Consider the following 1,043,070-nt stretch of genomic DNA (forward strand, 5'->3'; position numbering starts at 1 on the left):
CGAGCCATTCCCTTGCGTTGCCACGTTTCCGCAGATCTGCATACTCGGGCTGAAGTAAGTGGTAAGCAATAGTTCCAGGGTCTGTGTAAACCTACTAACTTGCATGTTTTAAAGGTTTTCACTCTTCTTTAATCTTTTCACATACCGAGAAAGGTTGGAACTTTACTCCTGATAATGGCAGATGTGAAAGTTCTTCCAGGGTTGGGAAAATAGTGGTTGGAGGGAAAGCGAACTTGTAAACACTCAGATGTTCACGTGAGCATATCCAGACATGCAAATTTGCTCATGCTAAAATGCAGTTCTCAAATATTTTCTAGGAGTACGATTTCTTAGCCTACTACTGTAATCTCTTGTGAATTCACGAAAGTTGTATACCTACACTTAATGCAAGGACATATACCATGGGTGCACTTTTGAGACTTTCCTTAATAATTGGGCCCCTAATTAGGTCTGGCATTAACCATGTCCTTTTGTGTAACTTCTGTCTCTCTCTATCGGCTGGCTTCTCTGTGAGTGACATCATTCTGCTCTTTCACAAGGAGCATATCGGCACACAACGTAGTTTTGTTCAGTGCCACAAACTACTGTGGAAATGTGTACTTTTTGAGACCAAAAACAATTGTTGCTTTTTACAATGTTTGTTATAATGGTGAGGGCCCAGCAGCTCCCACGCCAATAAGGTTTTACAAAAGCCATGCCAAAACAAGTCACACATTGACAAAACCAAAAGGCTGACCACCAATTTAAGACTTGCTGGCTTTGCCAATGCTTGTTTATTTTTATGTTTCCAATAATCTTATTGAAACTGGTTACACTGATTTTCCATTATGAATCTTCTTTGGGTAATACTAGCATGCATCAACACATTTTACTAAATGATGCTGTAAAGAAATGGTGCCTAAAGGTTTACAGTAGTTAAGCTAAATGTTGTTTTCCTACTTGCATTTTTTGTGAACAATTTATTTTGAAAGCAAAGACTCCTCAATCTTGCTTTCAAGCTTCTGCAAATATTTGCATCCAATCAGAGGGCATTCTGGGAGCATTATACATAGCTTCATATTGCCAAACTTTGAAAACGTGATTGCACATTTTTTTTTTTTCCTGGATACTGGAACCACTGTCAGTAGTGCAGTCCGAGCTTACATTTACTTAGAGCGCTCACCCTAATGATAAAGGCTTTGCATTAATGAACCATATATACAGGTTTAAACAGCATTAACATATGGACACAAATATTACCTTAACTGCAGACAGTGCCCTTCTCTGATCCATAATGTGTTGCTGCAAACTGGCTGCCAAAGGGTTTGTGCTGTAGGTGGGGTTGGGCCTACTTGTCCAAAGGTCAAAATACACATTAAAACGTGTTGCCCTTGACCCCAAATAATATGTCCTGGGTGTCAGGCTATAGGATTTCCACATCCTTGCTCTCTGAGAGATACATGTGTTATTTTTGTCCCAGATATGCTGTGATTATGCAGACTGTTTTACAAGCTAATGTCTCATCACTTTTGCACTTTATCTGTTGCACTTTACTCCCAAAGCAGCATTTGGTGTTTGTTTTTAATGATGAGTTTTTATCTGTTTGTGGATTTAGCCTCAGTCAAATTTATCTCGGAACTCTTTTAAGGCATTGTATTTTTAAATGTTGTTTTATGTGTTTGCTTTTAGAGGCCGAATAAAGTTTATTTGACATGACTTCGAATAGGCTGCCTAGGTGGGAGTGTTCAAAAGCAACAACAGTTGTTTAGTTTTCATAATAGTTTTCCAGAGATGAGCATGGCAACGTCAAAGGTCTTTTGACATCAAGCGTATGTAGTGCTCCTTCTGCTACGGACTGCAGCTGTGAGAACAACGAAAGGTCAATAGTACGTTTGAGATGAAAAGGAGAGACAGCCATAGGGTGGAAAGAAGAGGATGAGTGTTTCTGAGGAACATCCTATCTATGAATACTTGAGGTAAAGGCTCCCTAGCCCTTAGCAGTTACAGATCACTAGCCCTGCAAAGGGAAGTCATTGCAACCAGAAAAGCCAATTTTCAAGAAAGCCTAAGCTAGCTCGGATTTTTGCAAATGTGGTAGATAGCATATGATATCCTTTCCTGTTCCCTATAATGGCAGGAAGCTTTTATTCACACATTAGATCTCTGAATGCTGAAAATAACTGCCAGGTTCAATGCTTTTGGATCTGGATGCCGCACCTTGGGCCATATTATCAAAAACAGGCGATAAAATTATCGCCGCTTTATCGGCAGGAAACTGCCGCTAAAGCGTCGATAATGGGCTTGATAATATGCCCTTGTGAATTCCCATAGCAGCCCAGGTTAACACCAAAACCTAGGCTTCTATGGGAATTCACAAGGCCATATTATCAATCCCATTATCACTGCTTTAGCTGCCGTTTCCGGCTGATAAAGCGGCGATCATTTTATCACCTGTTCTTGATAATATGGCCTCTTGTCCTTTGCTGCCTTAGTAGGTCTGGACAAGGCTACAATTTCTTATGTCTGGGGTTGGAAATGTCAAGAAGTAGGTTGTACCATGGTTTTCTCGTCTACGTTGAAGTGATTGGAATGTTATCTGTGACTGATGCATTTTCCTGATAATGTAATGGATGAGTGGCAGTGGGGTTACATCGGTATGTAAATATCCATGACCAGTTCATCCACAGTGCATTTCCCAGGACCTACAGATGAGGATACCAGGAGGTGAAGCCTTGCCATGGTGTGTTCTTGTGTGTTACCAACAGGTCAATTGGGCCCATAGGTGGAAGTATTTTTCCTGCTCTTGGCAATGTTACTTTCATTTGCACATCTGCTGAAGATTCCTCGGAGGAGATCCGTAAAGTCATCGTCAACCCTGGGTTCTTAATGTTGTTGAACTTAATGACCTTTGGCCCAATGCCAGATCTCTTGTGCTTATTTTGAAAGGTGGATTAAATGCATTCCCTCACGCCTTTATATGTTATACATCGCAGTCATGTCTGTATGAATGTCTGTGATAAGAATGCTTTCAGGGCCTGCTGCATTTCCAGAAGTTCCAAAACACGGATGTGGTAGCGACCATGTTGCATAGTCCCCGGACCTTAGACTGTGAGGTCCAATCCACTGAGAATTATTATTATTATTATTATTATATGAAATTTGTAATGCGCTCAGCTTACCCGGGGGCATCCCGGCGCAACAGACCAAAGAAGGAGGAACTCGAAAACTCACTACTGTGGAAACAGGTAGGTTTTAAGAAGTTTCCTAAATATTAGGATCTTGTGCTCTGAGCGAATCTTAAGGGGCAGAGAGTTCCACAGAGATGCCACCTGAACCGAGAAACGCCTGCCCCCCGTCCGAGCTCTTCTGACTCTCGCAGATTGCAAAAGATGTTGCTGGTCTGAGCGCAAAAGGCGTGGAGGTTTATAGGGACGGGCCATATTAACAAGGATGGGGGGGCCTTTGCCATGTAAAATTTTATGGGCCGTACACAACGCCTTAAATTTCACCCGCTCCTTAACGGGGAGCCAGTGAAGTGCTTTTAGGGCCGGGGCAGCGGACTGCCTTCTAGGGATCTCCATCAAGACTCTGGCAGCTGCATTTTGCACCTGTTGGAGGGTTTTAAAGGTAGCTTCAGGGGCACCAAGAAACAGGGCATTACCAAAGTCAAGCCTAGAAAGGATTAAACCCCGCATCAAAAGCTTCTTAGCTGGATCCGGAAGCAGTGGGAGTACCTTTCGGGCTGACTTCAGTAAACCGAAGCAAACCCCCGCGGTCTTTCTGGCGTGAGTCCTGAAGGACAGATCTTCCTCCAACCATACTCCCAAGGACTTGATCTCCTTCTTGGGAGATGGAGGGTCGCCAAGAGACCGGGGCCAGCAGCTGGCAATGATGGAGGGACTGGAGTTGCCCAAAAACATCAACTCAGTTTTACTTCCATTGAGCTTAAGAGCCGAGTTGGACATCCATTGGTAGACATTAGCCAGGCAGTCATGCAACAAGTTGGGTTGTTCCGCCAGCTGAGTGAGGCCCACCACCAGCTGAGTATCATCAGCATAGCTGATGATCTTCAACCCCGAAGGGGCTACCACTCTTTCAAGTGGAGTCATCTGTGCATCTGTGTTGATGGTCCCTTGCGGCTGAGGTTGAGTAACGACCTGTCCAGTATCAAATTGTCGGCTTACAACCACTGTAGTTGGTGCTGAACACTGGGCGTTGTGAATGCCCTCGGATCAGTTCTGAATCCAAAGGGTAGAACTCTGAATTGGTCATATACGCCTCTGCTGTAAACCTTAATTGAATAGGCCTAAGATAATGGTGGTGAGCAGGAAAGTTGTGGAAATATGCATCCATTGGGCAGAGGGAATCTATGACATAATATCGACAGACAGAATATCTACATACAAAAATATCGACACAAAAATATCGAAATCAAAAATATCGGAGTCATATCTTCATAAAGGTAAGTACAAAAATATCAAAAATTAATACCGTAGTACAAAAATAACGAAATTAAACATATCGTTTTTTTAAATATAATAATAATGTAAAAATAATTTTAAAATACATATAATTTTACAAATATTAAATAAAAACATTAAAACATAATAAAAAAATTAAAACTAATACATATACATTTAAAATAAATTAAAAACTCTACATATAAATCAACGCAAAAACTATTAAAACGCATGTATTTACAACGCATGTTTTTACAACGCAGGTACCTTTACAACGCATACCATTACAACGTAAGTATTGGTAAGTATATATTACTTTTTTTTTTTTCACAACTAGTTTATTGGTGAAGATGAGCATATGAAATATAGTGGCAGCCCACAGTCAGGACTACACCACCAAACATTACGATACAATCACAGCACTTAACCAAGTGTCCAAGCAAGAAGATGATGCAATTAAGGATACCAGAAAACAGTTACCCCACCTTCACCTTATACTGCTACCTACCCTCCCAACTCCCCGATCCCACCCGGAACCCACCCGAACCCCATGCATGTGTGTACTAACCGTAACGATGTAAGATTATGACGTGGGTAATGTGCGTGGACACGGGCCCTGCCAGCCAGTACGGGGCTAGAGGTCCTCCTCTGGCTCTACCGGAGGGTCCAGTGTCAGATCTCTATAGTCTGCCCACCTCTTCCAAATCTTAAAGTGTTTGCGGGGGCATCCTCGCGCCTCAAATATAGGTCTCTCCAGGCCCATACAGAAGTCCATACCAGCCTTCCATGCAGTCAGGGGGGGGGGGCGCACATTCTTCCACGCTCGGGCCAGGTCCCTTTTAGCCACCACCAGCCCCAGTAGGAGCAGGTGCCGCTTATAAATATTGCCACCAACCCCTTCCAGGACGTGCAACAGTCCCAGACGGTGAGTACGGGGGAGGGTCCAGCCCAACACCTCAGACAGACAGCCCCAAACACCCCTCCAGAAGCCAACCAGCCTAGAGCACGACCACAGTGTATGAAGTAGCGTACCCACCTCAGCCCCACACCGCAGACATTCCGGGGACCCAATCAGGCCCGCCTTCCACAGACGCTCTCGGGTATAGTACGCCCTATGGAGAATCTTGAATTGGATGAGTCGGAATCGCATTGCGATAGCCGCCCCCCTCGGGGATTCCAAGGCCTCTCGCCAGTCGTCTTCGTCCAAGGGGCCGAGGTCAACTTCCCAAGTCGCCTTCAGTGAGAGAAGAGTAGGGGAGCAGTGGGTGACCATGGTTTGATAAATGCGCGATACTTTTTTGTCCCCAAGATCACCCATGAAGACCTTCGCCTCGATCGGGCTAAAGTCAGGGAGTGAGTCAAGGTTGGCAATGCTGGGCGTCAGTGCATGTCGGAACTGAAGGTACCGGAAAAATTGAGATTGGGGCATATCAAATTCGGCACTGAGGGCCTGAAAGGATTTGAGCGACGTACCAGACATCACTTGACCTAACTGCGAGATACCTATCGCATCCCAGCCATCGAAGCCTGGCAATTTAGAGAGTTCAGGTAGCATGCCGTTCCGCCATAAAGGTGTTTCAGCGGTCAGTCGGCCCCACCAGCCCACGCGACGCAAGGCCTGTCGCCATATAGCAAACACGAGTCTGGTAACCCTTGGCAGCGAGGCACGCAGTCGGGGTGAGTATAGGATGGTATGGAGCGAGTTATCGCCCATCAAAGCACGCTCTAGGGCATAGGCCGGGTCCCCACCGTCACAGTACCACCATTCGTTCAGAATAAGGAGGTGAGCGGCCTGGTAGTACGACTGCAGATCCGAGGTGGCTAGGCCTCCACAGTAGGTGGACAGAAAGCATGTGCGCAATGCCACCCGGGCAGGGCCTCCCGCCCAGAGAAAGCGGCCCAGCACTGAGTTAACCTGTTTGAACCACCGAGGTGGAATAGGATACGGATGGTTTTGCAACTGGTAGAGTAGGCGCGGGAGCGCAACCATCTTGAAAATGGCAGATCGGCCAAAGATTGTCAGGGGCATTCGAGACCAAGTTTTGACGTCCGACTGAACTCGTTCCCAGACGGGCTGCAGGTTACGGTCCCAGGCAGTGTCAACCGAGTCCGAGAGAAACACTCCGAGGTATTTCAGCCCAGTCGTGGCCATTCGCAATCCCGAGGCCCAAGGGTCTGTCACCGGGTCTCCTGATAGCACCCACAGGGTGGACTTGTGGAGGTTGAGATACAAGCCCGAGGCCTCTCCAAACTGGTGCATGATCTCCAAGACACGTGGGCCCGAGCGTTGCAAATCAGTGAGAAAAAAGAGGACATCATCCGCGTATAGCGCGATCTTGTCCGACAGGGTAGTGTTCCATACAAAGCCCCGTATCTGCGCATCCTGGCGCACTCTCGCCGCCAAGGGCTCCATGGCCAGTGCAAAAAGATAGGGGGAGAGCGGGCAGCCCTGCCTGGTCCCACGGCCTATGCGGAATGTCTCTGACACCGCCCCGGCGACCCGCACCGAGGCTGTAACATCAGTGTAGAGGAGCTTTATATAGGAGAGGAAGACCGGGCCTAAGTTGAGCCAAGATAGCAAAGTAAATAGGTATGACCAGCCAACCGAGTCGAAGGCCTTGTTGATATCGGCCAGCAACAACGCCGCCTGGACCCCCAGGGCTCCAACAGCGTCGATCGCCGCCTGCGCACGCCTGATATTGTGTCGCGTCGCCCTGCGGGGCATAAAGCCTGCCTGGTCAGAATGGACTAAGGCAGTAATGTGTGGAGCCAAACGGTTCGCTAGGGCCTTGGCCAGTATCTTAGCCTCAGTATTGATTAAGGAGATGGGCCTATAGGAATCATGGCTATCTGGGGGCCTGCCAGGCTTCTGAAAGACTACTATTTCTGCATGGCGCCAGTCCGGTGGCAGTAGACCCCGGGTACGGGCCGCCTCCAGCGCTCGGCGGTAGTGCGATCCCAGTTGCACATGGAATCTTTTAAAAAACTCACATGGGTAGCCGTTTGGTCCAGGGGCCTTACCGGCGTTGAGTTGCCCCAACGCGTCTCCCAGTTCTTCCGCCGTGAGGGGTGCATCCAGGGCCTCCCTGGTCTCATCCGACACCGGCACCGGTGGGAACTCCTCGAAGAAACGGGCTAAGTCGCCCTCAGGCAATTGGTCACGTGGGGCATACTGGTCTGTAAAGTACGTGGCGAAGCTTGCCGCCAATTCGTTTGGGTCGGTTAGAACGTCTCCGTTGTCGTTCGTGAGACCCGGTAGTGCGAGGGGCTGGAAATTGTGTTGGCACAATCTATGGAGCATGGAACACGACTTGTCCCCCCATTGATACACCCTACTTCTGGTGGCGAGCCACGCCTGTTTGGCTTCGTCTAGCAATAGGGACGCATATGATTGCTGTGCCTGCAGGAGCAGCCGCAGATCCACCCCATCACCACCGGTACTGTGTTCATGTTCGAGGGTCGCTACTCGGGCAGCAGCCTCCGCAGTTTGTTCTCGTCGCTGTCGACGGGCCGCCGAGCACCATGCAATATCGACTCCCCGTATAGTAGGTTTCATAGCCTCCCACACCACACCTACATCGGCACCCTCCACTAGGTTCTCCCGCCAATAATGGTCAATAGTCTCTCGTAAGTGCTTAGCGTATGCCGGTTTAAGGAGATGCCACGAGGACATCCTCCATCTAAACGGCTGCCGATTCCGATGGAGATCTATTTTAACCGAAACCGGGGAGTGGTCGGACAGGCCCCTTGGCAAGATGTCAGCGCCCTTCACCCTACACAAATATTCTCCAGGCAAAAACATATAGTCCAACCGCGAGAACGAGCCATGCACTGCCGAGACATACGTATAGTCTTGGGTTACAGGGTGCATATGTCGCCAAGCATCCACCCAACCTAGCCCCTCACTCATGGCATGCAATCTGGTGGGCGGAAGGGAGGGGGGGGTGGTGCCAGTCACCTCCTGACGTCTCCGGCGATCCACACTCACGTCCATCACGTCATTCCAATCACCCCCAACCACTGCCAGTGATCCAGAGATATCCTCCCATACCGCAAACAGCCGCTCTGCCAGGGCCCACTGCAGGGGAGGGGGGGCGTATACACTTCCAAACACCACCGGCTCCGTGCCCACCATGCCCTTAACAAACAGGTAGCGGCCCTGAGGATCCACCCACTGCTTCTCGTGCACATACGCCACCCTGCGGTGTATCAGTATAGCCACCCCCCTGGATCCTCTGGAGAACCCCGCGTGGAAGACCTGCTGATATCCAAATCTCTGTAGGCCCAGTGCCTTAGTGCCCATCATGTGAGTCTCTTGAAGTAGTAATACATCTGCCGCTTCCCTTTTCCCCCATCGCAACACCGCCCCCCGTTTAATCTTGTCCAACAATCCTCTGACATTCCACGTAACCACCCGCATAAAGTCTACAGGGAGTCGGTCGATCGATTCAGCCATAATCAATCGGAGTCCACCATAAAAGCCCCTCAGGCCCGCACCACCCGCCACACACCACACAAAGCATCATTTTGGTACACACATGCATTACGCTAACTACCCCAAGAAAAACTATCAACCCCTTCGTCCCATGATCTGCAACAGTTCCCTCCCCCAACTCAGCAGTCGCAACTCCGACCGCCCGCATCCCGCCTCCCCCCACCCTATACCTCAATGAACCATGAAGTACCTGTCGCGGCATGGGTAGTCTCGAGCCCAAAACCGAGGGCCCGGGCCCACCCATACCAATGGATCCCAACATCCCAAGCAGAAAAACCATAAACACACCCCCCTCCCCTTGACATCCCACTCACAACTAGGGGAGTGGTAGCCCTTATATCGCAGTCCCCAAGTCCCAAACCCACCCAAGAACTCTCCCCCCAATCAGGAGAGCAAAACAGTACTATCTCAGAGCTGCACAGTGATCAGTAGTGCACAGGTCACAAGCGACTCAGCGCACCCAGCCCGGAGTCTCAGCATTTCTAGCAATAAATGGGAGCCGAGGCTCCGGAGACTTCAGTGATCTGTTCCCGACTGCTCCGAGTCCTCTGGTCTGCCAGCGTCCAGTGAGCCATCCACCGAGGCCGCACGCCTGCGTGATTTAGAGCGTTTGGACCGCCCATTCTGTGTCGTTCGGTCTCTTTGCGCCCGCGGTGAACCCTCAGGGGTGCCTGGATGAAGTCCTGGCTGAGGATTCGGTCTGACCCGCACTGTTTCATCCGTCCACTTGAATAGGTCTTCCGGGGTATCAAAAAACAATGTCCGTGACTGGAATATCACCCGCAGGCGCGCCGGGTATAGCAGGGAGTATTGTAGCTTAAGACCTCTCAGCTTAGCCTTAGCCGCCACGAAAGACTGGCGCCGTTGCTGCACAAGTCTAGTATAATCAGGGAAAATCATGATCTTTTGACTTTCAAACAGGAGGGTTTCCTTGGATCTGGCTTCCCTCAGTATAGCGTCCCTGTCGTGGTAATTTAACAGCCTAGCGATCAGTGCCCTAGGCCGCTCGCCCTCAGGCGGCCTTTGTGTCAGGGCGCGGTGTGCTCTTTCGATAACAAAACAGGCAGACAGCGACCCCGGGGGCATCCATGATTCCAGCCACTGTGTGAGAAACTGCTCCATATTGCCGTTGGCACAGTTCTCTGGAAAGCCGAGAAAACGGAGGTTATTACGCCGTGCCCGCCCTTCAGCATCCTCCACCCGGAGCGCTGTGGTCCGCTGCGCGTCCTCCATCGCCGCCATTCTCTTCTTCAGGGCACCTACATCCTCTTCCACCACTGACACCCTGGACTCGGCCTCCGTGATTCGTGCCACAGCGTTCCTAAGATCCTGGCGCAACAGGGTTACGTCTGCGCCAACTGCCCCTATCTTTGCGTCCAGCATGTCTCGCGACTGAGTTATAGCCGCCATAAGGGCTGTATTGTCCGGTCCTCCTCCTGATGGACCACCCCCCGATGATCCAGGGCCCCCACCGGGGCCAGTAAATTTGTCGATGGTCACCTGCTTGGTGGATCCACCACCTCCCCTGGTCATGTTCGCCCGGGTGGATGAGGGCCACTAGGGTCGCCGGTCCACAGTCAGGGAGACCCGAAAGAAGCCTCTCCGGCAAGGTCCAGTGGCAGTTGAGAATTAGGGGGGGGAGGCAGGCTTCAGCCACTTCCCCCAGGAACAGCCCCCCCAGCCGCCACTGACCAGGGCCCCCCCGTGGCCCACGTTGCCTGTCAGGAGGTGCGAGGACTCCCAGCGTCCTGCACTGCTATGCCAAGAATGTCACGGAATAGTGGGCCCGGGGGGTGGGTGGGGGGGGGGGGCCGGGGAGGGCCACTACTCACAGTTGCTGCTCGCCGGGCCGGTCGCCCTACGTCTGGCCGCCTCCTGCCAGGGTCACCAGGGGATACCAGTCACTCCTCTAGGCCGCCGGCCCCGGCCCGACACGAGGCCGCGAAAATTGAGGTCCCGGCTGCGCCAGGTCACCAGGCCGCCTCCGCTGCCACAGTCCACTCGTGGCGCCTGTGCCTCTCTCCGGCCCAGCCTGGCCCCAGGTGAAGGATCGCCTGTAGTATCGCGGCCTCAGGGACAGCCAACACCGCGGCCGCTCCCGGGCCAGGCAGCGCACCCTGTCGCGTCGCCAAAATCGAGGCCCCGGCTGCTCCGTGACCACCAGGCCGCACCTCGCCCCTCTCTGCTCGGTTCTGTCCGGGGGTACGGGATCACCCCTGAGCCCACCGGATGACACCCGGCGCCTGTAGGAACATCCGTCGCTATCTGGTAGTGGGTTTGTGGGTTTGGGGACAGGATAATTCGTCGGATAATCGGCGGGCCGGCGGGAGCTCTAGCAAGCTGCGACCGCCATCTCCGCTCGCGTAGCCACGCCCTTCATATATTACTTTTTTTAATTTAAAAAAATTGAAAATAATATAATTTAATTTAATATAATTGAATGTAATTTAATTTTTTTTAAATTTCATTTAATTGATTTAATTTACATTTAATTTTATTTTATTTTATTTTTACCCTGTACCGCTGTACCCCAAAAACCCAAAACTGACCCTGAACCCTAAAAATACCCCTGTACCCCAAAAACCCAAAACTGACCCTGAACCCTAAAAATACCCCTTTACCCAAAAACCCAAAACTGACCCTGAACCCTAAAAATACCCTTTTACCCAAAAAACCCAAACTGACCCTGAACCCTAAAAATACCCCTTTACCCAAAAACCCAAAACTGATCCTGAACCCTAAAAATACCCCTTCACCCAAAAACTGAAAACTGACCCTGAACACTAAAAATACCCCTTTACCCAAAAACTGAAAACTGACCCTGAACCCTAAAAATACCCATTTACCCAAAAACCCAAAACTGACCCTAAAAATACCCTTTTTCCCAAAAACTGAAAACTGACCCTGAACCCTAAAATACCAAAAACCCAAAACTGACCCTGAACCCTAAAAATACCCCTTTACCCAAAAACTGAAAACTGACCCTGAACCCTAAAAATACCCCTTTAACCAAAAACTGAAAACTGACCCTGAACCCTAAAAATACCCCTTTACCCAAAAACTGAAAACTGACCCTGAACCCTAAAAATACCCCTTTACCCAAAAACTGAAAACTGACCCTGAACACTAAAAATACCCCTTTACCCAAAAACTGAAAACTGACCCTGAACACTAAAAATACCCTTTTACCCAAAAACTGAAAACTGACCCTGAACCCTAAAAATACCCCTTAAAAAAACCAAAACATATAAAATTTAAAATATAATTATATACTTACCTATACTTACGTTGTAATGGTATTCGTTGTAAAGGTACCTGCGTTGTAAAAACATGCGTTGTAAACACATGCGTTGTAATGGTTTTTGCGTTGTAAAAATTTCGTTGTAATGGTAGTGCGTTGTAAAAGTTGCGTTGTAAAGGTTGTTTCCCCGTTGGATAGCGTAAGGGTTTAAATTACTATTCCCACTCCAGAGGGTGCAACAGCAGGGAAAGCGTTGGATAGCATGGGGGTAAAAATTAATTCCCACACTACTCCCCCTTTAACACACAACACACTACACATATAAAAAAGACAATTAATATAAATTTCAATTAATCAATGAATAACAATTAATATTACTAAATTGATGTAATTATAAATGAACTAAATAACACATATTAATTACTAATTAATTAACAATAAATACCCAAAAAAATACAATCTCTTTAATTATTTACATTTAATTATATCACACCCTATCCCCCTATAAACACACAAACCACTACACATAAATAAATCATATCATTTAATCACTTAATAATTATTAATTACCAATTAATTATTAATTAACCATAACAACACATTAAATATATTAGCACATTAACTCTAAATAATTTAATTACATAATTAATATTATTTAATTACCAATTAATTATTAATTAACAATAAAGTAAATATATTAGCACATTAGCTGTAATTAATTTACTAATTAATATTATTTTTCCCAATTAATTAATTAACAATAACAAAAAATTATATATATATAAAAAATTACTCTAATTAATGTAATTAACTAATTCATATTAATTAATTACCAATTCATTATTAATAAAAAAATATGTACAAAATTATATTAATTAATTAACTAATTAATATTAATTAATTACCAATTAATTATTAAATAAAAATATTTACAAACATATATTATTTAATTAATTATTATTAAATTACTTCCCACCCTATTCCCCTATAAACCCACAACCCGCTCTGATACTAAAACGCAAAATGTAAACAAATTTTCAAACATACATTACAAAACATGTTTAACAAACATATAAACAACATAATAAAATTCATAACACTAAACAAAATTTCGATATTAGTAAAATTCGATATTAGTAAGATACATACCTTAAAAAACGATATTCTGTCTGTCGATATTTTGGACATCGATATTCTATACTATCGAAATTAAAACATCGATATTATTGTATATCGATATTTTAATTTCGATATTTTGTCTGCATACCGGCAGAGGATTGCGGGGAGATGATGTCACCATTTTTTAAATGGTCGGATGTGCTGTATGAGTTCCGCGCTAGATGTATCAAAGGTTTTGCGTCGCCCTTGCACCATGCAAGGGGACGTATAGCGACGCGAAACCAAGAATGAGATTTACCAAGCCACGCACGGCTACATTGCGCGGCCCTACATGCCTTTGGAAATCTGGAGTAAAGCAAGGCAGACGGTTGTTTTTGTGCAGAAAGGTGTCCTTCCTACACAAAAACAATCTTGCCTGCGTTGGCGCTAGGACAGTGCCCCTTTTTTACATGGTCACCCTCGCTTTTTGCCTGTTATTAGATGCAATTGTACTAAAGAGGATCCCTAAGGGCTGCAGCATGTATTGTGCCACCCTAAGGGACCCCTCACCTAACTCAAGCATACTGCCATTGCAGGCTGTGTGTCTTGGTGCAGATAAAAGAGAAAACACATTACATACATTGATGTGTGCCATGCCTATAGACACTGCATGCAGTGTTGGTAAGCCACCCTTACAGTCCTCAGGCAGGGTGCACTATACTACATATGTGGACATATCTGCATGAGCAGATATGCCCCTATGATGTCTAAGCAAATTCTTAGATAACATTCATGACCAGTGAAGCCATGTCAAGTACATGTGCTGGACACTTGTAAAACAGTTCCCCAGCTACATGATGCCGTCCGATTAAACTGAGAACAGCAGACAGGTGAGCTGGGCTGGGACGAAGTCAGGTGCTCTCTTCAGGCTTCTGCTTCCACAGCTCTTTGTGGCCTTCGTAGGTCATCAGGATCTGCTCCTGTGATGCCAAAGGGTATTAGGGTAGTAGCCAATGGGCTACTGACCCTTGGGGTCATTTTGCTCCCAATATGACCACTTCCTATGGGAAGTGGGCAATACCCTGTCCCAGAATTCCTAAGTATGCCATCACAAAGATTGTTACTTCTGAACAAATCATGGACATCTCACTGTAGCCCACCTTAGGGGTGGTACTAGCTTGGAGAAGGCACACTAGCTAATTTATCAACCTGACCAGGTGGCAAGAGGGCTCTGGATGGGGGGGGGGGGGTTCCTCTCCCCTGGGAGGGCAGACAGATTTGCATTCCAAAGGTGGCAACTTCTTTCAAGCTAGACAGCCCAAGGAGGCCAATCCGCAGGTCATCTTGTGGGAGGGGGTGTTTTGGGTCTCCTGAGGACAAAGGAATGCATCACAGCGTATCGGGTGGCAGGCTGGCAGAAACCACACAGCAAGTAGACCAGAGGCTGGTAGGTTTTCAGGGGGCACCTATAAGGTGCCCTCTGGGTGCATGTACTGGTAAATCCGACACTGGCACGAGTGTGGGTTTACCAATAGGAGATGTTTGATACCAAACATCCTTATTTTAAGTGAAGCCATCATGTAGCTAGGGAACTCATGTTCACGTGTGTCCAACACCTGTTTTAAAATGGCTTCCCTGGGCACTTGTAGTGGCAGTATTAGGACTAACCAACACATGGGCATATCTGCTCATGCAGGTATGCCCTCACATGTAATATTCAGCAACTTGCCTTAGATCTGTTAGGCCTACTGTAGGGGTGACTTGAAGATATTGTGTGCAGTGGTAGGGGACATGGCACACAGCGATATGTGACATGTGTTTTCACTTTTGCCTGTACCAAGACACGCATCCTGCAATGGCAGTCTTGCATGTGCTTGGTGAGGGGTCCCATAGGGTGGCACAATTTGTGCTGCTGCACTTAAGGACCCTCTTTAGTACCTTCGGCCCTAGGTACCAGGGGTTCCATTTACTCAGGAATTGCAGAGGGTGCTAAAGGTCTTGCCAACTGCAGAAATTTGGGTTTGACCGGATCATACTTCCAGTCGCTGCGTGCAGTCCCTTTGTGCATTCCTCCTCAACTGCTAGTGTCTCCTGCAGCACAAACCCAACGCCTAAAAGAATCACTGCACACAAAACCCACAGCCTGAGAAGTGGACAGAAAGTGTCCCTATGTGCCAAGCATCTCGAGGACCGGGCCCCCGTGTGGGTTCAACTGGACCTCCCTCCCCCCCGCCCCCCTAAGTCCCAGCTTGCAGCCCTTTTTTCCCAGGAACATTGAAACCAACAAGGCACCCGATGCCGAAAAGCACTTCTTCACCCAGATGCCCCGAGTATACAAAGGTGACCTATTGATGCTGTCTTGAACCTTGCCCTGTACTTACCTCAACTCCAGAAGATTGGTCCGGTAGGCATTACAAGTATATTTACCTGTTTTTTTCAAAACTGCTATTAGGTTTATTAAGTTCCTAGTGCTAAAAATGGTATAAAAATCCGTACGTGTGTGTGTGTCTGTCTGTCTGTCTCTCATTTAAGGACTTCGGGCATATTATCAACACAGGCGATAAAATTATCGCTGCTTTTATCGGCAGAAAACTGCCGCTATAGCCGCTTTTGCGGCAGTTTTCTGCCGATAAAAGCAGCGATAATTTTATCGCCTGTGTTGATAATATGCCCCTTAGTGTCTGCAACAAATGTCTAACACTCCTCCTGGATAAGTGTAAGGCAGGTCGACCACACTACCACAAAAAGAGCACTCTGGGATTGTTAAAACAAGCCCTGTCCACTCATGAGGGATACCTGGACTCTCTACACAATATACCTCTTTTTGGTATATTACATAAAGAGCCAGCTTCCTACGGGCATATAGTGCAAGGAGCGGCCGGGAATGCGCCATATAATGTTAAATATGGCGCATTCCTGCTCTCTCCCTGTCACACAGCGCAGCAAGTTGTCTTGCTGCGTTGCATTATATTTTGATAAATCTACCCCTTAGCGTCTCGAGATCTACAAGTAGGTGCAGAGTTCCATCGATATGGGGATTGAAAAAGTATTGCAGTACGCTGCTTTGCCTCACTGCCCGGTGCCATCTTCTATTGCTCCTTTCTGGAGCAGCGCCCATGGACGTCCTTGAACAACAGTTTGCAATGTTCTGAAGTCATGCTGAATGGTCATAGTGGTATTTTGGGTGGTGTGGTGAGAAATTTGAGGCAATATCCTCAGGTGAAGAATGAAAGCACCTACTGATCTGGGGTTATACTTTGCAACTGAGGTAAGTAAAACCAGTCTTTCCCTGACAGATGTCGAATAGTCTGCAGAACTGCTTGGACACCTCTTCCATTAAAACAACATCCACCTATTTGGTACTGCCCTTATTTCTGCTGCTGGCTCTCTTGTGTTTTTTGGAGGGGCTCGTACTGCAGTCTTGTCAATCTGGAGTATGTGTTAGCCCCAGTGTGTGATTGTGGACATCCAAAACCCTGCCTGAAAGGGTTTTTGTACAACACACAGTCTTAGCCATGTCAGTGTCTTTTTAGGTCTGGCTTTGGCTAAACATTTTCGGAGCAATTTATGAGAAATGACGCATCGCTGCGTGAAAGCAGCGATGCGTCACTTCTCAGTGCGCACTCCTTACGACATTCCTGATGTGTCATATTTAATGTATGACGCATCATGTCGCAAGGAGTTACAGATACGTTAGTATTTCTGACGTATCTGTAAGCGCAAAAGTCACGCATTGCTGGAATGTGTGACAAAAGTGACGCAACTCCAGCAATGCGTCCATTCACATGGGGCAAGCCCCATGTGAAAGGGCTTGCGTCAGTCTTATGCCTGCTGTGAGGCAGGCGCAAGATTTTGACGCAACAGCGTCCTAAAAGTGACGCAGTGAAATCTATGAGATTTCACTGCGTCACTATTACGAGGCTTTTTGCAGGGGAACGCCCCCTCTGCATACATTATACCTGACGCAGGTATAATGTAGCGCAGGGGTTTACAAAGTGACGCATCTGCTTAGATGCGACACTTTGTAAATAGTGCGCAACAGGAGGCATGTTTTACGCCGCCGATGCGTCACAAAAAGTGACGCACCGGCGGCGTAAAAGTGACGCACAGCCTTATAAATGAGGCCCTTTGATTCTACTAAAATGATTATATGTATAATACACTTACTTACAGGGGCTTTCAGCGAGCCTTCTTCAGCCATTGATCTGTTATTGTGTCATGCACATTTTTCTTCCATCCACGACAGCATACAACATGGGACAGCCCACTTCAGCTATTGGCTAATTCCACTTTGAGTGGTGTCTTTCTGCCCATTAACATGGAGCACATTTGTTCACAAAGTACTTCCACAAGGCTTGGGACCATGGCAAGGTGTGCTTTTTGAGACTAAAAATAACTTTTGCTTTTAAGCCTTTTTTTCTTCTTTTTTTTTATGACAAAGACCAAGCACCTCCATCAACAATACTTTATTTTCTTTATACAAAAGAAAATATATAAAACTAGCATTGACAAAGCCAAAGTGTTCAGTCAAGGCCAGATGAGGACGTATCCGAACACAAGTAGAATTAAACGGAAAAAAGCAATCTAAGGTAAAGTCTGTGTCCTTGTGAAATGTGAGCTTCAGGGTGAGTTATCACAAGTCACCCCAAAAATAAAATTAACCCTCTTCAAATAAAAATAACTTTTACTGAAATGAGCCTGAGAGCACATGACAGGAGTGTGCAAAGCATGTGAGCTACACCTGCAAAGCAGATGTCGTCTCCTTATTGGAAGACACAGAAAACTGCGGTTGGAGCTAAAACACCGTCCTTCCAATATCGATTTTTCTTTAGAGAAAAACAGGCTGTCACGACCATAACCCATCCACAACCCCCCGCCCCACCATAGGTAGATGTGCTCAAATGTTTCCCTCAGTTGTTCTCAGCTCCACGCGTCTCAAGGTGCCTCTCCAATTGTGGAATTTCTCTCTTAGAGAAGTGTGAAGGTCTGCAAAATGTTTAATTGCCCTTGCCAGTCACTTCTTGCAGCTCCCAACCTTTCCAGAATCAAAGTGTGCAACCGCTAAGCCCTTTCACTCAGCAAACATATCTTGAAATATAGTTGTGTGTAGAGGCCATACCTCTCTGTCTAAGTGCTATGTCACTGGAGCTTTGGTGAGCATGGTATTCACCAATTAATTGGCCTCTAGGTAATTTATGCAGACTATGATTTGCAGTTATGGTTCATCTATAGGAGATTTCCTACTAAATTGAGGATTAATCCCAAATCACATTTGATGTGGATTTGTGATCTGGGTGGGAGGTTTATCCTTATGGCAGTGTTCAATAGGGATCATGGGTATGGCAACTTTCCAACCTAATCTGTGTGAATATGTGGTGGATCTTCACTACGTGGGGACTCTGGCATACCGTCTGTCCGCCTAACCCATGCCAGATACAAATTAAATATTATTGGACCTCCTCCAGTTAGTGGGTGTTGTATTTTTCTAATGGTTATTTGTAGCCTGAGTGACTAGCTGATGGAAGCTATTCTAGTCTGGAAGGTAATTATCCTGGCAAGGGGTTAGCATCTCATCATGATGACCAATAGATCAATAGATGATTCTAGGCATTCATTGCAGGTCCTCAATGTAAGTGGAGTTGTGTTCTATCCCTCATTAAACTATGATCTGCGGATAGCAAAATAGTTGATCAAGGTGCCCAAAATCCTGCCTCGGATGTTTGGTATTTCACCACTTGTATATCTTCTACATTTGAAATTCGGAACTTTGGAGGTGCAGTCTGGATGGTTCTGTGGTCTGATTTTGTATAGTTAAGGGTGGCCGGTGGCCACCAGGCCTGGTGAGAGTGGCCGGTGGCCAAACCACGGCCTGGTGAGATATTAAAGAATGGCAGTTTAGCTTAAGAGATAGTTCTGGCTCGTCTATCTGCCTGGAGGGTTCCCTGAGTCACTTGTGTAATGATTGGTTATAAACAAAATCAATGCTTTGTAATACTATATTCCCTGTCATCCATCTCCAAAGGAAGTGACATCACTGCATTTCTCAACATCCAGCTATACAGAACGTTACATCACTTTGTGCCTTCTCCCTATATCAATTAACTCCTCAAGGCATCTCTCAGCATAGGGCGGAAATAGACAAGGGCACTGACTGTTTGCGCCAGAAATCATATTCTAGAAAAGCCTACAATCACATCAAGAACTAGACAACACACTTGCACTGCATCCTCACAACAGAAAGGCCCAACCTCACTACAGAACACCCATTCCTTCTCATTAACACTCCTCTGCTGTACTCAACACACCAGGCATCGCAGGCTAGACACCCTCTTCAACACAGAAGCATGGTCACACCAACCTCGCACAACCTAGACATCTTTCTTTCCATAGACTACAGCATCTATTATGTGGATCATATACATATGATAAGAGCAGGCTTCTCTCTCTCATCCATAGGACCTCATGGTGCTGCTCTGCAGGCAAGCGACATGGAGCTCTTGAATTGCCACTTCCCGACTCAGACTTCTACTTTCTCGATACCTCCTGGCAGAACAAGGACTTCATTTATGAATTCTCATATCTCCTTGCCACCTCATTCATCCGACAAACCCACACAAGTCTCTTGGATTTCTAAGCCTCCCAGATAAAATAAGCTCGAAAATAAAAAAAAGTCACCCTTCTCAGCCATATTGACACACTCACTGTGGTATAACATGTTACAAAACAACAGGTCATATCATCGACCTTATCTTCTCAACGTCACCAACAATCCACTGCAAATCACCAATATCCCTATACTGGACCGACCAACCTCACCATCCACATCTCAAACTTAAGCACCCCACCAGCAAACCAAGGTCAAGGCAAAAGCGAAGACCACGCCTTCAAAGACTTCTCCAACAACCTAATGAATTAATTTATCTCTAGCCCTGGTAACTCCTTGTCCAATGCAAACCTCTTCTAAAGGACTTGATCACTTTTTTGAAAACTATGTGAACATCATGCTCAAGCTAAAATATGCAAGCCCAATTTATAATCCCTGGTAGTCTAAAGCCCTTGCCAACAATAAAGGCTCCACCAGCAGACAGGAAAGAAAATAGATGACAAACAGAACTCTTGAGGAGCTTATGATACTAAAGTTCTCTGCACAACACACAGGCAGCTCATCAAATCACCCAATGCAAAGTTCTAAACCAACACCATCAATGAAGACATTGACAGAAGCTGAACACTCAAGACAATCAAACACTGGAGGAGTTGTCTCCTACCGGCTCAAGCTGCAATTTTGGAACCTGGGGACATAGGTTCAAACTCAGCCTCTGCTAGGCCCAACATTGCGTGTGTTAAACGTATTTGTGTAATCTCCACTTGAAGTATACAATCAACGCATGTTTCCGAAACCCTTATGTGATGTACAGTGCTCTGCTGGTTCACGTTCCATAAATACCAGCACATACATACATCCACCTGACCCTCCTGTCCCACACTCCACAGGCAAGTGCAATGTCATCTTCATCTTAAGTGAATAAATACAGGTCTTACTCTACATCGACCACATCAAGCCTGTTTCTCCTTTTACCCACACTTCTGGTAGAAGCCTCCAATGGTAATCCTTAAAATCCTCATCCGTCAAGAATATCGCTGATATACTCAACTCGCTCAAAGCCATTTCCTATGAAGATAATATCCCACCGTTATTCTTCCTTCTTCAAAGCTCTCTCCATGGAAGCTGCCTCACCCCTACTCACCACTGTCAATGCCTCCCTCACTCAAGGAATATTCTCAGACAGCCTCAAGATAGAAGACATGGAGAATCTTATGAATTTATTCACAGATAACTGCACCAAAATATATCATCATGCGGATGATACACAACTCTGCTTGAAAGTCTCATCCATTGCTTCAAACACTACCGTATTCAGACCTGGATTTCCAGCACCTACCTGAAGCCCCACCAGGCCAGAATTCCTGTTATTTGCCAAGAACAAGCAAGAAAGAAAGAAACCGTACAAACCTGGCTCAATGACATGAACCTTCATGGCTTTGAACCCCAACTTTCATGGCATGCCGAGTCTCTTAGATTCACCTTGGACACCAACCTCACCATTAAGGAACACATTGCCCAAAAAAACAGAGACTGGTAACAGCACTCTTTTCCAAAGAAAGTGAAACTGTTTCTTCTAAAAAGCAGCATCAGCCCTTCGATCAAGTCTTCCTACTCTCACATCTGTGTAGCGGTAATGCCCTGCTACATAGCCTCTCACACTCCACAGTGGTCTTTCTTTAGGGCATCCTACATGTCATAGCATGTCTCAACTAGGGCCTGAAGAAATATGATCACATCATCCCAGTCCTGATTGAAATCCATTGGCTACCCTTGCCTGCTCGCACCATCTTGAAACTGAGCTGCATCATTTACAAAGCCAACACGACTAGCACCCCAGCTTACTTTGCAGACAAAATCACCACCTCTGGTGGCTCTTGGCAGTGTGAAAAAAAAAGGCAGCACGTTTTTTCCATCTACGCTCCCAGGATCTGGAACAGCATCCATTCATCCATGCATCCATGCATCCATCAGGTTAGCCCCAACGTTGCTCCAATTTAGGAAAGAGTTGAAGGCTCACCTCTGTAAAGAAAACTACATCACAATTCAGTGACAACTCCCTTCTGCTCCCAGAATCCAGCTACCTGTCCTACCACTCGTTGACAGTATGCTTGAATTTGTGTCTGTACAGCGCTGCAGTGCACTTTGGCTAGGCTAGATCTATACAAAAACCACATACATACATGCATAGTAATGGTCTTTTCCATAAACTGAAACAATGAAGAGGGACTCGAAACACATAAGAATGAGGCCAATCAGAGGTTCACAGTGTTATTTCAACAAGGAAGCATCGCTTTTAAAAAACCAATTGCAAATGTAACATATTAAAATAGATCAGATTTTTTTCACCGACAAACTCTTCAAATTGTGTGGAGTATCTGATGTGCTGAAGAGTGACAAGGCAGCAGGTAAGACACAAAAGTGAAAATATGTACGCATTAAGTCTGCACAGCAGAATACAGAGTCTCTGTGCAGCCATAAATGGCCTGCACGCTGCTTTTAATCATAACCTGCTTCTGCATGGGTTCTTAGGGCTGGCAGGAAAATAAGCTGAACTAACAACACTGGTTATTTGGGCCGCACCACTCCTAGTGTAACCCACAAAACAATGAAATGTAAACAGATATCTTCAAGGTTTGTATTGTCTATAAAATAAGAGAGCATTGTATGCTGGGATCTTAACTCCTTCCATGCTTGTGACGGAACCACTCCGTCATGAGCCACGGGCGGGCTGTGCTCATGATGGAGTGGTTCCGTCATGCCGATGCCGCTCCGCCCACGTGGCACTGATACCCCGCCTGTGCGAGCGAATTAGTGAGTGGGCGGAGTCGTGACGGAGTGGTTCCGTCACAAGCATGGAGGTGCCGCGTGATCCCGCCCCCCCCCAGCGCCACAGCAGAATTACCGCCACGGCCAAGGGGTAAAACATGCAAAAAGAACAATTGATGGACAGAATGCAGAACATTGTCATACATTCACCCCAGTACAGAGATCTGGGCCTTAGACATGGCAGGCAACATGCATGTACACATACCTTGGCTGCTCAACTTGTACAGACTGATTTCCTCTAAAAAGGGGTTCTCTTGCCCGCATCACACCAGGCACTGCAAGAAAGGCAGATGTAAGCATGCCGGCTGCATTGTGAGCGGCATTGGATTCTGGCAAACAGGAGTCACTAGGACCTTTCTTTATCCCTCATTTAGTAAAAAAAAAAGCCAAGTCCTTGGTTACAGCCCCATGTTATGTATCCACTCTGGTGTGGACAGACATGTTTATCCCCTGCATTACAACACTGACCGCTCTAGGAGCCTCTACACCGGACAGCCTTATATGACGAACACTTGCTGATCCTGCTGCTCCGGACCAAAAAGAAACCAGAACTCTAACGAAGAAGTGTTTCTGAGGTGTAGCATTATCTGGGTCCTCCACCGCAGGCGGAGATTTCATCACTCTTTTGTCTTCTACAGATGCCCAAGCCACTGCTCAAGAAATGTCTACTACCCATTGTACTCGAGGTCCATCACTGCTACCCATTGTACTCAAGGTCCATCACTGCTACCCATTGTACTCGAGGTCCATCACTGCTACCCATTGTACTCGAGGTCCATCACTGCTACCCATTGTACTCGAGGTCTATCACTGCTACCCATTGTACTCGAGGTCTATCACTGCTACCCATTGTACTCAAGGTCCATCACTGCTACCCATTGTACTCGAGGTCTATCACTGCTACCCATTGTACTCAAGGTCCATCACTGCTACCCATTGTACTCGAGGTCTATCACTGCTACCCATTGTACTCAAGGTCTATCACTGCTACCCATTGAACTCGAGGTCCATCACTGCTACCCATTGTACTCAAGGTCCATCACTGCTACCCATTGTACTCGAGGTCCATCACTGCTACTCATTGTACTCTAGGTCCATCACTGCTACTCATTGTACTCTAGGTCCATCACTGCTACCCATTGTACTCGCGGTCCATCACTGCTACCCATTGTACTCTAGGTCCATCACTGCTACTCATTGTACTCTAGGTCCATCACTGCTACCCATTGTACTCGAGGTCCATCACTGCTACTCATTGTACTCTAGGTCCATCACTGCTACCCATTGTACTCGCGGTCCATCACTACTACCCATTGTACTCTAGGTCCATCACTGCTACCCATTGTACTCTAGGTCCATCACTGCTACTCATTGTACTCTAGGTCCATCACTGCTACTCATTGTACTCTAGGTCCATCACTGCTACCCATTGTACTCGCGGTCCATCACTACTACCCATTGTACTCTAGGTCCATCACTGCTACCCATTGTACTCTAGGTCCATCACTGCTACTCATTGTACTCGAGGTCCATCACTGCTACTCATTGTACTCTAGGTCCATCACTGCTACTCATTGTACTCTAGGTCCATCACTGCTACCCATTGTACTCGCGGTCCATCACTGCTACCCATTGTACTCTAGGTCCATCACTGCTACTCATTGTACTCTAGGTCCATCACTGCTACCCATTGTACTCGAGGTCCATCACTGCTACTCATTGTACTCTAGGTCCATCACTGCTACCCATTGTACTCGCGGTCCATCACTACTACCCATTGTACTCTAGGTCCATCACTGCTACCCATTGTACTCTAGGTCCATCACTGCTACTCATTGTACTCTAGGTCCATCACTGCTACCCATTGTACTCGCGGTCCATCACTGCTACCCATTGTACTCTAGGTCCATCACTGCTACTCATTGTACTCTAGGTCCATCACTGCTACCCATTGTACTCGAGGTCCATCACTGCTACTCATTGTACTCTAGGTCCATCACTGCTACCCATTGTACTCGAGGTCCATCACTGCTACTCATTGTACTCTAGGTCCATCACTGCTACCCATTGTACTCGAGGTCCATCACTGCTACTCATTGTACTCTAGGTCCATCACTGCTACCCATTGTACTCGAGGTCCATCACTGCTACTCATTGTACTCTAGGTCCATCACTGCTACCCATTGTACTCGCGGTCCATCACTACTACCCATTGTACTCTAGGTCCATCACTGCTACCCATTGTACTCGAGGTCCATCACTGCTACTCATTGTACTCTAGGTCCATCACTGCTACCCATTGTACTCGCGGTCCATCACTGCTACCCATTGTACTCTAGGTCCATCACTGCTACCCATTGTACTCTAGGTCCATCACTGCTACCCACTGTACTCGAGGTCCATCACTGCTACCCATTGTACTCGAGGTCCATCACTGCTACCCATTGTACTCGAGGTCTATCACTGCTACCCATTGTACTCGAGGTCTATCACTGCTACCCATTGTACTCAAGGTCCATCACTGCTACCCATTGTACTCGAGGTCTATCACTGCTACCCATTGTACTCGAGGTCCATCACTGCTACCCACTGTACTCGAGGTCCATCACTGCTACCCATGGTACTCGAGGTCCATCACTGCTACCCATGGTACTCGAGGTCCATCACTGCTACCCATGGTACTCGAGGTCCATCACTGCTACCCATGGTACTCTAGGTCCATCACTGCTACCCATTGTACTCGAGCTCCATCACTGCTACCCATTGTACTCGAGCTCCATCACTGCTACCCATTGAACGCGCGGTCCATGACTACTACCCATTGAACTTGAGGTCCATCACTACTACCCATTGTATTCGAGGTCCATCACTACTACCCATTGTACTCGAGGTCCATTACTGCTACCCATTGTACTCGAGGTCCATCACTACTACCCATGGAACTCGAGGTCCATCACTACTACCCATTGAACGCGCGGTCCATCACTACTACCCATTGTACTCGAGGTCCATCACTGCTAACCATTGAACTCGAGGTCCATCCCTACTACCCATTGAACAAGAGGTCCATCAAAACTACCCATTGTACTCAAGATCAATCACTCTCTTCACTATAGGCACACATACCACTGCAGTAAACATGACCCTTCTGGTTCAGAAGGAAGTCATCCTTCACAGAGGTTAGGTACTATGCCAAACAGTGCTCCATAAAAGGTGCCACGAGTGCAGGCACTTAAGCGGTCCACTGCACTTACAGGATTGTTTGCAAACAATGTCCCAGATAAGAGGGTGCTCCCCTAATGCTTGCGGATTAGGATGTCCCAGCTGTCCTTCCATCGCAGGGCACTCAGCTCGGAGGCAGGTAGGGCTGGCTGGCCATATGTCAGGGGGCTGAATGTCTGGTACACCATGTATACTGAGGAGAACCATGCCGCCACTACAGAGCAGAAGGCAGTCTTTAGGGCCGGAGTCCTGCAGGAGATGCAAAAGGATGAGAAGTTAACATTTTAGAACCCAGGCAAGATAGTTATTTTAGGGTACATTTAAAACAACATTAGTTGGTCAAATAAATTCAATGCAAAGCTTCACCACAGCCAGTCTTGACTTTAGCACCCTCTGCCAAGACCACCCACTCACCAGTCAATGCTCTTTAGGACACATCTGTTGTATTCCAGTAAAGGAACCCACACAGAGTTCTGCCAATGTCTGTCATCACATCCTGCTATTGTAATACTGCTATAAATACACATACAACCACTCTACTTATGCAGCTGCTCATGCACATACAATACTAAAAGCCACACAAAACTGCAAGTGTGGCAGTGTTGAACTGTAGTCCCACCTACTAATTCACCTGGTCCACAGCTGTAACTCTCATAGCCCTGCCAGTGTCTCAGTCTTCATCTGACAGGTGTTCTGCTATTGGAACCCACACATACAGGTCTGCCAATGGTTCACAGTCCTGGTCGGCGGCCGCTTCCATTGCAGTACTGTAGGTAAGTGCCCCTTTTTGACAAGGTCGCCCCCCCACTTTTTGCCTGGTATCTGATGCAATTTTGACAGATGTGCACTGGGTTCCTGCTGTCCAGGTTCCCAGTGCCAGATCGCTTTCCCATAAACTGTACAATTGTTCCCCCAATTGGCAATACCTTTAGCACCCCCTGTAAGTCCCTAGTAAATGGTACCCCTGGTAACTAGTGCACTGAGGCTAAGAAGGGTCCCTAAGGGCTGCAGCATGTTTTGTGCCACCCTAAGGGACCCCTCAGCACTATCACCTACCCTCGACTGGATTAAACACCTAACTGCTCTGAACTGCACGCCTCATGTTGTAGACTCTGCCAACGCTTTAGGTATCACCTTGGATAAACACCTAAACATACAGGCACACATCAGTGCTACTATTAGGGGAGCCAATTTCCAACTCAACACACTCCTCCCCCCGAAGAACTCAGGCCAGCAGTTCAATCCCTGATTATCCCAAGACTGGAATATGAATTGGTGACCCTTGCAGGACTTCCCAAAGCTAGCCTAGCCCCACTCAGAGCTACCCTGAATGCACCGGACAGGCTTTTAACGGGTTCTAGGAAATTTTATCACATTTCACCCGACCTTGTGAAGTTAAACTGGTTATCCATTGAAGCTAGAATCTGACTCAAGATAGCTTGTCTGACTCATAAAGCCATACAACACAATACCCCACACTATCTAGCAAATAAACTTGAGCTTTCGGGCTCCATCTGGAATCTCAGAAGTACGTCCACCCTTCTCTTGAAACCTCCAAGATTCACAACGAAAAGATCGTACACCAATGCGTGGTCCGGTCTTAAAATCTGGAACTCCTTGCCAACCGAGATCACATCAAATCCTTCCTCTACCTCTTTAAACAAGCGCTGGCATAGCCAATAGGGCACCTTTGGGACATTATAAGTGTTTAGCCATGCATCAATTGATGTTGAACCAAGGATATTGTGCTGCATAATTAAATACTTGGACGGTACCAAAGGCGAGACCTATTGGCTATGCCAATGATTGTTTCAATTAGCAGTGAAAATACAATGCTAGCCAAACGAAAAGTAAAGTTTTTAAATCAAGTGAAACCTTCCCTTAGGATCGCCTCCTACAACAGTAACCAAGAAAAAAGTGAATTAGTTGTATTGGTTTGGTGCATTCAATCCCTTAACATAAGACCCTGTAACACACTAGCAACGGACAAAGCTGCTGTCGCTCCGACGGGCACACATCCCAGATTCAGCATGCACGAAGCATTCGCAATATTTTTTAGTCTAGACGTCTTACACAGTTGGTACCCTGAGCAGCAATTCCTTTTCATGTGCCGGCACAATCAATGTTAAATTCTTGCTCACGTCACTCAAGAGTGCAACCTCTAATTCTAAACACTGACGACCAATGATAGAACACGGCAAAAATAGCAGCCTATTCAGCGGCACGGACAACAGGGCAAGTAAGTAACTGCACCCCCCCTCAATATGGCTACAGTTATATCAAATACATGAATTATCAGAGTTCCCTGGGTCCCGGTGCCATTGCACCTGCTTCACCAATGGAAGAAACGCCCCTGGGCAAAAAAACACAGACAAGGAATCAATGACTACCGACTTAGTGGGACCACTGCAAAAAATTTAATAAAAATACTTTCCTCAGGACATTTACTATGAATGCATAGAAGCACTGCCATTATAGCATTATTTATAGAAATTCTTGCTACACGTTTGTTTTTGAAGTGTCGAATTCTAAAATGGAGAATGAGGTTGGTATATTTTAGGAGGGCAGAAGAGGCGCATTGCATGAGATCGCGCTAGCATGCATCACAGCCCACAAACCTCGGAAACACATTAGGGGCAGCATAATGTACAACATGCAGAAAGTATGTGCATCACCATGTCGTTACAGAAATGCAGAAACCCGAGGATTTGGCAACAATGTTATCAACTACTGCAGAAAAAAAGAGGACGAAAGGGAAACGTGTGGAAGGAAAGCTGTTTTCTTGTTTGAGAACAAGGCTGTAGGAGAACGACGGTATTTAAAAGTCAATTGCTTCACTTAACGCAAGAGTTTGTTATTAAAGTAAATTAAAGGGAGTGGACAAAAATAACAGGTCCCTAGTGAAGAAACGGAACGCAAGGCCTTCTGCGACAGAAAATGAACTAACAGGCCCAGCAAAGGAAAGGAAAATGCTGTCATCTGCAAGCAGAATTGGCGTGTAACAGGATACTGAATGCCTGTAGACGCTGAGGGCATGTCTGGCGTTTCTCTTGCGGGAGCATTGCTAACAGATGGCGCCGCTGCTCGCTCCCTCAAGGGAAACGCCAAACGTGCACGAGTGCCCATAGAGAGCAGTGCAAAACATGCATGAGTTTTAACAAAAGTGCTGAGCGATGCCAAGAGGTCTCTCTAAGCAGCGCTTGTGCGCTGCATAGGCGAGACCTAAAAACTGGTCAAAAGACTACTAATGAACGAACGCTAATGCACTGATCATGCTCATGTGTTTTGTTAATAACCTAAAACTTGAAATATTTTCACTGATGTTGTATATGTTCTCACCCTCTTTTTAGGTCTCGCCTAGGCAGCGCGCATGCGCTGTTCTAGGAGGTCCTTTACCCATCGGTCAATTGGCCGCTGCTTGCTCCCGCAAGGCGGATGGCACCACAAGCACGAGTGTGCTTGAAAACAGCTGCTGCTTGTTTCAGCATTAGTCAGTCACAGTCTAACTCTAAACCCCCTCTTCGGGGGCATCACCGGACCAACACACCACAGACCAGGGCAGCTCATCCAGACTTCTATTCGTCGGCATTTTGGCTGAGTTAGGTGGGATTTCATCACTAAATGACAACACACAATCGCTGCTCGGTGGCTCCTGTAGACACAAGCTGTTTTTGAATGGTTCTAAAATGCCCAGAAAAACAGCTTCTGCGCCGCCCTCCGCTCATCACACTCTTCCCTCTTCCTTATTTACATGTTTTTTGCTGTAATTTCCCTCTCTAATGAAACATTACTTTTAATTACAGCTTACTATTGCCTCAATTCCCCGGTACTTAAGGATTCCTTCATTAGGACACAGTACTTCACCTCGGGGATGTGTAACAAGCAAATCCATCATATACTTGCCGGTTACGAGCGAGTTCTCCGGGATTGCTGCCTGGAGAGAAATGCTGTATAGGCCAGGCAGTTTTATTGAGTGCCGCGCGGCCCTCCTCGTCGTGCGAGGCGGGAAGCCTCTCGGAGGACCACTCGAGTGCTTGGCTACAGAAATAAATGCTGAAGGCTTGCAGGAATCGTGCAGGATAAATGACGGCATAAACACGAGTCCACAGCAGCAGTGCTCAGAGAGTCGCGTGCTGCTGTGGGATTACAGCCATGCCTCGTTCGGTGTCTGCAGTAACAATCCGCAATGCCCCCTCTCGATTAGAGTACCACTGGCTCATTTTACCGTCTACACGTGAGAAATGCTCTGCTTGGATAGTTAACAAGCATTGGCATAGCCAATAAGTCTCGCCTTTGGGACCTTATAAATGTTTAACCATGCAACAGTTAATGTTACCCCAAGGATATTGTGCTGCATATCTAAATACGTATAAGGTCCCAAAGGTGAGACCTATTGGCTATGCCAATGCTTGTTGTTCTAGTCCTCAATAGCTCCTTTAACTGCAAGAACTGCTGATTTTTGCTATTCCGTGATGCTCATCGCGCATCTTGGTTCTTCCTATGTGTATGATGTTTTACTGGGAGCGCTCTAGGGCACTTCTGATACACCCTACTCCTTATTCATGAATGTTTTCCCACAGGTTGTAATCTCACTCACCTTCTTTATGTTCTGTATAATTGCTGATGACAACGCTGTACAGCACTCTGATACCCCTTTGGGGTCTTGTTCGCGCTATATAAAACTTTTCAACTAAATAAATAAAATCATGTAAACTGCCATTGCAGGCTGCATGCCATGGTGCAGAGAAAAGTGTAGACACAGGATGGCACAACTCCTGTGTGCCATGCCTGCAGACACTGCAGGCAGTATAGGTACATCACCCCTACACCAGGACTTACAGACCTAAGGCAGGGTGTACTATACTGTATGTGTGGACATATCTGCATGATGTCTGATGTCCAAGTCCATTCTTAGATATTACAAGTGAACAGGGTAGCCATTTTAAGTACATTTGCTGGACATTGGTAATCATGAGTTCACCAGCTAAATGATGGCTACACTGAAACTAGAGACGTTTCATATCATACAACTCATATTAATACACCCACACTGATAACAGTGATCGATTAATACATGTACCCAGAGGGCACCTTAGAGGTGCCCCCTGAATACCTACCAACTACCTGTGTACTGGCTGACTGGTGCAGACCAGCCTGCCACCACAGACAGGCTTCTGACCCCCTGCAGATGAGAGCCCTAAGCTCTCTGAGGGCAGAAACAATGCGTGCTCTGGCCAGAGGTGTTGTCACCTCCTCCAAGCAGTATGGCTAAGTAATCAGCATATCAAGGCAGGAGGCTTTAAAGACCTCTTTCGCATTTGATGTGCGACCTAAGGCTTCCGCAGACAGGGAGAATGCTGCACAGGCCCATTTGACACTAGGACAGGGACAGTGTTCACCCATCAGGCTAGTTTCACCCCTAAGGTGGCTACATAATGTAACTAAAAACTTAGAATTGCACCATCTTGGTTTTGGCAGAATTACGCTCACTGGATCAGGGTTATATCCGCTTCCTACAGGAAGTGATCATATAGAGGATGTAGACATTCCAAAGGCAAGTAGCCCATTGGCCACTACCTGTCACTCCTCTTAACGCCCCTAAATGAATATGCTACTTACCAGTATGCATCTGTTCTTGGCATGTAGGGCTGCTAACATTCATATCTTAGCATTAGATCGCCGCCTAGTGTTGGGCTCGGATGATTGCACATTGTTGTCCTGGAAGAGTCTTCGAAGTATCCTGAGATAGGTGGCTCCTCCCCTGGACTACAGTGCGCATTGGCATCGGCTCCATCCCCAGATTGTTTTTCGCCATTGTGGCAGGAGATGGAGTGAAAGTGTAAAGGATGTCCATGCTAATGAAATAAATACAATAGTATATCTGCAGCTGCGACAGGCACCGGGGAGGAGGGCGGGCGATATGAATGTTAGCAGCCCTACATGCCAAGAACAGATGCATACTGGTAAGTAGCATATTCAGTTCGAGGCATGTGGGCTGCTAAATTCATATCTTAGCATAGAATACATAGCAGTCCCTCCATCAGCGGCGGTTGCCCGTGCCAGCTGCAGAAACCTGAAAAAGTGTCTTGAGAACAGCCTGTCCTACAGCTGCTTGCTGTTTGGAATGCACATCAACACAGTAGTGTTTCGTGAAGGTATGTGGTGTGACCCACGTGGCTGCTCTGCAAATATCCTCTAAAGGAATGTTCCCTAGGAAAGCCATGGATGCCCCCAGTTTGCGAGTGGAGTGTGCTCTGGGGGGTACTGTTAAAGTGCGCTTGGCTTTTTGATAACATATCTGGATGCACTTAACAATCCATCTGGCTATGCCTGCTTTGGAAATCGGGTTGCCTTTGTGTTGTGGTGCGAAGGCAACAAAGAGTTGTTTTGTTTTTCTAAAGGGTTGTGTTCTGTCTATGTAGTACATCAACGCCCTCCGTACATCTAAGGTATGGAGCATTCTTTCCGCCACCGTTTGCGGGTTTTGAAAGAATGCTGGTAAGTCGATAGTTTGGTTAAGATGAAACTGTGACACCACCTTAGGGAGGAATTTAGGGTTAGTGCGTAGCACTACCCTATTTGGGTGAATTTGAATGAACGGCTCTTGTATGGTGAGCGCTTGCAACTCACTGACACGCCTCAGAGACGTAATAGCTATCAGAAAGGCCACTTTCCACGTAAGGAATTGGAGCTCACACGAGTGCAGTGGCTCAAATGGTGGCCCCATCAGTCTGGTGAGAACGACGTTGAGGTTCCACACCGGAGCTGGTGGAGTTCTTGGGGGAATGACTCTCTTCAGACCTTCAAGGAAGGCTTTAATGGCGGGCACTCTGAAGACAGAGAGGTGCTGCCTGTTCTGAAGATAAGCCGCAATGGCTGAGAGATGTATCCTAATGGAAGTGTACGCCAGATTGCACTTGTAGAGATGTAACAGATAGCAGATGATGTTGGGAATAGATGCATCTAGCGGGTTGATGTCATTGGACGTACAATAGATGACAAAACGCTTCCACTTAGCAGCATAGCATGCTCTAGTAGTAGGTTTCCTCGCCTCCTTGATGATACTCATGCATTCTGGAGGCAGGTTAAGGTATCCAAACTCTAGGACTTCAGGAGCCAGATCGCCAGGTTGAGCTGTCGTGGATCTGGATGCTGAATGTCTCCATGGTTCTGCGTCAAAAGACTGGGTGTGAGGCGCAGTCTTTGATGCGGCACCACTGAGAGTTCGAGGAACGTGGTGTACCAAGCTTGGCGTGCCCACGTTGGAGCAACCAGGACGAGAGTCATGGAGTGCTGCCTTAGCTTTCTTGCGACCAGCGGTATTAGAGGGGCTGGCGGAAAAGCGTATGCAAATTTGCCTGACCAGTTCATCCATATCGCATTCCCCTGCGACTGTGGGTGAGGGAACCTGGCGGCAAAGAGTCGGCATTTTGCGTTCTCCTTTGTTGCGAACAGGTCTATCTCCGGATGACCCCACTGCTGGAAGTACGGGTGGAGAACAGAAGGGTGTATCTCCCACTCGTGCATCTGATGGCTGTATCTGCTGAGCAGATCCGCCATCTGATTGTCCTTGCCCGGGAGGTGTTCTGCCATGAGGAAAATGTTCCTCTGAATGGCCCACTTCCACATGCTCTGAGCTAGATGAGACAGCTGTGGCGAGTGGGTGCCCCCCTGTTTCTGAATGTAGTACATCGCGGTCATGTTGTCCGTCCGGACTAGCACGACCTTGTTGCTCAGATGGACAATGAAGGACTTGAGCGCCATGAAGATTGCCATCAGTTCCAGATAGTTGATGTGCATCTTCTGTTGCTGCGTCGTCCATAGTCCCTGCACCGTGTAAGTGAGCACATGTGCTCCCCATCCCTGGAGGGATGCGTCCGTCGTCAGGACAATCTGCGGCACGGGCTCGTGGAACAGTCGGCCCTTGCAAAGGTTGTGTGGAGTCCACCAATGCAGAGAGTCGTATGCCCGACTGGTAACCAACACTAGGTCTGTCAATTGCCCACGAGCCTGTGTCCACTGATTCGCTAAGCACTCCTGGAGCGGGCGCATATGCAACCGTGCGTGAGGGACTATGAAGATGCAGGAGGCCATCATGCCGATCAACTGCATGAACACTCTCGCTGGCAGGGAGTGTCTCGGTCGGAATCGTTGGATCAGTGACTGAATGCTGTCGATTCTGACTTGGTTTGGCTGAGCCATGGCTGTTAGGGTGTTGATCGTAGCACCCAGGAACTGCCGGACATGTGCCGGCTGAAGATGCGATTTTGGGTAATTTAGGGAGAAACCCAGATCGTGAAGAAGGTGAATCGTAGTTGACATGTCTGCGGCGCACTGTTGCTCTGACTTGGCTTGTACGAGCCAGTCGTCTAGGTAGGGGTAGACATGGATATTCTGCCTCCTGAGGTGCGCCGCCACTGTCGCTAGACACTTGGTGAACACCCTCGGGGCCGTAGTGACTCCGAAGGGTAGGACCTTGAACTGGTAGTGCCTGCCTTGAATAGTGAATCTTAGGTATTTCCTGTGTGACGGGTGTAGTGGAATGTGGAAATAAGCGTCCTTGAGATCTAAGGTCGCCAAGAAGTCTCCCTGGTTTAGCAAGGGAAGAATCTGCTGCAGTGTAAGCATATGGAAATGCTCTGACAGTATGTACAGGTTGAGGGGACGTAGATCGAGAATGGGCCTGAGAGAACCGTCCTTCTTTGGAATAAGGAAGTACAGGGAGTATACCCCTGTGCCTTCCTCCCCCACCGGCACGAGCTCGATTGCGCCTTTTTGCAGCATCGCCACTACTTCCTGCTGCAATAAGAGCAAATGCTCTGCGGACATAGGCCTTTGCCTCGGTGGGATGTTGGGTGGAGTGGATTTCAGCTCTAGGCAATAACCATTTTGGATCAGTTGACGCACCCACCTGTCTGTGGTGATGTTTCTCCAGACGGGCAGGAACTGCTGCAGTCTCCCCCCGACAGGTGTTAGGTGGTCGGGGGGCAGTGACAGAAAGTCACTGTTTGCTTGGAGTCGAGGTGCGGGAGCTGTTGTTTCCTCTGCCGCGACCTCTGTTGCTGTTATTCCTATAACCTCCCTTGTTCTGCTTAGTGAACGAGGATTGCGCCCCACCTTTGGAGAACTGGGATTGTTGACCCATCTGTCCTCTGGTGACTCCACGGGCACCTGAGCGACGAAAATTGCTGCCACGAAACTGTTGGGACTGCAGGGCCCCCATAGACTTAGCAGTTTCCGTGTCCTTCTTTATCTTCTCTAGGGTGGTGTCAACATCCGGACCAAACAGACTATCAGGATTGACTGGCTGATTTAGAATTGTTGTCTGAATATCCTGCTTGAACCCTGAGATGCGGAGCCAGGCTTGTCTTCTCAGCATAACGCTAGTGTTGATAGCCCTAGCAGCTGTGTCCGCAGCGTCAAGTGCACACTTGATAGCTGCGTTTGATATTAGCTTTCCTTCCTCAATAAGCATCTTGGTGCCTTCTTGGAACTGTGGGGGCAGGTGTTGTATAATCTGTTCTAGGGTGTCGTAGTGCGCCCTATCATAACGCGCCAGGAGCGCCTGTGTATTTGCGATGCGCCAAAAGTTTGCCGCTTGTGCAGCCACTCTTTTGCCTCCTGCCTCAAGCACTTTGGACTCCTTATCCGGGGGAGGAGCTTCACCCGTTGTCTGGGAGTTGGCACGTTTCCTGGCATTGGCAACCACAAGAGAGTCCAGTGGCAATTGTCCCCGGATGTAGACGGGGTCCGCAGGAGCAGGCCTGTACTTCTTTTCAATGCGAGGGTTGACCACTCTAGCCCTCGTAGGCTCCTTAAAAATGTCTCCAGCATGTTTGAGAACACCTTTCAGCATAGGAAGTGTCTTTACTGTCCTTTCAGATATGGCAAAGGTGTCAAAAAGGAAGTCTTCCTCAACCGGGTCGGCATGCATGTCCACATCATGATTGGCCGCCGCCCGTTCAATTAGTGCATGAAATCCTGCTGAGTCCTCAGTCGGGGATGCACGTGCATTAAAGGTCTGTGGGTCATGGCCCGCACCTTGGGTGTCCTGGTCACCAGTGTCGTCGTATGAATCTGGTTGTACATCAGGTTCATCGATGGGGAAATTGTACTGTTCATCCTCATCAACTTCCTCACCCACAGAGTGTTCTGGGGAGGGAGTAGGGCTCCGTCTAGGAGGAGGCTGTATCGGTTCCGTGAGGCCTAAGGCGTCAAGGGGCACCCTCTTCTTCTTCAACGGGATGACGTAGGGGTCCACCGGCTCCGAAGTGATCTTCCGTTTATAGAGGGTCAGCTTGCCGGTGGCAGCATCGATGAAGTGCTCTGAATCGTCTTCCGATTCGAGTACACGACGTGGAAGAGGGTCAGGCAGCGAGGAACCCTGTTTCGGAGCCGATTTCGTCGAAAACGCTTTCGGCGCCTCCTTAGGTGGCAAGAGAAAAAGGAGTTTCCCCAGAAGGCTTAGCCGGAGCGTCCTTTTGCGGCTGCGGTGATGGCATCGGAGCCGATGGAGCAAAGGCTTTCTCCCTGATTCTCTGCAGTGACTCCGCAATGGGGGACGGTACACTGCCAGTGGGTTTCGTCGCCGACAAGGATGCCTTGAGCGGTCCCTCGGATCCGACGTCCTCGCGGGCCTTGTGCGGTTTGGGCGCGGAAACCTTCTTCGGCTCCTCCGAATCTTGAGGCCGGGGCGCCGACTTCTTGGGCGTAGCCTCTTTGGAGCCGACCTTGGCGGGCTTGGACGGCGCCGGAGCCGCTGATCCGTGCCGACCATCTTTCTTGGGGGCCCCTTCCTCGGGCGTCGGCTTCGATTTCGGGGCATCGGAATCGACAGACTTCCTCGGCTTCTGCGGACCGGAGGTCGACGGAGCCGACGGGGTGACGGGCACCGACTTCTTCACAGGCACGGCAGCCATCTTAGGGACACTCGAGTCCTTTGGTTTCAGTTTCGATTTCGGGTCGGCCATTTTAGGTGATGACGACCCCGACGGTTTCAGTTTCGGTTTCGAAACATTGTGCCCAGCAAGTGAGTCCGTAGCCGGGCCCGAAGGCGGGGCTGTGGCTTGCTGCAACGGGTCCAGGGTAAGGCCGACAGGCGATCCCGTGTCCCGGTCGTCCTCGAAACTTTCGGGGCAGAGCTCGTCCGCAGAGCTGTCCGCCGCGGCCCCATAAATCTCATCGTCGTCTCCTACCTCTTCGACGTATTCGAGGACCTGACCCGCGACTCCGTCGTCGTCTCCCGGATCCGCCTCGACCTCCGTCTGTGATGGGGAGATTTGTAGAAGGTGACCCTGGACCTCTTCCTCCGGGTCGCCGAAGATGTTCTCCGGATCTGGGGCCGCTTGCCTAGCTTCCAAGCGCACCGCGCGCCGAAGCTTGAGAGTTTTCTTGGAGCGGAACTGTGCACAGGCCTTGCACTTGCCGTCGTCGTGGTCCGGTGAAAGGCACTTGTTACACACAGGGTGTAGATCGATGTGTGGGTACTTAGACCCACAGAGCGGGCAGTACTTGAACGGGCTCCGCTCCATGTCCGTAAAGGCTTGCTGTCGTGTCGCGATGAGAAGGCCTCAAAGTTTAGAAAGCGAAGAAAACTCCGCTTATTCCGGCTTCAAGAGACGGAAGACTCGAGACCGAGCGCAGACAATACCGACGCAAGAAAATCGAGGCCTTTTGGCCGGTAAAAGATAGTTTTACTTGGTTCCGACAGTAAGACGTCGAGACCACATCCGAACCCAATGGCGGAAAAAAACAATCTGGGGATGGAGCCGATGCCCATGCGCACTGTAGTCCAGGGGAGGAGCCACCTATCTCAGGATACTTCGAAGACTCTTCCAGGACAACAATGTGCAATCATCCGAGCCCAACACTAGGCGGCGATCTAATGCTAAGATATGAATTTAGCAGCCCACATGCCTCGAACTTGAGTATTTAGGAGGCACCCCTGATGCCAGAAATTCTAATTTGACGGATCCAGAAGAAAAGGACCAAGAACAGCCGCTAGACAACGAGAACTGAAGGCTGCTGTAGACTTTTGCCGCCAAAACCCTTCCTGCCTGCACCAGTCTCGAAAATGGTGAACGAGTGACTTGTTCTGCAGCTGACCAACTACAAAGAACCCCAATAGACTACCAGCCCATCTCAAATTACCAGCAATTTCCCTTGGTTGAGGAGCTACTTCCCCTGCAGTTTGTAGGTACCAAAGAAGCAGAGTCTTGTTTATAGTCTTGCCGCTCCCCAGCCAGCCCGATGCAGCAGCCACACAGGCAGAGGTACCAGTGCTCCTGAAGGTAAGATCCCCCCACCGAGTGAGAGGACACCAGGACCAACCAGAGCCACACAGGACCAATACCATGGGTATGGGTTCGCTTGCAGAAACCAAGGCCTGTATTAGTCCAGTCAGGACTCTAACAACACTGAGATAAAGCAGCCATCGAGGGACGTCAGCACTGCAGAGACCCACTTCCACAGTGGCCCAGCAGTCCTGATTTTCACACCCGCAACCGGCGAGACCGACAACTGCAAGACCCAAGAACGCACAAAGCCCAACCGACCTTTCCACTCTGCACGCACCTTAACGCCCCAGCATGGGTACCGCCGAACTGGTTGCGCCCCCTTGTTCCCAGGGCCCTTGTGACCTGAGCCACCTATTGTGAGCTCCCGAACTTGTCCCCAAGCCCCCCTCGGCAGCCTGTTTCTAGGTGGCCTCAATTCTTTCCACTGGTGTAGTGCGTAAAGCTACCAACCCGACCAGCACCTGCTGGTGTTCTGCTATTGGGCCGACACATACAGCTTCGCTGGTGCACTGCTAATACAGAGTAGTTCATGGTACCTCTAGCCTCCAAAGCCAAGAATGGGTGTGAGCGCTACATACCTCAGCAAGTGGTCATATATGTGCTGGAGTACGATGGGTAGAAGGATGACCTGGAACGTGTATGCCGGGAGGTAATGGTACAGGAAAAGGGTCTTCTCCATCAGAAAAAAGGGCAGGTAATTCACCACCCAGCCCCCCAAGAGGAGAGCCCCCGCCGCCGTCCAGGTCTGCCAGGAATCTGCACAATGAGCACAAAGGAGAGCATGTGAGAGGCAGTCAGAGATAGTGAAGTGTGTGTTGGAGGAATAAGAGGGTTTACTGCAGCACTTGTGGGGATGCTGAGTGCACCTCTGCTCCCTCACTGGAACGCGAGAGTGAGCGACGGAGTCAGAGATGTGGCGTCCAAGTACAGGGTGTGTGCATGTGAGATGTGGTGGGCAATGGGTGTCATGTTATCGAGCAGTTGTGTAACATACAACAGCCACTAATGTGACCTTCTAGCTCTCTCAGTGTCTGGCACCATTACAGGTGGACCTGCATGTGTTGATGAAGAGGTATGTAGTTGTGGCATGACCTACATGGGAGAGTTGAGTGAGGTGCTTGCAGTTGAGATGTGGTCTAGAGACGGTTTGGCAAGCTTGTTGCTGCTGTTATGCTTGCCAAAGTTTATGTGAGATGTGACAGCACTCACTTCATGCAGAATTTACTTTAACATACCTGGCCGATGAATAAGCACATGGTTGGTAGGTGGTGCCCTCTTGTTCATCTCGCTGTGTGCGTGAAATACTGCTCCACGATGCATGGGTTAAGAAGGGGGGCGCGCGTGATTTACTGCACTACACAAACTACTGCAGTAAAGTGGTGGGGGGTGTGCAGCATGCATCTGTGCCTGCCTGCCAGCCAACATACTAGCCAGTGTACACGCCATCACATTCACCAACTCTTCAACGCACTCCTACCTTCGGAGATGTCGTGAATCTTCCGCTGTCTTCTCAGCAGGTACCAAAGGAACAGCAGCAGATACAACATGGTGCTAAAGTTGGCAGAGTAACAGATTACTACATTACCCAGCAGCTGGATCTGAGCCTGGAGACAAAGAGCAAAAGCTCGTTAATACCGCACAAGCAATTTCTAATTCGAGATCCCATGTGAGTACTAGCTGACAGCTGTAGAGCTGTCTGTGGGTACAAGTGGTCCCAAGAGCTGCAAGCGACAACTCCCTGATGTGGCGCTGGATTAGCATGGGTAGCAGGTAGGAGCAAGCACCACAGATAGCAGCAAGGAACACAAACATTGGCACGTCACAACAGTGGCAGAGAGCAGTTCTGATGACTGTAAACAGTGCTGATGGCTGTATCTGGCTTCTACAACAGCAAAGTGGGCCCATCTTTCAAGTATACAACAACACCAAGTAGCAGTGGCAGTCACAACCGAGTTGCCCCTTACACATAGGATTGAAAGAAGCAGGATGTTAGTCGTTTGCAGCCTTTGACACAGTTTGCAGCCGACAACAGCAAGAGGCACTGGCAGCAGCAAAACGACAGGAAAAAAAGATGCATGAAGCCGTAAGTGAAAACAGTTAAGAGCAAGCAGGGTCAATCCAAGGAGCAGTGACAGCTACACACAACTCTTACATCAAAAAACTGTGTCCACTGTTGCAAGGGACACCAACAGAAGCAGGTAGCGGCAAAATCAGCAACTGCCAATGACTCAACTCCAGCAGTGTAGACAAATGTAAGTAGTACTGACTGCAGACCACAACCCCTGAGCAGCAAGCGAAGACAGCAGCCAAGCAGAAATTGATCAAAACTGCAAATAGTGCTGATAACTTCAAGATGATCTGAGCTGCAAGAGTTGTCTACACTCACTCCACTGTAGGTGGATCAAGCGCGGTCCTAAACTCTCCGACACGCACAATACCTGGAAGTAACAATGCGAGCAGGCAGGCCCAGGTGGGCTGAGTTTCTAAACGTGACCAAGAGAATGCTTGCTTGTGTGTCGTTACCATGGACACCAGGACATTTCTGAAACATTTCTCTATTACACCACCAAGACATCTGACATCTGTACTGCTGGCAAAGTTGTCAAATCACCAGTTTGGGTAAACCCGACTCTTGCGCAGCTAGTGACGTTTGCAGACCAGCAGGTGAACTAGTCAGTCAACTGCACAGCTGCCGTCTCCACGAGGCCAATAAATGGTTCTCTTGCGAGCTAAAAACTCTTAAACTGGCTCTCCGGCAAGCAGAGCGACAGTGGAGACGCACCTATTGTCCCCTTCTGAAGGACTGTTACAAGTCCCTCTTGAAAAACTACAAAGGAGCCATTTTATCAGCCAAGCTACAATACTTCTCGGGCAAAATCTTATCCGCCACCAACAAACCTAGGGAGATCTTCTCCATTGTCCACAGCCTGGCCGCTTCAGAGAGAGTAAACCCTAACCCCGCCCCCTCTGAATCCCTCTACTTGTCCCTTAATGACTTCTTTCTTGAGAAGATCATTAATATCAAACGCAATATTCCCCCACCCACCCTCCTTCCCTCTCCCTGCTGCCCCTCTTCCCCCTTTACTTTCTTCCTTTGATCACTATCCCCCAATTTCACGAGACTCTTTCTTTGCTTTGCTCGGGAAGGTCAAGTCAGGCTCTCCCGCTGACTGTGGCCCGGCCCGCATACTGAAAGAGCTGTTCACTGGGTGTCCCGATCCCCCTCTATTCCTTCTCAATGTGTCGATCTCCCAGGGCATAGTTCCATCCTTGTTCAAATCGGCTACAGTCATCCCTATCTTAAAAAAACCCGGCTCTGACCCCTCCCTCCCTGTCAACTTTAGGCCCATCTCCCTGCTTCCTTATCTTGGCAAAATCTTGGAGAGCCACATTACCTCCTGCCTATCGACCTACTTGGAGGATAACCATCTTCTCGCCTCCCATCAAGCTGGCTTCCGCCCAGTCCATTCGACTGAAGCGGTAGTCACCTCTGTTCTTGATGAATTGAAGGGCAAGGCAGACTCCAACTCCCCTCAGGCCCTGGTGCTCCTTGACTTGTCAGGCCGCTTTTGACACGGTCGACCACTCCATCCTCCTCGGCCGTGTCAGGGCGGCGGGCATTCAGGGCACCGCTCTCTCCTGGCTCTCCTCGTTCCTTCAGGATAGGACGCAGGCGGTTCGCCTTTCAGGCTTTTCCGCCCCCCCTCGTCCGGTGTCCTGTGGAGTTCCCCAAGGTTCCTCCCTCTCCCCCCTTCTTTTTAATTTATATATCTATCCCCTCATTGTTTCTCTACTCAGCATGGAGGTCTCCGTGTATAATTACGCAGATGACCTTCAGCTGATTTTTGACCTTTCTCCTACTCCTGACTCCTCTTCTAAACTTCAAACTGTGCTTATCTTTATTTCTGAGTGGATGAACCAAAACCATCTTAAGCTCAACCCGGACAAAACGGAGCTCGTCCTGACTGGTGATGCCATTAGTCATTGGACGCCCACGCTTTGGCCTTCCATCTTCGGCCCTCCTCCGGTCCCCTCGGCTACGGTAAAAACTCTTGGCATTAAAATCAGTCAGGACCTCTCCATGCGTCCCCAGGTTAGCTCTGTAGTGTCTTCCTGTTTTCTGTCCCTCAGGATCATCCGCAAGGTATCCCGCTTCTTTTCTTTTGATGCCCTCAAGACAATAGTCTCCAAAATCAGGCAGCCCGGCTTGTCTACCGACTTCCCAAACATCATCACACCACTCCCCTCCTTAAGTCCCTCCACTGGCTTCCCATCTTGCAGAGAACCCTCTTCAAGATGGGATGCCTAGCCTTTATGGCTCGCGCTTGTACTGCCCCCACTTTCATCAATTCCTTGATCACTCACTACCTTCCCAGCCGCACTCTCCGTTCTTCCAGTCTGGCACTCCTTAATATTCCCCGCTTTCGTAAATCCAGAACTGGCGGCACCAGATTTTCTGTTCTTGCTCCCCGTTTCTGGAACAGTCTTCCTCTCTCCATTCGGGTTATCACTCTCTATTCCCATTTCCGCAAGGCGCTTAAAACACACCTGTTCGCCCAAGCCTTTTCCACTCTGTAATTCCCTGGCTGCCTCTTCCATCTGATTCTATCTATCTTTTTTAGCGCCAGGAAGCCGCTTGGCCGCAGTGCGCTGTATAAATATTTTCAAACTCAAACTCACAGCACTAGGTCAGCCGGAGAACGATTTCAGCTCAAACACAGCATTGCAATGACAAGCAGATGGTCTGCAGTAAGTAATCCCCGATTAGAAGTAGCTGTGGTGGAACTCAAAGGAGGGGGCGGGGGGAGGTAGGTAGGCCAAACATGTTAACAATCCTTACATACTCACCGAGGTCTGAGGGTGAAGCCAGTAGGCAATGCTGGTTTCCATAGTAATCCAGTCAAAGGGGGTCGAACTGTACTTATGCTCAGTCTGTTCACTCTTCAGGGTCAGCATCTTCCACTGCAGGGGGGCACCAAGAAGAGGGTCAGAGGGCTGATCGAGGTGTGGCGATCTCTAAGCCCCCACACTGCCATATGACCGGCTTGAAGTGGAGCAGGAGAGGAGGGACAGAGAAACCTACTGTGCAATCGGCATGCTTCATCTAAAATGGAAACCTCAACCATTCCTTTCCCTCCCTAACCCCTCAGCCTCTCTGTAATAAACCCTACCTTGTCTAATCCTTATCCCACATTCTCCTGTAACCTTCCTTTTCCATCCAAGTGCTGTGTCCCCTCTTACCCTACCCTGTCCTTCCTCTTTCTAAAATGTTTAAAAACACTCATGCATTCTCTCCCTATCCTGCTCTGTTCCCGCCCAACATTCTGTTCACCCATATCTATTGTATCTTTTCAGGCGTTCCAGGCTTTTCTGTCCCCCAGCTTTCTGCTACATCTAATACACACCACATCACAAGACATAATGAAGGCCATGACTCACCTCTTCCTCGCCTTCCAGCCTTATTTTCTATTCTTCTCCCCCCTTCCTTTCTCACTATGGGTGCTCTATTCCTTCTTTGTCTTTTAATATCTCTCATCTTCCTTCTCTCCGTAACCAACCTCGGGCTACCCCTACTTTCACCCCAATGGACACATCTTGAGCATAATTCTTTGCTCTGGTGGAACTCATGACAATAATAGAAACACTCCCAATAATCTGGAGCAACCACAAGCTGTCACCGCCTCCTTTACACACTCCCCACAAGAACTACTACAACAACATTGACTAACAAAACTACTGAGAAACAATGACACAAACTCAGTCTTTGTGCAGCCAGGTCCTAACTCACCATGAATAAGTTCACATTAAAATACCTGTCTTCCCTGAGATCTAAAACCTCAAAGAAGGGACAATCTGCTCCCCGTCCATGAAATAGGCTCTGACCATAAAAAAGGAACTGAACGAGCCCACATATCCATCTGGGATGACCTGAAAATGACTGGATATAAGTGGAGTGGCTCTGCTACTAGTGGCCGTCCTGTCCACTGCCTCTGAGACAGTCCACTACTCCAGAGGCGAGAGGAAGTCACCTGGCTTCTGATGAAGTATCCTAGACCGGAACGTCTACTGTCGATAGGTCAGGTCACCTATCACGTCACTGCTCTTCTTTACTTCAGCTCCTTAACGCTTAACCATCTTGACACTACTCTTCGGAGTCTATTTCAGGCTGGCCCTTCTCAAGTCTCCCGGCCCAACTTGCTACAGTTTCGATAGGCAGATAACGCTAAAACTGGAGAACACAAAGGATCCATTCCCCCCTCGAGGATGGTACCCATAATCCTATGCGCAATCACGCCCCACGCTACTACACTGCACTCGCATAAGTGCCACTTGTTAACTGCAAAGTCTCAAAGAACAGCAATCCACTGCTCACCACACACAACTCCAAAACACTTCCCACTAATAATGCAGGATCACAAAAACAGTGATGTGCTGTTTCTTGAGGGAGGGCTCAAAAGACCAAGAATTAACCTTCCCCAAGATCTTTGGGACCCCCCCCACATACTTAGCTGCCAGTTTGTCCATTGTCATGTGATCGCTTCAGCCACTCCTAAGACCTGTAGCTATAATGTTCCAATGAAATGATCAAATAATTGGGAACAATTGTCGGTTTTACCACGATATCTGAAATATCCATTACTCATACATACCGAAAGACCTCACAATCCCCTCCACCTCATACTACATTTGGAGACCCACGCAGGCGGCGTAAGGGACCACAGACCCTCCGGCCTCCAGTTACCCAAGCATTACCTGCAATTCCATGAACTTGGCTGTGAAGCTGAGGTTCCTGCTCACATCCATGCGGGTGGGGGACTGGAGTTCTGCCTCGCGCTCGGACTGCTCATAGCCTGTTAAAGGAAGAAAAGGGAGAGTTGTGTCTCCACTCCTGGACTGACCAAGACATTACAATTAGTATTTTAGTGTAACTGTTTTTTTAAGTAAAACAATACACCTCCCAGAAAGTATAAGCACGTCCATTTAACGTCCAGGCAGGACTGGACTGACATAGTGTCATCTGTTAACCCTACAGGAGAAGCAGTAGGTCACAGGATGTAAAGGGACAAAATACTTTACTTCTCCCATAGCGGTGTTCCTCTACGTTCCAGACAAGACTCTGGTGGTACCCCTTGGACATCTTGTCACCGACAACTTCAAGCTGACGATATCCCCAGTCGGGTAAGGCCGAGCCACTGAGCTGCAAAAGCAACGACAATACAACATTAACACTTTCAGCAGCAACAGGCAGCCACTCACAGAGGTGATGCGGAGTGAAGGGAGTGGTGTGAGTAAAGCAAAGCAAACACTGTAGCTTGATGGGCTATGTGCTCGCGCATCATAACAATCAAGAGTATCTTAACACCTTCAGGGTTACATGTGTTACAATTTGTGAAGACTGGGATAATTCTTACAACATTTTGAGCACACAAGTGAAAATTATAAATGCAAAAAGTAGCATCAGTGCTGGCAAAACACAGATTCTTAATAGGAGGGGGACTCTATTTCCTGCAGTCACAGATGCAGGGTAGCACACAAAAACGGAATCTCCAATGCGGGTGATATTAGCGGTGTGGCAATGCCTTTACCCCCGCACTCTTTTTACTTGTTTTTTACAAGGTAGGAATGCCTAAAAAAAATTATTTTTCGGCTGTAAAGAAAATAAATAGATAATAATGTAATCCCTAGTTCAGAGCTGACAGGCATATGCCAGGTAGTCATTTCTCCACATGTATGCCAGTCAAGTTGGTTGCAGGATGCCAAAAAAATAAGAAAAAAATATATGTATTTTTTAAATTGTAAAGCCATGCAAACAATATGTCTACACAAGCATGATTCTATTTGTGTTTTTGTAATTCCGTCCCAAAATATCAGTTGGGGTAATGAGGAAACCCAGAAACGTAACCCATAAACATGTAGGTTCGCAGTCACAGCAAAACGTGACGGTGATGTACTGGAGACCTCTCCGTGAGGGATCAGTCTTTGGCCTTCAGATGATGACTTTATGTCAAACTGACTGGATTCCCTGAAGATAAAATGTGGGTCTTCTAACTGGCATTTCTGCTAGTGCCCTAATTCTAGTACAAACTTGCTCAATTAAGGGCTCCAAGGAAGAGAGCCAGGTGCCCAGTCATAGGATATGCTTAGTAAGATCTTAAAATGGCACTAGCATGGGTGTCAGGTCTTCGGTGATTCGGCAAAGCGGTCAATGTGAAGGTTCACTTAGTGGCAGGTGCAACTATGATTTCGACCTTTTGTAACCTCGCCATCCATAATTCTTTGTAAGGTTGCCAGAATACATTCCCTAACCGTGGTTTCAAGGTTTCGCATGGGAAGCCGCTATAGCGAAGGGATGTTCGCAGAAACACATACACAGTGCCAACTACCAAGGTTAGTTACCTTCAGCACTGCAGATGTGTTCACATGCACCAGCTTCACTTCGGACAAGATCGTCTTCCACACATCTTTGTCTGACTCCCGGTTAACTATATCCTAAAAGGTAACGCAAGGTGCACAAAACAAAATAAGCAAAGATTCTCGCTTTAAGAAAAAGAAATCAAAACCAGAAATGCTTAAAATAAGATTATTAAAAGACGGATGCATGCATCTGAATGTGAAGCACTGCTCACATTTTAAGTTGTTGTATCTCAAAGTATTTAGTTAGTTAAAAATTTCTTAATAAAGCGCACTGCGACCAAGCGGCTTCCTGGCGCTGGAATCTAGAACGGGAAACACAGAAGTCTGCCAGGGAGGAAAGTAAGAACATATATAATAATCTCCCACTCCAAGCATGTCATGAAAGAACACATTTAGTGTTAGGGTGGCACATACTTTCATATAGCACATCCCACAAAACACAGCTTACGCAAGTAGAGAATAAACCACTTTACGTTCTTGTCTCATTTTCTACACAATACCTTTCTTTTGCTAGGTTTGTTGTTATGAAGATAAAGAGACACATTGTGGCTTCAATGCAAATAGCAGACAGCGTATTACCAAATGATGTTTAATAAAGTAATAACAAGCAAAACCCTGGCTATTAGATACTGTGGTCACAAAGCAACTCGATCCGCCCAACACTAGAACTGTACTCTTTAAACAGAGGAAGCGAAGGGAGGAAGACTGGCCTATGGGCCCTCCCAAGTACTACGGAAATCTTTACTGGGTGCAACCAGACAATCATGTTAGCTGTGAACATCTTCAAAAACACAGAGGCAGAGTTATCATATGGCAGATTTTCAAATAAAGTACCCTCATAATGTAGAGCAGGCAAACAGACGCCTCTATGTAAACTATGGTGAGCCTCATCCAGCCTGTCCAAGCCTCGCGCGCCCAGAAAGTCTTGGGGAGCAGTGACCTGAGGAAGGCTCAAGACTCTCTAACAAGTCATCCACAACTTTGATGGAAGCTGTATGGAGGCTTCGTGCCCTCCGGAGAGCACTTCATCTGAAGTTCTCGTCTCCTCTGCAAACTTGAGTGCATGTGTTTCCATATCTAAGACCAGAAAAGTGAAGGATAGTTTTTAGCTGCTGTTGTTGTTGTGATGAATTCCCTCTGTCTGCTCTGTCAGCTCTACCACAGGCGCCACTGCCCGGCAACCCCTTCATTGGGAATCTAGAGATGCCCAATCCCGCTGGAAGAATCAGTCTAGAACTTCTTTTTGCAGGCAGCAATGTGTCAAGCTTATGTCCTCACCTAGAGCTGGGGGCGGTGTGTCCTGTAGGCGTGTGAATGTGATAATGACATGTTTTTCTAAATGATCTCTGCACCGCGCTTCAGGCCTTGCTTGTCACCTTCTCTGTCTCTAAAACTGCAACACTTATCAAGGAATTTCACTTATTGTTTGTCATGTACATCTTAAATTCCTCCAACACTAGCCTCACCAAGGCCATTTTTGTCTTGATGCTTGATCAGACATTTGACTAATATGTAATCCTTCCATCGGCATGACTTTCCCAAGTAGAACCTGCCGTAGCAGATTCAGCCCCATCCTCATCTTCTGTGGAATCATGCGATCCTTTGAAATGGAGGCTTTGGCATGAAGAAATCTAGTTTTAATTTTAGCCCCTTCATTTTTTTTCTCCTGGGGAGACCTCTCACCTACAAAAGGCAGTCGCCTTCAACGGCATCAGAAGGGTAGTACCCACTCAAGAGCAGAGATGATGTCCTGGGCCCCAGCTGTCCAAGTCCTCCATCCTGCACTTCTGTTGACATTCACTGAGCGAGCAAAGCTTCCACAAAAACAGCCAGCCAGAGTCCGCTTACTCCTCCGCTTCAATCACTTCTTGCTGCTACTCTGTCTACACAGGAGACCTGCCTCGGCTCCAACACACTGGGAGACTCAAAGGTGTCCCTCCCACGCGGGACTATCTTTCCAAGCTACATGGCCAGCAACCACTGCAGCTGCACGGAGACTGCCCTTGCTCAGACAAGGAGAGATTACTGTGGAGGGCTCCTCAAAACAGGGAGCTATCTCTTAGATCAGTGGATGCCAGGAAGTGATTAGTACGGGCTGATGCTACCAGCCCCAACATCTCAGTGGGACCGGAGAAAATGCAAGTGGGTGGAACTATCAAGAAACGCATCAGTCTCGATGTTCGACCAGCACCACCTCCCCGTTTCATTTGTTAGAATGCAATGCCCTAAATAACTTACAATCCACACATGTTAAATTCTATTTTTCACTATTCTATCACAGGTTAACAGATGCAGTGTTGAAGTGTGCCATACAATATATCTAGCAAAGTGAAGAGCTAGTACAGGTGGCTAGGTGAGGGGCTAGCATCGACACTAGCCAGAAAGGTGAACATTTGGCACTGGCACCGAGCAGACCCGGCAGCAAGAAAGCACCATGGTTTAACGACGAACTCAAGAGCTCCAAGAAGAACTACAGAGCACTCGAGAAAACCTGGCGCAGAGACCCAACACCGGACAACATGACTGCCCTCAAGCTCGCCACCCGAAAACACCACCAACTGATCCACGCCACCAAGAAAACCGCATTCAAGGAACGACTGGACAACAACGCACACAACAGCAAAGAACTCTTCAACATCGTGAAAGAGCTCTCCAACCCCAACGCCGGAAACAACAACATCACCCCTTCGCAAGACCTCTGCAACTCCCTCGCCTCCTACTTCCACAACAAGATCGCGGACATACACAACAGCTTCAGCACTCAACCGACGCACGCCACGACCGAACCACTGCCCCCCACAACCACCCTCCGCGCCTGGACCCCGATCAGCACCGAAGACACCGTCCACACGATGAACTCCATCCACTCCGGATCTCCGACGGACCCCTGCCCTCACCACGTCTTCAACAAGGCCAACGCGGTCATCGCACCCCACCTGCGGGACATCATCAACACCTCCTTCGACACCGCTACCTTCCCGGAGAGCTGGAAGCACGCCGAACTCAGCGCCCTACTTAAGAAGCCATCAGCCGACCCCACCGACCTCAAGAACTACCGCCTCATCTCGCTGCTCCCGTTTCCGGCAAAAGTCATCGAGAAGACCGTCAACAAGCAGCTGGCCGCCTTCCTCGAGACGAACGGATCCCTCGACCTCTCGCAGTCTGGCTTCCGGGCCAACCACAGCACCGAGACCGCCCTGATCGCAGCCACCGACGACATCCGAGCCCTGCTCGACAACGGAGAAACAGCGGCCCTCATCCTCCTGGACCTCTCCGCGGCCTTCGACACTGTACCCTAGTACAGCGCCTCAGCAACGTCGGAATCCAGGAGAAGGCACTAAAGTGGATCATCTCCTTCCTCGCCGGAAGGACACAGAGAGTCCCCCTCCCCCCGTTCAGATCGGAGGCCACCGAAGTCATCTGCGGCGTTCCTCAAGGCTCCTCGCTCAGCCCAACACTCTTCAACGTCTACATGAGCCCCCTCGCAGCCATCGCACGCCAGCACAACCTCAACATCATCTCCTACGCCGACGACACCCAGCTGATCCTCTCCCTCACCAACGACCCCGCCACCGCCAGAGCCAACCTACACGAAGGGATGACAGACGTTGCCAAGTTGATGATGAACAGTCGCCTGAAACTGAACTCGGACAAGACGGAAGTCCTCATCCTGGGATCTTCACCCTCCGCCTGGGACGACTCCTGGTGGCCCCCCGCCCTGGGCAGCGCACCCAAACCCACAGACCACGCACGCAACCTAGGCTTCATCCTGGACTCCTCCCTCTCCATGACCAGACAAGTCAACGCCGTCTCCTCGTCGTGCTTCAACATCCTGCGCATGCTACGTAAGATCTTCCGATGGATCCCCACCGAGACCAGGAAGACGGTCACCCAGGCCCTCGTCACCAGCCGTCTGGACTACGGCAACTCCCTCTACGCCGGAACCACCGCCAAACTCCAGAAGAGACTCCAGCCGATCCAGAACACCTCAGCCCGACTCATCCTGGACATCCCCCGCCGCAGCCACATCTCCGGACACCTGAGAGACCTGCACTGGCTCCCGGTCAACAAGAGAATCACCTTCCGGCTCCTCACCCACGCACACAAAGCCCTACACAACCAAGGCCCAGGATACCTTAACAGCCGCCTCAACTTCTACGCTCCCAAACGCCAGCTCCGATCGACCAGCCACGCCCTCGCCGCCGTCCCCCGCATCCGAAGAGCCACCACAGGAGGAAGATCCTTCTCCTACCTGGCCGCCAAGACTTGGAACTCCCTTCCGACCCACCTTCGCCTGACTCAAGACAACCTCGCCTTCAGGAAGCAGCTCAAGACCTGGCTGTTCGAGCAGTAGCGGACCCCCTCCCCCCAGCGCCTTGAGACCCTCCGGGTGAGTAGTGCGCTATATAAATGCTTTGATTGATTGATTGGTGGGCAGGGTGAGAACCTGGAACTGATGGGCAGTGTAAGGAAGTGGTAATAGTGGGCAGTGTGAGAAGCTGGCACTAGAAAGTCGTATTAGAAGTTGGCACTGCTGGGCAGTATAGGCAGCAGACTAGTGTGGAGAGTTACATGCTGGTACTGGGGGGCAGTGTGAGGAGCGGGCACTGTGGAGTGGTACGAAACACGGGCAGTGGTGCACAGCATAAGAGGTGTGCACAGATGACCAGCGTGAGAAGCCGGTGCTTTTGTGCAGGATATTACACCGCAGCATTCGCCACGGAAAGCGGTTTCAATATGTCTGCCGCCAGAGAGAACGGCGATGGGGCCATCAGGCCCCTGTGACCCCTACAAAGAAACCACAGGGGAAAAAGGAAGTTTTATTGATAATATACATCTCCTGCACTCACCACCTTCCAGAGGTTCTGGGCTGGCATTGAGACATTATAGTCTATGTAGCACGTCACTTCCTGGCTGTAGATGGAGAGAGGTGCAGCAACGTCGTGCCTGAAAGGAAATCACAAGAAAATTCCTCACAGTGCAGTCAAGAAATGCTCTTAGAAAACAATGAGTGTTCTTATTTGATGTGCACCAATCAAAACGACACTCTTCCGAGAAGTACACCAATGAAACAATGCTCCTATTTTAAGTACACCTATTAAACAATACTCCTATATCAAATACGCCAATTGAACAATGCTTCCACATTAAAACCACCAATCAACGCTTGTGTATTGAATTCACGGGTCAAACAATGCTCCAATTTTAAATACACCAATGACTCTACTCATAATAATTGTACCTGTCAAACAACCCTTTTATATTGAATTTCAATCAAACAACGCTCCGCATACATTAATCAAATTCCAGCTATATAATTAATACACTAAATAAGGCTCTTTTATTACAAACACCAATCAATCAACAATTTTATATTACATACACCAAAAAAGGCTCCTACATTAGTTTCGTTAGAGGAGCCAATTGAACTCTTCTAACCTCCTCCTCCATTTTGACACCATCTTCAAGGGAGACTGTATCAAAACTCTTATTTGACCCGACAAACACCACAGAACGTACATCCTTCATCTCAACTAACAACCCTTTTCAACATTACCAGTCCATCATGTGGTCACTGTCACCACTCATGGTAACTGTGTAATTTACAACCTCTTTGAGGCTAAACAAGACCTCATCTATATCTTAGATTCCATCAGCATTTACTGGTCTTATTTCCTGAACACATTCTTCATCAGCTTCCAAAATACTCTGATCTCTTGCTCCTTCGATCAACAACATTAATCATCACTTTCATAATTACAACTTGTCTATTAAAGTCCTCACTGATGACAGCACTCGCCTCTACAGGCGTAGCTTTCGGCACCTAAGTCCCCCCAAGTCCGCTTAAGATGGCCAGGGATAGAATAGTTCTGAAATGGTTTCAATTATATCTTTCCAATCGCACCCGGGTAATAAAAAATAGGCAAAGCATCTCTGATCCTACTCCTTTTACGTGAGGTGCCACTCAGAGTTCGATGCTAGAGCCCAATATTTTCAAGATCCACGTCGAGCCAGGGGGTGGTTCACTGCAAGCTCTTGGTGTATCCTTTCATTGAACACGATTGACACCAAAGTTGATCTTAAATTGGAGACCCTTGGATCGATCTCCGCAATCCATGTCTGCAGCACATTGATAAATGTATGGAACAGTAACACCTAAAGAATGTAATCCTCTAAAGACTGAATTTCATCTCAAAACCCCATCCCGCTGAAAACCGTCAATGTCTTAAAAAACATCAAAATCTTCTACTGTATTGCTCCTGAAATGGTCTCCACCAAAATTTCCTATGTATCCTTCTCTCCTTCACTTCAAAGAAAACATACAATCATTGGGCAAGTTCCTAAGATTCCAACTTCAAAAGCTCAAAAACACGAAGCACATACTGTCAGATTAATATCCAAAATTAGCAGTAGAGTGTAGGTCATTTCATTCACACCTTACCTGGCTTCCCAAAAACCGAGTTCCGTCTTTAAGAGCAACCCTTCGCGTGGCTGCTAGATTCCTGATCAGCAGCGAAAAATATGATCCAATCACTTGTACACTCGACGACCATAAATAATAGCTCCTGACAAACATCGCTCCACAGGAACGTCATCCATCACAACTAAAAACTCCCAGAGAACTAACTCTCAATTCAGAATACTTTATTTTCAAGAAATAAATTCTTACAGAAATATTGCATATTACCCAATTCATTAGTAAACCATCACAAGGTCAACAGCCCAAAAACCCACATATATTAAAAACACATAAAAAAGAAAGAAAGTGCCAAACTAACCAGCAACATGGCACTCGTATTGCTCAAGTAAAACATCATGAAGTACAGTATGCATGACTGATTTGCATATGGCCATGTCTGAACTGGGGTGGCAGAGTGGGCTAAAGAACGGTGATGGATTAAACCCAGATCAGTTGACTGGGGGTGAGTGCTTGTTATGTTATGTTATGGAATCTTGTATAGCGCATGGCTACTCCAGCAACGGGGCGTCCCAGCGCTTGCGGACATGCCAGAAGCTAGTACAACAGAGGATGTGCTAGATGGACGCAAACAGCCAAGTTTTTATAAGTTTTCGGAATTGCAGGTGATTTGAAGTGGCCCGAGCTTTTGGAGGGATAGAATTCCAAAGCTTAGGGGCCAGATACCTGAAGGAGCGGCCACCAGCTCTACTCCTCCGAATCCTGACAGTGCGAGCTAGAAAAAGGTCCGCTGAGCGGAGTGCGCGCGTGGGAGTATAAAAGGAACTAACAGCCTGATTCATGTACATGCCGTTTTGCGTGTCCCTAATAGCGAATCATAGCGACTCGCTATTGAGGACACGCAAAACGGCATTCATGTAGGAATTGCTAATGAAATAGCGATTCCTACATGTTCTTTATTTGCGAGTAGCAATTTGCTACTCGCAAATACTCCCCATTCATTCCTATGGGCCAAGAGGCCCATAGGAATGAATGGGGAGTATCCCTTATTTGCGAGTAGCAATTTGATACTCGCAAATAAGATAGCGATTTTAAGGGTGCCAGGGGTGTCCAAAGGACACCCTGTAGCACCCCTAAAATGCACATTTGAACAGGTGTTGCGCACACACATGTCCAAAGGACATGTGTGTGTGCAACATGCAACTTAGAAAAATGCTTTAAAAAGCATTTTTCTGAGTTTTTGCTATTTACCGACAGGTCTGACCTCTCGGTAAATAGCGGCCCCAAAAGTCCAAAATCGCTATTTTGTTTTGTGTCATGAATAGCATTTGAGGAATCTCTATTAGAGATTCCTTAAATGCCATTCCACGCAAATATGCGAATTCTTACATAGCGATTTTTGCATTTGGTATCATGAATACCAAATGCAAAAATCGCACTCGCAAAGGGCCAGATTCTCAGAATCTGGCCCTTTTGCGAGCGCTAATGGCTACATGAATCAGGCTGAAAGTCCCTGCAGAGTTTGGGGGCCAGCACTATACAAGATTTTATGGGTGAGGCAGAGGGTCTTGAATTGAATGCGTTGCTGTATCGGCAGCCAATGTAGTCGTCGGAGAAAGGGGGACGTGTGACAAGTTTTGGGTAGGGCAAACAGAACACGAGCAGCAGCGTTCTGTGCTCTTTGCATCCTATTTATCGCAGTCATGTTGGAGCCTAACATGAGCAAACAACAATACAACTGCCAGTACTGAGTATAATTAACTGTTTTTTAGAATGACTCCTATGGATAAGACATAAAGATCCGATTTTTTATTTGCGTCACTAGTTTATTTATTTATTTTCACACTAGTGAATCAGAACATTATTTTCAAAGAGCAACCAGTATTCATGTGTATATACAAACAATTTGAAGGAAACATTATAAAGGAAACATACTATACAAAACAATTGTTTTGTATAGTATGTTTCCTTTATAATGTTTCCTTCAAATTGCATATGGCCATGTCTGAACTGGGGTGGCAGAGTGGGCTAAAGAACAGTGACGGATTAAACCCAGATCAGTTGACTGGGGGTGAGTGCTTGTATTGTGAACGCTCCGTCCATCATTTCCTTTGGTTTTTCTTTGTACAGTATGCATAGTCATTTACAACAGTCACATGGAGCTCTCTTAATCAACCTTATTGACTGGGGCAAATTTCCCATCTCCGGCACGACCGTATCTTTTTTTTATATATCGTGAACTCGACCCGTAGGTCGCAGAGTGCTTTAAATGAGCACCAGTTGCATTACAGACGGACATCATTATTTTTAGGCATGGGAGATTAGGTGATTTGCCAAGAATTCCAGGATGTTTGAGCATCCTGCCAGACTCGAACCTGGTTCACAGCTTCAAAGTGGACCACTCTGGCTGTGCATCCTCTGAATGTGGTCAGCGTCTACTTATCAATTGAAGACACCACACTACCGACCTTAAGGGAGCGTCAACCTAAATATTGAACTACTAAGACGAAGGAAGTCTAGCATGGGATATTATGATTTTAAGCAGGTATTGACCAGTGGCAATGGCTATATCCTGATATCTGAGACGACATATCAAGTTTAGGCCCATTTCTCTCGACCGTATCCCACACAAAACAACGGGCCGGAGGATCTTCTTCCGTTCCTCCAGGAAGAATACACAGTCTAACAATAGGTGGCTCACGGAGTATTTCCTACCCCACTTACAGGCGGACTGACCATGGTTCTCAGCTATTCCAGTTTAAGCCCTGACATTTGACAACCAGGGTCAATGCCCACCCTCAGCTGCAGAATTTATTTTAGTAGAAATGTATGTGGAATTTTATATAAGTACGGGAAGAGGTCTATACTCTCCTCGTGAACTAGGAAATGGGCAACTGAACTCTAAGTCTTAAGATATTGAAGGTCCTCCCTCCACCTGTATTCTTTGGTACATTACCTACGGGTACTCATAATTTTACTGATCTGAACTACCTCGCCTACTTTAAGGAGCACGTCAGGGACTCTAAGGTGCTTTAACATTACTGTCACAGGGTTCCTCTTGCTAGTGAAAATTGACAATTTCTCAGGTAAAATTAGCACTGACATTTTATCACCAAGGACCCCATTTTTAATTGAAAAATAAAAAAGACTGAAAAATATAAACAGATCTAACTCAAAAATTATCTATATCTGGAGGGTCATGCAAAATGTGATGAAAAATCAAAAGCTCTCTTTCCATACCTCTATTCAAGAAGACACTGCGTCAATCCTCTCTGGAAACTCACCCAGAACCTGCAACTTGGGCTACTCCTGCTCCTCAAATCAGGAATGCTTTCTTTGTGGTTTTTAAATCACTTCAAAAGAAGCTGCTTCTTAAGAAACAAAATACATTGCTACAGTAACTGTCTCTCTCTCTTCAGTGGTGTTTTTTCTTATATAAAAACAATCAGGTCTCTCCTCTGTTCTGATACCACCTCCATATTTGGAAACATCCTTAAATCTACTATGTGGCTTAGTTCACAGCTTTTATTCTGATCAGTTATTTGCTACTTAGTCAATTAGGTCAGCCATGTTCTGCCACTTGTCCATTTTTTAGGTTACCTCTCCTTCCTGTTTCTTGTACAAACCCTTAACTATTGATTGCGCCAACCATTCTCTACTTATAAACACTATTGGCTTTCTACCTAATGTACCTGATATGCTCATCTTTACCTAAATAAACACCCAACTACTTTATCTTCTCTGCTGAATATTTGACACTTCTGGTCTATGTCATGCACAACACCCACATGCCGTGGCATAACAACTTTCTTACTCTGCCTGGCTATCCTCGGCTTTTTCTATACGCCTGCCTTACTCTAATATTACTGATCCTCGGTATCACAGGCAGGGCCGGCTTTGGGGCAGTACGGCCGCATTGGGTGCTGACCTGTGGAAGGGGGGCTGAACTCAGGAGTGGGGGGTTCTGTGTTTAGCAATAACTTATGATTGGAGGGATGAGGGGCACTTCAGCCAGGTGATAGTGAGAGAATCCGAGGAGGCGATCATAGGGAGTGGGGGGCACAAAAAGTGATTGTCACACCGGGCGCCACCAGCGCTAAAGACAACCCTGATCACAGGTACTTGCTGAGCTAACTTTTATAAAAACACAATGTCCACTCTGAACCCATTTCATTCAATGTTCATTTATTATCTGTTACTTAATATAACTTGGTTCACCCAACCCTGTATACTGAGCAGCTGGGTTGTACGGCTTTACAACGCGTGCCGTTACAACACGGTTTTATCAACGCAAGTCGTTACCACGACTTGCGTTGGAGGGGTGCAGACTTAGGAATTTTTTAATTTACTATTCAAACACCAGCCTACATACAGTAGGGAAGGTGTTAGATAGTAAATTAAAAAAATCCTAGTCCTGCAGCGCCCTCCAGCGCAAGTCGTGGTAACGACTTGCGTTGAAAAAACCACGTTGAACGGCACGCGGTGTAACAGCCGCGTCGTAAAGGCTGTTCCCCGAGCAGCTGTCTTTTACCATTGTTAGCCATCGAGTAAAAATATGAGAAACATGCCTGAATGTTTTCCGCCGTCGAAATAGGACTAACTTTTGTAACAGTGTTCAATGGATACTACTCCAACAACATGGGCCGGGTTTTCGCTATTTAAGAAAATACATGAAATCAAACAAAACTCTTACACAAAGAAAAGCTCTTATCTTAAGTGCAAAAATCATGCATGAAGGAAACCAAACAACATTCAAATAAAATGCACTGATAAATGAAAACTCAAATCAAATACACCAAAAGCTCAATTCAAGTGAATAAAACGAACACGTGTATCAACTGTAGGAAAAAAACCTATTTCTTATATAGCACACTCACCAAATATGTGACCTTGCATCCACGGCAGCACGCTGTAGTTTTATAATAAGAGTATCAATACATGCTCTGCCAGCGTAAACAAACCTCTTGAACCAGTGCATTAAGTAATGCTCCACTACCTGTAAATAAACAATGCTCTTCTGTGCAGGCCGACAACGCACAAGCACCAAGAGAACCAATGAACGCGCACAGGTGTCGCCGCCAAGTGAGGACCTCAAGCACATCCTGCTCCTAAAGTTGGCATCTTAAGTTAAGGTACAGCATGGATGGGTGAACAACCTTTACAACGCAACTTTTACCACGTAGTGCCTTTACGACACAACTTTTACAACGCAAACCATTACAGCGCATTGCGCTGGGGGGCGCTCTAGGATAGGGAATAGGTTTAATGTACTATCCAACACCTTCCCTACTATCCACGGGGACTGGAGTTGGAATAGTAAATTAAACTATTCACTATCCAGCGCCCAAAAGCATTATGCGTTGTAAAGGTATTTATTGTAAATACCGCGTTGTAAAGGCATGCGATGTAAAAGCATGCGTTGTAATGTCATACATTCGCATGGATGGGATGAAATTCCTCACACGTGCTGCACATGTGAAATGTAATGGCCTCTCTGCGGCTCTCCCACAACCCCCTCGCCCTGCACAATGAATAGGCACCTACGTGTTGAGGTAGCGAGCTGTGATCCCGTGCACCAGCTGCACAATATCCCCATGTCGCACTGGGCGGGGAGGGTCGTTTACCACCATCTTCTGTCTGGAAAAGGAAGGAAGGAAATGTAAGAAAATAATTCTAAAAAAACAAAGCACTTTAGTCTATCTCTCACACAGCAGCAAATGTGGGCCAAACTGGTTCATCTACCCACCATCCCTACCAAGGTGGAAGAATAGTAACTACAAGAAAATCATTCCTTCTGCATACAGTGTTCAACAGAACCTCAGCACCTTCCCATCCACTGCTTTCTGCTCAGGGTGCCATGGTGGAATCCCACCCCACGCCCTTCTGTTCAGGGTACTCTGGTTAATTCCACTCCACCCCCTTCTGTTCAGGGTACTCTGGTAGAATCCCACTCCACCGCCTTCTGTTCAGGGTACTCTGTTGGAATCCCACTCCACTCCACCCCTTCTGTTCAGGGTACTCTGGTAGAATCCCACTCCACCGCCTTCTGTTCAGGGTACTCTGTTGGAATCCCACTCCACTCCACCCCTTCTGTTCAGGGTACTCTGGTGGAATCCCACTCCACTGCCTTCTGTTCAGGGTACTCTGGTGGAATCCCACTCCACCCCCTTCTGTTCAGGGTACTCTGGTGGAATCCCACTCCACCCCCTTCTGTTCAGGGTACTCTGGTAGAATCCCACTCCACTGCCTTCTGTTCAGGGTACTCTGGTAGAATCCCACTCCACCCCCTTCTGTTCAGGGTACTCTGGTAGAATCCCACTCCACTGCCTTCTGTTCAGGGTACTCTGGTGGAATCCCACTCCACCCCCTTCTGTTCAGGGTACTCTGATGGAATCCCACTCCACCCCCTTCTGTTCAGGGTACTCTGGTAGAATCCCACTCCACTGCCTTCTGTTCAGGGTACTCTGGTGGAATCCCACTCCACCCCTTCTGTTCAGGGTACTCTGGTAGAATCCCACTCCACCGCCTTCTGTTCAGGGTACTCTGTTGGAATCCCACTCCACTCCACCCCTTCTGTTCAGGGTACTCTGGTGGAATCCCACTCCACTGCCTTCTGTTCAGGGTACTCTGGTGGAATCCCACTCCACCCCCTTCTGTTCAGGGTACTCTGGTGGAATCCCACTCCACCCCCTTCTGTTCAGGGTACTCTGGTGGAATCCCACTCCACCCCCTTCTGTTCAGGGTACTCTGGTAGAATCCCACTCCACCCCCTTCTGTTCAGGGTACTCTGGTGGAATCCCACTCCACCCCCTTCTTTTCAGGGTACTCTGGTGGAATCCCACTCCACTCCCTTCTGTTCAGGGTACTCTGGTAGAATCCCACTCAACTCCCTTCTGTTCAGGGTACTCTGGTGGAATCCCACTCCACCCCCTTCAGTTCAGGGTACTCTGGTGGAATCCCACTCCGCCCCCTTCTTTTCAGGGTACTCTGGTGGAATCCCACTCCACTCCCTTCTGTTCAGGGTACTCTGGTAGAATCCCACTCAACTCCCTTCTGTTCAGGGTACTCTGGTGGAATCCCACTCCACTCCCTTCAGTTCAGGGTACTCTGGTGGAATCCCACTCCACTCCCTTCTGTTCAGGGTACTCTGGTGGAATCCCACTCCACCCCCTTCTGTTCAGGGTACTCTGGTGGAATCCCACTCCACCCCCTTCTGTTCAGGGTACTCTGGTGGAATCCCACTCCACTCCCTTCTGTTCAGGGTACTCTGGTGGAATCCCACTCCACTCCCTTCTGTTCAGGGTACTCTGGTGGAATCCCACTCCACTGCCTTCTGTTCAGGGTACTCTGGTGGAATCCCACTCCACTCCCTTCTGTTCAGGGTACTCTGGTTAATCCCACTCCACTCCCTTCTGTTCTGTTCAGGGTACTCTGGTAGAATCCCACTCAACTCCCTACTGTTCAGGGTACTCTGGTGGAATCCCACTCCACTGCCTTCTGTTCAGGGTACTCTGTTGGAATCCCACTCCACCCCTTCTGTTCAGGGTACTCTGGTGGAATCCCACTCCACTGCCTTCTGTTCAGGGTACTCTGTTGGAATCCCACTCCACCCCCTTCTGTTCAGGGTACTCTGGTGGAATCCCACTCCACCCCCTTCTGTTCAGGGTACTCTGGTGGAATCCCACTCCACTGCCTTCTGTTCAGGGTACTCTGTTGGAATCCCACTCCACCCCCTTCTGTTCAGGGTACTCTGGTGGAATCCCACTCCACTGCCTTCTGTTCAGGGTACTCTGTTGGAATCCCACTCCACTCCACCCCTTCTGTTCAGGGTACTCTGGTGGAATCCCACTCCACTGCCTTCTGTTCAGGGTACTCTGGTGGAATCCCACTCCACTGCCTTCTGTTCAGGGTACTCTGGTGGAATCCCACTCCACCCCCTTCTGTTCAGGGTACTCTGGTGGAATCCCACTCCACCCCCTTCTGTTCAGGGTACTCTGGTGGAATCCCACTCCACCCCTTCTGTTCAGGGTACTCTGGTGGAATCCCACTCCACCCCCTTCTGTTCAGGGTACTCTGGTGGAATCCCACTCCACTGCCTTCTGTTCAGGGTACTCTGGTGGAATCCCACTCCACTCCCTTCTGTTCAGGGTACTCTGGTTAATCCCACTCCACTCCCTTCTGTTCTGTTCAGGGTACTCTGGTAGAATCCCACTCAACTCCCTACTGTTCAGGGTACTCTGGTGGAATCCCACTCCACTGCCTTCTGTTCAGGGTACTCTGTTGGAATCCCACTCCACCCCTTCTGTTCAGGGTACTCTGGTGGAATCCCACTCCACTGCCTTCTGTTCAGGGTACTCTGTTGGAATCCCACTCCACCCCCTTCTGTTCAGGGTACTCTGGTGGAATCCCACTCCACCCCCTTCTGTTCAGGGTACTCTGGTGGAATCCCACTCCACTGCCTTCTGTTCAGGGTACTCTGTTGGAATCCCACTCCACCCCCTTCTGTTCAGGGTACTCTGGTGGAATCCCACTCCACTGCCTTCTGTTCAGGGTACTCTGTTGGAATCCCACTCCACTCCACCCCTTCTGTTCAGGGTACTCTGGTGGAATCCCACTCCACTGCCTTCTGTTCAGGGTACTCTGGTGGAATCCCACTCCACCCCCTTCTGTTCAGGGTACTCTGGTGGAATCCCACTCCACCCCCTTCTGTTCAGGGTACTCTGGTGGAATCCCACTCCACCCCCTTCTGTTCAGGGTACTCTGGTAGAATCCCACTCCACCCCCTTCTGTTCAGGGTACTCTGGTGGAATCCCACTCCACCCCCTTCTTTTCAGGGTACTCTGGTGGAATCCCACTCCACTCCCTTCTGTTCAGGGTACTCTGGTAGAATCCCACTCCACTCCCTTCTGTTCAGGGTACTCTGGTGGAATCCCACTCCACTCCCTTCTGTTCAGGGTACTCTGGTGGAATCCCACTCCACCCCCTTCTGTTCAGGGTACTCTGGTGGAATCCCACTCCACCCCCTTCTTTTCAGGGTACTCTGGTAGAATCCCACTCCACTCCCTTCTGTTCAGGGTACTCTGGTAGAATCCCACTCAACTCCCTTCTGTTCAGGGTACTCTGGTGGAATCCCACTCCACCCCCTTCAGTTCAGGGTACTCTGGTGGAATCCCACTCCACCCCCTTCTTTTCAGGGTACTCTGGTGGAATCCCACTCCACTCCCTTCTGTTCAGGGTACTCTGGTAGAATCCCACTCAACTCCCTTCTGTTCAGGGTACTCTGGTGGAATCCCACTCCACTCCCTTCAGTTCAGGGTACTCTGGTGGAATCCCACTCCACTCCCTTCTGTTCAGGGTACTCTGGTGGAATCCCACTCCACCCCCTTCTGTTCAGGGTACTCTGGTGGAATCCCACTCCACCCCCTTCTGTTCAGGGTACTCTGGTGGGATCCCACTCCACTCCCTTCTGTTCAGGGTACTCTGGTGGAATCCCACTCCACTCCCTTCTGTTCAGGGTACTCTGGTGGAATCCCACTCCACTGCCTTCTGTTCAGGGTACTCTGGTGGAATCCCACTCCACTCCCTTCTGTTCAGGGTACTCTGGTTAATCCCACTCCACTCCCTTCTGTTCTGTTCAGGGTACTCTGGTAGAATCCCACTCAACTCCCTACTGTTCAGGGTACTCTGGTGGAATCCCACTCCACTGCCTTCTGTTCAGGGTACTCTGGTGGAATCCCACTCCACTGCCTTCTGTTCAGGGTACTCTGGTGGAATCCCACTCCACCCCCTTCTGTTCAGGGTACTCTGGTGGAATCCCACTCCACCCCTTCTGTTCAGGGTACTCTGGTGGAATCCCACTCCACCCCCTTCTGTTCAGGGTACTCTGGTGGAATCCCACTCCACTGCCTTCTGTTCAGGGTACTCTGGTGGAATCCCACTCCACTCCCTTCTGTTCAGGGTACTCTGGTTAATCCCACTCCACTCCCTTCTGTTCTGTTCAGGGTACTCTGGTAGAATCCCACTCAACTCCCTACTGTTCAGGGTACTCTGGTGGAATCCCACTCCACTGCCTTCTGTTCAGGGTACTCTGTTGGAATCCCACTCCACCCCTTCTGTTCAGGGTACTCTGGTGGAATCCCACTCCACTGCCTTCTGTTCAGGGTACTCTGTTGGAATCCCACTCCACCCCCTTCTGTTCAGGGTACTCTGGTGGAATCCCACTCCACCCCCTTCTGTTCAGGGTACTCTGGTGGAATCCCACTCCACTGCCTTCTGTTCAGGGTACTCTGTTGGAATCCCACTCCACCCCCTTCTGTTCAGGGTACTCTGGTGGAATCCCACTCCACTGCCTTCTGTTCAGGGTACTCTGTTGGAATCCCACTCCACTCCACCCCTTCTGTTCAGGGTACTCTGGTGGAATCCCACTCCACTGCCTTCTGTTCAGGGTACTCTGGTGGAATCCCACTCCACCCCCTTCTGTTCAGGGTACTCTGGTGGAATCCCACTCCACCCCCTTCTGTTCAGGGTACTCTGGTGGAATCCCACTCCACCCCCTTCTGTTCAGGGTACTCTGGTAGAATCCCACTCCACCCCCTTCTGTTCAGGGTACTCTGGTGGAATCCCACTCCACCCCCTTCTTTTCAGGGTACTCTGGTGGAATCCCACTCCACTCCCTTCTGTTCAGGGTACTCTGGTAGAATCCCACTCCACTCCCTTCTGTTCAGGGTACTCTGGTGGAATCCCACTCCACTCCCTTCTGTTCAGGGTACTCTGGTGGAATCCCACTCCACCCCCTTCTGTTCAGGGTACTCTGGTGGAATCCCACTCCACCCCCTTCTTTTCAGGGTACTCTGGTAGAATCCCACTCCACTCCCTTCTGTTCAGGGTACTCTGGTAGAATCCCACTCAACTCCCTTCTGTTCAGGGTACTCTGGTGGAATCCCACTCCACCCCCTTCAGTTCAGGGTACTCTGGTGGAATCCCACTCCACCCCCTTCTTTTCAGGGTACTCTGGTGGAATCCCACTCCACTCCCTTCTGTTCAGGGTACTCTGGTAGAATCCCACTCAACTCCCTTCTGTTCAGGGTACTCTGGTGGAATCCCACTCCACTCCCTTCAGTTCAGGGTACTCTGGTGGAATCCCACTCCACTCCCTTCTGTTCAGGGTACTCTGGTGGAATCCCACTCCACCCCCTTCTGTTCAGGGTACTCTGGTGGAATCCCACTCCACCCCCTTCTGTTCAGGGTACTCTGGTGGGATCCCACTCCACTCCCTTCTGTTCAGGGTACTCTGGTGGAATCCCACTCCACTCCCTTCTGTTCAGGGTACTCTGGTGGAATCCCACTCCACTGCCTTCTGTTCAGGGTACTCTGGTGGAATCCCACTCCACTCCCTTCTGTTCAGGGTACTCTGGTTAATCCCACTCCACTCCCTTCTGTTCTGTTCAGGGTACTCTGGTAGAATCCCACTCAACTCCCTACTGTTCAGGGTACTCTGGTGGAATCCCACTCCACTGCCTTCTGTTCAGGGTACTCTGTTGGAATCCCACTCCACCCCTTCTGTTCAGGGTACTCTGGTGGAATCCCACTCCACTGCCTTCTGTTCAGGGTACTCTGTTGGAATCCCACTCCACCCCCTTCTGTTCAGGGTACTCTGGTGGAATCCCACTCCACCCCCTTCTGTTCAGGGTACTCTGGTGGAATCCCACTCCACTGCCTTCTGTTCAGGGTACTCTGTTGGAATCCCACTCCACCCCCTTCTGTTCAGGGTACTCTGGTGGAATCCCACTCCACTGCCTTCTGTTCAGGGTACTCTGGTGGAATCCCACTCCACCCCCTTCTGTTCAGGGTACTCTGGTAGAATCCCACTCCACTCCCTTCTGTTCAGGGTACTCTGGTAGAATCCCACTCCACTCCCTTCTGTTCAGGGTACTCTGGTGGAATTTTAATTTATTTATTTAGTGTTTTATAGAGCGTGAACGTGACCCGTTTGGGTATCAGAGAACTTTACAGAGCGATGCAATATGTTTACAAACTAATTCAAGACAGACGAAATCATGAACAGCGTTTTGCCTGCAGAAGCAGGGTAATGCAATGAGAGGGAATAGGAAACATGGGTACAATTTAACGGGGAAAAACAAACATTAGAGGGAGCAGAGACAGATTGTTCAGCACTAGACTCCTGCCCATAAAGTGAACAGTGAGGTATGAATGAGGTAGAAGGAAATACCAACAGCCATGGTACAAGACACTGCATAGGCTACACCAAGGAAGTCCAGATTGCATACATAAGTAGAGGTGAAGAAGAGAGGATGTCGTTAGGCAGCAAAGCTGTATAAGCGCGAGTGTGTTAAGGAAGGGATTTGCCCACTGGGAAGGTCTTTGCTTTCTATTTTAATCTAGCCAAGCACGGTATTCTTCTGATGTAGGGCGGCAGCGAGGTCCAGATTCTGGGTGCGGCCCCAGAGAAGGCTCTGATGTATGTTTTCTTCTTCCGGAAGAGGGGAGGTTTCAGAACAAAAGCCCTGGCAGACCGGGAGTGCCTGTTTCCTCCGGAGACCTTGATTTTCTGGGCGGGATACACTAGAGAGTTACAGTGTAGTGCTTTGTGTGTGATACATGCCAATTTGAGCTGTATTCTGGCTTTGTACGGGAGCCAGTTCAGCGCTTTGAGGTGCGGAGAGATGTGGTAAAAACATTTTGTACCCTGTTAGGAGTCTTGCGGCTGCGTTGAGACAAGCATTTAGGGGAGCGGTTGAGATCTTGGGTAGTCCGGAGAGAGTAGAGCATCCGTACTCTATCCTAGAAATAACTAGTGCCTGAACTGCAATCTCACTCCACTCCCGTCCGTTCAGGGTACACTGGTAGAATCCCCGTGCCACCTCCTGGAATGGCACTTTGAGAGAATTCCACCCACTGCCTGCGGTCAAGAGTACTCTTGTAGAATCTTTAAGTGTCTCCATCTTAAGCCACACTCGTAGAATCGCATCTACTAACTCCTTCTCAAAGCACTCTGGTAGATTCGCACTCCCTTCTGCTTGGGGAGTCAGTTAGAATCCCACCATGGCTCCTTCTTGGCATGGTTTTTTGGAGGAATCCCACCTGGCCCCCTCCTGCTCCGTGCTCTCTGGCTGAATCCCACCTGGCCCCCTCCTGCTCAGTGCTCTCTGGCTGAATCCCACTGTGCCCCCTCCTGATCAGTGCGATTTTGCAGAATGCTACCCCGAGACCTGCTGCCCAGAATGCTCTGATAGAATACAACTCTGCACGTCCTTGGCCGTTCTCCATACTCACGTGTTTGGGTCCTTTATGATCCACCAGTTGTTGACATCCTTGTAGGGGTAACACGTCACCTGCTGCTGGTGAGAGCTGCCTCGGCCATCTTCATACCTGCACAGATACGTAAAAACCATAAACAGTGATAATTTTGCCGGGGCACCAACTTCTGATCAATGACAGAATATTGGAAGCAAAAAGATCATGTGGACAGAATATTGTGTCAAAGTATCAAGGACCAAAATACCGAGAAGGTTAATGCAAATAGGTAACTATAGATTTACTATCAACTCCACATCTACGTACCTTGAAGATATAGATCGCTTTATCTAGCCAGGGTACAGGTACATATATGTGGAGTTATCTATAAGTGAACTTTACTTATCTATACAAACTTACCTCCACAATATTTTTGTCCTCGATATTCTGGACACAAAATTTTGTCCCACAGTATTTTAATTTCAGATATTCGGTCTCCCCCTTCCATTGTATCGAGCACAAGGTTCAGGAGCAAAGCAACCGAGTTACACCCACTGACTCCAAATATCAGCGCAATGGCCAGAAGGAGGCTGCTCAATAAGACAATCATGCCAAGCATTAGGGGAGCAAGGTCCTTGCCCAGTGCACACAAGCGGATACCAGGAAGGCCTTACACCTTCCCATGTAGGATAAATCAAACCTGGGAAGCCTTATTTCATCAATGATCATTGGTGCATCTATGGCTTGGGTCTCACTTGAATGCTGGTAACCTCATGCTCTGTAATACAGTTCTGTTAGCGGAGCAGAGAGTTATGGGGGGTGGATTATTCTGAGCACCATCAGATCTAGGCAGGGATCTAATGGCACCCCAAGAAATAAACTGACTCATTGTAGCAGGTGGAAGCACATACCATATGAAATGTTAGACAATAATGTTAGCTTCATATTATTGACAAAGAATATAAAGACAGGAAAACATAGGCGTGAATGACACACATTCTAATTCAGACAACAGATGGTCAAAGTTTCCATGTTCGGGTGTATGGCTAACAAGTGTTTCGCCCCGTAGTGGCATGGTGTAACCTGCAACATCATCAACACACAGGACCCATCTATACATACTCCTACCATTCGCGGAAACTCCAAAACATTTAATCCCTCATTATGAAGGAAGGTTCGCCTTTATAAATATTAAAACCTAGTTAAGCACAAGCTGCGCCTAGAAGCACAAACTATACACAATTAGAGCAGGATTTTTTTCAAATTTCAGCAAAAAATATGTATGTTTGTTTACACTAAACCAATTGCCCCACCCATTCCATATATGCATCAAACAACAGCATAAAATTAAAAAAAAATATCATATGGGCTGCAGATCAGTGGGTGCCTTCACACCTGTCCTCGGAAATAATGTGATGTATAATTGTTTCCCTTGTATCTTTTCTTCCTTATTTAATCTACAGCCTTGATGGAGCCGGGGGCCTGTGCCACACTACTGGGTGTAACATGTGCTGGCTGTAAATCAACGAGGAGAAACTTTGACCAACTATTCACTGAATTAAAATGTGTATTGTTCGCTCATATGTTTTCATATCCCTAGTTTCTTTGTCAATACGATGGTAACAGAAAGAATATGTACTTTGACAATTATGGTCTAACATTGTGTACGATAAGAGCATCCGCCTGCTGTAAACATTGATACAAACTAGGTAAACAGACTTCACCTGGAGTAGATGCACGACTAGTAGCAAAATATATTACCCACTTCACCAATTATAAATTGGGTATTAACGAGTAAAACCAGGAATAAAGGCCCTTAAATATTTTCAAAAAGACTCATGTAGTGTAAGTAAGTAAGTAATTTCTTTATTGCCTGATTAATATCATGTAGTGTAGAAGGTTGAAGAGACAGCATGGGTGTTCTTGTGGGCCCCTCTCCTATTACAGCATAGGTGTTGCTTTAAGAGAGCAGGTACCCTCACCTGATAGGGTAGGTGTTCTTGTGGGAGTCCCCCCTCTCCTATTACAGCATAGGTGTTGCTTTAAGCATGCAGATACCCTCACCTGATTGGGTAGGTGTTCTTGTGGGAGTGCAGCCAGCATGGCACTGGTTTGCTCATCACGCTCCTTACGGTGACCTGTGACCCATATGCCACCTCCAATGGCTGACCATGTGTGATCCGTGCCAATCCTCCCTGCACAAACACAGAAAACAGATATCTACCAGCTCTAAGAAATGTCTGGTCATCTTCCAAGCGTTGCAAACTTCACAGTTAAAATAGAATCATACTCAAGAAGTGAAGAGTGCTCAGTATATGATAGCACCCCTTCAGGCCCTGTCCAAACACGCTGTCAAAAGTCTGACATGGGATTGCCTCAGTCATGTGTGCTGATAGCAGGTTAGACACAGCCAAGTGTACGTAGAATGAGTTTAAGCATTGTACAAAGGGCTACATTCGAAAGGCAAATGTGATATATAGGAAACAGTAGAGTAGAAATGTGTTGTGCTGCACTCTGTGGTTGATTGGGTTCAGTGTGAAAACAGACACAAAAAAAATATTCCTTCCAAAACAGACTCCAAATTAAAGTGCCAGAATCAACATAAATATATCCCTAAAACATTACACATCAGCACATTAGACTTACAATTCAACTTGCTGGTCTGTTTGGCCTGTAACGGCCAGCAGGCTGGACATACATCTGCCTGACCACTAGGAACAGAAGGCCTATATCAGACCTCTAACATGTAATAGGGAAGGTATGCACATGTCTCTTAGTCCTTTAGGGAACAGCAGGGTGGGCATACAGTTCAGCCTGACCACTAGGAACAGAAGGCCTATATCAGACCTCTAATGGGTAACAGAGAAGGTATGCACATGTTTCTCAGTCCTTTAGGGAACAGCAGGGTGGAGATACAGCTCAGCCTGACCACTAAGAGCAGAAGGCATCTGTCATACTTTTAAGGGCCAGCAGGCAGGGCAAGCACATGCCCCTCCCCAGTAGGAAGCACCAGGATGGTCATAGAGCTCAGTTTCACCAGTAAGAACAGTCAGTCCTGAAGTTGACAATCAGGTTAATATCTTGCAATATTATGCCTACCCTGGGCCCCTGGTTGACGCCTTTTCTCGTGTGGGTCTCTGTCCAGAAGAGAGATTCAGAAGAGCTAGATTCTCATCCTACTGATCACATTTGGTACGCCCTAGTCCGGGGCACCTTGTACCATTCTTCCCTTGGTGCAGTGCTAACTTTTTGGCCATTGTAGGCTTTACGCATTACTGTAAGTAACCCTCTTCTAATGTACCTCACTATCACTCGTGGGCACGCTTGTTTTTCCCAACCATCCACTTCGCTCTCCTTAGTTTTCTGCTTTAGGCTCTTCCTCTATGTAAGGGACAAGCCTTGCCTGCCTTGATGGATTCCTCTGGCCTTCTGGCCTACTCATTTCCCCTCATTTTCTTCTGCCCAGTTGGTCTTTTTTTTCATTCCAAATATCATTTCCTGATGATGAACCTTATTTCCCTCCGAGTCAAAACGTATTCGGCTTTGCTCCAAATGAACTAAAATAGATTTGCTCATTTTCTGTTTTGTTATCTGAAAACAAGACATATACAACTTTCACAGTTTTCATCTGTCTCTTGTGTGAACCACCATGAGCAACATACACTTATTTTTACACCAACAACCTGTTACTGTTTAGCATTTATAGCACTCTTTAACCCCTTCAACGCGGATGACAAAGCCAGCTCGTCATGGGCGTTACCTGCGCTATGCGGATGACGAGCTGGCTTTGTCACAAACCGCGCGTTTTTCAAAATTCAGCGCACAGCGGGAAAACCCGCTAGCGCGCATGCGGTTAAATAAAATATTACAGTTAAGTGTACTGAGACTCATGTATTTTTTTTAGAAATGTTGCTTTCCTAAATGTTGCATGTCTGTGTTACATTACACAGTAATGTGACTTGTCGTTAGCACTCAAACATTTTCTACGTGATTGTTGTTCCCTGATTATATCACAGGAACCACTGTTCAGTTTCAGTAATAACGGCACCTGCCTGATTTTTCAGAGGCAGCAAATGGCACGCGTTGCTCTGCCCTGTTGAGCGTAGGGATAAAGGTGTGACTGGGTAGTAAGGACAGACAAACAGCCTGACCTTTATGTACCAGCAGCAGGGCATGCATGGGTCTGTCAGCCCTCTAGGGAGCATCAGAAGATCTGTCTGGCAACATAATTTTCCATTGACCAGGACTTTAAAATAACAAGCAACCCTTCGAGGGTGCGGGGAGGAAGGTACCTTTTTCCACACCATGTGGGAGTGTCCAGCGATAGTAGAGTATTGGCGTCAGGTGTTACGCACAGTATCACAAACACTGAAAGTTTCCCTTCTGCTCGAACCACGAAAATGTCTCTGAAATGTATGGGATCCTAATGATCTCACCCGCCATGGACACACCTGGGTCACGTTAGGCCTCATGATTGCTAAAAGGGATATAGCGCAGAAATGGGGTGCGACAGACCTGCCCACACTGACAACCTGGTGTAGGAACATGGATCTTACTATGATCACGGAACGCACAGTATACGCAGCCAGGGGTAGCCCGCGAAAATGGAATAGAATATGGACGTATGTGACCCGCTACCGGAGTCTGACATAGACAACTCAGATGATGAGTTAGAGGGGCTCGTGAGGATAGAGAAAGAAATGTGGAATTACAAAGCTGATAAGAATGATATAATGTACTACTGTTATGATAAGAAATGTTTGCCTAAACAAATATAACTGCATCAATGTGAAATGACTATTTGCTACCTGTCACGTTTGCCAATGTGAAGATTGTTTTGAATAAAAACATAAAAAAAAAAAAATAACAATCAAACAAATCTTCACCAGACACTGCATCACAGCAGTGAAGAAGGCGGCCTCAATGTACCCAATGCTCGAGGAACACCAGTCTTTCTTCTACAGGGGCCAATATATTCCTTACCTCCAGGCTGGCTTGGAAAGCACTACTCATAATCTGGTCATGAGGTCCTGAGCGGCACAGCAGCGACAGGTGGACGTAGAAGATGCACAGGTAGAGAATGATGGGGGTCACCAGCAGAGCCCCAGCGCGGGCCAGCGCGTGGCACAGTACAGTAATCTGAGGAAACAGGAAAGACAGTGGCAGAGGGAGCCTGGTGATAATGTTAGTTACATGGCTGACTGTTCCCAAGGGCACCTGGATTTCTAACTCCGCTTCAACATTTAACCACTTTGTCATCCTGGTCATTTTGCCTCATCTTGCTCACCTCTGCTGTATCACGTGACACAAGCGATAGTCTTCAGTAGTGGGACACGTGCTGGTGTTACGTACTCTATTAAACGACACTGTGCTGGACAGAAATGGTCAAAGGGATTTTAGGCAAATTAACCCTCTTAGGAAGATGAACCCCACCAAAACATACAGACAGTAACTTTCCTAACGAACAAACCCATATACTCCGGACCAGAACTAAAATCCCATTTTATAAATCTGGGAAATGTGCTCCATATTTAATCAGTGATAATATTCTAATCCAGAGCCAAAATGGAAAATCTAATCTCTGGTAGGAAAAACATCTGGACACAAAACTAAAAGGGAGATACTCTGATGCCTACTCATCATGCTGCTGATATAGTAGGAAAACACACAAGATGATGGACAAAATGTTGCACAATGGCAAAACATTCACCCCCAGTCACACATTTGGGTTTAATCCATCGTTATTTTGTTAGTAGGAAGCAGTCCCATAATCAGATTACATAACAATTAGCATCCATCATCGAAGGCGCATGAAATCTGCATATATTACAAAACCTGTAACGCTGAAAAGAAACAGCATGACTAATGATAACCCAATGCTTCACTAAACCACTAATACTGGCTTCCTGGTCTGCTAAGCGCTTCAGGACCTCGACAGGGGTAGTAAACGATACAGAAATACCAATACCATAGCATACCATATGACGGGACAGAACTCCCTCAAGTCAGGATGATAGAGCTGGGGTGTCTCAAATACTGGGGGGTATGTAGAATGTTAGGAGTTTTTCTTTAAACAGTGGTAGACATTTAAGAACAAACATACTGTTTTCCAATCAAGGGCTGCGGTTTCTCCCAGCTCCTCCAGGGATACTTACGTTAGATAAGGCTTTGTCACCCACAAGATGCCACATGTGGAACCCAGCCAAGACCAAGAGCAAAACGTAGGTGAAGAGGCCCATATATTTCACCCTGCAATGGAAGCAGACGCAGACGCTGAGAATACCTGGCCATGCATACAATACAATGCAACACAATACATTTGTAAACAGCACAGCTACCACAGAGGCGGCATCCGGGAGCTAGTGGAAATATCACCCACAGGATTCTTAGCAGCAGAGAGTCTAAATGACATTTAGGCAGTAGTCGAAGAGTAATGTTTTTAAGCTCTTTCTGAAAATGGACTGGATATATCTCAAGTCAAGTAGAAGAGCATTCCACAGCTTAGAGGCCAGGAAAATAAATGGTATATGTGGCAAAGGTTACTCTCCCCCCCCCTTTTGCCTGAATTTTTTTAACTGAACGTGAATAGCTTCAAAGTCCAAACCTCCTTCAGAATTGAGAGACAACGAGTTTCAAGGAGCTCAGGATTTGTTTGCATCAGCCTTAACAATTATACGCTAAGAGAACTGCAGCCACCCCGCTATCAGTCTCTTAGTTTGCACGCGTTTCCTTGACCGGCTTTTAAACTCACAAGTGAATTATTTTATCTGTTCTCATATTTCTTTGTAGAACTGCCCTCAAGTCCATGCATCTAAGATTTGTTTTTGAGCTTCTGCAAGCGCAGCATGTATTATACATTCAGAAGGAGCCTGCAGTTATAAACTCTTGACCTTATTGCCCACATTACTGCCTCCCATGGGTTCTTTCTTGAACATGGGCAGGGTGAATGGGGAAGAAGTAGTAACTAATTTGAATACCCTGTGTCTTCTTAATGGTGGTGGTAACTACTCAGTGACTGGGCCTCGTCTTGCCACATCTCAGACTTCAGGAAGATGTTTTTCTAACTCTGTTGCCGACTCATTTAACCCAATCTGCTGACGTTTGCTTTGATGTATAGGGTGCATTTTGGCACACGTTAAGAGTCATTTTGGGTAAACTAGGGCACATTGAGATTTATAAAGTGCATACATGGGTGTGAAATTCTTGGAGGGCTTGTTAAGATTCGTTAAGTCCATAGTAAAATGTGTTAAAATTAATAGGATGCATACCAGGGCAGGCTAAGATTCATAGGGTGCATAACAGGTGGGAAAGTGCCTATTTTGACATGGCTAGTCCCCCAACTTTTTGTCTGGACATTGATGTGGTTTCAACTGTAGTGCGCAGGGTACTTGCCAATCAGGTCCCTTGTGCCAGTGTTTCCTCCCTAAACACCATTCCCCAATTGGCCATTCAGGCCCCCTGTCAGGCCCTGGTAAAAGGTACCTAGGTACCAAGGGCATGGGGACTGAAGAGGGTCCCCTAGGCACCCCTCACCTAGTCCATGCAGATAACCACTGCAGAATGCCTGGCCCACACAAAATAACAAGGTTGACAGGGCACACTACGTGTGTGTCAGCTATCACTGCCTAGGATACAGGTAAGTCACCCTCTAGCAGGCCTTACCAGCCCTAAGGCAGGGTGCACCAAATCCCAGATGTGGGCATATTTGCATGAGCAGATATGCCCCTACAATATTGTGCTCTATTCCTAACTATTGCAAGTGCCAGAAAAGACATGGAGAATACATGGGCTGGAAAATCGACAACTCGAGTTCCACAGCACCATGATGGCTTCACTGAACACAGTAGTGTTTTGGTACCAAACTACTCTTCATAATACAATACACCCAGCACTGGCATCAGTGTGGATTTAACATGTACTCAGAGGGCACCTCAAAGTTGCTCCCTGAAAACCTACAGAGCGTGGTGTGGGCACTGACTGGCTTTAGGCAGCCTGTCACACACAGACATGTTTCTGGACCCCTGGATGGAGAGCCTCTGCTCTCTGGGACCAGAAACAATGCACATCCTGGGCAGAGGTGTCATGCCTCCACCCCCAGGATGGGTCAGTGCTCAAAGGGGAACCTTCAAAGGCATGTCGCCTCTGTAAGGCGAAACCCAGCCTCTGCTGCTAGCAGCAGATGGCAGCCCACTGTTGACACCCCCACTTTGGGCAGGAAAACCAGCAGGGAAAACGTAGAAAGGCCAGGGAGGAGAGCCACCTTTGCCAACTCCACCCTTCAGGTGAAAGTGGCAAAGTTAAGCACACTTTTCAGTCCCCTCCATCTTAAAGATGAGAGCACTCCTCCAATCAGGGCTTGGTCAACCCCTACCCCCCCCACAGGAGGGTGGCATAATAGTGGGTGTAGTCACCTCAGGTAAGGTGCCCAATGGCCCTACCTACTACTCCCCTAAAACGCCCCCTAAATATAGTACTTAGGTGGCTCCCCACAGACCTAGAAGTTAGGTACCTGCAACCTAAAAAGAAGGGCGAAGATGATGCAGGGCAGCGAACTCTGAAGACGATGACTGACTTGGCCCCAGCCCTACCAGCCTGTCTCCAGCTCCCATACCCTGCAAGAGGATGACTCCTGTCCTGCAGCCAGCAACTTCCAAAAACCCAAGAAAGACTGGCTGAATTTTGAAAAAGCCCTGAACTCCAGAGGACAGCGGTTCTGTCCCCTAGAAACCAACACAAAGGACTCCGGTGCCCTGTGGATCCGTGAGTCCTGCCCACTCTGCACCCGACCCCTCCCCCTTGTCCAAGTGGCCCACCAACCCAGAAGAGATTCCCCAGTGATCCTGATCTCAAGTTCCGCGTTGGCTGACCCGTCCTGGACTCCACGATGACGCCTGCAGTCTGAATCCAGAGGCTCCCCCTGACCACGAACGGCTCTGGTAAGAAGACTCAGACATCTAAAGGCTACCCTGCACCTGAAGCCCCTGTGCCTTGGTGAGTCGAATCTACGGTGCCTCTACAACCCCCTCTATATTTCTACTTACCTTTGCTGTCCTTGGTCTCCCTCCTGCAACTTCCGGTGCAACGCCTGCAGCCTGTTTGTCAAGAGCAAAGTCTTCGTTGAAAGAACTGAGCGCCTAACACTAAAATTGCACCCTGCACCTAGCTGCCCCTGTGCCGCAGGTGGTGTGTGTTTGGTGCTGCTTTGTGGCCCCCTGTGCTTGCTCTAACCCCCAAAGCTTGGCCCCTGCTACCGATCTACTTACCTGCAAGCAGTTTAGCTTTGAGCACCAACAGGCTCTACTAAACCACAGTGGGCTGAATGAATATGCTACTTACCAGTATGCATCTGTTCTTGGCATGTAGGGCTGCTAACATTCATATCTATTGCATAGATCGCCGCCTAGTGTTGGGTCCGGATGATTGCACATTGTTGTCCTGGAAGAGTCTTCGAAGTATCACGAGATAGGTGGCTCCTCCCCTGGACTACACTGCGCATGGGCATCGACTCCATCCCCAGATTGTTTTTAGCCATTGTGTCAGAGATGGAGTGAAATAGTGTAAATGATGTCCATGCTAATGATTGAATGCAAGAAATTATCTGCAGCCGCTACGGGCACCGGGGAGGAGGGTGGGCGATATGAATGTTAGCAGCCCTACATGCCAAGAACAGATGCATACTGGTAAGTAGCATATTCAGTTCGGAGCATGTGGGCTGCTAAATTCATATCTATTGCATAGAATACATAGCAGTCCCTCCATAAACGGCGGCCGCCCGTGCCAGCTGCAGAAGTCTGAAAAAGGGTTTTGAGAACAGCCTGTCCTACGGCTGCCTGCTGCTTGGAATGCACATCTACACAGTAATGTTTGGTAAACGTGTGTGGTGTAGACCACGTGGCTGCTCTACAAATGTCTTCCAAAGGAATGTTCCCCAGGAAAGCCATGGAGGCTCCCAACTTGCGTGTGGAGTGTGCCCTGGGGGGGACCGTTAAAGTGCGTTTAGCTTTCTGATAGCAAATCTGAATACATTTAACGATCCACCTGGCTATTCCTGCTTTGGAAATTGGGTTGCCTTTGTGCTGGGCTGAGAAGGCAACAAAAAGTTGCTGTGTCTTTCTAAATTGTTGTGTTCTGTCAATGTAGTACATCAACGCCCTCTTGACGTCCAACGTATGGAGCATTCTTTCCGCTACTGTTTCCGGGTTTGGAAAGAATGCGGGCAGTTCAATTGTCTGATTGACATGAAACTGTGACACCACCTTTGGAAGGAACTTGGGGTTAGTGCGGAGCACTACCCTGTTTGAGTGAATTTGTATAAATGGCTCTTGTATTGTGAGCGCCTGTAGCTCACTAACAGGTCTGAGAAATGTAATAGCAATGAGAAACGCCACTTTCCATGTTAAGAACTGAATCTCGCATGAATGTAGAGGCTCAAAGGGTGGGCCCATCAGTCTAGTGGGGACCACATTGAGATTCCACACAGGAGCTGGTGGGGTTCTGGGAGGAATGACTCGTTTCAGTCCCTCCAGGAAGGCTTTAATGGCAGGCACCCTGAAAACAGAGAGATGCTGCCTGTTTTGGAGATAAGCCGCTATGGCGGATAAATGTATCCGAATGGAAGCGTACGCTAGATTGCATTTGTAAAGATGTAACAAATAGCAGATGATGTTAGGAATGGATGCATCTAGCGGGTTTATGTTATGGTCTGTACAATAAATGACAAACCGCTTCCATTTTGCAGCATAGCAAGCTCTGGTAGTGGGCTTCCTTGCCTCCCTGATGATGTCCATGCATTCTGGAGGCAGGTTAAGGTAGCCAAACTCTAAGACCTCAGGAGCCAGATCGCCAGATTGAGCTGTTGCGGATCTGGATGCTGAATGTCGCCATGGTTCTGCGTCAAGAGCCTGGGTGTGAGATGCAGCCTTTGATGCGGTACCACGGAGAGTTCTAGAAACGTGGTGTACCATGGTTGGCGTGCCCACGTTGGAGCAACCAGGATGAGCGTCATCGAGTGTTGCTTTAGCTTCCTTGCCACCAGCGGAATGAGAGGTGCTGGGGGAAAAGCGTACGCAAATCTGCCTGACCAGTTCATCCATATCGCATTGCCCTGCGATTGTGGGTGAGGGAACCTGGCGGCAAAGCTTTGGCATTTTGTGTTTTCCCTTGTGGCAAACAGGTCTATCTCTGGATGACCCCACTGCTAGAAGTACGGGCGGAGCAATGATGGATGTATCTCCCACTCGTGCACTTGATGGCTGTACCTGCTGAGCAGATCTGCCATCTGATTGTCCTTGCCCGGGAGGTGTTCCGCCATGAGGAAGATGTTCCTCTGAATGGCCCACTTCCACATGCTCTGAGCCAGATGAGACAGCTGTGGAGAGTGCGTACCTCCCTGCTTCTGGATGTAGTACATGGCTGTCATGTTGTCCGTCCGGATCAACACGACTTTGTTGCACAGATGTACCTTGAAGGACTTGAGTGCCATGAAGATTGCCATCAACTCCAGATAGTTGATGTGCATCTTCTTTTGCTGAGTCGTCCATAGTCCCTGCACCGTGTAGTGGAGCACATGAGCTCCCCATCCCTGGAGAGAAGCGTCCGTCGTCATGATGATCTGTGGCACAGGCTCCTGGATCGGTCGGCCCTTGCAAAGGTTGAATTGAATGAATGAATTGAATTGAATTGATTGAATGTGGGTTTGTAAAGCGCTAGAATCGACTCCCGCTGGGGAACCCGTCCTGGTTTTCCCTGTGAGATGGTCCCTACTGGGTATCTCCAAGGTGAAACCAGGCATCCCCGGCGTATGTGGGGGGCCGTTGTGGAGATGAGGCAAGCTAATGCCCAGAGTTGCCGAGTGTGATCCCTAGTTAGCGTAGGCACCGAGGTGAGAATTATCGAGTCCGTTGACACTGGTCCAAGACCCTGCCGCAACGGGAATTGAACCCTGGTCCCGGGCCGTCCTCTGCTCCCGGGTCTGCCACCTTTAACCAGTGAGCCACACCACTCCAGGTTGTGTGGATTCCACCAATGCAGAGAGTTGTATGCCCGACCGGTCACCAACACTAGGTCTTTCAACTGTCCTTGAGCCTGTGTCCACTGATGCACCAAGCATTCTTGGAGCGGACGCATATGCAACCTTGCGTGCGGGACTATGAAGATGCAGGAGGCCATCATGCCTATCAACTGCATGAACACTCTCGCTGGGAGTGAGTGTTGCGGTCTGAACCTCTGGATGAGCGACTGGATGTTGTCGATCCTCACTGGGTTCGGCTGAGCTGTAGCAGTCAGAGTATTTATTGTCGCGCCCAGATACTGCCGCACATGGGCTGGCTGAAGGTGCGACTTTGGATAGTTTAGCGAAAACCCCAGACTGTGAAGGAGGTGAATGGTGTGGGACATGTCTGCGGCGCACTGCTGTGCCGACTTGGCTTGAACGAGCCAGTCGTCTAGGTAAGGGTAGACATGTATGTTCTGTCTCCTGAGGTGCGCCGCCACGGTCGCCAGACACTTTGTGAACACTCTGGGGGCAGTGGTCACTCCGAAGGGTAGGACCTTGAACTGGTAATGCCTGTTTTGTATGGTGAACCTGAGGTACCTTCTGTGGGATGGGTGGAGTGGTATGTGAAAATAAGCATCCTTGAGGTCCAAGGTTGCAAGGAAGTCTCCCTGGTTTAACAATGGAAGAACCTGCTGTAGTGTTAACATGTGAAAGTGTTCTGAGAGGATGTACAGGTTGAGGGGGCGTAGGTCCAGAATGGGTCTGAGTGAGCCGTCCTTTTTTGGGATTAAGAAGTACAGGGAATAAACCCCTGTGCCTTCTTCCTCCACCGGCACGAGCTCTATTGCGCCTTTTTGCAGCATCACAAGAACCTCTTGCTGCAATAAGTGCAAGTGCTCTGCTGACATAGGACGTTGTCTTGGGGGTATGTTGGGTGGAGTGGACGTCAACTCCAAACAATAGCCGAACTGGATAAGTTTCCTCACCCACCTGTCTGTGGTGATGGACGTCCAGACTGGCAGGAACTGTTGGAGTCTCCCCCCGACAGGTGTTGGATGGTCGGGGGGCAGTGACAGAGAGTCACTGTTTGTTGGCAGCAGAGGAACGGGAACTGTTGTTGCCTCTGCCTTTGGCGCTGTTTCCTCTGTAACCTCCTCTGCCCTGTTTAGGGTACGAGGACTGTGCGCCTCCTCTATTGAATTGCGTCTGCTGTGCCAAGTGTCCTCTGTTAACACCTCGTGTACTTGAGCGACGAAAAGTATTCCCTCTGAATTGCTGAGACTGAAGTGCACCCATGGATTTAGCTGTCTCAGTATCTTTTTTGATCTTCTCGAGGGTGGTGTCAACTTCCGGGCCAAACAGTCTGTCTGGATTAACGGGCTGGTTGAGGATAGTCGTCTGTATCTCTGGCTTGAACCCTGAGATGCGGAGCCATGCTTGACGCCTCAACATCACACTAGTGTTTATCGCTCTTGCTGCTGTATCTGCAACATCAAGCGCACATTTAATTGCAGCGTTGGAAATGAGCTTGCCCTCCTGTATCAGCATCTCAGCTCCTTCTTTAAACTTGTCTGGAAGGTGTTGTAATAGCTGCTCTAAGGTGTCATAGTGTGCCCTATCATATCTGGCCAACAGGGCTTGTGTGTTAGATATGCGCCAGATGTTGGCTGCTTGTGCTGCCACCCTTTTCCCCGATGCCTCCAGCACTTTTGACTCTTTGTCTGGGGGAGGAGCTTCACCCGTTGTCTGTGAATTCGCCCTCTTGCGGGCATTGGAGACCACCAAAGAGTCCAGAGGCAACTTGCCCCGTATATAAGTGGGGTCTCCAGGTGCCGGTCTGTATTTCTTTTCTATTCTGGGGTTTACCACCCTTGCTCTCGTGGGTTCCTTGAAAATGTCTGTGGCATGCTTGAGAACCCCTTTGAGCATTGGAAGTGTCTTCACAGTTTTTTCTGCCGCAGAGAATGTGTCAAATAAAAAGTCAGCTTCCACAGGGTCGGCATGCATATCCACCTTATGGTTTGTAGCCGCCCTTTCAATCAAGGCATTAAATGCCGCAGAGTCTTCTGTTGGAGAAGTTTTCACACCATAAACCTGTGGGTCATGTACCACTTGTTGATCCCCCTGATCACCAGAGTCTATCCATGAGTCTTGTTGCTCATCAGGGTCAGTGTTGTCAGGAAAGTTATACTCTTCATCCTGTTCACCCTCATCTCCATCTGAGCCAGTGGGTGAAGGTGTTGGACTCCTCCTAGGTCGTGGAGGAATGTGTTCAACGAGTTCTGGTGTTTCTGGTGCTGGCCTCTTCTTCTTTAGAGGTATTACAAACGACTCCAAAGGCTGGGATGTAATTTTCCGCTTGTAGAGCGTCAATTTTCCCGTGTCGGCGTCGATAAAATGTTCCGACTGCTCTTCTAATGAAGGTTGTCGACCGAAACGTCCACTTAGTTGCGTTTGCCCCAACCCTTCTGAGTCCTTTGGCACCGATCGAGGTGCAAAGGCCTTCGGCGCCACCTTCGGCGGTAGAGTATAGAGTATCAGCATCGAAGTCTTCTTCGGTGGGGCTATCGACTGTGGTACCGAGGGCGTTGTCGGCTCCGACGTCAACCCCTTTTCCCGTATCCGCTTGAGGGAGTCCGAGACCTGCTTCGTAAAAGAAGCGGATGGCTTTGTCGATCCGACCGATGACCTCGGTCCACCTCCAGGGGAAGATCCGAGCGTCGACGATTTTTCTTTGGTCGCCGGAGGCGCAGACGCACCCTTGACAACTGCGCTCCGGTCCCCTGCCACGGCCTTAGGCGTCGACACCGCTGGCTTCGGATCGGCAGCTTTTTCTTTTTGCGTCGGGGCTCCAGACTTCGGCTCGGTGCCCTTCGCGGACTTCGCCTCGACTGGGCGTTTGCCTGTTGACGCGGTAGTCTTGGCTGAATGCGTGTCGACAGTCTTCTTTGACTTCGACTCGACCACCTTGCTCGACACCTGCTTGACGACCTTCTTCGAGCTTGGCTCCTTGACCTCTTTCGGTACCTTAGCCTGTTCGACAGCCTTTTTCGGCTTTGAGGCCTCCGAAGACGACGGCGTCGATGGTGTAGCAGACGTCTTCGGTTTCGATGGCGTGTCGGCCATCTTTGTTGTTTTCGATTCGATGTTTTTAGTTTCGGTTTCGATTTAGTTAATGGAGGCTCCGCTGGTATGTCCGTAGCCGGGCCAGAAGGCGGGGCCGAGGATTGAGGTGTAGGGTCGTGGGTAAGGCCGTGTGGCGATCCCGTGACCTGAGCCTTAGTAATTGTACGTACGGGGTATAGCTCTTCCTCTGAGCTATCTTCCATGGCCCCATAAGCTTCCTCGTCGTCCCCTACCTCCTCGACGTTTTCGTCTAGGTCCTGGCCCTCGACGGGTTCTCCGTAGTCGGCCTCGACCTCCGCCGACGTAGGTGAGATCTGCAGGTGAAGCTCTTGCTCGTCTGCTTCGGGGTCGTCGAAGATGTTTACAGGTGCCGGAGCCGATCGCTGGGCCTCGAGGCGCGCCACGCGCCGAAGCTTGATCGTTTTCTTCGATCTGAATTTCGAACAGGCCATACAGTTGGCCTCGTTGTGGTCCGGCGACAGGCACTTGTTGCATACAGGATGCACGTCGATGTGTGGGTACTTTGAACTGCACACGGGGCAGAACTTGAACGACTCTGTTCCATCGTAGTATCGTCGGGGTCTCGCTGCGTCGACAGGGCCTTGATGACCGAAGAGTCACCCGACTCCCCAGATATCCGACTTGAAGAGTTGGAGTACACACGAGACCGAACGCGAACAATACCGACGAAGTAAGGAAGGCCTTTTGGCCTTAAAGAAGTTGTTTTATCGATTCCGAACAGGAGACGTCGAAATCACATCCGAACCCAATGGCGGAAAAAAACAATCTGGGGATGGAGTCGATGCCCATGCGCACTGTAGTCCAGGGGAGGAGCCACCTATCTCGTGATACTTCGAAGACTCTTCCAGGACAACAATGTGCAATCATCCGGACCCAACACTAGGCGGCGATCTATGCAATAGATATGAATTTAGCAGCCCACATGCCTCGAACCTCCGATTTTATCCTCTACACCCTGCCGCCCCTGTGCCGCTGGTGATGCAGTTTTGGTACTCACCTGACCCTTGCCCCTTGCTGACCTTTGGTCCCGAAGACAGGAACTGTAAGTGTATTACTTATCTGAATAACTGCATTATTATTTTCCTCTATTGGATAACACCTCCGTAGGAGAACACTGAACTGCTCAGACATTTTCCAAAGTATCGACTTTTTAAAGTGAAAAGTATTGCTATTTAAAAACGTACTTACCTTATTATGAAGATCTTGGTCTTAAAATAAAGTACAAAGAAAGCTTATTTTTCTAAAATTAGTGTGGATCTCGTGTCATGTTGTGCAATAAATGTCTTACACTCCTCTGTGTTAGGCCTAAGGCTGCTCACCCACACTACCACAAATAGAGCACTTTGGGTTTTACATTGAGCCCTATACACTTTTGAGGAACCCTAGGGCTCTCTGCATGGTATAACCACCTAGTGGCGATACCATATACAGAGTCAGCTTCGTATAGCAGTCTCGGATGACACGAGGTGTTATTCATCTTGTAAATGTAGCCTAATATCCTCCATTTACACCCACAACTGATTGTTTCGAATCGTTTTGGGCCAGGCAGCCACAGTATTATGGAGATACGGCTACTAGGCATTTTAGGTAAATAAGGGAAGAGTTTATATTTGTAAAGAAAAAAAACTTACCCAGCTGCACACGAGCAGGAGACACCAGTGAGCAGAAGCCAAAACCACCAGCTGAAGGAGAATGGCCTACAAGGAAAGGTACGGTATAAGAGCCTACAATAATGCAGCACATATAACACCAAGACGTTCAAGACCTCGCTTCTACAATGGGGCAAAGCGAAGAAAGTACACTAGTACATTGTAAAACCACAAGCCGCACACCAGAGCAGGCATGGGCTATACATAGGGCACCCAAAGTCCTAGGCTGTATATTAAAGAGTTGAAAGCCCTCGGGGCAACATCCGCTTTGGATGGCACTCTGAACTCAACAGAAAGAAGTCAAGATCCCTGGAATCTAAATCAAAGCAGCCCCAAAAGCCACAAGCAGTATATCCGAACACGTCACAGCGAGCCAAAGGAATGGGTTCTACATCAGATCATACACTGGAGGGTACCAAGGTCCCAGGCTCAAAATCATTAGTTCAAATGCTTCCGATACATTGGAGCAGCCTCTGCCCTGGAATGTACATCGCACTGCAGGAGGCTGTGCTGTGATGCTGACTCAAACGTGGCCAATACATAAGGCAGAAGCACACTGGAGCAATATTGAGGACTAGTGTTCATCACTGCACCGAGTGTTACAAGAGCCCTACTGCACCTTTGTACCTTCAACTTCAAGGCTGGTGTAAGGTTAGCTGCACCTGTGGTTTATCACACTGGTGCAAGATGAGCAGCAGTCTTCCAATAAAGGTGTTGTACCTGCAGCTAACAATGCAGCACTTTGGGAGTTTTGATAACAGCTTGTGGCACAGGTGTTTCATTGACTATCCCTCTGGCTTCCAGGTCAGCATTTCATGAACTGCACCTGCGGCTTATCAGGGCAGTGCAAGGAGAACTATACCTGCAGCCTTATCGCTCTGGTGTAAGGTGGGATGGAGCTTCAGCTTATGAGATTAGTGCAAAAATAACTGTACCTGCAGTGTACTGCCCAGAGGAAAGGTGGGTTGAACCTCCAGCTGATAGCATGGGTTTTAGGTGGGCCATAGCTGCAGCGTATGAGGTTAGTGTAAGAATATCTGTATCTGCAGTTTATTCCCTTCTAGGAAATCTGAGTTGCACCTGCAGCTTACTGCCCCAAGGGAAGGCGGGTCATACCTGCAGCGTTGGCAGTTGTGAAATTTTAGGTAGGACAGGACAGCCAACAGAACGAAGAAGATGAGAATAGATTCCAGGAGCATCAACCGGGACTGGGTGATGAGAGAGTTCTCTGTGATAATGAAAAAAAAGAAACAGACTTGGCTTAAATGCACATTTCCTGAGCTGTTGACGATTCACGAAAAGGCAAGGTCAGAGCAACCACTAACAGCAGCAAAAGTGAGTACGAATTTTTATTTTTAAATCAAGCGCTGAGAGGACTCCTTGTACCAGTGTGTAAAATGGGCAGTATCCCACAGATAATGATTAGTAGAGGCTTCTTTGATATATGATTTGCTTCATAATTGTCAATTTCAGACGTTAACGTAACATATGCGAAGCTCTTTAAGAGCCTCCCTGGTCTATTAGTAATAAGCCTTAGGTGGGACTCATTCTGCCCTAACATAAAAGACTGACTACACAAGTGACAGGCTCTGTGTGCGCTCTCAAAGCCAGTAAAGAACACTTCACATGTCCTTATATTACAATTGCCTCTGCAGAATACTACACCTACCAAACAGGAGGAGAAGGGCTGCTCCAAGAGCTGTGCAGTGAGTGCAGTTCATTTCCACCACAATTTGGTAAGCCAGAGCAGGACACAAGCCACCGGCGAGGGCCGGAATAAGTCGCAAGGACCAGACTGGGACACTGGCATCATACTCTGCAACCAAGAGAAAAGGTAAAAACAAGGAAGTAGTTACCAGTGGTGGCTGCACATAAGTCAGTCACAGTTTTACTATACATCCAATCAAGGGGTGCACAGGTTTCAAAAATGCTACTGAAAATGTGACAAATACGCTATACAAAAGCTCACAACCCAACACACAGCAGAGAAGTGGCATTAAAAGTATTTCTTACCTGCCCCAATTCTGTTCCACAAAAAGTTCCCATCGAATCCTCCAATGTAACCTGAAAGAAGCACATTTTTATTACTACACTGCAAAAAGTAAAGCAGTGTGTTGATGGCTCAGAAGGGAACGGCGATTTGGGAAAGAAGGGGACCGCCAGCCTTGGAATTGTTCTATAATCCACCTTCTCCATCTCTTATTAAGTTGTGTTATGTATAGTGATGCATTTTTAGTCATGTTTTGTACTTATGTGATGTATATATCGGTTTCAAATGTGTGATTCTGTTTATGTATAGTTCTGTGATTGTGCATTATTATATTGAATAGATAAACCAAAATCGATTAGAACTTTATCGAGCATAGCTATATACATATAAAAACTATTTTGATACTGATCTACATAATTATGAAACTATTTTAATAGATTGACAAATAAATAATAAAAAAACTATTTTTGATATACATGCATTTTGATATGTGTATATATACTTTTTTGGTGTATATGAATCTATAGCCTGAATCGAACAACCAACAGCAATTGTTGAACTTGTGTCTACCCCTCACTTTACCATGTGTGTTCAGAAGGGAATGGCAGCAGCTTTAGGGAAGAGCACAGTTCGACAGTGGCAGTGCTGGGTAAGAAAGGGGGGTGGGTGGAGGATGGAGATGTATGTTTCAAGTTGTGCAACGTGCGGAAGAGTGATCTTAAGAAGCGATTGTGTTCAATGGAGATGTAGGGCCCCATTACGATGGTGGGCGGACTTTGACCGACACCACCGTTGCGGAAAACAAGACCGACCGTCAGAGGTGCGTCGGTCCCGCGGGGACAATCAGGATGCGACCGCCACCCTGGCGGTCGCATCCCCCATCTTTTACATTACGGCGGTCGGTGCTGTAAGCAGTACCCGCCGCAATGTAAAAGTGCCATGTTGTGCATTGACATGCGCAATGTGACAGGCACAGAGCGGTGGCTGCCACCTTGTTTATGCCAATGTAGGGGGTACCATGGGTACCCCTCAAGTGCTCCATCCACCCATCAACACCCCGGGGGCCCGCAACAGGCCCACAATGCAAAAGACCGCATGCCTTTCCATGGCGGCATCGCTGCCATGGAAAGGCACTAATCCGCCCACATCATAATATGGCGGGCGGTGCCTGCTAGGCACCGCCACCATATTATGGGCCAGGTCCGCACTGCAGGCAATCGTAACGCCTGCGGAAAAGCGGTGGGCGATCTTTCCGTCCGCCACTGTCCCCCCACCATTGTAATATGGCGGGGGTAGTGGAAGGGCGGGAGGGGAATAGATGTCGGGCGGATCGCCACCACCGGTGGCGATCCGCCCGACATCACAATGGCCCCCGTAGTGTGCTCCAAGGTTCCCATGGAGGAGGTGGTAGGTGATCAGAAGGGAACGGCATTAGGAGGGATAAAAGTTCACCATTAGGTAGCCCACTGTGAGCAGTAGTGCAAAGTGAGAAGAGAATGGAGGAGGGCAGCATGGGTACCGAGATAGTGCTAAAACTGAAAAGTATGGGCATGCATGAAAGACAGATATTGTAAGGGTGGAGTGGTATGGCTGAGTAAGACTTCATCTACTCACTCAAAGTGAGTAGATGAAGGGGATGCAAAGGTAAAAACAAAATAGCCTTTCCATTGCTGTGCAAGCTGGTATGTGTTTGGGGCTTTACAGCATTCAAAGGTGCCGATGTTAGTGGAAAATGGTATCATGTTAGACCACAGTCATCAGAAGTGGTTCTGTACTTGAAAACAGAGTGCTGGTTGAAAAAAGGGTGTCTAGCAGATTACCACCAAATGGGTTGCTTTCTCTAGTTAAGACCTAGAGCAGGGGCATAAGCAAGTACTGCTTGAACATTTGAGAGCTTGGGTTTATTAAATTCCACAATATGTTTGAAAGCAATGGTAAAGGAGAAAGAAAAATGGTCTGTTGTGCAATTTTAATAATACATATTTTAGTTCTCAATTGAGTGCTAAAGGCTCAGGACTTTCTTAAACAGGACATTATAGGTGCTAACGTTGGAATGGTTGTAGGAAACTAGAATTTTGTTGCAGTTGTCCCCCCCCCACTTTTTGCCACATTTTTTACTACTAGATTCTGGTTTTCAACTCAGACAGTGCACTAAGGCCCGTTAACCAGACCTCAGTGCCAGTGCTCTTTCCCTAAAACAAGTTAAAGTCTAATTGTAACCCAATTGGTAAGGCCTTTGGCACTCCTATAAGTCCTTAGTAAATGGTACCATTGGCAGGGGTACTAGAGAGGGTCCCTAAGGGCCACAGCATGTCTTATGCCACCCTAAGGGACCCACACACAAATTGCATGCAGGCTGCCACTGCAGACTACATAAAGGATAAATGATAGACGGAATGCTGAACAAATAAAACATTCACCCCAGTCACAGATGAGTTTAATCCATCATTTGTTTGTTCACCACGCCACCACGGTTTGGACCCTGCCATATGCAAACCAGTCTTTACCCGGCATAGCCTGGCAGATATGGGGTGATAGCGTGGAAGATGGCGTGCTGAATCGTCGGCACCGAGCAGCAAGGAGTTTTGCCCCAGAAATTCCATTGCATCGTTATCTTTACTTAAGCGAACTCACACCCACAAAGTTCCATGTACCGAATCAAATACATTGAGGAACAGCAGCAGTATTTTCTGTGCTTCTGAAAATCACTAACTCGAAAAGTACTTACCCGATCTCGAAGATCTTGGTTTCTAAATATAAAATCTGCGTTATTTATAAATTGGAGTTGAATTTCCTTATTGACTGCGTGTCTCATTTATGGACAGTGTGTGCAACAAACGCCTAACATTCCCATCTGATAAACCTACGGCTGCTGGACCACAATACCAAATATAGAGCACCTTAGTATTGTTAGAGCAAGACCATGTACGCTAATATGAGATACCTGGACACTCTACACAGTGCACCTAGTTTTGGTAAACTATATATAAAGAGCCAGCTTCCTACAATGGTGATAATACATTTGTCTACCTCTTCCCATCTGGTGGTTTTGTCCAATTATGCTATAAATCCCTAGGTGGGCTAAATATGGAATGGCCATACGCAGGGTTAGAGGTGGGGTGTAAGTGGGCTGCTGGGAATGGAAAGGTGGTGGCTTTGTGAGTGATGATGGCTGATGGACAGAAAGCAAGAGACTGATAAAGTGACAGGGCAGTTCGATGGACAAAGCAAGGAACTTGGAAAACAGAGTGAACATTTGGAAAAGGAACTTGATGTGACGCCATCTGACAACTCTCCTCCGAGGTTGGAGCTCCTACCTCCAAGAGCCAGGATCATATGCCCAAGTGGAGGGCCGCTGTCATCCACAAAGAAAATACGCTTCATGTAGAGAGAGATGAACTGTCCATAATACACCTCATCGAACCTGGACAAAAGCACACGTACAATCAGGCTCACAGCAAGTGTGGCACAGAGACGGAACAATGACTGGACAGGTAAGGTAGTTAAATAAATATTTCTGAAAGACATAGTGTTTCCAGTCTCAGGATTTCATTTAACAAATCAATGCATTCATAAGTTGTAATGTTCCAGTTGTTTCGAATAAACCACTTGGACTAATAGCCTAGTTAACTTTTATTCATAACAGAAAAGCAGAAGACAGGAGACGTGGTGTCCTATGACATAGACTAAACTGGTATTTGTAGAGTGAACCGCAAAAATCACAAAGAAACTATTATCCCTTATTAGCAGAATAGACGTATGGGGCTCCACTGATCTTAGTAAGAAGCACACAAAGTTAATGGGACTATATTCACTTACACCACAGCTGGGGGATGGGTGAGGGCCCAGAGACGGCTCGCCAGTCCTGCCACGGTTAGGGCCACCAGAACCACATTGACTTTAACAGTTAGCACAATGGGCAGTTTCAGGAAGCTTGGCATCTTCACAACTGGACTACATGCAGCTAAACAGGAGAACGAAAGCCACACAAAAAGAAACGGGGTTATGGAAGATCACGGTTTTCTGAACAGAGCATAAACAACTTCTGAGTAAACGAGCGACTTTATGTGTAGAAACCTTACGATGGCCTGCTTCCCATGGGAGAGAGCAAAGGCTCCTTACGGAACTAAAAAAATAGAGAGCAGAACCCAAAAACCATATACTATTTGAGGCCTGTATAACTAGACAAACATTCAAAGATGGCTTTCGAAAATGAACACAACTTATCAGACCACATGGATGTGTGTATTGTACGTTAGAAAAGCAGTACCCTTTTTCTATAGTTTTGAAGATATATATAGTCAATAATACTTTTATTTGATTTCGTTAAAAAGCATAAAAGAGTAGAGAAAGCACTTAATACAAAATGGAGGTTAAAAAGGTACAAAAGCTTAAAACGTAATGCGGTTGTGCACTCAATCTTTTTCAATTGTTAAAACACGAAGTGTATATATATATATATATATATATATATATATATATATATATATATATATATATATATTGACACACGAGGTTGCCCATTTGAATGAAGCCGCACTTGCAACTACTCGTGAGCTTTTCCTTTGGGGCTAAGTTTTGTGATGGATTTGTACGGCTGAGACCAGCCGCGGGAGAGTCCCATCCCCGGTGAGCCACACGGCTTCATCGTTTTAACGGGAGTAGTTTGTTGAGGGTGCAAGCATAAGTTACACGGCATTTGAAGCGGAATGAGTTGCATCAACCCACTGGGGGATTGTATTAAGTGACATTGTGGCAGTTCACCATGACAGACTCACTGGAGATTATATTGTGACACTACGAGGACCAGAGGGCTTAGCGATAGGCCCCGCCCACTGTGGCTGGTCCTCGCACTTGAAAAGTGAATGTAAAACTGGTCATGGTGTTTGCAGCATTTGGCCATTGAGGAAGGGACCACCACCAGAAACGCGTCTGGCCGTGAACATTGATGCATTTTGCTTTGTTTTACGCGCTGTAGCTGTCATCCATTAAATGAACGGAACACTTACAACTACTCGTGGGCTCTTCCTTTGGGGCTAAGTTTTGTGATAGATATAGATATATATATATATATATATATATAACCGATGCACCTTAGTGGCTTTATCATAGCTTGTCATGGCATGTTTCATTTTTATTCACTACTTCTTTTCCCACAATTGCATGTTCTTTCACTAACTCGGTGATTTTATCCTACTTTATGACTTTTCTCTTTTAAACCCCCAATTCTCCGGTTTTCCTTATTGTTTTATCTTCGTTTCTTCCCTTTCTGAATGTATATCTTCCCTCTTGTTGTTTCTTTATTTCTCCCCCTCTGACTCTTTCCCCAGCCTGTGAGTGTGGCCAGAGTTCAGGGTACCCCCACCTACACTTAACCCATCCAGATGCACTCAGGGGCGCGAGGCTGCCCGGGGTCCTTGCCCTGCTCCTTCCCGTGCCCTGCCGGCAGCTCTTGCATCTTCCTGCCCGCCGGGTACCACAGCAGGCCCGGCCCGCGCGCCATCCATCCCTCCCTCCCTCCCAGGCGAGGACTCACCTCCTGCCTGCACCCTGCGGCTCTGTCTGATGATTGACAGCGAAGAGGCGGCGCCGGAGAAGGCTCTGGCGGCTGCCATTGGTTAGAAACGATCACCCCCCCGGAAAAGGTATTCACGTTCCACCAATGAGGAGTCCTTCCTTTCCCGGAAATAGAAGAGAACGCTCTGTTGGCCCGGAAGTTCCCGCCCAGCCGCACGTGAGCCGGTATTTCTGCAGCAACCTGTTTGTTTATTTTATTTATTTATGCGTTTTTATACAGCGCGAACTTTACCCGAAGGTGTCAGAGCGCTTTACATAAGAACCAGTTGCAAAACATAAGTATTTAGGATTACATGCGTTACATAAAAGATACAAACAGAACAAATTGCAAATGTACAAGATGTAAAGTCACACAAAGAAGAGATATAAACAGAAAGAAAAATTGCAAATGTACCAATAGTAAAGTCACTCAAGGAAGAGATACAAATGGATATACTCTAAGAGTCACATAGATATGGTAGAGAGTACAAAGGTCTACTGCATAGTGATTAGAGTTATCTCTATATACATAGGGAAGGGATACAAATGGATATACTCAAAGAGGAACATAGGAAAGGTGCTGCTTTGATAAACTGCAGCATTTACACCATATTTTAAAATATTTGGGGCATTTTGAACTCACCCCTACACCAAAATAAAAATCTATTCCTGCATACTGGGGACCCAGGTTAGAGTCTTGTCGTCACCTCACACATCCTGTGATTCTGGAAAAATCACTTAATTTCCCTGTGCCTAAATACGAAACGTGATTTGTCCTTGTGTAATGTAACTGTTGCTCTTGTGAAGCGCTCCAATACTTTAGGATCGGGTTCACACTTTGTAAAACTGCAAAAACAAAATAGGAAATAAGCCTTTGTGATTATTTTGACACAGGTTACACTCTTCTAAAATATTCTTTGAAGTAGACTAATAGCCTTGCCAAGTACCACGCATCAGACATTAGACTAACGCATTTTGGTGTGTTGCAGTGGCACCTGGTGTTTGCAAAAAGTGGTGCGGCAGAAGTCCAGACGTAACACCACACAATTGAGCATAACGACCAAACCTGATGCCTGATTTACTCGGAGAGTTCGGCTGGGAAGAGAGGGTGAACGCAGATACTCAATAGTTTTCTTTTTAATCGACCTTGAGAGGATGAAAGGATGAAAGGCTGAGTAGAGTGCCAGAGTTCAAACCATGGGCTCAAATTCAGATCATCAGCTTTGTCAGAAAGCTTAGTGGATGCATTAGTCCAGTGAGTCTTCGGACCCAGCTAGGAGGCCTGAGCCTGACCAGGTTCCCATCAAACCTATTTCCAGCGTATGTTCAGCACAATTTCTCATCAACTCACATATATCCATCCTTCCATACACACACACTCATTTCCCCACTGAACTACATACTCCCATCCACACCCTCACCCATTGTGCTGTTTACCCACTAACTCATACTAATTCACACACTCAATGATACATTCACATCAAACTATCTTCCAGCTCATTCACATAATTTACATTGCCTTACCTGCTCACTGTTGTATTTCCAGGTTTTAGGTCTCGCCTGTGTGGGCTGCGCACATGCGCACTCTCGCTGGTGAGATTTTATGTTTTTTAGGAGCTTTCAGTGACGGGCTTTAAGACCCGCCCCTCTTTCCCATTGGCCGGAGTCACCGTTTATGCTAAACGGTGGCCAGCCATTGGGAAAGAGGTTTATGTGACGTCGACTTGTCTCTTTGTCAGACCGCCCACTTGGGCGGGCTCGTCTGTCTTCCTTCTGCTGCAAAAGGTTTCTTATCTTTATGGGGCCATGTGTTTCAAACACATGGCCCCATAAAGACAAGAAATCGCTTTTTTTTCTTTACTTTTGGTATAATCGCGACACCCGCGCTTTACTTTTAATGTTATAAGTAAAGCGCGGGTGCCGCGATTATACCAAAAGTAAAGATATAGAAAAAAACATCTATTTCTTCACTTTTGCTATAATCGCGGCACCCGCGCTTTACTTTTAATGTTATAAGTAAAGCGCGGGTGCAGCGATTATACCAAAAGTAAAGATATAGAAAAAAACATCTATTTCTTCACTTTTGCTATAATCGCGGCACCCGCGCTTTACTTATAACATTAAAAGTAAAGCGCGGTTGCCGGGATTATAGCAAAAGTGCAGGCACTACCCTATTCCTGAATGGAGTCCCGTGTTAGGAATCAGTGGAGACTCCCTGCGGTTCCGGAAGACCCGTGCTTTCTAGAGGGCGATACCTGGGGACGGGCTCCTGCCAGTGACACGCTCGGCTTCCACAGGGCGTTTTAAAGTTGCCTTTAGGAAACAACTCATTTTGGCAGCAGTGAGTGTCACCCTGGCTAGCCCCATTCCTGCAGACATCACTTTCTGGCTACAGTGCCTGGTCGTCAGCCATTTTCGGTTCACCCCAGGAGAACATTTACATCGACCTTTTAACAAAAGCTGTCGTCCCTTTCATGCGAGTCACGGCATCTCAAGTCACGGTGTCTCTTCTGTCCGTCTCTCCTGTCTCCGTGTTAGGAATCTGTGGAGACTCCCTGCGGTTCCGGAAGACCTGTGCTTTCTAGGGGCCGAGGTACTCGGCGCTCTCTCTGCATGACAGGTTTTTGCGGCCAGCACTGTATTTGTGTGGGAACAGCACTCAGTGCTGCAGTGCGAGGTACTCAGCGCTCTCTCTGCATGACAGGTTTTTAATATTTTCCATTAGCCCATATGCTTCTTCACATTTGCATAATTCTATTAAAGTTAATTCTTGAGAAACATGCCTTAAAATGCAAAACCCGTCCCTTTTCAGTGTGTTTATTTATTTGCTTGCTTGAATTGTAATTTAGCTTCTGGTATACGTCCCCTCTTGATACCCAGTTCTCTTCAGAAAAAAAGTTTAATACAGAAGAGTTCACGAGCAGAAAGCTTTTGTATAATTCACGATCATTGCCCCATGCTGTTCTTTGGAGGTTTTTATTTAATGAACATTCCAGAGGGATCTCTCTGTACAGAAGAGCACCCCCCTCCTCACAGACTTTTCCTAGAGTGCGCCACGCCCCAATCTATCCTGGCCCTTATTATCTGGTGACATCCATCAATATTGAACGGAGGAGGGGGTAGTATGTGTCTGGCTGTTTTTTTTAATGGGTAGAATGTTCTTTCTGTGGGATCTTGAAAGGCTGGGGGTTGCAGTTTATCCAGGGCTGCATCATAAAAGTTTCACATTTTAAGTACAGTGTGTTGGGGACGGGGGATTAGAAGGTGATTTATTACACGTTCTTTTCTTAAATAATAAACACTTCATTTTCAGGATTTGTCGCTTCAATGCTGTTTACTGTGCCTGGGCCTGAAGCACCCTAGGTTTGGAAAACACCCCTGCAGAAAAGCAGAGCAGTGGATGTGATGTATGGAACATATATGTACAATGGCCAGTAAGCTGTGCTGGGACGGCTGTGTTATTTATGTTTTGTAAAGCGAAAGGCTTCTGTCACAACGGTTTTAATACACCGCCTCCTTCCCAGGCCAGCCATTGACAAATTGGCTTTAACTTCTGAAATTGGAAAAAAAATGCTCAGTGTTATGGCCCAAAAAGGATGACAAAAAGGCAGCGCTTGTGTGGGAAAATGGCAGCTGTCCAATGTCTGCAGTCATTTATCCCGTAGGGTGGCAGTTTTGCACTATATAAATTCTCATTCCATTCCATCTACCCTGAGGAGGGCAGATTTATGTATTTCAGAGAAACTTGTACTGATTGGTTTCATCACCCTAGGGGTGGGGACAGGAGAGACCGGAGACCAGTGACTGAAGCTCAGGGCTCCATATTGATCGCTCGGCCTCTGCCTGACCTGTTCTGATAGAGGTACATTTGTGATGTGTCTTGTTAGACCACACCCAATTGGCCGTCAGACTGAGCGTCGAGAACAAGCGCCTTTCCAGTGGTTCCTATCTCGACACGCAGTTGGCATTGCAACTAAAAGGTTATGTTTGAGAGGAGTCTTAAGCTTGAGGTTGGGAAATACCAGGAAAGATTGCAAAACACCTCAGACTGACTATTCAGCAAAGTGGGCCTGCCAGTCTCTGTTTTACCACCTCCATCACTTGCAAATGTACATGATATGAGAAGTGCAGCACATTAGAAAGGTTATACAGAGTTCACATAGCAGGTTCAAATATGATTTTTTAACCTTTTTGTTTTCAAAAACTTCTTTGTGAGATTTGCCATTTGAAAACTGCAAATAGACATCACACATGCTAATACACTGACATGTAATGTAAACTTTTTCATGAGGAATTGCTATTTTAGGCTGCATACTGTGTTTGGACTGTGCAAGTACGATATACTTTTGACAAATCTCTCTCTGAGAAAATTTTCTTTTACTTGTATATGTGAGTTAGAAAATGCGGCCATGCTATAAATGGATCGAAAATACACCGTTGCACATTATTTGCTGCATTTCTAGGTGATGAGCAGTTATATCCGAGAGAGAAATATTGGGGTTTGGAAGAGTTTTTGGTAAGATATTGAAATGATAACCAAGTGCACTGCAATGACAAAGGAACTCTGTGGGTGGATAGGAATAGCTCACCTCATTTCTCCTACCATTTGTCACTTGTTGCTTGAGTGATGGACATTGTAAGGAGAAATGAATCATTGGCAATATTTGGTGCAGGTTGATGGTTAATGTTGATTGTGGACACCTAATATTTGTGTAATGAAACATTGAAACCAATTCAGGTAGTTTCAGAGTGTGTCACTGAATGTAGCTTGCTGTGATTGGTAGCCATATCTGAAGACAACGAGGGCACCCATTAAAGTCAGCAAGGGACCTTGGGAATCAATTCTTTTTCAAACAACAGTGGTCCCTTACAAGAGAAAAAATTCAATTCAATAAATATAGCCACCATCGTTTCTATATTCGGTGTGACATGTCCAGCCGGACAGAGGTCCAATCTTTACTTTTGAAAGGTATGGGAGAGGAATTCTCCACAGTTCAACAAAGTGGGGCACAAGCCTGTACCCTACTCAAACATACACAGAAAATACAATGGACAACGTGAAACTAAGAAGGGCTTTTTAGGCAAAAGCGGGCGGTTCTTCAACTTTCAGAATTCAAATAAAAGAACAGAAATGTCATCATGCACTTTTACATGTTGAATGACACATGGTACATAAATGTATAAAGTGCGTAATTAGAGTCAACGGCGTTTAGATCCCACTATCTAATCATGGGGATCATCATCAGGACATTTGTATAATGCCTAATGAAATAAAGCCTCAGAGACACCGAGGGCGCTCTAAAAACGGAGTAGAATTCAGTGAAAGTACAGTAGCTGGTACCAGAGTCAGGTACCGAATGAGCGTCAAGGAAGTAAGTGATCGCTTCAAATTTAGCAAGGATTGCCGGGGGTACAGGAGCAGTGTCCATCCGTCACGATGGAGTGGTGAATGATGAAATTTCTCTCACCAGCACTTTTCTCTAGACAACAAAAGATACACACTTTCAACACACCTTATTAGACAGTACACCTCACCACTGCGCAGATATACCACCTAGATGGATACTAAAGTGTCCCCTGCAACATTCATAAGGCAGATCATTATCAGGCCTCTGGTAACACATGAAGGTTGATGGAATGTATTACTAGGGTTTCCACCTTGAAATAGGATCCCATATTTGTTTTTTAGAAAAGTCCTCACCCACATTTGTCTGGCATGCTTCGTCAATGGGCAGCTACAACACCTCCTGTACCATCAGTGGGTATTGGCGAAGGGAAACATCTGACTGTTACAGCGGCAGATACCCTTGATGAATGTGTGACTACAGGTCAATGCTCCTGTGTCTCCCCGGATTGGGAGAATTAGACACAATTCCTGGAGAAAACCTCAAGGAACCCCATCAGAAATTATTACATTTTTTTACAAATAACGGGGTGTGTTTCTCAACAGCACTAACTTGGACATGTTTTCTGATGTAAATTACGCTGACAGTATAGGGATCTATAGTCCTGATGAAGGCAGACGACCCGTAAGGGTGGAAGGAGTATGGCCGAAACATGTTGGCATCTAGATGGTAGGGTATGGCCCATTGACCATCTTAAACTGCTTTTAATCCTTCCAAAAGTAACCCTATAATGAATCAAATAGACTTGGTATCGATTTTCGGCAGTTTCAGTCATTTACCAGATTCCTAAAATCTCTACTCTAGCCCCGTAATGTACACCCCCATGGTACAGAAGATGTTGTAGCTGCCCAATGTTGAAGCATGACACTATAATGTAGGTGAAGGCTTTGCTAAACAAGCATTGAAAATGCAATAGGTCTCGCCTTTGATTAAGTTAAAGCCATTTGCTTTGCTAATGGTATTGTATTCTAGCTTTGCATTATTCAGTTTATATTTGGGATACATTGTAGTTGTATGTAGTTAGAATTGTTTTGTTAGCTGTGTAGTAGTTTAAAGCATAGTATTAGTAGGAAAAGAGCAGTGTTTCAGATTTGGGAGGTGAATGAATAGAAGATTAGTATATGTGTTATTTTCGTCTAGTGAGGATTAGAATTGCATAAGGCAGACGACAGGGGCAAGGGGAGAGCAAATATATGCACATATCAAAAATATACACTAAATAATGTAAAGCTAAAATACAATACTATTAGCAAAGTAAATGGCTTTAACTTTATCAAATGCGAGACCTGTTGCATTTTCAATGCTTGTTAAAATATGTTATTGGAGGCAGCAAGTTGCATTCATTCAATTCATTATGTTTGAACAAGCTTTTATCTACCCACCTTATCATTCCCCCAGTCATAGACCCAGTTACTCACTCAACTGCTCACTCAAGATCATTCCCCGACAAACCCCATTAAAAATTATTTCACTTTCTCCCACTTTACATCATTCACCTACCCATGCATATTCGCCCATTCGCGTCAAGCTTTCCACTGTCATTCACCCATTTCATATAAGCATCACATTCACCTATTTACACAGGCAACCCCCCACATTCAATGCTCCACCCATTCACACAAACACCACTCATTGAGTAACCAGCAATTTAATGAATAAAAAGCTACACCTTGTTACTGCTTGTTTTATTCTCCTTGTGTATTACATCTAGATGCCCACTGTCACAGTAAGCACATATAATCTGCAATGGAGAAAAAACAACCACATGCAGTTGTATCAGCACAAAGTTTTAGGCTGACCCAATTAGTACTGCAGAGGAGACAGCAGTTGGAAAGGAAAATAAATAGAGACAAGAGAGAAGACTTTTTCCTCCAAATTTACATGTGCAGTTTTTTTGAGGCAGCTGCTGATCTGTTATCTTGCTTGTATAGTTGCGTTAGGTCACAGTTATCAGGATTTTGTTTTTACAGTTGAATATAATGCAAACTCGACCTGTTCAGGATTCTCATACATGCTGAGCTGAGCAGGAATGTGCTCATAAATACACAAAATCTAGCGCAACCCACAGACTGAAGAAAATGAGGGGCATATTATCAAGAAACAGCATTAACATTATCGCTCCTTTATCGGCAGGAAACTGCCGCTAAAGCGGCGATAATGGGCTTGATAGTATGCCCTTGTAAATTCCCATAGAGCCCATGTTCTGGTGTGGACATGGGCTTCTATTGGAGTTCTCAAGGACATATTATCAAGCCGATTATCGCCACTTTAGCTGCAATTTCCTGCCGCTAAAGCGGCGATAATTTTAACGCCATTCTTGATAATATACCCCTAAGTTTGTCTGCAGCATCTTTTGGAAACTTCCTAAATCTACCCTTTCACATATCATAGCGTGGGGTTTAGTTAGTCAAGCTTGCCGGCCCCACGTCACCCTGTGACACGATATTAAAGGGTGAGGTAAGTGCTTCTAGGTGATGTTCAAGCCTGTGCAGCCCGGGCTTGACAGATAAACGCCAGAGGCTGTTTTTAATGGGCGCACCGGAAGAAGGTAGAGACATTAACCCCTTTACTGCGGCGGCTATTCCGCCGCAGTGCTAAGGGGGCGGGGCGGCCGCATGCTGGTGACGGAACCGCTCCGTCACCAGCGTCGGTTGAGCTGTGCTCGTGACGGAGCGGTTCCGTCACGGCCCGCCCCGCTCAATAGAACGCTCAGCGCAGGCGCAGAATTCGCGCCGCGCATGAGCGTTCTATCGAGCTGGGCGGGCCATGACGGAACCGCTCCGTCATCAGCACAGCGCACCCGTAGCTGATGGCGGAGCGGTTCCGTCATCAGCATGGAACGGGTTAAAGCAACGTTATGGCGCTCTGAGGAACAGACCATGGCTGTGTGTTGGTAAGCCCTGACAGTGCTGAATCAGGCGGGAAACATCCTTTACAACGCAACTTTTACCACGCAGTGCCTTTACGACAGAACTTTTACAACGCAAACCATTACAACGCATTGCGCTGGGGGGGCGCTCTAGGATAGGGAATAAGTTTAATTTACTGTCCAACACCTTCCCTTCCTTCCATGGGGACTGGAGTTGGAATAGTAAATTAAACTATTCACTATCCAGCACCCCAAAGCGCTATGCGTTGTAAAGGTTTGCGTTGTAAAAACCGCGTTGTAAAGGCATGCGATGTAAAAGCATGCGTTGTAATGTCATACATCCGAATCAGGCACCTCCTCACGAAGGCCTTGCAAAAGTGCCTAGTACGGTAACCTTCATTTCAATTGTGTTTACTTCAGCTATTGTTCTGGGAAGCCATGAAAGTAAAGGAGGCGCAGCCCCTGCGCCCATATACAGGAGCTGCAGCTGGTGTGGTGGTCCGTATCACTGCGCTACAATGCACATTCATCCATTTATAGCACCTCCTGAAGTAGCCACAAGTGGGTAACAGGAGTGCCACTTTTAGCACTCATTGATCAAAGCAACTGCTCTGCTCTGGCAGTATTGAATTATTATTTGTAAAGTTTACATGAAATCTTATCTGCCAGGAGGTGGGTCTGGTCACACCAGCCAGGCTGGGATCAGGTGTGCTCTCTCTGGCTGCGGACCCGCTGCAGCATTCGCAACATTGTCCATTTGCCGCCGGAGGCAGAATTTAAGTCACCAGTGGGCTTAGAAGCAGTCAGCAGTTATGTTTCCAAGTTTACTTTTGCTGCCCGCTCTGCTGCCTGTACCCCCAGTGCCTCTCACCATGATGCCATGCGACCGGACCAGGACGCTGGGCACTCATTGTTGTCGCTGTCATCGGGCTCACAGTCATTCTCAGCCTCAGGTCTGTTAACTAAATGAAAGAACATGAATACTTTAATTTTAGCATCCTGCAGCTTAGAACTGCTCATGTCCACAGGCTCAGGCGGGCGGCGGCTGGCGGCTTCGGGCATGATTCTGAATGCTGCCGTAGTCGGAGAATCTAAAGTTGCACCTACTTTCCTTTCTCCTGGGCCGGACTTTACCCATTTGCTGGCCAAATCTACAAATTATGTTTTTGACACTTGAGTGTGTCAACATGAGCTACTTTCAATTTAACTGATTTGGGAACATCCCTGTGGCAATCAGACAACAGATGCTCGCGCAGCCAGGGCTGCTGCTGTTCGTGGCATCCCAATCCATTCATAGATGTGCTCATTTGTGGATACAAATAAACCTACTCTATCATTGTGCTTCAGTGCACAGGTCCAATGCGGCTGCCTTCACAATGTTATCCCACACACAAGCTTCTGGCTGCACATCCTGCAGCCCTTTACCATAACTTCTTTTCACATCAAGCACCGGAAGACAGACGTGTTCACGTCTCCTTCTCTTTTGCTAACTCGTGTCTTCATGTTTTAAAGGGAATAATCCTGTCCTTCTCTACGTGGCGTTTCAAATTTCATACAATGCTCAAAAAACCCGAGAGTAGAATTTAATTTTGATCACACATAATCTAAGTTTAGCATTTTAACTGAAGTGTTTTTGTTTTGGACAAATGTGTAACCTTTAATTGCAGCTCCCTGTTATCATAAAAGCCGTAGTTAAAACTGGCTGGAGTAACATCACACCAATGACAGTCTATTTCATGGAGACCATTGTTATTACAAAAGCAAATCATTAGAGCAAATATGAGTGTACTGTGGTAATATGTGAGATTCTGGTTAACAAAATATCTCTCCGCAGGCTTTAATGTAGTGTAATATCAATGCACCTATATTATATCCCTTTTCACCTATAACATATGCTTTTCACAATACATACACCCAAACTCCTGTTTTTACATAGCTTTTTCTAATACACTGATCAGGCCTATTGCCTACAGTAAACATTTATTTTAATTATTTTAGAGAGCTAGCAGCCTAGCTAAAGTCTTTCGAAACAAATGACAGCCTGTCACTCTCCTGAGGCTTGCTCGGGGCTGCGGCAGGCTGGGCAGCCCTCTGAGCCAGCTGACTGTAGTGACTCTTGAGTAATTATGATCACTTATTGGCAGGCAGCTGAGATCATCTGTGGTGGGGCCTCTCACATCCTGTTTGGTACAGTCGGGTCCCACAGTGTCCTTCCATTTCTGGTGCTTTGCAGCAGTTTTAAGATAGTCTTAGAGTTTCCCAGATATATGTAATTTCTGATACTTATGTTTCCCTGGTCTTTATTGCTTGGTTTTGCTTTCATGAAAGTGCCACTCATAGTCGTTGAATGTCACTCATAATTACACTGAAATTATGAAAATGTCACACACAGGCAATCTGAAAATGTGTCAGCTATGGACTGATATAGCCTAACCAGTGTCTGCAAGTGCCTCTGCTGCCTGAAGGCATGCCTGTCAACCTCTTGCCCTAAAAATGCAGGTCAAGTTAGGTGTTTAAGGGGCTGATCCCAATAAGAGCAGAAATGAACACTTTTTTTGAAAGCGATAAAGGTTTAAAAAGCAGGTGACTCCATTAAAGTATATGGAGACATTTTGTTTGTTAGACAGGTGGATAGAAGTAAAAATCAGGTGAGTTGACCAGTGCGTTGAGGGCATAACTATCTTATGCACGTGTACCCTCTTTAATGTGTAGTACATACACGTCCATGCAAAGGAAGTGAACTTGAATTCGACTGTCTACACAGTCATACAGGGATAGAAGTCATCGGTCTCGCCACATGAGTTTTTTAATACAGCTTAATTGTTTTAATAAAGCATAAATAATGTACACTGGTTGCAAGATAACATTCCTCTATGTTAGGTGGTCTTCCAAACAGACAGTGAGCATTCACCTTATTAGAAATTTTGAAAACAAAAACGAGGTCATATTACAGTTGATAAAAGAACTACAATTGACAGCAACAGTTCATACAAGTGAATGTTTAATAATAAAAATAAAAATAGTTTTAGTAACAGTTTTGCAATAAAATCATATTACATCTCGTTGTACTTATTTGAGCGACAGTAGTATTGTTGTTCAGCCGTAGGACATACATCCTGCACTCTGAGGGGGTATCTGTCGTTACAGTCCACTTATCCTCTCTGTGAAGTGATGTCGGGGGGAACTGGGGAGAAGAAACTGGGGCAAGTGAATATTTATTTATTTATTTAGTTTCTTATATAGCGCAGGAATTCGACCCCCGAAGGGGTATCTCCGCGCTTACGTTCTTACCTTAAGCTGAACTAAACAAGGATACACAGACAGAAATACTGGAAAGACTACCAGGTCAGAAAAAAATGAGTCTTTAGGCATTTCCTAAATGCAGTCAAACTGGAATTTAGCCTAAGGGTGAGGGGCAGGGAGTTCCAAAGAATAGGGCCTTTATAAGATAGAGCTCAGCCTCCCTGTTTCTCCTTTTTGATCCTAGGTACTTGGAGCTGAGCTTGACTCTTGGAGAGCAAAGAGCGACCTGGTTCATAGAGTCTGAATATTTCGGATAGATATCTGGGGCCAACTCCAAACAGGCATTTATGAATAATGCAACAAATCTTAAATTTCACCCTCTGGCGAATATGTTATAACCTTTTATTTTTCATGGAAGTATTGAAGTTTTGAGCATAAACTAAAAGGTAACTTTGCCAAGGAGGACACACTTTGTGTACACCTGGATTTGAGACTATTGCCCTTTTGTCGTAAAGTATCTAAAGGCATGGTGGGACAACCATCATTCTGAAAGTAATGGTGAAAGGCAGAAAATAACGGGTTGAGATTGTAGTGATTAGGAACAAGAGATATATTGTTATGCTTAATGGACATACCAATCAGACTGTTCAAAATCATTAACTAGTTATTGGTTACACACTGATTAATTAGGAATGTTTGATCTTCCTTCGTATAAGGTTGATTTTGCTAATTCTGCTAATAAACGAAGAACTCCTAAAATGAATCCATGGAAACGTTGCCAAGTGTTATGAACCAGTTTTGGCATGAAACAAAAATATAAATATTAAACTTGAACCTAAAACATAAGAAATCATCAGCACCACATCTAGTACTCATTTGGGCTCATTCCAATAAAGAGACAAAGTTGGCAAGGTTTCTCCAACAATAACACAAACACAAAGAGATGATGGACGGAGTGCTGAAACTTTTCAGACATTAACCGCCAGTCACAGATCTGGGTTGAATCCATCATCGTTCTTTAGCTCACTTCACCACCTCAGTTCAGACCCAGCTATATGCAAATCAGTCTTGACCCTGTGCCTCATGGGAACAGTCCAGCCCGAACTGCCAAGCCAGGAGATGATGACCGGAGTGCTGAAACCCCAAGAATAACTACAGAAGGCGATTCAGTTTGTGAATTTGTCTTGTGTATACTCTATAGTTTTCATTGGGTTTCTTGACTGATACAAACACCCATCTGTAGGAAGCTGTCTCTGTGTATACTATACAAAGAAGTATAGTGTGCACAGAGTCCAGTGACTCCCCAAAGGAAGGCAGAGGTAAAAGTAGATAATATCTTACTCTCAATTTAGAGGTAGCTGGGCTGAGCAGTTAGGCTTATCGGAGGATAGTGTGAATGCATTTGGTGTACAGACTCATACAAGGCAGGAGCACACATTCAATTATTGACTCCAGGCCCATGTTTGTGGAAAATGTTTACTTTTGTTACTTTTATTTCTAGGAACCAAGTTGAACTCAGTTACAGGTAAGTAGACTCTTATGCAATACTTTCAATTACTGGCAATAGGTTTGGTATATTGTCAAACAATACTGTGCATGAAATGCTTTTTCGATACAGAAAGAGATACGTTGTTTGCAGGATAACACTTAGTACAATACAGTGAGAGACTAATGCAGTCCTATGGGGAAAAGACAGATGAGTAACTTCTAGGTAAGTAAGCAGTTTTCAAGTTCAGACTCCGGGGGTTTTGGTCAACACTGGGTGAGGGTCTGACCAAGATAGGTACTGCTACACCAGCGGCAATAGGGCTGCTGGGTACAGAGGTCACTGGGCCCAATGTTATCCTACGGAGGCTGGGGCACCTCGAAGAGGCACCGGTTGCAGGTAAGTACTTGCGGTTCAGGGACACAGGCCCTTGGAGTTAAGGTCTGTACTGGAGGGGCCATTGAAGAGCACAGACTGCACCTCCAGCTGCGCAGGGACGGTCTGGTGCAGAGTGCAAAGGAGGGGTCAGGGGCCCGTTGAAATCAATGGAGATCCTTGGCTGCGGAAAACATCTTCAGGCTCGGTCCAGACTTTGGCTGAAGGAATCCCACAACTGGAGAGGTAAGTTGTATAGTAGGGGGAAGCCAGAACACCATCAGTTGGGCACTTGAGGCGTTGAGGGGGAGGTCAGGAGAGGTTGTCCAATGCAATTCCCTGGTCAGGATTGCTAGGAAGACATCACTGGTTCTGTGGGCCATGTGGACTAGGGCCGAGGGCGTCGGGTGCAGAGTGATGAAAGTGTTGCAGATCCACCTGGTTCCGGAGTCCTTGTGTTAGTTTCTTGGCTGGACAAATCCGGTGTCCATGGGAGACAAGAGTCTTTACCAAAGCCAGCACAGATACTCTGGGGTTCGCAAGGTTGCTTGCTGCAGCCACGCCAGTTTCTTGAAGCAGGATCGCTGGAGGAGGAGATAGGCTGCTAAGGCTGGGGCCAAGTAAGTCGCTGTCTTCTTCTCTACTGCAGCACGGTTCTTCAGTCCTCCATCGAATCTGAGGAACAAGGTTCAGGTGAGCCCTTAAATACTATATTTAAGGGCCTTACTGAGGTTGGAGGGCAGTAGCCAATGGCCACTGGCCCTTAGGGTGACTACACCCTTCAGGTGCCCCCTCCCATTATGGAGAGGAGCACAGCCATATTCTTATTGGGCCTAATTCTCCAAAATAACATGGAGAATATGCCAAGCCAAGGTGGACACTCCTACTTTCGCAATAATTTTCCTGCCTGTCCTGTTGCCAAAATTGGGGCTAGGCAGGGGGCGGGCATCTCCACTATTTGGAGCTGCCCAAATCAGCATAAAACCAGGTGAAATGTTTTGCTGTTCTTGTAAGGAGGATGTGTGAAGCACCTCCACCCTGGGCATCCTTTGTTTCTGACCTCTGAGAGCACAAAGGCGGTCACCCCATGATGTCAGAAACCGGTCTGGTGGTGGCTGGACGGCAGGGATCAGTCAGCCAATACACTAGGAGCGGGTCATTTCTCAGAGGGGGGTTACTCTAAGATGGTCCCTGCGTGCATTTTATAATGAATCCAGCACTGGCATTAGTATGGGTTTATTATACTTAGAAGTTTGATACCAAACACCTCGGTATTCAGTAAATCCACCATGGAGCTGTGGAGTTCGTGTGACAAATTCCAAGCCGATGTACCTAAACGGCTGCATTGCACTTACAATGTCTGTGAATGGCACAGACACTGTATGGGCATATTGCTCGTGCAGCTATGCCCTCACCTGTGATATAGTGCACCCTGCCTTAGGGCTGCGAGGCCTGCTAAAGGGGTGACTTACCTATGCAACAGGAAGTTGTGTAGGCATGGCACCCAGGAAGGTGTCCCATGTCGACTCATTTAGTTTAGTTACACCACAACACACAGCCTGCAACGGCAGTGTGTATGTCCGCCAGTCCGCCGCAGCTAAACTTGCTCTGGGATGGCCGAGACGTTCTTCGTCCTCCAGGGCTCTTGCAGAGCTCCATTGGCTGCCGGTGGGACAGAGAATTAAGTTTAAATCTCTCTGTCTTGTATTCAAAGCTTTACATGGGATGGGCCCTAGTGCGTTACAGAGAAAGTTCAAGTGGTATGCCCCAGCTAGAAATCTTCGCTCTGCTTCAGCTAGACTGGTTAAGGTAGCTAGGTTTAGGAAAGCCAGAGCCGGCGGCAGAACCTTCGCGGTTGCGGCAGCCAAACTGTGGAATGGACTGCCCCCGGAAGTAAGACATATTGGTGAACTTTTACCCTTTAGGAAAAGGCTAAAAACTCTGTTATTCCCCAAAGCTTAGTTAATGTTCTGCTCTCTACTAGTTGCCAACACCTTTTCCGTTGCTTGTTCTTTCTACCGTGTACTTTGAGTCTCTCAGCGCCAGGATGCCGTATGGTGACAGAGCGCTTTATAAATGAAATAAATAAATGTGTGTGTCGAGGGGCCTCTGAGGGTGGCACAATACATGCTGCAGCCCCAAGGGACCATCTTTGCTCACAAGGCCCTTGGTACCACTGATACCTTTTACTAGGGGCTCGCATTTGGGCCACAGGTGTGCCTGTTGTGGGTACAGTTTAGGGAAAGAACACAGGCCCTGGGAACCTGATTGACAGGGACCCAGGGCACACTCAAAGTGCATCAGCTGTCAGGCTACAAGTGTGGGGGGGGCTACTGCAACAGAAATCCACTTTCCAGCACCATCTAAAACCAAATGGTTTGGTAGAGTTCGCCCTCTGAAATAAGGAAACATTTCCATAACATTTAAACAATCCAATGAGTAGTCACAACTTCATAACCATCAACTATCATCATTAACCAACAAATACATCAATCACAATATCTGCTAACAGGGGTGGGACATGCGGAACAGCAGACGAACAATATGCAGCACTACATAATTGCAGACCACAAACTGTCCCCTGTGCTAGGCAATAGGATAATCTGCGAGATACTGTCAAGCACATCCTGCGAGAGAGGTACACCTAAACATTGCTCTATCAGACAATGACAGCTCAGACTGCTTAACGGAACCACTGCTGTCTCTGTTTCTGCCGCTTTAATCAACTCCATGGCCCAGATTTGCTATGATTTTGCACCAAGGTTGCATCACTTTTGTGGTTGATGTACGAAACTGGCTTTCTGTGTAATGCACCAAAATGAGATACACTATGCAGAAAGTCCAGACAACCCTTATTGGTTTACAGGGTTTAAATTAAATAATCACAAATGCTCTCTTTGTGGTAATGTGAGTGAGCAGTTTAGGCTTATCAGAGGGTAGTGTTAAGTATTTGTTGTACACACAGAGTCAATAAATGTGACACACACTCAAGAAGAAACTCGAGACCAATATAGAAAAAGAACACATACTTTAATATAAATATTGACACCAACATGATCAGAATCAGGTAAGTACTTTAGATGTTATCCATTTTTACAGTATTAACAGGAGAAAAGGACAACTGTCAGTTTTGATGCATGAGCCCCGAACGCAGTAATGTTATCCTATGAGAGAAACATTCACTACATGACTTCCAGATGACTTACAGGACTTTTCTTCTGGATTTAAGGTAAGTAGAGGCCAAGGTCCAAGAAAGCACCAACAGTTCAAGTTTACCTGCCCTGGGGTATCCGGATACAGAGGTGCTTTACGCAGAGGGTGCCAAGAACTCTACATGCTAAAGTCCATGGGGAAAAGTACCCTGAAGAAAAAGGCTGAAACTGAGGAATGGGGTACCAGTATGGCAGAACCCAAGGCGGACCTCAGCTCACGAGGGTCTCAGGACCACAGGGAAACCATTGGTTTTTGTGAGCCCGGGCTGGGGAGCTCAGGTTCAGTGGTGTTTTGTCCGGCAGGTCAGTGAGAGGCTCTCACGGTTCTTGGTGTACCTGCAGAATAGGGAACAGAAATACAGCAGGGCCACTTTCGGTGTGAAGCTGGCCTCTCTCGAAGGCCCTCGACGTGCAGGTAAGTTCTGGCAGTGGTGGTGCTCTGACTGAACACAAACAAGCCTTGGTGCTTGCAAATGGCTCCGGTACTTTGAGTATTGGTGGAGGGCGTCTCCAAACTCGGTAGGGAGAGGGATCGGACCACCTGAAGCAACAAAGACTTCTTTTTGGGATGCTGCTCCCTCAGTGGGCCCGGGGGTGACAGAACACTTTACCGGGCAGATGCTGGCGGTGCCTGCTGGTGCAGGGAAGTGGCTCCTCCACCCCAAGGGCAATGTTGCTGGGTCGATAAAGTGTTGGGCAGACCTCCAAGGGTTTAGGGAGGCTGTTCTGCTTCTGGACGAGTCAGTGTTGGTGATTGTCGGGGGAGCAGCAGCCAGGTAGGGTTTTGCGTCATGTTAGGTGCTGGTCCACAGTTATTTTTTTCTTCGGCTCCTCTTTATCCTTCTTTCAGGCAAATACTAAATGTAGGGGCATTAAGAGGAGTGACAGTTGTAGCCAATGAGCTACCTACCCCTGGGGTCCCCACACCCACTAGTGACCCCTTCCTGTGGGGAGTCAGCATAACCCTGTCCTAGAGTTTCTAATTCCACCAAAAATAAGATGGTGGAATCCTTCTTTTGTGAAGCACATCAGGTACCCCAACTTTGAGGTGTGGTGCAACACACCTACTGCATAGTTAATTTCCCGCCTGTCCAGGTGCCTGTGAGAAAGTGGCTCTATATATTACTGGACCAAAGTAAGGTACAGTGTGTATAGAGTCCCCAATCTCCAGAGGTATAACAGAGGTTAAAGTCAGATATGACCTTACTCTCCAAAGTGGTAGCTTGGTCGAGCAGTAAGGCAGCACCAGAGGACAGTGTAAAGCACTTGTTGTACGCACTCAGTCAGCAAAAGGTTTCACTCACTTAAGGACTGAACTCCAGGCCAATGGTTTTTATATCAAAAGATATAGTTGTTTTATTTACTAACAGGTATCAAAATATACTTTTCTCAATATGAATGATCTCAGGTAGTTACTTTTCAGAAAGACAAACTTTGAAGCACAATAGGTACAATGGTTGCAATAGGCAACACAATTCTAAACACAATTTAGCATTGAGCTCAATGGGTTTTTCTTCAGAAATGCAGCTGATTACTTTATAGATTACTTTTGTAACTCCAAGACAGGATCCTAGATTCAGTCCTGGGGTCTAAGCTGAAAACAGTTTAGTAAAAACGTTTTGGTTATTGCAGTGATTTTTACAGAATAAAAAGGTATTTCAAAAGTTGACACTTTAAAAACTTTTCAGTGAAAAACTAGCAATGTTATCCTGTGGAAGGAAATTCAAGTCACAGGTAAAGTAGGTTCTCGTTACTTTTGTAATCCAGGACTGGACTCCTAGGTTCAGTACTGGGGTCTCTACCTAAGACCGGTAAATATTACGTTTCAGTAGTTGGTACGATTTTTAAGGAATATTTGAAGTTTGCAAAAGTAAACAGAAGAAGTTTCACACAAAAGCAGTCAATGGTTTCCCATGGAGAAAATTCCGGGTACTAGTAACCACGGGTAGGATTACTTTTGCGGTTCAGTACTGGGCTACAAGGTACAGTGCTGACTTCTCTCCTGATCACAGGTGAGTACTTCGGAATTAGTTACTAGGCTGATTTTAGATGAATATTTTAAAGTTTCAAATCTTCACACTTAGAAGATTTTTCGAGTCAAACCAGTCAATGTTATCCTATGGCAGGAAATGAGTTATCGGTTTGCAGGCGAGTACTCGACTGGGGAAGTTAAGGTTCTGGGCATAGACTCAGGGGTCCCCCAGGGTCAGAAAGGTACAGTACGTACACCCTCAGCGGAACAGGGGCTGCCGGGTGCAGAGAGAGTAGGCCCAATGCAATCCAATAGAGGGGAGGGGGCCTGTGGTTGGTGGCTGCAAGCAAGCAGGCCACCCGGCTGTGGGAGCTGGGCTCCTGGTCACTTACCCAGGGCAAGTGGGGAAGTAGAGTACGGTAGTAGTTGCACTTCCAGCGGCACTCGGGCGGCTGGGTGCATTGTGCTTTTGAGCCGTCGGGTGCTCAATGTTATACAAAGGGAAAGTTAAAAAGTGAACAAAGGCTCGGGGACAGAGATTCTTCTGGTGTGACCACCACTTCGAGAGGTAAGTTGGGATCTTGGAGAAGAGGTAGGTACCCCAAAGGAAGGCACAGAGGACCGTGGGGCGCCGGGTGCAGGGGTGTCTTTTGGCGTCGGGAAATCTTACCCTCAGTTGGTCGCGGTTTGAGGGGTCCCTGGTTCTGAGGAGGGTATTTAGGCACTGGACTTCGGGTCCCAGTCACCGGGGGGGATGTCCTCATGGTCTTGGATCACTCGGGCACGGGCCGGGCTTGACGGGGGCAGATTGGGCTGGATTCGCGGTTCTTGGCTGGCACCAGGGGTATTGCTGTTGGAGCAGAGCCTCTGCTCAGGGGAGTCCCAATCTGTTAGAGGGTCAAAGCAGGCAGGTCCTCCGGGCTGTCCAAGGTTGCTGTCCGCAGAAGTCGACGGGATTCAGCAGGAGCAGGTTCCACGATCGACACGCCGGTAGGGCTGGGGCCAAGTCAGTTGGTGTCGTCCTGTTAGCAGCTGCACGGCAGGTCTTCTTCTTGATCTTCTTTATGGTTTTCTTATCGGGATCTGAGGAAGGAAGGTTCAGGGAGCCCCTAAATACTAACTTTAAGGGCATTGCAGGTAGGGCAAGGGCAGGGACCAATAGGTCCCTGTTGGTAGGTGGGTACACCCTCTAGCCTGCTCCTCTCCTGTGGGAGGGGGCAGGAGCCTAGCTGTGATTGGGCAGGGCTCCCCATCTTCAAGATGGCCGGAGCTCGGGGTCGTGCTTCACCTCGCCTCCTCCACCTGAGGGGTGGGGTTGGCACAGCCCCCTTCCTGACGTAGGTTTTCCCGCCAGTCTTCCCGCCACAGGGGGTGGGGTCAGAACTGGTGGGGGCCAGTTGCTGAGTACAGCGAGTGGCCTGGGGAAGCTCACAAGGGCGGCAGGCCTTAGAAGCTTCCCCCTGTCCATCCTGGGGGAGGAGACCTAGCACCTCGCCCAGGATGTGCATTATTGCAGGCCCAGGAGAGCGGGGGGCTCTCCACTGAGGGGTCCAGCAACATGTCTGCTGTATGGCTGTAATGGCAGAAACCGCTCCTCGGAAGCTTGTTTCCGGTCCAGGGAAGGCATGGCTTGGCAGTTCAGGCTGGACTGTTCCCATGAGGCACAGGGTCAGACTGATTTGCATATAGCCATGTCTGAACTGGGGTGGCAGAGTGGGCTAAAGAACGGTGATGGATCAAACCCAGATCTTTTGACTGGGTGTGAGTGTTTGATTGGTTCAGATGCTCCGTCCATCACCACCCCCTTTTGTACCGCTTTGGCCACCACAAGTGTGGCAGGGTATGCTCAGACGTGAGTCCCTTGCTCACTTTGCCACTGGATTCAAGCAAGCCGGGCTGAAGACGGCTGTAATGCCAGAAACCGGTCCTCGGAAGCTTGTTTCCGGTCCAAGGAAGGCATGGCTTGGCAGTTCGGGCTGGACTGTTCCCATGAGGCACAAGGTCAGACTGATTTGCATATAGCCATGTCTGAACTGGGGTGGCAGAGTGGGCTAAAGAATGTTGATGGATCAAACCCAGATCTTTTGACTGGGTGTGAGTGTTTGATTGGTTCAGATGCTCCGTCCATCACCACCCCCTTTTGTACCGCTTTGGTCGCCACAAGTGTGGCAGGGTATGCTCAGACGTGAGTCCCTTGCTCACTTTGCCACTGGATTCAAGCAAGCCGGGCTGAAGACGGCTGTAATGCCAGAAACCGGTCCTCAGAAGCTTGTTTCCGGTCCAGGGAAGGCATGGCTTGGCAGTTCGGGCTGGACTGTTCCCATGAGGCACAGGGTCAGACTGATTTGCATATAGCCATGTCTGAACTGGGGTGGCAGAGTGGGCTAAAGAACGGTGATGGATCAACCCCAGATCTTTTGACTGGGTGTGAGTGTTTGATTGGTTCAGATGCTCCGTCCATCACCACCGACTTTTGTACCGCTTTGGCCGCCACAAGTGTGGCAGGGTATGCTCAGACGTGAGTCCCTTGCTCACTTTGCCACTGGATTCAAGCAAGCCGGGCTGAAGACGGCTGTAATGCCAGAAACCGGTCCTCGGAAGCTTGTTTCCGGTCCAGGGAAGGCATGGCTTGGCAGTTCGGGCTGGACTGTTCCCATGAGGCACAGGGTCAGACTGATTTGCATATAGCCATGTCTGAACTGGGGTGGCAGAGTGGGCTAAAGAACGGTGATGGATCAAACCCAGATCTTTTGACTGGGTGTGAGTGTTTGATTGGTTCAGACGCTCCGTCCATCACCACTCCCTTTTGTACCGGTATGGCAGCCCAGGCAGCCACTCAGACCAGACGTGGATTGGAGATTAGGGTTCAGGGGGCATCTCTTAGGTGCATGTTACATTAAATTCCACACTGGCATCAGTGTGGGTTTAATGTGCTGAGAAGTTTGATATTGTATTGTATTGTAATTGCATTTATATAGCGCTTACTACCCCTGACGAGGCGTTGAAGCGCTTTTTCGTCGGGTAGCACGCTACTACGGGAACCATAGAGGATTAGTGTTGAATTAGTATAGTGAAACATGCAAGTACATTTTAAGTGGTGGATAGGTTAGTCAGTCATTTGGATTTGGAATGATAGCAGAAGGATAGAGGAGGACAAAGGTTTATATTTATTTATCGCTTGTTGACGCACGCTATTCAGGAAGCCTATAAAGGATTAGTGGTGAATTAATATGGTGAAACATGAAGTAATTTCAGTGGGGGATATTAGTCTGTTACTTGGAGTGAGAGGGATAGCGGAGGGATAAAAGGGGAAGAAATATTTGCATTCATATAGCACTTGTTACCCCTGATGGGTGTTGAAGCGCTTTTCTGGCGAGTAGCACGCCACTCCGGAACCCATAAAGGAATAGTGTTGAAAATTAGTATAGTGTAAAAATGAAGTAATTTGAGTAGTAGATCTGTTATTCAGTTATTTGGGCAGTATATTAGTATAGTTTAATATGGAATTTGAGAAGTGAACATGTTAGTCTGTTAATTTTGATCGAAAAGGATAGTGGTGGGATAAAAGAGTGAAGTATTTTTTTGTAAGGTCTTAGCAGTAGTAAGAGGCTTTTGGATGAGTAAAAAGGAGTTTTGGAGGGGAGGGGTCAGAGGGAATAGTTTAGAAAGGTTTGTTTTTGGGGATCGATATAGTAAAAAGAGGTGTCAGATGATGCAAGGAGGGGTAGAGCAGGAGAGAGTCTAGAAAGGGTTATTTTGGCGATCATAGTAGTGGTATGGGGTTTGCGATAAATGAGAGAGTGGATGTAGAGGATATATTGATAGATGTATAGGCTGGGAAATAGGGTAGTGCATTGGAAATGCTAAATTAGAAGAAAGTGATAAATATATAGATCCATAAGTACATTGAAGTATATAGATACATAAAGGAAGGAAGTATATTTAGATTAAATATATTGATAGAGGCATAGGATGAGAAATAGGGTAGTGCATTGGATATGCTTTTTGAGGAGAAAAGTAACAGACACACAGATCCAAGTACATGGAAGGTACATAGATGCACAATGGAAGTATGTACATGTAGACCAAAGATGATTTTTATTTATTTATTAATATTATTATTATATATTTTTTTTTCTTTTCTCTTAACAACAATTATTTTACATGTTTTATAAAGTAATATACAAAGATAGGTACATATCTATAGTGAAAACAAATGCTTATATACAGAGGGATATGCTGTAAATTTCGGTTTGCATATGGTGCTTATGTGGGGAAGAGCCAAATCTTGAGTAGTTTTCTGAAGATAAGATGGTTGTCAGTGGATCTTATGTTGGGGGGTAAAGAGTTCCATAGTTAGGCTGCTTGAACAGAGAAGGATGTGCCACCCATGGTTTTTTTCTTGTATGGCGGGATTTTGAGGCGATATGCTCCTTTAGAGAGGAGGTTCCTTTGTTGAATGTGTTTGGTGATTTTATTCCTGATGAAGAGTGGTCCTACTCCATGTATTGCTTTGTGGGTAATACAAAGCAGCTTGAACGTGGATCTTCTGGCAACCGGTAACCAATGCAGGGCTTTCAAGGCAGGGGAGATGTGGTCTTGTGGTTTGATATGCAAGAGTAGTCTGGCAGCCGAGTTCTGAATCCGTTGTAGTCTCTTCAATGTCGTTAAAGGTGATCCGTGGTAGAGGCTATTGGCGTAATCGAGTTTGGATAGAACAAGGGAGATGGTAGCTTGGACCTTGTGTGGAAATCCCAAATGAGGGAAAATTCGTCACAGCGTTTTTATAGTAGCAAAGCTTGATCTTGCTAGTTTATCTACTTGGGCATTCATCGACAGCTTGGAGTCCATGGTCATTCCGAGGTTTCTTACTTCCTTCGATACTTTAGGCAGTGATCCCAGTTCATCAGGCCATGCGGCAAGCGGGTTGTAATTTTTCCAATCGCCACACGTGAGTATTTCAGTTTTTGAAGCATTCAATCTGAGATGGCTCCAAGTCATCCACTGATCCACGGCTCTGAGACAGATGAAAATTGGTGATTTTCCAATGTCTTTGGGATATTCCAGTTGAAGGAGTATTTGCGTGTCATCTGCATAGTTGTAGCACGTGAGGTGAAATTTATTGATCAGTACTGGTAAAGACTTCTTGTAGATGTTGAAAAGCATGGGCAAGATGATAGAACCTTGAGGGACCCCTGCTTTTGTGGAGTACGGTTTGGACGAGAAAGGTGGGTTATGGATGTGTGTCATGGTCAACCGTGTCAAAGGCAGCTGAGAGGTCCAAGAGGAGTAGCGCAGCAACCCCGTTGCGTTCAACTGTATTCTTTAGGTCATCCCAGATGGCAAGGAGGGCAGATTCAGTGCCTCTTCCCGTACGGAATCCTCTTTGGAAATCTGAAAGTATGCCATTCTCTTCAATGAATTGTGACATATGGGCGAAAGCTGCTCTTTCTATCAGTTTGCCCAGAAAGGTCCATTTGTAATGGGTCTGTAGTTGTCAGGGTTCAGCGGGTCCAAGTTTGTTATCTTCAGTAAAGGGCATATGTATGACTTTTTGAGTTCTTCTGGAAATATTCCAGTAGTTAAGGAATCGTTGATGATTCTTCTTACTGGAATGGCAGCAGAGGTTGTTAAAAGAATTGTCTTGAAAGTTTGTGGCGGACAGGGGTCAGAAGGGCTGCCGGAAGACCTGCTTGCTTTGACCAGGTTCATAAATTCGGGTGAGATGTGTTGGAAGGAACGGAGAGGCTTGATTAGAGCATTCTTGGATAGTTCTTTTGTACAAGGGTTAGTGCTGGTGCTTTGTTTCTGCTTTACATACGAGTCAAACGTCTCTGCTTTGTCTGTGTAATGATTTGCGTAACAGGATGAGTTCCTTCTAGGTAATTTGGTTTGCGAAATTCATTGAGTATTTTATAGAATTCTTTATTTGCACATTTAGCGTTTTGAAATCTGTCTGAATAGTACCTTTTCCTAGCTTTTTTGATAGCTGACTTATATAATCTGTTAATTTTCTATAGGTGAAGTTTGTCTTGTTTGGCGTTTGTTTTGCGCCAGGTTCGTTGCAGCTTTCTAATTTGTTGTTTTATGTCTTTTATTTCTATGTTTCTCCAAGGCGCTTTTTTTCTTTTGTTTTGTTGTGTGGTTTTGAGTGGTATCAGGATGTCAAAAGTTTCCTGTAGCCACTCATATAGATTCTGAACAGAATGTATGGTTTCCAGATTTATACTGGATGTTAGTTGTGTTTCCAAGTGTTCCAAATTGAGTTTGTTCCACGGCCGATAGGTGGATGGATGTAAGGTAGTTTTAGGTGAGTCGCTTAGTGTTGTTTTATGCTGGAAAGCAAGCAAGTGGTGGTCTGACCATGTGACTGGAGTTATAGTTTGAAGGGTAACTAGTTCAGTAGTAGCAAAAATGACATCTAGGATATGTCCAGCGGTGTGTGTCGGATTGTGGACAATCTGATGCAGGTTCAATGCGTCTAGGTCAGTGATTATTGTTTTTGGATGGGTCATATTGGGTTTAGCAAGCCAAATGTTAAGGTCACCCAGAACGCATAGGTTAGAGTGTATTGTTATCAGGTTTGAAACTGTGTCTAGAAGTGCGTCTGGGAATGTTGCCTTGCTAGGTGGAGGTCTGTAAAGGAGCAGGAAGTTACAGGTGGAAGATGGTGTAGGATTGCATCTTGTTAGAAGAGCCTCACAATTCTTTATGGAGGTGTTGTCAACTTTAGTGATATGTATTGTTTGCCTGAATACAACAGCTAGACCACCTCCTTTTTTGGCTATACAATTTTGGGTGATTATTTGATAGCCAAGAGGAATGGCTTCATGCACGACTGGAGCCATATCCTCTCCCAACCATGATTCAGTTATGAATAGTATGTCTGGTTTTGCATCGGTGAGAAGGTCGTAGATGTGATGCTTGTTTTTAGAGAGGGATCGAGCATTTATTAGCAGACAGTGTAGAGAGTGGTCTTTGGTGATAGTGGGACTTTGTTTTGTAGAAGAGTGATCAGTATTGTGTGGGTGTGTAGCAGGTGTGTTTTTACTGCTGGTATTAGCTGTATTAGAATAGCAATTGTGTAGCTGTTCTGTATCGTGTTCCTCATCCAGCATGCTAAGAAGGCATTTTGATGGGTCTGCGTGTGTATGTGTTGGAGATGGTGTTTGAGAGTGAGTTGGAGTGCTGTGTTGCTTTTGTGGTGTAACATTGTTGTGAGGTAGACTTGGGGAAGCAAAGTTGTGAGGTGTAGCATGTTGCTCATATTTTTTGCGTGTGTTTAAGGCAGAAGGTGTATGAGTCAGGGGAGGTGGTGCGGCATGTGGGTCATGTAGTAATGTTCTAAATTGTCCAATGGATGAGAGGTGGTTAGAAGAGAGGTGCTGTATTGCTGTATCTGTGTTAGGTGTGGTGGAAGTTTGGCATTGGAGTTTGCTCCTTTGAGTGGTTTGAAAGGTGGGTATATGTATATATTTTGTGATGGTAAGTATTATGAGGTGTTGTGCTCTGAAGATCTTGTGCTGGTGTGTGTGATAAGTTTTGCTTTTGAGGTGTAGTGAAAAGGGGTGCTGATGTATATGTTTCATGCACTGGATTTGGTTGTGTAGTATTGTTTGTGAGAGGAGGTTGTGACGTAGAGGGGGTGGTGATGTGTTTATGAGTAGAGTGTATGTTGTGTGTAGGAGGGAATGAAGTAGAGGTGAGAGTGTTTATCTTAGACTGGTTTGTTTCAAGAGTTACAAAGTGTGGTGGTGTGCAGTGTGTGTGTTGTGCGTTAGTGTTATTATGGTAGAAGGGAGAGGAGGGTGTTTCTTGGACAACTGATGGAAGGATCATTATATGTTTATTAGTGATAAAAGGTGGTCTGTTAGGCGTAATTACAGAAGGGAGAGCGTGTCTGATTGGGCTGTAGTTATGTATGGTGTCGATTGGCGTTGTGTTCTTGATGAGTATATTGGTTAGTGGTATAGGATAGAGTTGTGTACTGTTTGTGGGTGATGGTGGATAGATATGTGTGGTAGTTGGGATAGTAGGGTGTGTAGATGTGGTTGGGTTGGGTTGGTGGTACATGCTGGTACATTAATCTGTGCATAGTGTTGTGTGTGGTGTACATTTGGTGTGAGTGTGTTGCTCTGTTTGTGGATGTGGATGATGTGGGCTGGGTATTGCTAAATGAGAAAAAGGGCAACATTTCTAGCCCTGGTCTTGACCAGTCTCGCACAGGCTCAAACAGGCAACTACCCTTGTCCCCTCCACTCTTAACAGGCTCAAACAGGCAACTGCCCTTGTCCTCTCTGCTCTTAACAGGCTCAAACAGGCAACTACCCTTATCCTCTCCGCTCTTAACAGGCTCAAACAGGCAACTGCCCTCGTCCTCTCTGCCCTTAGCCTCGACGCCCAGGCTGAGACGCCCTAAGCCTGGCCTTTTATGGCCCTAGTAATCAGGTGACCCTTTCAGTCAATGGGAGCCCTAGCCCTAACACTATCCAATCACAACACTAGCCCTAAAATCTAGAACCAATAGGAGACCAGGACCTTACAGCCAATCTTAGCCCTAGTCCAAGCACCCAATCAGTTTCAAAAACCCTGATCTCTACGTCCAATAAAGGCCTTAGCCCTACCAGTAGTCCCAACCCAAGTCCAAGCAACCAGTGCCACAGGAAGCCCTAGTCCCTACTTCCAATAGAAAGCCTACCACTACTCTTAGTCCCACAACTAGTCCAGCAACCAATCACACCAGTAGCCCTAAATAGCTACTTCCAATTAAAGGTCTAACCCTTGCCCTAGTCCCACCCTACTCCCAACAACCAACAACATAGGAAGCCCTACTCCCTACTTCCAATAGAAATCCTAACCCTAGCCCTAGTCCCAACCCTACAATGATTGAATCACAGACCCAGAAACCAATCAGAACCCTCAAATACCCAACCAATGAGGACATTAACCCCAACCCAATAGAAACACCAGATACAACCACCAATAAGTGTACACATGTACCAACCACTAGCAGACCATATAAGGTCCCAGCAACCTCAGACAAGGTTTGCTGGCCAGGGAGTTGGAAGCTGCTTCTCCTGTCCAGAATCTCCTAGGAGAACGACAGGCTCAATTCACACTTTGGACTTCTGCAGGTAAAGGCTTCACTAACTCGAAATCCTACAATACTGTTTGAATAAAACTTTACTCCCCCTGCTGGCCTAAAAACGAAGTGCACAGGGCCCAGTAAATACAGTTTAAACAGCTCACAGAAGCACCCTCTGATGTAGCATATCCCTGTTGCTGGGGGGGGGGGGGGCAGAGGGGATGGCCTCACTGGCTTGTGAACACAAAATGGTGGCTGGGGGTGCACTGTTTTAACACACGGGTCTTAGCACAGAGCAAAGGAGAAATTTGGAGGGAAAACAGATTTGTCACCAAGGAATGAGAGGGACAAACTACAGAGGTTGGACTGCAAATCCCACAATTCAAAACGTTAAATGCAAGCAATCATGGGCAGGGAAAACCACAAGTTTAAAACACAAAACAGGTGATAAAATATGCAATCACAGGCAGTTCAAAACTGCAATTTTAAACTGTAACAACCACATGCAAAGACAGTAATCACAGAAAGGGAAAATTGTTTTTTAAACAACTTTTGTTTTGGGAAGAGACAGCACTAGTATGTCTCCTTACCACTTCCTGGACTCTGCTCACTGCAATCTGAGGCACAGGTAGGCTGCAATTCACAAGGTGGAGGAGAATGATTTGGGGTGCACCCATCAAGGGCTTAACCCCTTCGCTGCTAGGCCTTTTCCCCTCCTGTGCTAAGCCTTTTTTTGGCGATTTGGGGTAGTGCGCGCTTAGGCCCATGTAACCTTTTGACCACATAAGGTATGCACGCCAAATTTGCGTCCTTTTCTTCCAACATCATGTGGATTCTAAAGGTGCCCAGGGTTTGTGGATTCCCTTGGAGGGGTCCCAGAAATTAAGCAAAATACAGTAAAATGTTTTTTTTTTCAGAAAAATGGGAAAAACGGGCTGCAAATGAAAGCCTCTGGGTTTTTCCCCTGCAAATGTTATAAAAAAAGGGTTTGTGGGGCTGAAATCTCCATTTTCTCCTCAGCTTTTAGGGAATGACAGTCTTTTGTCAGAGAACCAACATTCTTCACACAGTTTTGGCATTTTTCTGGGACATAGCCTTTTTTTGCTATTTTTAGAGCTTTCAACCTCCTTCCAGTTAATGGTAAAAATAAGTTTGAAAGAAATAATGGATCCTGGAAAGCTATACATTTTCGAAAAGTAAACAAAATTCTGAATTCAGAAAGGGGTCATTTGTCTAAATCCATGAAGGTTTCTTTATAGAAACTAACAGTTAAATATTGGAATAATTGAAAATTAGTTGAAAAAAACAGCCTTTTGTCTCAACATTTTCACCTGTAACTTCTTGTAATTTTGACAGCTCTTTGAAAGCAATATACCGTTACATCCGTTTGACCTTCCTGGTTGTGGGGATATATAGGACTTGTAGTTTCACCAAGAACCCGACAAACCCAAAGCCAAAAACTGAGCAGCAACTTGCAATGGTATTTTATTATTTAACGGGTATAGAGCACTTGTTCTTGGAAAATGTATACATGGAAAAATCGGTATGAAAGACACCTATGTATTTCTGAATCGGATACAAATTATAGAGTTTAGAAACAGTATATTTTTGCACATTTTCAAAATTGGGAATACTCATACTAGCATGAGAATTATTGGTCATTTTTCAAAATGATTTTTTTTTTACACAATGTCTTTCATTTGGAAGGGAGAAATGCATGAAAACTCAATAGGTAATAACAGTTGATTTACAGATCTGAATTACCCTAAGTCTCCCGATAAAAACGGTACCTCACTTGTGTGGGTCGGCCTTGTGCCTGCGACAGGAAACGGCGCAAAATGCAACGTGGTCACACCTCAATTTTGCAGTTAAAAATTGACCCTTTTATGGCAAAGTGCCTAGCTGTAGTTTTTGCACCCTAGCTCTGCCGGCACCAAGGGAAACCTAGCAAACCTATACATTTTTGAAAACTAGACACCCAGGGTAATTCAGGATGGGGTGACTCGACTGCCTCCCACCAGGTTCTGTTACCCAGAATCCCTTGCAAACATAAATATTTGGGGGGGAAAATGCATTTCCCTCACATTTCTGTGGTGGAAAGTTCTGGAATCTGCATGGATCAACAAAATTCCACCCTCCCTGCATTCCACAAAGTCTTTTGAGAAAAATGGTACCTCACTTGCCTCGGTCTGCCTGATGCCTGCGACAGGAAACGGCCCAAAACGCAACGTGGTTGCACCTCAATTTCGTAGTGAAAACTGGCCCTTTTTTGGCAAAGTGCCTACCTGTAGTTCTTTAACCCTAGCTCTGCCGGCACCTAGGGAAACCTAGCAAACCTATACATTTTTTAAAACTAGACACCCAGGGAAAATCAGGATGGGGTGACTCGACTGCCTCCCACCAGGTTCTGTTACCCAGAATCCCTTACAAACCTAAACAATTGGAGAAAAAAAAACACATTTTCCTCACATTTCTGTGGTGGAAAGTTCTGGAATCTGCGTGGATCAACACATTTCCACCCACCCCGCGTTCCCCCAGGTCTCTCGAAAAAAATGGTACCTCACTTGCCTGGGTCTGCCTAGTGCCTGCGACAGGAAACAGCGCAAAGCGCAACATAGTCGCACCTCAATTTCGCAGTGAAAACTGGCCCTTTTTTGGCAAAGTGCCTACCTTTCGTTTTTGAACCCTAGCTCTGCCGGCACCTAGGGAAACCTAGCAAACCTATACATTTTTAAAAACTAGACACCCAGGGGAATTCAGGATGGGGTGACTCAACTGCCTCCCACCAGGTTCTGTTACCCAGAATCCCTTGCAAAGCTAGAAAATTGACAAACAAAATGCATTTTCCTCACATTTCTGTGGTGGAAAGTTCTGGAATCTGCGTGGATCAACAAATTTCCACCCACCCAGTATTCCCCCAGGTGTCCCGATAAAAATGGTACCTCACTTGCCTGGGTCTGCCTAGTGCCTGCGACAGGAAACAGCTCAAAACGCGACGTGGTCGCACCTCAATTTCGCAGTGAAAACTGGCCCTTTTTTGGCAAAGTGCCTACCTATCGTTTTTTAACCCTAGCTCTGCCGGCACCCAGGGAAACCTAGCAAACCTATACATTTTTGAAAACTAGACACCCAGGGGAAATAAGGATGGGGTGACTCAACTGCCTCCCACCAGGTTCTGTTACCCAGAATCCCTTCCAAAGCAAAACAATTGACAAAAAAACACATTTTCCTCACATTTCTGTGGTGGAAAGTTTTGAAATCTGCGTGGATCAACAAATTTCCACCCACCCAGCGTTCCCCCAGGTCTCCCGATAAAAATGGTACCTCATTTGCCTGGGTAGGCATAGTGGCAGCAACAGGAAAAGGCCCAAATCGTACGGTGGAGACTTAAAAATAACCTATAGCAAAACTACCTTATTTTTGGGGGGGCACCTGAGTTTTTGGCCCGGGGCTCGGCGGCAAACTTGGGAAACTACCAAACCCAAACCGTTCTGAAAACTAGACACCTGGGGGAGTCCAGGGAAGTATGGCATGCATGGGTCCCCCAAAGTGTTCCAACCCAGAATTCCCTGCAAACCTTAAAATTAGGTAAAAAACCCCACTTTTCCATACATTTGTGCGTGGGATCTCCGTGCCTGCACAAATGTCCTACAGCCCAGGGTTCCCCTTGCTCTCCTGAGTAAAATGATACCTCACTTTTGTGGGTGTCCAAAGCAGAACAGGCTAAAAATGTATTTCTAAGAAATTGTAGCGTTCGGGATTGACAAATAAAGCACAGAGAATTCTACTGTTTTGGAGTCATCCTAGTCACAGGCCTTTGGCCCACCCACACAAGTGAGGTATCATTTTACTCGGGAGAACAAGGGGAACGCTGGGTTGTAGGACATTTGTGCCGGCACGGAGATCCCACGCAAAAATGTATGGAAAAGTGTTTTTTTAACCTAATTTTAAGGTTTGCAGGTAATTCTGGGTAGGAAAACGTTGGGGGACCCACGCATGCCATACCTCCCTGCACTCCCCCGGGTGTCTCGTTTTCAGAACTGTTTCCAGCACGGCTATCTTTCCTCAAAGACACACACATACAGGTTGGATTTGGCACAAGGGCGAGTGATGGTTCAGTACATAACATTTTATTAACAAGATATTTCAACGAAATGAAATGCTCTGTCAATAAATACATGCATAAAAACCGAACCAGTGACTCGCAACTCGTGAGCTGTAAAAGCCTCGACAAGGCACCAACCGTTTTACAGGCAATTCACGCACCTTTCATACCTGATACACACCAGACCATTGACACCATCCGGAAGGAAAAGCAACACATTACAACATTCACAAAAAGGACAAGATACACCCTACTGCAGAATGAGAAAAAAGACAAATATTACTGCACAGCCATCTAACCCGCAAGCACACACACATACTGGTTGGATTTGGCACGAGGGTGAGTGATGATTAAGTACATACAATTGTATTCGCAAGTTATTTCACAAAAATGAAATGCACTGCGAATAATTGAGAGTATGAGAAACTGAACCACTGACTCACAGCTCGTGAGCTGCAAAGCCACGTCAAGGCACCAACCGCTTTACAGACCATTCATACACCTTTCATACATGTGACACATACAAAACACTCACACCGCCAGACGCGGGCCCATCACATTACAACACTCACACCAGCAGACAGCGCCATTCAAGGGCCCATCACTTTCACACTCCCACATTCCTGACACTGCAACTACACAAAATGATGGACAGTGTGGAGTGTCGCTCAACTAGCAGTGTGTGTAGTGACCAACAAAGTAACTACTCACACACCGCCAGCCGAGCGCCAGTCCACCCACACCACCAGCCAAGCACCAATCCACACACACCGCCAGCCAAGCGTCACTCCACGCACACCGCCAGCCAAGCGCCACTCCACGCACACCGCCAGCCAAGCACCACTCCACGCACACCGCCAGCCAAGCGTCACTCCACGCACACCACCAGCCAAGCGCCACTCCACGCACACCACCAGCCAAGCGCCACTCCAAACACACCGCCAGCCAAGCGCCACTCCAAACACACCGCCAGCCAACACCACTCCAAACACACTGCCAGCCAAGCACCACTCTATGCACACCGCCAGCCAAGCGTCACTCCACGCACACCGCCAGCCAAGCACCACTCCACGCACACCTCCAGCCAAGCACCACTCCACGCACACCGACAGCCAAGCGCCACTCCACGCACACCGACAGCCAAGCGCCACTCCACGCACACCGACAGCCAAGCGCCACTCCACGCACACAGACAGCCAAGCGCCACTCCACGCACACCGACAGCCAAGCACCACTCCACGCACACCGACAGCCAAGCACCACTCCACGCACACCGACAGCCAAGCACCACTCCACGCACACTGACAGCCAAGCACCACTCCACGCACACCGACAGCCAAGCACCACTCCACGCACACCACCAGCCAAGCCCACTCCACGCACACCGCCAGCCAAGCGCCACTCCAAACACACCGCCAGCCAAGCACCACTCCACGCACACCTCCAGCCAAGCGCCACTCCACGCACACAGACAGCCAAGCACCACTCCACGCACACCGACAGCCAAGCGCCACTCCACGCACACCGACAGCCAAGCGCCACTCCACGCACACCGACAGCCAAGCGCCACTCCACGCACACAGACAGCCAAGCGCCACTCCACGCACACCGACAGCCAAGCACCACTCCACGCACACCGACAGCCAAGCACCACTCCACGCACACCGACAGCCAAGCACCACTCCACGCACACTGACAGCCAAGCACCACTCCACGCACACCGACAGCCAAGCACCACTCCACGCACACCACCAGCCAAGCCCACTCCACGCACACCGCCAGCCAAGCGCCACTCCAAACACACCGCCAGCCAAGCACCACTCCACGCACACCTCCAGCCAAGCGCCACTCCACGCACACAGACAGCCAAGCACCACTCCACGCACACCGCCAGCCAAGCACCACTCCGCCCACACCGCCAGCCAAGCGCCAGCCTACGCACACCGCCATCACATTTAGAATTTTTTTAAACAAAAAAAATAATAATTGCAAATAGATAAAAATCTAGTAACACAAAATCTGTAACTAAATACATTGCACAAATGCCAACCTTAAAAAAGAATACAAATTATTAAAAAAAACACAGACCAGGCAGTACATTTTACCACTCATGGATACTCCCAAAAATTATTTTGTGTGTGGTAAGCTCTATAACAAGCAGGCACACACAACCCAGGGTTAGAAGGACACCCAGGACAGTAAAGACGAGTCTCCTTCCGCAAACCTCTTCGCCAACATGCTCTACATCTCCTAGTGGGAAAGTCTTTTGTAGATGTGGGAGGAATGTAATCAGGAAAGTGGCGATCTTTCAATTGAGCCACATCCTCCACCCCTCCAAATCTAGGAACACTTACTTGCTCCACAACAACATTGCTAGATATCACAGAGTGCTGAAACAGAAGAAATGTCAACTTTGACCCAGGAGAACACTCCTTGAACACAATAAAAGCATTGAAAGTTGCTAAGTTGAAAAAATGCATGGCCAACTTCTTATACCAAACATAAGCCTTCCGAATAGCAGTGTAAGGTTCCAACCTCTGACCTACTCTTTCAACACCACCCATGTGCTTATTGTACTCCAGAATACACACAGGTTTGTGCACTTCAGCAACCTGACCCCAAACTGGCAGAGGTGAAGTACTCTCATCATGGATGGTAGTCAGCATGTACACATCCCTCCTGTCCACAAATGTCACAGCTAGTAGTTCGCCACAATGTAAGGAACTGCACTGACCCCTCTGAAGTTTCTTGCAAACAAGCTCCTTTGGAAAACCTTTGCGGTTAGAGCGGATTGTGCCACATGCAAAAGTGTCCACTTTAAACAATTGCACAGCAGTGTAGAAGTTATCAAGGTACAAATGGTGGCCTCTGTTGAGCAGTCTTCTAGCAAGATCCCACACAATTTTCTCGGACACTCCAAAAGTGGACGGACAACCAGGGGGGTCAATAGTGGAATCTCTACCAGTGTACAGACGAAAATTAAAAACATACCCTGTCTTACTCTCAGACAACATATACAGTTTAATTCCATAGCGTGCCCTCTTGCTAGGGATGTACAGCCTAAAAACCAAACGACCCTTGAACAAAACCAAAGACTCATCAATAGAAATGTCTTTCCCAGGAATGTAAATCTCTGAAAATCGATCAACAAAGTGATTAAGAACAGGCCGAATCTTAAAAAGACGGTCACAGTCAGGGTGACTATGTGGCAACGCCAAAGAATTATCCACAAAATACAACATGCGTAGCAAAAGTAAATACCGATCACGAGTCATAACAGCTGGAAATATGGCTGTTGCCATCAAGGGACTGGTAGACCAATATGAAGCCAGGTTCAGCTTCTTTAACAAACCCATCAATAAAGTAAATCCCAAAAACTTCTTCAGCTCTTCCAGATTTGTGGGAGTCCACCGGGTAGCTCTAGAGTGGGGCCTAAGTTTGTCACTGTTGACCCTCAAAAACTGTTCAGCATACAAATTAGTCTGCTCAACAATCTCACGCAAAAACACATCATCCATAAATAACTGAAAATACTGTATAGTCAAAAAGTTTTCACAATCCACTCTACACCCTGCATCACCGCTAAAGGCAGGCAACACCGGCTGCACCATGTTAGGATCAACCCAGTGTCCAACACTTCCAGCAGGAAGACTAGCAGCCTCAAGCTGCAATCCAGCTGCCTCTTGCACCATCGGCACAGCAGTGTCCTCCTCTAACACAGGCCCTTCATCTGCACTGAGAGTACCTTCATCATCCGATGATTCCATGTGGAGAGAAAACTCACTGCCAGAATCTTCCCCTCCCTCCTCTCCCTCAGACGCACTGTCAGTGTCATAATCCGGCTCAGAGGAAGACTCAAGAAGCATACCAACCACCTGCTGAGCAGTCATTCTACAGCTAGCCATAATGATTACTAATAAAAGTAAATTGTCACACAAGTCAACAACAACAATCACTATGTAAAATAAACAATGAACAAAATTCACCTTTATCAAAAATACCTATACACTGCAAAACAAAACCACTCACTTGCCTGAAGCAGCTAAACTCAACACCACGTACTCTGCACAGACACAGTATGGATCAACAATATCCCACTAAAAAAGAAAGAGAAAACAAAAATACACATAAGACAATGCAAAACACATCACAAAGAATTTCATGCTCAAAACAGTAACTAAATGCCACTATGACACCGCTTACAAATTTTTTTTTACATACATTACAATATAACTCATTTGGAGTACATACAACAAAAATAATTTTTCTTACCTAAAAAATGCAACTACACAAAACTGCAGAACAACCACTGTCGAAACCGCAAACAGGAAGAAAAAGCTTTACACTAGATTTAAAAAGAAGAAAAAAAAATTAGATTCACATATTCAAAAAAAGCACCAGTCCACCTGCCAAGCTAAGGGGTAGGTGGGCCTAACAGTATAAAATCAAAAGGGGAGCAACCCTTGCCCATGAGGCCACCCCCCACCAAAACAAAAATTAAAACAAGCATTGGAAATGCAATAGGTCTCGCAATAGAATAGTTAGACATTTTTCATTTTGCAAATGGAAGAGTGGTGTTGCATGGATGAGTGGCGTTGCGTGGATGAGTGGCGTTGCGTGGATGAGTGGCGTGTGTGAGTGGCGTTGCGTGTGTGAGTGGCGTTGCGTGTGTGAGTGGCGTTGCGTATGTGAGTGACGTTGCGTGTGTGAGTGGCGTTGCGTGTGTGAGTGGCGTTGCGTGTGTGAGTGGCGTTGCATATGTGAGTGGCGTAGCGTGTGTGAGTGGCGTTGCGTGTGTGAGTGGCGTAGTGTGTGTGAGTGGCGTTGCGTGTGTGAGTGGCGTTGCGTGTGTGAGTGGCGTTGCGTGTGTGAGTGGCGTTGCGTGGATGAGTGGGGTTGGAATGCAATAAGTATCGCATTAGAAAAGTTGTAGTTATTGTTCTTGTAAATGACAATTTATTTATTTTTGCGATGTTAAAATTGCTATATTGATGGCTTTGTCATTTAGTGAGAGTGAGGGTGAGTGAGATGTTGAGGGTGAGGGGTTGAGGGTGAGTGAGGGGGAGGCTGAGGGGATGAGGGTGAGTGAGGGTGAGTAGTTGAGGGAGGGTGAGGGTGAGTGAGGGTGAGGGGTTGAGGGTGGGTGAGTGAGGGTGAGTGAGGGTGGGTGAGGGTGAGTGAGGGTGAGGGGTTGAGGGTGAGTGAGGGTGAGGGTGATTGAGGGTGAGGGGTTGAGGGTGAGTGAGGGTGAGGGTGAGTGAGGATGAGGGTGATTGAGGGCGAGTGAGGGTGAGGGGTTGAGGGTGAGTGAGGGTGAGTGAGGGGGAGGGGTTGAGGGTGGGTGAGTGAGGGTGAGTGAGGGTGGGTGAGGGTGAGTGAGGGTGAGGGGTTGAGGGTGAGTGAGGGTGAGGGTGATTGAGGGTGAGGGGTTGAGGGTGAGTGAGGGTGAGGGTGAGTGAGGATGAGGGTGATTGAGGGCGAGTGAGGGTGAGGGTGAGGGGTTGAGGGTGAGTGAGGGTGAGTGAGGGGGAGGCTGAGGGGATGAGGGTGAGTGAGGGTGAGGGGTTGAGGGAGGGTGAGGGTGAGTGAGGGTGAGGGTGAGTGAGGGTGAGGGTGAGTGAGGGTGAGTGAGGGTGAGGGTGAGTGAGGGTGAGGGTGATTGAGGGTGAGTGAGGGTGAGTGAGGGTGAGGGTGAGTGAGGGTGAGTGAGGGTGAGTGAGGGTGAGTGAGGGTGAGTGAGGGTGAGTGAGGGTGAGTGAGGGTGAGTGAGGGTGAGTGAGGGTGAGTGAGGGTGAGTGAGGGTGAGTGAGTGAGGGGTTGAGGGTGAGTGAGGGTGAGGGTGAGTGAGGGTGGGTGAGGGTGAGTGAGGGTGAGGGGTTGAGGGTGAGTGAGGGTGAGGGTGATTGAGGGTGAGGGGTTGAGGGTAAGTGAGGGTGAGGGTGAGTGAGGATGAGGGTGATTGAGGGCGAGTGAGGGTGAGGGTGAGGGGTTGAGGGTGAGTGAGGATGAGTGAGGGGGAGGCTGAGGGGATGAGGGTGAGTGAGGGTGAGGGGTTGAGGGAGGGTGAGGGTGAGTGAGGGTGAGGGTGAGTGAGGGTGAGGGGTTGATGGTGAGTGAGGGTGAGTGAGGGTGAGTGAGGGTGAGTGAGGGTGAGGGTGAGGGAGGGTGAGTGAGGGTGAGTGAGGGTGAGGGTGATTGAGGGTGAGTGTGAGTGAGGGTGAGGGAGGGTGAGTGAGGGTGGGTGAGTGAGGGTGAGTGAGGGTGAGTGAGGGTGAGTGAGGGTGAGTGAGGGTGAGTGAGGGTGAGTGAGGGTGAGTGAGGGTGAGGGGTTGAGGGTGAGTGAGGGTGAGTGAGGGTGAGTGAGGGTGAGGGGTTGAGGGTGAGTGAGGGTGAGTGAGGGTGAGGGGTTGAGGGTAAGTGAGGGTGAGTGAGATTGAGGGTGAGTGAGGGGTTGAGGGTGAACGGTTGAGGGTGGGTGAGGGTGAGGTGTTGAGGGTGAGTGAGTGTGAGGGGTTGAGGGTGAGTGTGAGAAGTTGGCCTGGTAGGGGATGTTTCCAATTCTGGAACCACCTACTACCTGACCAAACAATCCCCTTATGGTGTCTGGTTGTAAGTCAACCTTATTAGACAAGCTATCCTAGTGGTAGCATGGACTAAGCAGCCTAAAGGCTTAACTTAAGAGGTCGTGTTAAGCGAGCTGTTTTACCACATACAATCCTGTAATACCAAATGAAAGGACACCACACAAGTATATATTATAAAAATATATGTGTTTATTACTAAAAACAATCCCCAGTATTCTTTATGAATAATGGGGCACAAGCGTTAAATCAAAAGCACTGTTTAAACATACAAAGTTGCACAATTATGGATGAGGGCAGGGGGCCACTCAAACCATATACTAAACAAGTGGTATAAGAAAGGCCACTCGAACAGTGGTTAGGCCTAGGGCCTAGGGAATCGCTGGGAGCAGTCAGGACAAGCAATGCTGAAGTCGGGAATGGCCCTCGGGATTCGGGAGATGTGCGGAAAGCGCACGCATGCACCAATGTTAACCAATGGTGCGTAAAAGTCAAATAGTTAAAGTTTAAGGACACTTCCGCTGAACCTAGAGGAACAAAACTTAACACACAGACCCTAGAGGTGTGCACCAGTGTGGGAACACCGGCGGAGCAAAGTTACCTCACCCACAGGAAGTGGGTGCACAGGGTCGAAGTGACGTCGGGTTTTGACACGCAGGCTCTTGGTGCTTGGAGCTGAAAGGGCTGCAGGCAGGGTGAAGACGAAGTGTCCGGTGGAGTCCAAGGGTGGACTCAAGTTGTAGAGTACCTGAAAGCAGAGGGGACAGAGTCTGGGTCACTCAGCAGTGACCAGGGTGGAACCAGGACGGAACCAGGCAATGTCGGGCGCAATCAGGTGGTCGTCGAGGCGCTTCTCTTCGCTGTCACGTGGGCTCTGGGGCATCTGCGACGTCCAGGAGCAGGTCACGATCTGTCCCACGCAGGCTCTCACCGTCAGTGCAGTCGGCTTCCGATTTGGAGCAAACAAGCCTTGGTAAGAGCAATCCACGCGGGATTGGAAGATGGCGTCTCACTCGGACCAGGAAGGTCAGAGTCGGGGCTCCCTTTCAGGGGAGCTGGTGTGGGTCTGGAGCAACCAGAATCACGAGTCTTCTTTTGTAGTTCGTCGGCACAGGGACCACAAGCCAGCTGGCAAGTGACCGGGCCAACGCGTTGAGCCAAATCGTGCCAAAGGGCCCCACGCAGCACTCGTCGAGTGTGGAGGGCTGAACTTCGGCTCAGGAGTAGCTCAGGGTGGGGGCTTCTCAAACCCCGGTGTACAGCTTCGAGGGTCACTCGTGGGCTGCACGGTCAGCGTCTCGTGGTCACTTCAAGATGGCGTGCCCCACGCTTCCGGTCGCCTCCACGGGTCTCAGCTTTGCATGGACTGTGGATCGGGCTGTTAGAAGCTGGGCAGGCTTGATCTCGTCGATCTCAGTCGCTCGAGTTCCGGCGGGAACTGCAACTAAGTAGACGTCGAGGGCTGGATGGTGCCTGCTGCTGCAGGGTGGTCACTCCTTGACCACAAGGGAGATTCTTCGGGCTTCCACGTTGAGATGGAGGGCGAAGGGTCCAGAATATCGTTTCAATTGTTTCTTCCAGGAAATCTGATGTGCATTGGCACTGCTCCCACTCTTATTCGAATCTGGTGGGCGTGATTACCTGCTAGGTCCCCTCCTATGGGTGGGACCCAGGAAGTGGGTGGATACACCCCCTTCCTTTGATCCAGGCCGCCCTGGCACGAGGGCTGGAGTGCCCCAGAACCGGTTTGGCCGGATTATGCAAGGGGCAGCCTTGTGCGCCCCAGGCAGTGTCTGGTTTCTTTCAAACCTCCCTGCTACAATACACTATCTCCTGTCTGGAGGGCGGTGACACCCTCCTGTGACAGGAAACCCTTTGTCCAGGACCCCCTTGACTGGGTTTCGGTCAGCTCCAGGGGTCCAGACATTTGTCTGTGGCAGAGGCATCCATTTTGTGGATCTTAAGGCCTTTGGAGAAATCAACCGCATTAAAGTGAAGTAACATGTCTTACCCCTCTAGAGGGGTGGAATGCCATCCCCGTCGCCAGAACTGGCGAGGGGATGGTATTCCAAAGCGTATGACACCTTACACGACATGTTTTGATAAAGCCAAACCAGAGTTGCTAAATAACCGCGAGGATTATAAGGCACTTAATAGTATATGGTATGGCAGTATCCTGAAACAGCTTAGGGATTTGTTCCCGACGGCTGCAGACAGGCTCAGCTCATGCTAGAGCTCCATCTCACATAAAAACCATGCACCCAGCCTCCAGGATTGGTGAGGCCTGTCTATAGGAGTGGCTCACAGGTTTACATGTGTCCAGATATAGGTTTAGACATAGGTATACTATATCTAAGCAAGGGGTGTGTACACCACCTTACCCCAGCTGAGTGATCAGCCAGTTGTGTCAATTTAAGAACCAGCCAGGGGTGGCAAAAGATATGCTGCAGCCCCTGGTAGGCCTTAGTGGCTCCTGTGCCCTGTGCACCTATAGTGCATTCTACAGGGGCTGACAAGGAGTCCATTTCCAATTGGTATGTACCTAGGGTACATGGAATCCATTTTACAGAGAGAGCAGATGGCCTGGGGCCCTGATTAGCAGGGAACCAGGTCAACTAAGTCAAAAAACCAGCTAAACACAGGCAAAAAATCTGGGGTAACCATAGTCAGGTAGCCACCTTCCTACATAACCCCCCCCCAAACGAAAGGAGATAAGGCTATCCTTGGCCAGGTAAGCCTATATTGCCTGAGTGGCCATATAAGGAAGTACCTGCACTAGCATGGGTACCCCCTGTCTCATGGTCCACTAAGCAGTCCCTCACCCTTTGGGTATTAGAGGGTCTCCACCATAGGGAATCACTACCTTGGGTGTGTTTATGCAAAGTTAAAGGCTGGTTTGGATATGGAGTTTTGAAGTGAGGCTCTACTAAGTTAGGGCTTGGCTTCCTCCAATTATCTTCCACCATGTGTGCCTTTCTTTCTTTAACTGAGTTGCACTGTGCTCTCAGGGTCAACCTCTGGCTACCTAAAGCTGGAGGCTGGGTCCCTCTGTTTGGCTTGCTGGAGGGACAGTTCAGGTTTGGGCCCCTTGGGTCCCAGGTTTGGCTGTGCCCAACAGAATCCATCTGTGGGAGGTCCCTAACTGTTTTTAAGGGGGCTCCCTCAGGAGTTTTTAAAGTTTTCACCTTACTAGGGCTACTAGTTTTGGTGCACCTAATCTTTTGATGGGGGTGCTTTATTTGACAGGGGGCCCTCTGGGTCTCACTGTCCTTCTTGTCCTCTGCAGCCCTGGGCTGGCTAAGGCAAGGTAGAGAGGGGCAGGTTACCTGCTCCAGACTGGGTCCCACCTGAGAAGGGTCCACTGACATCAGAGGTTCTGTCAGGCTAGGCCCGACCACCTCTGGGGCAGCTCCTTCATCAGGGGTAAGATCAGTTCCCTGAGGAGGCTGATCCTGTCCTAAAGTCTGGTGAGGGGGAGATTTCTCTTCCTCCTCCATGCTCTCAGTTTGTGTGGAGTTATCCATCATTTCAGGCTTCACAACACACATATCAGTTTGAGTTTGGGCTGTGGCCATCACAGCCCCACCAACCTTTTCAGGAGGAGACTCAGTTTGGGTTTCTGCTGTTATCATAACAGCTTTGCTATTCTGTTCAGGAAGAGCTTTTGCTAAAGATGGGGCAGAGAGTTTCTCAGCCCTACCAACCTTTTCAGGAAGGACATCTTGAATTGGGGCTGTAGCCATTACAGCCCCACTAACCTTTCCATTGGAATTCACCATTCTAGAATGGGTTTCCTGTTCAACCTCAGCCCAGGCTGAGATTTCCAAATCATTACCAAGTAGGCAGTCTACAGGCAAGTTTGGTGACACTGCCACTCTCTTTGGGCCAATGACACCTCCCCAGCTGAGACTTACTACTGCCATGGGATGATTTGTTTGGATTCCATCAATGTTTGTAACCTGGTATGTGGCACCAGGTAAAAGTTGCTTAGAGGGGACTATGCCATCAGCCACCATGGTGATGCTAGCCCCTGTGTCTCTAAAAGCTTCAACTTTCAAACCATTGATGATGGGTTCTTGTCTATACTTGCTCAAAGTATTTGGGCAAGCAGAGAAGTTGGCAAACCCCATGCCAGTCTCATAAACAAGATCATTGGGTGATGGGGACCTGGATAGGCCAGGGTCCACCTGAGCTCCAACAGTAAACCCACCCAGATTCCTGGGTGTGCTTCCACTTCCTGGGGGATTACTGCTGACAGTAACAGGAGGTGTTGAAGCTGGCTTTGGAGGTATATTTTCTTTATTGTTATTCTTGGGACAACAGTTGTCTGTTTTGTAATGCCCCACCTGTTTACAGGCATAACAATAAGGCTTTTTCTCAGTTGAAGAAGTGTCTTGGGACCCACCCCCATCCTTGGAGTTTTGGGGCCCTGGGGAAGTCTTTTCTTTATTTTTATCCCCACCCTTATCTTGAGGCTTGGTAGACTCCTTCTTCTGGTTACTGTCCTGATTCTTAGGCCTAATCCTGGTTCTGACCCATTTGTCTGCCTTCTTTCCCAATTCTTGGGGAGAGGTCAGATCAGAGTCTATCAGGTGCTGGTGTAAGAGCTGGTTCTGACAATTACTTAGGATCTGCTCCCTCATAATCAAATTATACAATCCTGTAAAGTCATGTACTTTGCTGCCATGTAGCCAACCCTCCAGAGCCTTAGTTGCACAATCAACAAAATCAGTCCAGTCCTGAGTCTGTGTCTTCTGGGTGTCTCTGAACTTCAACCTGTACTGTTCAGTGGTTAAGCCAAACCCATCTATCAGAACACTCTTCAGGACTTTGTAATTGTTTGCATCCTCATGTCTAACAGTGAGGAGCTTATCTCTCCCTTTCTCTGAAAAGGAGTACCATAAGATTGCTGCCCACTGTTCCTCAGGAACCTGCTGTACCATGCAGGCTCTCTCAAGAGCAGTTATCCACTTGTGGATGTCATCCCCTTCCTTGTAGGGGGGCACAATCTTTGTCAGGTTTCTACTATCATAGGACCTGGGTTTCTCTTTAGGAATATTGCTGCCACCAGTGGCATCTAAGCCACACAATTTTTGCTCTCTTGCCAAGGCAAGTTTAGCTTGAGCCAAGGCTACCTCCTCCCTCTCTATCTGGAGTTTGACAGCCCTCATTCTGGCCCTATGTTCTAGCTTTTGAGAAGCACCCATGCTTCTCTGTGATTCTCTGGAGGCACTAGAAATATGAGAGTCCCCTGAGGGAGATCTCACTCTTCTGTTGCCTGGGAGAATAACATGTTGGGTTCTGGGGAGGTGCTGGCCCTCTCCATTCCCCAGTAGGTCCAAGTTGGCCTGGCTAAGCCTACCAACTGGAACCTGGCTACCCTGATCCTGTACTTCTAAGTCCTCAACATCTGAGTCCTCATCCAAGTCATCATCATCCTTCTCTTCAGGGGGATCAACTGCAGGGGGGTTCCCTCCAGTTCCTGTATCTAGGGAAGCTGCTTTTGCCTTCTCTAAGTCATCCTGTTCTAGGATTTCTACCAGGATTAGGCAGGTGGGGCTTCTGCCCCTTTTTAACCCTCTTGCTTTGCACAAGGCAATCAAGTCTCTGCGGGTTAGTTTGTCATATCCAAAAGTTGCCTGGGTAGGGTCAACTGTCACAGGACTAGACCCTGAGGCCTTTCCTGTGTCAGACATGGTTACTAGTGAGGTGTAAGTGGTGCACTTACCTACACTAAGTGTTTTCCTACTGGACCTTGCTAGTGAGTTGTAGTCAGGGGTGTGCTACTCCCTTCAACCTACAACTACTAAGTTCAGTAGAACTTAATATGCTAAGCTTTTGATTTTATATGTACCTAGAGGTACTTGATGTGATCTTTCAATTTGATATAAAGATTGCAATGGTAAAACAACAGCAAGCTCAAATCCGCACCGCTGCTCACCAATGTGAGAAGTTGGCCTGGTAGGGGATGTTTCCAATTCTGGAACCACCTACTACCTGACCAAACAATCCCCTTATGGTGTCTGGTTGTAAGTCAACCTTATTAGACAAGCTATCCTAGTGGTAGCATGGACTAAGCAGCCTAAAGGCTTAACTTAAGAGGTCGTGTTAAGCGAGCTGTTTTACCACATACAATCCTGTAATACCAAATGAAAGGACACCACACAAGTATATATTATAAAAATATATGTGTTTATTACTAAAAACAATCCCCAGTATTCTTTATGAATAAAGGGGCACAAGCGTTAAATCAAAAGCACTGTTTAAACATACAAAGTTGCACAATTATGGATGAGGGCAGGGGGCCACTCAAACCATATACTAAACAAGTGGTATAAGAAAGGCCACTCGAACAGTGGTTAGGCCTAGGGCCTAGGGAATCGCTGGGAGCAGTCAGGACAAGCAATGCTGAAGTCGGGAATGGCCCTCGGGATTCGGGAGATGTGCGGAAAGCGCACGCATGCACCAATGTTAACCAATGGTGCGTAAAAGTCAAATAGTTAAAGTTTAAGGACACTTCCGCTGAACCTAGAGGAACAAAACTTAACACACAGACCCTAGAGGTGTGCACCAGTGTGGGAACACCGGCGGAGCAAAGTTACCTCACCCACAGGAAGTGGGTGCACAGGGTCGAAGTGACGTCGGGTTTTGACACGCAGGCTCTTGGTGCTTGGAGCTGAAAGGGCTGCAGGCAGGGTGAAGACGAAGTGTCCGGTGGAGTCCAAGGGTGGACTCAAGTTGTAGAGTACCTGAAAGCAGAGGGGACAGAGTCTGGGTCACTCAGCAGTGACCAGGGTGGAACCAGGACGGAACCAGGCAATGTCGGGCGCAATCAGGTGGTCGTCGAGGCGCTTCTCTTCGCTGTCACGTGGGCTCTGGGGCATCTGCGACGTCCAGGAGCAGGTCACGATCTGTCCCACGCAGGCTCTCACCGTCAGTGCAGTCGGCTTCCGATTTGGAGCAAACAAGCCTTGGTAAGAGCAATCCACGCGGGATTGGAAGATGGCGTCTCACTCGGACCAGGAAGGTCAGAGTCGGGGCTCCCTTTCAGGGGAGCTGGTGTGGGTCTGGAGCAACTAGAATCACGAGTCTTCTTTTGTAGTTCGTCGGCACAGGGACCACAAGCCAGCTGGCAAGTGACCGGGCCAACGCGTTGAGCCAAATCGTGCCAAAGGGCCCCACGCAGCACTCGTCGAGTGTGGAGGGCTGAACTTCGGCTCAGGAGTAGCTCAGGGTGGGGGCTTCTCAAACCCCGGTGTACAGCTTCGAGGGTCACTCGTGGGCTGCACGGTCAGCGTCTCGTGGTCACTTCAAGATGGCGTGCCCCACGCTTCCGGTCGCCTCCACGGGTCTCAGCTTTGCATGGACTGTGGATCGGGCTGTTAGAAGCTGGGCAGGCTTGATCTCGTCGATCTCAGTCGCTCGAGTTCCGGCGGGAACTGCAACTAAGTAGACGTCGAGGGCTGGATGGTGCCTGCTGCTGCAGGGTGGTCACTCCTTGACCACAAGGGAGATTCTTCGGGCTTCCACGTTGAGATGGAGGGCGAAGGGTCCAGAATATCGTTTCAATTGTTTCTTCCAGGAAATCTGATGTGCATTGGCACTGCTCCCACTCTTATTCGAATCTGGTGGGCGTGATTACCTGCTAGGTCCCCTCCTATGGGTGGGACCCAGGAAGTGGGTGGATACACCCCCTTCCTTTGATCCAGGCCGCCCTGGCACGAGGGCTGGAGTGCCCCAGAACCGGTTTGGCCGGATTATGCAAGGGGCAGCCTTGTGCGCCCCAGGCAGTGTCTGGTTTCTTTCAAACCTCCCTGCTACAATACACTATCTCCTGTCTGGAGGGCGGTGACACCCTCCTGTGACAGGAAACCCTTTGTCCAGGACCCCCTTGACTGGGTTTCGGTCAGCTCCAGGGGTCCAGACATTTGTCTGTGGCAGAGGCATCCATTTTGTGGATCTTAAGGCCTTTGGAGAAATCAACCGCATTAAAGTGAAGTAACATGTCTTACCCCTCTAGAGGGGTGGAATGCCATCCCCGTCGCCAGAACTGGCGAGGGGATGGTATTCCAAAGCGTATGACACCTTACACGACATGTTTTGATAAAGCCAAACCAGAGTTGCTAAATAACCGCGAGGATTATAAGGCACTTAATAGTATATGGTATGGCAGTATCCTGAAACAGCTTAGGGATTTGTTCCCGACGGCTGCAGACAGGCTCAGCTCATGCTAGAGCTCCATCTCACATAAAAACCATGCACCCAGCCTCCAGGATTGGTGAGGCCTGTCTATAGGAGTGGCTCACAGGTTTACATGTGTCCAGATATAGGTTTAGACATAGGTATACTATATCTAAGCAAGGGGTGTGTACACCACCTTACCCCAGCTGAGTGATCAGCCAGTTGTGTCAATTTAAGAACCAGCCAGGGGTGGCAAAAGATATGCTGCAGCCCCTGGTAGGCCTTAGTGGCTCCTGTGCCCTGTGCACCTATAGTGCATTCTACAGGGGCTGACAAGGAGTCCATTTCCAATTGGTATGTACCTAGGGTACATGGAATCCATTTTACAGAGAGAGCAGATGGCCTGGGGCCCTGATTAGCAGGGAACCAGGTCAACTAAGTCAAAAAACCAGCTAAACACAGGCAAAAAATCTGGGGTAACCATAGTCAGGTAGCCACCTTCCTACAGTGAGTGAGGGTGAGGGTGAGTGAGGGTGAGGGGTTGAGGGTGAGTGAGTGTGAGGGTGAGTGAGGGTGAGGCTGAGGAGTTGAGGGTGAGTGAGGGTGAGGGAGAGTGAGGGTGAGTGAGGGGTTGAGGGTGAACGGTTGAGGGTGAGTGAGGGTGAGGGTGAGGTGTTGAGGTTGAGTGAGGGTGAGGGGTTGAGAGTGAGTGAGGGTGAGGCGTTGAAGGTGAGTGAGGGTGAGGGTGAGTGTGGGTGAGGGTGAGTGAGGGTGAGTGAGGGTGAGTGAGGGTGAGTGAGGGTGAGTGAGGGTGAGTGAGGGTGAGTGAGGGTGAGTGAGGGTGAGTGAGGGTGAGGGGTTGAGGGTGAGTGAGGGTGAGGGTGAGTGAGGGTGAGTCAGGGTGAGGGTGAGTCAGGGTGAGGGTGAGTCAGGGTGCGGGTGAGTGAGGGTGAGTGAGGGTGAGTGAGGGTGAGTGAGGGGGAGTGAGGGGGAGTGAGGGTGAGGGGTTGAGGGTGGGTGAGGGTGAGTGAGGGTGAGGGGTTGATGGTGAGTGAGGCTGAGGGTGAGTGAGGGTGAGTGAGGGTGAGTGAGGGTGAGTGAGGGTGAGGGTGAGTGAGGGTGAGTGAGGGTGAGGGTGATTGAGGGTGAGTGAGGGTGGGTGAGGGTGGGTGAGGGTGAGTGAGGGTGAGGGTGATTGAGGGTGAGTGAGGGTGAGGGTGAGTGAGGGTGAGGGTGAGTGAGGGTGAGTGAGGGTGAGGGTGGGTGAGGGTGAGTGAGGGGTTGAGGGTGAACGGTTGAGGGTGAGTGAGGGTGAGGGTGAGGTGTTGAGGTTGAGTGAGGGTGAGGGGTTGAGAGTGAGTGAGGGTGAGGCGTTGAAGGTGAGTGAGGGTGAGGGTGAGTGTGGGTGAGGGTGAGTGAGGGTGAGTGAGGGTGAGTGAGGGTGAGTGAGGGTGAGTGAGGGTGAGTGAGGGTGAGTGAGGGTGAGTGAGGGTGAGTGAGGGTGAGTGAGGGTGAGTGAGGGTGAGTGAGGGTGAGTGAGGGTGAGTGAGTGAGGGTGAGGGGTTGAGGGTGAGTGAGGGTGAGGGTGAGTGAGGGTGAGTCAGGGTGAGGGTGAGTCAGGGTGCGGGTGAGTGAGGGTGAGTGAGGGTGAGTGAGGGGGAGTGAGGGGGAGTGAGGGTGAGGGGTTGAGGGTGGGTGAGGGTGAGTGAGGGTGAGGGGTTGATGGTGAGTGAGGCTGAGGGTGAGTGAGGGTGAGTGAGGGTGAGTGAGGGTGAGTGAGGGTGAGGGTGAGTGAGGGTGAGGGTGATTGAGGGTGAGTGAGGGTGGGTGAGGGTGGGTGAGGGTGAGTGAGGGTGAGGGTGATTGAGGGTGAGTGAGGGTGAGGGTGAGTGAGGGTGAGGGTGAGTGAGGGTGAGTGAGGGTGAGGGTGGGTGTTGTGCATACAAAGAAGAATGGTCGGGCTGGAAAGATGATTGACTTTGTACATAAGTCAACCATATTCTCAGAACTATTACAGGGAAGTCGTTGAGCATACGGGAAGGCGACTTGCAACATAAAGAGAGCAGCACGTGAATAGTTCTTCAGGTATGATTGTGGGGGTGAAAAAAAGGAGAAAGGGCAAGCTCACAGTGTGTGGTCAATAGTGTGTAAGATGGAGAGTACATGGGTGGAAAGGACAGGTACGATTGAAAATTGGGTTTCCCTCATTAAAGAAAACACAAATTGATTATTACCACGGCCCATTTGATAGAGTTGCTGTATCAATAAACCAGTGTTTATTTACCTAAAAAAGAGTTTAGAGATCCCTTTTTATGTTCTTATAACAAAACATGCACACCATGCGTTTCTTTGAATCTGTAGTAGAGCAACCCCAGTGGAAAGAAATCGAAATCAAAAAGATTTGGATGATATGCAGTCTTGCAGCAGAAGTGGAAAATATATTTATAACTTTATTTACAGGAATGGATTAGTGCTGAACGGGGACGATGGGTGAAGCTGATCACATTTTCACGGTATGTTAGCAAAAGGTATTTTGAAAGCCAAGGGAAAAAAAACTTGGTACAAAACGATGTAAATCAGAGAAGAAAGAAAAAAGGCATCTGAGGGCTTACATTGTAGCGAATCAAGACAAGCGGCACAACAGTACGACAAACAGGAGATGGTGACTAAAGTTTCAACCATGAGGTTGGAAGGCAGTGAAGTGAAATGTGAGGAGGCACTCCGATTACCTCTTCAAATTGTAAAACAGACGGAGGGCATTGCTGTGGGGAGGGGGTGTAGGAGAAATGCACACGGCGGGCAGGGGAGGGGGCGGAGCGGGGAGAGCGGCATGTGGGTGTGAAGAAGCCGGGGCCTTTGAAGTGAAGCTAAGCTTCACTTCAAAAGGTGTCGGAGGAATGCGGCTGAGGGAACAGACGGCGATTGCGGCTGAGGGAACTGATGTGCACGCGCTTTTAAGCTCAATGCACATGCGCATTGAGCTTAAAAGTCACGGGCACTGCAAGGAATCGCCACGATTCCTTGCTTGTTAGTTAAAGGTTGTTTAAGCCGCAATAGGCTCGCAAGCTCGATGCGCATGCGCATCGACAGGCGAGACCTAAAAACCCTGGTGTCTAGTGGCTTCTGCCCCCCTTGGGGACAGATGGGACTAAACACATTCTGCTACTCTACCACTCAAAGAGGCAGTAAAGGCCACAATCATCCTCCCATAAAGGGGGAACGATCCATGCCCAAGGGGCGGATCCCCAACATAAAAATAAACCCTGGTGCCCTAGTGACCCATAAAAAACCCAGCAAAACTGCCCTTCAAGACAACACCAAAAGGGGGATGATGGACGGAGCCCTTGAGCAAATCTAACACTCACCCCCAGTCAACTGATCTTGGTTTAATCCATCATTATTTAGCTCAATTCACCAACCCAGGTTAGACATGGCCAAATGCAAATCAGACTGACCCTTTGCACTTTGATTGCCCTAAGTTGGCAGAGGTGGGTCCCTTGCTCACTTTGCCACTGAACTCAAGCTAACCTGGCTGATAACGGCTGATTAGCCAGTAACCAGTCCCATTATGGTTGTTTCCGGGCCAGGTAAGATATGGCTTGGCAGTTCGGGCTGGACTGCTCCCATGAAGCATAGGGTCAGACTAATTTGCATATGGCCAAGTCTGAACTGGGATGCTGCAGTGAGCTACAACCTAACATCATGGGCATACCAAAATGGCAAGGCAAAATATTTGTGCCAAAAAAGGGTAGTGACCTTTGCACAAGGGGACACTCCCCACTACATTTACACAATTGCAAAAAGGATGGCCCCAAAACAAACAAAAAAAGTGGGCATCCAAAAAAGGCCCCCAAGGGGAGTGACCCTTGTCCAAGGGGCCACCTCCCAGCACATCACTAAATTAAAAAAAAAATTGCCCCTAAGAGGGGAGCGACCCTAGTCTTAGATGGTCACTCCCCTACACACAAAAAAAATTGTGGGCTACCTAATATGGCCCCAAGGGGAGTAACCCATGCCAAAGGGGCCACTCCCCAGCACATCCTTTATATTTTTGATAAATTAGACTCCCCCGGGGGTAGCCAAAGGCTTACGAAATGCCCCCTAAAGGGGAGCGACCCTTGCCTAAGGGGTAAATAAATAATTTTTTTGAAGACCTAAAATGGCCCCCGTGCCAGTGGCCCTTGCCCAAGGGGCCACTCTCCAAAACAATGCCCGATTTTATATATTATAATCAAAATATAAATAAAGTTGTGCCCCCTCCCTAAAGGGGAGCGACCCTTGCCTAAGGGGTCGCTCCCCAAAACTAACTTTAACACCTAAAATGGCCCCCAAGAGAGTGGCCCTTGCCCAAGGGGCCACTCTCCAAAACAAAGCCAGATTTGTACATTTAAAAAAAATTATTACATTAAGTTGTGCCCCCTCCCGGGTGGCCAACAACTTAAAAAATGTGCCCCCTAAAGAGGAGCGACCCTTGCCTAAGAGGTCGCTCCCCAAAACTAAATAAAACTCCTAAAATGGCCCCCTTGAGAGTGGCCCTTGCCCAAGGGGCCACTCTCCAAAACATTGCCCGATTTTATCGATTTAAAAAAAAAATAATAATAAGTTGGGCCCCCTCCCGGGTGGACAACAACTTCAAATACATGCCCCTTAAAGGGGAGCGACCCTTGCCCAAGGGGCCGCTCCCCAAACCAACATTGCCATTTCATAAAAAAAAAAATCCCTGGTGACTAGTGGGCATTCCTGCTGCACGATCGCACGATCGTGCAGCAGGAATGCTCTAAAGAGGCATCGAGGGAAAGGAAAACCCTTTCCTTTCCCACGATGCCTCTTTAGTTTAAATCCCCCCCGCCCCAGGCCCCAAACTTACCTCTTTCTCCTCCGACGCGCAGGCAGCAAATGGCTTCCCTGCGCATCGGAGTAGAAAGGGAACCTCCAATGACATCAGCGCGCATCGCGCGCTGACGTCATTGATGACGCGGGCGGAGGGAGGCAGGGGAAGGTCTTCCCCTGCCTTCCCCGCAGGAACGAAGAAAATCGGGCACTCCCCCCGCAGGTGGGGCTCATGACGAGCTCAGCTCGTCATGAGCACCCGAGCACTGTATGCCATGACGAGCTCAGCTCGTCATGAGCATACAAGGGGTTAAGGGGCCTGGGCAGGTGTGAGAGGAGGGCTCAGACTTTCCTGGTAGCTGAATAGCCAATGGTCTGCTGGCCTGGGGGTGGGGGCTGGGGAGCTGCTTCTCCTGTTCAGAATCTCCTAGGAGACAGACAGGCTCAATCCACACTTTGAACTTCTGCAGGTAAAGGCTTCACTAACTCGAAATCTAACAATACAGTTTGAATAAAACTTTACTCCCCCTGCTGGCCAAAAAACGAAGTGCACAGGCCCCAGTAAATACAGTTTAAACAGCTCACAGAAGCCCCTTCTGATGTAGCATATCCCTGTTGCTGGGGGGGGGGGGGGAAGGCAGGGGGGCTGGCCTCATTGGCTTGTGAACAGAAAATGGTGGCTGGGGGTCCACTGTTTTAACACGCAGAGCAAAGGAGAAATTTGGAGGGAAAACAGATGTCACCAAGCAATGAGAGGGACAAACTACAGAGATTGGACTGCAAATCCCACAATTCAACATGTTAAATGCAAGCAATCATGGGCAGGGAAAACCACAAGTTTAAAACACAAAACAGGTGATAAAATATGCAATCACAGGCAGGTCAAAACTGCAATTTTAAACTGTAACAACCACACGCAAAGACAGTAATCACAGAAAGAGAAAATCGCTTTTTAAACAACTTTTGTTTTGGGAAGAGACATCCCTAGTCTGTCTCCTTACCACTTCCTGGACTCTGCTCATGCACCTGTGCCCACACAACTGGCATAGTGCACCCAGCTAGAGGGGTGACTGAGGTATGCCAGGGCAGTGGGTCTTGTGGGCATGGCATTTTTTAAATTTGTCGGCCGTCTCTGATGTTATTTGTGATTGAGACCACGATTTGTGTGTCGTCGGTGTAGGAGACTAGGATATAGCCGTAGTCCCTTATTATTGCCGCCACGGGTGCCATATATAAGTTGAACAGAGTGGGACTTAGTGACGACCCCTGGGGAACGCCGCACGGGGAACTGAAAGGTTTGGATTTTGTCTCTCCCTGTGCTGCAGCCAAGGCTATTTGCGCCAAGAACTCGACTGGATGCAGCGACAAATATCAGTGCAAATGCCAATCCAAACTTTTGCTCAACAAAGTAACATTTCCAAATATACAGTGCAGCGTGAAGGGTCTTAAGGAAGGTTTGCAATTCAGATACACACTCCTTGACATGAATTGGTTACATAGGCAAGTACACTTCGGGTTTAGAAAACCTCAGGACTGTCAAACTCTTGTCCTTCCCTGTACAACACATTCTGTTCTGCTCCAAAAGACATTATCCACAAGTACTTTGGCCAATCTTATTTTTTTTGTTTATAAAGGAATTACAGTACAAAACATCAATGCTCGCCTGAGCCATCCGCGTCGCATTCTGAGATCAAGCATTGCAAATTAGTGTATACAGTGTGCCAACGAATACAGAATACAATAATAGGGCAAATGCCACTCGTAACATAGAGAACATCAAACCCTGAGCCTCCCCACCTCCCCCCGGGCAGAAAGCTGCAGAGGGAGGGGGGCTTGCTAACCATTTCATCAATCAACTCCACCGTGACCCTCCTACCGTCAGCTATTGCTGCAAAGACTGTTGATTAATCAAATTAATGTCAGACCCACTCTTGCCGCTTTTCCTGTATTAGACTGGGATACACTGGAAAACAACCTCAAATTCATTGACTCTGGCACTCCTCTGGATTCAGCACCTCCAGATATTCTAGGACAAGGCGGTCAGCCCGTATTAGACTTCCTTATGACTATTTTTAACTAACGATTTGCTCGAAACAGGACATATCCCTAAACATTGGAAACATGTCATAGTGAAGACTATAGCAAATCCTGAGGTAGCAAGTAGTTATAGATCCATTTCCTTGCTCCCAGTAGTGAGCAAATTCTGGAAAAGCATGTGAATAGGCATCTGTCTAGTTTTTTGGAACAGCACAATATTGACCATCCTACCCAGACAGGTTTTAGAACTGGTCACAGTATGGAAACTGCACTACTGGTAGCCACCGAAGAACTTCATTCTAATTTAGATGAAGGGTGTTCTGCGGCAAGGATTATGTTGGACTTGAATGTATTTCATGCTATCCTCATTCAAAGGATGCGTAATGTAGGCATCACAGGAACTGTCACTAAATGGCTGGAAGCCTTTCCAAAAGACAGAAGTTTCCAAGTTCGTGAAGACTACTTTGCCTCCTCTATTAATCTGCTGTTGTGTGTGGTCCCACAGGGCTCTTCACTCAGCCCCACACTGTGGTGCAAGTTACTACTTGTGTAACGATATATCTGTAAGAGACATTAGTTAGTGATAGATTCCTTACCTTAGAATATCACCAGGTGTCAGACTGGATCCGGAAAGTTTTGCTTAGCAATACTCCTGCACGTCAGTAGGTGGCGTCCTGTGGCTCCGCGTCCGTCACTGGCTTCGTAAGCGCCGACATGACGTCACGGAGACTACTTAAGTGCCACCCATGCGTGCGGACGTCAGTTCTCTACACAACTTTCTGCGCCAGGAACGCAGAGCCATGCAAGACACTGACCATTGGTGCATAAAACTAGGGCCCAGAAAGGGGTGACCTTAACCCTAGTAATCAGTTTGCAGAACGGGGAGGATGGGTGGGGCGGTAAGGAATCTATCACTAACTAATGTCGCTTACAGCTATATCGTTACACAAGTAGTAACTTGTGCATCTGAAAGAGACACGTTAGTGATAGATTCCTTACCTTAGAATAGATACCCAAGCATTACCAACCCCGGTGGTGGGTCTGCGAACAAGATTACACCAGAAAGTCACGGAGCACAGAACGGCCAAAGAAGATGTCTCTTCGGACCGGACTATCAAGGCAGTAGTGCTTGGTAAACGTTTGCAGCGAGGCCCACGTAGCTGCCTGACAAAAAAGGGAACGCCACTTCCCAAGGCAGTAGTGGCTGCCATTGCCCTGGTGGAATGGGTACGCAGCCCCAGAGGAGGCTCCTTCTTAGCCAAGGAGTAACATGCTTTGATGCACAGAACGACCCACTGGGAGATGGTCCGCTTGTGCACAGCCCGACCTTTTTTGGCGCCCACGTATCCAACAAAGAGCTGGTCATCCACCCGGAACTGTTGTGTACGCTGCAGATAGAAAGCGAGCGCCCGTTTTGGGTCCAGACGGTGGGGCCTCTCTTCCTCCCTAGAGGGATGCGGAGGCGGAAAGAAGGTAGGCAAAGTGATGGTCTGCCCGATGTGGAAGGGCGTGACAACCTTTGGCAAGAAAGGAGGACAGGTCCTCAGAACCACCTTGTTCGGATGAACAGAGAGGAAAGGAGGTTTAGAAGAGAGAGCCTGGAGCTCACTCACCCTTCTGGCAGTGGTGATAGCTACCAGGAAAGCCGTCTTGAGAGTGAGAAGACGTAAGGGACAGTTATGAAGGGGCTAAAAGGGAGCGCACATCATAAAGGTCAAGACAAGATTCAAGTCCCACTGAGGCATTATGAAAGGCACGGGTGGAAACTTATGCGTAATGCCTTTGAGGAAACGGTTAACAACCAGGGACTTAAAAGAGAAGGCTGATCTGGAAGCCGTAGAAAGGCGGAGATAGCCGAAAGATAACCTTTGATAGTGCCCAGAGCAGAAGAACTTCGGAAAGAGGGTCAGAAAGGGGATCCACAGCCTTTGCTGTGCACCATGCCACAGATTTGTTCCACCTGCAGGCGTATACCGTTTTAGTGGAGGGACGCCTGGCTGCCAAAATAACATCACAGACTTCGGGAAGGTCGAAAGCTGTCAACTGTCGCCGCTCAATATCCACGCATGGAGGTGGAGGCTGGACAGGTTCGGGTGAAGGACCGTCCCCTGCTGCTGCAACAGAAGATCCTCTCGAAGAGGCAGACGGAGCAGGGGTCGACCGCCATGCTGAGTAGCTCAGGATACCAGTATCTTCGTGCCCAATCCGGAGCCACAAGGGTGACTTGGGCCTGGTCACGCCTGATCTTCTTCAGTACTCTCGGCAGAAGTGGTATAGCCGGAAAGGTGTATAACACACCGTAACTACACTCGCGACGAAAGGCATCGCTGAGCAAGTGCCGCCTTGGAAATGTCAACACGCAGAACTGATGACATTGCGCGTTCTCTGCTATGACTCACATAATTGACGACGCCCTTCAAATCCTAGATCAAAACGATACCTGCCTCCTCATCTCTTGATCTCTCTTCAGCATTCGACACCGTTAAACATGAAAATTTACTCAAACTACTAAACACAAGAATGGGTCTATCTGGGACTGTACTCAAGTGGTTCACTTCCTTTCTACACAACAGGTCGCAGAAATTTAAGAGCAACAATCCTCGCCAATACCTGTATCGTTAGGCGTCCCCCAAGGATCCTCCCTATCCCCAACTTTGTTCAACCTAGTTATGGAACCTCTCACCACCTTGCTACAAGCATCCAATGTACACATATACGCCGATGACACCCAACTATATCTCAAATTACAATCCCCCAAAGACATTTTGCTCCTGAACTCAACGATCAGAAGCACCCAATCCTGGCTTGCCGATAATCATCTCAAACTCAATGCTCTGAAAACAGAGTTCCTTTTGATCTCACCTCCCGCGAAGATCTCTACCACTCAAATTTGGCTTAAGCACCTAACTGCACTCAATGTCGAACCCACCATCGTGGACTCAGCAAAATCTTTAGGCATAACACTCGACACCGATCTCAACATGCAGCAACATATCAGCAAGGCAACTAAGGGGGCGAACTACCAAATCAATACCCTGAGGAAACTTAAACCCTTCTTCCCAGCCAAAGACTTCCAAAATGCAGTACAAGCACTAGTCATCCCTCAAATAGAATACGGCAGCATCGCCCTCTGCGGTCTCCCCCTAACTACAACTGCACCCCTAAGAGCTTCGCTAAACGCGGCAGCGAGACTCATCACTGGATCTAAAAAACACTCACATATCTCCCCTGACTTTAAATCCCTGAACTGGCTGCCTTTTGAAGCCAGAATACATCTGAAAATCGCCTGCATGACGCACAAGGCTGTCCACCTGAGCTCACCCAGCTATCTCACTCAGAAGCTGACAATTTCTGGCGGCTCTAGAAACACCAGAGGCACAAACAATCTTCTGCTGAAGCCTCGAAGATTCCGGAAGGAAAAAACTTATAAACGCTCCTTCTCAGGAATAGCACCCAGGATCTGGAACTCACTCCCCCCTGAAACGAGGCTCATCTCCTCCACTACACTGTTTAAGAAAGAAGTAAAAGCTATCCTCATGGCTAAATACACTTGAACTATTATTTTGGACTCTTTTAAGACTCTGCACCGATTTGTACTACTTGTTCGACCCCTTTGCATATTTGTTTTACTTGTATTATCGACTTACGTGATTTTCTATGCTCCCACGTATTTGTACTATTAGCAGTACTGACGTACCTGTTTGACTATGCTCCCTCATGTTCCCCCTTTCTATGTAAAGCGCTCTGATATCTGCAAAGATCTTGTTCGCGCTATATAAAACTTTCAAAATAAATAAAATAAAAATACTGCTGAAAGAGACCTTGCTCAATGTCCGAGTGCAGTCGCCATTTTGTGATCCATCAAGCACCGGCGGCTGAGTTCGTCCGCCCTGGCGTTCAGACAACCTGCCAGGTGTTGAACCACCAAGGCAATGCCTTGACGTTCCAGCCATGTCCATAGGCGCAGAGCCTCCTGACGTAGGGTTCCAGGACCCCACCCACCCTGTTTGTTGCAGTACCACATGGCAGTGGTGTTGTCCATGAACACCTGCACCACACTTCCCCGGACAGAGGGAAGGAATGCTTTCAGTGCAAGTCGGATCGCCCGAAGCTCTAAAAGGTTGATATGGAGCCGGGACTCCGCCGGAGACCAGAGGCCTCTGATCTCCACCTCTCCCAAGTGGCCTCCCCAACCCAGGAGGGATGCATTCGTCACCACTGTGTGCTCCAGTTGGAGAAGGGAGAGGGATCTGCCCCTGACCCAATCTCTATTTGTGAGCCACCACTGCAATTGCTGAGCAGTGCCCTCCAAGATCTGGACATGATCGGACAGGTTGCCCTGATGTTGCGCCCACTCGAACTTCAGGTCCCACTGCAGAGCCCGCATATGCCATCTGGCATGTGTCACCAGCAGGAGGCCATCAGGCCCAGAAGCCGGAGGGTCAACCTGATAAACCCGGGAAAGATGCCGAAAGATCGGAATCATAGCCTGAATATCCCGGACTCGCTGCTCGGGAGGATAAACCCGAAACAGCGTCAAATCCAGAACTGCTCCGATGAAGGGGAGCTTCTGAGAGGGACTCAGGTGCAACTTTGGCACGTCGATGGAGAACCCCAGCAGATGCAAGAGGTCAGCCGTGGTCTGAAGGTGGCTGACTACTGTTTGGGGGCGAGCCTGCCTTCAACAACCAGTCATCTAGGTAGGGGAAGACTGACACCCCTGACCTGCGCAGGTGAGCTGCGACCACCGGCAACACTTTTGTGAACACCCGAGGGGTGCTGGTAAGGCCGAAGGGGAGCACGGCAAACTGAAAATGCTCCTGGCCTACCGTGAACCGCAGGTAACGCCGGTGGGCCGGTAGGACGGGGATGTGAAAATAAGAGTCCTGCAAGACCAACGCTACCATCCAGTCTCCAGGGTCGAGGGCAGCCAGGACCTGAGCCAGAGTCAGCATTTTTAATTTCTCCTTCCGGAGGAAGAGATTGACGTCCCGGAGGTCCAAGATGGGGTGCAGACCCTCCATTGTCCTTCTTGGGGACCAGAAAGTATTGGGAATAACAACCACTCCCTACTTCCTGCCCGGGAACGCACTCAGTGACCCCTTTGGCCAAGAGGGCCATGACTTCCTGTCAGAGAAGAAGCAAATGATCCCCTGACAAGCGGTGGCACAGAGGTGGCATGGCTGGAGGGGAGGACTGAAAGGGAAGGGAATAACCCTTGAGGATTATTTGCAGCACCCACTTGTCCGATGTGATATCGCGCCAGTGGGGGAGCTGGTGGCGGATCCTGGCACCCACTGGTGTGGGGTGCTCCACAAAGCTCGGACTAGGAAGGTTTGGAGGTAGGAGCAGCGGGGTGGAGGTGGACTGACCCGCACGCTGACTCCCCACCCCTGCCGAAGCCGCGCCTACGGCAGCGCTGAGGCTGGTTCTGCACAGGCTTGTTGAAAGAACGTGCCTGGGTGCCTCTGCCCTGGCCACGAAAGGAACGAAAACCAGGAGTGGCTGGGTTCTTAGCAGAAAGACCCAAGGACTTGGCTGTGGCCCGCGAGTCCTTAAAACGCTCCAAAGCATTGTCGGCCTTATCGCCAAACAAGCGGCTGCCATCGAAGGGCATATACATGAGCGAGCTCTGGACATCGGGCGAGAACCCATTCAAACGTAACCAGGCGTGGCGTTGCAATGCCACCGTTGTAGAAATCGCTCTGCCCAACGAGTCTGCGGTCTCCAAACCACACCGAATGGCAAACTTAGCTGCATCTTCCCTTCAGCAATCGCCTGAGAAAGGACAGCCTGGACTTCCTCAAGACACTGCATCCCACACTGCATGAGAGTAGCGGCCCAACAAGCAGGCGGTGTTCACCGACCATAGCCCCAAGCTGGCCGAAGAGAACCACCGCTTACCAAACTGATCTAGTTTCTTGGAGTCCTTATCCGGCGGAGCCGTGGGAAAGGCACTCTGCGACGTCGAGGCCTGGATGACCAGACTCTCAGGCATGGGATGGGTGGTCAGAAAGGCAGGGTCACCGGGCGCTGGCGTCTGGCAATGTTTTAATCCACTGGAGCCCCCGTGGCCGGCCGTGACCAAGTGCCCAAGAGGACGTCGGTAAGGGTTTCATTAAAGGGCAGCAACAGCTCAGACGAAGTAGACGCCATCTGGAGCACCTCGTGAGGAGGTTGGTTTTGAGGGCCACTGTGGGCAGGTCGAGGTTGAGGGCCTCAGCAGCCCAACGGAGCACCATTGTGTAGGAAGCTCCCTCCTCCAACGTAGGTGGGGGAAGCGGCAAACCCCGGGTCAGAAGAGACATTGAGGTCGCCGGCGTCTTCCAGGTCGTCCACCCAATCCTGCTGGGAGTCACACTGCTGGGCAAAGGGGTCCTCGGATCCTTCCCAGTCCTCCTGCGCCTCCAGCACAGGAGGGGCCGGTCGCGGCGGGCAGGGCCGGAGCCGGAGAAGGGACAAACGGCATCGGAAACTGCGCCAAGAACGGTGCTGGCCGGGGCCTGACCGACACCACCTCTCAATGCGGATCCCAGGTCGGAACAAAATGGTCCTGGAACAGGGGCAAGGGCGGAATGAACAGCACCCAGTGCGGCGCAGAGGATGGAGCCGAGGGCCGCGCCGGAGCCGGCAACGCTGCACCTCGTGGCGCCGGGGCCGGAGCCAACGGGGTAGGATCCTGTGGTGCAGAGGCTAGATCTGCTGGTGGAGCCGCCGGGCTGTCAGGATCTGGACGCGGGGCCCGAAGGCACGCCAGCGGGAGCCCGAGGCCTAAAAAGGCGGTCCAGGGCAGTAAGAAAGTCTTACACCTGTTCGGGAGTCGCCGACGGACCTGGGTAGGGCGGGTAGACTTTGGGACCCCCAGGCTCCAGAGGAGCCGCAGGGGCGGAGCCCCTGTCCCCCTCGTCCGCCTCCGAGGAGCAACCGGGGGGACGTCGGAGAGCAAACACGCTTCTTCAACTTATGTTGTTGCTTACCAGAATCCAAAGGTGAAGACTTGGAGCCCGAGGAGCGACGGCTTCGGTCCCGTGAGCAGTCCCGGGAACGGCCCCTAGACCCGGAGCGGCGGTGTGACGAATGCCAGACCTCCAGCAATTTCCGGCGCCATACCCTCAAGACCTTTGGGGCCATGGCTCAACAGTCCCGGGAGTCTTGCTCAGTCTCAAGGCAGTAGAGGCAAACATCGTGGGGGTCCACCACCGACATACTACGGCGGCAGGCCCCACAGGACTTAAAGCCAGGCATCCCTACGTGCACCAGGAGAAAAAGGGGGAGAAAAAATCTCAAAAGTAGTGAAAAAGTGACTTAGGTACTTGCTCAATCCGGATCTGCACTTGCTGGTGCGGCAAAAGAAAGAACTGACGTCAGCGCGGAAGAGTGGCACCTAAGTAGTCTCCGTGATGTCATCTTGGCGCTTACGCCAGTGACAGACGCGGAGCCGCAGGACGCCACCTACTGAAACGCAGGGGTACTGTGAAGCAAAACTTTCCGGATCCAGTCTGACACCTGGGGATATTCTAAGGTAACGAATCTATTACTAACGTGTCTCTTTCAGATTAATTTATATGTACGCCCCCTGGCGGAAATTGTTCAATCACATGGGCTTGTATTAGTGTCATATGCTGCTGACACTCAGGTCATCCTAGCCCTTTCTTCTAAAACCACCCAAATCACTTCCCAATTACACTGCTATCTTAGGGTGGTTACTCATTGGATGACTAGCAGTAGGTTAAAGCTCAATGACGAGAAAAAGAGGTTCTAGTAGTAGGTAAGAATAGTCCCGGTGGCTGGAACTCTCATGGCCAGACCATCTGGGCAATCGTCAAAAGCCAGCAGAAGCAGTGAAAAGCTTGGGAGTCTTGATTGATAACAAGCTTACTATGGAGACGCGAGTGAATAAACAATATGGCTCATGCTTTGGCATTCTACGATCTTTAAGAAAATTCTATCAGATGTTACCTTCTCCCACTAGAATAGTGGTGCACAGAGTGATAAATTCCCACCTTGATTATGGCAACTCACTGTACCTTGGGAGCCCAAAATACATTATCAAAAGGCTCAAAGCGGTACAAAATGCCACTGCAAGAATTCTTAAAAGAAAGCTGACCCAATGTACACCCCGCTGGCATGGGGCTTGGCTCCGGGAGGTTAGTGGGCTGCAGGGGTTTAAATCATGGGACCTCATTGGCATCTCACAGCTAGGAGACATATGGGCTAAAGGCCATATGTTTCCTTTCAGGAGCTCCAAAACGCTACTCCTTACATTCGTCCCAATTCTATAAGTATCTGCAGTTGCGGCATGCCCTCTACACGCAACTCACGGATGACACAAGGCTCCCCGAATATAGCCCTAACGAGGCAGACAATGCTGGGAGACTTAGGCAAGGGGGGCATCTCCTGCATATATCGCACCTTAGTTAACAACACCCCCACCTCCTTGGATAAGTTGAGGGACCAATGGGTAGGCCCCCTCGACAAGGTGGACTGGCGCGACACTCTCATGGCACCCAGGACAGTCACCGCCTCCGCCAAGCTTAAGCTGATCCAGCTCTACTACCTGCATGCCGCGTACCTCACTCCCCTGCGCCTTCACCGAGCGGGCTTGCACCCGGACGTGTCATGTGCAAGATGCAATCACGCCCCGGCCGATTTTTTCCATGTGGTTTGGTCTCGCCCCTGCCTGGAGCGATTTCGGGGGGCTATTGAGGAAGAGCTTACAGAGGTCCTGCGATGGGGGGGTTCCCCATGATCCACGTCATTCACTATTGGGGATCACGGACCGAATGGATGGGTCCAGAAATGAAGAGATATTTTTTAATACAGCTATGATTGTGGCCAAGCGTGACATAGCGGCTGCTTGGAAAAGTCCTGACCTGCCTGACCTTGGGAGGTGGCGTAGAGGGGTGGACTGGTGTGCGACCTAGGAGAAAGTCCTTTATGTGGCAAGAGGGTGCAGCAACAAATGCCAAAGGGTGTGGGGGAAGTGGTTGGGTACTGTGGAGGGTACTGATTGATTTGATTCCCTACTTTTCCTGTGTATGTCTTATGGGGTATAAAACCGTGGGATGCTTTGCTTACAATAATTTAATTTATTAATTGTCCTCTGTGCATTTGCTGATTTGTTCTATGTGTTTGAAAAAAAATACATGTGATTATCAACAAAAAAAAGAATCCTTCAAAGACTGCCAAAGCATCAGTCAGCCACTCCAGCTCTGGTTGTCTTGCATTGGCTGCCAGTTCAGAAAATAATTCAGTTTAAAGCTCTCTGCGTGGCATACCGGGCCATCCACGGCACAGGCCCGCCCATTATTCGCACTCTGCTCACTCCCTTACAGCCAGGAAAGGCCCTTCGCTCCAGCAACCAAGGACTCCTGCTGGTGCTCAAGATTAAAAGAGCAAGACAAAGCCATTCCTTTGCATTTCTTACTCCTAGGCTCTGGAATGCTCTTCCAGCTTTTCTTAGAAATCAGCCGTCAAAATCTTGCTTTAGGAAAATGAAGACTCACCTATCCTAAAGTGGTTAAGGAAATACTCAGATTGAGTGGAAGGGCTGTGTGTCATCTAGCAATGTGAGGCCCGCTGGGGTAGCTATGTGCGATACAAATACAACTGAATTGAAGTAAGTATGTGTATCCTCGCAGTATTTGGGTAAGCTTTACTTAGTTGGAAATTGAGATTCGTCCCTCGGTAAGGTTGTATTTGAAGTGGTTGAAGGTGAGACTTTAATGCGTTGATTGTAAAACCTACCAAGTAGCTTTATGGTGGCTTGGCTGTGTTGAAAGCACTTTTGTTGTGTTGTGGTTGTGTTGTGGTTTTGACAAGCCAATCGTCGCGATATGGAAATAAATGCATGCTTTGTCTGCCCAGACCGCTAAACATTTGGTAAAGACCTTGGGGGCAGTCGTGACCCAGAGGGAAGCACTTTGGATTGTTGACCGTTTATCATGAACCTGAGATACTGTTGATGTGCCGGGTGAATTGGAAAGTGAAAGTAGGCGTCCTTGAGGTGGAGTACTGACATAAAGTGGCCTTGTTGTAGCAGAGGTATGTCATCTTGCAGAGTAACCATGTGAAAGTTCTCTGAGAGAATGTATCTGTTTAGAGGTCAGAGGTCAAAGATTGGTCTTAGGGACCCATCCTTGTCGTGAATAAGGAAGGTATAGTGAATAGACTCGTGTACACTTGTTGGTGGACTGGGACAGGTTCTATAGCTCCTATTGTTAAATGTAAATGTAAATGTGTGGGACTTGTAAAGCGCACAGCTGCCCGTAAGCGTCCCGGCGCTGTAGACCGCTGGGGAACCCGTCCTGGCTTTCCCTGTGAGATGGTCCCTTCTGGGAGTCTCCAAGGTGAAACCAGGCATCCCCAGCGTTTGTGAGGGGCCGTTGTGGAGATGAGGCAAGCTTAATGCCCAGAGTTGCCGAGTGTGATCCCTGGTTAGAGTAGGGACCGAGGCGAGAATTTTAGAGTCCGCTGACCCTGGTCCACGACCCTGCCGCGTCTGGAATTGAACGCTGGTCCCGGGCCGTTCTCTGCTTCCGGATGTGCCGCCTCTAACCAGTGAGCCACAAGAGAGCTTGTACCTCTTCCCTGAGCAACTGTTGATGTTGTGGGGAAAGTGGTTGTGAGGGGGAACGTTGGGAGGTGTGGAAGTGAGCTCCAGACATTATCCAACACCCACCGGTCACAAGTGATATTACGCCAGTTGCGAAGGAAACCTTGTAGTCCCACCATCCCGCCCAACACAGACAGGTGTTGTGTGATCAGGGGGAATGATTAGGGAGTCAAGGCTTTGTAAATCAGCCCTTGCCTCTAGAGTTATTACCCCTATAACAGCCTCTGTTGTAACCCCTATGTGAAGTAGCCTGTGACAGAGCCCTGTGTGGTGAGGTTCAGGAGTGGTGGTTTTGGAACCTCCAAGGTAAGGGGAACAGAGAAAGAAGTTATGATGAGATGGTGTCTGTAGTGCCCCTATAGCTTTGGTTTCATAATTTTTAAAAAAAAATTCCAAGAAGGATATCTACTTGCAGCCCAAAAAGATTGATCCCCATCAAATGTTAGGGCCAGAAGATTTTGTTGTACCTCCGGTTTAAACCGGAGATATGAAGCCAAGCATGCCTGCATAATAGCATACTGGAGTTTCTTCCTTTAGCTGCTGCATTGGTAGTGTTAAGTGAACACCTAATTGTAGTGTTTGAGATTGCTTTCCCCTCTGACACAATTAGGTATGCTCTTTTTAGGTCGAGCCTGGGCATCGTATGGGCTGCAAGGCATGCTGTATCGAGTCAGGGACTTTAAGCTCCGCCCATGTCCCACTGATCCTTTCAATTGGCTCCTGTTACCGTCCTTGTCAAATGGTTGCTTTTCATTCCTGAATAGGCTTGTTAGTCCCGCCTTGTCTGCATTTGTAACCTCCCATAACGACTGGACCTTTTACTTGTCTTGTTACAATGTCTGCTTTACCTTGGCTGTGAGCACTATTTTGTTGGTGCGGCTGTACAGCCAGTAGACACACATTGCAATGAGGGGCGAGGGGCATGGGGCTGTCTCTGGAGGTTTACACCCCATGATGCACGACAGGCATATTTTGTCACGCACAGCACAAGAATATACATACCTCGTTTATTTACGAGAGGATAAAAACACCATGAATCAATGAACTTGGGTCCCAGGCACCAACATGCAGCGTGCTTACGAATGTACATATTTACTACAGCTGACACGCAGCGCCAATGATTCAATACTACTTGCACGCCAGCATCAGCTCGAGACGTTTACCAATCCCTGACCCGGGCCAGGCTGGGACACGCTCAATACCTACCACAATAAGGCACCGTTTATGCAATGCAATACACAAAGAACACGTTCTATACCAAAGTTACGAACTGGAAAAGGCTCCTCCTTTTATCCAACATGGGGAGAATAATCGAACGAGTTGACCCCACATTGAGTCTTGCGGACTGCCTGCAGGAGACACACGCTCGCATTCCCTACCAGAGGGCTATTTTTGTCCACTTTCCCGGCTTACACTGTGCCTTCTTTCCTGACTGCCAAAAGCATGGCTGATCAGTGTGTGTATGTGCCTGCTGCAAACTTGTGCCTCTGTGCCTGCTTCCTTGAAGGCTGGCTACCTGCCTGGCTCCCCAGTATTGGACTGCGCTCCCCTTAATGGCTGCTCCATGCCTGTTCTTCAACGTAGTGAGGCTGCTGAAGGCGTTTTTATACCCTGCGCATGGCTGCTCGTTGTCCTCTACCCACTACCAATATCTTCAATACCCAACCAGCCTGTGTGGGTGACCGGGACTGGAGTGGCCACTCTGGCATTTTCCCGGTGGACTGCAGGCTAGGGGTGTGTGCTCAGAGCAGGATGGGGTGCAATGACCCACAACCTCCTTCTAGTGGTCTCCTCCTATTTAGTAAAGGTTGGTTTGAACCTTTATGCCAGGGCTGATTTTGGTGTCCAGTCAGTCCATCCTTGGTGACCGGTCGCTGCTTGCTCTGATTTGCCGAAAAGCTGAGCATTCGCCAGTCCCTAGTGCAATGCTTGCTCGTTGTATTGCCTATTACTGGACTTGCTCTGGGCCTGTCCTTATATGCACCCATGCCCCAGCAGGTGCTCTTTCTCTCGCACCTGCCCCCTGCCCCTCACCTCCTAATTGGTTGGTGAGTGTCACTATCCTGCCAATTGGCGTTGGAATAAAAGTAAGGAGGGCCAGACGTCCGCAGTGTGTGGCTGGTGGAAGGGTTGTCATTCCATCACTGAGGAAGGCATGCCCATGGACCTCTGACAGCAGCAACCATCCTATGAATCCCACAAGACTGCAGAGCATGCTACAGGCCAGTTTTATTTGCTAAATTACCCTGATGTTGGAGGATGCAACCATTGTTTTATGGGAGCAACGCACATTGCGAAGAGTAATAGTGCGTTTATTGTCACTGCAGGATGACCAACCTCCACTTTCCATAGCATCATGGACACGGCTTCCAATTTTGGCTGCCTCACCCTCAAATTGCTGTTATCATGTGTGTTGGTCTTATTACTTTAATGAAAGCACTCCAATACTAAAGAAACAACAATGCACCATGTTGGGACCTGAAAATCCAGGATTGGCAAGTGTCCTTGATGACATGGAGTGAAGTGGTGGCCCTCTTTCCTTTGAGGTGCTTACTTCTAATGATACGCCAAAACTCACCTCACAAGCAGTCATTGGGTTGGGCGTTTCCATTGTGACCCTCTCACTTTTCCTACATCTATGATGGTGTTTCTGGGCAGTTTATTTTTCTTTGCATTGTAGGCCGACCTCTTGATCCCATTTATCACAAGTGCACTCTTTAGGTCGAGCCTGGGCAGCGGATGCGCTGCTCTGTGAGGCATGCTGCATTGAGTTAGGGACTTGAAGCTACGCCCATCTTCTCAATTGGCTCCTGTTACTATCCTTGTGAAACTGTTGCTTTTTATTCCTGAATAGGCTAGTTAGTCCCTCCTTGGTACCGCCTTGTCTGCATTTGTAACCTCCCATAGTTCAAGTTCAAGTTCAGGAATTTGTATAGCGCACTACTCACCCAGAGGGTCTCAAGGCGCTTGAGGGAGGGTGTGTGCATTATTTATCAAATAGCCAGGTTTTTAGCTGTTTTCTGAAGGAGAGGTGGTTCTGTGTAAGGCGGAGGTGAGAGGGGAGAGAATTCCAGGTTTTGGCCGCTAAGTAGGAGAAGGATCTTCCTCCCATGGTGGATCTATAGATGCGCGGAATTGCGGCGAGAGCTTGATTGGATTATCGTAGATGGCGGGTGGGTGTGTAGAAGGACAGTCGTGTATTGAGGCATTCGGGTCCTTGGTCGTAGAGGGCTTTGTGTGCATGGGTGAGGAGACGGAACGTTATTCTCTTGTTGACTGGGAGCCAGTGGAGGTCTTTCAGGTGACCGGAAATGTGAGCTTGACGGGGAATGTCCAATATGAGTCTGGCTGAGGCGTTTTGGATGCGTTGGAGTTTTTTCTGTAGTTTGGCTGTGGTTCCGGCGTAGAGGGTGTTTCCATAATCCAGTCGGCTATTGACCAGTGCGTGGGTGACTGTCTTTCTTGTTTCGGTGGGGATGCAACGGAAGATTTTTTTGAGCATGTGAAGGACGTTGAAGCATGAAGATGAGACGGCGTTGACTTGTCTGGACATCGAGAGGGAGGAGTCTAGGATGAAACCCAGGTTGCGTGCGTGGTCTGTGGGTCTGGGCGCTTTACCCAAGGCCGGTGGCCACAATGAGTCGTCCCAGGCGGAGGGGGATGATCCTAAGATGAGGACTTCTGTTTTGTCTGAGTTTAGTTTTAAACGGCTGTTGTTCATCCATTCGGCTACTTCTTTCATTCCTTCGTGTAGATTGGTTTTAGCTGTGTTTGGGTCTTTGGTGAGGGAGAGGATCAGCTGGGTGTCGTCTGCGTAGGAGATGATGTTGAGGTTGTGTTGACGCGCGATGGGTGCGAGGGGACTCATGTAAACGTTGAAGAGGGTGGGACTGAGTGATGATCCTTGTGGTACGCCGCAGATGACTTCGGTGGTCTCTGATTTGAATGGGGGGAGGCGGACTCTTTGGCTTCTTCCGGCGAGGAATGAGATGATCCAGTCCAAAGCTTTTCCTTGTATACCGATGTTGCTGAGTCGTTGTATGAGGGTGCTGTGACAGACTGTGTCGAAGGCGGCGGAGAGGTCGAGTAAGATGAGGGCAACTGTTTCTCCGTTGTCCAGTAGCGTTCGGATGTCGTCTGTAGCTGCGATGAGGGCGGTCTCGGTGCTGTGTTTGGCTCGGAAGCCGGACTGTGAGGGGTCGAGGGAATTGTTGGATTCAAGGAAGGCGGCGAGCTGACTATTGACAGCTTTCTCAATGACTTTGGCAGGGAATGGGAGGAGTGAGATGGGGCGGTAGTTCTTAAGCTCAGAGGGGTCTGCTGTGGGTTTCTTCAGAAGGGCGCTGAGTTCGGCGTGTTTCCAGCTTTCTGGGAAGGTAGCGGAGTTGAAGGAACAATTGATGACATCGCGGAGATGGGGTGCGATGATGGAGTCTGCTTTGTTGAAAATGTGGTGGGGACATGGGTCGGTTGGTGATCCTGATTGGATGGAGTTCATCAGGCGGATGGTGTCTTCAGTAGTGATTGGGTTCCAGGTGCAAATGTTGTGAGGGTGCTGTTTTGGTTCGGGGGTGGGTGGAGTAGCCTGTTCTTTGGACTGGTTTTCAAAGCTGTTATGTATATCGGCGATTTTGTTGTGGAAGAAAGAGGATAATGAGTCGCAGAGGTCTTGGGAGGGAGTGATGTCGTTTGTGCCGGCGGTGGGGTTGGTAAATTCTTTGACGATGTTGAATAGTTCCTTGCTGTTGTGGGCGTTGTTGTCGAGTCGATCCTTGAGTGCTGGTTTCTTGGTCGATCGGATCAATTGGTGGTGTTTGCGTGTGGCGTCCTTGAAGGTGGTCAGGTTGTCAGTGGTTGGGTTTTTTCTCCAGGTTTTCTCGAGAGTACGACATAACTTGGAGTTTTTAAGGTCATCGTTGAACCAGGGGGCCTTTTTGGTACCTTGTTTGATCTGGTGGTTTTTCAGGGGTGCTAATTCGTCAGCGCTGTGGGTGATCCATTGTGTGAGTTTGGTGGCAGCTTGGTTTGGGTCCGATGATATAGTAGGAGGGTTTTGGGTAAGCGATGTGAAGAGTTGGTCGGTGGTGATTTTGTTCCAGTTTCTTCGAGGGATAGGTTGTGGGTCGAGGTCTTTTTGTAGCTGGAGTGGACGCAGCTGTGGTCCGTCCAATGGAGAGCTGTGGTGTTGTGGTAAATAAAATATTACCCTGGCAGAATTTCTAGGCATTAACCAAATATCATGCATCAAATGAGAGACAGGATCCGTGGTGTCCAAGTTAAAATGGGCTTTATTCCAATAACTCGAGTCAAAGGGAGAATATGTTCCATCACCACTGAGGTTCAGGAAGAGTAATCTAACATTCAATAACAATGAACAGCATATATACAATTTTCTCCTTGTACATAGGGAGGAGCGCTCCAGGCCGAGCAAGAAAGAAAGAGATAAGAGCATGTGGGCGTACACTTGATGAGTCATAGGTAGATGATAGGTAGATGTCATAGGTGGGTGGGTACTTAGGGGAGGAGTTTGCATGACCAGCTGGAACTCTGCCCTAATTGTGCAACTTTGAGCATGGCGTGCAACTGACGTGTAACTGGGAAGAGAGCTGACTTTCGGCCTAGCAGAGACATCTCTTGTGTCAGGGCGAAAAGCACATCTTGTACAATCTGATATGATAGGGGATGTATTGTCTGAAGCAAAAGGTTGTTCACCACTAAGAATCAGAAAAGCATATATTTCTCCGTTCATTGCATGGGGGCTGAGACAGAGAGCTAGGCCTTATCTGTCGCGAACGGGTTCTGTTTACATTTCCTCACCGGGCAGGGATGCCACACTGTACAGCAAAACAGATAACTGTTATTCATAACACTGTCTTGGCAGAAGTTCAGAAAGTGGTTCAACCACAATAAAATAAAGGGCTCAGTACGATATTTATTTAAAATGCACAATGCAGAATGCAAAATACATGGGCCTTTATTTTAGCTTAACGTTTGGGAGACTTTGATGACTTGACTTGCAGGACATGTTTGCAGAGGCCTAAATGATTCAGGCCACTACGAGAAATATGCATGGGTGCCATGCACATGAATGTAACATAGGGTGTATGTAGTGGACATTTTTTTTGGTCAGGCAAAATATCATTTTCCTCATTCCCTCCTTGTCAACTACATAACCCTTCAGGATACATCTATATTCATGCGACCGTATAGCTGATCATACAGAATCATTTCGCCAGGCCACACTGCAGACAGTGATAGTATCATGGCAAACTGCTCCTGGATCAAGTCGCCAGGGCAGATGCAGTCACATTCACTACTGCTTCAAGGGTTCTTGTTAATTTGCGTAGCAGTTTACTCTTTTTGACGGGGCCAACAAAGAAAAAGAAACCTTTGTTGAAATCTGTATATTGCTCCCACGCTGTTTCTGTCTGCTATATAACAAGTTCCACCCTAGTCTAAGGGCAGATGTACATAAGCTGTCTGACCGCAAATGAAATAGGTATGGCGTGACGTTTTGAAAGAAGAAAGTCCTTCTGAGACTGAAGTTCCCTGTAAATAGCTCCTTGAAAATATGGTTTATGAAGAGCATGTCATTATTATAACTTGCTGAGTTTCTTGTAAATATGGCTTGTGAATAGCGCCATGTGGTCATGGTTTGTGCAGAGTATGTTGTCATTACGTTAGGCAGGAGAGAGCTGGATCTCTTACAAGTGCTTGGAGGTAACGTTTTGAAGATGTTTTGTTTTAACATGCTGCTTAACAAGGTGTTGAGGGATTTTGGCGTTGTTTGGCGTTTTCGGGGGGGGGGGCGTGTTTTTGAGCGGAAATTCGTACCCGTTCCAGTGGAGGGATTCGGCTGCTTTTTGGTGAGGATGTAGGTCATCGCTTGGACTACTGTGATGCCAAATTTGAAAAGGATCCGAGCTGTGGAAGTGGAGGAAAAAGCATGTCTTGTGCGGAGGTGCGATTTGCCATGTTATCCAATGGGCATGTTTTCCTAAGAATCTTTTTTTGGTTTTTTTAGAATCTATTTCGGCAGAACTCCCTTTGTTTTCTGATAAGGGGGTAGTTGGCCACATACCAAGCACTCAGTTGCATTGCTGGTCACGTATGCATACTGGATGAATGTATATGTGAGGAAATGAAAAAGAAAACATGTAGCAATAAACTAACACCGATTATAACAATGCACAGAATCAAATAATAATCAAGGTAACAATCCATCTGCTGCGTAATGTCTTGCAGTATCTGCAGTGTCTTGCAATCTCATCTTGCTATTCTCATATGTGATCTTATACATGTCAGAAACTGGTCTAACCGATTCACCACCGGGTGGGCTTAAACAATTAAACTACGTCTGACTTACTAGATCTAAGCTTGGACCTATACTCTTGCTGAGGGGTCTTTTCAAGCAAAGGCGGCACAAAGTCTGTTGTGTCATTAAAGTCAATGTTCTTTTCGAATGTTCCACATTGTCCAAAATAGCGCTTAACGTGATGGGCATGGATCCAGCCCTTGCGTCCCTCCACTTTCAGTGCGGTCCTCGTGGTAAGAAGCACCAACTTCGGGGTCTTCCAGCGCGGCTCAAGGGGGCTTGATCGGTCAAAATTCCGGATGCACACAAAGTCCCCTGGGACTATGGTGTGTTCCTTGACCTGTGTGTTGTCAGGGAAGGCGGCAGCAACCTGTGAACGACAAGAGAGTAGTGTAGACATCAAGGAAGCCAGGTAATCTGTCAGCATGTTACTGTCAACATCCGTTATCTTTCTGGGCATAGGCGTACCCCACATATTTGGCGGTCTACCGAAAACCACTTCATACGGAGATAGGCCTGTTCTGGAATGTGCTACCATACGCATGTAAAAGAGGGCAACCGGCAGGGCTACCATCTAATCCACGCCTTTCTCTGCACAGACCTTTGCTAATTTTGTCTTGAGGGTTTGATTATGTCTCTCTACAAGGCCTGCTGCTTCCGGGTGTCTGACACAATGGAACTTCCATGTGTAACCTAACAGAAGGGACACTTGTTTCATTAATTCAGAGGAGAATGGCTGGCCATTGTCTGAATAGATCACCCGAGGTAATCCATACCTGGGGAAATACTCGCGCACTAACTGTCTGGCTGTTGTTACAGCAGTATAATCTGGAACTGGATAAGCTTCTGTCCATCTAGATAGTGCACACACTACCACCAAGACATACTTGTAACCTCTACATCTGTCCATTTGGATATAATCCATCTGGAGAACCTCAAAAGGGTGGTCAGGAGGATGGAATCCGCCTTGTTCCACCGGGATGCCTTTACCTGGATTGAACTGACAACAGATCATACATGTTCGTACTTTCTGCTTCGCTGCGGCACGCATGTGCTTGTTAAACCAGATGTTCTGTAAGCTGTCTAACATTGCTTTTTCTCCTAAGTGTGCTGGACTATGGGCTGTGTTAATGATTATTTGTACCATGGAATCTGGGAGAAACCATGAGCCTTTTCCCTTAGTCATCCAACCTTGGTCAGTCTGGACCCCTCCTTGTTCAGTCCATTTCTTTATCTCATCTGCAGTGGCATGTGTATGTAGAGTACGTCTTGAGTGGGATCCCTGACTGTCATACATGTTGTCAGTAATGGTACCTCTGTCCTTGTCGTGTCTGTTGGTGTCTGGCTGTAAGTTTGGCTGTTCGATCTGCCAGGTCATTACCCTAGGAAATGGTGTCTGTAACTTTGGTGTGAGCTTTGCACTTCAGGATAGCAATGGCTGTAGGTAAATGTATTGCTTCTAACAGGGCTTGAATAAGTGTACCATGCTGAATCTTGGTCCCATGGGAGGTCAGGAAACCTCTCTCCCTCCATAAGACCCCGAAATCATGAACAACGCCAAAGGCATATTGCGAATCAGTATAAATGTTTACTTTCAAGTGCTTAGCTCTTATGCAGGCTTGTGTCAGAGCGATGAGCTCTGCTGCTTGTGCTGACAATGTGTCTATTTTCTGTGTCTCTATGACTTCTTTATCAGTGGTCACAGCATAGGCCGCTACTAACTCTCCTGCACTCGTTCTCATGCATGATCCATCTACATAGAGCGTTAAGTCTGGTTCTGAAAGTGCAATATCTGTCAGGTCTTGTCTTGGCTTTGTCACTATATTCATTAGTTCCACACAGTCATGTGATGGTGCATTTACTGTACTGGAGGGCAAAAGTGTTGCAGGATTCAGAATATTACAACGTCTGATCTCTATGTGTGGTTGAAATAATGTCAGTTCATATCCTGTCAGTCTTGCTACAGTCAAGTGTTGTGTTTGTGTTCTGTTTAAGAGTACCTCCACTGCATGTGGGACCTGTACTGTCAGAGGGTGACCCATCACTATGGAGTCAAGTCAAGTCAAGTCAAAGAATTTATATAGCGCACTACATACCCAGAGGGTCTCAAGGCGCTTAGGAAGGGGAGGAGGATTACTTGTCAAATATCCATGTTTTAAGTTGCTTTCTGAATGCTAGGTGGTTCTGGGTAAGGCGAAGGTAAGTGGGGAGTGAGTTCCATGTTCTAGCAGCCAGGTATGAGAAGGATCTGCCTCCCATGGTGGTCTTGTTGATGCGAGGTACAGTGGCGAGGGCTTGGCTGGAAGAACGTAGTTGGCGGGAGGGGGTGTAGAAGGACAGTCGTGAGTTGAGACATTCTGGTCCGATGTCGTAGAGTGATTTGTGTGCGTGGGTTAGCAGTCGGAAGGTGATTCTCTTATTGACGGGTAGCCAGTGGAGGTCTTTCAGGTGACCAGAGATGTGTTCGTTGCGTGGGATGTCTAATATGATCCTGGCTGAGGCGTTTTGGATTCGTTGGAGTTTCTTCTGGAGTTTAGCGGTTGTGCCTGCGTAGAGGGTGTTTCCGTAGTCCAGTCGGCTCGTGACCAGAGCATGGGTTACAGTTTCCTGGTTTCGGTGGGGATCCAGCGAAATGTTTTTTTGAGCATGCGAAGAATGTTGAAGCAGGATGAGGATACGGCGCTGACTTGTCTATTCATTGAGAGTGAGGAATCCAGGATGACGCCTAGGTTCCGTGCGTGGTCTGTCGGGATGGGAGCTTTTCCAAGGGCTTCCGGCCACCAAGAGTCATCCCATGCAGAGGGGGATGTACCTAGGATGAGGACTTCTGTTTTATCAGAGTTCAGTTTCAGACGGCTGTGTTTCATCCATTCGGCAACTTCTTTCATTCCTTCATGTAGGTTAGTTTTGGCGGTGCTGGGGTCATTGGTGAGAGAAAGGATTAGTTGAGTGTCATCCGCGTAAGAGATGATGTTGAGGTTGTGTTGGCGGGCGATGGCCGCGAGGGGGCTCATGTATACGTTGAAGAGGGTGGGGCTGAGTGAGGATCCTTGTGGTACGCCACAGATGACTTCAGTGGCCTCGGACTTGAATGGTGGAAGGCGGACTCTCTGGGTTCTTCCGGTGAGGAACGAGGTGATCCATTCAAGTGCTTTTCCTTGTATTCCGATGTTACTGAGGCGTTGTAAAAGGGTGCTGTGGCAGACTGTGTCGAAGGCTGCAGAGAGGTCGAGGAGGATGAGGGCGACTGTGTCTCCATTGTCCAGTAGAGTTCGAATGTCGTCTGTTGCTGCGATGAGGGCGGTCTCAGTGCTGTGTTTTGCTCGGAAGCCAGATTGTGAGGAGTCGAGGGATTTGTTGGCTTCGAGGAAAGCGGCGAGTTGGTTGTTGACAGCTTTCTCGATTACTTTGGCCGGGAATGGAAGGAGCGAAATGGGGCGGTAATTTTTGAGTTCGGTGGGGTCCGCTGTGGGTTTTTTCAGAAGGGCGGTGAGTTCAGCGTGTTTCCAGCTTTCAGGGAAGGTGGCGGAGTTGAAGGAGCAATTGATGACATCTCGGAGGTGCGGTGCTATGACGGAGTCTGCTTTGTTGAAGATGTGGTGAGGACATGGGTCTGTGGGGGATCCTGAGTGGATGGAGTTCATCAGGCGGATGGTGTCCTCAGTGGAGATAGGGTTCCAGTCGTTAAGGGTGTTCACGGGGGAAGAGTGTTCAGCATAAGGTTGGGTGGGTTGGTCTCCGGGTTGGTTGTCGAAGCTGTTGTGGATGTCTGCAATCTTGTTGTGGAAGAATGAGGCTAGGGAGTCGCAGAGGGCTTGAGAGGGGGTGATGTCGTTGGAGTTGGCCGAGGGATTGGAAAATTCCTTGACGATGTTGAAAAGTTCCTTGCTGTTGTGGGCGTTGTTGTCAAGTCGATCCTTGAATGCTGTTTTCTTGGCCTTTCGGATTAGTTGGTGGTGAGTGCGGGTGGCGTTTTTGAAGGCGTCCTTGGTGCTAGTGGTTGGGTCTTTTTTCCAGGCCTTTTCAAGGGAGCGGCAGAGTTTCTTGGACTTCTTAAGATCATCGTTGAACCATGAGGCCTTCTTGTTGCCAGGTTTGCTTTGACGTTTTTTCAGTGGTGCTAAGGTGTCGGCGGTGTTGGATAACCATAGGGTGAAGTTGGCGGCGGCTTGGTCTGGGTTAGAAGAGTGGGCTGGGGTGTTTAGAAGGAGTGATGAGGAGATCTGGTCGGTGGTGATTTTGATCCAGTTTCTTTGCAGAGTTGGTTGGAGGTTGTTGGTGGGTTTTGGCTTGTTGTAGGTGAAGTGAACGCAGCTGTGGTCAGTCCAGAGGAGATCCGTAGTGTGGCTGAAGGAGACATGATTGCTGGAGGTGAAGATGGGGTCGAGAGTGTGACCTGCGATGTGGGTGGGGGAAGTGACCAGTTGTTTAAGTCCGAGGTTGGCGAGGTTGTCCAAGAGGGTGGTGGTGTTGCGGTCGTTGATCTTTTCAAGGTGAAAGTTGAGGTCTCCCAGAAGGATGTAGTCTTTGGAGGGGAGCGCGTGAGGAGTGATGAAGTCCGTGATGTCTTCACTGAATTTTGCGCGGGGTCCTGGTGGTCTGTAGAGGAGGGTGCCTCTGAGTGTGGTCTTGGGGTCGATGTGGATCTGGAAGTGAAGGTGTTCAGAGTTGGCGAGGTTGACGTCAGAGCTGGTAGAGATGCGGATTGATTTCTTATGGACGATAGCGATTCCTCCTCCTGTGTGGCCGGTACGGTCCTTGCGAGTGATCTTATAGTCTTCAGGGATGGCGATGGTGATGTCTGGGGCGGAGGAAGCGTTCATCCATGTTTCTGTTAGGAAGGCGACGTCCGGAGAGATGGTGTCTAGTAGGTTCCATAGGTCAATGGCGTGTCTGTGGACCGAGCGGGTGTTGAGAAGGATGCATTGTAGGTGGGTGGGGTCGGGAATCTGTGGTGTAGTCGTAGTGGAGATGTTGTCGGTGCCGCTGAATTTGCAGGAGTAGCAGGAGAAAGGTCCATGGGTGTGCCCAGGAGCGGCTTGGACGCAGTTGGGGGCGCGACCGGGGTTAAGGGCTAGGAGGGTGGTCGCATCGTAGGTAATGCGGGAGGGCTGGGCAGCGCGAGGGGCAGGGGGAATGGCGCTGGGCGCGGTCCAGGCGCGGACGGGCGTAGACGGGCTTACCTTTGGCGCACCTTCGGCGTGGTCGTAGCGCGTGGACGCTGCGCGTGGGGGCATTGGCCATAAATGGAGAGTGGAGGGGGGCGGAGCGTGGGAGGGTCAGCCGGGAGGCGGGAGCGAGGTGGGGGAAGGGCCAGGGGATGCACCCAAAATGGCAGCAACAACAACAAGCGAAACGGAGTCGCTTTTGAAAGAACCAAGTAATTCTGATAAGTACAGCCAGGAAGTGCGCGCTAGCGATGTGAAGTACTAGCAATGCAGGCACAATGGTTAAAGCATAGACAGAGCAGTCAAGCGCTAATAAATAGGAGATGGTCTGCACAAAAGCGCTACGAGGGTAAATGCAGAGGTAGAGTCAGGCGCTACAGTCACAAGTTAGCAGACAGCGCTACGATGAGAAATCTGCTGAGTTAGGCTCTACGATACCAGGTCTTCGCAGGAGGAGGCAGGGGAGCGGCCGTTCGTGTCCAGGACAGGAGTCACTTTGTCTTATGGCTAGGGCTGTTGCTGCAACTGATTTCAGGCATGCAGGCAGAGCCTGGGCCACTGGGTCTAGTGTGCTAGAAAAATAAGCACAAGGCTTGTGTTTTCCTGCTTGATCTTGTGTGAGAACAGATAACGCTGTTCCTTCTCTTTCAGTTACAAAAAGCATGAAAGGTTTGCTGTAACATGGAGTCGCTAACACTGGCGCTTGACATAAACACTGGCGCTTGACATAAAGCTCTTTTTAATTCCTCAAATGCCAAGATGTGTTCTTGTGTCCAAGGGAGGACAGTCCCCCCTGCCTCCTGTGTAGTTAACAGTATGAGTTAACTGTGTAGTTAACTGTATGAGTGGTTTGGTTAGAAAGGCATACTGGGGAATCCATTGCCTACAGTATGAAGTGAGGCCAATAAAGGCACGTACTTCCTTTTGTGTCTTGGGCTGTGAAAGGTTAGCAATGAGCTGTATACGTGCTTGTGTTAGCTGTCTCCCCTCCTTGGAAAGCAAGTGTCCTAGGTACACTACTTGCTTTTCACAGAATTGCAACTTCGAAGGGGACACCTTGTGCCCCTTGTCAGCCAGAAAATGTAAGACTGTCAGTGATGCATTTTCACATTCTTTTTCTGAACATGCTGTAATCAGGATATCGTCCACATACTGTAGTAACGCAGTGTTGGAAGGCATGTGAATGCTGTCTAGCTGTCTTTTTAGTGCCTGACTGTAAATACTAGGGCTTTCTGTAAAACCTTGAGGAGCTCGTGTAAAGACAAAGCTACGACCTCTTAATGAAAATCCAAACAGGTACTGGCTATCTGGGTGAATGGGAACACTAAAGAAAGCGTTCTTCAAGTCGATAACAGTAAAGTAAGTAGCCTCTGAATCAATAGCAGTCAATAATGAAGAAATGTCTGGCACCACTGGATATTGTGGTACTACACATTTGTTCAATTCTCGCAGGTCAATAATCAATCGGTACACTGGCAATACACTAGGATCAGATCTTTTAAGGATAGGAATGACAGGCGAGTTACATACATTTGAGACTGTCTCTACCACTACCCCCCGTGCAATAAATTCGTCAACTATTTTCAGTAATGCTGTTTCGGCGTCAGGTGGTAACTTGTATTGTCTAATACGTGGAAGTACTACTCCTGCTTTGAGTGTGACATGGTGAGGCGTAATGTCCATGTAACCTACGTCAGTCGGTCCTTGTGCCCACAGGATCTGTGGTACGTTCTTGAGTCTGTGGTCAAAATCAGTCAGTACATAATGTCCCTTAAAATCACGTAAGAACAGGCGTACTCCCTCTGGAGAACAGCAGATAACTGCTCCTAGATCTTTTAATGTCTTCATACCAAGTAAGTTTTCTGGACATGACTTAGTAAGTAGCAAGTCAGTGGTACGTGACAGTGGACCAACCCCTAGGGAGACTGGTTTTGATACTTCATTAACAATAGGCTTTCCTGAAAATCCCAGGGAAACATTCTGTGAGCCTGAGAGAGGTGCCCCTGGAACCTCGTCATGACTGATGGTAGTTCTGCTCGCCCCTGTGTCAATCAGAAACTTTCGATCCTGACCTAGAACACGACTATGTACATACGGACCCTCTTGATCTACAGGAACCTCAATAAGGGGCAAGCCTACTTCCCTCTCGAGGCTGTTTCATGAGAACTGTTGATATTCTGGATATTCAGACTGTGTGTGCTGATACATTTGTGGTGTGGCATGAACAGGCGGTGGTGGAGGATAATTCGCTACTGTCTGTTGCGTGTTCTGTTGCGTGTTATTCTGTCTAGGAGTGTACTGTCGCTCTTTTGTCTTGCCTGTAGCAATGTTGTGTTTCAGAACAGTGCAGTCCTTTACAAAGTGACCTGGTTGTTTGCAATAATTACAGTTCCCTTTGACAGGTGTCGTGTTATGTTTGTTTGAAGTCGCCGGTACCGTCTGGGCAACCAGCACCTTCATTTTTGTCTCTTTCATGCGTCTCTTTTCATGATCCTGCTCTTCTCTAATCCTATTCTGATGATACTGTAGCATCTGTAACATTTGTGAAGGGCTGTTTGCTTGCCAAGTACTCTCAACCTTCAGTACTCTATTCTTGATCTGGGGTAAGGAATTCTCTACTAATTTGCACACAAAAAGATGTGGAAATGACTCGCTACCAGGCTTAAGGCCACTATGAATAGTAAAACATTTCTCAAATCTAGAATAGAAATCACTAGTGTCCTCGTCTTGCTTTTGTTTACATGCTGACATAGCATCCCAATCTTCCTTTTTAGTAATCAATAATCTTGGCAAAACTTGTATCAGAAATTCAGGTAGTTCTCTAGCTCTTTCTCCAAGACCAACTCCTGGGGCCCTGCCCTTCTCTTCTGTTTCCAACGCATCCCAACTTAACTTTTTCTCACCCACTTCCCAGTCTTTTTCCTTAAGTTTTTCATAAATCCCTGCAGGTAACAGTACTTTTAATAGCTTCAGAATGTCAGCGTATGTATAATCTCCTATGCGGAGGATGTCTTTTAATTCACGGTGAAATCCCCCTGGGTCTTTATCATGACAAGGCAACATCTTTTTCATTTCAAGAATCTCTAATTTCGTTAAGGGGGTGTAAACATACACACGTTGTAACTCATTGGCCGCATTCTTAACGGGATGAACCTCTCGTAGGGGGTTCTGTCTGTCTATGTGTACGTTATGTCTGTCATGGTGTAAGACTGGAGGCATGTATGTAGTCAGAGAATCTATGTACTTATGTCGTTGATCCAGGATTACATTAATTAATTCAGTACCTAAACCTGTCCATCTATCTAGTAAAATGTCGTCAAGTATTTTATGCAAGTGACCAGGATCAGAATGCTGACTTTTATACAACGTTATCAAGTGTTGAACCATGTAAATACCAGCCAAACGCTGTTCGTTCGGTGGAAGGCTTAAGAAAGTCTGAGCCACTATATCACTGCTATATATATTGGCATTGGACACCCACTGGGTGGCTGACCGGGCCAACTCTATTTCGTGTTGTGTGGGAGGTCTCTCACTCCCTATCCATTGTTTCAGTGCTTTTTCAGTAGCCTGGAATAATGCTTCAAGGGAATACCTTTCTTTTATAGCTGGCCCCTGTTTACGGTAATCAAGGCACTTGGGTCTGTCAAACTGTCGCGCTTTTCCTACATAATTAATCTTGTCTTTTGGTTCATCTACTTCTTCTGTTGATAACTCACCATTTTCCTCAGACTCTTTTCTGTGCCTTTCTATTATTTCCTTTCGTATTTTCTTGTACATGGCATCTATCTGTCCCTGTTTCTCATGTCTACCGGCATCTATGTGATCACTCCATTCTATCAATCCTGCTTTTACATCTCCGTCCCCTTCGTCCTGTTCCCTGATCAGGCAGTTAATAATAAAACGTAAGACATAGTTCTTAACCCCTACTTTTCTCTGTGCCATGGCTTGTGCTATACTATCTGGTCCCTCCCCCGTTCTAATAAAACGATACATGCTATCTAGGTGATCTTTCATGTCTGGTAATGTCTCTAGATATGCAACAGCTTGTCTTAGTCTACGTGAAATCACGACCATTGAACCCTTTCCTGGTTCTGTATCATATACACAAAATGGAATGGCTGCATCTACAGTAGGCACCCCTCCCACTGCCCCTGGACCTACGTCATCTTTTGCTAGCTGCTGCTGAAGTTGCTGGAGCTGATCTGCTGCTGGGGGTGGAGGAAAACCTGCATTAACGTAGTCTGGAAGGGACTCGTCTAGATACGAGGAAATGAATGCTTCAGATGCTGTCGGCTTTATTCTATGTACTCTATATGGTACAGGTGGTGGCGTTCGAGACCTACTGGATCTTTCTGAGGTGGTCACTTTAGCTAGTTCTTCTGACAGAACGGGATAAATACCATTAACAACGGCGTTTCTTTCCCTATCAGTCTGTTCTGTTTTGACACGTTCCCCCTCCTCCCGCAGTTCCTTTTCTCTGGCTTTTTCCCCTGCTTGTCTAGTTCGATCTGCTTTATTCAATTCTTTCTCTGTTCTCCTATGTGACTCTTTGCGCCACAATTCGATGGCATCTTTCTGAGAGGGTCTTGACTTCTTTTTCCATAGTGCTTCCTCCACCCTCATAATACATTCAGGATCCCATGTACCCGAGATTGGCCATCTATACTTTTCCTCCAGGTCCTTGGTGTAGTCTACCCATAAATCTAAAAACAAAATGGCGTCTAGCCCATGCTTATTATACATATAATGACCAGGTGTGTCTCTAGGCGGGATGTTAACTGGTTCTTCTAGTATACCTTTTCTGGTCCCTATCTGACGTAACTTTGAAAACAGTGGCATGTTTGAAACCAATATTCACAAAAATAGACTGAAACAATCAACAATCATTCACACACAAACAAATATTAAACACTAAAACAGTTACAACCTAAACTGATACAGAGAGCTAAACATGTACTTGAAAAACTTTATGCACTGAAATACAGTACAACCATACCGGTCTCAAAAATGAGACACGTCTTGACCGCGCCCACGTTTACCATGGGCACGTCTTTACCGGTCTCACGTGAATGAGACACGTCTTTACCGCACCCACGTTTACCATGGGCACGTCTTTAATCTTGATGCATTCCCCATAGTGGTACTCACCGGGAAGCAGAATCTTGAAACTTGAAGGCCTCGGACTTCTACGCATGCGCCTTGGAACAGGTGGACCTCTGGAGACCTCGGACCTTGCTCTCTCATGGGCTGGGCTCTGGGTTCAGACGACCCGCTTTCCTCACCGCCTCACATGGATGCCTGGTCGCAGTCCGTCCTCCTCCTGGGCCTGAGGGAGTAGCGGGTAATCCCAATGGCGTGTACACTTTAAAGTCCGTCACGGCTGTGGAAGGGGGCAAAGACTAGACCTACAAACTCCGGCGAGTGGGGAAAGGGACATGTCCCTGTTCAAGGGCGCCAATTAATGTGGTAAATAAAATATTACCCTGGCAGAATTTCTAGGCATTAACCAAATATCATGCATCAAATGAGACAGGATCCGTGGTGTCCAAGTTAAAATGGGCTTTATTCCAATAACTCGAGTCAAAGGGAGAATATGTTCCATCACCACTGAGGTTCAGGAAGAGTAATCTAACATTCAATAACAATGAACAGCATATATACAATTTTCTCCTTGTACATAGGGAGGAGCGCTCCAGGCCGAGCAAGAAAGAAAGAGATAAGAGCATGTGGGCGTACACTTGATGAGTCATAGGTAGATGATAGGTAGATGTCATAGGTGGGTGGGTACTTAGGGGAGGAGTTTGCATGACCAGCTGGAACTCTGCCCTAATTGTGCAACTTTGAGCATGGCGTGCAACTGACGTGTAACTGGGAAGAGAGCTGACTTTCGGCCTAGCAGAGACATCTCTTGTGTCAGGGCGAAAAGCACATCTTGTACAATCTGATATGATAGGGGATGTATTGTCTGAAGCAAAAGGTTGTTCACCACTAAGAATCAGAAAAGCATATATTTCTCCGTTCATTGCATGGGGGCTGAGACAGAGAGCTAGGCCTTATCTGTCGCGAACGGGTTCTGTTTACATTTCCTCACCGGGCAGGGATGCCACTCTGTACAGCAAAACAGATAACTGTTATTCATAACACTGTCTTGGCAGAAGTTCAGAAAGTGGTTCAACCACAATAAAATAAAGGGCTCAGTACGATATTTATTTAAAATGCACAATGCAGAATGCAAAATACATGGGCCTTTATTTTAGCTTAACGTTTGGGAGACTTTGATGACTTGACTTGCAGGACATGTTTGCAGAGGCCTAGTGATTCAGGCCACTACGAGAAATATGCATGGGTGCCATGCACATGAATGTAACATAGGGTGTATGTAGTGGACATTTTTTTTGGTCAGGCAAAATATCATTTTCCTCATTCCCTCCTTGTCAACTACATAACCCTTCAGGATACATCTATATTCATGCGACCGTATAGCTGATCATACAGAATCATTTCGCCAGGCCACACTGCAGACAGTGATAGTATCATGGCAAACTGCTCCTGGATCAAGTCGCCAGGGCAGATGCAGTCACATTCACTACTGCTTCAAGGGTTCTTGTTAATTTGCGTAGCAGTTTACTCTTTTGGACGGGGCCAACAAAGAAAAAGAAACCTTTGTTGAAATCTGTATATTGCTCCCACGCTGTTTCTGTCTGCTATATAACAAGTTCCACCCTAGTCTAAGGGCAGATGTACATAAGCTGTCTGACCGCAAATGAAATAGGTATGGCGTGACGTTTTGAAAGAAGAAAGTCCTTCTGAGACTGAAGTTCCCTGTAAATAGCTCCTTGAAAATATGGTTTATGAAGAGCATGTCATTATTATAACTTGCTGAGTTTCTTGTAAATATGGCTTGTGAATAGCGCCATGTGGTCATGGTTTGTGCAGAGTATGTTGTCATTACGTTAGGCAGGAGAGAGCTGGATCTCTTACAAGTGCTTGGAGGTAACGTTTTGAAGATGTTTTGTTTTAACATGCTGCTTAACAAGGTGTTGAGGGATTTTGGCGTTGTTTGGCGTTTTCGGGGGGCGTGTTTTTGAGCGGAAATTCGTACCCGTTCCAGTGGAGGGATTCGGCTGCTTTTTGGTGAGGATGTAGGTCATCGCTTGGACTACTGTGATGCCAAATTTGAAAAGGATCCGAGCTGTGGAAGTGGAGGAAAAAGCATGTCTTGTGCGGAGGTGCGATTTGCCATGTTATCCAATGGGCATGTTTTCCTAAGAATCTTTTTTTGGTTTTTTTAGAATCTATTTCGGCAGAACTCCCTTTGTTTTCTGATAAGGGGGTAGTTGGCCACATACCAAGCACTCAGTTGCATTGCTGGTCACGTATGCATACTGGATGAATGTATATGTGAGGAAATGAAAAAGAAAACATGTAGCAATAAACTAACACCGATTATAACAATGCACAGAATCAAATAATAATCAAGGTAACAATCCATCTGCTGCGTAATGTCTTGCAGTATCTGCAGTGTCTTGCAATCTCATCTTGCTATTCTCATATGTGATCTTATACATGTCAGAAACTGGTCTAACCGATTCACCACCGGGTGGGCTTAAACAATTAAACTACGTCTGACTTACTAGATCTAAGCTTGGACCTATACTCTTGCTGAGGGGTCTTTTCAAGCAAAGGCGGCACAAAGTCTGTTGTGTCATTAAAGTCAATGTTCTTTTCGAATGTTCCACATTGTCCAAAATAGCGCTTAACGTGATGGGCATGGATCCAGCCCTTGCGTCCCTCCACTTTCAGTGCGGTCCTCGTGGTAAGAAGCACCAACTTCGGGGTCTTCCAGCGCGGCTCAAGGGGGCTTGATCGGTCAAAATTCCGGATGCACACAAAGTCCCCTGGGACTATGGCGTGTTCCTTGACCTGTGTGTTGTCAGGGAAGGCGGCAGCAACCTGTGAACGACAAGAGAGTAGTGTAGACATCAAGGAAGCCAGGTAATCTGTCAGCATGTTACTGTCAACATCCGTTATCTTTCTGGGCATAGGCGTACCCCACATATTTGGCGGTCTACCGAAAACCACTTCATACGGAGATAGGCCTGTTCTGGAATGTGCTACCATACGCATGTAAAAGAGGGCAACCGGCAGGGCTACCATCTAATCCACGCCTTTCTCTGCACAGACCTTTGCTAATTTTGTCTTGAGGGTTTGATTATGTCTCTCTACAAGGCCTGCTGCTTCCGGGTGTCTGACACAATGGAACTTCCATGTGTAACCTAACAGAAGGGACACTTGTTTCATTAATTCAGAGGAGAATGGCTGGCCATTGTCTGAATAGATCACCCGAGGTAATCCATACCTGGGGAAATACTCGCGCACTAACTGTCTGGCTGTTGTTACAGCAGTATAATCTGGAACTGGATAAGCTTCTGTCCATCTAGATAGTGCACACACTACCACCAAGACATACTTGTAACCTCTACATCTGTCCATTTGGATATAATCCATCTGGAGAACCTCAAAAGGGTGGTCAGGAGGATGGAATCCGCCTTGTTCCACCGGGATGCCTTTACCTGGATTGAACTGACAACAGATCATACATGTTCGTACTTTCTGCTTCGCTGCGGCACGCATGTGCTTGTTAAACCAGATGTTCTGTAAGCTGTCTAACATTGCTTTTTCTCCTAAGTGTGCTGGACTATGGGCTGTGTTAATGATTATTTGTACCATGGAATCTGGGAGAAACCATGAGCCTTTTCCCTTAGTCATCCAACCTTGGTCAGTCTGGACCCCTCCATGTTCAGTCCATTTCTTTATCTCATCTGCAGTGGCATGTGTATGTCGAGTACGTCTTGAGTGGGATCCCTGACTGTCATACATGTTGTCAGTAATGGTACCTCTGTCCTTGTCGTGTCTGTTGGTGTCTGGCTGTAAGTTTGGCTGTTCGATCTGCCAGGTCATTACCCTAGGAAATGGTGTCTGTAACTTTGGTGTGAGCTTTGCACTTCAGGATAGCAATGGCTGTAGGTAAATGTATTGCTTCTAACAGGGCTTGAATAAGTGTACCATGCTGAATCTTGGTCCCATGGGAGGTCAGGAAACCTCTCTCCCTCCATAAGACCCCGAAATCATGAACAACGCCAAAGGCATATTGCGAATCAGTATAAATGTTTACTTTCAAGTGCTTAGCTCTTATGCAGGCTTGTGTCAGAGCGATGAGCTCTGCTGCTTGTGCTGACAATGTGTCTATTTTCTGTGTCTCTATGACTTCTTTATCAGTGGTCACAGCATAGGCCGCTACTAACTCTCCTGCACTCGTTCTCATGCATGATCCATCTACATAGAGCGTTAAGTCTGGTTCTGAAAGTGCAATATCTGTCAGGTCTTGTCTTGGCTTTGTCACTATATTCATTAGTTCCACACAGTCATGTGATGGTGCATTTACTGTACTGGAGGGCAAAAGTGTTGCAGGATTCAGAATATTACAACGTCTGATCTCTATGTGTGGTTGAAATAATGTCAGTTCATATCCTGTCAGTCTTGCTACAGTCAAGTGTTGTGTTTGTGTTCTGTTTAAGAGTACCTCCACTGCATGTGGGACCTGTACTGTCAGAGGGTGACCCATCACTATGGAGTCACTTTGTCTTATGGCTAGGGCTGTTGCTGCAACTGATTTCAGGCATGCAGGCAGAGCCTGGGCCACTGGGTCTAGTGTGCTAGAAAAATAAGCACAAGGCTTGTGTTTTCCTGCTTGATCTTGTGTGAGAACAGATAACGCTGTTCCTTCTCTTTCAGTTACAAAAAGCATGAAAGATTTGCTGTAACATGGAGTCGCTAACACTGGCGCTTGACATAAACACTGGCGCTTGACAAAGCTCTTTTTAATTCCTCAAATGCCAAGATGTGTTCTTGTGTCCAAGGGAGGACAGTCCCCCCTGCCTCCTGTGTAGTTAACAGTATGAGTTAACTGTGTAGTTAACTGTATGAGTGGTTTGGTTTGGCTAGAAAGGCATACTGGGGAATCCATTGCCTACAGTATGAAGTGAGGCCAATAAAGGCACGTACTTCCTTTTGTGTCTTGGGCTGTGAAAGGTTAGCAATGAGCTGTATACGTGCTTGTGTTAGCTGTCTCCCCTCCTTGGAAAGCAAGTGTCCTAGGTACACTACTTGCTTTTCACAGAATTGCAACTTCGAAGGGGACACCTTGTGCCCCTTGTCAGCCAGAAAATGTAAGACTGTCAGTGATGCATTTTTACATTCTTTTTCTGAACATGCTGTAATCAGGATATCGTCCACATACTGTAGTAACGCAGTGTTGGAAGGCATGTGAATGCTGTCTAGCTGTCTTTTTAGTGCCTGACTGTAAATACTAGGGCTTTCTGTAAAACCTTGAGGAGCTCGTGTAAAGACAAAGCTACGACCTCTTAATGAAAATCCAAACAGGTACTGGCTGTCTGGGTGAATGGGAACACTAAAGAAAGCGTTCTTCAAGTCGATAACAGTAAAGTAAGTAGCCTCTGAATCAATAGCAGTCAATAATGAAGAAATGTCTGGCACCACTGGATATTGTGGTACTACACATTTGTTCAATTCTCGCAGGTCAATAATCAATCGGTACACTGGCAATACACTAGGATCAGATCTTTTAAGGATAGGAATGACAGGCGAGTTACATACATTTGAGACTGTCTCTACCACTACCCCCCGTGCAATAAATTCGTCAACTATTTTCAGTAATGCTGTTTCGGCGTCAGGTGGTAACTTGTATTGTCTAATACGTGGAAGTACTACTCCTGCTTTGAGTGTGACATGGTGAGGCGTAATGTCCATGTAACCTACGTCAGTCGGTCCTTGTGCCCACAGGATCTGTGGTACGTTCTTGAGTCTGTGGTCAAAATCAGTCAGTACATAATGTCCCTTAAAATCACGTAAGAACAGGCGTACTCCCTCTGGAGAACAGCAGATAACTGCTCCTAGATCTTTTAATGTCTTCATACCAAGTAAGTTTTCTGGACATGACTTAGTAAGTAGCAAGTCAGTGGTACGTGACAGTGGACCAACCCCTAGGGAGACTGGTTTTGATACTTCATTAACAATAGGCTTTCCTGAAAATCCCAGGGAAACATTCTGTGAGCCTGAGAGAGGTGCCCCTGGAACCTCGTCATGACTGATGGTAGTTCTGCTCGCCCCTGTGTCAATCAGAAACTTTCGATCCTGACCTAGAACACGACTATGTACATACGGACCCTCTTGATCTACAGGAACCTCAATAAGTGGCAAGCCTACTTCCCTCTCGAGGCTGTTTCATGAGAACTGTTGATATTCTGGATATTCAGACTGTGTGTGCTGATACATTTGTGGTGTGGCATGAACAGGCGGTGGTGGAGGATAATTCGCTACTGTCTGTTGCGTGTTCTGTTGCGTGTTATTCTGTCTAGGAGTGTACTGTCGCTCTTTTGTCTTGCCTGTAGCAATGTTGTGTTTCAGAACAGTGCAGTCCTTTACAAAGTGACCTGGTTGTTTGCAATAATTACAGTTCCCTTTGACAGGTGTCGTGTTATGTTTGTTTGAAGTCGCCGGTACCGTCTGGGCAACCAGCACCTTCATTTTTGTCTCTTTCATGCGTCTCTTTTCATGATCCTGCTCTTCTCTAATCCTATTCTGATGATACTGTAGCATCTGTAACATTTGTGAAGGGCTGTTTGCTTGCCAAGTACTCTCAACCTTCAGTACTCTATTCTTGATCTGGGGTAAGGAATTCTCTACTAATTTGCTCACAAAAAGATGTGGAAATGACTCGCTACCAGGCTTAAGGCCACTATGAATAGTAAAACATTTCTCAAATCTAGAATAGAAATCACTAGTGTCCTCGTCTTGCTTTTGTTTACATGCTGACATAGCATCCCAATCTTCCTTTTTAGTAATCAATAATCTTGGCAAAACTTGTATCAGAAATTCAGGTAGTTCTCTAGCTCTTTCTCCAAGACCAACTCCTGGGGCCCTGCCCTTCTCTTCTGTTTCCAACGCATCCCAACTTAACTTTTTCTCACCCACTTCCCAGTCTTTTTCCTTAAGTTTTTCATAAATCCCTGCAGGTAACAGTACTTTTAATAGCTTCAGAATGTCAGCGTATGTATAATCTCCTATGCGGAGGATGTCTTTTAATTCACGGTGAAATCCCCCTGGGTCTTTATCATGACAAGGCAACATCTTTTTCATTTCAAGAATCTCTAATTTCGTTAAGGGGGTGTAAACATACACACGTTGTAACTCATTGGCCGCATTCTTAACGGGATGAACCTCTCGTAGGGGGTTCTGTCTGTCTATGTGTACGTTATGTCTGTCATGGTGTAAGACTGGAGGCATGTATGTAGTCAGAGAATCTATGTACTTATGTCGTTGATCCAGGATTACATTAATTAATTCAGTACCTAAACCTGTCCATCTATCTAGTAAAATGTCGTCAAGTATTTTATGCAAGTGACCAGGATCAGAATGCTGACTTTTATACAACGTTATCAAGTGTTGAACCATGTAAATACCAGCCAAACGCTGTTCGTTCGGTGAAAGGCTTAAGAAAGTCTTAGCCACTATATCACTGCTATATATATTGGCATTGGACACCCACTGGGTGGCTGACCGGGCCAACTCTATTTCGTGTTGTGTGGGAGGTCTCTCACTCCCTATCCATTGTTTCAGTGCTTTTTCAGTAGCCTGGAATAATGCTTCAAGGGAATACCTTTCTTTTATAGCTGGCCCCTGTTTACGGTAATCAAGGCACTTGGGTCTGTCAAACTGTCGCGCTTTTCCTACATAATTAATCTTGTCTTTTGGTTCATCTACTTCTTCTGTTGATAACTCACCATTTTCCTCAGACTCTTTTCTGTGCCTTTCTATTATTTCCTTTCGTATTTTCTTGTACATGGCATCTATCTGTCCCTGTTTCTCATGTCTACCGGCATCTATGTGATCACTCCATTCTATCAATCCTGCTTTTACATCTCCGTCCCCTTCGTCCTGTTCCCTGATCAGGCAGTTAATAATAAAACGTAAGACATAGTTCTTAACCCCTACTTTTCTCTGTGCCATGGCTTGTGCTATACTATCTGGTCCCTCCCCCGTTCTAATAAAACGATACATGCTATCTAGGTGATCTTTCATGTCTGGTAATGTCTCTAGATATGCAACAGCTTGTCTTAGTCTACGTGAAATCACGACCATTGAACCCTTTCCTGGTTCTGTATCATATACACAAAATGGAATGGCTGCATCTACAGTAGGCACCCCTCCCACTGCCCCTGGACCTACGTCATCTTTTGCTAGCTGCTGCTGAAGTTGCTGGAGCTGATCTGCTGCTGGGGGTGGAGGAAAACCTGCATTAACGTAGTCTGGAAGGGACTCGTCTAGATACGAGGAAATGAATGCTTCAGATGCTGTCGGCTTTATTCTATGTACTCTATATGGTACAGGTGGTGGCGTTCGAGACCTACTGGATCTTTCTGAGGTGGTCACTTTAGCTAGTTCTTCTGACAGAACGGGATAAATACCATTAACAACGGCGTTTCTTTCCCTATCAGTCTGTTCTGTTTTGACACGTTCCCCCTCCTCCCGCAGTTCCTTTTCTCTGGCTTTTTCCCCTGCTTGTCTAGTTCTATCTGCTTTATTCAATTCTTTCTCTGTTCTCCTATGTGACTCTTTGCGCCACAATTCGATGGCATCTTTCTGAGAGGGTCTTGACTTCTTTTTCCATAGTGCTTCCTCCACCCTCATAATACATTCAGGATCCCATGTACCCGAGATTGGCCATCTATACTTTTCCTCCAGGTCCTTGGTGTAGTCTACCCATAAATCTAAAAACAAAATGGCGTCTAGCCCATGCTTATTATACATATAATGACCAGGTGTGTCTCTAGGCGGGATGTTAACTGGTTCTTCTAGTATACCTTTTCTGGTCCCTATCTGACGTAACTTTGAAAACAGTGGCATGTTTGAAACCAATATTCACAAAAATAGACTGAAACAATCAACAATCATTCACACACAAACAAATATTAAACACTAAAACAGTTACAACCTAAACTGATACAGAGAGCTAAACATGTACTTGAAAAACTTTATGCACTGAAATACAGTACAACCATACCGGTCTCAAAAATGAGACACGTCTTGACCGCGCCCACGTTTACCATGGGCACGTCTTTACCGGTCTCACGTGAATGAGACGTCTTTACCGCACCCACGTTTACCATGGGCACGTCTTTAATCTTGATGCATTCCCCATAGTGGTACTCACCGGGAAGCAGAATCTTGAAACTTGAAGGCCTCGGACTTCTACGCATGCGCCTTGGAACAGGTGGACCTCTGGAGACCTCGGACCTTGCTCTCTCATGGGCTGGGCTCTGGGTTGAGACGATCCGCTTTCCTCACCGCCTCACATGGATGCCTGGTCGCAGTCCGTCCTCCTCCTGGGCCTGAGGGAGTAGCGGGTAATCCCAATGGCGTGTACACTTTAAAGTCCGTCACGGCTGTGGAAGGGGGCAAAGACTAGACCTACAAACTCCGGCGAGTGGGGAAAGGGACATGTCCCTGTTCAAGGGCGCCAATTAATGTGGTAAATAAAATATTACCCTGGCAGAATTTCTAGGCATTAACCAAATATCATGCATCAAATGAGAGACAGGATCCGTGGTGTCCAAGTTAAAATGGGCTTTATTCCAATAACTCGAGTCAAAGGGAGAATATGTTCCATCACCACTGAGGTTCAGGAAGAGTAATCTAACATTCAATAACAATGAACAGCATATGTACAATTTTCTCCTTGTACATAGGGAGGAGCGCTCCAGGCCGAGCAAGAAAGAAAGAGATAAGAGCATGTGGGCGTACACTTGATGAGTCATAGGTAGATGATCGGTAGATGTCATAGGTGGGTGGGTACTTAGGGGAGGAGTTTGCATGACCAGCTGGAACTCTGCCCTAATTGTGCAACTTTGAGCATGGCGTGCAACTGACGTGTAACTGGGAAGAGAGCTGACTTTCGGCCTAGCAGAGACATCTCTTGTGTCAGGGCGAAAAGCACATCTTGTACAATCTGATATGATAGGGGATGTATTGTCTGAAGCAAAAGGTTGTTCACCACTAAGAATCAGAAAAGCATATATTTCTCCGTTCATTGCATGGGGGCTGAGACAGAGAGCTAGGCCTTATCTGTCGCGAACGGGTTCTGTTTACATTTCCTCACCGGGCAGGGATGCCACTCTGTACAGCAAAACAGATAACTGTTATTCATAACACTGTCTTGGCAGAAGTTCAGAAAGTGGTTCAACCACAATAAAATAAAGGGCTCAGTACGATATTTATTTAAAATGCACAATGCAGAATGCAAAATACATGGGCCTTTATTTTAGCTTAACGTTTGGGAGACTTTGATGACTTGACTTGCAGGACATGTTTGCAGAGGCCTAGTGATTCAGGCCACTACGAGAAATATGCATGGGTGCCATGCACATGAATGTAACATAGGGTGTATGTAGTGGACATTTTTTTTGGTCAGGCAAAATATCATTTTCCTCAGTGTGATCGAAGGAGATGTGTTTACTGGAGGTGAAGATAGGGTCGAGCGTGTGACCGGCGAGGTGGGTGGGGGTGTCGACTAGTTGTTTGAGTTTGAGATTGGCCAGGTTGTCCAGGAGGGTGGTGGTGTTGGTGTCGTATTTATTTTCCAGATGGAAGTTGGTCTCCCAGTAGAATGTATTCCTCGGAGGGAAGGGCGTGTGAGCTGATGAAGTCCGTGATGTCTTCGTTGAATTTTGTGCGAGTTCCTGGTGGTCTGTAGATGAGGGTGCCTCTAAGTGTGGTCCTGGGGTCGGTGTGGATCTGGAAGTGAAGGTGTTCTGCGGTAGCGAGGTTATCGTCGGAGCTGGTCGTGACTCGGATGGTGTTCTTATGGACGATGGCGATGCCTCCTCCTGTTTGGTTGGTGCGGTCTTTTCGGATGATCTTGTAAGCGTCAGGGATGGCTATGGCGATGTCGGGCGCTGATGATGCGTTCATCCAGGTTTCTGTAAGGATGCAGAGTCGAGTAGGTCCCAGAGTTCAGTGGCGTGTCTGTGGACCGAGCGGGTGTTCAGCAGGATGCACTTCAGGTGGTTAGAGTCGGAGCTGTGTTTGGAGTTGGTGGAATTGGTGTGGGTCCTGATGCAGGCGAATTTGCAGGAGTGGCAGGCGAAGGGTCCATGGGTGTGTCCTGGGGCAGCCTCACAGCATTGTGGTGTGCGTCCGGGGTTAAGGGCAAAGAGGGTAGCGGCGTTATACGTTATGCGGGTGGAGTGGGTTTTGCGGGGACCAGGGGGTCTGGCGCTGGGCGCGGTCCAGGCTCGGACGGGTTTACCTTTGGCGCACCTTCGGCGCGCAAGGGGCGCGACAGCTGCGCGTGAACGCTGCGCGTGAATGCATCTGTCATAAGTGGAGAAGTGGAGAGGGGAGGGGCGAGGGAGGGTCAGCTGGGAGGCGGGGGCGGGCTGTAGAGGACGGGCTCCGAGGCACAAACAATAACAAAAATGGCCGCAAAAGCGAAACTAGAGACAGGCTGGGGCACAAAGACGAGTTAAAGAGCATAGGCAATGTGTGCTGAAAGCGCTACAATTATCTAGGCACAAAGCAAGCAATGCACTATCCAGACAAAGCAACACAGATAGCGCTACAGCTGGGACAAATGAAATGCAAATGAAAACACAGTGCTTAAATCAATTAAAGCGCTCTAAATATTTCTAATACTTCGACAATGCTAATCTCACTACGGCGCAATGGCAGGCAGAAGCTAGCAGGTTTTGAAGAGCAGATCTGACTAAAGAGCGCAGCCCAACGATACCAAAAGAGAGCTGGGAGCGAGGGGAGCAACCGCTGCTGAGAGCGTCAGGAGGGTCACATAACGACTGGACCATTTACTTGTCTTGTTACACGTCTGCTTTATCTTGGCTGTGAGCACTATTTTGTTCAATGATTAGCCCCTATTTCCACCCACTACGTCTCAGCACGCCGCACGCTTTATTTTAATTACTAATGGCGGTCCGATTTAACTATAGTGCCGACGTTTCTTTAATTCATTTTAGCAGCGCAGTCCGCTTTAAGTAAAGCGGCTGCGTTTATTTATTAATTCATATTTTTTTCTTTTTAACTAGTGCCCATGCGGCCCTTTGGCATTAATGGAGGACACGCCACTATTAGTAAAGTTGCGATATGGGGTGCTTTTACAAAAAAAACATTTGTTTGTCAACTTGACAAACAGATGCTTTTTTTGTCAAAGCCCCCATGCGGCGATTTCAGTTTAATGTCAGCCACGCCCCTTTCTTTAGACTCTACTTGTCTAAAGACATTAACGTGAAAGAGCAGCATGGGGCGCTTTGCCAAAAATATTTGCAATGCTAAAGGTCTCGCATTTGAAAGAATTGTAAATTTCAATAGCTCAAACTCTCGTAAATGCAAGACCTATTGCATTGCAAATGCTTGTTTATATTATTCTGGGAGATGTTTGAGTTATCTCCTCCAACTCATCCCAGTGAGCTCTATCATACCTTGATAGAAGGCCAATTGAGTTTGCAATGCGCCAATGATTGGTAGATTGCATGGATACCCTCTTTCCTGCTGTGTCTACTTTTTTACTCTCCTTATCTGGAGGAGGTGTTTCACCAGGTGCTTGAGAATTGGCTGGTATAGTTGATCTCCGAGACAAACCTGTATATTCACTGAAAAAAAGGAAAATGCTACTTACCCAGTATGCAGCAGTTCTTGGCATGTACAGCTGTAGATTCACATACTTTGCATTGCCTGCCATCTAGTGTTGGGTCTGGATGTTTGTACTTTGTTTTTGTTCGAAGAAGCATTTCCGATCACGAGGTAGGTGACTCCTCCTTTCGGTGATAGTGTGCATGGGCATCAGCTCCATTGTTAGATTGTTTGCCGCAGAGGGTGATAATGGAGATAGTAAGAGATGTCCATGTATACATGTATCTAAGTAAGATGTTACTGCAACAGGTATAGGTACCCGGGGAGGTGGGTGGGCGCATGTGAATCTACAGCTCTACATGCCAAGAACAGATGCATACTCCCCTCCCACCCCCTGGCCCTCCTGAACACTAGGTCTGCAGTCAACCATCAATACGACCTATTTAACTACCTCGACTCCCATGAACCAGATCTCTTATTTTTAACTGAGACCTGGTTCAAGACCGACTCCCTGCCCAACGTGCTTGCCGCCTTACCATCGTCATACTCCGCCATTCGAGCGGATCGCCCAGAAGGCAAGCGGGGCGGAGGAGTGGCCCTAATAGCTCGTACTGACCTCAATTTTCAAGTTCTCCCATCCCCCCCTATCCCTGATGTGGACCACCTGGTAGCTCGCTCTACCTCCCACCTGGCCCCCCTCACTTTTGTCCTAATCTATCGTCCCCCCCAACCCACCCCCTCATTTCTTCCCAATATCCAGACCCTCCTGGCTACCCTGGTAATCAATAACTCTTCGGTATTGGTCCTAGGGGACCTCAACTTCTGGCCTAATGACCCCGCCGAAAGTCCCCAATCAAAGGAGTTTACCAGTCTTATGAACAGTCTAAACTTTCTGCCACTGATTCATAGCTCCACCCACATACATGGTCATACACTTGACCAAATCTGGTCACTGAACGTTCCATCTACACCCCCCACCATATCTTCATGTTCGTGGTCGGACCATTCTATTATCACGCTTTCCCTTGCCCTGGCACCCACAGTCAAACCTCCGCTTCCCAAAAACATCTGGGTTCGGAAATGGGGCAAAACAGACATGCCCTCTCTCTGCTCAGCCCTGGCCAAAACCAACCCTGATCTATCTGGCCTCTCAGCTACTTCTCAGCTGGCCGCTATTAACCACTGGCTTACTGCGGCGGGCGACGAATTCGCTCCCTTAAGGCGGCTCACAGTCAAACGGGCCCACGCAGCTAATCGCTGGTTTACACCGGACCTTAAGGTAATGAAACTAGCTGCAAGAAGGGCCGAGCGAGTTTGGAGAAACTCTTACAATCCCGCACAAAAGGCAACTTACTTGTCTGTCTTACAAACCTACAAAAAGGGCATCCTCGAAGCAAAAACCGAATATTATACCAACAGGATAATGACAGCCGAATCCCAATCAAAGGAAATTTTTTCCACCGTCCACAAACTAGCATCATCCAGTAGAGCCACGGTCACCATCCCCCCTTCCCAGCTCCTCTGCAACTCGCTCAATGAGTTCTTTATAGATAAAGTGGTCAAAATCAAACTCAACATCCCCTTGCCTTCCCCCACTTTTGTCATCCCGTCCCCACCCATCACTACCGTCAAGCTAACCAACTTTCCACTATTAACTAATGACACTCTCCTCCCTCTTCTTCATCGGGTCAAATCTGGCTCCCCCCTGGATTTCGCTCCTGCTCGTATCCTCAAAGAAATTTACTCAATATGTCCTACGCCTCCCCTGACCCTTCTTTTTTTTTTTTTTAACAAACCTTTATTAGCAAAATTATGGAAGTACAGATTCTCGCCTACAACCTTTCGGGCCGGCCAGGAAAACATCACAAGGTATAACATAATACACAGCTCATCAGCCGACAACCAGGGGTCCGGCAGCCATGGTAAGAAGATCGTTAAGTTCCAAACGACAGGATACGAGCGGTTTCATTTTATAACATTCAAACAACAAAAGAAACAAGGCTGCACTCCGATCATTATGGTCGTTTCGTGTGTGGCAGGAGGAGGCGGTCAGAAATCAATAAGGGAGACAGGAGATGGTTCAGGACAGGAAAAAGAAAGGGAGGGAGGGACAGAACGGGAGCCCAGAGCCGGTGAAAATATCGATAAATCTGTACATGTGAGAGCCGGAGTGTACAGTCAAGGGGAACAAGGAGTATCAGGGGGATCTACGAAGGGGGGTTCACAGATGTCCCCACGGAATGCATTCCACTGGTTCCATATCCTACCCCACTTTTGGGGCCTGCCACGGGAAATGTAGACAATCTTCTCTCTGAACATGCACCAGTCCATGTTGTCTTCCCATCCGGAGACCAAGGGAGCCCTCTGAGACCCCCATAACTGCGCAATGTCCCTCTTTGCGATCATGTTGCCTAGGGTCACCCATTGAGTCTGAGCAACATTACAGTCGGTCGGTTCCCACACATTCAAGAGACAGCGCCTAGGTTCAGGTATCAGTCGAACATTCGTGACTTTATTCATCACGTCATGCACTCCCCTCCAGAAGGACTCAACCACCGGGCACTCCCATACAATATGAAGGAAAGTAGCAAGCATACCACAACCCCGCCGACACAGTCCATCATCAGAAAAACCCATACGCATCAGTCGAGGACCAGTGACATAGACACGGTGCAGGACTTTCAGCTGAACAAGTCGCAAGCGCGCCGGAATCGCGACCTCTTTAGGAGAGGACACCGCAGCCTGCCAATCTTCATCGTCTAGCTCCAGCCCATCGGCAGTCCAGGCGCCACGCAAATGGACCAGCAAGTCCGACCGAACATTAATGAGTTTTTTATAAATAAGAGAAATAGTGCTGTCTGGAACATGACCGTCCAGCACCCTATCCTCCAGGGGGGAACTCTCCGGAATATAAGAACCGGCCGGAAAAACCGACCCAACGGCGTGGCGAACCTGAAGATATCGAAAAAATTCCGAGTCGTGCAGACCATACTCCTGCTGTAGTTCCGCAAAGGTCTTCACTCTATCTTTAACCCAAAGATCGCTCAATTTACTAATCCCGATGAGATCCCATCTATCGAACCCCTTTGACGTCCATAGTTCACCCAGCCTCTCCGCAGCAAATAAAGGGGTCGCCCTGGTAAGCCTATCTGTCCACCCGGTAGCCGCGGTCGCGCTGCTCCAAACCCGCACCGCCACTGCCGTGGGACCTGTCAAGTTCCTCCTAGCACTCCTAGAATAAAATGCCCTATAGTAATCCCCCCCAGGTAAAAGCCAGCGGTCCATTTCAAAAGCCGGATTCGGGACAGGACCATACATAGCATGGTTCACGGCACTCAACTGGGATGCCCAATAGTATCGTCGTATGTCGGGTAACGCGATGCCCCCGTCATACCAGGGTAGCGTGAGTTTGGTCAATGCTATACGGGGCCGACCAGCCCACACCAGCTTCCTCTGGAGGGACTCTATTTCACGAAAATAGTTAGCCGGCACCAAATCTAGCGTGTTTTGGACGGCATACAAGAACCGGGGGAGGGACATCATTTTGAACAATGCCGCACGTCCCAAGGGGGATAGGGGCAGATTACACCACGCCGCAACGTCCGACCGGAGCCGAGCGAGCGGAGGCAGCAAATTCCGATCATAACGCAGCACAGGGTCAAGTGAAATATAAATCCCCAAATATTTAAAACCATCAGTGCAGACCGGGATCGGACATATTCGGGGCAGAGAAAGAGGGTCACTAGTAAGCGGAAAGATACAGGATTTAGACCAATTGATAACCAACCCGGAGTTGCGGCCAAAAGAGCGCAATACGTCAATGAGAACTCCCAGCGATTTGCGGGGGGACGTCAGATATAACAGGATGTCATCGGCATAGAGAGAGACTCGGTCCTCAAAATCCGGAGACCAACGAATACCTTTTAGAGAGGGTTCCCACCGAAGCCAGGCGGCCAGCGGTTCAAGCGCAAGCGCAAACAACAACGGCGACAAAGGACAGCCCTGCCTCGTGCCACGCCCGAGGGCGAAGGGCGCCGAGGCTCTGCCATTAACCACCACCTGCGCAAGCGGCTGTTCATACAGGAGTTTAACCCAGGTGATGAATTTAGGGCCAAAACCGAACTTGGCGAGGGTGGCCCACAAATACGGCCACTCAACCGTGTCAAAGGCCATCGAAGCATCGAGAGAAACCAAGATGGCCGGCTCACGAAGAGATCCCGCCCTCGCGATGACGCCATGCAGACGGCGAAGATTGAGAGCAGTATTGCGCTGGGGGATAAAACCGGACTGATCCGGGTGAACCAGTTCGCCGATCACCGTGACCAGTCGATTTGCCAGCATTTTTGCCAATATCTTTGGTTCAGCGTTCAGAAGGGAGATTGGACGATACGAGGAGCAACGCTCGCAGGGCTTACCATCTTTATGAATGACCACGATGGAAGCCAGCCTCTGGTCCCTGGGAAGGGAGCCAAGATCTCGCGAGGCCGCAAACATGCGCAGCAAATACGGCGCCATTTTGTCTGGACACAACTTATACAACTCAACCGGTATACCATTAGGGCCCGAAGCCTTCCCCGAACGAAGGGAGCGAATGGCAAGCGCAACCTCATCAGCGGAAAAATCAGCCTCCATTAACACCCCCTCAGACTCCGAGAGACTGGGCAGCGCAAGGTCGCGAAGTAACAAGCACGAGTCCTCCTCCGGGAGGCCCGAAACCGGGGCATATACGACCCGAAAATGCTGAGCAAACACCTCAACTATCTCCACCGGGTCCACGACTCGTACTCCATCATCTCTCTCAATCACTGGCACCACACGATTCAATCTGTCTCTCTTGTCCAGCCACGCAATCAACTTCCCGGCCTTATCACCCACATCATAAAGTCGCCCCTGCTGCACGCGATGCATCGCCTCAGCAGCAGCAGTCACAAGTGCCCTGTATTCAGTTTGCTTAAGAGCCAAAACATGCAGAATCTCAGGCATCACTCCAGCCTCCAATCGCCCCTCAAGCACCGCAATCTCAGATTCCAAACTCACCACCTCCTCTTGGTTGCGCCGTTTCTCATCGGCCACAAGGGACAAGGTCTGACCTCGGATCACCGTCTTATAGGCCTCCCACAATGAAACAGGGGAGGAGACAGATCACTCATTTTCTGCAAAATAATAGTCCACACATTTGACCACCTCGGATCTGAGTCTAGGGTTCTGGAAATGCCACGGATTGATCGGGGCGATACGGCCCCCTGTCCCCAAACAAACGTCTAAATGAAACTATATCGGGGAATGGTCCGAGATCCCCCTAGCCAAGTGCCTGATTTCACGCACCGAGGCCAACTGCACCATAGGCACGACAATATAATCAAGTCTCGAGAGACTTCCGTGAGCCCCCGAATGAAAGGTATACTGAAGCTGGCCAGGGTGCAGCTGCCTCCAACAATCGGCCAACCCAAAGGCATCAAGGAATTTCCCCAACCACAACTGCGATGCAGGGAGGAGCCGGGGGGGGCTACGATCACTCTCACCATTTGCCACTGAATTGAAGTCTCCGCCCAGCACAAGCAAGCCTTCGGGCAAGCCCAGAATGACCTCGCCCAAGTCAGCGAACGTAGTAGACTGCAGCCCAGGCGGAACATAAATAGACAGTATGGAGATCAATTTCCCCTCCCATCTCCCGGTAATGCCAGCATAGCGGCCCCTATCATCTAACAGTGTGGTATCCACCTCCAAGGGAAGGGAATGCTTGACCAGGATACCAGCCCCTCTCGATCGCGAGGTGAAGCCGGAGTGCGCCACCAAACGATAGCCTCTCCTGTGCAAAGCGTGGCACGTGTTGCCCACCAAATGGGTCTCCTGAAGCAGGACCACATCCGGGGAGCACCTCTTCAAATATTGCAGCACAATCCCACATTTTATCCCGTCCCCAAGACCATTAACATTCCAGCTCAAAACCCTGAGCCCCCTACCCCCCATCCCTGAAGCAAACCGACTGCACTCCCCACCTCGAAACAGTCAAGTGAAAGCAAGTGATAAACAGAGCACAGCCTCGAAACAAACAAGAAGAAAAAAGCCCCCCCCCCCCACCCCCAAGGAACCCAATAGTAACGAACCCCCCACCCTGCACCCCTGCGGTAGACCCAAAAGCCACCCCAACTTGCAGTGTGCCTGTCGCCCCATGAAACTAACCTACAGAAAGAGAGAAAAAAATCCCCAGAGGAGGAAGATCCCTCAGACCCCCCCACACCCCCGGGCATTCACATAATACTCAAAACACAGTCCAACAGCCCCTGCGATGTATTCCGGCTTGCCAACGTAGACTCACTGCTCCTGGTCCTCCACGCCCCCCTCGGCTCCTCTCGAGTCTTCCGGGCCCTCGGTACGCTTCGGTAAAGTGTCCAACCAGTCACTCACCACCTCAGGGCGGTCGAAGAAAAAGGCACGCTCAGCATGTTCGATTCTCAGGCGAGCCGGGAAAAGCATGGCATATTTCAGTCCCAGGTCCCTGAGGCGCCTCTTAACGCCCGTAAAGCCCATCCTCTGTTTCTGGACAGCTTGCGTGAAGTCTGGATAGAAGCTAATCGAAGCATTCTCAAATTTAATGGGCCCAGTGGTTCGCGATGCTTGCAGGATAGCGTCTCTATCGCGAAAGTTAAATAGTCTAGCTATAATAGGCCGTGGAGCGGCACCCAGCTTCGGCTTGCCTCCCGGAACACGATGGGCCCTTTCGACCGCCAAAAATTTACTTAGGCCCTTCGCCGCAAGATGCTTCAACACAAGGTCCTCCACCAGGATATCAACAGGCATATCGGCAGAATTCTCCGGGACACCAACGATGCGGACGTTGTTGCGCCTGGCCCGGCCCTCAAAATCCTCCAACCGATTGGCAAATAGGTCACAAGTGGTCCGAAGATTACGGACCGTGGTCTGGAGGTCCGAGACATCCGTGGTCAGACTAGCGGTCTTAAGATCAAGAGACTTGACACGCTCGTTTGTTTTCCCAAGGTCCGCTCTGATGAGGGAAACATCAACCGCCACTGTGTCTATTTTAGCAGCCAGGGTTTCATACTGCTGGCCCATACTGGATTGAATACTCGCAATGGCGCCCATCACGTCTTTCAGAGTAGGCTCCTCGTCATCAGGAGCACCGTCCCCAGTTTCCTCCAGGGCACCACTCGATCCGCCCGGGGAGCCCTTAGGTCGAGTAAAGCGATCAATAGTCTGAGAGTGGGTGGCCCCCCTCGGGACGAACCTCTTGCGCCGCGTCTCTCGACGACTGTCCTGCCCGTCATGACCGGGGAGAAACTCCAACTGGAAGTGCGAAACTCGGGCAGAACAACCTCCGTCGTGGCAGGCACCGAGTTGCGAGTGAATAAGGGCACAGCACAGGCACTAGACTGGCAGTTGCAGAGTAAGAACTCCGATCGGGAAGTGGGCTGGCACAAGGAGCAGAAACGAAACCGAAAGCACACCAAGGGCAGAGGGCGTGGCCTACCAGCCGTTGTTGTTCGATTGCCACCTGGGTACCGCGGGGACTTGAGCCCCCGGTTGGCATACGTGGTAGGCCTCAAAGTTCAGGTCGCAGTAAGTTCAGCGTGCGACGGCCAAAACAAGTCACGAAAAGAGCGCTGGCATCAGCAGGGCGTCAATGAAAAACATCCGTCGGCAGAATCAGGATAGATGACAGGATAGTCGCCGGAGGTGGAAGGGGTCCCGGGAGCTCTTAGCTCACGCGTCCATCTTGGAATCGCGCGAAGCTCCTCCCCCCCCCTGACCCTTCTTAATGACTCACTCACACTCGGGTCTGTCCCCAGCTTACACAAATCTGCGATTGTTATACCAATCCTAAAAAAAAAAACGGACGCCGACTCATCTTCCCCCTCCAGTTACCGTCCCATTTCACTTTTACCTTACCTTGCAAAAGTCCTCGAAACCCATATCACCACTACCTTAACCACTCATATCGAGGCAAATCATTGCCTCTCCCCTTGTCAAGCTGGCTTTCGCCCCATGCACTCTACAGAGAAAGTGGTCATCTCAGTAATGGACAAATTGCGTGAAGGCATTGACACCAACCTACCGCAAGCCCTGATACTCTTAGACCTGTCCGCCGCTTTTGACACGGTGGACCATTCCATCTTTCTCCACCGTGTCAGGGCGGCAGGCATAGCAGGCTTGGCCTTTTCATGGCTTGAGTCTTTTCTCGCTGGGAGAACTCAAGCGGTCCGTTTGGCTGGATACGCTGCGGCCTCCCGCAAGGTAGAGTGCGGGGTTCCCCAGGGCTCATCACTTTCCCCCCTTTTGTTTAACCTTTATATCTTCCCCCTCATTTTTATGTTACAGCAGCTGGAGGTCACCGTGTTTAATTACGCGGATGACCTCCAGCTAATCTTCAATCTATCCCACTCATCTTCATCTGCTCTGAACGTCCAGACAGTAATGACGTTCATTCATGATTGGATGAACTGCAACCACCTCAAACTCAACCCGGACAAGACCGAGCTGGTTCTGACCGGAGGTGGTTGCAGTCCATGGTCCCCTTCCTTTTGGCCCCCTTCCCTTGGTGCTCCCCCACTCCCTGTGCCCAAAGTAAAAACCCTGGGGATTTTCCTCAATTCTCAACTCACCGTCCATTCACAAGTTAGTTCCGTGGTTTCCTCTTGTTTTTTCTCCCTTAGAATCATTAGGAAAGTTTCCCGTTTTTTTCTTCCTCTGCCTTAAAAGTAATCGTATTGGCCATGGTATTGTCTCGTATAGACTACGGTAACATAGTCTATAATGGGGCCCCTGCCTTCGCGATCCGTCGTTTGCAACTGGTGCAGAACCAGGCGGCTCGCCTGATCCACGGCCTGCCCAAATACCATCGGGCCACCCCACTGCTCAAAACACTACACTGGCTCCCAATAAAAGAGCGCGCCCTCTTTAAACTTGGCTGCCTCACTTATCAGGCCAGATCGGGCACTGCTCCCGAATTCATCTGTTCTGCCATCAAGTCTTATCATCCTGGCAGAGAACTTCGCTCCACTTACTCGGCCCTCCTTGCCATTCCTCGTTTTAAAAAACAGAAAGCGGGCGGATCGAGTTTTGCTGTCTTGGCTCCCACCTTCTGGAACTCCCTCCCTGCTACCCTGCGCACTTCTCCTTCCTACCTTCTATTTCGGAAGAACCTCAAAACCTTCCTCTTCGCGCAAGCCTACCGGACTTAGCCTCCTCTTGTTGCTGCCACCCACTAGCGCCATGAAACCGCCTGGTAAACGAGCGCTGTACAAATGCTTTTAAATTCAAATTCAAATACTGGGAAAGTAGCATTTTCCATTCGAGGCATGTGAGCTAAAGATCAGACTATACAGCAGTTATCTCCTAAAGCGGTGGCTAACCTGTAGCTGTTGCAGTCGTCTGAAATAGTGTACGTAAAACTGCTTGGCCCACACTAGCTTGCTGTTTTGCTAACACATCTACACAATAGTATTTTGTGGATGTGAGGTGTAGACCATGTTGCAACTTTGCAGATGTCATCTATGGGTATACTCCCTAAGAATGCCATAGAAGTCCCTAGTTTGCGTGTGGAGTGTGCTCTAGGGGGAATTGCCAATGTTCGTTTTGCTTTTGCATAGCATGTCTGAAAGCACTTGACTATCCACCTTGCAATACCTGATTTTGCTATAGGACTGCCTTTATGTGTTGGAGCAAAAGCCACAAATAGTTGTTTTGTCTTACGTGAAGGTTTAGCCCTTTCTACATAGTAAAGTAGTGCCCTTTTCACATCTAAAGTGTGCAAAGCACGTTCTGACACAATCTGGTTGAGGGAAGAACACAGGCAACTCAACAGATTGGTTTATATGAAAGTCAGAAATAACCTTTGGTAGGAATTTAGGGTTAGTCTGAAGAACCACTTTGTTTTGGTGTACTTGTAGAAATGGGTGGTGCCTGAAGCTCACTTACTCTCCTCAGTGGTGTGATAGCTATACGGATCGATACCTTCCAAGTGAGAAATTGCAGCTCACATCTATGCAATGGCTCAAAAGGGTGACCCATCAGTCTGGTAAGGACAATGTTGAGATTCCACACTGGACCAGGTGGTAGTCTTGGAGGAATGATTCTTTTAAGTCCCTCCATAAATGCTTTAATGTCGGACACTTTGAAGAGAGACAGATGTTGTCTGTTCTGTAGGTATGCAGCTATTGCAGCAAGATGTAAGCATATCGATGTGTACGCTAAATTGGTATGATTCTGCTAATAGATAGCAAATGAGGGTTTGAACTGAAGCATCCAGCGGGCTGATTTGATTATTACAGTACATCACAAACCGCTTCCACTTTGCTGCATAGCATGCTCTTGTGGTAGGATGTCTAGCCTCTTTGATGATGTTCATGGAATCTGGAGGGAGATTAAGGTAGCCAAACTCTAAGATTTCAGGTGCCAGATCGCAAGGATGAGATGACTGGGATATGGATGTCTCATCTCTCCATGGCTATGAGTGAGGAGACTGGGAGTGAGATGTAGTTTTTGGTGAGGAACTACTGAGAGCTCCAACAGGGTTGTGAACCCATGAGGAAGCAACTAGGATTAGTGTCAGGGACGCTTGTCTGAGCTTCCGAACCACTAAGAGAATGAGTGGGAGAGGCAGAAATGCGTAGGCAAATATTCCTGACCAATTTGTCCATAGTGCATTGCCTTTGGACAATAGGTGTGGATGCCTGGATGTAAAGCTTGGGCATTTTGCGTTTAGGTATGTGGCGGACAGATCTAGGTCTGGAAATCCCCACATATGGGAGGAGAACTTGAGGGTGGAGTTCCCATTCGTGGTTCAGTGTTCTTCGACGACTGAGCAGATCTGCAATCTGATGGTTTACTCCTGGAAGGTGTTCTGCAAGGTGATACATTTTGGGACTTATAACCCATCTCCATATGGTCCGTGCTAGTTGTGACAGCTGTATGTAGTACATTGCTGTCATGTTGTCTGTACGGATCAGGACAGCATTTCTTACTAGATGAACTTGAAACACTGATCGCTAGAAAAATCGCTAGCAGCTCTAGATAATTTATGTGAAGCTGCTTTTGTTGCAGACTCCACATGCCCTGAATTGTATGTGTCTGGAGAGGAGGTCCCCAACCAGTGAGCGATGAGTCTGCTGTTAGCACGATTTGTGGAACCTGGTCGATGAAGGGCCGCCCTTTTAAAGGTTTTGTGTATTCCAACACTGCAGAGAGCGATGGGTGTGGCCGTCCACCAACACTAGATCTGATAACAGATATTGAGCCTGGTTCCACCGACATGCTAAGCATTACTGAAGGGGAGGCATTTGAAGTCTTGCGTAAGGGACTATTAGGATGCAAGAGACCATCATCCCTAGTAACTGCATGAACACTCAAGCTGGCAATGAGTGTTGAGGCTAAAAAGGACAGAGTAGAGTCTGCATGTTGCAGATTGGAGCATGACCAAGTGAAAGTGATCTGACTGAATGTTTAGATTTAGTTCTCGGAGGTCTAGTATAGGCCTGAGAGAGCTGTCCTTCTTGGGAATTAAGTAGTACAGGGAGTATATCCCGGCCCCTTGATATTTTAATGGGACTGGTTCTTTAGCTTCTTTTTCTAACAGAGAGAGAACCTCTTGCTTTAGAAGGGTGAGATGTTCTTGTGACATTGCGTTTGATCTTGGAAGGACGTTTGGAGGAGTGTCTGCAAGTTCCAGGCAGTAACCATATTGTATCATTTGCAGAACTCATTTGTCTGAGGTGATTGTGTTCCAGACAGGGAGAAATTGGGAGGGCCGTCCCCCCGACTGGAGTGGAATGATCGGGGTTAGTGGAAGGAAGTCACTGCTTGTTATTTGCGGGGGAAGTGCGTGTGGAGTTGCCTCTGCCTTTTCCCTTACCATTGTTTCCTCTAAAACATCCTCTTGATGAGAGCTATTGGTTGTTGCCCTTGTAAGAGGAGGAGGGATTTTCTGTGGAAATATTCTTTGAGCCGCCCCTGTAAAAGGAGCAACTAAAGGAACCCCTATTTGTAGGTAACTGCAAAGCCCCCAGGGACTCTGCAACCTCAGTATATTTTTTCATTGAGGTGTTAACAGCTGGACCGAAGAGGCTGGTTGAGAATAGAGGCCTGCACCTCAGGTTTGAAACCCAAAATTCTCAACCAAGCATGCCTGCGTAGCAGTACGCTGGTGTTGCCTGCGTAGCAGTTATGCTGATGTTTACTGCGTGCGCTGCTGTATCTGCTGTGTCTAAGGCACACCTGATGGAGGTATTGGTGATTAGTTTGCCCTCCTGAATAAGATCATTAGCCTTAGATTTATGTTCATCAGGCAGAAATTGCATGAGCTTTTCTAACTCATAATGAGCCCTATCATATCTGGCTTACAAAGCCTGAGCATTAGTAATGCTCCAATGATTAACTGCTCGTGGCGCTACCCTTTTGCCAGAGTTTCTACAATACGAACAAGAATGTCCTCTGCCTATTGAGATTCTGCCTCTAGAACAGTATGAATGTATAATTTATACAGACGGATCAGCACAGCCCGCTATTGGGGGTAAACAAGCTTATAGTGCTGCATGCGCAATCGGTAAAGGTCGCTGGCGAGATGGCAAATTCTGACCTATGGTCACTAAAACACAATCTCTAGGAGATTGGACAGCTCAGCGAGCGAGCTGAACTACAAGCATTCAAGATGGCGCTTGAAAATACTGATCACGAATTCCCCACACTCATAGTGTGCGATTCCTTTTACTGCGTCCAATCTTACAATGAATACTTGCAGAACTGGGTTCAAAACGGTTTCAAAGATGCAAAAATGTGGCACAATCAAGCATAAATTGCTTTGGGAACAGGTAGTTCTGTTACGACAAGAACTACAAAAGACTCAGGCGATACATACACCGAGTCATCAACCTGATAGCGTTCATGTTGCAGGGAATTCATCGGCTGATGAAGCAGCGAAGGCAGCTGTGCAAACGGCTTCCCTAGCTGAAATCACACGTTAAAAAACGAAAATAGACAGAGGGTGATAGCGTAGCTACGGACAGCTTACGACAGACCCACGGGCCATGGTGCGGGAAATGGCGGGGTATTTCCGGGATGTTTACACATCGGCGTCAGACGTATCACTGGCTGAGGCTGCGGCATCCATAAAAGACGTAGAGATGCCCAAACTCACCCGGGAGGCATCCTTGGAGCTGGAGGCGGACCTCACAGAGGACAAATTACACGCCGCTATTGGCTCTCTGAAGTCGGGTAAGGCGTTGGGACCCAATGGGATCCCAATAGGATTATATAAGCAAATGGCGGACACACTCAGCCCATACCTACTGAAAATGTATACTGATAGTCTAGAAAGAGGTGAACTGCCGCCGGACCAAAGAATGGCCACAATAGTGGCTATTCCGAAACCCGGTAAACCCCCGTCCGAATGTACCTCTTATCACCCGATTTCCCTGCTCAACGCAGAGGCAAAAAATCTTGCTAAAGCACTGGCGACCAGACTGCTGGCGCACCTCCCGCAGTTAATTCACCCAGACCAATCTGGCTTCAAGCCGAACAGAAACACTGCGCTCAATCTCAGACGCCTGCATGGGGCGCTAGCAAAGGCGCAGGCCCTATCGGGACCCGCGGTTATCATCTCCCTAGATGCGAGGATGGCTTTTGATATGGTGGAATGGAATTATCTATTTGCAGTACTCACCCACCTGGGATTTGGCCCTAAGTTTTGCGGGTGAGTCCGCCTCCTGTACGCCAGCCCGCTGGCACGTGTGACGGTCAATGGTCACATCTCAGACACTATACCCCTAGCGACAAGGACGCGCCAGGGGTGCCCCTTGTCGCCACTCCTTTTTGGTGTTGGAGCCTCTTGCGGCAAAGATTAGAAGACATCCGTTATAAAGAGGTATCCAGTGGACGGAGGGATGGGAAGATCGTCTTTCCCTCAATGCAGATGATATTTTAGTGTACCTAACGGACCCTGAGCACTCAATACCAGTGCTCCTTGAAATATGTGATGGGTAGATATCAGGGTACACGATCCATTGGGCTAAGTCGATCCTATATGTACTACGGGGCCTGCCACCAAGGCTCCCTGTGACCTGCCCACTGGTAGTTTCACAAGATACGTTCAAATATTTAGGTATCCACATTACAGCAGACCCAACAAAATTCTTTTCCAAAAATGTGGTGCCCCCTTTGGAGCGCTTGAAGAGGGACGTGACACATTGGGAATCGCTTCCCCGGACACTCCTGGGGAAAGCGGCCTTATTTAAGATGATGGCCTTGCCTAGGTTCTTATACGCCCTTGAAAATACAACATTCCCAGTATCGTTAAAATACTTTACACAAATAGCAGCACAGTTATCTACACTGTTATGGGGCAACAAGCCAGCTCGCATAGCCCAAGCGAAACTGCACCGCGGGTGGTACGACGGAGGCATAGCGCTCCCCAACATACTAATGTACTACTGGGCAGCACATCTCAAGGTAGTTAACCAATGGCTACATGCCTCGAATACTGACACGGCATAGAGGACAGATAGAGAGCAGTTGGGCGAGGGAAGCATGCTTGGGGCCTTGTACAATAGAGGGCAAGCCATGAAACTGAAGGGCCCAACAAAACACACTGTAATGATATGGCACACAGCACAGGCGCGGCTGGGATGGAAAGATGTGATGGCGCGACTTACCCCTCTCTGGGACACAAAGCAATTAGGGCATTTGAGAAAGAGCAAGGGCTTTGATCAGTGGGATAATATTGGCATTTCCACGGTGGGAGGCTTGTGGGACAAGGGGAATGTACTGCAGTTTGAGCAACTCCTGCAGCAATACGATCTTGCTCCGGCTGAGGCCTTTTGATATGCACAAATACGGCACGCCCTGCTAGCGACATTACCACTGGACTCTGAAGTCCCTGAATCCTCCGCGCTAGAAGATCGATTGCTTACAGATTACATGCTGAAGTGCGCTACATCCTTCACCTATCGCAAATTAATCAATAATTTACCAGACCCAACGGGTGCACTGAGAGAAAAATGGGCTGCTGATGTGGGCGGCATGGATGACACACAATAGCAAGAGGCCTCGGCCTCACTCAAGGAGATAGGCATACCCTCATGGTTCAGACTCATACAACTCAAGATATACCATTGCGCATACCACACTAGAAACACGCTATTCAAAATGGGTAGGGCGCAACACCCCTATTGTCTTAGACGGTGTGGGGAGGAGGGATCATTCTTCCACACGATATGGGACTGCCCACTGATAGCTGATTATTGGAGACAGGTACTACGTACGATATCGCAGGCAATGGGAGTGTCACTTCTGCCGGAGCCGCGTAGGTGCATCCTGAACATTTGGGAACACAACGAGCTTACGAGACATGGGCAAATATGGGTCACATTGTACCTCATGGTGGCAAAACGGAATATAGCGCAAAAGTGGGGGGCTGTCGACGCACCGTCACTGACGGCCTGGTGCAGAGACATGGACCTCATTATGTCGACTGAGAGAACAGTCTGTCACCCGGAAGTGCCCCCAGAAATGGACTAAGATATGGGCGGCGTGGAACACCTATAGAAGGGATATCTGTGAGCCAGTGCCAGAGCCTGATGATGGCAGTTCGGATGATGAACCCGGGGATGAATAGGGGAATACAGCTGAGGAGACTGTCCAATGTTTTAAGTACTGTAAGCCAATTTCATAAGGGTACTACTGTGGAATTATTGGAAAAGTACTGTGTCAAACTCATGTCATATAGCTATGTGTATTATGTGATTCATGCCGATGTTATGACTAAAATCAATAAAACCGATTTGAAAAAAAACGAAAATAGACGGCAAAATAATGCAAGCTGTCAATGCTTCAAGCAAAGAAAGTGGTAAAACATTACCAAAAGACTTTCCACTCAATACATAACTGATGCAAATAATTTTCAGTTTGCTCAAATCCCTGGAGTGGGGGATAGAGTAATTCCAAACATGGAAAATAGATTAGGACTAATCTTAGCAGCATATGAAGGGCTTGCCTCTGCACACGCAGGTGTTTCCTCCACAGTGTCATTATTAAAATAGAGATACTGGTGGCCACGCATGAGTAAACAGACCATAAACTATGTTTTGAATGTGAAATCTGCCAAAAGATGAAAATCTCTACTGTGAAACGTCCTGCGCAGAAGCCTCTTTTAATTTCAGATAAACCATTAGCTTGCATTTACCTGGACCACTGCGGTCCCTTACAGAGGGATGGTAACTTTAAATATATCATGGTCGCAGTGGATTCATGCTCAAGATTAATTTGGATGTGGCCTCAGCGCTCGGCTGACGCTCGAACTGTTATACAAGATTTGCGAGTCTTTATCGGCACATACGCAGACGGCACACTACATTCTGACCAGGGTCTTGTGTTTAGCTCAAAAGCTTACAAGGAGGCCATGGCCAATCTGGGCGTTGCATTGCGGTATTCTAGTCCATTCCATCCTGAGGGAAATTCGGCAGTGGAGAGAAAAAAACGGGACATAAAGCAATCTATAACAGCTAGGGTACTAGGCTCGGGTGACGGGTGGGTCAAACATCTAGTGTCCAACGTAGTCTTAAGCTGCCAAGAAGTTCTCTAGGGGGAATCACTCCATATGAAATCCTTTTTGGAACTAGAATGATTGTTCAGGACCTCGATCGTCACACTTCAGTGGTAGAACAAAAACCCTTTGATATCAAAGATAGTTTGGCTGTTTGGCAGGACTTAAATGAAAGGCCTGCCTGGATTCCAAAGATTGGGGATCTAGTCAGAGAAAAGATTGCGGATAAGGAATTTGGGCCTTCTTACAGACAACCAGTACCTGTCATAGCAGTCCACGGATCAAGACCAGTGTTACTTCCGCCCCTTGCTGGTAAAAAGGAGAACAGATTTGTGTCCATCGACCTGCACAAACCACATCTGTGGCCGATCATAAGTAGTAGGCCAAGTGGACTCCAAAGATGTAGCAGACGCCCAAATCTGGCTACTATCCAAGAGATTCAAACTGAGAGACTCATCACCTTTGAAGAATCTACAGTGCAAAAACAGGACTATGCAACAAAGCAATAGAACTTGTACCTCTTGAAACCCAAATAACAGTTCGTCAAGAAACGCCTGTCTACAATGAAATAGCAACTGACTAAACAAATGTAACAAGTGATCAAGTGGTTCCAGCGATTTCAACGAATCCTGATGCAATCTCTATTTTTTAAAATTATTTATTTAGCAAGTTTTATATAGCGCTAGTGTTAGAAGCGGCTGTCTCTAGTTGGCAGAGGTATACACTTCTGACAAATAGGGACACACCTTTTCTAGTCAGGGCAAGGGGATCACACACTTAGATAACCCCTGCTCACCCCCTTGGTAGCTTGGCAAAGCAGACAGGCTTATCTCAGAGGCAGTGCGTTAAGCATTTATGACCACATACATTAATAAAGTGAATACACTACAAATGGAAACGACACAGTAGTATTATAAAATAAGGATTTTTATATAAGGCTTAGCACAAGACCAAATAACGACAAAAATATACCACAATCTTAATAAATACTCTTGGAAGGAAAAATAATAGTTCAAGCATGGTTTCTTCTTAGCACAAAGTCTTTAGTATGAAAAGCAACTCTTCTTCTCTAAAACACAGTTCTTGGCAACAATGTAACCCACACGGGAGTCACACAACATCGAGGCAAAGTTAATCCAAAGGTTCGGCGTCGACCGCGAGGAGCGCTACGTCGAGCCCGGAGTCGCACAGACCCCCACAACACAGTACCTTGGAAAAGTGAAGCACTCGATGATCAGCGGCGTCGAGATGTCCGGCGTCGCGTCTTCGGCGTCGATCGAAGTCAGGCGGGAGCAGCGCTCACGAGATGAAGCAGGATACGGCGTCGTCGATGTCGATGTTGCAAGAGTGAGCAGCGCTCACGGCGTCGAGAGGGCTCGATGTTGATGCGATCAGCAGCGGCGTCGACACAGGGTCACTTGGAGCTGGAGCCGAACTCGCTACTCACTGGCGTCGCTACTGGCGTCGATCGGGCCCGGCGGCCGGCGTCAAAGGTGCGGGACACTGGAGCCGTTACTCACGATGTCGAGCTGGATTCGGCGGCGTCCGTCGGCGTCGAGATTGCTGGATTCTTTCAGAGGTGCTGGATTCACAATTTCCAGCAAACAGCACTTTAAGCAGATGAAGTCCTTTAGCCCTGTGACTTCAACAGGAGACTGGCACTCTTCCAGCCCTTGGAGATTTTCTTAGCAAAGATTGAGAGTACACACACAGTTCCTCTCTCCTGGTTCCTTGGCAAAAATAAAGAAGCAATGCAGGATTCCCCCAACAAACAGCACCTTGGCAGAAGGGTAGGCAGTCCTTGGATCAGCAGGCTTCTTGTCCTTGGTTCAGGTTTCCTTGTCAGAAGTGATCTCAGGACTTGGTTCAGGGGTCCTTCTCTTATACCCCTTTTTGGCTTTGATCCCTTTGTCCATGCAGGGGAATTTCCCCCCATCTTGGGTTTGTTGTGTGTGTTGCCAGGCCGAAGCACCTGGCCTATTCATTGTGCAGGGCAGAGTCTTCAGCCGCCCAGCAGGAGCGGAGCCAGCATTGTCACTGGCAGGGGCAGGGCCATCAAGTGCCCGGCAGGAGGTGGGCCAGGAAAGTCCCAGGCAGGCACAGTCATCAGCCGCCCGGCAGGGGGGCGGAGCCAGCATTGTATCAGGCAGGGCAGGCTATCAGGAGCTACTCTTCCCCTACTCTCAATGCAAATGTCCCACTCACCCCACACTGACTCATTCAGACCTCTGGAGCCACCCAGCTCCTGTCACACGCACACCAGAACCAGCAGAGACCGGTAGACAGTTAGACAAGAAAATAGCTACTTTCTAAAAGTGCTATTTTCAAACACAGAGTCCAAAAACCATCCACACAAACGGATGCGTTATTAAACCCTGAGTTCAGGGATACCAAACTCGACATTGCACCATGCTCCTCGAGCCCGCTAGGATTATAACATTAATAATCCTGGCAGCCCATTCTAACTGATGGAGAGCAGGTTACCTTACAATAGTGAAAAACGAATATGGCTGTAATTCACTATTAGGACATGCCAACCTTGTCAGGCTTGTCCTACCTTATGCTTACAAGGCACCCTGCCCTTGGGCCAACCATAGGGGTGACTAACATGAAGTTAAGGGAAGGTTTAGGGACTGGCAAGTAGGTGTACTTGCACAGTCTGCGTGACAGTACCAGACTGCACATGGTCTAGCAATGGTAGACCTTCAGACATACTTTTACTAGGCCGCTTTTGTGGGTGGCACAACATGTGCTGCAAGCCCACTAGCAGCATTTGTATTTACAAGCCCTGGCACTCCTGGTGCACGCTACTAGGGACTGACAGTAAACCAAATAAGCCAAACATGGAATTCAATCAATACAGCAGTTTCACATAGGGAGCACTTGCACTGTGGCACTGATCAGCAGTGGCACAGTGCCCAAAGCAATATACCAGCAAAAACATCGTAACAGAGGAGGCAAACAGAAAAAAATGGAGGAGAGACTCATGCCAATGATCCCAGGTCTAACAGCTAGCCTGACCGGAAGTATCGGGGCGCTTCACAATTATAGAGCAGTGCAAAAGAAAGCAGAAACAATACAGTAAGGCAAGACATTCAGTATAAGAATCGTAGTAAGGAGAAGGCAGAATGGATCATTACAGGGTTTTGGTTTTCCGCATCGGGGAAGGGAGAAATGACGTTTTGGACACTCCAAAATGTTTCTATCTGTTAGATAAGGAGAGGTCGAGGAACAGGATTTTGAGTTGACTTTTGAATTTAGGGAAGGAAGGAATAGTTCTGATGTGAGGGGGGATAGAGTTCCATATTTTGGGTGTATTTCCGGCAAAGTATCTGTCCGCGTTTTTTTGTTTTCCAGCCTTAAGCGGGATCAGAAGTAGGGTGTTAGAGCTTCTGAGGTTCCTGTTCTGACCTGCTTTTTTTAGTTTGGACGCCAGATATTCGGGTTTGCCTAAGTGCAGGGCTTTGTGGGTGAGGCAGGCTGTTCTAAAGTTCGCCCGCATTTCTATTGGTAACCACCTGAGATCTTTTAGTGCTGGAGAAATGTGGTCGAATTTCTTTATTCCAGTGACCATTCTGGCAGCCGCGTTGCGGGTTGTTTTCAGAGGAGCAAGATGTGTTTTGGCTATTCCAGAGAGGATTGCATTTCCATAGTCAAGTCTTGACAGCACCAATGCTTGAGATCATTGAATGGAATGAAAGGTTTTATTTTGCTTAATAGCTTCAAGTTAAGGAAGGCGCTCTTTGCCGAGATCTTGATGTGTTTGGTCAGGTTAAGTTTGGAGTCGAGCGTGACTAATGATTTGACGGAGTCAGCTTGGGCGAGGTTCCCATTGAGCGTGTCAATGTCTTTTAGCCACTCGATCATTTGTGGGTTCTCTTCTTTGTTCGAGATGAGTAGATCAGTTTTTTCCAGATTCAACTTTAAGTGGTTGCTTGACAGCCAGCATTGCACTTCCTTTATTGAGTCTGTGAATCTCATTGGCAGAGGAGATTTCCAGGTAGATTTGGGTATCATCCGCATAGAGGTGGAAGCGGATGTTAGCTTTTCTGAATAGAGTGGAGAGGGGTTCCATGCAAATGTTGAAGAGTTGAGGGGAGAGCACTGAGCCTTGGGGTACTTCCCTCTTGACTGGGTGAAAGTCGGACTCAAAGCTTCTGATTTTGATTCTTTGGGAGCGGTTGTGGAGGAATGAGGAGAACCAGTTGAGGACCACATCATCTAGACCAGACCAACATTGGTCTGAGTCCAGTGATTTGTATATGTCATCAATTATGTTGAGGATTGCGGTTTCCGTGCTGCACCCTTTCCTGAATCCTGACTGATGGGAGTCGGGGAGGTTGGTGTTATCCAAGTGCTGTGTTAGCTGTTTGAGTACACATCTTTCTAGGATTTTGGAAAGGAGAGGGAGTCTAGAGACGGGTCTGAAGTTGTTTAAGTCATTTATGTCCAGGCCTGTTTTTTTTTGTGGTTTTTTTAGCAATGGAGTGACTTGTCCCACTTTCAGGCAGTCTGGGACGGTTCCGGTTTTTAGGGAGCTGTTAACAATCCTGCACCACAGTGGGGCTAGGGAGAGCTTCAGTTTTTTTGGTAAGTTGAGCAGGAAGGGGGTCTAGCGTGTGAGATGAAGGTTTAGAAGTGGAGATAAGTTTGACTATCTCCTCTTCTAGAATGGGCTGGAAGAGTGACCAGGGTTTAGTAATGGGTGGGGGAGCGCTACCAAGCACCCCCCACCCCATGCTGCAATGGGGAGGGGGAGACCAGTTAGTAACCAGAGAGCTCTCGATCTTAGAGATCTTATCATTGAAGAAGTTGGCGAAGTGGTCACAACGTTCTTTGGAGGCCTGCCCCAGGGAGGAATCCAGTTTGGAAGTTTACTGTCTAATAATATTGAAGAGCTCCTTGGGTCTGTTTTTTGAGCTATCCAGAGCAGAGCGGAAATACATGGATTTTTTTTCCTTGATATGATTGTTGTATTTCTTCCGGATAGATCAGAGTTTGTCTCGATGACCCCTGACCCTGCTTGCAGGGCCGGTCGCTCCACACACCGCGCGGCTCCCCCCGTGGATGCCCAAGACTCCTGCCCCCTCCGCTGCTGCCGTGAGCCCTCAGCTGCTGTCTCGCTCCAGAGCAGCGTTGCTCACCCCAGTGCTAGTGTCTCCCACACTCTCACCAGCTGAGTGCCTGTCTGCCAGTATCTGTTGATTCTTGTTGTGACCAGTATTTTGTGCCAGTATCTTTGTGTTTTGTTTAGCTCTAGTATTTTGCAGATTCTGTGTTCCCCGTGATGGTTTCCCGCCGCATCTCCCCCTCCCCACCGCTGCTCCCCTGCGGCCCGCCCCCTTTTTCTATTCTGTACCCCTCCCTCAACCGCCCATTGGCCACCCCGCTCCCGCCTCCCAGCTGCTCCTCCCTTCCACTTCGCCAGTTATGGAGGTCGCCGCGCGGAAGATCAGCGGGCACGCCGCAGGCAAGCCCGTCCGCGCCTGGACCGCGCCCAGTGCCAGAATCCCTGGACCCCACGCCCCCCGACTACACTAAGACTCCAACGCCCTCCACGCACTCAACACCGGATGAGCCCACCCCTGCTACCGTGCCACCCCAAAACGCACCTAAGCACCCTTCACCTGCCACAACTGCAGCTACACCAGCATCCAGCCCGCCAAAACACCAACCAGAGAACCCAACCACCTCCGCTGCATCCTCCTCAACACCCGTTCTGCCCGCAAGCACGCCATCGAACTTTGGGACCTCCTAGACTCCACCGCCCCAGACGTCGCCTTCCTGACGGAGACCTGGCTGAACACCACCTCAGCACCAGACATCGCTTTAGCCATCCCTCAGGGCTACAAGATCTCCCGCAAAGACCGCGACAACTGAGTAGGAGGGGGAATCGCGATCGTCCACAAAGACTCCATCAGAATCTCAACTAACACCGACGACACCCACGCCACCGCCGAGCACATGCACTTCCAGATTCACACCGACTGCAACACCACCCTCAGAGGAACACTCATCTACAGACATCCCGGACCCCGACCACAGTTCAGCGACACCATCACCGACCTCATCAGCACTCACGCCCTCGCCTCCACGGACTACATTCTGCTCAGGGACCTGAACTTCCACCTCGAGAACGACGCCAACTCCACCGCCCTGATCGACAACCTCGGACACACACTGGACCCCATCTTCTCCGCAAGCCCCCACATCTCCTTCAACCGCACCACCGAACCCCACTGGACCGACCACAGATGTGTCCACTTCACCTTCAGGAAACCCACCACACACCACCGCGCCCAACAGCTGCCGTGCCGCTGCTGGGGCAAGGTCACTGAAGATCAAATGACGACCAATCTCGCCCGGAGATCACCCACCGACGCCACTGACCCAGACACCACCGCAACCAACCTCACACAGTGGATCAGCGACTGCGCCAACACCCTCGCCCCTCTCAAGACCTCCACAACCAACCACACCAACAAGAAATCCGCATGGTTCACCGAAGACCTCCGGACCTCCAAGCACACCTGCCGGAAGCTGGAGAAGGAATGGCTCCACGACCGAACACCAGACAGCCACACAGCCCTCAAGAGCACCACTCGCAGACACCACCAACTCATTAGGTCCGCCAAGAGGACCGCCTTCAAGGACCGACTCAATAACGCACACACCAAAGAGCTCTTCAGCATCGTGAAAGAACTCTCCAACCCTAGCTCCAACACCAACGACATCCCACCATCGGAAGACCTGTGCGACTCCCTGGCCACCTTTTTTCACCGCAAGATCACCGACATCCACGAAAGCTTCAACTCCGACCCCCCCCGCACTCACCACCGAGCCCACCACCCGTGCAATCATCACCCGCACCGACCCCTTGACCACCTGGTCCAGCATCAGCGACGAAGACACCATCAAAACCATGAACTCCATCCACTCCGGATCCCCATCGGACCCCTGCCCTCACCACGTCTTCAACAAGGCCAGCGCTACCATTGCGCTCCACCTCCGGAAAAACATCAACTGCTTCTTCGAGACAGCCACCTACCCGGAAATTTGGAAGCATGCCGAAATAAACACCCTTCTGAAGAAACCTAAGGCGGACCCCAAGGACCTCAAGAACTTCCGGCCCATCTCCCTGCTCCCGTTCCCGGCGAAAGTAGCAGAGAAGTTCGTCAACAAACAGCTAACCCGCTACCTTGAAGACAACAGTATCCTGGACCCCTCCCAATCCGGCTTTCGCAGCAACCACAACACCGCGATCGCCCTCATCGCCGCCACTGACATCAGGACCCTGATGGACAAAGGAGAGACAGCCGCCCTCATCCTCCTGGACCTATCAGCGGCCTTTGACACAGTCTGCTACCGCACCCTATCAACACGCCTCCAGGACGCTGGAATCCAAGAGAAGGCCCTGGCCTGGACCACATCCTTCCTCCCGGAAGAAGCCAGAGCATCCGCCTCCCACCCTTCCACTCAAAAACCACAGAGATCATCTGCGGCGTTCCACAGGGATCCTCCCTCAGCCCAACTCTGTTCAATATCTACATGGCCCCTCTCGCCCACGTCGCACGGCAACATAATCTCGACATCATCTCATACGCCGATGACACCCAGCGGATCGTTTCCCTCACCGAAGACCCCCACACCGCCAAAGCTAACCTCCACAGAGGAATGAGGGCCGTAGCAGACTGGATGAAGGACAGCAGACTGAAGCTGAACTCAGACAAGACGGAGGTCCTCATCCTCGGATCCGCCCCATCGACCTGGGACGACTCCTGGTGGCCCACCTCACTAGGCACAGCCCCGGAACCCACGTACCACACACGCAACCTGGGGTTCATCCTCGACTCCACCCTCTCCATGACCAGGCAAGTCAACGCTGTATCCGCGTCCTGCTTCAACACCCTCAGAATGCTCCGCAGAATCTTCAAATGGATCCCTAGCGACACGAGAAAGACCGTCACCCAGGCCCTTGTCACCAGCCGACTCAACTACGGGAACGCCCTCTACTCAGGAACTACTAACAAACTCCTGAAACGACTACAACGAGTCCAGAACGCCTCAGCTCGACTGATCCTCGACGTCTCCCGTCGCAGCCACATCACACCCCACCTGAGAGGCCTGCACTGGCTCCCCATCAACAAGAGGATCACCTTCAAGCTCCTCATCCACGCACACAAAGCACTCCACAACACCGGACCTACCTACCTCAACAGCCGAATCAGCTTCCACACCCCCTCCCGAAGCACTCGCTACAGTCCCTCGCATCCGGAAAACCACAGCCGGCGGAATATCATTCTTCTACCTCACCGCCAAGACCTGGAACACCCTATGACAGACTCAGGACCTACTGGCCTTCAGAAAACTCCTCAGGACCTGGCTCTTCGATCAGTAGCAGCACCCCTACCACTCCTAGCGCCTTGAGACCCTAACGGGTATGTAGCGCGCTTTAGAAATGTATTGATTGATTGAATAGTCGGAACGCTCCTCCATCGAACTGCTTCTGGCTATTTCATTAACTTTGATACGTTTTCCGAGGATCCCAGCGAACCTGAAACGACAACAGCTAAAAAAAAAACTTTCAAAGAACAAGCAACAGACCTTTTTCATCACCGGGAAAAGACTTATCTGGTTTCACCATGGATTGCGTTGGGTGTACTTTTTCTTCTACTTTGGTTGACTCTTGTATTTACCATGGGAATGTTAATAAATAGAAGATATGTTAAAACAAGCATTTGCAATGCAATAGGTCTCGCATTAGGAAAGTTTGAGCTATTGGTATTGTAAATGACACATTTTTTATTTATGTTTTGTTTTTGAAAATAGCTAAATTAATAGCTGCCAATAGTTCTAACTTTCGCAAATATTACACCTATACCATTTGTAATGCAATATGTGTTGTATTTACGTGACTTACATGTATTGATATTACAAATAATGGCTTTTAATTTTTTTAAATAATTAATACTTAAATAAAAGTTATTGTAATTTATAATGGCAATAGCTTAAACTTTTGTAAATAACTTTTGTGAAGCTTATGTTCAGTGAATTTTATTGTGACGAAAATCCAAGAACAGAAGTGTAATATTAACATCTTTTGGTTACATTTGTAATAAAGCTTGAAACATTGAACATATTTGAACCAGTTGTTAAATGGTTGCACAGATTGATGTTGTGGTGGCGAACGAGTGATGCTGTGGCGTTCAGTGATGCTATGTTAGCACATTGTGGTGCTGTATGCTATCCGGTTTTGTTTTGCTATGTTTTGCTATCCTATGCTTTGATTTGCTATGCTGTGTTTTGTTATGCTATGTTTTGTTTTGCTATGCTGTTTTGTTATGCTATTTTGTTGTGTTTGGTATGCTATGTTTTGCTATGCTATTATGTTTTGTTAAGCTATGCTGTTTTGTTGTATTTTTTATGTTTTGTTGTGTTATGTTATGCTATGTTTTGTTATGGTATGTTTTGTTATGCTATGTTTTGTTATGCTATGCTATGTTTTGCTATGCTTTGTTGTTTTGTTAAGCTATCCTATGTTGTGCTTTGTTTTGTTATGCTATGTTTTGTTGCGTTTGGTATGCTATGTTTTGCTATGCTATTATGTTTTGTTAAGCTATGCTATATTTTGTGTTTTGTTATGCTGTTTTGTTGTGTTTTATTATGCTATGCTAAGCTTTGTTTTGCTATGCTATGTGGTGTTTTGTTATGCTTGGCTTTGTTATGCTATGTTTTGCTATCCTATGCTTTTTTTGTTGTGCTATGTTTTGTTACGCTATGCTGGTGAGGGTGAGTGAGGGGGTGAGGGTGTATGAGGGGGAGGAGGTGAGGGGTGTGAGGGTGTGAGGGTGAGGGGGTGTGAGGGTGTGTGCGTGTGAGGGTGAGGGGCTGTGAGGGGGTGTGAGGTTTAGGGGGTGTGAGGGTTAAATTGGTGAGGGTGTGTGTGGGGGTGAGGGTGTGTGTGGGGGTGAGAGGGTGTGGGGGTGAGAGGGTGTGAGGGTGAGGGGGGTGTGAGGGTGGGGGTGTGTGAGGGTGGGGGTGTGTGAGGGTGAGGGGGTGTGAGGGTGAGGGTGTGTCAAATTATTTTATATAGCGCAACAAATCCCCAAAAGAGGTCTCAGGGCTCTTGGCGAAAAGAGGCAGCAACCTCAAGGGATGAGAAAAATGGTCAAAAAACAGGGGAATTAATTAGGAAAGAGACAACTTTTCAGACTCCTGCGGAACGCTTGGTAGTTGGAAAGAGACAACAAATGAGAGGGCAGATTGTTCCACAGTTGCGGTGCCATGTAAGAGAATGCCCTACGTCCATTTCTGGAGGTTCGGGCCCTAGGCTGGGATAGAAGGGATTTCGAGCTGGAACGCAATGTTCTGGACGGTCTATACCAAACTAGTTTTTTTGCAAGGTAAGACGGGCCTGTGCCGTAGAGGAGTTTATGTGTAAGAGTTAGAATCTTAGATTGACATCTCTGGTGCACAGGGAGCCAGTGTAATTTTTTAAGAATAGGTGTAGAAGCAGACCTCGGCGGTAGACCCAGTACCAGTCTAGCGGCCGTGTTTTGGAGGATTTGCAGTTTAGTAAGCAGACACTATTTGATCGAAGCGAGCATGGCATTTCCATAATCTAAACGGCTTATAATAAGCCCCTGAACCAGAGGCTTTCTTGCCTCAAAGGAAGCCATTTAAAGATTTTGCGCAATAATCTCAGTATTCCATAGCAGGTACCCGATACTTGGTTGACATGTGCTTTCATTGAGAGAGTACTGTCAAGCATAATGCCCAGGTCACGTACCACTTCTTTAGGCTCCGGGCAAGGACCTAATTCGTACGGCCACCAATCCTGGGACCAGATGGTTTTGGCCTTGTCGAATAGCAAAATTTCCGTTTTGCCATAATTGAGTTGGAGCTTATTATCACTCATCCATTTACTAATATGAACCATGCACTGTTTGAATCTTACACAAGTGTCAGGGATCTGAGAGCTGCAGGTGATTAACACCTGCGTATCGTCTGCGTACGACACTGTGGAGAAGCCATATGATTTTATAATATTGGCCAGAGGGGTCAAATACAGGTTAAACAGCAGGGGGCTGAGAATCGACCCCTGTGGCACCCCCACAGTGAGAGGCATGTTCCTAGATACAAGAGTGTTCATCTTGAGATAGGTATAGCGGCCGGCTAGATAGTCTTCGAACCAGGCTAAGGCGTTGCGCCTGACACTGATCTCCCACAGCCGGTGTTTCAAAATGCTGTGGGAGATGGAGTCAAAGGCCGCCGATAGGTGCACCAGGACCAGAATGGCAGACTCCCCTCTATCCAGTGAGAGTCGAATGTTAGACTATCTCAATCACTGCGGTCTCTGTACCATGAGCGGCACAAAATCCTGACTGCGAGGGATGTGCATGTGTTTCAATATAGGTGGAGACTCGTTTATTTTCTAGATGTTCAAGTACTTTTCCAAAGTAAAGTAAGAGAGATATCGGCCTATAGTTGGATGGGGTGGAAGGATCGCTATTCGGTTTAAGAATGGGCTTAACTTGGGCTAGCTTCCAACTGCTAGGAAAAGAAGCACTCTCAAAGGAATTATTAAAGATGGTGGTCAGCGTGCTAGCCAGAAGAGGAAGTATAGCGCTGCATTTACGTGGGGACAGTGAATCGGTGGGAGAGCCCGATTTGATTTTCTTGAGGGCTTCTAACACTTCATCTGAGGTAGTGGGCTCGAATTCAATTAAGGACGGGATAACCGTGGTTTCAATGGGAACCTCAATACACTGGGATACTGCGCCTGGCAGGGGTGCATTCTGATTGGGAGTTGGAAACAAAGAGTAAATTTTGTTATCAAAATAAGAAGACAATGAGTTCACCCACTCTGTGGTGGGGATAAATGCAGAACGCTCCACCTGAGGGTTGGTGAACTCCTTCAAGATTTTATACAGTTCTTGCTGCCTTTTTTATTCTCTGCGAAAGGTAAAGTGTTTGTTTTCTTTATATTTTTCAGATAATTGGAATGAATCAGTTTATAGCTATCACCATTTTCTGGCTTTCTGTTTTTCCGCCAACGCCTTTCAGCAGATCTGCTACTAGCTTTCTCACGCTTCAAGTCCTCAGTAAACCAGGGTGAGGCGACACTCTTAATATTGACTGAAGTTACAGGAATAATTTTATCAAGAGTGTTTTTGATGGATACTTCCAATTGGGTTACCATTAGATCAATATTATCACAATTGTTGTTGGGAGGTACGAAATATGCCAAAAATGCCTCGGGTGTTAGTTTATGCCAGGGCCGTATACAAGCGGTTTCTTTCAGGGTGATTGTCATTGACCTCAGAGGATTAGGGAATTTAAAATTAACTAAAAAATGATCCGTCCAGATCATAGACCTGGGTAATTCACAAGTTAAATTTGCCATGTTGGTGAAGATTAGATCAAGGGAGTGGCCAGCCTGATGAGTCTGGCCGAGTGCCTTTTGTGTGAGGCCCAAAGTTTGCAAAGCAGTTATTAAATTACAAGAGTCAGTGTTGTGTTTTAACTCTGCATGATTGAAATCCCCTAGTAGGATAAAATTATCAGTAGCCAATACATGAGGTGCAAGTATGTCTAAGAGATTGTTGGCAAATTTTGATTTCACTCCCGGTGGTCTATATACCAGGGCGGCCCTTCCAAAGGAGTTAGTGTTAAGTTTCATATTGATCATTAGGATTTCGAGCCTTTCATTCGCGAGTGACTCAAGCTTGATGATTTCAATGGGGGCTTTTGCTGCAATAGCAATGCCTCCCCTCTCTTTCCTACTCTATCATGCCGAGGGTGAGGGGGTGTGTGAGGGTGAAGGGGTGTGTGAGGGTGAAGGGGTGTGTGATGGTGAGGGGGTGTGTGAGGGTGTGTGTGAGGGTGAGGGGGTGTGAGGGTGAGGGAGTGTGAGGGTGAGGGGGTGTGAGGGTGAGGGGGTGTGGCGGTGAGGGGGTGTGACGGTGAGGGGGTGTGACGGTGAGGGGGTGTGACGGTGAGGGGGTGTGACGGTGAGGGGGTGTGACGGTGAGGGGGTGTGACGGTGAGGGGGTGTGACGGTGAGGGGGTGTGACGGTGAGGGGGTGTGACGGTGAGGGGGTGTGACGGTGAGGAGGTGTGACGGTGAGGAGGTGTGACGGTGAGGAGGTGTGACGGTGAGGAGGTGTGACGGTGAGGAGGTGTGACGGTGAGGAGGTGTGACGGTGAGGAGGTGTGACGGTGAGGAGGTGTGACGGTGAGGAGGTGTGACGGTGAGGAGGTGTGACGGTGAGGAGGTGTGACGGTGAGGAGGTGTGACGGTGAGGAGGTGTGACGGTGAGGAGGTGTGACGGTGAGGAGGTGTGACGGTGAGGAGGTGTGACGGTGAGGAGGTGTGACGGTGAGGAGGTGTGACGGTGAGGAGGTGTGACGGTGAGGAGGTGTGACGGTGAGGAGGTGTGACGGTGAGGAGGTGTGACGGTGAGGAGGTGTGACGGTGAGGAGGTGTGACGGTGAGGAGGTGTGACGGTGAGGAGGTGTGACGGTGAGGAGGTGTGACGGTGAGGAGGTGTGACGGTGAGGAGGTGTGACGGTGAGGAGGTGTGACGGTGAGGTGTGACGGTGAGGAGGTGTGACGGTGAGGAGGTGTGACGGTGAGGAGGTGTGACGGTGAGGAGGTGTGACGGTGAGGAGGTGTGACGGTGAGGAGGTGTGACGGTGAGGAGGTGTGACGGTGAGGAGGTGTGACGGTGAGGAGGTGTGACGGTGAGGAGGTGTGACGGTGAGGAGGTGTGACGGTGAGGAGGTGTGAGGTTGAGGGGGTAGGGTGTGTGGAGGTGTGGGAGGGTTTGTGAGGGTGAGGGGGTGTGCGGGTGAGTGAGGGTGGGGGTGTGAGGGGGTGGGTGGGGGAGGGTGAGGGGGTGTGAGGGTGAGCGCGGGGGTGTGAGGGGGTGTGAGGGTTAGGGGGTGTGAGGGTTAGGGGGGTGAGGGTTAGGGGGGTGAGGGTTAGGGGGGTGAGGGTTAGGGGGGGTGAGGGTTAGGGGGGTGAGGGTTAGGGGGGTGAGGGTTAGGGGGGGTGAGGGTTAGGGGGGTGAGGGTTAGGGGGGGTGAGGGTGTGCGGGTGAGGGGGGTGCGAGGGTGAGGGGGGTGTGAGGGTGAGGGGGTGTGAGGGTGTGGGTGTGAGGGTTAGGGGGTGTGTGGGTTAAATTGGTGAGGGGGTGTGTGGGGGTGAGAGGTGTGTGGGGTTGAAGGGTGTGAGGGTGGGGGTGTGTGAGGGCGGGGGTGAGGGGGTGTGTGTGGGTGAGGGGGTGTGTGAGGGTGAAGGGGTGTGTGAGGGGTTGGGGTGAGTGAGGGGATGAGGTGTGAGGGGTGTGAGGGTGAGGGGTGTGAGGGTGAGGTGTGTGAGGGTGAGGTGTGTGGGGGTGAGGTGTGTGGGGGTGAGGTGTGTGGGGGTGAGGTGTATGAGGGTGAGGGGGTGTGACGGTGAGGGGGTGTGACGGTGAGGGGGTGTGACGGTAAGGGGGTGTGACGGTAAGGGGGTGTGACGGTAAGGGGGTGTGACGGTAAGGGGGTGTGACGGTAAGGGGGTGTGACGGTAAGGGGGTGTGACGGTAAGGGGGTGTGACGGTAAGGGGGTGTGACGGTAAGGGGGTGGGGATGGTGTGTTGGGGTGTGAGGGGGTGTGTGAGGGTGAGAGGGTGAATGAGGGGGTTTGGGGGTGTGAGGGTGAGTGAGGGTGAGTGAGGGTGGGGGGTGTGAGGGGGTGTGAGGGGGTGTGAGGGGGTGTGAGGGTGAGGCTGTGAGTGAGGGTGTGTGAGGGTGTGAGGGTCCGAACTAAATGGTGGCTGGGCACACATAAAGAGAAACACAAATGTTAAGATAACAGTGCTCGAAGGGGTTGTGAGAAGGTGGAAATGGGATTAAAGGAGAAAGGATGAAAAGTTAAGTAGGAAAGAGGCCAGAAAGGAGACACAAAGGAGTGTAGTGAAACAGGGAAAAGCAGAAAATAATGAACTGCCCTGTTAGCAACTTCTATGTAGACAATACAACCGATTAAATGTAGAGATTTGCATATTTGGAGTGAGTACTGTTTCAGTGGTGCATGGTACATATTTCCAAATATTAAATTAACATCTCTATCGAAAACTGCTGTAACCTCTACTTGTGGCACTGTTTGATCCACTTACGATAAGGACGGTGACAAAAAAACAGCCGGCTCAAGCAGAAAGGCGTAATGCAAAGGAATATTGCAACAAAGTATCGGCGTGCGAGCCAGGAAGTCTGTGGTTGAGATGCAACCACTTTGTGAGGCTCAGCAGGAGCAAGTGGGAAAAGGGAGTGGGAGAGGGGAGTGATATAGATTAAAGCGCTTTCCTGTTGTCAGTGGCCGCACGCTGCCAAACGGTGAGCGCGCATCCGTCGCACATGCACTGTGTGTGATCCGCTTTTTCGGAGCATTTCTGAAGTGCCTACATAAGCTCGCGCTTGCGCTAGCGGAGACCAGACCTAAAAAAGGACACAGCAAGTAAGAACATCAACTTGCTCAAGTCACACAAATCATCCGATCATGAACAAAGACTTGTCATCAGTGAACATCACAGCCATTCCTATACCTGGTGGTATAGCCTGGGACAGAACTGATTATGACATCTTCGGTCCTGCGGAGCTGTTTTGAAGATTCCACACCAATTCAAGGTTTCCTTGAGTGACTTTGTTCCATCTAGTACCTTTTCTGATGGTTGGGACTGTGAGACTGTTAATAATATGATGTCAGACTTAGAAATGTCTGCAAAATTTACAAATCAAGAATACTTAGAAGATTCATCGGATCACGAACAAATGTATTGTTATAATCATTATGGTCATCAATTTTTGCATAAATCTGCAAATCCTAGAAAAATATTAACTTATAACCAATGGGAACATTGTCCTACACCACCAAAGGGTAGCTCAAAAACATTTGTTAACACATTTCCGTACTTTTCAGGTTTTAATGTTTCAAATCCAGAAACACTTTACTTTAAAAATGTCAATAGGACAGGAATGAAAATTATGCTGACTAATACTAAGCAAATTTATTCTGCGGCCTTTTATGCTCAGCTGTCCAAATTAGGTTTTGACTTTTGGAAAGACAACATTGAGACAAAAACTGTCTGGGGCACAAAAGACTGTCAAGTGCAGGGATTAGAAGCTTTATTTAGAGCCTGCATTATCCCAGAGCAAATAATGTTTTTGAATGACACTGTTCAGCAGACATCTTGTCTTGGGTTAGCCAAGATAAAAGATTTATCAATCCGTCCATACCTACACCTGAAAGTAAAAACACTACAGAGGGGGTGGTGGACGTACAAACTATTTTTATTCAAAACAGAACAGATCCTACTTGGAACAAAAGGGTAAACTGGCCCACAGACACAACTGTCAAAATAGATTCCTGAAAGACACAAGGGTTCACATTCACTAGGCCAGATCCAAGATATGTCCAGAGACAACATCCAGGGATAGTAACATCATACAGCGTGGGGAAACTGTGCCTTGAGTGGCTACACAAAATCGACACTAAAAGAAGTGAAACCACTTATCTTTACTTAAATGTGGCGTTGATCTAAGGGACTTCTTACAAGAACCTACTAAACCGTGTCATAAACGTTTCATATACGCTGGTATCTATGCTGCTTATAATAAAGCATGGAAGATTACGCAAGCAGAGACTGCAGAACGTATACGAGAAATTGATCGTATTAACTTGGAGAAATCTCTCTGAAGTTAACAGGTTAACGACTCATCCAGAATATATTCTTTGGACAGCATAGCATCTTCTGCCATAGACACAATGGAACAGGACTTGGTCATGTTACAACATGGTCAGTCACAATTGCGTTCTATAATCCTATTGGGCTGGACGTTACAAAACCTTCGTTCAGGCTATGTGCCTTGGCGTCTAATCAACACCACGTCATTGTTTTCTGAATTTAACCTTACAGATAAACAAATCACATTGGCACAGAGGGGAACAGACTATACGGTGCCAAGCATTGAAAAACTGGAAAGATTGCCATTAACTGTTTCTGAGAAACCAGCAACAGAATGGATAATACACGGTACAATCACTCTGCTTGTGACTATTTCCATTTTCAGAATTGCTTAAAACATACCAGCAGGCCAGTAAGAAAGGTTGGGTAAAGAATGCATCAAGACATCCTGGGATTTACCTTATACACACAGATGTTGGAGTGGGGGGGGGAAGAAGTGTTTCTTAGTGGTACAAATTGCGAAAATGCGCAGAGCGGTTCTCTCCTATGTCAGGGTATTAATTTACACGGGGCCTGCGATGGTGCCTCAAACAACTTATCCTGCCACCTGCAAGGTTCACCAGCTGCGGTGATTGATCCAATTTTTAGGCAACTTTCTAATGGAAGTTATATTATGTTGAATGATCACAGCTGCTGTGGCATGTTGCCAGGAATAGCCTATCTCGTAACTGTCAGCCAGGGTCACTTGCTGCATGCAAGTATTGTTTGCTAAAACCAAGACAGGGAGTCGCCGTTATGGCCTTCACTGAACATCTCGTCTATACGAATTGATACTTTAAGCAGACTGAAAGCCATTCTTCTACAGAAACTGTGCCACTGACCTCGGCCAAAAAGACGTATGATCTGCAAGTTGCAAGGATTTCTGCAGAGATAAATGCCCTTTTATCCACAAACTGCCCTATACATTTCTCAGAAATGTTAGGTCGTATCTTAAACATGTCTGATACGAGTGGTATTGTACATGTATTTAAGAGTTTTTTTGGGACGTTAGCACCTTTTCAAGCAGTCCTAAGCATATTTCCAAACCTCGTGCACTTGGTGTTTGGCGGACTGCCTCTCATTTTGGGACTCGCAGCAGGGATACTATTTTTGCTCCTTCTGTTCCGATATGGCAAGCCAACTCACCAATGACTCCCAGATCACCTTGGAGAACACTCTTCTGGTGATGACGTGTCGTGAGCACATCATCCAAATTTTGGGATTAACTCGTTTAAGAGAGTTGAATACCACATGGTTTCTATCATTCAGACCAATTGTTCTATGATGCCTGCTATGTGGAGAAGAATGCATGCTATACTTCTGTCTTACACTACCTTCACTCCTGCCAACAGAAGTTGATATTTTGCTTGGACCACTAACGACTCATGCACTGTGTTGTTTCCAGCGGCTACCAATCCTGATGATGGCATTCGTTGAGATCTCACAGACGCAACATGTTGACAGTGAGATACGTGGAGCAACATTGCTAATGCGAACGACGCGGACAGCGATGTTTCATATCTATGTGCGGTTAATTTGCTTAACGAGGTAATCCAACTTTAACCTATAACAGTAGACAAATTCTTTACAGACTTAAAAGACTTGATGTTTTCCCCAAACAATGACACTGACTTTTGAAATTGGCACAGTGTTCTGAGAGACTCTGAATTCAACCTTCATTTTTTCAAAACAAAGTTTCTAACTTTAGAACTCTATTTTTTCTATGATCGAACTTTTGTTTTTCCAAATTTGTATTTTTCCTTTTTTGACACAAAAGTAATCTGCTTAAAGTAGAACTATTCAGAGAACTAAAATTGTTTGAAAACTTCCAAGAATTTTGACATCTGGAATAGTCGTGTTCAGGTGATAGGCACAAATTGCAGACCTTGTGATGGTCACTGTGCAGGAATTTTGCTCCACACTGGGGGCATTTCATGAATGGCGTCTTTTCAATGAGCCGTAGGCCTCAATGCTTAGGCCCAACGGCCTGCGTCGATGACCGGAATCAAAGTGATGAAAGTTGGTCAAAGCTGAAGATGTTTGAAGTCCATTTGAAGAGTTTATGGAAGTTTTTCTTGCGTCAAAATAGTTTTCGAACCGGAGCACAAAAAGTTGCATCCGAACCCAATGGCGGAAAAAAACAATCTAAGGATGGTGTCGATGCCCATGCGCACTATCATCCAAGGGAGGAGTCACTTCTATCGTGACTACAAAGACTTCTTCCAGAGACAACAACAAGGTGGAAACATCCGAGCCCAACACCAGAAGGCGATCTAATGCCAAGTGTAATATCTGCAGCTCATATGCCTGGAACATTGCTTTATGTCTTTCTGGGAAGGTCTATTGACCCTTTGTGATGGGTTGTTGGGGTCGATGCCGAGATGGTGGGGGCACAGTAATCATGGCTTGTTGAGCTGGAGGCAGGCCTTGCAGCTCGATGCCAGAGCTTTTATCTTGGGAGACAGTCGCTTCCTTCATCTGCTGCTAAAGCATGGGCCTGGATATCATCCTGGAGGTCCTCGGATTCGAAGAGGTCTGGTGTGTCAGCCATGCTCCTTCGATACATCCTGAGACGCCAAGTCCAACGATCACAAAGTCTCTTTTTGGACCTGAAGGAGCAGCAGTCCTTGCAGATGGCCTCGTTGTGCTCAAGGGAGAGGTACAAATTACAGACCTGATGGAGTTTGGTGCATGGACACTTTACGTGACACGAGGGCAAAAATCAAAAAGGCATCCGTTCCATCACCAAATCTACATATTGCAGGTGGACCGCGTAATGATGAAAATCAGCACTGCGAAGTGCCTAGCTGAGGTAGCGGTCGACGTGAGTCGCCCCAACCATCTTATGTTGTTGACTCGAAGCATAAGTGAAAAAGGGACCGCGATCGAAAACCATACCGACGAGGAGCTGGTAAAGGCCAATAATGCTACAACATGGCTGTCAAACTGGAGTAGAAGGGCACATGACCGAACCATACGGCGGAAGAAAGCAATCTAACAATGGAACCTATGACCATGCACATTACTAGCAAGAGAGGGTGTCACACTACCTCGTGATTCGAAAGACTTCTTCCAAGAAAAACACACGCACACATCCGACCCCAACACTAGATGGCGGACGTATGCCAAGTATTTGTATCTACAGCCACACATGCCTCAAACAAACACAAACATACACACACACATATATATATATATATATATATATATATATATATATATATATATATATCTATATATATATACACACACACACACAGTTTTTCAAACTACACAAATATCAGTTCCGCACTCCAAAAAACACAGTAACCAGTATGAACCGGTACCAATATTCCCTCCCTACCCACCCCCAAAACAAACAAAACACAATCAGGAATTTGAGAAAAGCATACTTTGCTTTATTTTTATTTTTTTATTTAAATAAGGAGAGTTCTTTCGTATGGAAAGATCTAATACAATCACATTTGAAAGGAAAAACAATTGGTGATTCTAATAACAGGGATTGGACTGGGGAATGGGTTTGACAAACCCCAACATGGAGACTGGCTAGAATGAGAATATTTTAGGTCAGTTAAAAGTTTGTTTTTAAATTATATATATATATATATTTTTTATGTATAAACAGCTGCACGTTACACATCCAACATCTACCCTTTCAAATATCCTGTTGTAAAGGAAGGGCAGGTAGGGAGTGAAGGGAGAAAACAGAGGGGGAAAAGCCATCAGATCTGGGCAAGAACTCTACAGTACAATATCCTCTTTGTAAACCTCAGGTACATCAGTACAAAGCCAGAGAAAATTAGGGAGACCTTTAACATGCTGGGATGGCTGAGAGCAACCACGCAGCTAGGTTTTGAAGCCCACCGTTTCCTAGCTCAGTTTGGTGAACAAGGCTTGTCAATACCTGCTTAGGCATACAGATCATCCTGGCTTGAGATACCAGCCAAGCGGTGTTACTTTCATTTCATTCTGGTAGGACAACAGTAGGTCAAACAGGGAGACCTGGCATCTTTATCTCTCAAACCTGCAACACAGTTAACCTCCCAAACATTTCACAGCCGCTATGGAGAAGTTTCTACAGCTGCATCATCTGAAAATTCAGAGCTCTGTAGAACTGACCAAAAGCAGAGATTATGATAAAAGTACAAATGGAAGAAAATACAGCTTTTATTTACATATACACAGTGCATGCAGAGTGCTCCTCTGACTCTACAAGATCTGGCAGCAAGGTGTTGGTGGATGGACCCAGCAGGACTGAAAGGACACTTCAAAACAACGCCTACCTACAGGCTGGGAGCCCTGAAACTATTTAAAAAATGGCACCTGTGACTGACTGCAAACTGGTGAGTGTACATTTGCACACATCCTTTCCTGGTGAAAGTCAGGTGCTCTTGGTTTGGGTTACAAGTGTCATGTGCACAGCCCTGCAATGCATCTTTGGCCTGTAACAATACCAGGAGTTCTTAAAAGCAGAAGCCTCACTCACTGAACTGAAGTCAGAAAGACCAGACTAAAAGTATCTACTTTGCAACTGAACAGTAACAGACGGTGATACCTTCGCTCTCACTCCCACCCTACCCCATAATCTCTACTTTAGGGCAGAACCTCTACAGGAATCGACCCCCCACCCCCCACACCCCTGCATTTCCCCCTCCCCCACACAAAGCCAGTGCATCAGCTGGCTAAGTCAGTCTGACACGCCATGACTTGAAACAGAAGCCCTTTTCTCTTGAGGGAAATAGTACTGCTGTAATTTGAAACATATAAAACGTAATGCTCCACACTCAAGGGCTTGTGGTGCTGGGAACGCAGCCAGCTAAAATTAAGCCAGGCACTCAGTTACAAAAACAAAGTGCTCATAATAAAAATATTTAAATACAACTATTTCCGAATATGAAGTGCAAAGAGGCCATAAGGGATTTCCGCTCCAAGGAACCGCCAATGTCACCAATAACCGTTTCATGGAGGTTACAAACCCTGTCTGCATCAAATCAGCAGTCACCATTTGAACAGAGCCTACCTCCAGAGGTCACGCCAAACACATTTTTTATTTAAGTGAAACCCAAGCATATATTTGCAGCAGAATAAACAAAGGAATGCAATTGTGGTTCCAACAACACAGAAGGGTTTTTAAAGCACTAGCTCTTTTTCCCTCACCACTTGAAATGTTTTCAGCAGAACATTTTCCAAGAAAACAGTGGGAATCTCCATTAAAAGAGGTCATATTGGTCCCTGCAAACAGAGTCTTTTCCAAAGGTCAGCTTCAAAGTAAGCTCTGGGAGAGGGAAGCCACTTGGATATTTTACAACTTGTAGAACACAAAGGAAGTAACTTCTCAAAATATCCAGCCTCTACTGAAACGTGGCTGATAGTCACCTCATGGCGCTTAAGCCCCTTCAGCAAGAAACTACAGGTGATGCATTAGGGGTTGGGAGGCAGGGCAGGTGAAAACGAGAGGACTATCAATTTCTTAAGAACCTTCCACTTCCTCTGATTTTAAGGCCTGTAAGTAAGGAGGCAGTCATAGCTCTTGAACTATTGTAGTCCAGTTTCACATACAATAGATGAAGACATTAGCAGTAGTTATACTTTTCTTATTAAACTACAGTGATGCTTAAATGCAAAAATCATAATTTTACACAAAGTAAACTGATTGAAGGAAGGGGGCGACAAGCTACACATCTCTTGATCTTGCTTGCAACAAACAATCTATCATCAGATAAAAACAGCAGAGAATTATTTTAATCCCCTACAAAATCAAATAGTCGTAAAGAAAGTTTTGCTTTTTTGTTAGATACAACAGGGAGAGGTGGGGCCCAGTAAAAGTGATTAATTTTCATTTAAAGCAAAGGAGGCAAGGCATTGGAATTTGCTCAGTATTGAGAGGTAGGCTTCACTAATAGAAGCAAGCTGGAATGCTAGGGTGTGTGGAAGCATCCCAGAAAGGCTGTACAGTGCTGCAGCTACAGACTGCCCTCTGAAGGGCTTTGGTGGCCACCAAAGCCCTTCAAACAGGCTTCATGGTCAGCAACCAAACACAGGCTTCCTCATGCTTCAAAGGAGAGACAATGGCAAGCTTTGCTGATAAATGGGTTGCAATAATGGCAAAGTCTAGGAGAGACAGGTGTTCCGAGTGGTTCGGGGGCAGGCAAGGGGCACATGGATAAGTGCTGTGAGGACCATGAGTGCCTATCCCAAAGTCAACAGTATGATGTACAGATAACATCCACTCGACACTCCATCCTTTCAAGATTATATAAGTTGACATTGCATCAGAGCTATTCGACATGCTGTGAAGGAACTGTACTGCAAAGAACCTGTTATTAGAGCATTTCAATGTCATACAGAAAAACTGCAAATACTTCTGAAAACAAAACCTGCTACTGATGGAAGCACATCCCATACAACCCTACTGAACAAGTTTACAGTTAATGGGACAAAAACGTATGTCAGAACACAAATGTAGTGGTGGATCAAACAATTGATTGCACTCTATACCAGAAGCAGATTGAAGTCTTCCTGATTTGCTAATCAAGCTGATTAACACAGGAAGCAATGACAGCACTGAAGCAGAGATCAGTTTAACAGCTTTCCAGAGGTTTAGATCACTTGTCTAAATATGTTGGATCTCATAAGAAATCTTGCAGCTGTCCACCGTAGCTCTGTGCATATAACCACGTAAAAGGCTTACCCGCCACAAAAAGTCACACGAAGATAGCATCATGAACAGAATTGCATGCTCAGAAAACAATCCACTGACTGCTTTGCATTAATGGACACAATTTGATCTGTGCTAGAAGTAAATAAAATAGTGTTTTCTTTAACTGGCAAATTTTACAAACAAGGAGGAGGGGTATATTCTTGAAGAAATAATTTGTCAATAAGACTTTAGCTGGTCATGCGATTTGCGGTGTCAAAGCCAGACCAGCAGGTCTTGCACAGGACACAAACAAGCAACATTTAGATCTACAAAACAGTACAAATCAAAGAGGAGTGAAGAAAGGTTTAGAAAAAAAGTTCTCCTCACTCCTAAAAACCCACTGTGCACTGGTTCTTTGAGTGTCTGATGCAGTTCAGGGCGGAATTAAAATTAAAATGCATGATTCCTACTTTGCTGCAGCAACTCTAGAGCCAGAAAGCATCACATTTAGACAAACTTCCTACAAAAGTCAATGTTGCCACAGTCTAAGTGAAGACAAAATAAAACAAATGTAAAAAATGAACTTTTTGTAGACCGCTCAACTATTCTACAAGGTTAAATACATCCAGACAGATGTGAGGTGGGTGCGGTAAGAAACACTTTCTTTTAAAAGTCTCTGCCCTTAAAAGTAGAACAGACTTGGATATAAAATGAACTAGGAAAGTGGGGATTGGGACCAAGGAGAACAGAGTATATAAAAAGTTCTGCTATAAACACAAGGATGTCGCGCACATGTTGGTGTAACACCTACCACTGCCGTGCTTGGGAACTACAAATGCCTTTAGAGGAAAGGGGCAACAAGTCAGCCACAAACAGTCTGTCACATTTCTTTATGTCAGAAACAATCTGAGACGAGCGCAGGAACCACTTTCCCCAAACGAAAAGTGCGTCTGCATGGAGGGCCACAGGAAGAGGGGGCAATGAAGGGTTCAGGGTTGAAAAAATGTAGAGCAGAAGTCAATAATTCGTGACACGGATACACTCCAAGGATATGCAAGTCAATGTCATGTCAATGATCCGTTTTAGTAAGGGATTGAAGTTTGTGGGGCACCCTCTGTGTAGGTCCATCGTTGCGATGAATCCGGCGAGACGGTCAAGCCCCAGATGCCTCTTGCTTTGCAGTGCTTTGTGTACCCAGTAGGGGTTAGACAGGACGGTCCAATATTAAGATGATGTCTAAGCTTTACTCTCCTCCACTTTTGTTGCTTGTGGTTTTATGGCTCCTGTCCGTGTTGGCTTCAGCTGGCTCCCCGAAGACTGCTCTTGCAGTTTGCCAGATCCGGAGCCATTCTTTATTTCCTCACTTCGTTTTACCTGTTGTGGACAGAATAAAAAGTTGGAGTTGGAAAGGGAATGATGGTGGGGACATAGAAGAAATAAAATTAAAGTTAGCAGACAAAACAGGATGGTCACAACAGAATTGGATTAGACTGGTTTTGAACTTGATTGTACATGGAGTAACAGAGGTTCTGTAAAGTGTCCGCTGAGAACTTTCTTATGCTCAATGATAGAGTCTGAGGACCAGATGCACGAACACGCTTTCCCATAGGCACAGAATGGGTAAAACTGTTTGATACATCTGGCCCTAAGTGCCCAAAGGCCCAGCCATACTCTCCTTCCAATTTCTGGCCAGTCAAATTTCAGAAAAAACTTTCACTCTTGCATTTCAGACCTATGCCTAACAATGCAGTACGTTTTTAATGTAAAGATTGACAGAGGGAAAAACTTAAAACAATGATACAATTTAATTATTTGTGGGAGGGGACAATTCTCATCGGAAGAACGACAAGCCTAGCAAGGGGCAGCACTGGACGCTAATTCTGGAATCAGCAGCTTGGACTCCGCACATGTCAAGAGCTTCAGCCACTGCAGTCTCTGTGGTGAGCTTGGAGCAGCACAGCAGGGTCAGAGAGCTACAAAGAAACAGATTAACATGAAGTGCAGATGCCACCAGCAGGACTGCTGCAGTCCCTGCTTCTAAGAATAGGCACACAGTCTGATGGAGAAGTTTTTTCAAAGCCTTATATGAAATTCTAGTGGTGCTTGGGTACTGTAACTGTAGCCTGCTTGTGAAGGCCAGAATTCTCTGCTGCCTGGAAAGGATCTGTACTATACCTGCTGAGCATAGTGTCCGTGCACAGAACTCATGTTGGTGGCTGGTCCGGATCCAGGTGGCTTCCCACTGGGGCTAGCAGAGCTAGGCCTTAAAACAAAAGGGGAGGCATTCAGAATGAAAACACCACAAGACATGAACACAAGCTGGCAAGCAAAGGGAGCAAGAGCTAGTACGCCCAAGCTTACTATGGATAGTGTCCTAAAAGGCAGACTTTGCGGCACCGTCAAAAGTGTCACAATAATAACATTGTAGTGGTATGCCAAGACAGTGACTTTCAGGAAAAATGTCTGGATTACATGTTACCTGAAAGTCTGGCATCTAGTAGAGATTCCACTAAACACATCACAATCTCCATCTGCAACTATTAAGTAATCAGATTCAAGATAGCAATGGAATCTAAAAAAATTAGACTGCCCTCCTACATTCTGCTCCAAAATCTCAGTAACAGGATTGCAGAGACTCTGCCTCAGTTACTCACTGGAACTTCCTGATTCCAGAGTCTTACACCAATCTTTTCAAAAGGAGGCACAAACCAGTCTAAACCAGAAAATATGCATAAACCGGCAAACACACATACTTCTGTGTTAAGAAAGCAACAAATTTAGAAAACAAAATCTTACGGTAAAAGTGGATCTGCTGGGAGTATTTTACTCAGACAGCATTTAATTTCCTAAGGAAATGTCTACAGGATGTTGGCTGCAATATACAACATGGTGGAAGGAATGCTTGACACCCAATATGCCAAAAATGATTGACTGGAACAGGGTCCCGAACGTTTGCCAGTGGCAGCGATTCATTCAAGCATTCTTCCATCCATTTGTTTAATTCAGCAGAAGCCCTAAGTGAAAAGGGTAATCCCCATATATGGGTTCCAAACTTGCTGTACTACAGGACTTGAATTATGCATCACTGACTAGGGGGACTAAATCGGTCTGAAGTTCCTTGTGTTCCCATCTTGAGGGGCCTGGTCTGGCAGCTCAGGATAAACTATTCCTCTTGGAGCAAGATTAAGGTTGATTTTCAGAAGGTGGTCTGGTGTGTGGAAAAAGAGTGGACTAGACGGCGGTTAATATTAATTCAAACATTCCTTCCATCGCTTGCTTCGTTGCTACAGGATGTTGGTGGCCATCAACTACAGACTTTACAAATTAATGCTTAGTACAGACTATTTTCCCCAGAACAAGGGCACACACTAAAGGTGGCCGGAAAGCAGAAGATCAAATGTAAAATTCCTGTTGATAGTTCAGGTAGTTAATGCTTACTGCCTTTCATACAATATTTCAAGATGGCAACTTTAGAATTTTCCATTTGCCCAATTTAAGTGAAACAGGATGTTAAACCCAGAAAGAACAAAGTTATATCTGCTGGAGTAAGGAAATATTACTTACCCTGTACGCATCTGTTCACAGGGTAAATTCAGAGGTCGCAAACCTTGTGGTGGTCAGACCACAGATATTTGGTATGGGCCTGGGGAAAGTTTTGGAACGCCATCAGTTCCATTACAGAGTGCATTCTCTGTGCAGAAATGAAAGATGTGGGACACGTGTTGCCGAATAAGGATCAAAGCTCTAACAGATGTGAGTTGATCGAAAAGTCTGTCTCTGAAGGTTGGCGCCACGAAGAACATGACTGAGGATTGGAGTTTATTGGAGTGTACCTTGTGCTTCAAAGAAAAACTTGCAAACGTCTGAGCCAAAACTAGATGGCAGGAGTGCGCAGAGCATGTGCACCTACAGCCACACATGCTACGAACAAACTGCTTCTCTAGAAAGCATGCATGGCTTCATGGAAAGGAGAAAAATGGAAGGTTTGTAGAGTAAATCCAGCAGGGCTGCCAGTGGAAGAGCTAAAGGAAATCCACTACCTGACTAGATGGGAAATTCTCTAAATGTTGTGGGTGACCAACCTAATTCAGTCAAGATTTTCCCTCTTGACTAGAAATATTTAACAAGCATTTGCAATGCAATCGGTCTCGGCTTTGGGACCGTATAAGTATTTAGAAATTGCAACACATTATTTTTGGTGCTACATCTACTGTTCTTTAACGTGGAAGCTTTGACACTACTAGGCACATTAATGCACTGCATTAAGAAGTACTTATCTAAAGTGTTATTTTTGTACAAGTGTTAATTTGAACTTTTATATCTGGAGTGCTTTCATACACATTTTTTTAAATAATAAGCAAGCCAGGTGTGTGGTAGAACAGGAATCAAATAGTTGGGAGTAGTACAATCTCTACAAGGCAATCCTAAAAAATGGAACATTGTCCAAACAAATCGTGAAGGAAAAAAAAAAGCATTCCTGTACCCTAGAATATCTGTAATGGTTTGTAAATGCAGAGACACCTGGACCAGGCAAAGAGTTTTGACTAGGTGAGAGAAAGTGGCTCTATATATACCAGACCAGAATAAATGTAAATGTAAATGTACATGTATTTATATAGCGCAAATCACCGACACGGTATCTAAGCGCTTGCTTAGGGAACCCGTCCTGGTATTCCCCTGTGAGATACCCCGGCAGGGTTTCCACAAGGTGAAAGCCAGGCATCCCGCCGCGAGGGGCCGTAGTGGAGATTAAGCAAGCTATTGCCCAGAGTCGCAGAGTGTGACCCCATGAGTCGAGTAGGCACCGGAGCGAGAATTGTCAAGTCCGTGGAATTTTTTAGCCCGAGACCCACCGAAGCGGGGAACCGAACCCTGGTCCACGGTTGATCTCAGCTTCCGGGTCTGCCGCCTCTAACCACTGAGCCACGCTTCTCCACAAGGTACAGTGTGTATAGAGTCCACAAACCTCATAGGTATAACAGAGGTTAAAGCCAGGGTTGACCTTACTCTCCAAAGTGGTAGCTTGGTCGAGCAGTAAGGCAGTACCAGAGGACAGTGTAAAGCATTTGTTGTACACACTCAGTCAGCAAAAGGTTTCACACACTCAAAGACTGAACTCCAGGCCAATTGTTTTTATAGCAAAGATATAGTTGTTTTATTTTGACAACCAACAGGTATCAACATATACTGTTCTCAATATGTGAGGTCTCAGATGAGTACTTTGCAGAAAGGCAATAAACGTTGTAAACACAATCGGTACAGGGGTTGCAGTAGGCAACACAATTCTACACACAATTTAGCATTGAGCTCAATGGGTTTTCCTAAATAAACACAGTTGATTACTTTGTAGATTACTTTGGTAGTTCCAGGACTGGATCCAAGATTCAGTCCTGGGGTCTAAGCTGAAAACAATTTAGTAAAAACGTTTTAGGTATTGCAGTTATTTTTCAGGAATATAAAGCTATTTTAAAAGTTCACACTTAGAAACTTTTCAACAGAAATCTGGCAATGTTATCCAATGGGAGAAAATTCAGGTTGCAGGTAAAGTACGATCTCGTTACTTTTGTAATCCAGTACTGGTCTCCTAGGTCCAGCACTGGGGTCTCAACTTAAAACAGGTAAGTAATTACGTTTCAGTATTTCGTATGATTTTTAAAGAATATTTCAAGTTTTCAAAAGTAGACAGAAGAAATTTCAAAGAAAAGCAGACAATGGATTCCTACGGAGAGAATTCAGGTTACTAGTAAACCCGGTAAGGATTACTTTTGCGGTTCAGTATTGGGCTACAAGGTAGAGTACTGGCTTCTCTCCTGATCACAGGTGAGTACTTCGGAATTCAGTTGATTGTCTATGAATATTTCAAGTTTCCAAAACTTCACACTTAAAAGATTTTTCGAGTCAAGGCAGTCAATGTTATCCAATGGCAGGTAAGTTAGTTGCTGGTTTCCAGGTGAGTACTCGACTGGTGAAGTTAAGGTCTGGGCATACACTCGGGTGTCCCCTGGGGTCAGGTAGGTACAGTTGGTTCACCCTCAGTGGCGGCCGCGTGCAGAGGTAGTTAGGCCCAATGTTATCCGGGGGCCTCCGGTTGGTGGCTGCTGGCTAGCAGGCCATGCGGCTGTGGGAGCAGGGCTCCTGGTCACTTACTCAGGGCAAATGGGGAAGTAGGATAGGGCAAAGGAGCACGGCCAGCGGCACTAGGGCGGCTGGGTGCAGGGTGCTTTTGAGCCATCAGGCGCTCAATGTTATTCAATGGGAAATTTAACAAACGAACAAAGGCTGCAGGTTCGGCGACGGAGACTCTTCAGGGGCGACCACCACTTCGAGAGTTAAGTTGGGATCTTGGAGCACAGGTAGGTACCCCAAAGGAAGGCAAAGAGTGCACAGGATGAATGTTGGTAGAGGCACACCAGTGACAGAACCTCTTCCACTTTAGCTTGTAAGTCTTTACTGTGGACGGAGCTCTTGCATTGGCAAGAACGTCTCTACATGCTGGAGAAATATTCAAATGGGCAAATTCAAGGTGCTCAGGTTCCATGCTGATAATTTGAGAGAGGATGGGTCCGGATGACAGATCTGACCCTCGTCCATTGTGAGGAGATCCGCTCGAGGACGAAGGAGGATGGGTTCGCACTGTGAAAGAAGCAGCAGCTCCGAGAACCATGCTTGTCGAGGCAATCTGGGAGCGATCAGGAGTGTGGCACGGCTGTCTCCGCATTTTCCACAACACTTGCGGAACCAGTGGAATCGATGGAAAAGCGTAGGCGAATAGCTAGCACCAGTCCATCAAAAGGGCACTCCTGCATGACCCTTGATGGGGAAGCCAAGTTGCATAAGACGGGCATTTCCGGTTCACATGGCTCGCAAACAGATCCATGTTCGGGCAACCCCACAGCAGAAAGATGAAGTCCAGAGTAGGCTGATACAACTCCCATTCGTGGGTCGAGGACGCGGAGCTGCTGAGGGAGTCCGCCAGGATGTTGGAGATGCCTGGTAGGTGAACCACAGTCAAGGTTATCTGGTGACGGAGCACCCAGTCCCAAATGCTCTGTGCCAACTGAGAAAGGAGCGGCGACTTGGTGCCGCCCTGTTCATTCACATAGTGCATACTGGTGGTATTGTCTGTATGAATGAGTACATACTTTCCCTGGAGCAGACTATGGATCAACTTGAGCACCAAGAAAATGGCCATGAGTTCCAGTATGTTGATGTGCCAGGAATGCGGAGCCAGAGTCCACTTGCCTTTTATGGAAAGCCCCTGAAGATGTGCGCCCCAGCCGTCCAGAGAGGAGTCTGTGGTAAGGATGAGCTCCGGAGCAACAGTTCGGAAAGAAGTACCGGCAGCGATGTTTGACGGTTGAGCCCAAAGGAGAGCGGACCTCATCCGAGCGGTCACCCAGACCAGATCGTTGAAAGCCAGTGACCTGACTCCACTGCTTGTCCAGTTCCTCCTGAATTGGGAGACTCTTGAGCCTGCAATTTGGGATCAGGGAGATGCAGGAGGATGCCATCCCGAGAAAAGATTTCAATACACAAACGGAAACGGACCCTTTTGAACGGATGAGTCACCAGACTTAAGATCCGCAGCGGACGCTCGGGAGACACGGATGCCTTCGCCAGCGAAGTATTCAGAGTGGCGCCTAGAAAAGTCCTGCAGGAGCTGGATCGACCTGAGACTTCTGGGTGTTGATGGACAGACCGAGAGAGTGGAATAGAGTCATGCAGAATTGAGTGTCCAGAGACGCTTGGTGACGAGATTGCGACTTGATGAGACAGTCGTTCAGGTAGGGAAAGATTTGGACACTTCAAACACAGATATGCCTCCACCGGAGCCAGGACTTTCGTGAAGACACGAGAGGCGGGCGAAGGCCGAAAGGCAGAACCTTGAATTGAAAGTCTTTGCGGCCCACCCGGAAGCGCAAGAACTTCCTGTGTCTTGAAGTATCGGCACGTGGAAATAAGCGTCCTGTAGATCGATGGTGGTCATGAAATCGTCCTTCGAGAGAAGGCAGAGAATTTCCACGAGTGTGAGCATGCCAAAGGATTGGCACTTCAGATACTTGTTTAAAACTCTTAAGTCGAGGATCGGACGCCATTCTCCGGACTTGTTGAGAACAAGGAAAAAACGGGAATAGAATCCCATCCCCTTCTGAGACTTCTGAACCACTTCAATGGCACCTTTCTGAATCATGAGTCTAATCTGTTGGAAACGCTCCTTGAGGTGCGCCGGAGGCGGACCAGAATAAAGGGGGGGGAGGAGGGGCGAGGGGGGAGTGTTTGGAGGGAATTTGACAAACTCCAAAGCAAGGCCCTTTGATACAATGTCCAGTACCCAACCGTCTGAGGTGATCGAATCTCCCTCTTCTTTTCCAATTGGTCTTCAACCTCCAACTTTGAGCGGGGAAAGAAAGACATTGCTTCTTAGAAGCGGAGCCCCTGTAGGAAGACTTCCCTCTATAGGATTTTGAAGACTACTGTCGATAGGACTGCTGCGGCTGGGAGGAATACCTCGGATTGCTTTGGCCGTAGGAGCGGTACTGGTTGGATCCACCGCGAAAAGAAGAGGCGCCGCGTCCGCGTGCACCACGAATAGGCTGTTTGCGAAACTGTAAAGTGCCCATGGCACGAGCAGTCTCGGTATCCTTCTTTATAGTCTTAAGTGCGTCGTCCACATGCTGGCCTAAGAGCGATTCGCCATCATAGGGCATGTCGAGGATCTTCGCCTGAACCTCCTGGCGAAAAGAGGTGGAACGCAGCCAGCCCTGACGACGCAAAACGGCAGCCCCCGCAAGCTGACGAAAGCCAGTGCATGCGATGTCCACAGAGCAGTCGATGATATCTGATGACTCTCTCTCACTCATGAAGAATCTTGAGAGCCTCTGCTCTGGAGGACTCAGGATTGAGGTTGATAAAGGGAGACATATCTGACCACATTTGGCGGTCATAGTGCCCTAGAATGGCCAGAGAATTAGCAGCCCTCACAGTGGTAGAAGCCATAGTGGAGAATTTTCATCCGATGGCATCAAGATGACGTCCCTCACGGTCAGGAGGAGCAGTAATAGGAGAAGACTGATTCCTGGATAGACGTTGTGCGGCCTGGGTAATTATGGAATCAGGTTTAGGTTGCGCCACCAGGCAAGCTGGAGAACCCTATATTTCTTCTCCAAACGAGGAAGGATAGAATTTGGTGTCTGCATCAGTTTGACGCCCTCATTCCAGATGAAATCAATTATGGGCACTGCCCGGACCGGTTTAAACGGTTGTGTCTTGAAGTCATAAAGAAAACAGTCCTCATCTTTTGCAAGCATAGGGAGCTTGAAGCGCAGCGCCGCTCTTTCCATAATTTGGTGAAAACCTGCTATATCCACCGGTGGGAATCCCCTGGACCCGACGGTGGCGGCGACGGCGTCGTCTGGATGTGGTAATCGTACCAATCAGCCATGTTCCCATCATCATCATCGTCCTCAACTTCACCGTCTTCCCGATCTGGGCGAACGTCATCATCCTTGTAAACAGTGGCATGATTCTGAATAGAGGCTGTAGGTGGCGCAGATGACGGAGACGGCTCTGGCATGACAGTAGAAGGAGGCATCGCTGTAGCTGCAGGCACTGCAGGCTGAGGAGACCTCTGATGAGAAGTTGGAAATCGCCTATTGTCATCTTCCAACATATATTGAAGATTGGAAATGAGGGAGAGCGGTATTTGTGCTGTGGGAACCTGAACAGAAGGTTCCTCCTCATGGTAGCAAGGATCTTCCTGATCATCCTCATAGTCCTGACACTTAATAACCAGTTCCGAAGGGCTTCGAGCTGCCCGGAATCTGTCATCGTCGTCCTCATCAGAACCAGAGTCAGGCTCCGAACCAGTTGCAAAGAGAGGAGATGAAGGCTGCGAGTGGTGTGGAATGGGAATCTGATCCAATGGCACACGCCAACGGTGGTGCAGAGGGTCAACAGCAGCAGCTGAGGATGAAAATGGCACCAGCGGAATCGATGCGAAAGAAGAAGTAGACGATAACACCGTCGACGGGACATCCACGGTCTACGAAGCCGCCGATGAAACCGCCGACGGCAAATTCACAATCGTCGACAAAGCTGTCGTCGACGGAGCCACCAGTAGTCTAGAACCAGAACCAGTAGTCGACGGAGCAGTCGTCGACTGAGCAACCGTCGACGAAGAGGCTCTCTTCATAGAGGACGTCGATGAAGATAGTGATGTCAACGAGACTCCCTTCTTAGACGTCGACGAGTAGATTGGAATCGTCGACGAAACAGATTTAAAACTTACAGACACCATCGCAGACACTGGCGTAGTCGACGAAGCCGCAGTCGACGACCTGCTGGCAGAAGTCGTAGTCACTGTCGTCGTCAAGGAGGTAGAGACGCCAGATTTTGTCAGAGCGACCGTTGACGATTTTGTGCGTTTTTTAAGGGAAACATGCGCAGAAGGAGCCGTGGACGCCTGAGAGTCAGATCTCGATGGTGTAGGCATAGCAGGAAGAGGAGAAGACACAGCAGGAGCCTTTTGAAGGTCAAGCTTCTTTTTCTTCAGGAAAGGAGATGGCAAATCCTGCACACTGCTATGCTTAGAAGTGGCTCTAGTCCCAACTGACGCAAGGCTTTCCGCATCAGAAAGGTGAATCCTTCTCCTTCAACCTCTGCAACCACAGGAGGAGACGCCCCTCCCTGTCCTTAAGGGTCTTGGTGGACAAAGTCCTGCAAATGTTACATTTGCCTACCTCATGCTCTGGATAAAAGGCAATAAATACACTTCTTGTGAGGGTCCTCTGAGCAGAGCCGCAACTTCCCACAAGACTTCTTACTTGAAGACATCCCAAAAATTGAAGAAATCCACAAGGAAGTAGAAGAAAACTGAGCAGAGCTCAGGGAGACGCCCTTCACACGACGTCCGGTAGAAAATCTGAGGGCCTGAGCCTCTGAGGAGAAGGTTTTAGAGGGGTGCTTGCGCCTGATTGGCTGTAGTTTGGACTAACATATTGACTTGGATAGGTTATGAGAGTACTTTTTCTTCTAATGTATTCCTATGTGTTAATGCTAACCTTGGTACTCATAAGTATTTATGGTTTTAGAATGTACGCAATTATGTTTTTATATACATATATTGTTGGTTTTATTGCCAATTTATTTACCGTGGGGCTCCCACTTGGACGACGGGGAATATTAAAGCATATGAATCTATGAAAGACACCCCAATACTGGAGAAGTGGGATACCTTTGCTGGGTTGTAGTGAGTAAATCTGAGGAGGAGGCGTCGCTAAAAAAAAGATTGTCGCACCGGGCGCCACCATCCCTGCTTGGAGAACATTAACAAACATGGAATAGGATGTAGCAGTTATTCTACCAGGCATCCACAATGAACACATGTACTAAAGTGGCTTTGTATATACTGGACCAAAGTAAGGTACAGAGTCCACAGTCCCCAGAGGTATGGCAGAGGCTAAAGTTAGATATAACCTTACTCTCTAAAGTAGTTGCTTGGTCGAGCAGTAAAGCAGTATCAGAGGATACCTTTGTTTTACACACTCAGTCAGCAAATGGTCTCACACATTCAAGAACTGAACTCTAGGCCAATGGTTTTGTATCAAAATATATAGTTTTATTTTAGAACCAACAAGGTATAAAAATATACTTCCTCAGAATGATTTACTTTAAATACTTTGTAAATAGGCAACAAACTTTTTAAGTACAGTAGTTACAGTTGTTGCAATGGGCAACACAATTTCAAACAATGCAACATGGACCTCAATGGTAATTTGTAGTCAAATTCAATTAGTTACTTTATTGATTACTTTTCTAACCACAGGACTGGATCCTAGATTCAGTCCTGGGACATCTCCTGTAAACAGTTGAATAAAACCGTTTTGGTTACAGTAGTGATCTATAAGGAATTTTATTGTATTTTAAAAGTTGACACTTAGAAACTTTTTTACATAGAATCACCTATGTTAATCTATGGGAAGAAATTCACTCATCAGGTAAGTAGTGTTATCGTTACTTTTTCTTACTCGGTGTTGGATCCAGCACTGGTGCATATCCTGTAAACAATTGAAAGAATGCGTTTAGGTCATACAGGCGATTCTTAAGGAATATTTGTAAGTTTAGAAATTGGACACTTGAAAGATTTTCTGGTGAAAACCCGACAATGGATTCCTATGGTGGAAAACTGACTTAACAGGAAATCACGGTTATAATTACTTTTCAGGTTCAGTGCTGGGCTAAAGAACAAGTTACTTACCTTCGGTAATGCTTTTTCTGGTAGATACAATATCTGCCTGTGGATTCCTCACCTTGTGAATATCCCCCTTGCGTCAGCAACATTCGGAAATTCTTTTGTAGCTTCGCGCCGACGTGGATCCGGACGTCACAGAGGCACGGCATCGCACGCGACTCCGCTGACGTCACCGACGCCTACAATAGGCCCACGCCTGCGTGATGACATCAGTTCCGCCCTTTTTTCCGTGCCATCGAGGCACACGGACGGACCGATGACAGTAGACATATACACAGTATACGCAGTATAGAAATCAAGGTAACACACACAGTGTGAAGCAAATGCAATAAAACATTTGAAATAGACAAACCCTTGACCATAAAATAATACATCATATAAACAACTGGCATAGAAGAGTGGACAACGGGGAGGCGGGTGGGTCAGTGTGGAATCCACAGGCAGATATTGTATCTACCAGAAAAAGCGTTACCGAAGGTAAGTAACTTGTTCTTCTGATAGATACATCTGCCGCGTGGATTCCTCACCTTGTGAATAGAGTCCCACAGCAGTCCCCACTCCCGGAGGAGGGTGTCCACTCTTCTAAACCAGGAAATCCTGAAGGACAGAGCGCGCAAAGTGACCCTCCCTCCTCACTTCGGAATCCGAGCAGTAATGCTTCGCGAAAGTGTGGAGGGAAGACCAAGTTGCCGCTCTACAAATATCCTCAACAGGCACACCTCTAGCCAATGCTGAGTTCGAAGACTTAGCTCTAGTTGAATGAGCCCTTATACCCTCTGGTGGGTCCTTACCGGCCAGAGAGTAGCAGATCTTAATGCAGAGGACGATCCATCTCGACAAAGTCCTCTTATGGACAGCTCTTCCTCTCTTGCAGCCAGCAAAGCCAATGAAGAGCTGGTCGTCCACTCGACAGTCTTTAGTCCTGTCCAAGTAAAAAGACGCCGCCCTCTTGGGGTCAAGACGGTGTAATCTCTCCTCCTCCTTGGAAGGGTGAGGGGGAGGATAAAAGGTAGGAAGGGTAATGGATTGACCAAGGTGGAAAGGAGTCACCACCTTTGGCAGAAAAGCAGCCCTGGTCCTAAGAACCATTCGTTCAGCATGAATGGTCAGGAATGGGGGCTTGGAACAAAGAGCTTGAAGCTCACTTACCCTCCTTGCCGAGGTTATTGCAACGAGGAAAACCGTTTTAAAAGTCAGAAGCCTCATGGGACATTTGTGAAGAGGCTCAAAAGGAGCACCCATTAAAAATGTCAAAACTAGATTCAAATCCCACTGAGGCACAATAAAAGGGGTAGGAGGGAACTTATTAGTGAGGCCCTTCAAAAACCTTAAAACAATAGGAGATTTAAAAAGAGAGGGCTGGTCAGGCAAGCAGATAAAAGCCGACAGCGCAGAAAGATAACCCTTCACCGTGGCCACAGCAAGCCCTTGCTGTGCCAGAGAAAGGGCAAACTGGAGCACATCCGATAAATGGGCCCTCAAAGGGTCGATAGACTTCTCCCTGCACCAAGCAACAAATTTAGACCACCTATAAGAATAGATGGACTTAGTGGAGTCACGCCTGGCTGACAAAATGACATCCACCACATCGTGAGGGAGAGAAAAAGAAATCAGGTTGCCCCGCTCAATCTCCAGGCATGAAGGTGTAAGGTCTGGAGGTGGGGGTGTAGAACCTGCCCCTCCATCTGAGAGAGGAGATCTGCCCTGTGAGGGAGACGGAGCGGTGGGTGAGAGGAGAGGAGGAGATGGTCCGAGTACCACACCCTTCTTGGCCAATCCGGGGCGATCAAAATGACTTGTGCCCGGTCTTGGCGAATCTTTCTCAGAACCCGAGGAATCAAGGGTATGGGAGGAAACGCGTAAAGGAGTTGATTTCCCCAACTCAACTGAAACGCTTCCCCCAAGGCTCCTTGCAACGGATACTGGAGACTGCAGAATGACAGGCAGTGAGCATTCTCGCGAGTGGCGAACAGGTCCACCCGAGGAGTCCCCCACATCCGAAAGAGGTCGTGAACTACCTCTGGGTGAAGCCTCCACTCATGATCGGCAGAGAACTGCCGACTGAGACTGTCTGCACGAACGTTCAGAACTACGGCCAGATGATTTGCCATCAGACAAATCCGATGGTCCTGAACCCAGGACCAGAGGCGCAGAGCCTCCTTGCAGAGACACTGCGACCCTACTCCTCCCTGCTTGTTGACGTACCACATCGCGGTCTCCGTCAGGACTTGAACTGACTGACCGCGAAGGGAAGGGAGGAAGGCCTTGAGTGGCAAACGTATCGCCCGCAATTCTAGAAGGTTGATGTGAAGCAACCTTTCCTCTGGAGACCAAAGACCTTTGACCTCCAGATCCCCAAGATGAGCACCCCACCCTAGGGTGGATGCATCCGATATCACTGTGGCCACCGATGGAGGCAGTTGGAAAGGCTTCCCTTGAGACAGATTGCCTTCCACGCTCCACCAAGACAGATCCGCCGCAGTTTCTCTGGAGATCTTCACTGACTCCCTGAGATCTCCGTTGTGTTGATACCACTGCCTGCGGAGGCACCACTGGAGTGCCCTCATGTGCCAGCGTGCATGGTTGACCAACAGAATGCATGAAGCCATCAGACCGAGCAGGCGAAGAACCTTCAGGACTGGAACGACCGCTCCATTGAAAAATAAAGGAATCATCTCCTGTATGTCGCGAATCCTTTGAGGAGGAGGGAATGTGCGACACACAGTAGTGTCCAGTACCGCACCTATGAACAGGTTGCGCTGGGAGGGCACCAGGTGAGACTTGGGTACATTTATCGAAAAACCCAACCTGTGTAACAACTGAGTTGTCCCTTGCAGATGATGGAGCACCTTCTCCGGCGACTCCGCTTTGATCAGCCAGTCGTCTAGATACGGAAACACATGAATCCCCGATCTCCTGAGATGAGCTGCCACCACTGCCATCACCTTGGTGAAGACTCGAGGTGCAGTAGTAAGACCAAACGGAAGGACCACAAACTGGTAGTGCTGTGACCCAACCGTGAAACTGAGATACTTTCTGTGCGACTTCAAGATGGGAATATGAAAATACGCATCCTGCAAGTCGATCGACACCATCCAGTCTTCTTCCAGCAGCGCTTGAAGAACCTGTGCAAGAGTGAGCATTTTGAACTTTTCCTGCCTCAGGTAAAGGTTCAAAACCCTGAGGTCCAGGATTGGCCGAAGCCTGCCATCTTTCTTGGGGATCAGGAAATACCGGGAGTAGCACCCCTGACCCCTCTCCTGCTCTGGAACCACCTCTATCGCACCTTTTCGGAACAGTGCCAGGACTTCTTCCTGCAGAAGAAGCAGGTGGTCTTCCGAACAATAACCCTGGCAAGGAGGGTAATTGGGAGGGAATTCCTGGAAAGGAAGTGCATACCCATTCTCTACAAGATTGAGAACCCAAAGACCCGATGTTATTAATTCCCAATCTTGTAGAAAATGTGTAAGCCGACCCCCCACTGGGCCCACATGATCCGGAATGGCGGATCTAGGGCTGCTTTGCTGCGTTGGCCGGGGGTTGGTGAAGGAGAGGAGGAGGAGGAAGCTTGACTACCTCTAGGGCGGGATCTTTGTCTGCCCCTGTATGACTTGTACAGTGTATTCTGCTGCTGTTGAGGCTGCTGCTGGGATGACTGTAAGATCTAAAGGAAGATCGGCCAAACCCTCTGAAACGTCTTCCAGTAGTACCCCTGGACTGAAGACCCAAAGATTTTGCAGTGGCCCTACTGTCCTTAAAACGCTCCAAGGCAGTATCAGCCTTCTTGCCAAATAAGCCTGATCCATCGAAAGGCAAGTCCATCAAGACAGACTGGACGTCTGCAGAAAACTGATGATTTGAGCCAGGCAGCCCTCCTGGTGGCCACAGAGGAGCCCATGATCCTTGCCACCGAGTCCACGGTGTCCAGACCACTCTGGATGACCTGCCTCGCAGCTGCTTGAGTGTCCGAAACCACTTCTTGAAAATCCTTCCTGTCATTCTCAGGAACCTTCGGAATCAACTGCTTGACAGAGTCCATCAAAGCATGGATATACCTCCCCATCAGACACGTAGCATTGGTTGATTTTAATGCCATACTGGCTGATGAGAAAATCTTTTTGGCACTTTGGTCTTGCTTCCTGGATTCCTTATCTCCAGGAACCTGTGGAAACGCACCAGCAGATTTCTTTGAGCAAGCAGCCTGCACCACCAAACTCTCAGGCAGAGGATGCGTTGTTAAAAATGCAGGGTCCTCCGGTGCAGCTCTATATCTCCTCGCCACTGTCCTAGAAACTGCAGGAGCAGATAAGGGTTTTTTCCAGACCTCATAGATAGGCTCAGACAAGGCCTCGTTGAAGGGCAACATAGGCTCAATCACAGATGAGGGTGAATGAAGCACCTCAGTCAAAATATTAGGTTTGTAATCAGCAGTGGGTAGAGTAATGTTCAGTAAACTCGCTGCTTTTTTAATAACAGTGTGGTAAGGTACCACATCCTTTGATGGAACATTTGATACAGAAGCCAATTCCCATTCAGGCGATAGTTCAAGCCCACTGGCCTCACACAAATATTCAAAGGGATCCTCAGAATCCTGCAACTCCCCTTCTTCAGTATCTGAATACCCATATTTCTCCTCTTCTAGAAGTCTCTGGGCCTTTCTCCGAGATCTTTCCTTCACAACCGAAGCCAAAGGATTCGGAATTGACTCCGACGGGGTCGGTGCTGGCGTCGAACCCGACGTCGGACGAGGTCTTTCAACACGAGGTCGGACAGAATCCTGCCTCGGAGTCGCAGGTAACGGCGTCGATGGCATCGGCGTCGTGCGCTTCGGCGTCGACGACACCGGTGGTGTCGGAAAATGCCAATGCGGTGGTAGAGCCGGCATAAAAGGCATGAAGGGTGCAGGGGCATAAGCCTGTGGAACCCCTAAGTTAAAGGCCATAGGACCCGTGGGACCAACCGGTGCACCAGACGGGAACATTGCCCTGGAATAGACACCAAACATGGCGTTCAGGAACTGAGAAGGATCCTGACCTGGAGTCGGAAACTCAGGATATGGACCTCTGGGATGTTCCTGAGGAGGTGGAGTTGACACGACGTCGACCTCTTCTTCTGGTGCCGGAACCGGAGTCGACGAACCATCAGGTGCCGGAACTACAGCTCCACCCGGCCCCTGCTCCTCACCTTCATCTTTCCTGACCAGAAGGATTGGATAGAAACGGAGAATGGACCTGTTCTTGAGGTTCGGGTGAACCCGGATGCGAAGCCTCCTCATGTTCCGACTCCGAAACCTCTACTTCTTTATTCATAAGCTTGACCTGGGACTTCGGTCTTGAGCCAGATTCCTTCCCAGAGTGATGACGTGACTCATGGCTCCTCTTCCTGTGTTTCTTCTTAGAAGACTTCGAAGCGTGAGCCGAAGACGACTCAGTGTGACCTCGAACGAGACCTCGACCGACGAGATCGAGACTTCGAAGATTTTTTAGCCTTCTTGCTCTTGAGTTTTGCCACGAGGAGTTTTGTCTCTCTCTCTCTCAAGGCTTTCGGAGTCATCTTCCTGCAGCAAGGACAGTCCTCGACATCATGGTCGGAGCTTAAACACCAGACACAACATTCGTGAGGATCGGTGATAGACATAGTCTTGCCACATTCACCGCAGGCCTTAAATCCAGTTTTCTTCGACGACATCCCGAAGAGAATGAAGATAGACACAATAAAACGAAAATAGTAATAAAGTTACTGTAAGCTACTACACGATCCCAGAAAACCGTTAGCGTCGACGACACGGAAAAAAGGGAACTGATGTCATCACGCCGGCGTGGGCCTATTGTAGGCGTCGGTGACGTCAGCGGAGTCGCGTGCGATGCCGTGCCTCTGACGTCCGGATCCACGTCGGCGCGAAGCTACAAAAGAATTTCCGAATGTTGCTGAGGCAAGGGGGATATTCACAAGGTGAGGAATCCACACGGCAGATGTATCTATCAGAAAGATACAGCACTGGGTTCTCTCCTGATAACAGGTGAGTAATTCGTTGTTCGGCCAATGTTACCCTATGGAGAAAGTGAAGTTATCGGTCTTTGGGTAAGTACTCGGCTGGCAGAGTTACGGTTCCAGGGGTAGACTCAGGGGTCTCCCAGGGTCAGGTAAGTACAGTCGGTACACCCTCAGCAGCGAAGGGGCAGCCGGGTGCAGAGTTATTCTATGGAGGAAAGGGGGCCTTCGGTTGGTGGCTGCTAGCAGGCAGGCCACGCGGCTGTGGGAGTTGAGCTCCTGGTCACTCACACAGGGCAAGTGGGGAAGTAGAGTAGGGTAGTTGCTGTACTTTCAGCGGCACTCTGGCAGCTGGGTGCTTTTGTGTCTTCTGGCGCCCAATGCTATTCAATGGGAGACTTGGAAGTTGAATAAAGGCTGCAGGCTCTGGGACGGAGATTCTCCAGGTGCGACCACCACTTTGAGAGGTAAGTTGGGATCTTGGACGATAGGTAAGACACCCCGGAGTTGGGCACAGGGGGCCGTGGGGTACGGGGTGTCTTTGGACGTCAGGAAATCCTAATCTGTTTGCGGTTCGAGGGGTCCCTTGTTTTGAGGCTGCAGGCGTCGTCAGGATCGTCGAGGAGGGTCTTTGGGCACTGGATTCCGCGTCACAGTTGCCGGGGGGATGTCCTTGTGGTCTTTGTCCACTCAGGCACAGGCCGGGCGGGTGCAGTGTGCTGGATTTGCAGTTCCTGGCTGGCACCCGGGGTTGTTGCTGTTTGAGCATAACCACTGCTTGTGGGAGGTCCCAGTCTTTAGATGAGCAAGGCAGGCAGGTCCTCCGGGGTTTTTGAGGTTGCTGTCCGCAGGAGACGCCAGGGTTTTAGCAGGAGCAGGTTCAAGGATCAACAGGCCAGTAGGGCTGGGGTCAAGTCAGTTGGTGTTGTCCTATTGTTAGCAGCTGCACAGCAGGTCTTCTTGTTTCTTCTTCTTTCTTGTTTCAAATCGGGATCTGAGGAAGGAAGGTTCAGGGTGACCCTAAATACTAAATTTAGGGGCGTTACTGGTAGGGTAGGGGCAGGGACCAATGGGTCCCTGTCCCGGGGTGAGTACACCTGGTATCCTGCTCCTTTCCTGTGGGAGAAGGCAGGAACCTATCTCTGATTGGGCAAGGCTCCCCATCCTCAAGATGGCGGTAGCCCAGAGTCGTGCTTCACCTCGCCTCTCCCACCTGAGGGGTGGGGTTGGCAGAGGCTGGCACACCCTCTTTCCTTCCTTTGTTTTTCCCGCCTGTCTTCCCGCCAAAGTGGGGGTCAGAACCGGTGGGGATCAGTTGCTGAGTACAGCAAGTGGCCTGGAGAAGCTCACAAAAGCGGCATGCCTTTGAAGCTTCCCCTGCCCATCCTGGGGGAGGAGGCTTGGTACCCCCAAGAGCGGCAGGCTCTCGACCCTGGGGTCCAGAAACATGTCTGGTGGTGACAACCTCGGTAGCCACGCAGTCAGGACACTGGGAGTTGGTTAGGTTTCAGGGGGCATCTCTAAGATGCCCTCTGTCGTGCATTTGGCATTAAATCCCATGCTGGCATCAGTGTGGGTTTAATGTGCTGAGAAGTTTGTACCAAACTTCAGTCTTCAGTGTAGCCATCATGGTGCTGTTGAGTTCGTAATGACAACCTCCCAGCACCACATACTCTTAATGGCATCACTGCACTTACAGTGCCCAGAAATGGCCCTGGGTACTGTAGGGGCACAGGGCTCATGCACCTGTGCCCACACCAGTGGCACACTCTAGCTGTTACACTCCAGATAAATTACCATCAAAAAGTAAATATGGCACACAAACACACCTTATGCTTAGCATCAAATGTTCCTGCATCTGTCTTATTGACCTTGGTACGCAGTTAGTCCAAGGTGGGCAAGAAAAAAAAAATATGCTATTCTTTGAAAGCATAACAGGGCACAGGGAAATATAACAGACACTGGGGCATATACAAACAGAAGATATGATAACATGTCCCACAGGGACATTATGTTATGTTATGTTATATATGGGTCTTGTATAGCGCAACGGCTACTCCAAAGGATGGATGGATGGATCAAGCCCTGATCTTTGGACTGGGTAAGAGTGGTCTGCTTAATTCAGACACACTGTTCATCACCACCCCCTTTTCTGAATCGTTTTTGGCCACTATAGGTGTGGCAGGGTATACTCAGACATGAGTCCCTTGCTCACTGCTCCATCAGGATTCAAGCAAGCCGGGCCGACGACGGCTGAAATGCCAGGCCAGGGACAGACTAATTTGCATATAGCCAGGTTCTGAGCTGGGATGGGGCAGTGAGCTAAATAACGGTGATGGATCAAGCCCTGATCTTTGGACTGGGTAAGAGTGGTCTGCTTAATTCAGACACTCTGTTCATCACCACCCCCTTTTCTGAATCCAAAGGAGTGTCCCGGCGCTTTTATGCTCCAGACCCAAGGAAGAAAAACAAAAAAAAACATAACAGACCAGAAACAAAGGAAAGAGACAGTAGAGCTCTAGTTCGAAAATAACCAAGTCTTAAGACCCTTCCTAAAGGCCAACAGGTTAGATGTGCCTCGCAACGACAGAGGAAGGGAGTTCCACAACTGAGGGGCCAAGTATCTAAAAGATCGCCCTCCCAGGCGTGCCCTCTTTATACGCGGGATCGCGGCCAAGGCCAAAGACTCCGATCTTAAAGATCGCGTCGGCCGGTAAAAGGTCAACCTTTTCTGTAGGTATTTAGCACCTGTGGCATGCAGTGCCTTGTGAGCCAAAGTCAGAGCCTTAAACTTTATCCTTTTCCGTATGGGAAGCCAATGGAGGGATTGCAGCAGGTTTGAGGCACTGGCTCGACGATGCAAGCCGAAAATTGCTCGTGCTGCCGCGTTCTGGGTCACCTGTAGGCGCTGTAGAAGGTATTCTGGGAGGCCCAAATACAGAATATTGGCGTAATCCAATCTGGATCCGATGAGGGCCTGTACAATTATTCGCCGGTGTTCCTGGGACAAAAGAGGAAAAAACTTTCGGAGCATCCGGAGGATGCCGAAACAGGTTCCAGTAAGGGTAGCCACCTGGGAATTAAGCGTAAGCCCATTATCAATTTTAATTCCCAGGTTCTTAGCCCACATGGACGCCTGAGCCGGAGGGAACATATCAACAGGCCACCAGTCATGCCAGTCCGGTTCCAGGGGACATCCAAAGAAAAGTATCTCAGATTTGTCCGAGTTGCACTTGAGGCTGTTCAGATGGAACCAATTAAAAACAGCCCCAAGGCACTCACGGATACTTTCCCCTTCGAATTCTTCGCTCTTACGGCAGGTGAAGAGAAGCTGGGTGTCGTCAGCATATGAGACGATCTGGGCCCCGAAGGACTCCACCAAGGTCGCCAGAGGGGTCATGAGGATGTTAAATAGAGTTGGGCTCAACACTGAGCCCTGAGGAACTCCGACTCCCAATGGCGGCATTTCGGCAGATCCAGGAGGGGCCCAGACCGTTTGCCGGCAGTTGGCTAAGAAGGAACAGAACCAGTTCAGCACCGTCCCCCCAAGACCGATGTTATGAAGTCTTATGAGGAGATCCTCATGGGGGACGGTGTCGAAGGCCGCCGATAAGTCTAACATGACTAACATCACCCTGCCTCCGTCATCCAGCACCTCCTTTATGATCTCCGAGACTTCCAGAAGCGCCGTCTCGGTGCTTAGGTTGGATCGAAAGCCCGATTGAGACGCATGAAGAAGCTCATTAGACTCCAGGAAATTGGAGAGCACGCTATGAACGTGCTTCTCCAGGATTTTAGTCAGCGCTGGAAGGAGCGAAATAGGCCGATAGTTGGATGGGACCTCTGTGGCAAGATTGTGCTTTTTAAGAAGGGGAATCACCATAGCCTGTTTCCAGGAAGGTGGCAGAAATCCCTGACTCAATGAGAGATTCAGAATAGAATTAGCCAGAGGGTTGACAACATCTGCCATTCTGGCTAAAAATTTTGCCGGGCAAGGATCGCATGGTGAGCCAGATTTCAGATTTCTCATCAGGGCTAGAGATGAAGCAATTGTTAGGGGTGGGAAGTCCAGAAGGGCCGGGCCAGAGATAGGCTGATGTGCTATCTCATTAGACAGAATCAAGTGGTCCGCTGTCAATCTCGGAGAGAAGGACTCCTGAATCTGTCTAATTTTGGTCGTAAAAAAATTAGCAATGGTATCCGCCCAGCTCTCATCTGGGACCTCCTGGTCTGAGATCGAACGAGAGGAAGTAAATTCTCGTACGATCTGAAAGATTTCCTTGCAGGAGTTAGCTGCTTCATCAATTTTCCTAGCAAAATATCCCTTCTTAGCCTGTATAATTAAGGCATGATATGATTTCATCATGGACTTATAGGTCTCTTTAGCCTCCTCATCATATTGGGCCATCCATGCACGTTCAGCGACTTTGCACTGCCTGCGGGATTGGGCGACCTCTGCCGTGAACCAGGGGGCCGAGGATCGTTTGGTGTCTAATCTAGGGGGCTGTAGAGGGGCTAGCTCATTCAGCCTAGCTAAGAACCAGGACTGTAGGGTCTCTAGATCAAGATCCAGATCCCCCGTGACGGAGAGTGGATGGTTCACCAGGGCCTGAGATAACATGTCGGGAGATACCTGATGATACGCCCTGTAATTCCTTCCCAGTCGCCTAGGGGCTCTGATAGATGGTATCTCAGTGCCAGGTATTTGGAAATGGGCGAGATGGTGATCAGACCACAATACAGGCACAAGTGCAGTGACCGTAATTGGTAGGGTGGAAAAAACCTGGTCTAATGTGTGGCCTTTAACATGAGTCGGACCGGAAAGATAGGGGAGCAGCCCCATGGCAGATGTAATATCTAATAACTTCACAGCGTCCTTAGCCTGCTGATCTTCCATATGGAGGTTAAAATCTCCCGCCAATAAGCAGTGTTCTGATCTAAGAACGAGTATAGCTAGGACCTGCTGGAGGTCCTCAAAGAAGGACCCCACAGGGCCCGGGGGCCGATATACTATAAGGCCCTTCACGGTTTGCTGAGGTGATAAGGAGAGGGTAAAAGCGAGAGATTCGGCACCCATGATATTCTGCGTGGGCATAACTGCACACGTATAGGATTTCTTTACAACAAGGGCAACTCCTCCCCCTCTTCCCATAGCTCTGTCTTGTCTATATATGCTGTATTCAGGTGGAATAGCTGCCGCAATATCCGGTTGCGATGATTCATATAGCCAAGTCTCCGTGAGCATAAGGCAAGTGGGGTTGTTTAAAGAGAGGACATCATAAATCTCCTGCGCATGTCTGGGCAGCGACCTGGTATTAAGGAGTAAGCACGGATGAATAATGCTACACTAATGCTACACATTAATGAGCATAGGGCACAAGCACATATTTTAACAATGTATTAACAAATACTAACCGTCTATATGGTTTGTTTTGCTGCTTTGGAAAGGCTGTTCCAAGTCTGTACATTTCCAGAAATATATATAGTTTTTAAACTGACTGTCATTTTACATGTCAATCCTCTTATCTGGTAAACCTCAGGGTCCAGTGCGTTACCACCGTTTTTCCTGTCACGAGAATGTCCCGTAAAAGAGAGTGACAGTTGCAATTGTTGTGCGGCGCCTTCGTGTGTACACCCAGGAACAGTCGTAAAGCACCCCTTAACTCGCCCCCAGCAGCAAACATTAAATGCAGTTCAGAGTCACCTTGGGGTGTTGAGGGGTACATGAAAGCTGCTCTGGCAGACGCAAGGGGTATTACCCAGGCTAAAACCTTGCAGAAGTTGTCAAAGAACATGTATTACTAATTTACTAATTAGGTGACTACCATGGCAATGTGTCAGACAGACTAAATTATCATGCTGCTTAGGTTAGACACTTTTTTGCGTTTACTTTGTGTATTCAGGTTAGAAGGCATTTTTGACCAGCTTGAAAATGCCTCACCGTGTGACCTCCCGTGACGCGAAAGATGTTACTGTGCTCACAACACAGCACCAGTGCTTAACTTGAGCTGGTGGGTGCAAGTGGGGCCCTACAGCACCCAGTTTCCGGGACGGACAGCTTTTTTCCCCTCAGCAGTCTTTCATTGAGTGCAAGAGAAACAAGCGAGGCCTGTTATGGGACGGACAGAAGATGTGCACGCGGGGACTGCCTTTACTGGCGGCGAGAAAAACAAAATCCCCAGTGTATCACTCCGCCAGTAAAGCACCCAATCCCCGCTTGCTTTTGTGACCGCGCGCTTATCGCATAATTCTAGATTTGCCACATAATCGATTATCTGCTGCACATTCTGCAAAATATAACAAAAACAAGGTCTTTCTAGCTCAAACGGTTAACAAGCATTTACAATGCAACAGTCTCACCTTTGCAAAAGTTAGAGCTATTGGCATTGTAAATGACAAAATTGAAATGTGTGCGTTGGTGTTGAAAACCGATAAATAAATGGCATTGTCATTTACAATGCCAATAGCTTAATCTCGCGCAAATGTGAGACCTAGTAGTAGAGAGTAATAGTGAGTAGTAACGAGTGAGTAGTAGAGAGTGAGTAGTAGAGAGTGTGTAGTAGAGTGAGTACTAGAGTGATTGAGTAGTAGAGAGTGATTGAGTAGTAGAGACTGAGTAATAGAGACAGCAAGGAGAAGAGAAAGGATTGGACAGGAGAATGGTGGGCGAGTGGGGAGGCCATTGTCCAAAGTATATGACTCAAGCATGGTGTGCTAGGGCACTGCCTTTTACAGAGAGCACAATTGGGCACTACATTTGTATACATTTTGCAGCTTTACTGCTAACCTCGCGTGACAAATAAGATGTGGAAATCGTTTTTCTGTGCATATCTCATGTGTGCATCACACATGTAAAGTGTCTTTTTGTTTTGATCCTATTAAAATCTTTGCAACAATCACTTCAGAATCACAAACAAAACTACGAGCTTCATTTGAACTCTCCTTACTTCTGAAATATTTAGAAATATTTTTCAAATTTCTTTTGCAAGCATTTTCAGTTTTACCTACCCCTTTTACGCTTCCTTGACGGCTTTCTCTATTGCAACTCATTTCATTTATATAGCACTTACTACCCCTGACGAGGCGTCGAAGTGCTTTCAATAAGGGTTCGATTTCTGTGGACAATAATGAATATGCGACTTACCAGTATGCATCTGTTCTTGGCATGTAGGGCTGCTAACATTCATATCTATTGCATAGATCGCCGCCTAGTGTTGGGTCCGGATGATTGCACATTGTTGTCCTGGAAGAGTCTTCGAAGTATCACGAGATAGGTGGCTCCTCCCCTGGACTACAGTACGCATGGGCATCGACTCCATCCCCAGATTGTTTTTAGCCATTGTGGCAGAGATGGAGTGAAATAGTGTAAAGGATGTCCATGCTAATGATTGAATGCAAGAGAGTATCTGCAGCCGCTACGGGCACCGGGGAGGAGGGCGGGCGATATGAATGTTAGCAGCCCTACATGCCAAGAACAGATGCATACTGGTAAGTAGCATATTCAGTTCGAGGCATGTGGGCTGCTAAATTCATATCTATTGCATAGAATACATAGCAGTCCCTCCATTAAGGGCGGTTGCCCGTGCCAGCTGCAGAAGTCTGAAAGAGTGTCTTGAGAACAGCCTGTCCTACAGCTGCTTGCTGTTTGGAATGCACATCGAAACAGTAATGTTTGGTAAATGTGTGCGGTGTAGACCACGTGGCTGCTCTACAAATGTCTTCCAAAGGGATGTTCCCTAGGAAAGCCATGGAGGCCCCCAACTTGCGTGTGGAGTGCGCCCTTGGGGGGTATTGTTAAAGTACGTTTAGCCTTTTGATAACAGATCTGAATGCACTTAACAATCCATCTGGCTATTCCTGCCTTGGAAATAGGGTTGCCTTTGTGCTGTGCTGAGAAGGCAACAAAAAGTTGTTGTGTTTTCCTAAAGGGTTGTGTTCTGTCAATGTAGTACATCAACGCCCTCCTAACGTCCAATGTATGAAGCATTCTTTCCGCTACTGTTTGCGGGTTTTGGAAGAATGCGGGCAGGTCAATAGTTTGGTTGATATGAAACTGTGACACCACCTTTGGAAGGAATTTGGGGTTAGTGCGTAGCACTACCCTGTTTGAATGAATTTGTATGAATGGTTCCTGGACTGTCAGCGCTTGCAGCTCACTAACACGTCTGAGCGATGTAATAGCAATGAGAAAAGCCACTTTCCATGTTAGAAACTGAATTTCGCAGGAGTGCAGTGGCTCAAAAGGTGGGCCCATCAGCCTAGTGAGGACCACATTGAGGTTCCACACTGGAGCTGGTGGTGTCCTTGGAGGAATGACTCGTTTCAGTCCCTCCAGGAAGGCTTTAATGGCAGGCACCCTGAAAACAGAGAGATGCTGCCTGTTCTGGAGATAAGCCGCTATGGCGGATAAGTGTATCCGAATGGAAGCGTACGCTAGATTGCATTTGTAAAGATGTAACAAATAGCAGATGATGTTAGGAATGGATGCATCTAGCGGGGCGATGTTATGTTCTGTACAGTAAATGACAAACCGCTTCCATTTTGCTGCATAGCAAGCTCTGGTAGTGGGCTTCCTTGCCTCTCGTATGATATCCATGCATTCCGGAGGCAGGTTGAGGTAGCCAAACTCTAGGACTTCAGGAGCCAGATCGCCAGGTTGAGCTGTTGCGGATCTGGATGCTGAATGTCGCCATGGCTCTGCGTCAAGAGGCTTGGGGAGAGATGCAGCCTTTGATGCGGTACCACGGAAAGTTCTAGAAACGTGGTGTACCATGGTTGGCGTGCCCACGTTGGAGCAACCAGGATGAGTGTCATCGAGTGTTGCTTTAGCTTTCTTGCCACCAGCGGAATGAGAGGCGCTGGGGGAAAGCGTACGCAAATTTGCCTGACCAGTTCATCCATATCGCATTCCCTTGCGATTCCGGGTGAGGGAACCTGGCGGCAAAGCTTTGGCATTTTGCGTTTTCCTTTGTGGCAAACAGGTCTATCTCTGGATGACCCCACTGTTGGAAGTACGGGTGGAGTACTGATGGATGTATCTCCCACTCGTGCATTTGATGGCTGTATCTGCTGAGCAGATCCGCCATCTCATTGTCCTTGCCAGGGAGGTGTTCTGCCATGAGGAAAATGTTCCTCTGAATGGCCCACTTCCACATGCCCTGAGCCAAATGAGACAGCTGTGGCGAGTGAGTGCCTCCCTGCTTTTGGATGTAGTACATGGCTGTCATGTTGTCCGTCCGGATCAACACGACCTTGTTGCACAGATGTACTTTGAAGGACTTGAGCGCCATGAAGATTGCCATCAATTCCAGGTAGTTGATGTGCATCTTTTGTTGCTGCGTTGACCACAGTCCCTGCACTGTGTAGTGGAGCACATGAGCTCCCCACCCTTGGAGAGATGCATCCGTTGTTAGGATAATCTGTGACACAGGCTCTTGGAACGGTCGTCCCTTGCAAAGGTTGTGTGGATTCCACCAATGCAGAGAGTTGTATGCCCGACCGGTCACCAACACTAGGTCTGTCAGTTGTCCCTGAGCCTGTGTCCACTGATTTGCCAAGCATTCTTGGAGCGGACGGGACTATGAAGATGCAGGAGGCCATCATGCCTATCAACTGCATTGTAGGAAGGTTGACCCCTGACTATGGTTGCCCCCAACTTTTTGCCTGGTGTTTTGCTGGTTTTCTGACTTAGTTGACCTGAGGCCCTGCTGTTCAGGACCTCAGGCCCACTGCTCTCTCTGTAAAATGGATTCCATGTACCTTAGGTACATATCTAAATTGGATACTGAGCCACCTTACCAGTCCCTGTACAGTGTACCCTAGGTACCCAGGGCATAGGTGTACCCAGGGCCTACCAGGGGCTGCAGCATGTATTATGCCACCCCTGGCTGGCCATCCAAATCTGACACAACTGGCTGCTTGACAGCTGGGGCAAGGTGGTGTAATCACCCTTTGCTTTAGATATAGTATACCTATATCTAACCCTAAAATGGACACACAGATCTCCTATCAGTCACTCCTATGGCAGGCCTTAACAATCCTGAAGGCAGAGTGCTTGGAATCGTGTGAGATGGTGCTCTAGCATGAGCTGAGCCTGTCTGCGGCTTTCGGGATCCATCCCTTAGCCGTTTCCATGATATCGCATACCATATACTCTTAAGTGCATTATAATCCTCGCGGTTATGTGCCAACTCTGGTATCGCTTTATCAAAACATGTCGAGTAAGGTGTCATACGAATTGGAATACTAACCCCTCGCCAATTCTGGCGACGGGGTTAGCATTCCACCCTTCTAGAGGGACACGACATGCCTGTGACCTATAACCCGGTTAAAAGTCAAACAGAGCCTTAGCATCCACAAAATGGATGCTGCCACCGAGACACAAGTCTGCCCTCCTGCTGCTGGGAGTCCTCCCAGAGCAGGAGATAAGGACAAAGGGTTTCCTGCCAGGGGCGGTGCCAGCACCGTCCCAGACAGGGTTTTGTGTATTGTAGGTAGGCAGGGCTTTAGAGGAAGGTGACTGCACGTGGCACCCCGGTGCTCACTGTGCATAGGCTGGCTGGAACCAGTTCCAGGGTCACTCCAGACCCTGTGCTGGGGAAAAGCCCGCCAAGGAAGTGGGTGTAACCACCCCCCTCCTAGTCCCACCCATAGGGCAGGACTTAGTCGCGTGCCAGCCCCTTTTTACAGGATAAAGGTAGAGACTGGCCCCCTTCCAAATGAGATCATCTTTGAATCCTGAAACTACTTTCTGCGAAAGGAACTCAAGACTTCTTCCTAAGATTTCTCCCTTGTGACTAAGGAGTAGTCACCCTGCATCCGCAGGCACCATCTAAGAACACTGCGGTCTGCTGTAAGTCCTTCCTCCGGAATCCGACTGCCCAGCTCGACGAGAACCGGCTTCCCTGGCACCTCTGACCTCTACCCACCTCTACAGCCCAGCTGAGAACCGTGGGTGCGACGAGACCTCAAGGGACCGGCCATCTGCAAGACTGCACGACTTCTTTCCAGCAAGCCCGCCGAGTAATCTACTGGTGAGTGCTTTGGGGTCCGAGAAGCCCCGACTCTGAGCAGCTCCAGCTCCGAAGTGCAGCCCCCCAGCATCTCCACGATCTGCGTGGGGCCCTTCTGCTTTCCGCTGCTCACCGCGTTGTTTGGCTACTAGCCCGTTGGCTTGTGGCCTCCCTGACGACGCCCGACGACATTTCTGCTGCTGGTCTGGTTGCTCCAGACTGGCCCTTGCTCCCTTCCAGAAGAGGAGCACCCCGGACCCTCCTGGTCCACTCAAGACGCCATTTTGAGTCCACCGCGTGGGCTTGAATTAGCCAAGGCTTGTTGCCCAATCCTGGGTAACTTCGACGCCAACGACTTCATCCTTCGTGGGACAGCTCGCACCTCCATCCTGGTCGCCGACAACGCCTCCTGGTCCGAGAGACTGCAGAGCCCAGCAGCGCCCACTCACCTGACTGCGGTGACTTCGCCCGGTGCCATCCTGGTGCCCACTTAATCACTGGCTAGTGATTCAAGAACTTGGTCCCCTCTGCTTTCAGGTTTCTTCTTCCTCGATCCAGGCTTGGATCCAACGAACTTTCCTTCACTGGTCGCCTGCCAGCAACTTCCTTCTTCCAGGCTCCTGGTCCGGCAACGAGATCTCCGACGTCTTTTCAGACCTATGCAGCTGCAGCCCCTGGGCTAGGTAACTTCGGCACTCCGGTGTCCCAGCATAGCCTCACTATCCAAGGGTCAGGATCCACTGTCATTTTCTCCCTACCAGGTCGGGTTCGCCCGTGAACACTAACTTTGTGAATTCTAGCTTCCATAGACTTTGTCCCGCATCCCGCGTGAGAGTGCACACTCTGCACCCGAGTCCCCTAGGTCTCCTAGAAGTAATCTAACGATTCCCTAGTTAAGTCCTAGCGATTCCAAAGCCTATTAGAACTGTTACTTACCTGCTAGTAATTCGCATTCCACTTTGAAAGTATATGGTTTTTCGTGCCCCTCGGGCATTTGTGTAACGTGCTAACTTAAAAGTATTTTCGTAAGAGTTTTGTTGTGTGCTTAGCACCCTGTCCTCATAAAGAGTACAGGGTTGTTGTGATTCTAATAAATACATTGTTTATTTTCATAACACTTGTGTGGTGTCCTTTCCCTGGGTGTTCAAGGGGTAATGTGATGGTAAAACAGCTGGCTTAACACGCCCTCTAGAGTCTTAGCCTTAGACTGCTCGTATCCATGCTACTAGGATAGCTGGTCTATAAGGTTGACTTACAACCAATCATCAATAAGGGTTGTTTGGACTGATATATAGTGATCACTAGAATAGTGAGCACTGCACATCAGGCCAACTTCTCACATTGGTGAGCAGCGGTTGGGATTTGAGCTTGCTGTTGTTTTACCACACATGCCCTAAGAATATCTTGTGAAAGATCACATAAGTACTAAAGGTACATATAACTTAGCTTAGAATACTCTGAGTTCTACTGAACCAGCTGTTGTAGCTCCTAGGGCCTAGCACACCCTAAAGAACAAGTTACTTACCTTCGGTAACGATATATCTGTAAGAAACAGTAGTTAGTATTAGATTCCTTACCTTAGAATATCCCCAGGCGTCAGTCTGGATCCGGAAACTTTTGCGTAGCAGTACCCCTGCGCGTCGGTAGGCGTCGTCTGCAGGCGTCCCCTGCGGCTCCGCGTCGTCGGCGTCGTGCGCCGTGATGACGTCGCTGGAGTATATAGACGCCGCCTCCGCGCGCTGACGTCAGTTCTTTGCACACAGCTTTTCCGCGCCAGAACACGCAGAGCCATGTGAGAACCAACACTGGTGCCATTTGAAACTAGGGCCCTGAAAGGGATGTCCCTAACCCTAGGTATCAGTTCGCAGAACGGGGAGGATGGGCGGGGCGGTAAGGAATCTAATACTAACTACTGTTTCTTACAGATATATCGTTACCGAAGGTAAGTAACTTGTTCATCTGAAAGAAACAGGTTAGTATTAGATTCCTTACCTTAGAATAGATACCCCAGCAATACCAACCCCGGTGGTGGGTCTGCGAACCAATACAACCTACACCAGAAAGTCCTGGAGGACCGAACGGCCAAAGAAGCCATCCCTCCGGACTTGACTGTCCAGGCAGTAGTGCCTCGCAAAGGTGTGCAGCGAGGCCCACGTGGCCGCCTGGCAAATGTCCTGCAAAGGGACTCCCCGGCCCAGGGCAGTAGTAGCCGCCGTGGCCCGAGTGGAATGGGCCCTCAGCCCAACAGGAGGCTCCTTCCGAGCCAAAGAGTAGCATGCTTTGATGCACAGGACGACCCACCGAGAGATGGTCCGTTTCTGTACCGCCCTTCCCTTCTTCTCACCCACGTAGCCAACAAACAGTTGGTCATCCACCCGGAACTGGCGTGTGCGATCCATATAGAATGAAAGCGCACGTTTTGGGTCCAGACGATGGAGCCGCTCTTCATCCTTTGAAGGATGCGGAGGCGGGAAGAAGGAGGGCAAGGTGATGGACTGCCCAATGTGAAAAGCAGAGACTACCTTGGGCAGGAAAGAAGGTCTGGTCCGAAGAACCACCTTATCAGGATGAACAGACAAGAAAGGAGGTTGAACAGAAAGAGCCTGGAGCTCACTCACTCTCCTGGCAGAGGTGATGGCTACCAGGAAGGCCGTCTTTAAGGCGAGAAGACGGAGAGGACAGGAATGAAGGGGCTCAAAGGGAGCGCACATCAGGAAAGTCAAAACCAGGTTCAAGTCCCACTGAGGCATCACGAACGGAGCTGGAGGATACATGTGCGTGATGCCCTTTAAGAATCTTAACACAATAGGGGACTTGAACAAAGATGGCTGATCAGGTAGCCTCAAGAAGGCGGAAAGGGCAGAAAGATAGCCCTTGATAGTGCCCAGAGCAGAGCCCTGCTGGGCAAGGGAAAGGAGGAAGAGGAGAACCTCAGATAGAGGGGCAGAAAGGGGATCCACAGCCTTTGCTGTGCACCATGCCACAAATCTGTTCCACCGGCAGGCGTATACCGACTTTGTGGAGGGACGCCTGGCTGCCAGAATGACATCACAGACTTCAGGAGGCAAGTCAAATGGCCTCAACTGTCGCCGCTCAATCTCCACGCATGGAGGTGGAGACTGGACAGGTTCGGGTGGAGGACCGTCCCCTGCTGCTGCGACAGAAGGTCCTCCTGAAGGGGCAGGCGGATCGAGGGACCGACTGTCATGCTGAGTAGCTCGGGATACCAGTACCTTCGAGCCCAGTCCGGAGCCACAAGGATAACTTGGGCCCGGTCGCGCCTGATCTTCTTCAGCACTCTGGGCAGAAGTGGTATAGGCGGAAAGGCGTACAACAGACCGCAACTCCACTCGCGCCGAAAGGCGTCGCCGAGCGAGTGCCGTCTTGGAAACTCCAACGCGCAGAACTGATGACATTGCGCGTTCTCTTCTGTGGCGAATAGATCTAACCAAGGCTCTCCCCATTGCTGAAAGAGGCCTCTCGCCACATCCGAGTTCAGACGCCATTCGTGATCCACCGAGCACCGACGGCTGAGTTCGTCCGCCCTGGCGTTCAGAGAACCTGCCAGGTGTTGAACCGTCAGAGTCACGCCCTGACGTTCCAGCCATTGCCAGAGGCGCAGAGCCTCTTGGCAAAGGGTCCACGACCCCACTCCGCCCTGCTTGTTGCAGTACCACATGGCGGTGGTGTTGTCCGTGAACACCTGCACTACACTCCCGTTGACAAAGGGGAGGAATGCCTTCAGTGCCAGGCGAATCGCCCGCAGCTCCAACATGTTGATATGGAGCCGGGACTCCGCCGGAGACCAGAGGCCTCTGATCTCCGCCTCTCCCAAGTGGCCACCCCAGCCTTGGAGGGACGCGTCCGTCACAACCACGTGCTCCGGCTGGGGAAGGGAGAGGGATCTGCCCCTGACCCAATCGCGGTCTGTAAGCCACCACTGCAACTGTCTCGCAGTGCCCTCCGAGATCAGGACATGGTCGGATAGGTTGCCCTGATGCTGGGCCCACTGAAACTTCAGGTCCCACTGCAGAGCCCGCATCCGCCATCTGGCGTGATGCACCAGAAGGATGCAGGAGGCCATCAGCCCCAGAAGCCGCAGCGTCAACCTGACCGAAACCCGGGATAACGGCTGAAAGATGGGAATCAGAGCCTGAATATCCCGGACCCGCCGTTCCGGGGGATAAACCCGAAACTGCGCCGAGTCGAGAACCGCTCCGATGAAAAGGAGCTTTTGAGAGGGACACAGGTGTGATTTCGGCACATTGATGGAAAACCCCAACTCGTGCAGGAGGTCTGCCGTCATCTGAAGGTGGTGGACGACTGTCTGGGGCGAGCCCGCCTTCAACAGCCAGTCGTCGAGGTAGGGGAAGACTGAAACCCCTAACCGGCGCAGATGAGCTGCGACCACCGCCATCACTTTCGTGAACACCCGTGGGGCGCTGGTAAGGCCGAATGGGAGCACGATAAACTGAAAATGCTCGTGGCCTACCGTGAACCGCAGGTAACGCCGGTGGGCCGGCAGGACGGGGATGTGAAAGTACGCATCCTGCAAGTCCAACGCTACCATCCAGTCTTGTGGGTCTAGAGCAGCCAAGACCTGAGCCAAAGTCAACATCTTGAACTTCTCCTTCCGGAGGAAGCCGTTGACGTTCCGTAGATCCAAGATAGGACGCAGGCCTCCCTTGTCCTTCTTGGGTACCAGAAAGTAGTGGGAGTAGCAACCACACCCTACTTCTGGCCCAGGAACGCGCTCGATGGCCCCCTTGGCCAAGAGGGCCGTAACTTCCTCCCGCAGAAGTGTCAAGTGGTCCCCCGACACACGGTGGTTCTGCGGTGGCATGGCTGGAGGAGTGGACTCGAAGGGGAGGGCATAGCCCCTTCGGACAAGCTGCAGCACCCACCTGTCCGATGTTATCGCGCGCCAGCGGGAGTGGTGATGGCGAACCCTGCCACCCACTGGCGTCACGTGAGCCCGAAAGCTCGGACTAGGAAGGCTTGGATGCCGCAGCGGAGGGAGGCGTGGACTGACCACGACGCTGGCCTCTACCGCCACCACGGCGGAAACCACGGGCGCCACCGCGCTGGGGAGCGCTCTGCGCCGCGTGGCTGGCAGCACGTGTGGGACCTCCTCTCCCTTGGCCACGAAAGGGCCGAAACGAACCCGTCTGCTGGCGCTGGGTCTGGGTCGAGAGACCCAAGGACTTGGCCGTGACCCTGGAGTCCTTGAAGCGCTCCAGCGCGTGGTCCGCTTTGTCACCAAATAGGCGACTGCCATCAAATGGCATGTCCATAAGCGTATTTTGGACGTCTGGTGAGAAGTTGGCAGATCTCAGCCAGGCATGGCGACGAATCGCCACCGTAGTGGACATGGCCCGTCCCAGTGAGTCCGTGGTGTCCAGACCACAACGGATCGAGTACCGCGCCGCATCCCGGCCTTCAACAAAGGCCCGGGTGAGCTTGTCCCGCACTTCCTGGGGGCATTGCGGCAAACACTCCTCGACCGTATCCCACAGGGAGTGGGTGTAGCGGCCCAAGAGGCACGCGGTGTTACAAGACCGCAGCCCAGCACTCAAAGAGGAAAACACTTTCTTTCCGAATTGGTCGTACCTCTTTGATTCCCGGTCGGGCGGAGCCGACGGAAATGCGGACTGCGAAGTGGAGGCCTGGATCACCAGACTCTCCGGGGAGGGATGGGTGGACAGGAAGGCAGGGTCGTCCGCGCAGGGACGGTGACGCCTGGCAACGTTCCGGTCAACCGGCGCACCAGAGGCGGGCCTGGACCAGGTGCCCAGAAGGACATCCGTCAGGGCCTCATTAAACGGCAGCAGAGGCTCCTGGGGGCATGACTGCGGTTTAAAAACTTCCGTCAGGATATTCGGTTTGACCTTTGCGACGGGGAGCTCAAGGTGTAAGGCCTTGGCAGCCCTCATCAGGACCACCGAATAGGCAGCACCCGCCTCGGACGCCACAGGGGACGGAGAGACAAACCCAGGGTTGGGCGACTCGTCCAGGCCACTGGCATCACCCAGATCACCTACCCAGTCCACATCGTACTGGCAGGCACGGGATAGAGGGTCCTCAGACCCCTCCCAACCCTCTCCATACTCCTCCTCGTCATACCCATATTCTGGGTCGACGATATAGACATCGGGGTCAACAGGCCCCATCGGCGTCGGGTCCGGCGTCGGCCGACGCCGGTCCGGCTCCGAGTCCGGAGTCGGGGAGGAAAGGGGGGTGGCGCCGCGCGGCGTCGGTGCCGGGGACCCGACGCCGGCCGGAGCCGACGGCGGAGTCGCTGCACCACGCGGGGGCGGTACCATGGGCTGGCCCACAGGAACCGACGCCGGAGAGGCCGGGAGACCAGCCGGCGACGAACCAGAGGGAACCAGCGGCGCCGGGGCCGGAGCCACCGGCGGCGCCGGGGCCGGAGCACCCGAACCGCTCGGGCCCCCAGACGGGACCGACGGGCCCGCAGGCGCCGAAGGCCCCGCCGGAGAAGACCTCGCCCTCATAGCAATGAGGAAGGCCTCGATCTCCTCACGCGACGCGCCTTCCCCAGGGACCGACAGGTGTGGGGCAGACGGCGTCGGCGACCCATGCGGGACCGCGGGGGTGGGGTCACCCGAGCCCCCGGCCGCAGCACGCGGGCGTCGGGGGGAGTCGGGGGTGCGATGGCGACGCCCCGACTTCTTGTGCTTACCTGACGAGCCGGAGGAATGGTGGCGACTCCCGGAGCGCCCATGGCGGCTCCGCGACCGCTCCCTCGACCGCTCCCTCGACCTCCGACCGGACCGGGACCGCTCTCGACGCGGGGCCGACAACCGGAGTTCGAGAAGCTTGCGGGACCGCTCCCGCCTAGCTTTTCCAGTCAAGGCCCGACAGTCGACGCAGGACTCCACGTCGTGGTCCGCGCCCAGACACCGGAGGCAGAGTCGATGGTGGTCGGTGACCGACATCATGCGGTCGCACTCGTCACAACTCTTGAAACCGGGCATCCTACCGGCACCGTAAAGATCAATCAGTGAACAAAAAACTTGGTCAAAAGACCGGAGTACTGCTCTTCGGATCTGCGCTAACTGGCGCGGAAAAAAGAAGAACTGACGTCAGCGCGCGGAGGCGGCGTCTATATACTCCAGCGACGTCATCACGGCGCACGACGCCGACGACGCGGAGCCGCAGGGGACGCCTGCAGACGACGCCTACCGACGCGCAGGGGTACTGCTACGCAAAAGTTTCCGGATCCAGACTGACGCCTGGGGATATTCTAAGGTAAGGAATCTAATACTAACCTGTTTCTTTCAGATCTACAACTCTAGCAAGGGATCAGTAGGCAAACATATAGTGTAGGTAAGTGCACCACTTACACCTCACTAGAAAAGCATGTCGACTCAGGGGGACTCTACTGAGACTCCCCTGGTCAGTGTTGACCCTCCACAGGTCACTTCAAGATATGCAGCTCTCAATTTTCAGGAGATGAGGCAACTCTGTGTCTCCAGGAAACTGAAGCAGGGGTCTAACCCCACCATTCCCTTTCTGATAGGTCTCTTAGAGACATATGATGCCAGAAAGCTCTCTCAGTTACATGAGAGCATGCCAGCCTTAGAGGGAACCTCTGGGGATCCAGACCTCCCCAACACTGATTCAGCAGTTGAGGAGGAGGATGAGGAGGTACTCTCTGGGGATGAGGTAGACAAGGGTCTTGAGGTAGTCAGAAGGCTAACTAGGACCAACTTAGACTTACTTGGGCTAGGATCTGGGGGCCCCCCAGTACTAACCCGAAGTGGGCCTAACCTTGGAGTTAGGAGAGATAGATCTCTTTCTAGGGACTCCAATAGATCTCTGCACTCTAATGCCTCTTCTCAGGGGAGAAGGAATCCTCCACAGAGGAGATTTACTTCCCCTCAGAGAAGGGAGCATGAGGCTAGGATGAGACAAGCTGAACTGAGGATTGAAAGGGAAGAAATTGCCCTGGCCAAAGAGAAGCTTGCCCTGGCAAGAGAGCAGCAGATGAGTGGGCTAGCTCCCACTGGTGGCAGCAATCTCCCAAGAGATAGAGAGAAGGGTTTAGATACTAAACACCTGACTAAAATAGTGCCCCCCTTTAAGCAAGGGGATGACATCCAGAAATGGATGGCTGCTCTGGAGAGGGCCTGCACTGTGCAGGGCATTCCCCAGAGTCAGTGGGCAGCTATACTGTGGCTCTCCTTTGATGGTAAAGGTAGAGATAAGCTCCTCACTACTAGAGTTGAGGATGCTAACAATTACCAGGTCCTGAAAAATGCACTGGTTGATGGGTTTGGTTTAACCACTGAGCAGTACAGGTTGCTGTTCAGAGACACCCAGAAAACTCAGTCTCAGGACTGGTCAGACTTTGTTGATTGTGCCACTAAGGCTTTGGAAGGCTGGCTACTGGGTAGTAAGGTTACTGATTTCAAGGGATTGTATAATCTAATTATGAGAGAGCAAGTCTTAAATAATTGTCAGAACCAGTTATTACACCAGCACCTGGTAGACTCTGATCTGACCTCTCCACAAGAATTGGGTAAGAGGGCAGACAAATGGGTCAGAACCAGGATTAGGCCCAAGAACCAAGGTGGTGACCAGAAAAAGGAATCAACCAAGCCTCAAGAGAAGGGTGGGAATAAATCTACAGACCAAACCACATCAGGGCCCCAAAAATCCTCTGAGGGGGGTGGGTCCCAGAATCCTTCCAACAACCAGAAGAAACCTTATTGTTATCCCTGTAAACAGGTGGGTCATTTAAAAACTGACAGCAGTTGCCCAAAGAATAACAATAAGGAAAACATACCCCCAAGTAACATTCCCAAACCTCCTGTTACTACTAGTAGTAATCCCCCAGGTGGTGGGAGTGCCCCCAAGAATTTGGGTGCATTTACTTTGGGAGTTCCTGGGGACTCTGGCCTAACCAGGTCCCCAAACTTAGATACTCTTGTCTGTGAGACTGGCATGGGGTTTGCCAACTTCACAACTTGTCCCAACACTTTGGGCAAGTACAGACAGGAGCCCCTCATCAATGGTATAAAAGTTGAGGCCTATAGAGATACAGGGGCTAGCATCACTATGGTGACAGAGTCTAGTCCCCTCAAGGCAACTTTTACCTGGTGCCACATACCAGGTGGTAAACATTGATGGAGTGAAGAAAACTCATCCCATGGCAGTAGTAAATCTCAGCTGGGGAAGTGTCACTGGCCCCAAGAGAGTGGCAGTGTCACCAAACTTGCCTGTAGATTGCCTACTCGGGAATGATTTAGAGCTCTCAGCCTGGGCTGAAGTAGAGCAAGAGACCCATTCTAGAATGGTGAACATCCATGGTAAGGTTAGTGGGGCAGTGGTAGCCACAGCCCCAGTCCAAGATATCCTCCCTGAACAGGTCAGGAGGGTTGTGCCAGTCACAACCCAATCTCAGACAACTTCCTTCCCAGAACAGGTTGTCAAGGCTGTGATGGTCACAGCCCACACCCAAACTGAGCCCCCTCCTGAAAAGGTTGGGAGAGTTGTGATGGCCACAGCTCAAACTCAGACAGATGACAGTGTTGTGAAGCCTGAAACTATGGATCACTCCACTCAGACAGAGAGTATTGAGGAGGAAGAGAAATCTCCCTCCCACCAGACTTTAGGAAAGGATCAGCCTCCTCAGGGAACTGATCTGACCCCTTGTGAAGAAACTGCCACAGAGGTAGTCAGGCCTAGCCTGGCAGAACCCCTGATGTCAGTGGACCCTTCCAAGGTGGGACCCAGTCTGGAGCAGGTAACCTGCCCCTCTCTACCCTGCCTCCGTCAGCCCAGGGCTGTAGAGGTCAGGGAGGCCAGTGTTGGACCCCAAAGGGCCCCCTGTCCAAAAGAATTTCCCAATCAGCAGATTAAGGGCACTGAAGCTAGTAGTCCTAGCCAAGTGAAAATAAAACATACTCCTGAGGGATCCCCCTTAAAATTAGTTAGGGACCTCCCACAGATGGACACTGTTGGGCACAGCCAAACTTGGGACCTGAGGGCCCCAGACCTGACCTGTCCCTCCAGTAAGCCAAACAGAGGGACCCAACCTCCAGCTGTAGGTAGCCAGAGGTTGACCCTGAGAGCCCAAAACAACTCAGTCTTGGAAAGAAAGGCCTATATGGTGGAAAATGATTGGAGGAAGCTGAGCCCAAAATTAGTGGAGCCTCACTTCAGTACTCCATTTCAGCACCAGCCTTTTTCTTTGACAAAACACACCACAGGTAGAGATTCCCTATGGTGGAGACCCTCAGACACCCTTAGGGTGAGGGATTGCTTAGTGGACCATGACATAGGGGGTAACCATGCCAGTGCTGGTACTTCCTTAAATGGCCACTTAGGCAATATAGGCTTACCTGGACAAGGATAGCCTTATCTCCTTTCGTTTGGGGGGGGGTTATGTAGGAAGGTTGACCCCTGACTATGGTTGCCCCCAACTTTTTGCCTGGTGTTTTGCTGGTTTTCTGACTTAGTTGACCTGAGGCCCTGCTGTTCAGGACCTCAGGCCCACTGCTCTCTCTGTAAAATGGATTCCATGTACCTTAGGTACATATCTAAATTGGATACTGAGCCACCTTACCAGTCCCTGTACAGTGTACCCGAGGTACCCAGGGCATAGGTGTACCCAGGGCCTACCAGGGGCTGCAGCATGTATTATGCCACCCCTGGCTGGCCATCCAAATCTGACACAACTGGCTGCTTGACAGCTGGGGCAAGGTGGTGTAATCACCCTTTGCTTTAGATATAGTATACCTATATCTAACCCTAAAATGGACACACAGATCTCCTATCAGTCACTCCTATGGCAGGCCTTAACAATCCTGAAGGCAGAGTGCTTGGAATCGTGTGAGATGGTGCTCTAGCATGAGCTGAGCCTGTCTGCGGCTTTCGGGATCCATCCCTTAGCCGTTTCCATGATATCGCATACCATATACTCTTAAGTGCATTATAATCCTCGCGGTTATGTGCCAACTCTGGTATCGCTTTATCAAAACATGTCGAGTAAGGTGTCATACGAATTGGAATACTAACCCCTCGCCAATTCTGGCGACGGGGTTAGCATTCCACCCTTCTAGAGGGACACGACATGCCTGTAACCTATAACCCGGTTAAAAGTCAAACAGAGCCTTAGCATCCACAAAATGGATGCTGCCACCGAGACACAAGTCTGCCCTCCTGCTGCTGGGAGTCCTCCCAGAGCAGGAGATAAGGACAAAGGGTTTCCTGCCAGGGGCGGTGCCAGCACCGTCCCAGACAGGGTTTTGTGTATTGTAGGTAGGCAGGGCTTTAGAGGAAGGTGACTGCACGTGGCACCCCGGTGCTCACTGTGCATAGGCTGGCTGGAACCAGTTCCAGGGTCACTCCAGACCCTGTGCTGGGGAAAAGCCCGCCAAGGAAGTGGGTGTAACCACCCCCCTCCTAGTCCCACCCATAGGGCAGGACTTAGTCGCGTGCCAGCCCCTTTTTACAGGATAAAGGTAGAGACTGGCCCCCTTCCAAATGAGATCATCTTTGAATCCTGAAACTACTTTCTGCGAAAGGAACTCAAGACTTCTTCCTAAGATTTCTCCCTTGTGACTAAGGAGTAGTCACCCTGCATCCGCAGGCACCATCTAAGAACACTGCGGTCTGCTGTAAGTCCTTCCTCCGGAATCCGACTGCCCAGCTCGACGAGAACCGGCTTCCCTGGCACCTCTGACCTCTACCCACCTCTACAGCCCAGCTGAGAACCGTGGGTGCGACGAGACCTCAAGGGACCGGCCATCTGCAAGACTGCACGACTTCTTTCCAGCAAGCCCGCCGAGTAATCTACTGGTGAGTGCTTTGGGGTCCGAGAAGCCCCGACTCTGAGCAGCTCCAGCTCCGAAGTGCAGCCCCCCAGCATCTCCACGATCTGCGTGGGGCCCTTCTGCTTTCCGCTGCTCACCGCGTTGTTTGGCTACTAGCCCGTTGGCTTGTGGCCTCCCTGACGACGCCCGACGACATTTCTGCTGCTGGTCTGGTTGCTCCAGACTGGCCCTTGCTCCCTTCCAGAAGAGGAGCACCCCGGACCCTCCTGGTCCACTCAAGACGCCATTTTGAGTCCACCGCGTGGGCTTGAATTAGCCAAGGCTTGTTGCCCAATCCTGGGTAACTTCGACGCCAACGACTTCATCCTTCGTGGGACAGCTCGCACCTCCATCCTGGTCGCCGACAACGCCTCCTGGTCCGAGAGACTGCAGAGCCCAGCAGCGCCCACTCACCTGACTGCGGTGACTTCGCCCGGTGCCATCCTGGTGCCCACTTAATCACTGGCTAGTGATTCAAGAACTTGGTCCCCTCTGCTTTCAGGTTTCTTCTTCCTCGATCCAGGCTTGGATCCAACGAACTTTCCTTCACTGGTCGCCTGCCAGCAACTTCCTTCTTCCAGGCTCCTGGTCCGGCAACGAGATCTCCGACGTCTTTTCAGACCTATGCAGCTGCAGCCCCTGGGCTAGGTAACTTCGGCACTCCGGTGTCCCAGCATAGCCTCACTATCCAAGGGTCAGGATCCACTGTCATTTTCTCCCTACCAGGTCGGGTTCGCCCGTGAACACTAACTTTGTGAATTCTAGCTTCCATAGACTTTGTCCCGCATCCCGCGTGAGAGTGCACACTCTGCACCCGAGTCCCCTAGGTCTCCTAGAAGTAATCTAACGATTCCCTAGTTAAGTCCTAGCGATTCCAAAGCCTATTAGAACTGTTACTTACCTGCTAGTAATTCGCATTCCACTTTGAAAGTATATGGTTTTTCGTGCCCCTCGGGCATTTGTGTAACGTGCTAACTTAAAAGTATTTTCGTAAGAGTTTTGTTGTGTGCTTAGCACCCTGTCCTCATAAAGAGTACAGGGTTGTTGTGATTCTAATAAATACATTGTTTATTTTCATAACACTTGTGTGGTGTCCTTTCCCTGGGTGTTCAAGGGGTAATGTGATGGTAAAACAGCTGGCTTAACACGCCCTCTAGAGTCTTAGCCTTAGACTGCTCGTATCCATGCTACTAGGATAGCTGGTCTATAAGGTTGACTTACAACCAATCATCAATAAGGGTTGTTTGGACTGATATATAGTGATCACTAGAATAGTGAGCACTGCACATCAGGCCAACTTCTCACATGCATGAACACTCTCGCTGGCAGGGGTTGTTGCGGACTGAACCTCTGGATCAGCGACTGAATGTTGTTGATCCTGACCGGGTTTGGCTGAGCCATAGCAGTCAGGGTATTGATTGTCGCGCCTAGATACTGCCGCACATGGGCTGGTTGAAGGTGCGACTTTGGGTAGTTTAGCGAGAACCCCAGACTGTGAAGGAGGTGAATGGTGTGGGACATGTCCGCGGCGCACTGTTGTTCCGACTTTGCTTGAACGAGCCAGTCGTCTAGTTAAGGGTAGACATGTATGTTCTGCCTCCTGAGGTGCGCTGCAACTGTCGCCAGACATTTTGTAAATACTCTGGGGGCAGTGGTCACTCCGAAGGGCAGGACTTTGAACTGATAGTGCCTGTTTTGAATTGTGAACCTGAGGTATTTTCTGTGGGATGGATGGAGTGGTATGTGGAAATAAGCATCCTTGAGATCCAAGGTTGCCAGGAAGTCCCCTTGATTCAGCAGGGGAAGAATCTGTTGCAGTGTGAGCATGTGAAAGTGTTCTGACAGTATATACAGGTTGAGGGGGCGTAGATCCAGAATGGGTCTGAGGGATCCGTCCTTTTTTGGGATAAGGAAGTACAGGGAATAAACCCCTGTGCCTTCCTCCTCCACTGGTACGAGCTCGATTGCGCCTTTTTGCAGCATCACCACAACTTCCTGCTGCAATAAGTGCAAGTGCTCTGCCGACATAGGACGTTGTTTTGGGGGAATGGTGGGTGGAGTTGATGTTAACTCCAAACAATAACCGTACTGGATAAGCTGTCTTACCCACCTGTCTGTGGTGATGGATGTCCAGACGGGCAGGAACTGCTGGAGTCTCCCCCCCCGACAGGTGTTGGATGGTCGGGGGGCAGTGACAGAGAGTCACTGTTTGTTGGCGGCAGAGGAACGGGAGTTGTTGTTTCCTCTGCCTCTGCCCTTGGCACTGTTACCTCTGTAACCCCCTCTACCCTGCTTTGGGTACGAGGATTGTGCACCACCTTTCGTGAATTGTGTCTGTTGACCCAAGTGTCCTCTAGTAACACCACGTGCTCCTGAGCGACGAAAAGTGCTCCCCCGGAATTGTTGGGACTGAAGTGCCCACATGGACTTAGCAGTTTCATTGTCCTTTTTAATTTTTTCGAGGGTGGTGTCAACATCTGGGCCAAACAGTCTGTCAGGATTAACGGGCTGGTTGAGTATTGTTGTTTGAATGTCAGGTTTAAAGCCTGATATGCGAAGCCATGCTTGTTGCCTTAACATGACGCTAGTGTTAATTGCCCTAGCCGCTGTATCAGCCACATCAAGTGCACACTTTATTGCAGCGTTTGAGATGAGCTTTCCCTCTTGTATGAGCATTTCGGCTGCCTCCTTAAACTCATCAGGTAGGTGTTGAAGGAGCTGTTCTAGGGTGTCGTAATGCGCCCTATCGTATCGTGCCAATAGTGCCTGTGTGTTTGATATACGCCAGATATTGGCAGCCTGCGCAGCCACCCTTTTGCCCGATGCCTCAAGCACTTTCGACTCCTTGTCTGGGGGAGGAGCTTCACCCGTTGTTTGGGAGTTTGCCCTCTTGCGGGCATTGGCGACCACCAACGAATCCAGAGGCAACTGTCCCCGAATATATGCCGGGTCTCCAGGTGCCGGTCTGTATTTCTTTTCAATACGTGGATTCACCACTCTCGCCCTGGTAGGTTCCTTAAAGATCTCTGGGGCATGCTTAAGGACACCTTTTAGCATAGGAAGTGTCTTGACTGTTCGTTCTGAGACAGAGAAAGTGTCAAACAAAAAATCTTCCTCCACCGGGTCAGCATGCATGTCCACATCATGATTTGCAGCGGCCCGCTCTATCAAAGCATTAAATGCTGCGGAATCCTCAGTTGGTGATGTACGTGCACCAAACCCCTGTGGATCCTGTACCACCTGATGACCTCCTTGGTCACCAGTGTCGTCATATGACCCCTGTTGACCATCATGGTCATTGTCAGCAGGGAAATTGTACTGTTCATCTTGGTCGTCATCCTCTCCCCCTGACTGGTTGGGGGAAGGTGATGGACTCCTTCTTGGAGGTGGCTGAATAGGTTCAACAAGGGCAGGAATGTCCTGTGCCGGCCTTTTCTTTTTTAGTGGAATGACATAGGATTCCAATGGCTGGGAAGTGATCTTTCTTTTGTAGAGGGTCAATTTCCCCGTGTCGGCATCGATGTAATGCTCAGATTGTTCTTCTGAGGCTTGAAGTCGATCCGATCGGCCACTTTGCGTCGAGGGTGCTGACGTGTCAGTGATCTTCGGCACCGATCTGGGTGCAAATGCCTTTGGTGCCACCTTAGGGGGCAGAGTGTAGAGAAGCTTGCTCGAAGTCTTCGCAGGTGTGTCCACCGGTTTCGGAGCCGACGGCGTGGGAGCCGTTGCCGTCAAAGTCTTCTCCCGAATATGTTTGAGGGAGTCGCTGACCTGTTTTGTGAACGAGGCGGAGGGTTTGGTAACCGACGCCCGATGTTCGGTAGCGTCGGAGGCCCTCGGTGTCGACGAGTGTTCCGCCGACGAATCTTTAGCTCCAACGGCTCTTGGCTCCGTTGTAGGCTTAGGCGCAGACGCCGTTGCTGCAGACCCGGCATCCGTGTGCCGATGCGTTGTGCCTCCGGCCTTCGGATCGTGGCTCTTAGTTGACTTCGCTTCGACTGTGCGTTTACTTGTTGGCGCCGCAGCTGTGTCCGAAGGCGTGTCAACAGCCTTAGTGGAACGTGCCGGAGCGACCGTGCTCGAGACGTGATGGACAACCTTCTTAGAGGACGGGTCCTTGGCCACCTTCTGCTGCGCTGTCGTCTCGACAGTTTCCTTCGACTTCAGAGGGCCGGAGGGCGACAGAGTCGATGAGGGAGCAGGCTTTGATATTTTTGTTGGGACGTCGGCCATTTTAGGTGTTGTCGAATCCGATGGTTTCGGTTTCGTTTTTGGTGCCACGTCGGCCATCTTTGGTGTAGTCGATTCAGAAGGTTTCGGTTTCGATACGCGCAATGGCGGCTCCGCTGGTGTGTCCGTGGCTGGGCCAGAAGGCGGGGCCAGGGATAGCGGTGCAGGGTCGTGGGTAAGGCCGAGTGGCGATCCCGTGACCTGAGCCTGAGTCATGTAACTTTCGGGGCATAGCTCTTCCTCTGAGCTATCTTCCGCGGCCCCATATACTTCGTCGTCGTCCCCTACCTCCTCGACGTATTCAAGGTCTTGGCCCTGTCCTTCGACGTGTTCTTCGGGATCGGCCTGGACCTCCGTCGACGGTGGTGAAATCTGAAGATGATGGCTTCGGCCTTCTTCTGCGGGGTCGTCGAATATGTCGTCGGGTGCCGGAGCCGCTCGCTGGGCCTCAAGGCGCACCGTGCGCCGAAGCTTGAGCGTTTTCTTTGACCTGAACTTAGAGCAGGCCATGCAGTTGTCCTCGTTGTGGTCCGGCGAGAGGCATTTATTACAGACTGGATGCACGTCGATATGTGGATATTTGGATCCACAGACGGGGCAGAACTTGAACGGACTCCGCTCCATGATAAGTTTGTCGGGGTCTTGCTGCGACGAGAGGGCCTCGATGTCCGAAGAGTTACTCGACTCCGCAGAATTCCGACTCAAAGAGCCGGAGATGCTCGAGACCGTACGCAAATACCGACGCAGGTAACGAAGGCCTTTTGGCCTTAAAGAAGTGACTTTTTCGATTCCGACACGGAGACGTCGAAATCCCATCCGAACCCAATGGCGGAAAAAAACAATCTGGGGATGGAGTCGATGCCCATGCGCACTGTAGTCCAGGGGAGGAGCCACCTATCTCGTGATACTTCGAAGACTCTTCCAGGACAACAATGTGCAATCATCCGGACCCAACACTAGGCGGCGATCTATGCAATAGATATGAATTTAGCAGCCCACATGCCTCGAACATTACATCTGCTCAGCACTGTATTTTACTCTGTAGATAGCACGCAGCTTATTTGAGGGTGCAAGCATACCGCATTTAGTACCACACTGTGGGGGCTTCTAAGCGCTGGATTTACCTTTAAAATAGGATGTTTACAGTTCACAGGCAGGTAAAGGTCAATAGACTCCAGAATGCACCAATGTCGTATCATATGCTGGTGGGCCCCTTTAATACCCCAGAGTCAAAACAGCCATGGAGGGGGGTCGGGAGCGCAATTGTTTTAATTGCAGAAATTAAATTCTGGCAGCACGAATTATACACCTCAGTCCCTTGCCGGGTTGTGATTTGTATTTTAACAAAAAACACAAGCTAGTGATTTAGTTAATAACACCCGTTTATTGTTGGGGAGCCCCTGAATATTGGTTTAAGGGTGGCGTTCACTTGTGAAAACATATTTCAGAGCTGCCCTGGGATTACTGGCCCGTTCCCTTAAATCTGCCAGAAGCTTGCGCCGCGCCACACCACAGCGCCTCGTCTGCTGGCAGTGAAAGTCCTGGGGGCAGCTAGTGTGCACAAACACCACAAGGGAGTGAGCGAGTGTGATTTAATGTGTTAAATTAACTGAGTGAGCAACTCAGTGGCTATTGAGTGAGTGGCTGAGTGTATGAGAGGGTGAATGGTTGAGAGTGAGTGCATGAGACAATGAGTGCATTGTAGAATAAGTATATGAGCGAGTTTTTAAGTGACCCTGAAACGCAAGGCTTTTGCCAGACAGCGCAACTGCTCCGATAGTGCCCACAATTACGCTAATAGCCAAGTGGCGCTTTCAGTCGCAATAAGACTTTCCTACAGGCGCGCCACAATCCCACTGTGCACCGCAAGTAAATGCATAAGGTGAGAGGGGAATACAGCAGAGAAATCAAGTTTCACCCCCCTTACCCCTCCGTCCCACCCGGTCAGATCATAAACCGCGTGCACCAGGGCAGGGGTGGAGGCAGCTGTTTCACCAGGCAGAGGGGGTGGTAGAGGCCTCATTGGGTAAAATGGAGCAGGAAGTTCCCTCCAGTCACCTGCAATGTCCCCAACAAATTCCCAAGTGAGAGAGATAGGGTTACGGGTAGTGAGGGCCGTGAAGGGTTTACTGAGGGCTGTATTGATGTGGAGAGGGTGGGGGTGCGTAGTTATTTTAACTGCAGAGTTTAAAAGTTTTAATGCGGATGAAGGCGTGTGTAGTGCGCTGGAGTGTGAGAAGCAGGCAGCGTCTGAGGGTGCTGTGAGGGTGGGGGAGGGGCAGTGAAAGCGGACGCGAGTGCACCACTGCAGAGGGGAGTGTGTTGCAGTGAGGGCAGTAGTGAGTTCTGGAGTGGGAGTGTGTTCCAGTGAGGGGTTTAGTGAGTGCTGGAGGGGTGTGTGTGCTGCAGTGAGGGTCGTAGTGAGTTCTGGGGTAGGTAAGTGAGTGCTAGAGTGAGATGGTAGTGAGTACTGGTGGGTAAGTGAGTTGCGGTATGGGTGTGACTGCGGCCTCACTTGACCACGATCGGGTTCACTGGCGCTGTGTTACACTGAGCAAAGTGCAGCTGAGCACAAGTGAATGCGGCTGATTTTGGGGTTCAGGTACGGTGCGCACAGCTGGCGCAGGCCCCGTAAAGACGTCTGTAACGCACAGAACATGGGTGTATAGTGCAGGTTCTGCATTCCGCACACGTGGCATTGTTTGCTATACGTACATTCTGACGTGCAGAATATTGGGTACACGAGGGGTAGTAACTGCTATAGAGCAACGGAGCTCCGCCGAAGCTGCGCAGGCCACGTGGATGACACGCCATGTATACAAGTAACAGAAAATTTACTCCTGTGTTCGCCTATGGGCGACAGCGTCAGACCAGGTTAGTGCACAGTACTCAGCGCCAGAGGCTCGCTGGGCCGCGCCTTGTACACACGCCATTCAGAGTGAGTTAGAATAGCTCAGGGTGACAACAGTATCCCTCGGGTACCGTATACTTTGTGGCACAGTACTGGGTGCTGCACGCCGTATGTACTCACCACCACAGTTTACTATAGGCTTGCTGGGTAGGGCGTTGTGCACACGCGTTGCAAGGTGAGCTAAAATGCGCATAAGACATATGCTGTATCTCTCGTGGTCCACTATAGAGAGAACCACCAGCTCACATTAAGCACCGGACGGGACCCAGCAGTGCACACGCACTCAGCGCGAGAGACTTGGAACGCTGCGTTGTGCGCACACGATGCCAGGTGAGCTACAATGTGCACAAGATGTTGACGGTACTCGGCTGTGCACAGAGTACTCAGTGCCAGAGTTTGTGCATATGCGCCCAAGGGTTTGGGGCGAGGGATGGTCACACGGGTCCTCAAGGGAGGGAGGCGCACTGGGTGTGTCGGTGTACACCGTGGCACCGCACGATTCTGTGCCCACCGATGCCCGGTGCCAGACACTTCCCAGGACGTGCTGACCTGTGTCCCAAATGTGTGGTCTTCGGTGCAGAATGGGGCAAGCAGTGTTCTTCCAGTGCAGGGTATATGTTGTGGCACAGGGCACCTTGGTACCCACCAGCGCAGCGTACCTAGGACTTTGTTGAGCTTAGCGCTGCGAATGCGTAGCACAAGAATATCGGCCTGCTCAGGGTGGCACATTGAAGGTACACACAGGAAGTACGCAGGAAGCCTCCAGGGAAAGACCATGGGAGACCGTGGCTCCCGCCTACCCCACACCCCTCGCAGCTGATATGGGGGGAGGGGGGGTGCAGGCGAGCAGACTGGAGGGAGAGGGAGAGGGGGGGGGGGAGAGGGGGAGAGGGAAGAGGACGGCGGAGAGAGGGAGTGGAGAAGAGATGGAAAGAGGGAGAGGAGACGAGAAGGAAAGAGGGAGAGGAGAAGAGAAGTAAAGAGGGAGAGGAGAAGAGAAGTAAAGAGGGAGAGGAAGTGGGGAGATGAGAGAAGGAACCGAGGGAATGAGGGAAAATGCAAACAAGCGCTGCCTTTTGTCTTTTAGCCCCGTCCCTTTCGGACTGGGTGCCCTGACTTCCTGCTGGCATAAAAGGTTATTTACCTTCATTATGGGGCCATCTGGATCCATAAAGAAGATAAGACCTTCTCCAATGGCTGGCCACCGTTTTGCATGAACGGTGACGCCAGCCAATGGAAAAGAGGGGTGGGGCTTAACCTCGCTAGTGAAACTCTCCCATCATTAAATCTCGCCAGCTCGACTACGCATGTGCGCAGTCTTTCTTAGGCCAAGACCTAAAAAGTTACTAAAAGTGCATCAGCACATGCTGCAGCGCAGTGGAAGGCACTTTTCAAAGGTTGAGTGGTCACTTTTTTGTGGCTTATTGTTATATCCGGGTGTTCAACTAGTACTAATGAGGTGCAACCAATGCAGAGTGTTTTAAGTTTAAAAATGACAAAATAATGAAAAACTATCATGAAATGTGCCGCATTAAACTGCATAATCTGGCTTTTTTTGCTGTATAATTTAGGGAACCCTGATGCATAATTTGGTCTTCCGCTGCTGCAGAATTCCAGTGGCCCTGGATACTATGCTAGTCATGCAGAGATGCAGAGTAAAGGTACACTCATAGCCTTAGGTTTTCAATTAGTTCTGCTGCTTTACCAACAAAACAATAACCAAAGAGCAAGTTGAACAGTGAATTACAAACCTCACCACACGAGTAGTTAGTTCATATAGATAGGTCTCGCGCTTAGACTAGGATGCATCTCAATAACTGCATGGAGCCAGTTATGAATGCCAGACAATTCTTAAAGATGGGGAGATGGGGAGAGGGGGAGGGGGAGAAAAGAGATGTAGGATAGACTCCAAAGAGTTAGAAAGAAGAAAGAGCAATCTTACCTGTATGAATGAGGCGCCTGCACAGGTCCACTTGTGGGGATGTTCTGCTTGCAGTCGGTGAAGTGAAACCCCTTCATTTCCAACTGGGACTAAGAAAAGCAAGGGAAAAAAAAGAAAAGGAGATTTACCTCAAGCAGAGGATGCTCATTCGAAACAGGGGTCTTGGTGGGGTCTCAGAGACATGTTTTGTGCCCTACATAGCAGGCCATCGTTGGCTGGCAGAGTGGAGATACTAGAGTATATATTGCCCGGCTAATAACCCTGTCCTGTGGATCAAAAGGCGGACGTAAAGTTAGATAGCACCTTACTCTTTATTTGTGGTAGTGTGGTCGAGCAGTAAGGCAGAATCAGAAGACAGTGTTGAGCATTTGTTGTACACAGCTAGTAAATTAATTCACACACTCAAAGACAACTTCAGACCAAGTGTTTTTGTATGGAAAAGTACTCTTAGGTATTTTATTTCTTAGAACCAAGCAAGCCTGGCACAGGTAAGTGATCAGTACTTTGCAGTAAATATACAGTTGTAATACATCTTGGCACTTAAGACTTAGGTGTAAGAAACTGGCCCTATATATACTGCACCAAAGTGATGTACAGTGTGTATAGAGTCCAAGGGTCTGCAGAGCTTTGGCAGAGGTTAAAGTTAAATAGAACCTTACTCTCTAAAGTCAGTAAGGCAGTATCAGAAGAAAATATAAAGCATTTGGTGTACACAGTCAGCAAATGGATTCACACACTCAAAAAAAGAACTCTAGGCCAATTGTTTTGTATAAAAAAATATACTGTTTTATTTTTAGAACCAAGCAAGCCTGGTACAGGTAAGCATACAAATACTTTTCAGTAGTAAATGACTTGTATAAACACAGTTCAAATTAGCAGTGTAACTTGTACTGGTTTTGGTTACAGTTTTAAGTAAACAGTTTGCAACACATGCAGGTATAGTATATTCGAATGAATGGGCTTTTTAAGTAAAATGCAGTTCATTACTTTTCAGATTACTTTTGCTAACAGGACTGGATCCTAGATTCAGCCCTGGGACATTTCCTGAAAACAGGTGAGTAAATGAGTTTTGGTTAAAGGTACGATTTTTGAAGAATATTATTGCATTTCAAAAGATGACACTTAGAAACTTTTTCACATAGAATCACCATTGTTATCCTATGGGTGAACATTCACTTATCAGGTAAGTTATGTTAACAATACTTTCTTACTCTGTGCTGGATCCTGGATTCAGCACTGGGACATTTCATGAAAACAGTTGAGAAAAAGCATTTTTTGTTATTCGGTGGATTTTTAAGGAATATTTGTAGTTTTCAAAAGTTGACACGTAGAAACATTTTGGGAGAAAAAGTGTCAATGTTATTCTATAAGGAAAAATAGGTTATCGGTTTCCAGGTAGGTAATCGGTCTTTGGAGTTAGGGTCCGGGGGTTAGATTCCGGGGTCTCCCAGGGTCAGTGATGCACTGTTTCACCCTTAGCGGCACTCGGGTGGCCGGGTGCAGAGTAGTGTTGAGACCCAATGTTATCCTAAGGAGGATAGGGGGGCTCCGGTTGGTGGCAGCTGGCAAGCAGGCCACAGGGTTGTGGGAGCAAAGCTCCTAGGGTTAAGCTCAGGGCAAGTTGGGGACCAAGTTAGCAAAGAAGGGGCACCCTCAGCGGCACTAGGGCAGCCGGGTGCAGGGTGCTGTTTTGAGGTCGGGTGCCCTGTTGATTTCAATGGAGATTCTCCGTGACAAAAACACTGCAGGCTTGGGGACAACCATCTTCCAGGAGTGACCAACACTTAAGTAGGAATATAGAGGGTTGGTTAGGCACCGCTGGGTTGGGCACACAAGGCTGTGGGGTGTCGGGTGCAGGGGTGCCTTGGGACGTCAGATTTTCTTACCCGCTCTGGTCGCGGTGGAGGGCCTCAGGATTGAGGCGGCAGGCGTCGTCTGGAGGCAGGTCAGGGGTCGCCGGATCTCAGGTCAGGTTAGCCAGGCGGACCTCCTCATGGTGTTTATTCACTCAACCACGGGACGAGCTCGGCAGGTGCGGAGTGTGCTGGATTCGCGGTTTCTGGCTGGCACCAGTAGCTGCAGTTTAAACACGTCTGGTGTTCACGGGAGAAACAGCTTGGAAAGTGAGTGCAGGCAGGTCCTCTGCGGTTTTTGAGGTTGCTGGCTGCCAGGGTTACGCAGGAGCAGGTTTGAGGGGAGACAGGCCTATGGGGCTGGGGCCAAGTCAGTGGGCGTCGTCCTCTTGTTCGCTCTGCACAGCTTCTCGTCCTTTTCTTGTGGTTGCTGGATCTGAGGAAGGAACGTTCAGGGTGCCCCTAAATACTAAATGTAGGGGTGTTTTTATTATTATTGCCTTTTGTAAAGCGCAAGAGCGACCTCCAACAGACGTGTTCCGGCGCTATCCGCAAGTTAAGTGAGCGAGAGGTCTAGAAAGTATATCCGAGGAGGGAGGGTCTAAAGCCAGGTTTTAAGATTCTTCCTAAGGAAAATGCTACTTACCAGTATGCTTCGGTTCTTGGCATGTAGAGCTGCAGAGTTACACTGTGCATAGATGGCCACCTAGTGCTGGGCTCGGATGTTTGCAGTTTGTTTTTGTCCTGGAAAGTCTTTGGAAGTCACAGGATAGGTGACTCCTCCTTTGGATCATACTGCGCATGGGCATCGGCTCCATCCCCAGATTGCTTTTTGCCATTAGGGAAGTGATGTAGTTTACAAGAAGGTAAGGATGTCCATGTAAGATGTATCTAATTAAGATAATACTGGAACAGATAAAGGTAGCCGGGGAATCAGGTGGGTGTGTGTAACTCTGCAGCTCTACATGCCAAGAACAGATGCATACCGGTAAGTAGCATTTTCCGTTCGAGGCATATGTGCTGCAGATTACACACTGTGCATATATTGTATAGCAGTACAAGCATCTAGCAGCGACCACCAGGATCTGTTGCAGTGGTTTTAAACGGTGTTTTGAGCACCAGGAGCTTGTTGTTTGGTTTGCACATCTACACAATGTTTTGTGAATGTGTGCGGTGTAGACCATTTAGCTGCTTTACAAATGTCCTCTAAGGGAATGTTCCCTAAAAACGTCATTGAAGCCCCAATTTTCCTTGTGGAATGGGCTTTAGGGGGAATAGATAACGTACGTTTAGCTTTGTGGTAGCAAATTTGTATGCATTTCACAATCCAACAAGGTATCCCAGATTTTGATATGTGGTTACTCTTATGTGGTGGTGAAAGAGACAAAAAGTTGTTTTGTGAAAATTTTGTGTCCTTTCGATGTAGTAAAGCAATGCTCTTTTGACATCTAAGGTATGAAGAGCTCTTTCTGCAACTGTTTGTGGCTGCGAGAAGAATACAGGCAGCTCTACAGATTGATTGAGGTGGAAGGCCGAAATGACTTTTGGGAGGAATTTAGGACTAGTACGAAGAACCACTTTATTATGATGCATTTGTATAAAAGGTTCTTGAATGGTGAATGCTTGTAGTTCACTAACCCTTTTTAGGGAAGTAATAGCTACTAGGAAAGCTACTTTCCAAGTTAGGAATTGCAGTTCACATTTATGTAATGGTTCAATGGGAGGTCCCATTAACAGAGTGAGAACAATGTTTAAATTCCACACCGGGGAAGGTGGTGTTCTGGGTGGAAATATTCTTTTGAGGCCCTCCATAAAAGCTTTTATGTCAGATAGTCTAAAAAGTGATAGATGTTGTCCATTTTGTAAGTATGCTGCAATGGCAGTAAGGTGCAGTCTAATAGACGTGTATGCCAAGTTACATCTTTGGAGGTGTAGTAAGTATCCTATGATGTGTTGAATAGACACATCTAAGGGATTGATTTGGTTGTTTTGACAGTATATTACAAATCGTTTCCACTTCGCCGCATAGCATGCTCTAGTAGTGGGACGTCTAGCCTCTTTAATAACATTTATACAGTCAAGAGGAAGGTTGAGGTAACCAAACTATGACTTCAGGAGCCAGATCGCTAGGTTGAGCTGAGCTGGGTCCGGGTGTCTGTTCTCTCCATGTTTCTGCGTTAGTAGGTGTGGAGACCGGTATAGTTTTGCTGTGGTACCACAGAAAGTTGTAGCAGTGTGGTGTACCACGGTTGTCTGGCCCAAGTTGGAGCCACTAGAATGAGTGTCAGGGAATGTTGTTGTAGTTTGCGTACCACTAGTGGAATTAGTGGGAGAGGTGGAAAGGAGTACGCAAACATCTATCATTGGATGAGGACCAACTTTTTACAGTGCAATGTGGGGAAAACCGAAATAATGCTTTTCGGGGAAGCCAGATTACTGTGGACTCCCGACTGGTGGTCCTCAGACTTCGGCGCCCAAAACTTGTGTAAAAAACCTCGGCGTTCGCCTTGATCCGACCCTCACTATGAAAGAGCACACCACACACACAGCTGGTTCATGCTATCATGTGTTGGGTCTCCTACGTCGTATTCTCCCCTTGCTACCGGACTCCTCTAGGAAGATGCTAACCCAGGCTCTTATACTAAGTCGCCTGGATTATTGCAATAGTCTACTGCGGTCTGCAAATAAGGCTGCAGTGAACAGACTACAGGTCGTCCAGAATACGGCAGCTCGCCTGATCTCTAATGCACCTCCGAGGACGGCCTCTCAGCCACTGCTGGCCTCTCTCCACTGGCTTCCAATTCGGAAGCGGGTACTGTTCAAGGTGAGCTGTATTATTCACAAGACCCTTTTCAATCCTGGTCCAAGCTATCTGGTGGATAAATGTACTCCTTATGTCCCCCAGCGGTCTCTTCGCGCTTCAGGGAAACATCTGCTCGCACTACCCAAAATCAAACGAGCCAGACAAGGTGGAAAGGCCATATCCTACCTGAGCCCCCATCACTGGAACAGACTCCCTGCTCAATTAAAACAATGCACAGATCATCGTCTATTCAGGAAAAGCTTAAGACCTATCTGTTCCCCCTCTATGCTTAATTGTAAGGCTCCCTTTCACTGTGACTGTCTATAGCGCAGAGATACCTCTCCAGGGGTCGATTCTGGCGCTCTATAAATAAATAAATTTGCCGGACCAGTTCATCCATATCGCATTGCCTTTGGAACGCGGGTGTGGATATCTGGCGGCGAAGCTTGGGCATTTTGCGTTTCTTGGGTGGCGAAGGTCTATCTGAGGTTGTCCCCACAGTTGAAAGAACGGTTGAAGAACTTGTGGATGAAGTTCCCACTCGTGGATCTGTGTCTGCCGACTTAGCAGATCTGCTATGGTGTTTTGTACTCCTGGAACATGTTGGGCTAAGAGAAAGATATTTAGCAGTATAGCCCATCTCCATATCTGCTGTGTTAACAGAGAGCTGCAGAGAGTGTGTCCCCCTTTGTTGGTTTATTTAGTACATGGCTGTTATATTGTCTTTGCGGACTAAGACAGCCTTGTTTGATACTTGCTTTTGGAATGCTTTTAGGGCTAGAAATATAGCTAGTAACTCCAAGTGGTTGATGAGGAGTATCTTTTGTTGTGGTGTCCACCTGCCTTGCATGGTGTGATGCAGTAGGTGAGCTCCCCAGCCGGAGAGAGATGCGTCCGCTGTCATAAATATTTGATGAACTGGCTCTAGGAATGGTCGGCCCTTGGAAAGGTTTGTGGTGTTCCACCATTGCAGAGAGCGATGAGTCTGACTGTCTACAAACACTAGGTCTGTTAATTGACCTTGAGCCTGGTTCCATTGACGTGCTAAGCACTCCTGAAGTGGACGCATTTGTAGTCTTGCATGAGGTACTATGAATATGCAAGATGCCATCAATCCTATGAGTTGCATGAACATTCGAGCTGGAAGGGAGTGTTGCGGTTGGAATTTTGTTAGAAGAGTTTGCACACTTGTTATCCTGGCGGGAGAAGGATAAGCTAGTGCTAATTCGGTGTTTATTGTGGCACCGAGATATTGTTGTACATGGGATGGTTGCAGATGGGACTTGGTGTGGTTTACTGTGAAGCCCAGGTTGTGCAGTAGTTGAATAGTGGTGTGAGTGTTTTGTACACACTGTCTGTATGAGCTGGCTTTTATGAGCCAGTCGTCTAGATATGGGAAGACGTGAATGTGCTGTATTCTTAGGTGTGCTGCTACTACTGCTAGGCATTTTGTAAACACCCTTGGCGCTGTTGTCACTCCGAATAGGAGTACTTTGAATTGATAGTGCTGACCGTCTAGCACAAATCTGAGCGGGAGTTGCTTGTTTTGCCTCTGCCCATATTGTTAACTCTAACTGCCTCTTTGGTTTGGTAGCCCCTACTATAGGTGGATTGTGTAGGGGCATTGTACGAAGTTGAGGGGCTGTCTGAAGAGTATCCCCTGTTGGTGCCTCTAAGATGAGCGGCGAAAGGAGAGTCTAGAAGCTTGCGACTGCAAGGCTCCCATAGATTTGGCTGTGTCCGTATCTTTTTTCATTTTTTCAAGGGATACGTCCACAGTAGTTCCAAATAAGTGTTGCTCATCAAAAGGTTGGTTGAGTATGGCACTGTAGTTCAGGCTTGAACCCTGAGATGCGTAGCCAAGCGTGTCTACCCAATAGGACACTGGTATTGATTGCCCTTGAGGCAGTGTCTGCTGCATCAACGAATAGAGGTATTTGTGATGTGTTTACCCTCTTGTATAAGCTCATTTGCCTTTTTCGAGTCCGAGGGAGGGTTTTTTCGAGTCCGAGGGAAGGTTTTTTCGAGTCCGAAGCATGCGAGTCGGCCGACTGGTTTCGGCGCCGAGAAGGGTTCACCCTTTCGGCGCGGAGTGTTTAGGTGCTGGCGTGGAGGAAGAAGATGGTGTCTTTTACGGTGCCGGTTGGTGTGCACCGACACTGGAGGCAGGCTGACTCGAGCACGAGTCGCCTGAAGGCTTGGTAGGCTTCTTTACCATGCTCAAAAGCGGGACATGGGAAGCAGTGTCTCGGTGTGCACCCGAGGGTGTGACCGAAGCCTTTTTGGAAGGTGTCAAGGAAGGGTCGGGGTCGACATTCTTACTTACGACCCTCTGTGCTGGAGTGATGTCCTCGACTTTGGAATTTTCTGCCTCGGAGTCGCTGTCGACTCCGTGTTCTTGCTCCTGTTCTGGGACATCAACGCCTTCTTGGAAGATGTCGTCTGGGATCGAAGAAGGCCTTCGTCGACAATAGGAATAGAAGACTTTGGAATTGAAGATTAGCGTCGACTGGAAACGCGTTCGAAACGATATCGATGAAGTTGTGATGATTGCACGCCGAAGGAAATCTGTTCCAACACGGAGCGCAGGAAACCCATCCGAGCCCGGTGACGGAAAATAGCAATCCGGGGATGGAGCCGATGCCCATGTGCAGTACTCCAGAAACTCCACCGCCCCCATGATGATAAACACTATGCTATTTCTACGTCTGACCGGGCAAAGCGCCAAAGATCTGTAAGTCCCAGCTGATTTTTGTGGATTCCATGGCACGCATGCATCAGCCGTTCTTTTCTTCCTTTGCGAGATTGTATTGTATTGATCCGACAAGGTCCACAGTTTGCTACTGGGCCTCAAGATTGCTTTTGAGACGTTAGCAGCTCTCCGACTGAATGCTTTTTGTTTTGGGCCATTGGATTCTGGGGTAAGTGACACTGTTTGGTGATGCTGCTGTAAGTGACTTTTTGGTCAACTTGTCCCGGTTGTGCAAACTTAATTTGAGCGCACTTCGCAGAATCGCTTTCCACCGATCTGCAAGGAAATTGGGAGGTGCCGTTTTTCGTTATCCTATTGTCAGTACTGCCTTACAGAGGCGGACTACGACAGAAATCTGGAGAGAATTCCCTCAGCTGTACGCCAATGTATCTGATGTATCTATATCGGTCATGTGCCTGTTTGTTATAAATCTTGACCCCATTGCTAAACTTATTTTTTACATGCGTTTCTCGACACCCTTTCTATAATAATCTTCTTCCTTGTATTACGCATTCTTGCATTCCCTTTTCTAATTCGGACTTTCCTCACCTTGGCAAGTTATGCTCCTGTATGACCCTCTCTTCCGGTATTCCATCTCAAATTTTGTTATCTCTAGTCACTAAATGTCCCTGCAACGTTCCTATGTTTTTTACTCCGTTATTATTCTCTCTTCAAATATTCCACCTCTACTTCTGATATCTCTAACTTAGCTATTCCACCCCATCGCAAGCATTATTGTTGTCTTACCGATTGTTAATCTACTGGATTGCAAGTTTTGCGGCTTTGATACCGGTCTCCATTTTTACAGATTATTTATCTATTTGATTTGCTAAATGTTGTCGATATAATTTGTTTATCTAATTTTACCTATTTTCTCCTGTTAGTCTCCCCATTTTTTTTCTCCTTAACCTCACTCCCGCCACCCTCCCCACTCCCAACATGCCCTCCCCCAGAAGTGACCATCACCCCCTGGACCCTACTCTCTCCAAACATGGCCCCAACTCATGAACCATTCTCTACCCCCCCCCCCACCAAACATGCAAAGAAAAATTTCAAACACAAACTCCTTATCCGTAACCCTGAAAAACTCATTAACTACCTCAGCCTCACCTCCCCCATTATAACCAACTACATCTTTTACTCCAAACACCATTCCAAATGGAAAAGCATCTTCCTACAACACCTCCCAATCTCCAAGTCAACTAAAATATACCATATGGACTAAAATTATCCACCACTCCCTCCCCAGCCTTTCAGGGGGATATTGATATCTCCATCTTCAAAACTGGGAACATTCTCATACAAGCCACGGTTTCTCACCTTTCCATTTTTGAACACCACTTCAGCACTTTATCCCTCCTCCTTGACCACTCTACGCCTAACACCTTTCCCAACTGAATAACCCCCCTCCAACCTCCCCCTCCCCCTAGTTCCACTTCCACTCTAATCCATCCAGCAAACTCTATCCTCCCACAAACAACTCCATCATTACCCTCCCTGGACCGCTCTACAATAAACGACTCCCCCCAATCACCTTTACCTATTTCTCATCCCCTCTCAAATTCCCCCCCCCCCCCCGAACACTCACCTCTCGGATTGCTCCACTAAAAACGGCAGCCCCCTATTCTTGCCCTCTATCATTCCCCCCATGATCCCTCTTCTTCCTGACCCCCTAATCTTTCTCCCCATCCCAAACACCCACATACTCCACCGCCCCTTCCCCTCAATCCCTTATCACAACTTCTCACCGCCGTCCTTTTCCACCTCCTGAACACCCTCCCCTCCTCCCCTCTATCCTACCTCTCCATGCCCTCCAAACTCCACCTCCTAACCCCTTATCCCAGCCCCTGATGAATACCCAACCCCTCCACCCCAACATATCTGCTCTCCACTCGCTCTATGCTCTTTTATCCGCTCTGACCACCTCTCCTGAAGTTCTTAACCCCCTGTCTAAACTAGCCCAAACCCTCACACCTAACAGCCCTGACAACTCCCACTCTACTCCCCCTACCCTAGCTCACCCCTCTCACACTACGCCACCCACTGCAACTAACGTAGACTTCTCCCTACCCCAGCTATTACTTCTCCTGATGTTCCTAACCTCCTGTCTCAACTAGCCCAACCCCTCACACTTAACAGCCCTGACATCCAACACTCCACTCCCTCTAACCTATATCCCCCTCACACATTAGGCCACCCACTGCAACTAACGCAGACCTTTCCCTACCCCCAGCTATCTCCCTTCCCCCCTCCCATTTCCCTTCAGTACCTCCCGGTTCAGCCTCCCATATCAACCCATCTAACTGGACTACTGAACCCCTCATCTAACAGCCATATCACACCTCAATCCACTCCAACTACCCTTTCTCCCCCTCACACATTAGCCCAACCTCAAAAACCAACTAAGACCACGTCCAACCCCCGCCCTTACCCCTTCACTACCCCCCTCATCCAAATTACCACAAACCTACACAACATTGAACTTGACCTTTCAAACTTGATTAACAAACCCCTTTCACTCAACAGCCTTGTCCCTCCTCAATCAACACCCACTACCCTATCTCCCACCACACACTTCAGTATACCCTCCGCAACTAACCCCAATAATACACCCACGGCACCTCCCCTCACCATAATTGTACAGAGACTACACAATATTGAACTAGTTCTAGCTAAGTTTACTACCGAACTTTCTCAATACAGAAAAAGATTTTATCTACCTCAACCCCTGAGCCCTCCCTCACCATAAAATCCCCCTCCACCCCCCAATACTAATCCCTAACACCAAACAAAATACTTGGAGATCAACTCCTCTCCGCTGCCGTCTACATAAACCTCACAGCACCTCGAACCATCTCTCCCCATTCAACCTCTCCGATCTATGCAATTCTTACCTTCCTAGCTTACCAACCACAAATCCTCCACCCCCATACTCCCACATCCCTGTTATCCTTGGGATGAATAGAATCCCCTCCCTCCCCATTTCCCCCAGACCACCGTCAAAACTCACACCAATCCACTCTTGCACACCAACCATATTCAACCCCTCACTTCTTACATGTATGCTTGTCAACTGTTGCTCCGCAGTCCAGCATGCCACATACATTTCGGAAACTATTCTGAGTGAATCAATTGACATTGCATTCCTCACAGAAACCTGGCTCAATGACCACTCCACAAGCATACTTGACCTACTCTCTCCTCCGGGATACTCTATTCTTAGAAAAGATAGACCTGGCAGAGTTGGGGGTGGTCTAGCCATTATTTAAAAAACATGAACTTCAGTTATCCCTTGTCAACAACTCTGGCTACTCCTCCTGTGAATACCTGGAAGCTGAACTGACATCTCAAAATTCCCAGCAAATTTGTCTACACAATATCTACCGCCCCCCTGGAGTCCCCCAACTCTTCACAGAAGACTTATCTGAGCTCCTGACACAATCCTCTCTATCCAACTCAAATAATCTTTCTTGGGGATCTGAACCTCCATTGGAATGATACTGATGACCCCACCATCTCCCTCCTCACTAATCTTCTTGAGATCAATTACCTCAACCAACGATGCCTGTCCCAGACACACACTAAAGGAGCCATCCTTGACGCTATTCTCTCTATGAACGATCTGGCCTCCGTGACCAACATCGTCCCCATTGACTGGTCTGACCATCACCTTATACTGTTCACCATTGCTACCACTGCGAATCTCCCCACCGCCAAACTTAATAGACCTAAGAAATTGACCAGAAATCTGAAACGTATCCCCCGGGTGTACTAGAGTCTAAACTCCAAGCTCAACTCTTTCTCATTCCCCCCTCACAAAATGCCAATGAGCTCACTGAACACTTTAACAATACTGTCACCGATATCCTTGACCAATTGGCCGCGCCTAAACTCAAATACCAAAGAAACACCCCTTCCAACTCTTGGTTTAATACCGAACTTAATAATGAGAGGCGGTCACTCAGATCGTCGGAAAGAACCTGGAGACACCATCCTTCTCCCTCCCATCTTGCACACCTTAGATCCAAGTACAAAAAACACATCTTAAATGAAAAGGCATCCTTTTGCCGCAATCAACTTGATCGTGCCAAAAATAGACCAAAGGAACTCTTCAAAATCATTCGAAACCAAACTTCCCCCGCATCTCCAATTCTGATCAGCCACATGTGAAGAAATTTCCCACTTCTTCTCGGAAAAGATAACCAAAATAGATCAATCCTTCCTTCCCACGAAGCTCCCCTCTAATTCCCAATGCAACCCTGCCCTAATCTCTAATGCCTTCTCCACATCCCCTCGACCAGTTGACCCCCTTCTCTCGTTCGCCCACCCTTCTACTGCTCCCCAATGACTCTCCTCAACTGACTACTCCCTCAGCCCCCCACTAACCACTCGCCACACCTATCCCCTACCACATCTCCGGAATCCAACTCCCTTAACTCATAACTAAAAAACAAAGCCTCCTTGTTCAACTTCCTCCCCATGACTGAGCTAGAAGTCCTTAAAATAATTAGTAATCTTAAACACAAAAGACCCCATCTAACCTTGTCCCTGCCCTTAAACATATCACCCCATACTGGACTACAATCATCAACAAATCTCTCTCCACTGGCTGTGTGCCCACCTCCCTTCAACTTGGACAAATCTCTCCCATAATCAAGAACCCCAAAGCGGACCCCAACGACCTAAACAACCTCCGCCCCATCACTGACCTCCCCCTTCTCTCAAAAGTCCTGGAAATATGTGTCCTACTACAACTAGATAAACATATCGAAAATTTCAACCTACTTGACCCCTTTCAATCAGGTTTCAGGAAAGGCTGTAGCACCGAAACAGAAATGCTCAATGTCATTGATGACACCCACCACTCACTTGATAATGGCGAGTCATGTCTTCTTATCCTTCTTGATCTCTCTGCCGCCTTCGATACAGTCAACCATTCAGCCTTACTTAAAGTGCTTAAGACCCGTTTCAGCCTTAATGGCACTGCCTACAAATGGTTTGTCTCCTACCGACAACATCGAACTCAGCAAATCAAAATTCAAAACTGTCTCTCTAACCGCACTCCTGTCTCCCTTGGAGTCCCCCAAGGATCTATTATCTCTCCCTCTTTAACCTCTTTATGGAACCCCTTACTGTAATTCTTAAACAAGCAGGCATTAACTACCACCTCTATGCCGATGGCACCCAAATATATTACAAGATTAAAAATCACGCTGACATCCTACATCTAAACACCCTCACCAAGATCCACACCTGGTTCCATTCCAATCATCTAAAACTTAACCCTAACAAAACCGAAATCATTCTCCCCTAAAAATAACCCTCTTCCCATTCAATCCTGGATATCGGACCTCAAAGCACTCAGCTGCTCACTCACCCTATCCAATTCCGTCAAATCTCTTGGTATTTTTATCGAAAACACACTAACCCTTAACGTCCACGTCAAAAACGCTGCTAAAGGAGCCCTCTGCACTCTCCGTCTCCTCAAAAAAAAAAATCTAACTTTTTATGCCTACCGATGACTTTAAACTTGTAGTTCAATCACTTGTCCTTTCACGTATAGATTATGGTAACGCCATCCTCAACGGAATCCCCAAGGTCCACCTAGCTCCAATCAAAGCTGTGCCAAACCTTGCAGCCAGGCTCATCACTGACTGCAAACGTTTCGATCATATCTCCCCAGCTCTCAAACCTCTTAAATGGCTCCCTATAGAAGGTAGATCAGCCTACAAAACTGCCTGCATTATTCATAAAGTCCTCCACCAAAACACACCTGAGTACCTCTCCAAGAAACTCCTCATAGCAGGCACCACACGACCTCTGAGAAGCACCAACACCCTGCTTCTTATACCACCACTGCATAAAAAAAAAATCCACACATACACGCTCCTTCTCTGGAAATGCCCCTATCATCTGGAATGCCCTCCCAAAAAGCCTGCGCTGTAACCCCTCCTATTTCAGCTTCAAAAACGACCTAAAAATTCACCTCTTTAATTATTATTGGGGATCTTAACTTGGGACCTGCACTTAATCTCCAATCTCGCAATTTTCCCGGTGTGTCAGTAATATTTTTCCTTTTCCTGTACATCCTCCTACAAACTATTTAATTTGTACAGCTCTTGCCCCTATTAATCTATTTTATGTGTATATCTCACAGATTGTTTTCACTATTTTATCTATTTGTATGACATGTTTGGCCAATTTAATATTGAGGGCAATAACCTGTGACATGCACCTGTCTCTCTAAATCATCAAGTTATTTTTTTTGTTTGGTAACGATTTGTCCTTCCAACATCATCTTCCTAACCACTGGTTGTGTTTAGCTTTCTCCACATTTATTTATTCTTATGTATACGTTACTTGTTTCATTTTCTTTTTATCTTCATGTATGCCATTGTTTGCCTCATATTAGCTTCTCATGTAAAGTGCTCCGATACCTCCTGGGTCTAGCCAGCGCTATGTAAAACTCTCAAACTAAAAATATATATATATTTTTTTAATTATCCAAAAGAGGAGTCACCTATCCTGTGACTGCCAAAGACTTTCCAGGACAAAAACAAACTGCAAATATCCGGGCCCAACACTAGGTGGCCATCTATGCACAGTGTGTAATCTGCTGCTCATATGCCTCATACATATTAGTTCAGAGTTCGCCTTTCGAAGGTGCTCTGGCATAGAATTCGAGAGGGAGGCGGTGGTGACTGAAAAAGAACGACCTCCTAATCTAGTTTTTTTAACAAGGAATAGAAAGAAGTCTCTGGGAATTGGATCTCAGAGTCCTATTTTGGGTTAATTTGGGTAGGTCTTAGTTTTAAGTAATTAGGACCAATGTCATTCATGGCCCTGAAGGTTAAAGTCAGAGCCTTGAACTTGATAAGCTTTTGGACAGGCAGCCAATGTAGGCTCCCTGACCTCCCTGTCATAAGTATCCTTTTAAGAAATCTTGTCACATTGGGCGCAGGTTTTGTATTAACCACTGGGGGGAGGGGGGTATTTTTGTATGATATTTAGGGCACCATGTTTCTGTTAGCTGTTACATGGGTTACAATATCCTGTTGCCAGTGTCACTAAAAACACGAAAAACAGATTTTTGTGCCATTTGGTAGACTGGTTGAATATCTAACCTGGCCCTTAGAACCACCCAGTGCTTGAAATGGAAAAAAAGAAGTGCTGGTACCCTTTACCAAAGTATCTGCTTGCTTCTGAGCAGTGCAGGTACTCTCCAATTAAACATGTTATGTCTCCCTTGAGAAGTGCAGGTACTCTCCCTCTCAAAATAAAAAAAAGTGTCAGACACTCAGTCCATTTAAAGCACTGGAACCGCCCCGGCATTCCTGGAGAGTCACCAAACCTCCCCTCATCGCTTTGGCGCAGGTGGAATGCCTTACAACACCTAAAATGTGAACCAAACTGCCTCGGAGGTAGGGGTGCCTGCAAATTTCTTTATCACCTTAGCACAAGCTTATGAAGCTTCTGACTGTTGGTCTACCTGTAGTTTGTAGTTCCTCTGCCTACACCAGTGCCTAATTTGAGCAGGTGGTTGCCAGTGGGGGCACTTATTCTTGCGGAACCCACATTTATTTTTCCACATCATTTAGGTACCTATTACACAGATCAGAAAGACGGCGAAACCGTCACAAAAGGAACATGCAGGAACCTCAAGGAGTAAGATAAAGTGGAGGGAGTGTCTGGTAGTGGATTAAAGAGGTATGAGGTGGCTTTAAAACTACCAGGCTTGGTATTCCTCGCGCCCATGTTTCATTGCACAGGCCGCGGGCTTCTGAGTAGAATTTCAGGCCCTGACACACTTTCACAAATGAAGCACTGGCTTACACACTCATATTGCTTGCTCTTATGCTTCTTAGAGGGTGCTGGTAATCCACAGGTGTTTTGTTTGCAAGTGCATGCCTTGCGTAACGTTTTATCTTGAGTACTGTGAGACTGTTGCAACAGTAACTTGTGAGTAGTTAGAACTTTTGCAGTACCATCCTTAGATCTTACTGAGTACTCTAACAGCGCCAGTAATATACCTGTATTTTATACTCTTGTGTACATCCCTTGCTTAGTTTTTCCTCATGAGTGGCTCATGACCAATTACACTACCATACAATATGCTTGCAAAAGTCCTGGTTTTCTTGCACTTTTGCTCATTTCATACAAATGCTCAACTTTACTCTTTGCATATTTTGGTAATTTATGCAAACAATTCCACAAGTTAGTAATAAAGAACTTTGTAACTTATCACAATTCTACTCAGAGGTAACAGCGCAAATAGAATACTGTAAGTCTACAGTAGTAAACGCGTGTCTAGCTACTACTACGTTTTAGCTAGAGTAAATCAAGTCTTCAAGTGGGGCAGGTCCTGGCAGGTCTCGGGCACAGTAATAATAAACAAGCATTTGCAATGCAATAGGTATCGCATTTGCGAGAGATTTGTCTATTGGCATTGTGAATGAATGCCTTTGATTTGGGTTTTAAAAACCAACACAAATAAAAGGCATTGCCATTTACAATGCTAATAGCTCAAACTCTCACAACTGCGAGACTCATTGCATTGCAAATGCTTGTTCTTAGGTTGCGGGAATCTGCCTTCTTAGTTCAGGGCTGCCCCTAAATACTGTATTTAGTGGGGGTTTTAGGGTATTCGAGCTACTGACATTAAGGTGACTACAACCTGGGTGTACTCACCCCACGTGGGAGAATGAGCACAATCCCTAATCTTGAATGGGGAAAGAACACCGGCCCTGGGAAACTGACTGGCAGGGACCCAGGGCACATCAAGTCAAAGTGCATCAGTAGTCTGGCAAAAAGTGTGTGGGGGGGAATGGGGGGGTGTTACTGCAACAGAAACCCACTTTCCAACATTGCGTGCCTCTGTGGAGGTGCGAGAGTATAGCTAAATCTACAGCACTACAAATAAACATGGATACAAGGTTAGATTTTCCGCTTTTAATATGTGCTACTATAAATCACAAGCTGCGCATTGACTGAAAAGCAAAACTCCCCGTTTTAGTGGCGGCTGGTTAGTAGCTGATGCAGATGTTTGAAACACGTTTGCAAACCGGTCAACTAAAGCTGGTTGGTGAACTTGAATGTCAACTTAGTGAAGGTGTGTGTGGAGTTGACCAGCAGCTTTGCACGATCTGCTAATGTCATGTTCCCTAAAAGGAAAATGCACCTTATCAGTATGCATCTGTTCTTGGCATGTAGGGCTGTAGAACCACACACTTTTGCATTAGATCACCATCTGGTGGTGGGCCCGGATGATTACACTGTTGTCTTGGAAGATTCTTTGTCTGCTGGGCGACTCCTCCCTTAGACCGTAGTGCGCATGGGCATCGACTCCATACTCAGATTGTTTTCGCCTTTTGGGCAAATGATGGAGTTGTATTATTACAGATAAGGATGACCATGTATTGTGAATTTAAATAAGATAATACTGGAACATATATAGGTAGCCGGGAAGGCGGCTGGGCGTGTGGTTCTGCAGCCCTACATGCCAAGAACAGATGCATACTGGTAAGTAGCATTTTCCGTTCGAGGCATATGGGCTGCAGACCACACACTTTTGCATAGATTGCACAGCAGTTTCTCCCTTGGCGGCGGTCACCCACATCTGTTGCAGTAGTTTGAAATAATGTCTTCAGTACAGCCTGGCCCACATTTGCTTGTTGTTTTGCCTGCACATCTACACAATAGTGTTTTGTAAATGTGTGTGTAGTAGACCATGTAGCTGCTTTACAGATATCATCTAATGGTAGGTTTCCTAAGAATGCCATAGATGCTCCTATCTTACGGGTAGAATGAGCCCCAGGAGGAATGGTTAAAGTGCATTTTGCTTTGTGGTAGCAAATTTGAATACACTTAACAATCCACCTGGCAATGCCTGATTTTGAAATCGAATTGCCTTTATGTGGAGGCGAAAAGGACACAAACATTTGTTTAGTTTTACGAAAAGGTTTTGTCCTATCTATGTAGTATAGAACTGCTCTGTTTACGTCTAGTGTGTGAAGAGCTCTTTCTGGAACTGTTTGCGGTTGTGGAAAAAAATACTGGCAACTCAATGGATTGGTTGAGATGGAATGGTGAAATGACCTTTGGCAGAAACTTTGGATTTGTTTTAAGAACCAGTTTATTGTGATGAAGTTGTATGAATGGTTCTTGAATTGTTAATGCCTGTATCTCACTCACTCTTCGTAGTGATGTAACTGCTACTAAAAAGGCAACTTTCCATGTAAGAAACTGTAACTCACACTTATGCAATGGTTCAAATGGTGGACCCATAAGTCTTGTGAGAACAATATTTAAATTCCAGACTGGAGAAGGTGGTATTCTCGGAGGAATTATTCGTTTAAGTCCTTCCATAAACGCATTGATTGCAGGTACTCTAAACAATGACAAATGTTGTCTGTTTTGTAGATATGCCGCTATAGCCGCTAGATGTAATCTAATTGAAGAGTATGCTAAATTAGATCTTTGCAGATGTAATAGATAGCATATGAAGTTTTGAATTGAAACATCTAAGGGGTTGATGTTGTTATTTGTACAATATACAACAAATCGTTTCCATTTTGCCGCATAACATGCTCTAGTGGTAGGACGTCTTGCCTCTTTAATGACATCCGTGCAATCAGGAGGTAAATTTAGATATCCAAACTCTAAGACCTCAGGAGCCAAATCGCTAGATTGAGCTGCATGGTTTCTGGATGCATAATCTCGCCATGGTTCTGTGTTAGTAGATGTGGGGAGAGTTTTAGTTTGTGGTGTGGTACTACAGAGAGCTGCAGTAGCGTTGTGTACCATGGCTGTCTCGCCCACGTTGGCGCTATTAGAATCAATGTGAGAGAATGTTGTCTTAGTTTGCGTACCACCAATGGAATTAGTGGGAGAGGTGAAAAAGCGTACGCAAATTTGTTTGACCAGTTCATCCATACCGCATTGCCTTTGGATAACGGGTGTGGGTACCTGGCGGCGAAGCTTAGGCATTTGGAGTTGCTTTGTGTGGCAAACAGATCTATCTCTGGTTGTCCCCACATTTGAAAGAATGGCTGAAGAACTTTAGGATGAAGTTCCCATTCGTGGATTTGCTGTCTCCGACGACTTAACAGATCTGCCAATTGATTGTGGACTCCTGGTAGATGCTCTGCTAACAGAAAAATGTTTTGAGGAATGGCCCATCTCCCAATGCTCTGCGCCAGCCGGGAGAGCTGTAGGGAGTGTGTTCCTCCTTGCTTCTGAATGTAATACATTGCTGTCATATTGTGTCCGGACTAGTACAGCCTTGTTTGATATGTAATGTTGAAATGCTTTTAGAGCTTGAAAGATTGCTAGTAACTCCAGATAATTTATGTGAAGTACTCTTTGTTTCATTGTCCATATTCCTCGTACTGTGTGACTTTGTAAGTGCGCTCCCCATCCCGTGAGAGATGCGTCTGTGGTCAGTATTATTTGTGGAACTGGCTCTATAAACGGCCGGCCCTTGGAAAGGTTTTTGGTGTTCCACCCTTGCAGAGAGCGATGCATCCGGTCGTCTACCACCACCAGATCTGTTATCTCTTGTTGAGCCTATTCCACTGACCTGCCAAGCATTCTTGTATGGGGCGCATTTGTAGCCTTGCTTATGGCACTATGAAAATGCAAGATGCCATCATTCCTATTAACTGCATGAACACTCGAGTTTGTAGTGAGTGTTGTGCTTGGAATTTTTGTATGAGATTCTGCATAGCTTGTAATCTTAAGTTGGGATACGCTACTGCCTTGGAGGTACCTATCGTGGCCCCTAGGTACTGCTGAGATAAGGACGGTTGTAGATGTGACTTGTTTTGATTTACTGTAAACCCCAACTTGTGCAGCAGGCAGACTGTTTGATTCGTGTGCTGTACACATTGGTTGTATGACTAAGATTTTATTAGCCAATCGTCTAAATATGGGAATACATAAATGTTGTCCCTTTCTTAAGTGTGCTGCTACTACCGCTAGGCACTTTGTGAATACTCGAGGTGCTGTTGTCACTCTGAAGGGGAGCACCTTGAATTGGTAGTGCTGACCTTCTAGCACGAATCTTAGGTACTTTCTGTGAGACTGATGAATGGGAATGTGGAAGTAGGCGACCTTGAGGTCTAATCTGGCAAGGAAGTCCCCTTTTTCTAGTAACGGTAAAACTTGTTGTAATGTGACCATATGAAAGTGGTCTGAATGTATGTACTGGTTTAGGGGTCTTAGATCTAGAATTGGTCTGAGAGACCCGTTCTTTTTGGGTATGAGAAAATAAAGGGAGTAAACCAGTGTTTTGGTATTCCCTTGGTACTGGTTCTATTGCATTCCTTTGCAGTACTGATTCTACCTCTTGCCTTAGTAGTAAGAGGTGCTCTTGTGACATAGGACGTTGTCTGGTTGGTATTGTTGGAGGAGTGGAAGTGAGCTCCAGGCAATAACCTGACTGAATTATTTGTCTCACCCACCTGTCTGTGGTGATGGAGTTCCAGACAGGTAGGAACTGTTGTAATATTCCCCCGACCGGAGTGGAATGGTCTGGGGGGATGGAAGGGAAGTCACTGTTTGGGAGTAGAGGCGTTGCCTCTGCCTCATTATTATTTCCTCTATACCCTCCTCTATAGTATCCCTTACTGGGTGAGGTTTGGTTGGCCTGTTTGTAAGTAGAGGCGGTATTGTCAGCTTGGAAGCCTTTTGATGCACCCCTATAGGAGGAGCGACGAAAGGAAGGTCTATGGGCCTGTGTTTGCAAAGCGCCCATTAATTTTGCCCTGTCCGTGTCTTTTTTCATTTTTCTAGCGCACGATCTTCATTTGGACCGAAAAGATGTTGGTCAAATGGCTGATTTAGTATACTGGCTTGTACCTCTGGTTTGAATCCCGAGATTCTTAGCCATGCATGCCTACGCAACAGTACCCCTGTATTTACTGCTCTAGATGCTGTATCTGCAGTGTCTAGTGCGCATCTTATGGAGGTATTAGTTATAACCTTGCCCTCTTGTATTAAATCAGCAGCCCTAGCCTTATACTGTTCTGGCAGGTGTTGCATGAGACTCTAGCTCATCATAATGAGCTCTGTCGTATCTTGCTAAAAGAGCTTGAGTGTTAGCAATCCTCCATATATTAGCAGCTTGTGATAGTGTGTGCTTCCCTGAGGCATCTAGAAGCTTTGATTCTTTGTCAGGGGGTGGAGAATCCCCTGTTGACTGCGAGTTGGCTCTCTTTCTCGCATTTGACACTACCAGTGAATCTAGTGGCAACTGTCCCTTAATGTATGCCGGATCAGAGGGAGCTGCTTTATATTTCTTTTCCAGTCTGTGGTAATTACCCTGACTGGGTCTTTAAATATTTCTGGTGCATGTCTTACCACTCCATTCAGTATTGGCAGTGTGGTAGTGGTTTTATGTGATGTTAACAGTGTATCCATAAGAGGAGTGCCTTAAAGGCACAGTGTCAGTTTACTGCTATGCAGCTACAGGTTAGCTGTTCAGTCTTTTTAGACTGGGTGTTTGCAATGCAGCTTGGGAGCTTTCTATGCTTTCAGTGGTTTATGAGAATTTCTACTGTTTTTTTAGCATTAAAACAGTTTCTAAACAAGCTTTGCTGTTGTTTCTCATGTTTCTAATGCATTTCTTTCATGTAATGGAAATTCTTTACTGCATATTCAGCTCTGATGTTTATTTGGCTGCAATTGCTTATATATATATATATATATATATATATATATATATATATATATATATATATATATATATATATATATATATATATATATATATATATATATCCTCCTTTGGCCCGAGATCAGGTTATTTTGGGCGCTCTTAGACGGTGCAAACAAGCCACGGCAGGGCCCCGCCGTAAAATTGCATTCCTGTTTTTCTCCGTAGAGAAGTTTGCTCGTGCACTCCGGAATCGATTTTTCAACACAGTGATTACTCCCAAATCAGTGGTTTAGGTTTCTTTATTCATCACAGCTCAGCAGCAACTCTACGCGTTTCAGTCTTAACCAAGACCTTGCTCACGAGACTGACATATATATATATATATATATATACACACACACATATATATATATACACACACATATATATATATACACACATATATATATATACACACACATATATATATATACACACACATATATATATATACACACACATATATATATATACACACACATATATATATATATATATATATATATATATATATATATATATATATATGTGGGGCACATATAATTTAGTGTTTCCGGGGTCCCGCGCATGGGCGGGAACATTCTAATGCTTATGACTGTTGATGAGGATCCCCAGGAAGAGAACTAATATTTCTACTTGTGGCGAAGGAGGTTTTGTGGGTAAAGTCTGAATATGCTTCTTTGGAGGAACAGGAGATGTTTTAGGACAGTCCATTTTCCTCTTTTCAGGCACTGTATATATTTGTCCAGTGTGTGGATGAATTTTCAGAGTCTTTTGCCTTACATCAGGCTGGAAAAGCTCTTCTACAGGTAAATCTTTGTTCGGCATCGATTTATGTTGTTTGGAGCAGTCAGATTTCGTTTGTACAGTGTCTATTATCTTTGGAACGGGTCTTGCTTTCGATTACGAAGATTTATCTTGCTTTTTTCTTGGATCTACGCTTTTTGGATCCGAAGCTTTGACTGCCGAGTGTTTAGACTCGTCCGTTCTTGGTGCCGAAATGTGTTTTGTTATGGAAACCGCTTTCGGGTCTGACTTTTTAGGTACCGAAGTAGTTTTTGTTTCGATAACCCTTGGAACCTCTTTCAGTGCCGAACTTGGTTTCGGAACGTCTCTTGGTGCCGAACTTGGTTTCGGTTTCAGTTCGGTAACCCTCGGTATCGGAGGGTTTCTTGGTGCGGGTGCTGACTTTGGCTTAAGCACTTTCTGTTTTTCAGGACCGACTGTCTGACTCGAGCCCGAGTCGGCCAGAGGCTTTTTAACACTCTTCGCTGCTAAGCCTGAAGGCGGGGCGCTGGAAGTTTTCGATCGGTGTGCACCCGGACCCGAAGGTGGGGGTGGAGCCGAAGCCTGTCCCGGAATGGGGAGGTGAACAGGGTCGACGCTCTTAACACGACCTGTTGACCAGCTGGAAAAAGATCATCTTCGGATCGATCCTCCGCTCCGGAAGCTGACTCTTCTGCCTCGGAAGCGACGTCTTCTTGCTGTTCTTCGACATCTACCTCGATCAGTGCCTAGTCTATGATGAGGTCTGGTGTCGACGACGATGACTGCTCCATAGCTCTTCGAGCTGGACGGTCCCCGATAGTCTTCTTGGACTGGAACGAAGCGCAGGCCTCACAGTCTCGACTCTCGTGCTCTGGAGACAAGTACAAGTTGCAAACCTCATGCTGGTCGTTGTGGGGAAACTTGTCCACACTGAGGGCACTTCTTGAACGGTGTTCTTTCCATGAGCCAAAGGCCCAATGGCGCAGTTGGGCCCAACGGCCCCGACGAGTGCTGGAATGGAGAAGTGGATCCTCTCTTCGACGCAGGCAACCTGAATCAGTGTCTAAGACGATCTTGATGTTGTAGATTGATTTATGGATTGGAAAAGAGATCAGTAACGGGACCGAACGATAAACACATCAGAGCCTGATGGCGGAAAAAAACAATCTGAGGATGGAGTCGATACCCATGCGCACTACGGTCTAAGGGAGGAGTCACCCAGCAGATAAAGACTCTTCCAAGACAACAACAAAGTGTAATCATTCGGGCCCACCACCAGATGGTGATCTAATGCAAAAGTGTGTGGACTGCAGCCCATATGCCTCGAACAGATCAGTTATACCCTTCTAGTTCCCATACAAGTGAGATCCCTTGTTGTCTGTAGAGTTTGTCTGTATCGATGTTTTGTTTTCCGGGTAAGTTCATAACTATCAATAGATGATTTTGTATCGTCCATTGACAAACATGTTGGGTTAACCTTGAAAGGGCATATGACCATCTCAATTTAAGTAAAATATTGTGGTGGTGATGGGTGTTCATTTGAACTTGCTCTAACTTTCCTGTTCCGTCTTTGTCAAATGTCTTTAATGTTCGTCATGTTTCCAGTTCAAACACACTAGTATGTTTGACTGCCTCTTGTGTTGTCCATCACTCTCCAATTTTGGAGATCCTCTTGTGTACATGCACTTGCAGCCATGGTAAGTACACATTGCTGGCTACAAGGACATCGCTACTATCATGTTCTCCTCTGTCCACCAGTATACCCATCATCAGCTTGTGCTAGATCATCCCAATTCCCTACGGACTATGAACATTGATTCATAAACCATTTCTATACAGCTCTTATATGCAACATTACAAATGGTATTAGTGGAATGCATGATGATTTGACGGCTTGTATATTTTCCTTTGCTTTTGATGAGACTCCCTTAAAAGATGCTGACTCCGAGCTTCCTTACCCTGATCCATAATGTTTGGACGAATGTGTAAAAAGTGATACTGTTTGCGTTGAGAGGAGAGTCTCTCACAAGAAGCTGGCTTCTGCTTGTTCTTCTAGCTGTAGGGCATACGTTTCGGCTGCCCTTTTTTATCACTGCTCAAGAGTCTTGATGAGTAAGAACATATTTCACCTGTGGGAAGTCAGCATTGACCTCTTTATCCCTTACTCACGTATGTTCTCTAATGGCTCTTACACTTCACAATTCATTTTTCCTGTAACTCCTGAGGTTCTGGAGTTTTAGGGGGAGGCTCTCCTAAATCCTCAAAAAGGTCTTCACTGAGGCCGTTGTCCTGTGTCTTAGAAGGTATTCTAAAAGGCCACAAAGTTTTATGAAACGTTTTTCAGCACTGCCACATTCTTTTGATGTAAATCATTCAGACAGATTAACAACTCACCCTCTTTAAAGGAGGTAATGTTCATCTCCCCTTTGGACTATCCATTTTGACAGCTGAATGTTTTGACATCAATCGCAGTTTAATAGTCGTAGAGCAAGCAAAGAGGCACTGTCAGTGTATGTTATTTCAGTAACACCATAGTTTTCTCCAGCATTTCAGCAAGTATGATCTCCACATGTAAATCCACAGACCCCAAACTCTCGCCGTTAGATTTCTGCCCCCTATGGGTCTGTTCTATCCCTTTTACCATCTCCAGCTCGACCTCATCCGACAATACCATATCTTTCAGAGATATCTGCTTTGCCTGCAACATGGTTGTGCCTAATATTGCTTCTTTCTAACAAAGTTCATGAAAGAAAAGCCTCATGGTTTGCAGCCCCCAGATTTCTAGATATTTGAAAGGCATGAGCTATAGACCATATAGGTGTATTTGTTGCAGCATAAGTGGCAGCATTGGAAAAATCTAAAAGGAGTATTTTTCATAACTCAACTGTAAGGCTTGATGGAGACCCAGGAAAGCCTTTCAACTTCAGACCGTAAATTATTAAACACCTGACCCCTGCCCGCTCCTTCTGTCCCCACCCCATCAATTTAACTAGTAATAAGATAATATCTATCAAGAAAACTAAGCTGCTCCAACGCATGCAGCTTAGGAAGCTGCCTGGGGTGGAAACTTGCTTTAAAACATCACATGACGCTGCAGGTAAACAGTTTCATGGTAGAAATATTCATTTGCCTTACCTCTCTGCTGCCAGTCATGACAGAGGGCTGTGACCCTGGGGGCATAATCCTCCGCGGTGCACCGACAGACAAGCTTTGCCCTTGTGGAAGCTGGATGGACTGCTGTAACAGAAGAGGTTGCTGACCAGAACTGTAGCGGGGCATCGGCAGCTAGCAAGCAGAAGAAATATGGTTAACTTTGGTCTGACATTCAGGGAATTTGAACATACCATAATAGGCAATGAGACAATGCCTCACTAGCAGCTGATGCATGAATAACTGATTAATGTCTAAACCAAAATAACTATAACAAAACATCAACATTCATTGTTCTACTGTCAGCCTAGAGGGGGCAGAAGAAAGTTATCTGTAGCTACTGTTCTGCAACATTGGTATATTTCATAGATTCATATGCTTGTATTATCTACTGATAATAGTGGAAACCCTCAGTAGCAAATGTTAGCAAAACAATTCCAATGAAGAAATCAACATTAAAAATTAGCGGACAAACACCAATAAACACTCAGACCTTTATTATGACATGAAGTCTAGCCAATCAGCAGGAGGGGCTCAGGGCTACAATCCTGTTCAGAGGCTTAGCTTGCCAGATTTTCATCGCATTTAAATTAACTAAGCTGTAGCCTCATTGACAGGGAGGACAGTGAATGCATGTGAATCGATGAACGGGAACAAATACTGAATAAGGAGTATGTTACTTACCCAGTAAGCATCTGTTCTTGGCATGTAGAGCTGTAGATTCACATGCTTTGCATACTCCTGCCATCTAGGGTTGGGTCCGGATTGTGAGAAGTTGGCCTGATATGCAGTGCTCACTATTCTAGTGATCACTATGTATCAGTCCAAACGACCCTTATTGATGATTGGTTGTAAGTCAACCTGATAGACCAGCTATCCTAGTAGCATGGACACGCGCAGTCTTTAGGCTAAACTCTAGAGGGCGTGTTAAGCGAGCTGTTTTACCATCACATTTACCCCTTGAACACCAAGTGAAAGGACACCACACAAGTTGTTATGAAAATAAAGTATATTTATTTATAACACAACAGCCCTGGACTCTTTATGAGGACAGAGTGCTAAGCACAATACAAAACACTTAAAGAAATACTGAAAGTCGCACAATTTACACAAATGCCCGAGGGGCACGAAAAACCATATACTACAAAAGTGGAATGCGAAATTACTAGCAGGTAAGTACTACTCTGAGACTTTAGAAACGCTGGACCTACAATGCTGAACCCTTGGATTAGAAGCAGGAGGCCTAGGGACGTCGTGTGCAGAGTGGAAACTCACGCGTAATGCGGGACAAAGTCTATGGGTACTAGTAAATGCAAAAGTTAGTGTTCTCGGGCGAACCAGACTAGGTAGGTCAAAAACGAAAGTGGATCTAGACACTTAGAGAGTGGATCTACGCTGGAGCACCGTGGTACTCGGTTTACCTAGCCCAGGGGCTGCGGCTGCATAGGGTTCAAGTGTCGTCGGGAAACCTCGTTGACGAACCAGGAGTCTGAAGTAAGAGTTGCTGGCAGGCGACCAGTGAAGATGTTCCGGGCTGATCCAAGGACTGGATCAGTTGAAGAAGAGTACCTGTAAGCAGAGGGGACCAAGTTCTGAATCACTAGCCAGTGATTAGGTGGGCACCAGGATGGCACCGGACGAGGTCACTCAGCCAGGTGAAGAGGTGACACTGGATTCTGCTGCTGCACGGACCAGGGCGAGGATGTCGACCAGGCTGGAGGTCTGCGAGCTGTCCCACGTCGGATGTCTGCTGCTGGCGATGCTGGATCCGTTGAAGGAGGCAACAGGCCTTGGCTAAGGCAAGCCCACGTGGAGACACCAAATGGCGTCTGGGGTGGACCAGGAGGGTCCGAGGAAGTTCCCCTTCAAGAGGAGACAAGGGCCAGTCTAGAGGAGCTAGACCAGCAGTGAAACAAACGTAGGACGTCGTCTGGAGGGTCACTAGCCAACGGGCAAGTGACCGGACAACGTGGCAAGAAACACAGAAGCAAAAGGGCCCCACGCAGATCTGGTGGATGCTGGGGGGCTGGACTTCGGTGCTCGTGCTGCTTGGGGTTGGGGCTTCTCTTACCCCAGTGCACCCACTCGAGGGTCCCTCGGTGGTCGTGCTGGTTCAGTGTCGTGCTGGTTCTGATGGTCGCCGGGTCCTCTGGTCTCGTCGCACCCACGGTTCTCAGCTGTGCTGTAGAGGCAGGTTGAGGTCAGAGAGGGCAGGGAGTCCGGGTCTCGTCGTGCTGGTCAGTCTGGTTCCGGAGGAAGGACGTCTTAGCAAACCGCAAGATACTTAGTTGGTGCCTGCTGCTGCAGGGTGACTACTCCTTAGTCACAAGGGAGAAATCTTGAGAAGAAGTCTTGAGTTCCTTTCGTAGAAAGTATGTTCAGGATTCAAAGATGATCTGATTTGGAAGGGGGCCTGCTCCTACTTTTATCCTGAGAAAAGGGGCTGGCACGCGACTAAGTCCTGCCCTATGGGTGGGACTAGGAGGGGGGTGGTTACACCCCTCTCCTTTGTCCGGTCTCTCCCCAGCTCAGGGGCTGGTGTGCCCCAGGAACTGGTTTGAGCAGCATATGCACAGTGAGCACCGGGGTGCCACTTGCAGTCACCTTCCTCTATAGCCCTGCCTATCTGGGATACACAAAACCCTGTCTGGGATGGTGCTAGCACCGCCCCTGACAGGAAACCCTTTGTCCAAGCCTCCCGCGCTGGAAGGACTCCCAGCAGCAGGAGGGCAGACTTGTGTCTCGGTGGCAGCATCCATTTTGAGGAGCTGAGGCTATGTTCAACTTTAACCGGGTTTACAGGCTACCAACATGTCTTCTCCCTCTGGAGGGGTGGAATGCTACCCCCGTCGCCAGAACTGGCGAGGGGGTAGTATTCCAAAGCGTATGACACCTTACACGACATGTTTAGATATTGTCAGACCAAAGTTACCATAACCGCGAGGATTATAAGGCACTTAAGAGTATATGGTCTGACGCTATCATGGAAACGGCTAAGGGATAGATCCCGAAAGCCGCAGACAGGCTCAGCTCATGCCAGAGCACCATCTCACACGATTCCAAGCACTCTGCCTTCAGGATTGTTAAGGCCTGCCATAGGAGTGACTGATAGGAGATCTGTGTGCCCATTCTAGGTTTAGATATAGGTATACTATATCTAAAGCAAAGGGTGATTACACCACCTTGCTCCCAGCTGTCAAGCAGCCAGTTGTGTCTGTTTGGTTAGTCAGCCCAGGGGTGGCATAATACATGCTGCAGCCCCTGGGAGACCTCTGGGTGCACATCTGCCCTGGGTACAGGGACACAAGAGAGGGCCCAGTGCCAATTCAGTACCTGGGTACAACTTGTGGGACACCCCCGCGCCGCACGGCCACCAGCTGCTGCGTGTGCCCCTCAGCCTTGTCCCTGCCGCGCTACCTGCCTCGCCGCCGGCTGACTCCGTTGTCGTTTGTTTTGCCTTTGTTTTGTTCGCCATTTGTGCTTGTCATCTGTATTCCCTGCCCGTGTTAGCGTCTGTTTTGCCTTTGTTTTGTTCGCCATTTGTGCTTGCCATCTGTATTCCCTGCCCGTGTTAGCGTTTCTTTAGCCTTTGTTTTGTTCGCCATTTGTGCTTGATAAAGTATATTTTGCCTGTTTATCTTTCCAGCTTGTGTCCCTCCTGTTTGCCCGCCTACATCGCCGCCTTCCCTCCCCGCTTCCCGCCACCACCGCAAGCCCCGCCCCTTTTTTCATTCTGTTCCCTCCCCGCTCCCGCCTCCCAGCTGCTCCGCCCACCCGCGCACTTGGCCTTTATATGGCGACCGTGCGACACAGGTAAGTGTGACCCCACTTGTGGGACACCCCCGCTTGTGGGACTTGTGGGACACCCCCGCGCCGCACGGCCACCAGCTGCTGCGTGTGCCCCTCAGCCTTGTCCCTGCCGCGCTGCCTGCCTCGCCGCCGGCTGACTCCGTTGTCGTTTGTTTTGCCTTTGTTTTGTTCGCCATTTGTGCTTGTCATCTGTATTCCCTGCCCGTGTTAGCGTCTGTTTTGCCTTTGTTTTGTTCGCCATTTGTGCTTGCCATCTGTATTCCCTGCCCGTGTTAGCGTTTCTTTAGCCTTTGTTTTGTTCGCCATCTGTGCTTGATAAAGTATATTTTGCCTGTTTATCTTTCCAGCTTGTGTCCCTCCTGTTTGCCCGCCTACATCGCCGCCTTCCCTCCCCGCTTCCCGCAACCACCGCAAGCCCCGCCCCTTTTTCATTCTGTTCCCTCCCCGCTCCCGCCTCCCAGCTGCTCCGCCCACCCGCGCACTTCGCCTTTATATGGCGACCGTGCGAACGCGCAGCGGTCACGCGCAGCGGTCACGCGCAGCGGGCGCGCCGATTGTGCGCCGAAGGCGCGCCAAAGGTAAGCCCGTCTGCGCCCGTCCGCGACCGGATCGCGACCAGCGCCAGGACCCCTGGCCCCCGAAGACCCCGGCCGACCCGCCTGACGTACTCCGCCGCCACCCTCATCGCACTCAACACCGGCCGACTCCCAGAATGCCACCAAGCCACTCCACGGCGCACCCACGGACCCTTCAGCTGCCACGCCTGCAAGTTCACCTGCATCCGGACCAGCCTCGCACCAGTACCCGCCAAGTCGAACACCAGCAGCACCCACCTCAAGTGCATCCTGCTCAACACCCGCTCCGTCCACAGACACGCCATCGAGCTTTGGAACCTGCTCGACACCACAGCCCCTGACGTTGCCTTCCTCACGGAGACCTGGATGAACGCCTCTTCAGCTCCCGACATCGCCATCGCCCTCCCGGAGGGCTACAAGATCGTCCGGAGGGACCGCAATGCCAACCAGATGGGAGGAGGCATCGCCATCATCCACAGGAACACCATCCGTCTCACGACCAGCACCGACAACACCCTGACCACCGCCGAACACCTGCATTTCCAGATCCACACCAGCCCGAACACCACCCTCAGAGGCACCCTGATCTACCGACCCCCGGGACCACGCACACAATTCAGCGAGGACATCGCCGACTTCGTCAGCCCGCATGCCCTCCCCTCCGCTGACTACATCCTCCTAGGCGACCTCAACTTCCATCTGGAAAACAACAACGACCGCAACACCAGCACTCTGCTCGACAACCTCGCCAATCTTGGACTCAAGCAACTGGTGTCCACCCCCACCCACCTCGCCGGACACACACTGGACGCAGTCTTCTCCTCCAGCCCAGACATCGACTTCAGCCACGCCACAGAGCTCCAATGGACGGACCACAGCTGCGTCCACTTCACCTTCAAGAGAACGACGACCCACCGCCACCAGCAACAGGCCGCCCGCAGAAGCTGGAACAAGATCACAGCAGACCAGCTCGCCACCTCCCTGAGCCAGCACCCTCCTGCCAGCTCAGCGAACCCCAGCCAGGCCGCCGACAACCTCACGAAGTGGATCAGCAACTGCGCGGACGAGCTCGCTCCGCTGAGGACCCCGCCCAGCAGACCCGGCAGCAAGAAAGCCCCGTGGATCACCGACGAACTCAAGAGCTCCAAGAAGAACTGCCGAGCCCTCGAGAAAGTCTGGAGAAGGGAACCTACACCGGACAACAGGACCTCCCTCAAGCTTGCCACCCGGAAGCACCACCAGCTGATCCGCGCCGCCAAGAAAACAGCTTTCAAGGACCGGTTGGACAACAACGCACACAACTGCAAGGAGCTCTTCAACATCGTGAAAGAGCTCTCCAACCCCAGCACAGGAAACAACGACATCACCCCATCGCAAGACCTCTGCAACTCCCTCGCCTCATACTTCCACAACAAGATCTCGGACATACACAACAGCTTCAACAACCAACCAACGCACACCAGGACCGAACAACCACCCCCCACCACCACCCTCCACGCCTGGACCCCGATCAGCACCGAAGACACCATACGCACAATGAACTCCATCCACTCCGGATCACCGACCGACCCCTGCCCTCACCACGTCTTCAACAAGGCCGACGCTGTCATCGCACCCCACCTGCGGGACATCATCAACACCTCCTTCGACACCGCCACCTTCCCTGAGAGCTGGAAACACGCCGAACTCAGCGCTCTCCTCAAGAAACAACAGCGGACCCCACCGAACTCAAGAACTACCGCCCCATCTCGCTCCTCCCGTTTCCAGCCAAAGTCATCGAGAAGACCGTCAACAAGCAGATGGCCGCCTTCCTCGAGACGAACGGATCCCTCGACCCCTCACAGTCAGGCTTCCGAGCCAATCACAGCACCGAGACCGCCCTCATCGCCGCCACCGATGACATCCGAGCCCTGATGGACAAGGGAGAAACAGCGGCCCTCATCCTCCTAGACCTCTCCGCGGCATTCGACACTGTCTGCCACCGCACCCTAGTACAGCGTCTCAGCAACGTCGGAATCCAGGACAAGGCGCTGGAATGGATCATCTCCTTCCTCAACGGAAGAACACAGAGAGTCCGCCTACCACCGTACAAGTCAGAGGCCTCCAAAGTCATCTGCGGCGTCCCTCAAGGGTCATCTCTGAGCCCCACCCTCTTCAACGCCTACATGAGCCCCCTCGCAGCCATCGTACGCAAACACAACCTCAGCATAATCTCCTACGCCGACGACACCCAGCTGATCCTCTCCCTGACCAACGACCCCGCCTCCGCCAGAGCCAACCTGCACGAAGGGATGAAAGAGGTAGCCGAGTGGATGACGACCAGCCGCCTGAAACTGAACTCTGACAAGACGGAGGTCCTCATCCTGGGCTCTTCACCCTCCGCCTGGGACGACTCCTGGTGGCCTCCCGCCCTGGGCACCGCACCCAAACCGACAGACCATGCACGCAACCTGGGCTTCATCCTGGACTCCTCCCTCTCCATGACCAGGCAAGTAAACAACGTCTCCTCGGCGTGCTTCAACATCCTACGCATGCTACGGAAGATCTTCTGGTGGATCCCCACCGAGACCAGGAAGACCGTCACCCAGGCCCTCGTCACCAGCTGACTGGACTACGGCAACGCCCTCTACGCCGGTACCACCGCCAAGCTCCAGAAGAGACTCCAGCGGATCCAGAACGCCTCAGCCAGACTCATCCTCGACATCCCACGAACCAGCCACATCACCGGACATCTGAGAGACCTCCACTGGCTCCCCGTCAACAAAAGAATCACCTTCCGCCTCCTCACCCACGCACACAAAGCCCTACACGACCAGGGACCGAGCTACCTCAACAGCCGAATCAACTTCTACGCGCCCAATCGCCACCTCCGATCAGCCAACCACGCCCTCGCCGCCGTCCCCCGCATCCGAAGAGCGACTACGGGAGGAAGGTCCTTCTCCTACCTGGCCGCCAAGACCTGGAACTCCCTCCCTCCCGACCTGCGCCTGACCCAAGACCACCTCGCCTTCAGGAAGAAGCTGAAGACCTGGCTGTTCGAGCAGTAGCGGCACCCCCCCCCCCCCCCCAGCGCCTTGAGACCCTACGGGTAGGTAGCGCGCTATATAAGTGTCACTGATTGATTGATTGAATAGAGAGAACAGCAAGGCTGTGGGTCTGATTAGCAGGCCCACAGCCAGGGAAAGTCGTAAACCAGTGAAGCAAAAAGCAAAAATCTGGGTGATCACAGGATTGCAGACCCTACTCTCCTACACGGATGTTTGCAAGTTGTTTTTATTCGAAAAAGTCTTTCCAGTCACGAGGTAAGGGAACTCCTCCTTTCGAAGATCGTGCGCATGGTCAGACTTCATTGTCGGACAGTTTTCCCGCAAAAGGGTGAGAGTTAGGAAGTGTACAATATAGATGTCCATGCATGGATAATGAAAATAATGAGAACTGCAACAACTACCGGTGCCCGTGGAGGAGGGTGAGCCATGTGAATCTACAGCTCTACATGCCAAGAACAGATGCTTCCTGGTTAGTAACATAATCCGTTTGGGCATGTGTGCTGTAGATACACATGATTTGCACAGACTATATAGCAGTATTTTCCCAAAGCGGTGCCTAACCAGTAGATATTGCAGTTGTCTGGAAAAGTGTTTTTAGCACCGCTTGCCCTACATTGGCTTGTTGGCGTGCCAGTACATCCACACAATAGTGTTTGGTAAATGTGTGTGGTGTAGACCACGTTGCTGCTTTACACATGTTAGCTATAGGAATGTTACATAAAAAGGACATAGATGCCCCTATTTTGCTAGTGGAATGTTCTATAGGGGTATAGATAAAGTTTTTAGCTTTTGCGAAGCAAGTTTGAATGCACTTAATCCATCTTGAAATGCCAGATTTAGAAAAAGGATTGCCTTTGTGAGGTGGTGTAAACGAAACAAACAGTTGCTTTACTTTACGAAAATCTTTTGTTCTTTCAATTTACTACAATAAAGCACTTCGGACGTCAAGTGTGTGGAGAGCTGTTCTGCTACTGAATCAGTTTGAGGAAAAAAACACAGGTAACTCAACTAATGGATTATTATGAAAAGCAGAAACCACTTTGGGGAAAAATCTGAAACTGGTGCGAAAAACGACCCCATCTTTATGGAGCGGAAAGAAGGGTTCTTCTAAGGTTAATGCCTGTAGCTCACCAACTCTTCTTAATGAAGCAATTGCAATTAGAAATGCAACTTTCCATGAGAGAAACTGCAAAGGACACTTGGGTAGTGGCTCAACGGGTGGACCTATAAGTCTTGCGAGTACAACATTAAGATTCCACACTGGTGCCTTTGGAATTCTTGGTGGTGTAACTCTTCAATCCCTCCATAAAGGCTTTGATGACAGGAACATTGAACAAAGACAAATGCTGTCTGTTTTACCAATATGCAGCTACTGCTGCAAGGTGCAACCAAATAGATGTGGAAACTAGCGCAGGTAAGAGAGAAGGTTCTGAACAGAAGCATCTAAGGTTGAATTTTGTTAGAGGTAAAACAAATTGTTCCCATTTTGCTGCATTGCAAGCTCTGGTAGTAGGTTTTCCAGCTTCCTTTCATTTGTTGGCAAATTTAAATATTCAAAATCTAGGACTTCAGGAGCCAAATCGCTAAGTTGAGTTCCTTGGGATTTTGATGCTTGATTTCTCCATGGTTCTGAGTGAGGAGACTGGAGGCGAGATGTAGCTTTTGATGTGGAACTACTGAGAGCTCCAACAGGGTGGTGTACCACGGTTGACGGGCCCATGTGGGAGCTACCAAGATCAGTGTGTGATGTTTGTCTGAGTTTCCAAACCATAAACGGAAGGAGTGGGAGAGGGGGGAAAAGTGTAGGCAAATATGTCTGACCAATTCATCCATAGTGCACTGCCCTTGGATGGCGTGGGAATCTGGATGCAAAGTTTGGACATTGCACGTGGTCTACAGTGGCAAACAGATCTATTTGTGGGTATCCCCATTGTTGGAAGCATGAAAGGAGAACTGGGGGATGAAGTTCCCACTTGTGTATTTGCTACCTCCTTCTACTGAGAAGGTCGGCAATTTGATTGTTCACTTCCCGTAGGTGTTCTGTCAGAAGGTAAATCTTGTGATAGATTGCCCATTTCAAAATTGTCTGAGACAGGCATGTCAGTTGAAGAGTGTCTCTCCCCACCCCCTTGTTTTTGTATATAGTACATCGCGGTCATGTTGTCTGTGCGGACTAGGACAACTTTGCCTGTGAGAGGAGACTGAAAAGCTTTCAGCGCTAGAAACACTGCTAGAAGCTCTAGATAGTAGAGGTGAAGACGTTTGTGTTTGTCGTCCCAGAGACCTTGAATTGTGTAATGGAGATGCGCCTGCTGTTAGCAGGACTTGTGAAACAGGGTTGATGAAAGGCTGCCCTTTTGATATTGTGGGGGTTCCACCACTGCAGAGAGGGATGGTTGCAGTGGTCTACCGACACTAAATGGGTTTATTGACCCTTTGACATTCTACTGACGTGCGAAGTGTTCTTGTAATGGACGCATGTGTAGTCTTGCATGAGGTACTACTGCAATGCCGGACACCATCCTTCCCAATAGCCACATGATAGTCCTGGCTGGCAAGGTTTGGTTGGCTTGGAACTGGGGAATTGTTTGGATATTGGAAATTCTGGCTGCATTGGGGAAGGCTAGAGATGGGTGAGTGTTGATAAGATTGTATCTGTGAAGACTGAGGCTTTTGAATGTTGACCGTAAAAACCCAATGGGTGGCGTAGGTGCAGCATAGTCAGAGTGTTGTAAACATTTTTGGTGTGTGCTGGCTTTGAGGAGCAAGTCGTCTAGGTACGAGAAGACATGAATTTGTTGTCTCCTGAGATGAGCTGCTACTACTGCTAGGTTCTTTTGTAAATACCCTGGAAGCAGCAGTCACTACAAATGGAAGTACTCTGAACTGACAGTGTTTGCCTGTTATCACAAATCTGAGATATCTGCGATGAGCTGGATGAATGGGAATGTGAACATAAGCGTTTTAAGTCCAGTGTGGACAAAAAATATTCTTGCTGTAGGAGAGGAAGAACGTGTTGAAGCGTTACCATATGGAGATATTCTGAGAGTATGTACTGGTTTATCTCAGATCCAAAATTGGTCTTAAGGAACCATCCTTTTTGGGTATTAGAAAATAAAGAGAGTAAACCCCTGAACCTTGGTACTGAAACGGAACTGGTTCTATGGCTCCCTTTTGTAGGAGAGATTGCACCTCTTGTTTGAGTAACTGCAAATGGACTGACAACAGTTTGTGAACGCGAGGGGGGATGTTTGGTGGACTGGACGTGAGCTCCAGGCAATAACCATGTTGGATAAGGTTGAGCAGCCATTTGTCAGTTGTTATAGATTGCCAGATGGGGAGAAAATGTTGAAGTCTTCCCCCCGACAGGTGTTATGTGATCGGGGGGAGGTGTGGGCAAGTCAGTGTTTATTAGGTGAAGGGGTGTTACGTGGTGTGGCACCTTCACCCCTACCTTTGGCATGGTTTCTTCTATAGAAACCTTTAGAGGGAAAGGATTGGTTGTTGCCTTGAGGAGCGAAAGGAGCCTCTATTGGATGGGAACTGGAGCGCTGCCACAGATTTTTCCACTACGGTGTCCTTTTTCATCTTTTCCAAGGATTGGTCGACTACAGGACCAAACAGGAGTTCCGTATTAAAAGCAGTAGTCAAAATGGACTGTTGAACTTTAGCCTTAAAACCAGATATCCTAACCCATTCATGCCTTCTAAGGAGAAGGCTCATATTGATTTCACTATCTGCAGTGTCAGCTGTGTCTAAAGCATATCTGATTGAGGGGTTTGAGATCAGTTTCCCCTCTTCAACTAACTGCTGTGCCTTAGCTATGTGTTCATCTGGGCGATATTGGAACAGTTGCTCCATCTCATCCCAGTTGTTAGAAGATGGTTCTGACACTAGGAGCCGCCCGGATTTTTCGCTTTTTGAGCACCGAATTGTTGAGCTTTTACTGTGGGGGAGACTCATAATCTGGGACTCACCCACAGTGAACTCCTCATGAAGGAGACTGCATGGAGATTTTACTGGTTTCTCCCTGGCTTGACTAGGCTGCTGCGCAGCAGCTGGAGTATGGGGCACCGGGCTGGTTACATGCAGACACGTGTACAGGCGTGTGCACACGTGTGGGGGCGGCGCAGGGGCGATTCCTAGCGTGCGCAGTCCAGGAGCAGGTACAAATTGAATGGTGTGGCAGGACATATGCAGAATTCGGTGGTGACATGGAATAGGCTTTATACCCTGACCATGCCAGGGAAAGTCAGTGTGTTTTACTGTGTTTTCACTTCATTATTCCCCAAGGGGATGTGGGGCCCATGGCTAAAAATGACTTCCACAAAGCCTACAGATTCCAAACACGCACTAAAGACCATTGTAGTGTAGGTGAAAATAAGTATTCTGCAGAGTCCAAAGTCATATTTGTACTGCTTTTGGGTCGTCCAGAAATGTCATATTTCTCAGAGTCCCTGGCTGGGGTCTGGCTATGGCAGGTTAGATTAATGACCTTTCTTCCCAGAGCAAAGATCTTCCCTCCAAGGAGAAAAGATATGTGGAGCTACAAGCCAATGCATCAACTGCTGTCACTGGGTGCCAAGCACCAAGCTGAACCACGGTGAAGGCAGTAAGGGGGGAATGAGTTTGGTTTCAGAGGCCATGTGGCCAGAGACACTGGACGACGCCATTTTGAACAAACCCAGAGGCTGGACAAGGAGGGATCAGGGACAGGGAAGTGATGCGTTGCTGTTTTATAGGACACACAGAGACTTCCTACCAGCCTCCTACTCAACTTTTAAAAAGTACTTGCACAGGAAGAGAAGCTCTCTCTGGGTTGTGGTCTGCCGAGGCGGAAGGTGCTGGAGCCTGGCAATGGGCAGTTGGAAGGAGAGACCCCCTGACTGTCACCCAGGCCCCGAACAGCACCAGAAGAAGCGCCCAGGACTGGTGCGCAGAAGCAGGGGCCTCTGCGCAGGGAGAAGAGGCGCAGGGAGCCAGTGAAGACCGCTCCCTGCAGAATGCCCCCTCTTGGAGACCGGGAGGGCGAAGGAGAGTGCTCCCAGTGGCTGGGGGACGCCACCAGGAGCAAGAAGACGCGAAAATGGGGCAGATCGGACCCCCAGGGGCTGAGATATGGCCCCCCGGAAGGTAGACGACCTTTGACCCATGATAAGACAGACGAAGTGCATGGGGCTTCACCGCCGGTCTCGGAGATGCCGCCGGGGTGGGTCAGGTCCCGGAGGCTGCCTCAAAGGAGAAGTAAAGCTGGGAAGCGTCGACACGCTCCCCGTGACAATGCCCCCAAGGGGTGCCAGGAGCCCACCCTGGCTCCCCACCAACGAAAATGGCGATGGGGTGCGCCGTCGCTGTTGGAAAGTGGGTTATTGGTAGGGGCAAATGTAGGCCTGCCACTGGCAATAAGGCCACTAACACATGATAGGACTCAGCATAGGTCTTAGAAAATTATTCCTTTGCTCAACCCTTGGTAACGTGGCTGCGAGCAGACAGGCTTAACTTCAAAGACAGGTATGTAAAGCATTTAAAAACACCATTTCAGTAAATAATTAAGACACAACACAAAATAAAAATCCAACACCAATTTATAAAAATAGGTAATATTTTTATCTTTTAAATGACACCAAAACGAAAATAATCCACTGTAGGGAACCTGAGATATGAATTTTTAAAGATTAGTCACTTTCTAGTGCTGAGAAACCAACAGCGCCCCTTTAAGTCTTTTTGTTTGCTCTGTCAGGGACACACCTTTATAAATTGTTCTGAAGAATTCTCACCACTGCAGTGGGCTGCCTTCTTCAGCAAGCGGGGTCCAGTTAGAACACCTTCCTGGCGTTCTGCTTGCAAGTCCCAAAGTATCCAACACGCAATCCAAGGTTCTGGAATCTCCAAGAGGGTCCTTGAAAGTGTGAAACTTCAATTCCGCAATCCACTTGAACAAAACCCCTTACAAATCAACTGTGCTCCAGGCTTGGAATTCTTTGTGGGGCTGTCCAGGTGAGCTCTGTTAACCTGTAGCTTGCAGGGAGTTTCCACTCTTGAGTCTTTTGGCAGCAAGGTAATCCACAGGGCTGTAGTTTCAGAGGGTGCAGTCTTCATAGGGCATGCCTTAGAGTTCCTTGCACACAGCAAAACCTTCAGCAGGGCACTTCTTGCTTCATTCAGTTTCAAGCAGCAGATCTGGAGGGCTCTGCCCCTCTCAGATACTTATTCAAAATTCTCTGGGTCAAGCACCAGGTCACTGCTGGCCAATGAGAGCAGGGCAGCAACTCCTAGTTATGACCACATCCTGTGGAGTGTGTCATTAGTTTGTCCCAGAATGCATCATCCTTCCAAATCCATAATGGCTGATTTTCCAGCAAGGAGGTAAGAGCTGGCTAAACACACCCCCTGGGATATCTCATTTCCATGGACCATCCCAGTAACATCTGCAAATTCCTTTCTTAAGCCTAGTCCTGACTCTGGGTCATGACTGTCATTGTGGACTAAAACCCAGGCCTCCCCTCTTGCCTTTGAAGAGCGTAGTTTACGACGCCACCTCCTGGCCTGGAATTCCTATAGAACAGATCACTGCCCTCCCAGCAGCCTGGCTAATCCACTTAAATCTGACCAATCAGGGCAGACCACTGAAAGGCTGAATTTGGACTTACAAACAAGAAAGTCTCATAACTTATTGTATGTACACTTTAGGAGAAATTCAACAATATAATATTGTTGGATTTACTACGACCATTCTGGGAAGTCTTTGAAGGGTCCGGCTAGTCCTCTCCTATCAATATTTATTAATCAATCACTTCCTACCATGTTAGCCTATGGGCCATGTGGTTTGCAATGGGGAAAATGACTTGCGCCACTTTTGTAGCACCAGGGCTTATAAAACCATATTTTATAAGTATTTCCCTAATTTCTACCGGACCCCCACCCCCTGTGCAACTAGGGGAGACTTCAGGGGTTCTGAATCTGCAGAAATATTGCAGATCACCCTTACCCAATTCTTCCAGCATCAAAGTCGAATTTGAGCACCTCTTTAAGACAATGTGGGGAGAGAAATGTAAAATTTCACTTAACCCAGGCTTCTAAAAACTCATTTTTATAAGGGCGCTCCTTATAGATAACTGACCCCGCACCCCTGGGATACCTATGGGTGATCCTGGGGGTCCCTAATATGCATAAACATGGTAGGTTTTTAATTTTTAAGGGCCCCTACTCCCAAAGTCGAGTTCGGGCCCAATTTAGGGTTTAAACTGACCTCAGGCTTTAGCACTGCACACATGCTGGTGCAGAGAATCTGCTGGCCTCTAAATTGCCATGCCCCAGGATACTGGAGACTTCTAGGTAGTTTCAATCCCCTGCCCTATTACATACTAGGGGCTTAGGTGGTAGGTCATGCCAACTACAGGGGTACCCCACCATACTATAGTGTACCCAAGTGTATGTTGGGTGTTTTAACTGTGTTCTGTGTTCCTTTTAGCTTGGCACTGGCCCTGGGCCTGGTTAAACAGAGCCCAGGGTCAGTCAGAGTCAGTTACCACCAGTTCCAGTCAGCAAAAAGTTGGGGGGTGCCCAGGGCACAGGATGACTTTGCAACAGTCGCGCAACCCCATGCAGAGGAGGAGGGGCCCGGGCCCCCTTCCCCCGAAGCCGGGGAGCACCATCACACTCCCTGTGAAGGTGTGCTTTAGGGGGCCAGGAACCCACCCTGGCCCCCGAAGAAGAGCAGAGGTTGGGGAGCGCTGTCGCACTCCTCAGGACAGAGTGCCTGGGGGACCGGGACCCCATCTCCGAGCCCTGTGAGAGAGAGTGGGAGTGCGCTCACGCTCCCCCGTGGCCCTGCCCGAACAGCAGGACACAGTGTGGAGCGGGCAGACCAAGTCAAAGTGGGCGGCTCCCGTGGCAGCACGAGAGAGGGCTGGCCCATCGGGGAGCCGGCAGGGGCAGCCGGGGTTGGGCTCCCGGGCTGCCTTGCAACGAGGCAGCAATGTAAAATGTCGGAATTTGTAAAGCGCACAGCTACCTCCACCGGAGGTGTCCTGGCGCTGTCCGTATACCGCTTAGGAACCCTTCCTGGCTTTCCTGGGAAATGTCCACTCCTGGGCACCCCCAAGGTGCAGCCAGGCATCCCAGCGCTTTTGGGGCCGTTGTGGAGACTAAGCAAGCTATTGCCCAGAGTTGCAGCATGGGACCCATGATCAGAACAGGCACTGAGGCGAGAATATCCAGTCTGGGGAATTAATGAGCCGGAGACCCGCAGAGGCAGGAATCGTACCCTGGTCCCTGGCCAGAGCTCTGCATCAAGGTCTGCCTGCTCTAACCATTGAGCCACACTTCTCCATGAAGTGGGGGGGGGGTCCCGGAACCCCCGAAGGAAAAGAGGCGGCGGCAATGCGGGCACCCGGGTGGTACCGAGCCCCGCAGGACTAAGAGCGGCCAGGGGCGGGCTCCCCGCGCTGCAGCAAGCACTCGCCGGGACAGGAGCAGCCGGGGGTGGGCTCCCCGAGCTGTAAAGTATACCCTGGGGGTCCGGGTGGGACCGGGCTCCCCACCGAAGAGCAGAATGCGGCGAAGCAGACAGTCTGAGGATCGCACTTTCCCCAACTCAGCGGGGGAGCCACTAATCAAATATGCACGCCTTCCCATAATGCCTTGCAGGCCAGGACCGGCCTGCAAGGTCAAAACATCATGTTTTTCAGCTTGTGGTGGCCCCAGGAGAACGGGGTCACGGCCACATTGGTGAAAAGGTTCAGGGGGAGCTGCTTGAGAGGCGCAGTCTCCCCTAGCATGAAACTGGAAGTCCCTCCCTTAATGTCTTGGGGATTGGAGAGAATAACCCCTCAAGGGCTCAGCACGCATTTGAAACCTTCTGGGCAGGAACTTTAGTTCTTCAGCTGAGTGTGATTGAAAAGTGCTACATAAAGTGAAGGGCTGAGGGGGTTGATGTCTGGAAGAAGGCATCCCCTTGAACTGAAGAGGTGTAATTGCACCACAAATGCTTTTACTAATGTTATTCTTTATAGAGGGACTGTAGTTCATGTGTCTAATGTGAAGTACATGATTAAGGTGGAGTCATAAACAAAGTGGATTTAAGTGGCTACACATTCCTGCTAGGGTGTCTGACTGTATTTAATTAAACCTGTGATTTTATCTGTGATGCCTTTAGGGGTTGTAATTGTAATGCATTCTAATGATATCCACATGTTACGAGTACTGTCACTCTGAAGTGATGCTTAAACATGTATTCTTGCTGCTGCGCTTAGGTGAGGAACCCAGACTGTTAGCCCTTAAGATATAGAGGTGCATACCTTATGGTCAGCAGGAAATGCTCAGCCAGTGCTGTGTGTCACCAAGGCAGGGTTACCTATTTGAAATGCTGGTTGGAAGTACTGGGGTGAGTCGCCACTGGGATGGTGCCAGTGTGCAGGGCCCTTGCTCCAGGTTATGATCCACTAACTGTATTTGAGTTGTATTTGAGCAAGACTGACAACATAAGAAATGACCTCATCATGGATGTAAGCCGATTCCCCAACCACACCAGAATGGCTAACACTCAACCTAAAAACAAGGCATCTTGGCTGTACTTCGATACTTACTCGGAAGAAGCAATACACAAACTGCTCTGCACCTTGAAGCCCTCTAATCACCTCACAGACCCTCTACCTGCTAATGCTGTAAAAGACTTCATCCCTTGCTCCTCCCTCTCTGGACCAAAATCATCAACAGCTCCCTGCAACAAGGCTTCATTCCAGACTCCCTCAAGGTGGGGCAAGTCACGCCTATACTCAAGAAACCTACAGCTGATCCGTCTGACCTAAACAATTACCGGCCCATCACCAATATCCCCACCCTGGCCAAACTGCTGGAGAAATGTGTCCAACTCCAACTAACAAAACACATTGACCAATTTGACCTCCTCAACCCTCATCAATCAGGCTTCCGAGCGAAACATAGCACGGAAACAGCTATGACACACATAATTGATGACGCCCTCCAAATTCTTGATCGCAATGAGTCCTGCCTCCTCATCCTTCTTGACCTCTCGTCAGCATTTGACACGGTCAAACATGAGAACTTGCTGGAGCTGCTAAGCACTAGAATGGGTCTATCGGGAACTGTTCTCAAATGGTTTTCGTCCTTCCTTCACAACCGGTCTCAGAAGTTCAAGATCGACAATGTGCTATCTACTCCTGTGCCTGCATATCTAGGTGTTCCACAAGGATCCTCCCTCTCCCCCACACTGTTCAACCTCGTCATGGAACCGCTCGCCACCTTGCTCCAAGCTTCCAATGTCCAATTCCATATGTACGCCGACGACACAACTTTACCTAAAGCTACAATCCCCGGAAGATATCAAACATCTGAATTCCACGCTTATTAACACTCAATCTTGGCTGGCCGATAATCACCTCAAACTAAATGCTCTGAAAACTGAGTTCCTACTCATCTCACCCCCGGCGAAAATTTCCACCACCCAAACCTGGCTCAATAACCTAACAGCACTCAATGTCCAACCTACCATAGTGGATTCGGCGAAATCCCTAGGCATCACACTCGACGCCAAGCTCGACATGCAGCAGCACGTTAGCAAAGCCACAAAAGCAGCTAATTTCCAAATCAACACACTGAGGAAAATTAAACCCTTCCTCCCTGCAGAAGACTTCCAAACTGCTGTACAAGCTTTAGTCATCCTTCGAATAGACTACGGAATTGTGGCCCTCAGCTGACTCCCGCTATCCACAACAGCACCCTTAAGAGCCTCCCTGAACGCTGCCGCGAGACTCATTACTGGCTCAAGGAAACATTCGCATATATCCCCAGACTTAAAGTCCCTAAAATGGCTGCCTTTTGAAGCCAGAATACAGCTAAAAATTGCAGTTATGACACACTCGGCCGTGCACCACAATGCACCCAACTACCTGGCTCAAAAGTTGTCTATATCAGGTGGTTCGAGATCCAATAGAAGTACAAAAAATCTACTCCTGAAACCTCGTAGATTCCGGAAGGAAAAAACATACAAGCGCTCCTTCTCAGGAATGGCACCCAGGATCTGGAATGCGCTCCCTCCTGAAACCAGGCTTATCTCCTCCACTGCACTCTTCAAGAAAGAGGTGAAAACCATCCTTCTGGCCAAGATCTCCTGAACCTTATAGGTGCTGGATCAGAGACTCTGCATTGCTCTGTTTCACTGTTCACCTTGTCCTTTGGCACTATACTTCTACTTGATGGGGACACTACTACGCTACTCTCTTACTACCGACCAATATATGATACACGCTGGTTTACTGATTCACTCTCCCGATGCCCCCACTCAGTGTTCTCTCTATACTAAAACATTGGTATAAGCCATCCACACACCCAAGGTGTACCTGAACACCTCTGTAGTGGGATCAATGACTTGTGCCGACTTATATTACTTGTTTACCTGATTGTATATTGATATGATTTATGTATGTTATTATCCTACCATGTTAGTGACTATTATACTGCTCCCACTATCTCTGTTCAGCCCTATTGCCCCTACCCTGTCTTTGTGAAGCGCTCTGATATCTGTAAGGATCTTGTTCGCGCTATATAAAACTTTGAATAAAAATAAATAAATAAGATGATGCGCATACATGGGAGTGGTGGTACTAGACCCCACCCCCCTTGTGGGAGGGGTGGAGATGTTATGCAAGGTCACAAAGTAATTCCAACAGGTGACCGTCCTGCACTCGCCAGAAGCGGTCGCTCCTAACGCTGCTCCCTGCCCTGACCCAGACCCAGAAACTGGTATCGTTGCGATATTCTGCCAAACTGCTACTTGCTGAAACTATTTTATTAACGCTCCGCTCGCATTACTGCAGATTTAATTGTGCCCGCTCTGCTCATATTACAGCTGCTCGCATTTCTACTGATTTAATTTGGGTCCCGCTCTGCTCGCACTACTGCTGCTTTATTTTGTGCGTGACTGATTGATTGAAGTAGCGCTCTGCTCACACTACTGCCACTTTCACGTGTGCTAGAGTGTTTAATTTTCGTAGCGCTATACAAGTGTTTGGATCATTTCAGAGCGCTATACTGCCACAGTACACATTAATTCACCAATCAACTGTGCTTTCTGCCTTGAAACTGTGTAAGCGATTTTGAGTTCATTGTGCTGGCGCCATTGCCCTTTCCCTAGCCTAACTCAGGTTGTGCCCTAATCTGTTCGTGTTAGACTTTTGGCTCGCAGCCATTTTGTTGTTTGTTGTTTAACCCCCAGCCCAGTTCCCCACCACGCTCCCGCCTCCCAGCTGCCCCGCCCTCACCCCTCCCCACTCCTCCATCCACTTATGACAGATGCCCTTTGCGCGCAGCGTTTACGAGCAGCGGTCGCGCCCATGTGTGCCGAAGGTGCGCCAAAGGTAAGCCCGTCTACGCCCGTCTGCGCCTGGACCGCGCCCAGCGCCTGTCCCCCTGGTCCCCGCTACACCCAACCCACTAGAGTCACATATGATGCCGCAACTCTCCTCGCCCTCAACCCCGGACGCACACCACAATGCTGCGAAGCCACCCCAGGTCGTACCCATGGTCCATTCGCCTGCCTCTCCTGCAAATTCTACTGCCTCAGGACCCTCACCAAATTCACTCCCTCCATACACAGCTCCGATTCTAACCGCCTGAAGTGCATCCTGCTTAACACCCGCTCAGTCCACAGACACGCAACTGAACTCTGGGACCTACTAGACACTGCGTCACCAGACATCGCCTTCCTTACAGAAACATGGATGAACACATTATCAGCACCCGACATCGCCATAGCCATACCGGACGCTTACAAGATTATCCGAAAAGACCGCACCAATCAAACAGGAGGAGGCATCGCCATCATCCACAGGACCACCATCAAAATCGCGACCAGCTCTGACAATCTTGCAACCGCCGAACATCTCCACTTTCAGATCCACACCGACCCTAGGACCACACTTAGAGGCACCCTCATCTACAGACCTCCAGGCACCCGCACTCAATTCAGCGACGACATCACGGACTTCGTCAGCCCACATGCCCTCGCCTCCGAGAACTACATTCTGTTAGGAGACCTCAACTACCACATTGAAAACAAGCACGACAACACCAACACCACCCTTCTGGACAACATGGCCAATCTCGGACTCAAACAACTTGTTGACACCCCCACCCATGTAGCCGGACACACACTCGACCCTATTTTCACCTCCAGCAAGCACATCTCCTTCGATCGCACCACAGCTCTCCACTGGACGGACCACAGCTGTGTTCACTTCAGCTACAAATCCACCCTGACCCACAACCGCCCACTACATATTCCTCGGAGAAACTGGAACAAAATCACCTCCGACCAACTCCTCACATCACTCAACCAAAACCCTCCCACCCTCTCATTGGACCCAAACCAAGCGGCCACCAATCTCAAGCAATGGATCACCCACAGTGCTGACGAATTAGCACCCCTGAAAAAGCACCAGATCAAATCAGCCAGCAAAAAGGCTCCCTGGTTCAATGATGACCTTAAAAAATCCAAGAAGCTATGCCCCACCCTGGAGAAAACATGGAGAATAAACCCAACAACCGACAACATGGCCACCCTCAAGGCAGCCTCCCGCAAACACCACCAACTGATTCGATCCGCCAAGAAATCAGTATTCAAGGATAGTCTCGACAACAACACTCACAACAGCAAGGAACTTTTCAACATCGTCAAAGAATTCACCAACCCCACCGCAGCATCTAACGACATCACTCCCTCCCAAGACCTCTGCGATGCGTTATCCTCCTTCTACAACAAAATTGGCGACATCCACAGCAGCTTCGAGAATACTCCCAGCGATCAACCCTCCCCACCCCCCTCAGATCCTACTCCGCCAACTAACAACCTTAGCGCCTGGAACCCAATCACCACTGAAGACACCATCCGCCTAATGAACTCAATCCACTCTGGCTCGCCAACCGACCCCTGCCCCCACCACATCTTCAACAAAGCTGACTCCACCATCGCACCCCATCTCCGTGATGTCATCAACTGCTCGTTCAACTCTGCCACCTTTCCAGAAAGCTGGAAACACGCCGAACTCAGCGCCCTTCTGAAGAAACCCACAGCAGACCCCTCTGATCTTAAAAACTACCGACCCATATCCCTCCTCCCATTCCCAGCCAAAGTCATTGAAAAAGCCGTCAACAGCCAGCTCGCCGCCTTCCTTGAATCGAACAACTCCCTTGATCCATCTCAATCCGGGTTTCGAGCCAAACAGCACCGAAACCGCCCTCATTGCAGCGACTGACGACATCCGAACACTACTGGACAACGGAGAAACAGTGCCCCTCATCCTACTCGACCTCTCCGCCGCTTTCGACACAGTCTGCCACAGCACCCTTATACAACGCCTCAGCAACATCGGCATACAAGGAAAAGCCCTGGACTGGATCATCTCATTCCTCGCTGGGAGAACCCAAAGAGTCCGACTTCCCCCATTCAACTCAGAGGCCACTGAAGTCATCTGTGGCGTACCACAAGGATCTTCACTCAGTCCCACCCCCTTCAACACATACATGAGTCCACTCGCCTCCATCGCGCGTCAACACAACCTTAACATCATCTCTTACGCCGACACCCAGTTAATCCTTTCCCTCACCAAAGACCCTATCACCGCCAAAACCAACCTTCACGAAGGCATGAAAGAAGTAGCCGAATGGATGAAAGACAGCCGCCTAAAACTCAACTCGGACAAAACTGAGGTGCTCATCCTAGGATCTTCACCCTCTGCCTGGGACGACTCTTGGTGGCCTTCCGCCCTGGGCACAGCACCCACAGACCATGCACGTAACCTTGGCTTCATCCTAGACTCCTCTCTCTCGATGTCCAGACAAGTCAACGCAGTCTCATCCTCCTGCTTCAACGTACTTCGCATTCTCAAAAAGATCTTCCGCTGGATCCCCCTCGAGACAAGAAAGACTGTCACCCACGCACTAGTCCCGAGTCGTCTGGACTATGGTAACACACTATACGCCGGAATCACAGCAAAATTACAGAAAAAACTCCAACGCATCCAAAACGCATCAGCAAGACTCATATTAGACATCCCTCACCAAGATCACATCACCGGACACCTAAAAGACCTCCACTGGCTTCCAGTCAACAAAAGAATTACATTCCGCCTTCTCACCCACGCACACAAGGCCCTCTACAATCTAGGACCTGAATGTCTCAACACTCGACTGTCCTTCTACAAACCCACCCGCCAACTAAGATCGTCCAATCAAGCCCTCGCCGCAGTCCCGCGCATCCGAAAATCCACCATGGGTAGCAGATCCTTCTCCTACCTTGCTGCCAAGACCTGGAACTCACTCCCCACTCACCTCCGCCTTACTCAAAACCACATCTCCTTCAGAAAAGAACTTAAAACCTGGCTATTCGACAAATAATGAACCCCTCCCCAAGCGCCTTGAGACCCTCCGGGTGAGTAGTGCGCTATATAAATGCCCGAACTTGAACTTGTATATTTGTAAATTTGTGCATATTATTGAGTAGTGTGTGTGTTTAATAAACGTACTCCTACATTCATAAAGCAAAGTACAGACTGGCCAATCAATTATTGAGTGTTATTTTTGCGCACCTGCAAATGACGATTACTAGCCCACACCACTCCCTTGAGTAAGCATCAGACTGCTCTGCAATGCTACCCTCTGAGAGTCAAGCGCAACAATTGGGTGTTTGGTTCCCAGTGAAGGACAAATGTAGTCATGTTATTTGTGCAGGCCTCACAGATGCGGACTCGTTTTCAACACCAGTGTAACTAGCTAGTAGGCGCTGTGTGTTTGCGATGCTGCAGTGGTTAGTGGCTTGAACAGCCACTCGTTTTCTATATGCATCTATAAGTTTGGATTCTTTTTCTGGGGGAGGTGCATTCCAGAGGTTTGAGCTTTTTTGCAAGCATTTGACTCTACTAGGGAGTCGAGAGATAATTGTCATTTGATGAACACAGGGTCTGATGGTGAGGGTTTATATTGTTTGTCTCCTCTTGGGGTTAAAATACGTGCTCGGACAGGGTCCTTAAAAAGATATCTGCATGCCTCATCATGCCTTTAGGCATAGTTTTTTGACTTGACCTGCGTGTGGACTCAAGTGTCAAATGGAATGAATATGCTACTTACCAGTATGCATCTGTTCTTGGCATGTAGGGCTGCTGACATTCATATCTACAGCATAGATCGCCGCCTAGTGTTGGGCCCGGATGATTGCACATTGTTGTCCTGGAAGAGTCTTCGAAATATCACGAGATAGGCGGCTCCTCCCCTGGACTACAGTGCGCATGGACATCGACTCCATCCCCAGATTGTTTTTAGCCATTGTGGCGAAGATGGAGTGTAACAGTGTGAGCGATGGCCATGCTAAGAGTAAGTGTAAATTCTGCAGCCGCTACAGGCGCCGGGGAGGAGGGCGGGCGATATGAATGTCAGCAGCCCTACATGCCAAGAACAGATGCATACTGGTAAGTAGCATATTCAGTTCTAGGCATGTGGGCTGCTGAATTCATATCTATGATTCAGAAAAGGGGGTGGTGATGAACAGAGTGTCTGAATTAAGCAGACCACTCTTACCCAGTCCAAAGATCAGGGCTTGATCCATCACCGTTATTTAGCTCACTGCCCCATCCCAGCTCAGAACCTGGCTATATGCAAATTAGTCTGTCCCTGGCCCAGTGCATCATGGGAACAGGGCAGACCAAACTACCAAGCCAATTCTTCACCAGAAAGGATACAAGCTACCGGGGACCGGTTTCTGGCATTTCAGCCTCGTCGGCCCGGCTTGCTTGAATCCTGATGGAGCAGTGAGCAAGGGACTCATGTCTGAGTATACCCTGCCACACCTATAGTGGCCAAAAACGATTCAGAAAAGGGGGTGGTGTGGCAGGGTATGCTCAGACGTGAGTCCCTTGCTCACTTTGCCACTGGATTCAAGCAAGCCGGGCTGAAGACGGCTGTAATACCAGACACCGGTCCTCGGAAGCTTGTTTCCGGTCCAGGGAAGGCATGGCTTGGCAGTTCGGGCTGGACTGTTCCCATGAGGCACAGGGTCAGACTGATTTGCATATAGCCATGTCTGAACTGGGGTGGCAGAGTGGGCTAAAGAACGGTGATGGATTAAACCCAGATCTTTTGACTGGGTGTGAGTGTTTGATTGATTCAGATGCTCCGTCCATTACTACCCCCTTTTGTACCGAATTCATATCTACAGCATAGAATATATAGCAGTCCCTACATTAGCAGCGGTCGCCTGTGCTACCTGCAGACGTTTGAAAAAGTGTTTTTAGAACAGCCTGCCCTACAGCTGCTTGGAGTGCACATCTACACAGTAGTGTTTAGTAAATGTGTGTGGGGTAGACCATGTGGCTGCTCTACAAATGTCTTCCAAAGGGATATTACCAAGGAAAGCCATGGAGGCCCCCAACTTGCGGGTGGAGTGGGCTCTGGGGGGGACCGTTAAAGTGCGCTTAGCCTTTTGATAGCAAATTTGAATACAATTAACGATCCACCTGGCTATACCTGCTTTGGAAATGGGGTTGCATTTGTGCTGGGAAAAAGGCAACAAAGAGTTGTTTGGTCTTCCTAAAATCTTTGGTCCTATCGATGTAGTACATCAAAGCTCGTTTGACGTCAAGAGTGTGGAGCATTCTTTCAGCCACTGTCTCTGGATTCTGAAAGAACACAGGTAGTTCAATAGTTTGATTGACATGGAACTGTGAAACCACCTTAGGAAGAAACTTCGGGTTAGTGCGCAGCACCACCCTGTTTGAGTGAATCTGTATGAATGGCTCTTGTACGGTGAGCGCCTGGAGCTCACTAACACGTCGCAGTGACGTAATGGCTATTAGGAAAGCCACTTTCCATGTTAAGAACTGAATCTCGCATGAATGTAGAGGCTCAAAAGGCGGACCCATCAGTCTGGTGAGGACCACATTAAGGTTCCATACAGGAGCTGGCGGGGTTCTGGGAGGAATGACCCGTTTCAGTCCTTCTAGAAAGGCTTTAATGGCAGGCACTCTGAAAACTGAGAGATGCTGCCTGTTCTGGAGATAAGCCGCTATGGCGGATAAGTGTATCCGAATGGAAGCATATGCTAGATTGCATTTGTAAAGATGTAACAAAGAACAAATGAGGTTGCGAGTAGATGCATCTAGCGGGTTGATGTGGTGTTCTGCACAGTAAATGACAAACCGCTTCCATTTCGCTGCATAGCATGCTCTGGTGGTGGGCTTTCTTGCCTCCCGTATGATATCCATGCAGTCAGGAGGCAAGTTAAGGTAGACAAATTCTAAGACCTCAGGAGCCAGTTCGCCAGGTTGAGCTGTTGCGGATCTGGGTGCTGAATGTCGCCATGGCTCTGCGTCAAAAGTTTGGGTGCGAGGTGCAGCCTCTGATGCGGTACCACGGAGAGTTCTAGAAACGTGGTGTACCATGGTTGGCGTGCCCATGTTGAAGCAACCAGGATGAGTGTCATCGAGTGTTGCTTTAGCTTTCGTGCCACCAGCGGTATGAAAGGTGCTGGGGGAAAAGCGTACGCAAATCTGCCTGACCAGTTCATCCATATCGCATTGCCCTGCGATTGTGGGTGAGGGAACCTGGCGGCAAAGCTTTGGCATTTTGCGTTTTCCCTTGTGGCGAACAGGTCTATCTCTGGATGACCCCACTGCTGGAAGTACGGGCGGAGTACTGATGGATGCATCTCCCACTCGTGCATTTGGTGGCTGCACCTGCTGAGCAGATCCGCCATCTGATTGTCCTTGCCCGGGAGGTGTTCCGCCATGAAGAAGATGTTCCTCTGAATGGCCCACTTCCACATGCTCTGAGCCAGATGAGAGAACTGTGGAGAGTGTGTACCTCCCTGCTTCTGAATGTAGTACATGGCTGTCATGTCCGTCCGGATCAACACAACTTTGTTGCATAGATGTACCTTGAATGCCTTCATCGCCATGAAGATTGCCATCAGTTCTAGGTAGTAGATGTGCATCTTCTGTTGCTGCGTTGTCCATAGTCCCTGCACTGTGTAGTGGAGTACATGAGCTCCCCAACCCTGGAGAGATGCGTCCGTCGTTAGGATAATCTGTGGCACAGGCTCTTGGAACGGTCGGCCCTTGCAAAGGTTGTGTGGATTCCACCAATGCAGAGAGTTGTATGCCCGACCCGTCACCAACACTAGGTCGTTCAACTGTCCTTGAGCCTGATTCCACTGATGTGCCAAGCACTCCTGAAGCGGACGCATATGTATTCTCGCGTGCGGGACTATGAAAATGCAGGAGGCCATCATGCCTATCAACTGCATGAACACTCTCGCTGGGAGTGAGTGTTGCGGTCTGAACCTCTGGATTAGCGACTGAATGCTGTTGATCCTCACAGAATGTGGCTGAGCCGTGGCTGCCAGAGTATCTATTGTAGCGCCCAGATACTGCCGCACATGGGCTGGCTGAAGGTGCGGACTTTGGATAATTCAGTGAGAATCCCAGATCGTGAAGAAGGTGAATGGTGTGGGACATGTTGGCAGCGCACTGCTGGGCCGACTTTGCTTGGACAAGCCAGTCGTCCAGATAAGGGTAGACGTGAATGTTCTGCCTCCTGAGGTGCACAGCCACCGTCGCCAGGCATTTTGTGAACACCCTGGGCGCTGTGGTCACTCCGAAAGGGAGTGTAGGAAAGTAGGGTCTGCAATCCTATGATCACCCAGATTTTTGCTTTTTGCTTCACTGGTTTACGACTTTCCCTGGCTGTGGGCCTGCTAAATCGGACCCACAGCCTAGTTGTTCTCTCTATTCCAAATTGTACCCAGGTACTGAATTGGCACTGGGCCCTCTCTTGTGTCCCTGTAACCAGGGCAGAGGTGTACCCAGAGGTCTCCCAGGGGCTGCAGCATGTATTATGCCACCCCTGGGCTGACTAACTAAAACAGACAACTGGCTGCTTGACAGCTGGGGCAAGGTGGTGTACACACCCTTTGCTTTAGACATAGTATTCCTATGTCTAACCCTAAAATGGACACATATATTCCTATCAGTCACTCCTATGGCAGGCCTTAACAATCCTGAAGGCAGAGTGCGTGGAATAATGTGAAATGGTGCTCTGGCATGAGCTGAGCCCGTTTGCAGCTTGCGGAACCAAGTCCAAATAGCTGTTCCATTATAACGCTATACCATATACTCTTAAGTGCCTTATAATCCTCGCGGTTATATGCCAACTCTGGTATCGCTTTATCAAAACATGTCGAGTAAGGTGTCATACGATTTGGAATACTAACCCCTCGCCAATTCTGGCGACGGGGTTAGCATTCCACCCTTCTAGAGGGACACGACATGTATGTAACTGTGAACCCCGGTTAAAGTTAACTCAATCCTCAGCTCCACAAAATGGATGCTGCCACCACAGACCCAAGTCTGCCCTCCTGCTGCTGGGAGTCCTTCCAGCAACAGAGGCCTGGACAAAGGGTTTCCTGTCAGGGGCGGTGCCAGCACCGTCCCAGACAGGATTTTGTGTATCCTAGGTAGGCAGGGCTTTAGAGGAAGGTGACTGCAAGTGGCACCCTGGTGCTCACTGTGCATAGGCTGGCTTGAACCAGTTCCAGGGGCACTCCAGCCCCTGATCTGGGGAAAAGCCCGCCAAAGGAGAGGGGTGTAACCACCCCCCTCCTAGTCCCACGAATAGGGCAGGACTTAGTCGCGTGCCAGCCCCCTTTCTCAGGATAAAGGTAGGAGCAGGCCCCCTTCCAAATTAGAACATCTTTGAATCCTGAACCGACTTTCTACGAAAGGAACTCAAGACTCTTCTTAAGATTTCTTCCTTGTGACTAAGGAGTAGTCACCCTGCAGCAGCAGGCACCATCCAAGCATCGCGGTCTGCTGCAAGTCTCTCCTCCGGATCAAGACTGCCCAGCTCGACGAGAACCGGCTTCCCTGGCACCTCTGACCTCTACCTGCATCATCAGCCCAGCTGAGATTCGTGGGTGTGACGAGACCTCGAGGGACCAGCCATCTTCAAGACTACACGACGCTTGTCCAGCACGACCACCGAGTGACCCTCGACTGAGTGCTTTGGGGTTTGAGAAGCCCCAACCCTGAGCAGCTCCAGCACCGAAGTCCAGCCCCCTTGCATCCACGAGATCTGCGTGGGGCCCTTCTGCTCTTTGCTGCTCACCGCGTTGTCCAGGTCACTTGCCCGTTGGCTAGTGACCCTCCAGACGACGTCCTACGTTTGTTTCACCGCTGGTCTAGCTCCTCTGGACTGGCCCTTGTCTCCTCTTGAAGGGGAACTTCCTAGGACCCTCCTGGTCCACCCCAAACGCCATTTTGTGTCACCGCGTGGGCTTGCCTTAGCCAAGGCTTGTTGCCTCCTTCACCGGATCCAGCATCGCCAGCAGCAGACATCCGACGTGGGACAGCTCGCAGACCTCCAGCCTGGTCGACATCAGCAGAATCCAGTGTCACCTCTTCACCTGGCTGAGTGACCTCGTCCGGTGCCATCCTGGTGCCCACCTAATCACTGGCTAGTGATTCGGAACTTGGTCCCCTCTGCTTACAGGTACCCTTCAGCTGATCCAGCCCTTGGATCAGCCCGGAACATCTTCACTGGTCGCCTGCCAGCAACTTCCACTTCAGGCTCCTGGTTCGTCAACGAAGAAACCCGACGACACTTGAACCCTATGCAGCCGCAGCCCCTGGGCTAGGTAAACCGAGTACCCCGGTGCTCCAGCGTAGACCAACTCTCTAACTGTCTAGATCCACTTTCGTTTTTGACCTACCTAGTCGGGTTCGCCCGAGAACACTAACTTTGCATTTACTAGGATCCATAGACTTTGTTCCGCATCCCGTGTGAGAGTTCCCACTCTGCACACGACGTCCCTAGGCCTCCTGCTAGTAATCTAAAGGTTCAGTAGTCCAGTCCTAGCGATCCCAAAGCCTATGAGAGTAGTACTTACCTGCTAGTAATTTCGCATTCCACTTTTGTAGTATATGGTTTTTCGTGCCCCTCGGGCATTTGTGTAAATTGTGCGACTTAAAGTATTTTCGTAAGAGTTTTGTTGTGTGCTTAGCTCCCTGACTCAAAGAGTTCAGGGTAGTCTTGTTATAAATAAATATCTGTTTATTTTCATAACAACTTGTGTGGTGTCCTTTCACTTGGTGTTCAAGGGGTAAATGTGATGGTAAAACAGCTGGCTTAACACGCCCTCTAGAGTTTAGCCTAAAGACTGCACGTGTCCATGCTACTAGGATAGCTGGTCTATCAGGTTGACTTACAACCAATCATCAATAAGGGTCGTTTGGACTGATACATAGTGATCACTAGAATAGTGAGCACTGCATATCAGGCCAACTTCTCACATTGGTGAGCAGCGTTGGGATTTGAGCTTGCTGTTTTACCACACGTATCCTAAGAATATCTTTTGAAAGATCACATAGGCACCAAGGTACATATAACTTAGCTTAGAATACTCTGAGTTCTACTGAACCAGCTGTTGTAGCTCCTAGGGCTTAGCACACCCTAAACTACAACTCTAGCAAGGGATCAGTAAGCAAACAAATAGTGTAGGTAAGTGCACCACTTACACCTCACTAGAAAAGCATGTCTACCCATGGAGAGTCTTCAGAGACTCCCCTAGTGGTTATTGACCCTCCACAGGTCAAATCAAGATATGCAGCTCTCAGTTTCCAGGAGATGAGACAAGTGTGTACCTCCAGGAAACTGAAACAGGGGTCTAACCCCACCATTCCCTTTCTGATAGGTCTCTTAGAGACGTATGATGCTAGGAAAGCTTCTCATACAGATGGGAGTAGGCCAGCCTTAGAGGGTACCCTTGGTGATCCAGACCTCCTTGACACTGAAAATGCAGTTGAGGAGGCGGAAGAAGAGGAACTCTCTGGGGATGAGGCAGACAAGAGGTATGAGTTAGTCAGCAGACTTACTAGGGCCAACTTAGACCTACTTAGGGAAGGAACTGGGGGAACCCCAGTGCTGACCCTAATGAGGCCTAACCTTGGAGTTAGAAGAGATAGATCTACTTCTAGGGACTCCAACAGATCTCTGCACTCTAATGCCTCTTCCCAGAGGAGGAGGATTTCTCCCCAGAGGAGATTTACTTCCCCTCAGAGAATAGAGCATGAAGCAAGGATGAGACAGGCTAATCTGAGGATTGAAAGGGAAGAACTTGCCCTGGCCAAAGAGAAGCTTGCCTTTGCTAGAGAGCAGCAGATGAGTGGGATAGTTCCCACTGGTGGCAGCAATCTCCCTAGAGATAAGGAAAGGAGTTTAGATACTAAACACCTGAGTAAGATAGTGCCCCCCTTTAAACAAGGGGATGACATCCACAAATGGATGGCTGCTCTGGAGAGGGCCTGCACTGTCCAGTGCATCCCCCAGAGTCAGTGGGCAGCTATACTGTGGCTCTCCTTTGAAGGCAAAGGTAGAGATAAGCTCCTCACTAAAAGAGTTGAGGATGCTAACAATTACCAAGTCCTGAAAAATACACTGGTTGATGGGTTTGGCCTAACCACTGAGCAGTACAGGTTGCTGTTCAGGGATACCCAGAAAACTCAGTCTCAGGATTGGTCTGACTTTGTGGATTGTGCCACTAAGGCTTTGGAAGGCTGGTTGCTGGGCAGTAAGGTTACTGATTATACAGGGTTGTACAATCTGATCATGAGAGAGCAGATTTTAAATAACTGTCAGAACCAGTTGTTGCATCAGCACCTTGTTGACTCAGATCTGACCTCTCCCCAAGAATTGGGAAAGAAGGCAGACAGATGGGTCAGAACAAGGGTCAAGCAGAACCAGACTCAGAACCAGGGTGGTCAGAACAAAGCAGACCAAAAGGGTAGTAACAAGAGTGAACAAAATGACCAGAAGTCTTCGACAGGTCCCCAACAAACCAAAGAGGGTGGGGGTCAGGCTTCACAGCAGAAAAAGAAGACTCAAGAAGGCCAGTCAAAAAGGTGGTTCCAGTACTGTAAAAGTAAGTCTCACTGGTTTAGTGAGTGCACCAAAAGAGGAGGGCAAACTCCTACCACTACAGCCCCTAAGGCAACTGCACCCCCTAGTACAGCAAGTAGTGGTAGTGCACCTCCCAAGGGAATAGTTGTGTTAACCTTGGGAACTGAGGGGTCTGACAACTTAGTTGGCACACTCACTCAGGCTGTCCTTGTCTGTACAGGGGATGTGGACATATCCCCTGATGCAAGTCCCAATACTTTGGGCAAATACAGGCAGACACCTTAATTAATGGAAAGATGGCTCAGGCCTACAGGGACACTTGTGCCAGTGGCACAATGGTGACACCTAACTTTGTGTTCCCTGGACAGATCATGCCAGGTGCAGATTACCTGGTGACCAATGCCAGCAATGTCACTACCAATCACAGTATGGCAATTGTTGATTTCTCCTGGGGAGGGGTAAGTGGCCCAAAGAAGGTTGTGGTTAGTTCAGACCTCCCAGTAGAATGTCTGTTGGGCAATGATTTGTAAACATCCCTATGGTCAGAAGTGGAGCAGAGGACTCACATGGAAATGTTAGGCTTGCCAGCACATGTCCTTGCTGTGACTAGGTCACAGGCCAAAAGATGCCCCACTGAACAGGTGCTGGATCCTGGAACAATGGACCAGACACCTCCCAAGAAGAGGAGCAGTAGAGTTAAGGCATTGCCTTCCCCCTTGCCCCAGGTTGTGGATCAAGTCTCTGAGGAGGCTGATCTCAAGGAACTGAGGGAAACTGAGCTTAAGAGCTTGAACCTGATCAGGTTGAGTTTCTGGGCTCAGGGGGACCCTCCAGGGAAGACCTGGGGAAGGCACAGTTAGACTACCGCTCCCTTGAACCCCTCAGACAGCAGGCTGCTGCTGAGGCTGCAGGGAATGCCACAAGTACCCACAAGGTATACTGGGATGATGGACTCCTGTACTCCGAGTCAAGAGACCCCAAGCCTGGTACGACCAGGAGGCTGGTCATCCCCTTGTCTCAGAGAGGTTTCCTTCTTACCTTGGCCCATGAGATTCCCCTTGCAGGTCACTTAGGCCAGAACAAAACGTGGGACAGGCTTGTCACACACTTTCACTGGCCCCACATGAATGAAGATACCAAGGAGTTTTGTCGCTCCTGTGTCACTTGCCAAGCCAGTGGTAAGTCAGGTGGCACAACAAAGGCCCCCCTCATACCACTACCTGTGGTGGGGGTACCCTTTGAGAGAGTGGGGATTGACATTGTTGGTCCAATGGAACCCCAGACAGCATCAGGGCACATGTTTATACTGGTGGTAGTGGATCATGCCACCAGGTATCCTGAAGCTATACCCCTTAGGACCACTACAGCACCTGTTGTGGCAAGGGCCCTAATTGGAGTGTTCTCCAGAGTGGGCTTCCCTAAGGAGGTTGTCTCTGACAGAGGTGCAAACTTCATGTCAGGATATCTGACTGCAATGTGGAAGGAATGTGGTGTCAACTACAAGTTCACCACACCCTATCACCCACAGTGCAATGGGCTTGTTGAGAGATTCAACAGGACCCTCAAAGGGATGATTCATGGGCTACCTGAACCTCTCAGGAGGAGATGGGATGTCCTGATACCCTGCCTCTTGTTTGCTTAGAGAGGTCCCACAGAAGGGGGTTGGCTACAGCCCTTTTGAACTTCTGTTTGGGCATCCTGTAAGAGGACCCCTTTGTTTGCTAAAGGAAGGATGGGAGAGACCTCTCAAAAAGCCTGGAACAAACATTGAGGACTATGTACTTGGTCTCCGCTCCAGGATGGCTGAGTATATGGAAAAGGCATCCAAAAAACCTTGAGGCCAGCCAAGAAGTCCAAAAAGCTTGGCATGACCAAAAGGCTGTCCTGACTGTGTACAAGCCTGGACAGAAGGTGTGGGTGCTGGAGCCAGTGGCCCCAGCAGCACTCAAAGACAAATGGTCTGGGCCCCACACAATCATTGAGCAAAAGGGAGAGGTCACCTACCTGGTGGACCTAGGAACTCCCAGGAGCCCCCTCAGGGTGCTCCATGTAAACAGGCTCAAGGCATATGTCAACAGGAAGGACATGGGCTTGCTCATGGCCACAGATGAGGGACAGGAGGAAGAGAGTGACCCTCTCCCAGACCTGCTCACTCAGAATCCTGATGATGGATCAGTAGATGGTGTTGTCTTTTGTGGCAGCCTCTCTGAACATCAGCAACAGGATTGTAGACAAGTTCTGCAATCCTTCAGACATATGTTCTCTCTGACACCCAGCCAAACCGATTGGTGTACCCATGAGGTTGACACTGGAAACAGCCTGCCTGTCAAGAGTAAAATCTACAGACAGCCTGATCATGTCAGAGACTGCATCAAGACAGAGGTGCAGAAAATGTTGGAGCTGGGAGTCATTGAGCCCTCAGATAGCCCTTGGGCTAGCCCAGTAGTTCTAGTGCCAAAGCCTCACACCCAGGGTGGTAAGAAAGATGAGGTTTTGCGTAGACTACAGAGGTCTCAATGCAGTCACTAAGACTGATGCCCACCCAATACCAAGCTGGGATGGGGCAGTGAGCTAAATAACGGTGATGGATCAAGCCCTGGTCTTTGGACTGGGTAAGAGTGGTCTGCTTAATTCAGGCACTCTGTTCATCACCACCCCCTTTTCTGAATCGTTTTTGGCCACTATAGGTGTGGCAGGGTATACTCAGACATGAGTCCCTTGCTCACTGCTCCATCAGGATTCAAGCAAGCCGGGCCGACAAGGCTGAAATGCCAGAAACCGGTCCCCGGTAGCTTGTATCCTTTCTGGTGAAGAATTGGCTTGGTAGTTTGGTCTGCCCTGTTCCCATGATGCACTGGGCCAGGGACAGACTAATTTGCATATAGCCAGGTTCTGAGCTGGGATGGGGCAGTGAGCTAAATAACGGTGATGGATCAAGCCCTGATCTTTGGACTGGGTAAGAGTGGTCTGCTTAATTCAGACACTCTGTTCATCACCACCCCCTTTTCTGAATCACCCAATACCAAGAGCAGATGAACTTATAGATAGATTGGCTTCTGACAACTACTTAAGTACATTTGACCTGACAGCTGGGTATTGGCAAATCAGGTTAGCTGATGAGGCCAAGCCTAAGACAGCATTTTCTACCCCTGGTGGGCATTATCAATTTGTGGTAATGCCCTTTGGTTTGAAAAATGCACCTGCCACCTTCCAAAGGTTGGTGAATCAAGTTCTCACTGGGTTGGATGACTTCTGTGCAGCCTATCTTGACGATATAGCTGTCTTTAGCTCCACCTGGGAGGATCACCTGGTCCACCTGAAGAAAGTGTTAGAGGCACTGCAAAAGGCAGGTCTCACTATCAAGGCCACAAAGTGCCAGATAGGGCAGACACAGGTTGTATACCTGGGCCACCTTGTAGGTGGAGGCCAGGTTCAGCCATTGGAGAGCAAGATACAGGCCATCAAGGACTGGGCTCCTCCAACCACCCAGACTCAGGTTTGAGCTTTCTTGGGCCTGACTGGTTACTATAGAAAATTTGTCAAGAATTATGGGTCCATTGTGACTTCACTTAATGACCTGACAAGTAAAAAGATGCCAAAGAAAGTTCAGTGGACAGCAAGCTGTCAGAAAGCATTTGATGACCTAAAGCAGGCCATGTGCACAGCACCTATCCTAAAGAGTCCAGACTACTCCAAAACCTTCATTGTCCAAACAGATGCTTCTGAGTTGGGTGTGGGAGCTGTTCTATCTCACTTGAATTTTGATGGTAACGACCAGCCCATTGCTTTTATTAGCAGAAGGCTGACCCCCAGAGAGAAAAATTGGTCAGCTATTGAGAGGGAGGCCTTTGCTGTGGTATGGGCCCTGAAGAAGTTGAGGTCATACTTGTTTGGCACTCACTTCAAGATTCAGACCGACCATAAGCCCCTCTTATGGCTAAATCAGATGAAGGGTGAAAACCCCAAACTGCTTAGGTGGTCCATTTCCCTACAGGGGATGGATTTTACAGTGGAGCATAGACCTGGTACTGATCATGGCAATGCTGATGGGCTCTCCAGGTATTTCCACTTAGAGCAAGAAGACTCACCTGGTCAAGGTTAGTTTATTGTCCCAAAGTTTGGGGGGGGGGGGTCATGTAGGAGATTAGGGTCTGCAATCCTATGATCACCCAGATTTTTGCTTTTTGCTTCACTGGTTTACGACTTTCCCTGGCTGTGGGCCTGCTAATCAGACCCACAGCCTAGCTGTTCTCTCTATTCCAAATTGTACCCAGGTACTGAATTGGCACTGGGCCCTCTCTTGTGTCCCTGTAACCAGGGCAGAGGTGTACCCAGAGGTCTCCCAGGGGCTGCAGCATGTATTATGCCACCCCTGGGCTGACTAACTAAAACAGACACAACTGGCTGCTTGACAGCTGGGGCAAGTTGGTGTACACACCCTTTGCTTTAGACATAGTATTCCTATGTCTAACCCTAAAATGGACACATATATTCCTATCAGTCACTCCTATGACAGGCCTTAACAATCCTGAAGGCAGAGTGCGTGGAATAATGTGAAATGGTGCTCTGGCATGAGCTGAGCCCGTTTGCAGCTTGCGGAACCAAGTCCTAATAGCTGTTCCATGATAACGCATACCATATACTCTTAAGTGCATTATAATCCTCGCGGTTATATGCCAACTCTGGTATCGCTTTATCAAAACATGTCGAGTAAGGTGTCATACGAATTGGAATACTAACCCCTCGCCAATTCTGGCGACGGGGTTAGCATTCCACCCTTCTAGAGGGACACGACATGTATGTAACTGTGAACCCCGGTTAAAGTTAACTCAAGCCTCAGCTCCACAAAATGGATGCTGCCACCACAGACACAAGTCTGCCCACCTGCTGCTGGGAGTCCTTCCAGCAACGGAGGCCTGGACATGGCGGAAGACGAGGAGGCGACCGGAGCGACAGACTTCTTGTGTTTCGACGGCGTCGCTATCACTTTCGGTTTCGTCGATACCGAAGCTTTCACTTTCGGTTTCACCAATGGCAGCTCCGCATAAGTGTCCGAAGTCTGGCCCGTAGGCGAGACCGTGGATCCAGGCGTAAGGTCTTGGGTAAGGCCATGTGGCGATCCCTCGACCTGAGCCGTAGTGATTGTTCGATCGGGGCATAGCTCTTCACCTGAGCTATCTTCCGTGGCACCATAGGCCTCATTGTCGTCTCCTACCTCGTTGACGACTTCTTCTGCATCGATTACTTAGACGTCTGCGTCGTAGTCGATCTCCACTGCCGGAGTAGAAAGCGGCTCTCAAACTTCTTGCTCGTCCGCTTCTTCCCCTACGAAAATGTCCACCTGTGCCGACTGCCGGGCCTCCTGGCGCGCCGAAGTCGAATCGTCTTCTTCGAGCGAAAACGGGAACAAGCCATACAGTTGGCTTCATCGTGATCCGGTGACAGGCACTTGTTGCACACCGGGTGGACGTTGATGTGGGGATACTTCGATCCGCACACGGGGTATTTCTTGAACGGGCTCCGTTCCATGATGTGTCGTCGAAAGTCTGGTTGCGTCGACTGGGCCTCGAGCACCGAAGAGGCCCAGTCTCCTCTGGAAGTCCGACTCGGGAACTGAGCCGGAACAGAGCTGGGCACCGAACGCAAGACAATACCGACGCTATAGGAAAAAGGCCTTTGGGCCTTAAGGAAAGTTTTTATCGATTCCGATGTTGAGTGATCAAATATCAAATATGCATCCGAACCCGATGGCGGAAAAAAACAATCTGGGGATGGAGTCGATGCCCATGCGCACTGTAGTCCAGGGGAGGAGCCACCTATCTCGTGATACTTCGAAGACTCTTCCAGGACAACTATGTGCAATCATCCGGACCCAACACTAGGCGGCGATCTATGCTGTAGATATGAATTCAGCAGCCCACATGCCTCGAACAGTCCTTTTCTAATGTTTCTTTATGTAATGGCACCCCATGATACTCTGCTGCTCAATCAATCAATCAATCAATCAGAGTACTTGTAAAGCGCGCTACTTACCCGTGAGGGTCCCAAGGCGCTAAGGGGAGGGCTGCTACTGCTCAAAGAGCCAGGTCTTCTGAAGGCGAGGTCGTCTTGGGTCTGCCGTATGTGGGTAGGGAGGGTGTTCCAGGTCTTGGCGGCAAGGTAGGAAAAGGATCTGCTGCCGGAGGTGGTTCGTTGGATGCTGGAGACAGCGGCGAGGCTGGCGGAGTGGAGCTGTGGAAGCTGAGTCTGCTGTTCAGGTAGGCTGGTCCGGCGTTGTCGAGTGCTTTGTGTGCGTGGGTGAGGAGTTTGAAGGTGATCCTCTTGTCAACGGGGAGCCAGTGTAGGTCTCAGGTGGGGGGGTGATGTGGCTGCAGCGAGAGACGTTGACGATCAGTCGGGCGGAGGCGTTTTGGATGCAGCCCCTTCTGCATTATTCCCACCTATGACCGCCCTAACTAAATCTTCCTTACTCATTACATTTTCCTGTAGTTTTTTTTAGCTTATCTTTTGCTTCTTTGTTATTTTGAATTGAGAATCTTAGTGTTTCACCTCTTATTCCTACTTTTAGTGAATCCCAGTAGTAGTCGTCGTAGGTGTTTAAGTGTCGAAGCACACCCTGTTGGCACTCTGCCTTCGGGGTGGGACCCCGATGATGAAGCATGTCACCAACCAGGTTGGTGAGTGAAGGGTCTTCTTAAAGGACTACCCATGTCGGTTGGGCACTACGTGCACCAAAATACATTTGTATTCAGAGACTTTTTTATAAAGTCTCACGGGGTTACTCCTCCAGTTGTTGTTGAATATATTTAAAAGGGGACCAGGAGTTTCCTCCCTACACATATTTAAATACCCTTTCTCTCTTTTTTGTTGTTAATAAGCATTTTACATTACACACTGGCATCAGTGTGGGTTTAATGTGCTGAGAAGTTGGATACCAAACTTCTCAGTCTTCAGTGGAGCCATTATAGTGTTGTGGAGTGTTGCAAAGTCATCCTGTGCCCTGGGCACCCCCCAACTTTTTGCTGACTGGAACTGGTGGTAACTGACTGACTGACCCTGGGCTCTGTTTAACGAGGCCCAGGGCCAGTGCCAAGCTAAAAGGAACACATTAGAACACAGTTAAGACACCCAACATACACTAGGGTACACTATAGTATGGTGGTGTACCCCTGTAGTTGGCATGACCTACCACCCAAGCCCCTAGTATGTAATAGGGCAGGGGATTGAAACTACCTAGAAGTCTCCAGTATCCTGGGGCATGGCAGTTTAGAGGCCAGCAGATTCTCTGCATCAGCATGTGTGCAGTGCTGAAGCCTGAGGTCAGTTTAAAAGCTGCACTGGTGGCCAGGACAGCTTTTAAACCTTAAACTGTGCCCAAACTCGACTTTGAGGGTAGGGGCCCTTAAAAATTAAAAACCTACCATGTTTTTGCGTATTAGGGACCCCCAGGGTCACCCCTAGGTATCCCAGGGCTGGGGGGTCAGTTATCTATAAGGAGCGCCCTTATAAAATGAGTTTTTAGAAGCCTGGGTAAAGTGAAATTTTACATTTCACTCCCCACATTGTCTTAAAGAGATGCTCAAATTCGACTTTGATGCTGGAAGAATTGGGTAAGGGTGATCTGCAATATTTCTGCAGATTCAGAACCCCTGAAGTCTCCCCTAGTTGCACAGGGGGGTGGGGGTCCGGTAGAAATTAGGGAAATACTTATAAAATATGGTTTTATAAGCCCTGGTGCTACAAAAGTGACGCAAGTCATTTTCCCCATTGCAAACCACATGGCCCATAGGTTAACATGGTAGGAAGTGATTGATTAATAAATATTAATAGGAGAGGACTAGTCGGACCATTCAAAGACTTCCCAGAATGGTCGTAGTAAATCCAACAATATTATATTGTTGAATTTCTCCTAAAGTGTACATACAAACAAGAAAGTCTCAACTTATTGTAAGTCCAAATTCAGCCTTTCAGTGGTCTGCCCTGATTTGTCAGATTAGCCAGGCTGCTGGGAGGGCAGTGATCTGTTCTATAGGAATTCCAGGCCAGGAGGTGGCGTCGTAAACTGCGCTCTTCAAAAGGCAGAGGGGAGGCCTGGGTTTCAGTCTGCTATGACAGTCTTGACCCAGAGTCAGGGCTAGGCTTAAGAAAGGTATGTGCAGATGGTAGGGGGATTGTCCATGGTAAGGAGATATCCCAGGGGGTGTGTTTAGCCAGCTCTTACCTCCTTGCTGGAAAATGAGCCATTATGGATTTGGAAGGATGATGCATTCTGGGACAAACTAATGCCACACTCCACAGGATGTGGTCATAGCTAGGAGGCGTTGCCGTGCTCTCACTGGTCAGCAGTGACCTGGTGCTTGACCCAGAGAATTTTGAATAAGTATCGGAGAGGGGCAGAGCCCTCCAGATCTGCTGCTTGAAACTGAATGAAGCAAGAAGTGCCCTGCTGAAGATTTTGCTGTGTGCAAGGAACTCTAAGGCCTGACCTATGAAGACTGCACCATCTGAAACTACAGCCCTGTGGATTACCTTGCTGCCAAAAGACTCAAGAGTGGAAACTCCCTGCAAGCTACAGGTTAACAGAGCTCACCTGGACAGCCCCACAAGGAATTCCAAGCCTGGAGTACAGTGGATTTGTAAGGGTTTTGTTCAAGTGGATTGCAGCATTGAAGTTTCACACTTTCAAGGACCCTCTTGGAGATTCCAGAACCTTGGATTGTGTGTTGGATACTTTGGGACCTGCGAGCAGAACGCCAGGAAGGTGTTCTAACTGGACCCCGCTTGCTGAAGAAGGCGGCCCACTACAGTGGTTAGAATTCTTCAGAACCATTTATAAAGGTGTGTCCCTGACAGAGAAAACAAAATAGACTTAAAGGGGCGCTGTTGGTTTTTAAGCACTAGAAAGTGACTAATCTTTAAAAATTCATATATCAGGTTCCCTACAGTGGATTATTTTCGGTTTGGTGTCATTTAAAAGATAAAAATATTACCTATTTTTATAAATTGGTGTTGGATTTTTATTTTGTGTTGTGTCTTAATTATTTACAGAAATGGTGTTTTTAAATGCATTACATACCTGTCTTTGAAGTTAAGCCTGTCTGCTCGCAGCCTCGTTACCAAGGGTTGAGCAAAGGAATAATTTTTTAAGACCTATGCGGAGTCCATAATGTCGACCTCCCAGCACCATATACTCAATGGCATCACTGCAATTACGGTGCCCAGGAATGGCCCTGGGTACCGTAGGGGCACAGGGCTCATGCACCTGTGCCCACACCACTGGCATTGGGCACCCAGCTAGAGGGGTGACTGAAGTATGCCAGGGCAGTGGGTTTGTGGACATGGCACACAAGGATGTGTGCCATGTCGACTCTTTGATTAGTTCTGTACTTAGACACTCAGCCTGCAAAGGCAGTGTGTGGGTGTCAGGGTACAGGGTCCCTAAGGGTGGCACAATAAGTGCTGCAGCCCTTAGGGGTCTTCTCTGGTCACCATTCTCTGGGTACCATTTACTAGGGGCCGACAGGTGGCCAGAGATGCCAATTGGGTTTTGGTTTCAACACAGTTTTAGGGAAGGAACACAGGCCCTGGGTACCTGGTTGGCAGGAGTCCAGGGCACACTCAAACTGGCAAAAAGTGGGGAGCAACCATGCAAAGAGGGGCATATTCCTACATGCAGGCAGTCTTCTTCATACTCCATGGCCTTCTGCCTGGGGTACTTCGGTCCACACTGTGGGAAGTTCTGGAAAGGGGTTCTGTCCATTACGATGATCACATTTTCAGGGACGTTTAAGACAAGAGGGGTGTGGGCCCTAAGCTGCCACGAGAAAAATCAGGTCACCAAGCCCAACTGAGGTTGCGACAACACAGAAGATTCTGCATGCGACCGAAACGAACCCAGATGCATCCACACAAAGCACTGGCAGCCGACACCAATGCACATTACCAGTAATAGGTTGAGTTGTTTGGATGCTAAGGGGTGTGCGAGTAGGTCCATGTAATTTCCATTGAAATCAATGGAAACTCCATGACGAGTTACCCTTGTCATTAGCACTGAAGGGGTTAAACCTCGTGAGTTAAAGTCTTCTTTGGAGAAAAACAAGTTGCAGCCATCCAAGCCAAACAGTAGATGGCAGGAGTATGCACAGCATGGGTATCTACAGCCACACATGCCACAATCACGTTTACTGCATAGGTAATCAGTAAACACATTTCTGGCTCCACACATTTCATATGGCTTGTGTTGTTTCAGCCATGGATTTAATCAGAAACTGAGGGATATTGAAACTCAGCCTGTGCATTGAAAATGGTATCCTCAAGAATCCAGGTCAAAAGTTCTGTGGAGAGAGAGTCCGCTCAGAAGATTACCTAATGCCTGGAACAAAGCAATAGAAAATCTGGTAGAGCTTCTCCTGGAGACCCTTCTCACGACTGGATGGACTTCAGGTCATAGGAGATGGTTTGGCTGAATGTGGTCTATTGAGGTTTGTCCGCTTGTCTTTAATGTGGACTGCTGTATACCACTGTGTTAACATTGGCTACCACAGGTTTCAAAGTAGACATTTGAAGTAATTCAAGCTTGAGAATCTATTTAAGTCTCAATGCTGCAGAAATAAAGTCTTCAGAGCACCCACTGGAATACTATTTGGCAATTCCAAAGCTCACCCACCATCTTCCAACTCACTATGGATATGTTCCCTAATCTCTCCTACGCCAATTACACAGTTTTATTACATTCCACAGCCCTTTGCTCTTGCTCCCAACCTCCACAACTTTCATGCTCCTACTCTGGCTCCCAAACAACCTTCTCCATAACTTTCATGCTACTTTTCTCCCCTGTATACGCTTCTACACTCTTGGCATCTGTTGGCACATACTCAACCCTTTGCACGCTTCCTACTCTCCTGCTTGGACACCCATTTAGTCCCTGACACACTGACCTACTTCATGCCTCTTTTCCTTTTGACCGAGATATGCTCATGAACTCCTCTTTCCCTCATCTGTACATCCTTTCACCCCTTCTTTACGTCATGCCTTTGCAAAGACCTCTAACTCAGCCTTCCCTTCTGGGTTCCCACAGCTGATGGACCATGGACTATGGAGGACTGTGGTCAACACTCAATCTGAAGGCAGCTTCTGATGAATAATTACTTATGCAGCAGAAGCAGTAAATATGCAATCTATATACTGCTGTTTTACATCTTCCACCAGCAGTTCCAGTCCTCATACATAACACAGGGTCTGAAAAGGCAAATTCAGACATGATGCAACCTGAACCCTGTGGTTCACATGGAAGCTCATCAGGCTATCAGAGACTCTAAACAAAAGTGAGTCTTACCCACAGATGGATTGTGCAACTTTATAACGCAACCAACTTAATTTATTCTGAGGCTTCATTCATTTTTTGGAGCTATTAAAAATCACAAATCTGAACTTTAATAGCACAGAGCCATAGTGTCACAGCCAAACCTGAGAGAGCTGGGAGTCCATCATCTGTGATGCCTGGCTCATCTGGCCATCATACACCAAGGGCTGGCTTCCATTCATGGGCTGGTAAGGTGAACCCGATTGGCTTTTCACCATTTCCATCGGCTGCATGGGTGGGAAGGCAGAGTAGGAAGGCTTCAGAGCGGTGCCTCCAGTCAGCACCATGGTGCTAGGTTGAGAGAGGCTGGGGTGCATGTACACCTGAGATCTGAGCATAAACAAAAAAACACATTGTTTAGGATATGCTAGAAAAAGAAATATGGTGGATTATGTCAACTTTTCTATGGCAACTAGAAAACATGCCATCTTATTGGCACAGAAGACACATGAGAAGCAACCTTTAAAAAAAAAAAAAAAAAGAAAGTAGGCTATATCATATGACATGTACGATAGTTATGGCTTGATGAGTTTCTGCTAGGGTCTTAGTGCAACCATCAAAGGAAGATAGGAGGCCTTATGGTAGCCATGCGCTTTATAAATGCTATTTTCATCTAATTTCATCATGCATGAGAAAGTGCCCTTTTTCAGAATGGTAGCCCCCACTTTTTGCTAAGCTGCTGATGTCCTTTTGACTGAGTGTGCCCTGGACTTCTGCTACTCGACTACCCAGGGCCTATGTTCTTTCCCTAAAACTACATTGAAACCCAAACTCAATTGGCTTCTCCGGACGCAGGTCAGCCCCATGTAAATGTTACCATAGGTAGCCAGGGCACTGTGATCACAGAAGACCGCTAAGGCTGCAGCACTTATTGTGCCACCCTTAGAGGTCCTGTACCATTACACTCACCAACTGCCTTTGCAGGCTGCATTTCTTGGTGCAGAATAAAGTGAAGAGTCGACATGGCACACATCTGTGTGCCATGCCTACAACCCACTGTCCTGGCATAGATCAGTCACCACTCTTGCTGTGTGCCCTATACCAGTGGTGAGGGTACAGGTGCATGAGCCCTGTACCCCTACAGTGTCTAAGTACATTCTTAGACATAGTAAGTGTAGTGCTGCCATTAAGAGTATCTGGTGCTGGGAGTTTGTCATTAACTCCACAGCACCATAATGGCTGCACTGAAAACTGAGAAGTTTTGTATCAAACTTCTCAGCACATTAAACCTACACTGATGACAGTGCGGGATTTAATGAAAAATGCACACAGAGGGCATCTTAGAGATGCCCCCTGAAAAACGACCTACAACTAGTGTCCAGGCTGAGTGGCTGCTTTCAGCTGCCACCACCAGACATGTTTCTCGACCCCTGGGTCGAGAGCCTGCTGCTCCGAGGGCCTGAAACAATGCACATCCTGGGACGAGGTGCCAAGCCTCCTCACCCAAGATGGGCAGGGTCCATGAAGGGGAAGCTTCAAAGGCTTGCCAACTTTGTGAGCTTCCCCAGGCCACTTGCTGCTTTCAGCAACTGGTCACCACTGGTTCGGACCCCCACTTTGGGCGGGGAAAACCAGTGGGAAAAACAAGTGAGGAAGAAAGGTGTGCCCACCTCTGCCAGCTCCACACCTCAGGTGGGGGAGGCGAGGTGAAGCAGAATGCTCAGTTCCCACCATCTTGCAGATGAGGGGACCCAGATGTGAGAAAGTGCCATCTTTTTTGCCTTGGTATGCCCCCACTTTTTTCTGACTGCTGATGTGCTTTGACTGAGTGTGCCCTGGGCTCCTGCCAACCAGGTACCCAGGGCCTGTGTTCCTTCCATAAAACGGTGTTGAAACTAAAACCCAATTGGCATCTCTGGCCACCTATCAGCCCCTAGTAAATGGTACCCTAGGTACCCAGGGCATGGTGACAAGAGAAGACCCCCCTAAGGGCTGCAGCACTTATTGTGCCACCCTTAGGGGCCCTGTACCCTGGCACCCACACACTGCCTTTGCAGGCTGAGTGCCTAAGTACAGAACGAATCAAAGAGTCAACATGGCACACATCCCTGTGTGCCATGCCCACAAACCCACTGCCATAGGCATACATCAGTCACCCCTCTAGCTGGGTGCCCTATGCCAGTGGTGTGGAGCAGGCTAGGGTGTGTACCCACCACAGGACAGGGACCTATCCTATCCAACTTCCCCACTTGCCCTGTGTAAGTGACCAGGAGCTCAGTTCTCACAGCCCCGTGGCCTGCCTGCTAGCATCCACCAACCGAAGGCCCCCTATCCCCCATAGGATAACATTGGTCCTACTCATGCTGCACCTGGCTGCCCCTGTGCCGCTGAGGGTATAACGACTGTACCTACCTGACCCTGGGAGACCCCCCCCCCCCCTAGTCTACCCCCAGAACCTTAACTCTGCCAGCCGAGTACTTACCCGATACCCTATGGAGAAAACCAAGTTAACATTGGCTGGTTTTCACTCAGAATTTCTTAAAAGTGTTGAGTTTTGCAATTTTCAAATATTCCTTAAAAATCGTCCAAACAGCAAAACCGAAATTACTCACCTGCTATTAGAAGAGACCCTAGTGCTAGATCTTTGTGCCCAGCACGGGCCTTCAATAGTAATTATAACCGTGATTTACAGTTATCCCAATTTTTCTCCATAGGAATACACTGCCTGCTTTTTGCCAGAATTTCTTCCAAGTGTCCATTTTTAAAACGTACAAATATTCCTTAAATACCGCCTGTGTAACAAAAACGATTTATTTCAACTGTTTACAGGAAATGCACCAGGGCTGAATCCGGGATCCAGCCCAGAGTAAGAAAAACATTTGTAAAGTGATTTTATTGCATTTACTTAAAACTTGCCATTGAGCTCAATGTTATTTTGTACTTAACTTGTGTTGCATATTGCAACAGTATCTATTGCATTCCAAAGTCTATTGCTATTAGAAAGTTTTCTATTGCCTCATCTCATTCTGAGAAAGTATTTAGGATACCTACTTGTGGTTCTAAAATAAACTATATATTTTTATATACAAAACAATTGGCCTAGAGTTCAGTTCTTGAGTGTGTGAGACCATTTGTTGACTGAGTGTGTACAACAAATGCTTTACACTGTCCTCTGATACTGCCTTACTTCTCGACCAAGCAACCACTTTAGAGAGTAAGGTTATGGAAAATGCTACTTACCAATATGCATCTGTTCTTGGCATGTAGAGCTGCAGAGTTGCCCACTATGCATAGATTGCCACCTAGTGTTGGGCCCGGATGTTTGCAGTTTGTTTTGTTGTAGAAAAGTCTTTGCAAGTCACGGGACAGGTGACTCCTCCTTTGGATGATACTGCGCATGGTCATCGGCTCCATCCCCAGATTGTTTTTCGCCATAAGAGAAGTGATGGAGCTGTATAAGAGATAGTGATGTCCATGTGATATGTACCTAATTAAGGTAATACTGGAACAGATAAAGGTAGCCGGGGGGCATGTGCAACTCTGCAGCTCTACATGCCAAGAACAGATGCATACTGGCAAGTAGCATTTTCCGTTCGAGTCATATGAGCTGCAGATTGCGCACACTGCATAGATTACATAGCAGTTCCCACACCTAGCGGCGACCACCAGTATCTGTTGCAGTAGTTTGAAACAGTCTTTAGTACAGCCTGGCCCACAGTGGCTTGTTGTTTAGTTTGCACATCTACACAGTAATGCTTTGTGAATGTGTGCGGTGTAGACCATGTGGCTGCTTTGCATATGTCAACTAGGGGAATGTTCCCTAAAAATGCCATTGAAGCCCCTATTTTCCTGGTAGAATAGGCTTTAGGTGGGATTGTTAGTGTGCGTTTGGCTTTTTGATAACATATTTGTATACATTTTACAATCCACCTAGCGATCCCGGACTTTGAAACGGGATTGCCTTTTTGTGGCGGTGAGAAAGACACAAAAAGTTTTGTCTTATGAAAAGTTTGTGTCCTCTCACTGTATTACAGTAATGCTCTCTTGACATCTAAAGTGTGTACAGCTCTTTCTGCGTTTGTTTGAGGCTGCGAGAAGAATACAGGCAGCTCAACAGATTGATTTAGATGAAAAGGGGAAATGACTTTTGGAAGGAATTTTGGATTAGTACGAAGAACCACTTTGTTATGATGCATTTACAGACAGGGTTTCTGAATGGTAAATGCTTGTAGTTCACTAACCCTTCTGAGAGATGTAATGGCTACTAGGAAAGCTACTTTCCAGGTTAGAAATTGCAATTCGCATTTATGTAATGGTTCAAAGGGAGGTCCCATTAACCTCGTGAGAACCACATTTAGATTCCACACTGGTGCAGGTTGTGTTTTGGGAGGAATTATTCTTTTGAGTCCTTCCATGAAAGCTTTAATAGCTGGCACTCTAAAAAGAGATACATGTTGCCTATTTTGCAAGTATGCAGCAATGGCCGCAAGGTGTAACCTGATAGACGTGTAGGCTAAGTTACACTTTTGAAGGTGCAATAAATATCCAATGATGTGTTGAATAGACCCGTCTAGAGGATTAATTTGGTTGTTCTGGCAGTATATGACAAACCTTTTCCACTTAGCAGCGTAACATGCTCTAGTGGTGGGGCGTCTAGCTTCTTTGATGAAGTCCATACATTCTGGGGGAAGGTTGAGGTAACCAAACTCTGACCTCAGGAACCAGATCGCTAGGTTGAGCTGAGCTGGGTCGGGTGTCTGATCTCTCCATGGTTCTGCGTTAATAGGCATGGAGATAGGTTTAGTTTTTGGTGTGGTACTACAGACATCTGCAACAGCGTGGTGTACCACGGTTGTCTGGCCCAAGCTGGAGCGATTAGGATAAGCGTTAGGGAATGTTGCTGTAGTTTGCGTACCACTAATGGAAGTAGTGGGAGAGGAGGAAAAGGGTACGCAAATAGTTTTGACCAGTTCATCCATATCGCATTGCCTTTGGACAATGGGTGTGGGTATCTGGCGGCAAAGTTTGGGCATTGTGTGTTTTCGTGGGTGGCAAAGAGGTCTATTTAAGGTTGTACCCGCATTTGAAAGAACGGATGAAGAACTTGTGTATGAAGTTCCCATACGTGGATTTGCTGAGTTTGTCGACTTGGCAGATCTGCCATAGTGTTTTGTACTCCTGGGACGTGTTGGGCTAGTACAAAGATCTTTAGTGGTATAGCCCATCTCCATATCTGCTGTGCTAACAGAGCCGCAGAGAGTGTGCCCCTCCTTGTTTGTTTATGTAGTACATAGCTGTCATATTGTCTGTGCGGACTAAGACAGCTTTGCCTGACACTTGAGTTTGAAAAGCTTTTAGGGCTAGAAACACAGCTCTTACCTCAAGGTGGTTGATGTTGAGTAGCTTTTGTTGCGGTGTCCACCTGCCTTGCATGGTGTGATGCAGGAGGTGGGCTCCCCAGCCGGAGAGCGATGCGTCCGCTGTCAAGACTATTTGAGGAACTGGCTCTAGAAATGGTTGCCCGTTGGAAAGGTTTTGGGTGTTCCACCATTGCAGAGAACGATGAGTCCGACCGTCTACCAACACTAGGTCTGTCAGTTGACCTTGAGCCTGGTTCCATTGGCGTGCTAGGCACTCTTGAAGTGGACGCATTGGCAATCTTGCGTGAGGTACTATGAATATGCAAGATGCCATGATTCCTATGAGCAGCATGAACACCCGAGCTGGTAGCGAGTGTTGCGGCTTGAATTTTGTTAGGAGAGTTTGTATACTTGTTATCCTTGCTGAAGAGGGATACGCTAGTGTTAGTTGGGTGTTTATTGTAGCGCCGAGATACTGTTGCATGTTTGAGGGTTGTAGATGCGACTTGGTGTGATTTACTGTGAATCCCAAGTAGTGAAGCAGTTGAATGGTAGCGTTAGTGTGTTGTACACACTGGATGTATGAGCTGGCTTTTATGAGCCAGTCGTCCAGATATGTAAGTAAGTAATTTATTTGCACAGTTAATTAAAACCAATGCAATACGATACAAAATATGGGTTAAGATAAAACACAATATAAAATCACATGTTTAAAACCATCATAGTATGAACAGTCGTCCAGATATGGGAAGACCTGAATAGGTTTTCTTAAGTGTGCTGCTACTACTGCTAGGCATTTGGTAAACACCCTTGGTGCTGTTGTGATTTCGAATGGGAGCCCTTTGAACTGGTAGTACTGCCCGTCTAGCACAAATCTGAGATATTTTCTGTGAGCTGCGTGGATGGGAATATGGAAGTAGGCGTCCTTGAGATCTAGAGTGGCAAGGAAGTCATTTAGTACCAGTAGTGGAAGGACCTGTGGAAGTGTGACCATTTGGAAATGGTCCGACTGAATGTAAACGTTTAGAGATCTGAGGTCCAGGATGGGCCTCTTAGAGATCGGTCCTTTTTTAGGTTTCGCCTGTCGAAAGCTGCGCACTGCGCAGCCTTTTGCGCAGGCGAAATCTTATGTTAGAAACAGTGTGGCCTTAGTTCCGCCTGTCTTCCATTGGCTAGCTCCATAAATAGAGGCTAGCCATTGAAAGAGAGAGGCGTCCGTCATTCTGCGAGGAGACTCGTGGGCGTTCCGTTGAATTTTTCCCTTTTGCCTACGTCATGCGGCTGTGGGCGCGTTTTTTTCTTTTAAAGCCTTGTTTTTGCCATTTCCCAAAGGGCTGTGCCCAAAGCTCAGTTCGCCTCACAGCACCGTCGCCGAGAATCAGTAACTGTGTGTGGAGAGGGATTCGGTGTCGTCGCGGCGCCCGCTCCACACTTCTGTGAATGCTAGCGTGAATGCTTTTAGAGAGGGGTGCACACTGCAGCCTCTGGGTATGTGCTCGCGTAAATGTGTTTTGGGAGGATCACGCACAGCCTGGGTCTCTGTGCAGCACACCACTTGTCTTATTGCTTCTTTTGATGTATCTATGTAGATTGCTGCGCACAAACACTGGCTATAGCTTCTGTGAACGCCCCGCAGAGACGCAGCGCAGCCATTCTCGTGACTTAAGGGCTGGAACGGCCGACTCTGAAGCTGGGGATCCGCGTTCGAGTCTTGGTAGCCTCGACATCCTGTGTTTCTGGACAAATCACTTTATCTACCCCTGCCTAAAAATGAATGTGTCCGTCCGTAATGCAACTGGTGCTCGCGTACAGCGCACTGATACTTTCGGGTCGAGTTTGCGCTATATAAAACGGCAAAATAATCACAATGTGTACTCGTGTGCATAGTACAACCCTGCTCACTGCTTTTGTGGATGTCCATGATGACATGTCCGGCAGGTTTTCTATGTCTGCATTTTGCTCACACATAGATATGCCTCTTTCGTCTGCACCAGCCTATCAATGATGTGTGGTCATTTCTACATAACCTCGAATACCACCCCTCCCGAGTGTCATCTACCACGACCCCCTAAGCCCCTTTCACCCATCCCTTCACTCTTGTCTCGGCTCTATACTTGCCAAACCTTCATTCCAAGACGCCTTCCAGTAACCCCAATCTCTCAGTCCACCTCCCCTTCATTTCCTCCTCCCTGCCTATCTCTCCCGAGTCCGTCTTCTCCTCTGGTGCCCCTTCTTCCCACCATCAGTTCACGACCCTTCGCCTCACCTACCCCTCCATCACTCCACACAAACCCCCGCTGCATCCCGTCTGTTATTCAGCTCGAGCCCCTGCCGAGCCTCAGCCAGGCTCCCTTCCAACCCTCTCATCCTATCCTTCTCACATCTCCTTCACTTCGTCCCTCCTTCTCTCCACTACCCGGTTTCACTCAGACATTCTTCCCTCTGCAGCCAGCTTGTCCGGCCCCCTTCCTTCAGCTCTCCTGCCGTTTCTTCTCTTCATCTCCTCCCTCGTCTCCCCCCTTCCATTCCGACCCCTTCCCTTCGTACCCACTTCCTACGACCCTCCCTATCCCTACACCCAATAACTCTATCCCTCCCTCGTCCTTGTATACCACGTCCACCATCCGTCCTTGGCGCCCCACCCCCCTCCCTACAACCCCCTCGTCCCTCCTTCACTCCATCTCTTTTTGCCCGCCATCCCTAATTCCCTTTGTCCCTCCACCCAGATCCTCTCACAGCTCGCCCTGTGCGGAGATATCTTATTGTGTAATTGTAATGCTGTCACAGACCTCTGAGAGTATATAATCTATGATACATAACTGTGGTTGTACCGTCCGGTAATCCATTGTGTCGGTGCCTGAAGTGGTCACATGCTTTGGGGAGAATAACGCTGAGGGGCTTACTTACAAGCCCCTTCCACCGCCAGTGCGTCACTTTTAAACATGGACAAAAGTGACATAGGGGCGGCGCAAGGGAGATTGTAATTAAGACGCCACACAGCAGCCACGTTATTAGACCCAGTCTGCAGTGTGTTTGCGTCTGCGACGAGCTGGTGTCACAGTGTGGTAGGAAGATACCAGTTAGCGCGTCCCGGCCCTCGGATGTGTTCCTTCTGCTGGATGAACTGCCTCCCCCCGCGAGATTCTGGTACATAGCCATGGGCCGGAAACGCACCACCAGCCGCGACTCTGCTGGATCGTGAAAAGGGTACCATGTAATGCCATTTTTAGGTTTCACCTGTCGAAAGCAGCGCAAGCAGCGTTTCGCGCAGGCGAAATCTAATGAGAACAGTATGTGGCTTGGTCACCGCCTCTGTTCCATTGGCTAGCTCCATAAATGGAGGCTAGCCATTGGAAGAGAGAGGCGTCTGTCATTCTGAGAGTGCTAGGGAGTGCTAGGGACTGCAGAGTGACTGCTAGGGATTCCTGGGGAGTGCAGAGTGACTGTAGAATGCTAGGGAGTGCAGAGTGACTAGGGAGTGCTAGGGAGTGCAGAGTGACTAGGGAGTGACTGCAGAGTGACTGCAGAGATTAAGCTAATGGCAATGTAAATGACAATGCCATTTATTTATCTGTTTTCAAAACCAACACAAATACAAATTGTCATTTACAATGCCAATAGCTCTAACTTTTCCAAAGGCGAAACCATTGCATTGTAAATGCTTGTTGGTATTAGGAAATACAGTGAGTATACTCCTTTGTTTTTCTGGTGCTCTGGAACTATTTCTATTGCATTTTTCTGCAGGAGGGATATTACCTCTTGTCTGAGCAATGTTAAATGTTCCTGTGACATTGGACGCTGCGTGGGTGGTATGTTTGGGGGGCGGGGGGGTTAGATTTTAGTTCCAGACCGTAACCGGATTGAATAATTTGCAACACCCACCTGTCTGATGTGATGTTTTCCCAGGCTGGCAGGTATCGGAGTCTTCCCCCGACAGGAGTGGAATGGGACGGGGGAAGGGAGTCATTGGGCAGGGGTAGAGGCAGAGCGGGAGTTGTTTTTACCTCTGCCCTTGTTTATTGTTACCCCTGTACCCACCCCTTTGGTAGCCCTTGCCCTAAGTGGATTGTGTGGTGCTTTTGTATGAGGCAGAGGCTGTGTCTGAGGAATATTCTCTGGTGGCACCTCTACAGGATGAGTGACGAAATGAACGTCTGGGAGCCTGCGACTGCAGGGCTCCCATGGATTTGGCAGTGTCTGTATCTTTCTTCATTTTTTCAAGAGATACGTCCACATTGGGTTCAAATAGGTGTTGCTCATCAAAAGGTTGATTAAGAATGGCACTTTGTACCTCAGGTTTGAATCCTGATGTACGTAGCCAGGCGTGTCTGCGTAGTAAGACGCTGGTGTTAACTGCTTTAGACGCAGTATCCGCTGCGTCAAGGGCAAACCTGATGGAGGTGTTTGTAATGTTTTTACCCTCTTGGATGAGTTTGTGTGCTCTATCCTTGTACTTATCAGGGAGGTGTCTCAGTGACTAACTCGTCATAATGTGCCCTGTCGTATCTGGCTAATAATTCCTGTGTATTGGCGATACACCACATGTTTGCTGCTTGAGACTCAGTACTCTTCCCTGATGCGTCCAGTAACTTACTCTTTATCTGGTGGGGCACCTGGTGTTTGTGAGTTTGCTCTCTTGCGTGTGTTAGAAACTACAAGTGAGTCTAGTGGTACTGGCCCTTTAATATATGCTGGGTCTGAAGGGGCAGCTTTATATTTCTTCTCTATACAAGGGTTAATGATCAGAGTTCTGACTGGATCTTTGAAGACTTCAGAAACGTGTTTAATTACTCCCTTAAGCATTGGTAAAACGGATGTAGACCTTTGTGTGTTATCAAAGGTATCCATCAGGAAGTCTTCGTCTACAGGGTCTGTGTGTATGTCTACCCTGTGATATTGTGCAGCCCTGTGTATTAATTCGTTAAACCCTATAGTGTCTTCTGGTGGGGAAGGCCTTGAGGGGTATAAGCCATCCTGAGGGACATTTGGTACATCTGGAGTGGTGTAATCATCCCATGTGTCAGGTGATCCTGTAGGTGTGGCTGGAGCCATCATCCCTATGGTCTATAGAGGATGCTGGGGAATGCTGTGGTATGGGAGCCTGTGGTGATGGCATAGGTGGAGGAGAAGGGGAAGGCAGTCTTAAAGGCGAGGTAGCCATGTCCTTCTTTGCATGCGGACCTGGTTTGTCCAGTGGTCGCTTCTTTGAGGCCAAGATCAACTGTCCAGTGATTGGGTCGTTAGCCAGAGTCTTTTGAGCAGGGTCTGGATAAAATAAGTCTTCTGCCGGTGGCCGATTTTTTGGTGCTGGAGAAGGTTTCGGCACCGAAGTGGCCTGCTTCAGTTTTTTGACAATGTCCTTTGTTGGGAAAGCAGGAGTCTCTCGGCTCCGAATGTTTTTTCGGCTACGAAGGTTTCTTTGGATCCGATGTTTTTTTCGGTTACGGTGGTTTTTGGAATCCGAAGCTTTGCTTGGTTCCGACCTGGGTTTCGGTGCCGAAGGAGTTGTGGGTTTCGGCACCGATGGTTTGGACGTTGGCGTAGCCGGTGTCGATGTCTTTTTCGGTGCCGGTAAGTTGGCGCCGGCACCATGTGAAGGCTGACTCGAGCCAGAGTCGCCTGAAGGCTTAATTGGCTTCTTAGCGGGCCCGAAGGTGGGGCAGTAGAAGCGGAGTGTCGGTGTGCACCTGAGGGCGAGGGTGTCACCGGGGCCTTCTTTGTGGGTGTGGAGGAAGGGTCGGGGTCGACGGTCTTACTTACGACCTGCTGCGCTGGAGTGATGTCCTCGACATCCGAATCATCTTCATGTTCGGACCCGCTGTCGAGGTCTTGTTGTTCTGGGACGTTGACGCCTTCCTCAAAGATGTTGTCCGGAATGGAAGTTGAAGTTCGAGCCATTGTTCTTCCCGCTCTTCGGTCCCGGATAGTCTTTTTGGAGCGGAAAGAAGCTCAAGCCGAGCAGTCCTTTGCCTCGTGCTCCGGAGAAAGGCAGAGGTTACACACCTCGTGAAGGTCGGTGTGGGGAAACTTCGACCCACATTGAGGACACTTCTTGAATGGCGTCCTTTCCCTAAAATTGAGTTGAGGCCTAGTTAGGCCCGAAGGCCGTCAACGACGACTTGAATCGAAGTATTCGACGTTTAAGAATAGCGTCGAGTGGAGAAGCGTTCAAAACTTATTTTCTGAAAGTTGGTGAGGATTGCGCGCCGAAGGAATTCGGTTTCAACACGGAGCGCTGGAAACCCATCCGAGCCCAGTGGCGGAAAAAAACAATCTGGGGATGGAGCCTATGACCATGCGCAGTATCATCCAAAGGAGGAGTCACCTATCCTGTGACTTCCAAAGACTTTAACAACAACAAAACAAACTGCAAACATCCGGGCCCAACACTTGGTGGCAATCTATGCATAGTGTGCAATCTGCAGCTCATATGCCTCGAACATCTAACTTTAGCCTCTCCCATACCTCTAGGGACTGTGGACTCTGTGCACACTGTACCTTACTTTGGTCCAGTATATACAGAGCCACTTTCTTACAGAGGGTTACCGCTAAATACTAAATTTAGGGGTGTCGCAGGTAGGCACGGGTTGGGACCAATGGGTACCTTCCTTGGGGTGGGTACACCCACCATTATGCCAGCCTCCAGCGGGAGGAGGGTGTGAGAAGTTGGCCTGATATATAATGTTCACTATTCTAGTGAGCACTTTGTATCAGTCCAAACAATCCTTATTGATGATTGGTTGTAAGTCAACCTTATAGACCAGCTATCCTAGTAGCGTGGATACGAGCAGTCTAAGGCTAAGACTCTAGAGGGTGTGTTAAGCCAGCTGTTTTACCATCACATTACCCCTTGAACACCAAGTGAAAGGACACCACACAAGTTGTTATCAAAAATAAAGTATATTTATTTATAACAGGACTACCCTGGCTCTTTATGAGACAGGGAGCTAAGCACACAACAAAACTCTTAAAGAATTACTGAAAGTTGCACAATTTACACAAATGCCCGAGGGGCACGAAAAACCATATACACAAGAAGTGGAATGCGAAGTTACTAGCAGGTAAGTATGAATATGCTACTTACCAGTATGCATCTGTTCTTGGCATGTAGGGCTGCTAACATTCATATCTTAGCATTAGATCGCCGCCTAGTGTTGGGTCCGGATGATCGCACATTGTTGTCCTGGAAGAGTCTTCGAAGTATCCTGAGATAGGTGGCTCCTCCCCTGGACTACAGTGCGCATGGGCATCGGCTCCATCCCCAGATTGTTTTTCGCCATTGTGGCAGAAGATGGAGTGAAAAGTGTAAAGGATGTCCATGCTAATGACTGAATACAATAGTACATCTGCAGCTGCGACAGGCACCGGGGAGGAGGGTGGGCGATATGAATGTTAGCAGCCCTACATGCCAAGAACAGATGCATACTGGTAAGTAGCATATTCAGTTCGAGGCATGTGGGCTGCTAAATTCATATCTTAGCATAGAATACATAGCAGTCCCTCCATCAGCGGCGGTTGCCTGTGCCAGCTGCAGAAACCTGAAAAAGTGTCTTGAGAACAGCCTGCCCTACAGCAGCTTGCTGCTTGGAATGCACATCAACACAGTAGTGTTTTGTAAAGGTATGTGGTGTAACCCACGTGGCTGCTCTGCAAATGTCCTCTAAAGGAATGTTCCCTAGGAAAGCCATGGATGCCCCCAATTTGCGTGTGGAGTGTGCCCTTGGGGGTATCGTTAAAGTGCGCTTGGCCTTTTGATAACAGATTTGGATGCACTTAACAATCCACCTGGCTATTCCTGCTTTGGAAATAGGGTTGCCTTTGTGTTGTGGTGCGAAGGCAACAAAAAGTTGTTTTGTTTTCCTAAAGGGTTGTGTCCTGTCTATGTAGTACATCAACGCCCTCCGTACATCTAAGGTATGGAGCATTCTTTCCGCCACCGTTTGTGGGTTTTGGAAGAATGCCGGCAAGTCAATAGTTTGGTTGAGATGAAACTGTGACACCACCTTCGGAAGGAATTTGGGGTTAGTGCGTAGCACTACCCTATTTGGATGAATTTGAATGAAAGGCTCTTGGATTGTGAGCGCTTGTAGCTCACTAACCCGCCTCAGTGACGTAATAGCTATCAGGAAAGCTACTTTCCACGTTAGGAACTGGAGTTCACACTAGTGCAGTGGCTCAAATGGTGGTCCCATCAGTCTGGTGAGGACCACATTGAGGTTCCACACCGGAGCTGGTGGTGTTCTTGGGGGAATGACTCGTTTCAGACCTTCAAGGAAAGCTTTAATGGCAGGCACCCTAAAGACAGAGAGATGCTGCCTGTTCTGAAGATAAGCTGCTATGGCGGATAGATGTATCCGAATGGAAGTGTACGCTAGATTGCACTTGTAAAGATGCAACAGATAGCAAATGATGTTAGGGATAGATGCATCCAGCGGGTTGATGTCATTGGCTGTACAGTAAATGACAAAGCGCTTCCATTTTGCAGCATAGCATGCTCTGGTAGTTGGCTTCCTTGCCTCCTTGATGATGTTCATGCATTCTGGAGGCAGGTTAAGGTATCCAAACTCTAGGACCTCAGGAGCCAGATCGCCAGGTTGAGCTGTTGCGGATCTGGATGCTGAATATCTCCATGGTTCTGCGTCAAAAGTCTGGGCGTGAGGCGCAGTCTTTGATGCGGCACCACTGAGAGTTCGAGGAACGTGGTGTACCACGCTTGGCGCGCCCACGTTGGAGCAACCAGGATGAGAGTCATCGCGTGCTGCCTTAGCTTTCTTGCCACCAGCGGTATCAGAGGGGCTGGCGGAAAAGCGTACGCAAATTTGCCTGACCAGTTCATCCATATCGCATTCCCCTGCGACTGTGGGTGAGGAAACCTGGCGGCAAAGTGTTGGCATTTTGCGTTTTCTTTTGTGGCAAACAGGTCTATCTCCGGATGACCCCACTGCTGGAAGTACGGGTGGAGTACAGATGGGTGTAACTCCCACTCGTGCATTTGATGGCTGTATCTGCTGAGCAGATCCGCCATCTGATTGTCCTTGCCCGGGAGGTGTTCTGCCATGAGGAAGATGTTCCTCTGAATGGCCCACCGCCACATGCCCTGAGCCAGATGAGACAGCTGCGGCGAGTGGGTGCCCCCCTGCTTTTGAATGTAGTACATCGCGGTCATGTTGTCCGTCCGGACTAACACTACCTTGTTGCACAGATGTACAATGAAGGACTTGAGCGCCATGAAGATTGCCATCAGTTCCAGATAGTTGATGTGCATCTTCTGTTGCTGCGTCGTCCATAGTCCCTGCACTGTGTAAGTGAGCAGATGAGCTCCCCATCCCTGGAGAGATGCGTCCGTTGTCAGGATAATCTGTGGCACTGGCTCCTGGAACAGTCGGCCCTTGCAAAGGTTGTGTGGAGTCCACCAATGCAGAGAGTCGTATGCCCGACTGGTAACCAACACTAGGTCTGTTAATTGTCCTTGAGCCTGTGTCCACTGATTTGCTAAGCACTCTTGGAGCGGGCGCATATGTAACCGTGCGTGAGGGACTATGAAGATGCAGGAGGCCATCATGCCTATCAACTGCATGAACACTCTCGCTGGAAGCGAGTGTTGTGGTCTGAATTTCTGGATTAGAGACTGCATGCTGTCTATCCTGACTTGGTTTGGTTGAGCCATGGCCGTCAGGGTATTGATCGTCGCACCTAGAAACTGCCGGACATGTGCCGGCTGAAGATGCGACTTTGGGTAGTTCAACGAGAAACCTAGATTGTGAAGGAGGTGAATGGTAGTCGACATGTCCGCGGCGCACTGTTGTTCCGACTTGGCTTGAACGAGCCAGTCGTCCAGGTAGGGGTAGACATGGATGTTCTGCCTCCTGAGGTGCGCTGCTACTGTCGCCAGACACTTGGTAAACACCCTTGGGGCTGTGGTGACTCCGAAGGGTAGGACCTTGAACTGGTAATGCTTGCCTTGGATAGTGAACCTGAGGTATTTCCTGTGGGACGGGTGTAGTGGAATGTGGAAATAAGCATCCTTGAGATCTAAGGTTGCTAAGAAGTCCCCTTGGTTTAACAAGGGAAGAATCTGTTGCAGTGTAAGCATATGGAAATGTTCTGACAGTATATACAGGTTGAGGGGACGTAGATCTAGAATGGGTCTGAGAGATCCGTCCTTCTTTGGAATAAGGAAGTACAGGGAATATACCCCTGTGCCTTCCTGTCCCACTGGCATGAGCTCGATTGCGCCTTTTTGCAGCATCGCCACTACTTCCTGCTGCAATAAGTGCAAGTGCTCTGCGGACATAGGCCTTTGCCTTGGTGGAATGTTGGGTGGAGTGGATTTCAACTCTAGACAATAACCGTACTGGACTAGTTGTCGCACCCACCTGTCTGTGGTGATGTTTCTCCAGACGGGCAGGAACTGCTGCAGTCTCCCCCCGACAGGTGTCAAGTGGTCGGGGGGTAGTGACAGAGAGTCACTGTTTGCTTGGGGTAGAGGAGCGGGAGTTGTTGTTCCCTCTGCCGCGTCCTCTGGTGCTGTTTCCTCGGTAACCCCCCTTGTTCTGTTTGGTGTACGAGGATTGTGCTCCACCTCTAAAGAATTGAGATTGTTGACCCATCTGTCCTCTGGTGACTCCACGCGCACCTGAGCGACGAAAATTATTGCCACGAAACTGTTGTGACTATAGGGCCCCCATTGACTTAGCAGTTTCGGTGTCTTTTTTAATTTTTTCTAGGGTGGTGTCAACATCTGGACCAAACAGTCTATCAGGATTGACTGGCTGATTAAGTATGGTTGTCTGGATATCTGGTTTAAACCCCGATATGCGGAGCCAAGCTTGTCGTCTTAGCATGACGCTAGTGTTGATAGCCCTAGCTGCTGTGTCTGCGGCGTCAAGTGCACACTTGATGGCTGCGTTGGAGATCAGTTTTCCCTCCTCTATAAGCAGTTTGGTTGCCTCTTGAAACTGCGGAGGCAGGTGTTGTATAACCTGCTCTAGGGTGTCGTAATGCGCCCTATCGTAACGTGCTAAGAGTGCTTGTGTATTTGCAATACGCCAAAAATTGGCAGCTTGTGCAGCTACTCTTTTGCCTCCTGCCTCTAGCACCTTGGACTCTTTGTCCGGGGGAGGAGCTTCACCCGTCGTCTGGGAGTTGGCCCGTTTCCTGGCATTTGCGACCACAAGAGAGTCCAGTGGCAACTGTCCCCGAATGTATGCAGGGTCTGCAGGTGCTGGTCTGTACTTTTTTTCGATACGTGGATTGACCACTCTCGCTCTGGTAGGCTCTTTAAAGATGTCCGCAGCATGCTTGAGGACCCCTTTGAGCATAGGCAGCGTCTTCACTGATCTTTCAGAGACTGAAAAAGTGTCAAATAGAAAGTCTTCTTCAACTGGGTCAGCATGCATGTCCACATCATGATTAGCAGCTGCCCTCTCAATGAGTGCATGAAAACCTGCAGAGTCCTCTGTTGGGGATGCACGTGCACTGAAAGGCTGTGGGTCTTGCCCCACACTTTGGGTGCCTTGGTCACCAATGTCATCATATGAATCTGGCTGTGCATCTGGTTCATTGATGGGGAAGGTGTATTGGTCATCCTCATTATATCCCTCACGCTCAGAGTGATCTGGTGAGGGTGTAGGGCTCCTCCTTGGAGGAGGCTGGATAGGTTCTATGAGGCTTGAAACGTCTTGAGGAAGTCTTTTCTTCTTCAGGGGGATGACATAGGAGTCCACTGGCTCTGAAGTGATCCTCCTCTTGTAAAGGGTCAATTTGCCTGTGTCGGCGTCGATAAAACGCTCAGAATCCTCTTCTGAGTCGAGTACCCGACTTGAAAGTGCCCCTGCCGTTGAAGAATCCGACTGCTTTGGCATCGATTTCGTTGAAAAGGCCTTCGGCGCCTCTTTTGGTGGCAGAAGGAAAAGAAGTTTACTCGCAGGCTTTGCCGGAGTGTGTGGCGATGGCACCGGAGCCGACGTAGCAGCGGCCTTCTCCCTGATTCTCTGTAGTGAAGAGGCGATGAGGGACGCTTCACTTGCAGTGGCCTTTTGCGCCGACGAGGATGGCTTGACTTTCCCCTCGGATCCGACGTCTTGGCCCTTCTAAGTCTTGGACGAAGATGCTGCCGCCGCCGACCCAGAGTCCTTGGACCGATGCGCAGATGTGCCAGCCTTCGATCCGTGTGCTTGTGTCGCCTCCGTGTCCACCACGCGTCCGACTAACGAAGTCCCAGTCGGAACCGGAGCCGTGCCGCTGGCTTTGGCGTGCTTGGACGGTGTCGCAGCGGTTGACCCGTGCCGACCACCCTTCTTAGAGGATCCCTCCTCTGGCGCCGACTTCGACCCCGTGGAATCGACCGATTTCTTCGACTTCTGTGGACCGGAGCCCGACGGAGTCAATGAAGTAGCCGGTGAGGTAGCTTTTATAGGTACGGCCGCCATTTTAGGGACGCTCGAGTCCATAAGTTTCGGTTTCGTTTTCGGGTCGGCCATTTTAGGTGTTGTCGATACCGTATGTTTCGGTGTCGGTTTCGAAACGTGCTGCGCAGCAAGTGTGTCCGTGGCCGGGCCTGAAGGCGGGGCCGTGGCTTGCGGTACGGGGTCTTGGGTAAGGCCAACAGGCGATCCCGTGACCCGATCGTGATCTTCGTAACCTTCGGGGCATAGCTCGTCCCCTGAGCTATCTTCCGCGGCCCCATAAATCTCTTCGATGTCCCCTACCTCTTCGACGTATTCAAGGCCTTGACCCACGACTCCGTCGTCGTCTACCGGATCCGCCTCGACCTCCGTCTCGGGCGGGGAGATTTGGAGATGATGACTCTGGTCCTCCTCTTCTTGGTCGCCGAAAATGTTTTCCGGATCCGGGGCCGCTTGTCTGGCTTCCAGGCGCACCGCGCGCCGAAGCTTGAGAGTCTTCTTAGACCTGAATTGTGCGCAGGCCTTGCACTTTCCGTCGTCATGGTCTGGTGAAAGGCATTTGTTACAGACGGGGTGCAAATCTATATGTGGGTATTTGGACCCACAGAGCGGACAGAACTTAAACGGACTCCGCTCCATGTTGGAAAGTTGCAGTCGTGTCGCGATGAGAAGGCCTCGATGTCCGAAGAGTGAAAAAACACCGCTGAATCCGACTCCAAGAGACGGAAGAACTCGAGACCGTGCGCAAACAATACCGACGCTATGAAAACAAGGCCTCTTGGCCTTAAAAAGTTAGTTTTTCTCGGTTCCGACAGAGAGAGGTCGAGACCGCATCCGAACCCAATGGCGGAAAAAAACAATCTGGGGATGGAGCCGATGCCCATGCGCACTGTAGTCCAGGGGAGGAGCCACCTATCTCAGGATACTTCGAAGACTCTTCCAGGACAACAATGTGCGATCATCCGGACCCAACACTAGGCGGCGATCTAATGCTAAGATATGAATTTAGCAGCCCACATGCCTCAAACATACTTTTCTAGACTGTAGAAACGCTAGGCCTACAATGCTGAACCCTTGGATTAGAAGCAGGAGGCCTAGGGACGCCGTGTGCAGAGTGGGAACTCTCACGCGTAATGCGGGAACAAGTCTATGGATACTAGCAATCACAAAGTTACTGTTCTCGGGCGAACCCGACTAGGTGGGTCGAAAACAAGAGTGGATCCGAACACTTAGGGTGTTGGACTATGCTGGAGCACCGGAGTACTCAGTTTACCTAGCCCAGGGGCTGCGGCTGCATAGGGTTCAAGTTGCGTCGGAAACCCTTGTTGAAGATCCAGGAGCCTGAAGAAAGAAGTTGCTGGCAGGCGGCCAGTGAAGAAGTTCGTGGTGATCCAAGCCTGGAACAGGGAAGAAGAAGACCTGTAAGCAGAGGGGACCAAGTTCTGAATCACTAGCCAGTGATTTAGGTGGGCACCAGGATGGCACCGGACGAAGTCACCTCAGCCAGGTGAGTGGGCGCTGCTGGGCTCTGCAGCCTCTCGGACCAGGAGGCGTTGTCGGCGACCATGATGGAGGTGCGAGCTGTCCCACGAAGGTCTCTGCTGTCGACGTCGCTGGACCCAGGATTGGGGCAACAAGTCTTGGCAAATGCAAGCCCACGCTGTGGACTTAAAATGGAGTCTGGAGTGGACCAGGAGGGTCCAGGGTGCTCCTCTTTTGGAGGGAAGCAAGGGCTAGTCTGGAGCAACCAGACCAGCGGTGGTTGTCGTCGTGAAGCGTCGTAAGAGGGCCACTAGCCAACGGGCAAGTGACCTGGACAACGCGGTGAGCAGCAAAGAGCAGAAGGGCCCCACGCAGATCTCGTGGATGCAGGGGGGCTGAACTTCGGTGCTGGAGCTGCTCAGGGTCGGGGCTTCTCTTACCCCAGAGCACTCAGTCGAGGGTCACTCGGTGGTCGTGCTGGACAAGCGTCGTGCAGTCTTCAAAGATGGCCGGTCCCTCGAGGTCTCGTCACACCCACGGATCACAGCTGGGCTGATGATGCAGGTTGAGGTCAGAGGTGCCAGGGAAGCCGGTTCTCGTCGTGCTGGGCAGTCTTGATCCGGAGGAGAGACTTGCAGCAGACCGCGATGCTTGGTTGGTGCCTGCTGCTGCAGGGTGACTACTCCTTAGTCACAAGGGAGAAATCTTGAGAAGAGTCTTGAGGTCCTTTCGTGGAAAGTTGGTTCAGGATTCAAAGATGATCTAATTTGGAAGGGGGCCAGTTCCTACCTTTATCCTGCAAAAAGGGGCTGGCACGCGACTAAGTCCTGCCCTATGGGTGGGACTAGGAGGGGGGTGGTTACACCCCTCTCCTTTGGCGGGCTTTCCCCAGATCAGGGGCTGGAGTGCCCCTAAAACTGGTTCAAGCCGGCCTATGCACAGTGAGCACCGGGGTGCCACTTGCAGTCACCTTCCTCTAAAGCCCTGCCTACCTAGGATACACAAAATCCTGTCTGGGACGGTGCTGGCACCGCCCCTGGCAGGAAACCCTTTGTCCTTGCCTCCTGTGCTGGGAGGACTCCCAGCAGCAGGAGGGCAGACTTGTGTCTCGGTGGCAGCATCCATCTTGTGGAGCTGAGACTATGTCTGACTTTAACCGGGGTTACAGGTTACATACATGTCGTGTCCCTCTAGAAGGGTGGAATGCTAACCCCGTCGCCAGAATTGGCGAGGGGTTAGTATTCCAATTCGTATGACACCTTACTCGACATGTTTTGATAAAGCGATACCAGAGTTGGCATATAACCGCGAGGATTATAATGCACTTAAGAGTATATGGTATGCGTTATCATGGAACAGCTATTAGGACTTGGTTCCGCAAGCTGCAAACGGGCTCAGCTCATGCCAGAGCACTATTTCACATTATTCCAAGCACTCTGCCTTCAGGATTGTTAAGGCCTGCCATAGGAGTGACTGATAGGAATACATGTGTCCATTTTAGGGTTAGATATAGGTATACTATATCTAAAGCAAAGGGTGATTACACCACCTTGCCCCAGCTGTCGTGCAGCCAGTTGTGTCAGATTTGGATGGCCAGCCAGGGGTGGCATAATACATGCTGCAGCCCCTGGTAGGCCCTGGGTACACCTATGCCCTGGGTACCTAAGGTACACTGTACAGGGACTGATAGGGTGACTCAGTATCCAATTAGATATGTACCTAAGGTACATGGAATCCATTTTAACAGAGAGAGCAGTGGGCCTGGGGTCCTGAATAGCAGGGCCCCAGGTCAACTAAGTCAGAAAACCAGCAAAACACCAGGCAAAAAGTTGGGGCAACCATAGTCAGGGATCTACCTTCCTACAGAGGGCATAAGCCTCACTCTGGTTGGCTGGGTCCCTCATTCATCAAGTTGGTGGAGCCTGAGACTTGCGCTTCACCTCGCCTCCCCTACATGAGGGGTGGGGTTGCCAAAGGTGGGCACACCTCTCCTCCTAACTTAGTTTTCCTGCCAATCCTCCCGCCTAAAGTGGGGGTCAGAACCGGTGGGGGTCAGAACCGGTGGGGGTCAGCTGCTGGTAGCAGCGAACGGCAGGGGTAGCTCACAAAGGAAAGCCTTTGAAGCTTCCCCTTTGTGGACCCTGACGATCCTGGGGGAGGAGGCTGGCACCTCGTTCCAGGATGTGCTTTGTTTCAGCACCCAAGAGCGGCAGGCTCTCGACCCAGGGGTCCAGAAACATGTCTGGTGGTGGCAGCTGGCGAGCAGCCACTCAGCCAGGATACTAGAGTTAGGTCGTTTTTCAGGGGGCATCTCCAAGATGCCTCAATGCATTTTTCATTAAATCCCACACCGGCATCAGTGTGGGTTTAATGTGCTGAGAAGTTTGATACCAAACTTCCCAGTTCTCAGTAAAGCCATTATGGTGCTGCGTAGTTCGTATGACAAACTTCCAGACCATATTCTCTTTATGGCATTACTGTACTTACAATTCCTAAGAATTGGTCTACACATTGTAGAGGTACAGGGCTCATGCTCCTGTAGCCTCATCCCTGGTTTAGTGCACCCAGCTAGAGAGGTTGCTTACCTATGCCAGGGCAGTGGATTCTAGGCATGGCAAACAGGGATGTTTGTCGAGTCTTCACTTTGTTCTGTACCAAAACATGCAGCCTGCTGTGTGTGTGTGTGTGTGTCTGTAAAGGTACAGGGCCTCTCAGGATGGCACAGTAAGTGCTTCAGCCCTTAGAGGTCTTCCCTGGTCACAGTGCCCTTGGTACCTAAGATACCTCTTACAAGGGACTTACATGTGGCCAGAGAGTTGACAATTGGGGTTTGCAACAGTACAGTTTGGGGAAAAAACATAGGCCCTTGATACCTGTTTGGCAGGAACCCAGGGCTCACAGTCAAAGTACATCAACATTAGATAAAATGTGTGGGGCACCAATGCAAAAAGAGGCACTTTCCTACACAGAATGGTCGGGGTAAAGTGCCCTCACCTTCAAGTACTGGGATCAAGCGTCCCCATCTGTCTCCTTCAATGTGCTGCAAGCTTCCTTTCCTTATCTTGAACAGATGTCTGCAATTTCCTTGTTCAAAGCATCAGCTCTGCAAGACTCACAGGAACTGCTGGTCTTCTCTACGATGCTGCTGATGCCCTTGCGCCCCGTCTAACTGGCACATTCCTTTGCAGCAGAATCTGTCAGAGAAAACGTCCTCAAGTTCCAGATGCAGTGAGCAAGCTTCTTAGCTTGCCTTAACAGTGTGGGTCACAGCTGGCTTCTTTGGACAGACCCTGTGTGAACCGCTTCTTCTGATCACTGACCGCTACGTCCAGATTTTTATCACCTCTGATTGAAATGGCTGGTCCAATTAGAGGGGCTACTACTTTTGAATCCTTGTTGCACTTCTAATCAGAGACCACTCATGGTGCGCTCACTGCGTGAACAAAGGATGCAAAGGATGACCTACTGTCTTCCTTCGTACCAGCCCATGCTATTCCCTAAAGAGAAATTTTAATTAACTCCAGACTAGGAGGCACTGACCAGAGGGAAGGGTCCTCTTACAGTTAGTACAGCTAAACCCAGATAATAGCAGAGTGTCTACCCCAGCCCATCAGGCCTTTCCAAGGAATTGGGAGGGGCACGGGGCAGCTGGGATGTCCAGCAGAACATCTTGCGTTACACACAACGGCTCAAATCCCCATCCTTCAATGCAACCACTGGCTCTCAAACACATGTCAGGTAGACCAAGGCAACAGGAGCCCAGGAATGTGGGAGAGTTGGGGGGCGGGGGACTGCAACTGCACAGACTCGAGCAGGAGGGTGGCTAGTAACCCACTGCATCTCACTATAGATTTATTGCTCCCACCACTCGCAGTTTACCACAGACTGGGTAGAGAGGGCAGTAGCCACTCTGGAAAAAAGGGGTGCTTTAGGCATGCCTTAGACCTCAGAGCCAGCTCTAGGGTATCAATCCATGTAAACTGGTAGACCCTCAGCAGACATGCAGAATTGTCAGGTCCACGGAGTTAGGGATTTAGAAAACATACAGTAACTTTTAAATGGCTTGCCTGAGATCAGCATGGGGCAGGGGAAGCACTCTCTCCAGAGCCATGCAGAAGACTTCCTGTCCTAACAGTGAGTAAGCTACTTAAGCGACGTGTTGAGTCTCTTTGGCTATGTTTAACATTATAGTGCTACGGTTAGATCACTGTGGAACTCCCAGATCAATAGGGGTGATTGAGCACCTGAATCAATGAAATATCCGACAGTGAAGACCAAAGAAATTTGTCAACAGCAGTGGTAATGGGAATATTTAATGTTACCATGTCACAGCTAATACGAAACATGATGCCTTCTTGCAAGACATTAAACTACTCATGGAAGAAACAGTGAGATGTAAAAGAAGATTTTCCCGTAAGACTGCACAGTATTAAGATTAATTCATAAATACTTGGCACACAACTGTCAGCTCAGAATGCACTAGCAATTACCTGAATTGTTGCATGGAGCCATACATCTCCTGCGATTGAGAGACTGGGAGACCACCTCTGAGACCCATCTGACCAGGGGCCTGCAGAGAGGTGTGCAGGGAAATCGGAATCTGCTGTGCCGCTGCTGCCTGCAGAAGGGAAATGAGGATACATTCATTACAAGCTCAACTACAACATGAACCTAAACACTACCAGCCTTGGTGACTGAGAAGCAGACATGGAGATTAGGCATTTATGTTGAGAGTTAGGAAGGGAGTCGTTTTAGGCAAGATGAAATAGACTCTCTGCATCCAAAGAATTATACATACACATATATATATAAATATACATACATATATATATATATATATATATATATATATATACATACACACAATACACACACACACAATTAAGGTGCAAGCAGTGCAGTAAGTTTATTTCGCATAAACAGACATGGCGCTTTTCGCTCCACGAAGGAGCTTGATCACATGATGCGCTCCAGCAGGCTCAGCGTTTTTAAAGTGAATTATACACTATATATATATATATATATATATATATATATATATACACACATACATATATACACACATATATATACATATACATATATATACATATATGTGTTATATATCTTTATTCGGTAAAATTACTCACCATAAAAGACAACAATATGCATTTTAAAATACATTTCATCAGGTTAAATAATAACAATCAACAAGGAAAAACCATGATTAAAATATAACAGAACACAGACAACAAATGATAAAGACCACAGGCAATAATACTTAGGAAAACTCTAATAGATGGGCTTCAGTTAACTCCACTCCAGTTAGTTAGTGGCCTGGCATTCATTCCCAGAAGTCTTGATCTAATAAGCCAGGCACTACTCAAAAACTTTGCCACCCCGCAAATCAATGAGGTAGATGATGAATCCGTTGAAATCACTCGTAGGGCCGAACGATGGCACCTCAGCCCCAGCCCTCTACAAACTGGTTTCAGCCAGTTTTTCCGTGCCACTTTATACGCGGGACAGGCAAAAAAAGAGATGGGCCACAGTCTCTTTAGGGGCCGCACAACCGGGACATGATCGTGAGGGGCAATCCTGATTGGACCATCTTGAGGTAAATTCATGTACCGGGAGGGTCCCGTACCTTAATTTTAAATAAAGGGCCCTGTCTAGCGGCTTGGTTATAAGGTCAAAGAGGGGTTCCAATTTTCTGGCCCACTTAAACTCAAGGAAACACTCAGTAAGTGACCCCCCTGTCATACTGCGTGTTGCTTCGACCTGAACCCAATCCCAGTATAGTTTCTTGATAACCATTTTGGGCGGGGGAGCTTGAGACTCCCATTCATCTCTCAAACCCAATTGTGAGGCTAATTGCCTCACATTCTTCAACCAGCCAATTTTGTTTCCGACGTCAAGTAAAATTAGGTCGTCCAGTCCTTCGGCGTATTTGGCCAGCTCCTTAGTCCTTCTTAGGCGGACCCAAAAGAGCAGTGGGCGCAGCCTCACTATATCCTTTAGGGCTCGTCTACCAAGGTCTAACCGCAGGGGGATCAGCGGGGTAGAGACAGGAAGGGCCACCACATCTCTCAAAAACTTATTTTCTGCCAAGATTAACTCATTAACGTTGTCGAACCCCCATAATTCGGAGCCGTATAGTGCAGCCGGGAGTATCTGACCCTCATAAATGGCCATTACCGGAGACACCGGTTTACTAATTGATTCCCGATACTCTCGCAAGGTCACCCCCGATACTCTTTTGTGGCCCAATATCATTTTGGCCAGGTGATCCTTCCAAGTCATTCGGCTATTTATCCGAACCCCTAAATAGTCGAATGCGTCGACCAGCTCCAGGGGGGCCCCATTAAGCAGAATTTTTTTTTTTTAATTTTTGGAGGGCGAAAAGGCCATCAATTTGGTTTTGGTAGTATTGATGGTAAGGCCTCTGTCTGTACAAAATGAACTGAATCTGTGCAAAAGTTTTTGCAGGCCTATCGGGGATTTAGCTATCAGTAAGGTGTCATCGGCGAAGAGCAGAGTCTGAATCTTTTCCCCCGCCAGGGTTGGAGCATCCGTCTCTTCTCCTCTCAGGTGGTCCACCACTCCATTCACAAACAATATATTCTTCGTCTCACTTTTCTGTCTCTGGATGCAAGTGGAGGGCACGGACCAAATCTTTAAAATACCTTCTGTTTATTCTACAGCGCACAAACAGTGTAGGCAGTCATGACGCGTTTCGTCCCTCCCTGGGGACTTTTGATCACATATATATATATTATATTTTTGTGAATGTCAGCAGCCCTACATGCCAAGAACAGATGCATACTGGTAAGTAGCATATTCCGTTCGAGGCATGTGGGCTGCTGAATTCACATCTTGTGCATAGAATGCATAGCAGTCTCCTCCTAGCGGCGGTTACCCATGCCAGCTGCAGCAGTCTGAAAAAGAGTTTTGAGTACAGCGTGCCCTACAGCTGCTTGGAGTGTACATCTGCGCAGTAGTGTTTGGTAAATGTATGTATGGTAGTCCATGTGGCTGCCTTACATATGTCTTCTAGAGGAATGTTCCCTAGGAAAGCCATGGATGCCCCTAACTTGCGTGTTGAATGCGCTCTTGGGGGAACTGTTAATGTGCGTTTAGCTTTTTGATAACAGATTTGTATGCACTTAACAATCCATCTGGCTATACCTGATTTGGAAATGGGGTTGCCTTTGTGCTGTGGTGAAAAGGCAACAAACAGTTGCTTAGTCTTTCTGAAAAGTTTTGTTCTGTCTATATAGTACAGGAGAGCTCTTTTAACGTCTAGGGTATGTAGAGCTCTGCCACGGAATCTGGATTAGGGAAGAACACTGGCAGTTCTATAGCTTGATTGATGTGAAACCGGGACACCACCTTTGGCATAAATTTAGGGTTAGTTCGCAGCACTACCCTATTAACGTGAATTTGTATGAATGGCTCCTGAATAGTTAGGGCTTGCAGCTCACTAACTCTTCTGAGTGATTTAATCGCCACTAGAAAAGCCACTTTCCACGTCAGGAATTGTATCTCACAGGAGTGTAGAGGTTGAAAAGGTGGTCCCATTAGTCTGGTTAGAACCACGTTGAGGTTCCAGACAGATGAAGTTGGGTGTCTTGGAGAAATGATTCGTTTGAGTCCCTCTAGGAAAGCTTTAATAGCAGGCTCTCTGAAGAGTGAAAGGTGCTGCCTGTTCTGAAGAGAAGCTGCCACTGCAGCTAAATGTATACGTATGGAACTGTAAGCCAGATTGCATCTGTGTAAATGTAAGAGGTAACATATGATGTTCTGAGTAGATGCATCTAGCGGATTTATGTCATTGTTACAATAGATGACAAATCGTTTCCACTTCGCCGCATAGCATGCTCTGGTTGTAGGCCTCCTTGATAATATTCATACAGTCGGGAGGCAAGTTTAGGTAACCAAACTATGACCTCAGGAGCCAGATCGCAAGGTTCAACTGTTGCGGATCTGGGTGCTGAATGTCGCCATGGCTCTGCGTTAAAAGACTGGGTGTTAATCGCAGCGTTTGATGAGGAACCATGGAAAGTTCTGGTGTACCATGGTTGCTGCGCCCATGTTGGAGCAACTAGGATCAGTGTCATTGAGTGTTGTCGCAGTTTGCGCGACACTAGTGGTATGAGCGGGGCTGGGGGGAAAAGCGTACGCAAACTTGCCTGACCAGTTCATCCATATCGCATTGCCCTGAGACTGCGGATGTGGAAACCTGGCGGCGAAGCTTTGGCATTTTGCGTTTTCCCTTGTGGCGAACAGGTCTATTTCTGGGTGACCCCACTGCTGGAAATATGGTTGCAGCACTGAGGGATGTATCTCCCACTCGTGCATCTGGTGGCTGTGTCTGCTGAGCAGGTCCGCCATCTGGTTGTCCCTGCCTGGGAGGTGTTCCGCCATGAGGAAGATGTTTCTCTGAATGGCCCACTTCCACATGCTTTGCGCTAGATGGGACAACTGTGGAGAGTGTGTCCCTCCCTGCTTCTATATGTAGTACATGGCAGTCATGTTGTCCGTCCGGATTAACACGACTTTGTTGCACAAGTGTACCTTGAAAGCCTTCATTGCCATAAAGATTGCCATCAGTTCCAGCAGGTTGATGTGCATCTTTTTCTGCTGTGTCGTCCATGGTCCCTGCACTGTGTAATGGAGGACATGCGCTCCCCATCCTAGGAGAGATGCGTCCGTCGTCAGCACTATTTGTGGTACAGGCTCTTGGAACGGTCGTCCGCTGCAAAGGTTTTGTGGGTTCCACCAATGCTGAGAGCTGTATGCGTGACCGGTCACCAACACTAGGTCTTTCAATTGTCCCTGAGCCTGGTTCCACTGCCGTGCTAAGCACTCCTGAAGCGGACGCATGTGTAGTCTCGCGTGAGGGACTATGAAGATGCATGAGGCCATCATGCCTATCAACTGCATAAACACCCTTGCTGTGAGCGAGTGTTGGGGTCTGAATTTTTGAATCAGTAATAGAATGCTGTTGATTCTTGCTGAGTTTGGCTGCGCCTTTGCCGCCAGAGTGTCTATTGTTGCTCCCAGGTACTGTTGTACGTGGGCGGGCTGAAGATGAGACTTTGGGTAGTTTAATGAGAATCCTAGGCTGTGTAGGAGGTGAATAGTGCGGGACACGTGGCTGGCACATTGCTGGGCTGACCTTGCTTGGATGAGCCAGTCGTCTAGATAGGGGAAGACGTGAATAGGGTTTCTCCGTAGGTGCGCAGCCACTGTCGCAAGGCACTTGGTAAACACCCTGGGGGCTGTTGTCACCCCGAAAGGCAATACCTTGAACTGGTAGTGCTGATTTTGGATGGTAAACCTGAGATACTTCCTGTGTGCTGGATGTATTGGTATGTGGAAATACGCATCCTTTAGGTCTAGTGTTGCGAGGAAGTCTCCCTGACTGAGTAATGGTAGAACTTGCTGTAAAGTGAGCATGTGAAAGTGTTCTGACAAGATGTATTGGTTTAGGGGCCTGAGGTCTAGTATTGGCCTGAGAGACCCGTCCTTTTTGGGGATTAAGAAGTACAGAGAGTACACCCCTGTACCCTGTTCCTGTATAGGGACGAGTTCTGGCCCCTTTTGGCAGCATGCTGATAACTTCTTGCTGCAATAAGTGTATGTGCTCTGCGAACATAGGACGGTGTCTTGGGGGTATGTTGGGTGGAGTGGAGGTTAGCTCTAGACAATTACCGTACTGAATAAGTTGTCTCACCCACCTGTCTGTGGTAATGCTTTCCCAGACTGGCAGGAACTGTTGTAATCTGCCCCCGACCGGTGTTACATGGTCCGGGGGCAGCGACAAGGCGTCACTGTTTAGTATTGGCGGAGGATCTGGTGTTGTTATTCCCTTGTCCTCTGCCTTTACCGCTGTTGCCACGGTATCCACCTCTGCTTGCTTTATTATAGGTGGTCTGCGTGTTCCCTTTATTGTATTGAGTCTGCTGGGATGCCTGGCCTCTTGTAGCTCCTCTGTTATTGGAGCGTCGAAAGGAACCTCCTCTGAATTGTTGGGACTGCAAGGCCCCCATAGATTTGGCTGTCTGTGTCTTTTTTAATCTTCTCTAAGATTGTGTCCACATCAGGACCAAGTAAAAAAATTAAGGTTTACAGGCTGATTTAATAATGTGGTTTGAATCTCTGGTTTGAACCATGAAATGCGCAACCAAGCATGCCTTCTGAGCATGACACTTTTGTTGATGGCCCTGGCTGCAGTGTCTGCTGCGTCCAGCGCACATTTAATGGATGCGTTGGATATCAGTTTCCCTTCTTGTATTAGTGTTTCTGCTCCTTCCTTGTAGGCATCAGGCAAATGTTGTAGCAGTTGCTCTAATGTGCCATAATGTGCCCTATCATATCTGGCTAATAGGGCCTGTGTGTTGGAAATTCTCCAGATGTTAGCTGCTTGAGCAGCCACCCTTTTCCCAGAAGCTTCTAATACTTTAGACTCTTTGTCTGGAGGAGGAGCATCACCAGTAGTTTGGGAGTTGGCACATTTACGAGCATTGGAGACCACCAAAGAGACCAACGGCAGCTGTCCCTTAATGTATGTAGGGTCCACAGGCGCCGGTCTGTATTTTCTTTCAATTCTGGGGTTAACAACCCTTGCTCTTGTGGTTTCCTTAAAAAGGTCTCCTGCGTGTTTGAGGACACCCTTTAACATTGGCAATGTTTTAACTGATTTCTCTGAAGTGGAGAAAGTGTCAAACAAGAAATCCTCCTCAATTGGGTCAGCATGCATGTCCACATCATGATTATGTGCTGCCCTCTCTATTAATGTGTTAAACGCCGCTGTATCCTCTGTTGGCGAAGTTTTTACAGGATAAGAAGGAGTATTAGGGATAGTTTGTGACTCCCCCTGGTCCATAGGGTCTGTCCAGGCTTGAGTCTGGTCATCTTGATCATTGTCCGCAGGGTAATTGTATTGTTCATCGTAGTCATACCCCATATCCTCATTAGAGCATGTGGGTGAGTATGCCGCAGTGTCCTGGCCATGGTATCTTATATTTTCAAAATGGACAGGCGATGTTGAAGAATCCCTTTTCTTTTTTTAGTGGAATTTTATATGATTCCAGAGGATTTTCCGACCTGATCTTTCTTTGATAAATAGTAAGTCTGCCAGTTTTGGCGTCGATATGGAGCTTTGACTGATCATAACAGGAGGGCTCCTGGTACATAACGTCCCCTTCTAGAGGATGACTCCTTTTTCCAAGTGACACAGTTTTGGGTGGTTCGATCTCTGATTTCGGATCGATAGCCTTAGGCCGTGCTGTTGGGGGCAGTCCAAATTTTATAGGCGGCTTTGGGGCCGGCGTCGATATCGGACTTCGCCCTGTCGTCGTGCTTTTGGCCTTGCGTCGACTTTGGTGCTTATTGCGTCGGAGGCGCGCTCCTTTTCCTCAATTCGACTTGCTCCTTCGAGGCGTCTTTGGATTTTGGCTAGAGGGCTTTATTTATTTATTTTCAAAGTTTTATATAGCGCGAACAAGATCTTCACAGATATCAGAGCGCTTTACATAGAGGGGTACATGAGGGAACATAGTCAAACAATAAATCAATAGATCATACAGTACAGATAGGTGGCTGCAAAGCCCATCACGTGAGTAATAAGACAACTCATACAAATAAGTAAATGGGTCAAGCATGTAGTACAAATCGGTGCAGGGTGTTAACAGAGTTTGAGATAATAGATCAAGTGTATTTAGCCATGAGGATAGCTTTTACTTCTTTTTTAAAGAGTGTAGCGGAAGAGGTAAGCCTGGTTTCGGGAGGGAGTGAGTTCCAAATCCTAGGCGCCAATCCTGAGAAGGAGCGCTTGTATGTTTTTTCCTTCCTGAATCTTCGAGGTTTCAGCAGAAGATCGTTTGTGCCTCTCGTGTTTCTAATTCCCCCAGAGATTGTCAGTTTCTGAGCGAGGTAGCCGGGTGAGTTTAGGTGTACCGCCTTGTGTGTCATGCAGGCGATTTTCAGATGTATTCTGGCTTCAAAAGGCAGCCAATTCAGGGATTTCAAGTCAGGGGTAATATGGGAGTGCTTTTTTGACCCAGTGATGAGTCTCGCTGCAGCATTCAGAGAAGCTCTTAGTGGTGCGGTAGTAGTTAGGGGGAGTCCGCAGAGGGCGGTGCTGCCGTATTCAATACATGGGATGACTAGTGCTTGTACTGCTGTTTGGAAGTCTTTGGCTGGGAGGTAGGGTTTAAGTTTCCTCAGAGTATTGATCTGGAAGTTCGCTCCCTTTGTTGCCTTGCTGATATGTTGCTGCATGTTGAGGTTGGTGTCAAGTGTTATGCCTAAGGATTTTGCTGAATCCACTATGGTCGGTTGGACATTGAGTGCTGTTAGGTGCTTAAGCCATGTTTGTGTGGTAGATATTTTCGTGGGAGGTAAGATCAGAAGAACTCAGTCTTCATAGCGTTGAGTTTGAGGTGGTTATCAGCCAGCCAAGATTGGGTGCTTCTGATCGTTGAGTTCAGACGCAAGATGTCTTTGGGGGATTGTAGCTTGAGATATAGCTGAGTGTTATCGGCGTACATGTGAAAGTTTACGTTGGATGCATGTAGCAAGGAGGTGAGAGGTTCCATGACTAGGTTGAACAGAGTTGGGGATAGAGAGGATCCTTGGGGGATGCCTAGCGTTACAGGTATTGGCGAGGACATCAGGTTGTTGCTCTTGAATTTCTGCGACCTGTTGTGAAGAAAGGAAGTGAACCACTTGAGAACAGTTCCAGATAAACCCATTCTTGTGTTTAGTAGTTCTAGTAGATTCTCATGTTTAACGGTGTCGAATGCTGAAGAGAGATCAAGAAGGATGAGGAGGCAGGTGTCGTTTTGGTCTAGCATTTGAAGTGCGTCGTCAATTATGTGAGTCATAGCAGTTTCTGTGCTGTGTCCTGCTCGGAAGCCTGACTGGTGGCTGTTGAGGAGATCAAATTGCTCAATGTGTTTAGTCAATTGTAGTTGTGCGCATTTTTCCAACAGTTTGGCGGGAGTAGGAATATTGGTGATGGGACGGTAATTGTTGAGATCAGAGGGGTCGGCTGTAGGTTTCTTTAGTAGAGGTGTGACCTGACCAACTTTGAGGGAGTCAGGTATGCTTCCTTGTTGGAGAGAGCTGTTGATAATTTTAGTCCAGAGAGGGAGAAGCAAAGGGGTAAAGTCTTTTACTGCGGAGGCAGGGAGGGGGTCCGTGAGGTGATTGGATGGTTTCAGGGTGCTGAGCAGTTTGCCAATTTCTTCTTCCGAGTATGTGTCGAAGGTAGACCATGTAGCATTGTTTTTTGGTTCAGTGGGTGCTTTGACGAGCTGTTGTTTTTTCGACTCGGTGCCTCGGTTCGAGGGCCTTCCGAGACTCGAGTCCTTTGTTTGTGTCGCTGTCCGTCGACGCCGACCTCGTCGGTTCGACATACTTGGCTTTAGCGATGGACTTTAGCGCACCAATCTTCGGCTCGACACCCTTTGTGGTTGACCCCGTTTTCGACGTCGAATCCGATGTGTTCGCGCTCTTCGATCCGAAGGCTGTTTTCAGCAGTTTTGTTTTCGACTCGTTAGGTTTCGATTTCGCTTTCTGTAGGGCGACCGATGGCTCGTGTGATATATTCTTAGCCGGGCCGAGACGCTGGGCTATAGAATGTTTAACATGATCTTGGCTAAGGCCTTTTGGCGATACCTCGACCTGAGCCTTTGAAAGTTTTTGAGTGTCTTGTTTAGGCCCAGTACCCACTGCTGGGCCGGGTTCATCACTCGAGTCGTCATCGACGGCTCCGATGGGGGGACACGTCGTCCCTTACCTCGTCGACGTTTTCATCTTCGACGTGTTCTTCGTCGTCTTCATAGTAGTTGGGGTCGTGCTCCGAACCTGGATCCGACGGCTGTTCTGGATCCTCAGTCTCGACGACCTCATCGTCGAAGATATTCACCGGGTCGGGCGCTGGCTTCGTCATGGTTTGTCTTGCTGTACGTCGGAGCCTAAGTGTCTTCTTTGACCGGAACCGAGCACAAGCTGGACAGTTGTCCTCATTGTGGCCTGGTGATAAGCACTTGTTGCACACCGGGTGCACATCTATGTGCGGGTATTTAGAGTTACAAAGGGGGCATCGTTTGAGCGGGCTCCGTTCCATCGACGATCGGGCCTCTGGTGTCGAAAAGGCCACGCGGCTCTCTTAGACGTCCTGCTTCGAAAAGAACTGGAACAAGAACTCTGCACCGATCGAAATAATACAGACTACCCTGAAGGCCTTTTGGCCTTGTAGAAAAGTTTCCGAACTTGAGTAAAGAAAAGTACATCCGAACCCAATGGCGGAAAAAAACAATCTGAGGATGGAGAGGATGCCCATGCGCACTGTAGTCCAGGGGAGGAGCCACCTATCTCGTGATACTTCGATGACTCTTCCAGGACAACAATGTGCAATCATCCGGACCCAACACTAGGCGGCGATCTATGCACAAGATGTGAATTCAGCAGCCCATATGCCTCGAACCGATACATCTGTAAGAGACATTAGTTATGGATTCCTCAATTTAGAATTACCCCCAGGTGTCAGACTGGATCCAGACAATTTTTCCCCCAGCAGTTCCCCTGCACATCGGTCGACTGCGTTAGTCGTTGGCGTAATGATTGCCAGAATGACATTGTGGTATCTACTTAAGACGCCGCCCCTGTGTGCTGGCATCAGTTCTTTACCTGACATTCCACGCCTGAAGCGCAGAGCCATGCAAGACATTGACCACTGGTGCACAAAATTAGGGCCCTGAAAAGGCGTTACTTACCCTAGAAGTCAGTGGATGGTTGGTGAGGAATCCATAACTATGTGTCTCTTACAGATATATAGTTAACGAAGGTAAGTAACTTGTTCATCTGAAAGAGACTAAGTTATGAATTCCTCACCTTAGAATAGACACCCCAGCAATTCCAATCCCAGAGGTGGGTCTGCAAACTAAGTTCACATCAGAAAGTCCTGGAGAACTGAACGGCCAAAGAAGCTGTTCCTCCGGACTTGGCTGTCCAGTCAGTAGGGTTTAGTAAACGTGTGCAATGAAGCCCACATGGCTGCCTGGCAGATGTCATGGAGAGACTCCACATCCCAAAGAAGTAGTGGCTGCCGTCGCCCTGGTGGAATGGACACAGAGCCCCACAGGAGGTTCCTTCTATGCCAAGGAATAACAGATTTTGATGCAAATAACGACGTATCGAGAGATGGTCCGCTTTTACACAGCCCAACCTTTCTTGAGGCCCACACAGCTTTCTTGAGGCCCACACAGCCAACAAAGTCCTGGTCATCCATCCCGGAATTGCTTTACACGATCCAGATCAAATGAAAGCACACATTTTGGATCCAGACGGTGGAGCCCCTCTCCTCTTTAGAAGGATGCGAGTCGGGAAGAAGGTGAGCAAAGTGATGGCCTGCCCTATGTGGAAAGAGGTAGCCACTTTGGAAAGGAAAGTAGGCCTAGTGCGAAGGACAACTTTGTCCGAATGAACGGCCAGTAAAGGAGGTTTTGAAGAAAAAGCCTGAAGCTCACTCACTCTGAGTGCAGAGGTGATGGCGACCAAAAAGGCAGTTTTAAGTGTCAAAAGTCTGAGAGGACAGTTCTGAAGCAGCTTGAAAGGATCGCACATAAGGTAGGTGAGCACCAGGTTCAACTCCCACTGAGGAATTACGAAAGGAATGGGAAGAAACAAGCGAGTAAGGAATATGCTACTTACCAGTATGCATCTGTTCTTGGCATAGAGGGCTGCAGAGTGGTACATTTATGAATAGATCGACATCTGGTGTTGGGCTCGGATGATTGCACTTTGTTTTTCTTCTGGAGAAGTCTTTGTCGTCATAGGTGACTCCTCCTCTCGGTGTTAGTGCGCATGGGCATCGGCTCCATCCTTAGATTGTTTTGCCATAGTAGGGTTAGATGGAGTAGTGTAGTGTAGTACATAAAGATATGCCCATGTAAATGTATCTAAATAAGATAATGTTGGGACAGACACAGGTTTCCGGGGAGGCAGGGAGGGCATGTACCACTCTGCAGCCCTCTATGCCAAGAACAGATGCATACTGGTAAGTAGCATATTCCGTTCGAGGCATATGGGCTGCAGATGGTACATTTATGAATAGATTGTACAGCAGTTACCTCCCTAGCGGTGGTCACCAGTGTCTGTCGCAACTGTCTGAAATAGAGTTTTTAATACAGCTTGGCCCACTCTGGCTTGTTGTGCAGCCTGTACATCAACACAGTAGTGCTTTGTGAATGTATGTGGTGTAGACCAAGTTGCTGCTCTACATATGTCATCTAGGGGAATGTTCCCTAAGAATGCCATAGATGCTCCTAGTTTTCTTGTGGAATGAGCTCTAGGAGGAACAGTTAATGTTCTCTTTGCTTTAATGTAACATATTTGTATACATCTTACAATCCATCTTGCGATGCCTGCTTTAGAGATAGGATTGCCCTTATGTGTTGGGGAAAATGCTACAAATAGTTGTTTAGTTTTCCTGAAGTCTTGTGTTCTTTCTATGTAGTATGAAATGGCTCTTTTAACATCTAGTGTATGTAGAGCCCTTTCTGCCACCGTCTGTGGCTTTGGAAAGAAGACTGGTAATTCCACTGGCTGATTGATGTGGAATGCTGAAATTACTTTAGGCAAGAACTTTGGGTTTGTTCTAAGAACCACTTTATTCTGGTGTATCTGTAGGAATGGTTCTTGTATTGTTAATGCCTGTAACTCGCTTACTCTTCTGAGTGAGGTAATGGCTATAAGGAATGCCACCTTCCATGTAAGGAATTGTATTTCGCACCTATGCATAGGTTCGAAGGGTGGCCCCATTAGTCTGGTGAGTACTACGTTGAGGTTCCAGACTGGGGAAGGTGGTAATCTTGGTGGAATGACTCTTAAGACCTTCCATGAATGCTTTTATCGCTGGTACTCTGAACAGTGATATGCGCTGCCTGTTTTGTAGGTATGCTGCTATAGCTGCTAGATGTACTCTGATAGATGTGTACGCTAGATTACATTGCTGTAAGTGTAACAAGTAGCAAATAATCTCCCTTGTTGATACGTCTAGAGGGTTGATATTGTTATTAGTGCAGTGTATAGCAAACCTCTTCCACTTAGCTGCATAGCATGCTCTGGTGGTTGGACGTCTCGCTTGTTTAATTATTTCCATGCAATTTGGGGGGAGATCTAAGTACCCAAATTCTAGGATTTCAGGAGCCAGATCGCTAAGTTCAATTGAGTTGGATCTGGGTGCATTATCTCTCCATGGTTCTGTGTAAGGTGCATGGGTAGAATTCGTAGCTTTTGATGTGGCACTTGTGAGAGTTGCAGGAGCGTGGTGAACCACGGCTGTCTTGCCCACGTGGGTGCTACTAGTATCATGGTCATTGAATGTTGTTGCAGTTTCCTGACCACTAATGGGATTAGTGGGAGAGGGGGAAAAGCGTATGCAAATTTGTTGGACCAATTTATCCATAACGCATTGCCCTGCGACAGGTGATGTGGGTACCTGGACGCGAAGCTTTGGCATTTTGCGTTCTGATGAGTGGCAAATAGGTCTATCTCTGGTTGTCCCCATCTTTGGAAGAATGGCTGCAGTATTTGTTGGTGCAGTTCCCATTCGTGTATTTGTTCCGACTGTCTGCTTAAGATGTCTGCTATCTGGTTTTGAACTCCTGGTAGGTGTTCGGCTAACAGATAGATGTTTTGAGGAATGGCCCATCTCCAAATCTCCTGTGCTAGTCTGGATAATTGGAGAGAGTGCGTCCCCCCCTGTTTTTGAATATAATACATTGCTGTCATGTTGTCTGTTCTGATCAGGACTGCTTTGTGGATAACATGTATCTGAAAGGCTTTCAATGCTAGAAACACTGCCAGTAGTTCTAGATAGTTGATGTGCAGTGTTTTTTCCCTGCACACTCCACCTTCCTTGTACTGTGTATTTGTCCATATGTGCTCCCCATCCGGTGAGCGATGCGTCTGCTGTTATTGTCACCTGTGGAATTGGCTCTAGGAACGACCACCCCTTGGTAATGTTTGTTCTGTTCCACCACTTCAGAGAGCGGTGTGTGCGGTCGTCTACCAACACCAGATCCGTAATCTGTCCTTGAGCCTGATTCCACTGTGTCGCTAAGCATTCTTGTAGCGGACGCATTTGTAGTTTTGCATATGGTATTAGCAGTATGCAGGATGACATCATGCCTAGTAGCTGCATGAACACTCTTGCTGTTAGTGAGTGTTGTGGCTGAAATCTCTGAATGATTGTAAGCATTGCTTGGACTCTTATTGGGTTGGGGTACACTTTGGCTTTTTCTGTGTCTATGGTAGCCCCCAGATATTGTTGAACTTTGTTTGGTTGTAGGTGTGACTTTGTGTAGTTCACCGTGAACCCTAGCTGGTGTAGTAGCTGAATTGTCTTGTGTGTGTGTTGCAGACACTCCTCTTGCGACCGGGCTTTTATTAGCCAGTCGTCCAAGTATGGGAAGACATGAATTTGTTGTCTTCTTAGGTGAGCTGCTACCACTGCCAGGCATTTTGTGAACACCCTTGGTGCCGTCGTGACACCAAATGGGAGGACTTTGAACTGATAATGTTGTCCTTCTACCACAAACCTGAGGTATTTCCTGTGGGCTTTGTGAATAGGGATATGAAAGTAAGCGTCTTTTAGATCCAGTGTAGAAAGAAAGTCCCCTTTCTTCAGTAAAGGAAGTACTTGTTGGAGCGTGACCATGTGGAAATGTTCCGAATTTATGTATGCGTTGAGAGGTCTTAGGTCCAGTATTGGCCTTAGAGACCCGTCCTTTTTGGGGATTAGGAAGTATAGGGAGTATACTCCTGTTCCCTGTTGGTGCTGTGGAACCTTCTCTATGGCATGCTTTTCTAGCAGTGATATTACTTCCTGTTTTAACAGTGTCAGGTGATCTTGTTTCATTGGACGCTGTTTGGGGGGGATGTTTGGTGGGGTAGCTGTGAGTTCTAGGCAATAACCATGTTGGATAATTTGTCTTACCCACTTGTCTGATGTGATGTTTTCCCAGACAGGTAGGAACTGTGATAGGCGTCCCCCTACCGGTGTTATATGGTCTGGGGGAAGCTCTATGAAGTCACTGTTTTGGGGTTGGAGAGTTGCGGTTGTTGTTTCCGCGACCTCTACCCTTGTTGTTGTTACCCCTGTATCCACCTCTAGAATTACCTCTGGGTGATGTAGGTGTAAAAGAGGTTTGCTGTTGGTTTGTACCTGTACTTTTGGATCCTCCTCTATAGGTGGATCTACGAAAGGAACCTCTTTGTGTCGGCTGCTGCAATGCTCCCATTGATTTAGCCGTTTCTGTATCCTTTTTCATTTTTTCTAGGGCCTCATCTGTCCCTGTGCCAAAAAGTGTTTTTCCATCAAAAGGTTGATTAAGTAACAAGGTTTGTACCTCTTGTTTGAATCCTGACACTCTGAGCCATGCATGTCTCCTTAGCATGATGCTTGTATTTGTCGACCTTGCCGCAGTTTCTGCCGCGTCTAGGGCGCACTTTATTGAAGTGTTAGTAATTAACTTCCCTTCTTGTATAAGTTGATCAGCTCTCTTTTGATGTTCTTTAGGGAGATGTTTGATGAGTGTTTCTAACTCATCATAATGCGCTCTGTCATACCTTGCAAGTAGTGCTTGCGTATTAGCTATGCGCCAACTGTTTGCCGCTTGAGATGCTACTCTCTTGCCAGAGGCATCTATTAGTTTAGACTCTGTCAGGAGGTGGCGCTTCTCCCGTAGATAAAGAGTTTGCTCTCTTGCGAGCGTTTGTGACCACTAGTGAGTCTAGAGGAATTTGTCCCTTAATGTATATTGGGTCTTTTGGAGCTGCCCTATATTTTTTATCAATTCTTGGGTTCAATACCCTAGCCCTCACTGGGTCTTTGAATATCTCTGATGTATGACTGAGAAGGCCTTTTAGCATTGGTAGTGTTCCTGATGTTCTTTGTGCAGTAGGTAGTGTCTCTAATAAGAAGTCCTGTACTAGAGGTTCTGTATGTAGGTCTACCTTATGAAATGTTGCTGCTCTAGTAATGAGTTGTGCAAACCCAGTATTGTCATCAGGAGGTGAAGGTTTTGAGGGATATGACTCAAGGTCGGTATCATTACCTGATCCCACATTATACTCCTCCCATGGGTCTGCCTCCTCTGGGATTGTGTCCTCATCATCCCCAGGGTGTCCCCCCTCCCCTGTGTCACTTTCTCCATCTGTTGTAGGTGTAGATGGACGTGTGGGAGGAATATCTGGCCTATTGTGAGGAATAGGCGAAGATGGTGTGTGAGGTTTGGGAGAAGGGGGAGGAGTTGTATTCGTCCCCATTGTTCTCTTCTTTGGATGAGCCTTGTCGTCCAAATGTTCATGTTTCCTCTTTTTAGGTAGCTCTGTGACTACCTTGCCAGTCTTTGGGTCAATAAACAAAGTCTTTTGTTTAGGATCCGTTCCGTGTTCCTGTGTCGGTACCGCAGTTTTCGGTTCCGAAAGGTGTCTTTTCTTTGAAATGTCCATTTGTATTTTCGGTGCCGAAGTTTTGTTCGGATCCGACTTCTTCGGTATCGAAGATGTCCCCGGTGTCGAGGGTGTTTTCGGCGCCGAAGCGTGCTTCGGTGTCGACATGGACTGCTTCGACTTCGAGCTTTCCTTGACCTGGTGCTTCGGTGTCGATGTGGTTGGTTTATCGGAACCGGAACCACTATGATGGGGGACCGAGTGTTTCGGTTTCTGTTTCGTTGCCGGGCTCGAAGGCGGGGCGTTGGAAACTTTTTTCGGTTGTCTGACCGGGCTAGAGGGCGGGGTCGACACCGTGCGGGGTCTGTTTTTCGGTAAAGGGACGTCGTCACTCACGGTTTGTTGGACGTCGATTTCCTCGACGTCGGACTCGTCCGCTTCTGACCCCGCCTCGTCGGCCTCTTCTTCCTCCTCTTCTGGTTGCTGGTCCTCGAACAGCTCCGGGATTGCTTGTGACTGCATTCTCGATACCTCGTGTCTTCGGGCTCGACGGTTTCTAATCGTCGACTTTGACGAGAACGCTGCACAGGCCTCACAGTCCCTGGATTCGTGTTCAGGGGACAAGCAGAGGTTGCACACTTCGTGTAGGTCCTTGTGTGGGAACTTAGCACCACACGTTGGACATTTTTTGAATGGAGTCCTTTCCATGGACCCCGGGCTGGACTACGTCGAGTTTCTCGTAGTCGTCGTCCTTCGAATCGCGTCGGTATGGAGTGAAGTCGCGTTCGATAACGATACCGTCGATTTGGAAAGGAATACGCGCCGGTTATAACCTTCTTTGTTGAAGTCGGTCCGGAGCGCTTCGATCCTCATCCGAACCCGATGGCGGAAAAAAACAATCTAAGGATGGAGCCGATGCCCATGCGCACTAACACCGAGAGGAGGAGTCACCTATGACGACAAAGACTTCTCCAGAAAAAAAACAAAGTGCAATCATCCGAGCCCAACACCAGATGGCGATCTATTCATAAATGTACCATCTGCAGCCCATATGCCTCGAACTGTGATTTACAATAGGGGACTGAAAAAAAAAAAGGCTGATCAGGAAGCCAAAGAAAGGCCTAAATGAAATGAAAGAATGAAAAGGAGAACCTCTGAAGGGGGGCAGAAAGGGGATCCACAGCCTTTGCTGCGCACCATGCCACAAATTTGTTCCATTTACAGGCGTATACCATATTGGTGGAGGGACGCCAGGCTGCCAACATAACGTTACAGACTTCAGGAGGAAGGTCGAACGCTGTCAGCTGTTGACTCTCAATGTCCACGCAAGGAGGTGGAGGCTGGACAGGTTCGGGTGGAGGACCGTCCCCCTGCAGCTGCGACAGAGAATCTCCCGAAGAGGCAGTATGATCGGAGGATCGATGGCCATGTGCAGAAGCTTGGGATATCAGACTTTGTGCCCAGTCCGGGGCCACAAGAATGACTTGGTGCCACCAGATTGACTTGGGCCCAGTCACGCTTGATCTTCTTCAGCACTCTGGGCAGAAGTGGTATAGGTGGAAAAGTGTATAGAAGACTGCAACTCCACTTGCAACAAAAAGCGTCGCTTAAAGAGTGCAGCCTTGGAAAATCCAATGTACAGAACTGCTGACATTGCGCGTTCTCTCGTGGCGAATAGATCTAACCAAGGCTTTCCCACTGCTGAAAGAGACCTTGCACCAACCTCTGAGTAAAGACGCCATTCGTGATTCATCATGAACCGGCGGTTGAGTTTGTCCGCCCTCACGTTCAGAGACAGGTGTTGAACCACCAGGAACATGCCCTGATGATTCAGCCACTTCCAGAGATGAAGTGCCTCCAGGCATAGGGTCAACGACCCCGCCCTGTTTGTTGCAGCACCACATGGCAGTGGTGTCGTCCGTGAGCACCTGTACTACTTTCCCCTTTCAAAGAAGAAAGGAATGCCTTTAGTGTAAGACAGATCGCCATAAGCTCCAGAAGGTAGATGTGCAGCCCAGACTCCAACGGAGACCAGAGGCCTCTGATCTCCGCCTCCCCCATGTGGCCTTCCCACTCGAGAAGCTGAGCATCTGTCACCACTGTGAACTCTGGTTGGGGAAGGGAGCAGGACCTGCTGTTGACCCAATCCTGGTCCATTAGCCACCACTTCAATTGGTGTGCAGTGCCCTCCGAGATCTGGACGCAATCTGAAAGATTACCCATATGCTGTGTGTGAGAAGTTGGCCTGATATATAATGTTCACTGTTCTAGTGAGCACTTTGTATCAGTCCAAACAACCCTTATTGATGATTGGTTGTAAGTCAACCTTATAGACCAGCTATCCTAGTAGCATGGATACGAGCAGTCTAAGGCTAAACTCTAGAGGGCGTGTTAAGCCAGCTGTTTTACCATCACATATACCCCTTGAACACCAAGTGAAAGGACACCACACAAGTTGTTATGACAATAAACGTATTTTTATTTATAACAAGACTACCCTGGCTCTTTATGAGACAGGGAGCTAAGCACACAACAAAACTCTTAAAGAAATACTGAAAGTCGCACAATTTACACAAATGCCCGAGGGGCACGAAAAACCATATACTACACAAGTGGAATGCGAAATTACTAGCAGGTAAGTACTATTCTCATAGGCTTTAGAATCGCTAGGGCTAATCCCCTGAACCTTCAGATTGCAAGTGGGAGGCCTAGGGACGTCGTGTGCAGAGTGGGAACGATCACGCGTAAGGCGGGAAAAAGTCTATGGAGGCTAGTAAAAGCAAAGTTAGTGTTCTCGGGCGAACCCGACTAGGTAGAGCTGAAACGACAAAGGATCCTGACACTTAGATAGTAAGACTATGCTGGAGCACCGAAATGCTCAGGTTACCTAGCCCAGGGGCTGCAGCTGCATAGGGCTGAAAAGACGTCGGAGATCCTCGTTGCAGTCTATGGAGCCTGAAGAAAGAAGTTGCTGGCAGGCGACCAGTGAAGAAGTTCGTGGTGATCCAAGCCTGGATCAGTGAAGATGGATACCTGTAAGCAGAGGGGACCAAGTTCTGAATCACTAGCCAGTGATTAGATGGGCACCAGGATGGCACCGGGCGAAGTCACCTCGACCAGGTGAGTGGGCGACGCTGGGCTCTGCAGTCTCTCGGACCAGGAGGCATTGTCGGCGACCAGGATGGAGGGGCGAGCTGTCCTACGGTGGTATCTGCTGTAGACGTCGCTGGACCCAGGATTGGGGCAACAAGTCTTGGCAAATGCAAGCCCACGCGGTGGACTTAATATGGTGTCTGGAGTGGACCAGGAGGGTCCAGGGTGCTTCTCTGATGGAGGGAAGCAAGGGCCAGTCTGGAGCAACCAGACCAGCGGTGTTGGCGTCGTAGTTCGTCGTCAAAAGGGCCACTAGCCAACAGGCAAGTGACCTGGACAACGCGGTGAGCATAAAGAGCAGAAGGGCGGGCTTCTCTTACCCCAAAGCACTCAGTCGAGGGTCACTCGGTGGTCGTGCTGGACAAGCGTCGTGCAGTCTTGAAGATGGCCGGTCCCTCGAGGTCTCGTCACACCCACGGGTCGCAGCTGGGCTGATGATGTAGGTAGAGGTCAGAGGTGCCAGGGAAGCCGGTTCTCGTCATGCTGGGCAGTCTTGATCCGGAGGAGAGACTTACAGCAGACCGCGATGCTTGGATGGTGCCTGCTGCTGCAGGGTGACTACTCCTTAGTCACAAGGGAGAAATCTTGAGAAGAAGTTGAGAGTTCCTTCCGTGGAAAGTAGTTTCAGGATTCAAAGATGATCTAATTTGGAAGGGGGCCTGCTCCTGCCTTTATCCTGCAAAAGGGGGCTGGCACGCGACTAAGTCCTGCCCTATGGGTGGGACTAGGAGGGGGGTGGTTACACCCCTCTCCTTTGGCGGGCTTTTCCCCAGAGCAGGGGCTTGAGTGCCCCTGGAACTGGTTCAAGCCGGCCTATGCACAGTGAGCACCGAGGTGCCACTTGCAGTCACCTTCCTCTAAAGCCCTGCCTACCTTGGATACACAAAATCCTGTCTGGGACGGTGCTGGCACCGCCCCTGACAGGAAACCCTTTGTCCAGGCCTCCGTTTGCTGGAAGGACTCCCAGCAGCAGGAGGGCAGACTTGTGTCTCGGTGGCAGCATCCATTTTGTGGAGCTGAGGCTATGTCTGACTTTAACCGGGTTTACAGGTTACCAACATGTCTTCTCCCTCTAGAGGGGTGGAATGCTACCCCCGTCGCCAGAACTGGCGAGGGGGTAGTATTCCAAAGCGTATGACACCTTACACGACATGTTTAGATAATGTCAGTCCAGAGTTACCATAACTGCGAGGATTATAAGGCACTTAAGAGTATATGGTCTGACGCTATCATGGAAACGGCTAAGGGATAGATCCCGAAAGCCGCAGACAGGCTCAGCTCATGCCAGAGCACCATCTCACACGATTCCAAGCACTCTGCCTTCAGGATTGTTAAGGCCTGCCATAGGAGTGACTGATAGGAGATCTGTGTGTCCATTTGAGGGTTAGATATAGGTATACTATATCTAAAGCAAAGGGTGATTACACCACCTTGCCCCAGCTGTCAAGCAGCCAGTTGTGTCTGTTTAGTTAGTCAGCTCAGGGGTGGCATAATACATGCTGCAGCCCCTGGGAGACTTCTGGGTGCACCTCAGCCCTGGGTACAGGGACTTGGAGAGGGCCCGGTGCCAATTCAGTACCTGGGTACAATTTGGAATAGAGAGAACAGCTAGGCTGTGGGTCTGATTAGCAGGCCCACAGCCAGGGAAAGTCGTAAACCAGTGAAGCAAAAAGCAAAAATCTGGGTGATCATAGGATTGCAGACCCTACTCTCCTACACGTAGTACTTGGGAAAACGATGTGCAGCCTGACAAGAAGAAAACTTGTCAAGAAAAATGATGCTGTAATTAAGGAAGTGCCTGATACATCGCTGCGTGTTTAATTGTTAATGAAAGGCAGAGCAAGGCAAACTGTGAGTGCAGCGTTTCAACTGTTATCAGAGACTGTCACAAGTTTATGAACACAGACTAATGACATCAGTGTGTTTCAATGGTTAACAATTTCCATAATTGTGATTGTGTCACTTGGTACTTGCAACCAGTAATATTTGCACTGAAGCACAAGAATGGAAAAAGATGGATTTGATCAATTAACTTCAGATCAAATTAAATACATCTGTAACACAAATCCACAAGAATGGAAAAAGATGGATTTGATACATAAATAAGAACTTCTCTACACGTTAGATCATTTAACTGATTCATATAAATGAACAACCTTCCTCTCCTTAAAACAAACAATTTGAACACCTCTAAAATATTAGAGCACTTACGTGGTTCAATAAATAAATAAAAGATAGCGAACACAAGTGGTTCTACAAATGAGCAACATGCTGCTCTCTAAGCATAAAAGATAGCGAACCCTTGTGGTTCTACAAATGGAACATAGCGAACACCTGAGGTTCTACAAATCAAACATAGCGACCAGCTGTGGTTCTAAAAATGAGCAACTTGCGGCTCTTTAACCTTGAATAAAATGAACACCTCTAACATATTAGAGCGCCAAAGCGGTTCACATCTTAAAATAGAGCAACTTTCACTCTCAAAAACCTCGAATAACTGAACACCTCTAAAAATATTAGAGCACATTGTGATTCAGCTAAATACTAAAACTCTTCAAAATATTAAAATTTCTCAAACATGGCTCATCATAAGATGCCAGCCGTAAACACATAAAATACAGATTCTACATCTGGAATTGAATAAAGAATGGAGCATCCCAATAAATGAGCACAAAATGTGGCCCCGCAAAATACACATGAAGTCCCAACACATGAACAAGTAATTAAATGTAACTGCAATCAAACATGCAATCTACATCAGATTTAAATAAAACAACGCCTCACAACGTACAAATTCAATAAGTCCCCTGAACAACTAAAAGAATGTAACTGCAAACACATCTTGAAATGAAAACAGAGCACCTCAACCAATGTTGAGCATAAAATGGCTCCCTCCAATAAAGATACTATCTAACTGTAGTATTATAAGCTCCAATACACACATGCAAAATTAAAACAACTGAACACTTCAACCATAAAAGATACTATCTCACTGTAGTATTATCAGTTCCAGTACCCACATGCAACCAATATAAACATGTGCACTCCTTCCCAAGGAACACCAATATGAAACTCCACCACTTCTTTCATAAAACCAAAAACAATAAAATGTTAATATTCCTTTAAGCAATAAAATGAGTGAGCAAACTCCGGTGAGCGATCTCTCACCCGAGGTCTGTCTTTGAATAAAATGAACATAAATACCATAAATTTGTATATGTGACATAATAAAGAAGAATCTCCGGTCCGAAATGTTGATCCGATGCCTTGCAGAGGTGTTGTCATGGTGATATAATCTAAAATGGCCGCAGATGTCGTAATTGCGTCCTTTTTACGGGAAGTTGGGCTTGTAGAAGCAACGTGAATGAAGCGATGCAAGCATTGTTTTTATCGGGGAATCAAACAGAGTCATTGACTTAAGACTTAGCTCGAGATCGCTCCGCTCGAGCCCAGTTCTGAAGGTAACGGTAACTTGGCTTAGCTGTAAAAATACTTCAATTTTTTTTATTTTGTCAAGGGGGGAGATGTGTTGCATCCTGCTTTCATTTCTACTCTGTCCTTCTTTAGTGTTTGTCATTACTTGCTCAGCAGGCATCTATGATGTCACATAGTGTTCCAATTGTATATGCTTGAAAGCAGGGACAGTTACATCTGAGGCTGAGCTGGAGTCCATCTGCTCCTGGCGGGGTTTCTATTATTGGATCTACTTTATTCTATTTAATCTACATGACCTGAATCTTATCTTCAATAAACCTAATCTGTTTCATATACTGGACTTAAAGACATCAATTTGTTACAATAGTACTTCTCTGTTTTGCATGGAGAGTAAGGGCCAGATGTATCAAAGGGTTTTACCCATTCTGTGTCTATGGGAAAATGTGTTCATACGTATGGCCCTAAGTCTTTTCTTTTCCTGAACTTGTGGGGTGGTCCCTGTGCCATTTCCATTATTTGTGAGTACCATGGCTGCCTGGCCCACTGGGGTGCCACCAGAATCAGTGTCATGTTGCTCGTTTTGCATTTGCTCAGTACCTTGTGTATCAGTGGTATCGGGGGGAAAAGCGCGGGGAAATATTTTCGACCAGCTTATCCATAGGGCATTCCCCTGGGATTGTTCCCCTGGATGCGAAGTATCTGCATTTTGCATTCTGGTGTGTTGCAAATAGGTCTATTGTTGGTGTCCCCCACTTCTTGAATAGTTTTTGTGTTTCTTGTGCATTGAGCTCCCACTCGTGGGATGTCGTTGTCTGTCTGCTGAGCCAGTCTGCCTCCACGTTGTCCTTTCCTGGTAGGTGTATAGCTAGGAGGTCTATCTCTAGTGGGATGGCCCATCTCTATATGTCATGTGCTCGGTTGGATAGTGCGACTGATTGTGTTCCTCCCCATTTGTTGATGTAGAACATCGTTCTGGTGTTGTCGATTTGTATCAACACTCTTTGCCCCTACAGTTGTTTCTGGAAGGCTTTTAGGGTGAGGAACACGGTCTATAGTTCCAGGTAGTTGAAGTACTTGATTGCATCTGTTGGAGTCTACAGGCCCCGCACCTTGAGTTGGTTCATGTGTGCTCCCCATCCCTTCTGGGATGAGTCTGTGGTGATGGTCAATGTTGGGGTCGGTGGTGTCAGAGGCTTCCCTTCTGTTATGTTCTCCTTGTTCCACCACGACATCTCCTCCTGCACTGCGTGCGTTACAACCACTAGCTCTTCCCAACTCCCTGTAGCTTGTGACCATTGTTGTTGCAGCCATTCCTGATATGGTCTCATGTGGAGCCGTATATTGGGGACTAGGTGTATGCATGACGCCATCATCCACATGATCTTACTCGCGGTACTCACGTGCAGAGCTCGCCCCTTCTGGTACTGACGTGTCTCCTTCACCAGGGCAAGTGTTCTCTTGTTGCTGGTGAACACTTTGCTCTGTATTGTGTTGCTGTGCCCCTAGAAAGATCTTCACTTGTTCTGGTTCCATTGAGGATTTTACCCAGTGTATTGAGAATCCCAGTTCTGTTAGCGTTTCTGTGACCTGCTGTGCATGTTCTTTGCATGGTTTGTATGAACTTGCTATTATTAGCCAGTCGTCGGGTATGGGTATACATGAATCCCTTCCCTCCGTAGGTGCGCTGCCATGGCTGCAAGGCACTTGGTGAAGACCCTTGGCGCGGCTTTTAGTCTGAAGGCCAGGGCAGTGAACTGGTAGTGTGCCTTCTCGATGGCAAATCTCAGTAGATGTTCATAGGAATGTGTAGGTAGGCGTCCTCTAGGTCTATAGTAAACAAAGTCTCCGTCCCTTATCTGAGGAATGACTTCTTGCAGAGATGTCATTTTGAATTTTTGTGTTTTTATGTATTGGTTTAGGAACCTGAGGTTCAGGATAGGTCTTAAAGTTTCTTCCACCTTTGGTACGAGGAAGTGGTTAGAGTACACCCCTTTGTTTGTTTCTTTGAATGGTACTGTTTCTATGGACTCTGCCAAGGACTGACAGGTGGCCAGAGGTGCCAATTGGGTTAAGGTTTCAACTCAGTTTTAGGGAAGGAACACATGCCCTGGGTACCTGATTGTCAGGAACCCAGGGCACACCCCATCAAAGTACATCAGCAATTCAGCAAAAAGTGGGGGCATACCATGCAAGAAAGATAGCATTTTCTCACAGGCAGGCACTGAAGATTGGGCTTCACCTCGCCTCCCCACCTGAGGGGTGTGGTTGGCAGAAGTGGGCACACCTTCTGGGCTGTTCTAATTTTTCCCGCCTGTCTTCCCGCCGAATTGAAAGTGTGACAGGAAAGGGGGGGGCACTCCTGATAGCAGGAGAGGATTGGGGGGGTCACATTACAAAGGCGGCATGGCATTTGAAGCTGCCCTTCCAAAGATGGCTCTTCCTGACCTGTGGGAAGTGTAACCACCTCCGCCCAAAGCAGGATTTGTTTCCGGGCTCATAGAGCAAAGACTCCCACCACAGGGGGTCCAGAAACATGTCTCTTGGTGGCAGATTGGTGTTTATCAGTCAGGGAACCCACCAGAGGCTGATTGTTTTTCAGGGTGCAAGATGCACTCGGAGTGCATTGTATAATAAATGTGTGTGTGTGTGTGTATAAAGATCCCATGCTATTAACAAAGGTCAGAGGCGACAGCAAGGAAACATCTATCATTAGTGAAATAAGTGCAGTAACACTTCGCCAAGGAGGGCACTGCTTCACAATTATGAAATGTATTACAATATAAAGTGGGCATCGGAGCTTATTTTTCTTTGCTAGCATTAGGGCAGATGGCACATGGCACCCTAGGTGCAAAAAACGGAGGCAGCATGCAGTTGCTTAATTTCTTTCAGAACGAAACGGGACTTGTTTTGAGATTGAAGTGATGGTCAGACATGGTGAGGAAGGAGCAAAAGACTAGGAAACATCCTGCTTCTCGGGGCTACACCATTATAAGTGCAGTAGGTGGAGTGCATTGGGGCCCACATCACCCCAATTATGGGCAATAATGTTTGTGGTCAATTCTGTTCTTGTTTGATGCTGGGTTTTTTTGTAAGTCCCATATTTAGTGCGGATTGCGAGCTACAGAAATGCACCTCTGAAATGAAACTCCCCAAATCCTTGCCATATAGTTTGAGGGGGGGCCCAACTTCAAAACAGTTTGCATCTCCATACAAAATAAAAATTAGAAAAGGCTATTCTGGACTCAACCACTAAATGGTATAATAATGCACAACATCTGAACCTATAAGGCTGACATTCTGTTCGGAGTAGTATGTGCAATCATTTTGTCAGTATGATGACTTTGTATAACAAAAAGAAATTGACTTTGGAAATGATCTCTTAAATAGGTATTTAAAAAAGGAAACCTGCATTTCACAACACATATAAACTTTAAACGATTAACGGAAAGAAATCAGTGGCCTATTTTGCCAGCTTAAAGGAGAATTATTCTTTGGCTAATGAGCTAAGGATAACACAGGTTATACAAGTAACATTGGGAGCAGCATAGGGATTTAGAGATGATAAACTGTTAAGACTGCTGTACACCCTCAGGGTACGTCTTGCTGTAGCACCCTCAAAAGGTATTCAGATTTTAAAACGAGAATTTGTTGAAAGGCAGGCAGCGTGCAACTCCGTACCTCCAGCTCTTACCTGTTGATAGCCTTGCTGCTGAGGTATTGTCTGCTGAACCAAACGAGGCTGGCTTGCAAACACATGGCCATCAAGATAAAGGGGAGTGATATGGTTGCCTGAAAGACATGAAAACATGAGGCATCAAACGTCTAATCATTAGTTAACATCTAAATTCATAAATCTTCCTGGTCAGTCTAAATCTCTGTTGGCAAAGAAAAACACGCTATAGAGTCCAATCTCTAGGAGTTGGCAGGTTCTACGCTGGTCATCCACTCCACGATCAGGGCACTGATACGCAATGATATGTTCAGCTCTGGATACTTAGGTAACAGAACCTCCTCTGTGAAGTGTATAGTTTTGCTTTTTCATGACAAACATGTCCCAGCATGTAAAGTTTTTACTAAAGTGTTATGCTGATGCGTCATAAAGGTCAGAAGATCGCAATACAGCAATCATTTCCCCAAGCACCTTCTCCCCTTTTCTTGGGGTGATGAAGGTTCAACAGTCTTGTTGCGAGCAGTCTGTATGTGCATTTTGCTCCTACGAACATATTCACCAGCCACCAAATAATCACAAATTACAAGCAAAGCTACCTGGAATAGATGCAGATGGAGCCACAGACGCCACAGTCATTGGTGGCATGGACACCCCTCCGAAGGAACTATAATTAACTCCATTGGAAGCGCCAACACTGGAAGGTGTCTGGATTCCAGAGCTCGGTCCCCCGGGTGAGTTCTGCTCTGGTAGGCTTGGCGAGTTCTCCCAAGCCTTGCGTGCAGATTCCATCTTTGAGGCAAGAAGCAAGACATTGTTATTAGAACCTGGTACACTTGTTGACACTAGGCTGATTACGTAGGGGAGGTTTGAAACCCCTACATGTAGGTCTATTCTATGCACCTCTACAAAAAGGGAAAAGCTGTATCCCTATAAATTGCCAGCAGGAGATGTTAAAGCACAAAGCATGAGTGAAAGCAGGCACACACTGCTGTACTAGTCGTTTTCTACTAGTCTTCCAGCAAATCTACTATGAGGCCTTTTCTGGACAGAACACTTAATATATTTACAACTATTAAAGTTAATGGGGACATGCTGGACAGTTCAGACAACAGCCAATAGAAAAGGTGGCATGCATTTGGCACGTTGATGCATCCCTCCCTCCCTCCCAAATTCAGCAAGAAGAGCTCAATGTATCGAAACAAAAATTATTCACTTAGGCGATTCGTTTGGCAACCACAAACCTTCAAAGTGAGTTCAGCAGTAGGGAAGGACATGGGGTTCAGGCCCATACCCTGCTGCAGGTGGTGCTCTCGGCGAAGAATGGGAATGGACTGCGATAAACCGGCCTACAAAGGTGAAATAACAATAAATTAAACACAGACTTGCAGAGCCAATAATTCTCACAGCCCATCCGAGCTAAGTGTAGAAACCCAAAAAAACAAAACCCCCAAAAAAGCCTGGGGGAACAAAACATCAAACAATGGCAGCCTCTCCTACATTCACAACAGCAGCACCCTTCTCCAATTAGAAAATCCAACTAGACAAGTAATGTTTTCCTGTTAGATCTAAGAGCAGACATGACCAATCGAAGGCGGGCTGAAGAGCACACAGACTGGATATCAACGCCATTCTTTCAGGAGATCTCAAGCCTGGATCTCTGTAGATGCTACATCTCAATACCAACTAGTCTATAATCATGCCCAAGCTAGAGCATAAAAAAGAAATGCCCATTTTTAGGAGACCTACAAAAACACTATAATCCGCATTGGTAGATGTTGCAAAGTCATCCTGTGCCCTGGGCACCCCCCAACTTTTTGCTGACTGGAACTGGTGGTGACTGACTGACTGACTGACTGACTGACTGACTGACTGACTGACTGACCCTGGGCTCTGTTTAACCAGGCCCAGGGCCAAGCCATAAGGAACACATTAGAATACAGTTAAGACACCCAACATACACTAGGGTACACTATAGTATGGTGGGGTACCCCTGTAGTTGGCATGACCTACCACCTAAGCCCCTAGTATGTAATAGGGCAGGGGATTGAAACTACCTAAAAGTCTCCAGTATCCGGGGGCATGGCAGTTTAGAGGCCAGCAGATTTTCTGCACTTGCATGTGTGCACTGCTGAAGCCTGAGGTCAGTTTAAAAGCAGAACTGGTGGCCAGGACAGCTTTTAAACCTCAAATTGTGCCCAAACTAAACTTAGGGGTAGGGGCACTTAAAAATGAAACACCTACCATGTTTTTGCATATTAGGGACCCCCAGGGTCACCCCTAGGTATCACATGGGTGGGAGGGTCAGTTATCTATAAGGAGCACCCTTATAAAATGAAGTTTTATATGCCTGGGTAAAGTGAAATTTTACATTTCACTCCCCACATAGTATTAAAGAGCTGCTCAAATTCGACTTTGATGCTAGAAGAATTGGGTATGGATGATCTGCTATATTTCTGCAGATTCAGAACCCCTGAAGTCTCCTAGTTGCACAGGGGGTGAGGGTCCAGTAGAAATTAGGGAAATACTTATTAAATATGGTTTTATAAGCCCTGGTTCTTGAAAAGTGGCCCAGGTCATTTCCCTATTGCAAACCCCATGGCCCATAGGTTAACAAGGGAGGAAGTGATTAATAAATATTGATAGGAGAGGACTAGCCGGACCATTCAAAGACTTCCCAGAATGGTGGTAGTAAATCCAACAATATTATATTGTTAAATTTCTCCTAAAGTGTACATTTTTTTGAGGACACTTTCATTTTAGGCACGGGGAGATTAAGTGATTTGCCCAGAATCACAGGAGGTTTTGGCGTCGTTACTGAGACTCGAACCCAGTTCCTCCAGGTCCGAGGTCGAGCGCCCTCGCCGTTAGGCCAACTCCTCTCCCCCTACATACAATAAGTTATGAGACTTTCTTGTTTGCAAGTCCAAATTCAGCCTTTCAGTGGTCTGCCCTGATTGGTCAGAGTTAAGTGGATTAGCCAGGTTGCTGGGAGGGCAGTGTGCTGTTCAATAGGAATGCCAGGCCAGGAGGTGGCGTCGTAAACTGCGCTCTTCAAAAGGCAGAGGGGAGGCCTGGGTTTCAGTCTGCTATGACAGTCTTGACCCAGAGTCAGGGCTAAGCTTAAGAAAGGTATGTGCAGATGGTAGGGGGATGGTCCATGGTAAGGAGATATCCCAGGGGGTGTTTACCCAGCACTTACCTCCTTGCTGAAAAATCAGCCTTTATGGATTTGGAAGAATGACACACTCTGGGACAAACTAATGCCACACTCAACAGGATGTGGTCATAACTATGAGGAGTTGCCCTGCTCTCATTGGTCAGCAGTGACCTGGTGCTTGACCCAGAGAATTTTGAATAAGTATCTGAGAGGGGCAGAGCCCTCCAGATCTGCTGCTTGAAACTGAATGAAGCAAGAAGTGCCCTGCTGAAGTTTGCTGTGCAAGGAAATCTAAGGCCTGACCTATGAAGACTGCACCATTTGAAACTACAGCCCTGTGGATTACCTTGCTGCCAAAGGACTAAGAGTGGACTCCCTGCAAGCTACACGTTAACAGAGCTCACCTGAACAGCCCCACAAAGAATTCAAAGCCTGGAGTACAGTGGATTTGTAAGGGTTTTGTTCAAGTGGATTGCAGCATTGAAGTTTCACACTTTCAAGGACCCTCTTGGAGATTCCAGAACCTTGGATTGCGTGTTGGATACTTTGGGACCTGCGAGCAGAACGCCAGGAAGGTGTTCTAACTGGACCCCGCTTGCTGAAGAAGGCGCCCCACTACAGTGGTGAGAATTCTTCAGAACAATTTATAAAGGTGTGTCCCTGACAGAGAAAACAAAATGACTTAAAGGGGCACTGTTGGTTTCTAAGCACTAGAAAGTGACTAATCTTTTATTTTCGTTTTGGTGTCATTTAAAAGAAAAAAATATTACCTATTTTTATAAATGGGTGTTGGATTTTTATTTTGTGTTGTGTCTTAATTATTTACTGAAGGAAAATGCTACTTACCAGTATGCATCTGTTCTTTGCATGTAGGGCTGCTGACATTCATATCTTTGCATAGATCGCCGCCTAGTGTTGGATCCGGATGATTGCACCTTGTTGTCTTGGAAGAGTTTTCGAAGTATCACGAGATAGGTGACTCCTCCCTTCGACTACAGTGCGCATGGGCATCCACTCCAACCTCAGATTGTTTTTCGCCATTGTGGCAAAGATGGAGTATAGTAAAGTAAAAGATGGCCATGCAAAGAAAATCCTGCAGCTGTGACAGGCCCCAAGGAGGAGGGTGGGCGATATGAATGTCAGCAGCCCTACATGCCAATAACAGATGCATACTGGTAAGTAGCAGTTTCCGTTCGAGGCATGTGGGCTGCTGAATTCATATCTTTGCATAGACTATATAGCAGTACCTCCTTTAGCGGTGGACGCCTGCCCCAGCTGCAGCAGTTTGAAAGAGTTTTGAGGACAGCTTGGCCTACAGCAGCTTGCTGCTTTGATTGCACATCTACACAATAGTGTAGAGTGAAAGTGTGTATGGTAGACCATGTAGCTGCTCTACAGATGTCTTCTAGTGGAATGTTTCCTAGGAAAGCCATGGATGCCCACATTTTGCGCGTAGAGTGAGCTCTTGGGGGAACTGTTCGAGTGCTTTTAGCTTTGTGGTAGCATATTTGAATGCATTTAACTATCCATCTGGCTATTCCTGATTTGAGATAGGGTTACCCTTATTTTGTGGTGAAAAAGCGACAAACAACTATTTTGTTTTCCTGAATGTTTTGGTTCTGTCAACATAGTATAACAGAGCTCTAGTGTGTGTAAGGCTATTTCAGCTACTGACTGCGGGTTTTGGAAGAAAACGGGCAGTTCAATGGACTGATTGATATGAAAAGTGGATATAACCTTTGGCATGAACTTAGGGTTAGTACGTAGTACTACTTTATTAGCATGCAAGTTTCCTGAATCGTTGGAGCCTGTAACTCACTTGTCTGAGTGAAGTGATGGCAATTAAAAATGCCACCTTCCATGTTAGAAATTGCAGTTCACATGAGTTGAGTGGTTCAAAAGGAGGTCCCATAAGTCTGGTAAGTACTATATTTAAGTTCCAGACTGGTGAAGGTGGATGTTTGGGAGGGATTATCCTTTTAAGCCCTTCCATGACAGCCTTGATTGCTGAAACTCTGAACAGACAGGTGTTGTCTGTTTTGTAGCTGCTATAGCTGCAAGATGAAGTCTTATTGAAGAGTATGCTAGATTGCATCTTTGAAGATGCAACATTTAACAGATAATGTTTTGTATTGCAGCGTCTAATAGATTGATTTGGTTATTGTTGCAATAGATTACAAATCTTTTCCATTTCCCAGCATAGCATGCTCTAGTAGTTGGACGTCCCGCCTCTTTGATAATGTTCATACAATCAGGAGGCAAATTGAGATATCCAAATTCTAAGACTTCAGGAGCCAGATCGCTAGGTTCAGTGGATTGGGATCTGGGTGCCTAATTTCTCCATGGTTCTGAGTTAGATGTGGCGACAGACGCAGTCTTTGGTGTGGAACCATGGAGAGTTCTAGGAATGTTGTGTACCATGGCTGTCTCGCCCATGTTGGAGCAACCAGGATCATGGTCAGTGACTGCTGACGTAATTTGCATGCCACAAGTGGACTCAGTGGGGCTGGTGGAAAAGTGTACACAAATCTGCCTGACCAGTTCATCCATTTCGCATTGCCCTGTGACAACGAATGTGGGAACCTGGCGGCAAAGTACTGGCATTTTGAGCTTACCTTTGTGGCAAAAAGATCTATGTCTGGATGCCCCCATTTTTGGAAGAATGGCTGGAGAGTTTGAGGGTGAATCTCCCATTCGTGTATCTGTTGGCTGTGTCTGCTTAACAGATCCGCTATTTGATTGTCTTTCCCTGGCAGGTGTTGTGCTAGGAGGAAGATGTACTTTGGTATTGCCCATCTCCATATGCTCTGCGCTAGGTGAGAAAGCTGTAAAGAGTGAGTCCCTCCCTGTTTCTCGATGTAATACATGGCTGTCATGTTGTCCGTCCGGATCAACACAGCTTTGTTGTATATGTGGTTTTGGAATGCTTTCAGTGCCAGAAATACTGCTAGCAACTCTAAGTGGTTGATATGCTGTTTCTTTTGCTTGGCTGTCCAGAGCCCTTGGAGTGTGTATTGATGTAGGTGGGCTCCCCAGCCTGTCAGTGATGCGTCCGCTGTCAATACTACCTGTGGAACATGCTCTTGGAACAGTCGCCCCTTGGAAAGGTTTTGTGGATTCCACCACTGCAGAGTTGTAAGTGCGACTGTCTACCAACACTAGGTCTTTTAGTTGTCCTTGAGCTTGGTTCCACTGCCTTGCTAGGCATTCTTGTAATGGACGCATTTGAAGTCTGGCGTGGGGGACAATGAATATGCAGGAGGCCATCATGCCTATGAGTTGCATGAACACTCGCGCTGGTAAGGAGTGTTGTGGCTGAAACCTTTGAATCAAGAGTCTGCATATTGGCTATCCGGACTGGATTTGAATATGCCTTTGCCACTGATGTATTTATTGTAGCTCCCAGATATTGCTGTATGTGGGAGGGTTGCAGATGATATTTTGGGTAATTTATGGAAAACCCAGACTGTGCAGCAGCTGGAGTGTTTGAGACGTGTGACTTGCACATTGGGCGTGTGACTTGGCTTTTATGAGCCAATCATCGAGATAGGGAAATACGTGAATGTGTTGCCTCCTGAGGTGTGCTGCCACTACAGCTAGGCACTTGGTGAACACTCTTGGAGCTGTAGTTACTCCAAAAGGGAGAACTTTGAACTGGTAGTGTTGTCCTTCAATTGTGAGCCTGAGATATTTCCTGTGAGCGGGGTGAATAGGAATGTGGAAGTATGCGTCCTTGAGGTCTAGTGTGGCAAGGAAGTCGCCTTGCTGAAGCAATGGGAGTACCTGTTGTAAGGTTATCATATGGAAGTGCTCTGAAAGTATGTATTGGTTCAGAGGTCTGAGGTCGAATATGGGTCTGAGCGACCCGTCCTTTTTGGGAATTAGGAAATAGAGAATATACTCCTGTTCCTTGGTGTTGAAAAGGGACTGGCTCTATGGCGCCCTTTTGTAGCATGGATTGGACCTCTTGTTCTAACAGTGTTATATGTTCCTTGGACATAGGACGGTGTTTGGGTGGTATGTTGGGTGGAGTAGAAGTGAGTTCCAGGCAATAACCATACTGGATAATTTGTCTCACCCACCTGTCTGTGGTAATTGCGTTCCAGACAGGTAGGAATTGGTTGATTCTGCCTCAGACTGGTGTTATATGGTCTGGAGAGAGTGTGGTGAAGTCACCGTTTGGTGGCAGTGGAGGCTCTGGTGTTATTGCCTCCACGTCCTCTGCCCTTATTATCGTTTCCCCTGTAACCTCCTGTATTGGAGCCTTTGTTAAAAGTGCTCTGGGTATTTGACTTGAAGGTAGAGGAGCTTTGCGATGTGTTGCCCCTTCCTGTACCTCTATATGAGGAGCGACGAAAGGACCCCTGGTGTTGTTGGTACTGAAGCGCCCCCATTGACTTGGCAGTTTGTGTCCTTTTTCATTTTATCTAAAATGGTGTCAACTGCAGGGCCAAACAGAAAGTCTTGGTGAACCAGCTGATTGAGGATGGTGGATTGCACTTCAGTTTTAAATCCAGATATGCGTAACCATGCGTGTCTGCGCAATAGAACGCTGGTATTGATAGATCTGGCAGATGTATCGGCTGCGTCTAGCGCACATTTAATGGAGGCATTGGTTATGAACTTGCCTTCCTGAATGAGGTTGTTGGCCTGTTCCTTAAAGGGTTCTGGTAGGTGTTGCATTAGAGTCTCGAGCTGGTCGTAGTGTGCTCTATCATATCTCGCTAATAGGGCTGGTGTATTAGCGATTCTCCATGAATTAGCAGCCTGTGAAGCTACTCTTTTCCCCGAAGCTTCTAGTAGTTTAGATTTTTTATCAGGAGGGGGAGCATCTCATGTCTCTGAATTGGTTCTTTTACGAGCATTTGCAATGACTTAAGAATCTAAAGACAACAGCTGTTTTATATATGTAGGATCTGCTGGTGCTGCCTTATATTTCTCTATTCTTGGATTTATCACCCGCGCCCTAGCAGGATCTTTAAATATATCAGGCGTGTGCTTGAGGACCCCTTTAAGCATTGGAAGAGTTCTGACGTTTTTCTCAGAAGTGGGGAAAGTGTCAAACAAAAAGTCCTCCTCTATAGGGTCAGTGTGCATATCTACGTTGTGATATTTAGCTGCCCTGTCTAAGCTGATAAAACATGATTTTGTCGTCTGTAGGCGACGGTTTTGTAGGGTATGGGGAGGTATCTGGGATGGGCTGTTGTTCATCAGGATCATTTTGATCATCCCATGTATTATCTTGAGGATCAAGATCCCCAGTTTCATAATAGGTGTATTGAGGATCTTCCCCCATGTCCTCTCCCTCATTGTGATCAGTGTGTGAGGGAGAGTAAGGAACGAAAGGCATATCAGGAAGAAAAGGAGGAGTGAAAGGCCTTGAGGGAGATGTCCCAAAGTCTTTTTTCTTTGGAAGAACAGGAGAACGAGTGTCTTGTGGTAAATGCCTCTTCTTTCGGTGGTAAACTACCACATGTCCAGTTTCTGGATCAATATATAATTTAGATTGCTCTTCAGTCACCGGATCTGGGTGGAATAGTTCTTCCTCAACAGTCCGTGCCTTTGGCGTCGAGGGCTTTGGTCTATGGACTTTTTGTAGTTTGTGGCTCGAGGCTTTTTGGTGTTGGAGCTCCCTTGGGCTCGACAGCTTTCTTAGGTTCGATAACCTTTTTCGTCTTTCAAGTGCTTCTTTGGGTCGGCGACTGGTTTTGGATCGACTGGGACTCTTGGTTCAGTACGTTTTTTGTCCTAATCCAGGTGTTTTTTTGTGTAGTTTGACTTATTTATGTGTTCGGCAGCCTTTTCTGGTTAGTCTGTTTCGGTTGGATCGACGACCTTTTTGGGCTGATCGTTTTTTTCGGTTCTGATGTCTTCGGTTCCGATGGCTTTTTGGGCTCGACGACACACTTCGGTGCCAAGCTTTTTGGTGCCTATGTTTTTTGCGGCTCGACGCGCTTTGGCGTCGAGTGTTTCGGTGTCGAGGGTTGTTTGGCGTCGAGAGCCTTCTTTGGGTGTACGCCCTTTGGATCGACGGCCTTTGTTTTAGGGTCGATGTTTTTTGGTTGGACCACCTTTTTTGGCTGCGCCCTTCGGGTCTACCAGTTTTTTCGGTTCGACGACCTTTGGCTGGGAAACTTGTTTTGGCTCGATGACCTTCTTCGGGCCTGGGCTACCGCTGGGCATGTGTTTAGGCTTTGGAGGCGAGCCGAGAGGCGGGGTCTCCGAAGGAATGTCTCGATCTTGGCTAAGGCCTTTCGGCGATGCTTCGACCGGAGCCTTGTTTGTTGGGCTGTGTGGAGTGGGGGGCCGAGTACTCAAAGATTGCCCCGGCGTGATTTGGTCATCCGAGTCAGACTGGTCCTCGACGGTGACTATCTCTAGATCAGAGTCGGCAGCTTCGGGGAGATCTTGCTCGTCCTCGAAGATATTTGCCGGTTCAGACTTCTGCATCTCTCGCCTGGCAGCCCGTCGATTCCGGATGTTTTTTTGGGATCGGAATTGGGCACACGCCTGTAGGAGAGTAGGGTCTGCAATCCTATGATCACCCAGATTTTTGCTTCACTGGTTTACGACTTTCCCTGGCTGTGGGCCTGCTAATCAGACCCACAGCCTAGCTGTTCTCTCTACTCCAAATTGTACTCAGGTACTGAATTGGCACTGGGCCCTCTCAAGTCCCAGTACCCAAGGCTGAGGTGCACCCAGAAGTCTCCCAGGGGCTGCAGCATGTATTATGCCACCCCTGGACTGACTAACTAAATCAGACACAACTGGCTGCTTGACAGCTGGGGCAGAGTGGTGTACTCACCCTCTGCTATAGATATAGTATTCCTATATCTAAACCTATATGGACACACAGATCTCCTATCAGTCACTCCTATGGCAGGCCTTAACAATCCTGAAGGCAGAGTGCTTGGAATCGTGTGAGATGGTGCTCTGGCATGAGCTGAGCCTGTCTGCGGCTTTCGGGATCCATCCCTTAGCAGTTTCCATGATATCGCATACCATATACTCTTAAGTGCATTATAATCCTCGCGGTTATGTGCCAACTCTGGTATCGCTTTATCAAAACATGTCGAGTAAGGTGTCATACGAATTGGAATACTAACCCCTCGCCAATTCTGGCGACGGGGTTAGCATTCCACCCTTCTAGAGGGACACGACATGTATGTAACCTGTAACCCCGGTTAAAGTCAGACAGAGCCTTAGCTCCACAAAATGGATGCTGCCACTGAGACACAAGTCTGCCCTCCTGCTGCTGGGAGTCCTCCCAGCCCAGGAGGCAAGGACAAAGGGTTTCCTGCCAGGGGCAGTGCCAGCACCGTCCCAGACAGGATTTTGTGTATCCTAGGTAGGCAGGGCTTTAGAGGAAGGTGACTGCAAGTGGCACCCCGGTGCTCACTGTGCATAGGCCGGCTGAAACCAGTTCCAGGGGCACTCCAGCCCCTGGCCTGGGGAAAGCCCGCCAAAGGAAAGGGGTGTAACCACCCCCCTCCTAGTCCCACCCATAGGGCAGGACTTAGTCGCGTGCCAGCCCCCTTTTGCAGGATAAAGGTAGGAACTGGCCCCCTTCCAAATCAGATCATCTTTGAATCCTGAAACTACTTTCCACGAAAGGAACTCAAGACTTCTTCCCAAGATTCTCCCTTGTGACTAAGGAGTAGTCACCCTGCAGCAGCAGGCACCAACCAAGCATCGCGGTTTGTTGCCAGTCTCTCCTTCGGATCAAGACTGCTCCAGCACGACGAGAACCGGCTTCCCTGGCACCTCTGACCTCAACCTACATCATCAGCCCAGCTGTGATCCGTGGGTGTGACGAGACCTCGAGGGACCGGCCATCTTCAGAACTGCACGACGCTTGTCCAGCACGACCACCGAGTGACCCTCGACAGAGTGCTTTGGGGTAAGAGAAGCCCCGACCCTGAGCAGCTCCAGCACCGAAGTTCAGCCCCCCTGCATCCACGAGATCTGCGTGGGGCCCTTCTGCTCTTTGCTGCCAACCGCGTTGTCCAGGTCGCTTGCCCGTTTGGCTAGTGACCCCTTCACGACGCTCCACGACGACGACTACTGCTGGTCTGGTTGCTCCAGACTAGCTCTTGCTCCCCTCCAAAAGAGGAGCACCCTGGACCCTCCTGGTCCACTCAAGACGCCATTTTAGGTGCACCGCGTGGGCCTTGCATTTGCCAAGACTTGTTGCCCAATCCTGGGTCCAGCGACGTCGACAGCAAGAACCTTCGTGGGACAGCTCGCACCTCCATCCTGGTCGCCGACAAACCCTCCTGGTCCGAGAGACTGCAGAGCCCAGCAGCGCCTACTCACCTGGCTGAGGTGACTTCGTCCGGTGCCATCCTGGTGCCCACTCAAATCACTGGCTAGTGATTCAGAACTTGGTCCCCTCTGCTTACAGGTTTCTTCTTCCCTGATCCAGGCTTGGATCACCACGAACTTCTTCACTGGCCGCCTGCCAGCAACTCTTTCTTCAGGCTCCTGGTTCTTCAACGTGGGTTTCCGACGCAACTTCAACCCTATGCAGCCGCAGCCCCTGGGCTAGGTAAACCAAGTACTCCGGTGCTTCAGCATAGTCCAACACCCTAAGTGTTCGGATCCACCCCCGTTTTCGACCCACCTAGTCGGGTTCGCCCGAGAACGAATAGTTTTCTTACCTGTCGGTGTAGTTTTGCAGCTTGAAGATCTTTCTGGATTCACTATGCTGTGCATTATTCCGCGGTCTTGTGGTTGGGTCCGGATTCGTAGTCTTTTCTTTGTTTTTTTTTTTTTTTTCTTAGCCCAGGTGGGCGTCGGCGTCACGCCCCCTTGGGTGTATTTCCGGTGACGTCGGCATGCTTCCTGCGGAAGCTCCCACTCTTGGGCGCCATCTTCGGGTTCTTTTTTTCCGTGTTTCTTTCGTTTCCGAAGTAATGGCAATGTTCTAATTAGTTGGTATTTTACCGCTCTGTACTTCTTAAATATCCTTTCTTATGTTAACCACCTCTTCTCTCTCCAGCCTCATCTTTCTGGCGGAGGTGGGTGGGTTCGCTAGTGAATCCAGAAAGATCTTCAAGCTGCAAAACTACACCGACAGGTAAGAAAACTATTCGTTTTGCAGCGTGAATCTTTCTGGATTCACTATGCTGTGCATAGATTTTGTAGCGGTTTCTCATTTCTGTGGCGGTTGGGTGGAAGATGAGCGTTGGGTATTGAATATGTGCTGTAGCACCTTCTGTCCAACTTGAGCTTCCTTGTTCATCTGTATGTCCACACAGTAGTGCTTCGTGAACGTGTGCACCGAAGCCCATGTTGCCGCCAGGCATATGTCTTGTATGGGTGTGTTAGCCAGGAAGGCTATTGTAGCGCCCTTTTTCCTAGTGGAGTGGGCACGTGTCCCCTCTGTAGCTCTTGTCCTGCCCGCTTGTGGCAGAGTTGGATTGTCTGTGCGATCCATCGTGCAATGGTCTTTTTGGTTACTGCTTTTCCCATGTAACTGTTGGCGAATGACACAAGGAACTGTTTTGTCTTCCTGTGTCCCTTCGTCCTTTCGATGTAGTGCATGACTGCCCTTCTGGCGTCCAGGGTGTGCAGAGCTCGCTCTGCCGCAGTTGTTGGTTTTTGGAAAAAACTCGGTATCTGTATAGACTGGTTCATGTGAAATTTAGATACCACCTTCGGCATGAAGTTTGGGTCAGTCCTCATCACAACCCTGTCATTATGTATTTGTATGTAGGGTTCTTGTAGCGTCAGAGCCTGAAGCTCGCTTACTCTGGGTAGGGACGTTATCGCAACCAGGAAAGCGGTTTTCATAGTTAGCATCTTTAAGGACGCCTTGTGGAGCGGTTCAAAGGGCTCTTTCATGAGTTCCGTTAGGACTATGTTTAAGTTCCATGCCGGTGGCGGCACCCGCTTGGGCGGTGCGATCCTTTTCGCCCCTTCTAGGAATCTCTTCACCACCTGTGATGTGAAGAAACTCCTGCACGTTTCACCCCTTGTGTAGGCGACTATTGCTGCTAAGTGAACCCTCAAGGAGGATGAGCTAAGGTTCTTCTCTAGCAAGTGCGTCAGGTACTTTAGCACTGTGGAGTCCCTCTTCATTTTATTGTGAAGCCTTTCTTGTCTACACCATATTGTGAACCTCTTCCATTTCGCCCCATAGCACTTCCGAGTGCTAGGCCTTCTTGCCTCCCGCAGGACCTTCAGTGTACTTTCTGGCAACCTTAAATGTGCGAACTCTATGTCCTCAGGAGCCACGCTACTAGGCTCATGCTCTCTGGCTCTGGGTGCAGCACCTCTCCGTTCTGCATGGAGAGTAAGTCTTTCCTCCTGCTGAATCTGTGGGGTGCACACTGTGTCATCTCCATGATCTGCGAGTACCATGTCTGCCTCGCCCACTGTGGTGCGACCAGTATCAGTGTCATGTTGCTCGCTCTGCACTTGCTCAGTACTCTGTGCATCAGTGGTATCGGGGGAAAGGCGTAGGCAAATGTCCCTGACCAATCTATCCATAGGGCATTCCCCAGTGACCCCTCCTCGGGCTGCCTGGATGCGAAGTTTCGGCATTTTGCATTCTGGCGTGTGGCAAACAGGTCCACCGATGGAGTTCCCCATCTGTCGAATAGGTGCCTTGTCTCCTGAGCATTGAGCTCCCACTCGTGGGATGCTGAAGTCTGCCTGCTGAGCCAATCTGCTTGTATGTTGTCCTTCCCTGGCAGGTGTATGGCCAGCAGGTCTATCTTGAGAGGGATTGCCCACCTCCATATCTCCTGTGCTAGCGTTGAAAGCGGGGCTGACTGGGTGCCCCCCTGCTTGTTGATGTAGAACATCGCAGTGGTATTGTCTGTTTGTATCAACACCTTGTGATTGTACAGTCTTGTCTGGAAGGCTTTCAGTGCAAGGAAGATTGTCTTCAACTCTAAGTAATTGATGTGTTTTGTGGCATCCGTCGGTGTCCACAGTCCTCTCACCTTGAGCTCCTCCATGTGAGCGCCCCATCCCTTCAGGGATGCGTCTGTGGTGATGGTCACTGTTGGCGTTGGGGGCGTTAGAGGCTTTCCCCTTGCTATGTTCTCCATGGTCCACCATGTCATCTCCTTCTGCACTTCGTGCGTTACAACCACTAGATCCTCCCAACTGCCTGTAGCTTGTGACCATTGCTCCTGTAGCCATTCTTGAATGGGTCTCATGTGGAGTCGTACATTCGGTACCAGGTGGATGCATGATGCCATCATCCCCATGATCTTGCTCGCAGTCCTCACTGTCCGAGCTTGTCCCTTCCGGTAGAGGCGAGTTTCCTTCACCAGCGCCCTCGCCCTCTTCTCGCTGGGGAACACCTTGCCCTGTAAGGTGTTGATCTGTGCTCCCAGGAAGATCTTCACTTGTTCTGGCTCCATTGATGATTTCTTCCAATGGATGGAGAACCCCAGGTTTATGAGCGTGCTGGTCACTGTATGTGCGTGCAGCTTGCATTTCTGGTATGAGTTTGCTTTCACCAGCCAGTCGTCCAGGTAAGGGTATACGTGTATCCCTTGCCTTCTTAGGTGCGCTGCGACTGCTGCGAGGCACTTTGTGAACACTCTTGGTGCCGATTTTAGACCGAAGGCCAGTGTCGTGAACTGGTAGTGGCTTTCTCCGACGGTGAACCTGAGCATGTGTTTGTGCTTTCTGTTCATTGGGATGTGCAGGTATGCGTCTTTGAGGTCTATAGTGACCATGAAGTCCCCGATCTGCAATTGTGGGAGCACCTCTTGCAGGGAGGTCATTTTGAATTTCTGCGTTCTTATGAATTTGTTCATGAATCTTAAATCGAGAATGGGTCTCATTGTCTCGTCTACTTTTGGTACCAGGAAGTACGTTGAGTATACTCCTGTGTTTCTTTCCTCGAAGGGTACCCGTTCTATGGCCTGCTTCTGCAGGAGTTCTTTTGCTTCTTCCTGAAGGCACTGTAGCTGTTTGCCTGCTAGTGGTTTCCTTTTTGGTTTTTTGCTTGTTGGCCTCCCCTCCAACTCTATGCAGTATCCGAATTGGATAATGTTGAGGATCCATTTGTCTGATGTGATTTCTCTCCACTCCTGGAGGTGGTATCTTAATCTTCCTCCCACTGGTGTCCTGTGGTCGTAGGTGTCTAGTTTGTCTTGACCCATCTGTACGTGCTGCCCCCTGGGTTCTTTTTTGTGGGCGGGCACACGGATTTTTTTGAAGTCACTTGGAGGTGGGCTGCTGGCCCCCTCTTCTATTTTGCCCCCGTCCATTTCTCCCTCGAAAGGACTGGCCTCTTTGTTGGTACTGCCAGGGCTGCTTCTGATGACCCTGCTGAGTCTGCGAGTCTGCCTGGTGCGTTTGCTGGAAAGCCTGGTGTGATGTACCTGGCTGGTTTCCGCCTCTCCCGCCGGGCCTCCGTGACGGGGTGCCCCTCTTGTTCCCTCTGAACTGCAATGCCCCCATGGATCTTGCTGTTTCGTTATCTTTCTTCAGTTGGCTGAGTTGTTCATCAACTGTTGGTCCGAAAAGCGTGCTGCCGTTGAACGGTGTGTTCAGGATGCTGTGTTGCACCTCCGGTTTGAAACCGGATATCCTGAGCCAGGCGTGCCTCCTTTCCGTGACGCCCATCATCATGAGCCTGCTGGCGGTGTCTGCCCCATCCAGGGCCGTCTTAAGGCAAGAATTTGCCGCATTCTTCCCCTCTTCAATCAGCTTTTCGGCTTTTTGCCTGGCATCCTGGGGCAAGTCCTTCACCAACTGCCCCAGTCCCTCCATGATTTGGTACATGTGCCTGTTTATCAGGGCGTTGGAATTAGCCATGCGCCAGTGGGTCGCGGCATTCCGTTCGATCCTTCTGCCCACCAGATCCATCCTTTTGCTCTCCTTATCCGGTGGTGGGCCCGAGGTAGTGGGTACGTTAGCCCTCCTCCTTGCTGTGGCCGTGATAATGGAGTCTGCGGAGACCGTGCCCTGAATGTAGGCCGGGTCCTTTGTGGCATGCTTGTACTTCTTCTCAGTTCTGGGAGTTACTGCCTTGCATGTTGCGGGCTCCCTGAAAGCTTCCTTCCCCTGAGCCAAGACGCTCTCGAGCATTGGAAGGAACTGGCTCCTCGTTTGTGTTGGGAGTAATGTTTCCAGAAGGAAGTCTGCTTTCTGCTTCTCTTCGTCGAGCTTGAGCTTGAAAGCTGCTGCGGCAGATTGTATCACCGAGTTGTAGGCCCCGATGTCGTCCGGCGGCGAGGGCCTCGAGGGGTAGGTGTCGACCACCTCCTCCGGGCTGTCGGTGTCGACATCGATGTAATCTACCTCCTGAAGGTCAGAGGGTGCCGACTCAGTGTCTGTCCTGCCCTCATCTTCCTCCCCATAGCTGTAACCTTCGTAGGGATTCTCGTACTCCTCCTGGTCGTCGAGCACCTCGACGTCCTGGTCTTGCTCGGTGACTTCGGCGATCTCTGCTTCCTCCTCGACCACCTCCATCACTGGTGGCTTGGTCTTGTGAGGGATCGTGAAGGCTTTCATCTTTGCGTCGAAATCTTTCTTCCGCTGCATGATGTTCTCCATTTCTGCCTCGAGGCGCCTTCTTTTCTTTTCCATCTCGGCCGCGTGTTCCGCGTCGGATGGGTCGGCCGCTCTCTTCGACGGATGGCTCGTCGCCGTGCCTCTCGGAGTCGAAGTTTTCGACGTCGAACCGGATTTCGGGTCTCTGGTCGTCGTCGTCAGTTTCGGGTCTTTCTCCCTCGTCGATCGATCCTTTTCGGGGACGATTTTCGACGTTTTCTGCTGATCAGCAGCTCTCGGCGCCGGGGACTCCTTCTCGGAGGATCCGCTGGGCCTGGGAGTAGTCGCGGACGCCGCCTTTTTTGGCGTCGGCGCTTTCGGGGTCTTGCCCTCGATTTTTCTAGACTCAGAGTCTCTCGGGTTCTTGGGGGCCGAAGAGTCTCCTACCTTGTCAGAAGTCTTCGTGTAATCGGTCTCTACGACCGTGTAGCTGTCGTCTTCGGCGGCAGCGTTGTCTTCTTCCTCGGAGGACATCCCCAGCTCGTAGAGTGACGGAGTCGGGGCCTTCCCCTGCAGGGCGGCGTGTGCTACCCTCTGCCTCTCTCTCACACGAAGGGTCTTCGGGGTGAAGGCGGAACAGGCGTTGCAGTCTCCGCTCTCGTGGTCCACCGGTAGGCAAAGGTTGCATACCGGGTGCTGGTCCTTCTGCGCGTACTTGTGGTGGCAGTTACGGCAGAACTTGAACGGCGTGTTGTCCATCCTCTAGCGTCCAGGGCCTCTCTGGTCGCGTGTTCGTCGACGGTCGTCGAAGATCTCGATGGAAAACGCCTTATCCTTGCTTGTTTTTCGTCGGTGAAGTCCCCTGGAGTCTTCAGGTGACTTCTCCTCGTCTTTTCTGTATTTTCCTTCTTCTTTCTCCAAAAATGTCTGGAGCCCAAACGGGAACGATCCAGACCCGACCGCGGAAAAAAAGAATCTGAAGATGGCGCCCAAGAGTGGGAGCTTCCGCAGGAAGCATGCCGACGTCACCGGAAATACACCCAAGGGGGCGTGACGCCGACGCCCACCTGGGCTAAGAAAAAAAAAAAAAAAGAAAAGACTACGAATCCGGACCCAACCACAAGACCGCGGAATAATGCACAGCATAGTGAATCCAGAAAGATTCACGCTGCAAAACAGTAATTTTGCAACTGCTAGCCCCCATATACTTTTTCCCGCCTTACGCGTGAGAGTTCCCACTCTGCACACGACGTCCACAGGCCTCCTGCATCTAATCCCAGTGTTTAGAATTGTAGGCCTAGCGATTCCTGAGTCTAGAAAAGTATTACTAACCTGCTAGCAAGTTCGCATTCCACTTATTGTGTATATGGTTTTTCGTGCCCCTCGGGCATTTGTGTAAATTGTGCGACTTAAAGTATTTTCTTAAGAGTTTTGTTATGTGCTTAGCTCCCTGACTCATAAAGAGTTCAGGGTAGTCTTGTTATAAATAAATATCTGTTTATTTTCATAACAACTTGTGTGGTGTCCTTTCACTTGGTGTTCAAGGGGTAATGTGATGGTAAAACAGCTGGCTTAACACGCCCTCTAGAGTCTTAGCCTTAGACTGCTCGTATCCATGCTACTAGGATAGCTGGTCTATAAGGTTGACTTACAACCAATCAATAAGGGTTGTTTGGACTGATACATAGTGATCACTAGAATAGTGAGCACTGCATATCAGGCCAACTTCTCACAACGCCGGGCAATCTTCTTCTTTGTGTTCAGGTGACAAACATTTATTGCATACTGTATGTTTGTCAGTATGCGGGGACTTCGAGTGGCATTGTGGGCATCTTTTGAATGGACTCCTTTCCATTGACGGCAGTCGCACGTGGCGTCGATAAGGCCCAACAGCCCGCGTCGACGACCGGATCAAGATGAAAAGTTGGATGGAGTCGAGGGGTACCGATCGAAAACAATACCGTCGAGTTCGAAGGCTTTTTGGCCTTAGAAAGTAGTTAGTTTCGATTTTGAATATGGAGTATTGGAAATAACATCCGAACCCAATGGCAGAAAAAAACAATCTGAGGATGGAGTGGATGCCCATGCGCACTGTAGTCCAAGGGAGGAGTCACCTATCTCGTGATACTTCGAAGACTCTTCCAAGACAACAAGGTGCAATCATCCGGACCAAACACTAGGCGGCGATCTATGCTAAGATATGAATTCAGCAGCCCACATGCCTAAAACATGGTGTTTCTGAATGCTTTACATACCTGTCTGAAGTTAAGCCGGTCTGCTCGCAGCCACGTTACCAAGGGTTGAGCAAAGGAATAATTTTCTAAGACCTATGCTGAGTCCTACCATGCGTTAGTGGCCTTATTGCCAGTGGCAGACCTACATTTGCCCCTACCAATAACCCACTTTCCAACAGTAGAACAAGATACTTCACATATTAAACAAACCCTAATTTCCAGAAGCAATGGCAACCAGGCCTTCCAGGCACAAGTAGCATAAAACTAGGCAAGGTTACACTTACGTTACTAACCAGGGTGTCCTGCATCTTCACAGAATTAGTTGCAGTCCCTGAGGAAGAGCTCTGGGGTATGCTGAAATCCGAATCCTAAAATGAACATATGCAGATGAATCATTCTTTACTTCCATTTAGTTACACCTATTTGAGATCCGTTCACCTCCAACTCAGTATTTATATCTCTGGGGTTTAAAATAACTACACACCCATGCAACTGTTACATTCTGTTTCTGTGGTAGCTGACTTTCAAAAAGTACCAAATCCATCTTCATGATGTGGCCTTCATCACTAGGCACCACTTCATCAGTGATTATTACAGAGTGACAAATGCTGATAGTTAACCAGCAATCCAATAAGAAAGGAAAGGGTCTGCAGCTCAGGGGACCCAAACTCATCAAAATAGGTAGCAATATCCTTTCCTCTGCCTTATGCTCCATTTTCAAGATCTCTACCTGACAATATTACACGCAGAATATTAGGATACTACCGGTCCCTTTAAACCTGCAAGTTTTATGCAACCAACTTAACTCCTTGGTAAGATAGACTTTAAAGAGGATGCTCATAATACAAGGCGGTGCTGTGGAGTTTTAGAGATACTATCTTCCAACCAAATTGAAGCTTGATGTTCAAACACCTGTTCCCCTGGATCTAGCGATGTTCAACCTCAACTAAAACTTTGTAGTAGTAAACAAAACCAACAGTGGAAAAACAGAATCCAAGATGGAAATCATGTACAGAGTTTAAGAAGGTGCCCTCTTTCTGCATGGTTGCACACACTTTTGGCTGTATTGCTGGTGTGCTTTGACTGAGTGTGCCCTGGGCTCCTGCTAATCAAGCACCCAAGGCCTATGTTCTTTCCCTAAAACTGCATTGAAGCCTAAACCCAACTGACATCTCTGGCCACGGGTAAGCCCCTGGTAAATGGTACCACAGGTACCTAGGGCACAGTACCCAGGGGTCTAGAAACATGTCCGGTGGTGGCATCTGAAAGCAGCCACTCAGCCTGGACACTAGTGGTGGGTTCGTTTCATGGGGCATCTCTAGGATTCCCTCTGTGTGTGCATTTTTCATTAAATCCCTCATTGGCATCAGTGTGGGTTTAATGTGCTGAGAAGTTTGATATCAAATTTCAGTTTTCAGTATAGCCATTATGGTGCTGTGGAGTTCGAAATGTAACTCCCAGCACAATATAATCTTAATGGCAGCACTGCACTTACGTCAAAGAATGGACTTGGACACTGTAGGGGTACAGGGCTCATGCACCTGTACCCTCCCCACTGGTATAGTGCACCCAGCTAGAGGGGTGACTGATCTATGCCAGAGTAGTGGGTTGTAGGCAGGTCTGTTAAAAAAAACTGCCAAGAAAGATTCCGAGCCTGCTCAGGACAAAGAAACCCGATGCCTGTAACCTCCACTGCACCTGAAGCCTACGGCCTGAATCCGGGTGGCCCACGAAGCCCAGCGAGGTCCCCCACTGCTTCAGAGTCCGAGTCCACCTTGGGTTGAGCCCCTTCAGGACTCCCCAACCTCGCATGCAGCCTCTCCACAGACACCCCCCCATCCCCAGAGTGGCCCGGTAAGGTGATATCCGACCTCAAAAGACACCCCTGCATCCAGCCGCACTGCAACCTATAGTGTCGGGGATCTCATGTACTGGTATAGTGCACCTAGCTAGAGAAGTGACTGAGGTATGCCAGGGCAGTGGGTTGTAGGCATGGCACAAAGGGATGTGTGCAATGTTGACTCTTCACTTTGTTTTGCACCTAAACATGCAGCCTGCAAAGGCAGTGAGTTAGTGTAATGGTACATGGCCTCTAAGGGCAGCCCTTCGAGGTCGTCGCCTCTTGTAATTTAGTACATGCGACTTGTTCACGGCTGCATGTATTCTCAGTAATATTTTTTTAAGTGGCGGACTCGCATATGAGTTACAGGCTTGAGGGACTGAGACGCAAGGAAGCGCCCGACAGACACGGGAGAGATTTGGTATACAGATTATCGGAGGGGACCTAAATAAATGTGGAGATTGGATTTATTTCTCCTCACGCCACGGGACTATGTGGCCTGGAATTATTGCCACAGAAAAAAATATATTACTGCGAATACATGCAGCCGTGAACAAGTCGCATGCACTAAATTACAAGAGGCGACGAAACACATGTTGGCTTGGAAAACCTGAACAACTGACATCAGGAAGACTGATTAAAAAGAGAGAAAAAGAAAGAGAAAAAAAGTTTACTAAATTGTTCTACTTTGTTTTGTGCTTTTACTAAACTCTGAAAAGAAGGTTTTTGAATTTACGTGTGCTTGGGTACAGTTTTGCTTTGATCTGTTGGTTTACCACAGAGATCTAGGGAGGCAGATGGTTCTCCCTAACCCTAGAGCACCATCACCAATATTTGAGTACATATGAATAATTCTAAGTGAAAATACCCGGAAGTGCCTATCACTTATACCACCGATCCCACTTTAAACGGTTAGGCTTCAAAGCAGTTTTAGCGAAAGAACTTAGTCAAAGCACATTAGCAATTCAGCAAAAAATGGGGGTAACCATGCAGAAAGAGGGCACTTTCTCACACCTGCTGCTCTCGGGGTACTGAAACAATGCACATCCTGGGACGAAGTGCCAAGCATCCTCTTCCACGGGATGGGCAGGGTCCACGAAGGGGAAGCTTCGAAGGCTTCCCGACTTTGTGAGCTTCCCCAGGCCACTTGCTGCTCTCAGCAACTGGTCCCTACTGGTTCTGACCCCCACTTTGGGTGGGAGAACCGGCAGGAAAACCAAGTGCGGAAGAGAGGTGTGTCCATGTTTGCCAAATTCAGCACTCGGGTGTGGGTGGAGGTGAGGTGAAGCACAACGCTCAGCCCCGCCATCTTGCAATTGGGGGAACTCAGCCAACCAGGGAAAGGCTTATGCCCCCTTCCCACTGGAGGGTGGCATAATAGGGGGGTTACCCACCCCAAGGAATGGACCTGTTGGTCCCATCTTTTACCTGTCTTTAACGCCTCTAAATCTAGTATTTAAGGCAACCCTGAAGCTTGCTTCCACAGACAAGAATCTACAAGAAGAAAAAAAGAACAAGCATTTGCAATGCAATAGGTCTCGCATTAGGAAAGTTTGAGCTATTGGTATTGTAAATGGCAAAGTTTTTATTTATGTGTTGTTTTTGAAAATAGCGAAATTAATAGCTTTGTCATTTACAATGCCAATAGTTATAACTTTCGCAAATGTGATACCTATAGCATTTGTAATGCAATATGTTTTGTATTTACATGACTTAGATGTATTGCTTTTACAAATAATGGCGTTTAATTTTTTTAAATAACTAATACTTAAATAAAAGTTATTGTAATTTACGAACTCAGCATCAATTTCTGTTAATTACAGCCTTGTCAGCACCGTGATTATTCAAAGTGCTCAAGCAAATGTTAATGAGTCCTTATTTGCATATTTATTTTTTCCTTTGTTGAAATGTCATTGATTATTACATTTGGATGCATTACCAGCGAGACCCAAAAAAGAGCAGCGAGAAATTGAATGGTTCGGATTCAAGTTTGGTGAAAGATTACACGCAGCACAAGTGCAGCATGGCCAGCAGCGGTACAAGGCGACAGGTTTTGCTCATGCACAAAGAACTGGTACAAGTGTGAACAGCCAGGAGCAGCAAACACACATGCACACTGCCCCTTACATAGCAGTAAATCAGAATTGTTCATAAGTATCAGCACACGCCATACCACAAACAAGCCACGAGGCATCAACTCTGCCCATCCCACTCTGTGTGCGTACTCCCAACAATCCTCGTGCCCGATACTACTTAGTAGTACGCAACCAGAACTGTACTCGCCCACATTTCACAGACACCCCCGGCCTTCTGACTCCCAGCCTCAGGCGCAACTCGTTACCGTGCTGCTGTTCTGCTTTGTTTGAGGCCTGCCCCCGGGGCCAGGAGGAGCACCACCGGGAGCCAGCGGGACGCAAACAGGAGGACCGGACACAACACTGCCGGGACGAAAGCTCTGGTATATTGGCCAGAGTATATGGCCATTTTGGATTTTTATTTTTCTAAATAAAGGACCATAGCCGTGCTATGATTAATCCGAAGGGTATTTCCCAACGCACTGATGGGAGAGAGGGTGTGGCCTAAAGGCCTGAACTGTTGTCTTTGGACCTGGGGAACCAGGTTCGAGTCTTGGCGTCAGCCCAACATACTGTGATTCCGGACAAAAACATACCGTGATTCCAGACAAATCACGTAATATTCCCGTGCCTAACAGAATTAATGTATTAAAGCAACTGGTGCTCATGGAGAGCGCTCAATACCTTCGGGTCAAGTTTACACTATATAAATCTGCAACAAAAAAAACATAAAATGTGTAATGTAACTTGTGCTCATGTCCAATTGACACTTTTTTGGTCCAAACTAATGTAATAATTTCATCTTTGGTGTGCGAAAGTGCGACCACATCAAAATGTGAAAAAATGGGAAGGTTCCCCTCTGCAGAAAACGGAGGGTTTTTTCAGTATTTCCAATCCGTTTTTTAGTTCATTATCAGCCAGATGTCCTATGAAGGCAAAGAAAAGTCAACGTGCCAATGAAGCCATGGTGGCCAGTGTGCTAAGGCAGCACACCCATCTGCAGACAATACAATACCAACAAATACCAGGGCACGTTAAACAAGCAGGACCCTTCTGGCTTGGTGTAATTCCATCACGTTCATAAGAGGGATATATCGAATTATATGGATTACACTTTGTTTTGATATTTAGAGTCAGTCCCAAAAGTAAAGCATTGTGTTCTTTATTACACTATATTTAAACAGTTGTTCCAAATATCTTACTATGCCGGAGTCGTTTTTCCCCCTTTCGAGTACCGCCGGCCTGCGACCAGGAAGTCAGGCAGGCCGGCGCGACAACCGGAAACAGGAAGTAGGAGGGCGGGAGCCTACCCCGCCTCCCACGGAAGAGCCGCGATTGTTTGGAGCACCGGAGCAGGCAGGAGCCTACCCTGCGCCCCGTTGCCGAAGGAGGGAAGAAGAGTCCTGCTGCCGGGCCCTGCAGCTGAGGAGAGCCGCCGCACCAAGGAAGCCGGTGAGTGGGTTGCTGAGCTGCGAGGGTGGGGCGGGGGGGGCATGTGTGTGCGGTGGGGGGCTGTGTATGTGTGTGTGCGTGTGTGTGTATTGGAGTGCGTGTGTGTGACTGTGGGGGAGGGTGTGTGTGTGTGTGTGTGTGTGTGTGAGCGAGTGTCTGTATGCACGCGCATGTGTACGGCGCGGGACACGACGTGCGCGTTCGCGCACACAAATCCAGGCAAAAGCTCGTACCACCCTCTTGTCCGTCCTTCCCCCCGTAACAGATAAGAACAATAGTTCCTTACCTGTAATCTGTGGTTCTCCAGTATTGGTGTCTTTCATAGATTCACATGCCTGAATCATTCCCCGTCGTCGGAGTAGGAGTCCCACGGTATATAAAAAAGCAGTAATAAGCCATTTGTACATAGCAAATAACAGTTACAATAAACCAGGAAGTGAAGTAGCCTCAGCTACCAATGAAAAAACTTCCACATTAGTGACCATCCAAGTCATTATGTTAGACCAAACTGCAGCCAATCAGGCCACAGCTCCCACCTAGGTATTCTCCCCAGAGACCCAGGCTGTCAGATTTTTGTAGCACTGGAGTGTACCAGAGTATATACAGCTATATCATAACAGTCTGGGTGAGACTCTGAGGGGAGGTGGGTGGGTGCATGTGAATCTATGAAAGACACCAATACTGGAGAACCACAGATTACAGGTAAGTAACTATTGTTCTTCTCCAGTATTTGGGGTGTCTTTCATAGATTCACATGCCTGAATCCGAGTAGTTAGCAGTAATACAATATCTCGCTCTTATACGCCAAAACATAGTTATCATGCATAAAAAGAAAGCAATGCAACATCATAAGAAAGCGTAAAGAGTGCAAAGGAGGCGGGAGAGAACACCAGAGGCTCACCTTACTGAAACAGATTTCGCAGGACTGCTCTCCCCACCGAGGCATCGGTGTCGCTTGAAGAATCCAGACAGTAATGCCTCGTGAATGTGTGTCTGCTGGACCATGTTGCTGCTCTGCAAATATGCGGGAGAGGCACACCAGCAAACAACGCAGTTGAAGAGGAGACTGCTCTTGTAGAATGGGCTCTAGGTAAGGTCTGTAAGGGTTTACCTGCTTGTTGATGGCAGAGCCCTATCGTGGATGAGACCCACCTGGCGATAGTCTGTTTAGTAACAGCACAGCCTTGTCTTGGTCTGCCATATGCCACAAATAGCTGATCCGTCTTCCTGATGGCAGCTGTTCTTGAAAGATAAAATTTAAGGCATCTCTTAATGTCTAATGTGTGTAAAGTCCGCTCAGCTGGTGACTGCGGATTGGGAAAAAATGTCTTAAGTATCACAGGCTCATTGAGATGAAAATCCGATGGTACTTTGGGCATGTACTTCGGGTTGGTGCGTAGTATCACAGAGTCAGGTGTGAATTGCAAGAATGGTGGCTTAATGGTGAATGCTTGCATGTCACTCACTCGTCTGGCTGATGTTAGTGCCAGCAGTAATGCAACTTTCCAAGTGATGAACTTGAGATCGACCTTATGAATAGGCTCAAAGGGATGGCGAAGAAGCTGTGCTAGGACTATATTCAAATGCCAAGATGGAGGTGGCCGGCGTACAGGTGGAAACATACGAAATAAACCTTTAAAGAATTGTTGTATTATCCTTGAGGAGTATAGAGAAGTCTTACCGTCCTGACGGTATCGTGATATGGCGGCTAAGAACACTTTAAGTGTTGAGTGCGCCAAACCTGATATAGCGAGCTGCAAAAAGAAGGGCAATATCGCTTCTGGCTCCGCAGTCATTGGATGCAAATTCATAGTTTGGCACCAAACACAGAAACGTTTCCACTTTAGTTTATAAGTTTTGTTTGTGGAAGGCGCCCTAGCATTGGCCAGGACTTCCTGACAGTCTTATGGAATGTTCAAGTGCGCAAACTCGTGGTGTTGAGGAGCCAAGCCGATAATTTCAGAGATTGAGGGTCTGGATGAAACACCTTGCCTTCTTGGATTGTTAGAAGGTGTGGAATTCGGGGCAGTTGAATTGGCTCGCACTCTGATAGAAGGAGAAGCTGCGTGAACCAATATTGTCGTGGCCACCGTGGAGCAATCAGGATAATTCGACACGGTTGCTTTCTCATTTTCTTGATGACTTTGGGTATTAGCGGAATTGGCGGGAAGGCGTAGGCAAAGATCCGTTCCCAATTGAGTGATAGAGCGTCCCCGCAAGAGTCCCTGTGGGGAATCCAGCTCGCAAAGTGAGTACATTTCTTGTTCTGATAAGTTGCAAACAGGTCCAGATCGGGGAGACCCCACCTCTGGAAGATCCGATCCAGCGCTGGCTGATGCAGTTCCCATTCGTGAGTGCTGTTCTTGGATCTGCTCAGCGAATCTGCCAGTACATTGGCTACTCCCGGAACATGCACCGCTGACAAGTTGATGTCGTGATCCAGAGCCCAAGTCCAGATCTCTTGAGCCTGTTGAGACAACCGGGCTGATCTTGTGCCCCCCTGCTTGTTCAGGTAATGCATGCTCGTTGTGTTGTCTGTTCGAATCAACACTGTGGAGCCTTGTAGGATTGCCAGAAAGGATTTTAGGGCGAGGAAAATGGCTCGTAACTCCAGCAGATTGATGTGCCATTTCTTCTGTTGAGCGTCCCATTTGCCGCTGATCGTCATCCCTTGAAGGTGAGCGCCCCAACCTTCTAGGGAGGCATCCGTGGTTAATATGAATCTTGGGACTTCTGCGAGGAAGGCACAGCCGATTTGTAGGTTGCGTGCCTGACTCCACCACAGGATTGTGTCCTTCATTCGAGGCGTCAGTGTAATGAGATCCTCAAGGACCCCGATATCTGCATCCATTGGTGACTGAGTTCCTCTTGTAATGGTCTCATCCTCAGACGACAGTTTGGAGTGAGAGGGATGCACGAAGAGATAATCCCTAGGAAAGATTTGAATCTCCGAACAGAAACGTACTCTTTTCTGAGGAGTGTGGTTGCCATCGTTCTGATCTTTTTCTGCCTTTCGTTTGAAATGAAGACCTGGGCGAGCTTGGAATCCAGCGTTGCTCCTAAGAAGGACTTTCTTTGAGATGGAATTAGATCTGATTTCTCGAAGTTCACTGAAAACCCCAGGCTTTGAAACAGGGAAAGGCATTTTTGGACATGGTCGTTTGCTGTGGCGTAGGAATTGGCCTTGATAAGGCAATCGTCCAGATAAGGGTATATTTGAATTCCCTGCAATCGTAGGTGCGCCGCTACGGGTGCTAGCATTTTCGTGAATACCCTCGGGGCTGAACGTAGTCCAAAGGGAAGCACCTTGAATTGGAAATCCCTGCCAGCCACTCTGAACCTTAGGAACTTCCTGTGTCTGGGGAAGATAGGGACGTGGAAGTAGGCATCCTGAAGGTCGAGTGTTGCCAAGTGGTCCCCTTCTGCCAAAAACTGTAGGATCTCCTGGAGTGTTAACATTCTGAACGTCAATTTTTTGATGAATTTGTTCAGGGCACGCAAATCGAGGATTGGGCGCCATTCCCCTGATTTTTTGCGTATCAAGAAAAAACGAGAGTAAAAACCTGTCCCTCTCTGGTGTCGAGGTACTCTCTCGATTGCCCCTTTTCGAATCATGGAATTGATTTGGATGAAGAGCTCCTTGAGATGTGCTGGGGGCGGCCCTTTTGGAGGAGAATTTGGAGGGGTTTTTACAAATTCTAAAATGTGTCCCTTGGATACCACATCCAGCACCCATTTGTCTGTAGTAATCTTGAACCATTTTGAGTAATGTTGGGATATTCTTCCTCCAATTTGTTTTTGGCGGGGACACTTTGGCGGCAGGAAGGGAACCTCACTTCTTGTTGGTGTTATCTCTTCCGCGATATGTTGCTTTTCCTCGGGGCTGTGTGTAAGAGTTACGTCTTTGGCCATAAGGCTGTTGCTTATATGGCTGGTACCTCTGCGTGTTTTGAGAAGTGGTGTAGTTGCGCTGTTGGTAATATCCTCCCCTATTGGAGAAATTTCCCCTTCCTCTTGCGCCACGAAAGGAAGATTTTCGAAACTGCAGAGTGCCCAAAGATCGTGCAGTTTCAGTATCCTTTTTTATGGCCTGCAAAGCCTCATCCACGTGCGAGCCGAATAGGAACTCGCCATCATAAGCCATATTTAAGACCTTGGACTGTACTTCATGTCTAAAGGATGTAGATTTCAACCATCCTTCTCTCCGAAGGACTGCGGCTCCTGCCAATTGTCTGAAGCCTGTAGCTGCTACATCCACTGCAGCGTCAATGATCTGACGACGCACACTCCCCTTCTTGTAAAATTTTGATAGCCTCAGACCGGTCCGGTTCAGGCAGTTTCTTAATATAAGGCGAAATGTCAGACCACATTTGCCTATCGTATCGGCCAAGAATGGCCATAGAATTAGCAACCCTTACTGTGGTTGCTGCAATCGTGGAAACTTTTTTGCCAATGGTATCGAGTCGTCTTCCGTTTCTGTCTGTAGGCGTGGAGATTTGAGATGATGGGTTTTTCGCCCTTTTTTGAGCTGCTTGTGCAATGACTGAGTCTGTCTTGGCCTGTCCAATCAGGCAAGCCGGTGAAGAAGCAGGCGCTCTGTATTTTTTATCCACTCGTGGCAAAACTGGAGGTAAAGAGTTTGGAGTGGCCATGATCTTTAGACCTTCTTTCCAAATAAACTCTATGATTGGTATCGACCAGCTCTGTCTTTGGGACAGATTTTTGAAATCATACAGGAAACAATCATCCTGTTTTGTCTCCATGGTAATGAGAAATCGTTTGGTAGCGTTATCCATAATCCTATGGAAATTTGCAATATCCACCGGTGGTGATTCAGCCTTCGGCTGTTCATCTGGAGCAGGGGAGTCAGCCTGATAATCCTCATACTCCGACGAATCCGAGTCATCCAATTCTCCTTCTTCCTGAGCCTCCTCTTCAGAATTGTCATCCACCGGTTGATTAGATGGTACCGGCATGGATGGGGCATGTACCGATTCTTCCATGTTAGGAGGGACTGAATGCGGAGTTCCTCTAGGTGGGGGGGAAGTGATGTGTGATTCGCCCGATTCCGAGGGTGGAAAACGTTGATAGTAATCATCCAACATGGACATTAAATTTCTAAATAATTCCATGGGCATTTGTGTCCCTGATGGGGGTGCAGGATCCAACCCTGTGTGTTGCGTCACCTGCTCCTCTTCCTCCTGTTCCTTAACGTGTATGAGCAAGTCAGATGGACTCGTAGCTGCCGGAAATAAGTCTCCACCAGAGTCCTCGTCGGAATCCAAGAGCCTGTCTGGCATCGTGAGTGGTGACATACATGCAGACTGTGATGGGCGTTGTAGAATCGCCGCAGTGGTGGCTGGAGAAGGCAACGATATGGGGTTGCTCTTTGCAGACCATACTTGAAGATCTGTGCAAGTTGACAGTTTTGGCGTCATTGGATTCCCTTGGGCCACCGAGAAGTCCTGTGGCATTGACTTTGCTGTGAGGGACGAACTCGCAGTCGTCGACGACTGTGGCTGGAGAGGTCTCGTCGACGATCCATTTTTCGATGTCGACGACGTCGTCGTCGACGGAACACCTTTCGTCGTCGACGGAACATTTTTCTTCGTCGACGGGGCCGTCGACGGCGTTATCTTCTTCATCGACGAGGCCGTTGTCGACGGGGCCGTCGACGGTGTCTTCTTCGTCGACGGTTGGATCGTCGACGGAGTCTTCCTCGTCGACGATGAGTCCGTCGACGGGTGCTTCGTCGACGGTGAAGCCGTCGACGGCAAGGCTTTCTTCGTCGACGGTAGTGACGTCGTCGACGGGAAGGGATTTTTCGACGCTGAGGAGGGCTTCGTCGACGGAGGCTCGTCGACGGTAGGTGAAACTTTCTTCGTCGACGAGATGGGACGAATTTGAACATGCACATAAGTAGGTGAGGACACTGAGGACACCACCAAAGAGGGTTTTGGTGAGGAATAGGTCACAGTAGAAGTCACTGTAGTGGCAGTCTGACAGGAAACCGGCAGAGAAGCTGCTGCCTTGGTTGTAGGCCTCTGAGGTGACAATAAAGGGACAGTCTTTTTAATGACAGGCTGTTTGACAGATTTTTGACAGGCTTTCTTCACTTTAGAAGTCGAAGGTTCCTCAGCAGCGAGCGTGTGCTGGGCCTGTTTCGCCACCTTAGCCTTAGGGGTAGTTACTGTACCCTCAGCTATTCTCTTCCTAGATCCCATAGAAGACATAGAGGCCAAACTTCCTACCTCAGAGAGTGGCAAGTCCTTGTCCTTATTCCGTTGTATCCATAGTAGGAGGCGACCCTCTCTGTCCCTGAGGGTTTTTGTTGGAAAAGTGCGACAAATCTTGCACTCCTTAGCCTGATGGTCTGGATACAAGCAGTATATGCAGAGAGAATGAGGGTCTTCCTTGAAGAGCCTTGCCTTGCCACAAGAGTCACACGCCCTGAAAAGGGACTTAGATGTGGACATGTTGGAAAGAAAGAAACTTTCAAGTAGAAGAATAAACTGAGCAGAGCTCAGAGAGACTCCCTATCACACGACGTGCGGTAAAAAAATCTGACAGCCTGGGTCTCTGGGGAGAATACCTAGGTGGGAGCTGTGGCCTGATTGGCTGCAGTTTGGTCTAACATAATGACTTGGATGGTCACTAATGTGGAAGTTTTTTCATTGGTAGCTGAGGCTACTTCACTTCCTGGTTTATTGTAACTGTTATTTGCTATGTACAAATGGCTTATTACTGCTTTTTTATATACCGTGGGACTCCTACTCCGACGACGGGGAATGATTCAGGCATGTGAATCTATGAAAGACACCCCAAATACTGGAGAACTATACGTCTCCAGCTGGACACATGCATCCTTTGGATGCATTACCAGCGAGACCCAAAAAGGGCCGAACAGCTGTGCCGAAGCTAACAAGAGGAGGACGTCCACTGACTTGGCCCCATCCCTACAGGCGTGACAGCACCTCGAAACTGCTCCAGCGAAATCTCAATGCACCCTGCAGCCAGCAACCTCAAGAAAACCAGAGTACCTGCCTGCTATGAGCTGATAAAATTATTTATTGTGCGCGCATTCACCAGCGGTTTCTTGGCGCTTAGGTGGAGGGGCTCAAGACCGAAGCAGTGGGTGGAAGTTAGTTGTAGGCCTGGGAGCCAAGTTTTAAGCGATTTACTGAATTGTGGATAGGAGGGGATTCGGCGCAGTTCAGGGGGGAGAGAATTCCAGAGAAGTGGTGCCTGGGTCGAGAATCTCAGACAGTGTTTTTTTCGTTTGAATATGCAAGGGGACAAGAGGTTCAAACTGGAGGAGCGTAGTCGCGGGAAGGGACATAACGAATTCTGGAAGCAATAAAGGTGGGTCCGTGGGAGGACAGGGCTCTGTAGATCAGGCAACCAAGTTTGAAGAGGCTGCGCTGGGTCACTGGGAGCCAGTGTAAGCTCTTGAGTAGGGGATAGATGTGGCTAAACTTCAGCAGGCCATGGACAAGACTAGCGGCTTGATTCTGGACCAGTTGAAGTTGGTGGTATTGGTATGTGGGAATTCCGGCATACAGTGAGTTGGCGCAGTCGACGCGAGACATGACTAGAGCCAGGGTGACTTGGATGAGAGCCTCATGTGATAGAAATCTACTTATTTTCCTGATTCTACGTAAGTGGAAAAAAGAGACTGAAAACACCTAGGCTCTTGACTGAGCTGACTGGGGATGGCAGGCAGCCCAGGGAGTGGGGCCAGAAATTAAAGTTCCATGGGTTGCCTGGGGGCCCTTGTAAGGACCAGCTCCGTCTTGTCTGAATTAAGCTTTAGCTGGTTTGCGTTCCTCCAGTTACTGATGAAGGTTATGGTGGATTGAACGTTCTCTATAGAGGAGAGAGAGGAGTCTATGCTGAAGATGAGCTGGAGGTCATCAGCATAATTAAACAGGACTACTGCTTTTCTGGAGTTCAGAGATCAGGGGGAGAATGTACAGATTGAACAAAAGGGGAGAGGGAGGAGCCTGAGGGACCCCGCAGGTCAGTCTTTTTCTCCGAGGAGAAGCTGGAAAGGCGAACCGCTTGATAGCGGTCGTTGAGGAAAGAGGTGAGCCATCCCAACGGTGGGCCCCAGATGCCGGCGCTCTCGACCCGATTGAGTAATAGATTGTGGTCGACGGTGTCGAAAGCCACCGACCGATCCAGGAGCACCAGTGCCTGCGTGATATTCTGATCAGCCCCCTTTCTAAGTTCATCATGGACGGCCAAGACAATAGACTTGGTGGAGTGTTGGGGCCTAAAGCCAGCTTGATGGGGGTCTACGAAGTGGGAGTTTTCCACAAAAGTGCTTAGGCAATTTGCTACGAAGCCCTCCAGGATTTTTCCAAGGAAGGGTAGCAACGATATAGGGCGAAAGTTGCTGAGTACCTGGGGGTCGGCGCCTTTTTTTTGAGGATAGGTGAGACTTCGGCAGCTTTAAAGGAGTTGGGGACCATGTTCGTGGTGAAGGCGTTATTGAGGAGAAAGGGGGGTTCGGGGATATTGAGAAAGATCTCCCGTGCAATGTGAGGGGGGCAGCTGTCCCGAGGAGAGCCAGAGCGAACTTTGAGGAGGGAGATGAAGACCTCCTGAGTGATCAAAGGGAGAGGGGTTGCAGAGAGCGTAAGGAGGAACAGGGGGATGAGGTGACCTTGGGGATACTAGTTTTGATGTTGGTGATTTTATCAATAAAATAAGAATTAAGAGAATCGCAGAGGGATTGTGATGGCAAGGGTATAGTAATAACACGGTCGGGTTTCACAAGTTCGTCCACGATGGAGAAGATGTATTTGGCTTTACTGGTAGATTCCAAGATCTTTGAAGAAAAGTATTTGGATTTAGCTGTAAGAATGGCAGTTTTGTAGTTTAAGGCTAAGATGAAAATTGATTTTTAAAGGTGACAATAATCAAGTCTCCACTTGCGCTCTATTTGGCCATCAATCCCAAAAACTGTCTCCTGTGAACAATGGATTTGTTCGAACAGACTCCAGCTCCCCAAGGATCCACAAGTTTGCACCACTCTGCACCAGACGCCCACGGCGTTAGAGCGGCCCAACACCAAGAGGAGGTATTCCTGGTGATCCTGAGCCGAGATCTGGCAACCCCTGACCTGCAACAAATAAACAATAGAAGAGTGTCCAATGCTATAGGTTCAAGCACGACCACAAAAGGGGTCTAGGCTTTGTCCCTACAGCTCGCCCAGACAAATTTTTACTCCACTGCGAACTCGCAGCATTCTTTAGGAAGCTGAAACTCAAGGCTTTCTTTGAGGGGAAGGAAGACCCGAATCAGGCCACTCGCAATGGGGACACAAGCTTGAGATTGAACTCCACGTTTAACCCTCCCCCATATGCAGTACCTGCAGCTATCACTGCCTTTGAAGAGGCAGTATCTCTAGACCTGGAAACCTGCCAAGAACCGACAACCTTTCACAATTTCAGTACTGCAGAATATCGTGCATTACAAGTCTTACAAAATGACCAGAGTATCACGATCAAGCCAGCTGACAAGGGCGGCGGCCTTGTCATACAGAATACTACTGATTATGACAAAGCCTGTCATTTACTACTGGATGACAAAAAGAATTATATACCATTGACAACAGATCCGACAGAGGACCTGAGGACACGAATCTCAAACCTGGTTACAAAAGCAGAAGAAGAGGGTCAAATTTCGAAAAATGAGGCAGCTTACCTTTGTACTAACGAAGGCAGAATTCCATATTTTTACACACTGCCCAAAACTCATAAAAACCGGATGCCCCCACCTGGACGTCCCATTGTTTCCGGGATTGGATCCTTATTGGAACCTTTATCACGCTTTTGTGATTTTTACCTTAAGCCTATTGTCCAGAACACTCCCACTTACCTGAAGGATACCAAAAGCCTCCTCCAGTTAATCCACGACTTTACCTTCCCTGAAAACACAGTGACACTGGTCACCTTAGATATCGAGAGCCTCTATACGAGCATCCCACAGAACGATACCATCAAGGTCCTGGGGTTAGCTCTAAATTCAATTGAGTGGAACTATCAGGCTTCAAAAGAGTTCATACTGGACTGCGCTACCCTGGCCCTTAAAGAGAATTTTTTCTCTTACAAGGGTAACCTTTTCCTTCAATGTACTGGTACCTCGATGGGCAGTACTTTTGCCCCAAGTGTGGCAGGGCTGTACGTAGCAGATTTCGAAGCAAAACACATCCTACAACCCAGTAACCCCTTCTCAAGTTCAATCTACTTCTGGAAACGCTACATCGATGACATCCTGCTCCTTTGGATTGGTGATGACGAACAGCTACAGGCCTTTTTCACCTGGGTCAATACCCGAGACCAGAACTTAAAATTCACTCATGCCAGCAGTAAATCTGAGGCCACCTTCCTTGATGTAACAATCCACGTTAGAGGTACGAGACTCACAACCAAGACATATCACAAACCAACTGCTAAAAATAACCTTCTTGAGTACACCAGTTTTCACCCTCAACCCCTGAAAGAAAATCTCCCATATGGTCAGTACCTACGGTTGCGACGGAACTGTTCCGAATTACAGGATTTCAAAACACAATCTGCTGATTTAACATCTAAATTAAAGATGCGAGGCTACCCACAACAAATTCTGGGAAAAAGTTATAAAAGAGCACGGAACCAGCCGAGGGAAGCGCTCCTGGAGGATAAGATCATCACCACCAGAGACATTCCACTGACATGTGTAACGACACATAGCACCCTATCCAACTTCATAAAGAAATCTATTAACAAGAACTGGAGGATTCTGTCTAGCACCAATAAAACTTGGGAAAAACCTCTTTTTTCCTTCAAGAAAGGACGCAGCCTAAAGGATGCCCTGGTACATACCCGGCCAAAACAAAAAACCACGGTGACTCCTCGATCTGTAACCGACGTCTGGGGATTACCTAAAGTGGTTGGCCATTATCCATGCTCGAACTGCAGCGTCTGCCACCTGACAGTACACTCAAAAACCTTGCAACTTGAACCCGGAAAAACCTGGACTCAAAGAGATCACACTAACTGTAACACTGAAAATGTGATCTCTCTCATTACCTGCCCTTGCAAACTACGCTATGTCGGCATGACTAGTAGGAAGGTAAAACTCCGTATCTGTGAGCACCCATCAAATGTAAGATGTGGAAAAGCAACAACTAAAATGAGCAGACACTTTCTCGAACTTAACCATACCCCAAATGATATACAATGGACCATCATTGAACATTTGGATGGCGGCCATAATAACAACAACCGCCTATTTGAGAAAGAACAGCGATGGGTCCATAGGCTTGGGACCCACCTGCTTGGACTCAACGATGATATTCCATGGAATTCCGTGATGCAATGAACGGAAGACAAACGATTTATGTGGCAGAATGTCAGACAGCTAGGATAGCGGTTTTATCTCGCTCTGAGCTTTGCCAGATGTAACCACAAGTAATACGAAGGGCCTGACATCTGCCAGCACGGCGGTTGTACCCCCCTCCTAGCTTTATCATATGTAACCATAAGCACTGCGAAGCACTTTTAGTATTTAAGCCACACTAGCCATATCTGATGCCCACATAGGAATACCTTGTAAATGCCGCTTCGATACTAACACGGAGGGCTGTCCCAGATACCCACAACATTTGGGAAACGGCATCGGAGGAAAATATAGTACCATGGCAACAGACGCCTGCGCTGCACTTCCTGATCAGGTGACGACCTCGTCGGATGACAATGGTTCGTTCCGATTGGTTTACAACGCGGCAGTGCAAGCGCCCGACCACGCCCACCCGGAAGTGGTTTTCCGGTAACTTTCCAACTTAATGCTCTCCCGGCCCCGCGTTCACATCGTCGGGTTCCGGTAGAGGGAAGACATAGGTGCCGAGCGGGTGCCGAACGTCGAGGGCGTGAGTAAATAGTATCCCGCTCTAACTTCGCGTGCATTGAGCTAAGTATTACGAAAACGCTACACGATTGATTGTGCTGTTTTTCCTTATTTTGACAAAATCGTAGGGTGTGCCAATTACGTTCCCACCCCCCTCCTGAGACCCATGGTGAGAATTTTGAACACCAGCAAAGTGAGATATATTTTACTTAATAATTCGCATTTTGCTAGCACGGCTGTGCCGGCATTTTAACTTGATAGATCTAAGGTTCCACACCTTCTGTTTTAATTAACCTGTTTCATTTAGCACGAATAGTACACAGCACTTCCCAGTGTGTATTATCTAACAACCCAGGGACTATGGTGGTGATAACGATACCGATATTCCCATCACTGTTGTCCACTGAATCACATGTTGGAGCATTACTGATGTACAGTGTTTAACATCATCACTGAATGTATGTCTTGTCCTATCTGTATGTCTTGTCCTTCTTACCCTCAGGTGCAGAAACGCTCAAAGTCGGAAGCCTCCTAAACCAGGAGTTATTAGGGAGAATGAATTCTTCTTCCTAATTATTTTTGCACTTTTTCACTATTTTATTAATTTTCACTTTCACGTCCCTAGGTTGGGGTGGGCCTTAGCGCGTCCATTTCCACCAGGGTTTATTTCACTATAGTCCTGATGAATGCCAGGTAAAATCACACCGTTTCATGGCTGAAACATGTCGACTGGTACCTAAGAAATTCCCACTATTAATTGTGGACGCAATTTCCAGACACATAATTTTAAGTCTTTCCCTAGTGATCATTCCAATAAAGTTATTATTATTGATACACTACGGACTGTTTTTTTATCATACAACACTAACTAGTTACTTTTAATTTCGCACAACACTGCCTGAACTCACTAACCTGCTCCGCAGTAGATCTGGCGTCGCAGCACACCGAAGAGACATTCGGTCTCTTTGGTGGGCCCAATGATGAAGCATGTCATCACTAGGTGGTGAGTGAGGGCTTTCTAATAACCACCGAAACGTCTTAAATTAAAGCCGTTGTCTTTGCTCCCCTTTTGTGGTCGAGCTTGAACCTATAGCATTGGACACTCTTCTATTGTTTATGTGTTACTACTGGGGTCTAAGAGTGTCACTCTACTTTCCCCACCTCTCCTTTTGTTTAACTAACCCCTGACCTGCCTCAAGCCTCCAGCAGACACCTGCAGCCTTAAACCGGAAGCCCCCCCCCCCCCCACACTGTGACCAGGAATTGGTAAGAAGATCCAATTCTAAAAGGCACCCTGCACCCTACGCCCAACGGCCCTGCGTGGCCCAACCAACAGTGCCTAGCCAACCCCCAACATACCTCTTCCAGTGGTGGTTGCACCCAGAAGACCTTCGTCCCAGAGCCTGCAGTGCTTTTGCAAACCGGAGAGTCCCCATTGAAAGCTACAGGGCCCCCAATGCCAAAACACTCTGCACCTGGCCACCCCAGTGCCTCTGAGGGTACATCTTTTGTGCCGGCCTAAACCCCAATTTGTCCTAAGCTCAAGTTCAGGAGCATTGATCCCACAACCCAGTGGCCAGCTCACCAGCCGCCACCAACCGGAGTCCCCCTATCCCGATTGGATAACATTGGGCCTCAGCAATCTGCCGCCCTAATGCCGCTGAGGGTGTAACAAGAGTGCATCCTTGACCCTGGGGGACCGCTGAGTCAAACCCCAGAATACCAACTCCCACAACAAAGTACTTACCTTTGAACCGGTAACACTATTTTCCTCCATAGGATAACACTGACTGTTTTTCTATGTAAAGTTTGGAGTTTGAAAATCTAAGAAATCCTTTAAAACTAACTAAATAACCATAACGCTTTTACTCGCCTGTTTACAGGAAATGTCTCAGTGCAGTATCCAGGTATACTGCACTAAGAAAAGTAAGTAATCTAGAAAAGTAACTTACATGATATTCTGCTAAAAATCCTATACAAAGTATATGCACTGTATCCTGAAAAGCATTGCATTATCCGTAACACTACTGTAATCAAATCAAAGTACAATTACAATCCGCACTGTTACAACTGTATATTTACTGCAAAGTATTTATCACTTACCTGTGCCAGGCTTGCTTGGTTCTAGGAAATTTAATAACTAAAAGAATTTTTTTAAACAAAAATAATTGGTCTGAAGTTACGTCTGGGTGTGTGAAATCATTTGCTGAGTGTGTACAACGATTGCTTAACATTGTGCTCGGATTCATCTTTACTGCTAGACCACACCACCACAAATAGAGTGAGGTGCTATCTACTTTAGCTCTGCCTACCTTTTGGGTTCCACTGGACTCTGTACACACTAGACCTCACTTTGGTATAGTATATACACAAAGCCAGCTTCCTACAGATATGTCCACACATGTAGTATAGCATCCATTGTTTTAGGGCTGTTAAGCCCTGCTGTAGGAATGACTTACCCATACTGCAGGAGTCTTTACTTTTACCTGCACCATGGCATGCAGCCTGCAATGGCAGTCTGCATGTTTGGGTGAAGGGTCTCCTAGTGTGGCACAATACATGCAGCAGCCTTTTGTGACCCACTTTAGCCTCCTTGTCCTAGGTATCCCCCCACACCCACCCTGGTTGAGCATGCACTACTACGGGCAAACTAAACCAGATTGTTGGCTCCTGTGGCAGGAGAGAAGTTGGAAAACAGATGTCCCCTGCTGGCCCGCATGCTACCTGTCAAAGCCACATTCCCCACGAAAGAGTGGCTAGTCTGTTGCATAACAGGCTGGAAAGGCTGCAAGTCTACAAAGTAGCCTTCTGGATTTGCCTCTGAAGTTCCAGAACTGATGGGATACGGTTTGACAGCGGTCATCAGGCCGAATGCCCCGTATCACTGCTGTTAAAGCATTCTGTAGCAAAGTTGAATATAACACACAGGAACAGGTGCAAAAGCAGAGCAAAGTTTATTAAGAGGAAGACAAGTACAACGTATCCAAGTGCAAGGTATCAGCCACAGCTCGTACCGGTCACTCGGACACAGCCGGGCGCTTACATTAGCATCCTCACTTCCAAAACGCCAAAGGCATCACAAGCCCCTTGGAGATAAGGGAGAGGAAACCACGTGGGCGGGGAGGGTGGAGAGAACAGAACAAAGCAGAGATAAGCTCCCCCATGATGGGAGATACCACACATTCCAAAGCATAGAAAGACTTCTCTATGAAGAGGTATGACCTATCAAGTGAATGTCCTTTAAGAAGGCTTTAACGTCAGAGAATCCAGTGTATACCATCCAGGCATGTCCATGAAGAACAATATTCCGGTAATGACCATCCTGCCGAGGCAATGTGTAGTATCCAGGCCTTCACAGATAACTAACTAGGCCATTGTGAGAAGTTGGCCTGATATATAGTGCTCACTATTCTAGTGATCACTTTGTATCATACCAAACAACCCTTATTGATGATTGGTTGTAAGTCAACCTTATTAGACCAGCTATCCTAGTAGCGTGTGTAGGAGAGTGGGGTCTGCAATCCCATGGCCACCCCAGATTTTTGCTTTTTGCTTCACTGATTTACGACTTTCCCTGGCTGTGGGCCTGCTAATCAGACCCACGGCCTAGCTGTTCTCTCTAAATTACAACCATGTACCTTAGGTGCATCTTACCAATTGGTACTGGGCCACCTTATCAGTCCCTGTACAGCATACCTTAGGTATCCAGGGCATAGGTGTACCCAGGGCCTACCAGGGGCTGAAGCATGTATTATGCCACCCCTGGCTGGCCACCCAAACAGACACAACTGGCTGCACGACAGCTGGGGCAAGGTGGTGTAAACACCCTTTGCTTTAGATATAGTATGCCTATATCTAACCCTAAAATGGACACATATATTCCTATCAGTCACTCCTATGGCAGGCCTTAACAATCCTGAAGGCAGAGTGCTTGGAATTATGTGAAATGGTGCTCTGGCATGAGCTGAGCCCGTTTGCAGCTTGCGGAACCAAGTCCAAATAGCTGTTCCATGATAACGCTATACCATATACTCTTAAGTGCATTATAATCCTCGCGGTTAAATGCTAACTTTGGTATAGCTTTATCAAAACATGTCGAGTAAGGTGTCATACGAATTGGAATTCAGACACAGCCTCAGCTCCACAAAATGGATGCTGCCACCGAGACACAAGTCTGCCCTCCTGCTGCTGGGAGTCCTTCCAGCAACGGAGGCCTGGACAAAGGGTTTCCTGTCAGGGGCGGTGCTAGCACCATCCCAGACAGGATTTTGTGTATCCCAGGTAGGCAGGGCTGAAAGGAAGGTGACTGCAAAGTGGCACCCCGGTGCTCATTGTGCATAGGCAGGCTCAAACCACTTCCTGGGGCACCCCAGCCCCTGAGCTGGGGAGAGACCGGACAAAGGAGAGGGGTGTAACCACCCCCCTCCTGGTCCCACCCATAGGACAGGACCTAGTCGTATGTCAGCCCCTTTTCTTAGGATAAAGGTAGGAGCAGGTCCCCTTCCCAAATTAGATCATTCTGAATCTTGAACCTACTTTCCACGAAAGGAACTCTTGACTCTTCTGAAGACTCTCCCTTGTGGCTAAGGAGTAGCCACCCTGCACCAGCAGGCACCATCGAAGCTCTTGCGGTTTGCTGTAAGTCCATCCTCCGGATCAAGACTGCCCAGCTCGACGAGACCCGGTTTTCCCGCAATCTCTGACCTCTACCTACATCATCCAGCCCAGCTGAGATTCGTGGGTGTGACGAGACCCGTGGGACCGGCCATCTTCAAGACCTGCACGACGCTTCACCAGCACGACCCACGAGAGACCCTCGAGTAAGTGCACTAGGGTTTGAGAAGCCCTAACCCTGAGCAGCTCCAGCACCGAAGTCCAGCCCCCCCAGCCTCCACGAGATCTGCGTGGGGCCCTTCTGCTCTTTGCTGCTCACCGCGTTGTCCGGCTACTTGCCTGCTGGCTTGTGGCCCTCCTGACGACGATCCACGACACTGCCATCGCTGGTCTGGTTGCTCCAGACTGGCCCTTGCTCCCCTCCAACAGAGGAGCACCCTGGACCCTCCTGGTCCACTCCAGACGCCATCTTGAGTCCACCGCGTGGGCTTGACTTTGCCAAGGCTTGTTGCTCCAATCCTGGTTTCAGCAGCGCCGACAGCAGACACCCTTGTGGGACAGCTCGCCCCTCCATCCTGGTCGCCGACAACGCCTCCTGGTCCGAGAGACTGCAGAGCCCAGCGTCGCCCACCCACCTGGTCGAGGTGATTTCACCCGGTGCCATCCTGGTGCCCATCTGATCACTGGCTAGTGATCAAGAACTGAGTCCCCTCTGCTTTCAGGTCATCTTCGACTCCGATCCAGGCTTGGGTCCCATCGAACTTCATCACTGGTCGCCTGCCAGCAACTTCTTCTTTCAGGCTCCATAGACTGGAACGAGGATTCCCGACGTCTTTTGAACCCTATGCAGCCGCAGCCCCTGGGCTAGGTAACTCGAGCATTTCGGTGCTCCAACGTAGGTTCACTATCTAAGTGTCCAGATCCTTTTTCGTTTTCAGCCTAACTAGTCGGATTCGTCCGATAACACTAACTTTACGAAATCTAGCATCCATAGACTTCTTCCCGCATCCCGCGTGAGAGTGCGCACACTGCACACGATCTCCCTAGACCTCCTGCTCGTAATCTGAAGGTTCAGTAGTGTAGTCCTAGCGATCCTGAAGCCTCTGGATCTTGTTACTTACCTGCTAGTATTTCGCATTCCACTTTTTGTGTATATGGTTTTTCGTGCCCCTCGGGCATTTGTGTAAATTGTGCAACTTAAAGTATTTTCGTAAGAGTTTTGTATTGTGCTTAGCTCCCTGACTCAAAGAGATCAGGGTAGAACTGTTATTAATAAATATCCTATATTTTTATAACAACTTGTGTGGTGTCCTTTCACTTGGTGTTCAAGGGGTATATGTGATGGTAAAACAGCTGGCTTAACACGCCCTCTAGAGTTTAGCCTGAAGACTGCTCGTGTCCATGCTACTAGGATAGCTGGTATAAAAGGTTGACTTACAACCAATCATCAATAAGAGTTATTTGGTATGATACAAAGTGATCACTAGAATAGTGAGCACTATATATCAGGCCAACTTCTCACAGTATACCTATATCTAACCCTAAAATGGACACATATATTCCTATCAGTCACTCCTATGGCAGGCCTTATCGATCCTGAAGGCAGAGTGCTTGGAATTATGTGAGATGGTGCTCTGGCATGAGCTGAGCCCGTTTGCAGCTTGAGGAACTAAGTCCAAATAGCTGTTCCATGATAACGCTATACCATATTCTCTTAAGTGCATTATAATCCTCGCGGTTAAATGATAACTTTGGTATAGCATTATCAAAACATGTCGAGTAAGGTGTCATACGAATTGGAATACTTACCCCTCGCCAATTCTGGCGACGGGGTTAGCATTCCACCCTTCTAGAGGGACACGACATGTATGTAACTGTGAACCCCGGTTAAAGTCAGACACAGCCTCAGCTCCACAAAATGGATGCTGCCACCGAGACACCAGTCTGCCCTTCTGCTGCTGGGAGTCCTTCCAGCAACGGAGGCCTGGACAAAGGGTTTCCTGTCAGGGGCGGTGCTAGCACCATCCCAGACAGGATTTTGTGTATCCCAGGTAGGCAGGGCTGAAAGGAAGGTGACTGCAAGTGGCACCCCGGTGCTCACTGTGCATAGGCCGGCTCAAACCAGTTCCTGGGGCACCCCAGCCCCTGAGCTCGGGAGAGACCGGACAAAGGAGAGGGGTGTAACCACCCCCCTCCTGGTCCCACCCATAGGGCAGGACCTAGTCGTGTGCCCGCCCCTTTTCTTTGGATAAAGGTAGGAGCAGGCCCCCTTCCCAAATTAGATAATCTTGAATCTTGAACTACTTTCCACGAAAGGAACTCTTGACTTTCTCTGAAGACTCTCCCTTGTGGCTAAGGAGTAGCCACCCTGCACCAGCAGGCACCATCGAAGCTCTTGCGGTTTGCTGCACGTCCATCCTCCGGATTAAGACTGCCCAGCTCGACGAGACCCGGATTCCCTGCCATCTCTGACCTCTACCTACATCATCCAGCCCAGCTGAGATTCGTGGGTGTGACGAGACCCGTGGGACCGGCCATCTTCAAGACCTGCACGACGCTTCACCAGCACGACCCCCGAGAGACCCTCGAGTAAGTGCATTGGGGTTTGAGAAGCCCTAACCCTGAGCAGCTCCAGCACCGAAGTCCAGCCCCCCAGCCTCCACGAGATCTGCGTGGGGCCCTTCTGCTCTTTGCTGCTCATCGCGTTGTCCGGCTTATTGCCTGCTGGCTTGTGGCCCTCCTGACGACGTACCACGACGTTTTCACCGCTGATCTAGGTCCCCTAGACTGGCCCTTGCTTCTTGTCCAACAAGGAGTGCCCTGGACCCTCCAGGTCCACTCCAGACGCCATCTTGACTCCACCGCGTGGGCTTGCCTTTGCCAAGGTTTGTTGCTCAAATCCTGAGTCCAGCATCGCCGACAGCCTCGTGGGACAGCTCGCACCTCCAGCCTGGATGCCGACAACGCCTCCTGGCCCGTGTGACTGCAGAGTCCAGCGTCACCCACTCACCTGGTCGAGGTGACTTCATCCGGTGCCATCCTGGTGCCCACATAATCACTGGCTAGTGATTAAGAACTAAGTCCCCGCTGCTTTCAGGTCGTCTCCTTCACTGATCCAGCCTTGGATCACACCGAACTTCTTCACTGGTCGCCTGCCAGCAACATCTTCTTTCAGGCTCCATAGACTACAACGAGGATTCCCGACGTCATTTGAACCCTATGCAGCCGCAGCCCCTGGGCTAGGTAACTCGAGCATTTCGGTGCTCCAGCACAGGTTCACTCTCCTAGTGTCCAGATCCTTTTTCGTTTTTAGTCTACCTAGTCGGATTCGTCCGGAAAACGTAACTTTAGAAACGCTAGCATCCATAGACTTCTTCCCGCATCCCGCGTGAGAGTGCACACTCTGCACCCGATCTCCCTAGGCCTCCTGCTCCTAACCTTAGGGTTCAGTAGTGTAGTCCTAGCGATCTTGAAGCCTCTGGATCTTGTTACTTACCTGCTAGTATTTCGCATTCCACTTTTTGTGTATATGGTTTTTCGTGCACCTCGGGCATTTGTGTAAATTGTGCAACTTGAAGTATTTTCGTAAGAGTTTTGTATTGTGCTTAGCTCCCTGACTCAAAGAGTTCAGGGTAGACTTGTTATTAATAAATATCCTATATTTTTATAACAACTTGTGTAGTGTCCATTCACTTGGTGTTCAAGGAGTATATGTGACGGTAAAACAGCTGGCTTAACACGCCCTCTAGAGTTTAGCCTAAAGACTGCTCTTGTCCACGCTACTAGGATAGCTGGTCTAATAAGGTTGACTTACAACCAATCATCAATAAGGGTTGTTTGGTATGATACAAAGTGATCACTAGAATAGTGAGCACTATATATCAGGCCAACTTCTCACAGCGGTTTGCTGCAAAGTCCTTCCTTCCAGGAATCCGACGACCCAGCTCGACAAGACCCGGACCTCCAGACCTCTCTGACCTCTACCCACATCACAGCTGAGACCCGTGGGTGCGACGAGCAACGTGGAGACGGCCATCTTGAAGAAACCTGCACAGCGCTTTCAGCACGACCCCCGAGTGACCCTCGTGTAAGTGCATCAGGGTTTGAGAAGCCCTACACCGACGCAGCTCCTGCACCAAAGACCAGCCCCCCAGCATCCACGTGATCTGCGTGGGGCCCTTTTGCCTGGTTGCTGCTTGTCCTGTTGTCTGGTCACTTGCCGGCTGGCCAGTGACCTCTGAAGACGACGGCCCGAAGAATTCAACTCTGCTAGTCTGGTCCCCCAGACTGGCCCTTGCTTCCTTGTAAAAGAGGAGCACCCCGGACCCTCCTGGTCCACTCAAGACGCCATCTTTGTTTCACCGCGTGGCTTGCATTAGCCAAGGCCTGTTGTCCAGATCGACGATCCGACACCGCCAACAGCAGCAGACTACGTGGGACAGCTCGTGCCTCCAGCCTGGTCGTGAAGAGCAGCTCCTGGTCCTCGCAGCTACAGAGAGAAGCGACCCCTCCTTCACCTGAACTCGGCGACAGCTCCTGGTTCCCGCACCGTCACTGGCTAGTGACCAAGACTCTGTCCCCTTCCTTTTCAGGACTTCCATCTTCCTAGTTCCATCCTTGGAACCACCGGACTCCTCCATCTGGCTGCCTGCCAGCAACTTCTTGTTTCAGGCATCACCGGGATCAACGCAGCAAACCCGACACTACTTCAGCCCTATGCACCCGCAGCCTGTGGGTTAGGTAACTAAAGCTTCTAGGTCCTGAAGTCTGTGTTCACTCTCCTAGTGTCCAGGTCCACTGTTTTCCCCCCATCCAGCCGGGTTCGTCCGGAATCCGTAACTTTGTAAACTGTTGCATCCATAGACGTTGGTACGCATCCCGCGTGAGAGTTTCCACTCTGCACGTGAGTTCCGTGGGCCTCCTGCTCCTTACTTATCTAGTTCGTAGCATAGTCCCAGCGAGCCTCCAGCCTCTGGATCTCCTTACATTATTTTCTTCCCTCGCATTCCATTGTTTTGAGTATATGGTTTGTCGTGCCCCTAAGGCACTTGTGTAAATATTGTGCGAACTCTTATTTCCTTTTTAGTATTGTCATGTGCTTAGCCCTCTGATCTCATAAAGAGTTCAGAGGTGTTGTTATTAAATAAATAGACTGTTTATTTTCATAACAACCTGTGTGGTGTCCTTTCATTTGGTATTCAAGGGGTTATACTATGGTAAAACAGCTGGCTTCACATGCCAAAAGAGATTAGCCTAAAAGACTGCTTTTGTCCACGCTACTAGGATAGCTGGTCTATACGGTTGACTTTACAACCAATCACCATAAGGGTTGTTTGGACTGATACAAGGTGCTCACTAGAACTAGTGAGCATCATATATCAGGCCAACTTCTCACAGAGGCCACCTCTCAGTCCCCACCATCTTGAAGATGGGGGTACCCAATCAATCATGAAGAGGCCTTTGCCCCCTTCTACTGGAGGACGGCATACTAGGGGGTGTAGACACCGCAGGAAAGGGACGGTTGGTCCCAAACCTGTGGAAGGTGCACCGTGGTGAGGCTCTGCCACATCTAGGGCGATGTGGAGTCAATATGGAGCCACAGAAACCCACCTATCAGGGTGATGGAGCACTGGTGTGAAAGAAATCTACAAATCAAGTCTGCCACAGAGGGAACACTAAAGCATTGATCAAACAGAGTTTCTCAGCTTCACCCAATCCCACAGGATAGACAACTTAGCAGGAGGGGAAAATAAAAATCAGCGCTTTGAGACTGCAACTATTATTCAGCTTCAAATAAAACTTACCTCTGTAGAGTTAGATTCAGAGCTGGTAAAGGCATTTCCAGGTTTACTCCACGAATCACTGCAAGATTGCGATGACAGAGCTGTAGAGCAAACAAAACAATTAGCGTGGCTCAATAACCGGTGCCAATCAAACTGCTTCCATGTTAGAATTAACCAGTACTGCAGTAGTCTAGCTTTGTTCAATGATTAGGATGAGCCCTGCACAACGTATCTCAGGACTGTGCTGTTGTACAGTAGCAAAAATCAGGGTGAGAGCAATGGAATAACTAAGGAAAGTGGGCATGTTTCAATTGTAAAAACTAAAAAGGCAGACTAGATGGTCCTGGCAGTTCTTTACCACCATCTGTCAGCGTTTGCAAAGTGCTGCCTCCAACATTTAACATCTCAGAAAGTCAAAGTATACTTTACAATAGAAAACAACACAGTTGAAAGGAAAGGAAATATTACTTACCCTGTAACAAAATGGTTACTGTGAGAAAGTGCAATCTTTCTTGCATTGGTATGCCCCCACTTTTTTATCTGAACTGCTGATGTGCTTAGACTGATTGTGCCCTGGGTTCCTGCCAAACAGGTACCCAGGGCCCGTGTTCCTTCCCTAAAACTGTGTTGAAACTAAACCCCAATTGGCATCTCTGGCCACCTGTCAGCCCCTAGTAAATGGTACCCTAGGTACCCAGGGCATAGTGACCAGAGAAGACCCCTGAGGACTGCAGCACTTATTGTGCCACCCTCAGGGGCCCTTTACCCTGACACCCACACACTGCCTTTGCAGGCTGAGTGTATAGGTAGAGAACTAAACAAAGATTCAGTCACCCCTCTAGCTGGGTGCCCTATGCCAGAGGTGTGAGCACCGGAGCATGAGCCCTGTGCCCCTACAGTACCCAGGGCCATTCCTGGGCACTGTAAGTGCAGTGATGCCATTAAGAGTATATGGTGCTGGGAGGTTGTCATTACGAACTCCACAGCACCATAATGGCTACACTGAAGACTGACAAGTTTGGTATCAAACTTCTCAGCACATTAAACCCACACTGATGCCAGTGTGGGATTTAATGTAAAATGCACCACGGAGGGCATCTCTAAGATGCCCCCTGAAAACCTAACCTACAATCAACGTCTGGGCTGAGTGGCTGCAGAGGCTGCCACACAGCAGACATGTTGCTGGACCCCTGGGTAGAGAGCCCCCTGCTCTCCTGGGCCTGCAGCAATGTACATGCTGGGAGAGGTGCTAGGTCTCCTCCCCTACGATGGGCAGGGGGAAGCTTCAAAGGCATGTCGCCTCTGAGCTTTTCCAGACCATTTGCTGTACCCAGCAACTGGCCCCCACCAGTCCTGACCCCCACTCTGGCGGGAAGACTGGCAGGAAAACCTACGTCAGAAAGGGGGGGGGGGTGCCAGCCTGTGCCAACCCCACCCCTCAGGTGGGGGAGACTGGGCAAGGCTCCCCATCTTCAAGATGGCCAGGGGTCGTGCTTCACCTAATCACAGCTAGGCTCCTGCCCCCCTCCCACAGGAGAGGAGCAGGCTAAGGGGTGTAACCACCCCAGGACAGAGACCTATTGGTCCCTGCCCTTGCCCCACCTGTAACGCCCTTAAATTCAGTATTTAGGGGCTCCCTGAACCTTCCTTCCTCAGATCCCGATAAGACAAGAAGAAAGAAGATCAAGAAGAAGAAGAAGACGACGACCCGCCGTGCAGCTGCTGGCAACAGGACAACAACTGACTTGGCCCTAGCCCTACCGGCCTGTCGATCTTGATCCTGCGAAAGGCGTACAACAGACCGCAGCTCCACTCGCGACGAAAAGCGTCTCCGAGCGAGTGCCGCCTTGGAAATTCCAACGCGCAAACTGATGACATTGCGCGGTCTCTTCTGTGGCGAATAGATCTAACAAAGGCTCTCCCCACTGATGAAAGAGGCCTTGCGCCACGTCTGAGTTCAGACGCCATTCGTGATGTATCATGCACCGACGGCTGAGTTCGTCCGCCCTGGCGTTCAGGGAACCTGCCAGGTGTTGAACCACCAGGGTCACGCTCTGATGTTCCAGCCACTGCCAGAGGTGCAGAGCCTCCTGGCAGAGGGTCCACGACCCCACCCCGCCCTGCTTGTTGCAGTACCACATGGCGGTGGTGTTGTCCGTGAACACCTGCACTACACAGAGGGGAAGACTGCCTTCAGTGCAAGCCTGATCGCCCGCAGCTCCAGAAGGTTGATGTGGAGGCGGGACTCCGCCGGAGACCAGAGGCTTCTGATCTTCGCCTCTCCCATGTGGCCTCCCCAGCCCTGGAAGGACGCGTCCGTCACAACTACGTGCTCCGGGTGGGGTAGGGATCTGCCGCTGACCCAATCGCGGTCCGTGAGCTACCACTGCAACTGTCTTGCTGTGCCCTCTGAGATGAAGACATGGTCGGACAGATTGCCCTGATGCTAGGCCACGAAAGGAGTGAAAGGCAGCCGATTGCTGGCGCGGGGCCGAGAGGCCCAAGGACTTGGCCGTGGCCCTGGAGTCCTTAAAGCGCTCAAACGCATGGTCTGCCTTGTCGCCAAAAAGGCGACGGCCATCAAATGGCATGTCCACGAGTGTGTTCTGGACATCTGCCGAGAAGTTGGCGGATCTCAACCAGGCGTGGCGACGAATCGCCACAGTGGTTGCCATCGCTCTGCCCTGAGAGTTTGGTATCCAGTCCACACCGGATAGAATAATGTGCCACATTTCGGCCTTCCACAAGGGCTTGGCCGAGTTCAGCCCGTACCTCCAACGGGCATTCTGGCAGCACGTCCGCAACCGTATCCCACAGAGAGTGGGTGTATCTGCCCAAGAGGCACGTGTTGTTGGAAGACTGCAGTCCCAGACTCAGGGAGGAGAATACCTTCTTGCCGTATTGCTCGTACCTCTTGGATTCCCTGTCAGGCGGCGCCGACGGGAATGCAGTCTGGGAGTTTGAGGCCTGGATCACTAGGCTCTCAGGGGTGGGGTGGGTGGACAGGAAACCAGGGTCGCCCGGGGCCGGGCGGTGGAGTCTGGCCACGTTCCCATCTACAGGCAAACCTGTAGCGGGCCTGGACTAAGTGCCCAAAAGAACGTCGGTTAAGGCCTCGTTAAACGGCAGCAGAGGCTCGGCTGAGCATGACTGCGGCTTAAGGACCTCAGTGAGGAGGTTAGTCCTCACGGCCGCGACGGGGAGCTCAAGGCCCAAGGCCTTGGCCTCCCTCATCAACACCACACTGTAGGTTGCCGCCTCCTCCGTAGCCACGGTAGGAGGCGAGACAAAACCAGTGTCCGGCGAAGTGTCTATACCACTGGCCTCCCCAAGTTCACCTGCCCAGTCCTCTTGTGTGAGAAGTTGGCCTGATGTGCAGTGCTCACTATTCTAGTGATCACTATATATCAGTCCAAACAACCCTTATTGATGATTGGTTGTAAGTCAACCTTATAGACCAGCTATCCTAGTAGCATGGATACGAGCAGTCTAAGGCTAAGACTCTAGAGGGCGTGTTAAGCCAGCTGTTTTACCATCACATTACCCCTTGAACACCCAGTGAAAGGACACCACACAAGTGTTATGAAAATAAACAGTGTATTTATTAGAATCACAACAACCCTGTACTCTTTATGAGGACAGGGTGCTAGGCACACAACAAAACTCTTACGAAAATACTTTTAAGTTAGCACGTTACACAAATGCCCGAGGGGCACGAAAAACCATATACGCTAAAAGTGGAATGCGAATTACTAGCAGGTAAGTAACAGTTCTAATAGGCTTTGGAATCGCTAGGACTGGACTAGGGAATCGTTAGATTACTACTAGGAGGCCCAGGGGACTCGGGTGCAGAGTGTGCACTCTCACGCGGGATGCGGGACAAAGTCTATGGAGGCTAGTAAAGGCAAAGTTAGTGTTCACGGGCGAACCCGACCTGGTAGGAAGAAAACGACAGTGGATCCTGACCCTTGGATAGTGAGGCTATGCTGGGACACCGGAGTGCCGAAGTTACCTAGCCCAGGGGCTGCAGCTGCATAGGTCTGAAAAGACGTCGGGGATCTCGTTGCCGGACCAGGAGCCTGGAAGGAAGAAGTTGCTGGCAGGCGACCAGTGAAGGAAAGTTCGATGGATCCAAGCCTGGATCAAGGAAGAAGAAACCTGAAAGCAGAGGGGACCAAGTTCTTGAATCACTAGCCAGTGATTACGTGGGCACCAGGATGGCACCGGGCGAAGTCACCGCAGTCAGGTGAGTGGGCGCTGCTGGGCTCTGCAGTCTCTCGGACCAGGAGGCGTTGTCGGCGACCAGGATGGAGGTGCGAGCTGTCCCACGAAGGATGAAGTCGTTGGCGTCGAAGTTACCCAGGATTGGGCAACAAGCCTTGGCTAATTCAAGCCCACGCGGTGGACTTAAAATGGCGTCTTGAGTGGACCAGGAGGGTCCAGGGTGCTCCTCTTCGGGAAGGGGGGCAAGGGCCAGTCTGGAGCAACCAGACCAGCAGCAGAAATGTCGTCGGGCGTCGTCAGGGAGGCCACAAGCCAACGGGCTAGTAGCCAAACAACGCGGTGAGCAGCGGAAAGCAGAAGGGCCCCACGCAGATCGTGGAGATGCTGGGGGGCTGCACTTCGGAGCTGGAGCTGCTCAGAGTCGGGGCTTCTCGGACCCCAAAGCACTCACCAGTAGATTACTCGGCGGGCTTGCTGGGAAGAAGTCGTGCAGTCTTGCAGATGGCCGGTCCCTTGAGGTCTCGTCGCACCCACGGTTCTCAGCTGGGCTGTAGAGGTGGGTAGAGGTCAGAGGTGCCAGGGAAGCCGGTTCTCGTCGAGCTGGGCAGTCGGATTCCGGAGGAAGGACTTACAGCAGACCGCAGTGTTCTTAGATGGTGCCTGCGGATGCAGGGTGACTACTCCTTAGTCACAAGGGAGAAACCTTAGGAAGAAGTCTTGAGTTCCTTTCGCAGAAAGTAGTTTCAGGATTCAAAGATGATCTGATTTGGAAGGGGGCCAGTCTCTACCTTTATCCTGTAAAAGGGGGCTGGCACGCGACTAAGTCCTGCCCTATGGGTGGGACTAGGAGGGGGGTGGTTACACCCACTTCCTTGGCGGGCTTTTCCCCAGCACAGGGTCTGGAGTGACCCTGGAACTGGTTCCAGCCAGCCTATGCACAGTGAGCACCGGGGTGCCACGTGCAGTCACCTTCCTCTAAAGCCCTGCCTACCTACAATACACAAAACCCTGTCTGGGACGGTGCTGGCACCGCCCCTGGCAGGAAACCCTTTGTCCTTATCTCCTGCTCTGGGAGGACTCCCAGCAGCAGGAGGGCAGACTTGTGTCTCGGTGGCAGCATCCATTTTGTGGATGCTAAGGCTCTGTCTGACTTTTAACCGGGTTACAGGTTACAGGCATGTCGTGTCCCTCTAGAAGGGTGGAATGCTAACCCCGTCGCCAGAATTGGCGAGGGGTTAGTATTCCAATTCGTATGACACCTTACTCGACATGTTTTGATAAAGCGATACCAGAGTTGGCACATAACCGCGAGGATTATAATGCACTTAAGAGTATATGGTATGCGATATCATGGAAACGGCTAAGGGATGGATCCCGAAAGCCGCAGACAGGCTCAGCTCATGCCAGAGCACCATCTCACACGATTCCAAGCACTCTGCCTTCAGGATTGTTAAAGCCTGCCATAGGAGTGACTGATAGGAGATCTGTGTGTCCATTTTTAGGGTTAGATATAGGTATACTATATCTAAAGCAAAGGGTGATTACACCACCTTGCCCCAGCTGTCAAGCAGCCAGTTGTGTCAGATTTGGATGGCCAGCCAGGGGTGGCATAATACATGCTGCAGCCCCTGGTAGGCCCTGGGTACCTATGCCCTGGGTACCTAAGGTACACTGTACAGGGACTGATAAGGTGACTCAGTATCCAATTTAGATATGTACCTAAGGTACATGGAATCCATTTTACAGAGAGAGCAGTAGGCCTGGGGCCCTGAATAGCAGGGCCCCAGGTCAACTAAGTCAGAAAACCAGCAAAACACCAGGCAAAAAGTTGGGGGCAACCATAGTCAGGGATCAACCTTCCTACATCTTGGGACTGACATTCACTTGTCAGAGGGTCCTCAGACCCCTCCCAATACTCCTCATCACCCATCTCCTCGTACTCAGGGTTGGCAAATTATTGGGCCGGTTCATGGAAAGTGAACTCTCCGAACGGCGTCTGAAGCGGCGCCCAGCGGCGTCGCTCCGGCGCCGGAACCGGGTCGAGGGAGGCATCGGGGCCGGCGGCACCAGAGGACGGCGCCGGGGGGTGACACCTGAGGGGCTGGGGAGGTCGTTAAGTCCACCAGCGACGACCCGGATCCAGCGGGGGCCTGCGGCGCCGAGCCCAAAGGCGCCGGCCGCGTCGGAGCCGAAGCACCCGACGGCGTGGGGCGGAGGCCCCCGACTTGCTAGGACCCCCAGATGGGTCCGCTTGGCCCGAAGGCGCCGCGGAGCCCGGAGGAGTGAAGGACCTCATGGCCATGAGGGACCTCATGGCCATGAGGGACCTCATGGCCATGAGGGACCTCATGGCCATGAGGGACCTCATGGCCATGAGGGACCTCATGGCCATGAGGGACCGCTCAATCTAGTCGCGCGAGGCCCAGGGACCGGAGGGTATGGGGCCGGGCGCGGAGCCTGCGACTCAGACGGAGCCGCGTGGGCGGTGTCACCTGAACCCCCCCCCCCCCCCCCCCGGCAGCGTTGCGCGAGCGTCGGGGGGGGAGGGTGTCGGACGATCGATGACGTCTCTTCGACTTCTTGTGCTTACCTAACGACTTGGACCCTGAGGAGTGATCTCGACTCCCGGAGCTCCGATGGCTCCTCTCCCACGACCGGTCCCTCAACCTCGGTCCGGACTGGGACCGTTCTCGGCGCAGGGCCGACGGCCGGAGTTCGAGTCGCTTGCAGGACCGCTCCCGCCTAGCCTTCAAAGTCAGGGCCCGGCAGTCGGAACAGGTCTGGTCATTGTGGTCGACGCCGAGACAGTGGAGACACCGTCGGTGACCGACATCAGCCGGTCGCAATCCTCACAGGGCTTAAAACCTGGCATCCCTACCGGCACCGTTCGGAGTCGAAGACTTCGAAAAAGGATGATCAAAAGATCAAAAAAGTTTAGTCAACCGTGACTAAGGTACCACTTTTTCCAGATCTGCGCTGCTGGTGCACAAAAAATAAGAACTTAGGTCAGCACGCGGAGGCGGCGTCTAAGTACTCAGACGACGTCATCACGGCGCCGACGACGGACGCGGAGCCGCAGACTACGCCTACCGACGCGCAAGGGTACTGCTATGCAAATAATTTACGGATCCAGTCTGACGCCTGGGGCTATTCTAAGGTAAGGAATCTATCACTAACGTGTCTTTCAGATCTGAACCGCAAAATTAATCCTTACCGGGTTTACAAGTAGCCTGCATTTTATACCATAGGAATCCATTGTCTGCTTTTCTATGAAATTTCTTCTGTCTACTTTTGAAAATTTGAAATATTCTTTAAAAATCATACGAAATACTGAAACGAAATTACTTACCTGTTTTAAGTTGAGACCCCAGTGCTGGACCTAGGAGCCCAGTACTGGATTACCAAAGTAACGAGATCGTACTTTACCTGCAACCTGAATTTGCTCCCATTGGTTAACATTGCCAGATTTCTTTTGAAAAGTTTCTAAGTGTAAACTTTTAAAATCGCTTTATATTCCTGAAAAATCACTGCAATACCTAAAACGTTTTTACTAAGCTCTTTTCAGCTTTAGACCCCAGGACTGAATCTAGGAGCCAGTCCTGGAACTACCAAAGTAATCTACAAAGTAATCAACTGTGTTTATATAAGAAAATCCATTGAGCTCAATGTTAAATTATGTGTAGAATAGTGTTGCCTACTGCAACCCCTATACCTATTGTGTTCACAAAGTTTATTGCCTTTCTGAAAAGTACTCATCTGAGACCTCTCATATTGAGAACAGTATATTTTGATACCTGTTGGTTCTAGAAATAAAACTATATCTGATATAAAAACAATTGGCCTGGAGTTCAATCCTTGAGTGTGTGAAACCTTTTGCTGACTGAATGTGTTCAACAAATGCTTTACACTGTCCTCTGGTACTGCCTTACTGCTCGACCAAGCTACCACTTTGGAGAGTAAGGTCACCCCTGGCTTTAACCTCTGTTATACCTCTGGGGTTTGTGGACTCTACACACACTGTACCTTATTCTGGTCCAGTATATATAGAGCCACTTTCTCATACTAAGCATTTGGCAAATACCTTTGTTCCATTGTGACCTAAAGTGCAAAACTATGAGCCAGTAGTCATGTCCACTTAACAGAGTGGAGGTAGCAGTGATGTACCAGATATATGGGTAAGTGGAAGTAGGGGTCCTTAAGTGAGTGGGTGGCAGCTTGGTCTACGGAGTATAACCGCAAAATGACGTCCTGTAATGTGGTCATTGTGACATGTTCTGACAGGATTGAATATGCTACTTACCAGTATGCATCTGTTCTTGGCATGTAGGGCTGCTAACATTCATATCTATTGCATAGATCGCCGCCTAGTGTTGGGTCCGGATGATTGCACATTGTTGTCCTGGAAGAGTCTTCCAAGTATCACGAGATAGGTGGCTCCTTCCCTGGACTACAGTGCGCATGGGCATCGACTCCATCCCCAGATTGTTTTTAGCCATTGTGTTAGAGATGGAGTGAAGTATTGTAAATGATGTCCATGCTAGTGATTGAATGCAAGAAAGTATCTGCAGCCGCTACGGGCACCGGGGAGGAGGGTGGGCGATATGAATGTTAGCAGCCCTACATGCCAAGAACAGATGCATACTGGTAAGTAGCATATTCAGTTCGAGGCATGTGGGCTGCTAAATTCATATCTATTGCATAGAATACATAGCAGTCCCTCCATCAACGGCGGCTGCCCGTGCCAGCTGCAGAAGTCTGAAAAAGAGTTTTGAGAACAGCCTGTCCTACAGCTGCCTGCTGTTTGGAATGCACATCTACACAGTAATGTTTGGTAAACGTGTGTGGTGTAGACCACGTGGCTGCTCTACAAATGTCCTCCAAAGGAATGTTCCCCAGGAAAGCCATGGAGGCCCCCAACTTGCGTGTGGAGTGTGCTCTTGGGGGGATCGTTAAAGTACGTTTAGCCTTTTGGTAACAAATCTGAATACATTTAACGATCCATCTGGCTATTCCTGCTTTGGAAATAGGGTTGCCTTTGTGCTGGGCTGAGACGGCAACAAAAAGTTGCTGTGTCTTTCTAAATTGTTGTGTTCTGTCAATGTAGTACATCAATGCCCTCCTTACGTCCAATGTATGGAGCATTCTCACGGCTACAGTCTGTGGGTTTTGAAAGAATGCGGGCAGTTCAATAGTCTGATTGACATGAAACTGTGACACCACCTTTGGAAGGAACTTGGGGTTAGTGCGGAGCACTACCCTGTTTGAATGAATCTGTATAAATGGCTCTTGGATTGTGAGCGCCTGCAGCTCACTAACACGCCTGAGAGATGTAATTGCAATGAGAAAAGCCACTTTCCATGTTAAGAACTGAATCTCACATGAATGTAGAGGCTCAAAAGGTGGGCCCATCAGTCTAGTGAGAACCACATTGAGGTTCCACACAGGAGCTGGTGGTGTTCTGGGAGGAATGACTCGCTTCAGTCCCTCCAGGAAGGCTTTAATGGCAGGCACCCTGAAAACAGAGAGATGCTGCCTGTTTTGGAGATAAGCCGCTATGGCGGATAAGTGTATCCGAATGGAAGCGTAAGCTAGATTGCATTTGTAAAGATGTAACAAATAGCAGATGATGTTAGGAATTGATGCATCTAGCGGGTTAATGTGATGTTCTGTACAGTAAATGACAAACCGCTTCCACTTTGCAGCATAGCAAGCTCTGGTAGTGGGCTTCCTTGCCTCTTTGATAACGGCCATGCATTCTGGAGGCAGGTTGAGGTAGCTAAATTCTAAGACCTCAGGAGCCAGATCGCCAGATTGAGCTTTTGCGGATCTGGATGCTGAATGTCTCCATGGTTCTGCGTCAAGAGCCTGGGTGTGAGATGCAGCCTTTGATGCGGTACCACGGAAAGTTCTAGAAACGTGGTGTACCATGGTTGGCGTGCCCACGTTGGAGCAACCAGGATGAGCGTCATCGAGTGTTGCTTTAGCTTTCTTGCCACCAGCGGTATGAGAGGTGCTGGGGGAAAAGCGTACGCAAATCTGCCTGACCAGTTCATCCATATCGCATTGCCCTGCGACTGTGGGTGAGGGAACCTGGCGGCAAAGCTTTGGCATTTTGCGTTTTCCCTTGTGGCAAACAGGTCGATCTCTGGATGACCCCACTGCTGGAAGTACGGGCGGAGTACTGATGGATGTATCTCCCACTCGTGCATTTGATGGCTGTACCTGCTGAGCAGGTCCGCCATCTGATTGTCCTTGCCCGGGAGGTGTTCCGCCATGAGGAAGATGTTCCTCTGAATGGCCCACTTCCACATGCTCTGAGCCAGATGAGACAGCTGTGGAGAGTGCGTCCCCCCCCTGCTTCTGGATGTAGTACATGGCTGTCATGTTGTCCGTCCGGATCAACACGGCTTTGTGTCACAGATGTACTTTGAAGGATTTGAGTGCCATGAAGATTGCCAGCAACTCTAGATAGTTGATGTGCATTTTCTGTTGCTGCGTCAACCACAGTCCCTGCACCGTGTAGTGGAGCACATGAGCTCCCCATCCTTGGAGAGAGGCGTCCGTCGTCATGATGACTTGCGGCACAGGCTCCTGGAACGGTCGGCCCTTGAAAAGGTTGTGTGGAGTCCACCAATGCAGAGAGTTGTATGCCCGACCGGTCACCAACACTAGGTCTGTCAGTTGTCCCTGAGCCTGTGTCCACTGATTCGCCAAGCATTCTTGGAGCGGACGCATATGCAACCTTGCGTGCGGGACTATGAAGATGCAGGAGGCCATCATGCCTATCAACTGCATGAACACTCTCGCTGGTAGTGAGTGTTGCGGTCTGAACCTTTGGATGAGCGACTGAATGTTGTCGATCCTCACCGGGTTCGGCTGCGCCATAGCAGTCAGGGTATTTATCGTCGCGCCCAGATACTGCCGCACATGGGCTGGCTGAAGGTGCGACTTGGGGTAGTTCAGTGAGAACCCCAGACTGTGAAGGAGGTGAATTGTGTGGGACATGTCTGCGGCGCACTGCCGTTCCGACTGCCTGAACGAGCCAGTCGTCTAGGTAAGGGTAGATGTAGGAGAGTAGGGTCTGCAATCCTATGATCACCCAGATTTTTGCTTTTTGCTTCACTGGTTTACGACTTTCCCTGGCTGTGGGCCTGCTAATCAGACCCACAGCCTAGCTGTTCTCTCTAATCCAAATTGTACCCAGGTACTGAATTGGCACTGGGCCCTCTCAAGTCCCTGTAACCAGGGCTGAGGTGCACCCAGAAGTCTCCCAGGGGCTGCAGCATGTATTATGCCACCCCTGGACTGACTAACGAAATCTGACACAACTGGCTGCACGACAGCTGGGGCAAGGAGGTGTAAACACCCTTTGCTTTAGATATAGTATTCCTATATCTAAACCTAAATGGACACACAGATCTCCTATCAGTCACTCCTATGGCAGGCCTAAACAATCCTGAAGACAGAGTGCTTGGAATCGTGTGAGATAGTGCTCTGGCATGAGCTGAGCCTGTCTGCGGCTTTCGGGATCTATCCCTTAGCCGTTTCCATGATATCGCATACCATATACTCTTAAGTGCATTATAATCCTCGCGGTTATATGCCAACTCTGGTATCGCTTTATCAAAACATGTCGAGTAAGGTGTCATACGAATTGGAATACTAACCCCTCGCCAATTCTGGCGACGGGGTTAGCATTCCACCCTTCTAGAGGGACACGACTTGGATGTAACCTGTAACCCCGGTTAAAGTCAGACAGAGCCTTGGCATCCACAAAATGGATGCTGCCACCAAGACACAAGTCTGCCCTCCTGCTGCTGGGAGTCCTCCCAGAGCAGGAGGCAAGGACAAAGGGTTTCCTGCCAGGGGCAGTGCCAGCACCGTCCCAGACAGGGTTTTGTGTATTCCAGGTAGGCAGGGCTACAGAGGAAGGTGACTGCAAGTGGCACCCCGGTGCTCACTGTGCATAGGCCGGCTTGAACCAGTTCCAGAGGCACACCAGCCCCTGAGCTGGGGAAAGCCCGCCAAAGGAGAGGGGTGTAACCACCCCCCTCCTGGTCCCACCCATAGGGCAGGACTTAGTCGCGTGCCAGCCCCCTTTTCCAAGATAAAGGTAGGAGCAGGCCCCCTTCCAAATTAGATCATCTTTGGAATCAAGACACGACTTTCTACGAAAGGACATCAAGATTTCTTCTTCAAGATTCTCCCTTGTGACTAAGGAGTAGTCACCCTGCATCCGCAGGCACCATCTTAAGAACACTGCGGTCTGCTGTAAGTCCTTCCTCCGGAATCTGACTGCCCAGCTCGACGAGAACCGGCTTCCCTGGCACCTCTGACTTCTACCCACCTCTACAGCCAAGCTAACCGTGGGTGCGACGAGACCTCGAGGGACCGGCCATCTTCAAGACTGCATGACTTCTTTCCAGCACGACCGCCGAGGGATCCTCTGGTGAGTGCTTTGGGGTCCGAGAAGCCCCGACCCTGAGCAGCCCCAGCACCGAAGTTCAGCCTCCCAGCATCTCCACGATCTGCGTGGGGCCCTTCTGCTTTTTGCTGCTCACCGCGTTGTTTGGCTACTAGCCCGCTGGCTTGTGGCCTTCTTAACGACGCCATCACTGTTGCTGGTCTGGTTGCTCCAGACTGGCCCTTGCTCCCTTCCAAGAGAGGAGCACCCTGGACCCTCCTGGTCCACTCCAGACGCCATTTTAGGTCCACCGTGTGGGCTTGAATTTGCCAAGACTTGTTGCCCCAATCCTGGGTCCAGCGACGTCGAGAGCATCATCCATCGTGGGACAGCTCGTACCTCCATCCTGGTCGCCGACAACGCCTCCTGGTCCGTGAGACTACAGAGCCCAGCGTCGCCCACTCACCTAGTCGAGGTGACTACCATCCGGTGCCCTCCTGGTGCCACCTGACTACTGGCTAGTAGTCACAAACTTGGTCCCCTCTGCTTTCAGGTGTCATCTATCTTCGATCCAGGCTTGGATCACCCGAACAATCTTCACTGGTCGCCTGCCAGCAACTCCTTTCCTTCAGGCTCCTGGTTCGTCAACGGAGAATCCCGACGTCTTTTCAGACCTATGCAGCTGCAGCCCCTGGGCTAGGTAACTTCGGCATTTCGGTGCCTCAGCATAGCCTCACTATCCAAGGGTCCAGATCCACTTTCGTTTTTGACCTACCTAGTCGGGTTCGCCCGAGAACACTAACTTTGTGAATTCTAGTTCCCATAGACTTTGTCCCGCGTGAGAGTGCACACTCTGCACCAGAGTTCCCTAGGCCTCCTGCTAGTAATCTAAAGGTTCAGTAGTCCAGCCCTAGCGATCCCAAAGCCTCTGAGAATCGTTACTTACCTGCTAGTAATTCGCATTCCACTTTTGTAGTATATGGTTTTTCGTGCCCCTCGGGCATTTGTGTAAATTGTGCGACTTGAAGTATTTTTATAAGAGTTTTGTTGTGTGCTTAGCTCCCTGTCTCATAAAGAGCCAGGGTAGTCTTGTTATAAATACACAGTTTATTTTCATAACAACTTGTGTGGTGTCCTTTCACTGGGTGTTCAAGGGGTAATGTGATGGTAAAACAGCTGGCTTAACACGCCCTCTAGAGTCTTAGCCTTAGACTGCTCGTATCCATGCTACTAGGATAGCTGGTCTATAAGGTTGACTTACAACCAATCATCAATAAGGGTTGTTTGGACTGATATATAGTGATCACTAGAATAGTGAGCACTGCACATCAGGCCAACTTCTCACAGTAGACATGTATGTTCTGTCTCCTGAGGTGCGCCGCTACCGTCGCCAGACACTTTGTGAACACTCTGGGGGCAGTGGTCACTCCGAAGGGTAGGACTCTGAACTGGTAATGCCTGTTTTGTATGGTGAACCTGAGGTACTTTCTGTGGGATGGGTGGAGTGGTATGTGAAAATAAGCATCCTTGAGGTCCAAGGTTGCTAGGAAGTCCCCTTGGTTCAACAACGGAAGAATTTGCTGCAGTGTAAGCATATGAAAATGTTCCGAGAGGATGTACAGGTTGAGAGGGCGTAGATCCAGAATGGGTCTGAGTGAACCGTCCTTTTTTGGGATGAGGAAGTACAGGGAATAAACCCCTGTTCCCTCCTCCTCCACGAGTTCTATTGCGCCTTTTTGAAGCATCACAAGAACCTCTTGCTGCAATAAGTGCAAGTGCTCTGCTGACATAGGTCGGTGTTTTGGGGGTATGTTGGGTGGAGTGGATGTCAACTCCAAACAATAACCGAACTGGATAAGTTTCCTAACCCACCTGTCTGTGGTGATGGACGTCCAGACTGGCAGGAACTGCTGGAGTCTCCCCCCGACAGGTGTTGGATGGTCGGGGGGCAGTGACAGAGAGTCACTGTTTGTTGGTAGCAGAGGAACGGGAACTGTTGTTGCCTCTGCCTCTGCCCTTGGCACTGTTTCCTCTGTTGGGGGTACGAGGATTGCGCGCCACCTCTAGTGAATTGCGTCTGCTGTGCCAAGTGTCCTCTGTTAACACCACGGGTACTTGAGCGACGAAAAGTGCTCCCTCTGAATTGCTGAGACTAAACCCCCATGGATTTAGCTGTCTCATTGTCTTTCTTGATCTTCGAGGGTGGTGTCAACGTCTGGGCCAAACAGTCTGTCAGGATTAACGGGCTGGTTGAGTATAGTCGTCTTTATGTCAGGCTTGAACCCTGAGATGCGAAGCCACGCTTGACGCCTCAACATCACACTAGTGTTAATCGCTCTAGCCGCTGTATCTGCAACATCAAGCGCACATTTGATTGCAGCGTTTGAAATGATCTTGCCCTCCTGTATTAGCATCTCAGCTGCCTCCTTAAACTCATCTGGAAGGTGTTGTAGGAGTGTCTCTAGGGTGTCGTAATGCGCCCTATCATATCGTGCCAACAGGGCCTGTGTGTTAGATATGCGCCAGATAGTGGCTGCCTGTGCAGCCACCCTTTTCCCCCCGATGCCTCCAGCACTTTTGACTCTGTCTGGGGGAGGAGCTTCACCCGTTGTCTGCGAGTTCGCCCTCTTGCGGGCTTTGGAGACCACCAAAGAGTCCAGAGGCAGCTGGCCCCGTATATACGCTGGGTCCCCAGGTGCCGGTCTGTATTTTTTCTCTATTCTCAGGTTTACCACTCTTGCTCTAGTGGGTTCCTTGAAGATGTCAGTGGCATGCTTTAGGACCCCTTTCAGCATTGGGCGTGTTTTCACTGTTTTTTCAGCAGAAGAGAAAGTGTCAAACAAAAAATCTTCTTCCACAGGATCGGCATGCATGTCCACCTTATGGTTTGCAGCCGCTCTTTCAATCAAGGCATTAAATGCCGCTGAGTCTTCAGTTGGAGATGTCCTTACACCATAGACCTGTGGGTCCTGTACCACCTGTTGGTCCCCCTGGTCACCCGTGTCCACCCATGACTCCTGTTGTTCATCAGGGTCATTGTTATCTGGAAAGTTGTACTCCTCATCCTGGTCACCTTCATCTTCCCCTGAGGCATTGGGTGAAGGTGTTGGACTCTAGGGTGTGGAGGAATCGGTTCAACAAGGGCAGGAATGTCCTGTGCCGGCCTTTTCTTCTTTAGAGGTATCACAAAGGATTCCAATGGCTGGGAAGTTATTTTCTGCTTATAGAGCGTTAATTTCCCCGTGTCTGCGTCGATATAGTGCTCAGACAGCTCTTCAGATGCTTGTTGTCGACCAAAATGTCCACTTGGCATCGAATGCTCCGGCCCTCCAGAGTCCTTTGGCACCGATCGGGGGGCAAAGGCCTTCGGCGCCACCTTCGGCGGCAGAGTGTAGAGGATCGGCGTGGAAGTCTTTTTCGGTGCCTCCACCGATTGTGGAGCCGACCGCTTTTGAGTCAAACTCTTCTCCCGTATTCTTTTGAGGGAGTACGAGACTTGCCTAGTGAAAGAAGCTGAGGGTTTGGTCGATGCGACCGATGACCTTTGTCCGCCACCAGGGGAAGACCCCAGCGTCGACGAGTTGTCCTGGGTCTCCGGATGCGCAGACGCATCCTCGACCGCAGCGGTCCGTGCTTCTTTACCGGCCTTAGGCGCCGAGGCCGTTGGCTTTGGATCGGCCGTTTTTTGTTTCTGCGTAGGGGCTCCGGACCTCGGCTCGGGGCCCTTCGCTGACTGCGCTTCGACCAGGCGTTTGGCTGTTGGCGCGGTAGTCGTGGTTGAAGGCTGTACGACAGTCTTCTTCGACTTCGATTGAGCCACCGTGCTCAACACATGCTCGACGACCTTCTTGGAGGTTGGCTCCTTGACCACCTTGGGTAGCGTAGCCGGCTCGACAGCCTTCTTCGGCTTCGGAGCCACTGAAGTCGACAGCGTCGATGGCGTAGCAGGCGTCTTCAGTTTCGATGGCGCGTCGGCCATTTTTGTTGTTGTCGAACCCGATGGTTTCGGTTACGATATGCTCAATGGTGGCTCCGCGGGTGTGTCCGTAGCCGGGCCAGAAGGCGGGGCAGAGGATTGCGGTGTAGGGTCGTGGGTAAGGCCGAGTGGCGATCCCGTGACCTGAGCCTGAGTCATTGTACTTTCGGGGCATAGCTCATCCTCCGAGCTATCTTCCGCGGCCCCATAAACTTCCTGGAGTCCCCTACCTCCTCGACGTTTTCCTGTAGGTCCTGGCCCTCGACGGGTTCCCCGGAATCGGCCTCGACCTCCGTCGTTTGAGGTGAAATCTGCAGATGATGGCTTCGGCCTTCTGCGTCAGGGTCGTCGAAGATGTCTTCCGGTGCCGGAGCCGCTCGCCGGGCCTCAAGGCGCGCCGAAGCTTGAGCGTCTTCTTCGACCTGAACTTCGAACAGGCCATACAGTTGGCCTCGTTGTGGTCCGGCGAGAGGCACTTGTTGCATACAGGATGCACGTCGATGTGTGGGTACTTCGAACCGCACACAGGGCAAAATTTGAACGGGCTCCGTTCCATCGTAGTATCGTCGGGGTCTTGCTGCGACGACAGGGCCTCGATGTCCGAAGAGTTACTCGACTCGTCAGAAGGCCGACTCGAAGAGTCGGAAGAAACACGAGACCGAACGCGAACAATACAGACGAGGTAACGAAGGCCTTTTGGCCTTAAAGAAGTTGTTTTATCGATTCCGAACAGGAGACGTCGAAATCACATCCGAACCCAATGGCGGAAAAAAACAATCTGGGGATGGAGTCGATGCCCATGCGCACTGTAGTCCAGGGGAGGAGCCACCTATCTCGTGATACTTCGCAGACTCTTCCAGGACAACAATGTGCAATCATCCGGACCCAACACTAGGCGGCGATCTATGCAATAGATATGAATTTAGCAGCCCACATGCCTCGAACTTAATGATACAGAGGCCAAAGTACTGTTCTGATTCAGAATAAGGAAGCACAGCGAGTACACCCTTGGCCCTCTTGGTGAGAAAGTAGAGGCAGAATCCGTTTGAGCCCCATCTTGTTTGATTTAGGTGAAAGGCAGACTAGTTTGAGTTTGCAGGGCTCCCATGGCTTTAGCAGTGTGACTTTTTGACATTTTCAAACGACTTGCGCACTTGTGGACTGAAAGAAGGCTTCCCATCAAATGGAATGTTTAAGTGCTAACCCCAAGGCTTAGCTCAAAGGTCTTACTGGGTAGGGTGTTAAATCTATCATCTATGGGGTCAACTGCATAGATTTCTCAAGGGTCATTACCCATCCCTAGGTTACGGAGGGCTCCAAATCTGGGTCATGCGTCTCATAAGAACTCCCCTGATATGAGTTAGTGTTGGAAAAAAAAGATGGGGTTGAGGAGACAGAAGAGGTAGGGATGCAGAAATTGTGGTGAGGTTATGGAATCGAGGACAAAATTATGGAGGACAAGTTGCCTACATTTCTTTGCACTCAGAGCCCATGTTCCTCAAACCCAATTTTGTCATGGACCTTTTTCTGTTGCAGAGTTACACAGCCTCTTCTGTGACGTTGGTACCCTAAGATGTCCTGAGTTTGGGAGGGGGGTGGGCAGGAAAGGCCTGATGGGCCCTTTCATCATAGGCTCCCATTAGGTCTTTGACGCAGCAGATGTTTGGTATGTCGGTGGGTCTTGACACTATGTTGTGAGGAGCCCAGCAGCACTCTAGCTGGTATCTCAAGTCTCTTTCCTTTTAAAAAAGCCTTGCAAACGGAGCATGTGGAATCCTTGTGCTCTGGAGAGGAGCAGACATTACGGACCAGGTGGTGTACTGAGGACAGGTATTTCCTATTACAACTTGGGCAAAACTAAAAGGGTGTTTTCCCCATACCATTATCACTGAACTGTCATTTTTAATATGACCAAAGTCCTGGCCAAGAACCAGTGAGATTCAGAACAGAAGCGAACCCAGTCATCCGTGTTGCAGAAGCAGGTTCTTATAGTTACACCGAATATTCGACAACTGAACTGAAATAAGCACTAAACTCATTGACTATCTCAGAGCTCAAATGAATGACGAACCAGATGTTGAAGTCTTTGTCCTGGTGCATTGTAGGGTATGAGCAAAGTCATGTGATCAAGGCAGAAGTAGTCTTCGGACAAAAACAACTTCCAAACGCCTGTGTCCAATACTAGATGGCATAAGTATGCAAAGCTTGTATTTCTACAGCAACACATGTTACATAAAAAAACATTTCACTGCAAGTAACCAAATCAATCCAGATGAATGGAAATGGGGAAAACAGTTAAAATAGGACAAGTACACAGGAGTCAAAAAGTCATGCTTAGGCGAGATGAGATATTGAAGAAAATAAAGCAAAAATGGCATAACAGAGCAATTCTTTATTTTTAAACGAGCCTCGAAAAAATACTTGCCTAAGCTAAACAGTTGACAACTTGGAACATCAGAAGAGCATTAGTCTAGCGATGGCACAGGCTATTTTACAATCTTAGAAATCCTGAAAACATCCTTGCCTCCAAAATTAATCACATCAAGAGCAAGCAACAAAGGAAGACTACTTTACCCTGCTTGCTGGTCTCCCAGATCTCAGTGCCCAGACTGCTTCCAGACACGCTGACATCACCTTGGTCCAAACAGATGCCGTTCTGCTTCTTGGCAAAGCGTGGCGGCATTCGCGAGGCAAGAACCCGGCCTTTAGCAGGTGCCTAAGAAAAAAAAGCAACTTGACATGAAATATTGGGTGGAGAACTTGGGCTACGTGATACTGTCCTATTACTGAAACCTCAGGCTTTTGAGATGCGATCCTGGATCTCTTGGACACCAGCACAGCATGGAGCTGAAAACATCCTGGTGAGGCCACACTTTGGAAATCTTGGGTCATGCACTCCTCGCGATGACTCACCCAGAAAGCCTTGGAAGGTGATCGTGGTGCTCTCTGCTGCGAAAGAAGCCCCGACAATAGGAGTTCACAGGGCAATATTTACAAGGAAAGGACTGAAGCCTTTCTTTCCTCCACACCCCAAACACTATGCTGATCGCACACACTGGTACAAATTTTCTTGCACATCCATCACATTCATAAGGCACATCACAGATGCAAATAATACTTTGTGTACATTCATTAAAATACAACTTATACAATCAGACAACACTTGCCTGGACAGCCTGCTCTTTCTTCCGGCGCTGCTCCTCCTCCAGCAGACGGCGCTGTTTCTTGGTCAATGCTTCAATAAAAGCCTCCGGTACAACAGCGTGGGCTTCAGACTCCTCTCCTGGGCAGGTAAGCCGATTTTCAAGTACAGAATCTGAATGCAAAAACCAGATTTAATTTTCAGATCAGAACTGGAAGCCAACTAATCATCCACAAGTACACTCGTTTTCAAAAAGCACACAAGTGGCTGTTAGGCATAGTGATAAAAGCTGGCTGCGTATGAAAAGCAGCCCAGAAGGAGCCCTTTTAGCGCATATGGAGTAGGCACAAACTTTGTACAGTGGAGAAAAGTGCCCCTTTTTGACATGGTCACCCCCACTTTTTGCCTGGTAAATGTGATTTGGGTTGAAAGTGCACTGGGTTACTGCTAACCAGGTACCAAGTGCCAGAGCTCTTTCCCCAAATTGTACAATGTTTTCCCATATTGGCAAAAGTTTAGCACCCTCTTTCAGTCCCTAGTAAATGGCAAACTGCTACTTAGGGCCAGAGGTATTAGAGGCCCCCTAAGGGATAAAGCACAAATTGTGCCACCCTACGGGACCCCTCACTAATAACATGCAAGGCTGCCATTGCAGGCTGAGCTTCATGGTGTAGAAAAAAGTTAAAATACTACTGTGAGAAAGTGCCTTCTTTCTTGCATGGTAAGCCCCCACTTTTTGCTGAATTGCTGATGTGCTTTGACTGAGTGTGCCCTGGGCTTCTGCCAACCAGGTGCCCAGGGCCGGTCTTCCTTCCCTAAAACTGTGTTAAAACTAAAACCCAATTGGCATCTCTGGCCACCTGTCAGCCCCTAGTAAATGGTACCCTAGGTACCCAGGGCATGGTGACCAGAGAATACCCCTAAGGGCTGCAGCACTTATTGTGCCACCCTTAGGAGCCCTGTACCCGGACACACACACACTGCCATTGCAGGCTGAGTGTCTTGGTGCAGAACTAAACAAAGAGTAGACATGGCACCCATCCCTGTGCGCAATGCCCACAAACACTCTGCCCTGGCATCCATCCGTCACCCCTCTAGATGGGTGCACTATGCCAGTGGTGTGGGCACAGGTGCATGAGCCCTGTGCCCCTACAGTAGCCAGGGCTATTCCTGGGCACAGTAAGTTCAGTGCTGCCATTAAGAGTATATGGTGCTGGGAGGTTGTCATTACGAACTCCACAGCACCATGATGGCTTCACTGAATACTGAAGTTTGATATCAAACTTCTCAGCACATTAAACCCACACTGATGCCAGTGTGGGGTTTAATGCCAAATGCACAACAGAGGGCAACTTAAAATTGCCCCCTGAAACTAACCTACAATCCACGTCTGGACTGAGAGACTGCCTAGGCTGCCAGACAGCAGACATGTTGCTCGATCCCTGGGTAGAGAGCCATCCGCTCTCCTTGGCCTGCAACAATGCACGTCCTGTGCAAGGTGCTAGGTCTCCTCCCCCAGGATGGGCAGGGGAAGCTTCGAAGGCATGCCGCCTTTGTGAGCTTCTCAAGACCACTTGCTGTACCCAGCAACTGGCCCCCACCTGTTCTGACCCCCACTTGGGCGGGAAGACTGGCGGGAAACCCCACGTGAGGAAAGGGGGTGTGCCAGCCTGTGCCAACTCCACCCCTCAGGTGGGAGAGGATAGGTGAAGCACAACTCCGGGCTCTGGCCATCTTGAAGATGGGGAGCCCTGCCCCTGCCCAATCAGATAGGCCCCTGCCCAATCAGATAGGCTCCTGCCCCCCCCCCCCCCCACAGGAGAAGAGCAGGATAGGGGGGGTACTCACCCCAGCACAGGGACCCATTGGTCCCTGCCCTTCCCCTACCTCTAACACCCCTAAATTTAGTATTTAGGGGCTCCCTGAACCTTCCTTCCTCAGATCAGATTTGAAAACAAGAAAGAAGACCAAGAAGAAGACCTGCCGTGCAGCTGCTAACAAGAAGACACCACCAACTGACTTGGCCCCAGCCCTACAGGCCTGTTGATCCTTGAACCTGCTCCTGCTAAATCCTGGCATCTCCTGCGTACAGCAACCTCTAGAACCCTGGAGGACCTGCCTGCCTTAAACATCTTAAAGACTGGGACTCCCATGAGCAGTGGTTCTGCTCAAACAGCAATACCCCTGGTGCCAGCAAGGAACCGTGAATCCAGCCCACTCTGCACCTGCCAAGCCTGGCTGTGCTCGAGTGGAGAAAGACCCTGAGGACGTCCCCCTGGCGATTCTGACCTGGAATTCAGTGCCCAAGTGTGAGAAGTTGGCCTGATATGCAGTGCTCACTATTCTAGTGATCACTATGTATCATTCCAAACAACCCTTATTGATGATTGGTTTAAGTCAACCTGATAGACCAGCTATCCTAGTAGCATGGACAAGAGCAGTCTAAGGCTAGACTCTAGAGGGCGTGTTAAGCCAGCTGTTTTACCATCACATTTACCCCTTGAACACCAAGTGAAAGGACACCACACAAGTTATGAAAATAAAGTATATTTATTTATAACACAACAACCCTGGACTCTTTATGAGGACAGGGTGCTAAGCACACAACAAAACTCTTAAAGAAATACTGAAAGTCGCACAATTTACACAAATGCCCGAGGGGCACGGAAAACCATATACTACAAAAGTGGAATGCGAAATACTAGCAGGTAAGTAACTAATCTCAGAGGCTTTGGGATCGCTAGGACTGTACTACTGAACCTTTAGATTACTAGCAAGAGGCCTAGGGGGATCGGGTGCAGAGTGTGCACTCTCACGCGGGATGCGGAACAAAGTCTATGGATGCTAGATTTCGTAAAGTTAGTGTTATCGGACGTATCCGACTAGGTAGAGCTGAAACGAAAAAGGATCTGGATAGTTAAGCTATGCTGGAGCACCGAAATGCTCAGGTTACCTAGCCCAGGGGCAGCGGCTGCATAGGTCTGAAAAGACGTCGGGAATCCTCGTTGCAGTCTATGGAGCCTGAAAGAAGAAGTTGCTGGCAGGCGACCGGTGAAGAGATTCGGAGGGATCCAAGCCTGGATCGGGGAAAAAGGAGACCTGTAAGCAGAGGGGACCAAGTTCTGAATCACTAGCCAGTGATTAGGTGGGCACCAGGATGGCACCGGACGAAGTCACCTCGACCAGGTGAGTGGGCGACGCTGGGCTCTGCAGTCTCTCGGACCAGGAGGCGTTGTCGGCGACCAGGATGGATGTGCGAGCTGTCCCACGAAGGTATCTGCTGTCGACGTCGCTGGACCCAGGATTGGGGCAACAACTCTTGGCAAATGCAAGCCCACGCGGTGGACTCAAGATGGCGTCTGGAGTGGACCAGGAGGGTCCGGGGTGCTCATCTGTTGGAGGGGAGCAAGGGCCAGTCTGGAGCAACCAGACCAGCAGTGTTGTCGTCGGGGTTCGTCGTCGGGAGGGTCACTAGCCAACAGGCAAGTGACCTGGACAACGCGGTGAGCAGCAAAGCAGAAGGGCCCCACGCAGATCTCGTGGATGCAAGGGGGCTGGACTTAGGTGCTGGAGCTGCTCAGGGTCAGGGCTTCTCAAACCCCAAAGCACTTACTCGAGGGTCTCTCGGTGGTCGTGCTGGGCAAGCGTCGTGCAGTCTTGAAGATGGCCGGTCCCTCGAGGTCTCGTCACACCCACGAATCTCAGCTGGGCTGATGATGCATGTAGAGGTCAGAGGTGCCAGGGAAGCCGGTTCTCGTCGAGCTGGGCAGTCTTGATCCGGAGGAGAGACTTACAGCAAACCGCGATGCTTGGATGGTGCCTGCTGCTGCAGGGTGACTACTCCTTAGTCACAAGGGAGAATCTTGAGAAGAGTCTTGAGTTCCTTTCGTGGAAAGTAGTTTCAGGATTCAAAGATGATCTAATTTGGAAGGGGGCCTGCTCCTACCTTTATCCTGAGAAAAGGGGCTGGCACGCGACTAAGTCCTGCCCTATGGGTGGGACTAGGAGGGGGGTGGTTACACCCCTCTCCTTTGTCCGGTCTCTCCCCAGCTCAGGGGCTGGTGTGCCCCCAGAACTGGTTTGAGCCGGCCTATGCACAGTGAGCACCGGGGTGCCACTTGCAGTCACCTTCCTCTAAAGCCCTGCCTACCTGGGATACACAAAATCCTGTCTGGGATGGTGCTGGCACCGCCCCTGACAGGAAACCCTTTGTCCAGGCCTCCGTTTGCTGGAAGGACTCCCAGCAGCAGGAGGGCAGACTGGTGTCTCGGTGGCAGCATCCATTTTGTGGAGCTGAGGCTTGAGTTAACTTTAACCGGGGTTACAGCTACATACATGTCGTGTCCCTCTAGAAGGGTGGAATGCTAACCCCGTCGCCAGAATTGGCAAGGGGTTAGTATTCCAATTCGTATGACCCCTTACTCAACATGTTTTGATAATGTTATACCAAAGTTAGCATTTGACCGCGAGGTACATAATGCACTTAAGAGTATATGGTATAGCGTTATCATGGAACAGCTATTAGGACTTGGTTCCGCAAGCTGCAAACGGGCTCAGCTCATGCCAGAGCACCATTTCACATTATTCCAAGCACTCTGCCTTCAGGATTGATAAGGCCTGCCATAGGAGTGACTGATGGGAATATATGTGTCCATTTTAGGGTTAGATATAGGAATACTATATCTAAAGCAAAGGGTGATTACACCACCTTGCCCCAGCTGTCAAGCAGCCAGTTGTGTCAGTTTTAGTTAGTCAGCCCAGGGGTGGCATAATACACGCTGCAGCCCCTGGGAGACCTCTGGGTACACCTCTGCCCTGGTTACAGGGACACAAGAGAGGGCCCAGTGCCAATTCAGTACCTGGGTACAATTTGGAATAGAGAGAACAGCTAGGCTGTGGGTCTGATTAGCAGGCCCACAGCCAGGGAAAGTCGTAAACCAGTGAAGCAAAAAGCAAAAATCTGGGTGATCATAGGATTGCAGACCCTACTCTCCTACACCAAGGACCCTCCTCGACGACCCAGACGACTCCGGCAGACTCAGAACCAGGGACCCCTCCAACCGCGACCAGCAGAGGGCAAGATTTCCCGACGTCCAAAGACACTCTTGCACCCTGCACCCCCTGGCCTCCTGTGCCCAACTCCGGGGTGCCTATCTACCCTCCAAGATCCCAACTTGCCCCTCGAAGTGTTGATCGCTCCAGAAGATCCTCCGTCCCCACACCTTCATCCTTTGTTCCCTTTTCAAGATCTCTATTGAATAACATTGAGCGCCCGACAGCTCAAAAGCACCGGGCACCCAGCCGCCCGAGTGCCCCTGGCAGTGCAACCTTTGTCCTATCCTACTTCCCCCCCACTTTGCCCTGAGCAAGTGACTAGGAGCCCAGCTCCCAGAGCCGCGTGGCCTGCTAGCGAGCAGACACCAACCAAAGGCCCCCTGCCTCTCAATGGATAACATTAGGCCCAACTACCTCTGCACCCGGCTGCCCCTGTGCCGCTGAGGGTGTACAAACTGTACCTACCTGACCCTGGGAGACCCCAGAGTCTATGCCCAGAACCGTAACTCTGCCAGTGTAATACTTACCCAAAAGCTGATAACTCACTTTTCTCCCATAGGCTAACATTGACTGGTTTCACTTGGAAATTCTTGTGTGTGGAGTTTAGGAACTTTAAAATATTCATCTAAAATCAGCCGAACTACAAATTCCGATTTACTCACCTGTTATCCGGAGAGACCTCAGTGCTGCATCTTTGAGCCCAGTACAGACCCTGAAAAGTAATTCTAACCGTACTTACTAGTAACTTGAATTTCCTTCCATAGGATATCATTGCCTGCTTTTTGCTGAAAGTTTCCAAGTGTCGATTTTTGACACTTATAAATATTCTCTAAAAATCGTGCCAACAATAAAAATGCAATTACTTGCCTGTTTTAGATAGAGGTCACCATGCTGAACCTAGGAGTCCAGCACTGGACTACAAAAATAACGGGAACATACTTTACCTGCAAATTGAATTTCCTTCTATAGGATAACATTGGTAATTTCAACTGAAAAAGTTTGCCAACTTTTAAAATACAATAACATTCCTTAAAAATGACTACTGTAACCAAAACGCTTTTACTTAACTGTTTACAGCTCATGTCCCGGGACTGAATCTAGGATAAAGCCCTGTGGTTGGAAAAGTAATCTACAAAGTAACTAATTGCATTTAACTGAAAATTCCCATTGAGTTCAATGTTGCATTGTGTTTGGAATTGTGTTGCTTATTGCAACTAACTAACTATTATATTCAAGAGTCTATTGCCTATTTGAAAAGTTTTTAACTCAAGTAATCCATTCTGAGAAAGTATATTTTGATACCCTGTTGGTTCTAAAATAAAACTATATCTTTTGATACAAAATATTTGGCCTAGAGTTCAGTTCTTGAGTGTACTGCCTTACTGCTCGACCAAGCTACCACTTTAGAGAGTAAGGTTATATCTAACTTTAACCTCTGTTATACCTCTGGGGACTATACACACTGTACCTTACAGAGCCACTTTCCTAGACCTGCCATCTGTTGGTGCCTCCTGGAAGACTGTCTGGACCGAGCCTGCAGCTAAAAACCGGCAATCCCCATTGAAAACAGGGCACCAGACGCTAAAACAGCACTCCACACCAGTCCGCCGCTGTGGGTGCCATATGTGTGCTAACTCTGATCCCCCCTTTGCCCTGAGCTAAAGTCCAGGAGCTTTGCTCCCACAACCTCGTGGCCTGATCATGAGCAGCCACCAACCGGAAGCCCTCTATCACCCGTTGGATAACATAGGGCCTCAGCACTCTGCCCCTGGCCGCCCTAGTGCCGCTGAGGGTGTTTTGAGAGTGCATCCTTGACCCTGGGGGAATCCTGGCTCTAACCTCAGAATAACAACGCTCACAACTAAGTACTTACCTGTAAACCAATACCTTTATTTCCTCCCATAGGATTGCATGCACTGACTGCTTTTCTTTGAAAATTGTTTTAAGTGTGGAGTTGGTTTGTATGAAACTCTAATAAGCTGCAAATATTAAAGAACTGATTTACTTACCTTTTCTCTAGGAAGTGTCTGTAAAGACGACTCCGTACTCAAGCTGTCGTCAATTAGTTTATTCACTGTTGACAACACACCAGGGGCATGTCTACTCGACAAGCAGCACGGCCCATTTATCTCTAACTGTCAAACACAGCCCAGCTGTCAACATTCCAGCTGAGGGCTGTCCAATCACGCGCTGGGAAGGCACGCGCAGGGCAGGGTAATGGAAAGGGAGAAAAGACCAACACAACACTTCTCGTTCCCTAAAAACAAAAGAGGGTTAGGAAACAGAACCCCCCCCCCCCCCCCCAAAAGCAGTAACATTCAGAATTGTCAGTCAAACACGAAGTCTTTATATTTGCTGGGTTTGCATCGAACTTGGCCATAACTGCTGGTGTTTTCACTAGCTTCGCCGACATCTTCCATTGGCCTACTACCATCATCCTTGGTGGATGTGTGTTCCGCATTAACTGTGTCACCCGTTTCCTTTGAGTTGGCATCACTCTCCACCTCTCCATCATCGCTGGTTTCATATTCCGAGTCGGTGCCACTTGTTGCACTAACCTGTGGCTCCACAGAGTAGTCGGAGCCGAGTGGCCTGTCCATTCCAATAGATTCTATTCCTTTCCGATTTTTCTGAGTCGTAGTACCTGTTCTTCCTTTGGGCGCACCTATGTTATTGTCCTCATCTTCCTCCTCTTCATCCGACCAGTCTAGGTGGTGTCCGTCCAGCTCATAAATACGCTTCCTTTCCTTATGTTCCATTTCTTCTGTTCTGTGACACATTGCCATTCTTGAAGCATGCCAAACTTTCCCATCACTGAGTAATGCAGAGTTACAAAACACTTCTACCACCTCCAAGGGCGAGGAATATCTGTCTTCCTCTTTGACTATGTGTCCACTTCTTTTAATCCACACCTTGTCCCCTACTTTTATGGACATTTCTTTGCAAGGCCTGCTCTGGTCATGCTTCTCATTGAGAATAGTTTGTGCGTTCTCAATTCTTTCCCTGATCGTTTCCACAGACCATCTTGATATTCTTGCTTGTTTTACCCATCCGATATTGTCTTTTGAAATGGGTGTTCTTCCTCTCATTACTTCAAACGGGCTTGCTAATGTCTTTTCGCCCGGAGTTATCCTGTACCCCCATATCATTTCCTTTACTTCCTTTACTTCCTTCCTCCAACATTTCCCACTTTTGTTAGCAAGTTGGACTCGATTAAACCTTTCCACAGCACCATTTCCTGCTGGATGATAAATTGATGTTTTGTGTGTGATGCCATTAATAGTAATAAACTTCTTGAAGGACTCCGAGGTGAATTGGCTGCCATTGTCACTTATGATAACTTTCGGTATACCTTCCCTGGTGAACACATCATCCATGAACGTTATTATGTCACACGTGTCTACTTTCTTGCACACTTTTACTTCTGGCCATTTAGACAGATGGTCCACCATAACTATTATGTACACCTGTTCATCCTGCCATCTTATAGGACCAGTTATGTTATTATTATTTATTATTATTATAAAGTTTTGTATAGCGCGAACAAGACCCGTGGGTATCAGAGCGCTTAACATAGAAGGCGTAGGAGAAAGACATATATCAGACAGTTATACGGACAACAAATATGAGGTAGATGATAAATATACAATATCCCGTGTGCAGTTAGCGTTGATAGTCAATGGTGGGTATACTTCTATCTTAAGTAAAAATGTAGATGCAAGTATGACAGTTAGGTCATTATCAGATCGTGAATGTTCTATTCTAGGTAGTGTATTTCTTAAACAGAAAGCTCTTCACTTCTCGCTTAAATGATGCCACATTTTGGATCTTCCTGATGTTAGGAGGGAGTGAGTTCCATATTCTGGGGGCAGCTCCTGAGAACGCTCTGTCATAGGTTTTTTTCTTGTGGAAAAAGGCTGGCCGTAGTAGCAGTTCCTCAGTACTCCTCGCTGGTCGATTACCTCCCGATAGCTGGATTTTCTTCGCTAGGTATCTTGGGGAGTTGTGGTGTAGCGCTTTATGGGTGATACATGCTATCTTCATTTGGATTCTCGCTTCATAGGGTAGCCAGCTTAAAGCTTTCAAGTGTGGCGATATATGATCGTATTTTCTTGATCCGGTGATAATTCTTGCCGCAGCGTTTAGGCATGCTTTCAATGGCGCAGTGGACATTTTTGGTAGTCCCGCTAAGGTGGTGCAGCCATATTCAATCCTCGAGATAACTAAGGATTGGATTGCTAATTTGAGATCCGCTTCTGAGATGAATGGTTTCAGTTTTCTTAAGTAGTTCAGGTGGAATCGAGCATTTTTAGCCATTGAGTTGATGTGGGCTTTCATGTCCAGATTCTCGTCCAGAGTGATTCCTAGCGATTTCGCTGACTTGATTAGTGTTGGGGTGCAGTTTAGCGCAGTCACCACTTTCGTCCATTCCTTTATTTCCGTATGGCTCCTAGCTGGTGAGATTAGTAAGAACTCTGTTTTGTGAGCGTTCAACTTCAGCTGGTTGGTGGTTAACCATTGTAGAGCCATTATTAGAGTCTTGTTCATTAGTTCCATGTCTTTTAGGGAAGAGATCTTTAAGTATATTTGCGTGTCGTCTGCATACATGTGATAGGATATCTGTGATTTTTGGAGAATTTCTGTGAGCGGTTCGACGTAAAGGTTAAACAGATCTGGGGATAACGATGATCCTTGAGGGACTCCAATTGAAATAGGGCATGGAGGTGAGATTGACTGGTTGACCAGGAATCACTGTGACCTGTTCTGTAGAAAGGAGATAAACCATTTCAGCACAGTTCCTGACAGTCCCATCCTGTCCCGTAACCTGGTCAATAGAGCTTCGTGATTTACCGTGTCGAAGGCCGAGGACAGATCTAGGAGAATCAGTAGGCATGCTTTGTTTTGGTCAAGTGCCTGTAGAGCATCATCGACAATATGGAGGATCGCTGTTTCCGTGCTGTGCCCTGCTCTGAATCCTGATTGGCATTCATCGAGCAATGAGAACTTGGTGATGTGTTGGCTTAGTTGGTTCTGTACGCATTTCTCAATTAGTTTGGCCAGTAGCGGGATGTTGGTCACTGGGCGAAAGTTGTTTGGGTCTGATCTATCTGCTGAGGGTTTTTTGATTATGGGAGCAACTTGACCTGTTTTTAGGCAGTCAGGGAGGATCCCTTGTGATAGTGAGGCATTTATAATTTCAGTCCATATTGGAACCAAAACGTGATTGATTTCTTTTACACATTTTGCGGGAAGGGGATCTTGGTAGTGGTTGTTTGGTTTTATTTCGGAAAGCGTTTTGGCGATACTGTGCTGGTCATATAGTTCGAACGTATCCCACCTTGCCTCATTTTTTGTCATGGTACTCTCCGTTATAGCAGCGGTATCTCTCGTAGGCATTGGATCTATGGGAAGGTTTGCCACGGCGTTTTTGAGCTCTACTTCTAGCGATTTCGCCTTCTCTGTGAAAAATGTAGAAAATTCTTCACAATTTAGGGGTGTTTTGGTGTTCTCATGGACTGATTTGGCTAGTTTGTTTGATTGTTGCTTTAGGATTTCAAAGAGTTTCCGTGGTCTGTTTTTGGCACTGTCCAGTTCTGACCGTATGAATTCTTGTTTTGAGTTGATGATCTTTTTATTATATTGGCCTCTAATTTTTCTGAGTGCTTTCAGCTCTGGGGATGAAGGGTGTTGTCTCCATTTTCTTTCGGCCATTCTCAGTTTGCGCCTTTCTTCATTTAGTGATTCATTAAACCATGGATTTTTTGTCTTCTCCGAGATATTTTTCAGTTTTAGTGGCATGGTGTTGTTGACAATATTTTCGACCGTTGTTATGTAGTGGTCGGTCAGCTTGTTCACATTATGCAGGTTGTTATGAGGTTTTAGGTCTCTTTCACAGCCAGGGGTGTGGAAATTATTAAAATATCTACTTGTCCATGGGGCAAGTTGCTTCATAAATCTACTTGTCCTTTAACAAAATCCACTTGTCCCTTTAGTGCCATGTGGTTCGGCGACAAATTATGGCAGCGGTCTCATTATATAAGAGCTTATATAGCCTCTCTGATTATGCCAGTGCTCATACCATAGTGGTTCTTGAATGCTGGCAATCCCTTTATGTTGACACTTTTCTACAGATCTACATACTGGGACTGAAGGTAGTGGTAAGCAATGGTTCCAGGGTTGGAATGCCCTTTAAGTCTGTGCAAATCTACTAACTTGCATGTTTTAAGGGTTTTCAACTAACTACTCTTCTCTAATATTTTCCAATACTGAGAAATGTTGGAAATTTACTCCTGACAATGGCAGACGTAAACCTTCTTCCTGAGTTGGGGGAAAAAAGTGGTTGATGGGAAAATGACCTTGCAAACACTTGGGTTTTCGCATGAGCAAATCTACACATGCATATTTGCTTATGATAAACTGCAGTTCACAAATATTTTCCAGGAGTACATTTCTTGCCCTAATTCTATAAATTCTTGTAAATTCACAAAGCCATATAGCTGCACTTCATGCAAGGACATATACCACGGGTGCACTTTGAGACTTTCTTTAATAATAGGGCCCCTAATTTGGTCTGGCGTTAACTCACAACCTTTTGTGTTCATTAAAATTCTCTCTCCCCCTCTCTGTAGCGGCTGGATTCACTGTGAGTGACGGCATTAAGCTCTTTCACATGGAGTATATTTTCACACAAAGTAGTTTAGTTCAGTGGCTGTAACTAATGTTGCAGTGTGTGCTTTTTTTAGACAAATTTTTTTGTGCTTTTGCCAATGTTTGTTATAATGGTGAGGGCCCGGCAGCTCTCACATCAAGAAGGCTTTACAACCATGCCAAAACAAGTCACGTATTGGCAAAATTAAAAAGCTGACACTAATTTCAGACCTACTGGCTTTGCCAATGCTTGTTTATTTTTGTTTCTCATAATCTTATTGAAACTGGTTACACTGATTTTCCAATATGAATATTTTTGCGAAATACTAGCATGCATCAACACATTTTACTAAATGATGCTGCAAAGAAACGGTACCTGAAATTTCACGGTAGTTTAGCAAAATGTATTTGTTTCCTACTTTCAGTTTTTTTAGGAACATTTTATATTGAAAGCAAAGAGTCATTAATCTTGCTCTCAAGCTTCTGCAAATATTTGCATCTAATCAGAGAGCATCTGGGAGCATTATGCATAGCTCATATTGCTAAACTTTGAAGCAGTGAGTACACATTTTTATACTGTAACCACTGTCAGTAGCGCAGTCAGAACTTACATTTACTTAGGGCGCTTACCCTAATAATAAAGGCTTTCAATTAATGAACCATAAATACAAGTTTGAACAGCATTAACATAGGCACACAAATAATAACTTGACTTCAGGCTGTGCCCTTCCCTGGCCCTTAATGTGCTCCTGCAAACTGGCAGCCAAAGGGTTTGTGCTGCAGGGGGTTGGGTCTACTTGTCCCAAGGACAAAATGCACATTAAAACTTGTTGCCCTTGACCCCAAACAATATGTCCTGGGAGTCGGGCTATAGGAATTCCACATCCCTGACAGCTTTCAACTAGTAGCTCTAAGTTTGCATCTCTTGTGTCTCTAACCCATTTTTTGGTCCTGAGGGGTTGTCTGGTCATGCCTTTTACCATTATAGGTATCACGAATGTTATGGCATGATGATCCGACCAGTCACATGGTGTTATAGAGAGGATTGATGTCTCTTTGTTTCGTGAGATAATCCAGTCTAACGTCTCTCCTTTCGAGTGAGTGGGTTGTGTGCATAATTGAGTAAGGTTCAGTTCATCAAGGAAGTCTTTCAGCGATTTGACCAGTTTGTCGTTGTGGTCCTCCCAATGTAAGTTGAAATCACCAAGAAATATGTTATTAACGCCGTCATTAGAGTTGGTCGTTATGATCTCCATTGGCTCCTCTGTAAACTTTGCGCTGTCTCCTGGTGGATGGTAAAAAGAATGCAGGTTGCATCTTTGGTTGTTAGTTGTTCTTATATTAAGACCTAGGTATTCGCTGGATTCTAGAGGGTCGGTTTGAATTTGTTTGACCTCAATATCAGATCTGTGAATGCAGGCTATACCTCCTCCTAACTTTATGGGTCTATCACGTCTCAAAATGTTGTATTGGGGTGGTACTAGGAGATCCATGGAAGGGGATGAGGATTCCGTGAGCCATGTTTCAGTAAGGACTGCTATATCAATGTCCTTATTAATGATGAGGTCAGCTATATCCGATGCATGTTTGGTTGCCGACCGACAGTTGAGTAGTAGACATGTCAGAGGTTTCTCTTTGTTGCTAAGGTCGCCATTCTTATTCTTTGTTGCTGTAAACTGTATCTGTTGAAGGTTGTGAGGGTTAGATGTTCTATCATTCTTTCTCGATGTTCTGTTTGGGTCGAGTGGTACTGTTATGATTCTTTCCTCTCTCTCGTGGTCCGGTATTTCATACGATCGGGTTAAGGCCAGAGTTTCCTCCTTTGATAATGGTTTTGTCCTATTCGGTCGGTTGTCATTATGTTTCAGCTGCCAGACCGTTTCGTTATTCTTTTTTTGTGAGCAGTGTACAACGTTTTGGATGTGCGTGACCTTGGAGTGAATGCTCTTCGTCAACTCCTCGATTTTTTCAATTGCCTGTGAGGTATTTATAGTGATTAGTGCCATCTTGTTTACTAGTTTCTGGAGCATATTAATATCTTTCCTGTTCTGATGTGATTTCTTAGGGTAGACAGATCTGTTTATCCGGGATTTGTATTTTGTTCTTCTCTTTTTTGGATCTGTTCTTAGTTCATCATCCTTTCCCCTTGTAACCCATGTTTGATTGGCCCTTCCGTTACTATTGGAGATGTCGTCATTGCTCGCTCCGTTCTGTGTTGTTGTGAGTGCGTTTGAGGGTGAGGGTCTGCATGACGGTATTGTACTCGAGGGGGGTTGATACCTTCTCCCTCGTCCACTTCTTGGTCGTCCTGGGGCATTCTTCTCGAGTCCGATGTATGCTCAACCTGGGAGGTCTCTTCGTTCCTGAGCGAGGGCTGCTCTTCTCTTTGGAGCTGGTCTTGATCTTTATTTGCGTGTCTGATAAACCTCTCCGTTCTTTCTGTCGTCTTCTCAGGCTTGGACATTATCATCTCAGGTCTAACTTCTCGTTTAGAGCTTTGAGCATGGTGACCCCTGTTTCTAATGGCTCCTCTGATGTTATCATTAGTGACGGGAATGTCTCCTGGTGGGGTCTGGAGTGGTTGGTGTCTTGGGTCTTCTAATGAATCTTTCATTATTTGGACTATCTTGGCAAATTTCTCCAATTCTCGGTTTGCTGCTTGAATCAGCACAGTACCCGATTTATATATGGTGATACTTAGTTCTGCTCTACATCTGTATGATGGTGAGGTCATCATTTTTGTGCCATGAGGGATGTTTGTAGTCGTTTTTATGGCAAGCATCCTTGAGAAGGTATTGCGCCATTTTGTTGTTTTGTTCGTGTAGAATATGAGGTCATTCATTGATGTGCCTTTGGTTATATTGAAATATAGGTCCGTAAATAGTATGTCATGATTTTTTCTCAGGGTGTCGTGTTTAAACTTTTTAGCTGCATTTTTGGATAGATTAGGTGGGTATTTTATAATCGGAGCTTTCGAGCCTACCGTCTCTAGGTATCGCCCGCTCATATTGGCACTGTGTGGCAGGTCTTCAAGTGTCTCTTTCCTCAGCTTGTCTCCGGGTAGAGAGGCTACTGGTGATGCTTTGTTCCAGTTTTGTGCTTTCTTTCCGAATCTATGCGTGTATAGATAAAAAACCTTGTGTAGTGGTGAATAAAATTTCCACTTTCACCTCCGTTTACTTCTGATTATCTTATTGTCGTTGTAATTCCTGATGGTAGCAATTGGAGATCTCTTAGTTCTCTCGTTATCTCTTAGTTGTAGTGTCTCAGGGTTGAGCAATATAGTAAACAGACATTGTAAGATGGCTGCTGTCAAGCTGGTTCTTCATTTAGCAGAGAAGACTTTCTCTCTTTCCACTTCTTTCTTCATTGAGCAAAGAAGACTTTCTCTTTCCACTTCTTCCTTCATTGAGCAGAGAAGACTTTCTCTATTTCCACTACTTTGAGTAAGTCCCTCTTCTCTGGTCAACTGTTATTTTATTTTATTTCGTTATTGGTTATTTCCAGGAGGAACTAGATTTGCACTGTTCCGGATGTTACCTTTCTTGATTAGTATTGAAATCCCAGCCTTGATAAATCGAGCGCTTATTTCGCCTTAACCGGGTTATTGTTATTCATGTCCGGTTTGGGCGCCATTTTAAGGTCAGGCAGGGCTGTATTTGGCTCCCGGATTGTTTACTCTTTGAGATTTTTATGAAAATAGAATAAAAGGTCCCGCTTTCCCGCTTCCTCCTCACCGCTGAGTGCGGGAACCTCCACAGGCCCTCGCTTCAATTGCCGCCTCGCATCTTTCCTCTGCTCGCGGCTTCAGACGTGTTTGCTGATGTCTCCGACGGGTCAGTTCGCTTCCTCTCGCGCTGTCGAGTCTCCGTTGCCACCTCGCTACTATTGGGGCTGGCTTGCTGCGAAGTGCTCTTCCTTGCGTGGGATGGTCCTTGCAGGAGTCCCCTGGCCTCATCGCCTACCGGGGGGTCGTCTCTTCTCCCATGCAGATTCCAGGCTTCTTCAAGTCAGTGTCGTGTCGGGGGTTCATAAACGTCCCGTCAGCTGTCCGCGTGATGCAGCATTTTTAAGCAAGCTTCGTCCAGCTTCCACCAGGCACCACGGATGGGCAGTCCGCCTCCGGAGGTTCTCTTTCTTCCAGGTCAGTGTGTGTCCGGTGTCCGATGTTTGCTGACCGGTCTTCCGTGCTGCTTTCCAAAGCGCCCGTTACACTGCCCGTTACGCTGTTCAGGTTGCTTTATTCTTCAGCTCCTCATCTTTTGGATTTAGGCAAGGGAGTTAGCTCGTCTTCGGGGTATTCCTGGGATTTAAACTGGTTACGGTGATCCCTACCCCAGGAGCTCTTTCACAGAGCTCTTATTCGGCGGCCACTCCGATCCTCTCCCAAGGCATGATTGGGCACATCAAAGGTTTTAATGTTGGTTGGAATGTAGTTTGTGATATATAAGCATTTTCGCAATCCATTGGTTTGTCAATTTCTTCTCTAACTTAATCCTTTAGCGTTATAGGTATGTGTTGTACCTTGTGTAAGCAGGGAATTGCATTCTCATTTAGTTTATTTTTGTGTTAAAACCCTCTTAGCTTACCGATTTGCCCATTGAATTCACCTGGGTATCTTTCTAGTATCTTCTTGTCTCGAGTTATGTCTTGTTGTACTACTAATACTGGCTCTGAACGATTGGGGTCAAGGGTAATGTCCAACTTTCCCTGACCTCTCCATCCTAATACTGACGGACCAGTAGCTGCATACAGTTTACTGTTAATTTCTCTCTCCTTGAAGATGAAAGGTACCTCTCTGTATCCCAGAAGTCCAATAGTCTCCCCAGTAAAAGTTTTCAATGTAATGTCTGGTTTTTCCAACTTTTTACTCAGAACTTTTTTTAACTTTTCATCCCACACTGTGTGGTTGACAATGGTGCATGGTGACCCCGAGTCTGCAATTAATTCTAGTTCAACTCCTCCTATTACTACCTTGCAAACTGGTTTCTTCATTTTACTTTTATTGTCTTCATTGTTTTCCGTTGTCTCTTATATTTAATATGCAAAAATTATACTCCGACTCGTCTGATGAGTTTTCCTCTTCCTTCTCTTCCTCCTGTGCACACCTTACTTTCATAATTCCACTTCTTTTGCATGCTTTTTGGAAATGTCCTACTAGTCCGCATTTGCTACACTTGGTGTTCCTTGCTGGGCAGTTCCAGTCATTAGCTAAATGCCTGTTACTGTTACAACGATAACATCTAAGTTCTCTCCTTACTGTATCTTCTAGTAGTGTCTTTATCCTTGCTACTTAAATTGGTCGTTTTTGTTCCTTGTTGCACTCACTTTTGCCACTACACTGGACTCTTCAGTTTTTCCTTTGCTCTCATTGATTACTTCCTTTGCGCATCTACCAGTGAGTTCCGCTTTTTTTACAATGTCTATTACTTGTTGTAGGGGTTTCTCGCCTTTAGCCCACAAGGCATCCTGTATGTTTTGATTAGCTGTACACAACAATTTGGTCCCTAATCAGGTCATCGTGTAAACCCCCAAATTTAAATGCGAGTGCTATGTTTTTTTAATGCTGCCACGTACTCATCAACGCTTTCCTCTTTATTCTGCTTCCTCCTGTAGAATTTGTACCTGTGTACTGCAACACACCAAAGGCTTGTAATACGCATCCAAATCCTCCATGGCATCCTCAAACATATCCCTTTCAGCCCCCTCATGGCCCTTCTTTGCAATGTTATTGTACACTTTTAGACCACCTGCCCCTAAACTGTGTAACAATATTTTTTTCTTTTCTATTGGTTTTAATGTTTCATCTTCCTTGTCAAATGTAGTTGCAAAAATATTCTTTCCATTCCTCCCATTTTATTGTGGGTGTACCATCTCCTTTCAAAAATGGTTCAGGTGGCTGTAGGTTGTACACATTGCTGCTTGCCATGCTTTCACGTGTTTATTTCTTTTCTTTATATTGTTCTCAGTCCTTTCCTGCACTAGCTATTATGACAGTCACATAATTAAATATACTCATCACTCCTTTTTTTTAATTTTACCATAAAGGATACAGAGTTAAGCTTCCAATGAGATCCGCTGTTCAATCGATGTTTTCCGCGTTCCACGCGTTAGATAAAGCGTGTTTTTCAAGTAGTTTATGCACTCAAGATGGCGCCCAGCGCGATGACGTCATACGCGCTGCAGCGTTGCTCGCATTCACCTCACAAAGCTTATCACCTCACACGATGTCGGTTTCAAAGCGAGTTTACTGTTAGTAGACGCCGTGTTGGATTCGTGGTTTTCTACTCACGTAGTTAACTTGTCACAACGTTTTTTTTTCTTCCTTCAGTGCATAGCCCAGATAGACTTTGGCACTACTTGTAAACAATCGCTGTTCCGCTCACAAACACTGCCTGAAAATAATTTCGCCAATCACCATTTCCTTTCTTGTTAGTCAGAACACGGCACTGGATGGGAGTGTAACCTTTTCCCTTCGCTATTAGTTAAAAGTTCACTGGCTTTAATTTGTTCAGTTTGCCAATTTTATTTTATTTCAATTAGCACTTTAACATCACATTTTTCACGTTTACTTATATTATTCCTCAAATTTGCTTATTTTTTCTCTATCGTTTTTTATCAGTACCCCAGATAGGGTTAAAGTGTCCACTTTTCCTTCCCTTTCACCTGCTTATTCTTATCTTCACCGTGCTTCTCGTCACGCAGTTGCTTTTTTATTCAATATATTCACGCAGGTTCGCTGGCGTACTGTCACCTCGTCGCCAAATTTGTAAAGACGACTCCGTACTCAAGCTGTCGTCAATTACTTTATTCACTGTTGACAACACACCAGGGGCATGTCTACTCGACAAGCAGCACAGCCTGTTCATCTCTAACTGTCAAACACAGCCCAGCTGTCAACATTCCAGCTGAGGGCTGTCCAATCACGCGCTGGGAAGGCACGCGCAGGGCAGGGTAATGGAAAGGGAGAAAAGACCAACACAACAGTGTCCTAGTGTGATATCTAGGCATATCACAGAGTAGATATAGTAACTTAAAAAGTAATCTGCAAAGTAATCAAAAGTAATCTGCAAAGTAATCAAAAGTAATCTGCAAAGTAATCAAAAGTAATCTGCAATGTAATTAATCAAAAGTAGTATAACAGTAATTTCAACTGTATTCAAATGTTTTATAATCCTGTAACAAAGTCATTTTCATTCAGCTTGCTTGCATTGTTCAACCTGTCTAGAAAAGTCCCATTTACACTTACCTGTGCCAGGCTTGCTTGGTTCTAGAAAATAAATACAACTAAATAATATTTCCAAACAAACAAATAGGTTTGAGTTCAGTCAGTGTGTGACATTTCTATTCCGAGTGTGTACAATAAATGCTTAAAACTACCCTCGGATAAAGCCTTACTGCTTGCCCACTCTACCATAAATAGAGAGTAAGGTATTATCTATTTTTACCTCTGCCTATCTTTCGGGTTGCTGTGATGGTATGGAGTTAAATAGGGATGCCGCAATGTGAAACAGGAATGCTGCGAAGCTAGGGAGTTAAAAGGGATACTGTGATGATAGGGAGTGATAGCAGTGGCGAGGAGTAATAGTGGAAACTAGAAAAACAGACAACACCCCAAATTACCTTTTGCCTGCGCCTCTAGTTTTTTTTGGGACAATTTCTTAATTGGGTTGTATTGTCACACAAAAGTGGACTTACTGCTGTAGCTGCCGTCATACTGCACCAAGGATTCTGCACTCTTTTGCATGGAGGATTTGTGCTCCTTGTCTTGTTTCTTTCCTGGAGTGTCTGGTGCATCTGTGCTGCTGTGCGTAGAACGTTCCATGCTGTACAGCGAGTGGTTACTGCCACTGTCCAATCGGCTGAGCGCAGAAAAGGTCTCTTCCACAGGGGACCTCCTGCATCAAGAAAGTACAGTTTCATCAATAAAACAGATAGCACTTGTTAAGTTCAACAAAACAGCAATTGCTTGCTGGGGAGGAGAGGGGTGGACACTTTAGTCTCTAGCTAACTTTTCAGAGTTGCCAGTTCACATGTTCTTTCAGGCTGCATAACAGCAGATAAAAAAATTAACAAGACTCACAGGCATTATCTACAGACAGTGGCCAATGCTTTTCAAGAGGTGCAACCAAGGGATGATAAGGTATAAGAAAAGTGTTTTGGAAAGAAGAACCAATTAAAGCACATCAAAAATAATTTCAGGGGTGATACAGGTTTCAAGTTTAACACGAGAAAATGCCTCGCCTTGAAATGCATTACCACTATCCAAGTGCATAAACACGGTACACAATGAGCAGGACATCACCATTATTACTACCGAATAGCCTTTGGAGTTAATTGACCAAAGGCAACCAAAAGTCTATTTTAACAAAGGGGTAAGGGATACAGTCTCAATTTCCAGTGATTTCTGGCCCATTTTAAAATTTTTCGATTGAATTCTCCGCAAAAGATACTAATTTTCCCCTTAATATCGTAATGGCACAGCTCAGAATGCCACACTGTCCTTGCATAATGGAACAACTTGAAATGTTCCAGTTTTGCCCTAGGGATTTGAAAGCTGAAGCTTGTGGCTGAACAGATTTTGAACAATGCTCATCCACAATTATAGACATATGAGCCCCAACTCATTGGGAGAAAAAGGATTTGAGATTTGGTTTCCAAGGAGAGCCAGCTTTGATCAAGTAGCAAAACACTCACATTCAAGTGATACAGGATCAACAATTGGCACTGAAAACAACACAGTTCTCTTCCCCTTCTGCAGTAAGAAAAAGCACGCTGCAATCCTGGGACAAGTATTTTTGCAATTTCAGAAATTAGTACAATATTTGGAAATAATTAGGCCTCAAGCTCAAATGCCCGACATCTGATTTTCAAACTAATATTGGCAGGCAAGCTGGAAATCGCACTGAAAGTTGAGACAATTGAGGAAGCACAGCCTGTGCACCCCAATTTCAGTCAACTGTATGCACGTCCAATTGTCTAGGAATCTGCATGCAAACAAATCTGTGCAACTAAACTTTAACCAAGCAAGGTTTCACAAAGCACGGACTGTACTTTCAAATCTAGGGTTTACCTTTCGGTCTTTATTGGCGATCCACTGGGGTCGTTTTGAGCACTATTCCCACTAGGCTTTACCAATTTCTCCACATACCCAGTGGTCTCCACCTTGCGGCTCTGCCTGTCCATGAGGGGTCTCTGGCTGGAGAAACTCCTTTTGGACATCTCCCGCTTCTCACCCAAGCTGCCACTTGACAGGATGCCATCCACCTCTGACGGGCCTTCCCGCCTCTCACTGAAGTCACTACTTTCAGAAGCAGTCTCCCACTCTTCAATGGCCTGATCTGAGCAGTTAGGGTTGGCCAGCTCTGGAGATATTGTCACAGGTGGACCATTTCTGTCTGATGGAGACAATATGGATTGCCCTGGCCACTGAGTCTGAACTACATTTGCCGCAACCGCATGAGTCAATTGGCCAACAGGGTCTTTCTCTTGTTGAAGGCGTCTGAACCGTGGAGGTTTGTCTTGCCGAGGGGCCCTTCTCCTCCTGGAAGCTCTATTGTCCATGCCCTCTGTATCATATTCTTCTTGAATACAAGACCGCTCACTGCCTTGGTATCCATGATAAATCTTTGCAGAAAAGGAGTCTGAAAACCGATTGGGATCATGCGCATAGTCACTCTCAGATGGACCTTTATATCCAAATGCTTCAGATGGAAGACCATTTCCTTGCCAACGGTTGCTTTTCCCCTGCCAGTTGAGGCACTCCTTGGATTCGAAACCTCTCTGTCCAGATAGCCTGGGTGGCAGTGACCTTCCAAGGACTCTCTGCATTAACCTCGAGTCAAGACTGCTAGGATCAGTGTAAATTTTATTTGACCTCCATGAGTCTTTTAAATCTCCTCTCTGTAGGTCCCTGCCCTCCCCTTCAGGAAGGAAATCTTCATTGCCATTATCAGAACCCCTTTCTCGCCGCCGCTTGGGAAGATCCTCATATTCATACCCTTCACTAGGTGTCTCACTGGCTACTCTGCGTCGTATAGGCCTGCCTCTTGTGAAGGCATTAATCTGGGGGAACTCACGAAAGCCCCGGCCTCTGGTATTTCTTGCACTGCTGTAGGTTCTTTTGCCTCGACCACCTCGGACAGTGAAATCCTTAAACGCATGGCTTCTTCCTCCGATTTGGCCTCTGTCCCCAAAAGCCTGCTCTTCATCTATAAAGATCCAGTTACTTCGTTTGATGGGAGGAAGGTCCTTGGCCTCTGAAAACTTGCTCTCACATGGTCTTGCTGAATTCTCTTCAGAAGGTTCCTCAGACACTCTGGTGTAACTGTTGTGACCGCACATTTTATCCTCTAATAAAGATCCATCAGGACTAGGTGAGGAGCCTGAATAGTTCCTGGCTTTATTTCCATTGGTGGAAGAGTTTTCAACTTTTTCTTTTGTGGTCTGCGCATGGTCTTCAGTATCAGGTTTTATCTTCAACCCCTTGGTCTCCTCCATCTTGAGGTCTTTGAGGATTGGTTTTTTATTAGGACCAGATCTCCTGGTCCTGCCAGTTTGTTCCGGACAATTGGTACTCCGTGAATCCTCGGAACCCCAGTGAACATTTCCTGCTGGCGATTCAGGAAACCCTTTCTTCCAAGAATCTGTGAGAGTAGTGTGGTCATCTTTGCAGGACTCCTCTTCCACACTACTAGAAGTGTCTGAAGATTTAGGGCACTGTGGTACATCCCATCCATTATAGTGAGCTTTATCACTCTGTATAAAGTCAGAGTCACTTAAAGGAGAACCCTTGAAGTTCCCCTGTCGGGCTCTACAATCACACTGGCCAGGCAGAATTTCCTGATGTTCAAATAACATTTCCTGACCTCTTCGAGGAGATATGCAGCAGCTATAGGGTACTTGGGGCTTCAGATCATAATTGCTGGTTGTTGAGTACTCTTCCCCTTGCTCCTCAAAGTGGTCTCTATGGGCGTGTATGCCCTCTGACCTTTCCACTGAGGCAGCATAAGCACTTTCATTCCTAAAAGGAAATCAGAGAAAGGAGTCAGTGGGATTGGAGCATTGCTCCACATTCCATGCAGAGCCAAACGGATTACGCTTACAGCGTACTCGTTCTACATCACAGCACATTTGACTGACTGCATTCCTCCCAGGACACAGAGTTTACACAGGCAACTCTTTGGAAGGCTGAAGGTCAAATACCTTGGAATAGCCTCCAAGGTGAACCACCATCTGGGAAAGTGGCCACAAATGCCACAATCCCTCCTACGACAACTTAAACCAGTTTAAAGGACTCTTGTAAGTGGAGGGAAGGTAATCCATGGGAGTGGTGGCCTGGAGTCGGAGGGCAGACGGGAAGGGACAGGAGAGACTGTGGCACATACACGCCTGTGACTAACTGGCCCTTCTTCCCCTTGATGCCAGCTTTTTTTGACATGTGGCAACACTGAATGGGAGGACAGTGAAGGGCCACTGGGATGGCATGAGATGCTTGGTGCCCCAAGGCAAATTTGACATGAATAGGTTTTGCAAAACATGTAGGCATTTGGTGTAGAAAATTCCTCTCAACCCCCAACATACAAGAGACCATAAATTCTACTTTTGAATTCCTCAATCATGTTCAATTTCTGCAATTGGCAAAACTGTCCCAGGATACAGACGGCTGAGCATGAAATCGCTTGGCAGACCAAACTAAAAACAGACAAAATATGAAAAATTGGAACGGTGAAAGGGGAAAAACTCCCAAAATGCAAATGTCGTTTGAATCTAAGGAAGAGGCGAAAATACGAGAGTCCACTCCATATTAACATCCAGTCACATAAACTGTCTATCCAAATAAAGATGCAGAGCAGCAAAAAGAAATTGGACGGAAAGCTTGTTAAACATCTAATTTCTGGAAAACCTTCATCGACCATAAAGGTATTCCACACACAAGGGTGAGAACGCCAAACATTAGAAGTTTCTCAGCCTTCATAAGAAAAAACTGCAGATTACCAACTAGCCACACTCCAGCTCTACTATAAGGCAACTGTTTCCACATAACTTTTAGAGCCAATATGGAGGAGACAAGTTTGCTTTTACCGCACTTCTCATTCAATTGAGGGAATTTTAAAACAAAAGGATTAATTACACTTGCTTTTGTAATAGTCAAAAATGTTTAAAACCCTTAAGCAGAATCTGCTTATGAGTGTGAAAGGTGGGTGCGTGCTTGTGCGTCTGTTTAGTCAAGTGAAATCTGGCATCTTAAGATTTGTGTCACTTGAACGTTTGAACCCGATTTATTCAAGAGACAAAACTGAAAGCAGAGTACTTTGAGATCAGGGACACTCAAGGCATTTGACCATGCCTCAGTTTGAAAGGGTTCTCCATGAAGAGCGCGAGAAATACCTTTAATAAGTAAATACCTCCTCTGCTTCACCCAACATGTCACAAATGCAAGGAGTTAAAATCACTGAGTCCAGACTGACCTGCTGTGCATTCCATCTACCCCAATGGCTTCAGCTTGTCTGTGTTGTGCCAGGGTGTAACCTTTGTTCTGAACAGGAGCATAAGTCTCCTGACTCCAGGACTGGGGAAGCTCTGTTGAAGGAGGCCGTCTCTCTTGAGGCATGGAAGGCTGGCAGTTCTGCTCATCAGGCCGGCAGTGGTCCGACCTGCACCCGCTTGGCCCATTCATCGAGTCCTGCTGAGTCATCTGTTTCATGGTCCCTGCTGCAAATAAGACAAGAATACATCTGGCAGTTGCAAACACAAAGGACAATTCCAATTAGTTCAAAACATAGCATATGGTAAGGGCAGGGGTGTTTGAGTGCGGCCAGATCTATGGCCAATGCTTCCCAGCTTTGAAGGCAGTGGCTACACTATTCTAGTGTGTCATGCGCCACTCACTCAAAGTTTCATTTTACTTGTTAAGATTACGTCCTGTCATAGTGCAACATGTTTTTTTCTGGTGTGGAGATTATCATAGAAAGCAGGCATCATGATTGGGCCCACAAGAAGGTAACAGAAGGGTGCGCGTCATCACCAAGATATCTTCTTTGATACAGATTCTTTCCAAATTGCAATGTACAACCTGGGGACACTGGACTATGGGTCATGGCCAGTACAAACACTAAACAGAATTTAAACCAGCTTTTTTACAAAAGAGAACTATTTACAGAAGCATAACAAAGAGAGACAATGCTAATAAGGCCAGATATAAGTTAGTGTAGGTTTGTGTAGAAGAATTGTATGCTGTGCGCTTAGAGCAAACCTCCCTGTGCTGTCTAAGTATTAGCCTACACATAGTATCCTGCTCAATCACACCTTACTCTCCTAAATCACTTCCTTGTGGATAACACAAGACCCTTCCCAATGCTGCACTCAGAAGTGATGAGGAAAATGATACGTAACCTGTAAGCATCCGTTTGTGGTATGTAGTGCTGTAGATTCACATGCTTTGCATACTCCTGCCATCTGTTTGGATCGGATGTGTGCAAGTTATTTTTCTTCAAAGAAGTCTTTCGAGTCACGAGGTAGAGTGACTCCTTCTGTTGATAATGCACATGGGAATTAATTCCACTGTTAGATTGTTTACCCGTATGGCGGGTGAAACTGGAGTAAGAAAATAAGTCATAAGTGAAGAGAAGTCCATGCATATAAGGAAAAAATATAAGAGAAAAGAAACTGCTACGGCCACAGGTGTCCGGAGAAGATGGTGGGGAAGTGGATCTACAGCACTGCATTGTAGGAAACTGGATTTTTGTTGCAGGCGACGCGTCTTGGTGCAGAGCAAAGTGAAGAGTCGATATGGCACACATCTGTGTACCTACAACCCACTGCCCTGGCATAGATCAGTCACCCCTCTAACTGGGTGTACTATACCAGAGGTGAGGGTACAGGTGCATGAGCCCTGTACCCCTACAGTGTCTAAGTCCATTCTTAGACATTGTAAGTGCAGTGCTGCCATTAAGAGTATATGGTGCACCATAATGGCTACAGTGAAAACTGACGTTTGGTACAAACTTCTCAGCACATTAAACCCCCACTGATGCCAGTGAGGGATTTAATGAAAAATGCACTTGGAGGGCATCTTAGAGATGCCCCTTGAAAAACGACCAACCTCCGGTGGGTTCCCTGACTGGTACACACCAGCCTGCCACCACAAGAGTTGTTGCTAGACCCATAGGGTGGGAGCCTTCGCTCCCCGAGCCCAGAAACCAAGCCTTTCCTGGGCAGAGGTGTTCACAAGAGCCATCTGTGGTAGGGGAGCTTCAAAGGCCTGGCTGCACAACATGCATCAAATGTGAAACAAATGGAATAAATCCAAACGTTTGTTGTGTTTAGCTGGCCTTGTGCAAGGAACGTAGACATGGTATTTAGTGTGTTACATTGTGCAGCATATCCATAAGTAACAGCTGCAGCAGGGCTCCAATTGATCATGCTGTTCGACTGGACTTGCATGGCATTCTAAATGCTGCAGTTATACATGCTAAATGAACATTCAAAAAAGAACAACTGATGGACAGAATGCAGAACAATGTCGTACATTCACCCCAGTAGAGAGATCTGGGCCTAAATTCATGGCACTCTAAGCATTATATACTTTGTACAGCACAAAACCATTTGTTGGGATTCAAAATCTATTTAAAAGTGTGCATCCCATGTACATAGAACACATATGCAGTACTGTAAATGTTATTTACATTGTGCGTCACACGTACATGGCAACCTATATACGTGCACACAAAAAAACCAAAGCACTCTAAATATTCATTACCTTTTGCTCTTTGTGTACATTTACTACTTACTTGGCCTGCTTCATGGTATTCTTCACAGCCATCCACAAAATTCTGAATGTTAAACAGCTTTTAATAGCTTTATTGAAGTGCAGTAACCCCAAATTCGCAGTGCAGCTACTCCAGTCGGTTCAGTCAGCAGCAGATGGGATATTTGTTTTTTAAATGTTCTTATTAATGTAAACTGAAAAGAAATGTTCCCTTACATGTTTTTAAACGTTGGTCTGGTGTATTCAAAAAGACACTAGTCTACTTTGCTTGTATTGGAGCATATACCACACTGGTGGTAAGCCCTCTAAAGTTTTTTTTTTGCTAAGGGCCTAGATGGTTTACAGCACACCTATTGCTTACCACTGGTTGGCCTTATTGCCACTCACATTGGCTTGCCTAGTCGATAGCTTGCCTTCCTCATTTTGAGTTGGCCTCTCCCCTGGAGCAAAACCTCTTTGCCATCTCTTGGACTGGCTGGCTTCTAACCTTCCACTGCTCACTTTTCGGGAATTACTCCCTAGGTTGAGCCTATCAAACAGTGCTAGTTGTCTGGTTGCAAAAGATCTAGTGTGCGCTTACAGTGGGCTTTCAGCCCATCCATTACTTACCATTGCTTGCTTTACTGTCATTCATTTGCTTGAATCTTTTTCAATGAGTCATCCTTTTTTAGCGTTTTCCTTGCCCTGGAGCATAACCTCTTTACAACCCTTATGATTGGATGATTTCAATCCTTCCACTGCACATATTGAGAACTGCTTTTTTCTTTTTCATTCAGAAATCCATGAGTGCATGTTTTTGCTAGCTCTCTCCCGGTTGTGCTGCTTCACCTCTCAGATACCCCCACCCAGCACTGTTTGTCCCCACCCCTCCTAGCTGGTCTTTTAAATCAAGCAACAGGGATTTATTTTGAAGGTTATAGCTTAAAAGCTGACTTTAAGGGTTGTTTTTTGTTTTATCTCCTGCATTCCACATATTGCGTGACAGCATAAGTTCGGGACAAAGGCTTTCATGGTGCTGGCGGAAGGGCAGTCTGTTGCACTCACTCACCTGGCTTCTGAGGCAAAAGGTGTCCTTAGCATGAGACTTCTCCCAGAGGTCTATAGATCGGTCTCCAAGCCGCAAGCTCTGTCTCATATGCCTCTTCCCCATTCCAAATTTCACAGTGCTCCATGTTGCTTTCTCCATTGTGTGCAATTACCCACGCCCCTAATGTTGCTTCTTCCCCTTGGTGTGCTGCACTACATGTTTCTTCCCACCCTCTCTTGCTCCCCATTGAATACCCCCCCCCCCCCCGCTTGGTCCAGTTTATATTTTATTTATATCTTCATTTATTTGCCTGATTTCGTAGACGCACATTCATAGTGAAGCATGCGTACATCTACAAAATGACAGTATCGGTCCGGTTATTGCATCTTATCTATTATAAGCTTTTGACTGCAGGACACAGGTTATTGCAATTGGTATCCATCATCACTAAATGGCATAATCAAAGCAAAGGAGTCCCAAAGGCAAGACCTATTGGCTTTGTTAGTGTTAATCAGAATTTGTTTTTCAAACTGGCACCAATGCCCTTGTTCTCTAAAATCTGCAATACTGACCAGCTAAATTGTAGAAACTTTTATAAACTCTACTTACCCTTGTCTGCTGGGGAATGTTCTAGAATTGAAAAACAGGGTGCATTTCAATGTTTTTATTTGGTCTGCCAAACAAATCGGCTAAAATAGGTGCATATTTTTTGTGACATTTTGGCTCTTTCATCAGTTAAAAAAAACTGAAGTAATAATCTGAAATCAACTTTAGCTCAGGTTCTTTGTACCTGATCAGAAACCACTTTCCAGATGCATGTGCATTAAGTATTTTACAGTATATTTTTCTAACTTAAAAAAAGAAAGCTTTACATGTGCCTTCCTCATCTTGACCTTACCTACTTTCAAGAGTTACATCGGTTTCCCTCGAGCGTCTTAGTGGGAAAGCATTTTTTGCAATTTCCAGAGTCACCGGTTGTTTATAGAGAAATCTCTGAATTTTCTCAATCAGCATCTACTACCACCCACCCCAGCCTTTTCAGCATCAGGCTGCACTGTTGGCAAGCTAATGAGCATCATGCTACCAATTACAACAAATCGCAGATTTATACACTGCTTAATTGACTCCATTATGATGCAGCTACATTTTTGGCTCAGTTTGGGATACACGAATGACAGCACCACATTGTGCCTGCTTTGTGTTGCAGGCAAACCAGACAGTTTGCCAAGAAGGCTTTCTGGATGCCAACAAAAGCTGCGCTTCCATTATGTGCATATGAAGAACTCAAGGTGGGCAAGCATGCTCAAGAAAGTGGGACCCTGCTTATAAAATGTGCAGGATCCTTTGATATCTTCCAAGCAAACCCGAATTCAGAAAATGCCTTAAATGCATTCGCTTCTATAAGAGTTTAGGGCATCCAGAATGAGGCTGTGTGAGAAAGTGGCTCTATATACACTGGAGCAGAATAAGGTACAGTGTGTATAGAGTCCACAAACCATAGAGGTATAACAGAGGTTAAAGCCAGGTGTGGCCTTACTCTCCAAGTGGTAGCTTGGTCGAGCAGTAAGGCAGTACCAGAGGACAGTGTAAAGCATTTGTTGTACACACTCACCAAAAGGTTTCACACACTCAAAGAACTGAACTCTAGGCCAATTGTTTTTATATCCAAATATATAGTGGTTTTATTTTTAGAACCAACAGGTATCAAAATATACTTCTCGATATGAGTACTCATGTTATTACATTGCAAAGAGGCAATAAACTTTGTGAACACAACAGATACAATGGTTGCAAGTAGGCAACACAATTCTAAACACAATTTAACATTGAGCTCAATAGGGGTTTCTACATAAATGCAGCTGATTACTTTTGTAACTTCAGGACTGGATCCTAGATTCAGTCCTGGTGTCTAAGCTGAAAACAGTTTAGTAAAAACGTTTTAGTTATTGCAATGATTTTTAAAGAATATAAAGGTATTTTAAAAGTTGACACTAAGCAACTTCAGTGAAAAACCACTAAAGTTATCCAATGGAAGGAAATTCAAAGCACAGGTAAAGTAGGTTCTCGTTACTTTTGTAATCCAGTACGGGACTCCTAGGTTCAGCACTGGGGCCTCTACCTAAGACAAGTAAGGTAATTACGTTTTAGTAGTTGGTACGATTTTTAAGGAATATTTGTACTTTTTAAAAGTAGACACTTAGAAGAAATTTCATAGAAAAACAGTCAATGGTTTCCTATGGACGAAATTTAGATTACTAGTAACCACTGTTGGGATTACTTTTGCGGTTCAGTATTGGGCTAAAAGATACAGCACTCGCTTCTCTCCTGATTACAGGTGAGTACTTCGGATTTCGACATTCGGCTGATTTTAGATTAATAGTTTAACATTTCAAAACTTCACACTTAGAAGAAATTTCGAGTCAAACCAGTTAATGTTATCCTATGGCAGGAAAGTGAGTCGTCTGTTTTCAGGGGAGTACTCGACTGGTGAAGTTAAGGTTTCAGGCATAGACTCAGGGGTCTCCCAGGGTCAGGTAGGTACAGTTGGTACACCCTGAGCGGCACAGGGGCGGCCGGGTGCAGAGGTAGTTAGGTCCAATGTTATCCAATGAGAGGAAAGGGGCCTTCGGTTGGTGGCTGCTGGCTAGCAGGCCACGCGGCTGTCTGAGCTGGGCTCCTGGTCATTTGCTCAGGGAAAATGGGGAAGCAGGATAGGACAAAGGTTGCACTCCCAGGGGGACTCGGGCGGCTGGGTGCGGAGTGCTTTTGAGCCGTCGGGCGCTCAATGTTATTCAATGAGGATCTTGAAAAGGGAACAAAGGCTGCAGGCTCGGGGACGGTGGATCTTCTGGAGCGACCAACACTTCGAGGGGTAAGTTGGGATCTTGGAGGATAGGTAGGCACCCAGGAGTTGGGCACAGGGGAATGTGGGGTGCCAGGTGCAGAGGTGTCTTTTGAGGTCGGGAAATTTTACCCCCTGCTGGTCGCGGTCGGAGGAGTCCTTGTCCTGAGGCTGCAGGCGTCATCGGAGTTGTCGAGGAGGGTCCTTGGGCACTGGATTCCAGGTCAGACTCGCCGGAGGGACGTCCTCAGGGTCTTGATTCACTCCGGCCCAGGCCAGGCTTGGCGGGTGCAGGGTTTGCGGTTCCAAGCTGATGCCAGGGCTTTTTACTTTGAGCAGTACCACTGCTCGTGGGAGACCCAGGTAGCCAGAGTCACAAGGCAGTCAGGTCCTCCAGGGTTTTTGAGGTTGCGGACCACTGGAGACGCCGGGGTTTAGCAGGGGCAGGTTCGAGGGTCGACAGACCGGAAGGGCTGGGGCCAAGTCAGTTGATGCCTTCCTCATTTTAGCAGCTGCACAGCAGGTCTTAGTGTTCCTTGATCTTCTTTCTTGTTTCGGAATCTGGCTCTGTGGAAAAAGGTTTAGGGTGCCCCTAAATACTAAATTTAGGGGCGTTACAGGTAGAACAACCTGTCAGTCCCTAGTAAATGGTACCCTAGGTACCCAGGGCATGGTGACCAGAGAAGACCCCTAAGGGCTGCAGCACTTATTGTGCCACCCTTAGGAGCCCTGAACCCTGACATCCACACCCTGCCTTCACAGGCTGAGTGAGTACAGAACTAAACAAAGTCGACATGGCACACATCCCTGTGTAACACCCATAAATTCAGTATTTAGGGGCTCCCTGAACCTTACTTCCTCAGATCCTGATAAGAAAAGAAGAAAGAAGATCAAGAAGACAAGCCGCAGCTGCTCACAACAGGACGACACCCACTGACTTGGCCCCAGCCCTACCGGCTGGTCGATCCAGGAACCTGCTCCTGCTTAATCCCGGCAACTCCTGCGGACAGCAACCCTGGGACACCCGGAGGACCTGCCTGCCTTGACCCTCTTAAAGACTGGGACTACCATAAGCAGAGGCTCTGCTTCAACAACCAACCCCTCGCGCCAGCCAGAAAGCTCAAGACCTGCCCACTCTGCACCCGCCAAGCCCGGCCCGTGCCAGAGTGATCCAAGACCACGAGGACATCCCCCCCCCCGGCGACTGGGACCCAAAGTCCAGTGCCCAAAGACCCTCCTCGATGACCCAGACGACGCCTGCAGCCTCAGAACCAGGGACCCCTCCAACCACGACTAGTCAAGGGTAAGATTTCCCAGCACCCAAATACACCCCTGCACACGGCACCCTGCGGCTCCCTTTGGGGTACCTACCTCTTCTCCAGGATCCCAACTTACCCCTCAAAGTGGTGGTCGCACCTGCAGAATCAACGACCAAATCTGCAGCCTTAGTTCCCTTTTTACCTTACCTATTGAATATCATTGAGCGCCTGATGGCTCAAAAGCACCCAGCCACCTGAGTGCCTCTGGCCGTGCAACCTTTGCCCTATCCTACTCCCCCATTTGCCCTGAGCAAGTGACCAGGAGCCCGGCTCCCACAGCCGCGTGGCCTGCTAGCCAGCAGCCACAAACCGAAGGCCCCCTGTCCCTCATTGGCTAACATTGGGCCTAACTACCTCTGCACCCGGCCGCCCCTGTGCCGCTGAGGGTGAACCAACTGTATCTACCTGACCCTGGGGGACCCCTAAGTCTATGCCCAGATCCTTAACTTCGCCAGTCGGGTACTCACCTGGAAACCGGTAACTCACTTACCTGCTATTGGATAACATTGACTGGTTTGCCTCGAAAAATCTTTCAAGTGTGAAGTTTTGAAAACTTAAAATATTCCTCTAAAGTCAGCCGAATTCCGAAGTACTGACCTGTGACCAGGAGAGAAGCCAGTACTGTACCTTGTAGCCCAGTACTAAACCGCAAAAGTAATCCGAACCGGGTTTACTAGTAATCTGAATTTTCTCTATAGGAATCCATGGTCTGCTTTTCTATGAAATTTTTTCGAAGTGTCTACTTTTGAAAACTTTCAATGTTCTTTAGAAGTCATACAAAATACTGAAACGTAATTACTTACCTGTCTTAAGTAGAGATCCCAGTGCTGGACCTAGGAGCTCAGTACTGGACTACAAAAGTAACGAGAACATACTTTACCTGTAACCTGAATTTTCTCCCATTGGATAACGTTTTTACTAAACTGTTTCCAGCTTAGACCCCAGGACTGAATCTAGGATCCAGTCTTGGACTTACAAAAGTAATCTACAAAGTAATCAACTGTAATTGTGTAGAAAACCCCATTGAGCTCAATGCTAAATTGTATGTAGAACTGTGTTGCCTATTGCAACCCCTGTACCTATTGTGTTTACAAAGTCATTGCCTTTCTGCAAAGCAATAACCCGAGATTACTCATCACTGAGAAGAGTATATTTTTATACCTGTTGGTTCTAAAAATAAAACTACTATTTCAATTTCAAAATGCTTTATTCGGTTTGTACAAGTACAACCATGTAGCAGCACATAAATACAGTTTCAAATTCATATTTATGTCAGTTAGATAATGAAACAGTTTAAAAAGAAAAACAACAACAATATCCATACCATTCTTGTTTTGGTTCAATTAGTACAGGGATATCACGTTTTGGGAGCAAAATTAAATATGGTCATTCTGTATATTTTAGCAGCAGTTATTATACAAGGGAAAAAGATTTCAGACAACCTGTTATATGCATAAAGTACTGTTAACATATCAAATAAGTATGAAGTGCAAAAGATCATTTTGTCCCTATAGACGTTATAGCAGCATTTTATATACACTAAAGGTCTGTGCAAAAGCGCTAGTGCAAAAAAACCAGTGCAAAAGTCAGGTACCACTTAAAATATAACAGTTAGTTATAGTCACTCTGTATATTCTAGCAGCAATTATTATACAAAAATAAGTGCAAAAGTGCAGATGTAAAGTGCAGAAGTTCAGAGAACCTGTTATATACATAAAGTGCTAATGGACATGCCATGCCAAATAAATGAACAAGTTACTTACCTTCGGTAACGATATATCTGTAAGAAACAGTAGTTAGTATTAGATTCCTTACCTTAGAATATCCCCAGGCGTCAGTCTGGATCCGGAAACTTTTGCGTAGCAGTACCCCTGCGCGTCGGTAGGCGTCGTCTGCAGGCGTCCCCTGCGGCTCCGCGTCGTCGGAGTCGTGATGACGTCGCTGGAGTATATAGACGCCGCCTCCGCGCGCTGACGTCAGTTCTTTGCACACAGCTTTTCCGCGCCAGAACACGCAGAGCCATGTGAGAACTAACACTGGTGCCATTTGAAACTAGGGCCCTGAAAGGGATGTCCTTAACCCTAGGTATCAGTTCGCAGAACGGGGAGGATGGGCGGGGCGGTAAGGAATCTAATACTAACTACTGTTTCTTACAGATATATCGTTACCGAAGGTAAGTAACTTGTTCATCTGAAGGAAACAGGTTAGTATTAGATTCCTTACCTTAGAATAGATACCCCAGCAATACCAACCCCGGAGGTGGGTCTGCGAACCAATACAACCTACACCAGAAAGTCCTGGAGGACCGAACGGCCAAAGAAGCCGTCCCTCCGGACTTGACTGTCCAGGCAGTAGTGCCTCGCAAAGGTGTGCAGCGAGGCCCACGTAGCTGCCAGGCAAATGTCCTGCAAGGGGACTCCCCGGCCCAGGGCAGTAGAAGCCGCCGTAGCCCGAGTGGAATGGGCCCTCAGCCCAACAGGAGGCTCCTTCCGAGCCAAAGAGTAGCATGCTTTGATGCACAGGACGACCCACCGAGAGATGGTTCGTTTCTGTACCGCCCTTCCCTTCTTCTCACCCACGTAGCCAACAAACAGTTGGTCATCCACCCGGAACTGGCGTGTGCGATCCATGTAAAATGAAAGCGCACGTTTTGGGTCCAGACGATGGAGCCGCTCTTCATCCTTTGAAGGATGCGGAGGCGGGAAGAAGGAGGGCAAGGTGATGGACTGCCCAATGTGAAAAGCAGAGACTACCTTGGGCAGGAAAGAGGGTCTAGTCCGAAGAACCACCTTGTCAGGATGAACAGACAAGAAAGGAGGATTAACAGAAAGAGCCTGGAGCTCACTCACTCTCCTGGCAGAGGTGATGGCAACCAGGAAGGCCGTCTTTAAAGTGAGAAGACGGAGAGGACAGGAATGAAGGGGCTCAAAGGGAGCACACATCAGGAATGTCAGAACCAGGTTCAAGTCCCACTGAGGCATCACGAACGGAGCAGGTGGATACATGTGCGTGATGCCCTTTAAGAATCTTAACACAATAGGGGACTTGAATAAAGATGGTTGATCAGGAAGCCTCAAGAAGGCTGAAAGGGCAGAGAGATAGCCCTTGATAGTGCCCAGAGCAGAGCCCTGCTGGGCAAGGGAAAGAAGGAAGAGGAGAACCTCGGACAGAGGGGCAGAAAGGGGATCCACAGCCTTTGCTGTGCACCATGCCACAAATCTGTTCCACCGGCAGGCGTATACCGATTTTGTGGAGGGACGCCTGGCTGCCAGAATTACATCACAGACTTCAGGAGGCAAGTCAAATGGCCTCAACTGTCGCCGCTCAATCTCCAAGCATGGAGGTGGAGACTGGACAGGTTCGGGTGGAGGACCGTCCCCTGCTGCTGCGACAGAAGGTCCTCCTGAAGGGGCAGGCGGATCGAGGGACCGACTGTCATGCTGAGTAGCTCGGGATACCAGTATCTTCGAGCCCAGTCCGGAGCCACAAGGATAACTTGGGCCCGGTCGCGCCTGATCTTCTTCAGCACTCTGGGCAGAAGTGGTATAGGCGGAAAGGCGTACAACAGACCGCAACTCCACTCGCGCCGAAAGGCGTCGCCGAGCGAGTGCCGTCTTGGAAACTCCAACGCGCAGAACTGATGACATTGCGCGTTCGCTTCTGTGGCGAATAGATCTAACCAAGGCTCTCCCCATTGCTGAAAGAGGCCTCTCGCCACGTCCGAGTTCAGACGCCATTCGTGATCCACCGAGCACCGACGGCTGAGTTCGTCCGCCCTGGCGTTCAGAGAACCTGCCAGGCGTTGAACCGTCAGAGTCACGCCCTGACGTTCCAGCCATAGCCAGAGACGCAGAGCCTCCTGGCAAAGGGTCCACGACCCCACACCGCCCTGTTTGTTGCAGTACCACATGGCGGTGGTGTTGTCCGTGAACACCTGCACTACACTCCCGTTGACAAAGGGGAGGAATGCCTTCAGTGCTAGGCGAATCGCCCGCAGCTCCAACATGTTGATATGGAGCCGGGACTCCGCCGGAGACCAGATGCCTCTGATCTCTGCCTCTCCCAAGTGGCCTCCCCAGCCCTGGAGGGACGCACACAACTACGTGCTCCGGTTGGGGAAGGGAGAGGGATCTGCCTCTGACCCAATCGCGGTCCGTAAGCCACCACTGCAACTGTCTCGCAGTGCCCTCCGAGATCAGGACATGGTCGGACAGGTTGCCCTGATGCTGGGCCCACTGAAACTTCAGGTCCCACTGCAGAGCCCGCATCCGCCATCTGGCGTGATGCACCAGAAGGATGCAGGAGGCCATCAGCCCCAGAAGCCGCAGCGTCAACCTGACCGAAACCCGGGATAACGGCTGAAAGATGGGAATCAGAGCCTGAATATCCCGGACCCGCCGTTCCGGAGGATAAACCCGAAACTGCGCCGAGTCGAGAACCGCTCCGATGAAAAGGAGCTTTTGAGAAGGACACAGGTGTGATTTCGGCACGTTGATGGAAAACCCCAGCTCGTGCAGGAGGTCTGCCGTCATCTGGAGGTGGTGGACGACTGTCTGGGGCGAGCCCGCCTTCAACAACCAGTCGTCGAGGTAGGGGAAGACTGAAACCCCTAACCGGTGCAGATGAGCTGCGACCACCGCCATCACTTTCGTGAACACCCGTGGGGCGCTGGTAAGGCTGAAAGGGAGCACGATAAACTGAAAGTGCTCGTGGCCTACCGTGAACCGCAGGTAACGCCGGTGGGCCGGCAGGACGGGGATGTGAAAATACGCATCCTGCAAGTCCAACGCTACCATCCAGTCTTGTGGGTCTAGAGCAGCCAAGACCTGAGCCAAAGTCAACATCTTGAACTTCTCCTTTCGGAGGAAGCCGTTGACGTTCCGTAGGTCCAAGATAGGACGCAGGCCTCCTTTGTCCTTCTTGGGCACCAGAAAGTAGTGGGAGTAGCAACCACACCCTACTTCTGGCCCAGGAACGCGCTCGATGGCCCCCTTGGCCAAGAGGGCCGTAACTTCCTCCTGCAGAAGTGTCAAGTGGTCCCCCGACACACAGTGGTTCTGCGGTGGCATGGCTGGAGGAGTGGACTCGAAGGGGAGGGAGTAGCCCCTTCGGACGAGCTGCAGCACCCACCTGTCCGATGTAATCGCGCGCCAGCGGGAGTGGTGATGGCGAACCCTGCCACCCACTGGCGTCACGTGAGCCCGAAAGCTCGGACTAGGAAGACTTGGAGGCTGCAGCGGGGGGAGGCGTGGACTGACCTCGCCGCTGCCCTCTACCGCCACCACGGCGGAATCCACGGCCGCCACCGCGCTGGGGAGCGTTCTGCGGCGCGTGGCTGGCATCACGTGTGGGACCGCCCCTTCCTTGGCCACGAAAGGGGCGAAACGAACCCGTCTGCTGGCGCTGGGTCGAAAGACCCAAGGACTTGGCCGTGACCCTGGAGTCCTTGAAGCGCTCCAGCGCGTGGTCCGCCTTGTCACCAAAGAGGCGACTGCCATCAAATGGCATGTCCATGAGGGCATTCTGGACGTCCGGTGAGAAGTTGGCAGATCTCAGCCAAGCATGGCGCCGAATCGCCACAGTCGTGGACATAGCCCGTCCCAGCGAGTCGGTCGTGTCAAGACCACACCGGATCGAGTACCTCGCCGCATCCCGGCCCTCAACCAAGGCCTGGTTGAGCTTGTCCCGCACTTCCTGCGGGCATTGCGGCAAACACTCCGCGACCGTATCCCACAGGGAGTGGGTGTAGCGGCCCAAGAGGCATGCGGTATTACAAGACCGCAGTCCAGCGCTCAAAGAGGAAAAGACCTTTTTCCCAAATTGGTCATACCGCTTTGATTCCCGATCGGGCGGGGCCGATGGAAATGCGGACTGCGAAGTGGAGGCCTGGATCACCAGACTCTCCGGGGAGGGATGGGTGGAGAGGAAGGCAGGGTCGTCCGAGCACGGACGGTGACGCCTGGCAACGTTCCGGTCAACCGGTGCACCGGAAGCGGGCCTAGACCAGGTGCCCAAAAGGACATCCGTCAGAGCCTCATTAAACGGCAGCAGAGGCTCCTGAGGGCATGACTGCGGTTTAAACACTTCGGTCAGAATGTTTGGTTTGACCTTAGCGACGGGGAGCTCAAGGCCCAAGGTCTTGGCAGCCCTCAGCAGGACCACCGAATAGGCAGCCCCCGCCTCAGACGCCACAGGGGTCGGCGAGACAAACCCAGGGTTGGGCGACTCGTCCAGACCACTGGCATCACCCAAGTCACCTACCCAGTCCACATCATACTGGCAGGCACGGGATAAAGGGTCCTCAGACCCCTCCCAACCCTCTCCATACTCGTCCTCATCGCCGTAGTCTGGGTCGACGATATAGACTTCGGGGTCAATGGGCCCCATCGGCGCCGGATCCGGCGTCGGACGACGCCGGTCCGACTCCGCGTCAGGAGTCAGAGGGGGAATGGGGGTGGCGCCGCGCGGCGCTGGCGCCGGGGACCCGACGCCGGCCGGAACCGACGCCGGAGTCACTGCGCCGCGCGGAGGCGGTACCACGGGTTGGCCCAAAGGAACCGACGCCGGAGAGGCCGGTAGACCAGCCGGCGACGAACCTGAGGGGCCCAGCGGCGCCGGGGCCGGAGCCACCGGCGGCGTCGAGGCAGGAGCACCCGAACCGCTCGGGCCCCCAGACGGGACCGACGGGCCCGCAGGCGCCGTAGGCCCCGCCGGAGGAGACCTCGCCGGAGGAGACCTCGCCCTCATAGCCATGAGGAACTCCTCAATCTCCTCGCGCGACGCGCCTTCCCTCAGGGACCGACGGGTATGGGGTAGACGGCGCTGGCGACCCACGCGGGGGTGGGGCCACCCGAGCCCCCGGCCGCATCACGCGGGCGTCGGGGGGGAGTCGGGGGTGCGATGACGACGCCCCGACTTCTTGTGATGCTTACCTGACGAACTGGAGGAATGGTGGCGACTCCCGGAGCGCTCATGGCGGCTCCGCGATCGTTCCCTCGACCGCTCCCTCGACCTCCGACCGGACCGGGACCGCTCTCGACGCGGGGCCGACACTCGGAGCTCGAGAAGCTTGCGGGACCGCTCCCGCCTAGCTTTACCAGTCAAGGCCCGACAGTCGACGCAGGACTCCACGTCGTGGTCCGCGCCCAGACACCGGAGGCAGAGTCGATGGTGGTCGGTGACCGACATCAGGCGGTCGCACTCGTCGCAACTCTTAAACCCAGGCATCCTACCGGCACCGTAGAAAGATTTAAAGTTAACAAACACTTGGTCAAAAGACCGGAGTACTGCTCTTCGGATCTGCGCTAACTGGCGCGGAAAAAAGAAGAACTGACGTCAGCGCGCGGAGGCGGCGTCTATATACTCCAGCGACGTCATCACGGCGCACGACGCCGACGCGGAGCCGCAGGGGACGCCTGCAGACGACGCCTACCGACGCGCAGGGGTACTGCTACGCAAAAGTTTCCGGATCCAGACTGACGCCTGGGGATATTCTAAGGTAAGGAATCTAATACTAACCTGTTTCTTTCAGATATAAAGTGCAAGGCTATTAGGTCACTATAAACGTTATAGCAGCAATTTGTAACAAATAGAGATTTGTGCAAAAAACGCTAGTGCAAGGACAAGTACTATTTAAAATGTAACAGTCTGGGGGATATTCGGGGGGAGAAGGTCATATTATTATAGATTTTCTTTGCCACATACATTTTAGAATGTAAGTGGCCACACGATAACACACATCCGGAGAAGCCAAATAAAATATCAGTTGCATTGCGGCTCTAGAATTGCACATGTTATAATCTAAAAATAATTGCTTCAGATAAAACTTTCTAAAACCAGTATAAAAATTACAAAAAAGTAAAAAGTGGCAGGTGCTCTGTTTGGATTTCCCATCGCATGGACACAAACATGTTCCGGGTTTTTTTGCTGTGGGGAAGGCCACAAGGTGGTGAACTATTCCCAACCTCAGACGGGCTAAAACAAAACGATGGGAATTAATACTGACAAATGTGAGGTAGGAGGAAAGACCTGTACTAAGATTGTAATCCATATATAGTTTGAACGTACTTTGTGTTGCATACTCCTTCATTCTAATCCCTTTTGCATGGTCCAGGTAAATCAATTTAAGGTCACGTTTTGTTAAAACTGATTCTGTTGGTAAGTTTTTAAAAATGTCCTGGCCAAAAAGGGTCTTATACCAAGATTGAATGTGTTTTAGCCAGGGGATTTTGGAGTGACAGTCAAGTTTGATACAATCAATGATTAAATCCTGGGTAAACTTGGTTTCTTCTTTGGCCCATATGGACCGCGATAGGGACAGGGGGCGCAATGCAACTAAATCTATAACATGATTTATGCCTAACTCTCTGTGGGTAATCTCATTTGAGGCCGAAGCAGGGAGGCATAATAGTCGTTTTAGGTACTTGTTTTCCTCCTGCTGGATGGACAGGCCAATCTGGGAATTATATCCCCATATCCCTGCTCCATATAAAGCGGAGGACAGACACCTTGAATTATAAATGGAGATCATCTCTCGGATTCTACGACCCCCTAGTTTTGAGGCAAATCTGAAAATACAGTTTACATTTCTAGTCATTTTCAGGTCAACACTTGATTGTTCGTTTGCCCATCTCCCATCGCCTGAGAAGATGATGCCTAGGTAACAAAAGTATTGGACAGCCTCGAGTTTATCCCCATCTAAAAAGAATGTTTTGTTTTTCTTCGTTTTCTTTCCACAGGTCATGGTCATTGTTTTGCCCTTATTGATTTTAAGCTTTCTGCCAAGGATAAAATTATGAAATTTCTCAATTAGCCTTTGCAACCCATTTGCGGTCCTAGAGATCAGGACCGCGTCGTCCGCATATAAAAGGACGGGTATTTGCTTTCCATTAATAATAGGTGCATCGGCGTAAGATTCTTGTAAAAATTGGTCAACCTGATTAATAAAAAGGGAAAATAAAAGGGGGGCTAGCACGCACCCTTGTCGAATCCCTCTGCCAACTTTAAACAAGCATTTGCAATGCAATAGGTCTCGCATTAGGAAAGTTTGAGCTATTGCTATTGTAAATTACAAATTTTGTATTTATGTGTTGGTTTTGAAAATAGCTAATTTAATAGCTTTGTCATTTACAATTCCAATAGTTTTAACTTTCGCAAATGTGACTCCTATAGCATTTCTAATGCAGTAAGTATTGTATTTACGTGACTTAGATGTATTGATATTACAAATAACAATGGCTTTTAATTTTTTTAAATAATTAATACTTAAAACTTAAAATCTTGCAGTCTGAGGTCTAGATAACAGCATCACAAAATAAATATATAATTAGTGTTTTTGGTTTCAGTTAAAACCAAATATAACTGATACAGCTCCACCAAATGGAAAATTAGCTTTTTATTAGAAATAGGAAAACACTTTATTTTACTGCAGTTTTAGTGAGTTAGTACTTCTAAAGGCAAATCAGTATAAGTGCAGCCTGTATCTCTAAGCACGTTTTTGAGCTGAATGCTCCCATTAAGTCCCACTCTTCCTATGGTAAACTGCATAATATGCCCTTATGTCCATTCTCAAAGTCTCTATCTATTCACCCTGAATTCCCTGGACCAACTTCCACTCCTATTTTCGGTGCACAACTCACCTCATAAGGATTTGGCTCACAGTGCTCTGCAAATTGCTGCATAGTGGCAAGCAGGTTCACAGCTGAACTATGACAAGGGTCTCAGTCCAGGCACCGCCTTGATGTCATTCTTCTCCCTGACAGTGTGATGAATCTTTGCTTTATGTAAGTTTAGGTACCAGGATTGTGGCAACAACTGTCACTGTACCTATAGACTTCTATAAACATCAATGTCCCTCAATTCAGTATAGTGTATCCAACAACTGTGTTCATGCTTTTATACTGTGATGGTCTGAAAAGCCTGCCTATAGGACCTGCATGCACAAATATGAAGACCATATCATGAACATTTTCAGCAACCATTCACAGCTCCAGAAAGGATGCACATGCTTGTTTTGCTGTAATGGTGCGGACTGCAGTACATACACTAAATTAGAAAATCTACAAGATAGTGTATGAGTTGCAGACAGTGCAGCTCAAAACATGAAGAAGCAGCCCTGTTTTAGTTTCTTAGGATGTGCAGGTAGCATGATTTGAGCAAAAACAATTACATGTATCCATTCTGGGGCAGCATACAAAAGTTCAATTTAATTTCATTGACTCCATGTCAAAATGAAGTTTGGTAACTATGACACTAAAACAAGGCCAGACATTTGGCAAATTCACCTGTATAAACCACAGTGACCATATTTAATGGAAAATGCACTAGAAAACGGAACTGCTGCACAGAACACAAAGGTAAAGTGCCGTCGGCAACTCTTACTTATGCCTGGCATGACCAGTCACCCACTGCATTCAAATATGATAGTGTGACATACTTGGAATAGCAGCATCAAACACACACAAAATGTATCTAATGTCCTAAGTAGAAAATCTTCATTCATTCAATCGTTTGAAGAGAAGAGCAGCAGGAAGCGGTGTTAAATGATCACCATTACAACTGACATTTTCACTGAACTATAACGCCACTTTAACCTTTGTTTTTTTAGTGAAATAGACATGTATATCTATCTCTATCTATATATGCATACATACATATGTATGTATATAAAACTATTAGTGTTTGTGTTTAGCTAATGTACTTTTTGCATATTATGTGTTTCAACATACATCACAGCTAGATATGGGCAGAATTCTAGTTAAGCCCATTCCAACCACAACTTCCTGGACTTTTACACTGGCTTTTCTTCCATATTTATAGACTGCACTAGGAAGAAAGGGGTCTCCTCTCAAAAACTAGAACCCTCCGCTGGATAGCACTGTGCATCTCTGCTTTGTACAACTCTGGCTCTCATAGACAAATAGTACAAACCTGATGGGAAAGGCCTGGAGGATCTCAGCCACTCTACCACTGCACCCGGTAGGTCCATGCCAAGGCTTTGGAAGCGTGCTGACACCTCAGGTGGAAGCAGGAAAGCAGGGCTTGCACACCCGCCCGGGGGGCCAGCGCGCGCAGTCCTGTCTCTTCATGTTTTGTGCGCTGATAGGATCCAGCTTGAAGCGCGAGCCGGCTCACAGCTGGCTCGCCAGTCCTTAATGCTTGATAAAAGCATATTCGCGTGGACTCCGGTGCCAAGTTGGACTCAGAACAGACCGGGCCCGATGCACCGTGTGAAGATGAGATGAATAAAACAATCAGCAGATGTGCCCTGTGATGAGAGATGCGCCACTCGCGAGCGCCACGAAGAGTTAGGGCTGACGTGGCGCTACATCATCACACAATTCTGAGCCTCAGTGCAATCCCTGGAAAGGGGATTAGTTGAAAGCGGCCTCAGGATATAATAAAGCGCATTTTTTTTTAAGCATAGCCAACACGTAGTCATTCGTAATGTGTATAACTCTTCGTCAAACCGCAGGTGCCTCTCACCCTCATCATCACCAACAGGGACACAACAGCGGAGCTATCGAACATTTAAATGTGTGTCTAATTAAAAGATGGGAGTAGTATCTTTATCCCCAAGGTGGGAATTTAAAGGGCCTCAGAAAAAAACACAGCGAAAGAGAGTTAAGGGCACGCGAGTCAACTCGAATAAAAGCAGGAGGGACGTCGGCACAATAATGGGCGGCGGGCTTGGGGCAAAACCAGCGGGAGTCGCTGAGAACTTGAATACCGATAGGCTAACCAGGAGGAGGCTGGGAGCTGACGAAAAGAGATGACACAAAGCTGGCAAGAGCCGGGCTACCCTTTGCTCATGGCTATCATTTATAATCCATTCATTTGAGGCTGATGCTGCTGCTACAAAAAACAAGCCTTTCTTCCCTGATTGCATTGGCCGTGTCACAACCCAGTGATCGGGAGAGTGCCGCCACGCTGCCCGCGGCGACCCGGAAGCTCTTGGAAGCTCTTGGCCGGCCGGCCGGCCAATCCGCTCGCGGCCGACCGGAAGTCCCGCCTCCCCAGGTCCGCGAGCTGCCGGCGCATGGAGCGCCCTGCCGTCCGGTGTAGCCCGGGTCCCCAGGAGGGGGCCGGGGAGAAGGAGGAGTGTGGCGCCTGTTGCGGGGCTCCTCTGACCTGAGGGAGCCCCGATTTAGATGGAGACGCGCCGTGAGGAGCCCCGCCGGAAGAGCGCAGTTGGTGAGTGGGGCCCAGGGCTGATGTAAAGTGCGTGCGTGCCTGTTTGTATGCGTGGGGGGGGGGGGGGGGGAGTGTGTGCGTGTGTGCGCGAGGGAACGTGTGTGCACATGCGTGACTGTGTGATTGAGAGAGAATGCGAGGTAGCGGATAGTGTGCCTGTATGGGTGCTGTATGCCTGCGTGTGCATGCGCGCGCCTGTGTGTGTGTGCGTGCATGCAGAGAGGTGGGGGCTGCCTGTGTGTGAGCAAGGGCTTTGCGCATGCGCAGCGGCTTTGCGCATGCGCAGATACCAGACGCTCGCTCCCGAGGTCAAATCCGACCCTGAAAACGCTCGTAACACTTTGGTGTCCACTCTCCTGAAAACGGATCACATTAGTTGTCGAGCTGACAGCATTCATGCTTCGCATGAATGCTAACGTCAGCTCGACCTAAAAAGGGGGTGCATTCGCCATCTGTTCCAAATCTGACCTTACTTGAAAGGCTACTGTACATTCTGGCCAAAAGGTGAATGATTTCGGGCGGGGCGCCCATGGCAAGTAGTGTAGGCCAGAGCAGTGCGTGTTCCACCAGGTCGAATGCGGAACTTAGATCGGCAAAGCACATAAACAAATTTCCTTCCTTGGCCTTCGTGTACTTGCCGATGATGAGTTCCAGGTTCACGCACTGCTCCATAGTCCCTAGACCCCTACGGAACCCGTATTGAATAGGTGAGAGAATGTTGTTGTCTTCAACCCAGGACTCTAGTCTTACCAGGAGTACACGACTCAAAATCTTTAACGACGAGTCCAAGAGTGAAATTGGGCGGTAATTACGTGCTTCTGCCCTAGAACCCTTTTTAAAAAGAGGCACGATAATTGATTGACCCCATGAAGTTGGCAACTTATCTTCAATAGCAGCATTAAAGTAACGGGTCAGAATGGGGGCCCATAGGGTAATCTCGAATTTGTAAAAGTCCACAGGGACCCCATCCGGTCCCGGGGCTTTCCCACCCTTACTCAATTCAATTGCCTCAATCACCTCGCTTAATGTCACAGAAAACAATATCTTCTCTCATTTAAAACAGGTTGATGTATCAGTTAAAACATTAGGATTAAAATCAGAAGTAAAACCAGAGGTAATTTCAGAGTTAAAAATCCCTGTAAAATGTGCTATCCAGGCCCGGCAACTGACATGTGAAGTTAGCTCGGGAAAATTATCATTCTTCAAGAATGGGCTGTTTACAGTGTCCCAGAAAAGTTTGTGGTCTTTGGTGTCAGCAGCCAGATCTAATTTGGCCCATGCCTCGTCCTGTAATTCCTTCTTCCTGATGGAGAGTACAGTTTTATAGTTATGACGCTCTTCCCTGATCTTGCTAGCGTCTCTTGGGGTAGCATCAAGTAGGGTTTTCAACCTTTTGAGTGATTGTGCACAATTTTTATCAAACCATGCCGCCTTGACTTTCCTTGATTTTCGAACTTTTTGTGTCAAGGATTTCTCAATCGCTTTTGTTATATTTAGGAAGTTGGATAACAAAGTTCGTGGGCATGGGTTGGAAGACAAACAATATTCAACCTCTCTGCTACAGTTTATGATCACGTTAGCTACAAATTGGTTGGGCTCCACTTTTATCCATTTCACCCTCATCCCATTAGGTCTTTCTGCCACAATGTCCTGGATCGGTTGGCCATAAATATTCCTTTTGGCTCCCCAACCCAATAATTCAACAGTTACACTGTTATGGTCACTGACAGTTTGTTCGATCACCCAGACGTTAATGTAAACTATGGAACAGGATATCATTATATGGTCGATGAAAGACCGGCTGTTTCTCCCATGAAACGTCGGACACCTGTCGTTGTTTGCGTTCTTATTGCATTCTAAGAGGTCCAGGTCGTATTTGGCAAGTAATTTGTTTAAAACACCACCATAGTTGTTATGCGGGAAGTGATTATATACATTAGATTCCCTTCCCGTGTACTCCTCCCTGTGGCCGCATGCCCCCTTAAGTGCATAGTTGCATGTTTTGATGTTAAAGTCTCCAGCCCATAGGATTGCAGCTGGTTTGGGTGTACTTGATAGGGTCACATCAATGGCCTGCTCAATATCGGAAATAATCAATTCCCGTTTATGCCCCACAATGTTATTATAGAAATTCACTACTATTAGATCTCTACATCTGCTGTGAATCATGCGCAGAACCGAAGCGTGCTCTCCTAATATGATGTGGCCACTAACACGGAATTCGGTCAGTGCGGTGGATTTCAGAGTCACCAGCCCACCCTTGGCTCTACCGGCCTGGGAGGCCACTGCCTGCACACTGAAAGATGTATATCCCTCAACGTGTACATCTTCCCTGACCCAGGTTTCTTGCAGGCAAATAATGTCGTAACCCTGTTTAATACAGTCAGCCCAGATGGGGGTGTTAACCTTAGAGGCTAACCCTTCTATATTCCATGTGATGACCCTCAAATTTTCATCTGTGGCTACGTACGGTGGATCGGTAGCTGTTATGATTGATGGTGTTATATAATTCTCCGGTTCGTTCTCACAGTTACGTATAATTGCGTCTGCCGGGGTTGAGTCATCGGTGATTACTACAGTAGTGACTGTTGTGGGTTCCTCAGCTATATTGGCGTCCGTCAGCCTAGGATCTTCAATTACAGGCGATCCAACAGCAACATTGTCCCCCAGTCAGTCATTTTCATCTAGTGAGTTAAGTATCTGGAATCTGTTAGATGTTGGGACTGCATATTGGCCATGAACACTAGTACCTAACCCAGGAGCATTAAAATTGAGATAATTTGGGTTTGATATTCTAAATAGATTCGGTGGTTGCTGTGGTACATACTGGGTGTTTTGGCCGTGGGGAAGCATAAAGTGCCCAGCTGGTTGCACTGGTGCCTGCTGTACAGGCAAATTCGGGGGTTGCTGTGGTACATACTGGGTGTTTTGGCCGTGTGGAAGCATAAAGAGCCCGGCTGGTTGCGCTGGTGCCTGCCGTACAGGGGGATGTAGCATATTTATTGCTCTGGGGTGTTTGAAGTTCTGCACTGGAACTTTAAATCCCACCTGATTCCTATAAAAGTAGTCCAGTGGGAACAGGGTGGTGTTGTAATCATTATCGGCTGGGATCGGGGCATTAAGGATGGAATCTCTTGCCCATTCGGTAGTTTTATAGTTTATAATTACACAGTCCCCACTTATTTCCTTTTTGCTAGGACCCACCCACCCTACCCTTTGGGTTGAAAGAATCTGACTTGCCCCTCGTAGAGGGAATCCACAATTGTGGACAAGCCAGTGTAAAATTTTATTTTTGAGTGTTTCGTTGTTTTCAAATTGGGAGGGTTTTAATTTCGGGACATTAGCAAGGATAGCCACGTATGGTCTACTTTCTGGCGGGAGATTAATCACTGCGGGAATGATGTTATTATATTGGTTGTGTGCTAATGGATTCCCGTTTGCTGGGGTATGACCCATTGCCTCTCTACCTCTGGCCTCAGAGGGCCCACTTGTCATGTTACTTGTGGTGAGGTTATGCATGGAACTGGGCTTGGCAATAGTTGCCGTTGGAGCGACATTTCTAACAGGGGGAACCTGTGTATTAGTTGTATTAGTTATAATCAAGTTGTCCTTATTTATGTGGGATGCGTGCAGGGAAGTTGAAATAATTTGCGAACCCAGCTGTTCAAGGATATCTGACTTAGCTAAGCCTAATTTCTCCAAATTTTCCACCCTTTTACATATCTGATCAAGTTTGTCGGTTAGGGGGGAAATAAGAAGCTTCATAGCATCCGCAATTTGGCACATTAAAGATTCCACATTGGATGTGGTAGGATTAATATTGCCTCTTGGCCCAGAGTTTAAACTTAACTGTGGGGGTGGAGGCTCTCCTCTGTTTGCCTGCTCTGATAATAACGAAGTTGCATTCTTTTTCCTACCCCTTTGTTTCGCATATACCCTACTTGGGACCAGTAGTTTTCTGTTGCGTGTGCGTCTGGGTCTTTTGTGGGCAGAGCCATGAACGGGCGTGCTATCTGCACAGCTAATGATGGATGAATCAGTTATGGGGATAAGAACTTCATTCTCACAGGGAATCAAAACTGCGCTGGACTTGGGCGTATTACTTTGCCCAGATACCTCAGGAGGTGTAACATCAATCTGTAGATTTGGCGTTATTGACAACCGACTTTCCCTGTCTTGAAATAATGCAGGAACTATGAGATCATTTTCCACGTGAGGAGGCTCACCCCCGGGAAGGCCCGTATAGGATTGCATTAAAATGGAATCATTTGATAATGATGTCACATTTATATTATTTGTGTTATTTACGCTGCAGTCAACGGGTTGTGATATATGCTGAATTAAGCAGGCACTAGGTGGTAGAGATAAACGTCTCTCGGTGTTTTCAATAGCGTTCGCTACCACCACAATAGTCTGTTGCAACATGCGATCGATTGCAGTTAAAGTTGGTAGCGGTGTTTTTACTGAAGCAGTGTTTCTTGTGACAGAGCGTGTACGAATGGGAGTCTTTTTGACCAGGTTCTTGGTATTGGACTTCGGCTCCATAGATGCTATATATGTGGAGTATTTTAGACAAAAAAAGTAAATACCTTAAGAGTGGTAGCGATTTGGCCAGGGGGTTGTGCCCAGCTCAGACTCCTCAGGCCTCTGAGGGCCACAGAGGGCCCGCCCTTTGCCCGGGCTTAGCCCCGGGCACGGCCCCACGCGCGGTCCCGCGATGCGGGAAGACCAGCCCCTTTTACGGCGCCTCCAGGCGCTCCGCCTCTACGCGACTTCCGGGCTAGTCGCGGAGGCTTCTGGGGGCTGTAGTCTCTACTCCCCCGCTCGGCGGCAGTCCCGATGTTGTAGGGCTGCGGCGGGGGGAGGAGACAGCAGAGGCAGTGGAGTGGCAGGAACTGCTTGCCGGTTGTTCGAATCCCCAGGCAAACGATGCTGTGGCAGAACGGGTTCCCAAAACGGCAGACAGCGTGCAGCGTGCAGGTAGGGACACACGCTACACCTCGCAGGCTTAGGCGTCTACACACCCGCTCCGCCGCAAGACCAGCCCCTTTTACGGCACCTCCAGGCGCTCCGCCGCTACGCGACTTCCGGGCCAGTCGCGGAGGCTTCTGGGGGCTGTAGTCTCTACTCCCCCGCTCGGCGGCAGTCCCGATGTTGTAGGGCTGCGGCGGGGGGAGGAGACAGCAGAGGCAGTGGAGTGGCAGGAACTGCTTGCCGGTTGTTCGAATCCCCAGGCAAACGATGCTGTGGCAGAACGGGTTCCCAAAATGGCAGACAGCGTGCAGGTAGGGACACACGCTACACCTCGCAGGCTTAGGCGTCTACTATATCTTTTGATATGGGGGGCGCTAGAGGGCGCACTGCGCAATGGCTGCCTCCTAAGACAGCTCCGCCGGTCAGGCCCAAAATGTGGTCATAAAATACGTCCAGCAGACTCCAAATAGACCGCAACCGGCAGAAATGAAGATCGGAATGTCTCGTCCCTAAGATGTGTGGGTCGCGAAGATGCAAACGCCCACTAAGGGCTGCCAAATGGTGAAAAACGTCCCGGTGCGAGACGAGATCCCCGAGGTTCAAGATGGCGGCGTCCTATTGTGCAATGAAATCTGACCAGATGCAGAGCGAATGGTGACGACGAGACACATCGTAGTGAGTGACTGCCTTATTTTTTGTGCGGGCATGTAACAGCACTTCACGCCGATCAATCAACTGCCACTGCAGACGGACGCAATATATGTGTGCGGAGTAAACGGCAAGAGCATGGCTTTTCTGAGTGAAATGGCGGACAGTGAGCATGGCGACGTCTGATGGAAGGTGTGGCGCTTAGCCGTAACGGGCGCTGTGAAGACTGACTGAGGTGGATCGCAGATCTCCGCTGTAGCGTACTGCGAGATAAACAACAACTTTCAGAGGAGGGTCAGAGGGAAAATGTTTAACGACCATTCAAGTTAATACCCCCAGTGGAACTACATAAACAACAAAGAAACTTAAAGGTCTAAAACTAGCTGAGTTGAATAGACTATCACCGGACTCGGCACAATACGTGTGCAATACATCAGATATCACATGATGGAAAGGCGCTCAACATAATAGTTTGAGTCCTATCAGCCCACCCACGTGGCGGAGCTTCATCATGTAGGACATCTTGAACTAGGTCCGTGTACCGAAGCCCAGATGTATTGGCTTCGTGTCACTAGGCTATAGTTCAGTCAATGAGAGTGTCCTCACCACTAGTGAAGCTGATGAATGCAGTGCAAGAAGTGAAGTGATGTGTCTTAAAATGGCGGTCAAGGTAAATAGGACAATTTTATTAATATTCACCTGGACGTCAGGTTAAAAACAGTGTAGGGACAGTGTGAAAAAATCACTGTCTATTTTGCTTGGTAGTAAATCAGGCCAACATGTTTCTGCCGTAAGGTGGATGTTCACCGGCATTAGTCAGGGCCAAGCTAACTGGTATGCTACTGCAAATTACACAATTAAAGGTGCTCAAAAAAGGGAATAATGACAAAAAAAATTACATTTAACAGACCATACTTTGCCTGTGAATAGTCACATAAGTGGTCATAAGGACCATCCTACCATGTCCTCCCGATAGGTTCGAGTTTGGAGGAAGTCTTCCATACAAAAATGAGAGAAAAACTTTTTGGTAATACAAGGTACAGTCATAGAAAATCTACTCTTTTGTGATATCAAGTACAGTAATCTGCGGATCACACAAAGTGCGACGTAGGTGATAGTCAATAAAAAACTCAGCTCAGCCATTCATAATTGTGATAGCTGCATTACTTATGCGCTATAGAAGTCGCCAACAGATAATCTGTGCATTGTTCAACAACTAAGTTTATAAACTTACCCAACTCTGTGTGGGAAGAAAGCCTCACCTCACCCGGCAACGGCTCGGAGAATGAGGCCCCGCTCTAGACACATAAACAAGGACATTTTCAGGGGTTGATAAATGTCCCGACCTATGTCAAACATGCTTTAGTGAAACAAGTGTTATAGAAACCTCAGTTTTCAAGATTGCCCCTAACGTTCGCCCTACCTCTGGGACCAAGGCGGGTGCACTCAACATGTCAAATTTAAAAACAATCCTCTAACATATCACAACAGGTTGATGCACCCACGTGAGTGCAGCAACTATGTCTCTACTTGCCAGCCACCCCCCCCAAAGATAAACAAGAAGTTGAATTACTGGTGGGAGGCGCTTGTCTAATGTAAAGTAAGTCAAAGAAAATGGAAAAATAGGTCTATGTAGAAGTTATTGAGTTACTGCTATTTTGGGCTGCAAAATAGTGCTGGGCTGACAAACTCCAATAACATTCGTGATCCAGAGAATACACACAAAAACCTTGTATTCGAGCAGCTACTAATTAGTGCTTTGAAACATAGCTGCGCTGATAAACTAAAGCAGCGCTCGTAATCCCTAAGTAATACCAATATCTTTGTAGACGCATATCTAACCCTCTTACCTGTCCGTCGGTACCTCGCGGCGTGATCTCGAGCCGTAGGGGAGGCACCGACAGTCAGTAGGGGCAGCGTTTTTATACTATAGCTGATTCGCTGATAGATAGCTGGTTTGAGCGCGATTAACAATGTATCATAGAGCGACGTGGTGCGCGTGCGCGCATCCCGCTCTACTATTCAGAAGGAGGGGCGGTGTGTCTCACTATCTAGGCATGCGCAAGATTTAGATAGTGTTTACTCGCATATGCGCGCCAGAGCTCCTACCGAAAAGTGAACACTACCTCGCTCATTCGAAAGGAATACCCGGAAGTGGGTTTGTAAAGAGGGATATTCTCTTTAAATAGAACTCCAAGTACACTACAAAAAGATATAAAGGAAAAGTGCCGCCAAATATACATAATTACTGGTTTCTAAAACTGTATAATCAGGAAACTTGCATGATTACATTATATTGGAGCAATGATAAAGCTACATTTTGATAAAGCCTCTAATGATGGAGGAAATATTGTGTCATATTCCAAAGGAACTTCGGTCTACACGGAGTGTGCAGTGTTCAATACAATATCTGTATGAATAACATAGACTCATCCAGACCTCCTGAACAGGGATCTACGTTAGAAACATCTATATAAGGACTCTGGAGGTCTAGTGGAATTTAGTAAACCCAAAATCAGACAAATACCAGATTTATGGTTACCTCCATGTGATGGTAAGTGTGATCAATGAAGGACACCATATTCGTATGAATGACCAAGGCTCCTCCAAAGCTTTTGGACAGTAACCTGACAATAGAGCACCAGATGGTAAGTGTGATCATCAAATAGAAACCCAAGGTATATTGTCGTTCAGCCCTGTGATGTCAGTCTTCAGTTTAAAGATCCAACGTTGTTCTTTTACAAACAGAAACCGTGAAACATCGGTAATATGTGGTGGAATATGCGGCTGTTCTAGCACCACCCACCTCAAGTCTTCAGCTTTATGTTTCATATCTAAGAAATGATTCGTTAAACAGGTGGATTGTTTGTTGCAACGAATCGTGCTCTTATGCTCGCTGATGCGCGACTTAATCATTCTTGTGGTGTGGCCAATGTATTTCTTCATACAGGGGCAAGTAATCATATAAATTAACTTCTCAGAGTTACAGTTAGTATGATTCGTCAACCGCCATGGTCTTGCTGTGCCGATGTCTATTGTCAGTCTTCTGTCTCTGTGGACAAGCTGCACAGCCACCACAGGGATAGTGTCCTCGTACTGGGCTGGTGTTCCAAAGGGTATTCGTCATTTCCTTTCTTTGAATTCTAGGTCTGGTATGTACCAGATTGTCCTTGATGGACGGGCCCCTCTTGTAAGCAAAGAGTGGCCGAGGTATTTCTCCTGATACCGTATTGAGGATCTTCCAATGTTTCAGAATGATCTTTTTAACTACATTAGAAAGTGTACTGAAGGTATGCACCATCGTCAATCGGTCATTAGGAGTATCTGTTTTTGTATGTTCTATGAGCGCCTCTCGGTTGTTATTAAACGCTCTTTTCCATGCACGGCGTACTAGATGATTGGGGTAATGTCGTTCTTTTAGGTTCGATGACAACTCCCTAGAATGATGTTCAAAAAGAGTGTTGGAGGAGCAATTCCTCCTCACTCTCAGAAATTGACCCACTGGTAAGTTATCACGGAGAGATTGAGGGTGGAAACTGTGATAAGATAGTAGAGAATTACGTGCCATGGGCTTTTTATAAAGTTCACTCTGTAGGCCTCCTTCTCCAGGGGATATAAGAAGGTCCAGGAAAGGAAGTTTATCTTTGCTGCTTTCCATCGTAAACTTCAGGTACTGGTTTCTTGAGTTTAGCCAGTTGTGGAAATCTGACACTTCAACAGATGAACCCCTCCAGATCAAAATGATGTCATCAATATATCTTCTCCACAGCAACACCTGATGGAAAAATGGGTTGCTGTGGTTCAGAACATGATTTTCCTCAAACTGATGCATGTATAGATTTGCAAGACTAGGTGCAACTAGGTTTACGATGGAAAGCAGCAAAGAGAAACTTCCTTTCCTGGACCTGGATCACAGTTTCCACCCTCAATCTCTCCGTGATAACTTACCAGTGGGTCAATTTCTGAGAGTGAGGAGGAATTGCTCCTCCAACACTCTTTTTGAACATCATTCTAGGGAGTTGTCATCGAACCTAAAAGAACGACATTACCCCAATCATCTAGTACGCCGTGCATGGAAAAGAGCGTTTAATAACAACCGAGAGGCGCTCATAGAACATACAAAAACAGATACTCCTAATGACCGATTGACGATGGTGCATACCTTCAGTACACTTTCTAATGTAGTTAAAAAGATCATTCTGAAACATTGGAAGATCCTCAATACGGTATCAGGAGAAATACCTCGGCCACTCTTTGCTTACAAGAGGGGCCCGTCCATCAAGGACAATCTGGTACATACCAGACCTAGAATTCAAAGAAAGGAAATGACGAATACCCTTTGGAACACCAGCCCAGTACGAGGACACTATCCCTGTGGTGGCTGTGCAGCTTGTCCACAGACACAGAAGACTCTGACAATAGACATCGGCACAGCAAGACCATGGCGGTTGACCAATCATACTAACTGTAACTCTGAGAAGTTTATTTATATGATTACTTGCCCCTGTATGAAGAAATACATTGGCCACACCACAAGAATGATTAAGTCACGCATCAGCGAGCATAAGAGCACGATTCGTTGCAACAAACAATCCACCTGTTTAACGAATCATTTCTTAGATATGAAACATAAAGCTGAAGACTTGAGGTGGGTGGTGCTAGAACAGCCGCATATTCCACCACATATTACCGATGTTTCACGGTTTCTGTTTGTAAAAGAACAACGTTGGATCTTTAAACTGAAGACCGACATCACAGGGCTGAACGACAATATACCTTGGGTTTCTATTTGATGATCACACTTACCATCTGGTGCTCTATTGTTAGGTTACTGTCCAAAAGCTTTGGAGGAGCCTTGGTCATTCATACGAATATGGTGTCCTTCATTGATCACACTTACCATCACATGGAGGTAACCATAAATCTGGTATTTGTCTGATTTTGGGTTTACTAAATTCCACTAGACCTCCAGAGTCCTTATATAGATGTTTCTAACGTAGATCCCTGTTCAGGAGGTCTGGATGAGTCTATGTTATTCATACAGATATTGTATTGAACACTGCACACTCAGTGTAGACCGAAGTTCCTTTGGAATATGACACAATATTTCCTCCATCATTAGAGGCTTTATCAAAATGTAGCTTTATCATTGCTCCAATATAATGTAATCATGCAAGTTTCCTGATTATACAGTTTTAGAAACCAGTAATTATGTATATTTGGCGGCACTTTTCCTTTATATCTTTTTGTAGTGTACTTGGAGTTCTATTTAAAGAGAATATCCCTCTTTACAAACCCACTTCCGGGTATTCCTTTCGAATGAGCGAGGTAGTGTTCACTTTTCGGTAGGAGCTCTGGCGCGCATATGCGAGTAAACACTATCTAAATCTTGCGCATGCCTAGATAGTGAGACACGCCGCCCCTCCTTCTGAATAGTAGAGCGGGATGCGCGCACGCGCACCACGTCGCTCTATGATACATTGTTAATCGCGCTCTAACCAGCTGATATCTATCAGCGAATCAGCTATAGTATAAAAACGCTGCCCCTACTGACCGTCGGTGCCTCCCCTTCGGCGCGAGATCACGCCGCGAGGTACCGACGGACAGGTAAGAGGGTTAGATATTTATTTATTCATTCAAAGTTTTATATAGCGCGAACAAGATCCTTACAGATATCAGAGCGCTTCACAATGACAGGGTAGGGGCAGTAGGAATGAACAGAGGTAATGGGAGCAATGTAGTAGTCACTAACATGAAAGGATAATAATAAAATACATAAAACATATCAATATACAGTCAGGTAAACAGGTAATATAACGGCACACGTCATTGATCCCATTACAGAGGTGTTCAGGTACACCTTGGGTGTGTGGAAGGCTTATACCAGTGTTTTAGTATAGGGAGCGCACTGAGTGGGGGCATCAGGAGGGTGAATCAGTGACCCAATGTGTCTCATATATTGGTCGGTAGTAGGAAAGTAGCGTAGTAGTGTCTCCATCAAGTAGAGGTATAGTGCCAAAGGACAAGGTGAGCATTGATACAAGGCAATGCAGAGTCTCTGATCCAGCCCCTATAAGGTTCAGGAGATCTTGGCCAGAAGGATGGTTTTCACCTCTTTCTTGAAGAGTGCAGCGGAGGAGATACGCCTGGTTTCAGGCGGGAGCGCATTCCAGATCCTGGGTGCCATTCCTGAGAAGGAGCGCTTGTAAGTTTTCTCTTTCCTGAATCTACGGGGTTTCAGGAGTAGATTTTTTGAGCTTCTATTGGATCTCGAACCTCCTGATATGGACAACTTTTGAGCGAGGTAGTTGGGGGCATTGTGGTGCACGGCCGCGTGTGTCATAACTGCAATTTTTAGTTGTATTCTGGCTTCAAAAGGCAGCCATTTTAGGGACTTTAAATCTGGGTAAATATGCGAATGTTTTCTTGAGCCAGTAATGAGTCTTGCGGCAGCGTTCAGGGAAGCTCTTAAGGGAGCTGTTGTGGATAGCGGGAGTCCGCTGAGGGTCACAATTCCGTAATCTATTCGAGGGATGACTAACGCTTGTACAGCAGTTTGGAAGTCTTCAGTAGGGAGGAAGGGTTTAATTTTCCTCAGTGTGTTGATTTGGAAATCAGCTGCTTTTGTGGCTTTGCTGACGTGCAGCTGCATGTTGAGCTTGGCGTCCAGTGTGATGCCTAGGGATTTCGCTGAGTCCACGATGGTGGGTTGGACATTGAGTGCTGTTAGGTTGTTGAGCCATGTTTGGGTGGAGGAACTTTTCGCCGGGGGTGATATGAGAAGGAACTCAGTTTTCAGAGCATTTAGTTTGAGGTGATTATCGGCTAGCCAAGATTGAGTGTTATGCGTCTACAAAGATATTGGTATTACTTAGGGATTACGAGCGCTGCTTTAGTTGATCAGCGCAGCTACGTTTCAAAGCACTAATTAGTAGCTGCTCGAATACAAGGTTTTTGTGTGTATTCTCTGGATCACGAACGTTATTGGAGTTTGTCAGCACAGCACTATTTTGCAGCCCAAAATAGCAGTAACTCAATAACTTCTACATAGACCGGTTTTCCATTTTCTTTGACTTTTCATTGACTTACTTTACATTAGACAAGCGCCTCCCACCAGTAATTCAACTACTTGTTTATCTTTTGGGGGGGGTGGCTGGCAAGTAGAGACATAGTTGCTGCACTCACGTGGGTGCATCAACCTGTTGTGATATGTTAGAGGATTGTTTTTAAATTTGACATGTTGAGTTCACCCGCCTTGGTCCCAGAGGTAGGGCGAACGTTAGGGGCAATCTTGAAAACTGAGGTTTCTATAATACTTGTTTCACTAAAGCATGTTTATTGACATAGGTCGTGACATTTATCAACCCCTAAAACTGTCCTTGTTTATGTGTCTAGAGCGGGGCCTCATTCTCCGAGCCATTGCCGGGTGAGGTGAGGCTTTCTTCCCACACAGAGTTGGGTAAGTTTATAAACTTAGTTGTTGAACAATGCACAGATTATCTGTTGGCGACTTCTATAGCGCATAAGTAATGCGGCTATCACAACTATGAATGGCTGAGCTGAGTTTTTTATTGACTATCACCTACGTCGCACTTTGTGTGATCCGCAGATTACTGTACTTGATATCACAAAAGAGTAGATTTTCTATGACTGTACCTTGTATTACCAAAAAGTTTTTCTCTCATTTTTGTAGGGAAGACTTCCTCCAAACTCGAACCTATCGGGAGGACATGGTAGGATGGTCCTTATGACCACTTATGTGACTATTCACAGGCAAAGTATGGTCTGTTAAATGTAATTTTTTTTGTCATTATTCCCTTTTTTGAGCACCTTTAATTGTGTAATTTGCAGTAGCATACCAGTTAGCTTGGCCCTGACTAATGCCGGTGAACATCCACCTTACGGCAGAAACATGTTGGCCTGATTTACTACCAAGCAAAATAGACAGTGATTTTTTCACACTGTCCCTACACTGTTTTTAACCTGACGTCCAGGTGAATATTAATAAAATTGTCCTATTTACCTTGACCGCCATTTTAAGACACATCACTTCACTTCTTGCACTGCATTCATCAGCTTCACTAGTGGTGAGGACACTCACATTGACTGAACTATAGCCTAGTGACACGAAGCCAATACATCTGGGCTTCGGTACACGGACCTAGTTCAAGATGTCCTACATGATGAAGCTCCGCCACGTGGGTGGGCTGATAGGACTCAAACTATTATGTTGAGCGCCTTTCCATCATGTGATAGCTGATGTATTGCACACGTATTGTGCCGAGTCCGGTGATAGTCTATTCAACTCAGCTAGTTTTAGACCTTTAAGTTTCTTTGTTGTTTGCGTACTGCGAGATACCTGCTGAGGCCCCTTCCAGCCGTAACACTTCTGCCTGATTTCAATGCACTGTAAATGACATCCTGATTTGGTAAATGCGGGGAGACTCGGGGACGCCTTTCGTGTGGAGACATTCGCTCGCAGGCAGCCTCATACGGGTATGATGGCTCTCGCTCACATGCTACTCACGAGCCTGTTGTTGATGCGGACATCCCATACCCGGAGGTGAGAAAAACTACACCAGCTAACCCTGGTCTGTCCTGCCACCCTTATCCTGTGGGAACCAGTCAGTCAATATGGCTAATGGCGGTGCTGGCTGCACTAAGAGACTGACAAATGCGGTGATCTCCAATACAGCTGCATACTTGACCCGTTCACCAGCTGCTACATCTCTATAACGGAAGAAAATAAAAACATTTTTTTTTATTTATTTTTTTAGAGTATCTGCTGTGTTATATACAGACCATTTACGCGCCTCCTCCTCAAATGGTTCAATATCCACTGTGCTCTATTGTAATGTTGGATTAACGGCAGATTCCACATAATTGGGCAGCCATCTTCGAGGGAATTGTAAAGTGCGCACCACCACACACGCGCCGGGAGCCACGCCGTCGCTTCCTTCGCGAGAATATAAAAACAAATCTGGTGAGGATGGGAGGCCAGATAAGCAACAGTCTAAGCTGCCATTTGAAACGAAAAGACCCCAAGGGTGCCACGGCGCATTTGGATACCGAACTTGACAATGAACCCACAGCACGCAATGGCATGGAATGTGTTCTGCAGGTGATACAGCAAAGCCTGCAGGACATTAATGGGAAACTAGACACCATCACACTGAGGGTTGATAATATGGCGGCTAAACTAGACAAGCATGGTGAGCGCCTTGTTGAGGCTGAGAATCTCATCACGGCGGTGGAGGACGAATCGCACAACACGACACAAAAATGCACGGAAATGAAAAAATTGCTAGAAGTCATCAAAAATAAAGCGGAGGATTTGGGAGAGAGAGATCTCGGCGCAATATCAGAATCGCGGGAGTGCCGGAATCCACAAACACGGAGAGGATAGAAACATATGTAGAAGACATGATACGTAACGTGTTTGGTGCAGAACATTTCTCAGCTGTCCTCCTGATCGAACGCGCACACAGATCACTGGCACCGCGACCCAAGCCTGGCCCAAGGCAGATTATCGCCCGGGTGCTCAATTACAGGGATCGAGATGTTATTTTGCGATTGGCTCGGGAGAAGCGCCAGATCAACTACCAGGGAAATGCACTGGAGTTTTATCCAGACTTCACTATGACGGTACAACTGGCGCAAAAAGAATTTAACCCCGCGAAAAAGAAACTGCGAGAACTTGGAACAGAATATGCTAATGTTGGAAAACGAGGCAGCATCTGTGAGGCCTGCACAAATAACAGGACACATTTGTCTTTCACTGGGAACCAAACACCCTAGGGCAGAGCCTGACTCTGAGGGTAGCGTTGCAGAGCAGTCTGAGGCTTACTCAAGGGAGGTGGTGTGGGCTAGTAATCACCATTTGCAGGTGCGCAAAAATAACACTCAACAATTGATTGTCCAGTCTGTACTTTGCTTTATAAAAGTAAGAGTACATTTATTAAACACACACCACTCAATACTATACACCAATTTACAAATATACATAAGCTGTTGGAATTACTTTGTGACATTGCATAACATCTCCACCCCTACCGCAGGGGGGGTGGGGTCTAGTACCACCACTCCCATGTATGCACATCATCTTGCCCCCAATGCAATTAGTTGAACCTATCCTGGAGCGAGGGCCTTGCGCACTGGCACCATCCCAGTGGCGTCCCCCTCTCATTACCTCAACAGGCATTAAACAGGGATACACCTGCCTTAGTGACACATGACCCTGACCAAGCATCTCCTACTGACCCTAAAGTATACACCTCTACATCTTAAGGGCTAACAGTCTGGGGTCTTCACCTAAGCGCAGCAGCAAGACTACATGTTTACGCACACTTTAGAATGACAGTACTTAGCACATTTGGATATCATTAAAAATGCATTGCAATTACAGACCCTAAAGGCATCACAGATGATCACAGGATTAAGTTGTAAATACCGTCAGACACCCTAGCAGGAGTGTCTAGCCACTTAAATCCACTTTGCTTGCGACATCACCTTACACCAGTACTTCACATTGAACATCAGTCCCTCTAAAAGAAAGAACCATTAATAAATGCATTTCAGTGCAATTACGCCATCTCAGCCCTTCAATCTTTGATGCACTTCTCCATGAACCCCCAGCTGTAGAACAAAAGTTCCAGCCTAGGAGGTGATGCAATCTTTGCTGAGAGTTGAGGGGTTATTCTTTTTAAATTCTCAACAAACTTAGGGTGGGACTTAGCTTTGTGCTGGGGGCGAGACTGCGCTGCTCCAGCAGCTCCCCCAGCACCTTTTCACACTCAAGGGTGACCCCTCTCCTCTGGGGGCCACCAAAACGCCAAAAACAATCCATTCCTCATGCCTTGCAAGGCATCATGGGGCGCTTCAAGCTCCTGCCGCTTTCTGGGGCCTCGGTGGGGAGCCCGGTCCCACCAGGACCCACGGCTAAGGGTATGCAACGTGGAAAGCCCACACCCGGTCGCTCCGCGCTTTGGTTGGGGGCCCGGTCCCACCTGGGCCCCTGGCTCCTCCTTCCTTGTCCGGGGCCCCGGTCCCACCCTGGACCCCCGCAGGCTCTCCACGTTGGAGGGCAGTCCCCGGGACCTGACCCACCCCAGGGGCCTTTCCTGGACCAGCGCCGGAGCCTCACGCGCTTCGCTGTCAGGGGGCCACAGGTCCAAGGTCTCTCACCTTCTGGGGGCCATATCTCAGCCCCTGGAGGTCCGATCTGCCCCACATTTGCATCTTCTTGCTTCTGGTGGCACCCCCCAGCCACTGGGAGCACTCTCCTTCACTCTCCGGGTCGCCAAGAGGGTGCACTCTGCAGGGAGCGGTCTGCACTGGCTCCCTGCGCCAGCCTTTCGCCTGGCTCTCCTCCTGTGCCTCTCTTCTCCTTGCGCAGAAGCCCCTGCTTCTGTGCACCGGTCCTGGGCGCTTCGTCTGGTGCTGTTAGGGGCCTGGGTGACAGTCAGGGGGTCTCTCCTTCCAACAGCCCATTGCCAGGCTCCAGCACCTTCCACCTCAGCAGACCCCACCCCAGAGAGAGCTTCTCTTCATGTGCAAGTACTTTTTAAAAGTTGAGTAGGGGGCTGGCAGAAAGTCTCTGTGGGTCCTATCAAACAGCAACACATCACTTCCCTGCCCCTGCTCCCTCCTTCTTGTCCAGCCTCTTGGTTTGTTAAAAATGGAGTCGTCCAGTGTCTCTGGCCACATGGCCTCTGAAACCCAACTCTTTCCTTCTTGGTGCAGCCTGGTGCCTGGCACCCATTGACAGCTGCTAATGGATGAGCCTGTAGCCCCACCCATCTTTGTGGAGAGGAGGCCATAGCTTGTGGAAGAAAGATTATCAATCCATCCAGCTGAGGTCAACCCTCAGCCTGGGTCTGGTCATGGCTGGCTCAGAGAAATATGACAGTTCTACATGACCCAAAAGCAGTACAAATATGACTTTGGACTCTGCAGAATACTTATTTTCACCTACTCTACAATGGACTTTAGTGCATGTCTGGAATCTGTAGGCTTTGTGGAAGTCATTTTAGCCATGGGCCCCACATACCCATAGGGGAATAATGAAGTAAAAACACAGTAAAACACACTGACTTTCCCTGGCATGTTCCTTCCCAGGGTATAAAGCCTAATCCATGTCACCACCCAATTCTGCATAAGTCCTGCCACACCATTCACTCTGTAGCTTATCTCGGACTGCGCACGCTAGGAATCTCCCCTGCGCAGCTCCTACACGTGTGCACACGCATGTACACCCGTGTCTGCATGTAACCAGCACAGTGTCCCATACTCCAGCTGCTGCGCAGCGGCCTAGTCAAGCCAGGCGGACACCAGTAAAATCTCCATGCAGTCTCCATTATGAGTTCACTGTGGATGAGTCCCAGATTATGAGGCTCCCCCACAGTAAACGCTCCAGAATTAGGTGCTCAAAAAGTGAAAAATCCGGGCAGCCCTAGTGTCAGAATCACCTTCTAACAGCTATGCTCTACCCAGCTCGCCTGCGGGTGACACAAGATGGCCGCTCCACGCTACTCCAGACGCCGAAAGCAGCACAAGACTATCAAGAAGCTCAGCCACAAGCGCAAGGAACAAAAGCGCGCAGAACAAAACCAGGACTCAGACGGAGCGCCGTTGGAGAGGGGGACATCTTTTGATCTCGATCATTGTTAACTGGTAAGACTTGTGTGAGTACTCTGCCACCAGGCTGTGCTACTGACGATTTTGTGAAAATGCGCTAGCACACACGCCAACGACGCTTGGGATATACTGCAAGCGGCCAAAAGGAACTATGTTGCGCCATGCATACTTTGTTCTAGAATCTCAACCTGCTGTTGCATACTATGTTCCACTCCTGTTCTTGGGGCTCAAAGACAGTGTCACTATCTGCCTCAGATGGTAGTACTTCTACTTACCATTAATGTTCAAACGTTATCAAAATATTCAGATGATGTGACCCACTATACACGAGCTTTCTAAATAACAATGTCGCTCTACAATCACAGATCTTTGCTATGTCTATAGATATGGAGAAGGGGGAAGAATGTGCTCGTAATGGTGGACTTTATGCACAGATGTGGAAGATGTGATGCTAGTGTTTGTCCCGCCTCCTAAGTTGTACCTCATTGGATACTAGATTGTCCATATGGGGATAGGATGAGAATTCCGTTACAGTATAGTGTATGGAACAGCTACGACCTATTAGAGGTCACTGTGTTAATGTTTATGTTGAAATAATTCTTGGAGTCTGCATCACTAATGTATGCCCGACCACATTCACATTGCTGGATGGAGTTGTGTGCACTTGGTGGACCCCCCAAGCGGGTGCTCCCCCAACAAAATTAGGTTGTCGTTCTGTTACTATGGGGTATGTCTTTGGCATGGTTGGGATGCTGAAGTGGGTGGGAAGGTTGGTGTTGGGTACTGTTATGCAGACGTTTGCACATAAGAAACATCGCTGAAATCCAGAATACAGCAATACAAAAATACATCAAGTCTTACCGAAGATACGAGAAAGGTGCATGCTGTCCAATCTATAATTTTTCTATGGTGGGTGTAAGTAACTGACTGTGGCTGCGGAACGGGTACAATAGAAACATTTAAATTTATTAACTTGGAACGTAAGAGGGCTTAGTAACCCGAAAAAAATTCGGCATGTATTTGCATACCTCGACAGGTTGCACATAGATATTGCACTCCTACAAGAAACACACATCGCACCTAATTCTACGCATACTATTGGACGGAGATGGGCAGAGGAGAGTTGCAGCTTGTCCTACTCATCTTATTCTAGAGGGGTTCTCATACTGTTTAAAAAAGTATTACAATTTAATATAGAAGCTACTATGAAGGATGATCTGGGGCGCTATGTCATTATAGGTACCCTTAGAGGACAGAAGGTTGTCATCATAAACACATATGGCCCAAATATTGACGATCCTGAATTCTATCACGCATTGTGGCGCAAAATTAACAATTTACCAGACATTCCAATAATTTGGGGCGGGGATTTCAATATTGGATCTGGATAGATCCGGTGCAACAGTAGAACCTCACAAAGCTTTAGGCAAATTAAAAGATTATGTCTGACATGCGCCTAGTTGATATTTGGCGTACCAGACACCCCGGACGCCACGCACGCATCAGCTGTGCATAACAGTTGGTCTCGCATAGACTACTGGTTGGGCACTGATGAAGTACTATTATGGACCCGATCTGTAAAACAACTGCCTAGGACACAGTCTGACCACAACCCAGTGCTACTATCCATGACTAAGCCCCACTATATGCCACCCCCATACATTTGGAGGTTTAACGCAAAAGCGCTACTAGACTCAGTATATACTGACACCATAAGTCAGGCTATAACGGAATATTTTGACCTAAATAAACCTACTACTGAAGACCCTGGCCTGTTATGGGAAGCTTTTAAGGCTACGATTAGGGGAATCTGGCAGGGTAATACTACCAAAAGAAATTATTTCAATCTTACCCCAAGGAACCACCGCGATTATCCTCATTACAGATACTGCTAACCACACCTACAGCCAAACACATGGTGTCTAGACTATATGTTACATTGCAGGCAGATATAGGGGACAATACACAGAGCGCTACAGAAATGGAACTTCGGCCTAGATGTTCCGCTATCAGAGGAGGAATAGGTTATTGCATGATCACCAACTGGTTTGTTAACGCCCAACGGGAACTTACGCATGTTACATTATAAATACTTCCACCAGACCTATTATACTCCTGCAAGACTATGTAGGTATGGATTACACAGATTCTAAATGTCAACGTTACAACGCCGACTTCGCTGATTTTATACACCTTGCATGGTCCTGTGCGAAAGTAGCGGAATACTGGACAAAAGTGACCCAAATACTAGGCACTATGGTGGGCAGTACTGTTGATTGAAATGTACGAATATGTTTATTGGGCCTGATATCCGGGGTGCGTGCAACTAAGCGCAAGTTTTGTGTCATTGCATTACTCCTGGCTAAACGCAGAATATCAATGTGCTGGGGTAGCAAAAAAGTCCCACAGATTAAACAATGGCTGCAAGATTTGGTATATTGTAAGGACACTCTACGCACATATGAAGAGGAACTACCAACGGGCTCAAAGCCCAGAGACTATTTGCAATACCCGATTGAATATTTACAAATGCACCAAGTTGACTAATTGCAATTGACAGTTGCACCTTAACGAATGTGATTTTAGGTAATGATCTTAACTTTGTAAAGACTGGATGATGGATGTTGTTGAGCAACGGACTGTATGTTAATTAAAGGTTGGACATTGTATGTTTATACAGATGCTAATAAAACATTTTTTTTTTTTTAAAACCTATATTTTTTGATATACAAACAATTGGCCTGGAGTTCAGTCCTTGAGTGTGTGAAACCTTTTGCTGACTGAGTGTGTACAACAAATGCTTTACACTGTCCTCTGGTACTGCCTTACTGCTCGACCAAGCTACCACTTTGGATAGTAAGGTCAGTTCAGACTTTAACCTCTGTTATACCTCTGGGGTTGGTGGACTCTATACACACTGTACCTTCTGTTGGTCCAGTATATATAGTTATGGAAAAGAAAATCTTCATTGAAAATATGTATGTCCATACCTGAAGGGTGAATTGCTGAGGGATAAAAATCAACAGGGCTTCGACCTTGAGCCATCCGTGGATCCATGTATGGGGGCATCATCATCCATCGAGGATCAAACCCAAGCATTTGAGGGTGGGGTGGGTAAAAGTTGCGCTGATGGGAGTGAGAAGGGGGTGCATAGGCCTGCTGTTGCTGCTGCCAGTGCTGCATTTTGTATAGCTGTTCCTGAAGGAGAAGATTAAAGAAATCCAATAATGATGAAATCGAAAAGATTGAACTGGTTGCTAAGAGATTATCACATTAAATCACACCCATTTTATTGTTGTGAAAGTTGTGGTTACAAACATATGTGCAAAGTTCAAACCTGCCAACAAATGTACTCCTCCTGTGTACAAAAACAACTTACTGATGACAGAATACTGGATGGTAGCGGTTTCTCTGGTATCCATAAAGCAAGGTAACAGTTAGGTAAGTAATTACTTTCACCTAGTGTATATCTAAGGAGAACACCAGCAAGACAACAAGGAACATGACTAGCTGCAAAGTAAAACTAGAATCAACCTCTAGAATACAGGAAGGAAAATGCTACTTCTCATCTAGATTTCTCAAAATGTTCCTCACAACTCCTATGCCAAGAGTCCTGTGGAAGAGGAGGGGGGATGTTTAACTACAAAATAAATGTCTGTGAGGGTAGAAAGTCCCTACAGATGAAACGGAGCATAATTTTAAGTGCTTCCAACTGTTTGCACATCTTGGTCAAGGTGCACAAAACACCTAGTGATTTGTATGCGTACCTGCTGCTGCTGACGTTGAAATCGCGGAGGCAATGACTTCTGGTACTTGTTATATTCTTGAACTGGTGATGTGGGTTCTGGAAGTTCCTCATCATCGTCCTCACTGGTGCTGACCTCGTCTGCTGGAGTCTCTGCTGGCTGTTCTTCCAGGTAAACCGGAGCAGTTTCTTGTGCAGGGAACTCTGGGGTGACTGTCAGTGCGAGAAGAAAGGTACGCTGTGAATTATATGCAAGATGTACGTGAGGAAGTATCTGAATGATGAAACCAGATTCTCTCAATGGACAGGACTAGCTAGGAGGATAATATTTTTAATTTTTAACTTCTGGGACCTCAATGTTTATACAGTCAACAGTCTGTGAGAACATGGATTTTTTTGAAGAAGCTCACAAACTAGAATTTGTGGACTGTGTTAAGAAAATAACAATTTCAAGGAGAAAACATGGTTTAACACCTAACAGCAGCACAAAGCAATAGACTTTTGCCCAGAGAAATTTACTGAGCACCAAACATGAAACTCAGAAATAGTAAAAATTCTTAAGGAAACTTAGTAAAATAGAAAAATATTTAAACAAAGAAAAAATAAATTGTACTGTCAAAAAATCTGATTTGTGAACCAAAAATGACATTAAGAAAAAAAAAATTTATAGCGTCAAAGACTACTGCTTTACTAAAAGCCACTGTCGGTCATATTTGTACAAAAATGAAAAAGCAATAAATAGTCAACTGTAATGTATTATGTTCTAATTTTTCACCACACTAAGGAGCTCAATCCCAAAGCTCCAACAATTCCAGGGGACACAGTCTCAGTCACTTACAGGCAAGAGCTCCAGCTAAGTAACCATTACAAATGTCTGCGGCAAGCCTTTGAAACTTCCCCTTTGTGAACTCTGCCCATCCTGGGGGAAGAGACTTGGCAATGTGGTGGTTTACTCCTGAAGTGAGGTATGGCCCATTTCCAGATGCTTCAAGCTAACAGAGCTGGGGAGAGTGTGGTCCGCCCCCCCCCCCCCCTGTTTTTTAGGTCTCAACTACAGCATTGCTTTAGCAAAGCTTGTTTGTCGAGATTATAGTAAGGCTTTCAAAAGTCTAGCCAAACTGCGGATCGGGTGCAGTTCATGCGAGCCAGGCGCGTGCACATCGCCAGCCACATCGCACACCATTACACCATTTGTCTGAGCCTCGGCTTCTTCCCGAGGACACAAACATATCTGCCCCGATCCCTCTTAAGTCCACATGCTTGGTTCGACTTTTTTTTTCTCCATTACCTGCCTTGGTGAATCACGAATGAGAAACAATGCTTCCTCTACCCCTGGATACCTCTACTCCCCAGTACCTCCACACCAACTTGCGTACAAGGTGACTTTTCTAAACAAACCACGCTCACTTGAGAACACTCACATTTTTACAATGCACTCACCTTTATGTAAAATGAACATGCAACCTGCAGACCATAAAAGTCATAGGCTCTTGTAGGAAATAGTTTTTTCAATTCTGCCCTAGTAATGTTTTATTCACTAAATGCTGGACCATAGCCAATCGGTCTCACTTTTGGAACCTTATAAGTATTGAGGTATGCAGCACAATAACCTTAGTGCAACAACATTATCTGTTAAATGGTTAAACACTTACAAGGTCCCAAAGGCGAGACCTATTGGCTATGCCAATGCTTGTTTATTGAACGAGTACTACAGTTCTCGTCGGAAGGCAAACCTTGGTTGAAATATTTACTCCACTTACAACTTGCCCAGCTTTTGCAACCCCTGGAAATTGCACACCATTTTCTAGCACAAGTAGCAAAAAAAGTCTTATAGCTCACTAGATGCAAGAAAAAATGCTCAATATAATCCACAAATGTCAAATTGGTGAATCCCAACTGAAACCACTTACCAGCAGTTCTTCTCACGTCCTCTCTGCCACCCTGGGGCACTACAACCTCACCTGAAAAATTAGAGGGGAAAAAACAGGACCTGTTGTGAGGGTCAAAGTTTCCCAATCTCAGCTCTAACACAAAGAAAAGTACAGGAAGAGATGAGTGAAGTGTAAAGGAAGAAAGGCTTGGCACTGCGCAGCTACTGACACCAACTGCCCCACACATCAAGAGAAATGCTAGAACATGGATGACCTCACTTCTCTTACCTTTAACATGGGAATGGTCACTGCTGGGAGGGCTACTCTTCTCAAACACAGGAGATCTGGGGTCCTCGTTTTCTTTGTTGTCTGCCTGCTTTGGCGCATCAGACTTCTGGGCGAGTTTGCTCTTCTGATCTAGTTGCTTCAGTTTGGCAGCACAGGCAGCAAGTCGCTCCTCCCTGGCTCTGCGTTCCTCCTCTTCCCGCCGCCTACGGGCTCTCTCCACTGCTTCAGAAATCTCAGAGGGGACGAATTTCTGCCTCACTGGAAGCTTTTCATCCTTCTCCTCAGCAGACTGCTGGCGTAAAAAGCTTCCAGGTGGAGCCTTCTAACGAATGGAAAAAGAAGAAACTTAGCAAAAACTACTTGCGAATCAAGTTGTTAAAGTAACTGCAGCACAGATTCGACATTTGGCTTCACTTTGGAATAAAGTCTCACCTAAAGATATATGAAGCTGCCTGTGGTCAAAGACCTACTGTCTACAGTACACTTTAATATGTTTGCTCGCCACTCATTAGTCAATGGTTATCCTCCGCCTCATCCCCCCACCAGCAATTGTTTATTGTTAACCATATCTGATAGAATGAGGCATATCATTTCAAGTCTAACATTTGAAAAATGCTTTAATTTGTATTAACCCCTTCCGTGCTGATGACGGCTCCCGTCCGTCATGCATCACAGTGCTCGTGTGCTGATGACGGCCAGAAGCCGCCATGACCACGCCCGCGATCGGAATGTCCAGCACCGCAGCCGAATTCTGGCCGCAGGCAAGGGGTTAAACCACTCCATGGGACTGCATGTAGCTCCTTGCTTTTCCATGCCTGTTTATTCCTACTCCTATCTCTGCTCTGCGTTAGCTGCTCCCGCTTTGTCAACCACTCACTTGCCCATTTGCTCTCCTGCTTGCCCCCTTCCTGCTTTATAAATCTATTAATATTTTTATTGCATTTATTTATTTGAGGGACCAGCAGATACATGCTGCTACCAGGCCACTCAATGTATTGTGCTTCTGGAAATACCATTTTCTTTTTTAATTTATTGTTCAAAATGCTGTTGACCATCTTAGAATTTTTTTTTATTATTAAACAAGTCAATAAATGCCATTAAACATCACAAGACATGCAGATCGCATTTTTCTTACAATATTAAATCACATCACAATAACCAATACAGAAAGCTAAGTGACCAGCAAACAAGACAATCATGGTACAGCTCCCAGAATATGCAAGAAAACGGAATGCCTCCAATCGGAACATACTTTAAGCAATCAATGTGCCCTTAGTGCTGCTAAACATTCTTGTTGGGCATCCCTGTGCTCCACCCAATCCCCCAGGAGTCTAGTGTGTTTGAGCAGGCCACAATGTCAGTTTCAGCACCATACAGCTATCCACCCAACCAGCCCAGATGCCAACTGTAGGAGGCAGATTGCTTGCCACTCTAGCAATCTCGCACTTGGCAACCAACACAGTTGTGTGCATGAAGGTGGCCTTGCATTTATATTTGTCAATGGGAGATATTGTATAGAAGAGGGGAGTGAGATTGGGATCAGAATCCAAGTCAAGCCCAGCCATCCCCCTAGAGTGGTCAAAACACCCCACCAGAAGTGCTGCATCACCGCCCAGGACCATGAAGTATGTTGAAATCCAAGGGCTATTCCCACACTGCAGGTAACTAGGAGATTGAATCTTCCAGACACGTCAAAGCTTGAGGTGAGTAATTTAGAATAATCCAGCTGTGGTTCCTCCAGTGGGTCTAAACTGAGCTGCAATAGCAGACTTTGGCAGCCATTTTAGTCTGCCATTCCTCATCTGCGTTCAAATCCTCTCACTTCCAGGATGTACGAGTAAACCAAACGTGCAAGCTGTCGTGGAAGGAAATGGTTACTTACCAGGAGCAGTTTTGAAGCTTGAAGAGTTTTCTGGATTCACATGATGTGCATTATTTCGCCATCTAGTGGTTAGATCCGGCATAGTCTGTTTTTGTTTCTTGTTTGGGGCAACAACAAGAACTTGGTGCTAGGTCCATACCCTGTGTGACATCAGACAGATCTTCAAATTCTTTTTTCCCCTTTTTCTCTAGGGTATTCTTAAATCCTGTCGTCTTTAGAAGTTAGTTCTTTGATTTCAGTGATCTTTTTCTCCACCCGATAGCATTCCTCCTCTGAGGAGAGGTCGGTGGGTCGCATGTGAATCCAGAAAACTCTTCAAGCTGCCTAAAACTACCCTTACTGGTAAGTAAGCATTTTGTTTTACAGCATGAATCCTTTTCAGGATTCACATGCTGTGCATTAGATTATGTCTCAGTTTCCCCCTCCTTGTGGTGGTTGTGGTAAGATGAGGAAGACTTTGCAAACAGGTGTTGAAGTACCTTTTGTCCCACTTGAGCTTCTCAAGACATCTGTTTATCCACGCAGTAGTTTGGTGAAAGTGTTTGGGGTGCACATGTTGCCGCAGCACATATGGTGTCTGTTAGCACATTGGCCATTAAGGCCAGGGTTGCCCCTTTTTTCCCTGTTGAGTGGCCTTTTGGCGGTGTGTTGAGTTTTTCCTGCTGAGGCATAGTATACTTGAATTGCCTCTACAATCCAACGTGCAATTGTCTCCTTTGTCCTGGGTGCTCCCTTGTTGGACTTTGAGAGACTAACTGATTACCTTTACGGAATGGTTTTGTCTTTTGTAGATAGTATAATAAAACCCTTCATACGTCCACGTTATGAAGGCTCCATTCTAGCCGTGTTTGTAGGTTTTGGAAGACTACTAGCTATTGTGAGTAAGTGCCCTCTTTCTTGCATGGCACTTTTTGCTGATGTTCTTTGACAGAGTGTGCCCTGGGCTCCTGCTTAACAGGTAAGCCAGGCCCATGTTCTTTCCCTAAAATTGCATTGAATCCTAAAACCAATTGGCATCTCTGGCCACGTCAGCCCCTGGTAAATGGTACCACAGGTACCAAAGGGACTGTGACCAGAGAAGGCCACTTATTGAGCCACCCTTCGAGGTCCCGTACCCGGACACACAAACAATGCCTTTGCAGGCTGCATGTCTTGGCGCAGTACAAAGTGAAGAGTCGACATGGCGCATATCCTTGTGTACCTTGCCCACAAAACCACTGCCCTGGTATAGATGAGTCACCCCTCTAGCAGGGTGCACTAAGCTAGTGGTGAGGGTACAGGTGTATGAGCCCTGTACCCCTACAGTGCCCAAGTCCATTCTTGGGCATTGTAAGTGCAGGGCTGCCATTAAGAGTGTATGGTGCTGAGAACACCATAATGGCTCCATTGAAAGTTTGGTATCAAACCTCTGAGCACATAAAACCCACACTGATGCCAGTGTGGGATTTAATGTAAAATGCACAACAGAGGGAATGTTAGAGATGCCCCCTGACTCTCAACCAACTTCTAGTGACCTGACTGAGTGGCTGTTTAGGGAGACTCCAACAGACAGGTTTCTGGACCAGGGTCGAGTGCCTGCTGCTCTCGGGGGCCTGAAACAATGCCCATCCTGGGAAGAGGTGCCAAGCCTCCTCCACCAGGATGGGGAGGGTTCACGAAGGGGAAGCTTCAAAGGCATGCCGCTTTTGTGAGCCTCTCCAGACCACTTGCTGCTTTCAGCAACTGGTCCCACTGGTTCTACCCACCACTTTGGGAGGGAGAGCGGCCGGAAAAACAAGTGAGGGGAAAGAGGTGAGCCCACCTCTGCCAACTCCACCCCTCAGGTGTGGGAGGCAAGGCGGGGCTCAACTTGGATCATCTTGCGAATGCGGGACCCGACCAACCAGGGACAGGCTCCTGCCCCCCTCCCACTGGAGGGTGGCACAATAGGGGAAGCTACCCATTGGTCCCTGCCCTTACCTACCTGTAATGCCCATAAATCTAGTATTTTGGGGGCACCCTGACCATTGCTTCCTCAGATGCAGCCTGACAACAAGAAAAGAAGGACCGAACAGCTGTGCAGCCATCTAACCAGAGAATGACGCCCACTGATTTGGACCCAGTCCTGCCGGCCTGTCTCCCTTCGAACCTGCTCCTGCTCCTCAGGGTGTCAAAAGCCTTTTGGCAACTAACTGTACAGTTAACCTTTTTGGGCATTGTCTTGGAGGGGAGTTCTGTGAGGGAAGTCAAAATGGACCCATATCCCTTGACAAACCTCCTGTAGTACCCAGTCAAGCCAAGGAATGCCCTGACTTGGGTCTGGGTGGTTGGAGCTGCCCAGTCCAGGATGTCCTGGATCTTGTGCTGTAAGGGCTGTACCTGGCCTCCACAAACAAGGTGGCCCAAGTATACCACAGTTCCCTGCCCTATCTGTCCATTGGATGCCTAGATAGTTAGTCTTGCAGTTTGCAGGGCTTTTAAAACTTCCCACGGTGGATCAAGTGATCCTGCCAGGTGGAACTAAAGAGAGCAACATCATCAAGATAAGCTGCACTAAAGGACCCCAACCCAACAAGGACTTGACTCACCAACTTCTGGAAGGTAGCAGGGGCATTCTTTAAACCAAAGGGCATAACAGCAAACTGATAGTGTCCATACGGTGTGGAGAATGCCGTATTCTCTTTTGCTCCTGGAGCCATGCCAATCTGCCAGTATCCTGCAGTTAAGTCAAAGGTACTTAGAAATATGGCTGCACCCAATTTGTTTATCAACTCATCTGCTCTTGGGATAGGGTGAGTGTTGGAAAGTGGCTTATTGGTTGAGGAAAATGTAGGTCTGCCACTGGCAATAAGGCCACTAACACATGATAAGACCCAGCATAGGTCTTAGAAAATTATTCCTATGCTCAACCCTTGGTAACATGGCAGTGAGCAGACAGGCTTAACTTCAAAGACAGGTATGTAAAGCATTTAAAAACACCATTTCAGTAAATAATTAAGACAACACAAAATAAAAATCCAACACTAATTTATAAAAATAGGTAATATTTTGATCTTTTAAATGACACCAAAACGAAAAAAATCCACTGTAGGGAACCAGAGTTGAATTTTTAAAGATTAGTCACTTTCTAGTGCTTAGAAACCAACAGTGCCCCTTTTAGTCATTTCGTTTTCTCTGTTAGAGACACACCTTTATAAATTGTTCTGAATAAATTTCTCACCACTGTGGTGGGCTGCCTTCTTCAGCAAGCAGGGTCCAGTTAGAACACCTTCCTTAAGTTCTACTTGCGGGTCCCAAAGTAGCTAACATACAATCTAAGGTTCTGGAATCTCCAAGAGGGTCCTTGAAAGTGTGAATCTTCAATTCCGCAATCCACTTGAACAAACCCCTTACAAATCCACTGGTACTCCAGGCTTTGAATTCTTTGTGGGGCTGTCCGGGTGAGCTCTGTTAACCTGTAGCTTGCAGGGAGTCCACCGAGTCCTTTTTGCAGCAAGGTAATCCACAGGGCTGCAGTTTCACTTGGTGCAGTCTTCAGAAGTCAGGCCTTAGAGTTACTTGTACAGCAAAATCTTTTCAGCAGGGCACTTCTTGCTTCAGTAAGTTTCAAGCAGCAGATCTGGAGGGCTCTGCCTCTCTCAGAAACGTATTCAAAATTCTCTGGGTCAAGCACCGGGTCACTTCAGACCAATGAGAGCAGGGCAACTCCTCATAGTTATGACCACATCCTGTAGAGTTTGGCATTAGTTTGTCCCAAAGTGCATCATTTTTCCAAATCCATAATGGCTGATTTTCCAGCAAGGAGGTAAGAGCTGGCTAAACACACCCCCTGGGATGGCTTATTTCCATGGACCATCCATCCCCCTACCGTCACCACATACCTTCCTTAAGCCTAGCCCTGACTCTGGGTCAGGAGTGTCAGAGTGAAACTGAAACCCAGGCCTCCCCTCTCCCTTCGAAGAGGATGGTTTATGACTCCACCCCCTAGCCTGGCTTTCCTATAGACCAGCACACTGCCCTCCCAGCAGTGATTAACCCTCTGGGGTCTTCATCACCTCTTCAAAGCAGCCTGGCTAATCCACTTAAACTTCTTGTATGTACACTTTAGGAGAAATTCAACAATATCATATTGTTGAATTTACTACTACCATTCTGGGAAGTCTTTGAATGGTCCGGCTAGTCCTCTCCTATCAATATTTATTCATCAATAACTTCCTACCATGTTAACCTATGTGCCATTGGGTTTGCAATGGGGAAAATGACTTGGTCACTTTTCAAGCACCAGGGCTTATTAAACCATATTTTATAAGTATTTCCCTAATTTCTACAGGACCCCCACCCCCTGTGCAACTAGGGGAGACTTCAGGGGTTCTGAATCTGCAGAAGTTTTGCAGATCTTCCATACCCAGTTCTTCGGGCATCAAAGTCGAATTTGAGCAGCTCTATGATATAATGTGGGGAGTGAAATGTAAAATTTAACTTAACCCGGGCATATAAAAACTAATTTTATAAGGGCGTACCTTATAGATGACTGACCCCCCTCCCCAGGGATACCGAGGGGTGACCCTGGGGGCCCCTAATATGCAAAAATATGGTAGGTTTTTCCTTTAAGGGCCCCTACCCCCAAAGTCGAGTTTGGGCACAATTTAAGGTTTAAAAGCTGTCCTGGCAACCAGTGCTGCTTTTAAACTGACTTCGGGCTTCAGCACTGCACACATGCTAGTGCAGAAAATCTGCTGGCCTCTAAACTGCCATGCCCCAGGATAATGGAGACTTTTAGGTAGTTTCAATCCCCTGCCCTATTACATACTAGGGGCTTATGGGGTACGTCATGCCAATTACAGGTGTACCCCACCATACCATAGTGTACTCTAGTGTATGTTGGGTATCTTAACTGTATTCTAATGTGTTCCTTTTAGCTTGGCACTGGGCCTGGTTAAACAGAGCCCAGGGCCAGTCAGAGTCAGTTACCACCAGTGCCAGTCAGCAAAAAGTTGGGGGTGCCCAGGGCACAGGATGACTTTGCAACAGTGAGCATCTATCTGGGTGACAGAGTTGATCCCCTCTATAGTCTACACCTAACATAATTTCTCTCTTTCCATCCTGTGGATGAGGTTTGGGGACTAGAACCAATGGGCTGGCCCAGGGGCTCTGAGGGTTCAATAACCCCCAACTCCAGCATATTGCCGACTTCAGCTCTGATACTTTCCTTCACTTGGTCTGACGGTCGATAGATTGTTTTTCACAGGTGCACTGTCACCAGTATCCACATCATGGGTACACCAGTTGGTCAGACCATGGGACAAGGAAAAGAGCTTAGCGCACTGTTGCAAGACTTGCTTGCAGTCAGTCTGCTGTTGGGCAGAGAAGGTGTCTGAAAAGACTACTCCATCCACTGACCCATCTTTTGGGCTGTAGGAGAGGTCAGCGAGAGGTTCACTCTGCTTCCTGTTCCTCACCAGTCACCATCAGCATGGTGATGTGAGCCCTGTCATTGTAGAGCTTTAGGTGGCTCACATGAATAACACTTGTGGGTGTCCTGCTTGTGCCCAGGTCAATTAAGTAGGTGACCTCACCCCTTCTCTAGGATAGGGTAAGGGCCACTCCATCTGTCCTGGAGTGCCCTTGGTGCCACTGGCTCCAACACCCACACCTTTTGCCCAGGTTGAAATTCAACCAGTGCAGCTTTTTGGTCATACCAGTGCTTCTGAAGCTCCTGGCTGGCCTCAAGATTTGTGGATGCCTTCTCCATGTACTCAGCCATTCTGGAACTTAGGCCAAGCACATAGTCCACAATATCTTGTTTGGGTTCTTGGAGAGGCTTCTCCCAACCCTCTTTTACAAGACAGAGTGGTCCCCTCACAGGATTGCCCAACAGTAGTTCAAAGGAGAAAAACCTTACTCCCTTCTGTAGCACTTCTCTGTATGCAAAAAGCAGGCATGGTAAGAGGGCATCACATCTCCTTTTGACTTGCTCAGGGAGCCCCATAATCATACCTTTCAATGTCTTGTTGAATCTCTCAACAAGGCTATTAGTTTGTGGGTGATATGGTGTAGTAAACTTGTACTGCACTCCACACTTTCCACATGTGTTTGAGGTAAGCAGACATGAAGTTGGAATCTCTGTCTGAAACCACCTACTTAGGAAACCCTACCCTGGTGAAGACATCAATGTGGGCCTTGGCCACTGCAGGAGCTGTAGTAGTCCAAAGTGGAATTGCTTCAGGGTACCTAGTGGGTTGATCCAGCACCACTAGTATGAATTTGTTACCTGAGGCTGTGGGAGGTTCTATGCCCACACCTACCCTTTCAAAGGGAACCCCTACCATAGGCAGTGGTATGGGGGGGGGGGCCTTTGGGAGGCCACCTGTCTTGCCACTGGCCTGACATGTAACACAGGAGCTGACAAACTCCTTTACCTTTTGGTGCATCTGAGGCCAGTAAAAGTGGCTAACTAGCCTTTCCCAAGTCTTGGTTTGGCCCAGATGTCCAGCCAGGGGGATGTCATGAGCTAAAGTTCGGAGGAACTCTCTGAAATTCTATGGCACTACCACTCTCCTGGTTGCTCCAGGATTGGGGTCTCTTGCCTCAGTGTACAGTATCCCTCTTCCCAATAAACTCTGTGAGTACCACTGACATCTGCCTTTGCTTCTGAAACAGCTTGTTGCCTCGGGCTTTCAAGATTGGGACAGTCTTGCTGCCCCTGGCACAGCTCTTCCCCCCCCAGAGGGTCCCCCTGGGCCAAAGAGTTCAACCTGGTATGGGCCAAGCTCCATTGGCTCAGTTCCCTCTGGGGTGTCAAAGTCCTCCTGAGGAGAGGGGTCCGGATCCTTTTCCTGAACAGAAGCTTGTTCCCCAGTCTTCTTACCTTTTCTCTTGGTAGGTTGGGCCATACTTTCAGGATCCAACACTACTTTTTCACCCTGCCTTTTGCTCTGTGCTCATGTTTTTACACACCATTTCAGGCATATCCAGCATTGCTGACTGGGTTTTTAGTTAAACCTCAGCCCAGGGTGAGGTTTCTAGCTCATTGCCAAGCAGACATGCAGCTGATAGCTTTAGAGAGACCACAACCTGTCTCAGGGCAGTACCAGCCCCCTCCCCAGTCTAATGTCACCATAGCCATTGCATGTCACCTGGTAACTGTGGAGAGACCACCACTAGTTTCAGGCCTGTAACCTCCCCCAAACCTAGTGTCAACCTAGTGTCGCCATTGCATGGTTAGTGGTAACACTGTCAGCATTGGTGACTGGATAAGTACGCCCAATCAAATATTGCTCAGGGGAACCAGTGTCCTTCACCATAGAAACACCAGCACCTGTATCCCTCAGAGCCTCTATCCTAGTTCCATTAATCCAAGGGTATTGTAAGTATTTCTTTAAGTTGGGTGGCCACACAGCTACAGTGGAAAACACAACATTCCCCTCTGAAACTAGAACTGCTTCAGTGTGCAACCTGATTTGCCCTGGCCACACTGTTGATCCCATCTGGAGACTTGCTACACCAGGAGTAGCTGTAGGACTAGGGACCTTCTTGCTAGGGCAAGCCATGCCTCCAGTTAAGTGTCCCAACTTCTTAGAGTTGCTACACCAGGCCATTGCAGATTCACAGTTCTTCCCCCCCCCCCCCATAGGGATGTGGAGTATAGGGGGTGCTTTGGGACCCAACCCCCGTGCAGGTTTTTGGGGCCTTTTAGAAGACTCAGACACTTTATCTTGGGGATTCTAACCACCTTTCCCCTGGGTAAGTTGCGACAAGATGAGTCCCCCACCGGCATCAGTCGGTGACCGGCGCCGCAGGGCTTGAAACTGGCATTTTAGGATGGTATTTCTGCCACACCAGATAAAGATCTCAAATACAATGACATGAGTCAACAAGCATTGGCATAGCCAATAGGTCTCGCCTTTGGGACCTTATAAGCGTTTAGTTATCCAGCACAATATCCTTGGTGCAGCAACATCAACTGTTGCATGGCTTAACACTTATAAGGTCCCAAAGGCGAGACCTATTGGCTATGCCAATGCTTGCTAAATGGGGATTCTACATGAAAGGGCGGGACTTGTGGCGCTCAGATTAGATAAGCGCTGAGGCCCTGGCAGTAAGCGCTATACAAAAGGCAGCCTCAAAACAATAACAATATGTACTGGATGTGTACATGTCATTGTGGCGATTCACCTAAAATGGGCCAACCGTATAGAAATCAAATTAGACTATGTTCTAGATATCACTGAAAAGTAAAATTAAGTTGCAAAAGGGTTCCGTAGTTCATGCTTTTAGTTGGACCTGCGCATCCAATAGTTCCTAAATGCAAAAATCTTCAGGGCATGCATGTGTTTATTTACAGAGCAGTCTAAAAATATGATGTGGACTTTTGTGAAATATACATTTCCAGCCAAGACGAAGAGCAACAGTACATACACAAGATCGTACATTATTTTGACGCCCTTACGTTTAAGATACAATGACGTTTAAGAGGGCTCGTGCACAGTGCCCATTGGGTGACACGGACTGTAGACAAACAAGTAGACTCCTTGTAGTTACTTTATGTCCTTACTGCTATTTTTTCATTGGCTTTCATGAATTCAGACAGTCCCGTAATAACCTTCGCTTCAGGCAGAAAATGGGGAGACGAAAGTGAAAATTGAAAAGAGGGAAAGTCTGGCTAAAACGAGTTGGAGAAAAAAAAGATTAAGAGGGAGAGAAACGAGAGATAAAGGAGGGACGGTGTGTAAAATATAAGGCAGAATAAAAGGAAGAATGGAGACGAGAGAACAAAAAAAGATGAGCGGCAGGAGTGAAAGTACAGGAGGCCAGCAGAGTGACGCGATCTGTGATGGGGGAGGGAATTGAAGCGTGGAGAGAGGCACACAAGGCTTAATGAGCCTTGACAGAAACCACAATTGGCACTGCGCGCAAGCTTGAGGCCAGCAAAAGCCTCTGGTAGCACTTTCAAAAGCAACTCACTGAATTTCTCGCAGAGCAGCTCATGCGATGGCTCAGCGAGACCTAAAAATGTTTAGTCGAAAAACTACTATGGGGTAGCTCTCTCCGAATCTGCACTAACTAGCGTGGAAAGAAAGAACCGGACAACAATGCACTGGGGCGGTGGATATATAGGTGCCACATGTAGCAAAGTGGGTTTCTGTTGCAGTGCCCACACTTTTTGCCTGGCTTGTGATGCAACTTTAGCTGCAGAGTGGAGAGTATGGGGTCCCTGATAATCAGGTTCCCAGTACCAATGCTCTTTCCCTAAAACTGTACCACGATTGGCATAACTTCAGACCTCCATTGTACCAAAACCTGGGGACTAAAAAGGGTCACTTAGGGACCCCTCACCAAGGCCATGCCACTGCAGCTTAAATGCCTTGGTGCAGTCAAAAACGACCAAGTCGACATGGCCCACTGTCTGGGTGTCATGTCCAGCAGCACTGCCCACGGCATAGGTAAATCGCCCCTCTAGGAGGCCTTACAAGCCCTAAGGCAGGGTGCACTATATCTCAGGTGTGGGCATATCTGCATGAGCAGATATGCCCCTACAATTTTTAAGTCTATTCCTTAATACTGTAAGTGCCGAGGAAGCCATTAAGAGTACATGGGCTGGAAACTCGACTTCCCCAGCACCATGATGGTTTCACTGAACCCAGGAGTGTTTAGTACCAAACAAACCCACACTGTTGCCAGTGTTGGCTTTATTCAAACATGTACTTAATAGGCACCTTAGATCTGCCCCTGAAAACTTAGCAGCCCTGGTGTGGTTTGACTAGCTTTCAGCAGCTTGCCACCACCTGATATGTTTCTGGACCCCTGTGGCCAGAAACAAAGCATATCCTGGGCAGAGGCGTCACACCTCTTCCCCCAGGATAGGCACAGTGCTCGAGATGGAAGTATCAAAGGCCTGCCATCTTTGTAATGCAACCCCAACCTCCACTTTTGGGCGGGAGAATCAGCAGGAAAACTTCATAATAGATGGGGTGTCTCCCTTTGCCAACCCCACCCTTAAGGCATTGAAGGCAAAGCACCATCTTGAAGATGGTGGGACTTATTCAATCAGAGCTAGGGCTATGCCTCCCTCCCATAGGAGGGGCACATAAAAGTGGGTGCAGACACACCAGGTAAGGAACAAATTGGTCCCTACCTGTTACTCTCCTGCAATGCCCCAACATCTAGTATTTAGGTGGCTCCCCAGACTCAGAAATCAGATTTACTACCTACGTAGACCCCAACTAACTTGGGCCCAGCCGTACAGGCCTGTCTGCAGCCCTGAAAAACCCTGCTGAAGAAAAGCAACTCTCCCCGCACACCAGAAACCGTCAGAACACTGGGAAGACTGCCTGCCTTTCAAAAAGACTTCTAACCCCCAATGAACAGCGAACTTGTCCAGTAGAATCCAACTGCAAAGAAAAAGAACTCTGTCCTGAGGACCCACAAACCAGTCTGTGGATCCACCTCTGAACGAGACGCTCATGGCCCTAGCCGAAGTGGCCTACCAGTCCTGAGAAGGTTCCCCAGCGCTTCTGAAGCAGAGTCGACCATGGGATGACCCTTGCTGGACTCAACGACTGCAGCCTTAACTTGGCGACTCCCCATGACTGCGATCTGCCCAGTAAGCGGTTTTCCAGAGCCCAAAGGACACCACTGCACCCAAAGCCCCAAGCCCTTGGGGAGCTTGGCCAACTGTCCCTACGTCACCTAGCATCTCTACTTACCTGGGCAGTTGTGGGTTTTCTTCATCCAGCCTCCTGGCTGGAGCCTGCAGTCTTTGTTCGAAACAGATCGCCTCAATTGAACAGCATTCAGCACCCAACAATGTTGGCACTCTATACCCGGCTGCCACGGTGTTGCTGTGGGAGCAAGTTCAGTGCTGCCTTGTACCCCCTCCGTGCTTACTTTAAATCCAGGAGATCGACCGTTGACCCCGCTTTACTAACCTGTAAGCAGCCCATCTTCAATCACACCCAGGCTCCATTGGTTAACATAGGGCGTCAGACCACAAATTACCTCTGCAACCGGCCACCCCTGTGCCGCTGGTGGTGCACCTTACGGCCCAACATGAACCTTGCCCGGTTTCACCTTAAACGCCAAAGATTGAATTTGTAAGTCATTTACTTACCTCTGAAACTACATTCTTGTTTTCCTCTCATAGGAGAACACTGCTTAACTGAAAAATGCATTGTATCCACTTTTTAAAGTCTAAAGTATTTTTCCTGAAAAGTGTACTTATCTTTTTGTGAACATCTTGGTCTTAAAATAAATCTTGAAAGAAGCTGCTTTTCCTAAAATTGGTGGGGGGGAAAATCGCCTTTTTGAGGAGAGTGTCCGTGTTTTACACTGCTCTGTGTTGAGCCCAGTGCTTCTCGCCCACTACCTCAAATTCAGCACCTTGGGCTTAAATTGAGACCTGTACACTTCTGGGGAACCTCTGGACTCTGCACGATATAACTACTTAGTGGTATACCATATACAGAGCCAGCTACCTACCCTGCGCACATCTCTTCTGGCACAGATGACACGGACAAACCCACGCGGAGCTACAAGATGCCACCTACCAGCATGTAGGGGTACTGCTTGCAAAATATTTCTGGATCTAATCTGACACCTGGGGAAAATTCTACGGTAAGGAATATGCAGCTAGTGGTCTCTATCAGATGTGCTAGCCTAATTGTGTGTCAGTGCAGACCATACTCGCATGAGTCTTTGTGCATGGCTGTGAGGTGCCAGGGACTTATTTTTCACCCTCAGACTCTGGGTCTGGATCAGAGAAGGACGCCTCCAAGCTGGGTGACAACTGGAGGGGGAGACTCTTCACACAGCACTGCCAGGCATTTGATCGCCGGACTACCGACCCCAGGTAGCAGCGGGGCACAGCGGACTGAGGCAGTCACTCCCTCCATCTACAGGGCATTTTTAAGCTGTTCGCGCCTCCCGCTCCACGGGAGACGCTTCACACAGGACTGCTGGGCATTTGATCGCCGGACTACCGACCCACAGGAAGCAGCAGGGCACGGCGGACTGAGGCAGCCACTCCTTCCATCTACGGGCCTATTTAATCAATCAGTGCCTACCGCCCCGCAGGACGCGCACGGGCACGCCCCGGGCCAAACCCGGGCCCGTCTGTGCCAGTCAGGGTCCGGAAGAGGCCGGGCTGGGCCAGGTTATTTGGTTTTATTCTGGATTACTGATCGCCATTTAGTGCATTTATTGTTAGCTGCGCCCTATTTCCACTTGTCATCTGCCGCTGTGCCTTAATTGCCTAGCACTTAATTTGGAGGGCGTCTTCCTCTACGGGGTGGTACAGATGGGGAAGAGAAAGACCCAGGCACCCTGTCCAGGGACTATAGCGGCCGCTAAATCCACTGTCACAACAATGGACGCTTTCCACTCGGTGGCCGCACTAGTCATTGACAAGGAAATCGAGATGTTCAATAGACGTTTATCCAGGTCACCTACAGGCACTCTACTTCCATTGAGTAACGATGGAAACAAGGGCTCTAAAGACTCCTCCTTGACGTTAGATGGTATCTCACTTCCTTTAGTTGTAGAAGGAGACATTCCTGTGGTAGAGCGGTCCCATGTTGCCACAGAGGGTGTAGGGGAACTATTGCATAGACCTCTATCCACCGAAGTGATAATTAACAAGCAGGTCACTTCTCATAGTGATACACCAGGATAGGGTGGTCCTATTGAAAAGAACCCGGTTATGCTCAATGAAGGCAATAATGGCCTGTCCATTTTGAAAGGTCTAAGGGACGATTGTAGTTCCATTGGGACAAGAAAAAGAAAGTGTGAAGCTATTGTTAATCAAGCAAAAACAAACAAACCCAATAATCCGTCATCACCAGCACCAGTCACAAGGGGCAGTCAGGTGGCAACTTTGCCCGTGGATATACGTCCCCTACTAGAATCTATGAAATCTTTATTAATTAACATACTGGAGGATAAATTGGCACCTATTGTGTCTAAACTAAAGGATATAGAGCAAAGTCTAGCAGCTCATATGAAGAGTGTACCACCGCCTGCCATTGCTGGGAATACTAACAATGGTCCAATCAGTTCAGACTCCACTGCAACGTCCCAACACCGCATAGCAGGTCAGGGCATTTCAACCCTCTCTAACACACAGAAATATGGCCTCAAATCATAAAGGGCAGGTAGCGGGTGGTTCTAGGGAGGGTTGGGTAAGGGATAGGACTCCTCCAGCTCCTCAACAGGCCCAGGCTCCTCGGCGCTTGGGCGACAATGCTGGTGATGTTGCGGGAAACCACTCTGCTGTCCCCCCAAACTGCACATCTATTAATTTACCCCCCCGAATAAAACACCTCTAGTGGTAATTTTAGGGAGCGTTCCACCTCTTCTTCGAGGCACTACTGAATTATTTAGCCAGCTTAAGAATAAGGTTACACACTGGCTTTCTGGCAACACCTCTGTAGGCCCGGCAGTAGACCGTAACATCCTAATGGTCCGCCGTGTGGGCTGGGTGGTACAAAAGGGGGTGGTGATGGACGGAGCATCTGAACCAATCAAACACTCGCACCCAGTCAACAGATCTGGATTTGGGGCTGGGAGGGCAACGCCAGAAAAACAGGGAAGGGGGACTGCATCATTATTAATTTCAATAATCGAATGATCGTTGAAAGAATATTTAGAGAATCTAGCACTGGCCAGTCCTATAGGGGCCCTAATATTCAGATTCTCCCTCTAGGCTTTTTTTTTACAATCCTGTGTTATTTCGCAATGATAACCCTTATGGCCATAACCACCGACACAGCCAGAATGAGAACACCGTGAGCCCCTACTTTACCCCACATATCCCAAGATATTCTACCTTAGAGGGGTGCCCCTTTTTGTCAATTCCTCAGGGGCCAAATAGATTCGCTGCCCTGTCAGGATTGGAAGACTGACTGAGTCCTAGTTCTGATTTGACCATTGCAACTCTGGACTCCGCTACCTACACCTTCTTTATAATGTAGGCAGCCCCCCCCCCCCCGCCCCCCAAGGGTGTATATCCCTGTGCCACCAGAGGTCCAACCAAATGTCCCCTTGGGCGACCCCCCAGAGACAGTATCACACAATATCATCTCCTGGAACATCGCAGGAGAGTTCCTTGATCCAACGTGAGTCCGGTTTATTAAGCAATTCCCAGTGATTTGTCTACAGGAGACTTGGATGGTAGAATGTAATCTATTCCTAGAGTGTTATAAAACTTTTTTGTCCCTGCATTGCCCTCTATGAGGGGTAGAACTAAGGGTGGCCTGGTTATCTATACAGCCTTAGCTCTGAAATGCCGAATAAAGGAAATCTGCTCCCCCTCCCAGATCTCCAAGCGGTTGTCTTAAAGCAAGGTAATGTAAATCTCTGCCTGATTAACTTTTATAATGCAGTGTACACTGCGGGGCCCTGCAAGATCACCTTACTGGGTGAATTTGTTCATCATTGCGGCTCTTTTCTTCACTGCCTTATGGTATTAGATGATTTTAACCTATGACCGTGTGGAGACCCGGCACTAACATGCACGGGAGAATTGGGTTGTGCAAAGACGGGGTCTTACATTTTGAGCACTCATTGCAGGGAGATGTACTTAATAACCTACTCAATGAGTTAGACTTGATCTCAGCCATGTCCATGGTAGACTACTCTAGAACACAGCCTGATCCTTCTTTTAAAGTCCATAATGGGGGCTCTTTTATAGATCATGTTCTTATTCCTACTGGCTTACAATCTTCTTTCTTGGAGTTTAAAATAAGAAGTAGCATTTTTAGCGAATAAGCCGGTGTGTGTACGTCTCGGCGGAGATTTACTGATTCAACAAGGGAAGAAAACAGCGCCTGGCGTGATGAAACTCACGGACGGCAGGCGCCGAATAAGTGGTCCCAGGTGGACCCCGTAACATTTTATGATAATATCCGGGAATCTTGTGCCCCTGATTTAGCAGTATGTGTGTCCCATGACTCCTCCCCTGAGAATGTACTCAATGCCTTTGAGGCTATTGTCAATAAGGCGGGAACCTTGCTGTCTACCCGCTCCAAACAACCATCGCTCAGAGACCCCAAGTGGTTTGACAGTTTATGTTCAAGAGCGGCGAGAGAGCTAAAGGTGGGACTGAGGTCTATCCCAAGAGATCAATCTCGAATTAGGCTTCTCCTTATAAACTATAAAAGGGCCCTGGCAACTCGGAAATCTGAAATAAAGGACACCAAGTGGAAAGAACTCCTCGAACCAGACACGCTAGGTAATAGCTCTACATTTTGGGGAATAATTAATAAACCCCTCTTTGAAAGGGAAGGGGTGGACGTCATTGGCACAACTATCACTGAAGATAACTGGGTACATCACTTTGGGTCTATATTTAAGTGCACCACGTCAAAGATAAACCCCAAATTGGGAGGAAGTAATGAAACACTGCCCCCGTTCATGCTGTGCGAGGTCGAGAAAGGCATCTCTGGCCTGACCTGTAACAAGGCTCCAGGCCCAGATGGCTTGCCCCCAGACCTCTTTAAATCAACCATGCCCCTCTGGACCCCGGTCCCGACAGCAGTGCTTAATGCAGCGGTTGTGGAAGGCTGCCCAGAATCGCGGGGAACCTCCACGATCGTTCCAGTTTTCAAGAAGGGAGATCGTAATAGCACTAGTTGCTATAGACCGATCTCCCTTATGGATTCTGTTGTCAAGGTAGTGGGAGGAGTAGTCCTGAACAGACTGTCCACTTGGGCCAAAGAAAATAGAGTCATCTCTGATATTCAGTAAGGGTTTCGCCCGGGGCATTCTACCTTGGCACAATGCCTCAATCTGTATATGATCCTCGGGAAGTACACTGTCGCCCATAAGGGTGCCATCTACATGGCGTTCATGGATCTTACCTCGGCATTTGACTGTCAATCGGGGGAAATTGTGGCAGTCCATGGACGCCATGGAGGTGGATGTCACTCTAGTCAACTTCCTGAGGTATCTACACGAGGACACCAGGGCGAATATTAGTTTCTCACAGGATCTTGGAGTATCAAGAGATTTTACGGTTACTCGGGGAGTAAGGCAAGGATGCATTTTAGTGCCCTTTCTTTTTAATCTATATATTAACGAGCTAGATAAGTCGCTGATCAAAACTGGGGCGGATTTCCCATACGTAGGGCAAAGGGGTCTTCCCGTCCTTTACGCGGTCCTTCTGGCTAGAACCGCAAGAGGCCTGCAATCTTTACTGAATGCATTTCGCAGCTTCATGGCCGATGGCGATCTAGCCATAAATAACTCCAAATCATACATACTATAGGTTTTTGACCAGCCCAAAGCGAAATTATCCCTTCATGATAAATAACGGAAAAGTGCCCATAACCACAACTTTTTCCTACCTGGGAGTCCTGTTCGATGTACATCTAAATTGGGGCGCTTTGGTTGAGAGAAAAAGAGGGGTGATCACACGGGCAAATGCCGCGATCTTCAGTTTTGCAAGCAAAATGGGCAAGCGCCCAGTTGCTGCAATACTGAAGATATACCAGGCAAAAAGCATTGCAATCGGTAGCTACGGCAGTGAGCTATGGGGATATGTGGCAGCAAAGGGCATCCAGGTGGCGGAGCATAACTTTCTAAAACAATTATTGGGAGTACCAAAGGGAACTTCAAACTTAATCATCCATGAAGAAACCGGGCTCCCATTTATTGGTGACACCTTAGCCATGCGCCCTTTGCTTTTTTGGCTTAATTGCTGGCTAAACAAAGACCTTATTCTTAATCACCAGCTACTTAAAGAGGCCCTTACCTTGGATAACATGCTTAATATCCCCTGGCTAAAATATTTAAAAACCTGCTTTAATGATATGAGACGCCTGGACCTTTTCTCAAGCCCTGACACAATCACTACCGGGGACGTGCCTTATGTTAAAAAGACTCTCTCTCTATGGCAAAAATTTAACAGAGATGGGGCAGAACTGGTAAAATCCAGCGTACGCAATTTTATGTTACTTAAAACTGTTCCTTCGCTGGACCCATATCTTACATGGCCCCTCTCTTCCCACGAGCAGTTCTTGTTAACTAGGTTCAGGTTTAATTACTACCACCTCCTACTTGCTATTCCAAAGGGAAGCCATAGAGGGCAGATATTGTCTCCCTGTGGCTGCGATGTTTCATCTCCACAGGATATGACGCATTTGATGTTTTTTTGCCACTATTATGATGCCCCCCGGAGGTTTTTCTTAAACCCTTTATTAAAAAAGATGAATTTTACCCAGGTTTGTCCGGCCCTTTGCTTCTTGCAAATGCGGAGGCCAGAAAGTACTTTATTTGTGGTTGCTTTTTAGGGCTCGGACTCCTTCCCAGTGAAACTGGGAGGAGTTTGAGAACTAATGTTAAAGGAGAAAAAAAAGAAGTATCTCTAGGGCCTTGGAGAGAGAAATTCCAGACATTCCTTAGCGTTTTCTGGCATCTGGTCAGTGATTCGTCTTCCCTGTGCTGTGTATGTAGTAGCCTTGAAGTGATAGGCTGTAAGTAATGTACGCGTGCCCGATGTGGCATTTTGTGTGCGAGAGCGAGCATGGCAGAGTGATTAATCTTAATTACGAGCTGTCAGAGTGCCCGTGTAATGCAAGCCAGATGATGCGAACGCGTTCACAGCGGTGAGCGCGTTCAATGTTAAATGACGAGAGGCAGCAGGCGAGGCTCACAGAAGATGACTCATACATGCTCGTCCACACTGTAGTTCTTGTTTTAAGTTGCTACGGGGTGTCTTTTTTCTGCCTCTGCGTGACAGTCTGTAAGAATAATGAGCGATGGTGTGCTGACTGTTTAGCATTGCGTGGTGTACTTTTTGCCGGGTTTATTTATTTATGCATTTGTATATAGCGCGGACTTTACCCATCCACCCCGACCTTCTAGCCTTCTCATTAATCCCCTGCTCCAATTCCTGCGTCTTTCTGGCCTCCTCTCCGCGTATCCACAGATTGCACCTTGCATCTCCGCAGTCTGCACCGCCACCGTACATCAGCCGGCACTTTTCAACATCCCTTCAGCTTCCTTCCTGTAACCAGGCACCCTTCTTCCTGCCTCGGCTCCCTCCTTCCTGCATCCCTTCAGCCTCCTCCTTGCGTCCTTATCCCCTTCTTCCTGCCGCCTCGCACCCGCCTTCCTGCATCCCTGAAGAGGCATTCCTGCATTCAGCACTCTTCTTTTGTGCACGCTTCCTTCTTCCTGTATCTTTTCACGACCCTGGCTCCACTGTCTCACCCCCAGACCCACGCGGCACTCTCGGCTTCAATTCTGTGTATCCCCTGCCCCCCCACCCCCCCACCCCCCCACACCCTCCCCCGCCAGCCCAGCTCCCAGTGTCGCAGTTTCATCTGCGCCAGTGTCGCCAGATCCCCATCATCCCCGGCACACACACACAGATGCCGCGCGCCATCACCGCGAGCCTGCAGTGTCGCAGCACTGCCCCTCATCAACAAACCACCTGCACCTGCCGAGGGGCAGTAACAGCACCCACCATGCACGGGGGGGGGGGGGTACCCCGCAAGACTCGCCATCTCCGTCGCGCGACAATTGTTTATTGTGCTTCCACCTCAATGGTGCTCCTTCGGGACTACAAAGTCCTATTCCAGCCCACTCCAGATGGGCCTTGGGCGAGATGCCTCCCGTTTACAAATCGCGACATGTAAATATAGAGTGTGCGGGGTAGCAGGCCGTGCTGTCTATTGTATTTATTTATTTATTTATTTTATTTATTCAAAGTTTTATATAGCGCGAACAGGATCCTTACAGATATCAGAGCGCTTTACAAAGACAGGGTAGGGGCAGTAGGAGTCAACAGAGATAATGGGAACAGCATAATAGTCAATAGCATGGTAATAACAAGGTTAATAAAAACATACATAAAACCAATCCATATACAGTCAGATAAGGAAGTAATATAGGACAGCACAGGTCATTGATCCCACTACAGAGGTGTACAGGTGAATCAGTAAACCAACGTGTATCACATCTTGGTCGGTAGTAAGAGAGTAGCGTAGTGACGCCCCCAACAAGTAGAGTATAGTGCCAGGGGATATTGCGCAGTGATACAAGCAATGAAGAGTCTCTGAACCAGCATCTATAACGATCAGGAGATCTTGGCCAGAAGGATGGTTTTCACCTCTTTCTTGAAGAGTGAAGTGGAGGGGATCAGCCTGATTTCAGGAGGGAGCGCATTCCAGATCCTGGGTGCCATTCCTGAGAAGGAGCGCTTGTAGGTTTTCACTTTCCGGAATCTACGAGGTTTCAGGAGTAGATTATTTGTACTCCTATTGGATCTCGAACCTCCTGATATAGACAGCTTTTGAGCGAGGTAGTTGGGTGCCTTGTGGTGCACGGCCGCGTGTGTCATAACTGCAATTTTTAGATGTATTCTGGCCTCAAAAGGCAGCCATTTTAGAGTCTTTAGGTCTGGGGATATGTGCGAATGCTTTCTAGAGCCAGTAATGAGTCTCGCGGCAGCGTTCAGGGAGGCTCTTAAGGGTGCTGTTGTGGCTAGTGGGAGACCGCTGAGGGCCGCAATTCCGTAGTCTATTCTAGGGATGACTAAAGCTTGTACAGCAGTTTGGAAGTCTTTGGCCGGGAGAAAGGGTTTAATTTTCCTCAGCGTGTTAATTTGAAAATTAGCTGCTTTTGTGGCTTTGCTGACGTGTTGCTGCATGTTGAGCTTGGCGTCGAGTGTGATGCCTAGGGATTTCGCCGAGTCCACAATGGTAGGTTGGACATTGAGTGCTGTTAGGTTGTTGAGCCAGGTTTGGGTGGTGGAGATTTTCGCCGGGGGTGTGATGAGTAGGAACTCAGTTTTCAGAGCATTTAGTTTGAGGTGATTATCGGCCAGCCAAGATTGGGTGTTAATAAGCGTGGAATTCAGATGGTTGATATCTTCCGGGGATTGTAACTTTAGATAGAGTTGTGTGTCATCGGCGTACATATGGAATTGAACATTGGATGCTTGAAGCAAGGTGGCGAGCGGTTCCATAACGAGGTTGAACAGTGTAGGGGAGAGGGTGGACCCTTGTGGGACACCTAGGTCTGCAGGCACAGGTGTAGATAGCACATTGTCGATCTTGAACCTCTGAGACCGATTGTGAAGGAAAGACGAAAACCACTTGAGAACAGTTCCCGATAGCCCCATTCTAGTACTTAGCAGCTCCAGCAAGTTCTCATGTTTGACCGTGTCAAATGCTGACGAGAGGTCAAGAAGGATGAGGAGGCAGGACTCATTGCGATCCAGAATTTGGAGGGCGTCATCAATTATGTGTGTCATAGCTGTTTCCGTGCTATGTTTCGCTCTGAAGCCTGATTGATGAGGGTTGAGGAGGTCAAATTGATCAATGTGTTTTGTTAGTTGGAGTTGGACACATTTCTCCAGCAGTTTGGCCAGGGTGGGGATATTGGTGATGGGCCGATAGTTGTTTAGGTCAGACGGATCAGCTGTAGGTTTCTTGAGTATGGGCGTGACTTGCCCCACCTTAAGGGAGTCTGGAATGTGGCCTTGTTGCAGAGAGCTGTTGATGATCTTGGTCCAGAGAGGGAGGAGCAAGGGGATAAAGTCTTTTACAGCATTAGCAGGTAGGGGGTCTGTGAGGTGATTAGAGGGCTTCAAGGTGCAGAGCAGTTTGTATATTGCTTCTTCTGAATAGGTATCGAAGTACTGCCAGGATGCCTTGTTTTTAGGTTGAGTGTCTGCCATTCTGGTGTGGCTGGGGTATCGGCTTACATCTATGATGAGGTCATTTTTTATGTTGTCAGTCTTTAGTTTGAAGAAAGCAGAGAAGGCTTCACAGTGTGGGGTGTCGTTTGTTGAGCTGTTTGATTGTGTGGGTTGTGCCTTTGTTTGGGTCTTGATTAGCTCGAACAGCTTTCTTGGCCTGTTCTTCGCTTGGTCCAACTGGCGGCTGAAGAAGTCCGACTTTGTGCGCTTTATTTTCCTAAAGTAGGCATTTCTCTTGTTCTTAAGCTTTTTGAGATGCAGCGCTGAAGGGTCCGATCTCCAGGTGCGCTCTGCCATTCGCATATTACGCCTTTCATCATTGAGTCTGTCATCGTACCAGGGGTTAGAGATTTTGGTGGAGACTCTCTTCAGTTGCAGAGGGGCGACTTCATTGACTATTGTGTTCATAGAGTCAAGGTAGTGGTCAGTCAGTGATTGAACATCTGAGGCCCCTGAAGGGGGAAGGAGGAGGGTGCCGATGTGGGGAGGTAGGGTAGAGGGATTCAGATTCTTCAAATCCCTTTTCCATGCTTTGGTTTTGATTGGTTGAGTAGGGTTAGGTTTAACTTTTTCGTTGATAAAGAAGGTGATAATGTGGTGATCTGACCAATCGCAGGGTAGAATCGCCTCCAGTTGAATAGCGTTCTCTTTGGCAATGATGAGATCGAGTATCGCGCCTTTGTCGTGTGTTGGTTTATCGCATAATTGGGTGAGGTCAAGCGCATTGAGGAAAGTTTTGAGACTATTCACCACGGTGTCTTTCTGATCGTTCCAATGGAGATTGAAGTCACCCAGGTAGACTTGATTGGTCTGCCGACCGGCATTGGAAGTGATCAGGTCCATGAATTGTTGAGTGAATATGAGATTGTCACCAGGCGGGTGATAGATGAGATGTAAAGCACAGACTTGTTTGCCCTCACTGGTGATGTCGAGGCAGAGGAGTTCATAGGAGGAAAGGGAGGGGGAGGTGACTTGAGTAACAGAGAGGTTGCTCCTAAAAATGCATGCAATTCCCCCGCCCGTCTTGCCAGGAGACCTGTCCAGCCTGATGATGTGATAATTGGGGGGGACTAGTATGTCCATAATCGGGGTAGAGGCTTCAGTGAGCCACGTTTCCGTTAGAATGGCTAGGTCCAGATCCCTATCTGAGACGAGATCCGCGATGTCGGAGGAATGTCTCTGGGCCGATCTGCAGTTTAGTAGGATGCATTTGAGTTTGGGAGAGAGAAGGGTGGTCGAGCTTTCTAGTGTGAGGGGAACTTTTCTGAGGTTGTTAGGGACGGAGCCTCTGTTGTTGAGTGTTGGGGGCCTTAGAGGGTTTGTAAGAATTGTGGGTATGGGGATGTGTGAGTTGGAAAAGTCTTTTACCGGACCTGGGCCATAAGAGCGTAGGAGAGAGCATAAGTCGCGGTCCGACAAGGAGTTGAGAACACGACGGGGGCGGTGGGAATTATTGCGCACGGGGATAGTAGGCCATTGCTGGTGTCGTCGGGGGCGAGGGATAGTAGGCCATTGCTGGTGTCGTCGGGGGCGAGGGTATGCAGGGAGTGTGCGTCGTTTATAGGGTAGTGGGATGGTGGGAGGTAGACTGGGCTGTGAGGAGAGAAGGTCTTTGATTGCGTGGATGTCTTTTTTGATTTGTAAGATTTCCTCTTTGACTTGTTGGAGGGTGGATAAAGTCAGGTCATGAGGGTCATTGGGGAAGGTGTTGGTGGAGAGAGCCGTTGGTGAGTGGTTGAGTAGTGAGCTGGTGAGCAGGCTGGGTATCGGGGGGGGGGGTATACTAGTGTTGTTGAGGGGTTCCACGGAGCTAATGGGTGGGATGGTATTCCAGGAGTGGGCGTGTTTGTGGGCGAGGGGTGTGGGTGATGTAGGTGCGACAGGCGGTGGGTGAGAGGCATAGGTAGTGACTTCAGTGGGAGACGGTGCCGGTGAGTAGAATAGTGAGTGAAGGCTGAGGACAGTGGGGGAGACAGGAGGGTAGTGAGGGCTGAGAATAGGAGGTGGGAGAGAGGGGGATGCTAGGGTAAGGGAGGAGGTATGTTCTGTATCTTTTGTTGGGAGGGAGATAGAGTTGTGAGTGGGAGTGGTGAGGGAGCAGGGAAGGGAGAGGTGTCTGCCGTGGGGGAGATGGGGAGGATGGGTGGATAAACTCCGAGTGATGGTGTGTGCAGATGTAGACGTGTTGTGGGCGGGAGTTGTTGTGTCAAGTGAGAGAGACTCGTGGGTGGGAGTGTGAAGGGAGATGGGGAGGGAGAGGTGTCTGTCGTGGAGGGGATGGGAGGGGGGGGTGGATAAACTTTGGGCGGTGGCTTGTTCAGATGATGGTGTGTTGTGGGTGGGGGATGTTCTGTCCGGGGGGGAGGGATGGAGGGGATATGGGTGGGGGTAAGAAGGGTAGAGGGGTTGCTAGTATGTGCGGTGGAGTTATTTGTGACTGTTCTTGGGGAGTGGGGGGCGTTAACAACAGGTGGGCCATTTACTGGGGTGCTAGGGGTAGAAGTGTAGTAGGTGGTGGCTGCGACGTCAGGGGTGATAGTGCCCGCGGAGTTCTGAGTGGGGGTCCGCAGCTTGGAGAGGTGCTCTTTGAACTTGGGGAACAGGTTGTCTAGTAATTCCAGGTTCTTGTCCGTGGATTGGATTAGGACAATCCCGTTATTGTAGATGGTAATGGTAGACCTGCCCGGGAAGAGGTGGGAAGGTGTGATGGTGAGACTTAGGCCATGAGTTGTTTTCCTGGTGGTGGAGACTGTGAGTAGGGATAGGAAAGTTTTCCTCCATTGGGCTCTGCGTGAGGTGTGGAAGATGATATCAGTATTCAGGGCTCCATTGCCCAGTGAGAAGTAAGTGTCAGCAAAGGGTGTTTCTGGGTGTGACCTCAGGAAGTTGTGTTTAAAACGTTTAGTGGCATTTTTGGAGAGAGGAGTGGAGGGGTAGTTAATTCTAAAGGTGTTCTTGCCGTTGAGCTCCATTTTATAGAGGCTGTGGTGATGGGGGTAGGAAATAGGCCGATAGTACAAACTGTCAGCCGCTAGTTACAGGGCCAAGGAAGACACTAGTGAGTGTCACTAGTGATAGCCTATAATATAAATAATATACTGGAATAAAATAGAATACCTATGCAGGCAGTAAAATACCTGAATCAAAAGTGACAGTAGTGTGTAGTCAAACATATGTGAGGTACATGTGCCAGTAACAAAAAAAACAATTACAAACAGCAGTCAAATGCAGAAAAAAAGTATTCACATTCAGTGCATTACAAATGTTCAAAATAAAGCTAGGGGTGTAAGTGTAAGAACCAAATAAATGAGGTAGCGAACAGTGAATGATAGGGATAAAGGTGAGATAGGTGCAGGTGCAGCATGAGGTAGCGTTTGGTGCCGCACCGGTGAGGGAAAAGTGAGATGGGTGCAGTTTACTCAGAGTGTATAGAGTACTAGTAGAGGTATAAAGCTGCAATATAGAGCAGTCACTTAATCGCACGAAGATACATATACACTACAAATACAAATACTAGTATAATACTAACAGAGTCAGGGTGCAGACAGAGGCTGCTTGAGTCATAAATGACACTAGTGAGCATCCAAAAGAAATATGAGGTAGCGATCGGTGCCATACCTGTGAGGAGAAAGTGACATAGGTGCGGGGTACAAAAATTCTACAAAGTACAGGTAGGAGTACAGTATTGCAATAAGGGGCAGATACTTAATCACACATATCACACATATATGAGGTAGTAATCGGTTGTATAAAATACCATTAAATATATGATACTGCAATAAAAGGTAGACACTAAGTCACAAGATAATTAGACGTGGCGCTCTGTACAGTCTTGGATGGGTACGAATGGCCTGTTCTTAGGTTATGTACAACTGGTGGGAAAGACTAGTCCGTGATGGCCGCCAGAGCGAGGGAGAGACTGGACCAAGATGGCCACCAAATAGGGGAGATCGAGATGGTAGTCCTCTTTTGTTGTTGTTCCTTTTAGAGCAGGGGAGGGTGGTTTCATTTCCTGTATGAGCCAGCCCAATTCCTAGCTTACTGGGAGGGAGTCTTATCTCTCTTTTGCAGATTCCTGACCGCTTAGGTAATAGGCCTCATGGTCAGTTGTTAGGCTGGAGGGCGATTTATGGCTCCAGTTTATGGCCCCCAGTCATATTGACCAATGGTGAGTGAGGAGACTGCAAAGCCCGCGAAAATGTAAAGCTTACAGTGCATTCCGGGCATAAAATGGAAGATCAGCCTGAATGTTTGAATTAACAACTTTGCTTGTAAAGTTCCAGGCAGAAAGTGAGAGAAACTGTGAGATAGCTTAGCTTAATTACCTTCTGGTCGTCAAGCTGCCCAAGGCTGTAAGAAGTCCTTTACAAGTCAGGCACCTCCAGCGTAGAGCTGCGCGGTGGGCACCCAAACACGTAAGCAGGGCACACCGGAGACGCTCTAGAAGTCGCTTGCGCCGTTTTTAATGATGATCAACCGGGAGTGGGGGAAGGGCGGCATCCAGCTATCATCTTGCTGGGTCGGGCCGCTTCAAATCCCTTCCGCTTGCCCCCCTCTCCGCCCGTTTCAGTGATGTATATTGTGGTGGGGTGAAGGTGGGGCATGAACTCACCGTTGCAGCAGTGGTGTCTCCTCTCCGTGATCCAGCCCCCGGGCCGAGGCTACAAACAGCCCAGATAGCCGGGACCCACCGATCCAGGCATGCCAGGAGAGGCACACCGACCGTCCAGCTCCGCCATCCCGGCCCCCGGTAGACAGACCTCTCTGCCACGAAACAGCGCGGGTCCCCGGGTAGGGCGGGGGACAGAAGCGTGCAGCAGTCCGTCAGGCAGGAGCCTCCCGGGCGTCTCAGGCGTTCACAGCACTGATCGAGCCTAGGTGCAGGACCCCTCCAGTCGGCGCGTGTGGCGGAGACCCCAGGCTGGTCGGGCAGCTCCGGTGGCAGTGAGCAGCCCAACTGCAGGCGGAGAATGCAGGCAGCCAGTGGCAGGCGGTGGCGAACGCAGTCAGGCAGATCCTCTCCCCAACCATGCGGGAGTTGGGCTCCGTTGGTAGGTGCTTCCCGACTTCAGCAGCAGTGCCCCGGACTCAGGTACCTGCCCCTCTAGTCCGGAGAAGGCTCGTTGCGGACACCGGTGGCAGGGGTCAGTTGATCTTCACTTCAGCACTTCAGATAGCACTTCAGGCGTCTGCCATGAATCCTGTCCACTTCACCAAGATGTCCCGTAGGCAATCAGTTTTATTCCGCTCGCTCCACCACATCCAAGCCGGGCTCTAGGCAGCAGACATCCTTATCGTCAGCGGGGGGAAGGCGGGAGCGGCTCGGTCCTCTCCAGTGAGTCTCTGCTTCCAGGCAAGTCGGGGATCAGCAGCAGTTTTCCGGTGCAGATATCTCGGCAGGCAGGTAAGCAATCCAGTTACTTATTCCAGTTACTTGATCCAGTTACTTTTGTGTAGCTTTGCACGATGCCGCTCTGCGCTATCGGGGGTAGTACCTGAGAAAGTGATCCCCAGCACAGGAGCTCTTACCGAGAGCTCCTACTCGGCGGCCATCTTGGCTGAACTGTATGCGCCACAGTGAAGTGCATGCGCCCTAGGGGAGCCAACACCGGCCTTTGTGCGGAACATTGGGGGGCGGGGGGCAGAAGATTACCATCCCCTCTAGCCTCCAACGCGCCACCTGCACAGTCAGGACACTGCCAGGCTAGAACGGCAGAGCCGGTATGTGCTTGTGCCTGGATTGACTGCACTGGGCACATGAACTATGTGCAATGTCTTCGGGTGGGAGGCAGTGAAGGAGTTAAATCTATGTGCAAAACTAACTGGTGAGGTGGGCTACAAGGCTACTTCCTTCCATCCCAAGATAGACCACTGGGCACAAAACAGACACAGGCCCTCAAGCAAAACGGTGGCACACAGGAATGTCGAAAGGTTCACCAGTCCTGTAAAAAAGTATGTTTCATTCCGCTGTTGACAGGGCAGGGGTGCGAGCAGCCAATGAGCACACGTTTCCCCTGTGTGCTCTCTAAGGGAGTTTGGCATGTCTGCATGAGCATGAGCACGCACCTCCACCTCACAGCAGGGCACGCCAACCTTCATCCTCAGAGAGCAGCAGAGCAGATGCGAGTGTGGCAGGCCAGGCAGCCCTGCAGGCAGTGAGAGAAGTCGGGCCCCGCTTTGGACGTACATTGCCCCACTTCCTCTAGACATGTAGCCCTCTCCCACCCACCCGAAAGAATATAAACACATCTAAAGACGCCGGACAGGGAACCTTTCCAGTCCAAATGCAATAGATTCGTTAGAGTTTGGGGCGATTGGTACCATAACCATTGGCGTGTTGATGTGAGCTACTATGAGGCGATTATTTGAGATTGTTGTTTTCTAGATCGTCGTATGAATGTTTAAACCATTACAACGCCTAGAAGCAGTCCCGTTTTAAGTAAAAACGCAAAAGCTCTGCAATATAGTGTAATGTCGTAAAACATAGGCATGACGTGGGGTACGTAGTCCACCATAACAAAACACATGATGGCATGTCAGCATGATACGACATACCATAGCATCGCATGACACGACTTAGCAGGGCACATCAAGGCACGACCACAAAACATAGAAACACATGACATAGAAAAATAACACTGAGTATCATAACTTCAAACATTACAACAATAGTTAAAGTGACATAACAAAGCACAACATACCAGTACCACATAACACAGAACAGCATACTACCAGTGGCTGTGGGTGTCCAGGGGTGCAGCAGGTGCAGTGACACCGGGGCCTCGAGGGTCTCCCTTAACCCAGACAGTGCTGTATTTTACTACGAGTGGCGGTGGAAGTCCAGGGGTGCAGCAGGTGCAGTGACACCGGGGCCTCAAGGGTCTCACTTAATTTAGACAGTGCTGTATTTTACTACCAGTGGCTGTGAGGGTGCAGCAGGTGCAGTGACACCGGGGCCTCGAGTGTCTCCCTTAACCCCGACAGTGCTGTATTTTACTACCAGTGGCTGTGGGTGTCCAGGGGTGCAGCAGGTGCAGTGACACCGGGGCCTCGAGGGTCTCCCTTAACCCAGACAGTCCTGTATTTTACTACCAGTGGCTGTGAGGGTGCAGCAGGTGCAGTGACACCAGGGCCTCGAGGGTCTCCCTTAACCCAGACAGAGTAGTGAGTGCAGAGTAGTGAGTAGTGAGTGCAGAGTAGTGAGTAGTGAGTGTAGAGTAGTGAGTGCAGAGTAGTGAGTAGAGTAGTGAGTAGAGTAGTGAGTGCAGAGTAGTGAGTAGTGAGTAGAGTAGTGAGTAGAGTAGTGAGTAGTGTGTAGAGTAGTGAGTAGTGAGTGTAATAGTGAGTAGTGAGTAGAGTAGTGAGTAGAGTAGTGAGTAGAGTAGTGAGTGCAGAGTAGTGAGTAGTGAGTAGAGTAGAGTAGTGAGTAGGACATCACAGGCAGCAGCTGTGCAAGCTTCTTACACTCACAAGGAGACCACAGGCAGCTGAGTTGCAAGCTTCTCCCACTCACAAGAAGGACATCACAAACAGCAGCGGTGCAAGCTTCTCACACTCACAAGAACGACATCACAGGCAGCAGCAGTGCAAGCTTCTTACACTCACAAGGAGACCACAGGCAGCAGCGGTGCAAGCTTCTCACACTCACAAGAAGGAAATCACAGGCAGCAGCTGTGCAAGCTTCTTACACTCACAAGGAGACCACAGGCAGCTGAGGTGCAAGCTTCTCCCACTCACAAGAAGGACATCACAAGCAGCAGCGGTGCAAGCTTCTCACACTCACAAGAACGACATCACAGCCAGCAGCAGTGCAAGCTTCTTACACTCACAAGGAGACGACAGGCAGCAGAGGTGCAAGCTTCTCACACTCGCAAGAACGACATCACAAGCAGCAGTGGTGCAAGCTGCCCTTACACACTCACAGCAGGTCCGGTGCCAAGGCAGCAGCAGCAACAGAGCAAGAGTCCCTTACAAAGAACAGGCACAGCACAGAGATGCACAATGCAATCTTCTCATACTCCCAGGCAGCAGCGGTGCAAGCTTCTCACACTCACACGAAGGACATTACAGGCAGCAGCTGTGCAAGCTTCTTACACTCACAAGGAGACCACAGGCAGCAGCGGTGCAAGCTTCTCACACTCACAAGAAGGAAATCACAGGCAGCAGCTGTGCAAGCTTCTTACACTCACAAGGAGACCACAGGCAGCTGAGGTGCAAGCTTCTCCCACTCACAAGAAGGACATCACAAGCAGCAGCGGTGCAAGCTTCTCACACTCACAAGAACGACATCACAGCCAGCAGCAGTGCAAGCTTCTTACACTCACAAGGAGACGACAGGCAGCAGAGGTGCAAGCTTCTCACACTCGCAAGAACGACATCACAAGCAGCAGTGGTGCAAGCTGCCCTTACACACTCACAGCAGGTCCGGTGCCAAGGCAGCAGCAGCAACAGAGCAAGAGTCCCTTACAAAGAACAGGCACAGCACAGAGATGCACAATGCAATCTTCTCATACTCCCAGGCAGCAGCGGTGCAAGCTTCTCACACTCACACGAAGGACATTACAGGCAGCAGCTGTGCAAGCTTCTTACACTCACAAGGATACCACAGGCAGCTGAGGCGCAAGCCTTTCCCACTCACAAGAAGGACATCACAAGCAGCAGCGGTGCAAACTTCTCACACTCACAAGAACGACATCACAGGCAGCAGCAGTGCAAGCTTCTTACACTCACAAGAAGGACATCACAGGCAGCAGCAGTGCAAGCTTCTTACACTCACAAGGAGACCACAGGCAGCAGAGGTGCAAGCTTCTCACACTCACAAGAAGGACATCACAGGCAGTAACGGTGCAATATTCTCACACTCACAAGGAGATAACTGGCAGTATACACCACATGAACACACTCCATAACACATAGCAACAATACATTGGCATTTACAATGCCATTAGCTCAAACTCAAATAAATCCGAGCCCGATTGCATTTCTAATGCTTGTTTAAAATCTGTACTGAGACGGAGAAAAAGCCTTCCGAATGAATGGTCTCCCGCACTGTGGTTACTGTATCAACTAATCTTTATTTTCGAGTTTGTACATATTATAGGGAAAGTTTTTTAACATGTTTTGTATTATATGTGAATGAACTATTTTAATATTTGTCCGAGATTAATGTATATGTTTGTTAAACTAATTTGCCCCTTTTATTGCTTTAACACTGCTTTTATGGTTTTCTTACTGTAAAACCGAATTAAGTATTTTTTTGAAACTGGAGGGGCCTGGCATCCCAGGACTAGCCTCTACCACGAAGCAGTGTTCCCTGAAGCTGCCAGGATGTCTAACTTTTGCCTCAGCCTATGTGCGCACCTACGCCGGTGTCAACACAGAAGAGACTTCTCCAGGCAGGTGAGACAGTCCTCACATATGGTGTGTTCAGGAGAGAGACATGCAATGCACAGCGCATGGTGGTTTGTCCATGGGAATTTAGAGTGGAACAGGGGGCAGCACTGGCAGGGTGTCCTTTACATTACAGTGCATGCATTCTTCATGACTAACTTTTCAAAGTGAGGGGCATAAGAGACCTCGAGAGGACCAGAGGCCGCTGTGGTCAGGCATCAGTGGGAGGCCAGTATCTGTGGAACACTGCTTAGAGAACGAAGTTGAAGACCTGTCACTGAGCCAGGTTTCTTTCATTGATACAGGAGTTGAAACAATTGGGTCTGAACGAAAGTGCTGCAAGTCAGGAAAACTGAGCCCTGCTTGTACAGGTCCCAAACCAGATGATGGAACAAACTAGCATGGAGTCTATGTGCAATACCAACTAAGGGAGGAGTCACTACACCTCAGGACTTAAGATTTCTTTGAAGAAAACATCTAGCAAATGTCTGAGCTCAACACTAGATGGCAGGAGTATGCAGACATGTGTATCTACAAGCAAGGCATGCTACACATCAGCAGAATATTCTCAAATTAATACAGTTCTATTCATGCCATTCAAAGAAACATCTGTTTACAAGTTGTGCAAGGCAAGCTTACCTGCGGCTCAGTGGGAGCTGGCCAGCTGGTTGGCTTGCGGGCAGCCTGCAGAGTTGGTTCTTGGTTCTTGCGCTGGGATGAAGGCAATGTGGTTGAATTGGCCCAGCTGCGTCCTTCCTCTGAGAGGAGTCTAACATCATGCCCAGGACGCATATCTGGGACAAGTCTTGTATCTGAGCTGAGAAGGCCATCTGATGCAAACTGTGCATTAGAGCAGAGATGGGCATCTGTAACCAGTCTAGTGTCCTTAGCGAGATGGGCATCCTGAATAACATGCGTATCTGGAGCAAGGCAGGCATCAGAGACACCCCGAGCATCTGTGGCAAGGCGGAAATCAGAAACCGGTCTGGTTTCAGGGACAAGGCGGGCATCAGGGGACAGACGGGCTTCAGTAAAAAGGAGAGAATCTGAGACCAGGTGAGCCTCTGGACTCATCCGTACATCAGAGACAATTCGTGCATCTGGGCAGAGTCTCCCATCTGATGCCACTCTAACATCAGATACAAGTCTAGAATCGGAGGCAAGTCGCCCATCAGGGCTAAGACGGGCATCACAGAGCAGATGTGGATCAGGAGCGCGACGAGCATCTGAAACCACTCTTATATCAGAGCAGAGACGCCCATCCGAGATGTGTCGCACATCCTGGTTGAGGTGAGCACCAGAAGCAAGTCGTGTATCCTGGCTGAGGCGAGCTTCCGAAGAAAGTAGAGTATCTATGTTAAGGTGGCCTTCGGCAGCAAGGCGGCCATCCTGCCCAAAGCGGCCTTCAGAGGCAAGACGCCCATCCTGCCCAAGGCGGCCTTCAGAGGCAAGACGCCCATCCTGCCCAAGGCGGCCTTCAGAGGCAAGACGCCCATCCTGCCCAAGGCGGCCTTCAGAGGCAAGACGCCCATCCTGCCCAAGGCGGCCTTCAGAGGCAAGACGCCCATCCTGCCCAAGGCGGCCTTCAGCGGCAAGACGCCCATCCTGCCCAAGGCGGCCTTCAGCGGCAAGACGCCCATCCTGCCCAAGGCGGCCTTCAGAGGCAAGACGCCCATCCTGCCCAAGGCGGCCTTCAGAGGCAAGACGCCCATCCTGCCCAAGGCGGCCTTCAGAGGCAAGACGCCCATCCTGCCCAAGGCGGCCTTCAGAGGCAAGACGCCCATCCTGCCCAAGGCGGCCTTCAGAGGCAAGACGCCCATCCTGCCCAAGGCGGCCTTCAGAGGCAAGACGCCCATCCTGCCCAAGGCGGCCTTCAGAGGCAAGACGCCCATCCTGCCCAAGGCGGCCTTCAGAGGCAAGACGCCCATCCTGCCCAAGGCGGCCTTCAGAGGCAAGACGCCCATCCTGCCCAAGGCGGCCTTCAGAGGCAAGTCGCGCATCCTGCCCAAGGCGGCCTTCAGAGGCAAGCCGTGCATCCGGGAAAGGGCGGCCTTCAGAGCCAAGCCGTGCATCCGGGACAGAGCGGCCTTCAGAGCCAAGCCGTGCATCCGGGACAGGGCGGCCTTCAGAGCCAAGCCGTGCATCCGGGACAGGGCGGCCTTCAGAGCCAAGCCGTGCATCCGGGACAGGGCGGCCTTCAGAGCCAAGCCGTGCATCCGGGACAGGGCGGCCTTCAGAGCCAAGCCGTGCATCCGGGACAGGGCGGCCTTCAGAGCCAAGCCGTGCATCCGGGACAGGGCGGCCTTCAGAGCCAAGCCGTGCATCCGGGACAGGGCGGCCTTCAGAGCCAAGCCGTGCATCCGGGACAGGGCGGCCTTCAGAGCCAAGCCGTGCATCCGGGACAGGGCGGCCTTCAGAGCCAAGCCGTGCATCCGGGACAGGGCGGCCTTCAGAGACAAGCCGTGCATCCGGGACAGGGCGGCCTTCAGAGACAAGCCGTGCATCCGGGACAGGGCGGCCTTCAGAGACAAGCCGTGCATCCGGGACAGGGCGGCCTTCAGAGCCAAGCCGTGCATCCGGGACAGGGCGGCCTTCAGAGCCAAGCCGTGCATCCGGGACAGGGCGGCCTTCAGAGCCAAGCCGTGCATCCGGGACAGGGCGGCTTTCAGAGTCAAGTCGTGCATCCTGGCCAAGGCGGCCTACAGAGCCAAGTCGCGCATCCTGGCCAAGGCGGCCTTCAGAGCCAAGTCGCGCATCCTGGCCAAGGCGGCCTTCAGAGCCAAGTCGTGCATCCTGGCCAAGACGGCCTTCAGAGCCAAGTTGTGCATCCAGGCCAAGTCGTGCATCCTGGCCAAGTCGTGCATCCTGGCCAAGGCGGCCTTCAGAGCCATGTCGTGCATCCTGGCCAAGGCGGCCTTCAGAGCCAGGTCGTGCATCCTGGCTATGGCGGCCTTCAGAGCCAGGTCGCGCATCCTGGCCAAGGCGGCCTTCAGAGCCAGGTCGCGCATCCTGGCCAAGGCGGCCTTCAGAGCCAAGTCGCGCATCCTGGCCAAGGCGGCCTTCAGAGCCAAGTCGCGCATCCTGGCCAAGGCGGCCTTCAGAGCCAAGTCGCGCATCCTGGCCAAGGCGGCCTTCAGAGCCAAGTCGCGCATCCTGGCCAAGGCGGCCTTCAGAGCCAAGTCGCGCATCCTGGCCAAGGCGGCCTTCAGAGCCAAGTCGCGCATCCTGGCCAAGGCGGCCTTCAGAGCCAAGTCGCGCATCCTGGCCAAGGCGGCCTTCAGTGCCAAGTCGCGCATCCTGGCCAAGGCGGCCTTCAGTGCCAAGTCGCGCATCCTGGCCAAGGCGGCCTTCAGAGCCAAGTCGCGCATCCTGGCCAAGGCGGCCTTCAGAGCCAAGTCGCGCATCCTGGCCAAGGCGGCCTTCAGAGGAAAGTCGTGCATCCTGGCTGCGGCGTCCTTCAGAGGCAAGTCGTGCATCCTGGCCACGGCGGCCCTCAGAGGCAAGTCGTGCATCAGAACGAAGACGGGCATCTGAGCTAAGACGGCCTATTGAGACAAGTCTTGAGTCAGAGCGGAGGCGAACATCAGATGCAAGTCGTACATCCTGACTAAGGCGGGCATCTGAGGCAAGACGTGTATCAGGGTTCAGTCTGCTTTCAGAGACGAGTCGTAAATTAGAAAACACATGTGCTTCAAGACCAAGTCGTGTTTCGATTTCTGCAGACCTTGGTGGCACTGGCAAGCCTCTGCAATCCCAGCCGTTCCTGTAAACAAATGAAAACATTTAAACTTCAAGAACCACAAAGTTATGCATTTGTAACATCTTAGACTAAACAATCATAATATCTATGTTCTTGAGGACTTAGACTACAGTATTCCGAAAGAACAGACTAACTACTGCAGAAACTCCGCGCATACTGTCAATTTCAGAAAAGGATTTTGCAGAAGACCGAGAAAAATGTTGTAGCAACATGCTAGCTCTTTGCAGTCAAGGGAAAAAGTAAGCCATTGTGGAAATTCAGAGAAGGGCAATTTTGCACTGCACACTTAACAAGCACTGGCAAAGGCAATGGGTGCTGTGGTAGCTGCCAGGCTTTTGGCTTAACCAATGCTTGCTTTATTTTGTAATGGTTTTGCTAAGCTTTGCTGGCGAAGCTGCCAGGTTTCAATAATTGAAAAAAAAACTGGCTAAAAGAGTGGGTGTCCATGTGAAAGGGCAGAATACAGTAACAGAATATAGTTAGCCAATGGCTGCAGCAGACCGACCTGCTGCACATGCTGCGGAGGGCAGAAGGAAGACATGAATTACAGACCAATGGATGAAAAGAGCCAATTGAAAGCCTCTGTGCACAAGTAAAATCAAAGGTGTAAATGCCAGACCAAAATATTATCGCATTTTTTTTTATTAATACAAAAAACAAAAGCAGCAATTGCATTATAGGTTTCCTGCAGCTGGTGCGAATAGGAGAGTACATTGCCTAACAGTATAATTGCCCGGGACCCTCTTTGCTGTCTGTACTTGTAGAAAAGTGGATCTAGGAAAGAAAAGAAAAGTAGGAATACGTGAATGAGAAGGAAAGAGCAGGCATCCAGCTATACCGTTTTGGTTTGGTTAAGCGGCCGACCCAATGCCCTTTAGGTATTGGGTCGTCCACACTGGGTGCTAAATGGTCGGTTTTTTCAAGGTGGTTCGTGTGGTACCAGGGCCTTGTCCAGAGCTTCCCATAGGCCCCTGGAGGAGGCTTTTCCAGGGCGAGTACTGTAGCGCCAGGTTGTCCGCTCCTCTGAGGTGGATGACCCAGTTGAGCCAGCCTTTGTATGAGGTCTTCGCGGTTTCTTTCCAGTTTGTTAGGACCAGTTTGACTGCCGCTGTCAGGAGAAGGTCGATTAGCTCCCTCTCTCCCTCCGATGGGAGGTCGGTGCGTATGAAGGCCGAGATTAGCGAGGTAAAGTCTCTTTTTTATTTTGAAAGTTTTATATAGCGCGAACAAGATCTTTGCAGATATCAGAGCGCTTTACAAAGCAGGGAATATAACAAGAGAGTGAGAAGCAGGTCATTAGGTGTAGCACAATTAAACGTATTAAGTGAATTGGGTAGGTACGTGGGGGAGCAAAGTAGAACAGGAACATCAGTAATGCAAGTATTACAGATAAAAGTGTGCATAGATAATCAGGGAAGTCAATAATAAAGGTGAGACACAGTCGTAGCGTTCGAGCAAAATAATACAGATCGGTGTAAAGTCTTTACAGCAAAGTAGATCAGGTACATCAATAATGCAAGTATTACCGATAAATGTGTGCATGGATAATCAGGTAAGTCAATAATACAAGTGAGACAAATAGTCGTAGAGTTCGAGCCAAATAATACAGATCGGTGTAGAGTCTTTACAGATCACGTGAATAGGTTAGGTGTATTTGGCCATAAGAATAGCTTTTACTCTTTCTTAAAAAGTGTGATGGAGGAGATGAGCCTGGTTTCAGGAGGAAGTGAGTTCCAGATCCTGGGTGCCATTCCTGAGAAAGAGCGTTTTTAAGTTTTTTCCTTCCAGAATCTTCGGGGTTTTAGCAGAAGATTGTTTGTGCCTCTAGTGTTTCTGGAGCCGCCAGAGATTGACAGCTTCTGGGTAAGGTATCCGGGTGAGCTCAGGTGTATAGCCTTGTGTGTCATGCAGGCGATTTTCAGGTGTATTCTGGCTTCAAAAGGCAGCCAGTTCAAGGATTTCAAGTCAGGGGAGATATGCGAGTGTTTTTTTGACCCAGTGATGAGTCTCGCTGCAGCGTTTAGAGAAGCTCTTAGGGGTGCAGTAGTGGTTAATGGGAGACCGCAGAGGGCGATGCTGCCGTATTCAATTCGCGGAATTACTAGTGCTTGTACTGCAGTTTGAAAGTCTTTGGCTGGTAGGAAGGGTTTGAGTTTCCTCAGGGTATTGATTTGGAAGTTCGCTCCCTTAGTAGCCTTGTTGATATGATGCTGCATGTTGAGATTGGGGTCGAGAGTTATGCCTAGGGATTTTGCTGAATCCACTATGGTGGGTTGGACATTGAGTGCAGTTAGTTGTTTAAGCCAGGTTTGAGTGGTAGAGATCTTCGCGGGAGGTGAGATCAGAAGGAATTCTGTTTTCAGAGCATTGAGTTTGAGGTGATTAACAGCAAGCCAGGATTGGGTGCTTCTGATCGTTGAGGTCAGGAGTACAATGTCATTAGGGGATTGCAATTTGAGATATATTTGGGTGTCATCTGCGTACATGTGAAAAGGAATATGCTACTGTGAGAAGTTGGCCTGATGTGCAGTGCTCACTATTCTAGTGATCACTATATATCAGTCCAAACAACCCTTATTGATGATTGGTTGTAAGTCAACCTTATAGACCAGCTATCCTAGTAGCATGGATACGAGCAGTCTAAGGCTAAGACTCTAGAGGGCGTGTTAAGCCAGCTGTTTTACCATCACATTACCCCTTGAACACCCAGTGAAAGGACACCACACAAGTGTTATGAAAATAAACAATGTATTTATTAGAATCACAACAACCCTGTACTCTTTATGAGGACAGGGTGCTAGGCACACAACAAAACTCTTACGAAAATACTTTTAAGTTAGCACGTTACACAAATGCCCGAGGGGCACGAAAAACCATATACGCTAAAAGTGGAATGCAAATTACTAGCAGGTAAGTAACAGTTCTAATAGGCTTTGGAATCGCTAGGACTGGACTAGGGAATCGTTAGATTACTACTAGGAGGCCCAGGGGACTCGGGTGCAGAGTGTGCACTCTCACGCGGGATGCGGGACAAAGTCTATGGAGGCTAGTAAAGGCAAAGTTAGTGTTCACGGGCGAACCCGACCTGGTAGGAAGAAAACGACAGTGGATCCTGACCCTTGGATAGTGAGGCTATGCTGGGACACCGGAGTGCCGAAGTTACCTAGCCCAGGGGCTGCAGCTGCATAGGTCTGAAAAGACGTCGGGGATCTCGTTGCCGGACCAGGAGCCTGGAAGGAAGAAGTTGCTGGCAGGCGACCAGTGAAGGAAAGTTCGATGGATCCAAGCCTGGATCAAGGAAGAAGAAACCTGAAAGCAGAGGGGACCAAGTTCTTGAATCACTAGCCAGTGATTAAGTGGGCACCAGGATGGCACCGGGCGAAGTCACCGCAGTCAGGTGAGTGGGCGCTGCTGGGCTCTGCAGTCTCTCGGACCAGGAGGCGTTGTCGGCGACCAGGATGGAGGTGCGAGCTGTCCCACGAAGGATGAAGTCGTTGGCGTCGAAGTTACCCAGGATTGGGCAACAAGCCTTGGCTAATTCAAGCCCACGCGGTGAACTTAAAATGGCGTCTTGAGTGGACCAGGAGGGTCCAGGGTGCTCCTCTTCGGGAAGGGGGCAAGGGCCAGTCTGGAGCAACCAGACCAGCAGCAGAAATGTCGTCGGGCGTCGTCAGGGAGGCCACAAGCCAACGGGCTAGTAGCCAAACAACGCGGTGAGCAGCGGAAAGCAGAAGGGCCCCACGCAGATCGTGGAGATGCTGGGGGGCTGCACTTCGGAGCTGGAGCTGCTCAGAGTCGGGGCTTCTCGGACCCCAAAGCACTCACCAGTAGATTACTCGGCGGGCTTGCTGGGAAGAAGTCGTGCAGTCTTGCAGATGGCCGGTCCCTTGAGGTCTCGTCGCACCCACGGTTCTCAGCTGGGCTGTAGAGGTGGGTAGAGGTCAGAGGTGCCAGGGAAGCCGGTTCTCGTCGAGCTGGGCAGTCGGATTCCGGAGGAAGGACTTACAGCAGACCGCAGTGTTCTTAGATGGTGCCTGCGGATGCAGGGTGACTACTCCTTAGTCACAAGGGAGAAATCTTAGGAAGAAGTCTTGAGTTCCTTTCGCAGAAAGTAGTTTCAGGATTCAAAGATGATCTGATTTGGAAGGGGGCCAGTCTCTACCTTTATCCTGTAAAAAGGGGCTGGCACGCGACTAGGTCCTGCCCTATGGGTGGGACCAGGAGGGGGGTGGTTACACCCACTTCCTTGGCGGGCTTTTCCCCAGCACAGGGTCTGGAGTGACCCTGGAACTGGTTCCAGCCAGCCTATGCACAGTGAGCACCGGGGTGCCACGTGCAGTCACCTTCCTCTAAAGCCCTGCCTACTTACAATACACAAAACCCTGTCTGGGACGGTGCTGGCACCGCCCCTGGCAGGAAACCCTTTGTCCTTATCTCCTGCTCTGGGAGGACTCCCAGCAGCAGGAGGGCAGACTTGTGTCTCGGTGGCAGCATCCATTTTGTGGATGCTAAGGCTCTGTCTGACTTTTAACCGGGTTATAGGTTACAGGCATGTCGTGTCCCTCTAGAAGGGTGGAATGCTAACCCCGTCGCCAGAATTGGCGAGGGGTTAGTATTCCAATTCGTATGACACCTTACTCGACATGTTTTGATAAAGCGATACCAGAGTTGGCACATAACCGCGAGGATTATAATGCACTTAAGAGTATATGGTATGCGATATCATGGAAACGGCTAAGGGATGGATCCCGAAAGCCGCAGACAGGCTCAGCTCATGCCAGAGCACCATCTCACACGATTCCAAGCACTCTGCCTTCAGGATTGTTAAGGCCTGCCATAGGAGTGACTGATAGGAGATCTGTGTGTCCATTTTAGGGTTAGATATAGGTATACTATATCTAAAGCAAAGGGTGAGTACACCACCTTGCCCCAGCTGTCGTGCAGCCAGTTGTGTCAGTTTTAGTTAGTCAATCCAGGGGTGGCATAATACATGCTTCAGCCCCTGGGAGACTTCTGGGTGCACCTCAGCCCTGGGTACAGGGACTTGGAGAGGGCCCAGTGCCAATTCAGTACCTAAGTACAATTTGGATAGAGAGAACAGCTAGGCTGTGGGTCTGATTAGCAGGCCCACAGCCAGGGAAAGTCGTAAACCAGTGCAGCAAAAAGCAAAAATCTGGGTGATCATAGGATTGCAGACCCTACTCTCCTACATGACCCCCCCCCAAACTTTGGGACAATAAACTAACCTTGACCAGGTGAGTCTTCTTGCTCTAAGTGGAAATACCTGGAGAGCCCATCAGCATTGCTGTGATCAGTCCCAGGTCTATGCTCCACTGTAAAATCCATCCCCTGTAGGGAAATGGACCACCTAAGCAGTTTGGGGTTTTCACCCTTCATCTGATTTAGCCACAAGAGGGGCTTATGGTCTGTCTGAATGGTGAAGTGAGTGCCAAACAAGTAGGCCCTCAGCTTCTTCAGGGCCCAGACCACAGCAAAGGCCTCCCTCTCAATAGCTGACCAATTTTTCTCTCTGGGTGTCAGCCTCCTACTAATGAAAGCAATAGGCTGATCATTACCATCAAAATTCAGTTGAGACAGAACAGCTCCCACACCCAACTCAGAAGCATCTGTTTGGACAATGAATGGCTTGGAGTAATCTGGACTCTTGAGGATAGGTGCTGTGCACATGGCCTGCTTTAGGTCATTGAATGCTTTCTGACAGCTTGCTGTCCACTGAACTTTCTTTGGCATCTTCTTGCTTGTCAGGTCATTAAGGGGGGTCACTATGGACCCATAATTTCTGACAAACTTCCTATAGTACCCAGTCAGGCCCAAGAAAGCTCGAACCTGAGTCTGGGTGATTGGAGGAGTCCAGTCCTTGATGGCCTGTATCTTACTCTCCAGTGGCTGAACCTGGCCTCCACCTACAAGGTGGCCCAGGTATACAACCTGTGACTGCCCTATCTGGCACTTTGTGGCCTTGATAGTGAGGCCTGCCTTTTGCAGGGCCTCTAACACTTTCCTCAGGTGGACCAGGTGATCCTCCCAGGTGGAGCTAAAGACAGCAATATCGTCAAGATAAGCTGCACAGAAGTCATCCAGCCCAGTGAGGACTTGATTCACCAACCTTTGGAAGGTGGCAGGTGCATTTTTTAGTCCAAAGGGCATTACCACAAATTGATAATGCCCTCCAGGGGTAGAAAATGCTGTCTTAGGTTTGGCTTCCTCAGCTAACCTGATTTGCCAATACCCAGCTGTCAAATCAAATGTGCTTAAGAAGTTGGCAGAAGCCAATCTATCTATAAGCTCATCTGCTCTTGGTATTGGGTGGGCATCAGTCTTAGTGACTGCATTGAGGCCTCTGTAGTCTACGCAAAACCTCATCTCTCTCTTACCACCCTGGGTGTGAGGCTTTGGCACTAGAACTACTGGGCTAGCCCAAGGGCTATCTGAGGGCTCAATGACTCCCAGTTCCAACATTTTCTGCACTTCAGTTTTTATGCAGTCTCTAACATGATCAGGCTGTCTGTAGATTTTACTCTTGACAGGCAGACTGTCTCCAGTGTCAACATCATGGGTACACCAATCAGTTTGGCTGGGTGTCAGAGAGAACATATGTCGAAAGGATTGCAGAACTTGCCTGCAATCCTGTTGCTGATGTTCAGTGAGGCTGCCACAAAAGACAACACCATCAACTGACCCATCATCAGGATTCTGAGTGAGCAGGTCTGGGAGAGGGTCACTCTCTTCCTCCTGTCCCTCATCTGTGGCCATGAGCAAGCTCATGTCCTTCCTGTCAACATATGCTTTGAGCCTGTTAACATGGAGCACTCTGAGAGGGCTCCTGGGAGTTCCAAGGTCCACCAAGTAGGTAACCTCTCCCTTTTGCTCAATGATGGTGTGGGGCCCAGACCATTTGTCTTTCAGAGCTGCTGGGGCCACTGGCTCCAGCACCCACACCTTCTGTCCTGGCTGGTACACAGTCAGTACAGCCTTTTGGTCATGCCAAGCTTTTTGAAGTTCCTGGCTGGCCTCAAGGTTTTTAGATGCCTTTTCCATATACTCAGCCATCCTGGAGCGGAGACCAAGTACATAGTCCACTATGTTGGTTGCAGGCTTTTTGAGAGGTCTCTCCCATCCTTCCTTCACCAAACACAGGGGTCCTCTTACAGGATGCCCATACAGAAGCTCAAAAGGGCTGTAGCCAACCCCCTTCTGTGGGACCTCTCTGTAAGCAAACAAGAGGCAGGGGATCAGGACATCCCATCTTCTCCTAAGAGGTTCAGGTAGTCCATGAATCATCCCTTTCAGGGTCCTGTTGAATCTCTCAACAAGCCCATTGCATTGTGGATGATAGGGTGTGGTGAACTTGTAGTTCACACCACACTCTTTCCACATGGCAGTCAGATATCCTGACATGAAGTTTGTACCTCTGTCAGAAACGACCTCCTTAGGGAAACCCACTCTGGAGAACACTCCAACTAGGGCTCTTGCCACTACAGGGGCTGTAGTGGTCCTAAGGGGAATAGCCTCAGGATACCTGGTGGCATGGTCCACCACCACCAGTATAAACTTGTGTCCTGATGCTGTCTGGGGTTCCATTGGACCAACAATGTCAATCCCCACTCTTTCAAAGGGAACCCCCACCACAGGTAGTGGTATGAGGGGGGCCTTTGTTGTGCCACCTGACTTACCACTGGCTTGGCAAGTGACACATGAGCGACAAAACTCCTTGGTATTCTCATTCATATGGGGCCAGTGAAAGTGTGAGACAAGCCTGTCCCAAGTCTTTGTCTGACCTAAATGACCTGCAAGGGGAATCTCATGGGCCAAGGTGAGAAGGAAACCTCTCAGAGACAAGGGGATGACCAGCCTCCTGGTTGCACCAGGCTTGGGGTCTCTTGACTCAGAGTACAGGAGTCCATCTTCCCAGTATACCCTGTGGGCACCTGTGGCATTCCCTGCAGCCTCAGCAGCAGCCTGCTGTCTGAGGGGTTCAAGGGAAGGGCAGCTCAACTGTTCCTTCCCCAGGTCTGCTCTGGAGGGTCCCCCTGAGCCCAGAAACTCAACTTGATCAAGTTCAAGCTCTTTAGGCTCAGTTTCCCTCAGCTCTTCTAGATCAGCCTCCTCAGAGACTTGATCCTCAACCTGGGGCAAGGGGGAAGGCAAAGCCTTACCCTTACTGCTCTTCTTCTTGGAAGGTGTCTGGTCCATAATTTCAGGATCCAGCACCTGTTCAGTGGGGCATTTTCTGGCCTGTGACCTAGTCACAGCAAGCACATGTGCTGGCAAGCCTAACATCTCCATGTGAGTCCTCTGCTCCACTTCTGACCATTGTGATGACTCCAAATCATTGCCCAACAAACAATCAACTGGGAGGTCTGAACTGACTACAACTTTCTTTTGTCCCTTCACTCCACCCCAGGAGAAAGCCACAATTGCCACACTATGACTAGTAGTGACATTGCTGGCATTGGTCACCAGGAAATCAGTACCTGGCATGATCTGTCCAGGGTCCACAAAGTTAGGCGTCACCATGGTGACACTGGCACAAGTGTCCCTATAGGCCTGAGCCATTTTGCCATTAATCAAAGGTGTCTGCCTGTATTTGCCCAAAGTATTGGGACTTATTTCAGGGGACATATCCATATCCCCTGTACAGACAAGGACAGCCTGAGTGAGTGTGCCAACTAAGTTGTCAGACCCCTCAGTACCCAAGGTTAACCCAACTAATGCCTTGGGAGTGACACTACCACTACTGACTGTACTAGGGGGTGCAGTTGCTTTAGGAGCTGTAGTGGCAGGAGTTTGTCCTCCTCCTCTTTTGGTGCACTCACTAAACCAGTGAGATTTACTTTTGCAGTACTGGCACCACCTTTTTGACTGGCCTTCTTGAGTCTTCTTCTTCTGGGAAGCCTGACCCCCACCCTCTTTGGTTTGTTGGGGACCTGGTGAAGACTTCTGGTCATTTTGCTCATTCTTAACATTACCCTTCTGGTCTGCTTTCTTCTGACCACCCTGGTTCTGGTTCTGGTTCTGCTTGATCCTTGTCCTGACCCATTTGTCTGCCTTCTTTCCCAATTCTTGGGGAGAGGTCAGATCTGAATCAACAAGGTGCTGGTGCAGCAACTGGTTCTGACAATTGTTCAAAATTTGTTCTCTCATCATTAGATTATACAATCCTGTGTAATCTGTAACCTTGCTACCCAGCAACCAGCCCTCCAAAGCCTTAGTGGCACAATCCACAAAATCAGACCAGTCCTGAGACTGAGTTTTCTGGGTGTCTCTGAACAGCAACCTGTACTGCTCAGTGGTTAAACCAAACCCATCAACCAGTGTATTCTTCAGGACCTGGTAATTGTTAGCATCCTCCACTCTTGTAGTGAGGAGCTTATCTCTACCTTTACCATCAAAGGAGAGCCACAGTATAGCTGCCCACTGACTCTGGGGAATGTTCTGCACAGTGCAGGCCCTCTCCAGAGCAGCCATCCATTTCTGGATATCATCCCCTTGCTTAAAGGGGGGCACTATTTTAGTCAGGTGTTTAGTATCTAAACCCTTCTCTTTATCTCTTGGGAGATTGCTGCCACCAGTGGGAGCTAGCCCACTCATCTGCTGCTCCCTTGCCAGGGCAAGCTTCTCTTTGGCCAGGGCAATTTCTTCCCTTTCAATCCTCAGTTCAGCTTGTCTCATCCTAGCCTCATGCTCCTTTCTCTGAGGGGAAGTAAATCTCCTCTGTGGAGGATTCCTTCTCCCCTGAGAAGAGGCATTAGAGTGCAGAGATCTATTGGAGTCCCTAGAAAGAGATCTATCTCTCCTAACTCCAAGGTTAGGCCCACTTCGGGTTAGTACTGGGGGGCCCCCAGATCCTAGCCCAAGTAAGTCTAAGTTGGTCCTAGTTAGCCTTCTGACTACCTCAAGACCCTTGTCTACCTCATCCCCAGAGAGTACCTCCTGATCCTCCTCCTCAACTGCTGAATCAGTGTTGGGGAGGTCTGGATCCCCAGAGGTTCCCTCTAAGGCTGGCATGCTCTCATGTAACTGAGAGAGCTTTCTGGCATCATATGTCTCTAAGAGACCTATCAGAAAGGGAATGGTGGGGTTAGACCCCTGCTTCAGTTTCCTGGAGACACAGAGTTGCCTCATCTCCTGAAAATTGAGAGCTGCATATCTTGAAGTGACCTGTGGAGGGTCAACACTGACCAGGGGAGTCTCAGTAGAGTCCCCCTGAGTCGACATGCTTTTCTAGTGAGGTGTAAGTGGTGCACTTACCTACACTATATGTTTGCCTACTGATCCCTTGCTAGAGTTGTAGTTTAGGGTGTGCTAGGCCCTAGGAGCTACAACAGCTGGTTCAGTAGAACTCAGAGTATTCTAAGCTAAGTTATATGTACCTTTAGTACTTATGTGATCTTTCACAAGATATTCTTAGGGCATGTGTGGTAAAACAACAGCAAGCTCAAATCCCAACCGCTGCTCACCAATGTGAGAAGTTGGCCTGATGTGCAGTGCTCACTATTCTAGTGATCACTATATATCAGTCCAAACAACCCTTATTGATGATTGGTTGTAAGTCAACCTTATAGACCAGCTATCCTAGTAGCATGGATACGAGCAGTCTAAGGCTAAGACTCTAGAGGGCGTGTTAAGCCAGCTGTTTTACCATCACATTACCCCTTGAACACCCAGTGAAAGGACACCACACAAGTGTTATGAAAATAAACAATGTATTTATTAGAATCACAACAACCCTGTACTCTTTATGAGGACAGGGTGCTAGGCACACAACAAAACTCTTACGAAAATACTTTTAAGTTAGCACGTTACACAAATGCCCGAGGGGCACGAAAAACCATATACGCTAAAAGTGGAATGCGAATTACTAGCAGGTAAGTAACAGTTCTAATAGGCTTTGGAATCGCTAGGACTGGACTAGGGAATCGTTAGATTACTACTAGGAGGCCCAGGGGACTCGGGTGCAGAGTGTGCACTCTCACGCGGGATGCGGGACAAAGTCTATGGAGGCTAGTAAAGGCAAAGTTAGTGTTCACGGGCGAACCCGACCTGGTAGGAAGAAAACGACAGTGGATCCTGACCCTTGGATAGTGAGGCTATGCTGGGACACCGGAGTGCCGAAGTTACCTAGCCCAGGGGCTGCAGCTGCATAGGTCTGAAAAGACGTCGGGGATCTCGTTGCCGGACCAGGAGCCTGGAAGGAAGAAGTTGCTGGCAGGCGACCAGTGAAGGAAAGTTCGATGGATCCAAGCCTGGATCAAGGAAGAAGAAACCTGAAAGCAGAGGGGACCAAGTTCTTGAATCACTAGCCAGTGATTAAGTGGGCACCAGGATGGCACCGGGCGAAGTCACCGCAGTCAGGTGAGTGGGCGCTGCTGGGCTCTGCAGTCTCTCGGACCAGGAGGCGTTGTCGGCGACCAGGATGGAGGTGCGAGCTGTCCCACGAAGGATGAAGTCGTTGGCGTCGAAGTTACCCAGGATTGGGCAACAAGCCTTGGCTAATTCAAGCCCACGCGGTGGACTTAAAATGGCGTCTTGAGTGGACCAGGAGGGTCCAGGGTGCTCCTCTTCGGGAAGGGGGCAAGGGCCAGTCTGGAGCAACCAGACCAGCAGCAGAAATGTCGTCGGGCGTCGTCAGGGAGGCCACAAGCCAACGGGCTAGTAGCCAAACAACGCGGTGAGCAGCGGAAAGCAGAAGGGCCCCACGCAGATCGTGGAGATGCTGGGGGGCTGCACTTCGGAGCTGGAGCTGCTCAGAGTCGGGGCTTCTCGGACCCCAAAGCACTCACCAGTAGATTACTCGGCGGGCTTGCTGGGAAGAAGTCGTGCAGTCTTGCAGATGGCCGGTCCCTTGAGGTCTCGTCGCACCCACGGTTCTCAGCTGGGCTGTAGAGGTGGGTAGAGGTCAGAGGTGCCAGGGAAGCCGGTTCTCGTCGAGCTGGGCAGTCGGATTCCGGAGGAAGGACTTACAGCAGACCGCAGTGTTCTTAGATGGTGCCTGCGGATGCAGGGTGACTACTCCTTAGTCACAAGGGAGAAATCTTAGGAAGAAGTCTTGAGTTCCTTTCGCAGAAAGTAGTTTCAGGATTCAAAGATGATCTGATTTGGAAGGGGGCCAGTCTCTACCTTTATCCTGTAAAAAGGGGCTGGCACGCGACTAGGTCCTGCCCTATGGGTGGGACCAGGAGGGGGGTGGTTACACCCACTTCCTTGGCGGGCTTTTCCCCAGCACAGGGTCTGGAGTGACCCTGGAACTGGTTCCAGCCAGCCTATGCACAGTGAGCACCGGGGTGCCACGTGCAGTCACCTTCCTCTAAAGCCCTGCCTACTTACAATACAAAAAACCCTGTCTGGGACGGTGCTGGCACCGCCCCTGGCAGGAAACCCTTTGTCCTTATCTCCTGCTCTGGGAGGACTCCCAGCAGCAGGAGGGCAGACTTGTGTCTCGGTGGCAGCATCCATTTTGTGGATGCTAAGGCTCTGTCTGACTTTTAACCGGGTTATAGGTTACAGGCATGTCGTGTCCCTCTAGAAGGGTGGAATGCTAACCCCGTCGCCAGAATTGGCGAGGGGTTAGTATTCCAATTCGTATGACACCTTACTCGACATGTTTTGATAAAGCGATACCAGAGTTGGCACATAACCGCGAGGATTATAATGCACTTAAGAGTATATGGTATGCGATATCATGGAAACGGCTAAGGGATGGATCCCGAAAGCCGCAGACAGGCTCAGCTCATGCCAGAGCACCATCTCACACGATTCCAAGCACTCTGCCTTCAGGATTGTTAAGGCCTGCCATAGGAGTGACTGATAGGAGATCTGTGTGTCCATTTTAGGGTTAGATATAGGTATACTATATCTAAAGCAAAGGGTGAGTACACCACCTTGCCCCAGCTGTCGTGCAGCCAGTTGTGTCAGTTTTAGTTAGTCAATCCAGGGGTGGCATAATACATGCTTCAGCCCCTGGGAGACTTCTGGGTGCACCTCAGCCCTGGGTACAGGGACTTGGAGAGGGCCCAGTGCCAATTCAGTACCTAAGTACAATTTGGATAGAGAGAACAGCTAGGCTGTGGGTCTGATTAGCAGGCCCACAGCCAGGGAAAGTCGTAAACCAGTGCAGCAAAAAGCAAAAATCTGGGTGATCATAGGATTGCAGACCCTACTCTCCTACAGCTACTTACCAGTATGCATCTGTTCTTGGCATAGAGGGCTGCAGAGTGGTACATTTATGAATAGATCGCCATCTGGTGTTGGGCTCGGATGATTGCACTTGTTTTTCTTCTGGAGAAGTCTTTGTCGTCATCGATGACTCCTCCTCTGGGTGTTAGTGCGCATGGGCATCGGCTCCATCCTTAGATTGTTTTGCCATAGTAGGGTTAGATGGAGTAGTGTAGTAGAATACATAGAGATATGCCCATGTAAGTGTATCTAAATAAGATAATGTTGGGACAGACACAGGTTTCCGGGGAGGCAGGGAGGGCATGTACCACTCTGCAGCCCTCTATGCCAAGAACAGATGCATACTGGTAAGTAGCATATTCCGTTCGAGGCATATGGGCTGCAGATGGTACATTTATGAATAGATCATACAGCAGTTACCTCCCTAGCGGTGGTCACCCGTGTCTGTCGCAACTGTTTGAAATAAAGTCTTTAATACAGCTTGGCCCACTCTGGCTTGTTGTGTAGCCTGCACATCAACACAGTAGTGCTTTGTAAAGGTATGTGGTGTAGACCAAGTTCCTGCTCTACATATGTCATCTAGTGGAATGTTTCCTAAGAATGCCATAGATGATCCTAGCTTACGTGTAGAATGAGCTCTAGGAGGAACAGTTCATGTTCTCTTTGCTTTTATGTAACATATTTGTATACATCTTACAATCCATCTAGCGATGCCCGCTTTAGAGATAGGATTGCCCTTGTGTGTTGGGGAAAATGCTACAAATAGTTGTTAGTTTTCCTGAAATTTTGTGTCCTTTCTATGTAGTACAAAATGGCCCTGGTAGTTCCACCGGTTGATTGATGTGAAATCCTGAAATTACTTTTGGTAAGAACTTTGGGTTTGTTCTAAGAACCACCTTATTCTGATGTAATTGTAGGAATGGTTCTTGTATTGTCAGTGCCTGTAATTCACTTAGTCTCCTGAGTGAGGTAATGGCTATAGGAAAGGCCACCTTCCATGTAAGGAATTGTATTTCACACCTATGCATAGGTTCGAAAGGTGGTCCCATTAGTCTGGTGAGTACTACGTTGAGGTTCCAGACCGGGGAAAGTGGTAATCTTGGTGGAATGACTCTTAAGGCCTCCCATTAAGGCTTTAATCGCTAGCACTCTAAACAGGGATATGTGCTGCCTGTTTTGTAGGTACGCTCCTATAGCTGCTAGATGTACTCTGATAGATGTGTACGCGAGATTACATTGCTGTAAGTGTAGTAAGTAGCAAATAATCTCCTTTGTTGATACGTCCAGAGGGTTGATATTAGTGGTACAGTATATAGCAAACCTCTTCCACTTAGCTGCGTAGCATGCTCTGGTGGTGGGACGTCGCGCTTGCTTAATTATCTCCATGCAATTTGGGGGTAGATCTAAGTACCCAAATTCTAGGATTTCAGGAGCCAGATCGCTAGGTTCAGTTGTGTGGGATCTGGGTGCATTATTTCTCCATGGTTCTGTGTAAGGTGCATGGGTAGAATTCTTAGCTTTTGGTGTGGCACTTGTGAGAATTGTATGAGCGTGGTGAACCACGGTTGTCGTGCCCACGTGGGTGCTACTAGTATCATGGTCATTCAGTGTTGTTGCAGCTTTCTGTCCACTAATGGAATTAGTGGGAGAGGGGGGAAAAGCGTATGCAAATTTGTTGGACCAATTTATCCATAACGCATTGCCCTGCGACAGGTGGTGTGGGTACCTGGACGCGAAGCTTTGGCATTTTGCGTTCTGATGAGTGGCAAAGAGGTCTATCTCTGGTTGTCCGCATCTTTGGAAGAATGGCTGCAGTATTTGTTGGTGCAGTTCCCATTCGTGTATTTGTTCCGACTGTCTGCTCAAGATGTCTGCTATCTGGTTTTGAACTCCTGGTAGGTGTTCGGCTAACAGATAGATGTTTTGAGGAATGGCCCATCTCCAAATTTCCTGCGCTAGTCTGGATAGTTGGAGAGAGTGCGTCCCCCCCTGTTTTTGAATATAATACATTGCTGTCATGTCTGTTTTGATCAGGACTGCTTTGTTGGTAACATGCATTTGAAAGGCTTTTAATGCTAGAAACACTGCTAGTAGTTCTAGATGATTGATGTGCAGTCTTTCCTGCACACTCCATCTTCCTTGTACTGTATATTTCTCCATATGCGCTCCCCATCCGGTGAGCGATGCATCCGCTGTTATTGTTACCTGTGGAATTGGTTCTAGGAACGACCGCCCCTTGGTAATGTTTGTTGTGTTCCACCACTTCAGAGAACGGTGTGTGCGGTCGTCTACCAACACCAGATCTGTAATCTGTCCTTGAGCCTGATTCCACTGTGTAGCTAAACATTCTTGTAGCAGACGCATTTGTAGTCTGGCATATGGTATTAGCAGTATGCAGGATGACATCATCCCTAATAGCTGCATGAACACTCTTGCTGTTAGTGAGTGTTGTGGTTGAAACCTTTGAATGATTGTAAGCATTGTCTGGATCCTGACTGGATTGGGGTATACTTTGGCTTTTTCTGTGTCTATAGTAGCCCCTAGATATTGTTGAACCTTGCTTGGTTGCAGGTGTGACTTTGTGTAGTTCACAGTGAACCCTAGTTGGTGCAGCGTCTGAATTGTCTTCTGTGTGTTCTGAAGACATTCTTCTTGTGACTTGGCCTTTATTAGCCAGTCGTCCAAGTATGGGAAGACATGTATTTGTTGTCTTAAGTGGGCTGCAACCACTGCTAGGCATTTTGTGAACACCCTTGGTGCCGTCGTGACACCAAACGGAAGGACCTTGAACTGGTAATGTTGTCCTTCTACCACAAACCTTAGATATTTCCTGTGGGCTTTGTGAATCGGGATATGAAAGTAAGCGTCTTTTAGATCCAGTGTAGAAAGAAAGTCCCCTTTCCTCAGTAAAGGAAGTACTTGTTGGAGCGTGACCATGTGGAAATGTTCCGAATTTATGTATGCGTTGAGAGGTCTTAGGTCTAGTATTGGCCTTAGAGACCCAACCTTTTTGGGAATTAGGAAGTATAGGGAGTATACTCCTGTTCCTTGTTGTTGTTGTGGAACCTTCTCTATGGCATGCTTTTGTAGCAGAGATAGTACTTCTTGTTTTAACAGTGTTGAGTGATCTTGTTTCATTGGACGCTGTTTGGGGGGGGATGTTTGGTGGGGTAGATGTGAGTTCCAGGCAACAACCATGTTGGATAATTTGTCTCACCCACCTGTCTGATGTGATGTTTTCCCAGACAGGTAGGAACTGTGATAGGCGTCCCCCCGACCGGTGTTATATGGTCTGGGGGGAGCTGTATGAAGTCACTGCTTTGGGGTTGGAGTTGCAGTTGTTGTGGTTTCCGCGACCTCTACCCTTGTTGTTACCTCTGTAACTACCTCTAGAATTACCTCTGGGTGATGTTGGTGTAAAAGAGGTCTGTTGCTGGCTTGTACCTGTATTTTTGGATCCTCCTCTATAGGTGGACCTACGAAAGGAACCTCTTTGGGTCGGCTGTTGTAATGCTCCCATTGATTTAGCCGTTTCCGTATCCTTTTTCATCTTTTCTAGGGCCTCATCTGTCCATGTGCCGAAAAGTGTTTTCTCATCAAAAGGTTGGTTCAGTAATGATGTTTGTACCTCTTGTTTGAACCCTGAAACCCTGAGCCATGCATGTCTCCTTAACATGATGCTTGTGTTTATGGATCTTGCTGCAGTGTCTGCCGCGTCTAGGGCGCACTTGATTGAAGTGTTAGTAATTAACTTCCCTTCCTGTATGAGTTGATCTGCCCTTTTTTGATGTTCTTTAGGGAGATGTGTGATGAGTTTTTCTAATTCATCATAATGCGCTCTGTCATACCTTGCAAGTAGTGCTTGTGTATTAGCTATGCGCCAGCTGTTTGCGCTTGAGATGCTACTCTTTTGCCAGAGGCATCTATTAGTTTAGACTCTTTGTCAGGAGGTGGAGCTTCTCCTGTAGATAAAGAGTTTGCTCTCTTACGAGCGTTTGTGACCACTAGTGAGTCTAGAGGAATTTGTCCTTTGATGAATATTGGGTCTTTTGGAGCTGCCCTATATTTCTTATCAATTCTTGGGTTCAGTACCCTAGCCCTCACCGGGTCTTTGAATATCTCTGATGTGTGATTGAGAAGGCCCTTAAGCATTGGTAGTGTTCCTGATGTTCTTTGTGCAGCAGGTAGTGTTTCTAATAGGAAATCCTCTATTTGAGGTTCTGCATGTAATTCTACCTTGTGGTATTTTGCTGCTCTATTAATGAGTTGCGCAAAACCAGTATTATCATCAGGAGGTGAAGGTTTTGACGGATACGATTCAGGGTCGTTATCGTTATCTGACCCTACATTGTACTGTTCCCATGGGTCTGCCTCCTCTGGGATTGTGTCTTCATCATCCCTAGGGTGTTCTCCCTCCCCTGTGTCACTTTCTACATCTGTTGTAGGTGTAGATGGTCGTGTGGGAGGAATAGTTGGCCTATTGTGAGGAAGAGGAGAAGAGGGTGTGTCTCTAGGTTGTGGAGAAGGGGGAGGAGTTGTATTTGTCCCCATTGTTCTCCTTTTCGGAGGAGTTTTGTCGTCTGACTGTTCATTCTTCCTCTTTAAGTAGTTCTGTGACTACCTTGCCAGTTTGTGGATCTATAAACAGAGTCTTTTGTTTAGGATCAGTTTTATATTCCTGTGTCGGTACCGTAGTTTTCGGGTCCGAAAGGTGTTTTTTCTTTTGACTGGCCATTTGTATTTTCGGCACCGAGATTTTATTCGGATCCGATGTTTTCGGTGTCGAGGATGTCTTCGGTGTCGAGGTTGTTTTCAACGTCGAAGCGTGTTTCGGTGTCGACATGGAATGTTTCGACTTCGAGCTTTCCTTAGTATGGAGCTTCGGTGTCGATGTCGGGGTGGGTCGTTTATCGGATGCACCATGATGGGAGACCGAGTGTTTCGGTGGGTTCGGATGAGGATCGAAGCGCTCCGGATAGACTTCGATAAAGAAAGTTATATTCGGCACGTAACCCTTTCCAATTCGACGGTATTGTTATCGAACGCGACTACACTTCCATCTCGACGCGTTTCGAAGAACGACGACTACGAGAAGACCAGCTCGACGTAGTCCAGCCCGGAGTCCATGGAAAGGACTCCATTCAAAAAATGTCCAACGTGTGGTGCTAAGTTCCCACACAAGGACCTACACGAGGTGTGCAACCTCTGCTTGTCCCCTGAACACGAATCCAGGGACTGTGAGGCCTGTGCAGCATTTTCATCAAAATCGACGATTAGAAACCGTCGAGCCCGAAGACACGAGGTATCGAGTATGCAGTCACAAGCAATCCCGGAGCTGTTCGAGGACCAGCACCCAGAAGAGGGCGACGAGGCGGGGTCAGATGCGGACGAGTCCGACGTCGAGGAAATTGACGTCCAACAAACCGTGAGTGACGACGTCCCTTTACCAAAGAACAGACCCCGCACGGTGTCGACCCCACCCTCGAGCCCGGTCAGACAACCGAAAAAAGTTTCCGACGCCCCGCCTTCGGGCCCGGCAACGAAACCGAAACACTCGGTCTCCCATCATGGTGGATCCGATAAACGACCCACCCCTGCATCGACACCGAAGCTCCATACAAAGGAAAGCTCGAAGTCGAAACATTCCATGTCGACACCGAAACACGCTTCGACGTCGAAAACAACGTCGACACCGAAGACATCCTCGACACCGAAAACATCGGATCCGAATAAAATCTCGGTGCCGAAAATACAAATGGACAGTCAAAAGAAAAAACACCTTTCGGACCCGAAAACTACGGTACCGACACAGGAATATAAAACTGATCCTAAACAAAAGACTCTGTTTATTGATCCACAAACTGGCAAGGTAGTCACAGAACTACCTAAAAAGAGGAAGAATGAACAGTCGGACGACAAAACTCCTCCGAAAAAGAACAATGGGGACAAATACAACTCCTCCCCCTTCTCCACAACCTAGAGACACACCCTCTTCTCCTCTTCCTCACAATAGGCCAACTATTCCTCCCACACGACCATCTACCCCTACAACAGATGTAGAAAGTGACACAGGGGAGGGAGAACACCCTAGGGATGATGACACAATCCCAGAGGAGGCAGACCCATGGGAACAGTGCAATGTAGGGTCAGATAACGATAACGACCCTGAATCGTATCCGTCAAAACCTTCACCTCCTGATGATAATACTGGTTTTGCGCAACTCATTAATAGAGCAACAAAATACCACAAGGTAGAATTACATGCAGAACCTCAAATAGAGGATTTCCTATTAGAAACACTACCTGCTGCACAAAGAACATCAGGAACACTACCAATGCTTAAGGGCCTTCTCAATCACACATCAGAGATATTCAAAGACCCGGTGAGGGCTAGGGTACTGAACCCAAGAATTGATAAGAAATATAGGGCAGCTCCAAAAGACCCAATATTCATCAAAGGACAAATTCCTCTAGACTCACTAGTGGTCACAAACGCTCGTAAGAGAGCAAACTCTTTATCTACAGGAGAAGCTCCACCTCCTGACAAAGAGTCTAAACTAATAGATGCCTCTGGCAAAAGAGTAGCATCTCAAGCGCAAACAGCTGGCGCATAGCTAATACACAAGCACTACTTGCAAGGTATGACAGAGCGCATTATGATGAATTAGAAAAACTCATCACACATCTCCCTAAAGAACATCAAAAAAGGGCAGATCAACTCATACAGGAAGGGAAGTTAATTACTAACACTTCAATCAAGTGCGCCCTAGACGCGGCAGACACTGCAGCAAGATCCATAAACACAAGCATCATGTTAAGGAGACATGCATGGCTCAGGGTTCAAACAAGAGGTACAAACATCATTACTGAACCAACCTTTTGATGAGAAAACACTTTTCGGCACAGGGACAGAGGAGGCCCTAGAAAAGATGAAAAAGGATACGGAAACGGCTAAATCAATGGGAGCATTGCAACAGCCGACCCAAAGAGGTTCCTTTCGTAGGTCCACCTATAGAGGAGGATCCAAAAATACAGGTACAAGCAAGCAACAGACCTCTTTTACACTGACATCACCCAGGGGTAATTCTAGAGGTAGTTACAGAGGTAACAACAACAAGGGTAGAGGTCGCGGAAACAACAACAACCGCAACTCTCCAACCCCAAAGCAGTGACTTCATACAGCTCCCCCCAGACCATATAACACCGGTCGGAGGACGCCTATCACAGTTCCTACCTGTCTGGGAAAACATCACATCAGACAGGTGGGTGAGACAAATTATCCAACATGGTTATTGCCTGGAACTCACATCTACCCCACCAAACATCCCCCCCAAACAGCGTCCAATGAAACAAGATCACTCAACACTGTTAAAACAAGAAGTACTATCTCTGCTACAAAAGCATGCCATAGAGAAGGTTCCACAACAACAACAAGGAGCAGGAGTATACTCCCTATACTTCCTAATTCCCAAAAAGGATGGGTCTCTAAGGCCAATACTAGACCTAAGACCTCTCAACGCATACATAAATTCGGAACATTTCCACATGATCACGCTCCAACAAGTACTTCCTTTACTAAGGAAAGGGGACTTTCTTTCTACACTGGATCTAAAAGACGCTTACTTTCATATCCCGATTCACAAAGCCCACAGGAAATATCTAAGGTTTGTGGTAGAAGGACAACATTACCAGTTCAAGGTCCTTCCGTTTGGTGTCACGACGGCACCAAGGGTGTTCACAAAATGCCTAGCAGTGGTTGCAGCCCACTTAAGAAGACAACAAATACATGTCTTCCCATACTTGGACGACTGGCTAATAAAGGCCAAGTCACAAGAAGAATGTCTTCAGAACACACAGAAGACAATTCAGACGCTGCACCAACTAGGGTTCACTGTGAACTACACAAAGTCAAACCTGCAACCAAGCAAGGTTCAACAATATTTAGGGGCTACTATAGACACAGAAAAAGCCAAAGTATACCCCAATCCAGTCAGGATCCAGACAATGCTTACAATCATTCAAAGGTTTCAACCACAACACTCACTAACAGCAAGAGTGTTCATGCAGCTATTAGGGATGTCATCCTGCATACTGCTAATACCATATGCCAGACTACAAATGCGTCCGCTACAAGAATGTTTAGCTACACAGTGGAATCAGGCTCAAGGACAGATTACAGATCTGGTGTTGGTAGACGACCGCACACACCGTTCTCTGAAGTGGTGGAACACAACAAACATTACCAAGGGGCGGTCGTTCCTAGAACCAATTCCACAGGTAACAATAACAGCGGATGCATCGCTCACCGGATGGGGAGCGCATATGGAGAAATATACAGTACAAGGAAGATGGAGTGTGCAGGAAAGAAGACTGCACATCAATCATCTAGAACTACTAGCAGTGTTTCTAGCATTGAAAGCCTTTCAAATGCATGTTACCAACAAAGCAGTCCTGATCAAAACAGACAACATGACAGCAATGTATTATATTCAAAAACAGGGGGGGACGCACTCTCTCCAACTATCCAGACTAGCGCAGGAAATTTGGAGATGGGCCATTCCTCAAAACATCTATCTGTTAGCCGAACACCTACCAGGAGTTCAAAACCAGATAGCAGACATCTTGAGCAGACAGTCGGAACAAATACACGAATGGGAACTGCACCAACAAATACTGCAGACATTCTTCCAAAGATGGGGACAACCAGAGATAGACCTCTTTGCCACTCATCAGAACGCAAAATGCCAAAGCTTCGCGTCCAGGTACCCACACCACCTGTCGCAGGGCAATGCGTTATGGATAAATTGGTCCAACAAATTTGCATACGCTTTTCCCCCTCTCCCACTAATCCCATTAGTGGTCAGAAAGCTGCAACAACACTGAATGACCATGATACTAGTAGCACCCACGTGGGCACGACAACCGTGGTTCACCACGCTCATACAATTCTCACAAGTGCCACACCAAAAGCACTCGTAAGAGAGCAAACTCTTTATCTACAGGAGAAGCTCCACCTCCTGACAAAGAGTCTAAACTAATAGATTCCTCTGGCAAAAGAGTAGCATCTCAAGCGGCAAACAGCTGGCGCATAGCTAATACACAAGCACTACTTGCAAGGTATGACAGAGCGCATTATGATGAATTAGAAAAACTCATCACACATCTCCCTAAAGAACATCAAAAAAGGGCAGATCAACTCATACAGGAAGGGAAGTTAATTACTAACACTTCAATCAAGTGCGCCCTAGACGCGGCAGACACTGCAGCAAGATCCATAAACACAAGCATCATGTTAAGGAGACATGCATGGCTCAGGGTTTCAGGGTTCAAACAAGAGGTACAAACATCATTACTGAACCAACCTTTTGATGAGAAAACACTTTTCGGCAACATTGGATGCTTGTAGCAAGGTGGTGAGAGGTTCCATAACTAGGTTGAACAAGGTTTGTGATAGGGAGGATCCTTGGGGGACGCCTAACGAAACAGGTATTGGCGAGGACATCAGGTTGTTACTCTTGAATTTCTGCGACCTGGTATGTAAAAAGGAGGTGAACCACTTGAGCACAGTCCCAGATAGACCCATTCTTGTGTTCAAAAGATCGAGTAGATTATCATGTTTGACGGTGTCGAATGCTGAAGAGAGATCAAGAAGGATGAGGAGGCAGGTATCGTTTTGATCTAGTATTTGAAGGGCGTCGTCAATTATGTGGGTCATCGCAGTTTCAGTACTGTGTCCAGCTCGGAATCCTGATTGATGAGGGTTGAGGAGATCAAACTGTTCAATGTGTTTAGTCAGTTGTAGTTGTGCACATTTTTCCAATAGTTTGGCGAGAGTGGGAATATTGGTAATGGGGCGGTAGTTGTTTAGGTCGGATGGGTCGGCAGTAGGTTTCTTTAGCAAAGGTGTGACTTACCCAACTTTGAGGGAGTATGGGATTGTTCCTTCTTGGAGCGAGCTGTTGATAATTTTAGTCCAGAGTGGAAGGAGCAATGGGGCGAAATCTTTGACAGCGTTAGCAGGGAGGGGATCCGTGAGGTGATTGGAAGGTTTCAAGGTGCTGAGCAGTTTGCCTATTTCTTCTTCGGAGTAGGTTTCAAAGGATGACCATGTTGCATTGTTTTTAGGTTCGGTGGTTGTTATGCAGTTGGGTATGGTGTAGAGGCTTGCGTCAGTGCGGAGATCACTTTATGTTGTCAGTTTTTTGGGTAAAGAAAGCGGCGAAGTCTTCACAGGAGGGTGCTTCGCACAAGGTACTGAGAGGTTGGGGTTGTTCCTTGGCTTGAGTTCTGATTAGCTCAAACAGTTTTCTTGGACGGTTTTTTGCTTGGTCGAGCTGGAGGCTGAAGAAATTTGCTTTTGAGCGCTTTATTTTCCTGAAGTAGGCGTTTCTCTTTTTCTTCAGGGTTTTCAGGTGCAGTGGGAGCTGTTCTCCATGTGCGCTCTGCCATTCGCATGGCTCGTCTATCTTCATTGAGACTCCCATCGTACCATGGATTGGAGATTTTAGCGGAGACTCTTTTTAGTTGCATGGGAGCAGCCTCAATTATTGAGGTCATGGCGTTGAGATAGTGGTCAGTTAAGGATTGGACGTCTGTAGCGCCCGTAGGAGGGAGCAGGAGCTCGTGGCTTTTCGGGGGTAGGGAGTATGGGTTTAGTTTTTTCAGGTCTCTTTTCCAGACTTTAGGTCTGGAGGATTGAACCGTGTTGAGTTTGACTTTTTCATTGATGTGAAATGTGACAATATGATGGTCTGACCAGTCACAGGGTTGGATAGACTCAAGTTGAATAGCGTCCTCTTTGGCGATGATAAGGTCGAGGATAGATCCTTTCTCGTGGGTCGGCCTGTTGCATAATTGTGTGAGGTCCAGGGCGTTGAGGAAGCTTTTAAGGCTATTTACCACCGCATCATTGTGATCGTTCAAGTGGAGGTTGAAGTCACCAAGGTAAATTTGGGTGAGCGGTCGTCCAGCGTTGGTTGAAATCATGTCCATGATTTGTTGGGCGAATGTGAGGTTGTCTCTGGGTGGGTGGTAAATGGCGTGGAGAGAGCATATCGGTTTGCCATCACTGATAATATCGAGGCAGATGTATTCGTAGGAATTTGGGGAGGGTAGGGAAGGTACAGAGACTTTCATAACAGAGAGGCTGTTCCTGTATATGCATGCGATTCCACCACCTATCTCTTAGAATCTTGCAGTTGAATGCGTTATCTATGAAGTCGAAGACTCTGCACCAGAAGTCCCGGAGTGTTGGGCAAAGGAATATGAGGTGTTCTAGCTCCCCTTTCTCTGTGTTGCAGTTCCAGCAGTCTGGACTGTCTCTGATGCCTAGTGTGTGTAGCCGGTCTGGGGTCCGGAATGTTTTATGGAGCAACCAGTTTGGTTTGGGCTAGAACTGGGGTGATCTTGTTTCGGGTGGCTGAGAGCCACACCCTCTTCCATTCCTGTTCGTCAAGTGGTGGGTGTGTGTGTTTGTCCCAGAATTCCATTGTCTTATCGTTAAGGTTCGACCTTTGTAGCCAGAGCGTTTTGTAAGTTTGTGAGGCTATGTGAACTGTTAGGTTTGCTACGTACTGGAAGATTGATGGTTGGGTGTCCGCTAATTTTGACTTTGATAGGGCTGCTTTTCAGCTATTAGGAATCTATATAAGTCCAGTTCCTCTAGTTGGTGAGCTCCTTTAAGTTCGGCGAATGTGAGTGGGGATGAGCCCCTTTCTAGTTGGTGTGGGTGAGAGATGCCCCTTTCTATCCATGTCTCAAAACGGAGGGTTTTCCCTTTGCATCTGATCCTGGTATTCGCCCAAAGGGCTTCTGACTTGGTCCCCTTGATGCTGGTCTCCATTTTCCTGTCGAGCATTAGGAGCGGTGTTTTTCAGTATTGTGTTGATGCGTGTGGGTGTGCATTCATTGTTAGTACGGCTAGTGGGTTCAGGTTGTTCAATGCCATGCCCTGGCCCCTTCCTCAACAAATGACACTTCTATGTCACCCTCACCTGAACCCTCCCCCGACGCACTCCTGTCCCCTCTCCCCACTCACACCTATTCCCAACTCTCCTCCACCTCCCAGAGACTAACACCATCCCCCCATGACACTTCCCCTCCCTGCCCCTTAACACATCCCCCTCCCCAGCGCCGGTTATACCCACCTTCTCTGGAAACATCCCCCCCTTCTCCGCTTACACACTCCTCCAATTTCCCATATCCCCTAATGACCATCCACTTCCAACATCCTAACACCACCCCACCCCTTTTAAACCATCCCCTTATGACCGTTTCCCCCGAGGTCATGCCCCCCCTCCTCTAACCTCTCACCCACCCACTACGCCAATACCACATCCCCTTTCACACCTCACATGCTCCCCTCACCTCCCCCCTTCCCCCACACTCCAAGCCATCGCACATCATTCCCCTCCCCCCCTCCCTCCCAACACCAGGCCATACTACTCTCCCCTCCCCTGGCCTCCCACACTTCTCATTTAAACACAGACCTATCCACACTACTCACCCCGGATGAACCGCTCATGCCAAGAGGTCAATCTCATCTCTCTAGTCACTCTGCCCCTAACACCCCCTCCACTCTAACCATCTCCACCTCCCTCCTTCTTAACCTCAGCCAGACACTTGGCAACTTGGACGATAATCTTGCTACCCTAGCTACCGAACTTACCCTACTCAGAAAAGATTTCAATCGATTCAAATCCTACAAACCCAGTGCCTGCCCCTCCTGGCCTCCCCCCCTTTATGCTAGCCCTCGAAAGCTCTTAGATCCCAAAAATGGGTTAACAACGCCACTCCTCTCCCGCTCCCACAGACCCCTTCGAACCTCTAACACCTACTACGCCCCTGACCTCTCTGCCCTCTACCTCACCTACCTTAACAACCCCTCACCTAAAGTATCTCCCCTGCTCACCCGAGAATCCATGTTATTTTGGCTACCAGCAGAATCCCTGAGCCTCCAAGCTCCCCAAGACCTGCCTCCCAACTCACTAGTATTCAATTACCCCCCTATCGCCAAACCCAAACCCCTGACCTGCATGCTCGTCAACTGCTGTTCAGCTGTCCGACATGCGACTGAAATCTAATAAACCATTCTTAACGAAGACACCGATATCGCCTTCCTCACTGAAACCTGGCTCAAAGACCATTTGACACCCATCATTGACCTTCAGTCCCCTCCTGGCTACTCTAGCCTCAGAAGATAGACCTGAAAAAATAAAGGATGGCCTAGCAATTATTTTTAAAGAAGAACTTCAACTCTCCCCTATTATCACCGACTACACAACCTTCGAATACTTAGGCGTCAAACTCAAAATTAAATGCCCCCATACGAATGCATAACATCTATCATCCCCCGGGTGAACTCCTCCCCTTTGCAGAAGAATTCTCAGACCTAACTAAATCGTTACTTTCCAGCTTCAAAAACCTTTTCCTAGGAGATCTCAACCTCCACTGGAACGAACCTAATGACCCGGCAATCAACCTCATCAATAATCTCCTTGAGATTAGCGATCTCGAGCAACTTTGCCTCTCCCCTACCCACGCCAAAGGAGCTATTCTAGACGCAATCATCTCCAACCCAGATCTTATATCCATATCCAACATCATCCCCATCGACTGCTCTGACCACCATCTCATTCTGTTCACAATATCTCCCCCCAGCCCCTCCTGCCCCAATAAAAATAAAGCTACAATTGTAGCTACAAATTTTAAACAAATCCCTCCTGGCGCACTGGAACATAAACTATAATCCCAACTTAGTCTCACCCCCCCTCTTCAAATGTTAATGATCTCAGGGAGCATTTCAACAAAACTGTAACAGAGGTGCTAGACCAACTTGCCCCTCTGAAAACTAAAGCATTAAAAAATGCCCCCTCTAAATGATGGTTCACACTAGATGTGAGAAAGTGGCTCTATATATACTGGACTAGAAGGAAGTAGTGTGTATAGAGTCCACCAACCCCAGAGGTATAACAGAGGTTAAAGTCAGAACTGACCTTACTCTCCAAAGTGGTAGCTTGGTCGAGCAGTAAGGCAGTACCAGAGGACAGTGTAAATCACCTGTTGTACACACTCAGTCAGCAAAAGGTTTCACACACTCAAAGACTGAACTCGTGGTCTTGGTTCGGGTTGGCCCGCCCCCGGCTTGGCTGGTGCAGAGTGGGCTGGTCCGGAGCTTCCTGGTGAGCACCAGGTGGGGTGTTGCAGCAGAGCATCTGCTGATGGGAGTCCCAATCTTCGAGAGGGTCAAGGCAGGCAGGTCCTCTGGGTGTCCCAAGGTTGCTGTCCACGGAGGTCGCCGGGATTAGGCAGGAGCAGGTTCCAGGATCAACAGGCCGGTAGGGCTGGGACCAAGTCAGTTGTTGTTGTCCTGTTAGCAGCTGCGCGGTGGGTCTTCTTGATCTTCTTTCTTCTTTTGATATCGGGATCTGAGGAAGGAAGGTTCAGGGAGCCCCTAAATACTAAATGTAGGGGTGTTACCGGTAGGACTAGGGCAGGGACCAATGGACACCCCCTAGCCTGCTCCTCTCCTGTGGGAGGGGGGCAGAAGCCTGGCTGGGATTGGGCAGGGCTCCCCATCTTCAAGATGGCCGGAGTCCGGGGTCGTGCTTCACCTCGCCTTCTCCACCTGAGGGGTGGAGTTGGCACAGGTTGGCACAACCTCCTTCCTGACATAGTTTTTCCCGCCAGTCTTCCCGCCAGAGTGGGGGTAGAACGGGTGGGGGCCCAGTTGCTCGGTACAGCAAATGGTCTGGAGAAGCTCTCAGAGGCGGTATGCCTTTGAAGCTTCCCCCTGACCATCCTGGGGCAGGAGACATATCACCCCGCGCCGGATGTGCATTGTTGCAGGCACAGGAGAGCGGGGGCTCTCCACCCTGGGGTCCATCAACATGTCTGCTGTGTGGCAGCCTCTGCAGCCCAGACGTGGATTGAAGTTTCGGGTTTTGGAGGGCATTTCTAAGATGCCCTCTCGTGCATGTTACATTAAATCCCACACTGGTATTAGTGCGGGTTTAATGTGCTGAGAAGTTTGGTACCAATCTTGTCAGTCTTCAGTGTAGCCATTATGGTACTGTGGAGTTCGTAATTATGACCTCCCAGCACCATATACTCTTAAATGGCATCACTGCACTTACTGGGTACTGTAGGGGCACAGGGCTCATGCCTCTGTGCCCTCACCTCTGGCATAGGGCACCCAGCTAGAGGGGTGACTGAAGTATGCCAGGGCAGTGGGCTCTGTGGGCATGGCATACAGGGATGTGTACCATGTCGACTCTTGTTTTAGTTCTGTACTTAGGCACTCAGCCTGCAAAGGCAGTGTGTGGGTGCCAAGGTACAGGGCCCTTGAGGGTGGCACAATAAGTGCTGCAGCCCTCGGGGGTCTCCTCTGGTCACCATGCCCTGGGTACCTAGGGTACCATTTACTAGGGGCTGACAGGTGGCCAGAGATGCCAATTGGGTATTTTGTTTTAGCATAGCTTCTCTTTAGGGAAGGAACACAGGCCCTGGGTACCTGATTGGCAGGGACCCAGGGCACAGTCAAGCAGATCGGAAGTTCAGAAAAAAGTGGGGGGCATACCAAGGCAAGAAAGATGGCACTTTCTCACACTAGACCTTATTAACGAAAGACGCTCGCCGAGACTGGCGGAAAGAGCATGGAGACAACACCACTCCCCATCCAGACTTCCTTAGAACTGCAAAATCCTCTTACAAAAAACACATCTTTTCAGAGAAAGCGTCATTCTTCCGTCTTCAAATCTCTTGTGCCAAAAACAGACCTAGAGAACTGTTCAACATTATTAGAAACCAAACCGCCCCGGCACGCATTAACCCGGTAGCCTCCACTAACAAGTGCGAAGAAATTGGCAACTTTTTCTGTGAAAAAATAATTGCAAAAATAGACCGCTCTATCATCGCTCACACCCCTCAACCACCCCTGATTACCGCACCTCTTCCACTTCTCCCCTTGAACACTTCCCTGACCCCCTCTCCACCCCTCCCTTCTCTTACCCTTCCGGAACCCATTTCCCTTCCCCCTAAAAATAACGCCTCATGGCATAATTTCCACCCTGTATCTGAACAGGAGGTCTTCAACATTTTAGCCAAAATCAAACCTTCCTCCCACACCAAAGATCCTCTCCCTTCCGCACTCATCCAAGATCTCAAACAGGTCATCGTCCCCTACTGGACCAACATCATCAACGCCTCCCTCTCAACAGGGAGTGTGCCCATCTCCCTTCAACTCGGGCAAATCACTCCCATCCCCAAAAATCCCAAAGCTGCCCCAAATGACCCTAATCTCCGGCCCATCTCCAACCTCCACCCCATCTCCAACCTCCCCCTCCTCTCCAAAGTCCTGGAAAAATCTGTCCTCCTCCAACTGGACAAACACATTGACACATTCAACCTACTTGACCCCCTTCAATCTGGCTTCCGCAAAGGGTGCAGCACGGAAACCGCCCTTCTCAATATTGTTGATGATATTCACCTAGCCCTGGACAAGGGCGAGACCTACCTACTTATCCTGCTTGACCTTTCTGCGGCATTTGATACGGTTTACCACCCAACCCTACTCAACACATTCAAAACTCGCCTCGGCCTCAGTGGCACGGTCCTTAATTGGTACACCTCCTACTTTCATCATAGAACCCAACAAATTAAAATTAAAAACTGCCTCTCTAGCCCCAACCCCTGTCTCCCTTGGTGTCCCTCAAGAATGCATCCTCTCTCCCGCTCTCTTTACCCTCTTTGTGGAACCCCTTACCCGGATACTCAAACAAGAAAAAATCAACTACCACCTATATGCTGACGACACCCAATTGTACTATAAAATAAAATCCCATGCTGATATCCTGCACCTTAACACAGCCTTAACCAAGATCCAAACCTGGTTCCACAACAATCATCTGAAAATCAACCCTAACAAAACAGAGATCATCCTCTTCTCTCCTAAAAACAACCCTCTCCCCATCCAAACATGGATCGCCGACCTTAATGCGCTTAACTGCTCTCTCTCCCTCCCCGATTCGGTTAAATCACTCGGCATCACCATCAACAATAAACTCGAACAAAAATCCCATGTCAAGAACACAGCAAAAAGTGCACTCTTCACTCTCCGGCATCTCAAATCAAACCTTTAACCCACCTGAAGACTTCAAATTAATTATCCAGTCTCTTGTTTTATCAAAAATAGACTATGGTAATGCCCGTCTCTCTGGCACCCCCAAAATTCACCTGGCCCCCATCAAATCAGTTCTCAACCACGCTGCCAGGCTAATAACAAACTGTAAACGCTTGAACCACATGTCCCCTGCCCTCAAATTCCTCAAGTGGCTCCCCCTTGAAGGCAGATCCTCATAAAATTGCCTGTATGACTCACAAAGCCTTTTACCAGAAGACCCCATCCTACCTCTCAACTAAACTTAAAGCTGGCTGTGCCCGAACACTGAGAAGCATTAACACTCTTCTTCTCATATCCCCCCCTACTCAAAAAAGCTGCTTCGAAATCCCGCTCCTTCTCTGGTACGCCCCCTACCATTTGGAATGCCCTACCCAAGACCTTCGATGCAACCCCTCCTACTCCAGATTAAAAAAAGACCTTAAAACTAATTTGCTCACTAAATTTTGGGGAAACTAAATCCCGGATCACCTTTGACTACCTCTCCTCCTCCCTCCTTAGACTACTCCCTGTTCTACCATTCACCCTCCCATTTTTCTCTTGTCGCCTCCCTCTCCCCCCCTTTTCTTTACCACTCACTACCTACCATGTCCTTTGAATCCTCCTTGATATATTATTACATTTACTATTTATAATAACATTCTGGTTCCTGCAACGTGCTTCTCCATCTCTTCATATATGTACCTTTTATCACTATTGTTTTCCCTAAATTATTCCCTGTATTTTTTATTGGTTTGAACACCTGTATAACCTGTTTCGACCAACTACCATATTGTTTTATTGTTTACTTCCATTGCAGATGTAAAGCGCTCTGATCCCTCGGGTGGAGCTAGCGCTATATAAAACCTTCAAAATAAATAAAATAGGCGACCTGTACCCACATAGGTGTGTATTGCGCTAACTGGGGTATCCAGTGTACCCTATTTCGCTATGAACACTAGCTGGAAGAGCCCGATGTCTGCCAAGTTAACACCCCCCCCCCCCCCCTTGTGCTTTCGGTAGTCTAAGCTTCTTAATGCTGATCCTCGCCTTGTCGCGCCAGAGGAAATTTTGTACACATTTTGTCTATTTCTTTGTGGAAGTCGCCTGTTCGGTAGATTGGGAGCATGCTTGCCAAGTAGTTTACTAGTGGTGGGATCATAATTTGTATTCTTCCCCGCCAGGTCATGAATTTGGGTGGCCAGGCTTCTAGTGGTTTCTTTATTTTTGCCAATATGATTTTCTCATTATGGTGTAGGTTGGATATCAGGTCTGTGCCAAAATGTATTCCTAGGTGTGAGGAAGTGCCATATTTCTTGCATTGGTATGCCCCCACTTTTTTCTGAACTGCTGATGTACTTTGAGGGTGCCCTGGGCGCCTGCCAACCAGGTGCCCAGGGCCTGTTTTCCTTCCCTAAAACTGTAATAAACCTAAACCCCAATTGGCATCTCTGGCCACCTATCAGCCCCTAGGTACCCAGGGCCTGGTGACCAGAGAAGACCCCTAAGGGCTGCAGCACTTATTGTTCCACCCTTAGGGGCCCTGTACCCGGACACCCACACACTGCCTTTGCAGGCTGAGTGTCTAAGTGCAGAACTAAACAGAGTAGACATGGCACACATCCCTGTGTGCCATGCCCACAGAACCCACTGCCCTGGCATACTTCAGTCCCCCCTCTAGCTGGGTGCCCTGAGCCAGTGGTGTGGGCACAGTGAGCCCTGTGCCCCTACAGTACCCAGGTCCATTTCTGGGCACTGTAAGTGCAGTGATGCCATTAAGAGTATATGGTGCTGGGAGGTTGTCATTTCGAACTCCACAGCACCATAATGGCTACACTGAAGACTGACAAGTTTGGTACCAAACTTCTCAGCACATTAAACCTGCACTGATGCCAGTGTGGGATTTAATGTAAAATGCACGAGAGGGCATCTTAGAGATGCCCTCCAAAGCCCGAACCTACAATCCACGCCTGGGCTGAGTGGCTGCAGAGGCTGGCACACAGCAGACATATTGCTGTACCCCTGGGTGGAGAGTCCCCCCCCGCCCCCCGCTCTCCTGGGCCTGCAACAATGCACATCCTGGGCGAGGTGCTAGGTCTCCACCCCCAGGATGGGTAGGGGGAAGCTTCAAAGGCATGCCGCCTCAGTGAGCTTCTCCAGACCATTTGCTGTACTCAGCAACTGGCCCCCACCAGTGCTAACCCCCACTCTGGCGGGAAGACTGGCGGGAAACCCTACCTCAGGAAGGGGGGTGTGCCAGCCTGTGACAACCCCACCCCTCGAGTGGGAAAGGCGAGAGGAAGCACGACCCCGGGCTCCGGCCATCTTGAAGATGGGGAGCCTTGCCCAATCTGAGCTAGGCTCCTGCCCCTCTCCCACAAGAGAGGAGCAGGCTAGGGGGTTTACCCACCCCAGGAGAGGGACCTATTGGTCCCTGCCATTGCCCTACCTGTAACGCCCCTAAATGTAGTATTATGGGACACCCTGAACCTTCCTTCCTCAGATCCCGATAAGAAAAGAAGAAAGAAGATCAAGAAGACCCGCCGTGCAGCTGCTAACAGGATGACACCAACTGACTTGGCCCCAGCCCTACCGGCCTGTCGATCCTGGAACCTGCTCCTGCCTAAACGCGGTGACTCCTGCGGACAGCAACCTTGGGTCACCCGGAGGACCTGCCTGCTTGGACTTTTGAAGACTTGGACTCCCATAAGCAGAGGCTCTGCTCAACAACCATACCCCTGGTGCCAGCCAGAAAGCTCCAGACCAACCCCCTCTGCACCGGCCGAGCCCAGAGTGATCCACGACCACGAGGACGTCCCCCCGGCGACTGTGACCCGAAGTCCAGTGCCCAAAGACCCTCCTCGACGAACCAGACAACGCCTGCAGCCTCTTCCCAAGACATAAAGTGGTTTAAAAAACAATTCACTTTGTGTTTACCGTCTATGCCTGTGGTTGTTAGTTAAAAATTGCAGTTTTAGCCTGCCTGTAATAGCATATTTTATCACCTGTGGTGTGTTTTAAATTTGTGCTTTTCCCTGCTCATGATTGCCTCCATTTAGTGTGTTGAATTGTGGGATTGGCAGTCCAACCTCTAGTTTGTCCCTCATTGTCCCTCTCATTCCTTGGTGACCATTCTGTTTTCCCTCCAAATTTCTACTTTGCTCTGTGCGAAGACCTGTATGTTAAAACCGTGCACTCCCAGCCACCATTTTGTGTTCACAAGCCAGTGAAACCAGCCCCCCTCCCCACCCCCTCAGCGACATGGATTTTTCTACATCAGAGGGCGCTTCTGTGAGCCGTTTAAACTGTGTTTTACTACGGCCTGTGCACTTCGTTTTTTGGCCAGCAGGGGGAGTAAAGTTTTATTCAAACAGTATTGCTAGATTTTCAAGTTAGTGAGGCCCTTACCTGCTGAAGCCTAAAGTGTGGATTGAGCCTGTCTGTCTCCTAGGAGATTCTGAACAGGAGAAGCAGCTTCCAACTCCCTGGTCAGCACACCTTGTCTGAGGTCGCTGGGACCTTATATGGTCTGCTAGTGGTTGGTACATGTCTACACTGATTGGTGGTTGTATCTGGTGTTTCTATTGGACTAGGGTTAATGTCCTCATTGGTTGAGTATTTGAGGGTTCTGATTGGTTTCTGGGTCTGTGATTCAATCATTGTAGGGTTGGGACTAGGGTTAGGATTTCTATTGAAAGTAGGGACGAGGGCTTCCTATGTTATTGGGAGTAGGGTGGGACTAAGGCTAGGGTTAGACCTTTAATTGGAAGTAGCGATTAGGGCTTCTGGTGTGATTGGTTGCTGGACTCGGTTTAGAGTAGAGTTAGGCTTTCTATTGGAAGTAGGGACTAGGGCTACCTGTGCCATTGGTTGCATGGACTTGTTTTGGGACAACTGGTAGGGCTAGGACCTTTATTGGACGTAGAGATCAGGGTTTATGAACTGATTGGGTGCTTGGACTAGGGCTAAGATTGGCTGTAAGGTCCTGGTCTCCTATTGGTTCTAGATTTTAGGGCTAGTGTTGTCATTGGATAGTGTTAGGGCTAGGGTTCCCATTGGCTGAAGGGGGTCACCTAATTACTAGGGCTATAAAAAAGGCCAGCCTGGGGCGTCGAGGCTAAGGGCAGAGAGGACAAGGGCTGCTGCCTGTTTGAGCCTGTTCAAGACTGGTCAGGACCAGGGCCAGAAAGGCTGCCCATTTCCCCATTTAGCAATACCCAGCCCACACATCCACAAACAGAGCAACACTCACACCAAATGTACACCACGCAAAACACTATGCACAGATTAATGTACCAGCCTGCACTACAAACCCAACCAAACCACATCTACACACCCCACTATCCCAACTACCACACATATCCACCATCACCTACAAACAGTACACAACCATCCTATACTACTAACCAATACATTCAGCACTAACAACGCCTAACACCATACATAACTACATCCCATCCAGACACACACTCCCTGCTGTAATTACACCTAACAGACCACCTATTATCACTAACATATAATCATCCTTCCATCAGTTGTCCAACAAACACCCTCCTCTCCCTTCTACCATAACACTAACACACAACACACACACACACTGCACACCACCACTTAATAACTCCTGCAACAAGCGAGTCTAAGATAAACACTCTCACCTCTATTTCATTCCCTCCTACACACAACATACACTCTACTCAAAGACATCACCACCCCCTCTACGCCAAGTCCGCCTCTCACAAACAATACTACACAACCAAATACATTGCATGAGACATACATCAGCACCCTTTTTCACTACTCCCCAAAAGCAAAATATATCTCACACACCATCACAACAAGATCTTCAAAGCGCAACACCTCATAATACTTACCATCACAAAATACAAACATATACCCACCTTTCAAACCACACAAAGGAACAAACTCCAATGCCAAGCTTTCACTCTTCCACCTCACCTAACACAGATACAGCAATACAGCACCTCTCTTCTAACCGCCTCTCATCCATTGGACAATTTAGAACATTACGACATGAACCACATGCTGCACCACCTCCCCTGACTCATACACCTTCTGCCTTAAACACACGCAAAAATATAAGCAACATGCCACACCTCACAACTTTGCTTCCCCATGTCTATTTCACAACAATGTTACACCACAAAAGCAATAACACTCCAACTCACTCTCAAACACCATCTCCAATACATACACATGCAAACCCATCAAAATGCCTTCTTAGCATGCTGGATGAGGAACGAGATACAGAACAGCTACACGATTGCTATCCTAATACAGCTAAAACCAGCACTAAAAACACACTAGCTACAAACCCACACAATACTGATCACTCTTCTACCAAACAAAGTCCCACCATCACCAAAGGCCACTCACTAAACTGTCTAAATGCTCGATCCCTCTCTAAAAACATCTACGCCTTTCTCACCGATGCAAAACCAGACATACTATTCATAACCGAATCAGGGTTGGGAGAAGATATGGTTGGGAGAAGATATGGCTCCAGTCCTGCATGAAGCCATTCCTCTAGGCTGTCAAATAATCACCAAAAATCGTATAGCCAATAAGGAGGTGGTCTAGCTGTTGTATTCAGGCAAACAATACAGATCAGTAAAATTGACAACATCTCCATAAAGAATTGTGAGGCTCTTCTAACAAGATGCAATCCTACACCGTCTTCCTCCTGTAATTTCCTACTCCTTTACAGACCTCCACCTAACAATGCAACATTCCCAGACGCACTTCTAGACACAGTTTCAAACCGGATAACAATACACTCCAACCTATGCGTTCTGGGTAACCTTAACATTTGGTTTGATAAACCCAATATGACCCATCCAAAAACTATAATCACCGGCCTAGACGCATTGAACCTGCATCAGATTGTCCACAATCCGACACACACCGCTGGACATATCCTACATGTCATTTTTGCTAATACTGAACTAGTTACCTTTCAAACTATAACTCCAGTCACATGGTCAGACCACCACTTGCTTGCCTTCCAACATAAAACAACGATAAGCGACTTACCTAAAACTACCTTACATCCATCCACCTATCGGCCATGGAACAAACTCAATTTGGAACACTTGGAAACACAACTAACATCCAGTACAAATCTGGAAAGCATAAATTCTGTTCAAAATCTATATGAGTGGCTACAGTAAGCTTTTGACATCCGGATACCACTCAAAACCACACAACAGAACAAAAGGAAAAAAGCGCCTTGGAGAAACCTAGAAATAAAAGACATAAAACAACAAATTAGAAAGCTGCAACGTACCTGGCTCAAAACAAACGCCAAACAAGACAAACTTCACCTACAGAAAATGAACAGATTATGCAAGTCTGCTATCAAAGAAGCTAAGAAAAGGTACTATTCAGACCGAATTCAAAACGCTAAATGTGCAAATAAATAATTCTATGAAATACTCAATGAATTTCGCAAACCAAATTGCCTAGAAGGAACTCATCCTGTTACTCAAGATTTCACAGACAAACTGGCAAATCATTACACGGACAAAGCAGACACGTTGGAAGCATACTTAAAACAGAAACAAAGCACCAGCACTAACCCTTGTACAAAACAACAATCCAAGAATGCTCTAATCAAGCCTCTTCGTTCCTTCCAACACATCTCACACGATGAATTTATGGACCTGGTGAAAGCAAGCAGGCCTGCTGGCTGCCCTTCTGACCCCTGTCCGCCACAAACTTTCAAGACAATTCTTTTAAACAACCTCTGCTGACACTCCAGTAAGAAGAATCATCAACTATTCCTTAACTACTGGAATATTTCTAAAATACCTCACAAAGTCATACATATGCCCTTTACTGAAGAAAACAAACTTGGACCCGCCGAACCCTAACAACTACAGACCCATTACAAATGGACCGTTCCTGGGCAAACTGATAGAGCAGCGTTCGCCCAGATGTCACAATTCATTGAAGAGAATGACATATTTTCAGACTTCTAAACAGGATTCTGTCTGGGAAGAAGCACTGAATCTGCCCTCCTTGCCATCTGGGATGACCTAAAGAATACAGTTGACCGCAACGGGGTTGCTGCACTACTCCTCTTGGACCTCTCAGCTGCCTTTGACACGGTTGACCATGACACTCTGAAACAAAGACTATGAAGCCGGCATAGAGGGAACGGCTTTAGACTGGATCGCGTCCTACCTTCGAAACAGAACTAATGTCATCCATACCCCACCTTTCTCGTCCAAACCATACTCCACAAAAGCAGGGGTCCCTCAAGGTTTTATCATCTCGCCCATGCTTTTCAACACCTACATGAAGTCATTACCAGTACAGATCAATAAATTTCACCTCACATGCTATAACTATGCAGATGACACGCAAATACTCCTTCAACTGGAATGCCCCAAAGACATTGGAAAATCACCAATTTTCAGCTGTCTGAGCCGTGGATCAGTGGATGACCTGGAGCCATCTCAAATTGAATGCTTCAAAAACGCTGCAACGAATTTTCCCTCATTTGGGATTTTCACATAAGGTCCAAGCTACCATCTCCCTTTTTCTGTCCAAACTCGATTACGCAAATAGCCTCTACCACAGATTGCCTTTAACGACCATGAAGAGACTACAACTGATTCAGAACTCAGCTGCCAGACTACTCTTGCATATCAAACTGCGAGACCACATCTCCCTTGCCTTGAAAGCCTTGCCTTGGTTACCGGTTGCCAGAAGATCCACATTAAAGCTGCTTTGTATCACCCACAAAGCAATAAATGAAAGGGGACCGCTCTTCATCAGGATAAAAATCAACAAACACATTCAACAAACGAACCTCGGCTCTAAAGGAGCATCTCGCCTCAAAATCCTACCATACAAGAAAAAAACCATGGGTGGCACATCCTTCTTTGTTCAACCAGCCAAACTATGGAACTCTTTCCCCCCCCCCCCAACATAAGGTCCACCGACAACCACCTCATCTTCAGAAAACTACTCAAGATTTGGCTCTTCCCCACATAAGCACCATACGCAAACAGAAATTTACAGCATATCCCTCTGTATACAAGCATGTTTTTTCACTATAGATATGTACCTATCTTTGAGTATTACTTAGTATAAACATGTAAAATAATTATGTGGTTGAGAGATAAGTAATAATAAATAAATAAAAATCATCTTTGGTCTACAAGTAGATACTTCCATTGTGCATCTATATACCTTCCATGTACTTGGATCTGTGTGTCGGTTACTTTTCTCCTGAAAAAGCATATCCAATGCGCTACCCTATTTCTTATCCTGTGCCTCTATCAATATCTTTAATCTACATATACTTACCTCCTTTATGTATCTATATACTTTCAATATAATTATGGATCTATATATTTATCACTTTGTTCTAATTTAGCATTTCCAATGCACTACCCTATTTCTCAGCCTATACTTCGCTCAATATATCGTCTAGCCCAACCTTCGGACTCATCTCAAACTTCTTCTACTACTCCTTCCAATGCACTTCCCTATCTCATCCTATACATCAATATATCCTTGTTAGACCTGGCATCCTCTTCATGATTGACCCCTTTTTTGTGGTGGACTAAGACGCGCTGAGTGCTGTACCCCTGCTAACCAGGGCCACGGTGCAAGTGCTCCCTTTCCAAGTATAACCATGAACCTTGTATCCGACCCAGGGATAATGGTAGAAACTTCAAATTGGTGTCCCTAACATCAGGGGTATATGAGACATTCTTTTCGGGGAATGAAGGCTAGCTCGAGCATAGAAATGGCCTTGGTAGAAAAATCTCTAGATTCCTAACCTCGTAATGTGCCCCAGATGTGTAGTCAAATGTCTGGGTTGTCTCCCACAGCCTGGGGGTAAGCTTGCTGCCGTCCAATAAGAGAGGCAGGGTAGTTTCTGGCAAGTGCCCTGCCTGCAACAATGCCGGCCCCACTTCCCGCTGAGCGTCTGACACCCTGGCCTCCCTCCTTCGAAGGACGGGTGCCATCTGGAAAAGACGAACAACAACAGAAACCAGGGTGGAGGGGAACAACCTACCTGATGAAAGATTTTGAGATCTAACTAGGGGAACCCTTTAAGGGGAGAGCAGATCGCTTTTGAACACAAGAGGGCTCTGCTGACTTAGTCGCGGCTCACAGATCGTATCTCCGACACGCAAAGCATTGCACCATCACGAGCCCTGCTGACTTTGTCGCGGCTCGTACCTTGAGAATCGTACCTCCTGTGCGCAAAGCATTTCACCATCATGAGCCCTGCTGACTTCGTCGCAGCTCGTACCCTGAGACTCGTACCTCCTGTACGCAAGGCATTTCACCATCACGAGTCCTGCTGACTGGCGGAGCTCGTACCTGGAGAATCGCACCCCTAATCTTGGACTGAGTATCCGAGTCGCCCGAGCTACTCGAACCCAACCTGAACTGACCCCATCCCCATCTTCAACCCCCGAACAGTCGCCCCAACCTTCCTACCTTATTGTGGATTTGCACTGTTATTGGGCCTTGTGATAATTCAATATATAAAGGATACTATATTTTCATAGAACTACTGAACTATCATCTGAACTACTTTGGTAATATTTCCCTGCTGTTGCCCGGACCCTCTATCCTCCTGCCCCCCCGCTTTTTGACTTGCTATCCCGCCCTCCATTTCCCTGTTGTTCATTCCCCTGGCGGCCCACCTACCCTCCTCGCTACCGCCTCCCAGCTGCCCCTCCCACCCACAAACAGAGAGATCACCTCCTCCTCTTTGCAGCTGTGACCGTCCGGATCTGATCCGAAGCGGCCGCTCGCCCCACGCTCCCTCACTGGCCATTGACTCGACCACGCTGGTGTCTGGTATCGTGAGTCTCTGTTCTGAAGTGTATTTCAGCTTATTTAGCGCTTCTCACCAGATTACAGCGCCAAGCATCGCGCTGCAGTCACCCTCAATAGCGCGACTTTGCTGTCTGCAATTGTAGCCTGTTGCTGTCTGTAATTGTTGCATGAGGCTTTTTAACATTGTGCACTGGGTTCTCGGATTGCTTAATTTGTAAGGTATCTGAACTACTTTGGTAATATTTCCCTGCTGTTGCCCAGACCCTCTATCCTCCTGCCCCCCCGCTTTTTGACTTGCTATCCCGCCCTCCATTTCCCTGTTCATTCCCCTGGCCCACCTACCCTCCTCGCTACCGCCTCCCAGCTGCACCTCCCACGCTCCGCCCCCTCCACTATCCATTTATGTCGAATGCCCCAACGCACAGCGTCCACGCGCTGCGGCCGCGCCGAAGGTGCGCCAAAGGTAAGCCCGTCTGCGCCCGTCCGGCGCCTGGACCGCGCCCAGCGCCCGTCGCCCTGCTCTATGCCGCTCCCAACCCCCCAGAGTAACTTATGATGCCGCTACACTCCTCGCCCTCAACGCCGGACGCACTCCACTTTGCTGTGAAGCCACCCCAGGACGTACCCACGGCCCATTCTCCTGCCTCTCCTGTAAGTTCAACTGCGTCAGGACCCTCACCAAACACACTTCCTCCACACACAGCTCCGAACCCAACGACTTGAAATGCATCCTACTAAACACCCGCTCGGTCCACAGACATGCAACCGAACTCTGGGACCTAATCGACACTGCGTCACCTGACATCGCCTTCCTTACTGAAACATGGATGAATGCATCTTCTGCCCCAGACATCGCCATAGCCATACCGGACAATTACAAGATCATTCGAAAAGACCGCACCAATAAAAAAAACTGGAGGAGGCATCGCCATCGTCCATAGAAACACCATCAAAATTACAACCAGCTCTGACGTCAATCTGGCAACCGCCGAACACCTCCACTTTCAGATCCACACCGACCCCAGGACCACACTTAGAGGAACTCTCATTTACAGGCCCCCAGGCACCCGATCTCAATTCAGCGACGACATCACTGACTTCGTCAGCCCGCACGCCCTCGCCTCCGAGAACTACATTCTTCTAGGAGACCTCAACTACCACCTCGACTACATTCTCGACAACAACACCACCACCCTTCTGGACAACCTGTCCAATCTCGGACTCAAACAACTTGTTGACACCCCCACTCACATAGCCGGACACACGCTCGACCCCATCTTCACCTCCAGCAAGCACATCTCCTTCGATCATACTACAGCCCTCCACTGGACGGATCATAGCTGTGTTCACTTCAGCTACAAAACAACCCTGACCCACAACCGTCTACAACCCATTCCCCGAAGAAAATGGAACAAAATCACCACCGAACAACTCCTCACATCACTCAGCCAAAACACTCCCACCCTGGCAACGGACCCAGACCTAGCGGCCACCAACCTCAGGCAATGGATTACCCACAGTGCGGACGAACTAGCACCCCAGAAAAAACACCAGTCGAAACCATCCAGCAAAAAAGCTCCCTGGTTCAATGATGACCTTAAAAAATCCAAGAAGACATGCCGCACCCTGGAGAAGAATTGGAGAAAAGAACCAACTTCAGACAACATGGCCTCCCTCAAGACAGCCACCCGCAAACACCACCAACTGATCCGATCCGCCAAGAAATCAGCACTTAAGGACCGTCTCGACAACAATTCTCATAACAGCAAGGAACTCTTCAATATCGTCAAGGAATTCACCAACCCTCCCGCAGCATCCAACGACATCACTAACTCCCAAGACCTCTGCGATGCGCTATCCTCCTTCTACAACAAAATTGCCGACATCCACAACAGCTTCAAGAATACTCCCAATGACCAACTCACCCCACCCACTTCAGATCCCACCCCTCCAACTAACTACCTCAACTCCTGGAACCTAATCACCATTGAAGACACCATTTGCCTCATGAACTCAATCCACTCTGGCTCACCTTCTGACCCCTGCCCCCACTTAATCTTCAACAAAGCTGACTCCATCATCGCTCCCCAACTCCGCGATGTCATCAACTGCTCCTTCGACTCCGCCACCTTTCCAGAAATATGGAAACACGCCGAACTCAGCGCCCTTCTGAAAAAACCAACAGCAGACCCCTCAGATCTGAAAAACTACCGACCCATTTCCCTCCTCCCTTTCCCGGCCAAAGTCATCGAGAAAGCCGTCAATAGCCAACTAGCAGCCTTCCTTGAATCCAACAACTCCCTGGATCCCTCACAGAACGGCTTTCGAGCCAAACACAGCACCGAAACCGCCCTCATTGCGGCGACCGACGACATCCGAGCACTCCTGGACAACGGTGAAACAGTGGCCCTCATTCTACTCGACCTCTCCGCCGCCTTCGACACTGTCTGTCACAACACCCTCATACAACGCCTCAACAACATCGGCATACAAGGAAAAGCCTTGGACTGGATCATCTCATTCCTAGCCGGGAGAACACAGAGTCCGACTCCCCCCATTCTACTCAGAGCCCACCGAAGTCATCTGCGGCGTACCTCAAGGTTCCTCACTCAGTCCCACCCTCTTCAACGTCTACATGAGTCCCCTCGCCTCCATCGCACGTCAACACAACCTCAACATCATCTCCTACGCCGACGACACCCAGCTAATCCTTTCCCTCACCAAAGACCCCAACACCGCCAAAAACAACCTTCACGAAGGTATGAAAGAAGTAGCCGAATGGATGAAACAGAGCCGCTTAAAACTCAACTCAGACAAGACGGAGGTGCTCATCCTAGGATCCTCCCCCTCAGCTTGGGACGACTCCTGGTGGCCTTCTGCTTTGGGATCTGCGCCCACACCCACAGACCATGCACGTAACCTTGGCTTCATTCTAGACTCCTCCCTCTCAATGTCCAGACAAGTCAACGCCGTATCGTCCTCCTGCTTCAACGTCCTTCGCATTCTCAAAAAGATCTTCCACTGGATCCCCCCCGAAACAAGAAAGACTGTCACCCATGCACTGGTCACGAGTCGACTGGACTATGGCAACACACTACGCCGGAATTACAACAAAATTGCAGAAAAAACTCCAGCGCATCCAAAACGCATCAGCGAGACTCATATTAGACATTCCGCGCCAAGAGCACATCACCGGTCACTTAAAAAACCTCCACTGGCTTCCCGTCAACAAAAGAATCACTTTCCGCCTTCTTACCCACGCACACAAGGCCCTTTATAATCTAGGACCCGAATGCCTCAACAACCGACTGTCCATCTACTATCCCACCCGCCAACTAAGATCATCCAATCAAGCCCTCGCCGCAGTCCCGCGCATCCGAAAAACCACCATGGGTGGCAGATCCTTCTCCTTCCTGGCTGCCAAGACCTGGAACTCACTCCCCACCCACCTCCGCCTTACTCAGAATCACATCTCCTTCAGAAAAGAACTGAAAACATGGCTATTCGATAAAAAGTAAACCCCTCCCTCCAGCGCCTTGAGACCCTCTGGGAAAACCGGTGTGGTGTCCGTTTGTAGTGTGGCAAAATATTACTGTACATGATCATAAATGCTTTACACTGGCCCTCGAGGTTCAGTCTGACTGCTTGGTGATACTACTAAGGGGATACCCCCTTATCCTAACTAGAGGAGGCAGGTCCCAGCTGGGACAGAAGTACTTACCTCTGCCCACCAGAGACCGCCCAATCTAACAATCCTCTACATCCACTCTCATTTATCCCAAACCCTATACCACTACTATGACTGCCAAAATAACCCTTTCTAGACTCTCCCCTACTCTACCCCTCCTTGCATTATCCAACACCTCTTACTATACCGATCCCCTAAAACAAACCTTTCTAAACTCTTTCCCTCTGAGTCCTCCACTCCAAAACTTTTTACTCATCCAAAAGCCTCCCCCTATTGCGAAGACCTAAAAAACAAAAATCTTTCACTTTCATCCCTCTACTATCCTTTTCAATCGAAATTAACACACTAACATGTTCACTTCTCAAATGCCATATTAAACTATACTAATATACTACCCAAATAACTGAACATATCCACTACTCTAATTACTTCATTTTTCTTTTTTTACTATACTAATTTTCAACAGTTATCCTTTATGGGTTCCGGAGTGGCGTGCTACTCGCCAGAAAAGCGATTCAACACCCATAAGGGGTAACAAGTGCTATATGAATGCAAATCTTTCTTCTCCTTTTATCCCTCCGCTATCCTTCTCACTCCAAGTAACTAATATCCAACACTGGAATTACTTCATATTTCACCATATTAATTCACCACTAATCCTATGTAGGCTTCCTGAATAGCGTGCGTCAACAAACGGTATATAAATACAAACCTTTGTCCTCCTCTATCCTTCTGCTACAATTCCAAATCCAAAAAACTGAATAACCTATCAACCACTTAAAATGTACTTGCTTGTTTCACAATACTAATTCAACATTAATCCTCTATGGGTCCCGGAGTAGCGTGCTGCTCGCCGAAAAAGCACTTTGACGCCTCGTCAGGGGTAGTAAGCGCTATATAAATGCAATTACAATACTTACCTCTCGAAGTGGTCACACCTGAAGAATCACCGTCCCCGAGCCTACAGCATTTGTTCCCTTTTTACCTTTCCCATTGAATAACATTGAGCGCCCGAAGGCTCAAAAGCACCCTGCACTCAGCCGCCCGAGTGCCTCTGGCCATGCACCGTGTCCTAACCTACTTCCCCATTTGCCCTGAGCAAGTGACCAGGAGCCCAGCTCCCACAGCCACGTGGCCTGCTAGCCAGCAGCCACCAACCGAAGGCCCCTGCCTCTCATTGGATAACATTGGGCCTAACTACCTCTGCACCCGGCTGCCCCTGTGCCGCTGAGGGTGTACCAACTGTACCTACCTAACCCTGGGGGACCCCTGAGTCTATACCCAGAATCTTAACTTCACTAGTCGAGTACTCACCTGGAAACCGATAACTCACTTTCCTGCCATAGGATAACAGACTGGTTTGACTCGAAAAATCTTCTCAGTGTGAAGTTTTGAAACTGAAATATTCCTATAAAATCATCCGAGTAACGAATTTTGAAGTACTCACCTGGAATCAGGAGAGGAGCCAGTACTGTACCTTTCAGCCCAGTACTGACCTGCAAAAGTACTTTTAACCATACTGACCCATAACTGAATTTTCTCCCATAGGAAACCATTGACTGCTTTTCTCTGAAAATTCTTCCAAGTGTCTACTTTTGAAGATTACAAATATTCCTTAAAAATCGTACCAACTACTGAAACGTAATTGCTTACCTGTCTTGGGTACATTTCCCAGTGCTGGACCTAGGAGCCCAGTACTGGATTACAAAAGTAACGAGAACCTACTTTATTTGTGACTAGAATTTCCTGCCATAGGATAACATTGCCAGTTTTTCATTGAGAAGTTTGTCAACTTTTAAAAATATCTTTTTATTCCTTAAAAATCATTGCAATAACCAAAACGTTTTTACTAAACTGTTTTCAGCTTAGACCCCAAGACTGAATCTAGGATCCAGTCCTGGGATTACAAAAGTAATCTATACAGTAATCAACTGCATTTATGTAGAAAAACCCATTGAGCTCAATGTTAAATTGTTTAGAATTGTGTTGCCTACTGCAACCCCTATGTCTATTGTGTTTACAAAGTTTGCCTTTCTGCAAAGTATTCATCTGAGACCACTCATATTGAGAAAAGCATATTTTGATACCTGTTGGTACTAAAAATAAAACTATGTCTTTTGATATAAAACCAAATGGCCTAGAGTTTAGTCCTGGAGTGTGTCCTTGGGTACTGTCTTTCTGCTAGACCAAGCTACCACTTTAGAGAGTAAGGTCACACCTGGCTTTAACCTCTGTTATACCTCTGGGGATTGTGGACTCTATATATACTGGACCAAAGTAAGGTACAGTGTGTATAGAGCCACTTTCTCACACTAGGTATTTAATGGGACTCGTCTGCCAGACCAGGCCCGACTCCCCTAACATGTCCCTGGTACAGTGGATGTTTAGTGGTTTACATTCTGACTTTTCGTTGTTAAGTTTGTACCCCGCTAACTCAGAGTACTGTTTTATTGTGGTCATTAGGGCTTGTATGGAGGCCTTCGGCTGTTGGGTCATTATCAGTATATCGTCCGCATAGGCGGCCAGTTTGTCGTTCCGTTAATGTCTATCCCTTGAATTGTATCATTGAGTTTTATGTCCTGAATTAGGGGTTCTAGTGCAAGGAGAAAGAGCTGGCACCCCTGTCTCGTTCCCTGTTGTAATTTGAATGAGTCGGAGAGCAAGCAGTTTACCGAGATGCGAGCTGACTGGTATTGGTACAGTGGCATTGTCATCCTGATATAGTCTTCCCCTAGGTCAAAGGTGTGCACGCACTGTTCTAGGAAGGCCCAGGAGACCTTGTCAAAGGCCTTCCCTGCATCTGGTGCTATGGCTACTGCTGGCGACTTTCTTGGCGACTTGTTCTAGTTTATGGCAGAATAGCCACGTGTTATCGCTCGCCATCCGGTACTTCATAAAGCCCACTTGAGTGTTGCTTACTAGCTTGGGTAGGAGTTTGTTTAGTCTATCTGCTAGTATTTTGGCGTAGATTTTACAGTCTACATTGATGAGGGATACAAGTCTGTAGTTTTTCGGTAGTTGGTGGTCTTTGCCCTCCTTCGGTACAACTATTATTGTTGCTACGGTCATGGATAGTGGCACCCTACCAGAGGCTGCAGCCTGATTAAATACTTTTTTCATAGTTGGAGCCAGTTGGGGTAGGAAGGCTTTATAGAAGTCAGCAGTGAACCCCGTCTGGGCCGGGGGCTTTGTTCTTTTTCAGTGATCTCACTGCCCATTCTATCTCAGTGTGGGGGATTTCTTGTCCCAGTCAAACCTTGTCTGTTTGTTCTAGTTTGGAGAGTCCCAGTCTTCATATGTATTGTGAGCATTCCTCCCCATCTAGTATCCGGTCCATTTTGTACAGTTCTGAGTAGAATTCTTTGAAGGTCTTGAGGATTTCCTTATACTTTGTATGTGTTTTGCCATGTGCGTCGTTGATTGTTGAGATCGCTACTTGGTTGCGCTTGTGTTTCAGGTAGGATGCTAGGAGTTTCCCTGCTCTATTGGATTCGCATAGGTTCAGAGCTTTGCATCTGCTGAACCACATTCACTCTCTCTCGCTTATGATTTTGTTGTATTTGCGTTGCCTTCTGTACTATTGTGTTGTCATGTCTAGCTTTTATATGTTCTAGCTTTTTTATTTATTCTTCTAGATAGGTTATCCTAGAGTTCGTTCTTTTGTTAATTCTTGCTCTGATGCTAATTATTTTGCCCCCGATTGTCCCTTTCAGTGCCTATCACAGTGTGTGTCAGTGTTAACTTCCTGGTTGTCGTTAGCTATGTATTCTTCCATGGCTTCCTCAATTTCCTTTTTGTTGTTCGGGTTCGAGATGGTGTCGGCTCAAAACCACCACCTCCTGGGAATAGCTTCATTATGGCAGTCGCTTCGTTTTAAACTGATAGCTGAGTGGTCTGAGACTACCCTGGGTTCGATTGTCGATTCTTCGATTAAGTGTGTGAGGTTGCCTGAGATTAGAGTATAGTCTATTCTTGAGTGGGATTTGTGTGGGTTGGTGTAGAAAGTGTAGTCTCTCGTGTCCAGGTGTTGTAGTCTCCATGCATCCTTGAGATTAAATCTGGCGCAAATGTTCTGCACTGCTGGGAGTTGGATGGATGGTATTGGCAGGGGGATTGGCTGTCTTAAGGGGTCTAGTGGGATGTTGAAATCTCCTGCTACTATAGGGAGCTTGTCTTGTGGGAGTTTGGCCAGCGAGCCAGCTACCGCCGTCCAAAACACTGGGTCGTCTGTGTTAGGGCCATATAGATTCGTTATGTGGAGCCGTTCCTCTCCTCTCGAGAGGGTTGTTATAAGTAGTCTGCCCTCCTTGTCCTGTGTGTGTCTATTGTTAGCATTGAGCCTTTAGAAACTATGGTCATAACCCCCCAATTTTTTTTGTCTGCCGGTGAGCTAGTAGTCTGAGAACCATTTGGCATGGACTAGCCTGGTGTCCTCTTCGCCTAGTTTTGTTTCCTGTAGGAGCACTGTCGCTTTTGGACTTTGCTCTGTATTCCACTACCTCCCTACGTTTAATGGGGTGGTTCGGGCCCTGGACGTTGAGGGAGACTATTTTCAGGTCCTTCGTTAGGGTGAGATTTTGTTTACTGGCCATTAGTTTTGTTTTCGTGCGGAAGTTCTACTTGCCCCACTCTCCAGGTTCTGCGCTGGTTTTCTTGTCGTGGGTGATTTGGGTGATTGTGGTGTTTGGGTGTGGTCTTTTGGTCTAGTAAACTAACTCTTGCTTTGTTATAGGGGAATTGAAAGAAAGGATAGGAAAAAGTTAAGTATAGGTACCTGAGATATGCTGCAGAAGCTCTCTCCCCTGCCCTCCACCCACCCCATCCCCCCCCTTACACTAGAGTACAGAAGTAGCGACGGCAGGATTGTCATTCCACCTCCCGGAGCTTGATTGTCTCGTAAAGTTCTGTTGTGAACTCCCTTGTCCTTTAAGGCACAAGTAAAAAGGATACGCTGCGTTCCCAGAGTTTCTCTTGTCGCGTACAGTTCATCAGTTTTTCTGCACCAGTACGCTGGTTTCTCTGTATTTTGTCCGTTTTGTGAGGTAGATATTGTATTTCAAGGGTCTCGGTCCCCTTCTTCGTGAGGTAGTGGCACGTGGGGGCTTGTGGTCCTTGTGCGGTTTCACTCTTCCCCCCCATCAGAGTTGGGATCCGGAGAGGGGCCTCTCTTTGCCGTGCCCAGAAGGGCAGTGGCCATGGCCTGCGTCGAAGGACCCTCCAGATATCTGTGCAGCTCCTGCCGATCTGTGAACAGGTTTTTCCCTTTGTCGATAATTTTGAATTTTGTAGGCACTACGAAGGAGAACTGGATGTTTCTATTCCCGAGGCTCTGACGCAGGCCCAGGAAACGCTTCCTGGTGTCCACTGTCGGTTTCGATTATAGTCCTGTCAGAATGATTGTGACCTTTCCAGTTGATCTGGTGATTCTTACACGCATAGTTAAAAATGTCTTCAGTGTGCTGTGATTTCAACGGTTTGCAGATGATGGGTCTAGCACATTGGGACACTGCTGTTTTTGTCGCAGGTACTCTGAATGCTTTATCTAGCTCCAATTGCTGGTTGAACTTTAGGTTGGTGAGCTAGGGGATCAGGTCTTCCAGGAATGCGGCACAGGACACCGCCGCCTCTTCTGCCCCTTCAGGGATCCAGAGTATGCATAAGTTTCCCTTGCGATTCCAGTCTTCCAACTCTGCTGTTTGTGCAGGTAGGTCGTCGCTTCTGCTAAGGTCTTAACTTCTTTTCTTGTGCTGTGGGCGGAGTCTTCTGAGTCACTGATTCGTTGTTCGGCCGCTGTCAGCCTAATGTTTACGTAGTACAGGTCTGCCCTTACCACTGCAATTTCACTTTTATTAACTGAGGTGAATTTAGGGCCTGAGCTGGATTTCATAAAGTACCCAAAGGAGAGTCCTTGAGTAGGGTCATCTTTTCACACTGCCTAGCACTGCCAGTCTTGCCTCTGAACAATCAGTGCAAGCTTCCTCAGCCACGTAACCTCAGGCTGCAATATTAAACAAGCTCAAAAAGGTCACTGAGAACAATTCTTGCTCTACATGCTTTCTCACTCTGCAGAGGACCAGCGGTGGATGAATTATGACCCAATCGTTAACGAGGTTTTGGAGATTTATATTTTTGGGTAAAAAAAAAAATTGTGATACAGTTCTGCAAACAGGCTTTTATCTGAAATGAAATCATTCTGAGCTATTGAAAGAAGAAACGTGGTCTAGGACAGCTACAGAAAGCATTCCAGATCACTGAACAAATGGGAAATCCTCTTTAGACCAAAGAGACATAGCCCACATATGCTCCACACAGCAAATGCTGAGGAATCCACAAGACCCAGTTGGAAGCCTTCATAAAATTACTAATACATGACAATGGAGAAGGAAAAGTTACTTTTAACTAAAGGCTGAGTTCGTATACAAATCATTTTCATCTGCGTGCAGAAACATTTTCATAAATATTTTCATTATTAAAAACCCATAAGTAGATGCATTTTAGGACTTATTTGTAGCCAAACAAATGTGTTTAGTGAGATTTAATAAACAATAGCAGCAGCTTAAAGGAGGCTTAACACTGTTTGAGAGGCAATAGTCTAGCACATCCAAGAACTAGTATTGTTAAATATATAGCATTAATGCAATTGAGCAAGATGCTAAGTGAGAAACTTCTTCAAACTGTGGCACAGGAAATGAAAGCCGAGTATTTCCAGTAAGGATAAGTTACTTACCTCTAATCCTAGTTCTCTTCCAGGGGTATACTCAAAGTCATAAGCAGTGAAGAGTGAGTGTGAGAGTGAGAGTGAGTGTGAGTGTGAGTGTGAGAGTGTGAGAGTGTGTGAGTGTGTGTGTGTGTCGAAAAAAAGGCCTGCACAGTCTCCGTCGTCGAGACAGCGTAAGTCTCCGCCGTCTAGAAAGGCCTCGACGTCAAAGAGTCCTGCTATGGAACCGAGGTATGGTCAACTGCGGGTCTATCGACGTCGAAACATGTATCGTCGTCTAGACATGTATCGTCGTCTAGACACCCATCAACGCTGAGACACTCTCCGTCAACTCGTCGTAGGTCGACGTCGAGAAGCTCGCCAACGTCGACGAGACCTGAAGACCAGTCGACGTCGAGAGCAGGTCACCATTCGACGTCTAGAACACCACGACGTCATGCCAGGTCGACGTCGCGGTCCCCTTTGAAGACATCGAAATCTGCACAGCCCTTGACTCCTACAGGGCATCACCATGGTTCGACGTCGAGGGAGAGGCATTTGTCGACGTCGAGGCCATCGACGTCTAGGGACAAGGAAAATGCTGGGGCCTCGGAGGAGGTTGCCGGTGCATCTTACTCTCCCTCAAGATCTTCGTATTGTACAGGTTTCACCGGAGGGCTCTCCAGAAGTTGGTGAAGAACCTAGGCGGAAGAAAGCTAGGTCTATCAGCAGTCCTGGTTCAGACTACTCCCGTACCTACTCTCCTTCCCGCCTGTCAAAATCTCCAATTCAAACACCTCGGAGATCTCCACGAAGATAAAGGACACCCACTGTGGTATCTTCAAGAAGAAGAACTCCGACTAGATCACGCTCTCCGCAATCCAGTCATAGGCATTCAAGGGATAGATCTAGATCTTTTCATTCTTCACCAAGGAGGCGACAACGAAGACCTCGCACCTGGTCTACCTCGTCTATAAGACCTCTATGAGAGATTACTCTCCTACTTGTACCTCTACACCTCCATCACGAGTTTCACCTGTGGACGATCTCACTACCTTCATTGAGGTGTTATGTCGAGGAGCGAGCAAATAACGATGTTGGTTCCTACTGTGTCTACCTAAGTAATCTTTGAGACCCTGCATCACCGTTACTCAGCCAGACCGTTGCTCCCACTTGTTCCTGGCATTATTGACCTTGCCACTTAGACTTTTTTAACTCCTGCAACAGTGGGTTCTGTGCCTTCACGAATAGCTAAGAAATATAAGGCCCCTGATCAGGATACATTATTTGTTCACTCTGATCCGCCTCCAGATCCTATCATTGTGGCAGCATCTAGGAAGACTCCGTCATCTATGTCTTCCTCCTCAGCTTCTCCAGATAGAGACAGCAAAGTAATGGATTCCATGGGCAGGAAAATGTGCAACACATCGGTCTCTTTCATGAAGGTTTCCAGTGCCTCTGCTCTATTGGGAAGATACGACAGGTCCTTATGGGATTCCCTGGGTCGTTTTGTAGTTAAGCTTCCTAAAGAAGATCAGCAAGATTTGCGAGCAGTTGAGTGAAATAAAACTTTGCACAAACGAATTATTATTATTAATTATTATTATTAAACAGTTTTGTACAGCGCGTGGTTACCCTGGAGCATCCCAGCGCTTCACCAAACAGAGTACAAATAAAGACAGAAAAGAGGCACAGCAGTTTAGCTGAAAAGAAAAGTTTTCAGTTGTTTACGAAAACGTAGAAGACATGGCTCCGAGCGTAAACTAAGGGGGAGTGAGTTCCAAAGGGTTGCGACCTGTACGGAGAATCTCCTCCCTCCTGATCGAGCCTTTTTGACCCTGGGGACCACGATCAAATGTTGCTGGTCAAAGCGTAAAGTTCTACTTGCTTTATACAGGGTCCCCATCTTTTGGAGGGCAGGAGGGCCTTTGCCTTGCAAGATTGTGTGTGCAAGGCAGAGAGATTTAAATTTGACCCTTTCTCGCACTGGCAGCCAGTGTAGCGCCCTCAGTGCGGGTTTGGCCGATCGTGACATGGGGATGTTAGAGCATTCGTGCTGCCGCATTCTGAACTTGTTGAAGTTTGTTCAGAGTGATCTCAGGGGCACCCAGGTAGATTGCATTACTGAAATCTAATCTGGATATAATCAGTCCCTGGATCAAAAGCTTCCGAGATGGGAATGGAATCAGCGGCAGCACTTTACGCACCGATCGGAGAAGGCCAAAACAGACACCAGCTAGTTTGGAGGCCTGGGTCCTGAGGGAGAGATCTTGCTCCAACCAAATGCCCAATGCAATGTTTTACAATTGAATGCAGGTTCAAATGCACTTTATTGAATTACAGGTAAGTCAATGTTTTGAAATTACTGTTCAGTTACTTTTCAAATGACTTTGTACGTTACTTATTGGATAACTTTTCAGATTACTTTTGCTAATCAGTGTGATATGCCTAGAGATCACACGGAGACATTTCCTAGACATATGGTAAGTAAATCACTTTTATAACATTTGCAGTTTTGTCAATGTTCCATGCAAACCAATTCCACACTTAAAACAATTTAAGAAAAGTGGTCAATGCAATCCTATGGAAGCAAATTGAGTTATCGGTTCACAGGTAAGTACAAGTTTGTGGGAGTTGGTATTCTGGGGTTAGAACCAGGGTTCCCCCAGGGTCAATGATGGTGGGGAATGAAGGTGTGGAAGTGGGAATGAAGGTGTGGACGAGGCATGTGGAGTGTAGACTGGGTGGAAGATGGATAGATGAGAGGGGCTCAGGTAAAGAAAAAGAAAGCGGAAGGGACACAGACAACCCGAGTAGGACAGACCAAAAAAACAGAAAGACAAGAGGGGAAGCAGCTTGAGTTGTGAGTGTGGAGGCTAGGAAAAGGATGGGTGGGAGTGGTGAAAAATCATGAGGATGCAGTGAATGGAAATAAAATGAAGACAAGGGAGGAGCAGCGAGTGGGTAGGAGCGAAATGATTTTTCTTGTGACCCAAATTACAGATCTTACCATTTAAGCCTCCCTTCTTTCAGTGCTTCCTCATCCTCCTCATCTTCACTGAACTTTAATTTCTCAGCGTAATCTACTTCTTCTTGAAGGCCTGAGGAAATCAAGGCAGAAAACTCAAAATGAATAAATTGATTCCATCAATGGTATTCCTTGTCTGTCAACATAAGGATAGTTATGAGATGCAATTTCCAATCCAACATAGGAAGGCAACTTATTAGAGGTAAAACCAAAGAGCTTGTGCAAAACCACGTTCTCTGGCATCATTACCAAGCACTGCTTTCAATGTAAATGTTCAGGGTTTAATTTTTTTCCAGGGTCTGTCTCAAACTCTCCCTTTTATCAAATGAGGGAAGTAAGGCAGTGAGGAAATTTACACATTTTCGCACAATTTGGGGAAGAGCAATAAAAGTATCATGCAAAACATGCATCCAGATTACAAGTAGCCATTTGTGGCTGTAGAACAAGGCAGCTATTGACAAAGCGCAAATATGATAATTTTACAGAATTTCATTTGGAATAAAATGTGCTTTAAGTCACCGGAAGCTTGGATCATCATCCTTTCAAACTCCTCCTGCCCTGGCTATGGAATTACAAGCACCATCCACACAAACCCATTAGGGTGAATACATGATGAATCTCTCAGTCTACAGGATTCTATCAGAATGTGACAGTAGCATCTAAGCCTTAAAATGCATCCATTTCACATAGTAAACTCGTGGACATTTATAAAAACAGCTAAACTTATTCTCAAGGAGTCCTTTCGGGCGAGGAGCCTGCTGCCGCATTCTGGACTCTACAGTCTTTAGTAGATATCCGGGCAATCCAAAATGGGTGGCATCAGCGGTCCAAGCACAACTGCATCAATGGGTTAACTATTTCGAATAGGACCATATGCCAGAAATGGTAAAATCCAAAAGGTGATGGGGTGATTGAAGTTTTGCAGTCCATACAAAAGATTTTTTTAGCAACAGAAACAAATTTGATACCCACACTTTGGTGGACGTAGGGTGTCACTGGCACCTCTTCAAGAGAATTCTGCTAAACTTAGTTTTAGGCCTTGTTCAACTGCTTTTAAGAAATCAGAGGTTGGGTCCTTCTTTATGTTGCACATGCACTTTCTCTGAAGCGAGGAGCACATGGTTAAGTGCTCGTTTCGATTGGACAGCCATTTTTAGGTGCCGCTGGTAACATGACGTAGTATTCCAGTTGTTGTACGACTGGACCTATTTAGTGTGGCCGTAGTGCAAACGCACCTAAGACCAAGTCAGTATGCGCCCGCCACGCCCAGGATCCCTAGCAGTCTACGGAAGGATAGACTGTCCTATGGCCCTGGATACATATGGCACTTCGAACTATGTCTGGAAGGCTGCCAAACTGCTTTAGACCCACTGGTACATCCACTGTACTTTTTCAGCTAGGTTAGACAACTTCAGCCATTCAAAAGTAGGAGAAAATACTGACCAGAGTCACACTGCTACTTCTAAGGGTAGCATGCGAAAATGGGGTTCTATTACAGTAACCACCACACACACTTTTTGCATGGCTTTTGATGCAACAGTGACTGTAGATTACAGGGTCCCTACTGTCCAGGGTCCTGGTACAACTGTTCTTTCCCTAAAACTGTATCTGAATTAGCTATATTCATGACCCCTGTAAGCCCCTAGTAAATGGTCCCTGGGTACCTAGGGCATGGGGACTGAAGAGTCACCCAAGAACCCCACACCTAGGACATGCTGACTGCAGCATGCATGGCCTGGTGCAGACAAAACAAAGGTCGACATGGCACACAGCCTGTGTGAGAAAGTGTCTCTATATATACACTGGACCAAAGTACGGTACAGTGTGTATAGAGGCCACAAACCCAGAGGTTATAGTCAGGTCTGACCTTACTCTCTAAAGTGGTAGCTTGGTCGAGCAGTAAGGCAGTACCAGAGGACGGTGTAAAGCATTTGTTGTACACACTCAGTCAGCAAAAGGTTTCACACACTCAAAGACTGAACTCCAGGCCAATTGTTTGTATATCAAAAGATATAGTGGTTTTATTCTTAGAACCAACATTATCAAAATATACGTTTCTCAATATGAGAGGTCTCGGATGTGTACCTTGCAGAAAGGCAATAAACTTGTGTGAGAAAGTACCATCTTTCTTGCATTTGTATGCCCCCACTTTTTTCTCACTGCTGATGTGCTTTGACTGAGTGTGCCCTGGGCGCCTGCCAACCGGGTACCCAGGGCCTGTGTTCCTTCCCTAAAACTGTGTTGAAACTAAAACACAATAGGCATCTCTGGGCACCTGTCAGCCCCTAGTAAATGGTACCCTAGGTACCCAGGGCCTGGTGACCAGAGAAGACCCTTGAGGGCTGCAGCACTTATTGTGCCACCCTCAGGGACCCTGTACCCTGACACCCACGTACTGCCTTTGCAGGCGGAGTGTCTAAGTACAGAACAAACAGAGTCAACATGGCACACATCCCTGTGTGCCATGCCCACAGAACCCATTGCCCTGGCATACTTCAGTCACCTCTCTAGCTGGGTGCCCTATGCTAGAGGTGCGGGCACAGGTGCATGAGCCCTGTACCCCTACAGAACTCAGGGCCATTCCTGGGCACAGTAAGTGCTGTGATGCAATTAAGAGTATATTGTGCTGGGAGGTTGTGATTACGAACTCCACAGCACCATAATGGCTACACTGAAGACTGACAAGTTTGGTATCAAACTTCTCAGAACATTAAACCCGCACTGATGCCAGTGTGGGATTTAATTTAAAATGCACCAGAGGGCATCTTGGAGATGCCCCCTGAAAACCTGACCTACAATCCACGTCTGGGCTGAGTGGCTGCAGAGGCTGCCACACAGCAGACATTTTGCTGAACCCCTGGGTGGAGAGCCCCCTCTCTCCTGGGCCTGCAACCATGCACATCCTGGGCGAGGTGCTTGGTCTCCTCCCCCAGGATGGGCAGGGGGAAGCTTCAATGGCATACCGCCTCTGTGAGCTTCTCCAGACCATTTGCTGTACCCAGCAGCTGGCCCCCACCCCAGGACAGGGACCTATTGGTCCCTGTCCTTGCCCTACCTGCAACGCCCCTAAATTCAGTATTTACGGGCTCCCTGAACCTTCCTTCCTCAGATCCCGATAAGAAAAGAAGAAAGAAGATCAAGAAGAAGAAGACCCGCCGTGCAGCTGCTAACAGGATGACAGACTTGGCCCCAGCCCTACCGGCCTGTTGATACAGGAAGCTGCTAATGCATAATCCCGGCGACTCCTGCGGAGAGCAACCTTGGGACACCCAGAGGACCTGCCTGCCTTGACCCTCTTAAAGCCTGGGACTCCCATCAGCAGAGGCTCTGCTGCAACAACACCCCTGGTGCCAGCCAGGAAGCTCCAGGCCAACCCACTCTGCACCCGCCGAGCCCGGCCTGTGCCAGAGTGATCCAGGACCACGAGGACATCCCCCCCCGGTAACTGGGACCCGAAGTCTAGTGCCCAAAGACCCTTCTCGACAACCGACGACGCCTGCAGCCTCAGGACAGAGGACCCCTCCGACCGTAATATTTCCCGACCTCAAAAGACACCCCTGCACCCGGCGCCCCATGGCCCCCTGTGCCCAGCTCCTGGGTGCCTACCTATCCCTCAAGATCCAAACTTACCCCTCGAAGTGTTGGTCGCTCCAGAAGATCCTTCGTCCCCGAGCCTGCAGCCTTTGTTCCCTTTTCAAGTTCCTCATTGAATAACATGGAGCACCCTGCACCCAGACACTCGAGTGCCCCTGGCAGTGCAGCCTGTACCCTATCCAACTTCCCCATTTGCCCTGAGCAAGTGACTAGGAGCCCAGCTCCCACAGCCGCGTGGCCTGCTAGCCAGCGGCAACCAACCGGAGGCTCCCTTTCCCTCATTGGATAACATTGGGCCTAACTAACTCTGCACCCGGCCGCCCCTGTGCCGCTGGGGGTGAACCAACTGTACTTACCTGACCCTGGGGGACCCCGAGTCTATGCCCAGAACCCTAACTTCACCAGCCAAGTACTCACCTGGAAACCGATAACTTACTTTCCTGCCATTGGATAACATTGACTGGTTTGACTCGAAAAATCTTCTACGTGTGAAGTTTTGGAAACTAAAAATATTCATATAAAATCACCTGAATTCCGAAGTACTCACCTGTGATCAGGGAAGAAGCCAGTACTGTACCTTGTAGCCCAGTACTGAACTGCAAAAGTGATCCTTACCGGGTTTACTAGTAACCTGTATTTTCGCCATAGGAACCCATTGTCTTCTTTTCTATGAAATTTCTTTGAAGTGTCTACTTTTGAAAACTTGAAATATTCTTTAAAAAACATACGAAATACTGAAACGAAATTACTTACCTGTTTTAAGTTGAGACCCCGGTGCTGGACCTAAGAACCCAGTACTGGATTACAAAAGTAACGAGAACGTACTTTACCTGCAACCTGAATTTTCTCCCCTTGGATAACATTGCCAGATTCCTGTTGAAAAGTTTCTAAGTGTGAACTTTTAAAATAGCTTTATATTCCTGAAAAATGACTGCAATAACTAAAACGTTTTTACTAAATTGTTTTCAGCTTAGAAGCCAGGACTGAATCTAGGATCCAGTCCTGGAACTACCAAAGTAACCTACAAAGTAATCAACTGTTTATATAAGAAAATCCATTGAGCTCAAGTCAAAATTGTGTGTAGAATTGTATTGCCTACTGCAACCCCTGTACCTATTGTGTTTACAAAGTTTATTGCCTTTCTGCAAAATACTCATCTGAGACCTCTCATATTGAGAGCAGTATATTTTGATACCTGTTGGTTCTAAAAATAAAACTATCTTGGATATTAAAAACAATTGGCCTGGAGTTCAGTCTTTGAGTGTGTGAAACCTTTTGCTAACTGAGTGTGTACAACAAATGCTTTACACTGTCCTCTGGTACTGCCTTACTGCTCGACCAAGCTACCACTTTAGAGAGTAAGGTCACAACTGTCTTTAACCTCTGTTATACCTCTGGGGTTTATGGACTCTATACACACTGTATCTTATTCTGGTCCTGTATATATAGAGCCACTTTCTCACAGGCACGGAGTGGTATTGTTTGGAGTGTATGTTGCATTGAGTGCAATGTAATTATGTAGCATATAATTATGTGACACTGAGTGGTATAGTGTGGAGTGTGTGTTGCATTCAGTAGTGTAATTATGTGGCGTGTAATTATGTAGCTCTGAGTGGTATTAGGAGTGTATGTTGCGTTGAGCGCAGTAATTATTGTAGCATATAATTATGTGGCACTGAGTGGTATAGTGTGGAGTGGTTTGCATTGTGGCGTGTAATTATGTGGCGTGTAATTATGTGGCGTGTAATTACGTGGCGTGTAATTACGTGGCGTGAAATTACGTGGCGTGAAATTACGTGGCGTGTAATTACGTGGCGTGTAATTACGTGGCGTGTAATTACGTGGCGTGTAATTACGTGGCGTGTAATTACGTGGCGTGTAATTACGTGGCGTGTAATTACGTGGCGTGTAATTACGTGGCACTGAGTGGTATTTGGAGTGTGGCGTGTAATTATGTGGCACTGAGTGGTATTTGGAGTGTATGTTGCGTTGAGCCCAGTGTAATTATGTAGCATATAATTATGTGGCACTGAGTGGTATTGTGTGGAGTGTGTGTTGCTGAGTAGCCAGGCAATACAGAAACATTTCAATTATTTGAAAGATCTTCAAGCTGCAAAACTACACAGACAGGTAAGAAACTATTCATTTTGCAGCGTGAATCTTTCTGGATTCACTATGCTGTGCATAGACTTTGTAGCGGTTTGTTAGGTTTGTGTCGGCTGGGTGGAAGATGAGCGTTGGTTGTTGAATATGTTGAAGCACCTTCTGTCCTACTTGTGCTTCCTTGTTCATTTGTATATCCACACAGTAGTGCTTAGTGAACATGTGCACTGAAGCCCATGTTGCCGCCAGGCATATGTCTTGAATGGATGTGTGAGCCAGGAAGGCTATTGTTTCTCTTTTTCCTGGTAGAGTGGGTCCCGTGCCCCTTCTGCTAGTTCTTGGTTTGCCTGTCTGTGGCAGAATTGTATAGTTTGTGCGATCCATCGTGCGATGGTTCCCTTTGTTACTGGCCTACCCAGGAAACTGCTTGCGAAGGACACAAAGAACTGCTTGGTTTTACTGTGCTCCTTGGTTCTCTCTATGTAGTGCATTACTGCCCTTCTAGCATCCAGAGTGTGCAGTGCCCTCTCTGCGCTTGTGGCCGGTTTCTGAAAGAGGTTTGGTATTTGTACTGTCTGGTTGATGTGGAACCTGGACACCACCTTTGGCATAAGATGTGGGTCAGTTCTCATCACCACCCTATCGTGTATTTGGATGTAGGGTTCTTGTAGCGTTATCGCCTGTAGTTCGCTCACCCTGCGCAGCGAGGTGATTGCAACCAAGAAGGCTGTTTTCATTGTCCGCATTTGTAGGGAGGCCTTATGAATGGGTTCAAAGGGCGTTTTCATGAGCTCCGTTAGGACAAAATGAAGGTTCCATGCCGGTGGCTGCATCCTCTTTGGTGGTGCGATCCTCTTTGCCCCTTCCAGGAATCTCTTTACTATCTGTGATGTAAAGAAACTCTTCCCCGTTTCTCCTCTTGTGTAGGCTACTATCGCTGCTAGGTGTACTCTTAGCGAGGATGAACTTAGTTTTGCCATCAGCAGGTGCGTGAGATATCTTAGCACCGTTGATTCCCTTGTCATCTTCTTGTGTAGCTTTTTCTTGCTGCACCATTGTGTAAACCTCTTCCATTTTGCCACATAGCACCTTTGTGTGGTAGGTCTCCTTGCCTCTCGTAGTACCCGCAGGGTGCTCTCGGGTAACTTTAGGTGTGCAAACTATGTCTTCAGGAGCCATGCTGCTAGGCTGAGGCTCTCTGGCTCTGGGTGTAGTACTTCTCGGTTTTGCATGGAGTGTAAGTCTTTCCTTATCCCGAACTTGTGGGGTGCACCCTGTGCCATTTCCATTATCTGTGAGTACCAGGTCTGCCTGGCCAACTGGGGTGCCACCAGGATCAGAGTCATGTTGCTGGTTCTGCACTTGAGTACTCTTTGCATCAGTGGTATCGGGGAAAAGTGTAAGCAAATGTTTGACCAGCTTATCCATAGGGCATTCCCCAGGGACCCTTCCTTTGGTTGCCTGGATGCGAAGTCTCTGCATTTTGCATTCTGGTTTGTTGCAAATAGGTCTATTGTCGGTGTTCCCCACCTTCTGAATAGTCTTTGCGTTTCCTGTGTATTGAGCTCCCACTCGTGGGATGCCGATGTCTGCTGAGCCAGTCTGCTTTCACATTGTCCTTCCCTTGTAGGTGTATGGCTAGCAGGTCTATTTTGAGTGGGATGGCCCATCTCCTTATCTCCTGTGCTAGGTTCGATAGCGGGGCTGATTTTGTTCCTCCCTGCTTGATGATGTAGAACATAGTTTTTGTGTTGTCTGTCTGGATCAACACACTCTGGTTGTACAGTTTTGTCTGGAAGGCTTTCAGGGCGAGGAACACGGTCTTTAGTTCCAGGTAGTTGATGTGTTTGACCGCATCCGCTGGAGTTCACAGACCCCTCACCCTGAGCTTGCTCATGTGTGCTCCCCATCCCTTCTGGGATGCGTCTGTGGTGATGGTCACCGTTGGGGTTGGTGGTATTAAAGGCTTCCCTTCTGTTATGTTCTCCTTGTTCCACCACAATATTTCCTCCTGCACTGCGTGCGTTACAACCACTAGATCTTCCCAACTCTCTGTAGCTTGTGACCATTGTTCTTGCAGCCATTCCTGGAATGGTCTCATGTGGAGCCGTACATTTGGTACCAGATGTATGCAGGAGGCCATCATGCCCATGACCTTGCTCGCTGTCCTCACTGTCCGAGCGCGCCCCTTCTGGTAGAGGCGTGTCTCCTTCAGCAGGGCCACTGTTCTCTTGTCGCTGGGGGAACACCTTGCTCTGTATGGTGTTGATCTGTGCTCATAGGAAGATTCTTACTTGCTCTGGTTCATTGAGGATTTCCCCCAGTGAATGGAGAATCCCACATCCATCAGTGTACTTGTCACACGCTGTGCGTGTTCTTTGCATGTCCTGTGTGAACCTGCCTTTATTAGCCAGTCGTCTAGGTAAGGGTATACATGGATCGGTTCCCTCAAGTGCGCTGCCACTGCTGCGAGGCACTTGAAGACCCTTGGTGCGGATTTTAGTCCGAATGCTAGGGCTGTGAACTGGTAGTGATCTTTGCTGATGGTAAATCTCAGTAGATGTCTGTGCTGCCTGTTCATTGGGATGTGCAGGTAAGCATCTTTGAGGTCTATGGTGGCCATTAAGTCTCCGACTCTTATCTGAGGAATGACCTCTTGTAGGGACATCTTGAAATTTTGTGTTTTTATGTACTTGTTTAGGAACCTTAGGTCCAGGCTGGGTCTCAGTGTTTCGTCCACCTTTGGTACCAGGAAGTAGGTCGAGTACACTCCCTTGTTCCTTTCTCTGTATGGTACTGGTTAGATGGCCTCCTTTTGGAGGAGTTCCTTCGCTTCCTTTTGAAGTAGGTCTAGCTCCTTTCCGGACTGCGCCTTCCTTTTTGGTTTCCTGTTTGGCGGTGTCTTTTCCAGTTCTATGCAGTATCCGAACTGTATGATGTTGAGTATCCATTTGTCTGTGGTCATCTTCTTCCACTCCCGGAAGAAATGACTTAGCCCGACTCCTACTGGTGTTACATGTTCGTTGATGTTTGGTCCGTGTAACCCTCTGTTGGTCTTGTTGTGCTCCACCCTGGGAGGAGTTGCGTGGGTGGGCACGTATTGCGTGACTGAGTCACTTTGAGGTGGGTTGTTGACACCCTCTTGTTTTGTCCACATCCGTTCGCCCTCCCGCAAAAGGACTGGCCCCTTTGCTGGTAGTGCCAGGTTTGTTTTTGATGTCCCTGTTGTGTTTGACTGTCGCCCTGGTGGGACTTTTGGAATGTCTGGTGTGACGTTCCTGGCTGGTTTCCCCCTCTTCGGTTCGGTCTCCGTGACGGGGTACCCCTTTTCAACCCCCTGAATTGTAAGGCCCCCATGGACCTTGCAGTTTCATTTTCTTTCTTGAGCTGGGTGAGCTTTTCATCCACCGGCACCCCAAACAGTGTCTCCCCATTGAACGGGGTGCTTAGAATGTTGTGCTGTACCTCTGGTTTTGAAGCCTGAGATGCTGAGCCAGGCCTGCCTTCTCTCTGTGATTCCCAACATCATCAGTCGGCTGGACGTATCCGCTCCATCCAAGGTTGTTTTGAGGCAAGAATTTGCCACATTTTTCCCCTCCTCCACAAGGTGTGAACTCTTTGTTGGTACTCGTCTGGGAGGCGCTTGATCAGCTGTCCTATCTCGTCCAGAATTTGGTACTGGTGCCTGTTTAGCAGGGCGTTTGAGTTTGCCATGCGCCAGTGCATCGCTGCATTTCTTTCTATCTTTCTGCCAGTTAGGTCCATCCTCCTGCTTTCCTTGTCTGGTGGTGGCCCTGATGTTGTTGGCACATTTGCCCTTTTCCTGGCGGTCGCCGCAATAATGGAGTCCGCTGTAACTGATCCTCGGATGTAGGAAGGATCCTTAGAGGAGTGTTTATATTTCTTCTCCGTCCAAGGCGTGACGGACCTGCATGTTGCCGGTTCCTTGAACGCCTTTTTCCCCTGGGCCATGACACTCAAGCATGGGGAGGTACTGGCTCCTAGTTTGTGTGGGGAGCAGGGTCTCCAAGAGGAAGTCTGCTTTTGGTTTTTCCTCATCTAGCTCGACTTCAAAGGCTGTTGCCGCATTCTTGATGACCATATTGTAGACCCCAATGTCATCTGGTGGCCAAGGCCTTGAAGGGTACGTGTGAACGGCCTCTTCTAGGTTTTCGGTGTCGAGGTCCTACCACTCCAGGTCCTGTGTCCCCGAGGATGCAGAGTCGAGGGTTGTCCGCTGATAGTCGCCCTCCACCTCGTAGTATAAGGCTTCTTCCTCTGGATGGTCCTGGGTCTCGGGACTTTGGCGGCCCTTCGGCGTCGAAGTCCTCCTCTTCTTCTATTTCAACGATCACCGTCTTTGGCTTCAACTGAATCGCAAACCTCTTCATCTTTTTGTCGAACTCCTCCTTTCTTTGCAGGATGTTATCCATTTCGGCCTCGAGCAGTCTCCCCTTTCTCTCCATTCTCTCCAGTTCGGCTGCCTTTTCGGCTGATCTCTTAGACGTATTCGTCGACTTCGAAGCGACCTTCGGGTCCTTCTCCTTCGATCGTTCCTTTTCGGGCATGTGCTTCGACGATCTTGGCTTTTCTCCAGGCTTCGCCGCCTGGGAGTCCTTTCCGAAGGATCTGCTGGGCTGTTTGTCGTTGGATGCAGCTGCGGCCGTCGAGATTTTCAGCGCCAGTGCTCCCTTCGAGGACATGGACTCAGACTTGCGAGGGTCTGTCGGGGGCTATGGGGGCGTCGACTCCCCTACCTCTTTAGAAGTCTTCTTATCGGTCTCTACGACCGTGTAATCGTCGTCTTCTCCGGCGACGTTGTCCTCCTCGTTGCTCAGGAGCCCCAGGTCCCGAAGCGACGGCGGTTGTCCTTTGCTTGCATGTTGCAGTTGGCTCTTCTCGTCGCTCTCTAACCGGAGGAGTCTTCGGTGTGAAGGCGGAGCAGGCGATGCAGTCCTTGCTCTCTTGGTCGACCGGTAGGCAGATGTTACAAACCGGGTGCTAGTCCTTCTGCGCGTATTTGTGGTGGCAGTTACGGCAGAATTTAAAAGGTGTCTTGTCCATTTCTTGCGCTCAGGGGGCCTCTTGTGCGCGCATTCTCCGTTGGACGTCGAAGTTCTCCTTCTTCGTCGGCTCGATGGTGTTGTTCCTCGCCGTCTTCGGTCTTTTCCGTGCAAAATTCGACTTTTCTGTGTGTTCTTTCCTCCAAAACTCGAGCCTCTCTGGAACGATCCAGACCCATCGGCAGAAAAAAGAATCTGAAGATGGCGCCCAACGGTGAGAGCTTCCGCAGGAAGCGTGCTGACGTCACAGGAAATACACCAAAAAGGTGGAACGTCGACACCCACCTGGGTTACGGAAAAAAAAAAAAAGGACTACGATTCCGGACCAAACCACTAGACCGCGGAATAATGCACACTATAGTGAATCCTGAAAGATTCACACTGCAAAACTTACAAACATGCATGTGTAACTTACAAGTAGGGGTGCAAAACTACCTTTGCTTTATCAACTAATGCATGCAGGGATTTGCAAGGTTACATTAACTGCCTTCCCATTCTTTAAAAAAAATAAATCACCTTGCCTCCAAATGAATGACGAGACATTAAACGGTACATGAAACCTAGCAGCTGCTCACCTGCCCAGCCATCCTCTGTGTCATTGTCAAGCTCATCGAGCTCCTTCAGATCTTCTGCATGTATGATGGTAGCCCTGGGTGCTTGTTCCACTTGGCCTGGAGCTTGAGGGCGGACTACACGGGTTGATCGTACTGGGGCACCAGATAACCTGTCCTTTCTGCCCAAAGAAAAACACAAGTTATTAAAAAAAAAAAAAAACATGGTGTTCCGAGATTAGCAGATATAGCTGCAAGTCAGCCCAAGACTCCATTGCTCGCTCTAAACTAAAACAGCCGACAGGACACCAGAGTCATGTCCAGTTTACTGTAATTCTCTGTTCGTATGAGTCTGAAGGGGAATGAGGGCTCTGCAGGAAGGACTAGCAAAAGCAGCAACTGTGCACGGCATGGGTCAGAGTACGGACAGTACTGTTTAGGAAAAGTATGTACAAACTAATTTGTCTATTTGCCATACATTTAAAAATATAAGTGGCATCAACGTGGGTTTAATGTGCAGAGAAGCTGGATGCCAAACTTCCCAGTTTTCAGTAAAGCCATTATGGTGTTGTGGAGTTCATAATGACAAACTCCAAGACCATATAGTCTTTATGGTATTACTGCACTTACAATGTACAAGAATGTACTTAGACACTGTCAGGGCGATTCTCTGACAGACTGTTGGGTACCGGGCACCAAAGGGGACGAGCAACTATACTCTCCCTCATATCTGCAGTGAACGCAGACGCGGCCCTTCACTTCTAATCTGGGGGTTGGGCAAAGGAACTTGAAGTACCCGTTCCTACTAACGCTGGGACGCATCAACACCGGATTATAGGTATTACAGGGGTCTTTTTCCCTGACCCCTGCTCACTTTCTCCTCTATATATATTCCTTTCACCTTTTGGTCCTGACGAAACGCCCTTGGATCCCTTATGGACCGTTAAGATGCGTGAAACATGTTGACCCCATTCTTTTTCACACACCCTCACGGAGACTGAGAGCAACAGGATTACATTTACCCCCCCCACACATCCGTTTCCAAGAGTAGCGCCACATCTGATCTATTTTTAACCGTATCACCTGGACCCCCAAAATAAAACTAGGTTTTAGGTAATGGCTGATCATTTTAACTCGTCCATTCACTCACTGTCCCAGGCCCACACACCCGCATGCACAACTGCGGCATCTCCTTAAAAGATCTCCGACAAAGAGCCCTCTTGCAGGGCCCGTGGGGAACAGCATCGCCAACCCCACGAGGAGCAACGCCAGATGATGAAGCATGACACTGGTAAGGGTGTGCGAAGGCACTATATTCAGAAGGAGGAATTCCCCATCACTCTAGACATCCCAACTCTACTGAGAGGCAACTCTTACACCTATGTGCAAACCACATTAGGTTGCCACTTTTTTTGTTTAGGAACAGCTACCCTTCAGTGTATACCACATGCATCTGTACGCTCGCCACTGGTATAGTGCACCCAGCTAGAAGGGTGTCTTACCTATGCCAGGGCAGTGGATTGTAGACGTGGCACACAGGGATGTGCGCCATGTCGACCTCACTTTGCTCGGCACCAAAACACGTAGCCTGCAATGGCAGTGTGAGTGAGTAAAGGTACAGGGATCGAGGGTGGCACAATAAGTGCTGCAGCTCTTCGAGGCATTCCCTGGCCACAGTGCCCTTGGCACCTATGGTACCTTTTACAAGGGGCTTACTTATGGCCAAAGAGTAGCCAAAAGCGATTTTTCAACAGTACAGTTTAGGGGAAGAACATAGTCCCTGGTTGGTAGGTACCCAGGGCAAACTCAGTCAAAGTGTACCAACATTAGGCAAAAAGTGGGGGGCAACCATGCAAAAAGGTGCACTTCCCTACAAGCCATATATGAAAACAAATTATTTTTTCTCAAACCACAGGACAGAGCGACATAGGGCAGGCTTAAATGAAGCAGTCATGCTTCATCCTCTCTATTTCCCCACGAGCCAGAACATGAAGTGCTTGGTAATTACTTAAGTGCCTTGCTATTGATCGCCCACATTGCCAGGGGACTTGTGGGACTGTACGGGACTGGGGGTTGAGTTTGCACAGGCATGATTCCTGAAAGTTTGAGCTATTGGCGTTGCAAATAATTCAACGCCAATAGCTCAAACATTCAGTAATAAGAGACCTATTGCATTTCAAATGCTTGTTTTGGTTCGTGAGTGGGGTTGACATCGAAGGGATTAACTTGGTCTCCATTTTAGTTTTTAACTTAGCATCTTTTTGAGATGGTGGGTTGCACGTCTTTTCACCAACATGAGAATGTGCAATGCACGCATACATTTTTAGTAGACTTTCTACAGTCTGTCCTGTCAGTTCCAGGAACAAATATTAGAAGAATGCAATGTCCTTTTTATTATGTGTTCATAGAAGACCACTTTATACCTTCAGACTAAGCAACACTGCGTCTCTAGCAGAATGTGATAACGGGTGTTTTTATTCTTAACTGTGCCCAAGTCAGGGAGAGCCACTTCACATGGGAGTTATGATGAATGCAGCAGAGAGCTGTGAAGGAGATCCAGCCCCGCAGGCACAGACATTCATTATAAGGAGGAAGACAACTGTGCAAGCAGAGAGGTGTGCAGGCTCGCACATTCAGATAATGTGCATTTGTTAATGCACTGAGGCCGGCTTCCTGAGACATTACACCAAGGTATGGAGTTGGATCAATCCAAATAGGTCTGGCAGAAGGAGGCTTCCATTATGCTTTGATTAGAATAGAAGTAGTACTAATACATAGAACATTAGGAAAAATTAACATGGTTGAATTGTTAGCATTTTTCATCATTCTAATATTTCTTAGAACTCTGATGTGTTTCATCTGTTTGACGATCACAGTACACATTTAACGGAAGCTGGCTCTGTATAGGATATTGCCATCAGGTGGCAATACCATGGACAGAGTCCAGGGGTTCCCCATAACTCTACAGGGATCAATGTAAAAACCCAAAGTGCTCTATTAGTGGTAGTGTGGGCAAGCAGCCTTAGGCCTAACAGCACCGTTCTGATCCAAGTGGCAAACTCAGATCTCAACAAATTTGCAGATTTTTTTACCCTACTTAAAAAACGTGCTCGACTTCAGACCCTCTATGCTCCCCCAGCGCCTGCTGTCGCCATCTGACTCTTATAAACAACACAAGGCACCTCCCTGAGAACACTAGTTTCCTTTTTAGACGTGACACATTGGGGTATTCAATCTTCTTTCATTCCCTTCTATATATGAATTTCATTTATTCATATAGGTCACAGTGTCACATTTATAGACAAAAAACCAACATGTCCACTACCATCTACAATCCCCACCTTTCATGCACTGAGAAAATGTGAGGAAAGAGAGAGAGAGCACCTCACGGTAGAACCGCCACACGGGGTTACTGGCTGACAATTACCAGTTTACCCACTTATCATTGGTAACTCTCTCTCAATCATGAAAATGAGAAAAAGGAAAAAGTAGGTGAAATCAACAAGTTCAAGGATTTGTATAGCGCACTACTCACCCAGAGGGTCTCAAGGCGCTTGGGGAGGGGGAGTTCAGTTTTTGTCGAATAGCCAGGTTTTGAGTTCTTTTCTAAAGGAGATGTGGTTTTGAGTGAGGCGGAGGTGAGTGGGGAGTGAGTTCCAGGTCTTAGCCGCCAGGAAGGAGAAGGATCTGCCACCCATGGTGGATTTCCGGATGCACGGGACTGCTGCGAGGGCTTGATTGGACGATCTAAGTTGGCGGGTGGGTGAGTAGAAGGACAGTCGAGTGTTGAGGCATTCTGGTCCTAGTTTGTAGAGGGCCTTGTGTGCGTGGGTGAGAAGGCGGAATGTAATCCTCTTGTTGACGGGAAGCCAGTGGAGGTCTTTTAGGTGTTCGGTGATGTGGTCTTGGCGAGGGATGTCCAATATGAGTCTCGCTGATGCGTTTTGGATGCGTTGGAGTTTTTTCTGTAATTTTGCTGTGATTCCGGCGTATAGTGTGTTACCGTAATCCAGTCGACTCGTGACTAGTGCGTGGGTGACAGTCTTTCTTGTTTCGAGGGGGATCCAGCGGAAGATCTTTTTGAGAATACGAAGAACGTTGAAGCAGGAGGATGATACTGCGTTGATTTGTCTGGCCATCGAGAGAGAGGAGTCTAGTATGAAGCCAAGGTTGCGTGCGTGGTCTGTGGGTGTGGGAGCTGTGCCCAGAGCTGAAGGCCACCAAGAGTCGTCCCAGGCAGAGGGGGAGGATCCTAGGATGAGCACCTCCGTTTTGTCTGAATTGAGTTTTAGGCGGCTATGTCTCATCCATTCGGCTACTTCTTTCATGCCTTCGTGGAGGTTAGTTTTGGCGGTGTTGGGGTCTTTGGTGAGGGAAAGGATTAGTTGGGTGTCGTCGGCGTAAGAGATGATGTTGAGGTTGTGTTGACGCGTGATGGGGGCGAGTGGACTCATGTAGACGTTGAAGAGGGTGGGACTGAGTGATGAGCCTTGTGGTACTCCACATATAACTTCAGTGGCCTCTGAGGTGAATGGGGGAAGTCGGACTTTTTGAGTTCTCCCGTCGAGGAATGAGATGATCCAATCCAGGGCCCTTCCTTGTATCCCGATGTTGCTAAGGCGTTGTATAAGGGTACTGTGGCAGACTGTGTCGAAAGCGGCCGAGAGGTCGAGAAGAATGAGGGCCGCTGTTTCTCTGTTATCCAGAAGTGTTCGGATGTCGTCTGTTGCTGCAATGAGGGCTGTTTCGGTGCTGTGTTTGGCTCGAAATCCGGACTGAGAGGGATCGAGGGAGTTGTTGGATTCAAGGAAGGCGGCGAGCTGGATGTTGACGGCTTTCTCAATGACTTTGGCGGGGAATGGGAGGAGGGATATGGGTCGGTAGTTTTTGAGTTCCGAGGGGTCTGCTGTGGGTTTCTTCAGAAGGGTGCTGAGTTCGGCGTGTTTCCAGCTATCTGGAAAGGTGGCAGAGTTGAACGAGCAGTTGATGACGTCACGGAAATGGGGTGCGATTATGTAGTCAGCTTTGTTGAAGATGTAGTGGGGGCAGGGGTCGGTTGGCGAGCCCGAGTGGATTGAGTTCATCAGGCGGATGGTGTCTTCAGTGGTGACTGGGTTCCATGTGCTGAGGATGTTAGTTGGTGGTGGTGTGTTAGAGGGGAGTGGGGAGGGTTGTTCGCCAGGAGTGTTTTTGAAGCGGTTGTGAATGTCGGCAATTTTGTTGTAGAAGAAGGCGGATAATGCATCGCAGAGGTCTTGGGAGGGAGTGATGTCGTTAGATGCTGCGGCGGGGTTGGTGAATTCTTTGACGATGTTGAAAAGTTCCTTGCTGTTGTGGGCGTTGTTGTCGAGACGATCCTTGAAAGCTGATTTCTTGGTGGATCGGATGAGTTGGTGGTGTTTGCGGGTGGCTGCCTTGAGGGTGGCCATGTTGTCGGTGGTTGGGTTTTTTCTCCATGTTTTCTCAAGGGTGCGGCATAGCTTCTTGGATTTTAGAAGGTCATCATTGAACGAGGGAGCTTTTTTGTTGCATGAATTGAACTTGTGCTTTTTCAGGGGTGCCAATTAGTCAGCGCTGTGTGTGATCCATTGCTTGAGTTTGGTGGCCGCTTGGTTAGGGTCCAATGAGAGGGTGGGAGGGTTTTGGTTGAGAGATGTGAGGAGTTGGTCGGAGGTGATTTTGTTCCAGTTTCTGCGAGGAATAGGTTGTGGGTGGTAGTGGGTCAAGGTGGTTTTGTAGCTGAAGTGAACACAGCTGTGGTCTGTCCAATGGAGAGCTGTGGTGCGGTTGAAGGAAATGTGCTTGCTGGAGGTGAAGATAGGGTCGAGCGTGTGCCCGGCTATATGGGTGGGGGTTTTCACAAGTTGTTTGAGTCCGAGATTGGCCAGGTTGTCCAGAAGGGAGTTGGTGTTGCAGTCGTGTTTGTTTTCAAGGTGGAAGTTGAGGTCTCCTAGCAGAATGTAGTTCTCTGAGGCGAGGGCATGTGGGCTGACGAAGTCTGTGATGTCATCGCTGAATTGAGTGCGGGTTCCCAGAGGCCTGTAGATGAGGCGAATTTGACTCGTCAGAAGCGGTCGCTCCTCCTCACGCTGCCTCCCCGACCTCACTGCGGTATCGTGCATTCAGCTGCTTTGCTGCTTTCTGCTGCGCCCAATTTGATTACTAATTCAATTACATAGCGCTCCATCAAATTAGCTGTTGTGCAGTTTGTCTGAACAGTTTATTTTAACAGCGTAGCGCTAGTCCCAATTGGACTAATTAGCATACTAGCATAGCGCTAGCCCTCCATAGCGCGCTGTAACGCTGAGCTTTGTCTGAGGTGCCTTGCTTTCACTATTTTGTCTCCCTGTGCCCAAATAGTAGTTTATTAGCGTGTGATTGAAAGTCTGTGCCCCGACTGCCATCTTGTTTACTATCTTGTTGTTGTTTAGCCTCCCATCCCCGGATATCCACCCCGCCTCCCGCCTCCCAGCTGCTCCCCCCTCGCCCCTCCCCCCCACCATCTATATATGACTGATGTACTTCCGCGCAGCGTTCACGCGCAGCGGTCGCGCCCCATGCACGCCGAAGGTGCGCCAAAGGTAAGCCAGTCTGCGCCCGTCCGCGCCTGGACCGTGCCTAGCGCCTGTCCCCCTGGCCCCCGCCGCACCCAACCCAATAGAGTCACGTACGATACCGATACTCTCCTCGTTCTCAACCCAGGAGGCGCACCACAATGCTGCGAAGCCACCCCAGGACGAACCCACGGACCATTCGCCTGCCTCTCCTGCAAGTTCACCTGCTTCAGGACCCTCACCAAATCCATCTCCTCCAAACACTCCCCCGACTCTAACCACCTGAAGTGCATCCTGCTGAACACCCGCTCGGTCCACAGGCACGCTACTGAACTCTGGAACTTACTCGACACTGCGTCACCGGACATCGCCTTCCTCACAGAAACATGGATGAACACATCATCAGCACCCGACATCGCTATAGCCATACCGGACGCTTACAAGATCATCCGAAAAGACCGCACCACCAAACAGGAGGAGGCATCGCCATCATCCACAGGAACACCATCAAAATCACGACCAGCTTCGACGATAATCTTGCGACCGCCGAACATCTCCACTTCCAGATCCACACCGACCCTAGTACCACACTTAGAGGCACTCTCATCTACAGGCCTCCGGGAACCCGCACTCAATTCAGCGATGACATCCCAGACTTCGTCAGCCCACATGCCCTCGCCTAATTTCACTATTAAAGAGACACAAATATTAACTTCCACTCGTGCACAAGTCAACAAAAAACACCCCTCGTGAAAAGTCATAAGTGTAATTTACACCATTAAAAACACCGATAGCGTAAAAATTGGCCCACAGGAAGATTGTCCCTTAGAGCTCGAGGATGAAACGACCGGTAATGGAGGAGGGAGTTCCTGTCTGTAGCTTTATGGTGTACACTCGTGGCCAATCTTCGTCCTTCTGCTGTGATATCCACATCCAGGTACACAGCGGAGGTGCTGCTAATTGACCATTTGAACCGGAGGCTGTCATCAACCTGATTGAGCCATGTCAAAAAGCTTAACAGACGGTCCTCTGTACCTGTCCAGATACAGAGGACATCCTCAATATATCTCCTCCACAGGGAGATATTATCCCTGTAGGGGTTGGAAGAATGGTAGACCACATTCAATTTGAACTGGCAGGTAATGATGTTCTAAATGATCCAAGTGCCACTATACCCTTTGGCTATTACCATGTCTGGGATGCAGGCATGGGACTGGTTTTGTATAGCTAATTTTAATGTTATTCACATGTCATTATCTACCACTACAGGTGTTGAACTGAAAAACACAGTGAATGAGCGAAAGGATGAACCCCTGTAAGCCCTGATGAAGTTGCGATACAAGTTAGCAACGAAACATGTTGGCAATTCAGCATTAGGTTTGGTACAATAGGAACACATTTTAGTTTGGAAGGTTTGCAGCCCAGAATAAAGTCGGAGTGGCTAGCAAGCTTCTCAATTTTAATGGTGTAAATTACACTTAGGATTTTTCACGAGGGGTGTTTTTTGTTGACTTGCGCACGAGTGGAAGTTACTATTTGTGTCTCTTTAATAGTGAAATTAGTTGCTGATTTCACCTACTTTTTCCTTTTTCTCCTTTTCACGATTGAGAGAGAGTTACCAATGATAAGTGGGTAAACTGGTAATTGTCAGCCAGTAACCCCGTGTGGCGGTTCTACCGTGAGGTGCTCTCTCTTTCCTCACATTTTTTCAGTGCATGAAAGGTGGGGATTGTAGATGGTAAGGGACATTTTTTTTGTCTATAAATGTGACACTTTGACCTATATGAATAAATGAAATTCATATATAGAAGGGAATGAAAGAAGATTGAATACCCCAATGGGTCACGTCTAAAAAGGAAACTAGTGTTCTCAGGGAGTCAAGTCAAGTCAATAAATTTATATAGCGCGCTACATACCCAGAGGGTCTCAAGGCGCTTGAATAAGGGTGGGGAATTACTTGTCAAATATCCACGTTTTAAGTTACTTTCTGAATGCTAGGTGGTTCTGAGTAAGGCGAAGGTGAGTGGGAAAACTCACCTGTTTGCTATGTAATGCTGTTATGGTTAATTCTGGTTTTATTTTCTGTTATGGCTGTGTGTTTGCTGCTGGTATTTGGTGTGATGATCTTAAGCGCCGGGACGCTCTTTGGAGCAGCTGAGCGCTCTACAAAACAAACAGTAACATAACATAACAAGTGAGTTCCAGGTTTTAGCTGCCAGGTAGGAGAAGGATCTACCTCCCATGGTGGTTTTGTTGATGCGAGGTACAGAGGCAAGGGCTTGGTTGGAGGATCGTAGCTGGCGGGAGGGGGTGTAGAAGGACAGTCGTGTGTTGAGGCATTCGGGTCCAATTTCGTAGAGTGCTTTGTGTGCGTGGGTTAGGAGGCGGAAAGTAATCCTCTTATTGACGGGGAGCCAGTGGAGGTTTTTCAGGTGACCAGAGATGTGTTCTTTACGCGGGATGTTGTAGGAGAGTAGGGTCTGCAATCCTATGATCACCCAGATTTTTGCTTTTTGCTTTTTGCTGCACTGGTTTACGACTGCTAATCAGACCCACAGCCTAGCTGTTCTCTCTATCCAAATTGTACTCAGGTACTGAATTGGCCCTGGGCCCTCTCCAAGTCCCTGTACCCAGGGCTGAGGTGCACCCAGAAGTCTCCCAGGGGCTGAAGCATGTATTGTGCCACCCCTGGGTTGACTAACTAAACTGACACAACTGGCTGCACGACAGCTGGGGCAAGGTGGTGTACTCACCCTTTGCTGTAGATATAGTATACCTATATCTAACCCTAAAATGGACACACAGATCTCCTATCAGTCACTCCTATGGCAGGCCTTAACAATCCTGAAGGCAGAGTGCTTGGAATCGTGTGAGATGGTGCTCTGGCATGAGCTGAGCCTGTCTGCGGCTTTCGGGATCCATCCCTTAGCTGTTTCCATGATATCGCATACCATATACTCTTAAGTGCATTATAATCCTCGCGGTTATGTGCCAACTCTGGTATCGCTTTATCAAAACATGTCGAGTAAGGTGTCATACGAATTGGAATACTAACCCCTCGCCAATTCTGGCGACGGGGTTAGCATTCCACCCTTCTAGAGGGACACGACACGTATGTAACCCCTAACCCCGGTTAAAGTCAAACAGAGCCTCAGCTCCACAAAATGGATGCTGCCACCGAGACACAAGTCTGCCCTCCTGCTGCTGGGAGTCCTCCCAGAGCAGGAGATAAGGACAAAGGGTTTCCTGCCGGGGGCGGTGCCAGCACCGTCCCAGACAGGGTTTTGTGTATTGTAGGTAGGCAGGGCTTTAGAGGAAGGTGACTGCACGTGGCACCCCGGTGCTCACTGTGCATAGGCTGGCTTGAACCAGTTCCAGGGACACTCCAGACCCTGTGCTGGGAAAAGCCCGCCAAGGAAGTGGGTGTAACCACCCCCCTCCTGGTCCCACCCATAGGGCAGGACTTAGTCGCGTGCCAGCCCCCTTTTCCCAGATAAAGGTAGGGACTGGCCCCCTTCCAAATCAGATCATCTTTGGAATCAAGATACCACTTTCCACGAAAGGACTTCACGATTTCTTCCTCAAGATTCTCCCTTGTGGCTAAGGAGTAGTCACCCTGCATCCGCAGGCACCATCCAAGAACACTGCGGTCTGCTGCACGTCCTTCCTCCGGAATCCGACTGCCCAGCTCGACGAGACCCGGCTTCCCTGGCACCTCTGACCTCTACCCACCTCTACAGCACAGCTGAGAACCGGGGGTGCGACGAGACCTCGAGGGACCGGCCATCGCCAAGACTGCACGACTTCTGCACAGCAAGCCCACCGAGTAATTTCCTGGTGAGTGCTTTGGGGTCCGAGAAGCCCCCACCCTGAGCAGCTCCAGCACCGAAGAGCGGCCCCCCAGCATCTCCACGATCGGCGTGGGGCCCTTCTGCTTTTTGCTGCTCACCGCGTTGTTTGGCTACTAGCCCGCTGGCTTGTGGCCTTCCGAACGACGCCCGACGACAACACTGCTGCTGGTCTGGTTGCTCCAGACTGGCCCTTGCTTCCCTCCATCGGAGAAGTACTCTGGACCCTCCTGGTCCGGCTAAGACACCATTTTAGGTCCACCGCGTGGGCCTTGCATTTGCCAAGACTTGTTGCCCAATCCTGGGTCCAGCGACGTCGACAGCAAGAACCTTCGTGGGACAGCTCGCACCTCCATCCTGGTCGCCGACAACGCCTCTTGGTCCGAGAGACTGCAGAGCCCAGCAGCGCCCACTCACCTGACTGCGGTGACTTCGCCCGGTGCCATCCTGGTGCCCACTTAATCACTGGCTAGTGATTCAAGAACTTGGTCCCCTCTGCTTTCAGGTTTCCTTCTTCCTTGATCCAGGCTTGGATCCATCGAACTTTCCTTCACTGGTCGCCTGCCAGCAACTTCTTCCTTCCAGGCTCCTGGTCCGGCACGAGGATTCCCGACGTCTTTTCAGACCTATGCAGCTGCAGCCCCTGGGCTAGGTAACTTCGGCACTTCGGTGTCCCAGCATAGCCTCACTATCCAAGGGTCAGGATCCACTGTCGTTTTCTCCCTACCAGGTCGGGTTCGCCCGTGAACACTAACTTTGTGAATTCTAGCTCCCATAGACTTTGTCCCGCATCCCGCGTGAGAGTGCACACTCTGCACCAGAGTTCCCTAGGCCTCCTGCTAGTAATCTAAAGGTTCAGTAGTCCAGTCCTAGCGATTCCAAAGCCTATTAGTACTGTTACTTACCTGCTAGTAATTTGCATTCCACTTTTAGAGTATATGGTTTTTCGTGCCCCTCGGGCATTTTTGTATAACGTGCTAACTTAAGTATTTTCATAAGAGTTTTGTTGTGTGCTTAGCACCCTGTAATCATAAAGAGTACAGGGTTGTTGTGATTCTAATAAATACATTGTTTATTTTCATAACACTTGTGTGGTGTCCTTTCACTGGGTGTTCAAGGGGTAATGTGATGGTAAAACAGCTGGCTTAACACGCCCTCTAGAGTCTTAGCCTTAGACTGCTCGTATCCATGCTACTAGGATAGCTGGTCTATAAGGTTGACTTACAACCAATCAATAAGGGTTGTTTGGACTGATATATAGTGATCACTAGAATAGTGAGCACTGCACATCAGGCCAACTTCTCACAGATGTCCAATATGAGCCTGGCTGAGGCGTTCTGGATGCGTTGGTTTTTTCTGGAGTTTGGCGGTGGTACCGGCGTAGAGGGTGTTTCCGTAGTCCAGTCGGCTCGTGACCAGAGCGTGGGTGACTGTTTTTCTAGTTTCGGTGGGGATCCAGCGAAATGTTTTTTTGAGCATGCGAAGAATGTTGAAGCAAGATGAAGAAACGGCGTTGACTTGTCTGTTCATCGAGAGTGATGAATCCAGAATGACACCCAGGTTCCGTGCGTGGTCCGTTGGGATGGGTGCTTTTCCAAGGGCCTCTGGCCACCAAGAGTCATCCCAGGCGGAGGGGGAGGTGCCTAGGATGAGGACTTCTGTTTTGTCTGAGTTCAGTTTCAGACGGCTGTGCTGCATCCATTCGGCTACTTCTTTCATTCCTTCGTGTAAGTTGGTTTTGGCAGTGTTAGGGTCTCTGGTGAGTGATAGGATCAGTTGAGTGTCGTCGGCGTAGGAGATGATGTTGAGGTTGTGTTGGCGTGCGATGACCGCGAGGGGGCTCATGTATACATTGAAGAGGGTGGGGCTGAGAGAAGATCCTTGTGGTACGCCGCAGATGACTTCAGTGGCCTCTGACTTGAATGGTGGAAGGCGGACTCTCTGGGTTCTTCCGGTGAGGAACGAGGTGATCCATTCCAGTGCTTTTCCCTGGATTCCGACGTTTCTGAGGCGTTGTAAAAGGGTGCTATGACAGACCGTGTCGAAGGCTGCGGAGAGGTCGAGGAGGATGAGGGCGACTGTGTCTCCATTGTCCAGTAGAGTTCTAATGTCGTCTGTTGCTGCGATGAGGGCGGTTTCGGTGCTGTGCTTGGCTCGGAAGCCGGATTGTGAGGAGTCGAGGGATTTGTTGGTTTCGAGGAATGCGGCGAGCTGGTTGTTGACCGCTTTCTCGATGACTTTGGCCGGGAATGGAAGGAGTGAGATAGGGCGGTAGTTTTTGAGTTCGGTGGGGTCAGCTGTGGGTTTCTTCAGGAGGGCGCTGAGTTCGGCATGTTTCCAGCTTTCTGGGAAGGTTGCGGAGTTGAGGGAGCAGTTGATGACGTCTCGGAGGTGCGGTGCTATAATGGAGTCTGCTTTGTTAAAGATGTGGTGAGGGCATGGGTCTGTGGGGGATCCTGAGTGGATAGAGTTCATCAGACGGATGGTGTCCTCCGTGGAGATTGGCTTCCAGTCATTGAGGATGTTCAGGGGGGGTGGGGGTCCTGCAGGGGGTTGGGTGGGTTGGTCTTTGGGACGGTTGTCGAAGCTGTTGTGGATGTCTGCAATTTTGTTGTGGAAGAAAGAGGCTAGGGAGTCGCAGAGGGCTTGAGAGGGGGGTGATGTCATTGGAGTTGGCTGAGGGGTTGGTAAATTCCTTGACGATGTTGAATAATTCCTTGCTGTTGTGGGCGTTGTTATCTAGTCGGTCCTTGAAAGCGGCTTTCTTGGCCTTCCGGATAAGTTGGTGGTGTATGCGGGTGGCGTTTTTGAAGGCGTCCTTGGTGCTGGTGGTTGGGGAGGGGCAAGGGAGGGGCCTTGTGTTTATAATGGTTTGAGTGGGGGGCGGCCTCTTCCTTTCTTCCCCCTGGGCTCCAAGTAGATTGAAGCCATCTGACTCTTCTCATAGCTCTGGTCTATGCAGCTAGAAGGACAAGGGCTTTCCATTAATATCCACCAAAGCTACAGCCATTCCCACTTGCACCCCCTCTCCTAAGGTTCAGACTGACCAGACTACCTATGGTGCTCCCCACGCAAGACAACACTCTGGGCAGCATCTCCCCTATATTTACTATGAACCTGTTGGCGGCCATCTTAGACTAGTCTTCAATTCTGGTGGCCATCTTAAACTAGTCATCCTCATTAAACTACCCTCACCTCCACGGCAGAGACGTGGGCTGTTGCGCTGGTTGAGCAGGGATCATTAGTGAAGTTGCGCCTCATATTTGCATCATATGTTTACACGCAAGATTATTTGGATAGGGTGTCTGCCTTTTACAGTGTTATTATATGTCTATATCCCTAATGATATACTGCACATCCCACTTTTTCCTCACCTCTATGCACCAATTGCTACCTCATATACTCTGGTTGCTCACTAGTGTCACTTTAGGTCCTATTTTTAACCTCTGGCTGCAATGTTTTTTGCTACTGATCCATATACCTCATTGATTGATTTTTGATTTACGATCTGTCTCCATCTTTTGCGGTAAGGTGAACCCGTTCCACTCCTCTCCTTGGACTGCAAAAATTACCACTTCCTACATCCTGTTTTCGTTGTATTTTGAGTCTGACTGTGATTATTGTATTTAGATTCTGATTCTGACCAGGTTTACAATGACCGCTGAGTCGGATTGTGATTACTGTATTTAGACACATTGATTTAGATTTAGATACATACTACCTCATATCTCTTTTGGACGCTACCTCATATCTCTTTTGGATGCTCACTAGTGTCACTTATGACTCCCTAGCTCCTACACCCAACATCACAGCCTCTAAAATGGAGCGCAACGGCAAGCACACTTTTAGAATTAACTACCCTTCCACCCTCACCAAAAAAGCCACTAAACGTTTTAAACATAATTTCACGAGATCGCACCCTAAACACCCTTTGCCGACACCTACTTCTCACCGGGCAATGGAGCCCTGAATACCGATATCATCTTCCACACCTCACGCAGAGCCCAATGGAGAAAAGCGTTCCTAACCCTGCTCACCGTCTCCTCCACCAGGAAAACAACTCATGGCCTAACTCTCTCTATCACACCTTCCCTCCTCTTCCCTGGCAGGACTTCCATTACTATCTATAACAACGGGATTGTCCTAATTCAATCCACGGACAAGAACCTGGAACTACTAGACAACCTGTTCCCCAAGTTCAAAGAGCACCTCTCCAATCTGCGGACCCCCACCCAGATCTCCACCAGCACTATCACCCCTGACGTCGCAGCCCCCACCTACAACACCTCTACCCCCAGCACCCCAGTAAATGGCCCACCTGCTGTTAACACCCCACACTCCCCAAGGACAGATACCCCTAGCGCCCCAGTAAATGGCCCACTTGCTGTCAACGCCCTACATTCCCCAAGGACAGACACAATCGACACCACCTCTTATACTAACCGCCCCTCTAACATGATCCCTTTTACCCCCACTCACATCCCCCCTATCCCTCTCCTCCCCGACATAACAACCCCCACCCGCAACACGCCACCTGAACACACCACCGCTCGGACTTTATCCACCCCCCTCCCATCCCCCCCACGACAGAGGCCTCTCCCTCCCCAGCTCCCTCCCCACTCTCACCCACGACACTCACACCTGGCAGAACAACTCTCACCCACAACACACCACCATCTGATAACATCACCACTCGGAGTCTATCCACCCCCCCTCCCATACCCCGCACGGCGGACACCTTTCCCCCCCAGCTCCCTCCCCACTCCCACCCATGACACCCACACACTCCCAACAACACACACAGAACATACCACCTCCCCTACCTTAGCATCCCCCTCTCTCCCACCACCTATTCTCAGCCCTCACTACCCTCTGGTCTCCCCCACTGTCTTCAGCCTTCACTCACTCTACCACTCACCGGCACCGTCTCCCACTGACGGCACCACCTATGCCTCCCACCCACCGCCTTCACCGCCTACTTCACCCACACCCCCCGCCCACAAACACGCCCACTCTGACTGCCATCCCACCCATTTGCTCCGCAGAACATTCCAACAACGCTAGTATATCCCCCCCTTCGATTCCCTGCCCGCTTTCCAGCTCACTACACAACCACTCACCAAGGGCTCTCACCACCTACGCCAGCCCCAATGCACCCCCTGACCTGACTTTACCCACCCTCCAACAAGTTAAAGAGGATATTCTACAAATCAAAAAAGATGTCCACGCAATCAGAGACCTTCTCTCATCACAGCCCAGTCGACCTCCCATCATCCCTCTACCCTACAATGGACGCACCCGCCCTACATACCCTCGCCTCCAACGACATCCGCGCTGGCCGACTATCCCCGTTCGCAACAACTCCCACCGCCCCCGCCGTGTCCTCAACCCACTGTCGGACCGCGACCTATGCTCTCTCCTACGCTCGTATGGACCAGGTCCGGAAAAACACATATCTAGCACACACATCCCCATACCCACAATTCTTACAAACCCTCTGAGGCGCTGTGAGAAGTTGGCCTGATGTGCAGTGTTCACTATTCTAGTGATCACTATATATCAGTCCAAACAACCCTTATTGATGATTGGTTGTAAGTCAACCTTATAGACCAGCTATCCTAGTAGCATGGATACGAGCAGTCTAAGGCTAAGACTCTAGAGGGCGTGTTAAGCCAGCTGTTTTACCATCACATTACCCCTTGAACACCCAGTGAAAGGACACCACACAAGTGTTATGAAAATAAACAGTGTATTTATTAGAATCACAACAACCCTGTACTCTTTATGAGGACAGGGTGCTAGGCACACAACAAAACTCTTACGAAAATACTTAAGTTAGCACAGTATATACAAATGCCCGAGGGGCACGAAAAACCATATACTCTAAAAGTGGAATGCGAAATTACTAGCAGGTAAGTACAGTACTAATAGGCTTTGGAATCGCTAGGACTTGACTATGGAATCGTTAGATTACTTCTAGGAGGCCTAGGGGACTCGGGTGCAGAGTGTGCACTCTCACGCGGGATGCGGGACAAAGTCTATGGTAGCTAGTAAAGTTAGTGTTCACGGGCGAACCCGACCTGGTAGGGAGAAAACGACAGTGGATCCTGACCCTTGGATAGTGAGGCTATGCTGGGGCACCGAAATGCCGAAGTTACCTAGCCCAGGGGCTGCAGCTGCATATGTCTCAGAAGACATCGGGAATCCTCGTTGACGGACCAGGAGCCTGGAAGAAAGATGCTGGCAGGCGACCAGTGAAGATAGTTCGAAGTGATCCAAGCCTGGATCTGGAAGATGGATGACACCTGAAAGCAGAGGGGACCAAGTTCGTGACTACTAGCCAGTAGTCAGTGGGCACCAGGAGGGCACCGGATGGTAGTCACCTCGACTAGGTGAGTGGGCGACGCTGTGCTCTGCAGATCTCACGGACCAGGAGGCGTTGTCGGCGACCAGGATGGAGAGGCGAGCTGTCCCACGATGGATGAAGCTGTCGGCGTCGAAGTACCCAGGATTGGGCAACAAAGCCTTGGCTAATTCAAGCCCAAGCGGTGGACTCAAAATGGCGTCTTGAGTGGACCAGGAGGGTCCGGGGTGCTCCTCTTCTGGAAGGGAGCAAGAGCCAGTCTGGAGCAACCAGACCAGCAGCAGTGATGTCGTCGGGCGTCGTTCAGAAGGCCACAAGCCAGCGGGCTAGTAGCCAAACAACGCGGTGAGCAGCAGAAAGCAGAAGGGCCCCACGCCGATCGTGGAGATGCTGGGGGGCTGCTCTTCGGTGCTGGAGCTGCTCAGGGTCGGGGCTTCTCGGACCCCAAAGCACTCGCCAGGAAATTACTCGGCGGGCTTGCTGTGCAGGAGTCGTGCAGTCTTGGCAATAGTCGGTCCCTTGAGGTCTCGTCGCACTCACGGTTTTCAGCTTGGCTGTAGAGGTGAGTAGAGGTCGGAGGTGCCAGGGAAGCCGGGTCTTGTCGAGCTGGGCAGTCGGATTCCGGAGGAAGGACTTACAGCAGACCGCAGTGTTCTTGCGATGGTGCCTGCGGATGCAGGGTGACTACTCCTTAGCCACAAGGGAGAATCTTGAAGAAGGAAATCTTGAAGTCCTTTCGCAGAAAGTCGTGTCTTGATTCCAAAGATGATCTAATTTGGAAGGGGGCCTGCTCCTACCTTTATCTGGGAAAAGGGGGCTGGCACGCGACTAGGTCCTGCCCTATGGGTGGGACCAGGAGGGGGGGGGGGTGGTTACACCCCCTTCCTTGGCGGGCTTTTCCCCAGCTCAGGGTCTGGAGTGTCCCTGGAACTGGTTCAAGCCGGCCTATGCACAGTGAGCACCGGGGTGCCACTTGCAGTCACCTTCCTCTGAAGCCCTGCCTACCTAGGATACACAAAATCCTGTCTGGGACGGTGCTGGCACCGCCCCTGGCAGGAAACCCTTTGTCCTTATCTCCTGCTCTGGGAGGACTCCCAGCAGCAGGAGGGCAGACTTGTGTCTCGGTGGCAGCATCCATTTTGTGGAGCTGAGGCTCTGTTTGACTTTAACCGGGGTTAGGGGTTACATACATGTCGTGTCCCTCTAGAAGGGTGGAATGCTAACCCCGTCGCCAGAATTGGCGAGGGGTTAGTATTCCAATTCGTATGACACCTTACTCGACATGTTTTGATAAAGCGATACCAGAGTTGGCATATAACTGCGAGGATTATAATGCACTTAAGAGTATATGGTATGCGATATCATGGAAACGGCTAAGGGATGGATCCCGAAAGCCGCAGACAGGCTCAGCTCATGCCAGAGCACCATCTCACACGATTCCAAGCACTCTGCCTTCAGGATTGTTAAGGCCTGCCATAGGAGTGACTGATAGGAGATCTGTGTGCCCATTTAGGTTTAGATATAGGAATACTATATCTATAGCAAAGGGTGATTACACCACCTTGCCCCAGCTGTCGTGCAGCCAGTTGTGTCAGATTTAGTTAGTCAGCCCAGGGGTGGCATAATACATGCTGCAGCCCCTGGGAGACTTCTGGGTGCACCTCAGCCCTGGGTACAGGGACTTGGAGAGGGCCCAGTGCCAATTGGATATGTACCTAGGGTACATGGAATCCATTTTAACAGAGAGAGCAGTGGGCCTGGGGTCCTGATTAGCAGGGCCCCAGGTCAACTAAGTCAGAAAACCAGCAAAACACCAGGCAAAAAGTTGGGGGCAACCATAGTCAGGGATCTACCTTCCTACAGGCGCCCAACACTCAACAACAGAGGTTCCGTCCCAAACAACCTCAGAAAAGTTCCCCTCACTCTAGAAAGCTCGACCACCCTTCTCTCTCCCAAACTCAAATGCATCCTACTCAACTGCAGATCGGCCCAGAGACACGCCTCCGACATCGCTGATCTCGTCTCAGCTAGGGATCAGGACCTGGCCATTCTAACAGAAACTTGGCTCACTGAAGCCTCTACCCCGATTATGGACATACTAGTCCCCCCCAACTATCACATCATTAGGCTAGACAGGTCTTCAGACAAGACGGGCGGGGGAATTGCATGCATTTTTAGAAGTAACCTCTCCGTTACTAAAGTCACCTCCCCCTGCCTCTCCTCCTGTGAACTCCTCTGCCTCGACATCACCAGCGAGGGCAAACAAGTTTGTGCTTTACATCTCATCTATCACCCGCCTGGTGACAATCTCATATTCACCCAACAACTCATGGACATGATCACTTCCAATGCCGGTCGGCAGACCACCCAAGTCTACCTGGGTGACTTCAATCTCCACTGGAATGATCAGAAAGACACAGTGGTGAATAGTCTCAAAACTTTCCTTAATGCGCTTGACCTCTCCCAAATATGCGATAGACCAACACACGACAAAGGTGCGATACTTGATCTCATCATTGCCAAAGAGTATTCTACACAACTGGAGACGATTCTACCCTGCGACGGGTCTGACCACCACATTATTGTTGAAAATTAGTACGGTTTGGTGAACATTATCTGCGCCATCTTGCCTCTTCCCCTGATGCCACACTTTTGTCGTGCGCACCCGCCATTTTAAGATGCCCTGATCAGAACGAACCCTTTCGCATGCCGCTGGCCCCTGACATAGCCCTTCGCCCTCACTAAGCCTGCACGCTGACCAACCCCCTGCTTGCACCTGCCTTGAATCATAAACCCCTCTTCGGCGCTGCTCTGCCCCAGGCCCTCATCCTGTTCCCAGCGCGACACCTCCCTTCTTCCCTTTCATGATCCCCGGCCCTTAGATGCAAACCCCCTTTTCCCCGTGTGCCCGTTTGTCTTCCCCGTTCCCAGGCCGACACCCAGCTCTGCCGATAATATCCCTTGCCCCTCCCCGTGCAATAGAAAGCTTCCCTCATCAAAGGACCCCCGAGTTGATCAAAGCCCCCACCCCATGAGATCCGATCGAACCCCGCATTCCATGAATTGGCGGAATTTCCAGCTGCACGATAGTCATCACCTGCTGTGACCAGGGTGGGGACTTCTACTGTAGATATGTGTGGGAACGGGCCCGAAGGGGGATTCCGGGAATGTCTTTCCGTACATCAAAGCTTTATCATATGTATGTAAACTGTAATAAAAACCACAGACACTGTATATAAGGGGCCAGGCCTCAAACGTAAGTTGGAGCACCTCAGAACGATACCTGCTGTCCGTTTTGCTGTGTTCTCCTCCGGAGAGAATAAAAACCTTGTTTCCTGCTTTCCAGTCTCCAGCGCCTGCCTCTTCATTGATTAAATAACTAGAGGGTCACAGAGGCAATACCGCCGGGCAAATATCGATTGTCCCCGACCCGACTCAGGTTTTAACAATTATCACCTTTATCAATGAAAAAGTTAAACCTTACCCGGCTCAACCAATCAAATCCAAAACATGGAAAAAGGACATGAAGAATCTCAACCCCTCTACTCTGCCTCCCCACATCGGCAATCTCCTCCTTCCCCCCTTCAGGTGCCTTGGATGTTCAATCACTGACTGACCACTACCTTGAATCTATGAATACTTTAGTCAATGAAGTCGCCCCACTGCAACTGAAGAGAGTCTCCACCAAAACTTCTAACCCCTGGTATGACGACAGACTCAATGACGACAGGCGTTCGATGCGAATGGCAGAGCGCACCTGGAGAGCGGACCCTTCAGCACCTCACCTCAAAAGGCTTAAAAACAAGAGAAATGCCTACTTCAGGAAAATAAAGCGCACAAAGTTGGACTTCTTCAGCCGCCAGTTGGACCAAGCAAAAAACAGGCCAAGAAAACTGTTCGAACTAATCAAGACCCAAACAAAGGCACAACCCTTACAATCAAATAGCACAACAAGCGACTCCCCACACTGTGAAGACTTCTCTGCTTTCTTTAAGCTAAAGACTGACAACATAAGAAATGACCTCATCATGGATGTAAGCCGATTCCCCAACCACACCAGAATGGCTAACACTCAACCCAAAAACATGGCATCTTGGCTGTACTTCGATACCTACTCGGAAGAAACAATACACAATCTGCTCTACACCTTGAAGCCCTCTAATCACCTCACAGACCCTCTACCTGCTAATGCTGTAAAAGACTTCATCCCCTTGCTCCTCCCTCTCTGGACCAAAATCATCAACTGCTCCCTGCAACAAGGCCACATTCCAGACTCCCTCAAGGTGGGGCAAGTCACGCCTATATTCAAGAAACCTACAGCTGATCCGTCTGACCTAAACAATTACCGGCCCATCACCAATATCCCCACCCTGGCCAAACTGCTGGAGAAATGTGTCCAACTAACAAGACACATTGACCAATTTGACCTCCTCAACTCTCATCAATCAGGCTTCCGAGCGAAACATAGCACGGAAACAGCTATGACGCACATAATTGATGACGCCCTCCAAATTCTTGATCGCAATGAGCCCTGCCTCCTCATCCTCTCGTCAGCATTTGACACGGTCAAACATGAGAACTTGCTGGAGCTGCTAAGCACTAGAATGGGACTATCGGGAACGGTTCTCAAATGGTTTTCGTCCTTCCTTCACAACCGGTCTCAGAAGTTCAAGATCGACAATGTGCTATCTTCACCTGTGCCTGCAGATCTAGGTGTTCCACAAGGATCCTCCCTCTCCCCCACATTGTTCAACCTCGTCATGGAACCGCTCGCCACCTTGCTCCAAGCTTCTAATGTCCAATTTCACATGTACGCCGACGACACACAACTATACCTAAAGCTTCAATCCCCGGAAGATATCAAACTTCTGAATTCCACGCTTATTAACACCCAATCTTGGCTAGCCGATAATCACCTCAAACTAAATGCTCTGAAAACTGAGTTCCTTCTCATCTCACCCCCGGCGAAAATTTCAACCACCCAAACATGGCTCAACAACCTAACAGCACTCAATGTCCAACCCACCATCGTGGACTCAGCGAAATCCCTAGGCATCACACTGGATGCCAAGCTCAACATGCAGCAGCACGTCAGCAAAGCCACAAAATCAGCTAATTTCCAAATAAACACACTGAGGAAAATTAAACCCTTCCTCCCTGCTGAAGACTTCCAAACTGCTGTACAAGCGTTAGTCATCCCTCGAATAGACTACGGAATTGTGGCCCTCAGCGGACTCCCGCTATCCACAACAGCACCCGTAAGAGCCTCCCTGAACGCTGCCGCAAGACTCATTACTGGCTCAAGAAAACATTCGCATATTTCCCCAGACTTAAAGTCCCTAAAATGGCTGCCTTTTGAAGCCAGAAGACAACTAAAAATTGCAGCTATGACACACGCGGCAGTGCACCACAATGCACCCAACTACCTCGCTCAAAAGTTGTCTATATCAGGAGGTTCGAGATCCAACAGAAGCTCAAAAAATCTACTCCTGAAACCCCGTAGATTCCGGAAAGAGAAAACTTACAAGCACTCCTTCTCAGGAATGGCACCCAGGATCTGGAATGCACTCCCTCCTGAAACCAGGCGTATCTCCTCCACTGCACTCTTCAAGAAAGAGGTGAAAACCATCCTTCTGGCCAAGATCTCCTGAACGTTATAGGTGTTGGATCAGAGACTCTGCATTGCTTTGTGACAATGCTCACCTTGTCCTTTGGCACTATACCTCTACTTGAGGGAGACACTACTACGCTACTTTCTTACTTCCAACCAATATATGATACACGTTGGGTCACTGTTTCACCCTCCCGGTGCCCCCACTCAGTGCTCTCTCTATACTAAAACACTGCTATAAGCCTTCCACACACCCAAAGTGTACCTAAACACCTCTGTAGTGGGATCAATGACTTGTACCGTCTTATATTACTTGTTTACCTGACTGTATTTTGATATGTTTTATATATGTTGTTATTATCCTTTCATGTTAGTGACTACTACATTGCTCCCATTACCTCTGTTCATTCCTACTGCCCTTACCCCTTTCATTGTGAAGCGCTCTGATATCTGTAAGGATCTTGTTCGCGCTATATAAAACTTTGAATAAATAAATAAATAACCTCCCTCCACCCCCCCCCTTCCATCTCTCAATAAGACAACACCGCTGCTGCCCTCTTCCAACCCTCGCTCCTCTCCATCACTCATAGTGACTAACATACTAGTCAATCACAGCAGACACCCTGCCCCAATAGCCCTATACCCACTCTGCTGAGCGTGCCTAGCCCTTCACACAGCCCTCCTCTCAGAAACATAGATGTAGAGCTCGACTACCAAGCTACCCAACCATGTCAGCAGAACAAGTCTGCACGTTGCGAGAATTACACCCCCCCCCCAATTGTTGCTCAAAGGTCAACGACCACACAGAACACTACAACTAGACTGACATAATTGATGATCTTGCCCCGCTAAAAAGATAGTTAAAGACAAAAAACCCTGGTTCAACGGATCCCTCAACACTGAAAGTAGAACCCTCCGGCTAACAGAAAGAACCTGAAGACAGCACCCCACAGCCTCCCAACTAAAACTTCTCAGACAAACCAGAAATGCTTACAACAGGAACATCCTCAAATCACAAAGAAAAAAAGAAAAAAAAAAAGTTCTTTAGAACGGAACTGGAAAACGCGAAGAACAGACCTCTTAAGCTCTTTGAAATGGTCAAACACCTATCCAACAAACTGGTTAAAACGTCCAAAGAAACCTCAAAATCCCGAATAACCTGTGAGGAGTTCTTTTCCTAGGGAGGTAATTTTGGCTGTAAAGAAGGAGAACTTAATTCCGCCACCAACATCGGACCTCTTCCTGCCGGGTCGCATCTCTTCTCTCTTCCCCCCCACAGACAACACCCAAGAACCAAGCATACTGTTCCAACTTCAAGTTATATGTCGACCATTCCATCTCGAAAATTCTATGCTCCTTACATCAGAAAAACCACTTTAATGACCCACTCCCCTCCAGGTGCATGGCAGCGATCTCCCAAATGATCATTTCCAATTGGACTACAATAATCAATGCTTCCTTACTACAAGGGTCCATATCAGACTCTCTAAAATCCGAATCCGAACAAGTCGTCCAGGCCTAAAAAAAACACCCAGAATCCTGCTACTCCAGACAATCTCAGAACAATATCCCACTTCTAGCGAAAGCTCTGGAGAAATGTGTGCAACTTCAACTGAGCCAACATATCACAAACTTTAATCTGCTAGACAAATTCCAATCCGGGTTCAGGCCTGGGCACAGCACGGAAACTACTATTCTCCATATTGTGGATGATGCTCTCCAAGCCCTTGACCAAGGCAAAACAGGTCTCCTAATTCTACGGAATTTATCCTCGGCATTCGACACAGTAAACCACAAGAAACTACTTGAAGGCCTCGAATTCAGGATGGAAGTAAGGGGAACCATTAGACTGTTTAGATCCTTCCTCCGGAACCGCACCCAGAGATTCTTAGTTGACCGTAATCTATCTGTTCCTTCTCCGCTAATGATCGGAGTCCCCCAAGAATAAACGCTTTTCTCAACCCTCTTCCATCTCTACCTTGAACAGCTAGCTAAATTCCTACGTACTGCCAACATCTCCTTCCACGTTTATGCTGATACCCAGATCTACATCAAAATCTCATCTCTAGAGGCGATGTACTCTTTGAATGAGGCCCTACAGCCGACTGTTCAATGGCTCGCTTGCAACGAGCTCAAACTAAATGCACAAAAAACGGAGTTCCTTCTAATCCCCCCCTCCCCTAAAAGTAACACTGACATCCGGGAATGGACCATGTCAATCACAGCACTAAACTGCACACCAACCATAGTGGAATCTGCCAAACCTCTCGGAATAATCCTAGACAGCAACCTGAATATGCGAGACCACATCAACTTGATGGCTAAATCTGGCAAGTTTCACCTGAGCTACCCGAGGAAACTACAACCTTTCCTTGATGCCTCGGACCTAAAATTGGCAGTCTAGGTATTAGTTATCTCCAGAGTCTAATATGGATGTTCAACCCTTTCAGGCCTGCCCAAGATTTCCACGGCCCCTAAAAGCTTGCCTCAACCCCGCCGCCAGACTCTTAACAGGCTTAAAAAAATCTGACCACATATCACCACCTCTGAAGGCGCTGAACGGTCTTCCTCTTAAAGCAGAATCCAACTCAAACTGGCATGTATCACCCACAAAACTCCATACACTAAATACACAGCATATCTGGAGGAGCCATAAACTCCAGGTCGGCCAGAGAGTTTGCGCTCCAGGCACCCCACTTCAGAATAGAAAAAAACAAACGTACAATTGTGCTTTCTCTGGGGCCGCACAAAGAACCTGGAACTCACTGCCGTCTTATCAGAAAAATTTCCTCTCGTTATTTAAAAAGGAAGCAAAAACCATCCTAATGGTCAAGTTTCTTCTATAAATCATGCATTGCGCACACCGCTCAGTGGCTTTGCTTATTTTTGTTGCATCTAGAGTTTGGACTGACTGGCTGCTATCCATCTTGTACTGACCTTGTACTCCCACAAATGTATTTGCTGGATTTCTGTGCATTATGATCTGAACATTGTATACACCCTGTTATTCCCCAAAGGTTTCACCTCCTACTTATGGAATTTTTTTTTGATTATTTGTAAACAACGTGTTATCCCTGTAAAGCGCTCTGATAAGGGTCATGTTCTCGCTCTATAAAAACACTAAATAAATAACTCCACTAAAATAATTTATATTAAAAATCACATACCTGAACAATTTTTCTGATGCCTAAACATATATAACGATAATTGCTGTTTTTATAAAATGGTTTGGATCTCATTCCCGAGTCGTGCGTGTCATTTACTGATCTCGGTGTGTATTGCAACTGTCTTGTACTCCAGTGTTTCGCCTCAGCTGCTCGACCACACTACCCCCTAGTAGAGCACTTTGTGATTGCATAGCAAACCCGTCCACTCATGGGGAACCCAGGGCTCTTCATGTGATCTATAAGAAAGTAGAAATACCACGTAAAGAGCCAGCTTCTGCCACAAGTGACATACTCGCACTGGCTGAGTCTTCCAAGTTTAGACAACAGAAGTCAGTCCCACTCCTTGCTGCAGTGTTCCAGCGAGCTCATCCTTGTGTCAACAAATGAGTTTGGTTTTGAGAAAGGAGCACAAACTACTGCACATGCACATTATGGGAGATCTGAAGGGCTATTAAAATGAAGGGAACACAAAAAAAGCTCCACGACCAAATATGGGTGCACCACAGCAAAGTGTTACAAAGCAAGCCCCACTGACCTGTGAACTCCAGAAAAAAAAAGGGGGGTGTTAAAATGAGAGGTGACACTTCAGGCGCAGCAGGGAAAACAAACCTTCAGAAAGGACTGAAATGGTTTATGGCAGTGCAATGGTCGTAAGGGAGGATTTACTCCATGTCCAGCCCGTTGCACTTCCCAAACCAAAACATGTTGCAGTTCAACTGCCTGCCACAGTTAACCTCGCCTGAATCCAAAAAACAGAAGTCACCACTAGCTGGCCTCGAACAGCTAGAATTTATTCCTACCCCACCCATAAGCCCTAAAAGTAAGCAAGCCTTCAGCAAAGCAGTTAGGAAACATTTACTTTTTGCATCAGTCACTAGCAGTAGGGCCCAGTGGCCAAGCCTCGGTTTGATCCAGATGTGGGCGGAGGGCCTGCTTTTCAACATTTCTCTCAATTCCCACTAGACTGGATGAGAGGGGCTGTATCCAACAATCAGACATGTGGCTGGCAAGCAACAGCAAAGCAGCAAACTCTAAACTGCTCTAGATCCAGAGCCAGGTCTTGTAGCAATATTGTTCCACAGTAGTGACTAACAAAACAACCTAATGCGTATTGAACAAAACAACTTCCACTAACACAGGTATAACCAGGAGAAGCTACACTCACTTACCCTTCCTGATCATTCATGTGATACTGTCTAAAAGGAACCCGAGGTTCAAGGCGTGCCTGTGATGGAAGAGGAAATGAAGCACGTTCGGACGTCCCAGTGGAGTTGGATGGCTGAGAACACATCTACAGGAAAGAAACCAAAGGGATGGAATTACATTTAACCAAAGAACAGTATACCTTTCAATGTGTACAGCACAGATAAAACAGGGAGGTCATGCTGGGATAAATGCGCTGCAAGGCATTTACCAACAACCTTGTGAGCAGGCTTTTGGCTCAATCACAGCACTGTGCTTAGTACTGCTTCTGGTGTGGGGCTGCACACTTTAGTGATGCTAACGGTTGGGTGGGTGAATTGGGGTTCTGCAGTACAAAGACAGACCCTACAAACAAAGTAGCTTGGTTACAAGCAAGATTTCCATGCATGCCAGGATACCGTAAGATGTACCAAGAGTCAGACTGCCATCTTGGTAAAAAATCATTCATACATACACAACATGCAATGTTTTAATTCAATATTAGGCAATAGTAGACCAGCTGTTCTGCAAATACTAATGGCTATAGTGTTTTGCTGACAATTTTGACTTGTAGTGGCTGGAGTCACACAAAACAGACTATGATGTAGTGTCAAACTTAAAACATGAATGATTACTCATATGCTCCAAACCCTATGTGCATACACAACATTTGAATCTACTGTACTTGGCCCTTTGCCTGGAAAAGGCTGATAAATCAGTGTAAAGGAATAATGGATACATACAAAAGCTGGTAACATGTCGTGGTAGGTTGGTGGATGATACACATTTCCTGCGAATTGTGAAGCCCCTTTGCGGGTAGGCTGAGCCGGGCGGAGAGAAGGCTCCTTAGGATCACTGATGGGGGCCAAGGAGGGGGCTCCATCTCCTGCTGCTGTGGTCTTGATGCCCGGCTCAGTAGGGGAGGCGGTTGGAGATGTAGGAGAGATACCAATAGCGCTTCTCCCACCGCCTTCCCTCCAACTAGTGACATCTAAAATGTAAGACAAAAGTTCAGAATCAACAAACTGGATCTATCAACCGGATCACTAAAAAGAATTAAACACAAGCATTGGCACAGCCAATAGTCTAGCGTTTAACCAAGAAACACATTATCCATTATATTTAGGGCTCCCGGTGTTATATTTATTTTTGACATGAGTCTGTATTTATCCATGAGTTTGATGAAAAAAATAAGGTTGAAACTGTTATATTTACACATTTATTTAACTAATAAATATACAGTCATGCTTGAATGCCTGCCAGGTTTCAGCGATATGAACACAAGCAGAAGACAAATAAATGCACTTACATGAAAATATGCACATTTCAGCATCAGCCTTAGGTATATCTACTGCTGTTCAACCCTATTTACTAAAATTCCTTTTTTTAAACCCCCTTACCCATCAATCCACACAGTTATTGGCCTGGCAGTCATGGCAGAGTGTATCCAGAACCACTCAAAAAGCACACTATTTCCCTTTTTATCCACATTTAAAAATAAATACACACAAGAAAATAAATGGTTTTCGGTCTGTCAGTATTGATCTGTAAAAATCAGTAAAAACGGAAAACAGGGAGCATTAATTACATTAGCCATTAAAAACATTAAAGTGTGCGGTAAATCATCTATGAAATACTGGGCCTATTACTCCGAGGCGTTAACTAAAGTCCTTTGACAGTGTTAGCATTCTGATACCTATACAAATTTGAATCCTGCCCCCACCCCGCCAGCATTGCACGCACATCCCCAGGCAGCCCACACCCACACAGGCACTACGCCCACACCCACAGAGGCATCACGCCCACATACCGGCACTACAGGCGGCACCACCCCCACACACAGGCGGCACCACCCCCACACACAGGCGGCACCACCCACCCACACACAGGCACCACCCACCCACAAACAAAAAAGAATCTTGTACGTGTTGCATCTGGCTAAGTGCATCAGGCAGTTTTAAGTAGGAGTTTGGGTCTCTTCCACATTAGACTGGAAGTTTCTCCATTACAAAAACAAAACTAGTTAAACCAGAAAAATCACTCTGGCAAAGAATCAGACAATTGCCTTATCATATGATAATTACGAGATCATATTTACAAGCGGTCCATTAGGGCTCAAATTATTTACAGTAAAGTATCTTCAAATGGCCAACTGCAGCAATAGAGGTTACTAAAAATACACTATTTAATATATGCAAGGAGCATCACTATATTGAGGTGGTCAACGAATAGGAAAACACTAGAGATGCTTACTTTGGGGGCGGAGGCTTGGTCCGGGCCCATACGACGGATCGAAGACGCTCTTTTCTTTGCAAGCCTTGTCTTGCTCGCCAGCTGCTTTCAGCGTTGGAAATTCCTCGGGAGAGAAGGACAACGGTCGGTTTAAGACCCTTGAACCTGTAAAAAAAAAAAAAAACAGCACATCAATGATACAGGTAGATGTCACTTAAGCACATGCAAAGCAAATTGAGATTAAAGGGAGTCCAATACTTGAATAAATGAACTGCATTTTATCAGGGATGATTATCATTGGCTGTCCTTTATTCTTCATCACCCCATGCAAGCACAGTTTTTTTTTTTTTTTTTTTACAGGGTACTTAAGAGTTTACAAATGGGCCTCTGCAGTGTCCCTTGAGGGTAACGATCTGAATGTACAGCATTCAAATATGTTCTTTCAAAGCACCTTTAAGACATGAACAGAAAAAAGGAAGTCCCAAGCTGACATAACACAGGTAGGTCAAATTATTCACACAGAAGCTAACAAAGTCTTTCCCTTTTTCATTGACCACCACAACGAAGACAATTGATGGGCATACAAAGGAGGCATCATGCTTCAGAACGTGGGCTTTCCAGGGTCTTCAGTAAAATGGATTAAGATTTTTTTCTAATTTTAAGCAAGCCTGCTGTCATCGTTAATGAGCCAGCTAACATTCTAGATGAGAAGCTAATATTAGACCCACTCTTTAAAGAGGCTCGCTCATGTTACTGTTACTTAGTGATAAATATACTAAACCCAAACACAATCCTCCGAAATAGTTGGGAATGAAATTTGGGACCTATGGAGGATAGCAAACGCCAATGAAACGTGGCAACGCCTTGGCCTTTCCACATCGCAGCTCTGTCTAGCCAACTTAAAAACCTTCATAGGATGAATTGCAATTCATGGAGGATGGGGACCAGGACGCCTCCACATGCACTCACTACCATAACGCCATCAACACATTGTTGCATGGTACCGTCACAAAATCCAATAATACTGAAGGGAGATACAGAACTCATTACTGGAAGTGGTAGATCAACCCATCAATCTTAAACTGAAAATATTACTATTCGGGATGTAAAAGGATCTGGGTGGATCCAAGTGTAGTCGCACATTAATAGGATTGCAATGAACTATTGTAAAGGGGTATATAGCATGAAAATGGAGGCCCGCATCTCACACTTCAATTCAAGAACGGATAACCAGAATGCCCCCCCCACTCCCCGCCAAACACTCCCACCCCTCCCCCGCCAGATGCAGACCCCTTGCTCTTTATTACTCATTCTCTACTTTACCTTGACCAGGCTGTCCAGCTCCGTCTGCATGTGAATATCGATTTTCTTGTGTGGAGATCGAGAACTGTCTGCATTCTGTTTTTATTGTTTCGCTTACATGTTTGGCAGGTGTTCTCAGGTGTGCCGCCACCACTGCCATGCACTTTGAAAAAGTCCTTGGAGCAGACTTCAGTCCAGACGGCAGTACGGTGTACTGATAGTGATTGGTGCTGACAAAGAATCGCAGGAACTCCCGGTGTTTCCGTGTGATAGGCACATGGAAGTATGCATCCTGCAGGTCTATCGCGCACAGCCAGTCTCCCCTTTGCAGCCGAGGGTAAATCTGGTGCAAAGATAGCATGCGGAACTTCTCCCTGCGAATCCATTTGTTTGCTTGCCGCAAATCCAGAATGGGCCTGAACTCGTTCTTGTCTTTCTTGCGCACCAGAAAGAAGCGCGAGTAAAGACCCTTTCCCCTTTGAGACATAGGGACGTCTTCTATCACCCTTTTCCTTAACAGGGTCTCGGCCTCCGTCTGGAGCTCACCTAGTTGGAACTGCAAGCAAACCGGTGGAATCGCTGGAGGCGGGCTGATGAAACGAAGACTGTATCCATTGCAAACAATATTCAGCACCCACTTGTCCGGAGTAATTTTTCTCCACTCTGCCAAGTAATGTTGGAAGTAGCACCTCAGGGCTTAGACCCAGCCGGCCCCTTATTCGCTGCGGAGGACTGCTGTCCACCTCTGCCCCTCTGGCGCTTCTGGAACGGTCGCCGCTGGTATTGCTGCTGCTGCTGCTGTTGCTGCTGTCCAGCCTGCCCACCCTGTCCTCTGCCCTGTGCCCCGTAACGCCTTTGGAACGGGCGGTAGGCCTTCCTTTGCTCCTTCGGCTTCTCTAACCCAACAGCCGTCAGGGTCTCAGCCTCCGCCTTCATGCGGGCCATCTCATCTGCATGTCTGCCGAACAGGGTCGCTCCAGAAAAGGGTAGATTGGCGACCCTCTGTTGAGCTTCGGGCTTCAGCGACGTTAGACGCAGCCAGGCGTGTCGGCGCAGGTTAATACAGTGGCAGTGTGGCTGGACCTTCCACTCCCCGCGAGTGGTACTACTGCCCTTTGAGATCGCAAATGATCTCCGTCTCCCCTTTTTTGTATAAGTACCCGTGGGCTGACAACAGCGAGGAATCCGCCGCGGAGCAGATTATCTGGTTAGAGACCATCATCCCCTCCGTGATGATCTCCTGGAAGTCCTCTCTGCGTTCACTGGGAAGATGTTCTGCGAACTGCTGCAGGGACTCCACAATGCTCTATCGTACCGCCCCAATAACGCCGAGGGACTGGCGGCCTTCATGGACGTGGAGGCCGTACCGCATACTCTCCTGCCAGCTGAGTCCATTAATCGACTCTCCTTGTCAGGAGGCACCGCTGATGATGGCGCAGTGGAATGGGGTTTCCTGGCTGCCGTCACTATCACGGAGTCCGGTACAGGATCCGAACTTCTTTTGTAGCCTTGGCGGTGCAGACTTCGTAGAGGCAGGCGTAAGGAAGAGGTCCATGACTGGTTCTTCTAGCCCTGGCACCAAAGGTAGTAGAGGACGAGACAGCTGTTTTTTATGTAGGGTCTCGAATATCACTGAGGTTGAGGACGTAGGAACAGTCAGCGTGATGCCCAGTTTTGCCGCTCCTCGCAACAAGACCTCCTGAAAGGAGGCAATGTCGTCTACCGGAGACACCCTCGTCCAAGGCAAATCCGAAAGAGTCGGGCATAGTGCCTGGCACTGGATGACTCCGTGTGGCGGGACCTGGACCTGTCTCTCCAGCGGCGTCGTCTGGATCTAGTAGACGACCGACCATCATCTCTGGACCAGGTCCGTCCGGAGTGGGACCTTGGTCTCCTTGGTCTTGGTCGCTCCACTGGCCATACAGGCGCGGGTTGTGTAGGCTGAGACGGCAGCCTAGGCCTTGGAGGGCCCGAGGGTGGCGTAGGTAGATGCAACGAGTAAGACCTCGGAGGAGGAGGAGGTGGAGGTGGAAGAGTCCTCGGAGGAGGTGTAGGTGTAGGTATCCTCGGGGGAAGGCCCCAAGGTAACGGATGGGGCGGTGTTCCATGCATAGAGGGTGAGTAGAGTTGCGAGTACCCCGAGCCCGGAGACTGTTCCACCCTCTTTCTCTATAGCTTCTGTACCCTTGAAGAGGGCCTTGAGGCCGACCGCTTCCTTGACGAGCGACGGCGCCATGCGACCGTGAGCTCGTGGTCTAGAAGAAGAAAGGCTGATAACGGAGCCTTGGGACTCTGTCCTGGCCTTAGAACGCCATCGGGACCTGGACTCTCTTCTTCTCGACTCCAATCTGTTCCTAGACGTCGAACGCGTCGACGCCGACCTTTCTCGACGCCGAGGAATGCCTCCTCGACAACGAATGCAGATTCGCCAACGACCGGAGGTGTCACCTCGACAGCGAGCGCCGGTGTCTGCTAGACCCCTCTCGAAGTCGGTGGTACCTCGACAACGAAGTGGTCTTCGACATCCTAGCTAGCAGGAGCCGCAAAAAAGAACTGAAAGTGGAGTTGCTGTGCATTCTGGGATACCAGGAGTGTTCTGGAAAGTTTCCTTAAAGGCACGGTATCCCTTTTTAAGCCACATAGTGGCAGCCTATGGGGGCCTGTCTGTCCTGTCTGTCCTGTCCCTCTCTATCATTCCAAGGATTTGGTGAAGGGGAAGTGTTTTCCATGGTGAAACCTGGCAGACAGGTTTAAATGTGATATTGGTGGAATATCCTTTGCATTTGTAGTTTAAGTACTGGACAGTGTAGCCTTCCATGTATAGGCTGCATTATCTGTCTTTAATTCTCTCTTAAGTGTCTATGCACTACTGCAAAGAAGACAGCTTAAGAGATTTTTGTTTGCTCCGTGGTCCCCGCACATGAGCGGGACTATTCACTAGATTATGACTATACACAGAGATCCCCTACTAAAGAAGTCCTTTTACGCAAACCTTTTGTGGCACTTGAGGTACATCCTAAAGGGAGTGTTGTCCTCTTCCCTAGACTGTTACAACCCCTAGGTTGAACATTCTCAGACCATCTGGTGGGGTGGGGTTCCCCACAGAGCACATTACTTTCACCTGGTGGTTATCAGTCATGCTTCAACAGGCCTTGGTCTCCCAGCTGCTCGGCTTGCTGCTCAGTCAAGGAATCTCTCCTGTTCTTTAACGTTCCTAGAGTTCTGACCTTTGCTTCCAGACCTTAATGGTCGAACAAATAAACAGAGGGACGGGACCATGCATAGGGACGTCTGGAGCCCATGTCTGACATCACAAGACGACAGACATCACATATCAGGGACAAAAAGGCAGAATACATATCATGTGATTCCTGAAAAAAGTCATAGTAAAAAGCACCTACGGCCAACATAAAAACGATATCATAAAAATAATCTTCACAGCATACAAAACCAAACTCTAATCTTCTGTCGGACTACATCAGGTGTTTCCACCATTAACAAAGACATGAAACTAAAGTGCAGCTGGGGCAACTTCAACACAGACCTAGAAGTAAACAGGACACTTACCACCACCGGGTCCTACTGGCCTTCCATTCAGCTGCGCCCATGACCTTGGTCCTCCTGGCACTAAATGTATTATCTGAAGAAGAAAAAAAATTATATAGCCCTCTGTGGCAATAAAGAAAATGTGTAAATCGTGCAGATGGATTATATGTGGCCACAAGGAATAAGGCTTTAATCAGATCAAGACTGGATGCGATATCTTCATAAACTCACCTCTTTTGTATAATGGAATATTCTCCAAAGAACGTTGATGTGTTTCACATCTGGTGCAAGGTTTTGACATGCATTGCCTAGCAATTATTTTTCTCTTGACAGAAACTATTGATTTTGGGAAGAGAAGCTCGTGGTGCTAACATTTTGGAAATAGAAAGAATAGCCAGAGCGGACTTTTAAGGACTATATGAAATATAAACAGATATGGCATCAATCACTCATGGAAGTGCAACACATTATGGGGTTAGGACAATAGGATTCTGTCCAAGAAAACTTGAAATCACTGTGATATGGTTGTCTGGCACCTAAGGAGGAAGCAGTGTCTGGCACCTATATGGCAGCTGAATACCAGGTATAGAAAATTAAATGTTGACCAAAACATTTTGGGCAGTCAGTGAAGTGATCAAACACTGGTAGTACATGTCCCCCACCCACCAAACCCCTATAAACCCGAATTCCTATCAACAGTTGTCAGTTTGGCTGTAATTTTCTAGTTTAAATCAAGAAGACCCAAATGTATTTATTTATTTATTCAAAGTTTTATATAGCGCGAACAGGATCCTTACAGATATCAGAGCGCTTCACAAAGACAGGGAAGGGGCAGTAGGAGTCAACAGAGATAATGGGAGACAGTATAATAGTCAATAACATGGTAATAACATGGATAATAAAAACATACATACAACCAATCCATATACAATCAGGTAAGGGAGTAATATAGGAACAGCACAGGTCATTGATCACACTACAGAGGTGTACAGGTGGATCAGTAAACCAACGTGTATCATATCTTGGTCGGTAGTAAGAGCGTAGCGTAGTAGTGCCCCCAACAAGTAGAATATAGTGCCAGGGGATAGGGTGAGCAGTGATACAACGCAATGCAGAGTCTCTGTACCAACATCTATAACGATCAAGAGATCTTGGCCAGAAGGATGGTTTTCACCTCAATCTTCCTCAATCAATCTTCTACATGTTTACATAAAGTTAGAGGGATCCACTGGACTCGCAGCAAAACAATCTACAAATAGAAACTGATTATAACTTCAACAGTAATTAAGTAAATCTAACAGATGTTGAAACAAAATAGTCCAGATTAGAAAAAGTAAGTGCCCCAACAAACGTCAAGGTTGCGATTGACTCCTAGAAGAATACTCTGCCATCAGCTAATCACAGGCAGTGCGAGTACAGCTATGAGATTAGATGAAAAACACGTGGTGTAGGTTAGCACAGCTACCAGGAAAGCGCAAACGTCAAGACCATGGAGGAATACAGATTACACAGGGAAGACAGCTGCCACAGCAGTCAGACTGACTATACCTCTTGACTGTTCTGTTGGGTCGGTGTCTGAAAAGTGGAGGCAGATTTCTGCGAAGCCTGCTGCAGCTGCGACTCCGGCGGCTGTGTGGTCGTTACATTGGAACTGCAAGAGGAGGGGTTAGAGTTAGCATGAATAGGAACAGACAATCTGAAAGTAATCCTCAATGCGGTTTGTATTGCTGAAGCTACTGTTTAAAAAAACAAACTAGCAATGTATTGTACTTCATATCAGTCCACCTTTATAGACAATAGTTTAGAGGCTGAAGTTGGAAAATATGGATGCTAACCTTTGTGAACATACAGCAATTGGTATATGTAATCCATGTACAAGAATCTGACAAGAAGCAAAACTGCTCAGTTTCAGGCAACTATGCACAACATGGGGTCAGGGCGGGAGGGGGGGTAGAGGAGCCGTTACAGGGGTCAGAGGAAAAACATAACATTTAAAATAAATTTAAAAAACAGTAAAGGAATAGCTACTTTTAATTCTAGTACTCGATCATAGCAATCTGCAGGAAAGCAAATGTAATGTTCCACCCCTTCTTCAGACATCTCACTTGCAATGTGGATAACCTTGGAGTGACCTTTAACAGAACTCTCCATAGATTATTATAAATGTACTATTTATTCAGAGCGAGCACTTTTACTCTTGGGCATCAGTGATAGGATTCGGGGGGAAGCACGCTACAGAACTTTACATGATCCACATACAAACTACAGCACAAGTTAGGAGCTAGAGCGCAGAAGGCGTACTACCACATGTGCACTGAAAGGCACGGTTTTCAAACAGGCACACAAACCCAGTCAAGAAGGCTGGCCCAGTCTTGTAACAAGCATGATGAGCAAGATACAAGGTCTTTAAACAGATTCGAAATTAATGATGTGATCCTATTTGTGTAAATTTCAAGTACTTCTGATGGCCATATTCTGAAGCGGTTTGCACTTTGCAACAAAGAATTCAGAAGAGCAGGGTGTCCTAGTTCACAGAAGAGTACAGAAGCACCATGACGTGTGGGCAAGGAAGCATGAAAATCAAACATTTTAGGTGCAACTGCACAAGGGAAAATAAGGGGGAGGGAAGGTTTTGAATTTCACCAACTCACAACTTTCTATTATAATGCCCAAGTTTTTAAATCTTGTAAGCCAGATGGGGACACAACCCTAAAGTTCCAGCCAACGCTTCATGAAACAGCAGGCGGAAACTCTTCTAACCCCTGCCTCAGTCTCTCTAATTTTGGGACTGCTGGCATTAATCCATTCCAGCATAGCAGAAACACTTTTCCATATAGTCAACAGAACAGGAAAATAGACCGCCAGATGCCAACAAAACTTTAATGTCATCTAAAAAACCTGAAACTTTTCAGCTTGCCCTCTTCTCACATTAACCTTATTTCCGTAATAGTCCTCCAATGTCTTAAGGTGCAAGAGAAGATAACTTCATAAGCCTTACTGAGGTCAAATCACAGAATAATTGCTAGAATCACAACAGGTTTCAGGGAAATATTCAGACATTTGAGCCTAAAGCCCACCGTGTGTCAAGCTGACCCAGCAGACCTAGCTGCAGATGCACAAGACCGTCCTAGTTTAACCTTTGTCACCTAGGTACACATGCATTAGCCATGATGTCCAACTTTTCATGCATTTAGCATCAGACAATAGTGCAAGATGCTATTAACCAACAGAGCCAACATTCAAAACAGTAATTAATGGGGTAAACTATTCTCAGATGGACACAAACTAATACATAACTGGACCCATGTTTTACAAGAGAGGTCCAGGTCCTGTTTGTACTAATTCTAATCCCCAAAATAAATACTGGCAACCTTCAAATGATCATTTAGAAGTTTTTATGGGAGTGGTATGCATAACTAGGACAAAGATAACCAAGATGGCATGCCTATCTCAACCCATTTTGTGAGTCATCCCAAATAAATGTCGCAGAGCTCATAGCCTGTGCAGCCGATGCCCATTCTTCAACGACCCTACGGGGATGTTAGGAACTCTTCAAAATATGGCTTTTATATAAAACTTCCCAACCAAGTGATCTGAACCTGTACCAGTGACCAAATCAAATATGGGAAAGCCAGATTATTAGAGGTCTGTCTTCACGGCATCCGATTTAGAAGCTGCTGCAACCTTTCTGAAAGGCTCCCTAGAATTATTTGGCCAAAGAGAGGAAGAGTTCTCCAACCTCAATTTCATGACTGGTTTAATAGATCAAGTGAAGCCCAGATCCCTATGATGTTGTAGCAAATACAATTAATGCCACCCATACTGGTCAGGTAATGTTGCAGTTCCAGGTAAACCCAAATAAGGTTTAAAACTAAACGCATGCTTCACACTATTCTACCCATCAACATCTTTGGAGGGATAAATGCAGTTTTTAAGGGTTTAATTTTATCACCCCATTTCGCTAGTGGAACTGTGCAGTTTCATTACTACACTCAGAACTCCCAGGAATATGCAAGCGGATCCTCCTGTGTCACTGGCTGAGTCTCCTACGGTTGCAGAATGTTGTGTAACAAGGGCAGTGAACTCTTATTACCACATCTACCTGCAAAGGAATGGCTACATTTCATGTGATCGCCATTTGAGCCAGGGAAAACGTTGAGAATTCACTTAAAACACCTCGAAAGGCGGTCTCACAAGTTACACTACTATTCATTGTACCAGCCTCCAAACAAACAAATGCAGTTCAGTATGACTGCTTTGTGGGCATGTTCTTGGGGTGGCGATGATTAAACCATAGGGACGCTTGAGTTTTTAGACACCTTTGTTAGAACAATTATGTCTGATTCAGTCAATGTTTTTGGTGGCAGCGCAAGTCCAGCTATTTTTTATGGACTCATTATATCCACTGATATTTGATAATCTGTGCTGGGATGGGGGGCAGCATACTGTTCAAAAAAGCACAAAGTTTCAAAGTAGAATTAGAATCATCTTCTTCAAGTACTGCAATACAAATATCCCAACATCAGCTGTAACACCTATGATTGCTGGAAGAAATGACACTGGTATGGAATCAATGTGTTAAAGTTAGGAAGTATTTATCTTTCTTTACAGATTCTGTCATGGTGGTTGGGGCGGGCAGACTAGATGGTCTAAAAACCTGCATCTGTTATCTGTTGCAGTGTACCCAGCTTTCCTTGGATACCATTTCAAGTACTTTACCAGTGAACAGGCACCGATGAACATTTACTCCTACTTGATATAACAAGTTGCCTCAGTTGAAACCAACAAAAAAAAAGTAAAAACTGCAGCTCATTGTATGTATACTTGTAAAGCGCACTATCGCCTTTAAGGCGTCCTGGCGCTGTATACCGCTGTGGAACCCTTCCTGGCTTTCCCTGCGAGATGCCCCCTACTGGGCACCCCCAAGGTGAGGCCAGGCATCCTACCGCTTTCGGGCCGTTGTGGAGATTAAGCAAGCTATTGCCCAGAGTTGCAGAGTGGGACCCATGATTAGAATAGGCACCGAGGCGAGAATTATCGAGTCTGAGGAAATTGAGCCCAAGACCCTGCCGCGTCGGGAATTGAACCCTGGTCCCGGGCCAGACCTCTGCCTCAGGGTCTGCCGCTCTAATCGGTGAGCCACACTTCTCCACTTCTTCATTGCATTATATTGTCACTTATAACTCTTCCCAATGAAACCACTTCAATCAGGTTGAGGATATATTGTGGGGGATATACATTGCATGAGATACTGCGTTACTGTGTTCTACATAAACTATTATACCACCATCTGCCTCAATAACTCTCAATCAAGAGCCAATGGATCCTCTACAGTGTATGAAATAAGTAACCAGTCTGGTGGGCGCAGTAGGAGTTAAGCAATTTATTAGTAATAACAAGTCATTCTTTTAATTACAGCGAGATTCAAGTCTACTAACTTCAGCTGCACTCTAATTCAAACACCTCCATAATCGACTAGTCTGCCCAGTCCACGTCCAAAGGCTGAAATCACCCTAATGTTGCATAAACAGAGTCCAGGCTGAGAATATCTTGCACTAGACTCTTACTGGTGCAGTGGCGAGTATCAAAGTAGTCCACATCAGAGACCATTGTGTCTGGCTCACACCGACTTAAAATACATCAATACCCTGTGAGGGAAGAGATGTCTTTATGATCCATAAACACCAGAATATCTCCACTCACATGGGAGAGGCAACATTTTCCTCTTTTTTGGAAAGTAAATCCAAGTTGCTAAATGTATGGCTGAAAACACAATATCAATACCCCATTAAAAAAAGAAACTAAATTAGGTGAATGTTGGTAGAGTATAGTAGGCTGGGTAAGACAAAACAAACACACTGCCAAATAGACACTGCTACTTTAAGAAACTCCCGAGTAAGCAAGACTTTGTATCATGCCGAGCAGAGACAACAAGATGGTTTGCTTTTCCAACTCCAAAGAGAAGGACTGCCTAACACGGCTGCCTTAGTAAGGCAGCTTTTTTGGTTGAACAACAGTGTTTTTTGTGGGTGGGTAAGGTTGGGGGTGATATTTTTGGGCTTTATTCGACATCTTTTAACACTTCGATTCATCACAACGTGGAAAATGTGTGAAGATTCCTTACCAGCCCCCCAGGAACAGGAAGGGAGTTAACCTCTCAGCACTTTACATCGTGCTTAGCAGTTTAGCCTTGGCTGTATGGCAATATTAAAGCCCATCCAGCTACTTCCTCAATCCCACCAGTGCACATAACTGACATTCCCACTCCTCTAATGTCACCTGACATCTCGTGCCCACCCTTTCCTGCCACCTGCCAAAAGCACCAAGAAAGGCACCACTTGCTACTTACAACAGTTACAGCATCACATCACCCCTGAATCTAACCACCTACAGGTGATGTGTAGGTGGTATGACATTGGTTAAATTCCATTTTTAAAGCTGAAGCAAGTTCTTGTGGATTCAACAACTCTAGTCTAAACAGGCAATTTGCATGCACATGACACTTTTGAATTAGTTTTGAAGGAATGGTTTAACATTCTGTGTACACAAAATGTTCCATTAAATCAAAAGTGTTAAGTTTACTTTGCAGAGACGGGTGCTTGATTCCTTTGGTCAGTCACTGACTGGGTCCAACCGAGGCTATGCAGAGAGCATCAAAACTCCATACCCAATTAGACTAGTTAGTGGTCATGCTGTTCAGTCAGTCACCAACTTCCATTGTGTGAAAGAAAAGCTGGATTGGATTAAATCCTAATGTACTACCGGATCTCAGTTTAAAATTTCGGAAGCCCAAAAAAGGTTACACAGAGTGTGTGAGTGTGAGTCCCAAAAGTTTTTAAAAATACAGACCGATTAAAAGTGTCAAAGTACTACATGTGCATGTCTTTCACACTTTAATGTGCTAGGCTCCAGCAATTCAACATATTAGCTCCATCAAAAGTCTTCAGAAGAGTGCATGTGTGTTGAAGTGCAAGAACAAGCAGAACTACGTTGGTTTTAACTGGATGCCACCAACGACCATAATCTGGGTAGTGTTAGCGCACTCAAACTGTGCATCTTTATGTAGGAAACTAGTATGGTCTAATATCTACCAAGTCTGGTGCTTGATTGCAAGATTGGATGCCAAGTACTACATTGTGATGCATCGAGTACCGTTTGCTCTGGCGGAACACAGTCTATATAGGGAACTGTGATGCAATTGTGTGACTGGGAGGATGTATATTAGATTCATCCAAGTAGTCTATCACAGAACTGTTTAAGGTTGTAAACTGTGTTAGAAAGTGCCTTCTTTCTGCATGGTTGCATCCACTTTTTGCTGAACTGCTGATGTACATTGACTGAGTGTGCCCTGGGCTTCTGCCAATCAAGTACCCAGGGCCTGTTTTATTTCCCTAAAACTGCATTGAAGAGCAAACCCAATTGGCACTCTGGCAACAGTTCAGCCCATGGTAAATGCTACAACAGGTACCCAGGGCACTGTGACCAGGGAAGGCCTCTAAGGGCTGCAGCACTTATTGTGCCACCCTTAGAGACCATGTACCTTTACACACACACTGCCTTTGCAGGCTGCGTGTTGGTGCAGAACAGAGGGAAGAGTCACAACCCACTGGCCTGGCATAGATCAGCCACCCCTCTAGCTGGGTGCACTATACCAGTGGTGAGGGTACAGGTGCATGAGCCCTGTACCACTACAAAGTCCATTCTTAGACATTGTAAGTGCAGGACTGCCATTAAGAGTATAAAAAGTGCTGGGAGTTTGCTATTACGAACTCCACAGTACCAACGGCTGTACATACAACGGAGAAGTTTGGTATCAGACTTCTCAGCACATTAAATCCCAAACTGGCATCAGTGTGGGTTTAATGAAAAAATGCACACAAAGGCCATCTTAAGAGATGCCCCTTGAAGAATGACCTACAACTAGTGTCCAGGCTAAGTGGCTGCTCCCCAGCTGCCACCACAAGGCCGGTTTCTGTAGCCCTGGGTCGAGAGCCTGCTGCTCTCAGGGGCCTGAAACAATGCACATCCTGCGACGAGGTGCCAAGCCTTCTCCCCAGGATGGGCAGGGTCCATGAAGGGGAAGCTTCAAAGGCTTGCCGCCTTTGTGAGCTTTCCCCAGGCCTTTTGCTGCTTCCAGCAACTGGTCCTCACCGGTTCTGACCGCCACTTTGGGCGGGAGAACCAGCAGGAAAACCAAGTGAGGAAGGGAGGTGTGCCCACCTTTGCCAACCCCACCCCTCAGGTGGGGGAGGAGAGGTTAAGCACAACTCTCAGCTCCCGCCATCTTGCAGCCGGGGGGGGGGGGGTGAGGAGGGGGACTCAGCATATGCCCCCCATCCCACTGGAGGGTGGCATAATAGGGTGTGTGCCCACCCCAAGGGAGGGACCCGTTGGTCCCAACAGGTTACTTACCTGTAATGCCCCTAAATCTAGTATTTAGGGGCACCCCTGAAGCTTGCCTCCTCAGACAAGAATGACTAAAAGAAGGACCGAACAGCCGTGCCGAAGCTAAGAAAAGGACACCTACTGACTTGGCTCCAGCCCTACTGGCCTGTCCCCACCTCGAATCTGCAGAAGTGAAACTCCGGTGTGTTCTGCTGCTAGCAACCTCAAGAACTACGAGGACCGGACCTGCCCTGCCTTCCAAGGAAAAGACCATCTCCCGTGAACACTGGATTTGTTCAGACTCCAGCTCTGGCAAAATCTGCTAATCTCCATCACTCTGCGCCCACGGCCCGAGTTAGAGTGGCCCAACACCATGAGGGGGTCTCCCTGGCGATCCTGACCTGAGGTCCAGTGATCCCCGAGCTGCCTCAAGCCAACACCTGCAGCCTCAATCCAGAGGGACTGCCCACCGCGACCAGGTGCTGGTAAGAAAATTCGACCCTAAAAGACACCCCTGCACCAGACGCCCCACGGCCTTGAGTGGCCCAACTGACAGCGGCTAGCCAACCTACAGCATCCCAACTTACCTCTCCAAGTGGTGGTCGCTACCAGAAGACCTTCGTCCCAGAGCCTGCAGGGTGTTTACAAACCAGAGAATCCCCAATGAAAGTTACAGGGCACCCAACGCCAAAACAGCACCCTGCACCCGGCTCCCTAGTGTCGCTGAGGGTGCATCTTTGGTGCTAACTTGAACCCCCATTTGCCCTGAGCTAAAGTCCAGGAGCTTTTCTCCCACAACCTTGTGGCCTGTTCTTGAGCAGCCACCAACCGGAGGCCCCTTATCCCCTATTGGATAAGTTTGGGCCTCAGCACTCTGCACACAGCCACCCTAGTGCCGCTGAGGGTGCTTTGAGAGTGCATCCTCGACCCTAGGAGACCCCTCCCGAGTCTAACCACAGGAAAACAAACTCCCACAACAAAGTACTTAACTGTTAACCGATATCCTATAATAGGAAATGGGGTTAACACAGACTGTTTTCTATGAAAAAGTTTCTAAGTGAGGAGTTCGAAAATTTATAAAAGGCTATACAACTGTGTACACGAACCACAACGCATTTACTTACCGTTTAACAGGAAATGTCCCAGTGCAGTATCCAGGTATACTACACTGTGTAAGAAAAGTAATCTGCAAAGTAATATACATGACCTGCTATTGAAAAGTCATTATAAAGTATCTGTACAATATTTTAAGGTATTGCATTTCCAGTAATTCTACTGTAACCAAAGAATATATAAAACTGCAATTCAAACAGGATTGTTACTGCTAGGCTTGCTTATTTCTAAGAAATAAATATATCTAAATATTTGTATACAAAGCAAATTGGTCTGAGTTCAGTCTGAGTGTGCAATCGTTTGCTGATGGTGTGTACAACAAATGCTAACACTACCCTCTGTTCGAGCCTTAATGCTCGCCCACAATACAACAAATAGAGTAAGGTGCTATCTACTTTTACCTATGCCTATCTTTGGGGTTCCACTGGACTCTGTGCACACAATATCTCATTTAAGTATAGTATATACAGAGCCAGCTTCTTACAAACTGTAAAACTGGCACCAACAGAAAAACATACTGCATCACAAGGCCATTCGTGAATATAAAGGCAACAGAGACTCCCAGAAGCCATTGTTGATGGAGCAATGAGGACAGTCCGAGCCTAGAATTTATTACCACCATAAAATCTTCAAAATTGAGAAATTTAGCAAAACTGTGCCAGACAAGAAACCAAGCACCTAACTAAAAGAATCTCAATAGGACTTCTAGTTAAGGATATATGAAGACAAACTCCATAGACTGCTTTTTTCCACTGACAGCACATATGTTCCCATACCACACTTAAGCCAATATTCAAGACCTTTACTTGGAAAGAACAGACCCCAGCAAGATCCACAACTAGCATCTTCAGCCTGCGTTTATTAAGAAATTGAGGGCCCGTCCCCTCCCCTCCTTTGGAAGAAGGTTGCGGACTAAACGGCCTACCATGCTGTTCGTACTAAGCCAGTCAGATAGCTTAGTGAGTTGAACACACACATTGCTGAAACATGCAACGACTATACAGAAAGTGAACAGCAACACATTCAAAGTGTATTTCCCTTGCACAGAAAGCCTCATCCTCTTACCACATGGTCTCCTCTTGCTCTGCTGCAAAGCCTGCAGATCAGCCACCCAATGTCAAGTAGAGAGGTGGCAAGATGTTGATCTGTGTTTGCTACTAGTATTCAAAAGTTAGTTCATGTCAACACTTCCTGTCTAACTCAACACCTCGAATAGGCTAGCAGGGCAGATGCCCTCATTGCCCTTACCTCTTTTGGTCTGGCAGCTCCTGTTTGTTTGCCCATCCTGTACCGTCTTTGGGAACGAGAATTATGTTGGGGTTGTTTCCTTTGTTCTCAGACTTCAAGCTTGGAAGGTTTGCAGGGGGCGGCATACGCCTAGCAGCAGCAACTTTCCCAAGACTCTGTAAGCCATGTCTAGGAATAACTGAAGAGGGAACATTGAATGAGCAGACAAAAAACAAAATCACCAAATCACACGTGAGGGTGAACCGATAATACAAATTAAAATTTCATTGAGCCAGAGAGTATTTTGACCCTGTAAGATGGTCTCAAGATCTGAGGGAGCTTTAAAAAAAAAAAAAAAAAATTTTTAAAAAAAAGTTAATTTCGGTTTGCTGCCCCCCACTTAATGAGAGGAGCTTGATAGACAGTAAACATTTCATTGATTACAAGCAGGTGTACGGATCAGAAGGCAAGGCGTAGTGGGTTTATAATAACACTGAGCCAATAACGAAAGGAGTAATATGAAGGCAGCAAAACAGTGGGGCATGGTGGAACACCGACAAATGAACATAAGCATCTGCACTGACCCACTAGGGACAATTTGCATTGTTGATATATGGACTCTTTACCCATGGCTCATTAACATCAGCAGACACACAGTTCATCATAGGATGAAACCGGCAGTGTACAAAACTGATCTCACGTCTAGAGTCTTACCTGAGGTGCGGATAGCTTCTATTGACTTCCCTCTATACTTGTCAAACAGATTGAGAGACGAGTACTTGCTTTTCCCATCCTTTCCCTTTGTTATTTGCCCCAAACGATCGGACATTGCGATGAAATGTCATCGAGTAGGAAACTTTTCTTTGCACCTTTCCCGATGTCCCTAAACATAAAAAAAAAAAAGTTCATGTCAGACAAAACTACAAGATGAAACTAGCACAAGCAAGGCATCCTGAACATACAGCGCTAAAAGAAAGCTAAGGAGCCACACACAGCAAGGACTCGCTTCCCTGGTGATCCCGCACCAAGTGGAGCAATATTTGTGTCAAATCAGTTTAGGACAATATTTCTGCTGAGCCATTTTTGGCTATTAGTATCCTGAAATTCAGTCCATTTCAAGATGCAGAGAACACCTCATGTCAGCATGAACTTGATCAAAATTAAAATCACCTTATTCATGCTCCACAGAAGCCTTTTAAGTTCATGGTAACAAGCTTGTGTACAAAAATCTACACCCAATGTTAGTGACCAAGTAGGCAAGATATTAAACAAGTAAAACTATTAATGTGCATATTTAGCATATGTGGGTAAGTTTTAACACTGGTAAAAACCAAAATTTAGAAAAACTCTCAAAGCCTCCATGGAGTACACATTTGAATAATGATACGAGGTAACTAGATAGGCTGGTCGGTTCAGATATTTTCATTAGTCACTAAGCGAACTACTCATGGTGAAACATGCAGGACCAGTCATGGAGTCAGGGGCTCATAGTGTGCCTTTTTGTAGGGATTTGAAACAGTGACAAAGGCCCAATCAAGCCGGAATGCATCAGAGATTGGGAGAGAACCTATTCAGAGGAGAAGTGGGCTAGCAGTTTGACCTAGATTGTCCATAGGAGCAGGGCCAATAATAACGGACATAGGGTTGGCCTAGCCACAGTGATCAATGAACTAAACAACCGAATGAAATGCTCACAAGAGTAATTAAAATTGGTTCAAATTCCAACCAAATCCTTTTTGCTATATATGAAGAAATAAATGGATGCGTCAATGTCGCACACAGGAAAGTCGTTGGCCACTTTATACAAATGCAGTTAAATTAAAGCCCAGTAACAGATATTATGGCCGGCACTCTTACTGCCGGTTGTCAGCCATAGTCTGCAGTCTTAACTGGACCAAAATGTCATACGTTTAAAGAACAGAGCACAAGTAACACGAACCACCGCCATCCATGAATGAAGACTACTACTTCCTACACTGGCAGGAGCAAACAGATCTATGAACTTCCAAGTAAGTGTGCATACTGGCTATTAAAGTACAGGGCAAGTGATGCAACAAATAACTGGAAGCAGCTCCAACTTCGCCACATTATCCAACATTCATAATCTGCCTTTACCTTCAAGCCACTTTTGCATACATTACCTGATTTTACCATCCAAAGAAGTGGTCCCTTACTCACTGGTCTCTCCAACACCAGATGCTTTAAAGAGAGTACTGGGAGCCACAACTAGCCTCCCCTCTGGCCTACAAGACTCACACTTCCTTCTGTCTCAAGCGTAATACTTCGGCATCATTTCCATAGAGGCAACTATACAGAAAGCAGACTACATTTCCATCGAATGTCACGAAACAGTGAAGTATCGGGCCTTCAAAGCAGACCCCTAAACAGGATTCCAAAATTGGGAAATTAAGACAACCATTTAACTGGACCAGGCCAAAACGTCACTAAGAGAAAGGTTATAAACAAGTTTTGAATATAAATGTTTCAAATGGAGTTACACAAGGCAATAAACATCCAGGTGATCCATACGGTCCTGTACTTTGATGTTTAACCTTATTATTCTCAGTTCAGTCGTCACAATGGTCTGGAATGCATCCATTACACCACCCTACAACCTCTGTCCGGTGCAATCAAGCAATCCCTCTCTGGACAAGATAAAGCCCTACCTACAAAGGATTCTGATTTTCTTTGATCACATTCCGTGGGTCACCAGCGAAACAAGAGGCAAAGTGCAGGTATGTATTCAGGGAGAGGCACCGCTGGCTCCCAATTCACATCCAGGTTTCAAGTTCTGGAAAATGATTACATGAAGTCTTGTTTTGCAACAGAAGAGTGAATGCGTCCAGTGTAACACATTTCAGATAGCTTCCAAGCACATCCCGCCCCAGCAGATCCAAAACCAGTGTTACAGCTTCCAAAACACAGGAGGTGGGCAAGAGCTGGGGCAGTAATACAGATCAGCCTATTCAACAATATTCCCAGATTAGGGACTATTTGGCTGTGCAACAAGGACACCTTTTTGCATGTGATGAGGGCCTACAGAAAGGGCCTCATACAATGCATTGTAAAGAAGACCACCATCGCAGCTTTTACTTTGAAGGCTAGATTCAACGTGTCCTGAAAACCTTTCATGGCTAGCTACAAATGCAGGCACAATACAAACACTCGCTCCAAAGCTCAATTTTGGCAAAGAAATGCAGGACTTGTTTTCATCCCTGGGAGTGGAAATTTGGAACTAACAAGGTTTCACTGTCCCCACTTTAACACACAAAAAGGCCTAAATGAGTGGCACCTTGCTCTTAGCTTGGAACCACATCAACTGGCCATCAGACACGTCTCAGAGTAGCTGATTGCTGAACTTTAACACAGCCCTGGACTTTGCTAAGACATTCTAAATGAAGTTAAGGGGTAAGAAATGTACATAGCTCAAACACTTCACTTAACTGTAGCTAAAGCTAACCGTGCCTAATTCAATAACAAACTGTAGAGAGAGAATCCAATGATTAAGAAGTCCTTTATTTATAAATTGAATATAAAGAAGGTACAACAGGTGAGTGCCAGGGAAGCAGCATACGCTCTCGCAGCTACTCAGCAAGTGACCATGGAACCAGAATGGCACATCACCATTCATTCCATGGCTCTGGCATCACGAGCACTTAAAGTAACAATACAATACTAAATCATATATAAACAACATAACACAAACATTTTAAATGTAAGTGGGAACCTGCTCTAGCAGAGGCTATCCTGCCCAGGAACACACCAATCTCCGTTCTACTAAAGGAAGCCCTATATTAGTGGACAGCATTAACCACCTATTAGAACCCGAGGCACTTTCTGGCAAGGAGCCAAGACAAAGATGGTTTAGGACTGTACAAATTAATTATAGAATTGCTGACGGTGCTGCAAGTAAGCTGAACATAATGTTCAGTGCAAAGACAGGACTTGATTGCAGATATACTTCCAAAGATAAGTGAGACCAAGGTCAGAGCTGATGAGAGCTAGCAAGAGAGAAGGAAAGACCTCCAGGGTTCATCAGCTACTCTGCATACAGTTTTCAGTCAGAAACGTTCTCTAAGAAGCACTGTTGAAATAGTCAGTCAGTATTTTATGCTCGTTCCCTGACCTCAAGAAGCCTACAGCAACCCCGATGAACAGAATCAAGACGGTACTTGCCCAAGATGGGAGCGCTAGAGTTTTAGGAGAGCCCAAAAGAAGAGATGGGGAGGGACACAGTTGAGTGGTAGTATAACCTACTGCAAGTCAAGGACCGGGTGGGAAGGTAGGGCAGGGGTGGAGGGTACACAATTCTTCAAAAAGAAGAACTATAGTTACTTACCTGTAAACTGTGGTTCTCCAGTATTGGTGTCTTTCATAGATTCACATGCTTGAATATCCCCCGTCGTCGAAGTGGGAGTCCCACGGTACATAAAATAGCAGTATATATGCATGTATACATGAAAAATATAACTAATAAAATATACATACATATAGTGCAGTAAATTGTAAATTCCAAAAGTACCATAGAACACAATAGGCCCATTGAAAAGCCTAAGGGAGAACTCACTTTAGTAGCATATCAGAGTCATTATGTGTTGGATCACATTCCAGCCAATCAGGCTGTAGCCTCCTCTAGAACCTTCTCCTCAGAAGCCCAAGTCCTCAGATTTTCGTAGCACAGAGTAAGTAAAAGTGCCTGAGGAGAAGAGAGCCTCTGAGGGGAGGATGGGAGGGTCGCATGTGAATCTATGAAAGACACCAATACTGGAGAACCACAGTTTACAGGTAAGTAACTATAGTTCTTCTCCAGTATTAGGGGTGTCTTTCATAGATTCACATGCTTGAATAGAGTAGAAAGCAGTAAATGATCACATAAGTCATAAAGGTAATACATCAAGCAAAGAAGGTAAATATATGTGGTAATAAGCAATAAATACCAAAACATTATTACTAGAAAACAAAACCTTTATGACTGGAGGTGGGTAGCAACAGAGGCTCACCTTTACTGGAAAAGATTCCGCAGCACCGCTTGACCCACTGCCGCATCCGCGGCGTCTGTTGATTGCAGGCAGTAGTGCTTAGTAAAAGTATGGCTGCTCGACCAAGTAGCAGCTCTGCAGATCTGGCGTAAGGGTACCCCCGCAAAAAGGGCAGCCGAAGTAGACACTGCTCTAGTTGAATGAGCTCGAACAGGAGCAGGAAGGGGCTTTCCAGCCCGTTGGTGGCAGAAGGATATGGTAGAGGAGATCCACCTGGTTATAGTCTGCTTGGTAACAGGTTGTCCTTTGCAAGTTGGACCATATGCCACAAACAATTGATCAGATTTTCTGATAGGTGCAGTTCGTTGAATGTAGAATTTGAGGCAACGTTTCAAATCTAATGAATGCAATGACCGCTCAGCTGGAGTTTGCGGAGCAGGAAAGAAAGTTTTCAGAATTACAGGTTCGTTGAGATGAAAGTCACTGGGAACCTTCGGGATGAACTTAGGATTAGTTCGTAATGTCACAGCCTCTTTGGAGAATTTTAGGAAAGGAGGCTGTATGGTAAACGCCTGGATGTCACTGACACGTCTTGAGGACGTTAAGGCGAGTAAAAGAGCAACTTTCCACGTGAGAAATTTAAGAGTTGCCGAGTGAATAGGTTCAAATGGTGGTAGAAGTAGTTGAGACAAGACCAAATTCAAACGCCAGGCAGGCGGAGGGCGACGGATAGGTGGAAACATCCTAAAAAGGCCCTTGTAAAATTGTTTAATGATCCTTGAAGAACATAAAGATGTGGAACCATCATGGCGGAAACGGGAAATCGCCGCCAGAAACACTTTAAGAGTTGAGTGGGACAGACCTGATTTTGCCAGGGATAAAAAGAAAGGTAAAATTTGTTCAGGTTTTGCAGTCATTGGGTCCAAATCCTTGGTGCGGCACCAGACACAGAAACGTTTCCACTTGAGTTGGTACGTTTTTATGGTGGAGGGAGCGCGAGCCCGCGCTAACACCTCCCTGCAGTCCTTGTCAATAGTTAAACGTGCAAATTCATTGTACTCAGGTTCCAGGCATGGAGTTGAAGGTATGCTGGATCCGGATGACAAATTAGTCCCTGCTGCATCGTGAGGAGGTGCGGCAGAGGATGGAGTGGCAACGGATCGGACTGCGAGAAGAGGAGCAGGTCCGTGAACCATGGACGTCTCGGCCACTTGGGTGCGATCAGGATGATGCGACAAGGTTGGAACCTCATCCTGTGTAACAAACGAGGAATCAGAGGAAGTGGAGGGAAAGCATAGATGAAATCGTTCGACCAATCGATCGAAAATGCATTCCCGCTCGACTCTCTGTGGGGATGCCGACTTGCAAAGCGTGGGCATTTCTTGTTGACAGCAGTCGCGAAAAGATCCATCCGTGGCTGGCCCCACCGCCGGAAGATGTACTCGACCGTGGGCTGATTGAGTTCCCACTCGTGATTGTCTGATGACGCTCGGCTGAGTGAATCCGCCAGAACATTGGCCACGCCTGGCACGTGAATGGCTGTGAGATGAATTTGACGTTGGATCGCCCAATCCCATATTTCTTGTGCTAGTTGAGAAAGTGGAAGAGACCTCGTGCCGCCCTGCTTGTTGAGGTAGTGCATGCTGGTGGTGTTGTCCGTCCTCACCAGCAAAGTGTGTCCCCGCACTAACCTCTGGAAAGATTTGAGGGCTAAGAAAATCGCCAAGAGTTCCAGACGATTGATGTGCCAAGTTCGTTGTATTGCTGTCCACTTCCCTTTCACAGACATGCCGTCGAGATGCGCTCCCCAGCCTTCGAGAGACGCGTCTGTTGTAAGCGTCAGAGTTGGGGGTTCGTCCTGGAATGAACGGCCTGCAGATATGTGTGGAGGGTGAGCCCACCACTCCAGCGCTTTCTGTATGCGAGGTGTTAAAAGGACCTTGTCCTCGAAGGACCCCGACACCTGTTTCCACTGGCTGTCCAGTTCCTCCTGGAGAGTCCTCATGTGCAATCTGCAATTTGGAATGAGGTGGATGCACGAGGATGCCATGCCAAGGAATGATTTGAACATTCGGACAGAAACGGACAGTTTTGATTGGAGGGAGCGCACCATCATTAACATGCGGTCCTGTCTTTCCTGGGAAACGTACACTTTTCCCTGTCGAGAATCTAGCAAGGCTCCGAGAAAATTTCTCCGTTGCGAAGGTTGAAAGTGTGACTTCTGGCAATTGATTGAAAGCCCCAAGGCGTGGAAAAGGGAGACGCAAACTTGAGTGTGCTGCTCCGTTTGGTGAAAAGTGCTTGCCTTGATGAGGCAGTCGTCCAGGTATGGGTAAAATTGGATACCTTGGAGACGTAGGAAGGCAGCTACGGGGGCCAAGATCTTGGTAAAAACCCTTGGTGCCGAGCGGAGGCCGAATGGCAGGACTTTGAATTGGAAGTGTAGCTGCCCGACCGTGAAGCGGAGATACTTCCTGTGTCTGGGATGGATTGGCACATGGAAGTAAGCGTCCTGAAGGTCGATTGTGGAATAGAACTCGCTTGGATTGAGAAAATTCAGAATTTGGATCAGGGTTAACATCTGAAAAGTTTTTGAAATTAGAAATTTGTTTAGAGCTCGTAGATCCAAAATTGGACGCCATTCCCCCGACTTCTTCTTGACCAAGAAAAAGCGGGAATAGAACCCCTTGCCGCGTTGACCTTGCGGCACTAGTTCGATGGCTCCTTTTTTGATCATTAAATTCACCTGGGCCAGAAGGTCCTTGAAATGAGGGGGTGATGGCCCCGAAGGTGGATGATTGGGTGGAAATTTTGTGAATTCCAGGGTATGTCCTTTGGATATAACGTCCAGGACCCATTGGTCGGAGGTGATTGTAGACCATTTGTAAAAGTATTTCGAGATGCGACCTCCAAGATGTACGGTCGGCAAAAGGAAGGGTCTGAGGCAGTCACTGCTTTTTGGTGTTTGATCCACCTCTATAAGTGGATTTCCTTTGGTAAGGCCTGGAGGTGGATTGTCGAGTTTGAGATTGATAGGCACCCCGCTGTCTGTTATCGTTGTAGGTGTTGAATGAACGATATTGACTTGAGCCACGAAAAGTAGAGGAGCCTCCGCCTCTACCCCGTGCACCCCGAAAAGGCCGTTTCTTGTATTGTAGGCTCGCCAGGGATTTCGCAGTGTCAGTGTCCTTTTTTATTGCCTCAAGGGCATCATCCACATGTTTGCCAAACAATAATTCTCCGTCATAAGGTAAATCTAGGACTCTTGCCTGTACTTCAGGACGGAAAGTGGTAGAGCGCAGCCAGCCTTGACGCCTCAAGACTGCAGCCCCCGCCAATTGTCGAAATCCCGTGGAGGAAATATCGAGTGCACACTCAATGATTTCGGAAGAAATCAACTCTCCCTCGTGAATAATCGCCTGTGCTTCTGTTCGGATTGCCTCAGGCAGCTGAGGAATCAATGCAGCAATCTCGGACCACATCTGGCGGTCATAACGGCCCAGTATAGCCAGAGTGTTTGCCGCCCTCACTGTAGTAGCCGCCATGGTCGTGAATTTCTTTCCTATGGAATCCAATTTGCGGCCTTCCTGATCAGGAGGAGACGTGAGTGGCGTAGCAGGATTGCGCGATCTTTTGTGCGCAGCCTGAGTAATTACCGAATCTGCCTTCGGTTGAGACACTAAGCAGGCCGGAGAAGACGCCGGTGCTTTGTATTTCCTGTCCAATCTGGGTAAGACCGCAGGAACAGAATTGGGACGTTCCATCAATTTAAGGCCTTCCTTCCAAATATATTCCACGATTGGTATAGTGTGGGATTGCCTCTGTGAGATGTCTTTAAAGTCGTATAGAAAGCAATCACTTTCATGCTGTTGTTGTTCGACTTAGAGATGAAACCGTTTTGTAGCCCGGATCATCAAATTGTGGAAATGTGCCATGTCCACTGGGGGCGAATGTAGAGGCGAGGTGGGCGGAGTGGAAGGTGTTTGAGCCCTATAATCGTCCCACTCAGCCATGTCGGCGTCATTGTCGTCGTCATCTGTGTTGTGAGGATCCGGATCCTCATCGCCAGTGTCAGGGCGAGTACCATCCGGTGAAGCCGGTGAAACTGGTGTAGGTGCCTGAGGAAGTTGCGGTTGAGGCTGCGGAGGAGGCAGTGGTGCTGGAGAAGCAGGAGTAGAAGAAGGAAACCTGCGGTTATAATCATCCAGCATGTGCTGAAGGTTCATCACCAAGGACAGAGGTATCTGGGTAACAGGCTCTGAAGGCACCGGTTCGGACGTATCAACAGGAAACAAGTCAGTCCCATCTTCGACATTGTCCACCACCTCACCCTCGTCACTATATTCCTGGCACTTAATGTTCAAATCCGAAGGACTTGTTGCCTGTTTAAATAATCCTTCCACTTCCGAATCGTTTCCGGATTCTTCCTCACCAGACTGGAATAATTTGTCTGGAAGACGAGCACCACTCCTCACAGGACTCAGTTGGATGAGTGGTATGGTCCGCAAAGAAGAAGCAGTAACCACTGTGTAGATGGAAGCCGTCCTCGGTAGAGGTTGGTGCGACGCCAACGAGCCCGTTGGCGTAAATGCGGCACCGTCAGCAACGCCCTGAGGCGACTTGGACGGGATTTTCTTCGTCGACGAGGATTCCTTGCACGTCGACGAGCCCGTCGACGGAAGCGGGGCTTTGTTCGTCGACGAGAGTGGAGCTTTGGCCGTCGACGACGAAGGCGTCGACGGTATGAGAGTCGTCGACGAGGCCGTCGACGAAGTAATGCTGGCCGACAGACGTCGTCGACGGGGGCACCGTCGACGGGCCCGTCGACGGGGTGCTGGGTGGAGGCTTGGTCTTCGTCGACGATGGATGCGCCGACGAAGGATGCGTCGACGGCTTCGTCGTCGACGGGGCGCTGAGTGGAGGCTTGGGCTTCGTCGTCGACGGTCTATCCTTGCCGGTCGTCGACGAGATCTTCACCACTGAAGAGATGGGTCTCACCTTCGAGGTCGCCGTCGACGAGGTGGTCGTCGTCGACGTAGCGCCGGTGGACATGGAACATGTCGTCGTCGACGTGGAGGTAGTAGAAATGGATTTCGTCGACGCTGAAGACGTCGACGGGCGCGACGACGAGCCCGTCGACGAGCCAAAACCAGATTTCTTACTGGTAGGTAAGGCTTTGGGCGCAGACGTCAGAGAACCAGGTCCCGTAGACGTGCCCTGAAGCGAATCCTGTGGGGAGACAATCCTAGAGGACTCCAACAGTCTACTCTTCTTGAGAAAAGGAGAAGGAGCCTCGGTCTCAGACCCACGCTTCTGAGAGGACTTTGAAGCAAAAGATGACAGGCTCTCCACATCAGAAACCACAGACTCCGAAGTTCTCAACTTCTGTAGCCACAGAAGGAGACGGGCCTCTCTATCTCTCAGAGTCTTAGGAGGGAAAGTACGACAGTACTTACAGTTTTTCACCTCATGGTCTGGGTAGAGACAGTAAATGCATTTACTGTGTGGATCCTCGTGGAAAAGGCGCAGTTTACCACATGAAGGGCAGGCTTTAAACAGAGATTTCTTGTTTGAAGACATTTTCTTGAAGAAAAAACAGGTAAAGTTGAAGAAAACTGAGCAGAGCTCAGGGAGACTCCCTTCACACGACGTGCGGTAGAAAATCTGAGGACTTGGGCTTCTGAGGAGAAGGTTCTAGAGGAGGCTACAGCCTGATTGGCTGGAATGTGATCCAACACATAATGACTCTGATATGCTACTAAAGTGAGTTCTCCCTTAGGCTTTTCAATGGGCCTATTGTGTTCTATGGTACTTTTGGAATTTACAATTTACTGCACTATATGTATGTATATTTTATTAGTTATATTTTTCATGTATACATGCATATATACTGCTATTTTATGTACCGTGGGACTCCCACTTCGACGACGGGGGATATTCAAGCATGTGAATCTATGAAAGACACCCCTAATACTGGAGAACCATATTAACATGGAGTGAAATTACAAATAGTTGGTTTGACTACTACGTGGTTTCTTGGGAGACCATGCAAGCGGAGAGAAGGTGGAGGAGGTAAGCTGGGGCTCGGCAGGGCTGGGAAACACAACCAATAGCAATATCATGGCACTCCTCCAGGGTGTTAGAGCCTGCGGGGAGGCGGTGGAAGGAACAGAAAAGGGCAGCAACAAAGTTTGAAGTAAAGATCTGCTCCCTACATCACCCACTAAAGACCTTTTGCCTCATACAACAATTCCACCTTACTTTGGAACCCATGTGTTAAAGAATTCCGCCCCAATGCCAATTCTAAGGGGATTACATCCCGGTACACTTCCTACACCTGCTGCCCTGGTGTTTGAGAGCATAGTCAAAGTTCTTACTAATGCAGATGATCTCCAACATAGCTGACAATGAGGGGACAGAAGGCTACCAAGTTTGAGAGTTCAATTGCTCACTCATCTTTTCTCTATTGCAGATACAGGAGACACTATGAAAGGACAATCTGGTAACTGCAAATAGTTACAAGCCAACACTATTCCAACCACATACAACCCACAGAGAAGCATGGTACCCTCTGGCCCCGGCGAGGAGAAGGAGAGGCAACATCTAGGTGCTATTACGGGAGACGCACCCGGAGACCCTTAGGAACAGGGGTCTTCCCCTCACTTCCTCCTGTGGGCTTAGTATCTCCTTCCCCATGGCTTAAAGGAGCCATAACACATATATCGTGTGGACAGTGACAATCATCACCCCACAAAGTGGTATTTACTCTTTAAAGTAGGGTAAGAACGGAGCCCTTCCATATTGGGTCCTGATGTATGCCATGGACCCGACCGGGCCACAATGCAGAAACATGTCGACCATCACATATATAACGGTGTAAACATTTACCCCCAACACACCGTCCACTTGTTTTTAATACCATATGGCTGCCACTCACATTAAAATTTATTAGGCAACCATAATGGCTTTTTAAAACCACTCACTCATCCGGTTCGCGGGCCCCAACTTAGCCCTCGATCAAACCAAGTTTTTGGAGGGCGAGGACTGGACAATGACGTAGCATGGCACCAGGTTGTGTGTGAGACCAGTCCGTAACTTTCAGTTAGATGTCCCCACTTTTCTAACACTGTCAAAACCTTGGTCACTAAACTGGGAGCAGCCTCTGTAACTTGCCATGAGTAATAGGTTCAACACAATGGTCACCCCATAGCTGGATCAGCAAACAGGAGGGCAGACGAAGAGCAGAGATGCCACAAAACAGCAGATACACATGCCCTAGAGTTGGGTCATTTTAAAAATAATGCTTAAGTGATCAATGTGTTGGGAAATGTCAACAGCCCATAAGAAAACGAACAGCATGAAAAGTCAAGTCGAAATCAAATGTTCAATTATCTAAGGAACTTCTGAGAAAAATCTCAGCTGCATTCTTTACACTTCTGTTGCAGCTTGGCAACTTGTCTCTCCCTAGGCACGAGTGTTGTTGGGTGTGCGATGGCAACCTCTCCCTAGCTGCTGCCTGTACGGAAATTAGAAACAGCAGGTTCCCTGGTATGAACTCTTTGATTAAACATCAAAATAGAGATCGGTTTTTGGCTAAGCCTATAGTTGAGGGTACCTAAATTGCACTGAAATAAGACATATTTCATTAAACTCCTGTCACTACCGGTTTGAGGATTTTACACACAGAAGGTGCACTTGGCAGGGTATTTTCTTCACCACAAAGCGCTTATCCTCCGCACAAAGTTGATGTTCAGGGTACACGATAAGTAGGGATCTTGGAAGTACCACCCTGAATCTACTCCCATGAGCACACCTTGTTTTGTTGTAGCCGTGTTGCAGGCATCGAGTGCAACTTAAGCAGGGCCCATGTTTGAAGGCAGATTATTGGATAGTAACACTTATGGTCACCATGCTGGGATTCCCACTTTTACCACTAAACTCTCGGGATAGTTGGTGGTGAGCACTAAATAATTACTACAGGAGGTGGTGACCGGTTAGGATCTCAAGCAGGATAATATATACTACAGACAACCAGTAATTGAAATTCTAATCAGTTCTGAACTTTAAAGAAGAACAGGATTACAGGTGAGTAAATTATAGTACACACTTATGGGAGTCTACCAAAGTCTTTAGCATCCTCTGGCACAGAGGACCAACTCAAATATTACTGATGTCTTGTGCTAGAAATGTTTAACTTTAAGACTAATGGCCAAAGTTCTACTTCTCGGTTCTGAGCATAACCGCTCAGTCTGAATGATGCAAGAAGAGCTAGAGATAGTAATGCTCTCATTTGATGCAGCTGCACCAATTAATGCAGTATAATTAAAGCGCACACCCAAAAAACTCAACTCAAGCTTAAAAATGGCTAGCCCAAAACCCACCACTTTAACAGAATAACCTCTTTTTTGGAGTTCTTGGCATTTCCACCTGGATTCATGGTGGCCAGATGGCTGTATGCTGGTAAGCGCTAGGTTTCACAGCCATGTAGATACTTAAGCCATAGTGTACTGGACACTGCTGGGAATAAATAGCACAGGAGAGGACCAGTTGTCGCTATACGTCCTTAATAGATTTTATTTGTTAGGGCCTGCAATCTTAATATCTGCTGCCCACAGTAGAATTTCAACAGTCAAAATAGGGTTAAAAGTGATCACGAATAGCCAGTTATAGCTCCAACACAGGGACCAGAACTATAATTCAAACTGCTCTGGATTCAGGGTTTCTATACCAGGAATGAAGAGGAGCCTCACCCAGGTCTACAACAGATCCAGGATTCTAGAAACGGGCATTGTCAATGTGAAGGTATTTAAGCCAAATTTGGTCTACTAACTGATGTAACTGCGATAGTGTTGGTGTGTTAATGTAAATGTGTTAATGTTAGTGTGCCAGTGCCCATTAGCAAAAAGCAAAAGAAAATGAGTGCAAAGTGAGAAAAGACATGTCACAACAGAAGAACGTGAATTATAGAAAATAAAGCTATCCACGCCCTTAGGGAGAGCTAAACACAGGACATATGTATAGTTTCCTGTATCGTATGGTATTCTTGCTGTTATTTGCATCATGAAGTACGTGCACCCCCCACATTCGCACATTTTGCAAAGCCAGATTTCAAGTGGCACAACAAATATAAGTGTGTGCATGGTTAGGTGGCGGTCACCTTAACGGCACTGCATAAGCAAATGGGAAATGTGGAAACAGGCAAAAAAACGGGATTGTTACAACTGAAGAGGGTGTTTTTTCTGACAAAGTGTGGGTAGGGACTAGAAAGTGACAAATGTCTGTTCACAGTCCCTCTAAGGGGGCATTCGCGTGCCCCCAGTGGCGCCACTCCCATGAACTGACCAACCAAAGTCAGTTGCATATCAGGTCTGAACTGGGTTGCCTACTGGGCAAGGAAAGAGCCCAGGACGCCTGTGCCAGCACTGGGATTTCCATCACACTATGAAGCCTGCCATTGCAGGCGTAGCCAAACCCTTGTGAGCCCCAGTGAGCGGAAGCAACTGACTAATACACCAGCACTATTTTCAGCTCAAGGTACTGCAAGAAAATCATCGGCACCACAGAGGTCAGACACACACTTCCATTCACAGAAAAACTATTTAAAACAAGCAGAGCTCAAAGCGAAAACACAAGCACTCATGTGAAGTGCTCTTAACCAAATTAACAAGTAGCGATGAGGGAGGGAGAAGAGGGTACAGAACAGGCACCCTCTGAAAACAGTGCGACATTTGATCTTGGTCTTTGAATGCTCAGCAAATGTGAACAGATGAGCATAAGATTTGAACGCTTATTTACAGGAGCAGAGCTCAGAGAAAGTGAAATCAGGACCAATCATGTGAATTGCTTTTCAACAAAGAAAAGTAGTTCATACGTCCGAAGCTAAAAAAAATTGACTAGTGGATTGAGATAGTAATTGGTCCATGCTCTTGGGGAGGGCTAAACACAGCAAGAAGCAGGACATATGCATGCCATGGACAAATGGGGAGAAAGAATAGGAGAGAGACAATGCAGCCAGCAAATGGGAAGCCTATGGGCAGGCTGAAGCCCACAAAGTATATACAACATGTCTCAAAGAGACAGCTCAAGCGCTGTCTAGCTGAGATGTAACATGTCACAGAGGTGGTGGAAGATGAACAGCTGCAGCAGAACAATGGGAGTGGGAGAACAGACGGTACAAGTACTAGACTAAAATAATGCTAGGAAATCAGTGCTGAAGTCTGTCATGTCTCACCTAACTTCACACCCAACAACGGTCTGTGTCTGTAGGAAGGTTGACCCCTGACTATGGTTGCCCCCAACTTTTTGCCTGGTGTTTTGCTGGTTTTCTGACTTAGTTGACCTGGGACCCTGCTATTCAGGGCCCCAGGCCTACTGCTCTCTCTGTAAAATGGATTCCATGTACCTTAGGTACATATCTAAATTGGATACTGAGTCACCTTATCAGTCCCTGTACAGTGTACCTTAGGTACCCAGGGCATAGGTGTACCCAGGGCCTACCAGGGGCTGCAGCATGTATTATGCCACCCCTGGCTGGCCATCCAAATCTGACACAACTGGCTGCTTGACAGCTGGGGCAAGGTGGTGTAATCACCCTTTGCTTTAGATATAGTATACCTATATCTAACCCTAAAAAATGGACACACAGATCTCCTATCAGTCACTCCTATAGCAGGCCTTAACCATCCTGAAGGCAGAGTGCTTGGAATCGTGTGAGATGGTGCTCTGGCATGAGCTGAGCCTGTCTGCGGCTTTCGGAATCCATCCCTTAGCCGTTTCCATGATATCGCATACCATATACTCTTAAGTGCATTATAATCCTCGCGGTTATGTGCCAACTCTGGTATCGCTTTATCAAAACATGTCGAGTAAGGTGTCATACGAATTGGAATACTAACCCCTCGCCAATTCTGGCGACGGGGTTAGCATTCCACCCTTCTAGAGGGACACGACATGTATGTAACCCCTAACCCCGGTTAAAGTCAGACAGAGCCTTGGCATCCACAAAATGGATGCTGCCACCGAGACACAAGTCTGCCCTCCTGCTGCTGGGAGTCCTCCCAGAGCAGGAGATAAGGACAAAGGGTTTCCTGCCAGGGGCGGTGCCAGCACCGTCCCAGACAGGGTTTTGTGTATTGTAGGTAGGCAGGGCTTTAGAGGAAGGTGACTGCACGTGGCACCCCGGTGCTCACTGTGCATAGGCTGGCTGGAACCAGTTCCAGGGTCACTCCAGACCCTGTGCTGGGGAAAAGCCCGCCAAGGAAGTGGGTGTAACCACCCCCCTCCTAGTCCCACCCATAGGGCAGGACTTAGTCGCGTGCCAGCCCCTTTTTACAGGATAAAGGTAGAGACTGGCCCCCTTCCAAATCAGATCATCTTTGAATCCTGAAACTACTTTCTGCGAAAGGAACTCAAGACTTCTTCCTAAGATTTCTCCCTTGTGACTAAGGAGTAGTCACCCTGCATCCGCAGGCACCATCTAAGAACACTGCGGTCTGCTGCAAGTCCTTCCTCCGGAATCCGACTGCCCAGCTCGACGAGAACCGGCTTCCCTGGCACCTCTGACCTCTACCCACCTCTACAGCCCAGCTGAGAACCGTGGGTGCGACGAGACCTCAAGGGACCGGCCATCTGCAAGACTGCACGACTTCTTTCCAGCAAGCCCGCCGAGTATTCCACTGGTGAGTGCTTTGGGGTCCGAGAAGCCCCGACTCTGAGCAGCTCCAGCTCCGAAGTGCAGCCCCCCAGCATCTCCACGATCTGCGTGGGGCCCTTCTGCTTTCCGCTGCTCACCGCGTTGTTTGGCTACTAGCCCGTTGGCTTGTGGCCTTCCTGACGACGCCCGACGACATTTCTGCTGCTGGTCTGGTTGCTCCAGACTGGCCCTTGCTCCCTTCCAGAAGAGGAGCACCCCGGACCCTCCTGGTCCACTCAAGACGCCATTTTGAGTCCACCGCGTGGGCTTGAATTAGCCAAGGCTTGTTGCCCAATCCTGGGTAACTTCGACGCCAACGACTTCATCCTTCGTGGGACAGCTCGCACCTCCATCCTGGTCGCCGACAACGCCTCCTGGTCCGAGAGACTGCAGAGCCCAGCAGCGCCCACTCACCTGACTGCGGTGACTTCGCCCGGTGCCATCCTGGTGCCCACTTAATCACTGGCTAGTGATTCAAGAACTTGGTCCCCTCTGCTTTCAGGTTTTCTTCTTCCTTGATCCAGGCTTGGATCCATCGAACTTTCCTTCACTGGTCGCCTGCCAGCAACTTCTTCCTTCCAGGCTCCTGGTCCGGCAACGAGATCCCCGACGTCTTTTCAGACCTATGCAGCTGCAGCCCCTGGGCTAGGTAACTTCGGCACTTCGGTGTCCCAGCATAGCCTCACTATCCTAGGGTCCGGATCCACTGTCGTTTTCTTCCCACCAGGTCGGGTTCGCCCGTGAACACTAACTTTGTGAATTCTAGCTTCCATAGACTTTGTCCCGCATCCCGCGTGAGAGTGCACACTCTGCACCCGAGTCCCCTGGGCCTCCTAGTAGTAATCTAACGATTCCCTAGTCCAGTCCTAGCGATTCCAAAGCCTATTAGAACTGTTACTTACCTGCTAGTAATTCGCATTCCACTTTTAGCGTATATGGTTTTTCGTGCCCCTCGGGCATTTGTGTAACGTGCTAACTTAAAAGTATTTTCGTAAGAGTTTTGTTGTGTGCTTAGCACCCGGTCCTCATAAAGAGTACAGGGTTGTTGTGATTCTAATAAATACATTGTTTATTTTCATAACACTTGTGTGGTGTCCTTTCACTGGGTGTTCAAGGGGTAATGTGATGGTAAAACAGCTGGCTTAACACGCCCTCTAGAGTCTTAGCCTTAGACTGCTCGTATCCATGCTACTAGGATAGCTGGTCTATAAGGTTGACTTACAACCAATCATCAATAAGGGTTGTTTGGACTGATATATAGTGATCACTAGAATAGTGAACACTGCACATCAGGCCAACTTCTCACATTGGTGAGCAGCGGTTGGGATTTGAGCTTGCTGTTGTTTTACCACACATGCCCTAAGAATATCTTGTGAAAGATCACATAAGTACTAAAGGTACATATAACTTAGCTTAGAATACTCTGAGTTCTACTGAACCAGCTGTTGTAGCTCCTAGGGCCTAGCACACCCTAAAACTACAACTCTAGCAAGGGATCAGTAGGCAAACATATAGTGTAGGTAAGTGCACCACTTACACCTCACTAGAAAAGCATGTCGACTCAGGGGGACTCTACTGAGACTCCCCTGGTCAGTATTGACCCTCCACAGGTCACTTCGAGATATGCAGCTCTCAATTTTCAGGAGATGAGACAAATCTGTGTCTCCAGGAAACTGAAGCAGGGGTCTAACCCCACCCTTCCCTTTCTGATAGGTCTCTTAGAGACATATGATGCCAGAAAGCTCTCTCAGTTACATGAGAGCATGCCAGCCTTAGAGGGAACCTCTGGGGATCCAGACCTCCCCAACACTGATTCAGCAGTTGAGGAGGAGGATCAGGAGGTACTCTCTGGGGATGAGGTAGACAAAGGTCTTGAGGTAGTCAGAAGGCTAACTAGGACCAACTTAGACTTACTTGGGCTAGGATCTGGGGGCCCCCCAGTACTAACCCGAAGTGGGCCTAACCTTGGAGTTAGGAGAGATAGATCTCTTTCTAGGGACTCCAATAGATCTCTGCACTCTAATGCCTCTTCTCAGGGGAGAAGGAATCCTCCACAGAGGAGATTTACTTCCCCTCAGAGAAAGGAGCATGAGGCTAGGATGAGACAAGCTGAACTGAGGATTGAAAGGGAAGAAATTGCCCTGGCCAAAGAGAAGCTTGCCCTGGCAAGAGAGCAGCAGATGAGTGGGCTAGCTCCCACTGGTGGCAGCAATCTCCCAAGAGATAGAGAGAAGGGTTTAGATACTAAACACCTGACTAAAATAGTGCCCCCCTTTAAGCAAGGGGATGATATCCAGAAATGGATGGCTGCTCTGGAGAGGGCCTGCACTGTGCAGTGCATTCCCCAGAGTCAGTGGGCAGCTATACTGTGGCTCTCCTTTGATGGCAAAGGTAGAGATAAGCTCCTCACTACTAGAGTTGAGGATGCTAACAATTACCAGGTCCTGAAAAATGCACTGGTTGATGGGTTTGGTTTAACCACTGAGCAGTACAGGTTGCTGTTCAGAGACACCCAGAAAACTCAGTCTCAGGACTGGTCTGACTTTGTTGATTGTGCCACTAAGGCTCTGGAAGGCTGGCTACTGGGTAGTAAGGTTACTGATTTCAAGGGATTGTATAATCTAATTATGAGAGAGCAAGTCTTAAATAATTGTCAGAACCAGTTATTACACCAGCACCTGGTAGACTCTGATCTGACCTCTCCACAAGAATTGGGTAAGAGGGCAGACAAATGGGTCAGAACCAGGATTAGGCCCAAGAACCAAGGTGGTGACCAGAAAAAGGAATCAACCAAGCCTCAAGAGAAGGGTGGGAATAAATCTACAGATCAAACCACATCAGGGCCCCAAAAATCCTCTGAGGGGGGTGGGTCCCAGAATCCTTCCAACAATCAGAAGAAACCTTATTGTTATCCCTGTAAACAGGTGGGTCATTTGAAAACTGACAGCAGTTGCCCAAAGAATAACAATAAGGAGAACATACCCCCAAGTAACATTCCCAAACCTCCTGTTACTACTGGTAGTAATCCCCCAGGTGGTGGGAGTGCCCCCAAGAATTTGGGTGCATTTACTTTGGGAGTTCCTGGGGACTCTGGCCTAACCAGGTCCCCAAACTTAGATACTCTTGTCTGTGAGACTGGCATGGGGTTTGCCAACTTCACAACTTGTCCCAAAACTTTGGGCAAGTACAGACAGGAGCCCCTCATCAATGGTATAAAAGTTGAGGCCTATAGAGATACAGGGGCTAGCATCACTATGGTGACTGAGAGTCTAGTCCCCTCAAGGCAACTTTTACCTGGTGCCACATACCAGGTGACCAATATTGATGGAGTGCAGAGAGATCATCCCATGGCAGTGGTCAATCTCAGCTGGGGAGGTGTCACTGGCCACAAGAGAGTGGCAGTGTCACCAAACTTGCCTGTAGATTGCCTACTGGGGAATGATTTAGAGCTCTCAGCCTGGGCTGAAGTAGAGCAAGAAACCCATTCTAGAATGGTAAACATCCATGGTAAGGTTAGTGGGGCAGTGGTAGCCACAGCCCCAGTCCAAGATATCCTCCCTGAACAGGTCAGGAGGGTTGTGCCAGTCACAACCCAGTCTCAGACAACTTCCTTCCCAGAACAGGTTGTCAAGGCTGTCATGGTAACAGCCCACACCCAAACTGAGCCCCCTCCTGAAAAGGTTGGGAGAGTTGTGATGGCCACAGCTCAAACTCAGACAGATGACAGTGTTGTGAAGCCTGAAACTATGGATCACTCCACTCAGACAGAGAGTATTGAGGAGGAAGAGAAATCTCCCTCCCACCAGACTTTAGGAAAGGATCAGCCTCCTCAGGGAACTGATCTGACCCCTTGTGAAGAAACTGCCACAGAGGTAGTCAGGCCTAGCCTGGCAGAACCCCTGATGCCAGTGGACCCTTCCAAGGTGGGACCCAGTCTGGAGCAGGTAACCTGCCCCTCTCTACCCTGCCTCAGTCAGCCCAGGGCTGTAGAGGTCAGGGAGGCCAGTGTTGGACCCCAAAGGGCCCCCTGTCCAAAAGAATTCCCCAATCAGCAGATTGAGGGCACTGAAGCTAGTAGTCCTAGCCAAGTGAAAATAAAACATACTCCTGAGGGATCCCCCTTAAAATTAGGTAGGGACCTCCCACAGATGGACACTGTTGGGCACAGCCAAACTTGGGACCTGAGGGCCCCAGACCTGACCTGTCCCTCCAGTAAGCCAAACAGAGGGACCCAACCTCCAGCTGTAGGTAGCCAGAGGTTGACCCTGAGAGCCCAAAACAACTCAGTCTTGGAAAGAAAGGCCTCTATGGTGGATGATGATTGGAGGAAGCTGAGCCCAAAGTTAGTGGAGCCTCACTTCAGTACTCCATTTCAGCACCAGCCTTTTTCTTTGACAAAACACACCACAGGTAGAGATTCCCTATGGTGGAGACCCTCAGACACCCTTAGGGTGAGGGATTGCTTAGTGGACCATGACATAGGGGGTAACCATGCCAGTGCTGGTACTTCCTTAAATGGCCACTTAGGCAATATAGGCTTACCTGGACAAGGATAGCCTTATCTCCTTTCGTTTGGGGGGGGGTTATGTAGGAAGGTTGACCCCTGACTATGGTTGCCCCCAACTTTTTGCCTGGTGTTTTGCTGGTTTTCTGACTTAGTTGACCTGGGACCCTGCTATTCAGGGCCCCAGGCCTACTGCTCTCTCTGTAAAATGGATTCCATGTACCTTAGGTACATATCTAAATTGGATACTGAGTCACCTTATCAGTCCCTGTACAGTGTACCTTAGGTACCCAGGGCATAGGTGTACCCAGGGCCTACCAGGGGCTGCAGCATGTATTATGCCACCCCTGGCTGGCCATCCAAATCTGACACAACTGGCTGCTTGACAGCTGGGGCAAGGTGGTGTAATCACCCTTTGCTTTAGATATAGTATACCTATATCTAACCCTAAAAAATGGACACACAGATCTCCTATCAGTCACTCCTATAGCAGGCCTTAACCATCCTGAAGGCAGAGTGCTTGGAATCGTGTGAGATGGTGCTCTGGCATGAGCTGAGCCTGTCTGCGGCTTTCGGAATCCATCCCTTAGCCGTTTCCATGATATCGCATACCATATACTCTTAAGTGCATTATAATCCTCGCGGTTATGTGCCAACTCTGGTATCGCTTTATCAAAACATGTCGAGTAAGGTGTCATACGAATTGGAATACTAACCCCTCGCCAATTCTGGCGACGGGGTTAGCATTCCACCCTTCTAGAGGGACACGACATGTATGTAACCCCTAACCCCGGTTAAAGTCAGACAGAGCCTTGGCATCCACAAAATGGATGCTGCCACCGAGACACAAGTCTGCCCTCCTGCTGCTGGGAGTCCTCCCAGAGCAGGAGATAAGGACAAAGGGTTTCCTGCCAGGGGCGGTGCCAGCACCGTCCCAGACAGGGTTTTGTGTATTGTAGGTAGGCAGGGCTTTAGAGGAAGGTGACTGCACGTGGCACCCCGGTGCTCACTGTGCATAGGCTGGCTGGAACCAGTTCCAGGGTCACTCCAGACCCTGTGCTGGGGAAAAGCCCGCCAAGGAAGTGGGTGTAACCACCCCCCTCCTAGTCCCACCCATAGGGCAGGACTTAGTCGCGTGCCAGCCCCTTTTTACAGGATAAAGGTAGAGACTGGCCCCCTTCCAAATCAGATCATCTTTGAATCCTGAAACTACTTTCTGCGAAAGGAACTCAAGACTTCTTCCTAAGATTTCTCCCTTGTGACTAAGGAGTAGTCACCCTGCATCCGCAGGCACCATCTAAGAACACTGCGGTCTGCTGCAAGTCCTTCCTCCGGAATCCGACTGCCCAGCTCGACGAGAACCGGCTTCCCTGGCACCTCTGACCTCTACCCACCTCTACAGCCCAGCTGAGAACCGTGGGTGCGACGAGACCTCAAGGGACCGGCCATCTGCAAGACTGCACGACTTCTTTCCAGCAAGCCCGCCGAGTATTCCACTGGTGAGTGCTTTGGGGTCCGAGAAGCCCCGACTCTGAGCAGCTCCAGCTCCGAAGTGCAGCCCCCCAGCATCTCCACGATCTGCGTGGGGCCCTTCTGCTTTCCGCTGCTCACCGCGTTGTTTGGCTACTAGCCCGTTGGCTTGTGGCCTTCCTGACGACGCCCGACGACATTTCTGCTGCTGGTCTGGTTGCTCCAGACTGGCCCTTGCTCCCTTCCAGAAGAGGAGCACCCCGGACCCTCCTGGTCCACTCAAGACGCCATTTTGAGTCCACCGCGTGGGCTTGAATTAGCCAAGGCTTGTTGCCCAATCCTGGGTAACTTCGACGCCAACGACTTCATCCTTCGTGGGACAGCTCGCACCTCCATCCTGGTCGCCGACAACGCCTCCTGGTCCGAGAGACTGCAGAGCCCAGCAGCGCCCACTCACCTGACTGCGGTGACTTCGCCCGGTGCCATCCTGGTGCCCACTTAATCACTGGCTAGTGATTCAAGAACTTGGTCCCCTCTGCTTTCAGGTTTTCTTCTTCCTTGATCCAGGCTTGGATCCATCGAACTTTCCTTCACTGGTCGCCTGCCAGCAACTTCTTCCTTCCAGGCTCCTGGTCCGGCAACGAGATCCCCGACGTCTTTTCAGACCTATGCAGCTGCAGCCCCTGGGCTAGGTAACTTCGGCACTTCGGTGTCCCAGCATAGCCTCACTATCCTAGGGTCCGGATCCACTGTCGTTTTCTTCCCACCAGGTCGGGTTCGCCCGTGAACACTAACTTTGTGAATTCTAGCTTCCATAGACTTTGTCCCGCATCCCGCGTGAGAGTGCACACTCTGCACCCGAGTCCCCTGGGCCTCCTAGTAGTAATCTAACGATTCCCTAGTCCAGTCCTAGCGATTCCAAAGCCTATTAGAACACTTTTAGCGTATATGGTTTTTCGTGCCCCTCGGGCATTTGTGTAACGTGCTAACTTAAAAGTATTTTCGTAAGAGTTTTGTTGTGTGCTTAGCACCCGGTCCTCATAAAGAGTACAGGGTTGTTGTGATTCTAATAAATACATTGTTTATTTTCATAACACTTGTGTGGTGTCCTTTCACTGGGTGTTCAAGGGGTAATGTGATGGTAAAACAGCTGGCTTAACACGCCCTCTAGAGTCTTAGCCTTAGACTGCTCGTATCCATGCTACTAGGATAGCTGGTCTATAAGGTTGACTTACAACCAATCATCAATAAGGGTTGTTTGGACTGATATATAGTGATCACTAGAATAGTGAACACTGCACATCAGGCCAACTTCTCACAGTGTCCATCACATCCAGCTTACCGTAGGCAAAAAGATGGAAAGGCCAAGGCAAGCGAAGGTGTACAAGATTAAAAGCTCAAGATGTTTCACAATAAAACCCCTACAAAAAAAGCAAGAAGGAAAGGTCGAAATAAAGGTTTATTAGCTACACAAGGGGAATCTCTAGAATGTGTAGTGCCAGGCCTGTGAAATAACTCAAATGGCTACAGGAACTCGTTCGAAGGAGTGCCAAGCAGCAGACTAGACTGAGTAAGGAGGACTAATGGGAAATGAACACAGCTGGCATAGAAAAAATTTCATGGATGACCAGTGGACATGGCAGGGGTCAAGCTGGGCAGCCAAATATTAGTTCAACCTCATCAAGAGAAAGCTGAAACTTTTCACATTGAGCAGAGTATCCTCATGCTTTTCTTATTCGCCATGGTATCTACAGATGCCACCGCCTCACCAAGAAGAGATTATGTAGAGGATTGCATTGAAAGTCTCACTGTGGTGCTCCTTGCATAAACTAACTTACCTCACTTCTGCAGAGGGTTGCCCCAGCTCTCTCCCAACAACATAATCATGGGATGAAAACTCAAAACAATCAATCAGGGTTGGTAAAGCCCATAAAAGTGAACGCCCTTGTGGCAAAGCTGTTCTTTATAAAAGCAGCAACAGAGTTATATTTTCTTCATTTAGGATTTATGAATCATGGTGCTGCAGAGTGAAATATTTTTTAGATAACCAGACTGAAATCTTCACTAATCCATAGCTTAGACTGTGGAACACAAAAGCGGAAGTTCCTCCATTCTGAGACTCTCGTAAATGCTGTTTCAGGTCCTGTGCAGCATCTAAAATAGGGTTCAGTCAAGCTTCTCACCTGTAAATGATATGGTTAATGCTGCGGCCGTGGGATGGCTGTTTGCTGCACATCACTGACAGCAGGTCTCAAGTCTCGATGTACTTGGGTACTTCAGGGTCAACACTGCTAGAACAGTAAGGGCCAAGCATTGCTTTTTAGGAGTAATCCAGGCACCAATGGCTCAACCTCATCTACTGTATGTGGTGGGCTAGCCAGTTTGGTATCCCAAACTCCTTTAAGCCGAGCAACCCAATCCGCTTACACCTGCTAGAGATCATGAGTGAAGAGGGACATACACATTCAATACCAAATAGCTAAATCCTTATTTCGTGGTGCAGAAGAATCTCCCTTTACAGTCTAAAACCCTAAAGTTACCCCTTGGGCAGCAAGTGTCTGTTATTTGCTGTGGATAATCCTGCATTTTAACATTTAGTACAGGCTAGTATCGAGAGAGAATTCAGACCCCTGTGAGCAACTGGAATTAGTAGTACATGCCCTGCCGATCAAGCATATGCAGGAGCCATGTAGGCAAATACACTACAGCCACCAGGCTGAATCCACCTCTAAAACTGAAGGAAACAAAAGGCTGGGGCATGGGTTTATTCAACGAGTGCAGAAGTGTCCCTGCATTAATCTAGGACACAGAGTGCAGACTAACACAGCGCATTCATAAGACTTAATTTTACCAAAGAAGGATTTGCAACATTCTTCAGGATTTATAGCATAGAAACCTAGAAAAATCTTGTCCAACCTCAGCACTTGCAAAACAAGAAATAGTGGAGCACTCCTCACTTATATCCTAGATTAGTTGTGTTGGTATAGGTCAATTGTGTCCAGCTCCACTTGCACAGCCAGTCATTGAGGTACAGGTGCAGGTGTATTTCTCACCTCTGTAGGGCAGAGTCCAACATCACTTTTGTGAACACCCGAGGGGCAGAGGTGAGGCCAAATGGAAGCAGTGCAAATTGGAGGTGTCCAGTGCCACTGTGGACCACAGATTAACACCAAGAAAGACTGCAGGACGAGCATATGAAAATATACAAAAGAATCAGAAGTGTCAGCATTTTGGATTTGTGTTTCTGCAGAAAGAACTTTAAGATCTAGACGAAAAGTATAGGCCAGAGGCCATAGTAGTGGTTCAGTATGAGAAGCAGTGCAAGCAGGACCCCTTTTCCCTCCCAGTGTCACCTGCTCAATAGCACCCTTGAACAAGAGAATGTTTACTTCTTGTATCAAGATCACAGAGATCCACCAAATCTGTGTTGTGGTGGGTGGGTGGGGGAGATGGGTCAGGAAGGAAGTGAAAGGCAGGGATGTTTGATTTGGGTTGTAATATTATATCTGGTCTCTTAACAGCTAAGTATGGGTCAGGGAGGGCAAGCTAAAGGAGCAGTAAGGAAAGAGTTAGAAATAATTTTCCCTGCTGATGCAAACAGCCTTGGTTCGCCACCACAACATCTGCCGCCAAAGGACTAGGCCTGCTCCTGCCACGCAAGTGCCAGGTATTTCCTGGCCGGTAAGCAAGGCAAAAAGGCATGCAGCGGTTTGTCAAACAGGGAGGACAAGGGGTGGCAGCCTTATTGGGGGCGATAACGGTCTAGGGAATTTTGGGCAAGCCAGCATCCACTGCAGGACCAGAACACTGCTGGCACACACTACTGAGAATGACCTTTAGATTAACTCCCTCATGCCTTCTTGACAGATTTCAAGCAACAGGATGAGACCAAAGTCCTGTATGGCCCACTAGAGCTTACGGTGCATCTTTGAATAACCGGAAGACTTGGAGCTGTATGTCCCACAAGACCGGTTACTGCTCAAACATGACCACGAATGACCACACAACATGGAGCTGGAGTTATTTTGAGATCGTGCACACTTATGTTCAATGAAAGTTTTGCCTGCAACTCCAATTGCATAAGGGTGTATTTTTCCCACAACTTCGAGCCATGACTAGACCCCAAGAATCAAAGACACACGCCATGTAAGTCCATAACCATCATCTGCTTCCTGCAGTCCCAGCAAGGCCAGAATTATGTAGTTTCCGAGGCATACACGGTCCCTGGCAAAAACGGAGTAGTTTTTAGGTCTTGTGGCGTTGACCGCGCAAACTCGCCAGAGACCTATTGTCACTGGCTTCGTTTTCCAGGAGACAAGACCTGGCCGCGCGCATCTGCCAGAATGGGATCGGAGCGGGTGGCGCGCACAACCACGCGCTCCTAATCCAGCAGGCTAGTCACACACACACCCCCACACAGAGACGCGCGCACACACACACGCACGCACACACTAGTGCACATGTACGCATACACAAGAGCGCACACTACAGAGACACACCACCACCCCCCGCCGCACACACACAAGAGCGCACGCACACACGAGTGCACAGAACCCTCCCCCCTCCCCCGCTACAACTAAGTCCCACTCACCTCATCGGCGCAACTCCGGACTTCAGCCGCCACCACGGGGCTCTCCATCGGGCATAGGAGCCCCGCGTCACCACTGCTCCTCTCCTGGCCAGCCAATCCGTGGGCGCGAGCTTCCAGCAGGAAACGGAAGTCCCGCCCCACGGTAGTTTTCGTCACGCGCACCACAGCACCCGCGGTAAGCGGGCTTCGGGACTTCAGTTTTTTTTGTTGTGTATTTTCTTTGCTCTTGTCCTTCTCATTTAATACCTATAATTTCAGGCACAGGACATTAAATATGAGTTGGTAAAAGGGCAGGAGGGGTGGCGGTGCAGCATTATGTTGCCTTAAAGAAAGTAACACGGATGTCCACGTCAAGTAAAATATTTTTATATGTATATTTTTTTATTCAGCCATGCATTTTCTGTCATTACGCTGAACGCGTCACCACTGTTTTTGATAAAACGTATCAGTTCTTTGAATTTATTGCAACCTGCTGAGAAAGTCGGGTCAGTGAGAAGATGACGCATCCAGTCAGCGAACTCAAATGGGGAGACGTGTGAGAGCCAAGTGGTAGTCTTTCGGCTCGTTTTCAGGGTTGAAAGATAAAGTTCTGCAACCTGTCCACCTGCTCCTCACTTATTTATTGTTGAATCTTTTCATACGCGGATCATTCAGGCTGAAACTATGAATTGAAATCTGCTCTCTCCGGAATTTTTGAAACCATGTGAAGAGACTCGCTGCTCATTCCCTCTCTTTTGCTCTCTTGTAGAGATGCTTGGCTCGATTAAAAGCGGAATATCTCACCGTCTCCGCGGGGGGCGAGGGCAGGAGGTCCCGGCGGATTAGCAGCACTCCCCATCCCCGCTGCACAGCACTCAAGCTCCTCTGCTCCCCCGCCCCCCCCCCCCCTCCACTCAAGCCCATTCACGGCAGCAGGGAGTGAACGGATCGAAGATCGCCCCTCACCTCCCATCAGTGGCAGCGCTCCTTCTCTGCTCGTCCTCCGCCACCCCACCTCTCTCACCATCACCTGCAACCGGTGCCAGGCTGTCCCCATGCCCGGGGATCCCCTCAGACCCCCTTTGGCATCGCAAAGTTCCTGCAGGGCAAGACGATGAGCTACCTGGCGGAGGACTTCGCCAGTATCCTGATGCTGAAGAAAGAGCGAATCAAGGACCTGGAGAGCCAGCTGGCTCACAAGGACGAGGAAATCCAGGAGCTCAAGCAGAAGTTGCACTAGTACCAGTCTGTGCTGCCCATGCCCACCAACAGCCCGCACATAGGGCCCAGGACCACCCGGGCGCAGGGCATCTCGGCTGAGCCGCAAAGCTACAGGTCCTACCACAACCTCACCAGGCAGGCGTTCCGGAAGTTCGCCAAATCTGACAGGTAGGACAAGATGGGTTCGGAGCCGCTGCGCTGGCACTGTGGGCTGCATGCGTCATGCCGCGTGCGTGACCTCTCATGCGTCATGCAGCGTGCGTGACCTCTGGGGCTAGAATCAGGTCGGAGCAGGCGCAAGAGTCGCCTTCTGTTAAATCGACCATGTGCTTCCCATCCCCAGGCCTGAGGTGCCCGGGTCTTGGCAGATTGTGTACAGACCAGGCACCAATTCCCATACCCAGGCCTGAATCTCTGTCCTTAACGTAACCCAGGTCTATCCGTGAAAAACAAGGAAAGTAAACTTTTTGGGAGATCACAAAGTAGATCATTTCTGATTGGGGTGAGCATAAGGAAGGTGGATTGATGGCTATCCCAATTTCTCCTGGCTTTTAGCAAGTGACTGTGACTAGTGTGGGCATGATTCTGTGGTGTTGCTCACACGCGTATTACTTGTGCACTAACAAGCAAGACTAGCACTCTATATTACTGGCAACTTTGCTTCGCATAAGCAACAGCTAACCATTCACAAACCATGTTTATATATTAATTGCAAATAAAAAAATTCATTTATGCAAAGCATTGTCATTTACAATGCCAGTAACTCAAACTTTAATGCTGCGAGACCTATTGCATTGTAAATGCTTGTTGAAGTTGTTAGAAAACTGACAAGTTGGGAGCGAGTTCCAGATCCGCATAAAAAGGAAAGGAAAGAAATGAAGGGGTGGCGCTTATATGGAGATTCCCTCCAACACTTCCAGAGCGGACCTGAGTCACCGTGGAACCACAGGGCAACTGGAGGCCTTGCTTGGAAAATTCTCCAGGTCCAGTCTAACATCTGGGTATAGTTTTATGGCGAGGAATACATAGTTAGAAATATCATTCGTTTTGTCCGCCTTCTTTCTTTTCCTCTGGTCAGTGTGTTCCATAATTCCTCCAAATTGAAATAACCATGGGCTGGCATAAAGTGCTGTAAAAAGCGATCAACCAATTAACTGTAAGCTGCAGTTCATTCAACTACGGCTTTCGGCAAGTCTTCTCCACTTCCTCGAACAAGCATTTACAATGCAATGGTTTCGCCTTTGTTAAAGTTTGAGCTTTTGGTATTGCTTTTGACAAATGGTCTTTTCTAACTTCTTTGAATTATATGTAAAACGTTGATGTGTTTTACTTTACACAGAAATATGGGTTGCATTTATAATGCAATTAGTTGCAGATGCACAGTGAATTAGAATACACGTTATTTCATAAAGCATGTTAGCATGTTAGTGAAGCCAGGAGTGTGAGAGAAGACAGGAGAGAGAGGGCAAGAAGGCGAGAGTGTAAGATAAAGAGAGAGGGCAAGAGGGAGAGAGATGGAGACTGAGTGCAAGAGAAGAAGTGATAGATATAGAAGTTAAGGAGAGCAGGAGTAAGAAGGAAGAAGGAAGAGAGGTCAAAAGGAAGCGAGGGCAGGAGAGGGAGGGCAGGAAGGAAAAGAGGTAGAAAGGAGAGGGAGGCTATTCGTGCAGGTGCATGCATACATTTGCTCATTTAACTATATGCACTAGAATTTAGCTGTGGTGCATTGTGGCAGCATCGTCCACACTCACTCTTAAGCTATTCTTGAGGGTCTCTTATCTGTAGAAGAGCAGAGGGAAGGCCTGAACTTCAGAACTTACTATGGCCAGCGGCAGAAAACTACTGCCAGACATCCGCTCCACCCCACAGCAATGTGGCTCATGTAAGATGTTCTATAGAAAAGGCGCTATAATGTAGTGCTAGCTCGCATACCAGTGTTCGCTCTATAATATGCTATAATGTGCCCATGGAAAGCAATACAAATCAACAAAATGTTCCAAATTCAAGTTTTGTACACAGCAGGTTTTAGGCCTCAGGGCGGGCGGGGGGGGAGTTGGGGCAGTAGTAATCTTTACCAACCATATACATTTACCAATCATGCCTTTACCACGAAATTGAAAGTGGTTTAGACGCTTTTGTGGTTAGGACAGCGTTGTAGAGGCCCGCGTGGTTCAACCATGCGTGCCTTTGTCATACAACCGTGTAGTGCATGCAGAAATGTTACACTCACACTGTGGCAGTATGGGTCAGAGGCAGTCACTGCTTGCGTGTGGTAACTGTATATGATGATTTATATGTGTGGACCTGTCGCAGTTGGTTGTTGTGGTAGACGTGAATATGTGCCAGTGATTGGCATCCTCTGCAGAGCCGTGACGTGTGTGATGGACGGCGTCACTTCGTTCGAGAGTAAACGGCATCCGCTCTCGAGCAATGCTTACTGCGTTTGACAGTCTCCCTCCGCCGTCACTGTGTTTGCTGGCAGCATTTGCTGTGCATGGGAGACAGCCTCACACTTAGCGCTTGCTCTGATAGACAGGCAGCCCTTGCTGTGTGTCACGCACAGACTTTCAGGCCTCACTCGCTCGGTGTGGCGTATATCAAGGAGGTGGCAGTCCGTGTGGGTAACGGGGAGCCTCGTGAAGTGTTAGGAATATGTGATGGACAACATGTCGGAGAATGCGGCTGCTCACATACTTTTTGCCCTGGCCTCCCTAAGGACTGTCACGCCTCATCTCTTGCGCCGTCTTCACTGGTTGCCTATTGAACGGTGAATTCAGTTTAAAACTCTGTAGCACCCATAAGATCCTACATGGCCAGAGACACATTTTATGTCCCAGCGCGAGCGCTACGCTCCGCAGATCTGTACCTGGCTTGCACTACTCGGGTGCGTGGGAGCAGGGGGGGGGGGTGCTCATTTAGGGCTTTGGCCCCCACCCTATAGAACTCCATTCCTCTTGCCATTCGTAGCACACAAGACCACTGGTCATTCAAAAAAACAGATCAAAATTTAGTTGTTTGCGTCCATCTAGCTCCATGGTGTGAAGGCATGGTGCACACATGTCCCCTGGGCATTTAGAAACTGATTATACCTGGTCGACGTTTTAGCTGTCTAGCTTCTCCTTCCCTGACTTTCCGACCGCCAGCGCTGGGACGCCACGGTGTGGAGCAGCCATGCAAAAATATATAACCTAACGTACGCGGCACCTGCTGTGCGAAGGCCAGCCTCTCGCACACAGCGCCCCGTGTCACAAACAGCCTCTCTCATGCAACACTCACGATATGTGACGCCCAGCCTTTCTAAAACAGGAAGTAGCCCCTGTGGGAAGAATAGCAGCTGTCAGTCAGCACTCACAGTATGTCAGTCAGCCCTCGCAATATCCGACTGAGGCTCTCAGCCAGCGCTTACATTATGTGACTGCCTGTCTGAGGCATTCAACACTCACTCACTGTGAGTGCAGTAGACTGTCTAAAACAGTACACTGTTGCTGGCAGCCTCTGTTACCAGTCTCGTGTGCCGGCTAGCCTAGTTAAAGCAGGTGACGGCCTCTGTGTGAAGGACAGCTTCTTTCAAGCCGCACTGGCTGGGTGTGACTGCTTGAGACGGCGCTCGCAGTATGTGAAAGAGAGATTCCCTCGAGCAGCATTTTGTGCGTGAGACGGACAGCCCCTTAGCCACAGCTCGGTGTTTCTTGAACAGTCTCTGCGACCTTCACTCTCTGGAGTGCCACGTATTGCAGCAAGTGTGTGATGGGCAGCCTCACGCAGACCTCACTCGCGGTTCGTGACGGAGCCCCTCAGTGGCGGCTGGAGCTCGCTGCTTGTGGTGGACAGCTTTAGGCAGGCGTCAGTCGCCCTCACAAGCAGGCAGCACTCCCTGTGCGCTAGACACGGATCTCCCTGTGTGACATGCACGCCGTTTCAGGCATGCAGAATTCGTGGTGTGGCGGGCAGGGTGCGTGTGGTGGGGAGGCGGCCCTCACCGTGTGCGACAGAAGCCGCTCTCGCAGTGTGTAGAGCAGTATGCCCCGGGGCCTCCTTTATTAAGTGTGCGCTGAGCGCTCCCTGGAGCCAGCTTTCCCTGTAACATGCATCACTTCCCGCAGCACATCTCAGGGCCTCTGCGGCGCCGGGAGCGTCACATCGAAAGCCCCTTCAGCTCCTGAATTACAATCACCGGCGGGCCTGCTCTCTGCAGGATTAACATGCTGCGAAGAAGGCCGCTGTGCGGCCGTGAGGACGGTAGCCAGCGCCTTCTGTTCCCGGGAGGAGACGGCGAGTTTCACAGGGCTGCACCGGCAGGGACGGGACTGCCTATCCAGAGGACTGGCCTGTATGCATGGAGAGTAGGCGTAGAAAAGGCAATCCAGGCCATTGGCGACTGCCCTCCTTGCCTTCATCATAAGCCATTTGTCAGCAGAATTATTTTCTGCTTGAACCCTTGTCATGTCTCTTGATTATTTTCAGGCGGCACGCAAGAGGCCGGATGGAACTGGTTCGCCCTAAGTTGGAAGGGTACGCCCAGCAGGCCGTAGAGCGGGAGGGGGGACGGGCACACGGGAGGGGGGACGGGCACACGGACAGCGGGAGGGGGGACAGCGGGAGGGGGGGAGGGGGGACACGGAGGAAGGCAGGACAGCAGCAAGGACTCACCAGAGGTCGGGGCAAATGACAAAATGAAAGGCGGCCAAAAAAAAAAAAACACACAACACGCCCCCAGCCGCATGACGTGTCCAAAGGGGCTGGATGGGAAAAACATCCCAGGAACGCCCACTAGTCGCCTCGCAGGATGACAACGCCTCTGTTTGCCAATGGCTAGCGTCCATTTATTGAGCTATCCAATGGGAAACAGAGGCGGGACGAACATCCATACTGTAACTCAAAAGTTTTCGCCCTGGGCGGGGCACTGCTTTGCAGTGCCCTCGCCAGGTCGAAACCTAAAAAGGGCCTATTGGCAGAGAGCTAAGGGATAAAACTGATTGCATCTGTATAACATTACACAACATACAATTTCGAGGACAAAGTGGAGAATTTATATTTTTCAATTATTCCTGCACATACTATTAGGACAAAATTCCATCACAGCATGCAGTGTTAAGATTCCCAATGTACCTAGTGTATTCTGCCCCAGTGAATGACCAGCACACATCTGTTCCAATCGGCTCTTATGCCACCACGAGTACCACAGTCTGTCCTTGAACACAGTGATAGGATACACCAGACAACAGCCGCTATCCATCACAGAATAAGCTGCCCATACAAACAAGCATTACACAAACCTTGAACAACAAGTTAAGTTCTGAAGCGCACTTTGCTGCCATCCTGTTGTGAATCCAGTTTCAAGACTGTGCTCAAGATGTACATATAAAAAGGCCTGCGCAGGATATTACACAACAAGGAAAGTAAGCATTTTTTGTCCCGAGTTTGGTGTTCATGGTGCAAGTGTTAACAGTACTCAAAACAATAAGAAGCATCACAATGTCTGTGCTATTCTCACAGTTTAGTTTTGGAATTTATTGTCTATCCTTTCTGGTCTCTGTTTAACGCTTAGCAAGTATTAAATTGTCTATTTTAACACATTGAAATGTCTGGGTGCACACACTCAATACGTTGTTTTTAAATCCGAGGTGACGTCTTTGGGGAACACACAAGGTAAAGTAAATCCTCCCATCCTCTAGCTGTATTTACAAACACCCAAATTGACCTCTGCATAACTGGGGAACTGAGTGGGTAAAAGCATTTTAAATAAAAGGGAGGTAACACCACTCTCTCCAGCCTCCCCTTGTGCTCTTCATGTCCATTTGTCACTCTGTTGCCAGTGCTGTTTAAATTCCCCCCAACATGTCACTCCCACTGACCAATGCACAAATTCTATAAGACTTTTGCAGTCAAAATTGCACAAAATAGCCAGTCTCAAAATCTCAAAGTAAGCTCGCTGAACAGACGTCCACACCCACTGTGTTCTTCTTGCAGCAACTGTTTCCCACGCAATTCCCTGAGCTTGTGAGATCAAGGTCAGGGGTCCACAATTGGATCTTACCACCATGTAATCAAACCAATCCAAACCAGTGCAGCAGCAATCCCAATACTGCATATCATCAACAAGTCCAGAACCACAGGGATCTATCCTTTAGAATTAAAAACATTCAAAGCATCATACATACGGCCACTACTTTGGTATGAACGTCCCAAACTCCTATGTACCAATTTCTAATGGACTACTCCTTGGAAACTGACAAGGGTTCAACTTTTTCCAGTTCTCAGAAACCTGGAGCAAAACTCTTTACTATCCAACTACCAAATAGGTTTTCATTTAAGAGGCACTTAATTCTCCCTCCTCTCCATTTGGGACAACAAAAAATATAGTTGCTAAAGTAGGAGTAGCAGCATTCAGTCTTAGACCTATTTGCAGCTTTGGACCTTGTACATCATAAAACCATACTCAGATAACTAAATGATATGGGTGTCAAAGGAAATATCCTTGACTGGATTGCTAAAACACTTGCATCCACGAAACCCAATAACCATTTTAATGACCCTATACCATTGAAATGCCTGAAAGAAATCAGCCATAATATGATTCCAATATGGACAGACATTGTAAACGCCTCACTCTCACAGGGATGCCTGAAGACGGGACAAGTAATACCGATCATTAAAAAACCCACAGTGGACCCAACAGATCCAAACAACTACCGCCCAATAACCAACATCCCTTTTCTCGCAAAACCCATAGAGAAATGTGTACAGAATCAACCGAGTAAACACATCGACAATTACTCATTACTTGATTACTGCCAATCAGGATTCAGAGCTAATCATAGCACGGAAACAGCAATCCTTCACATTGTCGATGAGGCACTGCAAGCCCTCGATCGAAATCAATCGTGTCTACTCATCCTCCTAGACTTGTCAGCAGCATTTGACACAGTAAACCATGAATAATTACTCATCAGACTTCGAGAAAGGATGGGAATGTCTGGTACGGTATTGAAATGGTTCGAATCGTTTCTAAAGAACAGAACACAGATTCCTAGTAAACCAAACACTATCGCCTTCATGCCCAAACACATTCGGAGTACCGCAAGGATCCACATTATCTCCTTCTCGGTTTAACTTATACATCGAACCTCTCACAGAAATCCTACGGAATTCAAAATTATCCTATCACATGTATGCAGTCGACACGCAACTTTACATCAAGATCATCAGCCTGGAAGACATATCTACGATGAATGATGCCCTCAAAACATCGCTGAATTGGTTAACCAACAATCATCTCAAGCTCAACGCTAACAAAACCGAATTCCTACTCATCTCACCACCAAACAAGCATTTACAATGCAACGGTTTCGCCTTTGGAAAAGTTAGAGCGATTGGCAATGTAAAGGACAATGCCATTTATTTATCTGTTTTCAAAACCAACACAAATACAAATGTTGTCATTTACAATGCCAATAGCTCAAACTTTTCCAAAGGCGAAACCGTTGCATTGTAAATGCTTGTTAAGGTTATGGCGCTATTGTAAAGCACTCGGACACCTTTGGTCAATGTCCGCGCTATATAAAACTGCAATGAATGAGAGTGACCAGATGTCCCATATTTCACGAGGCCGTATTGGTTTTCAGAAGCTTGCTACGGTGATTTTAGCAACTTCAAATACAGATCTTATTATTTTAAAAGAGGGAGGGAGCATTTGACTTCCACGGGTGTGGCTCTAGTATGGAACGTAGGTCATCTCTTAAAACAGACTGCATCAGCCCATTTAAAGCAGTACAGGAACGGCTCTGGTGGATCCTCGGTTAATGATCCCACCAAAGGAATAAGGTCCTGTCATAGGTAAACTTGTTTGAAAATTAGTGCACACACCGATTGTACGGGAGGAGTAGAAGTAAAAGTAGGCGATTATTTTAGAGTGACGTTTGAGCATACAAGACTAATAAAGAGATACCTATGCACGGTTAAATTCCTATTTTTTTTTAAAAAAAAATAGGAGTCTACTTTCGGGTGGATCCTGAGTTTCAAGATCTAGTCATCCTCTTTACAACTCCACATTACCAGGATACCCCAACGCCCCGTAAACAAATTGATTCTCCCTTTCTATAGCCAGGATGAGAGGTCAATGCTATCTATCTCTCATACAGTAAAGATTCCTCCCTCTCAACATCCCCAAACACCACCACCGAGCCTCCTAATACGGGAGGGATTGTGCAATGCGTTAAGAGTTAGGGGCATTTGTATTTTTAGGGTGTATCCGAAAAACTAGGGCCCTTACCTGCTGCTAACACCAACGGGAATACGACCAGCAACTTCATAGCTGCCTGCGAAATGGATTGCTCGGCTCTTCAAGACAGACTCAAACTATACGCAAAGCCCTCTGTTCCCTTCGTTACCGGAGCTCTGGGCCGCAGTGCAGAAGTCAGCTGACCAGCTTCCACACCGTGCAATTTATCAACAAGCACCTACGAGGACACAGGGGGCGGGAGAGGACACGGACGGCGGTGGGAGGAGCAGGTTCTTTGCGGAGACCACGTGGAGGCATGGGATGACCACATTGTAATATGGCCTATGTTTCTAGACGATTTACTTGGGGTATGAAAGGGTTCAGTAAAATCTAGACTTTGCTTCACAGTACACAATTGCCACTGCATACGGCATATACGGTTACCATAGCTTTACCTTGAAAGACCCCATTTCTCACTCCTCTTTTTATCATAGAGAACCATAACTCTATATCCATTGCTGCGCAGATGACACTATATGCAGCAGTTTTACGCATTAAGTAATCACATAAAACGTAGTTCCTTTGCAAAGTTTAATCCACTTCAATTTCCAAAAATTAAAAAAGGATCCTTTCATCCCCTTCTGCAAATATTCAATACGTGTGAAAAATGGCTCATTATATAATTTGGCTATACATTCAGAACCAAGAGTTTATATGTCTTCTGCATGTAGCCGCAATCCTCAGCATAAGATTATTTTGAGCCATAGAGGTTTTTATAAAATGTTGTGGCTTATTTAATTAAGGGTGTGACTTAAACACTAAACTAAATTTCTGTGATTCCCATAGTGTCCCATCCAACCTGTATTTTAGTTCCTCGCTGTGCTTTCTGTTATTGTATCCAGAGACATAAGACAACCACTGACATACACCGGGAGGCGGGAGGGGGCGGGAGAGGACACGGACGGCGGGAGGGGGCGGGAGTGGACACGGACGGCGGGAGGGGGCGGGAGTGGACACGGACGGCGGGAGGGGGCGGGAGTGTACCGGAGCTCTGGGCCGCAGTGCAGGAAGTCAGCTGACCAGCTTCCACACCGTGCAATTTATCAACAAGCACCTACGAGGACACAGGGGGCGGGAGGGGGCGGGAGAGGACACGGACGGCGGGAGGGGGCGGGAGTGGACACGGACGGCGGGAGGGGGCGGGAGTGGACACGGACGGCGGGAGGGGGCGGGAGTGTACCGGAGCTCTGGGCCGCAGTGCAGGAAGTCAGCTGACCAGCTTCCACACCGTGCAATTTATCAACAAGCACCTACGAGGACACAGGGGGCGGGAGAGGACACGGACGGCGGGAGGGGGCGGGAGTGGACACGGACGGCGGGAGGGGGCGGGAGAGGACACGGACGGCGGGAGGGGGCGGGAGAGGACACGGACGGCGGGAGGGGGCGGGAGTGTACCGGAGCTCTGGGCCGCAGTGCAGGAAGTCAGCTGACCAGCTTCCACACCGTGCAATTTATCAACAAGCACCTACGAGGACACAGGGGGCGGGAGGGGGCGGGAGAGGACACGGACGGCGGGAGGGGGCGGGAGAGGACACGGACGGCGGGAGGGGGCGGGAGAGGACACGGACGGCAGGAGGGGGCGGGAGAGGACACGGACGGCGGGAGAGGACACGGACGGCGGGAGGGGGCGGGAGTGTACCGGAGCTCTGGGCCGCAGTGCAGGAAGTCAGCTGACCAGCTTCCACACCGTGCAATTTATCAACAAGCACCTACGAGGACACAGGGGGCGGGAGAGGACACAGGGGGCGGGAGGGGGCGGGAGAGGACACGGACGGCGGGAGGGGGCGGGAGTGGACACGGACGGCGGGAGGGGGCGGGAGTGGACACGGACGGCGGGAGGGGGCGGGAGTGGACACGGACGGCGGGAGGGGGCGGGAGAGGACACGGACGGCGGGAGGGGGCGGGAGAGGACACGGACGGCGGGAAACGTGCACAGGACAGCGAGGGGGGGGCGGAAAGGCACACGGAGGGGGCGGGAATGGACAGACTTTCAGTGAAAGGGGAGGGAACGGGAAAAAACGTAACTCCGCCCTGGGAAAAAATCTCGGGAACGCCACCGAATCTGGTCCGGCCTTGACGGACAGATCTCTGTTCCAATGGCTAGCCTCCATTTATGGAGCTAGCCAATGGGACAGGGGGGCGTATTCCATTTTCCTTACTGAAATCAAGAGATTTCTCTGGAGGCGGAGCTAAGAGCTCCGCCCTCCAGCGAAACCTAAAAATCAATCCCTAACAAAAGAATGGTCCAAAAGGATTACAGCATTACATTGCATCCCAACTCTAGTTGACTCGGCGAAATCCCTCGGAATCACACTGGATGAGAACCTGGATATGAAAACTCACATTAACTCCATGGCAAACAAGCATTTACAATGCAATGGTTTTGCCTTTGGAAAAGTTAGAGCTATTGGCATTGTAAATGACAAAATTTATATTTATGTGTTTGTTTAGAAAACAGATAAACAAATGGCATTGTCATTTACATTGCCATTAGCTAAATCTCTCGCAAATGTGAGACCTATTGCATTTGCACCCACACATACACACAGAGACACACACACACACACACACACACACACACACACACACACACACACACACACACACACAAAGGCAAACACACACACAGGAGGTGTAAAAAAGAAAAAACAAGACAGCAGGACTCTTTTTTTTTTCCATCACTCCTGGATCAGGAACAACATTCCTGTATACATGAGAACGTCGCTAAACTGCTCGAATTTAGAAAAGAGTTGAAGACTCACCTCTTTAAAGAACACTACATCACAATCCATGCTTAATTTGAGCCGGTGGTTTTCAGTGCTCAGTACCGGAACTTAATAATGAACACCAGTGCTTTTCACGTGCACCAGTTAAGGACACTTCAGAAGTTATCTGCCCATAATCACAATATGTTGAGCTGACGACGAGACTCGAACCTGGCTCCCCCGCTCCGAAGTAGGCAGGTCTGGCCGTTACGTGGCATCCTCTCTCCACTTTCATGGCTAGTAGTTGGTTCTGTTTTAGGCGGCGCTAACAGGAGAAATGGGCTGGTGCAAGCTGCCTCCTGACGAGAGCCCTGGCATTTCTTTGTTTCCAAATTAAAAACTGATCACAATTCATTCACCGTCCCCACTCCAGGTTCCTCTCACGTCACTCACTGCCTTCATGCTGGTCTTTAGCTATGTACAGCGCTCTGCAGCCTTTTTTCGGCTTGGTTCATAGTGTAAAAACAAGGTATGCATACATCACTCACTGACATGCATTACCTTCATTATTTTTACAGTTATTGTTGCGAAATCGATCAGTTCCATAACAGTAAAGTTAATGACCTCTTAATTGGGACCCATTTCAAATTCCGTTTTCAATTACTGCCAAGTCTTATACGAAGGGACCCGCTCCACTTAAAGCCCTGCAAATCGGAATGTATGCACAGTAACTAGAGTGGACTTAGACAGTCGCTCTACTATATCTGTTGGGACTGGAAACAAGCAGGGAAAGGGGAAATAAATAGACTCTTCCTTATTTGAAAAGAATTCTATCTTCATAGCCCCTCTGCCTATCAACAGTAGTCAAACAACATTTTTTCCGCGTGCCCCACTTGACATGAGATGAGGACCAGTGGGTATGTTTTTGGCAGCGAAACCAGCAAACCAGGGATAAAATCCCTGTTTTCCAATATGTTCGTAACCGGTGATGCTGATGAAGTACCTATTTCCCCGTGCCCCCGTTTCCATGTCTGCCAAAACCAGAAGCACTTAAAAATGGCTGGAAACCCTTACTTTTAAAAAAACCTATGAGACATTTATTTGGGAATTAGGGTTTTATATAGTGGTAAACATGACTTGAAAGTAGCTTTAGGATGAATATTTTACATTTAGACCTGGGGTCACTCCTGCAGAGGGATGACCAGCCAGGCTTCTTTCTACGTGCATAAAGGATACACACAAAGTGATGAGCAGGCCTGAAATAGCCGCTGCTGTGCCCCCTAACTCCTGCTCTGTGTGTCATCATTGCCACCTTGAGGCTGAGACAACAACAAGCTCCCTCGTCACAGCCCTTGGATCCAGGTGTCCCGCGCGCCACTCTCTGAATCACCTCTGGCCCCAATACCCGCTGACGCGTTCATCATCCCACATCAAAGACACACGGCCCAGATACAGCACTGACTCGGTCTCACCTGGATTCACATAGACTAAGGAAATGACACACCCTCCCGCGCAGCAGGCGCATGAACCCGCCGAGGTGCCGGAGCGGATGGAATTCCATCGCACGGGGGTAAATGAGGGCGCGGACTCGGCGCCCGTGCAGATGGGGATTAAGTCATTAAGCGTGTTTGGCAGTTTGAGTTACCGCTGATTACATTAAAGCTGTACCCCGCCTTTCCATCGCCCTCACTAATGTTCCCGCCGGCGGTCTCCTGGGACAGCCTGGCCCTCGTCTATCGGCCCTCGGCGGTGGCGCCTCTAATTGACGGCGGGGGCAAGGAGAGTGGTAGCCTGTGAGACTCCAACAGTAGCGCCCTCGGGGGAGAGTGGTAAAGTGTGTAAAATAGGGCTGGCTGCCATAGGACACAGTGCGCTCATGTGCCGGCTGCTGTCAGCACCAGGATTGGTTTGACAGAGGGGTGGGTGGGATCTACAAGTTAAAAATATATATATTTGATGGGGAACAGGGGCAGAGACTGCCAGGATACTTGTGAAGTATATTAAGAGTTTGCTTTGTGCACGGGCTGCCTGTAAAAGAGGGTGTGAGGGGGTTTGTGCAGTGAACTGCAGCGTTAGACTGCCGGGGCTTCTCTGGACAGAGGAGGGGTGCAAGTGTGCCAGAGGCTGCACCAGGGAGCGAGGGTGGCAGTCTGCCAGGAGAGGCTTTTCCTGGGAGGAGGGGGTGGGGGCCGTCAGTGGCTGCTTCCAGGAGAGTTGGAGAAAGTCAGCCTGGCAATTTTAGGGAGGTTTCCGCCAGAGCTTTGAAAATGAAGTTTATTTTTCTTGGGGCTGACGTGGGGACAGAGGGGCAAGTCTGCTGTGGAATACTGGAGAGGAAGGAGGGGAAGTCGGTCCTGGAATTCCTTCGGGTGAGGGGAGGAAATGGGGCAGGAGATGCCTTATTAAGTGTGTGGCGCGGGGGGAGGGGGTGTGTGGTCTGCGGTGGGCTGCCTAGGGTTGAGTATGGTAGCAGTCTTCCAGTTGCTGCTTTAGGCTGAAAAAGAGAGCAGACTATTTTGTTTTCGTTTTGTAACGCGTCTGGCAAGCGAGGGAACAGCATTGTCTACTCGGTAATATTTTGTATTCCCTCCGGGGATGGTAACGGGTGGATCTGCTGCCCCGAGTCACGCAGATGCGGCGCACTAAAGGAAACCCTGAGGATAATGCATCTCAAAGGCTCATATGTACATCGGAGCATCAATCATATGTAAAGTATAAGCAATAGCACATCAGGCAGACAACAAGTCCACCCTTTACAAAACAAAGGGGGTCAAAGCACAAGGCACATTCCTGAAGGATAATACACGGCAGCATCCCTCGCCGCCCGTTCTCCCGAGCATGAATAATACCCGGACTCGATCAGAGAGGGTGTTAATGGATCCAGAGCGGGCAAGATCATGTAGCCCATATAAAGGGGCTGTCCCCCCCAGATCGGATGCATCAAAGCACTGCATGCTGCCGCTGGACCCCGCCCCCAGCGATCCTCGCCTCAACCAGAATGGACCACTGCCTGTGCATTTTTCTTCTTTGTGTAGGTATGTATTACCCCTCCTCCTCATTGCATTCCGATGTGACTCTGGCCCCAACCGCTGCTAGGCTTTGCAGTGCCCACGCCATTGCCCTCACTGCCGGTGATACTCGCACAGCTCCATTACCCTTTACTACTCACAGTTCCTACGCTGCTGTGCCTGGCTCACGGCGGGCCCCAGGGTCCCCGCGCTCTTGTTGAGAACGCCGCTGGCATGGGCTCTGCTGCAGACAAAGTGCAGTCCTCGGAGGTAGCCGGCCATCCTGCAAACAGAGCGGGGCATGGAGCTGAGGCTGCTGCACGGGGAGAGGGACGGTCAATGCAGGCTGCTTCCTCCTTCCGGCTCTCTCCTCCTCCTCCTGCGATGACGCGGAAGGGGGCTCGGCCGGCTGGGCCAATCCCAGCGCGGCCTTGAAGGCGGGCGCTGCTTCCTCCTCTCACTCGGGGCCGCGGCGGTGAATACACGGAGCAATGCCGGGTGGGATGGAGGCAAACAGCAGTGACAGGCGGAGAAGACATTCCCGAGTGCAAGGGGAAACAAGCAGGAAGGCGGGTGCCGGCTCAATGCCGGACCAGATTCGGGGGCGTTCCCGGCTTTTGGCTGACGTCGCGTGACGTAGCCAAAAGGGAAAAATTCTCGGGAACGCCCCCGAATCTGGTCTGGGATTGACAGACAGAGCCCTCTACCAATGGCTAGCCTCCATTTATGGAGCTAGCCAATGGGAGGAGGGGGCAGATACCCGACCCCACATAGAGGATTAGAGGATATCATTAGATTTTGCTAGCGCATGCGTACTTCGTACGCATGCATCGCTAGTCAAAACCTAAAAATGCCTGTTTCCATTTGAACTACTTGAGAAAGATGAAATCCTTTCTAACAGAGACAGACCTGAAATTGGCGGTGCAATCACTGGTCATATCTAGGATCGAATATGGTTGTACTACTCTTGCTGGCCTACCAAAAATCTCTAATGCACCTTTAAAAGCACGCCTCAATGCTGCGGCAAGACTTTACAGGATCGAGGAAATTCGACCACATCAAACCTCACCTGAAGGCCTTAAACTGGTTACTGTACGAGGCCAGAATTCAAATGAAAATGGCATGTATCACCCACAAAGCGATCCACCATAACACACCTAAATATCTCGCCCACAAAATAGAAATCACAGGAAGAAACAGACTTGTCAGGAGTGCGAATTATCTGCTCCTGAAACCACCCATCTTTAAGAAGAAAAAACATATGAAAGGACTTTCTCAGGCGTAGCTCCCAAGATTTGGAACTCCCTTCCTGCAAACATTAGAAAAATTAGAAACACAACAACATTCAAGAAAGAAATTAATAACTTTTTTATGAGCAAATTCCTCCCATAGCCTTGTTTTGCACTACTGAATACTTGTCATGATCGTTAGACATTCATCTCAAGCTCATCGCTATATGTAAAATCTATTTGTAACCTATACCTTTTGTTACCCTTTGATGTTAAGTGCTCTGATAACCATGGGTCATGTCCGCGCTATAGAAAACTGTTAATAAATAAATAAACGGGTATATTATACAACTCTAACAAGGCATGCTATCAACCTCACCTGCATCAAAACATGCAAACAATATCCATATAATCCTCATGCTAAATAAAGCCAACTACTTTCAGAGCGCAACAAATTAAATGGCTACATTGAAGCCAACAAGGATGATACTGTCAACAAACTCAAAACCTCAAGGTCAGAAATTCTAACATGTGGGGAATGGAAAAACGAATTCACAAAAATGGTGTACTGATGTTGCTACTATTACAACTGGTACAGTCCACTGATATTTTCCACGTTTCCACCAACCCGGAGGAGTGGGAAATAGGACTATTTACCATCTTCATTAGGAGGAAAAGGGTTGGACTTTAGCTTAGATTAATAAGTGTAAAGGGGTGAAAACTGTACCACCATCTGTGCTCAATGAGTCAATGCCACCAATTGAAAGGAAGCAAAAGCAATGGATAGCTTAATCCTTAGCTACTGGCCACACACTCGCACCAGTACGAATTTTTCAGATGTCAGGAGTTGGTGCCCATGGCCATGTTAAAGGTTGGCAGATAGCACCCACTCCATATAAAGTAAGTAGTCAATGGCAAGGAAATGTATATTATAAATCAATGTGAAAAGGATCACTGGTCCTGGAATTATTTAGGAATTCTAGCGCACTAATCTTGTGAGGTGACCACTTTTAACCTCACAAGATTAGTGCGCTAGAATTCCTAAATAATTCCATAGCGACACGCCTTAACCTTCTACCCGAATCCAGAAATATTAAAGTTGAACCTCAGGCTGTCCGGGTATTTTAGAACACCTTTATAGCACTATTTCACTTATTCACCATCACTACTGTTTTAACCAATGGTACAACCTCCTGGCGGAGGGTGCAAACAAAAACTGACCCAAGGATTACACACGGACACGTGTTACAAGAAGCGGGGACACATCATATACCGCTACACGACTCTGAAAAAACACGTGTATGAGGGTCTTTTATTTGGGAGACACCTACCGATCCACCTGCAGACCTTGGTTATGCAGGACCAGTGATCCTTTCCACATTGATTTATAATTATTGAAAGGATCTCTACTCTCTCTCCCTCCACCAATTGATGATACGTGAAAAGGAAGTGTATATACCAGTACGATTCATATTCCAAAAACTGACAGATAGGGAACACAACCTGTATTTTAAAATAGCTTTGGGTGTATGGCCAGAGAATGAATCAATTTAAGGAAGCAGGCACAGGTTAACCTTCACATTGGTTATCTACATGCACCTGTAGCATTTCAATTTTTCTAAAAAATATGTCTGATTGTAGAGATTTACAAGGAATAACAATTAACCAGAACTAGGTAAAGCAGCAAACAATCTGCTGTCCGCAAGATACCTACAATTGGATCAACATTTACCTGTTAATGTTTTCAGGAAACAGACAACGCACTATAAATACAACAAAGCATAGCCGCCAGATAATACTCTCGGGGAGGGGAGCAGCAAAATGATGAGAAACATAACTGCAATCTTGACCCATCATTATATGGCAACATGGATGCGTGCAAAAGCAGGAGTGCTGCAATTGCCAATGTCTCCACCATGCCGCAATGGATGCATCACATAGGCACACCCATCAATGCTTTCTAATTATAATTAGCTACTATTAATTCACCGGTGTATGCATCAGGCTGGTGACTGATACTACTAGTCCTTGTATGGAAGAGGCAAGCATAACAAGTCTTGGCGGTCAAATATCCCATCACGTGGATGCCCATCCATTCAACATTTCCAAGGTAGGTTCCCACAGTGAAACTATTTGGACAGGCCCCCTGGAAGGAAACTCATCATGGCTCTGTTCAGTTACAAAAGGAGGATCAAACTGGTGGATTAACACATTCTCCTAGCACCCAAAATCCTAAATTATATAGTCAGAGCGAACACCACGATGTATAAAACAAGGCCACGTATTGTTAAATGAAGATTCAGCAGCAAAGGATGGACAAGAGAACATGACTTTATTCCTGTCTCCTCTGGGTATATTGACTGGGCAAGGCAGCTGAATACATGTAAATACCAAAGCTTTCAGAGGGGATGAACATCCAAGAATTCTACAGAGTATAAACCAACAACCGTACAGAAGGCAGTCACAGAGAACTTGTTTGCGCCAACCCAAGAGGCTCGGTTACGTGCATCAAGAGATGCAAGTAACCAATAATTTTGTCATTTAAATGAAGCACCTTATGGGTCAGGACAAAGACATTTACAACACCATCTACGAAGCATCGAAAGATTGGTCATATTGCCTTGCAAAACATCACTTCCCCTTATCCCACAAGTACACTGGAAATCGCCAATGTACGCTTCTTTGTAGTACGTGTGTACAGTAGCATTGTGCCTTGGTATCTTAATCATAAACAGACAGAAAAGAAACACTATGAAGAGCAGAATGACAATGAAAACATTGGTCCATTGCGGATGGAATTAACTGCTGCTACAGAAATTTCACACAATGTACTTCTGCTCAGCGCAAGCTCAACAAATACATTCTTGGTTTCCCAGGTTCTGTAAAGGTCACCGGGTCAACTGTCTGCCATGTTATAAGAACAGTCAGTTTGAAAATATATTGACTCTCCTCCTCGACCTGCAACCATAAATCCGACAAGAACAGAGTTGACTTGAACATATCCACATATCCTCCTACTCAAAACACGGGGGCGGGGGGGGTAAAGAGAAGATACTTTAACAAACTACGTTGGGGAGAGGATGTAGCCTTGCAGCTAGGGCGGTCGACCTCAAAGCTGGGGAACCGGGTTCGAGTGTCAGCAACAACGCTCAACATCCTGTGATTCTGGGCAAATCGCTAAATCTCCCTGTGCCTAATAAAAAAGGAATATGTCCTTCTGTAACGAAACTGGTGCTATGCAAAGCGCTCTGATACCCCGATGTCTCTGATCTAGTTTGCGCTATATAAAACTAAAAATAAACAAGCATTTGCAATGCAATAGGTCTCGCATTTACTCGAGTTTGAGCTACTGACATTGCAAATGATAATGCCTTTTATATTTGTTTTCGTTTTTAAACATAAATAAAAGGCATTGTCATTTACAATACCAATAGCTTAAAGTTGCGTAAATGCGAGACCTATCGAATTGCAAATGCTGGTATCAGTAAAGGTCAGAGGGTGAACGATCCTGTGGGATAGATAGTTCTTCTGTCTGAGATCTGAGCCAGATGTGTTCATCAGGCAAGGCTGTTCCAGCTGAACTCGAGCCCGAGAGAATTGGGAATGCACAGAGGTTAACGCTGCTCTTTAAGGCCTTATCTCATAAAATCTTTGCAACCTAAGGGGGCCTCTCTGCTATGGAAGCCAGGAGCACTTAAGATCTCTGCAGCCGAGGAGGATAGGCTAAGATGAATTAGACTGCATGTGAAGAGCCGAGTTTATCAGATCAACATCTGTGTGACACGAGAGAGAGTTTCTGCTGCTGTATCTGTCCAGTAGAAGAATGCGTACATGTGCTGTCAGATCCGTGTGAGCAGAGGGACAGCATTGCTGTCAAAAGCCTGAGGTCTCAACATCTATGTACACTGAGGGACAGCTCAGCTGTCCAACTTGTGAATGTGTAAGACCACTAAACATGTATTAAAATCAACACAATGGCAACAAAAAATGACAAACTGAACCATGAAGCGCACACCTCTTCAGTTGATAGAAAACAAGGAGAATGGCGCCCAGAGGATATCCATAGGGACGAGCTGCCGCTCTATTCCAGGCACTGATCTCACCCCCTGAGGCCAGGTGTCACATGGGGCAGGCCAGGGGTCACAGTTGCAACCCCGGACGACCCCTAAATGACGTCCATGGTGTCTTAGTGGAACAAGAGCTTTACCCGCCGTTTAAAGGCAGGCATAGGAGGCATACGCACGACCTTTGAGTCCAGTCCAAAGCTGTGGGACGCGGGCGCCTTAGACACTGCTTTTTCCCCATGTCCAGGGCTCTTGTTCAGTCTGTGGTGTCGGGGACTGGCCCACAGGTGTCATAGCGCTGCATGACTGCAGAGAAAGCACAGAACAGATCGAAGCGCTGTGGCAACCACCAGCATTGACTGTAATAAAGTACCAGCAGAGGGGGGGGGGGGGGGGGGGGGGGGATGAAGCATTACACAGAGGAGCCGCACACTGAACAGCATAATATAGGAACAGAGAGGACAGAACAAAACATCACCACTGCCACTAAACAATTGCAAAGTGTTGAAACAAGCACCAGAATGCAACGGGCAGGTCTGCTGAGACGTCGGAATGCGCCACTCATGGGATGGCAGCAGTCCACACCAACCTATAACGCCTCGCAGACCCCTCTCCTCCTCAGCCCCACAGCGCCCTCCTCGCAGCCCACACGGCGCATGTCACAGAGCCCATGCAGATGTGCCGTTGTCTTTCCTATAATTATCGTCAAGTCACAAGCGCTCCCTCATTCCGCTTTTCGACTAAGTAAACCCGCGAATAAACGCTGCCCCGGCACCTTGAGGACGCGTGGGCGCTGCAGGACTCTGGGAAGGCTGGGCTCTGGGCGCGTTCACAGAGCTCACTCACTTCAGAAAGCCACAGTGACAGACGGGACACGCAACCATACCAGTCACCAGAAACCTCCCTGTCCCCACCAGGATCGCACATAAATGACAGTAATTCGAGTCAGACATATCTCCAGCCTCCCTCCTCCCCTTCAATAGTGCTGCATGGACTGCGCCTCCATAACGAGGGCATTTAAGAAAATGGGGTAGCCCACAAGGTATGGACCTGGGTATACTGCGATATAAATAAACAGTGGTCCTAGACCTATTGATCACAATAATTGATCCAATCAATTTTTGTTCAATCATTTAAACATTCGGGAGCACTTCAGCTGAATCTGCTCCAATTTAAATTAATAATCCTAAGTGAAAAAAACACAAAAGCCACTACAACCCAAGACAGAGATACAATGTATTTAATTCATTGTCTCACGTCTTGATTTGGTTTTATGCAATAATTAAATATTTCAATAAGTAAAAACCAACAGATAGGTTGCCCAATTAGAGCGTGCAAAAGAGAGGGATCAGAGTGTTAAGTGAATAAAGAAAGGAAAGGAAATTCCATAACCAGGGCCACTTGAATGATGACATGATTTTGGGGCTGCCACTGTTCCCGCATAATTAGGGAATTGCCAAGTCATCCATCATCCACAGATTTTAACAAACAAAACATCGTTACTCAAGCGGATCACGTGAGTGCCTCCGCGGGCGCAGACACTCTGCCCCAACTCCCCGCTGCCCTGCTCCTCTTCACCCCGGTTCTCCGAGTAGGGGTTCTCCGCCGTTCCTTCCTCCTCTCCACCGGCCTCCACCTCCCCCGGGGGCACCTTACCACGCACGAGCACAAAAACCAAAACCGAAACCTAATGGCTAAAAAGTCATGCGAACTGTTCACGAGACGCGCGGCGTGTTCCGATTCTTTCTGCCATGCTGTCTATGGCAGAAGCTCACACGTGCGTCCTAATCCCATTGCAAAATGCTGCGCGTTTCCAGCTCTGGTCTCCAATCGTTGTCGGCTGAGCCGACAGCTATAGTTCTCGCAGCGAGAAAGCGCTTTCGCAAAGGCGAGACCTGAAAAGACACTACGTAGCAGGGACACCCTTGAGTTCACCAACATCGCCATAGCCATTTACCAGCCACCGCCAGATGTGCGTTTGGGTGTTGGTGGGTCCTGGTAGCATACAAAGTTATTTTCTCTGAACAAAACATGGATACAGCCCTCCAAATACATATGTGAAATCGTTTTTTTGGACTGCCAAAGCCCTGTACAATCAACTAAGTTGCAGCCAACAGTTCCTTGAGCCAGATTTGAGGGATGAGCCCTTTAAGCAGCAGCCGACCCGTACTGCTGTAAAGTAAAGCATTCTCCAAAAAGACCAGAGTCAAGCCGATGGTTTGGTACTCTAATCACAAATATAGGCATGCAAAGGGTCAAACATGACCCCCATGACCAGTGATCAATGAGTAGACTGATGAAGCACCTTCTGTGTTAAATGGAACAGCCCGTTTAAAATGAGAGATTTTGGCAGTCATCATACAAAGATACCTCCCTTGAGTATCAAAGTATCCAGGCTCAGGTAAACACTACACAATGTACTAGGGGTAGCTCTTCTTTCAGGACCAGGCACAAAACTAGGGCAGCTCAGTCATGCAAGGCTTTCTCGAAGGAGGGGTTGGGTACTACAGCAACAAGGTGTTCTGCTCAGACAGCTTCCATAATGTGTACTCTAGCGCTCCTACGACTATAAGAACGGCCACTGGCCACTTCTCATCCAGGTCCTGGTCACTGGTGGGAATGCAAAGCCAGTGAAAATGTGCCTTCTTAAGAAATCAAAACTGCCCTCACTTTAGTGGAGGGCTAGTGTTTTCAGACATTCCTACAAAGAAGGGGAGGGAACCAGCACCAAGTGACTAATAAGATTTATTCGAGGAGAGACTGGCCAGAGAAACTCGGACCCCTACCTTTTGCAGACCAGTCTCAGCACAACTCTAGGAGGAGGTCACAAATGGCCTTTGGGCCCAAAGCAATTCCGACAACCCTGACCAGGCAGAGAAGCCAATAACTGGCAGATCTGCTAAAGCAGGGGGAAATTGTTTGGGTCTGTCTTTCATACTCTGGATAGCCTCAGGTTTGGATGCAGGTCACAACAGGTGCAAACAGATAGCCTCACCGAGGTCCACACCCATTTGCTGCTCGAAAGAACAAAGCCAGAATGGCCTCAAAAAATGTAGATGTCACCACCAGTTTGTACTGGACAAAGTGTGTTCTCACAAAAGGAATCAAACGTAACACGGACAGCACACATCCTACAGCCACATGCAATCGGACATTCCTGCATGGAGCTACATAGGGTGATCAAGAGCCACCTCCCATCCGCCTCTCCATAGACTGTTATGGGAGGAAGGGAGGGGGATACGAGTCATCCCCACACAGAAACATCTTCTAACAGAACCACCTTCTGGCCTCTCATCAGGCCGGTTTCCGCCCAGCTCACTCGACGGAATCTGTGGTCCTCTCCATGCTGGACGAGCTTAGGAGAAGTGCTGATATCAATTCTCCTCCGGCCTTGGTTCTCCTCGATTTGTCCGCCCCCTTCGACAAGGTCGATCATTCCATCCTTATCGATCGTGTCGGGGGCGCCAGCATTCGGGGGTCAGCTTTGGCCTGGCTCACCTCTATCCTTCAAGTCCGCACCCAGGCCGTCCAGTTGGAGGGTTTCTCTGCCCCTACCTGCTCTGTCTCTTGTGGGGTCCCCCAGGGTTCTTCTCTCTCCTCTCCAACCTTTCCATCTATCCTCTTACAGCCGCTCTGCAGAAAATGGAGGTCACGGTATTTAACTATGCCGATGACCTCCAGCTCATCTTCAATCTCTCTTCTTCTTCTGATTCTATCTCTAAGTTCCAAACCACTCTTACGTTCAACTATGACTGGATGAACTATAATCACTTAAAACTCAATCCTGATAAGACAAAGTTGGTCCTTACCGGCGGCCTCCTTAACCCTAGACCTCTGCTTCCTGGCCCCTAGCCCTTGGTCCCCCTCCATCCTTCTACCTCGGTTAAAACCTTGGGCATTAAAATCAGTCATGATCTCACTATGCGTCCCCAGATCATTTCTGTTTCATTTTGTTTTTTGTCTCAGAATCATTCGTAAAATTTCCCGCTTCTTTTCTGTTGAAGCCCTCAAACTCATCCATCTGGCTAGGATTTTATCCCGCCTAGATTACGGTAATGGCCTCTATTTAGGCATTCCGGCTTACGAACTTCGGCGCTTACAATTAATTCAAAATCAAGCAGCCCGCCTTATCTTTAGGCTTCCGAAGTCCCATCGAGTCACCCCCTTGTTAAAAACCCTCCACTGGCTGCCAATCCTGGAGCGATCCTTATTCAAGATGGGTTGCCTGATCTTCATGGCCCTGGCTGGCACTGCTCCAGTCTTCATTCATTCGAAGATCTGTGCTTATGTTCCTAGCAGAAACCTTTGCTCCTCCACTCAGTCCCTCCTGAACGTTCCTCGCTTTCGTAGGAAAAATTTTTGGAGGCATGAGGTTCTCCACCCTTGGCCCCTACTTCCGGAATGCCCTTCCCTTTTCCATCAGGTCCATTCCCACCTATATGGACTTCCGTAAAGCCCTAAAAAACTCATCTCTTTTCCCAGGCATATCCACCGCAATAACCCTCCCGTTTTCCCTCAGTGCTGTCACCTCATAGCGCCAAGAAACCGCATGGTGTTAGAGAGCTTTACAAAACATTTCAACTTCAACGTCCTCCCAATCTACCAGAGACTAGCACTAAACTGGAGGGGCGTCAAAAATCAATGCAGCGTTACTCAGCAGTCAGGAGAATTGAATTGGGTACTTATAAAGGGCAACTTTCACTCCAGAAGGAGCATCCTGGCGCAGGAGACAACCGAGCTGTAATATTGCAAATCAGTACAGAATGCACATAACGAGAGCTACCCGTCTGTGGAATATCAATGATCTAATTTTGGCCCAAGTTTATCAGGGAGTAAGGAACACTGTAGTTCAGTAGCAAATCAGGTACTACTTTTCTATTCCCTTTTAGGATGAAACAAGTAGAACAATACTTTTGAGGTCTATTGTGCAGGTTGCTTCATAAATCTACTTGTCCTGCAACAAAAATCCACTTGTCCCTTTTGTGCCATGTAATGCGGTGACAAATTAGGGTATAAATCTCATTTGAACAGTGGAATGTTGGGAGCTCCATTGAAAACAATGGAGCGCTCCAGGCTTAGAATGGCTGGTATAAGTCCGGAGCTCCAACATTCCAATGTTTCTTTGTTCGCAGCTCTGGCTGTGAACAAAGACTTCATGGAGCCCGAGGGGATTTCAATCCCCTTGCGCTCCCTGAAGGCTTTGTTTAATTTGTTAGAACATTCTGCCCTCTAGTGGCAGAATGTTTTAATAGCCTTATAGCCCTTTGTAGCAGGGCTATACCAGCAATTAAAGTTCAGCTGATTTGTTAAAGTCCCTCGCCTTCGGCTAGCAATTCCCTTATGTTCTCACGTTTTTGCAGATCTACATACTGGGGCTGAATTCAATGGTAAGCAACAGTTATAGGGTTGGAATGCCCTTTTGAGTTTGTGCAAACCTACTAACTTGCATGTTTTTTATGGGTTTTCACCAACTCTTCTATAATCTTTTCCCATACCGAGAAAAGGTTGGAAATGTACTCATGACAGACATGGAACTTATTCTAGGGTTGGGAAAAAGTGGTTGGAGGGAAAGTAAACTTGCACTCAGATTTTAACATGAACAAATGTACACCTGCAAATTTGCTCATTCTGAAATGCAGTTAACAAATGTTTTCTAGGAGTACTATTGGCCTACTTCTGTAAAGACTTGTGGATTCACGAAAGTCATCGCTGCACTAAATACAATAACATGGGTGCACTTTAGAGACTTAATTTAATAATTGGGCCCCAAATTAGGTCTGATGTTAACCATGACTTTTGTGTTTATTAAAATTCTGTCTGTATCGGCTAGCTTCACTGTGAGTGACAGCATTCTGTTCTTTCACAAGGAGCATATAGACAGTCGCTTTGTGGAGTGCCAGGAACTACTGTGCAATGTGTGCTTTTTTAGATCTAAACAATTTTTGCTTTTGCCAAGGTTTGTTATAATGGTGTGGGCCCATCAGCTCCCACACTAATAAGGTTTTACAAAAACCACACACAAAACCAAAAGTCTGACCAAAAATGTAAGACCTTCCGGCTTTATTTTTGTTTCACATAAACAAATTAAAACGGTTTACACTGATTTCCCATTATAAGTATTTTGGGGAAATACGGACGTACATCAACACTTTTTACTAAAGGATGTTGCAGAGAAATGGCACCTCAACTGACAGTTTAGCTAAATGTTTTTGAAATTTTTGTGAACATTTTATTTTGAAAGCAAAGAATCATCAATCTTGCTTATAAGCTTCTACAAATATTTGCATCTAATCAGAGAGCATTCTGAGAGCAGTATATGTAGCCTCATATTTTTAATCATTGAAACTGTGTGTACACATTTTTATACTCTAACCCCTGGTAGTAGTGCAGTGAGCTTACAACATTTACTTAGAGGGCTCACCCTAATAATAAAGGCTTTGCATGAATGAACCATTAATACAAGTTTGAAAAGCATGAACACAAATATTATCTTAACTGCAGGCAATGCCTTTCTCTGATCCATATTATGGTACTGTAAACTGGCAGCCAAATGCTTTGTACTGCAGGGGGTTGGGCCTACTTGTTCCAAGGACAAAATACACAGAAACTTGTTGCCCTTGACCCCAAACAATATATCCAGGTGTCGGCCTATAGGAATTCCACATCCCTGTTGTGGTAGAATGTATTTTTACGTCCCCCCCTAAGCAGCGCAGTCTCTTCAAGACATGCTGTATCCAGGATATTGGCTTCAAAATACTCCCATCTCTAGAATTTGTTCCTCTTGCTGTCCTTTAGAAATGCTGGCTTTTATTGGCAAATACTCTTAGTAGCCCCCCCCCCCTTTTAGTAGTTGTGTATCCTCCAATGATGACTGCCCCTATTGCATGTGTTCTTACTCTTCAGGTTATTTAAACTTTGAGAGCACTTTTAGTTGGCCTGCCTTTTTGCTCGTTAAGTGTTCTGTGTTTAGTTGTGCAATGAAACTTCGGTCCGCTTCATTTGCTTGCTGTCCCCTAATCTCCTGGTGCCTTCCCTCACTCATCCCACAACACTGCTCGCAGGTACCCATCACCCCTCCAAGGCCACTGCTAATTTTTTCATTAGTTTAATTTTCGCATTATTTGCAGTTCGATGCCCTCATTTAATCTCCCTTGGTAGTCTTTCCCTACCCCCCCCCCCCCCCCAAAACACTGCTTGCCCGCATCCACCACTGAGCACTGAGATCGCTGCATTGTTTTCTTAGTCATTTTAACCCGTTCCGTGCTCGCGTCGGCCAATGGCCAGCATGAGCACTACCTTACAGGTGTTGCACACGACCGTTGGCCGACAGCCTCGTGCACTCAGTAGAACACCCGCACCGCAGCGGAATGTATGCAGCAGTAAAAGGGTTAAATTAGTAGCTTTCATGTATATAGCGCAGCTATTCAGGCGCTCAGGAAACATTAAAGGATCAGCCCATAATCACAGGATGTTGAAACAGACACCAGACTTAAACCCGGATCCCCAGCTTCCCTATCTCGATCCATGTTGCAGGGTGCAATGCCTTATGTAACTAGAAGAGGTCCCCAAGGGACACCTAGTGACAGCCTGTGGTACCGCACACTCCCAACACTGCTTTCCAGCCCCCACAACAGATCGCTGCACTGATTTTTAGTGTCATTTTAAATTAGTAGCTTTCTTTTATATAGCACAGCTATCCCGGCACTCTGGGGAAATGAAAGGATCAGTCCACAACCGCAGGATGTTGATTCAACACCAAACAAATACAGATCCCCACCTCCCCTGTTGGGAGCTCGAGCCACTGAGCGATATCCTTCCTTTAACCATGTTGCAGGGTGCAGTATCTTATGTGGCTAAAAGAGGACCCAAGGGAATGAAATAAAATGAAATTTGATTTATAAAGCGTATGGCTGCCCGAGAGCGTCCCAGCGCTAACAGAAAAGAACAAAGAGCAAACTGAAGAGGGTACCATTACTTAGGGGTCCTTGGGAAAAAGAAATGTTTTAAGAGACTTTCGAAATTTGAGATAACAGGGTTCCGTTCGAATCCGGCCAGGGAGGGCATTCCAAATCTTTGCCGCGTTTACCGAAAAACAGCGACCCCCAGTGCGCACCTTCCCAACTCTGGGAATCTTGGGCAGGTTTCCGAAGTCCGACCGGAGAGCCCGGGAAGACTTATAGAAGCAGATTAAACTCCTGAGAATCGGGGGTCCTTTACCCTGGAGAGCCTTATGGGTGATACATAGCGCTTTAAAGGTGATTCTTTCTCGTATGGGCAGCCAGTGAAGTGCTCTCAAGACTGGTCTAGCCGAAGATCTTCTTGAGGCACCCGTAAGCAGCCTGGCTGCTGCGTTCTGAACCCGTTGAAGGATGTTGATAGTTGCTTCAGGAGCTGCTAAGAACAGGGCGTTGCTATAGTCCAGTCTGGATAGTATTAGCCCCTGGATTAGTAGTTTCCTGGACTGGGCACAGTTACAGCCTGTGGTACTACTGTGCACTGCTTTGTGCACAGTAAATGTCGCTGTACCCACAATAATGTGCTGCATAGATATATATATAGATATATATATAACTACAGGCTAGTTTAGTATTCTTGCTGCAGAATCTGGTCTAGAGGATTTTCAGGACTGAAAAATTCTCCCCCCTCAACGCCACAGGTGTAGACTCAATCTTAGATATAATTGTGGGCAGTTTTACTGGCACTGCTTTTTCATTTAAAAAAAATTAAGAACACAGGAGTAAAACGTCTATGTAAGAAATTCTGTGATGGGCAAAGTCGCACGGCAGTTCAAATTTCATACAGTAATGTGTTCTTTCCAGACGGGCTCTCACAAACACAAAGGACAACCCTGTTGCATGAGGTTTACCAATGTGAGAAGATTCCAGAGTAATTAATGGGTAGAGTACAACATACTTTTAAGCTAAGATGATAAAATGAGCTATGGGAACGTAATGTTTCTCAGGAACATCTACACCACAGTGGTTTTCACAATTCCCTGCCCAAGAGGCTGCCAGTGTGGCAATCTTCACAATAAGCACCAGGGACTGGGTGCCAGCTTTTAGCACAGATGACCACGTGCAGCAGAGGTGAATGTGCAGGAGAAACCTCATGGACTTAGAAAGAAGGAAAATCTTATCAGAATAAAACGCGACTACAACTGCACCACCTGTGGATCTTGCCCAATGCAGCTTCCTGCACAAGGTTCACACAAAATCAAATATGAAATGGTGCTTTCAGGATATTAAAATCAGCTCTGAATGGAGGGTTTGCATCCAAAGCCCGGCTGACATACCGCATTTCCATGACAGTGGCTGCTGGAATGGGTGACTATACTACTTCATATCGGACCACATAAGGAGCTGTGGGAAGCGGGGTGAAATCGAACGGAGGCTGTACAGACAGGATTCACTAAGCATTTACACGCCTCTCTGTAACGACCGATCATTACATGGCAGATGCTGTATAACTATCGCAGGGGGGCTGCTATGATGTGTAGAGCACATGCGTGTGAATACAAACCCCAAAAACTGTTTTTAACGAGCTTCCCGGGCAGTTAATGCCAGCACCGCCCCCAATTATTAGCCACACTTTGGTCGGCTCTCCCTCCTAGGGTGTCTAGCTCCAACTTTCTCGCTACAATGGCAGTAATGGTTTCTGGTTAACGCTGGGGAACATCGGAAATTTATAAAGAAGTTAATTTAGTGAGGCGTGTGCTAAAAAGCATTCTACAGCGAACTAAATGTCAGTGCATTTAGACAAACTATTAGTACACTATTGCCAGACAGAAAAACAGCGGAATGCAAACAGTAAACAATTGCATCACATCAACAAGCATTAAAAATGCAATAGGTCTCGCCTCTGATTAAGTTAAAGCCATTTGCCTTTGCTATAGAATACCATTAGCAAAGCAAATAGCTTTAACTTAATCAAAGGCGAGACCTATTGCATTTTCAATGCTTGTTCAATTAGTCTTCTTGGGACCACAGAGAACACCTGTACTCCGGTCCAGCCTCACAACACACCTATATTCACCTACTAAGCGCCTGGATACCCTAACCGATGACAAGCAGCACTCTACAAATCCACCATACATCCCATTCAGCACTACTTTGCTTTCTATGTGAATGTAAACAATAGACTCATAGCAGCATTAATACCAACTACATTATTTTTCTTAAACAGTGGTTTAGAATACCCACGCAATCGCCACTTCTCGCTCTGAGCTTACTCCAATTCCTACACACACCTACAACTTCCTTTACTAACTGCTCCCCCTCCCCCAAAAAAGGGGGTGGGGGCAACCCAACCATCCACTCTTTAGAATGGGTGGTTGAATGGCTTACTTCTAATGCCATCTACTCTTTGGGCCAACACAGGAAGTTTTACACCAACAGAGTAAATTTTACTCCATCACTGAAACTCTAGGTCCGCCAGACTCCAAATCGGAAGGGGGAATCTAGAGTTTGGCAGACCGGGTATTCCGTCACTGTATACATGTCACCAAACTCTAAATTAGCTTCAGAGGCCTACCTAATGCAAACCAGTACTGACCCTGCTCCTCATACAAACAGTCCACCCTGGACCATGGTCCACGCACCCGTTCACCCAACAGCCCATTGCTTTTTAAGTGGGACATTTGTGATTCACATCCCCCAAATCTCAGACTATTCTATGACCTAGCTAAACTTTCAACTTTTCAGTCTCAGGTGCATTCTCCCTTTTGATAGATTCAGTCTGGTCTGCTCTGCTCATATTCTATCACAGATGCTTTCTTGCAGAGCAGGAATCCATGCACATCCTCTCAAGCAACTACTTGAGCCCCTTCTCCATCTTCAACACATTCTAACCTACTGCAAATTCTTCTAGAGTCTATAAAGCACACACTGGACTTATGCTTTTTCAAAATCTTCCACCAGTATGAGCCAACACACTAATGCAAAGTTACAGTGCAGCAAGATAAAGAGATTCACTGACCTGCTCCTCTTTGCTCTTCCTTTACAGACCTACTTGTTCTGAACCTTCCCCTACCAACACCCATTCCAGCGTAAACTTTTTTGATCCCCTTCTTGAAAGTCACAAACCTTCACATTTCCACCTACACATTTCGATCACCCATCAGCGCGCCATCTTGCTACACTCCACTTAATCAGAACACATCTGCCATCAAACTGTTCTGCTTTTTGTCCCCTCGGATAACATTTCTGAACTATGCAATAGCCTAGCTCAAAAAAATAGCAGAAGAGACAGTCATAGGGCATACAAAGAATTAAGTGGTGCACACAGATTTTTCCACATTAAAACTGGATTGCATCAGGATGCGGGGCAATTCCATACACTTCTTGCCAATCTGTATGCTTGCAAGAATTCCCCGACTGCCCAAGTCTTGCGGTTGATGCACAAAAGGTGGGGTCAGTATCAACTCAGGACACCAGCATGCTGATGCACCATACCTTTCCCCTCCTATACTCCAAATAAATGTCCTTTGTAAAGGCTGCAAGTCATCCCAAAAGCAGGGCATCCACACAAGCGAGTCGACCAAAGAGTCCTGTACACAGCAAGGTTCCTATGTCAGAAAATCTATGTTGAGTCCTCTCCGCAGCAAGGTTCCTCTTCTATTCAGCAGGCTCCAAGGTGCCTGTCTGAACAAGATACTCCAGAAACACACCACAGCAATTCTACCAGTCCTCAAATAAATGTGCAATCTTCCTGAATGCCTCCATTCAAGCACAACCGCAGAAAAATATAAATGTAAAGATGCAACAGAGCTGACATTTTTCAGCTAAACATGAGGTGGAAAAGATTACTCCAGGACAGGTCTCTATTTCACGGTCTCAAGTAAGATCTCATAATTATGTATATTGCCCATCAACAACTGGAATGTTTGTGCACATGAAATCCTGGCCATATTGCTGGCAGGAAGATGCATGGAGCCGCTTCTCACACCAGGAGACATTGTCTGCTCCAAAAGGTAAACCTGCCCCAAATAAGTGAACAGCAAAAATTAATTTGCTGTAAAAAATAGATGCAAATTAAAAAGTCTGGCCAGTTGGGTCTACCTAGAACAGAAACGTTGGTGTGTTGGGACTCCTCACAAGACACAAGGCAAAAGAAATTATGACGAACATCCTGCAAAAGTTCAATAGATCACGGGGTGCACACTACTTCCAAATAAGACTCCTGGCAACAGAATCCGAGATCCCGCACATAGTCCTCAGCACACCTTTAGAGTGCGGTCAATCAGAGCAGGTGATAAACTGAAGACCGTGCCATAGAATGCCACTGACTGAGGGACACAGCCCAAGTGTACCCCTAACATCTATCCCACAGAGCTGGACAGAAGGACAGAAAGCCTATGATAAAGCACTGGAGGGTGTGGGTGAAGCAATACAGAGCTGCTACACAAGCTTAGAAGTGAGATACATGCTAGAAAGGTCTGAAAGAGCTGCTCACTTAGCCAACAACATGCATCCATTTGCCTACTTACAGCTCACACCAGGCCCAGAATGACTTCGCTCACAAATATTGCCATTCGCTGGCAAAACAACCACAACTCAGTAGACAAAAGACATACTTCCCTCACTGAAGGAAAAAAAGTTACTCACAGAAGCTCATAGGTTTAAGTGTATCCAGACATACAACAAACAATCCAGCTCATGCAAGGCCAAGTTCATCCATATTCACAAGCGAGAAAAAAGTGAGACACTACACTGGGTTTTTTCAGTCCACAGAACCTCCAATCTCTTCCTTCTGGTTGGGGATCTGTGTCCAGGTCTTGACCTGCCATGCAGCAGCCTACACCACCTAACGTAAGCCAAGGCAAATCTGAAACTCCACTTTATTACTACAATTCCTTAATCGATCATTCTTTTAGAACTGAACACAAGAAACTTATTTTAGTAAGGCGTAACACAAGAAGGTGGGTGTTCCACAAGCTTTTTTGGCGGTGGGTGATGGGGTACTGGCTTTGGGTAACATTGACTGGGGGACAAACATTTTGGATGGTGGGGGCACTGGTACTGTAGGTGGGAACAGATGACTGGGTTCAACCATGGGCTCAACATACTTTGGGTGAGGGAGAGTCACTCGTGCTTCGGTAAGGTGGGGGTAAGTGAGGCATTGTGTGGACCAAACATACTTTTAGGTGGAGGGGTCCTGGAGCGCTGCAGGCCGTACAAACGTTTGAGTGGAGGGGGCCCTTGTCCTTTGGCTGGGTGCGGGGTGACCGAGTCCGCTGTGAGCTCTATTTTTGGGAAGAGGGAGGGTAGGGTATGGAAGGGATAGCGGTGGGCCCACCACCTGCTGCACATTGGCGGGCAGATTTTAATTTGATTATTGCCGTGGCATGTAGGGACTTAAAGAGGGAAAGGCACATAGAGCACAAAGTTGTGTTTGGAATAGGGCAGGGGAGAAACTGCAGGAGCAGGGACCACAACAAAAACCTTAAGTATTAGTGGTTGTGTTCCAATCTGAGCAGTCTTTTCTCTTCTTCATTCTGAACTGTCCAGGGAGGTGCAGGTGACAACAGGGCAGGTCCAGGAGGCAAGACTGCTCCAGGGAGCTGCGACAAGCAGGCGAGTGAGTTCATAAAAACCTAACCTGCCTGCAGACCCTTCTTTTATTGGGCCCAGCTATCAGTCCAGGGCAAATAAAATGAGGAGTGGGGAGATGAACCCCCCCCCCTCTTGTCCTTCATTAGCTCATCTATGTCCTACCAGGGAGTCGAGACCGAGCCTCCCACCTCTTTCAGCCTGCAAGCCTATGCCTCTGCATCAGAGATGCTAAACAGTGCATTTACATGCAATTACAAGCACTGCACTCAATGGGTCTTAGAATTTTTCACTTTTCAAAAAACACACACAAATGAAGAAACAGTTGGTGGGTTCTCAATGTGCAGTTAATACCAGAAGTATCCAGAAGAGAAAATGGAGGGGAACCATGTGGAAATGCAGATTTTCCTAGAAATCTGCAGTTATGAGCCCGATTCCACCCAAAGTCACGGCCGAGCAGAACCATTACAGCAGACCAGCTCTTGTTTTGGTCTTTTTGGGTCAGGTTAAGTATATGAGTTATTCAAAAAAGAAAGGTCTCAGCCAATATTAGGAAAACCCTATTAACACCAGTGTTTGCAGAGTGAAAACAGTTTCAAATGCCTTTGGTCCCACACATGGTACTAAGTGTCCACCCAAGGGAATGCACTGAACCCAGAGGCGGCTTCTGAGCTCATGTCCTTGGCAACTAATCTTGAGAATTTGAACAAAGGAGGCAGTCTGGGCCTAAAGGGACTGTGTAGAAATCACAAGACTCAGAGGTACAAAGAACCTTTAAGTAAATAATGCACCTTTTATCACAACTGCATGTCAGTATCAACCTTAGGTGCAGGTTTAGTGCGCACATCTGCAGCAAAGGAACCAAGGGAGCAGGCCCAGAGCACACACCAACAACAAAGTAACTAGACAAGCAGACCTAAGAGCACACAAACGCTAAAGTCAAGGAGGTACACCGTACACATGCCATAGAATGGGGAAGAGAGAATTTAAAGGTTTTCACATACCTACTCTCAAAATTATCTACACAAAAGTAAAGCAAACTAGATTAGAAACAAAATTGTGTGACCTAGCTAACAGGAAAAAAAAAAATAAGAGTTTCCTTAATTTGGACGTAAAACACATTTTGGCATGCTTCATCACTGGGTTCTAGCCACATCGCGCACAATAAATTGTCTGAATGGACTGAACTGCGAGCTCATATTCGTTACGGGATATCGGGATATTTGGAAAGGGATGCAAATTTATAGAATTGATAAAAATTATCTAGTATAATATCCAAACTATTTTAAGTGAGTTTTGTTAGTTATTCGTACAATCCTCAGTTAACATGCTTCAGGCAGTGCTCAAGCCCCTCAAGGTAAGTTGCCTTCCCCAGGGCTATATTATCACCACTTAAACTCAAACACAAATGCACATGATGTAAAGTGTATGGGACAGTGTACAGCAAATGACACTGACAGATATACTCAGAGTATTCTGAGAACAAGAGTAGTTTTTCTGCCTTTGTCCAAGGTTTCCAGGAAGGATTCCGATACTGAAGAGTATACAGATTCAGTGCTATCAATATTTTTGTTAAAAGACGGGTATCCAGATTGGGAGGGAATCGAATAGCTGAGGAAAGTGGGAAATGTTCCTATGGATGTCATTTTCAAGACCATTAGAGGGACGTGGCAGTGCGGAGATGGGCCGCAAGTTACAGAGAACTGGCAGATTCATCAAAGGCTCAGTAAGATGGGGGAATTAGCAGAGCTAGTTTCCACAGGGTGGCTGTGGGAGATGGGGGGGGGGGGGGGGGGGGGGGGGGGGGGATGTCAAGAAGATATGGGACAGAGACACAAGAACAGGTGAAACTTCTTTACATGGCCAACTCAGAAGAGAGTAGCAACTTGGGCAGTATTAGAATTAGAAATAACCTGCCATATGATAAGCTAGTGGACACAGGAGGGCCGATCACTTAATCTCCTCGTGCCTATGATGAGAACCTGGATACCCTCACAGGTGATAAGCCGCGCTATACAAATCTAACTTTAACTATGCCTCGTGCAGTCCACTTTGTCAACAGCAGTCTTACCTTTTACTTGATAGGTCTAACACTCAGTTATTTGTTAACCCATTTCAGGCTAAATATGGTTCACTTTTTACTTACCGTCCCCAAGGGATGGTCTCGCAGTGGACTGCCGTCCATGTATCTAACGCCATAGTTACTCAAGATACTAAGCACTTTATTTTGTCCCATTTAAAAGCACTTTAGATCCCTTTTTTGTGAAAAATTTAAGGTTTTATTCATGGTACATACGTCAACAGCAAGATACAGTACAGTTCTGTGCAGTACCAATATTTCAGAGTTATAACAAAGGAAGAACCAAAGAATCCCACCCCCCCTCCGGAAAAATGTCAAACTGATGCATTGGGATAGCTTGCATTACGAGTTACAGGTGTGTCCATGACTATGTGACTATACCCCTGTATTCAGTCCACCGTTTCCATATTTTATTATGTTTCTGCGGGCAGTCCCGTGCCTGAAATCCTGGCAGTTCCATATCCATACATCTGTTAGTGGCACGTTTCCACCTGCCCACCAATGGTGGAGAGGTCGCCTTCCAGTGTTGGGCTACATCTCGCTCGGCCAGCGTGAGCCCCAGGAACAGGAGGTGTTTGTATCAGTTTCCTCTGATCCCATCTGTGCTGTGTAGAAGGGTTAACTTTTGTTCGAAAGGGGGGGGGGCTTCCAGGATAACATTTGTGGAGGCAAGAGGTTACCCCGCGCCAGATGGGTTGGAGTAAACTGCAAATCCATACTGTATGAAGGAAGGTCCCAGCCTCCCTGCCGCATCTGAGGTATGTGGGAGACAATGTCACCCCCATGCGCCAGAGATGGGACCTAGTATATTAAGCACGGTGTATGTATCTGAACTGAATTAGAAAAGGTCTCGAGGGCTCACCAGAGCCTCTGTTCAGTCGCCATCCATAAGTTCTGTGATACCGCCCTCCCATGCCATCCATAACTCCAACGTGTTAAGACTATGTACAACTTGGGTTTCGTAAATTTGTCAGATCTTGTGGGCACCTAAGTCTCCCATTAGCAGTCTGCGGGAAAACCTACAGAGAGTAGGGGTAACCTGAAGTACTCTTGAAGCACAAAAGTGCTGTTTCTTGAAAAACGTGGTTGATCCAGAAATAAATTTTCAATTTGTTTTCTATAGTTTTTATGTATTTCAATCGTTTATTTGTTAATCAACATATTCCATTCATATGATTGAATATTGTCATCATCTTCTATTCCATTGTTGAATTTTCAAACAACGTGATACAAATCCACATACTTATGAATTCCCCAATGCATTTCGCACAAACGTGCGCTTCCTCAGGGGGTCTGCAATTAAAGTAGAGATAACAACAGTCGGTATACTGATACATAACCAGGAGGCGGAAAAATAAAAGCGGTTGTACGTCAATTTACGTGAAAACGTAGAGTCTAGTGCAAAGTGAGTGGGAAATGTAGCAAAAATGAAAGAAACATGCAAGGTATACGCCAGAACCAGAATAAACTCATTACAAGCACCCAAAGTGCAAGTCCTAAATGCGTAGTATAAATAAAGAAAAAAAATTTTCCCCGGAAAAAAACGCGAGTCAAAAAGAAAAGCGGTGACTGTTTTTAACTTTAAGGTGAAACCGGGTTATGTGACTCAAGAGAGGAACGGTGTACGGCGAAACCTTAAATTATATCCCTTCGTGCAGTTGAAGCAAGCAGTCAGAGAGCAGTGGGTTTACGCATAAAACAAATAGAAGCAGCAGTGTCTTACCAGTAAAAAAGGCAATTCGAAGAGTCAACGTGGAGTAATCAAGTGTTGGCGAATGCCCGGCTCCGTGGAACCCGGAAGACGCCACGCATGCGCAGTAGCGCATTGAAAAAGTGTTTGGAAAGTAAACACAAATGAAAGACTCACGCGACCTACGAGTATGAGAAGGTAGCCAAAACGGAACTTAAAAGAGTGAAGGACATGCATCCATAGTAGCCAAATTATAAGCAAACAATATTAAAAACTGTACGCCATGCAGTATAACGGAATGGAAAAGTAGATTAGGAAATTAAAAGACGTGAACAAAAAGTAATAAAAATAGCACATTCGTGACTTAGTTAAATAAACCAAAAGCTACAGCTATGCTAAACTAAAGAGTGTGTAGTATAAAATGTGCACCGACCTATAGGTACAACCTCTGTTGAAAATTGGAACTATATGCAAATAATTATTAATACACAGCTAGATGGAGATCAATATTTACAGTATATTCAGTGAGTATCAAATATTGTCAATCAAGAACTTAAATCATAAATGACAACCAAATTCAAGACGCTCATTAAGTCCCTTAGGCTGCAACGCCTGCAGTCTATATATCCAATGTAGTTCTCGCTGCAGTAATCGTCTGTTGTTGTCCATGTGTGGTTGTTTCTCCACTGTTTCCAGAATCAGGAACCGTATCTGGCTTGGATTATGTGACTGTTGGATGAAGTGTGCCGCAATGTTAGATTTCAGATTTTTTGTGCGGATATTACTCCGGTGTTCATTTAACCTGATTTTTATTTTGCGTTCAGTTTTTCCAACATAAGGGAGTCCACATGGGCATTTTATCATATAGATGACATTGTTCGTGTCACATGTAGCATTTACTCGGAGATTCATGATGGTCCCTTGGGTAGGGTGTGTCATGGTAGATCCAGGAATTATACTGTTGCAATGACTGCAATTAAAGCATGGGATAGTTCCTTTGAAAATGGATTGTATGGTAGTTGTGGGTTGCTTAATGAGTTGTTGGATGTTCCTGGTACGTTGGTAGGCAAAAATGGGTGGTGTTTCAAAAATATGATTGAATTCGATTTCTGATTGCAGTAATGGCCAGTGTTTGCGAATAACCTCTTTGATTTGTCTAGATTTTGTAGAAAATTTGGATACAAAAACATTACGGGTCACTTGCTGTTGACTTTTCACTTTGGGTTTCAATAAATCATCTCGGTTCTTGAGTTTTACTCTGTTTTCAGCAGCCGCTGTAATGTGTTCTGGGTATCCACGTTGGTGGAATTTTTGAACAATTGTTGAACTGTTGATATTGTACAACTCCTCAGTGGAAGCAATGCGCTTGGCTCTCAGTAGTTGTGAGTACGGAAGATGCTTTTTCAAACTCGGTTGGTGAAAACTTCTGTGATGCAAATAGTTATTACGGTCTGTAGCTTTGGTAAAGATAGAGGTAGTAAATTGATTGTCACTCAATTTGACAAGTACATCCAGAAAAGAAATTTCAGTATTGTTTAGTGTATGTGTGAATTGAATCCTATCATTCACAGTGTTGAGATGGTTAAATGCAACAAGAAATTGAGTCTCTGTGCCTTGCCAAACAAGGAAAATGTCATCAATGTATCTGTAATATGCACATATGTAGGGTTGCCAAAGTGCATTTTGAAGTATGTGTTGTTGTTCGAATGCATACATGAATAAATTAGCATACGCTGGGGCAGCACAGTTGCCCATTGCTACTCCAGATAGTTGCAAATAGTACTGATTGTCACATGTTTTGAAGTAGCTATGGTGTAAAGTAAATTGCATCAATTCCATTAAGAATACTTGGAGATCCAATGGTTTGTCGGTTTGTACTAAAGCAGTCTCAAGGGCTTCCAATCCCAAGTTGTGGGGGATTGAGGTGTATAATGCGTTAACATCAATCGTACATAAAGTAGTTGGTCTATCATTGGGTATAACAATCTGTTTAAGTTTGTTTAGGAAATCGGTCGTATCCTGAATGTAAGTACTCATACCTTTGACACTCGCTTGTAAGTGTTTATCAATGTAAGTGCCCGTTGGGGCATGTATTGAGTTGGTAGTGCTCACAATTGGTCTGAATGGTGGTTGACTGGAGTTCTTGTGAATTTTAGGCACTAAGTAAATATATGGTACTTGAGGATAATCCTTAATAAGGTATCTTTTGTCTCTGTCAGTGATAGTGTTTGCAGATACAGCTTGGTTGATAATCTTAGTAAGTACATCTTTGAAAGCTTGCGTAGGATCTGATCTCAAAAGCATGTATAAATCTGGTTGTTGTAGATGTTCATGTAGGCCGTGTTGGTGGTACGTAGAATCCAAAACGACAATGGCGCCGCCTTTGTCAGCTTTACATATAGTCACTGTTTGATTGTTGGCTAGTTGTTTGATAGCTTGTCTTTCTTTCAGCATGAGGTTGCTACGGCTGTTTGTAGGAATATCGAACAGAGCGTGCAATTCTTGTTGTACTGCTTTCTCAAATACGTCAAGAACCTTGTGGCTGATGGGAGCCATAAAATTACTAGAAGGACGTAGGCCCAAAAGAGTGTCTTTGTCTAGAGCAGAGGATGGTACACAAATATTCTCAAAAAAATGTCTAAGTCGTAGTGTTCTCATGAACTTATAGAATGAGATAGAAATATCTAGTTCATTGGTTTGGTATGTAAGAACAAAATTTAAACCTTTTTGTAGAACCTGTATTTGTGCTTGGCTCAGGGGGCACTTAGAGATATTCACAACTAGATTCTGTGACTCCTGGTCGATTTCGCTGGTGGGGGTAAATTGTCTCTGACATTTAGACCTCCTCGATCGTCGATTGGTTCGGGACCAGCATCTAAAAAAGAATCCCCAGTGGTAGCGATAGTAGGTTCAGTGGTGGTTTTAGAGGTAGTTGGTTGTTCAGGTCTTGTCTTCTCAGTAGGAGTTTCTTGTCTTGGTCTGCCTCGTGGAGGCATTCTACGTGTAGAGTCCTCTGAAGATGATGTATCTCCATCCGTTGATTTATTCGGTTGGTTACGATTTTGTCTCCTAGCAGCATATATTTCAGCCCAATTATAGACCTCCCCTAATTTATAATCGACCGTGTCGCGTTTGAACTTTCTCAATTTTCTTTCATTAATCTCTTTAATATACGTGTCTAACTTGCTGTTGATGTCATCTAGAGTGGCACTAAACTCTTCTGGAGTAATTTTTTGGCTGAGTTCATGTTAAGTATGCCATACCATTTTAATAAATGCTCACTTGATTTGATTCTTTTGATTGTCGAGGAACTCTCTAAATTATTAGAGGAACTAGAAAAAGAAGTAAAGCAACTCAAACATGAACTCAGCCAAAAAATTACTCCAGAAGAGTTTAGTGCCACTCTAGATGACATCAACAGCAAGTTAGACACGTATATTAAAGAGATTAATGAAAGAAAATTGAGAAAGTTCAAACGCGACACGGTCGATTATAAATTAGGGGAGGTCTATAATTGGGCTGAAATATATGCTGCTAGGAGACAAAATCGTAACCAACCGAATAAATCAACGGATGGAGATACATCATCTTCAGAGGACTCTACACGTAGAATGCCTCCACGAGGCAGACCAAGACAAGAAACTCCTACTGAGAAGACAAGACCTGAACAACCAACTACCTCTAAAACCACCACTGAACCTACTATCGCTACCACTGGGGATTCTTTTTTAGATGCTGGTCCCGAACCAATCGACGATCGAGGAGGTCTAAATGTCAGAGACAATTTACCCCCACCAGCGAAATCGACCAGGAGTCACAGAATCTAGTTGTGAATATCTCTAAGTGCCCCCTGAGCCAAGCACAAATACAGGTTCTACAAAAAGGTTTAAATTTTGTTCTTACATACCAAACCAATGAACTAGATATTTCTATCTCATTCTATAAGTTCATGAGAACACTACGACTTAGACATTTTTTTGAGAATATTTGTGTACCATCCTCTGCTCTAGACAAAGACACTCTTTTGGGCCTACGTCCTTCTAGTAATTTTATGGCTCCCATCAGCCACAAGGTTCTTGACGTATTTGAGAAAGCAGTACAACAAGAATTGCACGCTCTGTTCGATATTCCTACAAACAGCCGTAGCAACCTCATGCTGAAAGAAAGACAAGCTATCAAACAACTAGCCAACAATCAAACAGTGACTATATGTAAAGCTGACAAAGGCGGCGCCATTGTCGTTTTGGATTCTACGTACCACCAACACGGCCTACATGAACATCTACAACAACCAGATTTATACATGCTTTTGAGATCAGATCCTACGCAAGCTTTCAAAGATGTACTTACTAAGATTATCAACCAAGCTGTATCTGCAAACACTATCACTGACAGAGACAAAAGATACCTTATTAAGGATTATCCTCAAGTACCATATATTTACTTAGTGCCTAAAATTCACAAGAACTCCAGTCAACCACCATTCAGACCAATTGTGAGCACTACCAACTCAATACATGCCCCAACGGGCACTTACATTGATAAACACTTACAAGCGAGTGTCAAAGGTATGAGTACTTACATTCAGGATACGACCGATTTCCTAAACAAACTTAAACAGATTGTTATACCCAATGATAGACCAACTACTTTATGTACGATTGATGTTAACGCATTATACACCTCAATCCCCCACAACTTGGGATTGGAAGCCCTTGAGACTGCTTTAGTACAAACCGACAAACCATTGGATCTCCAAGTATTCTTAATGGAATTGATGCAATTTACTTTACACCATAGCTACTTCAAAACATGTGACAATCAGTACTATTTGCAACTATCTGGAGTAGCAATGGGCAACTGTGCTGCCCCAGCGTATGCTAATTTATTCATGTATGCATTCGAACAACAACACATACTTCAAAATGCACTTTGGCAACCCTACATATGTGCATATTACAGATACATTGATGACATTTTCCTTGTTTGGCAAGGCACAGAGACTCAATTTCTTGTTGCATTTAACCATCTCAACACTGTGAATGATAGGATTCAATTCACACATACACTAAACAATACTGAAATTTCTTTTCTGGATGTACTTGTCAAATTGAGTGACAATCAATTTACTACCTCTATCTTTACCAAAGCTACAGACCGTAATAACTATTTGCATCACAGAAGTTTTCACCAACCGAGTTTGAAAAAGCATCTTCCGTACTCACAACTACTGAGAGCCAAGCGCATTGCTTCCACTGAGGAGTTGTACAATATCAACAGTTCAACAATTGTTCAAAAATTCCACCAACGTGGATACCCAGAACACATTACAGCGGCTGCTGAAAACAGAGTAAAACTCAAGAACCGAGATGATTTATTGAAACCCAAAGTGAAAAGTCAACAGCAAGTGACCCGTAATGTTTTTGTATCCAAATTTTCTACAAAATCTAGACAAATCAAAGAGGTTATTCGCAAACACTGGCCATTACTGCAATCAGAAATCGAATTCAATCATATTTTTGAACCACCACCCATTTTTGCCTACCAACGTACCAGGAACATCCAACAACTCATTAAGCAACCCACAACTACCATACAATCCATTTTCAAAGGAACTATCCCATGCTTTAATTGCAGTCATTGCAACAGTATAATTCCTGGATCTACCATGACACACCCTACCCAAGGGACCATCATGAATCTCCGAGTAAATGCTACATGTGACACGAACAATGTCATCTATATGATAAAATGCCCATGTGGACTCCCTTATGTTGGAAAAACTGAACGCAAAATAAAAATCAGGTTAAATGAACACCGGAGTAATATCCGCACAAAAAATCTGAAATCTAACATTGCGGCACACTTCATCCAACAGTCACATAATCCAAGCCAGATACGGTTCCTGATTCTGGAAACAGTGGAGAAACAACCACACATGGACAACAACAGACGATTACTGCAGCGAGAACTACATTGGATATATAGACTGCAGGCGTTGCAGCCTAAGGGACTTAATGAGCGTCTTGAATTTGGTTGTCATTTATGATTTAAGTTCTTGATTGACAATATTTGATACTCACTGAATATACTGTAAATATTGATCTCCATCTAGCTGTGTATTAATAATTATTTGCATATAGTTCCAATTTTCAACAGAGGTTGTACCTATAGGTCGGTGCACATTTTATACTACACACTCTTTAGTTTAGCATAGCTGTAGCTTTTGGTTTATTTAACTAAGTCACGAATGTGCTATTTTTATTACTTTTTGTTCACGTCTTTTAATTTCCTAATCTACTTTTCCATTCCGTTATACTGCATGGCGTACAGTTTTTAATATTGTTTGCTTATAATTTGGCTACTATGGATGCATGTCCTTCACTCTTTTAAGTTCCGTTTTGGCTACCTTCTCATACTCGTAGGTCGCGTGAGTCTTTCATTTGTGTTTACTTTCCAAACACTTTTTCAATGCGCTACTGCGCATGCGTGGCGTCTTCCGGGTTCCACGGAGCCGGGCATTCGCCAACACTTGATTACTCCACGTTGACTCTTCGAATTGCCTTTTTTACTGGTAAGACACTGCTGCTTCTATTTGTTTTATGCGTAAACCCACTGCTCTCTGACTGCTTGCTTCAACTGCACGAAGGGATATAATTTAAGGTTTCGCCGTACACCGTTCCTCTCTTGAGTCACATAACCCGGTTTCACCTTAAAGTTAAAAACAGTCACCGCTTTTCTTTTTGACTCGCGTTTTTTTCCGGGGAAAAATTTTTTTCTTTATTTATACTACGCATTTAGGACTTGCACTTTGGGTGCTTGTAATGAGTTTATTCTGGTTCTGGCGTATACCTTGCATGTTTCTTTCATTTTTGCTACATTTCCCACTCACTTTGCACTAGACTCTACGTTTTCACGTAAATTGACGTACAACCGCTTTTATTTTTCCGCCTCCTGGTTATGTATCAGTATACCGACTGTTGTTATCTCTACTTTAATTGCAGACCCCCTGAGGAAGCGCACGTTTGTGCGAAATGCATTGGGGAATTCATAAGTATGTGGATTTGTATCACGTTGTTTGAAAATTCAACAATGGAATAGAAGATGATGACAATATTCAATCATATGAATGGAATATGTTGATTAACAAATAAACGATTGAAATACATAAAAACTATAGAAAACAAATTGAAAATTTATTTCTGGATCAACCACGTTTTTCAAGAAACAGCACTTTTGTGCTTCAAGAGTACTTCAGGTTACCCCTACTCTCTGTAGGTTTTCCCGCAGTTCATGTATAGCACCTTTTGACCCAGGAGGTGAACACCTGGAGTACCTATAAGACTTGAACATTAAGGACAACTTACTTACTACATACACATTGGAGTGCAGCGGTTTATTCATTTCTCTTCCCATTAGCAGTCGCCATTCAAGTGGGTTAAATTCAGGTAGATGTCTTGATGTATGGTGGGATATCATTGGGGAAGTTATGGAGCCAACCCCGGTAATGAGCCCATGTTGAAGATAGCAGACGGACCGAAAAAGGATAGGGGTAAGAGGGACCACGCCTTCACCTCATCTTGGATATGTAGAGACAGACATTTACACCCATGTATTGGAAATCCCTGAAAGAATAGGTCAGCTGGGATGCCCATGCACCCCTCCCCTGGTCTCCACACACTGGGAACAGCACTGATTTTGACAGGTTAGTACAAAGTCCAGAAGTTTCCCCAAATACTCCGAGTATCTGCAGGTTCCATGGACCTGTAAACCATGGGTCTGTGAGGAAGAATGCGGCTTCATCAGCATACAGTGCGATCCTGCCCAATGTCTCGGTGGATCAATCAAATCCATGCACTAGGGGGGTCCCGCCTCACTGAGGCAGCCAAAGGCTCTAATGCAAGTGTGAAAGCAGTGGGGATAGCGGGTATCCATGTTATGTTATGTTATATTGGTATTTGTAGCGCGCACAACTACTCTTGAGTATCCTGGCGCGGAGCAGTAGTAAACTGATGGCAAGAAAAGTGAATTAATAGGCCTGTTTGAAAAGGTAAGTTTTAAGGAGCTTTTTAAAACATCTTAGGTCCTGAGTGTGACGCAGCGCCATGTGGAGGGCTGTAACCGGGAGGAGGGGCGCCCCCCCCCCTGCGCCCCGGTCTGAGCCCATAACCTGTGACCCCCCCCTTCTCTCAACAGGTGTCAGAGACCTCAGGATGGACCCCAGGAGCCGTCCAGTATAGCTGCGACGAGGAGGAATACGAGCACGGTCCCTTTAACTGGCCCAGCGCGGAGGAAGAGGAGGAGGGGCTGGTCTTCCCTACAAGAGACGCCCAGAACCCGGATCAGGTGTGTCTATTCACCGGAGGAGCGGTCAGAGAGGAAGAGAGTGGCGGAGTGGCGTGGAGCAGCGGAATCGAAGAGAAGAGGAGAGCGGAGCAAGAGGGAATCGAGGAGTGGAGAGAAGGAGAAGACTGGAAGAGAGGACAGGCTTGGAGAGCGGGAGAGGAGCGGAGCGGCGGATCAGCTGGGACCTCGGACAGAGCTGGGATCGGGAACGGACCAGAGGCAGCGGTAAAGCACCAGGGCGGCGGCGCCTCAGGACGGAGAGTATCCGGAGGAAAGGAGGAGGAGACGGGAAGCAGACTGCGAGGAGCTGCTTGGAGACCTGCGGCAGCGACGGACCCAGGAGGGCAACGGACCCACGCTTCGCCCAGCCACTCCCCCGGAGGGGCGTGGCTAACAGAGGTACGGGGTCGGGTTACTGGGTGGTTGCGGTTTGGGAAGGGAGGACCCGCTGTCCCTTAGGGTAACGTAACCCCTGCACTCACCTCACGGAGTGAAACAGCCTGGTAGCACGGTGTATCCCTCACCCCCCCTTCCCTGTTACTGTCTGTAGGAATTGACGTGATACTAAGACCTCCTCTCTGTTTTTGTCACCCCCCCTTCGGTGGAGTCTGGGCAAGACGGAGCCCGAAGAGCCTGGGAGAAGGAGTCCGATCCGGTGGCGAGAGCAGGACGGCACCCGAAAGACAAGGAGGGAGAGAAGCCGGTCACCCCGTCCTGTATGCGTTCGTACTACTTGTACCGACAGACTGTTCCACTCAATAAAACCTTCTTTGAATCCTACCAAGACTCGTCTATTGCCTATTCCCACCGAACCGGCCACAGTGGTGGAGAATGCGGGCATTCAACCCATCAGTGTAACTACTATGGAAGCGATCCTTGAGAGACTGGCTTAAGGACAAGAACGGTTGGAATGGGTAGTAGAGAAGCAGATACAGTCGGCTGACGCCGATAGGGAAATAATGAAGGCTGCCGTGACAGCCCATGCACTGGACCCTGTTATCGCCTCAGTAGCCCCTTCGGCCGGCCCGACACCTCACAACCTAGGAGGGGTGTCCCTTCAGAAGTACATACCCGGTGAGGATCCCGATGCGTTTGTTGAATTTCGAACGTGCGGCACGCGCATGTGGATGGCCTGTCGCCAAATGGCCGTTTTTTTTGGCCCCGCTGTTGGTGGGAGAAGCCCAGGCCGCCTATCAGGTGGCCAACCCCACCGGAGACACCCCTTATGCAAACATTAAATGAATAATCCTTGACCACTTGGGGTTGGACACTGAGGCCTATCGTATCAAATTCAGGAAGGAGAGGGGCGTCCCGGGAGAAACCCCCAAGACCTTGTTTGTGCGATTAAAGATGGCGGCCGACAAATGGCTAACTTCCCAGCTATGTACCAAAGAACAGATAATGGACAGGGTGTATCTGGAACAATTCCTGGAGGCCCTGCCCTATGCCACTCAAAGATGGTTACGGCAACACCACGATCTGACTACAGCTCAGGCCATCGAGATGGCTACCACGTTTACGAGGGCCCAGCCACATGGAACCGTGGCGTGGGAGCCGGAGAAATCAAGAACCCCCCTGAAAATAGAAAGGAAACCGCTACGGGTGACAGAGGCCGTGAAACCCAAACCCTGGAGGCCCGAACCTCAAGCACACAACGGCCCGCAGTGCTTGGACTGTGGCAACTGGGGACACATAGCGAGGATGTGCCCCAGGAGAAGGACCCCCGAAGAGCCTATGGAGGTCGGGTATCTCCCCAGAACCGTCCTTTACTCCGCCGAGATGGGCCCCACATTCAGAGTAAGTGTGAGGGTGAACGGGGTGTCGTCAGTCCGTGGTACAGACCCAGCATGTACTAAAATCCAACCTTCTCCCTGATGACCGGGTATACATTCGGTGTGTTCATGGGGACGTCCGCCCCTATCCGGTAGCCAACCTCCCCATATATCCCAGGGGGGGTTAGACCTCAAAACATCAAGGTGGGCGTGTTGGACTCCCTCCCAGAGGACCTCAATATAGGGACGGACAACCCTGCTTTTCTGGAGATGTTCAACCACAGCCTGGGACAAAACGAGGGAAGGAGTCCCAAGCCCGCTCTAGTGACCCAAGAACCGTGGATATTGGACCGTAGTTTCCGGTTCGCCCAAGCCAACGACAACACCCTCTTCAACGCTTGGGACCACGCACAAAGGACCCAAGGTCAGAACCCTGTGTCGTATCCCCGCTTCTTTAAAAAAAAGGACTTACTCTACCGTCAAGGAAAGAAAGACGATCCAGAGCAGTTGTTGGTCCCCCTGGTGTTCAGGGATCAGGTCTTGTACTATTCGCATGCCCACCTTGTCGCCGGCCACACTGGGGCCGAGAAAACGACCCAGACGCTGCTCCGCCATTTCTTTTGGCCTGGCATTTACAGAGATGCCATGGAATACTGCCAGAGGTGTGAAACCTGTCAGAAAAAGAATAGGACTAGACCTCCGGCGGTACCCCTACAGCCTCTCCCAATTATAGGAGTCCCTTTCGAACGCGTTGGTATGGACTTGATCGGACCCCTGCCCAAGACGAAAAAAGGGCACCAATACGTATTGGTCATGGTAGACTACGCCACCAGGTTTCCCGAGGCATTTTCTCTCTTCTCCACCACCACTCGCCAGGTAGCAGATAAAATGCTTGAGCTGTTTTCCCGAGTGGGGTTTCCAAAAGAAATACTAACCGATCAAGGGACCCCATTCGTGTCCAAACTGATGAAGGAGGTATGCAGGATGCTTAACATACAACAAATACGCACCGCAGTCTATCATCCCCAGACCGACGGCCTCGTGGAGAGGTACAACCGAACCTTGAAGACCACGCTAAGGAAAATGTTGGAAGTAAACGGGGCGGACTGGGATCAAGCCTTGCCCCTCGCTTTGTATGTGATTAGGGGACAAAAACAGAGCAGCTTGGGGTTCTCGTCGTTTGAACTGCTTTACGGGAGACAGCCCAGATCCCTCCTGGACATGACGAAAGAGGCGTGGGAGAACGAAATCCCAGAAGAGGCCATGCATACCTTGGAGTATGCCCGGAATCTACGATCAAAACTGGGCAAAATGAGGGATCTGGCCTATGCCCACCTAGACAAAAGTCAGCAGAAGCAGAAATCGTACTACGACAAAGGAAAAAAATGGAGGAGACTGCAGAAAGGCGACTGGGCTTTGGTATTGTTGCCCTCCTCCCTACAGAAGTTTAAGGCTGAATGGAGTGGGCCGTACCAGGTTGTGTCCACCCTCGGAAAAACCAGCTACAAACTGCAGGTACACCCAAAGAAAACCCAGGTCTACCATATAAACTTGCTAAAAAAGTGGCTGGGCCCCCCTCCGTCTGGAATACACATGGTAGACAGTCCTCCCCCAACCAACGGGAGCACCCTAAACCATCTAGTGATCAACGAGGACTTGGTGACACAAGAGAGAAAAGACTTGACGACCACCCTAGAACGGCATTCCGCGGTCTTCTCAGATCAGCCAGGCAGGACATCTCTGGCAGAACATCAAATAAGAACACCACCAGGTCAAGTAGTGAAAATCCGACCATATCGCGTCCCCGAAGCCAGAAGAAGAGACATTCAACAGGAGATAGAGGACATGCTGAAACTCGGTGTCATCCGTCCATCCAGCAGTCAATGGTCCAGTCCGATAGTCATGATACCCAAACCGGACGGGAGTCGCCGGTTCTGAATGGACTTCAGAGCACTCAACGAAATATCCTCCTTTGATGCCTATCCGATTCCCAGGATAGACGAACTGATTGAGAAACTTGGAGAGGCGAAGTACATCAGTACCATCGACTTAACCAAAGGTTATTGGCAGGTGCCCCTGCGGGAGGAAGACCGGCATAAAACCGCTTTCTCCACGGACTCAGGACACTAAGTTCAACGTCCTACCATTCGGGTTGCACGGAGCCCCTGCCACCTTCCAAAGATTGATGAACAATGTCCTAAAAGACCTCACACACTTCACCTCAGCCTATCTGGACGACATCGTCGTGTTCAGTCCCGACTGGCAAACCCACCTTGCCCATCTGGACAGGGTACTGGAAACCCTCGCCCAAGCGGGGCTAAAAATTAACTCTAAGAAAACCCGGATAGCCTTCCAGAAAGTGAAGTATCTTGGATACATGCTAGGACACGGCATGATAGAGCCGCAGATCGAGAAGGTCAGAGCCATCGTCGAAACCCCTTTTCCCGGAACCAAAAAGGAGATGCGTGCCTTCTTGGGCTTAATCGGTTATTACAGGCGGTTCATCCCCAGGTTTGCACAGCTCGCGGCCCCCCTAACGAACACCCTCCGGACAGACTATAAAGCATCAGGGCTGTTATCCCCCACGGTGGAGATGTTGGGTGCATTCACAGAGCTGAAAAGAACGATCACAACGACCCCTGTCCTAACATCCCCCGATTTCAGCAAGCCGTTTACCCTGCATACAGACGCCTCGGACTACGGCATAGGAGCGGTTTTATCGCAGACAGTTGACGACGGAGTCGATCATCCGATACTGTATGTGAGCCGGAAGCTGTTCCCCAGGGAGCTGAAATACCCGACAGTGGAGAAGGAGTGCTTGGCAATACATTGGGCCGTGGACAAACTAGCCTACTACCTGGAGGGGCGGCCCTTCACTCTGTATACCGATCACGCCCCCCTCCTATGGATGGCCCGCAATCGTTCCAATAATCCGAGGGTATTGCGGTGGTTCTTGGCGTTGCAACCTTATTCCTTCACGGTGTGCCACAAAAACGGGGTGGACAACACGGGGGCTGACTATTTGTCCCGGAATCCCCTTCCCGAACGGAAGAGTCCTGGGGGAGGAGGTGTGTAACCGGGAGGAGGGGCGCCCCCCCCCCCCTGCGCCCCGGTCTGAGCCCATAACCTGTGACCCCCCCCTCTTCTCTCAACAGGTGTCAGAGACCTCAGGATGGACCCCAGGAGCCGTCCAGTATAGCTGCGACGAGGAGGAATGCGAGCACGGTCCCTTTAACTGGCCCAGCGCGGAGGAAGAGGAGGAGGGGCTGGTCTTCCCTACAAGAGACGCCCAGAACCCGGATCAGGTGTGTCTATTCACCGGAGGAGCGGTCAGAGAGGAAGAGAGTGGCGGAGTGGCGTGGAGCAGCGGAATAGAAGAGAAGAGGAGAGCGGAGCAAGAGGGAATCGAGGAGTGGAGAGAAGGAGAAGACTGGAAGAGAGGAAAGGCTTGGAGAGCGGGAGAGGAGCGGAGCGGCGGATCAGCTGGGACCTCGGACAGAGCTGGGATCGGGAACGGACCAGAGGCAGCGGTAAAGCACCAGGGCGGCGGCGCCTCAGGACGGAGAGTATCCGGAGGAAAGGAGGAGGAGACGGGAAGCAGACGGCAAGGAGCTGCTTGGAGACCTGCGGCAGCGACGGACCCAGGAGGGCAACGGACCCACGCTTCGCCCAGCCACTCCCCCGGAGGGGCGTGGCTAACAGAGGTACGGGGGTCGGGTTACTGGGTGGTTGCGGTTTGGGAAGGGAGGACCCGCTGTCCCTTAGGGTAACGTAACCCCTGCACTCACCTCACGGAGTGAAACAGCCTGGTAGCACGGTGTAGCCCTCACCCCCCTTCCCTGTTACTGTCTGTAGGAATTGACGTGATACTAAGACCTCCTCTCTGTTTTTGTCACCCCCCCTTCGGTGGAGTCTGGGCAAGACGGAGCCCGAAGAGCCTGGGAGAAGGAGTCCGATCCGGCGGCGAGAGCAGGACGGCACCCGAAAGACAAGGAGGGAGAGAAGCCGGTCACCCCGTCCTGTACGCGTTCGTACTACTTTTACCGACAGACTGTTCCACTCAATAAAACCTTCTTTGAATCCCACCAAGACTCGTCTATTGCCTATTCCCACCGAACCGGCCACAAGGGCATTCCAGAGAATGGCTGTTTTAACTGAAAGAGAGACTGGCCACCCATCCTAGCTCGACGGAAGCAGGGGACTACCATTAGTCGCTGGGCAGCTGACCTTCAAGATCGTTGAGGGATGTAGAAGGCCACTCTCTTCTTGATGTAGGAGGGGCCAAAGTCGTGTAAGGCTGTGTGTATTAGGACAAGAGCCTTGAATTGTACCGTCTGGGCACCGGCAGCCAATGGAGCGAGCACATTTGTGATCTTATGCTGGTTCGTTTAGAGATGCAGAGAAGAAGTCTTGCTGCAGAATTCTGAATAAGTTGTAACTTGTTGATCAAGTATGCCGGAATGCCGAGAAAGAGTGCATTGGCATAGTCCAATCGGGACAAGATGAGTGCCCGGGCAACCATCTCCTTGGCTGGTTGAGGGAGAAAAGGAAAGAATCTGCCTAAGGACTTAAGGGTCTCGAAGCAGACGCCCGTGAGTCTTTATGTGCTCTGTGAACCTAAGGTAGTCACCAAACCAGATACCTAGATTCTTGGCTGGGCCGCCCTCAGTTTACGCGCGCGTGCACATCACTTGTCTCCTGTCTCCCTTGACTCCTTGAAAGCAGAAACGATTACAAAAGAGTTTTGCTGCGACGATCGCTTCGCAATCGGTTCGCAGTGCGAAACCTAAAAAGGGGAACGCCAAAAGCTGTCTAATTATAGGCTCATTTCCCTGCTCGACTTAGAAGCTAAGGCTTACGCCTGTCTACTACTAACAGACTTGGAGAAGTGGGTTGAAGAGAGTAACTGAATACCTTTGCACCAGACTGGCTTCAGGCCACAGGCATCAACCATGGACAACGTTCTAGCGATAGCGTATCTTTCAGCCCAGGCAAGCCTGAAGAATCACCCCCCACTCTTCTGCTGCTTTGTGGATTACAGTACAGCTTTCGACAAAGTAGTTAGAAAAAGACTATGGTAGAATCTAGAAAACTGGGGTATGCCACCAAACCTTCTGAGGGCAATAAGAGTATATGAGGACACCTGGGTGCAGGTTAAAACAAGTGCCAGCACAGTATCTCCTAAAATAAGCATGGAGAATGGGCTGAAGCAAGGATGCATGCTGGCCCCCATCTTCTTCAACCTATATACGGCGGATTTGGGAGAGGCCTTAAAAGGGAGCCAGTTTAGTAGCCCAAAGACTAGGAAGCGCGAGGCTGCCAGAGTTCCAGTATGCTGATGACAGTTATAATGGACCACACGAAGGTGGGCCTACAAAGAGCCCTAAACCACTTTAACATCACTAATATCTTGAGTCAACCAAGGAAAAACAAAGGTCATCATTTTTGGATCCTATCATCTGAAAAAGAATGCACTGTGGCAACTGGGAAATGTGCAAATCAACTCGGCGGCCTCATAAAACTACCAAGGGGTCTGGCTGACGGAACGGGCTAAGGCGAACGTACACCTAAAACAGCAGAGCTCCGAGGCCAGCATGGCTATACACCCATTAAAACAACTAAGCCAGCATCTGATGAGCCCGTCCGCCAGCCCAATTTTCAGTCTTAAGAGCTTAGCTCCTTCCAATAATTAATTATGGTCACCTTGCCTTTCCCGATAAATTGGACGCCCTCCTTAACACAGCCCAAGCAAAGGCGCAGAAGGAAGGGCTTTCGATTCCAAGGGTAGCCACAAAAACAAGGCTAAGACTGGAGTTAGGTCTGGCAAGCCCAGATTTGATGTGCCAGGGGGAGATCATAAAGTTATATCTAAGGATATTAAGGGCACCGACTAACTCCCTTAAAAAAAAAAAAACATTTTTTACAAAAAATAAGCAAAAATCAATCTTTGAGGGGCCAGGCTCTGCATGGCACTCTAGCCTTGGAAACGCAATTAAAGCACTTAAGATCGAGGAAGAAAGCATCAAGCGGCCGGACATCCCCCTGAATGCCTGGAAGAGAGCAGTCAACAAACAAGTGCATGAAATCTCCTTCAAATGAGATTTTAAATCTCTCCGACGAAGCGCTCACTTAGATCCGTTGAATAATTCCTACACGGCAGGTAAAGCACAACCTTACCTAAGCAAGGCCCTCACCACAGAGGCCTGAAGTAAAATCTTATTCATGAGGCTGACCATGCTAGGGATTGCGAAATTTAACCCGGCATGGGCCCGAAGAGTGGAAATCACAACTTGCAGACTGTGCCACTATAAGAGGGAATCTTGGCTGCATCTCCTATGCTGCTGCCCCAATTTTAACAACGAACGTCGGCGACTCCTGGGCCCGATCAGCATCAAAAATGGAATAAAGTTGTGCAGCAAAGTATCAGCCGTGTTTTTCAACCACCAACACTATGGCACTAGCAAGACTGGCGAAATTCATCCACCAACTCAGGAAAGCCTTAAAAGCTGCTAACAGAAGTAGCAAAACCCTGGGAAAGAGCATGGTAATCTCCGTAAAGGAAAGCTAATGGGTTTTTTTAACGACGCACCAATGTTGCACCAACTGTGCCCTCCTTGCATGCTCTCCAAGAGAACATCGCCCCTTGAGAGACACCTAGTGCGCCACGAAGGGCAGTCGAAGAGCCCCGCAAACTAGATTTTCAGGGCACAAATGGGGGCTCCAAGAACACGTGCTCACACCCTGGGGAAAGACTATACCGGTTGCAGGGAGGGGTGTCACATTTTAACCAGCACTAAGGTTTGAAATCACAGTTTTTAGCCCTTTTGTCCTGATCTTTTTTACTGTAAAGATTTTAATTAATTGTACAGTTAATAAAAAACGTCAAACTTAAAAAAACTACTTTCCAAACTGGATAACATGTACAGTTAATTTGCTGATATTTACATTTTGTGTTACAAAAAATGGCATCCTGCAGCCTTTCCTTTGAAGCCAGCAAGACGGTCACATAATTCACTTTACTTTCTCAGACTGCAAAGTAAGGAGGTTGTAAACCCCAATCCCCAAAAGCAGCAATTTGTCAGAAGACAAAGCGCAGCATTTGACCTTCCTCTTTGAAGTGCAACAAATGTGACGAGAGAAATACAGAATTTAAAGTCCTCTTTATTTATTGTTGAACTTTCGCAACCTACCAAAAATAAAGTTGAAACCTAGTTTGGGAAACACTGCTCTAAAATTTAGATATATATAGCGAAACTCGTTTCTCCTTCTAGAACGGAGGGACGCGTGCCGGCAGAGCCAAATCGGATTGCTATAACTGTTCCACACGTTCAGTAAGCACGCTCTCATCATATAGCATCAGTAAAAACCAAGTTGCTGCAGGGTACTGTTTACTCACACAACGCGTTTCGGCTGGCAAGCAGCCTTGGTCATATGTGCTCACACCCCCACATGAGTGTCCTTAAAAAAAGCACGATCAATGGATATAGGTATATTATGGGTTGCAAGCCCTGAAATACATTTGCCCGTTTGTTTCATAAGCTAATCACATCTTGTATGAAAGTTCTGACACCCTATCTTACTTCCTGAATGGTAGACGGATATCGAACCAAACCAACAACGCCGCCCTCATTAAACGCAATGCACTTGCCACCGTTACAGTTATTCACTACCCAGCCAACTCAACACTCATTCGTTCTCAATTAATGTCTCTTTGTATTCTTGTCGGCTTGGATTTCCCTGATGGCCAAGGGCCTGTGCATCCATCCCAACATCAAGGCCCCAATACTCTCCCAACTGTTGGGAAAGCCACATACATACCAGTGCTAGAAAGGGTTAGCAATCCATGGTATAATCAGAGTGAGTCAGAGAAAAGAATGCCTTCCAAGGATAAAAGTAGACACCAACTAATTCCAGCTCAGTACAAGTAAACACATTTTCAATTAATCCTAGCTTGGGATCAGAATTGTCACCAATAACTGGTTGGCTTTGTCCTCAGAGTACATTATCGTAATGGATACCAGTGAATGTACCCCTAGCTCCACATACACCAGTAATGGCATAGCTTCTTCCTCAGAGTGCTATAGCATCACACTGGCCTCAATTCACTTTATCCTGGGGGTCATTGTAAATACACATTAGCGCCTGCTGCTTTACATTTTTCAAATTGCCACAATGCCATGTTTGATGCATGGTATCCCTGAAAACACCAAAGACGACAAAATAAAGTTACACCCCAACGAAAATCTAGCATTTTAGGCTTTGTTCAAACAAATGTCTTCCTTTAATAGGCAATGTGCTAAAGAAACCAAAACTAAGTAGTTGAGCAATAGTTAGGTAAGCTTTTAGTTCTACACATTTCATTTTACAAATTGCCAAATCCTCAGATTGGGGAAAAGACCATAAAAGGTGTTGCAAAATAAGTGACATGGAACCCAACCCACACCTCAGGGAGCATGTGCCAACATTAAACAGATAGAAAGTTATTGCAGAGCTAAGTTGAGACAACAGTGGCCAAAAAAGTCTAGCAAAGTCCCTAGAAGCACTACATACCATATGACAAACAAAGGATGAACTACACACCACAAGGTTTTCAGATTCTGGAAGACCATGGTAGACAAAGCTAAAAACTCCACTACGCAACTTAAATGAACACCAAAGAAGACTGATTGCTAAGCTTTCAACCAGAGGCTCACTAAGGGAATCAGCCGGACTTGAAATGCTGCGAAGAGTTCTCTGCCTAAAGAATGGCAAGGAAACCTAGCCAGTAAACTCAAGCTGCTGCCTTTGGAATATGGGAACACAAGTTGGTATCCTGGCTTCGCCACTAGACCCAATATTGTGGGTATGGGCAAATCACTTAACCCCCCCGCCCCCCCTGTGCAATCACCACTTGATGTAAACAATCTATGATAATCTCCCAACCCCTCCCCCCACAGCGGCCCGTCAAGTCACAGATAGGTTTGCACTATATATCAAGCATTTGCAATGCAATAAGTCTCGCATTTACGAGAGCTTGAGCTATTGTGTAAATGACAATGCCTTTTATCTATGTGTTTTAAAACATAAATAAAAGGCATTGTCAATTATTATTAAACAGCTTATAGAGTGCCTAGTTCCTCCAACGGAGTGCCAATAGCTTAAACTCTTGCAAATGCGAGACCTATTGCATTGCAAATGTGTTTGTGTTATAAAGAACTTTAAAAAGCATTAGGAGAGAGTCCTGCCTGCCAAAGTACAGCTGCCGCGCGGCTGCTCCGCAGCCATTACAGCAGTCTGCTGCGCATTAGGAGTCCCAGAAGTGCGCTGCGTAGTTTAGATGTCCTCTCGTCAGTACACCGCTAGGACCGTAACAAAATGTGAGAAAGATCCTATTTTTAGCCACTCTGGCCCCCGCAGGAGGCTGCAGACAGTAGTAATGTTTGAGGGATAGAAGGTGTGGAGAGATGAGGGCACAGCCAATCAGTCAGCCCTTTTCCACTGTGACCTCCGTGCAAGCTGTGGACTCGGGAGATGTAGAGGTGTTCGAGCCTCAGTGTAGGCTCAATATGCTGTAAATATTTGTAATTTTTTTTAAATCACTTATTGTCCGCCCCCACTATATAAAATGCACAAATGTTAACAGCAGGGAAACAGACAGTCGGGGCATTTCCTCTTGCTTTTGGTTACCGCATCCATGTCTTGTAGGGGTGGTAGGGGCGGGCAAGTAGTGTGTGGGAGGGATAGGAGGGGAGGAGAGAGGGCACAGCCAATCAGACAGCCCTTTTCCACTGTAACCACCCTGCAAGCTGTGGACTCGGGAGATGGAGATCTGACTTTGAGCCTCAGTCCACGCTCCAATAAATGGACTGCGGTTCACATCAGGGATGTGGAATTCCTATTGCCCGACGCCCAGGACATATTGTTTGAGGTCAAGGGCAACAAGTTTTAATGTGCATTTTGTCCTTGGGACAAGGAGGCCCAACCCCCTGCAGCACAAACCCTTTGGCTGCCAGTTTACAGTACCACATTGTGGCTCAGGAAAGGGCATTCTCTACAATTAAGGTAAAGTGTGTGTTATAAGTAATGTGTGTTAATGCTGTTCAAACTTGTATATATGGTTCATCAACGCAAAACCTTTATTATTAGGGTGAGCATTAAAAGTAAATGGTTTAAGCTCAGCCTGCACTACTGACAGTGGTTCCAGTATAAAAGTGGACACACATTTTCAAAGTTTAATCATACCAGGCTCTGTATAATGCACCCAGAATGCTCTGATTATATGCAAATATTTACAGAAGCTTGAAAGCAAGAGTGATGATTCTTTGCTTTCAAAAGTTCACAAAAAAATGCATAAAAGAAAAGAAAACATTAACTAAACTACTGTAAGATTTTAGGTACCGTATCTTTGCAGCATCATTTAGTAACATGTTGATGTATGTTTGTATTTCCCAAAAATATTCAGAATGGAATATCAGTGTAACCAGTTTAAATACGAATATGGAAAACAAGAACAAACAAGCATTGGTAAAGCTAGTGGGTCTGAAATTGGTGGTCAGCCTTTTGGTTTTGTCAAGGCGCGACTTGTTTAGGCATGGTTTTTGTAAAACCTTAACAGTGTGGGAGCTGCTGGGTCCTCACCATTCTAACAAGCATTGGCAAAAGCAAAACAAAAAAATGTTGGTCTCAGCACACATTGCCACAGCGGTTCTGGGCACTGATCAAAACTTTGTGTGCCAATGTGCTTCTTCTAAAAGAGCAAAATACTGTCACTTCAGGGACGCCAGCTGATAGACGGAGAGAGCCAGAATAAAAAACAAAACAAAAGGTCATGTTAACGCCAGGCCTAATTAGAGGCCCAACTATTAAAGAAAGTCTCAAAAGTGCATCCATGGTATATATCCTTGCATTAAGTGCATGTGTACAGTTTCCATGAATTTACAGAAGTAGGTCAAGAAATAGTACTTCCAGAAAATATTTGTGAAGTGCATTTTAGCATGAGCAAATATGCAGGTGTAGATTTGCTTATGTGAAAATCTGAATGTTTTCAAGTTCAATTTTCCTCCAACCACTTTTTTCCCAACCCTGGAAGAAGTGTTAAGTCTGTCGGTAGTAAATTTCAAACCGTTCTCAGTATGGGAAATGATTAGAAAAGAATTGGTGAAAACCCTTGAAACATGCACGTTAGTAGGTTTGCACAGACTAAAAAGGGCATTCCAACCCTGGAACTACTGCTTACCACTACCTTCAGATCCAGTATGTAGTCCTGCAGAAACATAGCAGCATAAGGGAATTGCTAGTATTCAAACACTACTATGGTTTGAACCCTGGCATAATCAGAGAGGCTACATCAGAGCTCTTATATAATGAGATTGCTGCGTAATTTGTTGCTGCATTACATGGCACAAACGGGACAAGTGGATTTTGTTACAGGACAAGTAGATTTATTAAGCAGCCTGCCCCATGGACAAGTAGATATTTTTTAAATTCCACACCCCTGTCACATTTTTGTTTTCAAGGAAGTCTGAATATTTGATCCCGTTGAAAGCATAACAACTCCAAAAAACCAACTTTTCACATTAACCGTACACATCATACTTGTTTTGGAATAAACACGAAAATAAAGTATGAAAGAAGTTTGCTCAGGCGCAGTGGTTTGGAAATCAGCAGCCCCACAGGCGGTTATGTTTTGAACGTGCCTTTGTATGTCAAAGGGGTTAAACGAGAAGGGGCTGTCGGGAGTAAAATCTGTCTTATCGGTGCGAAGGACGAACAATTGCATTCTCTTGAAGAGGGGCCGCATTGCTAGGTGGCCGCCCGTCTACGCTTTAGGAGTCCCCATGAGTATGCTGAGGGAGCCCTTGCAGGGCATCGCATTGGAACCCCGCGCAGGCTGCTGAGAAGAGTCTCTGCACAGCAGCCCGGTGAGTGGGGCTGCATGCTGGGACTAGCACTGCCTGTTCTGAGCGGTCCCGTCGTTGTGGGCCACTCAATCGGAGGCATATTTTATTTTAAGCGCCAGTGCACCGACACGTCTTGGGCATTTTGTGTAGTGTATTTCACGCCGTGCAGCCAATGGGGAGAATGGAAAGTGATTGAGGCTGCTGAGGACGGAAGGGGGATGGCTCGCAGAGCATGCTAGCGCACGTTCACATTTCCAGTCCGGCATGCGCGTGCCACTGTCTGGTCTCCCTTCCGAGGCAAGTCCGTAGATCTCGCTGGCGACAGTGCTTCGCGCTATGGGCGCAAGGCGAGACCTAAAAACACCAAAACATTCAGGAGCCAGTCAGAGCACCCTGGTAAGACGTTAAATTAAAACCAAGTGTTCTTGTGGAGTCCTTAAAATCAGTGACCCACCACCAGCAGGCCAGTGACCTGGAAGCAAGAACGGAATACCTTCCCCACTTAGTGAACAGACCTAAGCCCTCAAACAGCATGAGGCTCACCAAAACTACCCAACTCATGCTTTTTCTTAAATCACAGAGCTTGGAAAGAACATTTGAGAAGCCACCTTCAGCCTCGAAATGAAGTGCACTGAAGTACTTGTTTCAGAGTGACAGAGAGACATCTACAGTGAAATTCGGTGACCCTGTACAGGACTCTGCTGCCTGCTATGCAGAAGGAGGTGGGCGGAAGTTGGGGGTGGGGCGGGGAAGTGGCCCTCTTGTTAGCTGTGCACAGGAACACGATTCTGGACTGGCTACGCTGCAAAGGGCTTCGCTCTGCAATCCGGATCCTTCGGATGAGGCACCACTGAACCCGCCCTGGGGGTCTCCAGTCATCCCAACAGTTAAGATTTGCGGTTAGGGTATTGCTTAAAACCAGGCGAAACAGGGAACATGTAAATGGTATGTGTTGGGATTAAGAGAATATGGTGCAATAAGGACAGATTAGAACCGTCCCACGTGTAGTTTCTCCTCACATCACAACGGACTGAAAGGCTGTGCATCGCAGGAGAAGACGATTATAAAGCGCCATGAAATCATGTTCAACGCGAGGAAGTCTGGCAGACAGACACCCGCCCCTGCGGCTCAAGCGTCCCAGACTCAAGTGTGTTGCTGAGAAGGATCCGGGGCAGGCAGGGCGTCAGGCCCGGCCTCCAGGGGGAAGGCCGTTGTACAAAGGAGATGTTTACATTCCAAGCAGGACACGGCCGCGCACAGAGGGAGGCACCCTGGGCTTTAAAGGGACGCGGGCTGGAAGCGGTAGCCGGGGCCTCGGCTCTATCTAAGCATGGCCGCTCCCAAGGACATGGGGTGCACGGTTCAGGAGAGCTGCGGGCATCAGGTGAGGCCTCAGACTTCACTCCAATAAATAGATGCATGTTTGGGCTGGAAACCTGGCACCCGGGATGGAACCGTCCATTCTCCGTCATAAAATGGTACTTTCCACATAACAAGCATTTTTCCAGTGTGGAGAAGCCAAGGCTCTTGAAACGGCTATTTACGAAGGATCATTTGAAAAGTTGAGTTCGGATGGGATAAAGGGTGAAAGGGCACCAGCCCAAGAAATACCAGCAGTCAGAGCTTTAAGACGCCCCTAGGGCGGTGCATCAATGCCCGCTTCGGATAACGAGGGCGCTCAAAGAGCCCACGGATACCTGCCAAAAATTCCACCTGCAAATTCCAGCAGACATTAAAAGCAGCAGACAGCCAACACAAGTTTACAACACTTTTAAAATACCGTGAGACGTGTGGGTTTGCAGTTAGGCAGCCCGAGACTGAATTCGAAGACCGAGAGCCCAAAATGTCTAAAGCAGGAGTATTTCAAAGATCCGGCAATGGGAGATCCCTTGCAAACTGTACATTGGCGAGAGTGCAGGGACCGAGGGGGGAGTGTGAAAATGACACCCACCCACCCTTGCAAACACTAGCCTGCAGGGGCAATGCAATGAGAAACTTGACAGATGTCAGTCACTGTGCAAGTCTGGGCCCAGGTGAAAACACTAAACGTGAACAGGAAAGGACAGGCAAGAGCGGAGTCTTCAAATACAACCCTGTGGACAGTGGGGCGCCTTTCGGTCTCAGTAGAGTCCATAGTAGGAAGTGTAAAAGGGTCCCTGCGTCCAGCCCAAGGGGCCTGTACACCATCCCGCATTAGGAAGGACGCGGACAGTGCCCTGTTCTTCATATCCGAGGTGGGTGCAGCAGCTTTTCCGCACGCAACACACGGAAGGCTCCCCGGGATCAGAATCATAATGCAGTGCAAAGACTGGGGCTCAGTACAACCAGAGCTTTAAGTGGGCCGGGTCTCACCGGTGCGGAGCACCGGCAGTTTAAAGGGGCCTCAAAACGGGTCTCTGCCCTGGCACAGGGGGTCCGTTTTTGCCGGACTGCAGTGACAGCAGGCACATCGATGTCCACCTGCTCACACTGATCACTAGTGGAGAAGTTACGCCATGACGTCATGTCAGGTGAGTCTGGAATCCTTTTAAGAGTCATTTTCTCTCTGGATTTCTCTTCTCTTTTTGAAACTCAAAAGCAGCAACATTGTCCTGGTGTCACCAGGGCTTTAAGTGGAAGCTTTTTCAATATAAGATAAAAGCCATAGTTGCTGCTTATTTAGCTTATCGTATCGCAGGAGCCCAGAAACACTTAACTAAAAGCAGAAGTGAGCGCTCCCGGCGCCTCCTCTTAGTTGTGCGGTGCATTCAGGACGGCAACAGGGGGCTACAGAGGGAGGCTGTCTACACCTGGACCCCACTGACCTCTCAGAGACACAGTGTGGGGGTAAAGGGGGGAATCAGGGGAGAATACACTCATGGAGGAGGATGCTTGACTCCAACATGGCAGCAGTGTGCGCCCCAATCATCAGGAGGCAGCGGATGAGGGTTCTCAGAATATCCGGGTGCCTGACCTCGCCATGGCCACCACACAAACGGACTGAACAACTAGGCTCCTACCTACTATTCCTCACTCTCGAAGCCCTTACACCACCCACCCCCTTCTCGCTCCACTGGTCTGCAGCAAATAGAGAAGTCCCTCCAACCACACCAGACTCCGTGGCCTGGCTCATCGAGCTTTCACCAGCGAGGCTAGGGGTGCTCCCCCACCCGGCTCTCACATCATGACAAAGTATGTGATCTTCCTCCGACCATTGGGACCTAGCTAGCTGACCCATGCCCGGTGGAGCTACCTGTTAGCTAAACAGAAGATGGGTTGTGGACTTCCCCCTAGGCCATCACCTACCCAGCCGTACTTGGGACAGACTTTCCCTCGTTTTGCCTTCGTATCTCCCTCCTACCCCTTCACCCTACCCCCTTGTCCTTCTACGCTCCATTTATCTCATTTTCTATACTCTTTAAATGTTTTACTAGTAACTGATGTAATTTTTGTAACTTTGTGGAACCTAATGTAAAGTGCTCTGATACCTTAGTCTAGCCAGCGACATATAAAACTCATTAAATAAAAAATAAATAAAATAAAATATTATGTAATTAACAACCATTGAGAACGCCAATATTCCTGACTTGTAGGTATGATCATATCTGGATGCAATAACAGAAACAGCAAAATACAAGTCGGGCGGCACACTATGCGAAGCACAGATTTTTAGCTTGTGTGTTTAAGCCATGCGCTTAATTACATTGGCCACACCCCTTTGAGAGACCATGCAGTTTTTACATCCCACTTAAAGCCATGGAGTACAACCTCACATCAAGAACCCTCACCAACACTAGGTCTAGTGGTAGGGTGCCGCTCTTTGCGCCCTGATCAATAAGAACTGGTTCCATCCATGCCTATGACTAATACCAAGCCTTCAAAACCTCCTGTCTACGTGAAGCATTGGTACATGCGAGTACTTTATGAAAATGACAAGCTGATGTTCGTGGACTGTATTTCCTATTTAAAAAAAAAAGGAATCTTATATTTTAAAGACAAAAATAATTGTATTGTTTGCCCAAAATGGACAGTGGCATTTGATAGGAAAATTTGCATTTTGAAAAACTGATATGCTGACGAAAACAAAGGAATGCCGTTCCAAAACATGTTCACAGTTTACAGGTGAATGATAATTCAAGCAGAATTGGGGATATTTACTGCTGTGGTTATGTCCTTTGGGCCATGTGAAGATGTTAGGTGGAGGCATTTAATATTGATCGACTTTCTTCCAGGTATTTCTGCTGGTAACCTCGCCTGGAACATTTGATGGTCAATCCTGATTATGGTGGTCATAGTGTAACGTTAACACGTGATGTCACTATTTTACAGTTATAGTATTTGCTAGTAAGTAGCTCGGAGGAATTTCCTTCAGCAGAAGTAGTCCCTAATACAGAAAAGGTTGGAGTCCCCTGGTTTAGGAGAACTATATAGTGACCTCTCTTTCCAAGACCCTGGGAATACCATTTGGTGGCAATGCGACAGTGAGGAAGGACCTTTGGATCAGCTGTAAAATGCTTTAAAAATGGTTACTAATAACCAATCATCATACCTCCGACTATAGAAAGGTTTTATTTTCTTTGGTACGATTTCTATTTCTATTTAGGGGGTTTTATAAAGCACTTGGTGACGCACAACGGCGTGTCCCCGCGCTGAGGAGCGGAATTTACTGAAACTTACACAAGCGGGACACCTTACTATGCGAATAATGCAGTTTTGAGCTTGGCTCTAAAGAGTGGTTCTGATGATTCCAATCGCAACGCCGTGGGCAGCTTATTCCATCTAACAGCTGCAAGGTGCCTGAAAGATCTTCCGCCCATCCGAGCTCTGGATATCTTGGGAACGACTAGGAGTCCTGAGCCGGAAGATCTCAGGGAGCGGGACGGCTCGTAGGATGTCAGCAGCCCTTTTAGCGGGAGAGGAGACCTCCCATGGATAATCCGGTGACACGTACATAATGCCTTGAATTCTACCCTGCTTCTAATCGGGAGCCAGTGCAAAGACCGGAGGGCCGCTATGGACGCAGCTCTTCTGGGAAGTCTGAGCACTAGTCGGGCCGCGGCATTCTGTAGAACCTGTAGACGACTCAGATTCTTCTCCAGAGTCCCTAAGTAGAGAAGATTGCCGTAGTCCATTTTTGACGTGACTAGTGCATGTACCAGGGTTTGACGGGCTCTGATGGGTAAGAACTTCAATACCTTCCTGAGACTTTTGAGAGTCCCAAAGCATGATCCAACCACCTGATTAATCTGGGGGCCAAAGGTAAGGTCGGAATCAAACCAAATGCCCAGGTTCTTTGCTTTCTGGCAAGGGATGGGTGTTGGACCTAAGCAAGGCGGCCACCATGCCGACGTCCACGCCGACTGGCTTCCCCCCACTACCAGCACTTCGGTCTTGCCTCCGTTGAGCTTGAGGCAATTGGCGGACATCCAGGCAGCAAGGTCTTGCATGCATGCTCTGAAGATGTCCGCCGAAGGACCGGGCGCTCGCGACAGGGAGATGACCAACTGCGTGTCGTCGGCATAAGACACCATTCGGAGGCCGTGACTCTCTACTAAGGTGGCGAGGCATAAGAAACAACATTACTATGCAAATAACTATAAGAGACCTTGTGAAAATCTACATTTTATAAAGGTATTCTTTTAAAAATCAAATGTAGCACAATTAGACTGGACTAAAATTGGTGTTATATCAGAGTAATGAGCATCATTTTGCATTATGCACGTGACATGAAATCCCAGAAATTATGTTATTATGCCACATAGCATAATTGGGCACAGTTCGAAGTAAAATTAGTACTGCAAACACATATTAACATTGTGAGCAACAGAGCCCCTGCGACTGTTAGAGTGGATTTAGGGTTGGCCTGTTTTTTGTGTGCAAAATGCATCCTTGGGCCCAACATAGACGCATGGATCTATTTTGTGACAAAATACAGTATTTAAACGGCAGCTTCAGCATTTTTTGTAATTACACCAAAGCAAATTACACACATTTTGCACATGCCTCATTCAATGCAACTTTTGCTTTCATAAGAGCATGCCCAAGTCAGACTACGATTAATAACCTTGGGTGTGGAATTGCTATAGCCGGACTCCCAGGACATATTGTTTGGGGTCAAGGACAACAAGTTTGTATTTTTATTTTGTCCTTGGGACAAATAGGCCCAACTCCCTCTCAGCACAAACCCTTTGGCTGCCAGCTTACAGTACCACTTTATGGATCAGGGAAGGGTAGTGTCGGCAGCTAAGGTAAATTTTGTGTCCATATGTTAATGCTGTTCTTGTTCGAACTTTTATTTATGGATAATCAATACAAATCCTCTCTTATTAGGGTGAGCGCTCTAAGGAAACATAAGCTTAGCCTGCACGACTGACAGCTGTTCCAGTGTAAAAATGTGTACACGTTTGCAAAGTTTAACAATATGATGCTACATACATTGCTACCAGAATGCTCTAATTAGATGAAAAATCTGTAGAAGCTTAAAAGCAAGATTGATGATCCTATGCTTTCAAAATAATATGCCCACAAAAAAAATGCAACTAGGAAAAAAAGGTTTTGCTAAACTAAAGTGAAATAGTAGGTAACTTTCTTTGAAGCATCATTTAGTAAAATGTATTGATGCATGCTAATATTTCCCAAAAATATTCATAATGGAAAATTAGTGCAACCAGTTTCTTAAAAAAAAAAATTATCCTCATCTCAAAGACGTTAGCAGATTTGCTGCTTTTTTAATTTAAGTTCTTACTGGGCGCCCTTCAGCTAACTGAGTCTGCCTTGGCAAACCAAGCCCTTCCTCACGCTTTTGAGGACTGATTTAATCATAGGACTCAGCATCTGGGCCTGTTTTTAACCATTTATCAGTCGCAGGCGGAGACCCCATCTTAACAGTGGGAGCCAAGTATTTGATGAGTTTCCCTCACTGCCATCTTGATCTAAACGGGCCATATTGAGGGCGGCTTTAAGCCAATCTTCCCTCACTGGAGGAATTACAGCCTTCCATCTTATGCAAATCTCCCTCCTTGCCAATAGGATAAGATATAACAACAAGCCCATTTGGATCTGAGAGAGAACACCACTGGTTGAATCATTCCTACCAAATATCACCAAATGGAGATCCATCTCTATAGTGCTTTCAAAAATAGATGTTAAGGTATCTCCGACATTTTTCCAAAAAGAAGTCAACTCTGGGCATTCAAAAAAATATGAATATCATCGGCATTGAGGAATTTGCATCTAGGACAGCTTGGCGCTGGGGCAAATTCGGTGATCTTGACCGGGGTATAATAAAGCCTGTCAATCACGAAAAAGTGATTTTTCTTCAGACTAGCGTGCTTTATATATTTATAAAGTAACTTGAGTGATGGGTCAAATAATTCCTCAATTCCATTTGCTAGTGGTGTTGGATTCCAAACTGATATTTGGGATGGGCTCTCTTTTCCCTCGGCTTTTAAGATTCTTGTATACTAGAGGGATTTTTCCTTCTTTTTAGAGAGTGTCTTCTAACAACGATTCTAGGTTCCCTGTAATTTCCACAGCTTTTGTCTCATACCATGATCTTAATTGGAGAAACTTGAACCTAGAAAATCCCGGGCCTATCTTAGCTTGTATAACCTCCCATGTAAGAATCCCATCTGAATCCACCAAGTCCGACCACCTCATAAGACCAGCCCTTTTAATCGGAATAGCCAAACCATCACTCATACAAGAGGGGGTCCCTGAGGAATCCCAAATTGGAGCAAAGTTAGAAAAATAGCCTATGCCCCAGATACGCCTTATTTTATACCAAGTAGTCAAAGCGGTCTTGAGAACCTTAAGGCGAACCAGTTTGAAGAATTTTGGGGCCCCAAATTTGTATAGGAACCCTTCTTGCCCGTTACCTTCCTCAGCTAGCGCCATTTCGCCCAGCACTCTACCCTACTTAGTTTCCTCCGGAGTGGACAGCAGCATCCTAATGCCCTTAAATTGGAAAGCCAACAAATACCAATTAACGTCCGGAAGGGCCAACCCACCTTTTAAAAGCTTTCGTCTTAATTTTTTTCCAAGACATCCTGTCACTTTTTTGACCCCATATACAACTACCAATTTTCCCTTGGATCTTACATATATGTTTTATGGGGAAAGTTAATGGAATTGCATTAAAAACGTATGTCAGTTTTGGTAAAACAGGTATTTTCACAAGACTTACCCTCCCATAAATGGTCAAAGGGAGATTTTTTCCATTTAGAGTAAAAGGTAATCAATCTCCTTTTCAATTTTTCCCAGATTTATCAAGGGGATTTTGGACAGGTCCTTGACGATTTTAATGCCTAAATACCTCAATTCCTTACTAGTGGGACCGCCTCTATAAAGGGTATTCCAGCACATTACTTCAGTTTTTGCCGAATTAGCAAGGTACCCTGAGATAAAGCCAAACTCATTAAGCCTGTTTTCCAATTGTGGGATAGCAAGCAACCACAATTGGAGTGCAACAAGTTTCAACAAGACATTGGGAAACGTGACAAAACAAGCATTGGCAAAGCCAATAGGTCTGATATTAGTGGTCAGCCTTTTGGTTTTGTCAATGTGCATCTTGTTTTGATATGATTTTGTAAAGCTTTGTGGGAGCTGCCAGACCCTCGCAACACACAAGGAGATGATGGACTGAGCGCTGAAACTTTTCAGACACTCACCCCCAATCACAGATATGGGTTGTATCCATTATCATGCTTTAGCTCACTTTGCCACCTCAGTTCAGACCCAGCCATATGCAAATCAGTCTTGACCATGTGCCACATGGGAACAGTTCAGCCCGAACTTCCAAGCTAGGTCTTCCCTGAACCGGAAACAAGCATCCTGGGACCGGTTTCTGAGTAACACCCTTCACCAGCCAGGCTAGCTTGAATCCAGTGGCAAAGTGAGCAAGGGACCCTCACCATTATAACAAACATTGACAAAAAACGTTTTTGGTCTTAAAAGGCACACATTCCCACAGTAGTCCCTGGCACTGAACAAAACTACTTTGTGTGCAGATATCCTCCTTGTGAAAGAGCAAAAGCCAGTCAATCGATAGATTTTTAATAAAGACAAAAAGGTCATGGTTAACTCCAAACCTAATTAGGGGTCCGATTCTTTAAAAGAAGTCACAAATCTGCACCTATGGTATATGTCCTTGCAATAATGCAGCAGAACGGCTTTCATGAATTCACAAAAATGTATGGAAGTAGGCCAGGAAATTGTACTCCTAGAAAATATTTGTGAATTGCTTTTTAACACAAGTAAATATGCAGGTGTAGATGTGCTCTTGAGATCTGTTGGGAGTTTACATGTTCACTTTCCCTCCAACCACTTTTTCCGCCAACCATAGAAGAAATGTTACTTCTGCCATTGTCATGAGTAAATTTCCAACCTCTCTCAGTATGGGAAGAGATGGCAAAAACCCTAAAACATGTAGTTTAGTAGGCTTGCTCAGACTGAAAAGGGCATTCATAATCTGGAAGTATTGCGCAACACAACCTCCAGCACCTGTATGTAATTATGTGGAAATTTGGCAAAATAAGGAAATTGCTGGACTTCAAACCCTACTATTGTATGAGCTCTGGCATAACCAGAAAGGCTAATATCAGAGCTTTTACATAATGAGATGGTTACCATAATTTGTTGCTGCACTACGTGGTAACAAAGGAACAAGTGGATTTTTTTTTACAGGACATGTAGATTTATGAAGCAGCCTGTCCTGTGGACAAGTGATATTTTATTAAATTCCACACCCCTGTTAACCAGGGAAAGGTGCATCATTACTGCCAGTTGACCAGGATCAAAGGATTTCAGAACACATATCAAGCTTACCCCAAAAAGGAGCCTTTAACAGAGGTACATGCTATAAACCGGAGGAAGAGTATGCGTTTACAAACAGTTTTGAGACCTGCAAAGAGTAACATGACTGGAGAGAGGTGATGAGCTTAGAACCACTAAAACTGTACAAAATAATGCATGGTTGAAAGAGCACTTTACTTCTACAAACCCCACGACTCCAGAGCAAGGGGAATAGGGACCGGAGACATGCACATATGCCGAGGCACACAGAATTAGTCCATATTGTAACATAGGCAGTAACCAACGCAGTAATCACAGGGAGCCCGGTAAAGTATTCCATTCGCTTATTCTTTTCTTCTCAAAGATTCATAAAATACACACTGGCAGCCTACACGCGTTTCGTCCAACAGACTTCAATTTCAAATTTGTTTTATTGGTTTTGAGAGCGAAAATAGACAGCACAAAACAGTAGGCAGGCAGCAGACATATATGGCGAACGAGACAGACAGGCACGTCTTCTCTAAAGGTCATTAAGTAAGCAGGAAAAATATGCCGATACATAAATGCAGTGCCGATGATGTGGTTAAGGTGCCATGCAATAAAGTCAACCGACCAGAACAAGAAGAAAAACCAAACCCCCCCCTCCCAACAGACTTTTTCAAGGCTAGGAGTTATAGGCAAAGAGCCCCGGCACCTCAAAGCGCAGCATACCGGTAATAAATGTGTGAACAAAGATTCTGAATGTCTATAAACAGACGTAGAGTTTGCAAAACCAGTCATGCGTTACTTCACAATCTATGCCGGATCACACATATTGCATTTGGTCATAAACTCCAAACGTTTAAATAGTCTGTGGCCTGCCGTTCCAACACTGGATAACTGCCTGCAAATAAAATATAATGTGAAGATCGAACGTTGGGATAGTCTGTGGCTTGCAGTTCCAACAAGGGATGACCATACCTGCAGATAATTAAAATGTAATGTGTAGGTCTATCGCAGATTAAATATTGGTGAGCATTGGGTCTTTTGTAACACCTGGTGGGAATGTATAACCCAGTCCTGCGTTCACCTGTTATGTGTTTATACTACAAAAAATAGTGAACGCCTGAGTGCAGCCAAATATGCACTGTCTGTGCCACCATGAAGTACCACAGTGACCGACTGATCCCAATAAGCCTGGAGAGAAAGTAACCCGGCAGAGTATGTGTTTACAAACTGTTCTGAGGCCTGCATAGAGGAACATGACTGGGGAGAGGCGATGAGCTTAGAACCAATAAAAACGTACAAAATAATGCACGGTTGAAAACACACGTTACTTCAACAAACCCCATGACTCCGGAGTAAGGGGGAATAGGGACTGACACACCTGGGCATCACAGTATCACTAGCAAGGCTCCCAGAGAAGGAGTTTCCTATGAAGCCAGGACTGTACTGAGGGAATAACGGCAACAAAGCCAGACGGGGAGGGTGATCTAAGGACACTGATGTAAATACCCAGAATCCATGCACACCCCATCAGTTTGTCCGCACACAACATAACACGTACAAGTGTAAATCATGGATAAAAAGACTGAAAGCCGTACAGGGCACCAGACTACCTCTGGCACGGTAGAGCCTGGAACACACACCTATGCACTCACTATAATATTCAGCGGCTTTGCAAAAACCGTTATATACATGAACATCCAATGAAATTGAAAACCCTTTTAAATTAATTGTTAGGAAATGATTGTATAATGACTACTGTTAAACTTTTTTTATATATATATATATATATACACAATTTGTGGGCATGCTGAAGTAGTTTTTTTAAAATCTTATGTAATGTATGTCATCTTTTATGAATTTTATTCGAAATAAAGACAAATGAAAATGAAAGTGATTTAGGGTCGACATGGGGACAAGAGAGACATCGTCAGGAAAAAACAAAACAATGAGCGATTGGTAGCGGAGCCCGGGGGTGATCAGAACATTTAAAGGGGTGACCAGGACATTTAAAGCCCACCGAGTGCCGAGTCCCTCTCTAGTGAAGTGGTTATCAAGCCCCGGGATCCGACAGCACCCTTTAAAGAGTCATGGATCAGGGGGGGACCCACGCAGCCGTGGCACTAGTACCCTATCCCCCCCTCCCCCCCGCGGTGATCTGGAATACACGGATTATTGTCCGGAGGGAGAGAGCTGGTCCAGGGTGCAGAGAGAGCTGGTGCAGAGAGGGAGGGTGCTGGTCCAGGTGCAGAGAGAGAGATCTGGTCCAGGTGCAGAGAGAGAGAGAGAGAGAGAGAGAGAGATCTGGTCCAGGTGCAGAGAGAGAGATCTGGTCCAGGTGCAGAGAGAGATCTGGGTCCTGAGACAGGCAGATCTCATCCAATGAGGGTGACCCCACCGACACACCACACCAGGCAGGCCGGGGGAGGGGCACAAGCTGTCCGGTCGTGCTCGCCGCCACCTTCTGTCAGATGCCCCCTCCCAGAGTGTGCAAGCCTAGGGCCAGCCAGGGGTGCCCTCCGTCCTAGACCCCCCTCCCCGCAGCATCTCCGCTGCCAGGCCCACCGCAGGGCCTGCACCCGGGGAGGGCCCTGCAGTCTTCCCCACCAGTCATGGTGCACTCTGCGGAGCCCCTCCCGGGGACGGGGGACACCCCTCCCTCCCCCACAAGGGTCCCATCGAGTCCCAGATGCGGCTCTGGGGCCCCCACTGCCCGAGAGGCCCCCCTCCCCCAGCCAGGTGCATCTCCCTCCGCCATCAGGGCCTCCCCTGCAGCCCCGGCCTCCCAGGGGCCGATGCTGCCGTGCATCCTCCCCCGCGGCTCCGGGCAGAGCCCTCCCCGGGCGGCGTTAACGCAGGGCCACCCCCGGGTCAGGCCCCCTAGCCCCCCCCCCCGGTGAGGTACCGCAGCCGCCCCCGCCCCTCCCGGTACCGTGGGTCCCCCCGCCCCGAGGTCCAGCCCTGTAGCCCCTCCCCGATGTCAGTAACCGCGAACCCCCACCTCCAGGCCTAGGCCCCTCCCCGGGCTCAGGTACCGTAGACACCCCCGGGCCTCTGCGCCCTCTCCCCCGCAGACAAAGCCCGGCTCGGCTGCGGAGGGCCAGACCCACCTGCGTTGCGGCGGCGCGCCCTCGGCGTCCTGCTGCTCGGTCCCGGGGCCCAGGGGCGCTGCGCAGGCCGAGGATGGCGTCGGATTGTGCTGCTGCTGCCGCCGCTCGCTTCGGCTCAGACACGGAGCCCTTCGTTCTTTCCCTTGTTTTTTTCTTCTTCCGGTCCAGACCTGTCAGTCAAGGGATGTACAACGTCGATATGGAAAAGGGACAAAACGGCAGCGCTAAACATAAAGGAAAGACTGGTACTTCGCCCCTCCTCCTTTGGATGGTGCGCAGGCAGGCGCCATCTTGGAGTGGGAATCACCCGCCTCCTTTAGAGGGCTGTGATTGGTCTATTCAGAAAGTAAAGACAACATGCAGGTTAGGAGAGTGAAGAGTAAGACGGAAAACCTATATTGTTGCTACTTTTCATATCTTCGAGGTCTTCTGCACAGTGCCTTAGACGTGAAAGTCAACATAAAGCGAGACACAGACTCAGATTATAGCAGGCAGTATGAACATGATTCTTGCCAGAGGTTCTGTATTAATCATGGGAGGTTCAACACTGGTCAAAAGAATATTTTTTGTAGTTACAGTGTAAAAAAAAATCACTTCTATTTAAGACATGGAGGAGAGGATTGTGCCTCTCTTACCCTGGACTATGCCTTGTGCCCCTGACACCCCTCTCTAACCCTTACCTTGTCCAAAATTATTTTATTGCAAAATCTGAACCCGACTTTGGCCTTTTTGTTTGCGGGTCCCCAACCGGTTTTGCTGACATTAACCCTGACTTTTGGTTTCCCTTTAAGTTTCTTTTTTCACCCTTACCTGTTCCTCCTCCTCCACTCCTCATTCCGACCCTTTTACTTCCCCCTCTACCCAGCTCTTTACCCCACCTATCTTTTGGCATGAAACGGTGTAATATGTTTTATGTTCCTATGTAATAGTGAATTTACTATTTGTATATATAGAAATCTAACCACTAGTATATGTAGTAGACCTTTGTACTTACTACCATTCCTATGTGTTTTTAGAGTTTATACCTCTTCCTTGAGTGACTTTGCAACTTGTACATTTGCGATTTTTCTCTGTTTATATCTCTTCCTTGAGTGACTTTACAACTTGTACATTTGCAATTTTTTCTGTTTGTATCTCTTATGTAACTCATGTCATCCAAAGTCCTTATATAACGCAACTGGTTCTGTTGTAAAGCACTCTGACACCTTCAGGTAATGTTCGCGCTATATAAAATCACATTAAATAAATAAATAAATAAAAACTTTACTGTAAAAACACAGCAGCCAATCATACTATGGTAAAACACAACAACAACTTTGTTTCCCATGACAGCATCACTTCATTCACCAATAAGGCCCTGGGAAGGTCTATAAGGCCCCCCGCTCCCTCCCCCACCACTCCCCACCTCCCATAGTCTTTCCTCTTTCTTTGCCAGTGTCTTATTCTGAACAAAACCATAACATTTGCAACAGATCCCCAACCCTGTGAACACATATTGATGAAGCAAAGCTTCGCATATTTTGCGGCTTGCCGAAGTCAAGAACCTCGTTTATGTATAACAGGGTAATCAATGTACGTTTTTACTAACATTTATATTAAGTTTGAGTAAAGTTTATGACGCTTGCCTATGTGTATTCCTAACTATTTTAATCCGTGTTTATAAAATGGCCGCCGCTTGTATTTAGTTACTGCGCATGCGTCAGCCACACTCACGTGTCCTGACGCGTCTGCAGAAGTGGAGGGAAAGTTATGCGCATGCGTAATTCATAGCTGTGCTTATCATGTGGTAATACTCGTGCCACTGCTCTTGTGACTGTATCAATGTGGCTAACATTTAAACGCAATAGTTTTATTTCTTGATGATGAGTTAAAAGTACAAATCCTGTGATGTGTTTTCATAATGACATTACTATGTATTAATTTGTTTTTCGCTTACTTTTTATGTACCGCGGGGAATGGGGTTTGTCTGTACCGAGAACCATTTTGGAGGTCCTTCTGCGCCTGCGCGACTTGCCGAGGCATAGCAGACCTTGACTGATGGAACACAGCCAGTTGGCAGTGATGAGCAAGATGCTCCTGAGAAACGACCTGAAAACTCGGCTGAACCAATCATATGTTCTCACGGCGCAACATTGTTAAAGTTGCCATTGTATTTCTGCACCAGTTCTCATGAGAACCCCAATCTAGTTAGGCGGTACCCTATTATGCAAATGTAGGCTTGAAACTCTATGTCGTGATTGGTGTGTTACCCAAATCTTACCTTAGGACCAATCGAAATTGAGGGATTCTGACACTTTGCAACATTGGGGGGTGGTACACTGTCCCCAAACTGTATATTTACCCTGGGTTCACCTAGTGAACCGTCCGACTTGTCTGGTTTAGCTGACCTGTCACTGACCCAACGCACTCAATAGGTGACTGAAGATACAGAGCGCTGCGAAGCACTCTGTCCGAATTTGACCATAGACTGAGGTTCTACTGAACCTTAAAGTGCTGGCGAAGCACTTAGCTGGGAGTTCGCTGACCCAATCGGGGTCTTGATCGATAGCTGCAGAGCGGGTGGAGCGCAGGCGTTGCTTCCGAACTGTGGGTTCCGGTCCTGTCCTGAAGAGGTCCTGTCCTGAAGAGGTCCTGTCCTGAGGGTCCTGTCCTGATTCCTATTCCAAGGGTATCCTGTTCTGTCCTGGGTGTCCATTCTGCACCTGCCGTCCTTTGAGGGGTATCCTTCCTTGAGGGTTTCCTGTCCTTAACTGACCCGTGGCCAGGCTTTGGTTTCCACACCTTTCTAGGTAAATATTGCTCTGAAAACTCTTAAATTCTTGCACCTTCTGAATTTCTAACTTTTGCTTTAATAAAGTTCATCATTGCATATGTTATATTTTCCATGCCTTTCCGCAACTATTGAAAGTCAATTACATATTTTCATAAGTTTGTTCCTATGTCTTCTCACTTGTTAGAAATTATATTTTGCATTGCAGTTTGTCATTTTCTGATATGGTCTAGAACTTCATTGCCTAGACTGTTCAAAGGCCCCTTTACTTTAAGTGAAGCGTGTTACTCATTGTAGGCCCTCCTATAGTTACCCACACTTAGTCTGCCCATGTTAGATAATACTGAATTGCATAGTAATTTTCTCATTACATTTTATCAGTACTTTAATGATTACTCTGTCATTATTTCTTTATGCCTATATAATTTACGTTATCTTGGTTATTGATTGCCTTATTTTACTGTACCTCATGCAAGAAAATAATGAACTTTAGATAAACATTTTTAAAACTTCCAGTTGTCCGTGGTCATTTAAACAGTATTTTGAATGTTGTTGGTTGGGTTTGTAGTTTGTTGCCTTTCTTTTACAGCTAGCTCCCTGATTCATTGTGGTCATTAGGTACCCGCATCGGTGGATGGTAAGTCGGGTGCACTGAAAATAATAGTAGGGAACACACACACACAACTTGGTAGAGCTCGTGAAGTCACCTGATCGATGTATATGGTGATTTGAAAGTATATGGGCCCTGAAGCCGGAAACGGCGAAAACTATTGGTCGGGTGGCCTCGCGCGCTCTATCAGTTTTCTGGTAGCTAGAGGATGGTTAGGGACTAGTTGAGAGTAAGGCAGGGATTAGTTGGACTAGTTGAGTCGGAAGCTGCTAGTATATTGATGCTGCTAGAAGAGCGGCTGTTCTAAGAGACCTGATCATTCTCTTGTGAATACGCTGCTGAAACTCATGAATTTTTGCATTGTTATTATTCTTGTTCTTATATTGTTATATGTACTAATCCATGCATTTGTAAACCGTATCGTTTCATGTTGTCCGAACTCCCCGGGGAATTGAAAGGGCAAGTGGTGAATAGAATCCATTGTCCTGAGGTCACAGGCTCGAGGAAAGTTAGGTGCAGGTTAGGATAACCGGGAAGCACTAACTAGGGTTTTCTGAATACATGTGTGAATAAATGACAGTAACGGGGTTCATTGGCAAAATTCCCATAGTGGCGTAACCTAGTAAGGGTCACATCGGAAGAGTAGCAGGTTCCTCGGAGCTAGCGTGAAAGCAGAGGGGTCCGCTGAGAAACCCTAAACTCGGAATATATCCCGGAAAGAAGTGGATGAGTTTAGGGGAATAACAGGTTCACCGATGCTAGAGTGAAGGGTAGGCGGAAGGGATCTGCCCGCAGCGAGTGAAAAGTAAATGGAAGTAGTTTACTTGCAGTAAAACAATTCTTTCTCTGTCTAGACACTTGAGCACTGTGGCGAATGTGTATTTGTTGTAAAATAACCAAGCACTGAGCACTTTAAAAGAAAGAAAGTTTCCGTTACCTTGTGAAGGGAGGGAGTCAGTCGCGAAGCGCCTCTGACGTCACTCTGTGCCGCGCTGGGATTGGTAGAAGCAGCGGGCGGGTAGCGGAGCTGGAATTGTAAAGGAGGGGTGAGCGCCGGAGCGTGGGAACTGTCTCACGAAGGGGCCGCGCACCCATTGGCGGAGCTTATTTAGTGTCGCGCACCCATTGGTTGCACGAATTTCTGAAGCACGTTCTGAGTGGAGGTAGTTTGTAAACAAAGTTTAGCGTAGAAGTCGTATGTGGCACTCGCAGACTACAGGAACTCGACCTGATCCAAGGCACCTAGGGTTTGAAAGGGATCAGTGGAAGACTAATAGATACGATATTATGTACGGAACCAAGAGAAAAATGTCCCTTGTAAGTAAGGTGAAAAATTATTTCAAAACGGACAAACCGATTAAATCTAGAGAAGGTGTTCTTGTCCCACCACCTAATACTCCTGCCTCATTTATGATGTTTGACCGAGGGTACAATACCTGTGTGTGGTTGGAGAATTGGGTGAAGTACACAAAAGATGACGGAGTATTGGCGTTTCCGTTAGATGGTACTTTCAATGGTAGGATCTTATTTAATTTAAGAACCCGAATGAATGAACTGCATCCCAGGCCAAGACTAACGCAGTATGAGGCATTAGAGGAATGGGAGATTGAGGCTTTTGAAAGAGAAAGACCCCGAATGGACAAGGGTTTGACCAAGTGGTACCCCAGGCCGAAACAGGAGTCCAGGGATAAAAGGATGAAACAGTGGAGGCAGAGCATGATTGTTGAGGGTCTGTTTCCCATGATGCCGGCATGTCATAGCGTTGGAGCAGGTGAGAAAAGCACCGAAAAGTGTAAACATTGGGGGGGTCCGGGGGAATCAGATGATGAATTGATAGATGACATCTGTACCAGAAGTCCGCCACCTTATAATGAGGGAACCCGACCTTCCAGTGTAGGAGATGCTCCCCGACGCCACCTCCTCAAGGAAGAAGACAGGTCCCTAGGACTGGGAGGGGGTGGTCAAGGGTTACCCTATTTTGAGAAACCAGAACCGACGGAAACAAGGGATATATATCCCAAAGTGCCCGTAAGTCAGGAAGAAAAATACTCACGTACAAAAATGTTCCTTCCCAGACCCCTGTATGAAAAAGAAGAGAAACCATTGAATTCAGGATTGCCTTTTGTTCAGCCTCCATATGAGGAAGAACGCAGGTCCTTTAATACTGGGACTTTATTCCCGAAACCAAATTATGGTGGAGGACCAAGTGAAACGCATCCTACTGCCCCGAGTTTTACTCCTCCATTGACCCCACAGATATTACATGACACAACTTTAAGAAGGATACTAGTGGAAAAGGAGCAAGAGGCTCTAGCTAGACAAAGGACAGAAATAATTCGGAAAATCTCCCAGTTAAATACCAGTCCTGAGGCATTGACTATTCCAGTAACTATTGGACCGGTGGTCCCGTTATACGGAAATGGTCAGGGAAATTCGATTACTCCAGTTATGACCCCAGTCATGGCACCCCCGAGACAGGAACCGATAATCATAGATGATCAGTCCAGTGAGTGCGAGTCTGAAGTTGCGTCCTTGGACTTGCCAAACAAACAGACCGGAAAGGGAATGCAGCAGAGGCATAACCCTTTTAATACAAAAGAAATAAAATTAGAGTCAGCAACAGGTACTAGGAATGTTTCTCTGGTAACTCCGGATGAAATTGAGAGTTGGAGTCGTGAATTAGAGAAACAGACTCCGCAAACGAAACCTTTAGACCTCTACAAACTGAGGGTAGAAATAGAAGAATTAATGGCAGGAAATGTGGGGTTGGATCGATTGAACACTTACTCTGAAGAAGAATTGTCGTTCATATGTAAAAGCTTTACAAGGAACACCAGAGTGCTCCACGAAAAACTGAGCGAAACAGCAGTTAGTATGGGGGTAGATATCTCAAAATCCAAGCCCTTACAGAAACCGTACAGAGCAGACTTCTCAGACAAAGATATAGAGCACCTGAATGTGGCGGGGAAAAAGCTGCAGATTAAAGAATTAATGGGGGTACTGCAGAAATGGGGAGATGTGGAAAGATGGAGAAGCAGGTGGGCGAAAAAGAGGGAAGAGGTTCGCTCCCGACAAGTGACTCCTGAATTTGCTTTAAGGGAGGTGGAAAAACCTGAGCAGTTATGCCCCATGCGCGAAGTTCCAGGAGGGAAATATGTACATGTCCCCTGGTCTAGGCAGGATATTGTGTCCTTCACGAACGATTTTCCAAAATTACGAGAGAAACCAGTTGACTGGTACAGGCAGGTGGAGAGGTTCGTGAAGGTACAGAAATGTCTGTGGAAAGACCTGGATGGGTTTTTCGACATTGTGGTTCCGGTAGATTTGTGGACCCAGTGTAAAATAGCCATAGACTGGCCCAGTGAGGAGTACCCAAGAAATAAGGAAACAGGGGAGCCATCAAAGGATGTCATGCGAAAATATGAGCAGGTAATTCAGCATTTGAAAGAAAAGGTGCCCGCAAAGGAAACTGATTGGACAAAAATAGATAGAACAACACAGGAAAGGGACGAGACAGTGCACTCCTTCTATGAGAGGTTATTGCAGGTATTTAAAACATACAGTGGTATTGATAACATCGATTTGAAGGACATGACGCACTTTATTTACAGGTTTGTAAATGGTTTAAGACCTGAAATTTGTCAGTGGATAAAAGATAATAAAATCTGTTGGCATACTAAGAAAATGGATGAGGTCCTGCGGTACGCTAAGTACTGTGAGGACGAGATGGCAGAAAAGAAAAAGGCCCTTAAGGAAAAGGTGATGTGGGCTCAGGTGAAGCTCGCAGAACAGCAGGAAAAACAATTGAGTAACATGGTTAAAAATGCTGAGAACCAAAATCCTGGGGGAGGGGGTGGAGGAAAGCCCCGGCCCAAATTTAGCAGGGAAGAGGCTATGAAGAAATTTCCCTGCCATCAGTGCGGCGAAATTGGACACTGGCGAAACGAGTGTCCCCAATTATTAGATGATAATGCAAAAACTCCTGATTTAACTCCACAGACGCAGAAAGAAAGACCAAGAAAGACTCAACCCCAGGTAAAAACAGTCCAGGTGCCTCGAGCACCCAAGCAGGTATACAGGGGAAGACAGGCAGAGGGTGAGGAGATAGAAGTTTGGGAAAGTGGGGAGAACAGAAATACAGCAACTTCGCAGTATCTGCTAAATGATACCTTCCTTTGTAATGAACAGGACTGACGGGGCCTGAGAGGGGAGGACGAGGAGTGCGTACTTGGCGCTTCCTTGCCGGTAGACCAGTCTGGACCATACATTGAAGGAAAGGTTGACGGAAATGATGTCACCTTTCTGTTGGACACTGGCGCTACCCGTTCTACTGTAAGAACAGTGGACGTTCCAAACCTACCCCTCTCGGGAGAAAATATCCAAGTAGTGGGTGTATCTAATCAATTGATTAGTACTCCTGTTACCGAACCAATGGAGATTTCAATTGGAAATTTTAAACAAATGCATAGGTTTGTCGTCTGTGACACCAGTCCAGTGAATCTACTGGGTCGTGATTTGCTGTGCAAAATGAACTGTACCATCTTTTGCACACCAAAGGGTGTTGAAATACAGACCCCAGATGAAGATGGCATTTATAAACTATTGTTACTCAGACCTGACTCAGAAATTAAAAGATTGACCCTGCAGGACTTGCCCCAAGAACTCAAGGAAGCAGTAAAGCCAGAGGTGTGGGATTTCACTGGAAAGGATGTGGGGTTAATGAAAGATGTGGACCCCATACAGATAGCCATCAAGGACAATGCAGTATATCCTAACACTAGGCCCTACCGAATGAATGCTGAAGTGAAAGCAGGTGTCACTCTGGAAATTCAAAAATTATTAGAAGGAGACATCATACAAGAAGTGATGAGCAGCCCATGCAACTCACCGATTATGGGCATCAAGAAGCCTAGTGGCAAGTATAGGGTAGTGCAGGACCTAAGAAAGGTAAACAAAATTGTAGTTCCTTGCTGCCCTATTGTCCCGAACCCTGCAGTGATTCTGTACCAGATTCCTTGGGATGCTGAGTGGTTCACTGTGATTGATTTATGTCATGCATTCTTTTCGATACCCCTGCACCCCGACAGCAAATTTCTTTTCTCATTTGCCTTCGAAGGTCACGTGTATTGTTGGAACCGGGTCCCTCAAGGGTATACAGAGAGCCCCTCTATCTTTAATCAGATCTTGAAAAAATGTCTAGAGACTTTGATCTTACCTGGGAACTCTGTGTTAGTGCAGTACATAGACGACCTTCTACTGGCGTCTAAAAGTCATAGGGACTGTGTAGTTGACACCATTGCCCTCCTAAATCATCTGTGTGAGAAAGGGCATAAAGTGGCCCCTGACAAACTACAGTTCTGTGCGAAATCAGTGAAATATCTAGGACACCAGATAGAAAAGGGTGTCAGAAAAGTTACATCAGAAAGAGTGAGAATAATTGAAAAGATGCAGTTGCCCCGTACTCAAAAAGACGTCAGAATGTTCTTGGGTGTACTAGGGTACTGCAGGCAGTGGATTCTGGGATTTGCAGCTTTAGCCAGGCCTTTGATAAAAATGACCACGAGAGGAATGCCAGATATTGTAGAGTGGGACGATGAAAGCCTAATGGCTTTCACAAGACTGAAAAACTGTCTGTGTACAGCCCCTGCGCTGGGAATGCCTGATTATTCCAAAGAATTTGCCTTATTCTGTGACACTCGCGATAATTGCGCATTGTCAGTCCTGACTCAAGAACATGGCACGACCAGAAGGCCTGTGGCCTATTTTTCTGCCACTTTGGACCCAGTAGCTGCTGGGTTACCAGGATGTCTGAAAGCAGTAGCTGCTACCTGTGCAAGTTTGGAACAGAGTGAGTCCATTGTCATGGGACATCCTGTGACCGTGTATGTTTCACATGGAGTGGTAATTCTATTGACCAGAACTAAAACGCAGTATCTCACCCCTAGTCGGCTGACTAAATACGAGAGGATTCTTGTGGGTGCAGCAAATGTAAGCATTGTTAGGTGCGGTATTCTGAACCCTGCCACTTTACTCCCCGACCCCTTGGAAATAGAAGGTGGGGATGATGATGAACATGACTGCATTGACCTGACAGAGTTCAGTACTAAACCACGCCCAGACATAAAAGAAGCGCCACTGCCTGAACATGATAAAGAACTATTTGTGGATGGTTCCTGTCTAAGACATGAACTAGGAGGCCTGAGTGCTGCTTATGCAGTAGTCTCTTTAACAAAAATTGAAGAAGCAGGTTACCTATATAACATTAGGGGGTCGATTCCGATCCGGTAAAATAATCCGGCGTACGAATCGTATCCGGAGCCGTTTCCGTACGACTCGTACAGACGCCGTACGACCGGACGATTCCGATCCCGATCGGCCGACCCGTACGCGATTTGTACGGTACACGTCGATTCGTACGGAAAAGCGCACGATCACCTACACACCGTACGGCGCGTACCCCCCATGATCGCAGGGGTACGCGGCGTACCCCTCTGGTCATGCGGGGTACGTGCCGTACACCCAGCGTACATGGGGTACGTGCCGTACACCCACTGTACATGGGGTACGGTGCGTACCCCATGTACGCTGGGTGTACGGCACGTACCCCGCATGACCAGAGGGGTACGCCGCGTACCCCTGCGATCATGGGGGGTACGTGCCGTACCCGGGGGGGGGCGTTCCGTACCTGTTTCGGCGCGAACTCTGCGTTTACGACTGTTTTCGGCTCCCGTAGGAAAAGGGTCGTACGGCACGTACCCGACACGAATCGTACTTGCTGGGTCGTAAAAACGTGCCGCGATGTCGCGTACAGCGGGTTCCGAGTGAGATTCGTATGGAGATTTGAGTCGTACGGAGTCCTGTACGACTCGTACGGAGTTCGGCACCTAGTACGGATCGTACTTCATCGTACGTATGGGACGTCTACGGATACGATTCGTACGGGGAAAAAACTCTCCGTACGACCATTCGGAGCGCATTTTACCGGATCAGAATCGACACCTAAGTCTGCACAAGTAGCCGAATTGATTGCTATGATAAAAGCTTGCAAAATTGGGAAGAACTTACGCATAACAGTGTATACTGACAGTCAGTACTGTTATGGAGTTGTGCATGACTTTGGCCAATTGTGGCTACAAAGGGAATTCATGACTTCCTCAGGTACTCCCATTCGGAATGCAAAGGTTGTTCATGACCTTTTAGAGGCCATCCAGTTACCCAAGGAACTGGCAGTGGTAAAATGCGGTGCTCATAAGAAGAGCATGGACAAAGTATCACTGGGAAACGATTATGCTGATCGAGTGGCCCAATGGTGCGCCAGAGATCGGTATATTGTAAATCCAAAACGAGGGGGGCCAGGAACCAGCTGCCAACTTCAGGTGTTTGAAGAAGTGCCTACATGGGATGAAGTGAGAGAGTGGCAGGAATCGGCTCCTTGGCAAGAAAGAGAGAAATGGAAGGAGGATGGGTGTAGACCGAGACGTGTGGATGGTGTGATTTTGGGCCCAACTGGTATGCCTGTGTTACCCCGACACTTGCTTGGCACAATGGCAAGATTAATACACGAAGGATCACACATTGGTAGGGATGCCATGATTCTGGTATTTCAACAGACTTGGTACAGTAAAAAGTTCAGGAAGGTAGCAGAATCCCTCTGCCAGAGGTGCCTGTCATGTCAACAGATGAACCCAGGCAAGAGGACAATGGTTGAACTGAGCAAGATTGGGAGATCAGGGGGTCCCTTTGTAAGGATACAGATTGATTTCATCACCATGCCCCGTTGTGAAGGGAAGCGATATGTCCTTGTCATTGTTTGCGTATTTTCAAAATGGGTAGAAGCTTACCCTACTCCCCAAAGTGACGCACTGACAGTAGCGAAGTGTTTACTGATACCTAGATTCGGGATACCATACATTATTGAATCAGATAAGGGTGGACATTTCCAGAATGAAATACTGGCTGAACTCTGTAAGGCCTTTGGAATAAGGCAGAAACTGCATTGTGCATACCACCCAGAGGCTTCTGGAATAGTGGAACAAGTAAATGGAACTATCAAAAACAGACTAGCAAAGCTGACAGATGCTACTGGCATGACCTGGGTGAAGGCCCTGCCTCTGGTCCTGATGGGACTGAGAAGTGTTCCTGACCGCAAGACAGGCCTAAGTCCCCATGAAATCATTATGGGAAGAGTGATGAGACAAGCATGGGTGCCAGGAAGCAAACTGTTGAGTATTACTGATGATTTGGTGCTTGAATACTGCAGAAGATTGGGTGACCAAGTGCGTTCTATCTCTCGCCAGATTGGAGACGACGGCATCCTCAATCCAACGACTCCTCTCCACAGCTTGGTTCCAGGAGACTGGGTCAAAATAAAGAAGCACACTCGATCAAATTGTCTGGCACCAAGGTGGGGAAAGAAACGCCAAGTAATCCTGGTAACAACCACTGCAGTGAAAGTCGCAGGTGTTCCCCAGTGGATCCACACTGGACACACCCAGAAGGTATTACCAGACAAAGAATTTGCAGAAGAAGGGCAACCAGCAGAGGACCCTGCAGGAGCCAGTCCAGAAGCAGCTGACAACGAGCAGCCCAGCACCAGTCAGGTTGCAGGAACAGCAGACGTTGGCCCAGGAGTAGTTGACTACGAACTGCCAAGGATCCAGCCTGCTGAAGAGGTCCAGGAAACTGAGCCAGGAGTAGCTGAAGACGAGCTGCCAAGCATATGGCCAGAAGAATGGATACCGATGATTGATCTGACCGAAGATCCCATCAGAACAAGAGAACGACTTTGTGAAGGTAGAGAGTGGATTAGTCAGGAAAAGCAAGGCACAGGCGAAGAACCTCGGCCGCTTGAGATTCACATCAAAACTGAGGAAGGAGAAGGTCAGACAGGGACAGAACAGGTGTTCGATACACCACCGCTAACACCTGATGCGGATAAGGGAGAGATTAGAAATAGAGTGATAGTTCGAGCAGAAGAAAATCAAGAGATCGAAGTGCTTGAACAGGATCAGATAGGGTTAGAAGAACGGGTTCAGGAAACAGAAACAGAAACAGAGACAATCGAAAGCCAAAAACAAAATATTCCTGAACAAGGCCAGATTAGCAACCAGGCAGAAGAATTTGATGCTAGCCCTGGAACTAGCCAGATAGGGGAAATAGAAGAAGAAAGTGGAGAAGAATTGCCACAAGCGAAAGAGAACAAGAGAATAAGAGAAGAAAGTGAAGTCCAGGTACCGACTAAGAGACTAAAGAAAAGAAACAACCTTGAGCCTAGGTTCGTAAAAAGATTGAGGCTAAGAATAAAGACAGTGGAAGAAAAACGTGCAGAAGCAAGAAGAAGTGCTCGGATAGCAGAGCAAGAAGAAAACTCTTCCAAAAGAAGGAGTGAACGAATAAAAAGACAAAACAAAAAGTACAAGTCTCCTGAATGGACACTGGTTTTGGAAGAACTTGAAGATCTTGATATAACTGACGTGAGCGACGGAGAGCCCGTCCCTGAGTACACAGCTGAAGAAGAAGACGAACCACCGTGAATTTGCACAAAGTAAGCTAGTTGTGTAAAGCCAAAAAGAGGGGTCGAGAAACTCCTGCTGAGTCGAAATGTCTGATTCAACAGTGAATGGTAGACCTAGTTGCAGCCGTTTTAAGACGTGTTGCAAGGTGTGTATATGTAGTGTAGTAGTACTGATAGTCATCTGGATAGGACTAACAATTTTCATTCCCTTTGCTGTAAGTAAAGATACTAACATTGTCCCTACTGAAACTGTAAATACTGACAGTGAGGAGTTGACAACACAGAGTGTAGCAAGACATGAGAGAGCACTGAGACAAACAAAACGAGACTTAGAAGCATCAGATGAGGGAGGACTACATTATCATGGAATTAAGAACAGGACACACTTAAATGTTTTTGCAAACTTGTTAATACACTATGTAGAGACTATGGAAATTGAAGATTGCTATGTCTGCATGAAGCTACCTACTTCTGTGGCTGAAGGCGTGACATACCATCACCTGCCATTGACATATGGAATCTCCTGTAGCATTTTAGCTAGTTTATTTTACAAAAGAGGACCGTTACAGTACTATTACTCTAATAATGACGTGATCTTTTCTGAACTTCCTATACGTGGGAACTTGAATCCTGTACATACCAAAAGTGACACCATAAAATATATGGGCGACTACTTTCTGACTATAGGTAACATTGACATAGCAGACGCACACAGAGATAACTTGACTTGTTCTTTGCGTGAGCAGGAAAAGATGTTCCTGAACATGGCAGAGAAAAGAAGAATTAAAATTCAAAAGAAGGCTAATGACGAAAGTCAGAGAAAGCCAAAGTGGGCAGAGAACATGGAAGGCACCTCATCTGGTGGAGCGGGTCCTGCTCTGTTGCTGGATTTTGAAAAGAAAGGCAAGCTATGTCTTCACCGCGAGAAGACTAGCTATTATAATAATGTTTTCATTGGTTCCAGTGAATGCGAACATAATTACAAGGTAATTGGGGGTTGGGGTTTCAAAAATGGGTCAGAGCCTGTGTTTCCTGGAATTTATTATATTTGTGGGGACAAGGCTTATTTCAAATTGCCGGATCACTGGTATGGAAGCTGCTATTTTGGCATTGTCTTCCCGAAAATATACCATGTGAATGGGAAAGCTGGAAGCAATGAAGATACTAATGGCTTAGTGCGTAGTAAAAGAGAAAGTATAGGTGAAATTATGGGTAGTATTTTCAGTGCACTGATACCTGGAGTGGGAGTGGTTCTGAACACTCACAGAATTTGCAAATTGTCTACTATAGTGGATGTGCTGTCTACTGAAACAGCTCATGGATTTCTGCTGGTCAATACTGAAATGGTTGCGATCAGATCAATGGTTTTGCAGAATCGACTTGCTCTTGACACCTTATTAGCGAAAGAGGGCGGAGTCTGCCGGATGTTGAAGGCGCAACATTGTTGCACTTATATTCCGGATAAAAGTGTACAGATCAAAAGATATGTGAAAAACATTACTAATTTGGCAAAGGAACTCAAACCACTCGAGGTTGATAGTGCCTGGAAGAGACTGGTAGATGGTCTCTCAAATGTAGGTCATTGGCTTGCTAGCGTAGGTAAAAGCTTATTGTTCAAAATACTGATGCCAATTGGTATTATAGGTCTTATTATACTTTTCATTTTCTTGTGCTGTAAATACCGCAAGCGCACCGAAAAGCACGAGGTAAATGCAAGAGGAGTGAAACGAAGTGTGGATGAGATTGAATTAGAGGAAGTGAATGACCAGATATACAAAAAGGTGAAGACTTCTCACCCTACTAGAACTGAAAGAGAAAAGTTAGAACGATTGCTGGAAGAGATAGAACTTTATAAAGTGTGAAAGAAAGTTGGCATCTGGTTCCATTATATTTTGTGATGATAGTAAATATCATCAAAGAGGGGATTGATGAAGCAAAGCTTCGCATATTTTGCGGCTTGCCGAAGTCAAGAACCTCGTTTATGTATAACAGGGTAATCAATGTACGTTTTACTAACATTTATATTAAGTTTGAGTAAAGTTTATGACGCTTGCCTATGTGTATTCCTAACTATTTTAATCCGTGTTTATAAAATGGCCGCCGCTTGTATTTAGTTACTGCGCATGCGTCAGCCACACTCACGTGTCCTGACGCGTCTGCAGAAGTGGAGGGAAAGTTATGCGCATGCGTAATTCATAGCTGTGCTTATCATGTGGTAATACTCGTGCCACTGCTCTTGTGACTGTATCAATGTGGCTAACATTTAAACGCAATAGTTTTATTTCTTGATGATGAGTTAAAAGTACAAATCCTGTGATGTGTTTTCATAATGACATTACTATGTATTAATTTGTTTTTCGCTTACTTTTTATGTACCGCGGGGAATGGGGTTTGTCTGTACCGAGAACCATTTTGGAGGTCCTTCTGCGCCTGCGCGACTTGCCGAGGCATAGCAGACCTTGACTGATGGAACACAGCCAGTTGGCAGTGATGAGCAAGATGCTCCTGAGAAACGACCTGAAAACTCGGCTGAACCAATCATATGTTCTCACGGCGCAACATTGTTAAAGTTGCCATTGTATTTCTGCACCAGTTCTCATGAGAACCCCAATCTAGTTAGGCGGTACCCTATTATGCAAATGTAGGCTTGAAACTCTATGTCGTGATTGGTGTGTTACCCAAATCTTACCTTAGGACCAATCGAAATTGAGGGATTCTGACACTTTGCAACATTGGGGGGTGGTACACTGTCCCCAAACTGTATATTTACCCTGGGTTCACCTAGTGAACCGTCCGACTTGTCTGGTTTAGCTGACCTGTCACTGACCCAACGCACTCAATAGGTGACTGAAGATACAGAGCGCTGCGAAGCACTCTGTCCGAATTTGACCATAGACTGAGGTTCTACTGAACCTTAAAGTGCTGGCGAAGCACTTAGCTGGGAGTTCGCTGACCCAATCGGGGTCTTGATCGATAGCTGCAGAGCGGGTGGAGCGCAGGCGTTGCTTCCGAACTGTGGGTTCCGGTCCTGTCCTGAAGAGGTCCTGTCCTGAAGAGGTCCTGTCCTGAGGGTCCTGTCCTGATTCCTATTCCAAGGGTATCCTGTTCTGTCCTGGGTGTCCATTCTGCACCTGCCGTCCTTTGAGGGGTATCCTTCCTTGAGGGTTTCCTGTCCTTAACTGACCCGTGGCCAGGGTTTGGTTTCCACACCTTTCTAGGTAAATATTGCTCTGAAAACTCTTAAATTCTTGCACCTTCTGAATTTCTAACTTTTGCTTTAATAAAGTTCATCATTGCATATGTTATATTTTCCATGCCTTTCCGCAACTATTGAAAGTCAATTACATATTTTCATAAGTTTGTTCCTATGTCTTCTCACTTGTTAGAAATTATATTTTGCATTGCAGTTTGTCATTTTCTGATATGGTCTAGAACTTCATTGCCTAGACTGTTCAAAGGCCCCTTTACTTTAAGTGAAGCGTGTTACTCATTGTAGGCCCTCCTATAGTTACCCACACTTAGTCTGCCCATGTTAGATAATACTGAATTGCATAGTAATTTTCTCATTACATTTTATCAGTACTTTAATGATTACTCTGTCATTATTTCTTTATGCCTATATAATTTACGTTATCTTGGTTATTGATTGCCTTATTTTACTGTACCTCATGCAAGAAAATAATTAACTTTAGATAAACATTTTTAAAACTTCCAGTTGTCCGTGGTCATTTAAACAGTATTTTGAATGTTGTTGGTTGGGTTTGTAGTTTGTTGCCTTTCTTTTACAGCTAGCTCCCTGATTCATTGTGGTCATTAGGTACCCGCATCGGTGGATGGTAAGTCGGGTGCACTGAAAATAATAGTAGGGAACACACACACACAACTTGGTAGAGCTCGTGAAGTCACCTGATCGATGTATATGGTGATTTGAAAGTATATGGGCCCTGAAGCCGGAAACGGCGAAAACTATTGGTCGGGTGGCCTCGCGCGCTCTATCAATATCACCAATAGTTAGGTTATAGATGGACAAAGTAGCTATGGAGGAGAGTGTGTGCAGTTTGTATTTTTTTTGAAAAGTTATGGTAAAGAAACTGTGCTGAAAGACCTAAAGTGAACCAATGTGAGAAATGTTGGTTCAGTGTGTTTTTGTGCAATGGAATTATGTGGATAGTAATTATGTGGTATTAAGTGTAGTGGACTTATGTGTAGCTCAGGTGTGTGTCGTGGAGTGGCATGTTATGATTCAAAGTATGTGGCGTGTTGTTGAATTATGTGTTGTGGAGTGGAATTTTGTGCTGTGGAATGGAAATGTGTGGAGTTGAATTGCATTGCATGGAATTGTGTGGCACTGAGTGGATTATGTTGAGCGGAATTATGTAGCATGGTGTGGAGTGTATTTATGTGTATTTATGTGGCGTGTTGCTATGCAGCATAGAGTATATTTATATGGAGTGGAGTGATTTTATGTTGTGTGGTATGGAATTGAGTGGTGTGGCTTTGTGTAGAATTATGTGGAGTGTAAATATGGGGTGTGTTGTGGAGATGAATTTTGTTGAGAGTAATTATGTGTTTTTGAGCTGAGTGGATATATGCAGAGTGCAATTATGTGCTGTGAAGTGTAATTATGTGGGTTGGGGTGTAATTATGTGTAATGGAGTTACCTGGAGTTGAATTGTGTTGTGCGGAGTGTAATGAAATTATTTTACATTGAGTGGTATTATGTGAAGTGGAATTATGTGGCATGTAGTGGAGTGATGTGGAGTTGAATTGTGTGGTGTGGTATTATGAGGTGTTGAAATGTGTTGTGTAGTGGAATTATGCTGTGTGCATTTGTGTGGAATTGTGTGGCACTTAATTATGTGGCGCTGCAGGGAGAGACTTCTGCGACTGAACCAAGCTCTAGTAAGTCAAATTACAGGTACTGTAACACATTACTCCTTACAGCACCATAGAATACTTAATCATATCTTACCAGACTATGCAACACACCATGTTACACGTTACGAAACATCATCATACTACACCACTCATACAGCATACAATCTACAGTAGGCCATACCACAACATCCCAAACCGCAAACTGCCTCTTTCTCACCACACCAGTCTCTGTATTGCACACCAGAACATACAGAATACTTCATGCAATAGATCATGCCACATTATCTCATACACCACTCCATCATGTCATTGTACATCATAACACATGATACCATACAGCAACATACCTCACCACAGCACATCATACTTACCAAGCAAACCTATACCTTACACATGCAATACCATTCAATGTATAAGACACCATTCAAAAGAAAATAACACTGCAACACTTAATATCACCTCATTCTACACCTGACCATAAGACATGAAAGCATCTAAGACACACCACACAAAACAACACCATCTCTCATCATAGAACGACATACCGCTTTCCAAAATCATATCATCCTGCTTAACAAAACACACCACATCACAACACACCACATCACACTATTCTACTGCATACACCACCTTATACCATACGGCATAACACGATAACGCATCATACAAAACTACCCCAAATCACACTTCATCATACCGAACTCCACATCCTACCATTCTGCACCACAGAACATCATACCACATCATATAACACCAGATAGTACAACAACAACATGCATACCACGTAGTGTCACACAAAGCCACAGCATATCATCTCAAAGAATTCAACACCCCAGCCACATCACACTATCTTACTAAAATCACAACATCCAGGAATACATCATATTATTCAGAGGCACTTCAAACATAAAACGCCATGTAACTCTCACCAAACCCTACCCACCACACAAAGCTGTTGAACCGATACGTGGAAGATGAGAGCAAGAAGGGCAGAACAGAGAACTTATGCAAATGTGCCAGTGGAAAGCGGAATTGTTAACTATCAGTAAATTACATTCTGAGTACCACTGAATAAACTTTTTATATCTCCTTCATCAGAAGCCTCTGGACTTTATACATAAAGGTCAGTTTTGTGGCTTCCCTTCAGATTAGTGTGCTACAGAATCAGAGTGACAGAGAGTTTGGATGGGAAAGGGTGGAAGCAGACTTGGCATTTCGCATTTCACCTACGTCTCTGTGGCTTCACAGAGTCAACCTCTAATCTGAGTTTTCGTCTTTTTTGCTTATACTTGTTGGTAACGGAAATAAATATATGGATTTGCCATATTGTTGTTTTTTGTTAGTCTATTGAATGTCTGGGGGTATGAAAACAGCAGCAAGTCAGTGAGCTAGGTGCAGGGACAATTTACGGCAACAGCACACCGCATATAACTGCACACTGTCCAAAGTATTGGCAAGGTTTATAAAGGGTTAACTAACCTGCACATGCCTCCGCCAAAGTAAACAGAGGCAGTCAACCTGTAGGTGCTGTGATGGGGTGGGGGGCTTCACAGTTTGAGGTCTTGGCATTTGCTCTCCGCCGGATACTGAGAAACCCACAGCTGCATTTGTGGTAGGAGGGTGGGGGGCTCCTAATGCAAGGTGGGAGGGGGAAAACCAAAAACAAAGAGGCAGCGATGGAAGGGAAATATAAAGCAAGCATAATATAAATGCAATAAATGCTGTCCAAATCATGACATGGTGTCCGTGAAGCAGGTAACGTGCTGGTATATGAGCAGAGGGAAATAAGAAAAAGAGAGTGCACAGGAACAAACATATATTAAAAAAAAGTAATACCTCACGTGACAGGGGCAGTCACCTGGGAGGGTCCAAAAGGCGGGACTCATTTAGCATATCCACCAAACAAAAGCAGGCATTTAAGACGGGCACTAACAGAAGACAATAGAAAAGATGGGTGGTTTGTGCACTATATATACCAGATACAGCATGCCTCGAAGAGAAGCGCATGCGTGCTGCACTAGACTCAACCTAAAAACAAAAGTGGGCAGCATCTGTATCACTAACATCACACGTGAATACAGTAAGATCATTGAATAAATACGTATAAAATAAAGTAAGATACATACTGGTGGGATAATCCTCGCCCCGTGTGCTTAATAGAACTGAAAACTCTTTGACGTGATAGATATACATTTTTTAATTCTATGTCAGGACTGGAGGCTTCAGATTATGCTTCTTCACAGCTGACCCACAACAACCGAACCAACATCGACTATCTGCTTATGATAAAAAAAAACTTAAAAGTATAGTCAGAAGACCAATTGGCAGCCGCTATAATGTCCTCTAAGTGGGATCCCAGTGAATTAGACATGAAAGCTATAGCCCTCTCACTCAGTGTGCCCCAAATAAAGAAGTGTCCACAACTGCTTAGGACAACACCCACTTAACCCATCTGGCCAAGGAGGCTGATCTCACAGGCCCAAAGGTTTTTTGCAAAGCAATAAGCAACTGTCCCCCAGTGGATTGACACAACTCCCTCATGCAATTATCACAAATTTTCAAATAGCATACTACACAAAGCTTATGATTGTCTGTGTAAGCCGGATTACTCACACATTGAGATGTGTCTTGGTATGACTAGATATCTTAAAAATCACCCTACAAGGAAAAAAAACCTCTATCTGTTAAATTCAGGGCACGAATATCCAAGATTCGTCTGCATGAAATGAGACACAAAAGCAACGTAAGCTTCGCTGACAGCAGCTTCCTGTAGAGATATTTATTAGCAGACTAGGACTTCAACGATCTGATAACTATATCTACATCCTACAAAACCGAATACTTCAGTTTCAGAGGTTGAATCAAATGGATGCTGTAGGAAGCTGGCTCTGTATATTCTATACCAAAGTGAGGTATGGTGTACACAGAGTCCAGTGGATCACCAAAGGTAGGCAAAGGTAAAGTGAGATGGAACCTTACTCTCTACAGTGGTAGTTTGATCGAGCAGTAAGGCAGTACCAGAGGACAGTGTTAAGCATTTGTTGTTCACACTCAGTTAACAAATGAATTCACACACTCAAAGACTGAACTTCAGACCAATTGTTTTTGTATAAAAATATTCTTTTTGTTATTTTATTTCCTTGAACCAAGCAAGCCTGGCACAGGTAAGTTGATAAATACTTTGCAGTAAATATACAGTTTGAATGTAATTGTAAATGTACTTTGAAATGGTTACAGTTTGAATTACTGGTAATGCAATACTGTGGAATGCAGTACATATACTTTGTATCGATTTTGCAATAAATATTACAAGTAAGTTACTTTTACATTAGTTTTGAGATTACTTTTCTACTCAGTGTGATATGCCTAGATATCACACTGGGACATTTCCTACAAAAAACGTAAGTAAAGTCAGTTTTGCACAATTGTTATTTTTCAGGTTTCCATACAAATCAACTCCACACGTAGAACATTTTTCAGAAAAAAACAGTCAATGGATTCCTTTGGAGAGAAATGAAGGTAACGGTTACCAGGTAAATAATCAGTCTTTGGAGTTGAGCTTCTGGCGTTCTCTCACCCTCAGCGGCACTAGGGCAGCCGGGTGCAGAGTGCTGAGCCCCAATGTTTTCCAATGGGGGATAGGGGGCCTCCGGTTGGTGGCTGCTGGCTAGCAGGCCACTGGGTTGTGGAAGCAAAGCTCCTGGACTGTAGCTCAGAGCAAATGGGGAAACAAAGTAGCACCAAATATGCACCTTCAGCGGCACTAGGGCGGCTGGGTGAAGGGTGCTGTTTCGATGTCGGGCTTGGTTTCAATGGGGAACCTCCGGTTTGCAGAGGCACTGCAGGCTCAGGGACGAAGGTCTACTGGGTGCGACCACCACTTCGAGAGGTAAGTTGAGAATTTAGGAGTTGGCTAGGCACCATCAGTTTGGGCACACAAGGCCGTAGGGCGTTGGTTGAAAGGATGCCTTTTGGGGTCAGATCTTCTTACCAGCCCCTGGTCGCGTTTGGGGGGGACCTTCTGGTTTTAGGCTGTAGGCGTCGGCTGGAGGCTTGATGCAGGTTAGGGGTTATCGGATCTTGGGTCAGGATCCCGGGGTGACCTCCTCGTGGTGTTTTCCCACTCGAGCTCGGCCCGAGGACGGCGGGTGCAGAGTGGGGCGGATCCGCAGAGTCCGGACGGAGCCACAGGTTGCAGATGAACAAATCCGGTGTTCACAGGAGACAGAGTCTTTGAAGTTGAAGGTAGGGAGGTCCTCTGGGGTTTTTGAGGTTGATCGCTGCAGGACACACCAGGATTGTGAAGGAGCAGGTTCGAGGGGGAGACAGGCCGGTAGGGCTGGGGCCATGTCAGTGGGTGTCTTCCTCTTGTTAGTTGGTGCACAGCGGTTCGGTCCCTCTTCTTCTTCTTGCAGGTTCTTGTCTGAGGTTCAGGGGTGCCTAGATTTAGTACTAGATTTAGGAGCATTGCAGGTAGGTAAAAGGCAGGGACCAATGGGTCCCTTCCTTGGGGTGGGTACACCCCCTATTACGCCACCCTCTACTGGAGGGGGGCATCAGCCTGTCCCTGGTTGGCTGAGTCCTCCCATCTTCAAGATGGCGTGGACTGAGAGTTGTGCTTCACCTCGCCTCCCCCACCTGAGGGGTGGAGTTGGCAGAGGTGGGCACACCTCTTTTCTTCACTTGTTTTTCCCGTCGGTTCTCCAGCTCAAAGTGGAGGTCATAACCAGTGGGAACTGGGGAAGCTCACAAAGGCGGCAAGCCTTTGAAGCTTCCCCTTCATGAACATTGCTCATCCTGGGGGAGGAGGCTTGGCACCTCGTCCCAGGATGTGCATTGATTCAGGCCCCAGAGAGCAGCATGCTCTCAACCCAGGGGTCCAGAAACATGTCTGGTGGTAACAGCTGAAAACAGCCACTCGGCCTGGTCACTAGTGGTAGGTTAGTTTTCAGGGAGCATCTCTAAGATGCCCTCTGTGTGCATTGTTCATTAAATCCCACACTGCCATAAGTGTGGGTTTAACGTGCTGAGAAGTTTGATACCAAACTTCTCAGTTTTCAGTAAAGCCATTATGGTGCTGTGGAGTTCGTAATGACAAACTCCCAGCACCATATACTCTTAATAGCAGCACTGCACTTACAATGTCTAAGAACTGACTTAGACACTCTAGTGGTACAGGGCTCATGTACCCTCACCATTGGTATAGTGAACCCAACTACAGGGGTGACTGACCTATGCCAGGGCAGTGGGTTGTATGCATACCATGTCGACTCTTCACATAGCTCTGCACCAAGACACGCAGCCTGCAAAGGCAGTGTGTTAGTGTAATGGTACAGGGCCTCTAAGGGTGGCACAATAAGTGGCCTTCTCTGATTACAGTGCCCTGGGTACCTGTGGTGCCATCTACCAGGAGCAGACCGGTGGCTAGAGATGCCAATTGAGTGTAGGCTTCAATGCAGTTTTTAAGGAAAGAACATAGGCCCTGGGTACCTGAGTACCAGGAGCCCAGGGCACACTCAGTCAAAGCACATCAGTAATTCAGCAAAAAGTGGGGGCAACCATGCAGAAAGAGGGCACTTTCTCACAGAAGCCCCTTAACAACTTACAAACTAAAGGGTGTTCCTCCACTGGTTTACCTTCCAGAGGATTGTCACCCACAGGAATAGCAGAATGAAAATTATTAACAGACCAATAACCAATCCCTGATCTGCTAATTGTGAGAGGAAATTAACAATCAGATGTAAATCTGTAGCCACGGGATCCACACCTCGTTGGTTACAACAACAAACCCACCATTTCCATGCTGAAGCATATTGTTTGTGACTGCTGGGAGAAATGAAATACCAGCATTTGTAAAGCGCACAGCTACCTCCGGAGAGGTGTCCTGGCGCTGGGGGCCCTGGGGAAGATTAAGCGAGCTATTGCCCAGAGTCACATGGTGCTGGGCTAACCTGCTGCTGGGGTTCGAACCGTGAACCCTGTGGTCCAGAGTCAGGCACCCTGGCCGCTGTGCCACACCTCTTCCACCCAAGCCCAAGATTGTTTGAGGTAGAAGGAAGCACATTCCTAAAGACCCAGCATTTGCCAGTGTCTCCTGAAAACCTCCAAGCCATCAGAGTCAACCGACCTGACAGATTCAGAGGATGTAGAAAATCTAAAGGGTCAGAGAGAAGGTCCTGGAAGGTTGGACTCTGAAGCGGATTCTGACATGACATTACCAGCAACAACGGGAACCAGGGTTGCGGCTTCCAAAAGGGGGTCACCAGAACCAATTTCTCCCACTGACGTATCATCTGAGAAATGACACTCTCAGTCAATATGAAGGGGGAAAGGCATACTGAAGGTTTCCTGACCACATCTAGAAGAAAGCATCCAAACTCACTGCTAGGGCATTCGACCTCCAGCTGAAAAAGATAAGGAGTTGAGGCAAAAAGATCTGTCAGACATGGCAGCACTGCTGATTGACACACCTGAAAACCCTGGTGTGCACCATCCAGTCGCTCGAGTCTCTCAGGAAGCGGGAACTCCAGTCCACTACCACATTCATCTTCCCTGAAATGTACTCCACTATCACCGAAATCTGGTGTTGGAAACAAAAGCGCCAACAATCTTTGGCAATTTCTGCTGGGAGACAAACTGGGTACCCTCCAGTTTGTTGAAGAATCTTACTGCAGAGATTTTGTCATCTGCAGGAGCATACAGCATTGAATCTTGTGAGAAGATAACGTTTTGATCGCAAACAACTTGGCCACAAGTTCCAGGCAGTTGATATGTAGTTGCGACTCCTCCGGAGACCAACAGCCTCTCATAGAAATAGGGCCACATTCCTCCCCTGCCCCATCTGCTGGTATCTGATTCCATAATGACACCCGGAATGCAGCTGAAAATGGCTCCGCCGTTCTAAGCCTTCATATGGTCCATCCACCAAGTCATCTCCTCCCTGGCTTCCTCAGATAGGGAAATCTGCTCTGAGTATGTTAACCCCTTCAACAGATGGGAATATTCAGGCATTGAAGCTTCAATAATGGATGTTAATCACTCCTATATATATAATTATATATATTACCTACTGGCGGTCGCCAGTAGGTATATATAGTTAGGATTTTTTCTCTATGGGTTTTTTGAAAATTCTATGTCTAATAACTTTGGCGTTTGTGGACGGAATTGGCTGAAATTTTCAGGAAAATGGCACATTTTGTTTCTGAGCAGCCCTTGAAAATTTGGGGGGGGTTCGTCAAGGGGGGGCCGAGAAAAAAGGGGGGTCCAAAAACGTGTTTTTAACATTGAGTTTTCCATAGGGCGGTTGGCCTCACTTTTAGCCCGAACGGCTGAATGGATTTGCACGAAACTTGGCAAAATTGTAGGGACTGGTAGCCCGATGTGCCTTTTGTAGGTCTCAATATATGTGCTCCAGTGGATTTTGAGAAATTAACGTTTAAAAAAAGATATATATCTGTAACAGCGGACCAGGCAGCGCTCCGGTTCGCGTACTTTACGCGCAACGGAGCTTTGTGAAGCGAAGCTGATTGGTTCTCCGGCGTCTGTCAACATTCCAAAAAGTCCGTAGCGGCCGCCATCTTGTCTCTCGGTAGGATCGAGAGACAAGAGGAGGTCAAAACAAAGGGGGAAATAACTATAAGGGGGCATAGTAGATCCTCGCTGACCCCCTAGGTTTGATGTGGAGGTTTTAAAAGGGCCCCGCGGGGCAAAAAAAAATAATAATAATAATAATCGAACGGCTGAATGGATTTGCACGAAACTTGGCAAAATATTAGGGACTGGTAGCCCGATGTGCCTTTGCTAGGTCTCAATATATGTGCTCCAGTGGATTTTGAGAAATTAACGTTCAAAAAAAGATATATATCTGTAACAGCGCTCCGCTTCGCGTAACGGAGGTTTGCGAAGCTGATTGGTCATTCTGTCACTGGGCTATAGTTGGGCTACATCTGGCTGATATTTGGGCTACATTTGTTTTTTTGTGTGTCTGGCGGCCATCTTTGGGCTACATTGGGCTACATTGGGCTTCATTGGGCTACATTGGGCTACATTTGGGCTCCAACATATATATAGGCCAATGTAGCCCAATATATATTTTTCAAAGTTAATTTTCGTAAAAACCACTGGAGCATATATCTTGAGACATAGCAAAGGCACATCGGGCTACCAGTCCCTACAATTTTGCCAAGTTTCGTGGAAATCCATTCAGCCGTTCGAGCTAAAAGTGAGTCCAACCGCCCTATGGAAATGAAGGAAATGAATGGGTAATTTGTAATTAGCAAATAGCTAATCGCAAACTAGGAATGGTAAAGAATCGCTATTTATTCCTTAAAGTTCGCTATTTAGGAAATGCAAAAAACTTTGATGATACATATGACGGTTCATCTCTAACAAGATAAGAAGCATAGGGATACATTTATGATGACTGGCGCATCACCAGGGATGTGTTAGTCATTCTGTGCCGCTGTTCCGTCACCTATGGTGTGCTGCATTTACAATGCGGCGCATCATGGGGCAAAAACAGCACAGATGCGTGATGTATCTGTGCCGTAAAGGTGGCGCATTGCTGGAGTTGTATCGCAAGTGTGATGAAGCTCCAGCAAGGGTCGGGGGTGCCCCTGTCGCAGGGTTTCTGTTCTCACACAGAACTGTGGACAGAGGATTGGAACCTCGGCGAATTAGGGTGTCCCAAAACTCACGTTAGTAATCAAAAACTCCTTAGCAAGCTAGGTACAGTGTCACATTGGATATAACAAACTCTCAATGTTTAGACAATCCAGAATATGAACTTATAGTACCTCAGGATACGTGGAACTCATGAACAGTCGGTCGTTATATATTTCTTAGAAACCAGAACATGGAGTTAAGAAGAACACATGTGTATTTGAAATGTTTATTTACTAATGCCGTATTCTCAGGCATAGTATCTTAGATAATAGAAGTACACATATTATCAGTAGCAAAATTACCAGCATAGTTACTAGTACATAAAAAGCGAATGGTGACAGTATGTTAACATGCTGTAAATGAATAAGAGTTAGCAACACTTATAAGCAGCCGCGGGCCGTGGAGGGAGTTACGGTGGGGCAGGGAGGCGGGGAGGGGGAGGGGCAAGGTAGAGAGGGCTCCACCCTGCTTCTCCCCCTCCCCGCCTCCCTGCCTCACCGTAACTCCCTCCACGGCCCGCGCCTGCTTATATCTCACCCTCCCTAATACACATATTATATTATTTGCTAAGAAGGTCTCTTTGTGTTGGTTTAGGGCGTGCCCATACTTTAGTGTCTTAGATTTGAAGGAATCACATCAGCATACACCAGCTCTCTCTTCATGTGAACCGCATCAACTGTTGTGTATGTGTGTTCGGCAAAGCAATATAAAACTCGCCTCATGCCCAGAATTGGCAGAAGTTGCACTTATGTTATGAGTATGAAGTCGTGGAGATCAGACCTCATAACAATTCTGTATCGTGTTGTTCTTGAAACTTTAGCACTCGCTGTACAGATATAGTTTAACAAGCAAAGCAGATAGTAGAGCAATAACATATTATTCTCATGTAAACCACGATGAACTACTAGGTGGAAAGCTAAAGCAACAACTAAGTGTCGTGTGCAGAAGTTGCAAAAAAGGAAAAATGGCGTTTAAACCGGTAATGAGCCCATGCTAACTTAACACGGTGTAAAGATATCCAGGACCTAGATGACACCTCCCCATGATCCGGAAACGAACTGAATAAGATAATAGAAGTGCCATCTCATGAGAGCAGATTGCAAGTTTATATGTGGACGGTCCGCAAGGTAAAGCATTAAAAACTAGGAAAATTTAATGCTAAAGAAAAATAAAACAGCCAAGTACTTTATCGAGTCTTAAGCCAATAGGCAAGGTAAATAATAAAAACTTGACAAATAAGTCAATGAATTGTCAATGAAATGCTAGTACTCAGCATATCAAACATGAAAAAGGTCTATGACATAACTGTGTATGCAAAATAAGCTGCAACAGCCTCCAATAGGAAGTCACCGTCTTCATCCGAAAACAGTTCAGCCATCCAATTTAAAAGCGGAAAAGAACATACGTGCTCTCCCAGCACCGGATCCTCTATCACCATCAGAGGACAGCTCGGTGGGTTTTCAAGAAAGCTCTGTTCCAAGAAAGACTGTGCTGCCGCCAGTAAATTCCAGGGACCAAGTAGTCCATGCATCAATGCCACAGCCATAATCCTTTCGCCAGGACAAACCAACTCGTGAGTAATGATAGGAGTCATCAGCTGATTAAAGTCGACGTCAGGAGAAACCGGTCCGCAGAGACACAAATCAATGGCCCAATCGAAATCACAGGTCAGGCAGTGAAATACAGGCTGGACACAGGTGAAGTAGGAGAATCGAAAAGATAATCCATATGCCGTGCTTAATATCGCCAACGGCATTGTGCCATAATATTCTAGCATGCGATTGCGGAACAGTGTCAGCAGCTGCAGGGTGGGAGGTTGCATAGGAGGGACATCCATATTTAAAAATGTAAAAAAGCACAAGAGCGTCCGCTGGTAATGCAAGTAAAAATGCCAATCCACGAACCGGAGTGGAGAAAATGGAATGAAAGGAAGCAGGGATGACTCCAAAGATTTTCTCAAATGAAGTCACAAGACCACTGGTAACAACTTTAAAAAAGTGCGCCAGGGTCTTTGTGGAGGATGCGTTAAAGATAGTCGGAACCATCTTGCTGAAATTGAAAGGCAAATCTGAATTAAAAGTATTCCTTTTATCGTAACAGTAAGTGAACGGGTTATTTGCTGCAGAAATGTTCTATTTCCTCCCACACATGAACATAGGGAGTTTTCAATCTGGCCACAAATACCAACCTTGGGACAGATTTCAACGGCATGGCAAGAATAAGAGCTCTTTTGTCTCAGAGAGAGGTGGCCTTGAGTTCGGCCCGTGAAACTTTCGTGCTTCACATAGCGAACACCCGTACAGAGGTGCAGACCCTTTTCAATTAACTCAGAACAATCTTCATTATTGAGCATCAAATAACTACCATTTTCCAACAAATTGAACGTGGGGATGATAGCAGGAACTGGCATGCCTTGCAACACGCAAGCCATATTTGGTCGGTGTTTGTTGCATGAACCGTGTAACTGTATGTGCCTACACATTAGTGAATGATCTGGCGTCTCAGTGCATTCCTCTCCATTCAGATAAACTTCTTGATCATCTTTGAAACATCTGTATGTGTATGGAAGCGACCAGACCTCATGAAGAAAAGCACTACCTAAAGGTTCATAACGACCTATTGGTATATATTTCATACAATTTGAAAACTTATATAAAGCAAAAGGCAGCGTTATTAAACCGTGGATAAGGCACGTTGCCAAAAAACCCGCAATCCTCTGCTGATGATGTCACTGAGCATGTCATGAATGATGTAATATGTGACATCATCAGCAGTGGATTACGGGTAATAGTATCTCTAGTTTACTCCCCTATAGCTGTCTTTCTTTTAACATAAGTGTCTGTTTCCTTCCCTTATACTTACTGTTTTTGGTTCGCTTCTAGTTCGCGTACCGGCGAGCGAACTGGGAAGCGAACTAAGAGAAATAGAGGTTGGCACAGTTCCAAATATTGTACCAATTTTTTAATAACGGGGGGTAGTTCTGAAAAGAACTTTTTTTTTTATTGTTTTTGTTGTTTTATATTTTTTTTATTATTTTTCGGAACATTTTTTTACTTTTTTTGAATTTTTCTGAAGTTTTATATTTTTTTGGGGTTTTCTTGGAGGGGGCAATGAAAACGATTCATTGTAAAGGGCTCAACAGGAGCAACAAAACAAAAAAAGAAGTATTTATTATTTTGGGCGTTTCGTACAAACTTGCATATGATAGTCAATAGCTCTGTTGATCAGAGTGATGCTTTTTTCTCCGTAGGAAATGAATCCATCGCAAAATACGCAGGTGTGTTTTACTTCACCAAATTTCATTTGTATATTTGGCACCATCTCCCTGCCCTCTGGTCCCGTTACTTCCGGTACAACAGATCTTCTGGCCATAATAGGGAGATTATCTAGGTCGTTCCGAAACTGTGCAGCACTGTAGTTGTTAGGATGCCACCTAGTCATATGGCGATGCATTGTGTAGTTTCCGAAACTGTATTTTTTCTCGGTTCCTCTGGACAGTCTATCTTGACATATAAGGCAAGTTACGTATCTTGCATTTACTTTTTTCTGACCTTTGGGAATTAAAAAAAATTGCCAAATGAAGTTTTCTTTCCGGTGAGACGTCCTGGGCTGCTCAGGCAAAAACTGCCTCTCTTCGTGCTCGTCGTCCTGTTCCTCTTCTTCTTCTTCTTGTTGAATTATAACTTGAGCAGGTGGTCCACTCTTCCTTGGATGTGGTGGAGGTGGTGGGGAAGCACCAGCTGAAGCTACTAAAGAAGCCATTGCTCAGTGATCACAAAGGGTCTTTCTCTCACAATGATGAAAGTCAGAGTGAGGAAAGAAGGAGGGATTTTCATCATTTGGGAAAAACAAGAGTTCTCAACCAATCAAAAGTGTTCATTTTAGATTATATGACCTAGTCTTACATCATTAGGAAACCAAAAGTGAAATGAACCAATGAAAAGTGTTATTACCAAGTCACATGACTTGCTGTGTTTACGTTAAGCGCTTTGCAGGGCCTCCCGGTTTGCTTCCAGAAACCTGCGCTTTGCGACTCGCTTCGCGTACCAGTTCGCTAACGTAGCACGTCATATGACGTATCACGCGACAACGTGAAACGTCATGCGGACGGGAGGCGTCACGATGTTGTTTTCTAACGCGGCACTTGCGGTAAAGAAACGTTTACCGGCTCGCGGTCTATTTCGCGGCATCAAGGTCAGCTAACGGGAAGCTTCCCGATTCGCGAAGCGGGAACGAAGAAAAAAAAATATTAAAAAAAAAAATTATTCATAAACATATAAAATATATTTTTGGATTTAAAGAAGAATACATTTTACAGCTACAGATATTAGCTGTTAAAAAACCAATGAAATTCACAGAAAAAACCATAGGTTATAGACCATATATAGTTAGGAATTAGCATTTACAAAACCTTGAAAATTCACTGAAAAAACCACAGGTTATAGACCATATATAGTTAGGAATTAGCATTTAGAAAACCTTATTTTACTCACACAAAACCATTGAAATTCCATATATAGTTAGTTGCACTAACTATATATCGTGCACCCGCAATCCACTGCTGATGATGTCACATATTACATCATTCATGACATGGTCAGTGACATCACTGATGACATCACTGATGACATCTCAAATGACATCACTGATGACATCACTGATGACATCTCATTTGACATCAATGACCACATCACTGATGATATCATTCATGTGACAATACAATGCATCTCCTCACATTTTAATATAACCTCTGTTTCACCCAGTGTTAAAAAGAGAGTATAATTTTTGAAACCATTGACACACCAATACTAGTTACTACATACGCACTCACTGATTGCTACGTCTACACACACCTTCACTCATTCACCCATACAATCATTCATACATACAATCACTCATCTTTACAACACTATCATATGCACTCATACACCTATACAGACACTCACAGTCTGCCACTCATCCATGGAGTTACTCACACACCTAGTCAGTCCTGTAAAGAATCAATGACACTTCCATTTTCTTGTCTATACAGTTAAACATAGAGCACCTTACATTTTCAAACATATACTAACACATACTTACCTTCTTATACAATCATTGATACAAGTACAGATTGATCTGCACAGAGTCACACACCTCCCAGCTAGCCACACACACACTCAGTCTCCCATACAAATACTTGGGCAATCAATCAATAACCCATATAGTTACTCATATAGCTACTGATCAACACATGCAGCAGTTTACAGAACAACAGACATAATGATGCACAAATTAAGACAGTTTAGTCACTAACCCATGCAGTCAGTGAGACACATTTAATCACTCACTCATACAGTCAGTCATGCACCTACTAAATCCTTCGTCCAGACACTTACACATCCACTCATTCTTCAATATGTAAGACATATTTAAACTTTATAGAAACAAAAAATCACTGGATGTTGTTATCAGTGATGTCATCAGTGATGTCATTTGAGATGTCATCAGTGATGTCATCAGTGATGTCACTGACCATGTCATGAATGATGTAATATGTGACATCATCAGCAGTGGATTGCGGGTGCACGATATATAGTTAGTGCAACTAACTATATATGGAATTTCAATGGTTTTGTGTGAGTAAAATAAGGTTTTCTAAATGCTAATTCCTAACTATATATGGTCTATAACCTGTGTTTTTTTCAGTGAATATATATATATATATATATATATATATATATATATATATATATATATATATATATGTTGCGATCCAAGGATTCCATAGGAAAGGAATTCAGGCAAGCCCACAGCAGTTGCAGCAAGTAAGTTTTATTTTCAACAGAAAAGACGACGCGTTTCGACCACGTCCGTGGTCTTGGTCACATGACCCACGTCTCCAAAGTGCAGGTATATATAGGTGCATTTACACACAGTCATGTTCATGGAAATAGAAAACATAGGCTTTCAGATCTGTTTATGTCACAAGATGAAAGAGGTGCTTATTAAAGGTGTAGTACACATATTGTTTAGTATTTGTGACTTTCTTTGTAAATATGTTACATCACATATTCATTAGATTGCATGACAGTTGGTGTGCATTTGAAACAAGGGGTACTGTTCTAGACATTTGTGTGTTTACAGGTTTTTTAAATGTATAGTACATTGATAGTAGGTAGTTCAGAGTACAGGTCGGTACACGTGTAGATCAGGAATAGCATGTCACAGTACAGATTCTCCTGGAAAATATTACGTCATTGTGTCTTAAAGCATATATGTCAGCGGAGGAGTGCCATCATATATATATATATATATACATATATATATATATATATATATATATATATATATATATATATATATATATATATATATAAAACATTTCTCAGTTAACACACAAAAAAACAAAAATGTCTGACAAGTGTTTCTTTTGCTGATATATATTCTCTCAACAGATCTCAGTACTCATCCGTATACTTTTTGTATATAAAGTGCAAACGATACAGTGCTCAAGTGAATGTGACAATACATAAAGGTGAACACAAGAAACTGTACAATCTGGACCCACCCAACATTTGATAACGAAAAATATGATCGAGATTAATGCACATCCATAATTGACACAGTTAAAAAATAAGCCAGGAATGGGATGTCGACGTTTTGACCCAAGCGGAGTATAAGGGTCTCCTCAGGACTAGGTTGTTTGGCTTATGATCTGCGAGAGATGAAGACAGATACCTAGCAACCACACATTAGTTACTTACTCTAATTTTGTTCGTATAGGTGATGAACCTTCAGGAAAAGCAACCAGTCACCATTGACTGTCTTTAACATCTCATGAAATAACGCTTAATAAACTAATCTAACATCAATTATTTTGGAAACACAGGGGCTCAAGTATCCAACCTGTCTACAGACTCAATGAGTATCTCTCCTAGGTAATATTATCTTATTGGGGAAACAAATGGGAGGGCAAATTGTTACAAAAATGATGGCACTGTATTACCTGAATCATGTGGTCCATGTGTCAAGCGCATGCATATCATTGGTAAAATACCAATGATCGATCATGCATCAGCCCGTGTGTGAGCCATGCCCCGCATCGATGATTGCTTCTAGTGTCCGAGCAAATCAAAGAACTCCATCATCAGAATCACAATATCCTAGGAGCATGCACATACCTAGCATTTCTGGGTGCACTGTAGATAGTCATGCTACAGGTGCATAGGTGAGGCCTCCCCGTGCCAATGCTCATGCCACAAAACACATGAGCAGAGTTGACAACTCATAGTCAACTACACACCGACCCTTGTAATATACTCAGATCATTTATGGTCTCAACGCAGACGCCATACATTCCTAATGTTTCAAAGGGTATTGTATCTACTAAAATAGTGTGGTGAAGGCTATCAGTGAGCTATAAAACAAAGTTCTCAATGTTTAGGTACTTTGGAATGTGTCGGTACTCTCTTAGTACAAGGTTGGTAGGAACGAAAGATGCCTATCACAAATCAGAATCGTTCACATCCGCTGTTGTACTTAGGCGCCTATTAGGATGGTGGACGGACCTGCGTCCGTCCGCCACCCCCGAGGTGGAGGGACCGTCCGCAGGGGCAGCGGCGGTCCCTTCGGTGGAATTAGGATGTGACCGCCACCCTGGCGGTCGCATTCCATATATGTAACATTGCGGCGGGTATTGTTTTAAGCAGCACCTGCCGCAAGGTTAAATATGCATGCTGTGCATTTGCATGCACAAAGTGGCAGGCACCGCGCGGTGCCTGCCGCTTGGTCCATGTAAATGCAAGGGGGTACCATAGGTACCCCCATGTGCACCCCCCACCCCACGACACCCTGGGGGCCCGCAAGGGCCCCCCAGAAGCTATTGTCCACATGCCTTTCCACGGCGGTAAATCCGCCGCGGAAAAGCATGTTTACAGACCCATCGTAATTTGGCTGGCGGTGTCTTGCAGACACCGCCACCAAATTGCGTCCAACACCCCGCGGATCAGCGGCGGACAGACATGCCGTCCGTAGCTGATCCTACCGCCATCATAATCTGGCCGTACTTCTAAGAAAATATGTACATTTCAGTATCAACCGTGTGCATATCTACTGCTGTTAAAGCCTCTTTAATAAAAGTCCTTTCTTTTTTAGCCTCCTTACTTATCTATCCACACAGCTATTAGCCTGGCAGACAGTATTTAGAATGAATCAAAAAGCAACACCATTTCCGTTTTTATCCATATTTAAAAATAAATACAGACGAGAAAATAAATGTTGTCTGTCTATATTTGCCTAAGACCTTGCTCTTCATAATGCTGTGTAATGTCAGTGGCTAACAGTACTGGTTTGGGGGCGTTGGTGACTCAAGAGATCACAACAGTGTGGAAGGGACTGCAGAACGGATCCTTCTTGTTTGGGAAACTGACACCATCCATATGGAATGATTCCCCTTTTCAGAAAGAAGCAACAGGCTTGGAAATGAGCCTGGGAGAAGCAGAGAGAGCCACAGAAAGCAGCCCAGCCCCTGGTAGACACAAGTCTCCCAGCCAGATTGGGTGAAAGGGGGACATGGAGTGGCCCAGAGTCTACTCTTGAAAAAAGAAATGAAAAAGAAATGTATATAGCTCTCTAAACCCGCAGGTATCAAGGCGCTGTGCTCAGGAATTCCTAAACTCCTTCTGGGACACTAGACCTAAGAAGAGAAAAGCCAGGGGGCATATCAGCAACAGAAGGCGATAAATATCGCAAAGCGCGCTTAGCGCTTTTATATTTATCGCCATCTATCGCTGGAATTTATCACCCGGTTAGCCCGTTATCAACAGCGCATTACTCCAGGGCGATAATATTCCAGCGATATCCAGGGAAATGGGCCAACATTGCTGGAGAACCAGCGATGTTGCACTCAAAACGGCGATAGCCTTGGTGATACGACCCTGTGGTCGTATCACCATAATCCACCTCCCATGTTAGGTATGCCTTAGTCAGGAATTTAACAGACGTTAAGGCATAGTTAACGCTATGATTATTATCGCTAAGGCTCTTTGCTGATATCGTGAAGCTGCCTTAGTGATAATTTCCCATGTAATATTCCCAGCCACGCCTACTTTGCATCTCATTAGCGATCTTTATCGCTGAGATGCCAGGCTTTGGGAATTCATCAGCTAACAGGCTCTGATGCATGTTAACACCAACTTGTTGATAGGACGTTAAAATTATCGCCGCTTTAGCGGGAAACAAAGTGCCGCTAAAGAGGCGATAATGCCCTTGATGAAATGCCCCTAGGTTTTTAGGTGTTTTCGAAAAGGGTCTTCCGATTTTCACCCAGCATCCAGAGGGTGGAGAATGGTATGAAGGGTTTGCACAAAAACCTCAGCATCTAACAAGGGTAACTTAGCTTAGTTATCGCGTGTGGGCCCAAAAGGGAACGCATTGCTACTTTTGTTAAGGGCATTTGCTACCAAGAATTGTGGAAATGAGCTCGAAATATTGCTAGATTGCCTTTCCCTGTTTACTCAAACAAAGGTAGGAAATTTCCTGGATGGGCAGGACACCTCCCATGCTATGAGGACTGAAGATATCCATCATTGGTAAGAACACAAGCGTGTGTTGGGAAGTTTGGAACACTTAACTGGATTTAAGGGACAGGAGAAGAACACATAGGCATTAACCATAAAAGGACATTGAACATCTACCGCTGATGGTCAGAGGCCACATAACCGGAGATGGGGCCACCACGAGGGTCACATCAAAGTCCACCCCCTGGATAAATGAGAAAGATTGCCAGTGTATTAACCATAAAAAGTTGTATTATATGCTATCTGGGAGATCTCGAACTCAAAGCCGTGAATGCTGCTACACGTGGGCAACGAGGGGTATCCGACATTGCTGCATGTGGGCAGCGAGGGGTCTCCGGCATTGCTGCACGAGGGCATCGAGGGGTCTCACGACTCTTCTGCATGTGGGCAGCGAGGGTTCTCTGGCATTGCTGCACGTGGGCAGTGAGGGGTATCCGACATTGCTACACGTGGACAGTGAGGGGTCTCACGACTCTGCTGCACGTGGGCAACGAGGGGTATCCGACACTGCTGCATGTGGGCAGCGAGGGGTCTCCGGCATTGCTGCATGTGGGCAGCGAGGGGTCTCTGGCATTGCTGCATGTGGGCAGCGAGGGGTCGGCGGCATAGCTGGCATGGGCAGCGAGGGGTCTCCGGCATTGCTGCATGTGGGCAGCGAGGGGACTCCGGCATAGCTGGCATGGGCAGCGAGGGGTCTCCGGCATTGCTGCATGTGGGCGCGAGTGGTCTCATGACTCTGCTGCACGTGGGCAGCGAGGGGTCTCATGCATTGCTGCACGTGGGTAGCAAGGGGTCTCCGGCATTGCTGCACATGTGCAGCGAGGGGGTCTCACGACTCTGCTGTGCATTGGGCAGCGAGGGGTCTCCGGGCATTGCTGCGCATTGGCAGTGAGGGGTCTCTGGCATTGCTGCACATGGGCAGCGAGGGGTCTCAGGCATTGCTGCACGTGGGCAGCGAGGGGTCTCCGGCATTGCTGCACGTGGCCAGCGAGGGGTCTCCGGCATTGCTGCACGTGGGCAGCGAGGGGTCTCAGGCATTGCTGCACGTGGGCAGCGAGGGCTCTCCGGCATTGCTGCACGTGGCCAGCGAGGGGTCTCTGGCATTGCTGCACGTGGGCAGCGAGGCGTCTCCGGCATTGCTGCATGTGGGCAGCAAGGGGTCTCCAGCATTGCTTCCTAGGTTTATCTGGGTTGTCTGCACCCTCATGTTTATTTTTTCAATGCATGGAACTGTTTTGGCATCCCTTATGCTTTGCTAATAGTGCTGCTTTCAATGAATTACTAACAGTGATCAGTTTATTTCCATTGTAATTGCATGTAAGGATTAGATAAGGTGCAGTGTTTGCCACAATGGAATAGAGCCGACAGCTCCAGATATCCACCTCAACCAAGGAAATATTACTTCTATTAGCAGCCTAAGGGAAAAGACACCAAAGACACAGGTTCGAGATGGCACCAACAGCCAATGAGTGCGTCACAGAACCACAGACAACCCCACAGAAGGAGAAACATTACGGTGCAGATTTACAAGCCCCATGCGCCGCCGGTGCATCACGTTGCGTGACGCACCGGTGGCGCAGCCTGCTAAGGGATATTTACAAGCACAGGTAAAGTCACCCTGCATGACTTAACCTGTGCTTGTAAATATCACCCCTGTCCACGCAGCACTTTGCATGTTAGGGGTGGGACATGGGTGTTGCTGTGGGTGTTCCCACGCAACACCCATGTCCACTGATGCATTTCCAGATTTATGAGAAATCGCAAACCTGGAAATGCGCCAGTACTCCAGATCGAGCCGGATCTGCGAGTCCTTACTACTTTGTAACCGATGGCCACGGCCAGAATTTGAGTGGCCCACCGAACCGTACTTCTCCTTGACGCCTTCAGCCTCATCCTGAAGGGTCCCACCGACCACAACCAGAACCGGTGAGAAGAACCTGACATGAAAAGACACCCCTGCAGCCACAGCCCCTGAGTCCTGAGGTGCCTGGCAGACAGTGTCCTGGTGTTGAGCAGCTCTTCAATTTCATCCTCCAGTCACTTGTTCCCTTCATCCAGTCTTCTGGCTCCAGCCTGCAGTCCTTTTCCAAGACTGACATCTTCCACAGGAAAGCACTGGGCTCCCAACACCCCCTGAGCAACTTGCACCCGGCATCCCCGTTGCCACTGGTGGTGTGGACCTGGTGCTAACCTGCAACCCCCTTTGCCTTTACCTTAACCCCAGAAGCTTGACTCCCAAGACTGAGAGGCCTGCCCATGAGCAGCCCCCCATCGAGGTGCCCTCTGGCCCCATTGACTTACATTGGCATTTAGCAACCGTCCGCACTAGTGCCGCTGGTGATGCCCCTTGAGTGCCAAGCCGAACCTTGGGGAACCTTGGTTCTATCCCACAAAATTCCTTATCGAAAACCATTTACTTACCTGTAAACCCAACACTTGGTTTTTCTCCATAGGATTGTATGATGGGTTTTCCCTGAAAAATCTTCTATGTTGAACTGTTTTGAACAGCAACAAAAGTAACTTAGGGCCTTTAAAAGAGATAACCTGTTTACTGATGTCCTGTGTTGCTTAAACTGTGTTGGGAGTTTGTTTCATGCAAAACTAGAAGAGTAACTACAAAGTAATCTGAAAGTAATTTCAGGTGTTTTTGAATAGCTTACAATCCACTTCCTCAACTGCAAAGTAATCTGAGTGTTTCTACAAAACTAGTGCTCACTCTATTTGGAGAAGTAACATTGCATGAAAAGTATAACTTACCTGCCACTAAGTAAGCCTTGGTTCTAGAAATAAAACAATAGAATAACTTGTTATAGAAACGATTGGTCTGGATTCAGTCTCTGAATGTGGGACATCATTTCTTGCCTGAGTATGTACAACAAATGCATAACACTACCCTCTGATAAAGCCTTACTGCTCGCCAACACACCAGACACAGAGTAAGGTATTATCTACTTTAGCCTCGATACCTTTGGGGATCCACTGGACTAAGTGCACATTATACCTTCCTTTGGTATAGCATATACAGAGGAAACACAAAAGAAGGGGTGAGGGTACATACTCATCTACTCTGACCCCCCATCCATACTTAATCCACCAAAAAGAGTAGGGAGTAAAACAATGGTTATCTGTGATGGCTCCTGCTTGTATGCTATTCTGCCCTCACTGCCACAGATGTGTGACATGCTTCATGATAGGGCTGCTTACAATACACCCCGGCGTAGCCTAGCATGGGGTGGAGCAATGGGGTGGGGGAAGACAATACAACACAAAAAGAGAGAGGCCTATTAACAAACTACATATATTTAGTAGTACTACAACGGTACTACTACAGTACTACAAAATGCTATTCACAAACCTATGAGCTCTACCTTTACTATCTTTTTTAAGAAGAAATCCTCATAAACATAAGTTTACTACTTAGTAATTAATGTGGGAGGGACCCGGGGAGTGGCTCAAAAAAAGGGCATACTCACTACTAAGGGTCTTATTATGATGTTGGGCGGAGGCCATCGGGGAAACAGGACCAAATCAGCGGTCCTGACCTCCTAATTACGAAGCAACCACACGTGGTGTGGTCGCATCCTCACATTTGCCCATGGGAGCATGTGCTGCAGCCGTAAACCAGCCGTAGCACAAGCTCCCATAGGGAAATGGAAGGTTGTGTTCATCGCTGCACCGCGTGGCAGGCACCTCAGGGTGCCTGCCACACGGTGCAGGGATCAACAAGGGGGCACCAACCTGAGGCTGCAAACTGAAGGGGGCCCTACTAGGGGCCCCCAAACTCACTCTCCAACAGGCTTTCTATGTTGGAAAGCCAGGCATGAAAAGCCTGTCGGAGACCAAGCATCATAATCTGGATGGCGTAAAATGCTGTCCATATGGATTCCGGGCTGGTCTCCGACTGCCCGATGGGCTCCATGAGCCTGTTGAAATCCAGTCGTAATGACTGGCCAGTTTCTTGGTCGGAAAGCCTCTGACCTAGGGTTGGAGGCTTTCCGACCGAGATCGTAATCAGGCCCTCAGTGTGAGGGGTTTAGGAATGTGTAAGCAGGGGTTAAGGAGGGGTTTAAGGAGCTACAGACATCCACCCACCCACAAAAGAGTAAGTCTATTGCTATTCACAAATCTCCTTTTTATAGCAACTATAGCCAAGAATGACTCTAGCTCAGACCTGGAGTAAGTACAGCACTACACATGGCCAACCACTGGTACTGCAACAAATAATAAAGGCAATAACTTAAAATAGAACCCCATAGCAAATGATGGTAAAATTAATAACATGTTTAAAATAGTTAAAAGTGTAAATAAATATAAGGTAATGTTAAAAAAATATTTATTATTTCATTGTAAAATATTTTAACCTTTTGTTGAATTTATAAATGAATGTATTAATAATTGTTATGAAAACATAATTAAATTACCTTTAATTAATGCTGTATGTCACTTTTAATAATTATTAATGCGTAATACATTTTTTAACTTTAGGTGGGAATTTATGTTTTAGTTTAAACTTCAGAAAAATATCTTTTATTTAATGTAATGTACTTGAATGAATTAAACTTGTAAATCAAAATTAAGTAAATAGAGCTGTAGCATTTTGTTTTACAGTTAAAATAAATACGTACCGTTGATTTACATTAATATTTATAATAAACATATTTTAAATTTTGTTTAGTTGCATAAACCTTTTTACTTGAATAACTAAAGCTGAGAACTCATCTAAGGAGCTTCAGCACATCTTAAAGGAATTCACCTCCTTTAAAAGTCCACAATCAACACCAAAAACTGAAGAATGGACGGAAGACCTTTCTAAATTCTTAGATGATAAAATCATAAACATATGCAAATCCTTCGAACTGGATAACACACCCCTTCAATATTCAGAACAGGACCCATACACAAAAGAATCTGTATATACAAATGATCCTTCCCCGAGATGGGCCACTTTCGATTTGTTGGACAATGAAAAAACTATGCTAGTAGGACGGAAAATTAAATCAGGCTCCCCTAGTGACCAACTAACTTCCAAACTATTTGCCATCCTTGCCCCAGCGCTAGTAGACTCTCTTTCTGGCCTTTTAAACAAATCCCTGAAAGAAGCAGAATTCCCAAAAATGTGGAAGGCGGCAAGAGTTAAACCCATATTAAAAAAAACCTGGCGCTGATGCAAATGCTTTTTTAAACTATCGCCCTATCTCCTTGTTGCCATACTCAGGGAAAGTGTTGGAAGCATTTGTAAATGAACAACTGGTAAACTACTTGGAGACGAACAACTTACTCGATCCCTCACAGTCAGGTTTCCGTGCTGCCCACAGCACGGAAACAGCACTGATCGAAGTTGCCGACAATATTAGGCTTGCACTGGACAAACGTCAATCCTCTATTCTTGTCCTTTTAGATCTGTCGGCTGCATTTGACACCATCTCCCACCAGATCTTGATTAGAAGACTGTGGGAGTGTGGTGTCAGAGGGCAGGTTTTAAAATGGTTTGTCAGCTACTTGACGAACCGAACAACCACAGTACAAGTAGACAATACTCTGGCCAGTACTCGGCCCGTCATAAGAGGTGTGCCTCAGGGCTCTATTTTGAGCCCTTTGCTTTTTAATGTTTATATGGCCCCCCTGGCCAAAGTGATCAGGGCATGCGGGTTTGACGTGTTATCTTACGCGGACGATACGCAAATACTGGTCACACTTGGCCCTGACGCAAGCGACACCAAAAGGCGTTTTAGAATGTGTATGGTAGAGGTAAAAAACTGGATGGGTCAAAACCATCTCCAGCTGAAGGGCACCAAATCTGAAGTCATGCTATTTGGGCGAGCAAGTGAACACTGGACCCAAGATTGGTGGCCTTCGGAACTAGGGGAGTGTCCAATCCCAAAAGAATCAGTCCGCAATTTAGGGTTCCGCATGGACAACAAATTATCCATGAAGGATCAAATAAATCATACGGTGGGCACCTGCTTCGGAATCATGCGGAGTCTACGCAAGGTCTTTAAATGGATACCAACCGAAGCACGCAGAATTCTGGTTCAGGGCCTCATCGTAAATAGGCTAGATTATGGCAATTCACTCCTCCTCGCCATAAACGAATGCCATATCAGGAAACTGCAGGTTGTACAAAATACGGCTGCTCGTCTGATTCTGGGCCTACCCAAAAGATCCCCCTCATTGCCATGCCTGAGAATCCTACATTGGCTTCCTGTAAAAAAAAGAACTATTTTCAAGACCATGTGTCTGGTTCATAAACGCATGTACGGTCGAGGACCAAAATACTGGACTCAGAAATTGACTTGGTACCTGCCTGGTCGACAGCTGAGATCAAGCACTAAGTCACAGCTCACGCCGCTCAGAGTTCAAACTGCCAGAAATGGCGGTCGTGCCTTTTCTTTCATGGCACCATCCCTATGGAACGAACTTCCTCTAAGCCCACGTACAACAACGGAACTTATGAGCTTCCGCAAAAAATTGAAAACCTGGCTCTTCTGCTAGTTCCATCTTCTGGCTCATTCTCCCACCTCAGGATCGTCCGCATGCGCCATGAGACTCCCTCGGGATGTGATATCTTGCGCAATACAAGTATCCAGACTAGACTAGACTAGACTCTACTTTACTGTAGGACGACTCCATAGTTGGGGTGGAGGTCTCCCTATGGTAAAGTGTAGTGAAAATGAATTAGTTTATTAATCTTTAATATAAATTGGTACAATTATTTTTATGTTGAATATTCATGTAAATTAATTTTACATTTGAATTTTAAATGACAAAACATAACAAATTCTACAACACTATTAAGTTAACTTTTAAATGCACCTCTCACTAATTTAAATATATTATATTAAATTAAAAATGTGTTTCTGAAGATTAAGTTAAAAATAAATTCTCAGCAAAAGTTCTATAAATATTTTGAATTATGCATTAATAATTATTAAGCATTATGTATAGAATGCATTAAAAGTAGATTAATCGTATTTTATTACAAAGTAACTTTTACTTTCAATCAATCAATCAATCAATCAATCAATCAGGTCATTTGTAGAGCGCACTACTCACCCGTAGGGTCTCAAGGCGCTGGGAGGGGGGGGGTGCCGCTACTGCTCGAACAGCCAGGTCTTGAGCTTCTTCCTGAAGGAGAGGTGGTCTTGGGTCAGGCGCAGATTGGTCGGGAGTGAGTTCCAGGTCTTGGCGGCCAGGTAGGAGAAGGATCTTCCTCCTGTTGTCGCTCTTCGGATGCGGGGGACGGCGGCGAGGGCGTGGTTGGTTGATCTGAGGAGGCGCTTGGGAGTGTAGAAGTTGATCCGGTTGTTGAGGTAGCTCGGGCCTTGGTCGTGTAGGGCTTTGTGCGCGTGGGTGAGGAGCCGGAAGGTGATTCTCTTGTTGACCGGGAGCCAGTGCAGATCTCTCAGGTGTCCGGAGATGTGGCTGCGTCGGGGGATGTCGAGGATGAGTCTCGCCGAGGCGTTCTGGATCCGCTGGAGTCTCTTCTGGAGTTTGGCAGTAGTTCCGGCGTAGAGGGCGTTGCCGTAGTCCAGTCGGCTGGTGACGAGGGCTTGGGTGACCGTCTTCCTCGTCTCGGTGGGGATCCACCGGAAGATCTTACGTAGCATGCGCAGGATGTTGAAGCATGACGAGGAGACGGCGTTGACTTGCCTGGTCATGGAGAGGGAGGAGTCCAGGATGAAGCCCAGGTTGCGTGCGTGGTCCGTCGGTTCGGGTGCGGTGCCCAGGGCGGGGGGCCACCAGGAGTCGTCCCAGGCGGAGGGCGTGGAGCCCAGGATGAGTACCTCCGTCTTGTCTGAGTTCAGTTTCAGGCGGCTGGTCGTCATCCATTCGGCTACGTCTCTCATCCCTTCGTGCAGGTTGGCTCTGGCGGTGGCGGGGTCGTTGGTCAGGGAGAGGATCAGCTGGGTGTCGTCGGCGTAGGAGATGATGTTCAGGTTGTGTTGGCGTGCGATGGCCGCGAGGGGGCTCATGTAGACGTTGAAGAGGGTTGGGCTCAGCGAGGATCCTTGGGGTACGCCGCAGATGACTTTGGTGGCCTCTGACTTGTACGGTGGTAGGCGGACTCTTTGTGTTCTTCCGTCGAGGAAGGAGGTGATCCATTCCAGTGCCTTCCCCTGGATTCCGATGTTGCTGAGGCGCTGTACTAGGGTGCGGTGGCAGACAGTGTCGAAAGCCGCGGAGAGGTCCAGGAGGATGAGGGCCGCTGTTTCTCCGTTGTCCATCAGAGTTCGAAGGTCGTCGGTGGCGGCGATGAGGGCGGTCTCGGTGCTGTGGTTCGCTCGGAAGCCGGACTGTGAGGGGTCGAGGGATCCATTCGTCTCGAGGAAGGCGGCCAGCTGTTTGTTGACGGTCTTCTCGATGACTTTGGCCGGGAACGGGAGGAGCGAGATGGGACGGTAGTTCTTGAGGTCGGTGGGGTCTGCTGTGGGTTTCTTGAGGAGAGCGCTGAGTTCGGCGTGCTTCCAGCACTCAGGGAAGGTGGCGGAGTCGAAGGAGGTGTTGATGATGTCCCGCAGGTGGGGTGCGAGGACAGCGTCGGCCTTGTTGAAGACGTGGTGAGGGCAGGGGTCAGTCGGAGATCCGGAATGGATGGAGTTCATGGTGCGGATGGTGTCTTCGGTGCTGATCGGGGTCCAGGTGCGGAGGGTGGTGGATGGTGGCGTCGTTGCGGTTGTGGCTTGCGTTGGTTGGTTGTTGAAGCTGTTGTGTATGTCCGTGATCTTGTTGTGGAAGTAGGACGCGAGGGAGTTGCAGAGGTCTTGCGACGGTGTGATGTCGTTGTTTCCGGCGTTGGGGTTGGAGAGCTCTTTCACGATGTTGAAGAGTTCCTTGCAGTTGTGTGCGTTGTTGTCCAGCCGGTCCTTGTATGCATTTTTCTTGGTGGCGCGGATCAGTTGGTGGTGTTTCCGGGTGGCGAGCTTGAGGGTGGTCATGTTGTCCGTCGTTGGTTCCCTTCTCCAGGCTTTCTCGAGGGCTCGACAGTTCTTCTTGGAGCACTTGAGTTCGTCGGTGAACCATGGTGTTTTTCTGCTGCAGGATCTGCTGGGCGGGGTCCTTAGAGGGGCGAGTTCGTCCGCGCAGTTGCTGATCCACTTCGTGAGGTTGTCGGCGGCCTGGCTGGGGTTCGCTGAGTTGGCGGGAGGGTGCTGGCTCAGGGAGGCGGTGAGCTGGTCGGCTGTGATCTTGTTCCAGCTTCTTCGAGCAACCTGTTGCTGGAGGTGGTGGATCGTCGTTCTTCTGAAGGTGAAGTGGACGCAGCTGTGGTCCGTCCAGTGGAGTCCTGTTGCGTGGCTGAAGGTGACGTCTTTGCTGGATGAGAAGACGGCGTCGAGTGTGTGTCCGGCGAGGTGGGTGGGGGTGGTCACCAGTTGCTTGAGTCCGAGGTTGTCGAGGTTGTCGAGCAGGGTGGTGGTGTTGCGGTCGTTGTTGTTCTCCAGGTGGAAGTTGAGGTCCCCCAGGAGGATGTAGTCGGCGGAGGGGAGAGCGTGCGGGCTGACGAAGTCGGCGATGTCCTCGCTGAATCGTGTGCGCGGTCCCGGGGGTCGGTAGATCAGGGTGCCTCTGAGGGTGGTCTTCGGGTTGGTGTGGATCTGGAAGTGCAGGTGTTCAGCGGTGGTGAGGGTGTCGTCGGTGTTGGTCGTGATGCGGATGGTGTCTCTGTGGATGATGGCGATGCCTCCTCCGGTCTGGTTGTCGCGGTCCCTCCGGGTGATCTTGTAGCCCTCTGGGATGGCGATGGCGATGTCAGGGGCTGAGGAGGAGTTCATCCAGGTCTCGGTGATGAAGGCAACGTCGGGGGCGGTGGTGTCGAGCAGGTTCCAGAGTTCTACGGCGTGTCTGTGGATGGAGCGGGTGTTGAGCAGGATGCACTTGAGGTGGGTGCTGCTGGAGTTCGGTTTGTCGGGTGCCGGGAAGGTCCGGATGCAGGAGAACTTGCAGGCGAGGCAGCTGAAGGGTCCGTGGGTGTGCTTCGGGGCGGCTCGGTGACATCCTGGGATGTGGCCGGTGTTGAGTGCGGTGAGGTCGGCGGCGCTGTAGCTTCGTCGGGTCGGCTTCCGTCGGTGGGGGCCAGGGGTCCTGGCGCTGGTCGCGATCCGGTCGCGGACGGGCGCAGACGGGCTTACCTTTGGCGCGCCTTCGGCGCACAATCGGCGCGCCCGCTGCGCGTGACCGCTGCGCGTTCGCACGGTCGCCATTTAAGGCGAAGTGCGCGGGTGGGCGGGGCAGCTGGGAGGCGGGAGCGGGGAGGGATACAGAAGACAAAAGGGGCGGGGACAAGCGGCGGTGGCGGGAAGGGAGGGCGGGGGGCGGCGCGGTAGGCGGAGGACAAGGAAGGAGCTGACACGGAAATAAATGCAAAACAGGCACAAATTACCGAGAAAACGGGGAAAAAAGAGAGTTACACAGAGAATCACAAAGCAAGCACAAATTACCGCGAAAAACGGGGAAAAAAGAGAGTTACACAGAGAATCACAGAGCAGGCACAAAGAACAGGCAAAACAAGGGAAAACAACACTCGCAGCGGCGGCAGCCGGCAGACGAGGCAGCGCGAGGCAGAGGGCGGGCAGGGGCACACGCAGCAGCTGGTGGCCGTGCGGCGCGGGGGTGTCCCACAATCAATCAATCAATCAATCAGTCATCAGCATTTGTATAGCGCAGCACTGTCACCCCTACGGGTATCTGGGCTCTGTGGGTGCAACAACAGATAAAGGTCAGAAACGAGCAGCACGAGGCAAAATAAAGGTCAGAACAAGCAGCACGAGGCAAAATAAAGGTCAGAACAAGCAGCACGAGGCAAAATAAAGGTCAAAACAAGCAGAACGAGGCAAAATAGAGGGCAGAAGTGAGCAGAGAAGAGGCAGAAAACAAGCAGAGGAGGCACAAAACCGAAGGGAGTAGAGGGACTACAGGTAAGCTGAGCAGGAAGACCGTAGCAGGGGGAGCTGGCCCGAGGTCCTTTAATTTTTCAAATCATAAAATGTTGCAAAAATATTTAATAATTTTAAAAAAAAGTATTATTTTTAGAAAAGTTTCTTAACATTGAGAGGAAACTTGGAGAGGGAGGAGTCCAGGATGAAGCCCAGGTTGCGTGCGTGGTCCGTCGGTTCGGGTGCGGTGCCCAGGGCGGGGGGCCACCAGGAGTCGTCCCAGGCGGAGGGCGTGGAGCCCAGGATGAGTACCTCCGTCTTGTCTGAGTTCAGTTTCAGGCGGCTGGTCGTCATCCATTCGGCTACGTCTCTCATCCCTTCGTGCAGGTTGGCTCTGGCGGTGGCGGGGTCGTTGGTCAGGGAGAGGATCAGCTGGGTGTCGTCGGCGTAGGAGATGATGTTCAGGTTGTGTTGGCGTGCGATGGCCGCGAGGGGGCTCATGTAGACGTTGAAGAGGGTTGGGCTCAGCGAGGATCCTTGGGGTACGCCGCAGATGACTTTGGTGGCCTCTGACTTGTACGGTGGTAGGCGGACTCTTTGTGTTCTTCCGTCGAGGAAGGAGGTGATCCATTCCAGTGCCTTCCCCTGGATTCCGATGTTGCTGAGGCGCTGTACTAGGGTGCGGTGGCAGACAGTGTCGAAAGCCGCGGAGAGGTCCAGGAGGATGAGGGCCGCTGTTTCTCCGTTGTCCATCAGAGTTCGAAGGTCGTCGGTGGCGGCGATGAGGGCGGTCTCGGTGCTGTGGTTCGCTCGGAAGCCGGACTGTGAGGGGTCGAGGGATCCATTCGTCTCGAGGAAGGCGGCCAGCTGTTTGTTGACGGTCTTCTCGATGACTTTGGCCGGGAACGGGAGGAGCGAGATGGGACGGTAGTTCTTGAGGTCGGTGGGGTCTGCTGTGGGTTTCTTGAGGAGAGCGCTGAGTTCGGCGTGCTTCCAGCACTCAGGGAAGGTGGCGGAGTCGAAGGAGGTGTTGATGATGTCCCGCAGGTGGGGTGCGAGGACAGCGTCGGCCTTGTTGAAGACGTGGTGAGGGCAGGGGTCAGTCGGAGATCCGGAATGGATGGAGTTCATGGTGCGGATGGTGTCTTCGGTGCTGATCGGGGTCCAGGTGCGGAGGGTGGTGGATGGTGGCGTCGTTGCGGTTGTGGCTTGCGTTGGTTGGTTGTTGAAGCTGTTGTGTATGTCCGTGATCTTGTTGTGGAAGTAGGACGCGAGGGAGTTGCAGAGGTCTTGCGACGGTGTGATGTCGTTGTTTCCGGCGTTGGGGTTGGAGAGCTCTTTCACGATGTTGAAGAGTTCCTTGCAGTTGTGTGCGTTGTTGTCCAGCCGGTCCTTGTATGCATTTTTCTTGGTGGCGCGGATCAGTTGGTGGTGTTTCCGGGTGGCGAGCTTGAGGGTGGTCATGTTGTCCGTCGTTGGTTCCCTTCTCCAGGCTTTCTCGAGGGCTCGACAGTTCTTCTTGGAGCACTTGAGTTCGTCGGTGAACCATGGTGTTTTTCTGCTGCAGGATCTGCTGGGCGGGGTCCTTAGAGGGGCGAGTTCGTCCGCGCAGTTGCTGATCCACTTCGTGAGGTTGTCGGCGGCCTGGCTGGGGTTCGCTGAGTTGGCGGGAGGGTGCTGGCTCAGGGAGGCGGTGAGCTGGTCGGCTGTGATCTTGTTCCAGCTTCTTCGAGCAACCTGTTGCTGGAGGTGGTGGATCGTCGTTCTTCTGAAGGTGAAGTGGACGCAGCTGTGGTCCGTCCAGTGGAGTCCTGTTGCGTGGCTGAAGGTGACGTCTTTGCTGGATGAGAAGACGGCGTCGAGTGTGTGTCCGGCGAGGTGGGTGGGGGTGGTCACCAGTTGCTTGAGTCCGAGGTTGTCGAGGTTGTCGAGCAGGGTGGTGGTGTTGCGGTCGTTGTTGTTCTCCAGGTGGAAGTTGAGGTCCCCCAGGAGGATGTAGTCGGCGGAGGGGAGAGCGTGCGGGCTGACGAAGTCGGCGATGTCCTCGCTGAATCGTGTGCGCGGTCCCGGGGGTCGGTAGATCAGGGTGCCTCTGAGGGTGGTCTTCGGGTTGGTGTGGATCTGGAAGTGCAGGTGTTCAGCGGTGGTGAGGGTGTCGTCGGTGTTGGTCGTGATGCGGATGGTGTCTCTGTGGATGATGGCGATGCCTCCTCCGGTCTGGTTGTCGCGGTCCCTCCGGGTGATCTTGTAGCCCTCTGGGATGGCGATGGCGATGTCAGGGGCTGAGGAGGAGTTCATCCAGGTCTCGGTGATGAAGGCAACGTCGGGGGCGGTGGTGTCGAGCAGGTTCCAGAGTTCTACGGCGTGTCTGTGGATGGAGCGGGTGTTGAGCAGGATGCACTTGAGGTGGGTGCTGCTGGAGTTCGGTTTGTCGGGTGCCGGGAAGGTCCGGATGCAGGAGAACTTGCAGGCGAGGCAGCTGAAGGGTCCGTGGGTGTGCTTCGGGGCGGCTCGGTGACATCCTGGGATGTGGCCGGTGTTGAGTGCGGTGAGGTCGGCGGCGCTGTAGCTTCGTCGGGTCGGCTTCCGTCGGTGGGGGCCAGGGGTCCTGGCGCTGGTCGCGATCCGGTCGCGGACGGGCGCAGACGGGCTTACCTTTGGCGCGCCTTCGGCGCACAATCGGCGCGCCCGCTGCGCGTGACCGCTGCGCGTTCGCACGGTCGCCATTTAAGGCGAAGTGCGCGGGTGGGCGGGGCAGCTGGGAGGCGGGAGCGGGGAGGGATACAGAAGACAAAAGGGGCGGGGACAAGCGGCGGTGGCGGGAAGGGAGGGCGGGGGGCGGCGCGGTAGGCGGAGGACAAGGAAGGAGCTGACACGGAAATAAATGCAAAACAGGCACAAATTACCGAGAAAACGGGGAAAAAAGAGAGTTACACAGAGAATCACAAAGCAAGCACAAATTACCGCGAAAAACGGGGAAAAAAGAGAGTTACACAGAGAATCACAGAGCAGGCACAAAGAACAGGCAAAACAAGGGAAAACAACACTCGCAGCGGCGGCAGCCGGCAGACGAGGCAGCGCGAGGCAGAGGGCGGGCAGGGGCACACGCAGCAGCTGGTGGCCGTGCGGCGCGGGGGTGTCCCACAATCAATCAATCAATCAATCAGTCATCAGCATTTGTATAGCGCAGCACTGTCACCCCTACGGGTATCTGGGCTCTGTGGGTGCAACAACAGATAAAGGTCAGAAACGAGCAGCACGAGGCAAAATAAAGGTCAGAACAAGCAGCACGAGGCAAAATAAAGGTCAGAACAAGCAGCACGAGGCAAAATAAAGGTCAAAACAAGCAGAACGAGGCAAAATAGAGGGCAGAAGTGAGCAGAGAAGAGGCAGAAAACAAGCAGAGGAGGCACAAAACCGAAGGGAGTAGAGGGACTACAGGTAAGCTGAGCAGGAAGACCGTAGCAGGGGGAGCTGGCCCGAGGTCCTTTAATTTTTCAAATCATAAAATGTTGCAAAAATATTTAATAATTTTAAAAAAAAGTATTATTTTTAGAAAAGTTTCTTAACATTAAAGTATATTTAGTTATATTTTTTACAATTTTAAATACTTTAATTTAGTTTAACATTATTTTCTGTGGAGTTTCATTTTAAGTCCCTATCTCCATTATTTCCTACGGGAGTTTTACAGTATCCGTGGTTGACCATGTGTGATGCTCAACGTACTATGGTTTCATTTTGGCATTAGTAACTTACACTCCTAGATTTGGCTCTACCCCTTTATTTAAAGGGGTGGAGATGTGTAAGTCTACACTTTTGAGTAACTTTACACAATAATCTCATGTGTTGCCCAAAGTTGTCAAGTTTCTCAAAAGAGTAAGAGTGAATTACACATGTAAATTACTCACAAGTGTAAATGACCTTTGTGAATAGCCCCCTGAGTATTGAGTCAGTTGAGAATAATTTGTCTCACAAAACTAAAACCCTTGTCTTTCAGTTTGATTCCCAGCTTAGCATAAAAGTCCACCTGCATCATCTCATTAAGAAATGTGTTTTCTATTTAAATATCCTCTAACAGCAAACTTCACTCTTTCATCTATGAACCGGCTAGGGAAACTATTGCCTGCGCTGTTAGTGGGTCTTGAACTGGACTTTGCAGCTCATATTTTTAAGGCCCCACAAAGGTGATCGATACAGAAAAGGGGGTGGTGATGAACAGAGTGTCTGAATTAAGCAGACCACTCTTACCCAGTCCAAAGATCAGGGCTTGATCCATCACCGTTATTTATCTCAATGCCCCATCCTAGCTCAGAACCTGGCTATATGCAAATTAGTCTGTCCCTGGCCCAGTGCATCATGGGAACAGGGCAGACCAAACTACCAAGCCAATTCTTCACCAGAAAGGAGACAAGCTACCGGGGACCGGTTTCTGGCATTTCAGCCTCTTCGGCCCGGCTTGCTTGAATCCTGATGGAGCAGTGAGAAAGGGACTCATGTCTGAGTATACCCTGCCACACCTATAGTGGCCAAAAACGATACAGAAAAGGGGGTGGTGATGAACAGAGTGTCTGAATTAAGCAGACCACTCTTACCCAGTCCAAAGATCAGGGCTTGATCCATCACCGTTATTTATCTCAATGCCCCATCCTAGCTCAGAACCTGGCTATATGCAAATTAGTCTGTCCCTGGCCCAGTGCATCATGGGAACAGGGCAGACCAAACTACCAAGCCAATTCTTCACCAGAAAGGAGACAAGCTACCGGGGACCGGTTTCTGGCATTTCAGCCTCTTCGGCCCGGCTTGCTTGAATCCTGATGGAGCAGTGAGAAAGGGACTCATGTCTGAGTATACCCTGCCACACCTATAGTGGCCAAAAACGATACAGAAAAGGGGGTGGTGATGAACAGAGTGTCTGAATTAAGCAGACCACTCTTACCCAGTCCAAAGATCAGGGCTTGATCCATCACCGTTATTTATCTCAATGCCCCATCCTAGCTCAGAACCTGGCTATATGCAAATTAGTCTGTCCCTGGCCCAGTGCATCATGGGAACAGGGCAGACCAAACTACCAAGCCAATTCTTCACCAGAAAGGAGACAAGCTACCGGGGACCGGTTTCTGGCATTTCAGCCTCTTCGGCCCGGCTTGCTTGAATCCTGATGGAGCAGTGAGAAAGGGACTCATGTCTGAGTATACCCTGCCACACCTATAGTGGCCAAAAACGATACAGAAAAGGGGGTGGTGATGAACAGAGTGTCTGAATTAAGCAGACCACTCTTACCCAGTCCAAAGATCAGGGCTTGATCCATCACCGTTATTTATCTCAATGCCCCATCCTAGCTCAGAACCTGGCTATATGCAAATTAGTCTGTCCCTGGCCCAGTGCATCATGGGAACAGGGCAGACCAAACTACCAAGCCAATTCTTCACCAGAAAGGAGACAAGCTACCGGGGACCGGTTTCTGGCATTTCAGCCTCTTCGGCCCGGCTTGCTTGAATCCTGATGGAGCAGTGAGAAAGGGACTCATGTCTGAGTATACCCTGCCACACCTATAGTGGCCAAAAACGATACAGAAAAGGGGGTGGTGATGAACAGAGTGTCTGAATTAAGCAGACCACTCTTACCCAGTCCAAAGATCAGGGCTTGATCCATCACCGTTATTTATCTCAATGCCCCATCCTAGCTCAGAACCTGGCTATATGCAAATTAGTCTGTCCCTGGCCCAGTGCATCATGGGAACAGGGCAGACCAAACTACCAAGCCAATTCTTCACCAGAAAGGAGACAAGCTACCGGGGACCGGTTTCTGGCATTTCAGCCTCTTCGGCCCGGCTTGCTTGAATCCTGATGGAGCAGTGAGAAAGGGACTCATGTCTGAGTATACCCTGCCACACCTATAGTGGCCAAAAACGATACAGAAAAGGGGGTGGTGATGAACAGAGTGTCTGAATTAAGCAGACCACTCTTACCCAGTCCAAAGATCAGGGCTTGATCCATCACCGTTATTTATCTCAATGCCCCATCCTAGCTCAGAACCTGGCTATATGCAAATTAGTCTGTCCCTGGCCCAGTGCATCATGGGAACAGGGCAGACCAAACTACCAAGCCAATTCTTCACCAGAAAGGAGACAAGCTACCGGGGACCGGTTTCTGGCATTTCAGCCTCTTCGGCCCGGCTTGCTTGAATCCTGATGGAGCAGTGAGAAAGGGACTCATGTCTGAGTATACCCTGCCACACCTATAGTGGCCAAAAACGATACAGAAAAGGGGGTGGTGATGAACAGAGTGTCTGAATTAAGCAGACCACTCTTACCCAGTCCAAAGATCAGGGCTTGATCCATCACCGTCAGGCGAAGACGCCTGAAATGGCAGAAACCGGTCCCCGGAAGCTTGTTTCCTTCCCAGTATAAGAATTGGCTTGGTAGTTTGGTTTGCCCTGTTCCCATCATGCACTGGGACAGGAACAGACTAATTTGCATATAGCCAAGTTCTGAGCTGGGATGGTGCAGTGAGCTAAAAAACGGTGATGGATCAAGCCCTGATCTTTGGACTGGGTAAGAGTGGTCTGCTTAATTCAGGCACTCTGTTCATCACCACCCCCTTTTCTGAATCATTTTGTCCACCATAAGCGTGGAAGGGTATACTCAGATGTGAGTCCCTTGCTCATTGCACCATCAGGATTCAAGCAAGCCGGGCCGAAGACGCCTGAAATGGCAGAAACCGGTCCCCGGAAGCTTGTTTCCTTCCCAGTATAAGAATTGGCTTGGTAGTTTGGTTTGCCCTGTTCCCATCATGCACTGGGACAGGAACAGACTAATTTGCATATAGCCAAGTTCTGAGCTGGGATGGTGCAGTGAGCTAAAAAACGGTGATGGATCAAGCCCTGATCTTTGGACTGGGTAAGAGTGGTCTGCTTAATTCAGGCACTCTGTTCATCACCACCCCCTTTTCTGAACCACAAAGGTGATCTGCATCCTCCAGCGAATGAAGTGTTAGACTGCCATGATTGTGAAAGGGTTACCACGTGCCACTCATTTGTCCTCCACACTGAGAGGACAACACTGGGTATCTGCTGCAACCTGTTCTAATTCAGCATTCGTTGAATGGTCCCAGGGGTTAGTATAGGGAAGGATCTGACACTCTCAGATGGGCTGCCATTAACCAAGGCCTCATTCGCTCTGCTTCTAGCGGGGTGTTGAGGATTCCTTCCTTTTGAAGGTGGACATTAGGAGGCAACAACTTCAGACTGTTTACAGGACTTCCAAAGCTTTAACCCCTTGCATACGCGGTGAATTGTCGCGCTGTGCGGCCGTTTTAAAGAGTAGGCGGGATCATGACGGCCCCCAGCCGACATCAGCACACGCCCACTGTGATGCATGTCGGCCGGGGGCCGTCATCAGCATGGAAGGGGTTAAGGAGAAGTTGACCACCCTACTTTCTGACAGCATCTAATGTGCCTTTCTTGTTTGATGTGCCTAGATAATGTTTGCGTTATATACAATACAAACCTGTGGCCTCTGGAGTAAGTTTGCCCATGGGGCCGAACACCAAGAACGGAAGCACTATAAAATGTTTGTGACTGTGTCAAATGCCTACATCCTCCTAAATACATTCTTGACTTTAACTTGGCTATCCACTTACAGCTCAGTGGTAAAGGTAGCTCCAGGACCCAGGTGTCCCAGTAACAAGTGTCTTTCCATTCACTCCAAGAAAGAGAACACTATATTCTAGACTTCAAAGGTCACTAAATGCTATCTAAAGTCAGATGTATTTAAGGGAAGAGACAACTAAGAGTGGCTGATAGCAAGGCAAGGTGTGGAGGGACTAATGGGCCTCAGGTATCATCACCACAGAAGATGTGCAGAGCCAGGGAGCCAGCCCACCGGACCCAAATAGAAATGCGTTGAGTGCTGCCGCTCTGCTTCTAACTCCAGTGGGGATGGTCCTCCATTCGCCCTTGTGCTGCGTTTCCCAGCAGCCTGCTCCTGCTTCATGACTCTGAAGACCACCCAACCACAGGTGTCTATTTGTACCCATGTTGACCTTAGTGTTGAAGACAATAGCTTTGGCCAACCTGGAGGCAAAGACTAGAAATGATGAGAAGGCCAGAGACTTTGAGTTGGAGATGATTAACTCAAACAAGAGAGAGAGAGAAGTAGAATGAAGAGGAGACAGCTAAGCAAAAGGATCTATGGAGAAAATAAAATCAAGTGATTCAAAATGAAGTAGATAAAAACAGCCAAGCGCAAACTACAGCCTCCTCTAGCCCGTTCACATCTCAACTCTCTCAAGGAAATTGTGTCCAGATGTAGCACTGGTTCAACTGTGGTAGCATGGCTGCCAGCCTTGGAGTTAGCCTGATCTATGCCAAAGTTATCCCAGATGGGTAAATGGAACTCTTTTGCCACAGTGGGAGAAAAACCATCCTCATGAGCCACCCATCTCAGACATATGACTACACTGGGCTACTACATATTCAGGTTGATTAAGTCAAAGACACCCTCTTTTCAATTACTGTATGTAAATTTGATAACAATTGAATTAATTCCTCTCTCCCTCTCTAAGGGGTCGATTACGATGGCGGACGGAAGGACGACCGCCGGGCTGGCGGTAGCCACCGCCGGCCTGGCAGGGGCAATCCGTCCGCCATCCTCCTTGAAATGACCCCCGCCACATTAGGATGGCTGTGGGGTCCGCAGCGGACGGGAAGACCGTCGACCGCTTTTCCGCCGCGGTCGCCTTACTCATGTATTTGCTACTTTACAAATTGGTACATATACAAATTTGATTATGACGGGCCTTATTTGACTCCAATTGATGTTCCCATTAATTGTCAATACTGTTTACATTACCATATACAAATTGTGATTCCGGAACATTTGTACTGCCTCCGATACACATATTTAATTTGCTCCCTTAATTGTTTCTCCAAGTATATTCTGTTCGATAGCTTGCAGTCCTTCCTTGTGTCATATATAAATCGAAGTGGAGTGTGCTCTCTCATATTATGTACACATCATGACTGTTTGAACTTGAGTGTTTATGTGTTCTAACCTCTGCAAGAAGTGTGGTGCATCACAATCATACATATTCATATATCCTACCAATGGTTGCAAACATTTAGTAAAATATACACCAAAGGATTTGTGGTAATAAATTGATAACTTATGTTATTAGGTAAAAAGGTGAATCCATAGTTGACTTTGAGGATCTTGGTCAACATAAAGATTATGGTTTTCCTTGGTGTGTTTAGTGCGAAATACGCCTTCATATTTCCTTGGTTCAGTGGCCCCTAATAATTTTCTCATCATTCTTTTTGAACTCACATTTTCCTTTACCATTGGTTCTCCCCAGATTTGATTAACCATTTTCATACAAATATACAGTCAAGCACAACATTGTGTGAAATAAAAAAGGTCCACTTTGCTGTGCACTCAACTTTGTAGGTAAACCAATGTATCATTTTCTTGAACACTCCTTTCAATTCCTTCAGAGGAAGAACTTGCACGAAGCTTTAGGGGTATGCAACTTTCCTGTGTTTAAACCCCTTCTCATGACCTGCACATTTATTATTTGTAATCCTGGATAGGTAAATACAAAAAGAATGGCACCTGTGTCATTCCTTAGGTGCGCCTTACATGGTGATGCATCATTTATTTTTTCTCTTTTCTTTTTTACTGATGAGGCACATTCACGAAAAATCAGCCAATAGGTCAACCAGGCAAGACTTATTAATTACTTTGCCAGTGCTTGTTCTGATTGATGCCTTTTTAGGTCTCGTCTAGGCAGTGCATGCGCACTGTCTCTTCGAGACATGCTGTATCTACAATATGGTCTTCATTCACCACCCATCTTTTTCATTGGTCACTCTCAGTGTCCTTTGCAAATGCTGGATTTTGTTTCGTGAATACGCTTAGTAGTCCTTCCTTTTTGACTTTTGTATTCTCCCATGAGAACTGCCTGTTATATGCGCTCCTGTTCGTCAGGTTATATAGAATACTTTGAGAGCTCTCTTTTTTTGTTTTGTTTGGCTTTCGGCGCCCGCTTTGCACCGTCCGTGCTTGGTTTTTTTTCTGCTCATTTGGCACCCATCGCTGCTCCCGCTGCCCGTGTCCTCAGTGAGTTTTCAGCTTCAGGTTCACCTTTGGCACACAGTGCTGCTCCCTATTCAATTAATCTCCCTGTGTCGTGACGTTCTCCTACCACCTTCCCCGTACCTGCTTGTTTTAAGTGTATTTTTATATTTTATTTATGTGCATGCCCTGTAACATGTTGAGTGCAAAAAGACAAAAGGCAGGCTGCATGCATTGAGCTGATGGCTTCAGTTTACAAACGCACACATTTCTTTGTTTCCTGCATGCGGTCCGTGTACCAAACACCTCCCGCTTGTTTTAATTAAACAAGCGTTTTCCTTGCTCAGCACGGTGCACGCTTCACGGACGCTGTGTTTTATCTTTCACTGATAGTCGCTCTCTGCTACCTCTCCTTGAGGTGCGGCTGCCTCCTTCTCCCCCTTGTCTATGTTGGGGGCAGCCGCTGAGAACTCTGGTGCCATTTCATTACAAAATGTCTTAAAACAACACTTCCTAGATGTGAAGAGTGACCTCCGTGCTTTCTAATTTCTGTAAAACACTATTAATCCAACTTTTACATTCACCATTCCTTACAAATGTAGTTTTTGCATTGCTGTTTTGGGGCAAACGTTAATGCAAAAATAGCCTGGTACCTATGCAAATTATGTAATACGGCTCATTGTGTATTTTTGCACTTTAGAATGTCTTGGACTGCACATTTTTCATGTTTTAACTGGTTCCTGCGCATCAGTGGCGTAGGAAGGGGTGTGTGATGGGTGCAGGTCGCCCCGGGTGTCATCACTGAGGGGGGTGACAAAATGGCAAAAATATGTGTTTAAAACACATTTTTAGCCATTTTGTCAAGCCGGGCGTGACAAGAAATTTTCCGCACCAGGTAGAACCTGACCATGATACGCCACTGCTGCGCGTGTTACTCTTTGCTTACGGCCGTACGCTTTACAGCCACCTTATTTTTCATCATGGTGTACCCCAACCAGACTTCAGTACCACACGATGCTTTAACCCTCTACACCCCAGCATAGAGCCTTCCAGAGCAGAGGGGAATGGACACCAACACACAGTCCCTTGCTGGAACATAGACTGTGCTGTTTGGTAATCCAGGGCTGTGTTCACACAATGGTTACAATATCCTGAAAACGCTACTCCTTGGGTGCACAGAAATGCTCCACTTCCTACCCACACACAGGGAAAACTCCCATGTCTTTAATGGCTGATGTAATGTGATGGATAATGTGCTGTATGGCTAAACAATTATAAGGTACCAAAGGCGAGACCTATTGGCTATGCCAATGCTTGTTTTCTATACCCATTGCAGGACAAGCCTTCTCTGTTGACCTTACTGATCCACCAGTGTTGTTAACATTACTGGAAGTGTAGCAACGTTTCTAAACCTGGTCCCACTATTTGTGCAACTCATCCACTTAAACAGCCCAACTTTTCATCAATAGATCCACTTTGGAGATCATTGAAGGAGCTTAATTTCTACCTCTGATTTATCTGATTTTAAAAATAGCGCTTCGGCAGTGGCTTCTAGTGCATGGGATGTGGGGCCGCTCTCCATTCGTGTCATGTGAGGTTTCCAAATAAAGGTTGCTAGAGGGGCATATTTTTGTGTGTAGGCCTACACTAATTGGCCTTAGTGTATTCCTTTACTAACCAACCAAAAATGAAAATAAATCCATGTTGCTGGGTTCAGCATTACAGACACAGCTTTGTTCCTGGTTATTAAAATCTCCTTGGACTCACATCTTGTAAAGTTGCCATAAGTTCTGGGGTCATTACTCTCCTCAGTGTGATCACGTCAGGGATTTTTGTTCGCCACCCAAGGTAAAAAGAAGCTCCCCTTCTTCAAAGGGACTGACCTGGAAGAAGTGGAATTATTAGACAAAGAAGGAAGAGGTTTCTCTTTTGTCATGAAATAGTCAGTGACTCTACACTCTTTCTGTGTTTTATTCTTCACAGAATGTGTGGCAACTGAACCACTAGGCTTACTATTTGCATTTTTAGGTTGAATATGCCCCCACCAGGCATGAAAGCTGAAACTATTCCAATACAATCTCGCAGCCTGGCTGCCCACTGTACCGCTGGCTTGAGCACACCACAACAGCGACACAGTTTGCGCATTTTGCGAGCAACGCGCATGTACGTCGTGGAGATTGAGTGTCCCAAGCTTTTTTTAATATAGCTTTAGCCAATCACAGGGCAGAGAGTGGTGGAAGCCACGCCTCCTCCCTGTGTTTTTTACCACCCCATTAGAGAATCTGTTGCGAACAGATTTGGACAGGTTCTTCTGCAATTAAAACATCTCTAAAAAACTAAATCAATAAGCTGTCTGCTCTGATTCAGGGGTGCAACTGGACTCGAACTTCAGAGGGGGGGGGGTCAGTGGCGTAATGAAACTTGAGGGGGTCCCCCTGCAACGTACATGGAGGGGGCACCCTGCCAGCAGCCCAGCCCACCACCTACCTCTTTTCCCCACCACCCAAAAATCTGGTATATTTTTTTTTTAAACAATGAAATGCCTTTCCTTGAAAGTTTTCATAAGAAAGTTGGAAGCACTCTTAATATATAAACTACACCATTTGTAACATTACTGTCAAGAGCAGATTATTTAACTCAGACAACATTCAGAACAATGCCAAAGAGTGGTCCGATTCACTTAGGAACTGCCTGTCGCTGAATACAAAGAAATATTTTGGGTCTGAATTAGAATTTACATTGATAGACAATAACTTGAAACTTTGAAAGAGAAACCCAAACCTGCAATTTCACAGACTCGACTGACAATATACATGAGGAGTTCACAAGATATAACTCAGTATCCTGCCAGCCCCAAGAGAGATAAACTAGTGAATTATCTGCAAGCCACACACTTGCTACTGTCAAGGGTGTGCATGATAATAACGTGACCTGAGGAAGCACTTTTAATTTCTACCAACATGTCTTTATTAGTAAGCAGGACAAAAACAGGCAGGTAACCAAGGCTGATGATGAAAACTACTTGGATGCATCAGAACATAGTTGCAGATGTTTGTCTGTTTGAATTTATAATTTCTGGACTGTAAACAATGCTAGCTGCAAGATTTAAGGACCACGTTTTACAGACAAGAGAAAGCAAAAGCATAAATAACACAGCATGTAGCATAAAAACAAACCGTATCAGCAAGTACCCAATGTCAGAATCTATACAACTACAGTTGGTGAAGCAAAGGAAAAAGTGCAAATACTTTCAAAGTGCAAAATAAAACAATCACCAGTCCAGCCATATACAAAAATCAAGCATATTTTGTAAAATCAAAGAATGGATGCAAGAAGGCGAGTACTCAAGAGAAAGATACAAAAGAGGAAATAGCAAAAGGGATGGGATTAGGAGGTAATCACTCAACAGTTGGATGAGGACAAGAAGTGCCAATAATGCAGGAGTTAAAGGGATAAATGCAAGAAGGGATGATCTAAATGTATGGCCGCAAGGAGGCAGGAGCTAAAGGGACAGAGTCAAAAAGACAGGCGATAAGGGGCTGCAGCTGTCTTGAATGTAATGTATTGTTATATTTATAGAGGGCTTCCTACATCTATATGGAGCACTGAAGTGCTTGCTGCTTGCCTACATGAGTAGCAAGCTACACTTTGTGTAGTTGGAAGGGTGTTGTATTTGTTTTGATGCTATGTGGGAAGTGTTTCCATGTTGAGTTTGAGGACCACTGACTGGGTGTGTGCAGCTTATTGAGCAATGACTTTGGCAGGGTGGGTAGATGGTCACGAGAAGTGAGTTAGTGACGGTGGATCATAAAACACAATAAAGGTGAAGGACTGAGGATTAAACCTGTTTTTCATAAGTTGAGAAAGATAATCAAATTTGACTGAGCTGTATTGTCTAGTGGTACAAAAGGGGGGTGGTGATGGACGGAGCATCTGAATCAATCAAACACTCACACCCAGTCAACAGATCTGGGTTGAATCCATCATCATTCTTTAGCCCACTCAGCCACCCCAGTTCAGACATGGCCATATGCAAATCAGTCTGACCCTGTGCCTCATGGGAACAGTCCAGCCCGAACTGCCAAGCCATGCCATCCCTGGACCGGAAACAAGTTTCCTAGGACCGGTTTCTGGCATTTCAGCCATCTTCAGCCCGGCTTGCTTGAACCCAGTGGCAAAGTGAGAAAGGGACTCACGTCTGAGCATACCCTGCCACTAATGAACGTTGCTTGAAAATATGCACACTGCGCCCTGACGTAGTGGTTTCTCAGAAGTCTATGCCAGTGTTTACAAATAAGGGCTGGTGCTCAGCTCCGGAAAATTAAGCACTGCATGTGGCCCTTATATAAGGGTGTTTTTTCATTCGTTGTAACTGGACAACTTGGAACAAGGCTCTTCTGTGTGTCAAATTTTGGAGGTTTGGAAAATCATGGCCCCTTCCTTGGGTTCGGCCTACTTGAGTTGAGTGATAAATGTTGGTTTTTCTCCAGAGCTACATATCTTCTAGGCGTGGACTCAACTCACAAGATCATTTTATACAAGATACCTCAATGTTTGGATAGATTTGACGAGCTGCAAGGTTGTTGTTTACCTTTGAGAAGAGTGTTGCCCTTCCATCTGTACCCAAGGTATCTCTGACGTCACCCCAGCATTCTTTCCTTTGAATACTCCTCACCTCACCATGAACAGCTACACCGGCCCATATTTTATGGGTGTGGCAGGTGATGTCTTGTAATCTAAATTCCCATCCAGTTGCACCCCCATCTCACTTTTTCACATCATGAGCACACAAACAGTGGAAGCGTACTTTACTGTGCATGAGATATGAACTGTTTACTCAACTTTTCTGCAAGTGTTCAGTTAGGTCTGGTGGCTTAGTGGACTAATGCCTTCACTGTCACAGGTTCATATCCCGGTGGGTCCAGTCAGCTTGTCATCCTTCTGAGGTCGATAAAATAAGTAACTTCGAGTTAGTTAACAGTAAGCATCTGTTATTCAGCGACAATATATCCTTGGCAGTGAATGTACGCTTTACAAATAATACACGTTCTGTTATGTTTTGTGCAGTAATTATTTCGCTGAAAGTGATACTGACTCAGTGAAAATGTTAACCACGAGGGTGTCATGTCTGTTTGGGAAACTCGTGACAAAGTCTTTCCAGTGTGTACTTTTCACCTGCAGCATATTTTCTTAAGTTTTCATCTTCTAAAGCATTTAAATACGTTAGCATCCCTTGTAAAATAAATTGTACATCCAACAACACCTTTAAATTTAAAATAATGACCGGGTTTAATTTAAAAGGATCAGCAATTCAACTAAAATGCTACTGGAGATAAGATAAGATAATATGGCATGCCATGGTGTTTAAAATCAGTCACCAGACATCCCTGGGTGTCACAGGCGCTGCAAACATGCAAGGACTGCACAGACATGCAGAAAGTGGTGAGAACTGAGAAGAGAGAGAGTTTGGTGTTTCCGGTGGCACTGGCAGTGCCAAGCAAGTTTTGAGCACTTGCCAGCTTTTGTGCAGAACAGTAACGAAGAGGAGTTAAAAGGCGGAGGGGACTGGGAGGCTATTATTACAGAGGGCAGAAAGGCATTTTTGCAGCAGGCCTCTGAGCCTGCTGAACTCCGAGCAGCCACAGAGTTCTAGTCAGTGCTGAGGGGGCCCCCTGCAGCTCGGGGCCCCCCCGTACTGCGGGGGCTGCGGGGTCCTGTGTTACGCCCCCGGGGGTGTGAGGCTAGTTCTTCAACCTGCGGTGGTGGGGCTACTATGTCATGTCACGCAATATGGCTTGAAACATCATCAGAGCCAGTATGAGAGAAAACATTGCCAATATATCTGGGTGGGTTTAATGTGCTAAGACATACAAACACTGCATTTGTGCATGTCTGTGTTTTCGTGCTTCAACACATTACAGCCAGATCTATTGACTTTGTCAATAATCCCACTCGAAATGAAATTTACAAGTGAGAAGCACACCTCCTTTTTTACGGAAAATTTTTTAAGTAATGAATTAATTTTTGTTGTGTTTATTTACCATGCGTGCTGCAAAAGTGGCACGTTTGTCCAAACACCATGCCTCTGAAATAAGCACCCTATCTAGAGTGGTGAAACCACTCAACTTTTGCGCACTGTTGCACCTGGTCAGTAGGTCAGACCAGAATCACCTTTATCTGTTCTATACAATTTTATACCAACCTTAACCACATGAATCTCAACACTTCAACATAAATACTTGCTTTTTAATTTGCAAAATTCAACAGAAATAATTATTCAATTGTGTTATTAACAATGCATAACAGTTTCACAATAGAACTCCATAATTGTGCTTAGTAATGAACAGTTCCTTAGTAGTGAACAGTTGTTGAAGCCCTTGTAGTAGCCCGATGCATTTCGAGTCCCTTCGGACTCTTCCTCAGGGGCCTGTAAATGGGGACCAATTTTTACACATTAGTGAACCTAGCTCGTTTTTAACAATCTAATTAATCTGGCAATGTGATGCGAAAACAACAACGTACAAGTTAAATATCTGAAAATATGTCAAAGGACATTAGGAACCGGATATTTCGTTATACCTAACAAAACAGAAAAAAGCCACCACCACACCACCGTGTAAAAGAATGAACAACCTCAAGAGTACTCATACTCACATTGATGATAAACACACTTCGCCCTGCCTGTGGACAAAATCACAATTACTAACAAGCTCTAACCACGAGGTTTTTTCCAAAAATAACCCTACTCCGTGAAAGACCTTACCTCGGTTACTTGTAACTGCGCTCTACCGCGTTCCTCCCCCTTTTTTTTCAACAACCAAACCGTATCTGTAAACAAACATAAACAACCCTGCTCAAACCTTTCTCCTTTTAGTACTTTCCTCCGCAGTAACGGCGCACACCGCCAAAAACGCTACATACCTTGCTTGTCAAGTTTCTCCGTATACTCCAAATATCTCCCCGGGAACACTCTATACCACATAACTGGCCCGTGGCGTTTTTAAACTCCCAGGCTCTTTCTAAGCGTATCCACAAAAAGAGAAAACGGACTCCCACTGAGTTTTCCAACCTCCAGATTAGCAACATAAAGGACAGACTGCAAAACACTACCGTGGTCGCCATGTTGGCGCTATCAACAGGAATAGTACAAAAAAATCGTGAACATAAATGAACTTAAAAATGTGATTAAACGAAAATAAATGCAATGAAGGAACCTGGCAAATAGGAAAATGTTAACAGAACATAATCCGTGTACATAAAACATCACTCGTGTGGAAGTACAGGCACATATTTACAAAACAACATGATGGAAATATCAGTACGAAATACGTTCCTATACATAGGTGATCACTCATATAAGCCCTATAGGGTACAGTCACATGTTTACAGGAAACAAGTATAATCAATTTTTTCGTTCAACCCTCTCGGTTCCTGTGTTCCAAGGAACCTGATCCAGAATATTTCTCTCTGAAGGAGTGATCTGGTGAGATCACCTCCTTCATGGTTTTCTGTTCTCTCCAGAACTGAAAACTTCAATTGAGAAATGTTGTGCCTATTTTCTGACCAGTGCCTAGCTAGATTGCTTTTTACATTCTTATTCCTGATGGTACTTTTATGTTCAGAAATTCTCGTCTTAATTTTCCTTTCTGTTTTTCCTATATATACTTTGCCGCACGGGCATTTGATATAGTAAATAACATTTTTAGAATTGCAATCGCTATCATGATATAGCTCTATAGTTTTCCCAGTCTGAGGATGATTTATGGTGGTCCCAGTAATAGCATTGTGACAGTGCACACAGTTCAAACATCGTTTCATCCCTTTGTACATCGGTTTTCTCTTTATTGAAGGTGCTTTCAACAATTCCTTCAGGTTTTTTGATCGTTTATAAGCAAACATTGGCCTTTGTGCAAAAATCCCTCCAAAGTCTGGTTCGTGCTGTAAGAGATCCCAGTGTTTTGTGATGATGTTCTTAATTTTAACTGAACTCGTGGAGTATTTTGATACAAAAACTTGTCTCTCCAGTGTTTTTTTTGGTTTTTGCTCTAAAAGATGATCCCGGTTGAATAATTCAATTTTCTCCTTGGCTTTATTTAATACTACATCAGGGTAGCCTCTCTGGACATATTTCTGTTCTTGAAATGTTAAGTGTTTACCAAAAGCATTGGGTTCCGAACAAATACGTTTGATTCTCATGTATTGTGACAATGGAAGATTGACTTTCAGATTCTGTGGATGAAAACTCTGAAACAAGAGAGAGTTGTTAACATCTGTTTCTTTACGAAATACTTCAGTGTGTAACCTTCCTTGTTTGATCGAAACTAGAACATCTAAAAAAGCAATTTCGTGATCACTGATGTTGTGGGTGAATTTAATTTGATCTACGTGGGTGTTTAGAGTCAAAATTTTCTGCTCCAGTTTCTCTCTGCTTCCGGACCAAAGTATAAAAATGTCATCAATAAATCGCTGGTACAATAAACTGTTGTCACACCATTCTTCATCAGAAAAAATAAAGTCAGCTTCAAATTTTGCCATGTACGTGTTGGCGTACGCAGGGGCTCCTGAAAAACCCATACTGGTCCCATTCTGTTGCAAATAAAACTTAGAATTCCACTGAAAATAACTGTGATATAAACAGAAATGCAACAGTTCTAATATGAATGTCTTCTCCGCTCTGATGTTCTCAAGTTCCAACAAAGCCCACTCGACGGCTTCAAGTCCTGCATGGTGTGGTATGGAAGTATAAAGGGATTTGACATCAATAGTACAAAGTACTAGATCATGGGTGGTCGAAATATTCTTCAGTTTCAATAAAAAATGGTTGGTATCTTTTGTGTAAGATGGCCAATTTTGAACAAATTGCTGCAAAAAGGTGTCAATATATTGCCCCAATGGTTCAAAAAGGGTTCCACAACCTGTCACGATCGGTCTCATTGGTGGGTTTAGTTTGTCCTTGTGGATTTTAGGCAACATATAAAGGCGGGGCCGCCTTGGATGTTGTACTGTCAAGAACTGTCTTGTGGCGTGAGAAATATACCCTAGCTCAAAAGCTCTTTCCAAAATGCGTTGTAGAGTGTCTTCCAATTCTTTTGTAGGGTCATCTTCCAATTGCAGATATGTGAGTTCATCGGACACATGCTCATCCACTTTGTTAACGTAGAAATCCCTGTCCATAACAACAATGGCTCCTCCCTTATCTGCTTTTTGAATATGAATACTCTCATTTGTTTGTAGTTTTTTCAATGTACTCCTTTCAAATTCTGTCAAATTCTTTGTTTTAGATCTTTTAAAACGCAGTTTCTCCAAATCATTCCGTACTGATTTTTCAAATGCATCCAGAATCTTGTGGGATACTGGTGATTGATATTTAGATTTTGCTTTGAACTCCATTAATTCTGATGGTTCTTTATCCTCTTGTGTCGGAATAACATTCGTGAAGAAATGTCTGAGCCTTAAAATCCTCATAAACTTGAACAAGGCTATTTCAACCTCCATTATGTTCGTGTCATAGGTAGGGACAAAACCTAGCCCTCGGTTTAATACTTTCAACTCATCTTTGGTTAAATCTGTCTTTGAGATATTCATCACCAGATTTACCTCTTGCTCCTGGTTTGCGCTCCTTCTTTTACCTCTCCTTGTTTTGGTTTGGTTTTTCCGGGAGGTTGGGTTAAATCCCCGACCTGGGGAAAAGAAGACGGCTTGGATGTAGCTGCGGTTTCAGCAGTTTCTATTTGTTGGGACTGACCAGAAGCTTCTCCCATTTGTGCTGTCGCTGATGGTCTTGAAGCACTTAAATCAGTGTCTGAAACCAAGCTCTCCTCTGAAGTTGTTATGATCTTTTTCCTTGGTTGATATACTCTTCTTTGCGCATACACTTCAGCCCAGGTGTACACCTCATTCAACTTGTAATCAAGTGTATCTCGCTTGAACTTCCTTAGTTTCCCCTCCTGGATTTCTCTGGTATATTTATCCAGCGTAATTTTAGTGTCGTTCAATATTTTCTCCCACTCATCTTTATCCATTCTTCTCTCCAAATTATGTTTGATCTCCTCGATTTCATGAGATAATTCAGCTATGACTCTAGCTAGTTCCTCGATAAGTAATAAAATCAAATCTAAAGAACACTTATTCAGAATTCGGTACCATTTCTCCATGAAGTCCTTGTTTTGATGAAATCTGTAGAGCATAGGTTTTATGGACATCCTCAATCCACGAGGAATCCTCTTCTCCCTATGATACTGTACCAGGGTCGATGCATGAAGTTTCTGACTCACTTCTCTTTTAGCCAGGAATTGTAATTGTTTGAGTTGTTGAAATACTGTGTTGCCTTGCGCATCTGTTGCCTTTATTTCTTGGACTAATGAATATATGTCACTAGCTTGTTCAGACGTATATGCTAAAGTTTTTGCTCTCACGTCTGTGAGGCTAGAAATCTGATCAAACGACATTTTAGAATGGGTGCTTTCTCCGTAGGACAAAGTGACAAAATGAAATTTACAAGTGAGAAGCACACCTCCTTTTTTTTTTTTTTTTTAACCGAGGTAAGGTCTTTCACGGAGTAGGGTTATTTTTGGAAAAAACCTCGTGGTTAGAGCTTGTTAGTAATTGTGATTTTGTCCACAGGCAGGGCGAAGTGTGTTTATCATCAATGTGAGTATGAGTACTCTTGAGGTTGTTCATTCTTTTACACGGTGGTGTGGTGGTGGCTTTTTTCTGTTTTGTTAGGTATAACGAAATATCCGGTTCCTAATGTCCTTTGACATATTTTCAGATATTTAACTTGTACGTTGTTGTTTTCGCATCACATTGCCAGATTAATTAGATTGTTAAAAACAAGCTAGGTTCACTAATGTGTAAAAATTGGTCCCCATTTACAGGCCCCTGAGGAAGAGTCCGAAGGGACTCGAAATGCATCGGGCTACTACAAGGGCTTCAACAACTGTTCACTACTAAGGAACTGTTCATTACTAAGCACAATTATGGAGTTCTATTGTGAAACTGTTATGCATTGTTAATAACACAATTGAATAATTATTTCTGTTGAATTTTGCAAATTAAAAAGCAAGTATTTATGTTGAAGTGTTGAGATTCATGTGGTTAAGGTTGGTATAAAATTGTATAGAACAGATAAAGGTGATTCTGGTCTGACCTACTGACCAGGTGCAACAGTGCGCAAAAGTTGAGTGGTTTCACCACTCTAGATAGGGTGCTTATTTCAGAGGCATGGTGTTTGGACAAACGTGCCACTTTTGCAGCACGCATGGTAAATAAACACAACAAAAATTAATTCATTACTTAAAAAATTTTCCGTAAAAAAGGAGGTGTGCTTCTCACTTGTAAATTTCATTTTGTCACTTTGTCCTACGGAGAAAGCACCCATTCTAAAATGTCGTTTGATCAGATTTCTAGCCTCACAGACGTGAGAGCAAAAACTTTAGCATATACGTCTGAACAAGCTAGTGACATATATTCATTAGTCCAAGAAATAAAGGCAACAGATGCGCAAGGCAACACAGTATTTCAACAACTCAAACAATTACAATTCCTGGCTAAAAGAGAAGTGAGTCAGAAACTTCATGCATCGACCCTGGTACAGTATCATAGGGAGAAGAGGATTCCTCGTGGATTGAGGATGTCCATAAAACCTATGCTCTACAGATTTCATCAAAACAAGGACTTCATGGAGAAATGGTACCGAATTCTGAATAAGTGTTCTTTAGATTTGATTTTATTACTTATCGAGGAACTAGCTAGAGTCATAGCTGAATTATCTCATGAAATCGAGGAGATCAAACATAATTTGGAGAGAAGAATGGGATAAAGATGAGTGGGAGAAAATATTGAACGACACTAAAAATACGCTGGATAAATATACCAGAGAAATCCAGGAGGGGAAACTAAGGAAGTTCAAGCGAGATACACTTGATTACAAGTTGAATGAGGTGTACACCTGGGCTGAAGTGTATGCGCAAAGAAGAGTATATCAACCAAGGAAAAAGATCATAACAACTTCAGAGGAGAGCTTGGGTTTCAGACACTGATTTAAGTGCTTCAAGACATCAGCGACAGCACAAATGGAGAAGCTTCTGGTCAGTCCCAACAAATAGAAACTGCTGAAACCGCAGCTACATCCAAGCCGTCTTCTTTTCCCCAGGTCGGGGATTTAACCCAACCTCCCGGAAAAACCAAACCAAAACAAGGAGAGGTAAAAGAAGGAGCGCAAACCAGGAGCAAGAGGTAAATCTGGTGATGAATATCTCAAAGACAGATTTAACCAAAGATGAGTTGAAAGTATTAAACCGAGGGCTAGGTTTTGTCCCTACCTATGACACGAACATAATGGAGGTTGAAATAGCCTTGTTCAAGTTTATGAGGATTTTAAGGCTCAGACATTTCTTCACGAATGTTATTCCGACACAAGAGGATAAAGAACCATCAGAATTAATGGAGTTCAAAGCAAAATCTAAATATCAATCACCAGTATCCCACAAGATTCTGGATGCATTTGAAAAATCAGTACGGAATGATTTGGAGAAACTGCGTTTTAAAAGATCTAAAACAAAGAATTTGACAGAATTTGAAAGGAGTACATTGAAAAAACTACAAACAAATGAGAGTATTCATATTCAAAAAGCAGATAAGGGAGGAGCCATTGGTTGTTATGGACAGGGATTTCTACGTTAACAAAGTGGATGAGCATGTGTCCGATGAAACTCACATATCTGCAATTGGAAGATGACCCTACAAAAGAATTGGAAGACACTCTACAACGCATTTTGGAAAGAGCTTTTGAGCTAGGGTATATTTCTCACGCCACCAAGACAGTTCTTGACAGTACAACATCCAAGGCGGCCCCGCCTTTATATGTTGCCTAAAATCCACAAGGACAAACTAAACCCACCAATGAGACCGATCGTGACAGGTTGTGGAACCCTTTTTGAACCATTGGGGCAATATATTGACACCTTTTTGCAGCAATTTGTTCAAAATTGGCCATCTTACACAAAAGATACCAACCATTTTTTATTGAAACTGAAGAATATTTCGACCACCCATGATCTAGTACTTTGTACTATTGATGTCAAATCCCTTTATACTTCCATACCACACCATGCAGGACTTGAAGCCGTCGAGTGGGCTTTGTTGGAACTTGAGAACATCAGAGCGGAGAAGACATTCATATTAGAACTGTTGCATTTCTGTTTATATCACAGTTATTTTCAGTGGAATTCTAAGTTTTATTTGCACAGAATGGGACCAGTATGGGTTTTCAGGAGCCCTTGCGTACGCCAACACGTACATGGCAAAATTTGAAGCTGACTTTATTTTTTCTGATGAAGAATGGTGTGACAACAGTTTATTGTACCAGCGATTTATTGATGACATTTTTATACTTTGGTCCGGAAGCAGAGAGAAACTGGAGCAGAAAATTTTGACTCTAAACACCCACGTAGATCAAATTAAATTCACCCACAACATCAGTGATCACGAAATTGCTTTTTTAGATGTTCAGTTTCGATCAAACAAGGAAGGTTACACACTGAAGTATTTCGTAAAGAAACAGATGTTAACAACTCTCTCTTGTTTCAGAGTTTTCATCCACAGAATCTGAAAGTCAATCTTCCATTGTCACAATACATGAGAATCAAACGTATTTGTTCGGAACCCAATGCTTTTGGTAAACACTTAACATTTTCAAGAACAGAAATATGTCCAGAGAGGCTACCCTGATGTAGTATTAAATAAAGCCAAGGAGAAAATTGAATTATTCAACCGGGATCATCTTTTATAGCAAAAACCAAAAAAACACTGGAAGAGACAAGTTTTTGTATCAAAATACTCCACGAGTTCAGTTAAAATTAAGAACATCATCACAAAACACTGGGATCTCTTACAGCACGAACCAGACTTTGGAGGGATTTTTGCACAAAGGCCAATGTTTGCTTATAAACGATCAAAAAACCTGAAGGAATTGTTGAAAGCACCTTCAATAAAGAGAAAACCGATGTACAAAGGGATGAAACGATGTTTGAACTGTGTGCACTGTCACAATGCTATTACTGGGACCACCATAAATCATCCTCAGACTGGGAAAACTATAGAGCTATATCATGATAGCGATTGCAATTCTAAAAATGTTATTTACTATATCAAATGCCCGTGCGGCAAAGTATATATAGGAAAAACAGAAAGGAAAATTAAGACGAGAATTTCTGAACATAAAAGTACCATCAGGAATAAGAATGTAAAAAGCAATCTAGCTAGGCACTGGTCAGAAAATAGGCACAACATTTCTCAATTGAAGTTTTCAGTTCTGGAGAGAACAGAAAACCATGAAGGAGGTGATCTCACCAGATCACTCCTTCAGAGAGAAATATTCTGGATCAGGTTCCTTGGAACACAGGAACCGAGAGGGTTGAACGAAAAAATTGATTATACTTGTTTCCTGTAAACATGTGACTGTACCCTATAGGGCTTATATGAGTGATCACCTATGTATAGGAACGTATTTCGTACTGATATTTCCATCATGTTGTTTTGTAAATATGTGCCTGTACTTCCACACGAGTGATGTTTTATGTACACGGATTATGTTCTGTTAACATTTTCCTATTTGCCAGGTTCCTTCATTGCATTTATTTTCGTTTAATCACATTTTTAAGTTCATTTATGTTCACGATTTTTTTGTACTATTCCTGTTGATAGCGCCAACATGGCGACCACGGTAGTGTTTTGCAGTCTGTCCTTTATGTTGCTAATCTGGAGGTTGGAAAACTCAGTGGGAGTCCGTTTTCTCTTTTTGTGGATACGCTTAGAAAGAGCCTGGGAGTTTAAAAACGCCACGGGCCAGTTATGTGGTATAGAGTGTTCCCGGGGAGATATTTGGAGTATACGGAGAAACTTGACAAGCAAGGTATGTAGCGTTTTTGGCGGTGTGCGCCGTTACTGCGGAGGAAAGTACTAAAAGGAGAAAGGTTTGAGCAGGGTTGTTTATGTTTGTTTACAGATACGGTTTGGTTGTTGAAAAAAAAGGGGGAGGAACGCGGTAGAGCGCAGTTACAAGTAACCGAGGTAAGGTCTTTCACGGAGTAGGGTTATTTTTGGAAAAAACCTCGTGGTTAGAGCTTGTTAGTAATTGTGATTTTGTCCACAGGCAGGGCGAAGTGTGTTTATCATCAATGTGAGTATGAGTACTCTTGAGGTTGTTCATTCTTTTACACGGTGGTGTGGTGGTGGCTTTTTTCTGTTTTGTTAGGTATAACGAAATATCCGGTTCCTAATGTCCTTTGACATATTTTCAGATATTTAACTTGTACGTTGTTGTTTTCGCATCACATTGCCAGATTAATTAGATTGTTAAAAACGAGCTAGGTTCACTAATGTGTAAAAATTGGTCCCCATTTACAGGCCCCTGAGGAAGAGTCCGAAGGGACTCGAAATGCATCGGGCTACTACAAGGGCTTCAACAACTGTTCACTACTAAGGAACTGTTCATTACTAAGCACAATTATGGAGTTCTATTGTGAAACTGTTATGCATTGTTAATAACACAATTGAATAATTATTTCTGTTGAATTTTGCAAATTAAAAAGCAAGTATTTATGTTGAAGTGTTGAGATTCATGTGGTTAAGGTTGGTATAAAATTGTATAGAACAGATAAAGGTGATTCTGGTCTGACCTACTGACCAGGTGCAACAGTGCGCAAAAGTTGAGTGGTTTCACCACTCTAGATAGGGTAATAATCCCACTCGCACACTAAGCGCTGCTGATGCTTTGAGAGTATCCCCCACACCTGCGAGCTTCGGATGTCTGCAAGATGGTCTTGTGCATGGGTTTATTTCTGACACACAGAAAAGAAAGCACTGAAGCCTCATTGGAACGGTGCCTTCTCTTACCAAAAGCAACTAAAGACAAATAAACAAATACTTCTATGGAACAAGAAGAAGTGCATGGGGATCCCCAAAAAAACACAAGAAAGGGCTCCCACAGGCATCACGAAGTAAATGTACATGAACCCTAATAAAAGTGACACGTGTACTGGGATGAAGATAATTATATGGGAATTCAATCTGAATGTTGCAAAACGAGGGGATGGGGTCACAAACAGCTCAAAAGGAAGGCGCGTTCACTGCGTGGAGTAAGCGGGGTAACTTCACAATGTAATAACATGTTTGTGTTTATTTTTTTATAGCACAGACTAACCTGTAGTGCAACGGAGCATTGCATATTATGGAGGCTGAAGGGAGCCAAAGCAAGATTGCATACATCAAGTGAGGGCTATGATCTTTGGTTTACACACAGTTACACTCAATTAAGGCGACCTCATAGATTAATTGATTTGCTCAGAACTGCCCTATTTTAAATCAAGTGCCGAGCTGGATTCAGAATGTCCCCAGGTTGACTTACACACTACACCACATCTTCTTTCTTAGTTGAAGAAGTAAACTTTAAAGAAAAAAGGTTAACAATTGAAAATGCTTGTTTCCATTCTGATTGCTTGTTTCATTGTTGCCTTTGGTAATGACAGAAGGCTTTTTAAACATTTCCCCTTTCATGCTCCCAGCCCTATTTACCGCTTAGACTTAACAATTCGACTCCATAGTGAATCATAGGTAGTTACCACGGGTCTTAAGGACATGCCTCCATAATCTGTATTGAATTTTTAAAGTCCACCGACTGAGGTCAGCGCTCTGACTTTAAGTGATTCGAAATGATCTTTCCACAGTAGCCTCTTTTCGAACCACACTCCTAGACACTTATATTCATTTACTATCTCTATTTTATCGGATTCAGGGCCAGACTGGCTACCGGGCAGTTTGCAATGCTGCTGAGCTGGGGGCTGATTTCATTGATGGGGACCTGCGTGTGATGAACGAAATTCTTTTTGCTTTGTTTATTTCAAAGCACACACAGGTCTCCATCAACGAAATCAGCCCCCACCGCAGTGAAACCAACCCCCACTGCAGTGAAATCAGCCCCCACTGCAGTGAAATCAGCCCCCACCGCAGTGAAACCAACCCCCACTGCAGTGAAATCAGCCCCCACTGCAGTGAAATCAGCCCCCACCGCAGTGAAACCAACCCCCACTGCAGTGAAATCAGCCCCCACTGCAGTGAAATCAGCCCCCACCGCAGTGAAACCAACCCCCACTGCAGTGAAATCAGCCCCCACTGCAGTGAAATCAGCCCCCACCGCAGTGAAACCAACCCCCACTGCAGTGAAATCAACCCCCACCGTAGTGAAATCAGCCCCCACCGCAGTGAAACCAACCCCCACTGCAGTGAAATCAACCCCCACCGTAGTGAAATCAGCCCCCACCACAGTGAAATCAGCCCCCAGCTCGGCAGCATTCCAAACGCCCGGTAGCCAGTCCGGCCCTGATCGGATTATAGGTGCCATTCATAGTTTACAAACTTTTTCCCAAATCGCATCACTTTGGTCCTATCCATATTTACAACTAACGTTTTCTTGTTGCAGCACTCCTTAAATGTGTCCAGTTTCTCCTGTAGGCCTATTTCAGTCATATCCAGAATGACAAGATCATCCGCAAACAGAAGACATGCAGTGTGTATCCAATTCGTTTTTAGGCTTAGACCCTTTGATGCAACTAATACTGAGAAAAGAGCAGCTATACATGATAACAAAAAAAGTATGGGCTCCAAGACACAACCCTGTCGCAGCGGGTATTAATTGGGATTTTCCAGGTCAAACTTTCATCTGTGTCAATAATTACCTGAGCCCGGTGCTACGAGTGGATTTCTTTTAAGATGACAAGGAGGGTTCTAGGGATTTCCACTTATGTTAATGTTTCCCATAAGCATTTATGGTCCACCGAATCAAATGCCGCACAGAAATCTACAAAGCAGTAGAATAAATGACCCCTTGTTCCACAGACTTCAGTGCAAGCGCCCATAAGCTAAAGCAGCGGTCTGTCATAGAATGTCCCTCCTTAAATCCACCCTGTTCTAATGGCACTATGTTACATAATTCTGTTCATTCCTTAAGCCAGCCTTAAATCATTTTTTAAAACAATTTGTCACCTACGTTGAGAAGATTAATTACCCTATAGTTTTGAGGGGTTTTAGTGTCCTCTTTTTTTTATATATCGGCCTTATAACTGCACCCTTCCAATTTTCTGAGAACAGTTTATAATATTCACTGGAGCACCAATCTGCATTTGTTTTAATTATAGCGGCAGGTAGATTATATGGTCCTGCTGCTCTGGTTAATTTTTTTTTTCAATTTTCTTTATTATTTTCCAAAAGAAATTCAAAATTAAGAAAGGTACACAAATGCAATATACAATGAGGAGTCATAAGGTGTCACTTCAGTCACAAACAGTATGCATATCAGCGTCCAATTACACTCCAGCTGCATGGTCAAAAACAGGGGTAGAGGCCCACAGTGGGGCAACATTTCCACATCACAACTTAAGGCAACAGTATTACTCAACATACCCATCAACACCCGTACAATATGCAATACCCCAGTTCCGCGGGAATGTGGAGGCGGGGAAATCTCACAAAGGAAGAATTTGATCAAATGTACACTGTCAGGGTATACCCGCATCGTTCAACCGATACCCTCGGGGACCACCGGGTATGTAGGGGTGGGCTGACTATTGGTAATGGTGCTTGCGATGTATGCGCGGTATGGGCCCCAAATGTCAACAGGCCTGGATGTGGTGGGGACCTTGTCTGAGTATTCGGTACTGTTAATATTGCAGTGCGCCATGCTCCGGAGCCAGGAGCTATGCAACGGGGGTCGTCGGTCGTACCATCGCAGCGCAACTTCCCGTTTGGCCAGCAGGAAACACAGTGCCGCCAGCCCGTGCACAGCTTTTGGAAACTCAGCCACGTATCCCAGGAGAGCAATCTCCGGGATAGGGGTCAGGGTTAAATGCAACATTAAACTGAGTGTGTTGTGTATTTGAGACCAATATTCGTGCAACTTGGGACAGGTCCATGAAAGGTGTGCGAAATCTGCAAATGGTCCACCACATTTGGGACAGGCGTGAGGCCGCGATGGGTCAATCCTGTGTAGGTGCACTGGTGTGAAGTACAGCCTACGCAAAAATTTTAGATGTAAAAGTTTGTGTTTGCTGTTGATAGAGACGTTTTGGGTCGCCTTACTGCCATTGATCATCTGAGATGGTGTACCCCAAGTCCGTCTCCCAAGCAGCACGCACTGCCTGGTCTTGAGAGGGAAGGAGTTTGCTGCACATCTGATATAATTTAGAGACTAAGTGCGCGCCCAATGAGTGCTGTATGATAAAAGTGAGTGGTGTCATCTCCTCCGGAGGGAGGGGGTACGAAGAGAAAGAAGCGCGTAGCAGTGAGCGCAGCCTGGTTAGTACAAATGAGTCCATGAACGTCCTCTCCGTAAAACGGAGATCCTCTGTCAGTGTGAATGCGTGACCGTCCGGGAACAAGTCCCCGACAGAAGTCAAGTGGAACTTGGTCAACGTGTGTCGCACCACAGTCTCCTCAGTTATTGGGAGCCAGGTGGCGTTGGGTAACGGAAGGGCTGGAGAATACAGCTGTGGCAAGCCGACAAGACGGCTCAGCCTACTCCATGCCCAGCAAGTGGCCGAAACTGTTTGGATATCTCTCGGATCTCTGGGAAAGCCCGACGGGAGAGTGGTGGACAATGCTCCCGGCAACACCAAATCGGCCTCCGGTTTCAGGTACGGGATCCTGGCATCAGGGTGAAAACACGGGTGAGCGTACGAGCACTGCGCCACCAGAAAATAAAGGTAGAAATCAGGAACGCCTAATCCACCCCGTTCATATGGGAGCGTTAGCACGCGCCAGGCCACACGGGGGGTCTTGCCGCCCCACACTAGTTTCAGAAGCAGAGAACGGAGCTGCGTGAAGAAAACTTTGGTAAGGGGGATAGGTATATTGTTGAATAGGTAAAGAAACCTCGGCAGAACAATCATTTTGATGATAGCGACACGGCCAGCCATGGACAGTGGTAGTCTATTCCACCTCTCAATCTGTTCCTCAAGGGTCGTCAGTGCAGTTCCGTAATTCAGTCTGATAATGGACACAGTCTCCAAGTGTATATGGATGCCTAAGTACCTCACAGAATCCCGGCACCACGCGAGGGGTAGAGAGTTGGGCCATTCGACCGTACTGGGCGTAAGCGGGAATATAACCGACTTGTGCCAGTTATTACGAAGGCCAGAGTGCTCGCCAAAGCGGGTGATTTCCAAGAGCAGTGGTTCTAGGTTTACCTGGGGTTGCCTGACATATAGGATCTGCTCTGGTTAATTTTAATGCCAGCATGGTGGCTTTGATATTCCGTAGAGATAACTGTGAACTAATGTCCCCATCTATAGTAGACCCTTCCTCCCTTTCCTCTTCCTCACATCAAGCACCATATATTTCTTTTGGGTGCTTTATCCATCCTTCTTCTTCTACTACACACCTCATTATCCTCTTTTCCTCCCCTGATCCTTGTCCCGCCAGCTGCCAGAACATCTTTTATATTCCTCAATTCAATTGTATCCATCATATTTTTCCAGCATCTCTCCTTATAAACCCTTTTGTCTGCTATTTCTCAGTTTTTTATAATACCTCTTGGTGCTGAGAAGCAAGGAGCAAGTCTTGTAATCACATTTTATCTTAAGGCTTTTCTCCCATATCCTTATCTGGCTTTTTAATGCCTTGTGGAACCATACATTCTCTTTTCTTATGTCTACACAAGCCCTTTTCTGCTTGTCCCTAGTATTAATCAACTCCACCTTTAGACATTGTACCACCTGCATCATTATGTTACTGCACCATTCTATAAAATTACCAGGCACTTCTTCCCACTGTATCACATCTTGTCTCTGTTGAAGGTTGGCCAACCCCTGCAGGTTTTTCTCAGTAAACCTAGTAGTAAGTTGTCAGTCACTCTTGCACCAGTGGCTCGTCAAATCTATGATGAAGGGAACGGCTCCCATTTTTCTCTGGGTGCGCTCGCAATCCAAAACCATTTCCTTTTTTCAAATAATCCTCAAAATCTGGGCTGTGCCTCATGATTCAGCTAAGATATCTCTGTTTTTAATTGTCATGTCTGCTTTTTGTTTTTATCGGCAACCTCGCGCAACTCTTCTGGACTTTTTTGATGCCGCTTACGCCAATAACACCAATTGAACACCACTGACAACTCCTCTTCTGCGGACGTCGCATTCACCTTGTCAGCTTTCTGGTGGCAGAAATTTTCGAAAACTGAGCAAATGTAAATCTTAAATCTTGGTGACGACAATAGAGAATTCCCTTAAGAAATCCAATTTTTGGCCTGAATTAATGAGGTCCCAGGACCAGCTTCTGATGCCAGGAAGCTGCATTTTCTTGTTGATGTCAACTTTTTTCACAGCAGATTATGTGCACCCTGCTCTTTCTCTCTTCCCTGCAGAGTATCAGCAGTGAGTCCATTTATTTGTCATAGTGTCAGGATTCAGGGCAAGAGCAGGCAGGATAGCATGCCTGTGGGCTGGAAAAAGATGGAAGACAGGTCAGTGTACACTCATGACCCGGAACAGTAGGCCGCTAACTGCTTGAAATCCCACTCTCACTTCCTGGTGTTAAGGTCCAATCCAGGTTAACAGTGGTGGACTCATATTAGAGTCTTCCCTTGGCAATGTGTCATCAGCTGCATTGGCTTTCTCCATTTGACTCACAAAGCAAGGAGACGCTGTTGCTGCGCTATGCGTGAAGGGCTGCATTAGTCACTTTGGGAGTCTTGTGCGCTTACTTTTTAATTTGTTTTGAACTTACCCACCTTCTTGCCGCTTCCCCGGTCCACCTCTGACTTTGATCGGATTGTTGTGGAGGGAAGACGGACTCGCTGCACACACTGGAAGTGAGTAGACTTCCGCTTTAGATCGTGGTGCAAGTTAGCAGTCTAGCTCTTTTCTTCCCGGAGTATTTAAGGGCCAACCTCCCTTTCTCCTGCTTGACTCACAAAGCAAGGAGACGCTGTTGCTGCGCTATGCGCGAAGGGCTGCTTTAGTCACTTTGGCAGTCCTGTGCGCTTACTTTTTATTTTTTTTTAAACTTACCTACATTCTTGCCGCTTCCCCGGTCCACCGCTGACTTCGGTCGGATTGTTGTGGAGGGAAGACGGACTCGCTGCACACACCAGAAGTGAGTAGACTTCCGCTTTAGATAGTGGTGCAAGTTAGCAGTCTAGCTCTTTTCTTCCCGGAGTATTTAAGGGCCATCCTCCCTTTCTCCTGCTTGACTCACAAAGCAAGGAGACGCTGTTGCTGCGCTATGCGCGAAGGGCTGCATTAGTCACTTTGGGAGTCTTGTGTGCTTACTTTTTAATTTGTTTTTAACTTACCTATCTTCTTGCCGCTTCCCTGGTCCACCACTGACTTCGGTCGGATTGATGTGGAGGGAAGACGGACTCGCTGCACACACCGGAAGTGAGTAGACGTCCGCTTTAGATCGTAGTGCAAGTTAACTGGTCCCTGAGTATAAAGTGGGATGCCCCTCCAAACGTGCTGCGGATGCACCGGCGGTGCGCCGAAGGAGCGCCAAAGGCAAGCCCGTCTGCGCCCATCCACGCCAGTACGTCACCTCTCGCCAGGAATGCTGGTCGAGATGAGCCGGATGCGTGCACCTACACAAGGGAAACTCTTCTACATCTGAACCCGTCGGGTATACGATGTGATAGGATCCCACTACACCTTCTGGATGCCCCCTTTCACTGTGCATGTGGGATATTTCACTCCCTAAACCAACAGCACTCCCACCCCCCCAAGGCACTTGCCCTCAACAACGGCTCATAATTCTTCAGCTGAATGTAAGATCCTTAGTTAAGCACCATGCTGAAATACATGATCTCATTAGGGATAAAAGTCCGGATATTTTCTTCCTTACTGAGACGTGGCTGCAGGATGACTTGACATTGGTACTTAACCTAGCTGCGCCTCCTGGTTACTCCGTGTATACTAAAAATATGGAAACAAGGGGCAGGGGCATGGCAGTGATTGTTAAATCTCGCTACTCATGCCCCTTTACTAAAGTTGATATAGAGGGGTGCGAATGTGCCTGTTTTAGTATTTTGATAAACCCTCATCTGACCCTCTCAGGGGTGTTGGTGTATAGGCCGCCTGGTCAAGCCAGTAGTTTTAAAAATGCACTTTTGGAGGCAGTAGGGACACTTGCTGTAGGAACTGCTAATTTTAGCATTTTTGGGGACTCGAATCTTCATTTCGATCTCATTCAAGATAAGATTATTGGCAGCTTGCTAGCAGATTTAGCAGCATTTCAGGTGCACCAATTAGTCGCGAGCCCCACTCATTGCAGAGGACATCTGCTGGATCCCATCTTTTCCAATATTGAACCAGCCACAGTAGCTGTCCCCACTCCGGTTCCTTGGTCAGATCATATGTTGGTTGGAATGTCCCTACCTTTAAAAGAACCTCTAGGTATGATAACCAATCAACCAGTTCGCAAGTGCCCATGGCGAAAATTAAGACTAGATGATTTCTACGCCCTGCTTAGAACAGACCCCCTCGAATCTTTTGACAATGTAGAGTCCGGTTACGAGAGGTTTTGTGCCTGTATAACTCAGGCTCTGGACTCTCTGATCCCGGCCAGCTGGATCAAAGGAGGTTCTCAAGAATCCAGCCCATGGTATAATGATACCCTAACTACACTGAGGAAATCGTGTAAAAAAACTGAACGGGACTGGAGGAAAGATTATGACCCGGAAATAAAAGCTCACCATATAGCAGCACTCAAAAACTACCATAGAGTCACTTGCAGGACACGGGCAGCCTATTATGCCAAGGAGATTAGGCTTAGCCCGAATCCTTCAAAATGCATTTACACATTTTTAAAAGATCTTAGTGCCAGAAGATCCTCGGCACCTGTAACCATCTCTGAATCACACTGTGAAGAATTGGCTTCCTTCTTCGTGGAGAAAGTTCGTGTAATTTACAGGTCCTTTCCACCAATATCAGTACCCTGTGGATCTATCCTTTCCAGTCCTGAGCCGACCGCCAGACTCATGGTGATCCCTGAAATCTCCCATGAAGAGCTCAACAGACTGTGTGGAAAAATTAAGTCTGGCTCTCCTGCCGACCCCCTAAAACCTAATCAATTCCTCCTTTCTGTCGGCTGTGATACCAACGAAGTGGAAACAGGCGTGGGTATCCCCTATTATCAAATAGGCAACGCTGGATCCCACCAAACCTGAGAATTTCAGGCCAATTTCCCTTCTCCCTTGGGTGGCTAAGGTAGCAGAGTTACACATTAACAGTACTCTTACCAGCTTTCTGTGCTCCAACAACATTCTGGATGCCTCTCAGCATGGCTTCCACTCCGGCCACAGCACAGAGACAGCGCTTCCAGCCATGACCGAACACCTGCGGACCATTCTTGACTCTGAGCAAATGGTGGCACTGATCCTACTGGATCTGAGTGCCACCTTTGACACGGTCTCGCATGGTGTTCTGTTACATCGTCTGAAAGAAGCGGGTGTCATGGGCCTGGCCTGGGAGTGGTTCAGATCCTTTCTAACCGGAAGATCCTTTCGGGTTTCCAGTCCCCCGTTTCTATCCCAGGAACGACCTATTGAGCAGGGGGTCCCTCAGGGCTCGGCGCCCAGCCCCACTTTGTTCAATCTCTATGTTCAGCCGGGGGAGTGGCTTGACTGCAGAGCGGAATGGCTGCTTAACTCGGCGGCTCCGCCGACCAAGCTATTAATCCGACACTTATCCGACTAACTGACGTTGCATCTCGGACCCAAAGAGTGCCTGCCTACCTGTCTGATCCTCCGGTTGATCCTCCAGCGGATCCAGGGACGCGGAATGCAAGCAACCAGCTCCGCTGACCGATGACTGGCTGAGGGGGTGCAGCCTGCGTGCGGAGTCAAGCCGGGGATGGATTTACGCCCAGGGTGAAGGTGATAGAGCGGACCCGCAGTGGAAAGGAGGGCTGAAGCGGACCGCTGCTGGCGCCTGGGGCACGGCAGCAGCTACCTTGCGGGAGGCGACCCCTCACAGCCACCACCAGACGGGGTGAGTGCCGCCGCTGACCGCCTTGCGGCCGGAACATCGGAGCGAGTGGAGACGGAGCGGCCGCCACAAGGTGAGGCAGAGAGACGTGCGGCGCCCCTGCTGAGATCAGCTGCGCGGCCCGAGGCTGTGTGCAGGACAGTGAGAGCGGTAGATAGACGATCCGGGCCCGTGCCATGCTGGCAGGACGCCCGGTGATCGCACCATTAGCATATCAGGCCGCAACATCGGAATCGCCGAGGTGAGCTCGCCTGCGAGAAGCGCTGCACTCGGGCCGCCATTTTGGAACGGGACGGCCTGCGATACCAAACAGTAATACATTCACTAGCTGATAGTAGCGGAAGCAGGAATCCTCTCGAGCCCTGCCAGGGACACTCGATGACTGCTAATGACTGCTAATTAGGACGGCGGCGGGACGACTAGCGGTGAGCAGCACCCTGAGAAGGCGATATATGGAGCGAACCAGACCCTGAGCCACGACCTAGGCCTTGCTACCACGTGGGCGCCGGCGCAATCCATAGGCAGACGAGAGGGACAGCAGAAGAAACGCCTATAGCTTATAAATCCGATGATATCGAGGTGAATGTAGACCTGGTGATGGGAGTAATCCCAGTGACGAATCTACAGAGTAGAGACACCTGGTACGTGTGGGGCGGACCTAACCGGGCCTGATACCTGCGTGGAGTTAGTCGCAGTGCGAGACACGCCTGGACGGGGCCTGGCGGACGCCTGGGTCTGTCGCCTGAGGCACCATGGGGAAGCCAGACACGAGGCAACCGAAAATTACATTTGATAAAACTAAGCAGAAAGCTGCAAATCAGGACCAAACTGAGCCGGATACGGGCGGAGAGAGCACACAACAGTACCCAGCCGAGGACATTCGTCACATGTTCCAGGACTTGAAAACGAGCCTGCAAGCGATCGATGCTAAAATGGACACCCTGGCCGCCCGCATGGATGGCATCACGCGGCGCATGGACAAGCAGGAGGGCAGGGTGAGCGTGCTGGAAACAAGAGTGACCGAATCGGAAGAGGGCCAGACGGAGCTGGAAAAGAAAGTGCGAGGCATGGACAAGGTTCTGGAACTAATTCAGCAGAAAAATGAGGATTTGGAAGCGCGCTCGCGCCAAAATAACATACGCGTCACGGGCGTGGCGGAATCCACGGACATTCCGAACATGGAGCGATACATGGAGACCATGCTGAAAGACCTCTTTGGCGATGGCCTGTCCTCAATGTTTTTAGTGGAAAGGGCGCACAGATCGCTGGGACCCACGCCTAAACCGGGAGCCCCGCCAAGGCCAATATTGGCCCGAATCCTGAACTACAGAGACAGAGACGCGATACTGAGACTGTCCAGAGAAAAAGGCAAGATACAATACAATGGCAATAACATAGAAATGTATCCAGATTTTACTCTCCAGGTACAGGCAGCCCGCAGAGAGTTCATTCCCGCAAAGAAGATATTTCAGCAGACGGGCACGAAATATGCGTTAATCTATCCAGCAAAACTGAGAGTGCAGGGTCCGGGGAAGCCAACGTTTTTCATGGATGCGAAAGCTGCACTTCAATACACTAAGCACTTGGCGAAAGAGCAGAAACAAAGAACTAATCAGGGGGAGCAGGACAATCCGGACCGGCTAAGTGATGTTGAATAATATCTATGACCCCCTGCGCCGACTTTCTGTGGAATGATGTCTGAGACCATACCACAGCGGAGAGGAGGGAGACATACCCGAGTGGAGGAGAACACTGGACTAATCGTCAGACACGATGTATGGTATGGCTTGGGTGGGTCCTTGAGAGGCAGTGCTCACACCAGCGCTTGGTCACCCTGTCATAAGTACGGGGCAAGTAGGTGGTCACACTGCGTTCCCTCTGGGATGATTCCCGCAATTACTGATCTAGTTGAACTGATCCCTGGTGATTGTTCTTTCACTGAGAGTTGGGATGAGTTATGGGATGGGGAGGGCAATGATGCACAACCTAGTTGGGGGGTTGGTGTGGGAGGTGGGGTGTAGGAGAGTAGGGTCTGCAATCCTATGATCACCCAGATTTTTGCTTTTTGCTGCACTGGTTTACGACTTTCCCTGGCTGTGGGCCTGCTAATCAGACCCACAGCCTAGCTGTTCTCTCTATCCAAATTGTACTTAGGTACTGAATTGGCACTGGGCCCTCTCCAAGTCCCTGTACCCAGGGCTGAGGTGCACCCAGAAGTCTCCCAGGGGCTGAAGCATGTATTATGCCACCCCTGGATTGACTAACTAAAACTGACACAACTGGCTGCACGACAGCTGGGGCAAGGTGGTGTACTCACCCTTTGCTTTAGATATAGTATACCTATATCTAACCCTAAAAATGGACACACAGATCTCCTATCAGTCACTCCTATAGCAGGCCTTAACAATCCTGAAGGCAGAGTGCTTGGAATCGTGTGAGATGGTGCTCTAGCATGAGCTGAGCCTGTCTGCGGCTTTCGGGATCCATCCCTTAGCCGTTTCCATGATATCGCATACCATATACTCTTAAGTGCATTATAATCCTCGCGGTTATGTGCCAACTCTGGTATCGCTTTATCAAAACATGTCGAGTAAGGTGTCATACGAATTGGAATACTAACCCCTCGCCAATTCTGGCGACGGGGTTAGCATTCCACCCTTCTAGAGGGACACGACATGCCTGTAACCTATAACCCGGTTAAAAGTCAGACAGAGCCTTAGCATCCACAAAATGGATGCTGCCACCGAGACACAAGTCTGCCCTCCTGCTGCTGGGAGTCCTCCCAGAGCAGGAGATAAGGACAAAGGGTTTCCTGCCAGGGGCGGTGCCAGCACCGTCCCAGACAGGGTTTTGTGTATTGTAGGTAGGCAGGGCTTTAGAGGAAGGTGACTGCACGTGGCACCCCGGTGCTCACTGTGCATAGGCTGGCTGGAACCAGTTCCAGGGTCACTCCAGACCCTGTGCTGGGGAAAAGCCCGCCAAGGAGGTGGGTGTAACCACCCCCCTCCTAGTCCCACCCATAGGGCAGGACTTAGTCGCGTGCCAGCCCCTTTTTACAGGATAAAGGTAGAGACTGGCCCCCTTCCAAATCAGATCATCTTTGAATCCTGAAACTACTTTCTGCGAAAGGAACTCAAGACTTCTTCCTAAGATTTCTCCCTTGTGACTAAGGAGTAGTCACCCTGCACCCGCAGGCACCACCTAAGAACACTGCGGTCTGCTGTAAGTCCTTCCTCCGGAATCCGACTGCCCAGCTCGACGAGAACCGGCTTCCCTGGCACCTCTGACCTCTACCCACCTCTACAGCCCAGCTGAGAACCGTGGGTGCGACGAGACCTCAAGGGACCGGCCATCTTCAAGACTGCACGACTTCTTTCCAGCAAGCCCGCCGAGTGAATTCCTGGTGAGTGCTTTGGGGCCCGAGAAGCCCCGACTCTGAGCAGCTCAAGCTCCGAAGTGCAGCCCCCCAGCATCTCCACGATCTGCGTGGGGCCCTTCTGCTTTCCGCTGCTCACCGCGTTGTTTGGCTACTAGCCCGTTGGCTTGTGGCCTTCCTGACGACGCCCGACGACATTTCTGCTGCTGGTCTGGTTGCTCCAGACTGGCCCTTGCTCCCTTCCAGAAGAGGAGCACCCCGGACCCTCCTGGTCCACTCAAGACGCCATTTTGAGTCCACCGCGTGGGCTTGAATTAGCCAAGGCTTGTTGCCCAATCCTGGGTAACTTCGACGCCAACGACTTCATCCTTCGTGGGACAGCTCGCACCTCCATCCTGGTCGCCGACAACGCCTCCTGGTCCGAGAGACTGCAGAGCCCAGCAGTGCCCACTCACCTGACTGCGGTGACTTCGCCCGGTGCCATCCTGGTGCCCACTTAATCACTGGCTAGTGATTCAAGAACTTGGTCCCCTCTGCTTTCAGGTTTTCTTCTTCCTTGATCCAGGCTTGGATCCATCGAACTTTCCTTCACTGGTCGCCTGCCAGCAACTTCTTCCTTCCAGGCTCCTGGTCCGGCAACGAGATCCCCGACGTCTTTTCAGACCTATGCAGCTGCAGCCCCTGGGCTAGGTAACTTCGGCACTCCGGTGTCCCAGCATAGCCTCACTATCCGAGGGTCAGGATCCACTGTCATTTTCTCCCTACCAGGTCGGGTTCGCCCGTGAACACTAACTTTGTGAATTCTAGCTTCCATAGACTTTGTCCCGCATCCCGCGTGAGAGTGCACACTCTGCACCCGAGTCCCCTGGGCCTCCTAGTAGTAATCTAACGATTCCCTAGTCCAGTCCTAGCGATTCCAAAGCCTATTAGAACTGTTACTTACCTGCTAGTAATTCGCATTCCACTTTTAGCGTATATGGTTTTTCGTGCCCCTCGGGCATTTGTGTAACGTGCTAACTTAAAAGTATTTTCGTAAGAGTTTTGTTGTGTGCTTAGCACCCTGTCCTCATAAAGAGTACAGGGTTGTTGTGATTCTAATAAATACATTGTTTATTTTCATAACACTTGTGTGGTGTCCTTTCACTGGGTGTTCAAGGGGTAATGTGATGGTGAAACAGCTGGCTTAACACGCCCTCTAGAGTCTTAGCCTTAGACTGCTCGTATCCATGCTACTAGGATAGCTGGTCTATAAGGTTGACTTACAACCAATCATCAATAAGGGTTGTTTGGACTGATATATAGTGATCACTAGAATAGTGAGCACTGCACATCAGGCCAACTTCTCACATTGGTGAGCAGCGGTTGGGATTTGAGCTTGCTGTTGTTTTACCACACATGCCCTAAGAATATCTTGTGAAAGATCACATAAGTACTAAAGGTACATATAACTTAGCTTAGAATACTCTGAGTTCTACTGAACCAGCTGTTGTAGCTCCTAGGGCCTAGCACACCCTAAACTACAACTCTAGCAAGGGATCAGTAGGCAAACATATAGTGTAGGTAAGTGCATCACTTACACCTCACTAGAAAAGCATGTCGACTCAGGGGGACTCTACTGAGACTCCCCTGGTCAGTGTTGACCCTCCACAGGTCACTTCAAGATATGCAGCTCTCAGTTTTCAGGAGATGAGACAAATCTGTGTCTCCAGGAAACTGAAGCAGGGGTCTAACCCCACCATTCCCTTTCTGATAGGTCTCTTAGAGACATATGATGCCAGAAAGCTCTCTCAGTTACATGAGAGCATGCCAGCCTTAGAGGGAACCTCTGGGGATCCAGACCTCCCCAACACTGATTCAGCAGTTGAGGAGGAGGATCAGGAGGTACTCTCTGGGGATGAGGTAGACAAAGGTCTTGAGGTAGTCAGAAGGCTAACTAGGACCAACTTAGACTTACTTGGGCTAGGATCTGGGGGCCCCCCAGTACTAACCCGAAGTGGGCCTAACCTTGGAGTTAGGAGAGATAGATCTCTTTCTAGGGACTCCAATAGATCTCTGCACTCTAATGCCTCTTCTCAGGGGAGAAGGAATCCTCCACAGAGGAGATTTACTTCCCCTCAGAGAAAGGAGCATGAAGCTAGGATGAGACAAGCTGAACTGAGGATTGAAAGGGAAGAAATTGCCCTGGCCAAAGAGAAGCTTGCCCTGGCAAGAGAGCAGCAGATGAGTGGGCTAGCTCCCACTGGTGGCAGCAATCTCCCAAGAGATAGAGAGAAGGGTTTAGATACTAAACACCTGACTAAAATAGTGCCCCCCTTTAAGCAAGGGGATGACATCCAGAAATGGATGGCTGCTCTGGAGAGGGCCTGCACTGTGCAGAACATTCCCCAGAGTCAGTGGGCAGCTATACTGTGGCTCTCCTTTGATGGTAAAGGTAGAGATAAGCTCCTCACTACAAGAGTGGAGGATGCTAACAATTACCAGGTCCTGAAGAATACACTGGTTGATGGGTTTGGTTTAACCACTGAGCAGTACAGGTTGCTGTTCAGAGACACCCAGAAAACTCAGTCTCAGGACTGGTCTGATTTTGTGGATTGTGCCACTAAGGCTTTGGAGGGCTGGTTGCTGGGTAGCAAGGTTACAGATTACACAGGATTGTATAATCTAATGATGAGAGAACAAATTTTGAACAATTGTCAGAACCAGTTGCTGCACCAGCACCTTGTTGATTCAGATCTGACCTCTCCCCAAGAATTGGGAAAGAAGGCAGACAAATGGGTCAGGACAAGGATCAAGCAGAACCAGAACCAGAACCAGGGTGGTCAGAAGAAAGCAGACCAGAAGGGTAATGTCAAGAATGAGCAAAATGACCAGAAGTCTTCACCAGGTCCCCAACAAACCAAAGAGGGTGGGGGTCAGGCTTCCCAGAAGAAGAAGACTCAAGAAGGCCAGTCCAAAAGGTGGTGCCAGTACTGCAAAAGTAAATCTCACTGGTTTAGTGAGTGCACCAAAAGAGGAGGAGGACAAACTCCTACCACTACAGCTCCTAAAGCAACTGCACCCCCTAGTACAGTCAGTAGTGGTAGTGTCACTCCCAAGGCATTAGTTGGGTTAACCTTGGGTACTGAGGGGTCTGACAACTTAGTTGGCACACTCACTCAGGCTGTCCTTGTCTGTACAGGGGATATGGATATGTCCCCTGAAATAAGTCCCAATACCTTGGGCAAATACAGGCAGACACCTTTGATTAATGGCAAAATGGCTCAGGCCTATAGGGACACTTGTGCCAGTGTCACCATGGTGACACCTAACTTTGTGGACCCTGGACAGATCATGCCAGGTACTGATTTCCTGGTGACCAATGCCAGCAATGTCACTACTAGTCATAGTGTGGCAATTGTAGCTTTCTCCTGGGGTGGAGTGAAGGGACAAAAGAAAGTTGTAGTCAGTTCAGACCTCCCAGTTGATTGTTTGTTGGGCAATGATTTGGAGTCATCACAATGGTCAGAAGTGGAGCAGAGGACTCACATGGAGATGTTAGGCTTGCCAGCACATGTGCTTGCTGTGACTAGGTCACAGGCCAGAAAATGCCCCACTGAACAGGTGCTGGATCCTGAAATTATGGACCAGACACCTCCCAAGAAGAAGAGCAGTAAGGGTAAGGCTTTGCCTTCCCCCTTGCCCCAGGTTGAGGATCAAGTCTCTGAGGAGGCTGATCTAGCAGAGCTGAGGGAAACTGAGCCTAAAGAGCTTGAACTTGATCAAGTTGAGTTTCTGGGCTCAGGGGGACCCTCCAGAGCAGACCTGGGGAAGGAACAGTTGAGCTGCCCTTCCCTTGAACCCCTCAGACAGCAGGCTGCTGCTGAGGCTGCAGGGAATGCCACAGGTGCCCACAGGGTATACTGGGAAGATGGACTCCTGTACTCTGAGTCAAGAGACCCCAAGCCTGGTGCAACCAGGAGGCTGGTCATCCCCTTGTCTCTGAGAGGTTTCCTTCTCACCTTGGCCCATGAGATTCCCCTTGCAGGTCATTTAGGTCAGACAAAGACTTGGGACAGGCTTGTCTCACACTTTCACTGGCCCCATATGAATGAGAATACCAAGGAGTTTTGTCGCTCATGTGTCACTTGCCAAGCCAGTGGTAAGTCAGGTGGCACAACAAAGGCCCCCCTCATACCACTACCTGTGGTGGGGGTTCCCTTTGAAAGAGTGGGGATTGACATTGTTGGTCCAATGGAACCCCAGACAGCATCAGGACACAAGTTTATACTGGTGGTGGTGGACCATGCCACCAGGTATCCTGAGGCTATTCCCCTTAGGACCACTACAGCCCCTGTAGTGGCAAGAGCCCTAGTTGGAGTGTTCTCCAGAGTGGGTTTCCCTAAGGAGGTCGTTTCTGACAGAGGTACAAACTTCATGTCAGGATATCTGACTGCCATGTGGAAAGAGTGTGGTGTGAACTACAAGTTCACCACACCCTATCATCCACAATGCAATGGGCTTGTTGAGAGATTCAACAGGACCCTGAAAGGGATGATTCATGGACTACCTGAACCTCTTAGGAGAAGATGGGATGTCCTGATCCCCTGCCTCTTGTTTGCTTACAGAGAGGTCCCACAGAAGGGGGTTGGCTACAGCCCTTTTGAGCTTCTGTATGGGCATCCTGTAAGGGGACCCCTGTGTTTGGTGAAGGAAGGATGGGAGAGACCTCTCAAAAAGCCTGCAACCAACATAGTGGACTATGTACTTGGTCTCCGCTCCAGGATGGCTGAGTACATGGAAAAGGCATCTAAAAACCTTGAGGCCAGCCAGGAACTTCAAAAAGCTTGGCATGACCAAAAGGCTGTACTGACTGTGTACCAGCCAGGACAGAAGGTGTGGGTGCTGGAGCCAGTGGCCCCAGCAGCTCTGAAAGACAAATGGTCTGGGCCCCACACCATCATTGAGCAAAAGGGAGAGGTTACCTACTTGGTGGACCTTGGAACTCCCAGGAGCCCTCTCAGAGTGCTCCATGTTAACAGGCTCAAAGCATATGTTGACAGGAAGGACATGAGCTTGCTCATGGCCACAGATGAGGGACAGGAGGAAGAGAGTGACCCTCTCCCAGACCTGCTCACTCAGAATCCTGATGATGGATCAGTTGATGGTGTTGTCTTTTGTGGCAGCCTCACTGAACATCAGCAACAGGATTGCAGGCAAGTTCTGCAATCCTTTCGACATATGTTCTCTCTGACACCCAGCCAAACTGATTGGTGTACCCATGATGTTGACACTGGAGACAGTCTGCCTGTCAAGAGTAAAATCTACAGACAGCCTGATCATGTTAGAGACTGCATCAAAACTGAAGTGCAGAAAATGTTGGAACTAGGAGTCATTGAGCCCTCAGATAGCCCTTGGGCTAGCCCAGTAGTTCTAGTGCCAAAGCCTCACACCCAGGGTGGTAAGAGAGAGATGAGGTTTTGCGTAGACTACAGAGGCCTCAATGCAGTCACTAAGACTGATGCCCACCCAATACCAAGAGCAGATGAGCTTATAGATAGATTGGCTTCTGCCAACTTCTTAAGCACATTTGATTTGACAGCTGGGTATTGGCAAATCAGGTTAGCTGAGGAAGCCAAACCTAAGACAGCATTTTCTACCCCTGGAGGGCATTATCAATTTGTGGTAATGCCCTTTGGACTGAAAAATGCACCTGCCACCTTCCAAAGGTTGGTGAATCAAGTCCTCACTGGGCTGGATGACTTCTGTGCAGCTTATCTTGACGATATTGCTGTCTTTAGCTCCACCTGGGAGGATCACCTGGTCCACCTGAGGAAAGTGTTAGAGGCCCTGCAAAAGGCAGGCCTCACTATCAAGGCCACAAAGTGCCAGATAGGGCAGTCACAGGTTGTCTACCTGGGCCACCTTGTAGGTGGAGGCCAGGTTCAGCCACTGGAGAGTAAGATACAGGCCATCAAGGACTGGACTCCTCCAATCACCCAGACTCAGGTTCGAGCTTTCTTGGGCCTGACTGGGTACTATAGGAAGTTTGTCAGAAATTATGGGTCCATAGTGACCCCCCTTAATGACCTGACAAGCAAAAAGATGCCAAAGAAAGTTCAGTGGACAGCAAGCTGTCAGAAAGCATTCAATGACCTAAAGCAGGCCATGTGCACAGCACCTATCCTCAAGAGTCCAGATTACTCCAAGCCATTCATTGTCCAAACAGATGCTTCTGAGTTGGGTGTGGGAGCTGTTCTGTCTCAACTGAATTTTGATGGTAATGATCAGCCTATTGCTTTCATTAGCAGGAGGTTGACACCCAGAGAGAAAAATTGGTCAGCTATTGAGAGGGAGGCCTTTGCTGTGGTCTGGGCCCTGAAGAAGCTGAGGGCCTACTTGTTTGGCACTCACTTCACCATTCAGACAGACCATAAGCCCCTCTTGTGGCTAAATCAGATGAAGGGTGAAAACCCCAAACTGCTTAGGTGGTCCATTTCCCTACAGGGGATGGATTTTACAGTGGAGCATAGACCTGGGACTGATCACAGCAATGCTGATGGGCTCTCCAGGTATTTCCACTTAGAGCAAGAAGACTCACCTGGTCAAGGTTAGTTTATTGTCCCAAAGTTTGGGGGGGGGTCATGTAGGAGAGTAGGGTCTGCAATCCTATGATCACCCAGATTTTTGCTTTTTGCTGCACTGGTTTACGACTTTCCCTGGCTGTGGGCCTGCTAATCAGACCCACAGCCTAGCTGTTCTCTCTATCCAAATTGTACTTAGGTACTGAATTGGCACTGGGCCCTCTCCAAGTCCCTGTACCCAGGGCTGAGGTGCACCCAGAAGTCTCCCAGGGGCTGAAGCATGTATTATGCCACCCCTGGATTGACTAACTAAAACTGACACAACTGGCTGCACGACAGCTGGGGCAAGGTGGTGTACTCACCCTTTGCTTTAGATATAGTATACCTATATCTAACCCTAAAAATGGACACACAGATCTCCTATCAGTCACTCCTATAGCAGGCCTTAACAATCCTGAAGGCAGAGTGCTTGGAATCGTGTGAGATGGTGCTCTAGCATGAGCTGAGCCTGTCTGCGGCTTTCGGGATCCATCCCTTAGCCGTTTCCATGATATCGCATACCATATACTCTTAAGTGCATTATAATCCTCGCGGTTATGTGCCAACTCTGGTATCGCTTTATCAAAACATGTCGAGTAAGGTGTCATACGAATTGGAATACTAACCCCTCGCCAATTCTGGCGACGGGGTTAGCATTCCACCCTTCTAGAGGGACACGACATGCCTGTAACCTATAACCCGGTTAAAAGTCAGACAGAGCCTTAGCATCCACAAAATGGATGCTGCCACCGAGACACAAGTCTGCCCTCCTGCTGCTGGGAGTCCTCCCAGAGCAGGAGATAAGGACAAAGGGTTTCCTGCCAGGGGCGGTGCCAGCACCGTCCCAGACAGGGTTTTGTGTATTGTAGGTAGGCAGGGCTTTAGAGGAAGGTGACTGCACGTGGCACCCCGGTGCTCACTGTGCATAGGCTGGCTGGAACCAGTTCCAGGGTCACTCCAGACCCTGTGCTGGGGAAAAGCCCGCCAAGGAGGTGGGTGTAACCACCCCCCTCCTAGTCCCACCCATAGGGCAGGACTTAGTCGCGTGCCAGCCCCTTTTTACAGGATAAAGGTAGAGACTGGCCCCCTTCCAAATCAGATCATCTTTGAATCCTGAAACTACTTTCTGCGAAAGGAACTCAAGACTTCTTCCTAAGATTTCTCCCTTGTGACTAAGGAGTAGTCACCCTGCACCCGCAGGCACCACCTAAGAACACTGCGGTCTGCTGTAAGTCCTTCCTCCGGAATCCGACTGCCCAGCTCGACGAGAACCGGCTTCCCTGGCACCTCTGACCTCTACCCACCTCTACAGCCCAGCTGAGAACCGTGGGTGCGACGAGACCTCAAGGGACCGGCCATCTTCAAGACTGCACGACTTCTTTCCAGCAAGCCCGCCGAGTGAATTCCTGGTGAGTGCTTTGGGGCCCGAGAAGCCCCGACTCTGAGCAGCTCAAGCTCCGAAGTGCAGCCCCCCAGCATCTCCACGATCTGCGTGGGGCCCTTCTGCTTTCCGCTGCTCACCGCGTTGTTTGGCTACTAGCCCGTTGGCTTGTGGCCTTCCTGACGACGCCCGACGACATTTCTGCTGCTGGTCTGGTTGCTCCAGACTGGCCCTTGCTCCCTTCCAGAAGAGGAGCACCCCGGACCCTCCTGGTCCACTCAAGACGCCATTTTGAGTCCACCGCGTGGGCTTGAATTAGCCAAGGCTTGTTGCCCAATCCTGGGTAACTTCGACGCCAACGACTTCATCCTTCGTGGGACAGCTCGCACCTCCATCCTGGTCGCCGACAACGCCTCCTGGTCCGAGAGACTGCAGAGCCCAGCAGTGCCCACTCACCTGACTGCGGTGACTTCGCCCGGTGCCATCCTGGTGCCCACTTAATCACTGGCTAGTGATTCAAGAACTTGGTCCCCTCTGCTTTCAGGTTTTCTTCTTCCTTGATCCAGGCTTGGATCCATCGAACTTTCCTTCACTGGTCGCCTGCCAGCAACTTCTTCCTTCCAGGCTCCTGGTCCGGCAACGAGATCCCCGACGTCTTTTCAGACCTATGCAGCTGCAGCCCCTGGGCTAGGTAACTTCGGCACTCCGGTGTCCCAGCATAGCCTCACTATCCGAGGGTCAGGATCCACTGTCATTTTCTCCCTACCAGGTCGGGTTCGCCCGTGAACACTAACTTTGTGAATTCTAGCTTCCATAGACTTTGTCCCGCATCCCGCGTGAGAGTGCACACTCTGCACCCGAGTCCCCTGGGCCTCCTAGTAGTAATCTAACGATTCCCTAGTCCAGTCCTAGCGATTCCAAAGCCTATTAGAACTGTTACTTACCTGCTAGTAATTCGCATTCCACTTTTAGCGTATATGGTTTTTCGTGCCCCTCGGGCATTTGTGTAACGTGCTAACTTAAAAGTATTTTCGTAAGAGTTTTGTTGTGTGCTTAGCACCCTGTCCTCATAAAGAGTACAGGGTTGTTGTGATTCTAATAAATACATTGTTTATTTTCATAACACTTGTGTGGTGTCCTTTCACTGGGTGTTCAAGGGGTAATGTGATGGTGAAACAGCTGGCTTAACACGCCCTCTAGAGTCTTAGCCTTAGACTGCTCGTATCCATGCTACTAGGATAGCTGGTCTATAAGGTTGACTTACAACCAATCATCAATAAGGGTTGTTTGGACTGATATATAGTGATCACTAGAATAGTGAGCACTGCACAAAACTGAGAGTGCAGGGTCCGGGGAAGCCAACGTTTTTCATGGATGCGAAAGCTGCACTTCAATACACTAAGCACTTGGCGAAAGAGCAGAAACAAAGAACTAATCAGGGGGAGCAGGACAATCCGGACCGGCTAAGTGATGTTGAATAATATCTATGACCCCCTGCGCCGACTTTCTGTGGAATGATGTCTGAGACCATACCACAGCGGAGAGGAGGGAGACATACCCGAGTGGAGGAGAACACTGGACTAATCGTCAGACACGATGTATGGTATGGCTTGGGTGGGTCCTTGAGAGGCAGTGCTCACACCAGCGCTTGGTCACCCTGTCATAAGTACGGGGCAAGTAGGTGGTCACACTGCGTTCCCTCTGGGATGATTCCCGCAATTACTGATCTAGTTGAACTGATCCCTGGTGATTGTTCTTTCACTGAGAGTTGGGATGAGTTATGGGATGGGGAGGGCAATGATGCACAACCTAGTTGGGGGGTTGGTGTGGGAGGTGGGGGGATGGGGAACCTGCTGTTGTTTTTTGCACTATTGTTAATTTCTCGGTCACCATGCATGCAACCACGATGGGACATTGGGCCTGTCAGCTTTACAGTATATGAGACATACTCGCTGTATACTAATTGTAAAACACTTGGACTGTCACTTGACAGATCCAATCGACAACTGAGATATCGGCGGATGCCGCCGGCAGATGCTATTACATGACCTGTGAGATGGCGGAACATACGAATGCACTTACTATAAACACATTGAAGTGTCTCACGTGGAATATTAGGGGCCTTAACGACCGACGAAAAATCCGACTCACACACTCATACTTAACATGACATGGTATAGCTATTTGTTATTTACAGGAAACGCACTTGCTCAGCGCTGACACGACCACTTTGAGGAACAGGAGATGGGAGGTGATAGCCGCGGCTGGGTTCTCTAGCTACTCCAGGGGGGTAGCGATAATGATAAGGAGGGGCCTACATTGGCGAACACATTCCACAATTGATGACAAGGACGGCAGATACATAATACTAGTGGGAGCGCTGTATAATACACCTATCGCCCTAGTGAACATATACGTACCTAATACTGACAGCCCTGACGTTTATAGCATAATATGGCACGAACTGCAGAAGCTGGGCCCTATGGCGCTCCTATGGGGCGGTGATTTCAATATTCCCCTATCAGCGGATCTAGACAGACAGGGAGCCTCACGGGCACACCACCCTAAAGCAGCAGAATTACTCCGTGAAATAATAGAGGATCTCCTTCTGGTAGATGCATGGAGAGTAGCACACCCGACGCGTAGGGAGGGCGCTTGCATAACACACCACAGAAGTGCTTGGTCACGATTAGACTACTGGCTGCTTACCAGAGACTTACATGCGTGGGTGACTGAGACCTCACATCTCGCCCGCACTCTGTCGGATCACGCCCCCGTACAGATAAACATCAGGATCCCCCCGACATACACCCAGCCTTTTACATGGAGATTCCCGTCCGAAGCCTTACGAGATCAGGTTTTCTGTGAGGGCCTTAGGACCAAAATAGAAGAATATTTCGCGCTAAATGAGGGCTCGGTGGACTCCCCTGGAGTGCTGTGGGAGGCCTTTAAGGCTGTCGTGAGGGGAGATTGCATAGCCTTGAAGACTGGAGTACTGCGTGACATACGAAACACCCTACAGAGATTAGAGAGAGAAATACAAGACCTAGAGAGACGGCAAGTAGACAGTCCATCGCAAGAGACTCTAGCACACATTAGATCCAAACTCACTGAATACCAAGCTGAGGCGGAAAGGGAGGTAGTTTACATACATAAACACGCGCAAGCAAGGAAATATGGCGAAGGGGATAGGCCTGGCAGGACACTTGCAAACTTACTACGTGCACCCAGAGGCACCTCTTATGTAGCGGAGATACAGACGATGGGTGGTGAGACAGTACGTACACCGCCGGACATACTGAAGGAATTTACTGATTACTACTCTGAGCTATACACCTCTAAAATATCCCCGTCACAGACTGATTTAATTAACTATCTAGACGAGATATGCCTTGCATGGTTTAATGACGGAGCACAGCAATACATGGAGCTACCGTTCACTGTAGAAGATATAAGAAAGGTAATAAGTGCTATGCCAGGGGGTAAGGTTCCGGAAGCAGACGAACTTACGGCTGCCTTTTATAAGGAATACGCTGAAACACTGGCTCCCTGGCTACATCACATGTATCAAGAGGCGTTGGAGGTCGGTAAACTACCGCCCACTATACGAGAAGCTATAATTATCACGATCCTGAAGCCAGATAAAGACCCCACTAAGACAGACTCTTACCGCCCGCTATCCCTCATTAATCTAGATGCTAAGATGTATGCTAAATTGATTGCGGATCGACTGACGCCTATGGTACCGCAAATCGCCTTGACAGATCAGTCAGGGTTTGTCTCGGGACGATCCACAGCGAATAACCTGAGAACCTTTTTTGGTATGCTCCACTACTTAGCCCCTCACGTACAGGCAGCAGCTACTCTGCTGGACGCCACGAAGGCGTTTGATTCCCTGGAGTGGAAATTCTTGTTCACCCTGCTGCAGCGACTGGGTTTCAGCCCTCTATTCCTGAAACAATTCCAGTTATTATACACTGAACCCTCTGCCAGGATTCGGGTGAACGGGCGCACATCTGAGCATATCAGCATAACCAGAGGCACGAGACAGGGTTGCCCGCTGTCTCCCCTGCTATTTGCTATCGCGATGGAGCCCCTGGCAGCCAAATTGAGACAGCAACATGCCCATAAAAGTATAGGATTCACTACGCGTGGAATCCTCATCTCCCTATACACTGACGATATCACTGTATATCTCAACAACCCTCGTGACAACTTTGACACGATAATGCGCGAGTTCATTAGATATGGTGGCCTGACAGGCATTCGGGTTAATTGGGCCAAATCCACTATGTTCCCACTGACTGACGGCACGGCCCCGATTACCTCAGGGTAATTTCCTATAAAGTGGGCGACTGAGGAGGTGCGATATCTGGGCGTTCAGCTGATCCGGTCGTTACAAGAACTGTGGACACTGAACTATGGCAGAGTAATAGACTGGATAGAGGGCAAAGTGGAGAGGTGGAAAAACCTTCCGCTGTCGTTGACGGGGCGCATAGCCATCGCTAAGATGATAATTCTCCCCAAGCTGTTGTATTTTTTTGTAAACCTGCCTATTCCTCTGAACTCGCACTTTTTCAAACGCTTACGCACTGCGGTGCTGGTTCTGCTATGGGCGAATAAGCAACCTCGAGTCTCCTGGCGGGTACTGACTTTACCCTACTCACAGGGTGGTTTGGGGGCTCCAGACTTTGAACTCTATGCCTACAGCGCGCAAGCACAATACCTACATTACTGGCAACATCCAGTTCCCTATCAACCGCATGTAGCAATTGAAATAGATAGAGTCTCCCCTACCCCCTTAAACACGGCAGTTTTTCAACCTTACAAACACCCACGACAAGACGTTGACACCGCTGAAAGTATACGGTGGGCTTGGGGGAAGAGAGCAAGAAGAGCACACATTGATAAACTATATGCTCCGTCGATGCCATTGAGGGGCAATCCATTGCTGACACCGCTGACGGACGAGGCAATAGCAAAAAGAGCACAGTCGTACAACATAAACAAAGGGAGTGACTTATACCCGGCTGGAACATTCCTATCGCTACAGGATCTATGCGGCACAGATGCCCCCACGGAATCCGATACCTTACTTTACTACCAGCTGAGAGCCGCGTGCAGAGCCACTTACGGTGACTTTCCCAATGAGCCGACTTCACTACCGGCACTAGAGAATGTACTAGCTAGCGCCTCGCCCTGCAAGCTGGTCACGCGCATATATAGCATCACACAGAAGGAAAACCCATTAATAAGTACTAAATCGCAAGAGGCCTGGAATGATGAGGCAGACTTGGACATTACGGAGGAACAGTGTGTATATTGCTGCACCCAACTGAAGTACCTGTCGCCCAACTATAGGCTTAGGCTTATTCATTTTAATTATCTGCATCGTCTATACCGCACGCCCACTCAGATGTGCTGTATGGGACTGAGCGACGATAACAGGTGCTGGAGATGCAATGAACAACATGCCAACTTCACACACATGGCCTGGGGATGCCCGGTAGTCTCACGATACTGGGGGGAGGTCCTCACACATATTGAGCACATAATAGGCACCACTGTAGGGAGGACGATAAACCTGGCGCTGCTGGGATATGTGGGAGATATCCCGGTGAAGCGGCGGAAACTCACGGCAATGCTTCTGCTGATGGCAAAGAGACAGGTGGCCATCCAATGGCGGAAGAGACAACCCCCGACAGTAGCGGCCTGGATAAAGGCGGTTGTATACTGTAAGGATCAACTTGAGGGATACTGGGAACAGGCCCACGGATATATGGCCCCCTTTTGTGGACTGGCTGAGAATGAGAGGTGCGGACCTCCAGACAGAGTAGCTCGAACTCGGCTGACCATAAGGAGGCCATGGACACTCTGCGGAGGGTAACTGTAAGACACATACTGTGCATATACTGAGTCACTCAGACAGGATGTGCGATGGGGGACACTGTCTATTATACGAAAAACTGTAATTTGCGATTTCAAAAGATAGAAATGGAAGATGTCGATGATGAGATGCCTGATGTTTCATATTGCATTGAGGTGATTACAATCACACGACTGATTACGCCCATGCACCTGACTACCACGCTGCCTGCCCCAGAGGTTGTTGGCAAAACAGCTGTGTTTATACCTGTTTCTACGATAGCTGCCGGCCTCCGGGTTGTGGGCAAAGAGCTGTGTACTGTATGGTGACCAAATAAAGGTTTTGAAAAGTAAAAAAAAAAAATCTCTATGTTCAGCCACTGGCTGCGGTCGCCAGCAATGGGAACTTTCAATAGTCTCATATGCGGACGACACACAGCTAGTGGTTGCCCTGGCAGATGATTCCACTCAGTGCGCCTCCAGGTTTAAGAATGGTCTGACGGCCATGGCTAACTGGATGACCGCTAATTACTTGCAGTTAAATGCGAGTAAGACAGAAGTTCTGCTAGTGGGTAAAAACTCCAACCTCTGGGGTGAACAGTGGTGGCCGAATACACTTAGTAAAATCCCGGATCCCAAAACAGAGGTTAAAAATCTTGGGGTATGACAGATCTGTTGGGCAACCCTTGGTAACATGATTGCAAAAAGGGACATTGCGCAACTATGGGGTTCCCACAGACTGCCCACTATATCTGCATGGAAGGAGAATATGGACTGGTGCATGTTCAGAGAAAAGACGGTGTACTTGTCCCGGGGCAGACCTAAGAAGTGGAGCAGAATTTGGTATCAATGGAATGCCTATCGTGGGAATATATGTACTCCCCCTCAGGATTTTGCCCTTAATATCCCATTGTCTCCCTAAATGACATTCCTGGTTTTCGCACTTTAAATGTATGTATTGCATAGTCTCCTTGCTGCCCCCCACCTCACCTTGGAATTGATAACTGACATCCTGTATGCATAAGTACTGGACTTGCCCCCCGTCCCTACGTGCTTCCGGAAAATGACTTTTTGCCTTGTGAAGTGTTTGGTGTTGTTTGTTATGTTTTAATTTCAATAAAAAAAAATTTAAAAAAAATAAATAAAAAAAATCTTGGTGTATGGATAGATTCCGTACCTTTTTGACCCTCCTACCCGCCAGCTAATAGTGCAATCGACTATCCTCTCTCGCCTGGACTATGCTAGCTCCTTGCTGCTAGGGGCTAACCAAGCAGAGATCAGGAGAATGCAGTGTATACAAAATGCGGCAGCGAGAACCCTGGTAGGACTCCCACGTTTCCATCCTATTGCCGATGCTATTAGCAAACTTCATTGGCTCCCTGTGGCAAAGCGGATCCAATTTAAAGCTCTTTGTCTTTCTTTAAAGATCCTAAAGCTCGCCACTCCACCAATACTCTGTACGCTACTGACCCCGTATGTTCCCCTGCGAGCACTGCGCTCTGAGGGTCAGCACTTGGTAGCGGTTCCACGGATGAAACGTTCCTGGATGGGCGGCCGCTCGTTCCTCTATCTTGCTGCTAAATTATCAAACGACTTGCCGACCCAGATCCGTGGCTTAGAGGACATGCTGACTTTCAGAAAGGCCATTAAGACCCACCTTTTTCCTTTGAAAAAAGCTCCAGAACTGCTGTTATGTAGAGTTTTGTTGTCCTTCCTCCTTGGGGCAGCCTGCCCTTCTTGTTAGTGACAACGCCAGGACACCCCTTGGCTGGGGCAGCTGAGCGCCATATAAATCCATATAACATAACATAACATAAGATAACATAACATTTAGAGGCCTGTTCTCATTTATATCCATCCCTCACTTGTCCTATGTTCTCGGTCTTTGGTTCCCTTGGTCCTTCCCCTTCCTGGTTCCCTTTGTCACATTACCTTTTGTTGGTATGTTTACCCTATTGTAGTTTCATATCACCTGTGCATTTGTGGGAGAGTCCTGGGGCTTGCAGCTGGATTCTTGGGTTGCCCAAGGCTCAACATGCAACCTCTGCTGAAGAGGCTTGCAAGCTTGTATCTTTATTTGTCATTACCTATTCTCTCCGGCATGTTAAATATACTGAAACAAACTTGATTCCCGAGCACAACAGTACAGTATTAAATCATGAGTATCAGTCCAAAGAAGGTTCTTCAGGTTGTTTCAAAAATAGAGTCTTTATTGTTGAAATACAGATTTCTGTTGGTGATCCCACGTGAACAGGATCATCCAAGGTAGCCAGACAAAAGAGCAGCCAACACGTGTTTCGACTTTGGGAAAATACCCAAATGACTTCCTCAGGGCTACAGAGAAGAGGAAATACCAATAAGTTGTAATCGATATAAATTATAATCTATGAATGAACCAAACCAGCACCACAAGAAACACATATCAAGTGTATTTGTGAATAACATAAAGGATTATTAAAACACTTTTATGGTGCAGAAAGAATAAAGTGAAATAGTAGAGCAAGTCAGAAAGAAGTACCAAGCAGAAGACAAAGTGAAAATAAGAAACTAGATCAAAGGAAGTGCCAAACAAAAATTTGGAGAAATTTAGGTTTAAGATCAGCAGCCACCATAATATCTCCTATCCCAGAATCATAGGGTTACCCCATAATAATCGGTTGAACAAAATAGACTAATCGAGACAAATACAGAACTCACCCAAAGAGTTCTGTCAAGATCACGTCTAGAACTTCACCGTATTATTACGATTTCTCAGGTAGTGGTATCCTAAGAAAAACACAGGAAGTGCAAGAGAGAATAAATGCAAACCGATCCTCAGTCAGTTTAGGTTTGATATTCTTCACAGAGATTTCTATTATTTATTTGTTAGAATTTTCTAAGGACGAAATACTTAAAAAAACACCAAAGGCATGTTTTGCTGGCACAATAGGCTCAATATACTAAAAACAGGAGGCGCAATTCAAGAGACACAAGCAAGATCATGTTAGTCCAGACTGGTAATAGGTTTGAGCAGCCTCATTATCGCCTCGCCCAACTTATATATTCTTCTCATAGAGAACAATTTGGTTAGCAGAAAGCACAGAAATTTGTGCCATCTTAAATACATTTGTTTCCACTCATCACAACATGTACCTCAAATTGACGAAAATTCCAGAGAAATAGTGTGTTCCATAAGTTCTCATGTAGAATCAAGAATTAAAAGTCTCTGGAAGAAATTAACATGGATGCATAACATTATTAATATCCCAAAGTAACTCACACTAAATTACAGCGGTGCTTAATGCATAAAATTATAGGTCAATTTATATTTGAACTGAATATCGAGTTATTTAAAACTGAGAATTTAAAATTTAGGACAGGCAGTCATTTTTAATTAGTATGTCGTCCATCCAATAGCTTCTATCATGGTTATGACTAAAGGACAAATATATAGTCCCAATTAGCATGTTCTCTCACCCATTCGGTAGATTCATCTTAGTAGAAGTGAAAAGCAGGTCCAAAATAAGTAGTTAGAGTAGTTTCTAGATCTAAAACAAGAAACAATCAGAAGTTTAATATTTATGGGTTAGTTACTCCAACCAATAAATAATGTTCCTGAAAACAGTCGACATAGTCAGGATTACATGGACACATTCCGAGGTGAGTGCATCTTTTTAGACAAGTAAGGAAGACACATTGTTTTGTAAGAGAAAACCATATAGGCGTCCCCCAAAGATTACGATGAGTATGACCTATATGGCGCCGTAGGATGTAAGTGAGCGCCAAACTACTAAAATCCGAGTATAGGCGTCAGGCGGTCTAATACGGTCTGAGTCCTTCAAATACAAACATCAATCACAAGCTTGCACTCCAACTCATTACCTACCCGGTCCCGGAGAGTGCTCCCGCCAGATACAAACATCACGATGAGTAAGCCGAGTGACTAGTATCCAGGACTTAAATACCGGACGCTCCGCCATTGGTATCCCAATAATCAGAAATGGAAGGCGGACTGCTACGTGTCATGTTTACAAAACGGCTGTAATAGCAGCTAAAGCCATCTTGGAACAGGAAAGCTTCGCAGTCTAATTAAGTATATAGTTACGAAAAGGAGCAGATTGTTGTGTTTTTGGACTAACAGTCATAGATCTTATTTATTGGGTACGACTATTACGATACTTCATCAGTTGTTTTAGTTTAAAAAGCGGTAATTATCTGATAATCCACATACCGGATAGTTCATGTAAAAGGCTCGTTTGCCCCGAAAAAGGACCTGTAGAATTAGTTATCAGGTCTGATACAATGAGGTTTTGTCGCTCTTGTGCCGATTATTTACTGAAGCTTATTTCTAAGTAAATAAGGGATAATAAGATTTTTATCTCCTGTCTGAAATATATCTGTCAGCAAAGATAAGAAGTGACCAGTAGAGTCAAAAGGTAGGTGAAGAAAAGAGCAGAAGAAGGGAAGACAATAGGTAATGTCTATGACATTCCTAAGAGGTGTCAGTAACATACAACATTTCTAACAATGGCGTACTCTTTCATGACATTACATGAATAATTCAGTTTACACAAGGTACACAGAATTTTGTGACTAACCTTCCGTCATATATTCGTGACAGTAAACATGTTCTGAACATACTGAATGACCTGAATTGGGATGAGGGCATGATCTTTGTGACTATGGACGTATGTTCATTATATACAAACATCTTGCACGAACATGGTATACAGGCACTCAAACATTTTTTGTTCCGACGACCGATTGAACTACTGAAACATTCAGAAATGTTGATAGAGATGGCATGGCTGATCTTAAAGAACAATGCTTTCTAGTTCAATGGCGAGTGGTATCTACAGACTTGTGGGACCGCGATGGGTTCCAGATTTGCTCCGTCTTTTGCCTGTCTCTTCATGGGATGGCTTGAGGCGGGGCATATCTGGGGCCCATCCGGGGCCAAATGGCAGGAATATATCCTGTACTATGGCCGCTATATAGATGATTGTTTAATCATCTGGACTGGTTCGGAAGAATTGCTGTTGGAATTCTTCAATCATATGAACAATAATGAGTTCAATATGACTTTACAATGATGTCAGACTTGAACAAGATTGTATTCTTGGACTTTTCAGCACGATGGTAAAATACATAGTAAAATGTACCGAAAATCCACCTCTTGTAATTCCATCCTGCATGCCAATAGTGCCCACCCCAGGAACCAGATTGATGCTATCCCCTATGGGGAGATGCTAAGAGCCCGTAGAAATTGTAGTAGAGAGGAGGACTTCATACACAATTTGGGAGACATTGCCAACAGATTCCAAAAACGTGGTTATTCCAGGGAATCTATTGGTAAAGCTAAAGAGAGAACGCTGAATATCAGACGATCTGAAACCCTGAAGAACAAAAACAAAAAGACAAAAAATGGGGAAAACATGGTACGTGTGATAACTAATTACCACCCATGGTCACACAAAATATTTGGGATTCTAAAAAGAAATTGGCATCTGCTTATGGCAGACAAAACCTTGACCAAATATATCTACAAATCCCCGAGTATCACCTATAGGAGGGGTAAGACCATCCAAGGTATCATTAGCCCGAGTTACCCAACACCACCTAAAGCTAAGACAATGTGGCTAAGACAGCTAAACTCAGGCTCACATGCATGTGGGAGTTGTAGCATGTGTAGATTTGCGAAAAAAGGAATCAAAGAATTCGAGTTTAACAACTCACGGAAATACAGGATAACTGAACATATTGATTGTTTGACCAAATATGTGGTATATATCCTTAAATGTAAATGTCAAAAGATATATGTCGGGAGCACGATCCGCCCCCTTAAGGATAGAATAGCTGAACATTTCCGTGTAGTAAAAAGCTTAGACGTCAGATACCCAATTGGTTGCCATGAAAAAACATGTGCGTCACAAAGGGGCTCTCTTGGCTTCCAGTTTTTTGGTATCGAGGTGGTGTATAATGATGCCCGAGGAGGTGATAGAATGCTCAAATTGAGACAATGTGAGGCTCGCTGGATTCTGAGGCTACGTGCCGTGGAGTGCGGAATCAATGTAGACCATGAGCTTCATTCTTTTCTTGATGTATAAGCCAACTCTATACGTGTATAACACCTGGTGTCAAATGGCGACAGATATTTTTGGGATGTATCTAAAAGTGACTGAAATGAGTTATGCCTGAATACTGTCTCTCTTTTGACTTTAGAGTTTATGGTTATTTATTGAATCATGCATACTGTGTCCTTATACTGTAGACTATAAAATGCATTCTTTGGTGAAATGTATTTAATTTATGTTCTGTGTACCTTGTGTAAACTGTATTATTCATGTAATGTCATGAAAGAGTACGCCATTGTTAGAAATGTTGTATGTTACTGACACCTCTTAGGAATGTCATAGACATTACCTATTGTCTTCCCTTCTTCTGCTCTTTTCTTCACCTACCTTTTGACTCTACTGGTCACTTCTTATCTTTGCTGACAGATATATTTCAGACAGGAGATAAAAATCTTATTATCCCTTATTTACTTAGAAATAAGCTTCAGTAAATAATCGGCACAAGAGCGACAAAACCTCATTGTATCAGACCTGATAACTAATTCTACAGGTCCTTTTTCGGGGCAAACGAGCCTTTTACATGAACTATCCGGTATGTAGATTATCAGATAATTACCGCTTTTTAAACTAAAACAACTGATGAAGTATCGTAATAGTCGTACCCAATAAATAAGATCTATGACTGTTAGTCCAAAAACACAACAATCTGCTCCTTTTCGTAACTATATACTTAATTAGACTGCGAAGCTTTCCTGTTCCAAGATGGCGTTAGCTGCTATTACAGCCGTTTTGTAAACATGACACGTAGCAGTCCGCCTTCCATTTCTGATTATTGGGATACCAATGGTGGAGCGTCCGGTATTTAAGTCCTGGATACTAGTCACTCGGCTTACTCATCGTGATGCTTGTATCTGGCGGGAGCACTCTCCGGGACCGGGTAGGTAATGAGTTGGAGTGCAAGCTTGTGATTGATGTTTGTATTTGAAGGACTCAGACCGTATTAGACTGCCTGACGCCTATACTCGGATTTTAGTAGTTTGGCGCTCACTTACATCCTACGGCGCCATATAGGTCATACTCATCGTAATCTTTGGGGGACGCCTATATGGTTTTCTCTTACAAAACAATGTGTCTTCCTTACTTGTCTAAAAAGATGCACTCACCTCGGAATGTGTCCATGTAATCCTGACTATGTCGACTGTTTTCAGGAACATTATTTATTGGTTGGAGTAACTAACCCATAAATATTAAACTTCTGATTGTTTCTTGTTTTAGATCTAGAAACTACTCTAACTACTTATTTTGGACCTGCTTTTCACTTCTACTAAGATGAATCTACCGAATGGGTGAGAGAACATGCTAATTGGGACTATATATTTGTCCTTTAGTCATAACCATGATAGAAGCTATTGGATGGACGACATACTAATTAAAAATGACTGCCTGTCCTAAATTTTAAATTCTCAGTTTTAAATAACTCGATATTCAGTTCAAATATAAATTGACCTATAATTTTATGCATTAAGCACCGCTGTAATTTAGTGTGAGTTACTTTGGGATATTAATAATGTTATGCATCCATGTTAATTTCTTCCAGAGACTTTTAATTCTTGATTCTACATGAGAACTTATGGAACACACTATTTCTCTGGAATTTTCGTCAATTTGAGGTACATGTTGTGATGAGTGGAAACAAATGTATTTAAGATGGCACAAATTTCTGTGCTTTCTGCTAACCAAATTGTTCTCTATGAGAAGAATATATAAGTTGGGCGAGGCGATAATGAGGCTGCTCAAACCTATTACCAGTCTGGACTAACATGATCTTGCTTGTGTCTCTTGAATTGCGCCTCCTGTTTTTAGTATATTGAGCCTATTGTGCCAGCAAAACATGCCTTTGGTGTTTTTTTAAGTATTTCGTCCTTAGAAAATTCTAACAAATAAATAATAGAAATCTCTGTGAAGAATATCAAACCTAAACTGACTGAGGATCGGTTTGCATTTATTCTCTCTTGCACTTCCTGTGTTTTTCTTAGGATACCACTACCTGAGAAATCGTAATAATACGGTGAAGTTCTAGACGTGATCTTGACAGAACTCTTTGGGTGAGTTCTGTATTTGTCTCGATTAGTCTATTTTGTTCAACCGATTATTATGGGGTTACCCTATGATTCTGGGATAGGAGATATTATGGTGGCTGCTGATCTTAAACCTAAATTTCTCCAAATTTTTGTTTGGCACTTCCTTTGATCTAGTTTCTTATTTTCACTTTGTCTTCTGCTTGGTACTTCTTTCTGACTTGCTCTACTATTTCACTTTATTCTTTCTGCACCATAAAAGTGTTTTAATAATCCTTTATGTTATTCACAAATACACTTGATATGTGTTTCTTGTGGTGCTGGTTTGGTTCATTCATAGATTATAATTTATATTGATTACAACTTATTGGTATTTCCTCTTCTTTGTAGCCCTGAGGAAGTCATTTGGGTATTTTCCCAAAGACGAAACACGTGTTGGCTGCTCTTTTGTCTGGCTACCTTGGATGATCCTGTTCACGTAAGATCACCAACAGAAATCTGTATTTCAACAATAAAGACTCTATTTTTGAAACAACCTGAAGAACCTTCTTTGGACTGATACTCATGATTTAATACTGTACTGTTGTGCTCGGGAATCAAGTTTGTTTCTATCTAGTTCCTTCTGTGTTCACAGAGGGATTTCTCTGGCACGCTAGTGGTCGTTGCCTGCCTGTTCCCTTGAGCATTTGCCACATGATAATTGTTCTCTCTTTTACTTGTATTGGTTTTGCGCAAGACACTACCCAACCACGTACCGTAGTATTTCTTATGTTAAATATACTCTCCTGTCTTTCTCTGTTTTCCAGCGGGTGAGAGTAAACTATCTGCGTAACATCAAGGCTGTACCATGCCGACCCACGACTGAGACAATTCCGTCTGGAAGCGAGCTCCACTCCGATGTTTCTGTGTCTATGAAATTATTTTCGTAATTGAAAAAATTTGCCATCTGGGAGAAGATTTGATTACAAGGGACCCATAAAACTCATTTTAAAATCTTGAATGGTCTCCAACACCCACACATCTTGCTATAAATTGTGAAGAGAACACTGAATGCGGCCCCCACAGAATGCCTTTTAAAACCTGAATTAGCTTTAACTGTAATATAGGAACCTGCTCCAAATTGACTCCCAAATCTGAAGTCACCTCTGCCTTATCTGACACAGTTGAAGAGTGAAAGGGAAGAATGTGCCTCTGCTGTTGTCATTCCAATTTCCCCTTCTTCAATTGACTAATCCTCTTGGAGGACCTTGGTAAAAGGATTGGCCTGGCAATCATCTATAATACTGCTTGGCTCTTGTAAAAAGGCCAGATTGAAAATATTTTTGGAAGAGCTTTGGGCCGTGTCAAGAGTGGTTAAGGTATTGACCATCTTGCTTGGTCCTTCACAAAAGGAACTCCAAATAAAAGATTTTTGACTATTTGAATGACTTCCACAGACTCAAGCTCTGACAAATTGGGATTAAGCTCCTGAGTATGTCTTACTGGGCTCCTCCGACATGGCACAGTTGGCACTCCCCAACTGACAAGTGGCCCTCTGAGCCTGTTCAGTAAGCACCTGTGAGTCAGTGGGCTCCCTCAACCCTTTGCATGCACCCCCATTTCCAAGATCTTTGCCAAAGATTCAGATAAATCTAGAAGTTTGTCTTTGAAGGACGTATCTACCCCACTCTTGGGATCCATGGAATTCTTTTAAAGAAGTTGTCTCCATATTACGTTCTACCTCTGGGGTCTCAGCCAACGCAGGGCGTGGACATTCTGCCATCAGGCAATTGTGAATGTCTCTGTTGAAGTACTTATGAAATCGGCATTACAGATAATCCACCACACCGGGAAGGGGAACACAATCAGATGACCAGTGGTGTGCAATATCATCGGGATCAAAGGACAACAGTCCTGAAGACTCACCAGCTTCTGCCTGCACTTTGGACTGAGGTTCGGAGGACGTGAACTTCTTAGGAACTGGCACCAGATGTTTCTGTGAGGCTCTGGAATGGTCAGAGTGGTCAACTACAGCATCAGAGTCATTGTCATCTGTGTTCCTCAGAACAGAGCATTACAACCATCTGGCTGATGAGTGCTATAAACCAAACACAAGGAGATGAGGGACGGAGCGCTGAAACTTTGCAGACATTCACCCCAGTCACAGATCTGGGTTGAATCCATCATTGTTCTTTAGCTCACTTCGCCACCCCAGTTCATACCCAGCTATATGCAAATCAGTCTTGACCCTGTGCCTCTTGGGAAGAGTCCAGCCTGAACTGCCAAGCCAGGTCTTCCCTGGACAGGAAACATGCATTCTGGAACCGGTTTCGGAGTAACACCCCTCATCAGCCAGGCTAGCTTGAATCCAGTGAGCAAGGGACCCACGTCTTTGCATACCCTGCCTACTTAGGGCAAACAAAGCAAACACAAGGAGATGATGGACGGAGCGCTGAAACTTTACAGACACTCAGCCCAGTTACAGATCTGTAACTCCTCAGACAAGCCTGTGATAAGATTATGCAGCCCTACCAGTCTCTGGCGGGTAGGACGTGATTGGAAGAATATTACAATAGAATTGCTCCAAAAACTGTAGCATTGAGCAAAACATTTCTATAAATCACTGTTAGAAATGGGGGACTCTAGTCGGCAATGGTTTGCACCATTGTCCACGTATGGGCTTTTCTTACTAGTCAGGGTAAGGAGATACACTTCTAAAATAACCCCTGCTCACCCCCTGGGTAGCTTGGCACGAGCAGACAGGCTTATCTCAGAGGCTGTGTAAAACATTTGTGCAATCATACAGTAATACAGAGAAAATACTACAAATGGAAACCACAGCAGTTTAGAAAAATGTCATTTTTATCTAAACTAAAAAAGACCAAAACAACAAAAATTCACAATACAGTAATCAAAATATGACTTTCAAAAGGTAGGAACAGTTCTGTTCAAAGCAAGTTGCAGATGTGACACTTTCAACACAAAGTACCTTGGAGGGTGATGCGTCGGTTTCTTACGCGCAGGGAAAGTGAATCGTCAGTTCCTTACTTCAGGGGAGGTGATGCAGCGGTTCCTTACTGCCACGCAGGGGAGGTAATGCATCTGTTCCTTACTGAAGAGGAGTTGATGAGTCGGTTTCTTACTGTGCGGGGAGGTGATGCATCAGTTTCCTACTACCGGTGTCCTTGTCGACTTGGCGCCCCAGTGCGATGCATGAGGATCAGGGATGCGTCGGTTCTCGATGCGGTGGCGGCAACGGCCCTTGCATTGGTTTCTTCAGCCGTGATCCCATGATGCGTTGGTACTTGCAGCCGCACAGCAGGGCCTACATCAGAATCGGTGCAGTGATCTCGGCCTTCGTAGATTGGTACACTCGATGCGGCGTGCAGTGATTTCTCGAGCCGCGGGCAGGTCCCGCGTTGGTTTCTTCTGCAATGCATCGGAAACAGGCACGGATGCATCGCGCTTCTACTCGTTGCGTTACTTTTCCAGCTGCCAATAGCAGAAACAACCTCCAGAGGCCCAGAACAGCAGCAGGCAACTCTTAGCAGGTCAGAACTCTCAGCAAGAGAGTGCAGGGGAGCTGCTCTACTTCAAGCCCTTGGAGATCTTCCTCAAGCAGGGGACACAGCACACAGCAAAGTGCTGTTCTTTCCTTGGCACCCACGGAGCCACGGGTAGGCAGCAAATGCTGCGCAAGGGAGTAACTTTGAAGCAAGTGTGACTACAAGCGTCCCTCCCCTGCCGAGCACAGCTCATGGGGCAATGTTAGAATAATTGAAAATTGAATTAAGATAACTTACCAAATAGGTAGAACTGAGTCAACATACCAATCGGGTATTGTATGAACACATGTAAATAAACCTTGAAAAGACACTGTATTTTATCAGTTGTAATTCAGGAGTGGTAACAAGGAATCAATTCAGCTTGTCCTGACGAAAAGCCGCAGGGGAGGCTTGAAACGTGTAGACCCGGAGCAAACACATACATTATATTGTGCACCTCCAATCACCCCTTTTTGTTTTTAACAATACCAGCCACAGGTTTGAATAAAGTTTAGGATCCTAGAGGCCAGGAATTTTTTTGAATTTTTTCACTATCTCCCTGACCGTTCCACTCCTATTTTTAGTAATATATCCCACACCTTCCAAAAAGTGCTCCCACGTCTCCGTCGGTCACAGCCCGCCCCGGCCCGCAGCAGGGCGGGAAGAACCCGATGATGAAGCATGCCACCGAGGGGGCTTTTGGTGGGTGAGGGTTATTTTAAGAAAAAGGAATTATTTTCCCTTAGGGAATAGCGGTACATCTGGGATGATATCAGTTTTTACTCTCCAGTGGATTTCTCTTGATTGTCCTTTCCTTGGTAGAAACAGCCACTGCAGGCCAACCTCAGACAGCACACAGCAAATGGGCAGTACTTCTCCTCTGTTTCTCCAGCTCTTCTCCTTGGCAAAGGTTCCTCTTGAATTCCAGAAGTAATCTAAAGTTCAGGGGCCCGGGCCTCACTCTTTATAGCACACATTTCTTTGCTCTCTAATGGCAGAGAAGCTCTTGGCCCAGCCAAAACCATTTCTGTCCTCTCTGGTGCAGCTGCCCAGCAGGAGATGGAGACAGCATTGTGTAAGGCAGACAAGGCCGTTCAGGTGAAAGGAAACCTCCTCCCCTGCGGCGTAACACAGGCCCCCGCAGCCCACGCGGTGCGGGGGGGCCCCTAGCTCCAAGGGGCCCCCTCGGCACTAAACTCTGGCCTGGAGAGCTCCTGATTGAGCCCGGAGGGGGCCCCCCTAAGTACCTGTGCAGGGAGGCCCCCTCACTTTTCGTTACGCCAGTGCTCCTCCCCTACTCTAAATGCAGCCCAGGTCTATTCAGCCCAGCCCTTACTCACCCTGGAAAGGTAGGACACACCTCAATTCCCCAAGTGGCTGTCTGAACAGAATAGCCTACCATGCCACCTCAGCTTAGACCCAGCCATAGGCCAATCAGTCTTGACCCCGCTCCTCATGGGAACAGTCCAGCCCGAATTGCCAGGCCAGGCCCTCACCGGACTGAAACAAAAGCGAGCTTGGACCAGTTTTGCCCTGATAACGGCTCATCAGCCGGGTACAGACTGCTTCCAAGTGGCACAATGAGCACTGGACTCATCAATCAATCAATCAATCAATCAAGAATTTGTAGAGCGCACTACTTAGCCGTGAGGGTCTGAAAGGCGCTGGGGGAAAAAAGGGGGGGTGGGCGCTACTGGTCAAAGAGCCAGGTCTTGAGTATCCTCCTGAAGGTCAGCAGGTCTTGGGTCTGTCGTAGGCTCAGTGGGAGGGTGAACCAGGTCTTGGCGGCGAGGTGGGAGAAGGATCTGCCGCTGGTCGTTGTTCTTCGGATGCGAGGAACGGTGGTGAGGGCGAGGTTGGCAGAACGGAGCTGGCGGTTGGGGATGTAGAAGAAGAGTCGTCTGTTGAGGTAGGCTGGGCCGGTCTTGTGGAGTGTCTTGTGTGCGTGGATGAGGAGCTTGAAGGAAATCCTCTTGTTGACGGGGAGCCAGTGCAAGTTTCTCAGGTGAGGGGTGATGTGGCTTTGGCGTGGTACGTCGAGGATCAGGCATGCAGAGGCATTTTGAATGCGTTGCAGTCGTTTGATGAGCTTGGCCGGGGCTCCCGCATAGAGGGCATTTCCATAGTCTAGTCTGCTACTGACGAGGGCCTGGGTGACTGTTCTTCTTGTATCTGTCGGGATCCACCTGTAGATCTTGCGGAGCATGCGGAGGGTGTTGAAGCAGGGGGAGGAGACTGCGTTGTCTTGGTTGGTCATGGAGAGTGCTGAGTCGAGGATGACTCCAAGGTTGCGTGCGTGGTTGGTGGGTGTCAGGGCTGCTCTCAGTGCCGTAGGCCACCAGGAGTCATCCCAGGCTGAAGGGTTGGAGCCGAGGATGAGGACCTCAGTCTTTTCCGAGTTCAGCTTCAGATGGCTGGTCTTCATCCAGTCGGCGACGGCCTTCATTCCTTCGTGGAGGTTGGCTTTGGTGATGATAGGGTCCTTAGTGAGGGAGAGGATCAGTTGAGTGTCGTCGGCATAGGAGATTATGTTGAGGTCGTGCTGTCGGGCGACTTGTGCGAGCGAGGCCATGTAGATGTTGAACAGTGTCGGACTGAGGGATGATCCCTGGAGTATGCCGCAGATGATCTTGGAGGCTTCGGATCGGAATGGGGGAAGGGGGACGCTCTGAGTTCTGCCGGAGAGGAAGGAGGTGGTCCATTTCAGGGCCTTGTCTCGGATCCCTGCGTCATGGAGGCATGTGCATAGTGTGCGGTGGCAGACGGTGTCGAAGGTGGCGGAGAGGTCCAGAAGGATGAGGGCCGCGGCCTCACTGTTGTCCAGCAGGGTCCTGATGTCGTCCGTGGCGGCGATGAGGGCAGTCTTGTGCTGTGGTTGCTGCGGAACCCTGACTGGGATGGGTCCAGGATGCTGTTTTCTTCGAGGTATCGGATTAGCTGTCTGTTGACGATCTTCTCGATGACCTTGGCTGGGAACTGAAGCAGGGAGATGGGCCGGAAGTTCCTGAGGTCTCTCGGGTCCACGTTGGGTTTTTTGAGTAGGGCGTTGATCTTGGCGTGTTTCCAGTTCTCTGGGAAGGTAGCGGTCTCGAAGGAGAGATTGATGACGTTGCGCAGGTGGGGTGCGATGGAGCTGCTGGCTTTGTTGAAGACGTGGTGCGGGAGTGGGTCTGACGGGGAGCCGGAGTGGACTGTGCTCATGGTCTTGATGGTGTCATCTATGTTCACATTGGCCAAGGCTGGCAGGGGGTCGTGGTCGATAGTGTGTGGGGTGTCTGGAGTGTCGATGTCTGTTGGGGCTGTCTGTGCGTTGAAGCTGTCGTGGATGTCAGCGATCTTGCGTGGAGGAAGGTGGCGAGGGAGTCTCACAGGGCTTGCGACGGCGGGATGTCGTTGGTGTTGGAGCTGGGGTTGGAGAGTTCCTTTACGATGTTGAAGAGCTCCTTGCTGTTGTGTGCGTTGTTGTTGAGGCGGTCTTTGAAGGACATACCCTTGTCACACACAATAAATCATTGCACCCGACAATCATAGTATAACCATCTGCCAATGGCATGTGACGATTGGTGTGAGTTATGATGGGCGTTGCATACAATGACTGTCAGAACTATATCAGCCTTGTGCTCGCTGAAGCATAACTAACCTTTAGTTATGGGTTTTTACAAGAATTCATATCGACAGACTGAGATAGATAGACAGACAGACAGACTCTGGCCAGACATATGGCTGACCCCGCCCATACACAGTCAGCATCACGGATGTGGCGGCATGAAGTCTAAAGGTAACAGCTTCACTTCTGAGAAGCTGGTTTGGCAGGCACAGAACACAATCAGCCATCTGCCTGACTCTGCCCCAACCGACCAGCCTCATAGAAGTGAATCTGCTCCCTCTAAGCTTCACACCAGCCCATCTACCGTGGAATGTGAGGTTTAAGGAGAGCAGGGCACGCAGCGGACTGTGCTCGAACCTTCCATTTGTATGTTACAGTCTGTGCTTGGCACAACTTTTCGATGAAGAATGCTGAGACAGTAAAGCTTGTATTTTGCAATTAAGTACTAAAGCATTGCTACAAAGACTGATAATTCTGTATTTCGAAGGCAGGTGGCGTGATTGACCCGGACAATGTGTCCCTGCGTGGGTCCTGCTTTCCAGGGTGACATTCTGACCACACAGTGAAAGTTATGCCAGCCTCCCTGCTTGAAACTCCTCAACATCATTTGTTAAGTGTTGGGAAACAACACATTAGACTTGTCTTTCTATAAACTGTTGCGCCGTCTGTGTAGGCTATTGGAAATGTTTTGCAATATGAGTAGGGTATCTATGAATGAAAATAATTCATAAAAATACCTTGTTATACCCTATAAAGTCTGGATTAATTTGCATATATTTTGCTGCCTGGTTTTTGATTAACAACAATGATAAACAATGAAGTACTGAGTGAATTGTTCAGAAGATTTTGGAAGCAGTAGGTCTGAACCCGACAGAACCATTATCTATATAGTTTAACATTGCCCAGGTTCTGAGGGATACTGGGTTACCCCATTGTTGCTTACTGAAATTCCTCAACATCATTTGTTAAGTGTTGGGGAAAAGACATTAGACTTGTTGAACCAAAAGCTGTGCCTGTTTTTACCAGCTCAATTGCATGCTGCCTGGAGAAGTGAAAGATTCCATACAAGCTGCAAGTAAAGGATTTTATTGGTTGATTTGTGGTTTCAGTTTGATACTTTCTTCAGATGAATCTTCGTGCTTGAGTGTATATCTTGTGCAGCACGTACATTAGCCCACCAATGCATCTTACTGCCAGCAGGTCTACTCACAGGTCACAGCAGCTGGCACTCAACCTCCTGAGGTTTTTCACTGCGTCAGGAGCCTGCCGGTCACAGTTTTTGTGTTCAACCCACCAACTCGGAGCTAGCTTTTCTCTCGCTCTTTTTTTAAATACAATTGTTGCCTCAGTCCTTTGAAGGGCTACTAGGATGGTATTTATTTTTCACATTATTTCTGACTCTCCTGTTGGCACTGTTAACACTCCCAGCCAGTACTTAATTTGTAAAAAAAAAAAAGGCCAAGGCTTTCGTCAGGAGGCCACTGCAGCTTGCACCACACATTGCCCCTTCCAGAGCTGCCAAAGGCAGTACCAACACAATCACTGACCATCGCACTCCCACAAGTGTGACTATTCAGACTATTCCAGGCCTCCCAAGCTATAAGAATGGCTTGGACGGCAGGTAATATTTAGTCATTTTAATGTATATTGAATTAATAATTACCTGTAGTTGTAGTCATCTCTAAATTTAGTCAAGCAGTGCCACCCTGTGGCAGACTGTAACACGCACTGGTGTTGACAATTAAGTGCCAGTGCTGAACATGGAAACCACTGGCTCAAATTAAGTACTGCTCCCAGCCCTCTTCCTTCTCTCCCAATAGCTACCACCCCATCTGGTAGAGGACAGCCTACTAAGGGTCAACGGATGTGTGAGTCCGCTCCTGAGTTGTCGCACAGGGAGTAAGAGCAGACTTGGGTACGGGGGAACAAAGGGACAACTTTAGAATGGCTCTTGTAATGGATGAGGTATGGAGTGTAGCGAGGACGAGGTGTATGTGCAGTTGTCTGTGGTGTGAGAGTGAGGATAGAACCAACTCACGTGTGTGTGTGCGTGCGTGTGGAGCGTGGGAGGAAGGTACATGCTGGGGCTCTTGGACTGGCCTGGACCCCGCTGCACTGAGATGTAACATCAGAAGCTCCATTGAAGTGCAGCCAGCTCATGCAGTCCTGGATGACACTTTCTCTTTCACTGGTGTTGGCTCAGAATCCTTTTCATGGTTTGCCAGCGACATGAGCTCTTTGGATTCACCGGTCCCAGTCAATCCACATGACCAGTTTGGACTGGATACTTCTACCTGCAAGAGAGTCTGTCAAAGCAGGTCTTAGGGACAGTGTGGACTTCCACAGAAGTTTGAACTTTGAAAAAGGCAACTCTTTGGTTGGTCCAGACCTCCTACCTGTGTCTTCTAAGTGAGATAAATGTGGCCCTCGGGCCCTATACGTTGTCTTACCTTCACCTCAGGGCTGGGGAGACGTCTGCCCGGGAGTGGATGTTTGGTGGTCGTGGTCCTCCCTCAGGCCGGGGCCAAGCCTGGGATCCTAGAACACATTGGTTCTGCCACAAGTAATGTGGTAGAAGAGACGCTGCACCTGAGCCAATCTCTGGCTGCCTGAAAGACCTGCACGAAGGCCAGCGGGGTGATGATCTCTGTGGGGGATGCTAAGCCTTCAAGGAGCTATAATAAGGAACAAAAGACAAAGACACAACCTCTCCTGAGGCTGGTGAGCAGAGTATCTGCATCCTTGAGGCATCTGTGGCTAACCTGCTCCGTCTGGACATCTCGGTACCCGCGGGCACCAGGATCTGCCTCCATCTTGTACTAGTGGGTCTCCAAGGTTCCGTGCCCTCACACTGATTCTGTACAAAGAACAATTTATTTATTTATTTATTTATTTGCTTATTGAGCGCCTGATTCAATTCCCGAAGGGATATCTCTGCGCTTTTTTTGCTTCTGCTGTTTATATTGCTGTTAGTTTTCCAGTTATGAGTGAGAGTAAAAGAGGGGATTATATTAGGATAGTGTGAAAAGGTATGTTTTGAGTTTTTTCCTGAAAGATTCAAGGCTAGGGATCAGTTTCAATGCGATTGGTAGAGAATTCCATATTATTGGTCCTTTGTATGATAGAGCTTTTCCACCTTGTCTGGCTTTCCGTACTTTTGGAACCTGTAGCAGTAGATGGTTGCTGGAGCGCAGTGCGCGGCCGGGGATGTACGGTACAAATATTTTCTTAAGATATTTGGGACCTGTACCGAACAAACATCGGTGTATCATGCAGCATATTTTGAACTTGATACGATGCTTTACCGGCAGCCAGTGGAGTTGATGTAGAAGGGGACGAGAAGGGGTTCTGTGGGGAGCATTTAGGGCCAGTCTTGCCGCCGTGTTCTGGACCACTTGTAGTTTCTCCAGTTGTTCTTCATTAGCCGATACGTAAAGGCCATTACAGTAGTCCATTCTGCCTATTATGAGAGTTTGGATGAGTGTTTTTCTGTGGTTGTCTGGCAGAAAGGGGAAAACACGTCGGAGCAACCCCACCACATGGAAGCATGCACCTGTCACTTGGGTAGTGTGTTCCTTGAGTAACAGTGCCTGGTCAAGTTTTATACCAAGGTTTTTTACTGTTTGTTTGGGGTTGGGGACCGGACCCAGCTCTAGGGGCCACCAATCTGGAGACCACAGGAGAGTTGCCCCTCCAAACAGCATTACTTCGGTCTTTGTGACATTACATTGAAGATAGTTTTGTGCCATCCATCGGGCCACAGCTCTCATCCCGTCTGCAAAAGTTGTTTGTACTGTGGGTGTGAGGGTCTGGAATGGAAACAAGAGTTGGGTGTCATCAGCGTATGACACCGGGGTAAATCCATAGGATCTTATGATGTTGGCTAAGGGGGCCACGTACACGTTAAAGAGCGTGGGGCTTAGGCATGAGCCCTGTGGCACTCCCTTAGTGAGCTCTCTTAGAGTCGAGGAGTGGGAGCCCAATTTGACCCCTTGTGTCCGTCCCGAGAGGAAGCTCTCCAACCAAGACAAGGCCGTTCCCTCCACACCTATATCCCTCAGTCTGTCGAGAAGAAGTTCATGGGACACCGTGTCGAAAGCAGCGGAAAGATCTAACAGCACCAGAATCACTGAGCTCCCTCCATCCAGTGACATTCTGATGTTGTCAGTCACTGAGAGGAGGGCTGATTCTGTGCTGTGATCGGGCCTGAACCCGGATTGAGAGGGGTCCAGGCCATCCACTGCTTCGATGTACTTCGACAGTTGGGTGTTCACATGCTTCTCGGTGAGTTTGCTGAGATAGGGCAGGAGGGAGATGGGTCTTAGGTTGGAGAGGTCCGTCCAGGGGAGAGAGGTGTTTTTTCGGATGGGATTGACCACAGCTTGTTTCCATTCAATAGGCACTCGTCCTTCTCTAAGAGAGTGATTTATTAATGTTTGGATGTGGGGGCCTAGGAAGGGGCATAAGGAGGTCATCATTTTGGCTGGTACAAGGTCATTAGGAGAGCCTGATTTGATATGGTTAATAAGGGAGGGGAGGTCTGTGTCCGCAACTGGTGAGAATGTTAGTAGGGACGACTTCATTTGTTTTGGTGCAGGGGGAGTAGAGGTGCCACAGTATGAATTGGTGGCTTTCTGGATTTTCTCATAGATGTTGTTTATTTTGTTCTCGAAAAACTGTGATATTTCATTGCATAAAGGCAGGGAAAAATCATCTGAACTAACACAGGCTGCGGGTTTAACAAATGTTTCGAGAATTCTGTATAACTCCTTTGAGGAGTTTCCGGCCTCTATCAATTGTTGGGTCAGGCTACTCTTGCGGGCCAGTCTGATGTTTTTGTAGTATTTCGATTGTGCTTCAAGATATGCTTTTTTTGCCTCTTCTAGATGTGTCTTCCTCCATCTTTTTTCTAGTCTTCTGCATCCTTGCTTCTCGGATCGCAGTGCCTCTGTATACCATTTCTCTTGTTTATTGGGGGGAAATTGTTTGTGCCGTTTGAGAGGGGCCAGTTTATCTATTGCTTCAGTGAGTGAAATCTTAAATTTACTTAATGTGTCTTCCACACTATCTGTATCTAGAAATTTAGGGTTCTCCCAGACCTTCTGTAGTTCTTCTACTGTAATTCGGTGCCATTGACGGCGCCATATAGGAGGGAGGATTTTTTGATCGGGGGGTTTATTGGTAACGGGCAAATGGAATTCTACCATATAGTGGTCTGTCCAGTCTAGCTGGGTAGCAGCATTGGGAGTAGTTACGGCACAGTTTGAGAAGAGCAGATCTAAAAAATGTCCGCCTTCATGAGTGGGCCCGTTATTTTGTAGTGTTAGACCTAAGGTGGACAGATCTGCAAGCAGAGATTTTGTTTCGGCTAATTCAGGGATATCTGCATGAATGTTGAAGTCGCCCAAGAGAACAAAGTCTTCTTTGGCTCTGATGTAGGGGGCTAGCAGTTCCAGGAGGGCGAGAGAAAACCCTGGGTGTGGTCCTGGTGGGCGGTAAATGAGAGCCCCTTTATTGGCTATTCTGGTGGACAGGTTAATTCTGAAGAATAGAATTTCTAATCTCGAGCAGCATTTTTTCTCCAACATGGTGATTTTCATATGATCTTTATAAACTATGGCCAGACCGCCTCCTATTTTAGTGGGTCTGTCCATGTTTATGAACTTATAGCCAGCAGGTACTCCTAATGCTATGGCCGGGGTTGTGTGGGGTTTAAGCCACGTCTCGGTCAGGAAACATAAGTCTGGCTGTGAAGTTTGGAGTAAGTCCCATATTTGCAGTTGGTGTTTGGGCATGGAGCGTACATTGAGTAGTATGCATTTTAGTCCTTCTACGGGTTTTCCTACTCTAATTGATGAGGATTCTATGGGGTTAATATAGGTCGTTTGAAAATGACAGATGTTGCACGAGAATGGACCCTCAGGTGTCGGCCAGTTGTCATTGACACAGTTTGGTGTGATGGCGGGTTTCAGGGATAACAGATTTTGAGTGGAATACCTGAGTGTTCTCTGCTCTATATTGGCGACGAGCATATCCCCGTGCTCCTGGCACCGTCCTGGCGCGGACGGGCGCAGACGGGCAGCTCTTAGGCGGGTCTTCGGCGGCTATTCGGCTGCGCGCGATCGCTGCGCGCTCTTAGGGGGGCGAGGGCTAAATAGTCACTGAGATGAGACACTAGAGCGCTACCCGCTCCAGTGAAACCGGAAGTGTCTGCAGTGTGTGGCTCTCACCTGTCCGCCCTCCGCACAACGGTACTAATTACCCTGTCGGAACGAGGCGGACAGGAAGTAGAGTTCGAACCACCACTACTCCTCGCTATCTCCTGACTGTGACAGGCTGAAACGCTGCTTCCCTGCTTTTGAATCAGGTAAGGGAAAGTCAGCGCGGTGACTTCTGGCGCATAGTAATCAGCGTGCAGAAATATTATTTTAAAATACAAGAAGGTTTAGGTGCGCGTTCGCATTCAACACACACACTAATACAATGTTTAAAAGTTGCACAAGTGTGCACAGGCTGTAACACGGTTAAAAATTACTGTAGGCTTATCAGCAATAAAGGAATCTCCAACAGCGCTGTAGCAGCATCAGCAAAAGCGGGTTAGAGACGCTGCCACCATCTCCTGCCGCGAGTGCACTGCGTCTGGGGCTCAGCCTAAATAGTCACTGAGATGAGACACTAGAGCGCTACCCGCTCCAGTGAAACCGGAAGTGTCTGCAGTGTGTGGCTCTCACCTGTCCGCCCTCCGCACAACGGTACTAATTACCCTGTCGGAACGAGGCGGACAGGAAGTAGAGTTCGAACCACCACTACTCCTCGCTATCTCCTGACTGTGACAGGCTGAAACGCTGCTTCCCTGCTTTTGAATCAGGTAAGGGAAAGTCAGCGCGGTGACTTCTGGCGCATAGTAATCAGCGTGCAGAAATATTATTTTAAAATACAAGAAGGTTTAGGTGCGCGTTCGCATTCAACACACACACTAATACAATGTTTAAAAGTTGCACAAGTGTGCACAGGCTGTAACACGGTTAAAATTGTTGGACAGAATGCAGCACAATGTCATACATTCACCCCAATACAGAGATCTGGGCCTAAATCCATCGTTTTTTGGCTCACTGTGCCATTCCAGTTTGGACCCAGCCACATGCAAATCAGTGTTGACCCTGCGCCCAATGGGAACAGGCCAGCCCGAACTGCCAGGCCAGGTCTTCCCTGTACTGGAAACAAGCGTCCTAGGACCGGTTTTGGGCTTTCAGCCCTCATCAGCCAATATAGCTTGACTCCAGTGGCATGGAGAGCACGGGACCCACGTCTGGGCACACCTGTCCCACTTGGGCTTGACTCACGCTGATTCTGACATTATTGGATTCCGGTTCAGGGAAGACCTGGCTTTGCAGTTCGGGCTGGACTGTTCCCATGAGGCACAGGGTCAAGACTGATTTGCATATAGCTGGGTCTGAACTGAGGCGGCGAAGTGAGCTAAAGAACGATGATAGATCAAACCCAGATCTGTGACTGGGGGTGAGTGTCCGAAAACTGTCAGTGCCCCGTGCATCATCTCCTTATGTTTGCATTATTGGATTATTCTCCTAATTCAGACATTTCTGGGGTTGCCATGATTTGAACACATGGATCGACAATGTTCAGAACAAATGTGGAGGTGGCAAAGCCTCATGCGGTGGCTGTACCTAGTCCCATGGGTGCTTTTGCCAGTAAAAACAATGACCGGCCCATTCCCAGTTCCACGCTCCAAGGTTTTGGGACTCCCGGGGAACGATATTGTAGACACCCACTGCAACTTTATCCAAAAGAGTTGGTGAACGTTGAGAGTCCTGCTAGGACTTTAATGGATTCTGCCATCTTGCACCCACTACGAGCTCTTGTGCCTGTTAGACGGGCACCCCGAAACCTCCATTTCCTTGATTGGGGTGACATTTGTGTCGTTTGCACGTGGGCTTCTAGGTTAAGAGACTGGAGGCCACATTTCATTGGAAATTCACTAGTTGAAGATACATCTCACTGAGCTGTCTTGATTCAACCCAAAGATACTGAAATCAGAGCGAGAGGCTAATCGAAGCAAACTCGGTTAGACTGCACCTTCCTTCCCTGGCACCTCAGCTCAACTGACTAGGCAATGTTTGCAAACACAGCAGTGATCCCTTTGAATCCAGTAGATCACAGGAAGTGATCAAACACTGCCGAAGGCTGAGCCGCCGTGATTTTTGGGAAACAGAGGGCACAAGTATGCTGCAAGGTTCATTAAATTATGCGGCAAGTAAATTATACTGCATTCGGTGTCACATTCATTGCCAGTTTTATCCTGCTATTTTGTCATTTTCTCACACATTGACACAAAAAGGTCTCAAAGGTATATAAAATACAAAGGTTTAAGTAAGAAAAGTAACATTTAGAAGATTCCTTGAAAATTATTAACTGTAAATAAAAAATCCTGTATATTGCATGCAAGCACAAGAACACCATTTTGCACTGTCCTATCCAACTTGCAGAGTAAACTAGTTTGTGGAACAGATACAATGTTGCACACTGCAGATAACAAGTGTTCAGGGCACACTTCTCCTAATAAAAGATACACTTTGTGTCCACCCAGAGGACGCCTGCTTCCCTCAAGGAACAGTCTCAGAACAGGAGTGTTACAGCGTCTCCCTGGGACGCACTGTGTGATTCAGGGCGTCACACCTCAGCACTCCGAGCACACCTCTGTCCTCTGAGGTGGCTGCTGTTCACATCCGGGGTGTAACATGATCTTGTAGGAAAAATAAAGTAAAACATTTTCATGACGAAGCAATTACTATTTCTATCTTGTTTGAATTGCATTTAAATATTGCAGGATGTTTTTTCACGCTGCAGACAAAGGCCCCTCCCCCTCCGCTCAGCCGCAGACATTAACACTTTCTTGGCAAAAATATCACCTCATTAGCAGCAGGTTAACACCTGCATACAGCAACCAACGGTGAAAAGGGACCACTTAACTTCTGCAGGTGTCTCCCATGGGCCTCCACCTCCAGAGCCACAATTAGATTGTTAATATTTTACCTGAGCTAGAAACAGCTCTTTGTTAAAATCTGCAAATTATGCCGCAGGTGGTGGACTAGGTGGCAAGAGCGATGAATCCATAATTAAGCTGAAAATAAGGAGGCTATTGAATTGCATAATTCAGGTGACACAAGTGCTTGCTATGCAGCTCGGGGCTTATTTACAAGACTCTTGCGCCACTTTTGCGTAATTTTTAACATGGGAAAAGTGGTGTACGGTTGGCGCAAGGGGCTGGTCAATCTGCCCCCTCATAGTTGTTAAAAATGTTGGGGCAGATTTACAAGCCCCTTGTTGCCACTTTTGCATCACTTTTCCCAACTTAAAAGTGACGCAAAAGTGGCGCAAGGGGCTTGTAAATCTGCCCCGTCGTGCCCAACAAGTAACCGCCATAAAAACATTTGGGATCCTGGGTCAAAAAGATGTTGGGGCATATTAGTAAGAACTTCGTTAAAATTATCACCGTTTTAGCAGCAGGAAAATGCTGCTAAAACGGCAATAATGGGCTTGCTAATATGCGTTATAGAATTCCAATAGAAGCCCGGGTTAGATGTCCTGCACATCTAACCTGGGCTTCTATTGGAATTGTATAACCCGTATAAGCAAGCCTATTATCGCCGTTTTAGCAGCAGTTTCCTGCCGCTAAAACAGCGATAATTGTAACAAGGTTCTTGCTAATATGCCCCGTTTTTCTTTCTGTGTCAAAATTGTCACTTATATGTCTATTTATAAATAAAAGTAGTATTTTTTTTTTGAGGTTGCAGCACTGGCTGGGCATTGAGAGGCAGATATACTCAGCATTTTAACAGTCGCAAAAGTTCAGTTCAGCCTTTGGAACCTTTAAGATGCTTTTTATTATACACTAATCGCTTTCTCGGAATCGAAAGGTTTTTCTGACTGCTAAACGAGATTTAAAGTGGACTCCGATTGGGAATCTGGAAGGCGCGTGTCGTTTGAGTCCCTTCCAAATACTGTCGGTATATAATTGAGGTTACGTAGTTTTCGACTTCGCTTCCTATTCAGCCGCCATTTTGTGCTTAGCCGCCATTTTGTGTTGCCTCACTCAGACAGCACGGCTAACGCGGTAAACATGGTGTATTTTTGCCTTTTCAGCTGCTATGTGTCTTGGTGTTGAAGAGTAACTCCTGTTCATGTTTACGAAACCGATGTCAGGGTCTGGACGAGTTCATAAAGCCATGTCTAGACTGATTAATTCATGTCTTACTCCACTGTTTAGGTCCCAACATTCTTCTCGACTTTATCTTGTTTAACTGGCCTTCACTATTCTCTTCGTGTGTTCTATTGTTACATAGCCTATCCTTTGAAGCATTCTACACATGTTCTACCACCTGCAAATTGAATTACGGGCACTAGTGTTGATTAACTTGAGGGGAGGAGAGCACACGGGGTCTGAAAGGAAGGTGTGTTTTAGACATCCGATAGCTTGTTTTCGAACTATTCCTATTTGTCAGTTTTATGTGTTTTGGGAGTTGTCATTGTAAACTCGTTCTGTATAATAGACTGTACGCCACGGAATGAAGTGGCAGTCTCCTCAGAATCCACCTTGTGTGTAACTTCTAGGATAACTGTGCTTAGCTGCAGCTAATAAATCTGCTTTTCTACGCCTAACAGAGTGTCTCGTGTCTCTGTTTATCAAGGCAGGTGAACCGGAGATATTAGGCGTGCCCTGCGCCGCTTGGCCCATAAGGTCAGGTTCTCCATAATGTATCGATGCTTTGCAACCGAAATCCGTCTGGAAATCAATTATATTTTCCTGACACCTTAAAGGCGGTGGTAACATATTCTCAAAAAGGAACGAGTCCCTTTCTGAATGTAAAACAACATATGTTTCAGAGGACGCAGTGGTCTGGTCCCCCAGAACACTATAATAATTCCAGATTTGTAAAGCACGACTTATCACCTCTAAGGGTGTCCAGGCGCTGGGGGGCCATTGAGGAGTTTTAGTGAGCTATTGCCCAGAGCCACATGATGCTGAGCTGCGGCCGGCGCTGGGGATCGAACTGTGAGGGCTGCTCTCCAGAGTCAGCTGCTCTGGCCGCTGCACCACACCTCTCCACCACTGCCTCCTCTTAAAGACAAAAACTTTTTTTCCAAATGCAACTTGTTTCCTTTCATGAAAATGGGCTGCATTAAAAAGAAAAAGTGCTTTACTGGAAGGCAATCACAGATATGGTGGTCGGCCGACTCCGCAGGCCATCATCCGTATGATGGCACTCGTAGTGAGTAACAATTTGCACCATACTTCATTCATTTTCATGCTGTAGATCAGATTGCAACCCACTATGATTAAGGATTTTTTGGAATCATCCTATTAGTCGTATCTTAAAAGTCTTGACTGGCCTTAATTTGCAAGCAGTATTTTGCAATCAGATATTCGTGCACCTTGCCTTGAATTCTTTGAGTTGTATTTACCGTGTTAGATACCACAGTCTCTGAGAGCCCCACAGCTACTGGGGCCAGGATGGACTTCTGGAGCGAGCAAGGACTTCTGGAGCTAGCAATAACTTCGGGAACTAGCAATAACTTCTGGAGATAGCAAAGACTTCTGGAGCTAGCAATAACTTCGGGAACTAGCAAGGAATTCTGGAGCTAGCAAGGACTTCTGGAATTAGCTAGGACTTCTGGAGCCAGGATGGACTTCTGGAGCTTGGATCTAGCTACCACTCCTGGGGCTAGCTAGGACTTCTGGAGCTAGCTAGGACTTCTGGAGCTAGCTAGGACTTCTGGAGCTAGCTAGGACTTCTGGAGCTAGCTAGGACTTCTAGTGCTAGCTAGGACTTCTGGAGCTAGCTAGGACTTCTGGAGCTAGCTAGGACTTCTGGAGCTAGCTAGGACTTCTGGAGCTAGCTAGGACTGCAGTTCTCTCCACCATGGGTCAGACAAGGCCCTGCGGGCAGCCCCCTGGCAGTCTAGTTTAGAACGCCGCAGCACTTGTGAGCCTGGCACATCGGGGGGAAAGGGGAGGAACCACCACAGACACTACTACCATGTAAGCACTGATTACCCAGTAGTCCCAAGAAGATGCCTCACAGTTGGATACTTAAGTTTTAATGTCGCTCGTATCACCACGGGGTTCGTGGCGCTGTAACCAGGCGCTATTATCCGAATATTGAGACCTACTCAGTGGCCCTGCGTGATCCGAGCCTGCGAGCTGCACTGGCTGCAGGTAACACAGAGAGCTCAGCAGCCTGCGCTGCACCCACCGAGCTATCTTATCTCACAGGCTCCGGTGACGGACGTGACCCACAGAGTGGACGCAAATACACTTGGAAGAGTCCATGCAAGACAGAGGGCACCATCCCCTGCAGGGAGCAGGAGAGGGGGTGGGGGCTGCCTGAGGACACCTAGGGCCCTCCCAGGGTCCCCTGGAGGTGAGTCCCTTTGCTCTTCTATACTGGACTTGAAAATGAGCGGGAAGACCGGTCTTTTCCATCCTTGTTCAAATCTGACTCGTCAATTACTTTAGGAATACAGCACGCCTATATATTATCTCCTGTTAAGATATAGGTAGGGAACGCCACCTCGTGGCTGATTCTGAGTACTGCACCCGACAGAGACTTTAAAGCCAGAGGCTTGAGTTGTGAGTCCAAGGCTCAGATGAGGAATCTTCTGCTAAGATATACACATGCAGCGCCATCCTGTGGCTGGGTCTGGGTACTACATTTGATTGAGTTTTCAAGGCATAAAATGAGATGCGGCATGCTCTGCCAAGATATACACATGCAGCGCCATCCTGTGGCTGGATCTGAGTACTGCACCCTGACAGAGTCTTCAAAGCCAGAGGTCGGTCTGTGTGAGGTCCAGGATGAGCTACAGCATCTTGTGCCAAGATGTACATATGCAGCGCCACCCCGTGGCGGCGTCTGGGTACTACATTTGATTGAGTCTTCAAGGCCTAGGTTGAGATGCGCATGCTCTGCCAAGATATACACATGCAGCGCCACCCCGTGGCTGGGTCTGGACACTGCGTTGATGTGCAGAGTCGTCTGCCAAGATATATGCATGCAGCGCCACTCCGTTGCTGGGTCTGGACACTGCATCTGAGTGAGTCTTCAAAATCAGAGGCGGGTCTGTGCGAGGTCCAGGTTGATGTGCAGCGTCGTCTGCCAAGATATATGCATGCAGCGCCATCCTGTGGCTGGGTCTGGTTACTGCACCTTTGTGATTCTCGAAGTCCTATGCTGAGATGCCACATGTTCTGCCAAGATGTACACACGCAGCGCCATCCTGTGGCTGGGTCTGGGTACTACATCTGACTGAGTTTGCAAAGCCTAGGCTGAGATGCAGCATGTTCTGCCAAGATGTAAACATGCAGCGCCATCCTGTGGCTGGGTCTGGTTACTGCACCTTAGTGATTCTCGAAGTCCTATGCTGAGATGCAGCATGTTCTGCCAAGATGTACACATGCAGCGCCATCCTGTGGCGGGGTCTGGGTACTACATCTGACTGAGTTTTCAAGGCCTAGGCTGCGATGAAGCATGTTCTGCCAAGATATACACTTGCAGCACCATCCTCTGTCTGTTGCTGGTTCTGGGTACTGCATCTGAGTAAGTCTTCATGTGCTGCATGTGTATATCTTGGCACAAGATGCTGGTCTGTGTGAGTGTGGAGCGCTGGCTGGATATGTGAAATACCAATAATTGTTTATAATGTGCATAGAGTCCAGAGATTCCCCCAGAAGCAAGCAGGGCTTCCATGCAAACCCAAAGTGCTCTATTTGTGATAGTATGGTAGATCAACCTTAGGCTTAACACAGAGGAGTGTAAGACATTTGTTGTACGCACTGTGATTAATAAATGACACGAAAAAGAGATACACACCAATTTTAGAAAAATATGCTTCTTTCAAGGTGTATCTTAAGACCAAGAGCTACGTTCAAAGTTGATTATGTTTTTTATAAGAAATACTTTTCACTTGAAAAAGTTGGCACAGTGCAATTTTCAGTTTGCCACTGTTAACCTATAGGAGGAAAACACAAATGCAGTTTTGTAGGTAAGTACATGACTTACAAATCCAGTCTTTGGGGTTTCAGGTTAACACAATGCAAGGTTCAATTTAGTACTAAAACTGTACCACCAGTGGCACAGGGGCAGCCGAGTAGGATGCCCAATGTTAACCAATGGAGACTGGGGGTGATTTAAGATGCTCTGTTTACCGGTAAGTAAAAGCAGTGTCAGGGGTCAATCTCTGGGGGGCTTAAACAAGCACTGGAGGGACACAGTGCAGCACCAAACATACACCTTCAGCGGCACAAGCTGCGGCCTGGTGCACAGTACCAATGCAGCATCAGGTGGCCAATGCAAACCAATGGAAGAGATCAATTTCAGACAACGGCTGCAGACTCTGGCCAGGAGGCCGGGCGAACAAAACCAGATGCCCCGATAAGTTCTGATGCTTGGGGATGTAGGGACACCGTAGGTCAAGCTTTCCCAAGACAAAGGGGCTTCAAGTGCAGGGATGTCCTTGGACGTCATAAAAGGCTTACCAGAGCAGGTCTTGGTTATGGTGGTCATCATGAAGAGGCTGCAGGCGTCGACGGGGAGTCCGGCAGTGGTCAACCCACGATGGACTCTTGCTCAGAATTGCTGGAAATCCTTTGCAGGACTGGTGGGCCACTTGGACTCAGGCTGTAGGCGTCGGATGCAGAGGTGGGTCCAGTAGGTGGTTTCGCAGTTCCTCAGGTCAGCGCTCTTAGTCTTTAAAGGTTTTTTTTTTATAGGTCCATTGTTCACCGGAGATTTGGAGTCTTTATTGAAGGCAGGCAGTCCTCCAAGGCTTTTGGAGGTCACTGGGCCTGCAGGATAAGTTGACTTTTGTAGCACGGGTGAAAGGCAGCAGCCATGCCGGCAGGGCTGGTGCCAAGTCAATCACTGGTCCTTCTTCTTCCTTGCTGTTGCGGCTCTCCGGTGTCGGGCTTCACAAGTCATCAGAAATCTACAATTCAGGGTCTGGGGTTGCTACCTAACTACTAGATTTAGGGACATTACAGGCGAGTGACAGGTAGGGACCAATGGGTCCCTTACCTGGGGAGTTGATCCCCTCTATAATGCCAACCTCCTGTGGGAGGGGACATAGATCTAGCCCTAATTGGATAAGCCCCACCATCTTCAAGATAGTGGGCACTGAAAAATGTGCTTCACTTCACCTCCAGCACCTATGGGGTGCAATTGGCAAAGCAGGGCACACCTCTGAGCCTTTCTAAGTTTTCCTGCCGGTTACCCAGCCCAAAGTGGGGGTGTAAACTGGTGGCTGGTATCTGCTGCTAGCAGCAGAGGCTGGGGTTCGCATTACAAAGGCTACAGACCTTTGAAGATTCCCCTTTGAGCACTGGCCCATCCTGGGGGAGGAGGCGTGACACCCCTGCCCAGGATGTGCATTGTTTCTGGTCCAAGAGAGCAGAGGCTCTTTACCCAGGGGCCCAGAAACATGCCTGTGTCTGGCAGGCTGCCTAAATCCAGTCAATGCCCCCATCAGGGTCGGTGGGTTTTTAGGGGGCACCTCTGTGGTGCCCTCTGAGGACATACATGTTACAATAAATCCCACACTGGCATCAGTGTAGGTTTATTGTGAGGAGTAGTTTGGTACCAAACACTCCTGTGTTCAGTGAAGCCATCATGTGCTGTGGAACTCGAGTTCTCGAGTTTCCAGCTCATGCACTCTCTATGGCTTCCCCGGCACTTACAACAATAAAGGCATATACCCTTATATTGTAGGGGCCTAGCTGCTAATGCAGATATGCCCACACTTGTGATATAGTGCACCCTGCCTTAGGGCTGGTAAGGCCTGCTAGAGGGTTGACTTACCTATACCTTAGCAGTGCTAGTTGGCATGGCACACAGGCAGTGTGCCATGTGGACTTTGTTGTTTTGTCTGCACCACGGCATTCATGCTGCAGTGTCAGTCTGCATGGCCTAGATGAGGGGCCCCTTGGGGACCCTCTTCAGTCCTCATGCCCTAGGTACTCAGGTGCCATTTACTAGCGACTTACAAGGGACCTGAAGGGACGATTGTGTATCAGTTTTAGGGAAAGAACACTGGTACTGGAAAACTGGACAGCAGGGACCAGTGCTCTACAGTCAAAGTTGCATCACATGACAGGCTAAAAATGGGGGTACTACAATAGAACCCCATTTGATCACCCAGGCCATGTCAATCTGCCCCTTAAAGAGGGACCTCAAAGAGCATTTTTTAAAAGTCCTCTTGTAATATGTGCTTTTCACCTGAGCCTAGACCCACCAGATCTCAAGTTGAATTCTACTCTGAGCAGTACCACAACCAATCAGTCAATCAGGATTTATAAAAAGTGCTGCTAATCATCCAATAGGGTATCCAGGCGCTTGCAGTTCCTGGAGTTTATTCGAACAGCCAGGTCTTGAGGGCCTTTCAGAATTCTGGAAGTGAGTCGATGGTCCGGGGTGTATGGGGAGGCTGTTCCAGGTCCGCTGATAATGCACATTGACTTTCTTCAACCGCACTTTATATATCACGTACCATGCTGTAAATATCTCTTTTCCCAGAGGTTTTATGTGCTGTATCCAGAACCCCAAAAAATCGATTACCCCGATCCTGCCCCTGGCAGTCTTTGAGCAACACTCAACTGGTGTACCTAGACTGACTCCGTCCCAACTGTACAAGCCTATCAAAGGCCCCTGCTTAACCTGTGGCCGTTGCTCTCCGCTACCTTTAAAAGTTGCCACCCTGACACGTGGCTATGTACGGTACTAGAGTATCTCAATCAAAGTAGTATTTGACAAACAAAATGTGACCTACATATTCTTTAGAAAAATATCGTTTCATTGGAGTTACAGATAGAAAATGTACACACAATGGTGCGGTTTTTAAATAAAATGTATCTAGGATTTATGTCAATGTTTTTGCAAACAATATTCTAGCATTCAACCAAGTGGCTGCTTCTGCCCTAACCCTGTTGGCTTTTCAGTAACACCTAACCTTTTGAAATTTGCCTCATCACATTTGAATAAATTCTCTGACTCAGCAGTTCTATGTCACTCTAACAATAAAAAGCAAATATGACTTACGCCTGACTCTCAAATACTTAAGTGCCCTTGTACTAATGGCTTATGCTGAACCTCTTAGACACCGACACTGTAATCTTGCAATATCAATGCATACCAATGTGTGGACATCTCATGATGTGCGTTTCATTCTCTCAACTGTACAGCGTTCTGGTGTTTCCACGATGTGGTCCTGGCTATATAAAGCATCAAATAAATAAATTAAAGAAAGAATAATTCCCTTGATTAAAACAAATTTTGGGTCGCGTGATCTTCTTGGGGCTGATTAAAAATTGACCCCTCCATCTACAAAAATCCATGGGGGCAGAGCCCTCTCCTGGAAGAAAAGGAGGTGTCTCTGTTGTGGCTTCTGCCTACCTGCTCCTATACACCTTTCTTTCATAGGGAGACAAGATAAACAAGGAAGTCAGAGCAGCGAGGGGCGTAGAGGCTTCTAATGCTTTGTTGGTTCCAGCCTTCATCCATGTCATCTCTGGACAGTGCTCACGATGGGCACCTTCAGGGCTTCCAATAGTTCATAAAGGGACCTGCACATCATTCAGCATTTCACAGATAGATTACAACCTTATAGAGAGAAGAATGAAATAATTCCTAGCTACATGAAGGAAAGTTTCAATTCTATTAAGGTCTCTGAGGCTAAGAATATGCAGTACTCTCTTTACTGTAAGTCACAGCAGCCAATGTTATAGCAAGTTACATATGAGGAAAAGGAAAACGTACCTGCAGTCGAGACTTCTTCCTACTGGCCGCCTGACGCGCCACTCCACCTAAGGAGAGGTGTCAGACAGTGGGTGGAGACAGGAGAATAGGAAACAGAGACAAGGACAAAGAGGAATGAAGGGTTGAGGGGAGGAGACATGAGGAAACAGAGGGGTCCATTATGATATCAGGCGGATTGCCTCCGCCAGGCTGGCGGTAGACACCGCCAGCCTGGCGGAGGCAATCCGCCCGATATCATCACCAGATTTCCTCCCGCTATATTAGGATGGCGGGGGGGACCACGGCGGACGGAAAGACCGTCCGCCGCTTTTCCGCCCCGGTCGCCTTGCGGCTGGGGTTGGGATAGGAATAATATGGTGGCGGTGTCTAACAGACACCGCCAGCCATATTATGATGCCTGGTTTTCAGTGCCTTTCCGCGGCGGCGATGTCGCCACGGAAAGGCATGCGGTCTTCACTCTGGTGAAGTACAGGTGGGGGGTGCACATGGGGGATGCACTTTCACATTGTCATTTACAAAGCGGCAGGCACCGCGCGGTGCCTGCCGCTTCGTAAATGACAATGTGAAAGTGCATTTTCAGCATTGTGGCGGGCGGTGCAGAGAGCACCGCCCGCCACAATGCTGAAAATACAGGATGTGCCCGCCACTGTGGCGGGCACATCCTAATAGCACCCCCGGGACCCCTGCCCTTATGGCGGGAGGTCCCGATTTACGATGGGATGACGGGCGGGCAAAGTCCGCCCGTCATCCTAATGAGGCCCAGAGACACTTATGAAGGAAAACATTCCACAGGAAGGGGACTGCACAAAGGATGTCAAAAGAGCGCAGGAAGTTGATGAGGGGAAAAGCAAAAGCCGAGAGCAGGAGAAGGAGTCGAGAACAGCGGGAGGAGGAAACAAAGTCGGAGGACTGCTGCGGAGAAGGGAAGACATCACACAGGGGGATGACACAGACCTCATACAGCTCAAGGTTCGGACCGAGGAACAGGGAGGGGGCCACCTAAACCGACGGCGAGAACGCCAAAGAGTGCTGCAAAGAGTGGCAGATGCAGCCAGTGGTTGCAAGAAAGTCTGCCACCACTTAGGAGAGTTGTGGCAGACCAGGTGAGTGAATGGGACCTCTGATTACATGCCAACTAGAGGGGGGAATAATGGGGTGCACACTGTTGGTTTTTGGGCTGTAATTTTTATTCCTGGGGTGGGAACTGGTGGAGCACAGGAAAAAGTGAAAAGAAGACCTAACCACTCCACACTGGTATACCGATCGACACCTTGAGGGAGACAGAGATGCTGCGACAAAGGAAGAGGGATTCGTAAAGTTGGTCAAATAAGGCCCAGTGACACCATCTCCTGCAGCTCCCCTCCAGTGCATGAATACATGTGGATGAAGGCCTATAAGGTTTTGTGAAAGAGTAAAAAACACTCTAGTGATGTTCGATAAACACCTAAGTAAAAGAAAGAGGATTCATAGAAGAACAGAAAACAAACCCATCCGCATAGAAAACTGGAAGATATGCATGGTTAACACTCATCGGAATATTCGGATAACTCCGAGAATCACCCCCCCATGTTATTTTTCCATTATCCTCCTTCTTGAAGATGTTTTTCTCTGTAAAAGCCCTACAGTAAAACAATCATTCAAAAATCTGACATGCCTCTGAAGCCATAATTCCATCCCTCTGACACTACATTACACAAAGCGCACAAAATACATGTCAAAAGCACCAATAAACAACGGGGAACATCCTTTACAACGCAACTTTTACCACGCAGTGCCTTTACGACCCAATTTTAACAACGCAAACCATTACAACGCATTGCGCTGGGGGGCGCTCTAGGATAGGGAATAGATTTAATTTACTATCCAACACCTTCCCTACTATCCACGGGGACTGGAGTTGGAATATGTAAATGTAAATGTAAATGTATGAAACTTATATAGCGCAGGACTTACCCTGGGGCATCTCCGCGCTTGCTTAGGGAACCCGTCCTGGTATTCCCCTGTGAGAAACCCCGGCAGGGTATCCACAAGGTGAAAGCCAGGCATCCCGCTGCGAGGGGCCGTAGTGGAGATTAAGCAAGCTATATCCCAGAGTCGCAGAGTGTGACCCCGTGAGTCGAGTAGGCACCGGAGCGAGAATTGTCGAGACCGTGGAATTTATGAGCCCGAGACCCGCCGAGGCGGGGAATCGAACCCTGGTCCACGGTCGATCTCAGATTCCGGGTCTGCCGCCTCTAACCACTGAGCCACACTTCCCCACTATAGTAAATTAAACTATTCACTATCCAGCACCCCAAAGTGCTATTCGTTGTAAAGGTATTCATTGTAAATACCGCGTTGTAAAGTATGCGTTGTAACGTCATACATCCATAAACAACATACCACGTCCATAAAATGATTCTCTCCTAAACTCTGCCTCTTCCTTTGCACAAAGAGAAGCCAGATAGCCTTGAATGGATCATCTGTCATCCTCTTTCACAATTATTTCTCTTTCAAAGCTGAAGGGGCCAGAATTGAACTGTACTGCGCTTCACATTTTCTAAATATGAAAATATTCTTATGCCCATCATTGTTCAAACCATACAAAGAAGTATATCATAGCTAACTGTTAATACAATCAAGTCAGGACATATACCTTACTATGCCTCAACTGCAACAACCCTGAGGTATCCAATGGGTGAAGTAATCTTTGCCTCTGTGTCCGTAATAGAACTGAGATTTTGCTTCACGTTAGCTAGAATTGGTTTCAATTCTTTGTCAGGACCGGTGACTCCGATTATGCTAGTTCAAAGTTTATTCACAACTAATGTCATAATATCAAAGATTGGTTTGTAGAAGCTTTTTTAAGGGTAGAATTTGAGGACCAGACTGCCGCCCTTAGAGTCTCTTTTAGTCTTGCCTCCTGGCAGAGTGCGCCCCAAAATAGAACAAATCGATTCCCTACTCTTGCATAACTCACCTGACCCACCGGGCTAAAAAGGAAGAAGAAAAGGTGATAAAGACTTTCTTGAAGAAGATCAAGAAATCTAGGGGCCAGATGTACGACCTGCAAAATAGCGCCTGGCAAATTGCGACTCATTTGCGGCTCGCAATTTGCGAGGCGCTATTTGGCATGTTCAACAGTGTGTTTAACACTGTTTGTGATTCCCAATGGGGTCGCAAATTGCGAGGTTCATGAATATTCATGAGCTACCCACAATTTGCGGGCCCATGGGGAAGGACAGGCCTCCCAGGGATGGCGGCCTGCTGGGCTCTGCAGACCCCCATGTCTGGGACTGCTTTAAAATAAAGCATTTTAAAAAAAAAAAATCCAACTAATTTTCCTTAAAGGAAAACGGGATGCATTTAAAAATAAAAATGAAACGTTTTTGTTACATTTTATAAGGGCAGGTAATGGTTCCTAGGACCACTGCCTGTCCTTAAAAAATATTTTTAGAGACAGTCACAAAGTGGAAGGGGTCCCCTGGTGACCCTTTCCTAATTATGTCTGCATTACCACCCTCTTGAAGAGGGTGGTAATTTGCGAGTGTTTTGCGACCATAATTCGAAGCACAAAACATCCATTGCTTTGCAGACGCAATTAGGAAGGGAATACCCCTTCCTAATAGCGAGCCACAATTCCTAAATAGCGAGTGGCAAATAAATTGTGAATCACTATTTAGGAATTATACATGGCCCTGGGCTATTTTGCATGCGCAAATGGGTCGCAAACCCATTTGCACATTCAATTTAGGTCGTACATCTGGCCCTAGGTCTCATAACCCCAGACATATTTTCATATTCCTGCAGGCATCGACTACACACAGCCTACGGCTGACTGGGACAGCTGGGCAGGTTACCGTCCATGCGTTGGATTTTGTCTGTCTGAAAATCAGAAAAAGTACCCAATTTGGTGTATGAGATCACCCAGACAAATCCAGAGTCAGACATCCTTTTACAAGATATCAGACACAACAGCATGGTGAATTTCACAAATAACATCTTTCTCGGCAGACCATCATTGCCTGGCTAGTTACTGAAAAGGTGTAGGACCTGTTTTACATCCCATAACCTCAAGTACTTGGTTTTGAGGGGTTGGAAAGTCTGATCCCTCTCATAAGTTTACCTACAACAGGGTGACAACTCAGTTCTATCCGTGACCACACATGACCAACTGAGGTAGCAGAATGGAACAAATTTATAGTATAATAGGATTTCCCCATTTTCACTAACTCTGAAAGGAAGTGTAGGATGTGAACACTGTTGGTCCCCAAGGGTTGAATGTCTCTTTCCACACACCATCCACACCAAGAGTGCCATGTTTACTGGAACTGCTTATAGGTTCTTGCTGATAAGGACTGTTCAACAAAGAAAGAAGATTTCTGTGAAATTCCTGGTAGGTTTAATATGTCTGTAATAAATGAGCCACTCTTGTGATTTTGGCACCCTATGATGACCCTCACCACCACCATTTTAATTGACTTTAGTGTGTTCCTTAATGTAGGATGATCCGCATTTGCCTGCTTCTCTTCTGTTCTGTAATCTTGCTGTCTTTCAGAGGGAGCTGTTACGGAGTGGAACAGTCTTGCCAAGAGCAGAGCGTGTGGGATGTGCATTTAAAGGTGTGCAGTTGTGCAGGAATGTGTATTGTATTGTGCATTGGTGAGAATTATGAGTTCTTACTATTGGCTTTGACCATTCTGTTTTCTGACTTTACCTTGATTTATGGCAGTGCTGACTATTGCCTTTGACATGCTCTCATGTCATCTTGATTTTCAATTCCATCTTGCTTTGGGCCTTTCTGTGTGACTGAAGCCATTTTTTGTGCATGCACGAAGCTGCAGAGCTGAAGAGGGTATGTTTTGCTTTCCTCCTGTTTTTCACACTTTTCTGACTAGAGGAAACCGGTTCCTATCAGAGGAATGTACATGGTCCGTCTCGAAGCCATAGCAAAGGCTTGATCAACCCATGCCGTGGCTCTGGATCAGACAGGTACGGGCTCTCGTGAGAACGAGGGGGCGAGGCTTGCTAGAAGCTTCGTTATGTTTGGATTTGTATTAAGAGGGGGAGCATCCACTGGTTTGGTGGAAGTTTGGGAGTTTGGATTCTGAGCGAGGGCACACGTTTCTATCTCGGATTGAACCCTGATTGCTGGGCTCTGATCCCCAGCTGTGTGAAGGCTTCCCCCGGCCAGAAGTGGGCTGTGTATGCATCAGGTGATGTATTGAGTTTTGTGATTATTGCCATTGAGATCTATGCCAGTGGCTGTGATCGTGTGAGGTGTTTTCTTTGTGGTGTGGGAGGTGCACATCCAGAGTGATCCTCTACTGTGTGTATATATATATATATATATCTTTCGGATCTCTTGCAGGACGTCCAGTGTATCTTATCTTAGATCAGTTATTGCTTGTTTATTAATCAGTATTATAGTTTGCTCAGTTATTGATTCATGCCGTTAGATTATAAGTTTGCTACATATATTTGAATCTAATGCATTTGGTATCTGAGACAGCCTTTGTTTAGAGAGTATTATGTAATAAACCCCAAGCCTTATTCTAAAAGGGATAGTCTTTGCATTTTGTTAAATAATACTCCTTTTCAAAAGGTGCTGTTTGTTTTGTGTTGAAATCTTGCTGTGCCAGGGGTGGTAAGACATGCTCAAAAGTGTATATTATTCAAAGGTGCAGTGCTATATTTGCCTCCCAGGTGGGACTGCAGTGATTGGGTGTGGCTTATTGGTGAGAAGCCACATTCAAAACATATGTCCCTGAATGTTGTTCTGCCATGAGGGAGAGAGTGTTGTCTTCAATCATGGGATAACGTTCTCTCCCTTGGACACAGAAGAAGTTCTGGAAGAGGGGAAGAGAGACAGGGCAGTTGCACATTTTCAAAAGGCACAGGAACTGTGCCTGAGTCCTCCAAAATTGAGTCACCAGATTCAGTTCCATTTGCTGTCTCTTGACTTGTGCTACCACTCGAGATTTCATTAGAAAATGGGAAAACCATAGTGTAGCCCTTTGGCCCATTCCTGCAATAAGGTTTCCACCTGAGCCATCTCCAGGCCTGGTCTGCAGCTGAAAAACAAAGGTATTCAGTCTGGAGACGTATACGTCTGTCTTGGGAACTCTTCATCTCTTTGTGAGATCCCGAAGATCTGCAGGTGAAGATGCCAATAGCTTTGGGTTCTTCAGGTATCAGGAGTGCTAGTCTTCCACTATATTGTTCTGTCTCTGGAGGTGCACAGCCCTAAAATTCCTGTCTCCATTCAGAAGTGCCAAAAGTATTTGGCTATGTCTGCAAGTCTGTTAAACCTTATATATACATATCGCTTATATATTGTCCTTCCTCAACAATAATCTACATTTCACCCTACTTTTCAAGAAACTGCAGCTCACAAATGAACCTCTCAGTAGCTCTAGGAAGTTGATGTAATGTCCTAACTTGTCCTTTGACCAGCGACCTCGAATGAAAAGTTATCCACATCGGCCTCTTGGTCCCGATGAACTGGATTTAGATTCTATAATTATATCCAAAGCTGATCAGGGGGCGGCTCCTCCACGGGGGCGTCAGAACGTCACCCCACTGCTTTCTCGCAGTGCGAGAAGCAGAAACGTAAAATGGTATAAATACCATTTTACGTTTCTGCTTCTTGCACTGCAAGAAAGCAGAAGAAGGTTGGTGGGGCCTGGTTGGGGGCGGGTCGGACAGGAGTGGCTAGCCCAATGTTATGGGCGCTGACCAGTCATAGCATTTTCCGTTTTCTCCATGTAGGCTGCTGCACAGCCTGCATGAAGAAAACGGCCTCCCCATAGGCGCCTGTAAGGACAATATCCTATCCAATCACAACGCTGCCATTGCAGCATTGTGATTGGTTAGGGGAGGAGAGGGAGGCTGCCTGCTTCTGCTTCCTGTGAGCAGAGAGAGAGCAGGAGACGAGACGCAGGAGTCCGGGACCGGAGGGGATGGTACGCTTTAATTTTTTATTAACACCCCCCCTCGCCCTCCCCTCATGACCCTCCACTCCCCCTCCCCCACCTGTGCGTCATGCCAGCCTCGAATGGAGCAGATCCCAAGATTGAGCAGCCTCCGTGTGGTGCAGCACCAGGAATTTCCATCCAGGCGTCCAGAGGAAGCAAAACCTCCTTTGAGTAAGACAGCCTCTTCTGGAGGTGCCTGATCTTTGGACATAGGCTTCTATGATATATTTTCAAGATAAATAATTTTGAGACACAATAATATCATTAAAAAATATTGAGTGCCCAACTATCGCCATCCTATACATAAACCACAAATACCGACTACAGAAACATAGTTGTAACTAAACATTAAAAACAACAACGATAAACACAATATCTCCAAAACAATAAAAATGTACATACTTATATGAAACATATTAAGCATATGTTAATTAAACATATACCAATACTAACCAAAAGAACATCAATTGTGTTTACCATGTAAGGTTTCAAAAACATAGTAAAAAAATGAGTTACTAACCTTGAAACCAATGATATGAATCTTAAAAACAGTTAGCAAATAGACATACTTCCCCATTTAAAAAACAGTATAAAAAGGAAACAAAATGTGCAACTAATTGCAGTAAACCACTGCTGGAAAGCATCACTCAGCCTAATTATAGCTATAGACAGAAAGGCTGTTACACTATCACAAAGCTCCTACAATTACCCTTTTTTCCTGAGGGAAATCAGGACAAAGCTCCTACAATTACAAAGTAAATACTGAATTAAGACATAACTAAAACTTAACTACAAACATAATGTAATTATTTTATTAAAGGAAAAAATGACTAACATATTTAGAAATATCCTAAAACACAGATACAGTAATGCAAAAAAACAAACCACAAAAATATGACAAAGCAACACAATTTTAGATACACTTATTGCAAGAAAGATAAAACAACATGCAAGAATAATAAATCCAAATAAAGCATAACCATAATCCCTTAATAAATCATTATCAAATATTTCTTAATGTATAAATAGCCAATAAAAATATAGCAAAAATATGCATTACAAAAAGAAGAAAAAGAACATTTTCCAAACAAGCACAAAACCTGAAAAAAAAGAATGACAAAAAATCTAAGTACGTAATGTAAAACATGTTATACATTTTTTATCTAACTTATTAAATACCATATAATATACTTAAAAGCAACATATGTTAAATGATTCTGTAAATGAAGACTTAATATTGGAAACTGCAACATATATCAACTCACAAAAGGGGAAACTTCTGTCAAGTTAAAGGGGATACACCAATAGAAGAGAAAGCACTTTTTGTGAAAGGATGCATTGCACATCCTCATAATATTACGACATGATTGCTATGGTAGGTCCATCACCAAAGTAGGTTTTGTTGAGAGTGTAAAGGAACACAACCACCCTTGAAATATGATTGAAATTCAAGTTAGAAACAGTCTGTATAACTTAAGAGATACGAGTACAAGCTCACAAGAGCCCATAAAAACAATAGTAAAAAATAACATTCCCCAAGTTACTGAAGAAGGACTGGGTAACAGCCTGTCATAGAAAATCTTAAAAGATTAATAAGGAGAACAAGTAGGGTTACTAGGGAAAAATCTATATAGCCGAAGCTCTACCGTAAAAATCAGAAGATAATAATTCATAAAAATATCAGCAGAAAATAATTTAAACTACAAACAGACCTAAAGCAACCTAAACAATTTCATGAATAATAAATTGCTTCATTTTTATCACTTTAAATATACAATGAAACTAACTAGGAACATAAATTCTGAAAGATAAAAATATAACAGTTATTAATTGTGAAATATAACTATCTCAAAATAACACAATAAACATACAATAATATGCAGCACACATAGATAAAAACACTACATAATATAGCAAAATAGAATGACATATAGTTATAGAATAGCAAAATACAAACACAATAAATTGATCAACCTCACCCAACAAATATTATATAAAAAAAGACATTCTCATGATTTGTAGCTGAAGTCCTCCTTATACATAATGACATCCCAAAACAATATATAATCAATAAAAATATGTTAAAAAATAAAATCCATCCATTTTGACCAGAGAATATCCAGGGGCGCCTTCCTAAACTGAAAAGACATTGAATATTAATAAGAAAATGCTACAGGAAAATAACAAAATGCTAAAAAAATAAATGGTTAGTTAAGTTTGACTTTAATTAAAATGACTGTAAAGGAAAACTCAGAAAAACCAACATCTAAACCAACATAAACAACATAAGTAGTAACACACATCAGAATCTCTAACACAAACAGTTAAAAAGAGAACATATTATCTTACAATAAAAAGAATATAAATTTAAACATCAATAGACCTACAGCACACACCTCAAACAACTACAACAAGGCTCAACACTAACTAAGAACTAAAAAAATAATTAACATACAGAAACTAATCTTAGTAACAACCCTCCACCATACCATACATGCTAACAGTAGAAAGTACATACAAACAACACTTACCTTTACCATAGAACAGCAATGAGAAACGGCTAACCTGAAAATGTAAAAAAAAAGGTCTCTGAACACTTTTACTGGCATGGAATGTTTGCCCACGTAAAAGAAAATACTGTCAGCAGTGTCCCAAATGTCATGTAACTAATCATTATAAACTTTTTAAGGCACCGCTACACTGAATGCCCCTGGTAGAAACCCCATTCCAGTGGGCATGGATGGACATTGCAGGACCTTTACTTCCTTCAGAAAAAGATTATTGATACATTCTAGTCATTGTAGATGATGCAACTCGTACCCCTGAAGCATTTGTCTCAGACAGACCACTACTAGTTAAAAAAGCAAGGGCTCTCTTAGAAGCCTTTTTTAGCATTGGGTTTCCTAAAAGTATACTCAATGACCACCGGTGAACCCTCCACGGTAGTCCATTTATCTCTAAATTAATGAGGGAAGTCAGTTGCAAATTGGGCAATAAAAAACTTGAGAACATTGACATACCATTCGCAGACCGATGGTCTCATCGAACGATCCAATGTGACTTTAAAGTTAACATTGAAGAACATCTGTTAGGATGAAGGTCGGGACCAGGAAAAGATGCTCCCCCTAGTCCTTTTTGGTATCAGAGGTTAACCTCAGGGCTTTCATCATTTAAACAACTGTATGGTCAAAAACTCTGGACCCTTTTGGAAATGACTAGGAAAGCATGGGAAGAAGAGAAGGGAGATGACAAAACTCTAATAGAGTTTGCTGCTCAGTTAAGAAATAGACTGGTGAAACTTAGAGGGATTGTCACAGTAAATTTGTGAAAAGCACAAAGCCTTCCACAACATTATTATAATCGGGACACCAAACTCAGGAAATTTAAAGCAGGGGACTTCTTCCCTCCATTGATCAAACACGTTTAGCATGCTGCCAAGGGCTGTGCAAGATACAGAGGAAAATTAATAGAGTCAAATACATTTTTTATGTAAGTCTTCTAAAAAAAACCTTGTATGTGGCAATCTTAAAACAGTTTTCCAATTTTGAGAGAGGCAGGCCTCACAAGGAATGATGTCAAACGCAAGAATTAACATATTAATCCTGTTGCACCTTCGGGTAATTCTATAAGGTGTTATAAATCATGTGAATACGTATATATGAAGAAAGGATGTGCTATCGAACTGCAATAAAACATATGTAATATGTCATGCATGTGGAAATATTAGTATATGTAGCATGTGTTCACAACTTATAAATATTCCCTTAAAAAATGAATATATGAAATGCAAAGGGGGAACATAAGCAGAAATGCAAAGATTGCGTCTCCCATCCCTCTTAAGTAGTTGGCTGCCCCCTGCTGTCTTCCCCTCTTAAGGAGTTGGCTGCTCCCTGCTCTCTCGTTCCTCTTAAAAAGTTGAATACTCTGCTGCTCCACCCCTCCCTCAGATGGAGTTGGCTGTTCCCTGCTGTCTCTGCCCCCACCACTCTTAAGGAATTACCTTCTGCCTGCTGTCTCCCCCCTCCCAAGGAGTTGAATACTCTGCTGTCTTCTCCCTCTGCCCCCTGCTCCCTGCTGTCTCCTCCTCTCTTAGGGGCGTGGCTGCTGCATGTGGCTCACCTCTCACCTCCAGGGCCGGACTGGGAACCAAAACCGGCCCTGGCAAAGTGCTCGGCCGGCCCCCCGCCCCCCCCCGGGGGGGGAGGGGGGCGAGCGCTTTGCCAGGGCCGCTTTTCAGCCGATTTTGTTACAGGGCCGATTTTGCAGCTATGCTGCAAAAACGGCTCTGCAACAAAAACGGCCCCCAGGGCCCAAAACCGGCCCCCACCCTTGCGGCCGACCGGGGGATTGCCCGGTGCCTGCAACGGCCAGTCCGGGCCTGACCTCTGGTGGCGACGAGGTCACAGAGGGTGCAGGAGTCATCGCGTCTTTTGGAAGCTCTGTGGGCGGTAGGACCTCTGTCCTGGCTTTATGCCAGGTGGGGGTGGGTATGGTATGGGGAGGGGACAGAGTTCCAGGCTGGTAGAACTCCTCAATTCTGGACTGGTACTACCACCCATCAGACTCAGAAAGACCTCACCCTTTTGAGAAACAAGGCGTCAGGCTAAGACACTCAGTTTCATGATCTTAAAGTACTGTACATTAAAATAAATAAAATATCCATACATGCCAATTTGGGAGAATTATAGACAAGTGTTGTGATATCACAAGATTTAAGAGAATTCCAATGCCTAACAGAATAAAATATGAGCTGAAATGGTCCTAATATCCATACTTTACCACCATATGCAGAATAAAACAAGAAACAATGCGGCATTATACAAAAAAGGCAATTTATATAATACTCAAAAACTCCTATTGATATCGAACTATTATAGATGTATCTTAATAACAATTTAAGAGTGAAAGACAAAGCGAGGGGGATAGAAAAAGAAATACGAATACGTATTTAGAGATAAGAGTAAGTGATCTGAATCACAAGTTCTCGAGTAATAAGCTACAGTCTTTGAATAGACTCTAAATATAACTGGTTGCATCAAAACTGCAAGCGAGGCCGAGAACCAGCCACGGCTGTCAGCTCAGCCCCTGTGATGGAAAGCAAAGGTGGCAGTGCCCATGCTGCTCCAGCAGAGGGCGCTGCGCCCCCAGACACGCTACCTGACTGCTGTCACTTCTAAGTCGACTTTCCTTCTGAGTTTTAATGCAGACAGAAATTGTAATTGTAATTGCATTTTATATAACACTTGTAATTGCATTTATATAACACTTGCATGACAAGGCGTCGAGACTCTTTTTCGGCTACTCCGGAACCCAAAAAGGATTAGTGGTGAATTAGTATAGGGAAATATTAAATTAATTTGTGGCCCAGCTCATGTATAACCTTTGTAGTGATCCACGTGGGCGTGGGTTTACAATACAAGCCTTGTGTGTGTTCCGCTTGTCGTGTGCAGTGTGTTCTGTGTCTGGTTTGTGTTCATACACACGCCTGTGTGATGTGTTTCTAAAGGAGTCTGTGTGATGTGATATGTTTGTCTGAGGGGTGTATACAAGCACTAAGTAAAAGGTGTGGGTCTCTGAAATGGGCGTGGCTAAAGATGCCTAGCTAGGAATCCTTCCCAGAGGCGTGGCCTATGTATGGAAGGGCGGGGCTTACAACTTGTGAGTATAAACCTGTGCTTCACCCAAGATGTGACCTTGTGATACAACGAGTAGAAGATGTCGTCACATGATCACAAAGGATGCTCTCTTTTAACATGAAACCTGTATGGTTTCTCCTTTCATTAAAGGATTTTTCAATCTTGTTTTCGTAAAAAAGGCTTTTTCAAAACAATAGGTTCTTGAAAATTGCTTTTATTCATGAGGAAATTCATTTTTTGATGAAAATCGGTTCCATTGGGTTATTCATTTAATTCATGAAAACTCCAAAATAATACAACATGCCCAATGCATTTCGGGTTATACAGGAAACCCTTCGTCGGGGGCCTATTGAACCTCAACTGTGACAAAGTGTCACACATAAATAAGGCAACCTAAACAGCGACTAAAAAATTCAAAATGAATGTGGAGTAATGAAGCTACTGCCTCGGTATCCAAAAACTCACCACTGCCAAAAGGAATCTGACAGACGAAAACAAAACAGACGACGGTGTGTCACCTGGCCAGTGTGCGGGTGCCTCTCTGTGTGTTCTCTGTTATATCACCGGACTTATCCGCTTTTCCAATTATTTGCATCAGATAAATGAGCAACAACAATGGCTTTCATGTTAGTAAATAGATCTGAAAATGTTTAAAATCTACAAACATGATACTGGAATTGAAAAATTACCAGGGTCTTTTGAAAGGGTGGTCGAGAGACTGATCAGTGTTTTTGCCTGTGAAGTTCCGGACGTGGCTAGAAGCCTGGTGGTTATCCATTTCCAAGTCAGCTTTAGGCCTGGCAGGAAGTGATACCCCACCTAAAGCCCAGGTTGTACATACATGCCAACATTTCAAACTTTGAAGTGGAAGACAGACAAAATAAATCGGGAGAATGTATTTTCCCCATCGGTTAAAATTGCAGCAAATATAATTTTAGGCGGGAAACAACTAAAATAACACCATTTTGTTTTCTTAAAAAATCAGAGTCTCCCGCCTGAATTGGATCTTTTGGCATCAGAGCCGCCTTAGCTAAGATAGCGCCATGGGCGTGGGCGGAGAGACATTTGGCGCCCTCGCTGAGGGTAGTGAATTAATTGAAGCAGGAGGGGGTCCATTTTGTGTTCACTGGTCAGTGCCTGGATGAGCAGGGACTGGACCCTCGGCACAAACACCCCCGCGGACCTAACCCATCTCACCTGAACCACCAATGGCTGAGCTGCCTTCACAGATGATGGTTTTGTTGATGTGTGTCAGCAGGTGTCAGAGGGTGAAGGGAGGGCAAGGAAGGGGGCTAAAGGGTGTTAAAACCCCACCCGCCCTATGATATTGAAGGACTAAAACCACTTTAAACTGGCAAATCAGACAGAAACGAAGAGGCAGGGACAAGGACAAGACTGGTGCAAAATGAGCAGGGCGCTGCTGTTGGCATAAGCTCAATGCACACAGCTCCATGCGCCTTGGGCTTGGGTACAGCTCACCCATGCTAAAGGCTGGCCCTGATTGGCATGTATAGTTGTATACTCATGGGTCTATGTCATGGGTATATAGAGGTGTCTCTGCATGGTTCTGTCTGTGTTTGTGATCCTACAGAGAGCATGGAAACTCTGGTTGGGGGTGCCATAGGGATAGGGGGGTCACTGTATGTGGTGGCAGGGCCAAAGACATGTATCTCTGCTTTTTAGGTCTCGCCTACGACGAACACGCTGAAAGCGCGTTCTCGCAAGCGAGAACTATAGTCGTCGTCTCAGCAGTCTGAGACCGACGAAGTGAGACAAGACCTGGCCGCGCGCAGCGTTTCTCCATAGGATAACGTTGTGCGCGCGGCCAGGTCTTGTCTCCACAGCATGGCAGGAAAGGATCGGATCGCGTCGCGCGCCTCTCTGGAATGCAGGGGAGTCTGCAGAGAGGCGCGCGGCGCTGATAAAAGGTTCCATGAGCGGCCCCCTCCTTCCTGTTGCGTTACCCGCATGGCGACATCTGTTTTCAATTAGGAAAACAGATCGCTCGCTGTGGCGAGCGCGCGCAGCACTTCTGGGCTTGTCCTTTTTTTTTATACGTGCACCTCTTACTAGCTATTGAAGCCTGCTAAAAGCCTCTTGGACTTCTCTTTACCATGCTAGTTTCTGAAGGCTGCACAGGACGGATGCCTGATCCCACAGCTGCTCCCCTCCACCCTGTTCCGCCACAGACTTGTTTTTAGTTGCAGCACACTTTCACTTTTAACAATAGCGGCCTTCTCCATACCGCCCGGTCCCGCCCTCCAAACCTTCCATGTTGTTGCCCGAGTTTAGTATTAAACAAACAGTGCTTGTTTGTTTTTACAGTGCTTGTTTTTATTTGCAGATCGCTTTCACTTTTAACAAGAGCGGCCTTCCCCATACCGCCCGGTTCCGCCCTCCAAACCTTGCTGGGCTTGGTCCCTTCCTTGCAATCTGCCTGCTGAAGCTGCTCTGCCCTCACGTCCTCTGCCAAGTGCTGTGTTTACCTTTCCGTTTTTATGGAAGGGGATGTCCTGGTCTCCTGCTCACAGCTCTTACTTCGGGCCTCCCCCCTGGCACTTGTCTAAACAATGCAGGTGATGTCACAGGGACATTTTAAGCTAGAGTAATATTGTGTCGGAATTACTTGGCTGTATTACATGTTATTTATATTTTGTATATGATTTTCGTGTAACACTGGCAAGCAGCACACACACTCAAGGGCACAAATTCATGCACAAATTCATGCATAATTGATATCCTCAATGTGTGCCCCAGCCCTTATTGGAAATACATTACCTAGGCCGTGACATTTGTAAATAAGGGAACAACCCTCGGCATGTCAGCAGAGATAAACAAGCATTTGCAATGCAATAAGTGTCGCATTACTAAAAGTTTGAGCTACTGGGGTTCCAATAATGCAACGTAATTAGCTCAAACTTTAAGTAATGCAAGACCTATTGGATTGCAAATGCTTGTTTTCATCTCTGATTAACTGCATGTAAAATAACACAAGCACCTTAGATGAACACTAAATGTAAATTAATCATTGGGAAAAGCACTCTTACATTATGAAACCTCATTTGGTTCATGGGATCACTGCAGATATATGTGTGTACCCAGAGAATCACTGAACTGAGTCCTGGTTGGTGCAGTGAGGAATAGTCACTTGTGTATTTATAGTACTATGAGGTACTCATAGTACTATTCAGTTAAGAAGAGCAGTGTTTGTTGATCAATTTCTGTTTTTTATGCATTGATTCTTTTTATGAGTCTCACATTTAGTGTAGATATTGAGCTACAGAGCACATACACCTGAAATGACCTCATAATACCTGCCCCCACCGCGCTCAGCCCAGCCCATTCCACTCCTCCAACCCTTGCCATAATAATTTGGATGGGAGCTTCACTTCAAAACTTTTAGCTTAGTGTGGCTCAGAGCAAAAATTGTTTGAAGATCTCGGTCTTAGAATAATACAAAAGTGACAATTGGAGAGTAGGGAACTCATTCACATGGGGCTGGCTGGTAATCGATTTGTGTAAAACACCAGTCATATTCATCCTGATGAATCTCCCGCCCTTTGACAGGGTGCAGGGTGGCATCTTTCCTGGTGACGGCCACTGATGCTTTGCGTCATTAACACAATGAGGCCTTGGTAATATCAACAGAAAAGTCACTGGATTTCCAGTGCCATTTAGTCATTTCCAGAGTCGCCATTTTCTGTGACATCACTTCCGTGCAAGACTGCCCTGTAAACTATGGTGGTTTTGAGGGCGAACGACCTTTACGAAGCGGTTGTTACACCGTGGGAGGTTTACATTGTGTTCATTACAAAGCAAGTTGTTACAACAACTTGCGCTGGATGGGGTTATACACTAAGGAACAGTAGATTTACTATTCCAACACCTTCCCTACTGTTGCGTAGGCTGGAGTTGGAATAGTAAATCATACTATTCCTAAGTCCAGCCCCTCTAGCACAAGTCGTTGTAACGACTTGTGTTGTAAACAACTGCGATGTAATGTACCGCGATGTAACAACCGCGTTGTAACATCACATTTTCGGTATTGACTTCTAAGCCTAGCAAATTTTTCTGACGTCCTTGATTAAAGCTCTCAGCACAGCGGGCACCTTTTTAAGGTGGGTACTGGAACGAATCATTCACCTTTGTGGCGGTAATTCAACCATATTACCAGAGCTTGTTGGAATCTCCATAAGTGGGTTTTTCACTTCATGCTTTTCATGACAGACATGTGATGCCAACCATAGAAAAGGCACACATGGACTCCCTGCCAGTGATAAACAGATGGGATGTGTCTTCCTTGACAAAATGTACGCAGAAGCTCATCACATTTTAGATCTGCTTAAACTTAAAAAAAACACAATGAAATGTGTCAGTCCAGGTTATCGGCACCTCCAGCATAACTCACCCCAACACTTGGATTCTTGTCCGTTAAGCGTGGGCGAGTAACAGGTCCACTGGTGCTGACAACCATAACCAGCCATAACTAGTGAAATCCAGCATCTAACAATTTATATTGATTTCAACCAGAACGTTCTTTAATGCAAGTTTTTTTCCCACAGGCCTTTGAGGTTCTGAAAGGATATGATGTAATAAATGCAATCACCAATGCACCATATTTAACCTTTTCATGTAATGATGGTGTTTCCCATCTGAAGGGCGCCATCGTTTATTCCCCATGGCTCATATGAACCCAAGGCTGTGCCACTGAGCCCAGGCACAATGCTAAGTGGAAACTGATTGGGTTCACTGACACAACATCGATGTAAAAAATATAGCCAACAAAATATCGGCTCCTATACTTAAACAGGTAAGTACAAAAATATTGACTAAAAAATATCGGTGTAAAAAATATAGATGTATAAAATATAGTTTTTTATATAAATAGAAAATACAATAATATATATTAATTATATTAAATGTTATATATAATTTTAACAAAATTAAATAAATTTATTATGCATTTTAATAAAATATAACAAATTAACGTAATAAAATAAATAAATACACAAACATAATTTATACATATATATTAACTTTAAAACAATTAATAAACTGTTATTTGTAATTTATGTTAAAAGTTTAAAACAATATAAAAAATAACAGTATATATTAAGGATTCAAAATATAAAAAAACAAAAATCTAAAATAAATTAAAACATGGAACTATTAAACAATATTTAAACTTACATTTCACAATAAAATCAGTACAACAGTAGGGAAAGTGTTGGATAGCAAAGGGGTCAAAATAACTATTCCCACCTGCACTTCGGGAAATCCCGGAGGATATGGATCTTTTCCAACTAATACCTGCCCTTTTCTATCAGGCTGCTGGATAGATAGTACACACACCCACTCGTCTCCTCCGTTCGGTTGACCTCGCCCTCGCCACAGTCCCCCGCATCCGTCGCACCACCTCCGGAGGGAGATTCTTCTCCTACCTTGCCTCCAAGACCTGGAACTCCCTCCCCACCAAACTAAGCAAGACCCAGGACCTCCTGATCTTCAGAAAACTCCTCAAGAACAGTAACAGTAACTTATCACATCCCCCCCACCAGCGCCTTGAGACCCTTCTGGGTGAGTAGCTCGCTTAATAAATTTGTTGATTGATTGATTGATTGATAGATATCCATCTGCAAGGTCTAGAGCTGGGAAGCCCTGTTTCTGGGGCAGCTATGCGCTTTACAAGTCCCTTTAACATAACATAAAATCATTGTCAATTTGTACAATCTTAAGTTTGTACATATTCAATTTCAAGGTGTACCTGGGTTATAAAAGTTGAATTTTTATTGTTGCATTGAAGGTTTAAGGGGGCTCATTTTGAGTTGTATGGTAAAAGGATGTGGTAATACACACTGGTAATTACTAATAATACAGGATTTGCGTTTTCTCAGGTTCATGATTATGTCATCATGACATGTTCTACAGGTGGGGTGGGGTAACATGGGAGTAGCACCTGCTTTCTAGTGAATTGAGCTGCAAAATTTGGCAATGTTTATTTATTATAGATATATTATTGGCTTCACCTGCCAACATGTGTGCATGAAAAACTGCATAGTCTATGTTGTAATTTCACATACCTTGTCATCTTAATATGAAAACCAACTCCTGTTTGTGCAAGAATTGGGATTGCTAACCTGATCAAAAGGGATTGACGGCTTAGATACATTAATTGTACTATGGTATAATTATTTTTGTTGATGAATACAAGTATTTGAAATTTGTTTTACATTTGCTGTTTTGAAAGTCGGTGTTTGTCCTTCAGTCAAAAGGCAGAGAAAAATGTTCAATTTGTGTAACTTAGTCCTATGACAAAGACTTCCGCCACAACAATAGCACTTGAAGGTAATGGGTCATACTAATTGTAAGAGTGCTTCTGTTTATGTTATCAAATGTCTGTGCAATCTTTACCTTATTAGTCAGACATCCGGAAAGAAGAAAGGGCTGGATTGCTGAATGCTGCTATGCTGCTATGCTACGCTGTCTCGAGACACTGAGAAATTACCCCTTTTAGTAGACTCCATAACAACAAGAAAGCCCACTCGAGGAAGCAAATCCGCAAAAATCAATGACATGGCGAAAGAGGAAAACATTGTCTCTTTAAGGGATGCAAATGGATCTTAATGTTGAAGGATTAGAAATATGGCCTTAATAAACTAATAGATTGTAGTGCTTGGATCTTGATGGAAAGTATACTTCACAATGTGTGACAATGTCCACCAAACTATTTATATTATGGGAAGAATGATACTGTAAAAATGTACAATCATGCAGCCTGACTGAGTCCTTCTAGTATAGTCTCGAGTCACCACCAAAAACATGTTTTTCAAACTTTATTTGCTGAACCAAGAGTTGAGTTAACATATACCGTATTCTGTATCAAATATATGTGTTCCAATGTATGTGTGTGCGCGTATGAATGTGTGAAATGTAGTTTTATATATATATATATATATATTAACACACAAAGTTTGCCTATCAAGGAGTTGCTCCACAACGAGTAAATATGCTGCCAAAATTATTTAATGCAGGTACAGCAAAGTCGATACCACCCAGCACTCGAATTCAATCCAGTAAGCGCCTGACGCGTTTCGTGTTGCAGGAACACTTTTTCAAAGGCACTGGAAACATCGCGCTCTTTGTTCAGTTGATGGCACCACCTGTAGATCTCTTAATGTCCCGCCCCAGTGGGCGCGGCCACCCCTTGGCCTCCTGGACAATGTAGTGCCTTTCTTTTGCTCATGTGAGCCGACAAAGCTGTGCATTATTTCAAAATTTCACCCCAGTGGGTTGAATGATGCGTGGCATACCTGCCTTGCTGTCCCGTGTTTTCTGCACCAAAACGGCTGCTCGTTCCAAAAGCGGTGGCGGCTTTCACGTCACAGCTGGAGTGTTGCAAGCAACACCGGGGCTTCTCCGCGGCTCAGGCAGGCCGCCTCAACATTAACACACAAAGTTTGCCTGTCAAGGAGTTGCTCCACAACGAGTAAATATGCTGCCAAAATTATTTAATGCAGGTACAGCAAAGTCGATACCACCCAGCACTCGAATTCAATCCAGTAAGCGCCTGACGCGTTTCGTGTTGCAGGAACACTTTTTCAAAGGCACTGGAAACATCACGCTCTTTGTTCAGTTGATGGCACCACCTGTAGATCTCTTAATGTCCCGCCCCAGTGGGCGCGGCCACCCCTTGGCCTCCTGGACAATGTAGTGCCTTTCTTTTGCTCATGTGAGCCGACAAAGCTGTGCATTATTTCAAAATTTCACCCCAGTGGGTTGAATGATGCGTGGCATACCTGCCTTGCTGTCCCGTGTTTTCTGCACCAAAACGGCTGCTCGTTCCAAAAGCGGTGGCGGCTTTCACGTCACCGCTGGAGTGTTGCAAGCAACACCGGGGCTTCTCCGCGGCTCAGGCAGGCCGCCTCAACATTAACACACAAAGTTTGCCTGTCAAGGAGTTGCTCCACAACGAGTAAATATGCTGCCAAAATTATTTAATGCAGGTACAGCAAAGTCGATACCACCCAGCACTCGAATTCAATCCAGTAAGCGCCTGACGCGTTTCGTGTTGCAGGAACACTTTTTCAAAGGCACTGGAAACATCGCGCTCTTTGTTCAGTTGATGGCACCACCTGTAGATCTCTTAATGTCCCGCCCCAGTGGGCGCGGCCACCCCTTGGCCTCCTGGACAATGTAGTGCCTTTCTTTTGCTCATGTGAGCCGACAAAGCTGTGCATTATTTCAAAATTTCACCCCAGTGGGTTGAATGATGCGTGGCATACCTGCCTTGCTGTCCCGTGTTTTCTGCACCAAAACGGCTGCTCGTTCCAAAAGCGGTGGCGGCTTTCACGTCACCGCTGGAGTGTTGCAAGCAACACCGGGGCTTCTCCGCGGCTCAGGCAGGCCGCCTCAACATTAACACACAAAGTTTGCCTGTCAAGGAGTTGCTCCACAACGAGTAAATATGCTGCCAAAATTATTTAATGCAGGTACAGCAAAGTCGATACCACCCAGCACTCGAATTCAATCCAGTAAGCGCCTGACGCGTTTCGTGTTGCAGGAACACTTTTTCAAAGGCACTGGAAACATCGCGCTCTTTGTTCAGTTGATGGCACCACCTGTAGATCTCTTAATGTCCCGCCCCAGTGAGCGCGGCCACCCCTTGGCCTCCTGGACAATGTAGTGCCTTTCTTTTGCTCATGTGAGCCGACAAAGCTGTGCATTATTTCAAAATTTCACCCCAGTGGGTTGAATGATGCGTGGCATACCTGCCTTGCTGTCCCGTGTTTTCTGCACCAAAACGGCTGCTCGTTCCAAAAGTGGTGGCGGCTTTCACGTCACCGCTGGAGTGTTGCAAGCAACACCGGGGCTTCTCCGCGGCTCAGGCAGGCCGCCTCAACATTAACACACAAAGTTTGCCTGTCAAGGAGTTGCTCCACAACGAGTAAATATGCTGCCAAAATTATTTAATGCAGGTACAGCAAAGTCGATACCACCCAGCACTCGAATTCAATCCAGTAAGCGCCTGACGCGTTTCGTGTTGCAGGAACACTTTTTCAAAGGCACTGGAAACATCGCGCTCTTTGTTCAGTTGATGGCACCACCTGTAGATCTCTTAATGTCCCGCCCCAGTGGGCGCGGCCACCCCTTGGCCTCCTGGACAATGTAGTGCCTTTCTTTTGCTCATGTGAGCCGACAAAGCTGTGCATTATTTCAAAATTTCACCCCAGTGGGTTGAATGATGCGTGGCATACCTGCCTTGCTGTCCCGTGTTTTCTGCACCAAAACGGCTGCTCGTTCCAAAAGCGGTGGCGGCTTTCACGTCACCGCTGGAGTGTTGCAAGCAACACCGGGGCTTCTCCGCGGCTCAGGCAGGCCGCCTCAACATTAACACACAAAGTTTGCCTGTCAAGGAGTTGCTCCACAACGAGTAAATATGCTGCCAAAATTATTTAATGCAGGTACAGCAAAGTCGATACCACCCAGCACTCGAATTCAATCCAGTAAGCGCCTGACGCGTTTCGTGTTGCAGGAACACTTTTTCAAAGGCACTGGAAACATCGCGCTCTTTGTTCAGTTGATGGCACCACCTGTAGATCTCTTAATGTCCCGCCCCAGTGGGCGCGGCCACCCCTTGGCCTCCTGGACAATGTAGTGCCTTTCTTTTGCTCATGTGAGCCGACAAAGCTGTGCATTATTTCAAAATTTCACCCCAGTGGGTTGAATGATGCGTGGCATACCTGCCTTGCTGTCCCGTGTTTTCTGCACCAAAACGGCTGCTCGTTCCAAAAGCGGTGGCGGCTTTCACGTCACCGCTGGAGTGTTGCAAGCAACACCGGGGCTTCTCCGCGGCTCAGGCAGGCCGCCTCAACATTAACACACAAAGTTTGCCTGTCAAGGAGTTGCTCCACAACGAGTAAATATGCTGCCAAAATTATTTAATGCAGGTACAGCAAAGTCGATACCACCCAGCACTCGAATTCAATCCAGTAAGCGCCTGACGCGTTTCGTGTTGCAGGAACACTTTTTCAAAGGCACTGGAAACATCGCGCTCTTTGTTCAGTTGATGGCACCACCTGTAGATCTCTTAATGTCCCGCCCCAGTGGGCGCGGCCACCCCTTGGCCTCCTGGACAATGTAGTGCCTTTCTTTTGCTCATGTGAGCAGACAAAGCTGTGCATTATTTCAAAATTTCACCCCAGTGGGTTGAATGATGCGTGGCATACCTGCCTTGCTGTCCCGTGTTTTCTGCACCAAAACGGCTGCTCGTTCCAAAAGCGGTGGCGGCTTTCACATCACCGCTGGAATTTTGACCGCGCCCACTGGGGCGGGACATTAAGAGATCTACAGGTGGTGCCATCAACTGAACAAAGAGCGCGATGTTTCCAGTGCCTTTGAAAAAGTGTTCCTGCAACACGAAACGCGTCAGGCGCTTACTGGATTGAATTCGAGTGCTGGGTGGTATCGACTTTGCTGTACCTGCATTAAATAATTTTGGCAGCATATTTACTCGTTGTGGAGCAACTCCTTGACAGGCAAACTTTGTGTGTTAATGTTGAGGCGGCCTGCCTGAGCCGCGGAGAAGCCCCGGTGTTGCTTGCAACACTCCAGCGGTGACGTGAAAGCCGCCACCGCTTTTGGAACGAGCAGCCGTTTTGGTGCAGAAAACACGGGACAGCAAGGCAGGTATGCCACGCATCATTTAACCCACTGGGGTGAAATTTTGAAATAATGCACAGCTTTGTCGGCTCACATGAGCAAAAGAAAGGCACTACATTGTCCAGGAGGCCAAGGGGTGGCCGCGCCCACTGGGGCGGGACATTAAGAGATCTACAGGTGGTGCCATCAACTGAACAAAGAGCGCGATGTTTCCAGTGCCTTTGAAAAAGTGTTCCTGCAACACGAAACGCGTCAGGCGCTTACTGGATTGAATTCGAGTGCTGGGTGGTATCGACTTTGCTGTACCTGCATTAAATAATTTTGGCAGCATATTTACTCGTTGTGGAGCAACTCCTTGACAGGCAAACTTTGTGTGTTAATATATATATATATATATATATATATAGGTGTGTGTTTGTGTGCAGGTATGTGCGTGTGCATGCGCGTGCACAATAGGGGTTAAGAAATTGAGTATGTTAGTTTCTGTTTGTGTTAATGCACATATGTACCGTAGGTTCTATCGCTGTATGTATGCTACTGTCAGTGGTGTTGCACATGTGATTATGTGCACATGTGATTATGTGTACGTTTGTACAAGAGGTAATGTCTTTGCCCTGCATGTATTGTACCTGTTTGTGTCTGTGTGTACATAAAAGATTGTGTCAGGTGTGTGAATGTACACAAGAGGCAGTATCTTTATATTGTGTGTGTTGTGTACCTCACATAAGAGGAATAGTCACAGAGGGCTGTTGTAGTGCAGCTATCTCAAGCCCCAGAATTGCTGCTGCTGCACTGAGAGCACTGCAGGCTGTTGGGTGCTTGTGTGTGGTGAGGCCAATGCTACCACCTTAAGCACAGAGGACTGCTGCTGCACTGAGGGCACTGCAGGCTGCGGGGTGCATGGGTGTGGTGAGGGCAATGCAACCACCTCAAGCCTGAGAGTTGCTGCAGTGAGGCTCAGCAGCCTGTGGTCTGCTTGTCTGTGGTGGGGGAGTTATTAATAACCTGCTGAGTCAGGCACGGCTTCAGTTTCACATCACATGGCAGTCTCACTGACCCTAAATTTAATTATTTCAGTGCAGATGCTCCGCTTAAGGGTTAATAGTACAGGAAATGTGCCCCGAGCCACCAAACGAAAAGGGAAACACAAGATAAAAGATTAGGAGCACAGCTCTGGACGAATACAGAAAAACTGAACAACCATCACAACATGAAAAGAAAACTTCGAACAAGAAAAAGGTCCCAAAGACCAGGATAAAGACTCAGACACAGTGAGATAATTCTCAAGTATAAGGGAAAGGCTTATTAACAAGAGGTAAAACAGCAAACTACAGCTATAAGCCAAGAAAAACCTTCAGAGACATAAGCAAAAAATAACAGCGTTCTGAAATAGTATGAAAAAGCTTGTAATTTCCTGGAGAAAAGCTCTGAAACACCAAAAAACTCCTCTCTAATATCAGTGCGAAAGATGTACTGCAATCCTGACTTAACACCAGAGAACTAAAGAGAAAACATCTTGCACCCTTACTGGCACATGCATCAACATTGGAGTTTGCGATTCCTTAATTGCGCAAAATAAGGAATCGCAATTAAAGAATCGCAAACTGCAATGCATCAAGAAATCGCTAAATAAATTGCGATTTCTTAAAATTCCTTAATTGCGATTCTCAATTTAAGAATCGCAATTAAGGAATTGTGAATCGCAATTAAGGATTCGCAAAATGAGAATGCAATTTCAAGGGTGCAGGGGGGGGTCCAAAGGACACCCTTTTGCACCCCTGAAATTTGCCATTAAGTGCATTTTTCACACACACATGCCCCCAAAGGGCATGTGTGTGTGTAAAATGGCACTTTGAAAAATGCAATTTTGTGCATTTTTCAAAGTTTTCGCAAATTACCATGAAGGTCAACTTCAAGGTAATTTGCACCCCTTATTTGCGAATTCGCAAATTTTAAAAGTTTGATGCATTCCATTTAAGAAATCTCAATTTGAGATTACTTAAATGCAATTGCAATTTAAGAAATTGCAATTTTGCGATTTCTTAAATTGCGAGAACAACAAAATGCATAATGCATCCCAAAAATGGAAATTGCATTCGCAAACGGCCGAATTTTGGGATTCGCACCGTTTGCGAATGCAATTTCCTTTGCTGCATGTGCCCGTAAGAGACTAAAGTAAAAGCTCTACAAAACCGGGGAATGTGGGAGAAAAAGTCTAACACCCAATGGGAATGAAGAGATAGTCTCAGAGGAAAGCATTTTAAATCTTGTACCATCAGAAAACAAATCTGAGGTGCAAAACTACATGGCCTCATAAATATGAGGCGGCGATGAAGGAGAAAATTTGTCCTCTTGTCTTGCTTCTGCGGATGCAGGGGATTAAAGAGAGAAAGTGTGAGAGAGAGAGAGAGAGAGAGAGAGAGAGAGAGAGATAGAAAGAGAGAGAGAGAGACTGTCTAGTGTTGGTAGAGTTGGAGTCGGTCATTGGGGTAGGCTGGTCCTGTGTCGTGGACAGCTTTGTAGGCGTGAATGAGCAGCTTGAAATTTAATGTTTCTGGATGGGTAGCCAGTGCAATTCTGTGACGTATGGAGTGAAGTGGGACTTTCAGGGGACATCTAGGATGAGTCTGGCAGCGGTGTTTTGGATGGTTTGGAGTCTTTGCCTGAGATGGTTGGAGATGGTAATGTAGAATGTGTTGCCATGGACGAGTATGCTGGTGATGAGTGCCTGGCTGACGGTGCGTCTTGTGTGCATCGAGAGCAACTTTAAAATCTTCCGAAGCATACTGAGGATGTGATCACAACCTTAACATGTTTGTTCATCGAGAGTTTGTTGTCAAGGATGATGCTGAGGTTTCTGGCATGGTTCTTGGGGGTAGGCTTTACACCCCGATCAGATGGCTGCCAGGAGGAGTCTCAGGGGGAATTCTTATTCTCATAGGTCAGGGTCTCCGTTTTGTCTGTATTGAGCTGAAGGCAGTTCTCTCGTATCCAGTTAGCCACGTCGGACATGCAGACAGTGAAGTTGGTTTGGTGGTATTGTTCATGTCGGTGAGGGAGAGGATGAGTTGAGTGTCATTGAGATAGCAGACAATGTTGATGCTCCGGATTCTTATGATATGGGCGAGAGGTGCCACTTAGACGTTGAACAGGGTTGGGCTGAGGGAGGAGCCTTAGGAGGCCCCACAGACAAGCTTCTTGTGTTTTGGAGGTGAAAGTAGAGAGTGTGGCTCATTGTATCCTGGTGGATAGGAAGGAGGTGATCCAGCTTAGGGCGGGCCCTTGGATTCCTGTGATGAGGGTGCAATGGGATACAGTGTTGAGCACTGCAGAGGGATCGAGCAGGATGAGAGGATGAGAGCGGCGGGTTCTCCTCTGTCCATGATTAACCAGATGTCTGTTGCTGCCAGGAGGGTGGTTTCTGTGCTGTGGTTGCTGCAGAACCCTGATTTGGTGCAGTCCAGGAGGTGGTGCTGTTGTAGTGAAGACAGGGCCCTGTGTGCACACATTGCTATGTTAGAATAAGCATATTAAAAGTTTAAATCAGGGCCGGACTGGGAACCGAAACCGGCCCTGGCAAAGTGCTCGGCCAGCCCCTCCTCCCCCCGGGGGGTTGGGGGGTGCGACCACGCTCTTTGCTAGGGCCGTTTTTTTTGCTAGGGACGGTTTTCAGCCGATTTTGTTACAGTGCCGTTTTTGCAGCTATGCTGCAAAAAACGACCCTGTAACAAAACCGGCCCCCTGGGGCCCAAAACCGGCCCCCACCCTCGCGGCCGACCGGAATATTGCCCGGTGCCTGCAACGGCCAGTCCGGGCCTGGTTTAAATGCCATTTTGCCACTTTGCAGCTTTTGCGCACGATACTACATGTAACTGTTTTTGTAGTTTAGACTGCTTGAGTTCGTTGCATGAGAAGCATGAGAACGGTCTGTTTTTTACATGCCTAGACTTACATCGAGACCTTAGTCTGTACACTGCGTGCAGAAGCCTTCAAGGACACCATAACAATGTATGCTGTTATTCAGGTTGACCGGCCACCTCTCTAGACACAACAAGCACACAGCTGCAACCAACTGAAATTCTAGTGCCTTTAATATTGCACTGCATGCATGATTTGAGCACTTGGAGAAAAACCTTTTCCAGTGAGAGAGCTTTGCTGATCCTGTGATGTGATTCACCACTGCTGATCTTGGAGGTATGGGGTTCCCCATTCAAGCCTAAGAGACCTTCTATTATTATAAAACTTACTTCCTAGCAGGGGAGGGTGCTTCACAAGGCACAATATGACCTGTTTCCACTATCATTATAGCATGATTTCTTCCTTTGTGTTTTATGGAATTGTAACAATGCTGATCGTATTATTTCTAATCATATGCCTGCTTATGTTAGCCAAAATACTGCATTTTAGAGCACGTCGTTAAAATAAACATTTTAAACTTTTCCATGCCTCTGATTACTCACGTTGTGGACAAGTTTGAGAATAAAAACGAAAGAGTGTTCTTGATTCCCACCATTCCTGAGAGTACCCTAAGTTGCATGTTCTGGGTTGTCTAATCATTGGTAGCTTCGCTATAGGACTAGGAGCTAATGAGACACTGATGCTAGTCGGATAGGGGTTCTGGGTACTGAGGTGAGTTTCTGGTACACCACAAGTCACTGAGGTCCTGGTTTCCTGTGCACAGTTCTGTGCCCACACAGAATCCCCGCAACACTGTTAGAGATGAGTGGAGAGCAGTTTGTTGATCTCTTTCTCCAGGACTTTGGCCAGGAAGCGTAGGAGCGAGATAGGCCTGTAGTTGCTGAGATCTTTGGGATTGGCCGAGGGTTCCTTAAGCAGGGCAGTGACCTTTATGTGTTTCCAGCTATCTGGCAAGTTTCTGCTGAGCATGCAGTAGTTTATGCAGACCCTCCAGGATTTCACGATTTCGCGGTTTGCCGCAAAATCGGCACTTTTGTAAAAATGCCGCGATTTTTACAAAAGTGCCGGGAAATCGCCACATTTGTAAAAATTCCAAGATTTTTTTCAAAAGTGCCCGCAAAATCGTTATGTCCTGGGGGGTCTGATTAATAAGGGCAGACACAAATTGAGACTAGTTCGGACTGGAAGCCATAACATAGATAGTGGCCTCCAAGGACAAGCAGAGCACTTGGTCTGTGATCCTTGTTTCAATATAATTTAACATATTTTTAAAAGGCAGACTGTTTGTATTAAAGGCAACTGATCTGTGTTTAAAAAAGAGTTTTTTTTCTTTTTGAAGTTTGAAAGATGGCTTCTCTCCTACAACCTTTTTTACATTCACAATAAATGTGTGTGGGTTACCACTCCAGGTCGGCAACTTTTGAGTGCTTTGCTGTGGAATTCTATTGCAAAACAATCATTACCTTGCATGAAGGCTCGATATTTGGAAGGGAAGCCTATAATAACATGCCCCTTACAAAAACCGCATCGGTATGGGGTCACATTCCTATTTTAGGGGTCATTAAAAGTCTACTGATTTGTAAAATGGAATTAGTTCATTAAAAAAACATTTTATGGTCGCATTTCCAAATTAGAATTTTTTTTTAAACTTAATTTTTCAGTTGTATAGAACAGCAAGGTAGAAGGCAAAGTGCACATAGTTCAAATATAGCATTACAGCATAGATTTCCCAGTACATTGAGCACACAGTACCCCACAGGACACAGTCACGCTCACACTGCATGAATGCTACTTACCACCTATGAAGGAATTCGTAGTGTACCAGCTTAAAGCAGGCATTACACAAGAATGAGTGCGTTGGTTTGCTTACCTGTGCCCAGTACCCCTCATTCAACAGGGTGTCTAAGTCTAAGTCCCATGCTATGCAGGCCCTGGACTGTGTCCGAGCCGAATCCGCATGCATGGCCCTGCATAGCAATGCTATTAGGTGGCATCCTGAACCGCAGGTTAGTAGGACCCCTAGCGTGTGTGAGGATGTGGGTGCTGCAGGGTAAGTAGTCCAGGTAACCTTGGCTATTTCAGTCAGGCCAGCATGGTGCAAGACATGACTTGGGTTGAGTGTGAATTCTTGAAGAACCTCCTCATAAGGAGATTAATATCTCTCCAGAGTGTAAGCACCCAAGGTGAGCTCACCCACCCTTCTGCCACACCTGGGAGGACATGCTGTTCATTAACTGCCTAATCAATTTCAACATCATACCCCAAATTTTCTGTGGAATAGGGCCCGTTGCAGAAGAGTTTGAGAAAATTGGGTGGTTTGTCGGACTATATAAAGAAGTTTCTTTGAGGTCCCTGCACATTCCACCAATGAGTCTGGTAGCTGTTCTGCTGCAACTCTACCTGTTAATAGCAGTTTCTCCCAATTCGCTCCAGGGTCCAGCCATCTGGCAGCATGTTGAAGGTGTGTGGTGTGATTATACAGATCAAGGAGTGCAACGTCAAGTACCCATCTTCAAATCTTTTAGTCAGCATCATCATGGCCACTCTCATGCATTGGCCTGCTCATAGGAGTGAGATAAGAATGAAATCAAACTGCTTAAACATCGTGGTTGGGAGAGGGCAAGGCAGTTTCTACAGCATATACAAACATCTTGGTAGCAGTACCATTTTGGCTATTAAAGAGAGCAGCAGCGTGTTTCAAAAGGCCACTGGGGACCTCAATACCTCTAAGACCCTGCCCACGTTAAGACGATTTTGTAGTGATCTTACGTGTGCTACTTGATTCCTTAAATGTCCAAATTACATCAATTCCCAGCGCATGCCCATAACGGGTAGCTGATCCACCCTCGTGCCCACCAGTGAGGTGAGAGAGAATACCAAGGGCGTATGGCAATTCAGGTGAAGACCCAAGATTTTGCCAAACTCATCTAGCAGTTGCAATAGCCATGGCAAAGCAACCCTGGGTGAAGAGAGATAAAACAAAGCATATTTTGGCATATAGAAAAATGACATTCTGGACCTCTCCAATTTGCATGCCTCAGTCTCGAATTTCTCCACATGCCCATATGGCCAATAACTTTATTGCAAGTGCAAACAAAAGCAGAGATAATAAGCCTCCCTGCCATGTTCCCCGACCCAGCGCCCCTGCCCCTGAGCGGCATTGCCCCACCCACACTCTTGCGCTCAGTTCCTTTTACCTCACCTCTTCCAATACAACTTTCCACCTCTCTCTATCCACTTCCCTCTCATAACCTCACCTAATGGACCAGACCGTAACAAAAACCAGCCCTACAGTGCAACAGGCTGGGACTAAACTAGAGCAATGGGGGCATGGATGTGTCATGCTAGTCAGTCCTGCTCTGAAAGAAGTCTTCTGGCCTGCAGACCACTGCGAAAATGCCACAGCAGCATAATGCTCATTCATGCTCAGTTCACCTCTCTCTAACTGTGAGTATTTAGGTGTACTATATCATAGGGCTGTGGGGCCTTATCGTGCAGTACACTCACAAATACCATCTTGAGTCCACTCAGGGTTGTTTACTTAACCTCAAGCTCAACCCTGGGTAACTATGCCTGTAAGCCATAAGACTTAGCAAAAGAAATATGTGTAAAGTATTTAACAGCACCAAACAATGAAATAATAAAGTCACAAAATACGAAAGGAAGAGGACACCAATTTATAAACATAGATTATATTTTTATGAATTTTTTGAGACCAAGATGAGCAAAATCTACCAAAGGGTTCGGGAGATACAGATTTTAGACAATAATATTACTTTTAAATACAACCGCAACCAAACATTGGTCAATAAAAACTTTTGAAAAGTTTGAAACAGTTTGGCAACTCCGGCTTGGGTTGGGAGACCAATTCCGACAGGACAGAGGCCTAGGGGACCAGATAGGATACTTTGGATAGTCACCTCGCAGCAAGGTAGCAGAAGGATCTTCCTCCAGCTGTAGTCTTGTGGACCCGTGGGGTGGGGGCCAGGGCCAGTAGGGCAGAGCGGAAATGCCTGGTGGGTGTGTGGAAGGGGAGGCGGTGGTTAAGGAGCCTTCACCTATGGACTGCTTCCTCTGTTCCATGTCCCAGGTTGCCTATTCAAAGTGGAATACTCTGCTAAAAAAGCTTCCATTGATTTAAGGCTGAAAATGAATTATTATGAATAAAATAGAGGGCTGCAAAAATGCTGCTAAATTTCCATATCTGTGCCGCTAAATTTGCTAATCCATGCCGCTATATCCTGGGGGGTCTGATGGTGAAGAGGTTGGCACTGAGCAGTGTGCTTCCCAGTTTGTACATGTAGTGAGGCAGGGGTCTGAGGGAGACCCTAAGAGGATGGTCCACATGATTCCTGTGGTGTCAACTGTAGTGAGGGGGCTCCAGTTCGTTAGGAGGTGGGTGCTCCTGCTGGTGGTGAGGGGTTGCATGATGATGTCCTCTACAGTGGGATGGGGTGCGAAGTTGAAGTAGATCTTGAGTATTTTGTTGTGAAAGGAGTCCAAAAGATTGTTGCAGAGGATCTGTGAGGGGAGGATGGTTTTGGGGGCTTCTGTTGGGTTGGTGAATTCCTTGACTATGTTGAAGAGGTTTTTACTGGAGATGGAGCAGGATTCGAGTCTGAGCACTAGGCCCGCTTTCCTGGCATCTTTGATCTGTGCATGGTATCTACTGAGTGCAGACTTGTAGGTGTCTCTAGAGGTGTTGTCAATGCTGGTTCTCCATTGTCTTTCCTGCTGTTTGCAATAGTACTTGGAGTATATTAGGTCTGCTATTTACCAGCATGCTTGAGCATGAATTCTAATGATTTTGTGGGGGCCAAGGTGCTGGTGCAGTCTGAGATCCAATTGTTGAAATCGGATAAGTCGTTCTGTAGGTCGCCTGTGAGGTTAGGCTGGTCATTTTTAATTGGAAAATTCTGTGAATCACAGGAGCAATTTGACGATCAAATACAGCACTCCACTCGGTGGATATATGTGATTGCAGCTTTTTGGGTATTGAAGTTGCTGATTGACTGAGAGTCTACTTCTTGTGCTAGAACATTACTTTAGAAATAATTTAGCTGTTTGTTAGTGGCACGAAGACAGCTGCAAGGTAACATTCTGTATTCAAATTTGTGCTGATTAATTCAACCATGGCAGTTTCAAACATGTCTCAGCCACCACAACTTTTATCTGAAGTACTGGAAACAATTATTTGATTCATATCTTCTAGCCATTGAAGGTGAAAAAGTTTCTGCAGTTAGGAAGCAAGCTGTTCTATTTCATACCATTGGTGTCGAAGGCAGAAACATTTATTAAAGCTTAGATGAAGTCCAGTTGGGAACAGCTGAAGGTGATCCTGGGGATATCTATTAAATGCCGGTTTTAATCCTGGAAGGAAATTTTCGTTTACAGATTAATGTGGTTTTAGAAAAGCACAAGTTCTTCACAAAAGTTAGAGGGAAGAATGAAAAAATTGGAAGTTATGTGGCTTCCTTTAAAACTTTAGCTTGAACTTTTGATTTTGGGAATCTTACTGACTCACTGATTAGGGACCAGTTAGTGAGATGCACTAATAACCAGAGTGTAAAGAAATCTTCTTACTAGGAATCCGAATCTGAAGGAGGCGATAGCCATTATAGAGGACACGGAAAACAACAATTTGTGTGAACGTAAGATGAGAGAATGCAAGAGTGGTGCTGAGGGAATTATGAATGTTGTTAAATAAATTGCTAATATCATCATTGAAACAGGGTGTGTGCAAGGAGAGTTAAGGAGGAGAGTAAAGATGTTAAATGTAAGGAAAACAAGGAACAACTGCGAAAGTGTTATCGCTGTGGGAGTGATGTTCATCTTTCAAACAGCCAAAGATGTTTTGCCAGATTTCTGACATGTAAAACTGGTGGTAAAAAGGGGCTCTATGTTCCTGGATGCTGTGGCAGTTCTGTTAAGTTGGTGGCTTTGAATTGTATGGACGATGAGAGGAAAATGGTTTTGAGTATTCAGAATGATGGTGTGGTTGATGGTGAGCCGGTGATTATGCCTGAGTGTGAAGTGAAGATCGGTGGTAAGAGAATCATGGTTCTGGCAGGCTCAGGGTCACCTTACACCATGATTGAGGACCAGGACTGGGACAGTAGATTAGGTGTGGATGTCAAGGAGATGTCTCCCCCTGATATTAATCCTTTTGGTTATGGTGGTGTGAAGATTGAAGTGTGGGCTTTTCAGTGATTAAAATTCAATTCAAGGGCAGGAAAACTGTGGGGAGGGTGTATGGAGCCATATGTGGTGATAATTTATTGGGATGGAGACACCAGGGTTATAGGGCTGTTACATTGAACCCCAACTCACAGGAACATGTGATGCTTATATTGAATGCGAAGTTATGTCTGAGTTTCCAGTTGTCTTTGATGGGAGGTTGGGCATGATCACAAATTTTGAACATAAAATCATATTGAAAAGAGTGCTGTTCCTTCTGTGTACAAGTTGAAAAGGTGCCGAAAATGATTTTACATCCACTTTAGGAGGAGTTAAAGAAATTACTTGATTTCAGAGTGATTGAGGAGATTCATTAGTTGCAGTGGCTTGCCCCTGCAGTCTTGGCACCCAAGTGAGGTGGTAAGAAGATAAGAATGTGTGAGGATCTCAGGTGGTTGAACAACCACATTTGGGTGGATCAGCAACCACTACCTAATATTTCTGAAACCTTAGCATTGATCAAGCATGCAAAATCTTTAGTGTGATGGATCTGTCATTTGCCTATCATTACGTTCCCCTGAGTCTAGGGTTTCAGCAACTTACATCCTTTGTTGCTCCTTTGGGGGCTTACAGATTTATGTATGCCTTTTGGCCTCGCGTCCGCTGCAGCATATTTTCAAAGGGTAATAAAAATGGTTTTTGAGGGTCTTCCCAGGATGTTGTTCTTCTAGGATGACATTTTGGTTTATGGAAAGGATCAGAAGAAAAGCAACACTACTCTCAGATCTGTTTAGTGTGAATTGCAAGAAGCTGTACTTACTCATAAAAAGGAAAATTGCAAATTTAGGGTTACAACAGTTATGTATCTTGGCCACAAAATATCTAATGAAGGAGTGAGTCCTAAGTTGGATTTGGCTAAGAGCATTTTACAGGCACCTTAGCCTGTTAGCAAGGATCAACTTTGTTCTTTTCTCTGTATGGCAGAATTTTGCTCTAAGTTTATTGCCAATCTTGCCAGTTTGTCAATACCATTAAGATCTCTGTTAAAGAAGAATGTGAAATCTGACTGGACCAATAAATGTTAATCAGCTTTACATTGTATTATAAAAACGTATTGGGGCCTTGTCAGTGTTAGGTCATTTTGACCCATTTTCAAGTTTAAGCGAATTAGGAGCAGTATTGTCTCAATATTTTGATGGGGAAGAGAAAGTGGTAGCTTATTGAGGATGAAGCACCAGTGGTTTATTGAGCAATATTCCATTTTAAGTTTTATCTGTGGGGATTGCCTTTCATTGTGAGGTCAGATCATCATGCCTTGACTCAAATGTTCACTTGCAGGTCTTCTGGTTGTATTTCACCAAGGCTAAGAAGATCAGTTTTGTTTTGGAGTATTTTCCTGGGCCACAGAATAATGCTGGACATTGTTTATCCAGAATGCCTATTGAAAGTAAGAGTCATTTAGATTATGTGTTTTGGTAGGCTGGATAAGTGAGAATGGTGACTGGACTGATGCTAGATGGAGTGTTGGAATTGTTAAAAGAATATATAGTAAAAGGATGGCTGTACTTTCAGGATGTTTCAGAGGAGTTGAGGGGAGTTCGGAATTTGCTTGAAGAACTTTGCATTTGGGACAATACAATTTGTAAAGGTAATGTGGAGTACCACCGGTGGTTTTAAGGGAGAAGTTGGTCAATTTAGCACATGAAGGATATCTGGGAAGGAACTTGACCAAGTGTAGACTACGTGAGTGGTATTGGTGTCTGAGAATGGACCATCATGTTGAAACCATAGTCATTGTGTGCACAGAATAAGAATAAATAAATTAGTACAGAATGCTCCGCTTCCACCAATGGGGATTCATCCCAGCCTTGGGTGAAACTGGGACTTGATATTGCACGACCATTTGAATTTTTAGCTTAAAATGAGTGGTATGTTCTTTTGTTGGTGGACTAAATGTCTAAAGGGGTAGTGACCAGATGTGTGTCCAAGGTGGACACATGTTGTCATTGAATTTTTGAAAGATTACATTTCTTGTGATGGTATTCCGAAAACTCTGATAACTGATAATGAGGTGCAGTTTAGTTTTCAACAAATAGAATGAGTTTTTGTCAGGATTAGTGATATATCATCTTAAGAAATCATTATATACCACACAAGCCAGTGGGTTGATTGGGTGAACCAATAGGTTGGTGAAGAGTTGTGTTCAGAGGGCAGTTGACAGGAAGTTGTCTTTGAAGGAGGTATTACGTGAAACTTGGTGGGCACATTGTAATTCTCCCCACTGTGTTAGTGCAGAGTCTCCTTCCTTCTTACATAAAGTAAAAGGTTGTCCTCTAAACTGAATCCTGCATGGTTAAATCTTGGCAAAGTGATAGGGAATAGTCTCACATTTTCTCAAATTGAAATTTCTGATAGAAGGAATTACTTTCAACAGAAGTATAAGTCCAGATATGATTCTAAGAATGCGGTGAAGATCAACAAATGGGAAGCTGGTGATAAAGTGTTGGTGGTAAGACCAAGTTTTGTAAGAAAGGGAGGGGGAACATTTATGGGTCCTTTCTTGATCAGTGAAGTTAAGAAGAATGTAGTTGTACTAGATTCTGGGGAGGTGTGGAATATGTCCAGACTTGTGAAGTTTTGTGATGTGAGTACCTGTGTTAGTTCTGATTGAGGGCTGGATAGGAGGGTGTACAGAAAAATGTGTGCGCTATCTGAATTGGATGTTTCAATAGGAAGCAGTGCTTCTAGCTCTAATAGACCAGTAAGAGTGTTTAAGAGGAGGCCTTTATGGCATAGTAGTTTTCACATGTAAGGTGTGTGTGAAGCTCCAGTTTTTCACTGTGCAGTGCTTAGGGAGTTGTGTTTAAGGTAACATCATTTCATACAGTGCCTTCCACATGTAAAATGTTTAAAGTTCTAAAGTATTATAAAGTTTATTGTTTTGTTATTTGTACATTTTGTTTTATTATTGCTCCAAGTTTTTCTTCCTTGTTTATATTGTATTACTATTGTTTTATTTGTTAAGGGAAAAAGATGTGTTGTATTTATATCTCGCTTTGTGTATGCGTTAAGATGGAATCTTGGGGTTGAAATTTTGGGTGATGCAATAGGTTAGCCGAATGGGATTGAAAGAGATTGGAGTGGAAGGACGGTTGGGGCAGCTGATGGTCCGCTACACTGAGCTGAAATAAAGCTGATGAAACAACTTACCTGTATCCAGATTGGTGCATGTACATAACACAATCATTAACCATCTCCCACTCCCAAGCACGCAGTAAAATATGGGGCATCTGGATAGATAGCAAGTCTATTACATCTACAATGTATTCGCCTAGCTTTACACAATACGAGGAAGACCCTTTTATGGACAATCTTGAGAGAAGAACAATTAAGGACATGCAGAGCGGCAGTCATAAAATGTCTCAGTGGTTCCTCTGTTCAACTGTCTTGTAAAACAAGGACTCAGCAATCAAGAGTTTGATAAGAAGGACAGCTGACCAGTTTTCCATCATGCAGTCGGGCTCAGTTCTCTCCGGAACTTTTAAACAGATTTATTCTCTCCCTTTCCCCTCTTTGGCACAAGAACTTTCCCTGAAGCAGGCGGCATAGACATGTTTACAACTCAATTTTAAAGACCTCTGGTCGAGGTACCTTTTTTACAAGATTTTGGACCTTGGAAATAATTACTTCACTATTTATAAAAAAGATGTTTTGCTGCAATTTTTAATCGTGTTTACTGTGTTACATTGTATATCCTATGGTGGTATGTTCCACCCTTTTATGATTTTATGAAATCAAATAAAAGTGTCTTTATATATATATATTGAGGCCATACCTATAGTTTAGACAGACCAGAGGCCTCTCAGGTGGTTAGAGCAGATTAAAGGTGAAAATCCCAAACGGCTAGTGGAACACAGACCTGGGACTCCTCCTGCCAATGCAGATAGCCTTTCCAGGTTCTTCCAGTTAGAAGATGAAGAGTCTCCTGGGGAAGGTTCGTTTCATCCTCTTTCGTTTGGGGGTGGGGGTTGTCATGTGAAAAAGTGACTCTTTTTGCTTGGTTAGCCCCCACTTTCTGCCTGGTTCTGATGTGGTATCAATTGTTGTGCACATGGTTCCTGCAAACCAGGTCCCCTGTGCGAGTGCATCTTCCCCAAAACATAGCCACAATTGGTACTTCTGCTCCCTGTAATGCCCTAGTAAATGGTACCCTGTGTAGCTAGGGCCTGGGAGCTGAAGAGGGTCCTCGGGACTCCCATCAATGAGGCCATGCCACTGCCCTTGCAGCCTGCATGTCCCTATGAAGAAGAGCGTGACAAAATCGACTTGCCAGCACTGCCTAAGGGTATAGGTAAGCCTCCCCTCTGGCACGCCTAACAGCCCTAAGACAGGGTGCAATATAGCACAGGTGAGGGCAGATCTGCATTAGCAGATATGCCCATGCAATATTAGGGTCCATTCCTTAATATTGTAAGTGCCAGTGAAGCCATAGAAAATACATGGGCTGGAAAATTGACGACTCGAGTTCCACAGCACCATGATGGCTTAACTGAACAAAGAAGTGTTTGGTAACAACCTACTCTTCTCAATAAATCCACACTGATGTGAGTGTGAGATCTATTGCACCATGTACTCAGAGGGTACCTCAGTGGTGTCCCCTGAAAATCTAAAAACTCTGGTGTGGTCCACTGACCGGCTGTAGGCAGCCAGCCACCACCAGACATGTTTCTGGACCCCTGGGTGGAGAGCCCCTGCTCTCTGGGACCAGAAACAATGCACATCCTTGCAGAGGTGTCACACCTCCTAATCCAGGATGGACCTGTGCTCGAAAGGGGAAGCTCCAAAGACCTGCTGCTTAGTAATGCAAATCCCAGCCTCTGCTGCTAGCAGCAGATGGTAGCCCCCAGTTTATACCCCCACTTTGGGCGGGAAACACAGCAGGAAAACTTACAAGAATAGAAGGTGTACCAACCTCTGTCAACTCCACTCCTAAGCTGGGGGAGACAAGGAGAAGCATATCTTTCAATCCCCGCTATCTTTAAGATGGGGGGATGCCTCCGATCAGGGCTAGGCCAATGCCCCATCACACAGAAGGGTGGGTGGCATAATAGAGGGTGTAGTCACCCCAGGAGAGGTGCCCATTGGCCCTACCCGCTACTCTTCTGAAACACCCCTAAATATAGCGTTGAGGTGGTGTCCCGAGACCTGGAACCCAGATCTGCAATGACTTCAAAAGACATAAGACATCCCTGCAGAAAAAACTAAAGACAGCGACTGCCTTGGCCCCAACCCTACCTGCCTGTCTCCAGATTCTGTGAACTTGCAACCTGTACTGCAGCCAGCAATACCTGAAAACCCTCGGAGGATCTGCTTCTCCCACCCACTCTGCACCCGGTACCCACGGCCCGAGTCTGAGTGGCTCACCTGTGCAGTGAAGTCTCCCCAGCAATCCTGACCTCGAATCCAGCATTGGCTGACCTCTCCTGGTCTCCATGGCAGCACCTCCAGTGTGGACCTAGAGTCTCCCACTGACCGCCACCGGCTCCAGTAAGAAGACTCTGATGTCGGAAGGCACCCATGCACCCGAAGCCCCTGGGCCGTGGTGAGACGAACCGACGGTGCCCCTATGACCTACATCTCTACTTACCTCTGCTGTTGTTGGTCTCCCTCCTGCATTCTCTGGTGAAATGCCTTCAGCCTGTTTGCCAAAAGAAGAATCTCCAATGAACAGCATTGGGTGCCAGACGCAGAAATAGCACCCTGCACCCGGGTGCCCCTCTGCCACTGGTGGTATATGTTTGGTGCTGCTTTGTCGACCCCCTTTTCTGGTCCTAACCCAAAAAGCTTGGGCCCTGCAACCGATCCACTTACCTGCAAGCAGGGTGGCTCCAGACATCCGCCGTATCCATTGAGAAGCATTGGGCATACTCTGACTTTGACCTCTGCACCCATTTGTCCCTGTGCCGCTGGTGGTGCAGTTTTGGTACTAACCTGACGCATGCTCCTTGTTGACCTTTGGGCCCGAAGACTGGATTTGTAAGTGTGATACTTACCTGTTTAACAGCAATATTATTTTCCCCTTAGGATAACATTAAAATGTGCTGAAAATAATCTAAGTGTTGATTTTTACAACTGAAAAGCATTTTTATTCAAAAATGTAATTACCTTATTGCAAAGATCTTGTTCTTAAAATAACATACAAAGTCATTTTTTTTTCTAAATTTGGTGTGTATCTCCTTTTTAGGTCGAGCTGACCTAGCTTTCAATGCGAAAGCATTGAAAGCTGTCAGCAAGACAACTAATGTTGCCCGTATTTGGGAATGTGGACACGAGAGGGTGCACGAGCGCAGATTTGCTCAGATTTTACCTCGTGAGCGCGCACGACGCCGTGCCCCTCTCGTGCCTCATTCCCGTGCGCAAACACACTCCACACTCACGCATGCGCACATACACAGGCACACACACACACTGCATACACACACGCAGACCCATGCGCACACACACAGACACACCCACACACACCCCCCACTCCCTCCCACTCACCGGGCTTTTACGTCGCGTCACGGGATGTTCTGGGAGTTGGGAGGACCTTCCTCGCTTGCACTGTTATGCCTTGCCTGCTCTCTCCCGGGAACCCCAGCAGTCCCGGAATCCCTGCTTTCTTCTGGGCAACGGTTGCAGCCGGGGCCTCAGGGTTCTGCGCCGCCTCCATCTTTCGCTTGAAGAGCTCCAGGAAACTTCCGTCATTGGCAAAGATGTTCACCCCAGGACCACCGGCGGACCCTTCTTCTGATGCCTTGGGAGCCCCGCGCCCCTTCTCGGTGGCTTACCACGTTCCTCCTCGTCTGGGTGGACTCCTCCATCTTGGCTCTCGTCGAACCTCTGCTCCCCCCCCATCACTATGCTCGGTACTGCTCCCAGGCTCGGGGCTGCTCTCTCCACCAGAGCTGCTACTGTCCCCAGGGCTAGGCTCGCCACTGGGGTTCTTTTCTTTCTTTGATGTCTGGCGAGATTTAGACTCCTCGAGTGAACTCTCGGTTTCCTCCGGTCCACAGAACCTTCTGGAATCTTCCCACCGACTCCGCTTTGCCGCCATCTTGGCACTGGACTCCTAGAAGTCCGAGAAGGGAGGGGCGGGATTCGGAAGAGAAGAGCGTGGGGGCTGACGGGAGTTGTGGACGCAGAAGCTTTGTGGCTGCCATCTTGAAACTGGCAGTTATGCGGGAGAGTATACACGTAGGTACTAAGCAGCGTCGAACATCTTAAAATTGTGCCTATTTTCTTACAACGTTATAAGGAACAAGGAGTGTTCGGGTATGAGATTGGACCAAATAGATGTTTAGTAGAGGCACGCTACAGGGAGCTGCTATAAGACAACTTGGTCACTCAACATCAGTCAAGTTATGGGTAGATTGATGTGTCCAAACTAAGGAGTACTTCACTCCGATATTTTAGCCAGGAAAATGTGTAAAAACCACAACGATAGGCAAATGAGGGCGAGGCGCCGCGAGCGCGCTCATACCTGACCGCTCGCGAGAAGCCACACGGTAGGTAATGACCCAGCTGCTTGCGGTGCTTCACGGGTGACGGGAGCACAATGAAGTGAAATGTGGCGCAAAGAAAACCCTAAAACGTGTTCTGCTAAAAACATTTAGGTCATTTCAGTCAGGCCTTTCCGTTTTTTTTTTTTACAAATTGTGTTTCACCTTCATCTGTCAAAAGGTTTCTTAACTTTTTCATAACTGAAATCAAACTCCCTTGAACTCTAATGACATGTGCCTTTTCTGATGTCCTATCTATCATACGTGTAAGTCCTATGCGCCTTGAAGAGTATGGATAGTAAGATGCTTCTGAGTTGGGAGCATTTATGCGAATCTTTTTAGATCGATTTTTTTTTTTTTTTAGAAAATATGCTTGGCCGCCGGTGGCTTGTAGGAGCATCCAGGCGCGGTATAAGATGTGGCGGTGCCCCGCTGCGTTGTTCATTAAGTTCACAGTCTGCCGCCTGCTTTTCCCTCGCAGGCTGTGCGCCGTATCAACAGCCCGCAGTTATTTTACTCAAAGACTGTGGGGAAATATCTACAAATGCATTGTCGTTCCATTAAACGCCTCGGATCTCGAGGTGTCAGCAGCCGCCACGGTAAGAAAACAGTTTGCTGTTTATTTGGGATCAAACACTGTATTTTTTTTTTGCTACGTTGTTTTGGAGGCTTTACTGGAACTTTGCTAACCAGAGCTATTAAAAGGAACTGCGCCACAGGATAAATACATAATTTATTAAATAGTATTCCAAAAGCCGATGGGGATTAAGTTTTCATGAACAATTTATGACATATTTATGATGTTAATAGTCTTGGCAGACCCTTCCTCCCCAAAGTCTGACATACTGCTGCCATATTTGTACAGATGGGACGCCGTCTACGGAAATTCCAGTTGAGCAGTAACAAATGGTTTATGAAGACCCAGCAGCTGGCATATGCGTATTTAACATCTACACCCTCACACACCCTCACCCTACCTCACACACATTCACTCACCCTCACCCCCTCACACCCTCACACACCCTCACTCACCCTCACACCCTCACACCCTCACTCACCCTCACACCCCCTCACCCTCACACACCCTCACCCCCTCTCCCTCACACACCTTCACCCTCACACACCCTCACCCTCATACCCGCACACCCCTCACCCCCCTCACCCTCACACAGCCTCACCATCACCCTCACACACCCTCACTCACCCTCACACCCCACACCCTCACACAACCTCACCCTCACACACCCTAACTCACCCTCACACCCACCCTCACCACCATCACACTCACACATCCTCACTCACCCTCACACCCCCTCACCTTCACAACCCTCTCACCCTCACACACCCTCACCCACCCTCACCCTCACACACCCTCACTCACCCTCACACACCCTCACCAGCATAGCATAACAAAACATAGCATAGCATAACAAAACATAGCATAGCATAACAAAACATAGCATAGCATAACAAAACACAGCATAGCATAACAAAAAAGCATAGGATAGCAAAACATAGCATAACAAAACAAAGCATAGGATAGAAAAACAAAACCTAGCATAACAAAACAAGACATAGCATAGCAAAACACAACAAAGCATGGCATAGCATAACAAGACACAACAAAATATATCATAACAAAACAACAAAGCATAGCATAACAAAACACAACAAAACATAGCATAAGATAAAACAGCATAACAAAACAAAGCATTGCATTACAAAACATAGCATAGCATAACAAAACACAACATAGCATAGCATAACAAAACAAAGCTTAGCATAACAAAACATAGCATAGCATATAAGAACAAAGCATAAAAAAACAGCAAAACAGAGCATAGCATAATAAAACACAACAAAACATTGCATAGCATAAAAAAACATAGCATAGCATAACAAAGCATAGCACAGCAAAACCCAACAATACATAGCATAACAAAACCCCAAAAAACATAGCATAAGATAAAACATAGCATAACAAAGCATAGCAAAACAAAACATAGCATAACAAAAAATAGCAAAACAACAAAGCATAGTATAACAAAACACAACAAAACATAGCATACATAACAAAACATAGCATAGCAAAACAACATAACATAGCATAACAAAACATAGCATAGTATAACAAAACACAACATAGCATAACGAAACAAAGCTTAGCATAGCATAACAAAACATAGCGTAACAAAGCATAGCATAACAAAGCATAGCATAACAAAGCATAGCATAACAAAGCATAGCATAACAAAACATAACAAAACATAGCATAACAAAACATAGCATAGCAAAACAGAGCATAGCATAATAAAACACAACAAAACATTGCATAGCATAACAAAACATAGCATAGCATAACAAAACACAGCATAGCATAACAAAAAAGCATAGGATAGAAAAACAAAACCTAGCATAACAAAACAAGACATAGCATAGCAAAACAAAGCATAGCATAGCAAAACACAACAAAACAGCATAACAAAACACAAAAAATATCATAGCATAACAAAACAAAGCATAGGATAGCAAAACTAAACATAGCATAGCATAAAAAACAAAGCATAGGATAGCAAAACAAACCATAGCATAACAAAACATAGCATAACAAAACATAGCATAACAAAACACAACACATAGCATAACAAAACATAGCAAAACACAACAAAACATAGCATAGCTTAACCAAAAATAGCATAGCAAAGCAAAACATATAATAGCACAGCAAAACATAGCATACCAAACACAACAAAACATAGCATAGCAAAATAAGGCATAGCATAATAGAACACAACAAAACATAGCATTGTATAACAAAGCATAGCATAGCAAAGCATAGCATAACAAAACAAAGTATAGCATAACAAAACAAAGTATAGCATAACAAATCAAAGCATAGCATAACAAAACATAGGATAGCAAAACATGGCATAGCATACAGCATCACTCAGCTCCACCACAGCATCACTCAGGGGCACTACAGCATCACTCAAGGGCACCACAACATCACTGCGCTACCACAGCATCACTGGACGCCACAGCATCACTCGTTCGCATCACAACATCACTCAGCGCCACCACAGCATCAATCTGTGTAACCATTCAATAACAACTGGTTCAAATATGTTCTCTCAATGTCTCAAGCTTTATTACAAATGTAACAAAAATATGTTAATATTTCACTTCTGTTCTTGGATTTTCGTCACAATAAAATACACTGAACATAATCTTCACAAAAGTTATTTACAAAAGTTTAAGCTATTGCCATTATAAATCGCAATAACTTTTATTTAAGTATTAATTATTTTAAAAAATTAAAAACCATTGTTATTTGTAATATCAATACATGTAAGTCACGTAAATACAACACATATTGCATTACAAATGCTATAGGTGTCACATTTGCAAAAGCTATAACTATTGGCATTGTAAATAACAAAGCTATTAATTTAGCTATTTTCAAAATAAAAAGAAATAAAAAATGTGTAATTTACAATACCAATAGCTCAAACTTTCCTAATGCGAGACCTATTGCATTGCAAATGCTTGTTGAGTATTGTATCCATTATTGATCAATGTTATGCACCAAGGGCCAGATGTAGGACGGCAAATACCAGTCGCTAACGGCCGATTTCGGCTGTTACCGACCGGTATTTGCAGTTTGACATGTAGGAGGCCTTACAGTTACAGAATCGGTATATTTACCGAATCGGTAAATTTACCGAATCGGTAAATACAGATGTAGGTGGCACTTCAAACAGTGTCACAGGCCATTACCGATTCGTTATTTACCATGTAATACTATTACATGGTAAATAACGAATTCCTGTGTACATGCACATCTGTGCATGTACACCTGCGCCATGTGGGCATGTATGTGTGTCACATGGCACACATGCCAGAATCAGGGGTTCAACAGGGTGTCAAAGTGACACCCTGTCCCCCTTGCAAAATCGGTAATTTTACAGAATCGGTATTTACCGATTCGGTAATTGACATTGATTCCTATGGGCCTCAAAGTCCATAGGAATCAATGGCAATTATCGAATCGGTAAATACAGATTCAGTAATTACCGAATCATACAGATTCGGTAAAAATTACAGATTTTTTACCTACATCTGATTTACCGAATCTAGAATACCGAATCGGTAAAATTCGGTATTCTAGAGTCGGTAAATCAGATTTACTTACATCGGGCCCTAGATGACTTACACTCCTCTGTGTTAGCCCTAAGGCTGCTCACCCACACTACCACTAATAGAGCACTTTGGGTTTTACATTGAGCCCGGTACACTTTTGGGGAACACCTGGTGGAGATACCATATACATAGCCAGCTTCCTACAAGTTATATGAACAAAATCCAGTTTTCTAAAGGCTGCAGTATGCCCCATATCTTTTTGACAGTAAGTAATTTTTTTCTAACAAACCTAAATATCTTTCTCCTTTTTAAGTTTACTGATGTTCAAATCTGGGCCTGCTGTTTCATGATATATGGTTGTAGGTCTTGTAAGTTGATGGGCTCTTGAAATTGTGAACTTTCTTCTTTACTTATGAATCAGTACAGGGAATTGTGTCTTGGGGAAGTGCAATTTTACCCAGAAATGTTTTTCTTACCATGGATGCCGTAAGAATTGACCTGGCCAAAACAGTCATAAATGAGCAGAAAATGGTCAATAAAGTCAAAGTTGCTCCAAATAGGGGCCCCCAAAATATGTTTGGCCTAGAGCCCCCAAACTCCTTAAGATGCCCCAAACCAGCTACTGCTGCACATGTGCTAAAGAAGGAGCCAGAGCTCCACGCTATACATTGGGCTCACAGCCCATTCATAGCTTATCTTTTGTCACGGCATGTGGCCATTATGTCCTCTTCTTGTGTTTGGCCCTTCCCTGGAGCATAGATCAAGTACTTGTGCCCATCCACTGCTCCTGTTTTTTAAACTACTTTTTTTCTTTGTGTTCAAGCACTCCATGTGAGTGTTTGTGTTTTCAGTTCTTCTCCCATATTCTCCATCCATGTAGTTTCGATTCTCTCCCACCCGTCCCCCTTCCATGTTGGTTCTTTTTCCTCCCACCCCCCTACCCTGTACTCTACACCACTGAACTCTACTTTACGCCACTCTACTCTGACCACTACACCATATGCCACTCTACTCCACACCACTGCACTCTACTCTGCATGACTCGAGGCCACTGCATTCTATAGCACTCTACTCTGCACCACTCTATTCCACTGCACTCTATGCCACTCTTCTCTGCACCACTCTTCTCTAAACCTCTGCATTATATGCTACTCTACTCTACACCACTCTACTCCACGCCACTATACTATAAACTACACCACTACATTGTGCTCTAAGCCACTGCACTCTATGCCACTCCACTCTACTTCGGTGCTCTATATGCCACTCTAATCTACTCTGTACCATTCTACTCTATGCCACTGAACTCTACTCTGCACCACTCTACTTTATGCCACTCTACTCTGTGCAACTGCACTCTATTCCACTCTACTCTGACCACTCTACGCCACTGCACTCTACTCATCACCACTCTACACCACTGCACTCTATGCCACTCTCCTGTGCACCACTCTACTCCACTTCACTCTACTCTGCACCATTGCACTATATGTCACCTCACTCTAGATCACTCTATTCTGCACCACTCTACTCTACTTTGCACCATTCTACACACTACACCCAACGTCACTGCATGCTGCACCACTTTACTTTGCATCCCTCTACTCTTTGCTATTACACTCTATACCACTGCACTATCCAGTATTATACTCTATGCCACTGTACTCTACAACACTCTCCTCTGCATCACTCACTCAAGCCCAGTTCACTGTGCGCCTTTCTAATCTGCAACATTCAATGCACTGCACTCTAATTTGCACCACGCAAATCTATGCTTTTGCACTCTACACCAGTGCACTCAACTCTACTCTACTTCACTCAACACCACTCCACTCTATGCCACTCTACTCTGCGCCACACAACTTGACTCCACACAGTGCCACTCTACACCATTCTACCCTGCTCACCTCCATACAGTGCCACCCTACTCCATACCTCTCTGTCATGCCACTCCATTCTAATCTACCCTACTCCACTCTGCACCAGTCTGGCCTACTTAACTCTAATCTATGCCAATCCACTCTATACCACTGCACTCTACACCCCTCTACTTTACATGAGTACACATCACTTTGCTCTACGCCATTCGACTATACACCACTCCACTCTATAACACTCTACTTCACTCTACACCATGCGACTCCACTCCACGCCGTTGTACAACATGGCTAAAAGACATTGAAAAAGCTAAAAGCTCTTGGATAATAAAACCTGTTGGCTTTGCCAATGTTTGTTTCAATTATATCTAATATGATCCTATTATTGAATATGTATTCTTTGCTTTACGATCTCCTTTAGTAGCTCAAACAATGTGATCCTTATTTTGTTTATTATATGTGCCGACTTCTCCTGGGTTCATATGTTGGCAATTGCAGGATTCGGTGGATGGGATGAGGTACTACAACCTGTATTGTTGCTCACTATGCTCTTTTGGGGGGGAATGGTGGTCTCTATGAGTTTTTTTTATGGGCCTCATTACTACCCACTATTTACTCCTGTTTTTGGTTGGCACAAATATTCTTCACCAATTGATTATGAGGTAAGTAGTGCTACAGAGAGTAAAATTCGTAAGTTTAGATTAGCGTTGATACTAAACGCTCTTGTGTGGTTGCCATCTAGTAATGCCCACCTTTGAATGCATGATTAGGATTTTAAAGCAATACAAGTCCTTTGGTGTCATGTACATTCACCTCTGGATAGAGGTGCCTACAATGGAACACTAGGATCACCACTAATTCATTCCTCTAACTGACATGAAATCTTCATAATATGCATAAACGCGGAATACCACAGTAAGCTCATCCTCCACTCCAAGAGGGATGTCAAAATCATCAGAATTAAAGGCAAACATGGAGATAACTGAGGAAAAACAAAGATTATGAAAACAGACTATCCTCAGGTGCTATGCCTTGCAAAGGTATGAACTGACCCGCATGGATACCCTCTTGGGTGATTGGCTGCGCTTCATAAGTCCTGTTTGATTGGTTGACCTTCAAGTAGCTGTGATGACAATCTCACCACTGCCCACACAGATGTGCAGCACTACCTGGCTCTTGCCCTGGTTGTTGTGACTCTGGAACTCCCCATATAAGGTGTTTTGGTGCTTTAAAAGCATGTAGTATGCCAGTATCAACCTCGCTATGAATGAAGTAGCAATTATACGCGCAATCGCAATAGAAAAAGGTTAAATCGTTATCCAAAGGCGAAGTGACCATACACTACTGAATGTTTAGTATTCACAATCAATGTTTATAGATAATGCAATAAACAGTTACAAAAAGAAAGAATTTATACACAGTGAGAGAGTGTCCCCAGTGATAAATGGAAACTACAGCAATAGTGACATATTGTGACATAAACAAAAAAGTGTTTCCAACATAAGGTAAAGACGACCATGAAACGATCAGTGATATCAACAGCCTCCCTATGCAATCACAGGGGCTGTTAAAATGGTTCGCTTTGAAAGATTGTTTTTCCCATGGGCATTCTCCCTTACTTTCAGGTCCAGGCGGATTCACGTGTACAGTCACTAAGAAAAGATAACATTCAAGCAAGCACACTCCATGCTTGGAGTGGACTAAGTAAAGCGCACTAAGCGTTCACTGCTTTGCATTGGGCAAGGAAGCCTTCTACCTCATTGCCCATTGTTTATCTCGCGCCCATATATCTCCACCATTTCCATTACTCTCATACGAGTGTCACTTGTTCTCAGATTTTCCTTATTTTACACACGTGTCCTACCTGCAGTCTGATACACTTTATCGAAAGAACCACTGCAACAGATTTCCCTTGTCAGATCCCCTCACCGGGGTAAGTTTTCCACCGACATATTAACCTTGCACAGTAGATCTCCTACTGTCTATTATTAACATTATCCTCTCTTTCTTCCACACATACAGTGCCCGGGTGGGTCCCATGTAAGTAACCCTCCATTTTATCACATTCTTGTGGTGCACCCGTGTCACGCTGACATTTTACCTCTCAGGTGCAGACCTCCTCCAGTGTAACCTATACCTCCCAGTAGATGTTCCTATACTCACACTTACGCCATCCTTCTTTTTCTTCATTCATAGATGTCCCTACATCAATTGGTCTTTGTCAGAAATGGGGTTGCCAATTCTACAGGGGGTAGCATGGAGCAGAGCGGGCAGGCCAAACTTCAGAGGACATGTGAAGCATCCACGCAGTACCCACATACGACTCACCAGGCACACCACAAAAGAGGCAGGACACCAGCTTGAGTTGGAAAAATAAGAAGTTTAGTATATCTATAACCTGCAAGGCAAAAATGCAAAAACCGTGGTAATCACAACAGGGCGCCAATTGGCGCCAGAGCCAAGTATATCCGGGGGGATTATTTACAAGGGGACAATGGGAAAAATGGTTGAGTCCATGAGTCCGTGGCTGAAATGACAAGAATGTGATTAAATTGACATTAAACCTGGGGTCAATATGGCGGGGCCAACTCAGGCTCTAATCCTTAGTAGTAGGCTGTAATTGCAAAATACAACATTAGCATAAGTTCACACCATGCACTATAACTCCAACCCGACCCCTGTAAGGTAAAACGTCATGGCACCACAGCACATGATCACAGACAGGAGCACCTGTAATAAAGCAGCAAGGCTTGCTCTTTAACATGGGATGTAACCAGGGGCCTGGAATGACACGTCAGGCCAGCATAGGGGCAGGACCATTAGTATAAAACATCAGGGAGTATACAACACCATACATAACCCCCCATCAGGCATTAATACTAGGCCATCAGCACACTGGGCGCGAAACCATCTGCCTAAGCATCAACCCAGCATTAACATAAAACTCGGCCCTAACACATGGAGGTCATGCAGATAGCAGTCACATGAACACTAGGCCCAAATCGCATTGAACCTGGGGGCATTTATGCATTTAACATGGACCTGACTCTAGGCCTATGAACCTCAACATAGGGCAAACCCTCCTCGGGGCATAAACATATAGATTGGATGTCAGGCCTAACCTCCGGGGGCAGGAGCACCTGTAAATGAGTTTCACGACCTGTCTGGTACCCTAGGCACAAAAGGTAACAGGCAACCAATAGGCATCACTGCCAGTTCGCTCTTCAGGCGGCCGCCCACTCCAGGGACCACCTATACAGGCCGAAATGGAGGCACCTAAAACCTTGTGCCCTATCACAAGGTCTCTTAAGATTACAAGTCATGGGTGGGGGCGGGCACCGACCCTGTGCCCCGTTGCCCTCTCCACCCTCTACGCAGGCCCCACTCACGGAGCTCCTGATGTCCTCGTAGGGTTCTGTAGGGCTCTCCTCCACGGTAGGGGCCAGGCACCGAAAATGTGCCTCGAGGCCCTTGCTGCACGGCGCTTGACGGGGCTTGCGGACTCTTTCTGGGTCCCCTTCCTGCTTCCCCCGGGCCCCTCCTCACTCACGGGGACCTGGGACTACACTGTACCGATGTGTGGGGTTCTCCTCCCTGGCCGGGTGCCCCGCAGGAGTGCAGACTTCCTTTGGCCGGCTTCTCTCCTGCCGTGGCTCCTCCTCTCGATGGCAGGGCTCCCCCTCCACACGGAGTCCTGCAGGCGGGGCAGTCTTGCGGGCGGCTCTCCTTCTTCACCCGGGCCCCTGCAGTACAATCGTGGCTCCCTCTTCCTCACGGGAGCCCCGCAGGCACTCTGCACATCCGGCCAGCTTCGCCCGGGTTCCCTCTGCCTCACGGAAACCTGGGACTTCGATCCGGAGCAGACGGGCTCCGGGTTCTCTCCTCAATGCCCGGGCCGCCTTCCCGCTTCGGGGCACAGACCGGCGGGGTGGGCTCCCGCTCCGCTCGACCTTTACGGGGCTCCCTCTCGACCACGGGGGCCCCGCACCGGCGCTTCACCCGGGTCCCCCTCCAAATGCTGGGATTGCTGGGTACCAGACAACTAGACCGCTAACCCACCTCAGACAGGCGAACTATTTCTAACTGGCTCAGGGGGAGGAGTAAAGCACCCTGGGTGCCAGGCTTTCCCTCCAAATGCAGGGATGGCTGGGTACCTAACAACTAGATTGCTAACCTCCTGCAGTCAGGTGGCACAACGCACAGCCATGGCAGCCATTTTAAAAACACAACATTTCACCAGTGTACATTTTACAATGGGGGAAATTGACAAGTGCTCACACCCTTGCATGACATTACATATTAACAAGGTGTCTCACACCACACATGGCCTATACAGGTTTATTACCATGGGGGAGACATCTAAAATTAGGGGGGGCAAAAAGCGAACATTGAAGAGACTCCTTATTGCTACAGGGGTCGAAACGCCGTCGACAATCTTTCAAAGCGAACCATTTTAACAGCCCCTATGATTGCATAAGGAGGTTGTTGATATCACTAACCTTTTCATGGTCATCTTCACCTTATGTTGGGAACACTTTTTTGGTTATGTCACAATATGTCACTATTTTTTTTTGTTCTCATTTGCCTTACCCTCTTTAAGGAGACGCCAACCACCATAAGGTGTCTTAGTATTGAGGAAACACATGATTTTAGTTATCTCTCGCAGAACAAGACCCGACATAGAGATTGGCTGAAGAAGAGATCTAACCAAGAGGTGAATTTGGGGCTAACAAAAGTACTCCATCAAGGTGTGTTTCAACCAGTTGGGCCATTACCATGACCGGAGAGACCGATGACACAAGGTCCATGGAGTGAAGTAGGCATAATCATAGGACCCGGGGAAAAAAAAAACCCCGGTAGACCTATATGCAATTTACCAATAAGTCCCAAAAAGCCAAATTCTTTTTGGTACATGCTCTAGCCAAGTCCACCTTAGATGTGTGATATAGGGATGTCAGCCAGTCTGCAAGTGTTGGAGCAACCGTGTCTACCCAAAACTTGCATATTTGTCTTCTTGCCAGCAAGATGGCATAGAAAAGGAAAGATCTTGCCTGACCAGAGATGTTTTCATCTATATCAAAAATAACAAGCGACAAAGTAATAGACAATGAGGTGTTAAGGATAGAGTCCAACGTCGCCTTTACTTTCTCCCAAAATTCACAAATGGAAGGGCAGTCTTTAAACATATGCACATCTGAAGCTTCAGGGAGATTGCATTTGTTGCATCTCTTTCCAGGCTGGAATGTTGATAGCCTAAGTGGGGAAAGGTATGCACGTGGACAGTGAAAAGATGGTTACGCCTCAACCATGCTGGTTTGACGATCTTGTATAGAAGGGTGAATGAGTCAAGCCACAACTGCTCACACTGAACGCCTAACTCACCTCCCCACAGTTCATCAGGGAGATCAAAAACACCATCTACCTCCTCCAAAATACTCCAATACCACAGAGCTACCTCTTTACCGCCCCCTTGCCTCACCACCAGCTGATGGTCCAAGTTACTGTCTTTCCCCAAAGGGATACCTTTCCCACATAGGGCCCGAGCCCAGCTATCAAGCTGCATATGTTTGAACCTCGATAACCCGGGGCCTACCCTATCCCGTAACTCTTCCCATGTCACCATTGAGCCCCCTACAAGCCGGTCTCCCCATCTTATAATCCCAGCTTCCTTTACAGGAGTTGCCAAACTGTCCCTCAAACACAGTGGTTGACCTGGGGAGTCCCACATAGGGGCAACATTTGAGAAATACGACAGCCCTATTTTCTTTTTGATTTGCACCCAGGCTCTAGCCAGAGATTGGAGAATTTTTAGTTTGACCTTCTTAAAGAATTTTTTGTCTCCGAATTTAAACAAGAAACCGTCAATTGGTAAATCAGCCCCTGCTAGCATGGCCCGAAACATTAATCCTCTAGACGAGCTAGACGGTGTTTTCAAAAGCATTCTAGAATAGGACAGCTGAAAGGCCCATGCATAGTACTGTAAGTCGGGTAATGCCAGCCCACCCTTTTCCCTCCTTCTTCTCAGCTTCTTCCAAGCCAATCTAGTGGCTTTATATTTCCAGATGAAAGAATTGATCTCACGCTGGCTCTTGTCTAGTTGTTTTGAGTCAAAAGCCAGAGGGATGGTATTAAAAATGAATGTGAACTTAGGAAGAATAGACATCTTTACCAGATTTATCCTCCCTAGAATGGACAGTGGGAGGTAGGTCCAAGCTTTTAGTTTTTTTCTGGCAATCTTTTAGGACCCGGTCTAAATTGTCCTGCGCAATGTTCCCAACCTCTTGGGTGATACGAACTCCGAGATAACGCATAGAGGAAGTCACATCAAGTTGCGTAGTAGTGATGTTCCAAGCCATTATTTCAGTCTTGCTTGCGTTTATCTCATACCCAGAAATGCGCCCAAATTCCTCTGCCCGCTTGATGACTGTAGGGAACGCTAAATCCGGGTCAGATGTAAAGATGAGAATATCATCTGCGTAGAGGGCTCAAATTTGAAGGGAGGGATGTTGTCCTCTTCTCTTAGTACCTGAGCGAACCGCTCGATATATACATTAAAGAGGAGGGAAAGCGGGCAGCCCTGCCTTGTGCCCCTTGTAATTTTGAAGGGCTCTGTCAGAGTATTATTGACTAGCAGCCTAGCTACCGGGGCCTTATACAGGAGAGAAATGACCCGACAGAATCCATCCCCAAAATTATTTTTTTTCAAAACCGCAGCCAGATAGGGCTAATTCACCCTATCAAAGGCCTTGGTTGCGTCCAAAGTGAGAGTTGCCGGAGGGAGAGAGAAGGTAGAGGCGATGTCAATGGCCCCGACTAAGTCATGAGTAAGATCAGCTAGCTGACACCCTTTTATAAACCCTTTCTGGTCTTGATGGATGATTGAACCAATTACACTCCCAAACCTGTTAGACATGATTGTGGCGAAGATTTTATAATCATTGTTGAGGAGTGATAACGGGCGATAGGAGCCGCACTCAGTGGGGTCTTTCCCTGGTTTAGGGATCAGCACTATCGTTGCTTCACTCCATGACTTTGGGGGGTCGTCACCCAACAAGAGAATTCTATTAAAAAGGGCCGTCAAAGTTGGAATAATAGCTTCCTTTATCGCTCGATAGAATTCGCCTGGTAGCCCGTCGGGGCCGGCCGCCTTCCCTTGCTTTAGTTGTCCAATGGCTCTGCTCGCTTCTGCTTCTGATATTTCGGTCTCCAAGCGACTACTTTGCGCAGGCGAGAGAGTCGGCAAGGAAATTCCATCAAGCCAAGAATCCCTAGCAGAGTGGTCTTCAATGATATCCTCTTTATAGATTGCCTGAAAAAAATTCATGAAAGGCACTTCCAATATCCGAGTTTGAGGTCGAAGATGTTGTTTGCCTTCAAGCTTTATTTCTCTGATATAATTTTTTGCTTGGTCTGATTTTATTTTCCAAGCCAAAACCCTCCCTGCTGCTTCCCCAAATTCAAAATGGGAAATTTTACTTGTCTCCCATCTCCTGGCAACACTTTCTTGTAGGGTGTTCTTCAGTTGTTTTTTAAGCTCAGCCAATTTCTCTTGCTCTTCTTTAGAGCCTAGGGAAGTGCCGTGCTTTTGTTCGATAAGGCTCATTTCCGACTCTAAGTTTGTAATCTTCTCCTTATACAGCCTCCGTCTATGAGAGGCTCTATTAGTTATACAGCCTTTCCAAAAGGCTTTCAGAGTGTCTCACACAATAGCCATGCCTGCAGAGTCAAGATTAATCTCCAAGAAGAGTTTAGACTCGGCCAATAAAAAACTAATTTTGTTGGCTTCTAATAGTAAAGATCTGTTGAAGGACCATCAAGCATGACTAATTTGCTTGTCGGGTTTTAAGGAAAAAAGAATGGCCGAATGGTCGGAAAGATGGGAGGGGAGATAAGCTATTTCCACCAGTGAATCACTGAGACAATAACTAAACAATGCATAGTCAATTCTTGACTTATGCTTGTATTTAAGGTTCCTGAAGGAAACCCCAAATTTGTTACCAGCCCTTTCTCTCCATAAATCAGCTAAACCCAATTGTGCCATTATTGACACAAGAGTTTGCCTTGATTTAGAGAACACGCAAGCTCTTGAATTGGGCGACTTATCGAGCTTGGGATTCAACACTATGTTAAAGTCCCCGACCCAAATAACTGGATTGCGGGAAATTACCAGGTGATTACGGATAATATCTAGATACGATGGATCGTCTTGGTTTGGGCCATAATAGGCCACTAGTGAGCAAATCGAACTGCATAATGAAACTCTTAACAAGAGCCATCTTCCGCTAGGGTCCTCCTTATGTTCCAGTATTTGGGCTTTTACCTGTTTCTTGAAAATAAAGAGGACCCTTCTTATGTTTGCAGTTTGATCTGTGCATGCAAATTTATCGACCCATTTCTGTTTTTTTAAAAGGTCCATAGTCTCCGCTTTAAGGAGATGTGTCTCATGTAAGGCAATGACCTGCGCAGGAGAGTCCCTCAAGTATTGAAAAATGCGGTCTCTTCTGCCCCTCACACGCAGACCATTGGCATTCCAGGATAAGTATTGAAGAGAGGTCCTCTCAATTTTTATCTCTCCTCATCCCGTCCCACCCGATATTGCACATCCCAAGCTTGAATAGAAACAGATTCAGACACCACAGGGCTTGAAAGCAGCCATTACCGGTCTCAAAAAAGAACTGAAAGAGGGCTGACTTATGAGGACTATTTAGAATTTTTCTCCCGCCACCCTGTGCACCCCCACCCATACTCCTGTCCTCTCCAGGCCCCCTGGAAAACCCCTCCCCACTTACACTGGACAATTTGTCACTATTGTTGTAGTTTACATTTTTCACCGGGGACACACTCTCTTTGTGTATAAATTCTTTGTTTTTGTAACTGTTTATTGCATTATATGTAAACATTGATTGTGAGTGCTAAACATTTAGTAGTGTATGGTCACTTCTCCTTTGGATATCGATTTAACCCTTTTCTATTGCGATTGCGCGTATAATTACCAATATTACCACATTAGTCCAAAGGAACCACTGTTTCTGTTTATAAACTACGTACCCTGGTTCCAAGTGAGTAGGGTTTCCCATGTCTCCTTTTCATAAATGAAGTAGCAGCAGGTGATTCTGTCATAAGCGTAATAATCTACAAATTGCTCCATAAATTGCAATTACTTATTCTGGATTCTCAATAAGCTTGATTTAGTCAAAGTAGGGCTTACTACCTCTCTTGACACTGAATATATAAAACCATTTCTCTGCTGTTTGACATTTAAGAAAATTAAAAAATCCCCTCAGAAGGAGAAAACAACAAGTTATTGTGGTGTACAACTCTTTGGCACACAAAAAGTTTGTTCTTCTCAATTTTCTAGTAAATGTAATATCCACTGAGTATTCTACTAGTCAAGACAGGTGATTGAGGTTCTATTAATTTACAAAGGGCTACAGTTGAATCCCAAGGAGAACATGACCTTCCTGCAGGTGGACAGACCTTTTATATAAAAATACTTAATTGCTGGGATACTGAAGAAAGATGTCTTAGCAGAGCTTTTTTAAGCCTTAAATGTTGCTAGATCCACTTTGATGACAATGAATTGTAGAAAAGGCTTGGTCAAGTAACGACGGTGAGGGAGTTCGCTCTGACATGTTCAAGGGTCCCTCCACTTGCTCAAGCATCATAAGCAGAATCACTTTCACTGAGAAGCAGTGGAAGAACTTATGGACTGCTCATACAGTCTGTAGTAAATTGGAAATGTTTGTTCTTCAGATATTTCAGGACTCATGCTGTCAAGTTCAGCAACAGAAGAGTGTGAAGCCAGTGGTCTTACAGAGGAAGTCCTCTTCAATTCTGACATTGCCTGTTCGTGGCCTTTTTAAACTTCTTTTTAACCAATTTTGCTGAGAAAAACAATGTATTCAGAAAAAGATGAGAGAAAACAAAACAATCCTGTGCAGGTCTGTGGTACAACACTTTTCATTCAGCATAATGATGGAACAGATATCACATTCCGCTCCCCTCCTACACCCCCTCCCCTGGCCTCCATGTGGCTCAACCTAGAGTCCAGCAATCTGCTATGAGATACTTGTAGGTAATACCAGTCAATCAGTCGTCTGATTATTCTGTCTCCTCACCAGTCGCCTGCTTCCAAAGAGAAGGGAGCAGGTGTCTCATCTCAGTCCATAGCTCTAGCTCATCCGAAGCATTGTCATCCCTCTGGACCACCCTCAGCCATCCTTCCTCTGCCGAGGTCTTTTTCAATCTTATCACTCAACCAGGTCTTGGATGTAGACACCCTATTTGAGATCCAATGTATGGGTATGCACCTCTTTACCAGCACCAGACCCAGCACAGTGAATGTGTACACCATTCTCCCTTTCCTGGGTTTCGGAATGAGCCCCAGCACACACTGTTTCATTGTGAGGACCAGCTTTATCCGTGTCACTCGTCTGAGTGTTGTTGCAATTTCTTCCCAGTAATGTTGGATCTGTATGGTGTCCCAGAGCATATGTACAAATGTGATGTTATCAGACCCACATTTAGGACAAGTGGGAGGGTTTATTCAGAAATAGTCTATCAATTTAAGCCTTGGGTTACTGGCGATCGTTTGGACTAGGGTGCAAGTGGTCGCCCATTCACAGTCGGGTACAGCCTCCCCGAAACCCTCCTCCCACCGTGTTCTTGCCACCATCCTGATATGAGCCATCAGAGCCATATAGAGTCAGGCTATCGGGTGGCGGCCCCCACCAATCTATAATTTCTTCTACCAAGGCACGCACCTTGTAAGAATTGGAGCATTTTGACCAGATTTCTCTTGCAGTGTTAGTTATTTTAGCAAACTGCAGGAATTGGCCTCAACCTACCCTCAAAGTTCTTGCAGGCTTCCTCAAAGGTGATAAAGGAGTCTGCAAGTAATGATCCGTCAGGGAGAGGCAACTGCCCTCTAGCCACTGCTCCATTGACATTGACATGTTATGTTATGTTAGGTGCCATTTGTAAAGCGCACTAACGCCGAAGCTTCCTGGCGCTGCTAGACAAAGTAAGAGGAAGAAAGAACGGACAACCTAACTAAGGGATGGGAAGAGATGGGTTTTTAAGTGTTTCCTGAAGGAGAGGAGAGAGGGGGAAGATTTAATAGGCAGGGGGAGAAGGTTCCAGAGGGTTGGGGCTAGATAAGAGAAGCGTCGTCCGCCAAATTTCTTAGTTTTATTTTTAGGGGTGATGAGTAAGTTGCAGTGGGCGGACCGTAGGTTGCGTGTGGGACGGTAGGGGTGGATAAGGGACTTGAGAAACCCTGGACTAGCACAGTGGAGAGCTTTGAAGGTGAGGCATGCCACCTTGAAGGCGACCCTTTGATTCATAGGGAGCCAGTGAAGGCTGTGAAGCAGAGGCTTAGCAGATTGCCATCTAGGCGAACCATGGATCAGGCGGGCTGCCTGATTCTGGACGACCTGAAGGCGGTTTAGCAGGAAAAGTGGGAGGCCATGATAGATAGAGTTAGAAAAATCCAGGCGGGAAAGCACAAGTGAGGTGACAGTTTGGGTAAGTGCCGCAGGGGGGAGAAGGTGGCGAACTTTCCGGATCCTCCGAAGTTGAAACATGCATGATGAAATTACCGCTCCAACTTGGGCTTTGAGGGAGAGTTCGATGTCAATAATTATGCCTAGACTTTTTATTGTTTTGGCTGGAGTAGGAGGGGGACCGAGCTCCGGAGGCCAGAACTGAGGGCCCCAATGAGAATGGCTAAGGCCAGGGAGAAGGAGCTCAGTTTTACCGGGGTTCAGTTTGAGTTGGTTCTGGTCCATCCAGTGTTGGATGTGTATCATGACTGCATGAAACGTGTTAGTGGCCGATGGGGAATTGAGTGAGAAGACAAGCTGTAGATCATCGGCGTAATTAAAAATAGTAATGTTCCATTTAAGAAGTGATTGAATCAGGGGCCGAAGATACAAATTAAATAGAAGGGGAGAAAGAGAGGAGCCCTGAGGGACTCCACAGGGCGTGAGAGATTTTTTAGCCGTGTAAGGGCCCAGTCGGACTGCCTGTGTTCTTCCAGTAAGGAAAGATCTAACCCACTCAAGAGCGAGGCCCTGGACGCCTGCCTGCTCGACACGGTGGAGAAGGATGTTATGGTCCACCGTGTCGAACGCGGCAGATAGATCCAAGAGGACGAGGGCTTGGGGAGTCCCAGCGTCCGCATTGCTCCTGAGTGTATCCAGGACTGCTAGAATGACCGCCTCGGTAGAATGGGCAGGTCGGAATTCAGCCTGGTTGGGCTCAAGATGGTGGGAGGATTCAATAAAGTTTGACAGGCAGCGAGTGACATGGGCCTCTAAGATTTTAGAAAAGAACGGAAGGAGGGAGATGGGACGATAGTTCGATGGCTCAGCAGGATCAGCACCCGGCTTCTTAAGAAGGGGCACTAGGATAGCCTCCTTGAAGGGAGTGGGGCCGCTGCCGCTGCTGAGCGAGCTATTGAGTAAATGTAAAATATTGTCTGGCAAGTTGAGACAGATGCTCCGCAAGACAGAGGGTGGGCAGCAGTCCTTAGGGGATCCAGATTTCACGCAGGTAGCAAGTTCCGCTAAAGAGATAGTGTCTAAAGCGGGGAAGGTGGTGAAGGTCAGAGGGTTGCTGGAGGAGCGGTCAGGGGGAGGAGACTGGGGGGGGGGATTGATTTTTTGATTTTAATAACTTTTTCCAAGAAAAAGGAGTTCAAGGTGTCACAGGCGGCCTGAGTAGGGGTCTGGGCTGGCAGGGTTCTTTCATCAGTGGTCAGTTCGTTCAGAACTCTGAACACTTCCTTGGATTTATCTGCCGCCGATGCGATCCTATTGGAAAAGTGTTCCATTTTAGCTGTCCTAATGGCAGATTTGTAATCCTTACGTATGTCCAGGTAAACCTGTCTGGAAGAGTCGGAATAGTCACGTCTCCAGGTTCGTTCTGACTGGCGCGTTTTTAATTTAAGGGTCTTAAGATCGTCCGAGAACCACCTGTGGGAGTTCCGATGCCTAGTACGGGGAAAAGTGACTAGAGGCGCAAACTGGTTGCTAGCCGATTCTAACCAGGAATCTAAGTCTTGTACTACTTGATCAATGTCACTGGAAGGGTGAATGTCTGGGCGAGAATCGGCAAGGGTGGTGAGGAAGCCCTGGGCATCGTAAGTGTTCCATTTCCGTGACTGACCCCCGGCCATTAGAGGGATGGGAGTCTGGCCGGCGACTGTGATGGTGGTGTCCACCAGGTGGTGGTCAGACCAGGTACAGGGGAGAATATCTGGTAGGGACAAGGCCAGATTACTGGACCAGATCTGGTCCAGGATCTGACCCTTGATGTGAGTGGGTTGGGAAACGTGCTGAGTGAGGTTCAGATTTTCAAGGGTCTCGAAGAGCTCTGTGGCATGCGGACCAGCATTGGGGTTGTTAAACCAATAGTTTAGATCACCAAAAATGGCGAAGCTGGAATGCACTGTTAGCAGGGTGGACAGTTGTTCACTCAGAATAGAAGAGAAGGAGGGCATAGAGTAGGGTGGCCGATATAGAAGGAGAAGGGTAAGGGCCCCGATGTCAGTTTGTACGCTAAAGAGTATATTATCAACCCCCGGGAGGGCAAGGGAATCAGAGGAGATAGAGGTCAGACGTTTTGATATAATGGCAGCCACCCCGCCTCCGAGCCGGTCGTCAGGGCGTCGGCATGGAGGATGTAGTAATCAGGGGGAGGGCTGCCAGAATATCAGGAAGGGATTCAGAGGTTAGCGAGGTCTCTGTGAGTAGGAGCAGGTCAGGGTTAGAATTGGACAAGAGGACAAAGATGTCCTCGGAATGTTTCACCAACGAACGATTATTTAAGTATAATACCCTGAGCGAGGTGAAGTTCCTGCAGGGTGTGGCTGAGGGAGGGTGTCCGTCTAGGTGAGATTGGTCATGGCGAGAAATGCCTAGGGCGGATATACGTCGGATGATAGTGGGAGAGGTCATGGTTGCGGGGAGTTGAAGATCCCGGAGGGATTGGGCCGAGTATGTGATAGGAGGGTTGTAGTGCAGTGCCCTGAGGCCCGGTCTGGCGCGGACGGACGCAGACGGGCTTGCCTTAGGCGCGCCATCGTCGCGCCCGCTGCGCTTCCGGCTAATGCACATAGTTTTATAGGAACGTCGGGGGCGATGGGGAGGGGGGAGGGGTTGTGGCCAGCGTAAGTGGGCGGGGCTAACTCACTCGCTGGTGATGGCGGCAGAAAGGAAGGATTCCCCCGTGACAGCGTCGAAATCGGCTGTTCGGGAGGTAAGGAAATGAGAGCCTAAGTTCAGTGCAGGTAAATAAAAACACAGTAATTTACACGTTTTAAAAGCAATTCTACAGCGCTCCCAGCTTTCCGCCTCAGGAGGTTCTTTGACTGGCGGCGCTTGTAGTCAGCGCGCCCTTTTTAACCTGAAAGAGGGGGGCGTGGCCAGCGTAAGTGGGTGGGGCTAACTCACTCGCTGGTGATGGCGGCAGAAAGGAAGGATTCCCCCGTGACAGCGTCGAAATCGGCTGTTCGGGAGGTAAGGAAATGTTCTAAGTTATGTCCCAGAATGGTTTGATCCACTCCAATGGCAGTGTCCTAGAAAACGGCGGTCTTTGCGTTACCCTGGCGACCTCTGCACCCCATGCTGTGGCTACCCTTTAACTACTGCTGGTTGTCTTCTGGTTTGATTCTGGCCTTGCATCAAATAATGGGACACCATCAGTATCAGTCAAACTGCTCAGAAATGTTGTCTACCTGTTATCCCACTCTTTGTAACACTGGCCCGCACGTTGGAGCTCAATGGCTATATAATAAAGCTCCATAACTGATAGTCCCAGGCCTCCCTTTGTCGTATCCCTCTTGATATGCACCAATTGTACTGTGCGCCTCTTCCCCGCTCATACCAGGGAAATCAGTAGTCTACCCAATTCCCAGAATGTCGCCCAAGGGATTCTGGTAATAGAATTTGGGCGGGTGTAGAGGCATCTGGAGAGGAAGACCATGTTTGCCAATGCCTCTCCCCATTACCGATATTAGAAGCCTGTTCGAGAATTTTAGAGAGTTCTAGCTCCGTAAGTACGCTAACAATATTTATTGCATGCTGGAGTTCATCCTTTTTCTCAGTCTGTATGCCCAGATACCCATATTGGTCAATTTCCCATGTCGGTTTGACCTCTGGCAGCCCCTCTGGAGATAGCAGAGTATATGCTGCCAGTGGGAATGGTACTGCCTTGCGCCCTTTAAGGTGCAATCCAGACAAGCTCCTGAACATTTGAATCTTGTGGAGCAGCTTTGGGATGGCCTCTATCGAATGGGTAAGGTACACCAAGGTATCGTCTACATGCATGGGCACTATGTGCGTCGTGTTGCCTATCACTATACATCAGTCCTTCATGTGTTCCCGGAGTGGTAAGGCCAAAGGTTCCACAGCTTGCAAGAACAGTAAGGGCAAAAGTGTACATCCCTGCCTAGTACCTCTCTTTGTAGGCCACTGTTCTGAAATATATGCCCTGTCTTGACTCTGACCACCGGAGCTGTATAGAGTAAGTTGATCCGACCCTGGAATCTGGGATTGAACCCCTTAGCCCCCAGCACTGCAGACATATAAGTCTATTCCAGCATACCAAAAGTCATTTCTGTGTCCAAAGCCACCAATGATACCTCTAGACCAATCTCTGACATGATGTGGTGGAGTTTACACAATTTCATTCGGGTACTCCGGCCTAGTAGGACTCTGCACGGGTCTGGGTGGACCAGTGAGGTCATCACTGGAAGAAGCCTGTTTGCTAAATCTGTAGCCAGCAGTTTCACATTCGTGTTTATCACAAAAAGAGTCTATAACCCCCAATTCCACGGGATCCCTATCCGGTTTCAACAGCATCAGATCAAGGGCTTCCTGCAAAGATTCTGGAAATCTATGACGATTGCGCGCTTTCTCGAAAACCTCTAGAAGCTTCTCCAGGGGGCCGTTTTGAAAGGAGCTATAGAACTGATGTCCTTGTTTTTAAAAGGAAATGATCTGAATCATGTTTACTCAAACACTACCACCCCAGAGATCAGAAAACTAAACGAGTTAACACCAGCTTGTCCTTGTAGCCTCCACATATCTGACGCTATAAGTCTTCAACTTTTTCCTGAAGAGGTCTCAAGTGCAGACCAGCATGAGACACTGTTGTGGGATGTTAATGATTCTATAATCAAATAATATATGTTCTGTTGTTGGTTGAAGATTGAATTGAAACATAAGGCACATATTTAATAATCTGTCTCCTGAAGGTAACACATTTGTGTTTCTTGTGTCCAACTAAGCTTCCAAATATTTTGAACTCGTCGCTAGGAGGGATGTCCTCTTGCTGTGGTTTATCCCGATGCCCATGCGTTAGAGAACATTGGAGAATGGGCAATCAAAGCCAGAAAGTTCTTCAAGAGTTCCTATAATTTAATATGGGTAGGAAAAAGATTTAAATTGCTTTGAGAAGGGCTCTATCAACATAAATGACTAACAGAAGTTGTGGAAACATCTGGTGAACCATTTTCATCTTTTTGGTATAACATTTGTTTACCGTTTTAGATGGTCTGTGTTCTCTTTCCGTTGATATGCCACCAGAATACTATTACTTTTTAGCTTCACTTATATTGCTTCTATAGCAGTTTACAACGCGTAGTGGACGAATAAGACTTTCCATATACGATTATGGTCCTGCTTTTCTTCCATTTTTTGCCTGGCACGCTTGTTCCTCTTGAAGCAACCAGTTGAGATGGAGTGGACAGGCTGATTTTTGTTGTGGAATGTTTGGTGGTATGCTCTGGAATCTGAGGGGCAGATATACCAAAATTCACTTTTGCAAGTCACAAAGTGTGCCGAATTTCGACTCCCAATTTGCGTCTCGCAAAAGTGAATGTACAACAGTGTCTCAGACATTGGTTTCTATTCCCAATGGGGTCACAAATTGCATGCCTCATTTATATTCATGAGGCAGTCACAATGTGCGACCCCATTGGCAACGGCTAGCACTCACAGGGATGGTGGTCTGTTGGGGTCAGCAGACCACCATGTCTGTGACTGCTTTTTTAATAAAGCAGTTTTTTTTAAAATGCAGCTCGTTTTCCTTAAAAGAAATCGGGTTGCATTTTAAAAAGAAAAATGAAACTTTTCAGTTCCATTTTTTAAGGACATGCAGTGATCCCTGGGAACACTGCCTGCTCTTAAAAAATATTTTCGCACCCATTCTTAAAGGGGAAGGGGTTCCCTTGAGACCCCTTCCTGTTTGCAAGTCGCGTACCACCCTTTTGAATAAGGGTGGTAAACTGTGAGTGTTTTGCGACTGCAAATGCTGTCGCAAAAAAATCATACATTGCAGTCAGACTCGCTATTAGGAAGGGATGCCCTTGGCACGCCCCTTCCTAATTATGAGTCGCAAACCATATTTTGCGAGTCGCTAATAGGTTACTGACTGGCAAAATATGGTTTGTACATGGGGTGACCAATTTTGTGGTCGCAAACGGGCCAAATTCCCGTTTGCGACCACAAAAAAAGGTAGTACATCTGCCTCCTAATGTGTACCCGTGCAATACTAAGCCTCCAAATGCATAGGGTGGCAGATCGCCCATGGCCAACCCCTTGGGACAGATCCACAGAGCATGTTGTAAACCTGCAACCACTGACCTACACCCTCACATGGGCCCAGTTTTACCACTTTCTAGAATTTTTTAAAAAAATCTAGTGTATGTGTGACTACCTACACCAGTTGCAGCTTTCCAGGTATAATCCTGGAAATTATTTGCAACCTTTTTCACTGTGACAGAAACATTCCCCAAGGTGCAATTGTACACATTATACAATTAAATATATTGATATGCCAGTTTCTTTGTACAGTACAACTATTTCTGTGTTATTTTCCTCAATGGAAAGATATTTGTGTTGTGGAGAAACAGCACAGCCTATATTCCCACACATTTTAGGGAGGTTCCACTACCCTGTGCATTAACAAGAGTAACTCTTTATTTGTAGAGTGAGAAGCAGCTGGAGAGCAGTTTAAGAATATCAGAAAACTTGGCAGGTTGTGACTGTTCCTAACTTTCCAAGGAAACCAGCACAGTGCAACCTACACTTCCGACCACTAGAGTGGAATTCACCTATGCGCAATATTATGCAATTGTGGGATAATATTGCTCAGGAGTAAAAGGATTTGTGACTTTACTGTTTGGGAATATCTTGTAATCTTAAATCGAGCCATTTGTTTGTGTAAAACAGATTTGCATATGCAAATGGCTTTGTAAATTGGGCCATTTATTTTAAAGGTCCCTGAGGTCTTTGAATCTGCAGTTTCTGAATAAGGCAATGCTTTCAAAGGGGCAGAGGACCAAACCTTGAAAAAAGTAGGCCTGGGCGTAGCTGAAGGAGTTTCGCTACGCGAAGTTACAAAAAAACTCTGCAAAGTTCCGCGAATGGTGGAGTGCAGTTCGAACTGCAGTTTTTGCTGGTATTCCTGCCACTCGGGTAGAAATTCTACCCGAGTAGCAGCTCGCGTTCGCAAACTTACCATTCGCGATTGTAAACTCACCGTTTGCGATTGGGGAAAAAAACTCCGCTGCACATCGCGAAGCAGAGTTTTCTGCACTGCACAAGCTCCGCGGAGTGCAGCAAACTCCGCGAACGGAGCAAAGTTCACTGCCCAGGCCTAGAAGAAAGGCCAGCAGTAACGCACTTAAGAAGAGGCACCACTTGCAACGGCTGCACATCCTTTAACAACACCGAGTGAACACTCTGGCTGGTGTTTTAAACTGACTCTCCATTTAGTAAAAAGTCTTGAGCCCGGGGGACACTTTTTTGATTTAAGGACAATTGTCCATCGAGTGGATTGTAGTAGCTAGTATTTGTAGTCTTCTTTGGGCTACTTCTAAGTTGTTCGATTGCAACTTTAAAATCGCACAGCAGTGTGAATGTTGATTTATCTCATAAGTCAACATGTATTTTTTTAAATGAAAAATCTTTATTTAAGAGCAGGTTATAAAGCCCTCAGTAAGATTACCCACCTTTAAGATGTTCGAAAGTGTGGGCTTTAATGACAAATACCAAATGCTCTGAGTACGCACTGTCCTGTAAAGACAGGTTTATCCTCAGGAAGCTGCAGACATAAGAGGCAGTGAAACATGTCAACATTATCACGGATACACTACTTTGCTTTTATGTCCTTAAAGTGCTTTCACGCCATGCACAAAAATAAAGTAAGTGATTGCCAGATTTTCTGAGTCACAATTCACAATTTATTTTAGTTTCAAATGTGTTTTATTGATTTTTCCAGTAGACGTAGAAGAAGACGTCGTGACAGATTGTAAAGGCATTAGGCATATACAGCGGACGGGACAGACAAGCATGTCTTCCCTGAAATTGAGTAGTAAAGCTGGGCACATATGCCAAAGACATATTACGAAATCATGGATGCAAATGTCCAGCGTTGCAAAAAGGTAAAATAAGAAAGACAACAATAACCAAAACCCCCCATTCAACCCAACCCCGGTCCCCCCTCCCCCACCCCAACCAGTGTGCCATGTAGTATCAAAAGGTCCGTCAACGGGCCAATGAGGATCAGTGCAATTGTCCGAGAAATCACCGAGAGTCATGGGTGGTGTCAGTGAGGCGTAGAATTTTAAGATACTTAGGACATGAGACTTCATTGAATTCATTGGACAGGAGGGACAGTAGTGGAAGCCACGTTTTCCGAAATGCATCGGTGGAGTTGGTAAGTGTGGCCTGTATGCGTTCCATCCCAAGTGTAAACCAAAGCTTGTGGAGCCACCCGGTGTGTGTGGGTTTAGTCGCTGAGCCCCACAACGATAGGATATGCTGCGTGGCCGCTTGTATGGTGATCCCCATTTGACGACCCCCCAGTGATTTCAGAGGGAAAGTTAAGGCATTGGGGAGACCTAATAAAGCATATGCAGGGAATCTCGGGATTTCAGTCTCAAAGGTGGAGTCAATATCGTCAAGTACCGTCTCCCAGTAGCCCCTAAGTTCCTGACAGTCCCAAAGGAGGTGGGTTAGAGTGCCCTTTTCCCTGGAACCCCTCCAACAAAGCTCACTACGTGCTGGGTTCCCCTTGTGAAGTCGGACCGGGGTGAGGTGCCAGTACATAGCCAATTTCACTGCCGCCTCCCTCGCCGCGGTATTACTTGTAGTGTGCGAAGCCCTATAATATACATAACTCCATTCTGTAGATGTCAAGGTCCTACCCAGTTCAGCCTCCCAGCGCCTCTGACTTGGTGTTTTATCTGGGGTGTGTGGTGGTGCGAGCATTTTGTAAATTTCCGAAATGAGGTGTTTATCCGTGTCCTTAGTAGGTAACCATTTTTCAAAGGGCGTCATAGGGCGGCCCACCATGGCGGCGGTGTCTGGGTCAGTGAGCCAATGTCTAAGTTGAAAGTATTGGAAAAGGTGAGGATTCTCTATGCCGTACCCCTGTTTGATGTCTGTGAAAGGTTGAAAACCTCATAGATCGAAAAGGTCGCCGGCGGAGCGACACGCCGTACCTCGCCACTGGGGGAATGTGCCTGCCCCATTGCCCGGAGGAAATTCTGGATTATCTAATATGGGGGTGAATGGGGAAGGAAAGGTTGTTAGATCGTGCTTGAGTGCCACCCTATCCTATACCTGTAGAGTCGTGCGGGTAATAGGTGATTTTAATACGTATCTTGATCGATGTTGCCTAGCGAGGAATGGAATCCTCCAAAGCGGAGTCTGTGCCATAGCTCTATCCTGGAAGAGCCATCTCTTCTCCAACTCTGGCCTGTACCACTCTACTAAATAGAGGAGTTGAGAGGCATGGAAGTATTGCAGCAGGTTGGGGACTCCAAGGCCTCCTTCGTCCATGCTCTTGTACGCCAGTTGTTTATGGACACATGCGCGTTTCCCTTCCCAGACGAAATGATGAAGAGTGGCCTGTAGGTCCTTCAGGGTTCCCGCGGGGGGCCTGACTGGGATGGTCTGGAAGAGATAGAGGATTCTAGGCAGGATCGACATTTTCACCGCTGCCACTCTTCCCAGTAGAGAAAGCGGCTGTTTTGACCAGCGCATCAGATCCGTCCGGATCTGGGTGGTGAGAGTGTTGTAATTAGTTGATACTGTCGATTCTGTTGAGGAGGTAAGGGTAATCCCCAAGTACGGGACTTGGGCGGCCAGCTGAAGACCGCTCCCTCGTCCAATGGCAGAGTCGTGTGTCTGTACATTTTTGCCCAGTGGCAATATCAGAGATTTACCTATGTTAATTCGGAATCCCGAGACGGAGCCGAATGAGTCAAGCTCCTCCATAAAGGCGGGTATAGAGCTGTCTGGGTGGTCAAGGGCGACTATCACGTCATCTGCGTATAAACTAATCGTATGGGGTTCGTGCCCGAAGTTGATACCCTTAATTCCGGGATTATCCCGGATCTTCTGCGCTAGTGGCTCTATATACATGGCGAATAGAAGGGGGGAAAGTGGACACCCCTGTCTGGTGCCGCGCTGAATTTCGAATGGGTCTGAACGTAAGCTGCCCATTCGGACCCTAGCCTGAGGGTGATGGTAGCAGCATGCTATCCAAGAGCAGAAATGGTCACCCAGTCTGAAGCGCCGCAGGACCTGTTGTAAATATGTCCAGTCCACGTGGTCGAATGCCTTCTCCGCATCAATGGCAAGCAACGCGGAGTCGGAGGCTTGAAAATGCGATGTCAATTAGATGAAGTAAAGTAAAGTCCACATTTGTAAAGCGCACAATCACCCGTAAGGGTCTCTAGGCGCTGGGGGCCGTCGGGAAGATTAAGCGAGCTATTGCCCAGAGTCACATGGTGCTGGGCTAACCTGCCGCCGGAGCCGGGGATCGAACCGTGGTCCCCAGATTCCAGCGTCAGTCGCCCTGGCCGCGGCGCCACACCTCTCCCTGTACCCTTTTAGTGTTGTCGCTGCATTGCCGATTGGGTACAAAGCCTGATTGGTCTGGTTCCAAAATTCCAGGAAGGCAGGGGCCAAGGCGAGCAGCGAGAATGCCAGTAAAAAGCTTTAAGTCAAGGTTCAATAATGAAATAGGGCGGAAAGCAGAGCAGTGCGTGGGTTTTTTACCGGGTTTTGGCAATACCACCACCTCCGCGGCCAACATGTCCGAAGGGATAGCGCCTATGCCCTCGAAAGAATTTGTTATATCCTAGGTTTTTACCTTCCATCTTCCCTGTTTCTCTGCCTCTGCTGTTCAGCCAGTGTGAGTGGAATGTAAGTGTGAATGTGATGTCATTGGAATGTTTGATATGCTGTGAGTGGACTGTCAGTTGGATCCTGGGCTGAGCAGCAGAGAGGATGCTCCTGGTGGGGCTTTGATTACATATATACTGGAAAACCTATCTAACCATCTAAGAGGAATAAACTTATCATCTGTAACCTATCAAAGTCTTCTGCAATTCCTTACCAGGATATAACATAAATTTGGCGACGAGGTGGAATTAAAACTACACGTGAGGACTTTCTTCAAGCTTCTTAAAGGTACTTTTATTCATGATTTTAATCAAAAGAACCTACTTAAGGATTTTACGCCCTCCCGCCCCACCAGTGTCCATATTTCACCGGACAGCCCATGGAAAAGGCGTAAATTTTACTCTAACCTGCTCCTTCAGTATAAATAATACTGCCTGCTTCAAACTGGACATAAGTTTCCTATTACCTGCTTCTTTCTGCCTGATTCCTGCTACCATTAACAGAGTATGAGCTTCCTAATTACAACTGCCATACACTTGCCATACGGTGTGTTCCCTTGTCAACCTTTCTTTGGAGACAGGGGTGGTTCCAACTAAGTGGAAACAGGCGGTGGTGTCTCCCATCCTCAAGAAGTCTTCCCTTGACCCTTCCAAGCCCGAGAACTATCGACCCATCTCGCTGCTGCCTTGGCCGGCGAAAATCACAGAGGCCCATGTCAACTTGGCCCTGTCGGAGTACCTCACACGAACTAATGCCCTCGACCCCACACAGAAGGCTTCCGTGCTGGCCACAGCACGGAGACCGCCCTTCTTGTGATGGTGGAACATCTCCGTGCGGTGCTGGATGCTGGACAGACGGCGGCGCTGATACTGTTAGATCTCAGCGCCGCTTTCGATACCGTCTCGCACAGCATCCTCCTGCATCGGCTCGAGGAGATAGGTGTCGGTGGATTGGCCCTGCAATGGTTCCGCTCCTACCTTGGCGATCGTTCCTTCTGTGTTTCCATCTCTCCCTTCAAGTCCAACTTCCAACCACTGGCCATGGGGGTCCCACAGGGGTCCTCGCTGAGCCCCACGTTGTTTAATCTTTACGTGAGACCGCTAGCTGATGTCGCGAGGCAGTGGGGCCTAACATTGGTCTCATATGCCGATGACACACAGCTGGCGGTTACTCTCAGCGGGGACGCAGAAGTGGATGCCCCCAGGTTTCAGGATGGATTGAAGGCGGTGGCAAGCTGGCTGACAGGAAACTGTCTCCAGCTGAATGCCACTAAAACAGAGGTTATGGTTGTCGGTAGGGGAGCGGAACTTTGGGGTGACCAATGGTGGCCACGTGAGCTGGGACCATCCCCGGCGCCGGTTCTGGAGCTGAAAAATCTGGGCGTGTGGATAGATTCGGGCCTGACTTTTGTAGGGCACACTAAAAGAACAGCGGCTTGTTGTTTCGGTCTGTTGAGAGGCTTAAGACCTGTTCTTAAGTACTTTGATGCCCCAACTAGACAGCTTGTAATCCAGGCTACTGTCATCTCTCGCTTGGATTACGCGAGTTCCCTTCTCGCCGGGGACAATCAGGCCGAACTTACTCGATTACAACGAGTACAAAACGCCGCAGCCAGGGCAATCGTCGGCCTCCCTAAATTCTGTTTGGTCGCGAATGTTCTCCGTTCCCTACACTGGCTCCCAATACGGAAGCGGATTCTCTTTAAGATACTCTGCCTTGCCTTTAAGATCTTGAGAGGCATGGGTCCTGAAATTTTGTCTGGCTCTCTTCTCTTTTATGTCTCTACGCGCACTCTTCGCTCCCAGGGCCAGGCCCTGGCGGTAGTTCCCAGATATAGGCTCTGCCGCATGGGTGGCCGTTCCTTTGGAGTAAAGGCGGCATCAGCTTGGAACTCCCTCCCGGTGGAACTGCGCCTGTTAGAAGATCTTATGGCTTTTAGGAAAGCCTTGAAAACATTCCTGTTTTAGTTTTTTTTACCCTCAGTATGTGCTATGTATTTAAGGTGGTCCTTTTGGCTCTTTTAGCTGTGTTATGTTTCTCATGCTATTCCTCGTCAATGCGCCAGGACGCTCCTTAGCTGGAGTAGCTGCGCGCATAATAAAAATCTATAACATAACATAACATAACATAACTTTGCTGCTGTTTCCTCCTGCCTGACTTCTTCTACCTTAGACATCTACTGCCTTAATTTTGTCACCCTACTGCTTTTGCAGTGTGGCCCTGTGGCATCTATAAAAACTGACACCACATCTAAGGACCCATTTACTGAGCAATGTTTTAATCTGATCTACAGTGTACCAACTACTTCACCACGCAAGTGTTACTATGCAGTGTTCAATGACTGTTTAAATTTGCTGCTGGCTTCTTCTGATTTTCTACTATGTGTCAGGAGTCAAACTAGTAAGTGCATCTTCGTCTCTGCAACTTTTCAACAACTCTTTCAGTAACTGGCAGTGGTTGTCTTACGGTGTTTTCCAACAAACAGGCAGAGTGTTTGAGAGCGACTCCTTATGCAACTTATGCAATGTCGTTTACATTGAGACTTAAAACCTTTTCTGTTTTCACGTCTTGCGCATGAAACCTGACTCTACTTTTAAAACTGCCTTTAGCATATTAATGAACTCTCATGTTTTACGTGCAACATCACCGTGGATGCAAATTTGATGTGCTGAAATACAGTGAACCTTGCCTTTACATTTCGTATCTGCGCCATATATATAGAATAAAACGTCATCTACTTACAACGTCAGTTGGTAGCAGCACGACCTCTTTCAACGTCCCTTGGTAGCTGCGCGAACACTGTCTTCTCCTCGCGCAGCGCCCTGCTGCCTCTTTGATGAACTGCCAAGACGTGCCTGCAGCCACTCAGTATTGCGTCCCCTACGTGACGCCATTTTGCGACAACTAGCTAACTCTTCAATTTCTGTCATTGCCATCCACGCTACGCATTTATTAAAGTTCATTCTTATTTTGCATTGGTTTCATTACTTACGGAAAAAAAATTAATCGGACCAACTATGACAACACAAGAGGTAAACCTTTACCGGCGGCATTTCAATGTTATTTCCTGTAAGTACTTTTCAGCGCGGTGACGCGCACACCTTCTTTAAAATGTAACTTTTAATTTTAATTTCCTTGGAGCCAGGTTATGAAATATTTCGAGACATTATTATTATATATTTCTCTACAACCTTATTACCCTTGGACTAGAGACACTTTTCACTTTTCCTGGTTACTTCACCTTGAGCGTTGATTTACAAGTCATACTGAGTACACTTGCAACCAGTTTATTTTCACTAATTGCATTTTCTTTCCAGTTAAATTTGCTTTTTCATTCTTACATTTCTTTAATGTTACAAGTGTTAAAGCTCAGTTTTACGGTAATATTGCCATATTATTCTGATGCATTTATTAATGAATCTTTGCTGGGCATGCAGGTTTTCTACATCTCCTCTTTCCTCTGTCCTGTACATAGATTTATTTATAATGCCCTTATTATATTGTGCGCAAGTTTTGTATGTGGTCTAATTTGAGACGTGTCTGAATCTTCTTTACTGTGTAGTTCAGTTCACGCAGATATCACTTTTCCTGTAGCATTTTCTTATACCTCTAATGTTTTCATGATGATATTTACAATACATTTTCCATTTAGTGCACAGGTTTTCGACCATGGTCTAACTTGAAGCATGACTGAATTTCTTTGCAGTGTAGTTCAGTTTACCCTGATCGTAATTTTCCTGCAGTTTCAAATGTGGTCTAACTTGAGGAATGAATGAACTTCTTTGAATGGTAGTTCTATTTACCCAGATCGCATTTTCCTGGAACAAACTTTGTTCCTCTGAATCCTGACTTGAGTACTTGATATTTACTGTTTAATTATTATTTTGAACGCAGGTTTACTTATGTGGTCTAATTTAAGGTGTTACTGAATTTTCTTTGCTGTCTAGTTCAGTTTCCCAGATCGCACTTTCCCTGCAATTTTCACTTGTGATCTAATTTGAGGTGTGACTGTACTCTTACCTCGGTGTGGTATAGTTTACGCAGATCACAGACCTTTTCTACATGTCTTACTTTTTGGTTGATGTGTTAAGTGTACGTCACCTATTTTCTTTCTTTACTTTCATTTCTTCCTCGTTTCCTTCTTCCTGTTGCTGTATTCAGTGGTTCCATACTTCTCACTAGCCTGGCCAGTTGGTGTAGTTGTGGTCGTCATACTCGTGCACTACTTCTTGTTAGTCTTCGTGGTATTAATACTTCTTGCTTATGTAATTTTCTCAGTTTGCTTTCTGTTCTTTTACTCTTATCTTCCTTTTGAAACTTCTATTACCTCTGATATTTTTGAAACTTCTTACTCCAATTTTCTGCTAAGGAAGGAGATGTGTGTCTATTCTATTTTTGCATTACTTTCATGCTGTATTATTTGTCATACTGTTCTCATTTTATACCTTATTACATGCAATTCACCTTGCTTATTTTTAGTATGTTTTTCATACTTATGTGCTTTTGCAATGTTTCTACTGCAATTGTTATTGATTATACTGTGATGTTATTGCAATGTTTCTACTGCAATTGTTATTGATTATACTGTGATGTTATAGCAGTGTTGGTATTAACATTTGCTTTCTCTTTGTTCATTTTATAAAGAGGGAAGGTGTGTTATATCCTAGGTTTTTACCTTACATCTTCCCTGTTTCTCTGCCTCTGCTGTTCAGCCAGTGTGAGTGGAATGTAAGTGTGACTGTGATGTCATTGGAATGTTTGATATGCTGTGAGTGGACTGTCAGTTGGATCCTGGGCTGAGCAGCAGAGAGGATGCTCCTGGTGGGGCTTTGATTACATATATACTGGAAAACGGTATACACCCGTTACGACGCAACTTTTACTCCGCACTACCATTACAACGCGGGCATTACAACGCATGGCATTACAACGCATTGCGCTGGGGGGCGCTCTAGGATAAGAGGTAAGTTTAATTTACTATCCAACACCTTCCCTAGGGTCCACGGGGACTGGAGTTAGAATAGTAAATTATACTTACCACTATCCAGCACCCCAAAGCGCTATGCGTTGTAACGGTATTCGTTGTAAATACCGCGTTGTAATGGTACGCGGAGTAAAAGTATGCGTTGTAACGTCATACATCCCTGGAAAACCTATCTAACCATCTAAGAAGAATAAACTTATCATCTGTAACCTATCCAAGTCTTCTGGAATTCCTTACCAGGATATAACAGAATTGAAGAGGCGGGTGAGCACTGGGGCTATCTGCCGACTAAAGATTTTATAAAATCCCGCCGAGAATCCGTCGGGTCCCGGGGATTTGAGCGAGCGCTAGCGGGATATGGCTGCCAGTACTTCATCCTGGTGGATGGGGGCATCCAGGGCATCCGCGTTCGTCTTCCTCGGTAAGGGCCGTCGTGCTCAAGTACGCCTCTACGTCCGCAGGGGAAGTCTCTTCCGTCCCGTACAGCGAGGCATAGTAAGATCGGAACGCCTCGGCCACTTGAATGTTGTCCGTGAGGACTGCCCCATTGTCGTCTGTGAGACCAGTAATCTTAAAGAGCGTTGGGTCTTGGCCTTCAAAGCGCTGGCTAGTAAGCGGCCGGTTCTGTTACCCCCGACGTAATAGGTATGCCGAAGACGGAGGGCCGAAACTCCGCTCTATCGGTATCCAGGCTAGCTAGCTGGGCTCGAGCTGCTTTTAACTGCTTCCAAACGCGCGGAGCGCAGGTGCGGCTATGGACCCTTTTCAATTCCGCGACGAGCGCTGTGAGGTCGTCCCTTTTAGTCTTGCGATCTTTGGCCTCAGCAGCTGCTATGGCAATTAACTCGCCTCGAGTGACCGATTGCAGGGATCCCCAGAGAGCCGTCTTGGAGATTCCCGGTGTGTCGTTAGTGGCCAGATAGTCAGTAATGCAATCACTAATCCTTTTAGTGACGTCTGGTTGTTGCAATAAGGTTTCGCGTAGGCGCCACGGGGACGGTGGGCCGCGCGAAGTCTGAGTGACAGTTCCACCGCGTCATGGTCAGAAATGGCTGCAGGTAATATGCTAACATCCGCAAGAGTTTTGAGTAGTTCCGAGGAGCCTAGGAAATGATCGATTCTAGCGTATGTGTGGTGCACATGCGAGTAGAAGGTGAACTGCGATGCAGTTGGGTGTTTGGCCCTCCAGAGGTCTACCAATCCCCTCTCTTTTAGCCACTCAAGGCCATTTGACGAGACCACACCAGTCCCTCCATAGCGGTGCCCCGACCTATCGGCAAGTGGATCCATAACGATGTTGAAATCCCCGCCCAGGAGTAAGGGTGAGTGTGAGGATTGAAGCGCCTCTGAGACTGCGCCTTTTAGAAAGGCCTCTTGTCCTGTGTTCGGGGCATATAGGGAGCCAATTGTGATATGTGTATCTGCTAGCTGAAATGTGTGTGCTAACAGGCGACCCTTAATCCCCCCACTTTGTTTCCCACCCTTTCCTGAAAGCGTTTAGATATGAGGATCGCTACCCCAGCAGTTTTCGTAGGGAGAGAGGAGAAGAGTTGTTGTGGGAAGGTGCGGGAACGCATTCTATGCCAGTCCTTTTGCAAGAGGTGGGTCTCCTGTAATAAACAGATATCAGCCCCAGAATGTTCTAGGTAGGAGATAATAGCCCTCCTTTTAACAGGGTTATTCAACTCTTTCACGTTGAGGGTCAGTATTCTAAGGATGGTGTCAGTCATGGCCCAGTGAACATGCGGCGTAGCTCAAAGTTATCATCCCATGTATTGTGGTGCAGCGGCGCATCAGATCGCAGTGACCTCGCAGATCCCCTTCGATTCCCTGGTGGCAATTAAGTGTCGTGTATCGTAACTGGCGTAATAAGGACGTGTCAATTCTGCAGTCGATAGAACCCGTCTGGCACACTGGTTCCCGCCCTCGGACCTTCCCGCGACCCAAAACCCCCCCAAACAATCCCAAAATCAAACTGCCTGTGCAACTGCATGTGCAAATGAGAAGTAGTCTGTTCGGAGGCTGGAGAACTGCCTCCCCCCCCTCCCAACTCCCCCCTCCAAACCCCAACACCATAGAAATGCATAGTCCCAGTCCTGTTAGTCCGGACAGGGCCGTGGTATAGTGTACTGAAAGGGTCATCTCCGACGGCGGCCTCTCCGGCCCCCCCACCCGACCCCATCCGCCGCATGGGCAAAGCGTGTGCTATATGTAACCTCCCCCGAAGAGGAATCATTCACTCAGATGTAGAAGTTTCTTTGGCCACCTCTGCCACCGCAGTTTCGCGCTCCTGTGAAATGACAGAGGCGTCTGGTTTAAGGCGGTGTGACGGGGATCGTCTATAACTCACAGTCCGCCAGCCCCCCTTGGACGGTCCTTGTGAGTCTCTTGACATAGGTTCATCATTTTCCTGGTCAAGGCCCAGGAGGGTGCAGGTATCTCTGATTGAGCGCAGCTGATGTAGACGTCCATTCCTTTTGAATATTATTCGAAATGGGTGTCCCCACGAATAGGGGATCTCCTGTTGTCGCAGGAGGTCCGTCGCTCGTTTGAATTCCTTTCTTTTTTGTAGAGTGATGGAGGAGAGGTCCTGGTATAGGGCAATGGGATGACCCTGAAATTGAAGGGGCTGGGCTCGCCGGGCCTCCCGGAGAATCCTCTCCTTCAACGGAAAGTCAGGGAGGAAGGCCAGGATGTCCGGTGGCGGGGCCGGGGCTCGACGAGGCATCCCAACCCTGTGAGCCCTGTCGATGCGAATGGCAAAGTCCTCAGGCTCCCCCAGTATGCTCCTGAAGAGGGCTTGCAGGTATCCTGTGATATCAGTCCCCTCTTCCTTTTGTGGGACCCCCCGTACCCGTATGTTGTTTCGGCGGGAACGGTTTTCAAGGTCCTCCGCATGGGCTTGGAGGTCCAGCTGCTGGTCAGTGAGGCGCAGGACCTCTTGTTGGAGCTGCTCAATTTCATTGCTTCTGGTTTGGTCCGCCTCTTCAATGCGACCACTCGCTCTCCAAGGCCTTCCACATCACGCCGGAGCTCTCGGACTTCACCTGCCACATCCTGCTTTAAGGATTTGAAGTCCTCCCTGAGTGAATTAAATAATGTCTCCAGAAAGCATCTGGTGACGGGTATCTGGTCATCTGCCGGTGCTGGCGGCGATTTCGCAGTCACCGGGGAGGGTGGATCTTTGTTAGGCTTGGGCTGGGACTTGGCCAGTAGTTCAGGGAGCGTCTGGTGCCCTTTCTTTCCCCTCTGTCCCGCCATGTTGTGGGCAGCCCCGGAGACCGGCAGGCGGTGGGTCTCGGGGGCCTGTGGCAGGTGCAGCAGGCCGACGGTGCAGCTTTAAGGGGCGAGTCGCGTAGTTACAGGGCAGCTCACTCCCCGTGCCCCCCGAGGCCGAGACAGCAGATGCGGCCCCCTACCCCCAAGCCAGGCAAGAGTGCAGCGAAGTTGGCTCCCCTGTAGTTAATCACACAACCCCCAACCAGGTTGCTGCTCAGTATTGTGCAGTAGGGCTTGTGAATTACGGCCTCCAATGTCCTAATGTTAGCTTGTCCAGATCAACCTCCCAGGTCTGAGGTGTGGCGTCGCCCAGGACCCTCCAGTTAACCCCGCGCCGGGGGCTCGATTGTGCCCCCCGAACCTTCTAAGGTGCCCCCCTCCACTCTCCTCACCTTCGTGCCCGCTGGCCTGGGAGCGGTCTTCCGTCACGCTTCTGGCCTTTCAGCACCGCTCCGTCTCCGTCCAAGTGTACCCCGGTGCTGTGGGGCTACAGGGCCATTGCGGGGTCACCGTGGTCCATTTGGGGCACTTTCAAAGCACAAATCCCTGTGGGGGGGCAGCGTTGAGCTGTGCTCCGTGGGCAGGGGCCGCTCCTGCCTCGTTGAGGTGCTCCTGCCGGCCGCGCCAAGTGCCGTGAGCGCCTGGGGTGGAGGCCCAAAGCCGGGGCCTCGATTTTCATGCCCTCCGGCCGGGTCTCACCTGATCTCCGGCCGGGTCGCGAGGGTGGCGATGTGCTGTGATGAGGGTTTGCAGCTCCGGGAACCGCAGCAGGAACCCGTTACACCAGATTCCGCGTTCGGCTCGCTCGATCAGCCAGGCCCGCCCCCAGACACCCCGGGCAGCGGGCGTCCGGGTCGGTTAGGTCTCCGGTGCGGCCGCCATTACGGGCCGCGGTTTGGTGTCCTCTCGCGTCTAGTGCCCCCACGGAGTGTGCAGGTCAGTGGCTCGATTTCGGGGCCCCAGCTGTCGTGTGACACCTCTCCCAGTGCTTTTCTTGTGCTTTAGGGGAGATTTAGGCGAAGAACGTGGCGTACAGGCAGGATCGGGCAGGGAGCCTCGGAGACCTGCGTCCGATCACGCCGCCATCTTGGACACCCACAATTTATTTTTACAGTGATAGCTAATATTAGAAAAATTGTAAATAAATCCAAAAATAAAGAAAAACACAATAAGAAAATCTCTAATGACAAATGTATTTGTTCTTATAAAACAATTTACATCTATATCCTTACATCAAAAGAAATTGAATCGACAAAAAGTTCTACAAACAGACACTTATTTCACTTTAATTGATATCAGCTCTGTGGCTTCCAGACATAACAGATGTAGCAACTGTTCTTCACACCGTGACTCTGATTATCTTTGGTGTTAGTTCAATTTTGCCATTATATCATCCGCATTATAAAAAGCCCCTTAGGTACTATGAATTTTGTAATGTTGTCGTCGGTTGGGATTACAAACTGACACAGAGGGGTTGAGCTTTGGCAGGCCCACTGGAAAATGTATTTTCCTTTTATTCTTGTGTAAACCATTTCGATTTAATTGTTTACATTTTTAAGTCAAATAAAGGCAAATTCGTTAGGACTTTTAGTTGCACCTCAAATAGCATGGGTGCGAGCCTAGAACTAACAACCATAGTATAAGGCGGCAGCAGCACTCTTGAGGCAGGGAGAAAGATAGGAGGAGGCTTGTAGCATGGGTGTGAGCCTAGAACTCAGAGCCAAGGTATCAGGCGGCAGCTCCGCCCGGCACTCTTGATGCAGAGAGACAGCTTGGAAGAGGCTCGTAGCATGGGTGTGAGCCTAGAACTCCGAACCATAGTATAAGGCGGCAGCATCACCCGGCACTCTTGAGGCAGGCAGAAGTCTAGGAAGAGGCTTGTCGCATGGGTGTGAGCCTAGAACTCAGGGCCAAAGCATAAGGCAACAGCACCACCCTGTACTCTTGAGGAAGGAAGGCTAGGAAGAGGTTCGTATCATGGGTGTGAGCCTAAAACTCAGCACCATAGTATAAGGTGGCAGCACCATAGTATAAGGTGGCAGCACCACTTTGCACTCTTAAGGCAGGGAGAAGGCTAGTAAGGGGCTTGTAGCATGGATGTGAGCCTAGAACTCAGAACCATAGTATAAGGCAGCAACAACACCCAACACTCTTGCGGCAGCTAGGAAAAGGCTCATAACATGGGTGTGAGCCTAGTACTCAGAACCTTAGTATAAGGCGGCAACACCACTTGGCACTCCTGAGGCAGGGAGTCAGCTGGGAAAAGGCTTGTAGCATGGGTGTGAGCCTAGAACTCTGAGCTAAAGTATAAGGCGGCAGCTCCACCTGGAACTCTTGATGCAGGGAGACAGCTAGGAAGAGGCTCGTAGCATGGGTGTGAGCCTAGAACTCAGAACCATAGTATATTAACAGCACCCCCTGGCACTCAAGAGGTAGGGAGTCAGCTCGGAAAAGGCTTGTAGCATGAGTGTGAGCCTAGAACTCAGATCCCTAGTATAAGGCGGCAGCACCACCCGGCACTCTTGATGCAGGGAGAAAACTAGGAAGAGGCTCGTAGCATGGGTGTGAGTAAGAGGGCAGCACCACCTGTCATTCTCCAGGCAGGGAGACAGCTAAGAAGCTCATAGCATGGGTGTGAGCCTAGAACTCTAAAACTTAGTATAAGGCGGCAGCACCACCTGGCACTCGAGGCAGGGAGACAGCTGAGAAGAGGCTCGTAGCATGGGTGTGAACCGAGAACTCCGAACCATAGTATAAGGCAGCAACAAAACCCAACACTCTTAAGGGAGATAGGAAGAGGCTCGTAGCATGGCTGTGAGCCTAGAACTCAGAACCATAGTATAAGGCGGCAGCAGCACTCAGCACTCTTCAGGCAGGGAGAAGGCTAGGAAGAGGCTCGTAGCATGGGTGTGAGCCTAGAACTCAGAGCCATAGAATAAGGCGGCAGCACCCCCTGGCACTCTTGTGGCAGGGAGTCAGCTGGGAAAAGGCTTGTAGCATGAGTGTGAGCCTAGAACTCAGATCCCTAGTATAAGGCGGCAGCACCACCCGGCACTCTTGATGCAGGAAGACAACTAAATAATATAGGCTGTATGTCTTAAAACGTGTAACAAGATTTTTTTTTAAGTGCTTGGGAAACTTCAGTGTAATATGTACAGGTGAACTGGAGTGATGGTCAGGTTTCATTCTGAACAATATTCAAAGCTCATCTGTCTGAGAGTATTAAGAGCCACTCTTGTAGATTTGGCTATGTGTACCCCCTCCAGAGTGACTTATGGAGAGGAAGGAAAGAGGAAGTCATGGTTTGGTAGGGGGTTTAGAAAAAACAATAGAGGAGTAACCCCTCGTGGGTAGGGAGAAAAATAACTCTCTAATAATGAGCACAAGAGCTCTGGTTAGCAAATTTTGCCCCAACCTGTTACTGGATAAGGCATATCCTTATAGAAGACCCCTCACTCACCAACCTGGTTGGTGACATGCTTCATCATTGGGGTCCCACCCCATAAGCCGAGGGCCTACGGGGTGTGCTGCGACACCTGATTACAGTGGAGCTGGTTTCGTTTTTATGTGTTCAAGACTATCAAAAAATGTGTATTAAAAAGGGCCAACACTACTCACTTCAAGTATTTATTCTTGAGCGCTTGAACCCTTAGTAAAAATCAAGTGTGGCACCTTTGCCTAATTAGGAAGGCTTTGGTGTCAGAAAGTCGTGTTAAAATATATAAAAATAGCGAAAGTGTGCTATGTGAATGTGAATATACAAAATTATTGTTTAAAAAGGTCTACATGTTTCAACCCATACATGGATTCAAGGGTTTTCGTCAGGACCGTAGGTGATTTGAACTGGGTGGTCCGCCCGCGCTAAGGAGCGTCCTGCCCTAGTTCAATTTAGAGATCGTAAATAAGGATCTCGTGCAAAAAGGTGCGTTTTTCACTTTTGGAAAAAACCTGTGAAAAGACAGGGAAACAAAAAACAGGAAGGGGTCACACACAGGGGTAGACAAAATGGATTGTACCACATATAACATATATATTCATGATCATTAGGACAATCATAATATCCACGTGTGGAATCATACCAGCATATCACTATTGTGATTAGAACATATCTATTGCGTGGGTGGCAACAGAAATATAGTGATAAAATGCCGGGAGGTGCCTTTCAATCAAAGGGCAGCCGCCAAATGGGGGGTGTCGATATGGTTTGGCGTCTGTAATACGTGAAAAACAGGGGTCGATAAATGGGAGAGTGACCTATTAGCGTGCTGCGCTGTGATCGGCTGCCAAATAGATGTGAGCAGTCGTGAGAAAAACCGTCTCAATAGTATTGGGGCGGCTAGATTGTGCTTACGCTTGGAAGCGAAAGTCTCGCTTCATAGGCACCAGCGTAACCAAGTTGACAGGATTCCGTCTCCTGTAGATTAAAAACAACAACAAGTATCCAGTGTTAGCGCTTTGGCAAAAGCGCTTTGACAGTCGAATATTGCCCCAAGCAAAATTACGGGTGATCGTTCCCGCATAGCGATCCTTCAAGTGTACTTACTTGTCGCTTCTGTTCATCAGACCGATTAACCTACTTGGTTCTTGCTCGGCGTGCCCCGTGGAGTGTCTCCGGTGTCTGTTTGCCGGTAATGTGAACACTTCCTCGTTGGGCGTGGCCGGGTCACGTGTGGTGAGCACGTGATCCGGAGGTGGCCAATCACAGTGTTCAGTGAACACTGTTGTAGGACAACCCCAAGTAAAGCAATGTTTACTTCGCCATAGTAACGGTTGTAATGCTCTAAGGCGGACAGCGCTCGCTTAGCTGAGTCATAGTTCTAGGGTATTTTTAACGTGTTTCTGAGCAAAAGCATAGATGTGAATGGGGAATATTTACAAGGTGTTAAGTGTACAGAGAATACTTTCAGGGCATTGGAAAACAGGCAAAGTTGCCGTTTGGAGGCTTTTGTAAACCGGAACAGGCATAGGATAACTCCATGTGGTGGGTCTGGATTCCAACATGCTCTCTTATGTCAATACATTGTTCCACGGGATATTATCGTTTAAGCCGGTTTTGTGCGTGGAAAGTCTGTAGACCCATCTCTGTTCCTTCTCGTATAGGCGTTTGTCTAGGTTTGTACCAGGTTGTACTTGTTCAATTATTGTCCATTTTATGTCATCAGCAGTGTGACCTACCGATAAAAAATGTTCAGTAAGCTTTGTATTTGTCTTTTTGCACCTGATGGTGCTCCTGTGCTCTCCGATGCGAAGTTTTATTTTTCTACTGGTCATTCCTATATAATGCAAGTCGCATGGACATGTCAATCTGTAGATGACATTCTCGCTATTGCAGTTAGTCTGCCCTCTTATTGTCCACACTTTGTTGGGTTCCAACAGTAGTGTTTTTGTATTTGTGGTGAAGGGGCAGACACTGCAACTTCCGCATTTATAGTGACCAGTTACCTTAGGTAGACCCCAGAGATTAGTTTGTGTTTCTTTTCTAGGGTGTAACGCTAGGGGTCTGGTATTGACTACTGCATCTTTTATGCTTCGTGCTCTTTTGAAAGAGAATAAAGGTTTGTTCCATCTTAGATTGCCTGTGTTCAGAATGTTCCAGTGTTTTTTTATTATTCTTGATACGTCATTGGATATGGTGTTATATGTTGTAACACACGTCAAAGGTATCTCTTCCGGGACCCTTTCTTTTGGTTCCAAGAGCGCTGCGCGAGGCTGATTACGAGCTCGCTTCTGGCTTTTCTGGAGGATTCTGTTTGGGTAACCTCTGTTTTGAAGTTTCTGAGAAAGGTCTTTGGCTTGGCTCTTGTAGTCATTTAGTTCACTACAATTCCTACGGATTCTAAGGTATTGCCCGTATGGTAAATTTTCGCGTAGGGGTCTGGGGTGAAAGCTTTCAAAACGGAGGAGGTTATTTTTGGCAGTAGGTTTATAATGGGTAATAGTAGTCAATTTCCCATCTTTTTTTGTGATTTTTACGTCTAGGAAGACCAGGGTGTCACTGTTTTTTTCATATGTGAACTTTAGGTGATTGTCTCGAGTGTTTATCCAGTTGAAGAAAGAGGTTAGTGACTCCTCTGAGCCTTTCCAAATGGTTAGCACATCGTCGATGTACCTACGCCATATCAGGAGATTAGAGCTATAGGGGTTTGTATCGCTGAGGATGTATTTCTCTTCAAAGTCAAATACATACAAACCCGCTATGCTTGGAGCAAAAGAACTGCCCATGGATGTCCCACCTGTTTGTAGGAATATTTGACCTTCAAACTCGAAATAATTCCTTTTTAGTGCTAGCCTTGCACACTCGAGGATAAAGTTTTTGGGTGTTCTTGATGTCCATGTTTCCTTCTCTAGAGCTCTTTCTAGTACTTCCAGCGTTGCATCCTGAGGGATGCTGGTGTACAGGCTCTCAATGTCAAAACTCACCAGGATGGTGTCATTATCCACAGTGAGTTGGTCAAGGATTTGTAAGAGACTCTTTGTGTCCTGTAGGTATGTGCTGGTTCTTTGCACCATGGCTTTGAAAAAAACGTCACAAAATTGTGACAGTGGTTCGAGGACTGATCCCAAACCAGAGACGATTGGTCTACCTGGCGGTGGTGTCCTGTTTTTATGTATCTTGGGGAGGGTATAAAAGTAGGGGATTTTGCCTTCGCTTTTGCAAAGGAAATTTGCCTCCTGTTTCGATATGAACCCCTCTGTTTCTGCATATTCCACTAGCGATGTTATCTCGCTTTTCAAGTCTTCTGTGGGATCCACTGGTAGTCTCCGATAACTGTTGTCATCTGCTAGAAGTCGCAGACATTCGGTTTGATAAGCTGTGCGATCTTGCACAACAATTCCTCCACCTTTGTCCGCAGGTTTTATTACAATTGTTTCACAATTCCGCAGAGTTTCGAGGGCGACCCTTTCCTGATTGGTCAGGTTCATGAATTGTTTCTTAGGTTTAGTGTTCTCAATTTCATTGAAAACTGCCTGCTCGAAAGTGGAAACTTCCACAGGTATCAAGTGTGGCGGAGGGGTGAAAGTGGCTTTGTTTCTCAGACCCGTTTCGTTAGGATCTGGATTCTCCTCAGAGATTGGTCTTTTTTCGAAGAAAGCTTTTAGTCTAAGTTTTCTAAAAAAGGAGGAGAGTTCACAGTGAAGTCTGAATTTGTCCAGATTCGCTGTCGGGACAAATCCTAAGCCTTTATTCAGAACTGATTCTTCGTCTGTGCTCAGTGGTCTACTTGCGAGGTTGGTTATTAGGTTTTCCGGTTGCTCAGTCCTGCCTGTTGCGGTCTGGGCTTGTTCTGATTCGCACTCGGATCTTCCGCTGCCCAGTGTACATGTGCTCCCTGGTTTTGATTTCTTCGTTTTCCCCTTCCCCTTCCGCCCCGGTATAAAAAAGGGGGTGTGTATGGGTTTGGTTGAAAAAATGGCTGCTGGAACGGTGGTTGCCAGCCATACATTGGCATATTTTGTGGGTGGTAGTATGGATCAGGTGGTCCTTGCATTGGTACCGGTGCGTAATGTGACCAGTTCCCTTGACCTCTACCCCGTCCTCTCCCTCTTGGTTTGGAATTGCTTCCTCCAGAATTTGTACTCGAATTAGAAGTATTGCTTGAGGCATTACTGGAAGCATCTGAGGTATCTTCTCCTTTAGATTGAGGGGTAAACTCTGGGTCAGAGTATGGGTATGCCTTGGTATAAGAGAATTTCTTTAGATCCTTCTGGAACTTTTGTACTTTTTGCTGGGTCAAATTGTCTTTATAGTCTGTCATTTCCTTGTTTAATTCATCCAGTTTTTTCTTAAAGCCTGTAATCGTAGTTTTCATGTGGCTTTCTGTCACCTGGATCTCGACTTGTATTTTTTCGGACAGTCTTAAGGCTGTCTTTAATATCAAAACGATCCAATCGTGCGTGCAGTGCCATGCTATGGCCGCCCAGTCCTTACGAAAAGCTTCGTCTTCAAGAAAAATGCGTGGTGCATTTGAAACCAATAGCCCTTTAGGAGCCATACTGTTACTCAAGTATTCTTTTAGAATTGTCCCATGCAAGATGGTCCTGATTCTGTTTCTTTTCATCTCTGTAAGATTCTCCCAATCTTTTGTTGTTGAAATACTTTGTGCTATATTAGCATCTGCGAACACGGATAGGTCACTCATGATCTCATCGACCTCTGCAGAGGTATATGATAGACCCTGGTTTTCGGCCATGTTGCCAAAGGGTTTGGCAAATGTAGTGTGGTGTCTTATGTGTTTTATCCAACTCTCGCAGCTGCGCGCTGCCTAAATCTTTACAACAATGGAGAGAGAGAGGGAAAAATAATAATGCTAGGCACTATGTGAGGTGGGAACTCCTGGTCCCCCAATTAATCTAGAAAAAACAATAGAGGAGTAACCCCTCGTGGGTAGGGAGAAAAATAACTCTCTAATAATGAGCACAAGAGCTCTGGTTAGCAAATTTTGCCCCAACCTGTTACTGGATAAGGCATATCCTTATAGAAGACCCCTCACTCACCAACCTGGTTGGTGACATGCTTCATCATTGGGGTCCCACCCCATAAGCCGAGTGCCTACGGGGTGTGCTGCGACACCTGATTACAGTGGAGCTGGTTTCGTTTTTATGTGTTCAAGACTATCAAAAAATGTGTATTAAAAAGGGCCAACACTACTCACTTCAAGTATTTATTCTTGAGCGCTTGAACCCTTAGTAAAAATCAAGTGTGGCACCTTTGCCTAATTAGGAAGGCTTTGGTGTCAGAAAGTCGTGTTAAAATATATAAAAATAGCGAAAGTGTGCTATGTGAATGTGAATATACAAAATTATTGTTTAAAAAGGTCTACATGTTTCAACCCATACATGGATTCATGGGTTTTCGTCAGGACCGTAGGTGATTTGAACTGGGTGGTCCGCCCGCGCTAAGGAGCGTCCTGCCCTAGTTCAATTTAGAGATCGTAAATAAGGATCTCGTGCAAAAAGGTGCGTTTTTCACTTTTGGAAAAAACCTGTGAAAAGACAGGGAAACAAAAAACAGGAAGGGGTCACACACAGGGGTAGACAAAATGGATTGTACCACATATAACATATATATTCATGATCATTAGGACAATCATAATATCCACGTGTGGAATCATACCAGCATATCACTATTGTGATTAGAACATATCTATTGCGTGGGTGGCAACAGAAATATAGTGATAAAATGCCGGGAGGTGCCTTTCAATCAAAGGGCAGCCGCCAAATGGGGGGTGTCGATATGGTTTGGCGTCTGTAATACGTGAAAAACAGGGGTCGATAAATGGGAGAGTGACCTATTAGCGTGCTGCGCTGTGATCGGCTGCCAAATAGATGTGAGCAGTCGTGAGAAAAACCGTCTCAATAGTATTGGGGCGGCTAGATTGTGCTTACGCTTGGAAGCGAAAGTCTCGCTTCATAGGCACCAGCGTAACCAAGTTGACAGGATTCCGTCTCCTGTAGATTAAAAACAACAACAAGTATCCAGTGTTAGCGCTTTGGCAAAAGCGCTTTGACAGTCGAATATTGCCCCAAGCAAAATTACGGGTGATCGTTCCCGCATAGCGATCCTTCAAGTGTACTTACTTGTCGCTTCTGTTCATCAGACCGATTAACCTACTTGGTTCTTGCTCGGCGTGCCCCGTGGAGTGTCTCCGGTGTCTGTTTGCCGGTAATGTGAACACTTCCTCGTTGGGCGTGGCCGGGTCACGTGTGGTGAGCACGTGATCCGGAGGTGGCCAATCACAGTGTTCAGTGAACACTGTTGTAGGACAACCCCAAGTAAAGCAATGTTTACTTCGCCATAGTAACGGTTGTAATGCTCTAAGGCGGACAGCGCTCGCTTAGCTGAGTCATAGTTCTAGGGTATTTTTAACGTGTTTCTGAGCAAAAGCATAGATGTGAATGGGGAATATTTACAAGGTGTTAAGTGTACAGAGAATACTTTCAGGGCATTGGAAAACAGGCAAAGTTGCCGTTTGGAGGCTTTTGTAAACCGGAACAGGCATAGGATAACTCCATGTGGTGGGTCTGGATTCCAACATGCTCTCTTATGTCAATACATTGTTCCACGGGATATTATCGTTTAAGCCGGTTTTGTGCGTGGAAAGTCTGTAGACCCATCTCTGTTCCTTCTCGTATAGGCGTTTGTCTAGGTTTGTACCAGGTTGTACTTGTTCAATTATTGTCCATTTTATGTCATCAGCAGTGTGACCTACCGATAAAAAATGTTCAGTAAGCTTTGTATTTGTCTTTTTGCACCTGATGGTGCTCCTGTGCTCTCCGATGCGAAGTTTTATTTTTCTACTGGTCATTCCTATATAATGCAAGTCGCATGGACATGTCAATCTGTAGATGACATTCTCGCTATTGCAGTTAGTCTGCCCTCTTATTGTCCACACTTTGTTGGGTTCCAACAGTAGTGTTTTTGTATTTGTGGTGAAGGGGCAGACACTGCAACTTCCGCATTTATAGTGACCAGTTACCTTAGGTAGACCCCAGAGATTAGTTTGTGTTTCTTTTCTAGGGTGTAACGCTAGGGGTCTGGTATTGACTACTGCATCTTTTATGCTTCGTGCTCTTTTGAAAGAGAATAAAGGTTTGTTCCATCTTAGATTGCCTGTGTTCAGAATGTTCCAGTGTTTTTTTATTATTCTTGATACGTCATTGGATATGGTGTTATATGTTGTAACACACGTCAAAGGTATCTCTTCCGGGACCCTTTCTTTTGGTTCCAAGAGCGCTGCGCGAGGCTGATTACGAGCTCGCTTCTGGCTTTTCTGGAGGATTCTGTTTGGGTAACCTCTGTTTTGAAGTTTCTGAGAAAGGTCTTTGGCTTGGCTCTTGTAGTCATTTAGTTCACTACAATTCCTACGGATTCTAAGGTATTGCCCGTATGGTAAATTTTCGCGTAGGGGTCTGGGGTGAAAGCTTTCAAAACGGAAGAGGTTATTTTTGGCAGTAGGTTTATAATGGGTAATAGTAGTCAATTTCCCATCTTTTTTTGTGATTTTTACGTCTAGGAAGACCAGGGTGTCACTGTTTTTTTCATATGTGAACTTTAGGTGATTGTCTCGAGTGTTTATCCAGTTGAAGAAAGAGGTTAGTGACTCCTCTGAGCCTTTCCAAATGGTTAGCACATCGTCGATGTACCTACGCCATATCAGGAGACTAGAGCTATAGGGGTTTGTATCGCTGAGGATGTATTTCTCTTCAAAGTCAAATACATACAAACCCGCTATGCTTGGAGCAAAAGAACTGCCCATGGATGTCCCACCTGTTTGTAGGAATATTTGACCTTCAAACTCGAAATAATTCCTTTTTAGTGCTAGCCTTGCACACTCGAGGATAAAGTTTTTGGGTGTTCTTGATGTCCATGTTTCCTTCTCTAGAGCTCTTTCTAGTACTTCCAGCGTTGCATCCTGAGGGATGCTGGTGTACAGGCTCTCAATGTCAAAACTCACCAGGATGGTGTCATTATCCACAGTGAGTTGGTCAAGGATTTGTAAGAGACTCTTTGTGTCCTGTAGGTATGTGCTGGTTCTTTGCACCATGGCTTTGAAAAAAACGTCACAAAATTGTGACAGTGGTTCGAGGACTGATCCCAAACCAGAGACGATTGGTCTACCTGGCGGTGGTGTCCTGTTTTTATGTATCTTGGGGAGGGTATAAAAGTAGGGGATTTTGCCTTCGCTTTTGCAAAGGAAATTTGCCTCCTGTTTCGATATGAACCCCTCTGTTTCTGCATATTCCACTAGCGATGTTATCTCGCTTTTCAAGTCTTCTGTGGGATCCACTGGTAGTCTCCGATAACTGTTGTCATCTGCTAGAAGTCGCAGACATTCGGTTTGATAAGCTGTGCGATCTTGCACAACAATTCCTCCACCTTTGTCCGCAGGTTTTATTACAATTGTTTCACAATTCCGCAGAGTTTCGAGGGCGACCCTTTCCTGATTGGTCAGGTTCATGAATTGTTTCTTAGGTTTAGTGTTCTCAATTTCATTGAAAACTGCCTGCTCGAAAGTGGAAACTTCCACAGGTATCAAGTGTGGCGGAGGGGTGAAAGTGGCTTTGTTTCTCAGACCCGTTTCGTTAGGATCTGGATTCTCCTCAGAGATTGGTCTTTTTTCGAAGAAAGCTTTTAGTCTAAGTTTTCTAAAAAAGGAGGAGAGTTCACAGTGAAGTCTGAATTTGTCCAGATTCGCTGTCGGGACAAATCCTAAGCCTTTATTCAGAACTGATTCTTCGTCTGTGCTCAGTGGTCTACTTGCGAGGTTGGTTATTAGGTTTTCCGGTTGCTCAGTCCTGCCTGTTGCGGTCTGGGCTTGTTCTGATTCGCACTCGGATCTTCCGCTGCCCAGTGTACATGTGCTCCCTGGTTTTGATTTCTTCGTTTTCCCCTTCCCCTTCCGCCCCGGTATAAAAAAGGGGGTGTGTATGGGTTTGGTTGAAAAAATGGCTGCTGGAACGGTGGTTGCCAGCCATACATTGGCATATTTTGTGGGTGGTAGTATGGATCAGGTGGTCCTTGCATTGGTACCGGTGCGTAATGTGACCAGTTCCCTTGACCTCTACCCCGTCCTCTCCCTCTTGGTTTGGAATTGCTTCCTCCAGAATTTGTACTCGAATTAGAAGTATTGCTTGAGGCATTACTGGAGGCATCTGAGGTATCTTCTCCTTTAGATTGAGGGGTAAACTCTGGGTCAGAGTATGGGTATGCCTTGGTATAAGAGAATTTCTTTAGATCCTTCTGGAACTTTTGTACTTTTTGCTGGGTCAAATTGTCTTTATAGTCTGTCATTTCCTTGTTTAATTCATCCAGTTTTTTCTTAAAGCCTGTAATCGTAGTTTTCATGTGGCTTTCTGTCACCTGGATCTCGACTTGTATTTTTTCGGACAGTCTTAAGGCTGTCTTTAATATCAAAACGATCCAATCGTGCGTGCAGTGCCATGCTATGGCCGCCCAGTCCTTACGAAAAGCTTCGTCTTCAAGAAAAATGCGTGGTGCATTTGAAACCAATAGCCCTTTAGGAGCCATACTGTTACTCAAGTATTCTTTTAGAATTGTCCCATGCAAGATGGTCCTGATTCTGTTTCTTTTCATCTCTGTAAGATTCTCCCAATCTTTTGTTGTTGAAATACTTTGTGCTATATTAGCATCTGCGAACACGGATAGGTCACTCATGATCTCATCGACCTCTGCAGAGGTATATGATAGACCCTGGTTTTCGGCCATGTTGCCAAAGGGTTTGGCAAATGTAGTGTGGTGTCTTATGTGTTTTATCCAACTCTCGCAGCTGCGCGCTGCCTAAATCTTTACAACAATGGAGAGAGAGAGGGAAAAATAATAATGCTAGGCACTATGTGAGGTGGGAACTCCTGGTCCCCCAATTAATCTAGAAAAAACAATAGAGGAGTAACCCCTCGTGGGTAGGGAGAAAAATAACTCTCTAATAATGAGCACAAGAGCTCTGGTTAGCAAATTTTGCCCCAACCTGTTACTGGATAAGGCATATCCTTATAGAAGACCCCTCACTCACCAACCTGGTTGGTGACATGCTTCATCATTGGGGTCCCACCCCATAAGCCGAGTGCCTACGGGGTGTGCTGCGACACCTGATTACAGTGGAGCTGGTTTCGTTTTTATGTGTTCAAGACTATCAAAAAATGTGTATTAAAAAGGGCCAACACTACTCACTTCAAGTATTTATTCTTGAGCGCTTGAACCCTTAGTAAAAATCAAGTGTGGCACCTTTGCCTAATTAGGAAGGCTTTGGTGTCAGAAAGTCGTGTTAAAATATATAAAAATAGCGAAAGTGTGCTATGTGAATGTGAATATACAAAATTATTGTTTAAAAAGGTCTACATGTTTCAACCCATACATGGATTCATGGGTTTTCGTCAGGACCGTAGGTGATTTGAACTGGGTGGTCCGCCCGCGCTAAGGAGCGTCCTGCCCTAGTTCAATTTAGAGATCGTAAATAAGGATCTCGTGCAAAAAGGTGCGTTTTTCACTTTTGGAAAAAACCTGTGAAAAGACAGGGAAACAAAAAACAGGAAGGGGTCACACACAGGGGTAGACAAAATGGATTGTACCACATATAACATATATATTCATGATCATTAGGACAATCATAATATCCACGTGTGGAATCATACCAGCATATCACTATTGTGATTAGAACATATCTATTGCGTGGGTGGCAACAGAAATATAGTGATAAAATGCCGGGAGGTGCCTTTCAATCAAAGGGCAGCCGCCAAATGGGGGGTGTCGATATGGTTTGGCGTCTGTAATACGTGAAAAACAGGGGTCGATAAATGGGAGAGTGACCTATTAGCGTGCTGCGCTGTGATCGGCTGCCAAATAGATGTGAGCAGTCGTGAGAAAAACCGTCTCAATAGTATTGGGGCGGCTAGATTGTGCTTACACTTGGAAGCGAAAGTCTCGCTTCATAGGCACCAGCGTAACCAAGTTGACAGGATTCCGTCTCCTGTAGATTAAAAACAACAACAAGTATCCAGTGTTAGCGCTTTGGCAAAAGCGCTTTGACAGTCGAATATTGCCCCAAGCAAAATTACGGGTGATCGTTCCCGCATAGCGATCCTTCAAGTGTACTTACTTGTCGCTTCTGTTCATCAGACCGATTAACCTACTTGGTTCTTGCTCGGCGTGCCCCGTGGAGTGTCTCCGGTGTCTGTTTGCCGGTAATGTGAACACTTCCTCGTTGGGCGTGGCTGGGTCACGTGTGGTGAGCACGTGATCCGGAGGTGGCCAATCACAGTGTTCAGTGAACACTGTTGTAGGACAACCCCAAGTAAAGCAATGTTTACTTCGCCATAGTAACGGTTGTAATGCTCTAAGGCGGACAGCGCTCGCTTAGCTGAGTCATAGTTCTAGGGTATTTTTAACGTGTTTCTGAGCAAAAGCATAGATGTGAATGGGGAATATTTACAAGGTGTTAAGTGTACAGAGAATACTTTCAGGGCATTGGAAAACAGGCAAAGTTGCCGTTTGGAGGCTTTTGTAAACCGGAACAGGCATAGGATAACTCCATGTGGTGGGTCTGGATTCCAACATGCTCTCTTATGTCAATACATTGTTCCACGGGATATTATCGTTTAAGCCGGTTTTGTGCGTGGAAAGTCTGTAGACCCATCTCTGTTCCTTCTCGTATAGGCGTTTGTCTAGGTTTGTACCAGGTTGTACTTGTTCAATTATTGTCCATTTTATGTCATCAGCAGTGTGACCTACCGATAAAAAATGTTCAGTAAGCTTTGTATTTGTCTTTTTGCACCTGATGGTGCTCCTGTGCTCTCCGATGCGAAGTTTTATTTTTCTACTGGTCATTCCTATATAATGCAAGTCGCATGGACATGTCAATCTGTAGATGACATTCTCGCTATTGCAGTTAGTCTGCCCTCTTATTGTCCACACTTTGTTGGGTTCCAACAGTAGTGTTTTTGTATTTGTGGTGAAGGGGCAGACACTGCAACTTCCGCATTTATAGTGACCAGTTACCTTAGGTAGACCCCAGAGATTAGTTTGTGTTTCTTTTCTAGGGTGTAACGCTAGGGGTCTGGTATTGACTACTGCATCTTTTATGCTTCGTGCTCTTTTGAAAGAGAATAAAGGTTTGTTCCATCTTAGATTGCCTGTGTTCAGAATGTTCCAGTGTTTTTTTATTATTCTTGATACGTCATTGGATATGGTGTTATATGTTGTAACACACGTCAAAGGTATCTCTTCCGGGACCCTTTCTTTTGGTTCCAAGAGCGCTGCGCGAGGCTGATTACGAGCTCGCTTCTGGCTTTTCTGGAGGATTCTGTTTGGGTAACCTCTGTTTTGAAGTTTCGGAGAAAGGTCTTTGGCTTGGCTCTTGTAGTCATTTAGTTCACTACAATTCCTACGGATTCTAAGGTATTGCCCGTATGATAAATTTTCGCGTAGGGGTCTGGGGTGAAAGCTTTCAAAACGGAGGAGGTTATTTTTGGCAGTAGGTTTATAATGGGTAATAGTAGTCAATTTCCCATCTTTTTTTGTGATTTTTACGTCTAGGAAGACCAGGGTGTCACTGTTTTTTTCATATGTGAACTTTAGGTGATTGTCTCGAGTGTTTATCCAGTTGAAGAAAGAGGTTAGTGACTCCTCTGAGCCTTTCCAAATGGTTAGCACATCGTCGATGTACCTACGCCATATCAGGAGATTAGAGCTATAGGGGTTTGTATCGCTGAGGATGTATTTCTCTTCAAAGTCAAATACATACAAACCCGCTATGCTTGGAGCAAAAGAACTGCCCATGGATGTCCCACCTGTTTGTAGGAATATTTGACCTTCAAACTCGAAATAATTCCTTTTTAGTGCTAGCCTTGCACACTCGAGGATAAAGTTTTTGGGTGTTCTTGATGTCCATGTTTCCTTCTCTAGAGCTCTTTCTAGTACTTCCAGCGTTGCATCCTGAGGGATGCTGGTGTACAGGCTCTCAATGTCAAAACTCACCAGGATGGTGTCATTATCCACAGTGAGTTGGTCAAGGATTTGTAAGAGACTCTTTGTGTCCTGTAGGTATGTGCTGGTTCTTTGCACCATGGCTTTGAAAAAAACGTCACAAAATTGTGACAGTGGTTCGAGGACTGATCCCAAACCAGAGACGATTGGTCTACCTGGCGGTGGTGTCCTGTTTTTATGTATCTTGGGGAGGGTATAAAAGTAGGGGATTTTGCCTTCGCTTTTGCAAAGGCCACGCCCAACGAGGAAGTGTTCACATTACCGGCAAACAGACACCGGAGACACTCCACGGGGCACGCCGAGCAAGAACCAAGTAGGTTAATCGGTCTGATGAACAGAAGCGACAAGTAAGTACACTTGAAGGATCGCTATGCGGGAACGATCACCCGTAATTTTGCTTGGGGCAATATTCGACTGTCAAAGCGCTTTTGCCAAAGCGCTAACACTGGATACTTGTTGTTGTTTTTAATCTACAGGAGACGGAATCCTGTCAACTTGGTTACGCTGGTGCCTATGAAGCGAGACTTTCGCTTCCAAGCGTAAGCACAATCTAGCCGCCCCAATACTATTGAGACGGTTTTTCTCACGACTGCTCACATCTATTTGGCAGCCGATCACAGCGCAGCACGCTAATAGGTCACTCTCCCATTTATCGACCCCTGTTTTTCACGTATTACAGACGCCAAACCATATCGACACCCCCCATTTGGCGGCTGCCCTTTGATTGAAAGGCACCTCCCGGCATTTTATCACTATATTTCTGTTGCCACCCACGCAATAGATATGTTCTAATCACAATAGTGATATGCTGGTATGATTCCACACGTGGATATTATGATTGTCCTAATGATCATGAATATATATGTTATATGTGGTACAATCCATTTTGTCTACCCCTGTGTGTGACCCCTTCCTGTTTTTTGTTTCCCTGTCTTTTCACAGGTTTTTTCCAAAAGTGAAAAACGCACCTTTTTGCACGAGATCCTTATTTACGATCTCTAAATTGAACTAGGGCAGGACGCTCCTTAGCGCGGGCGGACCACCCAGTTCAAATCACCTACGGTCCTGACGAAAACCCTTGAATCCATGTATGGGTTGAAACATGTAGACCTTTTTAAACAATAATTTTGTATATTCACATTCACATAGCACACTTTCGCTATTTTTATATATTTTAACACGACTTTCTGACACCAAAGCCTTCCTAATTAGGCAAAGGTGCCACACTTGATTTTTACTAAGGGTTCAAGCGCTCAAGAATAAATACTTGAAGTGAGTAGTGTTGGCCCTTTTTAATACACATTTTTTGATAGTCTTGAACACATAAAAACGAAACCAGCTCCACTGTAATCAGGTGTCGCAGCACACCCCGTAGGCACTCGGCTTATGGGGTGGGACCCCAATGATGAAGCATGTCACCAACCAGGTTGGTGAGTGAGGGGTCTTCTATAAGGATATGCCTTATCCAGTAACAGGTTGGGGCAAAATTTGCTAACCAGAGCTCTTGTGCTCATTATTAGAGAGTTATTTTTCTCCCTACCCACGAGGGGTTACTCCTCTATTGTTTTTTCTAGATTAATTGGGGGACCAGGAGTTCCCACCTCACATAGTGCCTAGCATTATTATTTTTCCCTCTCTCTCTCCATTGTTGTAAAGATTTAGGCAGCGCGCAGCTGCGAGAGTTGGATAAAACACATAAGACACCACACTACATTTGCCAAACCCTTTGGCAACATGGCCGAAAACCAGGGTCTATCATATACCTCTGCAGAGGTCGATGAGATCATGAGTGACCTATCCGTGTTCGCAGATGCTAATATAGCACAAAGTATTTCAACAACAAAAGATTGGGAGAATCTTACAGAGATGAAAAGAAACAGAATCAGGACCATCTTGCATGGGACAATTCTAAAAGAATACTTGAGTAACAGTATGGCTCCTAAAGGGCTATTGGTTTCAAATGCACCACGCATTTTTCTTGAAGACGAAGCTTTTCGTAAGGACTGGGCGGCCATAGCATGGCACTGCACGCACGATTGGATCGTTTTGATATTAAAGACAGCCTTAAGACTGTCCGAAAAAATACAAGTCGAGATCCAGGTGACAGAAAGCCACATGAAAACTACGATTACAGGCTTTAAGAAAAAACTGGATGAATTAAACAAGGAAATGACAGACTATAAAGACAATTTGACCCAGCAAAAAGTACAAAAGTTCCAGAAGGATCTAAAGAAATTCTCTTATACCAAGGCATACCCATACTCTGACCCAGAGTTTACCCCTCAATCTAAAGGAGAAGATACCTCAGATGCCTCCAGTAATGCCTCAAGCAATACTTCTAATTCGAGTACAAATTCTGGAGGAAGCAATTCCAAACCAAGAGGGAGAGGACGGGGTAGAGGTCAAGGGAACTGGTCACATTACGCACCGGTACCAATGCAAGGACCACCTGATCCATACTACCACCCACAAAATATGCCAATGTATGGCTGGCAACCACCGTTCCAGCAGCCATTTTTTCAACCAAACCCATACACACCCCCTTTTTTATACCGGGGCGGAAGGGGAAGGGGAAAACGAAGAAATCAAAACCAGGGAGCACATGTACACTGGGCAGCGGAAGATCCGAGTGCGAATCAGAACAAGCCCAGACCGCAACAGGCAGGACTGAGCAACCGGAAAACCTAATAACCAACCTCGCAAGTAGACCACTGAGCACAGACGAAGAATCAGTTCTGAATAAAGGCTTAGGATTTGTCCCGACAGCGAATCTGGACAAATTCAGACTTCACTGTGAACTCTCCTCCTTTTTTAGAAAACTTAGACTAAAAGCTTTCTTCGAAAAAAGACCAATCTCTGAGGAGAATCCAGATCCTAACGAAACGGGTCTGAGAAACAAAGCCACTTTCACCCCTCCGCCACACTTGATACCTGTGGAAGTTTCCACTTTCGAGCAGGCAGTTTTCAATGAAATTGAGAACACTAAACCTAAGAAACAATTCATGAACCTGACCAATCAGGAAAGGGTCGCCCTCGAAACTCTGCGGAATTGTGAAACAATTGTAATAAAACCTGCGGACAAAGGTGGAGGAATTGTTGTGCAAGATCGCACAGCTTATCAAACCGAATGTCTGCGACTTCTAGCAGATGACAACAGTTATCGGAGACTACCAGTGGATCCCACAGAAGACTTGAAAAGCGAGATAACATCGCTAGTGGAATATGCAGAAACAGAGGGGTTCATATCGAAACAGGAGGCAAATTTCCTTTGCAAAAGCGAAGGCAAAATCCCCTACTTTTATACCCTCCCCAAGATACATAAAAACAGGACACCACCGCCAGGTAGACCAATCGTCTCTGGTTTGGGATCAGTCCTCGAACCACTGTCACAATTTTGTGACGTTTTTTTCAAAGCCATGGTGCAAAGAACCAGCACATACCTACAGGACACAAAGAGTCTCTTACAAATCCTTGACCAACTCACTGTGGATAATGACACCATCCTGGTGAGTTTTGACATTGAGAGCCTGTACACCAGCATCCCTCAGGATGCAACGCTGGAAGTACTAGAAAGAGCTCTAGAGAAGGAAACATGGACATCAAGAACACCCAAAAACTTTATCCTCGAGTGTGCAAGGCTAGCACTAAAAAGGAATTATTTCGAGTTTGAAGGTCAAATATTCCTACAAACAGGTGGGACATCCATGGGCAGTTCTTTTGCTCCAAGCATAGCGGGTTTGTATGTATTTGACTTTGAAGAGAAATACATCCTCAGCGATACAAACCCCTATAGCTCTAGTCTCCTGATATGGCGTAGGTACATCGACGATGTGCTAACCATTTGGAAAGGCTCAGAGGAGTCACTAACCTCTTTCTTCAACTGGATAAACACTCGAGACAATCACCTAAAGTTCACATATGAAAAAAACAGTGACACCCTGGTCTTCCTAGACGTAAAAATCACAAAAAAAGATGGGAAATTGACTACTATTACCCATTATAAACCTACTGCCAAAAATAACCTCCTCCGTTTTGAAAGCTTTCACCCCAGACCCCTACGCGAAAATTTACCATACGGGCAATACCTTAGAATCCGTAGGAATTGTAGTGAACTAAATGACTACAAGAGCCAAGCCAAAGACCTTTCTCAGAAACTTCAAAACAGAGGTTACCCAAACAGAATCCTCCAGAAAAGCCAGAAGCGAGCTCGTAATCAGCCTCGCGCAGCGCTCTTGGAACCAAAAGAAAGGGTCCCGGAAGAGATACCTTTGACGTGTGTTACAACATATAACACCATATCCAATGACGTATCAAGAATAATAAAAAAACACTGGAACATTCTGAACACAGGCAATCTAAGATGGAACAAACCTTTATTCTCTTTCAAAAGAGCACGAAGCATAAAAGATGCAGTAGTCAATACCAGACCCCTAGCGTTACACCCTAGAAAAGAAACACAAACTAATCTCTGGGGTCTACCTAAGGTAACTGGTCACTATAAATGCGGAAGTTGCAGTGTCTGCCCCTTCACCACAAATACAAAAACACTACTGTTGGAACCCAACAAAGTGTGGACAATAAGAGGGCAGACTAACTGCAATAGCGAGAATGTCATCTACAGATTGACATGTCCATGCGACTTGCATTATATAGGAATGACCAGTAGAAAAATAAAACTTCGCATCGGAGAGCACAGGAGCACCATCAGGTGCAAAAAGACAAATACAAAGCTTACTGAACATTTTTTATCGGTAGGTCACACTGCTGATGACATAAAATGGACAATAATTGAACAAGTACAACCTGGTACAAACCTAGACAAACGCCTATACGAGAAGGAACAGAGATGGGTCTACAGACTTTCCACGCACAAAACCGGCTTAAACGATAATATCCCGTGGAACAATGTATTGACATAAGAGAGCATGTTGGAATCCAGACCCACCACATGGAGTTATCCTATGCCTGTTCCGGTTTACAAAAGCCTCCAAACGGCAACTTTGCCTGTTTTCCAATGCCCTGAAAGTATTCTCTGTACACTTAACACCTTGTAAATATTCCCCATTCACATCTATGCTTTTGCTCAGAAACACGTTAAAAATACCCTAGAACTATGACTCAGCTAAGCGAGCGCTGTCCGCCTTAGAGCATTACAACCGTTACTATGGCGAAGTAAACATTGCTTTACTTGGGGTTGTCCTACAACAGTGTTCACTGAACACTGTGATTGGCCACCTCCGGATCACGTGCTCACCACACGTGACCCGGCCACGCCCAACGAGGAAGTGTTCACATTACCGGCAAACAGACACCGGAGACACTCCACGGGGCACGCCGAGCAAGAACCAAGTAGGTTAATCGGTCTGATGAACAGAAGCGACAAGTAAGTACACTTGAAGGATCGCTATGCGGGAACGATCACCCGTAATTTTGCTTGGGGCAATATTCGACTGTCAAAGCGCTTTTGCCAAAGCGCTAACACTGGATACTTGTTGTTGTTTTTAATCTACAGGAGACGGAATCCTGTCAACTTGGTTACGCTGGTGCCTATGAAGCGAGACTTTCGCTTCCAAGCGTAAGCACAATCTAGCCGCCCCAATACTATTGAGACGGTTTTTCTCACGACTGCTCACATCTATTTGGCAGCCGATCACAGCGCAGCACGCTAATAGGTCACTCTCCCATTTATCGACCCCTGTTTTTCACGTATTACAGACGCCAAACCATATCGACACCCCCCATTTGGCGGCTGCCCTTTGATTGAAAGGCACCTCCCGGCATTTTATCACTATATTTCTGTTGCCACCCACGCAATAGATATGTTCTAATCACAATAGTGATATGCTGGTATGATTCCACACGTGGATATTATGATTGTCCTAATGATCATGAATATATATGTTATATGTGGTACAATCCATTTTGTCTACCCCTGTGTGTGACCCCTTCCTGTTTTTTGTTTCCCTGTCTTTTCACAGGTTTTTTCCAAAAGTGAAAAACGCACCTTTTTGCACGAGATCCTTATTTACAATCTCTAAATTGAACTAGGGCAGGACGCTCCTTAGCGCGGGCGGACCACCCAGTTCAAATCACCTACGGTCCTGACGAAAACCCATGAATCCATGTATGGGTTGAAACATGTAGACCTTTTTAAACAATAATTTTGTATATTCACATTCACATAGCACACTTTCGCTATTTTTATATATTTTAACACGACTTTCTGACACCAAAGCCTTCCTAATTAGGCAAAGGTGCCACACTTGATTTTTACTAAGGGTTCAAGCGCTCAAGAATAAATACTTGAAGTGAGTAGTGTTGGCCCTTTTTAATACACATTTTTTGATAGTCTTGAACACATAAAAACGAAACCAGCTCCACTGTAATCAGGTGTCGCAGCACACCCCGTAGGCACTCGGCTTATGGGGTGGGACCCCAATGATGAAGCATGTCACCAACCAGGTTGGTGAGTGAGGGGTCTTCTATAAGGATATGCCTTATCCAGTAACAGGTTGGGGCAAAATTTGCTAACCAGAGCTCTTGTGCTCATTATTAGAGAGTTATTTTTCTCCCTACCCACGAGGGGTTACTCCTCTATTGTTTTTTCTAGATTAATTGGGGGACCAGGAGTTCCCACCTCACATAGTGCCTAGCATTATTATTTTTCCCTCTCTCTCTCCATTGTTGTAAAAATTGGTAGGGGGTTTCCCTGTGATCTCAGATGGTGGCTGGCCTCCTCTACCTCTGAAGGACTTGCAACAAGGCTGTCTCCGATATTGCTGTGACCATTGAGGAGCTTGAACCCTTTGGAGAAATGGGCATCTGTCATATGGTTCATACCTTCTTTTATACTTTTTCTTCTTTTCAAGACCAACTGCTATTAACGTGACCAACTGCTAATAATGCCTCTATGCCAAGAGCTACAACACATTCGACCCACAGCATACCGATATGATCTCCCCCGACCAGCCAGACACCGCCTTCATCACCAAACTGCAGCTAAGCAACTGGAAAGCCCCTCTCGATCAATGAAATTACTGCCCTGATGAATACCATCCACTCAGGAGTTCCTTCAGACCCATGTCCCAACTTATTATTATTATTGTGTCTTTTATAAAGCGCGCAGCTACCCCAACGGGGTGTCCCGGCGCTGAATGATTAACCACTAGTCCCTGCAGACATGAAATTATAGGCAAAAAAGGTGAGTTTTCAGCGCCCGACGGAATTCGGGTTCAGATTTGATCGAACGGAGACCCATAGGCAATTTATTCCAGCGTTGGGAGGCTCCTAGCTCGAATGTTTTCCCTCCAGCACAGGACTTTTTAAATCTAGGAATGGCCAATAGATGTTTAGAGTTAGAGCGAAGAGCTCTGCTGTTACAGTGAGGACGGAGAATGGTTCTGAGATGGGCGGACCCCTTGCCCTGAGTAGAGCGGTAGGCTAATATCATAGCTTTAAACTCAATTTGTTTATTCATAGGCAGCCAATGTAGTTCGCGGAGGTAAGGAGAAATGTGCTGCCTGCGTGAAAGACCTCCAATCAAACGGGCCGCAGCATTTTGGACCGTTTGAAGTTTATGGCAGAGGCCAGAAGATAAACCTAGGTAGAGTCCATTCGCATAATCCAGATGCGAGATAATTAATGCATGAACAATCGTCTCTCTATTAGCACTAGGCAAGTAGTTTATGAGTTTTTTTAGCGTTTTGATCTTAGTAAAACATGCTGCAGAGACTGATTGGACCTGGGACCCTAATGACAGCTGTGGATCCCAACGGACTCCTAGATTTCTAACCGAATCCTTCGGTATCGGGGCTTGGCTAAGATCTTCCGGGCACCAGATATTAGAGTCAATAGGGGATGGCTGATTGAAAAAAAGCACTTTGGTTTTTGCTGCGTTCAGTCTCAAAAAATTAAGGTCCATCCAATTAGCGATGTCTCTGATACAAGATTTGAGAGGGTCAAAAGTGGAAGAAGAAGTCTTCTAAAAGGTAAAAAGTAGCTGAATGTTGTTGGTATACGACGTTGTTTTAATGCCAGACTTGAAAATCATATCAGCTAACGGAGCAAAATAGAACATTAAAAAGAAGAGGACTTAATGAGGAGCCCTGAGAGACGCCCTGAGAGACGCCCCATTTCAATGGTCTAGGTGTGGAAGTGAAAGGAGGGGTGTGAACACGTTGCGTACGATTTGTTAAAAAGGAGCCTAACCACTCAAGGACCTTGCCCTGTATTCCTAGTTTCTTCAATCTGTCCAGGAGTATGGGGTGAGAGACGGTGTCAAATACTGCTGATAAATCCAGCAGCACCAGCACCGCCCTCGAGCTCCGATCCAGTGCCCATCGGACAGAGTCTGCCATCTCAATAAGGGCCGACTCCGTGCTGTAGCCTTTGCGAAAGCCGTGCTGAGAATCATGGAAAAGATCATGGCTCTCGATGAAGCCCGCAATTTGTTGATGGGCTAGTCGCTCCAAGATTTTAACTGGAGCGGGAAGAAGCGATATCGGCCTGTAGTTAGCCAGATTGTCAGGATCTGAATTGGCCTTTTTTAGAATCGGCACTAGAGAGGCATGCTTCCAGACTTCCGGGTAGATACCTGAGCTCAAAGAAGAGTTCCATATAGAATTGAAGTAAGGATTGAGGAAAGAAGCTAACACTTTATACTGTTTTATCGGCCAAGGATCCCCCGGAGCGCCTGACCTGCATTGGAGTAGTTCCCTGAAAGAGGACTCCTCGGGTATTTCGGTGAACTCAGAGAGGGTAGGACCTTGATTATACATATCAGTCTGTTCCACAGGGGATCCAATGCTCTCTCTAATGGAAAAAGAGGCATAAATCTGGGCTATCTTGTCCTCCAAAAATTCAGAAAGCTTAGAACAGAGTTCTTGAGAAGCAGGCTGCTGACGAATCAGTGCCTGTGGGTCGGTAAATGATCTAACAATAGAGAAAATTTCTTGCGGGGCATTGCTAGCTTTTTCAATTCTCTCAGCTAAGAAATCTCTTTTGTGTTTGACGATCAGCTTTCGATACTCTTTGAGGGCTCTACGGTACTCAAGTTTACTGTCTGTTGTGTATCCTGATCTCCAGCGCCGTTCCAATACTTTACAGGCTGATTTATGCTGGCGTAGTTCATCCGAGTACCAGAAGGCCGCTGGTGAAGCCCTAAAAGTGTTTATCGGCCTGGGGGGGCCCAGAGAGTCAATTGCACTACATATCCACTCATTGAGATTGGAGATGCGGGAATCCAGGTTCTCCGCCTGAGGAGGACAGCTGTCTTTAAAATACTCAGAGAGAGAGCTATGAGAAATCTTGCTCCAGTTTCTTCCCAGCAACCGCGGCATAGACGTAGGTTTGTCTGTGCGGGTCAAAAGAACCGAAAAAGGAACTATAAAATGATCAGACCATATTACAGGAATAGGGTCCTCAATGAAAATCTCCGGAAGATTGGAGCAAATTAGATCTAATATATGCCCAGCATTGTGAGTAGGATAGTCCACTAGCTGAAACAGTCCACAAGCTGCCAAAGAGGATAAAAAATTGGTGCTAGTTGGACAAGAAAGGTCGTCGACATGCAGGTTGCAGTCTCCAAGGACCGTAAAGTTAGCCTAATGGGTACATGATTGGGTGATGTAGTCCAGCAATGCCGGTAGGTGGGAGGGGCTAGAATTAGGGGGCCTATATAATAAAAGACCCGAAAAAGCAACAGAAGCTGAAAGATTCATGCAAAAAGGAAGCCCCTCGATGGTATCAATGGGGTCAAATCGTGAAGAGGCGACTGTCCACTTATTTTTGTAAACAATGGCCACTCCACCTCCCTTCTTACCGCCTTGTCGGTTGGCGCAAATAATACTGAAACCCTCAGGGATAGCCAGGGCAATGGCAGGATTAGTTTCCTCAATAAGCCAGGTCTCGGTCAAAAACAAAAAATCCCAATCATTATTAGAGAGGGATTGCAGAATGTCAAAAGAATGCTTGACCATAGACCGGCAATTCACATACAACTTTGGAAGAACCATAATCTCCCCCACATTCAACACTTTCATCAGCACATGCATAACCAATGCGACCTTCTGGTCTTACTGGAAAAATGAAGAAGTCAACACCCTATTGAAGAAACCAACAGCGGACCCCAACAGCCCCAGCAGCTACAGGGCCATCTCTCTCCTGTCTTTTCCAGATGAAGTAATGGAGAAAACCATCAATGCCCAACTCGCAGACCACCTAGCACTCCATCAGCTCTTAAACAGCTCTGTCAGGCTTTAACACCAACCACAGCACAAAGACAGCCCTCATTGCGACTGATGACATCAGAAGCATTTCGACCGAGGAGAAACGACCACACTCTTCCTCCTCGACCTCTCCGCAGCTTTCAATACAGTCTCCCACAAGTCACTCATCGGACAGCTTCAGCATTTGGAAATCTGCAGACCAGCCCTCAAGTGGATATCTTTCTTCCCAACAGACAGAACTCAACGAGTTAGACACCCCCCCCCTACACCTCAGAACCCGAGAAACGTATTCTGCAGAGTCCCTCAAGGATGAACGCACAGCTCAACACTCTTAAATGTCAACATGATGCTCCTCGTGGACATCGTGAGAGCCCACAGCATCAACATAGTATTCATTGCCCATGGCACACAGCTCATCCTCTCCTTTACAGACTCAACCAGCGCCGTCAAAGCAAACGTCGCCAACTGCTGTAGACTCAACCAGCGCCGCCAAAGCAAACGTTGCCAACTGCTGTAGAAATGTCGCTGCTTGGATGAAAAACAATCGCCTCCAGCTCAACACAGACCAAACCAAAGTCCTAATCTACAACAACAACCACACTCCCTGGGACGCCTCTTTAGTGGCTCTCTGAAATTGGCCCCTCACTCACCCCTGCGGACCATGCCAAAAACCTCGGGATCATCCTGGACACCAACCTCTCCATGAGCAGACAGATGAACAGCTTCTCCTCATCATGCTTCCACATCCTGTGAATGCTACGCACGATTTTTAAAGTGGATCCCACTCAACACCAGACGAACGGTCACCCAGGCTCTCATCACAAGTAGACTTTTTTTTTAATAAAGTCTTTTTTATTAAACTTCCATCATGTCACATGTACAGGAGCATTGGTGGTACAAAGAAAACTTTACATTTTAGATTTGCATTTCAATTTTACATCATTTACTCTGGACTCTGCCCCAATGAAACGTTTTAATAATTGGTGCTAACTTTGTTTCATTGAATAGTTTGCGGTTTATCCTCCCTCTCCCTTCCCCGCCCCCGTTCTTCAAATTTCCCAATATTCCACCCAGCTGCTCCATATTTTTCCCCATTTTCTAGGGCAGCCTCTACTTTCATAGACCACCTTTTCTGTTTGTGCTGCACCAGTCTAGGCCAGACTTCCATTGCCCTACCCTTGGGGGGAGACTCACCCCCCAGGCCCTGGCGATGTTTCTCTTGGCTACCATTACCACCACCATTAACCACAGTGTCTGATCCTTTTGCCATGTCTGCTCGCCTGTCACATACAGGATGTGCCATCTGGCCTCCAGGGGAATTTCTTGTCCTAGTACCTCAGACATGGTTCGTACCACCCTTTCCCTATATTTCTGTATAATAGGGCATCCCCAGATGATATAGAAAAAGGTACCCCTTTATCTGCAACCCCTTGTATGCATCAGTACCCCCGTAGCGCAGGACCTATGTAGGATCCTTAGCTGGACCAGTCAAAATCTCGCTCTAACCGCTACCTCCCTCGGGCTCTGTATTGCGCAGTCCAGTCGTCATTTTCCAACAGCTTCCCGCAGGGCCCTCAGTGGGGCAGGCAAATTATTGATTATGTTCCTATATACTAAGGATGTAGCCTTGTCACAGACGGGGTCCATTAATAGCCGGTCCTCCAGGGGGTTGTATTCAGGAAGTTGCTCCCCTTCTCTGATATGTCTCTGGAGTGCGTGCCCTATTTGCATATATCTATATCTTTCTGTGTCTGCTAGTTGATATTCCTTCTGCAGGTCTTCGAATGAGATTATTGCCACGCCTCCCCATACATCTCCTAGGTGTGCTATGTCTAGTAGTTTCCATTTATTGAATCCCTGTAGTTTACCCACTTCCTCTAAAATGTTACTATACCAAAGTGGAGTTTGTTCTGTCAAACTATGTGCCCACCCTAGGAATTTAGTGGCCCTTTCACATGCGCTTATCAGTGTTTGTGTGTGTAGGGGCTTTTGTTTTCCGGAACAGCGCTCCCGGGTAGCCCCTCTGCCCCATTAGCAGGTGATCCACCCTGTGCGCTGGCTCATTTCTATCTGCGAAGAGACAGTTGTTGATTGTTACCATCTGCGATGCCCAATAATATTTTATAATGTCTGGAATTGCAAGACCTTCTTCGTATACACCTCTTTGGAATTTGGTCAGTGCTATCCTTGAGCCACCCCATCCCAGAGGAGCTTCTTCAATTCACTGTCCAAAGAACCGGTCTAGTATCTTGCTTGTATGGAGTATTTTGCAGGACATACAGCATGCACAGCAGTGTCATCATTTTGAAAAGCACCGCCCTCCCCATCAAGGAAATTGGAAAGGTCTTCCAATGTGCCACATCTCTTTTCAGGCGTTCTAGTTGGGACACCAAGTTTACTTCCAGAAAGTCTGTTTCTGTCTTCGTGATAGTAACGCTTAAGTATTTGAATATATCTTTGGTTGGGAGTTTGATCTCCCTAGTCGGCAGGGGAAGAGCTCTGTCCGTAAGTCTGAAAAGGAGAGACTTGTCCCAGTTAATTTGTCAGCCTGAATAGCTGCAAAATAGTTGGAATATTTGCAGCAGTCTGCCTATTGTAATGCGGGGCCTAGTGGCATAAAGTAGGATGTCGTCTGTATATAAAGATATACCTTGCTCCCAGTTCCCGTCACCCACTATCCCCGACACTTAAAGATCAGCTCGTACCCAGTCCGCAAGCAGCTTCAGCACCAACTCAAATAACATGGGGGACAGTGGGCATCCCTCCCATGTCCCTCTATGCAAGGCAAAAGAGCGGGAGATCAACCCATTCACTTGCACCCCAGCCAATGGATTAGTGTAGAGTAACTTGGCCCATGACTCAGGGTCGGATTGGAATTGAAAATCGGCCCGGGCACACAAAGATATCGCCCCCCATTTGCATAATGCCTTTCCTCAAATCACTGCTTCAGCGTAATTGCATTAAAAAGGAGGGGGGGCTTAAAAAAATGCACGCATTAGTTTACACTAGTGAAACACACCTGAAAACAAGTGAGGCCACTTCTACTGAGGCCCCCTGCCCCGCTCAGTATGTGCATACATTAATGGGCCGGCCAGCGAGACAAAGGGAGTGATACCTCTGCCTGTTGCTAAACCGGGGGTGGGGGATCGGCGGTGTTGGTGGCGGGGGAGGGTGGTAATGAGCGCCCATCTGCCTGCAGAAAGGCCACTCAGCCACCCACTGGGCCGCTGGATGTATTCCGAAAATAGAGACACCGCCCAAATCGGCCCCAGACTGCTCAAAAAAGCAGCCCACAGCAGGAACTCAGACACCGGCCCCTCGGGCATTGCCTGAATGCCCGCGTTACCAATCCGAGGCTGCCATGACTGGAATCAGGGACCACATCCGATCCTCTCTAGGACCGTAAATAAATAATGCCATTCGATACTGTCAAATGCTGTACGTGCCTCCAATGAAAGCAACATCGCTTCTTCTTCTGGGTAGGACTTGGTCAAGTGCATTACCCCATACAGGCACCTGAGATTTACAGCCAGATTCATCAAACCAAAATCGGCTCGCAAAAAGCCAGATTCTGAGAATCTAGCCCATTGCGAGCGCTATTTTTGCATTTGGGATTCATCATCCCAAATGCAAAAATCGCAATTCTAGAAAGCGCTAAATTGCGAATAATTGCATTTAAGGAATCTCAATTTGAGATTCCTTAAATGCAATTCATGAACCATTTTAAAATTGCGAATTCGCAATCTGGGGCCGCTATTTACCGCGAAGTCTAACTACGTGGTAAATAGCAAAAACTTAAAAAAATGCACTTTAGTGCATTTTTCTAAGTTGTATGTAACGCACACACATGTCCTTTGGACATGTGTGTGCGCAACACCAGTGTACATTACCATTTCAGGGGTGCTACAGGTTGTCCTTCGGACACCCTGGCACCCTTGAAATCGCTTCCTTATGTGCGATTCGCTAATTGCTAATCGCAAATAAGGAATTACTCCCCATTCATTCCTATGGGCCTCTAGGCCCATAGGAATGAATGGGAAAGCCATTCCTTATTTGCGATTAGCAATTAGCGAATCGCAAATAAGGAAGCAGTAGAAATCGCAAAAAATATTGCGATTTCTACATGCATCCCGTTTAGCGAGTCTTCAATAGCGATTCCTTAAAAATCGCTATTAAGGACTCGCAAAACAGGACTTTGATGAATCTGGGGGTTAGTCTGGTACTCCGATGCAGCATGAATCCCGATTGATCTGGATGCCCCAGAGATGTGATCACTGCCCAGAGACGAATTGCCAGGAAAATTTTAACCTCTGTATTTAACAGACAGGCCTGTAGAAACTGCATTCTTCCGGAGGATTGCCTATCTTGGGGATCACTACTATGGTGGCTGTTCGTTGATCTTTCGGTAGGTCTCCCCTTTCTCTCGCTTCTTTGAACATCTTTAGCAGGTGCGGTGCCACCACACTCGCTGTACCTTTAGACAATTTCATCGGCAGGCCATTAGGCCTGGGGTTTTTCCCGCCTGTAAATCCCTTATAGCCCCTGTAATCTCTTCAACTGTGATGTCCTTTTCCAAGTCGTCTCGGTCCTTGTCAGCCAGCGTTGGGAGCCGTACGTCTTTAAGTAATTCTCGACAGTCCCTTTCTGTCCTAGCAGGTTTAGAGGTGTATATTCCCTCATAGTAGTCTGCAAAGACCTTCGCTATCTCTTCCCTGGTTGCCTCTATATTTCCCCTAGAGTCTTGTATTTCTATCACACAGTTTCTCTCCCTGTCCCTCTTTTCCAGCCATGCTATCAAATTGTTGGCTTTATCACACAAATCATATAGCCTCCTTTGTGTTGCTAACGCCAAGGACCTTGCCGCGTTTTCTGCTAGGTCTCTCATTTCTTGGTGCTTGATACCAACACGATGCATGATTGGTGAATCAGTCTCTTTCCCTGCTAGTGCTTTTACTTCCAACCTAACTATTTCTCCCTCTAGGTTTTTGACTGGATTTACTTTTTTTTCCTTTGTCCCCAGAGTAATGCTTGTACATATCCACATACTTGTTTTAAATGATTCCCAGAGGGTGCATGCCGAGTCCACCGACCCATCATTATCTAGGAAGTAAAGTTCCACCCTTTCCTTAATCTGGTCTACCAGGTCCTTGTTCTTAAAAACCCAGGGATCTAGTCTAGGTGGTAGTACTGTTGTTCTCAATTGGCCCTGAAGGACCACTTCCACTAGGTCTAGATGGGGGTAACTCCCATGTACCACTGAATAATAAGGGTATTGCCTTTCCCAGGGGTTATGTAAGTACCAAAGGTCCGTCGGCCCCATGGCCTCTACGAATGCCTTCAGTGGTCAATCCCCTTTCCCTTTTTGCTTTTGATTTCCTATCTCTCTCTAGTTCCATGGTTAAGGTTATGTCCCCCCCTAATATTAGGGTCCCCCGGTAGTGTGTCTGTGTGCAGAGATGGTGGTATATATATCGAGGCTACATTTAGTAGTCACCACTCCAACGACCCTGTTAATGCCACATATCTCCAGAGTGAGTTGTGCCAAATTTTCCTCACTTCCAACGGGAGGGCGGTCCTAAATAGTATTCCCACCCCTCTCTACCCCATTGTGTATCCTGCATGTGATAATAGTTTGAATCCATATATATATCCAATGCTTTATATCTATTGGCCTTCAGGTGTGTTTCACTAAGTCAGGGCTATGTCATAGCAGATATTGCAGGAGAATTGTGCACTTTATTCGATTACCTAATCCATTCACATTCCAAGACAGGAACTTCTGTTTGGGAGTTGAAGTTTCTCTTTTTAGCCAGTTGACTTATAATTACCACCCCATGTGTTGGACACTTTAGTTGTTCTGCAATTTAATGTTTCTTTAACAAACTATAAACAGTCCCGATATATCGGGAACAGTACTGTATTCCACAACTGTGTAACATCCCCCTCCGTGCTACCCTGCTAGGCGGGTTAACAAACCACCCACCTCCCCAACTTGCAGAGCGCCTGTCGCCCCTTTAACCTTAGTAACTAAAACAGGGTAGGCAGGTGCCTTGTAGTGTATAGACTAGAATCCTAACAAAGGTTCAAGTAATACACAAAGTAAAATAATGTAGTGTATAGAACCATTCTTGTTCACCTGTTCATCCCCAAGTCTATCGATCACATTAATGATCCTGCTGACAACATTCAGACTTGTTGAGTAAATACTCTCCCTTTGGGCACGCTTTTACCCCAGTCCCTCGCCCCCCCCCCTCACAAGTAGACTTGATTACGGAAATCAGAATCCATGCACATGTCCTACACCAACTTAAAACCACCCAGAACGCCGCCGCCAGAGTCATCCTGAACATCTGGCTAAATAGCTACATCTCTCCACACCTCAACTATCTCCACTGGCTCCCAGTCCAGAAAAGATGTAAGTTCAGGCTACTCAACCACACCTACAAAATTCTACACAACACCGGTCCAGCTTACCTCAACGACCACCTCAACTTCTGCCAACCCACCAGACACCTTTGATCTGCATCCCAGGCAAGAGCAAACCTCCTTCGTATCAAATAGCCAGAAGCGGAAGACACTTCTTCTCATACCTCACATCCAAGACCTGGAATGACCTCTCAAAACACAGCAGAACCTCACCCTGCCCATGGACTTCCGAAGGAACTTCAAGATATTACTTTTCCAGACAAAACAGTCATAATCACCTCCCCCACCCAGTCCTGACTTACTCAATGCATGGATACCCTTATGGTTGATTAGCCACGCTCTACAAATACACATAACATGACAGTGCATTTCTGTTTTCATGTGACTCATCTCCTAATCTGCATGGAAACAAAAGAGAGTTTCCTGAGAATTATAAACTCAGGATACACTGCAGAACTGCAAGTTTTAAACTGGGTAGTTTCACGCATGAACTCCTTCTGAGGCAGATTCTGTGACAATATTCTTGAGCAGCTAGGCGTGAAGTGTCTGCCTCTGCAACAATTATTTATTGGAGACCATCATTAAGGATTTCTTGAATATGATGCCTGTCTTCATTCCATAAGCTCTCATCCCAGAGTGATTTGTCATGTCTCCCCAAAGGTGCAGTGGCAGACTTCATTATCGCAGCACAGGTTAAGCACATTTTCCTAATGAATTCATCTTCTTGCTTCGTCATTTACAACAGAAGGAGCTACTGCATGTCATTTCTTTGCTGCAAAAACAATCACAGAGTCCTGAAGAGGCTCCATGTCTAGGAAGTGAGGGTCCTAATCTGGTAGTTGCCCTTTTTTTAAAAGTCTAGCTGGTGCAGACTTTATTGAAGCAGGTGTAAGAAATAACTGCATAGCAGGCTCAAGCAACCCAGTAACCAGCAGAAGAGTGGGTTTGTATGTTGTTTTCTGATGCAGGATCTCCAACATCGCTGAGGTTGTAGCAGCTTGAGTGTGCAACGCAATTTTCAACTTTGCTGCTTCCCTAGTCAGTGCCTCATTTAATGTAGTAAGGTGGTTTACTGCTAACACTCTTGCCTGAGGAAAATCAGAGAAATGGAGAGTAGTTTGTGATGGAAGAATGACCTGAAAAAGAGGTCCAAGATGGAGATCGTGTTATTCGTAGAGCACAAGATTGTCTGTTGGAGCGTTTAGTTTGGGAGTGGGAGGTTCCTCTCCCTCTAGAAGATCTTCTAGAACTCCCTCTGGATGATCTGGAAAATGATCTCCGTCTTCTATGGGAACTCTTGGTTGAATATCTTCTCAGATTTCTATAAGGAGAAGTTGGTGTGTCATGACTACTTTGCATTGCAGGTCTTACAGGAGCAGAGGAACGAGCTGGTGGAATCGTCGTGGAGGAGAGGAGACGCAAAAGGCATTTGAGTAAATGGGGTGCCCGGGAACAAAACGCTTGAGATTTCGAATCATTTGGTGATATAGTGCGTGAAAGGATTACCTTAGGAGTGATGCCCATGTCAGAGGTACTGTCCTTTTTTTAACTCGTTAAGCCACTACACACTAATACAGATCAACGTCGTTTGTGATGTTGGTCCTGATGTTGAACGAGGCTTCTACGGCATGCTAGGTGGTTTTGGATGTCCAAGGTAGTTTCAACATCGATGGATGCTTTGATGCGACTGTTCAGACTTCTTCAGCATTGTGTGATGTCTGGATGACATGGGGGACAGCAATTACATCGCAGTTGTTACCCCCCATGCCATTACCACGCAAGCGTTACCACGCATCCATTGTAACAACGTGTAGTCTTTACTACAATTTTTTTTACAACAGATGTGCTTCTATCACGCATTCCTTTACAACGAATTTTGTTGTAAAGGTATATATGGTAAAAGCACATATGTTGTAAACAAATATAGACAATCCACATCGTTGTGAGGAAACAGAGGCTTTTCCATTTCCTCACGACGACATTCACCTTCCCTCAGACCGGAGGAACCAGGAGGAGTGGGAGGAACCACAAGGAGAGAGAGGTACGGTGGATTGGCTCTGGGGTGGTGGATACTATTTTAGAGTAAAAAAGGGTCAGGAGTTGTGCAGGGTAGTATTTTAGGGTAGGGAGAGGACTGGGGGTCATGCAGGGGTAGTATTTTAGGGTTCAGGGTAGGGACAGGGTCGTGTAGGGTAATGTTTTAGGGTAGGGAGAGAACTGGGGGTCACGGGGAGGGTCATGCAGGGGTAGTGTTTTAGGGTTACGGTAGGGTCATGTAGAGTAGTGTTTTAGGGTCGGGAGAGGACTGGGGGTCAGGTCGTGCAGGTGTAGTGTTTAAGTGTAAGGTCGGGGGTCATGCAGTGTCGTATTTTAGGGTAGAGAGAGGACTGGGGGTCGGGGGAAGTGTCGTGATGGGGTAGTTTTTTAGGGTAGGGTCGGGGGTGTAACTTATCTTAGACAATTTTACCAAGTGTATGCCTTGCATGGTAAAGGCATATGCATGGTAAAAGAATGCTTTGTGATGCTAGGTCGTTGTAGGGGTACTAGAATAGTAATACCTGCGTTGTAATGGCACGTGTGTTATTAATATGCCTAGTACCATCAGACATTCGATGACATACCCGTCGGCGGCAAACAAGTGGTTATGTTGCCCAGCTTCTACATCATGCTTCTCAACGTTGATTGGGAGCAGTGCCTCTTCTTAAAGTGATGCTTTTCCCTTGATCTACCACTAGGGGAGGTTGTATGATGGTACAACGCATGCCTGTCCCCCGCGGACTCTACCACGACCATGTCTTTAGCACGCATGCTTTTACCACGCATGCCTTTACCAACAATTTCATTCTAAAGACATGATGGGTAAAGGGGCATGCGGGCTAAAGATCATACCCATGCCCCCTGCCCTGTAAACTGTCCCTTTTACCCCGCCACCTAAATATTAATCTCACACCCCAAAAACGACACCGAACCCAGCCCCCCTGCCCTAAGCTCTAAACTCTCCCCATAATTCCAAAACTACCCTGACCCTGCCCTCTAAATTGTCCCTTCTTCCCCTGAGCCCTAAAAAGTAAGCCCATGCCCCTAAAACTACCCAACCCCAAGCCCTTAAAAACTATCCCCTACACCCCTAAACTACCCGACCCTGCTCCCTGCCCTGTAAACTGTCCCTTTTCCAACTGTCCTGTGCCCTAAAAATTAACACCAGGCCCCAAAAACTACCCCGACCCCAGCCCCCCTGTGAGCCCAAAAAAACAGTTTCCTACCTCTGTGAAGTACCCCGACCCAGCCCCCCACCTGCCCCGAGGCCTAAAACTGTCCCCAGCCTTGAGCCCTTAAAAACTATCCCCTACATCCCTAAACTACCCTGTAAACTGTCCCGTCTCCCCCTGCCCTGAACCCTAAAAAATAAGCCACGCTCCAAAAACTACCCCTACCCCAGCCCTGAAAACGTTCCCCCACATCTCTAAACTACCCGCCCTGCCCAGTAAACTGTCCCCTTTTACCCTGTCCTTAGCCCTAAAAACGACCCCACCCCCCTGCTGAGTCCCAAAACCAACACCCACCCCGAAACACTACCCTCCACCCCCCCAAGAGCTAGCCCTAGCCCCACTTACCTCACCGTCTCCTCTCACGATTCCTGATAGTCCTTTCTCTTCCTGTGCCTCCGCTTGGCAACTGTACAGCACATTGCCTTAACCACGCATATGTGTTGTTAAGGCACATGTGTGGATAAGGCAATTGTGGTACGCCTTGTGGGGAAACATTTCCCACTATGGAAGTCCTTGGAATGGAATTGGGGTACTCTGGTTGAAGGATGACCTTTCCCTAAGCCCTGAGATGTTCAAACAGCAGCTTCCCTTCATCTTTCTTCAAGGATGCCCAGCCAGATACTTTCTGTCTTTAAAAAGAGTTTCCCTGGATAACTTTTGACAGTGGATGATGATAATAATAATAATCCACATTTGTAAAGCGCACAATCACCCGTAAAGGTCTCTAGGCGCTGGGGGCCGTCGGGAAGATTAAGCAAGCTATTGCCCAGAGTCACATGGTGCTGGGCTAATCTGCCGCCGGTGCCGGGGATCGAACCGTGATCCCCAGATTCTGGAGTCAGTCGCCCTAGCCGTGGCGCCACACCTCTTCCTCAGGTTTTTGGATGATTGTTTGTAAGGGTCTGATTGGGCCATTTTCCTCCCACAGGCAGGGCAATGCACAAAAATGAAAGCATCCTGATGGGGAAAAAAGGAATTTTCAGACAGAATATCTCTAAATGTAATCGAAGTCTTTAAAGACATCGACTGTAATCAAAATAGTAAAGGTTTTGAAGGGTTTCCAATGAAAATAAGCCACAACGGTTGAGCTCCGTGCTTCAGGATTTTGTTTCCAGGAGGGCCATGATGGGATACAAGAAGTGCAGTGAGGCCCTTAAAGCAAAATTTATGCTTTACATTGCAGCTTCTCTGCTAACACTGCCCTTCATTCCTTGTCATTTTAGAAAAGGTTTGCAAAAGATTTTCTATGGTTACTTATATGCATTTTGTGATTATTTTATTGAACTCGGTCAATTTTTTTAATTAAAATTAAATGAAATCCAGACATTTTTATACACACATGCATATTGTAAAGTGATCCGGAATTCCACGAATGGACTGACTATTCAGTGCTTATGCCTATTGTTGAGGATCCCCTGGAAGAGAAGATTTAGGATTTGGTTGAAGGCCAGATAAAAGCCTAGATAGTAACTGGCTCTTGCCAGACCCCATCTGCTATTTCAAATGTTTTGTAGCACGTTACGGGTTAGATACACTATACATGTTCACCTGATCAAAGATTTGACCTTATGACTTTAGTCGTGTAAGTCCCAATTCACCACAGGACTACAACTCTAAAGCCCACTAGGACCTCAGGGGAAGGCACTTGGAGATTTACCAAGCAACTAGATCACCCGCCAGGCCTCTTCTGACACCAGGTCATACTCCAAGCAGACTATCGCCATAAACTGAGACAATGACATACTCCAAGCAGACTGCTGCCAGAACCCTTTCTGACACCATTGCATGATCCAAGCAGACAGTAGCCATACCCTCCTCAGACACCATGGAATAAGACAAGCAGACTATAGCTATACCTCTACTCCAAAATCTAGGCATACTCCAAGCAGACTGTAGCCATACATTCACTCTCAAGGCATACTGCAAGCAGTCTGTAGTCTTACCCAACTCTGAGACCAGGGCATACACCAGCAGAGTGTAGCCAGAACACCCTACAGACTATTTCTACACCCCTACTCTGTGACCAAGGCCTACTCCAAGCAGATCGTAGCCAGACCCCATCCTGTCACCACGGCATACTTCAAGAAGACTGGCGCAATACCACCCCTCTGAGACCAAAGCATACTCCAAGCAGACTGTAGCCGCACACACTCTGACACAATGGCATACTTCACGCAGACAGAACCGTCTCCCTCTGTAACACCATGGCAAACTCCACGCAAACTAGCCAGAATCTTCTCTGATACTACGGCATACACCACGCAGACTGTATCCATAACCTCATTCTATGACCAAGGCAGCCCAGCCCCACTAAGGCACCATGGCATACTCCCTGCAGATTAGAGCTGCACCCCTCTGTAAGACCATGCGATACTCCAAGCAGACTGTAGCCATACACTCACTCTAAGACTAAGGCATACCATTAGCAAACTGTAGCCAGATCCCACTCTGACACCAAGGCATAGTCCAAGCAGACTGTATCACTCGCCCCCTGTAAGACCATGGCATAGTCCCAGCCATCTGTAGCCATACCTAACTCTGAGACCATGGCATACCCCACCCCACCAGAGTGTATCCAGAGACCCGTTTGAGACCAAGGCATGCTCCAAGCACACTGTAGCCATACCCCCACTCTCAGACCAAGTCATATCGCAAGGAGTCTGCAGCCAGACCCCAAAATATACATATATAGCGCACCGCCGCATGGAAGTTGATCAATGCTGACATCACTCGGCAGTCAGTAGTGTTTGAACAGGAGGCATGGGTGAGAGAGATCTACAGTGCAGCCCAGTGTGAATTGGACATCTTCACAGCCCACTGGGGCATGTTAATTAACTTTTAATGGAGCAACGTTCAAGCAGCTCACTGGAGTAACACATCAGAGCACCACAAAGACCAGCAAGCAGTGCGACTGCCCACGCCCACTGGGACGGGAGTCATTGACTACATCTGGTGCTCATTAAGCTTCACGTTGTTAAAAGAACTTAGCCTGTGAAAAAGTGTGAAGGGAGCACGAAACGCATCGGCTTTCAATATATTGCTGAAGTGTCCTTTACCTGCTCTGCAACTCTCTACCATTAAACGTGGACAGATTACCTACCTGTGTGTGGTGCTTTCGAGTGGGTAACCTCTCTTGTGTGGATATATATTCACCTGCGGAGCGAAACGCGTCAAGGAGAGCATTTGCTCTGCACTTTTGCTGTAATAAATTTCCACTGCGAATTTAACTGATGGAGTGATGACGTTTTACTTACGAACATAATTTATGTGAATGAGAAGAGGTCTGCGCCTGCTGTGACACCGCTTCGATAGCGGTCAGGATTGTTCAAAAAAAAAAAATATATATATATATATATATATATATATATATATATAATCTCTGCTAAACAAAGCCTGCTTAAAAATGTGTCAATTTATATAGACTTCTTCCTGCAAAGCCACACGAAAGCTCTTCCATCCTTTATTCAGGACATCACTGACTTTTTAAAACGAATACACAGTTTGCAATGGCAAAAAGAGTATTGGTTATTGACATTGGATGAGTCCAATTTATACACGTCAATCCATCACAAGGATGGAATAAGAGAGGTGAAACATTTCTTAGGCACCAGACTGAATATTATTAGCATAATAAAATGCTCATCAGTCTGATACAGTTCTGCCTTGATAACAACTTATTCCTATTTCACCAGTAGATCTACCAACAAGTGAGAGGAGTAGCAATGGGGGCAAGCTTTTCGCCAAGCTATGCTTGCCTCCACATGGGGTGGTGGGAGGAAGTGGTATTAGACATCAACTATGCTGACACCATAGCAGAGCATGTAGTAAAGTGGTCACGATACATCAATCAATCAATCAATCATCGGATTTATATAGCGCACTACTTACCCAGAGGGTCTCAAGGCGCTGGGGGGGTGATCCGCTACTGCTCGAACAACCAGGTCTTGAGTTGCTTCCTGAAGGCGAGGTGGTCCTGGGTCCGGCGGAGGTGGGTGGGGAGGGAGTTCCATGTCTTGGCGGCGAGGTAGGAGAAGGACCATCCCCCTGTGGTGGCTCTGCGGATGCGGGGGACGGCGGCGAGGGCGTGGCTGGTCGAACGAAGCTGGCGTTTGGGAGCGTAGAAGTTGAGGCGGTTGTTGAGGTATCCTGGGCCTTGTCTGTGTAGGGCTTTGTGTGCGTGGGTGAGGAGACGGAAGGTGATTCTCTTGTTGACCGGGAGCCAATGCAGATCTCTCAGGTGTCCGGAGATGTGGCTGCGACGGGGGATGTCCAGGATGAGTCGTGCTGAGGCGTTCTGGATCCGCTGGAGTCTCTTCTGGAGTTTGGCGGTGGTTCCGGCGTAGAGGGTGTTGCCGTAGTCCAGACGGCTGGTGACGAGGGCCTGGGTGACCGTCTTCCTGGTCTCGGTGGGGATCCACCGGAAGATCTTACGTAGGATGCGCAGGATATTGAAGCACGACGCGGAGACGGCGTTGACTTGTCTGGTCATGGAGAGGGAGGAGTCCAGGATGAAGCCCAGGTTGCGTGCGTGGTCTGTTGGTTTGGGTGCGCTGCCTAGGGTGGGGGGCCACCAGGAGTCGTCCCAGGCGGAGGGTGAGGATCCCAGGATGAGGACTTCCGTCTTGTCCGAGTTCAGTTTCAGGCGGCTGTTCATCATCCATTCGGCTACTTCTTTCATCCCTTCGTGAAGGTTGGCTCTGGCGGTGGCGGGGTCGTTGGTAAGGGAGAGGATCAGCTGGGTGTCGTCGGCGTAGGAGATGATGTTGAGGTTGTGCTGGCGTGCGATGTCTGCGAGGGGGATCATGTAGATGTTGAAGAGGGTTGGACTGAGCGAGGAGCCTTGAGGGACGCCGCAGATGACTTCGGTGGCTTCAGATCTGAACGGGGGGAGGCAGACTCTCTGTGTTCTTCCGGCGAGGAAGGAGATGATCCACTCCAGTGCCTTCTCCTGAACTCCGACGTTGCTGAGGCGTTGTACTAGGGTACGATGGCAAACAGTGTCGAAAGCCGCGGAGAGGTCGAGGAGGATGAGGGCCGCTGTTTCTCCGTTGTCGAGCAGCGCTCGGATGTCGACGGTGACTGCGATCAGGGCGGTCTCGGTGCTGTGGTTGGCCCGAAAGCCAGACTGCGAGGGGTCGAGGGATCCGTTCGTCTCGAGGAAGGCGGCCAGCTGCTTGTTGACGGTCTTCTCGATGACGTTTGCAGGAAACGGGAGCAGCGAGATGGGGCGGTAGTTCTTGAGGTCGGAGGGGTCGGCTGATGGCTTCTTGAGAAGAGCGCTGAGTTCGGCGTGCTTCCAGCTCTCCGGGAAGGTAGCGGTGTCGAAGGAGGTGTTGATGATGTCCTGCAGGTGGGGTGCGATGATAGTGTCGGCCTTGTTGAAGACGTGGTGAGGGCAGGGGTCGGTCGGAGATCCGGAGTGGATGGAGTTCATCGTGCGGACGGTGTCTTCGGAGCTGATCGGAGTCCAGGCGCGGAGGGTGGTGGTGGGGGGCGGTGGTTCGGTCGTGGTGCTCGTCGGTTGAGTGCTGAAGCTGTTGTGTATGTCCGCGATCTTGTTGTGGAAGTAGGAGGCGAGGGAGTTGCAGAGGTCTTGTGAAGGGGTGATGTTGTTGTTTCCGGCGTTGGGGTTGGAGAGCTCTTTGACGATGTTGAAGAGTTCTTTGCTGTTGTGTGCGTTGTTGTCCAGTCGTTCCTTGAATGCAGTTTTCTTGGTGGCGTGGATGAGTTGGTGGTGTTTCCGGGTGGCAAGCTTGAGGGCAGTCATGTTGTCCGGTGTTGGGTCTCTGCGCCAGGTTCTCTCGAGGGCTCGGCAGTTCTTCTTGGAGCTCTTGAGTTCGTCGGTGAACCATGGGGCTTTCTTGCTGCCGGGTCTGCTGGGCGGGGTCCTCAGGGGGGCGAGCTCGTCTGCGCAGTCGTTGATCCACTTTGTGAGGTTGGTGGCCGCCTGGCTAGGGTTCGTTGTGCTGGTGGGAGGGTTCGTGCTCAGGGCGGACGTGAGCTGGTCTGCTGTGATCTTGTTCCAGTTCCTGCGTGCAGCCTGTTGCTGGTGGATCGTGGTCCTTGCGAAGCTGAAGTGGACGCAGCTGTGGTCCGTCCAGTGGAGTCCGGTGGCGTGGCTGAAGGCGATGTCCTTGCTGGATGAGAAGACGGGGTCGAGTGTGTGTCCGGCGTAGTGGGTGGGGGTGGTCACCAGTTGCTTGAGTCCCAGGTTGGCGAGGTTGTCCAGCAGGGTGGTGGTGTTGCGGTCGTTGTTGTTCTCCAGGTGGAAGTTGAGGTCCCCTAGGAGGATGTAGTCAGCGGAGCAGAGGGCGTGCGGGCTGATGAAGTCGGCGATGTCTTCGCTGAATTGTATGCGTTGTCCAGGGGGTCTGTAGATGAGGGTGCCTCTGAGGGTGGTCTTGGGGTTGATGTGGACTTGGAAGTGCAGGTGCTCGGCGGTAGCGAGGGTGTCATCGGCGTTGGTCGTGATGCGGATGGTGTTCCTGTGGACGATGGCGATGCCTCCTCCGGTGTGGTTGATGCGGTCCCTACGGATGATCTTGTAGCCGCCTGGGATGGCGATGGCGATGTCAAGCGCGGAGGAGGCGTTCATCCAGGTTTCCGTGAAGAAGGCGACGTCTGGGGCTGTGGTGTCGAGCAGGTTCCAGATCTCGATGGCGTGCCTGTGGACGGAGCGGGTGTTGAGCAGGATGCATCTCAGGTGGCTGCTGCTGTTGCTCGTCGAAGTCTTGGGCACTGCTGGAGTGGTGCTGGTCCGGATGCAGGTGAACTTGCAGGTGTTGCAGCAGAAGGGTCCGTGGGTGCGTCTCGGGGTGGCTCGGTAGCAGCCCGGGAGTCAGCCGGCGTTGAGTGCATAGAGGTCGGTGGCGGCGTAGGTCTGGCGGGAGGGCTGGTGACTGCGGGAGCCAGGGGTCCTGGCACTGGGCGCGGTCCAGGCGCGGACGGGCGCAGACGGGCTTACCTTTGGCGCGTCTTCGGCGCGTAACCGCTGCGCGTTCGCACGGTCGCCATATATGGCCAAGTGCGAGGGAGGGCGGAGCAGCTGGGAGGCGGGAGCGGGGAGGGCACAGAAATGAAGGGGGCGTGGCTAACAACGGAGGCGGGAAGCGGGGGGCGGGAGGAACCGGGGGAGCGAGTACAGGGGGACAGGCGATGAAAAATACAATCCTAACAAAAAGACAATCTCAGTTACAGCAAGGGGCACACAGCAAGGAAAAACGGGGCACAGGAGCCTAAAAGGCAACAACAGTGAACACAGCACAAAGGGGCACACAGCAAGGAAAAACGGGGCACAGGAGCCTAAAAGGTAACAACAGTGAACACAGCCCTAGACCGCAGGAGACCACGCCGCTCGGTGGCAGGGGGCGTGGTCAGACGGCGGCGGCAGGGTCAGCGAGGCAGGCGGGTGGCAGGAGGCACACGCAGCAGCTGGTGGCCGTGCGGCGCAGGGGTGTCCTAAGCTATGTCACACTCACCTGCGTCGCACGGTCGCCATATATGGCCAAGTGCGAGGGAGGGCAGCAGCTGGGAGGCGGGAGCGGGGAGGGCACAGAAATGAAGGGGGCGTGGCTAACGGAGGCGGGAAGCGGGGAGCGGGGCGGGAGGAACCGGGGGAGCGAGTACAGGGGGACAGGCGATGAAAAATACAATCCTAACAAAAAGACAATCTCAGTTACAGCAAGGAAAAACGGGGCACAGGAGCCTAAAAGGCAACAACAGTGAACACAGCACAAAGGGGCACAGAGGGGCACACAGCAAGGAAAAACGGGGCACAGGAGCCTAAAAGGTAACAACAGTGAACACAGCACTAGACCGCAGGACACCACGCCGCTCGGTGGCAGGGGGCGTGGTCAGACGGCGGCGGCAGGGTCAGCGAGGCAGGCGGGTGGCGGGAGGCACACGCAGCAGCTGGTGGCCGTGCGGCGCGGGGGTGTCCTAAGCTAGGTCACTCGATCTATTTGTAATTTGGCGGGGGACTAAACAGAGTGCAGAAGAATTTGTCAATAAGATAAATGACAAATGTTTTGAATCTGCACTTCACAAGTAACATAAGTAATGAGTCAGTTTGCTTTCTAGATGTGCAGGTATATGTAGCCCAAGGCCAATTACAAACACAATTGCACCGGAAACCCACAGAAGGAAATACGATACTCCTCTACTCAAGTTTCCACCCCAAGCATACTATATATAGAATCCGTACAGGGAAACGCTCAGAATTTGCCGTATCTGTAGTAATGAGAAAGATCTATTCGAAGCACAAGAGGAAAGCAAAACACGCTTCTTAGAGAGGCTATTCTGAGCAGATTGTGGACAAGGCGATACAACGTACTAGGAAGATACCCAGAAACGACCTGCTATTTAAACCATCCCACAGCAAGGACAAGCAGGGCACAGATACAGAAGCTAGAAAAGGGGATCCCAGACTCATCCTCACTTACAACAAACAGAAGGATAGTCTTAGGAAGATTATAAAGAGAAATTGGCACGTAGTACTCCAGTGATAGGGGACACACTACCTGTAACTCCCACCATAACTTATAGAAAGGCCCCCATCTACCAGTGATCTCCTAGTCAGTAGTAGCCCAAAAGTGGGAACAGGGTCCAGTTGGTTATCTGGACGAAAGGGCTTCGTGAGATGTTCCTCGTGTAAGGCATGTAGGTTTGGTATTAGTAAAACATCCTTCCAGTCGCCGTTTGATGACAAGCCTAACAAAATAAACAAATTGATTACCTGTAAAAAGGAGTTTGCCATCTATGTGATGGAATGCTCTTGTGGACTGCTGTATGTGGGAAGCACAAAACTGCAGGTCCACAAGAGCATCCCCCAGCACCTAAGGGCCATAACCAATTCAGACTCAAGTTATCCAGTGGCCGCCACTTCAGGGAGGTGCATGGCAATGATTTGCAACATCTCAAATTCTATGCCATAGATTCATCTCCCCCACTGAGGCGAGGTGGATGGAGGCACTCATAAGGAAACTTGAAACCAGGTACATTTTAGAGCTTGACAGCAAAAGCCCAACGGGGTCAATACCACAGAGGACCTATACACCTGGCTTTGATGTTAAAACATTTTTCATCCATTAGACTATTATTATCTGTAAACATCCCCACTATCAAACTCTTGCGTTGAGGCAAACATAGGAAAATACTGCTGCTATCACGAGCCCTGCACAATACTTTCCCAAACATAGTAATGTGTAACCTAGGCAATAGGTTTTATTAATATTCAAGTATACATTTCCGCATTGTCACTATAAAAGCGTTTGCCAAACTCTTCGGAGTAGAAGCACACGCTAAATCACAGGGTATACACTAGCATGAACTGACACTGAGAAATCTCTTTGCACTTTATGTGTGTTTTAGCAGCTGAGCATAAGCCTACAAGGGCAGTACATCTCCAATGCAATGCTGTAAATGCTGACCAAACATGAATCAATCATTCCTCTGCCTACAGGAAATGCACAAATGTATTAAACAGTTAGTAAAAAGCCTTGAGCTGTCGCAGGCAAAAACTAACTGAGGAATGGTTTTATCTATGTGTAGTATATATTTATTTTATTTAAAAAAATTATTATATATACACTTACTTGCACATGGTCAGCATCTTTGTGATCAAAAAGTTCTTAACATTGTGATATTGAGCTGCTATTTTGCACAATGCAATTTTAACGACAGTCTGTTTTCTATATTTATGGTATGCACTTGCACTTTAAAAATGGGAAAGTCTTGTAGGCACGTCATGTGATCAAGGTCTGCACAGGCCGAAACACGTCATGGCAGCACAGCGCACAAAGCAAATTAAATAATAAAAGAATCTGCACAAAATAAGCAGAGTCCGTTCCTGTTTCTGGAGATAGTGAACTGTGGAAGAAAAAGGTTAATATATATCAGCTTCCAAATTCCCCAGGGTAATCGTACCCATCAATGAAGAAAGCACTCCCGGGGGCGAATTTCCATAGTTTTATTAGAACGGACTCGGGCCAACCAGACGTGTTTCGGCTGGCGCCTTTATCGTATGTATTTTATGTTTATACATAAACTGCCTTGAAGGTCCTACATTGGTTACAGATTGCCAGAAGATCCACTTTCAAGCTGCTTTGTATCACTCACAAAGCAATACATGGAACAGGGCCACGCTTCATCAGGAATAAAATCACCAAATAAATTCAACAAAGGGACCACCGCTCTAGATTGGCATCTCGCCTCAACATCCCACCATTCAACAAAAAAGCCATAGGTGGCACATCCTTCTCTGTTTAAGCAGCAAAAAAATGGAACTCCTCACCCCCAAACATAAGATCCACGGATAACTATCTTATCTGCAGAAGACTACTCAAGAGTTGGCTCTTCCCACATAACCACCATACTCAAGAGAAAACTATACAGTATATCCATCTGTGTAAAAGCATTTATTTGGAATAGAGATGTGTTCCTACATGTGTTTTGCTTTGTATAAACGTGTATAATAATTATGTTTATAAATATATAGATCTGTTAGTTATGCATAACAAATGCACATATTACTTATGGTTATATTATTCTCTGTTTAACATGTATACAGGTGACTGCATAAATAAGTATTTTATCATAATGATTTATCTACAATTGCTTCACTATTAAATTACCAAAACAAATATATATAAAAATAAATACATTAACTTAAAGTACAGCAACACTTGAAAGTCTGAGTTTATTAAATACAACTTAAATCTATATATATTACCTTCCTTATACATATATACCTTCCATGTTATTATGTATCTTTCTACTTATAATGTTACTTCTAATTCAGCACCTCCAATGCACTACCCTGTATCTCACCCCATATCTCTCTTAATATATTCTCTACCTCCACTCATCTCAAACCTCATTCTACTACTCTCCCCAATGCACTACCCTATTTTTCATCCTATACCTCTCACAATATATCCTTTACCTCCACTCTGACTAATGCCAAATCCCATTTTACTACTGAGACCCCCAAAATAACCCTTTCTAAGACTCTTCCTTCCTTGCATCATCTCATACCTCTTTTACTATTCTGATCTCCCAAAAAAGCCTTTCCAAACCCGCCCCTCTGACTCTTCCCCCTTCACCTCTCCTTTTCTCATACCAAACTTCCTCCTACTGCTCGGAAAAAGAACTCCAGAACTTCCCTCTTCTATCCCTCCACTATCCTTTCCAATCCAACTAACACACTAACATGCCCACCGCGCAAATTAATTTCATATTTCTCTATTCCAATTCCCCACTAATACTGTTTGGATTCCAGAGTAGCGTGCTACGTGCCAAAAAGTGAGTTGACGCCTCAGCATGGGTAGCAAGCGCTATATAAATGCAAACCCTTCCCTCTTCTATCCTTCCACTATCCTTTTTCAATCAAAATAATTAACTCATATGTCCGCCGCTCAAATTAATTTCATATCTCTCTATACTAATTCACCACTAATCCTTTTTGGGCTCCGGAGTAGTGTGCTACTCACCGAAAAAGTGCTTGGATGCCCAGTGAGGGGTAGTAAGTGCTATATAAATGCAATTACAATTACTCTGATAACCATTGCATATTCCAAGCTGACTTGAGGAATACTCCCTGTAAATCGTGTCATACTTCAGGCAGACTCTAACCATAACTCCACTCTTAAATCAAGGCAGACCACAAGCAGACTGTAGCCAGACTCTACCCCAACATCACGGCGTAGCCCAAGCAGACTGGAGTCATAACCCCCTACAGCCTGACACCTCTCTGGCACTATGGACCCTTCCAGGAAGTCTGCCTCTAGATCCACCTTTGAGAAGCCCAGATCAACCCACTGACAGCACAAACTGCTCCACATTGAGTATAACCCAGATACATCTTCTGATACCATGACCTGTAGGCCAAAGCACACTTTTCAACACCATGGGCCGCTCTATTTGAACTACAGCCTACATCAATACGGAATAGAACGCCCCGAGCAGACTGCAGCACACAACCTCTATCTCACATTATGGAACGCTCCGAGTGGAAGAGTGCAGCACACATCCTCTATCTCACATCATGGACCGCTCTGAGCGGAAGACTGCAGGATACATCCTCTATCTCACATCATGGAACGCTCCAAGTGGAAGACTGCAGCACACATCCTCTATCTCACATCATGGACCGCTCTGAGCGGAAGACTGCAGCATACATCCACTATCTCACATCATGCACCACTCCGAGCGGAAGACTGCAGCACACATCCTCTATCTTACATCATGGACGGCTCCGAGTGGAAGACTGCAGCATACATCCTCTATCTCACATCATGGACCGCTCTGAGCGGAAGACTGCAGGATACATCCTCTATCTCACATCATGGAACGCTCCAAGTGGAAGACTGCAGCACACATCCTCTATCTCACACCATGCACCGCTCTGAGCTGAAGACTGCAGCATACATCCTCTATCTCACATCATGGACCGCTCTGAGTGGAAGACTGCAGGATACATCCTCTATCTCACATCATGGAATGCTCCAAGTGGAAGACTGCAGCACACATCCTCTATCTTACATCATGGACCGCTCTGAGCGGAAGACTGCAGCACACATCCTCTATCTCACATCATGGACCGCTCTGAGCGGAAGACTGCAGGATACATCCTCTATCTCACATCATGGAACGCTCCAAGTGGAAGACTGCAGCACACATCCTCTATCTCACATCATGCACCACTCCGAGCGGAAGACTGCAGCACACATCCTCTATCTCACATCATGGACCGCTCTGAGCGGAAGACTGCAGGATACATCCTCTATCTCACATCATCGAACGCTCCAAGTGGAAGACTGCAGCACACATCCTCTATCTTACATCATGGACCGCTCTGAGCGGAAGACTGCAGCACACATCCTCTATCTTACATCATGGAACGCTCCAAGTGGAAGACTGCAGCACACATCCTCTATCTCACACCATGCACCGCTCTGAGCTGAAGACTGCAGCATACATCCTCTATCTCACATCATGGACCGCTCTGAGCGGAAGACTGCAGGATACATCCTCTATCTCACATCATGGAACGCTCCAAGTGGAAGACTGCAGCACACATCCTCTATCTTACATCATGGACCGCTCTGAGCGGAAGACTGCAGCACACATCCTCTATCTCACATCATGGACCGCTCTGAGCGGAAGACTGCAGGATACATCCTCTATCTCACATCATGGAACGCTCCAAGTGGAAGACTGCAGCACACATCCTCTATCTCACATCATGCACCACTCCGAGCGGAAGACTGCAGCACACATCCTCTATCTCACATCATGGACCGCTCTGAGCGGAAGACTGCAGGATACATCCTCCATCTCACATCATGGAACGCTCCAAGTGGAAGACTGCAGCACACATCCTCTATCTTACATCATGGACCGCTCTGAGCGGAAGACTGCAGCACACATCCTCTATCTTACATCATGGACCGCTCTGAGCGGAAGACTGCAGGATACATCCTCTATCTCACATCATGGAACGCTCCAAGTGGAAGACTGCAGCACACATCCTCTATCTTACATCATGGACGGCTCCGAGTGGAAGACTGCAGCATACATCCACTATCTCACATCATGCACCACTCCGAGCGGAAGACTGCAGCACACATCCTCTATCTTACATCATGCACTGCTTCGATCGGAAGACTAGAGCACACGTCCTCTATATGAGACCATGCACCGCTCTGAGCGGAAGACTGCAGCACACATCCTCTATCTAACACTGTGGCCCACTCTGAGGAAATTGCACTACACATCCTCTATCTCACATCATATACCTCTCCGAGGAGAGGACTGCAGCACACATTTGCTATCTCAAATCATGCACCGCTCTGAGCGGAAGACTGCAGCACACATTCGCTATCTCACATCATGCACCGCTCCGAATGGAAGACTGCACAACACATCCTCAATCTCATATAATGCACCGATACGAGCAGAAGACTGCCGCACACATCCTCTATCTCACATCATGCACCACTCCAAGCGGAAGACTGCAGCTCACATTCTCTATCTCACATCAGGCACCGCTCTGGCGGAAGACTGCAGCACACATTCGCTATCTCACACCGTGGCCCACTCTGAGGAGACTGCAGCACACATCCTCTTTCTCACATCATGCACCGCTCCGAGTGGAAGACTGCAGCACACATCATCTATCTCACATCATGCACCTCTCTGAGCAGAAGACTGCAGCACACATCCTCTATCTCACATCATGCACCACTCCGAGCGGAAGACTGCAGCACACATTTGTTATCTCACATCATACAACGCTCCGAGCGGAAGACTTCAGCACACATTCGCTATCTCATATCATGCACCGATGCGAGCGGAAGACTGCAGCACACATCCTCTATCTCACACCATGCACCGGTCTGAGCTGAAGACTGCAGCACACATCCTCTATCTCACACCATGCACCGGTCTGAGCTGAAGACTGCAGCACACATCCTCTATCTCACACCATGCACCGCTCTGAGCGGAAGACTGCAGCACACATCCTCTATCTCACACCATGCACCGCTCTGAGCGGAAGACTGCAGCACACATCCTCTATCTCACACCATGCACCGCTCTGAGCGGAAGACTGCAGCACACATCCTCTATCTCACACCATGCACCGCTCTGAGCGGAAGACTGCAGCACACATCCTCTATCTCACACCATGCACCGCTCTGAGCGGAAGACTGCAGCACACATCCTCTATCTCACACCATACACCGCTCCGAGCTGAAGACTGCAGCACACATCCTCTATCTCACACCATGCACGCTCTGAGCTGAAGACTGCAGCACACATCCTCTATCTCACACCATGCACGCTCTGAGCTGAAGACTGCAGCACACATCCTCTATCTCACACCATGCACCGCTCTGAGCGGAAGACTGCAGCACACATCCTCTATCTCACACCATGCACCGCTCTGAGCGGAAGACTGCAGCACACATCCTCTATCTCACACCATGCACCGCTCTGAGCGGAAGACTGCAGCACACATCCTCTATCTCACACCATGCACCGCTCTGAGCGGAAGACTGCAGCACACATCCTCTATCTCACACCATACACCGCTCCGAGCTGAAGACTGCAGCACACATCCTCTATCTCACACCATGCACCGCTCTGAGCTGAAGACTGCAGCACACATCCTCTATCTCACATCATGTACCGCTCTGAGCGGAAGACTGCAGCACACATCCTCTATCTCACACCATGCACCGCTCTGAGCGGAAGACTGCAGCACACATCCTCTATCTCACACTGTGGCCCACTCTGAGCGGAAGACTGCAGCACACATCCTCTATCTCACACCATACACCGCTCTGAGCTGAAGACTGCAGCACACATCCTCTATCTCACACCATGCACCGCTCTGAGCGGAAGACTGCAGCACACATCCTCTATCTCACACCATGCACCGCTCTGAGCTGAAGACTGCAGCACACATCCTCTATCTCACACCATGCACCGCTCTGAGCGGAAGACTGCAGCACACATCCTCTATCTCACACCATGCACCGCTCTGAGCGGAAGACTGCAGCACACATCCTCTATCCCACACCATGCACCGCTCTGAGCGGAAGACTGCAGCACACATCCTCTATCTCACACTATACACCGCTCCGAGCTGAAGACTGCAGCACACATCCTCTATCTCACACCATGCACCGCTCTGAGCTGAAGACTGCAGCACACATCCTCTATCTCACATCATGCACCGCTCTGAGCGGAAGACTGCAGCACACATCCTCTATCTCACACCATGCACCGCTCTGAGCTGAAGACTGCAGCACACATCCTCTATCTCACATCATGCACCTCTCTGAGCAGAAGACTGCAGCACACATCCTCTATCTCACACCATGCACCGCTCTGAGCGGAAGACTGCAGCACACATCCTCTATCTCACACCATGCACCGCTCTGAGCTGAAGACTGCAGCACACATCCTCTATCTCACACCATACACCGCTCCGAGCTGAAGACTGCAGCACACATCCTCTATCTCACACCATGCACCGCTCTGAGCGGAAGACTGCAGCACACATCCTCTATCTCACACCATGCACCGCTCTGAGCTGAAGACTGCAGCACACATCCTCTATCTCACACTGTGGCCCACTCTGAGGAGACGGCACCATTCATCCTCTATCTCACACCGTGGAGTGCACCGAGCAGACTGCCGCACACATCCTCTATCTCACATTATGTACCACTGCAAGCAGACTGCAGCACACATCCCCTTTTACACCACGGATTCTTGCAAACAGACTGGAACACGCACCTCTCTAGGGAACCACAGGTTCCTCCAAGGCGACTGTACAACATACAGCCTCTAAACCTGTGAACTATGCTGTCCTCCCATCCCCTTATACTGCCATTGCCTGCTCCTAGAAGAGTACCAGGCGCCTCCAAGCACTCTACCTCGACAAAACCCACAAGAAAGCAAAATCCTAATCTTAGTCTCTACTAAATGAGGATTAAGACACACTCGTCAGCCCCCCCATCTTGGAACAGCAAAGGAGCACTGGCAGAGCCGGGGTGCAGAGGAGTGTGCAGCTGGGATCTCAGCACTAGAACGCAGGCCAGGGCCACCACTAAACATCTCTTCGGATAAACAGCACCCTGCCCTTGACCACTCCTTCGGGAAAGCCGATTTAGTCTGTTTTTTTTATTATTGCATTAATTTTACAGCATTTCATGCGAGGAGCCCTGCGGGAGACATTTCTAAAAATAAACTGAAGCGGTCGCCTCAATGAAACAAGCTTAGGGGACAAAATACCTCCATATGCCGCTTTTCTAATCCTGATTCGCCGGGCTCCATAATCCCGTGAACATTTTCTGCTCTCTGAATTAAAAGGTGGGGAGTCGAGGCGAGAGCAGAGCGCCCGGCGCCGAGGGTGCCTGGCCTGGGTATGCTTAGACGAGAGGGTGGGTGGGCTGGGGGCCTCTCAGTGCACACGTGTCCGCACCACCTCTGCAGACACAGCGCTGCCCTGGGGTGGGCTCGGGGGCCCCTCTCAGTGCACAGGAGGCCGCACCACCTCTGCAGACACAGCGCTGCCCTGGGGTGGGCCCTCTCAGTGCACAGGAGGCCGCACCACCTCTGCAGACACAGCGCTGCCCTGGGGTGGGCTCGGGGGCCCCTCTCAGTGAACCGGAGGCCGCACCACCTCTGCAGACACAGCCCTGCCCTGGGGTGGGCTCGGGGGGCCCTCAGTGCACAGGAGGCCGCACCGCCTCTGGAGACACAGCGCTGCCCTGGGGTGGGCTCGGGGGGGCCCTCTCAGTGCACAGGAGGCCGCACCACCTCTGCAGACACAGCGCTGCCCTGGGGTGGGCCCTCTCAGTGCACAGGAGGCCGCACCACCTCTGCAGACACAGCGCTGCCCTGGGGTGGGCTCGGGGGCCCCTCTCAGTGCACCGGAGGCCGCACCACCTCTGCAGACACAGCCCTGCCCTGGGGTGGGCTCGGGGGGCCCTCAGTGCACAGGAGGCCGCACCGCCTCTGGAGACACAGCGCTGCCCTGGGGTGGGCTCGGGGGGGCCCTCTCAGTGCACAGGAGGCCGCACCGCCTCTGCAGACACAGCGCTGCCCTGGGGTGGGCTCAGGGGCCCTCTCAGTGCACCGGAGCCCGCACCACCTCTGCAGACACCGCGCTGCCCTGGGGTGGGCTCGGGGGGCCCCTCTCAGTGCACAGGAGGCCGCACCGCCTCTGCAGACACAGCGCTGCCCTGGGGTGGGCTCGGGGGGCCCTCTCAGTGCACAGGAGGCCGCACCGCCTCTGCAGACACAGCGCTGCCCTGGGGTGGGCTCGGGGGCCCCTCTCTGGCCACAGGAGGCCGCACCACCTCTGCAGACACAGCGCTGCCCTGGGGTGGGCTCGGGGGCCCCTCTCAGTGCACAGGAGGCCGCACCACCTCTGCAGACACAGCGCTGCCCTGGGGCGGGCTCGGGGGCCCCTCTCAGGGCACAGGAGGCCGCACCACCTCTGCAGACACAGCGCTGCCCTGGGGCGGGCTCGGGGGGCCCTCTCAGGGCACAGGAGGCCGCACCACCTCTGCAGACACAGCGCTGCCCTGGGGCGGGCTCGGGGGGCCCTCTCAGTGCACAGGAGGCCGCACCGCCTCTGCAGACACAGCGCTGCCCTGGGGTGGGCTCGGGGGCCCCTCTCAGGGCACAGGAGGCCGCACCACCTCTGCAGACACCGCGCTGCCCTGGGCTCGGGGGCCCCTCTCAGTGCACCGGAGCCCGCACCGCCTCTGCAGACACCGCGCTGCCCTGGGGTGGGCTCGGGGGGCCCTCTCAGTGCACAGGAGGCCGCACCGCCTCTGCAGACACAGCGCTGCCCTGGGGCGGGCTCGGGGGCCCCTCTCAGGGCACAGGAGGCCGCACCACCTCTGCAGACACAGCGCTGCCCTGGGGCGGGCTCGGGGGGCCCTCTCAGTGCACAGGAGGCCGCACCACCTCTGCAGACACAGCGCTGCTCTGGGGTGGGCTCGGGGCCCCTCTCAGTGCACAGGAGGCCGCACCACCTCTGCAGACACCGCGCTGCCCTGGGGTGGGCTCGGGGGGCCCTCTCAGTGCACAGGAGGCCGCACCACCTCTGCAGACACCGCGCTGCCCTGGGGTGGGCTCGGGGCCCTCTCAGTGCACCGGAGCCCGCACCACCTCTGCAGACACCGCGCTGCCCTGGGGTGGGCTCGGGGGCCCCTCTCAGTGCACCGGAGCCCGCACCGCCTCTGCAGACACCGCGCTGCCCTGGGGTGGGCTCGGGGGGCCCTCTCAGTGCACAGGAGGCCGCACCGCCTCTGCAGACACAGTGCTGCCCTGGGGTGGGCTCGGGGGCCCCTCTCAGGGCACAGGAGGCCGCACCACCTCTGCAGACACAGCGCTGCCCTGGGGCGGGCTCGGGGGGCCCTCTCAGGGCACAGGAGGCCGCACCTCCTCTGCAGACACAGCGCTGCCCTGGGGCGGGCCCTCTCAGTGCACAGGAGGCCGCACCACCTCTGCAGACACAGCGCTGCTCTGGGGTGGGCTCAGGGCCCTCTCAGTGCACCGGAGCCCGCACCACCTCTGCAGACACTGCACTGCCCTGGGGTGGGCTCGGGGGGCCCTCTCAGTGCACCGGAGCCCGCACCACCTCTGCAGACACAGCGCTGCCCTGGGGTGGGCTCGGGGGGCCCTCTCAGTGCACAGGAGGCCGTACCGCCTCTGCAGACACAGCGCTGCCCTGGGGTGGGCTCGGGGGCCCCTCTCAAGGCACAGGAGGCCGCACCACCTCTGCAGACACAGCGCTGCCCTGGGGTGGGCTCGGGGGCCCCTCTCAAGGCACAGGAGGCCGCACCACCTCTGCAGACACAGCGCTGCCCTGGGGTGGGCTCGGGGGTCCTCTCAGTGCACCGGAGGCCGCACCACCTCTGCAGACACCGCGCTGCCCTGGGGTGGGCTCGGGGGGCCCTCTCAGTGCACAGGAGGCCGCACCACCTCTGCAGACACCGCGCTGCCCTGGGGTGGGCTCGGGGCCCTCTCACTGCACCGGAGCCCGCACCACCTCTGCAGACACCGCGCTGCCCTGGGGTGGGCTCGGGGGCCCCTCTCAGTGCACCGGAGCCCGCACCACCTCTGCAGACACCGCGCTGCCCTGGGGTGGGCTCGGGGGGCCCTCTCAGGGCACAGGAGGCTGCACCTCCTCTGCAGACACAGCGCTGCCCTGGGGCGGGCCCTCTCAGTGCACAGGAGGCCGCACCACCTCTGCAGACACAGCGCTGCTCTGGGGTGGGCTCGGGGCCCTTCTCAGTGCACAGGAGGCCGCACCACCTCTGCAGACACAGCGCTGCCCTGGGGCGGGCTCGGGGGGCCCTCTCAGTGCACAGGAGGCCGCACCACCTCTGCAGACACCGCGCTGCCCTGGTGTGGGCTTGGGGCCCTCTCAGTGCACCGGAGCCCGCACCACCTCTGCAGACACCGCGCTGCCCTGGGGTGGGCTCGGGGGGCCCTCTCAGTGCACCGGAGCCCGCACCACCTCTGCAGACACAGCGCTGCCCTGGGGTGGGCTCGGGGGGCCCTCTCAGTGCACAGGAGGCCGCACCGCCTCTGCAGACACAGCGCTGCCCTGGGGTGGGCTCGGGGGCCCCTCTCAGGGCACAGGAGGCCGCACCACCTCTGCAGACACAGCGCTGCCCTGGGGTGGGCTCGGGGGTCCTCTCAGTGCACCGGAGGCCGCACCACCTCTACAGACACAGCGCTGCCCTGGGGCGGGCTCGGGGGCCCCTCTCAGTGCACCGGAGGCCGCACCACCTCTGCAGACACAGCGCTGCCCTGGGGCGGGCTCGGGGGCCCCTCTCAGTGCACAGGAGCCCGCACCACCTTTGCAGACACAGCGCTGCCCTGGGGCGGGCTCGGGGCCCCTCTCAGTGCACCGGAAGCCGCACCACCTCTGCAGACACAGCGCTGCCATGGGGTGGGCTCGGGGGCCCCTCAGTGCACAGGAGGCCGCACCACCTCTGCAGACAGCGCTGCCCTGGGGTGGGCTCGGGGGCCCCTCTCAGGGCACAGGAGGCCCCACCACCTCTGCAGACACAGCGCTGCCCTGGGGTGGGCTCGGGGGGCCCTCTCAGGGCACAGGAGGCCGCACCACCTCTGCAGACACAGCGCTGCCCTGGGGTGGGCTCGGGGGCTCCTCTCAGTGCACTGGAGGCCGCACCGCCTATGCAGACAGCGCTGCCCTGGGGTGGGCTCGGGGGCCCTTCTCAGTGCACCGGAGGCCGCACCGCCTCTGCAGACACAGCCCTGCCCTGGGGCGTGTTCGGGGGGGCCCTCTCAGGGCGCAGGAGGCCGCACCACCTCTGCAGACACCGCGCTGCTCTGGGGTGGGCTCGGGGCCCCTCTCAGGGCACAGGAGGCCGCACCACCTCTGCAGACACCGCGCTGCCCTGGGGTGGGCTCGGGGCCCTCTCAGTGCACCGGAGCCCGCACCACCTCTGCAGACACCGCGCTGCCCTGGGGTGGGCTCGGGGGGCCCCTCTCAGTGCACAGGAGGCCGCACCGCCTCTGCAGACACAGCGCTGCCCTGGGGCGGGCTCAGGGGGCCCTCTCAGGGCACAGGAGGCCGCACCACCTCTGCAGACACAGCGCTGCCCTGGGGTGGGCTCGGGGGGCCCTCTCAGTGCACAGGAGGCCGCACCGCCTCTGCAGACACAGCGCTGCCCTGGGGTGGGCTCGGGGGCCCCTCTCAGGGCACAGGAGGCCGCACCACCTCTGCAGACACAGCGCTGCCCTGGGGCGGGCTCGGGGGCCCTCTCAGGGCACAGGAGGCCGCACCTCCTCTGCAGACACAGCGCTGCCCTGGGGCGGGCCCTCTCAGTGCACAGGAGGCCGCACCACCTCTGCAGACACAGCGCTGCTCTGGGGTGGGTTCGGGGCCCCTCTCAGTGCACAGGAGGCCGCACCACCTCTGCAGACACAGCGCTGCCCTGGGGCGGGCTCGGGGGGCCCTCTCAGTGCACAGGAGGCCGCACCACCTCTGCAGACACCGCGCTGCCCTGGGGTGGGCTCAGGGCCCTCTCAGTGCACCGGAGCCCGCACCACCTCTGCAGACACTGCACTGCCCTGGGGTGGGCTCGGGGGGCCCTCTCAGTGCACCGGAGCCCGCACCACCTCTGCAGACACAGAGCTGCCCTGGGGTGGGCTCGGGGGGCCCTCTCAGTGCACAGGAGGCCGCACCGCCTCTGCAGACACAGCGCTGCCCTGGGGTGGGCTCGGGGGCCCCTCTCAGGGCACAGGAGGCCGCACCACCTCTGCAGACACAGCGCTGCCCTGGGGTGGGCTCGGGGGTCCTCTCAGTGCACCGGAGGCCGCACCACCTCTGCAGACACCGCGCTGCCCTGGGGTGGGCTCGGGGGGCCCTCTCAGTGCACAGGAGGCCGCACCACCTCTGCAGACACCGCGCTGCCCTGGGGTGGGCTCGGGGCCCTCTCAGTGCACCGGAGCCCGCACCACCTCTGCAGACACCGCGCTGCCCTGGGGTGGGCTCGGGGGCCCCACTCAGTGCACCGGAGCCCGCACCACCTCTGCAGACATCGCGCTGCCCTGGGGTGGGCTCGGGGGGCCCTTTCAGGGCACAGGAGGCTGCACCTCCTCTGCAGACACAGCGCTGCCCTGGGGCGGGCCCTCTCAGTGCACAGGAGGCCGCACCACCTCTGCAGACACAGCGCTGCTCTGGGGTGGGCTCGGGGCCCTTCTCAGTGCACAGGAGGCCGCACCACCTCTGCAGACACAGCGCTGCCCTGGGGCGGGCTCCGGGGGCCCTCTCAGTGCACAGGAGGCCGCACCACCTCTGCAGACACCGCGCTGCCCTGGGGTGGGCTCGGGCCCTCTCAGTGCACCGGAGCCCGCACCACCTCTGCAGACACCGCGCTGCCCTGGGGTGGGCTCGGGGGGCCCTCTCAGTGCACCGGAGCCCGCACCACCTCTGCAGACACAGCGCTGCCCTGGGGTGGGCTCGGGGGGCCCTATCAGTGCACAGGAGGCCGCACCGCCTCTGCAGACACAGCGCTGCCCTGGGGTGGGCTCGGGGGCCCCTCTCAGGGCACAGGAGGCCGCACCACCTCTGCAGACACAGCGCTGCCCTGGGGTGGGCTCGGGGGTCCTCTCAGTGCACCGGAGGCCGCACCACCTCTACAGACAGCGCTGCCCTGGGGCGGGCTCGGGGGCCCCTCTCAGTGCACCGGAGGCCGCACCACCTCTGCAGACACAGCGCTGCCCTGGGGCGGGCTCGGGGGCCCCTCTCAGTGCACAGGAGCCCGCACCACCTCTGCAGACACAGCGCTGCCCTGGGGCGGGCTCGGGGGCCCCTCTCAGTGCACCGGAGGCCGCACCACCTCTGCAGACACAGCGCTGCCATGGGGTGGGCTCGGGGGCCCCTCAGTGCACAGGAGGCCGCACCACCTCTGCAGACACAGCGCTGCCCTGGGGTGGGCTCGGGGGCCCCTCTCAGGGCACAGGAGGCCGCACCACCTCTGCAGGCACAGCGCTGCCCTGGGGTGGGCTCGGGGGCCCCTATCAGGGCACAGGAGGCCGCACCACCTCTGCAGACACAGCGCTGCCCTGGGGCGGGCTCGGGGGGCCCTCTCAGGGCACAGGAGGCCGCACCACCTCTGCAGACACAGCGCTGCCCTGGGGTGGGCTCGGGGCCCCACTCAGTGCACAGGAGGCCGCACCGCCTCTGCAGACACAGCGCTGCCCTGGGGTGGGCTCGGGGGGCCCTCTCAGTGCACAGGAGGCCGCACCACCTCTGCAGACACCGCGCTGCCCTGGGGTGGGCTCGGGGGCTCCTCTCAGTGCACTGGAGGCCGCACCGCCTATGCAGACACAGCGCTGCCCTGGGGTGGGCTCGGGGGCCCTTCTCAGTGCACCGGAGGCCGCACCGCCTCTGCAGACACAGCGCTGCCCTGGGGTGGGCTCGGGGCCCCTCTCAGTGCACAGGAGGCCGCACCACCTCTGCAGACACAGCACTGCCCTGGGGTGGGCTCAGGGGCCCCTCTCACTGCACAGGAGGCCGCACCACCTCTGCAGACACCGCTCTGCCCTGGGGTGGGCTCGGGGGCCCCTCTCAGTGCACACGAAGCCGCACCACCTCTGCAAACACCGCGCTGCCCTGGGGTGGGCTCGGGGGCCCCTCTCAGTGCACAGGAGGCCGCACCACCTCTGCAGACACCGCGCTGCCCTGGGGTGGGCTCGGGGGCCCCTCTCAGTGCACAGGAGGCCGCACCACCTCTGCAGACACCGCGCTGCCCTGGGGTGGGCTCGGGGCCCCTCTCAGTGCACAGGAGGCCGCACCACCTCTGCAGACACCGCGCTGCCCTGGGGTATGCACCTGGGTACAGTGGGCTATTCGGCAATAAACTGGAATACGTATGTGTGCGACAGAACAAACTGGGAATTATTTGCGAGAAAAACAAACCGTGCTGTTACTTATTCATGAGAAACAATGTTCTCGATGGATTCGCGCCGATGTATTTCCCCCCCAGTTTTACAAAGCGTACTTTTATGATTTTCAAATGACGCGATCCGTGTCTTCTGTAGTGTCTCCAGCTGTATTCCTCTTTTCCTGTCTGTGCATTAAACATCAGAAGCTTGAAAGACGAAGAGCGAGTCACGGCAGGATGGCTTCTACGTAGCTCTGTTATATTTCTACATTTAAAATTATTAACTGAAAATGGAAAGAGTGAGTTTGTAATGGACAGCGAAATCGGGGTTCTTTCACTTGAAGCAACAAACCTCACCACTGTAACCAAGAGGTCATTGGAGGTGGGTTCGGGAAGATTCCTCCATTTTCAAATGTTAATGCAGAAACTTACTCTCGAGTCTGATGGTCGAGAAGGAGAGGGCTTCGGGTACAAGCCTTTTCTACCTAGTTTGCTGCGGTTGAGTGGTTTTTGGAATAATGTGACGGGCCTCTGAGTGGAGGGTTCCAGATTGAATGTGTTAAAGCCCTGGTTTCACGACCGCTCCCTGTGTGTCAAGGAGCTTACCTTGTGTGTTTAATTAAATAACATCTGGTTTGAATCCTTTTTTGTAATCATAATGAGATTGTCAACATCACTCATTACAACTTCTTGATTTTCGAATTTATTTGCTGATTTTTTTCACTTTCACTTGACATTAGAAGATGGTCAGAAACCTCGGGTCACCGGGCATTATACCCCCGCTATTTAATATCCACCCAACACAGACCCAGAGTTCTCTGAAAGATGCTTGAGATGCCCCCTTCAACTCCAAAGTGCACATGAGGTTTTCTCATCCTGTGGACTGTCAGGCATTTCTAGGTTTGAGCCAGTGAATCAGAACCTGTAAAACTGATATAAAGATGCAGGGAGAGTCTGTTGGTGTAAGAAAGCGGCAGGTAGTGAAATTGAGACTATACAGTCTTGATATTTGGTAACCCTAAATGTCTGGCGGACTACCTTAAAAGTGTGGGCTCCAGCACT

General features: G+C 47.7%; 2 protein-coding genes across 13 annotated transcripts; both read right to left on the minus strand.

The window, feature by feature from the left end:
* Positions 1-22,134: 22,134 nt before the first annotated feature.
* On the minus strand, positions 22,135-90,690 carry POMT1 (protein O-mannosyltransferase 1). 7 transcript variants are annotated; one of them, XR_013595137.1, is made up of 21 exons: positions 90,629-90,690; positions 88,912-89,046; positions 88,410-88,516; positions 85,116-85,166; positions 84,772-84,918; positions 84,219-84,330; positions 83,085-83,150; positions 72,467-72,560; positions 71,295-71,450; positions 68,376-68,506; positions 66,351-66,446; positions 58,602-58,694; positions 51,490-51,586; positions 46,622-46,714; positions 45,302-45,422; positions 44,978-45,075; positions 43,073-43,186; positions 39,702-39,828; positions 38,803-38,980; positions 25,577-26,177; positions 22,135-24,415 (listed from the first exon to the last, which is right to left on the minus strand). XR_013595137.1 is itself a non-coding variant. In XM_078646183.1 (20 exons), exons 2-20 carry the CDS (start codon positions 89,031-89,033, stop codon positions 26,003-26,005), a joined length of 2,178 nt encoding a protein of 725 aa, XP_078502309.1. In that variant the 5' UTR covers positions 89,034-89,046; positions 90,629-90,690; the 3' UTR covers positions 24,957-26,002. The 7 variants fall into 7 exon arrangements, 6 of the variants coding, with proteins under 6 accessions (XP_078502309.1, XP_078502312.1, XP_078502313.1 ...); XM_078646183.1 differs by lacking the exon at positions 22,135-24,415 and having other exon boundaries at positions 24,957-26,177; XM_078646186.1 differs by lacking the exon at positions 22,135-24,415 and having other exon boundaries at positions 24,957-26,177; positions 88,912-89,056; positions 90,629-90,671.
* Positions 90,691-222,321: 131,631 nt separating this feature from the next.
* Positions 222,322-772,192, minus strand: PRRC2B (proline rich coiled-coil 2B). 6 transcript variants are annotated; one of them, XM_078646196.1, is made up of 31 exons: positions 771,992-772,192; positions 672,803-672,971; positions 672,110-672,287; positions 662,912-663,014; positions 661,385-661,457; positions 656,537-656,680; positions 655,027-655,274; positions 654,271-654,392; positions 627,582-627,739; positions 616,229-616,319; positions 559,533-562,656; positions 526,942-527,263; positions 526,693-526,743; positions 524,805-524,995; positions 524,028-524,235; positions 483,100-483,343; positions 479,703-481,652; positions 478,328-478,527; positions 458,952-459,100; positions 458,359-458,500; positions 439,202-439,281; positions 411,806-411,889; positions 393,908-394,012; positions 393,263-393,455; positions 392,688-392,785; positions 366,448-366,575; positions 342,873-343,098; positions 299,999-300,148; positions 274,992-275,080; positions 226,988-227,075; positions 224,488-226,186 (listed from the first exon to the last, which is right to left on the minus strand). In XM_078646196.1, exons 2-31 carry the CDS (start codon positions 672,915-672,917, stop codon positions 226,049-226,051), a joined length of 9,192 nt encoding a protein of 3,063 aa, XP_078502322.1. In that variant the 5' UTR covers positions 672,918-672,971; positions 771,992-772,192; the 3' UTR covers positions 224,488-226,048. The 6 variants fall into 6 exon arrangements, with proteins under 6 accessions (XP_078502318.1, XP_078502317.1, XP_078502319.1 ...); XM_078646192.1 differs by lacking the exon at positions 479,703-481,652 and having other exon boundaries at positions 222,322-226,186; positions 411,815-411,889; XM_078646191.1 differs by lacking the exon at positions 479,703-481,652 and having other exon boundaries at positions 222,322-226,186.
* Between the last annotated feature and the right edge of the window lie 270,878 nt (positions 772,193-1,043,070).

This window comes from Lissotriton helveticus, chromosome 5_1 (assembly GCF_964261635.1).
Source record: "Lissotriton helveticus chromosome 5_1, aLisHel1.1, whole genome shotgun sequence".
NCBI classification, from domain to species: Eukaryota; Metazoa; Chordata; class Amphibia; order Caudata; family Salamandridae; genus Lissotriton; species Lissotriton helveticus.

What these genes read in the sequence shown, in the direction of transcription:
- POMT1 (XM_078646183.1), bottom strand. Translation starts at nt 89,033, where the DNA reads ATGCCAAGCTTCCTGAAACTGCCCATTGTGCTAACTGTTAAAGTCAAT. An exon ending in AGCCCTTCTCCTCCTGTTTG is followed by an intron (nt 84,331 to 84,771) that starts GTAGGTGTAGTA and finishes TCATTATCACAG; the next exon opens with AGAACTCTCTCATCACCCAG. An exon ending in CCAAGTTCATGGAATTGCAG is followed by an intron (nt 43,187 to 44,977) that starts GTAATGCTTGGG and finishes GCCCCCCTGCAG; the next exon opens with TGGAAGATGCTGACCCTGAA.
- PRRC2B (XM_078646196.1), bottom strand. Translation starts at nt 672,917, where the DNA reads ATGTCCGATCGTTTGGGGCAAATAACAAAGGGAAAGGATGGGAAAAGC. An exon ending in CACATGAATGATCAGGAAGG is followed by an intron (nt 627,740 to 654,270) that starts GTAAGTGAGTGT and finishes TTCTTTGGGCAG; the next exon opens with AAAGGACAGGTTATCTGGTG. An exon ending in TCATGACTGGCAGCAGAGAG is followed by an intron (nt 275,081 to 299,998) that starts GTAAGGCAAATG and finishes TGCTTTTCTTAG; the next exon opens with TCCCAGTTGGAAATGAAGGG.